This window comes from Sordaria macrospora, chromosome 6 (assembly GCF_033870435.1).
Source record: "Sordaria macrospora chromosome 6, complete sequence".
Classification (NCBI taxonomy): Eukaryota; Fungi; Ascomycota; class Sordariomycetes; order Sordariales; family Sordariaceae; genus Sordaria; species Sordaria macrospora.
Genome location: NC_089376.1, coordinates 743,689 through 1,715,016, shown reverse-complemented (window position 1 = coordinate 1,715,016; position 971,328 = coordinate 743,689). Strand labels below are relative to the sequence as shown.

Genomic DNA, 971,328 nt, shown 5'->3' with positions numbered 1-971,328 from the left:
AGAGAAACTGATGACGGATTGAGGTGGCATCACAGAGACTGTTAGCACACAGCCCCTATAAGCGGCCTCTCTTGGAGAAAGCACTAACACCTACATGCGATGCAGAATGTCACCCTGAAAGTGGGGCAAATCCTCGGTGGATGTGGGTCCAGAACAAGTTACAGCGGCTTTCCCACTGTAAGTTCCTGTACAAGCCGCTGAACTATCGCCGTGATCTTTGTCCCGTCTTCACGAGAAACGGATGTTCGCTATAACATTCTTGGACCACCTTGTCTTGGACTTGTAGGCACAAGAAGTCTGTTGACTGTCTTAAGTTAGAGAAGAAAGGGAAAAGAAATGTGAAGGGCGAAAATACATAGTGGTGTGGACTGGCTGGGCTCATGGGGTAATGCCAGTGAAGGGGAGTGGGACAGACCCCACCACAACACCTTGCTTGTTGTTGTTGTTGTTGTTGTTGTTGTTGTTGTTATTATTTTTAACGTCTACTTCCGCCTCCCGTAGGGCATGAGACGTGCCACATCGGCGAATCTAGCATACAAAAATAGGAGCAGTGCCCTAACTGTCCACCAAACCCTTTAATCCGTGGGCAAACTGAGGCCTATTGCCAGTGTAAATCATGTGTTGCCCATAGCGTAAACGCGGCCCAACACTTATAATCAAATCGCCCAGTGAGCGTGCCGCCAGTATATGGCGGGACCTGTACAACAAAGGAAAAGATAAAAGAAAGGACAAAATTACTCCTCTCCGCTCTCGCTCCCGCTGGAATCCTCCGTTCTGCCAGCGGTTATACGGTGATAGATGGAGGAAAATAACACTTGGGAAGTAGAAGTAGGAGTTGTTGTTGTTGTTGTTGTTATTTTTAACGTCTACTTCCGCCTCCCGTAGGGCATGAGACGTGCCGCACCGGTGAGTCTAGCATACAAAATTAAGAGCAATGCCCTAACTGTCCACCAAAACCATCGATCCGAGGGCAAACCGAGGCCTATTGCCAGTGTAGATCATGTGTTGCCCATAGCGTAAACGCGGCCCAACACTTGTAATCAAATCGCCCAGTGGGCGAGCCGCCAGTATATGACGGAACCTGTAGCACAAAGGAAAAGATAAAAGAAATGACAAAATCACTCCTCTCCGCTCTCGCTCCCGGCGGGGTTTAGCGTTTGGCTGGCATCGCCCCACCCGAAATCATCAGACGAGAAACGGCCCGGGCCGCGGCAGTCCACACCCCCCCAGCCCACCACCCGCCCGCTCAGGACATCGCATGACACGATATACATAGTTCCAAACTGACGGCTGGCATGTGGCATCTTTCTCAGCGGCAAGCTCCATATCACGCTCAGCAAGCACGTACTGTGTAGCCGACGAATTACCCTCGTTTCGTACCTTGGCGAGCTGGTGTAGCAAGGTCTCCTGTCTCCATATAATTAAACGCTATATTGAACGTGAGTCTTTTCCCGAAACGTGGTAGATGGCTCCATTTCTGGAGCTGATTCTCCAGGATGTTCCAATCAATACCACAGCTATCGAAACACTTGACAAGCTTAGATTCTCTGCGTTGTATAACAGATAACAAGACGACAGTATCTTCCACCCTAAATAACCTGTTGTGAGGCAATTTTGTAGTAACTAGCTTATCCAGTTCTGGCTGCAAAGTCCTTGGTGAGACGCGACACCGACCTATGGCCGCTACCGCCAGCACCAGCAGGATTGGGGTTGTTGTTGTTCATCTCGAGGTCGTGGATTTCCTGCTTGGCTTTGTAGAGCTTTTCCCCAAGTCTCTTGCAGCGGTCCTCGATATTTTTAAAGGCAGTGACACCGGTGACGAGCTTGTCGGCCAGGTCTGCGCGCTTGGCGTGATTGAAGCTGTGCGTTCGTGTCGACGAAGGCTTGGGCACGAGTGCAGGCTTCGACAATAACTCGCGGGCAATAAAAGAGGGCGAAGAGCCTTCGCAAAGCGATTCGAGGTCGTCAATTGCTTCATGAGGACGTATGTTGCGGTGTGAGACTGGGAAGAATTGTGTGTAGGAGGTTGAGGAGGGAGGGTTGGTAGTGGAATGGATAGTGGAGTGGGTGATAAAGGAGAGGGGAAAGAGGGCTGTTTGGAAAGAAGTAGATGATACCCCAATAGGATGGACTGTTAGTGTTCGGCGAGGATATGGACGTCAAGGGGAAGTGAATGATGAGGATGAAAACTGGTAGGAGGTACCGTTCTGTATGTCGTTTGGATTTGAGGGTTGGAACTATCAGAGGATGTTATCCGGTTTGGACTTGATGGGGGTTTTGATCCATATCCGGCTCAGGAGCTATCTATCGCGTTTATGGTGATAATGATCGTGCTCGCGGCGTTGGTATTTCCTGCCGTTTCCCGTCTTCAGTCGGTGGTAGCTACGTCGATGTATTTGCATTAGATCTCCAGCTGCGCGGTGGATGCTTTTATAAAAGTAGGAAGATATATCGATAGAGCGTAATACGAAAAGAAAAATAAAAGGATCTCCTTCAAATATCCTCTATTACCCGCGCAACAGGACCTCCAGCCCATCAAAGTTCAATTTATTAGCTAAAGCTCATCACGCTATCATTTCAGGTGTAGTAGCAAATGCCCTACAACCAATCCTCCAAAGTCTCAAATCGCTAACCTACCGGCGTTGTTGGTGGGCTAACCAAAAGTGTACCTAGCCGCCGAAGCTAGTCTCGATGGTCGGATGCACCCAATCAAAGGCTCCAGCCTATCATATGAGCCAACTCAACACCGGGCACCAAACACTTCATATCGTTTCGGCCTTACTTCTACGTGAGGCTGAGCAAAGATCACCAAACCAGTTCGATTTTTAACACCAAGCATTTGAGCCCCTGCCTACGAGAAGCGATCGGTATCAAACACATGATCTGCGCTATCAAACATTTTATTTACGCTATCAAATACAAAGGCCGAAGCAATTTCCACTTGGGAGTAGCCCTGTTAACGTCCGCCAGAACGCAATATCCGCAGTACGGGTATACTAGCATGGTTTTCGGTCACGGCCGTACAAGCCCCTCTCCCGGTACCCGAACCTTGATTACCATGGACTTCAACAAAGGTATTTCTTGGGCGGTGTGGACCCCTGTCTTATGTCTTTTTGTCTGTACGACCGCCGCTTGGCTTTGGTTCCGTGCGCCCGCGGGTCCCGGTCCCGCGCCGTCGTCTCCGGCGAGGCTCGCTTCAGATTCCACACGATCCACGGGGCAAGATGTTCGCCTCAATCAAGTCAACAAGGATAATGGAGACACCGTCATTGACATCATTGCCATCCATGGCCTCGATACGAAGTCGCCGGATATGTGGACATGGCGGGATCGGCGGAACCCCAACGTTAGCATCAATTGGCTCGCCGATTTTCTCCTGGTCGACGTAGAAAAGGCACGTATCTTTACATTGGACTGGCCTGCCAACCTACTTCAACCGTCAGAATTAGTCCCGAAACTTCATGACCAGATCGTTGCGCTCCTAATTGATGGCATCAACAGAGAACTCTTGGTAAAGAACAAGACAAGAGACAGACCGATCCTTTTTATCGCTTCTTGTCTTGGGGGGATCATCTTAATGAGGGCTCTTATGACCGCTGCCAATGATAAAGAGAGCGAGAACTGTTCCCGCCTCACAACAGCAACACATGGCATTATCTTCCTTGCTACCCCATTCCGAGGGACTTCGTTCCAAGAGGTAGCTCACTGGGCAGATCCAGGTCTGACCGCAATGGCATTAATCCGCGACCGAAAAGTGAACAAGCTACTCGGCAGTGTGAAGGGGTCAACCTCTGATCTTGAAACGCTCGTATCCGAATTCACACATTTGTGTCTACAGCATCCGAACTGGCTAGTATTCAACTTTTATGAACTTGGAAGGACAAGTTTGTGGCGCAAAATATTCCCTTGGCTACCGGGTTTGTTCTTCAAAGGAAAACCGGTAAGAATCCAAAAGTACCACCGTCTCCCGTACTATAACTAACGCTTGCCAGCTAGTTGATAGCTCCTCAGCAAGACTAGACATTGTTCGAAAGCCACTACCACTCAGTCGACCCCATGTTCTGATGAACAAGTTCGGCAGCCTTGGATGCGAAGATTACAAGAAGGTTGCTGGAAAAATTAAAGAGTTTATTGGAAAGATCCGTGAAGGAACGCCCCTCGCGCAAGCCGATGCCTGGATACGTGAAAAGTGCTATACTGAGGATAGGCTCAAGATTGAGCGGCTCTCAGGCACGAAACTGCCGATGGATCAGTGTTACATCAATCTTTCCATTACAGAGCGGATCGGCGAAGACAAAGATCGTTCGAAAAAGAAATCAGAAAAAGAGTCGGTGTCGCAATCTTCCCCGTTTTCACTCACCGCTCGACTAAAGGTAGAAACGCCAGACGAGACAATTCAAGTCGACTTACCATCGCTCTTCAAGGAACGTAAAGGACCTGACGATCGCAAAACGCAACCAAGAAGAATCTTTATTCGAGGACGCGCCGGAGTAGGGAAGACTACTCTGTGTAAGAAGATCGTCTATTCGTTTATTCGTGGCGAATGGCCCGAATGGACTGAATTATTCGACCGTGTACTGTGGGTGCCTCTGCGGAACCTAAAGCTGGAAGAAAGACGACGCCAGGCCGGTTACAACTACATCAACCTCTTCAGTCATGAATATTTCTCTATGTCGAATCACGGAGAGCACCTTGCCCAAGCATTATACAATACATTGCTCGATGCACCGGAGAAGAGGAGCAGGACTCTGTTTCTCCTTGATGGCTTAGACGAGGTATCGGAGGACTTGAACGAAGGCGATATGTCCGCCTTCCTCAATAACCTGCTAAATCGGCCGAATGTCATCATCACGTCCCGGCCATACGCCAAGCCTCCGACTCGCCTGGATCTCGAATTGGAGACGATTGGGTTCTACCCAAAACAAGTGAAGGACTATATTAAAATGGCTTTCAAGGACCGACAAACAGCTGACTGCGCTCAGTCGTTTCTTGAAAGTCGTAGCTTTATCCAAGGCCTTATGCGGATCCCAGTTCAGCTAGATGCGCTCTGTTTTGCCTGGGACAACAAAAACGTCAATGACAGCTCGAAGCTTGACACTATGACGGACGTTTACCGAGCCATTGACCAAAGTCTATGGAAGAAGGATATCCCGCGGTTGGAAAAGAAACACGATGACAAGCTAATAACAGCAGCTCGCATCCAACGGGCTGATCGGACCGAAGTTGAAAATCACGTTCTAAAGGAGATTTTGTTTCTGGAAAGCCTTGCTTTTACTGGACTGCAGAATGACACAATTGAATTCGAATCAGCACATCTCGGACAAATATCCAACCGCTTTGCCCACGGTATTTCACCCACTATGACAGTGCCGTGCCTCTCCTTTCTCCGAACATCAGATTCATCGGCGGAATTCAGCAACAAAACCTCTCACTTTCTACATCTGACCTATCAAGAGTACTTTGCGGCTCGGTATTTTGTACGGCAGTGGGAGGCTAACAAACCCCTCGAATACCTGGCACTCAATGGTCAGAAGAATGAAAATCCTACTGTCATCGAGGCTATCCAGTTTCTTGGCAAGAACAAATACTCAGCCCGTTACGACATCCTATGGCGCTTTGTTGCCGGCTTGCTTGATGCCGAGGGCAAGGCAGAGAAGTTCTTCCAAGCGATCGAGGACCAACCGCATGATTTGTTAGGTCCTACGCACCAACGGCTGGTTATGCATTGTTTGAGCGAAATATCGACGGAGATGTCACTGCGAAAGCCGCTGGAAGACAAGCTAAAAGAGTGGCTGCTCTTTGAATACAAATTCACAAGCACAACACGTCTAGCAAGCGAGGTGGAAGTTCCAGAGTCAGTTTTGTTCAACACCATGCAGGAAGTAGGGATCGATGGAAAGATCAGAATTTTGAATTTGGTAGCAACACGACCAACGATCCCGCCACGCATCATCACTCTGGTTTCTTCTTGGGTAGGAGACGGCGGATTTACAACTGGAAAAAATGATGTCTTACATGCATTGCAAGCCCAGTCCAGCTTATCCGACGAGCTCCTTACGGCTTTAGTAGCACGTCTAGGAGACGAGGACTGGCATGTTAGAGAGGCTGCCTCAGGTATCTTGGAAGCCCAGTCCAGCTTATCCGACGAGCTCCTTACGGCTCTAGTAGCACATCTAGGAGACGAGCACTGGCATGTGAGAGAGGCTGCCTTACGTGTCTTGCAAGCCCAGTCCAGCTTATCCGACGAGCTCCTTACGGCTGTAGTGACACATCTAGGAGACGGGGACTGGCATGTGAGAGAGGCTGCCTTACGTGTCTTGCAAGCCCAGTCCAGCTTATCCGACGAGCTCCTTACGGCTGTAATAGCACGTCTAGGAGACGAGGACTGGCATGTGAGAGAGGCTGCCTTACGTGTCTTGCAAGCCCAGTCCAGCTTATCCGACGAGCTCCTTACGGCTGTAATAGCACGTCTAGGAGACGAGAACGAGGATGTTAGATACGCTGCCTTACGTGTCTTGCAAGCCCAGTCCAGCTTATCCGACGAGCTCCTTACGGCTGTAGTGACACATCTAGGAGACGGGGACTGGCATGTGAGAGAGGCTGCCTTACGTGTCTTGCAAGCCCAGTTCAGCTTATCCGACGAGCTCCTTACGGCTGTAAAAGCACGTCTAGGAGACGAGGACTGGCATGTGAGAGACGCTGCCTTACGTGTCTTGCAATCCCAGTCCACCTCATCCGATGAGCTCCTTACGGCTGTAATAGCACGTCTAGGAGACGAGAACGAGGATGTTAGATACGCTGCCTTACGTGTCTTGAAAGACCAGTCCAGCTTATCCGACGAGCTCCTTACGGCTGTAGTAGCACATCTAGGAGACGAGAACGAGGATGTTAGAGAGGCTGCCTTACGTGTCTTGCAAGCCCAGTCCAGCTTATCCGACGACGCTCTTACGGCTCTGGCGTTGTTACTGGAATCCAAAAGTGCAAGCGACTTAGCAGAAGCTCTATTAAGAAGATCTAAGGAGTTTTACACTACCCTTCTTAATGGGCAGTTTGCTGAGCCATTATTCAAAGTTCTCTTGCGAGGTAGCTTTGATAAGCAGTGGAGTTGGTATTTTATAGATGAGAAATTATGCGTTAATATGCCAGAATGGGTCGGAATTATGAGCATTGATGATGAAGAGAAGTTTATGAACATGGTGATGAGAGCAAGGCAAGGGTTTCCATCTACAAGTGTAACAAACGGCAAGGTCTGATCTGCCTAAATAGGATAGCTTAAGGTAAAGAGTATCAGGTGCTGTTCGGTATAGCAAAAAGGTTCAAATGAGTGTTGCTTGCGAATTATAGATACTATTCTCGATGGTGGACAACCTTTATTGCAGTATTATCTGGGTAGTTGGATCTTCTTGTCCTTTTTATAGTTGTGAGTCATTCGAGTACATTAAACCTGCGATCGGATAGTTTTGTTCTTAGTAGTTTGGAATCATTCCCATAAACTATGGTTACAGTTTGGGATCCATTGATGTCCCGCCGCATCTCACAATTTGGGATATGGATCTGACGACAAGCATCCTGCTGCCTTGTCTGGATGGTCCGGTGTGACAAGGGCAGTATTCTGGGCTTGGAACAGTAGTTCAATTCAGCTGATAAACTACTTTGGTCTCGAAGGCCTTGTTGATCTTCTCAACCTCCAGGAGAAGGTTGGGCTTCCAGGCCTTCTTATGCCAAAGGGAATCGGTACGTACTTGAGGTACGTATCAAGCCTTGTTGCCTGAGGCTTCAAAGCCTCTATCTAGCAGTCTGCATACATGTGGATCTTTATGCCTTCATCTATTCTCCATCTTTCTTCTGGCGCTGTCATTCGTCTGGGCGCCGTGCTTCTTGCTTGCTTTGGCTGTGTTACTTCTGGGGATTGTCTCATGATGTTTCAACAGTGTTTCAGCACTTCCCTAGTTGGCTCGCTAGCCCGGTAGTGTCGGAAGGGGCTCGGGTAAGTAGTACCCGTGGCCGAGAGTCCGGCCGGGGTGAGGATCGTAGCTCTGGGGTCACCGGGCATCTCGAGGCTCATTGAGGTTCTGCTGAGCCTTGCAACCCTAACCCTTGGACTGTGGGCAATGTCCGTGTGACATCTGGGTTTCTCACTCCTTTCTTTTTTATTCGGAAGACACCTTCTCCGGCGACTTACACGGCAATCACCTTGTTACGATCCGATCAGATCTTTTATCTTTTCCTTTGTGCTACAGGTTCCGTCATATACTGGCGGCTCGCCCACTGGGCGATCCGATTATAAGTGTTTCCGCTTGTTAGCAATGGACTGGCGGACCTCGTCCATAAAGTCCAGACTGCGGTTAACATTGCCATCCCCGCCAGCTTACCGGTGTGGAGAACGACGCGCCTTGCCATTCTCTACCGCGAAGCTAGCCTGCCTCCCGTCCCCCTTCTCCTAGAAGCGGCCCGGCGGCAGCACGCTGTGCGCCTCCTCACCTTAGATCCTGCCCACCCGCTCGTCCCGCGTCTTTCGGAACCCCGAATGACGCTGCGCGGCCTGCCTCGCCGCCCTACAACTCTACAGACGGCTGCACAGCTCGCCTTGCCTTTCCCGCGGCCGGTTCTACAGCCGCCCGTCTATAACGGAGACACTCACAAAGATCCAGCGCCCACGTCTAAGGACAGGGCTGCCAAAGATTTCAAAGAATGGCTTCTCCAACGAGATCCCTCAGAGATTGTCGTTTACACCGACGGCTCTATGATAGCTAAGCAGATGGGCCCCCCAGCGCACGCGGAGGACCCCGACACTGAAGAAAGACCAGAGGGCGAGTGCGTAGGCTTTGGCTACGTAATCTTCCAAGGACAGACAGAACTCGGCCGCGGATGCGGTCAGCTAGAACAAGCGGAAGTTTTCGATGCGGAGGCCGAAGGCGCGCGGCATGGTCTCAAGGCCGCTGTGGCGCTCTTCCCGGTCTTACGGGTGAGGCCGTATAACCGAGGTGCCTCCCCAAGTAATAAGAACATAGAAACAGCCTAGCTATCCTTTGCGACTGACTCTTCCAGACTGTATCGGAAGACCCCCCGAAGAAAGTTAGGCTCAAGATGGGAGCTACAACCCCAACGCTGGATCCTTTCAAGAAGATGTGGTACATCTTTGGCGAAACCTCGGCCGCGGTTGTTGGTGGGCGTAGGAAGTCGTATGTGGATCCAACGGACCCAAATGCAAGTGACAGACAGACAGAGTGACGAGGAGCGTCGGCTGGCCGGCGAAGCGAATCCACCTAACCGGCGAGTAGTATCCGCATAGGTTTGCCGTCATAACAATATAAAATGGTTAAATAATTTACGAAAAAGTTTGCGTTATAGTACCTTAAATTATCCTAATGCCTTGCCTCTCTGTCCGCTCTTTCTTTGCGGGCAGTAGTTCTTACACCACTGCGAACTGGCGGAGCGGAGCATTTGGGGTTGCTCGTGGTTGTTGTTCTTGTTATTGTTGCTGTTCAAGTTGGTGCAGCAAGATTTGGGGAAACAGACGGGCCGTGGGGGTGGCACGGGTAAGCCTGCACACCAACGGCCAGGTACTTCCGCCGCCTCCCGAACTCCCAAGATGCCGGGGCATGAGACGTCGGGTGCGGCTGTGGCGCCTTCTTTCCGGATCCACCCATCACACACCAAAACACCCCCCGGCCTGCCAGACGCACAGTGTCCAGTGTAACGACAACCCCAGATATTTAGGTAGGTCCATACGGGGTGATCATTGGAGCGCCTGTTTCTCAACACATCTGCTCACTTATTTCCCCAGACAAAGATCATGACCCTACGACGGGAGCCTAATGGACTTTGACAGTTGTGGAGAGACATACACTGCCGAAGAGTCCTCCAATGCCGGACGACTTACTCGTCGGGCCTCCAACCGTCCACTCCCCCCAGCGAGCCCAGCTTCTTAGTCGGTCCGTCTATCGTCACACCAGATGGATATTGCCAAGTAGACCAGCTCTGTCTTCGTTGTGCATAACTTCCTCCATCCAACCACCCCAAATTACAAAAAGTTTTATGTTTGGTCTGTCAGTGTCAATGCTACCTTGGCTATGCAGGGTCCAAGGGAAGGAAAAGGGGGCTTCCGTCTTTCTGCTCGCTGTAAGAATACCTACAGCGGAACACTGGACAACGTTGATGATTTTTTGTTTCATATGACCCGGGCGAAATGTCCAGTGGTATAGCAAGAGGCGGCTGTGCCCGTTCTTTGTATACTTGCACTTCCTTTGGAGTTTGGTCATATTGTTCCGGAGGTAGTGGACTTGCTGTTTGAGAAGCCTAACTCCCAGCATTCAGTTAGGGGCTTGAGGTTGTTTAGCACCGGTAATGGATTGCCGTCCTTAGTGCTCTACAACACAATGCGAAAAAAAAAAAAAAAAAAAAAAAAAAAAAAAAAAAGTTTGTTGGCTTGATGTGAGGGCTAAGGAAGCAGGGCAGTTGTTAGGTTTGGGGACCATTTCATTACTGCCAAGATGTTTTGAAATGCAACACTTCGAACTCTTAGTCACGACAACTGCATTACTTCTGACTCCACATTCTACTACCCCGGAGCACCACGCCCGATATCAATCCCCTGTCAAATCTTAATTGACCAGCTTGAAGAAATGCACGGACTTTCAGGGATTGGATTTTACTCCGGGCGGTTGGGTTAGTGTAGATAATGGGGCTGTGCGTTACATGCACTGTTCTACCTGCAGGGACTCAAAGAGCCCCATGGGGTCAGAACCAGTCACCGGTCACGAGTGACCAATTTGAAGGACCTCTTTGTTCACCGGCATTTTTACCTAGAGTTAGCCTACGGATCACCCACTGCATTTGAGCAAGAATAATTGCCAATATTGTGCTTGGCTCTTTAATAGGGTTCGACTGCCCCGGACAAGCCTTGCAACGCCTCTCCCGCATCTTTTCACCCCATCTTTTTCCACAACGCCTATTCCTTCATCAAACCTCTGCAATCAACGGGATTCCTCCACTTCAATAAAAAGACTGCCCTGCATTGTTGATTAATCCAATCCGCAGTGACAGACATCTATCTTCGGTATGTTGAATCTAAGTCATGCTGCCAAGTCATTTTAGCCAATTCAATAACTAACAGAACGAAAACAATAAGATTCTGCGACCATCGTAACCATCGTAACCATCGGCAGTCAAAGTCAAAATGTCCATCACCCCCCGCACCAACTGTTCCCGCGACGCCCTCCCTCAATTCTGGGAGGGTCAGCCCAAAGACCTTAGCTACTGGGCCATCCCCAACTGGAACGAATCTCTGGTGGGGATGACGGAATGCTGCAGCCCGAACGAGGTCCACGTTAGCGGCGAAGGGGACTTTGAGGGGTGCGTCCTCTGGTGCTTGATTCCGGATTCTATCCTCAAAGACAAAGATGGAAAAGTGCACGACAACAAGGAAGCGGTTATTGCCGATATGAGACACTGCGTTGATCTTAAGGGTAACTTGTCGACGGGCTACATCAGTGGGGGGAAGGTGAGGGATAACGCGGCAATGGGTTTAAAAATGGGTAGGACGACGTTGCTCGGGGTGGGAGTTTGGGCGTTGTTGACTGTTGGTATGGTCATGGCTTGAGAGGGTGACGAGGAACATCATGTCGAGTGGTCGCGAGAAAAAGAGAACATTGTGACGAACCGTTACAAGCACAGGAGTATTATCGCTGGGATAGAACAATAGAGTAACTGTTGGAGGTGTCCCGTGTCACGTGCGGCCAGCCATGGCTCCCTCTGGCCATGGCCCCACCGCACAGGGACCTCCCTTGCCCTAGTTTTAGACCTCCAGACTTTTACACAGTCTGAACTCTACACAATACATCATCATTGATTCGTTCGTGGTTGTTCACCCTGTTCACAGGTTATGAGCCCTCTTGACGCAATCTTCGTCAATCCTTAATCGCATCAGCGATACCTTCACCTTCTCGACGTCGCTAGCGACCGACAGAAACCCAGCATTGCCCTCGACGTTGCATCGCGACCGACAAGGCAACCCCCCAGATAATCAACCTCGACGTTGCATCGCGACCGACAGGCTACCCCTCGAGTGACGTCGTAAGCGACCGACCTCATTCAAGCAATCTCAGCAATCGCTACACGACTGCGATCGAACTCCCCCCCACGTCTCGTCATCGTCGTCGAGTCAACCAAGACGACCGACTTCCTGAGAACCATTCACGGCCCGTCAAGTACACCGGCCAACACCCCTCTACCTTTCCTTCTGTCAATGACTAACAACGACTACACGATGGGCGAGATATCTTCCCTCATCCCCCTCAAGGGCGAATCCAACGTTGCCAACTGGAACCGCGCCTTGCGTTGTGAGCTTGCATGCGCCGACCTTCTTGAGTATGTCACCAAAGACGTCGCTGAGCCAGACAAGGTCAAGAAACCCGATGAGCACAAGATCTGGCGTACCGACAGAGCCAAGGCTATGAAGATCATTCAAGCCACCCTCAAGGATGACAAGGTTACGACTACCCTCAGTATCAATGGCTGGGACCAAGACAGCACTGACCCCAAGTATCTCTACGATCTTATTCGCAAGACCGTTGGCAAGGTTACCAACGAGGCTCGCGCGGATATCCTCGAGGAGTACACCTCCCTTCGTCGTGCCAACTTCGATTCCATGGCCTCTTTCCTTGTTCGCTATGATCTTCTGCGCAAGCGCGTCGCTGAGTGTGGTCTGAAAATCAACGAGAAGGTTGAAGTCCTCAATCTCTACAACATGGTCAAACGCCAGTACACTGTCGATGCCAAGTTCTGGGCGGCAGAGATGGCCAAAGACAAGCTCACTACCCTTCAACTCCTTTCTCATTTGTCAACCCTTGGCAACACAGAGGCTCGCATGACTAACCTTACCGTCCAAGTCAAGAAGACAACCTCCACTGCCAGCACTAACGATAAGAAGGATTCAATCAACAAGAACGACAAGGACCGTAAGATCCACAAGCAGGTTACCTGCTCGGACTGCGGCCAGTCCATGCGTGACGACTTCAAACACTTCCCTTGCGGTCATCATCGCAACCCTCGTACAGCTGATTGTTGGTGGTGTGATCCCGACAAGGCTCCCGCCAACTGGAGCAAGAAGAAGGAGGCTATCGAGAAAAAGGCCAACTTTACTAACACGGGCACTACCGCGGCAATTGGAGCGACCAACACTAGCTTAGCCACCCCTGGAACCACCGGCTCTGCCCTGCTCTTTGGCAACTTTGGCTTTGGAGGCCATACCTTTGCTCACTTCAAGAAGGATTTTCATTAGAGCCCATAGCGAGATCTAATCACGTTGATTCCAGTAACTCAACTGCAAAGTATCAATTACAGCATTCAACGTGTGATGTCGCTGAAGTCCAACAGGCTCCTGAGGCAACAAACCCCATGAAAGAATTGGTAGTCTACGACTCTGGTTGTGGCTCCAATATCTTCAACCATGTTAGATGGTTTACAGACCTTCAACCTTTACCAGAACCAGCCAAGCACACCATTGGTGATGGCACGGTTACCCTATCATACCATATTGGCACAGTCGAGTTAACAATGCCAACCAACAGGAAAGTCAACATTCGAGTCCGTATCAAAGACGTCATCTACTCTCCTTCGACGCCAGCCAACTTACTATCAACCAAGGCACTGCTTGAAAGCGGCTTGATCTGGGACATGAAGACCAACCAGATTCATCTCCAGAACCAGAAGTGCACTATTCGATGTGATTACATCAATGGACTGGTAGTCCTTCCAGTAATTCAACCCTTCAACTTCAACCAGTCTAGAATCGAGACTAAGGACGTCATGCTCGCTTCTATCAACTATTCAACTATGCACAAGAGGATGATGCACGCAGGAAGAGAGCAGGTCATGAAGGCGTGCCAAGAGGCTGCCATTACCCTCAGCAATACCCATGATCACTTTTGTGATGGTTGTATGCGCGCAAAGGCTACTGATACTATACCCAAGCATGCGCATACTGTTACAACGATCACTCCAGTGCAGTTTATCCGTGGAGACGTCATTCAGCACAACCACCCGAACCATCTGGGACAACGATACTGTGTCCACTTCATTTGTGAAGCCTCTGGTCATCACTGGGTTGACTTCTGTACAACCAAGGGCGAGGCATCTACTAAACTGAAGCAGTTCAAGAAATGGATTGAGCTCCAGACAGGTCTTAAAGTCAAAGTCGTTGGACTTGACGGCGGACCAGAATGGGGGCTTCCAACCAAGGAGTTTCAGAACAGTCAACTACACAAATGGGCCAACGAGGAAGGCGTTCAGATCTACAAGACGACTGCTCACACCCCATGGATGAACGGTAAATCAGAAAGAGCTGGAGCAATCATCATGGAGCGCTCCAGAGCCCTTATGATCGACCTCAACATTCCACCCCATCTCTGGTCCTTCGTTGTTCAAAGCGTTGTTACCGTAATGAATCTGATGCCCTCAAAGGCAAATCCAGAAGGCAAAAGCCCACATGAGCTACTCTGCAGAGCCATTCCTGGTTACCCCAAGGACGAGATAAAGCCATGGATCAAGCACCTACGCACCTACTTCTGCACCGCGTACTATTACATCAAACCCCAGAAACGTACTAAAGGCGATAAGTTTGAGGAACGAAGCCGTCCTGGTCGTCTAATCGGATACGATGACGCCTATGGCCGTATCTACTGGATCTGGGACCCTGAAACTGGCCAGATTATTCGAGCCAGTGCCGTGAAATTCGTCGAGACAAATCAACCAGGATCCCCAGAGGAGGAAGCTCTACAACATGCCGTTGTCTTTAGTGATCAAACCATACAGGAGATCAAAGATGTCACTGACAGTGGAATCCAGTACTGGATCAACGTTACTGGAACCCACGCGCCGGTAGATTCCCCAACCCCATCTAAACAGATCACTGACAAGTTCAACCCCACTACAGAGAAGAAGGACATGGTCCTCGAGCTCCCGCCAACTCACTACCTTACTCCAGAAGCCACGAGATCTCCAGAACTCCTTCCCGACTCCCCCAACAAACCGATGCGATCTATGGAGCAAGAGGAGGACTTTGTTGACCTCGACAACCTGGCCGAGGAGGATCCCATACCAGGAGCGTTTTATGAATCATCTGATGGGTTTGAGACTGCAGATGAAGGAGACACTACTCCTGATGAGCACGCTGGTGCCGCAGACACGTCTCGTTCCACCCCTTCCCCTCAAGATCAAGAAGCCCCTGCTCCCCAGACCGTTGTCCCCATCAAGACTAAACAACCCGACTTGTCCCTCGAGATCGCCAGACTCCAGCTCGATACCCCCACACCAGCTCAAAGACAGCGAGCTCAAAGGCCGCTGTCCAAATCTCCAGACCCGCTTTCAATGGAACAATCTCAACACCCAGAGACCACGGCAAATGAACCAGCTGAGCCAGAGCAGGCACAAGGAAGCCAACCCTCTGAGGAACCCGCTCCGGCAGTACCTCCAGAGGTAAGCGAAGGCAGACCTCGCCGCTCAGTGGCCAAGCCACCCGGCTTCAAGTACGACGTTCAGCGAGCCATTGACAGTAACAACAACGTTGTTGATCCCACCCCGGAACTCCCCACCTTCTTCCATGGCATCGCGGAAGCTAGTCGTGTGACTCGCATCCCCGAATACTGCCTGACAGCCATGGAGGTGCTTTATGACCTTGCTTGCGCTAAAATAGACCGTACCATCCCCAAGAACTACAACCAAGCTGTCAAACTGGCCAACTACAGATCATACTGGTTGCCAGCGATGGAAAAGCAAGTCAAGGCCCTGGAGGATGCAGGAGTCTACTATTTGGTGAAGCGAACCCCGGAAATGCACGTTTTACCCGGTAAATGGGTTTATGATGAGAAGTACAATATCGACTTGAAGGAGTATTTGGCTCGAGCGAGATGGGTAGTCTGCGGCAACTTTGAACACAATAAATGGGACCTACAGGATATCTACGCCGCCGTCGCTAACTCGGTCAGTGTGAGACTTTTCCTTTGCATTATGGCCATCAACGATTTCGAGTGCGAACAATACGACTTCAACACCGCCTTCTTGAATGCCCTCATTCCTGAGGATGGCAAGAAGTATTACGTTGAACAACCGACTGGTCTTGAAAAAGAGGATCGCCACACATGGGTATGCCAGCTGGTTCGAGCCCTATATGGACTAAAACGCAGCCCCCTTTTTTGGTTTGAGACCTTACTGCCAGTCCTGAAAGCACTAGGCTTCACACCCATAGGTGCAGATTTGTGCCTCCTGGTGAACAATACCCTGGGTGCGATTATGGTTCTTTACGTTGATGACTTCCTCTTGGCAGCAGCCAACCTCAAGATCATCACCCACATCAAAGGAACCCTGGAAAAGAAGTTCAAACTCAAACATCTGGGCCCAGTTAGGACCTTTTTAGGCTTTGACATCGTCAGAAATCGAACTGAGCGTACCGTCTTTATCTCACAAGAACGATACACCAAGACAATGATTGACAAGTTCACGAAAGGCCTCGCCAAAGGACAAGACCTTCACCCGACAAAGACACCCTGGCCTCCGGACTTCAAAATCCACGGGGGTGGGGAAGTTTCTGGTCAGCAGAAAGCCTACATCAAGAGCACAGGCTCGTTAAACTACTTATCCACTGGTACCCGACCGGACATCACGTTCACCGTCAGCAAATTGTGCGAGGGTAATGCGAAGCCAACCGATCGTCACCTTACCGTGATGAAACACCTTTATCGCTACCTGACTGGCCATTCAGATTTGGGTATTGTTCTGGGAGGACGCTTCTCACCGACTGCTGGCCGCCTTGATCTGCAATTCAGGGCATATGCAGATGCCTCTTTTGCAGACAACATTCCAGACAGAAAGAGTACAGCTGGGCACGTCGTGTTCCTTACCTGCGGTCCCATCCACTGGAAATCTAAGAAGCAGAGCCTTGTCACAACCAGTACGACAGAGGCAGAGTTCGTGAATTTGGTCCCTACAGCGAAGTCGCTGGAATGGATTGGAAGCATGTTGAAAGACCTGGGTCTTGGAGTCAACACCAACCAGATCCTTTACACAGACAGCGAGAATGCCAGGAACCGGGTGCTCAACGTAAACGTGCCGGCTCGTAACCGCTACATCGATATACGATACAAGTGGTTGATTCAGCAGGCGGAAATGAAGGCAATCAACGTGATCCATTTGGCCGGGGAGGATATGCCAGCAGACGGATTGACGAAGGCATTGAAGGCGGATAAGCACGCAAAGTTCGTGAAGTTGATTGGCCTTGTCCAGCAGAAGGTTCCCTGGACTTGAACACAAGGGAACCACCATCATGTAAACAAACACCATGTAAATAGTATCTCGACTCTATTAGAGAATCTTTCGGTCTACGGGGGTGTGTTGGAGGTGTCCCGTGTCACGTGCGGCCAGCCATGGCTCCCTCTGGCCATGGCCCCACCGCACAGGGACCTCCCTTGCCCTAGTTTTAGACCTCCAGACTTTTACACAGTCTGAACTCTACACAATACATCATCATTGATTCGTTCGTGGTTGTTCACCCTGTTCACAGTAACGGAGTAGTAGCCAAAAGGTACTGGTAGGTTGTGATAGCTATTGCTTGCTGAAGAACCAGGTATAACGAAGGCCGGGAGGCCTTCTTATATACTGGTCTTCAACCCCGTCCCGTGGTCCCGTAGACTCGGGACCCCGGGTCCTATCTGATTGGTCAATCTATCTAGCTTACATGAGGCTCAACGATTGGATCGTAACAAACATGTCAGGGTCAGCATATTAATACATTCAAGCGTCTTTATAGATAATCTTCCCCTCATTGGCTTATCTATGGGAGAGCGGACGGGATCCCGAGTTTTCCAGTGGGTATGGTCGTATATGGTTATCATGAGCTGTCGGAGGCCTTAAGTAGGTATTTCCACGGTTGCTGCAGATGCCGGGTGAAGGAAGGACACTTTTGCGATCCCCCCTAATTTGCCGTTCTCAAGTCCATGGCCTTTTATTTCTTTTTAAATGACATTGTGGACCTTCGGCATTTATTTGTAAAAAACGGGACGGAAAAGGCTAAACAGTGTCGAAACCATGTTAGTCCTGCGTTACTGTTACGACCCAATCGTTGAGCCTCATGTATCTAGATAGAATTGACCAATCAGATAGGACCCAGGGTCCCGAGTTTACGGGACCACGGGACGGGGCTGAAGACCAGTATATAAGAAGGCCTCCCGGCCTTCGTTATTATGGTTCTTCAGCAAGCAATAGTTTTCACAATCAACCAGTACCTTTTGGCTACTACTACCGTTGTCCTATATCCCAGCGATATACTCCTGTCCTTGTAACGGTTCGTCACAGTTACGTACATGATCGGGGGTTAGCCATCCTTATGCGTATGCCGGAGGCCCATCCCTTAAAAACGTTCACAAACAGCTCAAGCGCTCAACTATCGCTAACCAGTAGCCACGCCCCCATAATGTCATCTGTTACTTCTTTTTACCACCATCACCGCCATCCTTCCCCGCTACCTTCCTCATATTATCTGCCATCTTCCTGTATCCCTCCGATACCGATATCCGATCAATTTCATTCCGAGAGGTCATGAAATCTTCCGTTCCTCCTGTCCAAGGCTTGGTGTATTCGGACTTTGACGTCGAACCCGCTTGGCCGGCTAGTGTCCCGTCACCAGCCTCCTCCTTTTCATTTGTAGAGCTGGGTTCTGCGCTCCTGTTATTGAGCTTGTCGTTATTGCTACTGCGTATATGGAATGGTGTTAGTGACGGGACTTGGCGGTGTGCTGCACGGGGAGGAGATAAGATCGGTAGATGCCCTAGGATGGTACATGTACTCACCTTTCAGCGGCGTTACGCAGAATCTCTCTCTTCCGTCTCTCGTTCCACTCGGCGTTGTATCTTTCAGACGCGAAAAACCACCCTTTTTCATCTTTGTCTCCATAGTCCCCATTGTCGTCGTCGTCGTCGTCGTCTGGGATATCGAGTCCCTCCTCTCCGTTCCGACATCTCTCCTCATACTCCATGATCTCTTCCGCCTTGCAAGTATCATAACCCACGTCGGCGTCTTCCCAGTAAGGATCATCGATCGGATCGAAATCAGACGGCATTTCGAGTTGTTATGGGAAGTTGGAACAGAGGAGAGAAAGCGGCAAATGTGCTGTTGCATACAAGTCGTTGTCGATGTGGATGATTGCTGTACAGAAATGGTTTCACGCCCACGTTCGGATGCGAAGAAATAAATACAGATTGGGATGATAACCAATCAAGCGAACATTTCTGTTATCACGTTGGATCATCATCCAGACGCCAGAGGCCCAAAGACAAACCGGCAACCTACTGCCTTCAAACATTCAACAACGGCCGGCGGCATGGTCAATAAAATCACTTTCAGCCACGCACGCCAGTAAACTTTAACTGTTATTTGGTGCGACATACATTTGTATTCTATTAAGAATCAACTAATCGTATATACGCTTTAAACTTGACAAGTCTACCTACTCATGCTCCCTAACCCAACGGGATCCTGAATCGACACTCTCCGGAGACCGCTAGACAGGTATACTAACGCGGCAACTGCACTGTGACCTCCACAAGAGCCGCAAATTATCTCGCAGGGCTTCTAGAAAACCTCGACTATGGGGGCTCTCGCGTGAGTGTGCAAAAAAAGAATTGCTGCGGAAACCCAAAGTTTCACCGCTCAATTATGACCTAGAAAATCTACTCCCTTGATCCCATCTCAACTCGAAACGAGAATTTGAACCGGGGATTCGTTCGGGTTGAAATCTAAGTCCTCGGTCTTACACTACTCGGCCGACAGGTAGGTAAGGCAGTACCCTCTATCAACATGTAGTGCTGTCAGGCTTCTTGGGTAGTGACTTGAATGGTAGCATTGAACCAAGGGCTCAAGCAAGCGAAGAGCTGATCGTATACTGGGCGAGCACATTCGGTAAGGTTATGACGAAGGTACAGGATTCCCACGGCTAGGGCATGCCTTTAGGTACCTCGAGCCTGGGCTCGTACCACCGAACCCCTCTGTGACTTTACGTATCAATGTCCTCCTCATCTTTATCGAGCATTATGGCCCAGTAGACGTGTCTGGTTTCCTTGGCGAGAAGCGGGTCCTTAATGATCAAGTCAAGACCCTGCTGGTACTCATCAGAATATCAGGCACCATCCGGGTCAATGGGAGCCCGAACAGGAGTGGCTGGCACATGGGCATCCGATATATGAGTAGTCTCTGATACGGCAGTAGAATGGTACTCTCCGGGCACCAGGTCTATTGGAGAAAAGGTTGCCCAAAGGGACGGAGGGGGATCAGCCCAAGGGAACGAGTGTTCAGTGGCGCCCTCGAAGAAAAGAGCGGGTCGCTGGTGTATTTCTCTCTGGGAGAAACCAGAAGCTGAGAGCGAATGACTGGGTGTGAATGATCGCAAGTCCGCAAAAGACTTGACATCGCGCAACGTGATGAAGTCGCCATTGGGACTGTTTGCTGCACCAAGAAGCTCAAAAAGCCTAATCAAACCGCCAGGGATCAAAGCTGGGATAACCTTAAGTGGTATACCTTCGTTGAGCTTATCACGCACTCGCTGGGTGTTGTGAGATAGGCACAAATCCATAACCAAGAGCTCCTGCTTATCATCACCCTTCGGAACCGGGGCGAGCTCGTTATCAAACCAGCTCAGCAGAAGCTTCTCGTTCTGGCAGGTACCTAGTAAAGGCGACGAACGACGAGGTGGTGCCGTTACATTGGTCATTTTGCAATGACTTGGCAGCAGCTGGAAGTAGATGTTAGAAAACGGATTCGTTATAGTTGAAGGTTGATATGTGTCACACGGACATATGCCACACTCCTGGTAACATACGGGCATATGCTACACTCCTGGTGGCATACGGGCATATGCCACGCTCCTGGTGTCATACGAGAAAGACCTACATGTATGCAGATCGCTAGATGCCTTGGAGCCTCAGGTGACAAGGACCCGTACATACTAGATAGGTACCGTTTCCCTTTGGCATAAGAAGGCCTTGAAGCCCAGCCTTCCTCTAGAGGTTGAAAGGACCAACAAGGCCTTCGAGACCAAAGTAGTTTATCAGCGGAATTGAACTACTGTTCCAAGCCCAGAACACTGCCCTTGTCACAATATGCCATTCAGCGACGGAGTGAAGCTTACCGGTTCCAAGCTGGCCCATCCCAGTGCTCCTTGCTCAAATTGAAAATCCAGATTCCCAGCTCCGGTAGCCTCAATAGAGATCTCGAGCGGCACCGCTTTGTTTTTCTCCGGGGTATTCTTGGCACCGCCGTTGGCTGGTGAAGAACCGGTGAGCGTGCCTCCATCCCTCCCACTAGCAGCGCCTCAACGGCGTTGGGACTAAAGTCCACCGGTCTATAGCAGTAGTGAGGGCTACCCTTCTTCAAACACCGCTGGAACGTTCAATAGGAGCCGCATCGAAGTGGCTGTTGAAAGCCGGGCCGGGCCATGCCTCCTCTGACGAGTAATGTTCTCCCGCGGCAATTTCACTTCTCCCCAAGAAAGTTGGGAGATAGGATGGGATCCCTCATATTCGACAACACCCAAGCTAGCGAGCAAGAGTAGTGTTAGGGGGATTGGAATCAGCATTCGGCTTTGTGACTACCCCAGTTGCTCGTCACCCGCAAGGGTGGCATCCTAGAAGGGATTGCCGTTTTGCCAGCGCAAAACAAAGACACCAAGAAAACCTGGTGTTTATCTTGAAACACAAACCAATTTTGCAGGAAACAGATGTCCTGGCAGACAAAGGGAAGACCGGGGCTCAGGTGCGGTTCCTCCCGGAACATTGGTCGGTAGTTGGGGTCTGGGCAAAGATTTGAACATGTAAGCATAGGGTCTTCCAACTTATGGGATCAATAACAGGGGAATCGATGCCGTCGAATATAGAGTGCCCTCCGGTGAAATTGTCCGGGGTGTCCATGATGATACGGCTTAAAGTGCCGCTAGTGAGGTCGAGAAGAATCTCAGGCTCCGCATCAACCTCAACGTCAGCCCTCCCTTGTGGAGGTAATGTCAGAGGAAAGCCCAGGAGTCCACCTCTCCGCCGCCAAAGCCAGGGTCCTCATCAGCGGGAATTTCCCCATTTTCGTGATCATCAGCAGGGAATCCGTCCTCAGAAAGCTCAACCTCTTCTTCGAAATCTTCAGGGAGGCCAACATAACTGATAGACCAGGTAGTGGAAAGGGCGTCGACGCTAAAAGTTCTCCCCGTAAATGAGCCATTCCCAGAGTCTCTCGTAATTAATCCTCCGCCGACTCTTCCATGCCTCGGCCATGTCGAAGTTGTTTTCTTTGTTGTGGACCAGAATACAAAGTTTTCGCAGATGAGGGTATGAGGCACGAGACTCGCCCCGGTATTCTTCGTTGCTGGGCTCCCAGTTCCATAATCCACGCCTCTTGAAGAAGGACATGACCGTGCTGTAGCAAGTGGATAGACACGATCCAACAACTCCGAAACCAGCGGGTGAAACAGAACTGAAGAGCATGTCAGAGTCAAACTCGCCCATGGCTGCGCTTAGCAGTCCAGCCTCGTAGGCCGGGGCCGCCAGCCGAGGCAATGTGCTGTCGTGTTGTGTGTGCGTACAAGTTTACGACTACCAAAGTCGAAACCCAATATCAAAGATGGCCCTCTCAACCGAAGCCGACAACACCGTCAACCCCCCTTACCACCTCCGCGACGGCACAATAAGTCTTGGAAGTGGGTGAAGCAGTAAATGTCTTCTACTGACCACCATTTCAGCATCGAGCTCCTTTGAGGTCTGTTCAAGGAACTGTGCGAGGACGACATATATGAACATCATGTAGGTTGCCCGGCCTGCTTTGTTTCCAAGCTCAAGGCATAACATTTGTCGAACAGCGACGCGTAATATTAGGGTACCGCGACCTTCTTCCTGTGACACCCAAGGTGTTGGTACTCATGGTTATGGAAACATCTGAACAGCACGGAAAACTCACCATTGACCCTCCGAGTCTTCCTTTCAACAAAGAACACCTTATCTCTCTGTGCTGGAAGTTGGTTGACCCAGATATCATCCCAGAACCTCCCTACAGCGTCATATTCCTTGCGAATCTCCATCTTCTTCCTCCTCGGCCTTCCGCTTATGATAGCTGGTGGCCTTGAAGTCGTCATCATCCCGAGGGACGACTCTCATGTGCCCGAACTCATTGTCAAAAGCAGAAGTGGTGTTCCTCGGCAGCCAACTTTATTTGGCCATGGCGGCAGTTCCGCCACCGCGTACAAGATGGTGCCGGCGCTGGGTGTTGTGTGGGTGCTGGCGGCAATTTTGGGGCCAGTCGGTTGCCACTCTTGGCCGGAGCGACATTGGACTGCTGCTGCCTTGTTGGAAACTTTGTATCAAGATGCACTTGTCGGTGGTTGAAACGGGCTGTACTCCCAAGGGTAGTGTGCCGAAGTCTTGCTTCGCAGATTTCCACCTCTAGAGAGCGAGGGTCTCACGGGCCGTCGGGCGCAGACAACAACCGACAGACGACAGACGCTGAAACCAAAGAAGCCAAAAGTCATCATGGGGCTGGGGCTGGGACTGTGCATGGCTGACATGCTCTGCTTGGTTGCCGTTCAGGGTATGGGCGACAATTGCGGTGACACGGTGTTGGGCGTGGATTGCATGCATCGTGTGCATTTACGAGCAAGTGTCGATGTCCTCCTTGTGTCTCTGGAAATGACACAGTGCGAGCGGTCAAATTGAGAAAGTTAAGTGTCTTTCGAGCAATCGATGAACAATCCTGCTGACCATAGAGATCACGGGAGCCGAAGTCGAAGACCGAAGTCTGATCATCTGTTGTTCTTTGTGTGAGGGTGGGGACTGTCGAAATGGATTTGAACCGTTGAGTTGCCCAACCATCGTTGATGTGCAGGGGCGCTGTGTTTGCCTGTCGGACAAAAGAAAGAAAAGCATCGCTGGTTGAATAATTTGGATGGATTAAAACATGATGATGTAAAAAGATGATGGAAGTTTTGAAGAATCATGGATAAGATGAGGATGCATGATGGAGAGAGAAGAGGAAAACAGAACAATGTGCGAGGGGCGAGGTCTGTCCTTTATAGCTCAGTCTGACGGGACTCGCCTCCCACCAAAACCTCTCACCACATGAATGCCTGCCTCGTACCTGCAGGAGGACTGATATTGTGGCTACCAGAAGACCGCGGCTTATCTCAATTCGTAGCTTCTGTCAGGGAATGATCACTTTGCTTGCCACGTTGCGTAACGGTTGATCAAAGGCAAAGACGAGCAGTTCGGCCATTGGCGCAAAGACGAGATGAACCAAGTGTAACAGCAATAGATGAACTTGCTTGAAATGTAACATGTGCTTCCCTCCATCTCGAAGACTGCCTTCCACTCTAGTTGCTCAGTTGGTAGGCGAAGTGGTTGCAAAAAAGCCAACCATGGACAGTCCAACACGGCTTGCTTGAGGTAAGAAAGGTCGTCACAGAGCTGCGATCACCATGATTTGAAAACACATCGGTTAGAGTCCCTCAAAGGCTTGGACTTTCAGAGTTGCCAAAGCATTTGGCTCAAATTTATGATCAGAACGTTTGTGTGCGTGATAAGAGTACGTCCTAGGTATGTGATGCTGACTGTGATGCGCTCAGTCAGTTGGAAGGGTAAGCGTGGTCCTGCAGTTAATCTCACCACCACGATTGCTGTCCCATGGAGCGGTTTCTGGCCTCGTATAGTGCGGCAATAGTATGACCCCGAGAAGAATGTGCCGCAATCCCGGCTGAATAGTAGCTACCACTACTGGCATATGCTCGAGCTTCTTGGTCTCTCATTGCGTTCATGATTGCCTGTGACTCTTCTTACCCGCTGGGGTCGGCGACTGTTAGAACATGTGGCTTCTTCTTAACAACAAGTGCCTTTGTGTGGCAAGGGCAGTGTTCTGGGCTTGGAATAGTAGTTCAATTCCGCTAATAAACTACTTTGGTCTCGAAGGCCTTGTTGATCCTTTCAACCTCCATGAGAAGGTCGGGCCTTAAGGCCTTCTTATACCAAAGAAGGTTGGTACGTACCGAGCCCTGTGTGCCAGGCATCGGCGCGAGTCTATCTAGTTTATCTGCCTACAAGTAGATCTTCTGAATGCCAGCCTTCGTCCAGTTGCCCGTCGGTAATTCCGGTCGGTGGTTTAATTGATGAAAGTCGCCGGCGAATGTCCGTGTGGCATTCTGTCGGTAATTCCGGTCGGCAGTTTGACTGATGAATGTCACCGGCGAATGTCCGTGTGACACTGGGCGAGGCAAGGCTGGCATTGTATGGCGAGGTTGGGTTGATGCCAAGCATTGAGGCTCTATTGAACTTCAAACCCAGGAGTGTGGGCAATGTCCGTGTGACACTTTGTTAAGGAATTGGCAGTTCTGATATGTGAGTCTGGGTCCAACCTACCGACTGTAGTTTCCGGGCCAGTGATCTTGTTCAGAATCTTCTTCGTGATGATGTGTGCCAGACCCGTGGTGGTTGCCATTGTAATGATGACCGCTGCTTCGTGATGAAGGGTATTGGCTATAAGCTTCGCTGTGACTTTAGGGTTCAACCATCAACCCACGGTCTGCAGAATATGGGTTGCCCACAGATTGAGACCGTGATACAAAATGGTCGTCATGGCCACGAATATACGTGGGAACGCCGGAGAGGACTCCATAGGAAGGAACTTCCACTCCGTCGTGGTCGCTTGGGTAGCCATCATCCGAGTGAGTGTACTCTAACTCAGATACTAACTCGGCATAGCCGGTGTGCTCCACGTGGCCATCTTCCACCTCCTCAAAGACGGCAAAACCCGGCCATTCCTCTGCTACAGCATCCTGGCCAGCATCATGGCCGTCGTGATCATCAGCTCCATGGTCGTCGTATCCGCCGTTGTCATGGTCGTCATGATCGTACCCTCCATCGTTATCATCAGAGCCGTCGTAGTCATCATAGTCATTAGGTTGTAGTCGTCGTAGTCGTCATACCCGTAATCATCATCGCCGTAGTCAGACATGTTGGAAATTTGGGGAAGGAAAGCCGTGCAGTGCTTTGACTGGAATTGGGCAGGTAAGATCAGTTGGAGATCGGAAGAGTAAAAAGAGAGAAGACGTGAAGGAATGCCCAGTTCGATGCAGCAGCAACGGGAAGCCCGGAGGCGTTTTGTACAACTTAAGATGCAAGTGGAAGATATGATAGGAAAAGAAGGCCTCAGGAACAGCCAGTCCGATGAGGGGGAGGCAATGAGCAACCGCGGAGAAGGACGTTCCTGAGGATTAGCGTGCCTGGGAAAGTGGGTCCGACACCGGCCTCTTGTGCGACGCACAAGGCAACGAAAATGAAGCAGTTGATGGTTGTATTTTTTGTTGCTAGAAGGAGAAAGAATCTGTGGAGAGGTCTGGAGGGCTAAAATGCCAGGAAGAGAGGCCGTGCGTGGCGTGGTGTGCGTGAATGGCACCCGTGCACGTGCCTCCAACACACCCCCCATAGACCGAAAGACCCTAATGGCCGTGATGTCTAAGATACATTGTTTACTATATGATACATGATGTGGTGTTGTAAGCTTTCAAGCCCAAGGCACCTTCTTCTGATGAAGACCAATTAATTTGACAAACTTTGCATGCTTGTCTGCCTTAAGAGGCTTGGTTAGACCGTCTGCAGGCATCTCTTCTCCGGAGATATGGATAACCTCAATGGCCTTGCGTTCCACTTGCTCAATGAGCCATTTATACCGAATGTCGATATAGCGGTTACGAGCGGGGATGTTCTTGTTCAGGGCTCTGTCCCTGGCATTCGAGCTGTCGGTGTACAGGATCCTTCTGGTGTTGTCTGTGACATCAACAATGCCCAGATCATTGAGCATACTGCCAGTCCATTCCAGGGATTTTGCAGTTGGCACGAGGTTGACGAACTCGGCCTCTGTAGTGCTGGTGGTGACAAGATCCTGCTTCTTTGACTTCCACAGGATGGGTCCCGATGTAAAGAACACAGCATGCCCAGCGGTACTGCGCCTTGTCGGTATGTCATCTGCATACGAGGCATCTGCATATGCCCTGAATTGCAGATCTGTTGTCGGCGAGAACTTTCCTCCCAACATTATTCCCAAGTCGGGAAGACCAGTCAGGTATCGCCATAGATGTTTCATGACGGTGATATGCTTGTCTGTCGGTTTGGCATTGCCTTCGGCTAGCTTGCCGACGGTGTAGGTGATGTCTGGTCGTGTGCCCAGTGATACCCAGTTCAAAGAACCGGTGCGCTTGATATATGGCTTTGGCTCGCCTGGAATTGGTTCACCCCCATGGATCTTGAAGTCCGGGGGCCAGGGAGTCTTGACCGGGTGTAGAGGTTTATTGGAGGGATTGAACTTGGCGATAATTGATCGGGTGTAGCGTTCTTGGGATATGAACACGGTGTGCTCGTCTCTGTTTCTGACAATGTCAAGGCCCAGGAAGGTGCGCACCAATCCCATATGCTTGATCGTGAAGTGTTCTTGTAGTTGAAGGTGGATGTCGTTGATGATCTTCTTACTGGGTGCTGCAATGAGGAAGTCGTCAACGTAAAGGATGAGCAAGGCGCTCAATCCTTTGTTAATCAGCAGACACGTGTCTCCACCGATGGGGAAGAAGCCCAGTTTCTTGAATATGGGTAATACTGTCTCAAACCAATAAAGAGGACTACGGCGAAGGCCGTAAAGAGCCCTGATCAGCAAGCAGACCAGCTTGTTGCGGGGTCCCTTCTCAAGTCCAGTCGGTTGTTCGACATAGTATTTGCAATCGTTGGGAATGAGGGCGTTCAAGAACGCGGTGCTGACATCAAATTGTTCACAGTCCAGGTCGTGGGTGGCCATAATGGCCAGGAATAGTCGCACGCTGACCATATTGGCTACGGCGGCATAGATGTCTTGTACTGCCCAGTTGTCGTTGTTCTCGTAGTTACCACACACTACCCATCTGGCTCGTGCAAGGTACTCTTTGTTGTCGATGTTATATTTCTCGTCATAGACCCATTTTCCGGGTAAGACTTCCATATCTGGGGTTCTTTCAACCAAGCGATAAACACCTTGGTCTTCAAGTGCTTTGACCTGCTTCTCCATTGCTGGGAACCAGTAAGTCTTGTAGTTGTGGAGTTTCTTTGCCTGCCAGTAGTTCTTGGGGATAGAACGATTGTTGGCATCAGCTTGAAGATCATGGATAGCCTTCATAGCAGTGAGACAGTATTGGGGTGGTCGTGTGACGTGTCTGGCCTCAGCCGTGCCGTGGAATAACTTAACATTACGTTCAACGACGTTGTTGTTGCTGTCAACAACGGACTGTCTACCATATTTGAAATTAGTTGGTTTAACCGCGGCGGATCTACGAGGTCTGCCTTCACGTACCTCTGAGGTTGCTGACGAGTCTGCTTCCTCAGAAGGTTGGCTTTCCTCTGTAGTCTGCTGGGTTTGTGGTTGTTGCCTTATTGCTGGGGTCGGAGAGTCCAGAGTTAGACTCGAGATATCTGGTTCTGATACCCTTGGCGTGCCAGTGACCTGTCGGTTGATCTTGAAAGGTATGGCTGTTGCCGGGGAGTTGGGTGGCCGTGGTGGGGGTTTGGGTGTGACTGAGAACTGTATGGCCGGTGGCGGTTGGGGAGGAGGTAGATCGCTGACTTCAGTTGTCGGACTGTTGGGTGTCGTCGTCATCTCCTCACCTTCCTGGTCTGGAAACTTATGTGGTGGAATGGGAGCCTCCTCATCAAGATCCTCCAGATCGACCAGATCACCATGTTGGGTTTCCTCCTCTTGCTCTATTGATCGCATCGGCTCGTCCTGGGGTTGAGTCGGTTCGAGGGGAACGTTGTCTATCGGTGGAGGTGATGATGAGGGTGGGGAAGGAGTCGGTGACCTTGGAGTATTCTCAGGAGCTGGTGTGGCTTCCGGAGTCGGGTAGTTGGGGTTGGGGTAAAAAGGTGTAAAGGACACCTTCTTCTGCTGATCTTTGTCATTATTAGCAGTCTGATTAGGGTTTTGTTGATTCAGGGACTCAGCTGGGGATCGCTGGTATGAACCAGTTGCAGTGACCCAGACGGTCACGCCGCTGTCTGCCACTTCTTTGATTTCTTCAATCGACTGATCTGAGAAGAATACTCCATGAGGAATGGCCTCAATCGCTGGATCTTTTGGTTTGTCGTCGTCCTCAATGAACTTGACTGCGCTGGCACGAATGATCGCACCAGTTTCTGGATCCCAGATCCAGCAGATCTTGCCGTAGTTGTCATCGTATCCCAAGAACTTGCCACGACGAGCTCGTTCCTGAAATTTGTCTCCCTTGGTTCGTCTCTCTGGCTTGATGAAGTAATATGCTGTGCAAAAGAAGGACCGGAGATGATCAAGGCGGGGTTTGATTTGATCCGCTGGAAATCCAGGGATGGCCCGTGTGAATATCTCATGGGGAGTCTTGTTGTCAGGGTTAGACTTTGTTGGTGTAATATTGAGCACCATTACAACCGCCTGGACCACGAGTGGCCAAAGGTGTTCTGGTATACCCAAGTCGAGCATTAATGCCCTAGCTCTTGTCATGATGGTATGGCCAGCTCGTTCTGTCTTGCCGTTCATCCATGGTGTGTGTGCTGGAGTTTTGTAGAGTTGAACTCCTTCAGTGCGAGCCCACTCCACCAGCTTACTCTTCTGGAACTCTATTGTATTGAAGCCAAATTCAGGGCCCCCATCGAGGCCAATGATCTTGATCTTGAGTCCAGTCTGGAGTTCAATCCATTTCTTGAATTGAGTTACGATAACATAGGCATCTCCCTTGTTGGCACAGAACTTTACCCAGTGATATCCAGAGACATCGCAAATGAAATGCACCGCATAGCGGGCTCCCATATGTCCTGGTTTGTTGTGTGAGATCACGTCGACTCGTATGAACTGTAGCGGGGTCGTCGTGACTGGATGAGTGCCCTTGGAAATGTAGTCGGTTGCTTTGGCGCGTAAGCACGCTTCACAGGTGTGGTCGTTGACGTTGCTGAGTTTAATGCCCGCTTGTTCACAGGCTTTGAGAACCTGATCTCTGCCTGCGTGCATCATCCTCTTGTGCATTGTCATGTAGTTGATAGAGGCAAGCATCATATGCCGTGGCGTGATGATTGTCTGGTCGAAGTTGCCTGGTTGAAAGACCGGTAGAGCCACCAGATTGTTGATGAAGCGACATTGAATGTGTGCCTTCCCACCAGATAATGATATCTGGTTTGTCTTCATGTTCCACTCCATAGCGTTCTTGAGGAATGCCTGAGTCGACAGAAGGTTGGCTGGTGTGGATGGATCGAAGATAACATCAGGTATTCGAATCCTGATATTAACGTTCGTTGTTGTTGGCATCGTTAGTTTGACAGTGCCAATGTGGTAGGCGTAGGTGGTAGTGCCGTTGCCAATGGTGTGTTCTGATGGGTGAGCCAGTGGGTATAGCTCTGTGAACCATTTCTGGTGGTTGAAAATACAAGAACCACAACCAGAGTCGTAGATAACTAGATTCTTGATTGTGTTGTCTGTGCTTTGTAATGCCTTGAGAGCCTGTTGGTCTTTAGTGAAATCACGGTTCGAGTACTGCAGTTGATACGAGTTTAGGTAATTTGAATGATTCGATTCAACGCTAGAGGTAACTTTACGGATGGATTTCGCTACGGGCTCTAGTGAAAACCCAGATTGCCACCAAGGGAAGCAAGGTTGAAGTTACCGTCACCAAAGTTGGCGCCGTTAAATAGCAAAGCCGAGCTAGAGGTAGCGGGGTTGGCCAAGGTAGTGTTGGTGTTGCCCAACGCGGCAGTGGTGCCAGTGTTGTGCTTACGAGCTTCTGCCTTGTTGGGCCATGTGTCGGGTGCTTTGTCCGGTTCACACCACCAACAGGTAGTGATCTTGGTCGAGCGGTGACGGCCACAAACGCAGTGGATGTAGTCCTTCTGGATGTTGTTGTTGCAGACAGAGCAGGTGAGCTTCCCCTTGCCCTTACCTTTGCTAGAAGTGCTAGTGTCGTTGTTGTTACCGGTGTTGGTGCCGGATTTGTTGCTGTCAGTCTTGTTGTCTGTCTTGGTGCTAGTGGTCTTGACTTGGATAGTCAGGTTAGTCTGGCGAGACTCAGTGTTGCTAAGGGTAGACAATTGAGCCAACAGCTTGTTGGTAGTGAGGGTGTTCTTGGTCATGTCGTTGGCCCACAACTTGGCATCAGTGGGATATTCGCGCTTGACCATGTTGTAGAGGTTGAGACACTCAACAGTGTTGTCGATGACCAGGCCACTGTCAGCAACTCGTCTACGGGCGAGTTCATACTGGTTGAGAAAGTTCGCCATGGTGTCAAAGCCAGAGCGACGAAGTCCTTGGTACTGCTCAAGGATTTCGCTACGTGCCTCGTTGGTCACTTTACCAATCGTGGTCTTGATGAGGTCAAAAAGATACTTGGGGTCCCTGTTGGTCTGGTCCCAACCGTTGATGCGAAGGGTAGTCAAGACCTTGTCATCCTTGAGGGTAGTGTTGATGATCTTGAGCGCGTGAACGCGACCAATCTTCCAGGCCTTGTGCTCAACGGGTTTGGCGTCTTTGTCGGGTTCAATGATGGTCTTGTAGACGTAGTCGTCGACGTCAGCGAACTCGAGTTCGATACGCAAAGCACGTTCCCAGTTGTCGATGTTGTTCTCGCCGCGAAGCACGACAAGCGAGCCAGTGTCGACGGTTGGTGCCATCTTGTTGGTTGAGACAAAGAGTAGAGGGGTGAAGGTATTGTCGGAAGGATTGGAAGGTCCTCGAATGATCCGCATGGATCAAAGAGTTGCTTGTGATGGGTTGACGACTCGAAGGTCGGTTGACGACTCGAAGGTCGGTTGACGACTCGACGGTCGACTTGAAGATCGCGTACGACACGAAGATCGTTTGCGAGTAAGTGACGAGGAGGTTGACTCCCGGGGATAACCCAGTAGGCCTCTACGACGTTGGATTGATTGATTGCGATAGCTTCAGAGGGCTCATAACCTGTGCGACGCACAAGGCAACGAAAATGAAGCAGTTGATGGTTGTATTTTTTGTTGCTAGAAGGAGAAAGAATCTGTGGAGAGGTCTGGAGGGCTAAAATGCCAGGAAGAGAGGCCGTGCGTGGCGTGGTGTGCGTGAATGGCACCCGTGCACGTGCCTCCAACACCTCTTGGGTCCATGCCCACTGGCAAGCGCTGTAAGCCTACTGTAACTTCAGCGCTACAGAAATCCTGATGCCCGTGTGTCAGGGCATTGGACCGGGCCGGCCTCATGAGAGGGATACTATGACAATCAAATCAGCTTGGGTCCCAATATCAATCTACATGAGCTCGGCATTTACAGGTACAGTTTTAGAGGTGGTTAAAAGCCGCGATAGATAAGGAATGAGCGAGTGTCCTCAGTGAGTCTTTCCCAATTGAACTCAAGTCTGCATGGACCCATGGGGCGTAACGGGTGCATGCCCCTGATTTCCTCCTGCTACCGGAGCGCTGAACCAGGCTGCGTTTTAGAATCCATGTCCGTGCCTTTCTCAGCCTCCGACTCCGGTTGCAGGCTTCAGTCCCGTCGACACCTTCATCTCGTCCTTGTTCGACCCATGACGGCGACCTATCCACACATGGAGTACTTCAGGTCTGAGTTCGGCAGGAACAGTCATCAAACAGACCGTGGGATAGCTCGGCTCAGTTGTCGGGATGTGGCGCGACAGATGGCTGACCACTGCCTGAATATCTCATCTCCTTTTTTTTTTTTTTTTTTTTTTTTTTTTTTTTTTTTTTTTTTTAAAAAAAATTTTTATTATTTTTTATTATTTTTTATTATTAAATTTTTTTTTTTTTAAACATCTCTCAGCCTGGCTTTTTGTGTGTCTCTTTACCTTAGTTTCAATGCTCAAGTTAACCATCCCATCACTCTATTCTACAATCGGGTAGCTGAGCAGTGCGCACCCCAGCACTCCCCATCGTTGACCGCTCCATCCGATCAAGTCCAAACTCCCGATCACTCCCATCCACAGCCCAACTTCAACCGTCCTGACATAGGTACAAAAGCCGTTCTTAATAGCCTCATGGCTCGTCCTAGAACATATCCCCCGCCAGCACCCGCGCCAACTCTTCATCCCAAAACTTCCGTCGAGGCCGCGCAAACGATGCTCCCTGTGCGCGTAGTGAGAGAATCAGTTTCCCAGCTTGATAAACAGCATCGGTCCGTTCGGGATTAACCAGGAAAGCATTCATGGAGCCTTTAAGACCTCCCCATTGTTTCATGTATTCGAAGGAGTCTTTGATTGTTGAGTCGGAGCTCTGCTTTCGGTTGGTGGTTGAAGTCCCATGGGTGTGTTGAGAAGAAGATACTACGGTAGTGGTACTCGTTTTATGGCTAGGGACACAGCTGTCAGTAACGTGAGCTGTGAAGAGGATGAATGGGGGTTTGTTGGTTGACATACCTGGATGTCTCAGCCACTTCAGCCCTGAGATGAACCCCCCATCCGTCCTGCTCTTCTTCATGTGACGATGCTTGGTACGTCTCCTCCACGGCGACAGAGGCGGTGGGATCCTGGTTACTAGGCAGCAGAAGGTTGATTAGTTTCCTTCAGACAGATACTCCATCGACACCACAAAGAATCGGAAGCTTACCCCCATCCACGATTCTCTCCCCATCCATCACTGTTCCATCCGTTGTTGCCTTGACTATTTTCATCAGACCTTCTCACATTTCGATATCCCACATGTATCGTCTTCTCTCCATCCCAGTTCCTTTCCTCGTCGTCATCATCGTCATCCTCGTTCTTCTCGTGCTTACCCCACCAGTAATTCCTAAGTTTTCCACTTCGGTGTCAGTTTCAGTCCCTTCCTTTGCCAGAGTCAGTAGCGAGGAGTTCTGCATGTTCAATACCATACCTCCGATCGCACTCCATTTGTCTATCCCTCCCACAAGCACCGCACACTGTCGTCCTGGGCGTATTGTACTGAGGCTGGTAGTCAGGCAGTTCAGAGGTCGAGGTACCGTTGCCCCAGGAGGTGGTAGTCTGAAGGCTTCTCAGCCTGTTCAAGCCCTCCTGGCCGTAGACTGCCCTGCGGCCCCATCCCTGACTTTCGCTGTTGCCATTGTCATTACCGTGATTGGCTGATAGTCGTTTCGGGTCCTGCTCATCATCCGCATCGGCATTCCAGGGAGCTCCACACCGGCTACAGAACCCAAAGCCATCGCGAACCACGGACCCAGAGACAGAGACGGCATCTTCGCTTCTAGGGGTACTCACACCCTCATCCTGCGTGTGTCCCTCAAAGCCACGGCTCTCCGTCTCTGTCTCGGTCGCAATACCCCACCGCGGACCTCCCATCTCTTCTTCCCCGTGGCTGTCCCAGTTTCTTCCTGCATGTCCTCCAGACTCATCCACAGCCCTATTTCCAGCCTCAGTCCCATTCCCAGTCCCATTCCCAATTGCAGTTCCATTCCCAGTCCCCGTCCCATTCCCATTCCCAGCCCACATACCCCACTCCTCCTCCTCCAAGGACCTGACCTCCCATGCTCCATCTGCAGCGGCATAAGTCCCAGTCCCAGTCCCAGTCCCACTCCTAGAACCCTCCATCCTCAACCCTTCCGCCGGCTGCGCTACCGCCACCGCCTCACCCTCAACATCTCGAGGATCTCGCACCCCATCCAGCCAAGTCCTCGTGACCAGTCTTCTTCGCCCCTGGTCTTGGGTAGAGGCAATGGACGAGATAGGGTACGTGGAGCTGGGGGCTAGGTGTGACGAACCGTTACAAGCACAGGAGTATTATCGCTGGGATAGAACAATAGAGTAACAGTGTAGTAGCCAAAAGGTACTGGTAGATTGTGATAGCTATTGCTTGCTGAAGAACCGGTAACAAGAGGCCGGGGAAGGCCTTCTTTTATACTGGTCTTCATGGACCCGATATACTGGACCCGGGGCTTCGGGTCCGATCTGATTGGTCGGCTAGTCTAGTCTCCATGATTGGATCGTAACACTAGGGTAGGAGGAGCATGACTAGCAGGGGAGCGGCCCAAGCCCGGTCCTGAGCGAGAGTAGGAAGGGGAATCAGAGACGTGAATTCGTAGAGTTGTTTCAGTCTGACTTGGGGATGGAGAAGGAGGTGAAGGAGGAAAGCTTCCTGGGGGCTCGATGGCGGCAGAGTAAGGGTAGGGGTAGGGGTAGGATTTCATGGTTGCTGTGGCTGTTGGCTGTTAGCCCTTTTCCTTGCTGCAGTGTGGATTCTCGAATAGTCGTCTTGTGCTAGTTCAGGTAGAGGTGTGCTTGGAAAGTCTCGTGCCTTGGTGTCTAGACTTTGGTTTTTGCGATGTCCCTGGCGGGTAAACAATCTGGCGGGGGTGTTTACGTTGATTCTTTGGAGGTGGGTAACGTGGGAGTTTGGGCGTCGGCCATTACTTATTTACCTATAAAGTTAGGAAGGAGACCAGTATAAGGCGGGGACGTTCTCAGAGTTTTGCCATTGCCATGTACATATCTCCCGTTGAGTCGTAAAGAAAACAGCCCTTCATTAGCAATCAAGAGTCCCTTGTCAAGAAGCTGATAACAATGAAGTGCTTCCATGGACTCAACTATAACGCTGAGTGTATCGATAGCTTAACAAAAATTAACGTTCCTTTGAGTTAGGGAAACCACTGGTAACTTCATATCGTCCTCCGCCCTTCTAATAAACAAAGCGCTACTTGAATGCGTCCCTACTCCTTCAACGTCCCTTTCTAAAGACCCTCTAAACCTTGGTTAAGTGGATTCCATGACCTGAAGAGCGTTCCAAGACCTTGCAAGCTCGAACAGCAACCCATCCTATATTCTAAACATAATTGTGTCGTTGCGAATGTAGCCGAAGCCTTCGTTTGACTCAACGCATATCGGATGCTGCCATCACTGCTAGGAGGTGTTGTTGACTGCTGTCCACTCTTTCAGCTTGGCTGGCTTGGCAATCGGTGATGTAAGTAGCGGAATGGATCCTGCTTGAGCGAGAAAGATGTTGACGCAGCGGTATCTACTGCTCCTCGGACACCGGAACGATGGTAATGGGCGGCTCGTCCTTCTCTGCGTCGGCGCCAGCCGGAGCTGGGGCAGGGTGTGGACTGACGTAGAGGCCACTGTTGAGCATTGCGTAGGCGTTAGAGACAAGCTTCAGTTTTGATCTTTGAAGGGATGGCAATCGATGGTACATACGTCAAAGGCTTGTTTTCCATGACCCCCAGCTTCTTTTCCTCAAAAGTGCGAACGTCCTTGTGCAGCACGTTGTGAGCGCGAGTGGCGCGCCAATATGGCCCATCTGGCCGGTCGTACATTGGCATGCTTTCCATGGGGACTGCTCCGCAGAGGTAGTTTGTGATCTTCCTCTCGTCCTCCGGCAAAGACTTCAAGTTCTCAATGATTTGACGGTAAGTGTTTTCGGCCGGGACTCCACCAGTTCCATTAAGCAGGTCATGCCAGTCGCAGCGCTTCCAGAGGTCAACGACCTCGACGGGGACAGAGGGCCCTACCCAGACGCCTGAAAAGTTGCTCCGCGCGCATTTGTAGCGGGCGTACCAGCTTATGCTCCAACACGCCTCAAAGTGGGCTTCGAGGCTCATATTGTCGATTTGGGATGTCATGTTTGGATGTAGTAGACTGGAGATTTGGGCAGACACAGGTTCAATAAAGTTAGAGCTTGCTATGCATTCCATCACAAAAGACAAAATGATGGGAACTGGAGAAATAGGGAAGAAAGGGCCTTACCGATGTTTAAGTGTGTAGTCTCGTCAATACCTCGTTGTGTGCTTGGGAATGCGTCGATGAAAAAAGCAACCAAAATCCTGAAGCAAATGCGAGTGGTTGTGATGTTTTTGGGGAGAAGTGCTGAAGGGTCGTTAGCAGAAACGTGTGACAAGAAGTCTGGAGCGGTTGTTGCCGTGTCCAGGTGGCAGGACCCGTGGCACTTTCCTTTTGTCGGAAGTTCGGAGCTTAAGGCTCTTCCAACGAGGCAGGTGCAATGATAGGCAAGCAGAGCACCGCCCTTCCTAGTTCTTCGTCCTTGCCTTTCGGGATTCTATGACGCAGGAAGTACTGAGGTGCAGTGCAGCTGCATGCCTTACCTATTGTCCACTCCTGGCAAGTGTCTCGCTTACCGGGACAGCTCCTCCCCGGCAGCCTCCGGCCCCCAAGCCCCAGACTCTCACTTTCGTTCCTTCTCTCCCTCGACAACCATCATCTCCCAGGATGAGCCATTCACCTCCTTCCTGGAAAGAAATGTCATCATGTCAAGTAACACGGGTCAGGGAAGGTGGGTTTCCATTGGCTTCTACCTTGGTCCTACGCCTGGCAAGTGGGCTTCTCCTAGACCGCGAGCACAATTCCCAAGCGCACGCAATCATTATTTCTGCTCTTTGGAAACCGCGTCAATGACCGAAGAAGATATCGTCGTAGACACGAATCGTCGGACCTATCACAAATGTCTTGAGAATTGCCTTGGCTCTTGCTCTGCGGCAATCATCTGCTCTCTTTAACCCAGCCAGCAAGAATGGAATGCGTCCGTTACTACGCTTCTAAACATAGTCACTCCATCTTAACGTAAACTTGGGGATGAGTGAAGCAAGCCCCTTGTTTGTGAAGTGCGGCGATCAGTTGACCAGCTCTAAGACCGCATCGTTATCGTTACGGTTGATGCCAAAAGCCGACATGAATCCAGTCAGGCCGCCCAAAGCTTGACGTAGTCAAAGTCAGAGACCGCCGAGAAAGCCTCCATGCCGTAGGGAAACTTGTCGACTTGGAACCTGTTTTGCACTTGGTAAGTAAGGCGCTCTGCGAATGATCTGTTTACGGATAATGCGGTAAATCGTTCAAACACATACGAGAGTCTATGTTACTCATCTTCAAAGTCTACATCTCCATCGCTAAAGTCGTCGTTGATGCGGCCGTTTTGGGCGCGCGAAATTCCCCACTGCGCGTCCCTGGCATGCTCAATGAACACCATTCCGTCGGCACGCCCGCAGAGATAGTTCGTGGCCTCACGCTCGCATTCCGGCATGAGGTAAAGGCGTTTGAGGATAGCATGGTCGTCGTGGTCCCCCATGTCGCGAGTTTGCCAAGCACCAAAAATCTCCTTGGGGCGATCCTCCGGAGTTCCATCAGGCTTGCGGTAGCTCAAAGCATAGCGAGCCCACCGGTTTTCTCCCACTCCTCTTCGAAACGGCGCTTTATTTCAGCCTTTTCCCTCTTGGAGGGCATGTTGATGGCCTGAGTGGAGCTAGAAGTGAGAGTAAGGTCAGAACCAGGTGGGACGTCGAAGAATCAAGGTAAAGATCATACATACCGAGCTCTGGTACTGGGTGCGCTTTGATACTGAGAGTTAAGAAGGCTCTTTGGCAAGCGTAGCTGCAGCGAGCCAACAAGAGTGAGGCTTCGCTGATATCGAGTGTGAGGCTGATTTTCCAATACTTTTGCGTCAAGGGTTGTTAATGGGAGGGAAAAAAAAAAACTTTCGCGCTGGCAAAAGAGACGGGAAGCGTTGGGAGGGCAGGGTAAAATATCCAGAAGGCAAACAAATCTCGCTCCTCTTGCCCGACGTTGGCCAGCAGTAGGGAGACAAGATCAGATGAAATATGAAAGAACCCTGCAGAGGGCCACCTACAATACAGTAATATCGTTGCCAATCATGGGGGCTGCTGGCAAGTGCAAGGGCTTATTGTCCATGGTTGTGCCCCAAGGCCAACGGCACCTCATCGCTGGAAAAGTCCATAATAAAGTTCTCCAGATTTGGGTCCCAGTTCAAGAGGGAACCATCGGCCATTCCAAATTCTTGCGCACCACCAGGAGGCTGCCAGAATGGATTAAGTGCGGGATCCAACGGAGCATTGAACTGATACCCTTGTCCGAATATATGGGAGCTAGGTCCAGGTATCGCGTCTGTGTTTGGGACGGAAGCTTGATTGGCAGCTGACGACATTGGTCCTCTTTCAGTTATCAAAGATTCCCCCACAGTTTTATCTACACCCGCATTCGTCAACTCTGGAGCAAGAACGAACATTGCAGACCACGTACCTGATAGCCGGGAAACCATATTTCCATGAAACTTTCGCAAGTGTACGAGAGATGTGTGCGCGGAAATGCTAAACGAAGCAAAGTGTCCAAGAATCTCTTCGCACAAGTCCCATGACCGGCGGAAGCGTTGCTGCTCCGATGATGATGACGACGATGACGACGATGACGATGATGCCGGACAAAGTTGTCCCAAAATAACAACTATCCCGGCCGTGAAGGCATCTGTTTGCTTGCGTGAGCAATAGGGGCAAAAGCATACACAGTAGTAGATTGAGACCTACATAGCGCATCCCACCACCATCCACCAGTTTTATCCGTCCGGTAGGTCCTATGAACCAGCTCAAGCAAATCGGTCGCTGCCGTTACGCAGATTTTGGCACATTCTGCAGCGAATGAGGTATAAACGGCCCGCCTGGCATTAGGGAAATTCTTCTTTGTCGGAGAGCTAGAGTCACTGGTCGAGTGCGACACGGTATCCATGCACAACTGTAACAGAATAGGGCGATGAAGCATCACGCGTAGGTAAAGAAAGCTTAGGACTATGTTAGAATTTGCAATTCCACTTGAGGAAAGTGGGACTTACTTTCCATGGAGCACAGTCCTCTGGGTCTCGATAACTTGTCTTCTCTCCGGTTCCACCGCTGTGAGATCGGCCGGCGTGCTCCAGGACATGATGGGATTCACAGATCTCTCATATCGCGAAAGATTCTCGTCGAGCGCAAGGATGTCATCGAGGCCATGGGTAGCTTGATCACTATTCAACGGGTCCTGTAGATTGGTTGGTCGACCCAAGGTTGATTGGTAGACGGTGGACAAAATCTCTCCCATGATATGGCACTGCTGAATATGTTCGAGGTAGAAGTACATCTTTGACGGCACACTAACCGGTGAAGGGCTATTCTGATGGTCAAGCTGTCCGCCATCAAGTTCGGCAATGGACGGCAATGCGAGCGCATCAAGATGAGCAGACATGGTAGGCCTCCCATAAGTCATGCTGACGGTCCTATCACACAGGCAGTATGCGGTTAGTTTTTTACTCGCGACCCATATAATCATGGAATGGATGGAAATCACTTACAAGTCCAAGATAACGCAGCCATGCCATGTCCTCCGCCGTATCTCCTTCTCCAAGTCGGACCGGATAATACGAGTCGACTGACTTGCCTCTGTGTGGAGTCCAAGGCCCTGAGCAAGTCGGCAGGCCACTCCAACAGAGTTCCAACATCTTTGAGGAAAGGGTGTGCCCAGCAAGAATATGGTCATGAGTAACAGGGCTTGTACGACACCGATGTTGTTGAGGTCAAGCAGATCGAGACTGACGAATGCCTTTGCTCGGTCAAAAAAGGTCTGTAGCGTGGAGGCCTTTTCATCCGGAGTGAGGTCAGAGAACTGACAGCCTATAGCAAAGATGGTGTTTAGAGCAAAATGAAACACGATAGTGCTGGCGTCCGCTCCCGGAGAACTTCCAAGCCCAAGACCGGGAGGGGATGGCGGCTCAGTAGGATGCTCATGGCTCGGTCTCCACAGACTCTCGTACGCTTGCTCAAAGGTGGGTTTGTGGAAGAAGGGGTATAGCCAGTACACCCTCTCAAAGTAGCGCTTGAGGAGATGGTCGGCCAGAGTCCGTGGAGGTAATGCAAACTTGTCGGCCTGGGCGAACTGCATGCGTGTGGAAATGCGCGAATCACCACCTTTCCAGTGGAGAGGGTTGGAAGTCACAGGGTGTGGCATCTGTGTCGGTCGGACATCCATATCTGGAATGCGATGTGTGTGTTTCTTCTTGACAAAGCTGCTCGCTTCCTCCATGAAAGTGGCGGCCGAGGAACTGCCATAGAAATCGTCGGCGGCGTTGAAAGCGGCATCTTGTCCGGTAGAGACGGCTCCCATAGCCGCGATTGCGCTACCCAGTTGAGCTGCTTCGGGGAGCCGTTCGGTCGGCGAGAGAACGGGCGTATGGCGAGGAGGAGGCAATGGTGGTAGTGGTAGAATAGCTGCTGGACCCGGACCTGGGCCTTGGCTCGGTGTTCGGTGATCGCGTCCATGCGGCCCGTGGCTCGGACCGGGATCATTCCGAGATGGCCCGGGACGGATCGGACTTTGGTGTTGGGAATCCGGATGAGAAGGAGCGGTAACACTGGAGGTGATGGACTGGTCAAAGACCGAGGGAGATTCCCGCTGCCGTTGCAGTGGTTCCAACTGACCTGCGCCAGGGCCCGGACCTGCAGTAGTAGCGGATTGCGGTGCCGGTGTGGGGCTGCCCGATGTTATAGGGGGAGTTGGGATTCCATGTTCCACACAGAGGCGCTCCAGCTGGCGGATCCTTTCATGAAGGGTTTTGATATATTCATCATTGCTAGCTGTACGCGCATTCTCGATGGTGTAGATGCATTGTTCTAGAGGCAAAGACCGACGTTGGCAAGTCGAGCAGATCGGCTTCCCCCCGTCGCAACGAGACTTGCGTTCGCGGCAGGGCTCACACGCCAGCGGGATCTTTCGCCGTCGCAGTTGCGGCTTTTCGACACCGCGCCTTTCTCCTGCCATTTGGTGTTAAACTTACCAGATCATTGTGGCTCCTGCCCTTTCGATCATGTTGGCGGAGATGATGAGTTCCAGGTCGCTGCCAGTGTCGGGAAGGTGCCATGAGATGAAGTCAAAAGTGGATCCTGCCAAGAATGCCAACTTTGCGGAGGCGGAGGCTACCCGCCCATCACGATTCATGCGTCTCAACAGCTCCACAGCTGGAAACCGGTAGGCTTCAGCCAAATACACAGCTTTATGATATGTGTCAACGCGAATATCGTCTTTAGCAAACTCGTTTCCTTCATCTTTATCCACGTAGTATCGAATGTGCGATTCAGGACCCAAGGTGAAGTCAAGGCGCGGGATGCACCCGACCCTCATGCCAAGGCCGTGCACAGACCAGACGCCGAGATGCTTCCTCGCTGCGCAGCACACAATTTGGGTCCATCCTCTCCTCTCTACTGACCATCTACCTATAAATCTGGAAGGCGTCCTCCAGCCATATGACTTTCTCTTCCGATCCCCAATCTCCTTTCAATTTAGGTGTATGAAACGGGAAGATCCATGCATTTGACCCTTGAGACGGTCTAGAACCACCACATTTCATAATGAAGCCCTCGCTCGGGATCAGGCAGGGGCAGCTGCTGTACCTGTAATGACGGCTGGGTGAGACTGGGTGCGCGACCATCATCTTTTTACATCATGCCTCTTGTTTGTTCTTTCCTGCGCTGATGAGCATGGCGGCCGCTTTTGTCGACCTCCTTCGTGGCTGCCTGCCCTGCGTCAAGAACCAATGCCGTACTGAGATTCGTGAGACATGAAAGCCGTTCAGCTTTTCCCACAAGAATCTCAACAACTTAACAAACTCCCGTACACTTAGTGTACAAGAAAAGATTAGAGCCGCAAGCACCCAGGCACTTGTCACGGAAAAGATATCCGACATTCATGCTCGGTGTACCACAAACAGTTACCGCTGGTCGTACCCCGCTCTCCCCGTCCACTCACCTGAACTCTGAACTGTTGGCGTAACATTGCCCCAGACTCGGGGCTTCCAAAGTGAGACCAATCAATATGCGGTGATCCAGCGTCTAGCTTATTGATCTGCATCTGGAACAGCGCTTGCTCGTCACCGTGTCACCAGGGGCATCGCAAGTTGTGACTTGACCGTCTTCTTTAGATGATATAAAAGCTTGTTCCAACTTGGCAACCTTGGCCATCTCACACTCCTACACGCGACTGACTGAAGGTGAACTTCACATCTCGAAACATGACTTCGAACAATCATGCTTCGAATGCCGACAAGGTGGGCGAGAGACCCTCCATTGAGAAGATGGAGAGGACCAACTCCGACAGCGAACACCATCGCAGCATGACCAGACGAATATTGTGGAAGATGGACACGAGGTAGGAAATTCCATTCAGTGTCCGTTTTCAAGGACTTCTCTTCCAAACAAAAGACACTAACCCACGGAATCAAAGAGTCTTGCCTGTCCTTGCCCTCCTCTTCCTCTGCTCTTTCCTCGATCGAACCAACGTCGGCAACGCCAAGATCATCGGGCTTGAAGAAGATCTCAACATCTCCAACAAGCAGTATAACCAGGGGTTGGCAGTCTTCTATGCCACATACATCGCCAGGTATGTCATCGTTGCTCGCATCACAGGCCTCTATTGGTTCTTCACTAACAACCCTTAAGTGAACTTCCAAGCAACCTGGTCCTTAAAAAGGTCACGCCCAAGATCTGGCTGCCTTTCCTGACCATCATCTGGGGCCTTATCACCATGTGTCTGGGATTCGTAAAGAACTTTGGAAGCTTCTTTGGGGTGCGGGCCCTGTTGGGAATTGCCGAGGGCGGCCTTCTCCCAGGAATGGTGCTCTACCTTTCCGGCCTCTATACTCGCCAGGAGATGGCGCTACGAATTGGCATCTTCTATACCGCTGCCTCTTTGTCGGGTGCATTCGGCGGTCTTCTAGCACGGGGGCTCTCTGCTATTGGTCCACGGGGTGGTCTGGAGGGTTGGCGATGGATCTTCATCATCGAAGGGCTGATTGTAAGTTCACCTCCACGAAGCAATGCGGACTTTTTGAAAAGCCAGACGCGAGACTAACACTCTCATGCATCTAGACCATACTTGCGGGCATGGTGGCATATCTCTTGCTTCCAACAAGCATCGTCGCTGCTCCTTACCTCACTGATGAGGAGAAGGAATACGCTGCAAGGAGGCTTCAAGGCGATACTGGCGCTGGTACGGCGGATAGGTTCAAGTAAGACGAAGGACAGGGATTGTCGGTAATGAGACTCAGCTAACATGTGCTTTTCTGGTAGTCCCGTTCTTGAGCGGGAGGAAAGGTTCAAGTGGTCTGAAGTTCGCCGTGGCGTCTTCAACCTCCAAGTTTGGCTAACAGCTACTGCATACTTTGCCATTCTGTCTGGGCTTTACAGCTTTGGTCTTTTTGTGGGTTTGCCACATCTATATCCTACATTTTGGCAAGACCAAGATCACTGACTGGCCCTAGCTACCTACCATCATCAACGACCTGAACATTACCTCTAACCCCAACCAGACCCAACTTTGGTCGGTTATTCCATACGCGGTTGCCACCCCGGTCACAGGTCTGTACTGTCTGTATCTTTCAACTCCTGTCCGTGCTAACCCACACGTGCAGTTGTCATTGCTTTTGCCTCTGATCGCCTTAAGCTCAGGGGCGTCATGATGCTCTTCACTCTGCCCGTCGCTATCGTTGGCTACGCCGTTATCGCCAATGTCGCCTCTGCCCAAGTTCGTTTTGCTATGACATGCTTGATGGCGATTGGCATGTATAGTAGCGTTCCATGCGTCCTCGTTTGGAATTCCAACAACTCTGCGGGGCACTACAAGCGTGCAACTACTTCGGCGTTGCAACTCGCTATTGCAAACGCTGGCGGTTTTGTTGCTAGTAAGTGTTGGGGTGTGTTTGATATGAGGTTGCCTACTAACCAACGCCCATTCAGCTTTCGTTTATCCCTCAAAGGATAAGCCCTTTTACCACAAGGGGCACACGATTCTCCTTGGTCTGCTAGTTTATGCTTGGTTTGCGTAAGTCTTTGTCTTGGAGTGGGTTAGAAGAGCACGCTTGCTAACACTCTGCAGGATCCTCACCAATGTGCTTTGGTGTAACAAAATCAACAAGGACAAAGCCGCTGGGAAGTATGCAAAATACGAAGGCTCTGGAGATGATAGAGATCCGGATTTCAAGATGATCTTGTAAGCTTAAGAGAAATGTAGAACTATTCTGCAGGTATCTGCGAGTTTCGGATTTTTAGTCTTCCACACCCAACAGAGAGCAGAGGAACATCTACAACAGTGGACATAAAAGTCCCCAGAGAACATCAAGAATAAAGGTCGAAAACGGCGTGCTTATCAAGCCTTCCAGCGGCCCTTCCTAGATACTCCAAAAATCCGTAGGGCTGAGGATAAGGTAAAATTGATAGGTTACCGACGAGTTTAAGCGCCGGGCAGGTGGCTTGTTTCAGAAATGGCACATCTTCGCACTGCCGCCTCGGTGTCGACACCTACAATTGCCTATGACCAAGTAGGGCAGCGAGGAGGGTTGCATCAGCAAAATATCGGCTCTGATCAGGCCAATCATGTCCAGTCATGCTCTCCCCTGTGGTCAGCCCAAAATCCAGCCTCATGTTAAGCATTTGAAGTTGCAGTCACCCGACGATATCGTTGCTGCTAACGCCAAACCCATTCAAAAGAAATCAAGAGCGCCTGAATTAACTCGTCATTGCTTTTCATGTCCTTCTTCTCAACTGCATTCTCAAGCTTCGTCGACCCGACATTCTCGCAGTCGTCAACAACCTCTCCGGACAACACCATGAAACAACCCAGTCGCAGAACATCGAATCTCACCGCGTTGCACTCTGTAAGCAGTTTTGGAGATCGGTTACGAAGATGTAAGATTCTGAGCGATGAACATCATAATGAATGAGAAATGCTACGGGTAAACATGCTGATACATCCCAGATACACCCAAGGACTACGTAGAAAGAGTTCGAGCATATGCATCCATCACAGCCTCGCACTCGTTCCAGCCAGGAGACAGTCTCCAAAACCTAGCCGATTTTTTATGGCAGCGCTATTTATTGCGCGCGGCGCAAATAGATGTGCCCTCCTCTCTTGCTCCACGCGTCAACAATACGCACTACCCGATCAGTCCCTCTCCTTCTTCCTCTCTTGCTGGGCTTGATAGTAACCACCACCAGCATAAACAACAACAACAACAACAAGCATGCCTATGTCCCTTTGCCTCAATCTACTATCACACGCCCGGGAGCACATCCATGCGCAAGATACCATCCGAGACGATCAGAGAGTTTGAGGAACTGGGAGAGGCAGTTGTTCCCGATGAGCCCGGGTCTTTACCGTTCCTTGTTCTCCAAGATTATCCTTGCGCTGAGTGGCTGAACACAATAGGGGCCTGGTATCAAATAGACCCGGAGTTCTTGCATCGACATCTGGCTTTTGCTTCGGTGTCCTCGACGTGTGTCTCTGGTCAAGGACAAAGCCAAGAGCCGGGAGGACGGGCCGGGGGTGGTGAAAGAGGAGGAGGAGGAGGCGAAGGAAGAGCGGGACCTGTTAGGAGAGACGGAGGTGGTGCACCGAGGATTCTGCCGTCTCGACATGGAGATATGATCTCGCTACAGGTTCCCAGCATTGGTACTTGCCATCGAAGGCGAAGGAACGGAAGGGGGGGTGGTCGGCGACGGTGGACCGTCAGAGGCAGGAGGCCGCGGAGGAGATGGCGACGTACATGGATAAACTGGCCAGTCTGAACGCTTCGGGGATCCAGCCAGGGGATTCAGTTGTGCGAGAGTTCTCCCTCTACGCGGGCGAGTATTTCTCGTTGGAACAGGCGTTGTCGCTGAGCGTAATGAGTATGGGAAAGGGGAAAGGGTGGTTAGGTACGTTCTTTGCCGTTTGTTGCTTTTCAATTTGTCAATAGATCTCTTACTAACACAGACGTGACCGCTGCAGGTATTATATGGGCCAATGACGGTGCACCTCTTTCCAGCGGGCTGAAGGGACCCTGGCAGCCTACCACCATGCACTCAAGCCCGGACGACATCGGACTGAACTTCATACCTGTCTCCTCGCACACGCCCAACGTAGCCTTACGAAGTCGATGACGAGCAAGACTTCCGGCAACGTCACCACCTCCAGGAACGTCCGACCCCTTCAAAGTTCCGTCAAAGACGAAGATGGACATGCTGATGGAGGATTACTGCCGCATTGTCTACCTACAGCGAGCCGCCCTGGTGTGACGAACCGTTACAAGCTTTACTACCAGCAGGTACTCAACCGACACATCTAAAGTCTACCCACTCCCATCAGTTTCATGGAGGTGCTCATCGAGGAGCCACAACGTCCGGCATGGTTCAACATTGGCGGCGGCAGCAGTAGTACCAACGGCGAACCCACCACAACAGCCACGCCACAACTTGAGCCAAGTACTATCAGACAAGGAATCAGGTCAACTCTGGCGGATTACCGTGCGGCTCTGGCGTACGCAGAGTCCGTGTTGGCAGAATGCGTGCAATGAATGAGCATCGTCGATCATAATGCGAGCATTGGAGAGTTGCAGAGGGCGCGTGCCGAGGCTAGGGAAGTGACCAAGCTGACGAAGCTCGCTACCGTGTATGTGCCTCTGGGGTTTGTTACGGCGTTGTTCAGTATGAACGTCAAAGAGATCAACGCCAATGACGGCCGTCCCATATGGCAATGGGCAGTGGTAGCTGTGGTTGTGGGATTCCTGACGTGGTTCGCATTCCGCTTCGATCTGGTGGCTCTCACGAATGATTTGCGCAGGAGGTTTAAAGCGCTATTCATAGGAGAAATGAACAGAAGGGACTGGAACAGGCAGGCCGAGGGTCATCTGGATGACAGACTTGCTGCGAAAAGATACATGGTGTAGGAGCAGAGATTAATGGCATAGGTAGCTCTCTTTCTTCAGGTCAGGTTATCGAACCCTTCACGTTCCCAAATCACTTCGTCATATTAGCGTACCAGAAAGTTCGCCATATTAGCGTACCAGAAAGTTCGCCATTCCTGAGCGGGAGGCAGAAGTCAAAGAATGGCGCTGTTGGTGGCACGGGAGTCTGAATCAGCACCATCTTTCCGCGCTGACGGTATAGGGACACTGAAACCCGAGGAAATGGAAGCCGAGGAGCCGATGAAATGTCAAGTAGAACAGACAGGAGAAAGAGCAACGCAAAAGACAGACAGTGAGGGGATTAGTTGTATCTCCCAGGTCTCTCCCGCGACGTTGATCAAGGTAGCAGGGCACCGAAGGGCAAATGGGGTGGGGAGAGTGTAGGAAAAGGAAGGAAGGAAGGGAAGGGAGAGTCGTCGGGTAGACGTGGGCCGCTGCGTTACAGCCTGCAAATGGGGGAGGTACCACTGTAACCATGCAGGACGCCCCTGGACGGACATGGATGTTCGTCCATGCGGTTGGTGACATCAGGAGGGATGTTGTGCGGGGTTCAAACCCAGTCTGGGACAGGAGTTCGTGCTTTGACTCTTTCTTCTTCAGACAATAAACTTCGGTTCTCACTTCAGTTCTGTCGTTGTATTATCTATCACGTTACTTCTGTCCGTTCACCCCGGACTTGTTTTTCGACAAAGATACATGCTCGCTGAACTCAACCGCATATTACCGTAGCCAGTCTACCCTGAGGTTGGTCCTTGTTGGTTCCCCTCCGGATGTTGATTTCTCATTGAGACAGCTTTGCTTCATTCCTCCTTCTCAGTGGGCTTGTTGCCTACGACCGGAATCGGAGGAAAGCTGATGTTTCCATCCACAATCATTGTCTCTCCCTTCGGGAAAGAGCATCGACATGCACTTCTTTGTTTGCTTTGCTCCACTGAAGGAATATCCTAGCAATCGGGGAAATATCTTCAATAGAAGACCGCATTGAGGGCTGATATGGTATGTGTATGTCAGATTCCGAAGGCGGGACTGGGTACGTAGATGACGTTCTGGTGGACAGTGGTGTGTGGTGTGTGGTGTAGTCAAGAATCAAGATGCAATCCCACCTCATGTCAGGACTTGGCACCAGCCATTGACCAAGGGGCCCGTGCCTACTCCGCTTAAGCTCTGACAGACTCCTGGAAGGAAGGTATTATTATATAGATAGAAGGAACCTGTTGAGATGGGACAGAGGAACCTATTCAGACTGGAAGGAAGCCAGGCTTGTGAGGAAGTCTGAGAATTGATAAAGCCTGACAGGAAGCAGGATTGATGGTGGGCCTTGCTGGCAGTCTTCCGGTCATGTTTTACACTTACGAGATACAGTTTATCGCAGTGAAGGTGATGCCAACCCTGCCAGAACCTACTCGTCCCGCCAAATTTCCAGTTGATCTCCCTTACCTGCCTCACGGCTTCCGTCAAGATAATCCAACTGCACAGCTCACGGCTGTAGAATAGCGTACAGCATGAGCCGGTCACGCGTTGTCCAGTTTTTGGCTGTGAAGGAGACGGGCCCTAGTGTACAGTAAAGGCCCGTTTCATTCTTTATCTCCATGCAGTTCTGGCTCACTGCCACCTAACAGCAAACACGTTAGTATTATCCTTATCCCCGGCGTGAGGACGCCTAACCCGAAGTCATGGGGTCTAAGCCAGTCGCCATGGCGAGAATTTCTCGCAAGTCTCAACAGCCAGGGTGTCGTCATCCACGGCTACGACCATCATATTCCTTACAACGATGCCTTCACTTGGCAACATCTTCTAGAAGAAGGCCATGAACTTCTCTCCGTCTTTGCGTCATTTTTGGATGGACTTAGTGTAAGCAGACCGAAGTATCCTAATTTATCATTCGATGCAAAGAGATTCCGACTTCTTCTATCGCAGCGGCCGGAGCCTGTTCTGTTCATCTGTCATGGGCTTGAAAGAGCGGTGCTTAGGCGAGCTTTGTACATTGCGAATGCGCAATATGACCGGTACTCGAGACATCTCATGTCCATTGCAGGCATCATCTTTTTGGGCACACCACATCGTCTGGAGGGAGTCACCAGCGCGCAAACCGACGAACGGATCATATCGATCCTGAAGCTAGAAGAAATGACGGGTTCACTTAGCCGACAATGTCTAGCCAGGCTCAGAGATAGTTGTTCCACGATGATTGACCTGGTAAGCCGGTTCAACATCACAAATCTGAGAGTTGAAACGCTCTCGGTATTCGAAGATCGACCGACAAAGGTACGGAATACAGGGCGAGTGACTTTGAGAGCTCTAAGATCAAAGACGAAGAATTTGATTGTAAGTACCCACAATAGTCCTGCTCGTTCCTGCTGTATCAAGCAAACCTCTGACCATTCGCTTTGCTTACCACTCCTTTTTGTTGTGTGCATAGATCGTTGATCAAAGCTTGTGCACCATTGGAACTGTCAGCGAACAACGTCTCGGCGTGGATCGCGATCACGTTCAACTAGTTACGTTGTGTGAGCCAAACGGTAGCCCAATACAACAGATCAAAACATGGCTCTCGTCTGTTATCACCTGCGCACATGACAACCTCGAGAGTCGATTTGCTGGTGGTGAGAGCTTCTGTCCTCTCTTCTATGAAGGTTGGCAACCCTCATCTCTCAAACTGAGTTTTTGGGCTAACATTATTTGTCTTTGCAGAGAGAGCTCGTCGGGCGGAGAGTCCAGAAACTCCAACGTCCATTTAAAACCTCGATATGACAAATTTCAGCTTCGCCAGGGCACAGAAAGGTCTGTCTATCTTAGAATATGATCCTTGTTGTCAAATTAGCCCGGCTAATCAAGTTTCTTCCCATAGAACTTCGTGACACGGGTGCAGCCCCCATGTCTGACCAACAAACGTCTACATATGTCAACATCAGATCTAGGCAATCAAGCCAGCAACAGGAGATAGAGACACTTCTTGAAAACTTTTCCATCAAGCAGGCCAACCCGAAGATCACTTGCTTTATGGTAGAACCTTTCGTTCGAAACACAAGCTTTTTCGGCAGAGACGACGTGTTGAGACAGCTTGATAACTGTTTGCTACCTTCAGCTGACTTATTGTTGTCATCTCAGCCCGATCGAATCCGCATTGGGCTATTGTGTGGCATGGGTGGCCTCGGTAAGACAGAGACCGCCATCGAATATGTCTATAGCCAAAGGGACAAATTTGATGCCATCTTTTGGGTCCGAGCCGAAGATTCGTCCAAGTTGGAGACAGATATCGCCCAGATTGCAGTACGATTGGGAATACAGGACCCCAACGAGCCCAACGACAAGATCATCAGCAGAGGTCTCGCGCTTGAGTGGCTATTGGATCCCTTCAAGGTTGAGTATACCGCTGACGGTCAAGTCAAAGTCTCGGCTTCGTGGCTGGTAATTTTTGACAATGCGGACGGCCCTGACTTGCTGGCTCCTTATAGGGATGTCGCCAATAGCGGCGCTGTCTTGCTAACCAGCAGAAGTCCGTTGGCCAAAAGTGCTTTCTCGGACCGAGCCGTGGAAATCAGCATTCAGCCTTTTAATTCCTCTGAATCGGCACAATTCCTACAAAAGGTTACTGGTGTCAACGGGCGCCATGATGAGGCAGAAGAGATCGGGAAAAAGTTGGGTGGCCTTCCGCTGGCGCTTGCCCAAATGGCAGGGATTATCCGACTTGAATTCCTCACTTACACGGAGTTTCTGACACTGTACGACGACGCTGAAGAAGAGGCGGTAGTTCACGAAACTGTCCTGCAACCACTACGAAGCTCGGCCCGAGGCAATCTCTCGACAGTTTGGGCGATAGAAAATCTCTCGGCTTCGGCTAGGGCAATCCTAGAGATATCGTCGTTCTTGGATCCAGATTCTATGCAAGAGTCGCTCTTCCTGTCACACGCAGCTTCGGTTCCAATTCCATCTTTCTTTAAGAAGAAGATTGCATTCTTTGCTGCCCGGAAGCAGCTCATCGGGTCATCGCTATTCAGGCACAACCAGGAGCGGGCCGAATACTGGATGCATCGCGTTACACAAGATGTTGTCCGAGCGAAGATTGAACCGGAGCGACGAAAGCCGGTATTTGCCAACACGGTGGCCATTATATCTGCAGCTTGGCCGGCGAGTTCAGTTGGTGGGCATGCTGTCGAACTGTGGGAACTATCTGAGAAACTGTACCCGCATATTACCAGGCTCCGGGAACTGTACGTGCGGTACTTTGAGCCAGGCGACGAGAGCCTCGACGTTGCTTTTGCTTCGCTGCTCAATCGCGCTGGATGGTATCAGCACGAACGTGGTGAATCACACAAAATTCTTCCCATTCTTGAGATGGCACTGGAGCTCTGCGTCAACGTCTCTACTCATGAAACTCGGGACTTGGGATCCGATATCCGGTATACGCTTGGTGCTATCTCCAACGAGACCAATGATGCAGAGTCATGCCTTGCGCACACAAAACGGTTCGTTGACATTCGCCTGGAAATCGCGAAACAGAGCACAGAAGCAGATGAGCGGCTTGCACAATCTTACAACCAGACTGGTGTTGCATGGATGATGGTCAAGGAGTACCAGAAAGCAGAAGATGCGTTTTTGATATCGGCGAAGGGGTACGAAAGGCTTCCTAACTGCACCAAGGATATGCGTTCCCTTGGCCCCTCCAGCTTCCTTCACATCTTCGGGAGCCATCTTCACACACCGTAACGAACATCGTGCAAAACTCTCGCAGGGAAAACCGCTCTCGCATCCTGTTCTGTCAGTTGGCCAGAAACACTTTGAAAACACCCCTGAAATTAATCTTTGTTAATGTGATCTTGGCAGAGGCCGGGTAAGGCTGAAGGCATTCCCACGGTCTGGGATCTACCCTGCTACACGATTGCGAGGGCCCCCCGAGGATTCAACCATCACGCATGTTGATATGCCAATGCCACACATGTGCCAGGTCTCATCCGCGTCCCGCCATCCATCCCACATGTTTCTGAATAGAAGGATGTCATCGGTTTTATCCGAAGTACATGATGAAGCCTGTTTCATTCCAACCGCCTATTGTGGAAGAACAACCAGCTCCGGCTAGTAATCTTGCCTAGCCGGAGCTCAAGGCTCAAGCATCGTGCGGCTTCTGCGCGTACACCATGCGGTACGGGAAGTACCCATGTATCTTCAGGTTCTTGATCTCGGCCTTGAGGTGAGAACAGTAGGTAGAAATCTCCTCCTTAGTCCAACCCAAAACATTGCCGAAGATGAACTGGGTGGCGCCCTCGAGATCTTGATTCAAGACAGCGTAAAAGTAGAGACCGACATCTCTCAACTTCTTGTCTTTAGGCCATGGCGACAGAGGAACCTGGGTATTTGTTTTGTTTGATCAGTCTCATGCCACATCTTCAAATGCATGTTAGGGCGGGTGACCATAGGTGCCTGTTTTGCTGAATCTGTGATGGAACGCAACACTCACCGGGTAGGTCTTTTTCGAAATATTCACGAAGCCGGCCTCCTTTAAACCCTCTTCCTGAATATTCTGGTCGAAAACATCGAGCGGAGTCCCCAGTCGTCTTCCAGCTTCCTGCCAGATCTTACCCCATTGGCCCATAGCCATATCCTTCTCTACTGTACCGTCGTCTGATAAAACAGTACCAGATGCATCTATATGCTCAATCCAACCGCCCGGTTTGCAACAGCGGTAGGCCTCCTTGTATAGGGTATGCCAGTCCTTAACCGTACCGGTCAGCCAGCGAATATGGACGAAGTCGAAGAAATTAGCCTTATATGTCCATTCCTTGTTATAATCGTCGACTTCGAACCGTAAGTTGGGAGGCACCCAGGTGGGTTGAATCAGGGATATGTCGGTGCCAATCACACTGCAATCCGGATATTTATCGGCAAAATCGATTGCCCACAACCCTTCACGCCGCATCAGTTCCGACGTCTCCCATTTTTTTGAATTGATTTCCTCCAAGGTAATGAAGCAAGCTGGCTTACCTGTGCCTGTGCCAAGGTCAAGAGCATTCTTGGGATCCTCCGTAATGGGCGCCTTGAAGAGATCGCCATCCAAGGCAATGGTCATCGTATGATGACTAGAAAAGAGAAAAAGTAAGCCAAGGGTCGATCACTAGCACTTGTCAAGCCTTGTTTCACTCACAAGATATCCAGCAACTCGTTCTGCTTCTGATCATTGGGGCCCCTGCATCACATCGGTCGTTAGTTTTCAATGTCTTCTTCAAATTTCCAAGGTATCACTCACCAGTACGATGTATCGGTCACGGAATCACTGTGGTAAGTTCGGCCATTGATGGTGCGATACTCGAGGATACTCGAGCTAATCGAAGCAGTCGAGCTCGCGGCATCGTTTCCCAATGTCGAATCCCAGTCATTGTCCGCGTCCTCCCCTTCTGGTAGATTCTGTAAGAGCAGATAAAATCTTGTGCATTAGCAACTCTGGCGCGACACTTGACTGGGAGGTGCAGCAAAGTCTCTTGGAACATCAAGTTGACCAACGATTCAGATACCAAGGCAGGCACGACGCACGAAAGGGCTCAAGGTGTTGATCATTTGCTGTGCCAATCAAATGTCCACCATCTGGCAGATACGTGCTTTTGGCACATCTTTGTCGTGCCTGTCTACCTAAATAGATACCTGACGTGCTTTGTGGCATCCCCCATGCCAGCCTACCCGAAGGCCAGCCTACCCGAAGGCATCCAATCTCAAACAAATGCTATGAAGGAAAGACTTACCTGACCAGTCCAGTGGGCGCCAGGGAGGAGGCCAGTCGCGTCAGGCGCATTCTGGCCCGGGGGTGCAGGTGTGGGTGATCTTGTTGCAGCCGATGATTGCCTCACAGCAGCGGTTGGGGAAGAAGGACCAGGGCCAGGAGTGGGTAATTTGGGTGTCACCGATGACCCTCTCACAGTAGCAGGGGAAGCAGGACCAGGCGTGAGTGATGTCTCTGCTCTCGTTGGCGAAGAAGCTGGCTCGGATTCCGGCGGCGACCTAGCACTTTCCGTCGGAAAACTCATGGTTGAATACCGTTTGCGAAGGCTTTTCTCTTACGGGAGCCAGGTCTGGGCGAAAAGGATGGAAAATCCAATACATGATTCGGGTGGCAGAGCCGTCCAATTTATGTTAACTGCTCCCGAAAGACGTTACTGATTCGTCAGCGTTCATTTCCATCCCGGTAAGGGGGCTTTAGCTACGTAGTACCCGACTGGAGTCGCTTCCATCACATGTGTGGCACCTGCGGATCCAGTTGGTGTAACATCAACATCCCGAGTTTCATTGTGAGTTAGGAGGGGAGGAGGATCTCAGTAATGAAAAAAAAAAAAAAAAAAAAAGGGTTTCAACAAGTCCACGTATATTAGCCTATGACAGGGAAAGGGATGAAGCTTGCTCCGACATGAATCCAACCGCACCTCAATCTTCAAGCATCCAGCGGCTTCTGCGCGTATACCACGCGGAAGACCATATACGCGTGGATGTCCGGATTCTTTAGCTCGGTCTTCAAATGAGCAATGTAAGTGGAAATATCCTGCTTTTCCCAGCCCATTACATTGCCGAACATAAACTGGCACACCCCTTCAATGTCTGACAACCAGGTCGTACGGAAAAAAAGGCCAAGTTCTTTCAACTTCGGATCCTTGGACCAAGGTGAAGCCGGGATCTGGCGGAATAAAAGATTAGCTTTCATGTTTTCGGACCCAAGCTTGGAGGAGCCTTGTGGCAGGGCTTGGTGTAGCTTACCAGATAATCCTTCTTCGTTATATTCACGAAGCCAGCTGCTTTCATCCCCTCCCCTTGCAAATTAGCCGTGACGATGTCGACTGCAATCCAATGGGTTGGAAGTGCCGCCATGAGGAAGGGACGAACCGACGCAACCACCAAATCCCGCCTTCCCAACTTACCAATAACACTCCAATCTTACTCAGGAACCAGACACTCGCCAATCTTGTTTTGACGTCACTCTGGTTCCCAACTCGTCCAAAATGTCCTATGAGGTTTCCTTGCCGACAACTGAACCGACAAACAGGCAGCGGCGTCGCAGCTCGCAACACTCAAATCACATGCCATCGTCGCCCTCAGTGCCTGCGTGTTTCTTATCTGCGGTCGAGTGGTCGATTAAGAGGATTCCTTTCCAACCACTGCATACTCGAACCTCCGAGACCGTTTGGCACGGCGATCCATCCACCGAAGAAAGATTGAAAAAAGAGAGTGCTGACCTCGTTGCAGATCCAATGATTCCCGCAATCAGGAACACCTATGGGAACCGGACAAAAGGCCGACGGGCTCTGAAGACTCATCGGCCACTGGAAATACGGGAACAGGCGTGGGCGACTTCTTTCCCGCTGAGGACGCGGGTCCAGGAGTGGGTGACTTCCCCTTCCCTTTTCCATTTGGCGACTGTGCCTGTTTTGCCGGAGAACTCATCGTTGATGGATGGATATCTTGAAGATTTGAAAGACGGGTCTGCAGACAGGAATTGGTGCTTTCGCGTGCCAGCGGTCTATAAGTAGGTATTTCGGGTCCGCTACCCCTCCTCACGAGCGGTCAAGATTGAAGGTCGCGCTCTTTCCTTTCGAACTATGTTCTTGGGTTACACTCGTGCTGCCCCTTAGAGTCATTCGGTACGTTTTGACTAACAGCAAAGTCCCATCCAAGCTGCAGTAGCGGAGTATCGGAGTTAGTTCTCAGGTAATGTCGTGTACCGCAACTGTAGATTACCGGTGGGAAAGAATGCCATTGGCTATATCCATGTCAGCTACCGAGGTAGTCAGGAGGTTTCGTGAAAACACAGTGGCTGGAGAGCAACTTGAATACAGTCGAACCTCATAAAACTGCATACTCCAGATACTGCATATATGCCTTTTAGTGCATAGAATTTGACTGTCTGAGATCCCCTGTGCACACCAAAATCCGGATCCTGAAACTGCATATTAGCTAGTTATTGCATAGAATTTCCCGGTCTGGATTACATGCAGTTCCAGGGGTTTCTACAGTACACTAGAGGTAACTTTTGTGCTAGATCAATCTAAAAGTCGTTAGCACTTGGCCAAAAGCGCCGCCAAGGTGACGACTTCCACGAAAAACATTTGTGCCTATCTTCTCGCTTATCTAATCACTGACCCTAGCAGCGGCGGAACTTTACCTCCACCGCAAATGGAATGCCATAACCGGAGGTAGGTATGTGATGTTGATTGTACTGAAGTGATGAAGAGGCTTCACGACGGGAGGTCTTGTGGCGGGGGCTCTCTTTTTTTTAATGTACGTAGGTAGGTCAGGCCGTCGGAACTTGCCTGTGCAGCAATGCACCTGCTATACCCGCCCAGAACTGTGACCTCCTTCCATTCCTCATCCGTTCTTGCTTCACCATGTCTGAGGAAGACTTTGATAAGCTGGTGACCTTCTGGTCAAGATGAACATGGATCACAAGACAGATCTATGCGGTCTTACTTTCTTCTACGATTGCTTTTTCTCCCTTCATTTGTGTAACTGAACCCCCATCCAACAAGTCACCGAAATGATCAAAGGCCAAAAACGGCAAAAAAAAACTAAAAAAAACTATGCGGTTTGTGTGGATCGAACACACGACCTTCAGATATATGAGTGAAGTGGACTTCAGTCTGACGCTCTCCCAACTGAGCTAAACCCGCCTTTGATGTTTGTCGGGAGTCAGAGCTACTGCTTTTGAGGCAATCAGCATTGGCGCAACCATTGCACATAGCGAAAGCCCTTTTTTCTGTTGCCATTTGTCCACAATCGCCGTCAGTTGTTTGTCGATGCAGGAATTTAGTATATCATGCTCCAAACTATCACTTAGCTCCACTTGTTTGGGTTCCACATGGTCCATATGGCCTTGCATCACAGGGAAAAGAAACCTTTAGTGTCCCTTCCCGGACAAAACGGTCGAGTTTCTCAACCTCTTTGGGGTTCTTTCTTTCTTTGCTGAATTGCCTTGGACTTGGACCAGTCCCGGAAGTGGGTAACCATATTAACTCGGGCCACCCAGACACCCGGCCGTCAGTAAAATCCTAGAACTGATGACTTCTGCAAGAGTTGCACCTCAAGACAGGAGGCACCCTGCTTCTCACAAACGTCTAGAACGCCGCCAGAGGCCACGGTATAAAGGAAGTCGGGTTGTCCGTCTTCGCCGCACCCTTTCGCTACATGTATCAAACTGAGATCCTTCCTGTTGTAGGTAGGCGCTTGAGAGCTTACGTCATGTGAGCCTCCAGTACGCCGAAGATTGCAAAAATGACGGTTGGCTTCTGGTTGCCGTCCACAAGACGTGCCATTACAACTTCCGATTGTCTTCTACCCGCGGCTACCCCCTCTTTTCCCTCCCATGTTCCCGTTTTCTCCTTTCGGTGCGCTAAACGGCCTTCGCTGTCTGTTTTCCTTGCCTGCCGGATTTAACTTGGGAAGTCAGTTCCATCCATGGTGGATTTTCTCTTGGTCTGCCTTCCTCTATTTAACCCTGCTTTGGTTTGTGCCCCGTCAATCTTCTCCTCTTGTTTCTTCACACAACATCGCTTTGCATCTTCAGACAAAGTCGCTGGCCTGCCGTCATCACACTTCCGTGTCAACACTCCTCACTCAGTGACTCAAGAGAAAAGCTTCCAAACGGCCATCTCCAAGACTACCAGCCCTGCCAGACCATTGCCTCAGATAACAACCGGTGTGTATGATTGCCGAGTTTCTCCACGCCTAGGATCTAACTGTTATTTCTTTCCAGGATTGCCTTCCCCATATTCCAGATCAAGATGTCCGGCACACGCCAAGATAATCATTTCTCGCCTGATGCCTAGATGGACGATAGCGAGGCTGGACTAGACGCCGAGACTGAGTCACCCGTGTCGGTGGAGGGTGACCGACTTACCGACATGCTCAGAGATTTGTTCAAGAGTGGGGGTTTGGACGACTACGACGAGATCATGGAGCACCTCAAGATCCCGGATGGATTCGTTTATGCTGTCAAAAACTGTGTGGAGCAGATGGCGAATGAAAAGTTTATCGTTGAGAGGAGGAAAATGGGGGATGAGAAGATCGAAATCTTGAATGCTGCTGGTCGGTACATCGAACATCTTGAGAAGAGAGTAAAGGATAGCAAGAAGGTGATTGGCGGTCTTGAGAAGGCCAAGCATGATCTTGAGAAGGAAGTAAAGAGGCTCCAAGAAGTGATAGATGGGGCTGAGGGGGTTATGTCCGAACTTGTGGAAAAGGAAAAGGATGATAAGAAGCATATTCAGGATCTTGAGGAGATGGTGCAAGACCTCAGTGACCAGGCCATGGGCTGACTTCTGCAATCAGCGAGTTTTATGATGAATAACTACGTCGACGAGCATTCGCGCCTAGCAGAGCGTAGTTCCAGCAGTTTCTATCCATATCTATGGTTGTTGTTGTCATCATTAGGTTATTGGCTTCATGTATTAGTACGATTGACAGGGCGTTCAGCGTCTCAGCCAAACAACATAGAATATCAGAAGTCTATGCCCTGGCAAGCATTCACTTGGTTCACGTTCTGTACCTAGTTTACGGTGCCCTTGTTTCTCCATTGTGATCTACGGCCTTGGTCTTCGTCCTTCCAACTTCTTCGCCAACCATTTTTACCCGAGAAAGCAATTCAAGCTTTCCAGCCACTATACATACCCTAAGAAAAAAAGCCCAAACTATCAAGTCAAACAATCTGTACGTACGCACGAGATTCTAGTTCCTCACTCAGCAGGCATCGCCTAAATCGCATGGACTGGCTGGCTATTCTCTAAGCTACCTACCTCCCCCACATCCAGCATTTCCTACAATGTCGTCTGAATGCGATAACACTGTCCATTTCAGCGAGCTCCAAGCTCTGATCGCAAACGCAAGAAGGACTTCGAGAACGCCAAAAGAAAGCTTGATGATGGAACAAAGAGTCTTCAACGCGCGAAGAAGGAAGAAATCATGATAAGCTAAAGAGAGGAAGCGATGATACTAACGCCGTTGTGCTGGGTCGCGCTCGTTGAGAAAAACGCAGAGCTGCCTAGCTGCTCCAGAACCTACTTGGTTGGTTACCGCTCAAGCTACCTCAAATGCCTACTTACCAACCGTCACTATTCTCGTCGTTGGGTAGAGGTAGCGCGCCTTTTCTTTCCTCGCCAGAGATTGATCTTATCATATCCAGCTCCAAATTGATGATGGTACATTGACTTCAGCTTCCTTGTGTCTCTCTGCGAGTGGTCCATGCGATACCTCTAGTGTGATAGCGTGAAAAATAGGGGCAGGTTGGCATGAGATCCACTCAGGTCGCCAGAAAACAAAGATGTGTAAGCGATAGTGCTATCTCCTAACTTTGGTGTCTTTAGCGTTTCTGTGCTAACAGATCTGCATGGTACAGAAAGCAAACATGATGTTTGCCAAGGGTATGTTGGGTAACTGACTGGTCCTGGGTCAGTTATAAAATTCACCAGTACAAGTGGAGGCTGTCTAAGCCGCTTTCCCCTTTTCGATACTAATTTTTAGCTGTCAGCTGGCTGGCGGAGACTTGATGGAGCATTGCGAAGTCCATCTCACGAGGAAAGGTACCTTGCCAAGACGCTAAATTTGCACCAATCAAAACTTGCAATTTGTGGACTTTACCCACCCATAACTGGTGACAACTGGTTCATACTGGTGAAATTCCATAAGGTACTGGCCACTGTCGACCAGTTCAACCACCAGTTCGAGGGACTTCCAGGTACGCCCCACTATTTCCCTTGCTAGCCCACCAACTCCTTTGTACCTTATTCCTGCTCCTGGCCCAGGACCAGTCAGTTGCCGAACATACCCCAAACACTCGTTCGTCTGTCTGTCCAGGTAATGAACATCATTTTTAGCGTGTGTGAAGAAAGGAAAAGATTTTATAACTGCCGCAAAACATACACATGTGCACTAGTTCTGGTGCGTAATATGGTAGAATTTGAAGAAATACTGTGTCGTCCAAATGTGGTCCATTCCCAGGTAGGATGCATGTTGTGGTGGGGCCTGTCCCACCTCTGCCATTCACTGGCCTTTGTTATGTGGGTCCATGAGCTCACACCACCATTGTATTTAGCCCTCCACATTTCTTTTCCTTTCTTGTCTCCTGTGCTTAGCACAATCAACACACTTCTTGTGCCCACGAACCCAAGAATGCAACGCATGAGATGATGTTCAAGCATTAGAAGGAGGACCGGAGTTGAATACTCCGAAGGGCTCAGAGAAAGGAGATTGTGGACTACCGCAATGAGAACCTGGCGTATCTTAGGTAGAGCACAAAGGGTGGGAACGGACAGGCATGAATTCATTGATCACAAATTCGCCATATTAACTCCCGAACTTTAGGTGTCAAAGTCGTAAGACAAAGACTTGGTACCATTCAAAGCTCGACTCCTTGGCATATAGCGTAGAACTACCACACATGTATGTCAATATAATGTGATGGAAGTCTGATTTAACGTAGAGAAATGCCGAGAGGCTACCAATTTTGTCCGGTTGCTTCTGCTAACGGGTGCAGAAGTCGACAGGGAGTTTAGACTATCCGCTCCTGTTGCGTCACCCCGTCTAGAAGATGGAGAGGGACCAAGGGTCATGTAGTGGTGACGTCTACCGTCGTGACTTTCGAAGTTCGCAGGCTTTGAGCTTTTGGATAGTTGTTAGTTAGCGTGGTATTCCAAAGGCAAAGAGGAAAGGAGAAACAATACCCGACGTCTCAAGCACGAGCTTCCAAACCACCATCGTTGTCCTCCGCCTTTTTGCTACCCTCGAAGCCCTCCCAAACCTCTTGATCCGTACCAACACAAGACATCACATACATCCACCGTCTCTCGTCCTCAGGAAAGTCCACACCACCAGTAGCAACGCACAGCTTCTCCGACTTGGCTGAATTGACATCGGCAATATACGCAATCACCCTTTCCACCTGCGATACATGGCAAACAGCCGCGTACGTTCCATCGCGACCCAACAGACTGACGAAGCTCTGGGGGGCATTGAGCAGCTTGTTCGAAGGGGGGACGACGTTTTCCTGGCGGTTCTTGACCCAGACTTGGTGCGCAGGGAGCCAGACGACGGGCTGGTTGGCGGAAATTCCAGTGGCACTGTCAGCGAGAGAAGGAGGGTATTCCTTGTCGCTGAGAAGGAGGAAGCGACTGGAACGACGGCGTGACTGAGAAGCAGGTGGAATGATGTAGCGAGAGCGGCCCTGTGGGATAGTTGGGAGGGGGTTTGTGGCGTGAGGCGAGGGAGCTTCGTAGCGGAGCAGGCGAGCGGCCATGGTGGATTTGAGGTCGGGGGTTACGGCGATGTTGATGCCGATGTAGTTGACGCAGCCTTCGGTGAGGAGGCTGATGGAGGGGAGAGGGCCCCGGGAGGATTCAGCTGCATTGATAGGGGCGGTCATTTTGGTTCTGGGCTCGATCGAAAGTGATGGTGCGTTGCAGTTGCGCCGTCGGCTCTCTAGACTTGGTTCCGGACCTCACGATTGCCAGCGATGATGCTGTTTACAGATGCAATTCAGTTAATGCTCAGGTTGGTGTTGGTGGCAGAAAAGTGGTAGGAGGCAATGTAGGGTGGATAACGGTGAATGGAGTCTTGATCTTGGACCCGACTGGGCATGTCAAATATGCGACCTTTGACCCTGCAATGCAGGCCACCTCCAAGCCACGAACCTGCAACCCTTTTATTTTTATTTTTTATTGTGCATGCACGAATCTGTCCCTGGGGGATATCTGTCTGTGTTGACTTGCAGTTTGTGATACGTAGACTTAAAGCAGACCAGAAATATTCCAGACAGCATTTAAATAGCTGTCCCTCCAGGCCTTCTCCATGTCTTCCGCATTTCCCTTTCCACCCCATTTTCCATCTTCCTTTCCATCTCTTTTGAATCTCGACCGACCACACCACGCCAACCTTCAAAACAAACTCAAATTCCATCCAAACATCTACCTTGAAGCGGTTACCCTACCACCCACGACTTGTCGATTACACGAACAGTGTTGATGCCATCTGCACAAATATACACTTTGACGCAAACCAACCTTTCAATGCCTTTCCCCGAAATGTACGAGTCTGACGGGGAGGACCCCGTGATCCCAACAATGCCGACGTTTGAGCCCTGTCCCGCTCCGAAGACGAAATCGGGGGATATGTTTGTCCCAATCAACAAGGAGACAGCAAAGCTCCTGAGCATGAGCTCACAGCTCGCCTATACGACGATGGATCTCGACTCATCAAAGCTGCAAGCCATGAACCTGGCGGCTGCTCTCGAGACCAAGAACGCCGAGCTTCAGCAGCTCAAGGCCAACTTGGAAAAGGAGAGGATAAAGTCAGAAGCCTTGAGAAAAACTGTCAGAGACAATACAGTACTTGTACAGAACAAAGCCATCGAGAAGCTCAAGAACGGGTATATAAAGCAACTAGCCAATAAGTATGATGTAGATCACAGCCACTCGGCCGTAATTGTTCTGAGGCTTCAGGAGGTGGCGCTGCGTGCATCCCTAAAGTTGACTGAGAAGCATCGAGACGAGGCTTTTGCCCAGACGCTCAGGATGCAACAGCGTGTGGAGGATATGGAAGAGGACGTGGCCTGCATGAATGAGCTCCTGCAAGCCAACGAGGATCTCCGCTGGCTTTCCGGGGAACACAAGCGCGAGATCCAAAGGCTGCACGGCATGGAGAACAAGGTGGATCGTATCGATGCCATCATCAGGAAGTCGTTTGAGAATGCGGACACCAAGATGATCAGTCTCAACGGCTTCTACGATACCGAAGGATTCCTTCAGCTGTTGCTCGACCGCGACAGATCCAGGGCCAGGGAGCTGGAACACGTCAAGAAACAGTTGGCTGAGGCTAAAAACACCAAAATGGAATCACCCAAAAAGGAAGAACTTATCCCGAGGAAGAATCGACAGAAAAGGCGGTGGCAAACGTCTCGACATAATTGACGAGTGAGAGAAGAAACGAGGAAAGGACCTGCGAGACAGGTTGCGGTGGTTGGTCTCCCTGCTTCCCGAGCGGACATCTTTCATCTACCAGAGGATGGAAGGAACAAAGGGATTGTGACGGATAATCAACTGTGACTTCCCTCTTCTTCCACTCGTCGAATTCAAGACCACCACACCCACAAAATCCAAGCCCTCGCAAAATTTTCTTCCACAGTACTCCAACCTTTTTGATCCTCGAATTTCCAGCAACAACTTCCAGCGTCGAATCCTGCGAGCCAGACGCCAGTAACCAAAACCAACTTTGAGGCTGCAAACCACCCCGAAAATGGCCGCACAACCCCCCTCCAAGGAGCTCGAGCAGTCCGAGCAGGCCCCGGCCTCCCTGCCCCAAGCCGACCAAGTCCCCGCCAAACGCAAGGCAACGGAGGAGCTTCAACACAGCCGCCGGCCCCCGACACAACCTGGCACTCTACCCTTTATTTGGAACCTCCCTACCACGCCTTCTCTGCCCATCTTCTACGCCGATGCGACACTCGTTCCATCTGACGATGAGTACGACTCTGAAGACGAACTTGAGCTCGAGAGCGACGAAGTGGTCGACGAGCTTGCCAAGACCAAGCAGCAGCTGTACGAAGCGAAGAAGAAGATTGCTGCCCTCGCGAAGCGATTGAGGATGTACCAAGTCACTGTGCTCCCGATGGACTACAAACTCGTTGACGAGCCTGTCAAGGAGCCTGTCAAGGAGAAGAGTGCTATTGAGCGCGAAGCGGACGCATTAAGGGTGTTCAGCTTGAAGCAATGGGAGGAGCACTTGAAGAGTGAGGACGAGAAGGGGAATGAGTATGACAAGATTGAGGACTACCGCGCTGTCTTCGAGGACGTAGAGTGGGCAGTGCATGAACATCACAGACTCGTGCATCTGGCTCTCGGGGAACTTCGAAAGGGGCGCACTGGCCCCGCGGGCAGTATTGATGACTACAAGCCAGGACAGCTTCCCATGTATATATTGGATAAGTCCCAGTGTAGCGTTAGCTGTGATGTTGAAAGCTTAAAGAGGCTCTTCGAATGCATCCTGAAGAAGGCGGGCATTGTGTACTCAGTTGAATTTTCGTCTTATTTGGTGGTTTGGCCTTCGGCATTCAGACAAAGAATATGTAGCAGCACCATTACCCATGCTGTACACACTGCACTACGGAATGACAGGCGGTTTATTTTTTTCACAGGGACGGGAGGAAACAAGGGTTCAATGTTGCAATTATCATCAGGACAAGGGACAGTAAGGATTCGGAAAGTTCTTGTATCTTACCAATGTTTCAGCACTCGATCATTTGTAATTCTTGCGAGAACAATATCAGTATGTGTGGCCCTCCAAAGCGTATCGTTCCTTCCTTCTTCGTGAGCAAACCCACCTGCAGGCTTTCCCTCCACGGAAAATTCTGCGCTTGTCACACAAAATCAGAAAAGAAAGAAACATTAAAAGGAAAAGAAAATACAATTCAAAGAAGCTCCTCTTGCAAACAAGAGTCAAGAGATATCAACGGATTTGCCAGTTCCTCTCAGGCCCGAAGACAACATCCAGGGAAGCTGCGGGTGCAATTTGTACCACGTGTTTGTTCGGTAAGCGTTGGGCCAGAAACTCCAAAAGCCATCCGCAACCTCCACGATAGTACTGACTTTCCTCAAGAGCGAAGTTCGCATACATCGAATTCAGCAAGCAGGATACAAATTCATCATGTCGAGACAACCTCCCGAAAGCTGCGGCCATGGTTCAGTCTCCCAAGTCGCGACCGATTCAGCATCCGCTATCGAGATATTTGAGCCTGACGAGGATATGGTCGAAGCAGATCAGGATCCCGTCTACTATGAAATTGACGGCTCGCGCTTCTACGAGGCATGTGTGAGAGACAAGCCTCGGCGTGAGCTTCCTTCATTGTTGGTCGCTCAGCCCAATCAGCCTGTTTCGCCTCAATCCGACCTCAAAGGACCCTCGGCTTCGTCGCGGTCTTCCCCTTCGCCTTGCCCCGAGACCAAGAACGCTGACATCACCGACATCAACAACAAAAACAACAATGAGGAGACATGGGATCGAGAACTGGAAGCCGCGCGAGAAGCTGGCGCGGACTGAGGAGCGATTGGAAGAACAAGCAACGGAGCTGGTGCGTCGTCGGTCAAGAGAGCTCAACCGCTACATCGGTTATGTCCAGGCAATTCACCACAGGATGGAGGATGATGGTGACACTATCTGTTCTTTACGCAGGAAACTGATGGCTGCTGGGATCAAGTATGAAGATTGGAAAGGCATTGACGCTTTGTTGATGAACTTGGAGGACAGTTGCGAGCGGTCAAGCGAGGATATCATCAATGTTGCGTTTGAGTTCCAGAAGGATATTGACAGGGTGGACTGAACGGAATGTGTGTTGAGCTTCCGTCTCGAACCACGGAGCGCAAATGAATGGCGGTTGTATTAATACGGTATTCCGCAGAAGTTCTACATAATTCTAATAGAAACGCGCGTGCTGGAATTTGCTTTCAGACACGCTCCTTCCCCTCGTCACAATTTTGTTTTCGCGCCATCGCTCTCTTTCCCAACACCCCTCCTTATGAGCCCGGGAACAGGATGCACTGGCTCCAACACTCTTGAGTGGAAGGTAAATTGATCCTTGCCTTGCAATCAACCACTCCTGTATTGACGCATGACGCTCGCCACAGGCACGACTCTCCCTCGCAGATCAACATTATGATGGCTTCAAACGATCCTGTCGCGGACGACGCGCCGACAAGCAACAGCCCCCAAGTAGGACAGGTTCCTGCCTTAGCCGTGCCTGCCCACCCTGCCTTCACTTCGACCTCGTTGCCGCACCTGGAGCTATGCCATTTTTTCTACATGGTTCTTCTGTGGAAAGTAGGTTCTGTCAGTAAAGTAGGTGGTAGGTAGTAGCCGAGTGTTTTAGTGTCGAAGGAGAGTTGGACTTTGGAGGTATTAAACGTCGGTTGGATATAACCACGATGCAGGAGGGTGTCTGTCAGGCACTCTTCTTCCATTTATAACGCTGAACTACATCTGCATGTATATATATACAATATTGAAAAGAAACCAACAAAAAACATATCCTTCAATCAAGGTGTGTTGTGCTCTGAGGAAATGCATAAAGATTGCGGATGTAAAAACAACAAAAAGTTTGCGGTTTGTGTGGATCGAACACACGACCTTCAGATTTATGAGTGAAGTGGACTTCAGTCTGACGCTCTCCCAACTGAGCTAAACCCGCTTGATACCAATCTAACCAAATTGCCACCTTATGGCTGGATCCAAAACTGCGTGCACGTCCCCTGTAATGCACACAATTACACATTTTCTATACGCCGCCCAGATATCGCTTGACATCCAGCCAACATTCAAAACTGTGAAAATATTGAATCCTATTGCCATGCCATTACATTAAACTAGATAGATGAGAACCCGAGCTCCAGGTTGTTAGCGCGAGACCCAGAAGCTCTTGCTCTTAGTCCCACACTCTCCCCCTTCCCTATCTATGGACCCCCAAATTATTTCTCGTACGGATTATGCGGGTTATTCACAGCATAGTGATAATTTCCCCAATGCCTCTGCCACCAGCTAGGCCTATGGTGCGCCGCCGGCCTGGTCAGCTCGCTCGTGCACTCGCTGTTGATATTCCTCCTCCGCGTATTCTCCTGGCACTTGCACCTGCACCCGGTCCCGCCCTCGGAGGGGGTCGTCATCTTGCCCGTGTCGCCCAACGCCTTGTTGCCGAGCAGCTGCTTATCCATGGCCGCGTTTCCGGGACACTGCCAGAGCGTGTCGTGCTCGTAGCCGATATCCGAGAAGTGGTGGATCTTCTCGGGAGGCAGAAGCATGTGCACGGCCAGCGTGTGGACGGGGGCGTCGCCCCACCGCTCCGAGTAGAACCCGCCCTTGCTGTCCAGGTAGCGGAAGTAGTCCTGGTAGGTGTCACTGCGGAAGAAGTCGAGGTTGGCGATCTCAAAGTTGCTCCAGTAGTGGCACATGTTCCACTTGTTGCCCGAGTTGTCGTGCTCTGAGAGCCCCAAGAGACCGAGGAACCAGCGCACGGGGGCCGGGAACCACATCACTTGGAACAGCGCGTTCCAGGCCGGGCTACGGGGAATGCCCTTTTCGATGCGGTAGTCGTCGGTCGTCTTGAATAGGGTCGGGCAGGTCTCGCCCATCTCCCAGAGCGCGATCGTCCAGCCGTAGACCTTGTTGCGCTTCGCCATCTCGGCGAAGGGGTCGTACGTGAGGGCGCAGCTGTAGCGCACGCTGGGCTCGAGGCGCCAGTACCATTTGTATGGTTTCAGGGCTTCGAGGTTGTAGAACTCGCTGTATTTTTGGTAAAAGGATTAGCATTGAGGGGGCCTGTAACATGAAAATGGACCGGGAGACGTACCCAGAGTAAAACCGACACATGTGATGATAACTCTCCATATCACCATAGTTGACTCCCTTCTCACCCTGCTTCTTCATCTGCAACTTGGCCTTGGTCTTCTCCTTCTCATTCATCTTCTCGGGGAACCCCCACTTGCCCTTGTCGATGATCTCAAACTTCACTTCAGTCCCATTGCTCACGGCCCTGCTTAGAACATCTTTGAACTCATCGCTCCACGGCACGTCGTTCAGGAACAAGATCGGGTAGTGGAACCACCGGTTGAACTGCCACTCGATATTCTCCACCGTCAATCTTGCATCTTCGATCTCGCTGTTTCGCGCCAGCATGACAAACGTGGCGTTCTCGCGCGGCTGCGCGGCCATAACGGATGGGTCCAGACATCCTGTCGTAAACGGCTGGTCGAGATCCTGGTCGGGGCGCGCTACTCGCGTGCGGTATAGGTGAATGGGAAGGTCGATCAAGAAGTAGAGGACGAGGAGCGGGATGGCGAATTTGAGGAGGAGCTTGATGCGGCGGCGACTGCGCCCGTTGCGCCCTGAGCGTCGGAGTCGTCGAAATTGCAACATGAGGATTTGTCCAAGTCGCGCCAGCAGGTCAAAGGTGAGAGCCAACATGCCCGGCTGGGAAGATGCGCGGTAGTGGCCCATCTTTTTCAAATGTGAGATGACAGCAGCTGGCCAGGGCTTTTCGTTCCGTGTGGTTGGCTTTTGTGAGTTTGCACCTACCGCATATCCTCAAATATACACTCACAAACAGCCAAGGATCGCCAGATTTGATGCAGGTCGGTGGCAGAGTGTGGCATCTAATAAAGACGATCAACAACTCTGCCGCCTATTCAACGGTCCATTTTGCTGTCGCAACGAGCAAGGGCACAGCCGCCAAAGTTAACAACCAACAGTCCTATTTTGTGCCGTATATCCATGGTGGGATTCCCTTCTTGATCAGCTATTGTCTTGGCTCTCGTAGACTGATGAGATGTTGAAGGGCGAGAACAAAGGAAGAACAAAGAGAAGAGAACCAACAAACTTTACGTCCCTTGCCACTAAGCTTTGCCGGGTTTGGTAGGTAAAGTCCTTTGGGTTAGTGATGACCGAGAAACCAATGGCACCCACTATAAAGTGTACGATGTTACAGTGGTTTCGTAGCGATGACTGAACGGGGCCGTAAGCCGTTGCTGGCCAGTGAAAGGCCTGGTACAACCTGAAGGCCGGAGATTGCAGAGGGACACTCATGTGATGATTGTTGAGGCAGGAGAACGCTAACCCGCGGTGAAGGGAAGCCATCAGAGTTTTATGTTGTTTGTAGAGGGGCAGTTGAGACAGTGTAAACAAAGCGTCGCATTCCATCGGCGCGAACCCGCGCACGGGAAAGGGGTATGTATGTACCAGTACGTAAATTACAGGCAGCCATTTCGGAAAATCTGCAGGTCCGATGGCATTGACAGCCAGATGGCAATGCAGACAGGAGGTGCACATAACAGTACATACTCTTGCATGTTGACGTCACATTTCTTCGCATGCAAACGATCCTCCACAGGTCTTCTGACCCAAATCGAACCTTTGCGAAAGTTTGACACATTGATCACGGTGAAAGGACCAGCGAATGACGGCGGATGACCGGTGGACGCCGGGCTCCGGGAGCGGTGTTTGAGAATCAAAGGGTCACCGCCGGCGCTGGCCCCCCGGCTTTAGCCCCATACTTTTCCGAAATCCAGACCGGACACTCTCGGAGACTTTGCCCTGACGGCCTTGGTCCGGGATTCCCAAGGTGCGCCTGCATGGTGCCAAGCCGGCTTGTTACGTGAGAGAAACTCATTCTTCTCCGACAGCAGCAACTGCCACAGCGAAGCCGCCATCACGCTAACACAGTGGTGGGACCGAATAATGAGCCCGTGCCAGTGATGTTGGACGTTTTGTTCGCCCAGAGAAGACTCAGAGAAGCCCGGGAAGGCTCTCCGCCATTCCAGATTCCAGCCACCCTGCCACCACCCCGCGATTTGTAAAGAAAGTTTTTTCTCGCCTTGAATCCCTGTCAGGCCTGTTGAAGCCCGCTTTGTCCCCCACCCGGCCCTCCACACTTAAGGGCCAGATACCGCCACTTCTTGTCACAGTGACTGAAACCGAAGAACGTTCAATTCTCTTATCTCAGAGAAGAACATCATCTTTTTCGTTATCCTCGTCCCTGAACGAGCAGGAGAAAGCCCTGACCAACACTCCTTTCCCGAACCTTGGAAGTTATCTTTCGAGACTCGAGAATCATCTGTCGGCAACAACCCTGGATAAATGACCCTAGGTCGTCAAGCTCCTAATGCAGAGGACAGCTGCCTAAAAAACCATCAGCAGCCCCCCGTGGGCGAGTCATTGTCATCACTCCCGACCTTTATCGACTCCCCCAGCGACCAGGAAAAGAGTAGATCGTTCGTTTCAAAGCGCGAAGACCTCTCGGATGGACGAGACTCGGGACCGGAATCCGACACCATCCAAGACCTCAGCGACAACCCCGAGGATGAGGGCGCCAAGTGCGAGAACGGCCTTGCCCGGCAGCCGTCTGCGGCGACCACCGTAATCGACTTTCCCGAAGGTGGCCTGCAGGGCTGGCTGGTAGTGTTGGGGTCCTTTTGCGCCATGATATCCGTGTTTGGACTCATCAACTCTGCCGCCGTTTTCGAATCATATTTCTCGACACATCAGCTTGTCAACCACAGCGCATCCGAGATCGGATGGATCTTTTCCCTTTACCTCTTTATCGTCTTCTTTGTGGGCATCCAAGTCGGCCCCATTTTCGATCGGTATGGATCGCGCCTCTTGGTCGCCGTGGGTAGTATCCTGGTCGTCCTCAGCTTGATGTTGTTGAGCCTCAGCAAGAGTAAGTCCTTGCCATTTCTGCCCCTAGTTGCTTATGGCACATGGAGCTAACGACAGACACACAGCTTATTATCAGATCATGCTGACATACTCCGTGCTCGGTGGCTTGGGCGGTGCCCTTCTTAACTGCCCTGCGTACGGATCCATCACGCACTTTTTCAATGTGCGCCGCGGACTGGCAACAGGTGTTGCCACTATTTCCGGTGGCATCGGTGGTATCGTGTTTCCCATCATGTTGCGGTATACTCTCCCCTCGATTGGGTTCCCCTGGAGTTGCCGCATCCTCGGCTTCATTATGCTCGGCCTCGCCGTGCCAGCCAACCTTTTTATCAAGACCCGTCTGAAGCCCAAGGTCACCCACGAGAAACCCAAGATTTCGTCGCTTCTGCCCGACTTTTCTGGGTTCCGGGACCTTCGCTATGCCTTCTCGGCGATCGGTATCTTCTTCATGGAGTGGGGTCTGTTCATGCCCCTGACGTACATCGTCTCGTACGCGGCGGGGCATGGACAGGATGCGACTGAGAGCTATCTGCTCCTGTCGTACCTCAACGCCGGGTCTGTCTTGGGCCGTGTGCTCCCCGGTCTCTTTGCCGATCGCATCGGGCGGTTCAACGTGGTGATCATCACCATCTCGCTGTGCGTGATTCTCGTGCTGGCCATGTGGCTTCCGGCCGCCATGTCCAAGTCGGTGCTGATCGGATATGCCGTGCTCTTTGGATTTGCCAGCGGAAGCAACCTCGGTCTGGTGCCCGTGTGCCTCGGACAATTGTGTGACGCTCGGCAGTTTGGTCGGTACTACTCTACGGCCATGATGGTGGCCAGTTTCGGTACACTCAGCAGCGTGCCCATCGGCGGTGCCCTGTTGGAGATGGGCTCTGCCGAGACGGGCTGGCGAGCCGTCATCATCTTCTCGGGCCTATCATACGCCATCGCCCTGGCGTGTTATACCACCGCTCGTGTTCTCGCTGTCGGCTTCAACCCGCGGGTCAAGTTCTAGTCGGACGGCGGTGTTCTTTTTTGTTCGGTGCTGAGGAATTGGACATAGAAAAAAAAAAAAAGCAGTTGAATAGGTAGATAATGTTAATGAGAAATGATCAACGCCGCAAAAGTTCTCGTTTGTGCAAAGAGTGAAAGTGTTAGTTTGAGATACGAAGGAAGTTAACGAAGGAAGTTGGTAACGAGAAGAAAAAGTGACATCTGCCAACTGAGGACAGGAAGAACGACGTGGTCCTGTGGCCGTGGAGGACATCCACTGCGCTCACCTCAGCTGAGGCCGTCGGGCGGTTAGGCTGCATGTCTCAGCCCACTGTTCCGCTGAAACCCCACCAAAGCCGTAGGGCTCAGGCACCCGCGACATCAAAACGCGGGGTGATTTCTCAGCAGACCCCGCTGCCAACCAGAAAATTTCAACCCCACATTCCATCGCAACACAAGCCTTCCATCCAGTGACAAAGAAAAACAAAACCGAAACATTTTCCAGCAACAACTGAAAGTCACAAGTGGGAGTCAACCACCAGACATTGTCACCCACAACAGCACACCTGTGATACACATACAATGTCTGGCGAACTAAACGCGGCACCGGTTCTGTCAACACCGGAAGACCACTTATTCGAATACGCCGTGGTCCCGACCGACGACACGGTCAAGACGAAACCAGACGATGAACTCAGCGACATCTATGAAATCTCCAGGACAGCAAAGGAGATTGGAGAGGGAGGGTGGAGGAGGATTGGTTTACAGTTTCCTGACCATATGCTCTGCGATGCCCCCAGAGTGGTCCAGCTTCTAGAGAAAGAGCTCGCTTCTCTACCTCAACCGACGGCGACGGCGACGACGACGACGTCTATCACAGACTGCCAGTCAACACCGACAGCATGCTCCGAGTCCGCCGCGACGAACAATGGACAATGCGGCCGTGATGCCCAAAAAAACGGTACATGCTGTGGGGGTGGTAAACAAGCATCGACACCATCAGAATCACAGCCCAAGGCCCGTCGAGTATATGTCCTTGCTGATACCTCGTACAGCGCTTGCTGCGTCGACGAGATTGCCGCCGAACACGTCAATGCCGATGTTGTTGTCCACTATGGCCGCTCGTGCCTCTCGCCTACTTCCCGTCTGCCCGTCATCTATGTCTTCACCAAGCACGTCCTCGACCGCGATGCTGCTCTCGCCGACTTCGAGAAGGAATACCCAGACAAGGAGGCCAAGGTGGTCCTTATGGCCGATGTCACATACCAAGTCCATGTCCAGTCGCTATTGTCGGAGCTCCAGAGCCGTGGCTACACCAACCTGCTAGCCACCGAGATTGTCCACAACCCCATGGGAAGGATACCAAACAGAAAGGTTGTGGACGCTGAAGGCAAAGAGGTTGAAATCAGCGACGGCAGCGAAACCTCGACAGATTTGAATCTCCGGGATTACTCCATTTTCCACGTCTCCCAGCCGCCAACCGCGCTTCTCCTCGCCCTGTGCTCCAGAGTCAAGAACCTCTACATCTTCCAGACCTCTTCCGATAGCTCCTCGCTGTACTCCGCCCAGCGCCTTCTTGGTCGCCGCTATGCCCGCCTCCTCTCCCTGACAACGGCTGGCATCATCGGTATCCTCGTCAACACCCTCTCGGTTTCCAACTACCTTTCCTCGATCGATAGCATCCGCAAGCAGATCGCTGCTGCCGGCAAAAAAAGCTACACAATGGTGGTTGGAAAGCTCAACCCAGCCAAGCTTGCCAACTTTGCCGAAATCGACGGCTGGGTTGTTGTCGGCTGCTGGGAGAGTTCTCTTATTGAGGATGATGCTGGCTTCTACAAGCCCGTCATTACCCCCTTTGAGCTCGAGCTTGCCCTCACCAGTGACGACGAAAGAATCTGGACTGGCAAGTGGTGGGGTGGCATCGAGGCTGTCAAGCCGCCGGTTGAGGAGAAGCTGGAGGAGAAGAAATCCGAGGATACCGATAACAACGAGACGACCAGTCACGAGCAAGCCTCTGGTGACGCCGATTCTGACAGCGAAGAGGAGTCCGCACCACCCGAGTTCGACTGGAGGTCAGGAAAGCTTGTCAGCCATAGTAGGCCCATGCGCATGGCCGCGTCGAAACCCAAGAGTGAAAAGAAGGAGGCTTCGTCTGACAAGCCGGATGCGCCGCCACGATCAAGCGCTTTGACCCTGAGATCCAAGGCTCAGGAGTTGGCATCAGTCAACGGCGTCGTTAGCCCAGGTGCAGAGTATCTTCGTACTCAGAGGACCTGGGTCGGTCTAGGTACCGATTTTGATGAGGAGGCTAGCATGACGATTGAAGAGGGAAGAGGTGGAGTGGCGAGAGGCTACAAGGTCGGCGAAGAGGGAGAGAAGGACTTGATGTCCTGAAGAGGAGGGCAGTTGATCTAGGTAGTAGACGCGGTTGGACAGCAATTACTGGTAGGGGTGATACCCAAAATGAAGAGCAAATGGATTGGAGAGACTTTTGGACTCGCAAACGCAATCATCGGGCCCCGAACACGACTCAGTTACTTGGGGGTTTGTTTCGCCTCTTATGGACTATTTGCTTCCCATCATTTACCATTACCAACGGGACTGATATCGTAGCGACTTCGACCTGCGCAACCACCACGCCTGAACTCTTGCTACCTCATCGTTCACTCCTCGCCAAACGTACGCAACGAACCAGCCTTTGCAACAGGCGCCACAAGCCTTCGCTCCCACTCGAATTCTACACATGGCCGACATGACCACATAAACAACCCGGCGGGCGATCATCCATCCCATCTGTGGACCGTCTAGCCTTGTACGGCGGGGGCGGTGTCGCCTCCCTCGCCTGCCCTTTGTGCGTCGCCTCCATCTCCCACGCTTCCTGTCGTCTTCCTTCTCGATGTTGCTGCGGTGGCTGTTCCTGTCGCGTCTCTTCCTGCATGTAAGCCAGGGGGTAGACACTATCCAGCGGTGTTCCCCTCGTCGGCGGTACCCTGAGTCCCACGCGTGTATGTCTCTGGAGTCGGTTCCGATGCAAAGAGCGACGGTCAGGACCAGCAGCATGGCGCCACCATCCCGAAGTCGTGCGAATCATGTATCTTCCTCCTCTTTCTCTGCCGCTGTATCTGTCTCTGGTGTCAGTACCGCCGGTTCTACCGCCGTGCAGATGGTAGTTGAGGGAATGTGCGTATGGGAGGTGCATGTGCTCTCTTCTCATGCCTCTTTGTCCGGTGAGGGGTGGGAGGTGCTGGAATTGGGACTCGAGCTCATCGCTCTTCTTCTTCTTCGGAGAAAGACAAGAGTAGCACCGCCAGATGAACGTGCTGAGGATGGCAATGGCCAGGGCGCTGAAAAGAATGAACATGGGGATCTTGTACTTCTGGTAGAAGCCATCGGCCGGGACGTCTTCCGGTCTGGTGCCGTCGGCGGCGGTGGTGGAGTTGTCCTGGGTCAAGTCGCCGGTGTCAGTTGAGCACGAAATCACGGAGGGTATTGGGTTGCGGAAAGATGACGCAGGACCTAAGGAGGCCGATACTTACCATGGCTGATCGATGAGTACAGTTCCTTCAGCAAAATGGCAATTTGCGCAATCTTCACGGGATACCGAACTCTTCCCATGAGCTTGCTCTTCCAGGAACAAGTCGAAGGGGGAAAAAATGGACAACAGGCAAACCGACGACAAAACCGCTTCATGAAGGAAAATGTATCCAGAAGGAAATCACCATGAGTCACCTGGACAGACAACACCAAAAGGCCACACAACAATATGCTTCGTAGGACATCGGGCATGCACTGCTTGCTATTGTTCATTTATCATCGTGCGAAATCTGGAGGTAACGATTGTCGTGTGAACTAACCAACGCATGGGAAATGAGCATGGCGCACGCAGCGTGTGGAAGTTCGGATGAGAACCCTCATGGCCAGCCACCTTGGCATCCACCTCCCCGGGAACACTGGTATTATGCCCTCGTGCCGGAGATCGGACGGAGGTCGGAGTGACAGGAGTCGCTATTATTCTTCCCGCTTACCGGTACCAGATACCCACGCGATGCCCACCAAGTCGTGTGTCCGCATCGCCACACACAGTACCTCCCAGCCGGCCGGTGTGTATCAAGGCATCAACGCATCGCTAGCCTATCCCGTCCCTGTTCCTCAAACCATCCCATCATCCTACTCCATATCCATTGGCCTCATCACGTTTACTCGTACCTAGGTCCTAGTCCTAGCGGGGTGCGCCAGACCTCCATCACTTGGGCCCTGGGAGTGCCCTTTGGTCCAGGCATGCTTGATTCGCCGGACACTGGCGACAAGCTAGACACTCCCGGCATACCGGACACTGCCGGCATTCTGGCCACCGGCACTTCCGCCCCGGCCGCTCTCGTCGGCATCGCCTCCAACACCTGCATTTGTGGCAACCACATGTTTCCCGTTCCTTTTTCCATTGTCCCTCTTCTAGATGTGCGGGTGAGTGTTCCCACATGTGCCAGTCCACTCGTGCGCCGCCGCCGTCGAGGAGGAAGATGAAGCGGGGAATGGCGCGGAGACAGCCCCAGGACATAGTTGATGCGGATTTGATGGTGTCCGATTTCGATGATGCAGTGTCGGCGTAACGGTGTCGGACGTGATCCTAGATGGTGCTGTGCTTGGTGCGTTTACTGGATTTGAGGGAGGGATGGGAGCTTGGTGATGCGATGGTTTGGTTGCGAGCACTAACCGCGGATGAGACGAATGTGAGGCGGACGTAAGTGTTCGTTTTCAGTCGGTCCCTTCGTACCCTATATGCTTAGAAGTTGTAATTTCTTGTTTTCCATCTTCCTCGTCATGCAAGCGTTGAGCTGAACATCTTATAGCTGAATGTCTACAAAGACGATGTCGATGAAGCAGTGCACAACAATGAGTCTGTTATCGACTCAATGACATGGTCATTTCTGGCGACAATTAGACCAGTCATCTGTATCGTCTGTGAATGGTGTCACAACTGACATCTCACAGACCTTACTGTTAACAATGAGGGCGCAAACGCTCGTCGTTAGGATGTCTTCCCACCTCCCAATTGCCCGCGCTTGGTGTTACAGATGCGAATTGTCCATTCAGCACTGGCACAACAAGAAACCGGCTCAAATTTCGTCGACCCTCTCGAAGGGTATCTATCATTATCAGCCCGTGACCATCGTGTTCATCGGGCGCCAACTTGCGCGCACGCACCGACCATTGACCGCCTTCACGCGTCACCAAGAGCCACCAAGAGCGGCGGCCATATCAGAACTGAATCTCATCTGGGAAAATCTCGCCAAGCTCAACGCACGAAGAACGACAGCCAACATGTTTCTTCCACACACACACCTATTGTTTCGCCTAGGTAGCGTGAAAGTCTTTTCAACAGAAACATCACCACCCCTTTTCTACACCCAAGTTTTGTTCGAGAACCGACCGACCAGGGTTTTTCGAAATTTTGTTGGTTCCAAGAAGCTTTTACATCGCTACTATAAACGGGCGTGGCGCTACCGTCGGCGATTTGGAAGGTAGGTATTATATCGAAGACAAGAAACAAGCTATTTAGCGAGCGAGATGATCTTCGAACTTAACTTGGTTTTACTAATTATCCAAAGTTTCAAAACGGATGTCCCTGGCGGTAATGGAAACATTTACTTGCGTGCACTCAGATTATGGAGGAAGATATGGGTGCGGATAGGTACGCTTCTCTTTGGGTGTTATCGTTGGGTTACTTGGCGATTCTTGACGGCGTTACACTAGGAAAGATTATGCGAGCGATTACCCCTGGACCCCTGGATCTTGCAACCTCTCAAACTCTACACTCGCTAACGCCACTCTCCTCCACGAGTTGGAAGGCATCGAACTTTCCACCTCCCGAAAAGAAAAAGAAGAAGGAAGAGAAAACGGCATCTCAAAACAATTATCTTAATCCATCAAGTCATGTTTGTTTGTCATCTTTCTCGAACACACGTGAGTATGGCAACCATCTCCATCAACCGTCAGCTTGGACCCACCGACATAAGACCGGTTGAGTTGCGAGTCCGGTCGTCTCAAGTCGCAACCCCTATGGATGTCACCTGACTCGTACGAGTCTCACAAAATGCAAAAGCATATACTTGGGCAAAATAAGGCCCATACACGATGATGCCGTTGAAACTCCAAGAAGTTACGTCCCTCAGGGTTCACTTGTCTTCACTTCCCAAAACACCACATCAACCCTGTCCATATCAGCGAGATCCCTGCTGCACTCCAGAGCCTCAACCGACTTGGATCTCACTTGTCCGGGAATAAGCTTCAATGAGATCGAGTCGATCAGGGATTGACCGGCAAGACATACCGAAGGAGGAACAAGAAACACCAACGTATGTCCTGCTATCAGAATCTGCATACAGTTTCATTTGGGAGCCCCTGAACTCCTCATCTCGAGTCTCCCAAGATGGAGAGTATTTAGAGTCTTTCGATTGCCCTCTCATGACATGTTGATATTCCTTCACTCAGCAACTCTATCCAGTTCGTTCCAGCAATCCTCTCTTCTCTCCCTCTCTCTCTCATCCTCTCTTTTCTTTCTTCGCAGCCGGTCTGCTCCCCATCATATTCTCATCCACTTCAGTGTTTTGATTTTACCAAAGTCTTTCTCTCTTTACGACAAGTTACCATCTTTTCGACACTTTTTTTCATCCATCATGCGTTTCTCTACTACCTTGCCGCTGGCGGCTTTCGTTACCCTTGCCAGAGCTCATGGAGTTATTCTCGCCGCTCAGGGAGAGTCTGGTTCGCCACCATCAGTTGGATTCGGAGGTATGTGCCATGCACCAATCACTGGGTGATGCAAGTCCAGAGAGTTCAGTTCCAACTAACATCTTTCCCTTCTTTCAGTCAATCCCGAAATCGCCCGCAACTGCACCACCATCAACCCTTGCCAGCTCGATTCGACCATCATCCGCGATGCGGAGATCAAGGCGAACCTGGTCAACAACTGCGGCCGCACGCAGCTCGCCGGCAACATCGACGTGGCCGAAAACACCGAGGCAGCGCTCTCCGACGGTTCCGTGACCCAAGTGAGGGCAGGCAGCAAGATCACGGTGACGATTCACCAGGTCAACGCCGATGGCGCCGGCCCTTATGTCTGCGACCTGGACGAGGCCTCCAACTCGGGTCTCATCAGCCAGAACCTGACCGTCACCAACAATGTGCCCGGAGCCAACGGCATCTCGCAGAACAAGATCCAGGAGTTCAACTTTACCGTGACGATGCCGGATAACTTTAAGTGCACTGGCGGTATGTTTTACCTTTTCGCTGTCTCTTTTACCAGCATAAACTGACCCTGTTGCCCACAGCCTCAACAGGCGACATCTGCACCGTCCGGTGCCGCAACAACGCCGTCGCCGGTCCCTTTGGCGGCTGCTTCGCCGTCCAACAAGTCGACACCGAGCCGACCACCAACACGCCCGACTCGGTCGCCACATTCAAGTCCATCGACCAGATCGAGGACGAGCGCATGATCAACGTGGCCACGCTACCCATCGCCGTCGAAGCTAACCGCAAGGCCGGCTCCAGCGAAGCCCAACAGAACGCCGCCGCCGTCGACGCCATCCTCAAGGCCGGTTTCGTGAGCAAGTCCGCCCCCGTGCTCACGCCGACCGTGGTACTCGGTGGTAACGGCGCCGTGGCTACCGGTACTGCTACCGGTGGAAACGCGGTGGCTACGGGTGGTGCTGGTGCTGGTAATGGTACTGGCCGTAACAACGGTGGCAACAATAACAACGCTGGAGCTGGCACCGCAGTGGCTTCCGCCCCAGCTGCCACGAACACCGCTCGTGTCCGCAAGGGAAAGAACAGGGGTACTCAGAACGGCGGCGGTCAGGACCAGACTCAGAACCAGCAGCAACAGCAGCAGAACGGTCAGAACCAGAACCAGAACCAGCAAAACCAGAACTAGAGCTCTTGAAAGGCAGAAAGAGATTCAGAGGCAGAAAAATCTACCCAACTAACGGGAACGGGGACTGGAACGGGAACGACATATGGAGTAGTGGTAGTAGTAGAAGTAGTACTGGTAGACATGAGAAATCGAAGCGATGATTTAAGATAAGACGGCGGGGAACCTTGGCTGGAACTGAGAACTGGAGTTAGACATAGCACTACATACTAGGTAACTAGTCCTACTTGATTTAATCTAAGCACGATTGCTGAATTCTAGCTTCCGCAACAGAATGGAAGAATTAATTGTTTCATGTTGTTGTGACTGAGTGAGTTGGGTTTGTAGTGCAATGCAATGCGAATGTACGGTGAATAGGTACCTCTAAATGAGTGCAAAGGAAGTATACACAGAAGTAGCACGGTTTTACATTTGGCCTTCAAAGGTTTTTAAGCTCTTTGTCATGTCCTGCTACCATGGCTCCATGGCTGGCCGTGAAGGTCCAAGGGTCGTCACTTGTCAACCGTCCTACGGATGTAACCCAGCCAATGGAATACGCCCTTTGCAAATTGCATGGAGATTAAAAACCCGTACCCAACTTCGGTATTTGTCCATGCATCGCATGGTTCATCATGCACAGCCGGATCACATTTGATCACACTTGATCATATAAGCATTTGTGATCCATGACCCCGCTTCCTGGTCACGGCCGGGGCCGGGCAGCAAAGGGTTGAGTGGAACAGGAAGTGGAAGTTGGTTCAGATGGGGAAATCCGACTTTGTGAACTGTGTGGCTTGTCCCTCCCTTTCTCTTCCAGTTGTTTTTTGCTTCACGATGATTCTTCCCTCAAAGACCAAAGGAGGAAATTACATTCTTCCTCCGCGCGAGTACGACGGGAGGCGTTGGCCGTTGGATGAATCGGACCAATAATGCACGGCAGATGCGATCGTCTGTCGGCATTCTCGTTGGATGCCCGCCCACCATGCTTTCCCAACGGCTCGCAACGGAGTAACGGTTCACAATCCTCACAGAAATGGAAAGTAGCAACAGACGGATGTTTGCAAAGAGAAGTGCCAGTCACGCACAAGCACCTTCGTCAGTTCCCGTTCAAGCTGCACCCCAACCTCTGGGGCTCGCTTGCCGGTTAAAGTCGCCGAGTCTATGAGCACGGGACGACACTATGCTACTCTGTGCTTCGGGTGAATTCATTTCGAATGTGAAGGGTAGTACCAGATGACGAGTTTCTTGGATCACATGTTCCAGATTTTGTTGGACAATCGTGACATGCAACTGGCTGGCCATGGACGAGTTGTAAAAGGTTGATGTATGTGGACGAGTCGAGTCAAGGAGAATATGGAAATGTGGAATTGAAGGGACAAGTATTTGATGATGACACCCTCACTATCTTGTTGTATTGGGCGGGGTGTTATGGGACGATAGGGATCATGGAATTGGAATTGGGGGGAAATACATAAGTCTGATGATCAGTCCTTCCTACCCGGGATTTGGAGCTCGTGTAGTTCCATCATCATCAAACACACAAAGCTCCAATTACCAGACTACCCGTCTCGGTTACAAGACTGCTCTGCTCGGTGCACCATCATTCCTATTCCTATCCATCCATCCAACACCCAGAGCAATCAAGGACAGCAACAACAACAATGTCCTCACTTCTACCAAAACGTCTCCTACCCACGATCATCTACCTCACCATCCTTCTCACCTCATCATCACCCACCCCCTCCCTCGCCGCCCCCGCCCCCTTACCAGCCGCCGCCGAACCCAGCGCCCCCGACGTAACAAAACTCTTCAACGGCCTAGGCCACATCTTTGTCCTAAACGCCACATCCTACAGCGACGCCTCGATTTCCGACACCATCGGCTGTCTCTCCGACACGGGCTACGTGGTTTCCACTTTTTCTGGATTTGTGTCTGAGTCCGAGTCTCAGTCCAAGTCCAACTGCGCCGTCTTCAGCACCATCACTTCGTACCCCAAGACCATCAATTCCAGAATAGGCGGGTGCAGTTTCGGCAACCAGGCGATGCCGACGAACGAGGATAGTAAATATGGTGCGCGACAGCATGCTTGGAGCTGCAACGAGGATGCGGGGATGGTGCCGGAGGGGGAGAGGTATTATACTATTGTGAGTCTGGTCTTTTTGTGTACAATCCTATATGACACATGAATAAATGAATGAATGAATGAAAGGGATGTATGCTAACGGGATGACGCGCAGAACGGCTTCAAACACCCCTTCATCTGCAACGGCAATCTCAACTGCTACTACGATATTCCCAGGGCGCCACTGCCAGCGCCGTCGTCGTCGTCCAAGGAAGACAGCAACACCAAAAAGGACAAGGTGTTTGTGTGGCAGTATGCGTGGGGAAGTGAGCAGATGGGGATAACGCCGGGACATTTGCAGGTTTTGTGGATGTGGGTGCCGGTTGGTACCAAGGCCGAGTGAGAGTGAGAACCGTTTTGGTTTTTCTTTCCCCGCGAGAGATAAGCAAGGTCGGGTGCAAGTGGGATGAAGCAAGGAGTTTTGGAGTAAAGGTTGGATGGAATGGAATATCGTTATCATTAATTGTTTGTTTTGTTGCTGGTCATCAAGTAAGATGTCCGCCGTCGTTGCAAGCCGTTGCCCTGTTATGTGAAATGTCCAGCCTATCTACCATCTACTTATTTCCAGAACAAGTTTGTGTTGCTTTCCCACCTCGTTTTGGGGATTTCAGGGATATCCTGCGCTGCCTGCTTTATCCCCAATTCTAGTAACAGTTCCTTCAGGCGTGCACTCCTCCCATTTTCCCGCCCGGGGGTGTCGTCATATTAGCTTAGCTATTGCCGTTCTTCTTTCTATCCAATTCCTTACTAGGCTCGCGCCCTTTTCTTGCTTCTTATTACTTCCGCTGACTCCTCTTCCCACTCCCCATCCTCTCCAACAGTCCCAAATCCCACCACCCTTCCACCATCATCCCCCAAACCGTCTTTCTTCTCTTGGGCGGCAGGTTTGGGGTCTGTTGTTGCGGCAGCGGCAGCGATGGCGTCCGGCTGCTTGTTCCATCAATGGGAGTCCCCAGCGCCACGCTATCCATGCCCGGGCTGTTGTTGTTCCCATTAACGACATGCGCAAACTGCGAAGGTGAGCTAGGATGCACGATAATCGGCGGCGGCACTTCCTTCCGCTTGCAGCCCCTGCGGGCCATGAACGAGCCCAGTCCTCTCAGGCTCAGGGGTGACAGCGGGGAGCGCTGCGGCTGCGTCTGCGTTTGCGGGACAGCGCGCTTGTAATATTCTTGCGGGGTGATGTTATCGGTCGGCGAGTAGACCGAGGGAGAGATGATGGGGAATTCGGTGGTGATGGTGAGTGGTGGGTGGAGAGTGGCTCTTCCGGCGCCTACTTGTCCGTGGGTGTGGTGATTGTAAGTACCGTTACCGTGGGTGGCAAGAGGAACAGTCAGGGTGAGGTTGCTGGTGCTGGTGCTCCGGAATGCTGGATCGGCAACAGAGAGAGGCAAGGCCTCGGGAGCGCGGGACATGATGGGCGAGATGCCGTCGATCATGGTCCGCTCTTGTCTGGCGTCAATCGGAGAGCCGGGGATCGTGGGCATGATGCCTAGACCAACACGGCCACCGTTGCAGCAATGGCGGACAGGCGGCGGAGGCGCTAGACCACCGCTGGTGCGGAGCTGGTGCTCGGGGCTTGCTCCGCGACTGAGCGTGGAGGAGGCATCGGAGTCGATGCTGGACCTTGAGCCAGAGAGACTGCGACGGTTTTGGGGTAGGCCGGCTCTTGCGCGTATGGTCGGGACCGGAACGTCTTGAGGCTGACTGTTGTCGTATTGTTGGTCGTTGCTGCGGCGAGCGCCGCGGGTGATGGGCATGGGCGCCAACGGGGGAGGAGGGAACTGTGGTGGAGCAGTGGTCGTGTTGTTGTTGTGGCCGTAAAGGGACACGTCCGACTCTGACTCCGACTTGTACAAGTAGTAGTTCTTCTCGCGAATCCCCCAGCCGGCGCCCGCGCGCCCCTAACCCTCAATGTCCTTCCTGCTGACAACTGTTGTGCCCCCACTAACGCGGCGCCAGAGACCGACGCAGACGATGCTGCTGAAGGCAAAGAGCACACAGAGAGCGATGGAGAGGCCCCAGATGGCCTTTGTCTCGTAGCAGGTGGGCTGGTCGATGTGAACAAAGGTGAAGTAGAGGCCATCATCGTGCGTCTCTTGGGACTTGACATGGAACGGAACGGATGTCCAGAAGTTGTTGGCGTCGGGGTCAGTGGGCATAAGAGCGCACTGGAGCTCGGAAAGGGGCTTTCCGAGTATCGAAGCGACGACGATGAAAGCGATCAGAAGTAGGCCATCGAGGATTCCGCTTAGGAGGTAGGGGAGCATAGCATCGTAGTAGAGGATGTATGAGATGACAACGTAGATGACAGCAATGACGGCCTGCTACATGTTAGTATCCTGTGCTAATGAGGAGTAGAAATAAGTCCCAACATACCACTACCAAAGTACCAAGAAGCTCCGAAGGAGATCCCAGTGACTTTGTGGAGAACTCATCGATGAAGTTTGCGCATAAGCCGATGGCGGCGATCAGTCCAGCGAACTGCAGTGCCCTCATAACCGAAAATGTGAGGCCCAGAGCACCCATTCGGTGAGCTTGGAAGTCCGTTCTGGCTCCTCCATGTGGGTTAAAGTCTGTGATGATTTCCAGGGATGGTCGCTTCTTGTGTGCTGTCCGGAGAGGGAAATGGGGTTTGACGGGGATTGGTGCCGTCGGGGGAGGCGGGAACTTTGTGTTGACCGTGGGCAGCATTGTAGATGATGTCCTGTGGAGGTGATACCAATGTGTGATGAGGATGAAAAAGAACTTTTCTCGTTGAGGTGTAGTTAACTATGCTTAGGAAAATGTTTGTCGACAGATCAACTGTTGACGAAGAGACGATGAAACACTGAGACTCGTTGCTGGCGTTGTTGCTGGGTGATAGGTAGTTTGTCGTCACAAGGAAAATGATCCAGACCGAAATTCCTCTAGAATGCCGAGATAGAACCCCAAGACCCAAAAGGAGATAAGAGAAACAGTAAAGGAAACCCAAAGGAAAAAAAGAAACAGAAAAGGAAAAGAGACACAAGGAAAAAGATGTGACTTGAAGAGTTTTGAAGTGTTTGTGGGATAGAAGACCATCAAGCAACAAAAGATGAGGTCGAAGACTGCCCTTCCGTCTTATGTATTCGTGGTACACAGCACAAACATGGTTAACGTTCAACAAGTTGTTCTAGACATGGCGATTATTCACAACCTTGGAAGTTTCACCATGGCCATGCTGCATGTCCCTCCCGTTTCCCGATCGGCCATGCTCATCATCGTATTCGACAATGTCCACCATCCCGGCTCTCGAAACAAGCGCGCCTAGGCCGATCGACAAATTGATAGGTCGCGCCATGGGTGAGTCGGAGAATTGAAGACTCAGAAGGAGTGGGATGTTGTGCGAATCTTCCACCAGCCTCTCTTTTTGTTTTGTCGTTGCACGCGGCGGTTGCTATTTTGATTGCCGTGTTTCGACGAGAACCTTAACGACGGGAGCTAGCGATGGTGGACTTGTCAAGGTTAGCGGGACTCAGTAGGCGCTCGTGCAACCAATAGGAGGGCCAGCCACAGGGGTTGAACTGCAGAGTGGAATTTTTGACATGGGTTAGGCTGGGGTTAAGGGTTGCACGCAATATCCACAGCGGTCACTAACAGCTGCTAACCGTCCAGCGCCTACATCAGCCAATCGATCTTCTACAAATCTCTTTTTCCGCGACGTCTTCTCTTTTCCTTCACCTTTCAGTGTTCTAAACCACATAACATGCCACAACGTCGAGAACCATGCCACGGCATCCACCGCTTTCTGCGATTCCCCATCCATTGGCTCTCGAAGGAGCAGAGTCGCGACCACAGATTCAACAAGCGGAATGAAGCGGATCACGACCTCTATGCGCCGCCATGGTCGACTCGTCGCCGGCCGCACGACATGCACGGACCACCACTACCACCACTACCACCACCACCATCCAGTCACTCACTCCGATTTGGCGCTGCAATGGAACATGACCATCCGCAAGGAAGAGGAGCATAAGCATGAGAGAAAAAAGCTCGAATTTCAATTTGATATGTACAAGATCGTTCATCCCCTGGCCGGCTCAGCTATATCATCACCTTCTGCACCCGACTCTTCAATCTCAAAATCGTTGCTCAGCAGACCGCCTCGGAAACCAACAAGTGTTGAAAGTCCAAAGGTCAATGAAGGGAAGTAAGTAAGTAAGAAAGGGGAGGAGTTCATCATTGCCAACAATCAACACCAACGGTCATATATACACTCCCCTTTGGCCACATTGATCTACTTATCCAACTCGCGAAAACATCAAAGGACAGTCGACTATGTACCGGTTCAAAAGGAAATCAAGGGAAAAAAGAAAGACACTGTACAATCCTCCACAGCAACCACGTAGGGCGCTCTCAGTTCTCTCATCATCACCATCTCGTCGATATGTACAAACCCCTTCATCAGTCGTCAATCACCGGCTACCTACACCTACCACTCCATCTTCACCTCTCTGGCCTTGACACCGCTCCTCAGACCCGAATCGTCCTTGGGGAACGGCGCGTTATCAGGGAAGTACGCCCTCCAAGCGTTGCAGTTGTTGTTGAACGCCTGCTTATCCGCATTGCTGATGCCGTTCTTGAGATCCTGCGCCCGCTCGAGGAACTGGTTCGACAGGCCGCCCGACACGTGCCAGGCAATATGGCAGTGCATCAGCCACGCGCCCGGGTTGTCGGTGCGGAAAGCGATGAGCAGCCAGCCCTTGGCGGGAAGCATGGCGACGTCGCGCCGGGTCGGGTTGTTGCCCTTCAAGCGGGGGATATCCACGGCCGGGTCGAACACATAGCGGGTCTGGCTGATGGCGGCCACGTCGGGCGACCGGCCGAGGATGAGGAAGTCGTGGCCGTGCAGATGGATGGGATGCGGCAGGCTGAAAGGGCCGTCGGGGTCGTTCTCGATGAGCCAGTACTTCCACTGGTTGACGCCGTCAACCTTGACGATGTTGTCCGACTCCGAGTAGTTGGTGAGGCCCGTCATCACGTACTCCAAAACGGGCTTGTTCCAGTCGACGTTAATGGCCGTTCCGTTAACGCGCCAGACGAAGCCGTCGAGCGTGATGGGGATCGTGTTGCCCGTGTTGAGCGCGATGCTGTTGGTGTTCAGGCTGCGCTGCAAGACGGGCTTCAGGTCGACGAGGTCTAGGCACTGATGGTCGGGCGGCGCAACGCCCTTGTTGGTCGGCAGGCCGTTCGGTGCACCCTGGTACTTGAAGATGGCGGCCGGAGCCGGGTTGTTGGAGAGACCGCACAGGCCACTGCCGCCGAAAGTCACGTTGAACCAGTAGTTCCCGATGGCCTGGTTGGCATCGATGATGACATCGTAGCGCTGGCCCACGCCCAGCAACAAGCTGTCGACCTTGTACGGCTGCACGGGAACCAAGTCCGCCGCGATGATGGTCATGGAGTGGTTCACCAGCGACAGCTGGAAGTGGTTCTCCACCGAGGTGTTGATGAGGCGCAGACGATGCTTCTTGCCCTTGGTGAGCGAAACCGTGGCATACTGGCCAGCCCCGGTAGTCGGGTGCTTGGCGAACCCATTGAAGAGCACGTTGTCGCTAGGGGGAGGGCCGGCACGCTGTGTAAGCAGCATGATGCGGTCGGCCGTCTCGTAGTAATAGTCCATGAGCGAGAAAGGGCCAAGGTCGACGTCGTAGTTGGCCGAGGCCGGTCCGTTGATGACGATGGACCCGACGATGCCGTTGCCGTACTGCGCCGAGAAATGCGAGTGGTACCACGAGGTTCCGTACTGGGTAGCCCGGAAGCGATACACCTTGCTGCCGCCGTTGGGCGGGATCGGGCACTCGGTCACGCCGTTAACGCCGTCATGGATATTGGTGTTGCGCTGGTGCATGCCGTGCCAGTGGATCGAGGTGCCGTTGGACTTGAGCCTGTTGATGACGGTGATCTCGAGATAGTCGCCCCAGTTGGCCTGAAGGGTGGGGCCGATGATCTTGTTGTTGACCATCATGACCTTGTCCTTCTTGACACCATCAGGACCAATCCAGTTGTCGGTCTCGGTGAGCGTGAGCGTGTACTAGGGCGAGTGTCAGTCCTTTCGTTCTTTACACCGGTCATTTGGAGCCATTATTTTACTTACCCGTCTGGTATTGCCGGTAGTAGGAGTTCCGAGTTCAAAGTCGGTGTTGATGTTGAATCCTAAAGACCAACACTGCCGGTTGGTTGGGGAGTTGCAGTTACCGCCGAAACCACCGCCGAAACCTGGGGCCACAAAGTCCTGTCTCTTATCAACGGGAGTGAGAAGATCTCTATCGTTGCCAAGTGCCGGCGCACCAAGGACGAGCGAAGGGGCAAGAAGGCCCGCAACGAGGGCGGCAATGCCAAAGAACTTCATGGTGACGATGAAGATCCCCAGAGTGGAAAGTAAGGAAAGAAGTAAACGTGGGCTTAAGTGTTTGTGGGACAGGTGGGAGGGGGAATGATGAGGAAATATATATCCAAGAAAGAAAGAAAGGTATGTGCAAGTTTGTTGACCACACCTCCGAGGCTGGACTCTTGAAATGATGGATGACCTGATATGAAGATGAAGAACGAATCGAAAGACACGAAAAAGGGAAGAGATCACCAATCACTTTATACATGTTGGACAGCAACATGCTACTGGGTAGACTTGCTGGAGGTCCCCTTCGTATCGGAGAGGCTGAGCTGGGCTGGCTTGGCTGGCCATGTCTGGGAAACTTCTTTTTCCGAACTGGGATCTGATATTGGATGCAAGACTGGAAGATGTGGATGGTTCCTTGCAGCAGCTTTTTTTGCTGTGCACGCTGTGCTTTGCTGAGCTTGGTGCTGTGCTCAGGCAACCGCCTGGCATACGCCTCTCGGCTACTTCGCCGTTTTTCTCATCTCACTCACTTCTTGGGATGTTGGGAGCTGGGGGAGCTGGGGTACTGTGGCTTTCGCTTGGTGATTCACACACACCTTCCAACAACAACACTTGCCGAGGCCACTGTGAGGCCACAAGGGCCACAAGACTCACGAGGATATCTCGTCCCCGTCCTCGTCCCTGTTCCTGGATTGTGGATGGCATCACATAAGCGGCACAGCTCGGATGTGAGACCATTCACGCCTTTGTTGGCTTGGTATTGAAGAGACTACTGACTGACCTGACCTGACCTGACTGACACTTGACAGACACTGTACGGTGGAAACATCACGGCAGTTTGAAAACAGGGTGAACTGGCTGCAACTGCTGACATATCGATGGCGAAACTTCCGACTTCAAGATATCCCATCCCGTCTTTCTCACCATGATGTGATGGTGGAGGAGGGAAGCGTGAGAAAACTGACTGGGGATCTAAGGGTGTGCAAGAACGACGCTATACACACTGACGGCGGCTCACTTGCAGAGGGATATTGTCTAACATTGGCCATTATGGACGGCAAAGAGGTGATAACGATGATGATGTTGACGGCATGTCAATGTCGACGAGAGTAAGAAAGGTACAGGTGAAGGGAAGCGAGAAAAGCAGGCCGTCTGTCGTCCGTCCGCGTACATCATTTACGAGCTTGAAGGTCAGGTAGGTATGTCGTGTTGTTTTGACAGTGTCGTCGTGAGATTTGAGGACGAGAGAAGTTCCGGGAAAACAGCACTTACCTAACCTCACGGTGTTACCGATCAGAACGAACAGACAGACAGCCCCACCAACGAGCTGTAAAAAAAATCCCGGCCATCAATCCAAAAGGAGATATGCTGCATCTGAAGTGGAATACAGGTACAGGTACCCTCACTCACTCATTCACTTGGACACAGTTCCCAGCGCTACTGGGCATCGAGCCTCTGCCTGGAGGTAGGTACGGACCTATGGTACCTACCTTAGGTACCGTGGAGAAAAGCGGAGGAGGCGGCTCAGTTTCACGGCGGAGTGGTGGGTGAAAATGTTCCTGTTCCCGTTCGGCTCGCTTCGCTTCACCCGGTCTCAGTCGCGCACGCATGAAGGGTGGGTGGGCTGAGACCTCGTTTTTTCGTAACTGGACGTCAGGCCTCGAACTAGGTAGGTAAGGTAGTCGAAGAATAGGTACAGCTGTAGGTAAGCTTGAGAAGAAGGTAGGTAGGTAGGTAGTTAGGTAGGTACGTGAGGTGTGGCGCCACAGCCGACTTCTTACTTTCAATAGTGTATGTCGTGTGTGTAGTGGAAGAGCGGACTGCAGCGAGCGTGGTGCCGCGGAAACGGGAATGAGGCCAGTCAAAAGTGAGTGTAAGTACTATCGTATCTGTGTGTATGTGTGGGGGAGGAGGAAAAGTAAGGTATTGACTGACTGACTGTGAGTGGCAGACAGGTTGACAGACTGCTGTTGTTGGCAGCCCTCGGTGATAGGTACTATCGCTTCAAGCCGAAGGAGGATTTATCATGAAGAAGTGTCTGTGTGTGTGTAAGAGACGAACAGACAGATCACGCTGCACGAGAAGTATTGGCTTGGCCTAGCCTGGCCTGATCGGGATAGCATCACGTTCGGGAGATGACTCCTCTTCCACTTGGACAGCAGTGCGTTGACTATTGTTTGGTTGGGGTTAGGAAGGGAAGAAGGGAAAGAAAACAGTACAGCTGGTAAGGTTACCAATTCCGACAAAGGAGACAAGACCACTAACGATGAGGATGTAGGACAGGACCCAGGGATTCGGTGAGGCGTACGTGTAAGCATGGCGTTGGAATACATCTTGTTGGGTCGTCTTGACAGACAGACTGACAGTGTCTATCTGCAGAGATAGATGGACCTGGTAAAGTGAGGTACCGGTATGCTGATGTCTCGATGCGTCGTACACTTGCCTAATGGCGTAGACCGTGCTAAGCGCTTTGCTCTGTTAGGGAAACTCCATTCTGCGCCTTGGGGTCACTGATGATTATGGTTCTACCAAAGAAGGCACTGGAAAAGCGGCGTGGACAATGTCAGAGGTAAAAACGGGAAGGGAAGGGGCTTTCATGTCTCTGTGCCCCTCTCCGTCCTTGGCAGGGGAAATGCTTTTTCGTTCTTTCCTATTGACGATGTACGTAGAAAACTCATCAATCTGTTGTACAAACCTTTCCCTCTAAAGAGAGAAAAGAGCCCAAAAAGGTAAGCAGCATAAAGCTGCGCCATACAGCCTCAACCAGTTGCCTTTACCCATCAACAACAGCAACTTCGTTCCATGACGGGCAGAAGGACGGGAGAATCGGATTGGCAGGTTGGCGCGGCATTGGCATTGACATTTGACAGCTGACAGTCCTTTTTTCAAGGGTGAATTAGGCTTCGAAAAAAAGAAACAGCCAAGCTCGGAATAATCCTTTCTTTGTCAGACACGACCTACTGATTTCTTCTCGGGATGGAATCTTTTTCGTTACCTGATTTGTAGGCTCCCTATTCGTGGGAGACTGCGGACAGGGGGGGGAAAGTGACAGGGGGTCAGAAGGGGGGGGGGGGAAAGGAGCTGACAGCATCACAGCAGCGAAAACCGGTTGGTTCCGAACCGGTGTCGGTCCGGTCGCATTTGCTGACTGTTCTTTCTTTGCTGGTGGTCTCTGCCTACTGTTTGTCAGAACAGTGTGTACTGCCACCCAGTTGACCGGTCGGATATATCTTGCGTGTAAGACACGAAGCACGGTAAGGCGGAGGCGGGGAGATGATGGGTTGCACTCCATGTTTGGACGGATTTACTGCGGTCGGAGGCTCAGACCAGATCAGATCAGTCAACACTGACTGAACGGCATGGCTGGCTAACACCGAGAAGACTCGGACCTCAGACAATGCCATTGTTTTCTACTGAAAGGTGAGTCTTCCTGTGCTGACATTCCACGTGCAGTTGGTCATTCTACAGAACAACGAGATCCGTGTTTTACGCTGACTTGCTAGGTCGGACCAAACACTCAAAACATCCTCGCTCGGGGTCCCCTAGACCTTGTTCACGACAAGGATCGTAGCTGGACAGCCCTTCCATTTAACGTGCAGTGCACTATCTGCAAGGAGATGGAAGACAAATGGCGGCTGCAGCTACTATTGAACCCTTGGCTTGTTTTGGTTCAGGTCCCTTTGGGCCGAGTGAGGCGCCGATAGTGCCAAGCCGAATGCACTGTAGGAATTCTTCTTCCAATCGATGGAAGCTGTCGTCGAGACGCGCGTATCTAGTAACCGCACAGACTGTTGAGTGGCACACTGGCAGTATCCAAGCCAGTGAACAAGTTGGATTCTGCCCTACCGGTATTGCTCAGGTATGTCCTTTTTTACGTTTCCCGTCCTTGTATTGCTTTTAATATGGATTCTCCCGCTTGTGCCTGACGCCCAAATGCTCGCTAATGCGTTGTTGGGATGGTGATGTATTGGTTCGGTTGCGGCTGGGAGGGACTTGGCGTGGAGGTCAGTGTTGGATACCGTCTTCTTTCACTTATGTAGGGAACTGTATGCATATGCTGCAAACCCGAACCCGACCGAGACCGGAGTTTGTTGGTAGATGTCGGTTTACCTATTTCACTTACCTGTGGTCCATCAGGTCAAGCGCAGTGCCGGTTTGCACCTGTTGGTTGCACTGTTCTCATCACAGTGAGATGTACCTTTTTCAAGACCTCGCATCCATCAAGCTGATAATATCAGAACACATCCTCGACGCCCGCGGATCCCGTCAGGATACCACCTCCCCAGTCATTAGTTTGGGCTTCAAGCTTCCCGACACCGTTAGCCTGACATCGCAACATGCATCCCATCCAGCATCTCAATCACGACGATCTTTCCTTCAAGGGGAGCAGCCAAAAGCCCTATGAGCTTTGAAGCGCCGAGTTATGGAGGGGAAAAGAGGCCGAGAAAGCCAAGCTGAGTTAACCTTTCGTGCCCTTGCCTGCCATACGCGCCACATGGGTATCCCCGAAGGGAAATTTGACCGGCGACCTCAGGCTGTTGTTCTGAACGGCGGCCGGAGTGCAGTCCGCAAGGGCGCGGGACTGGACCCTGCGGATTGGCAGAGAATCCAATCTTATTCAGCAGCCAAGAGATATCTGCCAACCATGCAGCACCCTCAACATGTACTGCACTGCACCTGTACTGCAGTAAGTGCAGCTCTTGACAGGAGCTGTAAGCTGCGGGCACGAAAGCTGTTGGATCGCTTCTCCAAGGTCTGCAGATACGATTCTCATTTCTTAAAAAACCGGTCACCGGTGTGTTCCTCTCTGCCTCGTCGACGGACCCGTCAGCTCAGGTAAAGCTCCTCCGGATATCATGTGGCGTGCAGAGCATTTCCGAACTCAGCCCGTCGGTCGACAACCGTCAGACTCGAAGAGTGGAGGAGGCTCTTGACGGGGCGAGCTACGCCCAGCATCGTGCACCACTGCGTCCAGTGGGGTGTCAAAGTGGTCACATCGGTGGCTTGAGTCGTCTTGATTCAGGTATGTACCTCGACTGCAAAGTGTACACATCCAGCCAGATGTGTGTATTCCTCATTTGCTGGGATGCGCGGATGACAGCTAATGATCTTCGTTGTGGCTCGACTGGGGGTGGTTAGGTACCTTCCGGCCGGGGATACCAGCGAACAAGCGAACAACGGGTCAGCGCTTTATCGTGAACCGCATGGGAACAAGGGCATTGTGGCTTCTCTATCTCGCCTTGTGTCACGTATTTGTGCTACATGTTGTTGCTAATGTGGAAATGGAAGGATCACGCCCTCGATAAAGTAGCAGACTGGAATCGGAATTCAACACCTGGTGACAACCTTTCAACGATATCATCATATCTTCAGCATGTTGTAGGGCTCTGGGTTCCCTTGATGCGACTGCATCAAGACCCAAAGGCCTGGGCTACAACGTGGCACTTGTTTTAGTGAGTTCCATCGCTCCAACCGTTCAGCATTAATGATGGTTCTACGGCTGCAGTGATCTTCCTGCTAGCACCGCAGTTGCATTATAATTTTATAACCTTCCACTGACTTTTAACTCCTAAAAGACTCACAAAGATTTTGAAGCTGGCGGCAAGATGGTCAACCCAAACCGTCTTCGTCCACAACGAAGCTGAACACCATCCATCGTCCATTCACAATTCCGTCAACCTCCAATGAACCTAACCAAGAATAAACGCCAAGTCAACACCGAGGGTCAGGTAAGGTAGCATTTTACATAAGCTTTGCTAGCTCCCACCTGACAGCTCCTCGATTCGTCCTTTCGGTCCCGAGCCCTGTCCCACCATCCAGCTATCTATTTATAACGGAGATCTATTGGACTGAGGCTGGTGTACGTCTTGCCTTTCACTTTCGAGCTCACTCGAGGAGGAAAAGCCCTGCCTACCCGCCCAGTGTTCCACCCAATGAAGAGGCATATCGTCCCTCACAGTTGGTGACACAGTGTGTTTACGGCTGCCCACTTGTTGACTTGGCGATGCAGTGACTGCAGTTGAAGTGTCTGAACTTATCAGTCTGTGCTTTGGATCATCATGATCCATCCAGCCTTTTGTTTACCTTGGATTTGGGATTGGACTGACTACCTCCGAATGAGCTTCAAGGACCGAACCGGCGAACCCCACATCCCTTCGTACCTCCCTGAGTCTCTGGATTCGACCGTCATTGTGCAGTGGCAGGCAGATTGCTGACCCCAGAACTCATGTCAGATACTAGCGTTGTCGATTAGGCCTTCGGCCTTGGCTTTTTGGTCTCTTAGTTCCATGGTGAGGTTATGAGTACGACCTGGCGTGAGAATTATTCCCTCCCGCGGATTTTCAAGGGACGTCGAGAGCGCACCGGACCCGACAGAAGTGTCGGGCTCTTCCGACCATTAAACCCTATCTCCAGACAAACTGTTTTCAGGGTGATAGATCGTTAAGAAGAAAAGAGAACTCTGCCCGGGGCCCCGCCGTCGTCTCCACGTTCAGTTGCGTTGCCGCGCAAAACCCACATCCAGGTGCCGGAATGTTAACCGGCTTCCCTTTCGCCACACGGGGCACAAGTGCCCATTTGAAACGGAACTTCCTCGGGATAAAGCAGCAACTCGAATACCTCACCTTTCAGCTGTAAGTTTACCCTTTTCCAACTTTCCTTACCTAACGTTTTCCTCTCTCATATCCTTCAAATCTCGCTTCCCTTTAGCGTTAGGTTAGACTGTCGGGTTCTTTCTCTTTCCGTTCGCGTGTCGTCGTCGTATCCTGTCGTCGCACTATCAAACTCTCCGAGTCTCCCGGCCGGTGAGTCCGTCCATCGGTGGGTAGCAATGGCCTTAGCTACAGGTACCGCTGGTTGCAATGCGTAGAATATTGCAACTGTAGCATCTCTCGGCAGACCCCGTAGACAGGGGGTTTTAAGCGAGGAGTTAGCTACCCTCTCTTCACTAAGCCTCAGTGCCTAGCAGCGGTCTTTCAGGGTTTTGTTCATGTGCATGTGACGAAGTGAAGTTGCAACCACCACCAACTCACCAACTCACCGAGAATTAGGTACATTCCGAGACCGCTCGGACCGCCCGGACCCGAGACGGGAGATGCACAGGAAGCATATTCCGGACTCGCTTAAGGAATTGGCAATGTTACCCTTCGTATAGATGGTGCGATACACCATCATCATGTAAGCTGTAGGTAATGAGCTGGGTTGGTGCGCAAAAATGACCATCTGATACTATCTTATTTCTGTTTTACTTGCCTACAGACATTACAGTCAACTGGCAGCAGGCATTTCTTTATTCTTCAGCCGGTTACTTCCCTCGGTTTGTGGGGCGCATCGGGCAGCAAACTTGCTGTCTTGACAGTCTTGGTCAGGTCAGCACTCAGCAGTCATCGAAACCCGGGAAGGACCTCTCCCACATCCCGACCTGTGCCTGTTGTCATCTCTCACTGCAGAAGACATGTGAATGAAGATTATGGGGTACTACATTGGGTAGACTACCCCACGCTTCCACTTGTCTGATCTCGCACAAACCTCGGGTGCTGTAACTCCAGCCTAAGAAGACTTGTTCCATATCGTTGGTTCCGTTGGGAAAAAGTCCTGGTTCTGTTTGCTGAGGTGAGCCCATGGATCCAGGAACAGCCAGGTCAATGATGTTGAAGGGAAAAGAACATTGCGCCATGTTGTAAGACTCCAATCACTCCATGTCTATGGCGGCTCTCGGTTTGGACCTTGAATTTGAGTCAACCCCTAGCATGCCGTTGCTTTTCGGCTTTCGGCCCGGATTATCAGCCCCGAATCGATATTCTTGTCTTGTGGCTTTGAGGCTTGAGGCCTTGAGGAGTTTGTTCAGAACTCTGGAGTTTGGTTGAGGCGTTGGTGATATCGTTGTTGGCGTTCTCAAACTATAGGAGCCAGGCCAGGCAGGCGTTATTGAAACAACATAGGGCTCCCTCAACAAGATATGGTCCCAAAAGGGCACATTTCCAGGCAATATTCCACTATTTAGGTTGGGTCATGTTAAGACTTACATACCTTGGTCTGTGCAGTGCCGCAGACTACGTCCACATGGAAGTATAGAACTAATCGAACCGCAATTCAGTGATGCAACGCAGCGCCTCAACGTCGAATCCCTCCAGGTTAGTTCAGTCAGCAGTGTACCAAAGTCTTGACAGGCATGGCCCTGGGAGGGTTGTCAGATCTTGGGTGCCTCCCTATTGGGTCGCGACCCCCTTGTCGGTCCCCAAAATGTCTTGAATGTACGAGCTGTGCCGGAGACGTACTTCCCAAGCGCTACGTTGCTTCGTACAAGCTTCAACCCACAAGCAAGGTCACGGGTAGACAATGCCTTACCGTACCAAATTCCTTCATCTCGGCATCTCGGTGTGTCCGTTGAACCATGACATAGTAAGGTAGGTATGTATGACTTACATTGCGTTGCCAAGACTAGGTGTAGACATTAGTCCCAACAAAATTGCCCAAAGCACGATCCCGTGAAGGCTTTCAACGACTTTCTGAAGGCCAGGATAGCCTGAGTGGGTGCCTTCCACGCCGTTCTATATCGCCAACACCAGAAAGACGTAAGCATGACTTGCTTGAGACCATTTCCAGAAGCCTTCGGCGTTTCAAAGACGAAAACGCCCGGTGTAGCCGCTGTCACAAGTCCAATATTTGCTACACAGCCACCTGTTCGTTCCTGGAAATATCCCGAAAGCTAGACCTTACCTAATGTTTGAAAAAGGGACAGCAGGGAAGGCGGCTTTTGCGGCTGACCTTGATGGTCTGGAGACTATTGTCTGCTGCCAAGCGGCTCAACTCAACTCAAGGGGTATGGCACGGAGAACATCACGCAATGCATGGCACTGTGCCTGAGTAGAAACACTTCCAATATCAGCGTCGAATTTGCCTCACCATTCAGTTGCTGGATTCGGGGTTGTACCATTCATCTTCGTGGCCATTAGTTACAAAAGGACAAGTGTCCGATCCCTTACGGGGAGGCCCCTTAGTCTAGATTCTTTCCCCATCGCCGGGTAACGAATTTCTTGGTCAACATGGCGGAATAGCCAGTCTGTTCCCGACCTGTTTAGGATCATTTGGAAAGAAGATAGCGATCTGTTCTCTCTTCAGCTCTCAAAAATAGTTATTACGATGCAAATATCATTTCGATCCGAGCATTTGGTTACCACGTCCTGTCGTATAACCACATTCAACATCCGTCTCACATGCTATTCCGTCATTGCCAGTTTTCCACCACTCGTCCGTCAGACAGAACCGAGTCCTGGGTTCCACGACTCAATCGTAAGTTCCGAGAATGTGCCACCTGGTAAGCCTGTTCTTCCCTCTAGGCTCTGGGGTCTTGCCATGGGGAAGCATCTGTCGTTCGCCCAACAATTCATATCCGCACCTTGTGACCTGCCAACCAAGAGTGTAACTGTCGTCTGACTCTATTGATTGGAGGTTATCCTGGGCCAAAGGGCAAGTACACGGTCTTCGCACCTTCTGGTCAGTGAGATCCTGACGCAGGTACCTCCCAGTCCTTACCTCCGAATCGTTACACGACTTTAAGTCCATCAGCTCCTTCCACTTCCCATCTCTATGTAGACTGTACTCCCACATACACCCGCATCCACATCCACACGCCCTTTCCATACAGGTAGGATGTACTTGACCGATAAACGGAAGGCAAAAAGTGTCATGAACATTGGAGGCAACCACGCATCATCCATCCACATGAGCCTTCCCGACGCCCACCCGCCCGTTTGAGGGGAGCGCCAGCTCCCACAACGGGACCTATCATGTGCACACTGCACCCGAATGGTTGACACCATCAGCCACATGGAAAGAGTTGAAGTTCTAAACTTGCTTCATTGAATTCCGATTCCCCAGAAATATTCCGAGTCCCAAAATCCAAAGACCACCACTCGTGGGTCATGCCACCGCACGCCAGGTCAAGCCACTTGGGGCTGGCTACCTCGCTTGTTCTCGCAACAATCCACACCGATAATAATGACAACAAATACAACTCTGATGACAACCCATCGTTGCTGAAGAAACAATAAAAGTCAATAGTCTAGTCTAGGCGTTCAACATATTGGGATAAGAAACCGACTGAAGCTGTATCCTGATCCGCCTGCACCGGCTCCAGGACGCATGACGCGGTAGTTTTCGCGGAATAGACCTGTTGAAGTGAGGTTAGTGAAACTTCATTCTGTTCACCCTGGACGATGGACGGTATCCGCGGACATCGAACCGTTCGGCCTTCCCGGCGATAAGGCACCCCCGAAGATGAAAGATGTGTCATCTGGTCCAGGTGGTAGGTATGTAGTATTTGATGTGGTCAGCAGTCAGGGCCGTCCGTATCCGGACTTAATTATCTTTTCCTCCTTCTTTAACTCTAGTTCCCTTTGCAAGTCGTCGACGGCACGGCTGCTGGTAATCGACTGAAATCTTCCAATGTTTTCCATTTCCGAAAGAATCGCCCCACTTAATCGGACAAGCGGTGAATCCGCCCCTCCTCTCCCCCGGGCCGGCCGCACACGGGGGGGAGGGGGCGAGGCTCGGAAGTACCAAGTAGGAAACACCACCGGAAAAAGCTTCTGAAGAAGGAACAAAGGAGTAAACTTGGATAGTCATCACGGGTTGTGTTGTCATTAATATTGATGCCAAGTTCGCTTAGGTATCTCTAGGTACTCACTTACACTACCGTATAAACTGGGTATAATCAACATCAAACCACATGTTAGGGCCAAGACGGAGCATGCCTGCTACCAACACGGTGTGATACCGGAAGCGCGATCGTCAACGAGCAGTAAAAAGATGAACTAAGCGAGACACACCGATGTTACACATCCGGTACGCTATGGCCGCGTGTCTGACCACTGTCCAGGTCCTCCGGATGCCCGTAGCTATTCAAGTTCGTCACCTAGTATGGAGATGCCTCCCAGGATTAGTAAGGAACGCCGAACAAACGGAAGCCGCCGCGGCCATTTCATAATATGCACATGGCTGTATACTGGTTCAGAAGCAACCTTGAAATTGCTCGCCAGGTTGCCCAAAGAAAGCAGGCACATTCAGCCCCGGGCCCGACCGGGCTCCACTTCCCGTCCTCCGGATGCTTGCCCCACAAAACCGGGAAGGCCCGATGTGGATACTGATGGCCGCGGTCCACCCAGGACCCTGGACGAGGCCTTGCACGAAAAAATAAAAAATTCTTCCCCACCACCCACCACGTTCATAACCCACCCACACAACTCCAAATCTTCATCAATCAAAAGGCAAGATGGCCGAGCGGTCTAAGGCGCCACGTTAAGGTTACCAAAACCCTTAATCTCCTCTCCAGAGTTCCGTGGTCCGAAAGGGCGTGGGTTCGAATCCCACTCTTGTCATCATCATCATCATCCGAGTTCAGGTTGGTGGTTTTTCTTTTTTTTCCTTCTTTAATCCTTTTGATTTCATCGGGTTCGTTTTTGTAGTATTAAGCACCAAACATCTACAAGCATTGCAATGTCCAATCCGGGGCTGATACCGAACACACAAAGAACTCCAAACACCACGCTACCTACAAGCAAGCATGAAACAAATAGAACCACACCGCCATAAAAGACCATCCAAACCAACACTACTCGACAACGCTCGACATGCCCATCTTCTTCATCGTCAACACACTGCCGCTACTCGCAGTTCGTCTATGTGCCCGATGTCCCTGCCCGTGTCCCTGCGCCAACGCCTCCGCCATCCCCCCTCCAGCGCTACTCGGCGTAGTAACAGGCGACACCCTCACCGTCAGCCCGCTTCCACTTCCTGTCCCACTTCCTGTCCCATTCCCATTCCCATCCCCCACCACACTTCCACTTCTACTTCCACTTCCACTTCCACTTCCACTAGCACCCCCATTAGTAGTACTACCAAAAAACCACCGTCCACCACCATACTTCCCCGGACTAACGGCCGTCGACGGACTAACCAAGTCATCCGCCTCCCCGCTTTCCATATCCATATCCCTTCTCCTCCACGATCCGTTGGCAGCAGCCGTGTCAATCACCGCTGGGACGTTTCCGTTGCCGTTTCCATTTCCATTTCCATTTCCATGATGACCACCCTGACCCTGACCCTGACTCATCCTCAAAGCAGGAGGAGTAGTAGCAGTAGTAGTAGTAGCAGTAGTAATAACCTGATCATCATACCCACCATACCCCCCATACTGCCCACCAGCAGCAGGCCGTATCCCCTCCTGCTCACCACTATACCTACTACTACTCCTTGCACTGCCGCTGCCGCTGCCGCCGCCGCCCCCGTCACCGTCCGTCATGCTCGTAGTCGTCGACGTGGACGAGCCAATGGTATGTTCCGTTCCTCTTCTTGAGGAAGAGTTCACTCCTGATGGGAAAAGGTCGACTGCTGCGCCCGGTAGTAATTGTAAACGCCAGGAGGGGTCCGAGTCAGAGGGGAGTATATTCAACTCCGAGTCGGCTGCGTCCTTCTCTACGGGACTGAGATCGTGGATCGGGGTGAGGCCGTTGACGAGCATGTCGAAAGCTGGTTGGCCTGGGTGTACTTGGGAAGAAGACTGTTGCTGTTGTCGCTGCTGCTCCTGCTGTTGTTGCTGTTGTTGCTGTTGCTGGCGACCAGGAACGTCCAGGCGGGCATTGATATTGGAACTAACGACGTTTGGGGAAAAGGGAGAGACGAGCTCGGCGACCATGGCGGACGCGATGCCGATGGCCATGGTGGTGGATTGGCCGGAATTCGATGATGAGATTTTGGCGGACGACGATTCCGAGCCCGAGCGGCCAACCGTGGAGGCGAATCGGCGGAACGTTCCCTTGACGCTGGCTACCGCAAGGTTGATGCTGGGCTTTCTGCGGACGGCGGCTTGGATCGGAGCAAGACGGGTACTGTCGTTTGATGTAGCCTTGTTGTCGACGGCAGTGTCTTTGCCCTTCTCCTTGTCCTTGCCCTTGGGCAAAGGTGATGATGATGACGAAGAGCCGGCGCCATTGGATTTGTTCTTCATCTTGACTGCTATCAGCTCGAATTGCTTGACCATTGTGGGGTTCTCCACGATCTCCTCCATCGTTACCGAGACGCTGGCATCGACACCGGGGATGCCGGCCTTGGGCAGTTCGCGGTTCAGCTGCGTTGTTAGTTGGGCAGCTGGGATTAGGCTACCCCATAGATCAAAAAAGGCAGCAATGTGCACCTGCGCCTCAGGGACGCCCAGAGCCCGGGGGTTGATGACATGAGTCCACGCTTTAGAGACGACAGTCTGAATGCCCTTTTCTTGATCCTTTGTCAACGCCTTGACAGTATCTGACCGACCGGCGTTGGTATGCGCCGTGCATGCGTCCAACAAGTCTCTAAGCGGAAGTGGTATCCTCTTCTCCATGGCCTTATATTGGTAGCCGGATGGAATCAGCGGCTGCATGATGTTGACGCTGGTGAGGAGGTTGATGGTGGCGCAGACCATGCGCAGAGCGTCATCGGCGAAAGTCTCGGGGACGCGATCGGCACAGAACGTAACGGACAACTCGACCCGATTGTTTCCACGTGCAATTGATCTAATGAACAAATCAGGAACATCCTGCGCTCTGGATTCGACAACGGTAAACTTGCACGTGGCGGTACCGAGATGGAACGACTTGGGTTCCGCGGGGACAATGGCCGTATCTTCGTATTGGTGCTGGATCAGAGTGCTGAAGCGAGTCCAGTACGGCCACGGTGTGCACTTCTCCACTATATTCAGTGTCCCCAGATTCTCGAACGGTATGCTGGAGATCCGCTGGGTCTGGACGTGCTGGAGCAGGCCCAACGGTGTAAGTGGCGTGTCGGGGAACTGTACCCGGACGGGTATCTGATTGATTGTCGGCCCCATGACCCCCATGACCGACTGGTTGTGAGAGAGTGTGACATGTCGACCGTCAACAAGCTCGCCGAAGACCACGTCGGAAGAAGCTGAGAGACTAGCAAGAACCATTGCCCATGCGCTTTTCAGGATGGTCTCGTAAGAAATCCCAAGGCTGGACAAGGAACCAAGTGGCATCACATGGCGTAGCGTCTTGGTGTTGGCCGACACCCGGTATGGCAATGAATGCTCGACCACCTGGGTAACTGTGCTGCCTTCAAGCAGTTTCTTCCAATACTCCTCGGCCCCTTGTGAGTTAGCCAGCTGAACGGACCGGACAAACTCGCAGTAGGTCGGACGACGAGGTGGATTCTCTGTCCCGTCGTACAGTCTCTTGAGATCCTTGACAAACAGCGCCATTGAGAGGTCGTCATATTGGGCTTTGGACAGTCGAAGAATAAGTATCGATTGCTTCCCTCCATCAATGAATATGAACTTGGTCATAGGAGAGCAGAAGGCCACAGGCGAGGCTTGGTCCTTCCGGATTGACTTCTCCATGACGGCGTTCAACCTCCAAGTGGGGCAGGTGTGCCTCTTGAACTCGACATCAGCTGACTTGATCACGGCTTGGTACACCTTTCGGTTGTGCGGAACAAGGGCGGTACGAAGGATAGGATGAATGGTAACGAGTGTCAAGCATGCATCTTCCAGCTTTTTGGCATCGACGGCGCCAGTGAACATGAACGTGAAATAGTTGATGTTTGCACGACCGCGGAGCATCCCGGTTTCCATATGTCGGATTTGTGTCGAGGTTGCTTCGGCGGCGTCTTTGATGCCGTGGGCATCGACACCAACCTTTGGTGCAATGACTTTCTCCAGGAGAACTTGCTTGACCGCATTCGGATCAGATGCAGTGGGCGAAGGGTTAATAATTGGCAGAGAAACTGGGCTGTCAGCTTGCAGGGGCTCGACCGAGCACATGGTCCTGCACAGCTCGGTGAGTGTGACATTTTGGAGGACATCGGCGATGTTGATTGATATGCCTTCGTGCCGACAGGCGGTAACCAGTTGAGCAGCAAGCACGTGGTCACCTCCAACACCAAAGAAGCCGTCGCAAGCACGGATGCGTGCTTCCTCTATCCCTAGGACCTTTGCCCAGATCGCCCTCATTCGCTCCTCGCTGTCTGTCAGCGGAAGAGGTTTAAAGGACTGGAGCTTCGCGTCGTCAGCTGTCGAGGCAGCACACAGTGCGATGAGCTTCTCTTTGGATAGCCCACTGATCATCTTCTGGAGACGACGTTTGTTGACCTTGAGTGAAGGGGTGATTGGAAGATGCTTCACCGGAATGAAGATTGACGGGATTCCGGACGGAGCAGCATTGCTTCGCAACCCAATCTCGACAAGCTGCCTAGCAATGAACAGTTGCTCCTTTGCCGTGGCACCCAATGAGGCCAGGTCGTCTTCGCCATCAAGGATACTATCCCCAAACTCGATGAAGGCGCCCAATACTGGTGTGTCATCCGTGGTTCGGTAGGGCAGTTTGTCTACCAGGACATCAACTCCCTGTCCAAGGCACCGTCGAAGATACTGCTCTATCTGCGCCGTGTCTACTGGCCTTCCCTTGCTGCCAGTATCCTCGTGTTTCTGAGAGATGAACTCCATCAACCCGCCGTCAGTATACCTAACACGGTGTCCAGTTTTGAAGTACCGTGATGTGTTACCCGCAGACGGTCCAAGTGGTGACATAGGGCCCAAGGTAGACTCCCTGTTAGGGTAATGACAACCCAAGGTTGGCCCCTCTACTACCAGCTCTCCGACGGCACCGACAGGGACCAGATTCTTGCGGTCGTCAGGATTTACGACCATGAAGCTGCCGCAAAACGGGCGCCCGACACTGCGAAGCTGATTTGCCCCAACGACCTCGAGGAAAGATATACCCAGAGGACAGACATCGTGTGGTCCATAGGCTAAGATGATGTTGGCTTTGCCGTGCCATGCGCTGTATGTATCTTCGTCCAAGCTCCGGGTTCTGAAGCAGACCGCCTTCAACGTCGGCACCCTTGTCGGATCGACTTTACGGGATAGGTGTGGCGTCATGTAAGTCCAGTTGACCTGCATACGGTTGACAGCGCCTGCAAAATCCTTGAGCCGCTCGTTCACGGCAGGCACACACACACATCCTCCATAAGCGAGTGTGGTGAGAATCTCCGAAACGCAAATGTCAACGTTAAAAGAAGAGAGCTGCATGACGCGACTCAAGGGTCCAATCTTCGCTGCAGGGCCCTGGCCAAGAAGTGCTGTCGATAACGCGGTGTGGCTGAAGGAGACTCCGCGAGCCTCGCCTGAGGATACGCGAGAAAAAAGTATACAGGCTGGATCGGAAGGCGTAGCCATTGAGGTGAGCGATCTTCGATCTCGGGGGAGGCTGAACATCAGGTCGTCGTTCAAGGTTACAACATCATCGAAGAGGTTCCCGAGAACCAGAGCGGCGCGCTCCGAAGCGACTGCGACCCTCGAGAAGTTGAGCCGTTCAAAGATGGGTTGGATCAAGCCTAACTCCAAGGCATCGATGGGGACAAACGCACCACCAGCTCTGGAAGCACATAGGTTAGCAAACGAAGAGGACGAAGGTGGGGAGAGCTTACTTGAGCACGGCAAGGATCGCCACAATGGCAAGGCGACTTTTCTCCATGACTACAGGCACAACCGAGTGTGGTCCGACTCCTACATCCACAAGATGATGGGCCAAGACTGTTGCCTCTTCATCCAACTTCTGGTACGTAAAAGTACCATCCCATGCGCAGACGGCTTGCGAGTTTGGCTGGGCGCGAGCCTGCTTGCTTACAAGTTCATGCACAACACTCTCGACCCGTGTGTTATCACCAGATGGCGAATCAGCGCCCCAGGCTAACAGTTGGGCATAATCACGATCGCTGAACAGGTCGACTGTTCCGATAGAACTGTGTGGCGCGGAAAGAATGGTGCGAATCGCCTTTCCAAAGGTATTGGCCACGTTGAGGGCCTGCTCTTCGGACATGACCCGTTGTCCAATGTCGACCACCAGCTTACCCCCAGCAAACCGCGTATTGACCAGTACATCCACGTCGGATGTCTGCTTCAGCGAGAGCGGCTTGAGCTCAAAGCTTGTCCTTGTTGTGAACTTGCTGTTCAGCCCTGCAGGCTCTTCAGTGAATGTTAGGCATGAGTTAAACAGATGCTCGCCACCCTTCATGCCCATAGCATGTTCCAGCTCGGCCATGGTAAAGTGTTGGTGCGGTAAGCTAGCTGTAAGTTGATCTTCGATCACCTCCAGCGCCATCTTGAGAGGGGTGTACGACGTTAGTTCGTAGTTGCATGCCACCATATTGGCGAACGAGCCTACGGCATTCTGTAGCTCGGGAACGGTGTCATCGCGGCCGCTTGTTTGGTAGCCAAAGCACACAGCATTCGACCCAGTGAAGCATCGCAGCACAAGACTCCACGCCAGGCGGACAATCGCATCGACGGTGGTGGCGTGGGATCTCGTGAATCCGGAAAGCTCGTAGGATGTGATCTCCAGGTTTAGAAACGAGTTGACGAAGCGTTGCTCGTCAGGCGACACAGTAAGTCGAGGGAACATGCATGGTGCAACGTCCGCAAGCCTCTCCCGCCAGTACCCAACGCTGGATCCACGACGTATTCCGCTCAAAAACTGCATATAATGAGGGTACCCAAAGTGGGCAGGTTCGGGAATGGCTTTTTCAGTCACGTAGGCTCTTCGAAGATCGTGTAAAATGAGATGGATGCTGACAGACTACAATTCGTAAGCATTTGGAGTCGCATAACAGGACAATGGGAGCAAACTTACGTCACAGAGCGCTGTGCTGATATCCAGCTTGATGAACGTCCTAGTCGGAGCTCTGCAAACTGTCAAGCGGTGGAGCGGCTTATTATCCATCGGTCTAAGGTCAGGGAGGTTGTCGAGCTCGTACACCGGGTCCTCGGCAGGGGCTGTGTCGATAAAGAGCATATCCGGGGATGCCCGACGAAGAATCACCATATCCCACAATCCAGTCTCGCTGACGCTCTCGGTAAAGATGGTCCTTAGGGCTGGATGCCGGATGCACACATGCTGCCAAGCGTTGCATAGCCTGGCAATATCGATAGAATCGCCATGTGGTGATGCGAACTCGTAGATGGCATGAAGATAGCACGTATCTGGTCGCTGAGCTTGACTGATCAAGATGGCCTGGTGTACGGCAGTCACCGGGTAGATAGTTTCGACGTCTTGCACGCTTGCCAGCTTCAAGCCTGCTACCCGGTGTTTGTTAAATCGCGTCAAACCTTCATATGTGACATCGAGATGCGGAACGTCGGCAAGCGTTAGCTCATGAGGGTGATATCTCAGCCTGCCAATCGCCTCGAGAAGCAGGTGCTCATAGTTATGGGCCCACTGTGCAATGCGAGTCTGGTCTTTGCAGAACTTGCTATATGTGAACGACACCTTGGCGATACCTTTGTCCAACATGGCACTGATTTCGAACAAAGCCACGCGGCCCACTTTCGACCCAATATCCGAAGTTGGGGAGTCGAATGATCGGCTTACAAGAGGTAACTGCTCCATCACGCCGTTGGTGCGCTCTAGCTGTTGCAGCGAGCCCGCGTAGGTGAACATGACCTCGAACGGCCAGTCCGGGCGCAAGGTGTCGGGCCCAGCGTTGTTGTAGAACCGTGACGCGAAATATTTGGATCCATGAGCTGGTATTGACCGCCGCGTGTCTTTGAGATGCCGGAGAACTTCGATGAAGTCGTCTATACCGTCTACCTTTTGGGCTATCGGGCACAGAGCTGTAAACCATCCTACTGTCTCGGAAATGTCAATATCAGACCTCCACATGTCCCTACCGTGCTCTTGATTCCAAACCACTGGCACAGACCGATCGGGGAATGTTTGTGCAAACGACAACATAAGCGCAGCGAGGTAGATGTCGACGGTGTCAGTCTTGAATACTTGATTGCAAGAGCTTTGCAGGATTGACGTCAGCTCCGAGCTGAGAGCGAAGCTAATGTCTTTGGTGTCGCCGTACGCATTGGGGATTTCTCGCAGACCCCAAAAGGTATAATCTCCAGGTTGAACCTGGAAGGGCACGAATTCTTTTGGGTCTCTCCCGTGGACATCGGACTTTTGTAGCTCGACCCATTTGTGGAAGGGCATCGACCGCTGGGATAGGAAACTTCCCGAATCCAAAAGCTCGTCAAGATCATGAATGATGATGCGCCATGATGGTAGGTCGACAGCAAGATGGTGAGCGGCAAGATAGATTAATTGCTGCCCATCGTGGGTTGTGAAGTAGTCGGCAGCGAACACTGGTCCCCTCTCGATGTCGATAGAGAGCTGGGTTTGGCCGATAATGGTGTCAAGTTCGCGATCAGAGGATATCGAGTGGCGGCGGAGGTTGTAGGATCCTGCCACATCAGGCAAAATAAGCTGCATCCAACCCCCAGGTCCCCGATTGTAGCGCGATCGAAGCATTGGATGGTGGGCGACAACAGCTTCCAGAGCGGCCGCGACGTCCTCAAAACAGGCGTCCTTCTTGAATCGGAGAAAAAGACTGAGGTTGAAGCGGTAACTCCCATCGCCGGCAGATCTACGGTTCAGGTCTCCTCCCATAGAAGATTCGAAGTACAGATGCTGCATCGGAGACAGGTCGAAGTAGTCGCGAGTTTCTTCCTCCCATTGGTTCTCCTGGATACCTCTGGATTCGGCAATGGCGGCCAGTTCCGAAAGGGTATTTGATCCAAGCACCTCCAAGGGATTGATGTAGATTGTTTCGTTCTTGCAGCGGGAAACTAGTTCCATGGCAGTCGTCTCATCACCGCCTAGCTGGCAGAAGGAAAGGTTGACGCCGATCTGAACTTGGGAGAGAGCCAGCACTTTGCTTACCAGCCTCTGTAACGAGCGTTCCATGGTCGTTTTCGGCTCCTCCAAGGGCACCTGGGATTGAAGATTGGACACCTGATAGTAGAGCTGTTGGTTCATGTTCTGAACCCAAGTTCGCAATCGTCGGGTATCTACATGGCCGGATTCCGTGAGGGGCATGCTTTCCAAGACGATCCAGATATCGGGTAAACTGGTGGACGGCAGAAGGGACTTGGCGACCTCGCGGAGAAAAGTGACCTGGGTGCCGGCGAAGATGGAGTTGGACTGGGATATCAGGCTAACATCGGATGAACTGGCTCGGGATGACTGCGTGGTGGAGAGCGTGAACAGGGCAACGAGTTTCCCTTCGAGTATTCCAGCCTTTGGTCGCACTGTTGCTATCCTTGATATTTCCTTTTGATTCCCCAATGCCTTTTCGATTTCTGTCGTATGTAGAGCTTGCGAGCCGGAGCTGGCCTGGCTCGAAGTGCGCGAGTGTTTTGTCGCAATCGCATTCGCATCGCGGGTGACGGACAGGCGCGCAGGCCTATGTATCTCGAGGGGTTCGACGGGGACCATGATAGCTTCGATGTTGTTGGGCGGGTTGCGGATATTGGGGTATTCGTACTTGGGTATGATACAAGTCTGGAGTTCGGCGAGAGTCGGGCAGCGAAGGATATCGGAAACTTTAATGTCGATGCCAGCCTCCAACAATTCCGCCTTCAAGGCCACGGCGGACCTGTCGTCACCGCCCAAATCCCTGAAGGATTCATGGAGCTGGATGTTTTCTCTGGGGATGTCGAGGACCTGCGCAATGACTGACAATAGCCTGTTGTTGGCCGCTTCCTCCTCGGTTTGTGCCCAGGTCGAAGTCGTGTCTATGCGCGGGATGGGGACCTTTTGCGTCGAAGGGTCTTGCATGGCGAGAGGGGAAGAAGGAAGGAGATATTAAACTAAGAGTACAACAAGGGGGAGGGGTATCATGAATGAGGAATAACGGAACCTCAACAACAACGAAATGGAGGATAGTAGAAGGTAAGGTAAGGTAACAGTACCCCGGGTACCATTAGCACTTGTTTTGCTAAGGAAACGAAAGACGAGCGCGAAGAAGTCGAAGTGCTGTTGGTTGTTTGGAGAAGATGGGAGAGGTCGAGAAATGATGTCAGGCGCTAGTCGGCATCGCTCAGTATTGGCTGTTGATTCGTCCACAAAGGCAAGGCTTCAAGGCTTTTGGGTGACGCGAGATCATTCCACTTGGTGATATTAAATTGTCCGATGTCGTCGACGTGAAACAGGAGTGTGTTGTCGGGAGCAAACACGACATGGCCCGGCAAAAGGGAAGAAGCGAGGAAGATGGGATGACAGAGGAGAGAGAGTCTTGGAGAAACCTAAGAGAGAGGGGGGGGGATCGACGCCAACATGTAGCACTCGAACAATCAATCAACCACAGCCGCAGGGTTGCAGGCAGACAAATCCATGCCTAGCATGCCATTGCTGTAATGGTCCACGATACTCCACGATACTCGGGGACGGTGGGAATCACAAGGAGGCGCAACAGGAGCCCAAAGTGGTGGGTGATTGGTGTTTGTGACGTTGGTGGAGGTGTCGAGGGTGTCGAAGGTTTCGAGTCCTGACGGGAGGCTTGACGGACAGTTTGAAAGAGTCGGGGGTCGGGGGTCCATCGGCAATCGGGAGACGAACCGGTGCGTGTCAAAGTGTGGGTTGGATGGTGAAGAAAGCGTGACATGGAGAATTGTTAGTGCAACTCCCAGGGGCAGCCAATGAGGTTACACAGACAGCTGACCTCGGATCCGCTTTGCCGTGCTCACAGCTGGGACCCTGTGCCGATCAACTGGCAGCGCCCTAAGCTAGACCAGAGAGGGGCAAGATCAATGGCTTTTTTATTTCAGCGAGATGCCCCGCCAATCTTACAGTGAACAAACAACTGTAACTTGATTTTTACTTGGCAATGTCAATCCATCCCCAAAGCAACACCATCCAAGACAATCACCAAGTCATGGCCCTCCCTATGATGAACAATCATTTGGTTTATATCGACTAGGTACCCCAAGAAACCGGTGATGCTTTGCCCTGTAAGCACGTTCTTGTAAGTCCGCGGGCGGCACCTGAGCGGGCCAATATGGAATCGGGCAGAAGAGAGAGCGAGCCGGGGCTTGAATGGGCCATGTTTCCATTCCCACTTGAAATAACACGAAAGAGAACGTCCTTGGAAAAATATCCAGTATTGCAATACTGAACTACCATCAACATCACTTTGGCCAGTATCAGACATGCAGGGAGGCTGAGCAGCTCACTGCCTATGTACTCATCCATTACCGCAGCACACACACACGGCTGATGGGCATCGTTCCAGCCTTATTTATATCACGGATGGTTGCATTCAATGACACTTCAAATAACCAACACTTGGGCCGGCTTCCAGTATTGCGGCAGTGTTGTCGTTCTAGCATCATAATCTTCCAGAGACGCCTCACTTTTCAGCAGTTCTACAGCTTGGAATTACCAGGGCATTATCAGCTCAAGGAAAGACATAGTGCAAAAGATTCACGGGTTGGGCATATTTCGAACCGTTGCTGACATTTTTCCATCAAGCCGTTGCACAAGAGCCACACTTCCTGCCGTCCAGCAATGTCTTGTACATCCATTCACATCCCGGGTCTCCCGGTGCCCTGTCTCCCATTCATATAGTCCTATAATCCTCGCTAAACCATCCGTCGGCGGCTTGTCGGCCCCGCCGCAGCTTATCAAGTTGGCACGGGATGCTGTGTGACTGAGCAAACACCACTCTATGGGCTCTCGGCCTTTGATCTTTCCGAAAAAGTCTGGTCAGCCTTGGTTCACCAACAACTACCACCACTGGCTTTGTCGAATCTGCCAGTTGGAAACTGTTGGTCCCGCGCTTGTTGGCCAACAAGAATGTCAGTCACGGCAACTAATGCAAGTAATATCGTCTCGCGTATTGGTGTCTCATTCCTCGCATCCCGTCATCACACCTACTCGGAGTTGTTTACCGATAGATACCCCTTGAAGGCTCCCATGTGCGACCCTGACCAAGTGGGCCTCTGCCTGGCTTTATCCGTCCCCGTCCTCAATTCCGTCCGATATCCAGGACATAGCACACTCCAACATCCTCATTGCTTAGCCATTGACTCACTGTCTCTCGCAAGACAAATCCTTGGGGCTCGGTCAAGCCACAGTCACACACGTTCAATTTCTCCTTGGTGCTATCAAGTGCCGACCAAGTGGCTGACAGACAGACGGCTTTGAGACAAATCAATCCAGCGTTAGCAAACGAGTGCCGATCCACGGCTCATCCCGCTCAGCACCGCTCTGGACCCCGGGTCAACGGAGCGTCGTGGGCTCGGAAGACACGCTCACCGTTCCGGGCACGGAGGAGAAGGAAAAGCAGGAAGCATCATCCCCGGCCGGGGAGTCCTTGTCCCCTGAAGCGCCGTAACCGAAGCGAGAAACAGACAGAGCTCCACTACCAAACGCCCCTGGACCCCTGAATGGACCCCTAAATTTGTCTCATGCATATCCATCCCCACTTCCACGCCGGTCGAGTCGGTCGAGTCCATCGCTTGCAGAGCAAAGAAAGGGACAGAAAGATGGAAGAACTTTCCACTTGCAAACGCACGTGTGCTTGAGGCAATATGATCCCATCCTAAAAACCGTTATTTCAACAATTTCCATTGGTCCGATGGTGTAGTTGGTTATCACGTCAGTCTAACACACTGAAGGTCCTGAGATCGAGCCTCAGTCGGATCACAAGAAAACTTTTTTTTTGGTCCGATTTCCTTTTTTTTTGCCGTCTTGCATCTTACATTGATTTTCCAAAACATATGAAAACGCCCACAACTGCAGACTGGTGATTTTTATGCCAGTTCAAGATGCATCATCATGTATGCACCCATGGATTTGCAGCCACCTCGGCTGATCAGTGGGAGGAATTTCTAAACCGGGCAACGAGCAATTTGATAGATCATCTCGTATTTAGCAAACGATTTCAATATTGACCGCTTCGTTCGTCTTCATTTCCACTTTTTGTTTTACCACTCCCACTCCTTGATGATAATCGATTAAGGAGCCATAGGTATTATCGCACAACATATTTAAAGTTTGATGCCCAGCTTTTCCACCTGATGGCAGACTGAACTCGGAGGTCTTCGAATTCCATGATTTTACATCCTCGTTTACTGCTAACGAAAAAAAACAAGATGCCTCTTCCACATCACCACCAAGATCGCAAAGATCCTTAACATTTCTCGAACGAACTACCTCATCATTCCAGCCATCGAATTACTATCGAACATCACAACCGCCGCTCCAAATTCTGGCAAAAGTTTTTGGTCGGATCATCCTTTACTGCCGCTGCCACCGTAACCGTAACACTTTTCCTCCTCGCGCTGCCCGACCGTCACCAGACTCGTGGTCAAAGTCAAAGCCAAAGCCACGTCTACAGGAGAAACCTAGTAGACCTAGCAGAACCCCCACCGCTCACCTTCTCCCCCAAGGACGGCACCTTTCAGATATCCGTCTTCGAGGACCTACACTTTGGCAAAAATGCCTGGGAAGAATGGGGTGCCTTCCAAGACTCTGCCACAGCGCGGGTGATGAACACCGTCCTTGACGCCGAAGCTTCCACCGACCTTGTCGTGCTGAACGGCGATTTGATTTCCGGAGAAAACACCTACCGGGAAAACAGCACCCGCTACGTCGACCAGATCGTGGAGCCCATGGTGCGGAGGGGAATGACCTGGGCGAGCACGTACGGGAATCATGATACGGACTTTAACCTGTCCAGGACGGCGCTGTGGGAGGAGGAGAGGAAGTGGTTGGGCAGTAGGACGGGGAGGATGGTTGATCATCCCGAGGCGGGTATCAGTAATTATTATCTGCCTGTTTATCCTGCGGAGTGCGGGGGCCGGAACATGAACCGACAACTACAAGACCAACAGGAATCATCACCGGCATGGTATCAACGGGCGTGAAACAACCTTAACTTGAACCTGAACCTCAACCCAATTTCGAACCCTCAACCATCGAGCGAGTGCGATACACCCTCCTTAATCCTCTGGTTCTTCGACTCCCGCGGCGGCCGCGCCTACCAATCCCACTACCCTGTCACGGGGCAACCTCTCGGCGAGCAAAACTGGGTCCACCACTCCGTAGTCGGCTGGTTCAAGACCACCAGGGCTTCCATCAACGCCCCCTCCCTCACTGCCAACGAAAAAGTGATCCTGTCCATAGGCTTCGTGCACATACCCACCGCCGCATCACTGGCTTTTCAACGATCGAAAGGGGGAGTAGACGCGAGTCGGCAGCCGGGGATTAATGATAATGTGCCGCTTTCGCCGCAGGGACAGGAGTGGTGTAAGGGTGCTAGTAGTGATGATGATGGGGAGGAACATAATGGAGAGGCAAAGGAGGTGGAGGAGAAGGAGGGTTGTGACTACGGCGACCAATACATCCCATTCATGCAAGCCATCGCTGCTGCTAGTCACGGAATGATGGCGCTGTTTTCGGGACACGATCATGGGAATAGTTGGTGTTATAAGTGGGATGGGAAAATTCCCGGTGCCCAGGTTAAACGGGACATGGACCAGGCTGTTATTACTGCCCCTGGGAACGAAGAACAACAACAAGAAGAAGAAGGAGAAGGGGAAGGAAATGGACAGGGACAAAAGAGGGGAGTCAACCTCTGCTTCGGCCAACGCACCGGCTACGGAGGTTACGGCAGCTGGATCCGCGGGTCGAGACAAATTGTCGTTCATCAAGAGGAGCTCGAGGAATTTGTTATCAGGACGCATATTCGGCTGGAGAACGGGGAGGTGGTAGGGGCGGTGACGCTGAATGGGACGTATGGGGAGGATAGGTATCCGGTTACGAGGAACGAGAGGACGCATTTGGTGGATTCGGCGTTGGAGGATTTTTAGGTACCGTACGGTAGGGACTAGGGAGGGGGCGTTCTCCTTCTGTATTGTCTTTTTGACTTTTTGAGTTGATTTTATTGGGGCTTTTTTTTGCAAATGTAAATGAGTGACTTAGCATTGCATACCTAATAGGTACCAAACTGGATTGTCCATCCATCAGGGACCTGGCTAGATCTGAATCTCGGGCTGACTTCCATCCATCCATGCAAAAAACCTCGTCATCATAACAGTGTCCTACACATGTCCTCAGCCCTCAGCCCTCAGCCCTCCAGCTATCTCCCCCGTCCTCCCCGTCCTTGTCCCTATCCTCGTCCTGCCCCTCCTCACTCCGAAGGCTTGTTATCAACCAACGTAACCTCAAAGCTACTATTCCCCGTCCTCTTCTGGCTCAACTGCTTCGGCCAATTCTCATTCTCCACCACATCCACCTCCTTCGTCTCCTCATTCCACTTGAAAAACACCGAGCCCGTAGCGATATACACCCCCGAGCGTTCATCCCTGACATACACCGCCGTCGTAACCGGCGGTCCTCCCGCGGGCAGAATGCCCACAAGGCCATACTGATCTTCTCCGGTGGTACTATAAAGCGTCACAGCGCCGACATCCCTTGCGTCAACCTTGAGACTATACTGCCTGTCCTCGCCGCCCGTGGCGTCCTTGAACAGGAAGGAAATGGCGCGCGTGTCATCGTCTACCACGCGGAAGCGGGATAAGCCGTCGATGGAGGAGATGTCGGACTGCGAGGAGGTCCATTCTTGGTAGATCCCGGACTCGTTGTAGTGCTGCCAGGCAATCACCTTGGTGGAGGCGCCGATGGCTACCGACAGGTACTTGTCGTTGAGAGAACCGGGCACGGAAACGTCTTGCCCGAGAGGGTAGACGTCGCCGGTGCCTTCGTAGTCTTTCTTTTGGTAGAAGACGGCGGTGGTGGGGTCGACTGAGGGAGCCATTTTTGGGGTTGGGTTGGTGGTTGGTGGTGGGTTTGGATAAGATGTGAGGGGTTTTGGTAAGTTGAGTGTCGAGTGTCAAGTGTCTTGTGTGTTCTTGGGCTGCTGTGTGTGATGAAGGTGAAGATGATGCTGAAGAAGAGGATCGAGGCTAGGAACGGGGAGGAGGAGGAGGAGATACTTATGGTTTTCGTCCGTTGAGAATCCCCAAGCTACCTAAGGTATCGGTCGAGACTGACAACCGGGCCATCCTCCGCGGTCATCGAAACTTGTGCCATGCTGTGTCCTACTCCCCAGTGCCCCTTGGCCTCCTCAACGATGACTGGTGTCTCACTCTTTCTCCCCCTCTCACACTCTTTCTCCCCCTCTCACACTCTTTCTCCCTCCCTCTCACACATCACACAGCGAACTCTCCAAGACTTCCAAACATCACAGTCCGTTGGCATCTCGTATCCCTCGTACTCTAGATCCGGCAACTTGCATATTGACCGGCCATAAACGATGCGATGGCGAACGGATTCCCCTCCGTGGGGGGCGGTGGTAGAAGTGGGTGGAGGTGGTGTTCACGCCTAACCGAACATCACGGTGAACCACCATACTTTGTCGTCGTAGGACGTAAGTTTTGGCAGAGCCGCTTGTGTCCCCTCCCTCCCCCTACCCCCTCATCCCCCTAGATCGATTGGTCCTTGTTGCAAGGGAAACTTGCTCTGGCGAAGGATCTACAGAAATACAAACTACGTAAAATATTGGTGGAATGGTGCAATGGTGGTAGTCCTTCCTGTTTTGTGCTTTCGCAGCTGTAGTAGTTGACGGATGAGGACATGGCTCGGCGATACTACCTACCTAGAGGTAAGTTGCGTTGCGTAGGGGTTCTTCTCCTGAGTGCAAGACTCGATAATGGTCGATCGATCGGACTCGGAGTAAATTTCCTCGATTGCCTAGTGTACGGGTAGCAGATCCTCCCGTCGGGCCGCCAAACCCCGTCCCTTAGTCGTGTCGATCAGGTAGGCGCGGCCAAGGGCAGGATCGTGTCGTTCGTGGGGAGCGGGAGGCGCCTCGCCAAAGTACTGTGTAGAGGGTTGCTGCTTCTTTGCTCGCTAAACATGACACACATAGGCGCACAAAAGACGGGAGTGGCGACTGGCGAGGCGCCTACGCCTACTTGCAGAAGGAAGGAAGAAGGAACGTTGTGGAATGAGGGGGCGAGAGGGGTTCGTGAGTTTGAGGTTCGTGAAATGTGCAAGGGCCCGGCCCGAGGAAGGACAGCCTGAAAGAGAGAAATGATGGAATCACAACTTGACTGGATTGGGTTTCCCACAAAGTCATGGTGCAGACTGCTACTTACTAGAGTCCAATAGATGTTGGGAAGCATTCATCACAATAGTGACTTGTTGACCTGTAAACTATCGCATTCAGTTCCTGATGCCATCTGAGGTTCAGCCGCAACACACCCTCATCCGCACCCTGACCCTGACCGAGTAAGACATGCATGTGCAATTGCAACATCTTGCGTCGGCGTACTTACCTCACAGAAGGAGATCGGTATTAGGTAAATCGTACAACCGAAATGCACTTTGGGTGGCACAAGCGGTGGGGTTAAAATCATATGAAGGACAAGGGAAGGGACATCGGGTAACTTCGAGTTGCTTCCCCGTGGGGGCAGTGAGGGACGAACAGACATCGAGAAGTGAGAGGGGGCAGAAGAGGTGATGATGGCATGTCGACAGTGAGATTGCTGGAAGTGAACAAGTGCAAAGAATGACGACCATGGCTGTTAGAAAGGAGTGTCTAGTCAGTGCGTTAGCACGGCGTTGGATTTTGGGGCTCAAATGGCGGGCAAAAAGAGGGAAAAGAGGTCAACAACCCAAAATAGCCACTTCCACCCAATGACATATAGAACGTAGTATGACGAAAACCGGCACCCAAGTCTAAGTCGTCCAAAAATTGGGGTATCTATTGTGAATTCTGTTCATATCTACAAACCCTCTTTCGTTTCCCGTTCCGTTCCTTTCCTCTCTACTGTATCTCTTTATCATCTTTCTTTGCTTTCTAAAAAAAAGATCTCTCATCAGTCATCATCCATCAGGCAGCAACGTTATCATTTGATGGGTCTCACGGGAAGACAATGCAAAATGGTCGCCCGTCACCCAACCTCCCTGCTTTTGCTCAAGTAGGTGGGTGGGTAGTCCGTGAGGTGCCCGCCGAGAAGTCTCCTTTTTCCTTTTTTTGTTTGCTTCTTTGAGTCTCACCCAAGGGGCTGTGGTGCGTGCGTGCGTGTAGCAAAGGCCCGCCACCAAGACAACAACAAGGTGTTGTTCTTCGGGGCAACTGCTATAGTAGCTAGCACCACGGCCAGCCGTCCAAGAAATAGCTCCTCGGGTAGTGGTGGATATCAGCAAGGGTGCGCTTAGCAAGAACTTGGCTCTTTGCTCCAGTGAGAAGGGGCTCTCCCTGCCTGAGACGTCCTGCTCATAGCCGCTCTTATGCCAGGGGTATGCATCAGTTGGCAAAGATTCTGACGTTCAAGTCGACGCTTCCTGTCGCAATAACGCAGCGGATCTGGGAATCTGGGGTGACAGCCGCTCCCTTCTTTGGCGTGCCGTTTGGTTCCCCATTGTCTCCGTTCACTGACACATCCTTGATAACCGACGGGGCCCATCTGATGCACTGGACAAAGTGGCCATGCGCATCCCCGATCGTCTTGACGCATTTGCCTTCTTGTGTAAGATCCCAGCACCGAAGCGTCTTGTCGTCGGATACGGACAAGAGGTATTTCCCTCCAGGATGGAACACCAACCCTCGCACCCAGTTGTCGTGACCAGCCAAGGTTTTGATGCATGTCCCGCGCGCATCCCATAACCGGATCGACTTGTCTCGAGAGCCCGTGGCCATGAACTCGGCAGAGCTCGTCGCGGGCGGTTTCTTGATACCGGCCATGGCGGCAAGGTTCTGGTATGCGGCTGGAGGTGCAATGGCGCAACATAGGACGACATGTTCGTGGCCGATCAGGGTCACCCTCGGCTCCGGGTTTGTTACCGTCACATCCCACAGCCTGCTTGTGTAATCGTCGCTGGTGGAGAGTATATATTTCCCGTCGAACGATGGGCACACGTCGCGCACCCATTCGGCGTGGCCGCGCAATGTCTTGACGCAGTATCCTGTGCTAACGTCCCATATCCTTAGCGTCTTGTCGCGACTGGCGCTAACCAGGAGGTTGCCAGACCCAGGGATGAACCGTACGGCGCTAACGCTGTGATCGTGGCCAGGAAGAGTTCGAATGTTTTTATACGAATCTAGGGGGTCCCAAAGCTTGATGGTTAGATCTGAGCTGCATGAAGCTAGCAACGTGTTTCCGCGGGGGCCGCCATAGTCGACGTCGAGGACGGCTTTTGTGTGGCCCTTGATCGTCCTTTCCAGCTCGCCCAGTTCCCAATCCCAGATCTTGATGGTCTGATCCTCTGATCCGGAGGCTAGAGACGAGAAAACAGGGTGGAATGCTACACAGGTTATGGGATCTCTGTGTGATTGAAGCGTGTGTCGGGGAGGTGCTCGGGGTAGCCAGGCGACGGGGTCTTTGTTCTGTCGCGATGTAGGCGTCGCATTGTCGAGCTCTGACTGTAGGATATGATTTCGCGACTCGAGGTCCATAATCTGCGTGACCAGGGGGGTAAGCGACTGGTAAGGGGTGAAGTTATTTGGCGGTCGAACAAGGGGACGACGGGGATGCGCACCTTTTTCTGAAGTCGGACTACACTGGTCCATTTCTTTTCTAGTAGGCCCTCGTACTTCTTTGCCGTAGCCGGATCAAAGACATCTTCGCCTAGGTTCAGTTCTTCTCGGAGAGCGGCGGCGGTGTTGGGGAGGTTGGCGGCAGTTAGGTATGCGATGAGGGCTCGGTGTCTGTGGAAGTGGCGGACAACAACAAGTTAGCCATTGTCTCGACTTGAGTATAAGTAGCCACCTACAGCTCATCGGCCTGCCGAGAGGTCAATATTTGGGACATAGTGGGTTGCCAGCCAAGGAGGGCGGGTCAGCTAAAGGGGGGGGGGGGGGCGGCGTGTCTTGTGGCCGGGTAGTAGAATATGGTGTTTTTGGTTTGTCGTGGGGTCGGGATCGGTGTCGGTCTCGGTTCGTTCGCCAGGACTACTACTTGTCCGTGTCCGTGTCCGTGTCGTGGCCCACCTGCCGCGTCGCCCGAAGGGTAGGTACAGTAGTTGTTGTGTGTACGTTTGTTGACTTGTTTGCGGGGCGGGGGATTCTTGATCGCGAAGCCTCTAGTGTGACGGAATTGTTTGGCAGATCAGGACTTTATACTCCATCTCGGTGGAGGCCCGGTTCCTTTCGGTCAGGTAGCGGGATTGGGGATGGCAGAGAGCTTGCTGCTGGTCGGCACACGGGCACTCCAATGCTGCTACCTCTCTACTTGCTAAGTGTCTGGGCGCGGGAGGGAGGGAGGTCGACGGGCGGGGAGAGCTTCCTTCTCCTTGGTGTGCTTCAAGGTATGATAATATGCAACGTGAGTAGTAAGTGAGCCTGGTGAGGTAAGCGGCGGCGGCGTTGTTGTTGTGATGGTCGGGTTGCCGTGTTGCTGTGTTGTTGTTGACTTGTATGTGGTCCCTGGTTGCATGTGCCAGTTGTCCCGGCCTCTACTGTCTTTCTCTTCTTTGCTCTCCTCTCTTTGATCCCGGACCCAGATCCCAAATCCAAACCCAAACGGTGAGGAGTTCGCCTAAAAGTGGACCCCTTGTCCCTAAGTAGACTTAGTTGTCGGTTTCTCTAGCTCAAAGCTGAGGTGCCCTGCGTCTCTGCGTTGGTGGCCTTTTTGGTTGGTCTCTCTTTTCTCTCTTTGGGCTCTTGGAGAGAAAATGCTAGAGTCGAGTCTAGTCGAGGAAGATGGTGCTCTCGCTTGTGACTCGAGTAGTTCGCGACGAGACAGAAAGCAAATTGAGGGCAATCCGACGGATACTGGTATGGGATCGAAGTCTTGGTGTTTGCCAGTTTGGTGATCAATGAATGTTGTTCGAGATTATGTATGTTGTGGTTCAGTTCAATGCGATCCAATGGATGCGGCGCCAGGCACGGAAAATGCAACAAACAGAAACCGCAGCGACAAAACTGCCGACTGCTCGCCCACTGTAGCACTTTGCTTGGGTTCTCCTTCAGTGGGCGGATTGTCTTATTTTTGGCGGGGCAGAGAAGAAACAACGCATCAGCTTCATCAGGGTTGTCACAGGCTTGGCTGTCGTTGTCAGGGTTGGGCTGCCAGGGTTGCTAGGGGGCTTCTCAGGGTTGTCAGAGAAGATCAGGGGCAGGTACCGAGGACCCCTTCTTCGACAGCTGGCACATAGGCGCTGGCGGACTGTAACGGGCCAGTAGACGCAGATCGAGGAGGGGTCGATTGACATCACGTAGCGGTCAGTAGACGAGGCAGCCAGATGATTGGATGTACCAGCCACGTTATCCTCCTCAAGCCACAGGAGGCTGGTCAATAGTGCAAGGGTTATTGCTTGGGTCGGCATTGGACGTCCCTGGGGCCTGGGCGTTCACAAGGTGTCAGGGTTCAACGTGGGGAACAAGGGGAACACAAAGGAATGTAGAATAGAGTACGTGCAGGGGTCAAATCGATGTGGTAAGAAGTCTATGTGTTGTGTAGAGATCTGTGCGTAGTAACTGCTGTACTAGAAATCTGGGTTATTGTCTGAGCAATCGATCTACTAGATTATATAAGATAGGTTGCATTAGTGCCTTAGTAAACTCTTATTTTTAATATCTCTCCTAATTGTATTAGATAATGTTATTAGAAAGCTGGCAATAAAAGAAGGTATTTATACTTTCTTATTATTTTTAATATTGCTTTGATGATTATTTGGAAAGTGTTGCCTATTGTTAATTACTATTAATATAAAAGTTCCATAAGTATATCTTTTGATAATAATAGATTTTGTAGCTTAGTATTTAAAGCGTTAAGGTTTAACCTTATTAAATAGTGTTAATTATTTTTAAATTATATTTAAAACTATAATCAGTGGATTATTTTTTAAATATATACTTAAAAGCTACAAGTTCGAATCTGTTACGATGCTAATTAGGAAGGGCTTGAAGAAGATGTAATATTGTACGAAGGAAGCAAGATCAAAAGAGAGCAGCGAAAACTCTGCTCTTGGGCTATGTACATGAATGTAGGTAGAGACATGGCTGAAACGCTGGGATAACGGTGCCAATGTCATGGGGCTAGTGCCCGCGTGTGACGAACGGCAGTCTGATCTGCCTAAATGAGATAGCTGAAGGTAGTAACTATCAGAGTCGTTCGGTGAAGCCAAAGGGTTCACAACAAGTATACTCGTAATACTGGTCTCGGTGATAATAGTCTATTGACTACTGTTGAACTATCTGACAATCTGAGTTCTCCAATCGTCCCTTTATACCTCCTCGCCCTCTGCGAGATATCTATTTTGTGATGCTCTTCTGAGCCCATAAGTCTATCTGATAGTAGTGGCTCACTGATGGTGTTAGCTCATCTTGTGGCCCTGGCTCACGATGTGAGCCCTCATGGGGTGTGAGCCCTTTTGGTTCTGCGCCCTACTGGCTTCTATGATTGCACCGTTCTGTAGCTGTTGTATTTTAATAGCTTGGTTGGCCCGTGTAACTCGCTTAAGTTCATAACACCGCGGCTGAAATGCTTGGCAATCTTGCCAGGCAAGTGATCTACTCTCGCAGCAGGCAACATTGGCCTGTGCGCGCGCACGTCTCTTCTTTAGAACAGCCAGCCAAACTGCCCAGAGGGTGTCCTTTTCTCTCCTTCTCTCTTTGTAGAACCTTATCAATTCTTTTGGCCAGCATCTGTGTCAACTATGCTGTACCCCTTACAGCCGATGCGCCGAGGTGTTGTAGACATAACAAGTAGTGCTATGATAGAATCTTATTAAGATTATTCTTTTTATACTTTTTTTTCTTTATAACAGAAATTAAAGAGAAGCTCTTTATATTATGAAAGTTCTTTCAATAGTTATATAAAAAGGTAGTTCTATACTTATAATAATATTTATTTCCTTTTTCATTATTATAATTACTATTATTCTTCTCACGGCATTGGCAGACCACTACATTACTAGGCTATGTTCCAAAAAGGATATAAGTAACCAAAGCTGGCAATTTAGTCGCTCAAGTGGTCTTATATAGTTATAATAGCAGTCGAGAGGCACAACTGCAAGGCTGCCATCACAATTTCTTCTAGTTTTCCTCATAGAGTTTTACAATTAATCAGTTCGCTTCCATTCGCAGTAGCAGTCTAACTAATTTTTTCTTAATTTCCCTAATGTTTTGAAGGTTTAATTAGTTTATAAAAATGTTGTACTTATTAGTAGATAACTATTTAATTAAGCAATTTACTACTATTGAAATTGTAGATACGTAATAGACGTTAAAAATACTTTGCTATTGTTCTTTATATGATTAGGGATTAAAAATATTAATATACTTAGTTTAGTTTAGGATTTGGCATTCTTTTTCGTAATGAGTTGGGTTGTTTATTCATTATTATAATTTATAGGCATAGTATCGATTTTGAGAATTATAATAAGTATATTAAGTAAGCGCTTCATTCATATACTTTTTTTAGTACTTTAGAATAGGAATAATAATTCAACTCCGATTGTAGAGGTAGTAATAATATTTAATTTATTAGCCTATTACTTAATGATATTACTAAATAAGTATATTGCGAACTTTTTACTGCTTTTTCCATTACTAGTATCGTTAGTGAAGAAAGTATTATTTAATATAGTGAATTTATAATTACTTTCTAATTGTAGTGCGTAGTTAGTACTATTGCGGACGAAGGCTTTTAATTATTCGCTAGTACAATAGTATTAAGTATTAGAGTTGGTAAAGAAATAAATCAGTCGAAATATTATAAAAGTAATATTAAGTTTGATAATGATTGTAAAATGAATAAATTTAAGAAAGAACTATTATTACTATTCAATTTAATACTATAATATTATTCTTTTATATATTACCAAATTTTACTATATTATCATAACAAGCTAGGGTGCATATGCTCAGACGGCCAAACCTACAAAATATAGGACGTTGTTCTGCTTGCAAGGCAAAACTCGGAATGCACACTATATAGCCAATGTCAACCTGTGACACTACCTCCCCTTAAAGTGAAGTTATCTTTCGATAATCTTCAAGATAAGACCCCAGCCCCGGCCCCATTTCCGAGGGCGATAATGTCGCGGAGAATTTATCACAACGCGACGGCTTATATAGCACTACCTGAAAATGCAACTTCCCGCTAAGTTGGACATTTTCCAATGGGCTGATACGTGGTATTTTGGTACTCTTCGATTTGCATACATGGTCCTCAATTGTCATTGCATTCTTAGGAGCTGTGCTCGACTAAGTGCCGACAAGAGTATCCCAAAATCGCCCTCGACATTGCCACGGTCGGGAATCGAACCCACCGTTTAAGCAGAACATACTATGACAGGCTAGGATGCATATGCCCAGACGGCCAAACCTACAAAAGATAGGACGATATTCTACTTGCAAGGCAGAACTTGGAATGCACACTATATAGCCAATGTCAACCTGTGACATTAGGTTCGCTTAATTTCAATATTAGTTACGTACGATTATAAATTATAACTATCTGCTTTAGACGTAAATATTTTATACTAAAGTAATTAGTTTTCAATTTTCGTTAGTATAGTTATATTATTTAGTTGAAATTTAAGTTTAAAAACATTAGTATTATACTCGCTATTAATTATTGCAGCATACCATTCTTCTGCTCCGTTTACTATAATTAAAGATATAATTAATAAAATTCCTAATTATAAAATATTAGTACATACAGAGGTCAAATCAATATAATAAGAAGACTATATGTTGTGTAGAGATCTGCGCCCAGTAAATGCCGCATTGGAAATCTGGGCTATGGCCCGAGAAATCGACCCGCTAGATTACATAAGACAAGTTGCATTAGCACCCTTGTAAACCCTCATTTCTGACAAGGAACCTCTCCGCGCCTCTCTGTCGCTCCCCGTCCCGGCGTCCACTCATGCCTGGTCCGCCGCTTCTTGTCCCGCCAACCAGAGTCTGTCGCGAAACGGGAAGCACGAACAACAAATTACTTACCGTGGGCGTGGACTGACTCCCCGTCGCCGTCAATAATAATATTTCCCCAATACACGGCACACATCGTCGCCGCTGCACTCCAACCTCGACCACGGTTGGAATCTCTCCAAGTACTTCGCGGATACACTTCCCCCGCGGCACTTACACGCACACCAGGGCAGTCGAGCAGGGACACACGGCAACTTCCATCCTGTCCCTTCTTCGATCTTTATCGCCGACCTTGTCCTTGTTCACCACCGTGCCCACACTGCATGCAATCACAGGGCAGCGCGCCAGCAATCGAGAACCGACGACCGGATTCCCCGCTGCAACTTCATATTCTTACCTTACCTAACCTAGGACATCTTCCCTTCCTTTGCGCACCCGCGACACTCCATTGTTACCGGTCGCAGACAACAAACAAAACAGCTGCTTGACGCACTGGACCATTCATCCAAGTCGCAGCTTCTGATTGCTTCTCATTACCTGTTGCTGTCGATAGCTTCTTCTCTGTAGGTCCTCCCTATCTTTTCGTCTGACGTGTGAACATCATCGACCCCGAGAGGCCACCCACCACAGGCACCGTGACGGCAGACTATACCTCACTACTCCTCCCAATGCCCCTCTTGTTACCATTATGGTCGGCTCTAGGAAACCCCTTTCGCTTCAGAGACTAATCAAGCGAGTTTCCTCACTAGGTCGCCCACCCTCGTTCGACTCCAAGACTAGTACCTCTACCTCGTCTCCCGCCAGCCAAAGCACCTCGAGCCTTCCTTCATTCCCTGACCCGTCGAGACGATATCCCCGACTGTCTTCCGATCCCCGCTATCCATCGAACCCTGAGATATCACAGACTGAAAGCCCCACGACAACAAAACCAACACCCAAAACCGCAACCATGGGTGACGAAGAGGACTTCAGCTCCTTGCCCCTTACAGACCGGTGGGTACACAAGGTGCGTTTCAGCCCCAGACTTGTCCCTCTCGTTGCGCTTACAAGTCCCAGAATCCATGTTAACGTTGGATAGGTCTGGAAAGTACGCAAAGCAGCATACGAAGAGGCCGCTCAGGCATTCGAAAAGACCCCCGACGAATATGATCCCGCATTTCGACCCTTCGTCCAGGATCCCGGCTTGTGGAAGAGCGCTGTTGCGGACTCCAACGTCGCTGCGCAACAAGAGGGCATGGCTGCTCTTTGCGCATTCCTAAAGTTTGGCGGCCGTGAAGGCGCTGTTCGATCGAGACAACATACCATCACGTCCATTGTCGAAAAGGGTCTCCCGTCTACCAGACCTGCCATCAAGACCAACTCTCTCGAAGCGCTTCTCCTCTATATCGAACTCGACGTTCCTGGCCCCGTTATCGAAGAAATCCTTCCCGCCCTCTCCAACAAGGTCCCCAAGGTCGTCGCTGCTGCGCTCGCTGCGCTGACGGCCATTTTCCACAACTATGGCTGCAAGACGGCAGACCCCAAGCCCGTGCTCAAGTTCTTGCCCAAGGTCTTTGGCCACGCGGACAAGAATGTAAGAGCCGAGGCTACTAACCTCACCGTCGAGTTTTACAGATGGTTGCGCGACGCCATGAAACCCATGTTCTGGGGTGAACTTAAGCCGACTCAACAAAGCGATCTAGAAGCACAATTCGAAAAGGCCAAGGCCGAAGGCGCTCCCAAGCAAGAGCGTCTTCTTCGATCGCAGCAAGCTGCGCAGGCCGCCGCACCTGCAGGAGGCGGTGATGAAGATGAAGAAATGGCGGACGCACCCGAGGAAGAGGAGGTTGGAGAAATCGACGCATTCGATTTGGCCGAACCGCAGGATATCATGAGCAAAGTACCAAAAGATTTCTTCGACAATATCGCCTCGTCAAAGTGGAAGGAGAGAAAGGAGGCATGCGAGGGTCTTTACGCTGCTGTCAACGTTCCGAGGATCAAGGAAGGAGACTTTAACGAGATCACACGTTGCTTGGCAAAGTGTATGAAGGACGCCAATATTGCCGTCGTCACGCAGGCAGCACAGTGTATCGAGCTACTTGCAAAGGGTCTGCGAAGGGGCTTTGCCAAGTATCGCTCCACCGTCATGCAGCCTATCCTCGAGCGTCTCAAGGAAAAGAAACAGACAGTGGCAGATGCGTTGGGTGCTGCCCTCGATGCCGTTTTCCTGTCGACGGATCTAACGGAAAACATGGAGGATATCACAGAGTTCCTCAAAAATAAGAACCCTCAAGTCAAGGAAGGTACCATGAAGTTCCTCGTCAGGTGCCTGCGCACAACCAAGGACGTTCCCAGCAAACAAGAGATCACGAGCATGGTTGAGTCCGCGAAAAAGCTTCTTTCCGAAGGCAGCGAAGCTCTTCGTTCAGGTGGTGCTGAAATTTTGGGTACGATTATGAAGATCATTGGGGAAAGGGCAATGAATCCACATCTGGAAGGCTTGGACGACATCCGGAAGAACAAGATCAAGGAGTTCTATGAGGCTGCCGAGGTCAAGGCCAAGGATAAGCCAAAGCCGCCTCCGCCAGCAGCTCGGGCACCGCCCCCGGGTCCTGCAAAGAAGGGTCCCGTCAAGAAGGCCCCTCTCGGCGCCAAGAAGCCAGCAGGATTTGGAGCGGCGGCGCCTCCTGCCCAAGCAGCACCGGCTCCTGCCGCCGCCGCTCCCCCACGCATGGGTGGTTTGGGTAACAAACTTGGTGTACCAAAACCCGGCGGTGCTCCCGGCGGAGGTCTTGGTGGCGGTATCAAGGCCCCACAGAAGCGGTCGGCATTCGCTGCGCCACCATCTCCTCGACGTGCAGAGCCGGAGCCGGAACCGGAACCTATGGATCTTGATGACCCGCCTTCCCCCGAGGAGCAACGGCCAGCACCGTCACGCATGGGACTCGGACGTGGCGGTCTTCAGCCAGGGGGTCTTGCTGGGCGTTCACTCGCCAAGCCGGTGCCGATGGATTACACCCCTACTCCCCCAATGCCACCTCCACCTTCGGGCCTATCCCATATTGAGCGGGCTGAGCTTGAAGAGCTCCGCGATGCCAATGACCGTCTGCTGAAGCAACTCGAGGATGCTCGTCATGATCGGTCGAAACTCTTGTCTGAGATCCAAGAACTCAAGAACCAAAACGCTTCTTTGATTGAGGACCATACCAGGGACGTGCTCTCAATCAAAGCCAAGGAGACCCAGCTGGTCCGGGCCCGCAGCGATTTCGAGGCCGCTGAGCAGACAAACGACCGGTTGCGCCGTGAGCTCGACAGGCTTAAGCGGGCTTTGAGCCACACCGAGGATCAGCTACGCCACGCTAACCGTGCCCGGCCGGGCAGCCCCAGCTCGCCTCACATCGGTCTTGGAGTGATGAGCCCGACCCACGACGGCGGTATCTACAACGACAACGGCTACCAGCAACAGTCATCGAATAGGAATCGTATGAGCTTTGCCAGCAGCATGAGCGAAGAAAAGGAGAACGGCGATGGCATGATGTCGGGCGGCTTCCACCAGAAGGTGAGCCCGGATCCCAGGTACCACCAGGGAGGAAGCGCGGGAAGCAGCGGTCGCGGCACTCCAGCTGGCTTCCGCCAACCGGTGGAGGAGGCTAGGAGCTCCGAGTCGCTGGCATCCATGGGCTTTAACAGCTACGGAGCGGAGCGGTCCAGCAGTAGGACTGGTATGAGGACTGGCTCGAGCAGGCTGCAGGCTCCTTCGAGTGGTACGGCGGGTGGCATGGAGAGTTGGAAGAGGGCTGCGGAAGTGACGAGTCAGTTGAAGGCTCGGATAGAGCAGATGAAGGTATGTTGCTGGTCTCATCCATTTCCTTCGGTACGACGTTGATGCTAACTATACTGTTACACAGGCCAAGCAAGGTCTCAACCGACCATAATCGAACTGTCAGGTTTTCACATCTCGTCTCGACACGAGGGAGCACCTTGCCCATGTCCGAACCCTTAACAAATGCTATTATTGTTGAGTATGGTGTACACAATGTGATGTACAAATGGCGTGTGCGGAATGTGGCATAAGCCGGATCGGCAGACCAGCAGTGGCCGGGCCGGGTATAAAAAGGAGGAAAGATAAAGACGGCATTTGTATATTTTTGGAGAATGCATGCATACCGTACTCATGGCTGGCGTCGGAAAAGATTAAAGAAATCGGGATCACACTTCATACCCCTGTACCTCAATGTTCCTTGTCCCATGTTTTCTTTGGTCACTTTTCCCAGCTTTGATGAGATTCTTGGTGAGTAGTTGACCGTAAGGGGTGTTGTGCTGTGTGGTGCATGCTAAGCTAGATTGGAAAGAAAATATATAATACCCAGAGTTTAGGTAGGAACGGATTATGGATGGATGCGCTCGCATGGTATGCCGTAAATCGAGTTAAGGAAACGTCGAATGGATACCGACAGGTATTTGGGTGGTAATGATGGATAATCCATATCGGCGTGGTTTTTGTCTTATCTTATCCTTCTCCATGCGCTCGCTGGTCATTAGTTCTAGATCGCGAACATCGATTGACTCGAAATGTTTTCGATTTCCACCTTGGACAGATCGACCAAATCACCCAGTGAAATATTGTTGTTAAGTGAGCGGGGGATCAAATTAACACCCGCATTTTGTCTTTAGAAATACTTTGCCTATCTTACACAAGGCAGACAGACACACTTCTTTAGTAGACTTCCAATACCACTCACTCTCCCTGCTGTCCACCGGCCACCACCGATTTCACCGTAAAGAAAAACTCGTGTTGTGTCTCTGGGCTACTGAGGCCTTTTTGCTTCGGATCTGTTTTGCCGGGACCAGTCAGTCGCAAAACCGGCACAGCGCTGCCGAATACAACGAACTTGGTCACTGCCTTTCTCTTGAAGACTACCTAGAGGTAGTTTCTTAGTGGGTTAAGTTCGCCAATGATAGGTAAGGTAGGTAAGGTAGTAAGGTAGTAAGGTAGGTAAGGTAGGTAAGGTAGGTAAGGTAGAGGTAGGTAGGGGTAGGTAGAGGTAGGTAGAGGTAGGTAGAGGTAGGTAAGAATATTGCTCATCGAAGTCGATGACTCAATGACTCGATGATGGAAGGAACCTGAGAAGGAGAAAGGGAAATTTTGTTGAACTAATTTGAATTTGGGCTGGGAGTAATTAAGTGACCTGAGTAAGATCTGATCGACTTTGGTCTTCATCAAATGTGAAGAGTGTTGGAATCTTGTGCCCATTTCTCTTTCAATTCTTCAAAAAAAAATTGTGCTCAACCAGTCTACACTTTACGGTCCTAGCAGACATAGCATTAGACAAACATTGACATAAGTTTAAACGCCCATGCCACTATCTCTCACTAGAGTACTTTGTGTGTCGGGTACGCCCGGTACGTTATTATTACCATACCGCAAGGAAGTAGTGTACCTACACCACAAAAGTAAGGTTCGTTACAACGGAAAAACCTGCCTGTGCAGTCGTCCGTCCAAACTATGTGCAAGCCTCTGCGTGTGTCTTGTCTGCATGCGCTCTCGGTGCAGGTTGCAGACGGGTTGGACGTTGGACATGATTGCCTCGGCCCGTCGGTTTCCGGTTCCCGAACTCCCGGATTTTCGGAATCGGTTAACATACCGAACGAGATGCAACTCTCTCATAGTCTCATGGCTTAAGCGCAGCGCTCCAAACAAAAAGCTTATTTCGACCTTACTGTATCCATTCGTGAGGCTGTGCCTACTTGCCCAGAGTTGCCTACATGCCTAGAGAGGTAAGGTCTAGAATCGATGTTTGGGGGTCAAGTTGGGGGGGTGAAAGCTTGGGGGGAGGATCTTGGCCATCAGGCATTGGGTCTCATGACCAAACCTTTTTTTTAACTTTTCCCCTGCAGACGGGACTGCATGTTATCATGTTACGTGTGAGTTCATGCCACGCAGCGGGACGGGACGAGACAAACGTTTACTGATGTGACGGACGGGATCGACGGACCGGCCGTTTCGGTAGCTTCGGATCTAATGGGCGTTCGGACCTCGGGATGACGGATGCAGTGTAATGCAAATGCAAAGCTGTCAAATTTCGGCTGTCAAACTCTATTTTCAGAGGAGATCTTTTAAGCTTAAAAGTTTATTTGGACGGACAGGAACTTGGTCAGTGTCAGTCAATATGTGTCCATGTTGCTGGAGATATGTATGTAAGCTGAAGAAGATCTTTGATCCGCGCGCAATTGTGGCCCCCCTTCCCTCCTACACTACTTCTAAATAACTTGGAAAGTTGCACGAGAGCTGGTTATTTGTTTGAGATAGGATGTATGTGCCACTTGATATTTATGAATGGGTGGTGATGGTGATGGCGGATGCCGATCGTCGCCAAGTTATGTAACTTTGCGATCCCTTCGTGAGTAGTTTTCGAGATTTGGTGGTGGTGGCGTTGTGGTTCGTTCGCATGATATTGTTTGGGCCTGTTTCCTCTTCTTTCGCGTTGTATGTCACTTTAAAATGACCTAGGAATCGGGATCTTGTTCATTGTTTTTCTGTCGTCTGTTGCTTATCATCTCTCAAAACTTCCAAGTCGACGAATTGGGCACTCTCTCTTCGACAATTCGACTTGGACACTCCTCGATGATAGTGTTATCTTCGCCCCAAGCCGCATTGCAGTATTACCAACCAGTTCGTCGGGACTTGAACGTCCGTTTAGGCCTTTGGATGATGCACGTCTGTCCCTTGCCGACGCTTTTTTCATCACAGCAAGATGCAATGCATTTCGCATCTCGAAGTCTTGGCGCCTTTCACAAGCATCCCGTCAAAATTGTGCAAAACCACTACAGATCTGCAAATTTAAAGGGGAATTGGTTTCATTGCCGCATGAACAAAGGATATGCATGACGACTGCAATTTACCAATATCTTGTGCAGTTCGCAAAGAGAATGCCATCAGGTTCGGGGTTGGACCTTTGTCTGAACCGGAACGAACAGTCGTTCATCCAATGTCCAGAATCATCGTGGAGCTTCTCCAGACTTTGGCGAACCAATGCGTGCGATTCGTGCCGATTGGTGCTGTGAGCGGAATGGGGCGGTGCACCACGCGCATTCCCCAGATCCCACCAAAAAAATTCCGAAGATCACATGTGCCCCGGATTGAAAATTTTGCGGGGAGAGAGTGGGAGCGAGGGAAGGAAGGAGGAGTCCACTCTCTCCAGTCTCCATGGTGGACAGGACAGGGAAAGACCAACTGGCTGTCTGGCGCGGTTGTCGGTCGGGGGTCACCGCCGGCCGGCACTTGCGCCGCTTTTCTCGTGTTTGTTTTCTCGGAGCGAGCAAGAGCGCCCCGGTGCCCCTGAACCATTTCAGCTGCCGTATTGCCGCGCAAAGACCAGGTGGGTCGGGATCATGCCACCTCTTTGAGGCTCTGTCTTACCTTTTGACCTTTTGTTGTTGACCATCAACCATCATGTTGTTCCAGACTTCCAGACGCTCTCAAAATAGTTCAAGACTTTGCGACTATTAATTCCAATCCATGGCAACCTACTGTGTTTAAACGAAAAAAAAAAGGGGGAGAACAGCAAAGCCGACGCCAACCAGCCACGGCGGCATAAGGGCAATGACGACGAAGAAATTGCGAAACCACGCAAAATCCAAGGAACATCCATCGCTTTGTCGCATGACATTCATTTCTCAACTGTTTCGTTCGTCTCCATGTCCGCGCCTTTGGGTTTTGAGCGAGTCGTGATGCCAGGGTTCACCCTCACATGAAACCCGACAGCCCAGCTCAGACAGGCTTTCGTTGCCATGTGGCCCATGTGAAGTTGTGAGCTTGCGGTTTGCATTGGTCTCTCTCCTGTCTGTGTGCGGGCCAACGCCAACCCCAAAGTTTGGGTGTCTCCCTGCTCCAGCATGTGGAGGAATCAGTTCAACCTGGATCTTTTCTTCTTTTGTTTTCCCCAGACGGTTCACAGTTCATATGATGTCATGTGGGTTGGAACTGAACCAGATCGATCGATCCAAAAACAATCCCAAAGAAAATAGCTTCATGCAACCCCCGGTTGTGTTCTGGTTGTTGTATTGTGTGGCCTGGAGCAATCTGGAGCAACAAAGCCAAAAAGAAACCTGGAGATGCGATGGAGATGGGATCATGGGGGAACGAGTGTCCACAAAGTCCACAGGTCCAACCATTCTTTCCCCTCGGGGTAGAACCGTTGACGCTCGATCTGGCTGCCGATGGAGTTGTTGCGATCTGAAAAATACCGTGACGAAATCTGGAATGGAATGGAGTGGGAAGTGTCTCAACTACGTGTACCCAGAAAGTCTGGGGCAGAGTGGACGGGGTAAGAATCCGGGAGGTAACAATGAGAGCGGACCTGGAGGTTCTCCTCCTTCTTCTCCCTCCCCACGCATCACAACAGGACACGGCGTGGACTCCTTGCCTGGTCGCTGCGATTGTCTGCTTGTTGGCATGCATGGAATGGGCCGGATGGTGGCACGCACGCCAGGCACGCCAGGCACAGGACCAAAGAACGACCAACGACCGTTGGGCAGAAAGGAAAAGCTAGAACCTGGGGAGAAATCGTCAGGGGCAGGCACGCACGAAATGCAACTGGAGACTGGGGATCGACCAAGGATTTTGGGGTTTCTGGGTGACGAAGAGAAGCCAGGAGGCATCCGAGGATGATTATTTGGGGATTTTCGGTTCGTGGGGGAAATACGGGGGAGAGAATGATACACAGACACGCGAGACACCGTTTGGTGCTATCGGCCCTTCTCCATGTCCTGCTGATCGTTTCGCGTGCGCTGGTCGAGCTGGAGCTGGAGCTGACAAACTGAGGTCCCCGACCCGTACAATATCGGATCTCGGTGCGAGATTAGATTCGGGTGGTTCGTCTGGTGTTTCGGTTCAACTCTGTCCATCCCTATGCATCTATTGTTTGTTTCACCGACAAATGATGCTGTTGATGTTTTTTTCTCTCGCAGAATTTTCACCCGGATTCCCCCTACAACGGATGTCTCGGAGACCCTCGGAAAAGGATTTTGCTTGATACACCCGCGGCTATCATCATATGGGATGGGAATCGGATGTCGTTGACTCGTTGGGAATGCGGTTGCGAACTCTGCTGTGGAGCAATTGCCGGTTCGGCGGTGCACCGCTTGTCCGCTTCTTTCGGCGGCTTCCAGATCGTCGCCGTGGTGCCTGGTGGTCACCGGTTTTTCTGAGCTTTTCGTCGAACGGGAACCTGGAGTGTTCTGGATTAACCTGGAGGGGGCGAGTCAAGATGCTTGACCGTCTCGCGCATGCTGCGAGCTGGTTGGTTGGTGTTTTGTAGTCCGGAGAACCCATCAGCCACTCCACCGATTCATCCACACTTCATCCACACCGGAGCCACAAGGCGCCACAATAGGACCGAGTTTTCAAAAGCCCATCCTCTCTCCCTGCTCAATTTAGGCTAATTAGCTTAGATTTTACCCAATTGGTTATTGTTACGTTACCTGACGCATTCCGGTGGATTCTCTTCGGGGGTCTGGTCTCTTCTGGGCCTTGAAGCCTTCGCGGGCCCATCGCCCCCTGAGCTATCCCACTCAGAACCCTAACCCGGATCCGCTCTTGTTTACTTTTCAGCCGGTTTCCACATGCTCCATCACAACCCCATGCTTTCCCACCCGACTGGGTCTTCCCCAGCCAGATCATGCCAGACTCCGTGGGGACGGGCCTGGGATGGGCCTGGGGGATCCATTGCCATGAGGCTCCGGTGGCTTACTCCACTCTCACAAGCCACATTCAGATGCCCTCGACCACTCAGACACTCTCCTCCTCCAAGGCCGCTGGCTGTCCATCCCACTGTATCCCCATGAATTCCAATTTCCCCGGCCTTTGTCTCTCCATGTCCGCTTCCGGGGTCCGCCCAGGATGATCCCACTCGGGGTTGGATGAGAGGTTCGTCTCGGAGTGCTTGCCAGCTCTGGAGCTTCCTGCGCAAGTGCCGGCCTTGCCTCCCCATCCATGCTTCCACAGCAAAGCGGCGCCAGGGCCGGACTTGAGCGGGGATGGCCCGTAAGCATCTGGTCCAGTTTCTTGGTCTCGTGACGGTTCGAAGTCGTTCGCGATGCCGAGGACGAACCAGGAAATTGTCGGTGACCCCGGATCCATCAACAGATTGTTGGTAGATCTGGGGGGGAAGGAATGAGGAAAGAAGTGGACATGACAGGAGGAAACATGCAGTACATATAGAGAAGGCTTCGTCGTCTCGAAAGAAGCTTTTCTGTCTTCCCTTAGCTGCATCCTCATCTCCATCATCCTAACCTCGATCCCGTCGACGGAAGCAGATTCCCCGGGTTTCATTGCAGTCTCTTGCATCTCTTCTTCCCGTCCTCCACCACCACACCTTTCCCAAGACGGGTTCGACATAGAAGCACTCGACAAGAACACTATCAAGACGACACATCCCGAGTACAACACAACACTCAAGATGGAGCACGATCACTCCGCCTCCGACGTTGAGAAGGAGGCCGTCACTGTGGCCCGGCCACAGGGCGATGTCTCCCGCGTCGAGGCTCCCGTTACCCTCAAGGCGTACATGATGTGCGTCTTTGCCGCTTTCGGCGGTATCTTCTTCGGCTACGATTCCGGTTACATTTCTGGTGTCATGGGCATGAAGTACTTTATCGAAACCATCGAGGGACCCGGTGCCACCTTCTTGCCTTCCAAGGAAAAGTCGCTCATCACCTCCATTCTCTCTGCCGGTACCTTCTTTGGCGCCCTCATGGGCGGTGATCTCGCTGACTGGGTCGGTCGTCGTCCTACCATCATCTTCGGCTGCCTCATTTTCATCATCGGTGTCATTCTCCAGACTGCCTCCCAGGGCTTGGGCCTCATCGTTGCCGGCCGTCTCGTCGCTGGTTTCGGTGTCGGTTTCGTCTCCGCTATCATCATCTTGTACATGTCTGAGATCGCGCCCCGCAAGGTCCGCGGTGCTCTCGTGTCCGGCTACCAGTTCTGCATCTGCGTGGGTCTGCTCCTGGCCTCGTGCGTTGACTACGGCACCCAGGACCGCACCGACAGCGGCTCTTACAGAATCCCCATTGCTCTCCAGATGGCCTGGGCCCTCATTCTTGCTGGCGGCATCTTCCTCCTCCCCGAGTCCCCTCGCTACTTTGTTCGCAAGGGACAGATGGACAAGGCCGCCGTCGTGCTCTCCCGCCTGCGCGATCAGCCGCTTGATTCCGACTACGTCAGGGATGAGCTTGCCGAGATCATTGCCAACCACGAGTTCGAGATGCAGGTCGTCCCCCACGGCAACTACTTCCAGCAGTGGGCCAACTGCTTCCGCGGCTCCATCTGGCAGGGCGGCTCCTACATCCGCCGTACCATTCTCGGCACTTCCATGCAGATGATGCAGCAGTGGACGGGATGCAACTTCATCTTCTACTTTGGCACCACCTTCTTCCAGCAGCTCGGCACCATTGACGACCCCTTCCTCATGTCCCTGGTCACCACCCTCGTCAACGTCTGCTCCACTCCCATCTCCTTCTACACCATGGAGAAGCTCGGCCGTCGTACCCTCCTCATCTGGGGCGCTCTCGGTATGCTTACCTGCGAGTTCATCGTCGCCATTGTTGGTACCTGCAAGCCCGACGACGACACTGCCATCAAGGCCATGCTTGCTTTTATCTGCATCTACATCTTCTTCTTTGCTACCACCTGGGGCCCTGGTGCCTGGGTCGTCATTGGCGAGGTTTTCCCTCTTCCCATTCGTGCCAAGGGTGTTGCCCTTTCCACCGCCTCCAACTGGCTCTGTAAGTTTTTAGCTCTTGTCTCATCAACATCAACCAGCCTCCAAAAACAGTTTACTAATACCTTTTTTGTCTTCTCACAGGGAACTGCATCATCGCCGTCATCACCCCCTACATGGTCGACGAGGACAAGGGCAACCTGGGCCCCAAGGTGTTCTACATCTGGGGTGGCCTCTGCACCTGCTGCTTCGTCTACGCCTACCTGCTCGTTCCCGAGACCAAGGGTCTCACCCTCGAGCAGGTCGACCAGATGCTTTCCGAGTCTACCCCCCGCACCTCAGCCAAGTGGAAGCCTCACACCACTTTTGCCGCTGAGATGGGCATGACGGAGAAGGCCGCTGTTGCTGCTGGCCACGCCGAGAACCACGGCGATAGCGAGTAAGCGTTCACCAAAAGAGTTGGAAGAGAAGAAGAGAAGAAGAGAAAGAGATGGATGATGGATGATACCCTGATGTTGGCATGCATGGTTGGAAACCACAACGCGACACGCAAAGTGCGGAAGGGATGCATATTATTTGATTTGATGATTTATTAGCATTTACGCTTTGCATATGAGCAGCATGAAGCATATTCCAAATGGGGGTTTTTATACCTGGGATACGAAACAAAACAAAATCCGGAGGCAAAGAGGGAAAGGGAAAATGAAGGGTTTCCCTCTTGGGATTAGTTATTCCTTAATGTTTACAATATCAAGAACAAGAACGAAGACAACAATAATAAAAAGTTTGTCAACACTTACCTATCACCTGCTGGTTCCGCTTATGTTCTTTCCATTTTTTTTCTGGTGATATGATTGACATGGCATCCGATCTAAGTCTCCGGGTTTGACATATCCATGAAAGATGATCTTTGCGATCTTTTCCAGTGCCGTGATTGAAAGCCGATCGGTTACGGGATAGCATGTTGTCGGGCGCTTGTACCACGTCATCCACCCTTTGGGGGTTGGTGGTTGAAGTTGGAGTTGGAGTTGTTCTTGGCAGACGGTCAAGTGTCTGTTGGTTGCCGAGATGTGACACTGTCTAAATAACTGGAGAGTGGGCGCTGTTGAGCAAATACCATATTTAACCTCTACTGCGGGTGCATTTCTTGAAAACGCGCTATTGGGAAACAGTCCAAGACAGCTTGATGGACTGCACGAGCCAACTCAGATGCCCTACTGAGAGAGAGACTTAACAGGTGCTAACAAATCTACTTGGCATTGCACGGGACACTACGATTTGGCACCCGGAAAACAGGCTTGTAAGAGTGAATATGAGATCAAGCTGAAAATGAACCCGCTTAGTAACTTCTTTTGAGGTCATAGTAAAAGCTTCAGGTGTTGTATGAGTTGTCATGTTATGGAAGTGTTCTGTTTGGTTTCCGGCACCGCCCTTGACGGCTCTTGGCACTAGGTTGTTCGGTACAGGACACAGGTTGCCCCCCTTTTGTGAGTTGTGAGTCCCGAAAGGCTAGAATAAACCCAAGCAGGAGCAATTCGCAGTCTGATACAGTCCTTCCTCACAAGAGCTCGTCAATCTTGACTTCTTCCTTTTCGTTTGGACACGGGCATTTTCCCCAAAGTTCACTAACTGCATTGAGCTCATGTGGAAGGAGAGAGACTTGGAAAGGTCCGTGCACGCAGTCTTGGAACTTCAGCCGAGCAAGCCGCGTGTAAGTCATTGGAACCAATCACAGCACGTGATCTGGCACCACTGACGAAATGGATTCTTCAATTCTTTGACAGCCTGTTCCAAAAACCGGTCCACATCTTTCTCCCTTTCAACAAATCAAGAGCTTCATCACTCTTTCGAGAACAACAAAGCTCACAGTTTCCAATGCCCCCATTCCCATTTTCACACGTTATTGAAACTGGGATAACCGGTTGATCTCCCGCTTTCCTCAATGCGTCCGACACACCTGGTTGGCCCAATGCCTCCCAACTGGTCCCGATTGGGAAATGGTCCAGGTCTCAATCGTCTTTTTGTTTGCACGGACTCCTTCCTGGGCGATGATGTCAACAATCAGCTGGATCCAGTGACCTCATCAGCCCAGCTGAGCGATGACCCTTTTTACATACGATAACTTGGGAAACTGAGGTCATAGCCTTACGATTGAAGGTCCCCATTTTTGCTTTCCCTGAAACGAGGGGATGGAGATGGATGGAATACTGTGAGGTATGACGCGGCTGCACGTCAGGACCGCATTGCAGTCGTCGGCATCCCACGGTAAGGTAAGGTAGCTGTCGGTACCTACTTATTGCTCTGGGGCAGCACCCTTGATGCTATCTGATATCTTCTTAGTTTCCCTCCTCTTATTAACTGATCACTTCCTGTCTGTCATCCCATCACCACCCTACCATATACCACATATCTTAACGACAATTAACGACTTGCCCCTTTTTGTCTATACCCGTCCTTCTATCATCCTGCGCGAGACTACTCCTATCCCTTAGGTAATCAACGCAGGAACCTGTTGGCTTGTGTTCTGTCTTGTCTTGTCTGCTTGATACCCATATACGACATCTCCCATTATCACACTAACATCCAACACATTATTACCACCACTATCTACGACTCTTACGACACATTCACGAAACACCCGACACAATGGCTTCTACACACCGTGATCATCTTCCGGGCGCCTACCCCGATTCCAACCCGGCCACCCCCAACGAACAGGGCCTGGCGCCGCAGAACCAGACCTACATCCAAGGCCACGACCAACGAAACAAGCTTCACAAGTCCGCCGATCCCCGCTCTCACAACTTCTCCGACGCCCGCCTCGGTAACATCGAGTCCCAACCCATTGAGAACAAGTCCGATGTCAGCCAGAGACGCTTCTACGGCAGCTCTTCAGGCGAAGCCGTCGGCGGTGGCTTCTACAACCACGGCAACGATCCGACCATGTTCAACTCCAACCACCCGCGTGTCTCCGAACTCCCAAGGCCCTCCGTCTCCTTGGAGAACACCGACCGAGAGCCCGCCTTTGGAGACCAGCACGAATACACCTTTTCCAAGCCCGTCCCAACCGTTGCCAAGGAGCAGGGCTTCCGCGAGGTTGACGCTCGTCAAGCTCCCCAACAGGGTTTCCGTGAGGTCGACTCCCGCCCCGATGTTGAATCCCACCCAGCGGCTCGCCGTGAGAGCGTCGCTACCTCTAGCCAAGGCGCCGACGAGCAGCTTTCCAACATTGGCGACAAATCCAGCAATGACGACGCCGCCTCGCGCTCTGACGACGCCAGCGGGGCCGCCCCTTACTGGGGAGACCTTCCCAAGGCTTCCCAAGGCGGCATCTACAACACGGTCACCGGTCATGGCAGTGCTCATGATGATCATGATGAGCACCATCACCTACCTCAAAGGTCAGCAGAAGACTCTGACGACAGGACACACGTTACGGGCCTCGGTACTGACGTTCCAAGTGGTGGCGTTTACAACACTGTCGCGGGCCATGGAAGCAACGACGAGGAGAGCAGGCGTCATCTGGAGGAAAGCAACAACAACAACCTCAAGGTGAACATTCCCGAGCCTCGTCATGGCGGCGCAGCCACTATCAACAGCACCGATGCTGTCTTTGATGCGCCATTGGCTGCCGTCCCCGAGGACAAGCCGTTGGCTTCTGACAACTTCTCTCAGGCGCCCACTAATGCTCCTGACGCTGGAACGGTGACCGGCACAGATCGCAAGGACCTTGCTCCTGGCTTCCTGCCCGAGCTTGCCGCTGCTGATGATGCTAAGCTCCTCGCCGATTCAGCTGCCAACAGAAAGCAACGCGCTGGCAGCACCGACAACGGTAATGTCTTTGATGCTCACGCCCACGATAGCTACCAGAAGGACAGTGCTACATCTGCCGGCTCTAACGCCCGCAACACTGACCTGAAGACGCAGCGTGCTTTCCCCTTGACTGGCAAGCACCCTACTACTGTTGACGACGCTATGCGCAAGGACGATGCTGCTTCGTCTGCCAACCAGCACCCTTTGCGTCACAAGGAGGCCTTTGCCGCCGGCGCTGCTGGTCTTGGTGCAGGTGCTCTGGCCAAGAAGCACCATGATGACAGGGACGCCCAAAAGAACCTCGGCGAGGATACCCTTTCAAAGGAGTGGGACACTGTCCCCGAGAATCTGGACCATCCTGCTCGCAACCACCCTGATGGTGGTGCTGCTGCCGCCGTCTCTCACAGGAGGAAGAGCCAGGAGCTTGACGAGGCCGGTGTTATTCCCATCTCTGGCAGCACACTGGAAAAGATGAAGACCAAGGAGGAAGAGAAGCCCCTTGGAGAGGACACCCTCGATGTTTGGGACACTACCCCGGAGAACCTGCAGAAGCCCGCGTCTCACCACTCTGCCCATGCCGCAGCTGTCCAACAGCCTTCCGCTGAGCACAGGCTCGCAAAGGAGCCATCACCCGCTGAGAGCGACTCCACGGGAGAGAAGAAGCACCGTGGTCTTCTCGGCATCTTCCACCGCCACAAGGACGACCAGGAAGAGGATACCACCGCCACTGAGCCCCCCAAGGACAAGGGCCGCAACAAGTTGGTGAAGAAGGACGCTGCTTTGGCCGCCGGCACTGGAGCTGCTGCTGGCTACGGTCTTTCCCACCACCACAAGAAGGACGACAAGGACGCCGCCGCCGCCGATCAGAACCAGCGCAAGTCTTTCTCTGGACCTTCCGCCCACCAGTCTACCGATTTGGACCAGAAGCGCAGGGCTTCCGAGGCTGCTCCTGTTTCCCACCATCGCAACCCTAGTGACGCTCAGAGCTCCATTCCCGCTGTTCCTGCGGTCGGCGCTGTTTCTACCAACGCTCCTTCCCACGGCCTTTCCCAGGCTCAGCGTGACCACGCCCCGGCTAGCAAGATCCCCGTCGCTGTGGACAACAACACCCACGACAAGCTGAACAGTAACACTGCCCGCGCTGGTATGGCTGGTGCTGCTCTCGCCGGAGTTGCTGGTGGCATCGGTGCTGCCAAGTATGCTTCTGCCGAAGACAACAAGCAGACCATCCACCCTGAGCGCGACGTTTCCCAGGTTACCGGTGGCGTCGGAGCTCCCGCTGCTGCTGGTACTGGGCCCGTAACTTCGGGCGGCATGTATCACACTGAGAATTCCCGCCAGGCTCCTGCTGATCTTGAGCACCCCAGACATGCCCTTTCTCCCCCCACCCAGCATGCTGCTGACTTCACTGCTAATCCTACCGGAGTGAAGCCCAACGAGAAGCTCGCCAGGAACACTGCCCAGGAACCCGGCTACAACATGCTCATGTCCGGTACTCCCTCCGGTGCCCAGCCCATGTCCACTCATGGCCATCTCGGCAAGCACCATAAGACTACCAGTCAGCCTGGCAACTACAACACGCTCGCCTCCGGCACTCCTTCCGGTGTCGACACCACTGCTCCCGTTATCAAGGACACCGAAAACAGGAGCCCGATCAACCCAGCTGACCACATGATCTTGGCTTCCAGTCTTCCTTCTCACAAGTCGGAGAAGCAGCAGGGACCTACCACTCAGCAGCCGGGCGACTACAACCACCTCAACACCGGAACTCCCTCCGGCGTCGCCATCGATAATGCCAACGTCGGTCGTGCCCGTTCCGAGGATCAACCCCGCACTACCCAGCAGCCCGGTAACTACAAGCACCTCGCCACCGGTACTCCCTCGGGCGTCATCGCCGGTGCCACTTCTCACCAGCAGCCTTCCGCTCGCCGTGCCTCCGAGGGCGTCAAGCACAACGCTCCCACCGACGCCGTCCGGACTGATTCCGAGGAAGGTCTCTACAACAAGCTCTCATCCGGTACTCCCTCGGGCGTCAAGATCTCGCCTCATCATTCCCCCCGTGGCTCTCACTCGTCAGCCGGTCCGGCTGCGATGACCGAGCCCGTCACCCGCGCTGATCACCAGGACAAGGACGGTATCTACCGGACTCTTGCGTCTGGCACTGTCACCGGCGTGAACGTTGCTGCCATGCATGACAACCGGGACAAGGCCAAGGACGATATCAAGGATGAGATCCATGAGCAGAGCACCACGAACACTTTGGCTGCCAAGTCCGCTGCCCAACAGGCTGCCGCCCAACCTGCTCATACTAGTCAGCATTCTGCTGTTACTCCTGTTGTTCGGTCTACCCAGTACGGTGGCCCCTCTGAGTCTGAGACCACCGGCGCCGACCAGCGCGGTCTCCCCCCTGCCGAGTCTCAGCCCAAGGCAGCTCTTCCCCCTGCTGAGTCGCAGCCCATCGCTGCTCTCCCGCCCGCCGAGTCCCAGTCCAAGTCCGGTCACGGCCACTCCGCCGTCGTCATGCCGACCTCTTTGCACCAGCACAAGAACCAGAACCAGAACCAGGTTTCCGACCTATCCGCCATCCCCACCACCACCCGCCGCACCCAAGACCACTACAAGCCCGTCCTCTCCGCCGAGCCTCCGCAGCAGTTTATGTCCCCCGAAGTGATGCCGGACGCCTACACCACCTCGGTTCCCGGACGCAACTCCGGTGCCGGTTCCGGGCCCTCCGTCGCCCCTGCGACCACCGAGCCCATGCGCGCCAAGCACATGTCCCCCGAGGTGATGCCCGACACCTATACCGCTTCCGCCCCGGGTCACTCGGGTGCAGAGAAGATTAACCGCAGCATCCCCGAGTTGACGGCCACCGGCCCTTCCTTCCCTTCCGCTGGAGATAGGGCAGAACACGTGCCTGAGTCTACGACCGAACGTTCTCCTTATCCTTCCGCTGGAAACAGGGCTGAGGAGGCCACGAAGCACATGTCTCCTCAAGTGATGCCCGAGGCTTACACCGCTTCCGTCCCCGGTCACTCCGGTGCTGAGAAGACTAACAACGGTATTCCTCTCGAGTCTGGTGTCACCGGTCGTGTCTACCCCACCATTGGGCATGAGCATGCGCAGCCGGAGAAGCATATGTCCCCCGAAGAGATGCCAAGCGCTTATACCGCGTCTGCCCCGGGCCACTCTGTTGGTGCCGAGAAGCCTTCTTCCGCTACCGCTAATGACAACAACGCTTCGGCTGCTCCAAGGTCTTCCACTTCTCCTTCTACTTCTACTACTTCGTCCCTGGTCAACCCAGCCCTGGCGGCTGCCAGTGGGGCTTGGTCTGCTGCTTCCAATGTTGCTTCTTCCGCTATCAGTGGTCTGACCGGTGGTGGTGGTCATGGTCAGAAAAACACTAGTGAGGGTCAGGGTGCTTCTGGTAAGCAACAACAACAACAACATTCTAGCGTCGTTGGTATTCATAAGCCGGTGCCTCACAAGTGCCGCCATTGCGGACAGGATAATGACGTTAGTGAGGTGGTAGAAACGGCTTTGCGGGGGTTGAAGGGTGAGCAGGGGCAGCAGGGTGAGAGTGGTATGGGTCGTTTGCACTAAGATGGAAGCATCCACGTCGGTATTTGGGTTTGAGATTTCGGAAGTTATTGTTTTTTTGAAGAGGTAGTTCTTTTGATGGATGAGGGTTTCTGGATAGCAGGAAGGATCTTTTTGTTAATGAAGTTTATGAGTTACGACGGTACTTTTGCAAGTTTTTGTTGGTTGGTGTCTTCGACACTCTATCACACATTTCCTACCTACCTAGCTGCAGCAATTGCATGTGTACTTCACTGCGTTCGACTTGTTTCTCTCTTATCATGATGACAACTGGCTCGTTGTGGGGGTCCACTAGGTAGCTGCGGTGTAGTACGGTAGTAGTATTAAATGACCTATCTCTTGACGTCACGACGGCGTTTACACGACGGATCATCGATCATCGATCATCGATCTCAACTAGTTAGTTACCTCTGCAGCTGCGACCCTGTCTGTCTGTCTGTCTGTCTGTCTGTCTGTCTGTCTGTCTGTCTGTCCACACTAATTCCGGCCACGGGTACAAAGCTTCCCATCGTTGGTTGTCTTCTTGGCTCCTGAAACCCTTTGTTATCTTTTCGATAATTTGGTTTCGAGCCATCGAGACATTCTTTCGACCCGCCGCTTATCATTTTTCAATCACCAAACAACGCAACGACAAGATACTATGGACGGGCGGAAGAACCGGTTCGAAGCGAACAGGAACTTGGGAGACGATAGGAATGAACAGAACGTCCCCGAAACGCCCGCGCTTTTTCCAGCTTTACATACCGCACGACGACGAACTTACCCTGAGCTTGCTGAAGAGAGCGCATCAGAGCGGGTTCGAGGGGTGTATCCTCACGACGGATACGCCGCAGCTGGGATGGCGGCACGACGACGTGGCGACGAGCAATTATGCTTTCCACCGCGGCATGGGAGGCGATCTTGGTTTCACGGATCCCGTCTTCCAGAGACGGATGCGCGAGAACAGAGTGGACCCGAAACAAGGCCCGGTGAGGGCGGCGACCATGTGGATCGACACCATCTGGCACGGACGGGCGTGGTCGTGGGAGAAGGCGGTTTGGGCTAGAGAACGGTGGCAGGAGATTGCCGGGAAGGATAAGCCCTTTTTGATTAAGGGCATTCAAAGCGTAGCCGACGCCAAAAAGGCGGCGGATTTGGGGTTCGAGGGTATCGTGGTTGGCGATCATGGGGGAGGAAGGGGTGAGACATGTGTTGAGGAGTCTGTTGGCGGATTTTGACATTTTGATGAACGTGATGGGGGTGAGGAGCGTGGAAGAGATTGATGGGGGGGTTGTTGGAAAGTGGCCCGAGGGTTTATGGCTTGTTGAATGAGAAGAGCAAGTTGTGAGAGCTAAGGTACCTTGGTCCGTGTAGTAGAGATATCGAGTCCAGCTCTTGCACCCGAGGACCCCCTTGTAAAAGAAGGAGCTCAGGGGCTTCTTCCTGTTTGGGTCGAAAAAGTAAACAATCAAGAGAAAAGTGTCGCCAGGTTTTGGCCGTTGAAGATGTTGGCCCTCATCCCCAGGAAAGAAATGCAAATGGCGCTAAATGCGGTATGGCATGCCAACAACCGTTAACTGACGGGCCGGCTGCAACAGCATGATGATTTAAGAAAGTCATTTGTGGTGATTGCTACGGGTGTGATGACAAGGGGCAGAAGGTGAAGCGAAGAAGGGAGGAAGAGACGGAAGGTGGTTGAAGAAATTGTTAAATTGATCTGGAAGATTGAACATTGTCGTGACAAGTGGAAGTGAAGTTGGAAGTGGAAAGCGACAGGCAATGGCCCAGGGCCGTTGATTTGTAGATCAGCACTTTGGACCACTTTTCCGCCGCAAAACAGCGGGACAAAACGTCACCGCCCGGGCCAACTTTCTTTCAAGGGCCCCTTGTTTGTCATTTCAACGTGCATTTCAGTTGGTAAATTTGTTTGCCTCGTCCATATATAAACCGAACCCTGATGAGTCCTGGTGCTTGTGACGGGTGACAGATTCGTGCCCAGGCGCCAGTGCATCTGTACTCGTGCACACTTGCCCATGTCGGGTGGTGAACTTGATCTCGAACCTGATCTGATCATCCATCCCAGCATTCATTGTTCTGTCATTTCTTTCAGGTCCACTGCAGGTTTGCTAAGTAGTGACCAACAACCAACTACCAACACCGTCCGTTTCCAGCATTAACATCCTCTTGCAATTTTTCACGTTGGAAGCAGATGCACTTGGATAAAAAATCGCCAAACAGCGTCGATCGCATTTGTGGACCAATTTACCTTTCAGTAGAAGCAACGGATTTGACGCACAGCACTGACGCTCACACGACCTCACCACCCAACGAACCACTCACCCACCCGACTAACCTATCACCTGCAGAAGACAATCCTGGCTTGCCAGTAGTGGAGAGATTACATTACCTGTACTACTGCAACTTTAAGCCAACGACACTATTCTACAAGCTGGACTGACACCTGAACCCGCTCCCCTACAGTAATGACCCCTGCAGTTGCAAGCCCCTCCTTTTGCTAAAACCCCCCCTTTTGCTAAAGATTTGGGCTGCCCGCATTCCCTCTGGTGGTGAAGACTGCTATCTGCTATTGCAAACACCTAAGGCCGGATTTGCAAAAGCAGGGGTCCGATTTTAGTGGGCGTCGACACTTATACCTGTCTACCGGGGGCCCAGTGGCCCACTATTTCAGACCATCTTCCATTGTTCAATAGTCGAAAGGCCTTTGCCTGGTTTGTGCGTCAGTACCGCCTTTTGCAAAACCCCCTCTTTTGCAAAATATTTAGGGCGCCGGAATTAATTGCAAAAGCAGGGATCATTACTGTACCCGCCGCCATCCGCACGCCGCCCACTTCCTCGATCCGTCCCGTCATCTCCATCGCATCGTCTGCCTACTAGGTTGTTGGCCCTGTGCATTAGTCAAAGGAGCCAGTCAAGAAGGAGCGGCGGCGTCAATCAATTTCAACTACTAGAGATGCCCTAAAATCATCAACAAGGCCCCCCTCCAATTCCCCCATTCAACGGAGCTTTCCCCGGCCGAGCGACAAGGACAAGAAACGAAACGACCAGACCCCCTTCTAGGCCCAGCCCAGTCAGGCCTCTCCATCGTCGTCACCAAAAGTGCTTCGTAACGTGATATTCGCAATCATTCACTTTCGCTCAGTCTCCTTCTTCGGCTCAGCTATACCTACCCAGCTACCTACCTTACCCTCCACTCCTTACCACTCCCCCTACCCGACCTTACCGGCGGCTACTGCCAGCGCCCGTGCCTGCTGCATGCCCGCTGCGTGCCCAGCCTAGTCAGGCAATCCTCCTCCTCCCGTCGCGACCGACCGACTCTCATTCAGCTTCCTTTTCGCTTCTCCGCTCTTCCATCTCGTCAAACCCCGACAGGATCACCCCGGAGACCTAGAATAACAACATGGCCGGCTTTCCTCCGCATCAGCAACACCAACACCACATCCAGCCCGATGAAGGTTACTCGGAAGACCCTCTGAACCCCCAGGCCAATTCCTCCTGCCTCAAATCCCGCGACGCCTCTCCTTGCGCCCTGACTTCGTCACGCCAAGCCTCAGACATCCCACCCTGGCTGATTCAACACATCTCGGGCCTCTCCATGGAGAACAAGACAGGTTGGCCCTTCTTTTCCCCCTTCTTCCCCTTGCTGTTTTTTTCTTCACCAGTCCAACTGACCTGCTTGCGCTTCTCTTCTCTTGTCTTAGAACTCGCCATGGCGCTCCTCAACGACCTCCCCACGAGCGTCATCTCCCAAATCGTCGAAACACAACTATACCCCCGACTGTACATCGACTTTGTGCGCTATCTTCCGGCCGAAATATGTCTAAAGATCTTGGGCTATCTCGACCCCCTCTCCCTCATCAATGTCGCCCGCGCCTGCCGAGTCTGGTACGAGCTTGCCATGGATAGGAAGCTATGGCAGCATCTGTACTACATGGAGGGCTTCAAGGCTCTGATGGACGAGATTCACGCCGCCGAAGAAAAGATGAACCAGACTCCCATGCCCACCCCCAGCCATCTCGAGCAATACCGATCCGAAGAAGACGGACATGTCCACAAGAGGAGGGCCATTGCCAAGGCATCACCCCCCATGTTGCCCGCTGATGAGGATACCAACATGTCTCTGGGTGATGAGCCTTCTGATATCGACATGGCGGGCTCGAGTATCTTTGGTGGTGGAGGTCCCGGGGTATCCCGCTCGCAGACTAGCGAGCATGGCGACGTCAACGGGAGAGGAAGTCGAGCGGACAAGGGAAAGGGACGAGCCATGAGCCCGCCGCCGCAGCAGCACTCTGCCACCACGCGTTGCAGAGACACCATGACTCACAAGATCCCCATCCTTCCCGGAGCGCTGCAAAAGACGACTATGTGGTGGTGGGATGCCAACGACCGCCGATACAAGATTGACTGGAAGTATCTGTACACCATGCGCCGGCGACTCGAGGCCAACTGGGAGCACGGCAAATACAAAAACTTCCAGCTACCCCACCCGAACTATCCCGACGAAGGCCACCGGGAATGCATCTACAGTATCCAGTACAACCCCCAGTACCTCGTCAGCGGCAGCAGAGACCTTACCATCAAGGTGTGGGATATGAAGACCAGACGTTGCTTGCGGACGCTCAAGGGTCACTGTCGCTCCGTTCTCTGTCTTCAGTTTGATTCCAGCCCGGACGAGGACATCATTGTGTCTGGCAGCTCAGATTCGGATGTCATCGTCTGGCGCTTTTCCACCGGAGAAATTATCGAGGTGCTCAAGCACGCACACCAGGAATCCGTCCTCAACGTCAAGTTCGATAAGCGCATTCTGGTAACATGCTCCAAGGACAAATCCATCAAGGTCTTCAACCGGAAGCCGCTTCGACAGGGGGACCTGGGCTATCCCATCGATCCGGTCGGTACAACTGTCAACGTAGGCTACAACATTCCCCCAAGTATTGAGGAGACGCCAGTAATAGCGCCGTGGACCATGATCGGTCACCTTATCGGGCATAGCGCAGCTGTCAATGCGGTGCAGATCCACGAAAGAGAGGTCGTGTCTGCTAGCGGTGACCGATACATCAAGGTATGGGACTGGCCCACGCAGGAAGTCAAACGTACCATAATAGGACACCACAAGGGCATAGCCTGTGTGCAGTACGATGGCCGCCGTATTGTTAGTGGTAGCAGCGACAACGAAGTCAAGATCTTTGATTGCCAGACAGGTCTGGAAGTGACCACTCTGAAGGGCCATTCCGCGCTTGTGCGGACAGTGCAAGCCGGCTTCGGCGACCACCCGTATAGCGCAGAGGAAGACTTGATGAGGGCCAAGAGGGTCGACGAGGCTTATTACAAGGCCGTGGAAGCGGGCGAGATCGACGAAAACGACAATCAGAGGGCACGCCACAAGACCAACGCCGGCTCTAGCAAACCGCAGGACATTTGCGCGACCGGAGCCAAGCTACCACCCGGCGGCGGCGGTGGCAAGTTTGGCCGTATCGTTAGTGGAAGTTACGACACCACCATTATCATTTGGAGGAGGGATTCGGAGGGTGTATGGAAAACACAGCATCACCTCCGACATGAACAGGCTGCTGAAGCGGCTTCGAGGCGGGACGACGCCCCGCCCGATCTGCCTGGCAGGATTCCACTGCATCCAACCATGCGTTCGGGTTTGAGTGCAGCCAGCATGCCCGCGCCTACACACCCTCACGCAGTTGCTGGCTCCTCGCGGACCGCAAGCGCTCCCCCTGGACCGGCGGCTGCAAGGCCGCCCGAGACAATGGATCCAGCTACCCTGCTTCAATACGAGCAGATGGTCCACGGCGCTGTCCAAAGCGGCCCAACTGCATTTAGGAATCTTCTTCAGGCTCGCCCTGAGATCATCTCTCTACGCCACATGGTAGACCGAGCGATCAACCGGCAGTCGGACCAGGAAATACGAACTCAGTTGCGACACGCGTGGACTGGTGCTCATATTCACAATCAGTGGAACCACAACCGAACTCGAAGTGAATTAATCCGCAACCAAGAAAATGTCGTGGCTGCTAACGCTGCTGATGATGGTGGTGGCAACGGCGTCATTGGAACTGGTACGACCACGGCAACGGCAACGGCAGCAGCAGCAGCACTGGTAGCAGGAGCAGCGGCAGGTCAACCTGTTGTTCCGCAAGTCTCGTTACCACAGGTGCCGGTTGCTCCCACGGATGCTACCGCAGCGCCAGCAGCACAACAGCCTCCACTCCCGCCCACGGCAGGTGGGCGCCATCATCCGCACATCCCCGCAGCACCGGCGGAGGAGAATGCGCCGAGGGTGTTCAAGTTGCAGTACGATGCCCGGAGGATCATCTGTTGTAGTCAAACCAGTTTTATCGTCGGGTGGGATTTTTGTAACGGCGATAAGGAGTTGGAGGAGGCCAGTCAGTTCTTTGACACGGTGCAGTAATGTGATCGAGCGTGTAGGTCTAATTTTTGGTTGGTTTTTCTGTAGAGGTATCTTTTAGTACCCAGCTCGCTTGGCACACTGTTATTGTCAAAAGGTAGCCCAGATTGATGGAGTACAGGCGTTAGTTGGATGGTCAAGTGCCACAGAGATCACAAGATCATGGCAAGGAGTCTTTGGTGTTTTGTGCGAGTGCGCATCATTGTTTGTTAGGTATCCTTTATGAATTTGATGATAGCCGTGTTGTCTATTGTCATATTTTTCGCGATAGAGAAGGTCAAATTCTATGCTCAATGGGAGTGTCTTTATCTGAATTTGTACGGTGATGTCCCTGATGTGTTGTGTGCCCTGAATGGCAGTGAGAAACACAGACTCCCACTCCAAATACAACTCGGGTTGAAGGCAATGGAAATGGAAGAAACACCGCCTGACTGTATTGCCGCCTTCTTCCATTGGTATACGGTATATGCTTCAATCGGACTGCCTGCAGTTACCCTGCCTCAGCTTCCAACCTAAAATCATCAAGCCACAACTCCAATCCCAAAGCAAACATGTCGAACTCTCTTAACTCCCCACCCAAAACGTGGTCCAACCCAGCCCCCCGCCCTTCTCATCATATACACCTTCATACGTCAAGCCATCCTGCTCGTAGTTGCAGGAACCAGGTAGTCTACTTCCAATGGCCATCGATGAGAACGAAGATAACCCCTCCTCCTTGCTCAACTATCTCCCCCCTAACCACTAACCAGCAACCTCCTTAACCTTCCCTCCCACCTTAGGCTCCTCATCCACAAACTCCGGTACCTCATCCTGCATAAAACTCGGCACCCCACCGGCCCCCTCCAATCCACTCCCATACATCTCCCTCTCCAATTCCACCTCTTGGCCCAGCGCCTCCAGCTCTGCATCCAGCTCATCTTCATCCACATCTTCGGGAACCTCATAGCTCCTGGCCAGGCTCTCCTGGATCTCATTCCCCACATCCAGCAAATCCGCCATCTCGTCCTGCAGTCGTTCAATCTTGTCCAAGTCCACCTTCCCATACTCTTTTTTCAGCTGCTTGTTCGTCGTCTTCAAAGCGTCGATCGTCACCATCGTGTTCTTGAGGTTGTCCTGCATCGTCTGCGCCTGCTCCATGTTCCACACCTGCGACTGGATCTGGTCGCGCTGCGCCTCGTACTGCTTGCGCTGCCGCAGGACTTTGAGCGCTTTTTGTTTTAGGGCGGTTTTTCCCGGGCCGTCTCGCATTTTGCTGAGTTTCGTTTGGTAACCTGAGAGTTCGGCGGTTAGGGAGGCGAGCTTCACGTCGATGGAACTGAGGCGCGTGTCGAGACTGGAGATGGCGGTTGTGAGGGTTGGTTTTTGGGCGGCGGTGGACTTGGAGGTGGTGCCGAAGAGGCGGTTCATTTTGGCGATGGGGGCGCGTGACGCGGTGACTCTTTGTGTGTGGGTTGGGTAGGTTTGAAGCGGTGGGTGAGTTGTTGATGGGAGAGCAATGTTTGATGTTGATGTTGTTGTTGTAGTTGTTGTTGCGGGGAAGATTGGCGTTGCGAGTTGCGACAGACGGCTGATGACAGATCGACCGCCCTGAAGCGCTGTGGAGTGCTGCCTATCGTATCCGCTGATGACGACTGCTGCGTGGGGCAGTGTGGCGCATTAAAGGGTGCAGTTCGTGGGGATGTGGGGAAACTGAATGAGGCTGGACCGCCCTATGGGGCTTGCTCGGTGGGGAAGTCAACTTCAACCGTTCATCTTCATTCTTCAACTCTTCCACTTCTCATCTCAAATCCTCCTCTGGCTATTCCTTGTACCTTTGACTTTTGGCTATACGCAGCCAGATGAAACGAGGCATCGAAGGCCTGATACTTGGTTTCACATGCACCAAAGTATTCTCCTCGGGGCATTCCTACTTACGAACGTGCCTAGCAATGTCCTAACACAAGGCACGCCGTGGACTCATCCGTGCAAGCAAACATCATCATGTTACGTTCATCATGACATGTGAAGACATCAACTTCGAAAACTTCGAAGACGACCCTGAGGGGCCTGGAGGACTCGGTCTTTGATGACCACATGTGCCACTTGCCATCAGGATGGTGTTTCAACACTGCCACCTGTTACCACGGCATTATCACCCTTCTACCAAGATGATGGGTGACCAAGAAGAGGTACAACTGGCCTCGTACCGGCCGCCTGGCTTCTGTGTCACTATTGGGAACGGCTGGTTCGCCCACGATGCCACGAGTTTCGATATATAACAGACGCCTCGCTCCTTTTCAACAGGAGATGCCTGGCGCCGTCTGTGACCTAGATGGCGGTGATCTGTTTAAATTTATCCTTGGAATTGCGATCATGTCTTCAATCTTCGATCTCGGCGACATCTATGCTAAGCTGCCTATCGCCCTCCAAAACTTGACGCTGGACCACTTGGAGCCCGAGAGAAACTGCTCTGCAGCTGGGAACGTCGCCGCTCAGATCTCATACTTCCTCGACCAGGAAGCGTTGATGACGTCTTTACCGTCAGTATCGGATCTATTAATCTTCCTCCATGCTTGCTCAAATAAGACACTGGGGAAACTCTCACCTGGCGATGCCGTTAACTGGTATATATACCATAGAGAAAGCAACCCCACCGCGCTCGATAACTTGTGGTGGAAGATCGTGCACATCAACCCGGTATGCGAGGAAAGCTATTGTCGACATTATAACTGGGAAGGCGACCCAGACTTGGCAGGCGTGGGTGTAAGTACAACTTCCTCAAGCAAGGAGACATGTCTATGTTGCATTCTTCGTCAAGCGAACAAAGCGCATTTACTCATCAGCGTTTTCCCAGATCTATTACACATACATCATACAAGCTGGCCTGACCACGATCTGTATCCTGTATGAGTCCTCTTTCAGCTTGTTATTCAAACTTAGCTCTCAAGCTTCTTTCCATTTCGGTTGGCTCATTCGACTCGCTAAAGCCGCTGCCGACTGTCAAGATATACTCGACAACTTCATCAAATTCTTCTAGGCTGCATCGCTTTATTTTGCACTGGCTATCGCACTCGCTTCCAACCTGGCGATAAAACAGTGATGTCTGACTAAGGCATGCGTGAGTCACCATGGTTTTTGGTGATTGGAGAACATTTTGCTACGACGGTCCTCATTTGTCTATGGCCATGCTACAGGAGAAAGGTCGAGTTCCCGAATGCGGCACTTTTATGTGTCGCCCTGCTATGGGCAGTTGTGTACTGTGAAAACGGTATTTTCTACTACCTGCCAACCGATTTATGTTTTGACGATATCACCTGCTACGATCTTGAACCTTTCTGGTACGTTCTGTGGAAAGTCTCCTATTTCTCCCAGGTTATTCTCCCCCTCGGGCTAGCATACCAGGTCCTTTACTGCATACTCTCCTGGTACCGGTATGTTGTCGGAGAGATAAGCAATTGCTCGGGCCGGCAAACTACAGCAGAGAGTATCTTCAGAGGAACCATATCTGCCGTGTCCTTCCTGTCGATGTGGATAGACCTGGCCATCTTCGGCGAAATGCGCACAGGGGCACACCAGTTCCTGGGTCAGTCTTACTTGGAGGATAGGTGGACATATGGTCAGATACTCACGGTCATGACATGGTTCTCGATATTTGTAGAATATCTTCGGCTATTTTTATGTAAGTCCCAGCTCACCACTCTGCGGCATTTCTGTGAAATATTTTGCCACAGATTGCGGGGCAATCGAACAAGCATTCGCATAGCTAACCTCCATTTCTAGGGGATGAATTCTACAACGATTTCAGCCGGTTTAATCGCAAACGCACACTGCCCAAGATTCATGACCTGGTTTCCATAACCCAGAATCGAATCTTGGAAGCTACATACGACAGCAAGGGAAGCTCGACAGCAAATCCAACCGCAGGCCAGAGCCGTATATACCACGCATGGCCGGTGAAAACAAGCTGCGATGATGATCATGACTCGGTCAAAGACACATCTGCCGGCTTGCTAGATTCTCATCCCACTCGTCGCTCTCGCAGGTTCTCCATCTAACATCAACCCAGTCTTCAGATCTGTGACTCTCCCTCAACGACCGGCGCTTTCATTTCCACCTCGCCTTTCTCGGTATGGCTTTCGTCATTCCCCCGACCACCCCGAGTGCCCGGGATCTGTTCTCCACCCCTCGATGTGGCCGCATCTAGTTCTGTCTCACTAGCTTCTGACGATGACCGAAAAACGCTCAATGCACCCTCTTTCACAGCCAGAAGCACTGGGGCGATTGTTCCGGTGTAGTATGCGTGGAAGGACTCCCCTGGCTTGCGTTAGTTCATTTGGACATCATAACAAACCTGCGGGGAAAAGATCAACAAAAGGACCTACAAAACCACACCCGGAAAAGGCCAATGATCACAGGATGCCACCCCGTCAGGGACACGACCTGGCCGAAGCTCCATACATCTTCAGAATCAGAATTTTCAGCAAGCTCGTGGGCCCGTTGACGAGACAGCCCAAAGATGACAAGATCAATCCACAATATGGCGAAGCTGAGGAGATAGAAGACGAACAATGCGGCACTTGCTATTGTAGTCTGGTGTCGCCTGAAGTGCCCGAAGATGGTAATTTTCTTTTCGGGCCCAGGTTGAAAGGAGGCGGGAAAAACGCACCGGGGCCGAAACGCAAGCACTCACACCAATACCAGCTAGATCCGGATCTCCTTCAAAGTTATAACTCTTGCAATAGTCCAAGACCCAAGTCCCGTTGCCAACTTTTTCCACTAACGAAACCAAACCTTTGCTATTGACAGCAGAGTTGTAGATAAACCAATCCGCCAATCCCCCATAGGACACAGCTGCCAATGTCACGTCGGAGCAGCCTTTGATGAAAGCGGAGAGTTTATGCAGCGGGTAATTGTTCTGGTCTCCGTTGCGTTCAAGCTTGAAATGCACGACTTGAGCAACGAACGCTCCTGTTGCCGCGCAGTCTCTTTCGGGCTTCAGCATCGACCATGTGAGGTTCTGGAGGACATCGGGCACTCGAGCGAAAAGCGACGTTGGATCCAGATCCATATCTGGGATTCGAGGCGAAAACCGGACCGTGGAAACGTCGAGACAGTAGCAGCGAGGTGAGTAAATTCGCGAGCTCACGTAGCAGCCACTTGAGCGATAGGACATGCTAACAAAATCATCCTATATTTTCTCTAATATACCCATACCTGAAAGCTTTTGTGATGGCTGCTGTGCCAAATTAACCATTTCACTACCGCTTCGACTCACTCAATTTGGGTTTGTTCAAGCCAATTCTGTCACAGCATCTGTCCCAAGAAATTATGCGACCCGCAGCAGCTTGTAAGCAGATTGGTTAAGAGTAGTTATCCCCGGTGGTTTTGCTTTTTGAGCAAAACCAAATCGAGTGAGTCGAAGCAGTAGTGCCTTCGCCAGGTCTGGGGGCCCTGAAGATTGGAATCCTTCGGGTGAAACGGTGACTCAAGATGAGCGTGGCAAACGAAGCAAAGAATGGGAAGTGTGCTGATTTGTTCGCCTCTTTTATAGGAAAATGAACTGATCTGCCTTTACTACGACGTACTGGGGGCTGGAACCAGGTAAGTCTGTCACCATCACATGTTTGGGCACCCACTTGCTGATTTCGGTGCGATATTCATCGTTACTCGCCTCCCAGCATCACAGTTGGGTTTGAGTTCTTCTGACGCTGATGCCATGAACTTCAAAGGGCCATGCGGATCATTTCAAGCACCGCGGTGGTGCTGAAAGTTCTGATAGTCAACAACGCCCACAGCCGCGATGTGTCCAGATCCTCAGAACCTTCCTATGAGTGCCTGATTCTGATTGGTGGCCGTACGACACGTTTGGAAATGTTCATCCAGACCTTTGTTTTGGCGTCGATCATTGCCCGATCATGCACTCCCCTAGGACTGTGCCGCAAAGTCCGCGAACTGGTCGTTGTGGGTCAGTCAGCATTCAGCCCAGAAAGAACCCCAGATTTGCACGATCTACAAAGCTTATACTTCATACCTCGGCAATCAAAGCAACTGAGCTCGATCTATTGTGGGAAACTGTCCAGGAATTTCCAAGACACCGCTGACGCCAGGATACCGTCATGACCGACACTGTTCTACACCCATTTTCTACACGTGTATGTATTCCGCCCATCACAGAACTGCACCACGAAGAAATACCCAGTTCGAATCGAAGCGGTGACCGTATTCCCAATGGCACATGGACAAGTCTCACGCACAAAAGAACGCTTAACTCTTTTGCACTCGCCGTTCCCCTCGGTGAACCCCTTTGTCGTTAGGTAGTATCAGGCCCCTGTTCGACGGTTGGAGCACAAAGCAAGATCTGGCTGGACTGGGGAGCAAACTGCAAAGGTTCCTGCAGAAAATAAGGTGCCAACGGCTGGCCATCACGGTGCGCGGAATACTGCTTGAGATGGAGGGTGTTGGGCCGTCTGTTGCCTAGAATAGTGGATTTGGAGTGCCATTGGGGATGGAGCTAGGCTGTATCCGGCTCAGCTTTATGGGCCTGGAATACCTTGGCACCTCTGGCAGCCTGGGACTCCTTGCGCCTCCATTCACAGTCCACCATCTAGCGAGCAGAGGGCTGAGCGAGTGAGCCTTACACCAGACACCAGTTTAGCGCCAGGTACCAGACTATTGGGCTGCGCCTGTTACTAGGGGCGGGAACACAGGCAACGATTCACGGCCTCGGGATGCTGACCGGAAACGGTTCAGCTCAAAGAAGCGGAAGGTCATGTTTGTTTGTACATACATAAAGACCCGGGCTGCCCCAGATAACTAATTGACTTGCCTCGACATTCACCACCTTGTTCACCTCACTCCAACTCTCCAATCTCACCTCAAAAAGCAACTAATCTGAAACCCGCACATCACGATGCGCTCCAACACTCTTCTTGTTGCCCTTGCGGCCACCGCTTCGGCTTCTGCCGTTCCCCAGCCCCGGGCTGAGGCCCCCGCCGCTCTGATCACTCCCGGCCCCATCTTCAGGCCCGGAGATTCGCCTGTCAACGATGCCATCCGTCACCATGGTCAACAGCACGGGGTCAACAAGCGGGCCTACATGGTTTCAATGGAAATTTCCGGTAAAGGCAGCGATTTCACCAAGTGCGTTAACAGCATTAACTCGGTCATGAGCTCTATCACGAGCGCCGCCCCGTATCCCTCGGACGCCGATCTCGCGTCCTGGCTCTTGAACAACGTTGAGGAGGAGCCCATTACCACGATCCCTATCGACCAAGCCGAGAAAGCCTGCGAAACCTCGGACCGCACGACCGCCACTCCCCCTGCGTCCCTGGCCTCGGCCTACTCATCCTACGAGAAGGAGGCTATGTCATGGCAGTCCAACGCGGCCAAGGGCGCCAGCAGCGCCGTCGGCAACTGCCCTACCAAGGTTCGCGAGTTTGTCGAGCTCACCTTTGTTACCGATACTGCTGAGTGCAAGGCGCTTGTCAGCAAGCTCAACGGAAAGAGCGGTGCTGCTTCCAGCTCTGGTAAGTCATAAACCTTTTTGTTGTGGTTTTCCAGCCTAGCCTTGTGTCGGGTTTGACTTTGTTGAAGCCGTCGCCACATCTACTGGCTCATCCTCTGCCTTGGTCTTGACGCGTCTTCCTACGATTACCTCTGGATCATGGAAGACGGAGCCTTCTTCCCCTGCATCTTCTTCTTCCCCTGCATCTTCTTCTTCATCTTCTTCTGCCTCTCGCTCCTCGCCCACCAGCGAATCGCTTGCCCCCTCATCCTTCAACTTCTGTATGATCAGGGCTTCTTTTACGTCTTTTTCTTGTTCCATGTCCGCGATGGCTAACAAACGAATCCTCACAGCTCCCGTCCTTGCGGCCGTCGCTGCATTTGCCGGCCTCGTTGGTGTCTTTGCTCTCTAAGAGTCTTAAAGAGTCTATAAAACCGGCAACCACGCGCCAACATGCCGATATGATACCCCCTTTTTACTACAATAAACCAAAACACAAATGATGCGGTAATGATAATGGAATAAGACGGACGGACAGACGGGTGGATGGATGGATGGATGGGAAGTTGCTATGGTCATTATACAGTGGGATTCTGTTGGAGGAGAGCCTCAGAGAATGCAGTGATGATACCCCATTGGATATGACAGAAAACCAAAATGATGATAATGATGATGGCTATAATTGAACTGTTGGGGAAAGTGTGATGGGCTTAAGGCATGTACGTGTAACCTGTGATCAATAAATCAATCAATTAATTCGGAAACGGACTGGAGTCAAACAAGATCCGTTTGCCCATGGGAGTAAATTAACCACCCGCACAATATCCAGGGGCACCTTTGCAGCTTTGGTAGGTACCTGCATTAGTGCGATGCACCTGCAGCTTGCATCGAGCACTGCCTCGCTCAAAAATGCTTGTCTACACCGCCGACACTACCTACCCGATCAGCTGATGTTGAAGGAAGGAAGGAAAGAGGCCAGCGTGACGGGACCCTTGACGTTGGCGCAACAGGAACTCAGGGTAACCGGGAAGGAAGCTAGGTACATACCTATTCACAAGGATAAGCCAGACATGATAGGACGTCTGGTGGGCTCCAAGGAATCGTTTCCATAGACACTCACTAGTAACCCGGACTCCTCAGTATCTCTATTCCGATCACCAACTGTATCAACAGTACAACCCGCATTCGCATTGACCATCAACAATCCGCAATAAGAAATGCGCCTTCGCTGTCTTGTCCCGTTTTCCCGTTAGAGCGAAAGGCGAAGAAGCAGAGAGCCAGAGACGAGACGGGAATCTGAACAGCTGGGGACGGGAACCAATGACAGAAGCGGAAAGCCGCCCTGGTTGCCTGGAATTGGGAAATTGGCATTGTCAAAGGGAAGGAGAAACCAGGCTAACAGCAGCATCGACATCTTATTCAGGTTCCGAGCGAATGTGGCGCGTCAAGAGTCAAGACCGCACCAAAATGCCCTGTGAGGCCAGTAAAGCCAAGTTGACAACCCCTGTCATTGTCTTTGCTTGGTGAGCTTGGTTTCAGGGGGTGTGTGTGAATCAGGCCAAGACCCAAAAAGGTAACAACGCAATCTCGGGCGAGACGGGGGCGAGGACAACAGCATGATGGCGACCATCCTAAACAGAACTAACTGAACCAACATCAAGTCTAGTGGATATGATATGACATGACATCAAGGGAACTGTAAGTAAACCCCTTGCTACCTAACGTTCAAAGACAGTTGTTGATAAAATCCCATTGTTCCCTTTTCTCGTCCTTCCCGTGTCAACGGTTTTCCCAATCCCCACTGCACTATCATCTTCACTATCATCACCTCCTTTAACCAAAACAAACCGCGCCAATACCAACAATGCATCTCCGAACCTGCACCACCATCGCGGCGGTAACCACCACCGTCTCCGCGCTTGCTGCTCCTCCCCATGGCCACCAAGCAGTCGCGGTCATCGGCCCCGAAGTCACTCAACCCCCATCTATCCGTGCCTTCCGCCCTGAACCGCGTCCCAAAGTCGTCAACGCCGCCATCAAGAAACGCGACTCGGACGACGACGAGATTCCCGATGCCGATGACATCGACGTCCCATCCGATGGGACGGACGGCTACGGCTACCCGGCCTATCTCTCCACCTCTTTAAAGCCTCTGTACACCTCGTGCGCCCTGGCCTACGAATCGCTCATAACCTCGGCGCCCCAGCCGACTGGCAAGCTCGAAGACTGGATGGAGGACGCCCTCGACGACGACATGGCCTGGATGTCGGCAAGCACCTCTGACGACCCCTACAGGTACGCCTGCGGGACATTCAAGAACCCCCTGACGCCGCCGGCCAGCTTGGCCTCGAGCTACTCGGCCTTTACCTCGGCGACCGCCAGCTACCTGTCAGCCCGCCAGCCCGAGGTCACAAGCCTGGAGAAGGCGTGCTCGGCCGTTTATTACGATGTTGTGTTCTCCATGCTGATGCCGTATACCAACTACGAGCAGTGCACGAGCAGGTGGCAGCCTTATTATAGCGTTTATCATAGCTTGGCGTGCGAGGAGAATACCCACAATTGTGATGGGTTGACGGACGATTTGACGCCGAAGACGACGGGTGCGGGTGCGGGTAATGCGGGCGATGCGACGACGACGGCGGCGGCCGCTTCGAGTGCGACTGGTGCTAGTAGTGAAAGTGGTGGCGCCGCCGCTGGTGCCTCGTCGACTTCGGCTTCGGGGAATGCGGGCGCTCCTAAGCAGACTTTTGCTGCGGCTGCGGCGTTGGCTGGGTTTGTCGCTGCTGTTGCGGCGCTCTAGGTTTAGGGCAGAGGATATTGGATACCCTATTGGAAAGGCGGTGGGGGTATGAAAGGAGATTCATGGGTGGAGAGGACAGATCGAGAAGTTGCGGGCATCAGTTAAAGAGGTCTTCAAGGACGCCTTCTATACAGTGGCGGCTGGGAAAAGGAGCTTGAGCTAGAAAGAAACCGTAAAACATAGTCCGTAATGTCTCAATGATATATATGATGGTTCACACCTCACCTATTGCTCCCATCCCTGCCTTGCTGCCTTTCCTTAGTCAGTCTTTTGAAGCCCTCCCTTCTCGGTAGAGGTACCCGCAGCAGCGCTGCTTCGCTCGACTTCAACAACAACCTCTTCTTCCGGCTGGTGTTCCTGCTGCTGCTGCTGCGGGAGATCTCCCCAAAGCGAAAGCGCCTCCTCCCTCCTCAAAATCTTGGTCCTCCCCTTCGCCCTCTCCGCCAACACCCCCCTCGCTCTAATCCCCCTCTTCCTCGCCACCGCCGTGCCCATCTTCAGTCCCAACGGATCCTCCACAAACTCCACCGCCAACAACACGGCACTCACCACCACCAGCCCCATAACCACAAACAACCCGCTGACCTCCAACGCAATAAACACCGTGCTCCTGTACCGTATCACGGCCGCCACGCCTCCCACAATAATCCCCAGCAGCACTAACATGCCCGGCTGCCTCGCCACCGCCAGCGCGAAAGCGCTAAGCACAATCGGCCACAGGGCGTTCATGCTGTACCAGTACACCTGCGACACGTGCAGTGGCATTTTTGTCCAGTTTTTGACGGCGACGTTGACCATGGCCAGGTGCTCGGCGTCGCCGCCCCGGAAGGCGAGGCGGTACCATGCTATGAGGAAGGTGATGGTGTTGAGAGTGCGGGCGAACATGTGTTCTAGTGTTGCGAGGGCCCATACTAGATAACCGATTTTTAGGAGGTCTAGTTTGCGGGATTTCCATTTTGCTTCGTTTTTTGCCTTTTTCTTCTCGGCACTTGATTCTGCTGATGAGGAGGAGTCTGGGGAGTCTTCTGGGGGGGAATCTGAGTCGGAATCTGAATCCAAAAGATGCAAAGTCGTCATACCACCTGACTTGGCATGTAACTGCGCAGGATCGTCCGGGTCAGGAATCCCGTATATTGTGAGCGTGGCAATGGCCAGGCCGCCACAGAAATCCCAGGCCATTTTTTGGATGAAAGAAAAGGCGTACCACCACCAGGAAAACCCGAGGGCGTATTCTAGGAAGAAGGCCGGGTTGGTTCCTAGTGCTAGGCGCAGGTCTTCCATTGGTGTGTACCACATCCAGTTTCCTAGCCAGGGGACGAATATGGTGCGGATGTGGTTGAGCAGGATGGCTACGACAAAGTAGATGATCAGAGAGAAGTAGCCGCCGGGGAGCAAGAGAGCGAGTTTGATGAGAGGCCAGCGCTCGATGGCGCCGCCTGTGAAGGCGCCGGCGCCGAACTTGTCGAGGAAGGTCAGGATGCCGCCGGTGTTTTCGGCTGTGGTGTCCGCGCTGGGGTTGGCAGGGTCGGTGGAAGAGGGTTGAGGCTCTGGGGTAGAAGACCCGCGGAGTAGGCGGGAGATGCGAGAGGGTATGAAGCGTGTGAGGGTAGATCCTGCCCCGCCTGCACCTTGGAGGAGCTGGGGAAAAGTAGCAAAGGAGGTGGTGCGCTGGGAAAGGAAGCGCATGTCGTTGATGGTGTAGTAAGTTGCTTGTGAAGTAGTTGAACGTTTACGAAGACTCTTTGCTTTCTCAACAAAAACAACGGCGCGGAGGCGATAGGGGGAGATGCCGAGGGGATGCGATTTGGCTGCATTCGCTGCCAGCTGGGAATCCACTGACGCGTTCAGGGCCTTGCTTCCGCGGGAACTCTCCTTCGTCAACCGACTAAGAACCAACAAGGCAGTGTCGTAGTCAGGGTCGCTCGGTTCTTTGATGATCAACGGGTTGTAGGTGTTGCCGTCGGGCAGTTCCGACATGAAGGGGTAGCTGGCTATGCCTTCCATGAAGTTGGCGACGTTGATGAGGATGTCTAGCGGTAGCCAGCTGTCGTACTCCTTCAGGAGTTCCTCGTAGATGGGCTTCTGGGAGATGATCATGGCGAGGGAGCGCAGATCTCGAGCCACGTCCGCAAAGATGTAGATGAGTGCCGCTGTGAAGCCGTTTGTGTCGTCGTAAAACTGACGCATTTTCTTGGGGACATGGTCAATCCAGACGGTCTGTACCTTGGTGAGTTTCCTAGGAGGAGTCCCTAGTTTCATCGGCACGTATCCCTCGGGCCGTCGTTCAAATCCTTGTTGGGCTTGATGAAGGCGTGTGCACCAAGTAGAAGAGCTTCCTGTTGCCAATATGGATAGCAAATAGATGGGTCTCTCCAGTGCCTCCTGAGCTTGCTTGATAAGCGCTGTACATCGCACCCGTTCTTCAGTTGCAGGCGCGGGGACGGAAATAGGCCCCGTCAAGAAGTCGTTGAGCACCAGCAGGAAGACCAAGGTATCCGTGATGACGCCAACCATCATCATCTCCGCTATGGCACCTTCATCAGCATCAGCCAGATTCCACCTGGCCAAACTCCAGTGTCTGTTCCAGTGCTTCCAAGCGTAGAGAACGAGCGAGGACGTCGGGGCATTCTGATCAGTAGACTGGTCGTGAACATGGCCTAGCCGGAGAACAGACCGACTGCAGATGACGGCGCATTCTCCAGTAACAATCATGTTTGCCTGTTGGAAGTTGAAGCCCAGTCGCTGCACCGGCGCAGGTAAGTCTGAACTCCTCAGCTCAAACATGACCGTGGCCAGGTCGGGGTCGCTCAGGGCGACATAGGTCTTGGTCTGGTCCGGACGGCGAGGATCTGGGTGGAAAGATACCAGGCCTCCGAGCAAGCCAGTGAGTGAAGCGACGGCGGTTTCTACCTGGAGAGGAACGCCGTTGTTGACGAGTACATCGACCTGATCGCTGCCTCTGGTTGATTGCGTCTGTGATATCAGGAGGGCGAGCCAGAGTTCTCGGGACTGGAGGGGGCGCGCGGAGACGCAGAGCCAGCAGAGAGCTATGCGGGCGAGGATGAATAGGTCTTCATCCTGGATGGATTCGACCACGCGGCATATCTCCTGGTGAAGTCGAGTCTGCTTGTCGTTGTCCATAATCGGTGTGCTTTGGAGAAAGAAACGCGGAGGCGACGCTCGGGAAAGAACAACATGTAGAATCCGTTCTGGCCCTACAATGTGAGGTCTGCTGTGAAGTTGTGAACAGGATTGTCGTCTTTATAGACACAACCTGATCGAGATCATCTCCTCTTCGGATATCGGCTGCAGTTCAATGTGGCTTTGAGACCCAAAGAAGCGCTGGGTAAGGCATATTGAAACACAATCGGAGTTCAGCCGCTCACCGGAGCCAATGGTTCTTGTTGATGGTCACTGCACTGCTTGCGCCACAAAATCGATAGTGCGGGGGTGGGACAATCGATGTCTTCAGTGACGGAAGCCGTGGAAGGTGATGGTGACATCCCAGCTTGGCAGTACATGCCAAATGCGGTAAGTGTTCCGAGACTTCAACGTCCGCCGTTATCGTCGTTCAACGTCTTCTCAAATCAGGAAGGCAGAGCTGGAGTTCAGGAGAAAAGATTCGCAAATCAGTTGGAATGATTTAGGAAAAGATGATAGCGTAGATAAGTGTTAGGTAAAGAGGTGCGAGTGATTCAAGCGGGGAAAGCCCCAGATCCGTAGCCGAATGTTAGCCAACTCGAAAGGGCCTATTCATTCCTGAAAACAATCGCGAGAAACAAGAACATAAATAGCATGCTGCTCTCAAATTTCCTGATCGTCTACCGCGCTTTTTTGACTCTTGAATATCGCCCATTCATCACAGCGGTTGATTTTGCAACCGAGTGGCATCATCGTAAGTGCATCGGCCTCTTCCCAGAGCTCCAGGCCCTATCAGCCCTTTTCTCATATTCCAAATCATGCAGTCAAATGGTCGTTAAAATAATGTCCGTAAGTCATATCGTCGTAAATCATCATCCTGTGAACCGCGCCAGGCTTTTCCTCTCGCATATTCCATTCCGTAACCCGCCAAAGTCCCAGCCAACCTGATTGGTGAGTAGACTCAGGCAATGACGCCCATCTCCACCGTCTCCCCCAAATTTCCTTCTTTCTGACTCTCACCACTTTCCTTCCCTTTATCGAGGGGTTGTACTCTTCGAGGGATCTCTTTCACAAACGACCCAACCTTTCGTCCATTCCCATCTCCCAGTCCAACCATCTCGGCCCCCTCTTTTCCAACTGCTCCAAATCTGACCGTAGTCGCACCCAAGTCGCTCGGGAGGTAGGTCTTGGCTGCATCCGTTCCGGCCTGCTCACGCAGCCAATGTGTCTGGGAACTCTTGAGCAACTCGCAAGGTCCGGCAAGACGAAGGACGGGGATGGACTCGCGGGCGTGGATGTGGCTCAGGTAGAACGAGAGACAGACTATGAGAGTGACCAAAAGGAGAGGTAGGAGCAGGAGCAAGAGGGCACGCAACCGGGAGAGGAACTGGAGAGGATAAGTGGAGGTAAGAAGGGTGGTGTTGTCGGTGGATCCGGCTTGAGACGCGGTGGTGGACTGTAGTAAAGCACCGATGGAGAGGTGAATAAAGGACTCGATGCCGTCGATTGTCCAGGTGTTGCGCTGAGCGGCTTGACCGGTGTAGGCTACGGCGCGGTTGGTGGAGGTAGAGTTGGAGAACATTGGTTGGGCCCCTGATACGCTCGGAGCGGAGAGAATGGGGGCAATGGTAAACCAGAGGAGAAGCTCGTTAAGGGCAGTCGAGGGGTTGGAGGTGTTGGTGTGAAGGGTCTCGAGGGACGAGAGGGTCGGGAGTGTTGTGTTATCTGCGCGGCTTGATGGGTTACCAATGGTGAGGATGTCGTCTGTAGCCGAGATAATCACCTCGCAAGCTATAGCTGACACGCTCTTCATGGTGCCAAGCGTAAAGTTGGATTCCTTGCCGCCTTCGATGGTTCCGTTGAGAGCGGCAAAGACCAGGGTCGCTTTGGTTCGATGAGATGCCTCAAAGGTGAAGTTGTCGGCCCAACCCGTCAATTCGGGTTGCGGACGCACGTAAACCTCTGCTGGAGTACGTTTCTCACCTCTTAGAGAGCTGATATTGGCGCGAGTCCAGTTTGTGGGAAAGGCGTTCAACGGCTTCCCACTTCGGATAAGTTGTTCGACTGTCCTTGGGCTGCACGACACAGTTGTCTGTAACTTGACGGCCCGAGCAGAGAGGTTTCCCTTGGTGCCGAGCACCTCCCGATCAACATACCAATCCTGGTATTCTGGCAGAGGTTCCGAGGCTGGGTCCATAGCCCACGAGTTGTATGTGGTCAGGACGCCCATGTTGGCAAAGCTCGGTGCTTCGGTTTGCTGGAATGACTCTTCAAGTCCACCACCAGGCGTGTAGTTGCTCTTAAGTTCGACCTCTCTCGACATGGTTGTATAAGCCTGCCCAACCAACGGTATCCCAGCGAGCGGTGTTAAGACTGACGTTACCGCGCAAACGAGCATCACTCCCATGGCAACCGTCTTGGCTTCCATGAAGGCTCTCGGGGCAGCCAGGATAGAACCGCGTGTTGTTGCCAGGTACGCCTCCAGACCCCTCATTGTCATAGTCTGCTTGACCAGCAGCGGCCAAACCGCGGCTTCACATAGCGCGAGAGCTACATAGGCAAGCGCTCCCAGTCCAATGATGTAAACGAGAGTGATGACGCCCTGAATAGTCGGGAGGTGTTCGGTCGTCCATCGGTCAACCGTGCGACAATCTTCTGCCCAGTCTGGGCACTCCAGCGGTCGTTTGCTCGTCACAGTGGTAAATACTATGGCGACAATGACAAAGATGATACCCGTAATGAATGCTGCTGGAAGAGAGAGGTGTCTTCCCACAAACGCCCTCCATCCAAGTCGCCGTGGTTTCGAGCTTGTGTCATAAATGAAGTCGTGATGAGATGCGAGGCGATGAACCTCTCTGGGTGTCGGGGTTGCCATTGCCTCCTGGTCTGAATCTCCAGCCCGTTCTCTTTCTCGGTCGTTGTATAGGGTGCTACCGCCAGTATCTGTAGACGGCCGGTGGGGAATAGGAGCGGTGACAGGCTTGTAGCTGCTGTAACTGCTGCCGTTGTGGTGATGGTAAGGAACCTGACGATGGTGGCCGTGTGTATGTGATGAGAGTGGCAATGAGAGGTCTGAGTTGAACTCCTCCTTGAAGATTGACTGGTGTGAGCGGTTGGAGCGTTGTGTGCGAGTGCGGAACAGCGAAGCAGGGCGCGAAGGCTCAGCCGCGGAGCCTGAAGATTCCAGTCCAAACATGAAGGCCTGCGGGTGTTTTATGTTGCTTCAGAGAGCATTGGGTGGTGATTTTGCTGATATGTCTTTGGATGAAGACTGAAGAAAGACTCGAAAGGATTGGGCTCGCAAGGAGTGGTCGTCTCGAGTTACACCGTCCAGGCGCTTTCGAGCTTTTATTTTCGTCAGTCAACCACAGGCAAGCGGGAAGGGAGAAGAGGAAGAAGCAGACGGCAACGAGAGGTCAAGGACACGACCAAGCAAGAAAGCCAGAAGGCTTGGACGGAGTCATTCTAAAACTCACATTTTCTGCCATCAGCCGTCGTCCATCGAATTGATTCTCTTGAAGCCCAAAGGTAAAACTTCCAGACCCTGCATGCACAAGGATGAGTTGTTGGCCCTATGCAGACGCTCCATCGCTGCGATACGTGGCGGGTAGCTGTACCAATCGACAGGGGATTCGGCATCTTTCTTGACCAGTCATTTCAGCCAAAGAGTTGTCAATCGGGACAGCTCCACGTCCAAATCAGTCGAATCAGGTCGTCGTGATGGATCCTCGCTCGCCCCTACAGAAGGGGACTGTCGGTTGTTTTCGGTGTTTGCTCACGAGAATTGACGCGAGTGTTTTTTTGGGAGAAAGAGAAAGGAAGATCAATTGACGTTGAAAGTGGACCGAGGAGACAGCTGTCGCCGTGGTATCCGTGCATACCTTGACATACAGAAAATAGCAGTTTGGGTGGCCATTTCGGACCCTTTTATTGTAATGCAGATCACCACAGCAACACGCACACAGTCCACACGGTATTTATTCCATCTCTTGGCGGGCCTTCCTTTCCACTTCCTCCTCCTCCTGTTCCTCAACCACCACTCACTTTCAACTCCAACATCCGTCTTTGCGCACTCCAACTGCAAAACGCCTTCGCTTTCTGAGCTTTCAATCATCGCCCAATACTCAAAAGTCCAAGCAGTCTACGGTTTGGTTCTTCAACTCACTCTCATTTCGTCAACGACTTCATCAAAGTTTGGATGAACGCGCGCCCCTCTACACTTATCGTTTGTCAACCTCAGTCTCTTAAACTCACCATCACAGCTACATCAAGGACGAAGCAGCACTACGCAGACATGTCAACCCCTCAGGACTCACAAGCGACGAAGGATGCGCAGGACACTGTGTTGTCACAGAGCATCGCCAATCTTTCCAACAGCGCAAACGCTCTTGCGGAACTTCTCACTCGCGTGGGCAACAGGATCGCAGAAACCGGTCAAGTTGATGAGACTCTGACGATCTGCTTGGTTTATCTGGACAATCTCAATGGCCAGTTCATCAGCCATGTCGCAAGTGCACAGGAGATTGCCAGCCAGAGGCAAGTCACCAAGTCGGTGATTGAAGAGGTGTCAAAGAAGTTGGAGCAGATCCAAGAGATGCTGGAGCACAGCTCAAAAGATACGATGGAGCAGATCAGGGAGCAGGTCAAGGAGCAGATCAAGCAGCAGATGGAGCTAACCTCAAAGACGATGTCGGATGACTCCAAGAAGATGTCAGACAAATGCGTCCAGGCACTGGCTCTTACTGGACAATCCATGGTTGAACAGGTCGAGAAACTGCAGCACACCTCAGAAGAGATGCAGAAAAATTCGAAGAAGATGACCGAGAAGATGACCAAGGAGTTCAACAAGGTGGCCAATGATGCTAACAGGACCATTGATAATGCTACGATCGACCTGAGAGATCAGATCAGTAGCCTGGAGTACAGTACCGACGACGTTGACAAGAAAATACAACGCTCTGTCCTGCTGCTGGAGGACTGCCAGGAGGTGCTAACCCAATGCAAGGATTTCAAAGAGACCGCGGCTCAGGCAAAGGAGGTGATGGTACTGACGATGGAAGAGCTCAAGCTCGCAAAGGAAGACATGCAGCGCGAGCGACTGATGTTCCAAGACCAGCATGACCATCTCGAGAAAAAGATTGTCGAAATGGCTCGTCACATGGAGGGCAGAGATGCCGAAAACAAGGGTCTCAAGGCTCTTTACAGCAAGCTCAGCTCACATGCACTTCGCAGTGTCCAGAACGCGACCAACTTCCGCGACGCCCAGTACAAGTTCCTCGTCGACGGGTTCGCCAGATTCGAGCAGAAGATCGCCTTCATCACTCGTCACATCGGCGACAACACCACCGGCACAATCTCCGGAAAGCCCTCAAGCGCCCTCCCCACCGCCGCCAACGACGCAACCAAGGCCGCCGCCGATAAGGCCAGCAAGAACAGCCCCAACAAGCCCAAGACGGAGGAGGAAAAGATCGCCGAGCTACAAAAGACCATCAATAACCTCAACTACGAGCGCGATGTCCTCACCGGCAACACCAAGCTCCTCGAGCTCCGCCTCGCCAAGTTCGAGCAGGAAGCCCAAGCCCAAGCCGCCCTGGCTGCCCAAGCGTCTCCTGTCCTCGGACCAGAGCCCGACACGCCCTGCCCAAAGACGCTCAAGTCTCACAAGTCCAAGCGGTCGCTCGCCGAGATGCCTCAGCTCACCCTCTCCATTCCCACCTCCAACTCCGACTCCAAGGCCAGCCTCGACACCACCACAATTATCGACCCGCGCCCCTCCATATCCGTCGAGTCCCTCGTCCAGCCTGACCTCTGGGAGCGCCTCCTCGCCCCCTCCCTGCTTTCCGACGAACACAAGCGTCGCTTACGACTGATCAAGCCGCAAGTAACGGGCGGTTTGCGTCTCGAGGACTTGTTCCTGCGCGTGGCCAGCGTTATCGCGCACGATTACTCGTGGGAGAAGTTTGACGAGTTTATGAAGGTAGGGGACATTAGCCAGTGGTACTGCGTCCACGACCTTGTCGGGCACGAGTGGAAAAGCAGGGAGAGCTGCGCCATTTCGTGGGATCACAGCTGTGAGGGAGAAAAGGGGAAGGAGGGTGGATGTTTGAAGGTTAAACGCACTGGGGTTGATTATGGGAAGGTTATGTTTGGGTATCATGCTGCCTGAGCATGGCCTTCCTGGCGGCGCCCGACTGGGGAGGCGGTGGCCTGGTGGTACCAGACCAGGGCAGCGGTGGGTGGTTTGGGGGAGGTGGGTGAGTGGAGGGTCGATTCATCTTCGGACTCGTTCGTGCTTTCGAAAAGATGCCTTGTCAGTATTACTCAAGAAGTGCGCCGTCTGGTAAGGCCCCCATTCAATAGGTCTCTCTTACGACCATAGTACGAACGTGCTAGGCAAGCCGCATTATTTGAGCACTTGACGGTAGTTGTTGAGTTCCTATTTCATTCCCCAATGGATATCTTTTCTTGCAGCGATTGACGAACGGGAGATCAGAAATACATTCAACAAGCAAAATGATCAAGTAGTGTGTGTAGGTATACTAGTTGCTGGATGGATGAACGTGGAATCATTATAACTAAGATCTAGAGCTAGTCAACAAAGCAGACAGAGGTGGGGAGGGAGAGCGTGCAAAAAAAGGGAAAGAAAAAAAGAGAAAAAAAAGCCCAAGGGAATCGCCCGAACGCCCTCACGAAAATTTGAACGGACCACTTCCTCGGACAGTGACTGGCAAAGACTCGCTAAACAGATGAGGCATCCCAACATTTCACAGCTGAGCCAAAGTACCGGACTCTTGCCGACTGTATCTGCCAGATGTAGACCTTAGGTACCACGGAGTCTGTGCCCGGCTGTCAGATGTATAAACGCAGCAGGAGCGAGGAGCGGGGCCGGCCCATGAATTCCGTCTCCCTTCACTTGCGACCTACGAACTGAAGTCAGCGCACAAATTTCGCTCCAGATTTAATACGGAGGTGGGACGCAATCGCAAGGTTGAACTTTTCTCATCCTCCTCCCTCGCACCTCACCCTATCCCGCTATTTCGACAAGCACCGTCCACGCCCCTTGACAACCGCAGTCGACAAGCTCAAGACTGCGATGGATGCAAATTCATTTCTATCGCCGGTGTCTGCGTTGGACCACCACGTCGTGGATAACATGTTCAACGAGCTGGTGGCGATGGGCCCCGTAGACGGACACTCATCAATGGCGACGTATACCAGCGTCTTGCAATCGCCAAAGCCCCACGATGAGCTTAACCGCCACTGGTTCGTCGACTTCAAGATTGCGGTAACCCACTTCGGTGTGAAACTGCCAGACCCTCTCCAATCCCCCGTTGGCGACGGTGTAACCCTTGCGCAGGCCACTGCCGCAAGCAAGATCCACGAAGGCTACCTCGAGGGGGAGGGATTCAAGTATGTGATGACGAGATTTTATAATCTCGGATTGAATCGCGTGTCGACTGCATCGCATCGCTATGCCATGGACTTCTGCTTATGGATGAGAGGCAAGTTTGTCACGAGCCCCCACTCGCTCAGAGGCTATTCACACACGCGATCTCCTTGGATCAACACTCCCCCATTTTTACATGTACGCTTTGTCCTTTATCGATCTATTCTAACCAAGTTACCTTTATAGGGTATGCCCTCGGTGCTGGTGATTTTGGCAACAAATTTCATTACTCCAAGCCGTCAGCGCACATTGGGCCCTTCTCTACCGAGTACGAGATTTTCTACCATGCCAAACACGCAGAAACATCTCGTGAGAGCCAGATTTCTAACGAAATTGTCCCACCCGGTGACATGTCTGTTCCAAGTGCACCGGGCGGGCCCCATTTTGTCGATGCCACGAGCACCAACATTGGCCAACCGTCGAGAGAGGAGAATGAGCGTCCAAACTCCGACATCGCTGCAACGGAGGAGGCGCATCCAATGTTGACGGCACAGCCAATTCTTGGATTGGACATATGGAGCCTCGACGCTACTATCACAAACGTGAAAAACGCCGGCCTCGACGAGCCGTTGAAAGAGGAAAGAGGGCCGGCTCCTCTCAGACTTCCTACACACCCAGCCTCAACTGTTGAACCAGACCGTGCCGTACGCGGGACCAGCCGTGGTAGGAACATCAAAAGGAATGGTGTCGGCGCTACTGTTACGATCGCTAATATTGGCCAGCTGTCGAGAGTTCAACAAGGCCAGGCTTCAACGAAGCGTAGCCTCGACACAACCGACGTCAGAAAGTTGGCCCCGCAATCAAAAAAGCAACAGCAAGGTTTCCTTTTGAGAGTTCCGACATCCGTGCTTGAGGAGGAGTATCTACCCTCCCAGGCAAGACAACAGTCCCAGACCCCGACTGTAGCTCCTGTACCGCAAACCCCCGCCCAAGCCAAAACGAGACCCGAGTTTGTTGACAAATTTTGCGGCAACAAGGACTGTGGAAAGCCCGGCCACGAGCTGGCCGACTGCTTTGGGCCGCCGTCCAATATGGGCGATATTGATGGCTGCCCTTTCTGCAACACCCAAGAGCACGTACTCGACAATTGCCCGCTTCTCCCTACCGTTACAAAGGATCAACTCTTTGACGTCTTGGTCACGCGCCGGGCAAACCTACCGCTGATCCGGACTGCCATCTCCTTTCTCAACCTGGCAGCTTTCACCAAGAAGCTTGATCTGCTAGCCAAGACCATGCCACTTCAGAGACGCACGGCCAGATGGGCCTACACCGAGCTTAAGCCGTGGAAAACCCGTGACCGATCGAAGCTCTCCCGCGACCCGAGTTCCCATCGGACCCCAGAATTCTCATGGGAAAGCTGTACGAGAACTGGGAGACACTCGTCAGCGGCACTACGAGACTTGACAGGGACATCAAGTCTGTACCGGATAGTATAACCGTCTTCAAAAGGAGATGGACGCATGAGCTGGTGCCGTATAACCCGGTTTATTTTGCCGCTGGGATCAACTGCCAATATGGGCCCAAGGAAGACTTAACCATTGTCCAAGAAAGACACCGAGATATGGTTCAGGAGCGCCTCTTTTGTTTCCTGAAGGAGCGTTATGAGGCCCAGCCCAGCAACAGCAGCGAGAAGGAGGGCGTTCGGGAGCAGGAGAAGGGGAAGTAAAGGAAAAGTGGTGCTGATTACGGTGGACATTTGTCTACTAGTGGTGAACTGCCGGGTGGAATCAGCATTGATGCCAGACTTGATGGATTGTAGCTATCTTCCGATGAGGATGCTAAGAGAGAGGGATGTTGATTGACGACGGAGGTCAACCAAGCATCCTCCTAGCCGCAGCGATGCTGCAGAAGGCCGCCTGCCAGTGCCTGCGCTTGATGCGTGCTCAACAACATACCGGTACAGGGTATCTTCCAGTTCATGCGTGCTTCCTGCGTCAGTACCTAGTTGTGGACTGTTAGCGAAAGCCAGCTCGTTCAGCAGAGGGAGCAAGGGGGAGTAGCAGGAAAATCCTGCTGAGGTCATGAACCAACTGTATATTAGTGTACTGATAAACTGTAGATTAGATATTTCTACGATACTATCCCTATAATCGTGTCCCGTTTTCAATGAGTTTCTTTCCATGTGTAGCAAAGGCGTTCATCGGCCTCGAGAAGGCCGTTGAAGTGCATAGAAATTCTTTTTTTCCAAAATCGGAGAATCTCAAAAACATATGATGAGACATGTGAAAGATATGGTGAGACGCTTGTCAGATAAGGTTACACCCCTTTTTCGTCGTATGAAACACATAAGGAATGAAAGAAAAAGAAAAATCGAAGGTTACCTAAGAGAAGCTTCAAGTGCGGGATGTGGGAAATCCCCAGGACCATACATAGAGATCAATTATGTGTTCGTTGACGATGGTTGGAGTTTGTTTGCCGGTTACGATTCGTACATGCCACGTTACCCGATTAAAGACAAGGACAAAATTAAAAAGATGGATACCAGAGGAAAGGACAGCAAAGGTAGATGGGATAAAGGCTGCAGAAGGCATGTGAATAGGTAAGTAGCGGTAGAGGCAGGGAAGGTCGGAATAAGTGGGAGAATACACTTGACTCTTACACATACACTTCCGGTATCTTCATAACATGCAGCTACCTATCTTTCTACCAACATCTAACTTTTTTTCTATGCCAAAAATTTACATCATTTCAGTTCTTCGAACGCTTTCATTCCATCTACCCATCACCTTTTCTCTGGTGTAACACCGTGAAAGAACGCCACAACCCTTTGACCCATGGGACAAGACTTTTGTTTTCTAGACGCGTTCCGGCTCCCAAGGCAATGATCTAATTCAAAGGCTCTCTACGTCATAAGATACCAAACAAGCTGTCTTAGTCCTCAAAATTCTCGTCACCGCTGTGACTGTCTTCCCGAACAAACTTGTGGTATAAACATGCATCCCACCGCATGGATACACCTCGTCGCCCACAATCTTAAGGTAACGACCCTAAACTTATCCCTCGGACTCGGCGACGCCAAACTCCTATGGAGAATTGATCTCTTTAGCTCTTTTTTCCTGAGATCCTCCTAATCCCAGAAATCAACCTCAACTGTGATCGCCTTGTCAATATACTCATCAACCCTATGCTGAATTTGCTCCTTCCACTTTCGTTTCTCTTGTGTAACCGAACTGAGTACTATTGGAGACGGTTGTTTAGGGTCAGTTCCTTGCCTCATTGCCAGCGGTGTTCTTCATTCATTGCCCGTGGATTTTACTCGCAGTGTGTGTCCTTCTGTGGCAATGCACTTCATCTTTTTGCCGCCGCTACAATTGAGGAACACAAAGACTGATGCGAGTCGGAATGAATGATGAATGGTCTAAAGTTCGAGGAGCGTTGATATCAATATTACCTTGATCATTCAGGAGGGGATGGTGCAAACAAGGCGTGGAATTAACCAAGAATATTTCATATAAGATGAAAAAAAAGGGCAAAAAGTTTGTCAAATCTGCGCGGAGCACGATTTGAACCGTTGCTACTAAGGTGGTGATGAGCCATCGGAGGTAGCGACCCATCTAACGACTTCACCACAGCCCCACGGTAATGTGATGAAAGTAGGCCTCAAACACAGACCTTAAGTACCCGGGGGTCGGTACCGGTAGCTGCCAAACGAGCTTGGAGCTGGACCCGGCATCCATACGGCATACCATTCACCTGGGACGAGGCTCAAACCCTTAGGTTCCCTCTGGTTCTCCACCCCTCAACGGGAAGCAGCGCACAACTTTCGAGTTTTCGTTGGATACGCGGGGTGTAATTCTGAAGTGGAAAGCGTTTTACTTCCTCCTTTGTACCTGTCTTCCTACCATTCCAACATCCGACCCTACACTCCTCCTCCCGCACACCTCGCTTCTTGTTTTTCCGCATCCACGTTTTGCGCTCCTCCTCCTCATCCTCCTCAAACATATCAATCTCGGTGCGACAACGCGATCTGAGCAGATATCGAAGCCGCTGTTACCCAACTAAGCATCACTCAAGATGGATCCGGGCTTGCTTCTAGCGCCGCTTGATGCGCTGGACCATCCCGTCATGAAGCTGCTGATGCAGCAACTGGCGAAGGATGGATACTCAGAGCTACAGAGACGGGAAACACCAACGTACACCAGCGTTGTAACCACGAACACGCACAACGATGAGAGGTACCGAAACTGGGTTGTGGCTCGCAAGATTGCCAGCATCCACCTGGATGTCAGTCAGCTCCCAGACCCTATGGAAGAGCTTCTTCTGGAACCCTCGGAGTGGGCAATCGTGACCACCGAGCAATATGCAGCAGCCGCCAAAGTCCGAGAATGGTGGCTAGAAGGATCACAGGCTGTCATGATGAGGCTTTTTAACCTTGGCTTGAGTCGTCTGTCAACTGCGGCGCACCTGTATGCACTAGATTTCCTATTGTGGATGCGAGGTAAGTTTGTTGCAGTTCCCCAATACAATCCTTCCTGGTTGGCCCATTCTTACCAAGCTACTACCTCTGCAGGCTATGCCATCCCAAGCGGTGACTTTAGCCCGGTCGGATTCTACTTCACCAAGCCGTCAGCGCATGTCGGGCCTTTCTCTTCCGAGTATGACAATTTCTTCGCAGAAAGATTTCGCGAGAGAATCATGGCCGGCCATCTGGCCATACCCAGCAACACGCCTTCCCCGATCTCCCCAGGTGGGCCCCAGCAAGTTGCCAACACCAGCACCAATACCGAGGCACCAGTGAGAGACAAATTTCAGCGAGTTCAGTCCAAGGCTCCTCCCACAACGTCGACAGCCCCAGAAAGGCGTGGCCCAAACAGGACCAACCTTGACGCTGCTATTCAGAGATCGAGCGCTGAGATTGATCAACCGTCGGGTCAATTGAGAAGCGTGGAGGAAGCCACGCCAGCCCCTGTCATAACCTCCGTGACAGAGGCACGTCCATCATGGACAGCTAAGCTTGAGCCAAGCAGTAGTTTCAACTCGCCTATTCTCAGGAGGGGTGACATCAATCAACCGCCCAGATGGGAAACCATGCTGGTTCCTCCCGCGACCTCTAGTACAGAGACCCCTCTTACCTCGACAGTTAGGCCAAGCAGTGGTTTGGATATGCCTGACCTCAAGAGCGACGAGAACCAACCCCCGAAGCAGAAAGCTAGATCCGCTCCTCCCGTGGCATGTGCGACAGAGGCAAACTCGACTTCGAGCGCAGGATCAAACCGTGATGGCAACCCATACCTCATTAGCGCCGGTATCAACCAGTCGATGAGAGGAGGGGGTGATGCAGGTCGTCCAGACATTGGTGCGACCGCAGAGGCGTACCCAAAATCGACATCTCAGCCAAGCCGTGGTGTCAACAAGCGTACCCGCAACGAGTCTGACGCTATTGCGGAGGTTCCGCCGCCCAAGAGGTCACAGCAAGGGCTCCCGCTGAGGACGCTGGCCAGCATGGGTTTCCTTGGTCGCCACGAGGTTTATCAACCTTTTGGCACAGAACAACAGTTGCAGGCCTCGACTGTACCTCAAAACACAACCCAAGCCATAGTTCTTACTGGGGCTGCTGCTACGCATTGTGGCAACACACAATGCAATAGTCCGCATCATAAATTGGTGGACTGCTTTGGGCCAGTGTCCGCCAGCGGCTTCCTTGAAGGGTGCCCCTTCCACAATACCCAACTTCATGATATCGACGCATGCGGGTACCTCTCCCAAGGCCAGCTGACAAGGGAGGAGCTGTTTAACGTCTTAGTAACAAGGCGGGCTAATCTGCCGCCATTCAAAACGGCCATTTCAATTCTCGCCTTGGCAGCTACTATGGGAAGGCTCGACAGACTTGCCGATACCATGCCGCTCGATCGACGCACAGTCACAAGTAGGTACGCGCAGATGCGGTTGTGGGTAAACCCCAACCGGACCAGGCTGTTCAGGGACCCCCGTTTTCCATCAGATCCCCTGGCCCTCATGGAAACTTTGTACCGGTCTTGGCAATTCGTTGTACAAGGCTTGACGCGCCAGGATCATTTCAGCGGTGGTTTCGCTGTGCCCGACAACTTTGCTGTCTTTCGGACTGCCTGGGTTAGTGAGCTTGTACCGTATAGCAAGGCCTTTGAGACGGTCCGTGTTCGTGGTCGGGGAGTCTACCCATTCATACCCAAGCCCGACTTGTTAGTTCTCCAGAAGCAGCACCGCGAGATGGCCAAGGAGAGCCTGTTGGAGTTTCAGCTTGCGCGGCTTCGGAGCCAAAGAGAAGGCCGAAACTAAAAGCGCATAGACGAAACAGCTGGCTACCGCAGATGCGTGGACATTTTTACGGAGAATGCCGGGCTTGGTAACGACAGCTCACGTTTTGAGAGTACCCTGAAGGCCGTGTTTGTTCTGGAAGTAGTGCAGTAACAGAAGCTCTTATATCCTTCACCGAAGGCGTCAATTCCGACAAAAGAATACTTCTGTTACTGTGCTACTGCCAGAACAAACACGCCCTCAACGGGTAGTTGAAGTCATTGCGTGTTTGGGGTGGACAGCCTTGGTACCAAAGTCGAGAAAGACGGCTCGACTAGTACCATGGGAATAATTGGCGAACAACATCATGTTGAGTACTTGTACGGATAGTAATTACTAATTTTAGAATGGACTAGAACCGAGGGTGTGTGGGTTGGTCTTTGGCACGCAACATCCAGCAAAGAGAGTGGGTGTTACGACAAAACGACCAGCCCAGCTCACATCCTCGGTTAAGGCGGAAGAAAGCATACTGCTACAAACATGAGTCGGGGTTTGGGCGAAAGGCCTCCGGCGCTCAAGGGAAGAGCGGGGGTCTCCCAACGTGGCGCTGGAGTGGCACGGAGGAAAACACAACACAACGTTACGAAGGAGATAACCGTCTCTATATAGACAGAAAGGTGTTAGACCCTTCCGCATACTAGGGAAATGTTGGAAATAAATGTAATTTTAGACCTCACTCCCCTTGATTTTGCTATTGGGTCCTTGTAAAAACTGTCACAGGTCAAACCTAGTCATCATTATCATAGTGGCTCTGGCGATGTAGTGCGTACATTAAATCAGACAGAACTAAGTTCCATCTTCTACAATGTTGTTGCGGTCACAGACCTTGCACGCCGTATGTGGTCTCTGATAGAAACGGCGTGTTTGCAGATCTTTGTTGGAAGCATACCTCTACTGCTACTTCGACGTTCGGATGTTAATTGAGTCTCTTGTGAGCTTTGGGAACGTAAAAAGGTTATTTTTGTTGTCGTCTACATACTAAAGTGATTTCAGGACAAAATAATGCGTTATCGGGAAGATACCATCGTGCAGGAAAATATAATTAAAAGTTTTGCAGGATTTGCTTCGTTGTTTCTGTAGGTAGTTTCTTCCCTTGTTTTTCATTCGTTTTATATGTTCTTTCTTTTCTTTGGAGAGCTCGATGGGACCGGTGAGCGTATTTTGAACTTTGTACAAAAAAAATCGAAGTGGAAGTGTTGGACTTGTCTGCATGGCTAGGTAGGTACTTGGTAACGTGCCTTAACTTCTGACATGTGAAAGACTCTTCAAACGCGCGACATAAATATCTCCAAAGAAAGTTACCAAAGTGCCGGGCACGCATCACTCGACGGTAACTTGGCTATTAAGTTCACATTTCCTTTACCCAAGGGTTACCGTGACCGTTCCCAGCCTGCAGCGATTGGAGTCAAGGAAGAGGAGACGAATAATACAAGCAGTAGGCCAATGAACCAGAAGGCAGAAGTGCAGACATACTACCTAATTAATGGATGGATGGGCGAAGGCAGAAGGTTGCGTACGGGGCGTAGTCGAAAAAATTGAGAGGGTAAAAAAAGGGGGCAAAGAGTGACAAAAACGTTGTTCGAAGCGATCAAGGCTGGGTTCGAGCGTGCCGCTGCTACTAAAGAGGGATTGAAGTCAGACGGAAGGTAACTACTCTTTCGCCAACTGCGTCACACACCCCACGGTTGTTTGGTGACTGTAGCTCCCAAACACCGTCCTTAAGTACCACGGTGTCGGTCCCGGGTAGCTATCAGATTTGATATTGGCTCATCCTCAATGTGTACTGGCACCCATAGTAGGTACGGCATACCATTCACTTCATGGGGCGAGGGGCAAACCCTTCCCTCTGGTTCTCCGTAGGCGGGGTACAATTGCAAAGCTTTGAATTAGTCCTCTTCTTCCTTCGCACCTACTGCGCCTACTGTGCACTCTCCTCCAATCTCAACCCTCAACCTGATCCTCATCGTACCTTTCCAAACTTCAACGTCTTCACCCCACCTCCTCATCTCTCTCTTTCATGGCAAGAACCGCCCACACCCTTCGCCGACACTCCCCGACAAGCCCAAGACTGGCATGAATCCAAACTCGGTTCCAGCGCCACTGTCGGAGTTGGACGACCGCGACATGGACAGCATCATCAATGAGCTGGTGGTGATAGCCCACCCAGACGCGCACTCATCGACAAGCCCGACATATACAAGTGTCCATGAGTGCTACCTTGAGGTGTCCAAGGACGTCATGATGAGATTTTACAATCTCGGGCTGAGTCGCGTGTCGACTGCGGCGCATCTCTATGCGCTGGAGTACAGGTTGTGGAAGCGAGGTAAGTTTATCGCAACTCCCCCACATCGTTTCGGAAGCTACATGCATGGCTACAGTACCTAACACGTGCGGTCCTGTTCGCACAACACTCCTCTCCTTAACTATTTACTTCTTTCTTCTTTTTTTGCCATCTTCCAATCAAGCTCTCCTTGCAGGTCACTCTCCCGGCTCTGGTGACCCTGGCGACCCTGGCGACAAATTCCCTTTCGCTAAACCGTTGACTCATGTTGCTCATGAGCCTTTCTCCAGCGAGTATGATGTGTTCTACCGTGCCAAACAGGCAGAAGAATCGCACGAGAAACCCAACCTCGCAATCGCCGATGTCAACCAGCCGCTGAGAGATGGCGCTGATCAAGAGTGTCCGGACATCGGTGCGACAGAAGAGGTGCACCAAACATCGGCAGCTCAGCCAAACCAAAGTGTCAACAAGCGGGGCCTCGACGTAGCCGACACTATGGTCCTAGCTCCACAACCCAAAAGGTCGCAGACATGAGGACTTCCTTTGAGGACGCTGGGCAGTATGAGCCCGACTGGCGGTAACGACGACACCTCGACTGTAGCTACTCATACACGCTACCAGTCATACGGCTCTGAAACCTCACATCAAGACCTGAGAGGTCCCGGGCCTGCTGCCAGGCGTTGCGCCAATAGACGCTGTAGAAGCGCTTACCACGAATTAGTCGACTGCCTCGGCCCACCGTCTAAAGTCGGCGACATGGAAGGCTGTCCTTTATGCAACACGCGGGACCACGAGCTTGACACCTGTCTCCGTCTCCCCGGGGTTTCCAGAGATACGTTATTCAACGTCCTGGTCACACGCCGAGCCAACTTGCCGCCCATTCGAACCGTAAGCCCAATCTATCGTTGGCAGTAGAATGCGGAAAGATCGAGGCACTGATCGAGACCATGCCGCTGCTCAAGCGCACAGTCAAACACATCTACTATCTCGCCAGGGCGTGGGAGCGTCCTGACCGTCGACTCCTCCGAGACCCCAGTCTCCCATCATCAGACGTCGAGAAGCTTTTGGGCACGCTGTGCGGCAACTGGGATCATTTTGTGGGCAGCACTACGCACATCTTTAGCAAGGCCAGTCAGGTCCCCAAGGGCTTGACGGTGTTTAAACGGAAATGGATCGGCAAGCTTGTGCCGTATAAGAAAGCTTACGTGGAGGCGGGAGTTTATGCCCCCAGTGGGGGATGGTATACGTTGGGTCAGGAAACGGAATGGAAGTCCGCTCAAAGCATGCACCGAAACATCGTTGAGGGGTCACGTATTATGGCTTTGCAGAGGAAGCAATCTTCAACCCAGCATCCATAAGATCGAGAGCATGATGTCAGGAACGACGTATCGAGTACTTGTACGTTAATGTAATTGCTAATTTAAGAGTGGACTAAAAGGAAAGAGGGCACATGCTACCGCAGGAGTCGGTCTTATTAGGGCCGAAAGTCGCCGGCGCTCATTTCTCAGGGGATGCATCTCGTGATGTAGCGTCCAAGTAGCACGGAGGCAACACAGGAGTACGATACGAAGGAGATAGACGTCTCCATATAGACAGATACTTGTTAGACCCTTCCTCATACACGGGAAGAGATAGAGTTAATGTAATTTTAGACATCCATCCTCGTATGTGCCATATTGTGACCCGAATGACACTTTCATTCTCATATCCTACTAACTGAGTGTCTTTTACGCTCTGAAGGGGGCTATTGTTAACTTCCCGCCAGTGTTTACCTGTGCCAGCCCCAAGCCAATCCAACAAGTAGCCGATACTTGCATGCATCTATCGTTGGACACTCTCATTCATAGACATAGCAAAAGGGGCCGCCGCTGACAGTGTCCATCAGCTTCTTTATTTGCACATCAGGCATTGTTGGGCCGATGGCAATTGTCTCGTCCGTCGTGACGTTCGCGCTTGGGGGCAAATCGAGGTTCGTGTGTGTGCCCCAGACGCCCTGTATAGCAAATCCAGTAGAAGTCAGTACATTATACTTTAAACAAGAGGGGGGGAATTCCTGTAAGCTCTATGCGCACCTGCCGGTCCCCAAAGTCCAAGTTCTGCCAGATCCACCAGAGGCGATCGAGCTGCGCGTGATGAACCCAGAAGGCCGGGTCACCGGGTCCGGTGAACCCATCGCCCCCGGGATCACCACCGAACATGTAATGTCCGGTGAAGTGAATTCCCAGCGTGCCTGGGTGGTAGCGAGGGTCGCCTTGCTGGAAGTTTGTCTGTTATCAGTATTGACAGCCTTGGCTGGAGCGACTGGGTGGACGGAAACTCACCAGCAGACTCGAGAACTCGAAAATATTCTTGCTCTTTAGAATAAGATCCGTCGTGTTTCTGAACGTAGCAAACTTTCTCCCCAACCCTTCGCTCAAGTCACGCGTAAAACACCGCTTATTGTCAGCCAGCGGATTCTCTGCCGTAGTCAAGTTGCCGGGTTCTCCGTATTTGGGCAGCGCTACGGGCCCGAGATGCGTCTGCATGCCAGCGATGCCGGGAGGACCCTTGGTTACGCAACCACCACCGCGGCCGTTGGGCCCTGCCGGGATAATATTCACTTCGGTGAAGCCCGGAAAGATGAAGCCTGAGTCTCCGTGAGGGAGCGGATCGCCGTTGCCACCGAGCGAGGTATCAGAACCGTCGAAGATAGGGGAGGCAAGGAGGTTGTCGACGTCGAGACCGTGGTTCCAGTAAGCGAAGGGGCCTGTTGTGGTTTGGCTTTGGTTAGACCAGGCGTCTGTTTGGAAACGGAATCAAATAATGGAAGGGATTTGAACGAACCTTTGTAGCCACACTTTTGAAGAGCTCGCTCGAACCCGTGGATGTAGTAGCGGTGCCAGGGAAGGAATGTACCCGTGTTATGAATAATAGGTGTCACGTTCAAGTGTAGGTAAATGAAGTCGTCATAGGCAGAGAGAGCGCCGGGAACTTCGCCTGCAGGAAGACTACTGGGAGTGTCCAAGATACACTTGAAGGCCTTGAGGTAGTCTCGCCTCTCGGATTTGGAAAGGTTGCGCCTGTCAACATGGTGTCAGTCTGGACAACTGGTAATCTTGTCCCCTTTGGCAGCACTTACCATTCCTTTCTGACCCTGACATTATTTTTGTTGCATTTTCCATTGAGCCTTTGGTAGGCAATCTTCGAAGCCAGTGTGTTGAGGCCTTGAAGAGCCACACCCGTGTCAATGGCCTTTTGTCCCCATTGAGGAAGATTCAAGGCCGACACGGGTGTCGACAGGGCTGCCGTCAACCAAAGTGCTGAAGGAAGATGCATGTTGACAATGCCGGTAGCTCTCGAGGGTTGAAGACGAGAGTGACAGCAAAAACGCCTCATGGAAGATCACAACGGCGACCTTTTATATCAGGAAAACATCCTGTAGATCTCTCCCGTATCCCTCAGGGTCTCTTTGGTCGTCCCATTTCTCGGATCATTGCCAGCAGATATGTTGGAGCTTCTTCCTGAATCCGTGTATTGGTCCCGATGCTGTATGCATTATCGTGTGTGTACCGTGGTTGGTCGTCTCCCATACTGGTGACTATCACTAATCGAATGCAAGTAAGACGCGGTGTAACTGGCGGTCCTACCCTGGCCTGCTACCTATCCAAGACCTCGGGAGCCGCTTTTGATACGAGGAAAGAGGTGAGTAAGTCTAGTGCCCAGAAAGCAGGGGTAGGCCGCAGAGATACTGTGTTGAAGACGATACAGGGTCTACTAAGCCAAGACGGGGAGACAGAATAAAGAACGTTCAAGAAGAATGTAACACAAACAAAAGTTGGGTATCCAATGGAGAAAAGATCGACAGGAAAATGCGTCTTTCTGAGCTGGTGTCCATGTCGTTTGATTGTAGCCTCAAAGGATGGGTGTGGTGCTTAGAAAGCGTGGGAGGTGGCCTAGACTTCCCTGACTTCCTCTTTGCAAATGCAGTGGAAGATGGAGGACATGAAGACTTTTTCTGTTTCCTCCCTGGCGGGTTCAGATTGTGTAAGAGCCGAGTTTGGATTCACGCAGTGTCCCGCCAATGGCCTCCCGTTTTGGCAACAACGACTGCCTCCAATCTGTGCCAAGACATGGAGTCTGGAGTCGTGACTAGAGAAGGAAGGAACCAAGTCCCCGTTGTTGGAGGTTTCATGGAAGGAGCCGTTCGGGAAGAAAGCGGCCCGTAATTGCTCGAAAAATCCCGTCTGCAGTGTGTCGCCTGAATTCTCCCCAAACATCATCACCCTCGCCAATATTCCCCGCAAGCCACCCGAGGTCCAGGTTCCCCTCCAATCCCCCTGCAGTCTCAGCCAGGCACTATTGCCCGCCGGGTGAGTAGCTTGCATCTCCCGAAGCATCATTCCAATGTTTGATCTTCCTACCCCTTACTGTTGACGCTCGTCATCCAATCCCTTGATTCAGTTACCATCAAAGAGTCCAATGTCTGCCACGGGTTAGCCAGCCATTCACAACCACAAGATGGCTCCTGGCTTGACAGCAAACGGGAGACATGAGATATGTCCCCGGTCGGCAAGCCCATTCTCTTGGTCTGCAAGACTTCATCCATATACTGTTTATGCAATGTGCTGACGGAGGGCCATTGTTGACAGACTGGGCGTTGCTATCTGGCAAAACCGACAGTCTTCGAATCCATTTGCCGCAAACAGGTACGTAAAGCTTCACTTGAAATCACCCTATACCTCTCGTTGAGTCGTTGACTGCCCCTCGCTTAGGCTGCGCAGACAACACTACACCTGCCCATGTTTCTGCACGGTCAACGCGGAAGTGTAACCTGACGTTGACTGTCGTGAGGACAGGGTGATATCGGGACAGCATGGAGGGCGCACTGATGGAGGGTCCCCGCATATATATATTACACCCCGCTGGCCAACACAGCGAATAGCCGACTCCCATTCGAGCTTCCAAGTCTGCTTGCTCACTGCAGCACAACGTGACAATGGCTGTGACCCCAAGGTGCTTTTAGACCTCAACCGCCTCTTCGAAAAGCGGAACGATACTCAACTGGACAGTCAACTTGGTGATATCTTCTGTCACCAAGTCTCCCACCTTATGAGCTCCGAAGCTCGTTGGAGTGGATTCCAATATCCGGGTAGTGGACTGAGGCAGAATCTGACCAGCGATGGTTCTGATCGTTGTTACCCGGAGAGCTTGCTCAGATGGAAGCAACTCAACATTGAAACCCTGCACAAAAGCTGGTCAGACAAGATCACCCAGGGATGTTCAAAGGTAAACCCGGTACTCACTCCATACATGTGTGGTATTGGAATCCACAGTCTTGGGTTCTCCATTTCTGTCAAACATGACAGTTGTGGCATCCTGAATTGAGAAGGGTCGACCTGCCTCTGGGGTCAGTGCCAAGTCACAACAATGAAGGACGTTTCAGGATACTGACAAGAGAACCAGCAGTGTCCTTCATCAACCTATGGAGCTGCTCTTCCAGGTGAGCGAGCCTTCTCTCATCCACATGATGCATTATTTCCGGCTTGAATGCCTCCGCCATCTCTTGGTTATGTGCATTCTCTTGTGCGGTCTTGGCTTTTCCGCCAAAGGACTTCAGGGTCTCTGCATATCGACGCAGTCAGCTAATGTTTGAGACAGCATCATGGGGAAATGGGAGAACATACTCCACACACGGGGATCTGCCTGAGCGCCTTCGACGAGCTCCTCCCACGCTCGATACTCGTCAGAGTACTGGTCTTCGGGTGGCCTGCTGCTAGCAATTATGTGGAGTGCTGGAAGTTCATCGCTCTCGGCATCCAACGGCCCAGTGTTATACCAGTCACATTGTCGCCAGCTGTACTCATAGTTGAGTGTCTTCAAAGCCACAGTCCAGTCCTTCTTCGTCAGCGCTTGGTGCCACTGCTTGCGTCGCAGGGCATACTGTCTTGGATAGCTGCTAACCAATCTTCCACCCAGCCATACCGCCACATCTTCCTTCTCTATGCCATGCACACCGGCAGACCCTTCGTCGAGTTCTCCCAGGTCAAGTTCGTGCATGTCACGAATCTCGCTCAACATCCTGTCTGCCAACATCTTGTATCCATACACGTCTTCAGGCGAAAACTCTGCCGCCAACTCTGCACATGCCCGATACTTGGATGCATCAACAAGTCGACGAAAGATCTCGCGCTGTACTCTCTTCTCGTCGATGTTTGAGGAAGATTCGGTCGAGTGATCGCGATTGGAGTTCATTGTAACAACAATGACCTGAACACTGGGCACACCGTTCTTTCCGTTTCGCTTGGTGGTGACAGACAATAACTGGAAGAAGGCGCCTCTGAGCAAGATTTCCCTTTCACGCTCTGTCGAAATATTGGCCACCGGCATGGCACAGATGGAAGTGACGACGCTGTCTGGGTATCGCTTCCGATATGCCCTAAGCAAGCTCCCATCAATGCCTCTCGTATGGATTTGAAGGTGCATGTGCATTAACCGCCCGGTTCCCGGTGACTTCTTTGCAGCGAAGTCTTCCATGACCCTGGGGTCGGTACTGGTCGAGGTCAAGGCCAGCGGGATAGCAAATCCCCGCAAGGTCAAGTCAGGGCTCCGCATGATGTCCTCATAGAAGCGGACAGTTTCCTGGTGGACGGGCATACCGCGGTGAGTGAGGCCTTCAAAGTTATTATACCGCGGATCACCAAGTTGAGACAGTCGGAGATTGTACAGGTCAATCGTCAGGAATTCGATGAGTGTTGTGGCAACCAGGAGGTGCTCTTCAGCAGCGTGTTCCGTTCGGAGAGTGTCACTAACCAGTTTAAAGAGGTAATCGTACCCGGGGATGGAGCAGTACATCTCCAAGGCGTCGTACTGCTCGCTGCTGCTGCTGGTGCTGACATTGGAAGGGCGACTAACCGAAACATCTCCGTAGTCACGGTAGCCATTCAAGAGTCGTTCAAGTGGTTCGCGCACCTCTTCTGGGAGCCTTTCAGGCTTGCACCATCTCCGTACTGCCTCGACAAGCTGCGTGTATGCGTCATTATCCAACCAAGCATTCCGCACTTCTTCAATCTTACTCCGAAGTCTGGACATGCGTTCACGCTCAACCTGGCCGGAAAACCCGGACTTCAGCGTCTGGAGGTTCACAGCATCGAGCGGTGCCGAGAATCTTGCTGCGGCTGCTGAGCTGGGCTTGAAACGAGGCATGGTTGTGTTTGTAAGTCGTGTTGTATCCTAGGTTTCGGTGAGTGTCCTTAGGGTATTTCTTAGTCAAATGCTGTCCTTCCGGGTGCTCTAAACAGCAGAGCCGTACATTTGTTTCTTACACTTCTAGTTGGATAGAAGTGATGCTGTGAAAAGAAACGAGGAGACGGGGGCTTCCCACCAAAAAGAGGCTTCCACACAATGCGGTATCAATGCCTCCTGTGACGACTGGGAAGATGGCCAAGCAGCCCTATTTGGGCATTCATTGCGCATAAAAGCCTCGCACCTGACTCACTGTCCAACCTTATTTTCAAGCCAAGCCTGGGCTGAGGTGGAGGGTGTCACAGAACCGCTTGAGCATTGAATGTGGCGCACGACCTATAGGCGGCATAGCCCAATGACCATACCCATCACGCCCGACACTCCGCATGGAAAGGCAGACAAAAACAGCAACCAAGTCGAATTTCCAGGTACCAAAATGCCACAGCCTCGGCCGGCCTGTTCATCTAGAACCCCAGTCATCCACGATATCAAGCACACAATTCTTTTATAGGCAGGTGGGAACATATAGAACCCCACAACCACGATCCAGAACTCAAGATGAACGGAAGTCTTTGCCATTTTCAGCCTGTATTCCCTTCCGTGCATAAGCTATCACCGTAACGAAAGACCCTCATCACTTGTCTAGATACCAAGTCAGCCAACGGCTGACCACAAGGCAACATCATGGCCGAAGTACTCACTGGCATTGCCGTCGCAACCGAGTCCCTCACCCTCTGCATCAAGGCCATCGTTGTCCTCAAAAGATTCTATGTGACGGTCAAAGAAGCAAGGGAGGATCTCAACAAGATCCTGAACCTGGTCGGACGAACAAGAAACCGCATCGAACTCATGAAGATGACGCTCATCGAGCTTCGAAAATCGACTGACCCCGGTATTGCTGCAGGCTTCATCACCGCCTGTGATGGGCTCAACCGAACTCTGGAAGATCTGGTCCAAGAGGCATCAACCATTGCCAACGGTCAATCTCGGTTTGGTATTGCCAGACGGTTGAGATGGTCAATGAGCCACTCAAAGGTTGAGGAACTCGTTCGCAAACTGGCGGAACAGGAGAAGGAGGTTACCAACTCGTACATGATGCTCAACTCGTAAGTCATGGCCATGTTTCTGGCGAGTAAACGTTTGTCGCTAACAACCGTTAACAGGTTAACCTCACTTCGAACCCAACAGGAGCTGCAGAAGCTCACCAGGTCATCTGACGAACGTTCTGAGATCACAGTTGCATTTTGCCAGGAATCGGAGGAGCGCTTCTCCGATGTCTCTACATTACGGAACAGCTCAGAAGAGCCCGCAACTAGGGTCCGGACCTGGCTTGGGCATACCATAACCGATCACCACTCTCCGGAGTATCTCCAGATGCGAGACAAATTATCCGAAGCCGTGTACTGGGGTGACTGGGAAGTTGTCTTCAATAAGTTCGAGGAAGGGTTTCAAACTTTTGGCGAACTCTGGGGGAATGCGCCGCGAATGAGTAAGTGAACATACTTTGAACCAAGTGGAGGGGGAAACAATGGGCTGAGACGTACGACAACACAGAAGAGCGATCGCAGTATCACAACCTCTCAATGTGGACTCCTCTTCACCAGGCAGTCTACCACCATGCGCCAGTCCATGTCGTTGAGCGCTTGCTAGAGTATGGAGCTTTCAGTAAGTCGTCCATATCACTTTGTATCGATCTTTCTCGTATCATGATTGTTGACAGGAACAGAAACACTCCGAACAAGAAGCTCCGAGTTCAGTTTTCCCAACTTGACTCCGCTCGAGCTTGCTCACGAGATGGAAGTCTTCCACCTCTACGACATTCTCAGCCCAGTGGTAAAGCGACCTTTGCCTCCAGACACGCTGCAGAGAATCGAGTACAACTTCCATCGCCTGATTCGCAGCGAGGTAGGACTGCGTGTTGACGCAGAAAAGCTCTATCTCCCTGTCCTCGAAGCCCTCACGGAGCTCGATGGAGAAACTGTGTGGTTCCCTATCAAGTTTGGCTATCCCGGTGCTGTACGTCATCATCCCCATCTCAAAGCTTTTGTGATCCACACTAACATTAACTAATATTCAGGGCTACCTCTTCCAACTGTTGGGAAGAGAGCTTCAGGTCAAATCCGTGAACATCCAGGGCAAGGCTTCGGAGGTCCTTTATCGCGTGATGGAAGACGACATTTATGAGACTGACCAGATTTTCAACTATGCCGGTGACCTCAAACAGGAGAAAGACATGATTGTCGAAGAAGATACCGCAGAAGCCTGGCCCTTCAAACTGGACGTTTGATGCTTTTCCGGTGCATGATAAAGGAATAGTTCCCAGGCGAAAGGTTCCATATTGTTCCGCTTTCGCTCCACAATGAACGAGAATCTGAACAAATTTGGCCGACGACGCTGGTTGGGATTTCATATCGACGAAACCTGGGCGTTGTCAACAATTGACACATCATGGGGTTGGCAACATGAATCCCACCACAAAGGCACCAGAAAGGATTGGCCTGGCTGCTAGCATGGACAAGCTGCGACACTACACACCCGGCCCATAAGTGTTTCCGGAGTATGATGTGCTAAGAGACTTGGTCCGCATCGTGGGACCGGCCAGCATCGGAGGGGAAAGATGTGAAACCGATTCACATTTTCGACTTCCAGAAACCATACCATCTGGTCGTGAAGAGCTGTGAGACATAGACGTTGATCGGAGTAACGAAAAGCCAGATCCCCACAGCTTGGAAACGTACTCCTCGATGGATATCCGGGCTCCCATCAAGCGCGCACGAAAAACGAGGTTGTTGTTGTACTCCCCTAAACTCGAGTGCCAACTAGTCAATCTCGCTAGAAGAGTAGCCAAAGATGGCATAGACATGTTTCACAGCATATCGGTAGCCAACGTATCCCCCTGGCATATCCCACAGCTTCTCCCATCTTCTTGCTTGCCGACTGCGCGGCTGCTCTGCCGCTTCTGGCCATCAACCTCAGTATTCCGAGTTTCCACCTCGTCTCAGGAAACAGTTGACCCTGCACTATAAAGACAATATACTAGGATGGTGCCCTTTGTGTAGCGCCAAAGTCCGGTCGTAAAGTCCTCCTCGAAGAGCGGTGAGAGCCGGATTACAATCGCCGTGGGGCCTGCGGTGGACAGGAGGTACCAAATTAGAAGAGCAGGACGGTAGAAGGAAGAATGTGGGCATGGGCAAGGGCTGCTAAAGCTTCGAGACTCGTCGACGGTGCGGTGTTAACGACTGGCAAATATCATGAACCCTCATGGTGTTGAGCCTCATTAGCTTTGTGAGTAGAGCCTTACAAGGTACTGGTACTTGGGTAGATAAGGGTGTCTCAAGGGTGGACAAGACAAGCGGATATAAAAGGAAGCAGTTACATCGTAGATTTACACTAGTTTAACTGAATGATATAGCTTCTTGTTACGAACTTAAGTGACACAAAGGACAACCAGACCATTGGGACCCGGCTGCCCCATATCGGACAAACAACACAGCCTATCAGGGACGACATAGGATCCAATGGCACATGCAGGCGCTCACAGGCGCAGTGGCTCACAGTGAGCCAACACTTATTAGATAGACCTATGGGGCTCAGCAGAGCATCCGGAAACAGATATCTCGCAGAGGGCGAGCAGGTATAAAGGGACTACGGGAGAACTCAGATTGTTAGATAGTTCGACAGTAGTCAATAGATCATTATCACCGAGACCAGTATTAGGAGCATACTTGTTGTGAACCTTTTGGCTTTACCGAACGTCTACTGATAGTTCTACCTTCAGCTATCTCATTTAAGCAGATCAGACTGCCGTTCGTCACAGTAATAAATAAGTGAGAGTTTTAATATTATTTATATTTATTAAAGAGGAGTAGTAACCATTGTAAACCTTTATAGTATTAAACTTTATTAGCCTTGTAAGTAGAGCTTTACAAGGTACTGGTACTTGGGTAGATAAGGGTGTTTCAAGAGTAGATAAAGTAAGCGGATATAAAAGGAAGCAGTCACATCGTAGATCTACACTAGTTCAATTGAATTATATGGCTTCTCTTCCACTCTATTTGCATACATTTTGACAACGACTTTTGATAATACGGTGGCCGTCGACCAAGCTGCCGTCTGTGGTCGGCTTTAAGACGACGGCAACGCAGTGATCGGTGCTGTTAGCTAGTTTGGCCATAGCCACCACAGGCTGATGAAGTCATTTTGACACGGGTCATATTGGCGACGTTCGTAACAACAGCACAAGAGCAAAAATCCGCGGTCGAGAATGGATGCGGTGGACGAGAAGCCAGGATAGTACGGTGCTTAGAACACGTATTTCCTGTAGAAGTAGGAGTACTGGTGGGAGTGGGTTGGTTGGCTTTGCTATCTAATATAGAACCTGGGGCAAGGCTCAGCTGAGTGATGTCGAGAACCAACCGGGAGTGGTTGGGAACAAAAGGGACAAGCAGACGAACCACGACGTGAGTCTCTTAAATTCGGTTGAATCCATCGGCTTGTCATTTGTTTGTAGACCCTCTTTTGCTTCGAGGCGTGTAATGGTGTTCATGTTCTCGTCGAGTGTCTCGATGGTAGGTAGGTGAAAGATCGCATCATTAGCTGCTTGTGATATTTGTTGGAAGAGGACGTGAATGTCAATGCCCTGTCCCCCGCACTTCCTGCTGAATGCTCACGTGCTCCTACTTCCAAGCATCCGCTAATTGCAGCACAGTCCTGTCATGTAAGGTATGGTAATGCAGCGCGCTTATCTGCAGTTACAATTTGAGGGTCAAACGAGGTTGTAAACTACCGTATAATTCCGGTCAACGTATTTTCAGGGTCCAAAGAAACTCTGCCATAACCTAAACCCCAAAGCTAATCCTACTGGTTTCACACTGGTATACTCGGCCATTTGCGCCTTGAACCCTCAAAATACGTTGACCAAAATTATGCGGTAATTCATACCAACTGCAGCATGCAAATCCTGGGGCGACCGTTCCAACTTCGTCCCATGGATAAAAATCAGCTATAATATGTGCGCTTGAGGGAATCTCAGGCACTGATTGCAAACTGTTCGAATCTCTTTAGGCTGTAGACTAGGACCCAAACCAAGGCACCCACCCTGCTGTACTTATGCATAGCTTAGGTACGTCTGTCATCGAGCAACGGATTTCTGAAAAGGAACGCTCCGAGATTGTACAGTAGGTACGGGTGGGTAGGTGGTGCTGGAATGTGACACGTTGGATGATGATGCTTATCGCTTCATATCTAATAGGCATGTCCACTGTTTTGTTGTAGCTTTCAGCTTCCAGCTCTCGGACGAGGGCACGCTCGATGATCGTGACCAAGTACATAGGTAGGTATGTGGATAAGCAATCGATGAGTTTAACATTATCCGTCGAATACTACAGAGTACCTACTACGGACGTTCGCTAGCTAGCCAAGAATGGCAGATGAGAGTACTGGTTGAAGATGCTGTGTACACTCCAACTTCTCCGGCCCAATATACGCCACCCTTTCCACCATATGATCATTCCTTGACTTGTCCAGGAGATGATAAAAACACAGATTGAAACCCTGAAAACGCTTTGGGGGTCGTTACTCGTATACAACAACCGTAATTTTCCCCTGTCCGTCTCCCCGCTCTTTTGTTCGCCTGGCGATGATCGAGTTAAGTCGAAGTGATTGCGAGTCCCTTGATCCCTTTTTTTTTTATGGTCGGTCTTCCCTGGAACCGCCACCGCCCTGAGGACTCCTCTCCATCCATCCACCTCGTCACCTAAACCAACCAATCCATCGTCTTCTTCCTGACCGTAAACAAACCAAACTCCCCCCCCCCCCCCCGGAAGAAGAAAAAAATTAATTACCTACCCAAGAGGGAATTGCGGCAGGCAGACGGCGGGAATCCGTCGACGCTCATCACTAACTCCCGTCATCAATAATCACAATTTCCTTCATCTTCTTTTGGGCTTCCAACAACGTCTTCTTTCGGTCTTCCATCGTCATGTCTTCGACTTGCAATATCTGCTCCGCCAACGTCTTCTTCGGGACTTCCAAAATCTTGTCGGCACCACGGCCACCGCCATCGTCATCGCCATCGCCCTACAACTGCGATGCAGCTTCAAAAGACGACTCCCCATGATCAGACTCATCCTTGTCCTCATCATCATCATCAATGTGAATATCCACCGCCTCCTGCACGTCCTCGAAACCACCATGCCTTCTCTCCTCCCCACCACCAGGCAGAACAATCTCCGTAACCTCCGCCTTCCCGTTCTCCTCATTGATCCGGATCTCAGTAACAAGGACGTGGCACCGCTGACAGCGACCTTTCAAGGGGAAGCCCGCTTCGTGGAGGTCGTTGTGTGAAGGGTACAAGCTCTTTCTGCACTCGACCATGTACAAGCAGCCGCAGCTGGCCGTGACGGAGCGGACTAAGCGGCCGTCGAATTTCGGCTTCTTCGGTTCTTCTGGTTGCTTCCCTTTCGACGTCGACTTGTGAGCTTTCGCTTTCTGGGAAGACTTACCAGCCTTGGATGGTCGGGCGGACTGGGAGCGGGAGGCCTTGCCAGCCTTGGATGGTTGGGATGCGGAAGACTCCGCTGACTTGCTGGAGCGGGCATTGCGGGTTTGAGTACTGCTCTGGGACCTTGCAAGGGGCTAGGAAGGGGGTTTGAGTGTTAGCGTTTTCCTCTTTTTTTTTTTTTTTTTTTTTTTTTTTTTTTTGGAAGTGGTATAGGGGAGAACGAAAGGGATCGATTGTGCTCAAAACAACAGATCCAGCGTGTCTTCCTTGCGCTTTCCTCCCAACCCAGATCTGTCTGATCTTTGCCGGACTTTGCAAATGATGGCTTTCGATGCCTTCTTTGCATGGTGGCATCTCCTTCATCTCCGTTCGGGTCGAGTCTTGCCGTCATAGACCAAGTGGTGCCTCCGGTCTATTTAAACACGACAGCGTCCTCTTCCAAACCACCTGGCAGGTATATCAAGGTTGGAGGCCTCATTCTGTTGGCAAAGCAAGGAGGGGGATACGACAAACAAAGGCGAAAAGAGAAAATAAACCGACTGACCTTGTCTGAGGAGTCCGTGGAGTTTCCGCTCTTAGAGGCAAACAATGAGGAAGACCCCTTTGTGGCCTGGGCGGGTCGTGTCTTCTTTCGATGACGCCGTGGACGAGCAACCTCCAAAATGACCGGGCGAATGTTCGACTCAGGTGTTTTGAGTGCCGGCAGGCCCTTCTGAACGGCGGCTGCAGGGGTTGAGACCGATGACTTGTCCTTTTCCGTCGGCATTGGAACGGTCTGCTTTTGATGCGATTGGGGCTCTTCGTTCTCGGTAGTCATTTTGGGGTGGTTATTTGCTAATGGTCCCTCTTGGACGATATTAGTGTAAGATACAGTTAAGGTGATATGCGGGGACTGGGGCCCTAGGTTCTTGTCTGGTATGTTGGGCGGGCAATATTGCTGTTCTTTGAGGATGTTGATGTGGTTGGATGGTTGGAATAAACTTACTGTTGTTTTCCGTCTCTCTTCTAGGTTGTCGTCTCTCTGGTCCGACTCTCTGACTGAACTTTCCTGACGAGACGTGGTGTGGTCTTTCTCTCTTTGCTGACTTGGAGGGAACTTAGCAAGTGCGACAGGAAAAGGAAAGAAGGAGTTGGCCAGTCGCATTCCAAGAATCATTCCAAGGACACTTTCGTTCTTTCAAGATTGCCGCAGCTGCTGCAATGCCGCCTGCTGCCCGGTGGTGTTTATGCACCAGAGGCATGTTTTGGGAGTTCAGAATTCTGACCATGATATCGGTTATCCGACGGCATGTCCATATGCGGAAGCAACGCAGGATTCAAGATGTCCAACAACCACCCACTTGCTCCTTGACGGCTGCCGAAAGCAACTGGTACAGGGCACATTCTGTATGCTGCCTCTTGTGTATACTGTCGGACGCTCTAAGAGGGAAGGTGTATTGCCAATTTCCCGAGTTTATTCGGTAACAGCCTTCTGACGATGAGTTTTGTGCATTGATCAAAGATACGGGTTCCCAAGTCTACCTATGGCACGCCCCTTCGGGATATCTTTGTAGGAGAGAAATCCATTGCTTCAAAAAAATCCACTCCTTGGAATCCCTAAGAGACGACTGGATGCAGCGCAGATGAGCTTATTCAGTTGCTGACAGTTCGGAGAAGGAACGCGTTCTTGGATGCCCAACTGTTTGGCTGGATGACGATGACGCATTCCCTGTTTAACGCCGGGCTATTCTCCCTCCTTCTCGCTGCTCATCCCTCTAAAGCCAAAGATTGAACGAAGCAGCTGAGCTGAAGTCGGTAGGTCCATCATATCTGTAATGAACACCTCCCGACAGCTTTGTGAAAAATGACTGTGTGTCACGTCATATCGCCGCGGCTTCTCGAGCTTGTCGTCTCCAAAACCCAGAGCATGGGCACATGTCGTCGATTCGACTTGGTGATAGCTTGTGCATCCCGTTCGTTGTTTGGTTTCCCAAAGTTTGGGTCGTCGTCATCTGTGGATCCACTTTGAGGCCTCTCAGCCACTTGCACGACTGGGTCCTTTTTGCGGAGACAAGTGGCGTAGCAGTGCCGAGCCTTGGACCCTTGCTAGCCCATGTTGTCTCAATCATCCGTCATGTTTCGTTTCACTCATTGCTGCTTGATATGACATGCCATGCTTCATGATCATCAGTCGTCACGGCACGAGGACTCAACCCTACCAGGTCCCAAACATAGTCAAACCAGGGCATCGAATCAATAACCCGGTCAGGTCCTTGGTGGCCAGGAACGGAGGATGTGTTGGCAGTAACATTTGCCATTCATCTAACTTATGTGAATTGATTTCTTGCCTGTGATAACATTCAGGGCAGCCCTTCTTTTCAAACAGACTACACTACCTCGACTATACTACAGGAACCAGACCATCAAAACGAGGCGCAATTCGGCATCGCCAAACAACAGTCACAGGAAACTCCAATCAACCAACCGACAAACCCCACCTCTCCGAGCATTCAGCCCCTCTTCGACATCCCCCTTCGTCCACTTAACCCCAGAATCACCGTTCCGGGCCACGCCAAGCCGGCTGCCGAGACGCATTGAGATCCATCTCCATCGAATCCTATCCGTGCCATTGGGTCCGGTCATCGCTTTCTGTACAAGCAATCCTAGAAATCCCCAAAAAAGAAAGAAGGCTGTGTTTGTGCCATATGCCATATGCCATCATCAGGGCCTCGGAGTAATACTAGAACCGCGGTTTTTAAGCCCGCCGCTTTGTTCCTTATAAGCCTCGTCGTCCTCTTCCTTTTCTCCCCGATACCCTCTTACGCTTTCAACTTTACCTTGTTGAACCAGCATTACTTTGGACATCAACATCCTCCTCCTCCTCCGAGTCCTTCTTCGCCTTGGAGTACAGTGGTAACAGCAACTACCACCATCACAGAAACTGTTACGGAAACAGTCACAACCACCATCTCTTCTGTGGATCAACCTGAAGGACCGACATCCATATCCTCCGTCACTCCATCCACGGAAACTACAACACCCATTCTTACCACCACCACAACAACTGAACAAGAACAACCAACATCAACAACCATGGGAGGCGGTCCAGATTCCACCGGCTACCGCACCGTAGCCTACTTTGTCAACTGGGCTATCTATGGCCGCAAGCACCGGCCCCAAGACCTGCCTGTCGAGAAGCTGACGCACATTTTGTACTCGTTCGCCAACGTGCGGCCCGAGTCGGGCGAGGTCTACCTGACGGACCAGTGGGCGGACACGGACATCCACTGGGAGAACGACAGCTGGAATGACAGCGGCACGAACCTGTACGGGTGCCTGAAGCAGCTGAACCTGCTCAAGCGGCGCAACCGCAACCTCAAGGTGCTGCTGTCGATCGGCGGGTGGACGTACAGCAGCAACTTCAAGGAGCCGGCCAGTAAAGAAGAGGGGAGAGCAAAGTTTGCTGAGAGTGCTGTTGAGCTTGTACGTTCTTTTTCTGTCCATCTTCAACTTCGGTTCCTTATGTGCCTCATTACCCATTAACCGATTCCCCGTCTCTCACTACTACATCTGGGAAAACGTATAAACTAACACTACAAACCCAAAAAGGTCAAAAATCTCGGCTTCGACGGCCTCGACATCGACTGGGAATACCCTCAAACCCCCGAAGAAGCCGCCGACTTCGTCTCCCTGCTGGCCGCCTGCCGCTCCGCCCTGGACGACTACGCCTCCACCGTGCCCGGCAACCCGCACTTCGAGATGAGCGTCGCCTGCCCCGCCGGCCCGCAGAACTACGAGAAGATGGACCTCCCGGGCATGGACCAGTACCTGGACTTCTGGAACCTGATGGCGTACGACTACGCGGGCTCGTGGGACCAGGTATCGGGCCACCAGGCCAACCTGTTCCACTGCAACAGCAACCCGGCCGCTACGCCCTTCAGCACCCAGCGCGCCGTCGAGTATTACCTGTCGACGGGCGTGGCGCCTGATAAGCTTGTCTTGGGCATGCCGCTGTATGGGCGCGCGTTCCAGGGCACCGAGGGACTGGGGCAGCCGTATAGTGGTGTGGGCGAAGGGACGTGGGAGAACGGCGTGCATGACTACAAGAAGTTGCCGTTGGAGGGAGCCGAGGAGCGCATTGATTACGAGTCTGGCGCCACGTATTGCTATCAACCAGACACCAAGACGCTGGTGAGCTACGATACGCCTGGCATGGCCATGATGAAGGCCGAGTATATCCGGGAAAGAGGCCTCGGCGGTGGCATGTGGTGGGAGAGCAGTGCTGATAAGGAAGGCCCGGATAGCTTGATTGGTACTGTCGTCGAGGGTTTCGGCGGCGTGGGGGCGTTGCGTTGGGACGAGAACTGCATCGAGTACCCGGAAACCAAGTACGACAACTTGCGCGAAGGCTTTCCGGGGAATTAGATCGTAGTCGTGGATGTCGATGTCGGTATGCTGAGTAGCGTATGCGATCGGGTCTTGTAGTAGTGCCAATGCCAATGAACACAATCACAATCACATGCAGCATCGAATTGAGGAGAGACAAGTATTCGGTCAAGTCGGTCATGCCATTCCCATTTTTGCTTTCCCTCGCCAGTCAAAGGTAACCTGATGTCCGCTCAAAACGCCCATACATGTAGTCCCAATCATAGCGAGATGTGGTATTGTCATTCCCCGTCCCGGATCATGCCCTTAAGCTTTCCAGCAATTTAAGAGCTCTTCTCGAAGACGTAGGTGAGGTGGCAGCGACCGCAGTACTGACGATCCTGCATGGCAGCCATGAAGACACCGGCACCGCACTGTAGATGTTGGGTTAGCGAATGATGGACATTGCTGAGAGATGAGGTGGTAACTCACGGTCTCGTTGGGGCACTCGCGGCGAAGACGCTCGATCTTGCCATCGGAGTCGACCTTGTAGTACTTGAGCACAGCGAGTTTGGTCTTTTTGCGCTTGTGCTTGATCTTCTTGGGGGTGGTGTAGACCTTCTTTTTTCTCTTCTTGCCACCACCACGGAGGCGAAGCACCAAGTGGAGGGTGCTCTCCTTCTGGATGTTGTAGTCGGAGAGGGTGCGGCCATCCTCGAGCTGCTTGCCGGCGAAGATCAGGCGCTGCTGGTCAGGGGGGATGCCCTCCTTGTCCTGGATCTTCTGCTTGACATTGTCGATGGTGTCGCTAGACTCCACCTCGAGGGTGATAGTCTTGCCCGTGAGGGTCTTCACGAAGATCTGCATGATTGCCTACTGAGAAGTGGTAAGGAAGTGTTAGAGAGACAGAGACACAGCAGGGGAGAGGAGATGCGATTTCTGCGATTTCCTCGTGATGCTGCGCCCGGCTAAAACGCGCAAGTGTTTGACTGGGGGTGGGATTGTGATGGGAAGCGCCGAAGCGTGAATATCGTGTATCTTCCCTTCCTCCCGCCCGCAGGAGAAATCCCCAGCAAAGCGATCATGGAAAATATCGACTTGTGAATAACAACAAGGGGGGGGTATCAAAAAAGATGGGTGTAGAAGCCGAGCACAGCACCACGATTCATCACAGCATCGTGCAGACGTACCTAGACACAATGTCTTCCTCAGCAATCTGTAGACGGTGTGAAGGTGCTTGACGAGGAAGAAAAAGAAGTCGGGATTTGAAGGCGGCCGCGAAAGGCGGATTTCTTTTGTCAACCGTGCCCCACACAAAAGCGGAGTCAGCTGACTTGGGCAGGCGGCTCGCACACAGCAAGCAGACCTTAGGGTTTCTGGGAGCGGTAGCCCTGGGGCCAAGCGGCAATTCACGTGGGTTGAAGCCCTCTGGCACTGGCCAGCACTTGCAGCACTTGCAGCACAAGCACCCACTTGTGTGGTGCACAGACCATTGGTGCCAAATTGTGGGCCCCACACAAGCTTGGCGCACGCTCCGCCCGTCGTACTTTTGCACGTCCTGCCTTTTATCGAAATCTTGAACTTCTCTTCTCCGTCCTTCCAATCGACAGCAACATCTTGAGAACCGTATCCTCAAGACACCGCCAAGATGGTCAAGAAGAGAAAGAACAACGGCCGCAACAAGAAGGGCCGCGGCCACGTCAAGCCCATCCGCTGCTCCAACTGCTCGCGATGCACTCCCAAGGACAAGGCCATCAAGAGATTCACCATCCGCAACATGGTTGAGTCCGCTGCCATCCGTACGTCGACGGCGATGCCACCGGTTTGATCAAGAAATATTTGCTGACCACGTCCTGCCCCTCTACAGGTGATATCTCGGATGCCTCGGTGTTCGCTGAGTACACGGTTCCCAAGATGTACCTCAAGCTGCAGTACTGCGTCTCTTGCGCCATTCACGGCAAGATTGTCCGGTACGTTTGTCCGCCCGGCGGGGACAGCCACGTTCGCTTCCAAAGCGACGTGGGCGGCTGAGATGAACCTTGGTCGAACCTCTGCTCCCGCCAAAACTCTATACAAACAAGTATCCCCCGTCCCAAACTGACATGATGATTATAGTGTCCGCTCGCGCGTCGGTCGCCGCAACCGCGCTCCTCCTCCGCGCGTCCGCTACAACAAGGACGGCAAGAAGGTCACCCCTACCCAGGGTGGTAAGACCACCGCCTAAATTAGGCGACCTTACTAGCTTCCTTGCGACAAACCAGCTTCGGGGTTAACAGGCGTTTCTGCGTTGGTCGGCATTCCGGTTTTCTGGGGGGTATATGGATTGAACACAAGGCCGAAAGGCACATGATATCATAACATGGCCCTTTTTTGCATAGGAGCAAAGGAACTGGCAACCACCGGATACACAAAACGGAATCGGAATGGCATGGGTTCTTTCGAACAAAAAGGGTTACCAGGCCAATAGTAGTCTACCAATAATGAGCACCTGTTGATGAACAACACACTTGTCCCTGTGCCACCTGCTTGCTGTCTACCTTTGATATTCGAGATCTCTTCACTAATTCTAGGGACTTTACGACCGATATCACTTGTCTCAGCCCGGCATGGCTTGTTTCTTTCGACCAGTCCTTCTCGACGTCGACTGCTGTTTCGTATCAGCACGGCCATGTTCGGTTCCTCGTCCTCTCGACCACGCCGCTTTGCAACTTGATCTCACCAGAACGTTCAAGGCACACCGACAGCAGCGACATGGCGACGTGGATGAATACACCAGGGAGGGAACCATCGAATGATGCAATCAGGAATTTGGCGTAACGGAGGGCTTGATGGAGCTCGGCTCCTTTCGTGCCGCTCTGCTCAGGGTCTAAAGGGAAAGCTGGACGATGGAACAACTGGGGACGGGAGCATATGTTGAAGCTCAAGGACGTTCTGATTACTCGGCACATTGTGCGGTCTCGGGTTTCTTGCACCGTCAGAGCCATATCATGCATGCTCAAGTCTCTCTACGTCCCTCGTGGCGATCAAGCCATGCATCTCATGACACGAGATCAATCTTGATCATGACCGGCCTATCTATGCTCAAAGCAGTGGGTGATCAAAAGACGAACAGAGCTCTGGAGGAACGCTCTCGGCAATCACGTCACTTACACTGACAGCGACTTCACACGTTGACAGTGAAGCGAGGAGGGATGTGAGGTCGCCTCCATGGTGGTTCTTACAGATGTGGGAGGATGCCTTGCTTCAATTCGAGCACGGCTTTGGTCGTCATTATCAACCTCTCATCCGGATAAAACTTGATACGGTATAGAAGCAGCCGGGAGATGAACGACGGAGAGAAAGGGAGAGATGGTCGGCATGAGTAATACATGAACTTGGTTATAAGAGGTGAAGATCGAACGTTGTCCTTTGGATTTTCCCCGCTCGGAGATATCCGTATACTATGTGAGAAGAACATGATGTTGTTCCCGTTGTGAGATCACGTCTCCCGAAGAGGTGTAATCATATATAAGCACGTTGGCGTCTTTTTTTCTCCAAGTCAACACCTCGCCAGTCCAAACATCGATCCGTGGTCAGATTCCTGGCTGAGGAAAGTCTCGACTATCTCGAATTTTGACTATTGTTATTGAAATGTACCTGAAACACATAAAGCTATGGCTGCAACTGTGACGGGGCACATTGCACCTTGCACCTTCAGAACAATGTGAATAATTCCTGTTTCGGTTGATTTGATGTTTTACAAAGACGACTGCTCGGTGTGATTGCTGGTTCATCGGATTCACAAAAGTGTCCTAGGTCAAGAGAAAGTTGAACACGAAATATTGAAAAGCAACTAGTTTTTGTTCTTTCCTTCTTTTGTTCTTTAATATTCTTGATCGTCTTGTTCGACGGGATTATCTTGTTGTATCTCGCTACCTTGAGGATCTGATAAGTGTGATTGAAGGTCGAGGATTTCAGTGTAAGCTGTCTCCGAACACCCTTCAAGAAAGACAGAAGCAAAGAAACGCCCCGAGAAAAGATTTGACGTGCGAAACTTTTGAGAAAGCGTACTGAGCTTTCATAGTGGAAGACCAGAAAGAATATCAACGTAAGATGTTTTAGCCACTGATAAGTTCCCTGCCAAACCAGCCTAATATTGATGTTTCTGGTAGAAGTGTAGCAACAACCTAAACAGAATTATTAACAAACCCCTGCTGGATATGAATGTCTCAAGGCTCTGAATGGAAGTTTTTAAAAGCCAACAGTAGCCAATATTTTCGTGTCGCCCACTTCATAATTCACAACTTTCCTAATATCGCCCCAAAAGAGAAATTTCTGCGTTCCGTTGACGACACAACTGACCAACATCAAGCTTCTTAGGACCGTTAGTCTCCAAAGATGAACGAACCTGAAGTAAATCATTAAACATGACGCAGCAGAAGAGGGCAACTTCCACTGATCAGAATATGTCACCTTTCAAGATGCGTGAACCGTGAACATCATGCTAAACCGTTTGACCGTGATTATTGGTTTTCTGATTCGGCCTGCCAAACGTCTTTGGTGATCAGATAGCAGAAAGTGGCTGCCCTGGCAGAAATGTGGCAGTAGCCGTCGCAAGCAACGTCAATCTCGGGCTTGATTTGAGGCGGTTGGGTAATCCTTCAAGGTAGTACAAATAGAAAAAAAATCAGCTTTCTGAGGCTGCACCACCAGTATCAAGGCAGTTATGGCGAAGATGGCGAAAAGGCGAAGAACATGTACAGGACTCGAGAGCTTCTCGGTGATTTCCAAGCAGATGGAAGAAAGAAAAACGCAAGCCTTTAGATTGGTTGTACAGGAGAAAGCAAATGGCCCTTGCCGTGAGGTCTGGTCCCTTGCTCCTTGCCTGCCCGAGCTGCCATAATTGAACCCTTGGCCGCGAAACCCAACTGGGCGAGCTGGCTGGGCTGCCACGAGGCGCGTTGCGGGGCCAGCTATGGAGCCCTCCGTCACTCCCCGCCGTCACCTCAGTTGGTCCAGGGCCCTGTCACCTCACAAGGTTCCGTCCATTGATCGATCGATTGGGGAGGAGCCAGACTGTCATGGACAACACCCACGGCCGCCGGATCGAAGGGAACCACGAAGCTTGTTCAGGTTCTCCTGACCGGAAGCACCTTTTCTGCTTCCTCCTCCTTCTAATTCTTCCCTCGACGCTCTCTCTTCGTTCGATGGGTTGAGCCTGTGTTCCATTCCACTTTCTCTTCCAACAACTTGCACTACGGCCAACAATTGACCGGTCGCTCAGCAAGCAGGCGAGACAGGGTACAGCAGCTAGCCAAGTACCCACCCGACCTCTACGACTGACCATCTCAGCAAGGGCGCACGTCAACAACAACCACCTTCACCAACATAACCCTCCGTCGGTACATCTCTACTCGCATTAATACCAAGTCGACAATCTTCCAGTATCAACTTATCCATTGCTTCAAGAACTGGCTCTTGTCGCTTTTCTTGACCACACATTCGGATCTCTTCCTCTACGCCATGCATCATCGCCGCCACTAGGCATAGAGGTATCAATCCGCCTTGCATCCTGCATCATCCTTATCGCCCACCCACGGGCAACGTACCCTGCAGCTCACTACAGAGACGCCGTCCTGGTGTACAAGGTGAAGAGAGCAACTGCAGTCGCAACACCACATCATCTTTATTACTTCAAGAGAGCCAGGCTTCAATCCACACCCGGTATCGAGTGCCTACAGTACCATAGCTTACGACCCCAGCAAGCATGGAAGCCCCGTCTTCCCTTACGACCCCCAAGCGCAAACGTCCATTGCCTTTCGAGCCGACCATCCCCAACCTCAACCAGACCAGGGCTCTGACAGGCTTGACAGGGGAGTTCACATTCGAAATCAGATCATTCACAGATGCCGAGGACGGCAGCAAGAGTCCGCGGACCACGGTAGCACACAGGCTACAACACCTTTTCCTTAATGGCGGGGGTCTCGGCGGTACCTCTCCTGGTGGGGTCTTGGGTGGAGGCATTGCGCCCGCACGAACATCAACATTGACAGCGTCGCAACCGTCCCTGTCACAACCACAACAAACATCGTCGCAAACCCAGCATCAACACTTTGGCTACCCATTTCCACGCGTGTCACGGTCGCAAGACATGCAGGAATTCGATGAGGATCATGGGCGACCAGACGGCCCCCGGAAACGAGTCAAGCTCCCCGATCGAGACATTGATATGACGGGTGTCGCCGAAACCCCAATGCGGCCCCCCGCTTCGACGAACAATGGCAGGACACCCTTTGAAGCTACCGGATCGACTCCGAGTTCTTCAATGCCGCCACCGTCCACTCCGATCACTCAACAGTCAGGCTCTATCATCACTCCAGATGGGCCGTTTCCGAAGCGGCGACTGGCGCCCAAGGGTGTTCAGTTCAACGTGGACCCCACCGGAGAACAACATTCCAAAATCAGAGACAGCATGGGCGCAACAAGCGATACAAGGAATACCCAAACACCAAACAGCGCCCTCCAAATACCGTCATCCTCTCCCCTCTCCCAAATCACCAAAGGGGTCGCCAACTTCAATTCTACACCAACCCAGAGACCTTTAGCGTCGAAACCGGCCAACATCAGTATGGCTCCGCCGTCGTCGTTGTCAGGAGCGGCCGCAGCCAAGATGTCTCGCAAATCGAAAACACCGCCCCTCCAGCCTCAACCGGCCGCATCCACCTCGACATCCTCCCCCACCTCACCCACCATAACCGACCCCCTCCGCGCCAGCCTCACGTGGCAAGATTCAGAAATCACGATCTACGACCCGGACGACAGCGACGACGACGGTACCGGTATCAACGGCATCGGTTTCAAACCCACCCCGGAGATGGAACACGCGCGCAGAATGAAGCGCAAGAAGCAGCTAGCCGAGTATCGCAAGCGCGAGATGGGCGAGGCTCGCGCCAGGAGGAAGGAGCGAAGAGCGGGTGCTGACGGACTCGTGGGGAGCGGCACTGATGGTGGCGGACCCAAGGGCAAAGATGTCATTGCGACTGCTAAGGGCAAGCTGAAGGCCGAGAAGAGAAGGGTCAGGTTCATGGAGACGGCGATGAAGACGGTGGTTGAGTTGCCGCCGCCGTCGGTCACGATGATGGAGAGTGTGACACCGACTGTGACGCAGACTGAGACGGCAGCTGCGATGGAGGTTTTTGGAGGCACGGGTGTGGGTGATGGCGGCGATGATGATGGTGATACAAGCGTCTCTGGCATGGCTGGCGCTGGCGCTGACCCTGCTGTGGCTGAGGCTTAATGGTTGGCAGGTATCGGCCCTTTCGGCCCCTGTTTGTCTGGCAAGCAACTTTATGCTATCCTCTCGATTGGGATGAACGGCTTGAATGGCTTGAAGTATTTCATTGGCAAGTTTGGCGTTTGGATGAGGGGGATTGGATCGGATACGATAAGACGCCGGCAGTTTGCAAATTGCTGGCAGACGGGATTATGGGAAATTGGACTTAAGCATGGAGTTCGACTGGTTGAAGAAGGACAGATTCGCACATGGATCTCTCTGCTCTCGTTTTTTTGCAGAACTGAGGCGCCTCGAGCATAGAGCACTTTAGAGGCGCTTACTTCCCTTGCTTAATATCATTGCTTAACATTACCTCGAAACCGCGGTATCACGCCATTGTCCCTGACTCGGCCCCGAGAATGAATGAATGAATGAATGATTACATGCTGAACTCGCTGCCGTAGTGCGCCTTAACCATGCTTCCATTGTACGTACGTAGGTATCCAAACGCCCCAGAACTGACCGGGTATATAGTATGTCCATACACATCACATCCTACTCCTACATCCCGCTTCCTATGCTCTATGGTATGCCTTCCTCCATCTGTGTCTCAGCCCCAAACCAAACCATACCACATCACAGCCCCTTCCCACAGCCCCACTTCATCATCACCAAAACTTATACCAACTCTTCTTCCTCTGTCCTCCTCCTCCCTCCTCCCCCTTCCCTTCCAGCTCTGCTGCCTTCTCCCTCCTCTCCCTAGCCTCCTTCGCCTCCTTCGCTCTACTCTCCGCCTGCTTCTTCGTGTAAACCGCCACCACCCGCTGCATCTTCTCCTTCTCCTTGCGCCGCTGCCACTGGCAGTACTCGTACTGCGCCATCGCGCCCACGATCCCGCACCCCACGCCCCAGTTGGCCGCCTTGGGGATCGGCAGGCCCATGATCCACCGCAGAACGCCGATGGACGCGCCGGAGCCGATGCCGGTCATGAACCCCTGCCGCGCGCACGGGGTTTCGTGCACCGAAAGGAAGTCTTCGGGTTTTATGGACGAGAGGGCAGTGGAGATGGGGATGTAGGTGCTGTTGGTGTGTTGTTTTTTGGGTTGTTGACTTTCTGGTACTGCGTTGTTGGTGATCGATTGTGCTGGTGGTTGTTGACCGGTTGGGGGAGTGAGATCTTGGGACGGCGCGGAGGGAGCTGAGCCGCCGCTTAGCCAGGAGCGGGCGGCATCGGGAGTTGTTGGTGTTGTTGGTGTTTGGTCGCGCGACATGGTTGCGGTTTTGCGATTGTCTTTCGGAAATGCGCAAGTTTGATGTGTATGTATGGATTCGTGTGTGTGGAAGTTGCTGTTATGCGCTTGTCGCAATCTTGGGGTTTGGAAGCTTGAGAGTTGGGTGGATTGCAATGGCAAAAGATGGTGAAGTTGCGAAGTGGTGAGTTTGGGATGCTGAAGTGTTGAAACTGGGAAGCAAGAAAGTGGAATTGTCCAATGGAGACAAGCTCGTTGACGTTCTCTTGTCTTCGCTCGGCGGCCGGGCGTGTCGCGGGGGAGCTTTTTTTCTCGGTGGGGACCTTGCGGGATTACCTACAGTACGGGGAAGATGCAGGTACTTCTACGCACTAACACGGGGAACATGTACTGCTAGAGATTCAGCTTTCAACTGCCATCAGAGCTTCTCGTCTGGAATACTTCCAGTTTGGATCACAGTTGCTAGATCAGATATCGAGCCTTCAAATTCGGAGCCGGCTACGGGACCAGCTTGATGTCATGACGGAGCTTTGACTCGGCGATACAACGGAACTGGACAAGACAAGGTCCAAGCTTTCTTTCCGATCCGCTTGGTTTCGTGCATGGTGGGGGCCGCGTCCGGGTGTCTGCCGGCAGCCCACTTCCCCACCGTTCCGACGGCACCCCTGTTCAGCGCTTTGACACCCTGTGAGTGCCCTGAAACGATCAGCTTGACTGGTGGGGTACGCGTGTGTTTAGCGCCTGTCGCGTCAAATTGGACAGGCCGGCCAGTCGCGTCTGGCGCGTCTCCCAGGGCAGTTAAACGACTTTAATGGGTTCCAGTGGTTGAGACTTTCCAAACATTGACAGCAACAACGGGTAACTCCGTACCTCTTCGCATCCCGGCCTCTTTGTCTTTTATCTTCCCTCGCAACTCCAAAGGGACCCTATACCAGCCCCGCCATAACTCGAACTTTGGCTGGCCCTCCATGTCAACTTACTTGTGAAAAGACATAGCACTGTTTTTCGTCACTCCTTCGAATTCCCAAATTTTCCATTTGCGACGAAAAGAGAGTCTACGAACAGGACGAAAAAGACGAAGGGCGGACGAAAACACCAAAGACGAACTCCTCGAGGTCTACGCGAAGGCCAACCGATTCTTCCAATATGCCCAACACTTCTCTACGGCGGCAGCCTCAAAAGGGCTACCGTCGTGGTGGCAAGAACGCCTACCATGGCGGATCCAAGACACGAACCTTCGCCGCCTCGGCCAGCGTGCGCGGCGAGGCTACCTCGATAGACGAAAGATGGGAAAGGACAGCCCTTGCGAACCAGATCGACGAAAACATGGGCTTCGCCCGATACGATGCCGGAAAGAAACGCGAAGGCTGGCTGGTCAACGTACAAGCGACAGCAATCGACGATCCCCGAATCCCAGGCGGCGGCGGCCGCGCGGCACTCGACTGCTACTTCATCGAAGAGGACGGGTCAACATTCAAAGCCACTGTCGAATACGAGCCATACTTCCTGGTCGCATGTCGAAAAGGTCACGAAGGCGAGGTGGAGGAATGGTGCAAGAGAGTGCCCGGTGGCGGCTGCGTCAAGTCCATCCGGAGGGTCGAGAAGGAAGATCTCAAGATGCCCAACCACCTGCTGGGCTATCGCCGCACATTCTTGGAGCTGAGGTTTCATAACGTGCAGGACTTGATGTCCGCCAAGCGCGATGTCATGCCCATTGCGGAAAAGAACAAAGAGGGCATGGATGCAATGGATACATATGCCGAAGTCGCATCGTGGGTAGCACCTCTTCTCATGTACAGGCTGACCACTGCTGCTGACACATATAACCCCCAAGTAGAGCGAACGGCGGGTTTGATCTTTTTGATGACGATTCACGAAATGACGAGCGACGACATAATGCTGGTTTTGCAGAGGCAAGCGATTTCATTGTTGATATCCGGGAATACGACGTCCCATACCATGTGAGAGTAATGATAGACTTGGGTCAGTTTTCTCCTTTCCACAATAATCCTACCCTGTGCTCGACTGACCGTCCACAACAGACATACGAGTTGCTAGATGGTACCATGTCGAGGCCAAGAATGGAGTCACGACAATAAAAGTAAACGAGGAGCGTTTGGCCATGGCCGACCCTGTCGTGATGGCGTACGATATCGAGACCACCAAGCTGCCACTCAAGTTTCCCGACGCCGCTATCGACCAAATTATGATGGTCTCATACATGATCGACGGCCAGGGTTTCCTAATCACGAATAGAGAAATTATCTCCGAAGACATTTCTGATTTCGACTATACACCAAAACCCGAATATCAAGGTCCGTTTATGATCTTCAACGAACCGGACGAAAAGGCCCTTATCGAGAGATTCTTCCTGCACATCAAGGAGGCCCGGCCGACCGTCATCGCCACCTACAACGGTGACTTCTTCGATTGGCCTTTCGTGGAGGCTCGTGCCAGTATCAATGGTATCGACATGTACCACGAGATTGGCTGGAAGAAGGATAGCGAGGATCAGTACAAGTGCAACTACAGTGTTCACATGGACTGCTTCCACTGGGTGAATCGTGACAGTTACCTACCCCAGGGTAGTAGAGGTCTCAAGGCCGTCACTGTTGCCAAGCTTGGATACGACCCCGACGAACTCGACCCCGAGCTCATGACGCCGTATGCGAGCGAGAGGCCGCAAACGCTGGCTGAATACTCCGTCTCCGATGCCGTTGCCACATACTATCTGTACATGAAATATGTGCATCCCTTCATCTTCTCTCTTTGTACCATCTTGCCTCTAGGTCCAGACGATACACTAAGAAAGGGAACGGGTACGCTATGCGAGATGTTGCTAATGGTACAGGCTTACCAAAAGGAGATTGTGTTACCCAACAAACATGTTCAACCTAAAGAGTCCTTCTGGGAAGGACACCTGTTGGACTCTGAAACGTATGTTGGCGGTCACGTCGAAAGTATCGAAGCCGGCGTCTTCCGCGCCGATATTCCCGTCAACTTTGCGGTTGATCCGACGGCCGTAGACGAGCTGATTCGGGACCTTGATGCAGCCCTAACATTCAGCATCACGGTTGAAGAGAAGAAGGAGTTGAGCGACATCACCAATTACGACGAGGTCAAGAAGCAAATAACGGCCAGGTTGGTGAACCTCAAGGAGACTCCCAATCGATTGGAACGGCCTCTCATCTACCATCTTGATGTCGCCTCCATGTACCCCAACATCATGACAACCAACCGATTACAACCCGATTCCATGATCTCCGAGTCAAATTGTGCAGCATGCGACTTCAACCGCCCAGGGAAGACCTGTGACAGAAGACTACCGTGGGCATGGAGAGGAGAGTACCTGCCAGCCAAGCGCGACGAATACAACATGATTCGCCATGCCCTTGAGAACGAGAGGTTTCCAGGGAAATACCCAAACAGCCCGATGCGGTCATTCCAAGACCTGAGTGCAGACGAACAAGCAACTCTCATCCGAAAGAGATTGCAGCTCTACTCACAAAAGGTGTATCACAAGATCCACGATTCCACCACGATTGTGAGAGAAGCCATTATCTGCCAGCGCGAGAACCCCTTTTACATCAATACGGTCCGTGACTTCCGTGACCGTCGATACGACTACAAGGGCAAGGCGAAGGTGTGGAAGGGCAAGACGGATGCACTCAAGACCGCGGGGGCATCCGCGTCCGAGGTCGACAATGCCAAGAAGATGATCATCTTGTTCGATTCTCTGCAGCTGGCTCACAAGGTCATTCTCAACTCTTTCTACGGATACGTCATGAGAAAGGGATCTAGATGGTACTCGATGGAGATGGCCGGTGTCACTTGTTTAACGGGCGCGACCATTATTCAGTTGGCGAGACAGCTAATTGACCGACTGGGTCGTCCACTCGAGCTGGACACTGATGGTATCTGGTGCATGTTGCCGGCAACATTCCCAGAAAACTTTGTGTTCAAGCTCAAGAACGGCAAGAAGATGACCATCTCCTACCCTTGTGTCATGTTGAACCATCTGGTCCATGACAAGTTTACCAACCACCAGTATCAAGACTTGGTCGATCCGAAGACCTTCAAGTACGAAACGCACAGCGACAACTCCATCTTCTTCGAGGTCGATGGACCGTACAAATGCATGGTTCTACCTACCTCGAAGGAAGAAGATAAGAACTTGAAGAAGAGATATGCCGTCTTCAATGATGATGGTAGTCTTGCTGAGCTCAAGGGTTTTGAAGTGAAGCGAAGAGGCGAGTTGAAGCTCATCAAGATCTTCCAGCAGCAGATCTTCAAGTTTTTCCTGGAGGGTACCACCCTGGCGGAATGCTATACTGCTGTCGCCAAGGTTGCGAACCGCTGGCTTGATGTACTCCATAGCAAGGGTGCAACGCTTGCGGACGAAGAACTCATGGAACTGATTTCGGAGAACCGCAGCATGAGCAAGACGCTGGAGGAATACGGAAGCCAAAAGTCAACATCCATCACTACTGCCAGGCGTCTCGCGGACTTTTTAGGCGAGCAGATGGTCAAAGACAAGGGCTTGAACTGCAAGTTTATCATTTGCGCTCGACCGAAGAATGCCCCGGTTACCGAACGAGCCGTGCCCGTTGCCATCTTCTCGGCCGAGGAGGAAACGAAGAGGATGTATCTCAAAAAGTGGCTCAAGGAGGAGCCTGCTGATACCGACCCTCGAGCACTCCTTGACTGGGACTACTACCTCGAACGTCTCGGTTCCGTCATCCAGAAGCTCATCACCATCCCAGCCGCTCTGCAAAAGGTCCGCAACCCGGTACCGCGCGTGCCGCATCCGGACTGGCTGCAGCGAAGGATCAATATCAAGGAGGATAAGATGAAGCAAAAGAAGCTCACCGACTTGTTTGGTCCTACCACCAAAGGCCCCTTGCAAGATATTACCCACCATGCGAACAGCACCCAACTAGGAGATATGGAGGACTTTGGAAACTTGCTCAAGCCCAAGACTGTCAGTGATGCCATTTCTGCCACGCAGAAAACGGCGTCGGCCCAGAAACGCAAGGATCCCGAGCCAGCAGCAGCCGAGAATCTGGACCCGTTCGCGGCGCTTCCTCCGAAGATGCCGTCGCCCAGTGAGGACTACGCGGCTTTCTTGGAGTACCAGAAGCAAAAGTGGAAGCTCCAAAAGCAGGCACGGGCTCGTAGACGACATCTGTTCGGTGAAAAGCGCGGCAATGTCCAGAGCAATATCCAGCAGACGTTCCGCAGTCAGGCTGAGATGACATTCCGAAACACCTGGCAGCTGCTTCAGCTGAGAGCATCAGACAGTCCGGGCATTGTCACCGCTCATGTGCTGATTGATGCCAAGATCCATACTCTCAAGATTAATGTGCCCCGGCAAGTCTTCTTGAACTTGAAGAGTAGGGATCTGCCGGATATTGAAGTTGAGGGTTGCCATGTTGAACAGGTCAACCATACGCTGCCTAATGGCCATTCTTCTGTGCATCTTTTCAAGCTTACGGTGCCGGAGGACATATACTTTGCGGAAGCAGAAAAATTCTCTCTGCTGTTCAACCATCCCAGCGTGGAAGGCGTGTATGAGAAACAACTACCGCTCAACATGCGCGCCCTTCTCCAACTTGGAAATCTCTGCACAATTGACGATAGCCAAGCCGGCGTGCTTGGAAAAGGTCTCGACCAAGGATTCGACCTGTCCGGGTTGAAGAGGCCACTCAAGCCGAGGGAGTACCTGGGCGGCGCCCGTATGGCCTACATCTATCTGTCCCACATTAGTGCTGGTGAGCGTCAGATCTTTGGTCTTTTCTCCACCACCAGCGACCAAGCCCATGTCATTATCCAGCAGAGGACCAAGGATGGAGGGCAAGACCTGCCCAACATCAACAAGCTCTATGCCGACATGTTGGCCAGAAGGAATCAGGAGGCTGCCGGGGCGGATTGGCAAGAGTGCTTCCCGTACCAGGAGAAGCTGAACATCAAGATCACCCAAGTCACCACCCGTCGGAAAGCCTTCCTTGAGGTTGGTGATATTGTCAAGAAACTGAGAAAGGAAGAGTCTGGACCGACTATGGTGGTCATCCAATCCTCGCAACGCAACCTCCTGGTTCACGAGATCCCCATCTTGGGAGAGTTCCCCGTGATGCCATTGCGCTACGATCAAGGAGACAGCTCGCTGCCCCCATTGGGTTGGCAGAGTGTGGTGGCTCGTCGGTTGGTCAACCACTACCTCAGCCTGGGTTCCTGGATCACTCATATGACGGCTCTTGCTCGGTACGGCGACGTACCGCTATGCAACCTTGAGCGCGACGATCCCCGCTTCCTGATTGACATCGCCTATGCTCGCCGGCTCATGGCCAACAATGTCGTGCTCTGGTGGTCACCGAGTCCGCGCCCCGATCATGCCGGATACGAGAAAGACGACGTGGTTGGCCCGCTCGATCAGGTTCAGATGCCATCTGTGAACAACCCCGGTACCTATGCCTCGGTGTGTATAGATCTGGAGGTGCGGAACTTGGCCATCAACACCATTCTCACTTCTTCGCTCATCAATGAGCTGGAAGGTGCGGACAGCATTTCGTTCAATCCCGCAGCGGATTCGAACGGTAATGGAGACGGCGAAGAGTTTCTCTATTCGGAGAACGCCTTCGCCAATGCTGGCGTGCAGGTCCTTCGCGAAATGGTCAAGTCATGGTGGGCGGAAGCTTGCAAGGGATCTACCATGGCCGACGTGATGGTCCAGCACTTGGTCCGTTGGGTTGAATCGCCAGCCTCGTGCCTTTACGACCGTGCTTTGCACTACTACGTCCAGATGATGAGCCGCAAGGCGCTCCTCCAGCTCATGGCCGATTTCCGCCGCGTGGGATCACACGTCATCTTTGCCAGCTCCAACAGACTTCTGCTTCAGACCACCAAGTCCGAGGTGGGCAATGCTTATGCCTATGCCCAGTACATCCTCAAGAGCATCAAGGGAAAACCGCTCTTCCACTTTATCGATCTTGAAATCAAGGAGTATTGGGATTACCTGGTCTGGTACGACGAGTTCAACTACGGCGGCAAAGCAACACAAGAAGTCCTCGAGCAGGACGAGCAAGACCTGCAGATGATCATGCACTGGCAAATGGCCACCTTCCTCCCCGTCCGCCTGCAGCCCATCTTCCGCGACTGGGTCGTCGAGTTCATCCAGCTCATGCACGGCATCAAGCGACCGTCCTTCGGCAGCGACCCTACCGCCACGCCGCGCCTTACGCAACTACCTGTCAACATGCGGGGAGGTGAGGACGGTGCCGTCGGGCAGATCATCCTCGGCAAAGCTTTTGAAAAGCCGCTCAAGAAGGAAATTGCCAACCTCATCAACACCCAAAATCGCGAGCTCCTGCATCCCGAGCTGGCAGGCGACTACACCTTCCCGCAACTGCCGGGGTCTCACCTGTCTCACCTTTCCTCGTCCACGTCCAAGTCGTCGATGACCAAGAACGCGGCAGGAGGAGGAAAGAAAGTAGCGGCGTCGGCCAACCCGGTCCTCGAGCTCGTCAAGGCCCTGATGCAGGTCCTGTCACTAGACAAGAACATCACGCTCGAAGCGCGGCTGCTGCGCAAGGAACTCCTGGCCATGTTCGACGTGCGCGAGTTCAGCAAGGACGGCGCGTTCCAGAACCCGTCTGAGAGCCTGCGGTTGGCGCAGTTTAGTTGCGACAATTGCACCATGGCTAGGGACATTGATCTCTGTCGGGACGAGGATTTCATGGGTTCTTCTGCTGCTGCTGCTGCATCGGACGCCCTAGGAGGAGGAGGAGGAGGAGCGGCGGAGTTGGACGGAGGACAGCAAGGACAAGGACAAGGACAAGAAAAAGGAAGGTGGAAGTGCCCCTACTGCGAAATGGACTACGACCGCAACGAGATCGAGGAGAGGCTGGTGGCAGAGGTGGAGGCCATGGTGGTGGAGTGGACGACGCAGGACCTCAAGTGCGGCAGGTGCGGCGCGCTGAGGGTGAACGAGTTCATGGAGCATTGCACGTGCTCGGGCGAGTGGAGGGAGCTGGTCAAGCGGGAGGAGGTGATGAGACGGCTGAAGGTGTATAGGAATGTGGCGAGGTATTATGGGTTGAGGATGTTGGGGGATGTGGTGGAGGGGGTTGTTGGGGGGTTGTGAGTGTTGTGATGATGATTTCTACAGTTAAGTTAGAAAAGCGTTTGGTGTCTATGTGAGGGTTAGCATTTCAATGCAGGCTGCTTGCTTATTTGTTTTTGTTTGAACCTCCTTCCTCTCGGTGATACAGTTTCAGCCTTGGTTTGTTTGTCTGGGCAGCTTGGTACAGTACAAAAAAGCACAGCCGTTCCAACAGAACTCCTCGAAGAAGGCCGAACTCTTTCCCTCCTGAGGCAAAGAGGTGTTATTGTCATCCCGTGATTCAAGCTTTATTTTGACGGGAAAGCTTCGACAATTATCAGTTACTGAATACGTCAGACGGGTGTCAATCCCAACCCATCAGAAACAGGTCTCGGACGGCTCAGAGTGTCGGTCAAAATGTATCAACTCGGACGCAAGAAAGTGATTGCACATTGGGTCACAGCGTCACCTCGGTCAAACTGCTCAACCTCAAACCAAACACCAACACGACGTGACGACATGGCCGCATTAGGCCGCTTTTTTTCCATCACCAAGTTCTGTTGTCTGCGTCCCGCGGGATATTGCCCCCAGATTTCGCAACAATGTTGAAAGCCGACTCCGGAACCAGCCTTCTTCGTCAACATTCCCACCATTGCACGCTGACATGGTCGACAGTCGTCGGGTCTCAGTAAGCGACCGCCAACCAACATCATGTCGTCGCCAACCACTGGAGGACGAGATAACAGGATAACGCGCAAAGCTTATATCCAGACCCAGAGTCTTTTCGATAATGATACATCATTTTAAACCTCACAAAGTCCACAGCATTACACTCGGTCTCACTCATCCGCTCCGGTCCAAGGCAAAATGTGCATCCCCTCGGTTTCTGCGCTTTCTGCACATGTCAAGATGCCCGGATGCATTCCCACTTCCAAATGCTGCTGCATAGCACAGCCAGCCTGCTTGGCTTGATGGCGGCCAATAGCGACGGCCCCAGATTACAGTTGTTAGTTGAGCCGCAGTTTTCGTATCTATGGCTGCCCCATGTGAACATGAACGGCCAGCGAAGAACCTCGCCGGTTCATCGGCAGCAGCCATGTTGGGTCGGTACCGCTTCCGCCGCCACATCACCGGGCAAACGAGACGCCATCTGGTAGTCTGGTACCAGACCGCCTCATCTCAGCTCAGCCCTAAAACAACGACCCAGCCCATCGACGCAAGCCATGAGGGACGCCAACGGTCTTTATTGCGCCAATCATATGAAACACCATGAAAATGAGAGCAAACATTCCCAAGTGGACGGATCGAGGCTTACGGCCCCAACACCCACTTGCCGGCTGCCTGGCTCGCTTTCGCTATTTTCGAGATGTCTAGGTAGCCAGCCACAGCTCAAGTGGTTAAGAGCTAACAAACTGGTCCGCTTGTTTTTCTACCGCGCTTCTTAACCTGCCTAGGTACCTGCCTAGCTCCCTACATAGCCGAGCCTTCAAGTCTAAAGCACAACTCACATTGCTCATGTACGCATGCCACCACTTTCCTTTTTCTGGTACAGCAGGCTAATGCATCTCTCAGCTCAGTGACGGTAATCCCGTCGTTATTCCCCATCAACTGTCGTCGGGAGTGTTCACCCGGGATTTCTTGATCTAGATCCATCTCGAATCCAGAGGGCCCACCCAGGATATCATTATGAGTTTTCCACAGAGCCGCCCCAGCACGATGGACGGAGGAGCCGAGGGATCGGGAAGGAGGGGAGGAGAGCTGTCTTAACGGACCTTTGACCCTTTTGGTCGACGAGTCTATCTCCGCCTCACTAGTTTCACCTTACCTCAGTCCACCTCACCTTGCATGCTGTTCGTTCATCATCCAGTGATGAGAGAAGAAGACGAAAAGAACCAGCCCATACCACGATCATTGAGGCTAGTCATCTCACTGAGACGTCATGGTTTACACACTCAATGTGGCTCAACGATAGCGGGTTTCACTTAGATTGGCCAGTCGTCCTACTCTGAGTGGCCTCTGTTTGTTGTTCTACGGTTGCTTGATTATTTCGAGCGTCATCAATCCTGTCAACGATGAGTTATTGAAAGCTCGATATCATCCGGCAAACTCAAATCTTAAACCCTACTCTTCCTTCCGTTATCCTCCATTCCTCTCTTCACGGACTCATAGAGTTTTTTTTCCCACTGCCAGTGGTCTCCTTCCCTGGTTTTCCATCGTTGCTAGGCAAGATCAGACCCCGAGGAATTTCCATATCCCACGAAACATCCGGTCCATTTGTCTCGACAGTTCAATTACATAACGCCCTCGTGTTACTCCTGGGAGATATCCGCATCCAGCTAGAGCTGACCTGGCTCCGCATCCAATCTTTCGTTTTTAAAGCGAGGAAAAACCAGCACCGATGGCCGAACAACATGAAGAGCCAACCCACCATCAAAATAACCCGGAAAAGCGCGGCAGTGGGTCGCCTATCGACGTCCTTCCTCCGTTGCCGCCCCTAATAGCCGCCCACCATCCGCCGGGACCCCATCGCTCTTACTCAGAACCCGTCCCAATGATCAACCAGCACCACCATACTCGCCAACCACCACGCACGGGAAACTCTTCTTCAACCGACGATGATGAGGAGGTCTTGGTCCGCGTCCTTGATCCCTCCAAGCTCGAAGAAAACATACCCTCGTTCGAGGACTGGAAACCCGGCAAGCAGGAGCTGGCAGTCATGATCACCATGGCTGTCATCAGTCTTATGGTCGCGCTCGACGCCACCATCCTCGTGTCTGTTTTGCCCACCCTGGCTGAAGACTTTGGGGGAACATCGACCGACGCCTTCTGGGCGGGAACATCTTACCTGCTTACATGCGCCGTGTGCCAACCCTTTATCGCGGCGTTGTCGGACATTTTTGGGCGCAAGGAGATGCTCTTTGCGAGTGTCCTGCTCTTCACTCTGGGCACGGCTCTGTGCGCACCCATTGCGAAGGGCTTTGCAGTGTTCTTTGCTGGCAGATCGGTGCAGGGAATTGGGGGTGGTGGGATCATCACCATGGGCCAGGTCATCTTTGCGGACATCGTGCCGCTGAGGCAGCGGCCAAAGTATTTTGCTATCGTGCTGGCAGCGTGGGCGCTGGGGAGCGTGCTGGGACCGTTGATTGGAGGACTCTTTGTTGAACATGCGATTTGGAGGTGGTGCTTTTATCTGAACGTGAGTTTGCGGCTTCTCGAAGTTAGTAGGGGACTATAATCGCTAATAACAACAACAATATAGTTCCCCTTTTGCGCCATGGGCTTGCTTCTTGTGCCCGCCTTTGTCAAACTCACCACCAAGAAAACCTCTCTGGGCTCCAAGCTGACCAGAGTCGACTGGCTCGGAGGCTTCCTCTTCATCGGAGGACTGACCAGCTTTCTGGTCGGTATGTCCTGGGCTGGTATCCAGTTTGAGTGGCGCAGTGTGCAGACCATCGTGCCTATGACCGTTGGCGGTGTCAGCGTCCTCGCCTCTATCGTCTGGGAGAGGTACGGCGCCCGTGAACCCTTCCTTCGCGCATCACTCTTCCGCTCGCGCTCCGCCATCGCTGCCTACGGCTGTGCCCTGTTCCAAGGTCTCATCCTGTTCTGCGCCCTCTACTACGTGCCCTTCTACTTCACTGCCGTTCGCTTCACCTCGCCCACCCAATCCGGCCTCAATATCTTCCCTGTCACCTGCCTTCTCCTTCCAGGATCGATCATTATCTCTCTCATGACGTCCCGCCTGGGACGCTTCCGCTGGTCCATCTGGAGCGGCTGGGTGCTCGCCACCATTGGTTGTGGTCTGCTCCACTACCTGAGGCAAGACACCAAGACGGCCATCTGGGCCGTGATCCTCGCCATCTTCGGCATCGGCCACGGCATGCTCCTGACCAGCGTCAACGTCGGCATCCAAGCCATCAGCCGGGTCGAGGACGCCGGCAGCGCCGCGGCCATGTACGCCTTTATGCGCACGCTCGGCATGTCGCTCGGCGTCGCCATCGGCGGGACCGTGTTCCAGAACGTCATGGTCAAGCGGCTGGGGGAGCTCGGCCTGCCCATCGAGATCGCCCACAATTCGGAGCAGTTCGTCCGCCAGATGGCAGCCATGGACCCCAAAGATCCCGTGCGCATCGGCGCCCTTGACGCGTACGTTGCCGGCTTCCACGGCGTCTACTGGACCATCACCGGCGCCGGTGTGGCCGCGCTGATCTGCAGCCTATTCATCCAGCGCCATAGCATGGATAAGATCCTCGAGTCCAAGTTCGTCTTGCGCGGCGCAAAGGTGCCGCCTGTTATGTTTACCAATGCAAAGCCGGGGCAGACGGTGACGGCGCCGGCGCCTGTCACGGCTGTTGTCTCGAATCCGCATAACGATAACAACCACCACCATGGTGGTAGAACCGCCGCTCCCGATACAGTCGCAACCGGACGTAACAGCGAGAGACTTCCCAGGATCTTCGGTAGTGGTGGTAGTGGTGGAGGTGCCGCTCATTCGCCCGTCCCGTCAAAGCCAGCTTCGACAAAGTCCACTGGTACCGACACAGATGATAACAGCAATGGAAAAGAAGCGGTGGTGGAAGAGCACCACAACAACAGCAACGGTACCTATGACTGTGCGCCTTCCTCTTCCATCAGCACAGACAACAACAATAGCAATAAAAACCGAGCCTGTGAGCAGCAGCAGCAGCAATTGGAGAAAGAGACGCACCAGCAGTCGCAGTCGCAAGATGGAGAAACATCCACCGATTCGGAGGCAGCAAGATGGGAGCAAGCCGTGGCTGTGACCTACTGTAACGAGCCCGACGGACAGCGATACCCCGTCTTTATGCTCGCCGAGGATACTTCACAGACGCAGACACAGACACAAACACATGGACAGGAGGCCGCTGTTAATCACCACGCCCAGGTTTCGAACAACAACAACAACAACAACAACGTTGGTCCAGGCGGCAGCGGCAGCGGAAGCGGAACCTCCAACAGACACTCAACCGTCTCGACCGCTTCCCTCTCTTCCTCCTCCTCGGCCAGCTCCGCGGACTCAGCCGGTTCATCTCGACCATCCACATCTTCGTCGTCGTCGTCACCATGCGGTGGCGTCAGTGATAAAGAAAACATTGAAAACGACCCCGCTGACCTCGACTCTTCATCTTCCTCCGTCTCTTCCTCCGCCTCTGGGAATGCTGAAGTCGAGCTCCCTCGCACAGGAATTCTTCTGGTCCGACAAGTCGAAGTCGTCTCCATCCCCCGGGCGGAGCTCGAGGCGGCAAGAGAGGAGGAGAGACATGCTGAGATTGAGGTCCCGTCGTCGTCATCGTCGTCATCGTCGGTTAGGGAGAGTGGTGGGAAGGTGCGAGTGATGCCGACGGATTTTCATGGAGAGCAACAGCAGCAACAGAGACAGGAACAGCAGCAGGAGAAGCAGCAGGAACAACAGGAACAACAGCAGGAACATTGGGAACAAGTACCTCTACAGAAAACCACCTCCCCAGCACCAGAGGCTGGAAGGACTCTGTCCCAGTCCTACGAAGATGCCCAGTCGGAAGTCAGTGGTGGCGAAGGTGAGATCACGGTAGCGAGACCACCGGGTGGGGTTAGTAAGGGGGTATGGGACGCGTAAATCTATCTCGTTGAGTTGAGTTGGGCAGGAGCATAGCTATAGGTAATTGATGCGGATGTGGTCAGTGGTGAAAAGCACCTTAGGGATTAAGAGGTTAAGGGGTGGGTTGGTTGGTTTGTTGGTTGTCTTGGTTTGTGGACGGTTAGTTTTGTATGGATTCATCTAGTGTAGGTATCTACTGTCATTCATTTCCTGTTAGGTATGTAGGATACTACTTACTGAGTTACTTACACATGCGCTGTATGTACACATGAGATGGGAAGGTGGGATTATTTTAGGATGTTGGATAGCATTTTCTCTCTCCTTTGTAGGTATCTATTTACAGGAGACTTATTTGTGTCAGGTTTGTTGTGCTCCGTTCGTTCTCTCTTTGACGCCTTATTCCCCTCGCTACCCCCGTCTAGCTAGTGTGATTGAAACTGGAGGTTCGTAATCCTCGAGGGTGCAGGTAAAACAACGGGGTTGTCCCGGGGTTGTCCGATAGTAACCGAGGAGAGACTCGGACGCCGTTGCTTCTAGATAAGAGAGCATGGTAGATACAGCTGTGTTGAATGTTCCTTGTAAACAAACACCGAGCTTAAGTACAGTAATACCGTAGTGCCGTGGGTAGGTACCACTTAGGTAGTGTCAGACTTCCATGACCGCTCTTTGCATCTTCCGTATAGATGTAGGAACTGTTTGCACATGGGGGAGGGGCCTGGAAAAATGCAGTAAGAGAAGTTACACAGTGGAGTAAGTCAATAAGTACCTTTCAAAACTACAATTCATTTCAAGTACATTACGAAAAAAAACCAGATATGTTGCATCAGAGGCAATGTTTAGGAGCATCTAGACGTATATACAAGATTTGAATTACTATGCCACGGACGTCTTGCTAAAATCATTTCTTCTTTATCCTCACAAGACTAATCAACACCCAGATACCATTCATCATACCAATATTTGAGCGTGAAATCCAGCCTGCCGCCAGATATTTGACTCGCCTGACAGGTATCCATCTCTCCCCATGCATTATCGATAAAGTAAAACACATGAAACATAAGCATTATGATGATGATGAAAAGTAATGACAATGCATAACGCTAACGCAGCGACGATTTCATGATGATGATGATAATGATAACAAATAGTATCATGGCTAAAATCTCCCTCGAACTCAAGAGGTAAAGTCGATAATGAAAGAATAGAAAAATCAAGGCATATCCATAAACCCCTGCCCGGCATTGCATCGCATCCGTTGTATCTCAAGGTAATGTACCAGAAAAACAGCCGTCCGTTTCTCCTTTCCTGTAAGTGGTAAAATGATTCATTACACCGTACAAAATCCAAAATGCTCCTTCACGCGCGCTCGCACGCACGCGTCATTAATCCGCGGTCAGGTCATATCCTTGTCGCATGCTCGTTATTGTCCTCCTTCTTGACTTCCACTGTCTCCTGTTGAGCAGCTGTGGGCTTCTCTTCCTCCTCTTGTACGACCGGCCTCGTCTCCTCCGAGGCGGCTACCAAACGAATTTCGTTCTTGCCCTTAGGCTCATTAACCGTCTCATCTTCCTCCTCGATTCTTGTGTTGCTGCTTTGCTTCTCCATTGTCGTCTCCGTAACCACCACCTTATCCTGTTGCTGATCCTTCTCCCATGGCATCGGGCCGAGCATAGCGGCGCCGGAAAGAGGGTCAATATCACCGTCAACAGGCGGGCGCAACATCTCAGAAGACCTGCCAGAAGCAGAGGAAGCGTCGTCGGAAAGGGGAGAGCGAAGACCGCTTCCACTGGCGGCACTGGCTCCATCGCCTCCTCGACCCGGCCTGGGCCCTCGCGGTGGCGTCATGTGTCCGGGTGCAAATGGAGCGCTCTGCACACTTGCCGGTCGGGATCGGCGCTGCATCTGTTTACGGGGTCCGTTATGAGGAGAGTGGGAGTAGGACGACCTAGCCCTCGACCTCGACCGCTCCCTTTCGCGTTCCCGATCCATCGGCATACCGCCCAAGTCCATACCCTCGATTCCCGGAACTCCAAACAATTGGCCCTCGCCTCTCATACCGACGCCGACAGGTAGTGCCGCACCCGGCGGAGTGCTGATGTCGCTATAAATAACATCTCCCCCAACCGTTGTTGATGATCGAATACCGGCAGCGGCGCTAACAGCGTAGGGTGAATCGTCAAAGGACAGTCTGCGTTCTAGGGGGTTTGGTGGCGATGGTTTGGAAAACGAAGTGGTGGAAGATTGCTGGGATCGTCGGAATAGGTTCGCCTTTGACCTAGCTGCCTCTGCGGCAGCTGCTTCGTCGAAACCATAGTCGGACATCTGGAACGGGTCATTTTGATCTTCCTTTTTGTGGACCTTTTTCCGGCGAAGGTGAAGGATATATGCTACTATAATGGTGGTTGCCGCGACAAAAGCACTGCAAGGCATTGTCAGTAAATGAGATCTGGCGTGTCGTTCCAACTAGTCGTTCCAACCAGTGTTTATTCTTGGTGTTTCCATTTCGGGCAATTGCCAGGGGTGGTGGCGGCGCCATTGAAAGGGCATCGACCGGGGGGATGCGACAGGTTAGGTTGAAGGAAGAATACGAGGAAACGTCAAACACTCACAGCACACTGCCGACTACCGCCCAGGTAACATTTGAAGTTGCCTCTGCTGGCTTCTCGCAGAGGTTCACGCCCGGTTGTGGTGAACAACTAGGATCATTGCTGCGTTTTTGTGTCGCAGATGCAAGCGATGCCCGGATATGGAGGATTGCGTCGATGGCCGCACGCTTGAAGGTTGGCGACGACGGCGATGATGACGATGATGGCACTGAAGATCGACTAGATAGGGAAACGGGATATTGTCGTCGCGACATGGCGGCCAGTATCGGTAGTGATGGCTGACTTTGAGCTTGTGAAGATGGCGCCATTGTGTTGGATGGTGCGGTTGAACCTCGAAATGGAAATCCAGCCCCAAGTCGGTGCTCGCTCCCCTTGTTGTATTTTTCGCCGGTTTTGACAAGATATCTTCTTCGCGACACCAATGCGTCGATCCCTCTGACGGGTTTGGTCTCCTTTTCTTGCAACCGTGCAATCGCAACAACGAACTCGATCGCCGATGCGCAGGTAGAAAACGAATGGGTGGTTGCCTCTCTAGGGTTGTGGTGGAGGAAGAGGAGCGTTATTGGAGGGAGGCGGTGATCCCGTTTGGTGTTTCGCTTAGCGCACCCGCAGCCAGTCTGTTGGAGGCTTTGCTAGTGCTGATGTGTCGATGTACCCGGGCCTGATCAACGGGCGTCCGAGATCAACGAAGTGAAAGAGAGAAACGTTGCTCAAAAGCAGTCTCTTTGGCAGCGAAATGGAATTGGCCAGGCCCCGTGGTTGGTCTGATTGATTGCTGGCACTTGATTTTCGTGTTTTTCCCTCCCCTTTTCCTCAATCCCACCGTTTCACGATTGATGCGGTGCCGGTGTGGTGCTCGTAAGATTCAATACCGGAAAAGCGCCGAGCGGCAAGTTCCACTGGTCGTTTCGGCGGGCAGTTGCTGGTACCCGCGTCTAGAATTAGCGAATTTTAGTGGGTTGCGTCCGCTATCCGTCGGCGTCGTGCGTGCTGCTCTCTGGAATTCCGGTCCCTCTTTTTCAATTCCTTCGACAATCTGAAGAGAAGCCGCGCAAGCGAGTGAAAATGGAGGACTGGCGGGAGAAATGAGGAGAAGAGAAGGACAACGCAAAAGCACCATGGACCCAGCACAAAAGATAGGGGGGAACACCTGTAGCTATGTTGATCACCGACGGAGAAACATGAAGCTGGAAAAAGGAAAGGAAAAGAAACCTGAATCGCCAGAGAGCCAAGAAAGTGGAAAAGTGGATGACGTTACGCAGCGCCGACCCGGGCTGTTCCTCCCGGCCACCGTCGTGCAAAATGGCAGTTCTGGGCTTTCTGTGTGGGCCCCAGTTTTTTATGCTTTGACTGGCTCCAAGTCGTCCCAAGATGCTCCATTCCTTCAGCAAGCCAGCTGAGTGGAAGCTCCAGCTTGCTCCAACTGCTCCAGCTGCTCCAGCACAAACTACTCCAGTGCCGTGGGCCGTCCATCCAGCGTGGAGGTGGTGCAGCGGATGGACGTGGGCAAGTGCCATGGTTACTTGTGTTTCGAGTGCCCGTCGTTGTCGTTGGTTGCTGCCGATTGTATCACCCTTCATTGGAGGGGGTAAGGAGGGGATGATCGCCAACACGCAGATAAGACGTGATTGGCGAAACAAGCGTCTGTTCCTGGCAGTTTCCGTCTGTCTGTTCCTGGCAGTTTCCGTCTGTCTGTTCCTGGCACAACACGTCCATGTCCTCTCCATGCCCACGCTCACCCCCAGGTACAAGACAAGAGCGAAATGCAGATGCCTCTGCCTTCCAAGTTATGCTTTGACGACGGGAAGAATGGAAAAGAGCAGACGAGGAACTTGTAGTGTACACAGGGGCAGACGGATGTCAGGGTACATGGATGCTTGGCGTGCTTCATAAAGGTCTTTGCGGCTTGCTCTGTGCTGCTACAACACCTTAACTTCTCAACGGTCACCGTTCCTCAATATTCCCATTCCTAGGTTCAACACCAATCTCAACTCCCGCGTTGCACAGCAGCTCACGGAAAGGAATTCCTGGGCTTGCTTAAACGCCGCAGCATAGCATGTTACTCAGGGCGCATCCTTCCGTGTGGCTTCGAAACCCTCATATCCGGCACATATTGTTTCAATATGAGGGCCCCCAAACCATGTGAAGGGCAAGAGACAACCAACCTCGAGCAACCTGAATCTGCAAATGTTTCTCCGACGGACTCGAACGCGGGCTCATGCTTGGCTGATGAGGGCCAAGTGATTCTTGCCATGCCGTTGGACATGAACACTCCTAAATATTCCAGTGCTTGGGTGGTGCTATAGCCCAGATAACTATAGCGAATGAAGTCATTGTGACCCCTAGAAGCTGAACCCGCAATAGGACCGAGAAAATTCACAGTTCCGCGAAACAAGGACTGGTCGTTGGTGGCTTATCGCTTCCTTGTCGTCTGCTGTGGGGTCTGCCCGTCTTCCACCTCTTGCGTGGGATGCGCAACTGGCGGCGGCCGCTGGTCCCAACTGGGTTAATCGACGTCATTGCCGGATGCACGATCCATTGCGGCTGGTCAAGCATTGATCATGATGCTCTTCAGGGCTTCAGGCACTTGGCTGGCATTTCCAGGTCCCCCGTTAGGGCAGCGTTTCAGCCTGTTCAGGTCTCATCGCAGTCCTAGGCATCCTGGTTGTGCTGGCTTCCAGGTTGCTTCCAGTGGCTTCCCGTCTCCGAATCGTCCATCCCGCGCGCGAGTCAAGGGTGGTTGGACCAGCGATGCGACTGTAAACAACGGTCCGGAAAGTAAAACTACACCACCACGAGATGACGGCGCCGTTGAGAATTGCACCACGAGGACGAGGATCGAGGATGGAGGGTCACCTCGTCCGTTGCGACTTTTTGTTTACATGTCTGCTGCTGAATGCCCCGGAAATGCCTGCCCGCACCCAAAGTACGGGCATGCCAGTCCAATGCATGTTAGATTACGCGCAGACCTCTGGCGCGAAACCTAAGGATCAAAAGGCAAGGAGAGCACCGTCCGACGCCTGAGTTGAAGAAGACAACGGAGCGCGGACAAGATACCTACAGGGCTGAGGTGGCATTGAGAAGGAATGGGTACGGTAAGCAGTGCAGGGGACCGGAGACTCAAGACTTGAGAAAGATCTTCTTATGTTTCGATGCTCTTCTCTCGTATTGGCGGGCTGCGAACATGTCTGTCTGTCGTTTCGAAGTGGTCATCGTCGTGGCACGATGAAGATTCCCCAACTCCGAGTGTGGGGTGCTGAGGTGCCTGTCCGTAGGAACCAGGCAGTGATAGCGGTATATGGATCACGCTGGTGGGTAGTAATATGAAACCGCAATATCCCGTGAATACTGCTACTTCCGTCGTTCATGATGACTTCGAGTTCGCTGGTTCATTAGATGCTTACCTTCAGTCATGAGTAGAGATGGTCTCAACCCGCCTCTCACAAAAGAAAATGGCTGTCTCAATTCCACCGGCGGAATCTCTTCACTTTCTTCACGTACGGTATGGCCGGCACTTTCACACGTGAAATCCCAGGAGGTTGGGGCTGATCACTGATTAGCATGTCTTTAACGAGATATAAATAGAAGCTCACCGTTCTTCGGTACCCGCAATCGCCCATGTAAATTATCTTATCATTGAATGAGCGGCCCCTTTCTTCAAAAACAATTGCCAAAGATTGTTCATCGCTTTCAGTTGCGGTGGTAAAACGAGTCTGACAGTGGCGGACAAGCCCAACATCACACCAACATCGAAGACTTCAAAACATGGCTCAATGGACAGCTGCATTCACCGTCACCGTTACAGAGAGCTCTCGGTAGTTCCATCACAACTCGCAGCACAACATCTAACATCCTGCTACGCCATTGGCTGTACCTTAGGCATGTGCTCACTGCAAGGGAAATATCGTCAATTTGCCGGTAACATGACCATCTTGTAAAAACAATAACAGCAGAGATTCGAGACATTTGACAGCTGCCGTTCAATTCCAGATAGGCGAAGACGGGCAAAAACAGGCCCCGCTATCGCCGAGGAAAATGGGATGCGGTCTCGTGAGCGCGCCCATGGTGGGGTAATCACACGCTCAAAACACTCTACTCAGTGGGTGGCATGGCCCGTGCTTTCCTATATTGGTGGTGCGGTAATGCGGCCACTAACAAGGGGTAACTTTCATTGCGGTTGCGGTTCTTGCGGTGCGCGCGCGGCGGTAACGACGGAAACTGCATCCAACATTTTGTGAAGGAGGCAATTGAATCGACTGACATCCATTGAGTGGGCGCGGCAATTCATTCGACGCACCCGGGCTTTCCTTCGTCGCTCAGTTCCTCACACTACATACTACAATCCTCGTCGTTCGTTCTCCGTGAGGTGACCCATTGGAACGACTCCCAGACACTCGGGGCTTTGCTTTTGCGACTGGCGACTGACAAGGTGTGATTCCGCTTCGAGTCATCTGAACACCTTATTGGACGACACCTAGCTCGGCCTTTTCTGGTCTCGTCGCAAATCGGTTCAGGTTCAGGGACCACGAAAAATCGTCACTTTGCGAAAGTCGAGCAACGGAACCAGCACCACACAACGACCGCTTGCCCGCTTGTTGCGTAGAAACAAACGATACCTCTACTGACAGTCTTGGTTGTCGAGCATCCCCTTATCATGTCGACCAATCCAGGTTCCACCATGCGCGGCCCCAGCCGTGCTGGTGGCAGCAGCGCCCAGCAACAGAATCGCAGCTCGACGCCCTACGGCCAGAACCACGCCGGCTCGGCCATCCCCCGCCCCGTCCTCGAAGCCAACCATGCCGCCCCCGGGAGTGAGGTCGGCTCTGCCTCCGTCAGCGTGAGCAGGCAAAAACAGTCCAAAAGAGATGAGGTGCGTGATCCCCGATCCAGACCTGTCACCGCCGATTGCCCCCTTCTGTTCTGATGAGGTTGGAGATGCCCTCTAACACCACTCTCGCGCCAGGCCATCCGCCGCAAGATGGAGAGCGATCTCTCCAAGAAAAAGCACCTTACCAGCCGAGCCCGTCATACCCGCAAAGCCCCTCCCGGAACCGTCCTCGCCCTCAAGCCGAGTCCCGCCCTCCAGATCAAGGCCGCGACCACCGTTTCCGAAGCCGCCCAGTTGATGGCCGCCAAGCGTGAAGACTGTGTTCTTGTCACCGATGACGATGAGAGAATTGCTGGTATCTTCACGGCCAAGGACTTGGCCTTCCGCGTCGTCGGTGCCGGACTCAAGTCCAACACCGTCACCATCGCCGAGATCATGACCAAGAACCCGCTGTGCGCTAGGACCGACACCAGCGCCACCGACGCCCTTGATCTCATGGTGCGCAAGGGCTTCCGCCATTTGCCCGTCATGGACGAGAACCAGGACATCTCGGGCATTCTCGACATCACAAAATGCTTCTACGACGCCATGGAGAAGCTGGAGCGCGCCTATGCCTCGTCCAGGCGGTTGTACGATGCGCTCGAGGGTGTTCAGTCGGAGCTCGGCACCAGCCAGCCCCAGCAGATTATCCAGTACGTCGAGGCCCTGCGATCCAAGATGTCGGGCCCGACCCTGGAGTCTGTCTTGAACGGCATTCCGCCGACCACGGTCAGCGTCCGGACCTCGGTTAAGGAGGCGGCCCAGTTGATGAAGGAGAACCACACCACGGCGGTCTTGGTGCAGGATCAGGGAGCGATTACGGGTATCTTCACCAGCAAGGACGTCGTCCTCCGTGTGATTGCCCCTGGCCTTGACCCTGCCACCTGCAGCGTGGTCCGCGTCATGACCCCCCATCCCGACTTTGCGCCCATGGAGATGACCATCCAGGCTGCGCTGAGGAAGATGCACGATGGCCACTACCTCAACCTGCCGGTGATGAACGATGCTGGCGAGATTGTCGGCATGGTTGACGTCCTCAAGCTCACTTATGCCACCCTCGAACAGATTAACACGATGGGCAGCGGTAGCGACAACGAGGGGCCTGCCTGGAACAAGTTCTGGCTTTCGCTGGACCACGAAACCGAGTCCATGGTATCGGGCGACGGCTCGCACCACCACACCCACCATGGGCCTAGATCGCTCATGTCGCCCGACATCGCTCGCAGCGAGCGCATTGTCGACAGCGTGGCGCCTGGTGACTCTGCGAGCCATGCCGGCATCGAGTCGCCTTCCCACAGTCAGCTGGGTGGTATCCAGGAAGTCAACCCCGCTGACATTCCCTTCCCCTTCAAGTTCAAGGCTCCCAGCGGCCGCGTCCACCGTCTGCAGGTGACAGCCTCCCACGGCATGGCTGAGTTTGTCGCTGCTGTCGCTGCCAAGCTCGGTGCTGAGGTGGAGGCGATTGGCGGTACCCCTGAGGTCGAGAACGGCAGGCTTTCCGGCGGATTTGCGCTCAGCTACCTCGACGACGAGGGCGATTCGGTCTCCATCACGACGGATCAGGATCTCCTCGAAGCCATTCTGCTTGCGCGTCACGGCCTTCGTGAGAAGGTCGACCTGTTCGTGCACGATCCCTCGGAACCTGCCATTTCCCACGCGCCTACGCCTGCGCCGATTATTGAGACGATCCCTGCCACACCCCCTGCTTCGTCGGTGGTTCGTGAGCGGAGAACAAAGAAGGTTGAGCAGGAGGAATCCGAGGAGGTTAGTGAAGAGGAGGAGCCCGTCCGTCGTCGTCCCACGCGCACGCGCACAATGTCTCAGCCACAAGAGCCGGCCCAGGTCATTGCTGGTGTCCCCAACGAGCTCCTTCTTCCGGGTGCTATTGTCACCCTGGCCGTTGTTATCGTTAGTGTGTTTACCATTTCGAGGTTGACCAGCAGCCGTTGAAGAAGCAGAAGAATTTTACATTTTTGGGTCGTATTGGTTTCTTGATTGGAGAGAAGTTAAAGCTTAGAGAAGATGATAAGACGAAAGCAGGTCTTATGAGTTTGATAGTGATGATTTGATGCAGCAGTGTGTTGTTAGTAAAGTTGTTAGTTGTTGGGCTTCGAGAGATTGTTGATAATGGGCTGCCCAATCCAAACAATTATTCTTCACATTTCATTCGCCTTTATTAAAAGGCGGAGATGCATAATTGAATGCAGGATGGGGAGAGCCGGGAACGGGGCCCTCATCTGCGAGTGAGAGATGGGAGAGGGGTTGGCCGGATTGGATTGATAGGTTACCGTAGAAACTCATGTACACAAAGCCTCGGATTAGGCATGAAGCTGCAACTACTACCCACTACCTCTAGAGTACGGACTGTATTATCAAAGCTTTGGTCTGTGAGAGAGCTTTCTTTTTTTAGATATTTATTTGTTTTGTTGAATTCCCGTCGTTTCTCATCTCAGCTTGGAAGAGATTGTGTGGGTTGATGCCGAGCCGCCCGTAGTACATCCCTCGCCGTAAACACGGTCGGCCACCGAGTGACCCCGGATTCCCGTAGTGGGGCCGTTCCAGCGCCTGGAGGAAGCCGCGCTATAGTGGATGGTGCAGTGATCCACGCCGGGCGGGCGCAGTGCCGAAGGTAATTGACGCACGGGCCACCGTCGGCCGTGTACCGTCCAGAAAAGTTGAGCAGCCGATTCACAACATCCTTCCCGACGACGATGTGTCCGACCCCAGCATTTCCACCATGATTGTTCGGAATATCGGCGCGCGGTTAGGTGTGTATTCTGGTCTCCTCCTTGTGCAAGCTAAATGATTGCAAGCTGACGTTCTCGCTTCTAGGCCGACGGGCCCTGGCCACTCCTCTTTCGCGGGCCTCTCTCCAGGCCCAATCGCCGCGATTCTACTCCCAGGACAACTTCACTGCGCCGCCGCCGCCGACGAACAACACCAGGAAGCAGGCTGCTGCCAAGACAGCCTTTGCCGAGCCGACCCTCGAGGAGCAGGCCGAGTTTTACGCCGAGAGCATCGAGCAACCCACTCCCGAGTTCGTCGCTTCTCCGTCCGCTGCCGCCGAGGCCTGGGGATCTTCCGGACCCTCCGCCACCGCTGCCGCCGAGACCGTTACAACATGGGACCCGACTCTCGTCGACGCGGAGGCGCTTAAGCTCAAGCAGGAAATCGAGGCCATCCCCGGCAACTACAAGCTCTTCAAGCAGACCAAGGCGCAAACGCAGAAGCTCGGCGCGGGCGTCGAGGTCCGCTACATCCCCGAGCAGTACCTCCGCAACCCGCCCTCGGAGGCGTCGCTTGAGGACCTCATGGCCGCCCAGGCCCACATGGGCCACAACACCTCGCTCTGGAACCCGGCCAACGCGCGCTACATCTACGGTGTGCGCCAGGGCATCCACATCATCTCGCTGGAGACGACATCCATCCACCTGCGCCGCGCCGCCCGCGTCGTCGAGGAGGTCGCCTACCGCGGCGGCCTGATTCTGTTTGTCGGCACCCGTCCTGGTCAGCGCCCCATCGTTGTGCGCGCCGCCGAGATGGCCAAGGCCTGCCACCTGTTCACCAAGTGGAGGCCCGGCACGATTACCAACCGCGAGCAGCTGCTGGGAGGTGTTCCGCTGACGGTGGTGGACGAGCTCGATCGCCCCCTCCAAGGGTTCGAGGACCATCTGCACGACCGCAGACCCTTGGCACCCGATCTCGTTGTCTGCCTGAACCCCAAGGAGAACATGACCCTGTTGTACGAGTGCAGCTTGGCCAAGATCCCGACCATTGGTATCATTGATACCAACACCAACCCGTCGTGGGTTACTTACCAGATTCCGGCCAACGACGACAGGTAAGGAAACCACCTACACTTAATGCGTGTGATGCTTATGTTGCAGTGCGTTGCTGACATTTCATGATTCTATTACAACAGTTTGCGAGCAACCGCCCTCATCAGCGGCGTCCTCGGCCGCGCCGGTGAGCATGGCCAGAAGCGCAGACTCGAAGCGGCGCAGCGCGGCGTGGTCACATGGAAGACGCCCGCCGACGTGCAGGGTTATTTTGAGCTGGCGGAGACGCGGGCGGCCGACGCCCGGAAGAGACGGGCACAGGACAACAGCGTGGCTGTGCAGAAGGAGAAGGATACCTTCTTGAGCGAGGATGCGCTCAGGGCCATGTTTGCTGGTGGTGTATAAGGAAGACCTCGCTTATGGAAAAAGGAAATGTGGAAATCTGTATTATCATGGCACTGCCCTACCGACCGCGAGAGAGAGAGAAACCAGACCTGGGCCCTTGTGTGCAAAACAAGCATATGTGAAAGGGGTTTGTTGTAGAATAGCATCTTTATTGTACTATATACCGAAATACCTTAGTCTTTGCAAAACGATGAAATGGGATGGGATGTGAGATGAGATGGGTTGGAGAGGCGAGTGAGGGTTGAGTTTCGGTACCGTATCAACTCAGTTTATATCGGTAGACTCCAGGTCAGACCGTTCGGCAACGCAGGGTGATTTATAGCTTTGCCATTTGCTTTTACGTAGGTATGCAAGTGGAACTGGCAGACGTTCAGCCCTACAAGGAAGATCCGCACGATTACCTATCGTACCGTATAATTTCCGGGGATAGATTTTCAACTTCCTTCAAAATTAGGCATAATCTGTCTGTACACTTGAGGCACCTCTGTGATAACATCTGCTCGAATTCCCTTCTTAAACCCAGACCCTAAGGCACGTGCATGGATTCTGTCTGTTAGCCCTTGGAACTTGAAAACCTATCCCCTCAGAATTATACGGTACTGCGCCTGAACACCTTGCCTAGAGGTATGCAGAGGTACATTCTGGAGAATGTCCTTGCAAAGACAGGAGAGTGGGAATTCAAGATGGCCGTGACGTGTGGTTGTCTTTGCAGTATGCCATGGTGCAGTAGAGGTAGGTATAAATCCGTGCTTCTGAGACGCAAACATGATAGTGGTGGGCTAGTGTTGTAGATAGCATTTCACTAACAGCGTGAGTGGATGTATACCTCAATACAGACGTATACTGCTTCCTATACCTCGATGTTAAGAGCGAGCGTCTTGAACATTGCGCAGCGTGTTGGGCTGATGTGTCAAGCATGTAGCAGAGAAAGGAAATTGCTTGAACCAAATCCCGGATTCTGTATAAGTCAAGTCTTTTCGATATGGAAGGCAGGACGCGGCACGTCACTCGACGAGCTTGTTCGCTCCTGCTTCACGACTCGGGATCTTGACGCTTATGAGGAAGGAGCTGCGAAGACGGCTGAGTTGATGATGATGACTAAGCAGCCAGCGGACACATCCAATTCAACCGAGAGAAAAAAAGAGTCTCTTTCATTCGGCTCTCAGACATCCTCTCCTCTTTTTGTTCCCCAATGAGCACAAATCATCACCAGAGCCGAATATTTCAGAACGACGGGGATCCAACCCAAACGCCCTTATCAGATTTGCCGCCGCCGCCCACACCACACCGCACCACCCAGTCGATTACCCGCGTTACACACGGGGAAAGAACGGCGGCTCGTCGTGCTCAGAGCTGCCACGGCGCGTTTATTCAGTCACGTCAAAAACAACTCGCATGCTTGTCGTTACGGTTCCTGTTGTACCTTGGTGGCCGGTGCACGACAGCAAGTGACAAGACAAGACGAGACAGGACAAGATCAAAGACAAGCCGGTGATTGGTGTGGTCCAACATTGGCGGACATCGGGCACGCCTCGGAGTGTCCATCTACCTACAAAGTCCATACCGTCAGTGCGACTCCCCGGTCCCGTCCCTAGTTTTTCTTCGGTCCCTCGTCTTCGAGCGGGAATCAGAGTCCGTCCCCGAGGATTTGGGCTGTGAGGTGGGGCTGAGGGGGTGTACCGCCCCGGCCCTTCGTTTTCGGTCAAGACACTTCGTCACATCCGCTACCCGCACGAAATTACCGGATCTCGGCCGCGGTCACGGCCCCGCTTTCCCGCTTTCCGAGCCGAGTTCCGATACGGATTCGAACTTATCGAACTATCGGAAGCTATCAACCGACTATCCGGTTTAGTCTTGGTTACTTCGCCCCGCCGCGTATCTACATACGATATACTTGTGCTAGGTGGCCCGATTTGGACGCCTTGGTCTTCTATATATCTCGCACTCGCACACACACTTGCTTATACGACGAGATTTCTGTCCTTTTTGCTTCAACTAGCTTTGAATAGTTGTCATTTGTTTTACAAGTGCGTATATTCTAACTACGAGCATTTTTATCTTAATAAAATGCACCTTTATCCTTGGATAAGGTGGCTAACACCAATTGGCAGGAGGCATATTTGACATCTCCAGGGAAAGAGGTCTTTTCAACCTTTCGGATCAATAGACTTGCTGCAAGACAAGATGCCGGCCATTCTTGACGACCCCTCGGCCGGAACCATCCACCGCGTCTCTGGAGCGGAGCCCTTTCCCGACCCTGCTCACCCTTCCTTCCCGGACACCATTGTCCCTCGCCATGTGACTCTGCGGGATCGCACGACGGTAGCTACCGTTGTCCCCTTCGCCTCGCGCCATCAAGTGCCCGATTCCCTGCTGCACTATCTCCATGATCAGTTCAACAATGAAATTGAGGGTGGCGACACCTACCCCATGATGGACCCCATGGAGTTCGACAAGTTCGCCGACTACTGGCTCCAAAACTTTGCTGGCATCATGCTTCTCGGCGAAATCAAGCGCCCCGAGGACATTGTCGACAACCAGAACTGGCCGACGGACTGCCTGGGCACCTTCTACATCAAACCCAACTACCCTGGCCGCAGCAGCCACATTTGCAATGCCGGTTTCATTGTGACGGATACCTCCCGTAACCGTGGTGTCGGTCGTCTCATGGGTGAGACCTACCTGGACTGGGCACCCAAGCTGGGCTACACGTACTCGGTCTTCAATCTGGTTTACGAGACCAACGTGGCGTCGGTCAAGATCTGGGACGGCTTGGGCTTCAAGCGCATCGGCCGTGTCAAGGGGGCCGGCAACCTCAAGAGTTACCCGGACCAGCTGGTGGACGCCATCATCTTTGGCCGGGACTTGGGCGACGCGGACGGTAACGAAGAACTTGTGAGTGAAGAACGTTTCGACAAGATCAAGTACTATCTGCAACACGCCCGCTATCCTCCCGGGGCTGACCGAGCCGAGAAAAGCAGGCTTCGTAGCGCCGCAACTCACTACAGGCTACTCGAAGGCGGCGTCCTCATGCTCAAGGACAGGGAGGTCATCTCAGACCCGCGCCGCCAGTACAAGATCGCGACAGAGGTGCACAACCAATCGCATGCGGGCATCAACAGGACTACGGCCACTATTACGGAGCGTTACCACTGGAGTCGCATTAAGGACGTTGTCTCTGATGTTATTAGGAATTGTTCTGAATGCAAAGAACTGGGAAAGTCTTCATTGCCATCCGCGTCCCAAACTCGGCAGCAGCAGGAGCAGCAGGAGCAGCAGCAGCCCCTACTTCAGCCCCAGTTACCCAATATCATATCGCCTCCATTGTCTAATGTCGTGACTCCAACGTCCAGTGGCATAAAGCGTCCGAATCCTAGCCCGCCTCTTAATCCCAGCAACTCCAAGCGACCAACACCCACCCGATCTCCTGGTTATGTTACGGCTGGTGATACTGTCACCATCGGTGATCAGCCCAGATCGCACCCTATACCTGCCTTGCCGCCCGAGCCACCATCTCACATAGATCTCTTTACTGCCACATCGCATCAATATAATCAGAGCCATTCGCAGTTTACTGATGCCAGCGGTCACCAAATCTCCATCTTGACATCCCCTTCTCCCGGCCCTCCCCTGCAGGTAACCCCTGATACAACAACGAACCTAGCCACCGTTCAGCATAATCCCTTTACTCGTCACACGCAGGCGCATGAAAGTCCGATGCTGCCACATCATCCTTCCCCTCCTCCTCCGCATCATCACCATCAATATCTATCTCCTTACCCTCCGCACCCGCATCCTGAACGGCAACATCACTCTGAACCAGCACCTTCCCATTATCACCAGTCTCACCATCCACACGTTTCCTTGCCCCCTCTTATCAATCCACAAATTATACGCCAACCAGGTCCATCGTCTGCGCGAAGAGCCACAGCCCATCACCACACCTTAAGCAACCATGGACAAGTCCATAACGAGCAAGACTACACAGAGCATCACCAGCCTCAGATACATCAGTCATTGCACCATCGCCATCCTCTTCATCCGCCACCACAGCATATGCAGACGCCGACGCTTTACACCAGCTATGGTGAACAAATCCACCCGGGCTATCCCCAGACTAGACACCACCCTCGACCTGACCCGTCCCATGGCGCTGATGCTCAGCATTATCCTCAAGAAGCAATGAGAAATGTTCCTATGGAAACTCCTAGCCATATCATGCTGCAGCATGATTCACACCATCTGCAGTATCCGCCCTACCAATACCCGCAATCGCAGCAGCAGCATCCCCAGCAATTGCATCAACACCATCCCCATCAGCAGCCGCAGCAACAGCAGGCTCAACAGCATCAAAGCCCTAGGCAATTGCATCAACACCAGCAGCAGCGCCACGCCGGTGGCGCCTCTTCTGCGTCCGAACCTGATAACGATTCGGATACGTTCCAGGCGCTGTTGACTGTGGCGGGTACCGAAGCTGTTGGGATAGGGATGGGTAGGAGTGACCATAACGAACGTGGTCATCCTGATGGACGTGTTGGTTACTATGATCCAGTTCAGGAGCTTGGATCTGGGAGACCTGACATTGGAAGAGAATATGACAGGGGGGATCAACAGGCCGGGAGTAGTGGTGGTGGACAAGTCGGGGGGTACGGAAGTCTTATAAGTGCTAGAAGCGGCTCGGGAATGGAGCAAGGTGATAGTGAAGCAGAGCGACATTTTGGACAAGATGGCAGGCACGGAACGGGGCCGGGGTCATTGTCGGGAAGAGACCATCAAATGGACGAGGATGGCATGGCAGTGGCAGCGGTAGACGATGAAGCGATTGATCAGGACTTGGATATGTTGATCGAAACAAGCAGTGGGGATGAGGACGACAAGGGTCAGAATGAGTACCAGAACGCCGCCGCAGAAAGGTCAAGTAGATACACGCCTATCATGGAAAGCGTAAGAGAACAGCAGCTGATCTCCAGCGCCAGCGCCAGCGCCAGCGCCAATGGTGATGTGGAAATGGCCACAGATAGCGCTCTGGGTTCGCGTTTCACAAGCATCAACAACAGCGACGGGAACGGCCAGCAAGGATCAGAAACAGTAGGAGCAAGTACAGGAGCAACAAGAGCCACCAGTATTTCTTCTACAAGTACATGGAACGCCATCAACAACAACAACAACAACAACAACAACAACAACAACAACAACAACAACAACAACAACAACAATAACAACAACAACAACAACAACAACAACAACAACAACAACAACAACAACAACAACAACAACAACAACAACCGGCGAAGAAGCTCAAGCCCACACTCAGATGGAGCGGAAGAGCCAGAACGTGACGATAATGATGTTGAGATGGCTTTGAACGGAGATCCGGACGAGTACGATGAGGACAACAACCGGGATCAGACTCAAGATCAGACCCAGGATCAGGACCAGGGCCGACATCAGGATCGAGACCAGGACGATCTAGGCTTACCTGGAGATAACATGGATATGGCTGAGGAAAATACCTTGGAACACGAACACCACCACGACGGCCAAGAGCAAGATCGGGATCAAGATCAGGATCAGGATTGGCAAGAACGTGTCAACAATCATACTGATATCGGTGCTTATGATCCTGATCACAATGTCGGTCCAGATGCAAATCCAGATGCAGATCCAGATGCAATGGACACGACAAGGACGAAAAAAGCAAAAACCACCCCCAAAACAATTCCCAGGACAGGTACAAGCACAGGCACAGGAACGCCCGCTCTACCGGCGCCGGCGGGCGCAGCGACAACGAACCCCGAATCAGGACCAGTAGGCCCAAGCTCAGGGAAAGATTTTTTGAGATCAAACGAGAGGGATACAGTGATGGATGGCAGTGGTGGCATCAGTACTCGTAATGGCGATGGGAGTGGAGGTGGGGGTGATCATATCGATAAGGAGGAGAAAAGTGATGGAACTGGGGGTGGCAGTTCTGGAGCAACAGCCAGTGGAAGTGGTGGAGGTGGAAGCGGGAGTGGGAGTGGGAGTGTGAATGGTGGGAGTGCGAATGGTGGGAGTGTAAACGGGAGTGTAAACGGGAGTGGAAGTGGAAGTGGAAGTGGAAGTGGAAGTGGAAAGATGGACGTAAGCCACTTGCTTTCCGGAGACGATGATCCAGAAGGCAACGAGTGAGTCATCATTTCTTTGGGAAGTATCAATATCGAGAGCAAAAGAAACACTGGGTTTCCTCGGTGTCGTTGATTTGTGCTTGCAAAAACGGCCACAACGGTCACAACAGCCACAGCGGCCACAACGATCACTACGGCAACCGCCGTCTCCTCTTGGAGGAATCGTCGATCAAACGATTTTTGTATATGCATACATGATATTTTATATTTTGGTCGATAGAGTGCACGATAGAGTACATACATATAGAGAAAGAAGAGTTTCATCTTTTAAACTGTATTGTATGGCATTGATCAATGCTAACATGGCAATGAGTAAGACATAGACCTAGAATTAGACTTGTTGAAGGAATCGCGGACGCTTATTAGTATCAATATAGACATAAAGTTTTGACGGTTGATAGAGTACGGTAGAGATTCCATAAAGTACGTGGAAAGAAAAGCTTTATCAGTTTTTAAATGAACACCTTTCTTAGTTTGTCAATGCTTTCGATATTACGTACGAACGGCGGTCCTCCTTACGAAACATCATCGAAGGGAGAGGTACCGAGCCTAAGCAAGGCCAGCATGGAACGCTGAGCGACGTTCGTACATCATGGATGGAATCATGTCACCGAAATCTACCCAACTGCAGACATCGTCCAGAACAGCTTGACAGTATCATTTGTACAGGTATATTCCCAACAAACCTACACTATGCCATCTATATTACGTTGGTTATCATCTCCTTTAACTTGACAAGACCTTTGTTTCGTTCCCGTGCCCCCAATCTACCGCCTAGGCATGCCACGACCCCTTCCCCTCAAAGCCCTCTGGGCCGCGCCGGGCGGCAATTTCTGGCCAGGGGCCTGTGGCGCCTGGCTCTCCTCGTTCCTGATGGTCTCGTCCACGCCGAGAATGAGGCAAGCCGCCTCGGTGGCCGCCTGGAGGGCGTTGATCTTGACGAGCGCGGGCTCCCAGACGAAGCGCTCCATCATGTCGCAGACGCCCTCGTTGGTGAAGTCGACGCCGGCCCACGTGTTGCCCTTGCGGTGCTCGACGCGGAGCTTGTTGAGGATGTCGGTGGCGTCGAAGCCGGCGTTGTCGCACAGCTGGCGGGGGATGATCTCGAGGGCCTTGGCGAATGACTTGATGATGGCCTGCTGCTTGTGGGCCACGTCGCGGTCGGCGAAGCGGTGCAGGTAGGCAGAGATCTCCATCTCGACGGCGCCGCCGCCGCCGACAATGGTCTTGTTGCGGATGGCGCGCTTGACGATCATGATGGCGTCGTGCAGGGAGCGCTCGACCTCGGCAATGAACTGCTCTGCGCCGCCGCGCAGGACCAGCGTGCACGTCTTGGCCGACGGGCAGTCCTCGAAGAAGTTGAAGCGCTCGCCGCCGATCTGGCGCTCCTCAAAGGTGCCGCAGGTGCCCAGGTGCTCGGGCAGAATGTCGGAGCAGGTGCTCTGGATGGTGGCGCCCGTGGCCTGGACGACACGCTCCATATCCTCCGAGGTGACGCGGCCGGCGCAGAAGATGTCGCGGTCGGCAAAGTACTGGGTAGCCAGATCGCCGATGGGCAGCTTGGACAGCACAACCTTAGCGCCTGTCGCGTGGACGGCCTCAAGCTTCTTGTAAATGATCTGCCACTCGGCGTCGACGATGGCCTGGTACTCGGAAACCTGCTCGACGCGCACCTCGGCATTGTCCTTCTCGGCCTTGAGCTCGAGCTCGACGTTAAGGCAGCAGATCTTGGGGTTCTTGAACGACTTGGGCTGTTGCTCGAAACCGGCGTACGAGAAGGTCTTCTTGAAGGCGACACCGTTGACGAACAGCGAGTCGGTCAGGGAGCCGCCGGGGATCTTCTTCATGCCTATTAACTTTTCGTTGAGGTCTTCTTGGTCGAGGGAAAGGACGGCGTCGACAACCACTGCGCACAGGCGGGGTATCTGTTAGTACTAGCACTCGTATGTAAAGTGTGTGTTTGCGACATTGGTTATGCTGGCTGGCTGGCTGGCTGCTTACTCTCTGTGAAGAACTCGGTGTTTCTCTTGATGAGCTTGCTAGTCATGGCGGTGGCGGCCAACTTGCTGAGGGTCTCGCGGCGGTTAGCCTCGTTGGTGTTGATGGCAATCTCCTTGATCTTGTTGACAGCCATGGTGGAGGCCCTCCTCAGGCCCTTGATGATGATCTGTGAGCTGACACCCTGTTCAACATGTTCCTTGATCTCCTTGAGGATCTCGCCGGCGAGCACGACGACCGAGGTGGTGCCGTCGCCGACTTCGGCATCTTGTGATCGGGCAATGTCGACGAGGATTCGGGCGGCAGGGTGGACAATGTCGAGGAGCTTCATGACGGTGGCGCCATCGTTTGTGATGGTCTGCCTGCCGTTCTCATCCACCATTAATAGGTCACCGCCATAGGGACCGAGTGTCGACTTGATGGTGGCCTGGACGGCGAGACAGGCGTTGATGTTGGAGATGATCTGGGGCTTGCCCTGCGAGGTATCGGTGCCTGTAGTGGGAAGAGGGTGGTGGTTGTCAGTTTGCGATCGATAATGACCTTGAGGATAAAAAAAGGGGGGGGCCAAGGAGAGGGCAGGACGGCGGAGGAGGGGACCATGGAGGGGCTCGCTGACTGACCCTCTTTCAGGACAATGATGGTCGGTGTTTGGCCTCCGAAAGACATGATGGAGAGGAATTAAAGCTCGGAATAGTAAAGACCAAGCAACGGCGGAGCTTCAGGAACAAGGGCGCAAAGCGGGAGAGAATATGTTGATGTTAAGACTTGAAGTTTGATGTTGTGAGGCTCGTGCAACTGGGTCGGGCGTGGGTCTTGGCGCAGAGCTCCAGAAAAATATCGATGGACGGGACTTTGATGGGACTGAGCTGGAGGTAAGGAGGTGGTGGTGGTCTGGCCTTCCACTTTGCTGGCTGCAGTGCTGTGCTGTACAGAGGGACTCCATTCCTGTAGGGGGCACCTTCCTACCCACCTACATAGGTAACAGCGGGGCAGCAAGCTCGCGGGCGGTCACAGTGACAGCCAGCAGTAGTGCAGTACATGTACAGCCGCAGGTACCTAGGTACCTGGGTACAACAGGCGGCCAGGCTCCATGGATCCTCCGTTGACTGAATTGAATGCATGGACCCCAAGAGCCGAACGGTCCAAGCTCCCATTTAAAGTGGAAGCAATCCCACTTTCTGTTCCCTTCCAGTTCCATTCGGTTTCCATGTCTTGAATCTTCTTCCTCATCAGCTGTCTGTTCTGCTCCAAAACCTCTGACCGCCCGTCACATTTCCATTGCCGTCCATTTCACTCTTGCGCTTGTCTGCCTCCCCTGAAAACAGGTCCCACCAACCCCACCATCACGTGCACAGTCAAGTGACCCCCTTTGAACGTCACTTCATCAATACATGTCCGACACTCGATGGTCACTGTCAGGCAAGTTTACAACCACCATGTTGTTTCCATCTTGTTGTTCATTTTTCTACTTGACGGCTGGCTGGGCTATTTATCCATGTTACATTTATGCTGTTTTTCTTGTCTACCCGTCCGCTTTACGGCTCAGTAGCCACGCCTATTGTGCTGCTATTCCGGGCGAATATCAGGACCCGTCCCCAACACCGCAACGCCTGCTCGTGTTGAACGATGCATCCATCACTGCTCGGATGCCGTCCACTCAAACTCTAGGGTCAAAATGACTCTCCGGTTGCTCCTTCAGTGCGGCCAAGCGTGGTTGCCGATGTCCAGCCCGAGGGAATCCAGTTAGGCCGCTTATCCGGTGATGCGCGACTCAAGGTCAGTAAGGCGACGAAGCACCCACACGCAGATAGTGGCCGACCCAGCAATGTGAAGTACCTCCAGCAGAAAGTGGAAGAAGAAAAGGCCGTTGTTGCTGCTGGATTCGGTGCCCAACTCCTCGAGACCTGCCTCGACTGAAGCGATGCGTGACTTCAGGCCAGCGAGGTATCCAGCACCAAAAAGCAAAAAGCAGCTAAAGCAGCAGTCAGACGAACCTCCAGCGAAACGCCGAGGTTGGTCGAGACGTTATGCTTCTGGTTCGCGAAGGACGGCTTCTGCTCCTTGGGCTTCTCCTCGAGCTTCGCGTCCTTGGGCTTCTCGTCCTTGGGCTTTTCCTCGTGCTCCTCCTTGGGCTTCACTTCGGTCTTTATCACGGCAGAGTCGGTACTTGGTTTCCACCTGTCGCTCGACAGCATATGGGATATGGGCAAAAGGCGAGGAAAGGGACGGGGGGAAGTGCCACGAAGACGATACTCTGGCAGTGTCAGACTTGCCTTGCTTCCGAAATCATTTTCTTCCTCAGGACGGCTCTCGACATCGCTATCTTCCAGTTGATGCTCTGGGTAGTGAAGGCTGTCGCTATCACTGTCGTCTGTGTGCTCGCGGAATTTGGCTATATCCGATTCCAGAGCGACCCGCTCTGCGAGTTGCATACGCTGCGGACGCGGAGTCGTGCCTCCGGTAGACTTCATGGCTGTCTGCTTGTAGCGTCCCGGCATTTAGGGCGGTGGTTTGCGGTTGTTTTTGGCCGACTCGTCAATGGCAGTACTTTCATTCAGCAAAAACGAGGATGGGGAGGAGATGGCGGGGTAGATATTTGAACGGCTACCCTAATGCGAGACTAGTGTCAGTGACACATCCAGCTGCCTTTTGGAAATTGTACTCTTTGTCCCATGGATCCATTCCACTTGGAGTCTCGGACAACCTGAAGCGGCAAGGGTTTTTATGCCAGTGGTTACCGCAGGCGGAACCTTGGTGCGCTCTCCCACGACTTTGCCGTGTTGCGGAAGAAAGCATAAATCAAAATCAACATAGGCACATATGCTCTCGAAGTGAAATTTAGCTTGGAGCCACATTGCACCAGCTTCTAGTCCATCAACAGCAAGAAGACAGTCTGCAACCTGTTTGTTCCTGCTCACTTCTTCACTTCACAAAGTACACCTTCCCCTGGCGAGAATTTCAACAGCTTGTTGCGTCACACCTTGCAACCTGGGAACTGGGTTCTGAACAGCGACGCCCAAGGTCCTCCAACACTTCCCTTTCCCGAGTGGCTGAGCGGGGTGGCTCTCGTCACCTGGTGGCAGGTGTGGCACTTTCGGATGGGCCCAGAATCAACATTCACCATTCTGCATACCGCCCCGACTTCTCATACCATCTTCACGTCCTTCACTGGCCCGCTCCCCGCGCTGCGTCAACTTTGCCTGGTGTACTTCCACCCCCCTCTCCAGCATGAACTCAGTGGTCAGTTTACGCCCAATTCCCAGCCATATCATGTCCAGAAGACATTAATCTCGTGCAGTTGCCTCTATTGAATAGCGGTCGGTTTTTATCCGGCTGAGAACCGACCACTGGAGCGTGATTAAGCCAGTTTGTGTGAACTCGTCTGGCTGTTGTCGATGTATCTTTCGTCACAGCACCGCGGCGCAACCGGGCGGTGACTGAAGCGCCAACACCTGCCGCCGCTGTTGCCTTCACCTCGCAAGCAAACACCACAATCTTGGCCCACTTTTCCACGGTTCGTCCCATCTCGAGATAGCTTTTGGCTTGCTATTGTTCATTTCCCTTCACGCTGCGAGTGCTATTCTGGGTGGGTCCCCAGATCAGCCTTCTAGTCCATTATTTAAACCTCCCCTCCCACCCTTCTCCTCACCACCCTTCTCCTCACCACCCTTCTCCTCACCACCCTTCTCCTCACCACCCTTCTCCTCACCACCCTTCTCCTCACCACCCTTCTTCTTGAACTTCTACCTTGCCACCTCAAGTCTTCGCAAGACCATCAACTCTGTCAAAACCCACATCAACAGCAACAACCAACATGGGCTATAACAATAACTCCGCCCTCACCAGCACGAGAAGAAGCGTGCGAGAACGCAAGAGCGGGTAAGTTGTCACTTTACGTCTCCTACCATTACACTCATTCATCTTCCTCCATATCACCATCGCTACACAGCAATCGCTGACAGGTGTCGATTACAGGCTGATCAGCACGAGACTGCTGAGGGCAGCAATGGCGTCGCAGGTTCATCCTCCGAGGTAGGTCCATTTTGTCCAGCCCAGTTTCTGTTCCAGTCATACGCCATCGTTCTCTTATAATGCTGCCAAGCCGTCCGTGGGATGTTGAACCGAGACTCGACCACATGCCCGCCGCCGGCCTGGGACTCTTAGTGCCTGGGTCGGGTTCAAGTTCGCGGGGGAGTCAGTTTTCAGAATGCAAAAGGAGTTTCTGCCTGGGGGGCCCCGTCGGCCTGTTTCATCGGATACGTCGTCCGACAAACGTCACGCGGCTCCAGCTCTACAACTTTCATGTTGTCATCTGAACCCAGAGTTGTCCCACGGCGCATCACCGGGCTCATACGTACTGGTCGGCGACATGCGCTTGGTCAGCGTATTGTCGGGTTGGGGAGCTTTGACTTGCGGCTGAAATGACGCTCAGTAGGTCGGCATCTGTGGAATTGAGTACCTTTCGTCGACCGGCCTGGTGATGCAGTTATTACAGCTGGACAGATTCTGGTTCCGTTTTGTTCCTATTGCCCTATGGTCTACTCAGCTTGTGTCCCATCATGCTGATTGGACCTTCTTTTTTTTTTTTCTTTTTTTTTTTTTCTACAGGACGTCCAGGACGGGCTGGTCACCGCTGTCGGGCACCTCGACCTCAAGGCGGTCATGCAGGCCGCCGACAACCTGACCGCCAAGGTCAATCAGCAAGCTTTCAGCATCAGAAATAACGAATTTCAAATCGGCAAGCAGGGTGCCACCATCAAGGACCACGCAAACAAACATGACGCCCAGTTGCACAGGATTGATCGTGTCGAGACAAAGCTGAGTGACGTCGACAGCAAGGTCAAGGCGGCGGTCGAGAAGGACAGTGGCAACAACGTCCGCATCGGACAGCTCGAAAGGCACGTCCAGAGAGAGAACAAGTCTCTCTGGGAGGCTCTGACGGGTGAGACGCTCAAGTCGAAGCAGCTGAATCAAGTACAGAAGGGCTTGACGACAACTACAAGCAATTTGGCGGCGACCCAATACAGGTTGGGGACGACTGACAGGAACTTGGCGGCGACTAACCAGGCGCTGGGGACGACTAGAAAGGAGTTGAGGGCGAATAGTGACAAGGTGGCCTCGATGGAGGCAGAGTTGGCGGCGACTAGGAACGAGACAGCCTCGATGAAGGCACAGTTTGAATTCTTGAAGCAGCGCTTTGAGGCGCTCGAGGCTGTCGGTGTCTCCCACATGGAGGATTGAATGAACGGACGAGTTGCGGTATTGTCGGCTTGTCGCGATTGTTTTTAGGCTGCTTAGCTTGGCGTTGTTCGAGATATACCCCCCATGTTTCTTCATCATTGTGTGCCTCAGAAGACTTAGTCAAGCAATCAGCCACCGAGAGATTGCTGAATCGCAGCAGACTGTTTTCCAATCTTGTTTTTGTTTCCTTTGCTCTTGGTGCTTCATTTTATATGTTGTTTGTGAACTTGGTCTCGGGTCGGCTTGTTTCATGTCTCACGGGTTTGGTGCTTGCCTGGTGCGGCATCGTGACGGGCTAGGTACGAGGATCGTGATTTTACATGGACATCGAAGATCGTTGACAGAGATGTTGGGCTGTTCATATGATCGCTCTCGAGAGGCTGACATTGTTAAAGAGATATCAAAGGCAGCAATACCTGGATCTCTTTGCCTCCGGCCATGATTACCCGAGAAAGGCTTGCTGGTTACGGTGCAGTATGAAGGAAGTGAGATCAGAAGCATGAAAGTAGCGGAGAGATTCAGAAATGGTTTCATGGAGCCTAGCATGTGTTGACAGTTACTTGGTAGATCGAAGTCGGGTTTTCTTTTCCGTCTTTCGTAGTTCTAGCAACGGAAAGCCTTCCTGCCAGTCCTCGACGACCGTAACCGAGCCCCGTCTGTACTGTGTATGTGTAGCTCACTTCTCGGGTCGGGCCCGACGACCACTCAAGCACACACCAATCCAGGCAGCCGTCGCACCCCCCGCCGCTACGATCTTCGGTTATATTCTGATCCACTATTGGAATTGTCTCGGAATCGGGGCCAAAGCCGGGTCGCACAAATGATCAATTGGCTCCTTAGTGCCGACGCCCTGTCCTCTTGTCTGCCTCGTCGTGCTTAGCGAACCTTTTCTGAGACTAACACACGTCATACCAGAAGTTTGGAGATCCAGTTACACTACATACACTGAAACCGAGGAGCGACGAGGGCACCAAGCAGATTCCTCATCTCAAAGCCGACGAGAATTTCTAACTTTCGTTCGGGAAGCATCGTGTGTGACGGCTGCTAGATAGATCGTGAGCATCCCTTTACCTGTGCCAACATGACTTTACCCAAGCATTAACGAGTCAATCAGGTCAGGTCACCAGGCGATCACTCCCGCGCCACAGATTGACAAGTCGACGTCGATCTGACCCTGGAGCTACATACTTAAACAGACCTCCCCGCCTCTTTCGAATCACGAATTTTGTCCCATGCATCTCGACTCGTCCACTCTACCACAACAAAAACGACGACGATAACAACAATGACCCAAACTCTGCCTCCCTCCGAGCTCGACGGTGGTCCTCCGCCTCCCCACGGTGACTCTGTCTGGTCCATTTACCAGCACGGCATCGACATCGATCCCAGTCGCGCCGCCCTCATCTCCCTCTATCAGCCCGCCAACCACCTCGAAGCCCTCGTCGGCAAGCCATCATCCCCCGTCAAATCAACAGTCGACCCCAAATACCAAGACTCGATGCTGATCTGGTCCTTCGACCAAATGGCGCGCGGAACCGCGCGTCTGGGTGCCATCCTCGACAGATACAATGTCCCCGCCGACTCGACAATTCTCACATTCATTCCGCATGGCGCCGAGTGGTCCCTCGTCATGTGGACCGCGGCGCTGAAGTGCCATACCCTCGTCTGTCGAACTGTGCAGTTACTTCACTCTGACCTGCCCGAGGACGAGGAGTTGATGGGGTATTACTTCCGTCGGCTGAGGCCCGCGGTGGTGGTCGTGGAAGACGAGGCGTCCGTTGAGATTGTCGAAAAACTCCGTCTGGAAGCGGCGGTAGCGACAGCGACACCGGCAGACAGTGAAGCATCTGAGTCTGGCAACGGCAACACCAGCAATAGTTTCTTCCTAGGCATCTGCCTCTCCCCTCTCACCAACCCCGCCCGCCGCGCATCTAGTGGTAACGGTGGTAACGATGGTAACTGGATCTCCTTCGCCACAGACATCGCCTCCCCCCAGCCACCTTTTACCAACCAAGAAAGCAGCATCTCGTCTCAACAACGAACAGTCCGCGAAGACCGACCCGATCGCATCTCCAACATTTTCTTCACAAGCGGCACCTCAGCCTCGCAACCCAAAGGCGTGCCGCGCACGACGAGAAACGTGTGCGCGGCCGTTACTTCGCACACCGCCTGGTCCGCCCCTTCGCCGGGCGGCGTCAAGCGGCCGCAAACAACAGGCCTAATCTTCGCGGCCAACATGATGGCTTTATCCATGACCTCGCCTTTGATCCAATGGCACGTCGGCGGTGCCGTGGTCATTGCCAGTCGGACGTTTTCTGTGGCTGCGAACTTGGAAGCCATTGAAAAGTGCGGCGTCACGAACTTGGAATTGATGCGCAGCCAGCTGGTGTTGCTGGCTAAACATAGGGGTTTCGAGCCCAAAAAGATCCGGTCGGTTAGGGGTGTGTTCGTTAGTGGCGAGATCATCACGGTTGGGTATCTGGAGCGGTTGAGGGAGCTGTTGGGCGTTGGTGCCGAAGTGGTGTTTGTGGCGGGGTTTGGGATGACGGAGGGGGTGGGGGGTTTGGGATATCCCCCTGGTACTTTCCTGAAGAAGGACGGAGGAGGAGCTGGAGGAGGGCTGAAGCCGTTGGGAGATGTGATGCCGGTGGGAACGGCCACGCCGGGGTCGAGGGTTAAGGTTGTTGACGTCGACAAGGAGGGGAACTTGCAGGCTGCTGCTGCTGCTGCTGCTGCTGATAAGGAGTGGGAGGTGGTGCCTAGGGGCAAGCAGGGCGAGCTGCATATCTCGAGCGAGGCGTATATCGATGGGTATCTGGATGGGTTTGCGCAGCAGATGTTTTATACCGACAAAGAGGGCAGGAAGTGGTTTCGCACTGGAGATCTGGCCGTGATTGATGAGAAGGGAATGGTGTTTGTGGTGGGCAGGATGAAGGATGTCGTGAAGAGCTCAGTCGGGTTCTTCAATCCTACGGCTATCGAGGCCTTCTTGGCCAGGCACTTGTCGGTTGAGGTAAGTTTGCTGCTCCCTTTGAGCTTAATCAAACACTCTTCGAATGGATGAAGGGAGCGACCCGCAAACTGTTGCTAACACCGCTCAAAATTCGAACAGGCCTGCGTAATCGGTATCCCGTCCCCTATGCACGGCGAGATGCCCTACGTTATTCTCGACCGCTTGCCCGAGAATGTGACAGCGATAGACGTCAACGAGATGTTCCTTCAGATGGTGGGATCGGGGTTTTCGCTGGGCGAGGTGGTCACGTTGGAAGAGCTGGGGTTGGATGGTTGGCCACTCACTATCACTGGCAAGGTGCGGAGGCATCAGTTGCAGAAAATTGCCGTGGCGTATTTCAAGACCAAGGATACCAGCGGTTATGCTTTGGACGGTTAGTGTCACTGGATGCCGTCAAATTGGTGCGAGCTAGCCTTGTTCGTGCCGATGCCGTGAGAGGCCGTTGTTCGCCGGCGACGTAGCGGAAGATTCTCCTCGTATTCTCTTCATTTTCTTTGTCCTGGAGCGTTAGAAAAGTATTACTAATAGATAAAAGCACAATCAAGACAAGTCAATTTAATCCAGAAGTGCTTGAGGTTCCCAGTCCACTTCGAACCATCCCACACACCCCTTGGTCACTACCGTGGAGCAGCATAACGTCCATCTGCAAGAAAAGAAACGCATTGCACAATCGAGGCTCTCTAGGCCGCTTACTTGATTCATTCAAAGCTTTTGCCGAAACTCGTGGCAGATGTGAAGAAATCGTTGAGTGATTGTAATACAAAGTTGGGTATTGTAACACATCGTGAAACGTCGAGGATGCAATTCTATGTTATTCCTCATATAATATACAAAATTAAATGTTCAATAACATCAAGGCAAGATGGCCGAGCGGTCTAAGGCGCCACGTTAAGGTTAACCCTTAATCTCCTCTCAGAGTTCCGTGGTCCGAAAGGGCGTGGGTTCGAATCCCACTCTTGTCAAGACATTTCTTTTTGCGATTTTTTCTACTGAATCCTGAGGTTGGTTGGTACATAAGGTTTTAATTTTTCATCGCGTTTCTTTCTTCTTACACATTTCCATTCCTTTCCTATGTTCGGAAGTTGTTGTCTCCTAGGTTGGTACTATAGCGATAATGCGTTTTGTCGCTTGGTGTTTTGACCTTATTCATCTGTGCATCTAAGCAAACTTCCAAATTATGTAGGTGCTACCAATTGAGACACCCAACAACAAATCACAAAACAACGCCATCAACCTCAAATGTCTGCACCATCTCCTTCTCAAAGTACGACCAAAACTTCGTCCCGCTAATTGCCGTATCGCTAGAAGCGACATACCTCTTCCCGCTCGTCCCCCCAATCTGCGTCGCGCACCTCTTCACCACCGCGCCATCCACCCCGGGCGTCTTGAACTTGGCCAGGTCAAAATTGAGATACTGCGCACTCCCCCAATTGACGGCAACAATGACCAGCTTTTTGCTGGCCGCATCGTACGCTGCCGTCGCGTAATCACTGCCGGCATCGAGGATGCGCATCCCGAATTTCACATGTCTAGCGAACTGCGCCAGAACAAAGTACTTTTGCGTCGGCTAACCAATCGTCTTCTTATCGTTGTCGGCGTCGATCAGTCCCCATCCGCCCCCGTTGAGGACCTGCCAGTATACCCAGGCCGTCGGCTTTAGCCAGCGCAGGTCCAGGAGGAGGTTACTGGCTAGGTCGTGGCCCGTCGCGTCGCCTTCGCCGTACTCGCTTTGCCAGAGTTTCTTGTTATATTGTGTTGCCAGGCTGCGGACGGAGTCGCGCCGGCCAGAACCGTACTGGTAGCCGTGGACGTTGACGCAGGCGATCTTGGCAAGGGCGGTCGAGCCCAGGTTTTGCAGGGTGTTTGGCTGCTTGGTCGTAGTAGCTCTCGTCTGAAGCCGAGATGTCGGTCGACGACAAGCCGCGCGAGTCGAGCTCGGTGCGCAGGTGGTTGAGGACGGCGGCTTGCGTGGACACGTCAAAGTGGCAGCCTTCCTGGGTGCCAGTCTTGCCGTTCCACCAGGTGGCGGTGGGCTCGTTGAAGGGGTCGACCGAAGAGAACTTGGTCGACCAGGTGTCGGAAAAGTACTTGGCCACCGTGGCCATGTAGACGGCGTGGCTCTGGTAGTTCCAACTCTGCAGGTTGTCGAAGCTGCCGTCGTCGGAGCTGAAAGGGTTGTGGTTCTTGCACATCCACCACATGGGCGAATTGGAGAAGAGTTCCAGGATGTTGGCGCTGCGGGCCCGCGCTATGGAGAGCATGGCGCGCTGGGCCAAGTCGGCGGACCAGTTCCAACTGGATGAGGACGGGGATGTAGAGGCCCAGTCCATCCAGAACCCTTTGATCTGCCGCGAGGGAATCATTTTGGGCGAGACGACCATCTTGGTGGTGCCGTTAATGGTGTTCCAGCTGGAAGCGCCGGCGTTGTAGCGCGCGATGTTGAAGTCGAGCCCGGGAAGGGAGACACCGTTGAGGGTCACGGTTTGGGAAGTGAAGAAGATGTTGGCCAGGTCGTCACGCGTGCCAAAGGCGGCTGCCCACCAGGTGAGCGAGGTGCCCCATCCTTCCCAAGTTCCCCAGTTGGAGGATGGGTCGATGGTGGTGGTGAGGTCTGCGAAGGCGAAGGGGATGATGATGGTTAGTGCTGTCACCAAGATTTGGCTGACTGCGTGCAGATAGCGAGCCATCTTGCGCGTCTTTAGTTGCACGAGACGGCGAGGAGCTCACCTTTGTCGGTATAACAGTTAGAGGTATGTTGAGTGCTGGCTTTATACCTCGCGGGTCGACATTGCACCGATGAAGTATCTTGATCTACAGTAATATCGTGTGCATGACTTACAGCTACATGCGGTGGGTGTACCTGTGTTCGAATGACCGAGATTCTGGGGTACATGTTACATCGCAGGACCATCCCCATGGGCAGGGTGTTGTTGAGACCCTGGCGCCGTAACTTTCCCACCAATGCGTAGCAAGGGTGAAATCCCGGTGTTTGTTTGGGTTTGGAAGATGAAGCCCGGCAATCCTCCCTGGGTACGCGGGCCGAGATGCGGTGTCACTGGTAGTGATCTTGGAGAAGTTGGAGTTGCGGGGATCACGGAGCCGGACCTTGCTGGCTTTCTTGTCTTCGTTTATTCTCACAAAGTGGCCAGGGTTTCCAAAGACTATATTTGGCGCACCATATAATTTGTCATCGGTGTTAAACTTTAGCCTAAGCGATGATTCGACAACACGCAATGCCTCGTCATGTTTGCACCCTTTTGAGGGCTACAAACACTCTTGTTTCACTCCAGTAACATCAATCCAGAGATAGCTTTTTCTTGTGCATAGATGAGGTTACAGAGTATCATACATTTAATTGATCGGTTCGATTATAGTCGTGAGTCTTGATGTGCTAGGCATCACAGTCGCTATCGCATTTTTGGCACAGGTTTGAAGCCCATGATCTCCTCCGTCTTCACCTTTTACTCCCCGGCATTACCACCTACATAATGAGCAGTTCGGCCTGGCTTGTTCAACAACCAATCATCTGTTCTCCCTCGTGGCGCAATTGGCTAGCGCGTCAGACTGTTAATCTGGAGGCTGTAAGTTCGATCCTTACCGAGGGAGTCTCAAGTTATCTTTTTCTTCAAATTTTCCTGTTCATTTTTTCCTGTTCATTTTTTCCTGTTCATTTTTTCCTGTTCATTTTTTCCTGTTCACTTTTCTGACGTCTTCGCCAACCGCACGTCATTGTTTTCTTTTTGCCATTTTCCCTATTCCATGAATTATCATTACGCTCTATAGTAAATATCCCTCCGCTACATGCTTTCAATCATTCGTCCTCCTTGTCGTCCGTTCTCGTTTGAGTCCTTCTAACCCTCCACCTTCTCGATACCATCTTTGTCATGCACGAGTGACGCCTCATTGAACTCCTCATCCTCCGTTGGCACCTCCAAATGGAACTTGGACATGAGCGAAACCCCAACCTCCACATCGCCCTCGGTCTCAAACGCCAAAATGTGTCCGCCCTTCTGCCTCTCCTCATCAATAAAGTGCAAATGATCGCCCGCCACGTTCAATCCCATCACGTACGCCGGACACCTGAACCCGATAATCGTGCCCTTGACCCACTTGAACTCGTTCGTCGTCTGCCTCTCGGCCACCGCCACCATTCCCTCCCTAGGAAAACATTGACCACCCGCTGTCCTGACCTCGATCCTCTTAAACGTGCCGTCCATGCGAATAGCCAGAAAGTGATTCTTGCCCTGCGGAAATAGCCTGGACAGCAGCTTTTTCAGGTCCTGCTTGCTCGAGATGGTGGCCCGCGTCGACACTTCGGGCTGGAAACGGGTCACGGTCGCAAAGGGCGTGATCATCTCCGAGGGCGTGTGGATGTGCTCGACGGTGCCGTCGGATTTCATCTGGTAGCAGACGCCGTCGAGGACGATCATCTCGCCGTTCATGGACTTGAAGGTACCGAGGCCGTGGTTGCCGTGGTCCAGAACGCGCGAGATGGGGGTGCCATGTGTGGCGACGCCGTCCATCAGGGCGGAGATGATGGAGTATTGGAAGACTTCGTTATGCGCCATGATTGATGATGTCGTTCTGAGTTGGGAAGATTTATGAAATGGTGAATCCAAAGGGTGATTGTGTCAAGGTGAGCGAAGAGAAGCGGGATATGGTAAGATGTTGGTTGGGTGAGACGATGTATGTAACGGTTAGTTACCCTGCCGCGCCTGCCAGCACAGAGGGTTCGGCAGCTTCGGCGATTTCGGCGGGTGCGGGAAGGGCGGGCCCGGAAGGAACGGTGACCCTACCCGCTTCCGGATCCGGCGATTGGCTGTACCCGGGCTGTTCAGCTTACAAGTACAACGAACAAACAAGTCGATGACCATTATTTTTGATAGCCATATACAAAAGACATTCTGAATCTTCTAAAGGAAAGTTGCTAACAACGCTCCAAAGAATATTTGCAGTAACCATATCGTTACTCGAGACGATTCTAAAATAAAATAAAAAGAGTTAGGAGCAAGTGGACAAGATACTCAGTTAGCCTAACTGCCATTCATCCTTCGACTAAGAATAAACAACAAAAACCAGATGAGCATCATCCGATCGCGAACCGATATGGATGGTTTGGGCAGGTCGCGAAAAAGCCAAAAAGGATGCGGTTTGTGTGGATCGAACACACGACCTTCAGATTTATGAGTGAAGTGGACTTCAGTCTGACGCTCTCCCAACTGAGCTAAACCCGCTGTGGAAGAATGCGCCAGATTCAGTCTTTATATACCCGCCTCACTATTCCCAAGTGATGTCTCTATACGGCAAGAATTACATCTTTCCGATAACTCCCTAAACAACACACATCCTGATGCTAACGGATACCACTATTTCAAACATAATGATTGGGAAAAGGTCAACAGAAAATCTTGTGTGCTCTCCTCCATCAGGCCATCAATGATTTATATGGCAAAGCCTTTCTTCCAACTTGAATTTGCTTAGTCTGCACCCGGATTCCTTCGTTGAACTTGAAATGTCGACCGTTTCAGGAGATCAACCGAGTCTCTACATACCTCAGAGCAGTTGGACTGTTTATGACTATCAATCTTCTTTTTGCGCCGCTGAGAAGACGAATTGACTTGACCAATCGGGGGGAAGGAAGTGTGGAAAGTGACCACTTGGATTCAATGCCCGGAAGATGTCGCTGGAAGGTTCAAAGAGCTTCTTGCGAACGAGATGCACGCCGCTTTCTACTGCCACCGAGGGTCTGGTGATACGGATAGCAAAGAGAACTCGCACTCAGAGGTGTTGATCGAAGTGGAGCAGTGACATGTTGTGAATTCCATCCTGCGCCAAAGCGAAGCCTATATCTACCACATCTTGTTTGTTGCCGAAGCCCTGACACTGGCGATGCAGCAAAATCGACCACCAAGACTTACCGCAACCCACCGAGTTCATACATTGGATACGAGCTTACACGCCCATTGCCCCCTGAGACCGTCAACCAAGAAGACGTTAGGTTAACCAAGATGACGCCATGGGAGATGTGGGCATTTGGGCATCTACAAATATTCAGACTGATGAGTTCCTATGGAATCTCATTTGAGATAGTCTGCTTGGATTGCAGACTGAGCTAGTTCATGGCCATGCCGTGGACAAGCCACAAACTTGGTGGTTTATGTCGTTTTACCAGCTGATGGCTCCGAGTTATGCGGACTGGAACCACCGGAATGTGAGGAACCGTTACAAGCACAGGAGTATTATCGCTGGGATAGAACAATAGAGTAACGGAGTAGTAGCTGAAAGGTACTGGTAGATTGTGATAGCTATTGCTTACTGAAGAGCCCAGTATTCGGAAGGCCTGGGAAGGCTTTCCTTTATACTGGTTCTTCAATAAGGTGCCGCTGCGCCGTTACCCCCGGCGCGGCCCTGATTGGTCTACCTAGCTGCTTATATAAGTGGTCTCCTATTGGATCGTAACACGGAACAGAAGAAGGGTAGGCCGAGAGGTCAGGGAGGATTACCCGGGTCTAGGTAAGTCATGAACACATTCTGCCAAACTTCCATATCAGTTTCTGCATTCCCATCCTCACGAATAATGTTCCACTAAAAAATATCTTTCCTAGTTGTAGCTCTACAACCACGTTCTGCGGTAGTCGTACCTGAAACTTTTTCCCAATCCCGTGAACTGTTCGACCACCATCAAGAGCTTTCGATATTTTGGTCAGGTATGGGGGAGAGTGAAGGATACTGCTGAGACCGAAACATCGAATACATGTCTTGTACGGAAAGGCCTTGGACTAGACATCTTGGACTAGGTTGGTAAGAGGGTTGCTTCAGTTTGACAAGAGGCGCACGACGAGCAAGCTCTATGGTAGGCCTCTGGTCAACTTCCCGAGGCGTCTAAATATGTCATCAAACCATTTCGTCCTATACCAAACGAGTATTCTCACCTTATACATGCGGCCCTAGACACATAATAAGCCATACTGAATCATGTGGATAAGGTTTGGGACAGTTGGACATCGGTCTCGTCCAGTACACTAGGAGTATCAAATTAACAACAAAACAAACCAGCATTGGATTGTATTGGGTTTTGCAAAAACCTCAGGTCTACCTCTCGTCTTATTACAGACACCGCAGACCTGTCGCTCGAACTAATTTTGAAAGAGTCGATGTCGTCTGGAGTAGCCCAAACTCCAACATTCCATAATTGCATACAGTTTCTGGAATGACACAAACTCAATGGTTGTCCAGTGTATGATGGTAATCCAAATATTTGATTTACCCCCTGTGGTTTCCCCAGCAATTATCGCTGCCGCCAAGCAAGCTTCACGACACCCCGCAGTCTCCTCCACAGAAGCGAAGAAAACCCCCCACCCCACCCCCCCGTTGCCCCTACCATGGGGAAGAATGCCGGGCAGCTCCAGTCCCCCACCACCACCACCAAACAGGTGACTGCACCCTTGCAAGCCAGACCCTGTCAATCAATGCCAATCGCGGTTCCCGCAGTGTCCACAGCTGGTTCGTGCCGGGTGAATTGAGGGGAAGGCGCAAACAACCAGGAAAATAGGCTGAAATCAGAGCTCCGTCATGTGGAACACCCGGGAGCTCCATGGTGCCTCTGACCTCTGTTGCCCTGGCATCGAACCCATCGCAATTTCCAGTTTCCCGTGTCACAGCCCATTTGCACGACGCGAAACCGCACATCGGAACGCATTGGCGACATGGATCGAAGGTTGGAATCGGTCCGTTCGGGAGCAAGTCGCGGCGGGGTGAGCTTCCCTCATCAAGGCCCTCGGTGCTGACTGACCCTGTGGTAGCTTCCATTGCGGAATACAAATCGTCGTTCTTTCCCTCGTCCTCTGGCTTTCCCATCTCGTGATCATTTTTCTCTCATTTTTGTGAAACAGCGTCAGTGACATCATCGCCTTGTACTTGCGCGACAATACTCGAAACCACAGACTACTTCTATTCAACTACCGCCACAACACAATCACTATCATCACCAGCAAACAGATCAGCTGAGTATAGCAGTTCGACAACAACTACTACTACAGCCAACATGTCCAACCCAACCGCCTCCTTCATCCCCCTGGGCGCCATCATCCAGTCCCTGGATGTCGATGGCACCAACATCGTGCTCGGCTTCCCCTCCCAAAAGGCCTACGAGGAACACAACTCCTGCTTCTTCGGCGAGACCATCGGCCGCGTCGCCAACCGTGTCAAGAACGCCAAGATCGACTCTCTCAACGGTGGCAAGTCTTACACCCTGGCGGCTAACAACGGCGTCAACAACCTGCACGGCGGCGTCAAGGGTTGGGGCAAGAAGGTCTGGGACGGCCCCAAGCCCGTTGGTATCAAGGAGATCCCCGCGTTCGAGGGCAAGAGCGACAAGGTTGATGGTGGTGAGAGCGTCCAGTTCACGCTTGTGAGCGAGGACGGCGATGAGGGTTTCCCCGGAACGGTCGAGGCGAGGGTGACCTACACTGTCAGCAAGGAGAAGAGCGAGGATGGCAAGGAGAAGGTCTTGTTGGGTATTGAGTATGAGGCGGAGCTGTTGGACGGTGAGGTCGAGGAGACGGTCATCAACATGACTAACCACTCGTACGTATTTCCTGCCCTGCCCGCCCAGTCTTACCATATCAGACGAAGTCAAGCACACTGCAGCAGTGAACTAACAGACCAAAAACCGACAGATACTTCAACCTAACCGGCGGCGACTCCATTGAGGGCACCATCGTCACCCTCGCCACAAACCAGTACCTCCCTGTCGACGAAGGTGGTATCCCCACCGGTGGGCCCGCGCCCTTCCCCAATCCCGTTGTCCAGGCCGGCGGCAACACCCCCTTCACCCTCGGCGCCGTCGAGCCCGATATCGACGATTGCTTCATCGTCAACGAGGACCCCTCATTGGTCCCCATCGACACCCGCTCGCTGCCCCTCAAGAAGAACCTCAGCGCGTACCACCCCGAGTCCAAGATCCACCTCGAGGTGTACAGCACTGAGCCCGCCTTCCAGTTCTACACGGGCAAGTACATTGACATTCCCGAGGTGGAGGGCGTTCCCGCTCGCAAGGCCCGCGCTGGCTTCTGCCTTGAGCCTAGCAGGTGGGTCAATGCTTGCAATGTGCCCGAGTGGAAGGGACAGATGCTGCTGAAGAAGGGAGAGAAGTATGGGTGCAAGGTTCTGTACAGGGCGTGGAAGGAGTAAGGATGTGAAACAGTAAAGAGGATGATGATGGATGCGAGATTAGATACCAAAAAGGAGGCACGAATTGAAAGTGGTTGTTACACACAATGATGCTCTTACGAGTTCGCGCCTTGTGCATCTACTGTATGGTGATAACCAGCAGCTAAGTCAACGTCGGCGGAGACATCGCCAAAGCAGAACGTGCTAAAAATGGCGAAGAATCATCGCCATCACCCTATTCTCCATCCTCTTCCTCCTCATCCTCATTGTCCCAACCCGCTTCACCATCTTCTCCTCCACCCTCAACCAGCAGCGGCGCGGGTGCCTTCGCCTCCTGCTTCCTCCACAACCCCGCCAAAAACTCACTCGTACTCGCCTCCTCAATCCCTTTATCCTCTCTCTTCCTCAAGAAGCGCGGAAACCTCAAACTCAGCCCCTTATCCTCCCTCACCAGCCCAATCGCCGCCGTATACGTCGGACTAATCGTGATGTCCGCAAACGCCACCTCCCACACCTCCTGCGGCTCAAACCACACATCCGGATTTCCGCCGGCATACTCGACGAACCCCGGTTTCGTCGCATGAACATTGTTCGGCTCGTTATCGGGACTGAACGAGCCGTCTTTATCGTAAAACTCCCGGTTGGCCTTATAGAAGGCGTCGGTGAACCCGCTCATGCACTTGCATACTGCTTCCAGCGATCCCGTCTCTTCGTTGCGCACGGCCAGAAGGATGGGGGACCACCATTTGGCTTTGCGGCCGGAACCGTGCCAGGCGGCGATGGGGAGCAGGTCGAGCGTGTCTGAAAAGCCGGCGGAGGTGCCGATGTAGTCTTTTTTTACTTTGAGCCAGGAGTCGAGACGCTTGTCGGGCTCGTAGGTCGCTAGGAGGGGTTTGCGTCGGGAGGATTGTGGTTTCTTTTCAGGAATGGGGGGCGTGTCGGAGGATGCTGTGGTCTCGGTGGTTTTGGGTTTGGGTTTGGATTTTCCCTTGGGTGGCTTTTTGGAAGAGGCTGGGGCTGGGGTGGCATTGGTGGAGATAGGGAGCTGCTGCTCTTCGAGGGCTTCTGAGTTGGCAGAGTCGTCGGGTATGGGAGCTTCCAGTTCGGACAGGTTGTCGAGAATCTTGACCATGATACCTTCACACTTGCTGTCGACGGCTGACTTAAAGAACTCGAGAACGGTTTCTGAGTCCTGAGACGTCGCATCGATGCTTTTGACCCAGGTGAAGTGATGCGGTATCTCTACAAAGAGTGAACGTAACATGTCGCGGCGTTCTCGGAATGATCTGTTGAGGAGCGGTTGTCCGTTAAGATACATGAGGTCAAAGGCGAACAGACACACGTCGATGGTGATGCTGCCTATTGCCACGTCTTTCCTGGCACGGTTCGTCAATGTCTGGAAGTTCTTCAGCTCGCCGGTGGCCCGGTCCACGGCGACCACTTCGCCCTCCATGATGAAGCTCTGGACATCTTCGCCCCTGATTTTGGGAACGAGCGTGACCAGGTCGGGGTACTTGTCTGTCATGAGTTCGAGATGGCGAGAGAATATGGAGACAACACCCTTCTCGTCGCAGTGAATCTGGGCACGCTGGCCGTCATACTTGTACTCGCATGCGAAGTCCCGCCCTCGAAGTCGAGTGAGCATCTCTGACAAGTCTCTGGTGATGCCACCAAGCATGGGCCGCAGGGGAATGTGAAGTGTTAGACCGCATCGCACCAATAACTCCTCACACACACCAATCTCGAGCAGTACTGGTACAAGGTCGTTGTAATCTGGGTGTCGGGCAAATGAAGCCTTGACTATCTCTTCGGCCTTCAGATAGACTTCGGCAAGCTCCTCTTTCTTCAGCTTCGCCAGTTGACTTGGGTCTTTTGTTGGGAAGTCCGTGCCTGGAGGTTTCGAGAGCAGAAAGGCTCGAGCCAGGGCGATAAGCATGGTGGTTTTGACAGCTCCGATGCGCAACTAAAACCATGTTAGCCAGATGGCATGGCTCGGAGAAGCCCAACTTACATGTTGACATAGTGTCCTAACGACATATCTGCTTTCTTCACCTCCGCGAGCATCTTGGAGCAACTTGTCAACAATCCGTTGCTTTACATCGCCACTGCCCTGACCCTGAGTCTTTGAAATTTTGACCAGTGACCGGAAGACCCCCTTGATTGTTAGCGGTTTTGGCTTTCGTAGAGTAAAGCTCTGTTTCTTCTTTGCCTCAAATGCAACATCGCCCGGGTCACCCAGTTTATCATAGAGTGTCTTTAGCGACCTGTTGTCGAGGCCACACACTTGTTTGAGAGCCTTTGAAATAGCAGAACCGCCAAGACCAAGTTCCATAGAAACATACGGCGGGGAAATGGCGTTCGTTGCGAGCCATACTGCGGGCAACAAACTCGAGGGATCTCCCTCGATCAATAATCGGATGCAGTTAACCAGAGTGTCGACGATTTTGATCCTGCTTGAGGTGCTGCTAACCAAGAGAAAGCATCGTGTGAGGAGGGCATAGGACGCATCTCCTCCATCATTGGCCCATGATTCCTGAAGTTGGGGAATGTACTTGGTTGGGTCGAAGGTCAGCGGACTCTTGTCAAGAGGGATAGATGCTGATGTCTGGTCCTCTGTAGCGGCTGCGGAAGAGAGTGACAATGTATTCTTTCCTTTCAGCTGGTTAGCCTTGGGCGGTGAGGTTAATGTGTGCGGTTTTGCCTCCTTGGTTGGTTCAACTGTGACTGTTTCCACGGACCCTGTTGCTGGCACTGGCACATCCTGCGGGCGGACACTAGTTTCCCTCGGTGTTGACGAGAGCTTTGCCTCGGCATCCCATTCGGCCTGCAGCTTTCGTGCAAGCTCCTCATCGGTCAATTGTTCTTCTGACGGCCCTCGCTGAGTAGCATCAGAGTTAGACCCCTTTGCTGAAGTAGATGGTTCCTTCGAAGCACCGTTCTGCTTTTGTTTAGCAAAGAAGTATTCGAGACCTCTGCTGGGCACCGAAGATGGTTGCTTTGCGCCAGAGTTGAGTTTGCGTGTCTTGGCTGGACTGGACATGTTTTGGATTGGTTGGAGGTTGAAGCTCAGAAAGTCACGGATCAATGATGTTTTGAGTGACAATACGTATGAGGTTGGTTCAAGGCGGTCTCATCACAGGGACTCGTCGGTGTTGCTCAGTTCTCAGATGAATGTTTGCAATCGGACGAAGCCGAGTTGATGACGTCTGCTTGATCGCGACAAGCAACAGCGCGCGTTTGCCAGCTGCACGAGCCTGCCACGCGGCCACCTGACCGATCAGCTGGCGGCCGAAGCTGTCTTGCTGTCAACACGCTTCTGCCATCGAAAACGGCAAGACAATGTCAAGGACCTTTTTTGCCAAGACATTAACCCCACCCCTGGAGCTAACCCCAATCAGGCACTAGTGTTCACACACGAAAAACCAGCCCCATGAAAGGGCAGTGGTTCACGGCAAGAACCCCACCATCCGCTCTTTGATGGATTGAGGCCGAAAACTTGCGAACGCAAAAGACAGCAAGAGAGCCCCTTCGACAGTCGACACTCTGCATTTGTCCCCCCATCAACTGCCAACCTCGCCGAAACTCCAGCACCAACCCCCCCGCGCCCACCCATTCAAGCTCCCGAGGTCCTCCTTCGCCCAAAAGATAAATAACCCCCCGACCCTCAACCAAACTCCGTCCTACTTTTTGCCCATCATGAACGGCGAGGATCCCCAAGAGCGCCCCGACTTCATTCGCGCCATCATCTCCGGTCTCGAGCGTTACAACCCCGAAGCCGCTGGCACTCTCGAAGCCTACCTCACCCAGCAATGTGAGGAGAAGTTCTGCGACTGCAACGCCAACCGCGCGCTGCTCAAGCTGTACGTCGAACCCCTCCATACCTCTTTACCTTTCACGAAAGAGAGACCTGAATGATGTGCAATGTCAACGTTTCCTATTACCTGATCGTGGAACAATATCCGCGAATGAAGTCCATTATTAGCTCTATCTGACAACTGGTCCTCCATTCACTACCTATTACCCTCCCGAGTCATGGTCAACAGAAAAACACCTTGATGAGCAATGTCTTTGCTAACCACAAGCCTGGTCTGCTCCCACCCCCAAACAGCTACCAACTCAACCCCGACCGCATCAAGGATGAGGTCATCACCAACATCCTCGTCAAGGCCATGACCCAGTTCCCCTCGCCCCAGTTCGACCTCTCCCTCCACCTCCTCAGCCCCTCGCAGTCCAACCCGGGCCCCAACTCGTCCTCGGAGCTCACCGAGGCCGTGTCCAAGCTGCGCGCCCTCAACGCCCAGCTCGAGGGCGCCGAGTACGCCCGCTTCTGGGCCACCCTCGACAGCGACGACCTGTACGCCGACCTGACCACCGACATCGCCGGCTTCGAGGACATGATCCGCGTCCGCATCGCCCAGCTCGTCGGCCAGTCGTACCGCGAGATCCAGTTCGCCGTTCTCGAGAGCTGGCTTGGCCTCAACAACGCCGAGGCCACCACCCAGTTCATCACCGAGACGTGCGGCTGGAAGGTCGAGGGCGATCTCGTCCAGATCCCCAAGAACGCCGAGAACGAGGCGCGCAAGGCCGAGATCCGCGAGGACGTCAACGTCGACATGTTCGCGAGGGTGATCAAGCGCAGCTGGGAGGAGTCTGCTTAAGGATCTGTCGACACCACTTAAGCAGTGACAAGATGGATGCTGTGGAGGGAAGGAGATTTGAAGAAATGACCTTTCTTTTGGAACATAAAGGATGGGGCGGAGGATACCTAAGAAGAAGAGAGAGGACAAGGACGAGGACGAGAAACAACCGGGGGGCCTGATGTCAATACCCGTTTAATTACATCCTTCTGTGTGTGTGATTGGGCCCCAAATTTCTTGCATCTGGTAGCAAAAAAGAAAAGCTCTGGCGTTTTTGGGTTTTCAAGACAAATGTTTGAAAGAACGGAATCGGGCGGGCACGTTTTTTTACCCCGTCGCTACGTACTGTTGCTATGTGGCTACTTTACCTGTCTTTTGGTCTCGGAACAAGACAAGCGGTCGCGTAGAAAAGAGGCAGAAGAAGTAGGATTCCTTGACGGCGGTGGTGGGATGTCTTTGCGGGTTTCTGTTATGGTGTTTGGAAGAGCATACATAGTACAGTAGACTTTGTCAAGGGTGTCGGAATATGAAACGATGATATGACCACCCACGTGGTAGTCCCGCGTTTGCCGTGTCGGCGTGACTTTCAAACCTCCGTCAAACTGCCTCCATGTTTGTAAGTTTGTTGCCGTTTTAGCCTTTCGATATTGGATTTGCAGGTCTTCGTTTCATTGTTAAGAGCTAGTTTGATTATATTGTCAATTTAACCCGAAAGATGTCTAGCTTTTGGATCCCTGTGATCATGCCTTTTCACTGCCCAAACAACCATCAATATGTACCCATAGCCCCTTGTCCTCGATAAAAAGCCCACATGCGCATGAAAACATATTCCTTGCCAAACATCCAAGCCCTCGTGTTGTTCTGTGAGCTAGTTTGGTTCATATCGTCTATAGAGAATCATGAAATTTCTTAAACTTTTGGCTCCTTAACGCCTCTTTCACAGCCCAGCGACATTACAAACAAGTAGTCGCTAGATACTTACAGTCCCTTTCCATCGACTTCAGTTCCCGTCTAACATCCTTGAGATGCTCACACTGCCCAGCGCAATTTACCGCTTGACGCTCAACTCCTCCCACTGCACGCCCGTCCACTCCTCCACATAGCCAGCCACGCCTCTCTCCGTTCCCCGCGGGCTACAATCCTTCTCACACACTCCGACAATGATGGTACCCCAATCCATGCCATCCATCGAGTCCTCCTCGCACTCCAGCTCCTCGATCGCATGCGGCGTGAGCTGGACCTCAAACACCCTTCCAGCACCACAGTTTCCACACCTCGGAATCTTGCCCTTGGCCGTGGTGCTGACCTTCTCGTTCGCGGCAGCCGCGGGCACGTGCAAAAGCTTGCCCACGGCATCGTTCTTGCTATACAGCAACGGCTGGCCGGCAAACTCGTACCGGATCACTTGCTCTGGGTTCTGGCCCACGCGGTCGGCGAAACGCTGGAAGACCGCGTCCATGGTCGACTCGAAGACGTCCTTGTCCTCGCCACCCTTTCCTCCTCCAGACCCGCCGGCGGCGCCTTCGGTGTCGATGTCCATTGTTTCGATTTTCTGGGGAGGGAGAGACGGGGTCGGGTCGAGAGTCTCGTAGTCGGCGTCCCAGATCCAGCGTTCGGGGTAGGGAGGCGGGAGGGCAGAGGCGTCGGTTGGCCAGGGCTCTGAGGGGGCGGGCGCGGGGAGTTGCTGTTGTTGGGTGTTGTTGAGATTGAGGGTCTGGGCGAAGGTTTTGGGAAGGTCCTTTTCGTCCTTTTCGGCCTGTTCTTGTTTTTGCTGTTCTGTTGTTGTTGGTGTTGTTGTTTCTGTCGTCGCGGGCTTTGATATCTCTGTCGTCTCCTGATTTGGCGCAAACGGATTTACAGCCGCAGCCCCTTTGGGCGCAAAAGGGTTGACTGACGAACCACTACCACCGCCGCCAGTCGCAAAGGGGTTGGTCTTTGCTCCGGTAACCGGCTTCGCGCCAAACAAAGCCTCACCCAGCCCCAGGGTAGAAGCCTTGGGCATTTCCACCTTCTTCTCCTCTACTGGGGCACCCTTCTTCTTATCCTCCTTGGCCGCAGGCGCATCCACCGCCACCCTGACGCCCCTCACGGCTCTGATGCTGCCTTCCTTCCTGCGGCAACTCTTCCTCCGGCAGGAAAAGACGTAGAGACGGCGCTCGTGGCCGGGGAAGCGGTCGGGGAGTTCGGCGTTGAGTTGGAGGAGGAGTACCATGTAGTCCTTGCAGACCTTGCACTTGGCGAGGACGGCCGAGGCCGGGGAGTCCTCTTCGAGCCATTCCTGTTGAACAAAATTTCTTTGATTAGAGAACCAGACGGAGGGGGATGGCGAACGGATTAGGGAACTAAAACATACAGGAACACCACCCAGGCGGCTGATCTTCTCGCCGTTGGAGTCGGCGTCGGCGTAGCCGAGAAGGACATTGGTCTCGGTGAACTCGAGATCCTCACCCTCGTCAGAGGAGTCGTCGTAAGGAGCCATGATTGCTGATGAAGATTCGGTTCAGACGTCCGATGTACGATTGCAAAGTGTTTCGGGAGTACGTTTAGTCGGGAGAGGTAGAGAGAGCTATCCGGTGGATCACAATATGTCAAGCATGGAATTTGGATTTTTTGGCGCCCGGGCAATTGAACTCCAATGCAACAGCGGGAACCCTCAAATTTTGGCGGGGTAAATCTTTAACGGGCCCCACTATGACCGTGGTCCAGGTCCCGTCTTGTCGACGGCGGTTGATGTGGATGTGGCCCCTGCTCGAAGCAGCCAGCCCCTGAGCTGTCTGGCTGTTGACAAGTCAACTCAGGGGTACATACATATGCGAAGAGTAATAGGCAAGAAGAACCGAACGAAACTGAGCTTTTGACAATCGTTGCCCTGAATTAGGTTCTTAAATAGGTATCTTACATGCAGACGATTTACACAATTATTTAAGAATCGGGTCCGTCCATGCCAGGTCCAGGACCTCCGGCCCTACCCATCTGTCTCGCCTTGAGAAGCTCATCGCACAACAGCAAGTTGGATGCGATACTGGCACTGGAGGCGATGCAGTTCCTCAATACTCTGAACGAATCGTAAACACCCTCCAATGTGGGGTCCATAGGCTCGCCAGTCGCAAGGTCGAGACCGACAACGTTGCCCTCGGCTTGCTCATCTTGAAGAGCGGCGACTAAGAAAGGGAGGTTAGCATGTGCAAAGCAGTAGGGGGCAAAACATGACTTACGAGAATCTTGAACGTCAAGACCGGCGTTAGCGGCAAGGGTCTTGGGAATAACCAAAAGAGCATCGGCGAAAGCCTCAACACCCCACTTGGCCTTGCCCTTGACCGTCTTTGTGAAAGCATCACTCTTGAGGTGGGCAGCGCAAGCGACCTGGAAAGCACCACCGCCAGGAACAACACTCTTGTCGACAATCATGTTGTAGACACTGCGGAGACCATCGCGAACGGCATCCTTGACCTGAGTGATGGTATGCGCATTGGGACCCTTGATAAGGAGGGTGACGGACTTGGGGTCCTTGACCTCCTCAACAAAAGTGTACTTCTCCTCTCCAAGCTGCTGCTCGTAGACAAGGCCAGCCCAGCCGAGAATCTCCGGTGAAAGGTCGTCGACACTGTTCTGAGCAATACCGCCGCAGACGAGCTGAAGTCTCTCCATGTTCCTCCTCTTCGCTCTCCGGAGAGCGAGAATACCGTTCTTGGCCAACACATCCAGAGAAAGAGGGTCGATACCCTTCTGGTTGATGATAACAAAGTTCTTGGTGGGGTCGTTGCCGCAGACCTCCTTCTTGAGCTCGACAATCTTCTTCAGCTTGGCGTCGACGAAGCGGCGCTCACTCTCCACGAGCTTGTCCCTCTGCTCGGCGCTAGAGTAGAAGAAGCCAGAGTTGATCTCGGACTTTTCGTATTCGAGGGAGACGTTGAGGGTGAGGATGTAGGCATTCTCGACGCGCTTGGGCATATCGGGGTGGCGGGCGCCGTGGTCGAGGGCGAGACCACGGATAAGCTGGGTATCAGAGGCAGTGCGGTGTTGCATGGTCATGATCTCGATCATGTGAAGGTCGGGCTTCGCCGGGGCCTGGTAGATAGCGAGGACGGCATCGACAATATCGGCGGTCAAGCTCTGGGCCAAGCTGGCGCTAAGCTTGGTGGCAAGCGATGTGCGGGCGACGGAGAGGAGGAGCTCGCGGTCGACGTCGCGAGGGAGCTTGAACTCATCGAGGAACTGCGACAGTGTCAGGAGTGTTTCAACGGCGGACGAGGATGTATGCTGACCTTGAGCGCCTCGGACTTGGCAATCTCGAAACCATCTGTGATTATCCTGGGGTGAAGACCCTCGGAGATGTGACGATCGGCCTGCTTGAGGAGCTCTCCCACCAACAACACCACCGACGTTGTGCCGTCACCGCAAATGTCGTCTTGGGCGGTCGCAGCACGGGCGATCATAACAGCTGTGGGGTTTTGTATTTGCATCTCACGGAGGAGGACATTGCCATCCTTTGTCAACTTGATCTGTTGTGTAGCGCACGGCGGTCAGCTTGTCTGTTGTGTTTGATATGGCATCCCCGCCTTTCCCACCCCCTTTATTTGGAATTCGTACCTGACCGGCGCCATCGACAAGCCTGAATCGCAGCAGTTGTTGTTAGCCAAAAGTAAAAGGTCGGAAATGCAGCAGGAAGCTTGCGTACATCTTGATGGTGCCCGAGGGGCCCAGGTTGGACTTGAGGACATCTTGGAGGCCCTCACCCGCGGTGATGTTGACCTTGAGAGCTTCGCCCCGCCGCTGTTGACATAGTTAGCAAACAACAACATCCACCACCAAACCCGCTGGGGCCTCGTAGACAGAAGGATCGTTCGTACCCTGGATTCGGCCTTGGGGTTGAGAAGCTGGGCAGCAGACATGGCGGATTAACTGGTCGGTGGTATGAGGATATCGAGAATGTTTGTATAGGAGAAATGCGATTGCGGGGCGGGATGTCTTTGGCATGTAAAGGAGCTGTTCCCTTCCATGCGTTAACTTTTTTTTCCGTCGTGTTCCAGTCCAGAGCCAGGCGATGATTTGGGCGGAGGCGGCAGTGGATGGACATGCGGCAGGCAGCCCCTGTCGTAGGCACAGCTTCCATTGGAGTCCCGCTCCCGTCAGTGCTGGCATTCTGCGGGCGTGCTGGCATGGCATGGAGGGGCGGTGGCAGGGCGGTGGGATGGAACAAGAAGCTAGGACCACCGCCCTACCCTCCCGTACAGAAACTGAGAGCTGTTTCCTCCATCAGGTGGCCTACCCTGACGTCTCAAGTTGAGGCGTTAGAGGTATACCCGTGCCACGCAACCCTTAGGGAAGTGGGTTGCGTGGCACGGGTACAGTTCTGATACCCAGATGTATGTGACCTCAAATGTACTCAAATATCACTTTGAAGCTCGTTTCATGTCGCTTTCCCGACAGACGGCAACGGCTCACTACCCAACCTACGAAGCTTGCTTCTCTGGACCCTTTTTGATACCAGTTGAATTTCTGCGGTATTCAGACTTAAACTGTAACAGCTGCAGCTTGTGTTTGTGTTACACCGCGTCTTTCGCATATGTACCGGATCGACTGGTCAGAACCTCATTTTAAATAACTGAATAAATAGACCATCAATTCTTGCCTTTACCTGTTGCCTAAACCCTCAAGTTCATCAAATACTTTTGCTTCTTTACTCTTGCTTCTTTCCTCCGACCGACTCGTCCGATACCTCTACCTTCCCAAACACAGCATGAGGCTGCCATGCGATTTGCAGTTCGCCGCTACGGCGCTGCTTCTGTTTACATCGCCAGTCCTTGCCCGCAGAATCCCCGTTGATACCGAGGAAGACAACCTCGGATCTAGAGAGACACCGGTGCGACAGGTCGCCATCATCGGTGAGTTTCCAATGTCATGGTGATTGACATGAATCTTGTTTATTTTTATTTTCCTGACCCTCTTCGTACACATGGTCAACACCCACAAGAAGCTAACACACCACACAGGAGCTGGAGCAGCCGGATCTTCCGCCGCTTACCACTTGCGCAAGTATGCGGAAGAATTCAATGTCCCAGTCAACATCACCATCTTTGAAAAGACAGATCGTATTGGTGGACGGACTCTGACCATCAACCCCTACGATGACCCCTCACAGCGACTTGAACTGGGAGCCAGCATCTTCATCGAAAAGAACTTTATCCTCAACAAATCGGTGGAGGAATTTGGCCTCCAAACAAAGGATCCCGATGTAGGGTTCGTCGACGACAACTTGGGATTCTGGGACGGCGAGAAATTTGTCTTTGAGATTGACATGAGCCGCAACTGGCTCGTGAATATGGCCCGCGTCATCTGGAAATATGGCTTTTCCGCCCCTAAGAAGACCCAGGGCCTCGTTGCAAAGACTGTTGAAAGATTCTTGCACTTGTACGAAGAACCGTACTTTCCATTCAAGTCTCTGACACAGCGCGCATACGATCTTGAGCTGACCCCTGCTACGGGCGCCACTGGTGAGGAGTTCTTGAAGGCGAATGGGGTAAGTTGTAGGACGAATCTTGTTCAGCTGTTGGACTGTACGACTGACCATTTCAGATTGATGTTGCCTATGGCACTTATGCCCACGACATCGTTCAAGCCACAACCCGGGTTAACTACGCCTCTAACCTCGGCCGCATCCATGGACTCGACACCATGGTTTCTCTGGCGTCCGATAATGCGCTAGCTGTTCAGGGTGGCAACTGGCAAATCTTCCAAAAGATGGTTGAGAGTTCCGGGGCTTCCATCTTACGCAAGACCTCGGTATCATCTATCGCTTTCGCGAAATCCGGAACCGAAACGACCAGTCCCGCCAGGTACAGTCTCAAAACTGTCTGTTCATCATCTACGGCAAAGACAGCCTATCCGGTAGAGTTTGACAATGTCATCCTCGCCAATCCGTACCAATTCAGTAATATCTCAATTCCGGAGGAGGTGCTGGATACTCCCATTGAGAATATCAACTATGTGCATCTTCATGTCACCATCTTCACCTCGCCCTTCAGTCCCAGCTCCGAATTCTTTGGATTTGAGAATCCGAGAGCTATTCCCGGAGCGGTGCTCACGACGCTCGGCAAGAACGATAACGCAACCTCGGGAGTGGAAGGCGCGGGAAGCGCTGGCTTCTTCAGCATCAGCAAGCTGCGTAGGTTGATGAACCCCAAGACCCAAAAGGAGGAGTACGCCTACAAGATCTTTTCTCCCGAGAAGATCACTCCCGAGTTTCTCAGCCGTTTCTTTGGTGTCAAGGTCCCAGAGACGTTTGTCGCCGAGCCAGGCCAGGACCCAGAGGCTGAAGGGGTCAGCCCCATCACTTGGTATTATCCCCATGAGTTCTTCTCGTATCCCAAGGCCAAGCCTCGCACACAATTCCAGGACCCCATCGTCGGGCCCGGCTTCTACTATACCTCTGGTATGGAGAGCTTCATCTCGACCATGGAGACCAACGCCCTGATGGGCAAAAACGTGGCGAGACTTATCGTGGACGACATGAGGGGAGTGGAGAGCGGAGGTGTCCAGAGTCGTGATGGTAGCCTGGCACCAGGCCAACAGCTCAAGATGACATGTGACAGGGCAGGAAGAGGCGCTGGTAGGGCCGGAGTGCGGAAGGGGGGTGAGGTTCCCAAGACACGGCCGACTGAGTTGCCCCAGATGCCGCTGGTGGACCTTTAACGCACACGGCCGTTGCCCATGAAGAGAAAACCACAGATTCGGCGTTCACACAGGGGACCAGGCGCCTCTCGCGTTGCAGGTGTTTTCGAATGTTCCTTGATTTCCGAGCGCTTGTCCCTGATATAATATGGTAGATGAAATGACATACGATTTCTGAGGTGTATTCATTGGCCTGAATGTCTCTGCCTTGTGCTCATTGGAATCTCCTGGCATCAACGAGACGGCACAAGGACCGTTCATGGTGGATGGTGCCAAGTGACCATCTTTAACAATTCATGCTTAGTTTACCACTGTAGAATGTTGGGGCGTTAACACTCAAACAGCTCCCTATGTTGACGAAGGTGAGACAAGATGAGCGGCGGCACGCATGTGACTCAAATTGGCTTTGACCATCTGTGGCGTTTCGATCAAAGATTATGATATTGATTGGCTTAAATGGATATGCACCGCCACATCCGCCCTGTTATGACGCAGCTTTTGCACGTTCCGTGTGGTACCATCTCCCCCGGATTCGAAGCTCTGCACCTGAAGGGTCGTTCCAGAAGGCAAGGAAGGCCAGAACATGCAAAGTCCCCACTGATCAGAGCGCTATCCTCCTCTGTCTCTTGGGGTCTATGGTATTTACTTTTACCTTTCAACATCCCCCTCCTTCCCTTCAATTCACAACTTAATTCACAGCCAGCGATAACGCACCGTCCACGCCGGTTGCTAAGCTGAGACAGCTCATATCACGTCCAATACGATTAATCAAGTATCATATTGACCGGCGACAGCAATGTTTGTCCTCAGAGGAGGTAAGTCATGATGAACTCCCCTCCACTCAAACGAACCCTGAATCCCTCCCCCACCGTTGGCATATGATCGCTGGCGTTCAGTGGTGGATCATGAACCAGGAAGCAACGCTGGCTGGGCTTGCCCCAGTAACGCGCCCAATCTACTGCCTACCTTACCTTCCTCGCCATCGATGGTCTTCACAGCACCCAGATCGCGCCCACTCAACGTTGACCACATCACATCAAACAGCCACGCGGACTTCAAAATCTTGACCGAGTAACAAAACGAGTATCAGCTAACTTAACCTACCGTACAGCGGCCAAGCTCTTGTTTGGTTCCGGCAACAACCAGGAAACGCTAGTTGAGCTTCCTCAAGGCCAGCTCTACCTCGTCAGACCCCTCTCTCCCAAGGGATATTCCGAACTACTCTTCAAGGACGCCTCGGCGCGCATCCGTCGCACAGCACAAGACTACCAGTACCAGCTCGTTGTTCAGCGAGTATACGAAGAGGGCGAAGCCGAGTTGCTCGCCGAGGAGGAAGGTGAGGACGCCGACATCGACGCCGACATCCTCGCTGCCGAGCGCGACGAAAAGACATTCCTACTCGACGAGGCCCTCCACTTGCGCGTCGAACAGAGAGAAGGTGGTGATCACGTCCTGGCCTGGCGCGACCTGAGCGGAGACGTGGGAGACGTTTACGAGTTTGTTTGCGACACCACCATCTCGTCCTCGCTAGTCAATCAGTTTGAGCTCGCTGCCAAACAGTGCCAGTACGAGCGCAAATATCGCAAGCCCAATACCTTGGCCACGGAAGAGGACCTCCAGCAGTTTGACTTCTTTGACGAGCCACCGATTCCCCAGGCTAGCCCCATTCATAGCCCTGCCCTCCTTACGCGGTCCATTGACTCCATCGACGCCATGCCTCTACATTCGGCCAACACCGGCGTCAAGCGGGAGAAGGCCGCCGCAAGCCCTTCCACACCCGCCAAGTCCTCTACGCCCGCCAAGTCTACGCCTGTGAAGAAGGAGAGAAACTATAGCCCTCCCAAGGCCACGGTACCTCCCGAGGCCCGTGAGGTTATGGCCGCCGAGAAGGGTGAGCTACACTTCTACGACTTCCCCTCGGGCGCATTCGTCCTCCAGGCCGATTCGGCCACAGCAACAGTCTCTGAGATTGGCAACTGGAAATATTGGTTGCAGGTCTCGACTCCCGAACGCGAGTGGCTCGGTATTCCTATCAGCTCGGAGATCAACCCAGTCTTCAACCCCGAATATCTCTCTTTCATCTTCAACCAGTTCACGGATGATGGCTCAGCGTTTTCGTGGCTACTGCGCTTTAAGGACCAGCCCACTCTCGATCGATTCCAAGAGGGTTTGACGTCAGCTCTCTGGGAACAGCAGAATGAGATGAAATGGGCCAAGATCAAGGAGACCGAACAGAACTACGTTCTCGATGCGTTCAACGACTTGGTACTTGAGGATCAGCATCACGAGGAGGAAGAGGAAGAAGAGGAGGAGTTTGAGGATGCGGAGGATGGCGGCCCCCAAAGCGAACACTACGACAGCGACGAAGAGGATGATGATGTTGAATACAAGCCCAAGGACACCGATACGAACAAGTCAATTGCTGTTGGTTACAAGCACGATCGGTCGTTTGTTGTCCGCGGCTCCAAGATTGGTGTCTTCAAGCACACCCCCAGCAACCATCTCGAATTCAGCACCAACATCTCCAAGGTCGAGACACCAAAGGGTGAACTCTTCTCGCCTACCAAGGTCATGCTCCACAATGAGGATCGAAACCTTGTCCTCCAAAAAGATGGTGACCCGAACAAGCTGTATCGCATGGATCTCGAGTACGGCAAGGTCGTGGACGAGTGGAAGGTTCATGACGACATTCCCGTCGTCACCTTTGCGCCTGAAAACAAGTTCGCCCAGATGACCCACGAACCTACCTTCTTGGGCATCAGCAGAAACGCGCTCTACCGTATCGATCCCCGTGTTTCTGGAACCAAGCTTGTCGACAGCCAGCTCAAGCAGTACGCGAGCAAGAACGACTTCTCTGCCCTCGCGACTACCGAGAAGGGTTACATCGCCGTGGCATCCAACAAGGGTGACATTCGTTTGTTTGACCGCCTCGGAATCAACGCCAAGACACACATTCCCGCTCTTGGTGAGCCCATTCTCGGTCTCGATGTTTCTGCCGACGGTCGCTGGGTCCTTGCCACGTGCCGCAACTACCTCCTGCTGGTCGATGCCTTGCAACACGGAGGCAAGAACGATGGCAAGCTTGGGTTTGAGAAGTCCTTTGCTGCCGACTCCAAGCCTCAGCCACGCCGTCTTGCTCTGACTCCCGAGCATGTGGCGCAGTTCACCCATGAGACTGGCAAGCCTGTTAACTTCACGCCTGCCAAGTTCAACACTGGTGCTGGAACTCAGGAAACCAGCATCATCACCGCCACTGGTCCGTATATCATTGAATGGAACCTTAAGAAGGTGCTCACCGGCAGGAAGGCGCCGTATCTCATCAAGCGATATACGGACGATGTCAAGGCCGACGACTTCAAGTTCGGTACGGATAAGAATGTTATTGTTGCACTTCCCCACGAGGTCAACATGGTTGATCATACTCGTCTCAAGAAGCCGACAAGAGAGAGCATTGCTGGTGATTTCCTCAATGCCATGAGGAGAGGCTCGGGTAACAGAGTCGGTGGTCCTCGGACGCCGGCTGCTCAGAGGCTGAGGAGGGAAGATATTGTCGACTCGCCGTATTAAACGGTGTTTGATATGGGAGGTTTGCCATGGTTACCGACGACTTTGCTTTTTTTTTTCTTCCCATTTGTCCACGAAAGGATGGAAGGTGGACAGCTGCTTATTAACGACACGATTATGATGGGGACCTTGATGATGCCAAGGAGTTTATGAATTCAAGCCGGTTTGACGTTTGTTTGTTTATGAGGTTTCTGGAGGCTTCGATGATGGAATGAACGAGCTGTATGGTTTCATTCAGTAGCTAGGTATGTAGCAACATCAATGTGTGTCTACCTGTTTACCACTCATGACTTCTCACAGATGTGATGCGATATCGACAATCTAAAATATTGAGGTGTGTGAGGAGGCCGCTCAGTGTGTGCGTGCGGACCTGGGACTCATTTCAGCCAAGAAGGAGCGAGTGCTCAGTCGTCATTTCCAATCTACTGTGATACCCTTACCGGTACCTCTTCCCGCAATCTAGATGTGGCGATATTAGACAGGTGACCCAGCGGGATGAGATCATTCGCTCCCGCTAACCCAAATTAGTTCTCCGGCAAGTTCCACCGCAGCTCGTGCAAAAAGTAAACCACACTTCTTAAACGTTGCCAACTGCCAAGCATGACACGGGTACGGGAAGAATGAACAAAAGACCAAGAGGGCTCAATAGGGTCCTGCTTCTTTGGTCCATTGCTCGGAAGCAATGCAAGAGCGGCTGGCAACGAGCTTTGTGAAGTGAACTGGTATAACATCAGTGTCTGGAAAAGCATATGATCACAACGCATCCCATCAACATCAACACAAAGGTTTACACCATTTCCTCTGGCTCCTCAAATCATACGCTCTACAATCCCCCAAAACAACTTAGCATAGTCACATCATTCATACCTAGTATCACACAACATGTTCTCCTCAACCGAGCGGACAACTCGTCGCGCCAGCGACGCCACAAACGATTACTCGGCCGGCGCCAACATGAACCCTAACCAAACCTATGGTGAACATCCCGCCTCCGGCCCAGCGCCCTCCACAGCTGGCTTTCACAAGCATGACATCCTCAACAAGCTCGATCCCCGAGTCGATAGCACCATGGACCATCAGCCGGTCGCTGCCATGGTTGCCGCCGAGGGTACCTATGATCACGGTGGTCCTCACAATTCAAGGGTAGCAAACGCTCTAGACCCCAGAGTTGACTCCGCCAGGGATGCTTCCTATCACCATGGTGGCAGTTTGGGCGAAAGCATGCATGGTGCCGCTGGTCCTTCTTCTCTTTCTTCTGCTGCCGCAGCCGCAACCGGATCCCACCACGCTTACGGCAACCGTCAACACCATATCCTACCCGAGGATACCTACGGCCCAAGCCAGTCGTCCCGCCTAGCCAACACTCTCGACCCGCACGTCGATCCCAACCACAACAACCGGATGAATAACCCAAACAGCAACGTTCCACTGCCTCATCCTCACGATGACCACAGAGCCCGTCACGGGTTTCATCACGGCGTAGACGTGGCCACCAACGCTTCCACCGTCACCGCCGCGGGAACTGGACACGGGTTTGGTGCAGCAGGGGGAAGTCATGGAAGTCATGGTCATGGTAATAATCAACATCTGCCGAGCACGCAGCCGCATGGGACGTCTGCTTCGGGTCATAAAGATGGGAGGGGATATCACGACATGAGCGGGAACGTGAGTCAGGGAATCCTACCGAATACGGCTGGCCCGCATGAGAGTGATTTGTTGAATAAATTGGATCCGAGGGGTGGTCATGCTGGGTATTGAGATGGGGCTTAGATTAGCTTGATTAGTTGGCGGGGTTTTTAGGGGATTGGTGGGAAAGTTAACGAAGGGATGGTCAAGGGTGTGAAAGCGTTGAGAACGCTGAGGAAAGGGAGTAAGCTGTATCCAGTTTGTTTAGGTCAATCCAGATTGTGTGGACACTGCTTTGGCAAGTGGGGAGAGGTTAAAGGGTCAAACGAGGGGGGGGGATACATACCAAGGTACCCAAAGAGAAGGTTCCATGAAATGAATATATTTGATCCCTATGGCTAGGTAGTTTTGGAAAGTGGCGTGGTGTTGAATGTTTTATTTTTGTGGTCTTATTTTGTTTTCGTGTTCCTATGGTGCCACCTTCCATTTTGCTACTGCACCTCCACCGGCTTCCTTGACAGATGGACGAAAAAAAATCGTCAACTTTCTCGAGGAAAAAGGTGATTAGGTGAACCCCTTCACACTGCCGACAACAAACTGACCACACCAGACAATTCTTGCACACCCCCCGGGATACTGCCACGAACGATGGGACGGACATTGAAGCGAGCCGGATCCGACTGTCTTTTATATCGTCTGCTTTGCCTTCTTCCTCCATGTTCCATTGTTGTATGATGGGTTTCTAGAGTCGAAGGAAAGAACTGAGGTAGAAGATCCACCGAGCCCTGACGGGGCTGTCTAGAGCTCTGTACATGGCTGTGTGTTGTCGCTGACATTTGATGAACCCGTGTTCCGATGAGGGAAGGCGGTTGGTTCCTTCAGGTATACCGGAGTGAATGGATATGGTGGGTCTGATGGTGGTGATTGCGGTTTACCGAGGGTGGAGTGAAAATGTATATGGTGTTGGATTGAGTGGAGTTGCTGTCTTTCTGGGTGTTCTGTGGTTCAAGGTGGTAGGTAAGTAGAGTTGTCCATTTTAAATACCCGGCTGGCTGGTTGTTTAACAATTGGGTGTGCATCTGGATTTTGATGTTTTATGCTGGACAGAGAGAGAGAGCCTGGCGAGCTAGGAAACTGCAGTTCATGCAGGGCTGTGCTGCTTTCTGGTAGTGCTGAGAACGAGTGTGGATGAAATGCACCAAGGAGGCACGGTAGAGATTGGTTACATCTCGCCAGACTGAGGATTGAAGGACAAGTGGCCAAAAGAACTCCAAAAGAAGGTGTTGACTTGGCCCTTTGATGAACAAGAAGAAGAGGGAGGGCGGTGACCAGGTAAAGGAGAAAAGGAAAGCAAGAAACACCGCACCGATCAATGCTCATTATATACTTCTTTCAGCTCGTACTTGAGAGAAATCCCTTGCTCACCTGTTTAACAGGGCAGTGCTACACGCTTTTAGTAGGCAGTGAGGCTTTACAAAATAGTAAGACACGTGTCGGGCTCGCAGCGAGGCACAACGACTATTTGCAAACACGTGAGCTGGCCATGCATTAACCACGGATTTTGTACACAGGCGAAGACCTTCAATCCAATATAACCCCAGCCTGGTTCACCATTGATGATGAATCAGTCCAGCCTCAAAGAACCCCCCAAAAATTGCAATGCACAGCCATCCGATCAACAACCTTCGCCCCTCTTCTTCCCCAACCCTAACCCAAAACCCATTCCCATGCGCCCTCTCCGTGAAGTAGCCGAACAACTCCTTTTGTGTCCCGTCACAGAATTTAGCACCTCATCAGAACCAGATGTACACGTAACCGCCAATCCAATCCCAAGACCAACACCAACCCCGACTGCTTCCAATCTCGACGTCATCATCTTGACTTCTTCCATCTCAGCAGCTGGCAATGGCAATGGTGCCGTTCTTGGCCTTTCTTCTTCTTGTCTCCGTCCTCTTACTATCCTGCCATCTCCAACTTCAAGGTTAACAGGGTTGGAAATGGAGACGGGCAAATGCACCCGGTCCCATGGCGCAATGTTCTTGGGGTCTGTTGTGGCTGGTGCTTGACGGCGGCGGCGGTTGGTGCCAGTGCTGGTGCTGGCGCTGAGTGTGCGACTCAGGGAGTGATGGTGAAGAGTTGTAGAGGTGCCGTCTTTTAGACGGGCGAGGAGACTGCTTGCACTGCTGCCGCCGATGATGTCGGTGGTGGGCGCAGAGTAAGAGTCGGACTGGAGAGTACCTGAGGGGGTGAGGAAGGAATCGAATGTGTGGTGGGAAGAGGCACTTGTGGCGAATTGACTTGATTCGGGACCGTTGGATTTCGACTTGAGGTCCGGCTCGGACTTGGAGGATGTGATCTTCTGGAGGGCAATCTTGGGGGCTTTAGTAATCGTTATGGTAAGTGCGGTCGAGGGCCCCAGACGGCGAGCCAAGAGGTCGGGATTGGGTGGCTTGGCCTGGTCAACTGGAGTGGGTAAGGTCGTGATGATTTCTGGTGGTGGAGGACTGGGTGCAGAAAGGTAGTTGGCTGGTATCGAGAGCTTGTTGATGTTCACCGATTCTTTTCGTCTCGAATCTCGCTCCGTTTTGAGAGCTTTGAGGGTGGGTTTGGCGTGTGGCTGTAACGAGGGCTGGCTCCGACTTCGACAGTGACGGTAGGCAGCCGGGCTAGCTGGGAGTCCTGGGCTGATTACCGGACGTCTCTTGCCATTGCTGGGAGGAGTTTGATGGCAATCAAGGGCTTCGCTGGGTTCATTGCGGACGTCTAAACCCCCGTCTGTACTTCGTTGTGTCCTTGTGACCTCTGTCTTCAAAGGTGATGCTGACTTGTGCCTTTGAATAGGAGCCGAGTTGGGAAACCTTAGATCGAGGTACACTGCGGTGCTGGAAGGCCTGTACACCGACTTCTGACTTGCTTGGTGAACCTCAACCTCGGATTCGTCGTCAGAAGCTACACATGTTGTGTTGGATGTGGTGGGAGATGAAGGCTCCGACGGCTCTATCGGACTTGGGATTTCGTCTCGTTGACGAAACTCAAACTCAATCTGCTGGATGGCGATATGCGTATGGAACGGGCAAGCGAGAATGTTTCCAGAAAGCTTTTGAAGTTCTCTAACCTCGGTAGATTTGCCGATGGGACAATAGCTGTGGCCTTTCTTGATGGCTGTCTTGCATTTCAACCATTGGAGGTAGTAGTGTCGTCGTCCTTTGGGGCACCCAATGTAAGGGGTGTAACAGAAAGTACACATTTTGGAGGTTATGGTGAGTGGGATTGCTCTTGGGGATTTAGAATCTGCATTGGATCTATAAAGTAGCCATGTGAGGCTCTAGCTGGTTATATGTGCTCGAGATTTCCAGAACAACAGGGGGTTTGTTGATGCCAGCTTGATCTGATACCAACAGTTAGCGCTCGGGAAGGTGTCCGAGTTCGAAAGAGCATAGCTACACTGTACAAAAAGTCAGTAATCTGAGCCGCGTCAATCGAAGGATGTGCCAACTGGAGACCCATATTGATGGTCCGGGAACGGTCCGTAAGCGCCGAGTGTCCTTCGCCATGAAGTCGTCTGCGAGTAAGCGCGCCGGGCCATGATAAGCGCGGTTGCTCCCGTTGTGGCTAGCCTGTCCGGATTTGAACACGACGTCAAAACATCGGCGATCATGGTAGAGAATCCAGCAACCTCGTAAGCTTCCCCTCCAGTTTCCTTCCCATCAAATTCGCGGGTGTGAGTTGAGTGTCCCACCGGCTTGGAAGGCTGGAACGGAGGGAAGTTGAACAGAGGAAGTTGGACTGGACGATGCCGGGCACTGCACGCTCCCTGTTGCTGCTCGCTGGCGCTGTTGCGGGCCGGGCGCCAAGCACAAGGAGAAACGGACGGTGATTGTTCAGAGGTTTGAAGATTTGTGGAGTAAGTATCTAGGTACGTACTGTACATGGTTACGCGGCGCCCTCGGCAGGCAAGGGCTTGGGCCTCTGTTGCGCTGCCCCCGCCGCGGTCCAAAAGGCAGGCCGGGGCCGGTGACGACAGCAGACATAGCAGTGATCACATCTCCCGTCCTTCAGCAATCCTCGCGCACAGCCGGCACTTGCGATCATCAAACCCCGTTGCGTAGAGACAATGACTTGAGAGACGGACTTCATCTACGGAGAAAACCTGAATTGAAGACTAAAGAGAGCCAGATGCACTCGAGGCACTCACCTCTTAACCGTGGTGGCCCTCATCCACTGCACTTATTGTTAGTGCGCCTCCGCCCTAACCAACAACAACCAATCTCACCGAGCTTCACACGAACAAAAAAAATGAAGGGGCAACGAGTATGAGTATGAGTAAGTCGCTCTTGGTATCATTGTTTCTAAAATACATTAGGGAAATAGTAGTACTAAGAATATTTATACAGTCCATCATGATCCATCATCGCATTATCATTATCCGTCTCGTTGCGTGGCTGTACCACTCTCCGTCGCCGTGGTATGCCAGTGTGGTTCATCACGTTATTCATAACTTCATCAGTGTCGTCTTCCCATCATATCATTTCTTCGACAGGGAGGCAGAGTCATTCCATATGTGCTCCCGGGTTTTTGACCTCATCATCTTTCATCCTTTCATCCATCATAAACTTCTCATCTGATCAACGACTTCGGTTTAAGAAACCTAGTATCTCGACCTCGACCTCGACCGGCTCGTGTACACAGCTGCCGGCTGTACAGGCGTGGCCACGTACATCTTATCATCATAAATCACCGGTCTCGACCTAGACCTCGATGAGTGTCTGTGGTGGTGGTGATGGTGGCCGCGCGAGCGCGAGCGGTGCGCCGAGCGGGACCTGGAAGATCGGGACCGGTACATGGCAGCGGGTGGCATGTCGGGGTCGTAGGCTTGGCGGTCCGGAGCGGGAGCCATCCTTGAGTTCTTGTCGCGAGACAGGGACTTGAAGATCCACCAGAGCAGGAGGAGACCGACGATGACTCCGATCACGATACCGACGATGGCACCGGTGCTGAGATTGTCATTTCCACCACCGTTGTTGTTGCCGTCGTCGTTGTCGACTGGTTGTACTACGGTGACGGTGGGCTGGTCCTGGCGGATGACCAAGCTGGCCAATGAGGCTAATGTTTTTGTTGGGGCCATTTTGAAGGTGCGTTTCTGACTGTGTGGGAATGCTTGTGCGCGTGGGAGCTATTCCGGTGATTGGAGAGATTGAGATTTGGCGGATTGAGTCTCTTGTCGAGTGGCAATGGGGTTGTATGGGCGCAAACACCAAGTGGTGTCGATCACGGTCCCCTGATAGGGCTGTAAGTGGTCGATGTGTGCTTGAAAAGCCCTTTTCCCACGGATGATCCGGGTGTGTGGATGGAAAGCAAGTGATGAAGAGGCGATGAAGATTCAACAATCTCAAGAGGCGAATCTGAGTCAAATTATAGAAGCAAAGAGGAGGGTCATCAGAAGCAGGCACGGCAGGGGAAGTGTGCCTGGTTCTTCGTCAGGAACGGCGTGGAGCGTCATGATAACATCACCACTTGGATCGCCGGCCATAAAATGCAAGTAATCCCACCTGGTCTCAGCCAGTTTGGTGGCTGGTTTTAGGCTCAAGTGGTGGTGCTCAATTTGGCTCAGTGGTCAGTCTAGTGATGACCATCTTCAGTTGAGACTTGCTTGGTGACGTTATGAGGCAGCATCGAAGGAAAACTTGGCGTCGAGTTGGGACTTGATTGGCAGTTACGCCGTGCTTATCGCCGGTCGGCACTTGATCTCCAACTTTGGCGCCCTTGACGTCATGACCCAATGAATCGGGTTAGGGTTAGAGGTGATGTTCAGGGGTTCAGGGCCTCAAAGTCGTTGATTTGACGCTAGCCCTCGCAATCTCCTTCCTCGACTTTGAGTACAGTGTGCTCATAGGCCTCTGACGGCCGTTCCTTTCTGTGACTGTTTTGAAGTTTCAGCCGCCCACTCGGTGACTCTGGGGTGCCTGATGCCTCTGAGGCCTGGCGTCACTTGTGTGCGAAGCCCCCAAGCACCAAGCATTCCAGTGGTGCCAAGAGCATCGAAGCACAGCTTAGTCTTTCGGTCAACAACTGCAGTCGAGAAACCGGTCTTTGAAACATGGAGAAAATCCTCCTTCACTGAATGTTTCTCACCTCGGACGAACGTGCCGATTTGTTTCAGAGCAATGCTATGCGGTCAGGGTCTGGCCAAGACATCCCAATGTAACCTACCAGCGTGGTGTGTTCGGTATGACGTTAGGGCTGAGTGTGTGGATGGTTGTGTTCAAGTTAACTTGTTTCCGACCAACCTGCATATGATGTGGCAATTCAAGCTTGACTTACCGGTATGAGGGAGCAAACTCCTGTTGAGGAATTTGATAACCGAAGCAAGACCCCTGGCGCTAGTTCCATCCATCTTCTTCCACTATTGCTCACTATTTGCAACGCGAGTTGACCATCCCAGTCGAAACCAAAGACAGCAGTATCCAAGCCAAACCGAAGACTAGTTCCAAGGTCTCCGTCACCGAACAGAAACAAACAACAACAATATGCCAGAACGCCGCGGACGAAGAGACCGCTACTACGACGATGATGACCTCTCGGACTACTCCGACTACGACCGTCCATCCCGGTCGGCAACAGCACCTCCCAAGCGCCACCGCTCCATAAGCCGCCGAGCCCTGGACAGACTCAGTTCCACATTTAGCAACATGGGCCTCAGCAAAGAACAAAAAGAAGCACGAGCAAGATCAACCGGCCGCCATCGTGATGGCCGGGGCGGCGTGGTGGACGATTATTCCGACTACGACACCGACTACAACACCAACTACACCCACAAAAACAAGAAACGCTCTTCGCGTTCACGACATCACTCCCCCGACCACCGCTCTAGTTCCTCCAAATACCCACCCCGCGCCAACCTAAACCGCCAGCGCTCCTACTCCTACTCTCCCGAACGCTACGACGAAAGGCGACGCGGGCGAAGCAGCCACCGGAGCACGGGCGGCAGCCGGGACCCGCGTTCCAAAAGCCGCTGGACGCGAAGCATCGACTCCGCGCTCGACGCCGCTGCAATCGAAGCCATCAGGGTGCGCAAGGAGCCGGGGCCCTGGACGGGCAGGAAAGGGTCGAGAGTCCTGACGGCGGCGATGGCGGCTGCGGCGCTGGGGGCGGCGACGGAGCATAGGAATGGACATGCGCATGAGGATGGGAGGGGGGATAAGAAGGGGAAGATCGGGAGTGCGTTGGGCGGGTTGGTGATTAATCGGATGCTGAATGGGCCGAGGAAGGATCTGAGGAGAGGCAGGGAATATTAGGTTGGGAATGGGTGGAGGGTAAAATGGTGATGAAGGAAAACAAGAAGAGATACGTTATGGGGTATGGATAAGAGGTATGATTATGAAGTTTTAATTGATGAACAACGAAGGGATTTGGTTAGATATCATGATGTTATGACGCGACGGTTCTACTTGGGACTTCAGATAGAGTTGCCAAAAGTCTTAATGCCACTTGAAATATGAACATCAACAACAGCTTGGGTTCCATGTTCTCCTCACAGTTAAGTCACTGGAGACTTTGCCCACGTGTTGGTCTTGTCTAACAACGGACAGAATCTGCTGGTATGCCTTTGTCAAAAGTGCGAGCCACTATAAGCGTTCAGGGGCGATTGAAATCCTTCACTTTCACAAAATTGCTACCACGGCCTCTTCAAATGGCACGACCTTCACCGCTACCTTTTGTAGCTAAGCCACTATTTTCTCATTTGTATGCTGATCTTGGTGTTTCCAGTGGATTGACGGTCGACGACCATAACGATAGTCTCATCTTAGGTTTCATTGTATCTGAAGTCCGAGTTGAGGCTCGGAAAACTATCCCTGCACCGGTAGCACTCGACCAGGAGTGCTACCATAACTTACCTTATTAGCGTGGCTTACAACTGAATGTAAGCGGTAGTTTAGCCGCAATCCTTCGACGCACCGTTATTTTATTGTTCTGGTCTTGGAGTTCATCTGAGGCTCCTCTGTGGCCATAGTGTGATTGCGGCTCAGCAAATTTAATGCTTGTAGCCGTAGCATTGACATCGCAAGTTCGCAACTAGAACGAAATGAAAGTTCGGACTTCTTCGAAAGACGGCAACTTCATACCCGTGGTTGCACCAGGCAACAATAATAACAACCTAACTGGACGTTGGACAGTAACTTCGACGACGTGAAAGTTGTCAAAGACGGGAAGTATAAAGATGTCTTGACATGCTCACTTTACGGTAATCAGTACGAAAGAGCCAGACATCATTCACACACACACTTTCACCCCCTCTCTCTCTCACCTACTCACTTTCACGCTTTCACACTTTCACACTTTCACACAGTCACAATGGTCAACTACCGCTTCCTCACTCTCGCCGCGCTCGCCCTGCCCTTGGTAGCAGCGGCCCCTACCGCCTCCGCCTCCGAGACCCTCGAAGTCCGCTCGGAACATGAAGTGGAAGTCTTCTCCTTTGAGAAATGGGTCGACTCCATCATCGCCAACCCCGACACAGCTTTATCATCCGAGCAGGCTATCGAGGCGTGGAAAGCTTCGACCAACGGCACTTCTTCTGCTGCTACTGATGCTGCTGGGACTCTGTCCAAGCGCTCTTGTATGCCCATGGCTGATCAGGCCTATGTATGTTATGTCCAATTTCCATCCTCCCCCATCTCCATCAGACCCTGACGGGCCAATCCTCCTCTTCAACCGCACAACGGGCAACGACTGACAGTTCCCTTTTCGTAAAACAGGTCCCCGACGCAGTAGTCTGCATCAACAAGCTCGCCTCCCTCGGCTCGCAAGCTTGCGTCGCCAACGCTGTGGCCTTCTTCTGGACCCATGGCCGCGCGCAGGTGGTGGGCGTCGCCGGCCCCGTCGCCTACGTGTCGACGACGTGCCAGAAGGTGGCGCAGACGGCGGGCAAGATCATGGATCAGTGCACGAGCGGGCAATTCACGGGCGGACAGATTCCGAATGTGGGTGATAGCAGGATGCAGGTTCATTTGAGGTTGCCTTAAATTTTTGGGGAAACTGTGGCTAGTTGGGGTGAAGAGCTGGTGGTGAAGAGTTGGAGGTGGATGGTAGTAATGCTGGCTTGGTGAATTAGGTTTGCATTTCTTTCCCGAATGTTTGCAAAACCTTGGAAAAGCAAGGAAAAAGGGAGGCGAAAAGAACAAGCAAGAGGTTAAAAGAAAAAGTGCAAAAAAGATGTCTTGTTGTGATCCGACTGAGGCTCGATCTCAGGACCTTCAGTGTGTTAGACTGACGTGATAACCAACTACACCATCGGACCGTTAACATTTGATGTCTTAGCCGCTCAAAATTTGCACTCAAGAACTAACCTGTGCGCATGATTCAGTGGACTTGCACTGATCTCCCGGCATCAATGTCCGTCCGCTGGCAACACCACCAACCGAAGTGTCTCCTGTTTCGTGTTATACACACCCATCGATATTGCCCACCAGATAGCTAGCTGTATTATAATCAGACTGCCATCAACATATTATCTCGTCTCATATTACGCATCCCCTCCATACCCATATCGAAACCAAACCGCCCGTTACTTCCTAGAGGTATACTCCCCATGCTCCAAAGCCTCAGGATTATGTTCCACATGATGACCATGCTGATCGGTAAACAGCACCTGCTCAACCACCATCCACCTCAATATTAGCACAGCACACCTCAATACAACAAGCAATCCCCAGTACCCAATATCATCCCACTCACTACACTGAAAAAAATCCGAACTTAAGGTACTTAAGGTACTTAACTTGGCGAATGCTTCGCCCCCTCCCTCCCAGCCTCCTCCTTCGTCGCAACAATCTTTTCCACTTCACCTTCATGTCTTTCGCCGCGGGAGCGGGCAAAGATGTGATCGCCCTCGTGGATGGGTTCGTTGTTCTTGTCTTTGAGGACGTCTGAGGGCATCTTTTGGTGACTTGGGCTCAAAGCGATTCAAACGTACAGCGCTAGAATAGACAATTGAGATGTGGTAAAAGGGCTTTAATGAAGTATGTGAGGTCTTCTTGTCTCGCCGATGTGATGAATGAAGTATGGGGATGGAGATGCTTTGTTTGGGCTGTGGAAATGGTTGATGCTGTGAGGGTGCGAGTATGAATGACGTCATTGATCATGAATGATAACCAGCGACGACAAAACATCGCAACTCGAGGAATTGACGGCATCTTAATCAAACCAAACACAATGAAAACAAAGATACACGTACTCGACCGATATGGGAAAAAAGAGCGAGGTTCCCCGTAGCGGAGCAGCGTTTTGCCAGGGTACTAAGCCCAACCTGGCGATCCCGAATGATACCTCTAATTAAGCTGGATGCAGATGGGAACCCATGCGACAAATGCTTCGGTGGACGAACACTCGTGGGCGACTGAGATTAGTCCAAGGATCAATCACATCAACCGTACATGTGTCACTTGCTAACTATCAACATTCACATGGCAGACACAGACTGCTAAGAAATTGCGTTCGTAGATCAACGCCTGGCTTCATGCTATCTCTATATTCACTGATCATTTTTTAACATTCCAAGGCATTCTTTCCTTCCTTCGCCGGGCACCATAACAACTCGACATTGACGATAAGAAGTTGCCATTCCATAAAACATAATTCCCGTTTACCCATAATGCTGCCCGTTTAACAACCGCAACCTGTTCGGTTCCCGCTAACACTACTCAACCACGTTGCGAAGAAACAAAAAGTCGAACCATAAACTTCATTTACAAATCCAACCCCCACTGCCACAACCAGTCACCCACTCACGACTCCTGGTTGTCAGTAAGGTTGGTGGACTTTAGCGCACCCGTGACGCCTTCAATAGCCTTATTGGCCGCGTTGGCAATACCCTCGCGGATGCCATGCTGCTCCTTTTGCGCATCGGCGTTATTATCAGCCTCTGCGCTTATCCTCGTCAGCTCGGCAACGAAGCTCTGGCCCCACCAAGCGCTGGTGTACTTGAAGACATAGCGTTCAAGCTTGCGATAGTTGGCCTCGCGCTGGTCGGGGCTCATGGTAACCGCGTCGTGGATCGCGTTGGCAAGCTCCTCCGTGTTCCAAGGGTTGACGATCAAACTTCCGTTCAAACTTTGAGCTGCGCCAGTGAACTCGGACAAAATCATGACGCCATGATTCTCGCGCTGCGTGGCAATGTACTCATACGAGACGAGGTTCATGCCATCACGGGTGGAGCTGACCAAGCAGACATCGCTGACAGCGTAGAGAGCAGTGAGCTCATCGAACGAGACGGATTGGTGGAGGAAGTGGATGGGCATGAACTCGACAGTGCCGAATTTGCCGTTGATACGGCCGACAAGCTCGTTAACAACGGCGCGTAGGTTCTGATATTCTTCGACGTCCTGTCGGCTGGGCACGGCAACCTGGACTAGCACGATCTTGCCGATCCACTCGGGATGCTCAGTAAGGAAGACCTCGAGAGCGTGTAGCTTTTGTGGCACGCCCTTGATGTAATCGAGACGGTCGACACCAACGATGAGCTTGACACCTTCGAACTTGCGTTTGAGTGTCGCGATACGCTGCTGGACGCTCGGCTTCTTGAGGCCTTCGACAAACTTCTCAGGATCGATACCGATAGGAAAGGCACCAACAGTGACGAATTTTCCATTGAAGTCCACGCCATTAGGGGTAGTCGGTGTTTGGCTGTTGAAATGTTAGTCCAAGCTTGGGGGAGCAAGCGCATCTGGCTTGACGACTGTGCCGACTTACAGAATTCGGGAACAGCTGCTCAGGAAGTGCCTGGCGTAGTCGTATGTGTGGAAGCCAATCAGATCGCAGTCGAGGATACCCAGCAGAAGCGCTTCCCGGACAGGCAAAATTCGATAGATTTCACTGCTGGGGAAGGGGGTATGAAGGAAGAAGCCAATCTTGATGTTCTTCTTGGTGTTGCCGATCTCCTCGCGAAGCATTTGGGGAAGCAGCATCAGGTGATAATCGTGGACCCAGATCATATCTCCGTCCTGGACATCCTTGACAACCTCCTTTGCGAACAAGCGGTTGACCTCGCGGTAAGCAGCCCAGGCGGACTCGTCGAAGGTGATCTCACCGGGGTGGTAGTGGAAGAGCGGCCAGAGGATGGAATCTGTAGAGAGGAGCACTGATGTCAGACAAAGAAGCGGGTAACAGAGAATGACGCAAGCTGCTACTGCTTCACTTACTCGCAAAACCGTTATAATGACGATCAGCCAGCTCATCGTCAACAAATACGGGAATGGCGTCGTGTTCCTCCTTCAGGCGCTGCTTCATGCTGGCGGCCTCGGACTCGGGAACTTCCAAGCCCGGCCATCCGTACCATTGGAACTTTGTAGTCTTGGCCAGGCCGCTCAAGCCAGTGACGAGACCGCCGGAGGACATGGAGAAAGTGTATTGGCCGTCATCGGAGCGCTTGATGGTGATGGGAAGACGGTTGGAAATGAGCAGCAAGCGGCCGGAGCCGGTTGATTGTGCGTCGACGACACCGGGCATTGTGACGGTTGTGTTTGCTGTGGTCGTGGCGGTTGTTGATATGATGGATCGGGGCGGGGAGGACCGATGATGTATTTATGGATGGCGGGGGTGCTCCAAAATATCGACGTCGCTAAAAGTTGGAGATGGGCGACACGGGGACTGGCTACCTGGCTGTCTGTCGTAAGTTTGTGGACGTTTCTCTTGATCGAATGTGTAGGCCCGCAGCGAGGGAGACAGGATATAGGGAGAATGTGTATGAACGAGGAGAAGATGAAGAAAAGAAGTATGACGGGAAAACGGACGGGACGAGGTAGGAAAATGTAAAAGTGTTGAAGATTGGAAACTTGGAATGGCGGGCCTGAAAGAGAACCTGAAGTGAACAATGCAGTACGTCAATCAACACAAGCCCCGATGGAGTCCAGCGTACGCGCAGCGCTGTGAGAGCTTGGAAAGCAACAGTTGCAAGTGCAAAGGCGGGGCATTGTCAGAAGCAGCGGGAAACGCCAAGCACGCGCAAATGCAACAATGGGTGGGGCTGATTGGCGGATGTCAGAGACGGATGGAGCCTGGACTCCAAAAAATGATGATCGGGATCGTGGACCGGCGCAACCACGGCGGCCGGGGGACAAAGTTGTATCTATCAAACAACAGGTGGTCCATACCAGAACGAAAGCCTGGGCTCAAAAAGCAAACACTTTGTCCTTTGTACGAAAGGTCCCGGGACGAGTTGAATGCAGCCAATATGGAGGTTAACAGAGCCTTGATGGACGGAGAATTCAAATGCATGTTGTATAGAGATTGGAGGCGTTCATGGGTCCCGCCGCCGTTGACAGCGCTTGAGTGTCGAGGAGCAATCAGACGCTCCAGACCAACCTACAGGCACATATCAAGCTCGGGTCCAAAGACCAGACAGAGAGAAACACACGACTTGTCCAACACGCACTGCATGGCATCACCTGCCACTGGTGCTTCACATGTGGATCGTTGATTGCATTCCTGTCGACCACTCACTCAGAGACACAGCATGTTGGCAAACTCGCCGACTCTCCTCAGCTCCGTCTCATTCTCTCTTTCCCTTCCACCACATGGAGTCTTGGACCTGTCAGCACCACCCCCTCCACCGCCATCACTCCCCGATTTGACGGGATCGCGTCCCGGCTTTACACAACATGTCCCTCAACGACGGGATCTTGGCCGCGATTTGGCCGTTTCGACAGGCCCCCAGGGGTCACAAATGGCGCACCTCCTTTACGGTACCGAGCATCATTGAGACAGATTTTGACAATTGCGCATAATAAGAGCGTTACATGGAAAATGCCCAACACCTTGACAAGGCCGCGATGCCTCATCACAAACAAATCAACAGATGGAAGCTTCTCACAATTTCCACTTCCTCGAATCCTCATTATTCCAAACGCCAAGAACAATCCATTCAGCTGTCGGGCATGACGACACCGAACAGAAAGTCACTGCCAGGGCAGCAAGGGAGACCACTGCAAAGCGCATAACCAGGGCGGGGGGTCATTCAGGCTGTGAGCAGCCCCCTGCAACCGTGCTGCAGCGGTGCCCGGGCCCGTGGTGGGTGAGCTCCACTTGCTGTCAGCTTGAACCTGAAAGTCACAAAGTCTCAACCTCATGCGACGCTATTCCAACGAGGGGAGTCAAAGACAACCAATCGATTCAGCACGACTTTTTATTAGTGATTACAGTAGCCCCTATTAAACCCTAACCCATCCATCCTCTATACCTAGTCTATGTGTGTACCTCTCCTTCCATCTTCCCTCCCTAAAGCTTCCTCGGCGTCAGATACACGTTGAGCGCATCCTTGTCCCAAAAATTGAAGATCTTCTGCTTCTTCATCCAGTCGACACTGTCCTCGGCAATCTTCAGATCAAAGTTCCAGAGCAGGCGAGCCAGGATGATGCGCATTTCGAGGTACGCCAGGCTGAAGAGCGGGTCAGCATCTCATGGTCATGTCATACGCCCAGAAAGACGGGGGAGGAAAAGAGACTCACTTCTTGCCAAGGCAGTTGCGGGCTCCAATGTGGAAAGGCTGGAAGGCTTCCTTGTGGTCGTTCTCAAACGCCGGGTCGTTGAGCCAGCGTTCTGGGTGGAAGGTGAACGGGTCCTTAAAGTGCTTATCGTTGTGGTACATGGCCCATTGATGAATGGCAACAATGCTCTGCATATCCTTGTCAGCTTTGGTTCCATCACCTCGACCCTCTTTTGGACTCCCACGAGACTTTGACTTACATCTTCTGGAATAAAGTGACCCGTAATGCTGGCTCCCCCCTTGGGAACCACACGTGGCAAGCCTGTCGGAACAGGGGGGTACATGCGCAGAGCCTCATCCAAGCAGGCCAACAGGTACGGTAGAACGCTGACGCTGGCATAATCGATCTCGTCCTCCGAGTTGAAGGCGCTTCGGATCTCATCCGTGAGTTTCTTGAGAGCAACCGGGCTTGTCGCCAACAGGAAGGTAGCGCCCGCCAGAAGGGTAGCCGTCGTCTCGGATCCGCCGATGATGAGAATGGCGCTGTTGGCTTGCAGCTTGTCGAGCGTGAGCCCCCACTCATCCTTGCGCTTCAGTAACCCTTCGACGAGATCCGCTCGGTCGTGGCCCATTTCCATACGTCTGCGCAGCTTGTCCTTGGCGTTCTCGGTGTGCTTTTCATGCTCCTCCATGAGACTCTTGGGGGCAAGCGCAAGCATGAGCTTTATCAGGGGCGGATAATGCGACAAGACCTGGAAGATTGTGCCAGCACTAGCCATCTTGAACAGGTTCTTTACCCAGGGGTGGTATTCGGACTTTTCAAGACATCCGAAACTGTTTCGCCGTTAGTTTGCTGACTGTCAAATGTAGGAGGACGAGGGATCGTACCCTTCACCAAAAGCCAGATCGCCAATAACATCAAAAGTGGTAAAGTTATACCAGGCCGCGATATCCACCACCTTCTGGCCATTTTCGCCGTGCTCTCTGAGCCTCTGCATCAACAAGTCGATGTATCCTTTGATGAGCGGTTGTTGATCACGCATGCTGCGGTCGCTGAACCCGTGGGCCATGGTCCGTCTCAGCATACCATGCTCCTCGCGTCCAGCGTTGACGATATCCGTTGGCACGCCGTCGACGGGGCGGTAAAATTTCTCCCACTTCTCAAAGTCACCACCGGGACCGGTCCGGTGGCCCATGATGTCCTTCCATGCCTGTGAGTTCGCAAAGGCCAGCTCGTTCGGGGCCACGCGCACAATATCGCCGTACGTTTTGTGCAGTTCCAGCAAGTCAAAGGACAAAGTGCCTTTCAACAACCGTTGACAATATCCTAATCGCGTTGCGCGCATCAACAACGGGCCAGGATACTTTGCCAAAGGGTGGAAGTAAAGGTTATAGATTGCGTATCCGAATACGTAGAGACCGGCCTGGAGTCTGGATCAGTAGGTGATTGGCTTATCGTTCAGTCAATGGCTACCATATACATACCGAAGCGATAGCCAGTGCTATCAGATTCCCCAAACCCATCGTTGCGATGATTTTGCGGGAGTGGGTAAAGGTGACAATGTAAGTGACTCTTCACGGTTCACCGTCTGGTTCTAACACCGTCCCGGAAAAGGTGAGGAAAGACCATCTTAAATACGATCACAGTTCCCCTTTCCCTCGAATTCGCATTTTTTATTTTTTTTTGCCCAGACAACTTAAAAAGCGATAAATTATTCCTGAATTGACCCGCCGCCCAATGAGGCAAAGGACCATGACGATCCGGCAGTTACGAGTACGAACCGCAGCCATCATGCGTGCGGATTGCGGAGACCACACCAATTTGACAACCATAAGAGATGAATTTCCCGGTTCAGGGGTCACACACCTGTTGGAACTAAGCACTACATAGCAAAATGCGAAGTTAAGATCCAAAACGAAATCCGGAATCATGGTTAGACCACATCGCTAAGGCTAGGGAGCCTAGCCACCAAGCAATTGTCGCTATTTCTGGTTTCCCGCTTCGTCGGTATCGAGATTCCTGTGATATCCATGACGGAGAACTCCGTCGGGGTTGGTCTCAAGAAAAAAAAGACAACCCGGACCGGGACCCCCGCGGCCCGTGCCGGGAATGTGGGTTGCGGAAAGTGGGAGAATTGTCGGGGGCATAACAAACTACCGGGCATGTCGTGATGCTTGAGGTCGATACAAAATTGAGTATAGAAAGACACATGTGGCTGCGAACCCCGACGGACGACTGTCTCGACACCATCAATTCCTTTTTTGGAATCATCGACTCTTGTTCCCTGTGCTATAGTTGATTTGGAATATCAACAGGATCCGAAAACGAGGAAGCGGGGTTGGTGTGGTGTGCAACTTCACGGGCTGGGCTTGACTCCGAGACCTCGGGAACTTCGTAAGATGTAGGTGCAGATGGAAAGAAGAAATAGAACAATGTCGGAGAATTGAGAGAAATTCTCGGCGGAAAAGAAGCGGCATTCGCTAGGCCTCGGTAATCGTTCGCACGAAAATAACATGGAAACTCTAGGTGTGTAAGTGACGAGCTGGAAGAACGTGACAAGAATCTCGGTGAGACGGGACGGATCCTTGGACCATCGAGTCGTCGGATACTGGAATTAACAGCCCATGTCTTGGTCTCGTATGTATACTTCCTTCTTATGTAGTTTCTCGATAGCTAGGTACGGAAAAGGAAGTAGCTATGAGGGATGGTGGTCCGTCATGGCATCCGTAGCTGGATCCACAATGCCAAGAAATCTGGATCTTCCACTGATAAGATAAGAACCCGATGGATCCTAATTGTCCCCAGAGATTGAATCCTTTGGAGAACTTCAACGTCGACGTCAGCCACTGCACCCTGCTGTTAGGAGCTCCGAGGAATGCGCAATGACTTCCATCTCAGGGATTGTCCCGTCTCGCCCTGTCTCCCGTTCTGGGAATGGGGATGAGAAGAACGGCACGGAAAGAATGCATTCGAAGCGCCTGTGTTCAGATTGGCTGGTGTCTTATGAGTCCAACTTCTCGTAAGTTTTTCAAATGTATATGACCTTGAATTTGGGGGGCAGGGCAAGACACACCGGAAGGCCGGACTCTGGAAGGCATTTGGTTGCAAGAAAGAAATGAAAGGTTGACCGACTGAAGATCATCCGCTTGAGGAGGGAGGGCTTTTGCCTACCTTACCTATAAAGCAATATCTTGGAGGGACGTGAGCTAATTTCCTCACGCAGCGTAGCCAAAGACCGTGAATGGCTCACTTCCTACACTCCCTTTGAATCCTACGTGCTAGACCACAAGGGTGCCCTTATGGAGGTCCTCGGAATCGGCAGTGTCACCCTTCCTGTCATGCGCAGCAACAGCGACCCTTTGGACGACGAGAATTCGACAAAGAAGGGAGAAGTCACGCTTCAAGAAGTTCTTCATGTTCCCAAAGCGGCTTGCAACGTGGTCTCTAGACATGACAGAGTTCTGGGGCGTCAGGAGCTGTGGATGTTGCCCGATGAGGAGGATCCTTACAAACGGGGCGTCTTCCAACACAGGAGGGGGAAACATGCAGGCCTCGAAAATATGGATGTCTCCGTCTATATACCTCCGAACAGCGGCTCACTGTGCCTACTCGGCCTGGACCTGGATAGCCCACCTACAGGCTACGCGCTGGCGCCTACATCTTTCCCCGGCACTGATGGACATGTCAATGGATCACCGAAATCGAACTTCACGTACAGCGGCGACTTGATACCGCGTACTTGGCCTACCAACCAGAGAGAAAGATGGATCAGGAGGAAGGAAACTGGGGAGGATGATTTGTGTGTTTGTGAACCGGCAAATGCCACAGCGACTGGCGCTACTGGACCACGGATCAAAACCGCGGAGCTGGTGAAGAAGCTCATGGATCAACGGGCCGGACTCATCAGTCAGCTGAAAACGCTGGATGAGCTCATTGATGAGGTGCAAGGCGTCATCCCGCCTCCAGCGGCAGCGACTAGTGTCAACAGTCTCAACACTATACCTGCCACACCCGTCTCCATGGACGCTTCTTTACCTTCAAGTATGAGGTCAGCGTCAACTGCGAATGCTGAACCTACACCAACCTCTACGAACACTCCTTCGGTTTCAGAGTTGGTAGACCACTCCGAGGTCTGCCATGGAGGAGGAGATACTACCCAAACACCTGATTTTGCTCGTGTAACGACGAAAGAAGAGAAAAGGGCGATGGCAGAGCAAGAGGCTATGACTGAGGTAGACGCCATGGAGTGGGAAGAAACCATCGCGGAGGCCATGGAGTGGGAAGAATGCCCGGCAGAAACAGAGTCCATGGAAGAGTCCACAGCAGAGGCAGAGGAAGTAGCAGAGGAAGAACTCATGGGAGAAGAACAGGTTATAGTGAAGGAAGAGGTCATGATAGATGAAGAGGCTATGGCAAAGGAAGAGGTCATGGCAGACGAAACGGAAAAGGGCAAGGCAGAGGACAAGGTAGAAGAGAACGAGGCCCGGTGGGAGACCCAGTCAGAGGTCCAGGCAAAACAAGAGGCCCAGGTGGAAAAAGAGTCCCAGGTTCAAAGAGAGGCACAGGTTGAGGAAGAGGCCCAGGTTGAGGAAGAGGCCCAGGTTGAGGAAGAGGCCCAGGTTGAGGAAGAGGCCCAGGTTGAGGAAGAGGCCCAGGTTGAGGAAGAGGCCCAGGTTGAGGAAGAGGCCCAGGTTGAGGAAGAGGCCCAGGTTGAGGAAGAGGCCCAGGTTGAGGAAGAGGCCCAGGTTGAGGAGAAGGTAGAGAAAGAGGAAGAGGCCCAATGGGAGACAGAGTCAGAGGAAGAGGCAGAGGTCCCAGGAGAGGCTGAGGAAAGAGGTCGAAGAAGATGCAAAGACAAAGGAGGCAAAGGCAGAGAAAAGGTCAAAGCAGGGGAAGAGGCCCAGGTAGAGGAAAAGGTGGAAGATGATGAAGAGGCCCAGTGGGAGACCCAGTCAGAGGAAGAGGTTGAGGAAGAGCCAGAAGAGACAGAGGCAGAGGAAGAGACCCGGAAAGAGGAAGAGTCAGGGGAAGAGGTGGAAGAAGAGGCAGATGAAGAGGTAAATGAAGACGCAGAGGTCCGGGCAGAAGAAGAGGCTGAACAAGAGGTGGACGCGCCGGAGCCAGAGGCCAATACAGAGGAGGAGGAACACCAAAAAGTCGCATTCCATATGACTGCCGCGCAGGCAGCAGAAGCAGCACATTGGTTTACCCCTTCGCCAGTTGCGAACCATACAACTCCTGCAAAGGCAGCAGAATCGGCACAACGGTTTACCCCTTTGACAATTGCGAACGGTACAACTCCAGCAGAGGCAATAAAACCAGGACAATGGTCGTATCCTTTGGTGGGTTCGAAAGTTTGGTACGATACAACTCCTGCAAAGGCAGCAGAATCGGCACAACGGTTTACCCCTTTGACAATTGCGAACGGTACAACTCCAGCAGAGGCAATAAAACCAGGACAATGGTCGTATCCTTTGGTGGATTCGACAGTTTGGTACGATACACCTCCTGCAGAGGCAGCAGAATCCGAGACGGGATTGGTTCCATTTTCGACCCTTGGCTTCTTCGTTGATTCCGACCTGGACAAGGGTATCTGTTCTACTTGGCTTACCATTACCTCGGAGGGAGAATATAGGAAAAAAACATGGTGCTATGGTCGGGTTAAGAAGAATAAACTGTCGGAACACGAGAAAGCATGGCTCAAAGCGATCCGTAATTATAGGCCACGCTTCGCTCGCTTCTTCGAAGATCTTGGGTACGACCCTAATTGGGATAAATGGGAGCCGGAGAGGGGAGGAGTCCAGGATAGAGCACATGCACGTACGCTAGTGAAATGGTTTAGGGTGCACGCTCATCCTCCGCTTGTTCACGGCGGAGAGATCATGGTCGATCTCGATGCAGACATCGAAGACGATTACGGTTTGGGGGAGGCAAAGGAGAGACTCAGGGCACTGAGGGCAGCAGGCCTGGAGCGGAGCGCTGAGGCGAGAGGAGAGAACATTTTCATTCAGAATACGACATTATATCTGAGAAAACTGAGGTCGGAGGGGGTCGAGCCCCACTTCAAAGATATCCCTGGCGCGCGTTGGTGGAACTACGAAGAGATCTTCGGCGACTATTGATGTTGTCACGGCGAGTAAAATCTCTGCTTGGACGTCGGAGGACGGACTATACAAAAGGGGAGGATCAGTCACTGACACAACCAAAGCTGTATAACGTTGATGCTCTTAGAAAAGCCTGGAACGTTGCGCAACCAAGGATAACCTGCTTTTCGTTTACAGAAGGAAAACCTATCATAGTCCACACGCCTCTGTGACGGTACTGACTTGGGTTTCTAAATATTAACCACAAGCTTCCGATGTGCCCATGTCTATACTCTGATCATCCCGTTGTGGAGTCTCCATACCCAGGCCCCCAGAACGATAGCCACGACGATGAAAGAGAACACATTCGCCCCGCCAAATATGACGGAGTAAAAAGTCCAAGCTTGTTCTTCCTTGAACTTCATGACAGTGACAACTATGGCCCATGGCAATGACCACAGTAAGTTCGACCACAGTGACTGGTAGAGGAACCAGCGAGGAACGGTGGCCAGCAGGATGGATGATAGCTGATAGTTGAGAGCGTAGAAGATGTAACACCAATCGATGTTCTGTCAAATGTCAGTCAATGTTTACTCAGTCTCCATCCTGAAGAGAAAGGGAGTTGCATTCTGCTCTCACCTGCCACATCTTCTTCGTAATGTCAGCAACCCGGTCCGAGTTGGAAATGTAGAACGCGAACTGCTTCATTCCCCACAATGAGAGGAAGATGCAAATAGGGATCTCAACCGCCAAAGACACAAGAGCCGAGTTAATCGCCGGACGGCTGATTCCTACACAGTCCAAAAAGTCAGCAAATGGTTAAGTCGGTGAATGTGACGGACACTCACTCTTGATCTCCTTCCAACTCGCAGCAGGCTTGGAAACCCCCTCCTTCTGCTTCTTCCATACTCCCCACTGATGTCCAACAAAAGTCAACGCGGACGTCTCCAATGCCTGAACCGGAACCATCACCAGCCCCCACCTGATCGTGTTAAACACTCCCCAAGCCGTCGCGTAATCCGCCCCCAGGCCAATGATCCTATTCACCAACCACAAGTAGATCGCGTTTCTCACCGCTGACTCCGCGAACGTGTAAACCGCCTCCTTAGCCATCAACCAGAACCCCGCCGTCCACCACCAAGCAGTTTTCCCCATTCCTTCACCATCTACACGCCCATGTTCTCTTACCTTCCTCCTCGCAACCCAAACAAAATACCCTAGCCCCGCCGCCGCACTCGTCACATCACACGCCAACCTAATCCCCGCCTGCGCCAACACCGTCGGCTTCACTCCCCCCACGTGAAACCACGACAAAAACAACATATCCAACACGATATTCACCGCAAAGCCCACCGAACTCACCACAAGCGGCACATCCGGCCAATCCATCGCCCTCGTACAGCTCGCCACAGCCATCTGCACCGCGCTGGTCAGCGCCACCGCCGCCGACAGGCGGACATAGCTGAGACTCTTCTCCCTGATTTCGGGCGGGACGAACCCGGCGGCGAAGGACTCGGCGGCTCCAATGAAGATGATGGTCATGAGCAGGCCCATGACTGTTTGGAAGATAATCAAGGTATAGGAGAGCGAAAGCCGGGTGGAAAGGGAGTAAGAGGCTGAGTTGCCGATGATCAGCCATGCGATGCGCGGCAGGCCTTCGTTGAGAACTTCGGCGATGGTGGAGATGTAGGTGTAGACGTCGGTGAGGACGACGGACGAGGAGTCGATTTGGGCGATCCAGAGCTTCGAAAGGGTCTGGTAGAGCGCCGGGAGGAGGAAGGAGAGGAGGTTGTAGGTTAGGGAACCCCAGTAGCTACATTACATACCAAAGAAGATGGGGTGTTAGTTGGTATACTCTGAGGGAAAGGGATTGGATTTAGGACAGCAGTGGTTGACTTACGTATCTCGACTGGGGATGAGCCCGCGAAGCCCGCTTTTGGGGGATGGATGAGATGGTGGTTCATCGTCGGAGTGGTCGTGAGCATGGTAGACTGATGATGATTCACCTGGCGAGATGGGCGAGATAGTCTCGTTTTCTACGGGATCTTTTGACGACAACATTCTATATCGAGTGCTTTGGTCTGTCGCTCGCCACATATTCTGACAGGGTTGGAACGAAGTGGAAGTCGTCCCTTCCCTTTTTTATATCCTGAAAAAAGTCTTCCAATTTCACAAATAGCAGGGGCGAACGACAAAAATGTGATGGTTGGGGTACATGAGGGGTACGCCGGCTTCCGTGTGTCGCCCTGTAGGCCTCGCACGTAGTGGCGGGCTTCACGTTTTGTGTGATGGCGGATGAAGGTTGCATCTCGACCATACTTGTAAAACCAACAGCTGCAATGCTAGACCAGAAAGAGGAAGCCAAGAGCTTTGGATCACACTCGTCTAACTCGCAAGTAAACAAACCCCTGAGGTGAGGCGGATGATAACCAAGGGTTAGGGTTAAAAGTGTGTTTCTGCTACTTGTCTTCCTACCACCATGATCCAGAAAGGGAAAAGATACCCGACCTCCCCCGCTTCTGGATTTCTTACGACTTTCTCACTTTCACTTGGCACATTTCAGCTATACTCCTCGTTGAGGTCTGAAGACCACGAACCAAAAGTTATCCACTCATTTTTGCTGAGTGTTCAAAAGCTCTTTCCATTCTATTCAGTTTTGCCCTCCATCATTCCCGTTTCAATCATGTCCCCGTCACCAAAGCCGGCGCCCCTCATCACCATCTTCTCGCTTTTTGCCCTCTTCACAACAACCACTCCAGCCCTCGCCTCTCACGAATCCCAACACCCCATCACATCTTCCAATCCCAACTCCAATTCCAAGCCCGACTGGCAAAACACCCCCGGCCTCCCCTTCGTAATCAACACCTGGGGCGGCACCTTCACCTCCGCCACTGACTCCGCTTTTTCCTACCTCACCTCCCCTCCCACTTCCGACTCCAGGAATCCCCGCCTAGATGCCATCAACGCCGTCGTAGCCGGCTGCTCTACCTGCGAACGTCTCCAATGCGACGGGACAGTCGGCTACGGCGGCTCACCCGACGAAAGGTGCGAGACGACGCTAGACGCGCTGCTCATGGACGGCGACACGCTTGATTCCGGAGCGGTGGCCAATCTACGGCGGGTGCGAGACGCGATTGCAGTTGCCAAGCGGGTGTTGCTGTATACGAGACACTCGCTGTTGACGGGCGATCAGGCGACGGAGTTTGCGAGAGAGAACGGGTTTGTGGAAGAGGATTTGGGGACGGGCGAGTCGAGGGGGGGTTGTGAGGAGTGGAGGAGGGGAGGGTGTAAGACGGGGTCGTACAGGAGGAATATTATCGGAGATGAAGGAGGAGGAGGATGTGGGCCATTTGTGCCCGTTCCGGAGAGGGAGTTGGGGGTTGACGGGGGGCTTGGAGAGTCGCGGCTATCAGCGGAGGAGAAGACGGGGCACGATACTATCTCTATGATAGCGATTGGGAAGGATGGGAGGATGGCGGCTGGGTCTTCGACGAATGGGGCGTCGCATAAGGTTCCAGGGAGGGTTGGCGATGGACCAATCGTTGGCAGCGGTGCGTATGTTGATGGGGAGGTGGGTGGTTGCGGTGCGACTGGGGATGGAGATATTATGATGCGCTTTCTGCCTTGTTATCAGGCCGTCGAAAGCTTAAGAAGCGGCATGACCCCGACTGAAGCAGCCGAAGACGCGGTACGAAGGATGGTGAGGAAATATCCTAGTATGCAGAGTGGAATCGTGGTGGTGGATAAGAATGGAAATCATGGGGCTGCGGCGTCCGGTTGGACGTTTACGTATGCGTACCGAGGAGAACAAATGACCGAGACGGTGGTGGTCACGGTGCCGCCGGTGGAAGGTGCCATCCCAGTGCTCGTCGATTTGTGACCGACCAGTTGTTCAGCGAAAAGAAGTCTCCGGAGTCACGTCAACCAAGAAGAAAAATCCATTCAAAAACGTGCTAAAAGGGGGTATCTCAAGAATCGAAGCAAACAAAGCCTGCCAACTATCCAAGCCGTACGAAGAGAAGCATCATCATATCCAACATAAAGCCCCGTAGCTCATCAAAGTCATGATCCAAACAAACAAAAGCGTCGCTGAACCGGCGGTCCCAAACAGACCTCTAGCAGCGGCATTCTCTTGCCCAGTCCCGCCCACATCTCCCCACGGAGTCCCTCCCGCCTTCATCACCTCTCCCGACGCGGCGTCTACCTTATCACCCGACGGATACTTGATATCGTAAACCGGGTGATCCCTCAGCCTTTTCGGCTCGCCCAACGTATGCTTGCATTGTGCCTGGTTCGCATTCGGCCAGTCCAGCTCGCACGGCTCGTCGTATCCCCAAATGCAAATCGGGTCGAGGATGTTGTAAAGAATGTGGTTCTCGGCTACCCAGCTGCCGTCCTTGTGGTCGAGGCAGCTCGCCAAAAAGTTCATGCTGTTGGCCGCCGACAGCGGAAGCTTGTGGCCCTTTGTTTTGATCAGATCCTTGCACTCGGAAGCATGCAAATCCTCCGTCTGCATCTCGATGGGCCCGCCGGCGGCCGGTCGGTCGTTGGCACCGTGGCCTGTGGTGAGATAGTTCCAGGCATCGTAGCTGACGTCGTGAGCGCCCTCGGATTGATCGATGCGCAGGAGCTTGACCTTGCGGTCACCGTACTTGAGCGAGACGCAGAGGTTGTTGCAGTCGACTGAGCCGGGCCAGTAGGCGATGCGGTCCGTGTTGACTTTGCAACCGAGGACGCCGATCGAGGATGAGTAGCTGTCGTGAGGGGTGGCCCAGACCGTGGTCGTGGCAGCATGGGTTGCGGTGGCGCAGCAGAGAACGACGACGAGGGCGAGGGAGGACAAACGAGATGCCCAGAGATCGGACGGCGTCACAACTCGTGTTGTTCTCATTGCGAATGAGCGAGATTCGGTAATCATTATTATGTGCTCGTTAACGAATCGCTTAACGGAGGAATGAGTGGCTTCGGGTCGGACAGAATGTTATAAGTGATTGGAATAACCAGATAGAAAAGATGAGCGAACCGCCGTCACGGCGTTCTGCAACACCAACTTAGATGATGTCGATGATGGACATGGATGGAATCCCCCAAGTTCTGCAGAAGATGGGAGGAAGAAGCGAAGAAAAGGGAAGGCCACCGAGGGCCGGGACTGGGGAAACCAAGGGACCAATTCAACTCGCTTGGGGGCGTCTGTTCCTTGCTTGTTCCTGGCAAGAATGTCCCGTTCCTGACGGGAAAGCGACCCTGACATTTGCTTGTTAGTGGTGACATTAACCTTAAGATTAACAAGTGCCCCGTTTGGCTTAGCGCATGTCTCCGTTAACGCCCTTGATTGGTCCTCCCAATTTCCCCGGACTTCGCTTGCAGGCGCTTGTGTTCTTCAGGGCAGTCCCTGGTTCGTTCCCGACGTGGGGAGCGACGGCCCCACCAGAACGAAACAAAAAATGGAGAAAATTCTGCTGCTCTCCAGATTGCAGTTTGCTTGCACCCATATGAGGAAACCATAGCAAAAAACACCAAAAAAGAAGAATAACTCGATCCACCCAGGGGTCGAACCTGGAACCTCCTGATTCGTAGTCAGACGCTCTGCCATTGAGCCAGCGGACCTTGTTGGAAGAGGTCCCGGATCATGTCTTTATGAGGTTCACTGCTGCTCAACATCTGTCACGACATCTTTTCTCTCTACGTGGTTTACACATGACAGACACTCGGTTATGGTCGTATGTTACTGGCTTCTGCGTACTTGTTGTGTGTGTTCTTGGGTATATCAATGACCGCAATCCTCTGTTCCGCAATTTTCTTGCGTTGGAATCAACCTCTTTTCTTTCAGGCATATACTGAATTCGACCTGCAGATCTTTCACATGTCTTTCTTATGGGGATGCGAGATACCGGATCTCACTTGATAGGCTTGTGCGCTCGATTTCAGGCTCACAGGAGAAGGGCTTTAGAAAGAATTCAAGATGAAGAAGTGCTGATTCTCAGCTGCGTCTACTTGGACCTGGTGCCTAGTCACCTCATAGTGCTGGCCGATCAAACACTGGATTGATCTTTGGACACGTTATTTCATTGATCTATTTAATCAGAGAAGACTCCATGTCCCAATATGCTTGCAAGAGGCCAGTACATCATCCAGCCGCCCAAATCGGTCAATTATCTAACGATTCCCAAGAGAGACAGACTGCTTGAAGGCCGAGACGACGACTGAATGCAGCGTTGGCAAGGAAGTTCCTCAATCATAACCAGTCTCCCAGTGAAACACCACCCCGCAGTGACACCCCTTCATCACCGTCTCTCCTCTGGTAAGCTTTACCACTACTAGAGTGAGAGCGCCACTGCTCTCTTCCGCCATAGTACCTCCAGACTTAGTAGGCTGCTCCGCCTCTATGTGCGCCCGGGATTTCTCGACACTCTCCATCGTTCGCAAAGGCTGTACCCGCCTGGCCCTCCTCCTTTGGACGAGCTCGGCCTCACCCGCAGCAGCATTCATAAACCCTCCTACCGATCGGAGCGGGTAGTCGGTCGGGATGTTGTCGTCAGCACGGGCTGCTAAAAAGCGGATATCGGGGCCTTGGTTTATGTAGGCCTCACAAACCGGCTTCCGTGCCAGCTTCATGCGTAGCAGCAGTAACCTCCGTGACACCGCGAGAAGCGCCGCCAGCGCCAGGGGTACCATTAGTGACTAATTTCCCCATCGTCTCAATCCCAGCGAGGACCAGCGCTGCCTTCGCCTTCGCCCTGATCGTGGCGTCCCGCATCTCTTGTTGTTGGCTTTCTGGGTCTATTACACTCCTTTTCGCAACGGCGTCGTCCATGTCGTCCTCCTCTTGCCAGAGCGTCTCTAGTTGGCTCCGCATTTGTCTCACTGTCTCTGGCTCTGGCCCCTGGTAAGACTGATGTTGAAGACAGCACTGCTGCCGGCTGGGGATGCCATACGTCATGATGGTCCCCGTTGGGATGAGAGGAATCATCATCATCATCGGTGCTGCCGTCGGCAAGCAGAATGGTCTTTGCCGAGTGGAGGTAGCTGTGTGCGATCATGCTGCTGGCAGTGGTGAAAGACGGGACCTGGACCTCTTGGTAAGTTCCTGACTTGTTAGTAAACCGTGTCTTGTCCCCCAGAAATTCAAGGGTGTCGGTGACGAAGCGTCGAAGTGATATGAGGACCCGATGGGCGAAGGTTGGAGGGCCGTGGACGAGGATGAGTGATTTGACGACGCTACTGTCAAGAGACCCGGGAGCCCGCCGAGGTATGTTCCAAGCAGCGTCTGGCTGAGTGAACAGCTCGATGAGGCCAGTGTTCGGAATAAGGCAAATAACAGATAACAAGTAACAAACTGAGCCAATCAAATAAGGCAAATCGAGTCGCGATGTAAATAATCGAGTCGAAGTCGCTTTGTTTGTTTGCTTTGTTTCAATTTGCCAAACTTATATATCCCGTAGCTCTTGTCATGGCGCTGGCGGACCACTACATCACTAGGCTATGTTCCAAAAGGATACAAGTAACCGAAGCTGGCAATTCGGTCGCTCAAGTGGTCTTATATAGTTGTGATGGCAGTCGAGAGGCACAACTGCAAGGCTGCCATCACAGCTCTCGACATTAAAGAGGGTAGATTTCCGCTGGAAATCCAATTCTTTGCAATGATTGGTGCCTAGTACCGTATCCGTTGCTTCCTCCCGTAAAAGTCTACTCCCGTCGGTTACTATTCGTTTGACCGCTGAAAAGGGGAAGAAGGCGCGACTGGGGGATTGCGCACTAGCTTCCCTAGGTTAACTAACTCACTTCTTAAAGTAGTAATACCGACGTAGTATTGAGGGGGTATTAACAAGTCTACATCTAACTATACCTTCCAGCTGTACGTACTAGGCTCCTTTATACTCTCTTTCTCCCTCTCTTTGTCACTCTTTGTAAAAATTTCCGGTCGTTTTTGTTGTGTTTTGACGTTAATATGGCTAACAATGGTGTGTAATTCCTGTATACTGAAAATTTGCCATCGAAACAAGGCAAATAAATCTGGTTGTGAAATAATGCAAATTAGACGATTTGAAACAATTTGTGGCAAATTGATTGTGAATATTTATTTATTTGCCTTATTCCGAACACTGGATGAGGCCGCCCTCGATGCGGAAGAGGTCGAGCGCGGGACGGACGATGATGTTGATGTCTCGGCTCCAAACAGGCACGGAGACAAAGCGGTCGTTGGCCATGGCGGCATTTTGCGCCTCGGTGTTGACCTTGAGCAGTGGGTTGCAGTTGACTTCGAGGAACTTGCTTGTTATAAGGAGATCCAGATGTTGACACCCAAGATCTATAAAGGGGCGAAGGGGGATATGTCCCTCGCTGCTGCTCTCGTGCTTTTCACCGAAGCGCTGGCGTATAGCGGCTCTGGAGGCCGGAGAGTCATCAGCCCCCCATTTGAGATCCCAGAGAACACCGCAATTGTCCTGATAGTCTGAGAGATATTGCTCCCATACCAGGCAACGCAGCTCGTAGGGGAGACGAGAGAAAAGGTGAATGTCCTCGTCAGCCATGGTGTCGACTTTGGCAGGCCGGAATTGATGCGAAGGAAGAGTTTTTTTGCCAAAAGGAAAGCCTGGTTGTTGAATTTAAGGGCAGACAGAGACTCAAAAAGTGAATGGTATTTTCACGCTTTGCAATCTTGGCACCAACCTTCACCAAGATATTCAAGACGACAGGGTGGGCAACAGCTGACAAAGGTTCAAGGTCAGAAACCATTCCCTTCACCTCCAGCGTCCCTCATCCCATACTGGGCCGGTGGATATCAAGACACTGTAAGCGTCCATCAAAGTTGTAAGTTCCATATCAGGTTCTGGCGTGGTGAATAAGATAAGACCTTGACGGAAATGGTGTAGGAGTTAAAGCTTCTCAAATATGTATAGTCAACTTTCTCGTGGGCGTACGTTACCTACTTGTAAACAAAGTTCCGAAAGCCCTAGCCCCAAGACCAGCTACTCACCAGGTCCTCCGAGCCGCTAGTCAAATGGTCAGTTTGAGGTTTCTCACTAGGTAGTCAGATGGTCAGTCTTGAAGACCTGATGAATATAGGGTAATACAAGCCGAAAAAGCGAAGGAAGAAATTCCGTCAACTTATACGCTCTTCAAGACCTGCGTAGAATGATTGCAGTCATACACGTATCTGTATAAACACAAACCCTACCTGGTTGTCACTCCCACTCCCACGGTTGATGCCGGTTCAACAAGCATATTGGATCGCAAACCTCAATCAAATGCCAGTATGCTGTTAGCTAGGTTCGACAGACACTGTCAACACAATGGGTAAACTTACTAGGCTATACTAGCAAAGCAGCGACTTGGCTAATCGCAGGTTCTGATGAACAATCGACGCTTACAATCATATTGTTTTTACAGTTGTGATCCATGGAAGTAGACCCCGTATCAGCAAGGTCGCTTGAGGGGATAAATAGGGTAATATGACTGTAAGACCAGCACATGGAAGACCCAGAAGCGAGGGCAAAATCCTAGACCAAGGAGACCCCAAAAAGCCAAATGTATCATATCATATCTATTAAATCAGCTTATCACACAAGACATGGACGGGACAAAAACTGGTTGAACGAGGCGTTGACATTTCCCATCGCTTCTAGCCCCATATTCCCCCTTCACCAACACCAACACCCAACCACCATGCTATTATAGTAACACCCCTTACTCATCCAGTCATAATCTCCTTAACTTAGAACAACCCAAGCAAATCCTCGTTGCCCCCACCACTCTTGGGAGGAGTCTGACTAGGCGTATGTCCCAGCTGCTGAGCGGGCGGCGGCGGCGCACTCGTCCCACTGAGATCCATACCCGCAAACCCGCTCATCATGTCGCTCATCCCACCTGCAACCGCAGCCGGCGCAGCAGCAGGAGCAGTCGCCGCCGGCGGCATGGGCGGTGGTGCATCGAACAACCCCATGATGTCCGCCATGCCGCCGCTGGGTTGCGGTGGCGCACCGGGTAGACCGCCGACGGTGGCGGGGCTGGCAAACCGATCTGGTGTGCCGACACCACCGCCATGCTCAGCGCTAGCAGGAGCGCCGCCGTCAAAGTCGATGTCGAGAAGGTTCTCGATGTTGTTCTGCTGGCCGCCCTTGGAAGCAGCAGCGACCGACGCGGCAATGGGGTTCTCGGCGGCGTTCTGGCGCTGTTCTTGGATGGCGGCGCGCTGGATCTCGTCGGCGCCGAAGCGGCCCTTGCCGACGAACGACTCGGGAGGCTTGTGGTAAACGGATGCAAGAGTAGAAAGCTCGGAAAGAAGCTGTTCGAGGAGGACGGGAGGGAGAGATGTTACTGTTGTCGTAATGGCCGGCTTTTGTGAGAGAATGATGCTCTGTGAACGTACGTTAGTTACTGTTTACACAATCAGAGGAGCGATTGGTGACAAACTTTGGCAACATCAAGATCGCCAGAGAGGAGACGCCAGTAGATATAAGCACGATCTCTGATATCGGGGTTGTCGTTGTCTGCCGTGGCTTGCTGCAGGACCTTCTGCACCAGGCCCTGGGTGTTGCTGGGCTTCTTCAGGAACAGCTTGACCACAGCGGTAAGAATTTGAAGTTGCGTCTGCGTGAACTCCTCCAGGAAGCCCTCCACAAAGCCTTCCAGAATCTCATCGGCGTTGTTGATTTTCTCGGCATACTCTCCAACAATCCAAATCAAGGCACCCCTGGCGTTGGGCTCATCCAACTCGTCGATGTACTGGCAGAGAGTCGGGATGACGCCTTCGTATCCGGGGTACTTGCGGAGGATATCCTTGATGACGACAATAACCTCTTGTACCACATAGTTGACCTTGGTGGAGATGAGGTCAAGCAACGCGTTGACACACTTTTCGCTAGCGGCCTCAATCTTAATGGCGACCTGGCCAATGGCCTTGACGGCTCTCCTGACAAAGTCCATGTCGACTTCAAGAGCATACTCCTTGAGCTCGGAAAGTAGTTGATCGAAGTTCTTGTCGTTTGCTATCCTGACCATGATCTCCAGTTTCTGGAGCTTGACGTACGGGGGATCGTTGTACTTGCAGAAAAACACCCTCAACTCCTTGGCAAGAATATCGGGATTGGCTTGCAACAGGAGGTCAATGTTTCGTAGAGCGACATACTGCACCTCCGGAGCAGAGGCAATAAGCGTTACGAGAGGAGGCGCCATCTTCTTCAGGTAGGCGCTAACGGTCTTGGGGGGGAGGGCCTTCATGTGGGTAAAGACGACCTTGACGGCGGCCAAAACCACACTGGGGTTGACGTGCTGGAACTGGGGGGCGACTCTTTCGCAAATGTGTTCCGACTCCTTGGCGTCGTGGGCCGTGTACTCGGACAGTGTCGTGAGGATGGTAACTCTTCCCCATTCCGTGCATTCGTTCAGCGCCATAAGCAACTTCTTTAGTGTCGCGGGTGTGAGGACAAGCGCCCTGGTCTCGGGAGCGGTTTCATTGATTTCGGATAAGGCTTGAACCGAGTTGGCCACAACCATGGGATTGGGGTCACCAATCATCTCTTGTAGCGTCTCCAGGAAGCCGTTCTCGATGCACATTGTGGGGTTAAGATCGAACAGTTTGGCGACACAGATGGCGGCGGTCTTGCGCACGTAGGGGGACTCGTCTCGTAGCGTCTTTCGTAGCGGCTCCTCCATGTAATCGATCATCTTGTCAACGCGAATGCAGCCCATGGTTCGAATCGCCAGCGCTCGAATGAGGGGGTTCGGGTCTTCCGAGTCTTGTACGAATGTGTTGACGGCGAGAATGCAGAGATCGGGGTGCGATTTGGCGTAGTTCCTGGACTCAGGGGTTAGCGCTCGTTCGTCGTGAAGAGTGGCGATGCCCTGGGAGGGCTCACATCAAGTAGAGATACACCAGCTTCTTCTGGTCAAGATCCGAGGTCGCAATGTTCTTGAGGACGTCCGGGAAGAGCGCCGACACATCCTTGCCCAGGGTCATGGCCATGATGGTCTTCTGAATGGCCTCCTTTCGCTCGTAGGCATACTGGGACACAAGGCCGGCTCGCAGCTCAAACGTCTCGCCCTTGCGCGGGGGAGCGAACGCGCCCCTAATGCGGTTCATAGCTGACATTGCGAAGGCGTCGGTATTCTGCGCACTCGGGGAGAAAGGGTAGTGGTCGTAGGAGAGATGGCGACGTCGAGGTCGAGGTCGAGGGCGTCGGGCGGTGAAACCAGCTCGAGCTTCGACAAAGGAGAGGGCACCTTAACGGGTGGTCGTGGAAAGGCGCATACACGGATGCTTTTCGGTGTCGATCGCGGAGGTACAGGTATTCGTGAACGCGGGAAAATAAAAAGTGCGAACTAGCCTGGTGTAAGGCTGTGGTTGTCGAGGGCGTGGTCCAGCCTTCGGAATCAAGTCGCTGGGTTGTCGCTGGTATCGGGACGGGATGGATCACGATGATGTGGACGGGCAGATGTCCATTCAGCGTTGTACGCGCTGAATAGCGGCCACTGTGGTCAACTGTGGTGTCCTCCAGATCACTGCAGCGACAGGCCAGAGCATCTTGGCATGAGCCTTGTGTTGCCCCACTCACAGGGTCCTTGGTGCCCCGCTGGAAAGGAGAGCTTCAGCCACACATCACCGTCTTTGAGCATTCTGGAAGCTGTGGCTTGGCACTTGGCGGCGATGATGGTATGGTCGTGACGACGGCGAGACTTACAAGGAACAACCAACTTCGGCGGTCTCTGACTTAGAACGCCATATCATTGGCCATTTGGCGACGTTTCACTACATTAAAGCACAGCATATATATCACGAACTCAAATAGCTCCCTCCCATCACCTCAATTACACCTTATCACCACAATCAAGCTTAAGTGTCAAAGGCCGAGGCGAAACAATGGTAATGCTCCATAGACTCATTCTCGTTGTGAGATAACCTCAGATATGTTATTAAAGACTAAGACTTTGGAACCACAACAGGCCAACTTCCCCAATCTCCGCCGCCTCTTCATCGAAGCCAGGACAGACAGTGAAGAAAGAGACGTGTCAAGAAAAGCAGTACGTCACCTTCATGAATCCGATGCTACTGCTTCAACCATGGTAAAGATAACCTGACATGATGATAGTTTTACAACGCCGTCCTATTCCTAAGCTCCGTCGCAGTCTTCAGCTTGATAGCTCAGAGAATGAACGCCACAAAGTAATCCCGAATTATAACTGGCATGCCCACTGCGTACCTTGATAATCATACAAAACCAAAAGGGGTATAGAACACCTTGCTGAAGAATCGTACACGCTCAAAACATGATGATGATGAAAAGATAAGGATGGTAATACAAGCCTTGGTCGGAACCGGCACCCCGAATCAACCGTCGTGACTTAATCAGACTCGCTCTCAGAACCCAAGAAAGCGAAATCCGCTCTGTGCTTCTTAGCCGGGCCTCTAACCTTTGGCTTTGGCTCGTCCTCCTCCGAGTCGTCATCGTCATCATCATCATCGTCTTGGTCGTCCTCCTCAACCGCATCATCATCATCCTCCCCATCATCATCACCATCACCCTTTTTCTCAGCCTTCTCCTTCTTCTTTTTGGTCTTCTTCTCCTTCTTCTCGTCTCCATCCCCACCCTCGTCATCGTCATCATCCTCCTCTTCATCCTCAGAATCACTCTCAAGCTTCAAGCTCTTCACCTTAGCCGCCGCCCTGCGTCTAGGCCGTCCACCATCGCCCAATCCCCAGCTCTGCTCACCTTCCTTCACTGCCTCCAACTCCTTCTCCAACTCCATGCGCATCTTGATCTCCTTGGCCTTGGACTCGGAGAACCGTCCCGTCATTCCGATCTCGTTGAGCATGTCCCTAAGATGCCTGATCTTGGCTTTGGTGTCGTCGCTGTACTTCTTGAGCTCAAATGCCCAGATCTTGCGGATGCCGCACTTGACGAGCTGGCTTTGGAGTTGCTTGATCAGGGTCTCGTCGGGGGAGAGGTCGGCGGAGGCGGACTTAGATTTTGCGCGGCCCTTGCTGGCAGGCTCCTTTTCCTTGGCTTTGCCACTTCCCTTCTTTTCGCCGCGCTTCGGATGCTCGTCAAAAACTTCGGACATGGAGGAACTTTCACCGCCACCGTCTTTGTTGTCGGCGGGTGGTGCGTTGGTGGGCTTGGATTCGGACAAGGACGACGAGTCTTTAGAGGCGGCACCCTTCTTGGGTTTTGCGGCTTTCCGTTTAGGCGGCTCGTCGTCGATGACTTCGGAAAGCTCGCTCTCGTCATCTGAGGATGCTCCTGGGCTCGTCTCCTTCACTTCAGCCACGGTCTCCTCATCTTTTGCGCTGTCCTTCTCTTTGGGGGTGTCGACATCCATGGCGTCCGATAGCTCGCTTGACTTGTTTCCATCGTCCTCCAATACTGTCTCGTCGATTTCGCTCAGCAGGGACTCTACGTCGGATGCTTCAACTTCCTTCTTCTTCTTCTTCGCAGCGGCGGCGGCCTTCTTGGTTGTTGCCTTGCCCTTGGCAGCAGCAGCCTTGGCGGTAGGTTTCGCTCTCTTCTTGGGTCTTTCGTCGGACTCGCTGCCTTCGGCTTCATCTTCGTCGTCGTCATCGTGGGACACACTCTTCCTCTTGTTCCTGCCCGTCGTCGCCTTTGTCGCCTTGCGCTTCTTGGTCGGTTCCTCTTCGGATTCGTCATCGTCGTCGAATTCCTCCTCTTCGTCCTCTTTGCTATCTTCCGGCTCGCTTAGCTCGGACTCCTCATCTTCATCTGAAGGTGTCGCTGCCTTCTTTGCGCGCTTTTTCGGAGGCGCCTTGGCTTTGGGTTTGGGTTTGGCGCCCCCGGTGGTCTTCGACTTCTTGGGGCTTGGTTTCGCGGGAGCTGAGGATTGAGATGGTTCAGCTTCGCCTGATTCTATCTTGGCCTACGATGGGTATTCTTCTGTCAGCAAGTGATGTTGTTTTTTCGGTATGGCTTGATTGAGTCGTCGTCGGCTACTCACGAGAGTGTCCATGACAAGTTCCTTGCTCTTTGCTTTCCAGTCGCCATCTTTGAGGAAGCCCTCGCCAAGCTTGAACTTCTTTTCGACAGCTTCGCGGACAATATTAACGGTTAACTCCTGCGGGCCATGGTAGATGCGGTGCACTGCGTCTGCGATCTCGGTCTCGATTGTCGCATCGGCGACCTTTTTGCGGGGAGGCATGGTTGATGTAGGAGGGTGTAGGTCAGGTCGGGCTTATATTTTTGCTGTCGCAGTCACGATAGTATTCTGAGCCGAATGTTCGAAAATCCTGAGAACCAAATGCCAAGAGTCAAAAAGCTCTCCCGTATGGTTAAAGATAGAATGCGATGGATGACGTTGGTGATCGCGTCGTAGAGGTTCGTGTATGCGATCGAACAGACGCGAACAGACGGGGCTGGTGGATCAGATGTGGAGCCAGAGGACGGCATCAGACAAGGGTCATTGATGTTGGACAAAAGCGGCTGGCCCAAGCGTTTTGAAAGAGCTGTCCTAAAACGGTAGGTCTGTGGTCCGTGTATAACCGCTGCTACACTGTACTTGACAACACTCCATTGAAGACATCGCCAACATCATCCTCCCCGTTCTCTTTCGGAGGTTAAGCATAAAGGTGCCAGCTGTATCCTAAGCCAAATTTCAGCGCTTGGTTTCAACACTGCCGATCCATTCTCCCAACATGCTTTGCTCGTACTGCCCATGGACCGAACTTGGTTGACGGTCGATGCTATGACCAAACTCTTGGTATTGGCTGACCGCAGCTTATTGCCTTCCCGTCACCTTTAAACCCCATTATTTCTCCTAAAACTACGGTCCTTTTCTACCTTCAGGGTTAAGTTCGAGCGAAGAGGCGTCGAACGCGGCCGCCATGGGATTCGGGACGGGAAGATCGCTCCAACTAGAGGTCCCGGGGATAGCGGAAGTCTCCGATTTTTTGCGAGCTGAGTGAGCTACATTGAGAGCTGATGCTTCTGTGGGATAGAACGGCTTTGAAGGATGATGGGACGCTCGATATCATTGTATCACAGCTGTTCGAGAATGCATTATCGCAGAGTGTCAGCAGAGTGTCAGGCAGAGTGTCAACGTCCATCCTGGGAAGGATATAAACTCAGTCTTCTCCCCGCTCCACAGGAAGTGTAGACACTCCAATATCTTTGCCCGAGGAACCCACTAACCATGATCAAAAGCTTTCCAGTCTTGACCCTGGCCCTCTCAACTGCCCTTGGAGCCAACGCATCGCCCAGCCTATCTCTCCTCCCGCGAAGCAACAACAAGCTCGACACCGGCAAACAACACGAAGAATGCCCCCCCCTTCAACAAGGGTGACTTAACCATCAGCTACTTCCAGCTCTACCCCGAAAACGCCGACTGGGACGCCCATTCCTGCCAAATCATCTTCGGGTAAGCTAAAAGCTTCCCCCCTTTCAGCCCCAGCCCATCTCCCCACCCACCCGCTATACCTTGCTTAGCCACCAACTGACCACCACCATCATGTAGATCCCTCTGGAACGCCACCGTAGCCATCTACAACCCCTACCTCTCCCGCATGACCCAAATCCTCACCTTCCCCAACGTCACCGGAACAGGCACCACGCACATCGGCGGCATCGCCCGCGACCCCCACACCGGTTTCTACATGATCCTCACCGACCCAGCCGCAGCATGGGCCACCGAAGGCGCGGACCTGACAGGTGACCACCTGTTGATCAAGTACAATCCCCTTACCTCTTGCACCCTCTGGACCATGAACTTAACCACCGTCACCCACGAAAAGTACGGCGGGTTCCAAGACGTCGAGACCGACAGACGAGGGAACACCTATGTGGTGGGGACCTTTCCTGGCACGATACTCCTGGTAGATAAATACGGCCGGGAGATTAAAGGATGGTATCTCCCTTCCCCCTTTCCGACTCCCGTACCAGGAGTGCCGTTTACGAAAAGGGGTTTTGGCGGGCTAGCTGCCGTGCCTGGAACAAACATCTGTTACGATCCAATAGGAGACCACTTATGTAAGCAGCTAGGTAGACTAATCAGGGCCGCGCCAGGGGTATCGACGCAGCGGCGCCTTGATAAAGATCCAGTATAAAGGAAAGCCTTCCCAGGCCTTCCGAATACTGGGCTCTTCAGCAAGCAATAGCTATCACAGTCTACCAGTACCTTTCGGCTACTACTCTGTTGCTCTATTGTTCTATTCCAGCGATAATACTCCTGTGCTTGTAACGGTTCGTCACAACATCCTCTTACCTAACGACGGTGCCGGGCAAATATACCGCTTTGACATGCTTTCCCAGAAAGGAACGCCCGTGGCGGTGCCGGTGTCGCCCAGGGTGCTGTATAGCAATACCGACGCCATTTATCTGCCGCCTAAATATGGCGGGAAAGGTGTTGCTGGTGGCTAGTTGGGGATTAGGGGTGCAGGTGTTGAGGTCGAAGAAAGCAGAGAAAAAGTGGGAGAGGGCAGAGTATTTGGGGACGGTGGCGGTGGAGTATCCCGTGGATGAAGAGTTTCCGCAGATCGGACCGGAGAGCTTGTATGTTATACTGGCGTTTGGGGATTTTCCGTGGGTAGAGGGGGCGGGCGGGAGGAGGAGGTTTCCGATGCCGGACATTACGCGGGAGGTTGAGGCGCTGTTGAGGAAGTGAGAACCCAGTGAGAATGGTACATGATCTTGGCTGGGGAATGTTGTTGGTAGGTAGCTGACAGGGTCTTTTGGATTTTCTCCGTAGTTGACAGGGCGTCTAGTTCTTTATGAGTCAAGGTACACACAATGTTCGAGAATCCAAAGTACGTTTTTTCTTCTCTATACCGTTTGCTATTTTGTACAGTATTTGAGAACAAATCACTTCGAAGTAGCCGTCAAAACCTTCCATTTGGACCACCCCAGCGGAACAGTCAAGTCCTTCCTCGCACTCTTCTTGTCCACTCGCAAGCCCATTGCCTCCAGGAACTCAGGCGTGATCTCCACGCCCGACGCCCACAATTTATCCACTCGCCCGCTCAATCTTCGCAAAGGCTCGAGTATTTTGTGAAATTGGTTACCTTTCTAGCTGTTCTATGACCACTCCTCAGACCTATCTCCATTGCTCTGGTGACCGGATTGACATCAGCCTGCAGGGCGGCCAGTTGGTGACAGCGGCGTATGGGATGGGATCTGTTGATTAATCTGTATTCCGGTGATGGGTGTGAGGAGTGTAAGTGCAGGGAAATGACGAGCCTGTGTCGCTCGGCTACGTAATCCTCGTGACTTCCTGGCAAGAGAAGGGTGACGGTCGAGTCAACCATATCGGCGCGCTTGGTCATTGCCTCGACGTCGCCATTTTCGGTGGGAGGAGAGGCAATAACCAGGCGGACCTTTTCTCAAATATTTTGCTGCGCGGGGGCCGAGAGGTCCAAGGAGCCCGAAAGGGGCCTTGCCCGGTTCATCATCCGGCTCGGAGTGGGTAATGATGCGAGACCATGATTGCCATCGATTGAAATCCTCCGACCTAGTCCAGCTGAAGAGGATTCGCGACGTGGTCTGATGTAAGATGAACGAGTTTCCGCCGAAGAACCGCTCGTAGACTAGGTCTTGAAAGAATCGGTTGGTGTTTGCAACTGCCATGTGCGCGGAGCCTCGCACGACTGGAGGAGCGGGGCTGAAGAAGTCCGATGATCTTGCTGTGGGCCAGACAGGAATCATCAGTTGGACAAGAGAGCAGAATCTGGCTCCGGCAAGGTCATTTCCTTCGGCAGACGGGTAGAGGAGGTAGTCAAACGTGATAAAGCAGTAGGCACAGCCGACAGGTACAAGGAACGCCACGATCATCTTCCACACTTCAGCAGGCAGCTGGTCAAAACGATAAGGACTAGATTTATGTTGTGTCTTTGGGCTCGAGATCACAGAGTGCCCGCTTGTGCCGTCGCTGTCAGCTCTTTCTGCCATGTCCCAGTCCAGATCGCAAAGAATATGCCCGCGTCCTGGAGGATATTCAGAGAGGGGATGTGAGTAGCCACCAATTGACATTGACATCCTCCTGAGATGTCTATCGCTGTCAGACCTAGGTGACTGGTTTTCGTTAAACTTATCCCAGTCTCGCAACCATCGGCCAAGAACTTGGCCCCGAATAACACCGATATCGGTCGTATCTTCTCGGTCACCCACTTTGGGGTGCCAGAAGCGCTCCTCGCCACGTTGGTAACGCCCCTGGAGGCCCCAAGGCGTCATGCGGATTTCGCCTGTGAAGATAAAGGGAACAACGACAACAAGCTCACGAGGACGAGGAAGGCGAATTTGACGAGGAGGAGGGGGGTACCATTCGGAGGGCATGTCGGCTACGTCCCAACTTTGCGGATCGGTGGGACCACCTTCTTCGGGTACGGTAGGATTTGGGCCCATGCACAAATTCTGAGTGGGAGGAGGTGGAAGGTCGGAGGGAATACGGAAATTTAATAAAATTATGAAACTTGGTGGACATAGAGGCGGGTAGCCGCGTATGAGATTGGATCTGGAAGAGTATGAGACTCGGGAATGGGAACAGCGTCCACCTGTTCAGACATGGTGATAAACGTTGAAGCTTTGGGTTCGCAAGCCACAAGGAAGAGTTTAGATGGAAAAACTGTAGGCGCAAACTCTCGCTGTCCAGTCTTGCATTAGGAAAGAGAGAGACGAAGAAAAGAAAAGCAGCAGAAGTTCGAGCTTTATATCCATGTCTCCTAGTATTGCATACTTGCCGTCGGTGATGGTGTCGATATTGTAGCCCCACCCGAACTTCACGCTAGTCGCTGGTGCCTGGAGGGTGTCGCTCTATTCGGAAGTTTTGATCCAGGGTCCTCGGTGGTCTTTGGATGAAGATGCTATAACATCAGTGTCCATGTTGAGTTCCTCCGCCGCCCTATCTTGAAAGCATTTCCAAGGCCAGAGCGATTCACCAAATATGATCGTTCCTTGATGGAGCTTTTGCCGGAGTCGGACACAAATATATGTTTATTGCGAGGGCTGATTTGTAGTCCTTTGGTCCTCCAACAGGTCGAATCGGGTCCGCCCATCTTTCCAATCGTCAAACGCTTCCGTATCTTTTGTCTATTCCAATTGTCCCGTCTTAAAGGCTTCACAGGGCAATCATGTCGACACCGTCTGCTCCAAATACTCAAAGTACTTCTCGTTCCATTGCGCCAAGAACACGTCGTTGAACAATCCCGGGGCCATGTCGGGCGACACCTCACCATGAGGACAGAAGCTCGGCGGCATAGATTTCTTGTCGTTGACGGCTCGTTCAAAGACCTTGATCAGGCATTTTCCGCAAATCTTGTGATCGCATCCCGGCCTGGAGAGTAAATTCGCGGGCTCCGTTTTGTCTTGGCAGATGTAACATTTTGGCCTGCGTTGAGGGGAGGTGTCAGCAGAGCTTCGAGAACGTATCCATCCCGTCCCGTCCGTGATGGATATACATATGACATCTAGATGCAGTGAAACTTTGACTTACGCGGGTGGGAAGATCTTGATCCAAAAGTTGTCAATTCGGCTCGCCCTGAATTCCGAAGAGTTTGAATCTACGGGGATGTGCGCCAAAGTGTCGAACGACTGGCGATAGGACGGCGCTGGCTCTCGCACGTACTCGTGCTGTTTTGGGTTTCCGTTCGACATGTCTGCTGTCCTGTTGCTGTCGTGGTGTTGTGGAATAATGGAAAGTTTCCCCGGCCGGTCAACGTAAATTGTCTCTTCGGCGCGTTCGGTTCTTGTAGTGCGAATCCGAGGTTCGGTCGGATTGACGCATTCGGCGACCGGAATAGCGATAGAGTGCCATGGCCGTCATTCATGACTAATAAAGATTATGAAGCTGATGATAATTCGTTGGCGTTCCCCGGGCCGAGGTGTACATTGAGCATCATCGGCAGTTGCTCATTCGTGGGTGGTGCGTTCCCTGCAAGCCACGTCTACGGCGCCTTTCAGGGCTTGGGATTGGCCCGTCGCATCCCCTCATGCACTGTAACAATGAGGAGCACTGCAAGGAAGGCATCATGGAAACGCGAACTTTCCTTCCATAGCGCAGTTTCAAGTTGTGCACAATTGAATCGTGATTCACGTCATGCTGTCATATCGGTCATCGACACTATGGTTGATGTCCTCTACAATTATAACTGCAGCATTCATATGCCAAAGCATCAATAACTCGCACTCGCCCGGCTAGCTCAATCGGTAGAGCGTGAGACTCTTAATCTCAAGGTTGTGGGTTCGACCCCCACGTCGGGCTCAATTCCCGGCGGCGAATTGCGATTCTTCTTTTTTGAACTTTTGCGCATGTGTAGCACATGGCATTTGTCCTTTTTTTGTCGCTCTTGCCTTTGCGAGTTTTGCCATGTGCTTCACTGCGAAAACAATTGTTTCTTTCAACATAATATGCCTCCAATCTAATCTTTCAATATCCCTGCGCATCAGTCCAATATCCACTCCGCTATCGGCAATCATTGGCACAACATGTAAGCCACAAGCCATGAAGTAATTCATACTTTTCCGCAAAGCTTCAACAACGGCCAACTTGCTAATATCTGAACCTTTTTCCCTTTAGTGCTCCACGATACCGACCTTATCAAACAACCATCACGACATTGCATCAACAGAAACGAAAAACATAAACGATCTTGCCTTTTCACCAAACCCTGATCAATCCCGCCAAAACTGAACAGTCGTACAGAGATTTACGAGCCCATCACACCCTTGCTACCGAGCTTACTACCCATCCTTGCCACTGGTTGGATTGGACCTACATAGATCCACGCTCCCCGTTGACAACCAGTGTTACATACCCAGCTACACGTCCACTGATGGAAGACCCAGTGCTCCGGTACCAAAACCTGAAACATCAAATGGAAGTCAGGTCTACAACATGGTCCAGGATTCGTACCTCTTTGTCCGAGGCTATGGATATCAACAAAAAACGGGGGCATAAGGTGGAACACAATGGACTTCCCATGCCTGTCCTGGAAAGCTCTCGCACGAACCACTGAAGGTATGTACTAACGGTCCCTGTCAATATGTGGAACTGAAGTCATCATCATGTCTTGGCTTCTTTGGCACCACGTGGATAAAACAATACATGGCTGCACTGTATACAAGTCGACCATTTTCCTCCCTCTCGTCGTCTTTCCTATCTCTCTCTTCAGTCAATGAAGGAGTTCACCAGCCCTTTCATCGTCTACCGTGGTCACGTACTCTGTATGGTTCAACACAGCATGCCGTACTGTCCGTATGCACCCGGATGATGTATCAGTGCTACACTAACTCCATGCACATATGCATGACGCCCGAGAACCTCCATTTCCTCCAACACAACAACAAGCACTGACGAGATTTGCGACGGCCGACCGCTTCCGAAACCCTACATACCGTCACCGATCGAGCCCCGAATCTCGAAGCCCAAAGTTCACAACTTCCCACCTACCTCGTCACCCATTTGCCGTCGTCCGCCCTACATTCTGATTCTTGGCTACAACATCCACTATGACCTCCCACGATCGACATCCATATCACACAAGATGGAACCAGGGATCAGTTCATAAACGTCACAACCTACACACCTCTATACATATGCACAAACCGTACTGATACTCCGGTAGACTCTCGAGCACCTGCGTCTCCTCAAACTCGACAACAAGCACCGCCGAGCTTGATTACAGTCTTGGCACGAAGCCATACCCTCGTCTCTCCTTGATCGAACCTGGACGGGCAAAGTTCCACCACTACACACCCGACAGACGTACTTCGTCGCCTATATGCCGTCATCGTCGTTATACCTTGATTTCCTGCTCCAAATTCCCCACCATAAGCCCCTCCCTGGGCCCTAGACCAGTGCTAACCTCCATGCATACGTGTAGGTGTTCATGGCCCTCGAGAGCCTCCTCGAACTTGACAACAAGCACCGACGAGCTTGGCGATCGTCCCCAAAGTCCGAACCACAACACCCCGTTTACCAATAAACCTCATACCTCGTACCTCGAAGCGCAAGTCCCACAAATCCTTACTCTGGTACCTGTTCACCCGCCATCATCCTTCCAACATTCCGAGCCCGGGCTGTAACATTCCCACCATAAGCTCGCCCGCACTCCAAGGCCTTTACTACTACGTACATCTGCGCGACGCCCGCGAACTTCCTCCAAACTCGACAATAAGCATCGACCGACAAGCTGTGCGACCGCTCCCAAAATCCCGAATCCATACGTACCTTCCACCGATCGAACCTCGAGCCTTGACGCGCAAGCTCCACAAATAGATACCTACTTCATCGCCCGCTTGCCCGCGCATACCTCCGCCGAGTCACCAATCGAATTTCCTCAAAGCGCAAGCCTCCCCGTTATCTACTTCGTCACTTGTTTGCCTGTCGCGATCCTGCTTACGTTCGGATTCCCTACATTCCCACCACGCGGTCATGAGATCGCCATTCGTACCATACAAAATGATACAGATAAAGAAAAGTACAATAAGGAAGAGGGGGGGACAACTGGTGCACAGGCCAAACGACCAACCGGGGAGTACGCACAGTTGCTGGAGGGGGACGGCGGCAACTCCACGCATGACAGGGATCACCCCGCAAGCCAAGATGTGTAGTGTGGAACACACCGACGGGACGGGAGCTCCCGCGGTGGCTGCATGTGCCATGTGCGCACCTTGTCAGCTTGAAGTCTAAATGTACAGCACCTCATGTATGTAGCTACAGTATTAGACGCTATTGGTTAGACGTAGCTAGTTAGCTCAACATTGCCCATGTCAACCTCTCGATGCCCTGCGTTCGCGAGCCACTCCTTGTTGTTTTCTCAATGTTCTTGGTCAGCAGCAAGTGTAGCGTATCATGAGCGAAGAAGAGTGGTCATGATGAAAGCAAACAAAGTCTCATTAACTATCTAGGGCTGAAATGACGCCTTCTGCCCATTCGGGACCCGTGAGGGTGATGTTGGGCAACCAAGCAAAACCAAGAACCAGAAGCCAGCAGGCAGAGGCTTGGGTGTGACGCCCCGCCGGTGCCAAGTCAGGCCAGACTAGCTAACTAAACTAAAAGGAAACTAATTACAAACTAGACTAAACGCCTCTATACCCAGAATCCCAACCTCTATAGTCCAACGCCAGAAAAGCCAAAAGTCAAACCCAAAAGCGAAAAGCCGAAAGCCGAAAGCCAAAACCAAACCAAAACCAAACCCAAGACCAAACAAACCTCTATGTTCAAACGCCAGAAAGCCAAAAGCCAACCCAAAAGCCAAACCCGAAAGCAAAAAGCAAAAAGCAAAAAGAAAAAGCAAAAAGCAGAAAGCCAGAAAAAGAAAGCCAGAAGCAGAAAGCCAGAAGCAGAAAGCCAAAAACAGAAAGCCAAAAGCAGAAAGTCAAACCCAAAACACGAAACTCGAAAGCAGACGTAAGCAAAAAATTAGCAGCATCCAGCCAAACCAAGCAAAAAGAGCGAAAGAGTGGGAGGGAGGGGTGACATACCTGAGAAGCCAAAAAGAGAATGTACCTAGAAAGTCAAGTCAGCAAACAGAGACGGAAGGGGGCGTACTTACCAACGATCCAGAGACTCAAAATGAGCAGACCTAGACGAATCCGAGCACACTCTCCTCGAGCCAAAAGACCCAAGTCGAGCGGCGGGGAAAGTGTCGGAAATTGCCCGCCTGGCGTCCCCAGACCGAATCCGAGTCTCCCGACCTCCCAGCTGCGGTCCTCCTCGAAGGCTTACCTCAGAGAGGCGAAACGCATTGATTCGGGCCCGCAGGGTGCGGGTGGTGGCGAAAAGGTCGTCTCTCGGCGCAAGCGCTTCAAGCCGAATGACCCTCCACGCCGCAACACGATTGACAGCCTCCGGCTTGGCCGGCATCGGATCTTTGCACCTGTCAGCGAAGCGCACCGACTTGCGCATCGGGGTGTTGCCTCTGTTGCCTCCTCGCGAGGCCCGCGTCTTCAGAATCGACTTCGGCGCAGGTCCCGTCTAGGTCCCCTTGCCATCCACGTCATCATCGGAAACAGGTGACTCGGGAATCATTGACAGACAGAAAGCGAGAAGATCGAACACGGCCGGACCCATCAGCATGAGGATCGCTTGCGCAATTGACCCCAGCGTCACGTAGGCCACGACCATGCCGATCCAACCTAGAGAGGAAAGGACGATCGTTAGCGCGCGGAACCAGATCTCGAAAAAAGAGAAACGGGGGAAGGGGGAGGGGGAGGGGGACTTAGATGATTGCATGTTTGCGGTGTGTGTGTGTGCGTTGTGTGTCTGTTGTTGTTGCAAGTCTGTGAATGTTGTTAGCATTTCTGACAAAGAGAGGAAAGAGGGAAGAGAAGAGGAGAGAAATTTTTGGGGGCGCTGGGTATTCAAGGGGAATCTTCAGCCAGTGATGCCAAGGCAACTGCACTGAGGCGAATCGCGTCCGCTGCTTCCATATTTTTCCGGAGAGTCCCGTCCGGTGGCCTGATTTCTGGCAAGACGCGTCTTGCTCCTTCCCTGATTAGTTGTACAGCCCTGATCGCGTCCCAACTGAAACGCGCTCCCCGGGCGGTATCCTCCGGGCTCCATAGTTTATCCGACAGGCCCATAAGGGGGTTTGGGGCTTAACAGAAGGCGCTGTAATGCCCTCAGAAGGTATAACGGGGAAGCCTGAGGGCCAGGGCTCTTGACGTGCTCAGGGCAGTTTTGTTCCAGAACTGGAGACAGATACAGTGAGGAAGGGCGCTAACGGGCAAGTGGTAGCATGCCTTAGGGAAATAAACACCGGAGAATACGATGACAGTTAGCAGGGCCCTCATTTAGCTAACTAAGGACCTAAAAATGGAGAGTGTCCAACGCCCAACGGGTCAGGCTATAGTGGTTTCCCCCCTGTTAAATTGCACAGGAAATCCCCCGACAAGAGAAAGTCTAGGCTGCCCTAACATCAGTACAGGCCTTGAAGCTAATGGGCGGTCGAACTGCGAAGTGTCGGTCCATCTGTGTTGGGCCACAACAATGCCAGACATTACCACTTTTTCAATATCGAGCATTTGGAAACGTTCATTGATGTAATGTCGTCGAGTTAAGCTTGCATATTGTATAACATCTCATTGGCTAGCCCTAAATGTGGGGTCACTGTACCCCTGTCTCGAGGTCTTGGCTTGTCATGCCGACGCATGCCTCCCGACAATCGTGGGCGGCTGCGAGGCACTAGCGCCGGGAAGGGTCGCATGCATACGTGCGTTCGTCTGATATATTGGGATGGAATTATATATAGGAGATGCCGTCGGGGAAGGCCGCGAGATAGGACGTCAGGCGTGGTCTTTCGGTAAACCAGTTGTTAGCTCTAGATACCAGACAAAGGACAAGGTGCAAATGAGACATGCCTATGCAATGACCATATTTCTGTGGAACAAGAAAAGGATAGATGGGTACGAACCAGACGGACAATCCTCTCCCTCGGTTGCATATCGGCTTCCATGTTCCTTATTTCGTTGCTCCAATGGAACTTGGAGGTCTTGGAATGCCCTCGGTATGGACGTTGCACAAAATCAGTGATTCAACAGTTATTCACCGTGCCTCCCATAGTGGGATTATGCATGCTAATATTGTGCTCGAGTTGCCTGTAGCGACGCTGGTTGTGGGCGGTTCCCTACCTAATTATCCAGATTTGGCAACCTTCGTAGGGACACAAATTGCACCTAATAAGCCTACGCGCCTGAGTTTCATCAAGTTCTACGCGTCAGAACTCAGTTCCCTTTTGGGAAGTCCTCAGGACAGACGCGTTTCACAAATCAGGGGCCAGACTGTGCACTCCTTCAAAGGTATAGGCAGTCTCGGCCCACTTCTCCCAGTTGCACTTCTCTTTCCCTTGACATCATCAAAACACACATTCACACTTGCTCAAGATTCATCACTTTTGCATCAAATCAAGCAAGCACAAACAAGCACATCATCAAAACCATCGCGCCTTTTTCAGACAATCATCAAGATGTCATCTGCCACTTCTTTTTTCCCGCGCGCAGTTCCTGCCGCCACAAACATCATCGCCGTCATGACCTTCATCGTCGTGACCCTGTGCGTTGGCTTTCGCCACGCAAAACAGTAACTACTCCCTGGTCCTGCTTCCATCATCCCGCAACAGCGCAACTAACGAGGAAACCATCGTCTAGAAGCCTCAAGCCATGTTCCGCTGCGCAGCAGCTGCCTTTTTTCACGCGCGCGCTTACCGCATCGACTTATTTGATTGCGATGGTGGCCGTCATTGCCATGGGGCTCTATACTAGCTTCCGACACAAGGAAAGGTAAGCGCTCTCCTGCTCTTCTCATCGGACCTTCGTCCGTAACTTCCCCTTCGTAATCATGCCAGGCACTAACTCTCATTCGCAATAGCAACATCGCCGCCGTCAACGGCAGCAGCAGAACCGGCAACAGTACCAGCCGCAACAGCAACCACAAGAAGTACCAGCAGAGCAGCCACACTCTAAGCCGCCAATTCAGCAGCGGCGACTGCATCCAAACAGACAGCAGCAACAACAACAACAACAGCCAGAGCAACCACAGCCTGAGCACACACATCAGCTGCGGCCGCGAAAGCCAAAGCACCACCAGTTGCGGTTCCCAGAACCAAAACATCACCATCACCACCTGCGGCCGCGAAGGCTTGGAAAATATCACCAGCCGTAGCATCGAGAGCCTTGAAAACACAATCAGCTGCAGCCTCGAAAGCCTGCAAAACATCACAAACCACGGCGAAAGCCAAAACACCACGAGCAGCGGCCTCAAAAGTCAAAGCATCACCAGCTGCGGGAGCAGCCAAAAAGTCAGATTTGTCGAGAGGGGGTGGATTGTGAAGAAGGGAGGAAGGAGCAGGATGTCTGGGAAACAGTGGAGAAAGATTCGAAGGCAGGAGAAGAGGGAGTCCGAAGTCTTTGCCGTCCGGGTATCACAAGAGCAGAGTGCCTAGAGGTAGCGAGTGGAGAAAGTGGGAAGTCTGGTGGAAACGAGATGGAAAAGGGGGAGGAGGTTTTATGACTCTCTTGGGTTTCTTCTATTTTTTTTGCATACCTTAGATGGATGGGGGATTCGGAGCATGACGGACGGGGAGGATTAAAGAATCATATTAGAAAGTGTCAATGGAGTTTTTGGCTTGTGCCTTTTTTTTGCATAGATAAACGGGGAAGGTACCAAGGAAGGCGAATGAGAAAGTGTTGAACAAGATGCATCCCAACTTTCAACGTTGTCGGTCCACGCAGGTAATGATGTTGAGGGTTCCCTCCCCTCCTCCCAGCTTTTCTTCTCCTTGAATCATAAACTTTCCACTCCGATCGCTCCGACAGCAGAGCCAACAAGGCCACATCGAAACTTCTTTGTGGCTTTCACCAAGCCATTTTGTGGTACCTAAAGCCTCTTCCATGTGCTGTATCTGGTCGCAGGCAAATTAAACCTACTCCAAAGGTAAGAATCCATATCCTCTTTTTCCACCATGTCTCTTCATCGGTACACGTCCTCCGGATCTGCGTCCAGAGCCTCCCATCTGGTACCATGGCCACAACTAACGTTTACTGTCAACAGGCACCCGAGTATCCCGAATCTTTGCTCCCTCCTGCTCAGCTTCCGAAAACGCCGCACGAGCATTTATCCATCAGTACCATCTGAGTGGCCCATGGGCGCCCCATACTGCGACAGTACATGTAGCAAGCATAGCATCATCAACTCACACTTGCAAGAACAAAGAAATTGCTCACAACACTTCTGTCATAACAGATCCTAAACGCTTTCAAACCAGGAATCACGACTTACAATCATCAAAATGGCTTCTGCTAGTTTTCTTCTCACCCACGTTGTCGAATTGCTCCACGTCCTCGCCACGAAGCAAAAAGAAAAAGGACAAAGTCCGACTACTATACAAAGGCCACCAGGTGTGGATTGTATCCACTGCTGCCAAGGCAGTCAAGACATGCTGATGGCTGCAACAGTAAGTACTCCTCTGCCCTCCTTTACGTCACCTTGCTTTATGGGACCTCTATTCGTAACCTACTGTTTGGAATTCTGCCAGGCACTAACTTTCACTCGCAATAGCAACAGTGGCAGCACCAGTCGCAACAACAGCACAGGTAGTCACATCACGACAGCGGCCATGGCAAAGCTAGCAACATCGGCAGCTGCACTCATCTGTAATAGATCGCAATACCCATTAAATTTCCCCTTATCCAGCGCCTGAATTCTTGCCCCGCCCGACCTCTTCGTGTTACAAGATCATCTCCGAGCCCAGCAAAGGTACCTAGCGACAGCAAGAGTTACAAAAAGCCTATACCTACCGGTCAAGCACATTATCACCGAGCGAGAATCAACACCACCATGAACTCGACCGATTTGTTGTTCACGCGCGCGGCGTCGAAGCGGAAGCTAGGTATGGAGCGAATACAAAGATGGGTAAAAGGCTTGATCTTGATTCGCCAGAAAGAGAATATTCATCAGAGTTCAGGAAAGCAAGCAAGCACTTTATCAACAACACAAGCTCTTTAACGATCTACAGGCGCTTATTACAGTTTATCTGCAACTTGTATTCATTTCTAAGCGTATGGTTTTTCCGCCGCGAAAACCATCGTCGCTGTTTTGGCTTTCATCGCCGTCGCCCTTTGCGCCAGCTTTGTTAGGTACGCAAAGAAGCACAGTAAGTACTCCTTGGTCATACTTCTATCACTACCGCAACTAACGAGGAACCCATAGTATAGAAGTATCAGGACGTCTTCCGCCATTCCTATTCACACGCGCGCGCTTGCCGCGATCAAGAACATCATCGCCACAGTAGTGTTACGATCCAATAAGGGATCACTTATGTAATTAGCTACATAGACCAATAAGGAGGGCGCCGCAGTACCGGCGCCGCGGCAGCGGCGCACCATAGAGGACCCTTATATAAAGAAGTCTCCCAGACCTCTTATATAGGGCTCCTCAGCAAGCAATAGCTATCACATCTTATCAATACCTTTTGGCTATTCTTACCGTTGTTCTAATCCCAGCGATATACCCCTGTGCTTGTAACGGTTCGTCACACGTTGCTTGCTCATCAATTTGCACACCAGTATTCTGGGATTTGCTGCTGCACCCGAAGTTTCCTCAAAATTATCAAGTTTCCCCAGACTCTTTGACCATTCACCATCATCATGTCCGGAATCCCGAATGGCAAGCAGGCTGGAGGACCCGTTGGGGCTGGCACCCCGGGTACCGCGGCGAGAGACCCTGGCCCTGGCACTGACGCCATGACCGGCATTGTGGACGATAATGGCGATGAAGTCAAAGCCGCCGAGCTTCTCGCCAGAGAAGAAGCTCGCACCCGCAGGGCTACCCTCGTCCCTGCAATCACCAAAGACACCGGCGACGTCGAACTGCTCAACATCATCAACATGCTCCGCAACAAGATCAACGACCTCGAGGCCATCACTCCGACGGCCACGGTCGTTCCCAAGAGCACCATCAAGCTCAACGCCCCGCCCAAGTCCGACGGCACTAAGAAAGAGGACCTCCAAGGCTTCCTCACCCAGGTCCGCGCCAACCTTCGCTTTACCACCACCGTGGACTCTGTCCAGCAGGTCTTGTACCCCTCCTCATTCCTCACCGGCAAAGCCCTCGAGTGGTTCCAACCCACTCAAGCGGACTACCTCAACAACCCCTGGAACGAGATGCACATCGAGACCCAGAAGACATTCACCGACTTCGAGTACTTCGAGAGTTCCATCAACCAGGTCTTCGGACTCGCCGACAAGGTTCGCCAGGCCGAGACCAAACTGAACGAGCTCCGCCAGACCAAGTCAGCCGCATCCTATTCCGCCGAGTTCAGACAGCTCGCCTTCCGCGTTGACTGGAACGACGAAGGCCTCAAGTACCAGTTTTACCGCGGCTTGAAGAGTGACGTCAAGGACGAGCTCATCAAAATCGACCGCAAGACCAAGAGCCTCGACGAATATATGAACGAGGCCATCGTCATCGATAACCGCCTTTTCGAGCGAAAGAGAGAGAAAGGCGCTGGAGACAGTCGCCCTCGCGCACCCGCTAACACATGGTACAAGTACCAGCGTGGAGGCAACAGCTACAACAACAGATCACGTAGCACCGCGTATGGCACTCACCCTGGTCCCATGGACGTTGACGCCGTTGACAACCGCGATAACCGTGACCGCAAAGGAGGCCCCAGCAAGTATAAGAAGTGCTTCAAGTGCGACAAGCCAGGACACTTTGCTCGGGAGTGCCGCAGCGGAGGCAACAACAATCGCCGTCAAGGAGGAGGCTGGAAGCCAGTCCCCACTCACTCAACCAACTCCGTCAGCAAGGGCAAGGGTAAAGGCAAAGAGGTCGATAACATCGAGATCGACCACGACTTCGCTAACGCTCTAGCCGCCCTTACCAATAATGAGCCACCCCGTACCATCTGTGTAATCGACTTCGAAAATGAACCTACCGACGATTACATAACTATGGAGGAATACGATCAGTACGAAGACTACGACCGTGTCCTTCACGAACAAACCCAGCTCGAGCCAGGCGATTACGAGAGTGACATCGAGGAATACATCCGAAGGAGCAATGCTTATCATGCCGACTTCGACAAAGAAAACGAACAACCTCACGACCACACCCCGCTTCCCAACCGGCCACGCAGCCACTCCGTGCCGCCTGCGCCGCGCATGCCATTGTCAGACATTGACGAACGCGACGAATGGCCACTCGCCACCATTGTTCATAACGAATCAGAAGTCCACACAGACTTGTCCGATGCGATGAGAGAATCAGATACGGATACCGACGACCAAATGGACCGCAACGAACAACTCCAGTCTGAATTGGACCGTCTCAACCAGCTCGTCGACATTGAACGCGCGAAAGTCACTGAACTCAAGATCCAGCAACTCGCCTACAATCGCACACGCCGACAACTCCATCGGGAAGACTGCCAACGATATGAGGATACATTCGTCGGGTCAACCAAACGACCCGAAGAACTCATCTCTCTTATCCAGTCTTCACTCCAAGGACTCAAGAATAAGGTCGCCCAAGAAGAACGCAAGAAAAGGACCTTCGACTTGGACGAAAAATACGACCGGCAACTTAACACTGAGTACTACGCTGGTCCGATCGACGACGATGACTCCTTCATTGAAACCTACCCACCTAGGCCTATGCTGCAGACCATTGGGGTCTCAGCATACGAAGCCAACGTCCACACCGTTTGTAACCTCCCTTGGACACCCCAAGCAGGTGACCATCCTCAAGTCCATCCAGGACACCCGTCACACAAGAAAATCGCATGGATCCATTGCCTCTACGATGCATGCCCCTGGCATCTATCGTACAAAATGGAACGGGACCACTTCCCTCAACGAGTATGGGAAAACGGCGTACCCATCCCGGTACGAGGCACCTACCACAAAGACTCTATCGGAATGTGGGACATTGGCCAATCGCGCAACCGGGAAGGAGGAGGAAAGCTACTAAAGCTTCCCCTCAAAGACGGATACAGCAGGGAATGTATGGAATCCCCGTATTCACGCTATCAGGAGTGCTGCAAAATCAACTGTGCAGTTCACATGGCAGATAAAGCACGCCAGTGGCACGCACGTCAGGCACTACGTAAAGAGAGGGATTTCCAACGTTCCCAGAAGGAAAGGGAAACCGCAGCAGCATCGTCTTCAGGCACCAGCACGGTCTGTGGATTCCCGTCGAAGTCCGGGTCCCAGAGGAAACGCCGTGGTGGCCGCAGAAGACAGGGAAATGGCGCCAGCTCCTCGCGAGGGGACCGCGAGTAGCTGCACCACCCCAGATCCTCGAAGTAAGTCGAGACGAGGACTCGATTTACGAAGTCCAGATGGCTTGGACACAGCCATTCAAGGGACAAGCAATGGCGATGATCGATTCAGGATCGTCAATCAACCTCATTACACCACAGACGGTGAATTATTGGAAAATTCCATGGGTACTCAAGAAGAAACCTTACCGAGTGTACACATTCGAAGGGAAAAGTCCGAGCTATGAGCAGGGACAGGTACTAAGGGAAACAGTACCTCTCGAAGTCATCATCAACGGAGATGAACAAGAAATCGTCTTCGACATCACACCCATTGGCAAACACGATGCCATCTTGGGAAGACCCTGGCTCAGAAAATATAACCCGGACATCGATTGGGTCAACGGGACCATCAAACAACGCAAACCCCCCGTCGACAAGAACCCAATCGAGGAGAAAGAAGTCTCAGTCACTGATAGAAAGGGTTGGCATCCTTCGTCACACGAGACAAAGCCACCATTAGAACCATCAAAAATGGTCATGTTCATCAACAATTACCCCGAGGAGGGACCACCTCCTGAACCACCACCCAAGACTGCCGATGAGCGACTCAAAGACGTCCCACTGCAATACCGAGGATATAAGATATTCCGGTCGTCTTCTGAATGCACATTGCCAGCACATGGTCCATGGGATCATGAGATACCCTTGAAAGAAGGCGCCAAACCCAAATACCAGAAGATCTACCAGCTCAACCCTGCACAGATGAAGGCGCTCAAGGAGTATATTGACGAGAGGCTCAAATTGGGACACATCAGGGAATCTCAATCTCCCTGGGGCTCCCCCATCCTTTTCGTACCTAAGAAAGATGGAGAACTCCGTCTCGTCATCGACTATCGACATCTCAACAGCGACACAATCAAGAATCGATACCCACTGCCACTGATTCAAGAGATGAGAGATCGACTCGGAAAAGCGACCATATTTTCCAAGTTCGACCTAACCTCAGCCTTCTCACAGATTCGCATGAAGAAAGGCGAGGAAATCAAGACGGCATTCCGTACCCCGTTGGGACACTACGAGTATCGCATCATGCCGCAAGGTCTCACGAACGCACCTGCATCGTTCCAAGCGCGGATCGACGCAGTACTCAAGCAGTTTGCAGGAGAATTCGTGATGGCCTACATTGACAATATCATTGTGTTCTCTGAAAACGAAGAAACACATCAGAAACACGTCCACAAGGTGTTGGCTGCCCTCGAAAAGGCAGGACTATCCGTCAACCCAAAGAAGAGCGAGTTCCACAAGGAACAAGTAGACTTCCTGGGCTATCGCATCTCTCCGGGTAAATCCGCATGGACCCAACCAAGATCAAGGATATCGCTGAATGGCCAGCACCAACCACTGTCACAGGTGTACGAGGATTCCTGGGATTCGTCAACTTCTACCGACGCTTCATTGAGGGATTTGGAGGCATCGCTAAACCATTAAATGACCTGACCAAGAAAGACATTGCCTTCAACTGGACTAAAGAATGCGATGACGCCTTCAATAAGCTCAAGCAAATGATACTGGACGACCCAATCCTCATGCTACCAGACCCTGATAAAGAATTCGAGGTCGAAACCGACGCTTCCGACTGGGCTATGGGTGGTCAATTAGGACAACGAGATGATCAGAATTGTCTTCACCCAATCGCATTCTTCTCAAAGGCATTCCGAGGACCAGAGCTCAACTACCCAATTCATGATAAAGAGCTCATGTCCATCATTCATATGGGCCTTCAAGGAATGGCGACCGTGGCTCAGCGGAACCAAGGAATCAGTTAAGGTCTACTCCGATCACAAGAACTTGACATACTTCACTTCGACAAAGGAACTCAACCAGCGACAGACCCGATGGTCAGAATTTCTGTCACAATTCAATTTCAACATTCATTATAGAAAAGGATCCGAGAACGCCAGGGCAGATGCGCTAAGCAGGAGGGAAGATCTGAAGACCAAAGAAGCCACCCTATCAGCAGCTCTGTTCAAGGCCAACAACGATGGTTCCTTGCGACACGAACCCATCGTACAGGATCATGACAATGAATTTGACGAGGACCTAAAGGTCTATGCTATCGCAAGAAGGGAACCCGACGACTGGATTGAGAGGATCATCAACGCACAGCACGAAGTTGATGATGAAGAGATCAAACGACACTTGTCAACTTCAGTCGAACCATGGATGCATAACGGCAAGCTATGGGTACCCTCAGCACTGCAGAAGGAACTAGTGAAAGACATCCACGAGTCGCCAGATGAGGGAGGACACGCTGGCATCACACGCACCATCGCCAGGGTCCAAGAAACGTTCGGATTCGCCAAAATAAAGGATGTCGTGACCGAAGCATCCTAGTCGTAGTCGACAGGTTCACAAAGTACAGCTACTTCCTGCCATTCAGAGAAGACACAGACGCTGAGCAAATGAGCCACATCTTCATACGACACATTGTATCCAACCATGGATGGCCCAAGGAACTTGTGACGGACAGAGACAAGTTATTCTCGTCACGATTTTGGCAGGCATTTATGAACAAGTTGGGAGTCAAACACAAGATGTCGACGGCATACCATGCCAGAACCGATGGGCAAATAGAGAGAATGAACCAGGTCTTGGAAGCCTACCTTCGGGCATATGTCAATTACGAACAAGACAATTGGTCAGAATTGCTGCCAACGGCCCAGATGTCTTACAACAGCTTGAAAACAGAGACAACTAAGGTGACACCATTCTTCGCCAACTTCGGATACGAAATGAGCTCCCGCAGAGGTTGGGACTCGGAATCATTCGTGCCCAGGGCACACATACGCGCCGAGAGACTCACAGAGATGCACCAGACACTACGCGACGAGCTTACATTCGTACGCGACAGAATGAGTCGATATTACGACTGCACTAGATCGACGGCGCCGATCTTCAAGAGGGGAGACAAAGTCTACCTTCTTCGTCGTAATATCAAAACCAAACGACCCAGTGACAAGCTTGACTACAAGAAGCTTGGCCCATTCAAAGTGCTCGAGAAAGTCGGCACCAGCAACTACCGCCTCGAGCTACCCAAGGGCATGCGGCAATGGCCGACATTTCACAGCTCCCTACTCGAACCCGCACCCAAGAACGCCAGGATCGACAATAAGGTAGAGACATGGAACGAAGGCGACGAGTTCATGGCCGAAGGCATAATGGATTCCAAGATCGAAGACGAAAAATCTTCTACTATGTCAAATGGGAAGGTTACGGACACGAAAGCAATACATGGGAACCACCAGAATACCTGCTCAACTTCAAGAAAGAGATTGAAAACTGGCATCGCCAGAACCCTGACCGACCGAAGCCGCCAGCTGCTCCAGAGAACCAGGCGATAATGCCTCCAGCTCCCGCAGCCAGTCAGGGTCCCCAACGTCGACAGAAGCACCGACGCTAGCCGAACTACCCTCGACCTCCCCAGAACTCTCACCAAGATCCTTCTGAAACTCCACCATACCACGATCAAACAGGGTCTTTTGCTTCTTCTGGATATGAAGCTTCTGCTCTCGGGTACGCATGAGACGAGATTGAAGATCATGGATTTCTTTCATTAATCGACCCTCCTCCTCCTCAAGACGCTGAGACTCCTGAAGGGCGGACGAAACTTCCAAAACTATCAGCTTAGCAAAGAACGAGGGACAAAGAAGGGAACCCACGTCTCTGACCAACATCGACGCCGTCGCAACTCCGCTTTCGACGAATACACTCGCTGCACGAGCTCGACTTGGAAGGATCCATGATGCAGGATCGATTGTGCTGAAAGCAATTGGAACAAGGCATCTCAGGCGACTGGCCAGGAACCTCGATACTGTCAGCCAACGCTTTGACCGTAAGGCTTCGTTTTTGAGAATGACTGGACGGGGCACGACGAGACATGGTGAAAGACGATGAAAGGAAGAACAAGAACTCACCAGACGAAACAGGGTGTCACAGGGTTGTTAAGGAACGATGATCAAGGAAAAGGAGAAGGTTGTGACGAACCGTTACAAGCACAGGAGTATTATCGCTGGGATAGAACAATAGAGTAACGGAGTAGTAGCCGAAAGGTACTGGTAGATTGTGATAGCTATTGCTTGCTGAGGAGCCCTATATAAGAGGTCTGGGAGACTTCGTTATATAAGGGTCCTCTATGGTGCGCCGCTGCGCCGCTGCCGCGGCGCCGGTACTGCGGCGCCCTCTTTATTGGTCTATGTAGCTAATTACATAAGTGATCCCTTATTGGATCGTAACAAAGGTGTTGAGGCACGGCAGGCAATAAGGTAGTGGCCAACAAAAGTCGTTGTCACCCAAGCGACGCAAACGAACAAGCGTCCCTTTATCATAAGGTTACATCGCGGCATTGAGGACAAAGCCACAAGAGAGGGGGCATCGTGTTACGATCCAATAAGGGATCACTTATGTAATTAGCTACATAGACCAATAAGGAGGGCGCCGCAATACCGGCGCCGCGGCGCACTATAGAGGACCCTTATATAAAGAAGTCTCCCAGACCTCTTATATAAGGCTCCTCAGCAAGCAATAGCTATCACATCTTATCAATACCTTTTGGCTATTCTTACCGTTGTTCTGGTCCCAGCGATATACTCCTGTGCTTGTGACGGTTTGTCACACTTTGCCTCTCATTATTGCGGGTTGGAGCTGGTCGGTTCAGTTTGCCGTGGATTCGCCGATCACGATGACGAGGAGACCGCATGCGCATAGGATTGCTACCGGTGCTGCGGATCTATTAGTGGCGGAGGGCGATCTCTTCGGCGGTCGTGGCGAGGCGTGCAGAGCAAAGAGACGCGGTGCGAGATGTGCGAGATGGCTCAGACGCCTTGCCGTCGGGAATAGGGGTTCGTGGGGGTTGAGCGTGGTTCTGTACTTGACGTGTAAATCCTCGGTGTCCCGCGGGCACTGACCATATCGACGAGCTGCACAGCAGCCAGGGCAAACTCGGCGGCGCCAATGTTGGCGTGGGTAGGTATAGGTCGAGCTTCTTGTGCAGGGTGAGTGCAGGGTGAGGGGGGCGTGCGCTTGGTAGCAGCGCACGTGCTTGTACCCTTGCAGCTTGGGAGCTTGAAAGCGAGACGGTCGGTCGAGACCCGAAAGGATTGTCGCGTAGGTTATTCGAGACTCGAGAGGTTAGCGTGTGAACGAGCCGGTTTCTTGTGACGAACCGTTACAAGCACAGGAGTATTATCGCTGGGATAGAACAATAGAGTAACAGTGTAGTAGCCAAAAGGTACTGATAGATTGTGATAGCTATTGCTTGCTGAAGAACCCGGTATAACGAAGGCCGGGAGGCCTTCTTATATACTGGTCTTCAACCCCGGGTCCTATCTGATTGGTCAATCTATCTAGCTTACATGAGGCTCAACGATTGGATCGTAACATTTCTTGAGAGAATTCTTGTCGAGAAGAAGCAGAAAGCGTACTAGGAGCTCTTGGACGGGCGACGAGAAAAGATCAGCAAACCAGGAAAGGAGATAAAGAAGGTTTGGATGGCCATGTTAAGACACTCGCAATAATGCTTCGTACCATTCGGAGAGCGAGCACGTCTGCGTTGGGTGTTTATTTCGTTGCCTTTCTTTCGCAACTGGAGTTGAGCTGATAGACACCAAATGGCCCTATCTTGAATCCTTCGTCGCGTTATGCGGCTTTCAATTCTCTTGCATATCCACCTAGCCGAGAAGGCAGCCCGCGTGATTTAGCGCCAGCAAACCGGGACATTAAACCTGAGCTAGCTACTTTTGAGATGACAAGCAGTTATACCTTCCAGAACTTCATGTATCATGCTGTCTTCATATGCCCGGGTTTCTACTCCACAAAAGACCCCTACCAAGCAACAGTCAGAGGGTCGGGTGGTTGTGTGTCACACGGACATTCGACAATACCACTAATCTCCCCAAGAGCCGCACGGCTGAACCCCAAGCCTTGCCACACGGCTGGATGTCTCAAGCAACTAGGCTACACTCACCTTCGGGAAGTCTGTTCCTCCAACGGCACGACTTACCCGGAATCCCCTCAGTACCCTTAGCGCCTTCGGCGTATTCCAGCCAACGACACAACTGCCGCCTGCACTGCCTCCACGCTAGGCCGCGCTAGCCAGGCCATGAAGGAAGAACACTGAAGGAAGCTATTTAGGAAGACCCACATGTAAGCACAATAGTGCACACTAGATAGATGCATTGTGGCTTTGCGGCCAGATTAGGCCGATAGGAAGATGTACGTACCTATTAGAAGGAAGGAAGGCTTTGGCATAAGAAGGCCAGGAAGTCCAGCCTGGATGAAAGGCTTGAAAGGATTCAACAAGGCCTTCGAGACCAAAGTAGTTTATCAGCGGAATTGAACTACTGTTCCAAGCCCAGAACACTGCCCTTGTCACATTGTGTACGCACTCTCGAGATCTTGGCCAATGTTATCAAATGCTTGAACTTATGGTCCAGAGTCAGTAGTCCTCACTTCTGCGCAAGGTTTCTTTGCTTGAATTTCTGGCGTGAGCGGCGATAGTTCCCAACAAGGGAACAATGGGTTCACGACTGGAGGGCTTGTTGAAAAGTGCATAAAACGTGTTATCTATTTGCACTTTGTTCATCTTGCATGCTATCAGCTTCTACTTCCTCCTCTCATGATCATGTCTAAATATCACACTATTGTCCTTGTTACAGATGGTGATAGATATGATGACTAGTATCTGAACGTGCTCAATGACATCCTCCATGTACGGCCTAGGCCCGTGAACAACATACTTCGACAACGACAACATTCGCATATACATGTTGAGCTGATTATTGAACCAACAAGAAAAGGATATGATTCACAAATCAAGAACCATGCCCTCTATGGCCAGGGCCCTTCCATCCAGCAGAAAACCTCTCGTCATCAATCTGTGAGTTCACCGAGTGAATCCTCTGACTAGTCCGACATGTCCAACGCTTCATAACCACTCTCCTCTCCGCCTGAGCCAGAATCACCGTTACCCTCGTCATGATCGTCATGATCGTCGTCGCTTGTTTCGTTGCGGCGTACTTCATGTCACACGGACATTCGACCTCGACCCTAACCCAGCAGCACGAGGCTCGCAGAGCCGCACGGCTGAGCCTCTCGAACCCTTCAAAATGCTTCAGGCAACCAGGCCAACTCGGTCGGAGAGTCTATTCGACCGATAGCACAACCTACCCGAATCCCCTCAATAATCCCTGGCGTATTCCAGCCAACAATACGTACGCCGGCTGCACTGCCCCTCATATCGGGCTGTGCTAGCCAGGCCAAGAAGGGAAACCCTGCTGTCACAAGGACGATCCCTAACCAACCAAGGCACTCCGGCGGCGATAGGGCGGTACCCGTGACGACGCCGGCGTCATAGGAAGGAAGGATATTGGAGGAAGATACTCGGGAAGGATCATATGTAAGCACAGCGGTACACACCGCTAGATAGATGCCTTATGGCCTCATGACCCAGATCAGGCCAGCAGAAGGAAGGAAGGCTTTGGCATAAGAAGGTCGGGAACCCCAGCCTGGATGGAAAGGCTTGAAAGGATTCAACAAGGCCTTCGAGACCAAAGTAGTTTATCAGCTGAATTGAACTACTGTTCCAAGCCCAGAATACTGCCCTTGTCACACTTCACAAGCCCACTTCCAGATTAGCCAAGCATCGTTACCTCCTTGGTCGTCAAGCACATCGCGGTGACCATTCTCTAAGCCAGGCTTCCGTTCGTTGACTGAATATATGTGTACGCCATCCTCACACAGTGTGCCACATGTAGTCCGAACCTCTACCACCTCGGATGGCTGTTGATGCCTAAAAGAAAATCCCGAGACTTCGGAGGGCAAGGTACGGCCGTGTTTCAAGACCCGTATTGGGCCTTGCCTGCAACGCTTGACGCGGCGTTTACGAGCGAGTTTGAAGGAATCGGAGACGTCAATCCACACTCCTCCTGGGTCTACTTTACCCTGCTTCCGCGTTGTATGTTGGGGTTCGCCAACATGGGCCCATTCTCCGGAGAATGCAAGTAACTCGTAGTCGTAGTCTGCGTACTCAAGGGCTTTTGGCCCTTTAAGCACCTGGCAGATATAGTGCCAAAAGTTCATACACGACCGGCGATATGTTCCTTCGAGTGACATATCAGTAGCATGTGGATCAGCCAGAATCATCGAGTTCTGGTAGTGTCGGCTGTAGTACGCCCAGACAGGCCACAGACGGCTCCCAGAAAAGAGGTCCGACCTAAAATCAAGCATAGATTCCCAAAACATATCGTCACTCCAATCCTCTTCTGGGAAATGGCTGACGACAGTCGTTGCTGTGTTGAGATGATTGTTGAAGAGCTTGTCTAAAGCGCACCAAGTGCATGCTGCTGCGGGTGCATCTTTGTCGATACTAAAGTGTTTCCGGTTCTCCTCGATCTTAAAAAAGATATCGAGTTGGGCAAACGCATGTTTCACGAAGCTCATATCCTCTGCGAGTGTAAAGGCCGTCGGATTCCCGTACTCCGCCGTAAGTCCTGGGAGGAAGTGCTCTCGAAACATTCTGAGACAGTTCAGATCATCGACGTAGAAGTAATCCATAGCTGGACGCACAATAATGTTGATGTTGAGGTCCCAGACGCGGATGCTGACATAGCGCTGATCGTGAAGGGCCGTGATGCGTGCCTCGTGGCTGACTTTCAGAAGGGGATTCGAGTTGTACTCCACGAGGAGGTCGTTTTGGCAGTGCTCCTTGATGTATATGTACGGACGCAGGCGGATGTTGGTGGGATCAGGAAAGTCCTTGGGGTCACACACGCCCCAGATCAGGGTCCAAGGTACGGGCGGGTTGTCTTCGTAGTCGTTGAGGAACTCTTCCCACACCATGAGACGTACTTCAGACGGAAAACTGGGGAACTTTGGAAACGTATCCTCGGAGTGCTCATTCGGCTGCTTCGACTTGGATTTGGCTGTGTGCGAACGGGGCTGCTGCTTTTGGACGGTGCTCAGTGACCGCGTGGTCATCTTGTGGGCGCGCATTTCGGCGGCGGTGCTTCTAGGGATTGAAGCCCCAGGATGGGTAAACTGGCAAAGGGCGTCAGGCAGTGAACCGGTGGAGATGTATGAAGGTAGGATGAGAAAGGTTGCTTCGAGACGCGAGGGTCAAGTGGAAGAACTTATGCGGGACTTTCGAGGCGACGATGAATTGAAGAAAAGTGGGAGTGCGGCGGAGTGTGGGAGTCAGGCATCCAATCTGTGACTGACGCGCGCTTTGGTAAGACCAGAGGGAAGGAGCAAAGTATCATTGGGGTGACTTTTGCTTGGCGCAAGCACTCACAGATGGATGCCCCAATTCAACAGAGAAGGCAGGCGCGGCTCAAGAAAAGGCAGCCGCCCCGCCCCCCGAGGCTTCAAGGTCATTGACAGTGCAGGCAGGAACGTTTGGTGCGTCTGCAGTCACAAAGGTGTGTAGTTGCCCCTGATACAAACAAGGCTGAAGGGAGTTTCAGCCTGCCAGACAGCCTGCTTAACATTGCATCACCTTGTGCAGAATACCCAGGTCTGACCTCCTGCGTCGGCCATGTCCACATGTGCGGAGCGACTCCTCTGAACTCGGTTGTCTCTAATCATCGCGGCCGTCCTTGATATCTGCCGACTTCCCAAACAAGCGCCAAACCATCTCCGGACCGTGATTTCGGCTTCATTCTTTGACCAACCATCACCTCCGTACCTATGAAGAAACAGGGCTAACACATCTTTCTGTCGCCCGTTTCGAGTTGACCACGACCCCAACCCTGATGCCGAATCCCGACCACAAACACACCCTCCACTGCAAGATTGACCACAAGCACAACCACGACTACGCTGACAAGCATGGACAGAAGTACGCTCATAACCATGGCCACAATTGCGTGCCCTTATCTTCACCACGCCGCCACCCGACATCGCCCATTCTCCCCGTCCCGATGATTGCAAGAGTCACCGATAGCGCACCGGGGCTCCGAGTCCGATGGTGTTCACTTCGAGCTACACCCAAAAGAGCGGTGGACGTACAATTGGGGTACCCCGCAGGTCAGGTCAAGAGGAGGAAGAGAGAACACTCGTCTGGGCTAGGAACTTCCTTTCAGAACACAGGCTTCGCATTGTCCAAATCAAGTGCCAGATCCCAAGGGGGGCGGAGACTTGAAAAAAGGCTCGAAGGCTGAGGTCTGGAAGGGCGTTTGTAACTCAGCCCCGTGGGACTGGGAGTGCAGATTGTGGTGAGGGAAGTGAAGAGATAAACATATGCGAGGGGGAACACCGAGCTATCAAGACAAGAAGCCGAAGTTTTGATGCACTTTCTGCTGGGAGAGAAACCTCGCCAGTCGCGGAAGAGGTCTTGGTATGTTTAGAATGATAGAGCCCGCCCCGGAATACGTTGATGATCTAATTGGGGTCCGGAACCTCGCTCTCGGATACCACTCCATCAACTAGGAACCGTCCCCAACGGCAATTTTGCAAGTGCCTGTCGCTACCAAAAATCCAGTCGAGTTCCCGCACTGACGGTACTTTAGATGTAAGGGCCCATCAATCCTATGCAGTCAAACCAGTGGTCTGGCATGGAAGGACTTCTAAGAAGAGGTGTGATTCGCAACGTCGGTCTTGGCGGATTTAGGCAAATGGTGCGTTGCAGATGACGACCAGAGACGTGGGTAGATTGTGTAGATTATCCGCCTACTCAACCGGACGGAAGCCCGAAAGTGATTATCGTCTGCAGTAACGCCGTGTCATTAGGAAAAAGAGGAAAGGAAGGACAAAATATCAAGGAACATAAGCCCGGAGCAATCCCCTTATGCCCAGCGCGGTCCTCGCAAAGATCTGCTCGGGACTATCCCAAATAGCACAACCGAAAAGTCGCATTCCACGAAGATGACGAAAAACCTCCTCTCCCTCCTGGCCCTCGCCGCCAGTGCTGTCGCCACCCCGACTCCTCCGCCCCTAACCTTCCTGTACAGCGTCAACCTCACCATGCCCGCCGGCACCGAGCTCGGCCACGTTCCCTACGGAAGCAGAGCTCTGTTACCTATCTCCGGCGGCACATTTTCTGGTCCCAAGCTCAACGGTACGCTTCTCCCTTCTCCCAGATCCCCTGACTATTTCCTGCCAGATTTTCCGAATAGTCCCATCGAACCATCAGCCGCTAACCCTCCCTCCTCTTCTTCCTATCACGCAGGCAAAGTAGGAATCGGCCTCGACTGGGGCCTCACCGACTCCAAGGGTATCTTCAGCCCCGACGCCGTCTACGCCCTGCACACGGACGACAACTCCACCATCATGGTGACCGAGAAGGGCCACGCGCCGCACGTGCACATCCTGTTCGAGACCAGCAGCGACAAGTACGCGTGGCTGAACTCGATCGTGGGGTACGCGACTGGTGCGCCGTTTGAGGGCGGGGTGACGCTGGATGTTTGGCAGGTGAGCTAGCTTGATTTCCTGTTTCGCCTTTCTTTGCTTCTTGTTCTGGGTGGGGTCCTCGGTCGCCCACTAGGGGTGGTGAAGTTGGGATGGTGATGGTTGGGGTTTGTCGTTTTGGGTTGGGGTGGGATGTAGGCGACGAAGTGTCGTTGAGGGTGGCGGTTTGAGTACTAAGATGGCCAGATGAGAGGACAATGCTGACGAATGGATGCCTTCTGTTGGTAGATTGGGGGATAAAGCTCTCGAAGACTTCTGGTTTCTTGGGCTGCGATGAAAACAGATCCGTGTCAGGTGGGGCTTTCGAAAAATAGTTGCCCACTGCGACAAGCGCCCTCGTTAGATACCGAGTGCACCACTTGAAGGTGTCGGGGGGTTAGGGCACAGGGAAGTCATATGCCCTATACAGGACCGGATCGACCGATATTCTCTTTGATTTGAGGCCATTCATTTTCTCCAATTCAGCCTTGAACCATCTCCTGTTGTCTTCTGTATTCCTCGTGGGAGGTGAATTCAGAAATAGTCTGCCGAGAAGCTGGTCAATGAAAGAGCCCATGTCGTCCTGCTTGAATATCCTGCTATAAAGGTCGCCATTCTCACCCCAGTTGACTGGGAGCGCTCGTCGATCGGCGAGCCACTTGTCAGGGTCTGCGATCGGTCCTTCAGCCTCGAAAACCGAGTTAATCTGGGAGCTGAGTTCTTGCTGTAACAGTTTTCCACTTTTACCTTCAAGCACAGAGCATATCGCCTCCGACTGGCAATCACTTGGCGAAACGCTAACATTGTCAACGTCCTTCTCCCGATGCTTCCTGGTGATAAGGAGCACTTTTCTGTGCACGGGGTGACCCTCCAGCCTTGAAAGAGTCTAATGGTAGTATGTGCTGTGAAACGAGGTTGGATCTGACAAGTTTTCCTTTGATAACTCTGTTGATACCGGGTTGAGGCTATCCTCTGCAGGTACAGAGTGGCGTTTAATAATGTGCTGGGCAAATCGAACCAGTTGAGCAATATTGCACTCAATAACAATCTCTCCTGCACTGATGTGGTCGCTGTCGTCGTCATAGCATCCCCATACACCGCCCAGTGGAGAATCATCTTGAAGGAGCCGAATAAGAAAGCTGACCCGTGAATCCAAATCAAATTTATGGAAGACGAATGTAAAGAGCAGCTCCTCAAGAACAGCGTAGCCGTACTCGTCGCTGTTTTGAGTGCCAACTCTTCGGTTGACAATTCGGCCGCAACACTTGATCTAGTGTGACGTTTTCTGCACCTCCGAAAGGCAAGACATCGAAAATTCGTGCATGTTTTTGAGTAACCAAACTGGTAACATATCATCTCGACATGCAAGATCCTCAGGCCTCAATGGTGAATGAATACATCTGAGTTCCCTTCGCACAATGTATCGGTAGATGATGTCGGTGGAAAAGGGAAACGTTTCACTCATGCAAAACCACCACAAAGCCTGAATTTCGGCAAAATCTGCACCTAACCGGATGCCCTCCGAATCAGAGATTCCATTCAATGCATCCAGTAATGTACCTGTCAAATATCCTTGAGCTGCTGTAAAAAGCAAAGAGGACAGATAAAAGTAAGCGAGCACACTTTGCTCTTGACCATCAACCTGAAGTCGGGTAGGTATACGAATAGGCCATTGTGGAAAGTGTAGGCCCGTCTTAATAGACGCACTCTCTTGTAGGCCATACTCGTGCAAGAATGGCCACACTCCATGTATGATACGAGTCTGGGGATAGCATGCCTTCCTACCCGCGCTTCTTTGTCTTGCTGCCACTCTACCAAGAGGCTAGGATATCTTTTTGTAATAAGAATCACTAGATCGGCCAGCCATTCACTCCAGGCTCCGCCGTCAGTGTTATGGCGCATGGAAAGGGTGGCGTGGTCAAGAATGGCTGCTATGGCTTGATATCGATCCTGTACTCTTGTAGGCATTTCTTCCACGAGTCGCGATAGTACCAGTTTGTTATCGCTAACGATATCTTGGATAGAACACCGCAATCTCTCTTGCCGAAGAAGGTCCAGACGCCGGAAAACTCCATGAACCGTACACCAGGTATCGGGAGATTAGCGATTGAACGAGCTCAATGATGACCTCCTGTCCAGTCAACACGGGGCTTTCCATAATAGTCCTGCCAAGTGGTTTGTCCAGTATGAAATCCCTCGCTGTGCGATGAATAAAAGTAATTTGGGTACAAAACGCGGCGTCCCAGAGCTTTACCAAGTCATGTGCTGAAGGCAGAAGCTCGTCCTTGCAATCTTGATCAGGAGAGAGAAAGGCAGATAAAGGCATTAGAAGCAGCCCGGTCCAAGTACGAGGCACAAATTCCTCGAAAGACCATCCTCTGGGTGCTTATTTGTCACGAATTTCGAGGAGGCCACCGCAGCACAAATGAATTCGCTAGCGGGTACGCTCAATTGCGACGAGCAAGTCTCAGTATTGGTGTGTGCTTGCGGTGGAGAATTTGTCGGCGCCATCTGTCGTTGGATGAGATCGTTACGTCGAGTAAAGATAAACTATCTTCATCGGAAACCTCCACATTACTTGACAAGCTAGGGGGCAGCGTGTGCCATTGGATCACCAGCTGAAAGTAATCCGCTGCCTCAGCACGGTAATCTTCCTCGTCTTCGCCATGTCTCTGCCATGTCTGCTTGTACAAATTCTCAACACCTGTTGGCATTTTCTCGATTCGCCTCGGGACCTCGCCCAGAGAGCCGATGGCCTCACGCCCGTTGTGGATCCTGTGTAGGACGAGGTGAACCCATAGAAAGACACCCTCTGACCGGTCGATGACTAGGTTTATGATCTTATCACGAATCGCTTCGTTGTTGTTGGCATTGCTTCCCGTACCAGAAAGCGAGAAGTCACTAAGGAAGTTCCTGACTGTCACAGAAACATCCTCTCTTGTGAGATCCTGTAGCCTGAGTTTGCGAAATTCTCCTCCCATTATCCTGTCGAGTGGGACTTCTGGACGGCTGGCAAGGCAAAGATTTATTTCAGGTTGCGCTTGCAATAGATCTTTGACGAAGCGATGAAATTCCACCCTGTCTTCGTCATCGATTTCGTCAAGTCCGTCAAGGAATATGCAAACCCGTTTGTCGAGAATGTGAAGGGCCCTCGACAGAACTTGTCTAAGCTCTGATTTGGACCACTCGTCGGCATAGGAGCGCTGGTTGAGGAAGGAAAATTGAAGCATCAGTTGGTTGACGAGCCCGGCAATTTTGCTCAGTAGCTGATGGAGTAAAGAGCAAAGGAGTCTCTGCAAACTCTTCTGATCCTTTGTTCCGGAAGTCCATAGGAAGTGAGACAGGATGATAGGATGATTGGCCCAGTTGATGAGTCGGTTTCGGGTCCGCTCGTCTCTGACAAGCAATTTCATCAAAGTGCTCTTGCCCTCGATCCAGTACATCCTCTCACTTTACTCAAGCCATGCGACAAAATTGTCCCATTTGCTATGCTTCTCGTTACCGAAGATCCATTGCAAGGTCCTCTTATGTGATTCTCTCACTTGGTCTCGCCTCGAGTGAAGATCAGGAAACGCCAGGCTGCTAAGAACTTTCAAGTGTTAAAAAATTTCTTCGGCTTCTTTCGTGTCTTGCGCCGCATATTGAGAGTTGAGCCTGTGTGGCAATGATGTTAGGGTCACTTGTCCTCATGGTATTACGTTCGTAAATAAGAAAATGCATACCATAATAGCCGGAGAAGCCCAGTTTGCAGTGTCTGCTCGGCCCGTTTCATATCCCTTTCAAGGTCTTGAAGATTTGAACTCTTGACAAATGTTTTCAACACTCACATAAGTGGATGCCTCTTAAGACGCTGTGTGGAAGATGCCAAATTTGCACCGTCCCCGTTGCTGCTTGCGTTTGCCTCCGACTCCTTGGATCCGAGCTTCCCGCGAACTCGGGACAAGAAGCGGTGACGTTTAGAATCCGAGGTCGTTTTGTCCGTTGTCCAGTCTATCTTCTCAACCTCATCGGCCATAGCGCGTGCAGCGATCACGCACTGTTGTGCGGTCTTCTGAAGTTGTTTGTGCTCTTCGGTGCAGACACCGGCTGAATCAAGTGCCGATAACGATTGCTCCAGTTGTTCAGACAGGCCCCACAAAGCCACTGACGGTGTAGATAGAGCGGGATCGGGCGAGCCAGTCTCGACAATCTTCCTAGTCAGGTTGATGAGCTCGCCGGTAAAGCTGATGATTTGAAGGGCGCCACCAAAGATCCCTAAAATTGTTCCTGGATCCGCCATCGTGTCGTGAGCCCGTGGAGGCCAGCGCGCCGCATCGGTGAGTACGGTACGAGGGGATTGTTGAGATATATGATGGCGTTGATGTACGAGGTTCTCTCACGAGAAAATGCAAAGCAAGGCTTGAGATGTTGAAGGATTGCTGGAGACGGTCTTGTCATCTTTGAGCCTACCTCATCTCTGGTCCCTCTTAAGCTTCTTTCAGCCCACCAAACACAATATTGTCAGCTGTCCTGACTGCTTAATGGGCAGATCTCCTCCCGCGGGCGCAGCATATCTGAAGCTGGTCTACTGGTCCAATCCCGACATGTACCTGTCGCCAAATGATACCCAATTCCACAGAGGTAGCTAAGGAGTGGAGGAGCGGGTGTTCTTGGTCTCAAGTTGGGCGCCGGCGGCAATTGATCGTGTCTACGCGCCACTGAATCGCCCATTCTTCTTATATAATCTTTATATGTCACAAAAACCCAAAGATGTGAGGAACGCATTCCAAGTTTGTTCATGATGGTTTCTGCGGTAAGCGATTTTGTGGCTTTGCTGGCGGGTGTCCGTTGCGTCGTTCGGGCCACTGGGAGCTTCAGGCTCTTCAATTCTTTGCTGCGGAGTTGGCCCGTTGGTTTATGGACGACTCAATTGGGCCGGAGCCGTGTTGGGCTTCTTTCAACGGAAATCTTTAGAGAGGGATGAGGCAGATTAGGTCAGTGATGATTTTTGTTCGGTTGGTAGTGTCTTACGAGAAGACGAGGGCGAACGGTCCGCGGTAGGAATACCTAGCTTCACAGGATTTCATGGAGGAGCCTTGGAGGGGTTGGCCACGACGCTACAGCGGGCACAGCTTGTTCACAGGGGCAGGGAAAGGGCAACGGCGAAAGTACCTTATCAGCTTATCGCGCTTATCAGATAGCATCCAGTGCCCTGGGCTGCTACCTAAGTACCAAACCACCAAGTTGCAACATGTTTTTGTGAGCTCTCTTCACTTGTGCCAACACCGGTTGGAAGTTCAGAGTGGATTGGAGCGGTGCAGCCATTTGAAAGACGTCCAATTCAGGTCTGACTTCTGCTTATTTCGTAAAAGATTGCCTTCTATTAAGCATTGATCATGTGGCTTCAACCCTAACCCCAGGCCCTTTATGGCGAGATCTCGCCACTAATATCACAAACTCCATTCACCTTAAACTAGGTTGTTTGTTCGTCTTTTGATTGACGGGGTTTTTTATGCCGGGCCAGGTCGCTTTCTCTCGGTTAGTGGTCTCTGGTGCACACAATCCCACAGAAGCTGCCACTTGCCAGAGTTCAACCCGAGCCATGTCGCTCCTTCTTCTCTCTAATCGCGACTTCCTCTTGGCTTAGAGGTGTTACCCATCGACAATTTCCCATTTTCTTTTAGCCAGGAATGTGGTGAAGCCTGCCTTCGCTCAACAAAGATGAAGAGCAAAGCAGGAGCAAAGTCAGGAAGGAGCTCTGGGATGACGATATGTCCACAGAGATTCCATCTTGTTCCCGCGTCTCTCACCAGGCAACGAATCGGGAGATCCTTGGACGCGTACGCTCGATGCAATGCATGATGCTGTTCACCTCAGTTCCCCGCACCGTCACCACCAGACACAACAGGTAGCTTCCTAGCATTCATTGCAGTCCGAGTCCAAGAGACACAAGCACATTGGCAGACCATCTCAAAAGGCGCCCAGCACCACTTCCGCCACTTCGGGTCGCACCTCATCTCGGGTGACACACATGAACTGGATGACGTCGCCGTTACGGATGTCCACCAGCTGACTTGCCTGCACCTCCGCATTGTCCTCCTTCCCGTGCAGTAACAGCAGTGTCGTCATGTTATTCAAGATAGGAGTAATAAAGTGTGTGTTTTCTGCTGTTGAGTGATAAAGAGCAGTTCCTCGTCGTTCTCCTTTCTCTTCGACATATCTTCAATCGGCTTCTCGTGTAGTCGAAGTCAATAACTACGCAACAACATGATCCATCCAGAGCAAGTCGCCGACATGCTTCGGCCCATCACATCCACCCTCCTGCCAACGGCTACGTCTGTGCCGGGACCGGTCCCAACCGTGATCCGTACGTATCTCGTCCCCATGTTATAATCCTCATCCGGGACCTGTCAACCTCGATTACCCAGCTAACAACCCATGTATCAGCAACCCCAACAGAGTACCAGACCGTCGGTGAAGCAGGCCGCCGCACCTTATGGGTGACATTTGCCCTGATGGTCCTCTCCTCGGGCCTCTTCGCCCTCCTCTCGTGGAACGTGCCGACCTCGAAGCGTCTCTTCCACGTCATCACGACGCTCATCACGATTGTCGCCTCGCTGTCGTACTTCGCCATGGCCACAGGGCACGCGACCACCTACAACTGCAGCACTGTCTGGGACCACCATAAGCACGTGCCCGACACCTCGCACCAGGTCTGTCGTCAAGTGTTCTGGGGCCGCTACGTCGATTGGGCCTTAACCACGCCGCTGTTGCTGCTGGACCTTTGCTTGCTGGCCGGCGTTGATGGTGCCCATACTCTCATGGCAGTTGTGGCGGATGTCATTATGGTACTGAGCGGCCTGTTCGCGGCGCTTGGAGAGGAAGGAAAGACGGCCCAGAAGTGGGGTTGGTATACCATTGGGTGCATCTCTTACCTCTTCGTCATCTGGCATGTGGCGCTCCATGGCGGACGGACTGTCAGTGCCAAGGGACGTGGTGTCTCGAGATTGTTTACCGGTTTGGCCCTGTTCACGCTATTGCTGTGGACTGCGTATCCCATGTAAGTGTTCTGTCGTATTGTGTTCTCTGCTCGCTGCTAACGACACTTTCTTTTGCAGTGTTTGGGGAATCGCTGATGGTGCCCGCAAAGCAAGCGTCGATACCGAAATCATGATCTACACCGTTCTCGACTTCCTGGCGAAGCCTGTCTTTGGTTTCTGGCTGCTGCTTAGCCATCGTGCCATGCCCGAGACCAACATCGACCTTGGCGGCTACTGGTCTCATGGCCTCGCTACTGAGGGTAGAATCCGCATCGGCGAGGAGGACTAAGTGGTGATGACTGACGATGGGGTTCAAGTGTGTGAGATGGGGAGGTGCAGTGTCAAAGATATCCCAAGTCAAGAGTGTGGTGGGGCTTCGGAGGTGATGGAATATCTGGGTTTATGGAACAACTTGGGGCTGAAGATGGACGTGGTCATGATATTACGATAATGATCGGGCAAGAGGATGTTTTTGGTTGTCATTCCTACTAGGGCTAAAAGTGTGTATAATAGTAATAACCGCTCATCTCCGAGTACATTAGCGAGAGTAAGAAACGAAATATTGCATTTGAACAAGAGCGGTTATCGTGTTGCAACTATTTTGATTATGTTCGGCCACCTCTCTACTGACTTCCAAAACGGTCCTCCTTGTGTTTGAACCATGGATAAGCAGCCTGCCTTCATCGACGCCAGAAGCAATTGACAGACTCATACAACTCTCGTGTTTCCCGTGTTTCCTGAATGCGGGCGTCTTTCAGTCAATTCGGCATCCATGTCATGTCATCTCCTGTCTCCATCGGATCATTTGAGTACCGCCTATACAGCCGCATTGCAGTTTCACAGATACAGAATCCCATGCTCTATGGACTGATATCTGCTCGGCTTTGTTACAAAGCCGGCAAAATTGGTGTTGCATTCCGATTTGAAGTTGCAGTTATATTTACGATTCATAACGAGTTTTCTTGGCCCATCTCGTCCGCGTTGTGACTGAAATTCGCCCTCAAGTCCTACCATAAATCATAGGTCAGGGAGGACTTCCTCGCCGATGGGTACTGTGCTTCTACATGGTGTTTTTCCCCCTGCCGCTCCCGCTTCTGCTCCCGTCGCCGTCGCCGTTGTCATTAGTTGCCTTACGCGCCTTACGATAAATAGAGGGATCAATCTCGCAGCTGAAGACCATGCTACCGTTGGCCATCGGTTGGATGCTTCATCAAATCGTACATAACCCTTCTATGTACCTTCATTTACTGCCGATAAAGAAGGGCCCGGGTACTTTAGATCAGACGTGGCGCGCCCTTGGCCAGGGAAGAAAAGAATACCATGCCATAAAATGCCATCACGCCAATCCCTGAGAGCGTATCAAAAATGAACTGGAGCTTAGGAGACGTTGGCAAACCTTCCTCCCAAGTCACGATGTTGACGGCTTGAGGCGGATCAAAGAGAATCTTTTCCGCTTATCACTATCACTACGCGTAGATACCGAAACGCCTCTCATCGAAGAAAGGTTGCCCTCGGAAGCAACAAACGTTGCATTCGATCTCCATACACTACCATCCAATGGAGCTAGGAGGTAGGTATGGTTGCAGTTGCTCATTTGACGGGGTCTTACGGCGAGGCGACGCACGCACACACATTGACTGACAAAACACATTGACACGGGCCACTGAACTCTGTGGGTTGCATTCATAGTAGAGGACGTTTGGAGGTTCAAAGTTGTAGTATCCCTCAATCTCTTTTTTTGAGATTTTGTCTTTGGGAAAAACGCATGCGTTTCATTTTCAAAATGATGCTGAACCGTGTTTGTGACAGAATTCCTCGTGAAAAAAAAGGGAGGACGTGTAGAAAATGATGAGAGGACTGAAACACATGACACAGGAAGAACCACGTTTCTACGGTTCCGCGGGCTCTCTAAAGGGATTGCAATGCATTTTCTTGGACGGAAACGCCCGCAGGTCTCCAGAAAAGAAAAGTGTTTGTTAGTGAAATTGAGACATTATACGTAGACAAAACGTTTCCCAAGGGATGGTAAAGTTTTCAGTGTGAAGAGTGGAATGTGAACTGAATCTTTCTATGAAATGGAAATGGAAATAATACCAGCAACTGGAACGAAGAACCGCGTTCGTGCGTAGGGATTGCGTAATTACGTATCAACTTATTATTACAAATACGAATGTTACACTGTTACGCGGATAGATACCGGGGTCTGGGGTAGGACTAGTCCAGATGGGGAAGGGATGAGCACCCATCTGTAAGAGAGTTTGTTACCTGTTGCAGATCGCTGTACGCACTCCGTTCCTGCTAACTTCGTCAACGCCTTGAGATGATAGCATCGTGGCGGTAGGTGCAATGGAGGTAGATGATTGCTAAACACAGGAAGCAACTGAACAGAACGGGGAGACACGAAGCGTGGACTTGTGTTGACGAGTACAGCGCAACTATCCGATACCTCAAATAGCACGAATCTTGGATCTCGGTGTGCACAACGCCAACGACGGTGTACGAGGGGCCGGATTGCGGACAGCGGACAGCGGGCAAGCGGCCGACCCGTTCGCGGCGAACCTTCCGGGCGCTACGGGCCACGACCAAGTTGTCCAACGGGCCGGACGGGAAAGTTTCATCAGGAGTTCGTTGCCTGTTTTTCGCTTCGGATTCCCGAAACCGTGTTGGAAAGGGAAGAATCGGCACTCACATCTTCTTTCGCCTTCAATTTGCCGCCTTTGTTTGCTGTTGTTTCTCGTCGGCCGACAAACTGCCACCGCCGCCGTAGCGATCAATTGGGGCTTTCAATGTTCAATCGCCAGCCATCCAGCCATCGGGAATATCCAAATTCTGGCTGGTCAAGTTGGTCGACTCCAACTCGACCTCGACCTTCCCCTCACCTGGCCTAGCTGCCCGCCTGCCTGCCGCCACTTTGCTTGTCCCGCATTCGCCCAGCAGAAAGATGTGAACGCCACCCGAAACCTTGTGGCGTCTGGGGTTAGGGATAGGTTTGCTTCTTATTGGTGTCATCAAGCGGGGTTGAACGGCACGCGGAGGGCAAACTCTGACCAGAATCGACAGGTCGAGAAATCGGAAAGGCGGCTTGTCAGTCAAGCTTTTCTCTAACGAGCGACGGCGCTTCGGCTGACAGCGGTGTCAGCGGCAAGGTCGATCTTCTTTCGATAGTTTATGATGCTAGAGATGCCAAATACCGAAAGTGCCTCAAGTTCTGGCGATGGACGACGTCGATGCTAAAGTTGGATGCACGACCTGATGACCCAACTAGTCCGCGTAGTCATATTATCGTCACAGAGAAAATCGCGACGTATGTTAGGTCGAATTTGGGATGGTCAAGCCGTCATCACGATGGAAGACTTGCTGACTGCCGGTGGAATAACTGGCTCATCTGAAAGAAAGGAGTACTGTAGAAGTTAGTGGTAGTGACATCTGTCTCGTCGTCATTCCTACACTAGACAACAATTAGCCTTTGCACACTTTGGGCACGGCAATTGAAAGCACCCACACGACGATGAGGTTGTCAGGAGGCAAAGGAACTTGACAAAAGCAGAAACTCACCGACACAAGATTGACAAGGACGAAGAACCATTGCCATGGCTAGACAGAGAACGGTTCCCTGACTACCTATCCCCATTAATATCTGCCTCTCGATGGTTTTCAGTTTGTAAACAAATCATCCCTTTGCAATTTACAAATGCACTTCCCGGATCGCGAATGACCAACGCCTCCTTGCTAACGCGGCACGGTACTGCAGCGCGGCCGATTTTGTTGGTCAGAACACCCCCCCTCCAGAACGGCCCGAAAAGAAGACAGAATAGGGAATACATCCGGTCATCAACCTCCGGTCCTCTACACCGCGTACCCAATGGTTGCACGCCCGACCACAACAACATGGAATTGAGACACCCCCTGGGGGCCAGACATGTTGTGGGGCCGGTAAAGAAGCACGTCGGCGGAAAGGGATTGGCTACCTTTACCTCGGTCACTAGCCACGCCGTAGAAACACAGGAACGGATACCACTATGATCTTCTGTGTGTCCACAGCACCAAACGTCTCAGCAATCCGTCTGTCTCTCGAAGAATACAGCCGAACAAGCTTGAATCCTCGGATGGGCAAGGCTGACAGGAGGTGGATCTCGTGCGAAGAAATCCGGTCCTAAAGATTGATTTGTAGATCCGGCAAATAACGAGCCACGATCCGAAACAAAGAGAGCTGGCCACTCGGAGCTCCAGGTCTGGAATCACAGAACCAGACCAGGCGGCTGACTTAGTAGGGTAAACAGGGCTGGTGCTCTAGCCTGTCGAGCTAGGGGTATCAAACGAGGATTTCTTTGTCAAGTTTTGCCAACCACCCTCCACCAGCGCAAACTCCTCTGAAAGAATCAGGCGACAGGTGCAACAAAGGGGCGCTTCCAGCCCTCCAAGTGGGCTGCCGAAAGAGCAACAACAACAAAGAAAGAAACCTCTGTCACATGAGACCACATTTGATATCCAGGGGGGCCACATGATGCGGGTTACCGTCCAGGCTGGTAGACCTGGCTGGCCGGATACAGTCGAACTGTTTCAACTGAGGTGTGCGGTACAATCCTTCAATCTGCTATTGCTGTTGGGTACACCGTAAGGATTGATCGAATGTTGAACCATCTTCAGGTTCCGGTGCGGCTTGTTGCGGGTGTCAAAAATAAGCCCCAGCTGGTTTCCAGCCCCCTTGACTGACGCCGAAAACAGAGGGCATTCGTGCACTGGAACCATCGCGGTCGGTGATGTGCCTGGCCCTGGAAATCTCAGCACCGGAAAGGCGAGCATATGACAGAAAAAAAGACTTTGTCCCCCAACTCCACCATTTTAATATCCAATCTCCAGGAAGGGCTGGGCTCGGCGAAGCTAGCGAATTCTGGGCCAAGTGGAAGGCAACAACAACAAAAATTGCGGAATGGCCTCACCTAACGATAGCCGGGAACCGACGGTTTGGTGGTGTGGTTCAGTGGTTTTTTTTTCTTTTACAGCGGAACAAGCCACTCATGTCATGGACGAATTTTAGCTTCTTGGCCTTGCCAGGAGTCCCCGATTCGATTTGCCAAGTCCCGTCGCTGATGAAGGGCCCCGCTTCATTCCCGTTGCCGGGCGCGGGAAAGCGGTCTTGAACTTTTTTTTTGCTTGTGTTGTTGTTGTTGTTGTTGCTGGCAAAATTTCTAGAATTGATGAAAAGTCACATGTCATGTGAAAAATCGCTTTTTTAGACTTCATATCACTAATACCCACACTGGAAACGATTTTCATGCGGTGGTATTCGGCGGGGATTTTCCCCATGGGACAGGTGGATTTGAAGAACCACGTACGATATGAGAGGATGGAGAGGAGACAACGAACGACCCAACAGACAGACCCGCCTGGAGAAGAAAGCCTGCTGCTCTCCCACAACAAAACCACAAAAAATATCATGGGGTTTATCTGGGGAAAAACGAGGTTCGCCAAGAAAGTGAGGGGATTGGGGACTGGAGAGAATGGAGACGTTGGAGCCGGGAGTGAAATACAAAACACAAGCGCATGCGAGAGAAAAAGGGACCCAGAAAAGGACCGTTTACAAGCGACCCTGTCCTGCACTTGGGCCCCTGTCGCCCCGGACCACGTTTCCATGCTTGTCCTAGCTACGGTAGCGCGCCCGGTGCCTGAACTCCACTGAAATGTTGGGGTCATCAGCAGCGATGTCTTCTTTGGGACAAACATGGAGATGGAGGGTGTCTGTCACTGCGCTGTCCAGTGTCATTGTCGTAACAATGAAATTTGGGTATAAGTGGAAAGTCGTGCCGTGAAAGGTTGGAAGAGAACGTTACGACGATTGTTACCATTTGCTGACATCCATTGCTCACAAAGTAACACAGTCTCACAGAAAGCGGCTCGGCGCGACTCGGTCGTGATGCACCTGTGATCTGTGGGTTGAAGTCTTGTTGGGAGTTAATGGCTACAACTGATAGGTGATAATCACGTCGCCGTCGCCAAACCGCCGGGTGAGGAGATCCGGACCTACGGACCAAGTCACGACACGTAATGGTACCGATGATGCCCAAAACAAACATGAAGCTCTCATTACTACTTACTTCGCAGAGAGAGACACCGAGTAAAATAACCCCGAGTATAGTATGTATGCGTATGCGAGTCAGTGTTGGCGATATCTACCTGACATTCGAACCCGCAAACCGAACCTAATCATTCAACTATGGTACGCTTCGCCCAGATTAGTGGATTATGTATGTAGTGCGCCCACAAAAGCGCCGGTACTAACGTGCAAGTACTGCCGAAGGGGGGTGGTCATTCGTATCGTCTAGTCTTGCCGAGCTGGCGGGATATGCCCTGGGGTTTGATGTCGATACCAGCAGCAGCGGCAGCAGCAGCGGCAGCAGAACTTCTGGACGTCTTCTTTTTTCGGAATCCCCTTTGCGGCTCCCTTGTGGGAGGGCGACAGTCAGCAGCTTGGCTAGAGAAGCCTAGCCCGAGAAACCTGACTCGTTTGGGCTGCCTTGGCAGGCCACGATGTCAGTTCTGGGCATCAAACATTCATGATTCGGTACGTATCTACTTTGATGGATGATGCTAGCCAGCAGACCGGTGGGGAAAGAAGAAAGGGCTTCGAGATGGATGGGTAGACTGGACTGGCAGAGTACGAAATAAAAAGAAGGATATTGTGTTGCGTACCACCAACCTACCTCTACCACCATGATCACATACATATAACTTAACTTCAGCCTCAAACTGATTTGATCCATGTTGTGGTTGTGTTGAGGAGACACCGCTAACACGCGTGCCCAGGACCCTAATTTTGATATGTATGTACTCATGGGTGGTGCGACAAGGCTGGACTTGGACAGGTGATCAACACGCGCTACAAATATACTCGTTGCTTGTGTTGGATCTCATTGCAGACATCATCACCTTGCTGAAGATTCGGTACTGATACTAACTGGGTGTTGCCTAACGGTGCGTGCATTCATCATCATCACCCGTCGTCAGGATCGTCTCTCCCCATCTTCAGAACCTCATCAAGGGTTTTGACAATGAAGGGGCAAGAACAACGTCCGTGCGACCGTTTATCAACCTCCGTGAACCCAAACCCAAACCTAAACCCTTTCGGCTACTGCAACGAAGATCTTTGAATGGATGATATGATTGCAGTTCATCATGGATGGCTGTTCCCCATGGATGGATGACAAGAAAAATCAACATGGTCTTCGAAGTTTAAACGTTGTTGCGTGTGTGGAGTGTATGTATGTATGTATGTAATGCAAATTACCACACGTGCTGAAAGATTAAGGTAGGCGAAATACCGTATCCCCCTTCTGTCTTGACTGGCCCGTGCTGTTAGTGGTTTGTATGGTTCAGGCGGCCGACGACGACCTACACAATAGACAATTCCACGACGGCTCACGACGACGATCATCAAGAAAGCTGCTCCATGTTCTTGTTGCACCACTGCTGCAGAATAATTATTAACGACGGTCCAGTAGGTACAATAAACCTCAACGAGACGAGGGGGGAGAAGCCTGCAGAGGTACGGCGGGAGCGAACCGCGAGCGGGCGGCGATGCATAAGAAAAGACAAATAAGGAGCGGGATGTAGATTGGGAATAGTAACCGACTGCACCATCGGTCGTTGCTTGGGCCAACAGCCCGTCTTTCTTGTCATCCAAAATTACAAGCAGCAAGGGGGCTGTTCCATTCCTTTCGTTCCTGTCCTTCAGAAAGGAATAACAGAGATCCATATTTCCATCACTTATCTGAGATCGTGGAATCTCAAGATGAAAGATGACTGAACCTCAAGATGGATTCTCCATATGCATTGTACGACAGCAGATAGATTAAATTGCACCGGTCGTACATACTCGCGGCATGGAAGGGAGTTCAAGAAAGGATGAAGAGGTAGGGGTCCTCCCCCGCTTGTTTCGAGAAGCACCGAGCGAAGCCATCCTTCATCTTTCCATCAACGAACGAATTAGAATCACCGTTGTCGCCATCACCATGGTTTGCCAAGTATGGCGCTTTGGGATGTACGTGATGGTTGTCGCCATCCTCGAAAGGGGTTTTAATTTGGAGTGTGTCATGATAGGTACACTACTGAAAAAGGGGTTCGTACCTACGTACCCAGACCCAGGTATTAGGAAGCAGAGATGGAACGAATCAAAAGGGTTGAACCATTGTATAGAGGAATTCGAATGTAACCACACGGCGCAAGTTGGACGGGCGTTCACTCGGTCAATTGTTTATTTGGGAATTGCGCCTAGCGATCGTCGCTTATGATGCGTACCTAAACACGGGGCATCAATCACGCGGGAGCTATCATCAGAACCAGTCATTCGGAACGAGACCGAGAGAAGGTCTGATGTGGCCAAGAGGATCTTTTCTACCCAAGAGATGCAGGTTTGACGCCTGGGTTGGTGGTGATGTCGTTCATAGTGGTCCGGAGTTCGGGTTGCATAGCAGCAGGACTTAGTCTTCGGTGCTGTACACTACGTGTAAGGTATCGTACAGAGCCTCACTAGCAGGTAGGTAATGTAATGCCTGATGGAATATGCCCGGCGAAGAATGCCCGGCCTCGGCAGGTTCGGCCGCCACCAACGCACGTTGTTACCAATGAAAGCAGATTGAAGGATTCAGTCACTGACGTTAGAAGGGATGGGGATACACGGCAGAAAGAAAACGTCGCCGGCTCGGCTATCAAATCCAGGATTGACACCTATTTTTGAGCGCGAACAGTTGACCGAGGTGGAAATGCAAACGGTGTGGAATGCGGGTGATCTGGAGGTGTCTTCCATTCTGGGCGGTTGCCGGTGGGTGGCCTGTCTAGCCTGTAAGGTATGATAGCCAAAGTTTCCAAAATCATGACAATGTCGTCAAGGATTCTCGCCCCATGTCTCCGTTGAAGAATAAACAAAGTGCAAGACACGCATCGAAGAATGGAACAATGAAGATTGACGACCGGGAGCAAACAATGCTAATTCGGGACTGGATCGAGACCCAAGACATTCCATACCGTGAGGAAGAAGAGGGAGAATGGATGTAAATCCGGACACTGTAACTGTAACGAAAGGGGGGGTTTTGGCGGTTGTCTCAGGTAAGTTTGCGTAAGGAATGTTACCCGCTGAAATGTGGTTCAGAAGCGTTGTACGGATGCGTTCCTTCACATGACGTTACAATACGGATACGGCTTACAAGGGAGTGTATGATTCAGAATTTCAGACATCTCTTGGGCAACCAAAGGGGGACTAGCCTCGGGAACGGACAGGGGGCGGACCAGACGATTCAAGGCCAAGCTCTGGGTCAAGCTCTCTCGCTCGGCGTTATTCTGCATCTCTCGTGCATGGCGCTGCATGGATGGGACCCAGGACCCCAAGGAGGATGACCACCACGACCTGGAGACCCCATGGAGAACAGAACAACAGGAACAGCACCATCGAGACCACCCCTGAACCACTCCTCCACCACCCTCTGCCTTTCCACACCCTCCACCCAGCCCCAGACCCAACACTCCAGACTCTCTCTCCCCACGATGGAGCTTCCACTGGATTTGGGGTAGAATCTTCCTTCTCCGCAACAAATGGGAGAGGTCCTGCACGCGACCCCGGCGGGACAGCGGCGAAATCCCCAAGGAGCATCTTGCCAAGTCGGGGAAATCGCCCTCTGTCTGGCCTCAGTCTGGCTGGTCTGGGTGCGAATCTCCGTTTTTGACTGGCCGGATCCGACCAAGCCCTCCGCAGCCACCTGATTCCCACCCTCCTAGACCTCCCCCGTCTTCTCCAACTTGGGAGTCTGCATGGGGCATGGGGAAGCCGAAAAAAGTCGAACAAGGTTCCGGAGTGTAACCAAGGACATGGCATGGGCTCTGTATGCTACCATACATTGACCTTTTAAAACATGCAAACCCAATTCACATAAAGAGCTTCCCATCCCGTCTGTCACCCCCCTTTCATAAGCCGCTTTCTTGACTTCCTTTCTGTGTCGTCGAGAAGTGATATACCTCCCTTCATCCCACATCTTCCTTCCTCTCGTCTACTCTTCCTCTTTTCCCTATAACGACAACCAGACAACAAGAAAAGGGAAATCAACAAACAACAAGAGTCACAACAAAACACCATGTCGTCCACTCACGAGAAGGAGACGGCTCCTACAGCGGCCCACGTCTCCGGGCTCGCTCACACCCAAGATGTCGAACGTATCGAAGCCCCCGTCACATGGAAGGCCTACCTCATCTGCGCCTTCGCCTCGTTCGGTGGTATTTTCTTCGGTTATGACTCCGGTTACATCAACGGCGTTCTCGGCGCGCAGATGTTCGTCGATGCCGTCGAAGGCGCCAACTCCGGCCTCACTGCCGTCTCGGAATCTCACCAGTCCCTCATCGTCTCTATCCTGTCCTGCGGTACCTTCTTTGGCGCCCTCATTGCCGGTGATCTCGCCGACATGATTGGCCGCAAGTGGACTGTCGTTCTCGGCTGCCTCATCTACATGATCGGTTGCGTGATCCAGATGATCACTGGTCTTGGTGATGCTCTCGGTGCTATCGTTGCTGGTCGTCTCATTGCTGGTATCGGTGTGGGTTTCGAGTCTGCCGTCGTCATTCTGTACATGTCCGAGATTGTGAGTTCTGCTTACCCTTGATGAGCCCTCTTCAGGTTAGTCAACTAACCACCCAATGTCTGCAGTGCCCTCGCAAGGTCCGTGGTGCCTTGGTCGCCGGTTACCAATTCTGCATCACCATCGGCCTCATGCTTGCCGCTTGCGTCGTCTACGCTACCAAGGAGAGGACCGATACCGGTGTTTACCGTATTCCCATCGGTGTCCAGTTCATCTGGGCTATCATCCTTGCCGGTGGTCTCATGTGCCTTCCCGACTCTCCCCGCTACTTCGTCAAGAAGGGTAACCTCGCTGCCGCTACCAACTCTCTGTCCCGTCTTCGTGGCCAGGACCCCAACTCCGAGTACATCCAGGTCGAGCTTGCTGAGATCGTCGCCAACGAGGAATACGAGCGTCAGCTTATTCCCTCTACCACCTGGTTCGGCTCGTGGGCCAACTGCTTCAAGGGTTCCGTCTGGAAGCCCAACTCTAACCTCCGCAAGACCATCCTTGGTACCTCTCTTCAGATGATGCAGCAATGGTGAGCTCCCCTTCACATTCCTGATGAACCAGGATCGACAAAAATGCTAACAAAAAATTCAGGACCGGTGTCAACTTCATCTTCTACTACTCCACCCCTTTCCTCAAGTCCACCGGCGCCATCAAGGACGAGTTCCTCATCTCCATGGTCTTCACCATCATCAACGTCTTCTCCACCCCTATCTCGTTCTGGACCGTCGAGCGTTTCGGCCGCCGCACCATCCTCTTCTGGGGCGCCCTTGGCATGACAGTCTGCCAGTTTATCGTCGCCATCATCGGTGTCACCGTCGGCTTCAACAAGACCCACCTTGCCGCCGACGGCGATACGTCCATTGCCGACAACATCAACGCCGTCAACGCCCAGATCGCCTTCATCGCCATCTTCATCTTCTTCTTCGCCTCTACCTGGGGTCCCGGTGCCTGGATCTTGATCGGCGAGATCTTCCCTCTCCCCATCCGCTCGCGCGGTGTCGGTCTCTCTACCGCCTCCAACTGGCTCTGGAACACCATCATCGCCGTAATCACCCCTTACATGGTCGGTGAGAAGCGCGGCAACCTCAAGTCGTCCGTCTTCTTCGTCTGGGGCGGTCTCTGCACCTGCGCCTTTGTCTACACTTACTTCCTCGTCCCCGAGACCAAGGGTCTCTCGCTCGAGCAGGTCGATAAGATGATGGAGGAGACCACCCCCAGGACTTCGGCCAAGTGGAAGCCCACTACCACCTTCGCCCACGCCGCTGAGGAGGGCATGCTCAACGTCCCTGCCGAGAAGCAGGTTTAAATCGAGACCTACTACCTAATTTTTGGTGCTTGAGAGACGCTACTGGGTCTCTTTTTGCTGATAAACGAAGAAAGAGAAAGAAAGAAGATGGACAACCACCACCCACGCTTTTCAACCAAACACGGTTGGTCAGCGTTCGACAGAGAGCGAAAAGATGATGATGGATACCCCGGGGCTGTATTTGAGAGAGAAGCGAATGATTTTGATGAGCAAAGCATGTCGGCACGAGAACGATGGATGGGAAATGACATGGGTGAATGGGGAATGATTTTTTCTTCTGGAATATTGCGCGGTTGGATAGGCTTAAAGTTGTTTATGATATCTTGATGCGCTGGCAGGGAGGAGTGATGTACGATGGCGCTGGTGTGTGTGGTGGTTGTCCTGGTGTTGTTGGTTGTTGTTGTTGCTGTTGTTGTCGTTGTCTTCTTTTTCTTTGTCAATCCTCGATACCTTGGTATTACCGACTTGTGTTGGATACCGTAACTACTATACCACCAACCTTACTTAATTGATTATATCAACCGCATAAAATGATCTCCTTATCGTGAAGTGCACACTTGTGTTTTAAGATTATGGTTTAACGTTCGCGATGTCAAGAAGCATTCCACGGTACTTGCCCATGCCGAGAAGTAACGACACTCGTCGGCTGCAATCCCGTGATAGCTTCACGAGCAGAAAAGGGTAGCAAAAGGAGGGGCAAAGGGAGAAAGAAACCTCCGTTCCACGCCTTCAGTCCGGTACGGCAATCCACGCACTACCTGTCTCACCACTTCTTCACCAGTGATCTCGCGGTTGTCGGTTCCAAGCGTTGTTGAAGACAAGCATTTTCGATCAGGGCATCCATCTGGCATCTACCGAGACTGTGGCGTTTTCCGCACTACGCTAGCGCTGTCCACCTTGTTCCCGCCGACTCCCATGGCCCGTCGTTACTTAGCGAGCGCTTAGAAAATTTCTCTCTAGCGCACTAAAAGTCAACAAGAAATCCGCGCCACACATTTGACAGCCACTTGAACCGCCAAATGTCCCGTCAGATAGGGACATTTCTTTCCTCGCTTCTTTTCTCGGCTCTCGCTCTCGCTCGAGTGTTAGAAGTGTCACAGGTATCCGCGCCCGGGCTGCCTGCTGCCGTGCTCCGAAATAGGAGGAAGCGAATTGGGAAAAAGAAACAACAAGAACAAAGAAATCTGCCTGCCCCTGGTCTTGGACAACTTGAACAAGACATGGACATGGACATGGACATGCATGTTTCCTGTCTCCTGTTTCCTGTTTTGCTTTGATCGGAGGTTTTTGAAAAAGGAAAGAAGAGCTCAAAACACACCGCTTCTTTTTTGTTAATTTTGTTCCAGTTGTTTCCAGGAGTGCCGAAACCAGATTTTGAGTAACCCGAATCCTCCCAAAGACAAAAAGGCAAAGTGAGACTACTGTACCTCAAATACCATAGGGAGACAGACGAACGTGCGCTGAGACAATGAAAGCCGAATTGGGGAGGGTGTACAGCTAGTGAGGCTGGTACGGCTGGGAGGGACCTGGCTAGACTGGCTCCGATCACCGACCGATGGATGTGGAAGAAGGATTCCACTTGAGCGCTGATGGGAGGAGCCCCGAGACAAGCATCGTGGCATTTTTGCCAATTGCCTGAAAAAGAACAATAAATGGCCGGCCGTCAGGGGTGGTAACTGAACACAGAAACACAAAAGGCTGCATGCAATACCGACCTAAGCCTTGTTGTCAATTATCCAAGACGTTGTGTTAAGGGGTAAAGAGCGGAACCCTAGAGGGCTGGTTTTGGAGTAACAGTGACCGCCGTGGGACAAAAAGGGAGCACACCAAAAAAGATTGACGGGATCGTGCCGCTGATTGAAAGCAATATTGTAATATTGTGGAAAACCGAGGAATGGAAGACGCTCCATCGGAATGTTGATTCTTCAAAAGGGCCCAAGGAGGTAGAGAATGGATCATCTTTTTGGAGGTGATGTCGTGATACATACAGTACCGTGACACGCCAGTTCGGTGAAAGAAGGTGACACAAGATGCAGAAGACCGCGGCCGCCGGCAGGGGGGATGTCTTCAGTTCCGATTAACGGGATAGCTGCTGGCAGGCAACGGTTGGTAGCGTCTGCAGAAATTGACTGAAAACAAAAAAAAAAAAAAGAGAAAAAAATGGTGAACCTGAGGTGATTCGCTGGTGTCGATGTCAATATCGATGGATGAAGATGCAATTCAGGAACAGGTCGTCGCAGTGCCCGTCGTCAAAGGCGGGAGCGGGAACTGCCATGCGTGCCACTCTTGCAGGTGAATGCTTGTCCCGGCTTGGGCCCTCCACTTTTCAGTCATTCGCTTAGGTTCCGGTAAATCGGAAAGTGGGGTGCGGTAGAGCGGGGGCGGGGGTCCTGGACAGAAACCCCGGAGCCGGACATCAACACCAAAGACCCCCCGATCACGACGACATTTGCCGGGCTTTGCCAGTCAAAAACCCCAGGATATAAAGGTGAAGCTCGCGCGCTGTACTTGGTTGAAATTGTCTCCTACTTCCAGGTCCCTGGTGTTTCAATCAGTCGCAGCCGATATCGCAATGCCGGCGGTATGACTGCTCTCCCATCGGACTGCCCCGAGAATCTTGAAATACTCCACCGTGTCCATTGGAGCCCGTATGTGCTGGCGTGGACTGGTGGGCTAGTTTCCCGACTTTCCGCATCCCCGTCTGAGTCCAACAACTGTTTTTCGGCAGTCCGATTTATCGCCAACCGACCTCCACTCTCCTTGAATGACGACATCACGAGCCGCCAAAGGGGTTTGACTGGCAAAACGGGGCCGAGTCGCCGACAACACCTCCCAAAGCTTGGGGGTTATCGTTCCTCCGGAAAAGCTTTGCCCACGCCCAGATCCTCCAAAGCAACATCGCCTCCTACCCCGCACAACGGCAATGGTTGTTTGGACTCTGTGAGCTGAAGCTGGACACGGCAATGCTCCTTTTCACCAAAAGACCCTCCCCAATATGGATAACCGGACCCCGAGGACGGGACCCTTCGACATGAGCCTCCTCCCGCCGGTTGGCCCCGTATTGCTCGCCAAATAACACGATAGGTGGATCTGGGAATGACTGGATGTCGGTAGGCAGCCATGTGAACAAGTGTTATATAGCAAAAGAGACGCCCATATCGAGCCGCCTTGCCTTTCAGCAGCTCACAGTCACACCCTCTTGCTTCTCGAAACCTTGGTACATACTGGGTCCGAAGCTGTCCAACACGGAATCACATCGAATCGAATCCAATATACCCGGGCCGTTCCCACCACGACACACATATAACCACTCAACGATGCCTCTTCCGGCCGGAGTTTACCGCGCGGACCACGTCGGGTCCTTCCTCCGCCCCAAGGCCATCCTCGAGACCCGTGAAAAGGTCGAGAGCCAGGCCGCCACCGCCGAGGATTTGCGCAAGGTCGAGGACGAGCACATTGCTATCGTCGTCCGGGAACAGATCGAGAACGGCCTCCAGTCCGTGACCGACGGTGAATACCGCCGCGCGTGGTTCCACATCGACTTCCTCCAGCATCTGGCCGGCGTCGAGAAGCGCGGCCATGTCGCGTCCACCAACGTCACCTCGCACGGCATGACTCCTCCCCGACTCGTCGTTGTCGGCAAGCTGGGCCACCCGAACGCCATCCAGGTCGACGACTTCAACTACGTGAACCAGCAGGTGGAGGCCGTCAAGGCCTCGTCGGGCGCCAGCCAGACCGTCACCGTCAAGGTGTGCATTCCCAGCCCGACCATGGTGTACTTCCGCGGCGGGCGCGACGCCATCGACGCCGACGCCTACCCCACGCTCGAACCCCTCTTCGATGACATCGCCAAGGCCTACCAGGCCGAGCTCGACGACCTGTACGCCGCCGGCTGCCGCTTCGTCCAGCTGGACGACACCAACCTGGCCTACCTCTGTGACGAGGGCATGAGCAAGGAAGCCGCCCAGCGCCACGGCAAGACCCCCGCCGAGCTGACCAAGCAGTGCGTCGACATCATCAACGCCTCCATCAGCAAGCGGCCCAAGGACATGACCATCGGCATCCACCTGTGCCGCGGCAACTTCCGCTCGCAGTGGTTCGCCCAGGGCGGCTACGAGCCCGTGGCCGAGACCCTCTTCAAGGGGCTCAACGTCGACGTGTACTTCCTCGAGTTCGACGATGCGCGATCCGGCGATTTCTCCCCGCTCCGTCACCTGCCCGAGGACAAGATTGTGGTCTTGGGCGTTATGTCGAGCAAGAAGGCCGAGCTGGACGACAAGGCGGAGATGATCAAGAGGCTGAAGGAGGCGGCGGAATACTGCCCCAAGGGCCTGGACCAGCTCTGCTTGTCGCACCAGTGCGGCTTCAGCTCGACCAAGGAAGGAAACGACTTGACGGTGGAGGAGCAGTGGGCCAAGGTGCGCCTCGAGGTCGAGATTGCCAAGGAGGTTTGGGGTGACGACTTGTCGCAGTAGATGGATGATACCCAGGAAAATCAGTGTCTGTTTAGTTTTGGAAGAAGAAAAAAATGTAGTTCAAACGCGCTGGCCAACACAGATGCCTCAAGATGCACCGCAGTTAATATAAGGATCGCAAAACGATTGCGTGGAAGGGCCCCAAGAGCACATGAGGCAGGAATCGAAGCGCCGATGGATGGTTTTCCGTCATTGGAACTTTGAGCCACTTACCTTACTAAGATGCATTCAAACGAAGCTCAATAGAGATTATCGCTCAAATCATTGTGAAACTGATGCAGTGCAAGCCATCACCACTCGAACACCGTCCCACCGTCTGAGTGTTAAAAAACAGAACAAAGGACAACCAGCCTATGATGTTTACCTAAATACATGTCATACCTGCACCCAACGTGAACAACCAGAGTGAACCAACCCATCACCAGCAAGTCGGATCCGGTACGAAGTATAGAAGATGGTCCCATCAGCTTGTTTCCACGAAAATCGAAAATCAGAAAGCCTCCTGGATGGATGGATGGATGGATGGATGGATACTTGCGGAACTATGGTAGGTAATAGGTCACAGGTCCACTTGGGTGATGATATGGGATATGGGCGATACAAGACCCAGCCAGCCAGCCATCTTTTCCTGGCGCAGACAGAAAGACATCATGGAAACCTTTTCCCCTATCACAATCTTATTCATAAGTCCTCGATACTCCACGTCACGAGCTGGGTGGGCATCATTGAATTACGCTCGCGCATACCTGACCTGTTCCTCAATGCCGCCAACACGAAGCAGAAGCAGCTCAAGCGGTTCATCTGTTGGCGTGTATCACCGGCTTGGCCTTTTCTGATGCGATATGCTATTTTTCTAGCGATTCGTCTTGGGAGATAGTGTCGCACCGCCAATGGACACACAGGACCGTTCGGCAACGGTTGACTAGGTATCCCTTTTGTTTGCGTTGTCCATACGGCTAACTCCAACCGTTGATGCAACCCTAATGATTGCTTGCTTTTCCAGACAATGACCGGCTCCATTCCACTTACACATTGTCGGACAATGAAATCGCGTGGAAATAACCAACGGTGGCGCCGCGGACGGGATAGCCCGCCTAGCCCGCCTGATGTCTAAACCTACCTAACCCGTTGCGTTTCTTTTTTTGTTCATCATCCCTTTTTAACTGCTTCCAACGACGTCGTGGTCTGATTGATGGAGGGGCTTGAAAAGGAAGAGAGCAGTTAAGCGATCTATGTCTATGGGAGTAAAGTATAACAATCACCGATGAATAGAGCTTGGCTGGGTGCCTGGTAGGTGAATGAACATATTTTATCAAGAAGTTCAATGGATCATTCCAATGATTCACGACCAAGAGACTAACTACCTAAATTCTAGATATGGAAAGATGAGGCGCACAACGCCTTTGAGAGTTCCCAGGTAGACGCATTGCACCTAGGATCTTCTACCTTCTTATGTTCCTGTTGGCAGTCTTCAAGCTGTTTACTTCTCTTCTCCTCCTCGTATTCCTACCACTAAGAGTAATGGCCTCAACCATCAGTGGCATGAGATCCCGAAGACACTCACCAAAATGACTTATCCCACTGATACCGACTCGGCGGTCCCCCGCCTGATCGTCACCTTCAGCGTACTGGTTTCCCTAGCCGGCATCACCATGGGCTTCAGGTTCTACTGCAAGCACCGCTACGCCAAGCAGCTAGGCGTTGACGACCTGTTGTTGGGATTTTCCTATGTAAGTTGTTCATGTCACACCAAGACCAACCGAAGTTAGCAACCGATATCCTAACAGATCTACCTACCTTTACCCACAGCTCATCCTCCTCTCGGGCGCCATCTTCACCGCCACAGCCATCAGCCGCGGGTTCGGTCAGCACATCTGGAACATCGAGCTTCTCCAAGACGCCATAACCTCCGCCCGGATAGTATTCAGCGGCGGCTTCTTTGTCTTTCTCGGCATCGCAGTGGCCAAGGCGTCCATCTGCCTCACGCTCTACAACATCGCCCGCAAGAAGTGGCAGAGGTGGTCGCTCGTGTTCGTGGCCGTGTCGGTGCTGATAACGAAGCTGTTGTCGGGCATTTTCATCTTTGTTTCGTGCACGCCTGTCCAAAAAAGGTGGAATCCGATGATCAAGGGGACGTGTTGGGATATTAATGTGTTATGTCGGTATTGGTCCTTTTCGGGAGGTGAGTTTGCTGCCCATGCATGTGGTTCTTCTTTTCAAAGTTTGGGCCTCACCCAAGGAAGAAGCCCCTGACTAACTGACTGCACATTAGCATGGTCGGCGGTGACGGATCTTGCTTTGGTGGTTCTTCCTTGGTCCATCATTTGGCACCTTCAGGTAAAGAGAACAGAAAAGATACTCCTCGGTATTGTCTTGAGCCTCGGGCTTTTGTATGTGTTCCTGGAAACCTGGTCGTGGATTTTGATTGCCGTGCTGACGAGAGGATGGTGTCTAGGACCGGTATTGTTGCTGCCATCAAGACGACGTACATCAAAGGTTCGGATCTGGAGAATGACTTCACATGTTGGTTAGCCATATTTCTTGTCAAACTCGGTGATCATGACTAACCTATTGACATGAGCCAGACGCGGCAGCAGATCTAGTGGTTTGGGAGTCTGCCGAGCTAGGTGTCGCCATCATTGCCATCTCCATCCCATTTGGTCGTCTAGCGGTGCAACACTACTTCAAGAAAAAGCGAGCACACTCCGCAGGAAACACCGCCAGTTGCGTCAGCGGAACCCGGGGCACACGGCTGGCCACCTCCGAGTCAACAATGGTTCGCATGGATGGCAATGAGACGGACGACGACGTGCCTCTTGCCCGGAGACAAACCAACCCAAAAGCCAATGATGCCGTCAGACCCGGTACAGTCTCAATGGAGCAGTTTTCTTTGGAACAGTTCCTGCGTGAGGCTCCAGAGATGCCGGGAACCTGGAGAGAGTCGGGCGGAATCATGCTGACGAGGGAGCTTTCGGTAGGAAGACATCGAAGAAATGTTTCCGATGAGGAGTTGGGATTCCGGGCCTGGTCACCGCCGCCGCCGTCGAATGTTTGAATGGGTGGAAAATCTGGCAAAGCAAGGGTGGGAATTGGTAGTGCGATGCTTGATCGTGACTGCCACGATAGTACTGAACCGAAATTAAAATTGTTTTGTCAACGAGGGAAGGAGGTCGTCAATGTTACCATACAATCTTACCATCACGTATTGGTTCCTGAACTGCGGGCCACTCCGTTGTGCGGAGCCCGTGAATCCCCCATGCAGCCCTATCAATTCATGTCCACTCAGCGGAGGATACAGCTGGTACAGTGTACGTACATACACGTACGTTGCGTAATTTACCACAAACATCCAGCCACCCCTTTAGACAAGAATTATCAGTCCAAACCATGGAGGTCCTCACCGTCCACTACACATCTCATCTCAAAAAAGAAACTCGATATCTCTGGCAGTCCTGGCCAACTTTGCTCTTAGTTTGCATTTATTCCAAGACTCTACAAGGCATTGCCCTGTTTCGTTCTTCCCTCGACCTCCGATCAGTCAGTCAGAATTGTCGTTGTTAGTTTCGGCTGGTTCTCCTCGCTTATCTTCTGCCTGACTGATGTGCCATTTTTTCGAAGCCGCAAAAGATAACTAATACTTAAAATGGACGCCGGTGCGAATTCCAAGGACACTCTCAACGACACTTCCAACAATACTCCCCACGGCTCTTCCAACACCTCGCACAATATCCCTTCCAATTTCTCCTCTAACGACACTTCGAACAATACTTCTGGCGGTAGTTCCAATACCAATTCCAACGACTCTGCGTACGACTCATCCAACGGCTCTCGGGATCTTGCACCAAATGCTCCGGGTCTCGCCCAAAGTTACGCCCGTCTGCTCTCGAAATCAGCTCGCCGCCAGAGATTCATGACTGAAATTCAAGTCTCAACACGTGACACTTGAGAGCCTTCTTCCTCTCCTCCTTAGGACATTTCGAACGACACTTCCAATCATATTTCCAATGACTCTTCCAACGTCACCTCCAACGACTTGCAAAACGCCTCTGAGCAAGATCCGCAAGCAACTCGTCGTCCGGGTTCAAATCGCCACCAGAGGTTGAGGTCGGCATTTCGAGCCCTGATTGAACCCCGCGACCCCCCGTCCTACCCTTCCTATGGGGGTCCAGACGCAGACTGTACGGAGGCCTTACGGGTCTTGCCCTGCTGCGGAGCCTGTTTCGTCGATATGGACAAACCGGAATCAGGTGGTGATCAACCGGAATCGCTCATCACAGTGCTGTATGGCTTGAAGGGCCAGCTTAGCTACGTTGGCCACATAGACCCATTCCCATCCTTCTTTCGCTCCGCTAGCTCACACTTCGGATACACAGTTGAGTCTGCCTATACCATTGTGGACGACAAATGGTGCCTCTACCATACCCACCCTCCCTGGAGACCACTCCCCTCGGTCAAGCGTGAGAGCTGGCCCTTCGATATTGTCCCACGCTACACCGCCATCGCTTATCACCACGATTGCTATGTCACCTTTCCCCACGCCTGTCCGCTTTCTCCAGAGTTAGCCAGGGAAAGACTCTGGCTGGCTTCTGTAGCGAGATATCCTGGTCCCCGTCCGTATTATTACAAAGTCACAAGTCCTACGGTCTACGACATGTCTGAAGTGGCCATCAGGGAAGTTGCCCGCGCGTACGGTCTGCCTGAACTGGCTACTTGTCCGACCGAACTTGTCCCGCTCATTCACGAATATTCCTCGCCAGGTGTCTTCCTATGGAGAGCTATCTTGACTTATACTTTGGCCCTGCAACTCGCTTCACTACCCGATCAAACTTTCACAGAGATCCCTCTGGTTGATATCCGGACTTTGGAGCGAGGAGACTTGCTTCTCCCCTCCGATTGGAAGCACGTGTATCCTACCAATAACGTGGAGTCGGTCATGCGTATCAAGGTTGATAACCGTGGCATCAAGGAGATTCAGGGGCTTCCTCGCCATCCTTCCTTCATTGGGGGTTGGTCCAACAATGTTGGCTTTATCGTCGAGAATGTTTCAACGTTACGTGAATGTACTGCCTGTGTAAAGAACGGCTTTCTCTGTCTCCGTTTTCCAAAGTTTTACAAGTTCGAACTACCGATGTGGGATACGCCAGCTCCGCTTTCCCCGGCCCATACCACACGCCTAATTACCGAGCGTTTTGGGCCTCCGCTCTCTCGATACTTCCCCGTTCACAAAGGAATCTCTACGAGCCACATCCTCAACTTCAAATCAGTCACTGGCTTGACTTTTATGTTCAGCCACAAGACGGATCTCAGATCAATCTTTGCCCATTACAACAATGAAACTGGTCATTACGACTCGGATGTTGTCCAGAAGCTCAAAACGAGGCATCTGTGCTACCTGCCAATTGCCCCAGGAGACGAAATTCTTAACATCGGCATTATTGAGCACGAGAACAGTCGCATCTTTGTTCGCATGCGTCTTACGGGGGACATTATCATAAATCTGAGCACTCATGATAGTATTGGGCGTCCTCAGTACGGGAGAGACCCAGATAGCAGGCCACCGGTGATTTGGAGCAAAACTAAACCTAGAGCGTTGGTGTACGGCCAAGGGTGTGGGCTTCATGAAGACAACATTATTTTCGCAACAAAACACGACCTTGACAATTCCGAAGGAATAGGAACACCGCCCGATGATGTTCGGAGTCTCACCGAAAGCAATATTAGAACCTGCCAATGCTCCAGACTGCCTGGCATTCACAACGTTCCTTTCAACGGGCTTGTGACTTACGCACCACTTTCGGAAGTGTTAGAAGCCCGGGTATATTATCTTGATGAAGGGATCATCTCTGAGGGAGCCTGCCTGGGCATCGTTTTCCGGTACCGCAACGGGGGGTGCCGAGCCGATGGTCATGTTTGGGATCTTGACGGTCGTACTTACAGTGATCCCACGCACTTTCTCGTCGGATCCAAATACGACTTGACGACGGTGGACTTTCTACCAGCATCAGGCGCTGATAAGCCACAGAGCCATCGCCTTACTGAAAAGGATGCTACGATACGCAGCAAATACAGGCCGATGAGAGGAACCATCTTTGCCTACACACGCTACAATGAACGGAAGATGTATATGCGGCTTCATATCGAGATCATAGACGAAGATATGTATCCCGGCACTGCGTCCGCGGAGAAAAATGAGGTGTAGTCGTCTACTTCTCTGTAGATTCTCGGATGGCTAGCCATCTCCAACCTGGGGACGATTTCTTCCGTTCCTTCTTTTTCTTTCTTTTTTCCTAGTTACCATCTTCTCCTCATCATTGAATTGTCGGGTGAGTATGCGATTGACCATGTCTTAGACCATAAGTTGTATTTGCGCTGAAGTCGTTCTGGATCTCTCACCTTTGATCTCGGGTTCCAGTTGTACCTGGCTGGCAACGGAACCATCGTAACCCCAGCTGTCTGAGGTGCATATCCGGTAGAAATTGAACAATATAATACTTGACTATTTCAATACCGGGCCAGAAGTCTTCCACGGCTAGAATTACACCAGGAGATGGTGTGTTGTGCGAGTGACAAAGTTTTTGGGTACCTGACGTGCGGTTTAGATAAGATATTAGATAACAGAGAATTGACTCCTGTGTTGGCGCTTCGGGATCTGGGGGCTGGCGGCTGCCCGTGGCATGCCATCTCTGGTCGACACGTGCTGAGCCAGGGGTAGAAACATGGCGAATGGGCGGCGCGACAGATTGCTTCCTCAAGTACTTGTAAGTTCCTTTCGCCGGAGAGGACCGAAGATTGGATGGATGGTGGGATCGCTGGTGCCTGAGCTTGGCTGGCGTCGGTTGCCTTGGGACATGACACCAAGGGAGCAACGCTGATGAGCCCAAGGAACAGACGGCCGCATGTTAACGGTCGGGTCGACCACAGTTCGGCAGGAGCTGGGAGTTGAGGTATCCTCACATCTTGACGTTGTCGACGACTTTGACGGGCTGCTTATCGGAGGACACGACGGGGCGCTTTTAGATGGACAAATCAGGAAAACTAATTCATTGATATAAGATGAATGAACAACCACATGTTCACGATGAAAGATCTCGTCATGACGTGAAGTAAGTGGAAGAGATCAACATGACTGTTTTGATGCCGTCTGATAAAGAGCGATAAGAATGTCACTCCGAACCAAGTTCCGTTCTCATTCTCACGAAAAGCGCAGACCAAGGCTGGCCCAAGCGCCCAGCCCCAACAGAATCAACCAATGACAAGCTCTCCTAGACAGCATTGTGGAGAAGGCGAGACGTAATCAAGCGTGACCAAGCCCATCGCCCACTCCATTCCAATTTCGCAGACTTGACTCGGGCGGACAAGAGCGTCAGCGTCAACATCAACAAATCTGGAATCTGGAATCTGGAATCTGGAATCTGGAATCTCGGCTGAATCTACCCCAGAACCCCTTCAACAAACAATCAACCCAACGTGCCAACCTTTTGCCCACGCGCCCTTGATTGCTCCTGTCCCTGATCCTTCATGACGGCAACACCTTTTCTTTCTCAAGTTCTCAACCCGGGTAGTCAGATCAACAGCCGTGCTGCGGTTTGATTGTCTCGTTCATCACAACCAAAAGATTTCTGTACGTGTTTTCTGTCTGGTCCCCTCTCTCAGACCCCTCGCCCTCGACGTCCGACGAAGCCCCCTTCTTGGCCCAGGCCTCCCGAGTCCGGGCCACTGCAGTCCACTTCCCTTGTCCCCAGTGCCGTGCCCGCCGTCGCCCTGCCCCGTCCACGTTCTCGACGCAGGGCAGCAAGCCAGGGCTCGTCGCAGCCAAGCACAGCTTCCCCTCCTCTACCCTCCCGTCCTGTGAGTGTGGGATGTTGCCCCGTGCCCCCCCGTCCCGTCACCAATCGTCACAACCACCAAGTCAACACCACGATCGCCCCTCATCACCATCATCACCATTACCCCGTCAACAACAACAACACTTCTAGCAACTGCCTTACCTCTACCCATTCCTCTGTGTACATACGTGTCGCGTGTGCGAACTGGTTCGGCTGAAAAATGCAAGCTGCTCCTGGACCCCTTGAATCCCCAACAGCAAATGGTTTGGAGAAGGTGCTTCTACCCTTCGACCCTCGGCGCCAAACATCGTCCCAGCCAGTCATTTCACGTGCCCCCCTGCCCTGTATCTGTTTCAGCTCAGCCCTTCCCTTCCAGTCCCCTCTAGAGACCTTGTGCTGCCCCTATCCCCAAGGCTACCTGCTCCTACGCGCCTGCCGCCACCAGCGGACCCTTCTTGCCCTGTCCTCGCTCTCTCGAGACTGCTCCCCCCTTCCTAAAGCGTGGCCGGACTGGGGCAATGCTCGTCGCTCATCTTACATCATCGCTACTATCATGATCCAACTTCTACCTTCACCTCTGCTGTTCTGGCCTCGCTCCACAAGCTAACGCGTTCTACTCCTTATTGCAGTCTTAAACATTAAGATACCCTTTGCCCGATCGATTTACAGGCTCATACCCCGATTCGATACCCCCCAAAGCCATTAGACGAAAAATCCGAGCTAGGCTAGACCACATCCGACCAGGACGGCCTAATAATCCGGTCAATCCGCAATTCGCATCCCACCCGCTTTTCAACCCCGCCGCATGCCCGTCCCCCGAACTTGCATACAACCGTCAAGAGTCACCTCAATCGTGTCCGGTGTCAGTGCTCCCCACCGCTGGCGCCCCGACGAACTCATAACATTCGCCCAACATGTTCTGGCGGTTCGGCGGCTACGCTGTTGCCAGCACAATAGACAACATCCTCGACCGCGGCGACTTTGCCCTTGAGGAGCTTCTTGATGAGAGCGACTTGATCCAAGAGCTCAAGCAACACAACGCGAAGCTTGTCGAGTATCTCCGCGACCAGGATGTTCTCAAGAGGTTGCTAGAATACGTTGTCGCTCCCAAGCTGGAGCCCGTGGCGGCTGCTGAAAACGACGAGGATGAGGAAGACGAAAACCAGAAGGGTATCGCCCTACCCTTTGCTCGACCCCGCGCTTCATCACGGGCCACCGATGCAAGCAACGATGATACCGCCGTCGAAAAGAAACGGAATCGCTATGCTTTTGTCGCGGCCGAGATTTTGTCGTCGGACAACTGGTCAATATTCGAGGCTCTTATGGAGAGCAAAGACCTGCTGCGCGAGTTCTGGCAATTCTTGAAGCGCCCTGCCCCGCTCGATCCCCTTCAGGCCAGCTACTTCACCAAGGTGAACGAGTCCTTGTTCGATAGGAAGACCGAAGAAATGATCGACCTTCTCAAATCTCTCGACAATGCGGTTCCCGATATGCTCAAGCACGTCGATTGCCCCATGGTTATGGACCTGCTGCTGAGGATTATCAGCTTGGAAAGAACCGAGGCTGGACATGGTATAGTCGAGGTAAGTGGATCACACCCCGTTTTAGGATCTTTCTTTTGCTAATAGTCATTATCCAGTGGCTCTATACCCAAGACGTTATGCCTACTCTGCTTTCTTTCCTCGGCCCAGAGCATGGCTGGGCAACCCAGACTTCCGCCGCCGATTTCATCAAGGCCATCATCACTGTCTCCGCCAATGCCTCGCAGAATGAACAGACCTGCATCGGACCGAATGAGCTCACACGACAACTTGTCTCGAAGCCCTGCGTGGAGCAGTTGATCAAGTACATGCTTGGTGGCGGCAACCCCCTCACGTGTGGTGTGGGCATCGTTATCGAAGTAATTAGAAAGAACAATTCCGATTACGACCCAGAGGCAACCGAGCCCAACTCGACCCCCTCAACCCGCGACCCGATCTATCTTGGAACCTTGCTTCGCATGTTTGCCAATCATATCCCGGATTTCGCGAACCTCATCATGAACGCCCCTGCGCAAAAGGAGCGCTTCACTTCCACGTTTGGTGATCATATCGAGCCGCTGGGGTTCGACAGGTTCAAGACATGCGAGCTGATGGCCGAGCTGCTCCATTGCAGCAACATGGGCTTGCTGAATGAGGTGGGCGCTGAGGAAGTTATCGCGCAGCGTGATGCTCAGCGACAGGTTCTCCGCACGCAGGGCCGGCTCGTGCCTGTCAGGGAGCAGGAACCCCCATCCGCAGCGGAAGATATCACCATGCGCTCGTCGCACTCTTCCCCGGCGGATACCGGCAGGAAGCTGGGAGTCACCAACACGTCGGCAGATGATGATGGCTTTGAGGAGGTCACGCATACAACCGACGAGGACATCACGCACGGCATCGAGGAGCTTCCCGAGGTTACCTTGCCAGGCCCAACATCGTCATTCCTGGATAAGGACGAGGACGACTTTGTTGACGAGCCGCTGAGCTCTCCCAGGCTGCGCGTTCGCGACCTCCATAATCCCATGGAGGATACAGCACCCATCAAGTTCGATGACCCCAACCTTGTGGTTGCGCCTCTTTCGCCCACCAAGACGGCATTCGTGCCTATCAGGACAGCTTCTGGTTCCGAAGGACAGAGCGACGCTGGAGACAAGACAGAGGAAACCTCTACCAGCAAGGAAGGAAGTGATTCGGATCCTAAGGCTTCCGAGGACGTTCAGTTGGAGCTTGGCGGCGGCTTGGACAAGCCCGTAGCTCCAGAAGAGATGTCTCCCCACCCGGATGACACTCCCGCGCCACTCTTTTCGACCTCTGCGCAAACAACAGACGCCTCGGAGCCTAAGCAGGTCACTGAAAAGGAGGAGCATGCGGAGACTAGTCAAGTGTCTACCGGCGAACAGAGTGGCCCTGATGCCACCATCACCCATGACGCTTCTCAGGCTGACAAGAAGCACGAGCTTGTAGTGGGCGACTACCTCAAGATGCAGTTTGTCGAATACAAGATTGTCCCCACGATCTTGAGCTTCTTCTTCTCTTACCCGTGGAACAACTTCCTCCATAACGTGGTTTACGACATCGTGCAGCAGGTATTTAACGGCCCTATGAAGGATAGCTATAACCATAAGCTGGCCATCAGCCTCTTCGAGACGGCCGACATCACCAACCAAATCATTGGTGGACAGCTCGCCAGCGAGAAGTCCGAGAACGAGAGGAAGACCCGTATGGGATACATGGGACACTTGACCCTCATCGCTGAGGAGGTGGTCAAGTTTACTGAGCGCCACGAGACCGAAGTTCTCACAGAGTGCATTCTGGAGAAGGTCATGGCGCGGGATTGGATCGAGTACGTTGAAGGCCCGCTTAGCGCCACCCGAACACGCGACAATGCCGTGCTCGGAGGTGTGCGACCGGAAAGTCTGATGGGCCGTTCTGGATCCGGTATGTCTGGTGTCGGACTTTCCGCTCTTGGATCGCTTGGTCTGAGTGGCGGTTCCAATGCCCTTGCCGAGGCAGGCTTGAACGGAGGACAGGATGTTGCGGACAGTTCGGGTGGTAATGGGATCGGGCCGTTTGCCATCAGCGCTGGTACTCTTATGAGCGGATTTGGCAGTTCGAGCGACGAGGACGAGGACGAAGAACAGGACAACGAGGAGGATGTTAACAACGAGGTTGGTTATTCTGATTATGTCTCATCTCTTCTCCACCCCCATGACATGTTCCCCCTAGGCTCAAGTGAGCCCTTGATTCCGAGCAAACGCGACCACGGCTCCTTCGTCGCCGGGGAGGAGCTTGCCGAGGTCCACCATGTTAAGGATGTTGATTTCGAAGTCGATGTCGAACACAACGAGACCTTCAACGAGACCTTCAACGAGCCCTTCGACGAACAAAACCACGAAGACGACCCAAGCAGCTATGGACTGGACCTTGAGAACTTCGAAGAAGGTTTTGCCGACTTTGATGGCTGCTCTCCAGCCGCTGCTTGGAAAACGGAAACGTTCGCACAGCGACCCACTACCCAGACAAACCCGACCCCGCCAGCTCGATCCCCCGAGGCACTTTCACCAGTGATGCCACAACCTTACACCCAGGAGAGTTCTATCGAGCCTGCATGGGGCGTTGATGAGATCGACGCTCCACTCTATGACGATTTTGAAGGCCAATGGACGAGGCCGGAACCAAGTCCTACAGACGCACTCGAGCTCAATCACTTTCTTTGTCAAATCAACCGGATGATCCACTTTCCTCCCCCTCGAACAAAGGACGCCGACCGGATATGAGAGTCCGATCCCCGAGACTTTGGCGACGATGTTGCTCTCATCTGCTTCACATCGTCCGAGCTGTCAGGAGTATTCTTTTGGTTGGGGGTGTTGTATGATTAAAAGGGCGCCAAGGACATAGTGGGCTAGCAACTTCGGACACGTTTTCCTCTCATTTCCTCCTTCTCCTCAGTCAAGTGGATTCTTGTGATCCGGCCTCCTTTCTCGGGGCCGTGGTCAAATTTTTGTGACACCAAGGGTGCCGCAACGTCATGAAGATCCTATCTCTTGTTCCCCATGGCTCCTTCTACCGTTGCATATTACCTACATTCCGCTCGGTGGCATTCTCTCTGTCTCCAAGCCCTTACACGTATTGCCACGCTGTTGCCAGTCGCCGTGCCTGCCTAATGTTGCTCACATTTTCTTGATTCACATTCCACTAACCATTTCCTTTTCTTTCTTTCTCTTCCAGATACGAACAATATGCTAATTCAGCATGCAGTTCCGTGCTTACACCGACCCTCTTAACGCCAACCTGTCGAACTCGATGAACCCACCTTCGATTCCACCGCCACCACCACCTCCTCCCCCGCTCAACATCCCTCCTTCTCGTGCGCGTCTCCAACTTGCTGCCAGGCTAGCTATGAACAAGCGCAACGCTGAGGCTGCAGCGAATGGCGGACAAGATGGCGGCTCGGCTCAGGCTGACAACTCCACCGGTACTGGTACATTTAGCCTGCCAAATGAATCTGCTAGCGATCGTCTGCGGAACCCTTTTGAAGATGAGGACGAAGACGAGGATGAGGAAAACGATGGTAATGGGTCCGGCAGCGATGATGGAGACATGGATAACACGGCTCATAATGGCATGGGAGGCAGTGCGTGGAATCGTGGGTCCTGGTGGCGTGGTATGGTTCCTGGTGGGCAGAAGAACAAGGGCAGGGATGATAACCAGGATGCGGAGAGATTCGGGGATGGACGCGATAGTGAATCTGACGATGGAGGTGATGGAGGTGAGGTGGTGGATGATATCGATGACGAAGAGTTTGGAGACTTTGCCATGCCCGAGGTTGAAGGCAACGGTCAAGATTCGGAACCTTCTCCCGGTTCGGGTGGTATGGTCTCTGGCATCGATCCTGCGCGGGAGAAGATCTTGGTCAAGCCACTCCCTGTCCATCCCAGCAAAAGCGGTAGTCCGTTCGGTAACCTGTGGCCTTTCTCTACTCCTGGATTCGGAAAGAAGGATGAGAAGGAGGCTATGGCGTCTTCGCCGGGCGAGCAGGGTTCGGAAAAGCAAAAGGAAAATGCTGGCCCCGGAAGCGATGTTACCATAACCGAAGAACCTGAGGAGCTGGACGCTATGATGGAGGATCTGGTTATTGGCGAGGACGGCAAGAAGATCAACCGAGCGGTAGAGGCAAAGAGGAGGACAAGTATCGAGGATCCCGATGACGATGACGCGGAGGAGATCTTTGTCAGCAGGCCAGCAGGAGCACGCTGATCGATACCATACCCCTGGAGATGATATATATGTCGGTGGTTGGTTATTATTGCTATGGAGTACAAGTAGATGAGGTACAGATACACACAAACACGGTCTACGTTATGATTGGAACGACAGCGATGGATGGGTCGAAGCAAACCGGTGCGGGATCCCTTACTTGTTAAGCAATTTGTATTTCTAGCATTCAGACCTACAAAGCCATTACTTTGCAGTCGCCAACGTCCTTCGTCGGCATTGTCGTCCATATCCGTACTGCATGCTCACTCTACTCTCGTCGACAGTTACGTATACCAAGTAGGCGTCGGAATCTCTCCCAACAACACATACCGCCCAACCTCCCTCCGCTTATACGCCACCGGATCATGCAGCGTATGCGTCCTCAAATCCCGCCAGAACCTATCCAAGCCCACTTTACTCGCCGTCGCCCGCGACCCGGTAACCTCAAACACATCGCTAGTTACCTTCAGCCCAACATCCGTCACCACAATCTTGGCAGCCGCAATCAGCTCGCTGACCTCGCCCCTTTGCTGCGCCGTCAATTCCGCCCGACTCCCCTTTTTCTGATTATACGCCGCAAAAAGCTCCGAAACGGCCTCATTAGCCCGATCAACCAACGCCGTAGCAGCCAACAAATGGGCGTGGTGCGTACCGTACGTCGATAAGATATAAAACTCATCCGTGGCCTTTTCGGCAGGGGCAACGGTTTCGCGCTCGCCCCCGGACAAGTAAGGCCACGGACGTGTGCTCTTGCGCGTGTAACCTGCTGCGGCGTCGAGAGCTGCCTGGGTGATGCCGAGGTAGAAATTGGTAAAGACCAGCTGGATGGTAGGAAGCAACAAGGTGGCGTAGGGGATTCCCAGAACGTTTTCCAAGGGAGACTTGGTGGTGGCGTCCCAGCCTAGAGCGTCCTCCCAGTCGACGGAAACGTTGGAAATCTGCGCCGACCCGGACTCCGTCAGTCGCAGGCCGATGGCGTCCCAGTTGAAGGAGAAGGAAATGCCGGGGTGGGTGGTGGGCACGTAGGCGAAGATGTGCGCCCCTCCTGGTCCAGACTCAGGGAAGGATTCGGGGGAGAGGGCGCCTTCGAGCACGATCAAATCTGAAACGGCCGCGCCGGTGGTGAAGTGTTTACCCCCGTTGAAGATGATCTTGGTTTTATCGGAAGGGTCAGAGGTGATGACCAGATCACTATCGCGCGGGTTGACGGCGCCTCCCACAAAGAGGTTTTGGGAAGTGATGAGTTTGGTCCATTTGGCGATTTGCGAGGGGCTGCCGAGGATGGAAACGGAAAAGGCCCAGAGGAGGTGGTAGCCTAGGAGCATGCCTATTGACCCGTCACCCTTGGCCACTTCCCTTATAGCCTGGTACGCCATGCTCCATGGCTGTTCACCGCCGCCGTACTCCTTCGGACCAAGGATCTTGAGCAGGCCGGAGTGTTTAAGGAGAGCCACTTGGGCGCGGGGGGTCTTGTTGGCTTTTTCACGGGCGGCGGCGTCCGGGGCAAGAACGGCGGCTACGTCTTTGGCGCGTTGGAGCCAGTTGGCTGAGTCTGCGGGGAGAATTGACCATTTGGACTCGTATTCTTGATAGATGGATGGGTCGCTGGTTGGATGGACGGAGGACTGGATGGTAGCGGAGGAGGCCATCGTGCTGATGTTGAGGGTGTGATCTCGGTATAAGGTAAGTCAATGGGATCACGAGACAAAGTTACGAAGATGAGAAAGACGTGAGTGTCAAAAATCCAGGACGGCGATGGTTAAGATGGCGATTCACCTCCCATTATACGGTTTCCCAGGCTACACAGGCTCGTCTTGCGCCATCACGTTTTTCCTCCCTCCTCCAGTCATCTTTCTGTTTCAGAATTGCGCACTCAGACATCAAAATTTCGCAAGCAAGGAAGCTCAACATCTCATGATCTCGGGAGGAGCTGAACCTCGAGATATCATCTTGGCCCGGATTTTCAGTACCAGACCACCACCACCGCTTTCGGACTCCAAGATCTAGGCTTCTGGCAAGTCATTGCTACTAAGCCTTGCCGTACTACCACCCTTTCGGCGACATCGAGGTCTCAGAGCTCTGTCATTGGTGTAAGTTTACTCGTCAGATGCAGGGCAGTATTGTGCAACCAGTTCGACGGATGATACCATCATGCCAATGCTCCCTTCCAAACCAAGTCGGGAACAAGATGATTCTCACGGTAACCCCTTACGGACCGCTCCAAACCAGAACTAGTTAACTGTTTACATACCGACATTCCGACATCTTTCTTGCAGTGGATCTCACCCTCACTGGAAATGCAGCTTATAGGGGAGTCAGCGTCCTGAATAGCGCCTTTCATATGCCCCGAAGCCGTAACAACAAGACCAAAGGATCGTCAGCTCCACCTTCCCCACGCCAAGCCCATCACTTCGCGATGAGATGGGTTGCGACTCAAATCACGTCATCTGGTCGCGCCATCCTGAGAACCGACGGCGTCTCTTGAACAGAGGAGCGACTTCGCACCCAAGGAGATCATGGAGATCTTCACGGATTTGGAAGTGATGTGGTATAAATACAAGACGGCAGCTATGGGCACGCCATTCGAGCTGAAATGGTGAATATCGAGCCTCGCTCTCTTATCACTTCAGCCAAGACCCCCTTTTACCATTTGTTTTCTAGCCCCTGAGCTGCCATCACTCAAAAGTTATCAACGCTTCGCATTCACCTTCCCAAAACAAACAATAATACCCCCTTGCCAAGCACACCACCCAAACAAATACAATGACCAACGCCAACACACTCAACAGCGACCCCGATAGGCTCTTCTTTGCGTAAGTTGGCACCTGTCTTGCACAATTCGCAAACCACCAGTGCTAACGTGAAAACAGCTACTGGGTCCCCAACGTCTCTGGCGGTCTTGTCGTCTCCAAGATCCCCCAAAACACCGGCTGGGATCTCAAGTCGAACGTCCGCTATGCCCGTACCGCCGAGTCCGTCGGCTTCGAGTACGCTCTCACTCAGATCCGCTTCACTGCCTCGTACAGTGCCGCGTCCCAGCACGAGTCTGTCTCGTTCTCTCAGGCTCTCCTTCACCACACCGAGAAGCTCAAGGTCATTGCGGCTATTCTTCCCGGTCCCTGGAACCCTGCTGTCGTTGCCAAGCAAGTGGCCAGCATTGACAACTACACCGATGGACGTATTGCTGTGAACATTGTTTCGGGATGGAACAAGAGCGAGTTCCATTCTAGTAAGTTCTTCTTTAAACCTTGAGAAAGAAGATGAGAGGGAGGCTAACACACAGTCTACAGTCGGTGAATGGTGGCTCGACCATGCCGAGCGCTATCGCCGCTCCTACGAGTTCATGAAGTGTCTCCGCGGGATCTGGACGGCCCCGGAAGACGAGGGTTTCACCTTCGCCGGCGACTTCTACCGGTTCCGTAACTACAAGCTCAGTCCCAAGCCCGTCGCCAACCCGCACCCGGAGATCTTCCAGGGCGGCAACTCGGACGACGCCAAGAACAACGGCGCCGAGGTATCGGACTGGTACTTCATGAACGGCATGGACCTGGAGGGATTCCGCACGCAGATCGCTGACGTGAAGGAGCGCGCCAAGAAGTTCGGCCGTGAAAACGTGGTCAAGTTCGCCGTCAACGCGTTTGTGATTGTCCGCGACACCGAGGAGGAGGCCATCCGCACTCTGCAAGAGATCCAGGGCAAGGCCGATGTCGAGGCTGTTGAGGCCTTCAAGAAGGAGGTCCAGAACGCTGGCGCGTCCGCGAGCAACAAGCAGGGCATGTGGGCGACTAGCACGTTCAAGGACCTTGTTCAGTACAACGATGGGTTCAAGACCAAGCTGATCGGCACCAAGGAGCAGGTGGCCGAGCGTATTGTCTTGCTCAAGAGCTTGGGCGTCAACTTGGTGTTGACCGGCTTCCTCAACTATGAGGAGGAGGTCGAGGCGTTTGGGAAGAACGTTATTCCCCTCGTAAGAGAGCTGGAGAAGCAGGGCAGAGGAAAGGATGAGGCGTTTGAGATTGAGAGGACTGGTGATGTTTATAGGAAGTAATAAAAAACGAAAAGAATTGGAAAAGCTGGGTTAACAGAACGGGTTTCTGCCTGGTTTTGGTATTATGATTAATGAAGAAGGATATATAGGATAAATGGTCTCATGGACTGTGGGCTTCGTGTCAGGACATGGCAAAAATTCAAGGCATTTCGTTTCTGTTCAGTTTCGTTCGTTGTATGGGGGCGGAATTGTGTTTGTCTGGAATGATTGAAGTTTTTGGCCTGGCCGTCGAAAGGTCTACCATGTCAGGGGCATGCCGCTGCAAACATGATCTTTGCCCGACGCAGGAGAAACAGAAAAGTGCTGAAGACTGCAAATCTAGATGCAGTCCCGTGCGGGTGTAAGATGATACTTATGAGAGTCGCAGAGTCAGCAGCGCGCGGCGAGAAGACCATGCAGATTGCAGAAACCGTATAAGGACAACCGCAGATTACAACAACTACATACGACCATACCCACTGGAAAACTCGGGATCCCGTCCGCTCTCCCATAGATAAGCCAGTGAGGGGAAGCATGTCTATTGGAGCTATGGGAGCCGTTTTTTTGACAGGGGTTTGGATGACTCAGCTGAAAACGCCGCGCCCGTTTCTGGAACCGTTTTCCCATTGCCTTCGCCGTTGAGTGCACCGTTCCACTTACGCCAAGCCCAGCTGAGTAGGCTAGGCTTTGTTGTTGTTGTTGTTGTTATTTTTAACGTCTACCTCCGCCTCCCGTAGGGCATGAGACGTGCCGCACCGGTGAGTCTAGCATACAAAGTTTAGAGCAGTGCCCTAATTGTCCACCAAAACCATTAATCCGAGGGCAAACCGAGGCCTACTGCCAATGTAAATCATGTGTTGCCCATAGCGTAAACGCGGCCCAACACTTATAATCGAATCGCCTAGTGGGCGAGCCGCCAGTATATGACGGAACCTGTAGCACAAAGAAAAAGATAAAAGAAGTGACGAAATCACTCCTCTCCACTCTCACTCCCGCTCTCCTCCTCCCGCAAGGCCTCCTCCCGTCTCCTTGCACGGTGAACCAGCCTGTCCAAGTCCACCGTAACCCTCTCAATATCGTGGCCATGGCCAACCTCCACCCCTCTACTCCGTAAAAACCCCGTAAGGTTGTCAGCAGAGCCACCGCCGTCAGTGTGCTGTTGCCAGAGGGTCTGGCGCCAGGCTTTTCTCGTGCAAGTCCACGAAAAGAAGTGCGAGGTCTGGATCCTAGCGATGAAGCGCTGCCAGTATATTCCAATAGCAAGGGAGAGATTCTCCCGCGTAGCCGCTTCGCCCGTGACGGGGGAAACTGCATATGCCTTCCTGCAGAAAAAGGGATGGAAGGGATTCTTCCAGCTTCCACAGAAACATGTCAGCAGGGCGTCCTCGTGCTCGAAGCGCTCGTGGTAGTCCTTGAAATCCCCGTGGCCAGACCTGGCCGCGAGGAGGTGGTGTAAAGAGCGTCTGTCCAGCTCTTTTAGTTCGTCGTTAGGCTGGATAGAGACCCCCAACCGGTAGTCTGCATAAGACTCTGGCTTGTTCGCGGCCCACCATGCCTTGAAATCCGTATGCGCCTCCCTCTTAGCAAGCCGCCTTGAGTGCGCAAGGGTAGCCAAGCCTTCATTGACTACCTCTCCTCCTTCGGCGCCCGCCTTAGCGAGCTCGTCAGCAATCTCGTTGCCCGTGATGCCCTTGTGGCCGGGTACCCAGTGGACGTCCACCAAACTGGGGCCGTAGCCCTTTCGGATGGCGCGGAAATCGAGGAAAGCCGCAAGCGGTACGCGCTGCCTCACAGCACGGTCATGGTCCACCAGCCTCTCGGCGGCACGCGCGGTCAGGCGTCAGATATCTTGATATATGCGAACCAGATCCAGAGGATAAGAGAGCAAATCAACAAGATCGTACAGTCGCACATCAACAAGTCCTTTGGGTTCGAAAAGTACGACCTGGCGGCCATTAGCGACATGATGGAGAGAGACAAGTACCTGACGGCGGAGGAGGCGGTGGAGCTGGGCGTTGTCGATCAGATTCTCGATAGGAGGGTGAAGGATGAGGTGGAAAAGAAGACCAAGGATGGAGAGACGCCGTCGCCGCAGCCGTGAGCCTGAGCATCATATCGAGATGCCTAAGGTGGACGATATATGATGCACCTCGGCTGGCCTAGAAATAACGGCATTGGAAGACTTTGACCATGGCCGGATGTCAAATCGGTGTCGACGGTCGAATACCGGCCGAAGAATGACAGATCAAATGGTGCATGGCACAGGCATGGCATTTTCCGGGGACAGCCCAGCCCATGTTCAGTTCCGATGACGGAAGCTTGACATTTAAGAATGTGGGGCCCCGAGTCTCCATGGCGCATGTGGTGGAACCTGTCTGAGTAAGGTGGACGGTAAGCCAGAATCCGACATTTCTAAATAAGCAATTGAAAGCCATTGAAAAACGATATTGTCACGACGATAGAGGCCCGCTATCAGAATCCTCTTCCAATGTTTACTTTTCCACTTTTTTCTTGTGGTTCGTCTCAAGCTTTGAAAGTTTTGTCCAGACACGTCACGGCACTCGGGCTAAAGTGTTCAATAACTATTGAAGCTATCGACCAATCACAGAGCTCGTATATCTCACCACCCCCTGGTCGACATGGGGAGCTTTGGGAGCTTTTTGCGGGGTGGCCGTGGGACTTGGCGGCAAACCCCTGTGGCCAGTGACTCGTCGCGAGCGTCAGAGGAATTTTGTGTCCCGCCTGGCGACGCCGACTTCGCCCAGGCCGCCCGGAAAAGAAACGAGTCGCCTCTTTTAGCCCGGCTTCCGTAGCTTCGTCCCAAGTCTTCCTCCTCTTGATCTTCTTGCTTTTGTCGTCGTGATTCTTCTTCCCCCTTTCCACCCCTTCCTTCCTTCTGCCAGCGACTCCTTGCACGGCAGCTTCTCCCCTTCCTCACATCATGCTCGCTCCCTCCCTCCTGCGGGCTCAGGCCCCCAGAGCTCTGGCTTCTGCCCGTCTCTCCCTGTGAGTTTTTGCGCCCAGTGACCGTGACACATACACCTTGATGTCCAACCCAAAAAAAAAGTGAAGCTATTCGAACAGAACATCCCAAACTAGCATCGTCTCTCCCGATCCAGCCGCTCCCTCTCCACCACTCCCCGTGTCTACAATGCCCAGGAGAAGCAGCTCAACAAGGTGTCTGCCACCATCACCCAGCCCAAGTCCCAGGGTGCTTCCCAGGCCATGCTCTACGCCACCGGCCTCAACGAGGACGACATGAACAAGGCCCAGGTCGGTATCTCGTCTGTCTGGTATGACGGCAACCCTTGCAACATGCACCTTCTCGACCTCTCCGGCCTCGTCAAGGAGTCCGTCGCCAAGGTTGGCCTCGTCCCCATGCGCTTCAACACCATCGGTGTCTCGGACGGTATCTCCATGGGTACCACCGGTATGCGCTACAGCTTGCAGTCCCGTGAGATTATTGCCGACTCCATCGAGACCGTCATGAACGGCCAGTGGTACGACGCCAACATCTCCCTCCCCGGTTGCGACAAGAACATGCCCGGTGTCCTCATCGCCATGGGCCGTGTCAACCGCCCCTCCATCATGGTCTACGGTGGCACCATCAAGCCCGGCTGCAACATGAAGGGCGAGAACATCGACATCGTCTCCGCCTTCCAGGCCTACGGCCAGTACATCGCCGGCGAGATCGACGAGAAGCAGCGCTTCGACATCGTCCGCAACGCCTGCCCTGGTGGTGGCGCCTGCGGTGGTATGTACACTGCCAACACCATGGCCACCGCCATCGAGACCCTCGGCATGACCCTTCCCGGTTCCTCCTCTTTCCCTGCCGAGTCTCCCGAGAAGAAGAACGAGTGCTTGAGCATTGGTGAGGCCATTAAGAACCTCCTCCGCGAGGACATCCGCCCCACCGATATCCTTACCCGCCAGGCCTTCGAGAACGCCATGATCGTCGTCAACATTCTCGGTGGTTCCACCAACGCCGTCCTCCACTTGATCGCCATCGCCGACTCCGTTGGCATCAAGCTCACCATCGACGACTTCCAGGCCGTTTCCGACCGCACTCCCTTCCTTGCCGATCTCAAGCCTTCCGGCAAGTGGGTCATGGAGGACCTCTGCAAGATCGGCGGTACCCCCGCCCTTCTCAAGTTCCTTCTCAAGGAGGGCATCATCGACGGTTCCGGCGTCACCTCCACCGGTAAGACCATGAAGGAGAACGTCGAGAAGTTCCCCGACTTCCCCAGCGACCAGACCATCATCCGCCCTCTGTCCAACCCCATCAAGGAGACCGGCCACATCCAGATCCTCCGCGGCTCTCTTGCCCCCGGCGGTTCCGTCGGCAAGATCACCGGCAAGGAGGGTCTCCGCTTCGAGGGCAAGGCCCGCTGCTTCGACTACGAGGACGGCTTCATTGAGGCCCTCGAGCGCGGCGAGATCAAGAAGGGCGAGAAGACCGTTGTCGTCATCCGCTACGAGGGTCCCAAGGGCGGTCCCGGCATGCCCGAGATGCTCAAGCCCTCGTCCGCCATCATGGGCTACGGTCTCGGCAAGGACGTTGCCCTCATCACCGACGGCCGCTTCTCCGGCGGTTCTCACGGTTTCCTCATCGGCCACATCGTGCCCGAGGCCATGGAGGGCGGTCCCATCGGTCTCGTTCGTGACGGCGACACCATCGTCATCGACGCCGAGAAGAAGGTCCTCGACCTCGAGGTCTCCGAGGAGGAGCTCGCCAAGCGTCGCAAGGAGTGGAAGGCTCCCGAGCCCAAGGCCAAGCGCGGCACTCTCAGGAAGTACGCCCAGCTCGTCAAGGATGCTTCTTCCGGTTGCGTCACTGATGCTTAAACAAACCACGAAACTGTTTAGCATTTAGCATGAGTTGAACGAGAAAAGAGGAAAGGGAAAAGTGGAAAAGAACGGGATGTTAAAAAGGGGCGATCACATCATGATATCATTTATACCGGAGTTTTTTTTCTGTACATACTTTTGTTTTTGTAAATTCGGGCATATTTTTTTTTTTCTCATCTGTTGAACTTTCTGGAAAATGGGAGGAGGAGGCGCTTGCTTATTGACGTTTTTTTCGTGCAAAATGTTGGCAGCCTGATGGGTAATACAAAGGAATTTGAAGCTTGACCAAGTTTAACCTTTTCGTGTCTGCACGCTTGGTAAATGGTGAATGGTGAATGGTGAATGGTTGTTCCCATATGCTGTGCTGTCTTGGAGATGTCACTCAGACTTTTGGTGTATCACACAACTCGACTTGGGTACCCGGTTTCTCTCTCACCTCCTCCAGCAGTGGCTTCATCTGAACAAATTACGGGGTATATAATGAACTCAACCAAGATGGAAGGCGACGCAACTTCGAGCCTTCCAAATTGCTAATGTCCGCTCTTCCTCCGTCAGGCGGGTCGTCCTCCGCTATGTAACAACCTAAACGATTCGAACACAGCTGGCTGTGGTTGCCTCCTCGGGATATGAACATAGCTGCCTGGGCGAGGATAAAGGAAAGCCCACCCACAACTTGTTTGATGAAAGATTACCAAAACCTGCACTTACCCCGTAGGTACGGTTGGGAACTGCTCTTGCACCCATGAACTTCCCGTTGGTCTTGACCAGCGGCACGTTTGTACCCCGGCCGGGCAACTTCACGAGCCAAATATAAGGCCTGCTTGAGACCGATGTGATTTCCCGCTATCTGTTCGTAGGCCCGACATAGACTACCTGGGCCAGCATGACGTGCTTCCTCACGTCGGTGACGGCCTTTCCCTGGTTTCAAAACAGGCACAGGCACGAGCATGCGCTTGAACGTGCTCTGGTATAGAGAGGTCCAACTAAAGTCCGGGACGACTTCGTTAGCTAGAGGTAGATAGTCCTTTCTCTCTTTATCATCAATCTCATCATCATCTTTTATTGAAGTCGTTCCATCAACCTTTCATGACGTGGCCAGTGCTATCGATCACTGTCGTTCAATACAAATAACACTCTCTCTGCCCGCTACCATCTCGGTTTGTCGTCCTTGTCTTTTCCTTTCCTCCTTTTTTCTTCCCTTTTTTTTTTTTTTTTTTCCTGTGAAATATTGGCAGCCTGGGGTAATACAATTATTTGAAGCTTGAATAAATGGTTTCGTTGCTGTGCTTGATGAATGGTTTGTTTCTTCGTGGTATTGGTACTCATGACCGTAGTACAATTGACCCTCCTTGGTTATGACTCTCGCTCCATCCATGGCACTTTTTCAGAATTCCCTCTTTCTCACTCTGAAAACCTGAGATATTGGCTACCTCTCATTGGGACGAGTCTGGTGCTTTAGGCTAAGAGTTCCTCGGCAAAGACACACTTGCTAGAGGTACCTATTCAACTCTGCCACTTACGTGAGGGGTGATTTTTCAAGATCATGTTCGGGGTCCTGGGGGTTTCTGCGTTTGTGTATCAGTGGGTTTCACTCGAACATGAAGGGGTCAGTGATATTTCTATCTACTTAGTCCTGGCAAGTAGGCCAAGTCTTTTTACTGAAGGATAACAATGGACTTCGACAACCATATACAACCATAGGTACCGTGTGAAGTAATGTACAATACCCATCATCCAACGCTGCTGGCATACTGGCGTTAGCAGTACCTATATGTAGAAACTATGTACGTGGGAAAGTTGAAGCTCCCCTCCCGCGGTCTTCCGCGTGCTTTAACCCCTCGCCAACCATCCTGGACGCACAAAAACTTCCAGAGTCATCGCTAATCCGTGTCTGATTCCAGATCTGAATATTCATACCAATCATCCGACAGAGGCTCAAGAACCCGCTCTTTGAACTCTTCCTCGCCATTCTCGTAGTAGTACTCAAGATCAATCATGTGCTCTCCTTCCAGCCACCCCGGCGGGAACCAAGGTACCAACGGCATATGAGTGTCAGGGTTAATTCTTGCTCCTTGCTTCCTGTACCTGGCTGCCCGCAGCCCAGCCAGATCAAACCTAGCAGCCAAGTCGGAGTAAGATATCATCACCGTCTCGTCGGCCTCGCCCCCCGTTCCGGTTCCGGTTCCGGTTCCGGTTCCGGTTCCGGTTCCGGTTTTTCTGGTTTTGCCATCGATCAGCAAGACGTTTCTTGTCGTCCAGAGACACCACTCATCTTCCAGCGACGCCCACTTCTCTGCATGTATCCCGTCCGTGCAGACGATCTGGATCTCTTGGAGGTTGGTCCAGTGTTCGAGACCGCTGTAGTACGCAAAGTTGTCGTCGTATGCGTTCTCGAACTTGAGCCGTCTGATGCTGTGTTTGAATAACCGCGGAAACTCGTCGAAAGGGGTTTTCCCAATGTTGATCAGGTCGACTTCGAAGTTCACCCAGATGTAACGTGCCGACTCCGATTCCGGGTCCACGCCCAGGAAAAGCCGGAAGTCCGGGTTGTGCAGTGGTAGGGTGCCTGGAAATACTCCCAACGACGCGGGGCAGAGTTGGTGGAAGACCTTGTGATAGTGCCCCAAACCACCACCATCCTTTGTCGTAAGGTGATTGCGCGCTTCTCGACAGGCGTGCAGGGCCGCAGGCACAGGGGTGGGTGACCGAAATCGGGTGATGGTAATCCAGAAGGGATCCGCATGCTCGCAACCAAAATTGAATTTGGCTCTCAGTTCGTCGGTGACTGGCTTGTTGGAGCGGGTGATGTTGACGTCGACTGTGCGTGGCTCGGCCGTGTACTCCCATATTTTAGATCGAATCTCCCATGGTAGGTCTACAAAACGGGGAGACGAAGCTGTCATTTCGAGCTGCTGGTATCAAGATGACCGGTTGAATAGAGAATTGAATATAAATCAAAGAAAATTGCGAGTTGTTCTCTGTGTGATTCTAAGTTGTAGGCCGAAAGTTTGTTGGGTGAATAATGATGATACTGGTAAATGTTTATGGGTAAGGAAATAGGGTTAAGCCAACCCCGCGGGCGTGACCAGAGTGGCGTCGATATTAGTCAAGCCTGCAGACTACTTGTGCTATGCATGCAACCCACTTCCCATAATCCAGGACCGGTCCTACTGTACCTTCGTTTCGTCACCTTGGTGCACCATTACACCTTCCTAATCCAGCGTCGCAGTGCCGAGTGGTAGGGAACTTGGGTGTGCCCGTTCTAACCGAAGTTACGGTGAAGCTTAGACTGGACGTTTCCGTGCTGGACCGGACTTGAGAAGAAAGTCGACGGAACTTTAACCACTCTGAGTTAAGACTGGTGAGGCACCATATTTACGTATGTTTGGCTTGAAAAGCGTTTGTATAATTCGTTGTTGTCGGCAGTATATGATTGTGAATATAGTTTGGTTTTGGTGCACGCTGCATGCCCTTGTGGACGGAGCTGGCTTTCAGTGGAGTTAGTGTTGTTTGAGCGTATCTGGCTGTGCAATAACTACCTCTACCTAAGGAAACTAAAATATCTATACAGGTTTGTGATTTGTCAATATGCACTTCCAGGGGCCAATACCACGAAGAGCGCCGCGCTGTATTTCCTTGTCCCAGAGCTTTCACGAGTTGCTCTCAAGAATAAAGATTATCAGGTGGATGACCAATATACTTAGGCCCAGAGTGAAGCATAAATCTGAGTGAATCACAAGGTCGAAGCGACTCGAAGGTAATGAGCCATGGACGCAGGAGCCCGAGCCTGCGTTGAAAATGCTACTTATCAGGTATCCCCCGCTTCAAAACAATCTGGGGGGAAAATGGGAAAAACGAAATGTTCTACATTGCTGGCATGATGGTCAATATGGTCATCATTCCCACGGCCTTCAATAACTTCATTCTATTACGCCTACTCAGCCTATCCCCTCATGAAACTCTTTTCAAAGCCAAGTACCCTAACGGTCTTCAATGAAAATTTGTCAACGGCCAGAGCATCTAGGTATTAACTATTCTAAAAACTGCAGAAGCCACCCCGAATGTTCTCAACCCTATCCAGCTTTGTCTTGACGTTTCCGAGATTGTTATACTCCTTGGGACTCATGCCTCTTCTCGCGCTTGCAGCAGTTTTGTATCCGCCTCTTCCCAGTTCGGCGCCTATCAGCGAACTCAGGATAATTCCCAGAGCGTTGCCGGGGTCGTTGACCACGTCGTAAATACCCATGGCGGCCTCACCAACCCTTCCAATCATGCGCAGAATTAATCCCAACGTCCTCATTCCCGGGCCAAGGACCTGTCCCACGAAGGGAATCCAAAACAGAAGGCCGCCAAGGAAGTTGAGGATGAATGCCTTGCGCTTCATCTCCTCCACTTTCTCGGCCGTCTCGATGACTGACTTCATGTTCGTGAGGGCCTCCTCGGCAAGAAACGCGGGGACCGACATAGCATCCACCAAATCGTCCCAATCCAAGAGTTCGTCATATTCTCCAATAATCTGCATGGTTTCGAACCGCTGGAGCATGTCGGTTGCCTTGGGAAACGAGTCTCCGATCAAGTCCTTGGGGTTGAATACCTCGATTTTGCCGGGGTCGGCTCGCACAGGAAAGTTGTAGAAATACTTGTTGCACCTTTCCAACGATGCTTTGCTGCCGTTCCCGTACTGGCAGCCGTTTACTGATCCTATGAGCCTTTTCCCAAATACGATCCACGACTCATCGATACCGTACTCCTTGGCAATATCGGTAAAGAAACCCTCCCGGTCCGTCAGGGTGAATGTGGCATTGGGAACCGGCGTGGTGTCAAAATACTCTTTGCTCGTGGCGTACTTGGGACACTTGTCCATGGTGACCGTGTGCTCGCCCTTGGTGCAGCCTGGCGTGTTGTTGCACCCTGCTGGACCAATTGAACACCACGTGCAGCTCGTTGGGGGACAGCAGGTGCGCTCCGTATACGTCTCCTTGCATTTGAAGTATTTGTCCGCCTTGTCGGTAGCCATGTAGCTATTGATCTGGCTGGAGATCTGCTCGATAACATAGTCTTTGTATGTTTTGAATTTCTTATCGTACCCATTGTCGATCAATTCCTTGTACTTCTCCAAAGCCCTTCTGTACGTGGCTAATTCGACTTGGACGAGGTACCGGGCGAGGCAGTGGCTTGGCACTCGCGCCTTTGAATCCTCCAGGAAGTCCAGTGTTCCCTCCGTGTAAGCATCGCTGGAGCACTTCTCATAGGCCTCCTCATCGGCGTATAGGTCGTCCAATTTGAAGGAATCATCGTCGTCGTGATCGTCATAATCGTCGTCGTCCCCAAGATTCGAACCACTGTAATTGATGCCATTAGCATAATGCCTCCCCGTAGCGTCCAGTCCAAATACAAGACAGAAAACAGAGCTAGCAAGGCAAGGTGATCTGTGTCTGTAACAGTAAGGGAAGGGTAGAGACGAGTGGTCGTTCGTAGACAGGAAATTCATGACTTAACCACTTACTCTCTGAATCTTTGCAGGTCAACGGCCCAGTCCGTCGTTCCAGCAAAGTTGTACGAGTCGTACACCCGTGCCCTCATGGCCTTCATGTCATCATCCATGAAGGCCACCCATTCCGTGTCATTGTAAACCAAGAAGTTTGTACCTTCCAATGCCCACAACTTCCGGACGTTACCCGTTGCAATGATCTCATTGATCTCTGCGTTAGAAATGTAGCCCGCCGTACGCGTGCAGCGTCCTTCCGTCGCGTCGGAATGGCGGGAGGATCCCGTAAACAAACAATTCTCCATCGAGCAATCCTTCTCAGCCATCTTGAACGAGCGGCCGTAGCTGGCCACTCCGACCACAACCTTGTTCGATGGCGCGCCGGCTTTGGTAATCATGGAGAGAGCATCGAGTGTTTCCGTCTCGTTAACGTGCGACCGCAGACAGTTTCCCGTCGGGCATCCGGAAGAAGTCCATTTATTGCCGTAATCCCATTGGCCATGCAAGTCGTAGGCCATATAAATAATGTAATCGAGGTCCCTGGCCATGTTTTTGATCGGGAACGCCCTAAGATACCAGTAGGACGCCGGTGCGGCAAACGAAACCGACTTGGAAGGTCCAACAGCCGACTTCAGACCGGACAGAAGGCGGTAGTAGTTCAGACCATTCACGGGGTCATCGCTAGGTATGTCCGGAATATCAGGAGCCTAGATTGGTAGTTGGTTGTTCAACGTTAGTTTCGTGCTCCCCATTTTGGTTTGGCTTGAAAATGCAGATCGCGTGACACTTACCCCTGGATATTCCCAATCGAGGTTAATTCCATCCAGGTTGTGCTCGTTCATGAAGGCAATAAGATTGTTCTTAAACTTTTCGCGGTTGGCAGGTAACACAGCTTCCCGAAGAATGGAATAGGATCCTGGGGCGGTGCTAAAGTCCCACCCGCCAAAGGAAATGATCTTCTTGACGCCCGTCATTTGCTTGAAGTACTGAAACTGCCTTAAAGCCCACGGCTCGGTAATTTCAGGCTTGTAGTCGCCTCGTGTGATATTGGCAAATGCGAAGTGAACGTGCGTGTATTGACTTGTGTCGATCTGGTCGACCCACATGTTCAGACAGTCGCGGCCGAGGTTCCAGGATTCGAAATACGCAACCTTGATCTTCTCTGCTGGCGCTGGCCCTTTGATAATGTCTCTGCCACAATTACTGATGCCTATTCGAAGCCTCAGAGTTAGCTGCTACTCCATCCCAAGCATACCTCTATTCGCCTGCGAGCCCACCCATACTAGGTACGAGATGAGGCTTTTGGAGACCTCAAGATCCTGATGAAGGGAGCACTTACATCCATTTTTGCCAGGAGCAGAGGTTCCGGGCGCACTAGTTTCAGATTTGGAGATGACACAAAAGTCGTCAGTTAGACCACACTGGCCCCAGACATTACAGCAGACGTTGAGGGGACACGGGTTGAGAGTGCTCAAGTTTGTGCCTGCAGTGGGTTGCAGGGTGCCAGGAACCGTCGGTCCGCATACAGCATTCTGTAGGTAGAAAGTGCAAGTTAGTTACATTCTGGCTGGAGGCGGTAGAAGGACGGAGCTAAGGGAGGTTTGAAGGCAAGGCAGCCGATGGTCCTGCCTGCATATAAAAGAAGAGGCAAACGCAATGAAAGGAATTTTTCATAAACTTACAGAGACACTGGCAGGCATAGGGGGGCTCCCCGAGCTCACGCACATGTTGAAACCCGGATAGAGAAGGTTACAGCCATTCCAGCCCCACGTCTTTTTGTTGAAACTCTCCAGCTCGGTCAGGGTCAGGCCCCGGGAAGCTGCGATTGCATAACAGCTGTCATCCTGTTTGGTCTGGTAGACTGCACAGTTGCCGTTCGCATCAGGCTTGGGCTTGAGATCGGGCATAGTGCCCTTTGTGCAACAAACCGGTTGGCCCACTGCTAGGGTTGAGCAAAGATTGGTTTTGGGATTGGCCGTCATGAAGTCTGCTGCGCTGATGCCGCACTTGGAGGCAAGCGAGCCACAGTCATCGCCGCTCACGACGGATTTTGTCTTGCATGTGCCGTCCGAATTTCCGGCGGGCAACGTGCTGGGCAAGGTTCCACTGCTGCAGCAGACCTTTTCATCTTTGACAAGAGTACTGCATAGATTGGCACGGTTGTACTTTTCCAAGTTGGCTTGAGTTATCCCGCACCTATTGGCCACAGCCCAGCAGCCGTCGCCTGTCTGGACGGTGGCGGTTTTGCAGTCGGCCCTGACACTGAGATGCGTTCCAGAACGTACACCCACCACATGCGCATGAAGATGAGCGTGGGCGTAAGCGTGGCTGCGGGCATTAGTATGAGCTTGGATGTCTCTGGTGGTGAGGTTACTGGATCCTTGAGTGCCGTTCGTCAAAAGGGAAGATGATGAAGGAATGGTGTCGGCTGGTGCAGGGATACGGAGGGTAACTTTAATCCAGTCCTCGCCGGCATCGGCCTGGGAAATGCATCCGCCGCTGGCCCACGTTCTTACGACCTCTTGGACGAAAAGAAGGTTCCTGGAACTTGTCGCAACGACGCCAATGCTGTAGTCCGCGCCTCGGCCATCCGCGCCGCATAGCTGGACAACAGTTGTTCTTGAGACGCTCTGTTCTTGTGCGTACTCCAACAGCTTCCGCAGGATGACCGAGCTAACTCCGTGCTGGTGGACTTCAGCTCCGGCAAAGATGCCGATTGCTGACGATTGGAAATATCCGAACTCCATCGCATTGTTCGTGCACGAAGGCTCTTGCTGGGCGAGGCGGTTGACGATCTGATGCCCCGCAGCCACGGCGTGGCTGACCGAGAAGCCATCATCATCCTCAAGTTGCGGGTGGTGCATATAGACGGAAGCTTCTTCGAGCACTCGGTTGGCGGTTGTACAAAGAGAGGCTTTCCCGTCCTCGGGAACGAAGGCGCTCTTCAACTTTGACTCATAGTCGGCCAAGCAAGCCCTGACGACGGGCTGACCGAGGGATGCTTTAGGGCTGTTTTCTTCGACTTCGGCCTGGACGGCCATGCTGAGGAGCATGGTCTCGTTACATAGCGCCAGCTTGGTGAAATCCGGGAATAGGAACCATCCGTCCGTAGAGGAGCTGTTCCCAGCCGCGCTGCAAAATATAGGACATGGCTTGAGCGCCTCTGGGGACATCCGCTCGGTCGCTGCTAGCCACTCATCAAGATCATCCGTATAATCTTGATTCTGCGATGCGATGCCAATATCAGAAGCAGAGGCTTGGGCCCAGGCGGATAGGACAAAGAGAAAGAGATGGCAAAATGGAGCCCGCATGATGGCGAGGGGCTAAGAGAGTTCCGGTTAAAGAGCTGGCGGGTTTGTTGCTTTTGTGTTACAAAACCGGTAAAGAGTGAAGTAAGAAGATGAGAGAGCATGAAGCATTCCTTCTGATCCCCAAATATTACTGGACATAGAAGTTGCCTCGATGATCCAATCGAACAGTATATGATCCGGCTTTGGCATATGCGATGGACGATGGGTATATATTTGCCTGGGAGACTCAAATAATCAACTCTTGAGTCCAAACTCCTGGACTACTGCAGAGGCCATATCCTTGAATATGAAGGTACCTATTCCTTCTGTAAATTTCAGGTGGATTGGTACCTTTACATAATACCTACATCCAGGCAGTGGAGGCAAAGAAGCTACTTCGAGCTTGTAAGTTGAGGTAAGTACTGGTGGTATCTCGGAGTATTCCCTACCTCCATAATACCTCCATCCCATGTACATATACGACAAATTAGTGTCGATGTGCCAGGGGTACCTACTTCTACAAGTGTCGTGCAGCGCCCCGGAAACATGAACTCCTCGGTTAAAATTTTCAATCGAATTCGGAACATTAAAAAGGTTGCTGGCACAAGGGGCACACTGGCCTTACGTGCCTCAACTGATTTTGTCCCGTCCGTTGGGAGATTGCGGTCCGTGAAATGTGTGGTGAAAGAAGTAGCATCGAGTCCTCCATAAGTGGATTACTCCAGTGCGGGTCCGTCGGTAACCCTGCCAATCCACCTTGTTTGAGAGGCAAGGGTGAGATAAAGGTATGCCCTGGTTACCACTGACTACCATGTCCTGATTTCAACTAGGATGAGACTCCCTAGAGATGCGTGGCAGACAGTGCCTCTACATGTACCTCGAGGATCATATTCTGCTAGCCGAGGATGAAAAGAAGCTAACAGTTCGGCAGAGACCTCAGTCGAGGTGAAGACCATGAACACAAGACTGAGAATTAGAGAACAACGTCGTATGTGTCCCGATGGCGACTTCGCATCTCTAGCCGGTGCTCTTAGATCAGGCCTGCTGATGACACCCCTCTCTATACCTTATTCATTCTCATGATTGCAAGGTCTATTAAAGACTACTGCTGTGCCATGAAACGGGCATGCTTCATTCCCATTTTCTTCATCATCTCGTGGTTCTTTGCGAATTCAACGCCCACTACATACTTCCGCTTCTTTCTTCTTCGGCTCTTATCGACACCGTAGCTGTCTACAGGTGTCAGCTAAAGTTTGCGCTCACCTTTACCATGCGGGCTTTTCTTCCCCTCGCTTTTTCCCACCTTTTGGTCACTGTCTGGGCCGGAGGTTACCAGTCTGGCCTCGAACGTATTTGGCTATTCAAGGCCTACGAGATTGACGGATTCAATGCCGAAGCAGACCGCACAATTGGCATGCGATGCAACAAGTTCAAACCCAACCTCAAAACTCCAGCATGCACGGAGGAATGGATTCCATGTGTTGGTAGTAGACCCAACAATCGATGCGACTTCGACGAATTCATGGACTTCCTGCAGCAAGATACTTCAACCGCCCCTCAAGACCCCAACAACCCTGCAGCACCCAAACCCCAAACAAAATGGGGTGTGTTCCAAGGCGACAAACTGGACGTACGAGAAACCGCTAAAAACATCTTCACACTCAACAAGAGGAGAAGTGCCCCCGAAGTGCCTCCTCACCAGATGATGAAAAGCTCCGCAGTAGGTGTGACAAGGGCAGTATTCTGGGCTTGGAACAGTAGTTCAATTCAGCTGATAAACTACTTTGGTCTCGAAGGCCTTGTTGAATCCTTTCAAGCCTTTCCATCCAGGCTGGGGTTCCCGACCTTCTTATGCCAAAGCCTTCCTTCCTTCTGCTGGCCTGATCTGGGTCATGAGGCCATAAGGCATCTATCTAGCGGTGTGTACCGCTGTGCTTACATATGATCCTTCCCGAGTATCTTCCTCCAATATCCTTCCTTCCTATGACGCCGGCGTCGTCACGGGTACCGCCCTATCGCCGCCGGAGTGCCTTGGTTGGTTAGGGATCGTCCTTGTGACAGCAGGGTTTCCCTTCTTGGCCTGGCTAGCACAGCCCGATATGAGGGGCAGTGCAGCCGGCGTACGTATTGTTGGCTGGAATACGCCAGGGATTATTGAGGGGATTCGGGTAGGTTGTGCTATCGGTCGAATAGACTCTCCGACCGAGTTGGCCTGGTTGCCTGAAGCATTTTGAAGGGTTCGAGAGGCTCAGCCGTGCGGCTCTGCGAGCCTCGTGCTGCTGGGTTAGGGTCGAGGTCGAATGTCCGTGTGACAGTAGGCTATCCAGATTTCGTCAAGAGGGTCAGCGAAACGGTAGACGACGCCTACAAGAAGCATGGGAGCGCCCGCGGTCCGCTTTTGTGGCAAGAATTTGACGAAATCAGAGAGGACATCAAGAAGGCGCGTGTTGGAGATCATGGGCCGCATTTGGTCAAAGCAGCGAGAGCAGATGAAAAGCTAAAAGCCTACCAGCTTGAGATCCAGGACCTTGGCAAAAATCCGGCAAATGAAAACTATGAGTGGTACACACTAGATCAGGAGGCTACGATTGCGAAGAATACGAGGGTGGATGAGAAAGGCAATTCAAACGCCGACGTTGTGCGGAAAGATCTGAAAGATTTTCACGATAGGTATTACGCCCTCAGGAATGGGAAGAAACCCACGAGTGAAAGCCGCCATCTCAATTTTATCAATGCATATAAGGACAGCGCAAAGGCGAGCGCGAGCTGCAGGGGTAAATGAGGAGTCGGGCTTTGGAACATCGCGGGTCATTGAATGTAGCTGTCAAACAGTCTAGCTGTATCTCCATTACTATATTTTGTTAGCTCGCTCATAGATAATCAAGTCTAGACGTCCTTTTGGAAGTAAAACGCCGTTACTAATGTCGACAACCAGGGACGTGTGTTTTTCTCCGAGCATTTTGCCTCTTCCTTGTTCAACTAGGTAGTGAGGAGGATTAATTACTAGTGGGTAGAAGCTGACGAGTAGACTATAGTGTTAGCAGCATACAACCTCTCCATTTCCATTGCATCTTTCTTCTACAACAAAAATCCTTGGCGCCAAGTGTTAGTGCTAACTCTTGGTTGCCCGCAAAATCACTAATACCACCTAAATCGCCGTTTTCACGGTCGATATCCAAACATTCACAACATCAAAATGTCTACGCCTTCGCCCTCTGGGCCCCCCCAACCACCGCCGCCGGCTATAATACCGGTCACACCTCTGCCGGACTCCATTTTCGTCCTGCCCCCGCCCTCCACGACGGCGCAGTCGGCCAAGAGAGCCCGAACTGCGGATGAGGAAGCCCGTCCTGCCCACGCCACCACCGCCACCTCTGCTGCTTCCGGCCCCATCACGTCTTTCGCTGAGACCCTCATCTCTGAAGCTCTCGCCAAAGCGGAGAAAAACTCTGCCTCACCTCCCTCGCCCACCCCGGTTACGTCTGCCCCAGCCGGCAAAAAGGTCTCCACTCCCTCTGCCAGCAAGGGAAAGGGACCCATCTCCTACGCGGATGCTGCCGCCCGCGGTACAGATTCCACCTCCGCATCGGCCTCCCGCTCCACTCCCCGCTCCAGCCTTACCCGCAAGGCTGCCGTACCCCAGAGTGACGGCCGCGTCTTTCTTCGACTGGATAGGGACTCCCCTTTCGCCAACACAGATGCCTTTGCCATTCGCAAAGAAGTGCAAACGTTCCTCCGCCTCGCCCCCACCGACATCCCCGCCTGCCATAAAGTCCCTACTGGTTTTGCCCTCGTGCCCAAGGATGACGCTGCCCGCCAGACCCTCATGGCCCACAAGGATGAGATTAGTTCTCGTTTTGGCTGCGTCCAAGTCGAAGTGCCCAAGAAATGGGTCACCTATGCCGTCCCGAATGTGCCTATGACGATGCGACTCGGCATGGTCCCTGTAGACACAACTACCGCCATCAAGGACGAGGTTCTCGTCCAAACCGGCCAAGAGCCTGTCGCCCTCCGTCCCTCCCAGTCCTACCACCCTGGCGAGGCCTATGCAACCTGGCTTATCTCCTTTGATAGGCCTGTCTCTCCCTTCCGTCTTTTCGACGTTAGCAACGTCAGCCGCCACGTCCAGAAACGCCGCCCACTGGACCAATGCCCCGAATGCTTTGGGTGGCATGGCCGTAGAGGGTGCGCTCGCGCTGCAAAATGCCCACAATGCGGACGTACTGCCCACGGAGAATGTGACCGTCACACTCAATGCGCCAACTGCTGTGGCCCTTTTGAGTCCACCCACGTCGAGTGTCCTATGCGCCCGAGACGCCAAAGAGATACCATCATCCGCCCAACACCTGATCAACAACGAGAGATTCGCCGTAAAGGTGGCATTCTCTTCACCGAGAAATACAACCGCGCCGCCCCCTCCGACAACCAGCAAAATACCCCCACGTCTCCCGACGAGCTGTCTAGCCATGATTCCGCTCCCTCCGGCCCTGAGAACTCCAACAGCTCTGACCAGAGCCAGCCCCCAGCTGATGAGGACATGATAGTAGTCCAGTTGAGCGAGTACGCGTCCTCGGATAACGCAGTCCGTCGTTCTAGCCGCCACAAAACGCCCTCCAAGAGGGCCAACGGCCAATGAGTAGACACCCAACCCCCTCTCGTGATAGCCTGAACAATTCCAGACTGCGTGTCCTTCAGGCTAATGTAGCACGAGCACGCGACACGCATGAAATTGCCCTCCAAGCTGCTAGGGAGGCTGGAGCGGACGTGATTATGATCCAAGAGCCACGAGTGTGGTTCCACGAGGGCCGCTTTGGTATTCCCGGGCACTCCCTCTACGCTCTTTACACACCTGTCCGCACATGGACAAGTGAGACTACTACCCACCCACGCGTCGCCACGTACGTTCGTAGGGAAATGGCAGCAGGAGGGTTCACTCTCGGCCATACCAGAGATCTGCTATGGGTAGAGACGCAGGGTGTCACTTTCGTTAACATTTACCGCCGGTCAAACGATACTTCGGCCCTCGAGCTACTGCAAAATTGGCAACCAACGACAAGGACACTCCTCGCTGGCGACTTCAATGCCAAACACCACTCCTGGCAACCTGGCGCGGAAGCATCAGAGAGTGCCACGCGAATTGTGGACTACGTTACAGAGCATGACCTGGATTTGCTGACGGCCCCTGGTGTTCCTACCCACAACTGCGGTAATACTATCGACCTTACCTTCTCGAACATACCACTCTGCTCAACAAGAATTGCCCCAGAGGCGGACTGCGGCTCCGACCACCAAGTCTGCAATACGGACATTCCTATCCAACCTGTAGAGCCTCCTCGCCGTCGACTGGTCCTTCGTGAAGACCCAGAGGCTATTAAACTATTTGCCGAAAACGTCTCGTTTCTCATGGGTCTGGTCCCGCTCCTCCCTGCAGGCGAGAACTCCCCGGAAAGGCTCGACGAGCTCGCCGAGGCCCTCTGCAACGTCCTTACAGAGGCCCTCCAAATCTCTTGCAGGCCATCAAGACCTGAGAAAAACGCAAAGTGGTGGAATAAAACGTGCGCGCAGGCCTCCAGAATGTTCCGCAACTATCGGCACAACAATCCGAATCCCATCCCCCAGCGGATAGAAGCTCTTCGGCAGGAGTTTAAGAGGATAGTCAGAGAAGCAAAGCAGCTGTTCTTCGATGACCTTATCACGAAAGCGCGAGACGACAAGGACATTTTTCGGATCGTGGCGTGGCACAAGCCCCGCGACCGGATGGAGGCCCCCCCACTAGTCATCAATGGGCAGACCGTGATCGAGCCAGAAGCCAAGGCGGAGGCGCTCCGCACGGCCCTTCTAGAAAGGAACAGCGAAGAGGAAGACCTCGAAACTGGCTGGGTACCCACGGTACCACGCTGTCGCCTACCCTGGTCGTCCGTCGTACACGCGGATGAAGTCTACAAAACACTTTGCGGTTCTGGCAACACGTCCCCCGGCACCGACGGTATTACCGTCCGTATGTTGAAAGCATCCTGGGAAGCAATCAAAGACCCTGTCCTGCGGCTCTATCAGGGCTGCGTCGCTACCGGCTACCACCCCCAAGTCTTCCGACAGGCGGAAGTGGTTATGATACCGAAACCTGGGAAAGACCAAACGACGGCCAAGGGATGGCGGCCCATCTCACTCCTGTCCTGCCTGGGAAAAGGCATCGAACGCCTTATTGGCAGGCGGATTGCTTGGACGGCCATTTCTAACGGGGTCTTGAATCCCCAGCAGGCTGGCGCCCTTCCAAGGCGTTCGGCCGTTGACATTGTGGAAGCTCTGTTTCACGATATCGAAGCTGCACTCGACAAGGGACTCGTTGCTGCACTTGTAGCCATGGATGTCAAAGGCGCCTTTGATGCTGTCCTAGTGAATAGGCTGGTCTTACGTTTGCGGGAGCAAGGGTGGCCGGACTGCGTGGTTCGCTGGGTTGAGTCTTTTATGACGGACCGCATGGCCTGCGTGCGATACCCAGGGGTGACCACTCCTATGCGCCGTCTCAGATGCGGGCTCCCTCAGGGCTCCCCTGCCTCGCCCATCATCTACTTGCTCTACACAGAGCCGGTCCATCGCCTTGGAGAGAGCGAAGCGCAGCATTTTGGATATGCAGACGACTGTGCAGTTCTTGTTACTGGCACTTCAAACGAAGAGGTCGCAGAGAAGGCCCAACGAGAGCTGGACGCCATGGTCCAATGGGGAGTAGACAACGCTGTTGACTTCTCGCCGGACAAGACCGAAATTCAGTTTTTCTCCAGGAAAAGACAAACTGCGCCTTTCCCAACCATTACACACGGAGGAGTCGAGGTGGCTGCACAGCCGGCAATGCGCTGGCTGGGGATTTGGCTCCACAGCAAGCTGAACTGGAAGCACCACATTGAGCACAGGCTCGCCTCCGCTAAGCAGGTGGTCCGCCACATACGCGGTCTCAATAGAGTATACCACGGCGCTCCTCCAGGCTCCATGGTGAAGGCTATGAAGGCTGTTGTCCTGCCAAAGGCCCTATTTGGCTCCGAAATCTGGTGGCCAGGCCATAAGAAGCACGCCCTTCACCGTAAACAAGGGGAGTTTCCGCTGGTTAGCAACGGACTGGCGGACCTCGTCCTTAAAGTGCAGACGGCCGTTAACACTGCTATCCGTGCCAGCTTACCGGTGTGGAGAACGACGCGCCTTGCCATTCTCTACCGCGAAGCTAGCCTGCCCCCCGTCCCTCTTCTTCTGGAAGCGGCCCGGCGTCGGCACGCTGTGCGCCTCCTCACCCTAGATCCCGCCCACCCACTTGTCCCGCGTCTTTCGGAATTTCAAGTAACGCCGAACGGCCTGCCTCGCCGCCCTACAACGCTACAGACGGCTGCCCAACTCGCCTTGCCTTTCCCGCGGCCGGTTCTACAGCCGCCCGTCTATAACGGAGACACTCACAAAGATCCAGCGCCCACGTCCAAGGACAGGGCTGCCAAGGATTGTAAAGAATGGCTTCTCCAACTAGATCCCTCGGAGATCGTCGTTTATACCGACGGCTCTATGATAGCCAAGCAGATGGGCCTTCCAGCGCACGCGGAGGACCCGGACGCTGAAGAAGAAAGACCAGAGGGCGAATGCGTAGGCTTTGGCTACGTAATCTTCCAAGGACAAACAGAACTTGGCCGCGGATGCGGTCAACTAGAACATGCGGAAGTCTTCGATGCGGAGGCAGAAGGGGCGCGGCATGGTCTCAAGGCCGCTGTGGCGCTCTTTCCGGAGGCACAGGCCCGGCCACGCATTACGGTATGCCTCGATAACACGTCCGTCATTAGAGGGCTCCGGGGAACCCCAGCTGCGTCATCACAAGCGGCTTTCCTTGATTTCCGGGCCACCCGCAAGGGCTATGGCCCCAGTCTGGTGGACGTTCGCTGGGTTCCTGGCCACAAGGGCATCACGGGCAACGAGATTGCGGACGAGCTCGCTAAGGCGGGCGCTGAAAGAGGGGAGGTAGTCAATGAAGGCTTGGCTACCCTTGCACATTCAAGACGGCTTGCTAAGAGGGAAGCGCGTACGGATTTCAAGGCATGGTGGGCCGCGAACAAGCCAGAGTCTTATGCAGATTACCGGCTGGGGGTCTCTATCAACCCCAACGACGAACTAAAAGAGTTGGACAGACGCTCTTTACACCACCTCCTCGCGGCCAGGTCTGGCCACGGGGATTTCAAGGACTACCACGAGCGCTTCGAACACGAGGACGCCCTGCTGTCGTGCTTCTGTGGAAGCTGGAAGAATCCCTTCCATCCCTTCTTCTGCAGGAAGGCACATGCGGTTTCCCCGGTCACAGGCGAAGCGGCTACGCGGGAGAACCTCTCCCTTGCTATTGGGATCTACTGGCAGCGCTTCATCGCTAGGATCCAGACTTCGCACTTCTTTTCGTGGACTTGCACGAGAAAGGCATGGCGCCAGACACTCTGGCAACAGCACATCGACGACGGGGGAACCGCTGACAACCTCACAGGGTTTTTACGGGGTGAAAGGGTGGAGATTGGGCGCGGCCACGACATCGAGAAGATTACGGTAGACTTGGACAGGCTAGTTTACCGCGTAAGGAGACGGGAGGAGGCCTTGCGGGAGGGGGAGAGCGAGAGCGAGAGCGAGAGCGGGGAGGAGTGATTTTACCTTTTCCTTTATCTTTTTCATTTGTTCTACAGGTCCCGCCACATACTGGCGGCTCGCCTACTGGGCGATTAGACTGGAGGTGTTGGGCCGCGTTTACGCTATGGGCAACACATGATTTACACTGGCAATAGGCCTCGGGTTGCCCTCGGGTTAACGGTTTTGGTGGACAGTTAGGACACTGCTCTTAATTTGTATGCTAGACTCACCGATGCGGCACGTCTCATGCCCTGCGGGAGGCGGAAGTAGACGTTAAAAATAACAACAACAACAACAACAGCCGTCGCCACACAGCGGCCCGGGCAGGGGCTGAGGGGCTAGCCGGGCCACGGCCAAGGCGGGGATGACTGGCGTCTAGGCCGGTGGGTAGTCCTAGGTATATACACTATGCAGACACTATGTACTGGGGTCCAAGTAGCTGTTTGGTTCGAGTCGCCTACTACTGTGATACATACCACTGCACTTAGACGAGTGATACCTTCTAGGGAGGTGCTTGTTGGGCGACGAATATGCGCGGTGGTATGTACACTACACTACAATACTACACTGGGTAGGCCGGGGGAGGTCACCAAATTACGTAACACGGCTGGAAAAGTGGATTTCAGGATGCTCGGCAAGATAGTGTAGTTGCCACTTGAGCGAGCCGAGGTGCACATCCTTTCGGAGGCAGAGCACGTCAAGGGTTGGAGACCAGCCTCAAGACAATGGAACACTGGTCCAACAACGGTCGCTGTCACCAACCTAGTAACCAACAACCAACGCTATCACAACGTTATTCCGCATAGGGAATCGAGTGAAAAACTCGTCCACGCTAACACTTCCCCCGGCTCGTGCAGACACTCCTCTGCTCGGCTAGAACTTGTTGGCTTGCTACGCCAATTCTACAGGAAACAGGGGGCGGACAGACGACAAGCAAGCCATTTGTTGTCTGAAAGATGGACGAGGGCATCTTGGGGTCTTGGTGGCGATGCCTGGACATGGAGAGACCGCAGACTAACGGCGGACAGCGACCGGCGGAGACATGAGTGGGAAAGAGTTGGGGTTTGCGAGTTCTTCGCTGAGGCTCAAGGGGGGGAATGATGTTACTGTCGCCAACATCGGACGACGGACCGAATATCGACTAGGGACAGTCAGTCAAGTCGATTAGAGATTTAAAGAGAACCGACAACCACTTTTTTTTCCCTCTCTCTCTTCCTCTACATCATCCCTATCCGTGGGACTTTTCTGCTTCCTTCTTCGCCGGCAAAGCCTGCCATTACCTACCCAGAGGGGGCCACACCTACCCTCAACATGTGGCTCTTTACCCTTCTAGCCGTCCTGTTAGGATGTGCCCAGGTACAGGCCAAGGCAGTATTTGCTCATTTTATGGTGAGCCCGTTCCTACAACCCTCTAGTCTGCACACATGGTACACAAGGAAACTAACTTTGAACTAGGTGGAAAATGCCAAACTCTGGAGCGTGGACCAATGGAAGGTCGATATCAGGCTGGCTCAAGCTGCCCACATCGACGGGTTTGCTCTGAACATTCGAGCTGATGATACCACTCTCGGCGTATCTCTATCCAGGGCCTTTGAGGCGGCCGACGACTTGGGGTTCAAGATGATTTTCTCGTTCGATTACGCGGGCGGAGGCCCCTGGGGCTCCAACCTCGTAGTCTCCATGATCTTGCTCTATTCCGGCTACAATTCGTATTATATTGACAAACAAGGACGGCCTGTCGTGTCTACCTTTGAAGGGCCGGCTCAAGCTGGGGGCTGGGAGTACATCATCAAGAAGACCAACGCTGCCTTTATCCCCGACTGGTCGTCACTCGGGGCTAAGGCGGCGCTCGAAGCTGCCCCTTGTGTCCCGCACGGTCTCTTCAGCTGGGCGCCGTGGCCATGGGGTAACACGGACGGCAACACATACGTGGATGCTTCGTACATGGAGTTCATGGAGGCGGCCGAGAAGAACTGCGACATGGACATGCAATATAGTAAGAGCTTGCTTGGCTTGGACGTCTGGTTACACTTTTGGCGAGAGCACATTACTAACCCTGAGTCCGTGGTATAGTGATGCCAGCAAGCCCTTGGTTTTACACCAATCTCCCGGGCTACAACAAGAATTGGTTGTGGAGGGGCGACGACCTGTGGTTTGACCGCTGGGAGCAGATCCGGTTCATGAACCCCGACTACGTCGAGATCATCTCTTGGAACGATTACGGCGAGTCCCACCACATCGGTCCCTTGTACGTCGAGGGCGACAGCTACGAGGCCTTTACAGTCGGGAAAGCGCCCTTCAACTACGCCTTGGACATGCCCCACGACGGCTGGCGCGAGCTGCTGCCCTTCACCATCGACCTCTACAAAACCGGCGTGGCCACGATCAAACAGGAGAAGCTCGTGGCCTGGTACCGCGTTACCGCCAAGAACGCGGCGTGCGACGACGGATGGACCACGGGCAACACGGCGAGCCAACTGCAGCTTGAGTTTACACCCCAGGACGTGGTACAGGACAAGATCTTTTACTCGGCCCTCCTTGCCAGCAGCCAGCCCGTCACGGTCACCGTCGGCGGCGTGAACGTCGGCGCTACGTGGACAAAGACGCCCAGCGGCGGCGCCGGCATCTACCACGGCAGCGTCGACTTTGGGGGCAACACAGGCGCTGTCGTCGTCACGGTCGGATCCATGACGGTCAACAAGCGGCCCATTACGGCGAACTGTGACGACACGAACGGATACACGAACTGGAACGCCTTTGTAGCGAGCACCACGGGAGCGGCGGTTAGTGCCACGGTCAACTCGACGCAGTGGGTGTGTATCGAGGGCACCGCGGCCGCCGGCTTTGACGAGCTCTGCGCCTTCACCTGCAAGTACGGATACTGCCCCGTCGGCGCCTGCCTCTGCACCAAGATGGGGCCCGGCAACAAGCTCCCCGGCCCCGAAACCCCCGGGTTCGGCACCGTGGGATTCCCGGCCAAGGGCAGATCGGCCAGCTACGGCGGCCTGTGCAGCTTCGCCTGCAACTACGGCTACGACTGCCCCAACGCCTACTGCGACACGGTCGAGCATGAGCTTGTCATCCCCAACGTGTCGCCCTTCACCCCGGACGCATGTACCTCGGGAGTCGGCGAGGGCGGCCTCGGCGGCCTCTGTGGCTTCTCGTGCAACTTTGGCTTCTGCCCTATCCACTCGTGCACCTGCACGTCGACGGGGGCCCTACACGTCCCCCCTGGCCCGAGCAACACCATTACCGGCAAGGCAGACCCGAGCGTCGACGAACGCATCTACGGGCCCCTCTGCGAGTTCGCCTGCAGCCGCGGCTACTGCCCCGAGGGCGTTTGCGTCCAGTCCGGCGTCGACGATGGGAACCCTTTCAAGAACGTTAATCCCGCTTACCTTGGCCCCCAGGTCTACGAGACCCCGACGGCGGCCTGCGAGAGCCCTTGTGTGCTCGTCCTGCCCCCGAGCAAGCTCCCAGCCACCACGACGTTCCGCCTCCCGCCGTATCCCACCTCGTTCCAGGTCGGGTCGACGACCACGACTGTCACGCTCTACCCCGCCGACATCGTGACCGACCAGGTCTCCTTCTCCAACATCAACATCACTGGCGCTGTGACGGACGGGGCTGTCTTCCCCAGATGTACGAGCTTGAAGCCCGAAGCCATCCCCGTCACTCTCACCTACGTATCCAATGCCAAAACGACGGTTACCGTGCGCCAGGTCGAGCTGCCGCCGTGGCCCCAAATTACCCAAGGGCCGCCAGACCAGTGGACGTCGACATGCGGCGGCTGGGTAACGGGCACCATTACCAACACCAACGACGACGACACCGACGGCGTTATCCCTTGGATCCCGCCGCCCACCACCACTACAACGACACCATGGCCGACTTATACTGGGAGCTTCCCGCCTGCTATTGTCGAGCCTATCGTCGAGCCCCTTGGCGCACAGTGCCACAATAACCGCTGCCTACCCGAGGAAGAAGACGACGACAACAAGCACAGCAACCATGTGGTCATTAAAGTGAAGTGTGACGAGCTGTGGTTCTTCATCTTCTGCATCGACACCGAGCATATCAAGGTCTTTGGTTGGAAGTTCACGTTCCCCAAAGCCGTTATTGGACCGTACGAGCTATAACCCCTTTTCCTTTCTTGCGCTCTTTGGATAAGTAGTCTAACTACGAACAACATGCATAGGGGTCCGCCGCCGGGACTTGAAAACCTCCCAGAGGGTTGGAAATTCATCGACTTCCCCGATTTCCCTCCCTGGCCCAAAATTACGTTAGTACTATACTCCCTATCTTGTTACCCCAAATGACTTTATCGGTATTACTAACTGCGGGCTCACTAACCTCGCTATTAGTATTGGACCGGATCTTACCTACCCGGACAAGCCTACCGACTGCGACAATAACAAACTGGAGGTTCCGGTGGAGATGTACACGAAATCATACGGCCTCTCCGTTTCCAACGGCGCCACGGTCACGACGACAACCAAGACTATCACCGAGACGGCCTACGAAACCGGCTGCCCCATCCCAGAATACACAACTACGGCCGCCTGCGGACTCGGAAACGGCAAAATCAAGCGACAGACGACCCTTTCCGACCTATCCCTTCCGGTTGCGACTGCGGCACCGGCCACTACCGGCCACTCCCCGGCTCTTGTCGCCCGTTCCGATGACGATGATGACTCTGATTGGGTGAATGATCTGGGCGACAGTTGCGAGGAGAAGTACGGCGCGGCGATTTACTTCAAGGAGGAAGCTCGCGCTAGCGACATTGAGTTGGTCGAAATCCGAATCTTGATGACCAAATTAGAACACCATCATTTCAAGCACGACCGTCTCGGAACCATCTTTATTTATGTCCGGAAAGCTCCAATCTCCTTTTTGAACAAGATCGGCAATATGGATGGGGTGAGTTATTGTTGCTGCCACTTTCGTCTTCCTTTCGCGGGTGCTAACCCTGTTCTTTTGTTTGTTTTCAGGTCGACCTAGAGTCTATGACAAAGTGGAAGGAGATGAATTTCCTGAAAGAGAGAAGCTGGAGAGCTATATCCGGGCCGACTTTCAATGCGACCAATTTGCGCAAGAGAGATTTTGCCAACCCGTTTTATGACGATATAGAAAACTGGCACCGCTCGATGGTCTCGAGCTACCCGGGTCAGCAATGGAGGCTCCAGGGCGATGGCCATAATATGGTATATTACCATGATGGCATCTTAGGCGAAGGGCAGTACATTTACAACTTTGATGAAGGCGTTTATCGGGTATGTGCTACAATACTATGTTTGTGGAACACTAGCTGACACTACTACCGCTCAGTATGATAATGATCTTGATCCCGACAGGGTTCTAGAGTTTGATTGCGAACACAGTATCAACAACGGTGTGAGCTCCGCTGATTACAGTCATGGTACACGTGTTGCTGAATATGCTATTGGCCAATCCCTTGGGATTGCTCCTGGGGCAACCTTTCTTGTTATGGATGATCCGCTAACTATGAATTCGGATTTGGCCGGCGGCCTTGAGACCAATCTGATTCGCGTACTGGCCATGATCAAGGACATTGAGCACACAGGAAGGCAAGGGAAGTGCGTTATAAACATATCAATATCGGAGGTTGTTCCGGAGGGGATGACCGATAGGTGGATGCCTCTATTGAGTAAGTGAAGCTCTCACTTTTTGTTTCTCCTTCTCCCTTTGTTTTCTTAGGAGTTGCTCTAACGTAAGTATGCAGGAATGATGCTTCGCTACCTGGAAACCAACCTCCAATGCGTTGTGGTCCACGCTGCCGGAAACCTGGACTTCGATCACCCTCAGAGATACGCAAACGAAGCAGTCCCGGCACGGTGGGTTCTCGACAACAGCCTCCTCGACACGATAGTGGTCGGATTTGCCTCCAAGCATGGTTTACGTGCCACGCATAGCCTCCCGTGGAATATCAATGGACGGGCTAAAGACACATCAATGATCTTCGCTCCCGGTTTGCAGCTGTACGACAAGACAGGAGATCCTTTTGATGGTGGAAGTTCTATGGGTGAGTCTCTAGCCTTTTTACACTGTTATTTCCTTCCAGTTTCAAGACTGACAGTTGTCCGGTATGCAGCTGCCCCTATGGTAGCAGCCCTGGTCGCATATCTCCGCGCGCTTCCCTCGCCTTTCGCCGAGGATTTGAAAAATCCGGTGTTTGCAGGGAAGATGGTAAAATATTTGACACGCAAAGTTAATGTGATTGATGATCTCATGATATATTACCCGAATATTGAAGTTATGGGGAATCCTCGCAGAATCATCTGGAACGGCAACGTCGGGGTCGAGAACTGCCTCGTTGGCTACCATACTGGGTTCCAGTCTGCCGAGGCTCAGGCCGTTTGTAGGGTGGTAAACGAGGGCATACCCGAGCCAGGTAACACGAACAATTGGACCCCTGATACCACACATATCGACAACAACTTTCCACTCAACCCAGGCTCTAGCAACGGCGGCGCTGTAACCTGGTAAGTGACACTTCCTATACCTACCACCGTATCCATCACTAATAGCAAACAATAGGCACTCGGGCTCGGTATCGCCGACCTGCACCGCCAACTGTGGCACACTGTGCACTGGCTATTATTGCGTACCCCAACCTACCGGTAGCCCGCCAGACTTCTCTGACCCCGTCAACGCGGTCGTGACCAAAACAACCTCTACGACGGCCAAGGCCACAACAACCAAGGCCACAACGACCATGGCCACCACAACCAAGGCTACGCCGACAACCACCGTGCAGCCGCTTACGCGAGGTCCTATTCACTGTCACAACGAAGCCGACTACCCGAAACACGATGACATCAATTCCAAAGACCAGAAAAAATTTTCGGAGGATTTTATGGACGCTAAATGGGACACGATCGGACCGAACGATAAGCCATTGATGCAGTTTGGCTTCGACAACTACGGCGTTGAGTACGTCTACCGCGCCGAATGGGTTGAGGGGTGCGTTACGACGGTCTCGAAGCAGAACTTCCATTACCCACTGGGCGAGTCGAGCGAGGTCACAGCTTATACGCTCGTGAGAGACAATTATGTCCTTTGTGAGTTATCTCTCTCCTTTTTGGTTCCATTATTCTCTATGGGCTTCAAGAATGGGGAAGACAGAAAAAAAAAAATTAAACGCACTAACGCTTCATGTCTACAGGCAATAACGGCGGTACCGGTGGCTGGACACAGGCTGGCTGTTTGAAGTACACCTTTTATTGTGGCTCATGGTCCACCTGAGTATACACCGCTGTTCAGCAATCACCTCATGGATGTTTGTCGTGGTCCGGGTGTCTGACAGGCAGTTGAGTCGTTACAGTACCCCCCCTAAAAATTGCAGTCACCATGTGACGGAGGGATAGGGAGGGATTTGTAATTAATGATCCAACATATCGTCACGAACTGGGCCTAGAAGGTTCCTACTCCCACGAAGAGTTGTAGGAGCGGGGGACAGTCTGGACCAGTTGTTGCTAACAAAGCCCGGAGCTCAGACCGTACACGCACCTATGTAGGGGCTAGGTTAGGAGTGCTGAGCAAATACACAAGATGCTCGAGGCTGGGGGCTGCGAGAAGAGGAATCTCCCTAAATTGCAGCTGAATAGGTACCAGTGTTGTTAATCCATGTTAGGTATACTTGGCTAGAAAGTCCGGGTGAAGCATATGTGACTGATATTGTATATGTGTATTGGAATCCCTTTGTCATCTCTGTGAGATGGGTGTAAAGTCTGTTACGGAAATGCTAATAATAATGGACGTAAAACTAGTAGATCCTAAGAGTGTCACACGGTTGTTCACACGGCCTTCCTGGCACTACATCGAATCAACCTACGACGCAGCAGCTAGCACAGCTCACTACAGTTCTTCACACCCCAACGACAAAGCAGGGCAACCAACAGTAGGAAAGAAGCCCTGAGAGGAGATGGGAGTAGATTGGACACATTCAAGGACATTTGTGTATACAGACAGCCGAGATTAGCTTACCTTGGGCCCCAGGCAACAAGGTCGGCACGGACACCTCCGGGGATATTCGTGACAACCGAGATTAGCCCGCATCGTAGCCTTGGGCCCCAGGCGACAAGGTGGGGACGTACGGAGCCTTCTTCGTGTATAAGAAGGCCTTGAGGTCCTACCTTCGGATGGAGGTTCGGAGGATCCATAAGGCCTTCGAGACCAAAGATTATTAGCTGAATTGAAATCTTTATTCCAAGCCCAGAATACTGCCCTTGTCACAAAGACTTCCTGGTGTACCTCCAATCATTCTCACGTGTACTTCAGTAAATATACCTCCGGTGCCTTTTTTTAAGGTTGGCTAACCCGCTAATTTGTTCTGGAACATGGGTATTGTGGGCTTGGGTTGGCAAAGGACGCAGACTAAAGGATAGCTGGATTTGGTGTTTTTGCAATGGTTCTACGGCGCCTCTTCGATGGTGATTTCCTTAAGCACCCTCCGACCAGTGAAGTCACCGGCTATACGGTTGGGTTAGGTCCCAACTTTGCTCTGAACGTAAGGAGATGTTCAGCGTAATATATTGTATCGGGTTACAAAGCTATAGACTAAAGTACCCAACACTACCTCTAACCGGGGATGTACACATGTCCTTCGGGCGATCTTTGGGGACGGGGTATACTTGGGTCCTCGATGGCTGACAGCAGCCACCATCCCGAAGCAGGTTGAGCCGCAGTTTGGTCGCATTCCTGTTCAATTACCTGCATGCCCATTGACCCGGCCAGAAAAAAAGCCTTGCTAGGTACATGCCCGTGCAAAGTGACCGGGACTGTAACTACGCCCGGCGGCACCCTCTTCCGATCAATAACGGGAAACTCGACACCGTCTAGCGTCAAGCGACGATATCCGGGCGGTAAGATTATGAAGTGAGGACCGGAACTGGATGGAACGAGGGTACGAGGGTATGGCACGGGCTGCGTGTAGCTGCGGAGTTGTTCATCGGTATAGCTCGGGACTCTCTCGCCACCAGCCCCCCACCAACAAAACGTAGTCAGCCACCCCGACAGGCTTATAATGCCGCCAGATCTCTTTGCTGGTCCCTCATGAACTGTGCGTGCCCAAAAGTTCTTGACATCGGCCCCGTCTGGAGAGTCAAAGCTGGCTACCATGTAGGTAAGGACTTTGGTCAGCCGGATAGTCCACGCGTCTATCTCCTCGTGACCAAGGGTCTCGAACCAGGCCACACGTCTGAGAATGTCGGCCCAGTCGCTTCTCTCTCCTAACAAGGTGACCGACGGGAGGCCGCAGCCGAACCGCATTCCAGATCTGAAATACTCCTGTGCAACGCCCAGGAACACTATAGCGGCTACGTCTCGGTCGTGTGGCGTCGTGGTGGTGAAAGTGGGCAAAAGGGTGTCGGCGATATTAGGGTCCACGAGGCGCTCCTTCACCATGGCCGCCAGCCGTTGGGCAACAGCCCCAACGTCTACGGCCCTGAGGCCCCTGACCGAGGGGACATCGACAGTAACATCGACCTCCTGCCGACCTTGGTGGGAAACGAAGAGATGACGGAGCGCCTCGGCGTTCTTGTTGACGAAGAAACTAAACTGGGTGAGAATGGCGAGCCACACATCGTCGGGCCGGATCCTCAGGTGCAGGTCTTGCTGCCAGGCGCGGATGACGGTATGGACGAAGCCGTTCTTGTTGCCCACAATGGAGAACGGGGGGTTCGTAGAACCTCCAGGATCGTGCTGAGAGCTGAACGATGAGTGTAGAATGAGGCAGCGGTGATGGGGGGCCGAGGTGTTCAAGAGAAGGTTTAAGGGCGACGACGTAGCAAAGTCGCGGTTCTTGCCGCTTTGGGAGTCAGAGTCCGGCTTAATGACGACAGGCATGGCGGTATCACAGGCTGGCTCGCTTTGGGCGAGCCTGATTGTTATCCCAATTTTGAAGGGTGAGGGACGAATCGATCTGTCGCCGCACCCTTTTATAATGGTTTTCTTGGGGTGTTGAGTTGAGATTGGGAGACACGGAGAAAGTGCTTGACTAGGAAGGTTACGGTAAGGCGCCAGGGGTGGGCGCCAACCGAGTGAAGACACGCGGCAATATAAGCACCACCTTAGCATTGAAATGGTACATACGACCATACCCACTGGAAAACTCGGGATCCCGTCCGCTCTCCCATAGATAAGCCAATGAGGGGTGGCTTATCTATGGGAGCCATTTTTTGACAGGGGTTTGGATGACTCAGCTGAAAACGCCGCTCCCGTTTCGAGAACCGTTTCCCATTGCCTTCGCCGTCGAGTGCACCGTTCCACTTACGCCAAGCCCAGCTGAGTAGGCTAGACATATACTACACAAGGTACTTACCCCTGCCATTTACCCCCGACACCTACTCTATATACTTGATACTTTTAATTGGGAGGTGTGGTTAGCTTTGGTGAACAACAGAAGGGCCTCAAGATATAAATCGCGTCTCTACCTTCAGATTTCCGACTGAACCAAACAAGCACACTTCTATCACATTCTCACTGCATTCACTGCATATCCATTCTTTTCAGTTGATTCTACCGCATTGATTCTACCGCATCAATTACGGCCCCTACTCCCAAACATACTGAGCTCGTTATGTCGCACGGACATTGCCCACAGTCCCATCTTCCTCTCGCAACAAAGGTCTTGGCGCCAAGCGTTAGCACTAACGCTTTGTTGCCCGCAAATCCTTAACACTACCAAAATCGCCGCTTTCACGGTCGATATCCCAACAACCACAACTACGAAATGTCTACGCCTTTGCCCCCTGGGGTCTCTCACCCAACGCCGCCGGTCATGACGCCGGTTACTCCTCTGCCGGACACCTTTTGCGTCCCGCCACCGCCCTCCACGACGGCGCAGTCGGCCAAGAGAGCCCGGACTGCAGACGAGGAAGTCCGTCCCGCCCATGCCACCACCGCCACCCCTACTGCTTTCGGCCCCATCACGTCCTTCGCTGAGACCCTCATCTCTGAAGCACTCGCCAAAATGGAGGTCTACCGCTCCTTCGCCGCTGCTCTAGACACCGAGTTCGCCCGCTTCTCCGTCGTCTCTCCAGCCCATGCCCGCGAAGCCGAACACCTCGCACGGACCATCACCGCCGCACTGTTGAGGGTATGGTAAGATATGCGTTGTTGTGCGAAGGAGAGAAAAGGAGGATGTGCGTGAAGGACTGGCTATATGGGCGAGAGCCAGACAGGCCAGTCCGTGTGCGCGGACGTGCAGTGCGACAATGTCACAGGCTAACCCGGTGAAGATTGGGCAGTCACGGGTTAATCCCGTGGCATCTGGATCGCACAGGCACCTGCAAAAGGAGAGTCAAGGATGGAACAGTCTTGCTTCTTCATAATAGAATACGTCATCTTGACAACATAGAAGGTACCAGAATGTACAAAATTCTTATAAATTTACCTGTCCTCCCAGACCCTTCTGGTGGCATGCTAGAAAAAAGAAATAAAGAGATAAGAATTGAGAACAAAATGAAATAAATTATATGTTTTACGAGACGCCAATAAACCAAATCTGTCCCGATACGCAGATAAAGGATATCATCTGTCCCTGGACATAACACCAAGACGGTCGGTAATTTGGTGGTAGCCAAAGTACGTTCTGGCCGTTGCAAGTAATCCAAGACTTATCTTGTCCCAAGTTATAGCTATGGCTTTCTGAGTTATCTAATACAACTTGGCTTTCGGTAGTTTCTGTAACTATGTTAATATGTCCAACGTTGGTACGTAGGTAGCGATTGGTAGGATCAAACGAGATATCGGTTATACTAGTAGTAGTAGGAATTGTTTGGAGGCAGCTCCCGGATCCCAGATCTTGATCGTGTCGTCATACGAACCGGACGCCAGCCGCTGGCCATCAGGCGAGAAGGCCACTGAGTTAACCCCGCGGCTATGGCCTTCTAGGGTTTAGAGGCAGGCATTCCAGTCCAATTCCACAGCCGGCTTCGTTTGAATCCATTCAGGTTCTTCTCTTTTGAAATTTCTCTTTATTAAGCTCCTGCTTGGAGCAAATACAAGCGCTGATATGTATGCTTGAAGTGGAGCTTGCTCTATTATTGACTTGTAATATAGAGCAAACCGGCAAGCATCCCACACAAGCTTTGATAACTGCGATTGATTATTGCCTCCCTATATCTTTAGTTAGACCAAGTTCCTAATGCGAGATTGGACTTGTATTTACTAGTAGGCTCTCGAGCTTTTTAATAGCAACAACGCCCGCAGGCATAGCTTGGAGTAGACTTAGAGCTTCCAGCCAGTAAAGGTACTTCGTCTCCAAAAATGTATGGACAACCCCATTATCCTGTAGAGGATTATGCCGTTTTGTGTTCGTGCTAGAAACTGAGTAACACAAGTGATCAACCCAGTAGACGCACGAGTACCGCACCGTCGCTAGCGGGTCTGGATTCGGTACTTGGACCTTGTCACTCGGAAATCCCGGTGCCCTTAAGCCGTATATGTCGCGTCGCAGTGTTGTAGACATAGCATCAAGTGACCTCGAGAAGATGGTATAGTTCACATCTTCTTTCCCAGAAGGAAAAATCCACTTGAATGTCTCCAAAGCTTGATTGCCAGCTTTATCAGAGGCATTGCCAAGTAAAAAGTCCTTGGCGGATTGGTGGACGAAATAAACAGTCTGGTCTCGAAGAGTCAAAAACGAGCCGCAAAGCCCTATGATCGCTTCCAGGAATTCAGGATTGTTGCGAATATTATTGGGTAGCTTGATGAGCGTGGCTAATTCATGAAGACTGATTGGTCGGTGAACAATTGCGGTAACGGCAAGAATGTCTTTGCAAAGACCGGAATCCCGTGGTAGGCTTATTATAATCTGTTTCATTCGCGCGTATAGAGCATCCAGCCCGGGTGGAAACGTGCGTAGGATCTCTTGGACATGCCATTCCTCAACCTCTTCGTCTGCAAGCGCTTGGCAGACCAACGCCACCCAGAGGAACGTATTTTGCGCGTTGGAGTGCAAATAATCATAAACGGCCCTTTTCGTAGCAAGATTGTACTCCTTCAGTTGGTCCACCTTGTACCGAATAAATGCATCGACAGCTGTCGTGACGGATTTTGCATTTAGCTCCAGGGATACGATTAATTTGGTTGTAGCAACTCTCAATCCTTTCTCGATTCGCGGCCAGTTACGACTTGAGACGATCCACTTGACTTGAGAAGATCCAGATGGTTCTTGGGCGATTAAGCCAAGAAGCTGTGACTGCTCTTCGACACACTCATCAAGTGCGTCGATGATCAGGTAGGTCGTTCGGAGGTCTTGGTCTTGTAGGATATTGGTGAAGATTCTCGATAGGGCGTCCCACGTATTTGGATCTTTGAAGAGCCCTTCGCCTGCACGGTCGTACTCACTGCGCACGTGTGAGAGGATAGATGGCTGCTGGTCACTGAGTACGTAGATTAGGCCGCGCAGTACGGCAGTTGCATTGTTGATGCGAGAGTCGGTAGCTTGGCAGAAGAAGTAGGCCACATTGCAGTGGTGCGCGTTGGCAGTACTGCCTTGATCCAGCTCATTGATGATGCCGCATAGCAACATAGTCTTCCCTTTGCCGGGGTCGCCCTTGATCCAGAGCAATTGGTGCTGTGAGTCGTCACGCCATTGTTGAAAGTCAGCGTTATTGAAGACCCAACGATACGAGTCCTGCAAAAGGCCGCCTTTGGTCCGTTCAATGCGGGATTTATCATCGCGAGGATTGGTAAGGCGTAAGTGCTTCAGGCATTGCTGGTCCTTCTCTGACATTGCATAGCGTCCCGGTCAGCCATGATGAAGACGTGGTGATGAATCAGTGTACTGACCTTCCTTCTCACGTTTGAGACGCTCAGGTTCTTGATCAGTTCCAGAGTAAAAAGCTGTTGGATGTTAGCAAAGGCCCATACCCTCACCACCCGTAATGGAAACCTACGTCCATAGTAGTTTTGGTTGTATTGATGCCCGGCGGCGTTGTTGTTATACTGAGGCCCCAGGCCGGTATTGGCGTTGGAGAAACCCGAACCAGAATTGTAGAAAGACATGTCGCAGGGATTGAGCTTCGGGAGGTGTATAATGCTTGCGTACAAGATCAAACGTGTGGAATTAAAGGAGTTGATCGTCTTGCAATGTTCAGGGAGAAAGCGAGGGGTTGACAGAATGGAACGAAAAGATGAGTATTGATCAACTGGTTAGCCGACCAAAATCTCAAAGGTGTAGTGTCTCCAAACTTTGGTTTGCAGCTCAGAAGACTCATCCCCAACCAAAGGTGGTCTCAAAGCTATGGGATGGCGGATGTGCTAGCGAAATGTGCACATTTGCGGCATCAGCTGTTGATGTCTGGCCTTCCAGATCAGCCTAGGTGTCAAGATGCCCAATGGACACTACCTATTAATGCCCAAATTCCCAGTCTGGCGTGGGTCGGCCACCAATCGCATGTGCCATTGGTAGTGTGAAGATATCCATTCGGGGAAAGCTGAATGCGACGCCTGCCCCCACAACGAGCCGAGCCACAATATACCTCCAAGGTGACATCAACATTCCATTGGTAACTGTGAAATAGTCTAGAGCAGTTAGCATATGGTTTCTGGCATAGGCGAGGGAAAATCATACGGTGAATCGAGGCATTGCCCAAAAAAATCAACATTCTACCCCTACTAGCGGAATTCCGAGGTGACGGGAACAAGGACTGGTGATAAATGGCCTGCTTGGGCGTGTGAGTGCCATAGTGCACCCAGTCCGTGGTGGCTGTGAAGCCAAAGAAGGGGATCATTCGAACTGTGGCAGACCCAAATGAATGGTTAACCGCCCGGGTAGTCATCCAATCATGGCATGGAAGCCAGGAGTCCATGTTGAGGATGGTGGGAAATGGAGGAACGGGCCGCAATGTGGATGGTCCATGACAAAATGGTTCGGGTTGGAGGGGCCAATGATTTCTGGGAAACGACGCCCTCACTTTTCAGAGCTTTCAGTGTCTCTGGTTATCGAGACTGCACACGTCAAACACTCACAACACAACCTCAAACCATTCCACTTGTCTTCGCCTTCCCGCTCTGGAGAAAAGGTCAGCTCCAAAATACGCGGCAATGGAACCCGGCCTCACTGTGGTAATCTGGTCTGCGGTTTGGTTTGACCATGTCCCAAGTTCAGGCTGTTGGCGGGTGGGCACTCAACTGACCAAACACGGTTTGCCGTAAGGAAAAAGAATTTTCCTGATCCTCATACAAAAGCGGTTCCAAAACTTTTAAGCTTCTCTGGAAACTCCTCCAGCACCATTCTAAAAAGTAACGGACATGTCGCCTTCCTTATTCATAGCAATCTGATTGAAACTTCCGGTCTCCCATCATTGAAAAATGCTCTCCTGAGGCGCCTTCTTGTTGCACGCCGCCCTCATCATCGCCTGCACCATGTCCTTGAACAGCTCCGTCTTGACCTCTGTTACCAACTCCTGTCTCAGTTCGGCCATCAGTTTCTCTTTGATCTCCCGCCGCATCTCCTCCATCAAGTCGTCCCACATGTCGGCCCACAACTGCGACTGCTGCTCCTCCGTCTTCTCCATCACAAGCTCCTGCACCTCGCCAAACAATTTGTCTTCCAATTCCCATCACACATCATCCATTTCCTGGTCGATTTTACCCTCCACATGACCGATGATGTGCTCCGGTTCCTCCGTATCGTATCGACATGAAGTGTGATCACATGCGGGTCATGCCCTTTGCTCCGGAGACACCTTCTCGGTTCTTTCTGACAGCAAGGTCTAGGTCAAAATTAACCACCCGTTCTATCGCCTTTCTCCCTATCTGTTGTAATCTCTATAGCTCGCTGATGGCCTCATCATAAGCTGCTATGATAGGCTTGTAGAGTTGGTCTGGCTCTCCTGCAGGGGTTCCAATGTTTACACTTGCATCTTTGTTTAGGGGAAAAAGAATACCCCTAATCTTCCAACAAAGCGGTTTCAAAACGTTGAGCCGCTGTGGAAACTCCTCCAGAATCCTTCTAAAAGTACCGGACATGTCGCCTTCCTTATTCATAGCAATCTGACTGAAGCTTCCGATCTCCCATCGTTGAAAAACGCTCTCCTGAGGCGCCTTCTTGTTGCCAGAAAATCCGTTATACCACGATTGGCGCGCACACATCCAAAGAAGGACATAGAAAAACGATTCGAGGTCGTGACGATATGTGTGGTCGATGTTGCGCAATACTTCAATCGCCATGAACTGGATCGTGCCGGTTATTTGTCGCGCTCCGCTTGGGCCGCTATTCTGTGCTTTAGCCATGTCAAGGTCGATCAGCATGCCCTTGAGGCCATCTGCTGTTTCAGGGTCCGTGATGATGATGTTGTTTGGAGAAATGTCGCGGTGGAGAATTTTGCCAGTGACGAAGAGAGATTGGTGCGCCTTGATCGCATCTCGCATTGATTCTAGCAGTTGCTTGATATCAGTAAACTCGCTGATGACGCGACCGGCAGGTGAGATGACGAGGCAGGAATAGATCCGATCTTCCCACAGGTCCTCGCTAGGCGCAGATAGGGCCGGCTTGGTCTTGCTTGTCGACGACGACGGCTGGGTGCTCAGCTTTCGATTTAGCTTCTGGCTATCGGATCGCTGCCTCTTATTGGATCTGGATACGGTGTCGGTGGCGCTAGATGACGACTTGCGCTTATTGCCCGATATACTAGTGCTTGTTGAAGCCAATGAAGGGTCGTCCGCCCCGTTCTGAAACCGGTGAGCCGTTGGGAACTTCAGTTTCTTCCGTATTTCTGCAATGGTAGCGATTCGATGATGCGCTACTATTCCAGCTACCCCTTTAACACCCTTTTCCTTTGCTTGCGTTAGGTGGTCTACCTCCGCCGTCCGTTTACCCGATGCCCAAGTGAATTTGACAACGCTGTTGTTTTCGGTCGTATAACAGGTAGTTCCGCGACTTACAATGGCCTTCTGGCTATACATCGCCCTATCCAACCTGATCCTCGTTGCTTGACCGCCTGTGTCGTTTAGCGTAATGTAGCGTTTTTTTCTTCCTCCCTCGATAACTCGCTCAATGAAGGTATCCAGGCCCATCGCCTCAGCATCCATTGTAGCATAGCCGACAAGAGCGCGCGCAAACATGTCCGTGTTTTGGTGAATATCGAAGAACCCGGAACTATACGCCCCAGCCCGATCGAAAATCCAGAGCTCCATCTCGGAGGCGCAGAGAAGGAAGGCGTGGACGAATCGACGGGTCGGCTGGTCGGCGAATACCTTGCGCACGTAGCGGGAGAGTTGCAGGAAATCCATCTTAAACCTGCGCTTCTCTTTTAACTTCTTTTGCTCCCCAACAACCAGAATGTTCTTGTATTCATAAAGGGTACCCGCTTCTGTAGTTGACGCTTGGAAGAATATATCCATCTGGTCTTTCCCTTCTTTAAACTGGTGGGCAGATGCGGTGGTATGGAGCTTGTTCGGTGCCCCGGCTAGGAAGCGCTCTTCCAGGGAGCAAAGCCATTCCCAGACCGGTTTTTCATCAGGATTGGCCGGGAAGCCCGTCCATTTCGTTCCGTTATGCGCTGTCTTGATCTTCTCTAACATTGCCTTCTGTTCGTTGCGCCAGTCTTTGGGGTCAAAGAACTTGTCCAAAAAACCCCCTACATCGCGGAAGGTGCAGTTTTTGATCTCGTGGAACAGTTCCTTTTCCACCACCTCGCACGTTGCACTATCAGCAAGCCGATTCGAACTGGTCTTGACAGGCGTTCCTTTGAACGTAGACGGAACTGTGGGGCGAAGACGGGGAGTGCGGGGAGTCAAGGTGTCGAGGAGACTGAAGACGGCAGCCCAAATGGCGGTGTCGTCGGAGTTGTCGACGACAAGGCGGACGAGAGGGCGAAATGGGTCGAGGTTCACTATCTTCCCTCCTTGGATATCCTTTCGTATGTAGAATAGCTTGTCGGCCACCTCAACGTTTCCGTCAGAAGAGGATAGTTTGAATGCTGCGGAGGATCCGACAAGCGCCAGCAAAAGAGATGCAATAGATTCCCGATACGCGTCGTCGGCTTCGTTGGCGTCGCGCAATTTGTCTCGAACGCGGTCAAGTGTATCACCGAGCGGGCGTTCGGAAATGATCTCCTTCTGTTCTTCTAAAAGAGTCATTTTGAGAAAGGACGTGCTGGGAATTGCTAATTGTGTGGAAAATGGATGGGCAATGAAGATGGTAAACAAACAATGCTGGTTATTGAAAGAAGAGTTGGAGTAAACAAAGACCCACTAATTATGGACCCAGATATTGGCGTGATAGACCACGTGATGCTGGAAACTATTGGGTTCCCTAGTTAGCTAGCTCAGGTCCGTGAATGAGATGTTCAGATTACTAATAAGAATAGGTGCAATTTTCACCAAAATCTGTTACGGTTCTGCACATGACATTAACACCACTGCAGTAGTCCATTGATGGAAGATGGCCAGAGCTGCCAGACTCACCTTTTGAAATCTGACAGGTTGCGGAGGCAGCGAAGAAAATCTCCGGACAGCAAGGCCAAGGAGTCATTGGAACCAATCAGTGGTGGTTCTCCCGAAAAAGACCCGAGTGCCTTGCAATTCAATGCAGGTTTGTTTGTTTTGGCATGTCGTAACCATAGTGGTTAGCTTGCAACACATGGTTGGCGCAGCCGCCAACGCCTTTGTATACTAGTTAATGCATACGGGGCAGGGCTGCGGAACAGGAAGTTCAGTTTTTTGACCCTACCACGTGATTAAAAGACCTGTTTCCTGTCCTTTCCGCTCCCATAGATAAGAGCACTGAGGGCCAGACTAGTAGTTGGGTCGGTGACGACCAGCGAATCCCTGGTGTTGTATGTTTTTTTTTTCTCTTTTTTTTTTCTCTCTTTCTTTCATCTTTCTCTGTAACATCTCCGTCCTCTCCTCTGTTTTCTTTCCTTCAAATCATTCGGAAGTCTTCCAGGCAGAAATCCGACACTACCAAGACTCGGAAATCGTTTACTCCACCACAACGCTATTTGACCAATCAGATAATTACTTTGGCCCAAGATTTCCGAAGACAACTTCCAGACCTCTGGATATCCGACTTGGAAAGAGATCACTTCCAAACTATTTCCGGATGGCCTTCCAAAAGCCCATTTCCAGGCCCAAAAAACGGGGCACCGAATACGCCCTTTACTCTTGGCGGCTGGTGTAGTCCGTGACGAACGGGAGCTGAATCTCCGACTCGGATGTCCGGTGGGTGTGGGCTTCGGTTTCCGCAAGCACCCAGGCGGTCCGGAGCTGGGGGAACTGGCACGAGGTGTGACCAGATTTGCAGGTGCCATTGTTTATGCGAAAGTGGTTCTGGCGAAAGACCGATCCAATGCCGTTCACGGTATGATTTTGGGCATCAATCATGAGGAAGGACCGAGTGCAGTTTGCGCAGGTGTCATGATCAACACCAGGAACGTGCGGTGGTGCCTGCAGGGCTGCGACTAGTCATCCGTGACCGGCGTGCCTAAAGCCCTGTACATAAACTGCTTTGTCAACGCCCTCACTTGCAGGGGCCGGTGCGAGAGTGCGGCAAGCCCTGCGATACCTCTAGGTATCTCTCAAGGTATGCACGATGCCGATAACTGCCCACAGGGTCTCCTGCCAAATTCACATGGGCTGTTACCGGTACTGCGGACGGGAAGTGCGTCCGGGTCCGAGCTTGACATGAAGCATCTCGACGGCAGTGTTGCACCATTAATCTCTCCACGACCTCTGAAAGAAGCTCAGATCGAGGAAGAAACGACCTGTACACTATGGTAAGGTATGTATAAGAGCATCAATTGGGAGACTTCAGTCTCCGTGCACTGGAAGCGGAAGTGGAAGTGATGTGAGCTGGGGCATCAGACCTCCGGAATGCAGGATGCTTCAGGGGGCTGTTGTAGGGCAGCTGCCTGTTAGTGATTTTGCGTGAGTACCTGCTTTGCACTAACACTAACACACAGCAGGGGCATGGGCCTGCCACGACAACAACTCTCGAAAGGGATGCCGCCGTGGAATGAGGGCAAAGCTGTGTGTCTACAGATCCAAATCAGGGATTCCTTTACAGATCGAAGAGGGGGCTGTGTTCAGCCAGAACATCCTTCTTCGGCAGGTTCCCGTCTCAATCATCTGAAGATCGTTCTAAGCTTGCCGTGCTCGCATCAGCTGTCAGATATCCGCATCCTGCAGTGAGAAAATTGATATCTCCCTATATTCAGCAACTCTTCCCTGGCCCACCTAGGGTGGACGAGACCTGATCATCTCAGGATGAGTCCGTGTACCAATGAAGAAGCTACAATCATTCGGTTTCTTGGGCTGACGCCTCAATGCGGTGTTGCGCTCATTCGCGCGTAAAGTGACTGCAACAACCGGCATTACTCCAACGCAGTCCGGCAAACCGCCAAGATCACGATGCTATCGCCACTTCTGCCCTGGGACGGACAGACACAAAGCCGGCAGGTATATGGTCTCACATTACTAACCACAGACAGTCGAAAGGGAATGCATATAAGAATGTCCTGTTCCCCGGGAAACATACTCCAGAAATCTTCTTCCGGCTCACGCCAACAACCAAGATTCACCATTCCAACCACAGACGGCCCTGTTCGACTGTCAGTAGGCAACCTGTCCCACCCAGTTTGCAGCTTCAATGACACTCCCTGCTTTTCTCGACCGTCTCCTGTGCCACTTCTCGTCTAACAAAGCCAACACCACAGAGAAGAAACAGCAGACAGTACCAGTCTCCTCTAACAGCTCAAGCACGACAAATACTTCCACTATCAAAGCCACTCCAGCCGCCGCCAAGATGCCCGGTGTAACAGCCCCGTCCGGTACTAGCAAGTATGACCAGATCCCAGGTCCCCTGGGTAGTCAGTCTTCCAAGCTTGATGGCAAGGTAGCGCTCGTGACTGGTGCCGGTACGTGTTCCTTTTCGTTATTGTCGTTGTGGTTGTTATCTTTATCTCGTATGGGATGTCATGTCGTGCCAAGCTATGCTGGCTGCAAGGGGATAAACATGATCGACAAGGGGTGGAAGGGAGCTCCCGCACCGGACGGGATGTCAGCTTTACCCCAACCCAACGTCCGATTTCCCCATGTTCCGCTCCGGCGACGCCCTCTTTCTTTTTTTCCCCAATCCATTCATCTCAGTCCCTTTCCAAAAACAATTCAAAACACAACACAATGGCATTCTACCCCTTGGACACCGACAACACTCTCACTGCAGGGTGCGGATGCAAGGCGTAGCTGCGTAACGTGTTATTGGTCCAGTCAGGGCCTGCGCATTCATGTACCACAGCGTACCCCCCTCGTGCACCACCATCTTTTATGTAGGGCCGGAAAAGACTGACGATATCATCCCTTGTGGACTCCAGGCCGCGGAATTGGGAGAGACATGGCTCTCGAGCTAGCACGTCGTGGTGCCAGGGTGATTGTCAACTACGCCACCAGCGACATCTCGGCCAACGATGTTGTGCAGGCCATCAAGAAGTTCGGCGGGGATGCGGTGGCCATCAAGGCCAACGTGAGTGATGTCAGCCAGATCGAGAAGCTCTTCCGTGAGGGCAAGGAAAGGTTTGGCAGGCTCGACATTGTGTGCTCCAACTCGGGAGTTGTCTCGTTCGGCCACGTCAAGGATGTCACTCCGGAGGAGTATGACCGCGTCTTCAACATCAACACCCGTGGCCAGTTCTTTGTTGCTCGTGAGGCCTACAAGAACCTTGAGGTTGGCGGCCGCCTCATCCTGATGGGGTCCATCACCGGCCAGGCCAAGGGTGTGCCCAAGCACGCTGTTTACTCTGCTAGCAAGGGTGCCATCGAGACCTTTGTCCGCTGCATGGCTATTGGTGCGTGTCTATCATTATTGGTCTTTCAGGGATCAATGCTAACAAAAGACGCCAGACTTTGGAGACAAGAAGATCACCGTCAACGCCGTCGCTCCCGGCGGTATCAAGACGGACATGTACCACGCCGTGTGCAGGGAGTATATCCCCGACGGCGACAAGCTCGACAACGAGGGTGTCGATGAGTATGCCGCTGGGTGGTCACCGCTCCACCGCGTCGGTCTCCCCATCGACATTGCCCGTGTTGTCTGCTTCCTGGCTTCCCAGGATGGCGAGTGGATCAACGGTAAGGTTCTCGGTGTTGATGGCGGCGCCTGTATGTAAGAGAGTGAGTCAGACACTGTAGTACAACCACATCCGGGTGCGTCAGTTGCATAGAGAGAATGGGGGTTCTAGGATAGAGGGAAGTGGGAAGATATCTTGTGTGTCATGCGGCGGGACAGACAGAGAAGAGGAGAACAGTGGGGGATCGAGGTAGAGAGTGTAGCATATTTAATGATGCCTTTACGCAAACTAATAGACTGACCTCCATGTTGTTGTTAATAAGGGGTTGGTTACCCAATGTCTTGGTGTTCCATGCGATTGGTGAGAGTTGCGATAACACAGATTACAAGACAGTACCAACAAGCTGTAAGGCATTGTTTCATCTTGTTTGCTTCCAATTGAACACGGAGTTGCGACTACCACGAGCGGGTATCTGCATGCCGGTTGCCCCTGCCTATTGTTTTACCAGTGGCGGCAGTGATTGACTGGCAGGAACGACACTGAACGACGCCGCCAACGGACAGGTAACAAACGCCCAGTAGTCCAGGCCTCTTTTGCCCCCTGGTTCAGACACATTCCTTCCATTTATACCACTTTCTATGAACAGAAGTGGAAAGTCACCACCAGAAAAGTCTGGTACACAAGGGCGTGTGCCTTCTAAGTTGCTACAGCTGACACGCGACCGAACACCAAGGCAGAACAATCAAAACTCACGACGGACAGACCAAAGTTGTCAGCATGTCCGACGCGGCCAACTCCCACGCGCAAGCTGCCTACGCTTCCTGGGCACGTCTCAAGGACCTCGAGAAGCCGGAGCAATTCATCGAGGTCTCGGGCTCCAACCTGACAATTGCCGATGTCGTTGCCGTCTCAATGTATGGTCCCCACGACTTCCATCTGGTGGCCTTCTATAGAGACAGTCACTGACAGTCCGTAAACAACAGGCATGGCGCGAAGGCACACGTCTCACCCAACACCGGACCGATCCATCAAAGCATAGCGATACTCGAGGAACGGATCCAAGCAGGTGACGTTATCTACGGCGTCAACACGGGCTTTGGTGGTAGTGCCGACACTCGAACCGACGTAGGAGCCGAGCCCTTGATGCGTCTACAGAACGCATTAATCCAGCACCTCAACGTTGGAATCCTTACATACGCCGACAAGGATCGTGATGGGATATGTTCCCGGACAGGAAAGCCTTACGTCAACGAGCTTCTTCGCAGCCATGCTCTCCCAAGCCCCGTGGTTCGTGCTACCATGCTCATACGATGCAACTCTCTGATCAGAGGCCACTCGGGCGTCCGGCTCTCGGTTATGGAAAGCATCATGAAGCTCTTGGACAAGGACATGATTCCCATCATCCCGCTTCGAGGAAGTATTTCGGCCTCAGGTGATCTATCTACCCTCTCTTACATCGCCGGCGCGGTTGAGGGAAATCAGGACATTTATCTCAAGGTCAAAAGACCGGGCAATAAGACAGAAATCCTCACAGCTGATAGGGCTCTGCCTCTTGCCGGCCTAAAACCGGTGCATTTCCGAGTCAAAGAAGGACTGGGCATCACCAACGGCACCGCACCCTCCTGCGCAACCGCCTCCATTGTCATCCAGGAAGCCAATCAGCTGGCCATCCTTGTCCAGCTCCTCACTGCTATGGGTACTGAAGCCCTCGCCGGAACAGCTTCAAACTACCATCCCTTCATTTCCTCTGTCCGACCCCACCCAGGTCAAGCAGAAGCAGCGTCCAACATTCTAGCCTTTCTCACCAGGTCTAAGATCGCAGCACCTGTGGAGTCCCACAACGGTTCTAACGGCGAACCGGCCAAGGTCCGGGGTCTAGCTCAGGACCGATATGCTCTCAGGACCGCGCCGCAATGGATCGGACCTCAACTCGAGGACTTGGAGCTCGCCACGAGGCAAGTGGAAACAGAACTCAACTCAACCACGGACAACCCCCTGATTGACCCTGCTTCCGGATCCATCCACCACGGCGGCAACTTCCAGGCCATGGCAATTACATCGGCCATGGAGAAGACTATGCTGGCGCTGCAGAACCTGGGCCGCTTGCTCTACGCGCAAAGCTCGGAGCTGCTCAACAACATGACCAACAAGGGCCTGCCACCTAACCTGTCGGCGGATGAGCCAAGTCAGAGTTACACGTGCAAGGGCTTTGACGTCAACATGGCCGCGTACATGGCTGAGCTGGCATACCTGGCCAAGCCGGTCAGCTCGCATGTCCAAGTGGCCGAACTAAACAATCAGAGTGTCAATTCGATGGCTTTGGTTGCAGCTCGGTATGCTCTGGAGGCGGTAGAAGTTGTCAGTTTGATGGCGGCCACCTACATCTATGTACTCTGCCAGGCGCTGGACCTGAGGGTCCTGCAGATGGAGTTTCGGGAGGACCTGCCAAAGCGTATTGGGAGTGGTGTTCTTTCTGATATTGCTGCGGAGAAGGAGCCCAAGTCCAAGGGTAAAGAGAAAGAGAACGGTAATGGCCACTTATCCCAAGACGACGTTACTAAAAGCCAAAGGCTGGCCGGCAAGATATCGGAGAACATTTTCGACCAATGGGACAAGCTGGCTCACTTGGATGTGGAAGATCGAGCTTCTGTGGCGGTCAAGCAGTCTGCTCTAGACGCCCTTGGACTCCTTAACTATGGGATGGAGCACGAAGGCTCAATGTTGAGCATCAGTGATCTGCAGGCCTACCACTTGAAGACCGCCCGAGTGGTGTCGGACTGTTATGATGACCACAGAAAGGCTTTGCTCGAGGGTCGGCAGGACACCAGACAATGGCTCAGCCGTGGCTCTACGGTCATCTACAACTTTGTCAGGAAGGACTTGAAGATCCCGGTGAACAGGGGCGTGGTTGACCATCCGCCGCTTTTGCTAGAGGAGATGGAGAGACTGAAGGGGAGGATCAAACGCAAGAGAGAACTAAGTTCCAAGGACGTGGATGACGGTGCGGACTTGTGGGCAAGGAATAGAATTCTTGGGACCATGGCGTCGGATATTTATGGGGCAGTTCGTAGTGGGGAATTGCATTCAAAGATCATGGAGTTTGGGAGGGACAACAAGATTTGGGGAGAGGACTCGTCTACGTAGAATTGTAGACCTCTTTCTTCCTCAAGGGGGCTCTCAGATGGGGAAGCCCGTCAAGAAAAAGGAGATGAAAAACAACACCATGACCCAGGGCTTGGTGCATGCTTCCGTAGTTGTGTATAACGTTGTCTTTCCTAGCCAGTTACCATCGATAGAAATTGTATCGTTTCGTGTTGGATTTTGGAGAGTAATCCAGTCATTGGTACTCAAAGTTCCAATCAACGCGCTGGGGAGTTGGCTTGATTGAGTCTTGAGCAGCTTCAATTTGTTTTCTCATGTGGGCTCTGGCAAACAGGAAACCTTGTTAGGAAGATTGGTAGACTACATCGCATAGGTTGGGACTTGACTCATCCAATTATCGCGAACAGAGTTTGTAACCGTCATGTCGGATTTCAAAGTGACACTTGGTACACTGCCCAGTTCATTTTTTCTACTCTTTCTCGATCCGTTTCGACCTTCCTGCTAGAATGAGGCTGTACGGCTACCGTACCTTTTAAGCTCTTTCTTACTTCCAACAGTGAAGTATGCACAGTGCGCTGTGAAACGGTGTCCAGATTGCTTCTCATGGGGATAGGGGAGATTGTCGAGACCCGAGGGGAGACGACAATGTTGCCCTTACTCAGCCTATAGGAGAGTTTCGACAATGTTTTCCAGAAGCCTGGAGTCGCAGTTGCTTTAGTTTCTTCTAACTCAAGCCGAGCAGCTATACTGCGATTAGGTAAGTAGAGCCTCTAAAGCAATCCGATCATACTTGTACCACTGCAACATGTCGAGGCACTTCACCTGGACTGAATGGTCTTTTGATCCAGGATTTGGTAAAGGGCCGTACGTTTTTAGTTCCTAGTTCCTAGCAGACACTCACTCAGGCGATGCAAATTCCATGCCGAGAAGTTTCTCCGCAGAGTAGTGTATACACGTTAGATTCCACAAAGACGATCGTCTTAAAAGGGAGTATGGCCTATTGTCTTCCATCTCTGCGGTTATCAGATCGTATCATAACCAGGCTGTCGTTGGAAGAATGGTAACCGGATCATTTTAAACCCCTAGCAAGTAACTGTACATACCACAGCCAAGTGGGAGGCCGCTAGGCATACCCAAGTGGAAGTCAGTTTTGTGTCGATGCTGTCGTCGGAAATCTTTTGTTGAGAAACACTCGCCTTGAGGTCCCCGATACCTACACTACACCAGCGTGGTCTATGTAGATAGAGTAACCTACCTACCTGGCACGCATGAAGTGAGGCCTCAATGTAGAGGCGTCTAGCCCAGGGGTTCTAGACATACGGTATGTACACTACTATGGACCTTGGCGGTGTCAGTATAAAGTAGCTCAAATGTTTGATCTTCATATGATTGTAGCCCATGGTCGATTACATGGTTGATCGACATTGTTCTAGTTTCCGGGCCCCGGGGGCCTCTCTTCTGGTGGCTAGGTGGACACCCCTTGGACACACACCTTCCTCATGTGGGAACTATTCGCCTGCACCTCGGCTCGGTGAGTGGTGAATGGGACTTGACCCAGGTTTCGGTAGTCCCCAGGGATTAACGGTACTGAGGTACACTTACCGTGTGAAAGCTCAAGGGACCAATTTAGAGCACGAGCCGAAGGAAGGTCCACAAATGTTGATTGTTAGCAGCAGATTAGATACATGTACAGCAGTGAGGCCTGTGAGAATAACCGAGCTCTCTCTCGGTATGGATTGTTAAACGAGAGATGCCACTCTTCTGGAGTTTCCACTCCCCTTCCTGTAAAGCCAGGACAGGACCCCTATTTTTTGCTTTTGTGCAGACTAGGTAGTTGTGGGGATATTCCGAACACTCGCTCGTCTGTTCTCGTGGCAAGCGACTGAAGCGAGGCATTGGTGTAGATAGAGAGCGAGCGCTTGTGAGACATCTACTGTACGGAGTCCACTTCGCCATCTAGGATGTCTCGGATTCTCCAAAATCCAGATTTAAGTCTAGGGACCCATTAAGGCAGCTTGCCAAGGAGCAGCTGTTTGGACTGGACCCTTAGGCGGTCCAGTCCAATCTGTTGGGGTTCTCTCCTATCGCTGCCATTGGTACGGACGGCGTCTAGGGCCCGTTCGAAAGATGAGATTCAGCGCCTCTCACAGATCATCCGCTTTGGCGCCCGCACAGATATCGACGTGGATATCTTGGAAACGATGTTGTCGCCAATACCCAGACCGTGGGCCCTCGCCTCGGGTGTTCAGCTGTGTCGGTGCCTGCCTCTGAAGCACTCATTCAGCTTGTAGAATCAGGGGCTGTAGGTAAAAGCTAAACCATATATTCTTCTACACAAGCCAAGCCAATATAAATCGGCTCGAGCAAATCTGTGCCGATTTGTTCACACCGCTGGAACCTGTTCAGTGCGGCGGCAGTGGCAATTTCAAGTTGAAGACAAGGAGAGACGTCGAGGATATTCAACGTACCTGAACCAACAGTAGAGCGCTAACCCTAGGCGATGGGTTCAGCACGAGCCATGAACCCCAACAGATGAACAGTGGTATTCCCCTGGAAATACCGAGCATCCTCCGGGTAATGAACCTGGTAGGCTCTGTCTGGGGTAGATAATAAGTGATCAACAATCTCAACATGTGTATGTTTCTAGAGGTAGTCAATCCAGCCAACGTACATATTGTACCAAGACGCCAAACAGTATCGGCAATTTCACCCTGGCCACCGGTGAGAGTCGCGAGAACGGCCTCACCTGCGCGGCAGTCACTCGAATCACATCCTTCGTTGACGTTTCCAGCAGTCCGTCCGTGGTAGCATTGCGGCGTGCTTCTCGGAGGAGTGATGGCCTGAAAGGATGCTGCACAGAAGACTTCGCTAAAACGGCAATGCGGCAGAGTGGCCGAACGGCCGATCGTCGGCCGGCTAGTCGGAGCTCACAGGACCCACGAGACCGGCTCACATGTCAGTGGGGTTCCAAAGGTTTGGAGGAGAGCATTTACACTACATAGTAGTTAGTCAATCCGTGATCGTGGACGTGGTTTTGTGTTGGCGTAAACATGGCGACTCAGTCGACAAGCACTTATTGTGCGGGCAAATACAGAGGGCAGCCAGAACTTACCTTGAACTGAAGAACTTCAATATCCTTTGTCACAGCAATTGCAGCCGAGGACCTTTTGCTCCCGCTACTGTAACCCCTGCCGCCTAGGGCCATCGCTCAGCGGCCGCCCGCCGTTAGGGTACCCCGGACCCCCACCGGCCGGCCCCTTTTTATAAATCAAATGTTCGGGGCGTCAGTCCAGTTTCTCTGAGCGTCTTCGAAGACGAAGACAGAATAGTCAAACGTCAAAACCAGTACAAGCGGACCACCGCGCTATTTGGTTATCTGGGCAGTCATGTCCAAAGGTGAAGAGGCTTGCGGCGCCGACGGCCGACCTAACAGACGACATGGTGCCATTGGGACGGTATCTCGTTCGGTGAAATACCTCCAGCCGGAGTTCTAGTCCGTTCCAATCCATTCGGCGCCAGTATCCTGGTTTCCCTAAACCGTAGTGTAAAAACCTGGGGACAGTTGAAACGAGACAGCATGGAAAATGACACATCAGAAACTCTCCCCACTATCCCAAGCCGTTGAAACGACAAAAGTGTAGTTGGAGGTCGAAACGACCTTATCCGAACTGCGTGCCCGTACCCCGTGCCGCACTGGCCGGCGTGGAACCAGCACGTCCCGATCAGGAACACTGCCTTCAAAGACAACGTCCTCTTTCGTCGACGGAGGTGTTGCTTCCGTTGATCAAAAGTGGAAGTCTGCGGCTGTATATCTCCAATTGGGACTTACGATATCTGATCGTCATTAAGGCCTCTGGTACAGTGGTACTGACGGAATGGTATCTAATGTAGTTAAGGCAAGGTTACAGTGTCGCATTCGCTAGGTAGATATCATGATCTGAAACGGAGTTCAGTAACCCGTCAGGCCGGACTGTGGCTGCCAAGCATCATGACGATCTTGGGTTCGTTGAGGTGACATCAAGCCATTGTGACAGGTAAATTTTGCAGCGGCATCGGCGATGTTTAAAGGTACAATAGAGCGACAACTTCGTCAATGCCGAAAAAGTTTCATGCGAAAGAACCATCATGCTCTCGTCATCGGCTGTTGTTGGAAAGAAATGTGGAACGTTGCTGGGTTCTTTTTCGGCTAGCAGGCTTTTCAGAATTCCCTTCAGTTGAAGAGTTTTCATGGAAATTAAGCTACCAATGTAGCTTCGTCGACTTTAGTACTTCCGGCCGACGGGATAAGAAAAATACGCAGTACAGTAATGTCCCCTGCTTTTGCAAGCCCCTCTTTTTGTAAATACATACAAATTGACCGTGTTAGTGCAACTTTTTTTCGCTGCTTGGAACCCCAGTTTTGTATATAAGTGAGGCATCAGTAGTTGCAAAATGCCTAGTTATTGCGAAGATTCTGTGCCATTACCATAGTGCAGGAATTGTGTTGCAAAAGCAGGGGGCATTACTGTATAAGTCAGTGCCATAGCTCCCAAGGGGACGAAATGAGCTTCAGCTCTAAGACTCAACTTGATGCAAAGACCTGACTCGTTAGGGCTCGAGTATGTATGTATTCGACGCACTACCTGAGGGTAAAAACTCCATGAGGCCACTTACACGAGCCCCGGACGTGGCTCCGATAGAGCCCATGTTCTTGTCGCCAACGAGGTCCCCGTTCATGCTTTGCACTCCCAGTACAATGACGAGCCCTGTTCTCTCCACTATGTGATCCTGGAAAGAAACAAATGACAAATGGGACTTCGTGATGATCCCGAGGTGCCGACGCTAATTCTCGTTATGACTTTACCCTCTTGAGACTCGGTTGTTGGGGCCCCATGGTTGCGATAGTAACTCATCACAGATTTCGGTCGATCAGCAGAGTCTCCACGAGATTCACAAGCCCTGGTAAGTAGGAATGCTCTCAATGAACACCCCTTTTGATTATTGATGCACATGACATCTCCTGTCAGCAAAGGGGATGTAGGCAGAGTCAGCGTTGAAAGCTAGTCACCGCTGTAAAATCGTGCCAAGGAAAATTGTGAACATGGCGTCAACGCTAGTTCTGTGTCAACTTGCTGCGGTAACGGGGTTTGTTGAGCAGGGTGTTTTAACGACAAACCTGTCTGTCGGGACTCTCTCCACCGCAAAATCGACGCATTTGCGATGGTGCCGTGGGTACGGTCCGACGTGTGGCAGCTTACGTAGAGCCATGTGTTCTAGACTTGGCAACGATCGCGACATCATGGACAAGCTGTCTCGGCTAGAGAATTGAACCATGCCCAGTTGTGGCCGAGAGTGGTGCTACATACTTCAAGCTGGTGATGAAGATGAGATACGCATGTTTAAAATGGGGTTGTGCGCACGGAGGTCCGTTTGAAGAGAGAACTGGTTCGCTTCTGGAGATTTATCAAGGAGATAAACTTCCGCTTCGACTCCGAAGGACAAATAGTGACGGAGATGAACAAGTAAAGGAAGCCATCAGGTCATAGGCATTCCTGGTCATCGTATGGTGCCACAAAGCCTGTACGCAGACCTCTACTTCTGTCCACCCGGCACTCGTAGTCAAGGCGGAGGGTGCTGCTCCCGTGGCCCAAAACCAAAACGCCGGGACGTCTCCTTGATGCTTTGCCAAGAAGACAATTCTGATCTCCAAGATGAACGGAGATGGCCTATTGGCCTTGCAGGGACATGGTTCCCAAAGGTTGACGACTCGATAACGCATTCGTCTGCAGCCCATGCAGTCAACAGCGACCGCAAATGGCAGGATAACGAGCAGGAACTCCAAGAACCATTGACATAAGTTCCGAGAAACATATGTACGCCCAGTTCGCTCCGACAATGCTGAAATATGTGCACCTTGGTGGCCCATGACTGGGCAACAGTGAACAACGTTTAAGATGGCGAGTATGCACAGGCATTCGTGTTCAGCTCGGCCGGAGAAGGAGTATCTGTCACTGATATGGTTCCCAAAGGGTTTAGCGGACGCAACTGGTTGTTCGACTGTCAGGATGTTCTTCAAAGTATCGATACCAAAGTGAACGTGGATGGCAAGTCTTCGACCAAGTCTGTACCTTGATGCCTGCTCCTTCCTCAATACGCTCGCTTCCTGGAAGCTTTGCAATCGAAGGACCGAGTTCCACGTGGTAAATCGGCCGAAGCCCGAATGTCGGGCTGGGCGGGATCAAGGAAGATGTCAGGAAATCTTTGGCCTGCAAATTCCAACGAACTGTCGGCATAATGTCTCGACGGACTATACGCGTTGAGATATGTAGATAGATACTGACCTGGAGATCAAACGACAACTGTACCCATCAGAGTTGTTTTTCGTCCGTCTCATCCGTCTTGCGTTGTTACCGTGCTCGTCGTGATCGTGAACTCCTTGTCCATTACCTGACTCGCTCATGATTGAGAAGCTGCGGGGCCGAAGAACCCAGCGGAGTTTCAACATGTGGTGAGGCCCAATCCCGTAACAGCTAACCATGGTGACCGGGAATAATGTACTGTGTACGAGTGTGCTGTGCGTCAATTGACACGGCGTGGAGGTTTGAAGACGGACGAACCACTGCGAACGCTTCTGGAGGCTCTGGAGCACATAACGTGCATGGTGCTGGGATGTCATCAGAAAAAGAGGAGGCGCTGGCTTCGGCCAAAGTGTGGGACGGTGGACCGAGGTGCGATGGGGCAACCCTCCACCAAACCGAGAGCTGAATGGAGACTCCATTGGTTGCCGCGGACGACGCAACCATTGGCGATTGCCTCTATCCACATTTTTAGCTTCGCTTCTAGAAGACCGGTGGACCAACATTGGCATTGGTAACGTGTTTCTTTCCTTCCAGGGCTGCAAGAGTTGCCAACTTTGGACACTGTTGCGATCATCGATGTTTGTGCCATGGAAGAGGCTCAATTATGTCTCGCGTTGTTCTTCGACATCGGTTGCTGGCCTGGGTATGTGTGAATGGTGGCATATTGGAATTCCAAGGATGTTGTCCAGATGATGGATGTTTTTGGTGTGCGTTCGTTCGTTCGGACGGCAGCAAGGCAAAATCAAACGGAACGGAACAATTCACGGAGAGATTTGACCATACAAGCGTCGTAGGATGGGAAAAAACGACGAATTCCGTCACGGACGACGTCGGTGTCGGCAGCTGCCTGACGTGAAGGCACCTGCCTCCTAGAACAAAGTAGCCGCTAGGTATTGTTGCCAAGTACCGATTCGCTCATAGTCGGCAGTCGTGAGCCAGAGCTATCCGCTATCGAACTCGATTTGGCAGTCGTTGACCCGTCGTGTGCCAGACTCAAAAGATCAAAGAGCCTTTCCAGAACCGATGCATTCCGCATGGCAAGGTGCCTTCAGGATTTGATACCTATCCACGAACCAAATCTTGTAGGCCCATCGGGTACCGAGGTGCATTCCATCTCCGTCAAACGTGGTGACGCCAGGCCGCAAACTGGCCGGTCGGAGGACGGAGCTTATGGACCGGGATGGAGAAGGTCAGGCATAGGGAGGTCGCATTGAGCCGCATCGCTTCCTAAGATCCCCTCCTGTCAATGTAGCATATCGGTAGTGCGTCGGTTGCTTTCTTTCGTCTATAGTTTAAGTCGACGGACGGCTCGGCGGTAGGCCATCGAAGTCGGACTTGCAATGTGAATGTGCCGTTGGGTTGGTTTCAGGGCAACAAGCACATGCAAATTTGCAAGGAGAGAAAGAGAACTCTTCTGGCCACATGCAATGTCACGATTTTCACAAACTCTCGTTCAACTCCCCTCCTGCTTACGGAAGTGATTCCACTTCAGAAAAAAAAAACCTTCACGCTTTGGTCCCCAGAAAGCCGACTGCACATGGGTCCCAATGGCTCCATACTGCTCTTTGGCCTTCCGCATTCAGGTATATCGCCTATGTGCCCCCTTGATACAGTATGTACACCACACGTAGGGCGTATTGAGCCTACCTAGTCAATGGCCGTGTAGCATCCGCTGGTGCAACTCGACTTCTGCCTGTGACAAACAGATGTGGCAGGAGTCCAGACCGGGAAGTGGGGTTTCCAAAGCCCACTCTGGAATTGTGATGTTTTTGTGCCATTGAAAACATCACAGCCGCAGTCAGCACGCACAACTCGCACATCGGAAACAAGTGGATGAGTTTGCGGATCCATGTCGATCTCGTGGCCCGTACGTGTTTGGATTTGGGCCCGAATGCCAATGGCGGAGCACACAAAGCAACGGGTGCGACGGAGTCGTGTTGGATACTCGCGGATCGGACGGGGTGATGGAGGCTGGCGTTGAAGCCACCTTCGGTTTCGTGACGCTGGTTGACGCTTGGTTGACGCCAGGCCAAAGTGAGACACGGGCGAGCATGGGACAGGCCTCGGTGATGGTCGCATTTTCCCAGTCTTGGCTCTTAACCCGGAGAGCTGAGAGCTTCCGAAATCTTTCCAGAAGATTGCTGAGAAAGGCAGGGACGGTTGGCCACTTTGGGGGACAGCCCTAACCCCAGTCCTCGTCGATGGGACGATCACCAAACCTAGCAAACCTGGCCGAAACGAGCCCCGAGGACAAACATCTCTATGGACTTGCGGCAGCCCTTTTCAGCACATTGTGGGTGGCCGTGCGTTCATCCTGTCTTCACAAGCGTCGAGCTGTCTCAGACAAAAAAGACCCTTGAAATGTCCTCAAAGCGAAAGGGAAAGGACGCTAACCGTGTCACCGGAACATTAGCTGGGTAAATTCAGGGGAATCAAAAGGGACCGTCTGATGTCTAAACACTCCCAAATCTTTCGGTCTTGTCGAGAAGATATTCGGCTTGTCGTGTTATAGCGTTAGCATGTCTGTGCGTGCGCGTTTCAAGATCAGATGAATCCGAGGCAAGAGTTGAGACTCAAGATGAAGGTGGTTCGGGGATTCCGTGTGTAATAACACCACCGAGCCTCAATTCCCGAACTCCACATGATATTTTGCGTCTCGGCCGGTGCGGTGATCTCCCCACGGTCAACCACCAACACGCCGATGAGAGAAGCCGCGCTTGCGGCCACTCGAGATGTTGGACTTGCGGACTGAAAAGAGTTAGCAGGGTGTCCGCTAGCGGGCATTAGCAGGACACCCCATGTTCTTTTCTTTTTTGTTTGGGGTGAAATTGAAGATGCGGGAATTTTCAGCACTCCAAGCACTGTTTTTCCGGGGTCTGCTCCATTGCGAGTCGGAGTCGATGGGGAAACCTACTGAAAGGTACGTGAGTGAATGGAGAGGTCCTCACAAACCCACAAATTCCATCCATCACATTTTGTCAAGATTTGATGCTGAAGGTGATGGGACCGATGTCGTTTCGAATGTGATATTGACCAAAGGCCCGTCACTGAATCGTTATAGCGCACGCCGACCACTGGATGGAGGCTCGCAATTGGCCATACCTCTTCTTGCGCAGATGAAATGCCCAAGCAGCCTGATGAGGGTGACTCTGGATTGTGTTTCAAAATAAGAATATTGAATCTTTGGACGTGGCATCCCGCATCGACACAATCACGAGACTACGGGAAGAAAGAGAGATTTTCAAAGGACGAGTGGAAACTGTGCTGGCAGCACTTGATAGAGAAGATGCACGACAGATTCCTTGTAAAGAAGGATGGTGATTATGGTAAAGGATACATGATGACTTGTAGTCGGTACTTGAGCGCACCAACAGGCCCGTCCGTGCTCCGTTCAGGCTTCAAATGGTTCGCGGAAAGGTGTTATGCACCGTTACAGCACCTGCCTCACACCGTCATCCCACGCAGATGGTGCTGAGTGCAGTTGCGACGACGGAACCGTTATCTTTCACCGGCCCCGAACAAAAGATGATACAACTACCGTATATTCGTGGCAACGGAACAATGAAATGTTGATTGTTCTTTGGAAGAGTTCAATAAACGTCAGGCGCTGGCCTGCCATATCTGTCTGCTGTTGATGGCAGCACCCGTTCGTTCCCACGGCCAAGGGCACGCTGTCGGGAAAATGCGTGTTGACATATGAAACCATCACGATTCATCTCTTTCTTTTTCTATTCCCGATATGATATTGTCAACTTGGCTTCCCGACTCCACGATCCTCGGTCGTGGATGCCCCTGTGTACCTTGAAACTATCGACAGTTCGGAGGAGGCATGGAGAGGAAGGAGGGTGCCAAGGAGTTGATGGAGACAGTGCACCTAGTGAGCTTGCGATGCGCTAATTCATGCCCGCCTGCAGCTAAAGTTGACTAACGTTAGGGGCACCTGCCAGCTCGCTCTGTCGCTTAAAGGCGAGAACGGGGTTTCTACCGGCAAACAGTTGGGTATGCGGAGTGAGGTTTCTCGAAAACATGATGGAAGTTGTTTTTATCTTGACACCAAGTAAGACGGGCAACAATTCAAGTTGATAGAGGTAGTGGTAGGTGTGTCCGGGAGCGAACTTTACCTGCCCCTGGGAGCCCGGAGTACCTACAGTAGGTAACAGTGCCCGGCTGCCCGGTGTGCCAGTGTCGCTACGATGAACCTTCCTCCACTTTCAAGAGACCCCTGTCCAGTTACCTCGGACCCACACGCTCCTTGTGTTGCTCTCACACATGGAAGTCGAGGAGGAGGACTGCCTCTTGCCGCCCTCCATGTCTCTCAACCAAATCAAGGGGTGGGGATGCTAAGTAGCGAACCAGTGCTGCGACAATGTTCAGAGACAAGCACCTCAGGAACAGAGTACGGGGCGGCGGTCCATAGTCCATTACTTTACCACTTTGTTTTTATCCCCTATCCAGCAGCCTCATGCTTCGGTACAGTGAACTCTCGAGCACGTTGTAGGTACAGTACGTAAGTGCCGAAGGGGCCCATGTCGAGCAAGTGGCAGGTACCCAACAAGGTAGAGGTACCTGGCTCCAACTCAGCAGGTGCATGGAAAGTGGGCAAGGGATCCTGGATGGAACGGTGCTTCGCATCTGGATCTTTTTGACAACACCACTCCACCTTCCACAAAGTGCAGTCCCGTTCGAGGTCGAGGTAGGGATGCTATGGAGCATTTTCAATCCAACCTTTTTTCGTCTTTTTTTTTTTTTCCGTTTTCTCACTGTGCTTAAGCTCCGTCCTCACGATCCTCCATACTCCGTAGGACGCACCTGGCATACAAGGTTAAATACAACGTCATGCCCACCGTCCCATCTTGGCCATCTCCTCTGTCTCCAGTTTGTAGAGCTTGCTTCCCCCACAGATTCTTCAACCTGTCCAGCTCAGTCTCAAGCACTCGACTACTCGGCACGTCATCGACATTGATACCATACATTGGGTTCGACTCTCACTAGACTGTCGCCTATCTCATCTTTGCGATCAGCATCAACTACTACCGATTCTTCCACAAACAAAATACCAAAATCAGTCAAGATGTGCGACTACACTCAACGGGAATACTCGTGCGGCCACTTCCGCTGGATCGCCTCCAAGTGGTGCAGAGACTACACAATAACCCACAAGCGCTGCCAACCCAACGTCACCCACTTCGAGTATAGGCAGGAGGAGCTTTGCGGTATGTGATCGACATGACTTTCATTTGGAGTTGAATACCTACCGGTTCCTGGCCCCCACGCCATTTCCGGATTCATCATCCTGACAATTCCCCCCCACGTGGACTGAAGGCTGACTTCCAAATAGGCGAATGCAAGCCCAAGACATACCCTCCCTGGGAGAGCATGATCAAGCGCTCCAGCAAGCAGCAGACTTACCTTTGAACGCATCAGTCTTCTGGCGATAACAGACAAGAGAACCACTTCCCCACCGAAACCCGTAATCGCACCGACGATCAGCGGCTTTCAAGGCGGTACAGCAATGTGAGGCTACTAGGCCCATCTGGGGAATCCGGGGATACCGCAATCGGGTGATGACGAGCCAGGCGCCGACCACCTCCACTTGAAGATCTTCACCGAACGAGAGAACGACACTAGAGCGGAAACATTGACAACGGCGACGACGGAGATGAGTATCTGGTCAACCACTGCGGAGCACATGGAACCGGGCCGGTACGCCAAAGACACCAAAGCGGCAGTGCGGGTGATTCCACGCGACAACGACAAAGGCCATACGCAACGCGAGCCCCATGCAGATTCAAGGCAACGATACTTGGGTTGGGAAATTGAACCCTCGGCATCCCATACTTGCCAAGAACCATGGATGGGCCACACCTCACGGTGACCCCCCTTGTCACAGCAGCAAGCACGGACACCACACCCATTCACTCCGACCATCACACAGCAAGCAAGCAACTGGGCGGTCAATCACTTCCAATTTTACAAAAGGAAAAAACCGCAATTTGTGATTGCAAGGGCGCAACGAAGGCATCGGTTATCAATCCACCGGACTGCCGAAAGGGTTTCCAGTTCCAGCCAGCTGCAATATGAGGCATCATCTGCGTCAAGCTGTGATGAGTCCGGCGACCATCCTGTCTCATACGGTCCGGTCCAACCCCAGTGCAACCCTGCCCAAAGTGGTGCTGCAGCATGTTTGGGGGACAGGTCTAGGACATAGAACAACAGCAACAGCCTTGACGGCCAGCTGTCGCGACAACATGCCGTTTCAATCCATCGTCGCATTGTCATGTCAACAACATCATCATCGGTACACGTGGGTGCCATCAGGGCGGCCAGACTTTACTCCTTTCTTCTCCTCCACTCTGACACCCGACTCCCCAACCACAACAGCGGTCGTGTCTCATCACAAGTCACTAGCCTGCGCCTCCCCCACGACTTCCGTGCTTCCTCTCATCCAGTTCTAGAAGCCCAACGAGTGGGGGGTGAGCGACAGATAGTCCAACCAACTCGAGTTCCTGTGGACATATTAGTTTTATTTTTCCCGCTTCTCTGCGTTTTTCTTTCATTTGGGACATCTTGCGTCTTATACCCTTGGATCTGAAGGCAGATCTTTATCATTCATCATCATCATGGACCATACATATGTGTATGTTTGTCTTGCACATATAGAGCGGTTGTTTTACTGGCGTTTTTTGCCTTTTGCTTGGAGTCTTGGGATCTGCACATTCAACGAGGGAATATAATGGTTATTGGTATCATTGGCGGGCTTTGGATGGAAGGCAAAATGGGATTTACAAGAGGAGGATGAACCGGCTATGGATTGACATGAATTTAGATGGGAAATTAGGAAATCGGCAACTGGAGATAAAAAACGATTCAATCAAATCGATACCTCCATAGCATTCTTAAAAGGCGCTTAAAACGGTGCTTTCATTTGTGTCCCCAAAACGTTTCCATGTCCACGTATTCTGTGAATTTTGCCATCTCGCCGAGAGGCTTGAAACATCGAGCTCCTCGCGCCGAGAATGATAGAAATGCCGCCCTGATGTATCTAACCCTGCGAAGTGGTCAGACCCAGACAAAAAGTAGCGACAAGCGCGGAGGTTCTTCCTCATTGGAGATCCATGCCCGTTTTGTTGTCTTGGCTGTACACGCTGAAAAGGGTTGGCCTACCGAATCACACCGGGCTAGTAAATGTTTGTTTCTATCCATTGGTCAAGCCGAGGGCTTTTGTTCGTCTTACATACATTGACCAAGTGGGTTTGATCGGCAATGGATAAGGGGAGTCTTTACATCTCGAGGACAACAACACGTCTTTTTGGCCATTTTTTTTTCTCTTTGAGCAGTCACGGACGTTCTGAGCCCCAGTAACAGACATGGTGAAGTTGATACTTGGTAGACAACGATGATCAACTGTTGTTATTTACGTTGGTAGGCAGCCTCGCAGGCCTCACAGGTAGCGTAGGGGCCCTCTACCATAGACTACTGTAGTGACGGTGTATTCATCTCTGTGTATTATTCCCATTTTCTATTCCCTTGTCACATCCTACCTACACATTATGATACCGCAACCTCAATGCACATCCAGATTAGCGAACGCGAACCGCTAAACCTTCTATAGCTTAGCTAATTGGACGGCACCGATGGTTACTTTTGATCCGTGAGAGCGCGATGATGGAGTGAACTGAAGAATCACGGCCATAATGACGTGACGGTGCTGACTTCCATCAGTGTTTATCATCACCTTTTGTTAGTGCAGTGTCAGAGAATGGGACCGATGGCTACGTAGTAGGCTTGTAGTGTACAGAACAAAAAAATAGCTGTGTGGGATTGGTAGTTTGCGGGTGGTTTTAGTGTAGAAGCAGGGAAATATTATTTGTATGGGTTGTAATTACGGAAAATCGTCCGGCTACGTTGAATGGACGGAATGTTGATCCATCAGGCAGGCAGCACAAAAGTAACGCTCCTCATCACACCGCGTCGGGCTCCGAAATTGCGGGTCAGCGACAGCGGTAGACAGCGGCACACGGAGGTTGAATGGTGGAGGCGGAGTCGGATGGGATATGGGACTTTTTAGTGACACCTACGTACGAATATATCAAGTTGTAACTGGAGAAGTTAATGTAGTATTAGTGGTGAGGCTTCTAGCGCACCTATGGCAAGGTAGGTAGGCATGGTTGTGTTCGCGATCCTGGATCATTTCTCTTAATGCGGGGGTATCATTGAGCATGGTGAACAAGGGCATGTCGTGATGTTTTTGGTGGCCTATGGCACGATTTTTGTCATGGTATTTTTAGCGCTTATCCCCCAGGCGGAATGTAAGACAACACATGGGAACTCCTCTATCCTTTCGGTAGCACGGATCTTCGTCATAAACAGCGGGAAATACCGCCGCCAACACATGACTCCGATGTTCGGTCACAACTCGGTTCGGTTCGGTTCGAGCCTTTCCAAGCTTCTTTGTTTGGGTCTATTAGGGATTCTCCATATCCCTTCCCCCGTACGATGTTCGGAAAGAGGATGTGTTGATGTCGTTGGGAAAGACCATGTGAGGAAGTCAGGTATGGTTTCGGTATTTTAAATTGCGATTAGTCCAGCTTTGATATTTCGGACTTTTTCTGTTTAATTCCAGCGAGTAAGAGTTTGAGACGGCTAGTTGTAAACTTGCATGTTACTGTAGGGGGACATTTAACACCATTGCCTGGCATTGAACGTTGTTTAGACCATAGGGCAACACACCTGTATTACTTGGTAGGAAACCACAGACCAATGATTGTCAGGAAAATGCTCGACAATTAGCATGTGTTACGATGGTTCTTCGACTCGGCCGACCGGTCATGCAGCCCTCTGAGGCGTGTAACACATCGAGTTAACTTGTCGACATTGCAAAGCATCATATGGGTAAGCGTAAGCCCATCGAAGATGACCATGTCAGTCCTACCTTACCTGTGTGGACGGACTTCCGCAGCCTTATGACTGTCCTGGACTGATGCTGGACAGCCGGTGACGACTGAGGGTATGAACAGATGGAGTAACACGTCCATCGGGTAGCCGTAATATTTTCCACTTGGTTCCATCGTTGTGCGAGGCTTGCTTTGTTGGCACGATGGAGGCGTAGAGGCAGCCGGCGAGTCAATACGGGCATTCTGGAATGGTTATACCGTCCGAGAAGGCTTGCCCGGTCCGGGAGAAGTCGGTGCAGTTGCTGTGGTCGGAAGCACCATGTCGGGATGTAGACGGTCATTGGATACGGCTTTGTCCTGTGCCTGTGTTACACGGATGTAGGTGCATCGGTCAACCAGCCATCTGCTGCCCGTCTGAATAGGTTGGTCTGGAATACAGTGATCTTGCAGGCACTCAGTGGGTGGTGTGTGGGGGTGCATTTGGGTCGACGAGGATATGAGGGTATTTTGAACCGCCGTGGTTGGCTATCCGTTCGAGATGCCTGTTAATGGTCTTGAGGCGATACTGTGTAGTATCTCATCTATAAAACACAACTCTGCCTGAGAATACGGCCGTGTTTCCTCCCGAGCTCTCCGAGGTCATGTCAAGCCATGGGTGTGTCGTGCCTCGTGACAGAATGCGTGGTCAACATGACTGGCTAGACATTCATGTTTGCCGCAAATTTGTCACAGGCCGTTGCTGGCAACGGGGCTTCGCTTGCGTCCAAGGTGTTTTACCCCCAGAGTCTCTGCATAGCTGGAAACAAGCCAAAGCGCAACACCCCGTTCATGGCTGGGCTTGGACAAAGGGTGCAAGCAAGCAAGCATCCGCTGAACTGTGATGGTTTGGGTATCTTTGGCCGATGGCTTTTCGTCATACGTACACGTAGTGTGCTTGTGGTAGTGACCGTCAGGAACCATGCGTACGCTATTGGAGGTTTTGGACGTGCGCGGGCAATAGTGTTGCACATCCCAGACAATGCTTTGATTTTTTTTGTTGTTGTTGTTATTTTTAACGTCTACTTCCGCCTCCCGTAGGGCATGAGACGTGCCGCACCGGTGAGTCTAGCATACAAAATTTAGAGCAGTGCCCTAATTGTCCACCAAAACCATTAATCCGAGGGCAAACCGAGGCCTACTGCCAATGTAAATCATGTGTTGCCCATAGCGTAAACGCGGCCCAACACTTATAATCGAATCGCCTAGTGGGCGAGCCGCCACAGACAATGCTTTGATGTGCATTGCTGAAGCCCATCGATCGATGGGATAAGCGCATCTTGCAAACGCCGGTGGAAGCCACAGGACAGCAAGGCCTCATACCTATCACAGCGTCACGACCGCCAGGTTGTTCTTGTGGCGTACAAAAGAGGGTGTCGATGGACGAATGACGTTTGTTTGCTTTGTCGAAAGGAGTCATGCAGAGAAGAAGAAATAAAAAATAGTCAACTTGCCGGTAAGGAGACAACAAGGCCGCAATCTGAAGAGACCAAACAATGCCCACAGAAAGCAAGCATGGTTCTCATCAAAACGAGGTGGCCGACTTGTCAACTCTTTGTTTTCGTGAGGCTTGCCGTTCGTCTGTTCCTGTGGTGATTACAAGAAGGCCGAGTAACCACATTGTTGATAATGGCAGGGGTTTCAAGTATTAAACGTGTAACACCAACACCACGTGGGCAAAGCAGCCCCCAGTGGTAGTTGGGTTAGAGGTTCCAATATCGATTTGAGGTGGTGGCTTACACTGAAAAGCTTGGCCCACGCCATGCTTGCTGGCGCCATATAATACGCAGAGATCTAGATGCAGCATCAAACTGCGGGCGTTGCGCTGTTGTTCGCCGTCGTTTCCAGACCGTTTGGGAGATTAATTCCGATTACAAGATGTTCTTGTAAGTAGGTTGGTGTTCGTGTTGACGGATAGATGCTTTGATGGCTGCTCCTCGACTGTGGTGGATGAGGCCGTCCGAACTAAAGTTGATGATGATTTGGGCTGGCATGTGGCATTCAGGCTTGACACCAATGCCAGGGTCCTGTCGTTGAATGGTGGTAAGACGAGAATAATGTGATGACGGTCAATCACTCTCGACCACACCACTCTCTTTGGATGTTCGGCGTGTGAAGAAGCGGGCAGCCCGTAATTCCGACCGATGGGTTGGATCGATGTTGACTCGGGGTGACAGCTCCTGCAGTGTGCTGCTGCTCTGCATGGCGCTCATTGCCCCGCAGCCGACGCCGGGGGCAGCAAGGTAAGGTACCTGTGACGTTCCAGGACCGTCCGCATCCGCGGGCTTGGATTGACAGGAACAGTTTAATCGCCCGAGAGGATTGACAGTCTGTATCATTCGAGGCCTTTATTCTGTGCAGTTCTTTCGGAGACATTTCAACTCTCCCCACGGCGGCTATCGGCAGTAGCGTTCTCGAGGCACTGGGAGATGCAATGCAGTTTGGCCATCATCAGGGTGTGTCGATTGGAACTGGATGCCGAGATCCGATGGTCGATCAGATGGGTCTGATATCATTATGATCAAGATAATTGCGGGTAGTCGCAGGTGGAAAGGGATAGGCCGTGGCCGTGGTCGTCGACGTGGGCGTGGACGTGAACGTTGTTGTCGTGAGATCCGACTGTTTTGTGCTTCGCAACATCAAGCTCCAATTATCGTATTGCAGAAAACTGGAATAATCCCGAAGCTCCTCGTTCCTTCCCTGATGCTGATGCTGCTGTAGGACCGGCCTTTCCAGCTTTTCGTTGTATCGGGTCGGAAGCCAGCAGAGCCACCGAGGGCCACCACCCGCCTCTTTCGTCCAACATGTTGAAGTTGTGGACAAAAGTACTGGTACATGGTGAGCTTTGTACTCCTTGGAGGGCATTGAATCGTGGTTGATGGCACGATACTACCCCGCCTCATCCGAGCGTCGAGCAGCCTACAAGCCCTGCCTCTTTTCACCGGTCTGGTCTGTGTACAATTCCATGGTCAATATCGGCAATGGAGGCATTGTCATAAATGACAGAAAGATGCCGGAGATCGGTCAGTACTAGAGTAGGTAGAGGTATTGTTGGCAGATCCCGTCGTTCGAGGTTGGGACCCCGGGCACTACATGATGCCTAACGCTGATTCTTACAGCAGCCTTATAGCGGCCGCATCACAGAGGCACCTAGTTTCAAACCACCCACATGACGCTCCAGGGGACGGGACACGACGACGCTCATCGGGTCCCGAGTAGAGGTAGGATAGACGCTCTCCGCATCGATCGACCTCGACTTTCATCACCTGATGACAGGTTCCTGCTTGGATCACTTCCAAGCCGTACTGATCAACAGCCGTTGATGGAGGCCCTCGGAGAAACGATCTCCATGGTTCCAAAGGTCGTAGTATCAACGAACTCGCCAAGGCAAACAGTTCCAGGGGGTGTCTACGACATGACGTTCTTCAAACCTGGGTCTTTGAGAGCTACATATGACGGGGCGTTCGCGGTCTGGTTCTTCCCTGCAGGGCCCAGCAAATGCAGGTCAGGTTTAGACGAACCGTGGGAGAGACATGTTTGGGCCGACTTGGCCCAGACATCCACGTTACACCACCGCCGTTAACATCGTGGCACCTGGTCTCCTTCGACGGTCCGTCTCCCCGAAATCCAAATTTCCGGCTTCATGCCTCAACCAAAGCATCTTCGCATGCTTCAACGACAGTGTCAGCATTGACTGATGGTTTCTGAGAACCCCAGTCTGACAGTCAGGCATTACTCATGGCCGACAGTGGCCTTCAAGTCCAAAGCGCTTCACTTGCTGGCTTTGGTACCGGTTCAACATCCTCTTGCCAGACTTTCCCCTAACCCACCGGGGTCGCGAACACACAAGAATACAGGCTACATACATAGCTGCGGCAGCTTACCTCTGCCATGTGACCGTATCAGGGCTATAACATGACGCGCAGGTCGCCCAGCATAGCATGCCAGCCGCCCAAAAGGGATAGCGTCGAGCAAGATCCGCTGTGGAGAGCGCTCTCGGGAAGAACCAACGTTGAATTTTAACGTCGAAGGAGGCAGAGCCGGCATTTGAAGTCGGAATCGACGGTAACCTACGCTGTACCTCGGCCGGAAATGTAACGAGATTCGGCTCGTGTCTCCGGTGCCTTGACCCAAAGCAACCAGGCTCGAAAGTCGGTATGCACAAGTTCGACCCTCACAGGACGTCTCAACTAGCACCCAGATTTCCCGGTATTGGCATCTGCCACATGATGTCGATTAATCTGCATTGCTCGAAGTTCTCGCGGCTATATGCTTGGGTGCTTTCCCGCAGCTAAGAATAAGCATCATCAACCAGGTGAGCAACACCTCTGTGCGCGCCCAAGTCTCAGGACTAAGAGCCACGGTTCGTTATATAGGAGTTGGGTGGAAATTCATTAACTCCCATCTTCACTCTGTACCCGGTTTCTCAGAACCAAACTTGCGCCGGCTTTGCCTGCTTCGGTCATATTTCTAGACAGACAATCATTCGACTCGGTAAGGACCGGCGGAGTGTCTGTTTCAGCAGAGTAGCATTTGGAGATCGCATATCAGATACTATAATCTGATGCCAGACATTCGCCCGTCAATTCCGTACATGTCTTAGTCAACAGACTAGCTAACTACGCAACATCTTGTACCTCCATGTCATGGAACTTTCTGGGATTCCATTCTGTAACGTCTCGACCTCCTGGTCGTTAATGCGGCCCTATAAGACCCCACACTTTCATCGAGCCTCCATCTTCCATGGGTCTTTCCATCCGGCCGGCTCACCGAGTTATATCAGATCTGTCCTAAGACCAAGTTGGGGTTACACTGGTCTGTCTCTTCGGTCCTACCTCCCAGCAACGCCAGACGATGTCCCAATCCGTGCCTCGATGATACCTGATAAGCCACCAGCCTTCCCTTATCTGGCTCCCGATATTTTCAGGCTCACTCGGCCAAAACGGAGCAGAAAGGAAACGGTGCACCTTAAACCGTTTCTATCACAGGTTCAGTGCACAAAGCATGAGTGTACCCTTCTGCCGCCCTAAGCCCATCTTAGTCGGGCTTTCTCCGGGAACAGTCATGTTAGAGATGATTCTGCGCTCCTTCCTTTCTTGACCGTGGTTCCCGAACAAAATCCTGCTAATCTTATTCTAGGCCACTTCACACAAATCAGGAAGGCAATCGCTTCTCCAATGGTTAAAGGTCATATATCTGGCTCTGACTGTTGATCTTCTTATCCTGCAAGACATTATGACAAGCTTGTTTTGATATCCGTCCCGTCCCGTCTCATGTCAGCTTCATATTGTTGACATAATAGCAGGCCCTTGACGAGAAGATCCCGGTTCCGAACAACCCCGGAAGCTTCAGATAATGTCTTCGGAACATGTCGTCTGACATGTGAAACTGGCGATTTTTCTCAATGTTATAAAGAATGGATCTGACGCCATCGGCATTAACGCTATCAAGTGGGCTTCAATATGGTAAGATCACGGAAGGAATGATGATAAGCATCGATGGTATGAATGCCATGGGATGCGCCATGTACGCCACCGTGGGTAGCAGTGGGATGGAGATGGAGCTGTGCATTTCCCCCACACATCAGATGCTCTTACAAATGGATAATCCTGATCCTGATCAGGATTTTAAACATGATACCGATACTGGACAAAATGCTGAATTCCTAATATCGACCTGATCCTGCTCCATTACTCGAACACATGCTCTCTCATCCCACGCTTGAGAATGTTTTAAGGAGGTGGCGAGGAGAAAAGAAGCCGCAAAGGTGTCATTTGGTGTGGTGGTGGTTACTCAGCAGTGACTACTAATGCTTTCACTCAATTCCTTACACCCACTTCGGGCTTTAGTCATCCTGATAATCGAGCACGTCGAAGGTACGGGGGATGGTGATGAGTCGTGCAAGACACATGTCCATCCAGATTGGCAACTGAAGTGTGGGGGTGAAGATGTTTAGTTAATAACGGCAGATGACTACTTACAAGTGACAAGTCCCAAAGCCGGACCCGGAACGGGAGCGGACCGGACCGTAGTGGAGACCTGAGCCGGGCTAGTAGACCGGGCCTGGGTCAAACCCGGAGAACTTTTCCAAGCCGATCTCCACTTCGGGCTTATCGGGAACTCCACAACCGTCTATATCACGACGAAAAAAAAAATGAAAGCAGAAAAAAAAAAGGACGCGAAAAGGAGCCAAAAAGAAAATATTTGAGTAGCTGCAACTCGTTTCGATCGAGTGACCTCCGGGTTATGAGCCCGGCGCGCTTCCGCTGCGCCATGCAGCTTGTTTTTAGCTGTTGTTGAAAGTTGTGGGTAGCGCATGTTTTTATATACGCTAAAGAGGATCTTACATTCTGCATATCTGCGCTCAAACAACTCTCTCTCTTGCAATCAACTTATCAAAGCTGGCCGAGAACCAAGTTCTTCTATGTTAATGTCTGCTTTGTTATTTGTATTAGTATCCGTTCCGGTGCTACTAACTCTTTTCATCAACTGTCCAACTCATCCGTTAGTCTACACGCATCTGACTAACAGCATACGGAAAACCGTATAACACCAGCTCCCAACAAGGGGAGAAGTCACTTCCAATGCCGTAACCTGACGTTATATACGGAGACAGCGCAAGACCACAGGGCAAAAACCTAATAGAGAAAATAGTTGTCTACGTAAACATCGAATGTCGTCCCTTTTCCGGAACCAAGCAAGCCCTCGCTCCCAGCCTTCGTTACCAGCTAGCTCTAAACGACGGTATCCTGGTCGTTACCAGAAATCAGCAAAAAAAGTAATGATCCACCACCTGAGTCTAGGTGGATAACAAAATAATTGACAAGAGTGGGATTCGAACCCACGCCCTTTCGGACCACGGAACTCTGAGAGGAGATTAAGGGTTAACCTTAACGTGGCGCCTTAGACCGCTCGGCCATCTTGCCTTTTGATTGGATGAGAAAACGGACAGCAATGTAGTTTATGAACGACCATAGGCAATGTCAGTCATCGAGCCAGCCTACGAACGGTATGGCTTCTTAAACAGCGATTTTGATTTCGACCATGCCTGATAGAGTCGAATTCGTGAAAATGGGGTGTCGAGCTATCACGACTAGTACCTAAGGACCATTGTGTTAGTGTTGACACTGTACCATAAGCACCGGTGCTTCTTTTCAAGAGTGCATTCGCTACACACGAAGTCTCCAGTCTACCGGCAACCCACCGAAAGACAGCACTGTCCTCCTACCTAACTAGTTTCCGACTTCCGGATAGCTAAAATCTGCTATCCCGTTACCAATCCCTTACAAAGAGAGTTACTATCCTCCGTCGGTTTCATGAACAAACTACCAAGTCATCCAAATCCTAAGGTATTTACGAGGTCCAGCCCTACCTACCTGCCTGCCTCTCACCGCGTCTGTTGCTCTCTGACTTTAACATACGTAGAGTCACCAGGGTATCTCTACTTGCATTTCCTTTTTTTCTTCTCCTTTTCTTTTGCTCAGCCTCTAAGGAAGACAGACTGGAGGTCGACTCCAGTCCAGCCAAGTCCAAGCCAGGCTCAGAATGGCATGGAATTCGGCGACGGCAACAGTGAGGTCTCAGATAGAGAGGTCTTGAAGTTGAGTTGAACGAATAGGAAGCCATATACTGATTATGGAGAGCATAGAGGAGAAGCTGCGAAAAAGCAAGCAAGGTAACACCAACGGACGGCTAGTCCAGCCCGGTAACATGGCCGTTCTCTGGTGCCTGGAATACGGAATTGCTTCTTTCTGTCTTCTGTTGCACAATCCATTGGAACGTCGAAATCAGGTACCCGCGCCGGTACTCCGGGGAAGACCGACAGACCACCCACATGGGCAAACACTCATGTGACCGGCTGGCGTCTAAGTGAATTGATAGCGAAGCTTCGATAGTGTTCCATATTGAATTGCAAACACCAAGCATGTATCAAGCTTTCCGGCCGTAAGGCAAGGTTGATTAGTCTCCGTGGTCATGTTTTGCGCCGATTTTCGGGTCCGAATGGTGCAACCGCAGACAAACATCGTAATCGGCAAATGCCCATGGTCATGGGAATTCTACGTTCATTGACGGTGAACCATAAGTCCGGGGCTCCGGGCTAGAGATGCGGAGCAGAGGAATGCAAGATGTCCCAACAACCCGGGTCTCGGATTTTCATTCAATTTCTCTGGCCCAAAAAGAAGACAAACTTGCGAATAACTTCATGACATGAATTTGACGATCAGAGCCCATCCTTCCGCCATGTTGTGATCGATGGTGAGCTGTTCCTCCTCAAAGTTTGACTTCCAGCTAGGTAAGGTATGTTGGAACTAACGAATGTTTACCAGACTGTTGGTAAACTGAGGATTGCAATATCGTGACCACTTGACTTAGCCATAGCCTCCCTTCCCACTGCAAACTGCAAAAGGTTGTACAGTTACCTGAGCTATCTCTTGACCTGGTCTTTTGCCGAAAACACTGTGTTCGTGAAACAGAATAGACAGACACTAAGACGGAAATGGATAAAAGTCCCCTAGCAGCTAGCCTTCCAGTCCATGATCGAGATCGTCCGGCAGAAAGTGCGTCCGAGACAAGCGCGGACAAGGTACGACAGCGTTCAGTTGCGACTTGCGGTTTGGATGCCGGGGCAGGCAAGGTGGTGACTGGCGGCTTCTGGGAAAGACGGGTGCGCACACTGGGGAGAATGTGAGACAGAATGGCTGGCTTGAGAAGTAGTATAAATCCAAAGATAGACGCGCCAGGCGCAGGCAAGCCATTCCAACTTGGGGATGGTTTTGCGAAGTGTTTAGGACAGAAGCAAGCCTAGTTTTCTGTTAAGAATGGTAATCAAGGTAACGCTTCTGTGAAGGAAGCGGGTTGAAAGGCGGCCAAGAAAATCTTAGGCATTGGCGGGGAAGGCGAGCTTACACGGTCTCTCTTTTCCCGTGATATGTTGATTCAGAATCGACTGATTTCCATGGATCTTTGGGCGGCGATTGTATTTCGCTTGACACCTTGGCTGGAAACTTTGCTCTGTAACGGTACCCGGCATTCGGGTTCGGCATTGATGGGCAGGTAGTGTTCTGCGTTCTTGTAAGGCCTCAGTTGAAAAGCGACGTAGATCGGTGAGTTATCGTCGAGTTTGCCGAGATCTTCCTGCGTAGGCGATAACATAGCCCTCCAGGGTCCCCATTCCGCGCAGTGAGTTGCAAGTCCCTCCGATACTGTTTCCATTGCATGAACAAGAGCATGGAGAGTATGGGTTACTAGTGCTGGACTGTATGAGCTGCACGCTTAATGGTTGATAGCTCGTTCGGCGAATCATCAATTGGCAAGGGAAGGGCGAATGGATGAAAGAAGCAAAAAAAGGTCGCCGACGGTTCAAATCAGAAAGACACTCTTCAGTAAGACCTTGAACCGATTCCGAAAGGGTCCCTTGATGTCTCGGACGGCCCTTCCCAGAGAGATAAGCACATCGACGATGGACAACCCGTCCGAGTCACTGTTCACCGTTGTCCGAGGGGTTCCCCGGATGCTTTCCCTTCTGGTATCCCGTAGCGTGCAGGTGAGCCTGTGTGAAGGTGTGTGATGGCCCGTCACGGTAGGGTTGAGGTCGGTAATCTCTAGCGTGGTGTCTTACCGATCATGTGAGCGATCACGAACGCCCGTTGCGACCTGTCAAGTTGTCGAGCAAACCCCAGTGCCGGGGGTCCGGGCTCGCTTGTTCCATGGGCTGAGTCGTTGCCTGGGTCATGTACCCATCTGTGGCTGCTCGTGGCTTGACTGATCGATATCACAATTTCGGATTCCCCATGGCCCATGGCCTGATTTTCACTTCCCTTTTCGACTCTGGCGGCATGTCTTGCCTGGCCCTGGGCGTTGTTCAATGGATGATTCGTCTGTCGTAAAATACTTCGGATCTTTCTCACAGGTGCAAAACTTCGGAAACGGTCCCTCAATAAACTAATAGGACGATAGTCGCTGGTCGAGCTCCGTTTTGCCTGCGCAAGGACAACAGTGGAATAGTGGGAGTTCACCCAAAAGCGTGGAAGTGACGCTTGAGTTGGTCATTTATGCAGGTGATCGCTTCAGCTGGATGCGATCACGGTCGTGGCTCTCTTCCATTCGATGCCCGTTGACCTTAGACTTGTTTCTGTCCTATAGAAGCTTATTTCAGGTCGTTAGGATGCAACATCAGTTCCTGTCAAGACGGCATACGAAACACGTTGGCGGTAGCTGAGCTTTTGAAACACACTGTGCATAGGGCTGTGTATGTTGTTGGCATCGCATGCCACTGTTGGTTAACCCTGGACGCACGCGACGCTGGCTACCATCTTTACATCCAACGAGAGTCTTGAGCCTTATGACGCCTACAGGGCACATGGTGGTAATTCCATGCAGCTTGGAGGCGAGCAAGTCTCAAGCAGACACCTCCTGGGATATAGGGAAACAGTGGTCATTTGACTGCCAATCGTTACCTCACTGAACGTCAATCCAGCTCCTTGCAGACACGACGACATCATTGATTCTTCTTCTGATGGTTACTGGGGGCTGCCAAGGGGGTCTGATCTGGCGTTGACATCGCGAGCGTACCGTCTGGAAGTACTACCTCAGACCGGCGGACCTGCCACAGTACGAAAGGATATGCTATATCGCAGACGAGAGAAACCCCCCAGAGGAATACGGCAAAGGGGTTGAAGACGAACCCATGTGCCTCAGGCCAGAACCACCAAAGGAAGACGTTGGCCAACACCAAACCGACCAGTGTGCCGAGTGCTCGACATAGCCTGACGTAGCTGTTAGTGACGGGACGTCCGTGATTGGCATTGTAGTGTATGTGAAACGACAAACTCGCAAATGTTTGCGAAATTGTTCCAGAGATAGTACCACCTTTGTCGAACCCGAACTTGAAGCGCGTATTCGTCGATTAAATCAATGACCTTGACACCATGCAATGTCCATGTAGAGATACAGGAAGAAGACCTACCAAATCAGATAGCTTGTTCCCCCAGAATGCCCCCGGGTAATGAGCATGACGAGACTCCCCGCGCTGCCCGCAAGTTGACAGACGGCAGCGGACCAAAAGGCCACCTCGGTGGCGTCATAACCATTCTGGCCCGCCCAAAACTTGCCCGTCTTATCGCCGGAACCACGGTGAGGCTCGGACATCCACCAAGCCGCAAAGGCGTAGTGACCCACGCATCCGACGGCGGTCAAAAGAGCAAATATCCAGCCGATGTTCCGGCCCACCCACGGATTCGTATAACGCCAGGCCTCGGGACCGAAGTGGACGGTGGTGTATATGAGACCGATGTCAAGCAAGAGCCAGAAGGCAAACCCAAGTTTCTCCAGGATCATCTCGCTGACGTAGAAGGAATAGACGAGCTCCCATGAGACGTTGAGGGCGAGTGCCAGGAGCGGCATGCCGTAGGTTTTGGTAGCCAGCGCGCGGCGCGTCATCAAGATGTAGGTCGCGTCCCAGAAGAGCACGCCGATGCCGAGCAGAGCGGTGCTCGTGGGGATTACCCATGACGGGCAATGGGCCGGTGGCACATCATTGGAGCCCATCGGAGTTGGCGATCAAGGTGAGGAGTGATGACACTTTGAGGATGATGATGGATATAGCTAATCGTCGTGTCTTCGGGTGATGATGCCGAATTTGTAAGGTGATGGTGAAAAGAGAGGAAGCCGGAGTTGGGTAGTAAGTTCTAAGTGAAGAATCGGCGAAAGGCCCCTGAAGTCCATGGTGAGACTTTTGCATTAGTGGTACAGACCATTTTACGAGGCCCCGCTCATCATTGGCTCTTGACTTTCAAAGAGGACATCCATGGTAGGGATGAGGTTTGTGCACATCGCGATGGACCACCGCATTTTCAATGTTTGTCTGCAAATCGCCGTGCTGTAGATTCATGTTGTTTTTCTTTGTTTTGTTCACAAGATTCGATGTTGTTGACGAGGGGATGCTGAAGTGACCCCGCCTGAGTCCTGGGGAGCACACAGACCACTTTCAGGGCGCGCAGGGGAGTGAGGACCTCCCCGCCATGCCCCTGGGTACGCCTTCCCCTGGAACGCGTGACGTCGTTCAACTGGACACGAAAAATAACTGGATGCCGATGCTGGTTCTTGGATGAATTGACACCGAACAACACATACGGCAGCGACAATACATACGTCTAATGTCGACACGCCGCACACGCCCTTACCCGAGTCCCTCTTCATTGAGCTACATATAGCATGGAATCCACAGACAGTCGAGTGGGCCGCGGTACGTGGGCTCGTTATAAGCTTGCGCAGGCTCAGTTCACCAGCTGGGTCAAACAAACCGCCGACAAGGTCGTGTCCCAAAAACCGAACAATGGCAATGCCTCCGAAGACCAGACAAAAGCCATCGAAACAGCCCCGGCGTCTGTAATAAAAGAATCCCGACGGCAAAAGAAGGCACGAGCCAAAGCCACCGTCACCCCCCTCGCCGACCCGCGCCTCGAGACCAACGTCGAAAGCGCCAAATCCGTCCACTGGACCGAGCTCGAGATTCTCGCCCTCAAGATCGCCGACAACGCCGAGCCCGAGCAGATCCCCGATGCCGCCGTCAACATCCTCCGCGATGTCGTCAACCTCCGCAAGAAAAGCTTCAAGTTCTTCAGTGGCGCCGCCGCCAAGCGACCGGCCGACCGAAAGCTCCAGGAGAGCAACCAAACCCACGCCCACATCATCAACGTCCTCGAGCGCATCCTTGCCAAGTTCGAGGCCCTGATCTCGGCTCGCTGCAATGACTCCAAGAACGAGAAACCCGACGAAAAGAACCCAATGGGCCTGTCCGATCTCATCAACATGTTCACCCATCTCGAGGTTCAGACGCCGCCCGACGCAGACGCAGCCGAAGATGACCAAGCTGACCCACCGTCCGAAGATGACCGAAAGTCCACGAGGTCCAAGAAATCACACAAGAGCAAAAAGAGAACCAAGAAGCCGCAAAAGGAACGGCGCAGTGAGACACGGTCATCTCGCCACTCCGCGACAGACAACAACGACGAAAATTCGTGGTTGGACACGTTTGACTGGGGCCTGCCCTCGGCAAACGAGGACGATGAAGACGACGAGTTCGACTTCTACATGATGGTCTACTGCTTTTTCGAGGACTTTAACACCATCCGAAACTACGTGCAAGAGCGTTGGTGCGACTACTGGTATGACCGGTCCGTCCATCTGAACACCTTGGCCGTCATCACCAACGCCGCCTTTGAGCTATTCCACATGCTCGAGTGGGACCTCATGAAGGGGCTCAAGTTCCATCCCGACCTCACCTGCTACGAGTGGATGATGGACATGCTCTTTATTCAAGTTGGCCTCGAACACATCGATTACGATGCGTACGATGACCTCAACCAGGAGGAACACGACGAGCGTTTGTGGAGGGACGAGGCTGAGTAAGTCATCCTGTCTCCGTATCGTACAACCATACGCTCAAGCTAACAAACCAACAGCTGGCTCGCCTTCCCGTCTTATTGTACTATAATTCGGACCCTCAAGAATATCTCTCCCGGCAAGGTTCCCATGCTGCCACCTTCAGCCCGGAAGCAGGTTGTCTATGGCGCACATAACATGAAGACCTGGCAGAAATTCGGAAACACCATCAGCTTCCAGATGATCACAGAGGGTTCTTTGCTAAAGGCCCTCAAGAAGAACGGGCAGGTTCCCCCAAAGCTCCCAGCCGAGCCACTACTGTTGCAAGACTGGCAGGAATCGCTCAAGAGGCATATTGTAACGTCTTCTCTCATCTTCTCCTTCCACCTGTGGGTCGATATCCGCCACATCATGGAAAAGGATGTCATCAATCCGTTCAACGAAATGCAAAAGACAGGCCAAAGAGTCGTGAATTCGCTTCGCGATCACGATCCCAGCACTGTAACCAGAGACAGGGCATTCAAACGGGAGTACAGCGAGCGCATCCAGGATACCACTGAGTTCCTGCTAGAGGACTTCACCTACGAAGATAAAATGTTCCGCTTCCGACAAATGGGCATTGAAGAAGACCCAGAAGAGTTCTTTCTCCTCAAGAACGAGCCCGTGTGGGCAGGGCTCCTCGATTTCCGCGCAAGGCTTGTGCATAGCGAAATGGGCCACCAATTTGCTGCCTTCACCTACGTTCTTGAGGCCGCTTCCTACCTGTACCATGCCGCTCGTGCTGCGGATCCAAGCTTGCCTGTCTGGCCCAACATGGAGAAGCTGAACGAAACTTATCTCGACGACAGCATATTCAAGAGCGGCTTCCTCGGGGTACAGGATCCTGTCGCCATTATCCACAACTACCAACTCGCGATCAAGCCACCAGCAGGCTGGGATGGGCCTCCCGATCTCGCAAGTAGGTCCGGTTTCGCTCAATCGGTCAAGATTCGAAGAACTCTGTACTATCGATATGGGTTTGCCGAAGAAGACTATTACTACGAGATTGCCTACATGGGGCATCTGGCCATGCACCGACTCCAGCTCGAACGACGCCGAATAACCCCAGACACCCTTGTAGTTTCTACACGGGAGGCGAATGAGTTGTTGGAGAACGGAGAAGAGGTCAACGGCACTACGGCTGTCAGGACAGGTACCTATTCGGTTGCGCCACCCAAGTTGGATGAGAAGACCGAGGAGTACTTGCGACGCAAAGCGGTTCTGTCCAAGTTATCGCCTATCGAGATGCTGCAGCTGGTTGATGACTCCGTCCAGTCACTTCTCGAAGGTCTTCTTCAGCTTGACTACTTACGACTGTTTGACGAGGCGACGTTGTTCTTGCAAGAAGTTATGGATGGCTTTGGGCCCAAAATGCAACAACGGGTTAACTACAAGGAAGCGGGAGTTGATCCGCCCACGAGGTTGGATAAGCTACCAACTTACCTGGGCGAGGACTTGAAGGCTGCTGCGGAGGCTGGCGATGGCAAAGAGTCTGACATCATCGATAAGCTTGTCGAGGGAGCCGGGGAATTCCTGACGCAGATGAGGTTTGATGAAGATACAAGTTTATCTCCTGAAGCAGCAGCTATTGAGGAAGCAGCCGTTGAAGAAGCGCGAAAAAGTTTCTGGCCCTTAGGGCCAACAACGGCATAAGTCTGTAGGACTTCCACGAGAGTTTAATAGGAGATCTATTGCCTCTGGTGATGTAAATTATAGCCGTAACCCGCCCATTTCTGGATAGCATGGTACGCAGACCTAAACACCCTTGGCCTTCTTCCACTCGGGGACCAGCTCCCCATATACCGCCCGTTCGAGGTCATTGTACAGCTGGATGACCACTGGGTCGGCAAAGGGAAACTGTTCAACCAAGACGCACGCACCAATGCCCGTTTCGCGATCAATCCACTGTATCTGGCGTTAGCCGTACGTTCACCACGACGATAGAAGGACAAACTTACCCAATGCGAATTGCAGTACCCATGCCACATCATACTCCCCTTCCTCCTCTTTCCCTCCACATCCTCCAGATTCAGCAGTCCACCAAGACCATGATCGACCGCCTCGAACCCTTCCGGAAACTCAGGCATGACGCCCGGATGAAATACTCTCCCCATCTCCTTGATCATCTCCAACCCCTTGTCATTCAATTGCGGACTAAACATGAGATCGACCATCTCCTTCCTGAGTCCCAGCTCCCCGTCCCCTTGGTCAAAGGTCCTCAAAACCGCCGCCAAAACCTTGCCATAATCATCCGCCGTAGTCCACAGCCCCGAGCCTCCGCTTTCATTCTTAGGATCCCACGCCGCCGGAATCGGCAGTTCACTCAGCGACAGCTCGCCCGTCTCGGCATCCCTCAGCGCAACGGGGACCAGCTTATCCTTCATTTTGTTCTCCAGTTTCTCGACAGGCTCAGCCGCCGGCTTGAGGGTTGAAGCCTCCATGCCCAATGGCTCGAACACGTTCTTCCGCATGTACTGTCCCAACGTCATCTTCTGGTCGTTCTCACCCAGCACTCGCTCAAGTAAAATCCCCGCCCAATCCAACCCCGTTCCATACACCCACCCGTCACCCGGCGGGAACAAAAGAGGGGTAGTCCACCCCTCCATCGTCATGGAATTCGAGTCACCCTTTTTGCCTACTTCCTTGGCCCATCGCTCCAGAAGCGGGTGGCCCACGTCGTAGGATAAACCGACGGTGTGCGTGAGCAGCTGCCGGGTCGTAATTGGCTTCTCGATCTTCTCCAGTATCGCCTTCCCTTTTGCCTCTTCCCCTTCTTTGTCTGCCTCGAAACCCCGAAGGATACCGGCGTTTGTCAACTCGGGTAGTTTCTCACGAACATCTTGATCGAGAGAAAGTTTGCCTTGTTGGACTAGTTGCATGAGACAGATGGTTGTGAGGAGCTTGGTGAGGGAGGCGACCCAGAGGAAGGAGTCGGTCCCGAAAGTGGGTGAGGAAGAAGAAGTTATGGGGAGGGAGGTGTGGCCGGCTGCGCCGGAGTAAATGGGACCGGACTTGTCGACAACGACGAAGGACGCGCCGAGGAGCTTGTCCTTTGTGGAAGGGGAGTCCGGGTGGACGGTGTGGCGGTGGAGGATTTGGTCAAGAGTGGATTTGGCTGACATGATGAGTACTTGAATTGGTCTTGGGTTGTGTAGATGGGGATTTAAAGGGGTTTGTAGGTGAGTTTGCGTATGGATGAGGATGTTTATGACGAGCTTCCACTGTTGGTCTTTTTCGTTGCAGCGGTCTTTCTCTAGATGGGAGCAGGTGTGAGACGTGTGACTTGGTCCAGGTGAACTTTGTGGGATTTCAATGATTTATACCTTTGATGCTTACGGTTCGGCAGGGGCCAAGAACCGACGCGTGTTGTATGATCCTTTTGGATTCCAATTTGTAAGGAACGGTGGTCATTTCCCCGCACGACAGCCGCTCCTAAGCTGACGATCCGACAAGAATGTAACACCATATCTCACTCAGGATGAACCACATCGTAATCCGAACAAGTGATGCGAGGAGTCGTCGTTCACGACGTTGCCACTTCGGGGCCACCTACGGTTTACGATACCCTTGCGATAAGCTGTGCACTGCCTGATCGAATAGCAAGTCACAAGAACTGTCCCTTATCCCCGACTACCTATAGCTTCTACTACCTTAAGTACGTAATCCTATCAGCACCGAACTTACTTTGCAAATGGCATGAATCGGGGATTTATAAGAAGCATCACATGGAGCTCCCGGCGGGGAATATAGGACTCATCACCACAGCCAGCTGGAACGATCAGTCTGTACGACACCTCAGGCAAACCCAAACAACCTCTAGGGTGCACTCAATTAAGTTAAGTATTCCGACGCAAGCAAGCAATCAATCGACAAGCATTGACAGAACAAAACAAAAAATGACAAAAGGGTATCGTACACCTCCGCTCGAAAACAGTGTCCTCCTGCTTCTACTTCCACTTGCTACTCTCCTTCAACCACGTCTCAAAGTCCTCCGTCGGCACAATCTTTTTCTTGGCCGCGATATCCACCCCATAGCCCTGGTTCTCAAAGAAGGCAAACATGGCGCCCATGTCCTTGACCATCCAGAGCATCAGGCTACCCAGGAAGGTGTACGTCTCGGGCATCTCCTTGCCAACAACCTTCTCAAACTTCTCGCGGGCCTCCTCCAAGGTCAGCTCATCCCCGGAAATGCCCACGGCCTTGCTGGCGTACTCGTCCGGGTTGTAAAAGGCCTCGGCAGCAAACAGGCCGATGTCGCGGACGCCCGTGAGCTGCAACTTGGTGGTGGGCTTGAGGGCGGAGCGCCACATGGCCGTCATGAGCTTGCAAAAGATGCCAGGGTTGAAGTTGTCCATGAAGGCGACGGGGCGCAGGATGGTCCAGGTAAATCTGGACGGGTCCTTCTCCGCCTTGTTGCGGATGTGCAGCTCGACGTTATGCTTGGCCACGAAATGAGGGATCTCGGGGCACGGGTTGTCCCAGCTCTTCTCGTCGCCACCACGGTCAACCGATGAGAAGATGACGTGCTTGACGCCGTGCTCGACGGCCGTGTCGATGAGCGGGATTGCCTGCTGCTCCTCTGGCTGCTTGCCCATCGTGGTGACGACGAAGAGCGAGTCGATGGAGCCCTTGGGATGGGCATCGAAGATGGGCTTGGGGTTGGTCGAGTCGCCCTGGATCAACTGGACGACCCCCTTGCTAGAATCGACGAGGCGCTGGGCCGAAGGGCTGGAGGCGTTGCGAGTAAGAGCGAGGATCTTCAGGGAGGAGGAGTCGAAGTTGCGGTGGTTGAGGAGGGCGCGGACTACGGCGCCGCCTTGTTGGCCGGTCGCGCCGGTGACGAGGATAGTTCTAAGAGCCATTGTGACGGCTGGGTGGAAATTGTTTTGTTTTGGTTGAGTATGATGGTGTTTGGGTTGTTTGATGGAAGTCACAAAAAGGAATGACGACAGAGTCGGGGAGGGGATAGCTTTATCAGACAAGCACGGGACGGGTTGCGGATGGGGAGTTCCGACTTCCTGCAGTTCGGGTCGGTTGATGCAAGGGAGATAAGAGCGGGCAGATGAACGAGATGAATTGGAAGGAAGCAAACACTCTCGAGACTTCAGCAGGAGCACCCATCCATCTTATACAACATGATGCACCTTCTGTTTGTACGACTCCCGCTGCCGTGCTTCACGTCTTTCAATTCGGTCGCGACTTCTCCAATGCATCGAATCGGTTATATAGGTGATGTCCTTGCCCGAGAGGAAAGCTTTAATACCCTTTTAGGTTAGCATCTGGCTTATTGATCCCTGAGCATGCGGGGTCTCGGTGTTCTTGGCAAGTGCGAGTGCCGTTGTCGTCAACAAAATCGAGACTCAACACCATGTGAGATTATGAATCAATACTGATTTCTGACAGAAGTCGCAATGGATCTGAATCATCCAACACACCAACAAGAATTGGATCTGATAGTTATGTCCCTTTCTTCAGTTCGGCCGGTCTTTCTTTGGAAGGCGACGGATGCTTTGAGTCGCCGTGCACCTTGCGGGCTGCTGTGGGTCGTGGCTGCTTATCTTAGCTCTGATCGCTCCTTATCAGTGTGAGGATGATTAACGCTTCTTCGGAGCCGAGACCACTGTTGAAGTCGCGGTTTCGGCAACAACACTGATCTGCTTGAAACACACGCTAAGTGCTGAGTAGGGCTATTCTACTTGGGGGGTTCGGTTGCCAAGGAATTCCCCCCCCCCCCCCCCCCCCCCCCCCTACTCGTTAAGTAGGGGTTGGAGAAATCTGGGACAGCTTTTTAATTTGGAACAAGCCAAAATGCCAGTATTCAGATCCAAAAATCTTCGCCAAGCCGCCACGCTGATGCTTGCAATTTAAATGGGAAGAACGTCCTCAATCCCATTTTCCTTCCCAATGCCCAAACTAAAATTGATGCAACTTCAAAGGGGTCTTTACTGAAGTATTCTTGAGCTTCCCAAATTTTTTCAGAATTTTCAAAAAATGTTGGCGTAGTTAAAATGCTCGTAAGCTCTGCACTAATAGATTTGCTTATATTTTAGCACTAACTCAGATGTCCCAGAATAAAAAGTTGTTCTACGTTTTCCCGACCTCCTACTTAACGAGTCGGGGGTTGAACAAAGGTCCCAAAGCTGCACCACAACCCCCAAGTAGACGACCATGTTACCTGTGCCTGTGGAAATGAGCGCCCGCAGGCTCTGACTCACTCACCGAAGTGATAAGTCCTCATAATGCCCTCGATTCGCTGCCTGCATCCTCATCCAGCTCATTGAGATCAAATTTCAAGGCGAATAGGTATGCTTCGAACAAAGGTAACAACACCGATAATAAACCTACTCCTTGACTTTCCAAGCCGACTCAAATTCATCCAAGCCATCCTCCGAACCCAAAGATGGTCACCATCGTACACCTCCCCACCGAAATCCTACATGTCATCGCCGTCGAGCTAAGCCTTGACTGCGAACATGATCCCGACCACAGCTTTGGCAACTACCGCAAACGCAATAAAGTCCGCAGAAGACACTTGGCGCGGTTGGCAGGAACATGTCGCCGATTCTACGACATCGTCAACCCCATCCTGTGGAGGCGCCACTGGAAGGAGGCCTTGCTGTCAAGTGCCGAACACGGTCGGCATGCTATCATCGACTTCCTCGCCGACAATCAAGCCAAGTTATGTTTGAAGGGCTTGGGTGCGGGGGCGAATTGCTTCGATTACAAGTTCGCTGAAACCGAGCGCTGGGACACGTTTTACGACAACTACCCTCACGACGAAATGTTCGTAATATATGAAGACCACTGCCTATATGAAGTTCCCCTGTACCCCGCCATAGTCGTTCCCGCCATGGATACCACTCTTAACAAGGACCCTGCTGCCACAGTCATGTACATGATCACCAAGGGACAGGCAAGCCCCTATGGTATTTCGCGAGACCCGTGCTGGTGCTATCGTCAACCTGACAACGACCCTCATATCCCCTTCTGGCGACCCATATTCCATACCCTGTTATGTGGGTCGACTGTGTACCTAAAGCGCTACTGCTCCCCAGGGAAATATGGGATCGTGCATCGTATGCTCTGCGATATCAAAGACTTTGATCTCAGGCAAGCTTACGGGGACGATGATTTGCTGTCCTGGCTTATCTGTCGGAGCAGCCCTCACAATGGGGCACCTGAACACTTGCCAGATATTGTCAACCTGTTGATCACGATGTACGGGCTGGACCTCAATCAAGGTTCTTCGTTAGTAAGAGGGGGGTTTGGTCTTGTTTCTGGGATACGCGGGGTCTCTTATCCTGAGCGCATGCCACTTCACGATGCGATCAGGACGCTCGCGAACGTAGACAAGCGTGACTTGGATAGAATTCCTCATGATTACGGCTACGACTACATTCTTGACACAATCTGTCGTCTCTTCCGCCACGGAGCCGACCCATCTCTTGTATGCCTAGTTTGTGGGTACCATATTCGCCGCTATATCCGCGGCTCTTATGAGGCATGGCCAGTCACTGCTATGGGGATGTTTTTGTATGTCTGGTGGAAGAGACGGATTCATACACCGAGGTATATTCGGCGGCATTGGAATGATTCTTGGGATTGGCGACCATTAGCAGGAATTCTCATATCTAACGGCGCCCGATGTCACTTTGATGGGAACTGGGAATGTCCTGGACCTTTTGATTTCGAGTTCTTCATGGCTGCGCTGGAGGGTTCCTGCGAGACGCGTGATGTGGATATGCTCAGACTTGTGGTTGATAATCTTGCGCCGAGTCTTCACCAAGAAGGACTTTTCACACCAAAATTATGGGAGATGTTAGAGCCGGTCCCGGACAAGCTTGCTGGTTTCTCGGACACTTGGGAGGGTGAGAGCGCTAGGGCTGAGTGGTGGACGGCGCGAAGAGTCGACTCGAACTGGGCCACACACTTGGCCAAGTGCTCGAGACTATGGGAAAAGTGGCATGTACCAGTACAGTCGGTAGGGACGGAGTCCAACAGTTGTATGAGGACCGAGGAATGGGCGGAAGGCCTTTCTCTTCTTGCCAAGCTTCCATTTTCGGCGGATGACGCGCAACCTCAGAATGGTAGTCAGTAGGGTTGCCGCTATTATTGTTGTTTTATTTAACGTGGGGAAGATTGTATGGTAGTCAGTAGGGGTAAGGGGTTAGACTCAGGCTCATGGGGTTGAAGTCACAAGATGAAAATTTGGATACCACAACTCTATCTTAACAATCCCCCAGTATTTGCTGGTGAAAGGCTGAATTACTGACGTTACTAGTAGCTGTCCCGGAAATAAGCAGACGAGGTGATGATTTCCGTTCGTCTGGTCAATGGTCGTTGGCGCAGTTGGCACGAACGCTCTAATGTATACAATGCATCAATGTTGCGTTTGAAGGTATAATGAAGACGCTGGGATTTGTAATGAAACGAGTGTAATACGTTTAGTCTATCCTTACGCCTACTCGCCCACGTACCGTAGCTGGTGAGCACCTGAAGGCACATCTCACTGCAGAGACAAAGCAGAAGAAGGTAGGAACAACGCTCTTGTTCCCACCTTTGTTCTTTTTCATTCCACCTCAGCCACTCGATCACTCAGCCACTTCCGTCCACACAATGGAACTCGGAAATAGGCAGTTCTCAGTGAACAAAGAGTACTGGCAGAAAGCACCGGAAGACCAACCAAGAACAACACCATTGTATTCTGAATGGCTTCATCCATTGTTCTTACCCTCAGCAGGTATAAAGCCTCCATCATCATCACCTGTCGTGTAACCTCTTTCCCGCCTCACCACCCAGGTTCAATTCACACTCTCTTCGTCAGCAACCTACTAAGGACACAGGGTAGAGGTAAGTAACGAGAAGCGCGTGCCATACACTCCTTCCCTGAACGAACATCATCAGGTACCTACCAAAAGCACCTGTCAGGCACAGGCAAAGCAATTGTAGCAATTGTAGCAGTAGCAGTTTCACTCACTCAGGCACGCCTTCATCGTTACCTACCACCCGCTGAACCCCACCTTCCTTCATAATCTCACCGGAATTTCCGTTCAAACAAAGATGCACCTCCACCTTCACCTCCGTTCACTCTTTCCTTCCCGCTCTCCTTCTCCCGTTCCTTCTCCCGTTCCTTCTCCCGTTTCTTCCTCCTCTTCAAGCACCTCCTCCTCCAATCCCAGCTCGACCTCCACCTCGAGGTGTCCTTCCCCCTATCCTGGGCTTTCTCTTTCCGCTCCATCTCTCTCCAAACCGCTCCCTCCTCTTCCCGGCCCCGGCTCTGGATCTCTAATTGTCCCCGGTCCCGTTCCCGCCCCTAGTCCTGACGATCAGGGCATTAAGCCGCAACCCAAAAGAAAAATCAGCGCCCACCGCGTCCACCAACTAAACACCCTCCTCGCCGTGCTCAATCTAACAAAGCTCTCTCTCCGGCGGGAACAGGATTCACTGGCAAGTATTTTACACGCATCCACAGTTCCACACCTACTACGTACGCCCTCACCAGACTCGCAGGACATCGATCTCCTGGCTTTGGCGTCTAACGCTTGCAGGGCTAGGAGGTACCGAACGGAGGAACAAGTCAGGTTTGTTGGAGTGCAACATTGGCAGGGGACTGTGGATGAGTTGGGACGGACGATAGGAAGGCTGGAAAGTGAGTTAGAGGGGTTGGAGAGGGAGAGGAGGGTTTTGGAGGAGAGTTGGTAAGGTACCTACCTAAATGAGGTTGACAAGTTTGAGGGAAGGTAATGTTGACGGAGTGAGGAGACAGGATGGAGCTCGAGGCAAGCAGATGATGAGGCTAGATGAGTAATTTTGCATTATATACGGTATGGACATGAAAAAGACTAGAATACATTGTGGGGGTTTTCTCTAACAATAGGAAACTGTTGTGACACCAATGTCATGACCTTCATTGCCAAAACATTGAGAAGCCATGTTGTTTGTCGCTCAGAACGGAGTAGACAAGAATACCCAGTAAAAAGAGCAAGAAATGAAAAAAAAATGAAAAAGAGAATGAAGCAAGGTGGCCAACTGCCTATCATACCTCCAGCCAGTCCCCGGGACATCACTTGTTCTTCATTTCCGCCGCAAGCCCCGCGCTCAGTGTGCGGATGGCATCTATCGTCGCATAAGTCAATGAGCCTGTAGGGTCTGGGTCTCCTACAAAGATGCCGAGGCCCACATTCTGATGGTCTCCATCCCAAGACACACCCTCCTCCCCATACTTCTCCTTTTCTGCCGCAATGACGCTTGCCGACGGCCGCACGGCCCTCGTCGGATCGTATCTGCCATCACGTGTAAACAAGTAAGAAGGGAAGGCGATTTCAAGGTGTTCACCCCTTCCTTCAGTTGTGGACATCTCGCGATAGAACACTACTTTCTGTCCCAAGCTTGTATGGAACTGGTCAGGAGCATTAGCTTACCAATTTGATTCCATGTTAGATTGACAAGGTCTTCGGATATGCTTACCTCGATATGGAAAAACGAGTTGCGGTCTACAACTCTCCTGGGCGGCCCCTGAAACAGAAACCCTTCTTGACGTACGGTTCCTACCGGTCTGGGAATACCTATCCATGTGATCTTCTCTCCTTCGGCGAGTTTGAGTGATTGCCTTGTCGCGCCCGGGAGGCTCGTTGACCCTACCCGTCTTCGAACCTTCCCGCCTCCATATTCGAACAGTAGTCCGGACATCGTTGCCACAGGGTCAGCAGGCCCCCACATGACATGGATTGCCGAAAGATCATAACATGTCCCTGTTTGCCAGTCTTGCGCCTCTTGCCAAAAGATTGGGTCTGTTCCGGTGTTGCGGAAACCCGAGAGGGATTGGTGTTTTTGCCTGTAAAGCGGGGTAAAGTAATCGTAGTAGAAGGTATATGACCAGCTCAGACCGGCCTTTCGCTCATGTTAGCCGATGTGTTTGACGTACTCAAGTTGCTTAGGGCCATGACTTACAAATTCTTCGAAGGCGTTCTCCCGGAAATGCGCCTTTTCATAGCCACGTCGTTCTGGGTCGTCTGGGGAGATCTTGAAGACCTTCCCTGAAGCCGTCTCAATCTCCAACCCTGTGTACAGCATCGCTGCGCGAAAACGGTGAGAAAAGGGATCAATCCATGGATTCCCCCCAGCTCCTCGCAATGGGGGATCTGGGTCGCAAAGTCTCCATGTGGTGAGTGCAACGATCCGCCCAGACTCCTGTCCAATATCAAAACTCGCGACTTCATTCAGCCATTGACCCAAGTACACAGGCTCATCCGTGTCAGTGAACTGGAAGCAGAGACCCGAAATTGTGTGAGGTTTTCGGGGTCCAGAAACCAAGCCACAAGAGACGCGTATCCGGCTGATGTTGTCAAGCCGGCGGACTCCGCTACTATGGCCGAACTCCAGTTTTCCAACACTGCTTGACTTGTATACTGGCGGTAGTGGTAGCAGAAGCCTGTGGCTCGCTGCCGGGTCCCGAACCGCAGATTGTCGGGCAACTTGGGCCTCGGTAGTAAATCGGAGCCCAAGGGCTTGTACAGAACCCGAGGGTTGCTTCAAAAGCGTTAGCATCAGTTCAGTCATCGATATGTGCCTTGTTCATGACGTACGTGAGTGTTTGCATACAAGCCGATAATCGTTGACCCGACGGGTGGGTGGATCATGCTCAATTCAGGGGTGCCTGTGGACGTTGTCAACCGTCTTGGAAACCCCTCCGGTTCATGTTTGAAGTGGACAGATCTTCCAAAATTGGTGGTAATCTACTGGACCTGTTAGCTGCTGAGCGTATCCATAAACGGAAGAACATGGTTTACAGACCTTTATAGCATCCAGCTTATACCATTGCAATACCAAGCCAAATAGCTCTATGTGGTCGATGAATTCGCCCCCTTTCCCGTTGATGGGAAATGATGACTGAAGGCACGGGCGGAACGCGATCGAAAAGGAATCGTAGTCCCTTCTCGCTCCATAAAATACCTCAGCCGGCTCATCATCGTAATGGAAGCCGAAGCCCTTGAACGACCCATACGCCGAGTAAGGATCTGCGTAAGCAACTATTCTGTTGAGTGTCTTCAGTCTCTCTCCTCTTTCACCGCCAAAAGGGATGTTGAGGACAAAGTCTGAGCCTTGATCTTCTCGCACAGCAACTGAGCCGTGCATTCCTGGCTTTGTCTTGGGAGTGATGATGTCGTTGGCGTTTTGAGGGATGGAGGGACTCCACAGCACAGCCTGTGAGCGTGGCTGCGTGGCCTCCTTCACGAAGGGGCCACTAGGGATCTCCTCTTGCTCCTTGCAGACAGCCGATGACTGGCTTTCAAGCAGCTGAAGAGAGACAATTCTGCAGGCAGCCTGTATCAATGTTAGTCCGTGGCTTTTGGCGCCATGTAGGACGAAGAAGTACCTGGTACTTACATCAAGCCCAGCGATGATGCCCGTTGGAAGGCCTCCGCCGATAGGGATAAGGTCCGCAAGACCCAAGCCACTGGCGCTTGTATCCAGGTTGCCCACTGTGAAGGGATGAAGCATGGGGGCACACTCAGGGTTAGCAACAGGCCGAACTAGAACACCCAAGCCAACTACACCATTGGCAAGACATGCCACGCGGAAGCCAGCCAACTCCTCATCAGCTTTCAAGGCGACGATACTTTCGCTTTCTTGGATAATGACGCCCACTCTACAAGCCCTATCAGACCTAGCAGACAGGACCCTGATGCCACAGACATAGGGACGTTGGTCAACTCTCAGGAACGATACACCGACGCACACGGGCGCCTGTAGTAAAGGTTTTGTAAATACGGCCGCTTGCCTAGCAAAGATGGTGGTGCCAACGCTACGTTGCAATGCCTCAGTAACAGGACCACCGCGGAGAGGCAGGGGACAAACCAATCTCCCGGCTACGTGGCCCTCGGGAATGCGTACGGAAGGAGTACCTGTACCACTGTTACTGTCCGTTGACGACCAGATGTGCTCAATTGCCAGAGTAATGCAACGGGACATGTCTTGCAACATGCACCAGATACGGCGTCTGTTTCTCAGGTTCATGACTTCAGTCACCTTGCTCAACTCGAGCCTGAGTGTGGAATGGAGTTGACGATAATCGGTAGGTGGCTTGGTATCGGGAAAGGGACGGCCAGGGTAGAAGAAGCCCATGTCGTTTTCACACTCGAAGCGACTGGCCCAGAAGGACATGGGAAGCTGCAAAGGGCTCGAGACGCTGGCAACCGACCTAGATGCTAGGCGAAGGTTGCAGACATCAGGGGAAGGGAGGAGATTCAGAATCTGGTGAATCAACTCTTCGGGGAGCGTGGAAAAGGGAGCATCTGTTGAAGACGAGGAGTGAAAGTTGGGGTTGATGGTGTAAAGGTGGTCATTATGTTGATGGCCAGCCACTTGTGGTAAACCGTCCAGTGTTGGTAGGTTAGAGGGATTTGCCATTATAATGGCCTCGTCGGGGGTAGCGTAGTCCCGGGGCCAAACGTAATCGACGGCGCGGTAAGAGGCGAGTTCGTGCTGAACCACCACGTGGTTGAGCTTGGTGAGTGGCATACACGAGAGATATCTGAACAAAGCCTCGGCGACAAGTCCAACCTGCTCTTGGGGGGTGCGGCAAGTTGTGACAAAGTCTGGGAGACGGCGCAGAATGCCGGCCAAGAACAGTTGCCAGCAAGCATCGTGGAAGACGAAGGTGAGATACTTGGGGTTGTTAGCCTGACTGTTGCCAGACTGGCCCAAGACAACATCATTCCGAGCACTGGGATTGAGCAGCCCTGCCTCTGTCAAGTAGGGAACATCAGGATCATGACTAGCCTGGAGCACTCCCCACCTGGTCAAATAGCCAACACCAGTAAGGAAGGGAGAGGAAGTGTCTCTGAATGCTCTCACTGCCCTGGCCTCTCGATTCCATGCCAGCCTGGGAACCGGCGCGTCGACATGGTTGAGGTCTTGCGGGACTGGTGGAATGATGGCCTGGCAGAGATTGCATGGGAGGTCGTGTCCTTCTAGCACCATGGTTGTTGGATCGAAGCAGGGAATACGGGACGGATAGGGGGAAGTGAAGATGTGGATTGAGTAGTAGGATGAAAAGTGATGAAGAAAAGACAAAGAGAGGATGAAAGAGGAAGGATGAGAAGGAAGTGAACAGCCCCACGCTATAAAGCACCATGTGGGATGTACCTTTAGTGGAGGCGCTGTTGCCTAGAATTGGTACCTGTTGTGTTAGTGGAGTCATAACAATGAGAAGGAGTCATCGCGGGTTGTAACCTGCAGCTTCCCCTACCTTAGCGTACAAGTATAGAGTGGAACAGGTCGGGCCTATGATTCTTGAAGGCACTACAAGCGATTTCATGATTAAAAAAAATCAGTTACGAATGGCCGCCTGCTTTTTGAGTAGATTAACGATGTTTTGATGCCGTTGCCAAAGACGAGCCTCAACACAACTGAAGTACATTGGTTGCCCCTGGAGGTAGTGTTCGTCCCCACAGCGGAAAGCGGCCAGGGAAAGCGGGGGCAATGACACCGGACCTGCAGCCGTAGCGGGGCGGGGCCGTGGGGGAGCTGCCATCTCCGCTGCGGGGTCTGCTGAACGGCGGCCCGTTATGGGGTGTGGCCCGCTGTAAATCACGTCCGTGACACGTCCGGTCACTCTAACAGCGCCGTCCCCATCCTCTTCCCGAAACCACTTCCATATGAACACCAGGGCACACGACAGATCTCCAGCCATCTCAATACACAAAAATGAAATCCTCGTTCCGCAGATCCGTCATGTCCTGCAGAGCGTTATCCTCCTCGAGCGACCGTTGATGATGGGCATCAGCACCCGCGCCCCCTCCTTCTTCAACCTCGACCGCCTTGCTCATCTCCAGCTGCCTCTTGCCAACCATCGACTCGTCCACCACGTCCGCCGTCTTTCCCAGCTCCTCTCGTCTCCGAGCATGGCGGCGGTTGAGAAACACGAGGTAGAAGGGGATCAGGGCCGACAGGACACCCACCAGTACGAACATGATCAGGTCGGCGATCAGCCCGGGTCGGTAAAGAGGCGCCTGGTCGGTCGAGTACAGCAGAGGGCCGATGACGTTGCCCGTGCACATTCCGATAAACACCATGGCCGACGTGCACTTCTTCTTGGTGTCGCCTCCCGTGTTCTGCGCCTGCCATGCGTAGATCAGCGGCGTGATGGCGGCCATGCACGACACCAGGTAATAGCCAAACAACAGGACGCCCTTGTGCTCTCGCGACACCGTCAGCATCAGGATAGTCCCGATGGTGGGCAGGACGCTGACGCCAGCAATCACCAAGCCTTTGCGCTGGAACCTGGTGGCTAACCACCCAGTGCCGACAATGGCAACGACCTGGATCACGCCGAACGGAATGTTGAACAGAATGGTCTCGAAGCTCGAGTATCCAAACGACTTGACGATGAGGTTGCCAAAAGTCCCGATGCCACCGCTGGCGATGCTGTGTGCCAAGGTCAGCTTGGTGTTCTTTTTGCTGATCTTAACGCGTACCAGAAACAGACAGTACACTTACGAGATCGCAATAATAGCAATGAACCAACACCATGTCTTCATGTCCAAGAGCGTTTCCACCACATGGCCCCATCGCCATGTCCTAGACGCCACACCCATCTGGTTCGCTCTGAGCCGCTCGACCGCAATGACCTTCTCCCGTTCCCGGAGATATTTGGCCTCCATCGGGGAGTCTGGCATGAAGACTAGAGCAACAACAGAGTACAAAACTGTCAAGAGGCCGCAGAACAAAAAGATTATCTGGTAGCGGAACATCTTCTCGCTGTGGATATGACCCAGGCCGTAGGTGAAGAGGCTTCCCACGATAAAAGTCACACCGTTCATGGCGTTCCAGTAGCTCGTCCGCAGAGTCTGTTCGCTCCGGCGCCACCACATTTGCGTGACAGCAACGCAGCTCGGCGCGATCATGGCTTCGAAAGACCCGAGTACAAAACGCATCCCGAGCAAGGATTTAAAGTCGGTGCAAGCAGACATGATGGCAAGAGAACAACCCCAGAGGAAAATGGCGGCCGCAATTACCTTGCCGGTGGGGAGCTTGACGAGGATGAAGGCTGCTGCGGGTTGCCAGAAGAGCTGTGCGAGGTACAGGATGGAACCCAGCCATGAGTACTGCTTGCCCACCAGGTGTGCGTCTTCGGTGATTCCAAAGATGGAGACATAACTGAGCGAGCTTTTGTCTAGCTGCTGAAAGAAGTATGCACCGAGGAGCAACGGCAGAACACGAAGGTCGATCCGGCGAAGAACGGCCTTTTCCTCTTCGGCGGTGAAGGACGTTCCGCCGTCGGCGTGGCTCGCAAGGAAGTCCGTAGCCTTGTCGTGAGCTATCTTTATAGTGGGCTCTTCATGAACAGGCGCAAGACTGATATCGTCCTGTCCCTTGCTTTGGTCTGGAGCCATGATTGTCTTCGGTCCAAGGTGTTGTTATTAATGTGGGATCTTTGCAAGTGCTGGATCATCGACACGACGGATGCCGCGTGCAACAGGGGCAGCCCCTTGTGATAAAGGGCGCTGGACCATCGATCGCCTTCCTTTACCCCGAACGACACCACGTGGGTGGGAAAAAGGATTGGGTGTTTCCCTAAGTCTGGGACAGACCATGGATGCATCGATAGCGAGCCACCTCCTCATCTAGTAACAGTACAGCCAAAGGAAAGCATCCTTGACTTTAGTGTCTGTAGAGTTTGGATGACTTCCAGGTAGGTTGGTCACCTGCCCCTTCGTCTACACCAATATAACGCGGACAGGCAAGCGTCGTGATATGTCAACTCGTCAGACCATGTAGAACTAGTCCTGTGTTTAACCAACCCAATCCCATGCCATGATCTAGCCCTCTCCGCACTCCCCCGCGTTTTAGAGGGTTGAAGGATGCAGTGATGTTGGGGTTGTATGCTACCATTTCCCCCATCAAGCCCGCACCAGTGCCGATCCATTCGTGCTCTTCAGCCTAATGTTCGGGATCTGGGTTATCTATGACCGAGGAGGCAAGCCAGCCGAGGAACATGGAAGATATCCATCTTGACAATGACTGCTCTTCAACCCTCTTTTCCTCTTGACGTTCCTCGCCTCGTGCCTTTTGCTACACAACTGACATTCTCCTGCCTGGCACCCAACATTGTATTTCACGACTCGACTTTCTCCCAGCTGGCTGGATCTGAACGGCCACCCTCAAGATGAGTGAAGCATCCCAGTCCGTTGCCAAAGGCGGTACGGGAAGAAAGCGGTATGCCATCGTCGGCACGGGTGGCCGAGCCGGCTTCTTCTACAACGCCATTGCAACGGATTACAGCTCGACCTCATGCGTTGTCGGATTATGCGATACAAATCAGATCAGGATGGATTACGCCAACGGCCAGCTCGAGTCCCTGGGCCACGGAAAAGTTCCCACCTTTCTGGCCGCCGACTTCGATGCCATGATCAAATCCACTGCTCCAGACGAGGTGATTGTGACCACGATCGACCGCACGCACAACATCTACATTGTCCGCGCCCTCGAGCTCGGCTGCAACGTCATCACCGAAAAGCCCATGACCATCGACGCCTCCCGATGCCGCGACATCTTCTCGGCTGTCGATCGCACGGGCGGCAAGGTCCGGGTTACCTTCAACTACCGGTACGCCCCGCACAACACCAAAGTGTTTGAGATTTTGCGCTCCGGCGCCATCGGCACCGTGACCTCCATCCACTTCGAGTGGCTTCTCAACACCTCGCACGGCGCCGATTACTTCCGGCGCTGGCACCGCGATAAGAAGAACAGCGGCGGCCTGCTCGTCCACAAGTCCACCCACCACTTCGACCTGGTCAACTTTTGGCTGCAGACCCGTCCTCTATCCGTCTTTGCCCAGGGCGACCTCAAGTTCTACGGCAAGGAGAACGCCGAGAAACGCGGTGTGACCAAGTTCTACAGCCGCACTCGCGGCAGCGAAGTCGCCAAAGAGGATCCCTTCGCTCTAGACCTGGAGACCATCCCGGCGCTCAAGGCGCTGTACCTCGATGCCGAAGGCGAGGATGGGTACTATCGCGACCAGAGCGTTTTTAGCGACGGGATTAGCATCGAGGATACCATGAACCTGTTGATCCGGTATCGCAACGGGGCGGTCATGACGTATTCTTTGACGGCTTACGCTCCGTGGGAAGGGTTCCGCGTGAACTTTAACGGGACGGGCGGCCGGTTAGAGGTGGAGGTGGTGGAGAATAGCTATGTCAATTCGGGAGGAGACCAGGCGCTGGAGGGTGCGTTGGAGAAGCGGACGATCTTGTTAAGGCCGTTGTTTGAGCAACCGAGGGAGATTGAGATTGAGGAGAGCAAAGGCGCTCATGGCGGAGGGGATAGTGTGTTGCTGAATGACTTGTTCGGAGTGCCGACGACGGATGAGTACATGCGCGCGGCCAGCCATGTCGATGGGGCGGCGTCGATATTAACGGGGATTGCGGCGAATCGGTCGATCGAGACGGGGCAGGTGGTGTTTGTAGATGATATCTTGAAGGTGCCTGAGAGTTGAAGGCATTCAACCTTTCCGGAAGGACGATTGTTCCTGCGTCCTCTCCATCACCGTCGTCCATCAGTGGAGTAAGGCCATGCTTCCAAGCATCTGACTGCCAAGTTCTGGGGTAATTCAGTTACCATATGGAGTTACATCGCGAACAAATAGGAGTGCATGAAACAAAGATTATTCCCCTTCGTTCCCCCTTTGAGTTAAGACTTGTTCTCAAAGGCGCGGGGTTTAGCGGCCTTATTGCCCACCGCAACCGCTTTGAGCGAGTGCGAGTGGCAAAGTGATCGATATGGGCCTGGTGAGCATGGTGATTCGCGTAGAGGTCCGGGGTAGCATCTCATGCGACTTTGCATGTGTTGTGGAGTTGACAGACCGAGGTTTTTCTCCAGACCAGACTTCTTAAATCCGCTCATAACCGGTGCTGTCCTGCACGGCCGTTGGTGATTTCTGTCGTGGTGTTCTGCCACCTCTTCCACTACCACCACCTCCAACCACGAAGACTGTCTATCACGGCATCGCCACAACCGCACAACGCCGTCAAGATGGGCTTCCCCCTCGCCCTCTGGACACATTTCGTACAAACCTACTCCCCTCATCAGATCGAATTCTGGGGCACTCTCCTAACTCAACTCATCTTCTTCTGGATCCCAGCTTTGTCGTACACCTTCCTGGACCCCTTATTCCCCTCCTTCTCGGCCCGGCACAAGATCCAACCGCCCTTCAAGCAGCCTTCCTGGCGCGAAATCCGGCACTGCGCCCTCATCGTCTTGCGCAACCAGTGCTTCAACATCATCTCCTCACTAACCCTCACCACCCTCGCCATCCGCTCCGGCCGCGGCTCCCGTTTTGACATCTCCGCTGACCCGCCCAGTTTTTGGGGAGAAATGGCCTGGCAAATCCCCCTCTGCATCGTCGCCCGCGAGTTCATCTTCTACTACATCCACCGGCTCTTCCACACGCCGCGCTTCTACAAGATGATCCACAAGAAACACCACGAGTTCACCGCCCCGACAGCATTATCCGCTCAATACGCGCATCCGGTTGAACACATCTTTGCCAACACCCTACCGATTGCCATCCCGGCCATGGTGTTGAGGGTGCATATCCTGACCTTTTGGACGTTCTTGGCCATCATGTTGGTCGAGACGGCGACGGTGCATTCGGGTTATGATTTCAAGTTGTTTGGGATCATGGAGATGGCAAGGGATCATGATGCGCATCATGAGCTGTTTAATGTCGAGTTTGGGGCAATTCCGGGGTTGATGGATAAATTGCATGGGACGGATTTGTCGAGTAGGCGGAGAAAGAGGGAGGAGAAGAGGGAGCGGGAGAGGAGGATGGGGAAGGCCGCTGGGGTTGATGATGATGCGGGGAAGGTGGAGGAGCCGTTGGAGAGAAGGGATTCGGGGGTGGAGATGGAGATGGAGGGTTTGAAGGAGGATTGAAGACGGTAATGGTGATCTTGGGAAGCTGCGATGGAAGGTGGGAGGTGAAGAGAGACTCAAGTGGAAGGAGTTGTTTCGCAGTATCTGATCCGAGTCCATGTCAGTGCAGCGTGTAAGCTGCAAGTCAGAAATGATGATGACAACGTCTCAAAAGCGGGTTTTGGCGAGGACAGTGCTCCGATGTAAGCACTTTATTCGCACCGATTGCTGACGCTGATGTTCACGGTCTCTGAGAATCGCAGTCATGACCGGGTACTCTTGGGAAATCACCACAAAAAAAAGTTTACCTTCAGCGACGTTGGTTTCTTCTAGAGGAAACAAGTTTCTAACATGTAAAAAGAAACAAAAGAGAAAAGAAACTCGATCCACCCAGGGGTCGAACCTGGAACCTCCTGATTCGTAGTCAGACGCTCTGCCATTGAGCCAGCGGACCATGTTGAAAGCAGATCTCAGATTTATTTCTCATAATCCCCACTCCTTTCATCCCGTCATCACCACCCCATTTCTTCCTCTTTCTACCCCCCTTTCCTCCCACTTATCTTTCTCAATACCCAACAGTGGTATAAGCACAAGGCTGATAATCACTCGCATTGCCCCCCTTACTGAACGGAATCACCCCGACCGTCTCCCCATTGTCACAAACGCAATGATTCCCAATCCCATTATCCGGGTCCGCCGCGTTCGAACAGAAGGGGTTACCCGTCAGTGAAGCGATAGGGAGGGTCGTCCACTTGGGAGAAGTAAACGTTGTTAGGTTTGCAAAGGGTGTGGTCTTGAATGTGAACGTGTTGGATGTTATGGGCGGTTTTGGGGACGGCCTGACGGTCTTGGACTTGACAACGGTGGTGGTGAAGGAAGTCAGGGTTTTGATGACGGAGATGGTCGTCGTTATATCTTCATATGTCCAGCCTGGACTGGCGCTGCTGGGCGTGGGGTATGTGTTGTGGTCGCCCCAGGTGTCAGAGTAGCTGGACCAGGTGAAGTAGGGCGGGCTGTTACTGGTGAATGGTGATCCGGTGAAGTGGGTGAAAGGTGTGGTGATGTTGGAGGCCGTGGTGGGCTCGGGGTAGCCTGTCCAGGTCGTATTCCAAGGTGTGGTGAAGTTCCAGGTGGTACTTGGTGTGAAGGTCCAGTTCCATGACGTGGTGGTGGTGTCAGATTCGGTGTCGTAAGGGTATTCTGGTGATGATGTTGAGAATGTGGATGGTGAATCCGTGCTGCTGCTGTGTGGTGTTGGTCGTGGTGGCCAAAGTGGTGGTAGGGAGATGTAGGTCTCGGTAGCTTCACTGTAGTATGTGGTTTCGTCCTCGGTTTGGGTGCTGGTCAAGGCGCTGGGGAGGTCTCGGATTTCATGTTTGTGTCTGGGTGGTCCTGCTAGCCCAAGAGAAACCAAAGAGAGGAGGAAGAGGAGCAGAGCGAGGGCTGTGCTGAACGATTGCGGGCTCATCTCGAAGGATTGTAGAGCTTGTGGCAGATTGGGGCTACCTTGCAGACGTTGAAGCTGAATATCTGCCTGGCTCTGACTGGTAACCGGCGAAGCCCAAGTAAACAGTTCCAAGCATCTTGAGAAAAGCTAACACAAAACCTACCTATATATGCTCTTATTCAATACTCCAGAACATGGGACCATGAAGGTGAAGAGGGTAACCGACACACGAGATGGGTGAAACGATGCACCAGCTGTCAAAAAGTCGTGGCCGCGTTAGCTGTATCACAGACACGTTTGCTACCATCCTCCAGTTATTGTGCGGTCCTTTGTCGATTCTGGTAGCTGGGTCCCTTGGTAACCGTTGCCACAGGTAGCACAATGTTGAGTAGCTCCCTTCCCGATGGAGCTGAAGCACATAGTTGTAGACATGTTCGCTTGCCATGATGCTATCATGCTAATGAACTCGGGGATGTTGTATTCTTAACAAGGAACACTCGTGTGATATGGCAACTTGGCGGACATCCGTTGAGCGATCATGCCATTTTGATTTGATGTGATGCTCATTCTAGCCGTGTGCTGGTTAAACGTACGGAAGAAACCGAAGTAGGCAGAGGTAGCCATTAATATAAAGAAGTGTGCGTCGGTATTGGGAGGAGGGAGGTCATGGATTGAAGATTCCGTCAGGTAATCAAGCATGTATGCCATCCAGCACTCGCAAGAATAAAGTGATATTTGACAGCCCAATATCCTCGCATTGGTCAGGAAAGACAGTTAAAGACCTGCGATGCGCCTCGTAACAAACTGGGAATACCTCAGTTAGAGTCTATTAGGGATCATTTGACCATGGAAAGCTTTTGGCCTTTGGTCAGTATGTGTAACGAAGATGTAAAAATGCGTGGCTGAATGTCCTCGAGGTGTTTTGTCTTAAGTCAACGTGTTTTTAAGACCATTCGCACGCCTGTTCGGCCATCAGGTTCGACGTACTGCGTATAAAACTTGTCAAGCGCAGGCTGGGGAAGCGTTTCTTCGACTGTTCCTTCCATGTGGGAAGTTGAGGATGTTTCGGGCTTTGGTTTGAAACCAGAGGTGCGGGAGGAGAGAGTAATGAATGGCAAGTCCATCCTCTGTCCGCTCAACGAGCCACTTGTTCGACAGCAGTCTTGGATGGCATCATCTTCCTAGGAATGAGAGCCTCAATGCCTCTCCCATAACCTGCATTTACTGTGTATTTCCGACAGACCGACGGAGTTTGTCCCTTATGTCTGCTGATGATTGTCTGCTGATGACTGTCTGCTGATGACTGTCTGCCGACTGCATATGTCGACCTGGGCGGGCACCAATCCTGGAACTTGGACTAGGATTGGAAGGCACAGGACTTTTCTTTTGGAACTTTCAATCCCTTCATAGACGAGAAACCAGCCACCACCCATTAGCCAGTCTCAAACGAGGCAGAGGGAGGATCTCACCACCACCAATCAATAACCCGTGTAACGTCGACGAAGACCCTAGCCACGACAATGACCAAGCGAGCCCTACCAAAAGCAGCATCGTCCCAGGAGCCACGGCTGCCTTACCGCGAACCAGTCATACTCGTGAAGGCAGTAGAAATAGTAGCTCAGTTGATGGTTTTGTCAGCTGTTGCTGGATTTCTATTCCTCACTTTCTACATTTCACGGTTCTCGCTTAATCTTGTACACGATTCTGTTGTCAGTGCCTCCGAGATACTACGAACATCTTCTCTGACGCCGATCATGACGATGCTCAACGACTGGGAGAACATTAGCAGCGACGGCAAGGGCCAAGGTTCCGAATACCCCAAGACCGACATCTACATGGGCAGCAGTGGTGCTGATCCCAGCCCAGCCTACCAAGAAGCAGACAACATGTTTCCCCATTGTCCCAACCAGTCGCCCCGACTGGTGATTATCGGCGCTACCTGGGGTGGCGTCAGCGTCACAGACGACATCCGGGCCATGGTGGCATCCGACGATAGCATTACCTTCGACATGTACAATCTCCACAAGGTGTTGACACCTGATCCAGCTTATGGAACCGTCAAAACCTTGACAGTACTCTTCCAATTCGAGGGGTTGAACAACAACGGGGGAGTGCACCTGATCAATATTCCGGAGCATACCTCGATTCTCAGCATCAGCGCAGACAAGCACGCCGATCCAAAAGAACAGAAACCTGCAGAAAAAATGTCCCAGTTTGCGCAAACCATCAACCGACCGTGGCGGACGGGACTTCCCTACAATGGCTCGGTGGAAATCCTGGCGGCCTTGTACGGACCGGAGCGCATCGAAACACCATCGGTGTTGCAGGAACTGGCCAAGTTCTTCGAGGGAAGGAGAGGCCAGATCCGCATGACGAACGCATTTTGGAAGAAGGACACTTGGCCGGGCGTTAGGAAGTCTTGGACGGTGTACTTTCGGTTCGCGGACTCGAAGCGGATTCAGGTGGTGACGGGCATGGAGGACGGCGCGCTGGAGGTGCCCTGGGGAAGGTTCTAATGGGACTAGAAGGTTGATGCTAGGGAAGAAGTATCAGAGGATTATTACGTTCCTAGTCATAGAGTCGAGACAGTCAGTATGGCTTGAATGTAGAGGCGGTAGACAAAGTCTTGAGCGGAAGGTTGGGCTCCATATTGAAAGGAGAGGGTTAGGGTCTTGCCAATGTCACTTACACGCGAAGACAGTGGCGTTGTTTGGGGTCAGAGGCTGGGATTGACCACTCCCCTCAAGGAACAGCAAGAAGAAAGGTTTGAGGAGAGAAGGTGGTTGGGAATAGAATTGTCTAACATAGAATGGCGCAACACCTGATAGACGCTTGATACCAGGAATTTTCCATGTGCTGTTCGTATTGCAAACAACAACCAGACAAAGCTTGGCCTGATCGGGGGAAGTAACCCACTAACCTCCACGCCGGTGTTGGTGGCTGATAAGGATAGGCAGCGACGAGAGTAGAAGGGATCCCCATCCCACCAAAACCTGTTGGTCGCCGAGGTTACTGTAGTGTGTACCAATTCAGGTAGACCGTAGAGCTGAATGGAGTGGTGAGCTGTGAAAGGAAGATAAGATCTGTGTCGCTCATCGAGCCGTTATCAGTAAAGAAGAGCATTCAGAGATAAGGAACAGTGAGGTTGGTGTTTGGGAGCCGGGAATCGGAGGGAGACCATGAGACTATCGCGGCATCATGCTCTTGACACGATCCGGACTTGAACATGGAATCGTTAGGGAAATTCATGATACTGATCGGAACATATTCTGAACAATCGATGATCAAGTTGATGAAGCCTTCATTTAGTTCTTGCTGTTCAGGTAAACTAGAGGTACCGTGGACGTCGAGCTAAGCACGCAGACACAGCAGGAAAGACCGATTGGGGACCTGGGCTTGGCACATCGACCCCGCACTATCACAGGCCCGTGGAGCGGCAGGCACGTTCGGTGCCGTGCTCACTGCAGCTCGGCGAACCACACCACAAATGGGCGCTACAGCCGGGCAAGTTATCAGTGGACGATAAGCCCACCCTGGCCGGCATCTTCTCCAAACGCGGGGGGAACTTGGGATTCGACATCACTCAACGTGGGACAAACAGATGTCAGTCACTCTGCAATATCACCACTTCTCTAAATGTCAAAGACTCAAACTCGGGGTCTTCATCCTCCTTCGTCTCGGAGAATATGCCTATTGTCCTCACGGTATTGAGAATTTGGAATCATGGTCTTCACAGCCCCGGAGTCGGTCGGCCGTCTACCATCAGCAGCGATTTCGGCACTCGAAAACTTGCGATAACACGGCAGCTTCTCGAACAACCCTAAACCACTTCAGCCTCTCCTAACCCAAAACGGAATAGAAGTACAGCAATCGGGAAAACAACAATGCTACCGTGGAGCCCCAAAGGTACCCAGGGGCTTTGGGTGCCGTGGGCCGGCTGGTAAACAGACCCTATCCGGCACATCACCGTCTCTTCAACATGCAGGTCCATCATCCATCTACACCCTGGACACTAGCTCTAATATTTGGTACCATAGCTACTCCTCCAAGTCCTACGATAAGACATCCAGGACCTTTGCATATCCGATCTTACTGTCAGCTTGGTCAAACTATTGGTAGACGAATCGGTCAGTGTTGGAAAGGCCGTGACGTACAGCAATCTCCTATCAGCTTCTCACGTATCTTTCCCGGGCCAGGAACGGCCACACGGGACAGTACCTGTTGATCATGGCTAGGGAAAATATAAGCTGGCGATGCCTCCCCTAGAGTCAACATGAGGAGGACATTAGCAACTGCTATACACCACCACTCTCTGCCCCAAAGTTGTGCTCACCAGACAACAATGGGTCTCCTCGACACTCTCAGCCCCCGAGCCATTGTGGCCTCGGCCTTGGCGCTGAGCTCCCTCGCCTACAATGTCGTTGCTCGACCTAGTCCCGAACCCAAAGCCGACTGGGTACGAAAAGGCCCTGCTCGCAAGAAGATGTCGAATCACATCAAGCGTGCCGTTGAGGGCCAGAGCTACACTCGGCGAGCCGAAGAGCCTTGCGCCCAAGTCCTAGCAAATTCCATCACTGCTCCCAAACCCAACGTCTGGGGACAGCTGACAGGTGAAGAAATTTCGTCGGTGGTTGAATGGCTCTTTGGGCAAGAAGAGTTCAACCTGACTGTTACCGATGATGCTGGACCTTGGGATAACACTATGTGAGTTCAACACATTGAATACGAGGTCTTCAAATTCTAACTGCCAGTAGCCAACTTGTCGAGGCCATGTGGCCAAACAAGACCGACGCCCTTGCCTTCATTGATGGCGATGCGCCTGCCCCTACCAAGTATGCCCATGTTCTCCTCAACAACCGCGCGACCGAGAACCCCTACTATGCCGACATCCTCGTCGGTCCTCTTCCACTCGACAACACAACCGTTTCCTGGGAGCCCCTTACTTTCCCCTACAACAAGCCCAGCGGTGACGGAAAGGTCCGCAACCTCGGTGCGGACGACGACATTGTGTACGAAGAGTGGATCTGGAAGATTAGCGCCTCTATTGCCGATATCACTCTCGACCTATGGAACGGCACGGCCATGGGCTTCGAGAACGATACCCTTGACGTCTGGGGTATCGACCCCTTGTGGCAGGATGATGGCAGGATCATCCGTTGGGACGGCTTCTGGACAATTCCTGACGATGTTTTTGATGCCGAGACCCTCCTGCCCCTGGGCCTTTACTTCATGTCCGACATCACGGGTCGTGACCCTAGCAAGTGGTCGCTCGAGGGGTGGCTCTACAACGGCACCTTCTATGCCACCACCGAAGAGTTCCGTGAGGCGTACTGGAGCTCCTGCTTCAAGAAGAACGGTCCCAATCTCCCTGGTGCCTGGTCTGCCACTGACCACAACGGAGATGTTCCTCCTCTGGATTATAACCACCCCCCGACCATCGTTGCTCCAGCTGGCGCGAGATACGGCGTCGATCATCAGCAAAAGTACGTCGAGTGGATGGATTTCAGCTTCTACATCGGATTCACTCGTGATACTGGTATGGCTCTGTACGACATTCGCTACAAGGGCCAAAGAATTTTGTACGAGCTTGGTCTGCAGGAGGCGTTGGCTCACTACGCTGGTAACGACCCGTTGAACTCTGGCATCTCATATCTTGACACTTTCTATGGATTTGGCCCCTATGCCTTTGAGCTCGTCCAGGGCTACGACTGCCCCACGCATGCCACTTACCTCAACTCCTCCTTCTACATCTCCGAGACCACCCACACGCATATCAACAGTATCTGCATGTTCGAGTACGTCTCCGATTACCCGATCCAGCGTCACACCACCAACCGTTACACCTCGGTGACTAAGAACACGTACTTCGTTATTCGGTACGTCTCGACTGTCGGCAACTACGACTACTCTTTCAGCTACTCGTTCTTCCTTGACGGTTCTATCTCGGTTGAGGTCCGCGCCTCGGGTTACATCCAGTCCGCCTACTTTGCCGGTAACGAGGACTATGGCTTCAAGATCCATGACAACCTCTCCGGCAGCATGCATGACCACGTGCTTAACTTCAAGGCGGATTTCGACATCCTCGGCACAAACAATTCGGTGGAACTGATGAGCATGTCGCCCTCTACTGTTACCTACCCCTGGGCTAAGGGCAAGCCCAGGAACACCATGCACTTGGAGCGATCGTTTGTCGAAAGCGAGGATGAGGGCCGGTTCAACTGGGCTCCCAACTCAGCCACGCAAGTCATCGTTGTCAATGAGGACGCGAGGAACAAGCATGGCGAGTTCCGTGGCTACCGTGTCCTTCCGTCAACTGGCGCTGCCCACTTGACTGTGCTCAACTCTACCAACCTTGCCAATGCTGGTCGCTGGGCTGAGTACGACATCCAGATCTCCAAGCACAAGGATACCGAGCCCAAGGCGGCGCACCCTTACAACAGCCAGGACGTTCACGACCCACCCATTGACTTTTCCAAGTTCTTCGATGGCGAGAGCCTCCGTCAAGAGGATCTTGTCCTGTGGCTCAACCTGGGTATGCACCACGTCCCCCACACAGGCGATCTGCCCAACACGGTCATGACCACGGCGCACGCTGGTGTGCAGTTCATGCCCAGCAACTACTTTGAGGGAGACGAGAGTCGCAAGACGGTCAACCAAGTCCGTATCAACTACTCGGATGGCAAGACGAGCGAGGTCGAGACGTTTGGGCAGAAGACCAAGGTCGATGACTATACGGGAACTTGCAAGCTGGTGTTCGAGCCGGTTGAGGCGGATTTATGGGGCTACACTGGTGATATCGTGGTGAGGAAGTTCCCCTATGATCCTAACAACCCGTGGTTCCAGACCGGCTCCATTGTTTAGGTGGTGGAGGTGTCCTTGGATAGTGCTGCTTTGGTGACGAAATAATGAGATATGATATCAAGAGGGTTAGATAGTGGTAACCAATGATAGTACATATTGAATTTGCTTCTGTTATATCAAGTACATCGTGATTCCGTCCCCTATCGTTTCTTCACCTTGATGGATTCGAACCTGAGAAAGATCTTGTTAGCCGCTGCAGCGGAAGCCAACTGCTCTCCTTAACAAGAGCAGAAGATGATGCCACTTTCAAGATGTCCGTGCAGACTGCACAACCTTCACTCGTTCTTTCCTTCCAATCTTCTTTCCTTTCCTTGACCTCGCACTGACTTGGCCCCTCCCTCCACCTCCAGGACAGAACACCTACAAAAGAGCTTATATCAGATGAAACTGTATGGTGGAGCACCCGTGCATTTCATCCGAAGCGCACGCCCCAATTGCCCTTTTCGTCGAAATGGTCACTTATGATTGGATGATTACACAAAACCCTTCCCACCGCCCACTAACAGCCTCTGAACCACAAAACCACCAGGAACCAGCAAGTTCGCAAAGAAGATACCTACAGCAACTCCAAGCCTCCGAGATAGCCAAGGCACCAGATCCTCACCCAACCTGTCTACCATACACTAGGATGCCTTTGCCCAGTATCTCGAGACAATCCGACGCACCGCCACCGAGCTGCAGGCAATACACATCAGACGCAAGATTGAATGGTCAATGCGAGAGCTGCAACAAGACCTGATCAACGCCATTCGGTCGGCATGCGACGACAAAACTGCAAGCCGCTTCCAAACGACCTACATCTTCCAATCAGACATCAACATCTCAAGCACCATGGCAGACATCTTCAACCCATAAATGCGGTTCTACAGCTCTATGCGCCTGAGCTTGGTCAAGGTTCAGGAGGACAGCATCTTCGGGCCCAAGTGGCAGCAGCAACCAACGGACAGGCCGCCCATTTACAACAGGCCGCCGATGCATGACAAGACGTTGGTACCACTCGTCCGGCGCGTCATCGGCGACAATCTGGGCACAGGGTCAAAGGAAGCCGTCATGACTTTGGTCAACGACTATGGCGTCTCCTCCGAGATGAGCGAAGACTGGTTCTACGTCACAAATACCGAGTCGGAGCATTGCGGCCAGGAATCAACAGAGGACGTTGACGAGCTTAACCGTCCATCCGACACATTCGACAATCGACACTTTGATTGAGGCTGGGCCGTGAGAAGCTCATGAGCCCAAACTTACCATGGCTTCCTACTTGAGATTTCATGAAAGGGCGATGGAACCGCAATACTTTCATCAAGACCAGGACTTGCAGGATGCGTGAAGGTTGAGTGCTCGATGAGATGGCTTTGAGGTTGAATTCCGCGTCCTGGCACCCACTCACCATTTCACCACCTTGGCCTGCCTTCACTGACACTCCTTCCAGTAATTTTAAGATTTCTGCCCCACGCCTGCCAAAGAAAGTCCTGCCTTCCGCTTTGCGCCCCTCACTCCGGTTGCGCTTTCCTTCACTGCGTATTGGGCCCACTTGCTGGCGTCAGTCTGTTTACCGAAACTCTCCAAGCTTCTTCTTGGTCTTCTAAGCTCAATCCACATCTCCCAGGAAGCGCACGAGAAATTCCATTTGTTTCAGACAACCCACAGCTTGAAAGGAATTTGAGCATCCAACCCGATTGCCGCTGCATCTACAAGCACGACAACATCTACACAGACGAACTGCAACCATGGTTATCCCCAGTGGCCAACAAATCCCCAACATGGCGTTCAACTTCCACGGCTGGGCCGTTGCAATCCCTGAAGAGGTGGATGGCTACGAGGTCATCAAACTGATGACTAGAGCCCCCTCAACTCTGCCCCTGACCATGGCGATATCTAACCGAAATCTTCAGACTATGCAAGACCTGCAGCTCACCGACCAAGAGCAGCAATCTCGGAGCGACCCGACGAAAGGGATTGATGAAGTCCTGCTCGTCGGCTTTACCGTCGCCGACCTCCCCGACGCCGCCAAGAAAGAATACGCGAGGGAATATTGCGGTGACATTGCTGTTGGTACCGTTGTCACGCCAGACCGTACCATAACCGTCAACCACGACAACAGGCTGATCTTAGTCGTCACACCTTTCGGCGGTTTGGACGGCGAGATGAAGTTCTATGGTCTTGTTTACCAACAGAATGAGGCTGGGCTATATACTCCGTACATCGTAGACCAGGACAGCTGCCTCTACTTGCCCATCTTCCGGGGAGGGATAGAGTCTGCTTCCGCCCGTAAGGTCCAAAGGCAGTGGAATCAAAACACTCGAGATATTGTCGGAGGGCGAGGGCAATTGGAAGTGTCTCATGCTGTCGCAGTTAGTGCCAGTGACAGCGACAGAGCGGGGCAAGCATCTCCCAAGGTCACGTCTGGTGCCACAGATGACGACGAAAGAGAAGTTTCTCCGGACCCTTTTTGTGTCAACACTCCCAGCCTGAGGCGTTCGAGCAGCCCAAATAATCTCGAGCGTTTGCACACCCAAACCCAAGCCCAATCTTTGACTGCAAAATTCATACCACTACTTCACGACGTCATCAGGGTTGAGAAGACACTGAAAGAAGTTATCACTGCAGCAGACAAAGCGTTAACGTCGTCACTGGCAGAGATTTCTTCTGGAAGTGGAGAAGTTCATCATCCCCATTCCGACAAGGAGATTCGCGAGCGAAGTGCTTCTGCCCTGCTCGCGGGCGGGTTCGACAAGATGTACAGGGATCTTGTCCAGATGACTAAAGTCAAGCGGCTCCACGACGATCAACGGGTCGTCAACACCATTCGCCAGATTGTTGATACCACACTGACGCCCTTGGTGTCAAGACTGCGGGAGATGGAGAGACTGATGGCGCCTGAGGAGGGTATTGGGTCTGCGAATGGCACATCTGAGCACGACGGCCGAGATGATGGCCTCGACGAAGATATCAACGAAGGCAACGAAGACTTGAAAAATGATGCATTTGCCAACAACACGGACCCCGACGGCACCCCGGAAGGCAATCAAACCGATAAATGGAAGAAGGCGAGCCGATGGAGGACTTACAAGAAATGGATGGCAGAGAAAAGAGAGGATCCAGAATTTGAAGAAAATAAAGATACCGAAGACGGGAAAGAAAATGAAGACAGCCAAGAGACGAATGGCCATGAGAAGGATGACTAAGAGATGGATGACGATGTTGACTTGGTGCATATTTGAAATGAGAGCATCCGCTCCAACCACAACCATAACAGCCCGGATCAAGTCGACAGCGATCCGGATGGTTAACCAAAGTAGTGGTATATCAACGACAATGATTTCGATAACCTCTCTATCGATAGCGCTATGCCCGATCCCACTCTTGTGTTCGTTCTGTAGCCAGAGACATCTATCGAGCTCGTTTAGACGTTTTAATACTTAATACCCCATTTTTACCTTTTGATCCATGGCCAAGGTGTCGTCTCGTCCAGAATATGCTGCTTGCAATGTTGAATATGCATTGTTGAATGTTCGCTATGCATTCTTCGTAACGTCGGGGATTGTTTGGAACGGGCTGGAACGTGTTGAGGTGGTTTGGCATAGGTTTGGCACGGGTTGGAACGGGCTGGAACAGTTTAGGAATGATTAAAGGAGTTTAGGAGTGTCTAGAACGGTTTGGCACGGTTTGGCACGGGTTAGATCGTGTTGAAGTGGGTTGGGATTGTTTGGGACGGATTGAAGTGGTTCGGGACTATTTCGGACGGTTTGTGGCATAGCCCCGAGTGCTAGGAGTACTGGAGAGAGAAGTGGGAGAGCTTGTTCCCTGGTTCTTGACTGTGAAATTGTGATACGAACAACTGATGTCAATAATTAGTAGAGGAGTTGTGGTACTGAACGAATAGTGTGTACGAATATGTGTTCAGCCTCTTGATGTGCTCGGGTATCCAAAAATAAGGTAGTAACGATACCAATGTAAAGTCTACGCTGCCACTCAGCCTCATGCAATCTTCTGCGTGTCGTCTCTTTCGTGAACTCCCCGCAACTCCCATCCTAGAACCCCGTACGCCATCCTCTTAACTATCCAATCCTGCATAGCATATCCTCATTAACCCAAAACAGCCACCTTGTGGAACACCCCTTTAACAAGCCCTCAGCCTACACCGAGTCACTCTGATTCTCACCATCCGCATCCGAATGCCTCGCATTCAGTTCCCCCGCCGTGTCATCTATCCCCGTAGTCGAGCAGTTTCCCGCATGACTAGTAGGCGGCGACAATGGTCTAGAAAAGTCATATGGTCGTTCGTCCCCCGCCGAGCCGTGCTGAACGAGTTGCTGGAGGGCATGCGATGCCTGATGAAGGCCATGGCTATGACCGTGGGTATGAGGAGGATGCGCCCCATGACCCTGGGACCAAGGTCTCCCTTCCCGCATGTGGCTTGCGCTCCTAGCGGCCCTCTGCAAACGCGGCTTGGCGAGGGTGTGGATAACCGGGGCTCGGGCGTGTGGAGTGACGCTCCCAGGGCGAGTGTGGGCACCTCTGCGGTAGCTCATCTCCAGGCGCTCGTCCTCTTCGGATTGGTCATCAGTTAGGTAATCGTCGTCATGGCTTTGATACATCTTTCTGTGTCGGGAGGCGAGGATCTGGACGCTGCTAGCGGAGCTTCTGCGGTGGTGATGACGGGTGCGATGATGCTGATGCTCGCCGGACGTGGCTTCCTCCGAGGACGGAGGGCGTATAAAGCCGGGGGTGGGCTGAATAACTGGGCCGAGAGTGGCGCCACTGATGCGACGAAGGTCGACCTGACTCTTACTAAAGACGACACGAGCCCGCAGGGCGTGAACTGCTTGGTCCAAGGCCAGCTCGATGGCTAGCCTGTCTCGAATGCGGCTCAGTTTCGGCCAGGTTGCTCGTTCACCTATGAGACAGTTTCGGATCATGAACTCGGATGTTGGGTTCTTGAGAATACGAGGAAGGTCTTGCATTTCAAGTTCCGGCAGAATCGTAATGTCCCCAGAATATCGCTGGCTGAGGATGGACCGGAGCTTGGTCAAGAGACCGGGAAAGATGCCAAACTCGGTCAGGAAATGGAGTCGGTGGACGGCCTCGTCTTTGGCAAGAGTGGTAAGGTAATAGAGCCATTCGTTGTTATTTTCTTGGGCGGCTGCCTTTTGCTGGCGAAGCCGCCCTGGATGATTCCGTGGATATAACCTGTCATCTTTGGAAAGAAAGGGAACGATATGGGGGTTGACCTGGGAAACAATAAAGTGGTTGACATTGAACATCTCGGCGAGACGCGTCATGGGTAGGTCGTTATCAACAGAGCCATCAATCCAGTGTTGTGGTGTCGGGTTCCATGGAAGATGGGCGCCGGTCGTAGGATCCTTGATCAGCAACGGAGCTGCTTGAAAAACGAGCGGAACGGAGCACGAGGCGGCCACTGCAGACCAGATCATGACATTCGGCGCCGTAATATAGTTGAGTAGCCTAGGGAGCTCGTAAATAGAGGCGGTCGAGACGCAAATGTTGCATATCCTCCGGGTACGGTTGTAAGCTTCCTGGAAAGTCAGGTCGCCAAGCAGGGATCGCATAACTCGGGTGAGATTCGATATGTCGGCCCAGCTCCCTTGGGTCAAAAGTCGGCGTAAGCTGTCGGAGATGCCGTCGTTGGGACCCTCAAAGACGTCGAGATCACCATAAGGAAAGTGCTGGATCAAGTCGGGAATCTCCTCGTCCTTCCTAGTGCACAGAACAGAGCACACAATAGAACCAGCAGAGGCGCCCGAGATGATGCGAGGCAAAAGATTCGCATCGAACAGGGACTTGATGACACCAATATGCGACATCCCAAAAGTAGCTCCTCCACTCAGAAGAAGGGCGCTTCTCCCAAAGCTCTGTCTTGCGTACAACATGCCCTCCAACAAATCCTTGGCCTCCATGTCGGCGGGCAACGTTTGTGTGCTTTGGTCCACCAGTGCGTCGATTGTTTTGACGGCCGAGTCGACATAGTCCTCGATCAGTTTCTTGGTCCCGACATACGAATGGCGGTACAAGTCGATGTTACCCATTCCGCCGAGGTCGCGTGAGAGAGCTGTGCGGACGAGATACATCATTTCCCTTGTGTCTCCATTTTCGCGAGCGTGTTCCAAATCTCGTAGCTTGGTCTCGATGATATCGGGGTGGTAGTCGCCGGTCGAGGGGTCGAGTTTCCACGCGTCGTTGCCTTCAAGGTGGTCGAGCTCCTTGGCGGCCGTTTCCCATTCCTCTGCGCTGGAGGCCTGTATGAGACAGAAGAATGGTCAGCATTTCCGGAGATGTGACGTGGAGCAGCATACTCCGTGAACAGTTGTACAAACATTGTGCATGACGTCCTCTAGGAACTGCATCCTCTCCTCGATCCTGCGCTTGTTTTCCCTCTCCGATTGGGTGAGGCCGTCTCGCCATGACAGAACGTAATTACCCGCGCTGCGGATGACTTTCGAGAGGGGCCGGAACGCGACGTGCTTCTCGACCTTGTTATTCTTTTTCTTGAGAGCCGAAGCCAAGGGGTGGGGAGATGCCTTTTGAGTGCCACAGTCGCTGCCACCGGGGCCGCCGGGGCTGACACGGATGCCTGGCGGCCCATGGACGGGGAGGTCGGTCATTGGAGTATGGTACAAAGGGTTCGTGTCACGGCGTCGGATATCAGGTTAGGGTTCGAATCGGGTATCGATACGGAGGCCGGCCGGGGCGGAAGAGAGTCCGGTTGTAGGCGCGAGTTGTAGGGATTCGGGCTCTAGGGTAGTGGAGGCGGGAAGAAGAAGAGGCGCAGTAGCGTGCAGTCGGTTGTTGTTTTTAGGTTATCGAGGTGTGGAGTGCTGGCGACTGATGGGACTGGAAGCCAGGGAGTCGGAAATGGTTCATGGCTTGTGGGTGGACTGTTTTGGGGGCTCCGACATGGAGATATGAAGAGACAGACAGGAAGGAAAAGAGTTGGCGGTCAAGAGATGAGTTTGTTGAGTTTCATCGCAGCAAAGGCTTCCAGGATCCTTCCTGCACGCGGACCCGTCCTGCCGTCATCAGAAATTCAGGCGCCCGGGTTTGGCGCGCAAGGGGAAGGGCCACCTGACACCTTTTTCGGGCGCTGTCCCCGACGAAACAGGCTGGAAGGGTCGCTGAGAAGGGGGGCACGGGGGGCCACCGGACCAGACACAGGGGAATGCAAATCGTGGGGCAATCCTTGCAGTGGTGGGGTCATCAGTTAAGACGGGCACGCGCGCACTCCCGGGCCACCCATAGGCCTTCAATTGTGCAATTTGTGTCTCAACCAAGCCAGATCGGGAAGAAGAATCCCCGAGACGCGGGACGGAATCTGGGGAACAACACACACAACCGCATTTCTCACGGGTTCAGTCCACCCACCACCCTCCCAGATCTGGGGCGTGATCCTGGCTTGGTGTCACGACTTGGCCAACTCTAAAACTTGAAATAGAGTCTTCATACATATATCTGGCATTTCTCTGTTCTCAATGTCAATATCAAGTGTCTCTTTACCTCCTTGAAAGTTACTGACTTGCGAATGGTTACATTCTTCACCACATGCCAAAATCAATGACCTCAGGAACAGCAAAGCTTGGTGACTGCCCTTGCCTTAGTGCTGTCGATGATAAGCAAGACATGACCAATGGTGTTGACACTGACGATGATAGAAGGCGATCCATTACGTGGCTGGATATTGTGAAGAGGACTCGGCAAAAGCTTCAATCGATGAAGTGCCGAAACTGAGCCGTTGGGATTGAATGGTAAGAAGAAGCGTCTTAGTTGAAGGTGATGGTACCCTCAGCACCTGGTTAATTTCTACCACCAAAGCTTATTAACTGGAAATGAAAACTCAATGCTTCGTGGTTGAGTTCTGAGGTGAAGAGAGACAGAGGTCAGAAGTTGAGGCTATCACATGTCAGGTCAACAACTCTCCTTTCTCCCAATGGATGACGTGCATGCATTCTTCAACCCCAGCGCCCCACGACCCCATCACCGGTTTCTGAGTTCAGACAGTGCATAATTGCATCTGCCACTGTCGTCGCCCAACAACTTACTATAACATCGGCACCAGAGGATGAATGACGCAATTTCCTTCAGCCCAAAGCAAAAGTTCTGGGGAGTTTTATCAAAACACTAAGATCGAGGAGTGCCATGATTACACCCAGGTATAGGCCAAAATAACCGTGGAAATGATCTCTGCGTCTCAGGGTGTGTATATGGTGCTCAAGTCACTCATTGAAGAGCACAAGTAAACACAGTGCCACAACGAACGCCATGTTGCAGTTTGTTGTCCTGCCACGTTTTGACGCCCATCTAGTTGCTCCAGGGGACCGAGTCCACTAAATCCACGCGTCACCACTTCACTCAACAAGTTATGAACTTCAAGACAACATCGATTCCATGAACAACATGTGAAAATGGGCTTTGTTATGAATTACAGTCTCAGCGACATTGATCACTTGTGACCATGACTGAAAAGAAACAGCAAAGTCGGCAAAGCTCGGACAAAGAAGTGAGGATAAAGACGGACGCTTTGAGGGATGGAGGGTCCGATCGATCACTGTCGAGTCACCAAAATTCAAAGAATTCCGGCACATCTCGTCGCGGTCTGAAATCATCGGCCAGAGTTCAGTCTCAAATCGTAATATGGATTGGACGGAAGTGTCCCGTGGTCTCGGCGTGGAAATTCGGCAGTCCCCGAAGCTTGCCGTGTCCCGGGTGGGACCGAGTGGATCCCGTGGCGGAACGGGCAAGGCACTCTCCTCCACCTTGACTCGGTGCTTCAATCGCTAAAAAAAAAAGAAAACATTGACCTCACCACCGCGTCTGCGTGCGCCCGCTTCTAGTTACACAACGAGACGGAATCGACCTTGGAAGTCGTGTGCACGTGCCCGTTGCTCCGTGTTCCTCTTCTTCCGTTTGCCCATCATCAACGCCACCGGGCCAATCTCCAAGCTACGGCAAGGTTCGGCGCACCCAGCACCAATGACAGACGCCGAAGACCAGCCCTCCCGGTTGGCAAGATCATTGCTTCCAGGACCAACGCTTTCCTTCACCCTGCCGAGTATACACGATGGCCTTGCCATCGATTGTCGCGTTTACCATCCTCAGTCGCTCGACCAGTCGCCGTCCTCACCACCATGGCGCAAGCACGCTGCCGTATTCGCCCACCCGTATGCCCCTCTCGGAGGTTGCTATGACGACCCTGTGGTAGACATCGCAGCCGGAACACTGCTCAAGCTTGGCTTCTTGGTCGGCACCTTCAACTTCAGGTTCGATTACACATCTTCTTTGCTATCCTGAAGCATGCTGACAATACCTCGTTATCTTAGAGGCGCACAAGGCTCCGCTGGTCGGACCTCTTGGACGGCAAAGGCCGAGCGGGCAGACTACGCTTCCGTTGTCGGCTTCCTGTCGTACTATGTTCATTACCTCGATCCCTTTCGACCGCATCTCTTTCAATCCGTCCCGACGACGAGCCCAATTGCCGAAGCATCAGATTACATGGGGCCCCATGGCGGCTCTAGACCCGTTACACCTTCTGCGCCGCACGACAACAACAAGTCACCGTTGTTTCTAATGGGCGGCTATTCATATGGTTCAATGATCACCATGCAACTTCCTTCTCTCCAAAACATACTCCACCAGTTCGACACTCCGGCTTGCAGCTCCCATGCTGCGGAAATACGACTCCGAGCTCAACACCTTGCAGAGGTGCAAAATACAACGTTAGGAAGCGCAAGAGCAGCGGCCCTCGAGCATCAAGCCAACTTGTTGTCCCATTTGCCGACTGGCATGCGCTTTGGAGGAGAGGAAAGCAGCAGAAAACACCACCATTCGCGATTGTCCTTTTCCCATGATACGGAAGAGAGAATTCACAAGGGAGTTGCAGAGCTGATGGCCAAGGCAAAGAGTCATAAGAGACGTCTTTCTGGAAAGGACCACAGCTTTGCGGGTGGAGACGCAGCACACGACACACGAGAGACAAAGCATCAACCGGCAAATGATTTTTTATCTTCTATACCAGACCTAGTGGCAGCTCGCCCGGCCTACCTGCTGGTTTCGCCTTTGCAGGGCCTCATCAACAACCTCGCGTCATTCAATCTGCTTCCTCGAAGGCCATCGTGGAAGGGGCTGACCAGGTCTATGTCTTCCCCAGCTGCTACGGCTTCGCCAACGGGTGAGCTGAGCCCAAGTTCAGATACTGCCCTGTCGCTCGAAGAAGCAGAAGCCAAGCTGGTACGAAACCCCACCCTCGCCATTTACGGGGACAACGACGGCTTCGTGCCTGTGCGAAAGTTACGACCGTGGGCCGCACGCCTGGAGGGCATTCCTCACTCTTCCTTCAGAGCCCACGAGGTTTCCGGAGCCAGCCACTTTTGGGCTCAAGGCAGACCAGCATACACACTCAAGGATGCGATCAAAACGTTTGCCGAATCACTGCTGGCCAAAGACGGAAGTTGAGCTGAATACATAAAGTACATCAAATCATAGGTTGTCCAACGCCCGAATTCTGAGCTCGAACGCAAGCTTCGAGACCCGTATATTCACTGCCACCATCTCAAACGCATGCGGAACTCCAGGGTACAAGTGCAGCTCGACACTGCCGCCAGCCTTGAGCAGTCTCGCACCAAACTCCACGTCTTCGTCTCTGAACAAGTCCAGTTCGCCGCAGTCAATGAACGTTGGTGGCAGTCCTGACAAATCCTCTGCCCTTGCCGGCGCAGCATATGGCGAGATCTTCTTCGCGCCATCCGCGCCCACATACGCGCCCCACGCAACCCGGTTGAAGGCGCCCGTCCACATCAAGTACGGGTTCAATGGATGCTCGTCGGGCCAATACGTCTTATCGTCCAACATTGGGTACGCCAGCACCAGCTTCTTGATGGGCGGCGACACCTCCTCATCACGCGCCTTGAGGGCGACAGCGGCGGCCAGCCCACCGCCGGCGCTCACACCGAAAAGGCCAATGCGTGCCGGATCAACCTGCTCCGAAGCGGCATTGGCATGGAGCCATTCCAGGGCGGCGTAGCAGTCGTCAAAGGGAGCAGGGAAAGGGTGCTCAGGCGCGACGCGATAGTCAGCAGCGTAGAAGGTGATGCCGCTCCCATACGCATAGCGCTTGATATCTTTCGTGAATTGGGCGACGGTGTTTTGGACATAGCCGCCGCCGTGGTGGTAGAGTACTGCGGCACGAGGGCCAGGGGTGGCCGCCGCCGCCGGCGGTGTGAAGCGGTACAGGGTGATCGGGGTGCCGTCCTTGGAAGTGATTTGGTAAGTGGTCTCGATGATGTCAGGGGAGTCGGGGATGCCGGCGAGGATCATCTCGAAACCAGCGCTGTTCTGGCGGAGGGCGGCAACATCCGTGGTGGGAACGGGGGGCGGGAGGGTTGCCTTGAGCGCCATCAAAGGCTGGATGGCCTGGAAATAGTCGGGGTCGAACTTGTTGTCGGCCATCTTGGGTTATGTTGCTGAGGGTGGGTTGGTGTTGAGAACAGTCGTCGGGAAATCCAGAGGACCAACTGAAGCTAGCCACGCCGAAGCTTCTTATACTTTGCGGGCCGTGTCAATCACCCCGCCCGAACTCCGCGATGGTTGCGTTCGTGTCGAAGCCGAACCGATAGCGGTCTGTAAGGTGGGCACGTGGTGGGGTTCGCGGTCGCGGCGGCATTGCAGGGAGGGGATCGTACCGTCCGCGCTATCTGAAACGTGCAGTTAGCGTGTCACGGCCTGAACATTCCATTTGTCAGCCGTAACAGAACTCCAATTTCTGATCGACAACATCATGCTCGGTTGTTCATCTAGGCGACATTAACGATTCACAGCCGTGAGTACCGGCCGCTGTAGCAGTTGATGCCGCGACTGATTGCAGCTATTCACATTAGGATGCTGTAGAGGCTTCTTCGGCCCCAGGGTTGACGATAGACACATGCGTTGCGCCGTGGTCAGCTCCTCTTGTCGACACTTCCGAACACGTCAAGGTCCAATGAAAGTATCCGACCAAATCAAATTTCTCTCATATATCCAAATCTTGCTAAGTCGGTGTACACTCATGACTCCCGTATCCAGGCCCCAGAACGCCTCCCAATGCTTTCCATCCATGTCCTTTATCATCATTTGCCAGTAGTGTGGCATCCTGTTATCGTCCAGCCAACAATGGCCGTGTCTCTCTCTCCTCCTGGTCCTCCTCCTCCACGTCTCTCAAAGCCCTCACGGCGACCCTGGCAACACCTTTCCCCTTGCCCTTCCCCTTGCTTTTCCCCTTACCCTTTGGGCCTTTCCGTCCCACCGCCGCCTCGTCAACCGAATCAGGCCTCTCGGCCTTAACACCAAAGATCAGGAAGACCGTGGCCACCGCACAAAGCACACAAGAAACCATATACGGCAGTCCCCTCCACAAGCCCTCCAATCCCAAACTCCAACCAAAGCTCCAAGCGACCACCGGTCCAGCCATCAAGCTACCCGCAGTATCCATCATGGCGAGCGTGGTGAACAGGATCCCAATCATGTCCGGTTCCACCAAGCTGGCCAGCAAACTCCGAGCAAAGGGATAGAATCCAGAACCGAGGGTATAGAGGGTCAAGGAGACAAAGACGTAGCGGAGCGAGGGCGCCCAGACTAGGACGCCGAAGCAAGCCGTGACGAAGCAGAAGGAGATGCGAGATAGGATTAGGTCCTTGCGCAGGGCGGGCACGTGGAGACGGTGGGTGATGAAGTAGTCGATGCCTGGAAGGAGGATCGTGACGACGAAGAGCTGTGTGAAGGCGCGGAAGGAGTTGAGGAGGTTTGCCTGGGGTTGGGGTTTTGTTAGCATAATGGAAGGAAGGGGAAGGGAGAAGAGAGGAGGACGTACCTGAGCAATGGGGATGTGATACCGTGTGGAAACGAACTGCATCAGCATGACAAGCGACTCGCGAGAGTAATCGGCCACCAAAAAGGCGAGAACCACAAACAAGATGCTGGGGTGGTGGAAGATGTAGGCGAGCGTGTGGGCGGCGTGGCGGTACACTTGGATGGCCGATTTGTTGACGTCTCCATCCTTCTTTGGGTTGACTCCGTTGACGACGGATGCGTGCGTGTCAACTTCGTACTGCTCCTCGTCCTCGTCCTCTCCGTCGCGCATCAACGCCTCCGGATCAGCAACCACTGCAGACCCAGCAGAAGCCCGCTTGAGATGCATCGTCTCGGGCATAGTCGCCGTCAACACCGCACTCGCAACCAAGCACCCAAACCCAAACCCCAAAGGAACCCAAAGCCCCCACTTCCGCATCATGAGCGTGCTAGCAGCCGGACCCAGCAACTCGGCCGTGATCAGCGTCGACAACGCAGCGAAGAAGACGCGACTGCGATTCTCCTCCGTCGTCGCGTCCGTGACGATCATCATGCCCACCGCGCTCGTAACCGTGCTTCCGCCGCCGATGATCAAGAAGTAGGAACTCAGCCAGGTGGCTTTGAGCGATAGCAGGTATGTCCAGCTGCCAATGATCTCTTCGGTGTCGCTGTCACTTACTATGCCTGCGTCAGAGGCGGAAGAGCACCGCCAAGCAATATAGAGAACCCAGCCTGCTGCTAAGACCTGGCCCAGCAAGGACCGGAACAACACCGGACTGCGACCTTTCTTGTCGGCTAACACGCCGTAGTACATGGCTAGCAACAGGCCGGGGATGCCGTCGAAGAAGGTCTGCCACCCGAAAAGCTCGGCGAGAGCGTCTTGCACGGGGGCGATTTTGCATTGCGATTCCGAGGGCGCTTGGCTGGCGAAGTCCACGTTGGTGGTCAGGGAGAGGAGGGCACTTGTGCTGATACTGGTGGTCTCCGTCGTCCCATTATGAATAGCGTAATATTTCCTGCAAATGATATCTTCGAACAAGCGCGTGCGCGGCGCAAAGGATATGACGACGCCCATGGCAGACAAAAAGATCATGAGCTGGATTAGGATGATGGGGGTCCAGTGGGTTCGTTTTTGTTTCTGGTCATTGTTTCCATTCTGGAAATAACCGGATGGCGATGACGGGGCACTGTTGTTGTCGTTGTTGTTGTCATCAGAGGAGGATGAAGAGGATGAAGAGCCGGAGCCGGACCCCGATGACCAGTAAGCTGAGGAAGAAGCGGAAGGACCCTCGAGCGGAGTTGGTGGCATGAAGAGAAGGCTTTGTTGATCAATCTCCGATGCGTCTTCTCGCTCCACATCGTGGATGGTGCTCAGGCGAGCGACGGAGCGAGGCATTGTGGTTGGTTGTGGTGGCCGAAGCCGGTCGTTGTCAGATCTTGAAGGTCACGGTGGTGAGGGTTTTCGGTGGTGGTGGTGGTGGTGGTGGTGGGGGCGAGCGACTTTATCGGGTGAGCATGGTGAGTCGGCTTCAGTCTGGTCTCTCTCCCTCAGATCTTCAAAAGGCGCGTTGAAGGATGAGGATGAGAGCGACTACAAACAGACTGAAGAAGATGAAAAAGATGAAAAAAATGAAAAAAATGAAACACGAAACACGATCAGCCGCGATAAGAGAATTCGGACGGAACGCCGATCAGCACATGCTTACCCTGCTGGGGCTAGGCCGGCGTGTCCGGGTCGCCGGAGCGGATGCCGTTGCGGGGAGTGTTTGGGTTTTTACCTCCACTCGTGATCAGATCAGATCTTGTGATAAAAAACTGATAAGATCTTGTTCTGCACGCTGATTCGATGACAGAGATCAGCCGATGGGGACAAAAGTGACAGGCTCAGCCCTAACCCTGGGGCTCTGCCGTCATATTTTTCTTTTTCGGGGACTGGGGGTGCCCCTGAGTGTTTGTTTACTTTCGTTTGACCCAGGTCCATAATATCGTGGGAATGGAGGAGGAAATGATTTCGTTGTCCAATGGTTTGGGTAAAGATAAGGTCTGTCCTTTCAGCATCGTCGCCAACCACGGAGCTGTCATCTTTCTGAGGACCGTCTCTCAATCCTTGAAGACAAAAGATCGTTTAATGAATTGCCATGTCCGCAGAATATGAACCCAGTTCACAACATGGAATCCATCAGCATTTGATCCAGTAGCCGGACTCTTTGTTGAGGACAAAGGTGATTGTTGACATTGGTCTTCCAATTGTGTAACAATGGAATATTTTCTGACAATCACATTTTGTAGCACGGATCAGTACCCGAGAAGAATCACCCATTGTGTCAAGCATCGCGACGTCTCAGCCAATGCTCAAGACCATGGCTTCGATTTCCAAAACACATCATCAAGCTATCCCGTGAACAATGAGAAGCCGGTTTTCACATAAATCCTGGCATCCCGACCCGTCCGACATGGATGCTGCTGCAGAAACAGATTACCATCGAACACCAAAGAAGGACCACCCTTGACAATAACCGCAAGCATCACCATGAACTCAACCATAGTTCCCTTCTATCCGCAAGCCCCAGGAAGGACATACCTTCGCCGCTCTTCCTTGACCATAGATTCCTTCGCTACCGCCCTTTCCTCCCTCTCGCCTATCGAGGACGACATCGAGCTTCGCCAACTAACATCCGATGTCCCAACGGTACCCACCCCTGACCCTTCGTTGACTCCCCAACTGTCTTCCTTGCTACATGAGACTAACAACGATACGCCAGATTTTGGTTCTTGCATCATCGGAGCATTCAATGCAGACGACATCGAGTATGGCCCAAAAACCCTAGAAGACTTTCTTCGCGGCAACAACGCCGTTCAGAGGGCTATCAACTTCTACCGGTACGTCCAGATGAAGACATTCCCGCTCTGTTTGTCAGTTCTTAAGAACACCCTATCCATGGTGTTTTATGGCTATTTGCTTATCTGGTTTGTAGACTTGCGCGACCATTGGCGTAAACTGCAGCTCGAAGACCTCAAGAGCCGCGAAGGTTGGATTGTTTGGTTGTGCCTTGTCGACGGAAGTTACTGGATTATGACTCTCTACAAGTGGATCCGCGGCATCCGCCGTTTAAACGGCGCTCCGATCGAGAAGCACACCTTCCTAGACGTCGGTGAAGATTTTGATCCATTCATGCCCGGGAAGGCAGATGCGTTCGACTACGTCCTGCTTAGCAGTTTTGCTGTCGCCGTCCATCTTTCGTGTGCTATTCGTATCCTACTTTGGGTCAAGGACTGGATGGCAGGTGGCCCAGCTACCGGTAACCCCCAGAAGGATATCATTGTGGGTTGGCTCTATTTTGCCCTCCTGATGGGACACCTTTTCACGACGCTTACCAGTTCAGTAGTGCACCTCCGTTACGGCGCCCGCTGGGACAACGCACCCAGTCGTGATCCCCGTTCGATTACTCCTCGCGACGATGACGACCATGCTCTGCCCTTGTACGAACTCGACGGGTTGCATCAGCCCCACGATCACCAGGCACGAGGCCTCTACTCGACCCACGAGGCGCATCCTGGTAATAGTCCGTACGGCAACCATGTCAACGGTTTTGGCTCCACCCATGATTTACATCATCAAGAACACAACGGTATCGACATCTGGGAGGGCATTCCTCGTGGCCATTTGTGGTCCCACTCGGTCTCGGGAAATTCTGTCTCTTCCTATTTTTCGATAGGCACCATCGCCACGCAGAATACTTATGACATGTCACCATACGCATCTTGGCGGTGGGAGGGTAAGATGAAGCTCCATGTTACTGACCCCTCGCTTTATTTATTTTAGGGGCGAACACGGTAGAGCGAACTAGGAGGACAGTAACGGTTCTAGGTGAGTTGAACCCCATTCTTTCCCTGGCCGGAGACACACGCTGCTGATGCGAGCGAGCCAAGGAGCTTGAGTTGTACGATAAGGTAGGTGGCATCAGACGATCGATTTGTTTGAGAGGAGAAAGAGACATTGAAAAGCAACAAACATATAGGTGAGAATATAAAAGAAGTTAACCTCCCATACCGTCCACAATGCTCTCGTGATCCAATGACAGCTGACATCAGAACATGTCGAATTCAAGTGTAATCGCCTCGTGGCAAGCCGATAAGGTCGAGTTCCAATCTTACTGGCCGTCACCTTCGTGCATACCACAGATCTAATGGTAGTGTGTTTCTTCCTTTGCCCCCCTTCCTTCGTTCACTTCCGTTGTCTTTATGTTGTTGTCGTTTGTCGATGTTTGCGCCTTTCTCCACTCATTACACACCCGAGCTGGCCTTTGTCGGGATTCGGGGTGAAGTGCGCAAGAGCCGCTAACTGTTCAGGCAGATGAGGATATGCATCGACCACGTAAGTCAACCTAGTGGTACATCATTGTTAGCTTGTCTCTTTCTTCCACGTGTAAACTCGCTGGTTTAAAACGCACCCTTCTTTCAAGAAATCGTCGAAATCCGAATCCGTGTTTGGGTCCTTGAGCCAATTCTTTGCCCACGTGAAGAAGGTTGGTGGAAGTACATCTCCGTGCATCATACAGGCATCATTGAAGAAATTATAATCTCCCTGCTCAAGTGCAGCCCTGAGCACGTTCTCAAGGTCGTTCCCATCGATCATTTTAGGCTTCGACCTAGTACCGGGGCGTTCATTGGACGGGTACCAAAAGTCGTCGCAGAATTCCTTCATGGTATAGAACAATAGCGTTGCACGGTGTCCATCAGACTCCACATAGCTTAGGCTTGCTCTGGCACAGTAACCGATCAAGTATGGGAGAGTTTTGAGAGACGGGTAGAGTTGGATGCCTGATGACAACGAGGATGATGAGGAACCGCGCTCCTCGACAGCTCTGGCAAATCCATGGCGGGAGTCGCGTCTCGGGCCCTCAAAAGGCCGCGCATAGTGGTCGAGAACCGGGCCCGAGTCGAATGGGAATGGCAGGCTATCTTGGATGTCGATGGACTCGAGGGAGTGGAAGTAAGGAAGCTTGCTCAGAAGGTCAGGTACCACGCGGAGGTGAAGCGGGTGAAGATACCTATTGTCGCGACGGGATGGTAGGCGAAATTGGGGCCATGATCTTCCTGGGTATCTAAGCCAACGACCAGCTTCTTGACCGACTCGAGCCTCGGAAGAGTTTAGGGACGAAGAAGATGCAAGCGCCAGCTGTGGTAACATCGGTGACCACAGGGCGGATCATGCACCCATTGACGCGGAGTCGTGATGGTAAGGGCAACATTCATGGTCTGAGCTGCTGATTCATCGTTGAGACCTTTCTCCAGGGCCTTGATGGCAGTGAAGACGGCGGCGATCCGTCGAGTCAAAAGCTCATCGTTCTCCCGCACCTCGTCGGCTGTCTCGCGGCAGCTCAGGTCCTCGTCCTCCAACATGGGAAAGTCTTGTTCGAGGGTGACACGTCGGAGGAAGCGGAATCGGCGGCCGGTGTATCGTCTGAGTACCTTGACGCCGTCATCATCGACGATGCGAACATGGTCAGGCCATAGTCGCTGTTCTACCGGTTCCTGGCAAGCGCGCGAGACGGTCAACAGATTCCAGAGGGTCCCGTAATCATCACACTGACGCACGATTAGATTGATGATCTCTTGTGGAAAGACTGCCATGTTGCTGCCTTTTCTTGCTGATGGTGTCCCTCCCGTCGTGTTGTATTTCGGAGTTCAGCCCCTGGGGAATGTGTAGGATTTATACCTTTGCGTGTCCTGCTATATCCAGTTGATGTGGACGCCTGCCTGTCCTGCGTCACAGCCGCAGCAATAGGGTAGCCCGTACCCCGGCTGTAATGCTGCGGTCCCGGACAACCTACATACCCATATCGTTGCTAGCGGCAGGAACGCAACATTGTTCTTGTCTTCGATGGAGTTGTTTTAAGAATTTCCCATTCAGTCGTTCCACATATCTATCAAGGTCCAATGAAGGTATTATGTTGCGCAGCCGCAGTATTGGACATCGCTTTCATTATCGACTCATCTTCTTGGAACGAGGCATATGAACTTTTACTCCGGGCAGACCTCTTATTGTCTTTCCGTCTCCCAGACAACAGGCTCATGGCCACGAAAGCTCGTCCTCGTCATAGGCTTTAGCCATCTTCTTTACCAGCGGACGGAAGAAGGGGATGCTAGCGGCTATGATAGTGGTGCACACCTCTAGGACCGCAAACATGATCACACATCCCAAGGAATACATCTCGGGTAGCTTTCCCAGTGGAAACAGGTGATCATAATACGCCTTTGTTCTCAAAGCTCCCATCATCGCCGACCTAAGCGAAATATCAGCATTCAGTCGTTCCGTTAAGGCAATTTCTGTCACTTACACAAAGGCCACGCTCGTGGCACAGATGATGCCAATCTTGGTGCTCTGTTTGAGTGGCAAGTTCCAAACGACATAGGCGGGAACAGCCGCCAACGCAAATTCCTAACATGTTCTCTGTTAGCACGAAAAAGCATTGCAGCACGAGTGTCAAGGGGCCATATGACTTCTCTTACCAGGACGGTGGAGTAAATGGACGTGACTAGGCTGATTTTGATGGCAACCCCATTGTCTAGGCACCTGTGATCTGACATTTCTGGATAGCTCCAGCTCCCATCGGGCAGGAAATGGCATTGGTAGTACCCAAAAGTGGAAGCAACAAGCAGGAGGGTGGTGCTGAACACCATCAACATCCAGAGTGCAACCTTTTGCCGACAATTGACGACCAGGCGAATGAGAGTGATGAACCAAGACACTTTGGAGAAAGCAATGGCGTTGATGCCGAAGAGTAGCAGGTTGGAAGTCCAGAAAAGAAGAGCGTGCATCACCTCGGGCTCGACTGCGACCTCTTCCCCTGCCATTATGGCTGTGCCTACGCCGTGCTTGGCCAGCATGAGACCTATGGTGGAGGTTACGACCATGAGGACCTTCAAGGTTTTAATGACGTTAGCAGGTTTGTTTGGTTGGGTTGTTATAATGATCGTTAAGCAGTACGCACCCAAGAGAAGATCAGCACATAATCGTCCAGATAACCCGTGGTAGCCTTCTTGAGCCAACGCCTGCAATAAAGTCTGAGGATGATGAAGACCAGTGCCAGCACCGGGAAAAGAATCATGGTGCCCCACATGGTGAGCACAATGGTTTTGCCTTTCTTGAGCTCCATCTTGGAAGGTCGTTCCCTAAATAAATCCGCAAAAGTCAACGCTGGATATCCGAGATGATGATGTTGTTGACCGGACTCACTATCAAGCAAAGCTCAAGATACTTGGGAGGCAACGAGAGGACGCGTTACTCCATCTTCTTAAACGACCTAGGCTGGTCGGACATAGCCCGAGAGTAGTGTAGGGATTGTCAAGGTTCCAGACATTTCCTGCGACGAGAGAATCAAAGATGTTGAAGCAGATAAAGAGCCAAAACTTCGAAGCTTCTAAAGAATGGATACCGGCAGTTTCCCGAGCCGCACTCATCCCGTTGTTCCAATCGCCATTCAGCAAACCTCCCCTTCCGGAATTCAACCACGTGTTTGCTTCAAGCTTGCATCAATCACGGGACGACGTGTTGCAGAATCGACGGGACGTCCGTCTGATCCACGTTGGCGGTAAGGAAGTTACAAAGTCAGATATATAACTGATGCCTCTACAGGAACGCGAAACGACGACAAGAACGAAGGAATGTATTTACAGCACCGGTAATTGTAAGAAACAGAGACGCAACAGGGCCTTGCTTGTACACGCAACTACCTGAGTCGTCAGCCAAAAGGCAATACCCTGCTCCTGAAATCCTTCTTGTTCCATTGAAGCGTGTTAGGGACTCTGCTAATGGTCAATCACAGACGACGGACATCAGGACGTCCATGTCATTGACCGAAGCCTAGTTGGAGGACGAGCGGCCGTACATAGACTGAACACCACATAGACCGAACACCACACGACATTAGACATTAGACCTTTGGAATGCTCTTATACGCGTCTATGTGTTTTGACTATCCCTATACAGCTCGGATCAAGACGTCGCATGGACAAGACCAGTCACGGCACTCTTGGCATGCCCATGGCCATCCACTCCAGACCTTTCGCTGTCCTCTCTTTTCCATAGCATCATCAATCCACCACAAATCTATCGATCTGCTGTTGTTGTTGCTCGTGATCTCATAATAATCCCATTAGAGTTTGGCCAACGTATCTCTACCTTGTTGCGACCTTCAGGCATATCACAGTTGCGCAATAGCCTTGCTTAACCAAATAAGTGGGTATTGGACAATCCAATTTCCATGTTTGGCTTGCCTATTCTTTCGTCCCTCACCATCCCAAGGTGGACATGTTGTTGCGCATCATCTTTCCTTTTGAGCCCTTCCCGTCTGATCTTCTCCTTTTATAATCCTGCTGCCGAAAAAGATAACCATGCTTGGGCAAGGTTTCGGGATTTCTCCACATGATTTGTGGTATGAATTAACCTGCAAAAGTCACAGCCCGTTGTGGCTTCGGCATCAGCCTGGTTGCCGATGCTACAGATGGTGAGAGCAAATGGCTAATTTGCACACGCTAACCAGAAAGCATAGAAGCAAAACAAAGATAAACAACAGAACAGAGAAAGACGTTGGAAGATATTGCCGATTAAAAGAAAAGCAACAATGAAATGAGACAAATGCACGGAACGACTCTCCGTGCCGAGACAAAGAAAAGCGCTGGCGCCATCAGATATAGGTTAGCGCATTCCCCCTTCCATTCCGAAGCCCATCAAGCCACCATCGTAATTGTTCCGAGCTGATCAACGGTCTTCCCTAGCACTTTTCTTGGCTGGGAAAAATCCACCCTCATTCCACTCGACAACCGATTAATCTCATTCTTTCTCGACAAGAGATTCCGAATGTCAAAGCGTCGTCTTCTTTGTTCGCCATGATAGCCTGGACTCCGCTGGCCCTACCAGCATGGATGTTACCGAGAAGCGAAACCCCTTGGCTAGTCCAAGGACATCGATAGCTTCTGTTCAGCTCCTCCACCTCGTTTCGATCCCGGCACCCCGCATGGATACCAAATTCGTGTTACCATGCAGGGAATTATCGCTTCAAGGTTACTCCCAATAGCGCCACGATATGCCCTGATAGGTCGATTTTCTACGCATTGGTCCTGATCGTCCTGTTTTGGCCGAGCTGGATTCGGTGAGATTCCGGTTGAGTTGACCCAGCGGGATTAGCGAGGTGATCGGCATCTTCCAGAAGCAAAGAGGATGCCTACACGTGTACCGACCACTGTAAGGGATCCTTCGAGAGCCAACCACCTGGCAAACCGCAAGAATGTTAAATGAACGAGTTGGGATGAGCCTCTAATTGAGATGAACACGGCAGGTCTGGGGACCACGCAAACATTTTGCTCGGCGAGGTGCACAAGCAAGCAAGGGCTGGTGCATGCAACGGGCAAAAGGCATGGCGAGCCACATGTTCTTATTGAATGTCGGTCCGAGCATACGTCGCGTGGCGCTCCACCCTTGTGTAAGCCCTCGATAACGAATGTCCAGTATGGAGCAGCTGAATGAATGTTAACAGAGATCTTATGGTCAGGCTGGCCCTGGCTTATCTTGCTTGTTCTTCGCCAATACCTTCGAGAGATCGTCAACACCATCCACCAACGGGAGTGCCTGGTGGCGTCCGCCCTTTGTCTGGATGTCCGAATCCTGCCTAACCCGATCTACGTATTTGCTTGTTTTAGGTTTCCAGCATGACGGTGGTGTGGTCACTGGTCAAGCCATTGCATACCAAGCCAGGTCAAAGCACGGTGCTATTCCGCCCTTTGCCTAGCTGTTTGGGCTAGCCAACCAAGCAAAGACTGCTGACCTGCTATTGTCTGTGCAAGGGCCTAGTACAAAGCTAGTTCGTCCCCCAAACCCGCAGGACCTTTTTTCACTTTCAAATCCTTGACTCCCATACTCCCATACATCTGTTGTTGTTTTTTTTTCGCGGCCGGGGAACCAAACCCACGGGACGATTCATGTTCGAAATATAGCGATTATCCGGCGTGATCATGCAGTTGCCAGGATGGTTGGTCTGGTACAAGAAGCCGGAGTATAGGAACTTCAGAGAATACGCCAACAATGTCAGCTCTGGAAAGAGGTCGCCAAGTCCGGATGCGGGAAGGGAGGGAATGATACCGAGTCGGCTACGGCTTGAGCGTATTCTTCAAAACAAGACATGTAAATTGACTTCCTAGAGTCGCATCAGTGGGATGATATGCTGACAAGGTGGTATCGATAGGCAGCCCAATGTCACTATACGACTTTTACATGTATCTCAAATACATTGAGTTTTCATCCGAGAACCTCGAGTTCTATATCTGGTTCAAGAACTACGAAGAGTCCTACAACAAAGGTCTTGCGTCCCGGTACGACAAGGACGAGGTGTTGGTTAAGACGGCGTCAGAAAGTGGAAGCGTATCGTCGTCTGTCTTCAAGAAGAGCCATTATCACCTCAGTGATGGTGAGGGAGATGGAGACTCTGAGAAGGGTAAGTTAAGCCCCATGTCAGCAAACACAATCCTCCGCACCGTGCACTTTGCAGGTGTTCGGGTGGTTGGTTTCGGAATTCCAAGTTGCTAACAACAGCCACAGCAGCGGGAGATACCCTCCACCGCATCTCGATGCTAATCGCCGTTTCAGCCCCATGCGCCGCCAGCATCGCCCATCCATCCTGCCATCCAGGTGGTCCCTGCGCCCCATCATCCAACCTTGCCTTCCCGACGACAACCTTCTTCCACAACTTCAACAACAGCCGAACCGCCGTCCTGCCGAGCGACCCGACCCCCGACCCCTCCCACCCGGCCAACAAGTCCGGCACCCTGGGCCTCCTGGCCCCTCAGCCGGGTCCCATCCCGCCTTCGGAAATCCAAACCATCATCAACCTCTTCCTCCTGCCGTCGTCACCCAAGGAACTGAATATTCCAATGTCCCTCCGCCGCGCTGCTCTCGACGCACTTGCCGCCACGCCTCAGGGCACCCTACCAGATCCGAAAATCCTCCGACCGATTGCGGACCACGTCTATCATTTGCTTCACTCGTGCTCACACCGAAATTTTGTCAGACTGGGGGTGAGCAACGGAACGTTTGAGACGATTTGCTTCGCTACGTTCTTGGGATTCGTGTCGTTGGCGTTGGGCTTCTTGGTGGTTCTGGTCAGGGCGTTCACGGAAGGTAGGGGCGCAAGGAGCAGGTGGGAGAGTTTCGCCGGCTTTGGGTTCTGGGTGGTGGGTATGAGTTTGGTGTTGAGCGGGTTGAGGGGTAGTTGCTTCTTTCTGTTGCTGTTCTCGAGGAGGCAAAGGCTGCCGTGGGAGAGGTTGAATGATGGGGAGAAAGCGGGATCAAGGGAAGATTTGGAAATCAATGGTGGACAGGAAGAAAATGAGGAAGGTAATGAGACGAAGAGGAGGTCTGTAAGACAAAGGGTAGGGAGGATGATGATCTTTGACAAGAGGTTGAAGGTGCAGGAACGGAGTTTGAGGAGGTTGCAAAGGAAGATTGTGATGCAGAGTATGGTGGGTGGGACGATCTTTGCGGCCTTGTCGTCTGTGGTGTTCATGTTTCTTCCGATTTGGAAAGAGACGGTCTGTGATGACTGATGATGGATGGGTGGTGTCGGGGTTCAAGGTTCTGGTTTTGTTTCTCACGGTTTGGTGTTGTGTTGCCATGAGGAGGATGCTTGTGTTTTTGTCCATATACCCCTAATAGAGCGTCTGTGTTGCCCTTGTCTTGTCTTTAGAGTGCTCCGTCAGCTGTCTCCTTTGATATAGTCTGCGTCGTCATCCACGCCATGTCGATACCATAACACCATGGTTTAGGATCACCGACAGCATCACATCGTGCATATACGCCTTGGCATCGGAACACAACATAACCCCATGGGCTAAGCACAAACAGGGAAGGAGGCGAGTCTATTCCCAGATGAGTCTCCACGGACTTCTAACGGCGGCTGTTCGGGTAGGGATTCCTGGCTGGCCAGTCGGCGGTCGAACGCAACTGTTCCCTCCGCGTTCCTGCATTTCCGAATGGTCGAATGGTCCACCCAGACCCCTGTCGCCTGGTTACTCCGCCAATCATCTTACACCATCTCGTCTTAGCGAAGAGAGGAGTCCCATACCGGTGTTCCGGTCCAGATCTGTGATGCATGTGCAATAATGTATATCTTGACGGTTCCTCTGGTGTTTTTCGAGTTGGTTTGTCGATCATCCTGCGTGCTACCTTCTCTTCAGGACCAACACCACGATCCACCATGGCTGCTCTCAAACTCGGCCTCATGGCTCTGGCCCCAGCGCTAGCTGCCGCTGCTGATATTCCCCTGTGGGGACAATGTGGTGGTATCGGATGGCAGTCTGCCGGCTCAGCTTGTACTTCGGTAGCTACTTGCACGTCATATAACGACTATTACTGTAGGTCAAGCTTGTTGACTCATCAAGATCTCTTCAGACCGTCACCATGACTGACCAGCTTCCAGACCAATGCGTGCCGAAGCCTACCTCCGCTGTGGTCGTCACGACCAGCACCAAGCCGGTCACCGTCTCGGCCACGACCACCAGCAAGGCCAGCACTAGCACAACCTTGTCCACCTCCATCAAGATTTCCAGCACCAGCATCAAGTCTACTAGCTCAAGCTCCGTGCCTGCCCCCTCCGCCACCACCGCCAAGTACTTCATCTCCTTCGGCGACTCCTACTCCCAAACCGGCTTCGACATCAACGGCTCCAAGCCGTCGTCATCCAACCCTCTCGGCAACCCTGCCCTCCCCGGCTGGACTGCCTCAGGCGGGCTCAACTGGGTGGGTTTCCTGGCTTCTCAGCTCAACACCTCCCTTACTTTGTCCTACAACTTTGCTTCGGGCGGAGCCACAACCAACGCCTCGCTCGTCACGCCCTTTGCGCCCACCGTGCTTAGCTTCGTCGACCAGGTTGCCCAGTTTAGTTCCAGCATCGCCAGCCGTCCGGCTTATGCGCCTTGGAACAGCGAGAACAGTCTGTTTGCGGTCTGGATCGGTGTCAATGATGTCGGCAACAGCTGGTGGTTGGGCGAGTCGGAGATGAATGCGTTGTACGGAAAGATTATGGATAGTTACTTCGGACGGCTGCAGGTTCTGTATGAAGCCGGAGCGAGGAACTTTGTGCTTTTGGGCGCTGCTCGTAAGTTTCTTCTTTCATTCTCTTCCTGGGATCTACCTTGGACAAGATCAGTCGGTTGCTAACAAGAAACGCACAAACAGCCATCTACTACACCCCCCTGATGATCGACGAGGGTGCCTCCACCGTCGCTACCCAAAAGGTCGCCATCGCCAAGTACAACTCCCTGCTTGCCTCGCGCCTGGAGGCCTTCCTCGAAGTCAACTGCGATGCCACCGGCAAGCTCGTCGACACCGTGGCGCCCTTTGAGAAGGCCGTCAAGAACCCGACGGCGTATGGTGCGCCGGATGCTACCTGCTACAACGAGGATGGCGTGAGCTGCTTGTGGTTTAATAACTACCACCCTGGTGTGCAGATCCAGAAGTTGGTTGCGCAGGCGGTCAAGAGCGCTTTTGCTGGTTTCTTCTAGGGTCGTGAATTGAAGGTTGGGGGTGGTCGGATGTAGTGGTGATGCGGACGGCGTCGAGGTCGTCAAGGCATGTTGGTCGCGGGATGAGGTCTGTCTGGCTGCAGTGTTAGCCGCGAGTGTATATAGGATTGAAATCGAGTTTGTACGTACCAAAACTCTTCTGATCCCTCTTCACCCACTTATCAGTTGAGCATCGCAAATTGCCGTGTCAACGCGAGTGCAGAACGCGAGTGTCGCAGGTGGGATACGAAAACGCAAGATAGGCTTGATCTGCGGAAAGAACGGACACGGAACTCAGCCCAGGGCGGCCGATATGGCAAGGAAGGAGAGTGCCGGTAAATATGCACCAAAGCATAACCGACCGGACCGGCATCACGACCTTGGAACGGGGTTGATAAAGGGTCTCAAGTTAGTATATTTTAACAAAAGACAACTGGCAGTGTGGTCGAGCGGTGCGGTGCGCTCAGCCTAAAACTCAGCTTGTGAGGGGTTGCGCATTTCACGGCCGCAAGGACCCCTGGAAGGGCCTAAAGCACCTTAAGTGGTGTCTTGGGTCCTCTAAGATACCAGGCTCTCCAGTGGAAGTAACGGCTACGATGGCGTCTTCGGGCTACGCAAATAGGGCTCTTCTACTCCCTTCCACTACGTCGTGACGTTCGCCGTTTGATCGCTGCTCTTGTCCTCTTTTTTGTACACTTTTCCGCTCTCTCTTAAGAGCGGTTGTTGAATGAATAACTTTTTGTTTGGTTTCTAATGCCGTTTAGAGATCAAGCGGATGACGACAATGAAGCTATCGCCATATCTTGGCGTCGTTTTGCTTATTTGCGTTCTCTTAGCTGCTATCCCTGTCCATGTCGTCGATCGGTGGGTTCATCAGAGTCGTCGACAACCACATCCTTGCTCATCAACCATCGTTGTCAGTCTGAGTTCGTTGAGAACACAACATCAATTTTCACGAGCAACTTCGTGACATTCGTTCGTTAATGACAGCGCGGTTCTAGCTTCGTTTGGCAAGAATGTAATCGCGCTCCATCTCCTATGGTGTTTCCGTCTTTCCGAATGGGCGTTGCACACCCTGTTCCGTGAAATCAGGGTTGTCGCCGAAGGCGGGTGCATGCTCCGCACCTTGTTTGTTTAATCCGGCTGCATAAAACTGCACCGTGGACCTTCTGGAGGAGAAGAAAGCTTTTTTCTGCAAGACCATGCAGAAAGAAAAGGACAGAGAGTGGTTAAGGCAGTTGAGCACCACCGCCATGGTTTGGCTCAGTTGATTCCAGCTTGTGGGGACTGCATCGGACATCCGTCGCCCTCAATTCTCTTTTTCTGGCGGGCATCAAACCATCAACTCAGCCATATATCCAAGCTTTGCATTCCTTTCCTTTAGAGATCTATATCTCGGGCCGTTCTCCTCTTCCTGCATCTCTCGCACCTTCTTCCCTTTTCGTTGCTCACCACTCCCTGCTCTTCTGACCATCCGAAACATCCACCATCGTCAACACAAACAGCAGCAAGATCCCAACCATTCCACCAAACAAACAGTTAATCAACATCATCGTTTCTGGACTCGAACGTTTTTAAGTGCAGATTTACCATTGCAACCTAAACATCACCTCGCTTACACTTTATCAGCAACCATGCTAACCTATAACTCCATCGTATCAGATCCGACTTCCCACGAATCTGCTTCGTCACCCAAACGCACGCACAAAATTACTAGGCAACAGATTAACAACAACTCACCAACACCATGGCAGGTGCGTATGTGGCCGGCATGGTGCTGGTGTGACAAGGGCAGAGTATGGGCTTGGAACAGTAGTTCAATTCAGCTGATAATTAACTTTGGTCTGGAAGGCCTTGTTGATCCTTTCAACCCTCAAGACGAGGGCTGAGTTCCCAGGCCTTCTTATACAAAGAGGTTTGGTGCGTACTGAGGTACGTACCGAGCCTTGTTGCTTGAGGCCTCAGGGTATCTATATAGCGATCTTCATACATGTGGATCTTCCTGAGTGCCCTCCACCATTCTACTTCCTTCTTCTGGCGCCCGTCCTCGTTCGGTCGCTCTGCTTCTTGCTCGGTTGCTGTGATCGCTTCTGTGATGACTGGGGATTGCCTCATCTCGCTTACTAGCGTCGTCGGTAGTTCGATGGTTGGCTCGCTAGCCTGATGGCATCGAGAGGGGCTTAGGTAAACAATGCCGGTGGCTGAGGGTCTGGTCAAAGTGAGGTTGAGCCTCGCGACCTACGGCCGCCGGGCATTCATAAGGCTGACGTCAGGCATTGAGACTCTGCTAAGCTTCGGCAACCCTAACCCAGAACTGTGGGCAAATGTCCGTGTGACAGCTGGCCTCCTCCTCCTCCTCCTCCTCCTCCTCATTGTCCTCTTCAACCACGACGTCAACTTCCATTTACACCTCTACAGGCCTGTCCAACGATACCTTTATGGCCCTTGCCCTTGTTGGGTCAATCACTTATTTTATTGGAGTGTTCATGGCCTTCTTGCGGTACAGCGACAGTCAAGCACGCCGTACCGCAAAGGAAGACGAGCGGGAGAAGTTCCCGCGCACAAAACTGGTCTGGGAAATTATCAAGATGTTGCTATGGCCCCTCGGTCTGCTGTGGTGGATAATAATAGGCATGATTGTTGAGAAGTGGTGCAAACCCGCGTAAAAGTGGTTCCGACGCGCCAACAAAAAGGAGGAGGAGTGGTGCACCTGCGCTGGTGTAAATGCTGCGTGGGCTTGCGACTTGTGCTGCTGCTTCAGGAACTGTCGAGATGCGTGCGATGTCCTTTTCCGGGGACGGGAGGGTGGTTATCGCGGCGTCGTCGACTGCCCCCGGGAAAGTCAGACGGCCCAGAACGAAGGCGTCGTCGTGGACAATCAACCTTCAACAACAGGGTCCATGGAGCTGCATACTTAAGACCAGGCTACAGACGCTACTAAACCGACGTGGAGTTAAGAGGAACGGGTTTGGCCACGAGCAGCGGATATTGGTACCGATGGCCTGATATAAAGCTGGTGAAGAGGGAGAATATTGATTTTGCACGTCATCCAAGGGAAATGGAGCCGTATTAGGTTATGAGAAGGTTTCGAGCGCAATCGATGAGTGTTTGGTTCGGTTCGATGAATACATCGCTTCGAACCCTGTAGCTCGGAAAAGCGGAAATTTTCTGAACAAATTAACAAGTTACGACGACAACCAGGACCCTGTGACCAGTGCGGGTGGATAAGTAGGTCGCGGAGATGAAGTTGGCGAACCGTGCATGTGGCCCCGACTGCCCAGACTGGAGGACTCTCGAGACTCCTCATCGACGTCATCCTTACAACCTCAACTATCTATATATCCACTCCAGTCAAACCAAAACCAACCATTGCGGGCGGCCCAGTACTTGACAAGAAGCAACTCCCGAGATGCATACAAAACACCTCAAGACAATGGCGATGCAGTATAAAGCTGCGTTGGAAGAATTGCAAAACGCGGCCTATGATGTGTCCAGACGAAGAACGAGGACAGAAGAGCTCGTTCGCCTCGAAGACTCAGTCGGCCGGATAACAGCCAAAGATATTTTGAGCCCCGAGTCAACGCCACCCTTCGACATAGCCGCTTCCGACGGATTCGCCATGACATCCTCCGTAACCATCAACGCCTCGCCCTCGAATCCGATATACTTTCGCGTGATGGGAACGATCATGCAAGGCAACAAACCACTACTCATACCATCTTGTAGAGGCCCTGATGGCATCCACCAGTGCATGGAGATCATGGTTGGCGCCCGATTCCCCGACACCACGGAAGACATGACATACATGGATGCATGCGCTTGGGTAAACGACGTCCGCGAAGTGCCATTATCAGAGGTACCAAACGCAGATCCTCAGTTGGGCAGCAGGTTCATCATGCTTACCAAGCCGGTGACTACCAATGCCAACCGCCGGAGAGCCGGAGCAAATATCGGAAAGGGGGACAGACTGATAAGACCGGGGACAAGGATTCGGTCCAGCCATGTGTTGCCTTTGGCGACGGTCGGGATCAAGGAGGTCGCTGTCGAGCCGCTGCTGCGGGTTGGAGTGTGGTCAACAGGCAGGGAGATTGTACGGACCGATGTCAACTGGGCCGATGGAACGATTGCAACGAAGAAGACCGATGCTCGGTATATATATGATGCCGATGGACCTTACCTGATGGCAGCCCTGAAGGAATGGAGCACAGAGCCAACCTTCCTTGGTTTGCTGGCCGACGATGAACCAGCGACGCTAGAAAGGGCACTCCGTGAGGCGATGGCCACGGACAAGTTCGACATCCTGATTACAACGGGAGCAGCCACCCCGGGACGATCGGGGTTTGTCCGGTCGGTGATCGAGAATCTAGGAGGCGAATTCCATTTCCACGGGGTGGCCATGCGACCGGGAGCCACAGCCATGTTTGCGTCACTCAAACCCACGACACCTAACAGTGGACTTGTATCATTTTTTGGGCTTCCCGGTGACCCTTGTGCGACGGCAGCTTGTTTCCGTTTCCTGGTCGTGCCATACCTCCAGTTCGTCCGAGGAGAGAGGCCTGACAAGCCGTTTCTGGCCACGTTGGAACTGCGGGTGTCGACAAGACAGGATTCGGAACCGAACATGGACGCAGGAGCACCAGTCGAGGCATCTGTGGGCAACGATTGTGGGCCGCTCTGTCTGGACTGTTTTCGTCACGGACGGGTGACAGCGAGCGAAGGGGGACGACACAAGGTGGTTCGCATAAGCAAGGACCAAAGTCCGGGCAAGACGTATCCGTTTATCGATGCCAATTGCTGGATTCATCTACCGCATGGCCAGGAGATTGTGGCGGGGGCAATGGTGCCATGTTTATCGCTATCGGCGTGTCGGGAGGAGGACTGGCAATAGGTAGTGGTTGGGCTGTCAATTTGTCAATATACACGTTGCAATGGGTAGTGTTTGGTATCAGCATTCCTTGATTTTACCTACCTCTTGTCCTGGTGTTGGTTGTCGTTTGTGAACGATGATGGAATAAAGAGCATGTAGAAGATGGAAGTCTGAGAGGGAACCGGTGCCTTGGCTAGCCAAGGCGGCGCCACTGTCCACCTTTTTTTTGAAATTGTTAGTGTCTGTAACCACTTTTCCTCCTGCTGTTAGCTTGGCTCGGTATTTGTGTGTATCAATCAACGCTAAATAATCAATGTACTAATAGACTTGGCAGCCCAGGCGTACTCAGGTACGTACCACGCTAATTCTTACACATCGCAATTGCCGTTTTGGTAAGTGATGCCTGGTCCCAACTTCGTCAGCGGCCGAGCATCAAAAGCAGACTGTCAATCGAGATCAAGCCGCACGCTGTTTCATGTCCCAAGACGACAAACACGTCACCCAGTTATTCTCACGAGTATCAATGATCTTCACTGCCAACAATGGGGTTATCACACCCCCGTCTCCTTGACCCCCTATCGAAACCAGCAGCTGACAAATGACCTGCTTAAGTCCGGAGGACGAAGGTATATCGACGAGTTGAGTATTCCGAACTTATCCAGAGCCCACCACGGTGGAATTTGAGAGAGGAAGCTGAAGATGTGTGCTAAATGACGGACAGGTATGGATTTGAAGGTCCTCTTCCTAAAGCCTTACTCAGTCATGCCAAGTCCTTTCCCCCTTCCACACATGAGGCCAGGAGTTACCGTGAACAGTTTGCAACTGACCTCTTTCACAAATGCAAGAGCCTGGCAGAATGGATGCATTTTTGCGTTGTTCTTCTAGACCTGGCCTCTGCTCGCTGCATCATACAAAGATGAATATGACATAATGCTCCCAAGCTCCTCGTCTGATACAGAACATCCATTCGCTCAACGCTGAATCACCACACAACATTCGCTAGGTAGCATATAATTACCTTACGCCCTGAGTCGTGACGCTCTTTTGGATATCAACTAGCTTTTTGCACAGGCGATCATCTTTATCAGCACCTTTATACAGCATCATAGACCACACAGTTCCTACTACTCCACCAAACCAGAGTCCCGTGGAAATCGACTACAATGGAGTTCCAACAGACATCCAAGGGATTATTGACTATAGAAGGACTTTCCGTGGAAATGTTACTTCAAATCGCCGAGTCCTGCCACTCTTTCGCTGACCTTTCAAGACTAACCAGGACCAACAAGTGGTTTTACCGCGTCTTGAACCCTTGGCTCTACAAGCTGGATGTACGCAGTGGAAGCCCGTGTGCCTTGTTCTGGGCTTGTCAGTCAGGTAGCTTGGATACGCTTAAGTTAGTTCATAAGGCCGGGGCAGCACTCGACCAGACCTGGACATCAAAGCAGCCGATCCAACGCCTTCCGCCCAATCCTTACCGGCACAGCCCGGAATTCTACCAGAAGGTTGCACTCGGACTGAAAGACCCTGAGGACGACCAAACGGACGAAGAAACCAACAATGGCTGGCCCGAGACGCCCTTCATGGGCATAGAAGGCTTCATCAACGGCTGGATCCAAATGGAGCTTGACAACGACCAGGAGCGCGAGGATCCACTCGAACAGGAAGCGGAAGAGGACGAAGAAAGCGACACGGCATGGGTGATAGACGAAGGTCCATGGGAAGAGCCCTACCAGCCCCAACACCTCGACGAACATCATACGACTGAAGAGGACCATTTTTGGCCTGAAGACACGGACGAAGTCGGACAGCCGCTCCTCAAGACGGCTTCACAAGACTCCAGATACACTTGGTGCAATGAATTTTTTGAGCGACATTGCGGAATTCTCAACGATAGTGCCCCGGGCATGCGACTCTTTCCTGTATTCTGGTGGCACCCCATTGACCTCGCTGTTTATTTTGGGCGCAAAGAAATCATCCAGTATTTGGTAGAGAATGGCGTCAGCATCCAACATGCCAATTCGCGTGGACTGTGCCGTCAAAAGGACATTTCCTTCGCGTCTTCCTACCAAGGATGCCTCCGCGGGACGTACCCCATCTTCATACAACCCAATGCCGACTGGAGATACTCTATCCACCATGCTTTTGGGCTGGTCGCTTGCAAGGAGGATTGGGATATGGGAAACTTCTTGCTGGACGTTACCGGCATGAGGACGGCGGAGAAGCGTCTTGTTGGGATCGAGGATGAACTTGTGGTTGACTTTGAGAACACCCAGGATCGAGATAGATTTTTTACCGAGATCATCAATAGGTTGATCGCGTTCCCGGACGGCACAACTGTAAGTCTACCAGTCTTTTGGTAAATGTGCCCGTTCATAAAGCGATGCTAACAAGTCCTTTTTAGCCATGGTGGTAGTTGTTGGCACATAATCAGTATTCCTCCTTTAGTGCTGGTATATGTCTCTGGCTTGCTGTGCTCTAGGGGTGACAGTCGGGAAGGTTGGCAACGTGGGCAGGCCTCTAAAATTTTCGTCACGTCTTATGGCTTGGATGTTCTCGTCAGGTTCTCAATGTTTCGCAATGGGTTGTTTTGGAATAGCATTAACCGCATGCCTAAAGATTGGAAAGAGTAAAGAAGTACAATTCGAGCACTTCATCAAGCTCAGTCGATGGCCAAGTGAAATCCACGTCCCATGATCTTGAGTAGCAGGACTTTCCTCACGGCTTGCCTCTCATTACGTGGCTTCTCCCTACCGCTTCCGTTTGCCCGGAACAACCTGTAGGCGCACCTTCCTTCAATTGACGTTCCATGCACAGCGAGAATTTTCCATGATCATACCTCTACCTAATATGAACTTTGCTCCTTCATGTTATGCCATACGGAAGGTAGGACCTCGTACCCTAACTGGGCAGTTACTTACCTCATCTCGCCGTCTGCCTGTGCCTCCCATTCTCGTCGTTTTTGCACACGTTCTTGTTCGAGGAGTGATTACCTACCGGCGAAATTCAAATCTTTGAGCCAATAAATTCCCCACCAAGCATCACCTCAACTGTCATTTTTTCTCCCTCTGGTCTGCATCTCACAACCTCAACGCATGCCATTTGCGGCACTTTACTCTTCCATTGCGACGTCCGTCAAGTCAACCATTTCACAGCTGTCCTCATAACCGACCTGAGTTTCACGAATCTCGGCGCACCAGTTGATCGAAGTCTAGAGCCTTGTATTCCGTCCCTCTCGCACGCTTTTCCCACTGGCAAGTGATCAAGGCCCAAACTGCCTCGGATCACCATCACCTTTGCCACGTCTTCCACCAGTAGCTGCCCTCAGAATTGAGGAGGTTGGTCACTGACACTCTTTTGATGTCGTCGCGTCTCCCCAGACTGACTCACAATTACCCTCACAATCCATCGTCAAATCAAACTCGAGTTCTCGACCCAGCAACCGGTCCAAGCTCAGCTCAACTCGAAATAATGTCGCTCAAGAAACTCCCAGTCGAACTGCTTCTCGAAATTCCAATCCATCTGGGATCATTCCAGGATCTCGCAGCTTTGGCAAGAACCTGCCGATTATTCCACGACCTATACAACCCGCTCCTCTACAAGTATGATGTCCAAACTGGCTCACCCATCGCGATGTTCTGGGCAGCCAGGTGGGGCAGTCTAAGGACACTCCAACTTTCCCACGCCGCTGGTGCCAATCTGAGACAAGCATGGACTCAACGTGCTCCTCTGATGCAAGCCAAAGAGGACGCGTGGGGGAAATTAAAGCGGAGGGGCGAAGCGGTTATCTTCAGGGAGATGGACCGGCACAACGCTACAACCTACGTCCGACTCTTCAATGCTACATACCGCGAGGAAAACATCGCCGAGAGCCTTGCTGATACAGACAGGGATGGCAGCAGCCCCAGCAGCAGTAGTGACGGCGGAAAGAGTAGCAATAACAGCGACGATGGCGATGGTATTTTTTGGAGCAAATTTTGGAAGGAAGACCTCCAAGGAACTAAAACAGCGTCTAAGAACAACTCATACACTTTCTCTAACTTCATCCTCCAACGCGAGTTCGACTTGTGGGTCATGTGGGATCATCCATACCCGATGTTCTGGTGGCACCCCCTGGATCTTGCAGTTCAGTTCGATCATTTTGGCATTGTTCAGTACCTTTTGGACAACGGAATAAAGGTACAAGAGTCTCATTCCCGTGGGCTTTGCCCCTTTCACGCGTGTCCTGGTACACTCGAGATATTCTCTAGAGGCAGGGAAGTTCCAGGACTACCCTACGCGACAATGACTTGTGCTCATCATCCTATCAACTTGGCAGCATGCCGAGGCAATCTCGACGTACAAAGGTACCTGCTGAGGAAAGTGGGACTGTGTGAAATGGCGGAGAGGCTGACATGGGAGGAGGTGGACGACCACCATTACTCATTTGGGTTCGTGCATGAGAACTATTCTTGTTCGGAAGCGCGTGTACTCATGGAATTCGCAATTTGGGATGCAGGTGACCCAAGTGTAAGTGGTCAGATCTCAGCTCAGACTGGAACCGATGTGTACTTGATGCTGACCCTAAGACGCGGACCACATGCTAACATGAGGCAGCCATAACAAGGTTCGAGAAAGAAACCTCGTGCAGTTCCGGTATTGGCTTCAAGGAGGTTATCTTGCAATTAATTAAATATGACAGGGAAGTTGTACAGCCACTGCGTCTCCAACCGTCCGTCACTACACACACGTCAAGAGGACGGTGTACACTAGATATAGTTAGCAAACTGAGATAACCCGACGATATGGACCAGGTATACGAAGAAAAGAGAGGATCTAACCTGGGCGTAATAAGGATTATACGTGGTGCATGTACCTGTTGCACAAGCAGTTGGTCCGGTATATCCACTGCCACCACTTTGAGTTTAACGAGAACTTGTCAGCCCACTGTTAGATAAATAGTTATCAGAGACAAGTCAAGCACTTACCATTGCCCCCACAACGTCTGCCCGCCTACTGAAGCCGTCGTCGTCACTGCTGGCTTTGTAACCGATGTGACCTTCGTGGTAGTAAAGGTTGTTTTTACCGAGCTCGTCACTGCCACCGTGCTGGTGCTGGAGCTCTTCGTTGATGAACTCGACACAGATGGTAAGGTCCCTCCCTGTCCGCCTTGTCCCCAAGAGAAGCAAGCAGTCGTGCAGTTCAGTTGGAAGAAAGCCATGACAGTGCTCTCCTGATTCTGAATGCCGTGGCTCACACCCGCGGCACTGAAGGCCTCAAACCTCCCCTCCGTCCCATAGTCGTACTTTGTCCATCCATTGACGGGTGTGTTGGCTGTAGACTTGGTCGGCGTTTCACTCAGCCCCAACACCGAAGTCCACTGCTTCACCTGCTCCCCAAAGTTGACATAATCCACCGTCTCATCCACCGTCCCATGGAAGGTCTGAAACTTGGGCCTCCACCCGGTATAGCCCGGATACGCCGCCTGGACAATCGCCTTCCACTCCGCGCCGGTATAGGTAACCCGTCCCTTCGCACAATCATCACTCCACCAGCCATAGACCCCCGAATTGTTGCCCGGGTACGCATAGCATCCAAACGGCACACCAGCAAAGGCGCTTCCGGCAGCGAACACATCCGGATACGCCCCTACGAGCAAATTGGTCATCATCCCGCCGCTCGACACACCCGTGACGAAAACCCGCGACGCATCAGCGTTGTACTTCTTGATCGTCCAGCGGACCATGCTCACGATACCGAGAGAATCACCACCGCCATCGTGCGTCAACCCTTCCTTGGAGGATAAATCCCAGCACTGATCGGCAGAGTTGGGCGAGTTCGGGTAGATGACGATGTACCCGTGCGTGTTGGCCCAGGTGGCGTACTGCGAGCCGGCGTAGGCGGCTTGTGCGGTGCCGTGGCACCAGTGCGGGTTGACGAGAATGGCGGGCTTGGAGGCGAGGACGTCAGGGACGTAGATGTAGAAGCCGACGTTGGTGGGGTTGGGACCGAAGTCGGTGGTTATTTGTTGGAGGGAGGCGGCGGTGGTGGACCCCGTGAGAGAGGTAAGGCCTAGGAGGAGGGAGGTGCAGGTGAAGGACTTCATCTCTTGGGGGGTTTGGCCTGGTTGGCCGAGATACAGAGAAAGGAGGTGGTGATGGAAAGGGGAGAAGGAAATGGAGTGGGAGGGGAGGCAGAGAAGACAGAGGAGGAGCGAGGAGGAGGTGAAGTCTCGAAAGACTGTTATACATGGGACTTTTTGAACAACTGCATATCAACCAACGATGTTAAAGACAGGCGTTCCAGACTTGAAGTTGTTGACGGTTCGGGGTTGTGGCGACCGGCCCGCAAAGACGGCACCAGTGCTCGGAGCATGGCCGTCCGAATGCCCCAATTTGGATCCATCCCGGCCCGGGCATGGGCCTAAAGGTCGTTCACCCTCCGCGGTTTCCACAACGGGCTTTCATGAGGTTATAACTTGCAGACCATCCCTTCTTCAGCTCTCCGCAGTCTTGATCAAAAACATGAGGTTCCGATGGTGAAAAGCGGACATTGCGAAAGGCTTCGCATCGAACGCCGTTTGCAATTGACGATAGCGGCTTGAGCTCCTGTAACTGTGCCGTGTTTCCATATGGGAAGGTCGGCCTACGCTGGGACCGATCAGACATCAAAACATTGTTAAACCAGCCTCGTGTTATCAAGAGCCGCCATGAAAGACAATAAAGCCGACCATGATGGTTGAAAGAATAACATTGTTAGGGTGTTGATGCCAAGAATGACGTCCGTGAGAACCTCTTTGGCCGACTTGGCTCGTGCGCGCCGTGGGGGATGATGTGCATCAGTCTTTTTCAATCATCAAACTAAACCCATTCAAGCATCGCCCTTTGCAACTGTCTTTGACTCCCATCGGCCACTGTTCCTTTCAGACAGCAGAAGATCACTACCACGGAATCACACCGTCGGCGTCTGCAATGCCTGCACAACCCCTTCCCTCGCTGTCTCTCCGATCCAACATTGAGGACTCCTCCAAGCCCCTCTTATTACGCGTCTCATCACGTGTCAGCCACGATACTTTACCAAACGAAGATATTGTTGGCGTTCCTGAGCAAGCAATGCGAACGAACCAATGAGATCATCGGCTTCCTGGTTTGTCGTTACTTGGTTGACGATCAGATGCCAAGGATGCCTCGGCTAGCGCAAGTCCGGGCGTCAGTTCCCATTGAAAACGTCAACACCACATCTTCCCAACTCTTACCTTGACGATAGCTTCAAGAAGCTCAGATCAAAGAGCCTTCGCTACCCTAATCATGCCGCTGCCCGGCAACCCGTTCAGTTTCGCACGAGTCACTCTGCTAGCACTCGTCGAAGTGCTTATCGTCAAGAAAACAAGCTACCGTAATGCTCTGCCACTCTCCACCACCTCGCTTGTCCTGGCGATCCTGGCAGCAAACTTTGTCTTCTTTCTCGCCTGGAAGCTGTATCTCTGGCCCGTCCACTTCCACTTTCTGTCAAGATTTCCAGCACCAAAGGTCCTCAGCCTCTGGCGAGTATTGGCTCGCTTTCGGGGCAAGGCTCCGCCAGGCCAGCTACTCCTCGAACTCGCCGAACGTACTCCCAACGATGGCATTATCATCTTGCAAGGGTCCTTTGGCACTTCCATGCTGATTACCAAGCCCGCACCGCTCGCGGACATCCTCGTCCACCACCCGTACGACTTTGCCAAGTACGACACCATTCGGAATTTTCTGCGTCCAATTCTCGGTGATGGCCTGGTTGTCGTCGAGGGCGACCAACACAAGTTCCTCCGCAAAAATACCCAGCCGGCATTCAAGTTTGGTCATATCAAGAAGCTCTACCCGACAATGTGGAGCAAGGCGATTGAGCTGAACCAAGTTTTGAAGGATGAGCTTAGGGTACTAAAGAGGAAGGGCAACGACACGAGGATCGAGATCAATGCCTGGGCGAGCAAAGTCACCCTGGACATCGTTGGCATTGCGGCCTTTGGTCGTGACTTTCACGTACTCGAAAGGCCCGATCACCCTCTGGTCAAGAATTATGCCGACCTGCTAGAGCCAGGGCCAGCCAAGTTCGCCTACTTCTTCTTTACCTTGATATTCTCTCGAAAGTTTGTCGACCTCTTCCCGTGGGAAGTCTCGAGGAGATTCAACCAGACGACAACCGATATCAGGGCCATATGTGCCCAACTTGTTCGGGACAAGAAGGCAGCAATGGAGAAGCTTGGAGACGACCAGTTCGATATCCTGTCCCTGCTTATCAAGAGCAACAACTTTTCCGATGACGAATTGGTCGATCAGCTTCTGACCTTCCTGGCAGCTGGGTGGGTCATTCCAGAACCTCACGCTTGGCTTTCCACTGACAGATTATAGCCACGAAACGACCTCTTCCGCCTTTACCTGGGCTACCTATTTGCTTGCTAAGGACCGTGAAATGCAATCCACTCTTCGATCCGAACTTCGTGCAGCCTTACCCGACTTTCCCAACTTTGCGCCTGGTCAGGACATTGCCGGTATCCTTGAACATCTTCCGTATCTCAACGGTGTCATGAACGAGACCCTCCGCCTTTACCCCACGGTGCCTATGACTGTCCGCACAGCAGTCCGCGACACAACAGTGCTAGGCCATCCAATCAAGAAGGGTACAGAAATCATGATCTCGCCTTGGATTGTCAATCGATATTCCGAGAACTGGCGCAACGAGCCAACGGGGTTTGTACCGGAAAGATGGATTGATCAAGAGGGCGTTCACATCGGCGAAGAATCCTTGGAACGACTGACACTAAAGCCTAACAACACCGGTGGAGTAACCAGCAACTATGCCCAGATGACGTTCCTCCACGGCCCAAGAAGCTGCATTGGTCAAGGATTCGCAAAGGCCGAGCTTCGATGCCTGCTTGCCGCATTCGTTCTCGCCTTTGAGTGGGAGCTTGGTATGGATGAAAAGGACATCATGCCTGATGGTGTGATCACAATCAAGCCAAACAATGGGATGTACTTGAAGCTACGGCCTCTTGACGATGGCCACAAGAGCTGATATGTTTCTATATCGATGACCTGATCACGTTTGCATCACTTGATCTCAATCTTCCTTCCCTTTACCGGCTGCTGCTTTGGGGCCACGACTTTCAGAATACCCTTCTCGAGCGTCGCCTGGATATCAAACTCCTGCAATGTGCCAGGGAAAGCAAACTCGCGCGCAAACTCGCCGGTATGACGCTCCCGCAAGAAGAAACGAACCGACGAGTCCTCTTTCTTCTTTCCTCCCGTCTTCTTATTCCCTTCTGTCTCAGTGCTTCCTTCACCCTCTGCCTTTTTCCCTCCCTTCTCACCACCTTCCTCCTTCTTTTCCTCCCCCTTTGCGGTGCCTTCCTCTTCTCCACCAGGAACAGGTGCGTAGTCTCGGTCGACTCGGCCATAGATCAGAAGCGTATTTGGCTCCGTCAGCTCGATATGGACATCCTCCCTCTCAGCTCCGGGCAGCTCGCCGTACAGCTCGTAGGCATCCTTGGTCTCGCGGATGTCAAAGCGCGGGTTCACACCACGACGGTTACGACCCCAACGGCCGCCGCCGCCAGCTGAGCCGTGCTGGATGCGAGAAGGGTATTGACGCGGGTGCGAGGAGTCCGCGTCTTGAGAGCCGGAGACCTCGCGGCTGTAGGTGTCGAAGTCATCGAGGAGCCGGAAGAGAGTGGTGAAGTTTGGGTCGCTAGAGGCAAAGTCGGCGGGGAAGTTGAAGACCATCTTGGTGGTTACTGAACTTGTGCTGGGTTTTGCTGAACTTCGGCTGGATGTGATGTGGAAGCTGGGAGGACTTAGGCTTTGTCTGAACGCTGAAGAGCCTGACAGAGGTATCTGGCTGGCTGGCGACTGTGATGGTTGGTTCAAGTTGGTGATTTATAACTGGAGGCCAGCCGGAGGTAGTCGAGGACGGAGGCAATGACCGGGACTTGCAGCCACCTTTGCGCATAATAACTGCCTCTCGGCTTTGACCTTAGCCGTTGTTCAGGTGACGTGGTGGACGCCTGCGCTTTGTCGCCAACGGAGCGGATACCGATGTCAACACAACGTCATTTCAGCAAGTGCAGTCTCGTGTAGGGACACGGAGGATCGCACCGACAACATGTCGCCCTTGTTACGTATACCACCAGATATACGATACCTCGCAAACAATGAATGATGTTGATAACCTGGATCACTCACTGAAGCAGCCGTCTCTCGGATAGATGTTCTGGACCGCGAGAATGAACTTCCATGACCGTGAAAAGCCATGACCCATCGGTTCGTCTCTGGTGTTCAGACGGTGTCCAAGCGAAGGCATCTGCGTATACCTCAACATCCCGAAACTGAACACGAAGCCGGTAACATGGTCGACCATACCAACACCATGGCGCCGCACGTCATGAAGCAAGCAATTAGCGGTTGTCAGGGTGACATCTTGAGCGCTGCGAAGGTAGTTGTCGGTCTGCGTTGAACGTAAATACCAGGGCTCTATCCCGTTGGACTTGCTCTCGTTTCTTTCCAGACTCACGAAGGCCATTCTTTTTGCTCATCTTGAGTTGCAACAAACTTGGCAACTCTCACATACTTTCATTCCAACACTCACCAACACTCACTTCGTCTTGACAGACCGACCAACCACGAGCTACCTCAGCATCAAACCACTATTACCATCACCATCCATTACCTATCAAGGAATTTACATTCACTTTCACCAGCGCCTGGCTGGAACAAACAACGCCAACATGACGTTCACTCTCACTACCACCATCCTCTCCCTCCTCACCCTCTTCATCACCATCATCTCAGCCGCCCCAGTGGGCGGCGGCTTCGGCGGTTTTGGCCGCGCCGCCGTGGGCGGTCCCGGTCCAGCCGTCGGTGTCGGTCCCGGTCCAGCCGTCGGCGTCGGTTTCAACGCCGCTCCATATGGCTACGGTTACGGCTACGGCTTTAACCGCGCCTTCAACAACTTCGCCGCCTATCCCTACGGCTACGGCTACGGCTTCAACCAATTCAACGCGTTCCCGTACGGCATGGGCTTCAACCGTGTCAACAACATCGGCGGCGGTTGTCCGGGTTGCCATGAGAACAAGGAGATCCCCATCTACGTCAACAACGTGCCGCCTCCGCCCCCACCCGGCCCAGCTCCCGTCATCTACAACGAGATCCCCGCTCCTATGCCGTCTCCTCCGCCCGTGGTTGTAAACGATATCCAGTCTCCACCTCCTCAGGCTCCGCCTACCGTTATCAACAATATGGATCCTAACCCTCAGCCTAACCTGCCGCCTACTGTCGTCAACAACGTCCCGCCCCCTCCTCCTAAGCCTATGCCGCCCATGATCGTTAACAATAATGTGGCGGATGACTGCGACTGCGATGATTGCGGGTGCGGCAACAATTTCGGCACTGCCCAGTTCGTTCAGCAGGATGTCGAGTATGTTGAACAGCCGGCGGTTGCGTACAGGCCGATCGGCACCACCAGCTTTGTGGAGGATGTTGATTATGCCGTTGGTGAAGTTGATGATGGTGTGGTATTTGGGGGACAGAGTGTTGTTTATCCTTAGGTATGTATGTATGTCTCTCCTCTCCTCAGTTGCTTTGTGGTTTGTTCCGTATTAAGGTTGCTGACGATGGTGACCTAGGAACGGACCGCGACCGAAAGACGCTCGTTTAAGAAAGGAAGCGCCTTGTAGCTGGAACTGCTAGACGGGATTTTGGACAATTGAAGGTTCAAAAAGAGGAAGGGGAATGAGAAAGAAGAGAGGATATAGCTACCTACAGCATTTTTGAATGGTCTCGTCTCGTTTGAAGACCATTCCCCCCCACTGTCATTCAAACACCACACACAAAGATTTCCTTATAATGTCAACTGATTATGCCAAATTCCCTCTTTCGACACCTATTCTGGTAGAACAAGCAGCGCATATTCGGGGTTTATGGTTTCGAGTATCTTTTAAGTCGTCGTTGTCGTCGACTCCGGAGAACCTGTCGCGCACCGAGACCGTCCCGCACGCTGTGTGACTTCCAGGTGCCGTATGTATCAAGCATCCCATGCCATGTGCCATGACCCTTGACATTCCGAGATTCCTTAGCAGCATTCATATTGATTTTTGAACCGGCTTTCAGAATCTGATGCAAGATGTTGTGCTTCGAATAGGTACCTAGGTACCAAGCATGCTCGAACAAGCCATCCACGTGGTTTGTCAATGCCTTGTTTTCCTGCGCTGTCGGCTTGGCAGGGTCTGGTCTCGGCTAGGTACTATGTATGACCGGCATCGTCAATCGCAGAACAACAGCGAACGATCATACACATTTCCAGATATGTGCATGTCAAACAGCCTTTTCTGTTCTCTTCAGGGCCCCATTCCCATGTGATAATCTTCATCATGTACTTTATATAGAACCGGGACTCACATCGTCTCGACTCTCCTCTCGCCGGCGGACCGAAGCACAGCCCATGTGGTGTCGTCGAGAAAAAAAGCAGATGGCTGGAAAGCAGGAGGTCCATAGTGGGTCAGCCCCAAGCCCCCAACCGCCTAAAATGATTCGATCCCCCGTTGTAACGGCCCGCTATCGACAAGGGCGTCAAAACTTGGCACCGCGCTGTACCGGGGCCCATCCCGACCTCCGATTCGACGATTCCCGTCCACTAAACCTCAATGATGTCATCCCCAACCACCAGTTTTATACGAAGAAGGCCGACGACCAAGGGGAAGAAGAAGGAAAACGCCGAACGAGCTGAACTGGACTGAACTGAACTGAGCGAAAGATCCAGCCTCTCCAGAGGAGGAGCGGCAGAGTCTGCCTGCCTCGAAAAAGGGACCGAATGCAACCAATGCAAAATACGAGAAAAGCAACTTTTTTTTTTTGGTTCCTGGGGCCCTGGCATGGCTGGCGGGTGCCTACCTACCTGACGTACCTGGCCGGGCCGGGTGGGAGGTGAGGTGGGAGAGGGAAAAGAAAGATAGAAATGTCCTCCTTACATCTGCATGACTTTTTTTTTTGTTTCTTCTCCTTTGAACTTTCCCTCTTATGTGATCTCTCTCTCTCTCTCTCTCTCTCTCTCTCAAACACCAAACTGTGCAACCTGCGATTTCTGTGAAGCGTTGTTGGTAGCGGAGTTTTGAGAAATCTCCTTGCTTGGGTGCGCGCAATTCCCGGCGGCTAAGAAAAGCAACACCAGCCACTCGCTATTCCAGACCTCCCCTCCCGAGTCTTCGAACCAGAATTTCAACGAACAACGGGTACCTGCGCAATCAACCTCCGCCGAACAACAAAAAGCACACACAAAGGAACGGTTCCAAAACAAAACACCACCAGCAACAAAGCCAAAAGAAAGACATAACACCACACAATGGCCCCCTTTCCATTGAACCTCGGGGTTCCCCACATTGACACCGCCGATATCCTCTCCCGCCTCCAACATCTCGCAGCCCCGTCGCCAGTAGCTCCGGCACCCACAGCTGCCCCAACGGTCGCCGCCGCCGCCGTTCTCGCAGACCGTCAGTATTATGACTCTGTTGCGCCCGCGCCCAACTATAACTCGGTCCCCCACCCCACCGTGATCTACACCCAGGGACCTGCCGCGACCGATACCGTCACCACCACCGTCTACCCTGTTTCCTCCGTGGAATCCTCTGCAGCCTCCACCGCTACCGTCATCTCACAGGTTGGCGCGACCTCCAACCACGACGGCGGACTCTCAGGCGGTGCCATTGCCGGCATCGTCATCGGTGTAATCCTCTTCCTCATCCTCTTGGGTCTTCTCTTCTGGTGGCTCGGCGGCGGCGGCAAGAAGAATCGCCGTGATGATAATTACTACCACGAGGAAGTTCTGTCGTCCGGCTCTTCTGGCTCCGGTGGTGGCGGTGGTGCCGCTTACATCCACCGCACGACGAGGAGGACCGAAAATGTCTATGGCAGCAGCGGTGCCGCTGCTGCGGGGATGAGAGGCGGCGGCATGAGCGAAACGGATAGCAGTGTCAGCGGTGTCAGCATGTGCTCGTGTGGATGCGGGGCGGTGGCAGGCGCTTGCGAGAGGAAGAAGAGGCGCCATTCAAGGCACAAGTCTGGTTCCAAGCACGTGCATCACTATCGCCATACGTCGAGGCATCATTCGAGGACCAGGAGCGCGTCGAGACATGAGTCTCGGGGAAGGAGTGTAGGGCCGGATGGGGGTGAGATGAGGGAGACGCCGAGGGTTTACAGGTACACAAGCGAGAGGGAGGGGAGGTAGAAGAAGCATTCGTGGGAAACGATTGGTGGCAGATCGGTGATCTTGACGCTTGAAGCTATCGTAAAAGACGTTAGCACCGGGCAGCGACTTGGGTAATGACTTTGGATTGCACGGAAGACATGACTGAACGGAACGGATAGGGTTACAACTTGGATATTGATGGGTTATACGATTTTGATGATTCTCGATGAAATATGAGAAACACTTTCGATACGGGAGACGGATTGTACGTTTATAGCTTGTTGAACCCTTCGGGGTAATAAAGTGTGAATCCATACCAAGACTTCAACGCCCGTACAACCACTCTCATCGTGTGCCTTTGTACGAACGCTTGATGGAGACTCGAAGGCCATGTTGCTCGTACATAAGATCTTCGTTGTCCCGTACTAATTGCCCGTTAACCCGCCTCTCGGCATTGCTAAGCGTTCGATTGAAACATCATGGCCCGAGAATGTTCAGCCAGTGGTGAGAGGCTTATAAAGGCGTACGAGATGTACTTGGTGTTGCTGGAGAGATTGCCCGAAAGCGCATGATTCTGATAAGTCGACGGAAGGGCGGTTAGTTCAATAATGGAAAGTGACGGGTAACCTCTTCATCATATTTTGCCCGAGGATTTCCCTCGAGCTAATGCTGCTGGTTTCATGACGCCTTTGATCTTCACGCGATCATCCTGCAGATGAGAGGGCTGGATGTTAGCGAAATTAAGTAACAAGTAGCATAGGTAGGGATTTGTAAAGCAATGTAGGTACCTCGGCCATGCATGTCAGGAACGTTGACAAAATCTTTCTCTCCTCTGATCCTCTGACGAACTTGTCCATTCGGTATCCAAGGCCACCGATTTTTTCCCAATTCCTGCTCAAATTTCTCGCCAATTCATTCAAGCGTAGATGTTCGAGCAGCATCTTCTGGATTACGAGGTCCTCCTGGCAAACTGCCAAAGTAAGAGGATTATGTACCCGTTTAGGATACTGAGATATGCCGTCACACGCATGGAGTTTTCGTAATCCAGCGCATGGCCATTTGCGACTACAGAGGCCGCGTGAGTGCGAGTTCGCAACGTTGACGCCGTTATCGAGTAGATACCGGATTATGTCGATGTGGTGGTAGTTGTCGTTGAAGTCGTTTGAGGTAGGTGGGCTCGGCTTTTCTCCGTTAAAGAGGGAGGTGTATGTTTTGGGGGAATGCTTGAAGTGCTTAACATAGTCCGCCTTCAAAATCTTCGCGAGAACAGGCGTTGTACTCATTTCGTCAAAGCTGATGCGGCAGGTCTTGGGAAAGATGGAGTCGTCGGATACCCAGGCCTGCTCGAGATTGGCACCGGCGACGTAGGACATTTCCAAGGTCCCTAGAAGGCCAAGTCTGGCGGCCCAAAACAGGGACTGTGGCGAGCCTGTCTGGACATCGCGCCTGTACAGCTTCAGGTTGGGGGTATGGTAGAGGCGGCCACACACGCCGGTTAGCGATCATAGGTCATTCAAGTGGTCGAGGTGAGTGTGGGTCGCAAGGATCACCTCCGCAGGTAATTTGTCGATGGTGACCATGGTCCTGCCATAGCCCTCGAGCTGGTAGCTACGAAAGGCGGAAAGAGCGATGATGTGACAGAGGGGCAGATGTGTCAAGTTAGTGGTGAAGGATGGTGTCGGAGACTTGAAAAGGCAACGAAAATGGCCTGATTTTAAACTGTTCAAGGGAGGAGCAAAATGAAAAATAACGAGAGGCCTAAATAGGAGAGAAGTACTGGTGAATTGAAGTGCCATTCACTCGACTGGGCAACCTGGGAAGTAACATGACAGGCGTTGTTCAGGAACAGTAAGGTAAAGAGGCTCAAGATGAAAGAATGAACCTGGAAGGGGTGAGGAGGTCCAAAGATAGGAAATGGGGCAACCACAGAATCCAACTGAGCTCAAACTGAAGGGGAGGCTTCGAAGAGCCTCAGCGGCCAAATTAAAAAGAACAGAGCTCAAAGAAGAGGGGTGGCTTTGCAGTTTGCGATGATTTCATATTATGGAAATTGCCCAATGATAACCATCGTCCGGTACCAGCAACCTAACCTAGCAGACACTCGAGTGTTGAACACATCAAGCAAGGATAAAAGAGGTAAAAAAAGGTCTGTTGCTCTGCTGAAAGGGCCAGATTTCTTCTTGTGTCGGCTGGTTGACAGAAAAACATGATTTTGAGTGCATTATCGAGGAGTGACTAGCACAGGACCTGGTTGAGCCTGCAGTTCTTTCCACAGAGGGCGCGGTTGCAGATGTCAACATTCCTAGGCAGGGATAAGAGTGGAGCTTTTCGTAAGTGTGCCCGCAGCATGATAGCTTTCCCCAAACTAACTGTTTATGGTTTCCCGATCAGCAGGAGCATATGTGTGGTATGCATGGGCGATGAGAACAAGAGGGCAGTGCCACTCCCCCAACATTGCTGCTTCCATGTCCTTGGTAAAAAGATTCTTTCCGCAAAAGCAAGTCATCTGCATAAACGCAGGTACGAACACCGGAAGTTCTGGCTGGGTACAGATAGAGCAATGCTGCAGAGACACGTGAAACTCAGGATGGCACTGCAGGGTCAAAGGTGAGTGTCTGGCAGTCCAGACCCAAGTGGAAAGTCATTAGGTGCTTTTGCCTTTTGACAACTGCAAAACGAGTGGCTTCAACACCTGGGCCGTTCTCAGAACCAAGTGTCTCTATGGCACGTGCAGCTCACCATCCCCAAGCCCGGCGACTTAGTCATGCATTTACCAAGACTCTCTCCAGAACTGCTTGAAGTACCACCACAATGTTGCATGTAGCTGTGTGCATAATGTCGGAGACGGAACTCCCCCATCGGTGGTTCGCAACGCAGTTGCTTGCCGTAAGATCAAAAGCCGAGGCAAAGCCGAGGCCATTCCCTTATAAAACCCCCCATCACTCCCAGAGCGCCTTGTCCTTTCCATCTCTCAGACTCTCAACCTCTCCCTGTCCTATCAAACCATCCCATACAGCCAGTGACTGGCCCTTGTTTCCCAGCCAATCCACTATGAAGGCCTCCTCATTCCTCTCGCTGCTGGCCTTGGCTATCATGACCTTCATGATGCTGGGCACCACCGCCCTCCCCGGTGGCCACCCCCTCGAGAACCGGGGTTTGGAACTTGACGCCAAGAAGAAGCACAGCGCGGCCAACCCGCCAAATACCGGCTGGGTCCTAAAATGGTGCAAATACACGGCGCCCATGATCTTCCAGTGGGACCTTGACACGTTCATCAAGCACCGGGAGCGAAACTTCTATCTCGGGCCTATCGCGTGGGACTGATCATCGGACTGGTGTAGCCATGTGCCGGACTACCCGCTCGGCTTCCCGCTCAAGCCGGCCTGTCAACGCCACGATTTTGCGTACCGGAACTACCAGGCTCAGTACCGCTTTACGCCGCATGCCAGAATGTGGATCGACCAGAACTTCTTGAAGGAGTATGTCCCACCGTCATCGTTTTGACCGCTAACCCCCCAGCCACCCCCCAGGGTTAAACATATCTTGGTGTTGTGAGCAGTCAAGAGCTAACATGTAATTGCGTCTCCTACTAGCATGCAACACCAGTGTGAAAGACACCGTTGTGATTGCAGGGATATTTGGGCGAACTTATACTTTTGGGGAGTCTGGACTTTTTACAAGCACCACAAGCAGTACCGGGAGGATGCTCCTAAGGCCAAGGCCAGATCGGTGGACGCCATTACATCTGAGAAGGCTTCTTCTCAACTGGCGCATGTTTTTGACTGGATGGAACCTGGTGAAGCGAGGGGCGCTGCTAACGAACGCCTTTCTCAAGAAAAGATGAGAGAGCACTACGATCGTGCTCTAGAGCGTGCGAAGAAGTCCCTGGCAGAAGCTGGGGTGAAGACATCTCGTTTGGCTGAGCCGCTTGGAGGTTGCCACTGAACAAGGCAAGAAGCCGTGGGGCGTGCAGATGGATTACCATGTTTGTGGACACTCTCTTTGCCTGGTTATGGATATAGGTGTCAAGACGGAATATCAAGTACTCAAGTCTAGTCCAAGAAACAACTAATCCGATCATTAGCAATTTGACATCTTCTCCACGACCTATTCCAACCCCCCCCCCCCCCCCCCCCCCCCCCCCCCCCCCCTCGTCGCCTACAAGTTTCCAATAGTCCACAAAGTCTGCCCATTATTCCCACTGACAGTTACCCACGGTGCCTCCCTGGAAAACGTCAACAACTGTCCTCTTCCATCCGTCCCCGACGCCCAAAGCGGCCCGTTCCCATCATACATGACAAAGTTACCATCGATCCCAAAGGCAAGGAAACACTGCGCTCCATTGGTGCCACAAGCCGACGAATACCGACTGCTAGCCCACTTAACCGTCCACACCCCGCCCGTGGTATCAATGCCCACCACATTCCCATCACCTTGCACCTGAATATGAAAATCCCTCAGCGAGACCACCCGCGAAGTAGATGCATCAACAGACAAGGTGTTCGGAGCAAAGGACTTGCTATCTGGCAACGGCGGCAGCGGATCCGTCAAGCAAAGCCAGTTGGACGCATTCGTCGCCAGTGCAGTGAACTGACTCTGGATGTTATTCGGCCCCGAACTGCCCATCACGCCAGCAGGGTAGTACACCAGCTGATGGGACGCTGCAAATTCGGCCTGCTGCACGCTTCCACACCCTGCCGCTGACGCAAACGACGATGAAGGGGTAGTAACACCGCTGACACTATTCCCAGTGACAGTGAGACCGCCCAACCAACCGTTCATGACGATGGAAAAACCGACGTTGCCTGTAAACACATTGTTGGTGACGGTTACTTGCCCAAAGTTGGTTTCCGGGTGCGGGTTGCTCCAGACTTGCGAACCCATGCCGATTCCGAGGTTGATGAAGGAGCCTGGCCCGCCGGTGATGGTGTTATCGGAGACGACGACGCCCGAGTAGTTGGCGCCCCAGGTTGGGTCGACCATATTGATGCCCCCGAATTGGAGACCGGAGGAGGAAGAGGAGACAATGGTGTTGCGGAGGATGTGAGAGCCGGGAGACCCGAAGATTACTATGCCGCCGTCTGTTGCGCCTGTGATCTTTTCCCTTTGTCAGTCTTGGATCTTTCCAGTTTTCTTCTCAGAATAGATAGTGGGGGTAGGTAAGGTAACTCACAGTATTATCAGTCACCGTGGTATCTTTACACTCGATACTCAATCCATCCGCCCACAACCCATTCCCTGTGGCCGAATCGACACCCTCATGTCCGCACGGACCAACCTCGTTGAAGGTCACCGTCGCCTGCCGACACGGATTGTTGTCCTGCCCGCTGCCGATGAAGTGCACACAGCTCCAGCTGCGAGTATTCTTGACCACTGTGTGGCTCACCGTCTGGCCTTCCGTGCCGCCGCCCATCTCCAGGAGGGCATCGCCGCCCAAGTAACCAGCGTTGGGCCGGTTGCCATCTACCTGGATGTTCAGCACCTTGATGTTGTTTTGCCAGTTACCGCGGATGGCAGAGGTGACGGTGCTGCCTGGCTGGATGAGGATGGTGGCTCGGGTGGAATCGGTTGGGTAACCTTGGGTGGAGAGTTCCTGGCCGGGAGCTGTGAAGACAACGGGGGCAGTAATGGGGATGGTTACGCCGGGGCAGAGACGGACAATGGTGTTGGCGCCGCCGGAGGAGAAGAGGGCGTTGATTGTGGACTGGGTTCCGGTTGAGAGGCAAGAGAATTGACGGGGGATAATGGTGGTGGTATCCTCAGTGATGATGGTTGGAGAATCGCCATGGGGAATGCAGCAGCCCTTCCCGGCCCTCCAACCTTTCCATGGACCACCAGGTACGGCGTGGACTAGGGAGAGGAAGTTAAGGGCTAGTGGCAATGCCAAAGCCTGGAGAGAAGTCATCATATTGTATGGTCAAACAATGATAGATTGCAAACTGCAATTGAGGGGGTTGATATCGAGCTGGTTTGGATCCGCTGGTATGAGATTGGCGTCCTCAGTTTATATATCTTCATCGAGGGTGATGAGTAAGCTTGACTTACCTCCTCTCCGGTGAGCCGGTCCCCCCGTGGGATCTCGGGGCCAATATTGGGCTGAGTAATCTCAACGCCCACATTGAACACTATCGACAACAATGTTACGCAAGGTCGCTTGGACAACCTCGTAAGGTAAAGGGCCAAAAGTCAATCACCATCAACTTTGTTTTGACAGCTACAAACAGTAAGCGGCAACACCATCAGCTCATTAAATCTGGTGCCTAGAAGGGTTCTCTTCTTCCCCGATTGACTACCCTCACGGATTATTTTCTAGGACTCCAAGGCAATTTATGCAGACATGAAAACAAACAGCCACCCAAAATGCTACGCCAACTGATCGTCAACCGTGACCCCTTCTTGTCCTTTGGTGGTTTTCTTTTCCAACGTCGCATCAGCACAAGATATTGGACGACTGTAGACCACAAGCCAGTGTCTACTTACGGAATGACGACTGTGAGATTGTACGTCTGGCCTGGCTTGATGTCCTTGATGTGAGGTTCAGGAAGGACCTTGTCACCGTTCTTGACTATCACCTCCTTGACATTGCCACGACAAATGTCGACATTGAATGTGGCGCCCCGGAACTCGCGAGTGACCTTCATGGCGTTCCAAGAGCTTGGTAACTGTGGCCGGATGAGTAGACCCTCACTGTCGCCGCGCAAACCACATAGCCCTTCGATGATGCAGCGGTAAACCCAAGAGATGGTACCGGTGTTGAACAACTGACTGGACCGGCCAGCGGTGCGCGGGAACTCCTTCCAGGCGCCGCGATAGTAGTTGGGGATGTAGATGGGCAGCTGACCTCGCTGGATGTAATCGGCTTCGGTAGGACCAGGAAGCATTTGTCGCAAGAGGGTGAAGGCTCTGTCTTGTTGCGCTCCAAGTTCGTACAGACTGTGGATGAAGAAGATGCCAGCGTGGTTGTAAACAGCGGCGTTCTCCGCCGAGCCTATGGCCTTTTGCGTTACACGGCCAACATCCTCGCGCATCTTGGTGAAAGGGGGGCCGAACATCTGGATACCGTACGGTGTGTTGAGATGGGCGTCAATCTGGGGCAACATCTTGTCAATCTGCTCAGGGCTAGCAGCACCACTGAGAATACCCCATGACTGAGGATTCAACCAGATACGGCCTTCCTTGTCCTCCTTGATACCAAAGACCACGTTATCATCAGTAATGCCACGAGCGAACCATTCGCCGTCCCAAAGGTGTTCATTGACCGCAGCATTGCATGCGTCAGCACCCTCGCGGAAGCATTTGGCAAGATCGGTCTCACCTTCGTGATCGCAAACCTTTGCCCAGATATTGAGAGAAAAGGCCGTGGCGAGAGTGAGCCAGCCGGAGACGCCCTTGCCCTTGTAGCCCACCATGTTCATAGGATCACACCAATCACCCTGGGCAATGTAGCTCAGACCACGGTCGTCACGAGACCTGAGCAACCAGTCCATAGCACGGCAGAAGCGTTCGAAGACGGTGAGCTCGTCGCCATTGGCACTCCGCACTTTCTCCCTCAGCAAGCTGTAATCACCAGTCTCGTTCAGGTACGCCTCCAAGGTAACCGGCAACCATACGCAGTGATCGGTGTGAGGTACCTGGTTGATGTATTTAAGCTCGGCACCCTCCACCAGAAGGATGCCGTCGGGCATGGCGCCAGTGGCCTCTTGTTGGGCGATAGCTGTAAGGAAGGCCTTGCGAGATACTTCGGGCTTGATGTAGTTCATACCCATATTGTCTTGGAGGTAGTTGCGCGTCTGAGGATCAGTGGTCAAGCGGTTGACATCACCGTGGTAGTAGACCTGTCGGGGCAGCCAGTTGTTGATGAAGTTGTCGAGGTCCTTATCCGGAGTTTCTACACGGAGACACCCGCGACCACGCGCCATGTAAGCGGCATAGTCAGCCGCAGTGTGTTCGAAGCCCTCCTTGCTCAGATACTTGGATCGCATAGCTCCAATCTCAGCCTCATCGTAGGCGGGGCCAAAGAGGAACCGGTACTCTTGTTCCTCATCCGTGTCGAGGGCAGCCTTGTACTGCACAGCTGCCGTGGGAGTCTCGTACCGCGCATCGCTGCCGTTGAGAGTCCTGTCTTGTAGGGCGCTGGGGTTGTGAAGGCCACCCTCGCCTTCGAAAGCCTGCTGACTGGCCTCCCATGAATCAGGAGGGATCTCGCAGAGGAAATAGGTCTTGTCCTTGAGATACTTGTTCTTGAAGTAGTCCGTGGCCTTCTGGTATGGAGTGACGCAGCTGGCAACAATCCCGTTGAGGTCATAGTTCCACTCGGCCGACTGGTTCATCCACGACATGTAGCCAATGGGGAAGTAAGGGGTTACACTGAGTTTCCGAGAACGGCTTGAAAGGTTCTTGACTTTAATGGTCCAGAGTTCCGCAACATCGTGGGTAGGAAGGCCCATGGTCATCTCAACACGGACTCCCATCGACTCGACGACCCAGGAGACATCAGTCTTGCCGGCAGAGAAAACGAAGCGATCTTGCGGGGCCCGGACAGGTTCGTAGGGAGCAGAGAAGAGCTGGCCGGTCTCCTCGTCCTTGACGTAGACAAAACGGCCGGGATGGTGCGCATAGTAGTTTGGCTCCGGTTGCATGAAGGTCTTGGCCTCGATATTCGGGGCGTAGGCGTACTTTGCGGGTTCGGGCTGCATGAACTGGGCAGTTGCAAAACCACGGCAGGTGATCTGGATCATCATCTTTTGGTTCCATAGGAAGCCAGCGGCCTTGGGCATGGCTGTGGGCGTGGTGAGCTCATAGCGTTCGCCGCCGTGAGTCGGGCGAATCAGTGTTGGTGTTTTCCTGGTCATCTTTAGTTGTGTTGGGGTGGAGTGGATGGTGGTGAAGGTGGAAAGTGAGAGAGAAAAGAAGAAGAGGGGAGGTGATATGACCAGGTGTTGGGACACTTTGTTCTGGGAGGTCCCTGAGGGATCAATGATGGACGAAGGGGGAGGATAACAGTGGAAGGGGATTCTGACTGCAAATCCCGAGCTGAACTCGGGTGACTTTTGTGACTTTTGAAGCCATGGGTGGTGAGATGTCGTCAAGGACAGAAACCTCAAGAGTGACATGTAGCATGGTACCCCAGGCCAAGACATTAGCATGGGAAAACAACCGGAGGAATATCTACTGACCGTTGAGAACCTCCATCAAACTCAATGACAACGGAAACAGTATCCGAGCCCAACCTCGACGTAGTGTAGAGAATCCCGCTTTCGCCAGACCTGGATCCCGAATCGGAACACATTTTGGCCGTCAGCTGACCGATTCAACCGCCTTGACTCCGAGCAGCATTCCCTCTTCTGCCAGTTTTGGTTCTTTGCCATCAGAAAAAAACAGGCACCTTGACGTGATTTGGCAGGGGCGCCATCCGGGAGAATGGACGGGTTGCATAAACGAGTTCACCGCCTGGTGTTGACACTTTCCAGACTCCCACTTGGGCGGGATGTGCGTAGCATTGAACTGTACTTCGATCATGGTTTGGGCCGCTTGGCTTTGATGCCGAGAACTCGAACCTGCTTCCAAAGTGTTTCCAACGGGGTCCCCGGTGTGATTGTTGTTGCTGTGCCTCGATGGCCCGTTGGCGACAACAAAGACGGAACAAGATTTGGGGAGGCCCTCTACCCGGCGGGCTGAATGATGAGACAGGTGAAGATGCCTTTCAACAATGAGGGGATGTCTGCTATCCCGTAGATTCACAGCTCAGCGAGCCTGGGTCGGTTAAATGGTTCACTCCTGCCGTTGATGACATGGTTTGGACTGTGGTGCCTGGACTGAAAGATCGTGACTTCCACTTCTGAATGTCGAAATGAAAAAAGTTGCATACGAATTTTGCGTTGCAGTTGTTTTTACGGCAGGTGTGCCCCGCAGTGCAGCGGTTCATGGCCTGAGTGTCGATGGGTAGGTCTTGCCCCAGTTCAACATAACCCCTGTCTTACTCCACTTCCACCGGCCCAAGTTCCCAACCCCCCCGCGTTCGGCAACCTCACTTCTGTCAGGGGAAGAGCACCCCCACAAGTTCGAGGATCGAAGAGCACCGTGTCTCGTCTGTTTTGAAGCTATTCAGACGGTGAGCAGAGGAAGTGGTCTGAAGTGAGAGAACATGTTACGGGAAAGCAAGAGCTGGATGAGCGCCCTTTTTCCCAGAGACATACGGACTTCGGACGTTGCAAAGCGGTTGGGAAAGAGAGACACCCGGCCCCAACCTTTTCAACGCCATTCCGACATTTGTCGTTGCCGTTTGTAGCAGGAAAAACAAAACCACGTCATATGATTTGAAGAAACTGCCCTGCAGGCTTGGCCAGCCACTGTTCTTTGGGAGGCACAGCTGTGCTTCAGCCCAACCGTGGCAGGCGCAATGGAAGCCTGGCCGAACATTCTGTGTCAGCCAAATTTGTGAGAACAGTCCAGAGGGAAGAACGACAGAACAATGTCTTCCGAGTTTTGCTGTGTTCTCTAAACCTAAGTTTCCGAGTATCGTCACGCCCGTCAATTGAACATGAATCACTGTCAAAGTGTCTGCAAGACATCCGAGCCATCATTTCGTCCTTCATTGCCTTTTGTCTAAGGTACTTCTATCCTCTCAAGCGCTCTTCATCCTTGACATCTCTCAAATTCCATATCGACAACGACATCACGAGGTCGAATGCTGAAGCACAGTCCACCAATGGAACAGACGGCAAATGTGCGAGTTTTGGGCTCGTTGTTGACGTTGTCCCTGTCAATGGAGTCTCTGGGGTTGACCGGGGTTTGGCCGGTCCACAAGGCGTCGATCAAGTCCGCATTTGGCCCCACCTGGCGTCGGATCTCGGGCCGGGTGGGTCTTGCTCCCCGTCACTTCGGGACTTAACCCCGGGCTGGTCCCGGCAGAATCCAATGTGTTGTTCCTGGTCAACTTTGGATCTGCAACGACATGGGTAACAAAATACGATGAACACCCATCCAGACATCTGCCACTGTCTGCCATGCCCGGGCTCATGGTACGTATCTTTTCTCCCTACACCATAGGTCCACTCATTGAAGCTCACTTCCGAAGGGTGGTTCTACTCCTGAGGGCCAACTCCAACGTCTGCTCACTTTCGGCGAATTCAAGAAGCATCTGCAATAGCTAACAGCAGTTGTTGGAGCCCAATGCTCCCGAGTTAGGAAATACAGGAGAGATGTTCGTGCGGATCGAACACGCCGAAACCATATCAACAACGGATACCTTGTCCTAGTTGAAGCCATCGTCAACTGCCGTGATTGCCCAACCTCGCATGGTATAGCTTCAAGAGCGCCACGAACGTCAAGTACAACGTTTCCCGCCAATTGCTACGGCAACCATGCTCCACCACCATCCTGCCCCCGAATGTCGGTCTCCCGCCCGCCTGGTCTGCGGAAGTGTTTCACGAATGGTGGATGCGCCACAGAGTCCCATCATCGTGAGCCTTGGGTTCATGTCACTGTCCCACCCGGGGCCCGTAACCGGACGCAACGCCCCATGGACCGGGCAAATACGAGAGACAAACATCTGCCCAACCTCGACTTTACATACATATCATTGACCTCTTTGCGTTGTTCTGCCAGTCTCGTACTCGTCTACAGTACTAAAACCGGAGCTCTCCACAGTTATGAGACTGGCCTTTCGGGCAGGTATGCATCTTCCGTGAAGGTTAACATTCAGGCAGGCCCAAGGTAATGCTAGTGCATGACATGGACCATTGTTGACCAGAAACATGCGTAGAATCCAGGTGTATGTCTCATCATGTAGCCCAAACGATAATCTTGTCAGCAGCCACTCACCATACCCGCGAGCATGGAATGAAGCGTGATCCGAAGTACACAAAGCACCCAACGTTTGTGGGCAGGCACAACGGTTACACGATCAAAGACACAATTTAACAGAAACCGATCTAGAACATCCCACCCTACATATTTGCTAGCCACTGCATGGCGATATATCGTCACCTCTCCCCGTCTCGCAGTGCACCACCACACCTACCTTGAGTATGATGGGACCCTGGCCGCAGCTGGGAGGTGAAGATGGGTAATTTGAAGCTCGAAGTAGAGCCAAACAACGAGCACGAAGTCAACATAAGATGAACAGACGACGCTCAGTCACTCACTCGCCTATGTTTCAAGTTTGCTATCCTCGTCCCAAGCTCCAGCAAGGTATATAGGGCAGGCTCTTAGCGCAGTGTCCCGTGGGTCGCCGGTATTGTTGGTAAGATTAACTTATCTACATGTCACTTGCTGAAACAAGCGGCCATCCTCCACGAAGCACGGCTCAATGAGTGGTAACCAGTACCAAGCTCAAGCTTCAGTCAGGGCGTATATATGGAAGGTCAAGTAACAAGTTTCTCAACAAGGGCATTACCCTAAAGTCTACTTTGAGACTATAGCTGGGCGGTCATTGATGCTCGCTAAGGCGCCCTCACCTTGAGGCAGCTGGGTCGATTCCTACATATAGCCTCAGTTCTTCATTTGTTGGTAGTTGTAGAAGTCATCCTGCGTTACGCACCAAGTCCATGTTGTTACACTCCGACAGGCAAGTCTTGTCCTTTTAGTCTCTCCCCATCTTTTTGACAAACAGAAAGACCTCAACGGGCAATCTTGAACGTCAGCAATATGCCATTAATTACTCACTGTCCACTTTAGATCATTCATCCACGTTGTCCGAGTGAGCAAGCAATTACTCATCCATCACCGCTTTCTCTTCATTGACATACAATTCTTTCATTGAAACGATGGTACGCTGATGGGTATCATACTAGTAAGACGTTGTCCGCCCACGATTCGCTAACAGCAGAAAATCTCCAGGACAGCTAACCACCTAGCCGGAGAGAGCTCCGGGACTAGAGAGCAAGAAAAGCTGCAAAGAGCGCAAACCCAACATGAACCCAAACTCCCAACGCTATGATGCACAGGATGTACACGTTGTCCGTCGTCCTTGGTTGATTATCAAAGGAGCCCAACGATCCATACCGCAACAGCAATGAAACACACCATAAGCGACTGGCTTTTGTTCAAGTTTCATCCTCAAACAGGCGAAACCCTCTCCATCCTCGCCCCATTGGCCGTCAGATCCTCCATACTAGTCGTATCAAGCTCCATCTCCTGTGCCTTGGCCCTTGCCATAGTCGTCGCCCAACTATTTCCCGATCCACCTCCCGGCCTCCGGCGGTTAGGATCTCCCCTCATCCGTCCAGGCATCCTCCTACTTCCGAGGATAATTCCATCCTCATCCTCATTGTTGCCTCCTTTCTTGTGCCTCCTGCTCACACAGCACATACACCAGTACTTCATACCCTGAAACACCTCGCTCAGTGCCGCGCCAAGCTCCTTGCACGCAGCCCACGACGTGACCACGTAGATGACGGCGTTCCAGAACCCCTGCAGCGGCAAGACGAAGGCGCTAGCGAAGAACAAAGGCTTGGAGATCTCGCCGTGGTGTAAGATGCTGTACACACGGTTTCCGGACGAAGGGATCCAGGTGATGAGCAGCACGGAAAAGAAGAGGATGGCGCACTTGGTGTAAGACCAGACGGCGTTGTGTGCCTCGTGAACCCGGCGACGTTGCGCTTGGGCTTGCATGTTGGCTGCTGTTCCCGAGGGAGGGAGAGCCGGGTTATTGCCGGCTGAGATGTGCACGATGGTTCGCTCGTTGGTAATGGTGTTGGTTGTCGTGCCGGTGATACCCACATCGTGGTGATTTTCGGTGGCAAGGTTGGTGTTGTTGTTGGGCTGCGAGTTGCGCTTGTGGGATGAGGTGTTGTTGTTGTTGTTGTTGTTGTCGGCGGAGATGGTCACGGTTACGGAGCATTGCGCGCGAGCTTTGGCGTCGTCGGCTTGGCGGATCGGGGTATGCGGGAATGAAGCGTCTTTGTTGGCAGTCGACGGAAGGGAGATAATCTCGGTGGTTTGGGTGACTTTGGTGGTCTTGTAGTTGTAGGCTGGAGCAAACATGTCGACGAAGGTGCCGCCTTCGGAGCCTTCGGGGCCGAGCTTGTTCATGATTTGGCGCTTCTTGTAGATATCGCGGCCGGCACGGATGTAGATAAAGGTCGCGATGATAATGCAAAGCCTATTGGAGGGTATGTTAGCTTTGCCATATACTCGGTTGATGGTAAAGAGGAAGCCAGCGTACCAGACGGGCGCATAAAATGTGGCAATACGGTAGACCTCCCACTTCTTGCTCAACCAGCACCAAAGGATCGCGTTGCCGTAAGGTCTCTCGCCGTATTGCCTGACAAAAATGAAGGTGAATCCGGTGATGAACGGAACGCCGTAGCAAAAGAGGAAATACGGGATCTCCATCTTCCTCAGAGCTCTTCCATCGAACTTGTGGTAGAAGGTGAGATACACGTTGATGGCCATTGCTAGGGCCCAGAAAGCATCGCCTTGCATGAAGCTGTTGATGAAGCGGATCTGTTAGAAATATTTTCTCTCTTCGGTTGGGGCCAGGATGAACGTGAGGCGTAGACAACCTCTTTCTTCACCTCCAACGTTGTAGATCGAACCCATGGACAAGATACTCACACCTGAATTAGAAACCCCTGCAGTTGACATCCAAAGGAGTTGGTAGCGTCCGTAAATGACGTCGTCATTAGCGTAGCCACGTTAGTCAACATGTTTCCGAACGTAGCAAAGAACACCATGCGGTTGATAGCGCGCTGGCGAAAAGCTTCCGAGACAGAAAAGCTGATGATGACGAAGAGACCACCGAGAAGCGACAGGATGGAGCAGACGCGCTCAATAACCACGACTGACTCTGTATCCTCCGCGGTGAGGCTCATCTTGGCGGTCCTTGTAGGTAGTCACAGTTGTGGTATTGCCCTGTCAGTCGTTGAATTGTTGATCTCGACTAAATATGTCGATGGTCAGAGGATGTGTCGGGATTGGGGTCGGGATCAGGTACCCGGGGAGGTTAACCTGTCGAACGACAAAAGGCCCGCATGCAAAGTCCGTTCAAATCGTCAATGCTGGATCCGGGACGTGGTTGACTGGTCAACGGGAAGGCACATCAACCACGAGTGAATGGAACAGTCGCGAGGAATTGGAACCCGGGGTAGTGGAGTTTTGGGTGGTCCGTTCGCGGAACCGAACTGATGGGTCGATGGGACGAACCTTTATCTCGTCCCGCATGAGTGTCGAATTACCGTCCGAGATACGAAAAACAAAAGCCGACAGGTTGTTATTCTCAAAACATCGTCAGTAACCCCCTCTTCGACTTCACGATTGACTTAGTCTTGGATGTGTCCACTCATGGCAGGGTAACAGGCGGCTGTCAAGAACAAGCAATCCAAGATCAACGGGGTATTGTGCCGTCAGCCGCCCAAGGGAAAGAGAAAAATAAATAAAGGAGAGAAACCAAAGTTCGGAGGCGACAGGAAAAGCAAGCGAGACATGAGGAGACTGTCCGTTATAGATGAAGATGCAGACAATGTGCGGGATTCTGCGGTGGAACGCTGACGGTAGCAGTGTCCGCGTACCGAGTGTATGATCGTTGGGGGAAGCATCAAAGCAATTTCGTTAGAGGTATGTCAAAGCGTAATTCCTTGGCGCCCACATGGAGACCTGGAGAACCGCGAGCCATGCCATGTTCAAGATAGACAAGCCCTGTGTTCCCTGCCGGGCCCCTTGGTCACACCCTCGGAAAGGTTCCCTCTTGCTGGATTTCTGTGAAGCTATACCCGAAAGAAAGTCGCCGGTCTGACCACCACCCAGCTGCCCAGCTTCTAGAACGCCGCTTGACTGCTTTAGGCTGAGGGTCCGCACGTTTTGAGGTGGGAATAGAGACCGGGACTCGGCAATGCCACTGATTGGAGTGCAGTCGATTGGATTAGGAGATAACTTGATGAAGGAATGGGTTGCGTCTGTGTGTCTGCGCATGACTAACGAATCGCGAACGACTGGAGAACCAAGTCAGACGGCGCTGTATGGATGGCCATCCGCTACCGGTTAAACTTGTTTGTGGTTTCCAATTCCCGATTTGGGGACGCGGAACGGAGATGGCCTCTAGAAACGTATCGCGGACCGGGACTCCTGGGAGACAGCGACAATGACCCGTGGCTACGGTCACGGCGACTGGCTGGACCGGCCGTTGTTCTTTGTGGAGTGGCTCATTGTTTGATCTGGAATTCTGGATATATATCAAATCACTTGGTCTATATCCGTGTTGTTGGGAATTGTGTACAGTACACTACTGTTCACGGTGCGTATTTGCGCGATGCTTTCGGATTCGAATGAATAACTCGGTGAAAAATGGCCCACTGTGTACAATACAGCCCATGAGGCTCGGGTGCATGGTGTTCTGTCATCCGACGGCCTTTCAGATGATGCTAGGAAAGTAACGAGGACGAGAAGGGTGGTGAGCAGTGTTACACGGAAGGCCAGGAGAAGAGACAAAGAATGAAAGTTTCGGGGCGGTATACTCGGCCATGGTTAAAGGAGATGTCGTCGGTCTGCCGTCGTCATTTCTTTTTCCCGCTTGGATCTCCTCGACCTCGAGTTGACGAAGGAAAAGCAACGAGTGATCGATCGTGTTTTGCAGTCGGATGTTTCACCGCCCAGTGTCTGAGTGACAGTGTCGGGTCTGCGCTAGCCAAGCCACAAGATTCGTGACGGCATGTCTGGGCCTGTGTCTGTGTCAGTGCGGCGCCTGCCATCTTTGGGGAGAACAAGCGAGTGTGGTTATGCCACGGAAAGAACTCTCGAAGGTGCCGTCCTGTCTCAGCATCAGCGTTGAGGGTAGGACAAGGACGAATATTATGATGCTGCGCCTCAACAACACTGCACGTTCTTGGTACAACGTAGTCATGGCATAGGTTGGTGTTCATGCTTTCCGATTCGTGGCAGCGAGATGATCTTAAGGCTTCGTTATGATTCTGAGCTCTGTTGTCATGGAACGTTGAGAAACTGCAATCTCCCGTCATTCGGGGCATTTGGACATTTGCGGAGAACAGCGTCCGCGCTAATTTAGAGCGGCCCCGCCACAAGCGCTAGTAAAAGTGGAGCTCACATCCCCCGCACTTTTGTTCGTCTTTGGCTTGAACCCTCGACTTGGCATTTCTTTCATTCTTTTCTTCGCAACTACTGAGCAGACATTTGCCGAGCATCTTCAATCGTCCGTGCTTCACTGGGCTCTGAAGACTCTGGACATCCCTCTTTTCAGCGTGCCATGTTCGTGACCGACGACGCCGCGGCAGTCACTTGCCTAGGCCGTGCAGACACCATGCCAGCTGCCTTCTCTTTCTCTCCGGTCTCGCTAAACCTCCAACCCGGCGTGGACTCCTCCGTTCCGGGCCCGGACTCGGGCTCCAACACCCGGCCATTGTCAACCTTGCTCACTGTCCAGCACAAACAAAGACGAAATAGCAAACAGCTACAAACAACCACAAATATGTTACGCATCTCAATCTACAATCTGCCTCGTCAAATGGCGGCGTCAAACACACTCTCAGCCACACATTTATTGCCATCCTGATTCCAGCGCATACGAAGGGGTTCTCACTTCAAGCCATCATTAGAAATTGATTGTCCCAGAAAATAGGCCCTTTCACAAGCCCCTGGTGATGATCTAGGCACCTTACCCATGTTTGCTCTCGCTAAATCTTCATTACAGGTCTATTACAAAGTCCATAGTATGATGGCCACGGCTTGGACAGCTCAAGCAAGCAAAGGCCCCTTGGGCCTTGCCGTGTGTGCAGTATGCAAGACCTTCTTAAAACCTTGGCCCCCTGAACTCGGGAAAACGGCCATGACACTCTCTTTGTCCCTTCGAAATTCGCTCCTGTCCCCGAAAAGAATTGCACAGAACTCATGAGCATGACCACCATCAACCATAACCACACCAGTTACTCCATCCACCATTGTGTTCATCCGGTCCCTTTCCAAACCGTGGTCACGGAAGTTCCAGCTTATCCTGCCAACCCCCTGCGCGTATCTCGAACCTTTTCGTCCCTGGTCATACGTCTTGGGGATCCGTCTTGATGTTGACGAGTGTCGATTGTTGCCAATGGGTTGTTGACGGCAGGATCCATTAGCCACAGTATGGGAATAGTCCTGTTTTTCACCAGTCGGTCTCGTCGTAGTGCACAGGCCAAAACGAAAGCTTTACCAAGGGGTACGGGCGCGTAAAAGAGACATTGGGGTTGGTGGCACTTGCTCCTGGTTAAATTGCCGCCACTGTTACTGTTATGTGATCTTAATCATTACACTCAATCCTCCCCCCTCGCCTTGGTCCCAGAACTTGGTATCGCAATTTGGCAACCTACTTGGCAGTTTAGGTCGCATTTGGTTGTGGTCGTATGGGGAGAACAGGAAGATAAACTTGACTACCAACAACAACAACCGAAACCACCTCGTTCCTGATAAAAAAGTGGCACCTTTTCAAGCACTTCATGGGCAATCAGCGTAACAAAAGGTGCCAGCTTTATTGTCATGGGCGAGACCACCAAGTATACGCCAGTATCTTTAAGCAAACGGAAATAGGCAAATCATCTACGGCAGGGACGACAGCAATAGCTTTTCATCCAGACTGCTACTACTATCTCACCAATCCACTCACCCAACACCTCATTCAACATTAAACCACATGGTCATGGAAGTTCCACCCTCCCCCCAATCCTCCTTCTCCACCATCTCCCAGCTCATACCTCCGCGTCCCCAGTCCCAACTCATGCGACTTCTTGATTTCCGCCGCGTTACTACCATCGAGCTCGTTCCCATGCGGCTTCGGGTTATTTTCCAACTTTGCTTTGTAATAACCCGCTCCCTTCTTGTGCTCTTCTTTGCCACCCGGAGCGTTGTTCGCAGCAACCGCTGCCGCCGCCAATCTGGCCTTCCTTCGCCTCCAGAAGAAGAAAAAGGCCAGAACGACAATGGCAATAACCAAGACGGCGGCGCCGACGCCGATTCTGGCTATTGCGCCGGTGCTCAGGCCTCCTTTCTTTGGGACCGAACCCTCGCCGTCACTGGAGTTGGCTCCTGCTGTGGAGCTGGTGGGCGAAGCAACCCCTGACTGTGTAGGTGTCGTATGCTGAGGGATAGATGTAGTGGGCGTAGTGCTAGTTGTCGTGGTAGGTCCGGACGAGGAAGAAGATAGGGTTGCGAATTCTGCTTCTATCGGTTTGGATACCGTATTATAGGCGGCATAAGGATCCACCTCATCCAGCTTAGTGAACGGTGCATAGTCACTACCCGTGTATGTAACGGAGACCTTCTTGTCAAGCCCAAAGGTGAGAGGGCCGTCGGGCCGTGGCTTGTTTTTGAAGTCTGAAGACGGCGTCCCATGGCAAAGTAGTGTTTGTACTACCGAGGCCGATGCCACATGAACCAACTTCAAAGTCTTTACCTGTCTGCTGTAGCTTAATGGGGACTGTGGCGTTGGGTCCGAGGTACCCTTTCCCATCCAAAACTGAAGAGGCAAGCGTGTCAGCTAATCGTAACCGCCTTTTAAAAAGGAGAGAAAAGGGACCAAACACAGAAGCAACGTCAAGGACAACTTGCGACTTTAATGGAAGGGATTAGAGTAGACTGAGCTGGGAACTTACCTTTCCATATGTTATCCCCAGCAACACGATACGTACTATCCGAACACCAACTTGAGAAGAAGGTAAGGTTTTCGCAGTTGATATATGTTACCAAAATCGTGTTCGCCAGGTAGAACTCTGATTTAAGCTCACTGTAGTAGTCGGTTCCTGGGTAAATGACATCGCACCCTGCGGATGCGACAGATATTGGAAGAGTTGAAACTCAGCACAGCAGAAGCATTAGCTGGAAAAGAGGGTGTCGGCGCGCCATTTCCCCGGATAGTTGTATCTCTGGGCTCGTGGTAATTTTCATCGGTGGACCATGTAGGCGGTCGATACGACTCGATCGGCTCTGGCGACGGACGAGCAGGTGAGATGGGCGACCTGGTGTTGGTGGACGACCGCGAACTTGAGCCGTGGTCGAAGAGAACCTGAGAAGGAGAGAGTACCCAAAACTGCCGGAGAGCAAGGCGAGTCGGAGCAAGCGAGAAGGGGATCCCGATCCGATTAATATAACGGTACCGACATCCCCATCTTACAAGCCTAGCCGCACTGAACTGGACTAGTCCTTGGCCTGGAACAACAGGCAAGCTGCCCAACCATCCACTCTGTTCCATGTCGACCAAGCAATCGACCACAGCAGACCCCATAACAGGCACGCCAGTCTCGCTAGGTCCATTGAAGGCAAGAGGCAAGGATGGAACTGTTCCTGAACCCGTGTCGTCCCCGTCTTCCCGCCTCTCACGTTCGCCGTCGTTGGTGAAGGACCGAAAATCTCGCCACATCACGGAAGCCCACCACCTACACTGTTTATGATACATGGGGAGTTGCATCGGCCCCAAAAGTGACCAGGCCACGATATTGGCCTATAATAGATATTCGTTATCTCTGGAAATTGTAGGATGACCCTCTGACGAGACAAAGAAAGATCTACCTGTTAGCTCTCGTAAAACTCAAGTCAATGGTGGGCGAAGCCTACCTCCCGAAAAGAACAAAGAGATCAAGGTAGCGAACAGAAACAGATGCGAGAGGCCGCCTCAGCTCCAGCAGGTTTCTCCTCCATGGTGTTCCAGAGTTCTCGAACAGGAAAAATTGCTACGGCCCAAGCAATCTCGCGGAAAAGGGAGAGTTGGAGCGGCGGAAATAATCAAAGGGGAAGAAGTGGCAGGTGCCATGCAGAACTTGTAACGACGGCGCGTCTAAATGGGAGTGGTGATGGTTCGGTTGTGCGTTTGATACAGTGTGAATGCCGAAGATTATTTTCGACAATGGAAAATGGTTGAAAAGGGACTGAAAGGATGATTGCTGCCACCACTTGAGATTTGGGCCGTGTTTACCGTGAGATTGTTGCGATCATGATGGTTGGAAAAACAAATGAAAGCAAATGGAAGGAATGATGAGTGTCTATTGCTCGTTCGTTCCTTCCCTGACAATTCGGACGATTGACGGCCTGCGCCGGACCATATCGGGCCGGGCGGGAGTGCACCGGGTGTTCACGGGTTACTTGACCAGACTGCTTCCAGTTGCCCAGTCAGAAGGATGAACAAGATGGATTGAAGAGGAGATACTTGATGCAGGAAATGGTGGAATTTTAATATATACATATTGTCTTATCACGCTAAACTATTTACATAGTCTACCCAGTGGATATGCGGTGCTGCTTCCGTTCTTAGTCGGTGGGAAAAACCGTACCGTAGCCGGATGAAAACCCTCCGCTTCTCTATTGCAACGGCGCCGTGTCGACGCTGTGCCTTCGATGTTTATCTTCCTCTCGATATGACCTCACCGTCATTCCCGAGGCCCGATCTTTGATTCCGCTGCGTGGTCCCCCGACCGTACTCCCGCTCTCCAGAATCAAAGATCAATCTGAACTCCCCAGTAGCTCTTCTGCTTCCTTCGCTTGTTCGATCTTCACTGGCAGCTTGTACTCCTGCAGCCGTCCTAGTCGCAAGGCCCAGCGAAGGATTCGTTCCCGCCCCGCCACTGTCTCGAGTTCGTCGTGGAGTTGTTCAATGTTTGTTGGCCACGTTGGGTCTCCCATTAACCATCCGTATTCCGTTTCCCTACATTCCAAGACAATATGTTCGAACGTCTCCTTCGCTAACCCGCACCGGCAGTACGATGTTGTCACCTCCGGCACTCTTCTCTCGAAGAGGAACGCCCGTAAGCCTATTTTGCCCGTTCTGATTTGCACCAGGAGTGAGCTCATAGCCTTCGAGAGGTAGTGCGGAGATGACTTCTCATCCGTACTGGGCCATGTGTGGTACTGCAGCGTGGTTCCATCGAACCGCGCCCGCGCCTCTGCGGCACTCAGCTTCTTCCTTTTGAATTTTAATATAAATGGAGGATTTGAGGTGACTGTCTTTTTCGTTGCTTGGAGATCAATCAAGGAACCGGCCCGCATCCACATGGCACCGGGGTTCCATCGGGGGGCGTCGCGGCGTCGTCTTGGCTGCTTCGGACCGTGCCTTTCGATCAAAATATAGGAACGCGAAAAGCTTAACCACCTCTTTGTAAAAACTTGCCTTTGTTCTGGCTCCCAAGCAAGAGTGTCGAGAGGTGTCAAGAGGTCAAGGAAGCTCAGGCGTATGCTCCCAATCACCACCCCCTGCCTCTTGCTTTTCCACCGCCTCTAGCTCCGACCGTGGTGCATTTTTCTTGCCGGATATATCTTGCTTTCTCTTTCTTCTTCTCCTCCACCACCAAAACAACTACAGGCCACCAATAACGAGAACCGCAGTAGCCGCAGCAACTCCAATGCGAGATTTGGCCACACCACCTAAACCTTCTCCTCTTTTGGTGCTTGAGGCCTTCTCAGCATCGATTCCCGACGTCGAACCAGTCGGCGACGTGTGATCCTGGTTGGTATATATTCTGGTTGTGCCGGAGCCATCAGTGCTTACAGCATCTGGGGGCGCTTAGATAGCCGTGATTAAAGCTTCCGTGGACGTAGTTGCGCTTGTTATCGTAGACATCGCCAGAAACGCTGTAGTGAGTGAATAGTCGGCCAATCGGATAGTTATCGGGCCCCCGAAGCGTTGTTGAGGCACCAGTTCGAAATGGCCTCCAGACTGCGGAAAATAAGGTTTGGGTGGATTGTTTGTGCCAATGTTGAAGGCGCAGATGTAAGTGTCGTCGTCATCCAATTTCCCCAGATTATTTTCCGTTACTTTGATGGCTTGCGTTCCGTTCGGTCTCGGGACCACATACTTTTTGTGACTTTGAGGGAAAGTCAGCAAATGAAGAGCTCTGATTCTCATAAGCAACTTTTGGATAGCATTAACTCACTGATCTCCCATTCATTTCCTCCTTCGTCGTCTCTCAACGGCTTATACATGCACATCAACACTAACCGCGGCTTGGTCTCGGATCCCGCATAGTCGTATGTAACAATTAGAGTGTCATGGAGAAAGTAGGTTATCCATGTATCTTCATGTGGGAAATACACCGGCCCTACTTCCCGTACTGAATTTTGAGATTGAACTGTTGATGAAAGGGCAATGAACACAATCAAGAAGGAGGATTGCTTGGAAAAATATTGCGGCGTCCTATTTATATTGACTGGATGGTATGAGCAAGTGTACGACGGCTCGCCCAAGCAACCAACTGGTACATCAAGGAAAGTGATGTCAAGGATAGACAAAAGGAGTGACCCAAAGGATCAAGATACAAAAGGCAGCAAAGGCCCTTAACATTGAATATCAGGAGGCTGGACGAACCTGGTCTTGTTTCCATCAAAGAGGAAAAAAGGATCGAGGCATCTAAGACATGACGAGCAAACAAGCAGGGCATGTCCGACGCAGGCCCATGTCTCCATTCACATGTGTTGAATTCTCGTGTTCGTTTCTCGACAATGTTGGGCAACGCCGAAGAATATCCTCTGTCAAATCTTTCGTTTACTATTCTGCCCCCCTTCCAAAATCAACAAATGGAATTCGAAGCGATCAAGCCAGTTCAAACCTTTCCTGACATTTCCCTCCATCAACCTCATTCCGTCCTTCCGCTGCCCCCAGGTCTGACACTTGCGGCTTCTCTTTCTTCTCCGCTTCTATACAGGTACCTTCGAGTTCGTTCCCATACGTCTTGGGGTTGTCTTCCAGCTCCGCTTTGAAGAACGTCATCGATCCTTTCTCTTGCTCTCCCACTCCTCCCTCTCCACCTCCTTTTTCGAAAGCGTTTTTATCGGTAGAAGGATCGGAAGCAACCGCCGCGGTCCCCGTTGATTGACTCTTCCTATGCCTCTGGAACAGCAACGACAGGACAGCAATGATGATGACCCAAGTGGCGCCACCGGCGCCGATACCGGCTATTACGCCGTCACTTAGGCCTCCTCCGTTCTTCTTCGCGTCTGAACTCTCTGCTGTTCCGGTTTCAAACCCTGTCGCTGGGCCAGTGGACGTTGTGGCCGGGGGGAATGTAGAAGAGGCAGTTGCCGATGTACCTGTCGTGGTAGTCGTTTGTGTTGAGAGTGTGACTGACTCGTAGGATTCGTCAACTATCTCTATGGGTTCGTCGGGCCCAAACGTCGTAGTGACAGGGTTATACCGGTGATAGTTGAAAAACTTGAACGGGTAGCCAAATCCAGTACAGTAGTCGTCGCCGCATAAGCCCATCGCCACAAAGCCGCACTCCACTGTTTCTCTCGAATTGTAAGAAGGAAGGTTCATGAGCTGAAAATTCTGGACTGTTCTTGATCCGCTGGAGCTTGGGCCAGTTGGGTCATTGGGCTTTGCGGTCACATTTACTACCGGTAGATGATCAGACCGTTAGAGGAGGAGCCGAGAAGCGGCGTGGTTTTCCAGAAACCAGAAAAGTACATCTTCCTTTCTGACTGCTGGGAGGCAGCCTAGAAATAGTTGCTGGTTTCTTCGACTGACAAACGTGACCAGGGAAAATTTACTTTTCTTGGCGTTGCCTTTATCCCCTGAGGCATAAAACAGAAAGTCCATCACGCCACTGCCGTATGGATGACCTCCCCATGATAGTTCGTCAGATCTCGACCAATAGAGGTCGAGATACCGAATCGTTGTAATGGCCGACCAAGTAACTAGCAGACTGTCCCCTTCGTAATATGTGACCCTTTTTTGTGTTACCTCATCCATGAACATCGGGAACGTAATATTGATGGCTGAGAACGACCCAGCTTGAACGCTTGTTGAGACGACGGCCAACCAAAACAATACATTGGCCAGCCTGAGGCGCGAAAGCAGCCCTTCTGTCATGATTGGTAGGCCAGGGTTGTTGCTAGCGGTCGTTGTTTCGTAATGATTGTCTGTTGCACGTATGTCGGAGGTCCGGTCGAATTTGGCGAGGTCAGAGATGATAAGAGGTGCCGATGAAGCAAAGCGAGCGTGTCAGAGATGGGGAACTCGGCCAGGAACCAGGAGGAAGACCCATATAACGTAGGCCCTACACGGATGAGAAAGGCCCAGGGCTCTTTATAACAGGATCCGGAACCAGGTTTCCAGGAAGAAACACACCGACACGAGCAAACAGAGTCACAATCCAACCAAGTCCCTGTCCTTTACGGCTTCCTACGCACACCTCAGCTAGACCCCAGAACATCCCACGGCAGACGCACGAACAGGTCGATCCGGATAAGGGAAAGGTACCTGTAGGTATGAGCGTGATACACGTATCACGTAAGGCGGAATTTATGCTTGTCCTCCTCTGCTTCTTTCACTTTCCTCCCCTTAAACCCCGAGATTCACGCGACTTGGAAGTGCCTACCGCGGATACCCACTGTACTGTGTATCGCAAGGGTGGCGGGTGAAGGTGGAAGGAGTAAGGCAACCGACGAAGCAGCCAGCCACTCAGCTCAAGCACCCATCCATCTGTTAAGTTCCAACGGTCCCGAATCTCGACGTTGCCTTTAAGCACTACCTGAGAGAATCCCACGAGAGAAGTAATGATCTGAGAAAGTTGTGGCAAGCAATTTGAAATTGATCCAAGGGGTAAGAAGGAAAAGCTCAAATGGAAAGGAAGGAAGCAACCCTAACGCCACGCAGAATTCTGTAACAAGTGAACGGTGTCAGGTATGGTGCGCTTGGTACAGTGTGATGGAAACTTTGCGTTGAGTATGATTGTTGAAAAAGAGGATAATAAGAGGAGGTTATGACGAGAATGGAACTGCTCTAGAAGTAATCCTGAGTGAGCATTTCAAGTCCTTCTTCATTGTTGTCCAGGATGGCAAGGCCGGATACCTTGACTTATGAAACTGGATTGGCTTCAATCCATCACAGACCTGAGGACGGGCCTTTACATTTCTGAGGCAACCAGCAACCAGTAGCAATCATACGAGGAAGTGAGGGTCCAGTGTTTGTGGTAGCTTGAACTCTGAGACAGGGCGACGAAATGAACGGAAGATGTGAGATGTGTATGCACCTATCCTTGCCACAACGGACCCAAGACGGACTGTCGGACGAACATGCATGAAAAAAAGAATTGGAGGAACAAGCGATTCTTCACTTCGTGGCTCATGATCGAACAAGATCAGCCCGTATCCGTCTTTGGCATGTGAGCCGCTTGTTATTTATCGCGAGGATCGGGCCGTTGATGAAAACGCGGGCGAACCACTCCCACGGATGGGAATCTTATTCTACACAATCTTTTCGTCAGCACTAAGCTCTCGTCAAATAACCACAGGGTATGGTGACTGTCAACAAATATCAGCATTGATATCTTCCTCATCACACCTAGGATGTCCGAAACCCAGCTTAGCTGTCCAAAAAATCCCAGTCTCCACTTTTACCATCTTCCCACCCCTTCCTCCCATCCCCTATTACTCTACAACAACCCATCCAAACTGGCCCTAACCTGCAACCCCACCACCCTCGAATAATACCTCGCCAGCGCCAGATTCCCGCCATGGAACCAAAACGCCTCATGCCCGCTCCTGTTCCAGATCCCAATCATCTCGCCTTCCTCATCCCACCCCCACACATCTTTCACCTTGTCGCCCACCTCCTCGTTCCCAAACACCTCCCTGGCCGTCGTCCGCATATTATCATAGCCGGTCGCAAACACGATCTCGTCCGCCTCCAACACGGTCCCATCCTCCATCTTCAGTCCGTTCTCAACAACCTCCGCGATGCCCACCCCGGACTTGACGGCAATCTTGCCCTCGATAATTAGCTTCGACGTGCCAACATCGATGTAATACCCGCCTTGCCGCTGGAGGTACTTGGCGAATAGTCCCGCGCCGTCGACGCCCTTGTCGAGCTTGAACCCAGCCTTATCCAGCCCGGCGAGTAACTCGGCATCGTGCTCGATCGTCAACTTGGTCAGATCCTTCTGCAACGACTTCAACACCTCGCTGGGGTATGACCAGACAAACATATCGGCGTCTTCCACCGCCGGCCCGCCCTCGCTATAGATCGGCCCAATAAGGTACTTGAGCGTGGCCGACGAGGACAGCACAAACGTCGACGAGCGCTGGATCATGGTCACGTCGTACCCGCGCTCGTAAAAGTCCTGGCAGATGTCGTGCGACGAGTTGCACGCGCCCACGACGATGGCCTTCTTGGAGCCGCGCACGGAGAGCGGAGTGGCGGTGGTGAACTGCGAGGAGTGACAGAGCCGGTCTCCCTTGAAGACGCCGCCCGTGATGCCCGGGATGGAGGTCGGCATGTTGGGCTTGCCGGAGCCGCCGGTGCATTGGATGATGTGTTTCGGGAAGACGGTGAGTTCCATGTGTTCCAGTTCTTCTTCTACCACTCCGGGTTCGCCGCCGTCCGCTGGTGGGGCGTGTGAGGTCTTGACGAAGGAGCGGCGGATGACCACCTTCCAGGACTTGCGGGCGCTGTCGTATTCCGAAGAAACGATGGTGGAGCGCAGCCAGATGTTGAGGTCGAGCGCTTTGGCGTATGACTCGAACCAGTCGGCTAGCTTGTCCTTGGGCGTGAAGATGGGCCAGGTGTCGGGGAAGGGAAGGTAGGGCAGGTGGTCGTACCAGACTGGGTCGTGCAGAACTAGCTGGTGGTACCGGTTGCGCCAGTTGTCGCCGATACGCGGGTTGCGGTCGATAATGAGCGAGGAGACGTTGAGCATCTTGAGACGAGCGGCGGCGGTGAGGCCACCTTGGCCACAGCCTGTGATGGCGTTGGTCAGTCGTTAATCAAATCTGAGGGAAACGAAAGGAACATACCGAGAATCAACACATCAGGCTCGTGGTTCGTAAAGTTGATCTCCTCCTGCCTCTTCTGCGCCCAATTCATCCGTCCCGGCTGTCCACCGTGCTCAACGCCCTTTGGCCTGTTGGGTCCCCTCGGTTCTCGCTGATCGCGGTACTCCTCAAGCGTGGTGAACAAGGTCCAGATCTTCCACTCCTCCGTCTTTTCCTCCTGCACCAACCTTACCATACCGCGCCCCTTACCATTCTGGGACGTAAACGTGATGTAGAACTGGATACCCTTCAGTCCATCAACAGGAGCAAACCCGGCGACTTGCGGCTTGCGGAAAGGATGAGATTCGTCGACCTGGATTTGCAGGGGCACTTCTTTGACGTGGGCTTCGGTCTGCAAGAAGTTGCGAATCTTGTCTTTGCCTTTGAGAGTGCGCAGCTTCCAGGTCAGGGCCAGGTGGTCTCGCCAGAAGCCGGGCTGGGACTCGTGGAGGAACAGGTCCGGAACCTTGTCGAAGTGGTTGTTTACCGTGTTGACGACATTGGCGGCGATCTTAGCCACCTCTTCTGGCGTGGGCTCGGTCTTGAAGTGCGCCGGCCAAGGGGCGGGCGGGTGGTTGACGGAGCCGGGCTCGATGCGCTGACTGGACGCGGTGTCAACGAAGTTGATGGCGTCGACGATGGTGTTGGAGTCCCCCATTCCGGTTTGTCTTCTTCTTCTGGTTTGTGTGAGTGTGAGAGTGTGTGACCTTGACCAACGGTGATTATGGAAAATGAGAGTGTCCAGACCAGGCTGCCGTTCTCGGCCGTCGTCCTAGGTCCTGCCGGTACTTATGTACGGATCACCGCCCCCATTTTGTTGTTCCTCAGACGGGACCCCATCTTCCCCCGCTCGCGTCAATCGCCCAGACACGTCGTATTTCTAGTAGTCCTACCTCAGAAGAGAGCTGTTCACGGCGAATCGGGAGTCGAAGCGGCGGATGGAGGTGCAGGAAGAGTGCTGCAGCCACAAGGGTTTCACGGTCTTGGTGTGGTGTACTTGGGGCTAGCTAGCACAGAATCTCGACCCCTCATTTTGTAGTGTATGTGTAATAGGCAGCGGCGGCGGTCTTGGCCCCCGAGTGGCCCCCAGCGTACCCCTCACTTCCGTTGTTGTTTCGCGGGAATGGAATGGAAATGACTTCCATTGAATGAGAAGCTGAACATGTCAATCCTTTGCTCGGATTTCTCCGCTTGTATATCCGTCAGCACACCCAATATTTCATCTTGGTATCGTCAAAATGTCTGGATTCCGTTCGGCTTGTTTTCCTCCCACTGGCCGGTTGGCGGAGGGGGACATCCGGTGCATGTCATGATCGACAGTGGGGGTCCTCTCGTCGGGTCTGGGCATGCAGCCGGTCGTTGTCCTTCGTCGGGATAGTTTCTCAACGTATCCCGTGACCATTGTTGTGTAAAGGTCTGGAGCTTGTTCACTTTTTCTTCTTCAAGAGTCGACGACGTCCAACGGATAACCCAGCAGTGATGGAGTCGAGCTTGGTGCCCAAGACTGTTTGTTGTCTTGGCATAGTGGGCACCGACTAAGATGGCTTCTTACCAGGTTTACGGGTAAATAGCCGTCATATTTGTTAGTGTGATAGCGATGCGACCCACCAAAAGCAGCTTCGAAATCGGGCGCAGGGACGACCGAGTGCTTCACACTGAGCCACAATTCTTCGGACGAGCAAAGACAAACTGTCGATTTTTATTTCTGTTTAAACAGACTAACAAAGCGATTTCGCATACAAGATCTATGGTTACAATCTCGGCCATCCTCTTGTTCCCCATTGGGTGTACCGATTGTCTTCACCCGTACTGGGTGTGACATGTTGGATCATGACTCTGATATCCCTGAATACATCCTGTATGTGACATATCCTCCTCCTTCGACCTGTTGTTTCCCTCCCGTCAGTTAAAGATCCGAGTCATCATCGATTCCATCTTCAAACTCGTCATCCGCGTCATCAAAGTAATCGTCGACAAAATCATACTCACTGTCCGCGCTTCCCACACTTTGCACGCCGTGCATATCGCCATCATCATTCGCTTCCTCCCTTTCCACGCGTTCCCCATCGTCGTCATCGTCATTCACAACTTCCTTTACCTCCACCTCCCCAGGAGGTTTGCCTGCCTCCTGTTCAGCAGCATGCCCCCCTTCCTCCCCTCCTCCTTTCTTGAGCTTCCCAAGCGACTCCCATTCCGATGTCGGCAACGTGCCTTCCCCCATGGTCGGCGCCGGGGTTACTAGCTCCTCATTCTTGACCTCGTCCGTCCTCTTCGTCTCCGGATGAGGCGTCATCCCGGTCCCGGCCTTAGTTCTTTGACCTCCCTGGTCCGGCTTCTGCTCCTCACTCTGCATCCTCGCCGCCCTCTGCCTCCGTCTCATCTCCATGGCAAACAGCTTGTCCGCCCACGTGTTCTGCATCCCAACGTTGAACTCGTTCGTAAACGCCGCCTGCTGCTTGAACCACCCCATCATCACATCCGGCTTCTCGTGCAGATTGACCCATTTGTTGTTGTAACAGACCGGAGAGAACGAATACACCCTGCCGTACTCGCGCGCAATCTCCACTGCCTTCTGCGACCGCTCCTTGCGCGCGTTCTCGTACGCCCAAAGGGCCGCCTCTGCGTCCTCGGTGTTTCGGACCGCTCTCAGCAAATGGGTCAGGACGGCCGCGTCCTCGAGTGCTTGCGCCGCACCATTGCCCGCAAAAGGAAGCGCGGCGTGAGCGGCGTCGCCGGCCATGGCGACGCAGCGGCGGGCGTAGTACGGAGCGTGGTCATGGTCGGCAACGGCCCAGGAAGCGGACGTGTCTTGGGCAACCATGAAGACAATCCTTTGGGCATCGAGGGTGTAGTCTTTGTATTTGTAGGGATTGAGCTGTGATGGCGGTGGGCCCTGTGACACCGTGGGTCTAATGCAAGGCTGGCTGGGGCTCTGATAGGGGGGAGGAGGTACTTGGATTAAGTTGTCGGAATTGGACGAACTGGCGCCATTGGTGTCGGAGAAGATGTCGCCGACAGTGGTGTTGTTAAGAGTTGCCAGCCACAACCACGGCACAATGCCGCCCTGATCATCAGAAGACGACGGGGTGGGAGGGATGGTGGAAGATGAGGCAGGGGCGTAGGAAGGTCCAGAGTAGGGACCGGCGACAGACTCCGGAGGGGCAGCGCCGCGAACGGCTACACCAGCACTCAGCATTTTGCCCTTATTCATAGGGATTATATTGATGTGGCCCCGCGGACCGAGGAGAATCGGTACAGTCCCGCACAACTTCGGGTCAATCCCCCAATGCACGATCGCGTCTTCGGTCGGGATGAGGGTGCGATAGACCTGCCACTTATCTTTGTTCTTTGGCTTTGTGGCAGGGTGATTTTCGCCCAGGAGATAGGACCGCACACTCGAGTGGATGCCGTCACAGCCGATGAGGACGTCGGCGTGGGCGCGGCTGCCGTCCGCAAATGTGATGTGAATGGGGTGGTCATTCGTGGCGGAATCTTCGGCGTAGGGTGCGACCGAATCGGTGGTGGAGCGTTCGCTCCCCTGGTGGGTTTCCCAGATCCTCACAACCTGCTTCGCGAGGCTGATCTTCTCCTTGGGAACCAGGTCAAGGAACCCCTTGAGGAGGTCGGCACGACTGATGGACTTGCGTCCTTTGGCCCGTCCGAGCTCGCCAACCTTGAGGCCCTTGTGTCTCCCGGCTGCCAGGATGACTTCGGTCGCCATCTCCTGATCCTCCTCGCCGATATCCACAGCCTTTTGCTGATAGGCCTTGAAGAGCTTTGGGCTTATGAGGTTCATTGCGGCAATGGCGTTCTTGTGGAGGGACAGCCCGGCCCCCACGTCGCTATACATTTGCGCCTTCTCATAGATGTGAAAGTCTATGTGCTTGTATTCTCCCAGGCCGACTGCGAGGGCAACGCCACAGATGCCGCCGCCGATGATGGCCACCTTAATTGGCCGCTTTTGGCTCGAGGAGCACGCCGACGGTTCAGATGCGAGAGCGTCCATGTTGCATGATGCCCCTGACCTTTTTTGTGGGATGAAGTATATGTTTTGGAAAGAAGGTTGTCGTTCTTGGGTGTGATCAAGTAGATAGAGGGATATGAACTGATGAGCACAAGGACGGTCTATGGTCCGAGACACGGGAAAGCGTATGAACTTCGAAAGGCAATATGAACTGGCCGGAATAAGTGGTTGAGTACCAAGCTCATGTCAATCTCAAAGTTCAAACGGTAGGGTAGTGTTGAGTAACAAGCTCATATGAATATCGAAGTAAAAGAAGTTGAGGTACTCTGAAGAGTCCCAATGGGACAGAAGAAGGAGGTGACGAGTCTGATTATGGTGTTGGTGATGTGTCTGTTGATATTGATTTTGTGATGTGTGACGGGTAGTTGTTAGGAGAAAGGATATCTCTCAAAAAACTAGGTGAGTTTGGCTTCTCTTATATTCCCATACACTACGTCGAAAAAGCATTTAGACCCAGAGCTGTCGGAGCCTTCGCTCCACTTCATCATCGTGCTTCTGCTTGGTCATATGGGATATCCGACCCTGACTTCCTTGACTGCCTTTGCAGCTCGTTCCACAAGTTGGCTCAAGCAGAGTTCGGTTCGGCCGGCTGAATGCAAATCCTATTCGTGCAGAGAAACAGTTGACCTCAGCTAGGATGAATCTGTGGACCGAGGAACATCTGTTTACATCAAGTGAAGCCGCATCGCAGGACGGATCATCGATGTCTGAAGGTTGGAAAAGCCACGACATGAGACCGGACAGCCTGCACCCCGTTCTGTCAGTATCCAACTCAAAGCTGGCAAGGCCTGTAACTTACCACATCCAACGGCAACCGAAATGCGCAAGATGTTGTCTTCACGCGGTGGCTTGGAAATCTGATGAGAAGGATTGGCTTGCTCTCTGTGTAAGCGCATTGCTTCAACGCCGACTCTCGTGATATGATCGATCTGATCGGAGATCGGAGGTCTGGAACTGCCGCCGGGTCGGCTCGGGCCGAAACAATTCGAACCGATTGAGTTCAATGCCGGCTACCTAAGCCAACTTCGCAAAGTGGCATGGCCTCATTCTGCTGCAGGAAAGCGCACTCTTGTAGACACGTGACCGAGTTCCTATAGGATGCAGACACTCCTTCCTCCTTTCCTGAGGATGGTATGCGAGATTGCATCTTGCACATGGACAAAAGAATAGGAAAGCGCAGACCGGAGCGAACTCGGGAACAACCAAACACCTTCTCGGAAGGGCAATGGTTCTTCGGAAAGAGCAATGACGATGGATTCATAAGCAGCTCTTCGTTTCTGTCGACCTCGATTAGCAAGTAACGTCAGCAGGAAAGATGTTCTTGAGACTTACCTGCCTCTTGCACGTGATTTTGTTTGCTTGATCCTGCACGCCAGCCAAATGCATCTGTCTCCCAGTTCCAAAAAGCTGCGTTCATGCGAGATTGAGGTCGACGTCTGAGTCGGGCCGAGACACCTGACCAACGGACTACTCCTGTAAGGGAACATGGAAACTTCTTGGTGGCTGTGCGCTTAAAATGTGCGGTTTGGGTCAGACCATTTCGCCCTTGACACAGCAGATCTTGCTCTTGACTTTGGCGACTCCCTTTTGCCACGGTTTGTTGTGTGTCTCGGAGCTTCGCTTGTGAAGGAATGGGCGACAAGACTTGCTCCATTCTTGATCACAAATACCCTCACAACCACCAAGATTATGTGGGCGTTCCTGGTAAGTGTTTCTGCGTAGACACCGTTGCCGTTGTTGATCGGGACTTGAGACAATGACCATTTATGTCTGGACAAAAATAAAGTGCTTGCGGTTTGCGGTGTTTCGGTCGAGGCTCAAGGGAACGGTGCCATGCTAACAGTTGGCGATGGCAGCAAAAAAGTTGATCCCGGAATTCAATCTTCTGGAAAATATGTTAGTGGAACACCCGACGACACCATAGGACGCCGCCATAGCTTGGCGATGCTGGGAATCAAAACATGACCGTGGGATTCGTTTCGCGTCGTGTCCGAAAGGAATCGTGTCGTTTATGACGCGTGGGAATCACCCAAGTTCCTCCTCCAATGCCTCCATCTTGAACCTAATAGAAGGCACCATAGCAATAACCGACCTACCGTCACCATGAGGTCCGCCATCTTCCGTGCGGCCGCCGCCTTGGTGGCCATCATAATACCCACCACCGTCATAGCCGCCAACCCTCTTCAAGCCCACGCCTATACTACGCACAATGGTCTGTCCTCTCGGGACATGGCTCCCGATGACCAGGCCAACACGACCGACGTTGGCATCATCCGCTCCGAAATCCCCCGCCTCGTCATTTACTACCAAACCACCCACGACAAGGCAGTCAAGCCCATATCCATGCTGCCGCTCATCACCGAAAAGAACATCGCCCTCACGCACCTCATCATCTGCTCCCTGCACATCAACAAAGACGGCGACATCACCCTCAACGATCACAGCCCCATCCACCCGCGCTACGGCACCCTCTGGCAAGAGGCCCAAGTCCTCCGCTATGCCGGCGTCAAGATCATGGGCATGATCGGCGGCGCCGCCGTCGGCACATTCTCCAAAGACACGCTCGACTCGGCCGACGAGACCGTCTTCAACCGATACTACAACCAACTCTGGGAGATCATCAAGCGCTACGGCCTGGAGGGGCTCGACATCGACGTCGAGCAGGCCATGAGCCAGGAGGACGTCGAGCGGCTCATCCTTCGCTTGCGGAAGGACTTTGGGCAGGACTTCATCATTACCTTGGCACCCGTCGCCAGCGCGATGACTATCCAGGGCGCCAGAAACGGCTGGAACCTCAGCGGGTTCGACTACCGCAAGCTGATGCTGGCGCAGAGTGGTGCCGGCAAGGAGGTGGCCTTCTATAACTGCCAGTTCTACTCTGGGTTTGGCGATGCGGGCACCCCGAACCAATTCCATCAAATCATTTCCGACAATCAAGACAGGGCGCTGACGCCCGCCAAGGTGGTGATTGGACAGCTGACAAGCCCGAGGAACGGCTGGGGGTTCGTGACTGCCGGCGCTCTGACCGACTCTGTCAAGAGCCTTAGGGATGCGTACGGCCAGATTGGGGGCATCGCGGGGTGGGAGTACTTTAACGGTCAGCCGGGAGGAGAGGAGGAGCCGTGGAAGTGGGCGCAGGTAATGACGACCATTTTGAGGCCGGATCAGACGCCAAAGCTGAAGGTCACGATGGAGATGGCGATCAAGTTGACCGATGTTTGGAAGGAAAGTGCGGCTGCCGGGATGAGAGAGGCGATGAGTGGTGAGGTGAGGATCAAGTGGAAGGTGCCGGCGTTGGAGCCGACCGTGGATTATATGGCCATGGTGAATGCCTAGCGACGGAGCGGGAGTATTTCAACCAGTGTTTTTGTTCGTTCTGCTGGCATAAATTCAGCGTATCTTTTCCATAGACATTGTTTGGGGGTGTAGATAACCAGTCATGGAGGTCAATGGTGTTGAGAAAGTGCGAACAGGACCCATGTGGTTGCTGTGGTAGGACCCTTGGACCATGATGATGCCGATGACGTATTTGCCTTTGCGTTGTTGCAGATCCTCCAGTTACTTCCTTTCGCCGCAACAACCCATCCATCAACAAGTACCAATACTTCAGTCCCCCAAGCTTCGTTTTCTCCGTCAACAACCCTTTTTTTTCCATCGTCAAACACTATCAGCTCCATTCCAAGACGCATTCAAATACCACTTATAGCGTTCAGCTAGCACTCAAGCATGTTAACTCACTGACTAAACATCATTCCACGAACCCGACCTGAACCAGTAACGTCAGCATAGCATCGGAACCTTTTTTTTTTTTTTATCGTCAACGCCATGGCTTGGGCATCCTCCTTTTCTCGTCCGACCAAATCGGACGCCATCCCACCCCCATACTACCTCCTCCAACAATTTCAAAATGATCCCGAAGAGCCATACTGCAAAGGCTGCGGCAAGCTCATCGAGCCTAAGCGCTCCTTTGGCACCATTGGCACCTCCGTTTCGAATGCTGCCGGCCAGAAGCAGGCAGCAGGCAAAAGTAAGGGACCAAAGCGAGGCGGTAGAGACCAAGAGAGAGAAGACGCCGAGACCACGGCGGAAGCGGACCAACAGCAGCAGAAAGACGCCCCCAAGTTTTGCACTCCGAGATGTCGTAGCGAGTCCCATCACAAGAGGCGAGATGTAAAGGAGCAGGAAAAGCAAATTGGGGAGACATATGTGAAGCTGCTCAACGGAGAAAAGGTAGAGGGCATGGAGCAGGTTGCGGATGACCAAGCAGATGGAAAGAAGAAGGGAAAGAATGGTTCAACCAAGCCAAAGAAGGGAGAGAGCAGGGTGGTCACGTTAGAGGAGGTGGAGGCAATTGTCTTTGGGAGGGAGAATGATCCAGAGAAGGTGTATGGCAGGAAGAAGAACCGGAGGTCGAGGGTGCTGACCAGCCTGGGCACCACCGACGAAGACACTGCAGATGAAGAGTCTCAGTCAACTTCAACAGAGGCGGCACGCCCATCGAGTAGGGACTCGGCCATCGGAGGAATAAACCTTGACACCCTGCGGCTGGACGACAAAGCTGTCAACGACGAAATCGCCCCGCTACCCAAGGGCAAGTCTCATCCGTACACCATGGGTGGCCATGAGGTCGCTCGTCTGTCCGTTCGCAGCGGCACGCGCATTCGCCCTGCTCAGGAGGTCTCTGAAGTCAATGGCAGCGTTGGTGGAGAAAAGGGCCGGGCTGAGCGGAAGGCAGAGACGGAGGAGATGAAGGAAGAGATCCGACAAAAGAGGATGGAAGGAGATAGAAAGGCGCAACAAAAGGAGATGGTCAAGTCAGTGGCCAGGAGAGGAGTCGTATTCGGGTTTGACGTTGATGGCAAGAAGAAGCCGTGTGAGTGCGTTATGCCTGGAGGAAAGGTGGTTGAGCCACACTTTGCAAAGGGTAATTGGGGGATTCGGTGGAGGGAGTGATTGTTGGGGTTGAATTACCAGCCTTAGACAGGACAGCGAAACAAGCACATTTATGAAGACGGAGGAGTACCTCAATAGGAAGTATAGTGATACAGTCGAAGTAGCAAATCCACTTCAGAGTTAATCGTGTCTGTGACCGTAAAGGATTGTCGATGCGGTTGGCTCTGAGTCGACATGCCAGGGCAGGATGATGATGCCGACGACGACGACGAGGTTGGTGACGAGTGAAGCGCGATGGTCGCGGGCTTGCAGCTGTCGCAAACGCCAAGCCTTTTAGTGTCTTATGGATAACACATGCCTTACGTAAGCCAGCCGTAGAGGTTGTGGTAGTGGGGAATTTCGACGAGCTTCGACCGCGGTCGCGCTTCCAATCAACATCATCATAATTGTTCACCATTACTCTTTCTCGCCATTTTGCACCATCTGCGCCATTTCGTGCTTTGGACTATTGACACCAATTACGTACCAACAGAACCCGTCTGCGATTAAGCTCATCGATCATTCACCTCCACAATCATCATGGGCTCCATCGTCCTTCCCCATCTCGAGACCGGCTGGCACGTCGACCAGGCCATCCTAAGCGAAGACGAGCGTGTGGTGGTTATCCGTTTCGGCCGCGATCACAGCCCCGACTGCATGCGCCAAGACGAAGTCCTCTACCGCATCGCCGACAAGGTCAAGAATTTTGCTGTAATGTAGGTCATTTCCTGAATCTTCATCCCATCCTTCCGTTAACAGCCGCTGACCTATCGCAATACCAACAGTTACCTCTGCGACATTGATAAGGTTCCCGATTTCAACCAGATGTACGAGTTATACGATGAGTGCACGCTCATGTTGTAAGTGCCACCTTACCTCTCTGGATCTTTTAACAGACAGTTGCTGACAAGTGTCAATTGCACAGCTTCTTCCGAAACAAACACATGATGATCGATCTCGGCACTGGCGACAATAACAAGATCAAATGGGTCCTCGAAGACAAACAAGAACTGATCGACATCATCGAGACGGTCTACCGCGGCGCAAAGAAGGGACGCGGTTTGGTGGTCAGCCCGAAGGATTACTCGACCAGACATCGCTACTAGACGGGGAGACACGACATGAACGATACCAAAACCGATTTCTACGATATGGGCGACGCAGACCTGTGGAGTATGGAGGCTATTCGGCTATACAGAACGTCCGGACGCAGTGCGGAACAGGTGGTCCCTGGAGGTTGCTGGAAGCCGTCGGTCGGACAGCCTTGGGTCAGTTTACCGAGTCAGCCTTTCTCAGTTTCCATTTCTCGCGGGCGTTTCGAGGTGTAAGCGGACAAGAAAGACGTTGCTGCTTCGACGACGAATATGCGATGGATGGCTTGGATTCAAACCGAGCCGCGAGCAAAGGCCTTACAGGGGTTAGCACACGAGCGTGGAAACACAAAGGCAAGCGCAACCATATCAATCGGGCGTTGAATGTACCTAGCTAATGCTGAGTAGAACCGGTCAGAGAACTGATGCCATCGCGCCTATAAACAGACTTCCTTTCGATGCCGTCTAGGCGATTCATCACTATCCACCGGGCTGCACTTGAATGTTTACGGAATTTCACAGGCTGTGGTTACGGCTGATAACAACGTTAAGTGCTCCACGTCGAGAGTGAAGCTGCTCAGCATCCTTCTTTCGCGCTACCTCGCAGCCTCGCAGTCTCTTTGCTCGGGGATGGCGAGATCGACAGCCGTTGGGCCGTTTCAGCGGAATCGCGATGTTCGCAGATCTGCAATTCAGGGTGAACAGTTGGCAGATAACGAGAGGCGGAACACCTCTAGTCCCTGGAGAGCGTAATTTCTGCAACTGGCCGTCCATTTGCAATCATTGGGTCTGAAACACAACATTTTTTCACACGTACGTATCACGAAGACCCTCGTCACATGTCACCTAGCACCAGAATGTGTGGCGCCTTTGTTGGCAGACGCCATCAGGCACGACATGCAGCGAAAGTACCTTTGGTGAAAACTTCGAGTCTCCTCTGTCCTTGATCTCAACCTTCAACCTCATGGACGATGGGACTCTTCAACGCCCCTGTTGAATTCCCTATTTTCCAAGAACGCAAAGGCGTTTCCGACGTGGGTGGTCCAACCCTGGATGAGGCGTTGTTGGCGCGCATGGAGCGACCCGCAGCCGTTGGGGTTCAGGGGCAAGGGTTGGGGGACCTCAACTTTATTTCGTCTTCTGCCGAAGTCTCTTCCGCTTCACCGACTGCCTTCTCTCGACCACGAAAAAGACAAGACGACGGTGTTTTTTTTTTATAAATCGGCGAGAATGGGAAGTTCTGGAAGCTATTCACATGCCCACCTCTTTTCTTATCAGCGTTGTGTGCAAATCTGACGTCTGCATTGTCACTGTAACCCACCATTTCTTTTAGTTGGTGATGCATGGTTCTGGACGGGCCTTCTTGGCAACCTTGTGGGGGTCCGTCGGGAGTCTTGGCTTTATACCTAGGAAGAAGTGTTCTGGGACTTCTTTTCTTCCTTTTCGAATTCGTCCATTTTGAGCTCTGAGGTTGAATCGCATGTTCATTGTTGCTTCTATTGTTTAGATTGCTGTGTCCCGTCCGCTTTATTCTTTGCCATCTGGACATTCTTCTCCCCTTTCGGCCGCTAGTATGAGAAAGAGAGACAAACAACCAACACGCATTGCTAACGCATGCCGAGCCCACTCTCCCGTTTCTTCCAGGCCAGTTCTTTGATGGCAGCCTAAACAGTATACTCCGGCTCTCGCATACTCATCCTCCCGAATGGCCGCTCGCTCGGAATGAGCGACTATCGTGAGAATTCCCTCGAGTCTGAAGGACAAGACCCAACAGTCCAACACTACTGGCCTAAACAGCCAATCATAGGCCGTAGAGAGGCATCCAAAAGACGCAGAATTGGCAGTGTCAAAAACCAAGTCTCACTCAGCCCGCGACTCGAATTCGGTCAGGGGGCGACGAGGGCTCGGGAGGGGTCCAGTTTTCCCGCTAAGGCGGCCTTCAGGGGTCTGGCTTGCTGTCTTCATTGGTGCCTGCCGTTAGCCGGGGCCGCTGGGCGTTGTCGCTGTCTCTGCCAGTGGTACCCTATCGCCCTCCCGTCCCTGTCCGTCCCTGGCCGTCCCTGGTTGGCGGTGCCTCCACTGACTGGGACTCGCACGACAAAATAATGTGGTGAAACCGGCTGCACCATTGATTGATCTGATCTTTTCCATCTCCTGTCGTGCAATCCAATTGTCTTTCTCTTCATCTTGTTTCTCCCTTTTTTTGGGACGGGACGTCTTTTCAGTTGCCTCTTTTCAGCGTCATGCGACTTCCCCTTTCGTGATACCTTCTTCCCCATAATTGGTCCTTCATTTCTTCGTTTCTTGTTCAAAGCTTTCGACGACAAGACTTCCAGGTTTAACCACCGCCACACCGGCCTAGCCATCGATACAAGGACAGGGACCACTCGCGACTTCCTTGCGACGACTTCGACGCGGGGCAGCTTTAGATCCTTAACACACTGCACTTGCACTGAGCCGCTCTTCACTTCTTTGGCTTGTATGCGATAGCCACCACCAGACCACGAGCCCTCCTTCCATTTCCTTGGGGTAGGAGGTCGTCGCGGGCCCTCCTTATCCTTTCTCTCCCACCTTGGGAACTCTTTGCGACTCTTCGCCAGTCTCATTGAGCCCTACCGCCCATCATGAGCGGACTCGTCAAGTTCCGCCGAATAATCTTCACCCGACAAGTCCTCATCCCCGTCGCGGCCGTATACCTCTTCCTCTTCCTAATTTTGGGGCCATGGTCACCACGCTGGGCCTCCTCCTTCTCCCCCTTCACCGAACCCCCTAAGAAAGGCCCTATTCGCCAGTCCACCAACTTCAAACCACCACCTCCGCTACAGGGTCGTGTCCCGTGTTATGGGCCTCGTGGCCAGTTCCTGTCGCGCAGTCCTGATGACGAGTTGAAGGAGGAAAAGCTCGATGTTGGTATGTTGCGCCCCCCCTCGCTGCTTCTCAGGCTTGTGTTCCCCGCTAACATGTGCGCCCCGTCCCCAGCCTATCCCCAGCCCTTCTGGGGCTCATATGCGACCATCGGCCTCGAGCAGACATGGATGACGATTGACGGACGATACGGACCCTACGGGTACGGCGAGGAGGACAAGTCGTACAACAGATCCAAGGTCGACTGGAACAAGATCAACTGGGGCAAGCTCCAGAACGAATGCTTCGAGAGGAACCGCCATCGCTTCCCCACCTCGGCTACCCCTTTCGACAACACTCTTCAGATGGTTCGGCTCGGATATAGAAACGCGACGCGCATTCCCGAGACTCGCCAGTGGCACGAGTTCAAGAACACGAGACGAACAGCAATTATCGTGCGCGCATGGAGAGGATACGATTGGAAGTCTGAGGATATGCAGAACCTTCGCTCGCTGATCGTTGAGGCGTCCTTGAGGACAGGAGGAGAGTATCAGGTCATTCTGCTCGTGGATATGAAGGACTATCAACCGTACATTTTCGCATCGGACGAGAATTATGAAAAGGCTCTGAGCGAGCTTGGGCTTCCCGCCGAGTTCCGCGAAATCGCAGTGTTATGGGATGATCGTCTGCTGGAGAGCTGGTATCCGGATATCGCAGAGCACAGGTAAGAGGATTTGCCCCCAGCATCGCAAAGAAGGAGACTAACCGTAATGCAGAACCATGTGGCAGGTGTACCAACCAGTCCAGCTCTTCTCACTCCACTACCCCGAGTTTGACCACATCTGGCAAGTTGAGCTCGACATGCGCTTCACCGGTGATGCTGGCAAGTTCCTCGACAAGATGTCCGACTTTGCGCGCAAGGAGCCGCGCAAGCAGGCCTTCGAGCGCGCCATGTTTCAGCAGATGGAGAACAAGATTGGAGACTACAAGAACTTTTCCGACGCGGTCAACAGGGCTAACAAGGGTGGGGCGTACATCTGGGGCCCTCTGAGCATTCCCGACATCGATCCCATCGGACCCGCGCCACCGACTGAGCTGGCGGAAAACGAGGACTTCAAATGGGGTGTCGGCGAGGACGCGGATGTGATCGTTACGTCGGCATGCAACAATGCGCAAAAGGCCGATGCCTGGGTTTTCAAGGGATGGTTAGGAGGCTTCAAGGATGGAACCAGCACGCCTCGCTTTTTCTGCCCACCCGCGATTACCAGGACCAGCCGGACACTTCTACTCGCCATCCACGAGGCGCAACTAGTGAAGGGACTGAGAGCACCCAGCGAAGCGACACCGTCCAGCTTTGCGCTCTGGCACGGTCTCAAGCTGAGCTTCCCTCAGCACCCCGTGTTCTGGAAGAATGAGCACGACGACGAGACGCAAAACGCCTGGTGGAAGGGCGGACCGGCCAACAGCACCGATGGCGTCGGCCCCAACCTGTGGGAGCACCCAAGAGGCATGGGATTGACCTTTTGGTGGGAGAGCGAGTGGCCAAGGCAAATCGTTGATGCCTGGATGGGCAAGGAGCTGCCCAATGATGTCGCCCACCCCTGGCTCATTGTCGAAAAGGACGGCAAGAGATATGCCCCGAACATGATGATGCACCCCATGAAGCACTACCATGAATGAAGAAGGTGGCGGAAGCAACGGCAATAAAAGATACAAACAATATTATGACGGCTTGTTTAGAAATGGCCGTAATCAATTTAATCAGAGAACAATGACAAATCAACAACTTGAGCACTTGGATTACAGACATGGGCAGATATACTCGGAATCGCGTGTCTCGAACAATCTGGTGAGCATGTCGATGTCGAACAGGCTTTGCATTGTGCAGGGTCACGTTCTCAGCAGGCAGTAATGGCGCGACGAACTGACGCCGCAAGGCCAGCAGATCAGACGAGGATACGGCGCGTTGTCCATACAGATAGATAAACATGCATGCATAGATATATGTATGGATCAGATGGTAAACCCGAGGCGAAATCTAGGCTGAGACTTGCATGTACATCTGCCTTGTCACCTGCCTTCTCACCTGCCTTCTCATCTGTCTGCTGGATCGGTACGGTCACCAGGGCAGGGAAGGAAGTGAGCCTCGGACCCGTCGGCTCACTTACTACCGGTACCTGTCTGCAGAGATCATCGTCACCCAGAGGATGAGGCCGATGGTGGCTTCAGACCCATCGATCGGTTAGGGGTTTTCACTGTCTTCCTACCTCGGCAATCGCAATCTACTACAATACTATTCTGTTTCCTATAGAGAAAAACAGTTTGTTGCTTCTACCTACCATTTTGTTCTCTTAGCATTCAATGTGTGACTATTTCTACCTACTTTTGATGGATGGATTGACGGAGGGATGGACGGCGGGATGGACGGACAGGTGCAGTGGGACGTCGTCGTCTCGTCGATCATGGTCTCGATTAAGTCTACTATACCTAAGCGGCCGCCGCACTTTTCGAGAATAAGGGGAACTGCGTACGATACTTCAATATTATTCGAACGAATAGGATGGGTGGCCAGAAAACACAAAAAGGGAGGAGGCTAAACAGTCCAGAAGCAGATGACCAAAACTAGCTGGTGTCTGGACAGTCTGTGAGGGATGAGAGAAGGAAATAAACATTGATTCATCGATCGATACCCTGAGGGGCAGGGACAGGATTTACTCTCACGCACTCCCTGTGGTAGTACTGGTAGATAATCCAGGTGGGATACGGTCCGATCCTCCTTTTCCTCGGATTGTGAGGGGTAGTGGAGTGGCAGCTCTTCGCAGGATGTCAGGATATGTCTAGTCTAGGTAGTCTAAGACGAAAGTGTTCAACGGGAGTATCCCAGCGGAAAAGATAACGCCGGAAGACAAAAGGAAGGCGACGGATTAATGAGGAAAGTGATCAGTAAGTTTGAATACTTCAATGGCGAGTACCGATCGATTGAGTCTGTCCGAAAGTAAACATATATATACTCCTGACGAAGAGGAACTCTCGTGTTGTCGGCTACAGCGACGCTTTGGACCTCGCAATACTCGAGAAAGCGGGTTACGATGATTTACCTACATCCTCGAATCACTTTGGTCATGTAACCAAACCAACACACCACCAACGACGATAAAGACATGCACAGCCCAACACGACGTGGCACACGGTTGTTTATTCCAACATCATTATCATCATGTACAAAGACATATAAGGCTATACTAATCATACTACCATACGACATTATTCAATTTCCCACATCACTCAACCATACATCATCAAAACCTGGGTATCAACAACATTCAACAACAACCAACCAAACAACCATTCCTTCCCTCACTCTTCCACGCTTAATGGAACTGACCCGGTCCGGGCCCGAAAATCTCTCCCTCCTTCAACTCCTTCAACAAGCAAGCTGTATCCTCGCACCCCTGATAAACCACATTGTTACCCCACCAGCTAACCTCGACACCCGACCAGTCCAAGCTGAAGAAGATGATGACGGCAGCGACCGAGATACCCGTGGTGAAAGCGGCCGACAGGACGAAGTTGTACTTGGACCAGAAGCCGAGGAAGCGGCTCTTGCACCAGATCCAAGAAAGCCAGCCGATCCAGACCGAGGGGATAACGTATGACAGGTTGTAGGGGGCCCAGTACATGGCTCCGTACAGCAGGACTATGGGGTGGATCTGGCGCAGCCACTTCTTTTGGGGAAACTTCTTCTGGACGTACCAGATGATGACGGGGAGAATAAGACCGAGGGGCCATCCGATCATGAGGACCGTGTACTGGCCGTTGTGACCAAAGATCTTCTTGGGGCCAATGGTACCCCAGAGAACCGAAGCCGTGAAGAAGGTGTTGATACCCGGGCACGTCATCTTGTTAGGGGCATCATTGGTGCAGACGTTGGGGATATCGTTCATCTGGAAGTTGAGAATGCCGGTGCAGATGAAGGTGGAGACGAGCGTGGCAATGACCTGGGCGGCGAAGGTGTGCTTGGGGGGGATCTTGACGTAATGAGCGAGCTTGAGATCGTTGGCGAACCAGACGGCGTGGGCGCAGGTGACATAGCCAAACGACTTGAAGAAGTTCATGGCGAGGGCGTTGCCTTCAACCCAGGAACCACCGATGAACTCGGCCAAGACGTTGAGGGTGACTTCCATGCCGGTCATGGCCTTGACGATGCCGACGGGGATGACGAAAACGATGCAGAGAATAAGACCGTAGAAAACGACAGCAGGAGTGGTGTAGGTCTCCCAGCCGGCAATGCCACCGATACCACAGCCGATGGCGCCAACGAGGACAATCAGGTACCACCACTCGGGAACTTCAGAGTAGACGGCCATGAGACGGTTGTGCACATCCTTGTACTGGCCTACCTCGGTGTTCTTGTTCCTGCGGAGCGAGTTCCAAAGGTTCTTGAAGCCCATGCTAACTTCGTAGCGGTGGTTGAGCAGGATATAGGCGAGAGTGGCAGGGTAGATGGCAAAGAAGAAGAGGTAAACAACCAAGTTGCCGGCAGCCAGGTAAGCAGGCGAGTAGGCCTCGTACTTTTCAGCATCGAACAGACCCTTTTCATTGATTGCGCGCGAGATGTCGTAGCGGCCGCCTGTGTTGTCGTAGACCTTGTTCGAGTTGATGGGCAGGTAGCCCGTGTTGTAGGCGTTGGTCCACCAGATACCGATGACAACGAAGAAAGAGCAGAACATGCCCACGAACTTGTTAAACGTGCTAAAGAAGGGAACCATGAGCGGGTCGGTGGCGTCAAAAAGCAGGACGTTCCAGTCGAACGTGGGCCACGGGTTGAGACCGAGACCGTTATTGAAGCCGGTGATGTTGCTGAGAACCATGTTGTTCGGGGAGATCCAGGAGAGCCAGCTAAAGGCGCTGAGAGCAAGGAAGATGTAGTTGGGAAGCCAGAAGTAGACGAACATTGCCAAGGTAGCCCACAGGAAGAAGGTGTAGCGCGACATGGAGAAGACCTTCTTGAGAGGTCCAAGCACAGGCACGTTTGTCTCGCTGTGGAAGGCGTTGTTGAGGGCAATGGTGACGAGCGAGGCGGGCCAGACGCAGTAGCTGGGATAGACGAGGAAACGACGGGTCAAGCCGGCCATGCCGTAACCGATCATGTTGGTAGAGAGGGCGATCAAGATCTGGTAGCTGAACTGGCCAGCGTAGGACTGGTTGAAGTACTGAGGAAGATACTGAGACCAAATGATGTTGTTGGTGTAGGGGGTGCTACCGGCGACGTTGGCCATGATGGTGATAAGCATGTGTTCCTTGCGGTTGAAGGGTCCAGGGTTGAGGCTGTGGCGAGAGCCGAAGAGGGTGAAGCCGATATCCGGGAGCGTCTTTTCGCAGAACTTGCCAAGAGGGAAGGCCAACAGCTGGGCGACGTTGAGACCAACGGTAATGGCAGGCATGCGGATGGAGAAGAGCTGGTTGATGGCACCGAGAGCGCAGGAAAAAATGATACCGATGACCCAGGCACGGATGGTGGAGGAGGGCATTGTAGGATCATCATGGTTGTCGACAACGGCACGGACTTCTGCGTAGGGCGAGTTGTTGGTGATGAGGGCAGCCTCAATCTTCATCTCGTAGATGATCTCCTCATACTTTTCGGGATTCTCCAGGATGCTGTCGTTGCTCAGAAACTCCTCGATCTTGGTGATGATGGTGTGGGGGAAGTTGGGGTCGTTGCCGTGGATCTTAAGGACCTGCTCCATGAGGGCTCGGACTTCCTCGAGCGACATGTTGTCGGCGAGGGCCTTGGCCTCCTGAAGATCCTGTTCCGTGACATTGAAGTCACTGTGGTTGTTGTTGGTGTTAGTCATGGTCTTTTCCACAACGGAACGGGCCGTTGCATGGTGTATGTAAGGTCAAACTTACGCTTCGACGGCACGGTCGATGGGGGCCTCCTCGGCAGCAAAGTCGTAGGGGGCCTTTTCGTTGATGCGGGCCTCATCGTATGGGCTAGACTTCTTGTCCACGCCCACATCGTGGATCTCGGTGACGTTTTGCGCCATCTTGGGCCGCAGTTGTGATGTCACCCCAGGGATATGCTTTAGGGTTCCCGTGGGGAATTAGGGGTAAGAAGGATGCAGTATGTAGGTACTGGAGGTGTCGATAGTGAGATGCGGTGTTGTAGGAAGAATCTCAGATATTAAGAATAGAGGCTCAACACTGCATTGAAGAGGTTGAGTGAATTGGGATGAAGAGGATAGACCTGCAGGGAAAGAGAGACCAGCAAGATGGATTCGAGGAAGGAGGACTTGGTGTTTTAATACAACAACGCTCAGATGTCTTTCACAAGTGGAAGGAGGCATTCCGTGCAACAGTACGTACCAGTGTCCGTTGTAGGGGTAGTCACGTCCGTTCCTCCTTCCGTGTTGAACCCTCCCGGTCGACGACCTCTCCTCTTCGGATGGCATCCCGCCACCCTTCCGTGTCCATCAACCATCTTCAAGAAGGTTGTATCGACTGCCACCGTAATGTCTCGCCCAGTCGTCTATCCAAGGAAGGATGAGCGAAGTCGGGCCCGGGGTCGAGACCTCGCTCGCTCCTGTCGTTTAACTGGCTAACTGTATACAGAGCTGCGTTAATGAGCTGCCAATTCGGGAAGGCGCCTGTTTCTCCAGTGACATTATGCGTTAGGCCGAGGGGGGGTTACCATAGTGGATGATGTGCTTCTGATGGGGGTCCTTTAACTGTTCCTCAGTACAGTGTGTGTTTTACCGAGGCCTCTGTTTTGGGACAGACCTGAACGGGAAGAAGAAGAGACAAAACTGCGGCAACTGACAGCAAGAAATCTCTTGGTCCCCATCTCTCATTACTGGTCAATTGGACTTGTTTCGGTTGAGAACACACGCAGTGTCTCGTTATTTACTCGGATCTCAGCCCGTGGAGCACAAGGATCACAAAGTCCAGGTGTTAGTGTTAGTGTGGGCTGTTAGAGGCATCCCTAGCTCCGCAGTCCACATGTCAGTGTTAGGGAGATGCCCAATCTGCTTTGCGACCGTCACAACCCCCGACCACATTCCACAAGCGCCTCAGCCGCCCCTTGTTCACCAGTTTGCAAACAAGATCACGAACCTGTTTTCTTCTTTCAGCTTTCCTGACCGTCCATGATAAGCCAGGGTGAGGCCTAAAGGAGAAGTGGGCAATTACAGTGGGGGAGATGGTCAAATCCACACGGTACGGCATGCCAAGATAACTTAATTCTCACGTATCACCACTGGCGGCCCAGTGACGACCTTCTTTTTCCAGAGGAACTGGTGATGGAAGGCAAGGGCAATCGTGCGGTTCTATCAAAATTGGGTGGGATTGCATTGGCGACCACTTCAACTGGTTGAGGAGGTCACGGTACGAGCAAACGAGCAAAGGGGCTGGATGGGGTACGAGCGCTACATAATATCAACTGTTAAGATACAGGCGCGAAACTCACCAAATCCACTAACATGGAGGCTCCTGCCCGTTTGGTGCAGTGGTGTTCCAGTTGACGGGAGGAAAGAGCCGTCGTTGTGGTGGCATCGTTCATCCCACCATCTTTAACATTGTCCCTTCCCTTCCTGTCTTTGCCTCGCTGTGTAGTGCTCGGGCATCACTCGCTATCCTTATTTGCCCCTCCTTCCGCTGAAGATTCTTCTTCTTTGGCAACCAGTGCACCCAACGGAACCAGGTGAACCAGCAGGGGCTGACTGGCGAGAGACTGGGTAACGGAATATCCGAATCGCCTTCCCGGCTTCGACGATGGCAATGGTAATGGTGTCCTGCACCAATGGTCATGATGGCTCGTCCGTCACACACAACACCCTGCGCTTCAGCGACCGTGAAGGGATTCCCTCTCTGAGCCTCTGTCTACCTTGTGCGCCGGTATCCGGGGCCAAGAGACCGTTGGCGCCAACAACGTCAGCGACCTTCTTCCCTCGGAATCCCCTCACACTCAGCGCCATGCAGCCCATCTTTGTTCTGTCCGATTGGGACCAGAGTCATGGTACTATTAGTGACCATTTCGTCGAACAGAGAAGGCATGATCACAACCTTCGTTGGCAAAGGGGCGGAATGAAACAGCATGGTAGAGTCGAGTGTCTCCCAAAGGAGTGTAGCAAACCAAACACACAGTGCCAGCCCTGTCAACTCTGCTCAGCCCATCAACCTCTCACGGCCCAGTGTCTCCGATCGACGCCAAGCTTACACAAGATAAGCTCTCGACAAATGGCAAACGCTTCACTGTCGGAACCCTGGACCAGGCTGGCTAGCTTGTGTCGAGCCTCCCCTCGTCGGTTTCCCTTCAAAGTTTGGTACGACATGGGCACGTCTGGGGTAAACTGCTGGATGCGGCAGTTCAATTAGACTCGCCGGTTAGCCAAGACACCTTGTCTTTTGTTGCTTTCTTGCTTCTTTAATGATCCTTCAGAGGGCCGGACTGCCACTAGTACTGAGGTCTAGGCATCAGGAATAGGGGCTCCAAAAGCCCAGACGGCTACAGGGTTGGTATTCTTGGCCTTGGATAAGGGTTCGCTTCCATGTGAAAATCCGCTTGTAAGTTTTGTTGGCTGTCTTAGTGACAACAACAAAAGAACATCCGACTGACCGTGTGCCATAACGTCAGAAGCAGACATCCCGCGCTCGGGAATAGCCAAGCAACAACAAGCACCGACAAGCATCGACAAGAAATCGACAAGACCTGTCAAATATGCGCCCAGCGCAATCAATCGCCCGATCTCTTGCTTGGCCACCCATCCTGCTGCCGTCTTGATGCCATCGTCTGCACGCCCAGGAATGTGGCAGCGGCGACAAGCCTGTATACCACCCACCCACCATCTTTGACAGCTTGGCAGACAATATCATCAATCAATACAGCTTGTTTTGCCTCTAACCGCGGCATTTTCAACTCCTCGCTCGTTCGTCTCGAATTCCACCCCAATTACCCTAATCCGTGTCCGATAATAGAAGCGCTGGGTAGCGATAACGTTATACAACCTAAAATACTGTGTCCGCTTGTGCTTCCCAGTCACTTTCGCTAGTCGTCCATATCACCTTCCAATCTTGGCAATGAGGATCCAACAATGCTGGTCCGCCGTGGGTCACTTGTACATGTGCCAGGTATACTAGCCTGCCATGTGCTAGTGCCATGTTTCATCGGCCCTTTCTGCGAGAGGGCCGAACAGAGTCGAGAAGGTCTTCCACGATCCTTACGCGTCCAGTCAAGCCAACATACCCAGCAATCTGGCTCCTTCCCTTTGGGTCCAAGCTGCTCGATATTCGGCCGGCCGTGGTCCAACACTGAGCTATGTACGCGGGGAGCATCATGATCACTCTCACTGTGGCAGACACACCTGTGTGACAGTATCACCAGGTCTGCATCCAGGTTCCAACTTGCCTCTTACAGAGTTGCAATATGATACCGGAGGAATGGAAAGCACAGCCAACAAGCCGACTTCAAGCGGAACTCGGCAGCAAAAGCCATGATAACGATTGGGTTATGATTTTCTCGCCATCACGGCCTGTCTGTCCCCGGAACGCTCTCACATGAGTTCCGAGGTGTGTCCCGCCCGGCTTCCTGGCTTCCAAGTTACCTGCTGATAGACAGGGCTGCAGGTATACGGGTTCCATCATGACCCGTGGGACAAATGGTAGTGGGAAGCACGGCTTGCGACTTTGAGGTCGCCACAGAAGACTGGTATCGTTCCGGAAGAACAATCCGACACATTATCATTGAGACCGATAAGGGAGCATGACGGGTAAGGTGGTGATTCCTTAGTCTGATTAGGTTTCCCACCACACCTTGACGTTTTCTAAATCGCCTCTTCGCCATCACAACGTCCGCCGGCTCGTCTGACCTCATACCAGCCCGAACGTCCACGAGCTTTCCCAGTTGTACTTTTGGCCAGGGCCGAGGATTTGCTTGGCCACACGTCCCCATTCCGGGCTTTGCCTTCGGGTTAGCTATCGAGAGTTCCGGATAGTGGTTTTGTGGAGGAAGACATACTGATTGATACCATCGGGGTAATCCTGAGCCTCAATGGCAACACACGAGCTTCTACCGACAGTTCTGGGCACCGTCGTCCCATTCACAACAAGCTTTTGTGTGCTTTTCAACTGCGCACTGCCGTCCATCCAGTTGCAAGAATACAGCACGACACCCGGTTGATCAGTCCGGAGATCGGCTTTGACACCAGAGAACGGGCTCGCCAGAGAAACGACCACGGCATCCCTCGACGGCTTATCCTCGATCAGCCAATACCCGTTATAGCCCTCGCATGCGCCATCAGCACCGCAATTACCTGAAAATCCCGGCTGATCGCGAGCGTGACCCAAGGCGAGGCCGGCAGCGCTGGCAAAGTCGTTGATGGAGCCCGGCGCTGCAGTCAGAATCTTGCCAGTGGGGAGGGCACCTTGGTCGGCTTCAAGGTAGCGCGCCGAGTAGGGCATATACAGGGTATGATCCCAAATCTTGTCCGTGACCGGGTTCTTGAAGGCGTCAAGGTTGAAGTATGTGTGTTGAGTTAGAAGGACAGCTTGGCCGTATTAACATGGCTGCCCAATACTAGAGCTAAGGGAGGTGAGTTCCTTCAGTCACTTACGAGTCTTCCTCTCGGGAGAAACCGCGTTCATCTTAATGTGCCAGGTGTTCTTGCTCACAGAGTAGGTCACGGTGGAGTCAACGCGACCCAGCATACCCAACGATGAGTTGGAAGCATCGGATATGGCGAAGGTGATGGAAGTGGGCGTGTGTTCGGTGACGTTCCAAAACCGGAATGACCAGTTGTTGGTGCCGCTGTGCAAAGTGTTGTCACCGTCATTCAGCTCGGTGTGATACTCCTCGCCGTCGATGGTGTACTTTCCCTTGCCGATGCGGTTGGCATAACGGCCTGGAATGGCGTTGTATACGGGATGGCCCGGGTCCTTGGCTGTCGTTCACGTTAGTGGATTCTGCATTGGACTTGGAATGCTTTGCTTCGTCGAATCACTAACGGTAATAGTCCACATCATCATGACCAAGAACGACGTCAATGTCCTTGCCGCTCTTATCTTTGACAAAGAGGTTGGTAAGGGTCGCGCCGTAGGGGATGAACTGCGCCTTGATTCCCGGAGCCGCAATGGTGTACTTTCCGTCGGGGCCGGGCTTGATGCCCTTGCCCGGAGCGCCGAGAACGGGTGACGCCTCCATCAGAAGGGCGAGGAAGGTGATGATGGATTTCATTGTGTTTTTCGGACGATGCGCAAGCCCCTCACTGACCGCTTAAAAACCGTATCCGCATCCCACCTTGCCCAGTCCGGCTTCCAGCCACCCCTTATATACCCCTCTCCACGTCGTTCGACTGTTTCTCTTCATCATACCCAAGCCATGGTAAATCTCGTCGGAGTCGACAATGTGGTCCTGCATGTCTCCTACCCAAGCGACCCAAGCCGGGAATCTGGAAACCATTCGGGCTTTGTCATCCCGCTTTTACCTGCTTACAGGCACGCATTTTCCCAAAGTTCTGTGCCCCGTGTTAACACCCAAGATCTCGACTTTTCCCTTGTCTTACCCCAGATGGAAAACGGGAAAAGCGGGATGGAAGTCTGATTCCGCATGTTCCAAATTGGAAGTGGTGTCATGAGGGGAAATGGCCAAATGCTTACCCACAAGAGCCTTGGTATCCCCTGGGCCCCCTTGGCTTGCTTCTTAGTGAGGGGCAAGTTCCACAGCGTCGCGGTGCACCACGTTAACGGAATGCATTATAGCAACATCGTGTTTTCTTGTCCCTTTTTATTGTGCTGCGTTGATTTGCCTCATTAAATACCTATTATGCCTGTTTGATATCAGCCTGAGTTAAGAATCCCGGACAAGAGCCCTGTTGAAGATGCCGCCGTGTCCGCGTCCACCTCCGCGACCCGCGCCCGAAAAAGCTTAGGGGACCTTTTCTCACCACCGCCAAGAAGTGGGAAGGTGCGTCCCAAGACCGTGACTACAACCTCAAAATGCAGGAACTCGCTCAAATGAAGGGAGTGGGAATGACGACCGACGCTTTTTGCGCATATTAAACGGCAAATCGGATGCGCTTTATGCTTCCGTCCGTCATACAAGACGAAGTGGTTACTTAAGGTTTGTCCAAAGGCTCCTGTTGTACGAACCGAAATCCCGCCGGCGTGGAGTATAGACGAGGGAACGAACGCCTCGGCTTTATAGAGCGAAGTGGTGATAGTTATACACTTGCGGTGCATTACACGATCGGGAGATGTAGATGTCGTGCGACCCAGCCAATTCCTGGCCATGTGTGGCGACTTCGTATGGACGACACCAAGCGCATCGCACTTGGATTCCTTATATCCAAATCCCGCCCTCCACCTTTACCAACCAGCCAGATACTTGCCAGGCATCCGAAAATTTGACCCGAGCCTTACAAGGTCACGATTCAGCGCCCATCTATAAATCTCCGAGATCCCTCGCTAATAAAGATTTCCGCGTCGTCGTGATCTAGTGGCATGTGGCTGGGCCCAGATAAACATTGCTTGTTGCGTTGGTAAATAGTGATACAGTTTTCGTAGGCATCTTGCTCTCTGGCTGCTGATTTTTTCTTCTTCCTGGCTTGCCCATTCCTTCTAGTCACTCGAAGCCCAACCCGTTTTCTGTTGGAAGTTATATCGATCACCACAACTATATGCATTGCTTCCACAATGCTCATGTCCTCGTTCCACAGTCGTCATGTCTCGGTATCGTACAAACTTGGGAATTTGGAATATTGTCATCGAGATATGGCTGGACAAAACACATTCAAAATGGCAGATTATTTGAGTCTCTTAAGGAACACAAACAAACTCCTTTGATACTCGAGCTGGGCTGCGTTAAATGTCATTCTCGTACCGCGACATGCCAGTCCTTTTGAGAGGCGCGATAGTTTACCTACCATAACTACCGGGGAAAAGCATGTTATCACGCAGTGTACGGAATCCAACTGGTCCACATCACTTAGCTATCACCACCGCGTAAGTGTTGAGGAAAATCAGGGATATGGCAACATTAAGGAAGCGCAAGCGATTGGCCTACTGGTATCTATCCTCAAGGCAATTTGCCTAGCAAGCAAACATTGCCAGCATCGTTGTCACTTGCTTCAGCACTGCAACGGGAAGGGAAACACACGAGATTTTTTTTGGTGAACTTTTTTGTTCTACTATATCTACGAACTATTTCCCCACTCGTCCTTGTATTCAGAACGCAGTGTTTGGAAATGAGAAAGCCATGTCCGACCGATATCCGGTGACATATGACTGCGAAACTATGGAAACCCCCTATCAAGCAAGAAGAGAAAACGCCGACCCATCATCCATGTAGAAAGGCTGCCGCCGAGGGTATATAGTAAACCATGAATATCTGTCTAGCTCGTGAGAGCAAGTAAAGAAAAGAAAAGAAATCTAGAAAGAATATTCCACTTTTGAGTCTAGTGGAGGAGAAAAGAACAAGAAAGTATTAGAAAAAATAAAGAAAAGAAATCGAACCAAACCATCAGAAAATCGAACCATCAAATCATCGAACCAAATCGCACCGAAGATCCCTGCCATCGCTTAAAGAAAGATGGACGACTCCTTCTTCCCAACATCCTCCCAACTACCCGATAGGGCCCTATCCTCATCAGTATCATCACCAATGCTGGTAGCAGTGCTGGCGGTGGAGACCACAGTAGCAGTGCTGACGATCGAAACCACAGTGGACTCAGTCAAGGTGCTGATCGAAGCCTGCAAAGAGGGAGTGGTGCTCGGAGCCAACTTGAGCAAACTACCGTCGGCTTCCGAAGTCTTGGAAGCGCCAGTGGGTATCTCCTTTTTCTGCTCGGTAGCAGCAGACTTCTTGGCCGCAGCGTCACGGGTGGCCAGAAGGTCAGCGGCAATGCCCTCGCACAACTGAGCAATGCTGGTGGCGCTAAGGATCTTCATGACTGCCACGTCCTGGGCAACACTTTTCCAGATCCAGGAGCGGATCTCGACCGCGACAAGGGAGTCGACGCCAAGCTCGGTCACACTGTTGGCAGGCGTGATTTCACCCTCGACGATCTGCAGGAGGGCCTCCAAGCGGCCGATGAAGGCAGGGATGTAGACCTTCATCACGTCCTCTTTGGTGGTGGCAGCTTCAAGATCCTCAGAAAGTGATTTGATTTGCTGACCGGCAGAGCCAGCGGCAGTTTCGTCCTCCACAGGGAGGGTGTTGTGAGAGAAACGAGGATCGAGCTGCCAGTGCTGGTTGGGCGCGTCCATGCGGAACCGGTTCATACCAGTGGTGATGTCGTAGACTTGGTCACCAACAGGCTTGCCGGCAGCAATGGCCTCAAGGAACATATGGTGAAGATCCCGCTCCGAGATAGGCGGATATCCCTCGCGCTCCAGGCCGGCGTACAAGTCGTCCTTCTCACGATGCAAGAAACCCAGGCCGTAAACGACACCAATGTTGAGAGCCGTGGCCGGCAGTCCGCGGCAACGACGAGAAGCGGCGATGCCGTTCATGAACATGTTGGCAGCCGCATAGTTCGACTGACCGGCGTGGCCACCAATGGCAGCAAAGGACGAGGTCATGATGAAGAAATCCATGTCCGGAGAGTTGAAGACCTCATCGAGATTCTTGGAACCAACTACCTTGGGGTTCATGACACGGTTCCACGTCTCGACTGACATCTCGGAGAAGACACGGTCGTCAAGAACCATGGCACCGTTGACGACGCCCCCGACAGGCGGCCAGGCGTCTTTGGCGAGCTTCGCCTTGAAGGCAATAACCGTGTTGAGGTTGGTCACGTCCATCGCCTCAAATTTGACCTTGATACCGCGAGCATTGAGCTCCTTCTGCCACTGAGGCTGCTCCTTCGGAGGATTACGACTGCACAAGACAAGGTGACGAGCACCCTGCTCGATGAAGAGGGAGCAGAGACTCTGGCCCATATCGCGAGTGATGCCGACAAGGACATAGGTCCTGTTGGCGCGAAGCATCTTTTCACCCACAGTAGGCTTGACCATGTGAGCGATAGATCGCTCAGCCTTCCAGTCGAGCATCTGGAAAGCCTCTTCAGAAACAGCAGAGTCAAGCAACTTGGGCAAGGCAATGGGATTCTGCATGTCGAGAGAAAGCTCCTTGACATCGAATAGCATCTTCTTCATGCTGTTGTAGGAAAGGGCTACCCCCTCTTCCCAGAGCTTCTGAGTCAGTTCTCCGATGGGGCGGGCCGTGAAGTGAGCAGAGACGAAATCACCTTGGGTGAAATAAAAGCAGTTCTCGGGCATCGAGTCAACTAGCATGCGAGAGATGTCGTGGCTCTTAGGCAGCATGTTGACAATGCAAGCTCCGTCGATGGGATAAAGGGCCTCGATTTGTCTAGCAGTCGACTGGGTATGAACAAAGGTCATACCAGGAACCGTTTGGCTACGTCGCTCATCAGTAGAAGCACCCACGAACATGATGCCGCGGTTGCTAAAGACATCCTTGGCGCACTCGAAGAGTAAACGGTCGGGTTCGATGATCATGACAGCCCTGCCACCAGCCAAGTTGGCGACCGTGAGAGCATAAAGATACCTGCTCAGCAAGCCAAGGTAGAGTGGCTCACAGACGCCAAGTGTACCCTCAGGGAGCGTGCTGAAGAGCGTGGAAGCAGTCGAAATGTAGGACTTGTTCGACTTGCAGAGTGCAACTTGAGCTTGGCCGGTCTGGTTGTTGCGGCCAATGGAGACATAACCGGAGCACAAGCCTCCAACTTTGAACATGTTAACAGTGCTGTAGTCCACATGCATGGCCGATTCGGCAAGCGAAGGATAGAAGCTGCTCCTCTCAACCCGAGTTTCGTAGCGACCAGAGGTTGAACGGAAGACCTCAACAACGTCCTCCAGCGTATTGACTGTATCAGTCACCACGCGGCGTGGCGCATTGACGCGCTGATTGCCCTCCTTCCAAGGGAGAACGCGAGGGACGATCAAGCGGCCACGCTCAAGGTGCACCTCGTGCTCGCGAATCCACAGGGGCTCATCGTCCTCGTTTTTCTCTCCGAGAAAGTGAACAATGAACCGGGCAAACGTCTCAGACACGGCGCGAACAGCTGGTCGAGTGTCGATGGTGTCGAGATCGAGCACTTGGATGTGCAAGCCAGGGACTTCACCAGTAACCGTTCTGGTAAAGCCAAGCGAGGCGGCATGGTCAGGATTGGTAAACCTGGCATTGTGAGTGACCCACATGATGAGCATCTGTGGATGCAGCAAGGACCGAATGGTGTTCATCCGCTCAGCGGTCATATCGGCAAGAATAGGCTGATCAATATCGCCAAGGATGATGGCTGCGGTGCATGATGAGAGCAACTCGTCATTTTGAATATCCTCGAAGGAGTCGACAGCAGTGATCTTTTCACAGAACAACGCAAGCTCCTGGAGAACGCCGGAAGAGATGCAAGATGTCCAGACCTTCTTGCCGCCCACGATGAGAACATGCTCGACCAGAGGAGTCGTGGTGGCATGATGAAGAGGCCGGAGCAGTTGCTTCTTCCTCCGTGATTTTGCCTGTCTTACACTCAACGTGAATCCAGGATTGAACCACGTGTCCGAGTTCCTTGCAGTATTCTCAAAGCCGCACTCCTCAATGAGATCAGGCCAATCGGGAGGCGTGGTGGTGCCATCATGGGCCGAAGGACGGCCAGCGCAACGAAGCATCCTGTCCTTGAGCGGAGTGCGAGATGCATGGAGGACGATAAGGAAGCCGCCAGGACGCATCGAGTCCCTGATAAGTTGTAGCGCGGAATGAGTCTTCTTGTTCTCGAGGATGGACGTGTTGAGAACCACAAGGTCATAAGGTCCGCCGGCGGACTCGACCTCACCCTCGAGGTCAACCTCATCAACCATGATCTTCTTGCGAATGCCTTCGAAAAGAGGCGTGCGTTCCTTGAGATTTGCCTCAGGCTTACCACCAATGCGGTAACTGAGGAACGATCCCTCGAGTGCTGCCATGATGTGCTCGGTCAAGCCCATCTCGGGATCAGTCAAGCCAAGGATGTTCATGCGAGGATACTTGTGCACAATTTGGCGAACAACACGACCGACCTGCTTCTGGAAATATGACAGTTGCTGTGCCTCTTGGACTAATGTGGGGAGCATGCCGGGAAGGACGTCAGGAAGATTCTCTCCCAGGTGGCGGATGAAGTCCAAAGTCATAAAGTAAGGAGAAGAGCGGATGAACTTCTCCAGGCTCTTCTCAGTCTCGCGGGGCCAGGAGTTGGAAACCAGGCGAGTCTCGGTCTGGTAGCCGGCTGGCTCAAGCAGATCCCTGGGCGTCTCCCTAAAGCGCTCGAGTGCGGCACGCTCGACGTATGAGGAGGCAACCCTGGCACAGCTCTCGAAGAGCATAGGGCTCACGCCATTGATGGCTTCCGGCGGTGAAGAAACGATCTGATCCTCAGGATCCAATTCGTAGATGGTGGTAAGGTAGAGCTCCCTATCATTCTCGGGGCGTGTTGACGTGAAGGAACCGACAGTAAGTCCTTCAATCTGAATCTCCAAATCGCTGTTGGGGTTGTAGATGTTGATCTCGGCCGTGAATGAGGCCGCAGCTGTCTTTGAGAAAGGAGTGCCTTGGGTCAGATAGGCATCCACAGCAAGCTCATCATCGCGAGCGCCGCTGTGGCAGGTAGCGAGGTTGAACTTCACGCGACTCATCACCTTGGGAAGGAATGACGTCCACAGGGATCCATCACCGGGGGAAGAAACAGTGAGGAAGGCAGTCTGCAAGCAGCTGTCCAAAGTGGCTGGGCTGATGTCCAAGTCAGTCTCGTCATCTGCATGGAACCTCTTAACGTTGCCAGAGGAAAACTTGTAGCGACGCTCAATCGCCGTCAATCCCTTAAAAGGTCCTTGGTAATCCAGACCAGTGCCCGCCATCATCTTGTAAAACGCCTCAGGTTGGGCGGAGAGGGTCTCAGCACGCTGCGCAGGACGATGAGTGAGTGCTCTGGGAGACTTCTCTCCAAGGAGGATATGAAGCTTTCCGCTAAAGTTGAGCTTCATGTCAATAATACCGTCGGCAGGCGCCGAGGTAAGCGTGAAAGTGGCCTCGATAGTGGACGCATCCTTGGTAGAGTTGGACACGACCAAAGAGAACAGTGTCTCAACACCGGGAGACTCCGGCTCAAGCGTAATACCAGCCATGAACCTCAAGTCGCGCAGCTCAACGACAGAAGCGGCGCGATCACCCAAAAGAACGCGAGCAGCATCCAAAACCATGATGCAATAGGCCGAAGCCGGAAGAAGCGCTTGTCCTTGGAATTTGTGCCCCTGGGCCCACGGAAGCTTTGCGTACTTCATGATGTTACGCCATCTAAGCTCATGCTCGTTGTCGTCTCTGGTGCGAATGCCGAGGAGCTCATGCGGTTTGTGAGTCCTGAAGTGATACTGGCGAGAAACGCGAGACTCGCGGTAGTAGGTGTGCGAGTGATCCCAAGGATAGTTAGGACCCTGCTCAAAGCGAAGCTGAATCAGTTCGGGCATAACTGAGTCCTGGACGAACTTTTGGATCATTGCCGACGATGAGGCAAAGTTGGACCACATCCAGCCCAGGAAGTCTGCAAAGGCAATGCGATCGTCGAGCTTCCTGTCAAGTAGACCAGAGTAGATAATGGCCTCTCCCGAGTTGGCCTTCATGGTCTGAGTAACGGGGCCGCGCAGGGCAGCGTGAGGTCCCACCTCAATGGCGCAGTCAAAGGGGCCTTGTCCCTCGAGAGCAGTGCTGACAGCCTCGAAAAAAAGGACTGCGTTGACCATGTTATCGTGCCAATAGGAAGACGCGAGCTCCTGAGCGGTGGGATCACCGTGGCCGTAGACGCTGGACACCCAGGTAATGCCGTTGCCGTCCTGCAATGGAGCAATGTTGCAAGCCTTAAGAGCCTCGATGTACTCGGTAGCGGGCCGAACCATGTGAGGCGAGTGATAAGCTGTGTCGACCTGCAGCATTCTCGCAAACTTCTTCTCGCTCACGAGATGATCACGAACCTTCTGCACAATGTCAAGATCACCCGACAGAGTGACACTGCTGGGTCCGTTGCTGGCAGCAACACAAACGCGGTTGCCAAACTCCGGCATGGCACAAAGCTCTTCAGCCTCTGCCTTGGTGAGGCCTGCAGCCATCATGCCGCCCAATTGGCCCTCAGCACCGCTGGCGAGGTGAGCATATTTGCCGCGATAGTAGGAGATGAGGATCGAATCGCGAGCAGACAGTTTGCCAGCCGCATAAGCCGCAGCGATCTCGCCGGAAGAATGTCCGACAACGGTGTGGAAGGTAATGCCCAAGTGAGCAAGGAGATCGATCAGGGCGATTTGAACCGCGGTGCAGAGGGGCTGGGAGATGGCCGCCTTCCCAACTCTAGAGAGACTTGCATCGGCCATGATCTCCTGTTCAAGGAACCATGCGGGCGGATGAGGGCAGGCTTGAAGAACATCATCGAGCTTGCGAATGGACTGGGCATAAACGTTGCTAGTCTCTAGCAAACCACGAGACATGGTGGCCCACTGCGCACCTTGGCCGGTGAAGATACCCAGGATCTTCGGAATGTCGGCCTGAGGGCGAGCGCGGACACTGATGGTAGCCGCTTTTCCGGCATCGGCCTTCGTGATCAAGGCATCGAGACCCTTCATGATGTCGTCCATTGTAGAGCCGGTAACCGCAGTGCGGTAAGGGAATGCCGTGCGATGCTTGTAAGCATACCAAGCCGCCTGCTCAAGAGGCAGCGATGCGTACTGCAAGAGAAAATCACGATAGCACTTGGCAACAGCGCCCAAAGACCTAGGCGAGCTGGCAGAAAGAACCAGCGGCAGACGAATCTGGCCATCAGTCGAGAGAGAGCCCGAATCGATGAGCTTGGGCACAGCCAGGGTCGGTGCAAAGATCTTGGCAACCGGGTCATGAATATCCGGCACGTACATTTCCTACAGAACCGTTAGCATCAAATGAGAAAGCAAGACAAGCGAGGTATGATGAAACTTACGCAAATTGCTGTCGAGTTGGTTCCTCCGAATCCGAAGGAATTGACAGTGGCACGCCTGGGTTGGCCAGCCGGGACAGAAGGCCAGGCCATGGCCTTGGTGGGCACATGAAGATGTGAGTAGTACTTGGCAACAGCGGGCTGAAGTCTGTTGAAGTGCAGGTTGGGGGGCACAGTGCCGTTGTTCATAGCATGAACCACCTTGAAGAGACCGGCCAATCCAGCGGCACCTTCGGTGTGACCGATGACGGTCTTGACGGAGCCCACAAGCAGCTTTGACACTTCGGCCGTGTCTTGGCCCGCGGTGCTGACGTTACGGCCGAAAAAAGCATCCTCAATGGCCCTAGCCTCATTGGGATCTGCGGGAAGCTGTTAGCTGATGTGATCGAGTGAAAAGCAGATAACAAAACTTACCACCAGCAGCAGTGCCGGTACCATGGGCCTCGAAGAATTGGCAACGATCAAGAGGGTCCTTGGCGTTCAAGCCCGAGCGACGATAAGTGTCTTGGATGAGTGTCGACTGTGCCTCCCAGTTAGGCATGGTGATGCCCTGGCTGCGGCCGTCTGAGTTGACGCCGGTCTCGCGAATGATCGCCTCGATGCGATCGCCGTCAGCCAAAGCCTTGCTTAGAGGCTTGATGAACATCGCAGCAACACCCTCGCCACGTGCATAACCGTCGGCGCGATCGTCCCACATGTGGCAGCGGCCAGTGGGACTGAGCATGTGCAAGCTCGACTCGACGACGAACTGCTCAGGGGTGAGAATCAGGTTGACACCTGAAACACAAGCCATCTCAGCCTCACCCGAGCGAAGAGAGAGAACAGCCTGGTGGAGGGCGACAAGACTGGACGAGCAGGCAGTGTCGATGGTCATGGAAGGACCGTGGAAGTTGAAGAAGTACGAAACACGGTTCGAGATGATGGAGCGAGCGTTGCCAGTGGCGTAGTACTGGCTGACCGAAAGATCGTCGCGCTGGGAGAGGGTGTCGTAATCGGCCGTCATGACACCGGCGAAGACGGCGACCTTCTTGCCGGAGTAGTCCTGGAGGGAGTAACCAGCAGACTCGAGAGCCTCGTACACGACCTCGAGAAGCATGCGCTGCTGGGGATCAATGGCCTCAGCCTCCTTGGGTGTGATGTTGAAGAAGCTGGCATCAAAAAGACGATGGTCCTGCTCGAGGAAGTAGGCCTTGGCCGAATTGGTGGTGCCGTGATATTCGCCATCCGGGTGATAAAAGCCGTCGACGTTGAAGCGCTCCTTGGGGACTTCGCGCGTAAGATCCTTGGGATGCTTCAGAAGCTCCCACAGCTTGGCGGGGGAGGTGGCTTCGCCCGTAAAGCGGCAGCCGCTGCCAACGATGGCGATGGGCTCAGACAGCGGAATCTTGTAAGACATTATGATTGCTGTGAGGTTTGGTAGTTCTAAGGAGGGACAGTGTTGAGAAAAATTAGATATCTAGTACTGGACCGAACGCCGAAAACCAAACGAACAAAACAAAGACAGTCGTTCCTCAAGTCGTGAGTCGTAAAGTCGCCGTTCTCGCTGGAGAGGAGAAGTCGCAGGTATGTACGTTACCGAAAGAAAATGCTAATGAGCAAGAAGAGGTAGAAAGCCAATGCCAAAATGCTCTGCTAGGTGGCAAAGAAGAAGTTTCTCGAAAGAAAGTGTGCGTTGACTTTGGGTTGTTTTTGTGTGAGGGACAAAAGAGTGGAAGTCGGGTTGGGAGAGAAAGGGAGTCCAGGCACGACCGGAGGGGTACTAGTAGAAATTGCTCTGGCCGATGGTCGCGTGAAGGGCGACTTGGGCAGATGGAAGGCGGTGACCACCGACCAAGTGAATTGTTGCTTGTGATGGTGGGTGCCGACTGGCAGGGCGGAACTGGACCCTGGAGCCGCGAGAATCACAGTTCACTTGGGTTGGCGACCAGAGTTTAAAGGTTCGTCAGCTGGCACCTCGTGGCGAAAGCACAAGCGCCGCCCGTTCGTTGCTAGGTTCCCTACCCGTTGCAGACCGGCGGTGGGCGATGGGCAGCTGCGCCGGTTAGTTGTTGGCGGTTGTTGCCGGTGGTGATATCCACTCCGCCGGGAATGGACAACGTGCCGCCGTTTGTGGGAGGTGTTGACGTGAAGTGACTCTCAAAGATTGAGGCTCCGCCACCGTCAACGAGACCAGCGACTGCATTGACCAACCGCAATTCACACCATCTTTCACTCGGAGTATGCGACCTTCCTTCAACCATAACCAGGTCCCAAAGGATCCCTTGCCGCATTGCCGCACAATCCAATATTGCAACCGCAACCACGTCAATCAAAGGACGGGAAGCGCCTGGATCCTGCGCATCCTTTCCCTCGGGTGGTATATCGGGGCCGACTGCCATTTCTGACTATCCTTCGTCTTTTTCTTCTTCCTGATAGGAACTCAATGATATGCTTCGTCACGTCCACACAACGAAGAGCTTTGCCAGCATCCGAGTGCGTTCATGACAGTACGAAATACAGTCAATGCCATCCCCACAGTGACTCGCGTTCCATCGCAGGATCGTCTGGTGCAACCGCTATCGAGGCCATCAACTTGAACCTTGGCTGGTCTCTCATGGTAACATGTGTTCCCCGAAGTGGTTGACGTAGAGGAGGTATACACCCATTTAAGTCTCGCCATCTTATGATGCGGCTCGTTGGCCATATCCTGATTGTTCGTAAAAACAAAAAGCACCTGACAAGGATCACCAAGTCGAAGAAATGCCGGCTTGAGGTGCATCGTTTATCAAAAGACGAAGCAGATAACACGTAGCCGACCATCCTCTGCGTGTGGTGGAGGTTTTATAAGGGTCCAAGGGTCCCTCAAAGAGTATCTCTACTTCAGAGTGGTGTTGCCTCGAAGTTAGACCGGTTGGCCCGTTATTGCCCCAATCCCTGTCGCTTGTTGGCACGGCACATAACCGCATCGCCACAAGGAAATGCTGACCAGATCGAGACCGGCCAAAGTGGTACAGGCGCCGTTTTCTAGGGTAGAAACGACGGTCGGTCGTTCAAAGTCTGAAAGGGTGCCCCGCTTGTCAATCTTGCATTGGCCCATGTACCCAATTGCAGTCGTTGGATAGTGGTGACTTGAATCATCTTGGTGACACTGCTCCGGCTAAAAAGAAACGCCACCATGTATAGAAGCAAGTCAGGCGCACCGCGAAGCACCTCACGAGCCTATAACCAATGAAATGTTGGTACAGTCGCAGAAGGAATCCGTTAGTGATGGTGGCTTGAAGGCGGGGCAGTTGTGGAAGGTGGCCGATATGGGACAAAGGGCAGGTGAACCCTCCGAAGGTACGCCGGTATCAAGTTGAGCCCCGAAGCCTCTCAGCCGCCGGCGACAACGTCACAACGGTCCCGTAATAGTGTGCTATGTCGCCGCAAGCTTCGTAGCTGTTGAGGCGGGGTTTCCTGTCCACCTAAAACCCCGAGAACACAGAAGGTGACACGAAGCTGAGTCGGCCTGATCGTCGTGTAGCTCTAGAAACCGAGGCAGCCATTCCGGACCTTCCCGTCCCGTTGAGGGAGATTGGGAGACCGTCCTTTGGGGCCAAGGCGACCGGGACACTGCCGCCGCTGTCAGTATGCTGAGCAACCGAGTCTCAGCGGTTGCTGTCACGTGGGTTTTCCAGCAAATGCGGAACGCAACCATCTGGAGAAACGTTTAGTTGAAGGCCCATCCATGGGTAAGAAGATAACTTGCCGGCCACTACAACCAAGCTATCCCGAGGCAAAGGTTGTCTAAAGAGCGCGTCGTACCAGGAGGCCATTGTAGCATGTTGGTGTAAGTCAACCCATGAAGCATCGTGATTACGCGTTACGACAGCAAGGTTGATGGAGTACTTTGAGCCACTCACGGGTCCTGTTCCGGGAACTGGTGCCGCCCAGCTGTCGACTGCAGGATTGAGCAACATGTGAGTTTCGCGGCCATCACAAGGAGTGCGGTCCTTTGAGGCCTCTCTTGAGGAAGTCGCACATGGTGGGTAGAGCCGGAGAACACCCGCTTGCCATGAAGTGATGGGCTCGGTTGCGTCAGCGTTTCCAGTGCGTCCCACGAGGGGGGGATGACACAACCGGGTGGCACCTGATGAGCACCATACAATGCATAGACGACGGCTGTAGTAGTCGGTGATGCAACACAGCCGTAGCACGTTGTCTTATGGAAGGATGAGAATGCTACGTTCTTCGTTCCAAGACCCGGGAGGGACTGGAAGCTGAGAACACTGGGCCCCAAGATGTCGGGTGGGTAGCACCGAGTTGTAGGCTGCGTTGTCGAGCGACATGGACTGTAGTAGCTGACGATAAATGGACCCCAAGCGATAAATGCGAGGGTCTTTGAACAAGGTGTTGTTGGTCCGGGAAAAGCAAAGCCTAAGCGTAAATCACGTCGTATCACGCAGTATGTCAGCAATATGAACGTCTGGAAGAAGATGGGGGCCAGCCAGGCCATCCATGGAGGGCGACTACCATGCTGTCTTGGAAGGCAGAGCTGATCACTTGGATAGGGTGAGCATGGTTCCTCGTTGTACTCGAAGAGAGTAGATGGTAGTAGACGAGTTACTAATCGGAGGTTGCTCTGGATGTGGACGAGTGTGAGTGTGAGTGTGACTCGGGGTAGAGACTCAGACAGGTGTGGTAGTTCAGCCCTTCAGGTCATATCACCTCGAGGAGGGAAGTTTGGCCTTGGGGTCCACCTCATCCCCCGTCTCTCCAACACGTTCATCTTTGTTCCCTGAAACCGTAATGTCTTGCTGACGGTCTCGTCTCATTACCCATTGTCGTTCAAGTGGCCAGGCAGCCAAACGGCTCATTGTGAGTGTTGGCGTCGGTGTTGTGCGTTGGTGTTGATAACAAACGCGCGCCGGATATCGGACATGACACACTCACTGCGTTCATGATTGCAACGGGCAGCACGAAGAAAGAAGGGGTGAAACAAGTGGCATATATTTCAAAGCTATTCAAGAGGGGTGATGGTATTGTAGATGAAGATTAGCCAGAAAGGCTCAAGTTGACGACATGACGTTGGATGGACGTTGAGCAATTTGGACTTTGTGCGCCGCAAATCAGACCAGTCACAAATTGTCGACGCCCTTTGCATTTGCCAAGGCCAGAGCGACAAAGACAAAAGCACAGCGTTATGTGGGGACTGCAGGCAAATCTCAAGACTTTAATTGGTCACGACTTGTGCACGGGCCTTCCGTAAACGATGAGAATAAGGTACCTTGACGGCCCGGTCGAGAATCAAGTTGACGATAGTGACACTTGGACGAGCAACAAAAATTGATTGAGCAAGTTCAATGTCGAGATGAAGGATCGGGAGCTTCCCATATCAAAGTTGGTTGGTGATGAGATGGTTTCGAGTGTTAGAGGTGTCTGAATGATGCAGATTGGAGATGACATCCACAGCATCAATCTCAAGCTTCAAATCTCCAGAGCAGGTGCGATGCCTGTTGATATTCTCCAGCTCTTTCCCCCAATAAACAACTGTGACAACATTTTCTCTTAGTCGGTTTCAAGAGGCGGGGTAACCGAAATATCAAGAAGGAGCAACCGAGAGCCCGACTTCCCAAAATGTTATGCCCGGATGTAGACGTTCTCAAGCTTCGACTTTGTTTGATCCATCCGTGACATCGACCCGGGATTGCATAGTGTTAAGTTGTGTTCCAGGTACCAGGTATCACGGGATGCAAGCACAAAAAAAAGGATTGAAGAGATATCATATGCCGTTGTGTTATAACAGGGCAATGTATCCAAATCTGGCAGTGATACTGCATAAACCGTGATTATATTGGGCAATAGAGTGCAGTGCTTATGAGGTTCTGGAAGCGTTATCCGTACCAGACGGGATGTTCGCGTTCGCTGCTTGGACTCGAGGTGCAACATCCGATAGGATACCACTCTGTTAACGAAGTACTTTGAAGCTCAGCCAACCTGGATGGCGACAGGGGTCCTGCACTAACGTCCTCGTGAACTTAAGATGGCTGCAGACCTAACTGGAGGATTCCATCACATCGGGCGTTCCCCAAAAGTTGGTAAATACTACTACAAACTGTGGCTTTAAAACTCATGGAGGGGGAAGATGTAAACCCCTTTTCTTACTTATAACTTGCACCTGGCTACGAATAGTTTTCATTCTTGCGGATACTATTTAGTTGGAGGCCTTTCTCCCTTCTTTCCTATCTTTCCGGCAACCTACCTTAGTCAGTCACCGAATCAAGCACCTACCGAGTACCTACCTGTTTGGGCTTACCCATCCCATCTTGCAAGATAATCTCCAATCATGGATATCTCTCATCAATATGCCTTCTGATAGTTGCCAATAGTGAAATGCACTCGATGAGGCACAGAACCTCGCACCAAGTCAACATGACTACATGAGGGACTCCTCTATTCTGATAACCATGGGTGTGTGGTATGGTAAGATCTGTACATGCAACACCCACTCTCTCGCAAAGAGAGTGGGTATCGCGGCAAACCAGGCCAGAGCACATACCCGCGGCTACCATTTCATCACGTATATCCCATCTCCAACATCGAGAACAGTGCAAGTAGAACATCAGGGGGTCATCACGTACACAGTAGATGAAGACAGAATATTTACTACACCCAAAAGACGTACTGAATAGAAATCCCGGCGGCAAACCTCCGTTTCTAAGAAGGTATCCGAAACTCGCTCGTAACTGAAAAAAGAAAACCATTATCTTACACCGGCTTCATCACCGGACACGGATCCCCTCCTCTACTCATCAGCAACATCACCAGTAGCAAATAGTTCCAAGTGCACCTTACTCCTCTCGACCCCAAGGCCAACCAACACCTTCCTGATCTCCACCATGAACGTCTCCGGTCCGCAAATGTAGTACTCGGTCCTCTTATCTGCCAAATGCAGATCCCGCTCCCCATCCAACTTGGTCAAGTCCATCCTCGTATCCGCAAAATCGTAATGCACACCGGCCTGATCCGTGCCCGCCACCGTCTTCAAGAACACATGGGCTGACACCTGCTCGGGGTTCTCCTTGACGATGCGCCTGACCTCCTCGCCAAAAGGCTGTGCCGAGCTCGACCTGCTCGCGTGGATCCACGACACGGGTCTCTTGGCCGGGGCTTGCACCAAGCTCTTGAGGATAGCCATCAACGGAGTAGCGCCCACGCCAACCGAGATCAACACAACCGGCACCCCTTCCTTGCTCGCATCCGCGGGATCGACGTAGAACTCGCCCTGCGGATGACTAACTTCCACCTCAGCGCCCTCTTGCATACCATGGAGCAAGTTGGAGATCAGTCCCGGCATACCGTTACCGGCCTCCCCTTCCTCCCTCTTCACGCTGATCCGATACTCCTCCATGCCTCCCTCCTTCGGAGCCTCACTCAAGCTGTACTGCCTACTCTGCAAATACCCCACCTGCGGCGCCAGCACTTGCACAGAGACATACTGACCCGGCAGATACCTTGGCAAGGTGATCCCATCAACCGGCTTCAAGTAAAAGCTTGAAATGTTCTGACTTTCCTCCACCTTCCGCGCAATCCTAAACTTCCTCCAGCCCCTCCAGTGGTCCTTCTTTTCATTCTCCTCATACATCTTCCCCTCCGTCCCAATAAACACATCCGCTAGCACTCCATATGCAGCCGTCCAAGCGTCAACAATGTCTGGCGTGGCCGCATCGCCAAGAACCTGCCCGATGGCTTGGATCAGGTATTGGCCGACAATGGCGTACTGCGCCGGTTCAACTTGGAGGGAGACGTGCTTGTGCGCGATGCGCGCGACGGCGTGCGACAAAGCGGCGAGGTTGTCGATGTAGGTGGCGTAGGCGAGGACAGCGTGGGCGAGGGCGCGCGGTTGGGCCCCCGTGGACTGGGAGGTGATGCTGAAGATGTTTTTGAGAGAAGGGTTCTCGGTGATGAGGTTGTGGTAGAAGACGGTGGTGATGGCTTCGCCGTGCTGCTTGAGGACGGGGGCGGTGGATTTGACGATGGATATTTGGGCGTCGGTGAGGGTCATGGTGACTGATGGTTGTGCCTTGTGGGAGGCTCTTGATATGTCAAGGTGTGTCTGTTTTCAGGGGTTGAACTCAATGTTGAGGGTGTTCGTCTGAAGATGGAACTTGAAACTTGTGATGATGATGATTTGCGTCCGGGCGCTTGCCTGAGTATTTATCATGGCGTCTGATTCTAGCCCTCTCCATCATGATGTTCCTGACCCCGGTGCAACGGGCGGTTCCTGGTGCCATGTTGTCTTGGGTTTCCACTTGGAGGCCCGAATGCCCACCACCAATACTAGGCCATCCCCGGAGTTCTGGAGCCTATAGGACGGGAAGGTGGGACCACACGACACGCCGTACGATCGGGGATATGATCCTGCTATGTCGATCATGGACAGGTGTTGCATTGAGGAAAGAAAATAAACATCTCCGTGGACTCCCGCGGATGTGATGTGTAGGAAGCAGGTCGAGAGTCGGAAATACTCATACCAAGACTCTATTTTCGGTCCCGGAGACGCCGGGGCTGACAAGGCCTTGTCACCAAAAGAAGGCACCGGACATTGACTGGTCCATCTCACAAAAACCTGAAAAAGGTGCGCGGGAAGAGATTGATGACTGTCCCTAAAGTTGATCAGCTCACAATTGATAATGACATGGTACAAGTCAGCCCAGAAGGCTCAAGAAGGCGAGAAGGGTCCGCCCGTTGAGAGAGCGACCCTTACACCCGGGAACACCCATCAGCAAATCCGCGATCGATAATCGAGGGTCGAGACTGTTGTCCTTGTCCGTAGGTTGTTCCAGGCGCGATTTTGCGGGATTCTGGATGAGTGGAAAGAAGATGAGGACCCGTGGACCCATCAGCGGTTGATGTTTCTCCGCGGCGGGATCACCCGCGCTCCTCAAACAGGTACGGCGCGTCGGTGCTCCCTGCGCTGACCCGTGGACGGCAATTGACGGGTGAGAATTAGCAGCCACCAGATTGGTCAGTTCATGGTTCTGTTTCTTGCGATTCGGGCATTGTCCCGTCGGCGATTCTCTCTCTTTTAGAAACAGGCAAATCGCCAGAAGTCCGAGTAAAGACGGGAGAAGGACAGAGTGTCGTTGCGAAGGATGACACAGCCGCTTGTAGGATCGCTACCGAAGGCGGTGTCCAGCGCAAACAGCGACTTCCGTCAGTGCGGGCCGTCGGTTGATTGCTTCATGTCACTCATAGGTTGAGGGTTAGGGTTAATGACGGGTTCTGGCGTTGTCCTGTGCTCTTGGGAACGACTGGCGCAGTGGCTGTCGTGGCTGGCTTGGCACCACTCAATCTCAACGACATCACTCCATTTCCGCCTGTCATGATGCATGGTGCTTCCTGCCTTCCACCGTCCACTGAATGCGCGGATTGTGCGCACCGCGTTTGTTCTTTCTTCTTCAACTTGAAAACTCAGCCGACGGGAAGCCGATCGAAGGCAGTCACAATTCTCAAGAGCGTCCTGATCGAGGACGTCTGGAAGCACTTACCGATTGCGGACTTGCTAGGTGGCTGCTTCCTTCCATTCACATACAAGCGCTTGACAGTTCGCGATGAATATTTGCCATCATTTCGACGGCAAGGCATGGTTAACACAGCCAATTGCTCGGCCCAACCGGCCCAGCATACAAACTCCCACGGTGTACGACATGGGTGGCACAATGTCAGCGGCCTATGTCTTTGTTGGAAAGAATGAAGGAACTGAAGGGTGTTATGGGAGATTTAATGCAAGAGTGACTGGTTGGGAACTTGGGGGCACAATGAGATAAGATGGCAGGAGCGGCTGGTTGGGTGAGGCAAGCAGGCAGGAAGCCAGGAATAAAGGTGCAGGAGCACATTGGACTGCTTTCTCTCGCCTTGCTGGTGAGCTCGCAGGGTCGACCTCAATAACCTCGACAAAAAATCACGGAGGCTTGGGTATGGTAAGTGGGATGGAATCACCTGAGATCAGTGAGTTCCTCCTGTAAAGGTGCAACTCCACCAATAGCTCCCATGACTGCCGCTAAAGTAACTTCTTACTGACCCGCTCACATACGACCACGGCCAAATACAAATGAGGCTTCCCCAAAATCTCAGTGTCGTTGATCAACCGGCTGTCTTTGCTACAAAGTGGCTTGGATCTGAAGGTTGGGGAGGACACTCATGATGCTGGACCAACTCAGTAAAAACACATCGATCCCTTCCTTGGAAATGTTTGTAGGGGAGCCTCAGCCAGGGTAAACCGCAAGAGTCGCAGGAATATGCTTATTCAAGCTCAACATGACCATGGTACAAGCGCCATACACGATGTAATTCGAAGCAGTAAAGATTGACCCACGCCGGTCGCTGCGCGCCTCCTCGGAAAATTGACCGGCAACCAGTCACAGACGCGGTGCGTCTCGCATGTCAGATGGAAGTAGCAGCATCTCCCACTTCTCATCCCAGTGTTCTTGCAATGTTTGAGCTTCAAGTTTGCGCATTCCTCATGATTGTCGACGCAAGCGACTCGCCGCCCGCCTGCGTTGCGTCCATCACACTTCATGGTCGTGAAAACGAGAAAGTGCACTTAAACAAGTCAAAGCGATGAAAACACAATAGGTAAAGAATGGTTGGCGTAGAGAATCCTGCCATTCCCTGACCTCCATCTGCTCTAATCGATATGGAAAGACGCGAGCTCTAAAATAGCAGTTGTCTTCACGTCATGAGAGCCCTTGGATGAGTATATGTTCCCCATTCTACCCGTTTCCCATTACTCGCCTGAACAACTCCTCCAACATCTTCTTTTCAACATCCGGTTTGTGCACATAATTTGCATCTTTTGTCATATCTTTTGCGTTCTCTTCTTTGGCTTTCATGTCGACTTAGGTCTTTCGGTGTACAAATCACTGCTCTTTCCACATCCACTCCCCACGGCACCTCCCATCACACTGCAATGCCGCCAACCTTCTCATTCCGCGACTCTCTTGATGAACCGCCTCAGATCACTCTTGGGAGAAAGGCTTGGCAATGGTACACGTTATGGGCCAAAACGTCCAAAAACAAGGCCACGGAGCAAGATCTTTGGAAATGGTAAGCCGACCCTCTTTCATTCTCAGCAGGCTTTGTTTGTTCATGTGTTCCCGAAGCTGACTGTTTGCTTTCAACAGGGTCATAAATGAAATCGGTCCAGGTCGTGGGCACAAGAGTGTTTCTCGGGAGCAGAGGGAACAAGCGAGTTGGAAGTGTCCCATCAGTTACCCGCCCGGATCCAAGGGCTACGAGTTTCTGCAGCAACACATCGCCTTGCAATTCGAGAAGTGGTTCATCACCAAGGAACGCTGGAAGGTTCCCGTCCTTTCATCGTCACAAGCAGAGCCGCTCTCTATTCAAATTCGCTGTTCGATTTCCAACATCTTGAACGGCGGCTCGTGGATTATGGACCACAACAATGGTGGCTCGGTCCATTCCACCGCTTCCCAGGAGATTACACCAGAGCCCTGCACCGACTCCGAACATTTCATTCGCACCTCGTTGTACCCAGCCTGGAAGGCTGTTTGCGACTTTCATAAATGGGCTCCGGCCAATATTTTCTGCTTCGACCTGCCATACAATTACTCCCACCTGGCTTTTGAGATTGTTGATGCCATGGCCAGCTGTCAATGCCCACATACAACGTTTCGCTTGGTGCTGGACAGCTCCAAGTACACCGAGCAACAAGCTGTTGAGCTTTTGACAACCGAACGACCACTGGCTGCGGACAAGGAGCTAGTTGTCGAAGTGACAGATGGAAGTGTTGAGGCTCGGACCACTCTCATTCAGCAAGTTGGCGATTCGACATTGATCATTGATGGAACCAACAACTCCTGCATCCTGCAAGCTATTCGCGACCCTGTTATCCACTTCTTTCTTACTGGGAAGAAGGGCGACGCACCCAAACCATGGGGCATCTTTAAGTTCATCGTGAACTGGGACGACAGAGGCTTCTACGAGCGCGCCGCCGAAGCGACCAAGGCCATACCAAAGGTGCCGGTTCGCATGCCATCCAAACCTACCGCGACTCCGTCGTTTTCTGTGTATCGCGGCTTGCCCGATTTCAAGCCAAAACAAAGTTTTCAAACTGCTCTACGGCCTTCACCAACCAAAAAACCAGAATCACAGTCTTTGCCTGTCAAGTCAGATCAATCTGATACCTCGGTCGGCGATCTCTTCGATGATGACCGCTTCAAGTTCATGTTGGCCCTATGGCGTGAAAGGAAGCGGCCGATCGATGACATTGTGCGAGACCACTTTCCAGATTTTGAGATGGAGCCTGGTTTTCGCCTGCCGGAGGAAGCAAGACTAGACTTGTTGGAGGCACTACTGGATGAAGATTTGAGTGATGTCTTTGTGATTCTCGACGACTTTTATTCGGGCATGCAGTTCATCTACAGCGAATTTGATGTTGACGCCCGATGGAAAGAGGTCCTAGAACGCATGAAGGGCCTTGAAGAGTCGATTTTCGGAAGCGGCTTGAAGGGTGGAATGCGAGGTTCCGATTCTGCCACATTCACGCCCCAACATTCTTCCAACACGCAAGTTTCCTTGAAGTGGGATGATCCAGAGCTCATTCGCAGCGAAGATTTGGTGGATCCATTAGAACAAGGCGGCATAGTGCTTGAGAACCACTTCGACAGGCGATTTCCAGATCTTTTCATTGATCTGGTATATGATGTTCGATATCGGTGGATGGATCCTGGATTTGGTCAGATCTTCAATCCCACTCTTTACTTTTGCAAGCATCGACCTACCGGATCAAAGGACAATATGGCCAGCTCCATGCCACGCTTCAAACATCCTTCCTTTGATGTTGAAAGGAGACATTTGCATGATTTGAAGCGTTTGGCAACGACGAAACCTGATTCAACCATAGATGATGGCGGGCGTACCGTTTCCCCGCCCTCGAAATTCGAACCCGATTGTTCTTCGAGAGTTCACACCCCCTCAAAGGCTTCGTCTTTAGAGTCACAGCCCCTTAGCCCGGGATGGGTGCCTTTTGGGCACAAGAGAGCCTGGAAGGCTTCAATTCTTGATCAGAACTAAACGCCCGTTTCTGTCAACACAGAAGCAAAAACCGAGGAGGAACCCCCGCGTTCCAGTGCAACTAAAGTTGCAAAGGCCTCTGACCAGGAATAAGCCTCATCCCCAAACTGCTTAGTCCTTGAAGACTGCCCACCCAAGAACCGAAGCGCCCTCCGTCCGGCGAGTCCTCCATCTTCATCTATCTCTATCCTCACCCATTCTCACTTTCGTTTGAAGCTGAGGTTATTCGCCATGGGCAACGATCAGTCCCATGACTCTCCCGTGATTCGATTGTTGTCACAGTCGAACCTTTTGATCCTTTGGGCGAAACAACAGAAGCGACCCCACTCAAGGCCAGCTCTTCTGATCAAGACCTCGATGTTGGAGCTTCAGATGGATATCTTGAAGGTTTCACAACCACAGCAATAAGGAGTGGAAGGGATGTATTATCAAACCTGGAGGAGGTTTTTGCCTCGGCGAGGCAATCTGTGCTCGTTGGCTAGCGCAAATGAGGATGGGAAGAAAGGCTAGCATCCTTGCTGGCGTTGCCGGGACCAGCACCACCGCCGCCACTAGGTAACAGCTATCGACAGTCGCTGACCTTCAAACGAGGCATCGGCAATCACTCCAGTGCCATATACGCCATGGACCCTGTGAAAGCCGCAGTGTTGGACAGAATGCTGAACAGAACGTCCCAAGAATTATCATGTTGCCGCTCTCCTCCTCGGTTTAAGGTCCGCAGCAGAAACAAATAACAGGCGAGCACCGGTGGCTCCCATGAATCTCCCCGGAATTGACCCGTCGGCCAACACTCCCGCTCTGCCTGGAAGGCAAACCACGCATCTGCGCGACTCACTGCTCGTCCAGCAGAAGCGCGGACGGGGCAGGCCCCGTAAAGACGGTAGTACCCCAAGGGAAAAGCGTACGATGACCATCCTTTTTGGACACCCTGGAGTGTTTGGGTTCGCGTCTTCTTCCTCGTACTCCGCTTAGGCGACCTCTTCTCCTTTCACTGCCGCGTCTTTTCCATCACCAATAACTGGTTAACCATTTTCCCGACATCGGCTTTTTGAAAGCGAACAGCGAGCCTACCTACGAGCGAGTCCTCCCGCGTTACAAGCTGGGGAATTAGATGTGGGAGATGGAGTACAGGAGCAGCGAATCTTGAATTGGGATAGAGCGCAGAGCTAATTGGCCGTCCAGAGTAAATATCGCTGCCCAAGAAGCTGCTGCTAGTGAACAGAAAGCTGATGCCACGGAAGGCCGCAGGTGAGAAGGCCGCGCTGCTCATGAGGCAGCAGCAAAAGGCAGAGAAACTCCGCAAGGAGCTCGAAAGGGTGGAATACAGTATCAACCGAAAGAGGGAGCAACGATCTCGATGAATAATCCCTTGATACTTTTCCATTCTCAGCTTTGTGCGTTAACGTGTCGCCAGTCGGTCCCGACGTACCTTATTCACTATTAACATCAAGGCACCATGAACCATGAAACCCCATAACCGTAAAACAGATGAAAATGACCAGTCGCAGATACCGGTGACCATCATACCAGACAAGTGACCTAAACAGACATCTCCATAGCAATCGTCTTGTGTGGCTCATACCCCTTGACCACAAAGTCCTCCGCCTTCCACCCATCAATACTGCCTCTCTTCTCCCTCTTGATCTCCAGCGTCGGGAACTCCCTGGGCTCGCGCTCCAGCTGCGTCTTGAGCGCATCCACATGGTTAAGATAGACATGCGCATCGCCCATAACATGAGTCAAGCTCCCGGGCACCAAATCGCACACGTGCGCGAGCATGTGCGTCAGCAGCGCGTAGCTAGCAATGTTGAACGGCACGCCCAATCCCATGTCGCACGACCGTTGATATAACTGGCAGTGCAAGTGACCCTTTGGTTTCTCCTGTTTTGTTGGCTCCCCCTCTTTTCGTGTCCTCTCCCGGGACCCCGGATACGAAACGTAAAACTGCGCAAACATGTGACAAGGCGGCAGCACCATCTGGCTCATATCCTTGGGATTCCACGCGCTCAGTATTAATCTGCGATCGTAGGGGTTCGTGCGCAGAGTGTCGATGATGCGCTGCAGCTGGTCCACGCCCTGGCCGGTATAATCGGTTTCCGCATCGACGTACTCGGCGCCGAAATGACGCCATTGGAAACCGTACACGGGACCGAGGTCCCCCTCTTTGCGGTGCGAGAGGCCTAGCATGTCTAGGAAGGCGCGAGAGCCGTTGCCGTCCCAGATCTTGACGCCCTGCGAGGAAAGAGTGGTGCTGGAGGTGGAGGCGGAGATGAACCAGAGGAGCTCGAGGAGGACGGCTTTGGTGAAGACGCGCTTTGTGGTAAGGAGGGGAAGGATCGGTTCGAATGAGTAGGATGGGGAGGAGGGGTCGGCGGAGGCCCCGGAGGCGGAAGGGGAGGGTTTCGAGAGGGCGAATTTTAGGGGGGTTGGAGCGAAGATGGAGTAGGTGCCTGTTCCTGTTCTGTTGAAGAAGGTGGTTAGCTAGGGCTGGAAGTGGGAGAGTGGGATTGGAAGGGGAGACTACTGAACGTACCTATCTTCACGGAGTTCGCCTTCGTCGAAAATTTGGCGGACGAGATCGAGGTATTGATATTCTTCGTGACGCTTTGGTGGGCTGGTGGGAGACGGGGTTTGCGACTGCGCCGGCGCAGCGGGTTCGGATGTGACCGTCATTGTTGTGGTTGATGTCCGATCGGTTATTGTGTGACGGTAAGATGGTATACAAGTCTCTACAATAGAAACAAAGGCCAATTGGTTCTCTTCGGGGTGGTAAAGCAGTTGTGACGATGCCAATTTTTCCGAACGTGCATATTGGGAACTTTTTGGGGGACGCGTTTGAAGCGCGACTCAATTTAAGCTGTTGTAGAACTCCAGCCCCACCCTGGGCGGATCTGCGTGGTAGGCACCAGCAGCACGTGCTTTCGCGTTATCTCCACATACCCTAACCCTCCTCTCGCATCACTTTCAGCTCTGCGATCAGTTGGGCGTTCAGGTTTCACAAACAACCTTCTCTGACAATGCGACTGATCTCGCCGGGATGAAGTCATGAAACCTACAACAGTAATATCCTGTGCGGCGCCCAAGATTCCTTGTTCATAGATGCATCCAGTTCGGGAAATCCGCCGTCGGTAACGAGGTATAGTATGCCGCATCATGCTCCTTACAGATTTCTAGCCGAACACCAGACGCTCAGCGGCTGCATTAAGGGTGGCGAGCTTCCATCGATCATTATAAACGACGATACACGGAAAAGGCATTAACTGACAGAGAATTGCTTCGTTTCTCTTGTCTCCTTTGGATGGCATCTAGAGCGGTACATCAATCATGTCCTCATATGTTGCTGAACTAACGAGACCCTTAACGTTCGACCTCTCAAACATCTTGAGCATGTCCTTGACTACATCCTTCCGAAATGGTATTTGAGCTAACTCGAACAGAAACAACCAATCCGTCTGCCAATATAAATCAAGCAGCAACCTCCGCCTTTTTCTTGTCGTGGACTGGCAAGTCCTTTGCCTCCGCCTCGAGCTCCGGCTTCCTCTGTGTAAAGTGTCTCGGCAACCGGTTCTCTCCTTGGGTGTAGAAGTATCCGGCCTCTTCCCTCGCCATGTCGTTGACCCACCGCTCATTACCCTTCAATCCACCCCTGCCGTTCTTCTCCACGCCGACTTCGGTCCACTTGGCAGCCAAGTAGAACCAGCCAAGCCCGTTACCAACAGTACCGACCTCGTCAGAGACGCCCGTACGTGCCTCATGGCTCATCTTCTTCCAGAGCTCTTCATCAGTGAACAACTCCATCAGGTGACCGGCTATGGCACGCCAATCGCCAGGCGCGACAAGAAAGCCATTGACCTTGTCCTTGACCTGCAGCGGAATACCGCCAACGTTGGAGACGATGACGGGTCTGCCGGCATGCAGGGCCTCGGAAACCTTCACCTCGAAGCCTTCGCGAGTGGAAAGCTGCAACACGACGTGGGCATTAGCAAGCAAAGTATTGATAAGCTGGTCGTTGGGGTCCAGACGCATGACGCTGACGTCCCGGACCAGGTCGGGGTAGTAAGTCTCGAGCTGGGCCATGGTCTGATCGTAGATCAGGGAGGCGTCGGGGTCGTCGACGGAACCGTTGCCGCACACGACGAGCTGCGGCACGTCGGTGATGTTGGCTTTGTCGCAGCGGCGACGGAACTCGGCATATGAGTCGATAACGGTGGGGATGCCCTTGGATGGGTCGAAACGGGCAACCTGGATGATGTACTTGCGGGCGGGCCAGTTGAGCTCCGTCATGCGCTGCGAGTGGCAGGCGACGTTGTACAGATGGCCGTAGTAACCCGAGTCCCAGTGGTTGAGATGCTTGTTCAGGCCGTCGAGCCAGTCGGTAGTGGCTGGGAAGTAGACCACCTTCTCACGCGGGACGTTGTGCGGGACGAAAATGGGAATAGGGTGGCTGATAAACATGTCGCAGCCCTGAATGTTGCTCCAAAGGAAATCCCAGATGTCGGCTTGAGGCGAACCAGCCTTGGCGACGAGGTCGCTGCGAATCTGGATGTGCGAACGGTAGAGAACAGGGCGGTCAGGAGTATACTTCTTGATTAGGGGGATCAAGCCGGGCATTTGGGGGTCATCAATCACGACGATATCAGCACCGCCTTCCTCGGGAGCACGCAAAGGTCCACCCTCGGAGAACCAGTATCGGCTCGCATTCTCATTGATCCAGTCGATGATGGCCTGTTTCTCGTCGGCAGTTACGCGCTGATCGGGATGGCTGACACCCTGCAGAATGTTGTGGATGTTCTTGGTGATGCGGAAGACACCGGGTCGTGGTTTTGGCACTGGGAAAGTGTTAGTCGGCTGTCTACCGTTGGGGACAGCAGGTGATTCTACTTACCATACCAGGTGAGGTCGACACCCAAGAGACGAGCAAAGCGAACAAGAGCGTGGCGCATAAGCGCAACACCACCGCCTTGGGGTGTTGAACTGAAGAAGGCGATCTTGGTCTTGTTGGCACGAAGCTTCTTGGCATATGTCAAAGTGGTTTCCCATGTTGCCGCACTGCAAGTGTCTTTGTGGTTCTGGACGGTGGTGAGGTGGGCGCGGAAGCCAGCATCGATTTGGACGATGCCTCGGAATCCGACTTGAAGAAGAGGCACGAGGGAGGGGCCAAAGTTCCTGACCATGACTGTCAGTCCAATGCGTTTTCCGGTGGTAACTGACGGGAAGACTTACATGATACACTTTCGAGCCATGGAATCGGCCTGTTCATCGACTCTCTTGACATCCCAAAAGGTCTTCTCCTTATGCTCGTCATCTGGGCGCATCACTATGGGCACAATATCCAGCTCGAGCCAGAGCCGCGAGCAGAGGTTCGGGCTCATGTACTTGAGCGTCGTGGGAAGACCAGCACCGATGAACTTTGAGAAGTTCTCGTGCTCGTACTTTTGCACTTCGGAGATGACAAAGTCGGCGATGAGGTCCTCGCCCATTTTCAGGGCGTCGTCGAGCTCAATGTGCTTGACCGAGAAGTCAACGAGGTAGATGGTATCGTGAATGGCCAGGGCCACGACGGCCGTGTGGTCATCAGAGAAGACGGCAGAGATGCCGAGATAGAGTGTCTATGTGGGACATCCAATGTTAGTATGGAGCGTCGAGGCAGTCAAGCAGGCCATGATAAGCGAAGTACCACTCACAGTTAGAGCAGGACCAAAGTGGCCCTCCTTCTCCACCAGAGTGCTCATCTGGCGCTTACGGTGCACCGAGGTGCCCGTGGAGAACTTGCGAGCCTTTTCGAACCCCATGATTACGGTTGCGATGGGCTTCAGGCTGTGGTGGTGATGGCCGGCTGATGGGGTACCGTAGGTCTGGGTGTTGTCGCCGCTAGGATGCGTGTAATGGCCGGTGTTGGCCTGGGCGTGGTCGAGTTGCTGTTGCTCCTGGAGCTGAGAAGGAATAGTTGGAAGCTTGGAAGAGTGGTGTTCAAGGGATCGCAACACTTCTTCGGAGGGGGAAGTGTTATTATACGCAAGAGTGTCGCTGCCGGGGTGGATGGGGGCAGGCGTGTTGTGGTCATACAGTGGATCTCGAGGCTGAATATCACTGAGTAGCTGCTGGACGCCAAGAGAAGGGGGGGAATGAAGCGAGCCCTGGGTCCCGGTGCTGTTCAGTGGGCTGGGGCTTTTTGTGCCGGAGCGGGACGAGGCGTTGTCAGTGGTCGGGCGGCGTGGGGTGGTGTCTGCGAATGGGTCTCTGAAGGCGATGGCGTCGATGGCGGCGGCGGCGGAATCGTCGTTCTCGGCCTGTTCGAGTTCCCTGTCAACGCCCGAACTGCTACCACTCGAGGACATTGGATCCAATTGATGGCTTCACGTTGCACGGCAGGGGCAGTCCACGGGTGGCACGAGTGGGCGGTGTAGATGTGCAGTGTTGCTTCCACTTTTTGATAATGGGGAATTATCTTTGGGCGGGCACGACCGCGGACACAAGAGGGTGGTGACGCAACACGTGCGGGTAGTGCATTGCAACTGCATTCCATGTATGGGTGTGGCAGAGTGTGGCAGAGGGTGACAGCAATCTCACCTTGGGGTTGTCGCTCTTGCTTGGCTGGACCCCCGGGACCCCCTCCTTCTTTCCCGTCCGGCCATCTGCATTGTCTGGTTGATCCATGTCAGTTTCCGTCGATTCTCTCATCAACTTCTAAAGCGGGGTTCCCCTTTTTTTTTTACCTCTACTACTTTCAGACCCCCGCGGCAGCGATACGGACACGGGCGTATGAGACTGTCTTTCAGTCGTCGCATTCTTGAACTTTGTCGACCCCTTGCCATGTCCCTCCTCCACATTCACGCTGGGATTGGGGGCTTGGCCTGCCATTACTGGTCACTGGTCAAACCGTGACAGTTTCCGTTTCCAATTTCAATGACACCGGTCACAAGTGTGATTGTGATTTCGGAGAGTAATTCGCAAAAAGTTTACCTCTCTTGTCCGAGGGGGAGGTGCCACCTGTGAGACTGTCAATGTTGCGATCTGAAATTGCGTGGACAGATGTCGATCGCTCGCTGCCAAGTCTATGACTCTTTGTCGGCGTATGACAGTGTTACGCTTTGGATTTCAGGGCCGATGCTTTGTCTGGGATGTGAGATGTGCGCAACTTGCAAGCGCTTTGTTCAGGTTGGTATTATCACAACTTGATAGCCGTGGGTTTCCTTCCAGGTCACCCGCAACATCCGGCTTCCATACTTGGTAGACGATGCATGTCTCGCGGGGGAAAGTCTGTCGAGCTTCGGAAAACGGGTGATGGCTGAGGTAGACAAGGAAAGCCAACGCACTTACAGTGTTTCGGATACGTGTTACTGGTTCAGATAAAGTCACCGGTCAAGCTTTACAGATAGGATGTCGACTATACTGGGGCGGCGGTGAGGCTGGTTAACGGTTTGGTCGTCTGGAGCCTTCTTCTCACTAAAGACGACTGCGCATCTAACATCCATTTATGGTTGGATTTTCCAATCGCTTGGGCCTTGGAAGCCAGTTGCCTCTTCATGATGGATGATGTACTTGATCCCGCTTTTGCCCGTTGTGATGATGCTAACCAGCCGAAGCTCCCTTGGCCCCTGGTTGCAGTGTGCAGATCATGCCCACCCGGCAGTGTACGGGAACTCGGAACTGGGAACGGGGACATTGCCATGGCATTGTCGTGACATGGCTTCGGCTATCATTCTCTTCGGAAGTTGGCCAAGAAAGATACAAGTGGAAGGCGTCATACGATGAATCTGCTGAGGACTAGCAAGGTGCCCAGGCTCCCAGGGCACCATGAGCCAAGCTCGTAACATGGTGCTTGGCGTCTTGTGAGTTCGGCTTCAGACCTAATTCAGCCCTCCAACACGAGAATAAATGTATGCACCTTACTGAACGTAGGACTCGTTTTCCAATCATTCAATTCGAGTCCTCATCATGGTCGTTGAGGTCGTCGTCTTAGTGTCTCATCCGCCATGAGCTAGGCCCTAATAGTGGGGTTGAAGCGTCAGTGCGGGGTGAAAGAGGGGCACCGCGTCCATGCCAAGCCCTTGAGCCGAACGGGAAAGGCTCCGGCGCTTTTTAACGGGCCAAGCCTTCCGGTTGTTTTGTCAGTTACGATTCCTTTCTGTCATTGCAACGGGGACGACCAAAGGGTTCCTTGCAACGGCCCCGGCATCGAGTCAGCCTCGGGCAGTCGTGCCCCGGAAGTAAAAGGTTGATTCCTTCCATTTGAACATCCCATTGCATCGAGCCACTTACCAGTAAGTTCTCGCCGAAATGACAGGCAGAACAGCTGAGGTCAAGACCAAGCGGACGAAGGAAGCAACTCTTCTTCTTTCCTCGTCTTATGGTAGAGTCTAGACAATTCCCGGCAGCTGAGATGGTCACGAGTCATGTGGACTGACGCTTCATCATCCGACCGACACGCGAGAACCTCTCCTCGGCGCCTCCCAAGAGCGAAAACGACAGGACCAGACGACAACACGGTTTGGTCCCTCATATTCGGGATCCGGCATCCCTGCTCTTCGAGCCTAAAACCATCTCATGAGTAGGTATTTGGCGATCGAAAGCCTGAGCAACAACATCCAGGGACACGTCTGTGGTGTTGTGCATACACTTTCAGTTCTGTCTCAACCAATATGACCGATTCCCAAAGTTCGCTTGTGATTTTCCTTAACCTCCCTCTCTTGCAATTTCACTGGGTTGGCTCACATTGTCTTCTCTTCGTTCTAGTCACCGTATTCCCTCTTTGTTGCTTATCTAGCCATATTTCTTAATGGCTTTCGACGTTGCGTGTACTGGTTATTGTCTTTGCAGTCTTGGCTCCATACACACTACCTAAGCAACCTCACCGGTAATCTATGTCGGCATGACTGCTACGTTCTTACGGATCCCACTGACTCATCACGTCCTGGCATAAAGTCCGTCCTTACTGACTTTAAGTCTCCCTTCTCTCTCATCAGTTCGTGAAGCCTGAAGAGACTCAGTTGAAAACTACAGCAGGTCCCATGAACGCATCCAACTTCCTAGCTAATTGGGCGCCAAATGAGCTCATATATGCCATATTTCTTCAAACATCACCCCTGAAGGCATCCAAGATCCCGTGGCCCTGTCCTTGACCTGTCGTGGTCTCCGGAATCATTGGCTCGCCCATAGAAGCGCCCTTTTATGGGGCTTCTGCGTCGAGCAAGTTCCTCATGCTCATGAGGCTTTGCTTGCTGTGTGTTCGCGTTCCCTTAGTTGCACTTGCCCGCTCAAGCCATGTGCTAATTTCAAACTCAAACCAGGCCCGCATGACAAGAAAGGTTGTCGATGCGGAGTTGAGTGGGAGATTACACCCTGACGACATCTCCCCTGGTGATTTACTGAGTGGTTCTGCCTGCCCAAAGTCTGTCTCCTTGCGAATGATCACGTTGGAGGCAAGCCCACTCGCGAACCACCAGTGCCGATCGACCTTACTACTCGGGTTTTTGTATCTGATGGGATACTGTACGATGGGGACTTTTATGACGGTTCAGAGGGATTGACCAGTTCTGACCCGCCTCCTGCTCTGTTATGCAGAAAGCTGGAATACTTCATTTACTGCTAAGCTTTGGCGGCTGCCTGATGGAGAACATGGTGCACTAAAACCTCTGGGAAAACTAACCAGATTGGTTGAACCCTGAGTCGAGATTCACATCGAAGCATAGGATGATGGAACTTGGATGACTGTTCCAGAACCTTTTTCGCCGACACAGTGGCATGGCAATTTGGTTCGGTTTATGGGTTGGGGCAGTTGGAATGAATCAGCTCTTCCCGTGGTGACTTGGGTCGTGGTGATCATCAAGAGTCCGTATCGGTCTATAATCTAGCAGCCTTGGATCTTGGATAGGACATGAACTGTCAAGTTTTTCTACACCTCGATCCAGACCAGCATTCCAGCCAAGTATGGACCATGTGTCAAGGTTGACCTGTCTCAAATAAAAAACACACAGGGTTCAGCGGAGTCTTGCGATGCCTGGATGCCTCCAGCGGTTTCTGAGACTAACGGTTGAATATGGCAGGGTACTCCTTGCGCCTACGGGAATAAGTCATGGTGAACTCAAAAAGTCCAGATTCTTTCTCTATACCCAGGGACTCCAGTCAATATTAGTACAATGACCGGACAAGTGTATGCTGCGGCCACGCCGAATCACCCTGCGATTTTGATGGACATTATATAATTCGTTTCCGTCCTCCTAACCGCGTCCATATCGAGTAAGACAACCAATATTCAATCCCGAAAGTCACAAGAGAGTGCATGAACAGTAACAGTAACAGCAACACCTTGAATTACTAAACGTCCCCCATTATTACAGCTCCCCAGGTATCTATCTAAGTTAGGCCTCAAACCTCTTGGCAACAGTCTTCCAGTTGATCACGTTCCAGATGGCCTCAAAGTACTCGGCCTTCCTGTTCTCGTACTGCAGGTAATACGCATGCTCCCACGCATCGATGCCCAAAAGCGGCACAAAGTTGCCCGTGACAGGGTCCTGGTTGGCGCGGGTGATGAGCGCCAGCTTGCCGTTCGCAGCCTTGTCCTTGGCCAGCCACGCCCAGCCGGAGCCCTGGATACCCGCCAGCGCGGCGTTCATCTGCTTGACGAAGCTCTCGAACGAGCCGAACTCGGTCGTGATGGCCTTGCCGAGCGCGCCGTCCGGGTTGCCACCACCCTCGCGCGAGGCCGGGGCCAGGTTCTCCCAGAAAAGGGTGTGGTTGAGGTGGCCGCCGCCGTGGAAGTTGAGGGCGGGTGCGACGGACGCGGCCTTGGTGAAGTCGCCCTTGGACTCGGCTTCGGCGATGGTGGTCAGGGCCGAGTTGAGGCCGTTGACGTAGGTCTGGTGGTGCTTGGAGTGGTGGAGCTCCATGATCTTGGCGGAGATGTAGGGCTCGAGGGCGCCGTAGTCGTCTGGGAGGCATTGGGTGGACTGGTTAGCTTTGCGAGTTCCGTATGGGCAGGCGCAGAGGATGGGGGAAGCTAGCTGAGGAGAGGTTCTTTCCTCGGCAAGCGATTCTAAGAGGATATGAGAACTCACACTGAAGGTCAGGAAGAGTGGCCTTGCCGCGGACAAAGGTAGCAGCGGCGGGCTTGACGGCGCTGGCGGCGCGCAGAGCGCTGCGGGCGACCGGAGTAGCGCGGAAGAGAGAGGTGGACATTTTGAAGGATGGTTTGGGTTTATTCGAGAGATACTAGTAATTAGATGAATTGGTTAAGTTTGGGGATACGAAAGAAGACAGTTCGAGGATCAATGGGACAGCGGCTACCTCGGATGGAAGTGATTTGGATTGCTGATTGTGATTATCGGGCTGCAGCTGGTGGAATTGAGGTCTCTTCTATTTACTTATCGTAATAAGCTCGGATGGAAGCTCCATGGAAACCGATTCAATTCCGTCATAGCCCCACCCCGCCGAGATGGGAAAGCGGATGTGGCTTGGTGTGGCCATGATTCCCCCAGAATGGTCGACAAGCCACAGCTTTAAAGAGCTCCGTCTCTTGGCATTGCGGCACTCTTTCTCCGTCGCGTCTCCCACTTCCAGAGCGCGTCTCCCAGGATCCCTCTCGACATCGACGAAAGCCATAGCGAAGCTGTACAAATCGCCACCATGTCATACTACGACATCGATGCGATCCTAACGGATGCAGAGGTACCATCCACGCCCATCACTACCCCTCCTTAGACACCAACTAATCCAAAACAATTATCCCCAGAAAATCCCCTGCACCTTCCAGATCGACGTCGCCGACCTAGGCTACCTCGACAACCAACCCGGCCACACCCTCAAATCCGGCTCGCGCGTCGCCCTCCCCATCTGGCTAGCCGAGATGCTCGCCATCGCCAACACCGGCGCAGTCGTCATGGACGACCCCTCCCAATCCAGCAAATCCTTCATCACCTTCGACCTTCCCCCCGCGCTAGGCAACGACGTCGTCCAGGCACTCAAAGCCAACCCCCGCTCCGTCCCTCTGCGCGACCAGAGCGCCCACTTTTACGCTTTGGCAACGCACATGATGGAACTATCAGAGGAGCCGGAGCTGAGCGCAGTGTTAAGGAAGACGTTTGTGTCTCGGGCGGCGGAGATCGCCTTGCATGCGAGGAAAGTGGGTGGTGGTGGGACTTCGTATCACGGACGGGATGGAGGAGGCGCAGCAGGGAAGGGAAAGGGGAAGGCGACCAAGGAGGATAATGCGAGTAATCTGGGAGTTGGAGGTGCCGGCGAGGACTTCTTGAGGGGGTTGGATGAGTGGGAGAGGAAGTTGTTTAGGAGTGCGCATGATGGCACGAAGGCGAGTAAGGAGTGGATGGAGAACGTGAAGAAGAGATGAGTGCGGGAGGGAATTGTTGGAGTATCGTTACTACGCCTGGTCTCGGTGCTTTTTGGCACAGGCCGATGCGGCAGGGCTCGCCACTGGCGACTACTTGGTGGTTACCTCGCGACGAACCGGCGCTTCGATTCGGACATTCTCCACGATGCTCGGACTGCGACCGGGATCAGTTTACAAAAGCAGACCGCCAGCGACATGGCAAGCTCCTATACGATGGCCTGAAGCTGTGGATCAGGCAACGCCCCAGCTCGAGAGCAACTGGATACTACGGAAGATTCAGGGGCCTTGGTCGGAGCATCCATCCCTTCACAAAGATGCACGAAAGTTCAGGACAGTCCCACTCGGTACTCGTCTAATATTGGCATCGTTTGTTGAGGGCACTAAACATTTCGTTTTGGCATGCCGCCTCAACGTTATCCATCACACTCTCTACAGTATCAACCCCATCCCGAAGCCCAGCCTGGCCTTTCCGACGACTAGCAACCATTCTCAGCCCCGAAATACTCTGGAGCGAGCAGCGTTCCTCTCTGCCTTCTCAGCCTTAGCCGCCGCAGACATGGCCCTTCTCACACGCCTCTTCTCCCGATTCTTCCTCCTCTCCTCACGGCTCAACTTTGCCTCTCCGTCTCTCTTGACACGACGGTTGAGGCTCATAAGCATACCAACGTCGCCATCGACCTCATCAACATCCTCAGGGGCAATAGGCTTGACAGGCAGGGGCGCAGAATTGGAGCGACCCAAGATCTTGTTCAGGAAACCACTGAGTCCAAGCCCTTGTCCCTTTTCTGTGGCTGAGTCTGGATGGGAGGACCCGGTGGGAGTGGTACCGTTGGGGCGGATTGCAGGGGGAAGGACAGTGCCGTTCAAATTGCGTGCGTTGAAATGTGCAGTAGTAATGGTCGGGCTTTGGCGACTGAAGATCTTGTGGAAAAGACCGCTCAGTCCCAGTCCGTGACCTCCCTGTGGCGCGGCATTTGGATGGGAGGAACCGGAGGGAGTGGTTCCGTTGGAGACTCCGGGGGGAGTTACGGTCCCATTTGCGGCGCGGAGATTGAGGGTGGGAATGGTGATGGGCGTATCATGGCGGTGGAAGATTTTATGGAAAAGACCGCTCAGTCCCAGTCCGTGGCCTCGCTCTGATGCCGCATCTGGATGGGAGGAGCCGGCGGGAGTGGTGTCGTTGGAACCGACTGGAGCAAGGGTGGTGATGTTCAGAGTGCGAACCTTGAAACTGGTGCTGGTGTTGAGCTTGTCGTCTCTGCCGAGAATGTGATGCAACAGACCGCTGAGGCCAAGTCCGCCTTCTTTTCCCGTCGTCGAGTCAGGATGGGAAGAGCCAGCAGTGCCGTTAGAAATTGTAGCGGGAGCGACGAAGCTCGAGTTGCGAGCATTGAGAGCAATGCTTGCGGCTGGCGCGTCTTCTGTGATGAGGGACCGGAGCTGTTAGTCTTTGGAGCTTCCGGGATGTGAGCTAGGGGTTCCAAGACTTACTTAGCGATCGCAAAGTGTGAAGGAGATCTCGAACATGGAAGGCGGAGACGAGGTTGGAGGTGAGGAGAATGGTGATGGTGATGTTGGCTAGGAAACGAAGGGAAAGTGGATGATGCATGGTCACTGGGTAAACTCTACTTCCAGAAACAAGTGAGAACAGTGGGCGGCAGCCGGTTGACCTGATAGACCGAATTGAATAAAAAACAGCGCGCTAAGGGTCAAGGAACGTGAAGCAGTCGGAAACCAGCCCGACAGAGAAGGAGTGAACGAATGGAAAGAAATTGAGAACGACGATGAAGACAAGTACAAGATTAGCGACAATCACGGATCTATACGGCAGTATATATCCTATTATACCCCCTTGATCAATCTTTTCAACTCCATGATCCATCAAGAAGCCTAGCACAAGCGCGGTGTCGGTGTCGCGAACAATCACAAGTTCCATCCTCTCGCTCCAGTCCAATCCAGTCCAGTCAAAGCCTTGCTCTTGCCTTATTTTACCTCGCTCCCTTATTTTTACCTCGCTCCAATGCTGACCCCTTGACACACGTGTTGACATGGACAACTTTGCCGCCGGGCGTCCCAATCTTGGGTTAGGACCAGTCCCGACAGCTCGGGACCTAAAAGTTTGGCAGGGGCTGGGAGCCATTCAGTCGGAATTTGGGGACCACAGTGCTTCCAACAAGCGCACTCAATGCAGGGCTAGTGTTTCTGGTACTGTATTGACCTGTTGAGATGACCTAGCGCGTTCATGCTCTTTGGCACGGGGCCGGGATGGAAGCCTAGGCATCATGCATAGACTTCAGGTAGGGAGAAGAGTTGTGTAGCTGCTTGGAGAAATTAAATCTTGGGGTGAACCCCCAAAGAAGAAGACATCTCTATCAGCGGCTCAACAGTTTATCAACAATAAACATCATGTGCCGAATCGTACCCATTGATTGGGCACGGGCTTGGTTGAATGCATCTCGTCTCGAGGGATTATAGAGACCTTTCTTTGATTGCCATTCTTTCAAACGCCTTGGGTTGGACTCCGAAGACTCCGAAGACTTCCAGAAGACGCCGACATGGCTACATGGCTCATAAGCGCGACCTCCCTCCCTTGTAATCCACCAACACCGGGTTTCCATCGAATGCCATCTCTTTAACCGTGTAATGCGCCATTTTTTTCCCGACAGGGACCTGAAACCAATGAGGTATTGTAGACACCAAAATGCAACCCTTTGGCGACTTCAGGCTACCTTTCTGATATCTCAGCAAAGTGCTAAGGTGCCCCAAAACTGGAACCTCCTGTTAAGCGCAGGCATCCTCAAATGTTTTTATGGGTCGGGAAAAAAAGGGCGCACTACACGGTTAAAGAGATGCATGCCTCCAAATAAAGTCCGGGAAGCCGGTGAACCGGTCGGTGGTTTCTGACTTCAACCCATCAACCCTTCAACCCATGCGTGAATTTTGTTCATGTGCTGGTGCGTCAAAAAGCATGAGCTGCTGACAGATCTCAAAAGCACAAGGGCGCTTAGATCGGGCGGGGTCTGTTGCCGGTTCAGATGCTGACCATACAGATATTGACAAGCCCCCAGTTTTGGATATGAGAAGGGGTCTTGTGTGCTGGGCAGTGGCAGAGCGCGATGATTCGGTACATACACTAGTGAAGCGGTGTGAGACCAGCCGGATGGCATATGTGGACATGTGTGGACATGTCAGATTTCGGCGTGTACGTACCGCGGCAAAGCTACTCGGGACACAAGGTTCTGTCGCTTATCGCGGTATCTTGTTTTGCCAAGTCAATAGGGAATTGAAAAAAAAATCTCGTTGACTGTACACATGATTTGTGCGTGCATCTCACACTCATCTCGCTGCATGGTCTGGTCTCAATGCTTTCTAAAAGGTTACTGGGTACTGATAACTAAAAGGTTTGATACATCTTATAACAACCAATCAACGGGCCGCTGGTCTAGTGGTATGATTCTCGCTTAGGGTTCAATCCTGAGCATTCTTGCGAGAGGTCCCGGGTTCAATCCCCGGGTGGCCCCATTATTTTTCACTTTTTTTAAGGTCGTCTCTTCCACTCTTGCTTCAATATCGCGGAGTCGATCGCCCTTCTTTCTTTTTTTGCCAGTCTTCTGCTTGCGAACCCATCGGTGTTTGGCTTTTTCCCCTTTGTTGGGTCACAAATAGGGTTGCTCCCATGTGTGTCAACCGTATAAATGTGGAAATCTGCATGTGCTAATGCCAAATTCCATTTTTTGCACAAAATAACAAAAAAAAAAAACAATTGATAATGAAGCAAGCAACCCAGATCAACCACCACACCATCACTGTGGTCACCATCTTTGCGATGTTGTCATAATGTCACTCCCTTTTCTTTACATTACAGGCTTCAACAACCCCGATTCCCGACAGATGATTTTGAGATCACTCGATGCTTCATGTTCCTTCTACGCTAACACATTCTAACTCCGCTGGTGCCTAATTGTCCAAGAAGGCCACGTGTCCAGTTATCGGGGTTGCTAATAGAGAAAAAAGTATTTGAAAGAGAAAAATTCCGTCACTAGCGGCGTTGAAAGTGTACCGTTCTCTTCCTGTGCGGTTTACACATTTTTATTCACCAATCTAGCAGCATTCCCCCGGACACCACCAACTATGCGACGAGCCCTCCTGCTCCTCCCTTGCCTCTGGCTGGTCCTCCCCTCATCGGCACAATACTAGTTTGACGACGAGGACCTCACAGAGGAGCATTGGCAACGCGGCGTCACCGATAACTACCTCCTCCACAGATATTCCACCGACAATATCTTCCATTCCCCACCCCCGGCCATCTCCCCCGCCCTCGACGAAGAACTCTACCGCTCCCGCGGTCTTGATCCAGCATGGGGTCCCGTCCCCGAAATGTTGGGGTCGTGTGTCGGCGATATCGAGCCCATACCCGACCAAAATTGGATCAACCTAAACAAACGTGTCCGGTTCTTGCAGGATCAATCGTGCGCTGTGGCCAAGATCTTGTGTTTCCCAAATGTAGAGAGGGGAAGACCAGGGCCGGTTATCTATGCGCTGTGTGCCGGTAAGGCGGAGATGGAGTTCTTGGGCTTGGGGAAAGTGAAGGAGGACGTGTTACGGTCGATGAAGGATCGCGAGGATGAGGATCAATTATGTGAGCGGATGCGACTGTTGGGGGCGCCAGAGTTCGATGGGTACTTTGATATGGAACCGTATGGTGCTATGATCTTGTGGAGAGGTGAGCCTCATAATATGTGCGATCGACAAGATTATGGGCGCAGTGGGGTTATGTTGTTTGGATGGCCCAAGTCTGGGGTGGGGGTTTGGGTTCTGAAGCTGGATTGGCGAGGGCTGGACGAGGTGGGCGGCATGGAGAGGCTACGGAACGAGACCAATGTCGATATGGAAACTCAGTCTCGCATGATTGAGCAGCTAGGGGGAAGCTTTTACGCGGATCCGGCCCAGTGTCCGGAACTTGACTTCCTCCGGGGTCCAAGGTTTGCGCTTGCGGTCGTCGAGGGAGAGGATCTCAACTGAAGACTGCTCAAACGGGCTTGAAGCGCTCGGTACAAACTGAGCACAACGCATTACCAAGATCAACATACCATACACACCCTTTCTCATCTCTTCACGGCTTCCACCCTCCCGTCCGATCCCGAAATAGGCCCTTCGGATCAACCTTACTCGCCACCGACTTCGCCAACGCCCGACTCTCAGGCTTCAACCTCGCAAAGTAATCCTGCTGCGAGTTTCCATAGCTCATCAAGATAGGCACGTACGCATCCGCAAGCGTTCCATCCTTCTGCCACCCAACGATTTTCTCCCTGATGCCCGAATACGTTTCCTCCATAACTCCCTGCATCTTCTCGTAGTCCGACGGCAGAAGGAACATAAAGTTGACCTCCATGATCAGCCGATCAACAGAGTCATCCATATCAATCAGATCGGGACTCCTCTCCCTAGCCTTCTGCACGATCCGCTTTGGGACGGGCTGATACGCAATCGATGCCACGAAACTGCCCACGCCCAAATTGGCTGTCGTGATATCTCGCCAGTGCTCATGGATGTTGCCCAATACTGTCTCGGCATTGCCGGCACTCGGTAGCGGGATCGTCTCCGTGCCGCCTAGCACGTTCACGCCCGGAAGCACCACCCAGTTGCTCCAAGCCATCATGTCGGAAAAGCTGCGCTTGCGCGCTGTGTTTAGCACCGCGCCGATGTCCGTAAAGTTCTTGAACACCTCCTTGGGCGGCTCCGGTCCGTCGTAGAACAGGAAAAGGATCCACAAGTCCACAGCGCCAATGACCGCTCGCTCGGCCGTCACGATCACTGCCGCCTTGTCGTCCTCGCAGTATTCGGTGAAGTCGCGAACCGCCCTGAGCATCTTGGCATCGTTCTCCTTGGAACGCAAAAATACAGCGTTACCACCCCAAATGTCGCCCTGCTTGTACGCTTGGGTGATGTATGCTGTCACAACGCCGAAGTTGTTGCCACCTCCCTTGAGCGCCTTGAACAAATCCGGATTCCTGGTCGCGCTGGCGGTCGTAATGGTTCCGTCGGCAAGGACAATCTCGTACTCCAACACTGACGAGGCGGCAAAGCCGTATTGAGCAGAGAGGTAGGACAGCCCGCCGTTCAGGACCAAACCGCCCACGCCGACATTGCCAACACGCCCTCCAGAGAATGTCCAACCAGTACCGTCGAGCTTCTTTGCTATCTTGTCTAGTCTGTTGCCGGGGCCGATGTTGACGATGCCCGTGGTCGGGTCGAGCAGGACTTGGTCCATCTTGGAGGTGGAGATCAGCGGACCACCAGAGACGCTAGCGAAGTAGTTGTTGGGCGAGTGGCCACCGGACTTGATGGCAAAAGTCTCATTATTCTGGGTGAGCACCTTGATGATGGCGGAGACTTCAGCGGCGGACTTGGGGAAGATGATGCAGGCGGGCTTGATGGCGACGGTGGAGCTCGACCAGTAGTGGGATTGCTCGAGGGTGTAAGGGAGTTCGAAACGATTGGCGACATCGATGGTGCTGGTGGAGGCGATAGTCGTACATGTGTCCGACGAGGAGGAGGCTGTGGTGGGAGCTGAAGAGACGAGGGATGACAGGGAGAGAAGGACGGCCGCCAGAAGGCCGGTCCGTGGAGAAGACAGCATTGTGGTGACCGAGAGAACTGTGCTGAAAGGAGAAGGGACTCTTAGAAAGAAAGGCACTGTCTGAGGTCTCAGCTCAGTCTTTAAGATGCCCGCGAGAATTGCAACTGAGAAAGGGAGGCTTGCGCCATGGTGGTACAAGTCCGCATTTGTATGTTCCCCCTTTCATTTTCTCCCACGCTCTATCGTGCATCTTCGCATCTCCGGATCCCAGGAACGTCGACGAGGAAGCTTCCAAAACCAGCACTATTGAAGCTGATCCAATCCCGTTTTGTTCATGATGATCTGACTGTGAAATGAGCCTTTCCTCGAATGTGCACAAGATCCGGGGGAGTGTAACCTAAACCGAGGGTAATAAACAGCGATCGGAGCTGGTACCGAGGAGCGGAGTGAAGTCCCGGCTGGTTAAATCCTGGATTAGGACATGCAACATAACATCGTCGCCATTAGTGAGTCCGGTAAACTTGCCTTCTGCGGTTCTCCCCTTGCCCATCAGCTCCCACTGCAGCATTGATATTGATTGAGCTCTCGTTCTGAACTTTGAACGAGGCTCAGTTTGGAGCATGATGAACGATGAAGAAAGAGGAGAGGTCGGCAGAAGGACCGGGTCGTGGGGAAGAATGTAACGTCAGGTAAGCCAGACCTACCCCAATCCGGCCGTGATCGACGGCGACAGGTCCGCATCCGACGACTCAGCACCTTGGTCGAGCCGATGAAAGGTGAAGCCATGTGAATAGGTGAAACCGGTTGTCGGATGACGTTGGTGAGATTTCGAACAGTCAAGAGACGGTATCTTGTCATCATACTGCTTGTCTTCTGTGGGGGTTGACGCCGATAAGGTACTAGAGAACGCTCGACATGATTGACCGAGTGTCGACAAGAACGACTAGAGACAGAGTTGACTTGACGCTGCCATTGAACAACAAGGACCTGAAGTTCTTTCCCATTGAAACCTTGGAATGCGCTGCTTCCGGAGCGCATCTTCCCGGGATTTCTGAGCCAACGACCCACTCGGGCCCGGATGGGACTGGTGTCCCGCTAGATCCCACCGGACACTCTAACCAACCAGCTCGGAGTTTTCGAGCATTGAGGTGTCCGGCTGACTGTTATGAGATTGACCGAAATGTGCGAATAAGATATCCACGGCTCGGGTTTGATCTCAAACCGAGACCATGTCATCCAACTTGGAGCCGAGCTGTATGGACCTTGACAGCGTGAGTATAATAGGAGCATTCGGTATCGTTCCACGCTCGCCGGGCTAACTCTCTGGTTGTGAAATGGACCCCGAAAGTCTCATATATGACCAACTTGAATCAGAGAGAGAAGAAGAGCAAGAAGCAAAGGTAATGAAGAGTAGCGGACGGGCGCAAACGAGAAAGTGTGGTGGAATGAATAGGATCTGAAATGAAAAGAGAAGTTGAGAGGAGGCATCAAGAGTTTGGCGCTGGACCTCGCTACGAGCAGTTCCTTCCATTACTCTTTGCATTTCTCAAATCTGACGAATCTGCATGGTGATAATATCCGGACATCCGCGGAAGGGAAGGAATGACCTGCAGCGATCGACAGGTACAGACCACCGAGGACTCACCAACGGAAGGAGCCATCTTGCACGCTCTTGCAGCCTCAAAACATCGTGAAGTTGGAACCTTTCCCTGTTTTTGTTTGCAAGCTTGAAGCAACAGTGACCGAAGCAAAGCCAAGAGCCGAGACTTCCATCTCTGGCAAAGTTGTCGTTGCCTGAAGCACATGGAATTCCTGAACAGTTATCTATCAGCTGCTGTTCTCTTTCATCTCTTGACACCACTGAATGGAAATTCACCGTGGACACAGAGCATCAGATCCAATGCAACACGACACAAACCTTCGCCTCTTCCACTCGACGGAATCCCGTGCACGCACTGACCCGAGCACCAACGTTCGGGAACGCTTGCTAGCAGGGACGTATACAAACAGATGAAACAGTCCTCAGATTGAAGAAAGAGAAACAGCAAGTTCAAACCCCCATAAAGAAGGACATGATTTCTCACCTGTCCACCTCATTCTCAACTTGGTGCTCTACTCTGCTCTGCTCTGCATCTGGGGCTGAACGACATGTCGTTCTCTTTGACTTTCCACTCCATCCAATTCCCGCTCAGGCCTCCACCCACGTTGACTCTTCCAGGCTTCCTATTCGCCGAAACAGGCACTAAGATCGTGGCGTTTCAGTGGACTGGACACCCCCCAACTTCCCCAACCGAGCGGCAGGACAACGCCTCCAAAATCCAGCACTGAACAATGCACATCTCTTGGCGCTTTTCTTCTTGGCATCTTTCTCGCACCGACGACGGAAGTCCGTGTCATGGTCCCACGTGCGTCGACAGAGAGCCATGATTCTTCAAAATTCCACGACGGTGATGCAACACTGGCCATCCACCAAGATAAATAAGCATTCGGTTCTTCTCTCTTGGCTGTCTTGGCTTCATCGGCCAAGACATTCTTCTTTCGTTTTGACGTTTGACGTTTCCTCCTGGGTAGTTCTTCCTGGTGAGAGACACCCGCCTTGGTCGTCCATTATGGTCATATTCTGTGTTGGAGGAGGTGATTCGTTGTTATCACCGCCTGTCTCGGACGACATCGGGCTTGAAGAGTGCTTGAGAATGGCGAATCTTTCCACTGGCAGCCAGATGATGTTCATTATACCGGAGCATCGAGCTCGATTTGGTTCGTCTAGTGACTTGCAAGCGGAAGACACTCGATCAGAACTCAACGCTGAGGCCAAAATACCTGATGGACTGGCCAGCATTTTGTCCTTAAAGTGTTATCCTTTCCTTCGTGTCTAGACACTTACCCTCAAAGCCTTCAGAGAGTAGAAGGGGAGGCCAGCTGGCACGCTTGTGAAGAAGTCCTTCGAGCGTCCAAAAGTAGACAAAGGAATATCACCACCCACGCTTTCCTGATCCCTTTTCATCCATAAGAATCGCCAAATGGGAAGGTCTTGTCTAGGCCCCGGATTAATATCTCTCCAGGATCAAACCATAGACTCATGGTCTCAGACCAGCTCTCTCACCAGCCAGAACCTTCACCAGCTATCTCTCACATCACGGTCCCGTGCCTTCAGCCCTCGCTGATTCAAGGGTCTTTATGCAACCATGTTCGCTGCAGAAGCGAAGCACGTTCACCATCCCACGCCTCTTGACGGGCAATGTCACATCCAGCTTTCCTCAGAGGCGTTGATCGTCATGTTGTTGGGCGACATAACGGTACCTGACCAATCCTCCTCTTCGAATTCCCTGTTCCCGGGACTCCACTTCCCCAAGAGTTCATGGTCTTGTCATTACGATTCCGTTCGACAAAGATTACTGGCATGATATCCACTCGCCACGCGCCGAGCACGCCCAGAGCCGAAACAGAGGAAGATCCCTCCACCTCCTCCACGGCGGGCAATGCCCAGAACAAATGTCGGCGAGACCATCACCACGACCACCACCATCGTCCTCACACCATCACGTCCATCCCACCTCTCTGCCACACTGCCACCGTGTGTGGGGCGAACAAATATGCATCAGTTAGCCCCTTGGCAAGTTGACTGACGAACACCAAGAAACATTCACACCCTGAGATTCCACACACGTGTGTCCGACCCATGGTCGGGGATCACCTCCAACTCCCACACGCATTCCGTAGTTGGTCGACGGGACGTACCTGTTGCAACCCTCTTGCAGTGCTCTATGCACGACCAATCCATCCCGCGCCGTCTTGTATATCCTACATATAGGACCATGAAACCATCCCGAGTTCAATCCTCTGTCTTCTCTTCAGCAGAAAGCCGCCCACCAAGCAAAACAACACCCGCGCAAGCACAAGAGCTTCTCTCTTTGAGACGCTCGCGTGCCTTCCTCACGCGACCTACTGCCACTTTTTCTTCATCATTTTTGTTGAAGTAACAAAATCGTTCAAGATGGTTCTTCATCAGTTCGATTACCTCCTTGCCATCGGCACCATCTTTGCTGCCCTTGATGCTTGGAACATTGGTATGTCAACAACTCACACAACCTGCCCCTTCTCCAATCCTTGGCAATACCCACTAACAACCCTTTCCCTCTCACAGGAGCCAACGATGTCGCCAACTCATGGGCCACGTCGGTCGCCTCCCGCTCCGTCACCTACCTCCAGGCCATGATCATCGGTTCCATCATGGAATTCGCCGGTTCCGTCGGCGTGGGCGCCCGTGTGGCCGACACCATCCGCACCAAAGTCGTCGACACCACTTTATTCGGCGACGACCCGGCCCTGCTAATGCTCGGCATGGTCTGCGCCGTCGTCGCCTCCTCTCTGTATCTAACCATGGCCACCCGCATCGGCCTGCCCGTCTCCACGACCCATTCCATCATGGGCGGCGTCATCGGCATGGGTGTAGCGGCTGTTGGTGCCGACGGCGTCCAATGGGTGGGCAAAGGCATCAATGACGGCGTGGTCTCGGTCTTCCTTGCCTGGGTCATCGCCCCCGGCCTCTCCGGCGCCTTCGCCTCCATCATCTTCCTCGTCACCAAGTACAGCGCGCTCACCCGTTCAAATCCCGTCTACAAGGCCTTCGTAATGGTGCCCATCTACTTCGGCATCACCGCCTCGCTGCTCTGCATGCTTTTGTTGTGGAAGGGCGGCAGCTACAAGGTGACATTGTCCGGCCCCGAGATCGCCGGCACCATTGTCGGCGTTGGCGCCGCCTTCGGTCTCGTGGTTATCATCTTCCTGATGCCCTGGCTCTATCGTGTCGTCATGCTCGAGGATTGGCAGCTTCGCTTCTGGCACATCCCTCTCGGCCCCCTCCTTCTCCGTCGCGGAGAGGTCCCACCCCCGCCTGCCGACGGCTCCGGTGTCGTCCAGGATTTCTACGCCGGCCGCCTGACCAAAGAGCAACTTGCCGCTCGCCGTGCCGCTCAAACCGGTGACTCGGAAATGGCCGCTGGCGCCGTCACCTCATCCACCGCCGCTCCCACCACCGACGGCGAGAAGGTTCAGCCCGAGGGCGCCACCATCACCAAGGACTCCTCCTCCTCTTCGCACGACCACAACGAGCCCGCCCAGCCGGCCGCTCCCCCAGTCAAAACCATAGTCGGTCCCCGCCCCGCTGGTCCCTGGCACTCGGGCCCCGTTCTCTTCTGGTACGTCAAGTGGGCTTTGTTTCGCGGCGTCGACCAGGACGTCATCTCCTCCCAGTCCGGAGGCAAATCCGTTATCTCGTCCGACGTCGAGGAGCTGCACGCGCACGCGGTCCACTACGACAACAAGACCGAGTACATGTACTCCTTTCTGCAGATCATGACTGCTGCCGCGGCCAGTTTCACGCACGGCGCCAACGACATCGCCAACGCCATCGGTCCGTACGCGACCGTTTTCCAGATCTGGAAGGACGGCGCGCTGCCGGCCAAGGGCAAGGCCGATGTGCCCGTTTGGATTTTGGTGTTTGGCGCTTCTTGTTTGATCATTGGCTTGTGGACGTATGGGTATAATATCATGAGGAACTTGGGAAACCGCATCACATTGCAAAGTCCCAGCAGAGGTTTCTCGATGGAGTTGGGCAGTGCGGTGACGGTCATTTTGGCTACTAGGTTGAGTGAGTATCCCTTTCCCTTCCTTTCTGACAACTGGCAGTGATGAGATGGGTTCCAAGGCTAACCAAGACAACTTACAGAGCTCCCTGTTTCGACTACCCAGTGCATCACTGGCGCTACTGTCGGTGTTGGTCTTTGCTCGGGTACGTGGAGGACCATCAACTGGCGCCTTGTGGCGTGGATCTACATGGGCTGGTTCATCACTTTGCCTGTGACCGGCATCATTTCGGGATGCTTGATGGGTATCATCATCAATGCTCCTCGCTGGGGTTATAGTGGTTAAATGCATGCTGCGGATTCGGTTTGAAGGAGTTAGGTGTCGGTTCTAAAACATAAAAGGAGTGAGAGGTAATGGAGGAGGGATGGAGAGACTGACGTCAAGGCCTGGGAGGAACGGTACTAGGGTGAGAATTTGCGTCACATTCTTTCGAGGAACGACGCCGCGGATGGTGGTGTAGTAGATGTGCTGTTGCTTGCTTTGTTCTCTATTGTCAGGCTGTTATACCCCAAATAGTTCGCTATTCAGAAATTCATATCAATCAGTCACACGCTAATGAGCGGGAGAACCAAAAAATGACGAGCTCCTTGCGCTCTTCATCACCAACTTCTGTCCCTCGCCGGCTTGGATGGTCATCGGCTGGTGGAGGTTGCGGGATGATAGCCTCGAATAGCCAGGTGGGTGAATTCGAGGTAGGTGACTGGATATTGATCGGAAACCCAAACGGCGGGACTTGGAGTCGTAGAACCGGCGGTGCCTGTAGATCCATTGGGGGCGGCGGCGACATTTGTTTCGTCGTTTATCGTTTACGAACAAGAGATAGGGCTTTCAGTCGACGTCTCGGCTGGGCGGGCAAAGCCTGGAAAGAGAGTACCGGAGGATGTCGTTGCTTGGCCGGCTAAGGGGAAGTGACAGATCAAAGGCTCACAGGAAGATGACACAGGCAGCTGCCATGATGACTTCAGGATGAAGGGCCGGAACACCAGAGGAGCTCTGTGTTTACTTGGTGATAGGGGCAAGAGATTGTGTTGATGCATGGTAGGAGGTTAGAGGGTAAGAATGTTGTGTTCTTTCCGTGACTGGGCATGCAGTGGTGTGTGTTCCTGCTGTCAAATTCAATCTCGACCAGTGGCATCATACATTATCTCGCGTTGCAAGCTTGAGTGAGGGTGAAGGAAACAGGATCACGGCGGCGAGTGGTTGTTGACTGCCTTCGTGCTTGGCGGACGGGAACTGCCGCTTGAAGGATTGCGAGATGCGAGAGACAACTGCAGTGACAAAGAAAGGGATGGTATTGATAGCCTGGATGAGATGAAGGCATTCTTAAAGTGACAGTTCGATCGGCCGTCATCTTGGAGTTGACGATCATGTCAATGTCAATGTCGGAGGACGGAAGTCGAGAGTGGAAAGCGACAGACGAATGACTAGAGGGAGATTGGGAAGAGATGCGGCTTATTACTTGAACAAGATGGAAGAATGATGCACTTGTATTTTGAATTTGGTACTTCGAGAGGATGGGAGTTTGGGAGTTCTGACGATGAATGCGAGTAGTCGGTCACCAAGCTGGTGTTGAGTTGACGATGTCAATGTCGATGTCGAAAGAGGAAGTCGAGAACAAGGATGCCGCCTGGTCGACACCTGCCAGCATTTACCCACAAGACCCGACAAGATGCACGAGCCACTTCGGAATTCTGGGTGGAGCCAGAAGAGGAATTGCACACGTGCACGAACCACCACTCCAAGGGTATTTAATATCTACCACATCCCCCGATTCTTAGAATTTTCTTTCCTCTTTTTTTTTCTTCATACTTACCTTGGTCGATTGCGTGGAGATCAAGAACACCGCGTAGTATAGCGGAAGGCCTGCATTGCACATCGTGGTGCCAGCCGCTATGAATTGTCCTTCGGGGCCGTTCCGGCCGTAATTTTTGATGTCAATCCATCATCCATTTCGGATACATTCTTTTTTCACTGTGCTTGCTGCCCATGGGTTGCACCATGGAGAAGAAGAAGCCATTCTCGTATGATTTACATGTTTGCCATGCCACAGTGATTTCCATTGCCCTGTCGGATCCCTCTAATCCAGAACCGGTGCAATTGCTGATTGCCGTCGATCAAGTGCTTTTGGATAAATGCGCGATCTCATTTCAACCCGGCGGTCGAGACCAACGCCATCTCCCCAAAGAGAGGCTCACCCGCCCGATTCGCGCCTTTGTTTGGCCAGCGCCGAGTTCCAAGATATTCTGTCTCCCTTAAATTTAGACTGGGCCAGGCAGCTGTCACAGTCAGGGCAACTGGCTCGTGTTTATGATCGACAAACGGCATGCCTGTCGCAGAGCACCAGCATTAAGGACAGTCAAAGAATTTTTCATTGGTGTTTGAATATAGGACCTGAAGGGAATGGAGGCTGATAATTGAGGACGCCATATCATCATATGATGCATATTTCCCCTGGCCCCCAGACCACGAACCACCATTGATGGCGAAGAAACTCCAGGTGCGGCGTTGCGGGATGCACGGGAAGAACTCATCTAAGGGTTCTATCACGCGCTAACCTTGGACAATTTCTACGCATACGACGCTGCTCCTTTCTTTGAAGGTGGCCAAGGACACTAACTATGGGGAAAAAGCATAGAAACCCATACTTTACTCAATCCCTACTGCTCCCGTAGGCTGGCGGCCGTGCCGTCGAAGCTAACATTATAGTTCGAGGCAGATGCGATGCGATCGGGTACGGCGCTTCAAAAATGATACGAACTAGAGTGTGCTCTTCCCCTGTTGAGGGTGGCGTCCAGGGGTAACGGAGGAGTTGTTTGGCGGTGACATATTTAGGAACCGTTGGGCCCCCAAAAGACGACGAAGGAGGACGTCTCGTCTCTACGTGGAGGTTTGGACTTCTATATATCTTGGACGGGAGTCCTCCTGGCTCTGCTCTTTCGACGGCCTTCCCTTTGACATCACATACAGACAAGCAGGATGGCGTTATCAACGCTCACCACGCTATCTCTTGCCGTCTTGTTAGTCCTCTGCCTCCGAAACGGTATACAAAGGTTCCAAAGATGGCGGCGTCTTCGACATGTTCCCGGACCCAGATTGGCAGGTTGGACATCCCTCTGGATGACCGGACAGTTCATCAAAGGTGACGTCCATGAGCTTTGGAAAGATCTAGCAGAGAAGTATGGACCACTTGTCCGATTTGGCCCTGACCAAGTCCTCTGCACCGACCTTGAGTCCATACTCCGAATCACCTCTGTCCGGTCCGACTACCGCAAAAGTGACTGGTATGATCTGGCTCGGATGGGCGATGATGATAATCTGCTGTCCATGACGGATAAGGAGCGGAGGAGGGAAAGAAGGAAGAAGGTTGCGCCTGCCGTAAGCTGTTTCACATCTCAACAACTACTGTACCTTACCAAAGGCGACACCCGACTACTAACACCCCCGTTCCAAGTACAACGGCAAAGGTGCCGGTTCCCACATCTTCAACATCGAAACCGGCCTCAACCGCACCATCGCCGCCTGGACGGAACTCATCGACCGGAAATACTTAGGCTCAGGCCCCATCTTCCAGCCGCTAGACATTGCCCAATCCGTGCACTTCTACGCCCTCGATTCGCTGGGCGAGATCGCATACAGCCAGTCTCTGGGCTACATCGCCAACGACAAGGATATGAACGACGTGCTCAAGATCAACGAGGCCACATTTCCGTGGATGTACCTCCTCAACAACCACCACTTCTTTTTTAGGGTGTTGCGCAAGTGGCCGTTTAGCATGTTGCTTCCAAGGGCGGGGGATAAAGCTGGGTTGGGTGCTATCATGGGGTATGTTATCGTCCAGTCCGTCCCCATTCTTATGGGTTTCTTTCTGTCTTTTGCAAATAGTCGGCTAACTAAGTAACCCATAAAAGACATACAACATCCATTATCGACCGCCGCTTTAACTTCTTCCACTCCTCCTCCTCCTCCTCCTTGGAAAAGTCCTCCTCTCCCGAAAAGATACCAGTACCGCAAGACATGCTCCAATCCTTCATCTCCCACGGTCTCACCCGCCCCGAGCTCCAAGAAGAAGTCACCGTCCAGCTCTTCGCCGGCTCCGACACCGTCGCCAATGGCATCCGCCTGTGTCTCCTCCACTTATTCTCCTCTCCCCAAGTCTACCGGCGTTTACAAGCCGAGCTGGACGCCGCCTATCCTTTCCTTTCCCATAAAACGTGTCCTCCCACCCCAGGACAGGAAAGACCGATTTCATACTCCACTTGCTTGCAACTGCCCTACTTACAAGCTGTCCTCAAAGAATCCCTGCGCATCTTACCCCCCGTAGTAACAGGGGGGTTTTACAAAGACGTTCCACTTGGACATGGACATGGACATAATGGAGGGGAAGGGGATACCATCGCCGGGTATTCTCTACCTCCAGGGACAAAAGTAGCCACGGGAGCGGCTATCTACGCCATGTGTCGCTCTAAGCAAGTATTTGGGTTGGATGCGGATGTGTTTAGGCCTGAGAGGTGGTTGGAAGCGGAAGAAGAAGCTGCTGCTAGACTTGAAGACGAATCGGCCGCTAGAACTAATGTCCCTGAAAAGAATGAACTGCTGGGTGAGGCGGGAAGAAGGCTAAGAGATATGGAGATCACGCTGGGATTAATGTTTGGTCATGGCCAGTTTGAGTGCGTGGGAAAGAAGCTGGCGATGATGCAGATGAATAAGGTTGTGGCGGAGTTGGTGAGGAGGTATGACTTTAACGTGTTGAATCCGAGGAGGCCGTGTAAAGTTGAGAATGCGTTGATGTGGTTCGTGAAGGATTTTTGGGTTAGGGTGGAGAGGAGGTGAGGGAATGGATAGAGGAGGTGAGGGAATGGATTGAGGAGTGTGGTGGCTATCAAAGGGGGGCTGGCGTTTGGAGTTGGATATTGAAAGCTATGGCTGCGTCTGTCACCTGGTAGAGGGAGAATGAAGCAACTTCCTAGAGAAGATGAAAGAAGACACGCCTTGCAATAGACAAGTGGTAGTAACTCTCCAAAAGGGAGTGCGTACCGTGCATCTCTTTCTACCATAGTCCTACATTGAAGACAAGAGAAGAGACAAGAAAGGAGACACATCTCATGGTCAACTAGCAACTAAACTCCCACTTAAGCCCCTCCCATCCCTTCCTCTTCTTCAACACCACCTGTCCACCCTCCAACCCGGGCAACGGTTTCGCTGTCTCTCCCCTCTTCGAATCACCCATCTTCAGCTCGCTCTTATCCAACCCCTCAATTTCAAACCCAATCGCCAGCGCCGCCATCAATGCCAAATTCTCCGTAAACGCAAAGTGTCTTCCTGGACACATGTGCTTCCCGCCACCAAAGGGAACAAACGCCGCCTTCCTCTGTCTCTCCACCTTTGTACCAAGCTCCTCCCACATGAAGCGACGGGGATTGAATCCCTCAGCATCACCGCCCCAGACAGCCGTGTTCCGGTGGACTACCTTGACGGGCATCATGACATTGGTGTCAGCCTTGAGTAGGTAGGAATTTCCCGAGACGGGATCGGTAAGCATCGTGTCCTTGAGCACGCGACGGGCTGTAACAATCTGCGATGCCAGCCGGATCGATTCTCGGAAACAGGAGGCGAGAAGGGGACACTTGACATCAAGACCGGCGGCGGGAATGGTGATGGTCCTTGTTCCCATGTCATCACCCGAAAGAGCCTTTTGGCTATCACCAAAGACGGCCAGCAAAGCTTCGGCGCGGATTTGTTGTAGGAGATCAGGGCGGGTCCAGATCTCGGCGATGCACCAGAATAAGGTGGACAAGACATTGGTAGTGGCTACGAGGGTGATCGCTACTTCGTTCTTGGCCAGTTCGTCGTCGGGAAGATTGTACTTCTTTAGGAGACGGGTGCGGGCGCGGATGAAGTAGGAGGTGGACGGGTCGGTTTCATAGTGGCGCGCGCTGAAGTAGGGGAGCAGTGCGGATTGGACTTTGTTGCGGGCGAGGTAGGCGCGGCGGGCAATGATGGACGGCAAGAAGCCCAAAACGAGAGGGCCCATGTGGGATTCGAAGTCCCTGTGATGATTTGGTGGTGGTTAGCTTGGTGGAAGTATGGGGAAGGGAAAAGTAAGGGAGAGGTAACGTACCACTGGGCGTCAATGACTCCGTCGTCTTTGAATGGGTTGTGCTTCTCTCCCCATAGAGCCTTTGACGTGGATCTGCTAAGAAGCGACTGAAGCCAGAGGAACATGTTGGGAATCTTGGTGCCCTTCTTGGTATCGACATCGTTCAGGGTATCAGCCATGGTCGCAAGTGTGGTGCTGGCCAACTTCTGGAGATTGTCTCCCGAAAGCGCGGACTTGAAGACATGTTCCATGTCGCCCATGATGTTCGGGTGCACGCCATCCTTCCCCAAGAGCTTGTCCACCGTGCCTTGCTTGACACCAAAAATGCGGGGGACGAAGTCAACCATGAAGGATTGCGCATCCATGTCCTTGGACTTAAGAGCGGCCTGCTGGAGGGGCGCATCGAAGATAACGTAGAGCTTCTGGTTACCGATGGGTAGGGTTGCAATGGGCAGATGGCTTCGGGTAAAGAGCTCGCTGAAGTAGTTGACTTGGTGGTTCATCAGACCAAAGAGGTGGCCGATTACTGGAAATTTGGGCTTGATGATGGGTGGCTCGAACGGATCGTGGGGTGGTGAGATGGTCAGGAACAAGTAGGACAGGAGAACGATTATGCCGCCGACGAGGAACTGGACTGGCGAGGTTTTGCTTTGGACCCAGATCATGGGGATGAGGCCCTTGATGGCAGCGATTCCGATGTCGAGGAAGCTCTCGATCTCAGCTACCGTGTCTGCCATGGTGGAGGGCATTGCGATGATCGATGTGATAGCTAAAAGTGGCAGCTTCAGGCCTGGCAAGTTGGGACTGGAACCAGCAGAATTTCAGGAAGTTGCACGCGCAGAGTTCGGATGGTTTTTGTTGCCCAGGACAGGTGCTGCTGGAGCTTGATTGTCGCCGTGCCAGACTCGGCTGGGCCCGTGGTTGACATTGTTCTCTTGTCATTGTCGAAAATCAGTATGTTTGTTTGCCTGACCTCAACCATCGCGACGTATCAGACAAAGCTGTCGGGTCACCCTGAGCTGCAAGGGCACAACATGGCGGTAGATGGTTGCGGACATGCCATTTTTGTGGCTGATAGCCGATGGTCTTGACTTTTGCTGTGCTGGTTCTCGAACTTGGCGATGTTTCTATCTCCGACAGTCGGTCTGGGATTTTGGTGGTGTTGGGTTGAAAGCTCGCACATGAATGTTTCTGCAACGGCATCGGGTGCCTGCCGCTTTCCGTAGAGGTACGCTGAATTAAAGTGGCTGCATGGTGAAGCGGGACTGTCCGACTGAGACAGTCACGGACAAGAGGGACAGCTGAGACAGCCGTGACCGAGACTGCTCGAGTTCAGACTCCTTGAGCTACCTCTAGGTTATCAAGAAGACATCTTAACAACAGAAGGAATCAACGTCGGGAGGAAACTGCTTCGAGTTTACATACCTACCGATAGGAAAATTGTCCTGGTGAAGAGTAAGAAGGAGCACTCGTCTCGGGAAAGCGCCCCTAGTGCCACAACCACCAAGGTGCATAGCTCCGCTGGTGTAAGTGTTAGTGGGAGCCGCTGGAATACTGCGAATTACTAACAGCAGGTACATGTCCCAGATGTCGTTGCATTTCAGCTCGCATCTGCTCTGGATGCAAGACACGTCACACACGGAAGCTGCGACCTAACATCAGCAACGATGGAAAGTGCATTCAGCAATCGCACGATTCCGAGAAGTCGCCCCAAATCTTTTCCAATTGGATTAGTTCGACAAGGGCAGAACCCCTCACCCACTCGTCCAGGCTGCTTCTCTTCCTTCCACTAGTGATCACCATGCATTCTTTTCCCCAAAGCAGACATACATGATTACTATCTACGGTAGTTGGGCATCAGCTTTTGCCCCGGCGAGCCATGTCCAGTAACCAGGCTTTTATGCCCCCATGTTGCTAGTATTCCCAACGCAAATTCAAGGCCACGGTACGTTTTCGAATGATAGGTTGCGAGACTGCAAGATAAGTGCACATGCTAATCGGCGCCTTCTGTTGCGGCAAGGACAGACATCCAACCTAAGGAAACGAGGCACCTTGACCGAGACCAACAGAGTTGGGAAGGAAGCAAGGCACAAATGCGCCGGTAGCACAAAAGAATGAGGAACCAGGAAACCAACAACCTTCTCCCCTGCGGCCAAAACAACACCGGACATCCAATCGTTACATCTCCGTTCTACATCAAATCCACTATCGCTGCAGCTCAACTTGCGCAACATCACAAAGACACATCAATGTCACAGCCCGAAGCTGGTGCTATATAAACATATTGCGAGTCCCTACAAGCATTGCTCCCAACATTGCCCGACGTCAACCGCCACCACCGCTCCCTAGTCCTAAACCTCCGAAGCAACACAGCGTAACATGCCACTGTAGCATCCGGCAACAAGAAGCCAACAACCCGCTGCAACTACAAAAGAACTCCTCCACCTGGCTATCTCCAACATCCATCTCACGGTCTCCGAAGCAGATGGATCACCAAGTTCCTCGTTACGATCAATACGTTGACCCTCTTCCTCCCGCTGATGCTTGGGCTTCCTTCTTGTCCGCGAGGTTTTCACAGAGGAAAGCTTTGTACGAAGGCTTTTCGGCAACCGAGAAAGAGCTGGTACGGAAGGAACTCCGCCGTATCCGCTACTTGAGGGAATACTTCGAGACACAACGCCTGTTTCCCAAACCCAACAGCGCTCCCTTGGTTGTTTTACTCGATGATTCACGCAGGCGTTGGAAGCAACGGGCAACACAGAAATGCAAGGAGGAACTAGCAAAATGCGACAAGGAACTAGCACAGCCAGACTGCTACCGCAAACCCCATCTCCACCGGAACCGTTCTCTGCTGCTTCAGGTTCAGCAATGGTCAACACAACCAGGTCAGGAAAAGCAAAGGAAAGACTTGGACCCAGAAAGCTACATCGACGGACTGGACGCTCCCGACGATAGTATCGATGACAATCCACGCGAGTCCAACTATGGCTACAATGGCTGGCTGATTGTATACGAGAAGGGGCAAGGCGGAGTGACCCTTGACCATCCACTTTGTCATGGTCAATACCCGCATCAAAAGATCTCTGTACAAAAGCTTCTCTACGACAGAGCCAACACCCCGCTCAAGCGCTCAGAGGATAAGAACCAGTTACGCTACTTTCATCTCCAGGCGAACAACATGAAGTGGGTTGAGGATGCCATTGCAAGGTACTACGGCGAGGCCTCAGGATTGGACCGTCAACGCAGCACATTCTTACGCGAGAGAGGAGTGGCGAAACCAACGAATCGCCTGTCAAACACTGAGAAGCTGTTGAAGCGCGAACTTTGGCATGGACAAGAGCGTGGCGGCATCGGTACCCATCTTCCACCTCATGCCCGTCAAATACGACCGCGATGTGCAGTCGTCCCATCCGCCCCATGTGCGCCACGAATACACCCCACGTTGGGTTTGCCAATGGCTCCCCCTAACACAAACGACGTGGTACTGTTTATGCCGTATTTACATTGGGAAATTGAGAAACGGCTTACGAGGATGACGAACGTCATGCGCAAGACGCGTCAGCAGAAGGAAGAAACCTACTACATGGAGCGCCAAAACAAGCGTAGAGGTACATGGGGCAGTGTTGTTGATAAGGTCATTACGGCACGTGTCCGTAGACAGGACAGTATACCTGACGACACATTCATCAGCGACAAAAGCGTGGATGATGCTCCTTCCTGGCGGCCCAGCAGCCGACTAGGGACGTACCTGTGGCATGCGGCTAAGCTCTTTCAACTCATCGACGAGGCCGCCGACTGGAGGCTCATCAATGACCACCTCTATGGCGAATCCTCCCTTCACCCGAGACGCACGCTTGAGCAATACAGCAGTTGGACTGCAGAAGATACCACCAAGAGAGACCGACAGCAAGTGGTTTATCGTGGAACTTGGATGAAGAACGATTTGGAGTCTATACCCAGGGTAGTAATGGTGGACCAGCTGTGGATGTGGATCCTAGACGAGAGTAAGTGTCCATGTGCATCGAATGTGACCCGAAACTAACACCGTGGGGAACAGACACCATCGTCACTGCATTCCCTCGAAGATGGGGCCGCAACAAGCCCGATCCCTCCGCGGTCCATCGAGCAATCCGAGACTACATGGCATCTGTCGACGAGCGCCAGATCAATTCGATCTATGATCTGGCTCTTGTCATCATTGACGAATGCTCCAAAGTCATCTTCGACCGGACCAAACCAGATCTTCGGCCGGAGGTAGTCGACATATTTGGCTCCGCCATATCTAAAATTGTTTGTTCAGTAGCCCCTGTGTCTGAATACGATGGATTTGCTAACACACAGCACCCTAGGCTGAAAAGAAGACGGAGTCGTACGAGCGGTTCGGCCGTGACGTCAAGAGGATGAACACTGAGGATCCGCTCCAAACCTCCGAAGAACTGCTCCGCAAGTCTCTCAACATCAAATACGAGTGGTCCGTCTTGATGGAAGCCCAGAATGTCATTGACCAGCTACAAATCATGCAAGAGATATTTACACAGCAGATCACCATTATGACGGACTTTGAGAAGGTACTACGCGGATTGAGCTCAGGGTATTTCAACTCGCACCCGGTTGACCTGCAATCTACCCTTGAGCGTGCCGGCTCCCTAATAGCTGACATGAAGGCCAATCGCGATGAACTAGCCGACCTTGAGAAGAGACAAGCAAAAACACGAACGCAGATCCGGGAATTGCTTGACATGAAGCAACAGCAATCGGGAATCATTGAAGCGAAAGCGGGTATTCGACGAGCAGACGAGAGCGTCCTTCAAGGGAGGTCTATAGTAGTCTTCACTGTTGTGACTATCTTCTTTCTACCACTATCATTCTTCGCGACCATGTTCGGTATGAACGCACGGGAACTAAACGATGGACATATGGGGATTGGCCATCAGCTGTTGCTCATGCGTAAGTGATTCTCAGTCCCATGATGTCTATTGATCTTGCTGACATTGTAACAGTTTTCCCCTCACTTGGCATAACGATTCTGTCGCTTGCGCTTGCTTTCAGTACTCGGGCTCGGACCCTCATCTTCGGCGGATGGCGGTCATTCATGGCCATGGGTGGACTACGGAAGCCAGTGGCATCTACCCATCAGTTGACGGAAGCATCAGCCCACACGTTGCGGAACTTCATGTTGGAGAAACTAAGGGAGCGAGACCTGCAATACAGTGAGAGTTCAGAGTTGCCTATCCATGAGCACCGGGAGGCAAGAACCGAAAAGGGACCTCCTGGGACGTGGGCATCTGGGAAGTTTAGCAGTGGTAGCCTGTCACAACTGTGGACTCGGAGGCGCTCGCAATAATTTATCGGTTCAATGGTATAGATAATAGTAGCCATAATATGCATTCGTTAACTCAAGACGTGACCATTCCCAGGCATCGCTGCCGTCGCCGTCTATCCCCATCGCACCACCCAGGGTATTCGCGCCGCCCATCATCATCATCATCATCATCATCATCATCATCATCATCATCATCATCATCATCATCATCATAATTTCCTCCAATGAAAACGAGTAAAATGCACTTCCATCCACACCGCAAACTCCAAATCTAAGCATAACCCACCATCACCCGATAATCCCACCCACAATCTCTAACAACCTCGAGTGCACCTCCTCATCCGCCGTAACCACCCCCCAATTCCCATTTAGAACCCTTCCCCGTCCATAATCAATCTGCCGTCCCCACAAATCCGTCACCTTCCCCTTTCCACCAGTCGCCTCAACGTAAATCAGCTGCGCCCCCGCGTGATCCCAGATATACGTCTGCTTGGTCATCGGCTTGGGGATCCGCACCTGCACGTGCGATCTGCCTCCCAAGATCATGGCCACGTAGCGCATGTGCGACGAGTACAGCTCGGTGCCGGGGAAGGAGTAATTTGGCACGCCCGCCAAGGTGGCGACGCGCGCGACGAGGGAGGAGGAAGTAGCGGGCGTGGTTAGGGAGTCTATGAAGTGCAGTTTCTCGGTTTCTATGGGCCGTTGGGAGGATGGTTTGGCTAGGGGCGTTGGTGGGAGGAGCTGTGAGGGGGATTGGTTTTGGGAGGAGATGATGGGGCGGATAGTGGCGCCTTGGGAGCGCACGGCGCTGAGGAGGATGCCGTTTGTTGTTGTTGTTGCTTGCCCAGGTTCGGTTCGGTCTGTTTGGTCTAAAGAAGAAGAAGGTGTTGAGCCCTCGGAGATTATGTACGTGTTTGTGTTGGGTATGGATTTGGAGTTGGACGTCGTGGAAGAAGAAGAAGGCGGCAGAGTGATAGCTAAATTGGGACAACCCAATACCCCAACTACCTCCTTCCCGCCTTCGATCAGGCACAGCGAAACAGCATATTGCTGTCCGCGCATGAACGCCGCCGTGCCGTCGATGGGATCCATGGCCCAAAATCGAGACGTGGGCGAGCCTTGTCCCCGCCCGCCGAGGTCGATGAGGGATAGCATCTCAGAAACCGTTTTGGGGAGCGCCAGTAGTGCTTCATCACTGTCAAGTTCATCTTGTGAAGAAGCGCATGACTGAACCAACTCAAAAACCTGCCTCGCCAGAACCGGATCCTCGCGCAAAGCGTCGGCGTCCTCTTCACCGATGAACCCGTCGTGAGGAAAGTGCGAGCGGATGGCGGCGGTGAGGAGCGCTTGCACGGCGAAGTCGGCGGCGGTCACGGGCGAGAAGTCGGGCTTGGAGATAGAGGCTACGCTTACGCGGCGGTCGGGGTGCGCAGCATGAGGGTTGAGCTTTGATGGTGTTGAAGTGCCGGATGATGAAGTTGTTGATGATGATGATGATGATGAGTTGAGAATTCCGGCGAGGACGCGGCGCGTGAGGAGGGAAGCGCGTTGCACAGCTAATTCAGCGATGTGACGCTCACGCTGGTATGGCGGGTTGCCTGAGGGGTCGGAACTGGTGGTGACTGTCATTTTTCTGGCCTGCTTTGGTTTTGGGGATGTTGTTGTGTTGAGGTTGAGGTGTCGATGAGTTAATCCACACTGAAGACGGACGGGGCAGCAACGAAGTTGACGTTGAATTAAGGTGCGAGTGGTGTGTGGAGTGTCGACGTCGTCGAGGTGGTGATGATCGTCGGCGGCAGGTGGAGTCCTTGTTGGCGCTGGCCCTGGTCGAGGTGGTGTATTATTCCGTGTATTAATGGTTGTATTTAGGTATCGCGGTGTAATAATAATAACAGGGTGATGGTGGTTGCGATTGCTTTTAGGAGGACAGTGTTGTGCTCTCAAATGTGTTAGCGCGGTTGATACCAAGGATACCGAGTATCGAGATGGGGAACCGTCAAACTCCAAGGAAATAACGATGGGTATATAGGTATAAAAGTGAAATAAATCATGGAGACTTGACAAACCCGAGGACTCCCATGCTAAAGCAAACGCTTCGCCCCTTGTTGGGAACGAAAATCGTGAAGCGCGCCATGGCCGACATCACCAGGATGGATGGGTCACCACCAAGGCTGTTCCATGTGGATTGGTGCCTTAGACTAGTTGTCCATGAATATCAGATCGGAACTCGTGAGGAGATTGTTTGGTGAGAAATGTGCAAAAGCGGCCCGGGATGACGGTCCCGTCATGGGCCAGGCAAATCTTGTTCCGAGGCACAATTGAGACTTTTAGAGGCCTGCGGGGCTGTGACACTGACAATTGTTAGCGATAGTGCAAATCCGATATTGCGGTGGCAGCCACACCTGATAGGAAATGATGGCTGAGCGGCCAATGCGGGCAAACCCGGGGAGGCGCAGAGGGGCATTTTCAGGTGAGGTGGTCGTCGAGGTGGTCTGGGCCGGCGCGGGTTGTCCCTGCCCCTGGTTGTGATTGTGGTCCGGATGACGCCGACGTGCTGGGTTTACAGAACTCCAAGAGTGCGGCTCTAGGGCACCTGATAGCGCCGATAGCGCCAATGGCGTCTGTTTCAGTGGTCAGCGGCAACATCAAAACGAGACCCAATCTCGGCCAATGTTTCAAAAGGCGGGGTCGTTTTTTTACTTTGACGTCTCGTTTTCGTGCCACCAACACTCAATCACTTTCACGATTCTACCGTCGTCTTGTCATGCTGGTTTCTTCGGCATAATTCCAATGATACGAGATACCGTATGGTCGTTTGTATGCGAGCTTACTCCCGTTTACGCCGTCATGCCGGGCACGTGTCGTTATGATGAGCCGGTTGTGCGACGGTGAGAAAGGTGCCGACCACGTAAATGACTCGATGGTGACTTCGACAAATGACCTGGAATCAAGATGTTTTGATGGAAGTCGCGATAATAACTGCCAGGACAAACGCGGCACAGGACTAGGATATCTCGGGTTGTACCCAACTCCTCGATTGGACCAGCTACGAAAAGAGTGCCCGAGGGCTGTTTCCGACGGGAACTATATCACCACCTCCAACCTAACCCCTCCGAGTTCCGACTTCCAACACCACCACACGACACACGACAGTCATCGAGGAGTGCTGTTGGACATCCAACGATGATGCCATGATTCAAGAAAATGTATGTATAGAGAACAGTTCGTAGGTATCATTAATCCGCACAATCAGACATTACATACAGTGGTTGAACAGAGAGAGCGTCACGGCCTTTGCGTTCTTCCTTCCTTCCTTCCTTCATCTTCATGTTCAACCCCCCTTCAGACATTATTAGCAATTAGTTCTACTTTTAGAACAAAGCAGCAACAGCCATGCCAAGAGCAGAAAGGCCAAGAGTCTTCAGACCGAGTCCAACACGGCCAGCAGCGCCAGTGGCAGGCGGATTCTCGGGGTTCTCAGGGTTCTCGGTATCATCACCGCCGTCCTCAGGGACACCAGCGCCCTCGGAGCCGACGACCTGTTCGAACACATTGTGTTAGCAAATGCTCACCACTTTTTACCGACGGATGTCATTTGGAAAGAAGTAAACAAAAGGCAAAAACTCACCGAAGCAACAGTGTGCACAACACCATTTCCAACAATCACATCAGCAGCAGTAACCTTGGCACCGTTGAAGTAGACACCGCTATCCCTAACAGCAACAGTGACGGTGCCGTTGGCGAGGGTGTTGAGGACCTGACCGTCCTTCAGGAGGGGAGAGTAGCCGACATAGTTGACAATGACGTGCTGGCTGAGGATGGCGACGATCTGCTCGTCGGTGAGACCGGAGGTGTCGACGGCGGCGAAGGCACTATCCTCGGGCGCGAGCACGGTAATGCCGGCGGCCTCGGAGACGGGCTCGACGAGGTTATATTGAATCAGGAGGGCGGTGAGGTTGGAGAGTTGAGGGAAGAGGGTGAGGGTGTTGGCGATGGAGCCAGGGATTTCGAGGAGGCTGTTTTGGAGGTGAAGGGCGGTTAGTGCTGGGCTCTGGTGTGAGGAGGTAAGATAAGGAAAAGAGGGATGAAGACTTACGAATCAACAGGCCTGATGACACCTCCGTCGAAGGTGATATCATCACCAACAACCGGAACGGCTTTGCCAGCACCGGCAAAGACGGTGGGCACACCCTCGACGGGCTTCTCAACGAGAGACTGGTTGACACCCTGGCCGAGGTTGACAATCTCCGGGTCATTCAGCAGAGACTGGTAGACGGCGGGGGACGAGTCGGCATTCTGGCGCTTGAAGCGGAGCTTCTTGGAGCTGGAGGCCGTGTTCTGGACCGAAGACATGGCGGCGATTTGGGTGTTGGTGGTGGTGTCACGACGGCGGAGGGTGGAGTTGGTGGTGCCCTGGACGTTCTTGGAGGCGTAGATGATCATGTTGCTACCAGCATCGACGCTGGAGAGGATGCTGGGGTCCGCATCTTGGTAGATGCTAGCGAAGTCGTTGAAGCCATTCTGCTGGAGGGTGTTGATGAGGGTGTCGGCGGAAGCGAAAGTTGCCGCGGACAGGGCGAGGAGGATGTGACGAGGGATCATGGTGACGGTTAAGTTCCGATGGAATCAAACGAAGGAAAGGTGAGCGAAAGTTGTAGTGAGTGAAGACTGGTGATGAAGAGACAAGGTAAGCTGTGCTGCTGTGATACCGAAAGTGAATCTATTAACACCGGCGAGTATCATTCTTCTTATATCTGGACTTGCCCTCGCCGGCCTCTTCTCTTCAAAGACTTTGAGATCATCGCAGGCTCGATTCGGTAACTCATATCGACTCTCTCCCTTGTTGATCGAGCCGCGGGCGGACTTGACTCCGGGAAACTCTCCGCCAAGCCGCCAGCACCATTGCTATATGGCACTGCCATTCATGCCAATAACTTGGCAGCTGCGGATTGCTCAAGAAGCCAAGAGTGCTAATTGTCAAAACCTGAAACTTGCGCAAACGGAGGAATCGTCATTTGCGGCGGACCACCGATCGCGAGGTTTTCCCTCTCACTGACACCGAAAATCCATGGACAGCCGCCATGGACGGGTCCCGCACTATGCAACGTCCATGCAATATTGACAGCTTTGCGGCTCCTCGGCCTCATTGCTTCTGGATGAGGTGGAGGCCGGCGTGCTGCTGAGTGCTTGATCAACAACATGATGTGGTTGTTGATAGTCACCCAGGTATATCCCGTTCTACCAGTCATGATATTCGACTTCTGCATTTCTTCCAATATCCCATCGTTGGGTATCCATCCTGGCGTCCAGCTGAGGATCTCCCGACTTATCAGATGGAGCCACCACAACTTATGCCGTTGGAGCTTTTCATGATCCTCCCTTCCTGCACTGTGTTTGGACCTTGGCATCGCCAAGCTGGGACCTGATCGGACATGATTTGACGATGCTTTGGTAATGTGTGGGAAGCAGGAGAATTTGTTTGGTGGTGGTACCGACGCAGGGTCAAAAAGTTGGCCCTGGGCTCCCTGGGGGTTGCAGTTGCACTCGGGTAAAAAATAGGGCCAAGATGAGGATGTCCTGGTATACCATCGGCTCCGGCACTGGGCCCCTCCGGGTGTGTAAGTGATCATGATATCGGGGTGGTGGGTCTGCCCTCGATGGACCCCTATTCGTTGCTTGAGCAACCGCGCTAGTGAATCGAAGAGATTCCCAGGGACCTGGAATGGTTTCACCATCGCCGAGACCACCGAGTCAGGCTTACCCAAGCAGCGAGCAAGCTTTCTCCGCATTTCAAACAAAAACACCAAACAAACAGTTTTCCGGTGCAGGAAGACAACAAGACCCGCCCCAGCCGCTCCTTTTACACACTGTATCATTCGATGTGAAATGACGTGCGACCAAGCATTTCCCGCAAGGCTCCGGAGAGTTGATGGCTGGGCGTTGCTTGGCTTGTGATAGAGGCTAAGCTGACGATGCTAACGGATCGAACCGGATCGGCCGGACGGGGTCCTTTTTTGTTCTCCACAAGCCGCATTCTGTCAAGTATATAACTTGGCGGTCGCAGCCTTCTTGTCTATTGATCCGTCTTCACGGCCTCTTTTGCCAATCAAACCCACAACTGGCCTTGCTTGAGGAAAGTTGGGCTTCAACCCGTCCAGTGTCCGCAACACCACTCGGCGCTGACAGCGGCTTGCTGCTGATCCATTTCTCGTTCACTGTCGTCCACAAGTTGTCAGGTAAGTGGTGAGAAAGGCAAATGGTCTGCAAGCCGCAATCCTACACACTTGATGCAAGAAGGGTCTCGTGCATCCAGCCCGGGCCGTCACTGACAGCCGGTGTAAGGTCTTACGTGGCTCCAAGTGGTTAGCGTGCACGGAGTTTGTGTCCGGCCAATTATATATCCGAAATGCATTGATGAGTGCTCTCGAGTAGGCCAGGCTTTGGAAGTCGCCTTCAGGGTGGGAAGATTGAAGAGATGGTAGTGGCTCGTTGGTAGTCTCAGCGATGCACAAGAACGCCTTCCTACTATCACAGCCCTATTAAGGCTTGATCATCGTCGTGCTGCAGTGATGTGCCATGGGAGGTGTAGAACATCAGGAAGTTGAACTCGAGGGTGCCAGCTTGGACGGGAATGTGTCAACAAATGCATCAAGCTGCAGTCTCCGCATGTCGATCATGGCTCCTGTCATGTAAGTTGGTCTGCTTTGACAAATAACTGTTACTGATATTTGCAGTCTCTAGTTGTGTCATTGCAGATAAGGGATAGTGGCAAGTGAAGGTAGCTTCCGTAAATTCGGTTGTCGTTCGGAAATGGCCAGAGCCAAAACCTCCAGAGGCTTGTTGAAGCAATGGAGATAGCCATCAAAGGCTCGCTCGCGAGTTGTACGGCACCCCGAGTCGTGCGGATGGGGTGTAGGAACCACAAACTCTAAACTGGCCGGCAAGTTTGGGCAATTCTGCGGCTGGGCCAAATTCCTGATATGTCCACCTGTCGCGACCTATCACGGGCTGACAAGATGCGGAGGAGAGGGCGTTCTTGCAAAGAGGCCGTTGTCTACTTGCGTTTCTCTTGTGCGTGTCGGTTGGGCGGATGATGAGGTTGGTGTTGAGGCCAATATAGTGGTGGCGTCGATGGTGCAAAGGATGACAGATAGGACGAATAGGTGATTTGTGGTGACCTTCTCAGGTGGTCAGAGGTATTCTTGTCCAGCCCGATGACTTTCATGGCCGGCCTCCATTCAACCCAACTCGAGCTCACAGCCAACCAGTCCTCGAACCGGGGAGATCATCTCGCCCTACTCCTGAGGTCTGGATGAGGAAGTCTTTGCCGAGGAAGTCTAGGCGTATGATGGGGAGTTAAAGTCGACTGGATGTGGGAGTACGAAGGCGGAGGCAACATGGTCTGGAGGGAGGACGAGAAGCAGACCGAGAAGGTGACTTGATCCAATTCCCGTGGTAGTCAGTAGTAGACGTCTCCGAAGGAGGCTGAGGGGCGAAATTTCTTACCTGGTCTCGACAAGCCCTTTGCTGGGAGATGGTGAAGCAGTTTACCCCTAAGGCTATATCATGGTCGATCAGAGCTTTGCTCACCTGCCTCCTCAGAAGCTTAAATACTTGGCCTAAGGTATAGGTAGCCTTGGTTCGTCCCCATCTGAGTTGAGCAAGCCATCTGCAGCTCGTGCAAGACGCATCCGAGCTATTAGACTCTTCTCTCTCTCAAACGCACATGTTTTGATATCTGTTCCATATCGGAGCAACTTCTTTGTGAGTTCCTTGCTTCTTGAGTGTTGATCACTAGGAGATGGAAATCAGCACCTGGATATTCGGGCCCTCGTCTAAGCCTTCATTGACTCATCTGTCTACAGCATCGGCGCAACAATTCGGGTCAAGGAATTCACCTTACGCTCGTCCAAGATGTCCGACATATACACCCCGCCACCACGAACCGCCTATTATCTGGCCCAGGCATTCTACATGCCCAGCGACAAAGGCGACCACTGGGCCATCGCCTTTTCAGGGAAGAGTGCTGTCCTGGTAGCCTCTGCTCTCTCTGTTATCGTCACCCTTTGCTTTGCCCTCCTGTGGAAGATCATATGTTTTTTCGCCCTGTTGGTCAAGGGGACCGGATCCAGGCGACGATATGTTGCCATGGTCACCTTGTGGAACTCTGGCGATGCTCTTCCTGCCCTTTGGAGTCTATTGCAGTACACTTTCAAATGCTATCCGCACAAGGTCGATGGCCCTCAGAAGAACGATCAGCAGACGAGCCCTCAGAAAACAAGCATTCAGGAGACGAAAGACGCAGGACAACCTGAAAAAGTGAGAAACGGGCTCTGGAGCGACTTCCTGTACGGCTTGACACTTTGCCTCATTTGTTTCGTCGTCTGGGGAGGTAGCCTGGCCATGTCGACAGTCACTTCCTGGATTGTTTCAATCGGAAGCGTCGCTCCCGTCAACCCAGACGTTCTCTTTTACCCTCAAGTCCCCGGTCTGGCACCTGTCCTGCAGCTCAAGGACTTTGGTCTCCGCGCTCCCGGAATCATGCGATCTCTGGGAAGCGTTGAAGCAGCCAAGGTGACGCTGCGCAGTCGTGTCAACGTCACCAGGGTGCCCCTTGGCAACATCTTCAACCCCAACACAAACGCATCAGATCTCCTGCAGGACCTTTACTATGACTACAGCCTCACTGGGGTCGAACTCGGTCTCCGGAGTGGAAATGACCTTGGTCTCGGGGTGAAGGGCTCTTGCAGGACCGAGTACGACTGGTATCGACCCAACGGAAGTACCGCCGATGTCGAGCTTTATCACTTGTGGAATAACAAGGATCAAAACTGGACTATGGGGTTGTCCAACGTTGCTATCGCTCGTGCTCCGACGGCAGCTTTCCAACTTCCTAGCACCTATTTGCAACAGGGTCCACCCAAGGATTCCAACTTCTCATACGCCGTGATTGTTACTTCTGTTCATCGCACTAGCATCACGGAGGGTAGCGATCCATGGTACAACACAGAGTTGCGCGGAAACCTCAACGTCTCGAGGCCGTTTGACGCCAAGTTCTGGATGAGACGCGCCAGGCCTATCCTCTCTTGTTGGGAGCAGATGAGATGGTCGTATAAGGGTGTAAACGTCAGCTCGATTAACGAACTGAGAAACCAGCCCAATTGGGACATGCCAGATGTTCTCCTTCGGGTTCTCGAAGCAAACTTTTTTGCCGGCCCCATGATCTTCAGATTAGGGAACGCGAGCGGAGACTCGGCACTCAGATCTCGAACGACGAGCCCGAACGGAGTAATCGACGCTTCGATATCATCGATTGAGAGCGATATGGAACGCCTGGTGCTAGCCAGTTTTGTTGCTTCGCGCAATATCTTTGTTGATGCCACCATGTTTGGCGGTTCTGACCAGAACTATCCAAACGTGTTCCGGGCTGGTAATGGGCAAGCCGAACCCGGGTCAGGCCACTTTGTTGTTTCCAGCCCGGACATCCAAACCTTTTCGCTGACCGGGATCGTTACGCTAGTAGCCATCCTGGTGTTCCTTCTTGCGCTTGAAGGGCTCCTCATGCTGCTCATCCACCTCCACAGAGGGAATGTTGGAAATGAAGGATTGTGGAGCCGGTTCAGCGTACTGGAGGCAGTGCAATTGTTCCGCTGCCTGTACGAGGAAAAAACAGACTTTCCCGCGTGGAATGGATGGAACTGCGACTGGCCAGTGCCTGAAACGATTGTCAGGGGATATGGTGGCAAGACGTGCCATATCGAAAGTGACCTCTGTAAATTGAGCAGATGCGACCACGGCCACTGCTTGGGTCATATAAACAGGCGCCCTCCTCCAGCCAATGATACCAAAGCAAAGAACGGCAAAGCAACGAGCGACGAGGCAGCGAACAAACAAAATTCTGCCACTACCGTCAGCAGGCAAAGTTTCAACAAAGAGGACATACCAAGCCCTGAAGTCAAGGAGGTGACTAACCCAATGGACCACAGGTAGTGTTCAACTCCATGCTACCTCCTCTTGTGCCGTAAAGGAAACCTTGAGGTTGGAAATGATGGACGGCATCTGGAGGAATCCATATCCCCTGGAACATTTCCTTTTCGTTTTGTTTCTTTTCATGTTTCGTCTTGGGTTGAGATATCTCTTAGTACTACCTTGTCTCTCTGTCTTGTTTGAGTTCGGTTTGACAAATCGGTAGTAACGAGATGAACACTTACATATAACCAACCACCGGGTGTCCTGCCATAGCCATGATCTATCGTCTTGCACTGCATTCAAATCGTCAATCCTGCGTGACACTGCCATTCGCCTTATAACCGATCGATCAACGGCGTCGGTCCCCTGGGAACAATCAAAGGGCCCTGCCCACCAAACACTTTCTTGTGCCTTGCAGCTGCGTAGGACGGCCCATACACATCGAGATACGGTGCGGATGTTTTGTGGAATGCACCATTGGTCTCGCGGCTGTCTTGATCCCAATACAAGCGGCGGAGCCAGGAGTAAATGTTGGGATAGTCATGTCGAATGGACTTGAGACTGCATAGAAATACTGGGCGGTATGCGACGTCGAACCGAATAATCGTGGTATACAGCCGGACGTCAGCCTCGGTCAAGCTGTCCCCTAGGAGGTACTTCCTCGGCTTTGTTCCTTGCGAGTCGGCCTCACTGGGTGGAGGGGACGAGAGGAGTTGCTCGACACGGTCAAGCCCTTCAAAAAGCGGGTATAGATTCGTCTCGTAAGCCTTCTGGGTGGTAGCAAAGCCTGTCTTGTACACTCCGTTATTGATCAAGTTGTAGATCCAGGTGTTTGTCTCGTTGATGGAAGAGCGTAGGTGCTCTGGGTACAGTCCGCCCCCTGGCTTGTTAACTTCCTGTAGTTTTTGGGGCAGGTCGCGGTCAAAGGCGGTGGTGAGCATCCGGATGATTTCGGAGCTTTCGTTGTTGACTACCGTCTCACGCTTCTTGTCCCAGAGCATGGGAACTGTGAAGGGACCGGTGAAGGAGGGGTCGGCCTTCTTGTAGAGGTCGGGAAGATACTTTAAACCGTACAATGGGTCGGCAGGGAGGGAAGAGCCTTCACCACTGAAGTACCAGCCCTTGGGGCCCATGGATGGATGGAGTTCGTACAGGTCAACAATGTCCTCGAGTCCTTTGAGAACGCGGACTATGGTGGTTCTATGTGCCTGTCACAGATGTGTAAGTCGATGGCCGTCAAGTCTCATAACAAATCGGGAAAGGGGCAGGGTTTACCCAAGGACAGGTGGGCGAAATGTACAGAGCATAGCGACCCTTTTCTGCCGGAAAAGGAGCATTGGCGTCAGGGGCGATGAAACTGCGGAAAGCACTTTCGCTGCGGATGAATGCTCCCGATCCTTGGTTGTCCTGTCGTCCTTGAGTTAGCTACTAAACTTGGAGGGAGGAAGACGGCTAGATTCCAACCAACCTTGGAAGCCATTGTAAGGGTGTGATAGGGAGCTGGAGGATGGTGGTTTGACGATGCTTGGAGTCCACAGTCGACGAAGATGAGAGCCGGAATTACGAAACCGGGACGCAATTCTAGGATAAGTTAAACACAGCCAATATACTGTGGTGGTGTAGCAGTCGGTTCAGCACAATGATAAGCCGAGAAGCGTTGATGGTGGTAGAGTTGGACTGCAGTGGACGGGATGGTTCGTGGGAAGACTGGAAAGAGGAGGACAACGGGATTCAGATAATTGCTGTAGTTGGGGATTTCCACTTCATTTGTGGCAGCGCCCCCCGCCGCCGTCTGTTCGTTACATCGAAGACACCTTCTGTCCCTCTCTTTGTACAACTCAGGCACACTTTCCTAGCACTTGTTGATGACAAATTCTGCATGGACAGACAGATGTTGATGTGCAAAGTGCAGCTGGTGTCATGAAATTGCGTGACTGTTTACGGTGTTGAGGTTTCAGCGGTAATTGTTAGTGCATACCCCCTGTGAAGTGAGGTCCAAAGTGGGTCCCGGATCCAATCCATCAAGGTCCCTGCGCGTGGAGTCGTCCCCATGCCGCCCCAAGCCGCACCCCACAGGACCCCGCAACGCGCTAGGCTCTGGAACTTTTCGCTGATTTTTTTCTGGGCGTCAATTGAAATTCCTCTTGGGGAAGTCGCATTTCGAAGTCTTCAACCCAGCAACAACTTGGATCGCAAAATCAAGCAATTCAGGATGCACCACTCAGTAATTAAGCCCAACAGCTGGGTAGCACTCAAGCTACCCTCGGGTGTTACCAGAGTTATTCAGGTCACTCCCAATACGTACGTCAACCAAAGAGGACAATGACGACTTCCAAGTAAACAAAACATTGTCAAGTTACTGATTTGCCTTTGTCACCACCAGATCCATCTCTCTTGGAAAATACGGCACCTTCCCCGCCAACCTGATCCTCGAGCGCCCATACTACCTTACCTTCGAGGTCCAAGACAAGCTTCCCGAAGACAGCTTTTCCCGTCTCCGAGTCGTCCCCCCTTCCGAACTTTACGCCGATGTCTTCGCCGAGGAAGACGCCGAATGCGCCAACCCCGCCGCCGGTCCCGGTTCCAACAATGATGCCGTTATTGCTACCGCCGCGGGCGAAGAGTTCAGCTTAGTCGATGCCGAGAGCGGCAACGTCATTGCGCGGTCCACACAAGAAGTCATCGACGAGAACGCCCGTCAGAAGCTGACACAAGCGGAAATCGAGGAGTTGAAGCGCGACGGAACCAACGCCGGCAAGGACGTCATCGCCAAGCTTCTCTTGTCGCATGCTGCTCTCGACCAAAAGACGAGTTTCAGTTTGTCCAAGTACAAGCTGTTGAAGACGAAGAAGTACATCAGGAGGTTCCAGGTTCTGCCCATCGACGTTCCCACCTTTTCGAACTGGCAGCTGGAAGAGAGAGATGCTAGCAAGATTCTGGACATCCGGGCCGAGATGATGGGTTTGGTCGGCTGCTGGGGTAATGTTCACTACGGCGGTGAGGATGTCTTCCTGGAGGATCCTAAGGCGACGACAGAACAAGGAGAGGAGGCTCTGGCGCCTCTGCAGGAGGACTTGCTGGCTGGAAGGTGGCTCGTTGTCGACGACACCGGTGGTCTGCTAGTAGCCGCCATGGCCGAGCGTATGGGCGTTCTATACAAGGAAGATGATGATGAGACTGAGGAAGCTGCAGAAGAGGAGGACGAGGAGACCACAGAGAAGGCCGATGAGGAGACGGAACAAAAATTGGAATCCGAGACGACCAGCCAGAAAGACACTGAAATGGCGGACGAACCAACATCAGAGACAACAACCCTCGCACGACACCCCAAGCGCCCCCGCGACAACAAGCCGCGCGACTCCGACTTCGCCGTTCCCTTTTCGCAAACCAACACCATCACTGTCCTCCACGGCGCCAGCCAACCGAACCTTTCGTTCCTCAACTACTGGAACTTCGACGTCACCGCTCCACAACACCCGCCGCACCCGCTCCTCAACCACCTTCTCACACTCAGCTGGCTCCAGCTCCTCAAGCCCGAACTCGACACCTCGTACTCGACCCCTCCCCTGACCGCCGACCCCGAGACCCTCAGCACATGGAAGCCCAGCCGTCGCGGCAACTTTCACCGTAAGCGCAGGCGCTACGCACGCGTGCGCCACATGGTCGACAGCACGCGCGCCGGCAACTTCTCTGGCCTCGTCTGCGCCAGCACCATGGACCCGATCTCGATCCTCAAGCACGCGCTTCCCCTCTTGGCTGGCGGCGCTCCGGTGGCCATCTACTCGCCCTCGCTCGAGCCTCTTGCGATACTAGCCGACTGCTTCAGCGTCGCCAGGAGGACGGCGTGGAACAGCGGGCACGTGGCGGAGATCCAGGGCAAGACGGCCGAGGAGCTCGAGAAGTGGGAGGGAAGCGAGCAGTTCCCGCTCAACCCGACGTTGCTGCTGGGCACCAGCATCCAGACTAGTAGGGCCAGGAGGTGGCAGGTTTTGCCCGGCAGGACGCATCCGTTGATGACGGAGCGCGGTGGCGCGGATGGCTTCATCTTTACGGGATGGAGGGCTAAGCCTGCCGAGGGCAAGATTGCCGCCAAGGGCAAGTTTAAGAGAAGAAAGGTGGAGGAGACCGTTTCGACGCCGGCTTCCGCATGAGTGGATATGGGTGATATCTCACATAAAGATTCTCACAAGGAACCACGTCGGGGGGCGTCAGGGGGGAGGGGGTAGAAGCAGGAGTGCAACAGCGTGCTGTAGTTGTTGAACTCAACTAGCCAAGGAGTGGAAGTGATCATGGTTTTAAATGATGACATCATGGCTATGTGTCCATGAGAGACACGGGGACTGTGAAGACTGGGTCTCAGAGCAGCCAGGATAGATAGCAAGACAGGCAGGCAGGCATAGATCTCGTTTGCGCTTAGATACCACTTGCAAAATAGAGCTGTCGTAATATCTTACTTGTTGAACTTGGCACGATTCTCGTCTGGATGTGTGCTTGCACAAAGTGTATATGCATTTCATCTATCCTCACTCCAGACCAACCAATAAGAACAACAACCAGCACGCTTGCTTGCTCGTTCAACGTACCCGGCAAATCTAAGAAAAACTAGGATATTATTTGTAGCGTACGTATTATACTTTGGAAGTGGCGACGTGACCATCCGGGAAGACCTAGAGCCCCTTGCCCATGAACTTCCTCTTGGTAAAGCTCAACCACCACTTGCTCGGCTTGTCCTCGGTCTCGTCGTCGTACACGCGCGCCAATAACCTCTGCGCCAGCTCCTGCCGGGCCTGCGACATGTACTGGCGGAGGATTTCGGCGTCTTGACGGTCGCGGGGGGGTTCGTACATCTGTTTTATGATCGAGTTTGTTAGCAACTATCACTTTTGCCCTTCTCACCGCCCCAGGCCATGTCGAACTCCCCATCTCATTTTCATTCCCCATATAATTCCAAACCATCCGCATCCATCCATCCATCCATCCTCCGCAAAAAAGAACGCCAAGCAAGAACGTACCTGATTCAAAGGCCACCCCGGGTCGCCCGGCAACGCAAAGTTGACATCCAGCGCCGCATTATTCACCTCCTTGGTGGCCTCCCTGACGCCGTAGCTGGGCTTAATGCGGGACAGACAATCGCTAATGAACCAGATCCCGTACACCAGGAGACGGTCGGCAGGGCCCTGGATCTCAAAGTTGCGGAAAAACGTGTTGGCGCGGAACAGGGCTAGCGTCTCGTCGAGAATGTCGTACGACTCCGAGTCCGGGTCGGGCGACTCGTTGGCCGCCAGAGGAGGATCGGGGAAGGGTAAGGGGTAGGTCGGCCCACGGATCTTGGTCCGCAAAGGGAGCAAAGGGAAGTTGCCGATTAGGCGCGGGGAGGGGTCGGCGTTGAAGACGGAGTTGTAGGCCTAGATAGAGTGCGAGGGGTGGGGGTTAGTATGTGGTTTGTTTGAATGCGATAGGTTGGGTTGGGAGGTGAGCGAGGGAATGCGCCTGGCGCAAAGTGGTGCTGGTGGTGATGCAATCGTGGACGGGCGATTAAGGGGTAGCTGGCTGGTATAGCTTGGGGGGAAGCTATGCGCATAGCGGATGGACGTTGGGAGCTTGCGAATTAGTATTGCTTACCGGCATTGTGACGGTTGGTATTAAGCTCCCTCTATGAAGCTATTACCGGAATATGCGAAATGGGGTGTTCAAGTTGGAGATAATGGTAATCTAGAATGTCGTGTTGACACTTGACCGCGTAAAGCGCAGCCTTGCGGGGTGATGGGGTCGATTGGACTGGCCTTCCTGGACCTGGACCTGGAGGCTGCAGCGGCAGGCGACGGCGGCTCCTGCGCTGACGTCGAGCTGGCGGTGACGACCGCTGCATGCACAGTGAGAGCTCAAACTGATCTGTGCGTGCCGCTCCTGGTGTGATGGCTCGCATGTGGCTCAGTAGTGGCTGTGTGAAGATGAGGCTTATAGCGTACACACGACTCTGGTCACGTGTGGAGTCACCCGAGGCCGGGGATATGGACGGGTAGGCAGCAGCTCGGTTGGCTCCGATAAAGTGGGTTTTCGCGGCCTAAAGTGGAACCGTCTCGTCCCGGCTAATCGGCGATGCGATCGGAAGGCCATGCACGACGCATCATCTGTTCAAAGCGTCCTGATGTGAACAAGCCGAAGGTGTCACTTCGTTGGCGTACAGAGAAAGGTTACACAAAGACTCTTCACCTGCTGTGTAGTCAGCCACCGCGTTCGATGTCAGCGCCGGTTGGTCCTGGCCGAACAGCGTTCCTAATGGATCCTGTTGTTCTGTCTCAGAATGCAGACAAAGGACGAGACACAACGCTCGAGATGGTGTTAACGATTCCATCTTTACGCACTTTGGTGAAGATTTGCGAGGGTTGATTGTCCGAGGCACACACCGTAGTCGAGTTCAACAATCTAAAGAAGTTACCCCATCTGGATATTTTCGGAGAGCATGTCAGACCCAACACGGGGATGTTGGTTGGGTAGGATGCAATCCAACACCGTGAACACCGTGCTCCGCCCATCGCTGCCTGTTTGAACCACGAGGGCGTCCATCCTTGAAGAGGGATGAGAAAGACTCAGAAAGCAGAGACATCGAAGAAACAAGAGGGAATGCCAAGACAGGCAGGTCACGGGAGCTCGTGTGCTAGCGCGTCGCAGATGATGAAATCAGCCAGCAGCAGAAGGGGTCCAGACTTGGCTGGCTGTCGTTGGCGCAATTGTTCATCCGACGCAAATCCGGGATTGCCACACACAGCACACCATCAGCCGAAACAGGCACACACACGCTAACGCTACTACGCACCCACGCGGAATAAAAAACGCCGTTGTGCGCCATCCATTGAGAAAGGGTGACGGAGGGGTATTTGGGGGTTTCCCATCATATCAGGGCACCGCCAGTCACGGTTTCTCTCCCGCCTACCCTGCTTTCCTCAATCGTTTAAAGACACGCCAACCTAAGACCACTTTCGCATGCAGGGCAGCCCTTCTGCTTCTTCACGCGCAAAGCCAAACAGAGGAACCCGGACAAGACCCTCCGACTATTGAACTAGAGAGTCAGAGGCAAACTTTGATCCTAGTGTTTTTCTTTTCTCTCCACGGTGACTCAGTCGTTACCGGCGCGACGAGTTTTGGATCGCTTCTTTTCATTCCTCAAACAAAAACAAAACATCATTCCAGGGGACCATCTTAGGTGAGTTGCATCCATGTTTTACCGGCGCTACGGATTTGGTGATTTCGCCTGCCCGTGTTTTGTGCGTGGGGTTAACTTGGACTAACAGAAAAAGGGGACCCCAAGCAAAAAGGGTACGTGCACGCGCGCATCACTCCCTCCAGCGCCCGCAAAACACTCCACCGATCCGCCCTGTCAAGGCGCCCTAGGCCCCTAGCAGCCTGAGATCTGTCGCATCCACTGCGTTCCGCCCATTGCAGTGGAATCAACAAAAGAAGACGACCAGGAACACACTTTCCCCTTGGAGATATTCCCGTCTCTCTTCTTCGTTCATGAACGCATTTGAGTACGTCCCATCATTATTTTGTAGCCTCGCTCTTTTTGTTGTTCTTTGATTACTACACCAATACGTATCTGTTATTTTACAATCATCACTCGTTCCGGAAAGAGCTACACCGCGCCAACATTACATCCATACTGCAACATCCAGCTGACGCGCGCCTCAAATCTCGGCTTCTCCTGTCTTCAGGTCCCTCTTTTCTAGCAGTGGCACCTTGTTTGAACATCTGCGCGCCATGATAGCAATGTCAGCCTCACGCGACACAACGGGCCCATCGCCGGGCCCTACACAACAACCCCCGGCCTCAGCCTCCGATCACAACGGCCCCGCCTTCAGCAGCCAAAGTACCGATGCATCGACGTCATCGCCGCCGCGCCGGAAACGGACCACCCCCAGGAAACGAAAGATCCCCCGGGTACACCGCCCCGATGAAGGCTCCATATACGACATAATGCACGACAATTCGGGCAAATCGCTTTACGTTCTTCCCATCTGCTGGACAGATCTCCATGCCACGCTCCTTGGCGCATCGTTCACCGAAGGCGCCCCTATTGTTACGCCAGTTCCCGAAACTGTCGCTGGACGATGGCTCGATCCTTCCCTCCTTGCGCGCCAGCTCACCGACCAACTGCACACTCTTATCAGGAGCGAGACATCCATGACACGAATATTCTGCAAGAACCTGGCTATGAAGACCGCAATGGGCATATTTTTCCCGGATAGGCTCGCAAACCCAAAGATGAACGCCGAGCTTGACATTTACTTTGGCCAGCGCGTCTTCCGGAAGGCAGTCCGGATCCCATGCCTGTGGAAAACACCGAACGCAAGTTCGTTTACAACAACACCGACGCTCCCAAACGATTCCTTCTACGTACCGAATAGCCCCCAGGAGCCGCAGCCCGAACTACCACAACAGACACCCAACGCGCCGATATTAGCTTACTTTAACAAGTCGCAACTTGCTTTGATTCGACAAAACCTATTCCGTATTGTTCAAACGCCCTTCAATCCCAATGAAGCTGTCGCCAGTCTACAGGCATTGCGCTCGAAACATCTGATACCCGCCGACGTCGATCAGGATCCGTATATTGTCGCGATGATGGTCTCTATGGTGCAAGCACAGTTCTACCAGGAGATTGTGTTCTCGCAAAAGTCTGATTCCCAACAATCCAACCGCTCCGGTAACGGCAAACCATTCGAGATTGCGGAACCCAAGTTCGAGGACACCAATGTGACAGTCATCGCCCACGACGAGGGCATCGAGAACAACCCCAGGTTCCTAGTCTACACGGCGACGGTAACGGCAGACTACATGGAGCGTTGGCTGTACCCGCTCAGGGCACCCCAGTCATCCAAGAAGGCGAAGAAGCAGATTAGCCTCGACATAACCATGACGCCTGTTCCCTTCTGGCCCATTCTCGGTCTGAAAGAGCGCCTGGCTAGGGCGCTAGGTAGGGACATCGTTGGTCCGGATGTTTACTCTGACTCTCACCCCGATCACATCGGCTTCTGGGACCTCCTCGTCGAACCGCGCAAGGACGACACCAACAACAACACACCGCCCAGGAACGAATCCAATTCAAGGAAACGGCGTGCCGAGAGGCAGGGTGGGAGGGAATCAGAGAGTAGCCCGAGCAGTCAAAGTCAGAGCCAAGGTCAGGCTCAGAGTCAGGGAAGTCAGGGTTATAACAGCCAGGGAAGCGCCACGAGCTCCCAGACCCAGATGGCGGAGAGCAGTGAGAGTGATAGCCAACGGGAACCCCTTTCCGAGGTTTACAACAGCAGCTTCGAGGAGGAGGCGCCTACCGAGAGTGACACCACAACGAGCCCTACCAGGTCCGAGACGGATCGAGCAGATCGAACAGCAGCCGATCGAGCACCAGATCGAGGAGATCGTGAGCGGCCCGTGCTAAGTCCGAATACTAAGAGGAGGAGGACAGCGAGGTCTATCAGTGCTGTGGAGGTCCGTTAGTTGCTGACGCACAGTCGGCCGATTGACCGGAGGTGGTCGGCGAGGTCATGCTCATGAGGCGTTTCTTATCAGGGCCTATCTTCTCTATGCAAACACGCGATGTTATTGTCATGAATCATGTCTTATACCTTGAGTATATGTGTTATTTCTGTATCACTGGAGTTGTATTATGCGTTCTATCAACAAGGCGAATGGCGAAGCAGGATGCAAGGGCTAGAAAGAGGTGGGAACTACAAACGGGCATGCGATGGCGTCTCGGATCAGGAAGCTTGGGAAACATGGAAACGGATACCCCCAACTTGTGGTTTGTTTGATCAGGTCGGATATGGTATATTGGCCTTGGTGTTAAGAGTACTGGTGCAAGGAGCGTTCCTGTTTATCTCTGTTTGAGTCCTTTGTAAACATATGGATGAGATGACCGGTATCGAGTCATGTAAGAACACACGAATACTGCTATTTGATTTCCCGATTTTTGGATGAAAGGAGTTGTCTTCGAGGTCTATCAAGCGTTTCCCTCTAAGCCTTTGTCACAAGCCGATGCCCACCTCGGCTTAATGCCTTAATCAACTAATGCGGAATCATTCTGTCATTGTTTTGCGTATACATAGAGGTATCAGGATCAGGATAGGAACACGGTAGCGTGTCAAAGGCATTCTGATTTGGGAGACCAGCAACGAATGATATCCGGCTCGAAGGGTCCTAGATTCTTAAATCACTCAAACACCTTCTGACCGATTCGTCCATGATATTTCCGACTGTCATCAAACCCAACCGGGGAGAGAATGCCAAACGCGCCAGTCAGTCAGTCAAACACTCACCTACACAAGCTACCCACTCTTGGTGGCCATTGCTACCTTTGGCTCGATCAGACACACTTCGTATGAACTACATCACCATATCCAAGTAAAGGACATGCACGTACTTTTGACTCTCACAAACTGTCAAACACATGTGTCAGTGTCAGTGTTTAGTTGTGTCAGTGGTTACCAGTAACCTCAAGGTGCGTTTCCCGCGCGTTACGGTAACCAGAAGCAGACTCGGGCTGGATTTCGGATAACGCCCCTGAGGGGTGTCAAGTGGAAGTGGAAGGTGTGGAAAGGATATAGGTAGGTAGCTCCTTTTTTGTTCTCTGCTGTCTTCTCATGCACACAACCGAGACTACCTATACTTTTGGTCGTTTCGCTCTTGCTGGATGAGGAAGCTGCATGTATTTGAGGATTATGTGTCCACTAAGTAACACTGAGGGAAGTCAGACGGGAGGGTCGAGCCGGGTCGTCATATTTCATATCGTCCGCGCCTTCCGTCAAGTATCGTTACAAATGGAAAGAACATCAACAATGATTCAGCTGGGTGTTTGGGTAGGTAGGTGATCCGGCCCATTGTTCTTCGTAGTTTCCTTCCTCAGAGAACCAATGTCGGAACAGTCGTGACTGCCATCCGTGAGGCTTGTACGGATGGGCCACTCTGTCGTTGGTGACTACTGCGATGTTTCAAAGTATTCCTCTGAATGCTTGAAAGCAACCTCAACGTCTCAATTCCCCATACATAATTTACGAGAAAACCGCATGGCATATTACTACCTACCTTACCTACACAAACTTCAACAACGAACCTCCAATTCCCTAGACTGACTGCGGGCATATCAATTATCGATCATCGTCATATCGAAACTAAGCCGATACTATTTGTCCCTGACGAGCCACCACCACCATCATCTACCGATCCTCAGTTACTACCTACCAAAGCAACCAAAAGCCACCCACCAAAAGCAACCAAAAGCCCAGCAATACTTACAACAAACCATGGGCCTGGAAGATTTTGTCGAGGAGGTGGTCGACGCTGTTGACGGCCAGGAGTAGGTTACCGGTATTCTCACATGTTCCTCCCTTTTCCTGCCTATGGGGAAAGGTTTTCGGTTGCCAAGCGGCCATGTCCACACCTCCAGACTTCGAGTCTACCTCTAAGCCTAAACCTCCTAAATTGTCTCAGGGCCACGCGATTGAAGCATGTGACTAACCTCCCTGCCCTCCCCCCTTTCCAGCGCCGCCGAGCAAGTAGCAGCCGATAAGACCGGTAACGATTCCAAGGAAGATGCCGTTGTTGACAGCAGTGTGTTAGACTCCGTTCACAGTACCTTACCTTCCAGGTCAACTCAGTGACCCAGGTAGAGATGAGGGGGATATGTTCTAACAAAGTAAATCACCAGTCGTCGATGAAGTGGCAGAGAAGGAAGGCGTTCCGGCTGCTCTCCTCCCGGAGATCAACAATGTTGTTAACGATGAGTTCAACAAGATGTAAGGTTGAGAGATTGGGACTGGCCCGGCCAGGCGAGATGACGAGAGGCGGTGTGTATGGATTGGAGTAATTTGCGGCAGCTAGACTGAAGCTTGGAGGTTGGAATCCTTTGACGCTTCGGGGTTAAAAGGGGTACAGTAGTGTCATGATCCTGACCTTCTTGGGGATAGTTACCTACATATGTATGAGGAAGGCCAATGTGGCGGAGCTTGAATTGCCGGATGTGGTTCGGTCTCGATCTGGACGATAACATCCGGACAGTTGCCTTCGTCCGCCTGTGCCAGTGAGCCATAACCTACAACCAGCTTCAGCTCTTACGAAAATAGCACACTAGGCAAGTAAGCTCTGGCTTCTTCGTTGATCACGCCCTGAATTTTCCAACGGTACCTATTGACAACCCGAGTTCCCAAGTTATCGCGAGTTTCAACCCGCCAAGTTATCAACCGCTGATGAGTGCCTGGTTCCTTGCAGATGGTATGCGCATCACATCGATCTGTTTTATATACCCGTCCTTCTCCACTCTCTCCCGCCCCCCCATTCATGTGCTCACCGTTGAGCATGAACATCATCACATCCGTCGTCTTGACACGTGGGAGGCCCGCAAACCATTGACAAACCGTGGCCTCGGATCGTCAGGCACAAGAGACAGTTTGACAATGTCTGGTGGCGGGATCGAGCCCCCCTTTTTTGAAAGGTGGGACTGGGCTACTTGTTGAGGTGGGTGCGTGTGATGATCGGGATCCAGTCCCATCACTTGCAGTGGTGGTTTAGGAACCACGACCAGAGACAGGACGATCAAGTGGTGGTACCTGATGGGTCTGGTGGATGACTTGGCATGGGCCCGTGAATGTGTGGAAAGACTCGAGGAGCTAGACTTGCTGTTAGTATTCGGGAGGAAGAAGAACAGATTATCTGCAAGAGAGTGGGTGTAGCGAGACAAGCCGAGCTCAGGTCCACGGGTATTTCATACCCGCTTGGCTTGCTGCTGTCCGTGGTCCATGATACATAATCTTTTGGCCGGCGGAAAGACTAGTAACACTTTGTGTTTCATTTTAAAATTTGCTCTTTTTGTGCTCTTCCTATTTTTTTTCCTTTTTTTTTTTCTTCTTCTTCGGGTTACCACGAGAGATGGTGCTCAGGTGACAGAGATCTCTGGACGGAAGATAAGGACATGGTCCAGCTTTTGCTCCGTGCTTCGATACTCCCATCTCGTTCGAGTGTCCTGCGTAGGACGCGGACTATTGACGGGTGATGGATGAGCTTACAACCCAAACTTCCGATGCGGAGGCTTTTGAGCTTCGCAATAATCCAACTCCCCGAGCTGAATGAGCCAAGCCCGTTTCGGTAATCAATTCGGCTGTGGAGTGGTTCCTTCAGGAGTTCCAGGCTTTGCGGTTTTGCACATGTTTTTGTTTTGTCGGTGAAGATGGAGAGAAGTTTACGCAGTACATACAGTAGACGGAAGATCTGGACTCTCTTTGGGACTTGGTGAGCTTGGGAGCTAACTGGGAAGAGGAAAGGGTTGGCAGACGTCAGGAACTGTCGCAGACCTGTGATTGGACACCCCCGCATCTTCACTTCCGCCGCTAGTGGCTTTACCCCAACTTTTCTTCCTTGGTGTCAAGATCAGCAAACCCACCGCTGAGAAACATCACGAACACGAGGAGGTGGTGGTTGGGTCCCTCGACCATGTACAACACCACCAAAAACCGCGGCAGCCGTTTGCCGTTAACATGGCCCGTGGTTCCCGTACCCCCCGCTTTGTCTCCGATTGTGCTGCATGCAAGATGGATCATGGAGGGAAGGGAGGAGGTCATCGTTCGGCGCTTGTATCTGAATGTGATGAGTCTCGCATTTGGAGGTTGTCCACGGTTCCTTGGATGAGTGATGACCAACACCAACGACCTGACCCCTCACGAGGAGATCAGTACACTAGTCTGGTAGTATTGGCATTTGGAGATGTTCTTTCACATGAAAGAAGAAAGCTTGGTGTTCGAACATTTTGCCTAGGCCGAGAGTTTAGGCAGATCTAGTTCAAGGCGCGCAACGTCGCAAAACTTGAACGCACGATGCCACAATGTTGATAATGCCTAGAGACCAGACAAACTCCATCACGAAAAGTTTTTCTTCTTGTTGAGAAATTGGGGTTGTTGAGTATCAAAACGGGCCGTCTGGAAACAGGCTGGGGTTGCAACGGCCTTGAAGCGGATACCAAAGGATTGGATAATGGGATCCAGTTTGGCCGTGTGCTAAAATGGAGGAGTCGGCGGACTCGGACGATATCAAAATGCAATGGCGGGCAGTTGCACCTGCACCGCAGAATGGGGAGTAACTGTAATTTCCCCTTTTTCCAGTGCTGACCCGACTTTGGTTCCACGCCGCAGTGGGCAGCTGGCCCCAGTGAGGAAAGATGGAAGATGCCGTTGCGCTATCACCAGCAGGGAAGGAACCCCGGCTTGGAAATGCCGTTACAGAGTCCCTGTCTCCCTTCCGCACTGGGCGGATAGCACAGAGGCACCGGCTGCAACTATCGGTCAATCCCCGAGCTCCACATGATGCCCCAACCCAGCCCACCTGCACCGGCGGCGATCCACTCTTCACCACTTTTTGTTTCGACTCCACCGACTTCCGTTCTCGTTCTTCTTTCCATTTTTGACTTTGAGTTTGTGTTTCTTTCTTGTTTCTGTGTCCGACAGTGTCACCTTGACTCACCTCAGTCCTCAGCCCCCTCGTATCTCAGCTTGTCTTGAGCATGCGTGGCTTCAACAATGTCTTGCTCATATCGGACCGTGACATGACGAGACAAAAACACAGTCAGATATTCAACGGAAATAAATGGCTTCATCACCAACAAACTCCAGGGACAATCTCACCGCAAGGACTGTCCTATACAGTAGATGGCCTCTAATTACCGTACTTTCCTGAGCCTCGTGAGCTCCCCCAAAGCTACAGCACTCCAACTCTTGGCCGGGCACCCCTCACTCTCGATCGGAAGTCTGGAAAAGCTCTCATCCAACCATGGCCAACCGCCGACACCAAGAAACGCCCAACTACCGATGGCGCCGCTTTATCGACGGCTATCCTTGCCTACACCAGACCGAGGCTTTTCATCTAGCGCCAGGCACAGGAACACCACCAGGCACACGGCTGACACTCCTCAGGAACTGGTTGCACATCTTTCACATGTCATCTACTCCTACAAAAAGGTGTCACTCTCGCTGGCTTTCCTTGGTGGTGTTGGGCATCCAAACGCGCTCTATAAGTTCTGAGGTTGCATTTCATTTTCCCCGGCAAGATCTACGCTACCAGGGATAGCGAGCAAAATGTCGCCAATCGACGGGTTCCTTTCTGGGTTTCCCCACGGGGAAGCGGAGTCCTCTCAACATGGGTTCACAATGGTTGCCCTCGTCGTCGTCCTTGTTACTGTCGTATTGTTGTAGCAGTCACACTGCCCTGTTCGCTGGCCACAAACAAACAGACATTTCTCCCTGGACTTGCCAATAATGGTGCCCGAACTGGTAATCTGGGCGGTAGTTGGGGTGGTAAAATCTGGGGAAATGCTCCCCTAACCTTCGGCCACTTGCCCGTCTCGTCCATATCTCCATGTTGGCACATGGTCACCTGGCCTGCTTACAACCATGAAAGAGCCTCCCTCCACTCCGTTGCTCCGGTCAGCAACCCCGACACCACGACCACCAGAAAGCGGGGTGGAAGACACAATCAAAGCCTTCTCCATTTGGGCTGGCCTTGCGAGTCCCTTGCCCATCCGTTGTCCAACTGAACCGACGGGGGTCAAGGGACTAAGGACTTTAGCTGTTGTTGTGAGATGAATCCACGGAGCATGTGGGTGGGTCACCCTGAGGGTTGGCTAGGGATAGACCCGTCGGTCAGCATTTGGTATTAAACCACCGCCATCCCGCCGCCTTCGAGATGTGATCAGAAGAGTAGAGACGACAAGGACTGTTCCCTCTCCTTCCCTTCCTCATCCACTCCGGGCCAAACCGTCACCATGAAGGGCTTTTCCAACGCTCTCCTTGCCACCTCGCTGGCCCTCCTCGGCCGGGTCTCTGCTGCCCCAGCTGAGCCCCCTACCCAGGTGTTGGACAAGCGGGCCGCCCCGACTGTCACCATCTCCACGGGTACCATTGTGGGTGCTAACGGCATCCTCACTGAGGGCTTCAACGGAATCCCCTTCGCCCTTCCTCCCACCGGCAACCTCCGCCTCAAGCCTCCTGTGAGACTTAAGTCGTCTCTCGGTGTCTTTGATGCCTCTGGCATTGCTCCTGCTTGCCCCCAGTTCCTTGCCGACACCTCGTCGAATGAGTTCCTGCCCAAGGTTATCGATAAGCTCGTTAACACGCAGCTCTTCAACACTGCCCTCAACGTCAAGGAGGACTGCTTGACCATCTCGGTCACTCGTCCCAAGGGCACCAAGGCCGGCGATAAGCTCCCCGTCCTTTTCTGGATCTTCGGTGGTGGTTTCGAGGTAAGCAAATCAGGCCTCTATCCGTGACCAATAAACAGACACTAACAATTCACAGCTCGGATGGGCCTCCATGTACGATGGCGCTCCCTTGGTTACTAATGCTATCAACATGGGTAAGCCATACGTCTATGTTGCTGTCAACTACCGTGTCGGTGCTTTCGGTTTCATGCCCGGAAAGGAGATCCTTAAGGATGGCGCTTCCAACTTGGGCCATCTCGACCAGCGAATGGGTCTCCAGTGGGTTGCCGACAACATTGCTGCCTTCGGCGGTGACCCGGACAAGGTCACCATTTGGGGCGAGTCTGCCGGTGCCATCTCCGTCTTCAACCAGATGTCTCTCTACAACGGCGACAACAAGTACAATGGCAAGCCCCTTTTCCGTGGCGCCATCATGAACTCGGGTTCCATTGTTCCCGCCGACCCCGTTGATTGCCCCAAGGGACAGAAGGTCTACGACACCGTCGTCAGGAACGCCGGCTGCTCTGGTGCTGCTGACACCCTTGCCTGCCTGCGCGCTCTTCCCTACGACACCTTCCTCAAGGCCGCTAACTCCGTGCCTGCGATTCTGTCGTACACCTCCGTTGCCCTTTCTTACCTCCCTCGTCCCGACGGCAAGGTTCTTACCGACAGCGCCGACAAGCTCGTCGTCAACAAGAAGTACGCCGCCGTTCCCATGATCATCGGTGACCAGGAGGACGAAGGTACTCTCTTCTCCCTCTTCCAGAGCAACATCACCACCACCAGCAAGCTGGTCAGCTACCTCAACGATGTCTTCTTCCACGACGCCACCGAGTCGCAGATTAAGTCTCTCGTCTCGACCTACAGCCCCCTTCTCTCCGCCGGCTCCCCCTTCGGCACGGGTATTTTTAATGAGATCTACCCTGGCTTTAAGCGTTTGGCCGCCATCCTCGGCGATCTCGTCTTTACCCTCACCCGCCGCGTCTTCCTCGACGCGGCCGCCAGCGTCAACCCCTCGGTGCCCGCCTGGTCGTATCTTGCGTCTTACGACTTTGGCACCCCCATCCTCGGCACCTTCCACGGCTCCGATCTCCTGCAGGTGTTCTACGGCATCCTGCCCAACTACGCCAGCAAGAGCATCCAGTCTTACTACGCCAACTTCGTCTACAACCTCGACCCCAATGACGCCTCGGGCGGCACCTCGTCTAAGAGCAAGGTTGCCCATAACTGGCCGCAGTGGCAAAAGGAGAGGAAACTCGTCCAGTTCTTCGCGAACTACGCCGGTTATCTTAAGGATGATTTCCGCAGCGATTCGTATAACTGGATCAAGTCCAACGTTGATGCTCTTTACATCTAAGGGGCTCACACAGGGGGCGGAATATGACGGAGTGTCTTGGACACTGTCATTCAGAGGATTGATTGCATTGTGGAGGTTGAACTGAAATGAGTGATGATGAGATGGAAATTCCCACAAGGAAAGGACTGTTTCCTATTTTTTGTATATACCTGAGCTGATTTGTCCTGCAGCCGCTATGGCTGGGTTTTTGATGAATGATGATGGGAATTCAGTGCATGGATCATGGATCGTGGATGTCTCGTATGGATGGATGGATGGGAATCACCATGATGGAAAGGATGGATTGGAGGGATGGGATCAGTCCGGCGTCATCTACGTACCTAGCATCGTCAGTTTTCGAATGCATCTGAACTTTTTTTGTATCATCATTTTTTTTTGCTGCCCTCGCTCGCATTCTGCAGTACTCCCGTCGTCAGGGCTCGAGTCGCCTGTTTTCCCCTCTAGTCCTTGGCCTGAGTCCAGACGGCGGATCTCGTTCAAGTACTCGCTCTTTCTCATTGCTCCTTTTTGTGGGACTCTCCGACCGCCAGTGCCCTAGGAAAGGAGCGGCCCGGCAGTATAAGCCACGACTTCAACTAGATACTCGGATGCATTTCATTATGTGATGTCCTCGCATTGTAATTCCGGTTTCCTTCCGATTCCGCTTGAGAATATCGCTCGCTGCACTGCCCTTTCTCGTTCCAGTCCAATCAATATTCTTGGATCTCCAGATGTAAAAAATAGAGGTACCTAAGGGTACATAACCGGGCAAGTAGAGATAACCAATTTCAAACCCTACCTGGTGCTAGCGCCGGATGTGTGCTACCTGTCGGGCTCTTTTTCTTCTTTTTTTCCCGCGAGCATGCGCCCAAGAGGAATTGCCAGATCCCCTTAATCTAACTCCAAACACGAGTGTACACAACCAACGGGATGTAGAAATGTTGAACTCCTCCGTAGTTAATGATCGAGTTCTTTTATGGTATCGTATTGTTTTGTATTGTTAGTCCCATAGCTAGCTGACTGGACGCGTCTATTGATCTCTGTTTGTTTGTTTGTTTGTTTGTTCATGTCTGTCTTATGTATGGATCCTAAGTTACGGGTTGTTCATCTGAGACAGAAAAGACTTGAACACCGTGACCATTGCGGGATCAGGCAGTTCGGTTCCGGCGTGCGTTATGATCGGCTCTAGTTCCGGTGGTGGTGGTGGTTTTAAAGATGATGAAGGTGATGGCCCTGCTGCTGATCCTGGTAATGGTGTCCCCGCCGTCTTCTCCCCTTAAGTCTGGGTCTCCCCTTGAGCTTCTGAAGATTCCCCTCGACCTGCAACTGCCTCTCATCGTGATCCCGCCCCGGAAGCTGCCCCGGAGATTAACTCGGAGGAAGCTCCTGTGTCTCCTCCCCTACCAGCATCAGGAACTGCCGCTCCGGTTGCTGCCTCTGCATCCCGCCGGCGTCGAAGCCGACGCCGCTGTACCGTGACTAGCGCTGGCGGTCGCGCCGCTCACACCCGGTCCAGCAGTGGGAACAGCCCATCGATTCTGCAACTCCCTCTGCTTCCCCTTGTGGCTCCTATTTTGTCGACTCGCCACGGTGGCCGCCGATGTCGCTTCAGCCGCTGCCTGGCCCGCCGCGGCCGCGGCCTCCGTCTCCGCCCCCGAAACGTAATTTGCGCTCACGCTCGTGCCAATCACCCATCGATTCTGCGGCTCTCGTTGCCGTTGCTGATGGTCATTTAGCTCCTTCCTCTTTTGCCGCTAGCTTCGACGAACTAGACTACTACTCCCAGCCTGATTTAGGTTTTGGATGTTGGCTGGTGGTCGATAGTCTCTGTCGTAATCCGGGTCTTCACCGTCTATCATCGGTTCTTGAGCACGTTTTCGTTTTCGTCCGGATCTGCGGCCACGATGATTTCGTTCTGTGTCGCTTATTACTTCTACGGATGGCGATCTTGCCCTGCGGGTTTGGCTGTCGTTCCTGATCGCTGATGATGGCACGTGCCAGAGCCCACCGTTGGGGTTGTTGCCAGTGGCACTGGCACTGGCACTGGCCTGTTCTGGTGCGGGAGATGGACTCGGAGACGGAGATGGACTTGAGCTGATCTCGACTGGGTTTTTCGGGTCGTTGCCGCCACATTTTGCTGCTAATGAGATGTGTCTCTGTTTTCGGTTTGTTAGCGGGTTTCTTATAACGTTGGCTCTTTCCTCTCCGACCCTCTCGTCCTGATCTGCTACATTTACTTTCACCCGGACGTCATGAGATCTTTCTCAGTTCCATCACACCTTCCCTTAACTGAAGTATCTCACTTTTCCTGTTCCCAATCCCATCCAATCCCAAATTGAAACCTCATCGACCCCTACACCCCTCTTCATATCCCTAAAAAAAGAACACGCAAAGGAAAAGAAAAGATCACAAAAACACATACCTTCAGGGCATCCTGCCTCGCAAACCTCTTCCCGCACTTCTCGCACCCAAACGGCCTATCAGGGAAATGCGACCTCCGATGCCTGTTCAAATCATGTTTCCTCGCAAAACGCTGCGCGCAATCCAAAAAGTTGCACTGGTAACGACGCTCTTCCCCGGTAATCGGAATCATGGTAACCGGAATCATGGCAGCAATCGGCGGTCCCTGCTGCCCATGGTAGCCTCCGCCTGCGCTCTGGCCATTGCCATTGCCATATCGCGGTCCATGGATTTGGTAGGCTGGGACCTGGCCCGGGGCCAGGACTTGTGGTGGTCGGTTTTGAGTGTAGGCTTGGGTGTTTTGCAGGGCTGGTATTGGGCGGTAAATGTGCTCCCATTGTCGGGCTGAGGCTTGGGTGTAGGCTGCGGCTTGGCCCTGGGCTTCAGAATCGCGTTGACGTGCGAGTTGGGAGTAGCCCGGGCCGTAGATTTCTTTGTATCGAGCCTCTGCTTCGGCTTCGGCTTGAGCTTTGGTTTGGGCTTGGGCGTGGCCCATGCCGTAGATCTCCTTGTACCGGGCCTTTGCTTCGGCTTCGGCTTGGGCTTGGAGGTGGGGTGATAGACGGGTTGGTGCTGGGAATTGTTGGAGTGACCTTGATCGTGGTAGGGGTTCGTGGTAGATGATTTTGATCGGATTTTCTTGATGTTTTGGGGGCCGTCCGCCTCGTGGTTGTCCAAATCCAATGAAATGCTGTGGTTGTCCATGGAATTGTGGATGTCCTTGGGGTTGTGGTTGTTCTCTAGCCTGTGGCTGTTTTTGGGGTTGTCCTTGAGGCTGTCCTTTTTGTTGCTGCTGTTTTTGAGCAGCCCCCCACCATCGAGCTTCGTTTCGTTTGGATCTCGAGTTAACTACCCGCACCGTGGGCACAAACAGTGGTTTGGAAGAAGGCGGATAGAACTTGGGTTTTGGACGTTCTGTTGGGTCCTTGCCTGGCGAGCGGTAGAAGCCAAAGGGGGCGTCATATTGGGGATTCTTGCCCGGAGGTGGTACTGGTGGTGGCGGCGGCGGTTGTGCCTCATGAATATAGACGGGTGGCAGATGTTGAGAGGAGCGGGCTTGAGCGTGTCCTAATCCGTAAATCTGCTTGTATTGGGCTTCGGCTTGAGCTTCGGCTTGGACTTGAGCTTGGGGAGGAGGTACTAGTGGTGGTATTGGTGGTAGTGGTGGTGGTGGTGGTGGTGGTGGCGGCGGCGGTTGTGCCTCGTGGATGTAAACGGGTGGCAGGTGATGTGAGGGATGAGCATGAGGATGGGGGCCAGGATGGCCCTGAGGATGAGGAGCAGGATAAAGCTGAGGCGCGGGATAGACAGGGATGGGAGGGTCTGGGTAGGGATGAGGGGCGGAGGTGATAATGTACAGGCCAGTGCCAGGGGGCGGCCTGGTGGGTGCTGGAGTGAATAAGAAGCCAGGTGGTGGTGCTGCGTAGCTCGGAGCACGTTGACTGTCGTCAGAGTTGGAGGACTCGGGCCACGGCGACGGTGATGGTGACAGTTCATATAGCTGTTCTTCTCCTGGTGGGCGAGTCGTATGAGGTTGGGAATAGCTGGACCCTGAATAGGTTCGAGGATGGGGATCGGCATCGGAATCAGGACTGGGACTTATTGTGGGGTTTGGACTCGGGGATGAGTCGGTTGTAACCCAATCTGAAGAGTTGGAGTAGTCGGAGCCGGGGCTTCGCATATGGCTTGGACTCGGCGGAGGACTGGTTATGTCGGCGACGGTGGCCGGGCTGACGGGAGCGGGAGTCGATGACGGGACACCACCGCTCACGGCGGCTACGGGGGTCGTGGCTACATCTTCACCATTTGTTGATGAGGCGCTCTGAGTTCCTACCGGCGGTGTCCCTGGTGCCGACGCGACTGGCGATGAAGGGCGCGTGTCCTTTGGTGAACTATGAGTGCTCCCATCTTGAGGCTCTAAAGGCTTCGGCGATGAATCCGCATCTGGTTCACTCATGATGGGGGCGCGCGCGATTGCAGTGAAATCCTTTTTTTTTTTGGACATGGTGTCTGTGAGTTTTGGCCTCCTTTGACTGCCTGACTGCGTGATACAGTGGGCCTTAGTTATTGCACTATCGAGGCTCAGCACGCTGTGTCATGGTGTGTATAGGGCAAGCTGTTAGGGAAATATCAGAATCACCACCAACAGCCCGCACGGCGGACGGAACACTTACGACGTTAGAGACTCAATATATGAAGTCGAACCACGCACGTTATGGATATGAAAGCCGTTTACGTCTTGTGAATCACGACCAACGCAAAGAGTTGGAGACTGTTTGCAATCTTTCGTTCTGCTGACGGGGCTGTATTCGGCCTGGACCATTAACGACCACAGGCCAACTGGGCAGCACCCAGCCCACCGGAATCCCGAACCCCAGATTAGCGGGTACTGTGGCTGAATGTTTAGCATCTGATTGGCGTACCCAAGTACCGTCCAAACGCGAAAACACAACACCGCATCACAACATCAACTTCTCCTAACCCATGACGACGACGACGACGACGACGACAACACCACGTATCTACTCAACATATGAGCATTTTGGACAGTATTAAATTCGACGATGATACTCACTTGACCCTTTACTGCATTCTGCACCCCTTCTTTCAGTACTTCTGACGGAAAGGACGATAAAAGTCAAGAAGGCGAAGCTTGGAACTGGTTGGTGAATGGTGAACTCTACAATTTTGCCAGAAAGAGGAAGAACCTGGAATTCAGAGAAGAGACTGGCCTGCCTGGTCTGGCTTACATTCGGGAAATTGCAGTGTCGGTTGTACCTGCTCAAAGGCGTTCAGCACCTCCTCTGCAGATGAGCCCCGTTGGGAGCTGCATCCATCCTCCAAGTTTCCATTGTGAAAAAGACCTCGGCGATGGGAAAGAAGCTCTAACGGCTCCCAGTTCTCTTGCCGGCGCTTCTAATATGGCAAAGATGGCCGATTCTGCATGTCTTCTTCTTCTTCTTCTCCTCCATTCGACGGCTGCAGTCAGTCACCCGCGGGACTATCGTGCCCCCAAAAGATGTCTATCCCAAGGCTTCACGGAATGGCGCCACTGACTCCCTATGCCACTTCTCAATGTCGCCATGGTGGCTTCAGACGGTGCATGTCGATGTGGTCGGTAGCTGTCATGAAGGTTCAACGACGATGGGTGGCTGAGGTGGCTGCCATGAAGCTTGATGGCTTCGGTATCACCAATGGCTGTGTTCATGAAACCCTGAAGCTGCTACATACTGAGAAACTTGGCATTCCTTTCGGTCAAGCTCCGCACCAGCCTAGTCGACATCCGGCACCGGATAGATGAGGAGGACCGCGCAGAGAAACGGCAAATTATGGACAAACTGCGGGAATGGCCGCTGCTCCTTCGTGCTGTTAATACAGACGAGCTCCCGGTGAGCTTGGTAGGGGTTCGCGACGAATGCTACTACATGGCGGAAAGGGTGCCTTGGGGCGAGCGGCAGGAGGATGGAGAAAAGGTGACGACGACAAACGAAATCCGGGCGATGTTCAGGTATGCTGGATTACTTGAATGGTAGACCTGTTCCTGGTGGTGAATCGAAAGGATACGAACTTGGATATATCTGCGATAGATAATACAATAGTTGAAAGTGCCTTACGTGACTTCCGTGCTCAAGCTTGCTTGTGTGAAGAGCTGAACTTATGATTCGTAGTGATATTGACCCATGCATTCATGTCAGAAACAACCACACAAAATACTTCCACCTCTACTGACAATTCAGCTTGATGATAGACCGCAAACACCTTGCCTGCCTGTCAAATCCAACTGGTCGGATACGTGCTGTACAGTTTACTAATAGCTTCCAAACGCAGTTCATATTTGTGGCGTCACTTTGTTCTAAACGATACACCGTGTGTTACAAACTCTACGAGGTACCTCTACTCGCCTCTAGTAAGAGAGGTACTGGACACTTTATCCTGACATGTTAAAGGAGAATGGGCGGAACATCAAGGCGTCCCACGAGTATCATCGAGAACCGAAAGAAACCTTTGTAGTAATCGTTGACTCAATTAATTAACACTACCAAATATTTCTATGAAAAAAAAATCCCAGGATATGACCCAAACTCCAATCCATCATCAACTCATGACATCATTCATATCCTCATTTGATTTGATGCAAGGCATCATACCATCACTCACACGCGGGCTTAAGCACCATATTCCATACCAGCAGGGCACGGAGCTCCCTGGAGCTTGGTGCCAGGAGCGGGCCTGAACTTGGCCGCCTTGTTCCAGAGCTCGGCGTCCTGCGACTTGGTAGCGACCTCCTCAAGGGTGAAGTCCTTCTTGGCCTCGTCCCTGAGAGCGGTATAGTCCGACTCGGCTAGCTTGGGGTCGATGTTGTGCCACTGGGCTAAAAAACATAGCTTGATCTCCTTGTGGCGGACCTGGCTGAGGTACTTGGCTGTGTTGGTGGCCAGGTTGGCCTTCTCCTGCTCCGACATGACGCGCTGGTACAGCTCGCGGGCCTGGTCGTAGTCGTTCTTCTTGCCCTCGTGCCAGAAGTGAGAGCGGCGTGAGCAGATGTTGTCCGAGGTCTGGTAGGGCGCCTCGGCCGTGTCGTTGCGGAACTTGGACACGAACGAGGACGGCACGTATTGCGGGTTGCCAGCCGCGTTGGCGTCCACGCGCATCGTGCCGCCGATGTTGGGACTGCTGTAGGACATGGCCATGAAGGGACAGTTGACGGGGATCTGGTGCAGGTTGATGCCGATGCGGTGGTACTGGGCGTCGCGGTAGAAGAACATGCGGAACTGAAGGAGCGGGTCGGGAGAATCCTCGATGCCGGGAACCATGCTGCCGGGAGAGAAGGCGGCCTGTTCAACGTCGCGGTGGTAGTCCTCGGGGTTCTTGTTGAAGACAAGACGGCCGAACTCCTGCATGGGGAAGAGCTTGCGGGGCCAGACCTTGGTGATGTCGAAGGGGTCGAAGACGAGCTTCTCGGGGTCGGCATCCTCGGGCTTCATGACCTGGACGTAGGCAGTCCACTCAATCTCCTCACCGGCCTCGATGGCGTTTCAGAGATCGCGCTTAGAGTAGTCGGGATCTTTACCGCATATGCGGACGGCTTCGGCATCGGTGAAGCGCTTGGTGCCGTGCTTGCCCATGAAGTGGTACTTGATGTAGACGAACTCGCCGGCCTGGTTGACCCACTTGAAGGTGTGGCAGCCGTAGCCGTTGTTGTAGCGCCAGCCAATGGGGGTACCGTGGTCACTGAAGAACATGAGGCCGGCATGGTTGCCCTCAGCGTTGTTGCCGAGGAAGTCGAAGGTGGATTCCCAGTCGAAGAAGAAGTTGCGAGGGTCGCGGTACTGGGACTTGATGACATCGGGGCCCTGGATGGGATTGCGGCAGAAGAAGATGGGGAAGTTGAGGCTGACAATGTCGTAGTTGCCCTCCATGGTGTAGAACTTGATGGCGAAACCGCGAGGGTTACGGGCCTCGTCGGGGAACTCACGGCCGAGAATGACGGTGGAGAAGCGGACGAAGACGGGGGTCTTCTCGCCCACCTTTTGGAGGAAATTGGCCTTGGTGAGGTTGCTCACGTCGCTGGTGCACTCGAAGAAGCCAAAGGCACCGGAACCGCAGGGGTGGACCATACGCTCGAGAGACTTGGAGCGGTTGAAGTGCTGCTACTTCTGGAAGAGGAAGGTATCGCTGGCAACGGGGATGCCACCAACGGTCTTGCTGTGGGCGGCATCAGGCCAAGGGATGCCTTCGTTGTTGTGAAGTATGGGGCATCGTCACTGCGCTTTCCACCCGAGGTGACGCCGGCGACCTTGGAGATGATGTCGGCGGGACCCTCGTTGGCATTCATCATATGTGTCATGCGAGGAGTGCGGTGCTCACCCTGCACAGCGCCCGCAATGGCCTGAACCGTGGCCATGAGCGGGTGCTGGCGAGGGTCTGTCTGGTTCGAGTTGGACGAGCCTGGGTTATTGTGGGAAGACATTTTGTGCGCTGCGATGATGGATGGGAAAGGTGAGAGAAGAGAAGATGAGAACCAAGATAGGCTAGGCATCGAGAAAGCAACTGACAGGAGCTTACACTTATACCAGCAGCGGCCCAGCCAGTCCATGAGCTTCGTCTGCACATGCTGTCTGTGGCCTTTCTGCTTCTTGAGGTAAGAGATGTGCTTGGCGCAGTTGCTAAGGTACTTGCCGGCATGCTCACCATGGTCTTGCATCTCAGGGGGACGCTCCAGACTCGAACCACTCAAGTTTCTCTGCGGAGAGTCGCACGTGTGGGGGACTCGTGAAGTCACGATTCATGGCTAGTCATACATGAGAAGCAATCCCATTGGCCAGATTACACTTGGAAGCAGAGCAAGGCACACGGACAATGCTGGAAAGTGCTTGCGAATTGGGGAAATTTGGTTAAGGTATCACGGTATGGAGCGTGGTGTTGCTGCCCTGTTTCTGTTTCCTATGTTTCGTTGCCCCTAGCCCTGTAACGGGAAGACCAGCCCCTAGGTGACCCGTGCCAGGGTCCTAGGGCATCTGTTAGTGGCCAAGGCGCCCGGGGGCACTTACACAACATACCTGTAGACATGGTGGGTATGGGGTAAAAATAGATGACGTCTTCCATTACGGCCAGCAAATAGAATCTCTGGCATTGCAGGCAGCATTTCCCAAAACGGTTGTCTCAACCTGCCAGTCTGGTTCATCTCCACTTCAATAAAGGTACCTTTGCATCACTATAATGGCATACTTGCTGATATGAAAAACACAGCAAGTTGGCTTCGACAGGACCAGTTGCTCCGGAACGGCCTTGTGACACTACAGTACACGTAGATCCGGCCGATGATAGTCGACAATCCTGGAAATCATGGCCGAGAACCGTTTTATGGAGCGGTACTTGCTCGGCATGTGGGGGACATGAAGCGGGAAGGCAGGCACAGCGGATCATGGAGAAACGCGCACATCGAGGATTTAATATATACGGTATGTACATATGTACGGTACGAAACGTAGATTGGCCAATGCTCACGTCCAGCCACCGACTGCACATATTATAGTCCAATCGCTCCATTGCCTAACTGCATGGTTCCAGATGACAGATAAAACAGTTACAAGAATTGCTGAGCCCGAATCTCAGAGTCTTTCGGCTCGATTTGGGAATAATGATCCGGTTATAGTGACAGTATTCTCAAGTTGATAAGAGCAAGCTGTCGATCCGCTTTCAACAAAATCGGACCATACCAGTTCAATCGGGTATGGTGTAGCGGTAACATCGTTGACTCTCACTTCTTAGGAGTGACTGCTCTCTCAACAGCCCCGGGTTCGACTCCCGGTATCCGAGTCTCAACATCTTTTTTGGAACTTTTTTTTCCACACTCCTGCATTCATCAATGCTTTTTCTCGCGGCCTTCCTTTCTTTTCACCTTCCTTCCACTCGCTTTCGTTCCATTCCACTTTGCTTTACTTGCCTGCGAGTGCGTGACATTCAGCCTTGCTCCGCCTTTTGTTTCAATTTCCTACTTGCCCTATAGGGTCTTATCCATTGATCTCGTTTGGTGTCCTTTTCAGGTGAGCATTCGCGTACCGAACAATGAAAATCATTATGACAGGGCGGGGATGCATATGCCCACTCACCCAAACCTATAAAAGATAGGACAATGTTCACTTGCCAGTGGACATCGGAATGCATCACTATATAGTCACAAGGTAACCCTGTGACAATCATTGACTCTCTCAAGTCTTTAAAAGGAATACCATTGAGCTCCCTGCTTCATTTCATTAGATCAACAATATACACCCCAGTGTCCCCTCCACTTGACATGCCTTCCCACCTGCATGTAAGTTATGGCCTTACGCTACGTATGTTCTTCATGACCCGAACTAACCTCACTGCATTGCTTATTATTTGTTCTTACACTTTTGCATGTCGGGTATGAGCCACTTCAAGACGGACACTTTACAGTCCTGGGCCCCATTTAGTCGCATGTCCCTACATGTGATGGTCAAGGTTCTAGAGGGAGCCTCCAGGACTTCCCGGGCCACAACATCATCATCAACACGCGCAGATGAACTGGCAGTAGTGGGGCGCCCACCCTGGAGTCGACAATGAGTTCATGAACTTCAACTTCAACACTCAGCAGCAAGTGAGTTTCCATGGCAACTAGGAGGATGCCATGGGAACTTCAAACAGCTCACTGACCGGCGACTTGAACCTTGAGGCTTTTGGGACTGACGACATCGGTCCTTAATACCGGCAACTTATGAAACACTGAAGGCCCTTGATATAGTCAGTCTGTCAGTGTGATCTCTGGATCTCGTCTTTCCGCTGATGGCTTGAATGCGGTAAAGGATGGTACAAATTACGTTCAACTTCCGTCCCATGTTGACGAGAATATTCTTCTGGATGCTTCGTCCAGCAGAAAGAATTCGGAGCCAGCTGGCCGCCTCGACAGCGGACTGCTTGAGTCCACATTTATCACTCGGGGGCACACAGTTTCCCTTGTGTGCTATGTGGCTGGTGCTTTATTGTGAGAGCGGCCATGGCAACCATTCACTGGTACTGTCCCACATTTGTTTCCCAAAATTCAAGTGCGCACACAGACCAGCTTCCACGGTCACTTCATATCAAGTTCGAACCTTGACGAATTTGCGCGACATTTATTTCTCTGCAAAAATCATCCAAGAGGATACAGAACCAGCGAACCAGAGTAAGGTACTTGACCAGCAACCGCTCTATATACCACACTCAAAGCACAAGCAGAGCGCACTCACAGAACAAACTGAACCCTAGTTTTCTTCTCGTCCAGCGCAACGAAGACAGTATGGGAGACCAGCATAACCAGGGGCAGCAGGGCGCTGAGGGAACCAAGCCTCATCAGCCTTTCTACCAGCCCCAACCAGGCGAACTGAATGGTCCGGGCATCGAATCCGGGGAGTTTAGCGCATTGTTCGACTACGATGCCTATGCCATGGCGCAAAACCATGGGCAGGATTATGCTGTCGACAACATGAACGTCGATTTTGGAAACAATGAGCAGGTACGTGCTGCTTCCGTTGTTAAGTCGCCGGAGAAAGAGTAGCTGACCCGATGTGACGGAAAGGGCTTCGATATGAACATGAACATGCTCAACATGAATGATGGAACCGGCCAACCTGGCTTCCAAGTCCAGGACCAGAACCAGAACCTGTTCTCCAACCCCTTCGCGGACCAGAATCAACCCGCGCAGGTTCAGTGCCCCGTGCTGAATACAGCATCATACAACAACGCGCCAGCCATGGATTCTGGCGTCCCCGACGACGACATTGACCCTCGGCTGAGAGTGCCGCAGGATGACGGATTAGCAGCTGGCCCAGACGCAGAGGGTCAGGCAAATGTGCAATTCCCTGCACAGCAGCTCCGTTTTCCCTTTGCCGGGCCTCAGCTTCCACCCCAACAGGGGTACTTGAACCCTTCCGTCGGTGCTGTTGAGGACAACTCCCCAGCCGGTCAAGACAACCATCCGCCTCTGGAAGTCTTCATGTCAGGTCCTGCGCCCTCGCCCAAGTCGTTTCCCACAGCAGGCCTTACAAACCCTGTTGAATCCAGCGTAGGTTCCCGCCGCAAGCGCCCCCTCAAACCCGGCCGCAACAAGGAGAGCGTCGTCCCGACAGAGTCCCCGTCGAAGAAGAGGAAGGCTAGCCCTAGTGGTCACAACCGGAGCCAAAGTCTTGTGCAGCCGCAAGACCACAACAACCACAATGACAGCAACAATTCTGCCGTCCGTGAGAAGAGGTCTGCCACCGTCGGCTCCAGCAGGAACCCAGGTGGCTTGCCAGTACAGTTCAAAGGTCACCTTTCCGAGCCCGGTCCCCGTGTTCCTCCCCACAACTTTTCCTCTGGTCTCCACCGCGGCCATCACCAAGGCCATCACCCCGTTGACCCTCGTGCCGTTCTTAACGTCACATATGGCACCAACCACCCCGTTCCGATCCTGCCCAAGCCTACTTCCCGGCGAGAGCGTCTGAGGAACGCGCTCCAGAAAATTCACAACAATCCCATGACGGCCTGGAGAAGGATGCCCGGCGGAATGCGCCATGACTTCCTCAAGGAGCTGGTGTTGGTCCAGGATCGCGGTGTTGAGTGCCTCACGCAGTGGGAGCAAGACTTGCTGATGAAGAGCAGGGAAGAAGAGCATCAAATGGTGATGGTGTACCGCGAGATTGCGAAGGACACGGACAGGGAGCTGCGGGATCTCATGGAGAAGCATTCCCGCTTGGTGTATGATTTCGAAGAGGCCGGGCGATCCATCACCTGGTTGAGGCAGCAGGTCCTCACCTTGGGATCCATCGCCAAAAGGAATGAACTCGACATGCACCGAATGATGACCAGGATCACAGATCTGGGGAGGAGTCATCTGAGACTGCACCACATTCTGGATGAGAGGGTTCACATCCTTAATTGGAAGGTGGATAGAAAGGTTCGGGAGTTGGAGGAGGCGGTTGAGAAGTTGAAGCTGGGGAAGGAAGGGTCACAGAATGAGCACTAGGGATGATAATGTACCAGAGCTAGCGTTTCATGACACCAACGCAAGTCCTTACAGGTTGTTTGTTTGGGCACGGCCAAGTGTTTGTTGACACTAGGAGTATACGACTGCATTAGAAGGGGATCTTTGTCTTGGTGTGTAGACCTAGTCATAGGAAAGGGAAGCTAGATACGAAAAGCATCAAAAGCGCGAGTGGCAACCCAAGGATGATATATGCAAAGATAGAAAGACTCAAAACAAAAACGAAGTGGAGTTGGACTCCCACTCCCAAAATTACGCCGTTCGTTACCTCTGGATTGTATGTTGTATGTGACACAATATCGGTGCATGTAAAAGACAATGTCGTTGAGCTCAAGTGTGACGATATTTCAACATAAGAGGCCATGCGCCGGATATCGATAAAAGTGTAACGACGTAATGGCACGAAGGAAACGGGAGTGACTTACTGTCCAGACCGCACCATTCATCATAGCGACTGACTTCGAGGACGTGTAGCCACCTCACTTTGGCTGATTGATCAATCATGGCTTCTGCGGAGGGCCGTTGTGTTCCGGAGAGGAGTCAGACGAACATGAAGACGGAGACCCGCGGTCGCGGCACCGATATACGGGACATTGTTGGTGTTTTGGTGTGCAATTAGTGATGAGAAAATAGAAATTGGAGGCAAAATTACCAGGAATAAGCAAATGAATGTTGCAAAGGTGCAATTGAAGGTTGTAGGTTGTGGTGTTCTGGGCGGTTGAAAAAGGAGAAAAGGGAAAGACTTGCGACAACACAGCGTCACGGGGGAAAAAAGTGTGAATGACATAAGTTTGAAGGATGATGGAAGTGACAGACATCGATGAAGGGGTTCCATGTTTGAGATTGTTCCTACACACAACTGTCACATCTTTGTGTCACTCGCTCTTGAAGAGTCAATCCTTCCTGATATAAACCTCATTGAGACCCTTCCCTCACTCGCTCTTTCCCCTTCGTGCTTGCAGTCTTATATAGTAACCGGCTCTTCCTACTTGCTTCTTCCGCCCTTCAACTCTTCCATACACCTGCATGTGTACCGACAATATCTGATAACGAGACTGGACACTTGGTGACGTTTTCCGCAAGAGCCCGGGCAGAGTATCGGCGAGTGAAGTACGGGGAAGGAACGGAGGAGAAGCATTAAGAATTACAGACTACTACGGATAGGGCCATTCACAACGAATCTCATCTCCGTCCGTTTGGACATCATCGAAGAAAGGAGCGGGAGGCAGTCATTAGGTCACAGCCCTCCCAATTCTTCAGACGAACTTGACCAGTCCGTGCATGGAAGACATCGTCCCGTCTGCCTGTTGTTCCCTTCATTATCCCAACTGGTTTTGACTTGCCCTTGGCAGAACAATTTGGAACGGCCCTGATTGCACACAACAATTTCAACTCTCCTATAAAAAGACCCTGAAATTCAACCCTCCAAATTCAACTCCTCGACCACACTCACCAACAACCCAGCCACAACCCACGACCATCACCAACCAACCAAGATGGGCTCGGGTTGCCCACACAAGAGGCTCCACGAGGCCGCGCAACAGAGCCGCAGAGAGCAACTTCTGCGTGAACAAGAGGAGCAGCGCCGTCTCGAGACACCGGCGCAAGCAGAGCAACGCCGCCGCGAGGAAGATATTGAGGCGGCTAACTCTCTGATTCTCCTCCGCGCCGGCTTCGGCGAGTTTGGCCTCTGGGGAAACGTCCCCGGAGCCGTCCCAGGCACGCTGCCACTTCAGTGGCAGCGCAACTACCAATCTTTGCCTGGCGCGCGCCCGGTCACGTTTGGTCCCGTTGATGGAAGTGGCAGCAACCATCAAAGCGCCAACCCCACCACCACCACCACCACCACCAACAGCGCCGCTAATATCCCCAACGCCGGCGCGCGTAACATCACCGGCAACGGCACCGGCCACTCCCACAGCCACCTCGATTCTTCTGCGCCAGCGAGGCTGGACACCTTGGCGGCAGTGGCTGCCAGCAGCGAGCCGCTGCGCCCGGCCCAGGAGACCAGACCCCTCCAAGAGAGGACCAACGGCTGTAAGTATTTACCTTTGTTGTCACTGTATGTTGCAGAACGGAAGCTGACTCAAGTTCAATGATAGCCAAAGCCACCGGAGACAACGCCCGGGGTCGTCCGTGAGCTCCTTCTCCTGAGGGACTCCGCCGTTCGAAAGCTCCTTTCCCCGAGGGCCCAAACTAAGGGGTCCATCGTGGCACTAGTCCGGCAGCCGGCACGTAGCGGAGGAGTTGGATGGGAAAGGACGATTGTGGGCGCGATGCCGAGCATCAAGGCGGTCATTGACAGCGGAGGAAAGGGACTTGGACTCGAGGGAATTTCTTTTGTTGAAGGGGTGTTCGGCGTTGAGATACCCAGCTTGATTTTACAAGATGCCAAAACCTATTGATGGGACCGAGCAGCCAGTTGTTTGTCCCATGTCTTGTGTCCGATGAAGTGATCATATCGAATCGTCTCGAAGATATATGCAATCTGACACGACACGTCATTCATCTCTCACGAATTTTGTCTGCTGTGACTGAGAGCATGTTCCCTTCCGCGACAACCTTAACATGTGTGGTGATGAATGACTAAAATGTCGAGATATTCCTCCTGTTGGAGGTAACGGAATGATACACCACAAGTGGCATTGAGTGTGGGAGTGAATTTCGTGTATTAATTAGGTTAAAAGAGAGAGAGAGAACAGAACAGGGAGGACGGAGTCCGACGTGGTTTATATACAGGGTAGCTATGTGTGGATCGTATCCACTTAGACAGAAACGCCAAAGAATGTGATGGCTTCAACACCTCCTTCCACTTTCGAATCTTTCTCCCTGTCGCATCCCATCGCCCCATCCGTATGCCGTCGAGCTCTCCTTCTTGCCCCGCACCCACATGCCTACCTCCCGGAGTTCCTTGGGATCGTCCAGACCATCAAAATGTCGTCTACCCCTTCTAAACATGGCGCCGAGGTCTCCTACCAAGGCAACGGAGGCCTGTTTCCGGAGGGCTACCAGCCCAAGCCCAACTGCCATCAGGCGAAACCATTCAGATGCCCCGCCGTGGGTTGTCGCAAAGCATGCGAACATCTGCATCAAGTGGGCAGTCACTTTCGACTTTCGAGCGAGTACGTGTTCCATTAGGTTCCCATATTCATCATCTGAGGATCTTTCAGATACTTACACCTGTCCATCAACTTAAACATCTCTCTCTCTCTCGGGAATTAACATCTGTCTGAGACCATCGTTCTTCATCATCATCATCACCAGTGTGACTATGTACTTGGTTCTACATACCCAGTCAACTTCATCCCACAACTCTACAAACTCACGGTCCAAGTTTCTACTGCCTATACTTACCCCACTGAAGTTTGTCATTCGGGCTCATCAAGCCCCGGGATGAGGTCTAACAATGGGACGGGAGTTATTGCAGGCCAGAAAGCATCGGGACTCGAAGGGCCCTCCTGTCCGACCAACGGAATGGGACTTTCACCGAGACTTTGTCCTTTGATACGGAGGGCGTTCCAACACACATGCCTTTACCCAAATCGTAGACCGTTCATCTCGGGACGGACGTTGGTTTTATAAGAGGACGGGTGTCGTCTACATCCGTCCGCAAAGACGACAAGAACTCGACCGGCACGGCGTTGGTAGTAGCTAGTACTGTAGTCTATCCATCTATAATTGTCCCTAATGTTGTGAATCGATAAGGATGAGCCGGAGCGGTCCAGTAATGGGTTGGGCATTGGAATTTGGAAGTGCGAAATATGGATGGAGCTGGTCGAACGAATTGGTTGGGGTTAGTATGACCTGTTGGGCGACTTGTTTGACTGGGATAGCTACTTCAATGGGGCCCCCTGTAGCATCATAATTATGCTGGCTTGGTAGTTGGCTTCGTAGTCGGGTGGTGCGGGTGTAGTAGGAGATGGGGGAATTTGGACGAGCGTATCAGCCCACTGCTCCGATACTGGGCCTGATCTTAGGCTCGTCATAGAATCTTAGCTATTGCTGAATGAGGGTTTCTCCGGACTGGGTGGTGATAAGGTTGTCGGACAATGGCGTCGGTACCCTCTACAAGGGAATTAACGGAGTCGATAACCGGTCGAGAGCCCTGTGTCTTGTCTCGTGCGGTGTTGAAGTTGCCAGCATGGTTAGACGAACGCGGGACGATAGGGATGTCAAGCGTGGCGATCGTGTCCCAGTGTCGGTGGCTGGCCGCTGCTACCCAGCTCAGATATTCACCCAAGAGACTCCCAGGCCCAATGCCACCAGACTCACATGATAGAGCACAAGTGCAAGCAAGTACTCCAGATTCATCCGAGCTGGACACCAAGCTTGACATCCAGTCTTCAAGATCTCCGACGCCGCTCAACTCGCCACTCTGATGAATGATCACCACCTTCATGTTCATTTTGTTTTCGACCTTAGCCGGCCAACCACCAATGCCTGTACTGATTGCTTGAGAAACGAATATATCAAGGTGCTCTCAGAGAGAGCTGTGGCGAAACAAAGGGGAGAGATACTCATCAGGGTACGGTCATGCTAACACAAACTTGCTCGCAGGCAAATTTCCTCATCTCTGAAGAAAAACCGCATCCATGACTGGCTATCTGGGTAAACTGGCTATCTGAGTAAGGCCCTGAGTAACGATACCTATTCTAGGAAATGGAGACAGAAACATGATGAAAAGTATTCCTTGAACACTAGCTATCTATCCGTGTGTGAGTCACATCCCAGAATCAACCTGCCCTTAAACGAGGTGGACCGTTTTCCAGTGAGCATTCCTATCCCCCCCGAAAACACACCTGTCCCATCTTCCAGTAGTGAACTTGGATGTATGGAAAGTACCGATGCGACGATAGAGCATGGGCTCCGGCACGTGGGGAAGGCTTTCAGCCGGATGCAATGTATCCGGGGGGTTATGGGTCCCTGTGCTCCCGAAGTGGGTTATTGTAACACGTACTGGATCTTCTGGGCCTGGAGGATACATGTAAGGAATGACCAATTTGTCGCATTCTTCTTGTTGTCTCGGTCTCGCATGGCGGGTTTGCGATGACATCTGAATGGGAGGGCGGTATTGCATACTTTCCGTTGTGACGAACCGTTACAAGCACAGGAGTATTATCGCTGGGATAGAACAATAGAGTAACGGAGTAGTAGCCAAAAGGTACTGGTAGGTTGTGATAGCTATTGCTTGCTGAAGAACCGGTAACAAGAGGCCGGGGAAGGCCTTCTTTTATACCGGTCTTCATGGACCCGATATACTGGACCCGTGGACCCGAACCTTCGTCTCGGGTCCCCGGGACCCGGGCTTAGGACCCGGGGCTTCGGGTCCTCCCTTCGGGTCCGATCTGATTGGTCGGCTAGTCTAATCTCCATGATTGGATCGTAACATCCGTGTCTCCTACGGGCACTGGTACCAGGATTCAACCGATGTAATTCTCAAACTGCTCAAATCTCGCTGTCGTTTTTTGTATGATTGGTGGTAAGCAACGGTAGGAAGTATACCACTTGATTTGTGCATGGTATTGAGGCCCAACTACAGCTGAGTGAGGTCAGTTGAGAAAATGGATCGTCCTTGTGCCATTTTAACCTCGTGAATACATACGTAGGTCCCCGTTCCGTTGACGGTGGAACGCATACCTTGAGATACCCTCTCCAAACAAGGCTCTTGATGGTGAGCCTAGGGGATGGAACTGTGGTACATCTTGCTTGCTGCAATGGCGAAACCTCGCAGAAGTCAACGAACTCAGCCATAAAAGGCCCGCGGATCCCCCGAGAGCGATAATAATAATAGCCTTGGCCCATCAGTTTTGGTTCTTCCGTAGCTGCCCAGGACCATGATGGGAGCCCCAATCCAGTGGGCGTCAATTTCGCTTTCATCTTAGATAAAGTAGGTCGCCATAGTAACTCAAGAGGCCAGAATTCTTTCCATGTCCCGGCCACATTGGTCCATCCCCTACTATCCTGGACTGCTTTAACAATTCCCGCCAGCGCCATAAGCTTGTCACTTTGGTAGCTCAGGTCCATCTTGGTGTAGTCAGATAAAAGCTTCGTCCAAAGAGAATACACCTCAAGTATGTCGGGGTCCAAAGGCATGCCGGTTGAATGTGCTACATCGGTAGCGCTATGTTCAGAATCACAAAGCGCATGGAACGTCAGCTTTGGTAATTGCGTGATGTTTGGTCCGGCACCAAAGGCAAAGGTAAAAGCCTCATTAGTCCTGAAATGACAACATTCCCAATGAAACTGACTGTGTCCGGTACAAATGACTCGAGAAGAAAGTAGCCTTTCTTGCATGATCCAACCCCGCTGAAAGATATGCGAGTCCTTATTCATTTCGTCAAAGTCCCAGTTCCAATCATAAGGAATAGCGTAAACCGGAATGTGGTGGTTGGCCACATTGATATGGCAAGGGAAGAGAGGGAGGGGATTTAGTTGCACATAACAACGATCCCATTTCGCCGGTCCTGAAGCAGCAATAGTGCAAGCAGAGTTTCTGTGCACGTCACACATGGTAACTGCTTCGTTTTCCCAGTCCTCATGTGAATCTTGGATGATGCAGAGGGAGTCGATCCATATGTACTGATAGCCTAACCGTCGCGTCATACCCATGGCGTTTCGAAAGGTTTGAGGTAGGAATTCAAGTGGTATTGCTTCTTGTAGCTTTTGTAGGTTTTCCGTTCTCAGTTTCAGCGAGGTTGCTTTGGTCGTTATACTCCATGAAGGACTGAGCGTAAAGTACGACGTGGCTTCCAGTGTAGAGGAAGCTGAAGTAAGGACAAGCCTGGGCGCAAGTTGCCCTTGGGCTTCTCCGAAGTAGATAAGCCGTGTCGGAAGCTTCACTGGTGCGGATTTTGCCCGTGACACCGATCGCATCCCGCATTCTGTATGCTCTTTGAGGCATTCTTTTAACCAAAATCGTGCAGTTGAGAGAGTCTCTTCTGAATCGGTAGAAGTTGGAAGAAACGGAGCAGACCCTGATGTCCCGACAGAATAAAGGGGACTTTGTTTCCCCAAGGAACTCCTTAGCAGGCTTATACAGCAATTTTCAGGGCAACGCCACCTCAATCCAGAGAGAACGTAATTGTGGGCTTCTTACTTACCTCTATATCTCTTCAACAGGATGCCAACCATCCGTGGCTCATGCGTCGGGTCACCAGTGACAGAGCCCGTGTCAGGAGGACTAGACGGCGCAACCACAAAAATTACCGGGACGTAGTTCTGCGAGCGATCCTCTGCCACTTCAACGTCGATAAAACCACAGCCATGTTCGACGGCGTCACACGGAAGCATATGCCGTACCAACGAGCAGAGGTGGCAAGTGGTGCCTGCCTCGAAGGCCGGTATGGACGGTAGGGCATGGCTGTGGGAAATGAGTTCCGTTCTTTCGCCGCCTCTCAGCCTCTTCCAGATGGTATACGCATCTTCAGGCTCCGCGGTGCCCATGAACTCTTGGATGATCCTTGACTTGGCAATGAGCTGAGTACATTCAGCGCAAAGAATGTGTGCCTCCACTTGGTCGGGAATAGTGGTAGGATATGGTTTGGATCCTTCCGGTTCTAGGGCCTGGCTGTGATCCTCATGCGATCCCGGAGGTTCGTCTTCAGAGGTGAAGGTATCCAGGGTCAGTGTGGACAGGGCGGGCAGGGGATTCTGTTGGCTGGTGGCGGGTGGTTGAGTAGCAGCAGCCAACATCGAGGAGGTGAGGATATCAATGTGACGTGCCGGTGTTGCAAATGGAAACGTTTAGAGGACCGAGCAGCTTTTCAAGTTCTTCACAACGAGTCCGATGCCCGCTACCCCCGCGAGCCTCGCAAGCCCTGTTTATCCCCGCTTGTAGGGTACATGTATCCGCATACCACAGGTAACGTCGAGGTTGCATGGCTGGCGCCAATTTGATCCGAGGGAAGAACCAATGACATGACCGGATATGGGAAGTTCGGGGATGCGTATTTGGAAGAAGAAAAGAGAACCACTGAACAGCAGCGTATGATGAACAGGGACTAGTTGCGAGCATGAACAGATGGACATCTGGGCCGGAGCGATGGGCATGAAAACATTCGGTAGGTAGTGTGCGATGTATCTTGGAAGAAAGCGCGCAAGATCGGATTGTAATCAAGAGAGTTGCCAAAAGTTGCATCAAAGTGAAACGAGAAGAAGAGTGGATGACTACCTACTGTAGACCATCACGGCCTGGTCTGAAAGAAAGAAAAGAGACCCAGAAAGTGCCTCGAGAAAAAGGTCTGTAGATCCGGGGGGACGACTTTCACAACCCAGTAACCCATTGGATCGATACGAAGTCGCTCCTGCCCCGAAGTAATTGTACTTGAACGCTACTTCCTATGAAGAGAACTACTGCCAAGTACCTTCCCTCGCAAGCCCAGAACAAACAAATATCCACCTCCCGTCTGTTCCCACTCATCAATGACAGATAGAGGAAATCGCCGTTGATGATGAACACAGAAAGGAATGGCCCATGGCCCCGACGAGAGAAAGTACCTAGACAACCGGCGTGCCAAAGGAATGGAACATTGGGAGGAGACACAAGGCAGGAAAAACACCTCTCAGGCTGTTTTTCTCTCGCACAGCAGAAAGCCAAGGCCTCCTCTCATAACCGCCCTGCGTGGACCAAGATTTTTCTGTCGAAGAAGCGCCCATTTGGCTCCCATTTCTCCCGATAATCTCCTGATTTGACTTCACTTGTGGCTCCTTCCCCTCTCCAATTTCCCAATCTGCACCCCTCAAGTTCCTCCAAAGGAAGAATCAACCTTCAACCCTCAACCCTCATTCCTCAACCTCCACCCCCTTCAACTCCCCCTCCGTCCACTCCCACAACCTCCTCCCCAGCTCCTCGTCCTTCGCCCACCCACTTTCCCCCACCCGTTTCCCCACAGGCAAGAAATACCCACACCTCCCCTTCCCCCCTTCCTTACCACTAGGGTCAGCAGCCTGCACCACCACCTGCTCCCTGGGAGCCGTCGCCGCCCAAACCTGATTCTTCGCTCCATCCTCCACCGTCGACAAGAAAAACTTGAGCACGCCCGTCGCCGCCCAGCCCACCCAGCCGCTATCGCGGAACGGATGGAAAAGCCGCGTGTTGACCGCGCCCGGGTGCAGCGTCAGAATCGTCAATTCATCGGGGTAGTGAGCGGCCAGTTGTTTTCCAAACAAAATGTTGGCGAGCTTGGATTGTCCGTAGCGTTGCCAGGTTAGGATGGAGGATTGGTTACTCTTCAAAGTGTCGAAGTTGATGCCAGATAAAGGTGTGAAGCGGTGGCCTTCAGACGAGAGGATGACCACGCGGACGTCGGGGGTGATGGGCGGGGAACCATCTGCCGGTCGCGGGAGGTCATTCCCTGTTGCGCTGCGTGCGGTTTTGAGAAGCAAGGGGAGCAAAAGCTTGGTGAGTAATGCGTGACCGAGGTGGTTAGTCCCGAACTGGATCTCGTAGCCTTCGGCTGTGACGCCGGTGGCGGTGGCCATGATGCCGGCGTTGAGCATGAGGATGTCGAGGCGGTCGCTTTCCTTGAGGACGACGCGCGCGGCAGATTTGATGGAGGCGAAGGAGGTTAGGTCGAGTTCGAGAGGTTTGATGATGGAGGAGGCGTCGAAGTCGGGGTTGACGCCGGAGGCCTGGACGGCGGCGGAGATATCGTCGATGGCGGATTGGGCGCGCTCGAGGGAGCGGGAGCAGAGCCAGATGCGCGAAGGGAGAGAGGACGCGGGCTGGCGGACGAATTCCAGGATGGATTGCTTGCCCAGGCCGGCATTTCCGCCCGTTACAAGAATGGTTTTGCCATGGATCGCAGAGGACGGGATGTCGGTACGGGGGTTGAAGGACCTGCCTCCTGAGAGGAAGGGTATGTAGTTCATTGCTGTGGTTCAGGCTGTGAAAACGTGTTCTGCGAGTGTGTTCTGTGGTGAGATCAAGTTCGTGGTGTTGTGGGAGCTAAGGGTTGATATCCGGTGGATGTTTCTTGTTTATGTCGGTATGTGACGTTCGGGGATTTGTCATGATGCTATCAAACGATATGCGAGGTGGTCCGGGCACCTGACCATTTCCGTCGCCGGGTCGGATCGGAGATAAGAAAACAGCAATGACCAGACCGGAGCGGATATGAATGCTGCGGATCAATGCCGATACTGCTTCTCCGACATTTCGGAAGAGCAGTCAAGGAAGTGGGAGGGAAGGAAAACGCTCCCGACATATCGTTCAATAATACATCCATGACTGCGTGGCGTTGAAAGCAACGTTATTGGTGATGTCAGCACTGTCTGCGTAGCGGGCGGTCAGGAACAGGGTAACATCCTGCAGTTGACCCTAACCCTGATACAACCACTCATTGTCTCTTCGAAAGCACCCCGTCGGTCATAGTCATGCTCTCCGAGGACTGGAAATTAATATTATCTATCTCTGACAGGTATCTCTACAAAATAAGCATAAAACAAGCCTGATACTGATGAATAAGAACCAACAAGGAAAGTCTAAACACCATGCAAGCACCTTTTGGTATCTCCTCTAGACGACCCGTAACGCCGTGAAATGCATCATCAAACATACCATAACCCTGTCAATGCAGGACCCCAGCATCACATCATCCATCATCATTCATCAACCTCTCAGTCGTAAACACTCGGTCTCGACCACTTCGACCTCCTCCGAATCCTCTTTCCATAGACGAAAAACACAAACGGAACAGGTATCAACAAAGCCGCAAACCCGCCGGTAATCGACGATCCGGGGCCGACACCAATGTTGTGGAACATGGGTCCGACAACCAAGGGAAACGCACACGCAAAGCACGAGCGCAGGAACGTGTTCGCGGCCACTGCCGAGGCCGAATATCTCGTAAATGTGTCGACCAAGTAGTTCAGCGCCGCCTGGAAGATCATGAAGAATCCCGATCCAAGACAAACCAGACCGATACAGGGCACGATCCAGTGGATGTCCTTCGGCGCAGTCCAACCGAGCATGAACTGTCCACCTGAAAATATGACGGAGCCAACCATCATAGGCGGTAGACGGCGCTCAGGAACGGCGCGATTGCCAGCGGCGCGGTAAGCCTTGTTGTACAGGAACTGGTTATAGACGTTCGCGCCGCAACCGATCATGGCACCAAGGAAGATGCACAAGAACGGCAGAGTAGCAACAAGCTGCTTCCAACCGCGCACCTCGCCGAAGATGATGGGGATTGCGCCCAACTGCATGTACAGGATACCGTAGCAGAAGCTAGCGTAGAGGGCGACGAGGAAGCAGATGGGCGTGCAGAGGAGCTGGACAGGGCGGAACAAGAACTTTTGGGCGAGCTCGGAGAAGCTGACATCCCATTCCTCAAACTTAGCGTGGAGCGCCCAATTGCCGGTTTCCATGCGCAGACGCTGCGCCTTGTTGACGAGCAGGCGCGGAGGGTAGGATTCGTCAATGAAGATCATGCCGAGGACGAGAACGAAGGCTTGGAGAATGCCAGTGAGGTAGAGTGTCCAGCGCCAGCCAAGACTGGGTTGAATGGCAACTGCCGCTGAGACAACGGGGCCTTTAAAGATGGGATGCGCGGTTAGCTTCCAGGCGAGGAACAGGACCAAGAGATGGACATACCGATAGCTGGGCCGCCAACAACTGCCATGGCATATCCCGCCATAGCGATACCTCTTTCCGCAGGCGAGAACAAGTCTCCCAGCACACCACCGGTGTTGGTCACAGGGGCCGAAGCAAAGAAGGCACCGAAAAAGCGAGTGATCATTAAAGTCTGATAGTCCTTCGCAGTAGCACTACCGAAGCTGAAGCAAATGGCAAAGAACATGGGCACGAAGACGGCCACTCTCCTCCCGAAAACCTCACTCAACGGCGCCCACAGAAGGGGGCCGATACCAAAACCAACCAAGAAGATGGAAGTGCCCAGGACCGCTACTTGGTGGCCAACATGGAACTCTTTTGACACCAGTGCAGTACCGGCCGAGTAACTGGAGGAAGCCCAGCTGGCACTCATGGTGATCAAGCCGTAAAGTAGCGTGGTAATGACCTTCTTCTTCATGGGCCAGTTCATGGGCCGGTAGGGGTCGTCGGGGCCATCAAAGTCGACGATGACATCCTTCCCAGTCGGGGTGTGCGCTAGCGGGTGGGTGAACTCTTGACGGGCGGTAGGACGAGATCGCAGGCGCGAGAGGACGGTGTCACGACGAGAAACTGTCTTTGCAAGGTCAAGTCTGCCAGTAGTGTTGGCGCACTCTGGTCCTTCCTTGGTGCTGGGTCTGATGCTTCTGTTAGTGCGACTGCGTGTCAGGCGGATGTCTCGGCTGGTGATGCGGTGGCCGTCATAGTCGTCGTTATCTTCGTCGCTGTCCTTCTCGGTGTCATATTCGTCATCGCTGCTGGAAGTGGTATTCATATGGCTGTTGGTGTGGCTGCGCGACATCGGCGAGTGATCTTCAGGGTCGTCGAGATGGCCCAAGTGCTCCGGCCTGTTGGTGTCGAGGCGCTCATCCTGTTTCTCGGAAATCGACGGCGCAAGTGGTGGCTGTGGTGGTTCATGCATCTGTTCCTGCTGCTTCTCGGTTGCAGCAGCATCAACCGGTTTCGGATCCGACGGCGACATGGCGACTCGTGTTGGAGGGAAACCGTGACCAAGTCCGGAAATTTCGTTTTTTCACAAACGGAGGAGTTCTTCCCATCCCAAAGAAAGTGCGATGGGACGAGACTTCCTTTTTAATCCGAATTCTGTTTTGTTGCTCCTTCCATGTTGGCATGGGTCATTTCGAGGGTGGCATCCGCCAGTGGGGCGGTTCAGGGAAAGGTTAGCCGACGTCATAGGCCGGATTGGCTGATGGACGGCGATTTGCAATAATTGGCAAGGGCAACTGACTGAATTGACTAAGATCTTTTCAGGAGAAGGAAGGTGCGGTGAGTCGTTGACGGATGTAATGGCTCTCCTGTCGTTCTGGATTTGTCACGAGCACATGTCCGGTCCACTGGAACGCTGCCTGATCAGTCATATTTGCTCTTTTTGCGAAGACAGTTGTCCGGGAATATCGCGGACGATTTGATATCTTTCATTGATAACAAGTTTCGGGCTTTAAAAATGCTTTGTTTGTTCTCAGAACAGTGGTGGGGCCGAGCCGTTTATCGGCCAAGTCCCGCTGTGGCCACTGGTTCCCCGGTCCCGTATCGGCTGCCCTGACATGGTACTGTATCCCGTCCGGTTCAGGTACGGAGCGTCATCGGCAAGACAACTTCGACAGGGCTTTTGAGGATTCTTAGGTGTTGGAGACATGCAAAATGATTACGGCTGAAGCTGAGATTCAGGAACTTGACTCGAGGACATTTGACAACTGCATTGTTCAATTCAATTGACAATGTTCTGGAAGTGAGGAAAGAACGGCGGTCAACTCCACTGGAAGCAAGTCACCGGGTGGGTCGCGGATAACGGCAAGTGGACCTGGGTGTGGCTGCAAACGAATTGGGAAACTGCAGATCTTTGGATTTGGAACAATTCGCACTTCCCCAACTTTTTTCTGGAAAACCTTAACATCGCTCTGCATGATCCTGAAGAATGAAATGTTAAGAAGGTGAGCGGTCACATGATCTCGCTTTCACATCGTGTTGAATCACCACCTTGGTCGGTTCTGCCCTATTCCGCGCGTCTCAAGACTTCCACTTAACGCCCGGCCCAGGCGAGCTAGTATCGGCCATGCCATTGCTGGATCACATTTCCGGCGAGGGCATCAACCAGCTTAACACGGATGTGGATTTTCTCATCCACATTTTTGAGCATCGCCATCCACGACTTCTCTCCTAATTTCATCATCTTCTTCGACGGGCAACCGGGCTCCATGATTGATTGAGATCCAGATTTCCACTTGTCTGATCGAGTTGGTCCGGTTGTAGGTAGGTAGTCTTTGCCTCCGGCCATGTCCTTCTTCCCCATCTTTGCGAGATTCAATCAGTTAGGCGGGTAGGAATGTCTCCTGCCCGTCTACAGTTGCTCATTTTGGGTCAATGAGAGGAAAGACTTCTCCCAAAGACCACGTCGACATCAACCTCCGCAGGTAGGCACAACGTGCCCCTTATCTTGCCTGTGTGTCATGACCGAACCCTCAGACAGGTATAAGAGTCCGGCCATCCCCCACTGTTTCGAGCATCTGAAAAGTTCCACCATCCAATATATTGTTTCATATCTATCTATCACACATCATCATCTCATGTTTTGACATCTCCTGATATATCATCAACCCTTCCATGGCTCGAGTTCTCTAAACTCTCAACTAGCCGATCAGCGTTGTTCTTCACTTGATTATACCATCCAATCCATCACCATGGGCCTCATTTGCATTCTCGCTTTTTCTTTTCACCACCGACATGCGAACCTTCGACGTGGACATCTACCTGGATGGTCTTGTGACGATCCTGCGGTACACGGTACCGCTTGGGCTGACTGAAAGCAAGTTGCCTGTTGCTCTCCAAGGTTCGTGCTGGAGTGGTCGTGGTCCGTTTTGCCCAATGAGAACAAACATGCACTAACTAACGGCGGCATCAGGAGCAAGCCTCTATCCCCGATTTCTTTAGGAAATCATCGTCTCGACTGGAACGTGGATACGGGGGACGCCATGACTGGAATCTGCTCCTGGTGCCCCACAATCCGAGTCTACCACTCCATGATCCAGCTCATGTGGCTCAAATTCATGGAGTGGGCCGACAAGTATGGACAAGGAGAACTTTATCGAACCGTCATTCTTGGCTTTTCTCGGCGGCTTTGGAAGAGCTGATGGCTTTGCGGAGGAGGTCAAGGACACAATTGGAACATCAGAATGGGAGTTTGACATCTCAGGCAGAGAGAAACATGTAAAGACAAGAGGAGGAGGAAGTGAAAGAGCTAGAAGGACAAGTAACGAGACGCATTGTGCATGATTTGAATAGGGTGGTTGAGGTTCTGACGAGGGTCCAGCAAGATGGCGATACTACTGCGTTAGCGAGCAGGGCCGCTGATGAAAGAAGGTCGGGGTTGGAGAGGGTGACAGAGAGGGGAGAGCATCCGGCAAGTTCTTTCTTTTGCCCCACTGTCAACCCTTTTACTGTGTGAGATGTCCCGCTTCCGACCTTGGTTGCTTATCGTTTCTCCTTCTTCCAGGTCATCCGCTTCAAATCCGTCTTCGATCTGAGAAACTACGAAAGTTTCTTTGTGCAAGAGTGATGGACTCGACAACATGGACAACATGTCCCCCATTAGGGTCATCGCCAACGAGACAACCCCAGAGGAGGGAGTTGGCGACTTTGCGGCATTTCAGGCCCTGAGCGCCACGAACATCCGGTGCACTACAAGCACCCCGACGACTGGACCAGAGACCAGTCCTACACCCAGTCCGAACTCCTCCAAATACCCACACAAAGTCGGCCACCGGGGCTACGTTTGCCTTCCCGCAAATGTAGCCTTGAAAGTCTGTCAAAATATTGTCCAGTATCACCGCACGGGCACCTATCCGCCTCAGCATACCGTCTGTCTACAATGGCCTCCAGCGCGGTTAATTGCAAGACTTTCTTCTTGCTCAAGTCAGATCATGAAGCTTCATTTCCCTTCGACGTTTAAAGTTAAGCATCTCATGAAGCATGCCATCAAGCAGTACAACAGCGGTGTGTTGACCCCCAACGATCCGGGTGCGGCCGAAATCCTCCAGGGGGGGCAACTGCTTCAACAACTCGAAAGAGCTACCATTATCGCGGCTACATTCCCGCCCGTATCCTGCGCTCTTTGCTCGAGCGTCCCGGCTCCGCACAACATTCTCAACTCCAAACCATCAGTCTTTCCCTTGACGAGTTCATCCGTCGTCATCCCTCGCGCCGCTCGGGATAATAATCCTCACTGAGACGGGCTCGGACCTGGGATCTAGCTGAGGGACAAAGACAACGGAGAATCGCCGTGACTGGTGTTGTCATCCTTGTTGCGCTTGAGCCGTATGCGAAGGGAGAAACGCGAGGTGCTCGATGGCCCGCATCAAGGAAGAACAGGGCATCAAGAACTGCCCAACTTGCACGACGATCCTCGTCAAAGATGAAGGGTGCAACCACGTCACTTGTGCTATGTGCGATACCCACATGTGCTGGAAGTGCTTGGAGGTATCCACAGGTATCAATGCCATGGATCGCGTGTATAGGCATTTGAATGCGGAACATGGCGGGATCGATGACTATCCCCCCGGGGCCTCCACCACTTCAGTGGCTCTATCGAGGATCCTGACCTCCAGCTCGCCGGTTTCTTTTACCCTGGCATGAAACTCTGCCTCGGGACTGCCGGGAGGCTTGTTCAGCCAGACAGGCCATTTGGCATCCGGTACCCGCACATGTTACGCCGTCTCTTGCTCCGGTCCTGCTATTCCTTCTTCCAACACCATTATTTCTCCCATCCCTAATTTCTTCGCTGCCCCTCAATGGGAATTCAGACAGGGGGGGCTCTGCCCGCTGACAAGAAAAAGGAAACATTACTGTCAAACTTGGACGACTGGGCCTGACCTTTCGTGCCAATCACCGAGGACTTCTAGAAAGCAGGGAATTGCGCTCCGAGATTAACCCCAATCAAGACGCTGGGACTCTTTATGGATTCCTGAGCAAGATATGTCTTTGCGACCTCAAAGATCGAGATGGCTTCAGCGGCGTTTCTCCCGGTTTGACCGGTAATGCCGTCCCTTCTGCCATCTCCGTTGGTTAGCATCGACCGTTTGAGGGGGCTTGGATTATGTAACCGGGAGCTCCAAGAGGAAGAATACCGGGGCGGGTTTCGTGCCTCATACGCTCATCTGCAAAGATTTGGCATCCTGGTCCACACAAGGGAAACAACGTCGACATGGCCGACTCCCGGAAGTGTCGGCGGGGAATCAATTACGAGAGACTTTGGAAATGGCTATTATATGGGGCGAACTTCTTGCGTCAACGCGCTTCACACTGCCGGTATATCGATGATATTTCACTGAGAGTGCTGGAGAAATCCACACACCAATACTTCCCCCGAGTACATTCATGTTCGAGCCCAAACTCGAGCTCTTCAACTGTCGACGGTGGCTCCAGCCCTCCCACTGCCAACGTTAACTTCAGTCCACCGTCGGATGGGGAGATCAAGGACAATTATCAAGGTAGAAATTGTCGATCCAACGCACCGTCTCGGAGTAACAGCCTGGTGGAATGGGCACGAGAGCAGGCGAAGGCCGGTGATCTTTGATCAGCTCTTCGCTCACCCCTATGGCCATCCCATTTATTGGGGACGTCAAGTCCTCGGAGACTCGTTCTCCACGTTGACTATTGCCTTCATAAAAGTTATTTTGTCCGTCTTTGTCCTCGGCAATATTCTTGCTGCGGCGATGTCGTCTCGCAGTTTCATCCCTGTCGTCGTTGCCGGAAGGCCTCAGCGCAGTAGTCTGATCAAAATCATGTTGTCTGTCTTCGTCATGAAACGACATTAACACGCTAAATGGATGCTTCATTCGCATTGAATATACAACGAGCGAGTGCCCAAAGTGGAAGGGTCTCTCTCTTGTTATCATAAAAAGGTGCCCAGACACAACTTGCCCATTGCTGTCCCCTAGAGGTAATGCTAGCGATCCCTTGCACAGTGATTGATGCCCTGTAATGCTTGTCCTTTCCCCCCAAAGTGATGCTGATAGATGAGCCTAAACTGTGCAGCCCCAGGGCAGTGGAGCACGGCCCATACCCACGTAGATAGTGGAGAGATAAAGGACGTGATGCGCTGACTAATATGGGCAGGGTGCTGCATGAATGCTGTCAGCTGCAACGGCGGGCTGCCTTGAAGCCACCAAGTGACAAGACTGGCGACATGCTGTAAAAGGCGAAACTTTCAAAGTTCACCCAAACCTCAAATCACTGGTTCAACAACACCACACGTCATATCAACACCGGCACCGAGGATTTCAAAAGATGGAGCCGCCATATAAAGAACGCTATGAGGCACTCTTGGACTGGGCTCATAATCACGGAGCAAGTTTGCACCCTTCGGTAGAGATCTACCAGGACGAAAAGACGGGGTTTTCTCTTCGCGTCAAGCCATCGGCTGCCGAATCGCTACACTCACCTTTCAAGGCCGTCACCTGCCCGACCTCCATCACACTTTCTTACCTCAACGCCCTCACTGACGGACCCATTACGCCGTATTTAACGCCACCAGCTCTCGACACTCAAAAACACGCATTTCCAGAGCGTTTCATGAACTCCCTCCCGCCACATGTCATCGGTCGCTTCTATCTGATCCAGCAGTACCTCAAGGGCAAATCCTCCCTTTGGGCACCCTACATCTCCACTTTGACCGACCCCAGTCAGCTCGACAAGTGGGCACTGCCTCCCTTCTGGACCGAGCATGACATCGAGCTGCTTAGGGGCACCAACGCCTACGTCGCCATCCAGGAGATCCAGGATAACGTCAAGTCCGAGTACAAACAGGCCCGCAAGATCCTCAAGCAGGAAGGATCCCCCGACTACCGCGCCTACACTCAGGTCCTCTACAACTGGGCCTACTGCATGTTCACCAGCCGCAGTTTCAGGCCTTCATTGATCCTCTCCGAGTCCGCGAGGGAGTACGTCGAACGGCTGCTGCCGGAGGGAGCAAAGATCGACGACTTCTCCATCCTGCAACCGCTGTATGATATTGGGAATCACTCCCCCGAGGCCGAGTATTCATGGAATCTCACTTCGGAGCCGAGCGCGTGCGAGCTGATCTGCCGGAATAGCTATGAGCCGGGTCAGCAGGTTTTCAACAACTACGGGAAGAAAACGAACAGCGAGTTGTTGCTGGGCTATGGCTTCGTCACCGAGAACAATGATTACATCCATGTGCGGAAGAGACAACAACAACAACAACAACAACAACAACAACAGGGCGATACTACTCAGGACAAGGGCGGCAAGCCACAGGACTTCTTGATCGCTCGCGACTCCTACTGGAAGCCCGACAGCTGTTCTTTCAAGAGTCGCATGGGAGACTTTACTCCCAACTTGCTACATTACCAGTTCGAAAACTGGGATGGCAGGCTCCTCAATGATATGGTGTCCATGATGGCTAACCCAAAGCAGTGGGAGTTGTTCCAGGCGTTGCCGACAGACCGCACCCTCCATGGCAGCAATGGCTCTCTTGAGGAGGAGCTGGACCCGTTGGTGGATATGCTAAAGGCTACGTTGGCGCAGAAAATCGAGAGGGACTTTGTCGAGTTCTCGTGCGGAGAGCCAAATGGGGGACAGGAATGGGAACCGGAAACAGAGCGACAGGACTTGGTCAAGAGGTACAGAAGTGGCTATGAGAAGGTGTTTGTGAACGTGCTGAGGGCATTTGGTTATACCGATGATGAGATAGAGGAGCTCAAGGCGGCAGCGCTGGAGGCGGAGGGAGACGAAGACGAGGATGAGGAGATGGAGGATGGGAACTGAGGTCGGTCACCCGCGATGTTAGAGTCCTTTACAACAGGCCACCAACCCAATCTCGCAAACAGAGAAGCACAACCACATCTGCACCGTGCTGCCCAACCGATACCTCGGATCGCCCTAGATCGCCATCGACCTGGCCACGCGTCATTCTCCCCCGCCTACCTACTCATCCGGATACCACGTCTTAACCGCATAAACAAACAAATGCTCCTCCTCCCACGCCTTTTCCGCATCCTCAGGCTTCAAGATCCCCGCCTCTACCGCCTTCGGCTTAAATTTCCTCGTCACCTCCCACTCGACTTCAAACCCTACCTCCCTAACCGCTTTCAACACCTTGTCCCGACTTAAACTCGACACAGTCACCGGCTTTCCCATCCACTCGATCACCTCCCCCTCGACATCCATCGGCACCGTCCCGAACACAAACAGCCCGCCCTCTCTCAACCACCAACACGCCTTCTTGATCACTTCCCGAATCTCCTTCTGCGTCTCAAACCCGGCCAGCAAGGAGAAATATGCCGTCACCGCGTGATACCCGGCCGGATCTCCCTCCTCCCAGCTCTCGCGCTTAGCCCTTAGCGCCTTCTCCTGCGCTTGAAAGAAGGGATCATCCCTCTCCGGCTCGAACTTACGCACATCCGCCTCCACGAACTCCGCCCTTCCATCGGGATACAATGAAGTGACGTTTTTCTTTGCAAACTCGACCATCGCCGGGCATAGGTCAATTCCCAGGACGGAATGGCCTGCTTCGGCGAGAGCAGAGCAGATGGGGCGGCCGGTGCCGCTGCCTATGTCGAGAATGTGTTTCCGCTGGAGGCGGGGAGGTAAAGCGTTATGGATCCAAGGGCGGGGGTGTGGCGGGAAGGTGTCGCGGTCGTCGAGCTTGGCGAGAAGCCAGTCAAGGGAGTTGTCGCGGGTGGGGAGGTCGGTGAAGGCTGTTTCGTAGGAGGGGCAGAGGGTTGTGAAGAGGGTGTTGTTGGAGAGTGGGGCGGTGGGTTGTTGATCTTGGGCTGGTGGTGTTGAAGGTGGTTGCTTGATGGTGGAAGACATGTTGGGTTGTTGCTGCTTGGGTGATGATATTTGTCAGGAGAGAGGAGTTTGCGACGTGAAGAGGATGATTTGCTGGGACCGGCGATGAGCATTGGTTCTGTTCCATTCTTATACGTTTACATCACTTATCGCTTCAGCTGAGAGCGGGGAACAAACGTCTACGATAACTGGTCGACAGCACAGCAGCAGTGCGACCACACCTTGGATACAACCCGCATGAAGGTACCTAACCTAGCTTGGAGGATCAACGCTGTGAGTCGCACAACAGTCTTCTTTTTGGACATCGAGACTAATCTGTTTATTACCTACCTCTAGGTATGATAGAGGTATTCTGCCTAGCTTCCTAGATAGAAACACCAAGACAGCCTCTTATCCTGCCCGACCCTCATCTCATGACACTCTCCCCGCTTCGCTTCGCTTTAGCAAGAAAACGGCCCCGACGAAATCGGGAAGCTCTGCGCCTGATACTCCCCGCCCTTATCACCCAGACACTCCGCCACGGTGACCAGCTTGAGGTTATTCTGCTTGGCCCAGTTGATCAGCCACGGCGTGAGGGTGTTGACGGTAGTCGCATACGTCTCGTGCATGAGAGGGATGTGACCGTTGCCGCCGGCGCCTGCCTGCGTGAACTTGGCCTGCGACTGCGCAGGCGTCTGGTTGTTCCAGTCGCCCGTGTCGATGTCGTCCGTGATCACCTTGTAGTTCATGGACTTGAGCACCGGCAGGATCTGCCCGCCCGTCTCGAGGTAGGGGGGACGCATGTACAATGGCTTCTTGCCGATTAGGTTGGCGAAGGCGGTTTCGACTTTGGTCATTTCCGTGGTGATTTGCGCGGCGGAGTAGGAGGACATGTGGGAGTGGGTCCTGGGTACTTGTTAGCTCTTCTGTAGTGTTTGGGAGTGGGTTGAGGGAGGTGAGGATTGGGAATATCAATGTTTGGGCTTGAACATGGCTGTCACAACTCCATGCCGGGGGCAAGGGTAGGGGGCAAGGGTAAGGGGCTCGGTAAACCCCACCACCACTACCACCACAACCACAACAGAACATACCAAGTGTGCGAGGCAAGCTGATGTCCACTAGCAAACGCCTTCTTCACAGCCGCAGCCTGGTTGTAGATGCATCCGTACAGGGTGCCGGTCCAGAAGAAGGTGGCCTTGGCACCGGCCTTATCCAGGATGTCGACCAGCTGGGAGGTGTACTGGTACGGGCCATCATCATAAGCCAGAGCGAGCATGCCGGGCTGGGCGCATTTGGTGATGACGACGCCCGGGTTGGGGGCGCGGGTCATGAGCTGGATGGGGTTGGGTGCCGGGGCGGCAAGCGCTGAGGTAGCCAGAAGGGCCGCGGTGATGAAAGTTTCGGCGAGCATTGTGTTGTGAGGATGTGTGTTCCGTGCCGGATGGGAAGAGAAGAAAGCAGAGGATGGAGAACAACAGAAAGAAATACAGAGATCAGAAGCAGGAAGAAAGTGACCTTCTTGTACTCGAACTCAGTCGAGTCAACTCCAGACAAGATCGACGTCCAAGGTGTTTACCCGGCTTGAGCCTCCAACCACCTACCGACCCATATTGCTTTTTTCCCAGTTCCCCAGTTCTTGGCACCTTCTAATTCCGTTCTAATCTTCCGAATGAAACACAAATCCTGGCACTGGCCAGCATCCATCTCAGAGAGGAACCTCATCAGATCATGGAAAAGCACACTAGGAGATCCCGATGCATATTCGCATGAGCCAATATCAGATAGACGAGCGCCAAGGCGGAGCCCAGTCTACCCCGGAGGGTGACATCGTTAGCAACACAACCCCGGATTTCCGTTGCATTTCGGAGGGGTTGCAGTACCGATATAGCCGGGATGAGAATTGCCGGTATTTTAGTGTGGCCAGGGGGGAATTAGACCACCGGGGACCAACATTTAGCCGCTTTGATGCGACTGGACATCAATCAATAGCTTCTGGAAGATCTGGATCTTTTCGAGAGGTCAGAGGACTCAAGGTGACGTTCGCATGGACGGAAGGAAGATTTGGTGGCGGTGTGTCAATTGGGGGAAGACAATGGGCATGACGTGGACGGAGTGGAGTTCACAGTAGTGGGCATGGAAGGAACAATGGAAAGAAAAATGGAATGGTGGGAAGCGTGTACTTTGTTTCATGCTTCACTAACGAACAGGTCAATCGGAGGTCTTCAAGCACATCCTTTGAGGGCTTGTCTTTTCCCAGGAAAGGATTGGAAATCTGAAAACACTGTACTCGGCATTCTACTGTGCAACCTACTCGACTCCATGATCCGGCTTCAAAACTTGGATTCGTCTTTGTCCAAAACACCTATCGCTCAATGTTATACCGGCTCGGTGATGCTTCCCGCTCGGGAGTTGACCTCAATTTACTGCTTTGTACACCATCAGTAACCTATTGGTACGAGTTCTAGCATCTTTAAGCAAGACTAGGAAAAGGAGTCGCTTACCTTCCAGTAGGCCAATCTGTGCCCGGTACTCGACCGGGCATGAAGTAACCGTAGCGAGCTCAATCGACTGAACGTCGCCCAGGCTTCATGTTCCGCGCATGCTGTGTTTAAGTCCATTTCCTGTTAAATGCATTAATTCTTGTCTCATAATATGATCACGTTCCCGCTTCGATGATCTTCCACAACTTCTGCTGCCTGACACGCTCGGAGCGTCTCGGCTCTGTAGGCTCTTCCTCGTCATAGACAGACAGCTTGGCTGGAAGAGAACCAATCGGGCAGTCTACAACCTACCAAATACCTCGTTCGGGGAAGAAGCGAGGAAGCGCCTACCTTGGACCTGCGTACGTAGTTCGTTCAAGTACAACAACCGATGGTGGTGCTCATAGCGCAGGGGGAACGTGACCAGCGATGTGCAGTACCATCCTCTCTTGATCTCTGTCTCTTTCTTGAGTTGTCAGCGACCGGCTTCTCCGCCCTCGATAGCCTTTTGGATCTCCCTGGAGGCCATCTCACGGTGTCTCTTGATGGATGCTGGACAATGGCCAATGGTTAGTAACTGGATCAGACAGGAGAGAGCTCTTTGGCTGGGTCAACATACCGCGATTCCTAATGTCCTCGAGGTTGTCAACGCGGTATTGATGTCTCGACCGCTCCAGCTCTGTCCTGGCTGTTTTCGCTTTCTTCTTGATGCTCCTTTGAGCGCGCATGGTCACGTTTGGTGCCATGGCTTAGTCGATAGAAGGGTAGACTGAGGGTGTCACTTCAGGTTGTTGTGTCTTGTCGACGCCGTTTATATTTACAACGCTTTGCAATGGTCGGGTCCTAGTGTCCTCGTTTCAAGGTTTGCTAGAGAAATTTAAGGGCCCAGAAGTGACTGGACTGGGTGCCTAGGAAAGGTTCACGACCCATATGGTCACATATTGAACCTTCATGCCGGGTTTGGTGGCGGCAAACTTGAACCTGAAGCCGCCATTCACTTCCCGGTGATGAAACGTTCGGACACATGGTCGCTTACTGTTCCCCTCTGTCAGCGTAGTCAAGGCTGCCAAGGTCATGATATCAACTATGAACCGATGTTTCTTGTCGCTAGAATGAACCGCCCTACCAGAGAGCTTATAGTAGTTGATGACCGAGTCCCAACCCCTTCCTACCCCTAAGTTTCACTCCTACTCCCGTCAGCGAAGCCGCTATCGCCTTCGCCCTCACTAGCCCTTCGACCGAACACAACCCAGGTTGCTATGAGTGACGCCATTCTTGGAGCTTCAGGCTGGAGCGACTAGCGCTCAAGCAAGCAAAGCAGGTTTAAGTTGCGTACCTTTTCTGTAGAAGATGAAGGTCAGCTCAGGAAGCTTGAAGGAAAACTGTGGATAAAGTGAAGTATGCTATGGAGGGGAACGTACCGTCGACTTGCTGGATGATTTCATAGCTCAAAATAATCTTCCTGACGACATCCTCGTTTTCGAACGTCGCGGGAGGACTGTCCTCGTGTTCAGTCCAGATGCTTATAGCCTCGTTTTTAAGCTCCTGCAGGTTGCTGAGGCTTTGGGCTTCGCTAACGAGCTCGCAAGCCGCCTCGTGGACACAAGCAAGTTAACCTTAAAGTGACACCTGGACGTCAGTGAGCTTGAACGATGAAATAGCAAACCTGAATTTGAAGAACAGAGGTAACTTACCAGCTGTAAGGGTTTTCGCACACTGGAGGGGCAGAAGACTGCGCGGTCGCCAGAGCGCGGTAGGCACCTCGTTGTTCTGAACTCGAGGACGAACGGGCGCCGCAATGTTGAGAGACGTGGTATCGTCTACCGGTATTTGCTGTTTGTCTACAGGCAAAGCTGCCATGGACAGGAGGATCGCGCTTGCCTCTTGCGCCTCCCGGGTCTCCATGTCAGTCATCTTCTACTCTTTCTTACTAGATTGTTGGTGAGTCAATATTTGATGGTGATGATGTGATTGTTGATGAGAAAGAGCGATCAAAGTTTGTGTGACCTTGGAGCGCAAGGGAGGAAAGTACGAGCGGCAAGTCAAGAAAAAGGGGGTGCCGGAAGGGTTCGACTGGCACTTGCTGTGGTGGGAAGACTGGACGTATTGGGACTTGAACGCACGTGCCGAAGATGAAGGAACGAATTCGAAGAGAAGAGGGGGAGTGCGCTAGCAATATTACGGTATATATGAGGTAGAGCATGGTATCAAGCCACGCCTGGACTTTTCATGACGCTAAAGTGTCGGGTTTTTTGTTCCATTCTATCTTCCAAGCTAGTCTAACTTCTGCTTTTGAGAAGAAGGACGACCGAAGAATCTCCTAGTGGTCTAGCTACGAGTCGAGTATGAGGATAGGTAATAGGACCAATATTCTTCATCCTTGGTCTCCCGAGCATTCTTTCAAGAACAAGCTTTGGATAGCAACAGATGCTGGGTCTTGCCCAACGCATCTTGTGTCTAGGTAGGTAAGCAGTACTCGCAATAGTTAGCACCAAACGTAACGAAGATTAGCTAGAAAGATGAACTTACAAGACGTCCTCAGGTATTGGTCTTGGACCGCACATTAGCGTCCAAGCCCCAGCCTGTCGTGTTTTCTTGGGACTAGATCAGGCATGGACTTCGGGCTCGACACTCTTTAATATCTGGAATGAAAATGATGATGGCTCTTTAGCAACCCGCGGTGAAGCGAATTACCTTAGTGATGCTTGGCATGCCCGTGAACATCAGCTTCCGCTTAGGCACAAGGACTGTACATGCAACTATGGTCAGCTTTCTGGTTCAATCAATGAAGTATTGGAACCGTGCTATTGGATTACATACCGCTCAGCTCCTTCTTCATCATTGTGAAAGCCGCGATCTCCATTTTAAGGCGGCTTTTCGACATCATCTTCGGCTTCTCCGGGTCCTGAAGGTCTTGCAGGACGCGATCAACGCCTTGCTTCAAGTTGTACAGACCGGCGATAGGCTGGTCTATCTTGGCCTTCTCGATGACCTTGAGGGCGGCTTTACGGAGTTCACGCCTCTGAGCAATGGCCCTCTTGGATGCCTTCTTCGAAACCCTGGGGTTGGGCTGCGTGGGGGTATTGGACTGCGCAGACGCGGCTAAAGGGGAGAACGTTAGTTAGTCGTCTCTTCTGACTAGCTACCGACCGAATGCTTTGTTGTGAATAATCCTTACCGCTGTGAACTGCGGGCTCAATCTCCATGCTTTCGCCAGGGGCAGAGCCATGGTCGCTCTGAACCTCAGGATGAGTCGCAGTCACCACACTGGCAGAAGCATCCGGCTCAGCAACTGCCTCCTGGTGGGCCACGGCCCAGAGCGACGCAAGAACGTCGATTGCGTCCGACTCTAGGCGCTCAAGGCGCTCAGCCTCAGCACTGGCCTGCATGGTTGTGATTCAGTTCCAGGCTACGTGTACGCAAATCGTCCTTGTTGTGCAGGTTGTGATGGGTTTTTGGGGGCTTCCAAATTGTCCTGGTGAAGACAACCAGATTGTTGGTTGAAAGGAAGAGAAAACTTTGGACAGAGGGAAGGGCAGGGCGCCGTTTTAAGGCACAGAAAAACCCAGGTTTACCGTCAGGTCCCCGTGGAGTGAAGCTGGTGACGCAGATTAAACCGTGAATGACCATGAGAAAGGTTTACTCGTTTGGTGGCTAAGGTTTGGAGGAGTTCGAACCTGAAGGTATTCACATGGTGAAGTGAGTCCCATGGTTGGAAATAACGAAAGGAGGAGGCCAATAGCCTGTAAAGGTGAGAATACTGAAAGTAGAGGAATCCCACAATGTCCTGCTCGTCGAATGTCAACCGGTCGAAGCGAAAAGGTCTGGCTACTGTTTATATAGCTTTTCTTATACCCCTTTCTTCGTGTCTTTTCTCCCCTGTGCTGCTACATGACGAGGTCACGAGTCACGACCGCCAACCAGGCCGGTCTGAACGCTCGAAAGTTCATTCCGGCAAGCGACGAGAACAAGAACAGAGACACGATCAAGGTGAGAATGAGCCATCCTGGATTGTACTAGGTTGCGAAATGGAAAATATAAAAAGGCCTCCTTTTGATTCAATGAAAGGACCGATTTCAGCCACGATGGGAACTTGCCTCACCAGTGCTGTCCCGCGGGCATCCACTCGGACACTCCTCGATGGTCGCACCACGGCTGGCCCCTTAAACATTATGTCATGCTCAAGAAGAAGGAGATTGACCGATAGTTGTGATCTAGCAGGAACAAAATTTTGAGGTTAGGGGAACGTGAATAAACGGACCCAACCTTTCGCGGTTCATCTCTCCGAATGCCTTCGTTTCTTCCCGTCATTGTTGTTGACATCCGGGAACCCCCTGCGTTGTGCATGCCCACCCAAATGCTGAACGCTATAACATTTGGGTTACAGTGGACATAAACGCTGTAGGAACGTCAAAAAACGCTGGTGGAAGGTACGAGGTGGAGACCTTGAAAGTGCGAGTGGAGTCCACACCTGACAAACTGACGAATCAGGGCATGAGATGAGGGCGTCCAAGCACAGAACACGGGACAGGCACTGAGGGAGACACGCTGTGATACAGTGGACAACCCCCTGTAGCTGATACCGGCCAGGGGCAATCACTTGACATCAGAAACGGAAGCGACAGCGGCATGGAAACATGAAAGACGGATATCAGAATTTCAGGACACTTGTTCCAGGAAAGCACACAAAAGCAGAAGAAAAAGACTGAGGACAAAAGAAGAGAGGAGAGGATTGAGGAGCAAAAAGAGAGAGGCCCAAGCAAGGAAAACTACCCCTGGCAGAAAGAAGAAAACTGAAATGACCTCCTAGAGGTACCACGACCTCAGTTGGGCTGAACACCCTCCTCCTCCAACTGTTGCTGATGCTCTAACCCAATACGTTAGTTAGCTTATGTACAAGTAAAGTAGGTACAACGACGATCAACAATCGCGGCCGCAGACAGGACCAAGGTGAAGGAAGTGACAACATACCCTTCAAAACAGCCATCATCTCATTCAGCAGCCCAACGGTGACTTCGAGCTGCTTATCCTGGAAACGAGTCCAACCCCAGAGGTAGTTGAAGTTGGAGACCAGCTTGGTGAGTGCCATCTCAATTGACGACGGGAAGGTGCCGTTCTCCAAGGCATCCTGGATGACGAAGCGCGCCTTGCGCGCGATCTTGGGACCGTCGGGGATGACGGTGCCGTTTTCCGTGATTTGGCGCGCTACATGTACGAGAAAGTGAAGGGGCAAAAGGTTAGTGGGAGGGACATGAAGTCGCAAGATGGTAGGACAAGCAAGTGTATGGGGCGAGGTGGCTTTTAGGTACGAAGTTGAGTGCGTCATGATATGACATACTGATCCGGTTGATCGGAATGATCCTGAATGCCATCGGCAGCAGGGTGTGGCGAGGCGCGGGAGCACGTCCTATGAGTAAGTAGCAGACAAAGGTTAGCGACCGCTCATTGCGTGGTGTTCTTGAGCGCAATGGGAGCTCAGGAAGACTTACTCGGTCCGGGGCGAAAGAGTGCACTTCTGGGTCCGGCCTCACGAGGGGTAGACATTTTGAAAGGAGTATGGCGGGCGGCGTGTTATTTGTGATGATGTGTGATTGTGAGTGAATGTCAAAAAGTCAACGAAGAACAAAGAGTGAATAAATACTGGAATCCAGAGGTGCTTTTTTGTGGGATGAGAAGGTCGGCTAGCGAAAGCTTGCGGTTTACTGGCAATCTTCACTGGTCTCCAGTTATGCCCTGGAAATGCATCGAAAGGTGATTCCTAGGCAGCCAATGTAGGGTATACTGACATTCCATCCCATCTCGAGCGTACCGAGCACGTCGCTGTCGCGCTGATGGATTTGACATCGCCCTGTCCATCAATAAGACTGAAGGATTCAGCCAGAGTCTCGCTCGTCTCGGCAGCCCAAGCCTGGAGTATAAGTCTTGATCCCTTTACCCGCGAACCAGTGAGCTTGTACGAATAGTGTCAAGAGGCCACAACCAGTCTTCGAAAAGAACGCGGAATGAGTTGCGAAAAGGCTGGGAAGAGACAAGCAAGAGAAAGAAAAGGGCAAAGGAGGAAGAGGGAACAACCGTACAAAATGACGAAACGAGAGACCTACATTAGCCTTCAACTGAGGACAATGCATACCCATGATCCTCTTCTCTACGCAACATGATTGGCATCAGCCGATGACACTCCATAGTTGGCCCCTGACCCATACTCATAATGCATAAGACTCACCATCCCGGACAGTAAGCTCACTCTCAATTCCAGATTCTCATCCTTCATATCAGTAACAGTCCACACGGAACGATGAAGACTATGAAGCTTTGTTATAGCCTTCACGATTTCATCTCTATCTTGGCTGGTCGGATGGAGTCTTAAAACTCGTTCAATCTCAGTGCTTGCTCTGTCCTTCATTTGTTCTACAGTGGGGTAGATGTTGTAGTTTGACGTCAATTCCCGGACTGTTGAAACGTTGAAATGTGGTCTGAAGTCAGTAGTGGTACACTATAGGTTGATATAGCTGGAAGTTGGGCAACTGGCCTGGATGCAGTATGCGGCGAAGAAGCGAGATGCTGAAGATTTAAACCTACTCATTATATCGATGTCAATCTGTCCGAATGCAGTTTGAAGATTGGAGAAGCTGGACGTATGATCTGTGGTAGTTGAAACTAGACCAATATCAGCATCCAACAACCGGACAGTTTAAGCGGTAAGTGATACAAATATAGATGGAAGCTTCGGGGAGATGAAGGCACTGACTGGAATCCTGGATTGAGGACGCTAGTTGGGGCTGCTGGGACTGGACGCTTCTTTATTTGCTTCTAATCGCCAAGCTCTTCATTACGTTCTTGTCGGTATGTCTTGTTCAAACCAATATGCCAATGATGGACACCAATCGTGTAATGGGGTAGAAAGGAAGTCCACTTCGTCAAGAGACAGGTAATATCTTCTTATGACTACAAAGTTGAAACTTGGTCTTGGAATACCGCTCTAGTAATGAATGGAAAGATGAGTCGTTATGCCAGTCTTATGAGTACTTTAAGGACGCGTGACAGGCGAGAGTCAGCTACTGATGCATACCTTTCGTACACCCGACAGCTTATGCTATACCTTGTAAGACACTTGTCTGCCAAGCAACCACAGGCAGCTTGAAGATAAGTTAAGGCAAGCTGGACAAGTGACTGACAAAGAGGCAAATGGAACATATAAGCAAAGAATGCGAAGGGTGAGGAAAGTATTCAATCCTAGAAACATCAACAACCCCACAGGTTGGAGAGCAAGCATGTTTGAACCACTTGGATACATCTAACGCAATGTTCACAGTGACAGCAGCAAAGTTTTCCAGCAAATGAAAGTGAGATAAAACTAAACCAAGGTTATGTTAAGGAAGACCGGTTTAGCAAAGAGACAAAGGTAGGTAGGTAGTATACTTCCCTACGGATTCAGTTGTTGGCTTTGGGGCTTTGCCGATCTAGTTCGAGTCGTCCTCGCCGTCACGCTCCTTGTTGTTTTCACCGCTCTCCTTGGTGGAATCTGTGGCAACACTGGGTGCTGGAGAAGGAGCTTCGGATACCGTCTGTAATTTTTCCTCCTGGTGATTCTTGTTGAGATCACGGTTTGAGCCACGAGAACTTCTAGGGAGATTTGACCCGAAGTTCGAACGAATCAACCCTAATCGGCCTGGAACAGGAACGAACACATGGTCTTCCTCCCCATCGGGGTTTGTGCGCTTTCGTAGGTCTTCATACATCAGGCCTTGTACCTCATCTATGAAGAGGGTTAGCGGGTTATCACCAATCCAAGAGAATCTTGGGATAATAATCCACACAGTCCGAATGGAGTCAAAGAACGTACCTTCCGCCAAGTAAATAATAATGTCAAGGATATTTATCTTGGCGTCCCAGTCTAGACCCCGCATGCCCAATTTCCGCATTTCAAGCACGTAAGAAAGGTGAGCGCGGGCGCTTTTTACAATAGCCCGCATTGTGGGGGTTGGGGAGATGGTGGTCATCCTTTGAGCTTGACTGATGGCGCTGCGGGCGGCAGCGGCAATGTCGCTCTTGTCAGGCTTTTTTTGACCGTCTTCCGTCATCTCATTAACTAGTAGTAAAGTGATGTTTAGCATACATAATCAAGAGGCAAGGAAGTCAAAAGCCAGCCGCAGAATTTATCCAGGCTAGCTGGCGAGGTAGTGCTGAAGGAAAAGGAATCGCCTACCCAATTCGTCAATGTGTTCACCAAATTGGCTTTCCATCTCGGTGCTCGCCTTCGATGACTCTTTTAACTCCTCCGAGTCCTCCGACTGCCTTGACTTCCTTTTATCCTCGGAGATGGTGCCCGGCTGCCTGCCCTGAGATGTCAACTTCCCAGCAACAGAGTTCGAAGTTCTTCTGGGAGGAGATCGGTCGAACAGAGTTGGACTGAGTGCGCGCTCTAACTGATGCACTGGAAGGTTGGATGATTGAGTCTCATGCCATTTGTTGATGTCCTGTTTATGACGCATGTTGATGTTCGAAATGATATGTCCTTCTCGCTGTGATGCGCTGTTCTGGTCCCTTCTTTTCCCGTTTTGCCATATGGCGATGGCTATGGATGATGAATGAACATCAGTTATGTAGACATCGTCCTTTGGATTACTAACTAACCGGCGATGAGGCAAGGAGTGATTGCCTCATCAACTGGTAGTGACGTGGATTATTGAGTGAGTAAAGAAGAATACCCTTTTGGCTTAGAACGATCAAGCATGAAGTCTATTGACATCTACTTTCTCCCAACACCTCGGTCACGGAGAAACCTGGGATTGTATGAGCTCATGTTTTCAACATTTGTGAGTAAGAATACGCTGGGTGAGTGTGCCTTTGAGATTGGCGTACCTCCATCATCCACCTGAGTTACTACACTCCAAGCAGCGATGTGTCCACGTCAATCGGACCGGTAGACTCAAAAGCACACTCTCACCTCCCTTAGCCCACAACTCAGGAAGGATCTGTTTGAAGCAGGCCAGGTGTTGAGATAGGTCTTACTCTGTTCGTCTTGTATCTTGCATGGTAGACTGGCATCATTGCCTGACGCGCTCCGCCTTGGCCGAACATATCCGGTGACATAGCGGTGGTGTTGTATCTAGGTATGTGGAAAACTTAGATTTCATCGGATCTTATGCTGCTCCGTCGTCCGACGACAAGTGAATAGACCTTGCAAGATGAGAAAAAATGGCTGGCGAGCTTGTGGGAATCCCGGAATACAAGTTCCAAGCCATGATGGATTTAATCGAAATGACTGACGTCTGTGAACATGGCAGTGTTCGGAGTCAACTGAAAGCTGTCTTCGACTTGGTACACGGCTCACAGTTGCCAGGTCAGAAGCCAGGCGTGATGGAACTGGCAAGCACCAAGCAGAAAGTCATTCGATCGGAGATTGCATGATGATTGACTTTATCCCCGATGCTGATTGGCATATGATCATCTTTCCTGGCTTGAGATGGAAGGAGTGTGGTGGTGTTTCTGGCTTTCTGGCAAGAGCAACACGGCCGAGAGGGGCAGGTGACCATGCGGGAAGATTGCTTGTGCACCTTGCCAGCCGAATTTGGGAGCTGATGTTATGGCTACACTTTCCTGAACCACAAACGACAGGCATCACCGGCGCATGATGCCTGTAGATTGTTGCGCATGTAGAGTTTGTCCTTATCTAAGCCGGCAGCACCCACAGGGGGAAGGAAAGTGCAAGGGAATTACCTAACTTTCTCCCAATTCTTCAAACTCCTTCCCTTACCTCAATTCTCCGTTTTCGTTTGCTTCCAAACACCCCACACGACTCGGAACAGAATCCCTCTTTCAACCACCCTCATGATGCGTATTGCTGCCAACTCATCATTTGCTGCATCAAACCCCAGAGCGAACTGAAAACACCAAATCAATCCAACATTCTGAACCCGTTTGCTCCACATCTCGCATCCCCTGCCGTGAGCTTTGTGGTACACAATCCGCCTGAGCTCCGGCGGCACATTCCCCACTTCACCGGTCTTGCGGAGGCTCTGGACCTTCTGAGAGGGGCCGACTTGGCGTTCTTTCCAACTTCATCCGAACTGTTGACGAACCGGTGTGGGCCCTACAAGTGGGGCATTTCCTCCCCTGTCGGGCTTGGCAAGGGCTCTAGATCATGCAGTGGCATAAGGGAACAGAGGAATCCGAATGCATTACGCCAAGGGATTGTGTATCGAAGCAACCTACAATGACTCCTCCCAGTTCTTCCTTCTCCGTTGTTCTTCACCTCTTTTTTTTTATCCTCATTCTTGGTCCATACACGCAATCACCAACTCACCAGTGGCTGAGTGCGACCGAGAGTCCACGGACTTCCCGAAAAGCGTCTTGGTTCTGTTTGCAAACCAAATCCATCACTTACTCAGCACTTTTGAAGCCAATCAGTTCAATACCTCAGTTCATGTGAGTATCTGCGGATTGCTTCATGACCCGCTCATGAACTCACTCTTCCGCTCACAGGAGTGGCATGGTTCGTCTCCGCTGTCAACCTCTTTAGATCACCCTTCACAGTAGAAGCATACACCTTTGTTCGGTCGGTGTCCTTTGCAATGTTCGCTGTGTCATGCCCGGCGGCAAATGGAACTGAACTTGCTGCTAGTCGTTATCATGGACCGCATTACCATAGGTTTTCGGTCGGTCCCTTTGCTTTGTCCGTTCATAGTCATCCCAGCAGCAAGTGCTTTTCGAAGAGAACCGAATGCATGTGAATCAATCCTCGATCCTTGAATTGAAGCTTTCGGCTGATCAACTTTTCCCCTAACAGTGGAGTAAAAGGCAAGAAGAGCCCGAGATGCAAAACAGATCAATTCTCAGACGTTCACGAGTCACATCCATGTCAAATACAAACGAGCTTTCTGGACCATGATTGGATTCTTCCATGGCGCTACTCAAGCTGACAACCGTCTTGTCTTTGCTCAGTGCTGCATTGACTGTTCTAAACATGCCAGCGCCTGCCCAACACCGGTTCCCCTGACGCGTGGCGCGAACTACATGCGCCTAGTGAAAGATTCACTGGACTAATTACCGTTTTGTCGCCAACTTGCCCATCATGTTCTAGTTGATCTTGTTCTTTGGCAGGTAAGCCCTCCACTTGCTGTACCTTTCGACCTCCCACTCGCCTAATAGTTTCTCGTCAGCCTCCATGTTTCAAAAACATCTCGCGAAATTCCCAGCAGAGAGTACTTACCAACGACGTGAGAGAAGATCGCCTCACAAAGACGAAGCTTGATCCGAGCGACCTGGTCTCGGGGGTTCTCCTTGGCCTCCTGGCGCGCGGAGGCCTTTTCTGACAGAGCAATGCTCCTCAGCTCCCAGAGTGAGTGCTTTCCCGGGCCGATGCCGCGCCACTTGTACTTGTGGGCAGCTTCGGTGAGGTCAGAGTCTTCCGGGCTCTTGGTGTAGTCCCGGGTGAGAAGACGGACTGTGGTCAAGTGTCAGTGGGCTATCAAAGAAAGCATTAGATGAGGTCGAAAAGTACACTTACCAAGCTTGTCCATGTCCGGAACACCGTTGGGGCCGCATGCCCACGGGTCGGTGTTGTCGGCGGAGGGACCTGATGATAATGTTTGTTAGCCACTGGAGCCACGGGAAACTTGCTTGTTGGATTACTCACTCTTTTCCTTCTTCGGAAGGGCGGCGACCTTGGAGAAACCCTGGGACGGATTGTGGTCCTGGTCATCGGAGTCCTCCTCCTTTTTCATCACGACGGGCTTTTCCCGGGCTCTGGTTTGCCGCTGTGCGGGAGTGGGAGCGAGGGGATTCACCCCACCGGCGGCCTTCATACCGCGCGTCATCCGGCGGTCCTCAGGCGCAATGGGCGGGTCATTGCGTGCGTCCTCCATGACGACCTGAGGAGAATTGATGGTCGCGGCGGGTTCCATACCGGGCGTGACACCGTGGTTGTCGGGGACATTGACGTGGTTGTTGCTTGTGTTATCCATGGTTGCGATATGTTGATGATGTAAGGGATTGTGTTTGGAAAGTTGTTGGTGCAAGCCAGGTATGACGTGGTTACGAGAGGTTGCAAGTGGAATGAACGTTTTTGGGGACGAGAAAGAATGGAATGGTGGTTATAAAGACGACGGTCAGTATCTACAAGACCGGACAGTCAAGTGAAGTGACAGACCCCATTCACTGTCAACTCCAGGTGCGTGCAAAAACCTTCCCGTTTTCTGGGCGTGTTGTCGGATGAGCTGCTAGTCCAGATGCTAACCGGTACCCACATGACAGGCAAGACAAACGGGAGAAGAAAGAATTCACTGCTATATCCATATGAGATAACCAGACGATGGAGGCCGTACTCATCTTGCCATGGGCCCGCAAGTTCTCCTGAGCAGAATTCCAGTTCATGACAATTTTGTGCCACTTGGCGCGGTATATATCAACAACTGCACACATCGAATCTTCCTTAACGAAGCTGTCTAGCTAATTGCTTCTCTTCTTCCTTTTTGGCGTGGCTTAAATGTGGTTTGAGCGTTGTACTTCAATCCGCCAAGATGGTCTTCCACTGGCTGTCATCCCCGCAATTCCCTTGGTTCAGATGAAACCCAAAAATCAACTGCAAGCATTCCACGGACGTGGTCGGCTCTTAACCCGTATGGAAGGAGAGTGCAGTGTACTCGGTGCGGAGACGCAAGCGAAGTTTGGGTGAAGGAAGGTGCCGGGGTCACCAGACTGGAGCCGGTCGTTCCTTCCTGCCTTGCGTTTCTTCGTCTTGTGCCATCCCGCCAGGTCCTCCACCTGACAGTCTGCTCTAATTATTCCTCGTCCATTCTTCATCATCATTTCCACTACCGGCTCTCACGATGACCGAGAAGTAGACCGCCTCCGCACTGTCTCTCCTTCCTACCATTACGCGCGTCGAAAGTACACACACACGAGCACCGCAACAGCCTTCACGTCCAATGGCGAACTCTGCGAGCATAAGAGAGAAGCCCAGCGGGGCTCGAGACGTCTCAGCCCGCTTCCCCGTGGGCTTCCCCGACAACGTGGTACACGCCAGTCGCCGGCTTTTCCAACTCCGAAAAGACCAAGATGAAGAACGCCTTGCCCGGGTTCGTAGCGCCGCAAACACCGCTACTCATAGCGAGCAGTCCCAGGTGTTTCAAGATATTACCAACGCAGAGCCAATGCCCGAGAACACCGTTGCATTGACTGGCTCTGCCGTTGGTAGCGAGAATCTACCTTTAGGGAATGGGCAGGGCAAGAAACCAAAGAGTATGCGCCTTTCCCCTGAGAAACAGATTATCTTCTGATTCTACAAACACTATCCTGTTCCAGAACATCCTGCTGACACCGAATGTACTCCAGGGCTTACCGTTCGCTTGCCGGACCCTCATGTTTGCCATGCGATGCTGTTCATTCCAGTCGAACAACTCAGTATGTCTCCTCCCACCTGGGCCCTCCTCCAGAGCTCTGTTTTGCCACCGTCCCATGCTAGGCCTCCGCTAACAAGATGATGCCAATAGTGGAAGAGATGGTTGTCGAAAACAACGGCGAGATCCCGACAAAGGAAGATATCGAAAACGAAGCGACATACTTCTTCGTCGACGCGTGCCAGGAGTATCCGGCATCGCTCATCCAGTTCACCGCCAAAGTACTCGTCGATTATTTCGAACCAATCCTCGAGCGCACGACACCGACATACAAAGTATACGAAGCACTGAAGGCCAAGACCCAGTTCGTGAAGGCCATGACGACTCACCGTGCCGGTATGTTTCCGCGGCTGTTTTCACGAAGACTTTAAGGGTCTTTTGAAACGAAGGAGCGTTGCTGACCTCATGTTTTAGAAGTAGGATACGCATTCAGTATAACTAACAAAGCCACCCTTTGGCTTCCCAACGGGCTCTAGTCATTACTTCGCGGCGGCGCCCAGAATCACGATCCGATCTATACCTGTCGACCGCAGCCGGCCTGATATGTTGCGCGAAACGTACGCCATCTTGTTTTCCTTCCTTCTATCCGATCCTTGCTGAAGCCAGCGTCCAAAACCGGAACTCTTTTTGGGACTGGACATGTTTTTTACCAATTCATGAGCAGACATATGGCCAAGGGGAAGCATTGATGGCCTGGTGTGGAAGAAAGAAATCTTCCTATATGTTAGAGCGGCACAATCGAGTACGGGAGGAGGGAGGGTATGCATGTAACCATGTAGGATGTCGAGTCAGATGGAGTGGTCACTAGCTAGCGCAAGTGACTCTAGTCTCTAGGAGTCAGTTGAGAGTAGTACTTTTTGTTTACCTGTTCACCGTGGATGGTTACATTGCTTCTTGCCCTGTTGTTTAGTTTTTTCTTCATGAGCGTTTCCAGACAAGTGTTCTGTACAATCCACCGTATTCCCCGCAGCTCCTCAACTTATTTCTGCCTCCTTGGACCCAGCAACAGCATCATCTGCCTGACTCAAGCAAAGTTTGCAGTAGCACACAGCGTGCGCTTCTCTTTCTTGATTACGCAGTATCGAAAACACTTCGCACAAGCACCAGCGCCGAATATCAATCGTCAACACTAGATATGGCTCGCGTCAAGGATGTCAAGCCGCGTAGGAGTCAGAATCACTATCTTCAACAGGGAGAGAAGAGCCAGTAGTCCAGAATGGCGTGAGGACTGGGAGTGATCTTGGGTCCTCCATTACTCCGGGTCCTGTCCCTGGGCTAGGTGTGCCTCGCATTACTACCCAGCCCCATGTCTCATCAGGCTGTTTCCGCACATTCACTGACTTCAACAACTGCAGCCGGCAGGAAGGACGCGGACCGGCGATCATCGATAAAAAGAACTAGCCAGACAAGTACTCCAAGCGGATATACGTACGTCCCAGCCATTGAGGAAGAGTCAAGTGGCTGTGATTTGGCTTGAGCAATGCAGTCAAAAACAAACAGAATTTGAAGGAGCAAGAAGTTTGGCTGGGAGGTTGATTTGGCCGGTTGCAAGTGTTGACACAGCATGGAATGAAGCAGAAGATACTTAATGCAGGGAATTGAATACTAATTGACACCCCTGGCATGCTTAGTGGCTTGGTACTCCCGTGTTTTCTGCTGTTGTGATGGCCGTTGTGATGTTCCTGTGTTGGAAACTCAGATAGCGCCTGCGGTTTTCCTACCTCTCTCAGCACAAACTCTTGTCACTATCGTTGTCGTCGATGTTTCTGTTTCCATATGTTTTTTGCCATTACGTGAGGTGACCGAGCTGGTCCAATGACTATAAACATAACACCTAAGACTGCCGGAACGGCCTTGGATAAACTACCCCACTGAGTGAGTATCTGTGAGGGCTGGGCCCCCTTCTGTTACAGACCTTCGTCAACTAATATGGTGATAGGGCGAACCTGATTGGAACTTTGATCCGTAACCGTTGATACCAGTCAGTCGTTCTATCCTCAGAGGGTGTGTAAGTACTCTGGTTATCTCCAGCGAAGAAGGTTTGACTCAAGAGTGGATGTAGAACTCCCGAAGGGTTTCCTAATTGAGAGTGTCCGCGAGTGTTGCCGGCCCGGGCAGTTGCCGACGATTAAACATTCACTCGGAGACTAGGCGGATAGGGTAGTCCCACCCCATCCTATGCTGCATTTCCTTCCTTCTTGGATCGCACCACCAAAAACTTGCACCTCTTCCCAAAAGGATTTCCCGGCATCGCATACCGAAGTCGCTGATCCCGAATTACGCAACCATCAGCAGATTACCTAGGCGCATATAACAAGCACAACTAACCAAGATGGGTGGTGTAAAGTACGTCAAGGAGCGCATCGGTGAAGAAATTACCGACTGGAGTCAGCTCCAGAACCGGCGCCAGCGTCGCGAAGAGCGTCAGAGAATTCAAGAGCTGGGACGTCAACAGGAGCTGGAGCGTCGCAGAGAAATAGGCGAGCATATTCCAGAGGACGACCCTGTTCCTGCCGACACTCCGGCCAATAATTCGACCGCCGCTTCCGCCAGCGCTATTCCCAACGCTCCCAAGAGACCTGCTAAGAAAGCAGCCCCGAAAACCCCCGCCGCTCCCATAAGGAAGAGGATCACCAGGGCTACCGCAAGGGCTACCGCCAACACTACCACCAACTCTCCCAGCCCCGACACCACAGCCGCCACGACCACCACCCCGGACACTCCTACAGTCACGACTTCAGCATCTGCTCCGGCTACTATTCCGGCCACCACTCCCGTCCCCGCTCTGGCCAACGCTCGAAGACCTACTCCTGAAACTGCCCGGCTGACTCGTGGTCCTACCGCTGCCGCTTTGCCTATTGTTATTGACATGACCGGTGATGAGGAGGAACATGAAGAGATGGTGGGATTGTTGGACCCAGCATTATTTGAGCCCGTCAAGAATGAGATTGTCCCACAGAAAGTCCAAGCGCCCGTTGTTCCAGAGAAGCCCCAGAAGACTGTGGAGCCTGTCACTCGACAGCCCAGCGCCCGTATCTCGCAGCCCACGACCTCCCAAGCCGCCATTACCTCAGCCAATCCTCCTGCTATTGGTACGGCATCCCGCAGCACTCCAGGATATGCCTCGTCAGTTGCTCCGGTATACAATCCAGCAACCCCTCCTGTTTATTTTCCAGTAACTGCTCCGTCTTACGCTCCGACAGGCCGCCTAACACACGATCGGGTCACTGCTCCAGCATACGCTCCGGGCAGTGTTCCGGCGCATTTTGACAATGCCTACACGGCCGCCCGGGTGCCACCCTATGCTCCGGCTTACGGTCCGGCTTATGTTTCTAGTGGCTACGCTCAAGCATATCCTCCGTCTGACTACAACCAAGGATATGCTCCGTCTGGCTACAATCAGGCATATGGTTCGGCTGACCACAACCAGGCATATGGTCCCACTGGCTACGCCCGGTCATATTCTCCGGCAGCAGCTCCGGCCCATGCCCACGTTACAGCTCAGCCAAATCCTCAAGCTACCGCTCCGCCATCTGCTCCCGCATCTGCGGCATCCTCTGCTTCGGTTAAGGCTTCTGTATCTAGGGATACTTTGGCACCCACTCCGGTATCTGCTCCGGTCACCACCCCGGCTACTGGTAGAGCCACCGTAACTAAGCCGAAGAAGGACGGAAAGCAAAAGCTATCGCAGCCTGTCACCGGCGGAAATTTACCACAGCAAGCCGCCCTAAACAACGCTGCCCAAGGAAGCCAGGATATTGCGATGCCCGCTGCTGATCAGTCCAAAGCGCGTGTCAAGGCTGCACTTCAGCTGGTCCCGGTTGCTGAGATCGGTACGCTCTCATTCCTTCAAACATCTTCCTGCTTCACTCACCCTACCCCTTATTCACCGTGAAACTCCTGCTAACCTCTCCCATAACAGTCGATCGCATGTTTGCCGAGGGTTTGGAGCGGCTTCAGTCACCAACCCCAGAAATGATATCGGCGGAGGCTCGCAAGTTCCTGGCTATGGCCCACGAGAACGAGACAGCACAAGCCGTGAAGAAAGCGGCGACGACGCTAAGCAACGATGTCATGGAGAGGATCAATGATCTTCAGCGGCAGAATCCCGCTGACCGCTTTGGCCTGGCGTCGGAGGTCTTGAAACTCAAGCTGCAGCAAGTCCTTCTCAAGGAACTGGCAAAATGAATCACCATTGTAAGCTGTTCCGCGGTACGGTGTAAACTTACCCATCATTTGAAGAGCCTTGCTGACACTCTTCCACTAAAACAAGCGTGCTTCATACCGCGCATGAATAGTTTTGTTACTTCTGTACAATATAGGTGGATAGAATGCGCTACGTCAATTGCATACCTTCTACGCTGAAATTACCCTCGAACATGTACCTAATGTGACCTAGTGAAAGAATTTCTTTTGTCTCATGAATATCCCATTTGGTCCGTACCGGAGAGGACAACGTCTGAACCTCAAGGGACGGAAAATACGAACATATTGCACTATTCTTTGTGGGTGGCCTGAGTCTTGTTTGTAAGGTAAGACGGTCGAGAACGCCGGGTCGAAATACTGACGATCCAACAAACGGTCACATTTTCGGTCATCACTCAGAATATCAGCACGTCAGAAGTGAGCACCATATTGCTACAAAATGACCGAGTATAGTCGGTTAACCAGGTATCATAGGTAGACTCCTTCTCCTATTACGACGTATTCTTCCGTCACTCCGCCCTTCATCTCATTCCCCTTGTCCTGCCCACGATGACAGACTTTTCTTTCGTCCTCCTAAACATATCAGCAGCCCATCTCATCTGATTATCTCGACGTTGTCGCTGCAAAAAGGCAGGAAGTTCGATCTAGAGCTCCTTGATCCTTATAGCTTGTTTCCATACAAGTCCCACTACTTGAAACTGCTCTCTCAGGGCTGGCATAGGGGTGACAGTCTGGCGGTAATCTCAGCATCCTCGGTGGCTGTTGCGAGGCGAATGCGCTTACTCCTGCGAGCACCCTCTCGCGGCTCTCGGAGTTCTCGCACACGCTTCGCAGCTGGCTTCGCGGGGGCAGGCTTCTCGGCAACTAGATGCAGGAAAGAAGAGTCAGCACGACTGTACAAGCGAGACTGGGGCACCATTGAGGCGGCTCCTGGCACCGTGTGCTTGGGATGGGGATACTGGATGGACAACTTACCAGGTTTCTTAGGACCCAATAAAGCATCAATCATGGCGGCCATGAATTTGAATTGCTTCATCAAGAACTCATACTGCTGGCCAACGGGGAGATCGCCCATGATTGTAACTGCCAAGTGGTCCAGGACGACTTCGGCTGCGTCGTGGATTTCATCGATAGCACCAGCCTTCCAAGTTGATACTACGAAGAATTCCGCCTGGGCGACCACCTCTTGGTTCGTGGGGGGAGTGCCGTGATGGTACATGTCCTGAAATGTTGCGTGAGTGGAAGGTTAGCAATTGAGGCTCACAAATAGGAAGGATACGACATAGAGGAAGGACACGACACAGAGGAAGGACACGACACAGAGTGATGGATTGAACTCAGGACATGAATAACTTACTGATTTCGCCAACAGGGATCTTCTCCATAGCCGCGTGCAATGGGGTGTCAGGCTCAAGAGCGGGAATGATGACTAGAGATTACATCAGGATCAGTTTATGAGCAACAGGAAGGAGTGTACATGGGTTCTTGCTTACGTTCTGTTTGCATGACAGCGTCCGAGTCCGCTTGGTATGCCACCGGCTCAGGGAGGATGAGCCAGCTCTCGTCCTCTTGCTCGACCTCTTCCTCGACGACCTTCGACTGTCGACCCTTCTTCCTCTGCTGACGCTTCTTCGCAGCTGGGGACTCGTTCTTCCAGTAAGGAGGGGGTTTACTTGACATCTTGGTGCGAACCATGATTGCGTTCTTGGTTGAGGCTGGACTACTGGAGTCGGTGATATTTTCTTGGTGTTCAGGGCAATGAGAGAACGTGGGTGAGCGTGGAGATTATTACCTGCTGGATGATGTCGAGTTGTAGAAGAGTGGAAGAGCGAGGTGTGTCGACGGCGCCGTCATATACTCAACAAGCGACATGCAACTGTGGAAGCGAACCTGGAGAGAACCTCAGACTCCAGCAGTCATGAATGGTTACAAGCAGGCTGTTCACCCTTCACTGTCGTCAAACACGCAGGGTGTTCATGACATATCGAACCTTGGTGGTGAGTATGCCTTCCATGTTTGCTGACTCTTAGGTGATTCACCGAACACCCTGTATAGAACCTTAACGATTCACTCTTGTCCCCTCCCCCTTCTTCAGGCTCGCTTTAAAACCCGTCGCTCAAGACCGCAACATCGCAGCCCATCTTACCAGCACCTCCCACCACCTTTTTCCAGACATCTCAATTGCCGATTCAGCACCCGACCCAAGCACAAACTCACGTATCATCGACACTCGTTATCCTCACAATGGCAAAGAAGTCCACCAAACGGAGTGCCGTGGTCGCGATAGCGCAGACCCAGAAGCTCGAGCAAAATGCTGTCGACGACGCGAAGATCGCCGGCGCGGAGAGCAATGCCGCGGTCGTTGTAGACTCGACCCTCCCCCTACCCAAGCCTGTTTCCCAATCCATTGCCATGCCGGCCGAAAACGACACTCCGAGTGTGCCGGCTACTGAAGGAGAGACTACCGTCAAGGTGAAGAGTGAGTATCCAGTATCTTCCTCTCCTGGGCCTTCTACCTCTTGGCCTATACATACTGACCCAAACCCCAGAGATCATCCTCCACCTTCCGTCGACACGCGTCCGCGGCTTCATGGCGATCGTCCCAGTCGACATCATCAGTGAGTTCCAATCCCCGAGCCGGGGCAATCTTCTTCTTATTTACAAATATCTAACGCATACTCTGCCTATCTAGTGGATGAGTTGATTCACGCCAAGCGCGGAAAGTCTCATACTCCTACCGACGAGGAAATCTACGACAAAGCGATCAAATGGTTCAACAAAGCCTACTACACTGGCACAAAAGTCCTGTCAGTCTGGAACGCGACCAGAGAGATTCTCGAGCATCTGGACAGCGTCATCATGGGAAAGCTTGGCTATTCCCACAACAAGCCACACGGAAAAGCGCTCGAACGCCTCGAACTGCAGCAAAAGTTCTTGCGCGCTCTGCAACAACTTCAGACTGATATGATCGCCGACCAGAGTACGTTTATCACCCTACGTACATTAGGTACCCTGTCTGGTACACAACTTCCAGACTGAAGGGCAACTTCGAGCTAACCTGATACTTTACAGAGGTCCTTGACATGGTCTTACCCCGCAACAAACTCCACGCGGCCGACTTGAGAAGTGGAATGCTACTAGAAGCTGCTCACCTCAAAAAGGAGAGGGAGAAGAAGGAAACCAAGGCCGACCGAACAGTAGTTCAATTCAGCTGATAAACTACTTTGGTCTCGAAAGCCTTGTTGATCCTTTCAACCTTCAACCAAAGGCTGGGTTTCAAGGCCTTCTTATGCCAAAGAGGTGTGGTACGTACTGAGGTGCGTACCGAGCCTTATTGCCTAATGCCTCGAGGTATCTATCTAGCGGTATTCATGTGGATCTTCCTGAGTGCTTTTCACCCATTCTCCTTCTTTCCTCTAGCATCGGCCTCTGTCCGGTCGTCATTGTGGCCCAGCAGTCACTGGAGCTGCACGTACGCATGCACGGGCTGACCTGTCTTTCATCCACATTGTATAACAGTGCATATCTCACCATGCCCCTAACGTTGCCCTCTCGCCCCGTGATGAAAAGGGAACCTCAGGATGATGCTCAGCGCCATCGGCAGTCAAGGCTAATGCAAAGTGTTGAGGTTCTGTTAAGCCTCGGAACATCTAACCCAGAACTGTGGGCAAGTTTCCGTGTGACAAAACATCATCACAAAGCCATCACAGTCATCACAGGAGCAATCACGCCTAACCGAGCAGAAGCAGGGCGCCCGGGCAAGTGCCGGCGCCAGGAGGAAGAAGGAGAATGGATGAAGGCATTCAGAAAAGACCCAGATGTATACAGATCGCTAGATAGAGACCTTGGAGCCTCAAGCGACAAGGACCGGTACGTACCCAGTACGTACCGTTTCCCTTTGGCATAAGAAGGCCTTGAAGTCCAGCCTTCTCCTGGAGGTTGAGAGGATTAACAAGGCCTTCGAGACCAAAGTAGTTTATTAGCGGAATTGAACTACTGTTCCAAGCTCAGAATACTGCCCTTGTCACAGATGTTGTCCAGCCTCAGGATGTGTTCAGTCAGGCTGCAGTATCAGTCCATCCTCGAGATGACATGGGTGATGCCGGCTTGGTTCGACTCTGTCGCTTTCGCAGGGTTTAGGAGGATCTAGATGAGGTTAGCGGAAACGGCCGTTAGGCAGTCGAGTCATCAATTGGAGCTCCCACCTGCAGTCCAACACAAACGCCAGCCCACGGAAGTGCGACTTGTGGTATGTTCTGGATGGCCAGGTTGATCATGCCCTTGGTCGAGAGGACAAAGTGGGCGACATCACCCAGGCCCTTGGTGATCTTGGCTGCTGCGGCGGCTACCTTCACTTGGCCGTCTTGGACTAGTTTTCTCATATGTCGCTCGGCGGGGTCCATACAAAGAAGCGAGAGGTTGTTCGACTGCTTGGGAATCTCGTCCTGGAGTCAGAGAAAAGCGTTGAAGCCCTCGCCGTACATGATAGCCATATTGATATCGAAGATGCCGAGGAGACAATATGCTCCGTCTTTCACCCTCGTCGTCTCGCAGGCCGAGACCCAAGACATCCGTCGGCCAACAGCAACAGTCGACAACAGTTCACTGTTCAGGAGCACCTCTACGTCAATCCCCGTGATGCCGGATATCTGATGTCGCAAGACTCTCTTGTCCCCTCGGAAACTACCAATACCTATCGTTGAACTCTACCTCTTCCGGGGCGATCAATTCCTGGAGTATCCACCCACGAGTGAACCATTTGGAGTCCGCCATATCTTCGACAACCCTCTCCTCCCGCTGTTCCTCGTCCTCGTCTTCCTCGTCCAGAGGGCTGATTCCTGCCTGAGGTCGACTAGATATGCAAAGCAAAACGACGCGCCAAATCAATTGCCTGGGTTGGGCAGGAGTCGTAGGTTTCCGTCACGGATCTACAGGATTGGCAATAGTGTACCAGTAGCGGCCTGGTAGCTTGCACCACTTATGGGGCCATGGCGTGGGTAGGGCTGTAAATCCGAGTGGAACCTGCAAATTGCAGTAGAGCCTAGGCTGCCAGTGCTGTCAACAACCAAGCCGTTGCGATAACCAGTGTCCTTAAGCGGACAATGCATTGATGCCTTACTTTTCATTTCCTTTGGGACCCATAGGCGCATAGAACCGACGCCAAGCGGCGATCGCACTGACAGTAAGGCATAAAACAGCTGTCCATACTACCAAAGAAATGCTTTCCTTAAAGTCCAAGGTTCAGCTACCGGAAGACGAGCTTATATGGCTGCGACATAGGATGGTGCCAATATACCCGTACCGCGGGTATTGCGCTCTGATAACAGGGCATCTGCCCCCCTCCCCTAATTGCAGGGAAAGTAAAGAGCAAACATCAAGGAAAAGTGAGGTACATGTCTTCCGTCTTGAACCCTGCAGTATTAAGTGAATGTAACCAGATCAGCTTTTCAGCTTTTCCCGGACATCGTTCGTTATGCGGCGTTATGGTTTCCAATCCTCCTCCTACGGACGGTATTATCAAACTTGGCTGTCAAGCAGGCTCGAGAAAACTACTTCGCTGAAGTTGGTTCCCTTAGGGCTCGTGGCCTATCAACCGAAGATATGCCAACCCCCCCTCCAAATCCTTTCAGATGCTCCTTCGGTCCCAGTTTACCTGCAGCAACAATCATTGGTCAATACTTGAACCCCAAAGATCCGGTTTCCGACACCGCTACGAAAATGGTTTTTCCAAATTCGAACAACAGTGGTTTTGACCAATGCTGACACTCGAGGATTCGGATGGCATTGATGATGGAGATGACGATGGGGGTGATGAGGATCTGGACAAATATGTGCTTTGGGTGGAGATCAAGAAGCAGGTTGCTATTCTGAGGGAGGGGATTGAGCATGAGGATCGAGGCGATGAGGTTGGGACTCGGTGTGCTGTAAGTGGACTATGGAAAGCAGGCATAGCTGCGCGCTAATGGTTTAGGATTAGAACAATGAGAGCATAAATGGCAGCCCCAATATCGAATTGCCAACTCAAATTCCATCGACATGTTTTCAGTCCATATCTAGCTGGGAATTTCCAGGCGACCTTACTGGGTTTATGATGAGGTAAGTTTTATTCGCGTTGGATTGTATAGTTGCAGCGGGCCGACTTCTGCTACAACCGGAATCTTCTCAAGAAATCTGAGCAATGACCGCTTAGAGAATTGCTAATTATCAAACGAACTCTCCATCATTGACCGTATGGCCAGGTGGGACGCATCCATCCCGCCACCTTTGAAGCTCTTGGGAGTCCACGTCAAAGTATTGAGGTTCGAAGTCGCGGCTCAGGGGCGAATCGGCGAACCCATCAGCCGGAGGTGGCGTAAAAGCTGTAAGAGTGGCTGACGCTGGTGGTGTTATACCCGCTTCAATCCCGCTCGCCCTTGATTCCATCTCCGTGGATTGTGGCTGTTGTTCGTATACTGATGTTGGTGACTGTTGATATGCATCGAATAATCTCGATTGCACGTTGCATTGCATTTCCACCAACCGCGGCAGCAGGCAGTCTCGGTTTCGGAATTCCTCTTCAGGCAAGCCCTCAAGCTCTTTCTGAATCATAGGACGCATTTCTCTCCGAATGAACCTTGCATAATTCTCAATGCCGCTGCCGTCGGATTGTTCGTAATCTGGCAAGGGAGCACTGTCAGTGGTCTGGACGCACCGTTGGTCGATCACGCAAGGAGCGAGCACTTACATGGCAGAGGGATTGAGTCTTTGTCGTCACCCGGGAATAAGATCATGTATATGTGACGCCACTTCTCCTCATCGGTCATATTCCCATGCGTTTTCTTCCGGCTCTGTAGTTTCTTCTTTTGTTCCGGTGAAACCCAATCGACGAGGCTCAGGTTCTTTTGCTTTTTGCATGGCGGATCGATTTGTTGATGGGCGATGAGTGACTCGTCGTCCTCGTGTGTGCTCCAACAGCGCGGGCACTGGATGAGGCAGTGACGTCGGTATACATGACTTCTAGCGTGCTGTTAGTCCAGTTTCTGCGAGAAGGCGTTGTCCAACTTTTCGGTTGTCATACTTAACCCGGTGAACCTCATCCCAGCCAGGTCCCGGACAGGAAGTCCACTTGGAATATTTGTGTGGGTTCCTCTTGTAAAATGGACAAGCAAACTTCCGGTCACTGTTGACTTGTCCTCTGTGTTTCTTCCTTCTCCCATCGTTATCACCGTCATCCTCAGCCGCGCGCTTTCTTATTCCGTCATTTAGGTTGGCCTCATTGGCCGAGCATCCAGTTTCACCTATCATGATGTTGATAGGAGGATACGTGTTAGTGTTGACAATCGGGTCGGGGGAAGTCTCACTGGATTTAGTCGGAGCGGGGGATTCATTGTTGATTCGGAAGGGGTTGATATACCATGGTTGACAGCCGTAGATGCGTCTGGCGAGCGACGAAATTGGTAAGAGACTCGCCAAGTCCTTTGGGAAGCTGGACTTGGACATAAAAATGGTCTCGCAGGTACCATGAGTCCCCATCGTGACAGCTTGGATGAGCGGTGGGATCTCATCCTCATGACTGAGGACAGTTGCAGAAGGGACTATATCGACAGCCTGGGGACATGGCATCGTCTTATCGTCGTCGATAGTCGGTACACCCGAGGAGGTCATATTGACAGCAATGCGATGGTTGCGAGGCTAGATAAAGGTATTAATGAGCACTGGAGATTTAATTGCGGAAGAATGGTTGGAAACTGCAGTCCTTTTATAAACGAAGTGGAAGTGGGAGGTCACAACGCCGAACTGGGTGAAAGTCCTCCATGCCATTCGTCTGATGAATCAGGCACCACTGCACAAGTGAGGTTATTGAGATTTTTTGCAAAGTTAGCAAGCGGGGTTACCCAACTGCGCAAAACCAATGCCGCTGCTATGTATGCAAGAGGCCTGCCTCTGGATTCTGAATCTGACGGAGCGTACCTTTTACCCCAGGCTTCACCGCTTCAGCTTCGCATCGAATTAGACGTAAGGTTGTATGGGAATCATTGGCTATCAAAAGTACTAATGAGGAGTGACGTGCATAAACATATGCCCGGTCTTGTTAGATAACCAATAAACAGCTGGCTCAGTCCTTGAAGATGGGCGTAAATCTGTGGGGGAGAGTGTCCGGGAAAGGTACATGCATAACGGCGCGCTCGATTGGGTGGTTTATAGGTCCCACTTGATGAATGTTCGCAACTTCGAACACAGCCACAGACACTAGGTAGCAGATGCAAGACATTTTCTTGTTAAAGGATTTGTTGGCGAGGTTACCGAGACGGGAAGGTTATGGACATGTATCAATCGGAGGTATGCGTAATCCAGAGGAGAAACAGTATATGTGGAATCAAAATGAAGGGCCCTTGTTGTTGTTGTTGTTGTTGTTGTTGTTATTCTTAACGTCTACTTCCGCCTCCCGTAGGGCATGAGACGTGCCGTACCGGTGAGTCTAGCATACAAAATTAAGAGCAATGCCCTAACTGCCCACCAAAACCATTAATCCGAGGGCAAACCGAGGCCTATTGCCAGTGTAAATCATGTGTTGCCCATAGCGTAAACGCGGCCCAACACTCCCAATCTAATCGCCCAATGGGCAAGCCGCCAGTACATGGCGAGACCTGTATAACAAAGGAAAAGACATAAGAAAGGACAAAATCACTTCTCCCCGTTCTCGCTCCCGCTCTCCTCCTCCCGCAAGGCCTCCTCCCGTCTCCTTGCACGGTAAACTAGCCTGTCCAACTCCACCGTAACCCTCTCAATGTCGTGGCCATGGCCAACCTCCACCCCTTTACTCCGTAAAAACCCCGTAAGGTTGTCAGCGGCGCCACCGCCGTCAATGTGCTGTTGCCAGAGTGTCTGTTGCCAGGCCTTTCTCGTGCAAGTCCATGAAAAGAAGTGCGAGGTCTGGATCCCAGCGATGAAGCGCTGCCAGTAAATTCCAATAGCAAGGGAGAGATTCTCACGCGTAGCCGCTTCGCCTGTGGCCAGGGGAACCGCATATGCCTTCCTGCAGTGGAAAGGGTGGAGGGGGGTCTTCCAGCTGCCACAATAGCATGTTAGCAGGGCGTCCTCGTGCTCGAAGCGCTCGTGGTAGTCCTTGAAATCACCGTGGCCAGACCTGGCCGCGAGGAGGTGGTGTAAAGACCGTCTATCCAACTCTTTTAATTCGTCGTTAGGCTTGATAGAACCCCCCAGCCGGTAGTCTGCGTAAGACTCTGGCTTGATCGTGGCCCACCATGCCTTGAAATCCATACGTGCCTCCCTCTTAGCAAGCCACCTTGAGTGCGCAAGGGTAGCCAAGCCTTCATTGACTACCTCTCCTCCTTCGGCGTCCGCCTTAGCGAGCTCGTCAGCAATCTCGTTGCCCGTGATGCCCTTGTGGCCAGGAACCCAGCGGACGTCCACCAGACTGGGGCCATAGCCCTTTCGGATGGCGCGGAAATCGAGGAAAGCCGCTTGTGACGACGCAGCTGGGGTTCCTCGGAGTCCTCTAATAACGGACGTGTTATCAAGGCATATCGTAATGCGTGGTCGGGCCTGTGCCTCCGGGAAGAGCGCCACAGCGGCCTTGAGACCATGCCGCGCCCCTTCCGCCTCCGCATCGAAAACTTCCGCTTGTTCTAACTGACCGCATCCGCGGCCGAGTTCTGTCTGTCCTTGGAAGATTATGTAGCCAAAGCCTACGCACTCGTCCTCTGGTCTTTCTTCGGCGTCGGGGTCCTCCGCGTCCGCTGGGAGGCCCATCTGCTTAGCTATCATAGAGCCGTCGGTGTAGACGACAATCTCCGAGGGATCTAGTTGGAGAAGCCATTCTTTGAAATCCTTGGCAGCCCTGTCCTTAGACGTGGGCGCTGGATCTTTGTGAGTGTCTCCGTTACAGGCGGGCGGCTGTAGAACAGGCCGCGGGAAAGGCAAGGCGAGCTGTGCAGCCGTCTGTAGAGTTGTAGGGCGGCGGGGCAGGCCGCGCGGCGTCATTCGAGGTTCCGAGAGACGCGGGACGAGCGGGTGGGCAGGATCTAAGGTGAGGAGGCGCACAGCGTGCCGCCGCCGGGCCGCTTCTAGAAGAAGGGGGACGGGAGGCAGGCTAGCTTCGCGGTAGAGAATGGCAAGGCGCGTCGTTCTCCACACCGGTAAGCTGGCGCGGATGGCAATGTTAACCGCAGTCTGGACTTTATGAACGAGGTCCGCCAGTCCATTGCTAACAAGCGGAAACTCCCCTTGTTTACGATGAAGGGCGTGTTTCTTATGGCCTGGCCACCAGATTTCAGAGCCAAATAGGGCCTTTGGCAGGACGACAGTCTTCATAGCCTTCACCATGGAACCTGGAGGGGCGCCGTGGTAGACTCTGTTGAGACCGCGTATGTGGCGGACTACCTGCTTGGCGGAGGCGAGCCTGTGCTCAATGTGGTGCTTCCAGTTCAGCTTGCTGTGAAGCCAAATCCCCAGCCAACGCATTGCCGGCTGTGCAGCCACCTCGACTCCTCCGTGCGTAATGGTTGGGAAAGGCGCAGTTTGTCTTTTCCTGGAGAAAAACTGAATTTCGGTCTTGTCCGGGGAGAACTCAACAGCGTTGTCTACTCCCCACCGGACCATGGTGTCTAGCTCTCGTTGAGCCTTCTCTGCAACCTCTTCGTTCGAGGAGCCAGTGACAAGGACTGCATAGTCGTCTGCATATCCAAAATGCTGCGCTTCGCTCTCCCCGAGGCGGTGGACCGGTTCTGTGTAGAGCAGGTAGATGATTGGCGATGCAGGTGAGCCCTGAGTGAGCCCGCATCTGAGATGGCGCATAGGAGTGGTCACCCCTGGGTATCGAACGCAGGCCATGCGGTCTGTCATAAAAGACTCAACCCAGCGGACCACGCAGTCCGGCCACCCTTGCTCCCGCAAATTTAAGACCAGCCTATTCACTAGGACGGCATCAAAGGCGCCTTTGACATCCATGGCTACAAGTGCAGCAACGAGTCCTTTGTCTAGTGCAGCTTCGATATCGTGAAACAGAGCTTCCACAATGTCAACGGCCGAACGCCTTGGGAGGGCGCCAGCCTGCTGGGGATTCAATACCCCGTTAGAAATAGCCGTCCAAGCAATCCGCCTACCAATAAGGCGTTCAATGTCTTTTCCAAGGCAGGACAGGAGTGAGATGGGCCGCCATCCCTTGGCCGTCGTTTGGTCTTTCCCAGGTTTCGGTATCATAACCACTTCCGCCTGTCGGAAGACTTGGGGGTGGTAGCCGGTAGCGACGCAGCCCTGATAGAGCCGCAGGACAGGGTCTTTGATCGCTTCCCAGGATGCTTTCAGCATACGGACGGTAATACCGTCGGTGCCGGGGGACGTGTTGCCAGAACCGCAAAGTGTTTTGTAGACTTCATCCGCGTGTACGACGGACGACCATAGTAGGCTACGGCGTGGTACCGTGGGTACCCAGCCAGTTTCGAGGTCTTCCTCTTCGCTGTTCCTTTCTAGAAGGGCCGTGCGGAGCGCCTCCGCCTTGGCTTCTGGCTCGATCACGGTCTGCCCATTGATGACTAGTGGGGGGGCCTCCATCCGGTCGCGGGGCTTGTGCCACGCCACAATCCGAAAAATGTCCTTGTCATCTCGTGCTTTCGTGATAAGGTCATCGAAGAACAGCTGCTTTGCTTCTCTGACTATCCTCTTAAACTCCTGCCGAAGAGCTTCTATCCGTTGGGGGATTGGATTCGGATTGTTGTGCCGATAGTTGCGGAACATTCTGGAGGCCTGCGCACACGTTTTATTCCACCACTTTGCGTTTTTCTCAGGTCTTGATGGCCTGCAAGAGATTTGGAGAGCCTCTGTAAGGACGTTGCATAGGGCTTCGGCGAGCTCGTCGAGCCTTTCCGGGGAGTTCTCGCCTGCACGGAGGAGCGGGACCAAACCCATGAGAAGCGAAACGTTTTCGGAATATAGTTTAATAGCCTCTGGGTCTTCTCGAAGGACCAGTCGACGGCGAGGAGGCTCTACCGGTTGCATAGGGATGTCCGTAATGCAAACTTGGTGGTCAGAGCCGCAGTCCGCCTCTAGGGTAATTCTTGTTGAGCAGAGTGGTATGTTTGAAAAAGTAAGGTCGATAGTATTACCGCAGTTGTGGGTAGGAACACCAGGGGCCGTCAGCAAATCCAGGCCATGCTCTGTAACGTAGTCCACAATTCGCGTGGCACTCTCTGATGTTTCCGCGCCAGGTTGCCAGGAGTGGTGTTTGGCATTGAAGTCGCCAGCGAGGAGTGTCCTTGTCGTTGGTTGCCAATTTTGCAGTAGCTCAAGGGCCGAAGTATCGTTTGACCGGCGGTAAATGTTAACGAAGGTGACACCCTGCATCTCTACCCATAGCAGATCTCTGGTATGGCCGAGAGTGAACCCTCCTGCTGCCATTTCCCTACGAACGTACGTGGCGACGCGTGGGTGGGTAGTAGTCTCACTTGTCCATGTGCGGACAGGTGTGTAAAGAGCGTAGAGGGAGTGCCCGGGAATACCAAAGCGGCCCTCGTGGAACCACACTCGTGGCTCTTGGATCATAATCACGTCCGCTCCAGCCTCACTAGCAGCTTGGAGGGCAATTTCGTGCGTGTCGCGTGCTCGTGCTACATTAGCCTGAAGGACACGCAGTCTGGAATTGTTCAGGCTATCACGAGAGGTGGTTGAGTGTCTACTCATTGGCCGTCGGCCCTCTTGGAGGGCGTTTTGTGGCGGCTAGAACGACGGACTGCGTTATCCAAGGACGCGTACTCGCTCAACTGGACTACTATCATGTCCTCATCAGCTGGGGGCTGGCTTTGGTCAGAGCTGTTGGATTTAGACAGCTCGTCGGGAGACGTGGGGGTATTTTCCTGGTTGTTGGAGGGGGCGGCGCGGTTGTATTTCTCGGTGAAGAGAATGCCACCTTTCTGGCGAATCTCTCGCTGCTGATGAGGTGTTGGGCGGATGATGGTATCTCTTTGGCGTCTCGGGCGCATAGGACACTTGGCGTGGGTGGACTCAAAAGGGCCACGGCAGTTGGCGCATTGAGTGTGACGGTCACATTCACCGTGAGCAGTACGTCCGCATTGTGGGCATTTTGCAGCGCGAGCGCACCCTCTACGGCCATGCCACTCAAAGCATTTGGTGCATTGGTCCAGTGGGCGGCGTTTCTGGACGAGACGGCTAATGTTGCTGACGTCAAAAAGAAGGGAGAGACAGGCCTATCAAAGGAGATAAGCCAGGTTGCATAGGCCTCGCCGGGGTGGTAGTACTGGGAGGGACGGAGGGCGACAGGCTCTTGGCCGGTTTGGACGAGGACCTCTTCCTTAATGGCGGTGATAGTGTCGACAGGGACCATACCGAGTCGCATCGTCATGGGCACATTCTGGACGGCGTAGGTGACCCATTTCTTGGGCACTTCGACTTGGACGCAGCCAAAACGGGCACTTCGACTTGGACGCAGCCAAAACGGGCACTAATCTCATCCTTGTGGGCTAGAAGGGTTTGGCGGACCGCGTCATTCTTGGGCACGAGGGCAAAACCAGTAGGGACGGGTCCATGGCGCTGACACATGACATTGAGGGCTTGTCTATTTCATGCCCAAGTACCTGGGGTGGACCCCGAAGGAAATCGCAAACTACGCCGTTACTATTCGCCGAGAGTTCAAGGAAGCCAAGATTCATTCTAACATCAGGTGGCACATGGTGAGGTGTGACGAACCGTTACAAGCACAGGAGTATTATCGCTGGGATAGAACAATAGAGTAACAGTGTAGTAGCCAAAAGGTACTGGTAGATTGTGATAGCTATTGCTTGCTGAAGAACCGGTAACAAGAGGCCGGGGAAGGCCTTCTTTTATACCGGTCTTCATGGACCCGATATACTGGACCCGTGGACCCGAGCCTTCGTCTCGGGTCCCCGGGACTTCGGGTCCGATCTGATTGGTCGGCTAGTCTAGTCTCCACGATTGGATCGTAACATGAGGGCGCAAAAGCCGCTGGATGCTTAAGGTGGATAACCGACGGGAGGCAATGCCAAACGGTGGTGGGTGTTGTGAATGTGAATATTTCTGTGGAGGGTCGTACATGTATCGTGCCGATGCTTTTGGTTGTCAATGTGGTCAGTATATTAAGTAAATAGCGATTTGGATATGAATTCTCCTCATTATTTTTATACCGTCATTTTGGAAACTGTCGTTAAAGATTATAGATCCCTGTGACGAACCGTTACAAGCACAGGAGTATTATCGCTGGGATAGAACAATAGAGTAACGGAGTAGTAGCCAAAAGGTACTGGTAGGTTGTGATAGCTATTGCTTGCTGAAGAACCAGGTATAACGAAGGCCGGGAGGCCTTCGTATATACTGGTCTTCAACCCCGGGTCCTATCTGATTGGTCAATCTATCTAGCTTACATGAGGCTCAACGATTGGATCGTAACAATCCCCTTGCAACCTATCTTCCCACCCACTCCCCGCCCCCGTCTAACGAACAAGGTCTATCGCTGTTACTTCAGCCTTACCCGTAACACCTACCTACCTAGCGTATGCCCACCAAGTCCCCGGACTCGGTCTCTTCTCTCTCACATCTTGTTTTCTCTGCATCCCAATGCATATGTAGTGGCATCCAAGTAACATACAATACAAACCTAGAGGTATCATACATGTTTGATACATGGAAACGCTGCGCTATGTGATCGATAGATGAGTTAATGCGATAGTGATGATTGCTAGCAAAGTATCGTAAGTCAGACGATGTCCGTCTTTTATAGACGGAGTTCGTAGCATTTGGGTAGAAAGGGATTAATGTGGGCGCAGGTGGTTGACCGTTTCAACGTGCTTTCATTTACCTAGAGGTAGGTAGAGTAAAAGGCCACTCGGGTTTCCTTAGATACCTTAGTCAGAGGGTATGGTACCACTATTGGGAAGACGCCAGGGTATCATGAAGCTGCCAATATGGTAGATATATTTTTGATACTACGCTCTTTGGTTTCGCCGCTAAATGTGATGACTTGGAGGGACGTCGTGAGTGGAGACTAAATGCTCCGGACGTCGAAAAAAGACAGACCCGAGCTGAGCCGAGGAAAACACGCCAGTGGGGAGCTTTGCGCTAACAGACACTAGCAAATCCTTTGCGAGCATTTGTCACACGGACATTCGACAATACCACTAATCTCCCCAAGAGCCGCACGGCTGAACCCCAAGCCTTGCCACACGGCTGGATGTCTCAAGCAACTAGGCTACACTCACCTTCGGGAAGTCTGTTCCTCCAACGGCACGACTTACCCGGAATCCCCTCAGTACCCTTAGCGCCTTCGGCGTATTCCAGCCAACGACACAACTGCCGCCTGCACTGCCTCCACGCTAGGCCGCGCTAGCCAGGCCATGAAGGAAGAACACTGAAGGAAGCTATTTAGGAAGACCCACATGTAAGCACAATAGTGCACACTAGATAGATGCATTGTGGCTTTGCGGCCAGATTAGGCCGATAGGAAGATGTACGTACCTATTAGAAGGAAGGAAGGCTTTGGCATAAGAAGGCCAGGAAGTCCAGCCTGGATGAAAGGCTTGAAAGGATTCAACAAGGCCTTCGAGACCAAAGTAGTTTATCAGCAGAATTGAACTACTGTTCCAAGCCCAGAACACTGCCCTTGTCACAGCATTGGTGTAAGAGTATTAGTGCACATTTGGATGCAGGTGGAGGCCGGGTAAGGCTGAAGCCACATGCCCGGTCTGGGGTCAACCCTATAAAACAAGTGTGACAGTCATCCGAGGTTTTAACTAGTATTTTGTTTTCAGATTATTCACAGAAAAAGAGATATGAAGCTTGTCCGAAGGTAGAGGTATCCAACCGCCCATCGTGGGAGATTAGGTAGGTAATCAGCCCCGGTCGGTGTTGTTGCCCAGCCGTACATTAAGCATCCAATGGCTTCTGGCCATACACCATGCGGTAGATGAAGTACGGATGAAGGGTAGTGTCCTTCAACTCCTTCTGCAAATGTTTGATGTAGATGTTGATCTCCTCCGTGGTCCATCCCATTACCTTACCAAACATAAGCTGAAGAACACCATCAAGGTCCTGGTTCACAGCGGCATAGAAGTACAGACCAACTTCGTTCAACTTCTTGTCCTTGGACCATGGGGAGAGAGGGATCTGCAAGTATCCCGTAGTTAGAGTTTCTGGGATAAACAGACGCTGTGGGAAGCGGAGAACTTACCTTGTAATCCTTCACTACTATGTTCACGAAACCGGCCTCCTTCATTCCATTCTCCATCATGTCGTTGCTGAGTAGTTGCTGCCCAATCTTCCTGCAACCCTCCTCCCACATGGGGCCCCATTGGCCCAGGGCATGAACCTTAGTGTCCACGGAACCATCGTCTGAGTAAACAGTACCGCTGGAAGCATCCATATGCTCGATGTAACCGCCTGGCTTGCAGCACCGGTAAGCCTCCTTATAAAAAGCAGACCAGTCTTTGACGGTGCCGGTAAGCCACCGGAGGTGGATGAAGTCGAAGAAATTAGAGTTATAGGTCCATTCCTTATTGTAGTCGTCGATTTCAAAACGGACATTGGGGGGTACCCAACTGGGCTGGATGGGCGAGATATCAGTACCCATGACGTTGCAGTTAGGGAATTTATCGGCAAAATCGATTGCCCACAGCCCTAAATTTCGAGTTAGTATTTAAGAAACAACCACCAAGATAGTGTAGAAAGTCGGCGTACCTGTGCCTGTGCCAAGATCAATTGCATTCTCAGGATTTTTGGGAAGAGGGGCATCATAAAGCCTGCCATCCAGACAAATGGTCATCACATGATGGCTAGAGGTAGGTAATATTTGGTTAGCTACAAGAACTCGAAGTCTCGCGGACATGGGAATACCACGAAAGGGTGCTGACGCTCCCGTGAAAAAGGAGAGCTACTGCAGCTTGTACGTCCCAAATCCAGACGGTCAAAGGGAAGTCTTCGATCCTGGATGCTATGAGATTCGACGACAGGTTGACAACAATGGTAGCGCAACCTGACAGCTGTTCAGCAGCCTCATGGGGCCTTGGAGGCGGAGAGACAGATTGAGTGGCTCGGATAAAGGTATGCATGATAGGTCCTTGAGAGATCAAACCGATGGTGGGAAGCATGTTTCACTTACAAAATATCCAGCATTTCATTCTGCTTAGCGTCGTTGGGGCCCCTGCATGAAAGTTTAAAATGCTCGTTAGCGTTGGGTGTTTTCTCCCACATGCGCAGAGCTTCTCTTCATCCATACTCTTCTGGACTCTGGGCTAGAAACGACACCTCATAGACTTAATGCGGAGGTTAGACTGGGCGCTTCGAGCCCTGACGAGTAATCCCAAACAGACTTACCAATACTCTCCATCCGTTACGCTGTCGGCATGGTAAGTTCGGCCGTTCATGGTACGGTATTTGAGGATACTCGAACTAATCGAAGCAGTCGAACTCTCGATATCACTTCCAATGGTTGAATCCCTATCATTTTCCTCCTCCTCCGGAAGTCCCTATAGTGCGTAAGTAAGGTAGAAGTATGTCAGTGATCAATTCCAACTATGATTGGGCTTGTGACCGGGCGACGAGGAACGTGAGAGGGCCGTACCTGTTCCGCCCAGTGAGATCCAGGAAGAGGGCCAGTCGTTTCAGCAGCGGGAGATGCAGGACCGGGCGCGGGTAATTGGGGTGCTGGCGACTGAGCCTTTTTCGCCGGAGAACTCATGGTCGAATCTTGGATATCTTATCTTCTACCTGAAATTCAAGTTCGGGTGAAGAAGGTGGAACGGCCAAGAAGTGATCTGGGTGCCAGAACCGTCCGATTTATAGAATTCTGCCAGTGCCACAATGACAGGCACCCGGTTCGGTTCATTACAGTGTTTAAATGTAACACAGTGCTTTCAAATGTCACAGCGGATATCAACTGCCCTTCACCGCTCAAAAATTGATATTAGGCTATGTGATATAACTACAGTGTCTAGCCAAAGAGGCACTGGGGAATATGTGGGAGCTGCTGGCTGACGCGGTGGCTGGACGGGATAAATCGACTGCGTACCATTGTGAATCGACTATGTGGATTGGATATAGCCAATGATAGAGTCATGTTCGCGCCTGCCAAAGTTCGCCGTAGTGAACATCATACAATTATCCTCACCAAAAAGCCCTGGAAAATATAAAGACGAAACGCTCTACTATAGTGCCTTGATCTGGCTTTGTATACGGGTTCTTGCTTCCGGTGCTCTTCTACCGCCCTCCCCTCCTGCTCTATTTGCCTCGCTGGCCATACTTTTACAACCCTGCACGTACTCGTATTCTACAGCAGGAGGACCGAGGAAGGATGTTACGATCCAATCAGAAACCTCTTATGTGAGCTAGATAGATTGACCAATAGGAGGCAGCCCGAACTCAGGGTCCCAGAGTCCCGAAAATACGGGACTGTGGGACGGGTTCGAAGTCCAATACATAAGAAGACCGCTTCCCGGCCTTCCTTATTCTGGTCCTTCAGCAAGCAATAGCTTTTACAATCGATCAGTACCTTTTGGCTACTATTATCGTTGTTCTTTTTCCCAGCGATATACTCCTGTGCTTGTAACAGTTCGTCACAAAGGAATCGAAATCTGGAAAAGGAATCGAAATCTGGAAAAGGAATCGAAATCTGGAACCGGGATCGGATGGCGGATGGTAGACGTCGTTCTACGAAGTTGTCAGCTTCCCCAAGACAGGGGCGGCTGACTAGCTTAAGAACTACCAGAGTGGCTGCATTGTGGTAGAGGCCGGGTAAGGCTGAAGGCGTCCGCACGATCTGGGATCTGCCCTGTTGTTGTTGTTGTTGTTGTTATTTTTAACGTCTGCTTCCGCCTCCCGTAGGGCATGAGACGTGTCACATCGGTGAATCTAGCATACAAAATGGGGAGCAGTGCCCTAACTGTCCACCAAAACCATTAATCCGAGGGCAAACCGAGGCCTATTGCCAATGTAAATCATGTGTTGCCCATAGCGTAAACGCGGCCCAACACTTGTAATCGAATCGCCCAGTGGGCGAGGGTGGCGGTGGTGGCGTGGGTAGGACGGGCTTCCTAGTCCGCAGGCCAGGCTTTTTTTGGCCGACTGCGCCGTCGTGGAGGGCGGGGGCGGGACGCAAAGGATGTCCGGCAAAGGAATAACCGGTATTATAGCCAGCGATGGTGGATTGGGGGCCCCAGAGGGCGAAGGCGTAGACATTTTGGTGTTGTGGATGTTGGGATATCGACCGTGAAAACGGCGATTTAGGTTGTATTAGGGATTTTGCGGGCGCTAATCTCACAATGTGTGAGGGTTGCGGGATCCATATCGTCACACTACCCTCCCCCCCCGGGTTGAGGCTCAGCCCCAGAGCCGAAATGAAAAATGAAAAGAAAAGTTTTCGTCACAGACAAGAATCGAACACTTCCTCCAACGTCCTCCTACTTCTTTTCCTTACCACTGCTCTCCTTCTCAAACCAACTCGTGATCCTTCGGCTGTTTTGTCGTTGTCGCCATGGTCTGACTTGTCACCCGTCAACCATTGTGTTAGCCGTTTGGGAGGTCCTGGCATCGTAGGGTTCGCGTCGTGATATTCCTTCAAGAGCTCTGCTGAGTTGATGAAGTTGCTCGCTGGCTAGAACTCTGGGTCGGGGTCCCAACCTTTCCATTCCACCTGGTATTCCAACTTTCCTCTGGTGACCTTTGATGTAACCACGGTTGTCGGCACACTTCCTCAGACGGTCAGCATGATAAACGGTTGCTTCTCTCCATTCTTCAGGAACCTCCAGCTCATAAGAGTGTCCTCTCATGGCCTTGATCCTATAAGGGATACGTGTTTGTCTCCAATCGAGTTTGTCACTAGGGCGATCGTTATCAACCTCTTTTGATGATAAAGACACGGTCTCTAACACCGAAGTCTGGTTCTCTTTTGTGCTTGTTGGCCTGCGTGGTTTTGCTGCCGTTGGGCCTTGTTGATAGCGTAACGTGCTGTGGCATTAAACGTCTTCAACCGGTCAATCAGTTAGTGAGCCTCTTGTCGATTGATCTCCATCTTGGGCGGCTTCGGTTCCACGCGGTCCTCCCAATCCAGCACACCAAGCATGGGGAAGCCCATGATAACCTCCTTGGGGGATAGTCCGTCCAGACTATTATGGGGTAGGATTATTTGAACCGCGTCCAGTGCTGGGATAAACTCGGACCAGTCGTCCTGATTGTGGTTGATGTATGGTCTCAGCCGTTGGTCGATGTATTGGTGTAGATTCTCGACCTGACCCGCGGTCTGGGAATGGCCTGATGTAGCCAGCTTCCACTTGAGGTTTAACAGCGACACCGCTTCCTGCATCATTTGGGATACAAACTGTGGACCGCGGTCACTAATGACCTCATCTGGCAAACCGAAGACGCGGTAGGGTCCGCGGTAGTAGAGGACAGCCGCAGCTCTTGCGGTAACCGTGTCTTTACAAGGGATACTCCAGTTGGCCTTTGTGAATCGATCCATGATTACCATAATCATATTGTAACCGTGTTGATCTTCGGCCATCGACTTGAAATCGATTACCAGTGATTTGAAAGCACAGCAGTCCTCTTTCAATGGGATCGAGTGCATCAAGCCGGGAGTCTTGTCTCTGGGAGCCTTGAATACCTTGCAAGTCCAGCAGTTATTGATATAACGATCCACGTCTGCCGCCATGCCTGCCCACCAGTATCGCTTGTAAACTATTTGTTTGGTCTTGTTCCAACCAGTGTGGGCCGACGTGACGGGGCAATGTGCCGCCTCGATGAGCTTGGTGCGCAAGTTCTCGTCTTCTGGGACCACCAGCTTGTAATCCTTTGTCAGTAGTCCGTCTTTAAACATAAAGAGGGAGTCGTCCGACTTCGTCTTTTCCCTGTAGATTGATAGTGAATTAGCTGAGCGGTTGGCTTGGAGAATCTGGTCCACCAGGTCCTGGCTGAGTTCCAGTTCTGTGATCTGTATTTCTTCCTCCCCGTCTGATTCAGCTGGTGAGTCTGCTGGTTTATCGCCAGCGAAGGTCAAGAATCCGTCTTCGGCGGGTTTGAGCATTCGCAAGGTAAACTGGTCTTCCTTCTTATCTTTGACAGTCTTCAAATCTTCCAGCTTGCGTGACAGCGCATCAGCTGCTACGTTTTCCTTGCCCAGTGTCACACAGACATATGCCACACTCCTGGTATCACACGGACATATGCTACACTCCTGGTGTCATACGAGAAAGACCTACATGTATGCAGATCGCTAGGTGCCTTGAAGCCTCAGGTGACAAGGACCCGTACGTACTAGATAGGTACCGTTTCCCTTTGGCATAAGAAGGCCTTGGAGCCCAGCCTTCCCCTAGAGGTTGAAAGGACCAACAAGGCCTTCGAGACCAAAGTAGTTTATCAGCGGAATTGAACTATTTGTTCCAAGCTCAGAAACCTTCCCTTGTCACAATCTCCAAGCCCAGAATAACTCTCAACCCCCATTTCATCCGAATACAGCAGCTTCGAGCACTAAGCTTTGCGCTTGGGAATCGGGTGTTTCCTGCGATCGATAACTTCAATAATGTTATGCCAAAGCAGAACCTTGTGAAACGTTCTCCTCCTCATAGCTGCAACTTTGACATCCATTGAGTTTTTCTTTAAGTTTTTCAATGAATGTGAATTCTCTTTCACGGCGAGATCTCTGAGCCAGCCGAGATTGGACTCCTTCCTCAGTGACTCAAAGGCCAACTCGACAATCGTACAGGCCATACTTTGGCGTCTTTGGGCGTTTATGAGGACGGGTGAGTTAACGAAGTCATTGACTGGAGGGCGTGGGGTGTCAGTGGCTGTAGTTCATGGAGCTTTGGAGAGTGAGAAACTTGCCCATTTTGACGGCTTCGCTTTTGGTGGTTATGCCCATCTTGAGAGTGTTAGGTTGCGAGATTTACTATGGTCGTCGATTCAATGTATTGTGAGCAGTGGATGGGGTGAAATTCATCAACATTTGACAGAAAGTAAAAGACTTGGGATGCTACACCAGAACTGACGGTGGGCCTTGAGACATTTAACTTGATGTGTCCCTGCAGTGGCATGATGGATAGAAAGAGGACAAGCCTTGCCTGTAAAATCCGAGCTCACCAGGCCGAGAGGGAACTCGACATCTCGTGGCGTTTTGTGAGCTAAGATGATAGTAGAAGACCGTCTAATTCCATTGTGAACACAATGCTCGTGCTTCACCTCTCAAAACATCCAAGCCATCCGGAAACTTCCGAAAAGCAGATTTGAGTTACCGTAGCTCCTCATCGGGAATGAGATGATGGTAGGATGGAAGTACTTTGTGAACGGAAAGCCGTGATAGTGATAGGTTGCCTCAGATGAGAAGTCACAAAGTTTAAATCATTGACACTGGTGTAGCTTAGTCGACACAATGGGTAGCCGTAGGAAACTGATGCGATGGATGTGTTTTTATAGTGAGAAACTTTGTTTGGATGAATGTAGAGGCTCGTCACGCCCGTGAATGTCATACTGGGCAAACATGGGAGTTTGCCTCTAAATGTCACCATCTTGTGCGTGACGAGAGGGACGGAGTATATGACTCTTTCTACCTCAGCAAACACCTTCTTGAGCCAACCAACTGACCGGCAAGTCATGCAAGATGCGGTATCTAGGTCGCGAGCTTCGGTGTCGGTGTCTTTGTCCTCACTCCTCGGTAGTTCGTATTGTTGGAAAAGCTCGGATTCAATGTTGTAAAGAGAAAGGTCGACGAGGGATATTTCAAAGACCGTGATTGTCACGCTTTGAGGTGTTGGTGAAAGAAAGAGGGAAAAGACAGACTTGGGGATGATGATGCAATGGAACAAAAAGAGAATGAAGCTTAACCCTTGGAGTTTGTTTACATCATTCAGGGGCGAGCAGAAAAGGTAAAGAGTTTCAAAGGGTTAGGGCTGAACGTGCGACTGTGAGGTCCAGAACATGGATGACAATGTCCAGCGGATCATCGTGCATCTGGACGTTGTACCTGTAGGCTTGGGTTCCCAGTGTCCCCCGAACTGAAAGGCAAAAAGAAAGAGAAGATAAGTTTCAGATCTGGAAACATTTCGGACGATGCGAGAACGGCTGCAAATCATCCCGAAATCAGTTCAACAAGAAATCGGATGATCATGAGGGGAAAGGATTGTGCAACAGCAAGAATCAGTGGACACTGGGCAGGCGCCGGGAAGCGGGCAGGCAGCGCAACCGCAAGACTTTGCCGGCCGCGGAAAGATGGTACCCCGCCATTCAGTTCAGGCTGCCCGCTGGAGCCTGAATTGGGTTGCCTCTGGAGCTGAGCTTGGGCCCTGATCAGCACTCCCCGCCATCACTCTCACCGTGACCCCCCTCAACTTCATTCCTCCTCCTTCATCCAAATATCAATCACGATAGTCTTCATCCACTAGAAAAGTAATCAGCTCGCCGCTTCCTAAATCACTCATCAGAGGTACCATCCACATCGTAACAACACCGTCGCGCATACCAAGTGCCGACACATACACACCAAGCAGTACCCCACCAAACACCGTCATACCACAACCGCAAGCATGGTGAGTGCCCTTTACATCAATCAACAACACCAACATCAACAACCCAACCCAACGCAAACATGAGATTCCAACACCCCAGTTACTAACCTCCCCAACCCACGACACAGTCCCTTAAACACCCCACCCTCGGCCCCGACCAAATCGCCCAATTCCGCGAAGTCTTCGACCTCTTCGACAAGGACCACACGGGCGACATCACCGCCGAAGAGCTGGGCGTGGTCATGCGCGAGCTGGGCTTGAACCCCTCCAAGTCGGAGCTCGAGGACCTGGTCAATGAGGCCGACATTAACAAGGACGGCGTCATTAACTTTGAGGAGTTTCTGAATCTGATGTCAGCCTCGGTCAAGGAAACCGACACCGAGAAGGAGCTGCTGGAGGCGTTCAAGGTCTTTGACAAGGACGGGTCCGGCACCATCTCGACGGAGGAGCTCAGGGCTGTCCTCAAGAGTCTGGGCGAGGACATGACGGATGCGGATGTGGATGAGATGATCAAGTTGGCGGATAAGAATGGGGATGGGCAGATTGATTGTGAGTTTCTTCTCTTTCTTCCTTTCAGTTGTTCTTTCAGGGGTTCGGGGAAGGATGCGGAGGAGGACCGAGGGCGGGGTTTGGTGTTGGGGTTAGGTCCGAACCGCTGGGCCGTTGAAGGACGAGGACCAGGGGAAGCCCTTAGGCGCAAGTGGCGCAGGCACAGGAGCGAAAGGGGTCCTTCTGCTTTGCGTCAGGAACCACAACACAATGTGCAGAATTCAGATGTGCTAATCTCCCGTCTTCACACGCAGATACCGAATTCGCCCAGATCATGAAATAGGCGAGCTCATCTGAGCTTGGTTACGAAGCGACACACAAACAACGGACGATTTCATTTCAGTTACTTCCATGGTAACAAACTACACCCAAATCAGCGGATGATTTACGAACACAGGAGCGAGCGTACACTCAGCAGGAACGACAGACAGCCCAGGAGCAAATGGGCAGGACACAGGCACGTGGGCGGGCAGGCCGCGGGGTGCGGGGCTGCTTCGAGCAGGTAGAAAAGCCAAGCAGACGGAGCGCGGCCATTTCATACACTTCCCCAACAGGTACACCGACGCAGCAACGTTTCTTACACACATTCAGGGAAAATGAGCGGACAGCCAGGCGTGCATATGGAGGACTGACGAACCAACAATTGATATCCCGGGGATATGCAGGGGCACGCACACACATGGTGTGTTGGGCCAAGGGACTGTTTTGGAGAAAGTTGGGAAGATTCGGGGCTTTCGTTCAAACACATATCAATATCTGTTTCATGCGTTGATTTCGCTTTTTTCGTTATTATGGTGAAGCACGCACTGTTTGGTCTGCCTTTGTCACTTACAATCGCATTCTTTGCAAAGATGAGAAACCGCCTAGTAGTTGCCTCAAACTCCCAAGGAATACCGTCAAGGGGTCATCGCATGCGACCTAATGAATGACAACAACACCATGATGTAGTGCAAGCCTCCCGTTCTGGAGACGACTATCATAGGTATGATGGCCGTAGACGGTGTCTTATCTGTCAACGCCGTTGGAGTCAGCCCTACGCAGATCTTCGTGTTACTAGATGAGATGCTTCTTACTCATTAGTCAACAGACATGATCAGTTGGAGGGACTCCATTGAAATATCGAGGATATTCAAGCGATTTATACCGGATTCTTAGGTATCCAGAAAGTAGTATGTAACGAGATCAAAGCTCAACACCCAACCAGAGTCAGCTTCTCATCGAAGGGTAAATAAACCAACCCCAAAAAAAAAAAAAAACGCCGATGCTATGCAACCTACTACCTCCTCTCAGGCTCTCAGCCATCTCCGCCCACATCCTCTCCTCTTCCCTCCCGGCTCATCTCTTATTCTCACCGTCCTCAATCCTACCAGATCTTCTTCACTTCTTAACCCCATTATAAGCCACCAAGTTGGGGCTCAACTCGCCCGCATCCCACACCTTGTTCGTAATGCCCAACGCCCTGAGTCCTCTATGCGCCCCAAGCGAGTCGCCATACGTCTCCGGATCCAAGCTCTTCAGGTACAGCGCCAAGCCAGCGACATGCGGACTGGCCATGGACGTTCCGCTCATGGTCATGGTGCGATTATTCTCGCCCTCCTTCTTGCCAATGTAGCTGGACACGATATCCACGCCGGGAGCAAAGATGTCGACGATATTGCCAAAGTTGGAAAAATAAGCGCGCGTGTTCTTGCTGTCGATTGCTCCCACCGAAAAGGCGCGGATGGAGGAGGCGGGGGAGACCATGGCGGCTGGCTGGTTCTCGTTGCCGGCTGCCACGACGGTCAGGATGCCTTCGTCGAAGGCGGCGTCGACGATGGAGTTGAAGGCTTCGGAGCGGTCGCACCCCAGAGACATGTTGATGACGGAGGTTTTTTGGCGCTTTTTGGCGATGATGTCCTTGACGGCCCATTCGAAACCGTCCATTACTATCGAGTTGGCGGACTAAAGGCGCAAGATGGTTTGTTAGTCGGTGTTCGAAAAGGGTAAAAGGGTTGGGGCGGGGAAAGGAAAGGGTAACATACACCGCCGCCATGGAACACCTTTACGCAAATAACTGTCGCGTTCTTGGCCACTCCGTACTTCCTCCCGGCGATTGTGCCAGCAACGTGCGTGCCGTGGCCGTCCATGTCGATAAAGGACGAGTTGGGATAAGCGTTGTGGCCGAGATGCACACGGCCCTCGAAGTCGTCGTGGTCTTTCCAGCATCCCGTGTCGACCACGTAAGCGTACGTGCCGGCGCCAGCGGTGGAGTTGTAGACATAGTCGGAGGAGGACTCGCCCTTGTGGGAGAGGTAGCCCAAGCCCCAGGGCGCTGACTTTTGGGTGATGATGGAGGTTTCGGCGGAGTTGGAGATGACGTTGTCGTTGCCCTTGTAGAGCCGCCAGCTGTTGTCAGGCTCGATGGTTTGGACCTATGGGTTGAGGTGTTAGAGTCGGGTGCCCGAGGATTCAGGGGCTTGGCAACTCAGTGAGACATACATTCTCGTCCCGCTGAATGACCTTCAAAGTCTCCTCGTCGAATTCTCCCGCATAAGCCTTGAACTTGCTTCCTACACTCCACGCCTTGTGCACGCCGGCTGTGTCTCGTCGTGACAGACTCCTAGAGTGCACATCCTTCGCCCAGGTGAGGTGGCCTTCGAGATCGGCATGCGGTTTGAGAAGCACAATATACTTTCGGGGGATCGGCTGCGTCTGGACTTCGACAATGGGAGCGGCCCATGCTGCGGGGAGGATGATCGACGCCGCGAAGAGCGCGACGTTCTTGAAACCGACCATATTTGCTGTTGATCAGGATCCGGTAACCAAAAAAAATAAGACGGTACAAGAGGATGAGAGAAACCGTTCACCGTCACTCTCTTCCGTCTTTCGCGAAAACAGGCGGGACAAAGCGAGCTTTTAACAGGATCCAACAGGATCCACGCCGCCGCCAACCACGCCAGCGGCCAGCATCAGCCCTACCTCCTATGGAGCTTAGCGTCCATGGTCCCCACTGTAGCGAAGCCAAGAATATAATTCGCACGATGCCCGTAACGATGTGTGCTGGGATGTGACTGTCTGCTGTGTGCTGGGCCCCTGGCCAGCAGCGTCGCAATAACCCAATCCTTCAATCACACAGCCCGAAAAGCCCAAAACAGCCCCAAACCGCCATTCGCCAAACCAGCAGCGAAAAGACATTTCTCCCGCAGGCTGCAGCATAAAAGCAAACGGGGTTACCACAGCATTTTCTGGGCGTAATCGGCTTGGCTGTTGCTTAACAAAATGCGGCCAGGCGGCGTGGACGGGACAACGCGCTTGTTGGATGGGTACCGGCATCATTTCCATAGCTCTTTGAACCGAAAGCGAAAGCCATCTCGCAACTCCTTAACTTGTCCGTATTGCAAGAGCCTCATCAGTTATCGAGAGTGAGAAGTGACCATCACTCGTTCTGGATGTCTTGAAAACTGGATACTGAATGAAGTCATCGTATTTCATCGTCGGACGAATAAATCGGGTTGAACGAAGTGGGCTTGAAGGACTCTAAAGTGGGCGGTGTCGTGAATCCCAGATCCCGGTGCCGTGGTGGTCGCTGCCTGCCCCCAGTGCCCCACTGGACTCAGTGGGCTTGGACGCTGGGCGTTGCTAGCATTGGTAATGTTTTGTGTCTTGGCGGTCTTCAGCCTCTGCCGTGACAGGCGACAATTTTTTGAGTTTGGCAAGGAACGGAGAAAAAGGCAGGCATAGATAGGTAAAGTAGAAATGCTGACATCCCTCGGCCTGTGTGTGTTTCCCAAACTTCCCGATCCTCGCTGACAGTACTTGAGAGGACGTGATGGGAGTGGTCGAAATACTGGAACAGCAAAATTAAAGGGATGGAGCAGATCTCGTCAGCAAACAAAAACAAAAACAGTCTGGAAGAAAGTGTTACGCGAGCTGAGGGGGTACTTCTGCGACTGTGGCGGCTTGCAAGCGAACAGAGAAGATAATGCAGAGACGGTATGTAATGTGAAAAGTGTGATTGATCTTCCTGGGTAATTTGACAGATAGAGAAAATGTAGGCGCGGCTGTGCCACGTTGGCGTTGTCGCCGCGGGATGTTGGTGATGTGAGCTGCAGTGGTACAAAGAAAGAAGGAGAAGCTGAGGCGAACCAATTTGCCGGCCAACTTTTTGATTGGGTTTTTTGGATCATACGTAGAAGGAGAAGGAGGGTGAATGCCCTACGAAATCTGGAATAAATTGTACAGCATTCAGAAGTGTAGTCGGTCGCGACTGCCACCCCATGTTGTGTGTGTGGTGTCGACCCCGAAGTGTTGGTACTTCCTGCCGTCTACCGTCAACGGCCCGAAAGCGAGAACGAACCCAGGAAAGAACGAACGGAAACACCGCCAAGCCCTTACCATTTACAACCCGCGAGCTTCAAATTCCATTGTCAAACTTCATGTGAAACCGGAAGATGAGTAACCACAAAACCAAACTGCTCTGAAGATGCAAATTGGATACCAACTTTCTCAATTTACCCTGTCCTATCATTTCCCGGTCTCTACAGAACCAACTCCAAAAGCGCCTCCCACCCACTCTGCGGCTCCCGATGAATCTTAAGCGCATCCTGCCCCTTAACCTCCACAAACAGCACATCGCCCTTGAACCTAACCAGCACGCCACCTTTCCCGTCCCCTCTCGCTGTGATCCGGTAATAAGGTCCATCCGCATGCATCTTCTTGCGCTCGGGGATGAACTGCATGTCATTCTCCTGGCACCAATCCTCCAGCGCATGTCTGAACGTGATTTCCTCCGGTTGCTTATTCTTTTCCGCTTCAGCTGCCGCTGCCTGGGCTTGGGCCTCTCGTTCGCGGTGTTTCACGTGATGACGATGTTCGCGGTCGTGCCTAGAGGAGGAAGAAGACTTGAATGATGGCAAAGCGGGCCCTCGTTCAGGAGCTTTGAGGTCTGTTTTGGCCCGATCGCCCAGATCCAAAGCACGCTCAATCATCTTCATGCCCTTCTCAAATTCGGCCGTGATGGACGGGAGCGACTTGATTTCCTCGGGGAACACCGAATCCTGCCACCACTCGAACCACTGACCGATCTGCTCGTAGTTCGCCGTGTCGAGGAGTAACCACTGATACAGCGCGTCGTGCCACATAGGGAACACCTCGGCAACGATGACCTCGCCAACCATGGAGGGACGGATCACGTCAAGCCATTTGAACAGCCCGTCGAGCATGTCCATGTACGGCTCCTGGTCGCGCGGATCGACGCGGAAGTTCTTGCGCATGTACCGCGCCATGTTGGGGAGGACGTGGTTCATCACCAGCGGACCCCATTGATCAGATCCGCGGTGGGGACGGAGGACTTCCTTCCATTGTTTGAGACCCGGGATCACGCCGCGGTTGAATTCCCAAACATCGACAAGCTGGCGGAATTTGCGCTTGACGTCGGCTACAAGACCGGTCGAGCTCTTGGGGTCGAGATGGGTGGCCGGTAGGTAGGGCAGCCAGGGAAAGATCCACCCGTGCGGCAGGTTGGATGTGCTGCTCTTCTTCTTGGGGTGCCACTTCTGGACGGCTTCTTCGAGTTTGCGGACAATGTCTTGGAGAAGCTGGGAACGGATGAAGGTGGGTATCAAGCCATCCCAGGCTTCAAAGACGGCGATGAGTTGGTCGGGCTCACGGACGTCCCATATCCGGACGGCACTTGCCACAGCAGGAAGCCAGAGCTGGTACATCATGGTCTCGTAGGGGGTTGCTGTGGCCCGACGGTGGGTAGGCTTGGTCTTCTGGTCGAGGCCGAGTAGCTTCTTGATAGACACAAGCCCGTCGACGAATTTGGGCTTGGGGTCCTCGAGTGGCTTCCAGATCTGTAGGTACTCCCTAAGCGCAGGATAGATGGCCGCAACGGCAAGTAATGCGACCTCATCCTTGATCTGTGGCAGCATGGCATCAGAAAAGGCGCTGGAGGCGTGCTCTAGCCCCTGAATTGTGCGTCGCAACTTGTAGTCGAGATCGTCCTTTTTGTCGAACTCGCCGCTCTCGACGGGGGTAGAGAGCACTTCGCAAAGACCCGTGATGGCCCGGTTAGCCTGTAGACTTGCCGTGAGCTCGTCCAGCTCCTGCTGCTCCTGCTTAAGCTGCAATTCGGCGTACGCCTTCCGTTCCTGAAGGCTCTGCCATTCTTCTAGAATCGCCATAAAATCGTTCTGGGCCCGTCTAACCAGTTTTCGAGATTCGGCCGCCTCCGTCGACTCGGCAGGGGTAGTGGTTCCGGTGGGTGTCATTAGGCCGGAAGACGTCGTAAGCATCTTCTTTCCAGGCCCAGTCATGTCCAGAATGGGAGTAAAGGCATCGGGGATGTTCAGCCCCGGCGCAACCTTCTTGACCTCATCCAAGGTCATGTACTTGGGCTTCTTGGGTCGCGGTGTGCTGCCAGCGCTGGCGGTACCACTTCCGAGTCCACCACCTAGAGACTTATTCTTTCGCCGGGCAGCCTTCTTCTTTTTCTCCTCCTCTTCCGAATCCACCAGCTCTTCTCCGCGCAGACGTGCCTGTCGCTTCTCCTCTTCTCGTTCTTGTTGCGTCTTCTCCCTGACGGCGCCTAGACCAGCACCCTGTGGACGGAGGTTGGCTTCGATAATGACGTTGCGCCCCTGGCCTTCTGCACCGAGGCCTTTGCCCTCTTCATAGCCCATCTTGGCCATCATGCGGGCAGCAAAGGACATCTTGTTGGTCTTTGTTTTTCCACCTTTTGCCTGGGCAAAGGCGCTGGGCAGAGCGACACGGCGCGTAGGAGGCTCATTGTCATCGTTTGCGAGGAGCGTGGGGGCTTTGGCCGAGGACGGAGTAAATCCTGGACCGAGAGGGTTCGACATGTTGATCGTTGATTTGACAAAGGATTGTCGTCGTGGCGGACTCTTCTCTTTCTGCTGTTGTGTCGGCGGTACCCATCCCAGGCCTTGGCCACCTGTAGCTGCAGCGGCAGCAGCACCTTTGAAGCCCAGACCAACGCCTCGCGACTCTTCCTCCTCTTCTTCGTTCTCCTCGTCGTCCTCTGCATGAACAGCCTTCATCGACGGTCGCGCGTCGTATTCGTCCTCTTCGTCCTCTTCGTCATCAATCTCGTCCTCATCGTCCGAGTTGGCTGGCTTGTTGTTGGCTGACGAGACAAAGCTGACGCCCTTTGTGCGGAGATTCTTGCGCTTCCATCGAGGACCCTCGTCTTCGCTTTCGGAACCAAAGATACCGAGGGCAGCATCTTCCTTTGCGTCACGACCGGTTCTGCGTCTCTTTCGTGGATTGAAATCGCCGAATTCGTCGTCGTGGGGATTGCACGATGGCACTTGGAAGTCGTCGTTGTCGTCGGCGTCCGAATCCGAGGACGAGTAATCGGCGGCGGTGGCTTTGTTGAGTTTCGAGGGGTTGAAGTTGAGCCCGCCGAGGCCAGCCATGATGGCGAATTGATTTCGGTGTATTCGTTGGGAAAAAAACAAAAGAAAGACGAAACGGAAATGTGGTGATGACAGCGGAATGTTGTTGTTTGGAGATTGTTTGGAGGTTGAGGTGTCCGCGACAAGCTGTGGATGATGACTGCCGTAGCACTGAGCAACAGGCGTCCTACAGGGGTGTTTCCCAATTGACGTGTGCAAGTGGCGTCAGAACTTCTGGTCTGTACCTTCCTTATCTTATCGACCAAGTAGCCCGCAGAGTTGATACGTTCCGCTTGATGCAACAGTATTTGCGGCCGGGCGCGGGTGTTATGCATTTGAGGGGGGAATTCATGGAAAGCGTAGGTGACTTGCGAGAACTATGTCGCTGCACTTGGGTAACATCACGCTAATGTCGAACAAAAAGCAGGATGATCACTTAATGACAAAAGTACCATGAGGAATATCTAGAGTATATATTGTACATATTATATGCAAAACTCCAACGCTTCTCACCCAAGTTCGGGTGACAGGCATGTCCGGGTATCTCAGTATGTCCAAAACGAGAGTTGACCATTATTGCCCCGCTTTTCATGCATGAAACGATTGCCTGCCAGCTGTGCCCCTCCAACGCGCGATTCCCACATCCATCAATTGTCTTCAACTCTTCTCCAACATGATGGCTCCTCACCACGACTTGTCATCTCCACGCCGCTTCCCTGCCTTGAAGGGGGCATTTTGGCTTCCTGCGCAATTTGAAGAATACCACCGTCGACATGCATCCTCGAATCATCTTCAGCATCTGAATCGTAATAAATTGCCGGCCCTTCCTCGTCACCCGATGCACTGGGAGTGACCCCTTCAGTGTGATCCGACGCCGTCGACCAGTTGCTGCCGCCGCTGTCTCCCGAAGAAGGAAAAGCCTCCGAAGGAATGATGTGCCGCTGGATGATGCCCTCCCATGTCTCTTCTTCCGTGGACGGTGGTGGTATGACCTCTGCTGTGCCGTAGTCGTGCTCCTCCAACCCCGCGTACTCTTTCGGCAGAGAAAGATGGGTAAGATGCACGTCTGGGATGCCCAACTCGGATTTGCTGCTTGGACTGTACGCAATTGGCGTCCCGTCCGCGGCCGTCTCTGCGCTCTCCCAGTCCAGTGCTTCTATTGGAGGACTTGAAGCAGTTGAAGATGGCACCACTTGAGGCTGCCGTACTTTGGCCCAGTGCTGGACCACGCTCTTCACCTGGTCGGCAAAGCTGATGAACTCCATTCCAAATGTGTCTCTCGTTAGGCTGGTGTTGATTGGTATGCTGACTGTCTGGTAGTATCCGCTGGTCGTCAACAGCTTGCTCGCGAAAAGCTCTGGGAACTCTTCCTCGGCAACGTCGATGGCATCGGTCCACCGCACTTGCTCGCCCAAGATGAAGCTCTGATCCCCAAGAATGTAGGGACTTAGAGCCTCGACATGGACTCGTGCCACGTCCTCGACATGCACCGACACCCCTGCGTATACCCCCTGGCCATGGCCTAGGAGTAGGGCTGCCAACATGGAGTTTGTGCCCTTCATCGCCTGTCTCTCCGTTGTCGCTGCCGTGTTTGCCCCCAGCACGAAGCCCGGGTGTATGTACACGGCGTCAAAGAATGGCCGCTCGTTCGCCATGTACTCCTCGGCCACTTCAAGCGCTCGACACTTGGAGGCTGCGTAGGCGGCAAACTCGGATTCGTATGGCCCTGGGTCGACGGGTATCCGGTCTTCGGGAAGCACGGGCTGTTCTCTCCTCTCTTTGCCCTCCATTTGTAAAATCGGAACAATGGCGGCAATGGAACTGGTGAAGACAACACGTCTTACCGTCCCGCTTTGCTCCGCCGCTTCGAGAACGTTGAGTGTTCCGGCTTCAGCAGGCTTGATGAAAGTCTCTCGGGCGTCATCTGCGGCGATCCAACGACCTGACTTGCTTGGTAGAGGAGACGCTGTGTGGATGATATAGGCGACATCTTCGGCGGCCGCTACGAATGCACCTGCTGTCGTGATGTCTGGCACAACGATAAAGGAGAGTTTCGAAGCGGCATTGAGGCGGTGTAGTGTGGGTCGGGCTCGGATTGTGTGTTCGTCCTCTGCTTTTCGGACAGCGCACCGAACATGATATCCTTGACGGAGTAGGCACTGAAGAATGGCCCAGCCAAGGTGGCCGGTGGCACCGGTCAACAACACAACGTCTCCGGATGCCATACTGAGTGGTATTTGGTGTCTGTTATGTTGTTTTTTCTTGATCGTGTCTGATCTGCGTGTGATAGTTGGTGGTCGTGAATCCTTTACATATGACGATGGCAAGACGACTTCAAGGGTTCAGCAAACTTGATCATGAAAAGAGGCCGACGTAAGGTTGCATCAAAGAGCAGACCTCATGACCTTTTAAATTAATTGCCAATGTGTCAAGAAAGGGTGGGCAACAATGTGATTACATGTGCCGCGTATGCCCACTCCATGGCATCCGAGAGCGCTTCCTCCTTTCGGCTTCCAATCGCTGTGCATTGTCTGCACCAGTACCAAGGTACGTACCTCAGCCATCAATGGCCTCGACTCTGATTTGTTTCAGCTGTCTCTTGCTGACTGTATTAGGGAAGTCTCCAACAAGCCTCCAACCAGGGACAATCACAAGTTACGGCCCAATGCCGAAGTCTCTCACAGACCGCATTTCCCAGAGACTTGGTCTAGGGCTTCAGGTTCCGTGTGAGAGCATCTCTGGTCACGAATTTCGACGTCACCATTTCAGCACATTTTTTGCTATGCCACGTACCCTCCGCATCCGAGCGGTGCTCACCGGCACCCGAATACGTATCACAACAACCGACTACACTGACACCGGGCATTCGAACAAGGGCGATGCCTCCGACATAGCCGTCCCGCATACTCTGTTCGGGCACTCAGCGGCCGACCTACCGACGTCGGCAACACAAACAATGCTATGGACGTCGTCAGCGTCTCCTGCAACTGCCCAAACGTCTCATGCTCGCCTCTTGGCCTCCCGTGTCACCTCGACTGTTTGTGACGGTTTGGGCGTCGGCCGAGAAGTGAGCCGCCCAAATACGCCCAACGGGGTCATTTTCTCCCCTCCAATCTGACCACAACAGTCGACGACAGCAGTCTTAATTACCCCAGATCAATTGCGGCAGTTCGAATCGACCCTTTGTACGTCTTCATGCGTGTCTGCAGTGCTCAGACGGTACCGTCATACGCGAGATTTGCAGCTCGCCAGTCGGAGTTCGCTGAAAGTCAAGACCGACTACAAGCGACAAAAGCGACGGTGACACTGCAGGGAGCAAACAAGCAACTGACTTGGTAAACAACCACGAAGCGTTGCTTGATTGACGCATCTCGATTATCACAGCCATCTCCTGCCGGTGACAGGTCAAAACTTCTGCATCTGTTGGCCGCCGACCGTGACGCGTCCACTCAATGCAAACCGGCAACCTTCGACTCCTTCGAGAAGAAAGGGGTCGGCACGAGAAGCACACATGGCTACCTACCTATAGCGACCCGGCAGCACGCGACGGCATCGGAATGCCGCTTTGTTTCTTTGTTTATCCCTTGCATAGCCCACGCGTGGGATATACAAAAGCAGCCGATGTCTCCGGGAAAAGGAATGCGGGCAGGCAACGGGTTGCCCACGCTTCTCAACGCTGTTCAACAGTCCAAAGCGGCGAACGGCGATCTGCACGCATGTCTTCACCCGCCGCGTCTGGACAACAACCCCGCGTCACACACACACTCTGGTGATTCTCCTTTTTCGGTCCCGTGAGCCGTGAGACATGATTCGCAGAAGTAGCCGACCGACAGACCACACAGAACAACGGGACCCACCTTTTTGAGTTCTGAGTCCGTTGACTGACCGTGGCCGAAATGACTGCCTTGATCCTCGGAGTCTTCAGGCTCGATCTGGATGGATCGTTGTTTCGCCTACAACTAGCTGGAGCTGTCTCGGGTTCCTTGCAATGCTGAAATCGCCTGTTTTTGTGGTTCGGATGTTTTTGAAGCAAGCCACAGTCTCACAGACAGGCACGACAGACAGGCTGGGCTGAAGAAGTAGCCGCGGCATGGCCATGCCCAGCACCATGGCGTGTCAGGGCGACGCCACTGGTTGCACCGAAAGACGGGTTTCAAGATCTGGGCCATGCGGCACGGAGAGATTTTTTGCAGGAACAAAGGGGTAGCTGGAATGGCAGCTAACCGGTGTAGCTGGCAACAAAGAATATCCTGGCATTGAACGCATTTCTCGCATTTCTCGCATGGCAAAATTTCAGCAGCGGCAAAGATAAGAGACACGCGATTACGATTCCGAGGAGTCGGGATCCGGGAATGTGGAGAAGACACGGATCGGGGGCTTACTCTAGGTCTCGATCCGTCGAACAAAGGAAACGAGAAACGATGACAATTTCTGGTGTTATCCATAGGTAAACCGAGAACGAGGGTCGAATCTTGCCAATCTCCAGTGAACCATATTGCTTCAGTATCCAGCAATTTACACAGAATTTTCAGCCTCAAATGGACGAGTCCAGAGAACTTGCAATCACATTCTTCTAATCGTGGGCATCCTGTTCGTAAATAAAGATAACTAGGTAGTTGCCGGGGAAAAAAAGTCGAGGCTCGCTTACCTACCGTACTGCCTCCGGCTCACCTTGTGCCTCGGACGAAACCCCCACACGGATGACGGCCCGGAAGATCCCCGTGACACAAACGGGCGGCGGTTATCGTTGTCAGCATATTCCTGAAACTACGGGTCTGGACAACAATTATGCGAGTTTTCTTACCCCGTATGGTTGCCTTTCCGACTGTACCTGCATGGAGGTAGCTAGTGTATCACCACTACCAGGGGCATGTACCTCTCACACTCATCGTTCAGTCGAGGGTTGGATGTTCAGCTTAAGTTTCCAAGCTGCCTAGTTTCAGCATACACTTCCGTTTAGACCCTGCATACACGTCCAGGTCTGCAGATCATAGCGAAATATCTGCGTCCTCTCTCTATGGGCGATACTGTACCCAACCAGGAAGCAGGCAGCAAACCAAGAACCACATATCCGCCGCCGAGCTGTTGAACAGGATTGTGAGAGAAATACCAATGCGTGGAGCGAAGCCAAAGGTGGGATCAGTCCTTAGCTCGGAAATCGACAAGTAACAGTCACGAAATGAGAAATCAGATGCTTCAACTTCCAATGCAGAGTTCCTCGACCGATGACAATCGCACTCGGTCCAAGTCCCTGGTTCTCAGTTGCGCTTTGGAGCTAGGAGCTCGGACAAGTCTTTTGCTCCTTGGAACCTGTGAGGCCCTTGCGCATCTAGTTCAACGCTGCTCGTCAGGCCTGCTCCCGTATCTCTTCGAAAAGCCCGATAACCTGATGATCACATTGGCATCCTCTGTGGGGCTAGGGTCTCACAAGACCCGCGATGACGGGCAGCAGGCAGGATACGCGCTTGAAGATTTCATCTTCCGCAGCGTTGTCTCCTGTCGCCATATCCAACGAGAACAAACATGATTTGGTAGTAAGCATGGAGAAACAAAAACCTCTGCTTATTGAACCTTCCCTCCCCACCAGGCTTTTGCATTTCCATTTCTTCCAAGGTATTGCCGCATCACTGATGACAGATATCAAGTTGACATTGCTTTACGCAACAGCCAAAAACGCCGACCAAAGCGTTATAAAACTAAAGTCTGGCTCCCATCAAATAACCAATGACATGGCAGCATTTCAGCTGCCCGGCTAGCTCAATCGGTAGAGCGTGAGACTCTTAATCTCAAGGTTGTGGGTTCGACCCCCACGTCGGGCTCAATTCCCGATGTTCAACATCATCTTTTTTTTCCTTTTTTATGTTGCCTTTTCTGCCTTTGGCCCATCCTTTTTTTGATCATTTACTTTTGACACTATTCGTCTTTTTCTTTTTTTTTGCCTCTCATCGTCCCTACGAGGGTGTGTGGTGGAATACTGTCACGCGCCGCATCATCGGCCGGGACGCTCAGACGCACCTACAGTATGCATCTGTCTATCAGCGTGACCCAGATTCCAGGGACGACTTTGTGTCCACGCCCCGTGGCAGTTGGGTGTTCGGCCGGCCATGAACTCATGATGTCCGTGCAGTTGAGTTCGGACGAGGAGCTGTCAGGCGGATCTCTGTCTAGGGCTTTCCATGTCAGTCGACGCGGGAGACTAGTTTCGGCAATAATACGAACGAAAGGGCACGACCAGATCCGAGGAGTTGATATCTATCTTCACAAGGCGAAGGCATATGCTGAAGTTCTGATGCCACCACGTGGACAGAACACCGACCGACCGCCTTTGAGCCTCATGTGTACATGTTGCATACATGTACGTCACCACGTCCCTGCATGCTGATCGGATTGCTGAGCCGAAATTCACCATCGGCATTGCTGCTGCTGCGCTACACCCGAACCTGTCAACCTGCGTTGATGCATTCGCTTTAACTTTCAGATTCCAAACTGGTCGATAGCAGGGTTTCAGACAGTGAGGGTAGGTGAGGTACGAAAGCTCATGATAGTCATCAGCTCCTCAAGACGACTCAAAACGGCAACACTACTGCAAGGTTCCGAGAGAGTTGAGACCTCGGAGGGTTAGTAGCCGGATAGGTAGAACCGGATCCCGAGATCAAACACACCGTTTGTAAGAGTTAGGGGAGGGGGACTCCACTTTTGACCACAACCGTGCGAAATCGAGGGCGTCTTCGACATGATCCTCCCGACACATCATTTTCCAGCAATTCCTGCCCATCTTCTCTATCATATCTTTTCCCCAACTCGTTCCCTGAGCTTTGCCATACATTTTAGTAACCCTTCATGTTTTTTTCTCCCCCATCCTACCATTCAATTCCTCACCAAGTTTGTCAACATGCATGCCTCCTCCCATTGGTTTGCCGCTGGACGGATCGAGGCATCAACGACAACATGATTGGACAAGTCGTGGGCCTCTTGCAGCAGATGAGGTGACACAAGATTCTGGCATCTGGATCTCTCTGATGCTTGTACCAGATGTTGAAAATGAACTCTTCGTCCCACCAAAAGATCTTGCAAGAAAACATGCCAATTTCAACTCACTCGAGGTGACACTTCATCTTTCCGTTCTCATAACAGTAGTTCCCAAACGGCCGCAACCCCGAGCCATGACGCCGCAAACGCCCACAAAACATGTATCCCACCAGATTCAGAAGAAGCCAGAGACAACGCCGCGGACGAGCCAAGCTCACCTACCCACACCGTCGCCCTCCCCTCCGCCATCGGCCTTACCCCTTAGCCACGCACGCAAGCAGCAGCGCCACCACCACAAAAGTCACCACGTACGTTTCAACCTCGCGGCCGTATCGTCCCGCATCCAAATTTCGTCGTCGGACTCGGACAAACCCAGCCAATCATCCAAGTCTGTCGGTTCTCCTTCACCGACCTCTTCAGCATCCCGCCCCTACCCCGCATCGTTCTCGGGCCTTGCCGACTTCTCAGGTCCGTTAACACCTCCAAGCTCAAAGCAAACACTACCACTGCTGAAGCCAGCTTCCCACGAAACGGGAACGGAACGGGGACCGCCCTGTAATACCTGCCACAAACCCTCGACGCTTTACACCGTTGGTCCACTGAACCCAAAGGGGAATGCAGGGAGGAAGTACTTTGCTTGTAGACGGTGTCCGTACGGGTTGGGGTGGGTTAGATGGGCTGATGAATCCTTTGATGGTGTTTTTGCTGTGAAGGGTGATGGTGTTGGTTCAGTTCCCGTTGATAGTTCTGGCGGCGGTGATGACGTTGATGGGAGAGATATCAGCAATGAAAGCCAACCAAGTGGAGAGGGTCCAGTCACCAGCCATGATGTAGGTAAGAGATGGGATATCTCAAATCCTGGAAGTCGAGAAGCCGATGCCACGCCCGTGTGTTGCTGTGGGAAAGGGATGAAGCTGGATTACGTCGACGTTAGCTGGGACGTTGCTTTCTGTCCGCAGAGCGAGGAACGCAAGAAGTGGTTCTGGTCTTGTTCTCCTGGCACTTGTAAAGGTTTTCTATGGGTCGAGGATTCAGGTTGCTTTGCACCTTATAGTCGAAGCATGAGCGACGAGAGAATGGAGAACTCGGTCAGGATTCTATGGTGACGGTGGTGCATCTGCCAAGTTGAAGGTCCTTTTTAGGTACAGCCAGCGAGCTCTTATGTTCCGGCGAATGGATCATGGTTTGGCTTCTAGTTCAGAAGATGCTGTTGCGTTCTTGTCAGTCAGGGAAGTGGCTGTCTTCTCGGTTGGCAGATTGCCCTTCTCGATATCCTTGTTCGAACGAGGGCGGAGTTTCCTCAAGACAGTCATGGGATTTTTGCTCTTCGGCGTCTCAGTGGCCGTGCTTTTCTGTTTGACATTGACATCCGGTTTAGACTGATGTTTCTTGTCCGGGTCTGTACCTGGGGCGGAGGAGTATGTCAGTGCCATCAGTGTGAGAATGTTGGACTGATCCAGAACATGTCTATGCCGAACGTACCTGTAGGTGTTCCTTTGCCGATCTTCTGAAACCATGTCGCCCATATCTAAGGTAACCGTTTGACCTAGGCATATGCGATTTGATAGAAATGGAAGAGGAATCCCACAACGAGCCACTCACTTGGCTTGGTATTAGGTTTCTCATCTGGTCCGGTCTTTCTCTCGAGATCCCCGGCAAGCTTACGCCAAGACCAGTTTCTGTGTTTCTCCATGCGAGCGATCAGGGGCCGTCTGCCGAGCGAGAACATCTCCTTCCAGGCCTTGCGAAACGAGCGAGTTGTAGTCTCCAAGCTTGTTACCGCCAGGCAAGTTATCAAGAAAACCATGACGGTAGCCCAGGCCAACTTGCCGGTGTTGGAGCCGCTTTCCATCCCCCATAGTGAAGTACAATAACTGAGTGGAAGAAAAATGATGTTGACGTAGGTTAGCGACCTGACATTCTCAGCAAGGAGCGTTGCCTCTCGTGCCTCTTTTACGCTAATTGCGCTCATGAGCTACAATATTGGCTTGTTAGTCACGCGGACATGATGTTAACCATGGCTGAGGTGTATCAAAAACACATACCAAGCTTTTATGCTCTATAGTTTGCTGCATTTTGGTTTTGAACCGTCACAAAGTCATTTCCAGATCCCGATTGGTCTTCTCAATCAAAGAGACTCAATAATCAACGCCAAAAACCTCTTCGTGTGGGAAGAACTTGGATTGAGACTCCGCTGTGGCCCTTTCCCTGAAGGTAGACCGGTTGAAACTCTCAATCATTCGTGGGTTTTGCTCGTGTATTTCCCAAAACGACTTCCACTGCTGTAGCGTGCTTGCCAGTGTGTCGATGCAGAGTCTGAGACTTTTGTGGCCCAATAATAGTCTTTCGTTTTGGAGAAATTTCTGTCATTGAACAAGACTGAGTTAGGGATTTCCTGTCGGAATATGATGGTTGCATCATGCTGAGTTAGGTGATCTATGTGTTTCTCAACGGAAATCCAGTCGAATGAAGCTCTGCTCAGTGTATCATCGATGAAATACAGAACAGCTTCCGCGGGTCTCCAAGAATGGATGTTTGGGTGCATGTGCTCAAGAGGGGGGAATGGGGACACTCTTCCAGGCTCGGAGAGAAGCAAGATTGTGTAGTAGGGACTCCGTATGGGGCTGCCGTCACTATTTGAACCGGTGATTTGCTGAAGAATGGATACGGCAATGGCGTGTTGCGTGAGTTGCCTTTTCCCATAGAAATTCCCTACTAGCCAAGGTGCATCCCCATATAAGGGGCCTCTATGTCATAGTGAGTCCATCACATTGCCCTCATTTAGCCCCTCCGCTTCCATCCGCAGGCATACAACCTGGAAGGGAGTGGCAGGCCAAGTAATGAAGTGATTAACCGTAGGCAGCCCAGTAGTAGGAGCGAATTGGGTGCCATTGGGTCGTAGGTGCTCATAGATTGCATGGGAGAAGGGGCTGTATTGCCCCATGAATTCTGTATTAACATGAAACAGGGATTTGTAGAAACCTTCTGAGTTCCCTTTAGCTCCAAGGCGCTCGCACTCTTCCAAATGAACTATGCGATACCATGGTTGAACTTCCACAAGCGGTGATTCTGAATGTCTCCATCCATCGGTTGTCTTTTCCATGCGATGCCATATTGGCGGTATGTTTAGGCTGATTCTTTCCGCATGGCTTCGGGTAAGAGACCATTGAGGCTTCCAGACGTCTCGTTTCTGAGATTCCATACCGCGGCTCATGTCTTCGACTACCTCATCTGACCAGCCCAAGTACTTTAGATCAGCATTGATCACTGTTTGACGTCTATAGCGGAAAAAGTTGCCGTAGTCGTCGATGTCGTAAACGCTAAACTCACACCCTCTGCTCTCGAGCTTCGACAGGAAGGTGTTTGTGGTCTGCAACTCTTCCGTAAGTCTACCCTGCATATGGTGATCTCGTAGAATGTAAGCTTCACAAGTCAGGGGCACTCTTCCATCTGATTGTATGCGGCAAAAATTACTCAAGACTTCCCTAACACGTCTAGTCACTTCGCCGAATCCTTTCTGAGGAAAATATCCGTTGTAGTTTGTGGGAGGCGGACTGCATGAGTAAGGGACAAGGAGCTCAATGGTGCCAGAACTTGGTTGTTGGCCAGGTCCGGGTGCGCCTGGAAGCGGATGCCTTCGTTTATGATCGTCAATGTGGTACGCCTGGCCATTGTCGTAGCAAATCTCCCACTCTGGTACAAAATCCGGCTGCCCCTGACCAGCAAGCAGTTTGTGTCCATCAAAGACTGGTCTCCCTGTAGCACATGAAGTTAGTGATTATTTTCAGCCGGTTGATAGTTGTGCAGAGCTTTGACGTCTCGCATCTAAGTACTCACAGTATGCCCACTCCTCCCCGCGAGCCAGACTTGCAGTCTTTTCTTGCAATTGATACACCATTGGTAGCTGCCCCAGGGCATACTGAGTCTTGATTCCGGCCAGATAGAACATTGTTGGAGGCGTTGGCGGTTCTGGCTTGTCCTCCTCTCTACTTGCTCTGGCTGGTATGTCAGCGGTTGCACATGAAGTGCTATCTTCCGCCGATCGAGCTTTGGCCACTTGAGAGACAGCGGTTTCATTCCCCAGATCCCGATTGATGCCTTCCTTCTCCGCGAGCTCCTGCGGTGCCTGCCCCGTGCTCGATTGCGCCAAAGGTCGCAGTAGCTCAGCGAGACTCTTGATCTGGGTACTTTGGCTCTCGAGATTGGTGTGGATGCCGTCGAGTACGCTAATCAACCGGTTGATATTCTCCTGTGTCATCGACATGGCGCCAATTTCGTAGGTGTTCCTTCGTTGGTGCTGATGTTCAGGCGATGGGATCCGGTTTCCTGATTACTATTTGTCAGAAACGGCGTGAAGAAGGAAGCGAAGTGGGTTGTTGTTCGCTTTTCTTGTGTGTCCGCGGAAATGGGGTGTTCTCTCGAAGATAGTTGCCTGTTTGCCTTGCTGCCCGGGACCGCCACCCTTTCCAGCTGAATCAACCATCGAAGATGGGTAGGGGACTTTTGTGGGAGACTACCTACTGCAGGATAACAGACCAATGAACGTTCTCAGGACGGTAAAGGTGGTGTTTCGCAAATTCCGGAAGGAATGCATCAGCCATAGTGTGCATTATCCTGCAACCGGCGCAGTGCTTCGCTTCCCTTGGTTGACTCGACGGGTAGTGACATTGCGGACGGGCGAGAGCGCCCGGCAATAAATCCTGCAGGCACCAGGGAAGGCCAATTGTGGACAGGGTGTTATTGTTGAAGCGGACTAAGTGAACGAAGGCGAAGGCGTGACGAGATGCAAGAGTGGTGGTTGAATTGGTGCTTGGAAGAGAAAGAGGAAGAAGAACGAAAGTGAAGGAGGAGGGGCGCTTGAAGAAAAGGCTGGTTCCTCTCCGTTAGAAAGGGGAGGTGCGACGATTGTGGAGGACGGTAGGAATGAACGACTTTGAGATTTTGAGAATTTCAACGTGTTGGAGCCGGACCCGGGCAGATCCAGGTGCAACGTTCTGTATCATAGCGCCTTCAACTTTTGACGTTGGAAGTACTAGTAACTGGAGGTATGACCTCGACCTTGGATGTCACGAACTGGACTTCCCTGTTGTTGTTGTTGTTGTTGTTGTTGTTATTTTTAACGTCTACTTCCGCCTCCCGTAGGGCATGAGACGTGCCGCACCGGTGAGTCTAGCATACAAGATTAAGAGCAATGCCCTAACTGTCCACCAAAACCATTAATCCGAGGGCAAACCGAGGCCTATTGCCAGTATATATCATGTGTTGCCCATAGCGTAAACGCGGCCCAACACTTGTAATCGAATCGCCCAGTGGGCGAGCCGCCAGTATATGACGGAACCTGTAGCACAAAGAAAGGGATAAAAGAAATGACGAAATCACTCCTCTCCACTCTCACTCCCGCTCTCCTCCTCCCGCAAGGCCTCCTCCCGTCTCCTTGCACGGTGAACCAGCCTGTCCAAGTCCACCGTAACCCTCTCAATATCGTGGCCATGGCCAACCTCCACCCCTCTACTCCGCAAGAACCCCGTAAGGTTGTCAGCGGCGCCACCGCCGTCAGTGTGCTGTTGCCAGAGGGTCTGGCGCCATGCCTTTCTCGTGCAAGTCCACGAAAAGAAGTGCGAGGTCTGGATCCTAGCGATGAAGCGCTGCCAGTAAACTCCAATAGCAAGGGAGAGATTCTCCCGCGTAGCCGCTTCGCCCGTGACCGGGGAAACTGCATACGCCTTTCTGCAGAAGAAGGGATGGAAGGGATTCTTCCAGCTTCCACAGAAGCATGTCAGGAGGGCGTCCTCGTGCTCGAAGCGCTCGTGGTAATCCTTGAAATCCCCGTGGCCAGACCTGGCCGCGAGGAGGTGGTGTAAAGAGCGTCTGTCCAGCTCTTTTAGTTCGTCGTTAGGCTGGATAGAGACCCCCAACCGGTAGTCTGCATAAGACTCTGGCTTGTTCGCGGCCCACCATGCCTTGAAATCCGTATGCGCCTCCCTCTTAGCAAGCCGCCTTGAGTGCGCAAGGGTAGCCAAGCCTTCATTGACTACCTCTCCTCCTTCGGCGCCCGCCTTAGCGAGCTCGTCAGCAATCTCGTTGCCCGTGATGCCCTTGTGGCCGGGTACCCAGCGGACGTCCACCAAACTGGGGCCGTAGCCCTTTCGGATGGCGCGGAAATCGAGGAAAGCCGCTTGTGACGACGCAGCTGGGGTTCCTCGGAGTCCTCTAATGACGGACGTGTTATCAAGGCATATCGTAATGCGTGGTCGGGCCTGTGCCTCCGGGAAGAGCGCCACAGCGGCCTTGAGACCATGCCGCGCGCCTTCGGCCTCCGCATCGAAAACTTCCGCTTGTTCTAGCTGACCGCATCCGCGGCCGAGTTCTGTTTGTCCTTGAAAGATTACGTAGCCAAAGCCTACGCACTCGCCCTCTGGTCTTTCTTCGGCGTCGGGGTCCTCCGCGTGCGCTGGGGGGCCCATCTGCTTAGCTATCATAGAGCCGTCGGTGTAAACGACAATCTCCGAGGGATCTCGTTGGAGAAGCCATTCTTTGAAATCCTTGGCAGCCCTGTCCTTAGACGTGGGCGCTGGATCTTGGTGAGTGTCTCCGTTATAGACGGGCGGCTGTAGAACAGGTCGCGGGAAAGGCAAGGCGAGCTGTGCAGCCGTCTGTAGAGTTGTAGGGCGGCGAGGCAGGCCGCGCGGCGTCATTCGGGGTTCCGAAAGACGCGGGACGAGCGGGTGGGCAGGATCTAAGGTGAGGAGGCGCACAGCGTGCCGCCGCCGGGCCGCTTCTAGAAGAAGGGGGACGGGAGGCAGGCTAGCTTCGCGGTAGAGAATGGCAAGGCGCGTCGTTCTCCACACTGGTAAGCTGGCGCGGATGGCAATGTTAACCGCAGTCTGGACTTTATGGACGAGGTCCGCCAGTCCATTGCTAACAAGCGGAAACTCCCCTTGTTTACGATGAAGGGCGTGCTTCTTATGGCCTGGCCACCAGATTTCAGAGCCAAATAGGGCCTTTGGCAGGACGACAGCCTTCATAGCCTTCACCATGGAGCCTGGAGGGGCGCCGTGGTAGACTCTGTTGAGACCGCGTATGTGGCGGACTACCTGCTTGGCGGAGGCGAGCCTGTGCTCAATGTGGTGCTTCCAGTTCAGCTTGCTGTGGAGCCAAATCCCCAGCCAGCGCATTGCCGGCTGTGCAGCCACCTCGACTCCTCCGTGTGTAATGGTTGGGAAAGGCGCAGTTTGTCTTTTCCTGGAGAAAAACTGAATTTCGGTCTTGTCCGGCGAGAAGTCAACAGCGTTGTCTACTCCCCATTGTACCATGGCGTCCAGCTCTCGTTGGGCCTTCTCTGCGACCTCTTCGTTCGAAGTGCCAGTAACAAGAACTGCACAGTCGTCTGCATATCCAAAATGCTGTGCTTCGCTCTCTCCAAGGCGATGGACCGGCTCTGTGTAGAGCAAGTAGATGATGGGCGAGGCAGGGGAGCCCTGAGGGAGCCCGCATCTGAGACGGCGCATAGGAGTGGTCACCCCTGGGTATCGCACGCAGGCCATGCGGTCCGTCATAAAAGACTCAACCCAGCGAACCACGCAGTCCGGCCACCCTTGCTCCCGCAAACGTAAGACCAGCCTATTCACTAGGACGGCATCAAAGGCGCCTTTGACATCCATGGCTACAAGTGCAGCAACGAGTCCCTTGTCGAGTGCAGCTTCGATATCGTGAAACAGAGCTTCCACAATGTCAACGGCCGAACGCCTTGGAAGGGCGCCAGCCTGCTGGGGATTCAAGACCCCGTTAGAAATAGCCGTCCAAGCAATCCGCCTGCCAATAAGGCGTTCGATGCCTTTTCCAAGGCAGGACAGGAGTGAGATGGGCCGCCATCCCTTGGCCGTCGTTTGGTCTTTCCCAGGTTTCGGTATCATAACCACTTCCGCCTGTCGGAAGACTTGGGGGTGGTAGCCGGTAGCGACGCAGCCCTGATAGAGCCGCAGGACAGGGTCTTTGATCGCTTCCCAGGATGCTTTCAACATACGGACGGTAATACCGTCGGTGCCGGGGGACGTGTTGCCAGAGCCGCAAAGTGTTTTGTAGACTTCATCCGCGTGTACGACGGACGACCAGGGTAGGCGACGGCGTGGTACTGTGGGTACCCAGCCAGTTTCGAGGTCTTCCTCTTCGCTGTTCCTTTCTAGAAGGGCCGTGCGGAGTGCCTCCGCTTTGGCTTCTGGCTCGATCACGGTCTGCCCATTGATGACTAGTGGGGGGGCCTCCATCCGGTCGCGGGGCTCGTGCCACGCCACGATCCGAAAAATGTCCTTGTCGTCTCGCGCTTTCGTGATAAGGTCATCGAAGAACAGCTGCTTTGCTTCTCTGACTATCCTCTTAAACTCCTGCCGAAGAGCTTCTATCCGCTGGGGGATGGGATTCGGATTGTTGTGCCGATAGTTGCGGAACATTCTGGAGGCCTGCGCGCACGTTTTATTCCACCACTTTGCGTTTTTCTCAGGTCTTGATGGCCTGCAAGAGATTTGGAGGGCCTCTGTAAGGACGTTGCAGAGGGCCTCGGCGAGCTCGTCGAGCCTTTCCGGGGAGTTCTCGCCTGCAGGGAGGAGCGGGACCAGACCCATGAGAAACGAGACGTTTTCGGCAAATAGTTTAATAGCCTCTGGGTCTTCACGAAGGACCAGTCGACGGCGAGGAGGCTCTACCGGTTGGATAGGAATGTCCGTAATGCAGACTTGGTGGTCAGAGCCGCAGTCCGCCTCTGGGGCAATTCTTGTTGAGCAGAGTGGTATGTTCGAGAAGGTAAGGTCGATAGTATTACCGCAGTTGTGGGTAGGAACACCAGGGGCCGTCAGCAAATCCAGGCCATGCTCTGTAACGTAGTCCACAATTCGCGTGGCACTCTCTGATGTTTCCGCACCAGGTTGCCAGGAGTGGTGTTTGGCATTGAAGTCGCCAGCGAGGAGTGTCCTTGTCGTTGGTTGCCAATTTTGCAGTAGCTCGAGGGCCGAAGTATCGTTTGACCGGCGGCAGATGTTAACGAAAGTGACACCCTGCGTCTCTACCCATAGCAGATCTCTGGTATGGCCGAGAGTGAACCCTCCTGCTGCCATTTCCCTACGAACGTACGTGGCGACGCGTGGGTGGGTAGTAGTCTCACTTGTCCATGTGCGGACAGGTGTGTAAAGAGCGTAGAGGGAATGCCCGGGAATACCAAAGCGGCCCTCGTGGAACCACACTCGTGGCTCTTGGATCATAATCACGTCCGCTCCAGCCTCACTAGCAGCTTGGAGGGAAATTTCGTGCGTGTCGCGTGCTCGTGCTACATTAGCCTGAAGGACACGCAGTCTGGAATTGTTCAGGCTATCACGAGAGGGGGTTGAGTGTCTACTCATTGGCCGTCGGCCCTCTTGGAGGGCGTTTTGTGGCGGCTAGAACGACGGACTGCGTTATCCGAGGAGGCGTACTCGCTCAACTGGACTACTATCATGTCCTCATCAGCTGGGGGCTGGCTTTGGTCAGAGCTGTTGGATTTGGACAGCTCGTCGGGAGACGTGGGGGTATTTTCCTGGTTGTTGGAGGGGGCGGCGCGGTTGTGTTTCTCGGTGAAGAGAGTGCCACCTTTCTGGCGAATCTCTCGCTGCTGATGAGGTGTTGGGCGGATGATGGTATCTCTTTGGCGTCTCGGGCGCATAGGACACTCGACGTGGGTGGACTCAAAAGGGCCACAGCAGTTGGCGCATTGAGTGTGACGGTCACATTCTCCGTGAGCAGTACGTCCGCATTGTGGGCATTTAGCAGCGCGAGCGCACCCTCTACGTCCATGCCACCCAAAGCATTCGGTGCATTGGTCCAGTGGGCGGCGTTTCTGGACGAGGCGGCTGACGTTGCTAGCGTCGAAAAGGCGGAAGGGAGAGACAGGCCTATCAAAGGAGATAAGCCAGGTAGCATAGGCCTCGCCAGGGTGGTAGGACTGGGAGGGACGGAGGGCGACGGGCTCTTGGCCGGTTTGGACGAGAACCTCGTCCTTGATGGCGGTAGTTGTGTCTACAGGGACCATGCCGAGTCGCATCGTCATAGGCACGTTCGGGACGGCATAGGTGACCCATTTCTTGGGCACTTCGACTTGGATGCAACCAAAAAGAGAACTAATCTCATCCTTGTGGGCCATGAGGGTCTGGCGGGCAGCGTCATCCTTGGGCACGAGGGCAAAACCAGTAGGGACCTTGTGGCAGCCAGGGATGTCGGTGGGGGCGAGGCGGAGGAACGTTTGCACTTCTTTGCGAATAGCAAAGGCATCTGTGTTGACGAAAGGGGAATCCCTATCTAGTCGGAGGAAGACGCGGCCGTCACTCTGGGGTACGGCAGCCTTGCGGGTAAGGCTGGGGCGGGGAGTGGAGCGGGAAGCCGAGGCGGAGGTGGAATCTGTACCGCGGGCGGCAGCATCCGCGTAGGAGATGGGTCCCTTTCCCTTGCTGGCAGAGGGAGTGGAGACATTTTTGGCGGCTGGGTCAGACGTAACCGGGGTGGGCGAGGGAGATGAGGCAGAGTTTTTCTGTAGAGCGGCCGTGATGGTCCGTGCGAGACGGTCAGCTTCACGTGCGTGAGCGGGCGAGACGGCGGAGAAGCGGGCGAGTTCGGTGTCAAGAAAGGCGGCGAAGGAGCGATAGACCTCCGCTTTGGCGAGAGCTTCAGAGATGAGGGTCTCAGCGAAAGACGTGATGGGGCCGGAAGCAGCAGAGGTGGCGGTGGTGGCGTGGGCAGGACGGGCTTCCTCGTCCGCAGTTCGGGCTCTCTTGGCCGACTGCGCCGTCGTGGAGGGCGGAGGTAGGACGAAAATGGAGTCCGGCAGAGGTGTAACCGGTACTATAGCCGGCGGCGGTGGTTGGGGGGGCCCAGAGGGCGAAGGCGTAGACATTTTGATGTTGTGAATGTTTGGATATCGACCGTGAAAACGGCGATTTAGGTGGTGTTAGTGATTTTGCGGGCAACCAAGAGTTAGCACTAACACTTGGCGCCAAGGGTTTTTGTTGTAGGAGGAAGATGATAATGGACTGGACTTCCCTGCTATGGTACCTCTAGGTAAAGAGCGTGGAATAGATCCCACTCAGAGACGCGAATTTGGCAAGGAGTGACTCCATTCAGAAGTAAAACGATTGTCGTGAAGTACGATGATCAAGCGACTTCAGAAACCGGTCAGCGTGACGGCCTGCCTTCCGCAAAGCAACCTCCATTGACAGCCACCAACGTGATACGCTTCAGAACGAGGCATATTACTTCGAAGTACCTAGATACTCTCTCACTTCCAGCAGTAAGCATCAGGTGTCACACAGACATTTGCCCACAGTTCTGGGTTAGATGTTCCGAGGCTTAACAGAACCTCAACACTTTGCATTAGCCTTAACTGCCGATGGCGCTGAGCATCATCCTGAGGTTCCCCTTGCATCACGGGGCGATAGGGCACCGTTAGGGGCATGGTAAAATATACATTGTTATACAATGTGCATGAAAGACAGGTCAGCCCGTGCATGCGTACGTGCAGCTCCAGTGACTGCTGGGCCATAATGACGACCGGACAGAGGCCGATGCTAGAGGAAAGAAGGATAATGGGTGAAAAGCACTCAGGAAGATCCACATGAAGACCGCTAGATAGATACCTCGAGGCATTAGGCGACAAGGCTCGGTACGCACCTCAGTACGTACCACACCTCTTTGGCATAAGAAGGCCTTGAAACCCAGCCTTTGGTTGAAGGTTGAAAGGATCAACAAGGCCTTCGAGACCAAAGTAGTTTATCAGCTGAATTGAACTACTGTTCCAAGCTCAGAACTCTGCCCTTGTCTCAGTATCCGATAAGAGAAAATAGACGAACATGCGAGCCACGTCAGTCGCGTCAATGAGCTCCAGTCCATTAACGTCTATTATGCGATACCAGGGCCTGTAGTAAGGGGCCAAGTTAGTCGCGGACTTCTCCTGGTCTCGTCAATCATCTGTCTAATCTCCTGCTCTTCATCCTTGTGCTCTTCATTGGGGCCCGGGGGCTAGGTACTTAATCGGTTGAGACTCTCCGCCGTTATTGATATGCGCTTCCAGACAAAGCCATTTTGTACCATATAAAGCCCAATCACTAATACTCTAATATCTTTTTTCGCCCGTAAATGACTAAAAGAATTCTATGTATATATTTTTGGGAATCAACTTGTAATATTTATCAACGCGCCGGTTTTCATTGTATCGGTACCATCGAACGGAGTCACATGTGGCTGGGAACTTGTAGAATAATTCATCTCTATCACTCCACAACATATCTAACGAGTAGTAGCAGAAGTAGTTGCCGTAAGCATCATAATCCCATATTACAAAAGTCCCAACAACCTGGTGTAGGTTTTCCGGAAACTGAGCTGCCTTGATGAGGTATTCATCCAATTTGCCCTTGCTTCTCACCCGTCGGAGGGTCAGCGGCTCAAAGCCGAGGGGAAGCCGTGTGCCTGCAGGTATAGAATACAAGTTGTTCAGGACGTCTACTAGAGTGTCAGCATAATCCCCAAGCCCCGTGGTTGGTGCTTCCTTGTCTTCGTTTCGACCGTATCCATAGACCTTCTTTACTCGTCTTGTCATGCTAAAAGCATAGGGGTCATGAGACGGATATGGCCGGCTAGATCCCGAATTGCGCTCACCCAGCGGGTACAGCAGAGTCTAGAGGCCGCGGCATTATGAACAAGTGATCATCAATGTGATACCCCTTTTGTTCTTTTTGAATACGCAGTACGTAACTGTCTCGCGGCTTCCATTCTGGAAGAAACTCCCGTTTGGGTATGAGATCAGATTTGGATTTGGCGTAGACGGGACTCGTTGTTTCTCCAAGCTGTGCCAGTTTATCGCCTGCCCAACATCCAAGTTAGACCACAGCTTAATCGATACGTAGGAACAGGAACCCAAGCTGCTTACTGTCCCGATCGGCCTTGGCTTTAACATCTGGAGGCTTTGGTGCGTTTTTTCTCATCGGTTGCACAGCAGCTGACCTTTGATTGACCGTGGATTCAACATCCGGGAGATTTGGAGTGTTCTTGTCCTTTGACTGAACAGCAGCCGGCGTCTTTTCAGCTTCCTTTTGATTCAGTTCCAGAAACGCTTGGAGAAGCAACGAGTTTGTCTTCAGGTGTTCCATCTGGGCAGCCAGGGTGTCCTTGATGTCTTTCAGAGCATTGACTAGCTCTGAAGTGTGGTCTGTCGTCATTTCTGATTTGTGTTTGAGATGGTGAGCTCCCGGGTTCGAAAATGAAGCAAGATTTCACAAAGAAGAGTTCCTATGATGTTTGGAGGAGAAGGATTCGCGAGTTGCTGCACTTCTCAAAGCTCGCATGTCTTCCTCGGCGTCATCAGTGTTGCAGTGAAAGAGTGTAGATGTATCCGAACCTGCCCAATCACTGCCACTAGGACGCCTAACAATGGGACCAATTGTGACAAGGGCAGTATTCTGGGCTTGGAACAGTAGTTCAATTCAGCTGATAAACTACTTTGGTCCCGAAGGCCTTGTTGATCCTTTCAGCCTCAATGAGAAGGTCGAGCCTTAAGGCCTTCTTATACCAAAGAAGGTTGGTACGTACCGAGCCCTGTGTGCCAGGCATCGGCGCGAGTCTATCTAGTTCATCTGCCTACAAGTAGATCTTCTGAATGCCAACCTTCGTCCAGTTGCCCGTCGGTAATTCCGGTCGGTGGTTTAATTGATGAAAGTCGCCGGCGGATGTCCGTGTGGCATTCTGTCGGTAATTCTGGTCGGCAGTTTGACTGATGAATGTCACCGGCAAATGTCCGTGTGACAGCCGTGCCTGTTGGCCGAATAGTCTGGTTGAGGTAAGGCTGGCATTGTATGGCGTGGTTGGGTTGATGTCAAGCATTGAGGCTCTATTGAACTTCAAACCCAGGAGTGTGGGCAATGTCCGTGTGACACCAATGCAACCCTTTCCAGCGCGATTCAAGTTCATTGGTCACCAACAAGGCCGTTTGCAGTTTATATGCAGCTAACACGCAGACGAGGCCGCCGGTTTCTTCTCGCCACCATGCACACGTCTCGGAAAGGTCACGATCAAGTGACAGGCGGTTGTCGACTGCGGTTGCCTTCCCGAGTCACGGCAGCGATTCATGACACCCAGATACAGCGCAAGGTTGAAGATCATGAAAAGGTTCTTGCCAAAGGAAGAGATGTGAGATCTCCCCAAAACGTCACACTCTCAGTCTACCATGCCTTGGCCTCAGGCTGACGGTCAATCCCTCCCTTGTCTGCCCTCTTCCTACATCTTCATCACCGACTCCGAGAGCAGACCATCTGTCAGAGAGAGAAGAGAGGCATAGCCGCGTAATGAATCCAGAGAATGTTCCTTGTCGTTAACGGCGGGGTAACATGATAGTACGTATAGTAAATAGGCCGCCTGTGAGCCTCATCAGCCGCTTTTCCCGCACGGGATGTAACGAGTACGCGGCAGTTGCCGATGTTCCTTTCGCATTGGTTGTTCTTTCGGGCAGAATAAGACGCGAACTTCTGACTTCATTACTGACACTGTGTCGCGATTGCCGCTGGGCTTCAGTATGGAACCCCAGCTTGACAAGTCCCACCCAAGTTTCCAATGCTTCTCGAGGAAGAACTCTCTTTAAAGTGAACGCCGGCAAGACGCCATACTAATGCCGATCTTTACAAAATTCACCGTGAAGTTGGCTGTTGTTTGGCTTCAGATCGCGCCTGGTTGGCTTTTTTGACAGGGCGAGAAGACGTTGCACAAGTCGGAAGTGGATCTTTGAGAGAATTGGATATAGAACGTCGAGACAGCATTCCATTCAGATGCTCAAAACAGAAATTGACTCTTGCCTCCATGCCATGGCCACCCTTCATACCCTCATCTTTCCACCCCCAATCAACCCTACAAAAGCCAACAACCTATACGCCGTCCCAATGCCCAGCAAGACCAGCATATTTACCCACAACCGATCCAAGTCATATCCCGTCACTTTAGAAGCAATCTGTACATCATACAGATACCCGAACGGCTTCACCAACTGTCCAAAGTACAGCTCGCCCAGCCACACGCCCGGCCCAGCTCTCCACAACCACTCAACATGCCACTCTTTGGCCTTACTCAAGCTCGGCGCCGCTCCGCTCAAGATGCCGACAATCAAGCTGATCATCGTCGCAAAGAGTGGTGCATCCTCCCGTCTCACCACCATGCTCATGCAACTCGCCAGCCCGTAGATGCAATACACATACAAAAGGTTGGCCAAGAATGCCGTCCAGAACGGAATGACGGGCACGCTCACGAGGAAGAGCGGAGCGGAGAAGTGCAAGCAAGCTAGCGTCATCCTTGGAAGAACACTGATCGTCTTTGCAAAGAAGTATGACACTCTAGAATGCCCGGCCTCCGCCTCACGACGATATACAAGCATCTCCTCGGAGAAGACCTTGACACCAGGCGCGGCACTTGAGAGGCCAATGGCCAAGGTAATAAGCATTGCCATTTGCGGAGCCGCGGCATAGTCTGCTGAGAGAGACAGGATGTCGTAGGGCTTGTTGTACTGACCTCGGAAGAAGGCGCCATTCTTCGGTTGTTGAGCGAGTCCGAGCAAGAAGCCAGCGAGAGCGGAGAGACCCATTTCGAACCAAAAGTTGGAGCTAGCACGGTATTGCTGGAGAATAGAGCGGGATAGACACAGCAGAGTTTGTCGCCAACGAGGAGCACCGCGATGCTTCAGGATACCGGATAGCTGGGGGTTCGAGATGGACAGGATTGAGATGCGTGCGCTTGCTTTGAGCTTGCTCAAAGACATTACGGACGATCGATTGTGGCGGGGTGTGTCGCTTTCGCTGCTTTCGCTAGCGGTAAGGGTGGTGTCTGAGGGGTTTCGGGAGTGGGCAGGTTGCCAGGTCCTGTCCTCATCTTCGTCAGCGAGGACGCTGACACTGGGTCCCTTAGCCCAGTGGGCAATGAGGGCTTCCTTGGATATATCGCCATCCTTCTTATACGGTCGACCGTTTCCTGTGATGATATCGGTAATAACGTCGCTGCAGTTGGCACCAGGAGGGAACACAAAACCCATCTGCTCGAAGAAGGTCTTGGCTTGACTCTGAGGCCCTTCGTAGATCAGTTGTCCGTTTCCAAGGAGGATCATGTCATCTAACATCTCGAAGATTTCCACTCGCGGCTGATGAATGATGACGATAACGGTAATACCTAGTCTTCCAAGGGCTTTGAGTGTGCTCATGATCGAACTCGCTGAAGTGGCATCGAGACCGGAGGTAGGCTCGTCCAGGAATATGGCCATGGGAGCAGCCGCTAGTTCCATACCGATGCTCACACGCTTGCGCTGACCACCACTAATGACAGGCTTCCCAACACTGCCGACCAAGCTGTCACGTACGTGGGAGAGTTCCAAACAATCGATAACGGCGTTAACGTGAGTCTCGATGTCGGACTTGGTCCAGGTGCGCGGCAACCGAATCTTGGCCGAGTGCAATATGTTCTCGTAGACGGTCAGCTCAGGCAAGACAATATCGTCTTGAGGCACGTAGCCAATAAGCTTCTTGTACTGCTTGAGCTTTCCAGGAACGTTGTTAACGCTGACACTGCCTTTGGTGTACTGAGTCTTGCCCATGAGAACGTTGATGAAGGTTGACTTGCCAGCGCCCGAGCCGCCCATTATTGCAGTGAGGCTTCCGCTGTTGATCGATCCAGTGACGTTCTGGAGAATTGGCCTCTTGCTGTTCTTGGGTGCAAAGGTCAGTTGGTTGTAGCCAAACGACAGGCCAAATTCGGAAGCAGAAGTAGCTTTGCGCATCGAGTCGACGAAGGCTCTGATAGTAGGCGAGATTTCCGGGTCGGGGTTGTGACGGACGGTCTTCCCGCGACGAAGAGGAGGTGCTTGCTCGTATAGCTGATCACCAAGACCTCTAAAGGTGTCTTGACGCCTGGTTCGTCTCAGCAGGGCCATCTCGTAGTCGACCTCCTCGTGTCTTTCTTCTGAGACCTGCTTATAGCCGCCAATGAAAGATGCGAAGCTGTTCTGTGGGATGGCTCCAGGAGAGGCGTTGCGGCGTCTTTTGCGGATACCGAGATAAATCATGCCAAGGATGAGCAACACATCAATGACGATGAGAAGGACAATGGGTAAAAGATATCGCTCAAACTGTGAGCCTTCTGGACACCTGCTCCCAACCGCACATGGTGTGGGCGTAGCTGCGCCCGCCTGGCAGTAGTGGCCAGATGGACACTTGAGAGTGACCATCCCCTTTTCTTCCCGAGGACAGTACCATCCAGCTTGGCAAACGACGGGCTCGAACGGACCCATACCGATGTTAGCGTCACTGAGTTCGCAGGCAATGCCGCCTAGTCTGGCAAGCTGGCATTCGGTAACTGGAGGACAGAACTGGGGAAGTGAGTTGACAGTGTTGTTTGAGCCTCGATGGTGTTAGTTTCTTTCTGGAGTGGACAAGGGAGAGATGCAGGAGGGTAGCGCGAATACACATACAAAGGAATCCATCTTTGCACCCATTCCCCCACCAGTCTTCATAGTCCTGTATTTGGACGGGGACCGCCCCAGGTCTCCAGCATGGTGCTGCGTTGACGGGTGTCTGATTTGCTTGTATCTCGGCGGCCGCACGATAGAGGGTAGTCGAGAAGAGGGTGTTGTTCTCTGCTGTACAGGCGGTGTCCCACACGCTAAGACCTGGTGTCCTTCCTCCTGTTATAACCAGTTGTTGCTGAGTGTTATCCCATTCGAACCCTTGCGACGAGTCTGGAGGATATGATGCATCATAGCTAGGACCCAGAGTGCTGTTGGCATCGAGGTTGAGACCATCAACATTCTTGGCCTGGAACCACTTTCCTCCGATATCTGTTATGTTGAACTGGTTTCCGACACACTGCCACCATACTGTGTCGCCCTTTACGGGTTCTGGCCGAAGTTGGCAAAGACAGGCCTGTGTGTCGAGGAAACGTGGACCGTTGACAGCGTCCACTGGGAAGAAAGGGTCTTGGAGTGCTCCGCTCCGAATGCTAGAGTCGAGCATGGAGAAGAGCTCAATTTCACTGGACGTCGACAGGTTGTCAACCACGTTTTCGGGTATTTCTTGGGGTATGTCTTTAGCCATTGTTGATTATGGTGGCCTGTCCCGGGAGCCGTTCGTCTTGGGATCCGTCGAGGCGTGTGAGGGTGCTTTTGCTATAACCAGAGGTCTTTCGGACAAGGTCATGAGGAGTTTGTACTCTGTGGGATGAAGTTGGTGCGCCATGATATACAACACAGACACTTGAAGATGGTACCAAAAACAAGCACACAGCCCTTCCTCCAGAATGCTGGTGTATCTCCATGTCCGGGGATTTTCGTGCCAAAGGATTTTCCCGGTCAGCACTAAGGGACAAGCCTCACCCATCAGAGTGATGACCTGAGGCTCAGTCCCAACCGCCTTGCGGTAATTCTGGAATCCTGGATTAAACCGGTCAAACGAAGAAGAGTCCGAGAGACAGGTATAATTTTCGAGATCTGTGGCTGAAGGTAAGCCAGATCCGAGAACTTAGAAGTGGTGTTTCGTGCCGTGGGATGCAACGGTGACCGGGTTCAAGCCAATGGTGGTGGACAGGCGTATCTGTGAGACCCCTGGAAGACAGCGGCGCAGTCCACGTGTAGGGGTTTGGGTCCACGATGCCGTCGAACTGTCAGAAACTCCCGGCGGTATTTTCAGGTGCTGTAGGCACCAGAATTATCATCCTTATAGGGCTCGGGAAGTCAGCGCCACCTCTGGCAACGAATTTCCGGGACCCAAGCCTAATCCGACGTCAAAGTCCGACCTCGTGGGTGGCTTGTTCATGGTGATCTGCATTCTGAATCGGGCGAAGGCAGAAGAATTACTCGATCCACCAGAACATGGGTTGGGTATAGCCACTTGGTCGTTCTCTGTTGAGCCAGGCAACAGGGTTGAATGGATGGTTTTCTGAGATGCGTTGGAAAATGCGCCAGTAAGGCAAGACGAAGACTCGCTGCGCAGAATGGGTTCGATGGCGCCCTGTTGCGTCGTCAGTTAGCAGGTCAATCTGGTGACAGGGGAGACAAGTTGGACGAACGAGCAAACACTGCCCACAACAGACAACGTGGTGTATCACGAATCCCCTCCTCGAAGGGCATTTCCAGTGGTGTTGGTCGCATGGCAAATGACACGAGGAGCATCATTCAGGTCGTGTCGACGGCTCGAATTGATTCAAAGAGCTGGAGCTCCAACGACACGCGTGGGACCTGTGGCATGGGGATTTGGGTAGCAAGGAATGGTGGTGTCAATTGACATCTTGAGGCAGGGCATTGTGCAAAAGCTCTGTTATCCGAGCATACAAGGCATTAACAAGAAGCTGATTCCATGATGAAATGGGACGCAAAGGAGAAGGGAAGAGCTGTTGGGCGAGAGATTGGACATCAAAGGCTGTCACGAACGCACCTGCCCGCAAATGATGTTGACAGCGCTTGGATGCAGCAATTGCAGAGGGCATTTCGGCTGGTGCAACAAGTACGTGCGGCAGGCAAGAAGGGCAGGGCACGGAAATGCCAAGTGGTTCCGGCAGGCAAGTCACATTAACAGCGAAGCGAACAAACATAGTGTATGTCTGATAGTGAACAAATATTTCCTGAAGCGCGACCACGAAGTTTGCTTCCGTTTTCACCAACAAGCTTCATTCATATCGCAGTCACCTGTTCATTGCTTTGACGGACATCAAGTCAGGAGGATGATAATGGGGCCATTGTTTCGGGGTGGTTCATTGCGCCTTCCTCCAAAGAGTCTCTCGCAATCGTTATCCTGAGTGAAGTCGGGAAGGAGTTCCCAAGTCGAAGAAAGAATGCCCTCGCTTGCACCTTCTCGTCCTCCCAAAAGCAAGAAATCAGCATCTGTTTCACATTTCGCAGCTTCATGGACACTGAATTAACAAAATTGATGCAAACCCCAAAAGGACCATTCAAGGACAAAAGGAAAACATGATATTGAAATGTCCACAAGGCAACAAGGAAAGTTGCCTACCAAAAAGCGCAAAAAGATGGGATTGCCAGGAATCGAACCTGGGTCCTCTCGGAATCGTTGTATGTCGAATTGACCACAACGAGAAGTACTGACCACTATACTACAATCCCTATTGGTTGTTGTTGGAACTGGGCTGCAAACTCACATTGATATTCATCACAAGCCAAATCCTTCCACTTTGCGCTTCGTGCCGGCATCTTACGAAATCCAGTCAATCAACGACGCAATCGAGGACATGCTGCCACACATTTCCTGGTTAAATTCGGCAGATCAACCGATCATCAAGGGGTCCCCTGGGTCCTCACTCCTCGAACGTTTAAACGTCTTGGTTCTGTGCATCTCATTGGCCCACCTAAAGTTACCTGGACTCGGTGTGTGGCGGTGGGTACAACCCTCTTTGCAGTTTGGAATTATGCATGTCATACCGGGCCAATCTTGCAACATCATGATGCATGATATGTTCCGCTGATAAATGATGTTGCATGATGTCTTTGATCGCGGTTCACAAAAGAGCGGCATGTCGACGGAAAGGTGGAGGATGAGGTGAGGGGAAGAGCTGGGAAAGAATAAGTAGTTGCCCCTGAGGAAGGGACGGAGTGCAGCGTGGTTGCAGGTTACCTCTAGCAACTGTCTCCTGACTTTTATTCTTGAACATCAGAAACCATTTGTCGATTTTGATACAAGAACATCAAGAAATCACAGGATCTTGAGTCGACAAAGCAACAATCCGAATTAGACAAGCAACTCTAGCTATCATACCAACCAACCGTCATCATGTCTTCCACCATCAACACCGTCGCCGTCCTCGGTGTAAGTCATTACCCCCAAATCACTCCCAAAATCTCCAAACCCCCTTTCTCTCCCATTTCCTCCACCACTATCATCCACAAGCCATCTGACACACACTCCCAAAACCACAGGGCACAGGCAACCTAGGCAAGCACATAGTCCGCGCCCTCCTCGTCGGCGGGTTTTCGGTCACAATCTTAACCCGCGCCGGCTCCACCTCTCCCAAGCCTTCCTTCGAACCCTACGACGTCGCCTTCAAAGAAGTCGACTACTCCTCCCCTTCTTCGCTGCAGGCCGCCTTTGCGGGCCAAGACGCCGTGATCTCGGTTATTTCCACGGACGCGGCGCAGCAAGTCCAAAAATCCATCATCGACGCGGCCATCGCGGCGGGCGTCAAGCGATTTGTGCCTTCGGAGTTTGGCGTGAATACCCGCAAGCCGGGCGTGGAGAAGACGCGGGTGGGCGAGTTTTTGGCCGGTAAGCGGAAGGTGGTTGATTACCTCATTCAAAACGAGGATAAGATTAGTTGGACGGGACTGTCGACGGGGTTCTTTTTTGATTCGGTATGTTGCTTCCCGTTCCCCTTGATATTCTCTCTGTCGGATTCATGGCATGTCGTGGAACATCGAAAATGATGCTAATAACCACTTCTTATGTCCCAGGCCCTCGAAAACGGCCTAACAGGCATCTCTCCCCTCACCAACACCGCAACTATCGTCGACTCGGGCACCCAGCCGTGGCCGGCCTCTCTGCGTTCGCACATCGGTCGCGCTGTGTCCGAGATCCTGCGGCACCCCGACATCACCAAGAACCAGTACCTGTCGACGGCCTCCTTCAACGTGTCGCAGAACCAGGTGCTCGCCATCGTCGAAGAGCTAACCGGCAAGAAATTTGCAGTTACCAGGGCGGATTCCAAGGATATCTTCAAGAGCGGCGAAGAAAAGCTGCCCAACCTCGCCAAGGGCGACCACTCCGCGTTCGTGGATTTCCTCAAGGCTTATTTCCTCGCGGACGGGGCGGGGAATGAACTCAAGGACGAGGACAGCGCAAATGAGAAGCTCTGCTTGCAGACGGAGGACGTGAGGGCTGTGGTAAAGGGGTGGTTGGAGAAGAAGGGCTTGTTGGCTGCTTAGTCTACTTACTCTTAGAAGCTTAATTGTTCGGTGTGAACGTGTCTTCGCTGGGTTCTCTCATGAGTTATTATGTGGAGGGTATTTTACTTTACGAGCCAGTGGGCATGGCCTACATGGTTAATGAATTGAGGTAGTTTCAGAACAGTGACTGGAGGGCCAACAACGAGTGTCTTTGTTATTTCTCGTGATGATGGTGCGTTTGACATTCTGGGCGCATCGTGTTAGTACTAACTGTACCACCCATAGCCAACTTAAGTCAGTAGCTGGCTGTGTTTGCCGACTAGGCGGAGGCCACTCCAGCACCACCCTTAGCTAGAGGTAGGTAGCTTTTCCTCGCGTTCGTTTGTATGTAGCCTTCAAGATCCTCTTCTTCAATATTACGACTTTCACTCCCCTCTTATTTCTGTGGTTCAAGAACAAGAGCGAGACAATGTGTTTCAGCGAACATCATGATGGCTGATATGTTGGTCTGTTTGTTAGCTTGGTACTCCTCGTATATGGGAGGAGATCTATCCGAAATTGCTCCAAATCTCACCTCACAAGGTCTAAGTAAGTTTAATGGTTAGGTACGGATCGGAAAGGCATCAACATGATTCAATATGGCACACTGAAACCCTGAAAGAGCATATTCAGAGCGAAATTATGCCTTGGGCATGGAACGAAACGAATCCCTTATATAGGTATGGAAACATTTGGAGGATTTGTCCCGATGTCTCAAGCTCACTATGCAAAAACCAGTTTTAGGCTATATCAACGGTGTCTCATTTGGAAGTCGTAGCAATTCTCTAAGCTATACTGGTCATGGCCATACTTCGCTAATGTTTCTTCCGCTCGACACTGCACATTAAAACCATCATACTGAACGAAAGCCATACAAAAACAGCAACAATCACTTCAGCTTCTCTCCGGAGGATGTATCCATCGGTAGGACTTGTACCGCTTGCTCCCTCTATTTCAAGACGGACTCCATGCGCCGCTCCGTACTACTCACTGTCTCATCGTCGTTGTCTTCCATAACCGCCTCATCACGTTTGCGGCGCTCACTCTCCATGGCCGATCGCGCAAAGTACTCACGCTTCGTTGACACCTCGAGCAACTGGCAGTCGAGCATGAAGTCCGCCAACCTGACCAGTGCGCGGATCTTTTGTGTGTTTCCCAATGGATGCTCACAAAGAAAGTCGGTATCCTCAGGGATCTCAGCATGCGCGTTTTGGTCATCTTTGATTACATCAACAGCGAAGCGCGCAACAAGCTGAAGCCGGTTCACTTTACGGGATAACATCGATTAGTCACTGTCATATCCTTGTGACAGGAAAAGAAAGAAAAAGGAACAAAGGAAAAACTCACAATCACCTTCAAGATATCGAGCCTCGTCATTCTCGATTAGCGCAATCAAGGCATAACGACCAATCTCGGTTGCCTCGTTCACTTCTTCCGTAGTCAGATGGTGAGAGTAATTTGGCCAATCCCTCATATAAGGCCTGGCGAACTCATCAAAACTCGTGTCAACGCAGCGCCGGCACCACACCTGGAAGGTCTCATCATCCTTGAAACCAAGCGCTAGTCGCACTTGTGTTTTCTTCTGCGAAATCGCTATCACTGCGCTTAGGGAGTCCGAAACAAGAGGAGAGGGACACATTGCCATGGGACTAGGCAGCCGCCTTGTCGAAATTACAGAGCGGGAAGAAGCTCTCGATCTTGAGCGCAAAGACGACGCCCTCCGTCGCAGAGGCAATGCATTTGCAGTCGAAGAAGTGGCCTCTGCAGGCGGAGAAAATGCCTTTGGAGGTGGAGTCGATGCATATTGTCGCAAAGACGATGCCCTCTCACCTGCCCCTGCACCAGATGATGCGATGTCCTTGATCGCGGGGTAGTTAGGGACTACAGGCGGAGGAGGTCCAGCAACGTCAATGAAGTGAATTCGAGCCCGAGCCGAAAGCGAAGGACTCCCAACGCTTGGTTCCGGCGAGCCTGGGCGGAACAGGGTAGCTTGACGCCCTCGCACCGGGAGAAATTTGGCGGTGGATGACGATAATGCTGCTGACGCGACGGAACCAGATGCAATTGGACTTGACTTGGCGATGTCGGTGACTTCCGTGGTCGTTGACTCGATGGTATTCTTCCCGGTCCCGCCGACGCCGATAAGCTTGCGAATCGCTTCTTCCTTTTGGGTGGAGGTAAGTGTCTCATTATGGTGTTGGCTATCCATCTCTGACAGTCCCAGGAACGAAGGAAGATCAGGAGGTTCGAGCTATGTGTGCAATTCGTGTCAGCTTGCTGGCTTGTTGACACATCGCTGATGACCGTGAATGGAAGCTGGTGACATATGCACACTGTACTCACATCTGCTGGCTGAACGTCCAACCCAGCGGCTTGGGCATCCCTGAGGATTAGCTCGCGATACTCTTGTTGTAACTCTCCCGCGGATGTTGCACGGGGAGAATCTGCACGGGGCGGAGTTGTAGGGCGTCTTCCTCGTTCCTGGTCACTCATTTTGATGACAGCTCAAGAGAATGATGTACTGATTGGTTGTTCAAACGATGCAGGTAATCTTACACAAAAGGGATGTTTCAAATGTCCAAAAAAAAAGAAGAAAAAAAAAGAACGACGTTGACAATTTGGATGTGAATGTGTGATTCTGTCGCGGGGTGGAAGACGGAAAATAGAAAGAGAACCAAAAAAGACGAGTAGGACGGTATACTTAAACCACCCCCAACCCAAGCTCCATCCTAGGAAAGTTGGGGACTGGAAAGAGCGATGAGAACGGTCTAGAGGTAGTTGTCATTGACGTAGAGGAAGGAATGATGGAAGGCAGGCCATTGAAACCCGATGACCGGTTGTGGTGGGTGTCCTTGGTCAAAGCCGCGCACCCATAGCCAATATTTGCCTCTACCGCTCCTTGCAATTGGGAAAGGTCTTTGCAAAGTTGTGATAGAGATTACAATGATTCGAAAACGCGTGCCTCGAATAGAGTCATTCCCCCAGAGATTCTTCCGCCCACGAACCGTCCAGAATTTGGACACAAAACGCATCCACGCAAACCCGAATATTTCAAAGGTGAAGTAATGCACTCAGCCATGACATGTTCGGTTTATTCTCTCAGCCACTTCGCGAGCCTTTTCCCTTCTCCGAATCTGAAGTTTCCCATTGGTACTTCAGACCTTCCACTTGGCCACTCTAGCACCAGGCACAAGTAGTCACTTCCTCAAAGTCCACCTGCACCCACGAATACGTAGTGCAAGTACATCCCATCCATCCCCAAACATCTTTGGACTGGGAAACACCATGGTAGTGTACCTACGTCGTCGCTGCGGAGATCCGAGAGTGCCCGGTTGAACCACTACATGCGAGGGAAGTCGAACTTGCGCTTTGATCATCTCTCTTCCTCCTTGGGGGATGAGGTCATGGAGACTTGCAGTGGCCTTCAAGACAACTGAAGCGGAAGCAGTGACAATGAATGCTGGGGACTTGGAACTGCCAGGTGAAAAGGAGGCCTTTGCCCTCGTAGTGCCGAGGTACAACGTAGCAGGAAGGATCGAAAGCAGAAGTTCCTGGTCATCTTGGTTACAAAGCTGCCCAATTCTTTCACGTGTTATCTCGGGAAGGTGTCGATGTTTACCCTAATTGTGGTCCACTACCTCCGTGTCTACCCACTATCACTTTCTAAAACTGCTCCGATCGAAGCGCATTGGGGACTTGCATGGTAACAGCAACCAGCTACCGTGACTTCCTAATTAACACGGCTTACAGGGCATCTGTCAGTTCTGGGGCAAGGGACATGGAATGCATCGATCGATACTTGGAGGAGGAAGAACCGATCATCGCGACGTGGAAAGTTGGAAGCCGTGGCCGTAAAAATGAGCAATCGAGGGCGAGGGACATGGCATCCTGGAGGATCATATGTCTGGGCGAAAAAAAGTGCAAAGTAATGGGCTTCTCCCACAGTCTATAGAATATGAGATCTAGTTGCTGTTATCGATCACAAACTAACCACCACCACATTCTTGGAACAATGAATGGCTGCATGGTCGGGCACTGATTGTCCTTTCAGAATCACCCCAAATCTAAAGGAGGCGCTTTCCAAACGAATCCTGCTTCAACAACGTGGGTGAGAAGCCCTGGCCTTCGTCCATTCCAATTCAGCCATCGTCTGTGGTCTCTTGTGGAAAGGGTCTTGCGCCCCTGTATTATCAGAGATGGTTTAGAACCAATTCGGATTCCCGCCCGGGTTACCATTGTAAGGACAGAAGCCAGCGCCAGTATACTGCACGTCAGGCCCTGTCGTCATGTATTCATTATTCGTGTAGCTGCTCGTGTAGCTCGGCGCAGACCCAGCTGGATTGGAGACAGGTATGTCGATGTCGTCGAGGGTGAGCATGGCCTCCATATCAGATGCGATAGGGAAAAGTGCATACTCGGGAGCGGAGGTATTGGGCAGAAAAGAGGACGCCGACTGTTCCTGCATGTACGGGGGAGGCGGCATAGGCGTTTCGGACCAGGTAGTCGATGGCATGCTGGTCAGATGCCCAGCCGGGGGAGCCGGTGCCGCTGGGAACTCACGCATCGAAATGGACGGGCTGATGTTCGGCGGCAGCAGACGCCCTTGTAATGTCCACGTGTCGTAGGCTTGTTGCAGGGTATCTTCGATGATCTTGTTGACGTCGTCAACCCGGAGCAGCACTTGATCTTGTATGTGTTGTCCGGCGTATTCGTAGGCCGCTTGTGTGAAAAGCCGGGGCATTTCCGTCAACAGGTAGTGTTGGAATTCGAGAACGTTTCGAGACTCGGTGCCCATAGGCTGGAAATCTTCTGCGTATTCGGGATCTGTTGACAATTCGGTCAGTCTTCAGTCTGTCTGGGTGTTGTGGGTGGTAAGGTTCTGGGGGCACTCACAAGGTGACGGCATAATATCATTGGGGAATAGTAGTCGATAAATCTCCCTCCATTTCTCCTCGTCGCTCTGGCGCCGATGTGTATGCTTCCTAGACTTGAGCTGTCGTTCTTGTGATGTGGTAATGTCTCCAGGCGGCTTGATATCGAGGAGTTCGCAGGCTTCTGGGGCCATCTCGTGAATGGTGAGCTGTCTCGCATCGCTGAAAGTCTGCTTGCACCGTTGGCAATGGATCTTGTAGTGTCTTCGATACAGATGCTCCCTACACAGCATGTTAGCGACGAACATCGGGTTCAGGTCTAGGAATTGTGGTCGGCATGCTTACTTCAGTCTTGGAATGGTCGGCCAGTCCTTGTTGGCGCAGATATCATAGTCCACACGGTTGTATTTTTCCGGGTTGTGCTTACGGAACGGACAAGCAAATCTCTTCGATGCTGCGGACCCAGGCCTGGAGGGATAGGGCGACGGTTGACTACCGTCATCATCTTCTTCGTCGTCATCGTCGTCGGGGGTCCGCCGCGAACTTGGGGGTCGAAGGGTTCCGCCCGGCCTTCGGCGAGACGGTGTGGCCTTCCCAGCTCGATATGGATCCATCCTGTCGGCGTTACTGCTCCCTACACTCCCGACGCATGATCTGATCAATGCCTCCCAGTTTTCATTATACTGGGACCAGAGTCGTTGTAGCACCAGGTTGATGGCCTGCTGATAGGCTTTCCTCCAAGCTCTGCTGCTATCGTTACTGATGTCATGTTCTGCGAAGAGATCTGGATCAGATAAACTGTCCTCCGAGACACGTTCACTGGTGCTATCATCGAGGGTCAATAATCTGTTCCTGGCGTTGCCAGAATGCATACTTGAGACAGACGGTGACCCAACTGAAGAGCGGCTCCCTTTCGGAACGAGCAGCCAGTCCTTGCGAACTACGCTGTTCCTTGGATCAAGTTCAAGCAGAGCGTCTGAAAGGGATGGCTGCTGAGTAGCCTCTACGTCATGTTCTGCAGATACTGATGTTCCGACTCCGGCGTAATCTGCGGCCAAAGCAGTCCGTGGACGTTCGATATCTTCTCCTCGGGGCAAGGCCACAGCTCCAGGTTTGAGAGCATGAAGATGCCTATCGCTATCTATCCGGCGTAGCCCTTTTCCCAATGGTGTCGAAATCGGCTTCAATTGTGAAACTACATTGGTCTTGGGCACAATAAGCGAAGTGCTTTCCGTAGTGCTTGGTTGGCTTGTGCGATGCGGTGCGATGTCCTTTTCCCGAGTCTGGCTTGAATTGGGTTGGGCATGAGCGTATGGATTCCAACCGGCAAACAGTGATTCTGCCGCAGTGGTTTGATCAGGAAACGTTGCAATGGAAACCGCCCTGGTCGATGACACCGGGATTAGACAAGAATCGCACGGAAAAGGATTGTCCGGATAACCTTCATCGATCTGGGGTGGTCCGACGGTTAGGCGGCCCATCCCGTCAACTAGAAATAAGGCAATGTCGTCTGGACTCTCTGATAACGGGCGTAGTGACGTGGGGTAGTATGCCTTGACATGACTGCTGACTTTCTGTTCCGTCCTTATTTGAGCCACGTCAAAGACATTTTGCACGATGCTCTGGGGGTCCGAAGAGTTGTTTGAGAAGAACTCGAGTACATCCTGCAGCCGAGAGGGGTTGCAGGCATCGACCTCCGTGGTTGCTTGTCGCCCGGTCGCCTGTTCATCCCACGTAAAGTGCAACTTGGTACCTCGCTCCTGCTCTTGATTCGAAACCAGACGGTTCCATGCTTCCGCGATCTTTGGCTGTTTCAGGAGGCCACGAATCACAGAAGAGTGCTGCCAATGGACTCTTTGCATGCCCTCTTCACAGTGCCTGCCAACATGATCGAGATAGTCATGACGTGATTCCGCAAAGGCACCGCAGAATCCACAGCCCCAAGCTCCTCTTGTTGGTAGCTTGACCATGTGTTCAGTCGTTTGGGGAGAAGAGAGGCTGTGGACATATCGGCGATGGAATGCAATAGATGGCCCCTCTGGAAAAGTATCGTTGCAAATGGAGCACATGTGCTCCTCAGGTCGGTCGTGGTCCTTGAGTTCATGGTCCCTCCACTGTACGGGACACGCAAACATGGCGTCGCAAAACGTGCAACAGTAACGAAGTGGGTAGTCGTCAGTGTTGTAGCCGTCATCGCATCTTTCAGAACCCCAAGGTGTTGCAGACGACATAGGGTCCGCTGAGTCCAGGGAGTGTTGTCGAACCGAGTACCGCGAGTATACCGTCGAGGCAGTGGAAATCCTCAAGCCAGCAGTCGAAAAGATGCTAGGAGCAGCTGAGCTCCGTCTCGATGTCGAGGCGAGTGAGGCGCGGGAGTTTTTGCTGGTGAGATCATGATGAGAAGTCGGAAAGTAATCGTTCTCTTCGTTCTCTCGCCAGATGTTGCTGGTACGTATCTCGGGGTAGGAATGCTTGCTAAGTGTAGTCGGGACTTGGTACGAGGCTGTATCATTTTCTCCAACGGCGTAGCTCGTGAATCTTTTTTCTACAGGGTCCACCCTGGGCTGAGAATAATTCGGAGCCATGAACAAAATGTCTATCCTGTGGTAGTATCGTGGATGACTCCTATCAGACAACAAATGTGTAAGCCAAAGTTACCAGTCAAGAGCAAGCCTGGGCAGGATGCCGTGTAAATAAGGCAGGAAGCGGGTTACCTCCAGATCGGCCTTGTTCAAGAAATGGTGTCGTTCTTATTATCAAAGCCCTAGGGGTGTGAGATCATGTCTTGAGGGTCCAAACCTATGCTCATTCGACCAAGTGATGAAGTGGATTCACGATCTGGCTGCGCACAGGGCTGTGCAAGACATTGTGAGGATGGTGAAGCCAAGAGGTTGTCCAAGCGTTAAACGTGATCCGGGTAGAAGTAACCAAGCTACCGGGAGACGGAACGGTTCCTGGAGGAGGCGGTGCTCTCATTATCTATGCCGGCCCATAGGGTGACGCGGAGGGACGGCAGTATCATGTAAGAAGAAGGCGAAGTCACGGCCCTTCGTGATGGTTTCGTGGGGTGTGCCGGCGCAGAGCTTGTAAGCCGACCATTGTTCCTATGGAGCTAGTAGCAGGCTAGGGTCGCAGAGTAGGATGTGATGATGGTCGTACGGAGATGCCGCTGTACAGCGACGTAACCCCCAAGGGCATAAGGCTGAACCAAGGGGGACGGGTGGGACAGATACTGCAGAGTACCTTTCTGGATAGTCTCACGGCTTGGAAGGTCGGTGTAGACGGGAATTCATCGCAGCTGCGCGCCACTGGTACAGGCTGCGACTGGGGCATCCAATGGTGTCTTTGGGACGATGGAGGGTAGTATCAGCGCTGTTTCCTGGGCCTGTCAAGTACCGATTTAGTTTAATATGTTGGTCAAATAGGTACAAACCGTACGGGTCCATAGCAGGTTTGTTTTGTTGATGTTGATACCCCTAATTTGGAAGTCATGCGTGTATTCCGCGGTCAAAGACCAACAAAAAACTCTTGGACGAAAACCATGCTGGCTCGATTGGAAGAACCATCTTGTATACAAACAGATATACAAATCACTATGCCCCAGACCACTATCGATTAGGAATGACTTGGGGGATCAGTCGGAAGAGGCTGATTTGACCTGGGTACTGTGTAGTATCGTGGTTGTTGTGGTTGTCGTGGTTACTGTAGACGCTACGATACCGAAGTGGAAATGATACAAGGCAGCACCACATCCATGCGACGGGCCGGAGTGGTGCGCCATCGACCCTGATGCGCTGAAGAGCGGGAGGATTTGGGGCGATTTGGGGGTGTCTGAACCCAGACGGTGTCGTGCATCCTGTAGGGCTCTTCAGCCACTTCTGCCACTGTATCATCACTGGAAATCCCGGAGTTGTTTGTCGTTGATTGGATGTCCGGCCGGACGGAACCGTTTGGCGACCAATACCGCAGACGCCAGAGGGCCTATTCCATATTGCGACGATGGTGATCATCCAGACAGTGGCCTCTATAGGAAGTGATGGCGATGATGAACGACCTGGCATATTAGTCAGAGCATCACCAGTCTATCTTAATGATGTTTAGGTGTGTGTGTTTGTCTGTTAGTCAGTCTAGACTCGCCATGTTTGCCCCACGCCCTGACGACAACATCGACGTCGTAGTAGACGACGATGATAACGCATTGCGGGTACTGAGACCGGGCAGTCAATAGTGTTGGCTTGAGTCATCCGGTGTTCCGGTATGTTCGGTTGGTACTCCATATCTGGACGTGAGTCTTGTTTGCAATGCGAAGCTGTCAACACTTGTGACAGCCCAAGTCCGTGGTGGTCATGTAGAGACGCTGATGAGGTGGTAGAGGGAAGCCGGGAAGACTGAGAGAGGACCAAGAAAATCAGGTTGAGGCGAGAAGCGAGACCCCGTGACGACGCCTTCACATTTTTTATCTGACTGCATATCGTAAGGTAGTCCTGTATGTATCTCGGTCAACAACAAAGGAAGGTAGGTAGGTAGGTAAGAAAGATGGGAATATGGCCACTGCATATCAGCAAATTGGAAGTTGAAGGAGGGGATTGTGGCATTGCCTTCCAAATGAAAAAGACCAAGAATTCGGCATTAATCATCCGCCTGCTTGTTCTCCGGAAAGCCGTAAAGGGATCGAAACAGAACTGTTACGGACACCGCCAAAACAGTCCAAGCCTCAATCTGTCCCAGGTCAGACATGCAGATCGAGCCGATAGGGCTGATGTGAGTTGGGGGGAAATTGACCATTGGCCGGATGGGAATAAGAAAATAGTGTAGGTGCAATATGCAATCTGGTACAGTGCGGTGCGAAGAGTGGGAGTGTCAAATAAAGAAGAGTGTGGTTAATTTGGGTAGCATGTTCCGTTGTGGGAGGACGACCAAGACTGGACGAGTTGAGTGTGTTGGACGGGAGTGACTCGAAAGAGGAACTGCTGACCTGTGTTGTGTGAGTGACACTTAAGACTGGCGCAAGACAGAGTGACAGACAGACTGAACAGCCAAAAAAGCAGACAGCTGCCCATCAGCTGGCAGTGCTCCTTGGCATATTACTCTTATCAGGATTCTTATCGACACCAAAATCTCAAGCTCCGCACTGGAATCGATGCCAAAATGCCAAGCCCTCCAAACTTACACCCCGAAATGGGCCAATGGGGTCGCCAATGCGCCCGTCAGTTGGGGTAGAATCCCCACCCCGCATGTCCATGGCCCGTGCTCCGTCATGAGCTTGCCGCAAAAATTTCGAAAAAACTTGTCCAGGGCAAAAGTGGCAGAGCAAAAAAATATCCAAACACAGCGACTGTTCTGATTCCCGGAGACCGAAGACTGAGTTCATGCACCGGTGGCATTGAACGACGCCCAATTGCGCACGACACACGATACCCCAGCGCACCGGTTTTTACACACACAGTCGCCCCTTTCACACACAGAGTCATCATCAACAACCATAAACAAGATGGCCAACGTCAACTATCTTTTGTTCGAAAGCGCGGTCGGCTTCTCGCTCTTCGAGGTCGTCCACCAGGCTGACACCGTCGGCTTGGAGCTGCCCGAGGTCAAGGATGCCATGAAGGATCTCGACAAGTTTGGCAAGATGGTGAAGCTCCGCAGCTTCAACCCTTGGAAGTAGGTGGCAATGTGTTGTTGTTTTGGGGTTGGTGTTTTTGGTTGGAGTTGTGGTGATATTGTGGTGATGTCTGGGATGATTAAGCTGGGAGGACACATGGGATTGTAATTGTGAATCAATTAACTAACACGCCTTACCCCCCTCACAGCTCTGCCGCCCACGGTCTCGAGGCCATCAACCTCATCTCCGAGGGTATCATGCCCGACCATCTCAAGAACACCCTCGAACTCAACCTCCCCCAGACCAGCGGAAAGAAGAGCAAGATCGTCCTCGGTGTCGTCGACAAGAGGCTCGCTGGTGAGATCAGCGGAACCTTCCCCGGTGTTCAGTGCGAGGCTGCCGATACCTCTGAGGTCGTCGCTGCCCTCCTTCGCGGCATCCGCACCCACGCCAGCAAGCTCCTCAAGGGTCTCCAGGACGGTGACATCAACCGCGCCCAGCTCGGTCTTGGTCACGCCTACTCCCGCGCCAAGGTTAAGTTCTCCGTCCACAAGAACGACAACCACATCATCCAAGGTATCGCTACCCTTGATGCTCTCGACAAGGGTATCAACTCAGGTGCTATGCGCGTGAGGGAGTGGTACGGCTGGCATTTCCCCGAGCTCATCCGCATCGTTTCCGACAACGGCACCTACGCCAAGTGCGTGATCGCTGTCGGCAACAAGAAGACCCTCACCGACGAGTCCATCGATGATCTCGCCAACGTCCTTAACCAGGACGAGGACAAGGCCAAGGCCATCATCCAGGCCGCCAAGGTCTCCATGGGTCAGGACATCAGCGATATGGATCTCAACATGGTCAAGGACCTCGCGGATAACGTTTCCAAGATGGCCGACTTCCGCCGCATCCTCGCCGAGTCGCTCGACAAGAAGATGGGCGAGGTCGCTCCTAACCTGCAGGTCATCCTCGGCACCCCCGTCGCCGCCCGCCTCATCTCCCACGCCGGCTCCCTTACCAACCTCGCCAAGTACCCCGCCTCGACCCTCCAGATTCTCGGTGCCGAGAAGGCCCTCTTCCGCGCTCTCAAGACCAAGGGCGCTACCCCCAAGTACGGTCTCCTGTACCAGAGCACCTTCATCGGCCGTGCCGGTCCCAAGGTCAAGGGCCGCATCTCCCGCTACCTCGCCAACAAGTGCTCCATCGCCTCGCGTATCGACAACTTCTCCGAGAACCCCACTCGCCGCTTTGGTGAGGTTATGCGCGAACAGCTTGAGCAGCGTCTGGAGTGGTACGCTAAGGGCATCAAGCCCATGAAGAACACCGAGGCCATGGACAAGGCCATCAAGCTCGTCATGGACGACGAGGGTGACATGGACATTGACACGGAGATGCTCGACACCAAGACCGCCGCCCACACCGTCTCTTCCGAGTCCAAGAAGGACAAGTCTGAGAAGAAGGACAAGAAGGAGAAGAAGGACAAGAAGAAGGACAAGGAGGAGAAGAAGGACAAGAAGGACAAGAAGAGGAAAGCGACCAGCGAAGACGTCGAGATGGTAGACGCCCCCGACGCTGCGGAACCCGAGAAGAAGAAGAAGAAGAAGTCGAAGAAGTCTGAGTAAAAAAGAGACCAATAACCAGCGTCAACACTTGTGTCTTTTTTCTCGATTTTTATCTTCTCTTTTTTCTCTCTTGTTTAGAAGCTTCTCTCCGCGTTTCTTGCACGTCATTCTTGTTCTGTTGTTGTTATCCTCGGGAGTTTCTTATAATGTATGGGTTATGGGTCAAATCTGGTACAAAGGAGTTTTACGGGTCTTCGTTACTTGTTTCTCTTGGCAAGAATCATAAATAGTTCGTCGTTGTCTGTCGTCCGTCACATTCACATCTCTTGCCATCTACACGACTTTTCTGATCGATCATAGAGAGGGTTGGCGGCCGCAAAAAGGGTTCGAAAAAAGCGGTGATGTGCGTGTTGTGTACTGTACTAGCATTCATACCCATGGAGCATGGAGCATATGGCGATTATGCGATGTGGGTAAAAACAAAGGCTCATTAAACGAAGACTTGGAATGTCTTGATCTTGTTGATTGTGATCGTGACATGAAGAAAGACGAGAAACTCGAGGAACACCGACCGTATTATGACTATGTAACTCTCCGAAAATAATCTCGTCATCGTCAAAGTCTTTCATAACAAACATGTGCATACAACCGCATGCTATGTGCTGCTAACATAAATAAGGGGCAAAGTTGAATGAAGCCCCCAAGACAAAGTAAACATCCAGATACCCGCCCGCCTGCCCTCTGTACACTACCTACTCCTTCGCTTTTCCATGGGAGAGAACCAAACAGCACCAATGAACAACAACATGAAGCCAGAACAGAATAAACAATTACACCCCATCCATACTTCCATCCACAGTCCCATCCCCACTGCGGTCACTCTACCTACGCACCCTCACTACCAAACTCCTTGGTCCACTCCTCATTCCTGTGCAAGTCTTCCTGGGACACCGTCGGCCTGCTGGCTTTGATGGCCTTGATAAAGTCCTTCTTGTCCACAAACGGCTCCAGCAGCTCGTCCGAGGGTACTTGCTCCCACGTCATTTCGATGGCTTCCGGGTCGCCTGGCGAGCAGGGGGTGAGCATTTGTTTGCCTTCGTGGATTACCTGTTTTATTATCCAACAGTAGTAGTTAGCAAGTTGTATCAACGGGGGAAAAAAGGAGGAAGATGGAGATAGAGACAGGAAAAACGAACCTTCTTAAAATGCGTAGCCTGCTGAATCTTCCTCACCGGCTGCATCAGCGCATCCTGCACCACGATACTGATATCGGACCCCGAGTATCCCTCGGCAGCGCGAGCCAGCTCGCGGAAGTCTTCCCCTTTCAGCGCCGTGTTGGTGTCGCCCACCGCCAGCCGGAACATGGTCGTGCGGGCCGCCAGATCGGGTAGAGTAATGTGCACGCGGCGCTGGAAGCGGCGGCGGATGGCGGCGTCCAGCTGCCAAGGGATGTTGGTTGCGCCCAAGATCAAAACGCCCTTGCTGTCTTTGCCGACACCGTCCATCTGAACCAGAAGCTCGGTTTTTATCCTGCGCGAGGCTTCCGACTCGCCTTCGCCTCGGGGGCCGCACAGAGCGTCGATCTCGTCGATGAAGATGATGGAGGGCTTGTTTTCTCGGGCCATGGCGAAGAGTTGCTTTACTAGACTGAGGACCACATTCTCGTCAGCTCTTAATCACCACCGAGAGGGGAGGGGGTTAACGAAACATACCGTTCACTCTCACCCATCCACTTGCTCACCAAATCCGAGCTTGACACGCTAAAGAACGTGCTCTTGGCCTCCGTCGCCACCGCCTTTGCCAAATAACTCTTTCCCGTTCCCGGCGGGCCATACAGCAGGATTCCCTTCCACGGCTGCCTCTTCCCCTGGAACAAATGCGGGAACTTAATGGGCAACAGAACCGCCTCTTTGAGCGCCTCCTTCGCACCCTCCAGTCCCGCCACATCATCCCAGCTGATATTCGGCCTCTCCTGGAGGATCGCTCCCGCCAACGCGCTCCTCAGCTTCTTGCTATCTTCGTCCAGGGCCTCGCCGCCATTAGCGCCGTCCTCGCCGGCCTCTTTCCCTTTGCCCGTCCCGCCCGTCGACCCCCCGTTCGCGCCCACCATCCCGGGCTTCTTCTTCTTGGCGTCCGCGTCCGCCAGGTGCGCTTTGAGCTTCTCAGCGCGGTCCATGTACTCGCCCGTCTTGGCCCGGATCATCTCCTTGGATTTCGGGTTCTTCTCCCACTTCAGCGCCAGCATGAAGAGCTCGAGCGACTGGTAGTACATCTGGTAGGCCTTGTCGTACTGGGCGGCGTTGTCGGCTTCGATGGCTTTGCGCACCTGCTCGATGGCGCGGCCGAGGAAGTCGGTGTTGGACATTTTGGCGGCGTCGCGTCTGTGATGTGCTGGGTTCGGGTATGTGTCTTGGTTCGAGGTATGGTATTTCGCAGGTTCGCGCGCGGGTGGGCTGTACGAAAACCGTGTTCGTGGATTTGTTTTATTCGGACTAGGAGAATTTGTTGATTTTTGCGCGCCGATGTAGGAAAGTCCAAGTCAACAGATGGCCCGATATGCGAGGGAGGGGATTTGTTGATGACGACGCTGTTGTCCCTAGGCACACAGCAACCAGAACGGCAGAGACAGGCGCTAGGTGGAGAGATCGGGTAATGGTCGTGTCTTTCGGGCGTCGCCTAGTATTGACAATGGCAGGATCGTCGTCTGGCGGAAATGTTAGTGTTTCGCACTCTGATCTGAGGTGGAATTGGAGAGTGGAAGATCGTGGTCTTGGTCTTGTCCAGATCTTGGTTTCAAGCAACATGGAAGGTCAACTTGGTCGTTGACCTGGAAGCGCTAGCGCGGGGTCCTGATTCCTGGGGCCACTGACGCCACTTGTTTGCGCGTGAGGAGTGCGCTAGCCAATAGCTGTTAGTGTGTAGGTGCTAGATACAGCAAAGTACTAACAGAAATCGGTTGGGCACTGACCTTGGGATCTGCTCTCCTGCACCCCTGATGATTGACTGCACCAGCGAGCTCTCAGTTCCCCAGAATAGAAACCTCCAAATTCCCCGTATTGGAGCTCATCCGTGTTTCTGTTCCTGCATTTTGATCCATCATCTTCCTTGACCTTTTCCAAATCCTCTTTATCATTTCAGGACGTCACCGCCGGGTAATAATTTAATTCAACCCTCATCTCACATCACCTCTGAAAAAAAGCAACCATGGCCAGCCCCCTCCAAGTAAAGCTCCAAGCTCTCTCTGATGAGTATCAAAACCTGAACAAAGGTGAGCCCCCTTTATGATGATATCTCCGCAATTCAACCGCTGACCATACTCTCCAGAACTTCAAGAGACTGTTCTCGCCAGACAAAAGCTCGAGGCTCAGAAGCAAGAAAACCTCGGTGTACAACAAGTCAGCCTCACTTTTTCCCCAGCATCGAACCTGCCTGTCCAACCCCTTTCGCCTAAATGCTGCCCAAAGAAAAAGAGAGGACTAACCAAGTTGTATGTAGGAGTTTGAGAAGCTCAAGGATGACGAGCAGATCTACAAGCTAGTCGGCCCAGTGCTGCTCAAGCAGGACAAGATGGACGCAGAAAACACGGTCAAGGGCAGACTGGAGTTTATCAGCAAGGAGATGTAGGATGAACCCCTGAACGTCGAGGTATGTGGATGCTGACCAATTCTCACAGTACTCGCTTGGAGGAAGTAATCAAGGAGACACAGGGCAAGATCGAGAAGAAGAGGACAGAGATCATTCAGGTCCAGACGAGCGCCCAGGCTGGTGGTGCTCCTCAGGCCGTGAAAGCTTAGAGTTAATGGAATAAGTTACGGAGAGATTGTCCATGATACCCAATCGAGATCAGGCACAAAGAAAATTCGTCACAGAGCGGAACAGGCAAGCTGTCTCGTGAATGCGAAGTAACCCAAGCTGTACCCCTTACGCCTTAGTTCTCTAAAACCCAGATGAATGGAGATAACGAAAACACCACAGCTTACCCCCCTTTTCCCCCCTTCCCCTTACTCACCCACCCCGAAACCACGGGTACCGCAGCTCTCGCTCCTTCAACCTCACTCCATCAGTCCTCAGTTCAGCGCCATAATCGTAAACCCCCACGGCAGCCCCATATTCTTACAACTCCGATCACTAACCCACGCCACATTCTCACTCAACAAATCCTCGCCCACCGCATTCAACGGCAGACCCCCGTCCTCGTGTCTCTGGCCCAGCACGCCGCGATCCTCCAAGGTCGCTACCACAAACCTCACCAGCTCATCCTTGGTATAACAATGACTCAACAGTGTCGTCTTGCCAATGCGATGTAGCATCGTCTTGCGTTGCTCGCTGTCGGCGAAGAGCTGCAGTTCGCGTGAGAGCAGACAGGTCATCATCGAATCCCCACCAGAGCTGGAGTTAGAGTTCCCGGATGAAGGAGAAGAAGAGGAAGCAGCAGTAGCAGCAGCCTTCGAAAGCCTCTCAAAAATCACCGCCATGCCCGCTACAGCTTGAACGAAAAGCGTTACTCTGTCGTGGTCATCTAGTTCGGCTTCGATGCGAAATTCCTTCTCGGTGACGAAAGCGAGACAGGAGGTGTCGAAGATGGCGTTGAGGATGCGGTCCAGCCTGGAGGGCTGCTGATGCTGCTGCTGGACCTGTGAAAGAAGGAGGGATTGAAGGCTGGAGGGGAGGCGTGTGTCCTAGTTGGTGGTGAAAGTGGCGAGGGCTTGTTGGAGGAGGGTTGACAGGCAGGTCTCGGGGGGGACGAGGAGTCGGCCTTGAGAGAAGGAGAGGTGGGAGGTCGATGCCTCTATGCTGGCTGTTTGCGTGGATGACGGGTGTTAGTATGTGTGCGAGGGATGAGGGAGGTTGGAAAGGGGTTTGTGGGACAGTGGCGGTGGACTTGCCTTGCATTGGACTTACGGAGGAGACGGTGGACGTCGTCGTGGTGGATGCCATTGTGGTGGAAGAAGATGAGGGTATCACGGAGTTATGATAATGGTATCAACAGCAGAGGAGACCTGTAAGCTGTAAGCTGGTATGAATGGATGCTAGAGTACTACAACATGACACAAATTCTCGGGGTCAAGGCAGGATTATAAACAACGAAGATATCACTCGGGAACGGAATACGCCGAAAGTCTCGCCCCCCACCGATTTTCCTGGGTTTGGTACTACCTGTATCACCATCTTGGAAAAGGGCATTTCCGTATATATCAGCCATGCAGCCGAAGTTGCACCGCGAATCGAGGTCATGATAACGCGGTCGAGCATTCCAGATTGAGGAACAAGGACACCACATCGCATGTATGTACCAGTCAGCCAGCCAGCCAGCCATTTGGCAGTTTCTGGTTATTATTCCCGTCTGTCAGGGGCACACATCCTTCTCATGCCCTCGCAGGACAGGCCTCACTTGTGGCACATTCAGTCCTCGCCTCCCTTTTGGTCCCGACCACCCCCCTGGGCAATTCCGTGAACTCCCGGCATCTGAGGTTGGAAATGGCTCCCGAATGGTTCGACTTGCATTTCGCTATATTGCTTCTTTCGACCTTCTGGTGCATCGGCTGGTCCTGCCGTGTCACGGTCGTTTGAAGGTGATCCGGAAACCGGCAGGATTGACGTCGCTGCCAATCTTTGAAATGCTGGCAACTCGCATGGGAATCAGACAACTTTTTGGACTTTTGGATGTTTGAATTGATCAGAAACGTCAATGCCAACTTCCCAATAACCTCTTTGGACCTTGTGTATCTTTGGCCGTGGGGTTCAAGATAGACGATATGAAATGAATGCAGTCTTGTTATACGACCGAACCTCAATATGGTCAAACATCAGCGTGTTAGACACACTTCCAAGTTGAAGAATGCCGTCCTTCCATCCATCTCGCTAGACTCGCCAATCCAGAAGTGGAATCTTAAACTGTCCAAGAAACACTGAAGTCCAAGAGACGGGTCAAAGTGGCCTGTGCACTGCACTCTCCAAGCTGACTCAGCTGAAATTCCATGCCGGCGCTTCTGTCAAAAAGCAGCCTGGCGGCAGGCATCCACCTTCGCACTGCCCGCCGCGCGGCCCAATGGCGGGGTCGAAGCCGCCAAGGTTCCAGCTTCCAGGTCGTCTTTTAGCAAAGGAGCCACTGATGAAAGGTTCCTGGACGGGCATGTGGACTGCTTCCGGGACCCTGTGACTGTCATTGACATGGATAACTTTCTTTGACCGGAACAACAACAAGCAAACGAGAGATCCTTCCGTGGTCGCCGAAATCTCTTGGTCACATCATCCACGACATCCGGAGCTTGGCCGATTCTTAGCAACAACAATGAAAACTGGATTCCTCAACATCGATAACCCATAATAATCCCCATCCGAGCGAGTTACAAGGACCACCACGCCACACGCCTGTTGGGATAGCTTCGAATAGCTCTCCATCAAGGTTCGCCAACCAGCCGTTGCGGTCACGACGGCCACCAAAAACATCCCAGCGACGATTGACAAATAGAAAGAAATACGACAACACCTCAACTCCAAGCAACACCGATTACCTAGCTAGTATACAGCAATCATGGGAAGCGCTACGATAGAGGCCGGGAGCCGGCCCATGAATGTCAAGGAGATATCCGAGAAAGCAAAACAATACGACTGGAATCCCCGGATTGGCTTCAAGTTCTGGGCACGCGCTGCCAACACCATTCATCATGAGGTTTGTTAGAAGTCTTGCAATGATGACAATCCCGAGTATGGTAGCTGACTATAATATGCTTGTTACAGGGTCAAATCTACCTTCATGAAGGGAGCATAGCCCAAGCTTACATGTTCCTCCTCCGCTATTGCACCCTCGTCCTCGAGGATATGGCCAAACACCCCGAAGCCAAACTCCCCGAAAACCGAGCCCTGATGAGGCAACTCAACAACCGCATAAACAACGTCGTTGAACAGCTTGAACAGCTCAAACCCCAAATCGAAGAGGCCTACCACAAGTGGCAACAGCTCACAGCCAGCGTAGAAGACAGCAGGGAGAAACGACGATCTACATCTTCCCAATACGCCAGGCACGCTGCCAGTGATGCTGCTTTGTCATGGAACCATATTTCTCAGGCTAAGATCCTGGATGCTGGATCAAACCAAGAGTTGGCAGTCGACTTGGCTAGGGAGACGCTGCTCAAGCGACGGAGACGACGACGACAAGAGAACGATGAAGAGGACGAGCGCACGCGGAGGACATATGCGGGTTACAGGGAGGAGAATGGCTATGGTGTAGACCGGAGACAACAGTATCCTACTCCCCCACCAACAAACAATCGCTATTCTGAGGATGACGACCTTCGCCGTCAAATGGAGGCCACAAGACGACAATTGGACCGTTCAGGAGGCTACGGGACTTCGGAAACTGACAACGGCGTCAGTGACACTGACAGCTATCGAGCTGTAAACTATCACTATCCCGCCATCAAACCAACATCTACCTATACCTACGACTACCCGAAACCCGCGCCGCGGCCCCAAAGCACACAACCACAGCCACCGCTTCCGCCCAAGGTAATACCCTTCGAGCGACCAATACCCGTCACTAGACCTCCTCCCCCGCCCCCACGCCCAAGGAAGGAGTCAGGCTCATTTGGCAGAGATGGAAGGAGGAACGGTATCCTTCCCAGCCAGACGATTCGACTGGTAACCGACGAGGACGACGTCGACGATAGGCCAGCGAGACCGCCCAAAGTCAGCGAACCGCCACCAGAAGCAGAAGAGAAGCCGAAAGAAGCGAACAAAGTCACCTTCCGCCCCGTCGCCTACCTCGAAAGCGGCGAACCTCTCCGATCCGTATTCCTCCCCAGTAGTCTTCGCCGCCGTTTCCTCGAACTCGCCCGCGAAAACACCATCAGGGAGTTGGAGATGTGCGGCATTCTCTGCGGCACGCTAATCAACAATGCGCTATTCATCACCTGCCTGCTGATTCCGGAGCAAGAGTGTACCTCAGACACATGTGAGACCATCAACGAGGAAGCGTACGTCACGTACTGTATCGAGAACGACTTGCTCGTCCTCGGTTGGATCCACACCCACCCGACGCAGACGTGCTTCATGAGCTCGAGAGATTTGCATACCCATGCCGGATACCAGACCATGATGAAGGAGAGCATTGCCATTGTTTGTGCGCCAAGATATGATCCTTCGTATGTCCTCTCACCCCTTTTTCTACCCTAGTCTCTTCATTCCTTCCAGTATCACCAGCTAACACACCCCTCAACAAAACAGATACGGTATCTTCCGCCTCACCGACCCTCCCGGCCTCCCGCACATCATTAACTGCAATACCCCTGGCGTCTTTCACCAACATGGTATTCCTTCAGACGAGATCTACTGCAGTGCTCGTCATGCACCAGGGCACGTATTTGAGTCAAGTAGGGTTGACTTTGAGGTGGTGGATCTCAGACCTGAGGGGTCCAAGGTGCCGGCGTTCAGGAGGTATTAGGGATTATCTTCTTCAAGTCCCTCGGCCACGGCTACGGCATCTGGGATGGGGAGGAAGCTGAGAAAGAGTGTGAGTCAGGGGTTTTTAGCTGGGAAGTTTTGAGCGGGCGCTTCTGGCTGGAGCATGTCGGACGAGTTTCCGTTGTTATCTGCTGTCAGCTGTCTTGCTGGAGTCCTTCATAGGCAAAATATCATTGCTTGGCTGGGTGTAGCTTTTTTAGAGTACAGGTGTTGAGGGCTAGAGTGTATGGGTAGCATAGCGAAGGCGTATTTTTTTTGGGTTGTCACAACACATTGTCAGGTCCAAGGGGCCAAGAAGAAGAATGGGGTTGAAACTCCTGCAAACTCTTAAAAGGGATGGCGATGGGATGACTGTGTGGTCACATATTGTTCTGGTTCATATCCTATACTACATGGAGATAGACTTCATAAGTACGGGCTGTAAAGCAAGTTGACAAAACGTCAAGCTTGGTACCTCTTGACGACATCCCCGGTCAGTCTATTTGTTAACGCATTTCTGTTCGCACAACGTCAAGGACCACAAAATAGGTCTCTACGGAAGTGCCACCACCACATAGCAAATCGGGGGATCCTAACCGATCCCTACATCCCTAACAACATGGTAGCATATATAGCGGGACCAAAAATCCACAACCAATCTACAACCACATGCAAGATTGACCATGCCGAAAAGTATCCGAAGTTAAAACACCAAAAAGGGGACATCAGGAGATATCCGCTTTTTTGAAAGCACAGGAGGAAGGGGAAGGAAAAAGAAAAATATTTGGACGAGCTGGGAATCGAACCCAGGACCTTTCGCATGCTCGGAAACATGCTAAGCGAACGCTCTACCAACTGAGCCACACGCCCTGTGTAACCTTATTAGTTGTTGTTGTTACAGGAGAACGGATGCTGTAGTTATATAAGTGATGGCAATGGCTACTGTGCATTGTAGTAGTGACGGTGGTGGTGTAGACCAACTCATGACACGACCTCGACTACCTTATGCCAGGGAAAACCAACGTGGAGATTTCGCCAGCTTCCTTCCACGTTGTTGATTGCTCAAGCACTCTATAAATTAATATCAAACCCTTTTTTTTATTAGCCGGCAAAAGTGTATGTCCTAGTGTAGTATAGTTCGCTGCAGGCGTGAAGTGGTGAGAATGATGAAGCCCTCCTTCATCGGTCGAACAGCTAGGTTTTCTTCAACAAACCTGACCTGACTGACCTGATGAGGAAGCGTTCCTGAAAGCAGATCATCTCCCATCTCCCACATGTGTTCTCTCGACTCCGCCCGAATATTCTTTGAAGTTTCTACCTGGATTGATCCAGTGTTGGCGACTCAGCGCCATGCTTTCATGCATGTACAATGGCGTACCCTAGGGAAAGGGGGAAGGAAGGATTCAGTAGTGATGTAGCTGAAAACCATGCGACTGTGAAGAACAGAGAATAAACGGGGTAGAAGTCTAATGTTGAGTGCGGACGTTAATTCTTTTCGAGACCTTCTTTGCAATGATAGATGGACAGGTTGTACATAGGGAGGGAGTCTCTCGGAGATTGGTCGTCGTCACTCGTGGAAGTCACTTCGTGGAAACGAAGACATTTCGTTCGAAGTTCGGGCGATCAGTCGTGATTCCCTCGCTCGCCGTTCGGTGCACCGGCCGCCGACGCACCCCTTCCCCGAACTCACCACATATCGAGTAGACATGACGTTGAAATGCATGGTTCTGGATGGGTTCCTAGGCATTTACCATCCCGAGGGCATCATTGTTTGATATACATATCTGCCTCCATCCCACGATTATCGTCGCTCGCTCATCAAGGCCAAACGTTAAGCCTGCCGCGTGTCTTTGGGTCGCTTCCTGCCAAATCATCACTACTTGAAGGTGAAAGACTGTGTACCCCACTTTTCACCTCCACAGTGCTTTCGTGTTCCGTCTCCCCGCCAAACCGACGTTGCGATCTCATTCTTCCCCGCTGTTGAGAGCAATGATCAAGACAACAAGCGCCAATTCAGGGGTCGAAGATTCGAGAATTGGCGAATTGAAGGTTCTCTCGAGCGCCTCTCTGTATTCGGGGAGCTTTTGGAGAGCAACCTCTCGAGGCACCCTTTGCAAAGCAGGACGGGATGAAAGCGGACAATGAACTGCCCGTGTAACCAGATTGCATATCCTGCCAACTGGCGCGGGAGCTGTGATACGCTCATAACGCCGTCAATCTTCCATCTGGATGAAAAACAGAAACGCCGAACTTGATGTTTATTATGTTTCTTGCACTTTAATCCCAAACCCCAACGTCCGCGTGTTTTGGGGGCTGTTTGCTCGGACTCTTTAACATGCTGTACATTGCGACATATGCAATGACAACATATTGCGAAGACAACATAGGTTGGTACCAACAACAGCAAACAGCTCAATCGTGCCGTACCTATTCATGGCAACGTGGTGTTCATCCAGATTATATCTTGAGCTTAGTTGTTTCACAGGCTCAAAGGGTCTCTACACTACCTCTGCCCCCCGGCATCCCGTCCATTCGTTACTAGTGGAGTCTGTCACCGCCCACCTCCGCCCGCCGGGACTTGAGGAGAAACCTTGTCTTGGCATTCCGGGGACAACACAAGTAGACCAAGACAATTTGGCACTTTGCACGACGGCAATTATAAACCCGCTGACTAATTCTCTAGTCTACATGATTGACGATCCGTTCCCGATGGAATCCAATGGATAGTCACAGTCTGGAACGGTTTAACATTGTGTTGTACACAGCGTTGCTTTGTGGTGAGGAGAGGAGAAGGGTTGTGGAGAAGTAGAGAAACAAGCGGATGATTTGGCCTCTGTGACGCTCCGTGACGGTCGTCGATGGGACATCGAGGGCGAATTGTCGATCCACTCGGTTGCTTCCGAGATTGAGACACAACGACAAGCAAAGACACAGGGGTCCTTTTGTCTGGATATATAACCTCGAGGAAGTCCTCCTCCTTGCTTTTGAAGTGAGCTTTTGAACGGTATTCCTCAAGACTTTTTCCTCATATCCTGACCTATCACCCACCTATCCAAAACTCATTACGCCATCGATAATTCGAATCGCAACATCACATCGATTCTCTTAATACCAACAGCACATACCTATCTAAACAACCAGACAACAAGCCGTCAAAATGGCTCCCTTCGCCACCATCTACACTTATCCCAACAACATCCGCGTTCAGCGCGTACGTCTTTTCCCCTTTCCTCATTTCCTCCCTTCCCCCTCTCCCCTTTTATTTATTTTCCTTCCCCACCCCTGCCACCCACATCTACTAACACAACTTCCCACAGGCCCAAGCAGTAGCCAAACTCAACAATCTCGAAGTCCTCGAAGACAACGACTTCCAGCTCGGCAACCCCTCCGACCCCAAATGGGCCTCCATCCTCTCCAAGTTCCCCCTCGGCAAGGTCCCCGCCCTTTCCACCGCCGACGGCTCCCTCAACCTTACGGAGGGGCAAGCCATCGTGCGCTTCCTCGCCGAGTCCGGCCCCAAGGCCGACCAGCTCCTGGGCCGCACCGTGACCGACCGCGCGCTGATCGAGCAGTGGGCTTGCTTCGCTGAGCAAGAGCTCATGGCTAACTTGATCCCGCCTATGCTCATGATTCATCGTCCGGATCTGGTGCCCTACGGCAAGGAGGGGTATGATTCGTTTGCGAGCAAGTTTGAGCGGGCTGTGAAGTTTGTTGAGAAGTCGCTTGAGGGTGGAAAGAGGTTTTTGGTCGGGGAGGAGGTCACGGTGGCGGATATCATGGTTGCTGGACCGCTGATTTTGGCTAGCAAGTTGCTTTTGGATGCCGAGATGAAGAAGAACAGTGCGCCTAGTGTTGAGGGCTATCTTAGGGGCCTTTTGGAGGTTCCTGAGCTGAAGGAGGCTTTTGGGGAGTTGGTTACTGTCCAGGAGAGGGTGCGTGGTAAGGCTGAGTAAAGTCCAAGGATGGGTTGATGATGATACCATAGGATAGGATAAAAAGTTAATGGTCATGACGGTTGAGATTTGACAGTGGATTTCACGACTGCGTCAAGAGATGCATGCATGCATGTTATGGGGAGGGCAACAAGATGATTTGAAACTGTGATGGAAGCACTTCGAGAAGTAAACCTCCGTGAGAAAACAATCTCCTACCTGTCAGATATCAATGCACAAGCGCAAGATATGCTGATTATCTGTTCATATCAATCTCAGACTCCTTTGATGTCCCCAAGCTCCAGTCATTATACCCAGCCAGCATATGCATCCAGTCCAGAAAAAAAACCCGTTCTCAAATGTCAATAAATGCCATACGAAACCCATGATGTTTTCCGAACCAACCCAAGCATGCTATGTGCCCCATACTGTTATCCGTCCATGCAAAGAAACATGAGAGAGTGTGTTCTCCGTGCAAGATCCCGCCGCCCCAGAAATGAAACTCCGACGCCAGTGAAATCAAGCTGTGGTGGTGCTGCCAGCAGACGCCCCAGTGTACCGTGGTGAACCGTTGGTGATATGGTGATGTGCTGCTGCCTGCAGCTTTCGCTCAGCGAGGACTCTGCTTAAGCTCAGCTTAAGTGTGGTAAAGACCGTAGACGGCAGAGCTTAGATGGGAAGGGAAGTCGCTAGGGCAGTTGGCGTAGCCCTCGGCGCCGACAACGAGGTGGCCATCGGGGGTGGTCCAGCGGAAGTTGTCAATGGCGTAGTGGATGAAGTCCTGAATGTCCTTGTTGCAGCACTCGATCAAGTCGCCGTTGGGGTACTTGTCGAGCTTGCTGGCAATGTTGACAGCGCAGCTGCCGTAGCTGAGAATCTCCCTGGGGATGGTGCTGGCCCAGGACCAGCAGATGGGGGTATGGTCAAAGTCGGGGATGATCACGTCCGCGATGTGGCGGCAGTCATCGACGAGCGGGGAGCCGGCAGTGGTCTTGGTCACGTATTTGTCGCCCTTGCAGTCGTGGAACAGCATGTGGGGCAGGCCGCTGCTGCTGAAAACGTTGGTACCGTTGTGGTCGGTGTCATGCTTGAACGCGCCGAGGCCGGGAGCAGGAGCAGCGTTGGCCAGAGCAGCGAAGCTCGAGACGAGGGTGATGAGTGTCTTGACGAGCATCTTGACGAGGTGAGAGAACGAAAGAATGAGATAGTTTGTGATATGGTTTGCTTGTTGTCTGTCTTGCTGGTCAAGGTGAGAGAGTGGTGATCCAGATTTTGAACTTGGAAAGATTGTGAGAGGAGTGGTGATGGATAAAGAAGGGAAAATAAGAAGGAAGAGTTTGTGGGTAGAAGGACCCCTCCTTTTATACCTGCCTTATGGGTTATTTGCCCGCGTCTTGAGGATCATCCACGGCAGAGGTGGTGCGTTCCTTCCAAGTCTGGATTTCGAAAACTTCAGATGAACGATAACGAGCTCTTTTTTTCTGGCAAATGACCGCCCCTCATCCCAATTAGCGGGACTTTTGTGTTTGATTTTGCTGCACATTTTATCTTTCTGTCCAGCAAGGTTCTCGCCGCTTCCACTCTCTATTTTCTCGATCTGGTACCGCATCGGGAGTGACAGGATAGGGCTTGGCTGCCCTTCTTCGAGGTCTTAAGAAGGTACCAGCCTCGGTTCTCGAACGGGAATTGGGCGAGAATATGGTTGTACCAAGGATCGAACCATCCGTCGCATGTTTTGGTGTCATCTCCGTCGTGGGACGACATGCGCAGTATGGGATGGGTCTGTTGTTATCCGGAAAACCCCAAAGATAGAAATGTGACCTATGCGAGTTTGCGGTTATGCAGTTTCCATCACCCTGCTTTCACTTGGTGATCACTCCTGGAAATGCTGTACATCTTGGGTGGTGAGAAATGCAGACGGCACTGGTACCTCGATGGGATGGAGGCTATGCTCAGACTATTTACCCCGTGTACTCCCACACGCTCAACATCGCCATCGTTAATCCGTCCCTCCCAAGCAAATATCGCGGCTTGAGCCTAAAGACTAACCAAAATACAGAAACACAAGGACGCGGATGATAGTTAGCCGCAAGGTAGCACAAAAATCGACTGGTGAGATAATTCTCCGAACAATCCCCCCATGGCTCAGACTACCTCATTCCGTGATACAAATGCGGAGAGATTATCATGAACAGAGGTGTACGGATGCTACCAGCAACCCGGTAAGAGACCGCACGTAAGGAGCGCGGAAAGATGTGAGCTGAGACCCGTCAGATTGGCCTCGTTTCTCCCTCAGACACTGCGGTGTCCTGTGTCCCTGTCGGCCGAAGCTGCCTCAGAAATCATCATCTGAGTGGTGGATATTCCAGATAACTCCATCTGGCCAGCTCAGCAGGCTGTCGCACCAGAACTCGCCCTCTGCTCCAACATGGTAGTTTCCATCTGCATCTTGCAATGCGAACTCGGTGACAGCCTCGTCAATCTGGTCGATGATGTCGTCATTGCCGACTTTGAAGATGTCGAGACCGTCGAAGCCTCGGACTGCAAATACACAGGTGCCATAGGTTGCAAGATTGCGGTTGTGACCCGACATGGTCCTCCACTCGCCGTCCTTCGCAATGTTACGCTGTAGGTGGTTACAGTCTTTAACGAGTGGCGAGTCAGTAGTTGTTGTATTCTTCATCCAAATGCTTCCCTGGCACTTGATGACTTGGGAGTTTTGCTGCAATGACGTGGAGGAGGTAGTTGAGTTATCATGCGGAGAGGCCGTGCCCGTGACTGTAGGTGCCGCCGGGACGGAAAGAACGCTGGAAGCGATGGCCAGGATAGCCCCAGCAAACTTGATGGCGAGATGCATCTTGGAAGTCTAGATCAGTTTGGATGAAACGGTTAGTGTCCATATAACAGACGTCATACCGGTCAATGTCGACATCCTCCTGTCCCCTCCTTAGAATGGAAGTCATCTACCTAAGGACGGTACCTCTGAATGACAGGTATTATGCCAAAGAGCGTGTATGCAGGGCGCGGTACCCGTATTTGAGACAAAGGAAAGTCCAAAATGAGAGACAATCAAGGGGCTTGCAGGTTGCAGATGAGGCTGATGTTGTACAACAGAACGAAGAGTGCAGAGAGAAAAGTCCGACGCAGGTAGAAGAGCGCTCGTCCGTTTTATCTCCGTGAGGTTAACATCATTCGATGACCTTCCAAGCCTCCAGAGAAGATCTTTGTTTCCGTTCATTTTTCTTTGGTCCTTCTGGGCGGATCCCACTCGAAGTTACCCTTGACTTTGGCGGTTAGGTGCAGCTGTTTGTTGTCGACCAGGACTGCCATGGGAAATTCGGCCATGTGGAAAGCGTGATGAGTGTCAGTATGGAGGTTGCAGTATGTGGACCTGAGGACCTTGATAAGTCCCGGAGCAAACAAGCATGTTGACCGGAGAAAAAAGAACACTTCAGTGTCCCAGATACTTTGAGATAGGGCCGTTCCCTTTGCGATCCGTCACGGAAGGAGGCAGGTGGTGGTACGGGAAGGCAACCCGTAGAACTGGAAGGAACGTGGAGGGGTAACATGCAGGGGCAGTTGTCGAATTCTCGAACTGGGAAAGCCCAGAGTCCTTCCTCATCTGCGGGCTCCCCGGTGCAGGGGTGCCTTCTATTCCTTGGTACCTCGCAGACCGAGAATGCGGCTGGGAAAGTGCGTTGGGAACGACAATTATTGCGGTCTGGTTGTCAGACTTGGAGACAGGAAGGTAATTTTGGAGGAAGGCGTGCCTTTCATGCGAACGCAAAGATTCCTCTGCTTGTTAATTCTTCCTCCTCTTTATTCTTCTTTCACGAAGGTCCAACTTGGACTCTTCACTTGTCTCCAGTCACCTTTTCTATTCACTTTCCCATCAATGGGACTTCCTGCCAGATTATGCAGTCCAGACAGCGCACATCCGACCGATGTGGCAATGACGGACAGTCTGCACTCTGCAATGCTGGTGGGATCCCAACTACCGACATTGTTGTTACCTTCCACTTCGGCGAGACCTCTCACCGTGACCTGACCATCAAAACGACACTTCCACGAAGCGGCCACAATCATGGAAATAGAAGAGCAGACAAGTGCGACATGCGTCTTTTCATGTTGTGTCGGCACTGCCATTGCAAGCTTACTCGCACCGCAGCGATGCTGATGGAACCCATTGGCCCCTGAGAAGCTGTTGATCCAGTTGTCCCACCCACTTCCAACTCAGCTTCGCCTTCGCCGTACCACGCCGGATACAATCGTTTCTCAGCCAAGAATCCCAGCATGTCCTGGTCCCAACAAGCCTAGGCCCAAAGGTCGACGTCCCATGTGTCGGAATGAAGCAAACTGCTGGCCGTGACGGGAATCCAGTTCTGGGAACAAGCAGCTCGTTCCTATTTCAGTGGTGGGCTACTTGCATCGTCGTACCAATGATGCTTCTTTGCCATGTGGTAGCAAACATCAACAGGCAATGGGTTTGTTTACTTTGTTCCAGGAACAGATGCCATACCCCTGATTTCAAAGGCTGCTGTTATGGCAGGTTGTCTTGGCGTAACACCGCAGCTGCCACCACATCCGACCCCCAAGTAAGAACAACCCCTGCATGCTATTACTGATATCGTCGATGTTGACCAAGCCGCTTTTGCCTTTTGCAGATCTAGTCCCTGGCTGCTGGTGGGTAAGTGAGGGGTCTAGTCCTTGGCCAAGCGATCTCGGACGGTCAGCTTCTTCCAGCCTCTCAAGTCGTACGAGTGAGCAAGCAAGGTAAGCTGACGCCGTCCACCCCTCGAAAAGTATCACCAACTTCCTCACTCTGACCACAGAAACCATGACACAGGGAAAGAAACTCGTCGTCGTTGTGGGCGCCACGGGCAATCAAGGCGGCTCTGTCGCTCGTCGCTTCCTCCAAGACTCCCGATATGCGGTCCGCGGCTTAACCCGCAACACCTCGTCTCCAGCTTCCCAACTCCTTGCCGCTTTGGGCGTAGAGATGGTCGCCGTTCAACTCGATGACCCACAGAGTCTCGATGTCGCATTTGCAGGAGCGAACATCATCTTTAGCGTCACCAATTATTGGGAGCCCTTCTTCCGCCCCGACTGTCGCAAGACGGCCAAGGTGATCGGCATGAGTTGCCGTCAATACGCCTACGATGTCGAGTATCGCCAGGGAAAGAACATTGCTGATGCAGCGGCCAAGGTAGTGGACACCTTAGAGAATAATGGCTTCTTGGTATCGACCCTGAGCCACGCCCGGAAGTGCAGTGACGGGAAGTTCACCGACTTGTATCACTTTGACTCCAAGGCCGATATCTTCCCTGACTATGTGCTTGAAAACCACCCGTCGCTGGCGGCCAAGATGTCCTGCGTGCAGACGGGCTTCTTCATGAGTAGCCACGCCATCCTTCCGAATTCGTATTTCCAAAAGGTATGTTGCCCCTGTCTTTCGGTTGCTTCATCGAGAACTCACCAGTCATGCAACAGCAATCCAATGGTTCCTTCCACATGCGCTTCCCATGCTTGCCCGACACCTTGATACCCCATCTGGATGTCAATGGCGACCTTGGAAACTTTGTGTACGCCGTTCACCAGAAGCCTCCGGGGGGGAATTACATGGCCATGGGCTCTCACGCGACCTGGCCCGAGTACCTGCGGGCATGGGCAAAGGCAGCTGGGGTTCCCGCCGAAAAGGCCGTCTACAAGCAAGTATCGGTAGATGACATGATCGCAGACACCCCGGATAGAGACGCGGGTATCGAGGTGGCGATTATGTTTGCCTACTCTGATGATACTGGGTATGGGGGTGGCATGGAATTGCAGACGGCCGAGGATTTGAGGAAGGTGAGTGATCATGAACTAGAAGTTTGATAGGAGAAGCACGTACTGACTGTTATGAACAGCAAGGAATCGATTGTCCTATGACAAGCTTGGATGAGTGGATGAAGAAACAGGACTGGTCGGCTGTTCTGAACAAGTGATGCCCACGAAGCCTGGGGCAGGGAAATCAGATTCTATCTGCCATACGGAATGGTCGATGGAATACCATATACGAAGGCATATAAGAACAGGGAAACAACGAGATTCAAATCTGGCTTTTCTTTCTTCCATCGAACACTCCGTCGCGCTGACTGTCCATTCCAGACGAATGATTCGGCCGGAGTCGGCTACTGTTCGTCCGCGGAAAGGACGCCCGACCGCCTTGGGATTGCGCGCTGTATCGTCATCTTGGACACTCACACAGACGTGTTGTGTTGCCTGGTCAGAGGCAGGAGCAGATGTCAACAACCGCGCAAACGGTCGCGATCAACAACAAGAAGTTATGGACGACCGCCAGCTGGCCATTGTTGTGACAAGGGCAGTATTCTAAGCTTGGAACAGTAGTTCAATTCCGCTAATAAACTACTTTGGTCTCGAAGGCCTTATTGATCCTCTCAACCTCCAGGAGAAGGCACCCTGCTTCTGCTCGGTTAGGCGTGATTGCTCCTGTGATGACTGTGATGGCTTTGTGATGATGTTTAGCGCCGTCAGTAGTTCTGGGGTTGGCTCGTTTAGCCTGAAACTGGACCAGGGTGTCGATGTCCGTGTGACAATTGTGGATCACCACTTGCCCTTCTGGAAAAAACCTCCACCTTCTCCTGACGAGGCAGCTAAGTTGCTATGTAATCGGATAAAGTTACGGAATCTAACCTAAAGAAGAAGCGCACCATATCAGAGCACCACCACAAAAATAATTAGTACTGTCAGGGAGCTGGCGCCCAGGGGTGTCTGCCTGACTTGAAGCCTATATAAGCCAGGCCTGCCCTCCGGTTGGGTGCACTCCTGGGGTGCGCCGCACGAACCACATTTCTGACCTTGGCGTTTCTGGCACCTTCGATATCCGCACCTCTCTTGTGTATTTAGCTGTAAGCTCCATGCCATACTGGCACAGACTTCCCTTTTCCTCTTTGTCAAATATTATCACTTTAACCAAGGCCTACCTGCGTGTATACCTCGTAGAACCCTTACACTATCGGACTACACTGTGACTTTAACCGTCCCGTCTCCTTGTGACGAACGGCAGTCTGATTTGCCTAAATGAGATAGCTGAAGGTAGTAACTATCAAAGTCGTTCGGTGAAGCCAAAGGGTTCACAACAAGTATGCTTGCGTACTGGTCTCAATGGTGACAATGGTCCGAATGTCTGTTGACTACTGTCGAACTACCTGACAATCTGAGTTCTCCCGTAGTCCCTTTATACCTGCTCGCCCTCTGCGAGATATCTGTTTTCGGATGCTCTGCTGAGCTCCATAGATCTATCTAATGAGTGGTGGCTCACGATGCTTCCTGGCTCACCGTGAGCAGTGGCTCACTGTGAGCCCGTGCGTGCGCCTTTCTGGTCCATCTTGGCTTGGAGGGTGACACGACCTAGCCCGTTTAGGCCTGTTGTATTACCAGCGCCATGGTTGGTCCGTGTGTCCTCATTAGTTCGTAACATCTGACAATGAGTTCTCCAGTCGTCTCTTTATACCTCCTCGCCCTTTGCGAGATATCTGTCTCCGGCTGCTCTACTGAGCCCCATAGTTCTATCTACTAGATGTTGTGTGTCCGCTCACTGGCGATGTCCTGCTCACCGTGAGCGCCGCCCTTTAGTGAGCACTCTGCATGCGCTCTCTGGTCCAATCCTTGTCTTAGGTTACATGGTCCTAATCGTGAGCGGGGCTGCCACATCCCGACAGCCTGGTTGGTTCGTGTACTTGCTTGAGTTCGTAACACTCCTGGAATCCACACAGTCCAAATCAAGCTGCATTCGCCTCTTGGTTGTGCGGGGAACGCAGCAGAATGCAACAACTGTGCTTCTAGACGCCTGTTAAAAGATCATGTCGTGCTTGCAGGCTATCGTATGTTGGCGTGAATCCAAGATATGAGTGGTAGAAAACCGATTTTGGCATATCAACGTTGGGCGTTTGCTCGTTGTTCTTGTCGAAATGGAAGGTCATTCCGACGGAACACAGTGTAAACAGCTTATCTTTGCTGCGTCTAACCGTAATGGCTTTTAGTCATTCCCACCCTTCTGCTGTTTGGCTGGTCCGATAAGGATTTGCTCGCACGGTGACGGCCGAAATTGACATCCAAAATCGACACTCCCAGCCGTCTCTCTCCACCCACCACTTCACTCGAATTCTAGAACCAGAACTTGGACTGGCATTTTTCTCTTTTCCTTCAGGGGAAAAAAGATAAAGTACCACCTGCTTTTCCTTTTATTATTTTTGGCTCTCACTCTTCAACTGGCCGCCCGTTGTACCTTGGTTTCCGTCACGGCATTCGCAAGGTACCTTCATCCTGTGGGAGCGCTTGCCGCCTGTACTTTGCAGTTTCAGTATCGACCAACAGAGACACCGGACAACTCTGCCTCGACACTCACTATTTCGACCTTTTCTTCCGTGCTAATGCGAGCACAGTCTACATATCCAACATCTGCGGCGTTGAATGAGTGCAGGTACTGAGCTGGTAAATGCCACATCCTCCATTGTCAGGACACCGCGGTCCAGTACGCCTGCCATCGGCTCCGCCAGCCATGGTGGCCGCGCCCTTTTCCCGTCATATGTGCCTTTTCGGCTTCGACCATGATACCCAAGCGAGATTAGTGTTCGATAACATTTGGGCAGCGTCTTTCTTGACGAGGTCATATACAGATGAGAAGCACGAGTACGTCAAGCGGTTCGACGCCGACCAACATGCAAAGCAAGAACTCAAGTATGGCAACAATGTCTACGTTCTTTTCAAAGCGCTTCTCTATTGCGGCAAGTACTGGGGCCAGGACAGCTTCTGGAGCGCCATTGGCCGCGGCTTCAGCGCTAAAGCTGTCTACGTTGAGGAGTTGACCTACATGCTCATGGAAGCCCGCAAAATCCAACGGACCAGAAGGCAAATCCGTCCTCACGACTCCGATGTTACGCGCGCGGTAGATGATTGGATGGCTTTTCTTGACGCCCATGGCCCCGAATTGGAGATGGCCCTCCGTAGCCGCACGGTCCGCGCTGTTACCGATCCCAGACTCACCGGTGATGCGGATTCCTTTTTTGCGAGCATGAGAGGAACACTCGTTAATTGCAACAACATCCCCCTGAGCCTCATTGGTAGACCACCATGCCCCAGGATACTTGCGGCCACTCGAACTCCCTATCGCCCAATCCCCCCGATCCATCACGGGCATGATCTCCCACCTCGACCAGCATCACCGCCTGTTAAGAACGAACCTCGGCCTGCTGGGACTGGTTGGGAATACTTGCTAGAGCCTAACCGGAACGCCGCGCGGGAACCTTTGCGCAAGCGCTCAGGCTCGCCGTTTTCTCGTGACTCAGACGACAATCCTCCATACAAACGACACCATGGCAGCTCCGAATGGGAGTCGGAACAACAATCGCCTCCACGCTGGAATTATCCAGAGCCAAGGGTTGGCTCGCGACAGCGTGATGAGCGACCGGATCACGACGAGTTTGATCAACGATCGCCACCGCTCGTCCCACGATCCGGTGATTTCTGGCCACCACGGGGACCCCATGTGCCCCAGTCTCGGGTGGACTTCGAGCGACAGCAAAGTCTTGACGAACAGCGGCAAAAGGAAGAGCAGTTGCGGAGGCTAGAGCAGCAGAATCAGGAACTACAGAAGAAGGTTCAAGAATTCGAGGCACAGCGACGCTTGGAACAACAGCGGGAACAAGAGCGTTTGGAGCAACAGCGACTCGACAAGGAGCTTGATGAGATGCAGAAGGCTCGGTCCCAACAGCACAAAGAGAAGATGGCCGGGGAAAAGAAGCGGCCCGACGCTCAGAAGAAGCCTGAGCAGCAGAGGCCCGAAGAGCAGACAATGCTTGACGCGAAGAAGAGTCAGGAGGAGGAGGACAAGAAAAAGGCTGAAGCGCAGAGGAAACTTCAACTTGAAGAAGAACGCAAGCTTGAGGAGCAGGGGAAAGCGGAAGAGGAGCAACGCAAGGCCGAAGAGAAGAAACGCAAAGCCGACGAGCGACGCAAGCTTGCAGAAGAACGCGAGCTTGCAGAACAGAACGAGCTTGAAGAAGAACGCGAGCTTGCAGAGCAGAACAAGCTTGAAGAAGAACGCAAAGCTGAGGAGCAGCGCAAGCTTGAAGAAGAACGCAAGCTTGCAGAGCAGAAGAAGCTTGAAGAAGAACGCAAGCTTGCAGAGCAGAAGAAGCTTGAAGAAGAACGCAAGCTTGAAGAAGAACGCAAGCTTGAAGAAGAACGCAAGCTTGAAGAAGAACGCAAGCTTGAAGAAGAACGCAAGCTTGAAGAGGAACGACAACGTCAAGCCGACGAGCGACAGCGCAAAGTCGAGGAACAAAAACGGCTTGAGGAACAAAAGAGGCTTGATGAGGAGAGCAAGCAAGCTGAAACTCGTAAGCAGGCGGAGGAAGATCGGAGGCGATTCGAAGAGCAAAAGAGACTCGAGGAGGAGCGCAAGCGGGCTGAAGCTCAGAAGCAAGCCGAAGCTCAGAAGCAAGCCGAAAAGCAACGCGAACGCGAGGCGCAAAAGCGGATTGCGGATCAGCAAAAAATGGAAGTTGGCGAGCTGGAGAGACTCGAGCAACATCCCCAGGAAGAACTCAAGTTCGGGGAGATGCCCATCAAGGGAACCGCACATCGTTCAAGCTCGACCATTTCAACCATTCAGGCTCCAACCCCAGCCGCCCCGTCCTTTCTTATCGGAGCCAGGTTGAGAGATCAATTGGAGGAGGCCAATAGGAGAAGCTCGGAGCTGCAGACGCAAAGGTCCCAAGCTGGCAGACGGAATAGTCCTTTCACTATGACTCGGGATAATCTCTTACTGTGGAGAGGACGCTTGGTTGTGCCAAAGGGTACGTTGCGAATGAACGTCATCTATGATTGTCATCGCGGATACTCGCCTGTGCATCTTAGCAGAGAGAAAACGAAGGACCTGGTGTTTGATACGTATTGGTGGCAAGGCTTAATTGACGATGTAAGCCGTTTTGTTGACCACTGCGTTGATTGCCAACATCGAAGAGAGGAGCGGTATAGGCGGAAGGAAAGGGAACGCCAAAATCCTGAGCCACAAGGCACGGCCTCTGTTGGTCAACCGAGCAGTCAAATACTCCCCCCCAACGACAACAAACAGCAGTGCGATAACCCTAAGACTGCCAATAGCACAGGCCCATCAGAGAGCAATGGCCTTTTTCTCGCCAAACCCAATTTTCCTTCAACTTCTCACCCTCCCGACGCCGTTGTTTTGGTTCCGTCTGTCTCCAGAACAACCGAAATTCATCTACAGCGATCCTCACCTCATCCGTCTATCTCAGAAAAGACCGACATTCATGGACCGCGACCCTCACACCACCCGTCCGTCCTGTCTTCGGACGAGGAAGTCGCTGGGTTAAAAGACAAGATTTCCACACTCGAGAAGAAACTGGCGGACACTGAAGGGCAGCTTAAGGCGGCTGCCGTGATTCGGCCGCTCGAAAGAAGCATGAGCAAATTTCAATCGGATCTTAGCACTCTCCATGGAGACATGAACACCCTCTTCGACTCATTCCAGTCCATGGTGGACCTGATGACCCACATGCAGGAGGATGTCATATGTATCAAGGAGACTGCCCAAGGCAACCAGCAGCAACATGGTGGCATCGAAGAGCTCTCGCTATCCGTGGAGAATGTTAAGGAGAATGTCGCCTTGGTTCTGTGCGAACTCTCTGACATTCGGTTGCAACATCAGCAGCTGGAAAAGAAGGTCGTTGCAGCACCCTTCAGGGCTGCTCCCTCAAGAGACTCGGAAGCTCTAATGACTGCCCTGACTACCATCTCGCAAAAGGTCGACAGCTTGAACAATGAGATGGCCGATCTGAGAAAGGAAGGCCAAGTGCAGCGGGATATTGCGCCTCCAACTGCCGCGAACCCTAGCGACCTTAAAGATCTCATGGGTATCGTAAGGACGACCTATGATAACGTTGATATGCTCAAGAATGATGTGAGGGATTTGAAGGAGCAGCGTGCTCGAACGAATGACACATCCGCCGCATCGGGAAATATCAGTGGTTCCGTCGACGCCGAGCTTATCAAAGCACTGTTCGGGGAGCAGAAGGCTCTAATTCAGAGTCAGAACCAAAGACTGGACAGGATGGCAAAGGAGATTTCGAGCCTACAAACTCAGGTGTATGCTTCTGGCAGGACTCAGCCTCAGCCGAAGAACTTGAAGCAGGCCATGGCGGCTGCGGAGAAAGACTTGCAGCACCATCTCATCACGATGCAGAGTTACCGAAACAAGATGGCCGATCAAAGGAACCCACCATCGACTGTCTTAACGATGGCCGACATGTGTCAGACATTGGAAGCATGTATCCAGTATTCTAAGGCCGGACAAAAGTGATAACAACAACATCACTTACCGAAATGAAATTACGGCGGGGCCATATCCTTTTGTGGGCCATTACTGGAGGACTGGACTATCAATACATATTCACATTGTATTTTCGATGCCGGCAACTGCCTCGTGCTTTAGCAAGCAGACGAGCACTCCCGTGACGTCCGTTGGGGCCATGTAAACTGTTCCTTTTTACAACTAGCACGAACTATACAGCTGTGGACGAAAAGTGAACATCTTTTGGCCCGCACTTCCAGGCCTCCGTGCCATTCATGGTTACTCCCTAATAACAAGCGCGGAGACGCTGGACTGTAGTTTGCTGGCCCTGTTATGAACATGTCTTACGAGCTACTAAGAAGTTACCATGCCAGGCCGTGTCACACACCAAGCCAGGACGGACCAGAGAACGCATGCAGAACGCTCACGGTGAACGAAGTGCTCACGAAGTGAGCAAGTGAGCAAGTGAGCGAAGCATCACCAGTGAGCAGGCACGCATTAGATAGACCTATGGGGCTCGACAAGAGCATCCGGAGACAGATATCTCGCAGAGGGCGAGCAGGTATAAAGGAACTACGGGAGAACTCAGATTGTCAGATAGTTCGACAGTAGTCAACAGATCACAGTTACCACAATTGTTCATTGAGACCAGTATCACGCACATACTTGTTGTGAACCTTTTGGCTTCACCGAACCGCACTGATAGTTCTTACCTTCAGCTATCTCATTTAGGCAGATCAGACTGCCGTTCGTCACAAATAGACGACATCACTGTTTACTAGTTTGCGCCATATGGGCTATGCTGAGTGCCGGCGTTCCATCAGGTCAGCCGGGCTACTTACGAGATCTCAAAGCGATCTTTGACAGCGAATGTTTCTTGGAAGCAACTAACAAGTTGGGACCAGCACACTTATGGGTGGATTTCTATGCGCTGGTGCCATGATATACGGTGATATTTATGAAGACAAATAGGACAAATGCTGACACAAGGGACAAAAACAACGTCTACTGCCAGGTGACACACAAACGGAGGGAGATATGGGCCCAATGAACTGAAACTGAAGCACCCGGGCAAGCAAGACAGCCGCCGCGATGATCAAGTCAACGTGAAGTCGAGGAACAGGCAACGTTCAGGTAAGTCAAATATTCGGTCTTGTATACGCAAGGCCTCATCCGCCTATCTCTTGAGGTGACAACTGGCACCTACACGCGGCCGTTCACTGCAAGACTCAAATGACACAAAGAACTTCATATCAACCCGAGAATCATTTATTCCTTTTGTGTCCTAGCTCAAAGGCTGGATAGCTCAAGAGAGAAGTCATCAGGAGACGAACGGGGATGGCTACAATGACGTCATAAGGGCCAGCTGGGGTCTGGGCCAATCGGCAGTGTTTGAACGGAGCCCCGACTGTTTTCTCGCTTGGGAACCTAGTCATTCTCTCCAGCTCACCAGTTGCCATTTCTGTTGGGAACAAATCTCTTTTCGGGTTTCCTTTTGGAGACCCAACTGTCGAATGTTATTTTTCCTTGATTTGAGATGTGTGGCGTGTTTTTTTCGTTTTGTTTACTGTTTTGAACGCCATCTCTGCTTTCCGGCGCCATCTCGTGTCTTCATCCTATTTATTCATTCTCTGCCCCTGCACCAGTGGCATCAAGAATTTTCAGGGTCCAAACCGAATCAACACCTCCCCACTACAACAGTTCTTGTGAGATGCTGACTCGCGCATGAAAGACCTCGAATAAACCCCCAGCACATATACCCACGGCGCCGACGAAGTTCACAAAGCAACAAGGATTAAGGCTTCAACCAATACCAGCACCAATTGCCACGATGGTAGACGACACCCTTCCACGTCTCATCTTCATCCGCATCTGCATCTTCCTCCTCCACTATGCGCCTCTCATCGAAACCGTCCTCCTTCTCACGGTCGTCACCCTCCGCTACCCTCCACCCACTTTAATACCCCATGCGGAGCAAATCGCATCCTTCATCCCTCCTCCGCTTTACAACACCTTCACCTCCCCCACCACAATCCTCCTCCTCGCAGCCCTCCTCACAACGGAATTCATCTACATCACAACCCTCTACCTCCCGCATAAGGCCAGCCTCAAACACGAAGCTGTCCACCCCCCGCTACCGCCACGAAAAGAGCGCGAAGAGCTCTTCGACAGAGCCCTAGACAGCACGACAGACTGGGACGAGTACCTGAAGCTCTGGTTCCTCGGATCTCCGGTGGAAGAAGTGAAGAGGGAGAACGTGCGGGAGTTTTTGCTCTGGGCGTTCTTTGACAGGGACGGGGAAGCCAAGGGGGACAATGATGATATTGCGGAAGAGCTGGAATCGTATTTGGTCAAGATCGAAGCTTTGCTCGGGAGGAAATTGCCGCCGGGAAGAGGAAGTGCTACGAGCCTCAGGCTGACGTTTGATGAGATTGAGACGAGGTATCGCAGTGTAGTGTGGTATGGGGTTATTGCTTTACTGGATTTGATCACGCATGCGGTGTTGGCTTGGGGCGGGTATAGACATTATCGGCCGGGGAGGCCGGGGAGGGAGAGGAGTTTGTGGGAGGGTCGGGAAAGGGGAGGGGCGGAAGGGGTGAAAGGAGCATCAGCGACAACAGGAGGAGCAGTAACGGCAAAAGCAACGACAGCAACCCTCTTCCCGCCACGCCTCCAACATTCCATCCCCTTAATTCCCCCCAGCTTCCGACATCACACCTCTCCCACCAAGCACCTAAGTTACTACCTCCGCCCGCACCGCTCACGCACCCAACCGCCTATGGTCTTTATCCACGGCATCGGTATTGGCCTCTGGAGCTACCTTCCTCTTCTCAACTCCCTCAAAATCTCAGCCTCCGAGGGTCTAGGTGGCGGAAAAGATGAAGAAGATGGACAAATAGGCATCCTAGCCGTTGAGCTTCTGCCAATCTCCTCCCGCTTGACAGGGTCAGGCCCCGAACTCCCAGCCGCGCTTGACCATGAGCAGTTCTTGCGGGAGTTTGAGGCTGTTCTGAAGTTCCACAGTACCGAAGAAGGAGATGGCCGGTTTCCGCTAGATAAAGGATTCACGCTCGTGACGCACTCATACGGGTCAACGTTGGTGGCACCCATATTGCGGTCTACCACGCAGTTTACCTCCTCCTCATCAGCAGACACAGACGCAGAAACAGGCACAGGACAGAGTCTCAGTCTGGCGTCCCTAACCAACACGCTTATCCTCACGGATCCAGTTTCGATATGTTTACATCTCCCCACGGTAGCATACAACTTTACGCGCCGCGCGCCGCGCACCGCAAACGAGTGGCAGTTGTGGTACTTTGCCAGCACGGATATCGGAATCGCGAGGGCTCTTGGGCGGGGGTTCTTCTGGAGAAGGAATATTCTTTGGAGGGAGGACATTAACGAATTCCTACTGAAAGGAAAAGGGGAAGGGGTAGGTGAGAGGAAGAAGGAGAGAAGAAGAAGAAGAAGGGTGGTGGTTTGTCTGGCGGGCAAAGATCTGATTGTTGATACCAAGAGCGTGAGGGCGTATCTGGGGTGGACTACGGATTATAAGGGGTGGTTGGATGAGGGTGTTGAATGGTTGGGAGGTAAAGGGAAGAAAGGACAGATTATGAGGAAACAGACGGGGAAGAATGGGAGTGGGATTGAGGTGCTGTGGTATCCGAGGCTGGATCATGCGCAGATGTTTGAGAACGAAGAGACGTTAAGGCCCGTTTTGGATGTTATTGGGGGGTGGGATCAAAGGGGAGATGGGGGAGGTCAGGAGAAGTAATGTCTTGATAACTGGTTACTAAAGGGAACAAAAACAAAACAAAAAGAAAACCGAAGGGTATATTGACTCGTTTCTCATAACCGCACCCGCACCCACATTCCTCGCTTCGCTAGATATCCAAACCCAAACAACCAAACAAACCAAAGAAAGAAGAATACACAAACTCACGCCCTAGAAGGCGGATACTCAGCCTTCCCCCTCCCCCATCCCTTCAGATGCACCTCAACCGGATGACTCCCGCTGCGAATAATCACCCAATGCGTATCTTGCTCCGCACTCTCGTTCAGAACCTGGTGTTCAGTCCAAGCCGGGACAGCAGCAAAGTCACCCTGGCTGAGCTCGTGTCGTTCTGGTTCGCTGTCTTCTTCGTCTTTGGATGCTGTCAAAAGCACGCCGCGGCCGAGGGCGACGTAGATGATGGCGTCTTGTTCGCCGTAGTGGCGGATTGTTGAGTAAGAAGTTGGGGAGAGGATGAGGACTGTTTTTCCGTGATTGTCAGAGATGGTCACTATATTTTCCCTATAAACAGCAATCCACGGAGCAAAAAGGCCCTGCTGCAACAACAACCACAACAACCACAACAACCACAACAACAACAAAATAAGATCGAGAATGGTACCTGTCGAGCAAACCTTATCCAACTTATTCACCACCGCGTCCCGACTGTACACACGCACTCTATGACTTCCTCCATTGGCCGTCGTAATGACCGGGGGTATTGGCGGGATTATGTCGATGGACTTGGTGATGGAGACGGATGAGGGAAGGATCATGGGAAGGATGTCGTCGATTATGGGGAGCAGGGAGGCCATGATGGCTAGAAATCCCGCCGGCATGTGAATGCCGTGCGAATGCGAAGTAATAGTGAGAAGAAGCGGAAAGTGGAGGGGGGGGTCTAGATGTTATTTGGGACGGGCTGTGCTGGGCAAGGCTTAAATGGGTGATGATGCATCGTGATTGCACCGTTGTGATATGCGCCGTGATGGAGTGTGGAGGGAACCCTTTTGGTAGGATGCCCGTGGTGATGGCATCCTGCATTATTGCTATTGTTAGAACAGTACCGCTGTAGGCAGCTGTGTCTGGGGTCACTAGTGTAGCACACTAACAGAAACTTCCTGCTGTCATCCCTGTAAGCCATGCGTCTGTGTCCCATTGATCACCAACAACAGCGGGCAATGCGGACAGAAGGTGGGGTAGCGGAGCGGCTAAGCACTAACAAGCAGAGACGCTAAAATCCCACGTCGTCACCATTTTTGAATGATTGAAAAAGAAGATCATGCCTTCCGTTTCCCTTACTTTAATCTGTTACACTCATCGCGACCGCAGTTTCAAATAATGACAGTCGTGTAACCTCGTGTCCAGTATTCCTCCTGCTTTTCATACCATCTCAATCCCTGATCTACTACGTAACTGTGAACTATGGAGGGCAATCCCGCAAACCAGTCGTGGCCAGCGCCATGGCATCACATCCTGCCGTCGCCCTCGCAGCAGCAGCAGCAGCAGACAGACAATGCAGCAGCAGCCGCCGATGTCGACCCCCATCACCATCAGACGCCTCGGATACACGCAGAACAACCGCTGGACTTGGACGCTTACACTACCACCGAAAGCCAGTCCTTCTACTCGGGTACAGATGCCGATTCCGACCGTGTGGCTGAATACATGGCGTCGCAACAACAACGTTGGCATCCCTTCTCTTCCCTCCTCTCTGTACTTGGTAGAATCCATACTGACGAGAGGGACATGGTCACAGATAAAGATGAGAACTTCCCCGCACAAACAAGTCCCCTTGTCCATCTTCCTCTCGAACTGCTAGACAGCGTCTTGGACCACCTCTCCGCCATTGACCTGGTCGCTGTCTCAGCCACATGCCGTCATCTACGCACCGTCGCCAATTCCGAGTTCCGCTGGCAAGGCCTCGTTCAAGAAAATGTGCCCTGCTACCGAGTAACCTCGTGCTACCCCTACAACTCGTTCCGCCAACTCTACAAAGCCCACGACCCGCGCTGGTTTCTTCCCAAATACAAGATATGGTTCGCCGACGACAGCCTCTACGGCCGTCTGATCATCGCCCGCTTTGACCAGCGCCGTGGCTGCATCGAGGGTTACCAGCTAGTCGCCTCGGTGCCTAACGACCTCTGGGACGATGACGTCCTCGACAACGGCACCATGATCCGCAAGCACGACTTCCGCGTCGGTCTGCACCTGGACCAGCCCGTCTTCCAACTCGATCCCGAGAACGAGTCCCCAGAAAGCGACAACGCCATGGTCCGTCACTGGCAAGACCTCGACTTCGTCCGCTATAAAAACGACCCCGCCAAACCCAAACCGCACTTCAAAGTCGAAGTCCGCGCTCAGGGAGGCTCCTCCATCTCGGCCGGCTCCCGCAGCCGCTCCTTCCACACCAACTTCTTCCTCGCCAAAGCCCAGCCCCTGCGCAACGCCATCCATGACGCCGAAGACCTCATGGACTCCCACGATGTGCGCGATCTGCTCCATCCGGACCTCAGCCGCTCCCTTTCCCCACGGAACTATCTCATCCGCAGCACCATTCCGGGCGTCGGGGGCGGTGGTCATGGTCTTCGCACCGCCGTGCCTCATGGCCTGATGAACACCATCCTGCGCGACAAGTACTGGCCGCCGCCGACCATCGAGGCGCCGCACAGGGTAGCCAACGTCGGACCTGTGGGTGTCAACGAGGGGTATAACGCCGAGGCGACGTCCAAGATTCTGCAGAACCCGCCTGCTGCGCGGGTAGAGATCAGCGATCATGCGTTTCACTTGAGGAGGTGGGTGGAGTTTGGACGGGTGATGAGGGCGCATATTGGCGAGGAGCTGGTGACGTATTCGACGCTAGATGCGAAACTATACACGCCCACGCCTGAGAAGCCGTACAGGGGCATTTTCGTCGGGCATTATGGGCCGCATGGGTGCGAGTTTATCTTGATGCATCAGCCTGATGATGGTGAGGCGGCGGAGACTGTTCAAAGGAAAGAGGATGAGACAGATGAGGAGTTTACGAGGAGGAATCAGGAGGCTAAGGTGTATAGGGGTGGGTTGGCGGGGATTAAACTTACTGGTGATCCGAATGTGCCTAGGGGAGAATACACATTTGTTGCGAAGGATATTGGAGATGAAGGGTTCGTGAAGGTTGCGGAGGAGGAGGAGTTCGCCGGGGCGAGGGTGGTCAAGGCTAAGGGACATGTGGCTGAACATAACTTTCGGGATGGTGAGTTATCTTTCTTTCGTTACCCATTTATAATTCTTCTGTCGCAAAAGTACTAACCATCATTACAGACGACTGGATAGACTGCGACCTCTTCCTCGCCTCTCACAACCGCCTCGCTCTCCACTGGCACCGCTGGGATATGACGAGCGTTTTTGAAAGGGTCGATATCGACAAGTTTATCGTTCCTGAGTAAGTACGTTTCGCGCGTTACCAGCCATGATTACGTCTTGTGCTTTTGAAGCATTTTCGTTGTTTCCCTGTTAAGACGACACGGTAATGACTCTACGCCCTACGGGGCGATGGTAGGCTGTATGATGGGCCTTGGTTTATGTTGTGATGCCATGTCGATGGCGGTTTTATGACAGTTTGATGGGGGAAAAGTTTGGAGTTTGAGGGTTATGATTATGAATAGGTCATGGGTTCCAGGGAAGAACAACAGGACTGGCGACTTTATGGAGGAAATGGGCTTATGATGGATGAACTTGGTACATACTTTGGTGCACGGCGTTGGGGTTTCTTGGTCTTTTGTCCGTTCGTTACATATAGCACTGGAGTGAGTATATAAGTCTGGATTAACAGTTAACACACAACGCGGTGATATCTATAAGTCGATTCTGGTTGTGTTTTGCACCGCTCGGTATATATGTTATAGGGCTTCCCAGTTACCAGTGACTTGGGGGAATACCATATGATGAAAATGATGTATGTTGTCGTGCTCTTCATATCCGTTGTCGTGATATTCAACCATGCCGCCGACTTCCGTAGACCGTTAACACCGGTCACCGATAACCGGCCTGGGCCCCTATCTTATCAGCCCCTTGATCCCCAGACCCAGCGGTCATGGCTGCCAAGGCCAGCACATGCCTGCCCCGACGTCAGGCGGATGAGAGCGGAACAAACAGCCCAGCGGATGCAACGCTATCAAAAGATGCGCCCTCCGCCCAATGGATCCCCCTGACGTCAAGCGATCCTCCCATCAACGGCAATTGACGGGTCAAGAACATTTCTCAAACACCTTGCTGGCCAGCTGCACTACCTACCCAGGCTACCTACCAGCCATGCATGCCCTTCTGATTCCCATTACCCAACGCCATGCGATGCAGGTACACTTCTTGACCGACTGACTGGTTGCACAAAAGTCGGGAACGCGTACGAGCTGCGTGTCTTGTTGAAAGTGGTTGGATTGTCGGGAACTCGTGACCATTTTGTTGGCTTGTTTGTTTTCGTACTTACGGCGGTGTGGTAACGATAATGTAAGTAGAGTAAACAGGTGGTGGAAAAGGAGGATAAGAAAGGGTTCTGGGAAAGTCTAGAACTCTGGGGAAAAGGAGTGGTGATCTCAGCTTGTCGGGTGTTATCTGGATGGGACCTGCTCCCCGTCACTTATACAAGTACTTCCTCTTCCAACTTGTTGGGTGTGCTACCTACCTGCGGGACTCTTCACTTTTTTCCTCTTCACTTCTTTTTTGTTTACGAGCTGTTCCATTCATTTGCGAACAATTAGGTGCTTCGCCATCACCGTCGTCGTCGCCGAGATTTACACGTCCGGTACTCGGTGACTAACAGACCGAACGGAAGGTCACGGCACTCGGACGAAAAACAGATGATATAATAGACAACAAGACGACAAGATATCTGATTTTTCACAAAGATACCCGACCGACCCCGACATCGACATCGACACCTGACATATCCAGCACAGACAGCTGCACAACCTGCTTGCAGCACACCTCGCACGCAATGGCATCTGCACGGCCTGCCACCCGCCTCGCAGGTGACGTCCTTCTCCGATTTACACCTCGCCGACCTACATCATTATTACTACCTACATCACAACCACAACTAACGACAATAAAAACTGTCTCGTCCTCATGTCGATCTTTCACGATACGTACCCGCTACATTCACGACCATGCCTTTATCACTCCTACTCCGCAACCGAACCCAACGCCGAAACCGCCAAAACATGACGGTCTTCCAAAGCAGCAACAACGACAAGCGCGCGCCGCGCCCACTAGCCTGGCCGTAGGCGCTGGCGTTGCTCTTTTAGCTTCGTATCTCTACAACCGTGATCGCGACCATGACAGCAAGAGCAAGACCAAGCCCAAGCTTAACCGCGACGATCGAGAACGAGCGAAAGATCCAGATAAAGAACCACCACCTCCTCCTCCGTCTCCAGAAACCTTCCAACATACCAACGATGCCACAAACAACCAAGACACCCGCGAACCCCTCTCCCTCCCACGCTTCCACCTCTCCGAAATCCGCTCTGCCCACTGCTCCACCTCCGATTCCCCATGGGTCACCTACAACGACAAAGTCTACGACATAACAGACTGGGTCGGCGCGCACCCCGGCGGCGACGTGATCCTACGGGCCGCTGGAGGGCCCATCGAGCCATACTGGGACATTTTCTCGATTCACAAGAACTCGCCCCACGTTCGCGAAATCCTGGAGCAATACTGTATCGGCTACATACACATGGACGACCTGGATCCGAAGACGACAAAGCCCAAGATGGAGGAGATCGAGGATCCGTTTGCGCAAGACCCGCAGAGGGATAGCAGGTTGGTGACGCATACGGCTAAGCCGCGGAATGCGGAGACGCCTAGTGAACTTGTGGCCTCCGGCGAGGGGGGTTTCTTGACGGATCAAGGGCTTTTCTATGTGAGGCATCATATGTGGGTGCCTGTTGTTGATGACCTGGTTAAAGAAGAGAAAGAGGTGTTGAGCGTTGAATTACCTGACGGGGAAACGCGAGGGTACACGCTAAGGGAACTGAAAGAGAGGTTTCAGAGACATAAAGTTACGGCGACGCTGCAGTGCTCGGGTAACAGACGGAATGACATGACGAGACATACTGGCAAGACGAACGGGTTGCAATGGGGTGTGGGAGCGATCAGCAATGCGGAGTGGGAGGGGGTTTTGTTGAGGGATGTGTTGAGGGATGCTGGATTGAAGGTTAAGGATCCTTCTACGGCTACCGCTGTTGTCCAACACGCTTCCACCACCTCCTCCGCCTCCAACGAAGAAGAAGACCCCCTCCCCTCCCAAAAAGACCTCCACGTCCAATTCTCCGCCCTCGAAGCCTACGGCGCCTCCATCCCCCTCACCAAAGCCCTCGATCCCACCGGTGACGTCCTCCTTGCCTTCGGCATGAACGGTTCCGCCTTACCCCGCGACCACGGATACCCCTTGAGAGCCATCGTCCCGGGTCATGTAGCTGCTCGTTCGGTCAAGTGGCTCAACAAGATTGTTGTGAGCGATGAGGAAAGTTTGAGTCAGTGGCAACGAAGAGATTATAAAAGCTTTGGACCGAACGAGGGCGCGAATCCGGATTGGGACAGGGCGAAGAGCATACAGGAGATGCCGGTTACCAGTGCTATTACGGGGGTTTGGGTGGGTAGTGATTGTTTGAGGAGTAAGAACAAGCAGGAGAAGGGGGTAGGGCAGAAGACGGTCGATTTGGCGGGTGTGGATGGGCTGAAGGTTGGGTGTACTAAGACTACCACCACCACTGCTACCCCTTCATCATCCCAACCCTCATCCCCCACTACCGAAAGCAACGGCAAAATCCCCATCGCAATGCAAGGCTACGCCTACTCAGGCGGCGGCCGCGCCATCGCTCGCGTGGACGTCTCCCTCGACAACGGCCGAACATGGGACCAAGCCGAGTTAATCGACGACTGCAGCAACCCCGCGACTCCTTGCTACGGGAACAAGACGTGGACTTGGAAGCGGTGGAAGTATTATTCCCACCTGCCGCCCTCTGTCCTTCCCTCTTCACTCCCCTCCACCAGCGCCTCCCCCAAAAATGAGGGAGAGGGAAAGAAGGAAGAAAACAAAAACTGCACAACCCTAATAGTAAAAGCCGTCGACGAAGCTTACAACACCCAACCCGAGTCTCACGCCGGTATCTACAACGTGCGAGGAAACCTGGCCACGGCCTGGCATCGCGTTAGGATTTGTCCGCAGTGCGTGGCTTGTCCTGATGGTGCAGGTGGAGGGAAAGGAGTTAAGTGGATGACGGGCAAGGTGATTGGGTGTGGGTTTGAGAAGGAAGTGGAGGAGGCTAGGGAGAGGAAGATTGATGAGGGGAAGAAGAAGGAGGGGAAGGAGGGGAAGGAGGGGAAGGAGGGTGAGGTGAAAGAGGGGAATGCGGTTGGGACTGCTGCTGGGAGGCCGGGGAAGTAAGTTGGTGATTTGTGGAATATAGATATAGGGGATGGGATATGATGGGATGGGATATGCTGGGATGGGATGGGATGGGATGCATTGGATAATCCGGACATCAAGCACAATTGCTGGTAGAGAGAGAGAGGCAGGCGTTCCTGTTGCTGTTGCTTGGTCTCATATGGATGAGACGGATTATGACCATGGGGTATGTCATCAGAAGAAGGCATCAAGACAGCATAAAGACAGAATAAGGAGGGGGAAGTGACAGACAGGACTAGAGGACTAGGAGACAAGACAGCTTCTACTAAAGAGTGCAGACTCCGGTATCGAATGATCATAGCATATTTTGCATAGCATGGTTATTAATATTTTTTAACCCCCATCAACAACAACGAACTACAAATAGCACTGCGCGGTTAACGGTGACGGTGACGGTGACGAATGTTGATTTTCAACGTATGTCGGCGGCATTCTGAACATCACATCACATCACAACACAACAAGCCTACGGGCACGTCATCAAGGCAAGGAAGGTTAAAAAAAGCAATAACTGATTGTCTAAAACGAGGAAGGAAAAACCAAAGTACAAAAGATACAACCAAGAGCCGAGAAGCACCAGATAAACAAAACGAAACCATTGATCCAAACCGACAAGACGCCATCCGATATCCAAGATTAAAACCCCAAGAAATTCCTTCCACAAGCCCACTACCTACCCAATACTGCCAGGATAACTCCTCGCCAAAGCCTCTAGATCCTCAGCCGTCACCCTTCCCGGCGGCGGCAGTGGTCCCTGCCTTTCCTTCCCCTTCCTCCTATTCCTCCTCAACCGTTCTTCAGCCTCCTTCTGCTCCTTCATGAATTTAGCCTGCTTGACATACTCCTCTCCGTACTCTTCCCCTTCTTCTTCGTCCTCGTCTTCGTACTCCTCGTCCTCCTTATCACCATAACCCCCAGCCTCATAATCATCCCCCTGGTAATTATCCTCCGAAAAATCAACATAATCTTCCTCAAAACCAGCTACCTTTACCCCACTGTGAGTATTACTAGCAGCTACCGCCTCCCTTCCCTTGCCCTTCGGTCCCTTCTTGCTATACGAACTAGCAGCCTCAGCCTGCAACCTCTGCACCCTCTCAAACTCCGTTTCCAGATCCTCTGCAGCCTCTTTCACCTCCCTCTTCCTCTTCTCCCTTTCTCCTTTTTTGCGTTCACTCTCCCTCAACAACCCCTCTTCATACTCAATCTGCGCCACCAAATCTTCCATCTCCCCCTTCATTTTCCGCTGATATCGTTCGACGGCGTACGCATACGACTCGTCATCTTCCTTTTCTTGCGCGTCTACCTGTTTCTGCAAAGCGGCCCACGGAGAACCAGGGTGCACAGGCGCCGAGGGGTCCGCGCCCGTGTAGGCGTCGCGCAGCATGCGCTGTTCGCGGGCTCGAGCGACGGAGGGGTGATCGAAATCTATGCGTTGTGGGGGACGGGGGTAGGGGTTTGTTTGGAGGTTGTGCAGGCGGGCGCGGAGGTGGGAGATGTGGGCGATGCGCTCGGTGGTGTGAGAGTCGGAGCGGGAATGGGATTGGGAAGAAGAAGTGGTAAGGGATGACGATTGGAGAGGGCCAGGCGAGGTGCCCTTGCCGAAGAGGCGGGGGTTGGGGGAGAGAGAGACTTTGGGGCGATTTATGCTACGGCCGCGAGAACGGGTTTTGTGTGGTGATGACAAGGAAGTGTTACTGGTGGTGTTGCTGAATTTGGACCCGGAGCCGGAGGGTAGTTGATACATTTTGGCCATTAAACCTCTGCTTCGGGTGCCGGTGGTGTTAGTGTTGGGGGAGTCAGGCGCGGGGATGACTTTGACTTTGACTTTCATTGCTTGGAGGGCGGGAGGGTTAGCCGGAGGTCCTTCTTCTTCTTCTTCGTCTTGGTCTAGGGCGGTGGGCGCGCTCACGGGAATTTGTGCTTCTTCCACCTCTTCATCCTCATCTTCATCGTCTTCCTCGTCAGACTCGTCAGAAGAGATTTGCTTGGCTTTGCCTCTGGTGGTGACACCGGCGGCCTTCTTAGGTGCTGCCGCCTTCTTGGCTGCCGCCTTTCCCTTGCCCTTTCCCTTCTTGGGAGGCTCCTCATCGGATTCCTCCTCGTCATCTTCAGAGCTCGACGTGGTGGCGTCCGAGTTTGGCTCCCTGATGCCGTGGATGGTCGGGAGAATCTTGGGCGGGGCCTTGAGAACGGTTCGCTCGACGACGGTATCCTGAGCTGCGACGGCTGCCTTGGCTGCGGCTTTGGCGGCGGCCGTTGTCAAAGCCTGAGTTTTGACAGGCCTGGGGGGTTCGGCAGCTTTGGCGGCGGTGGTGCCCTTGGTTGCGCCGCCCTTGGTTGCAGCTTTCTTTGCCATTGGTGGTGCAGGCTCCTCTTCCTCCTCCTCTTCCGACTCATGAAGGACATCAGGAAACTTTACAACCTCGATAGGCTCAGGCCAGAGCGAGATGTCAAGCGGGTCGGCGGCTGTGGTTGTCTTGTTAGTCGGTGTCTTTGCTGGAAGCTGAAGAAGGACAACGAGAGCGAGGAACACTTACCAACATCAGAAAGCTCAGACTCTTCCGAATGGTCCTTCGGAGGCTTATAACTAGGATCCTCCGACTGAAACAGCGCCAGCTTCTTCTTGCCTCCCTTGCCCGCAGGTCTGAACGAGACCTTAGGCTTCTTGGGCTCCTGCGGCTCTGCCGCCACCGTCTTGGCCTTTTTGGTAGCTGATGGGCCTTCCTCAGGTTCATCATCTGGACGTTTTCTGTTAGGCATTGCTCGATCCAAAAGTAGGTACAGTAGTACGTAAGAGTGCTGAGGAAGAGAGGAAAAAACTTACCAGACATGAACTCAGAAGAATGGTCTGACAGATCCCAGCTCCAAGTAGGTTGATATGTCGGATCGCTAGACGTGAAAGGAGCACGCTTGCGCTTGCCACTTGGTCTGTTTTTGTGAAAAACGAATTGTTAGTAACAAAGCTCTCAAACAACACCACACGGATAGACAACAGACAAATAAAGGGCAAAATGCAAAACTCACCGTTTACCAGCCTTCTTGGCAGCCTTCGCAGCCCGCTCGTCCTCCGACGACAGAATCGACAAATCACTCCCGATCATATCCTCATCCTCTTCTTCTTCTTGTTCAGGCTCCGCCTCCTCCACCACATCCGCAAACCTCGCCGTCTTCTTTGCGGCCTTCTTCGCCGCAGTCTTCGCCGCGGTCTTCGCAGCAGGAACCACCGTCCCGCCCGTAAAAGTCAAATCCGTCGCTCCCTTCACGCCAACCATCTCGCCCCTTCTGGCCTTCAACGGCTTCCTCTTCTCGCCCACACCCGCCGCATTTCCCAACCACTGCTTAAGCGGGATCACGCCTGGAGGCACATCCACCCTGGCCGTCTTGGCGTCCCTGGGGATCCCATAGTAATAAGCCTTGTGGCTAACAGAATGCAGCGGTCCAAACGTCCGCTTATCATCTTCGGGCTTCGCAACGCACGAATCAATGTGTCGCTGCGCTTCCACCAGGTGGATACTCTTGCCGTCTTCCGACAGTGCCATCTCCAGGCCACACCACGGACAAAAGCGGACGTTGAAAGAGGAGCCGTTGCAATCTTTCCCACCGCCGCCGCCGCTGCAGTGGCCGCGGCAGAAATGCGCGTGTTTCTCCCGATCCGCGACGTCGAGGTTGCGCATCTCGAGCCCGCACTGTCCGCAGAAAGCGGACTTGTAACCCGTTCCGAAGCCGCGCGCAACTTCCGGGTGTTTGTGCGCCTTGGCTGAGGCGGCATCTTCGACGTGGATACGCTCACCGCAGACCGTGCAGGCACGCCACGGGTGGACCTCGTGGTGGGAGGCACCCGGGTAGCAAACGAGGTCATGGTGGAAGCGGTCGAGCTTGGAGGCCAACACGGAATGGTCGCGGCCGCAGCGGCAGCAGAAACCCCAGGTGAGCTCACGGTGGAATTGGAAGGGGTTGGGATGGTCGTTGTTGGCTCCGGCCGGGTCGATGGGGCGGCTGGTGGCGAGAGCTCCCAAGATGTCGGCGTGCTTGGAGGCAAAGTGCTGGAAGCGCTGGGCGACGGTCCAGTGTTGATACAATGGGTCGCCGCAGAAGTTGCACTTCTCGGCCGTGTGGGCGTCTTTGATGTGACGCGCCAACAGGGTGTGTCTGTCCTTGTAGGGGAAGGCGGCGTCGCAGCCGGCGAACTGACACTTTACCATGCGTTCGAGCATGATGCTCTGGATCTCGCTGAACTTCCCCTGGAGGTAGCGGGTCTCGCTGGGCGTGAGAACGCTGTTGGCGAGACGCGGGATGCTGTCCTTCTTGATGTCCAGGAGTTGGTCAATGGGAGGCTTGTGGACAGGAATGCCCTTGACAAAGTCCACGGTGAGCGGGTTGGCGTAGCTGAATTCTCGGAGGAATCGACCCTTTTCGCTCGGGTCCATGGCGTTGAGATCCAGTTTTCTAGAGGCGGCGAAGACGCCCGTGTCGGTGGGACGCGGAGGTGGCAAGTTGTTGGTAAAACTAATTGGATTCGGGTCAATTGCAACCTCCTCTACTCCTGGTGTCCGCTCTGTTGTCCGCAATTGCTGAGAAGCAGTAGTACCAGGGGCTGGCTGAGGCTGGCGATCTTCTGGCTTGAGCGTCCTCAACAGGCCATGACTCCAGGGGACGTCTTCAGCCCAAAGCTGATAGTCACGACCATAGCGAAGGGTGTTCGTGCTGGCGGGAACTTCATCTTGGTCAGCCAAGCTGGCGAAGAGGTCAATTGTGTCCGTCTGGTAGATATCACGGTATCCAAACGGCTGGGCGAGGATATCACCAAACACTGTCACAACGTTAGCAAACAGCTCATAATCACAACTCTTGACAGAGATACTCACAACCAAGCTGATTCTGATAAACCTGCACCACCAGCTCCGGCCAAACAATCATGTCCCGCATCTGAATCCACTCTACCTCGGTGGTAGTAGGCGACACGACCAACATGGGCGCGCCGTCGATCTGGTTCTGCGAGAGTCTCACCCTCGAGGTCTCAACGTCATAATCAACCGAGAACCGTCCAGGCGACCACAACGCCCCAATCAGGTCCCGGAAATCATCAAGGGTGGTCTCTCTGGGGTTCCAATCCAACATGTGCTCGTGATCCTCCTCGCAGACCAGCGCATACTCCCGATACACCGGCTGCAGCGTGATAAACTGCGGGTACATATCGACTCCGTTCCTAGCCGGCCTGACCCCCGGCTTCTCAATGAGCCACTTATGCCACTGGTCGAGCAGCTCAGCGACGCGCTGCACGGCAGACTTGTCCAGCTTGCCGTTGGAGTCGACGGGGATGACCATATCGCTCTGTGCCCTCCCTTTGGCAAGAAAGGTTTCGCCGGGCATGTGGACTTCGATGAAATCGAGGTCCTGTAGCTGTTCTGTGCCGAGGCCGGTCTCGATCATGTTGCGGATCTTGGCGTAAACTACTTTTGAATCACTGAGCTTGGAGTGCAAGAGTGCGACCTCCTGGCCGTACTCGTACGACACGCCGGGCACGAACATGTGCCACCGGTCGATGTGGCCGCTGGGCGACTCGGAGGTATACGCCTGCAGCACGATCGGCGCACCCCTTGATTCCTGGTAGGCTTGCAGGATACACTTCCACTGATTGAAGTCGAAGGTCAACCCGCCGTAGGTGCCCAAGTCAGCGTCGTAGCTGATATAGGCGTCGGGGATGTAGGGGTGGCCGGGACGGTTGGGGATGCGGCCGGCGCACAGGACGCGGGAGGCTTGTGCCATCCAGGGAGCAAATTCGTTGGTGTGTACGTCCGCCTCCGTAACGTCTCCAGAGATGGGCATGCGGAGGTAGGCGACGTCCGGACGGTTCATCTCCGGCAGGCCGTTCCACTCGAGCACCAGCTTGGCGACGTTGTGAGTTTCGGTCGGCTCCCAACTATCGTAGGGCACGGGATCTCTGGGACCGGCGACGAAAAGCACCTTTTGGTGAGCCACAGGCGATCCGTTGGTGTCATTGCCCAGCGAGCCAAGGTGGCTGATGACCCAGCTCCAAGCGAGGTGATCGTTGCCGTAGTCACCGGGTCCCTTGCATGCGACATCAATAGTGTTCCTGTTGTTTCGCTGGAAGGCTTCCTTTTGGGCTCGGGTCTTGTACTCCTTGTTTCTGTCAAACACATAGAGTTTGTAAGAGGCACCGGCTCGGATGCCGAAGCCCAAAAGACGATCGACAGCGTCAACAAAGGTGTTGAGCATGTCGATACGGAACCAGACGATGCCCTGGTAACCGTAGAGAGGGACCCACAGTTTCTCGACACCACCTCTCTCGCTTTCAAGTCGGCTCTTGAGGCCATCCTTGTGGTTGTCTGTCTGCGCGAAAGCGTGGAAGGCCTCGGTGGAAAGGCGCCACTTGCCATTGTCAATTCCTTTGAAGACTTCACCGCGGTCCTTGAGAAGTCCTCCGCCGCGGAGAGAGACGAGGGCGTTCTCTAGGGAAGGAATGAGCTCCATGGGCTCATCAAGATCCATAGAGTGTTCCGCTTCCTCATCGACGCCGGCCTCTTCATCTTCGTCATCAAAATCACCGCCACCGCGTAGGCCAAAGTCGGAGTCAAACCTGTCCGGGAAAGTTACATACAAGGCATCAGAGTTGATGTAGTCCCTCTCCGGATTAAGCTGCCTCATCGTGGGAGCCAATGGCGGCAAAGCATTGTACGTCTCCAAGACTGGATCCGGTTCTGTTTCATCAAGTCAACATCACATCCACACCAAGTCCCACAGTGGTTAGTGGTAGACAACTCACCTCTAATAGCATCCTTCTCAAAAACCCTGTTGCCATAGCAATTCAAGAACTGGACGGGATCCTTTCTGGGCCTCATCACCGCATTCCCGTATTCATCATCCACCTCATCATACCCAGGCCCACCGTAAGCACCTCTTTCCCTCGCCTTCATCGTCTGCTGTCTCTTCTCCCACCACCTCCTCGTGTCGCTCTGTTCCCAGCCCATCGGCGCGATAGGTAAGCCAAAGTACAAACAGGTAAGCTTAAACGCTAGGTGGGCTTCCTTTCCCCAACCTTTATCTTCAGTTCTAGCCCATTTTCCTTTCTTGCCGTCCTTGCTACTACCGCTGCTACCCTTACTTGGTGGCTTTTGCCAACCTGGAACCTCTCCCCTAACCAGCTCCTCATACACCTCGCTGTTCCTCCCCTGCAACTGCGCAAGAGCCGGGTTCCGCTCCCAGTCAGCTGGCTGCAACAATTCCCTGTCGTCGGGACTGAAGCGCGTCTGGAGCAGCTCGTTGAGAGTGGAAGTGGGCGAGTTGAGGTGGTTGCGGAAGGAATAAAGGATGGTCTGGAAGGCGTCCGAGGTGGGAGTCACGGTGGGATCGACTCGCCGGATACTGGCGAGGCGGAGTTGGTCGTCGTGTTCTTCCTGGGCCTTCTGCTGGGCAATGGCTGCTTGGCGCTGGTTACGTTTCTGGATGGCGAGCTCCGAGGGGGAGAGTTTGGGGATGGCTGGCCTTTGAAAGTTGAAGGAGGTGAGGTTGGAGGGATCGGTACCAAAGAGACGGGAACCGGTGGAGTTTGTGGGAGCGGATTGGGCGCCCGCAGTAGGGGCAGAGGTGGAGGAGTAGTCGATGGCTTTTAGGATGGACTTGGTAGGCTTTCCGAGGTTGCCTGTTGAGCTGGCTCTAGGCTTGGTGACGCGGTTGGTAGAAGGAGAAGAAGAAGAGTTGACGGATTTGTTGGCGCTCATTGGGCCCTTACTGCTGCCGCCCTTCTTCTTCTGGTTCTGGTCGTTGCGTTGGCCAAAGAAGTTGAGTCCCCAAGGCATGGTCTGCACTGGTTTGGGTTCGGACCAGGGTCTTGTACAGATCTTGTAGATGAGCCTAGCCTAAACACATTAACACTTTTTAATCTGTTGTTGTCGTCGTCGATCAATGGTGAGCGTTGTTAATGAACGACGGCATAGTGTCTCTGATGAATGAAGGAGGGAAAGGAGAGATGAAAGGAAGAAGGGGATAATTCGAAAGAAGAGCCGGAACAATTGAGGGGGGATTGGTGACCGTGGGGGGTAAACAAGACCATTTCAAGGCATCACATCAGACAAAGAGAACTATGGAAGTGGGTGGCCATTGAAGGGTAAGCTGTATTGCTGGTAGTTTCTTCAGGCCATTCCTTTAGCTAGAGGCATGTCCTCTTTGTCTAGGGGGGTCCAATGTCGAGGACGGGAACACTCGAGGGAGACTCGAGTCGCTGCATGCGAACATTGTGAACATGAAGACAAAGAAACAGTTCGACAGGTTGAACCAAGCATTGACGGGCAAGGTGTGTTTTGTTTGCTCCGGAACGGGCAACTGGCCCTGAACCAATCCGTCGGCAAGTTAACAGAACAAAGCCACCATTGTGTCGAGCTCTTGTTGCAACGGGAACGTCGTCGCCGGGGGTTATTATTCGCAACAGTCAGAGCTGACTGTTGTAGACTGTGTAGGGAACGAGGACACTTGTCCGTCTCTCTGTCATCCCCCGGCCGATTGTTAAATGGACTCCCATGGCTGCATGAAGCTGGGACCAAAACTTGGAAAATAAAGAACAGCGAGGGATCAAGGTGTCGTGGGCTGACAATTGGATTCTCTCCAGCTCTGCCGTGGTGTTGATGTTGATGTTGATGTTGAAGAGAGAGAGGAAGAGGTCAATGCACGGATGAAGCTGTGAGGGGACGCAGAGATGGTCTGTGCTTAGCAGCGATAAGATAAGAGAAAGGTGCGCTACCCCTAACCCCTGATCCGGCAGCATCATCAAAAGTGGCAAAGGACATGGGCGCATCACTGCATTCCAGCAAACATCCCAAGCTCCATTATTAGCAGAGAGTAAGGTGAGGTACAAGACATGAAGGGCATCCCAAAATATTGAAGCCCATTTGGCATATAACAAACAAAACCAAATCAGTTCGAGGTTCATAAGTACAGGCATCATACCAAGTAATCACATACGACCATACCCACTGGAAAACGTGGGATCCCGTCCGCTCTCCCATAGATACGCCGGTGAGGGTCAGCTTATGTATGGGAGTTGGAAGGATAATGAAACGGGGTTTTTAATCACGTGATATGGTCAAAAACCCGAACAACCACCTCCCATATCCATAAGGGTTCGCAAGACAGTGAATGGGGAGCCGGCGCTAAAAAGATGAATATAACTGGGCCGATTACGAGACAAGTTGGCCGTCTTGACACTGCGGCTAGCCTGTTAACGTTTGTCAAAGTGCAATATCCGCGGTATAGGTATATAGCACAATTCTCAGTCGCGGCCACAGGTCCCAAAGGAAATGGAAAGTAAGCCATCAATGCATTGTCCGCTCAAGGACACTGGTTATCACAACGCCTTGGTTGTTGACAGCAACTGGCAGCCTAGGCTCTACTGCAATTGGCAGGTTACATTCGGATTTACAGCGCTTCCCGCGCCACGTCCTGCTAATTGGCATACTATTGCCAACCCTATAGACCCCGTGACGGAAAGCCACGACCCTCGCCCAACCCAGGCAATTGGCGTGTAATTGGGAGAAAGTTGCCAGTCATCTTGCGCCTAACAAGGTGACAACGCAGAGCCTTATGCTCCCTCAGACCTTCGAGAAATTACAGTGTTCTAGTTTCTTTTCCTTTTCCTTTTTTTGTCCTAGATGGCACGAGAGAGGAATTCCCTGCACTTTTATAAATTCGATCCATTGAACACCAACCATAGCATCCTCACCACAGTCAAGACGTTCCTTCCTCAAAGCTACAATGCTTCGACGACTGCGCTTATGGTTCCAGACGCATGTCAAGCGACACAGAAATGCGGAGGATAGGAAAAGTTCTAAGGACCAAGGGCAGTCTCGTCCTGCACCTCTGCCTGAGTCGACGCCTATACAGCAAACCCCGGCCGCTACCTCTACGTCCGCCCTCCAGTTCCCAGCCGCTCCGGCTACCGATTCCGCCGACGTAGAGACGTCCGCCAGTACGGAAGATACCACTGTTTACCTCCCAGCTGCTCTCGCTACCAATCCCACCAGCACAGAGACGTCCGCCAGCACAGATGACACTACTGCCAGCTTACCCGTACAACTCTGGGACCGTGCCTATAATGAACTCAAAAAAGAAGAGGCCGAATTGGTGGGCGCATATGAGAAGATACTGTCTCGACAGCTACTAAATAGCTCCAACTCAATGGTGCTCGAGTCTCAGCCGAACATCGAGTCTCAGCCAAACATCATCGCCCAAAACAACAACTCGGACAGACGCCACCAAATGACTCAGCTTATCGATGCCGGCCTAGCCAAGACTGAGAAGGAAGCTAAGGTGAAAGAAAGCCTTGGTGTAGCCGTGGATATTGTTCTATCCGCAAAGAACATTATAAGTGCGGCAAGCCAGGCCGTGCCCCAAGCCGCGCTCGCCTGGACTGGTATTTGTATTGCTTTAGAGGTACGTCTATTTAGAGCGCGATACTTCACATACTAACTTCTATAGATGTTTATCAATCCTGTAACCGCGACCGAAGCTAACCGCAAAGGGATCGAATACGTTGTTGAGAGAATGGACTGGTACTGGAATTTGTCGACAAGCCTTCTCAGGGATCCCACCAACAACATTAGCGAACTTGATGGAATGAAAGACAAATTGGAGAACCAAATTGTTGACCTCTACAAAGCGCTCCTCTCTTATCAAATTAAGAGTGTTTATGCCTATTATCGCAACCGCGGCTTAGTCTTTCTGCGAGACATAATCACGCTTGATGACTGGAAAGCTGATTTGGGGGTTATCCAAGACGCTGAGAAGCGCTTCCAAAACGACGCCCAAACATACGCAAATCAGCAAGTGACGTCTCATCTCGAGCACCTCGTGAGACAACAAATGTCAGAGAAGGACCAGCAATGTCTAAAGCACGTACGCCTTACCGATCCTCGCCACGATAAAACCCGCATCGAACAGACCAAAGGCGGCCTTTTGCAAGACTCGTATCGTTGGGTCCTCGATAACGCTGACTTTCAACAATGGCGTGACGACCCACAGCACCGACTGCTCTGGATCAAGGGCGACCCCGGCAAAGGGAAGACTATGTTGCTGTGCGGCATCATCAATGAGCTGGATCAAGGCAATACTGCCAACGCGCGCCATTGCAATGTGGCCTACTTCTTCTGCCAGGCTACCGACTCTCGCATCAACAATGCAGCCGCCGTATTGCGCGGCCTGATCTATCTGCTTATTGAGCAGCAGCCATCTGTTCTCTCACACGTGCGGAAGGAGTATGACCGTGCAGGCGAGAATCTCTTCAAAGATGCAAATACTTGGGTCGCCCTATCGAATATTTTCACCAATATTTTACAAGACTCAAGCCTCCGAACGACCTACGTAGTCATTGATGCGCTTGATGAGTGCGTTGCAACAGACCTGCCACAACTTCTCGACTTCATTGCTCAGCAATCATCATCTGGATCTCGAGTCAAATGGATCGTCTCAAGCCGTAATTGGCCGCAAATCGAGAAAGGACTCAAGATAGCGACAGCCAAATTGAACGTATCCTTGGAGATAAATGCAAAGTCCGTCGCGACAGCTGTCAATACATTCATCCAGCACAAGGTGGACCAACTGAAAGAGTTGAAGGAGTACAGTCTTGCTACCAAAAATGCCGTTCATGATTATTTGCGCTCGAACGCGCAAGATACGTTCCTCTGGGTGGCGTTGGTCTGTCAAGCGCTTGCAGGCCTAGAAGTCGAGGAATGGAATACCGAAAAGACCCTACGCACGTTTCCACCCGGGCTGGATGCTCTATACTTGCGGATGAAACAGGATATCAGTCAATCCCTGAATTCCGATCTCTGCAGAGAGGTTCTTGCCATTGTCGCAATTGTTCACCGACCGATCAGTCTTCATGAATTAGCAACTTACGTCAAGCTGCCTAGTATTGCTTGCAACAATCTAAAATCTCTGGAAGCAATCATAGGGCTTTGTGGTTCATTTCTAACGTCACGAGAACACATCGTCTATTTTGTCCATCAATCGGCTAAGGATTTTTTGCTTGGCAATTTCTCTGATAAAGCCGGCAACCAAGCTTCTCAGGAGAACTGGATCTTTCCTTCTGGGAAAGAAGATGTGAGTTATACCATCTTCTCGAGGTCGCTGAACGCCATGTCTACCACACTGCGACGCGACGTATACAGCTTAAGCGCACCGGGATTTCCGAGAGACAAGGTTGAAGTACCGGATCCGGACCCGCTAGCGACGGTGCGGTACCCATGCGTCTACTGGGTTGATCACTTGTGTGACTCAGTCTCTAACACGAACACAAAATGGCATGATGATTTACAGGATAATGGGGTTGTCTGGACATTCCTCAAGACAAAGTATCTTTACTGGTTGGAAGCTCTAAGTCTACTCCAAGCTATGCCTGCGGGCGTTGTTGCTATCAGAAAGCTCGAGGGCCTACTAGTAAGTACAAGTCTAACTTCACACAAGGAACTTGGTCTAACCAAAGATACAGGGAGGTAATGATCAGTCGCAGTTGTTAAAGCTTGTTTGGGATGCTTACCGGTTTGCTCTATCAAATAAGTCAATAATAGAGCAAGCTCCACTTCAAGCATACATATCAGCGCTTGTATTTGCTCCAAGGAATAGCTTGATAAAGAGAAATTTCAGAGCAGAAGAACCTGAATGGATTCGAACTAAGCCGGCTGTAGAATTAGATTGGAATGCATGCCTTCAGACCCTAGAAGGCCATCACGGCTACGTTGGTTTCGTGGCCTTCTCGCCGGATGGCCAGCGGCTTGTGTCCGGTTCGGATGACAAAACGATCAAGATCTGGGATCCGGCATCGGGGAGCTGCCTCCAGACCCTAGAAGGCCATCGCGGCTACGTTGCCTCCGTGGCCTTCTCGCCGGATGGCCAGCGGCTTGCGTCCGGTTCGTGGGACAAAACGATCAAGATCTGGGATCCGACATCGGGGAGCTGCCTCAAAACGATTCCTACTAGTACTCTGATAACTGATATCTCGTTTGACCCTACCAGTCGCTACCTACTTACCAATATTGGACGTATTAACATAGTTACAGAAACTACCAAAAGCCAAGTTTTACTAGAAATTCCAGAGAGCCATAGCTATGCCTTGGGAGAGGATAGTTTTTGGATTACTTGCAACGGCCAGAACGTACTTTGGCTGCCACCAAATTACCGACCGTATAGTTGTTATGTCCAGGGACAGATGATATCCTTCATCTGCACATCGGGACTGATTTGGTTTATTAGCGTCTCGCAAGACCTATAATTTATTCCATGTCGTTCTTAATTTCTTTCTCTTTATTTCTTTTTTCTAGCGTGCCACCAGAAGGGTTTGGGAGGACAGGTAAATTTATAGGAATTTTGTAGATTCTGGTATCTTCTGCTGTTGTCAAGGTGACGTATTTTATTTTAAAGAATCAAGGCTATTCCATCCTTTGACTCTCCTTTTTCAGGTGCCTGTGCGGTCCAGGTGCCACGGGATTAACCCGTGACTGCCAAGTTATCACCAGATTAGCCTATGACATTGTCACACTGCACGTCCGCGCACACGGACTGGCCTGTCTGGGCTCTCGCCCATAGCCAGTCCCCCATGCACATCCTCCTTTTCTCTCCTTCACACAACGTATATCTTACCATACTCATTCCGGTGCCCTCTCGCCCCATGATATGAGGGGAACCTCGTGATGATGCTCAGCACCATCGGCAGTTCCAGGGTTGGCTCAGTTAGCTTGATGGCGCGAAAGGGGTTCGGGTAAGTTGTGCCAGTGGCTAAGAGTCTGACCGAGGTGAGTTTCGCGGCTGGAGGCCGCCAGGCACTCATAAGGCTGATGCCAAGCGTTGAGGTTCTGTTCAGTCTCGGAAACCCTAACTCACAACTGTGGGCAAATGTCCGTGTGACACCTTTAGACGGGGCCGACGGAGGGGAGCCGAACCTTCGGCTCCCTTTCTTCGGCCGGGACCTCGGCTCCGTTGTTTCGGCCTCCATCCTATTGGCTAGCTAATCTGCTTACATGAGTGATCCTTGATTGGATCGTAACACCATTGTGGTCAAAACATCAACCACACGCCGGTCACGAGTCACGAGTCTTAGCCAGTCAACTTACCGTGGGGCAGGGGGAAGAGATCCAGTTCATTCGTGAGATCGTAAGATGAGGGTATCGGACCAGTCGATAGCGTGCCTCACTTGAGTACAATCCGTGCTCTATGTGCTTTGTGACATGCCCGTCCAAGACTTTCCACCACCATCACCGCACGCCGCCCTCATCATCGCCTGCACCATTTCCTTGAACAGCTCCGTCTTGACCTCTGCTACCAACTCCCGTCTCAGTTCGGCCATCAGTTCCTCCTTGATCTCCCGCCGCATCTCCTCCATCAAGTTGTCCCCGCATGTCGGCCCACAACTGCGACTGATGCGCTATCTTGATCTTCTCCAACATCGCCTTCTGTTCGTTGCGCCAGCTTTCGGGCTTGAAGGACTTGTCCAAAAAAAACCCCTACATCGCGAAAGGTGCAGTTTTTGATCTCGTGGAATAGTTCCCTTTCCACCATCTCGCGCGTTGCACTATCAGCAAGCCGATTCAAACTGGTCGCAAGATGATCAGCAGGGACCACTGGAAGAACTAGGACCACAGCGGACGACAGCGGCTCTCAACGCCGCCAACTCTGCAGGGATCTTCCTGTTTCACACCCCTAACCAGCTCCTGGTGCCTGAATGGGACGGTCCCATCTATCCACTCGGCGGCGGCGTTTATTATTGCCGGTAGGGGCGACATTTGCAGGCTTGGCTCTAATGAGGATTTGATACAAAGGAAGGGTGATGATGGGGCCGTCTGTTGGAGGCCGATGTTACCATGCATGTGCCGAGAGTCGAGGAAATCTCACCAAAAAAGGAGCTAGCCCGGGGTGGGCTTAAGTCCCCGTGGTGCCCCGCAGCGGCCCGCCGCGTCCCCGCAACCGTCTCATTCCACCACCAACCCCTGGAGATGACGCCTCAACGGAGATAACAGAGGAAGGCCAACACCATGGAACTTGTACTTAACAGGGCATTGAACAGGGCATTGAACAAGGCATCTGGGCGCCTCATCGCGCTTCTCAAGGAGGAGCATCGGGAGAGACATGAAGTCGGCTGAACAAGTTGCATTGGCGTCAACACAGCTTGGGATAGGGATCTGATGACAAGCATCCTGCTGCCTTTTCTGGGTGATTTGGGTTTCTCTCTCCTTTCTTTTTCATTTGAAGACATCTTCTCTGGCGACTTACCATCCTCGACAATCATCCGTAACCATCTCGGGGAAGGCCCCGAGATTTCCATACTTCGCTAAGCACACAGTCACGGCTGTCCTACTCTCCGGAGGTATGGCTCAATAGCGCAGTCGCGAATCGTGGGAGAGGGTTGATCAAGCCGTCGGCTGCGATGGACTTCGGTAAATATCTCCCCTAGTTTGTGTTCTCGGTCTTTTGAAGATTTACATGATGCCATTGCGTTGATTCGGGGATTCTTCCCGGATACTGGGGGCTTGTCAGTGTTGGATTTCACCGAACGACGAATAGTTGGACCGATGAAGTAGGGCAAGGCAGGCAGATGAAGGAGATAGGCCGATATAGGCAGACGAAAGAGGTAGGTCAAGACAGACGAGTGAAAAGTTAGCCTTGTGCATACTTTAAATAGAGTTGGCATCAGATCCCAGAGCTGTGGTTGGCACGTCGAACGCCGCCAAGATGTAGGCGTTTTCCTCGTCATCTGCCCAATTGTATTAGTATCTTTAGCGCCGGCTCCACGCTCACCGTAATGCCTCCGTAACGAAGGATTTGATATGGGAGGTGATTGTTCTGTTTTTTGACCCTACCACATGATTAAAAGACCCGTTTTATATTCTTCTCACTCTCATAGACAAGCTTATAATGCCAGTTCAAATCCAGGAATAACCACATACGACCATACCCACTGGAGAACTCGGGATCCCGTCCGCTCTCCCATAGATAAGCCAGTGAGGGCCAGACTAGTAGTTGGGTCGGTGACGACCAGCGAATCCCTGGTGTTGTATGTTTTTTTGTTTTTTTTGGTCTTCTTCCTTTCCCTGTGTTTAATCAAGTTCTAGAGAAAATGCTTTGTTAGTAAGAAAGAGACAGTGAGATGCGGACATTGTGTAAAGTCATCAAAATGTAGTCAATCAGGACTCAAGAGAAGGAAGAGAAATTACGGTAACCTCCAATAATTTTAATGAAAGCAGCTGGTTCTGTGAGTGTGTGTGTGTCACTGAAGTTCAAGGTCAAAAAAAGCTTCCGAGGTACTCAGGTTCCCAAAAAAGAAGACCATATGTACCATACCATATCCCAGGCTTTATAGAAACTACTACCTTTTCCGCTATTTTAACCTTCTAATTTCCTTTAACTCTCCTTCGCTTGACTTTGCTTGGCTTTTCTTTCCATTGTTTTGCTTTCATTTCCTTTGCTTTCCTTTGCGCTGGATCATACCTAGGCAGTAACTTATGCTTTCTCTGCTCCCCTTTGTAGTACCAGTACCGATCCTCAACCCTCATATTGATTGATCCCTAGCGCTCTGATGACTTTCCTTTCCTGTCCTGTCCTGCCCCGTCTGTCTTCCAAATGACATCAACGACAGTCCGACCGACTAACGTACACAAAACATGAAACGCCTGACAACAAACAAGAAAACCTCAAATTACACACACACACACACACCCCTACACCCTAGGACTGGGACTCATTGCGGAGTTAGGCCTCTAATCATCATCCGCATACCCCGGTGCACCTCCCGGTGTCTCCGCCGCTCCTCCGTACGCTGCTGGTGTGGGCGCGCTATAGTATGCCGCTGGCGTAGGAGCACCAAGGGCGCCAGGTGTCGGCGCACTCACTGCATCACCACTTCCCCAACCACCTTGCCAGGCACCTGGAGTGGGCGCGCTAACAGGAGCTGGCGTGGGAGCCGAGTACGCACCAGGCGTAGGAGCGTTGAGTGCCGCGCCGGGAGTGGGAGCGCTCAGACCGCCACCGGGAGTGGGCGCATCGTAAGCTGAGGATGAGTTGCCGCCGCCCGCGCCCGGGGTGTAACCCCAGGCATCGCCACTCGCGCCAGGCGTGGGAGCAGAGGCTCCGTAACCGGGAGTTTTGGAGCCCCAGCTGTCGGAGCCGGCGGACCAGGCGGGGGTCTTGGAGCCGTGGCCGAAGCCATCAGGGGCTGGGGTGCGAGAACCGGAGTGCCACGCGGGAGTGCGGGATCCAATACCGCCATAGGCGGTAGCGCCACCGTAAGGGGTACGGCTGCCGTCGTAGGGGTTGACGGTACGGGAGCCGTCGTTCCAGGCAGGTGTGCGCGAGCCGCCGGCGTCGCGGTTCCAGGCGGGGGTACGGGCTGTGGCTAATGACAGTGTTAGCTTTAAGAAAACAGAGACAATAACAAAGACAAAGACAACTTACATCTAGAAGAGCCCCAGGCCGGAGTACGATCCGATCCGCCGGAAGCCATAGGGGTCCTGCTTCCGAACTCGCCGCCACCACGGCCACCACCACCAAAGCCACCACGGCTACCACCGCGCTGGTTGATGTCAATGGTTTTGCCAGTGATCTTGTCCTTGAAGCTCAGGTCAGCCTTAGGAATGGTAATGATCTTTCCCTTGGAATGCAGCTCCACACGAGCGTGAGTGTCTGTCGTGTCTTTGACGATTCCGAGCAAGCCCTTGTGACCACCGCGTCTAATGACTACGGTTTGGTTAATGGCCCGATCAGGTCCGAAAGTCCGCGGGGCTGCCATTTGCTTGCCGTTCGCAGCGGGGTTGCGCTTTAGGGCTGGGTTCATGGAGCTGAGATCTGGGCCCGCAGTCGCAGTGTTGCGACCACCCTTGGCCGCAACGGTGGTGACGCCGTTGGCCCGAGTGACGAAAACACCCGCGTTCTCGTTGGTGGTTGTGGTGTGAAGGAAGATGTAGGAGCGGTGAACGTGGATGATCTTGCCCTGACGTTGCTGGCCACCATACTCACGGACGACGTCGTCTAGCCTGATTTCGGAGCCGTTGCGGTCAGCAGCGACAGCAAACTTCCTCTTGGGGAGCTTGTTAGTGATTTGCGACGGCTGGACCTGCTTGGTATCGCCGTTCTGGTCTAGCACCACGACTGACTCGCGATCGACCTTAACGATACAACCGACAGTAGTGGCATCCAACTGCACAAGATCCAAGAGCGAGTATTGTCCAAGAGAGCCTTGACCACCAATATCGGATGCCTCGCGCAGGTCTTTGCTGAACACGGTGATCTCCGTATTGGTCTGATCTGTAAGGAGAGTAACTCGGTCGTCCACAATCTTGACAACCATACCAACTTCGTCGCGGAACCGACTGCCACCGATGACCTTGACGTGGTCACCGATCCTAAACCTCTTGCGCAGACCTTTGTTAGGCACGTCAATGGTCCGGCCAGCAAGATCACCCTCGGTGACCTGCAGCGTGACAATGTCGCCTTGCACGTTGGTGGCCTTGCCGATAACACCTTGCTGCTCACCCTCGTACACCTCGATAATATCACCAGGAACATAGGCGACACTCTTGGCGCTATCCTTGAGAGTAGCGGCAAGAGCCTTGAGATCGAGATTCTCTGTACCGTCCTCGGCCCCACTGGCGAACTTGGTGACCTCCTCCAATGAAGGATTGACATTCTTGACCTCGAGTTGCTGGATCTTGATATCCTTCACCTGGAAACCGTTCTCGAAATCATCGCCGTTGTAGTTCCAGCTGTTGGTCTGAGGGTTACCCTGGAGGTGACGGGGGTGTCTCTTGCGCGCCTCAGCCTCACTGAACAGGCGCTGGGGAGGACGAGGGCCGGGCACGCCAGGGCGCTTGCGCTTGCCATCAGCCTGGAAGACGGGATCATCCCTGACACCGTAATCGAGTCTGGGAATGAAACGAACTCTGGCCTCAAGGCCGTTTTCTGTAACGTCGATAACCTGAGCAAGATCACCGGCGTGCTTGGCCGGCTTCTTCAGACGAACCCAGGCGCCGGGTTCCAAGTTGGGCGTCTTGATGACACGCAAGAGGTCTGGCATGTCCTTGATCTCCACCAGGTGCATGTTGCTCCTGGGATAAACGTTGAGAATACCATCGAGAGCCACGAGGATATCATTCTGTCTTTGAGCCTCAACGTAAATGTATCCCTTCATGACCGAGTTGACACCACCCCGCTCGAAAGCAGCCGTAATGGGGACCTCGTTCTTGGTGCCCATGCGTTCCTCGATCCGACGCATAATCGAAAAGATAACCTCGCGCTCCTTTCCTTCTTTACACCTGACAGCCCAGATGCTGGGGTCCTCGACACTGGGGAGCAGCAAGCGACGGGGCACGATGGCCATGTCTCCGTAACCTCTGGCCGGGGCGCGCTTGCCGTAGCGCTCGCGCAGGATCTCTGCTTGTTTCTCAGCGTCGAGGCTGGCCTCCATCTCTCGGCGGCGGTCGAGCTCGCGGTGTCTTCTATCATCGTTAAGGCGGCCGCTGTCGGCAATATCGTCAGGGTGGGCATTGTCGATGAAGTCCTCAATCTCTTCGCCGTCACCAACTTCGTCTTCTCCCTCGTCTTCGTCGTCGACTTCGGCTTCGATATCGAAGAAGGCAGCTCTGCGGTCCTTGTTGCGACGCTTGCGACGGTTGCCCTGCAGACAGAAGACAGCAAGTTAGTGAGGTCCCAGATGCGATGGTCCAGGTAAGTGCTAGCGGGGCATGAGCAGCAGGAGCTGTCTTTTCCGGCAGGCGAACTGGATGGCGCTGCAAAGTGGAACCGATGTGGACGTGGATATGAGGTGAACTTACACCGTGAACATCATCCTCATCCTCCTCGTCTTCCTCTTCCTCCTCTTCTTCCTCGTCTATCTCCTCGTTCTCCTCTTCGTCCTGCTCTTCGTCTTCGTCCTCGTCGTGGTCATCTCGACGCGATCGCTTGGCCGGGCGCGCGTCTTCCTCTTCGTCGTGCTCCTCTTCTTCCTCCTCTTCGTCCGGCACCGGGCTACTGGCCTGCCTCACGGTCTTACCAGCGGGGCGGTGGTTGTGGTTGTGCTCTTCATCATTGTCGTTGTTCTCGTCGTCCGACATGTCGGCGGGGGCAGGGTTGAAGTTGTCATCGTCGGACTCATCGCCATCGCCGGCGAACTGCCAGCTGTTTGATGCCATTCTGAATAATAATTATTGGAAAACGAGGGCGCCGAGCGACAAGGGTGTCGTACAGGCGGGCGGGCGTACTACTACCGGCGGTCGCGCGTTGCGTCGTAGGGTTGCTGTTCTAGGATGGGGCGAGAGTTGCAAAGGAGAGAAAAATAGGAGAGTTGGCAGTAGCTCGCGAGATGTGGGAAAGGGAACCCTTATATTTGTGAATGGAAAATGGCCGGCCTCAAGTTTGATGGATGGGAAAGGTTCCGGCTTTTGAGGCGTCGACTCGCTGTGTTGCAGACTTGCAGCAGGTCGTGAGGCGGAAAGAGAGCACGGCCCACGGCTGGACGGTGGACTTGGAAGCACGGACGGTCAAGCTCCAGCGGGTGAGGACAGGGGAGTGCTGCTGCTAAGCACAAGAATAAGCCGCTAGGCCATTAACGGACAAGGTTGGAAGATAGAATCTGGCATAGTCCGGCAGGCAAGAGGTATCGGCCAGAAACCGAAATAGGTAGATGTACATTCCCTTGCACCTATCTGGAGACATGAACGGATATACAGGCACCTTGAGCTTGAAGAGTGCTACATGGTGATGACCTGGCTTCACATCAACAACCTCCGAACCTCATTCACTCGAGTATGCTCACGTATAATAGACTAAATGCTTCAAATCCATCAAATAGGAGATCATATATCGAACAGGAGATCATTCATCTAATTGAATCTGTTTATCGTTGGACATTCATTAGGTGAATCAGTCATGACATCCAAAAGGCAGCAAGGTACTTGTACTCGAGGAATCTCTTTGTTCATTCACTTCACGAACCCTTCGTCTTTCGTGTAACATCTCCGAGAAACCACACCAGCTCATTGTCTAGAATTCACCCACGCTTTTCTGCAATCCCACGTTATGGAAGATATCAATCAACAGTGCCAAACGGGCCAGTCCAGACCTATGTATCAACCAACAGTTCATTATACTCCACCGAGTGAGTCAACTCCAGGCAGAGACGAAAACTATCTAACATAATACACCTCTCCTCCAAGAAAACAATCACCTTACCACCTCCTTATCCTTTCTGGTAACCGTCTGGATGAAGCTCTGGTACTGTTCATCTTCCGTAGTCTCCAGCATGATTCTAGCGTTCCGCCTCGGTGGAAGCTCCCTAATCTCCGGCTTGGGTATCTGCTTGTTTGACGTCGTCCACAACACGCCTCCTGTCCTGGCCGCCTTTGGCGCTTTGGGTTCTGCCGCTGGCTCTTCCGCTCTTGATGGAGCATCGATCATCACGACCTCTTTGTCCTTTTCCTTCTCTTTCTCCTTGGCGTTTTGTCCCTTCGCTGGCCCGGCCGCAGCGGCCCCGTCCGCCGCCTTATCACCACTTTCTCCCTCGCCGTTCTCTGGCGTCTCGGTTGGCCTGGGCAACCTCATGGCTAAGAGGACGTATTCGCTTCGTTGCATGGTATCCATAATATCGTCCATGTACCTCTTGACCTCTTCCTCAGGCGCCACGACTCTCGCCAGGTTATCCAGCAAATGCTTGCCACTAGGAGCTGCCGTAAACAATCTTATCGTCATGGGCTGGTAATAGTCAAGCTCCGGGTCTGCCTTCGGGTATTCGGCCTTGCTTCCTCTCCTGATAATCAAGAATGACGCCACTACCTGCTGTTGCTTCTGCTGTTGTTGCTGTCCTTGGGTAGTGCTGGTGCTAGTGCTAGTACTGGAAATCTCCTGATAATCTAGAAGGCTGAACTTGGGGAAAAGGTACCGATCGCCGTTTCCTCCCGCAAACTCAAAGACTATGGCCGAGTAATCTGGTTGCTTGGGCGGTGGTGGTGGGCCTTTGGAGCGAAGCGCCTGTGAGGCAGATGCCTTCTCGGCCTTTTCTCCCTTCTCCTTTGTGGCCTTTTCGACCTTCTCTGTCTTCTTATCTCCAGCAGCGTTTGCCTCCGAGGTTGTTGCTGCGCCGCCATTGGCCCCATTGCTCGCGCCGTTAGCTTGTTTTGATGATCCAGCTGCCGAAGCCGTTGATTGACGTCGCTGCTGTTGCTTCGTTTTACTGACGATATTAGAGTGCGCGACATCCAAAATCGCCTTGAGATCCGTGGCATCGGTGGGTTGAGGCTTGTTGTGGGCTATACGCCGGACCATTTCCTTCGTCTTTTCATCGTCCAGAGCTATCTTTACTAGCGAGACCAGAAGGGCGTCGCTATTTTCGGGTGGTTGTAAAGTAGAGGACTTTTGCTTGGGGTTGGATGCTAGAACAATGTCAAGTATGTCGTCTACCTCGTCCGCGAAATACTGAACCGTTTTCCCATCGACGAATAACTTGTCCGCCGCTGGTGGCGCTGGAATGTTGCTTTTCCGCTTACTTTCTGACGTGATGGCGTCAATGATACCCTGGAATCGCTCAAGCTCCTGCTTAGAGGCCTCTCCCTGGGCCACCCGTTTCATGAGATCTCTGAGTTGAGGGTCTTCACCAGCCTTCTCGGCTAGCATAAGGATGATTGGATCTGCCCCCGCAGCTGGCTTGGCTGGTGCCGCGCCATTGGCAGCGGGTCTTGGCGTGGCAGGAGCTGCTGGCGCTGCTGGCGCCCCTGTTGCTGGCCTTGGAGGGACACCGGATGGTATTGACGGGGTGGCCGGGGCCGTAGCATTTGGTGGGACAGTGGCTGGGAAGGGTACTGGTCGGGATGGCTGCGCACCAACAACTGGTGCTGTGGTCGGAGCTCGCGGAGTGGCCAGGGTTGGAGATGGGGAAAGAAGTGATTCTATACCTCTAGGTGTACCAGCGGGCTTCGCAAGTGTAGGCGGGGCCGGGGCAGCTGGACTAGGAGCAGTTTGCGCGTTCGGTGGTGGTTTGATCGTCCGTGTCTGTGGCGTCGGTTGCGCTGCCAACGTTCCTGGTGTTTGGGGCTTAGCCTCTGCTTGTGGTGTTGTTGCAGAGGTGGCCTTTAGATCCTTCTCTGTTGTGGTTGGCTGCTTCGCGTCTGATGCCGCTAGCGTAGGTGTTGACGACGTCGAGGCTGCCACTGACTTGGGCTTGGGTGTAGGAGGAGGTGGCATGACCCCATTCGGGGGCCCGTATTCGAGGATCGGTCGCTTATCGGTTGGTGGTTTTGGCGGAGGAGGGTTGGGGTCCTTAACCGCGAACATGGTCGCCTCAAAGACATGTGGTTCAACCGTAATGGTCACCTGGCCCAACTTGACCATGCTGTCCTTGGGAGGATTGTTGGGCTCCTCGATGACAGCACCCCTCTTCTTTATGGGCTTGGTCCAGTACTTTTCGAATATTTGCTCGCTCATCCATTGGTTGCGCGATCGGACAAATGACTCGTGAAGAACACCACTGCAAAGCGATCATGTTAGAATCAGTCAGAGCGCATGAAGGTGCGGGGAGTGAAGAAGGGGTGCGCACCTTTCTTGCAGAGTCTGGTAGTCCTTGGTCGAAAGGTCTTCGGGCTGCGGTTCCTCGACGGTAGGAAGCGGCTTTCCCGCTGCGATGGAACTGGGCAACGTCTGCTTGGGCGGCTCCTCGACAACAGGCTCTGGTTCGGGTTCCTTTTGGGGCGCGGGCGCTGGCGTGGAAGACTTTGTCGAGGTCGGGGGCGTGTCGGTCTGTCTTCGCTTGGCGGCCTGCTCTGACCTCGCCGCGGCGCGCGGAGGCAGCTTGCGCTTCTTTTCCGTAGTCATGGTTTCACGCACGCGGCCCGAACCGGTACGTTTCTCGTCGTGATCTGGACGTGAGAGGGGTGCACTATGCAATCGGCATCGGAAGACAAGCGCGAATGTCGAGGGGATGTGAACGTAAATGTGGTATCAAAAGGCGTAAAATGACGTGTATCAGGAGGGTATCAGTCGCGAAAGTGGAAAAAAATGGGACTAGGAACAAAAAGAGGTAAATCCGAATGGGAACTGTAAATGAGGAAGAAACGAAAAAGGAGGGAACGTGTCTTGGTGATGGAGAAGTCAAGAAGAACGGGGGTGGGTGTCTAAATGGGGGGAGAAGACGACGATCGCGGCAGTGTGGGTGGACGTGTGGTGGTGGTGGTCGGTTGGACGTGTTGCGAAGTGAACTTGTGAAGAGATGGAAGAGGAGTGGAAGAAATATGATGGGGTCGGGGATCATGTCCAACCATACCTTACCAGGTAGCCAAGAGGAGCACGTACTCCGGGCCAGCTCCTCTCCGCCGCCTTGTAGATAACTAAGATTATGGTAGCAGCTGCCCGCAAAATGGTCCCGAATGGTCGGCTTGTCCTCTCGGTCTCCTCCAACACCTGCCCGTAGGAGACGGGAGCAACATGCGCGACCGCCCGATACTAATCCTGGATAGGGTGATAAAAGGAGAAAGTGGCCTTGTGATTGGTCGCTGTCGAATGAGCCCCCCCTCCAAGTTCCAAACGCTTGCAACTTAATCTTGTCTACACTACACTACATATCCCATGTATCATTTTGCGGGCGGGAAACTGAAGGATAATATTGAGGAGATGGTGAAGCCGGTCAAAGCTTTGATATGCCCATATCATCTCGTCATGATCTTCGAACAAACGTGTGTTGCGCATACGCATACGACAGCATGAGATGAAAGCCAATGGCGGCAACGTGAAAGCGGGAGACAGACACGTTTTTGATAGACGCTGAATGATAGTGAGCAAAGTCCATCACGGGATTGCGGCTGACTGTGCAATGGGTGGGACGGCGGTTAAGCCTCAAGCGCCTGGGCCTAGTATTATTCTCCTTAGCGGTTTGAAAGCGGGATTGGGTGATAGCCACATACTGAACCCTAACCTTCTTGATATAGTCTATAACAGCCCCCATCCCGAGTCCCGCTTTGCCATCCAACGTCAGCTCTTCCCTTTTGGCAATCTTGGAACCAACATTTCCAACTTTGCAACCAACAAACACCAAACTTTCACAAAGCGTTCGGTTTTGAACATTATGTTTCTCGCTCTTTACGATGGGACAAAAGCGATCTGAATAACACCTTTATAATACCAGCAAAAATACACAGAACTTACACGGAACAACACTTTCATTTTGTTTCATATTTCATTTCATTTACATGTGATGATGACATCTTCGGCGGCCTACCTCGTTCCGGCCCTTGCCGTCGGTGTTCCCGTCGGGATATACGCTCTTTTCCTCGGTCTTGTTTCAATTCCGTGTATTCAACGATTGTAAGAATCAATCATTACGTAGAAACTCTTGTCCCCAAGTAAAAAGTGAACAGGCTGTGCTAACAAGTATCACCTCACTTCGGTAAGTGCCGTATATGCACACAAAGTCAACACCCTCTGGTGGCCACCACATAATCCCAACCGGCCTGAGCGATGGGGGTTTGCAAGTTAGTAGTAGTCTGATCAACAAAACACTTAACAACAACAACAACAAAGTTCATGACTAACAAATACAATAAAAAAGAAAACCAAGTAACCCCCTTCTCTCTCAAAACCATCGACAACCAAACTATCTACGCCTGGCACATCCTCCCCCTCGGCCTTTACGCCCGCCACGAACCCAGCCTATCCGCCCAAGACCGTTCTGTTTCTGCCGGTTTTGTCCCAGATATCACCACCACCCTCAACTTCAAGCTCCTGCGCGATGACCCCGAAGCCAGGCTAGTACTTTATTTCCATGGAAACGCAGGCCACATAACGCAATCCATTCGCCCGCGCTCCTTCCACGCGCTCACTTCCGTCTCCTCCAAGATCCACGTTTTGGCAATCGACTACCGCGGTTTCGGCCTGAGTACCGGCTCGCCGACGGAGGAAGGACTGATTCTCGACGCTAGAGCGGCAGTCGATTGGGCTACGAAAATTGGTGGCGTCCCAGCGGAAAGGATCGTTTTGTTGGGACATAGTCTCGGAACGGCGGTGGCTGCTGGAGTGGCGGAATTTTATTGCTGTCCGACTAACCCTCAAGGTGAAGTTGGATGCAGCAGCTCAGACGATGGAAGTGGAACTGAACGTGGAAGCAACGAGGACGAAGACAAAGCCAGCAGCACCCAAAAACCCCTCCCTAACTTCGCCTCCATAATCCTCATAGCAGGTTTCTCCTCCCTCCCCACCATGTTATCCTCGTACGCCATAGCCGGCTGGCTTCCCGTCCTGCGCCCGCTGGCCGTCTGTTCACCCTGGCTACTGCGCAAAGTCATGGCGCGGATCGTGGATAAGTGGCCTAGCGCTGATCGGCTTACGCGGCTGACAAGGTTTGCGAAACGAGATGGTCGCAGGTTGAACTTGACGCTGGTTCATGCGAGGAATGATTGGGATATTCCGTACCTTGAGGATGATAAATTGTTCAAGGGGGCGGTGAGGGGGTTGGTGGAGGCGGAGATGGGGGTTGGGATTCAAAATGGGGATGGAAGGGATGAGGAGTATGAGGGGTGCGAGAGGGTTAAGAAAGAAGAAAACAAAGAGGTAGAGAGGTGCGTGGAGAATTTGTTGAGCGAGGAGAAGGGGAAGAGGACGGTGGAGAGGTGGTTGGATAATAATGGGAAGAGCGGGAGTGATAAGGACAGGGCGGCTGTGACGATCTGGAAGGATGAGGGGGTGGAAATCAGGCAGGTGTTGTGGCCTTATGGTGGTAAGTTTGACCCCGGTCCTGATCTTTTGTTTTGGTTTTTGAGTGCGAAGTGTGAAGCTAACAACAGGTGATGCAGGGCATAATAATCTCATGTTTTATGCGTCGGTGCCGATGGCTGTTATGAGGGCATTTAGGCTTGTTGAGCAGCCTGAGAGCAGCCGGGACTGATGGGACAACTGAAGATATTAGGCATACATGACGAGTATGAAACCATGGGATGGTGTAGATATAAGTACGATAGAAAATGCGTTACTGTGTCGTTAAATATGAACATTTGATACCGCCACAAATATCAATGGCCAGTTCTTTCCAATCATGGAGCATATAAGGAATAAAAAAACACATGGGCAACGGTAAATAAAGGTCTAGGAAACAACTCCAACACACGGAAACACTTCTCCCAGGGGCATCTACGACATCTTAAAACTCATCATAACCCCAACCCAGCGAGCGGTTCACCGCGTTCATGGCATTGACACCCGCCCTGACGAAGCTCGCCGCCCCGTCCACCACAGGATGACCAAAACTCTCCTGCTGGCCCTCCTGGTTGTTCAGCAAATCCTGCTGGTCCAGGGTACACTGCCTCTTCTCCATCACGGCGCGATTGATCGCCCGTCCCCACATGTTATACCACTGATCCTCGCTGATACTGGCATATTTCTTCTGGCCATCCGTGCCCATGACCGAAAAGTGCCAATCCGCAAAGACCGTCTCGAACCTCTTGGTCCTGAACCACAAATACGGCCACGTGAAGAGAAACATGAGGCTGAACATGCACAGCCAGACAATCCACCATGTCGTCCGCCACTTGTTGGTCTTGCAGTCGTTGTATACATGCACGTACTCGTCCTTCTTGGGGAAACTGATGTCCAGACTGCCGCGGTAGTTGGTCGCGCGCACCATGTCCGTCAGCTTCTGCACGATCTTCTGGTCGTCGAACCCGACCACACGCCGCTGCAGCGTCAAGCACTTGAGCCCGGCATGGCTGGCGCAGTACCGGTGACACCACTCCGCCAGCGTCGGCTTCTCGGCTAGCCCGACCTCGATATGGCGACTAGTACCCGGCGCGCGCTTGCGGAGGATGGTGCCGCGACGGACCTTTTCGTCGTTCTCGGCGGTGCGCAGCTCCATCAGAGAGGTTTGCGAGATGACGTCCGTGTAGAGGTAGGGGGTGAGCTCGATGTGCAGGTCAAAGTCCGTAACTCGCTCCGAGTCGTTCTTACGACGCCCGTTTTGCGGGTCGGTTATGTCCTTGCGGCGCTTGTGGGTGCCGTGAATGCGAACGAAGGGCCGCGGTGGTTGTTTGGACCATAGTTCGATGTGCTCTTGAAGGAACTTGGGGTCGCGGTCCAGGCGCGGGTCAAGGTAGAGTTCGGTGCCGGTGGGCTCGTCTCTTTTGTAGTTTTGCACCCAGTCTCCGGGAGGAAGGATGTTGTTGGGGTGGTTGATATAGGGTGGCGCACCGCCGCCAGAGGGGAGAAGAGGAGCACTACTACTGCTTCCCAGGGCGTTGATTTCGTCGTAGAGGGGCGGGAGGTCGTCGATGTTCAGCTCTGGAGCATCGGTGTCCAGATTTCCGTCCAGGGGAGCAGCGAGTGAGTGTTCACCAGGTTGAGAGTGTAGGGAGACGGCATCATCACTGACGCCGATACGTGGTGAAGGTTTTCCCATGGTGACAATCTGACGATCTTGGAGACAGAGTCTTAGGGTTGAATAACTGTAAAAGAAAATGTTTCTCAACCGGTTCAAGATTGTCAGTCGGGAAACAAAAACAGGAGGATAGAGGCGAAGAAAGAAAGGTGAAGTGAGTGGGCGATCAACTGGTGATAAAGAAACATTGAAGTGTCGTTGACCAGGCTGAGAATAAGAGGATATGAGTGGTCAGCTTCCTTTGACAACGAAGGCAGCAGCGAGTGGCGCAGCAACATCGAAAACAGCCCAATCCGGTCAGGTCTCGACCTCGACATCAGCCAACTGCATGATTTTCAGTCTGAGGCTTTCATTCGGGCTTTTTCCTCAATTTTTTCGGTTTTAAATCTACCGGTTGTCTATAGAGAATTCTGAAGAGTAAACTCTTCAGTCTTGAGTGTCATGTTTCACGGGACAACGTCGTGACATGATGCCCGAGGAAAGCCGTTGAGAGCCCCACTTTTTCACCTTCGGTGCGTACCGAGCTGTCCCCTGCACCTGCCAGCTTGGAATCCCTTGGAGGACCCCGCGACACCGTCCATTGGCCCCCGCTAGCCCCGCTGACCCCTTCTGTGAGACGATGGGGGAATGCGCTAACAGGGACACGACACGCCAGTAAGGAGGAGCCTCCGACCCCCGAGCGGGACGGGAGCTCATGGATTGGAGCTGGAGTTTCGTCTGTCATTTCAACAAGAATCCTCCAATCTCTCTCCCGTCATTCCCCACGTCTCTTCCAATTCTTCGATCTGCAGATCACCCACGGGTCTTTTCACTTCTCGACAACCCTCACCTAGATGTGGGAGCAGCTTTAAAGTTCGCAATAGTACTACGCGACTCTACGACAACCTCGACGACGACATCCCTTGATACCCCCACCTAGTACCCCCGAAATTCGCATCCATCACTCCGTCAACAATGCCGCCGACCGAAGAGTCCAAGCCTGTTGATCAGGCCCAGGAGAAGCAGGCCGCCGCCGAGGCTCTTGCGTCCCTTAAGGAAGGCCAGCAGGCCGCCGCCGAAGAGTCCGGTTCCGAAGATGAGGGCGCCGAAGGCACCCCCCAGGCTGGATCCAGCTCCACAAAGAAGAAGAACAAAAAGAAGAAGAGCAAGAAGAACAAGGACAAGGCCGCTGCTACCGAGTCATCTGCTGAGATGGGGTTGACCGAGGCGCTGGCACAGGCAGACCCCAAGTCGGCCCTCAGCGGCTTGACCGAGAAGCAGATCCAAGAGTTCATCGCCCTAAACCCCGCCCTTGCCAACGAGCTGTTGGCGGCGTCCGGTAGCTCGGGGACGGCTCCCGACGTGGTGGAGGCTTTCAAGAAGCTCAAGATTCAGGACATCATCACCGGCCTCGCTAGCAGCGGAAAGAACCGCAAGGATATGGCGTCATACAAGTTCTGGGCCACCCAGCCCGTGCCCCAGTTCGGCGAGGAGAAGCCCGTCATCTTTGAGGAGGGACCGCTCAAGATCCAGAAAATCGAAGACATCCCCGATGAGCCAATCCCACTCAACCTGGCGCCTTTCCGATGGGTCACCATGGATCTCACAGACGAGAAGCAGATGCAGGAGGTTGAGAAGCTCTTGTACGGTCACTTTGTGGAGGACGACGAGGCCATGTTCCGTTTCAAGTACTCGACCTCCATTCTGAAGTGGTAAGTTTTCCAGTCCGAGTTGATAGGTACTGTCATATCTTGTTGGCTTGTCACTAATCACGATGCGCTAGGTCCCTCATGTCTCCTGGTTGGAGAAAGGAATGGCACGTCGGTATCCGTAGCGGTGATACTCTGTGCGCTTTCATCGCTGCCGTTCCTACCGAAATCCGCGTTCGCGACAAGGTTATTCAGGGTTCCGAGGTCAACTTCCTCTGCATCCACAAGAAGCTCAGAGGCAAGCGCTTGGCTCCCGTCCTCATCAAGGAAATCACTCGCCGCATCAACCGCGAGGGTATCTGGCAAGCCATCTACACCGGCGGTATCGTCCTTCCCAGGCCCGTCAGCACTTGCCGCTACTACCACCGTGCGCTCAACTGGCAGAAGCTGTACGAGGTTGGTTTCAGTCCGTGCCCTTCCAACAGCAAGCCGGCCTTCCAAGTTCGCAAGTACGCCCTTCCCGAACAGACCTCGACCAAGGGACTTCGCGAACTTCAGGTCAAGGATCTCGATGCGGTACACAGCTTGCTCGAGCGTTACCTAAAGCGCTTTGAGCTTACCCCAGTATTCAACCGCGAGGAGACGGAGCACTGGCTCCTTCACAAGAAGGAGTCTTATGCTGAGCAGGTTGTGTACTCCTATGTTGTTGAGGTAAGTTCTGTGATGCAGTCCGCTTCATTGTAAGTTGAGCGCGCACGCTAACTTGATGTAGGATGCCTCGGGCAAAATCACCGACTTCTTCTCCTTCTACCTTCTCGAGTCAACCGTTATCAAGCACCCGAAGCACAATTCCATCCGCGCCGCTTACATGTTCTACTATGCCACCGAGACCGCTTTCACCGAGCCCGTCAACAAGAGTGCCCTTCAGAAGCGCCTGAACGATCTGATGGCCGATGCTCTAATCCTCGCCAAGCGCCACAACTTTGATGTGTTCAACGCGCTTTCTCTCATGGATAACGCTCTCTTTTTGGAGAAGCAGAAGTTCGGACCCGGTGATGGCCAGCTTCACTACTACCTGTTCAACTACAAGGCCAACCCTATCCACGGTGGTGTTGACAAGAAGAACAAGTTGGATGAGGATAACTTGAGCGGTATTGGCTTTGTCATGGTTTAAGATGTGAATTTGGGCTGAGGTGCTGTTGATTGCTTTCAAGGTGGCTTGCTGCGTTTGAACAAAAGTTACCTGCATACATACAATACCTGATGGATACCAGCGCGGTTAGCATCAAAAGTTAGGAGCACTTGTAATACTATTGATATTGAGACTGGCGCTGCCAGATGATGAAGGTGTGTATGGTTGGCCACGAACTATGCCCTCTTGACATGGAATTGGGTTTCCACGGATCGAACCGGGGACTTCCCCGACAATCTCTCCAGTCTTGAGCCCCAACATGTTCACGATGTGAGTCTTCATCCAGGATTGCGCCAACTCCTTCACGACGGAACGCTTCCATGACATTCCCGTCCTTAGAGCCGGGCCGATGAAGCTTATCAAATCCGTCCCACTTTGATACGGCGTGTGACCAATCGGAGTCTTTCACTGGCGAGGTACGTCACTGCAACGGAGACCGGTGCAATCACATGTGGAAGCTGGCCGACAAGGTGCCCCAACTCCCCTGAACAACACCAGAGCCGCCACCACGAATACTAAGATATTTCCTATAACTAGCCCACAGCGTGCTTTGACCGTCGATACCATCTCATCTCAGTACAATAATAATCTAGCTCCCACTGGTTCACATCCCTCCCGTCCACATTATTTCCAAAATACCCCAACATGTAAATGTTAACATGCTCACACAAATACTATGCACTCATTAACACTTCTTCCTCCAGGGCCCCAACAACAACTCGCAAGCCTCAAGTGCCCACTGTAGCCGAGACCATCAAACATCCAGCTTTTCCCACGGCGATATGGAATCTCGAGCCCGATCAGAGTGGCCTCACCCCGGTCGCCGTCGGCCGCGGTGGGCCTTTCAACGTGAGCTGGGAGATCCACGGTGAAGGGCCCATCAAGGTGTTGGTATGAGCCCTCCGACATATCCTCTCCTCACAGCCAAACACCATCACTAACACCAGTCTCACAGTTCATCATGGGTCTCGGAGGTCTGAAATCCGCCTGGCAGCGTCAAACCCTCTACTTCGGCCACCAAAACCGTGACAAGTACTCGGTCCTCCTCCTCGACAACCGCGGCATCGGCGACTCGGACAAGCCTCTTATGCGCTACAGCAGCAGCGAAATGGCCCGCGACTGGATCGACATTCTCGTGCACATCGGCTGGCTTCCCGCTCCTCCATCTTCCCCCTCTTCATCTTCCTCCTCAGTCACATCCCATTCTCCCCCACTGCCCATCCCCACAGAACGCACCCTCCACGTAGTCGGCCTCTCGCTAGGCGGCATGATCGCCCAAGAACTGGCCTGCCTCATCCCCACCGCTATTTCTTCCTTAAACCTCTGCTGCACAGCCGCCGCCATCGAAAACACCGACCTCAGCTTCGCCGAAAACGTCGCCAACAGGATTAGGATGCTCATGCCTAAGCCCGTCGACCAGTCCATCGCCGACACGGCGCGTCAGTTGTTTGCGCACTCCTGGCTCGAACAGCCAGACGATTGCGAAGTGCCTGACCCGAGTACCACGTCCAAATGCGGCCCGCCAAACCCCTTATCGCCCAAAATTCCTCGCCCGGCTCCTGACCAAAAGTACGGGAAATTCGAGAATAACGCTATGCGCTTCGTAGCGCAGGAAATGCACAAGCGTCTTGACCCTGCCAGGTTTGGGTTGAAGGGATTTTTGCTGCAATTGATTGCTGCGGGTTGGCATTATAAGAGTGCTGAGCAATTGAAGAAAATGGCGGATGAGGTCGGGAGGGAAAGGATTTTGGTGATGCATGGTACCGAGGATGGCATGATTAGTGTGTCACATGGGAGAAAGCTGATTGAGGTTATTCAGCCGGAGGTTGGGCTGATTGAGGAGGGGATGGGACATGCGCCTGTGGTGGAAAGGACGGGGTGGTATCATGATGTTTTGGAGGAGAGGGTTAGGAGGGGGGAGGGACTTGATGGGAGGGCGTAAGGTCAGTAGGTGAGGAGGTTGGATGGATGGGTGATTTGGTGATTCGGTGATGGTGTTTTTACGAGTAGCCAGATTTTTGCTTGAGGGCGTGGTGCTTTGGAGCGCGTGAGTTCCATCTATTCTTATTCTACTGTGGGCTTGGGTCATGCCCAATATCTTGTTGGTATAGATTTCTTGGTGTTATGGAACAAGAAAACAAGTCCCTTTTAGGTCATGGCATCTACCTAGCTGCCTCTTTGTCGGTTCCTAAAATGCATATTGAGAGATATATATTCAATCTTCATAGGCACATATGCACCTCATGCCACTACTATCGATGTTAAACCAAATAGCCAACAAAAATAACAAAAAAGGAAAAAGATATCAAAATGATTAAACCCAACAACAACAAGAAAAGCACACAGAACATGGAAGGGAAAAAAAACATACAACACCAGGGATTCGCGGGTCGTCACCGACCCAACTACTAGTCTGGCCCTCACTGCTCTTATCTATGGGAGCGGGAAGGTCAGGAAACGGGTCTTTTCATCACGTGGTAGGGTCAAAAAACTGAACCACCAGCTCCCATATCCATATCGTTCGGACGGAGGCAAAACGGTAAGTGGGGAGGCGGCGCTAAAAGGGTGAAAAGTGATTGGGCGGATTACGAGAAAAGTCGGCCAAGAGAGCCCATCTCGTCCTACACAGAGACTCTCATCTCTAATTTAGCTCTGGCAAAGGCTGATGTCTACCGCTTTTTCGCCGCCGCCCTCGACTCTTGAGGTAGCCCGCTTCTCCGTCGTCTCTCCAGCCCACGCCTATGCCCACGAAGCCGAAGAGCTCGCACGAACGCGGATTACGATAAAAGTTGCCCGGGTCTTTTTCGGGAGAAGACCGGTGATTGGTTCCAATGATTCTTTGGGTTTGCTGGGCTCTGCAGCTACCTACACGTAGTCCGGAGGTTCCTGTCCCCGCAACCTGTCAAACAAGGTGACGGCGGCGTTGAGAGCGACAAGGCAACCACAGCTCTAGGATCAGAAGCCGGCAGCTAGGGTGAGATGGCTAAGCCTGAGCGGGGGCCCGTGTCAGCACCCCCGCCCCCTGGCATACTTGCATGGGGCTTGGCTCGAAGCGAGGCTGGAAGCCTTGATATCAAGACAAACGCTACCTCTGGTTGCTTTTTTGGCATGTCCTCCATTGCAGCATCAAAGCAGCATTTGATCTTTGAAAGACGAAACGTTGATGTGGCACGCTGACATCAGGCTTGATTTACAGGACGTCGCTTTGAATGTAGGGTTGTTTGATTGTGGTTTGGTTCTTCGGCGTCTTCCTGTTCCGCAGCTTTGCCCCGTATGCATTAACTAGTATACAAAGATGTTGGCGGCTGCGCCAACCGTGTTGCAAGCTAACTACTATGAATGGTTACGACATGCCAAAACAAACAAACCTGCATTGAATTGCAAGGCACTCGGGTCTTTTTCGGGAGAACCACCACTGATTGGTTCCAATGACTCCTTGGCCTTGCTGTCCGGGGATTTTCTTCGCTGCCTCCGCAACCTGTCAGATTTCAAAAGGTGAGTCTGGCACCTCTGGCCATCTTCCATCAATATTAGCGGTCCCAATCACCTTATTTTGGACTACTGCAGTGGTGTTAATGTCATGTGCAGAACCGTAACAGATTTTGGTGAAAATTGCACCTATTCTTATTAGTAATCTGAACATCTCATTCACGGACCTGAGCTAGCTAACTAGGGAACCCAATAGTTTCCAGCATCACGTGGTCTATCACGCCAATATCTGGGTCCATAATTAGTGGGTCTTTGTTTACTCCAACTCTTCTTTCAATAACCAGCATTGTTTGTTTACCATCTTCATTGCCCATCCATTTTCCACACAATTAGCAATTCCCAGCACGTCCTTTCTCAAAATGACTCTTTTAGAAGAACAGAAGGAGATCATTTCCGAACGCCCGCTCGGTGATACACTTGACCGCGTTCGAGACAAATTGCGCGACGCCAACGAAGCCGACGACGCGTATCGGGAATCTATTGCATCTCTTTTGCTGGCGCTTGTCGGATCCTCCGCAGCATTCAAACTATCCTCTTCTGACGGAAACGTTGAGGTGGCCGACAAGCTATTCTACATACGAAAGGATATCCAAGGAGGGAAGATAGTGAACCTCGACCCATTTCGCCCTCTCGTCCGCCTTGTCGTCGACAACTCCGACGACACCGCCATTTGGGCTGCCGTCTTCAGTCTCCTCGACACCTTGACTCCCCGCACTCCCCGTCTTCGCCCCACAGTTCCGTCTACGTTCAAAGGAACGCCTGTCAAGACCAGTTCGAATCGGCTTGCTGATAGTGCAACGTGCGAGGTGGTGGAAAAGGAACTGTTCCACGAGATCAAAAACTGCACCTTCCGCGATGTAGGGGGTTTTTTGGACAAGTTCTTTGACCCCAAAGACTGGCGCAACGAACAGAAGGCAATGTTAGAGAAGATCAAGACAGCGCATAACGGAACGAAATGGACGGGCTTCCCGGCCAATCCTGATGAAAAACCGGTCTGGGAATGGCTTTGCTCCCTGGAAGAGCGCTTCCTAGCCGGGGCACCGAACAAGCTCCATACCACCGCATCTGCCCACCAGTTTAAAGAAGGGAAAGACCAGATGGATATATTCTTCCAAGCGTCAACTACAGAAGCGGGTACCCTTTATGAATACAAGAACATTCTGGTTGTTGGGGAGCAAAAGAAGTTAAAAGAGAAGCGCAGGTTTAAGATGGATTTCCTGCAACTCTCCCGCTACGGGCGCAAGGTATTCGCCGACCAGCCGACCCGTCGATTCGTCCACGCCTTCCTTCTCTGCGCCTCCGAGATGGAGCTCTGGATTTTCGATCGGGCTGGGGCGTATAGTTCCGGGTTCTTCGATATTCACCAAAACACGGACATGTTTGCGCGCGCTCTTGTCGGCTATGCTACAATGGATGCTGAGGCGATGGGCCTGGATACCTTCATTGAGCGAGTTATCGAGGGAGGAAGAAAAAAACGCTACATTACGCTAAACGACACAGGCGGTCAAGCAACGAGGATCAGGTTGGATAGGGCGATGTATAGCCAGAAGGCCATTGTAAGTCGCGGAACTACCTGTTATACGACCGAAAACAACAGCGTTGTCAAATTCACTTGGGCATCGGGTAAACGGACGGCGGAGGTAGACCACCTAACGCAAGCAAAGGAAAAGGGTGTTAAAGGGGTAGCTGGAATAGTAGCGCATCATCGAATCGCTACCATTGCAGAAATACGGAAGAAACTGAAGTTCCCAACGGCTCACCGGTTTCAGAACGGGGCGGACGACCCTTCATTGGCTTCAACAAGCACTAGTATATCGGGCAATAAGCGCAAGTCGTCATCTAGCGCCACCGACACCGTATCCAGATCCAATAAGAGGCAGCGATCCGATAGCCAGAAGCTAAATCGAAAGCTGAGCACCCAGCCGTCGTCGTCGACAAGCAAGACCAAGCCGGCCCTATCTGCGCCTAGCGAGGACCTGTGGGAAGATCGGATCTATTCCTGCCTCGTCATCTCACCTGCCGGTCGCGTCATCAGCGAGTTTACTGATATCAAGCAACTGCTAGAATCAATGCGAGATGCGATCAAGGCGCACCAATCTCTCTTCGTCACTGGCAAAATTCTCCACCGCGACATTTCTCCAAACAACATCATCATCACGGACCCTGAAACAGCAGATAGCCTCAAGGGCATGCTGATCGACCTTGACATGGCTAAAGCACAGAATAGCGGCCCAAGCGGAGCGCGACAAATAACCGGCACGATCCAGTTCATGGCGATTGAAGTATTGCGCAACATCGACCACACATATCGTCACGACCTCGAATCGTTTTTCTATGTCCTTCTTTGGATGTGTGGGCGCCAATCCTGGTATAACGGATTTTCTGGCAACAAGAAGGCGCCTCAGGAGAGCGTTTTTCAGCAATGGGAGATCGGAAGTTTCAGTCAGATTGCTATGAATAAGAAAGGTAACATGTCCGTTACTTTTGAGATAGTTCTGGAGCAGTTTCCAGAGAAGCTCAAAGTTTTGGAACCGCTTTGTTGGAAAATTAGGGATATTCTTTTTCCCTATCACGAAAAGGGAATCATTATCGGAACTCCCGAAGGAGATCCAGAGCAGCTCTACAGACCTATCATAGCAGCTTATGAGGAGGCCATCACTGATCTATATAGATTACAACACAGGTGATGTCAGTATCAAAGCATAGCTTGATGTACGTATCACAAATGGAATAGAAATTGAATAAAACTTATGGCTGTGTTGAATTGTTCTCGTTTTATAATATACATAAGCCCAGGTTTTTCTTTTTTTTCTTTTTTTTTTTCTTCCTCCTGCAACAAAAAGTCTTGGCGCCAAGTGTTAGTACTAACGCTTGGTTGCCGGCAAAATACCTAACACCACCAAAATCGCCGTTTCCACGGTCGATATCTCAATAACCATAACGACAAAATGTCTACGCCTTCGCCCTCCGGGGCCCCCAAACCACCGCCGCCGGCCATAATACCGGTTTACCCCCTGCCGGACTTTCTTTGCGTCCCGCCCCCGCCCTCCACGACGGTGCAGTCGGCCAAGAGAGCCCGGACTGCGGACGAGGAAGCCCGTCTTGCCCACGCCACCACCGCCACCCCCAATGCTTCTGGTTCCATTACGACCTTCGCTGAGACCCTCGTCTCTGAAGCTCTTGCTAAAGCGGAGATCTACCGCTCCTTCGCCGCCTACCTTGATACCGAACTCCCCCGGTTCTCCGCCGTCTCCCCAGCCCACGCCCGCGAAGCTGACCGCCTCGCACGAACCATCACCGCCGCCTTGCAGAAAAGCTTTGCTTCACCTCCTTCGCCTGCTCCGGGCCACACGGCCCCAGCAAGCAAGAAGGCCTCCGCTTCCCCTACTAGCAAGGGGAAGGGGCCCATCTTCGCAGAAGCTGCCGCCCGCGGTGCGAATTCCATCTCCGCCTCCCGCTCTACTTCCTGCTCCCACTCCAGCCTCACCCGCAAGGCTGCCCTACCCCAAATTGACAGCCGCGTCTTTCTTCGACTAGACGGGTCACCTACGCCGTCCAGAATGTGCCCATGACGATGCGGATCGGTATGGTTCCTGTCGACACTACCACCGCCATTAAGGACGAAGTCCTCGTCCAAACCGGCCAAGAGCCTGTCGCCCTCCGTCCCTCTCAGTACTACCATCCTGGCGAGGCCTACGCAACCTGGCTCATCTCCTTCGAAAAGCCTGTCTCTCCTTTTCGTCTTTTTGACGTTAGCAACATTAGCCGTCTCGTCCGGAAACGCCGCCCGCTGGACCAATGCACGGAATGCTTTGAGTGACATGGCCGCAGAGGGTGCGCTCGCGCTGCTAAATGCCCACAATGCGGACATACCGCCCACGGGGAATGTGACCGTCACATTCAATGCGCCAACTGCCGTGGCCCTTTTGAGTCCACCCACGCCGAGTGTCCTATGCGTCCAAGACGCCACAGATACCGTCATCCGCCCGACCCCTCTACAACAGAAGCAGATTCGACGTGAAGGCGGCATACTTTTCACTAGGAAGTATGACTGCGATGCCTCTCCCGGCAGCCAGGAAAGTACCACCACGTCTTCTAACGAGCTGTCCAGCCTTAGTTCCGCACCCTCTAGTCCTGAGAACTCCGACAGCTCTGACCAGAGCCAGCTCTCAGTTGATGAGGACACAATAATGGTCCAGTTGAGCGAGTGTACGTCCTCCTCCGACACAGTCCGCCGCTCTAGCCGCCACAGAACGCCCTCCAAGAGGGCCGCTGGCCTATGAATAGACACTCGACCCCCTCTTGCGACAGCCTGAACAATTCCAGACTACGTGTCTTTCAGGCTAATGTAGCACGAGCACGCGACACGCACGAGATTGCCCTTCAAGCTGCTAGTGAGGCTGGAGCGGATGTGATTATGATCCAAGAGCCACGAGCGTGGTTCTACGAGGGTCGCCTTGGCATTCCCGGGCACCCCCTCTACGCTCTTTACACTCCTGTTCGCACATGGACAAAGGAAACTACTACCCACCCACGCGTCGCCACGTACGTTCGTAAGGGAGTGGCAGCAGTAGGATTCACACTCAGCCATACCAGAGATCTACTATGGGTAGAGACGCAGGGTGTCACCTTCGTTAATATCTACCGCCGATCAAATGATTTTTCGGCCCTCGAGCTACTGCAGAGTTGGTAGCCAACGACAAGGACACTCCTTGCTGGCGACTTTAATGCTAAACACCACTCCTGGCAACCCGGCGCGGAAACATCAGAAGGTGCCACGCGAATTGTAGACTACGTTACAGAGCATAGCCTGGATTTGCTGACGGCTCCTGGCGTACCTACCCACAACTGTGGTAATACTATTGACCTTACCTTTTCGAACATACCGCTCTGCTCAACAAGGACTGCCCCAGAGGCGGACTGCGGCTCAGACCACCAAGTTTGCATTACGGACATCCCCACCCAACCGGTAGAGTCTCCCCGCCGTCGACTGTTCCTTCGTGAAGACCCAGAAGCTATTAAACTATATGCCGAAAACGTCTCGTTCCTCATGGGCTTGGTCCCGCTCCTTCCTACAGGCGAGGACTCTCCGGAAAGGCTCGACGAGCTCGCCGAGGCGCTCTGCAATGTCCTTACAGAGGCCCTCCAAATCTCTTGCAGGCCCTCGAGACCTGAGAAGAATGCAAAGTGGTGGAATAAGACGTGTGCGCAGGCCTCGAAACTGGCTGGGTGCCCACGGTACCACGCCGTCGCCTACCCTGGTCGACCGTCGTCCACGCGGACGAAGTCTACAAACCCTCTGCGGTTCTGGCAATACATCCCCCGGCACTGACGGCATTACGGTCCGTATGTTGAAGGCATCCTGGGAATCTATCAAGACTCTGTCTTGCGGCTCTATCAGGGCTGCGTTGCTACCGGCTACCACTCCCAAGTCTTCCGACAGGCGGAAGTAATTATGATACCGAAACCGGGGAAAGACCAGACGACGGCCAAGAGATGGCGGCCCATTTCGCTCCTGTCCTGCCTTGGAAAAGGCATTGAACATCTTATCGGTAGGCGGATCGCTTGGACGGCTATTTCTAATGGGGTCTTAAACCCCCAGCAGGCTGGTGCTCTTCCATGGCGTTCGGCCGTGGACATTGTGGAAGCTCTGTTCCACGATATCGAAGCCACACTCGACAAGGGACTTGTTGCTGCACTGGTAGCTATGGACGTCAAAGGTGCCTTTGACGTCGTCCTGGTGAATAGGCTGGTTTTACGTTTGCGGGAGCAAGGGTGGCCAGACTGCGTAGCCCGCTGGGTTGAGTCTTTCATGACGGACCGTATGGCCTGCATTTGATACCCGGGGGTGACCACTCCTATGCGCCGTCTCAGATGCGGGCTCCCCCAGGGCTCACTAGCCTCGCCCATCATCTACCTGCTTTATACAGAGCCAGTTCATCGCTTCGGGGAGAGCGAAGCGCAGCACTTTGGATATGCAGACGATTGTGCAGTCCTGGTCACGGGCTCTTCGAACGAGGAGGTTGCAGAGAAGGCCCAACGAGAGTTGGACGCCATGGTCCAATGGGGAGTAGACAACGCTGTCGACTTCTCCCCGGACAAGACCGAAATTCAGTTTTTCTCCAGGAAAAGACAAATTGCGCCCTTCCCAACCATTACGCACAGAGGAGTCGTGGTGGCTGCACAGCCGGCAATGCGTTGGCTAGGGATTTGGCTCCATAGCAAGCTGAACTGGAAGCACCACATTGAGCACAGGCTCGCCTCCGCCAAGAAAGTGGTCCGCCACATACGCGGTCTCAACAGAGTCTACCACGGCGCTCCTCCAGGCTCCATGGTGAAGGCTATGAAGGCGGTCGTCCTGCCAAAGGCCCTATTTGGCTCTGAAATCTGGTGGCCAGGCCAAAAGAAGCACGCCCCTTCTCCGCAAACAAGGGGAGTTCCTGCTTGTTAGCAACGGACTGGCGGACCTTGTCCATAAGGTCCAGACGGCGGTGAACACTGCCATCCGCGCCAGCTTACCGGTGTGGAGAACGACGCGTCTTGCCATTCTCTACCGCGAAGCTAGCCTGCCCTCCGTCCCCCTTCTTCTGGAGGCGGCCCGCCGGCGGCACGCTGTACGCCTCCTTACCTTAGATCCCGCCCACCCGCTTGTCCCGCGTCTTTCGGAATCTCGAGTGACGCCGCACGGCCTGCCTCGCCGCCCTACAACGCTACAGACGGCTGCCCAATTCGCCTTACCTTTCCCGCGGCCGGTTCTACAGCCCCCCGTTTATAACGGAGACACTCACAAGAATCCACCGCCCACGTCAAAGGACAGGGCTGCCAAGGATTTCGAAGAATGGCTTCTCCAGCTAGATCCCTCGGAGATCGTTGTTTACACCGACGGTTCTATGATATCTAAGGAGATGGGCCTTCCAGCGCACGCGGAGGACCCGGATGCTGAAGAAGAAAAACCAGAGGGCGGGTGCGTAGGCTTTGGCTACGTAATCTTCCAAGGACAGACAGAACTTGGTCGCGGATGCGGTCATGGCTACCCTTGCACACTCAAGGCGTATTGCCAAGAGGGAGGCGCGTACGGATTTCAAGGCATGGTGGGCCGCGAACAAGCCAGAGTCGTATGCAGACTACCGGCTGGGGGTCTCTATCAAGCCTAACGACGAACTAAAAGAGTTGGACAGACGCTCTTTACACCACCTCCTCGCGGCCAGGTCTGGCCACGGGGATTTCAAGGACTATCACGAGCGCTTAGAGCACGAGGACGCCCTGCTGACGTGCTTCTGTGGAAGCTGGAAAAATCCCTTCCACCCCTTCTTCTGCAGGAAGGCGTACGCGGTCTCCCCGGTCACAGGCGAGGCGGCTACGGGGAAGAATCTCTCCCTTGCTATCGGTATTTATTGGCAACAATTTATTGCTAGAATACAGACCTCCCACTTCTTTTCGTGGACTTGCACGAGAAAGGCATGGCGCCAGACACTCTGGCAACAACACACCGACAACGGAGGCACGGCTGACAACCTTACGGGGTTTTTACGGAGTGAAGGGGTGGAGGTTGGCAACGGCCACGACATCGAGAGGGTTACGGTGGACTTCGACAGGCTGGTTCACCGTGTAAGGAGACGGGAGGAGGCTCTGCGGGAGGAGAAGAGTGAGAGCGAGAGCGGAGAGGAGTGATTTTGCCATTTATTATGTCTTTTCCTTTGTTCTACAGGTCCCGCCATATACTGGCGGCTCGCCCATTGGGCGATTAGACTGGAAGTGTTGGGCCGCGTTTACGCTATGGGCAACACATGATCTGAACTGGCAATAAGCCTCGGTTTGCCCTCGGAGTAATGGTTTTGGTGGACAGTTAGGGCATTGCTCTTAATTTTGTACGCTAGATTCACCGATGCGGCACGTCTCATGCCCTACGGGAGGCGGAAGTAGACGTTAAACATAACAACAACAACAACAACAACAACAACCCTGTATATAAACCACGTCGGACTCCGTCCTCCCTGCTCTGTTCTCTCTCTCTCTTTCAAGTCAATCAATACACCGAATCCACCCCCACATTCACTGCCACTTGTGCTGTCTCACCTCGTTACCTCCAACGGTGGGAATGGTTTATGGGCATTTGACGGCGGAGGGGGTCAGGGGGTGGTTGAGGGAGCGGTGATCTGGGCCGATTGTTACGTTACGGGTGATACTTTTCAAGAGGGGGAGATGGCATGGCAGAGAAGGAAGAAGTTCAGGTGGTCTTTGCACTCGCGAGACCTTGATTTCATCTAGGTACCTACCTGTGACAAGGGCAGTATTCTGGGCTTGGAACAGTAGTTCAATTCAGCTGATAAACTACTTTGGTCCCGAAGGCCTTGTTGATCCTTTCAACCTCAATGAGAAGGTCGAGCCTTAAGGCCTTCTTATACCAAAGAAGGTTGGTACGTACCGAGCCCTGTGTGCCAGGCATCGGCGCGAGTCTATCTAGTTTATCTGCCTACAAGTAGATCTTCTGAATGCCAACCTTCGTCCAGTTGCCCGTCGGTAATTCCGGTCGGTGGTTTAATTGATGAAAGTCGCCGGCGGATGTCCGTGTGGCATTCTGTCGGTAATTCTGGTCGGCAGTTTGACTGATGAATGTCACCGGCAAATGTCCGTGTGATAGCCGTGCCTGTTGGCCGAATAGTCTGGTTGAGGTAATGCTGGCATTGTATGGCGTGGTTGGGTTGATGTCAAGCATTGAGGCTCTATTGAACTTCAAACCCAGGAGTGTGGGCAATGTCCGTGTGACACTACCTTACCTACCTTGTGTGAAGAAGAAGAAGTACATGATTGCTTTCAGCTAAACGACGGTGTGTGATGTTGAGACACAAGCAATCAAAGCGCTCCTTCAAACACTGTTACCGAGCTGGGTCCTTGTCAGACTTCTCAAGTTCCCTGTCACCAGTAGGATTTTGCTCCACGTTGTTCCGTTCGGTTCTGCTCTGGCTCTGTTGGCTCGCCACGTCTCGTACTTCTCTGAGTCCTTGTCTTTCGGTTCTGGTTTGTCTTTTGGACTGAAGACATAGTCGGTGAGGTTGGCGCAGTCCAGGGCGACCCAGAGAGCTGACTCCCAGTCACCCAGATTCTTTTCGCCTTTCAGTTGTATGAGGGTTGCCGTGTCGGCTAGGTTGTTGTTGGTTGTCATGGTTACGAGAGTAAACGACGGGGTTTTTGTTGTGGGATTGATTGTGACTGTTGTCTTGATAGATAATCCTTATGAGGTGTCGGTAGATCGTCGACTTGGGGAGTCAGGAAACTCGTCTGACTTGGAGGGGTTGTCAGGGCGAGAATCGCATCGCTGACTTGGAGGGGTTGTCAGGGCGAGAATCGCGTCGCTGACTTGTTGGGGGGAGGTCGCGTCGATTAGCGTTGCGACAGAGGGCTCATGACCTGTGAGATGGATCACAACATGATGGGAATGATGTAGATTGAGGGATCCAGCTAACTGAGGCTGGAAGGGATCGCCAGCTATATAGAGCTGGCGATACAAAGAGGAGGAAGGTCTGCAAAGAAGGGGATTCTGGGAAGTGCCAGAACCGCTGTCAAACAGGGTGCCTGCAGGGCAAAGGACTAGCGGTCTGTGCAGCAAACGCCCAGAATCTTCTCACATATCTTTCATGACCAGCCTTAGACCCAGATAACTCGCCAGAGCCAAATCAGTCCAATTTTGCCAAGTGATCAAACTTGGTTCGAAGTAGCTAGGCGCCCAAACCATCGCCTTCCCAACCACATTACAGAGCGCGCGCGCATCCTTCCGTGATCGGTCTGCAAGGACATCTACCTGCGAGATGTGGTGCGAAGGCCAGTGGACAGCTGCGTACGGGAGGAATGAGCGTTCTTGATTACCGGGAGAGTTCTGAACTGGTGTTGCGAGATCTGGCAGCATTAAATAGTGAAGGCAGACCAGTGACGTCGCTCTTCAGTCCTCGATAGAACTGATACTTGAGGCCTTCGTCATTCCAATCGACGCGGAAGGCGAGTTGTCTGAACTCAGCTGCGTAAGATGCGGCTGACTTGGTCTGGCGAAGTTCGTTCAGCTTAGTTTCGGCCTGGCGAACCTTGTCGGCGAGGCCAAAGACTTGGTTGATGGAGCTTTCGAAATACTCAAAGTCGGTGAATATCTTCTGAGTCTCAGGGTGCATCTCGCTCCAAACGTTGTGGGCGAGGTAGTCCGCTTGAGTGGGTTGAAACCACTCGAGAGCCTTGCCGGTAAGGTACGATGCTGCATACAAGACTTGTTGGACAGGGTCCACGGTGCGGGAGAAACTGAGGTTGGCGCGGATTTGGGTAAGGAAGCCCTGGAGGTCTTCCTTCTTGGTGCCGTCGAACTTGGGCGGAGCGTTGAGTTTGATGGTGCTCTTTACGGTGGAAGAGGCGGGAGTTGACTGAGCGGTCTCAAGGTCGTTGATCTTGTTGCGAAGCATATTGATGATGTTGCGCAACTCGACGTCGTCAGTGTCTTTGGTGATGGCAGGGGCGAGGGTAGCCCTGCGGGTACGAGCTTCTTCTCTGGCAAGAAGCTCGGCGGCCTTGACTTCCTTGCCGTCGTCATCCACAATGCCGGTCATGGCATCAGTGCCGGGGCCAGGAACTCTGGCCGCGGTGCCCGGGAGTCCAGCTCCAGCGGGTCCTCCAGCAAGATTACCAGTCGGGATTCCGGACATGATAACGGTGGGAGAGTCAAGGTGGGGGTTGAGGAAAACTTGATTTGAGGAAACTTCGGGTGCAGCAGCAGACCCCAGAATACTAGTGTGCAAATTGATGAGCAAGCAACGTGTGACGAACCGTTACAAGCACAGGATTATATCGCTGGGATCAGAACAACGGTAAGAAGAGCCAAAAGGTATTGATAAGATATGATAGCTATTGCTTGCTGAAGAGCCCAGTATTCAGGAAGCCTGGGGAGGCCTTCCTTTATACTGGTCCTTCAGTATGGCGCGGCTCTGATTGGTCTATCTAACTGCTTGCATAAGTGATCCCTGAGTGGATCGTAACACATCCAAGCTTTTGAGGTTCCGGTGGGAAAACCGCTTGGTGATGGATCAGAGTGGAAACAGGTTGTGCTGAGGTGAGAGATGGAAGGTGATATGTGTCTGAGAAGAGATCAGTTCACATGCGTCTTCCGTCCCGACTTTGTTCCAGACAAGCCATCGAGGGACTAACAACCACCGGCACCCGCAAGCCTCATCTAGAGGTATCGATTTCTTTTTCCACATATTCCCAAGTCCGGCAAATCTCACAAATGAACTCTTCTCACACCTCGCGACATCCATCGCTCGTCACACCTTGCTGGACGGTCATATTGTTGATCATCAACGACACCAAATCTCTTGGGCTCATATATTTCTTGATCCTGCTACCACATATCTTCTAGCCATGTAAGATGCCCTTCTTCACCTTAGTTTTCTGCCGCTTGGCCCAACCTAGACTAACTCCCCTATCATTTCCACCTACAGGCATTGATGATATTCTGGACCTTCCTGTCATTCTCGGTAAAGACCTTGCCGAGCTTTGTAACGGCAGAGTCAGGCATGGCCTTGCGTGCTTTGCCAGCAGCCGCCAAGTCCTTCTCGGACCTCGTACCTCCTGCGAAGCCCATCAGCATGCCCATGATGGCAAAGGGCGCCGACTGCGGGTCCTCGACAATGTCATAGGCAGTCATCCCGACGTTGCCCGCAATGTCGATCAGGGTGATGATGCGTGCGACCATGGCCATGCCGCCAATCAGGGCTCCGCCAATCTCGCCAATGATGGGAAGCACCATCAGCACGATGCTCAGGATGAAGGTGATGAGCTTCTTCTTGTTTTGCTTGATGATGTCGGCTCCCGTCTTCTTGATGCTGTTCATGGCGTCGACCGCTTGCTGTAGCATGAAAACGGGCATACTGGCCGCCGTGACAATGTCGGCGCTGTCGACTTCGTTGAGCGACGTAGACACCAGAAAGTGCCCGGTTAGCAGGCTGTAAACCAGATTTGTCATGTTGGCCATGGCCGCCTCCAACACCAATTTGGGGTTGGGGACCTCGATCTGTTTACGTAAACCATGTCAGCGCTTGTTTTTTTTTTTTTTGGAAACGTGCATGCAAGTCGGTTTCAACACTTACCTTGTCCTCAGCGATAGCTATAGGAAAGTTGCTCATGCTCGTGATCTTCGGTTTGCAGCTCATTCCTGGTCTACTGGGGTTCCATATATGAGCTCCATCGTCACCATACATGGAGTCGTCGCACTGTTTCTCCAGTGCCCACTCGCCGAAAGTGATCCATTCCTTCGCTATCCCCAGCTTCTCGTCGACCTCGGCAAAGAAACCCTCTGCATCACGCAAGGTATAGTCTGTTGGAGGTAACGGAATGATACACCACAAGTGGCATTGAGTGTGGGAGTGAATTTCGTGTATTGATTAGGTTAAAAGAGAGAGAGAGAACAGAACAGGGAGGGCGGAGTCCGACGTGGTTTATATACAGGGTAGCTATGTGTGGGTCGTATCCACTTAGACAGAAACGCCAAAGAATGTGATGGCTTCAACACTCTTAAACTCCTGCCGAAGAGCTTCTATCCGCTGGGGGATGGGATTCGGATTGTTGTGCCGATAGTTGCGGAACATTCTGGAGGCCTGCGCGCACGTTTTATTCCACCACTTTGCGTTTTTCTCAGGTCTTGATGGCCTGCAAGAGATTTGGAGGGCCTCTGTAAGGACGTTGCAGAGGGCCTCGGCGAGCTCGTCGAGCCTTTCCGGGGAGTTCTCGCCTGCAGGGAGAAGCGGGACCAGACCCATGAGAAACGAGACGTTTTCGGCAAATAGTTTAATAGCCTCTGGGTCTTCACGAAGGACCAGTCGACGGCGAGGAGGCTCTACCGGTTGGATAGGAATGTCCGTAATGCAGACTTGGTGGTCAGAGCCGCAGTCCGCCTCTGGGGCAATTCTTGTTGAGCAGAGTGGTATGTTCGAGAAGGTAAGGTCGATAGTATTACCGCAGTTGTGGGTAGGAACACCAGGGGCCGTCAGCAAATCCAGGCCATGCTCTGTAACGTAGTCCACAATTCGCGTGGCACTCTCTGATGTTTCCGCGCCAGGTTGCCAGGAGTGGTGTTTGGCATTGAAGTCGCCAGCGAGGAGTGTCCTTGTCGTTGGTTGCCAATTTTGCAGTAGCTCGAGGGCCGAAGTATCGTTTGACCGGCGGTAAATGTTAACGAAGGATTGGGAGTTCAAAGCGGAGCGGGAGGCGGAGGTGGAATCTGTGCCGCGGGCGGCAGCTTCTGCGTAGGAGATGGGTCCCTTTCCCTTGCTGGCAGAGGAAGTGGAGGCCTTTTTGGCGGCTGGGGCAGACGTAACCGGGGTGGGCGAGGGAGGTGAGGCAGAGTTTTTCTCCGCTTTGGCGAGAGCTTCAGAGATGAGGGTCTCAGCGAAAGACGTGATGGGGCCGGAAGCAGCAGAGGTGGCGGTAGTGGCGTGGGCAGGACGGGCTTCCTCGTCAGCAGTTCGGGCTCTCTTGGCCGACTGCGCCGTCGTGGAGGGCGGGGGCAGGACGAAAATAGAGTCCGGCAGAGGTGTAACCGGTATTATAGCCGGCGGCGGTGTTTTGGGGGGCCCAGAGGGCGAAGGCGTAGACATTTTGATGTTTTGAATGTTTGGATATCGACCGTGAAAACGGCGATTTAGGTGGTGTTAGTGATTTTGCGGGCAACCAAGTGTTAGTGCTAACACTTGGCGCCAAGGCTTTTTGTTGTAGGAGGAAGATGCTGCATATCTACTGCGTGCAGACGGCTAGCTGGAAGCCAGGCCTTTCTTCTGAGAAAATCTCTCTTTTACCTTTTATTTACACACAATATGGCCTCACTCTCGTGACCCCCTGTATTGAGTGTAAATTCTACGATTCCCGTATCACTTACTGGCAGTTGTCGGTGCAGGCATCAAATTCAGCTCTCCCCGCGAGGATATCTTCACACTACCAATGGCACATGCGATTGGTGGCCGGCCCACCCTAGACTGGGAATTTAGGCATTAATAGGTAGTATCCATTGGGCTTCTTTACACTTCCGCTAGTCTGGAAGGCATCAACAGCTAATATCGCAAATGTGCACATTTCGGTAGCACATCCGCCACGTTCCACAGCCTTGAGACCACCTTTGGTTGAGGATGAGTCTTCTGAGCTGCAAACCAAAAGTTTGGGGGCGCTATACCTTTGAAATTTTGGCTGGCCAAACCAGTTGGACAATATTCATCTACTCGTTCCGTTCTGTCAACCCCTCGCTTTCGCCCTAAACATTGCAAGACGATCAACTCCTTTAATTCCACGCATTTGATCTTGTAAGCGAGCATTATACACATCCCGAAGCTCAATCCTTGCAACATGAAAAGGTCCTGGTCTTTCTACAATTCTGGTTCGGGTTTCTCCAACGCCAATACCGGCTAGGGGACTCAGTATAACAACAACGCCGCCGGACCGCAATACAATAACCACTACTACGGACGTGGGGTTCTATCATGGGTGATGGGCGGTACAGGCATGTCCTAACACTCAATAGCTCCTTACACTGGAACTGATCAAGAGCTCGTTAGCTATGCAATGTCAGAGAAAGACCAGCAATGTCTAAAGCACGTACGCCTTACCGATCCTCGCCACGATAAAACCCGCATCGAACAGACCAAAGGCGGCCTTTTGCCAGACTCGTATCGTTGGGTCCTCGATAACGCTCACTTCCAGCGATGGCGTGACTACCCGCAGCATCGATTACTATGGATTAAGGGTGACCCCGGCAAAGGGAAGACGATGTTGTTGTGCGGCATTATCGATGAGCTGGATCAAGGCAAAATTGCCGACGTGCGCCATTGCAATGTGGCCTACTTCTTCTGCCAGGCCACCGACTCTCGCATCAACAATGCAGCCGCCGTATTGCGCGGCCTGATGTACCTGCTTATCGAGCAGCAGCCATTTGTCCTCTCACACGTGCGAAAGGAGTATAACCGTGCAGGCAATAATCTCTTCAAAGATGCAAATACGTGGGTCGCTCTATCGAATATTTTCACCAATATTTTACAAGACTCGAGCCTCCGAACGACCTACCTAATCATCGACGCACTTGATGAGTGTACAGAAACTACAGTATTGCTTTCTCGTCACCTGTGGGAGCTGGTGCATATCGCAACGTTTGCCCACTCGCCCACTCACTGTGTTTCTCCACTATCTTGGTGGCTGGTAGGGATTGCAGCCAATGGAATCCTTGATTTAGAGAAAGCCCATTGTTACGGTATATAAGGCTACTTGACAACTAACACTGGATTTAAGCTGTAACTGCATGGCTGCGTGCTTTCTGTTAGTCCTTGATGTACCGAAAGGACTCTAGCAAGCAAGCATGAATGTAACCAAAGAGGTGACCAAAGCACACAGTTCGAAAGGAAAGAGGTTACCTTCACTCTTCACCGCTCTATGCATCTGAAGACTCTTCATCGAAAGACTCTTTATCGAAGAGGGGTAACTAGGGACGGGAAATCCTATATAAGGGGCCGCTGGCACGCGGAAACACCAAGCGTCGATTTGATCAATTTCTACAGTTCACAGACCAACCTTTCATCCCTTTTCTACAACGATGAGTTCCTCTCTCAAAAAGGCACAATCACCAGCACCCGAGGCAAAGTCACCAAAGGGAAAAGAAAAGTCGCCCACACCTGGTCCCAACTCCCCAGCGGCCGACGAGTCTTCAGAGCCTATCGAAGCTCCACTCCTGGCCGGTGCCCATTGGGGCCAGCAGGTTCGTTTCATCCATATATACCCCTCTGTTTGGTTTCCACGGGGCGTTTGTGATACAGGAGACCTCACAGTCTCGCGCCTGCGCATATCCGACATGTTAGGCAATGACGGCGTCTTCGTCCGACAGACGCAGGCCCGTTGTCCTCTACTGCCCTACATAGATACGGTTGTCTCTCACTTCGTCCAATGGCTTCTCTTCTTTTAACGAGTGAGCTAGACTAATCAGTATCGAATGAGACATCCATGATCACAGTGTTTTCATCTATCATCTTGAGAATGGCGGATTGCTAACAACAAGTCTCCTGCACGCATAGGAGGTGGATGAGGACAATGATTCGACCCTGGGAAGCGACACCGAAAGCTCGACTGCTTCGATCTCTTCCAGTATTTTGCACTACCGTAATGTCCTGGGACGAACCTACCACAGCGATTCTGTGACTGACGGAGAGTATTGGTACGTTTGAATTGGAAAGCAGTAGCAAGACGAGTGCTGTACTTGTTGATGTTGTGGAGCTGAACTAACTACTGTTCCATGTGTACCATTTAGGGGCCCTAATGATGCCAAGGCAAATGAGTTGTTGGATATCGTGCACGCTGCCATGGTTATGTTATTCGATGGAAAGCTGTATACGGCCCCGCTCAATGAGAAGGAGATTAAGAACGCTATTGATATCGGTACCGGCACTGGTAAGCTGATCAACCTGGACCGCCATTTCACCCCTTTACTCAACTTAACTGACTCTATCTACGTGCAGGACTCTGGGTCATGTAAGACTGACATGTCGGATTCCTCGGTTGATCTTCTGTCGCTAACATCTATTTTTCATATAACAGTGACTTTGCGGACGATCATCCCAATTGCAACGTAATTGGCACCGACATTTCCCCTATTCAACCTACCTGGTTACCTTCAAATGCCTGCTTCGAGATCAATGACGCAACTAAGGAATGGACCTATCAAGAGGACTACTTCGACTTCATTCATCTTCGCTGGCTTACCGGCATCATTAAAGATTGGAATGCCCTATATAAGGAGGCGTATAGGTGTGCGAAACCCGGTGCTTGGATTGAACAACTTGACTGCGATGCTGAATGGTATTGCTTTGATGGAACGATGCCTAATGATTCCGCCATGGCCCAATGGGGTCAAATTTGGAAAGAGGTTGGGCGGAAGACCGGGCTCGAATTCAACGTGGTTTCTTCAAGCACGATGGAAACGGGATTGAAGAACGCTGGGTTCACCAATATTACGTCCGAGGATTACTATGTCAGACTTTCCTTGTCCGTGAGCCTTTGAGACGAGCTAAAGCTGACCCCGAGTTCTAGGTTCCCGTCTCTCCTTGGTCTGATGACCCGAAGATGAAGCAGCTGGGTCTCTACACCTCTGTGGCGATGACACATGACGTTGAGGGCTTCCTTGTCTATTTCATGCCCAACTACCTTGGATGGACCCCGAAGGAAATCACGAACTACGCCGCTACTATTCGCCGAGAGTTTAGAGAAGCCAAGATTCATTCTAACGTTAGGTGGCGCATGGTGAGGGCGCAAAAGCCGCTGGATGCTTAAGGTGGATAACCGACAGAAGGCCATGCCAAACGCCGGTGGGTGTTGTGAATGTAAATATTTCAGCAGAAGGTCGTACATGTATCGTGCCCATGCTTTTAGTTGTCATGTGGCCTGTCCCTTGCGTCAATCACAATGTCGCGTATGGCTTTTTATCATCATTTATACATTGTCATATTTGGAAATCGACCCCATTGTAACTTTGTGGTGCTTCCAGTTCAGCTTGCTGTAGAGCCAAATCCCCAGCCAACGCATTGCCGGCTGTGCAGCCACCTCGACTCCTCCGTGCGTAATGGTCGGGAAAGGCGCAATTTGTCTTTTTCTGGAGAAACACTGAATTTCGGTCTTGTCCGGCGAGAAATCGACAACGTTGTCTACTCCCCATCGGACCATGGCGTTTAACTCTCGTTGGGCCTTCTCGGCAACTTCTTCGTTCGAAGAGCCAGTGACAAGGTCTGCACAGTCGTCTGTATATCCAAAATGCTGCTCTTCGCTCTCCCCGAGGCGATAGACTGGCTGTGTGTAGAGCAGGTACTTCATAAGTGCTGTGTGTTGTAGCAATGTGCACATACGGCCATAGATAGTGGAAAACTCGGGATCCCGTCCTCTCTCCCATAGATAAGCCACCAATCGGACAATGACCCCTTTATTATATCTTTTCCTTTGTTATACAGGTCTCGCCATGCACTGGCGGCTCGCTCATTGGGCGATTAGACTGGGAGTGTTGGGCCGCATTTACGCTATGGGCAACACATGATTTACACTGGCAATAGGCCTCGGTTTGCCCTCGGATTAATGGTTTTGGTGGACAGTTAGGGCATTGCTCTTGATTTTGTATGCTAGACTCACTGATGCGGCACGTCTCATGCCCTACGGGAGGCGGAAGTAGACGTTAAAAATAACAACAACAACAACAACAACAACAACAACAACAACAACAACAACAACAACAACAACAACAACAACAACAACAACAGGGCAGATCCCAGATCGTGTGGATGCCTTCAGCCTTACCCGGCCTCTACCACAATGCAGCCACTCTGGTAGTTCTTAAGATAGTCAGCCACCCCTGTCTTGGGGAAGCTGACAACTTCATAGAACGACTGCCATCCGCCATCCGATCCCGATTCCAGATTTCGACTCCTTTGTGACGAACTGTTACAAGCACAGGAGTATATCGCTGGGAACAAGAACAAAGATAATAGTAGCCAAAAGGTACTGATCGATTGTAAAAGCTATTGCTTGCTGAAGGACCAGAATAATGAAGACCGGGAAGCGGTCTTCTTATGTATTGGTCTTCGAACCCGTCCCGTAGTCCCGTATTTTCGGGACTCTGGGACCCTGAGTTCGGGCTGCCTCCTATTGGTCAATCTATCTAGCTCACATAAGAGGTTTCTGATTGGATCGTAACATCCTTCCTCGGTCCTCCTGCTGTAGAATACGAGTACGTGCAGGGTTGTAAAAGTATGGCCAGCGAGGCAAATAGAGCAGGAGGCGAGGGCGGTAGAAGAGCACCGGAAGCAAGAACCCGTATACAAAGCCAGATCAAGGCACTATAGTAGAGCGTTTCGTCTTTATATTTTCTAGGGCTTTTTGGTGAGGATAATTGTATGATGTTCACTACGGCGAACTTTGGCAGGCGCGAACATGACTCTATCATTGGCTATATCCAATCCACATAGTCGATTCACAATGGTACGCAGTCGATTTATCCCGTCCAGCCACCGCGTCAGCCAGCAGCTCCCACATATTCCCCAGTGCCTCTTTGGCTAGACACTGTAGTTATATCACATAGCCTAATATCAATTTTTGAGCGGTGAAGGGCAGTTGATATCCGCTGTGACATTTGAAAGCACTGTGTTACATTTAAACACTGTAATGAACCGAACCGGGTGCCTGTCATTGTGGCACTGGCAGAATTCTATAAATCGGACGGTTCTGGCACCCAGATCACTTCTTGGCCGTTCCATCTTCTTCACCCGAACTTGAATTTCAGGTAGAAGATAAGATATCCAAGATTCGACCATGAGTTCTCCGGCGAAAAAGGCTCAGTCGCCAGCACCCCAATCACCCACGCCCGGTCCTGCATCTCCCGCTGCTGAAACGACTGGCCCTCTTCCTGGATCTCACTGGGCGGAACAGGTACGGCCCTCTCACGTTCCTCGTCGCCCGGTCACAAGCCCAATCATAATTGGAATTGATCACTGACATACTTCTACCTTACTTACGCACTATAGGGACTTCCGGAGGAGGAGGAAAATGATAGGGATTCAACCATTGGAAGTGATATCGAGAGTTCGACTGCTTCGATTAGTTCGAGTATCCTCAAATACCGTACCATGAACGGCCGAACTTACCATGCCGACAGCGTAACGGATGGAGAGTATTGGTAAGTCTGTTTGGGATTACTCGTCAGGGCTCGAAGCGCCCAGTCTAACCTCCGCATTAAGTCTATGAGGTGTCGTTTCTAGCCCAGAGTCCAGAAGAGTATGGATGAAGAGAAGCTCTGCGCATGTGGGAGAAAACACCCAACGCTAACGAGCATTTTAAACTTTCATGCAGGGGCCCCAACGACGCTAAGCAGAATGAAATGCTGGATATTTTGTAAGTGAAACATGCTTCCCACCATCGGTTTGATCTCTCAAGGACCTATCATGCATACCTTTATCCGAGCCACTCAATCTGTCTCTCCGCCTCCAAGGCCCCATGAGGCTGCTGAACAGCTGTCAGGTTGCGCTACCATTGTTGTCAACCTGTCGTCGAATCTCATAGCATCCAGGATCGAAGACTTCCCTTTGACCGTCTGGATTTGGGACGTACAAGCTGCAGTAGCTCTCCTTTTTCACGGGAGCGTCAGCACCCTTTCGTGGTATTCCCATGTCCGCGAGACTTCGAGTTCTTGTAGCTAACCAAATATTACCTACCTCTAGCCATCATGTGATGACCATTTGTCTGGATGGCAGGCTTTATGATGCCCCTCTTCCCAAAAATCCTGAGAATGCAATTGATCTTGGCACAGGCACAGGTACGCCGACTTTCTACACTATCTTGGTGGTTGTTTCTTAAATACTAACTCGAAATTTAGGGCTGTGGGCAATCGATTTTGCCGATAAATTCCCTAACTGCAACGTCATGGGTACTGATATCTCGCCCATCCAGCCCAGTTGGGTACCCCCCAATGTCCGTTTTGAAATCGACGACTACAATAAGGAATGGACCTATAACTCTAATTTCTTCGACTTCATCCACCTCCGGTGGCTTACCGGCACCGTCAAAGACTGGTCTGCTTTTTATAAGGAGGCTTACCGGTGCTGCAAGCCAGGCGGTTACATCGAGCATATGGATGCTTCCAGCGGTACTGTTTACTCAGACGATGGTTCCGTGGACACTAAGGTTCATGCCCTGGGCCAATGGGGCCCCGTGTCGGAGGAGGCTTTCAGGAAGATTGGGCAGCAACTGCTCAGCAATGACATGATGGAAAACGGAATGAAGGAGGCCGGTTTCGTGAACATAGTAGTGAAGGATTACAAGGTAAGTTCTCCGCTTCCCACAGCGTCTGTTTATCCCAGAAACTCTAACTACAGGATACTTGCAGATCCCTCTCTCCCCATGGTCCAAGGACAAGAAGTTGAACGAAGTTGGTCTGTACTTCTATGCCGCTGTGAACCAGGACCTTGATGGTGTTCTTCAGTTTATGTTTGGTAAGGTAATGGGATGGACCACGGAGGAGATCAACATCTACATCAAACATTTGCAGAAGGAGTTGAAGGACACTACCCTTCATCCGTACTTTATCTACCGTATGGTGTATGGCCAGAAGCCATTGGATGCTTAATGTACGACTGGGCAACAACACCGACCGGGGCTGGTTACCTACCTAATCTCCCACGATGGGCGGTTGGATACCTCTACCTTAGGACAAGCTTCATATCTCCTTTTCTGTAAATAATCTGAAAACAACATACTAGTTAAAACCTCGGATGACTGTTACACTTGTTTTACAGGGTTGACCCCAGACCGGGCATGTGCCTTCAGCCTTACCCGGCCTCCACCTCCACCCAAATGTGCACTAATACTCTTACTCTAATGATCGCAAAGGATTTGCTAGTGTCTGTTAGCGCAAAGCTCCCTACTGGCGTGTTTTCCTCGGCTCAGCTCGGGTATGTCTTTTTTCAACGTCCGGAGCATTTAGTCTCCACTCACAACGTCCCTCCAAGTCATCACATTTAGCGGCGAAACCAAAGAGCGTAATATCGAAAACATATCTACTATATTGGCAGCTTCATGATACCCTGGCGTCTTCCCAATAGTGGTACCATACCCTCTGACTAAGGTATCTAAGGAAACCCGAGTGGCCTTTTACTCTACCTACCTCTAGGTAAATGAAAGCACGTTGAAACGGTCAACCACCTGCGCCTACATTAATCCCTTTCTACCCAAATGCTACGAACTCCGTCTATAAAAGACGGTCATCGTCTGACTCACGATACTTTTCTAGCAATCATCACTATCGCATTAACTCATCTATTGACCACATAGCGCAGCGTTTCCATGTATCAAACATGTATGATACCTCTAGGTTTGTATTGTATGTTACGTGGATGCCACTACATATGCATTGGGATGAAGAGAAAACAAGATGTGAGAGAGAAGACGCCGAGTCCGGGAGCTCGGTGGGCATACGCTAAGTAGGTAGGTGTTACGGGTAAGGCTGAAGTAACAGCGATAGACATTGTTCGTTAGACGGGGGCGGGGAGTGGGTGGGAAGATAGGTTGCAAGGGGATCTATAATCTTTAACGACAGTTTCCAAAATGACGGTATAAAAATAATGAGGACAATTCATATCCAAATCGCTATTTACTTAATATACTGGTCACATTGACAACCAAAAGCATCGGCACGATACATGTACGACCCTCCACTGAAATATTCACATTCACAACACCCACCACCGTTTGGCATTGCCTCCTGTCGGCTATCCACCTTAAGCACCCAGCGGCTTTTGCGCCCTCACCATGTGCCACCTATTGTTAAAATTAATCTTAGCTTCCCTGAACTCTCGGCGAATAGTAACGGCGTAGTTTGCGATTTCCTTCGGAGTCCTTCCCAGGTAGTTGGGCATGAAATAGACAAGGAAGCCCCCAATGTCATGTGTCAGCGCCACAGACTGGTAGAGACCCAGCTGCTTCATCTTCTCGTCATCAGACCAGGACGTGAGGGGAACCTAGATCTCGGGGTCAGCTTCAGCTCGTCTCAAAGGCTCACGGACAAGGAAAGTCTGACATAGTAATCCGCGGACGTAATGTTGGTGAACCCAGCGTTCTTCATTCCATTGTCCATCGAACCTGAAGAAACCACGCTGACGTCGAGCCCGGTCTTCCGCTCAACCTCTTTCCAAATTCTACCCCACTGGGCCATGGCGGATTCATTAGGCATCGTTCCATCAAAGCAAAAAAATTCAACATCGCAGTCAAGTTGTTCAATCCAACCGCCCGGCTTGCAGCACCGGTAAGCCTCCTGTGACGAACCGTTACAAGCACAGGAGTATTATCGCTGGGATAGAACAATAGAGTAATGGAGTAGTAGCCGAAAGCTACTGGTAGGTTGTGATAGCTATTGCTTGCTGAAAAGCCTTATAAACGAAGGCCGGAAGGCCTTCTTTTATACTGCTCTTCCCTGGACCCGAACCTTTCGGGTCCTCCAATACTACGGACCCGGGGACCCAAAGCCTTCGGGCCTTCGGGTCTAATCTGTTGGTCTATCTATCTAGCTAGCTTACATAACTTTGGTTGGATCGTAACACAACTCCCATATTTAAGCTGCCCCTCACTGGCTTATCTATGGGAGGGCGGACGGGATCCCGAGTTTTCCAGTGAGTATGGTCGTATTTATTTGTTAGCGTTGTCAATTAGTGCTTATCAATATCATACCACTGTTTTGCTGTTACTTGTACAGTACTGGTAATTGCCGAATGGGCTTCAACGCCTTGGGATTACTCTCTATGCCTTCAACAGGAGTTGCCTGTTCTATAGTATAGTATAGTAAGCATTTGCACAAATTACACAAAGGTCATCCCGTCCGACCAATCAGACGGAGACTTCCCCCCCTCAGCCCTGAGCTTAATAGTCCTTGTCAACTCAACTCAACAGGCCTTATTAGGTAGGTAGATTAATAGGGCGGACTTCTTGTATTATATAACAAGCTGTATAGGTAGGTAGTTCTTAACAACAGCAATGTTTATATGTTTATAGGTAGGCCTTGCTTGTTCCCAACCTAGCAACAGCAACATTTCCTCACTGCGGTAAGGTAGGTAAAAAGCGAAAACAGTTCCTGTCTCCCACGTCCTGTCATGTCATGAATGTAAATAGGAAAAAGAAAAGTAAAAAAGAAGAGTAAAAAAGAAAAGAAGTCAACAACAGAAAAAGAAAAAGAAAAAAAAGGAGTTTTAAAAAAGAAAAGAAAAGGGGAAAAAGAAGGGAAAAAGAAGAAAAACCGTAGGATAACAACTCTGCCGGCCGACCGTCACGTCACGGCTCACAAGTTTGCGCCGCCTCCGGGCCTTTCCCGAAGTCCCTGTCCCTGTCCCTGCCCCTGAGCCTGAGCCTGTCCTTTTTGCAAGTTAAACATATACTCCTCCACCACCTTGGTGTACCCCTTATGGAAGCACTCCTCCGCCTCGTTTTTGATCCCGCTCAGCTGGGGATCCGATGCGCTTGCAAAGCCACCAGGGACAACTTTGGCAAGCTCCACGTTGAGTAGTTGAAGCGAGGGCGTCATGACGTTCTGTGCGACGTCCTTCGGTTCCTGTGTTTTTGGGTGGAAAAGTAAGGGGAGTTAGTTAGTTAGGTGTTAGTTACCAAGTTGAGGGACTACCTAGCGGACTACCATAGGTAAGGCAGTTGAATAATTGAATAGTAGGTAGGTAGGTAGGTAGGTACTATCTCAGAGTGTATGTAGAGGTAGGCGTGTGTTGCTAGCATGCATGCCAGCCAGGTTGGATGTGGGATGTAATGGCGGGAGAGAGAGAGTGAGTGTGTGGTACCGCCGTGAATGATAATGGGGAAAGAGGAGTGACGGGACGGGACGAGGGGTGATCTTGATGGAGATTCCACTTACAACTCTGCTAGAACGCCTTTTGATAATCTTCCATCTCTTGGAGATGGCGTTATCTGATCTCTCAACCTTGAAACTCCGCTTCAGTTCAGCGCCGATCTGCTTCACCGTCACCTTCTTCCTCTTGGTCTTGAGACTGTAGACTAGGCCATCTTGGTCCTTTGTCCAGCTATTTGGGTTGGGATCTGGCCCATTAGAATGTTGACTCGAAAAGGAAGCGTTCGCGATGTTTGCTCGATATGGCGCGGATGGATGGCCGGTTGCGTTGAGATAACCTATATTGTTGTGTCCGAATCCAGGGGTAGCTATGGCCAATTGGCTGGGTGAGACGACGTCGTGATGAGCCTGCAGCGTGGGGGAGTTGGCACCACGCAAATATTGCATCTGAGGGTGAGATACTTGTCTTGCATCGGGGGCACCTACATCCATCCCATAGGGCGTCTGCGACGGCCAGTTGCCATAGCGCATGGGAGGAGAAGGGTAGATATGCTGGACTGCGTAAGGGTCACCGTTGGTTGGGATATCAGAATGTTGACCCATGTACGGCAGTCCCCCTTGGGTTTTATAGGCTGGAGTGCCGTATACTTGGGCGCCGGTCATTGCTCCCCCAGGTTGTGGCACATTCCAGCCCATATGATTCGGCATTGGATCAAAAGGTGAAGCTTGCCCTTGATAGGCTGGAGGTGGAATTGGACATTGAGGCTCTTCAGCGACGACATCATCGTCATCCCCGATAGAGATGATAGTTCCGTCAATATAAGGGTGAGCAGGCGACATAGCCGCTCCGTATTGGGAAGCGATTGGAGACACCATGGCCGAGGTGGGAAGAGATCTTATTGTGACCGGCAAGGTCTGTCGCGAACCAGTCAAAGCTGCGGAAAGGGCGAAGCGAGGAAGATAAAGGAAGGCTTTGTGTGATGTGTCCGTTGATGCGGATTGCAGAATCCTCGGTCAGAAGGGACTTGTTCCTCACTGGTCTTGAGGATGAAGGAATGCTATGACGATGTGTAGCTGATATACACCTGTTGTTGGAAGGCTCGCGATGAATGATACGGGATTGTAAGGTGGCTGAAGCCGCTGAGAGTGAATGAAGCTCGATCCAGTTGGGTGTAAGATAGAAGGATTGTTCGGACTGCTGGGTGGTTGAAGACCCAGATGGGCAAGTTCAAATGGTGATCTTGACCTGAAAGTCGTGCTGAACAAACTGGTATGAAAGGTGAAAGAATTCTTGAAATGAAGGCAAACTTGGCTGATATAACTAGGGAGAAAGAGTTGAGTCGTGTCCACGGCTCAATATGCCCGAAGCATCGAGGTGAAGGGGTATATGTGCTTCCGGTTTGAAGGAATGGGCGAAGGAGACCAAGGACAGTAGAACGAATGGGGATTGGGACGTCCAGCATTTATGGGTTGATCTCCCCGTTGTTGTTAATGGTTTGGAACTAGTCATGGAACGTACCTCGGAAGTGGATCCCAGTGAGCGGCATCGCGCCGGCTCGAAGCCAAAATACACGATTGGTGTCTGGATACGAAAGGTATTCTGATTCGTCATGGTTGGGGTTCTCTGCTTGAATGTCGTGAGGCCCCATATCGCGTGTCCAGTTCGCGGTCTCACAGGGTCCGAAAGCGGTAAGCTACCTAGGTAGGCAGTGTCGCAGACCGTGATACCTCAAGCTCACGCATTATTGATGGTAGGTGAGTGAAAAGCAGCGGACCTGTCATTGTCGGCATACGCTCGAAACCTGAAAACCCAGAATCCAGGCGATGAGGTAGGTGATGTTCCATTGTGGTTGTAAAGTGAGTCGCGAGGTTCCTGTTTGGCTTCGCCTCAATGTGCGCTCTCAACCTGTGTCCTTGGGTTCAGTCAGTAACTATTACCGCCATCCGTCATCGGCCCTGCCACAGAGGGTAGAGAAAGCTCCGACTGATACAGTCCTTACTCTGTCTCTTTGCACTGTAAGCATAAAGCCCATTGTCAGTGCCATCGTGGCATGGGGTGAAAGAGGCTGATCCAATGAGAGTTGAAAGCTTGTAAGGCAACCAGAGCCCCACCAGCCCAGCTCACCGGCAAGACTGCGGAGGCAAGCGCAGACCCAAGTGCGGTAGCTCTCGCGTGTAAGGCAAGGAATACTAACTTGGTGGATTGAGGAGAATTCAGGCGTCCCGCCGGTGGTAACGTCTTGTCAGCATGTACCTCTTGGCGGCGCGGAAGCGTAGATGGTTCGCTTAGAATCTGTCAACCTCGTTAAGTTCTGACAATTTGAGGATTGTTTGAAAGAAGGGAGTACGCTAATACAAGGCAGTGACCTATTTACCAGCTTGATGGCGGAAATTCCGGGGCTGGTTGGCTGTGGCAATCAGTGCCTGTTGATGGTTCATGTTGCTTTCTTCCATCAGCCGCGTCGGTTTCTTTGTCCCAGTTCTGGTTTGCTGACCGAAGTCGCGCGGCAGCTTCCGGCCTAACAAGGACTTAAGTGATTTCCCCCGCCACATAATCTTGGTTGCCTTTTCCTGAGTTTCAACCCCCCATTCGGAGAACAGCCAGAGGTGTGTATGTCCCTGCCAGTGCGTGCCAACAGGGCCGCAAACCAGGTATCCAGCTGAGCATTGGCACTCTCCTGGTCTCCCCCGGCCCAATCTTCCTCTAAAGTCCGATTTGACTCCATCGAGATCCAGAGTGCCCGAGTTTGCTAGGCAGTTGGCCACCAGATGCCAAATGCAAGCCACCTTCCGGCCAGCTGGTCACTCCGCCACAACGTGGGAGCCGGTAAGCCCTGTTCCATTGTCCACCCCGCGAGGAAAAGATCCGTGGTTGCTGATTACAATGAAGTGCTGAAACGATGTGGTCTGATAAGAAAAGGGTCGGCTTTTCTCTCCAGAAGTTCGTCTGGACTCGGGAGAAAGTGCCAAGTTAAGCAGAGGACGTTCAAAGTGGATCCAAAGAAGCGGTTCGCAACAAATCAAATGCAAACATGAGCATGGCCAGGGCGTTCGCTGCATCACAGCCCCTGGCGTCAGCGGCTCGCGGGTTACAGCATTTGACAGCTCAGGGGCACATCAACCGGAGTAACGGCTACGAATAAGTGTTAGTACACATCCCCAGATTTGCAGGCACAGCACCCGAGCCTTAACAGCGAAACCCCCGCAAACCTACAATCACGGATCGGAAGACGGCGACGACCACCAGCACATTCATGTCGTTATCAACCAACCACCAACAACCAACCATCATCCCCAAAGCCTCATCCTCCTTTTCCACCATACCAAAACTCCTAACATGAACCAATTTGGACAGCCTGATGCAAGGTCACCGACCTCACAAGCTCGGCCCAGTCAACACCTCCGTCCGGCCCACGCTTAAGCCGTCATCTGGGAATAGGACCAACAATTCACCATGGGGTTAGGTACTTCTTGATTACTCGTCCCCTTGGGAACTAACTCTGCGGCTGGCTGATTTATGCTTCGTCGCATTGCCAACGCATCGTGGGCTCAAATTCAGCGTAGCGACTGACAGATCACATGCAAACAATTTGTATGCCTTCCTATTGGAGGCTACATTTAATGTATGCTATCTTGATTCTTGATGCATCAATTTGGTGTCGTGTGCTCACGGATACCCAGAAACACACCGAGGATTGCCAAGTCCCCTCAAGTCCTGTCCATACAACGTGTCCAAGGTACGAACCAAACAATACTCCAAAATGCACGGATTCCTGCCACCACCTGGGAAGCCAGAATAGAAGACCAGAAGTCAAAGAAAGAAAAGAAAAGCAGGAGAAGAAAGACAAAAAAAGGTAAGTGATGCACCAGGCCTACGGAGGAGATGATCATGAGAGATGAGAAAATTGGTGATGAAAGTCTTGATTGATTGATCGAAAAGAGAAAGAAAGACGACAAGGAATTCAAGAAGGAAGGCAATAGACCGCCCGACTTTATATACAGGGTAGCCATAGATGTGTGGATCATACAGCAGACTTTAATGCCAATGACGCCAACACATGGTGATGACTTCAACAGGAACACGAAATTACCCAAGAACAGAAAAGAGCAAGTGACATCGGTCCCAAGAGGGGAGATCAAAGCAAAATCAGGACACCGCATTGAGAAACCCTGTGAGTACACTTGCCAAACCCAAACCCCAAGGCACCTAACGCAGAGTTTAGGAAGAGAATTCCCAGGGGTTCTAAAACCCAGAGTCCCGAATTTATGCGGTACCGCACACAAACACCGCCACCCGTGTTCAAAGTTCAATCGTTCAAACTCACCATCTCGAAGTCCTCGGCCTGATTACCAGCGGTAGAGGTAGCCTCATGACCATCCACAACAGCAATCTCGTCTTCATCTACCCTCTCCTGTTCTCGACCTCGATCCCTTTGTTCCTGCGGATTCATCTCCCCCTGCCAGTTCAACACCCCCTGCTCTATATCACTCACCAAATTTCCTTGTCTGATCATCTCACGCAGCTGAAGTTGCACTGCATCTCTAGTGCTGGCAAGTTGTGCGTGGTCTGCTGGGCTGGGACTCAAAGCACTCAGCTGTTGTTGAAGTAGTGCGTCGAGTTGCTGTGAGCGAGTGGGATTGTTAGCGTACTTAGGTAATGATCAAAGCTTCCACGTGCTTTGTGTCTCTATGGTACTCATTCCGAGTGAAGAGAGAGGACTGAAGGTTTCTAGAACTGTGAACTCTCAACTCACCTCCTCATCCTTCCACACCACCTTTCTCCATGCCCTTAACCACGCCAATCGTTCTTTGACCGCGCTTGCATCTCGTTTGGCTTGGAACACGCCCTCCAACTCCCTGGAGATTTCTTGGTGAGATTTTTGGTCCCTTTTGCGAAGCCTCAAGATGTATCGATCTTGATCTGGAGTCCACGACGGCTCGGTGCAGTCCGTATCCATAGCTGTATCCGTAGCTTTAGGGGTAAGGATAGAGGCAGGGGCAATGGCCGCAGTAGTGGGTTGCTGAGTTGGACCAGGAGAGTTTGGTTGAATAGATGATGAGACATAGCCTGGATCTGTGCCAGTGTGAGTTGGTAATGGTTGAGGCACGAGATGGGTTTGGTCCGGTGATCGTGGTGATAATGGTGGTGGTGGGAAACCTGGCAGAACCGGAGAAGAGCCTGGAAGAGAGCCTGGAAGCGAACCTGGAGGGTGTCCTGTCTCTGGATACGGCACCTGAACAAGATGGTGGTAGACTGGGCCCTCTACGCCGGCCATCTCAGATGCCAGGACCGCTGCGTAAGCGGAATCAGGAGAGACGGAGGTGACGTGGGCGTAATCCTGGGTTTGAGTCCCATTTTGATGCGCTCGGAATGCAGTCAAGATAGTAGAGTTTGGGCCCTGAGGATGGGAAGCTGAAGCTCGGCGGATTACCAGATTGTATGGAGGAGGCGGCGATGACGCCGGTGAACGATAGATGTGGCCTTCATCTTCAGGCAAGCGATCGCTGTTGTAGGTATAACCTGAGCCGGTCATTTCGCCCCTTAGATCGGACAGTCAAGTTATCCGAGTTGTGAGCAGCAAGTATGAAAGATAGATATGGCGTGTTATTACACGTGATCAGTTCTATGTCTGGTACTACAGGTATGACTGCGAAGATGGGGGCCAGGCAGTTCTTCATATATGGAGGTCACCTGGACTGATGCCATTCTCGGTGTGAGAAGCAGCTGTGCTTCTCAACATCCTTGCCCTATTGCCCGACCTGCCCTGCAAGCTTAAAGGCCAAAAGCTGCAAGTCGTTCAGGACATGCACGGTAGAGCCTCAAGGTGACACACTGCCTACTTAACCTTCGACATGTGCGTGTGTTTGTCCTCGGTTGTAACCATAACGATCAAGCATCCAACGCATAAGTCGGTAAACCCAATTTAGCCGTAGCTCAGACCTGGCTGCAAGCGCTAATGGAGTCTGGCATCTCTCCGGATAGATAAGCCGAGCGTGGGAAGCGAATGATGGCTGATTGAATGATTGGTGACAGCTGTTATAAGGAAGCATCGCGAAGGTCCGAAATCGTCAAGCTGTCAGAGAGTTGCCCATTATAGTCGCTTCTATCGAGCTTATCATGAAGTTCGACGAACGAGCAGTGAGCCGAGTGGGTTAAGCGATAGATAGTGTATGGCGGATGAGAGCGTGGATCGATGCCATGGAAAAAGTCTCTTTGCTCAGAAACCGTTCTAGTACGCCGGGCAAATTGCTTGGAGGTAGGGATTGGTCCATAATCATTGCTATAAGTACGTCAGCACCAATTACCCGTCAAGAAGAAGCGAATCGATTGTGAAACCAACCATCCGGCGGCATGCCAGGCTCGAAGCCCAGCGAATTACAAGGCTACCAATCCCGCGAGATGTACGACCTTTCCACCCAATTAATTCGCCACGAAAGTCGTCCTGGGATCGTTGGCTTAATGCCAATATGCATGTAGGCTTCAAGCCTTCCATGAAGCAGGACTTAAGCAGGCTTCAAGCCAAGCACATCGCCGTTGTTACCGCCAAGAGCCGGGGCGTTGAGACTGACTTTAAGCCTGGATGGGGGCCTCGGTCAGCACCCCCGGTCCCTTGGTCGATGGTCAGGAACAGGGATTGGGTTTTGACCCTAGTTTTTTTTGACTCCAAGCCCGGCTCGGAGCCTCAACCCACAAAGCAAACGATATCTTCCCATGCTGTGTCAGAACTGCACCATGAGTAGCCTCGAGTGACCAAATGACGGCCCGGTACGCTGATAGTAGGCTTGATGCCATCAAGCTGCTCTCAGCTGATCCCCCAATCTCTCCGCCGCTAGGGAATTCGCATTCCATTAGGCGTCGAGCCAATCATTTTGTGTTCTCTTTTTCCCGGGTTGACTAGAGTTTTTCCCGTCATTCAACACCCGGTCTTCATCGCCCAAAGAGCCTAAGAATTTGGAGTAATTGCCGGTTCGGTCCTGGTTGTATCGAAACAGTGATGGTGACCGAATGAATGATGCGATTGGTTCAGGCTTTAAACTTGATGCCAAATTATGACCGTAACATGATGATCAAGTGAGAGCCATTCCAAGTAAAGAACTTTCGTTCCTACTGAAAGGCGTTGCCGGCGTGACGCCAGTAGTATTCTCGAAAGCTTGCCCATGCACACCAGATTGTCGCACCTAATGGTTATCTGCGTTATTCTCGTCATGCATGTCTGTATTCTTGCGCAGCAAATGCTGTCTGTTTGAGATTAGCGACGTCAAGGGCATCGGGTCCGAAGTGTTAGGTTTCAGGTACTTGAACTTCTCAAGATGATCTTGCAAACTTGGAAGTCCCAAGTACGCTGCCAAGTATCTTACCAGCACCGAAAACTCGTCCTCACCGAGATCTCTTTCCTCTTCTACCCTTTGTTCGCTTTCAAAGGATAAAGGTTGAGGGCATACCCAAACATCACGACCTCTTTTTCCAATACTCCAACGCATCCTTCAATCTTCGCCTTGACAGGCCAATCATATCCGTCGAGAAGCGGCTTTGCAGTTGTCAGTTTTCTTCCACTTAGGTTTTTACTCGCCAATTGGAGCTCCATCATACTTGGAGAAACCACCTCCCGAATAACCGAACCACTTGGATAACTCTCAACGCCACGCTTGTGTTAATGATATCGAACACACCTACCAAGTACCATGTCTTCCCCCAACCAGCACACTGCCCCGAACTCAAGGGACCGCGGCGCCGGTCAATGGCCGGCAGACTTCAAGTGGCCCATCAACACTGCTCCGGTCCCTCAAAAAGTGGCGTCAATGCCGGTAGCCCACATGATCCCGAACGGATGGATGCCCGCTTCCGGTACCCAACCGGCGTACGTCGTCTCGGCCCAGCAGCAGCACATGGCCGGACACTTCGGAATGGTTCACCACCCCCAGCAGCATAATTGGGCCCAGTACGCGCCGTACATGGTCATGCCTCCCATGACACCTCCTAACACAGGAGCGGTCTATGATGCCCATGGAAGAAACAGAGGCCTGCCCCAGGCTCATGCCCACCAAATCCATGCCGGCCATGGACCTCAAGCCCAATACCGACATATGGTATACGTTAATCCTAACCATGCCAATCTGGCTCACTTGCGTGCGCAGCAGCAATCTGAAGATGCCGCTATGCAACAGTTGTGCGCCAGGCTCTCTTTGGAGGACACGGAGAAACTCTCTGTTGCTGGAACTGCTTCTGCCACGGCTACTGGCACTGTTGGTGCTCAAGTGCCAACCCAGCATTTTCCTAATGTCAACCAGGCTTCGATTCCAGCTATCGCAGACACCACAACCACAGGAGGCACGGAACTGACGGTTGTCCCGGGAACTAAAGGACCTACGAGAATCATTTTGGGACCGGATGGAACAAGCATTGTTCCGCCTCCTGACCCGGCCCATCCCGGCTGTGAGCTCTCCGTGCCCATGGCCAATGCCTTGGATAAGTTTTCTCTTCCTCATTGCTGCGATTACTTGGTAGCAAAAGATCACCTCAGAGACAAGGTAAGTGCACGGAAAGTTTTAACTGACTGGAAATGATTCCTGTCGGGCTCTCGTCAAGCCCATCATGAGAGAACCACGCTAATTATGGAATTTTCGGATTGAACTCAGATCGTCAAACAAGTCCTCGAAAACACAAAGGAAAAGCTCATGGAACTGCTGCAGAATGAGCTGGCCAAAATGGGCGAAGAAGAAGATGCCGACATGGACTTTGATGGCGACGAAGACGAGGAGCCGGACTGGACCTTTGAGAACTGAGACGAGGACGCAGCGCTGCTGTGCCGGACATAACATGTGGAGAAAGGCCGACCTGAATGAGCCGAATGCCTGGCTTCTAAAAGCGACGGTGGAGGTAGGATCTAAGGATATTGTGCTAGGGCGGCGAGGACCGGATACTGTTTGAGCTTTCTTTAGTGCTTCTGCTTAATTTACATTGACATTTCTCTGCCGGGAGACTGTCGATACATTACTTAGTCGCCCCTCTTTTGAAGATGAATCTTTCCTTTGCCGATAGATCTTTCTCGTGGACCAACATATTTACAGTTCATGCCGGAGAAAATGCTGGCTAAGAGATGTCGAGTAAGCAAAGTCATGTTCTGGGAAGTTGAGCGGAAGTTCTGGTTAAGTAGTGTTCTGGGGGGCAGCAAACTTCCCTCCCCTTCCCCGGCGACGAAAGTTGGATCCGGGGTTGCACCATAGTTCACTTTAGGGGTCGAGTGGACACCATGTAGAAAGAAGGGCTTGGAGATTCCTGCGAAACAGAATACGGCTAGGAGCGGTAGCGGCATAATTGTCGGGTTTCGGCTTCGAAACAAGGGCTTGAACTCGTTCTTCTCCGGATTTGGAAGCCTTGAGGCCGACGTGCAATGTGAACTTCCGTTGTACAGAAAACGTGGGCCAGGCGCAGTGGTTGAATGGAATAACCCCGGACTTGATAGGATGTGGCATCGGACGGCGCACAATGCTTGAGGCTTCCGTTCGGCGGGAAATACCTAGGGAGCAGGTCGTGGCAGGTCGTATGGATGGTGATGGTGGTTCGTTGATGAAGACACGAGAAGCGCGATGACGCTTATCAGGCGTCTAGGTGTGGCAGCTGATGAAACCAAATGAAAATCGTTTTTTTTTGTGGTTTTTTTCCGTGCGCCCGTGGTGATTTGGTGCGATTGTTGAAAGGATTGTCTGCAGTAGAAAAGCAAATCAAGAATGTTGGTTTCAGCCCGTGCCTGGATTTCAACAATGGTTATCTGCGACGGAAAAGACCATTCAAACATGTCGGTTGTACTTGGGGGTTGTGGTGCAGTGGTGGGACTTTCTCAACCACCTACCATAGTGGTGATGTCTCCGGCTGAAATTTGTTGTTCGACTCGATTCACCAGTTCCCAGTTACGATGCCACGCTAGACAAAATGTGGTTACGTATCCAGGACACCAGAGGATGGAAGGTAACAGTGCTTCCGCCATACGAAACTTCATCCACATGCCATCTAATCGCCCTTTAGACCAAGATCACAGAGACACTCCTTCTAGACAGACCTCTTCCACCCATCAACCTATTCAGAACTCCTCTGCATAGAGCAGGGTTCCATGAAGCATTCTCACTAGATGGGTGCAGAGGTTACTGAACAAAGGAGGTCATGACGCATCTCAAGCAGGAACGGGCGATGGGACTTGGGGAGCAGGGACGAGGACGGCTTGATACCTCATCATGACGAGAGCTGAGGTGGCGAAAGACGCCCGACGAAAAGTGGCAGGTCGACGAGGTAGTAGCTTCTGAAGCTCGCATAACAATGTCCGATTTCGGCGCCTGCGTTTTCCGCTGGTGGTTGGGCCCTTCCAGCTGCATTGGAGTTGCAACCCCTTTCTCTTTCCTTGAGTCTTGAGCTAGAGCCTCGTTGGGAGCTTTGTCCGTTAAGACATCATTCCCTTTCCAGATTACCGCGTTCAATGTGTGTGACCTTTGTAGCTTCCTGGTGAGACAAATAACGTTTGAGTAAGGTTTGGCTACGGCGCGTTGACCTGATGTTAACCTGATAGAGACTCGCCAGAGTAGTGCAACCCGCACAAAGCCCCAAACCTCCGATGTTGCAATCCTTTCACATGCTGTTGTCATCTGCAACTCCGTGCTCTCAACCTCTATGGCAACCTCGGCGTTTGAGGGACTTCATTGTCTTTAAGTTCTTCACACTGCTCGCCTGCCTTTTTCCGGTTGCATTTGCAGAGGGAGCGGGGATCGTAGCACTGAGCCTTCGTGCCATTCATGAAGCTACGCCGTTCTGGTCGTTCAGGTGCCGGTCCAACCGCAACCCACCAGTCCTACACAAACAACCAAACAGGTTTCTCCACAGCTGTTAGCCAGTCAGAGCGATGGAAGGCTGCATAGGGAACTTGCGATGAGTAGCAATGAACGACAGGGGCTTAAGAGCGGTTTTGACAGCGGTTTGACAGGTGATCGTCACCATTTGGCTGCTGGACTATCAGCCCAGAGCATGCAGATCTCGGAGTAGTGTATCGGGTGGACGGCATGGTAGACTTGACTTCATCTTGAAGATCCCGTATTCCCTTGTGCTGGCAAGTATCCAATGCCTGACAGAAAAACTGCCTCGCAAAATCACATGAAAAAAGGGTGAAAGAAGAATAAAGCAAAATAGGGCAAAGAAGGATAAACAAGCGCCGAAATGTGTCAGACCAGGGCAGTCGTGCATTCATTTCCGCGGGCAGACCTGGTTTGTTGAGATTGGATCCTGCGCCCCTTGTGCCTGAGAGAGGCAGCTCGAGAGGAGAAGGACGGAAACTTCCTGTTGGCCTCTTCACCAATGAGATGCTCCGGTTTCGAACCTATGTAACCTCTTTATTCCCTTCGTAGCCCCCAGTGTCCCCCTACACGGACACAATGCCACAACGGCTGACGTTGAACAAGAGCTGACCAAGATCCGACCCACTTGGATCTCGAACGATGTCACCAACCCCCGAAAGAAAGCAGAAGCTCCCCCGCAACCCGAAGTCTCGCAGGCGTGGTATTTGCGGGGAAGCTAGGCAAAGCGAGAGAGCATTGCATGACCAGAGAGAAAATCCGGGGTAAGGCGTCCTGGGTGCCGCGTAAAACCTTCCATTTCAGGCGACTTGCCTGTCGAGTCCTGCATTCCCACATCAACTTCGCCAATCTCTTTTTGCGCATCGAGGGATCGAGCTAGCAGTGAACCGCGGGGAAAGCTAAAGGACGGTCCCGTCTATAGTGCAACGGCAAGGACGGGTAAGCCCGGCAGCCCACCAATCATGAGCGACTTGATCAACTGATGGATGCACTTGTCAGTTCTGCGTTGCCTCTCAGGGGACTGTAGGGTAGGGGCAAGAAAGATCTGCATCGTGAACGAGACCCCTCCTTCGTCCTCCAGAGTGTAAGAGCCTCTCGTAGGTGATACGGTTGGTGCTGCTGCCCAAGAAGTCGGCGCTAGTGGCAAAGCAACCTTACACCAACACTGTGTGTACGGGCCGCACGTTGTTGTTGAGGCATCCGGGCATCGTGAGAGAATCAGAAGTTGAGGCTGGGGAAGCCGAGGCCGATCGTGTCCTGCCATGTGCAACTCGGTGCTTCAATGATGATGTTGCTGTGTCGCCGAGTTGTGGTTGTTGGATGAGGAGTCAAGGAGTCGACGGAAAAGGTATAAAGAGGCCCTCACATCCGCCCTCATCGACGTCTTTTCTTCTCTCATCATCAGCATCAACAGCCTCTTCACTTCCAACACGTCCAACACTCCCAACCAACCAAACAACCCCCAAACAACCTTCAAAATGAAGTTCACCACCATCGCCCTTGCTCTCTTCAGCGCCGTCGCCATGGCCCAGGACTGCCCTCAGACCACCCTCATGCCCGCATGCGGTGTACGTTCTTGTTTCTCTTGAGTTTGAGTCTGCCCTTGACTAACAGTTTCCCAGGCCACCTGCATCAAGTCTGCTGCCTCTGCCGTCGGCTGCACTGGCGCCGGCTACGCCTGCCAGTGCTCCAAGTCTGCTCAGGTCCAGGCTTCCGCTCTCGGCTGCGTTATCGCCGGCTGCGGCTTCGACGTTGCCACCACCGTCATTAACGCCGCTGCTGCCATCTGCACTGCTTGCACTTAAGCGGGCTCTTGTCAACAACGAAACGACGAAACGACTTCTTCTCACGATACCAAAAGATAACATGAGTGCATGACTTTGGTCTGTGGTGCTCTTGTCCTCATCGACTGGTTGGTTTGGTTTGGCTGGCTGGGTGTTGGGGATGATCTCTCAGTGTTGAGCTGAGAGTGACTGACTTGGAAGGGATGGTTGTCTGTTTGGCTTTGATCCCGATCATTGGTTTTTCTTTCGAAACAAAATAAATCTGACTGCAGTCTCAAATATGGTTCCGTGTGTTGCTAGTGCCTGAGTGAGATATTGAAAACTGGCGACTGGGATTAGTCTAAGTGAGACATCAAGGACTTGAGATTCGAAGGACCGCTGTATCATGTCTTAACTTTGTAGCTGAAGCTGAGCAGATAAAAAAAAAAAAAAAAGATGTCAAAGCTGGTGATGAGTTCAAGAAATCAGATGAAATGCATACGCTTCAAGTCCGTGCCTTTGATCCAAGGTTCTTCAAGATGAAAAGATACGCAGGGGATCAGATGAGAGAATAGTAGATGTGTATCTCTGACCTCGGTATGGTCAGAGATAACCGCACCATGGGGACATCAACGGCTGGAAAGTAGGGAACGGTTCGGTCCGGGAATAGCACAGAGAATAGCTTCAACCAGGAGCGTAGGAGATTTGAGCATGTTTCGTTCCGTCAACTCCGTTTTGCGTTGCGAGGTTGAGGCATCTTGTTGGATAGCCGGGTAGTGGTTGTTCGATAATGGAAGTCGAGGAGTGGCCGAGGCCCAACATGACTTCCTGCTTCAGCTGGTCTGTGCTTGCCTGGGGCACGTGACACGACATCAAGAGAGGTAGTTTAAACGCACAGACCACTCACACCTGCGCTGCCATGTCATAGCTTCTGACGGTCCAAGCTCCTGCGCGTTTGTTGACGCGGTGATTTTCGGAGCAGTTGAGCTTCGACATTCCACTGAATTTCAAAAGCCAAGAACACCAACACCAACAGCATCCCCATCACCAAACCACTCTTTCATACCATAATACTGTCTCCTTCTACAACTCCATAACGCCATAAGCCATAATTCCCCAGTACCAAGGCCATGATAACGACATTCCAATAGCGCATCCGTCTCTTTTCTGTTGATTTCTCCCTTCTTTCTTGTCGACCTCCTCGACTGTTGACGATGCAGTCAACCACTCCCAGAACACGGCGCACGCCGCAAAGTACACAATTCACGTGCGCATACTTTCTTCACCACTCACCAATGCTCAATACGCGAGGACACACCAGCTGACTTTGGTCTATCAGATACCCCCTTAAGAGCCGAGTGTACGACACCAAAACATACCCCGTCCAGTCTCCCCAGGGCGCTACCGTCCTCCTTTACGGTCACGAAAATGGCGTGGCGCTGATTTGGCGCGGCGGCCGCAAACTCAAGACATCAAAGACAGCAGCAGCTGCGGCGCAAAATGGAGGGAAGCCGGAAGACGCCGTTATGATTATTGACTCCGACGACGAGAGCCCGGCCATTCCACCCGCAGCCTTTGTGGACAAGCCCGAGTTCGACGACACCGTTACTACCGATGCCTCCTCGCTCGCCGATATTGTCCAAACCCTCGACCTCGCATTTGGCACAGCCGTCCATCACATTGCCGTATTACCCATGCCCACCGTCACCGCTGAAGACGCAGCCTGGAATGGAGCGCAAATCCTCAAAGAGCAGATCGTCTTTGCAGTCACATGCGCCAACGGCGATGTCTATGTCGTAACGCTACCATTGACACCACCATCAAACGAGAGCAAGACGCGGCCGGCACTGAAGAACAGCCTGCTCGCTGGAAATGCGGGCAAGGGTGCATGGGGCGAGACGATCACATTGCTAGCAGGCCAGGGCAAACCTTCGGAGGGGGTAGCCGTTACACTGGTGAAGGAGCAGGCAGGGTCGGGATCATCACAGGGCCGTAAGGGGTCTGTACCCCGTGCCGTTGTGGCAGCACACACGCGCGAGGCTAGCGGCACCCTGCGCTTCTGGGATGTTTCCCTGGACGCAACGCCCGGCACCACTGCTCGTGTCGAGCCGTTCCAGACAGAGTACCTGCCATCACCACTCGGCAGCATCTCGTTCAACCCGCTGCATGTCACACAGCTTCTCGTTGTGGATCCCGCACATGCGGTGCGAATCTACGATTACTCCCTTCCATCCCTCTCTTCAGACGATGCCTCGGAGGGCCCATTCCCTACCCAGGGCTCATGGCTACTCTCCCTCTACCAGCCATTTGCCCGCGGAACGGGCATGTCCACTTCTCGCAAGCCCGTGGTTGGCGCCGAGTGGATGGCCCATGGCCGGGCGGTCCTTGTGCTGTTGGCTGATGGTCAGTGGGGTATTTGGGACATTGATAACGCCAACCCGACCACTGCCTCCTCGGCTGGTCTCTTTACCAAGGCCAATTCTGGCCTCCGCGGATCAGCAATCACCCAGTTCAGCGTCTCGGGTTACCTAGAGGGAACTACTACCGACCGTACTATCGGCGCTCAGCCCCAGCGCAACCTTTCTACCAGCACACAGAAATCCGCACCCCTGGTCGTACCCTCTGCGGTTTCCACCAGCGCCAGCGCCCCTGAGAAGCTCGCCACCATCAAAGGCGGCGTCTACATCTCCCCACTACCCCTCCCTCGCAACGGCCTAGGCGAAGAGTCTGCAATCCTGTGGCTCTCCAACACCGGCGCTGACTACACTAACCCTGTTGTCTGCACCATTCCCATCATCTCCCGCTTCTGGGACGCCCAGCTCAAGCGAAGCGGAGGCAACCTTTGGAACAACAGCACCCCACCCTCGGCGCGAATGCTCCGCCTTCACGACCTCAACGCCGGCCTACTAGGAGAGCGCCTCACAGCCGCTACCGCTATTCCCCGCTCCACCGGGTCCCTCACCGAGTCAACAGAAGGAAAGCACCTACCCATCGAAACCCTTTTGCTAGGCGAAAGTAGATTGGTAGTCGTCCACGAAACCGAAGAAGCATATGACCAAGCCGGCGCCGCAGCAGCCGCCGGCGTCTCTTCGTCCACAGAACGCCACTTGATACCCCTGCCTGCCCGTAAGAAGGCCAGGTTGAATTTGGATCTCACAAGCGGCACCGCCAAAGCCATTCTCGCCTACCCCAGACCCGAACAACCCAGCTCCGTGGCGTTCAACCTCAGCTTGGCCCGACCGGAGAAAGGACAGAAGCTTCTCAAATCGAGAGAGGAGACAGCCCAATCACTAAGCGCAAGCTTCGACGGCGCGGGATCAACACAAGATATCGACGAGGAAGGACCACCTGATACCCAGGAGACAATGGCGTATAGTGCCTTTAGTGGAGGAAGCAAAAGTCAGAGCCAGAGCCAGAGCCAGGGCCGTGATCCGGGCTTGTTGTTCATCAACGACCTTAACTTTGCCGCGGACGTGGAGGACGATAAGTCGGAGGCGGAGGGAAGAGATATCGAGGCGGAGTTGATGGACATTATGGAGATTGATAGGGAGTTGGAGGAGTTGGAGAGTCAGAGGGGAAGTCAGGGGACTAAGAGGGTTTTCTTTGAGGAGGGTTGAACGAACGAACGTTCGGGGTTGACTTTGTTGACGACACAAGCGAGATGGACGGGGATAAGATCGACTGAACTGAAGTGTCGAACACCCGAATGACAAGACCATCCGACTACCTACACCAGCACCGGTCTACCCCACGGAGGGAACAGCACATCAACGATCGATACGCGATGTGCCAAGGGACGAGACGAACGGAGGAGTATGGAAGTTGTGTACAGATACCCGACAATGCTGACTTAAAGGAGAAGGCTGTTCTCTGCTCATATGCATAGGATATCCCTTGAACTCGAAGAGAGGAGAATACTAGCGTCGCCACCTCAGTTGGGCTTGCCCCTTCGCTTCGCTTGACCCCTTTTCACAATGTTATCCTTGCGGCAGCTAACCTACACAGTAATACGCTCACCTCTTTCTCTTCCTCTTCCCCAACCGAGTTACTCCCTCCCCATCCCTCCCATCCCCTATTACCTCCCTTCAGCACCCTTCCAAGTCACCCTTCCACTCCCCAAGTTTATGACCATTTCATTCCCCCTTACCTTCCTATTACCCGTCACATGCATGCCCTTCTTCTTCTCACATGCACAAATTCCGCACGTTCAGGTGGAGCACAAGGCGAGATCAATCCTTGATTCCAAGCTCTGTATTCCGAGCGGTACATTAAAACCAGTATTCCTCGCTTCGTTTGCGTCTTTCGTTTTTCGAGCCCCCAGGGTGAGAAGAACAGAAAAACAGACAGGCATCAAAAAGGGGAAAACTGCCAGCGCCAATGGTGGGAAGGTTGCTTTCAAAGTGCCGGGTTTTTGGGAGAAATATTCCTGACTTCCTTTGTCTTTTCGGGCGAATTTGATAGGAAGTCGGGTATAGCGCGCTGATACAATTTTTCGTCACCTTTGTTCACATTTGAAGGATGCGATCAGTGATAAGACGTGAAATGCAATAATATTACAGTTCGACTCTTCTCTCTTGAATTTAAAAAGAAAACTTCGTAATGGTCATCATGATGCAATACTGCTAGTACGCATCCCTAAACGCCTTCCCTGTATGATCATCCATCCTTATGAAAACTGAATGGTGCCGTTCATCCCAATGCAAATCCATCTTACACACGCATTCCTTCTCGCGGTCGAATCCCTTTAAGAGAACTCAGTTTGCTTGCCAGCCTCCTTGGCCATCTTCTCCGTCTCCTTCGCCATGCCCTTGGCCTTCCCTTGGCCCTCGCTCACAGCGCCCTTGGCCTGGCCAGCAACCTCGCTAGCCTTGCCCTTGGCCTGTCCCTTGAGCTGCTGAGCCTTGCCCTGCACATCACCACCAGCAGCCTCGTTAGCGGCGCCCTTGGCCTTTCCAGCAAGTTCCGAAGCCTTTCCCTTGGCCTCGCCGGCGAGCTCAGAAGCAGCACCAGACAAGTTACCGCTCGACGCCTCGTTTGCAGCACCCTTGGCCTTGCCCGCAAGCTCGCTGGCCTTGCCCTTAGCCTCACCAGCAATCTCGGACGCCTTTCCAGAGATATCGCTGCCCAAGTTTCCGCTCGTCGCCTCGTTGGCGGCGCCCTTGGCCTTTCCGGCGAGCTCGGAAGCCTTGCCCTTGGCCTCGCCAGCGAGTTCAGAGGCGGCGCCGGAAAGGTTGCCGGAGGTAGCCTCGTTCACGGCGCCCTTGGCCTTGCCGGCAATGTTGGAGGCGGCGCCGGAAGCCTGACCGGCGAGCTCGCTAGCCTTGCCCTTGACGTCCTTGGGGAGAGCGTCGGCGGCGTCTGAGGCGGCGGAGTTGGCAGCGTCCTTGGCGCGGGAGGCGAGATCGGCGGGGGAAGAGGCATTGGTGAGGTTGGAGGCGGTATCCTTGAGTTTTGAGGCCACGTTGGCTGTTGGTGGAGAGTTAGTATGCGTTGTTGATCGGGGGATATAGAGAATTGGGGGAATGAGGAGTACGTACAGGTAGCGTCAATACCATCGAGGGCCTTGTCGGAAACAGCGCGGTTGACGCTGTTGAGGGTGTCCTTTACGGTCTCGGCAATGGACTTCTGGAGAGTGACGGAGCTGGAGAAAGCGGCGCGGGGCGCAGAAGCGGCGGCAGCGCGGGGGATCTGGGTAGCGACCCTGCGAGTAGCGATTGTGAAGGCGGACATTTTGATGATTTGTGTGGTTGTTTGTTGGGTATCTTAGGTGTTGTTGTTGTTGATGTTGTTCAGATTAGATCCTCTTTTGGGATTCGATTTCGTGGTTGTTCTCGTTGTTTGTTGAGGGGAAAAGGTGATTGTGATTGTTTGATTTGTCTGTGTGACTGAATTGGAGAGAGAAGAAGGAAGCGTCTCAAGATGGAAGGATGTTGTGCTTATAAAAAGGTTGTTTGTCGTTCCTTCCTGTCACTCATGAACCGTTCCGTCGCGGTGATGTCATAAGTGTTGTGGTGCAGCAGTTGCGACCCCTGCAGGCCAATGACGTCCTCTTAGCGGGGAAGCTGCGAACCTCGCTGGCCTTTGGGGGAAAGAAGTACGTACCTTGCACAATTTCTCAATCAGCATGTTCTTCTTTGGTCCAGATCTTCAACTGTTCTTTGAAATGTTCAAATTGTCCAATTTGTGAAGTTCCTGTGCCTTGGTTCAGGAACGCTTTCCACTTGCTACTCCACCGCCAACGATCATGGCTCGCATGTAAACAAGCAACGGAACGCCGGGGACAGCTACTCCTCCAGGCTTGACGGCTTTGACAGCTTGACAAGCTGACAGGCCTTGAAATCTCCACGGTTTTGAAGCTATGATGCAAGTGAAGTTGTTAGAAAATGAATCAGAGAGCTGGGACGAGTGCTTAGTTTTAGTTTGGGGGTTGTAATTTCAACGCCTGGTTAAGAGTGTTGATGATCGGATATGTATACTGCATCACAACCCAACCAACACAGCACCAAATTCCCCTTGGACCATTCATAGTTATACAACGATAATATCATAAGAACTGTCAAAGCTTTGGAAGCCCCTTTCGATATTTCCCGGCGCGGATCAAGACCCAGAGCGGTAGATCGAGGCTCGTCAAGTACCGTTTTTGTCACCAATGTCGAAAGCTTGGCACTTTGATGGGCCCTCTGGTGGACTCAATGACGTTACCACTCAATGGCTAGCTACACCAAAAATACATGGACCAGTCGGCCAGGGGCATCATAGCCTCAACAGCCTCAACTTACCTTACCTGTTTGTCCTTGTGTCGGATGGAGCCGTGACGCCTTTCTATCACTTGACCGAATATGAAACAAGTTACTGTCACAAGAATCGCGGCTCAAATGCATCTAGGGTCCATCCATTAGGAAGAACCCCGGTTACCCGACAACTTCTCAAGTCTTGACTCGGTTTCTGACTTCAACATCGTAATGGTATTTCCAAAAATTCACATCACTCCAGGTATAGTACAGCAACGCATTTACCTTCCCTTAAACACAGGCTTCCTCTTCTCCGAAAACGCCTGCAACGCCTCATCACGATCCTCCGTCCTCACCACCCTGAGGTACATATCATTCTCCACCATCTCGTTGGGCTCCTCCACAGCCTTGAGCGCAGCCCTCACGGCGATCGGTCCGCCCTCGCAAATTTCCGTGGCAAGACGGACCGCCTCGCTCAGCGCCGTCCTGCGCGCCAGGCTCAGCACCATCTTGTCCCTAGGCTCCTGCTCCATGGCCTGCCACTCCTTGGCCTGCTCCTCAGACTCGGGCGCGACCTCGACCAGGCGGTCGGCCAGACCGAGGAAGTAAGCCTCGGGTGCGCTAACGCGGCGGCCGGTCAGGATCAGGTCGCGCGCGCGGGGGATGCCGATGAGCTGGGGCAGGCGGTAGGTGCCGCCGGCGCCGGGGATTATGCCGAGTCGGGTCTCGGGCAGGCCGACGACGGCGTTAGAGGTAAGCACACGGAAGTGCGTGGAGAGGGCGAGCTCGAGACCGCCGCCGAGGGCGATGGAAGATATGGCGGAGATGGTGGGGATGGGGAGGGTTTGCAGGGAGGTGAGGGCGGTACGGAGGGAGGTGAGGAATGCGGCGGTCCTGTCAGAGAAAGGGGTTGTTAGCCGGGTCGCGCGGAAGACACAAAAAGAAGGGTAAGAAAGAAAGGTAAAGCTCACTCCTCCTGCGTAAACCCCTTGCGTTCCTTAAGATCCGCACCCGCGCAAAAGCTAGTGTCAACAGCCGAAGAGATGATCAGCGCGCGGGTAGGACCCTTCTCGTCCTCGCCGGCCACGCCGCCGAAGCGCTTCTGCCACGAAGCCACGGGCTTCTCCTCGCCGGTCGCGGCATCGTACTGGGAGTGGACGGCGTCGATCTCGTCGCGGAGCTGAGACAGAAGTGCACGCGAAATGGCGTTGCGCGCGGCGGGCCGGTTGAGCTCGAGAATGCGGATGTGGCCTGAGTTGGGCGCCGGGAGGTTGGTCACCCGGATGATGGGACCCGCGGGCGCCTCGGTCGAGTAGAAGCGGCCGGCGACGCGGACGAAGCGCGCGAACGACGAGGGAGCGTTGCGCGGGAGGGCGATTCTGACGGCCATTGTGGATGAGGTGAGTGGTGCAATTGGCCGGTATTGTTAACTTTCAGGCTCGAAAGATGCAATTGTTACAAAAGGGTCCCAAGAAGTGGGATCGAAATCTTATCAGTGAGCTCGGTCCAAAAATTGGGTGGAGAGCGGCAAGAGCTACACAGCTTCGGGAAGCTGCAAATGACGTCGTACTTTCCCCCGGAGATGCGGAGAGAGCTGCTGTAACTTCCCCACAAACGCTGAGCTTTAGAAGCAGTTGCACTAACAATTATCAAAAGCCGGAAAACATCTTCCAGCAATTCACCAATTGCACCATCTTCTTCATCGAGAACGAGAGGCATCAAGTCATCATCCACTGAAGTTTCTTCCACTTCTATCTCCGCGTCCAGCCGAATTGTATAACCCGTGTATGTCGCACGCAAACACCACGGCCGAGGATAGCCGGGCGACCCGAATCCGAATAGGGAAATCAGCTCTCTAGCTCCCGTCTCCCCGTCTCCCGCAGTACGACTTAAGAAGCATGACCAGCCACGTGATACCCTTGATCTTCACCAGCTTCTTTTTCGTCCCTCGTCACTCCTCTTTCTCTCCCGTGATTTTGTCGCTGAGGTCAAGCCAAGGCAACACGAGCGACAGTTTGCAATCAACGAACAAACTCAGTCATCCTGCTCATCCTTGGAGAACATGACATAGATGTGGTCGTTGGTAGCCACGTACGCTCCGCCACCAGTCATCTCGCTCAGCATGCCGCGAACGCCGTTGAACTTGCAGGTGTCTGTGCCAGGATTCTGTCAGCGCTGTCCACTTGTACATATATTCCCCGAACAAGGTAGTGGTAAATCACCCAGAATAAGCTTTCCAGCAGCAGCGATGTCGGATCTATACCCGTCGTCCACAGTTAGCATCCAGTCATCCAACACCACAAGTGGCCTTCACCGCAAGAAAACAGTAAAGAAAATACTCACGCAGCAGCACTCTGATCCGCATCCCCTCCAATCCCCGCCCAAAACACGCCACTCCTTCTCACGCACATAGCCTGGCCAGGGGCCTTGGTAGTGATCAGCTGAGTGCCTTTAGCAGCAATCTCGTCGAAGCAAGAACGGGCGTCGGCCACGGTCATAAATCCCTCGGGATCGGACACGCAGGTCGGAGTGGTGTCAACCTTGGAACCGCTATTGATGGGGTTGGCGAGAGCCAGGGGAGCGCTGGCAAGGAGGAAGCTGAGAGCGAGAAAGGGGATGGTGGTGAACTTCATTTTGGGTGGTTGGTAGGTGGTGAGGCTGTGAGTGAGTGGTTTGGTGGGAATTTTGGTGGCAAAAGAAAGGCAGTGAGTTTGTTGATGATGAGGGAGAGAAGTTGTGGATGGGAGAGGTTGAAAATGGGTCTTCTTTCATACCTCTACCTCCAGGAGGTGGTGGATCATCCTCGTGGTGAGGTTGACGACGAGACGGTTTGGTGGCTGCCTTCAGAGATACGTTTGTCTGTCGTCCAGTCTCCGACGTTTGATTAATTCGACCGCATATCAGAGAACGGAGAGAAGCCAAAGTCGGTGAGCAAGTTCATTCCGATATGTTTTGCTAACGAGATCAAATGAAGGTCAGAAATACGAAACAGCCATGTAGTAACTTCTCTCCAGATTCATCCTATACCTTCCCGCCCATTCTTGCCCCGGTCATCGTGAACGAGCAGCTCAAATACCCCCAAGCCCCACCGTTATCCCCTTCTCTTCTCACCTCTCCTTTCATCCTCACCTCCAAATGAACCCATCAAAAATATGATCAGTCGCCAACACCGTTCCCAGCATATGGCCATCCCCCCAATTGCATTTCTCTGCGTTTCACAACGTCAAAGTAGTGCCCGGTCCATAGAGTGAGCGGCTTTCGTAATAAAAAGAACTTCTCCAGATTCAACCCTGAATATTCCCATCCTTTCATTCCTTTCAGTCATCGCGACGAACAATGCGAATGGTACCCAAAATTTCACTGCTATTCCTTCTTCCTTTCTTCTACCGTGGCGACGTTACCCCGAATATACCAAGAAGATATTTGTTCCCTCCACATTATCCGTGCCGACCACCCAACCGTCCTTGCTACATTTGTCTACACATAGTGCATGGTTCACACCGTCAGTACAAGTGTGACTCAACATGAACTTTGCCGTACCCAGTATAGCCACTGCTGACAGAAACGGAACAATCTTACCCAAGATTCCCCTCGCAGCCTTAGCAATTGCTCTTTTGGTAGTCCTCTGCTCTCCTCCATCACCACTAACCCCAGCGTACAGCTTCCCGCTATCCCTGACACATAGGTTCTTTCCTCCTGCCGGAATAACCATCTCGTCGCTCGGGTGCAGGTCATAATCAAGTAGGCAGAGCTTTGCTTGTATATCCCACATGCTGGGGTTGCCTGGGATGATGTCACATCTGGCCTCGCGTTTTGAAATGGATTGGTCATTGGGATTTGAGGTGGTGGTGGTGGTGGGAGCTGCCCCGGTAAGGGTAATGATGGTGGCCAAGAGGGCTAAGGGTGAGAGCTGGGTGAACTTCATGGTGAGTAGCTATTGCTGTGAGTTATGGAGTTGTTGAATGGAAGCAACGAATTGAGAATGGTGAGTGCGAAATAGGAAATCCTATGATCGTAGGTGGGATTCTCACCTTTTATAAGTATTTATCCTCGGAAACTCGATATTAACTCTCAGCGCACACCTCCTTCATTGCGTCATGAGCCGGACGGGAGTTCAAAGACGCAAAAAATAATGTTTTGGTGTCCTTGGGACTGGTGAGGCAGGGGACTGGACGCGGAATCTGAGATCTTCCCGTTCCTGTGCCGTTCCTTTGGGTCAAGTGCGGTAGCAGCCTATTCCCCCTGATTATCATCAAGCAACTCGAAGTGCAAGAAACCAGCATATGAGCTTCCGCAGAAACCTGTTTGTTTTCGGGTTGTTTGCTATGCTGTCGCCATAGATGGCGCTGTTTTTTCATGTTTTGTTGGCTCTGTTGGTACCCAGGGTAGTTTGTCAGTTATCGGGAATCGCGGTACGATACAAATATGGACCGGTTAAGGGACAGCACATCAACGAAAGAATAAAGGATTAGCTGTACTCGTGTAAAGCACTGATGATCATTAACCCGCACACTTGCCTCATTATTCCGACGTAGTAGCAAAGGAGGAAAAGGGAGTGCCCGGTCCCTGGAGTGCCGGTCATAAATCAACTTCTTCCGATCTATCCTATAAGCTCCCCATCCCTCCTCTTAATCCTCACGGCGAGAAGCTCTAATTCCCCAACTCTTTGCCGCCAGCCCCTTTCTCTCATTCGCTGTAGCTACTACGAGATCACCAGTTCAATACCATCCGCTACAAAGTCACTGCCCTTGACCCAGCCATCATCCGTTCCGCATTCCTCTGAATTCCACATCGTTAGTATAATGGCTCAACTACCTAAATAACTCCCAAAACCCCGCCGTTACAAGTACTAAACTAGTCGGGGAAAGAAACTGAACTCACCCTGGATTCTTGACGCAGCCCTGGAAATTTCTCTTCTGTACCATCACCCCACGACCATTCGTTTACTATCACTTTCACAAGTTCATCCGTTCTATCAACCAGTACCCTTTCCATCCACAATACAATTACACTTCAACCTTCTATTTCATTCAGCAGTGTGTCGCGGGTTCAAATACTCATCTGGCAGTCCTCAATTCTCCATCACCAAGAGAATGCACCCAGAAACTCCCAGTACCTCCGGTACAAACGGTATATCCGTTTTTCGGAACCACCACCTCCTCATCCCCTGTCTGGGCAAATTGGAGGTTGCACACGGCTAGTGAGTTCATGTCCATGCCCCGCCAAGCGCCTGGAATTATATTGCATGCGGGACCGTGTTTTTCGATGGATGAGTCGCTGTGGGAGTGATTGGAAGTGGTGGCGGTGGGAGCTGCTGCCGTGAGGGTGGCAGTGACGGCCCAAAGAGAGACAAGGGAAAGCTTCATGATGAGCGTTGCGGTGAGCGTGTCGGTGAATGATTGGTAAGGTAGGTTGGAAGTAATCGGACAATGAGAGGGAGCAAGTCCTGGGATTAATATAGGTGGGATTTGCCTCATTTATACCTCTCGACGGCTTCGGTTGATGTCTGTTTACTGACACTCAATATTTGCTTCAACATGCCATGGAATAAGTTTTGTCATGAAGCTATATTGATGAAAGACGCAGAAATCCGGGGTTGGTCGTGACTCGTCATGGAGGCGATAATCAAATGTGGGACACTTCCCGTTCCTTGCCCATCCCGCTGGGTCAAGTGCAGTGGCAACCGGCCGCCCAGATCAAGCAGCTCCAAGTGTAGAAAATCTTCCATGTATTTTCTGCGGCATATAAATAGCTTGTTTGCCCATGTTCCATGTCGTTGCCGTTGTTGGCGGCCGTTGATCCCGTTGGTGGCTTGCCAGGGGTAGGGAATTTTCCATGAGCCGTGTCATGGGTCAAAGAAAGCACCTGGAGACAGGAGACAGAAAGTTAGTTCAAGAACCGATTGTACAGGCAGAAGGGTGGAATGCTATGATCATCACTAACCATTCTCGAGCCACTCGTCCCAACGTCGCGACATGGTGGAGGAGACTCTAGGAAATGGTCCGGGCACGGACTGATTGCCCATGAGCTCGCAACCTTGACCATAGAAGTCCATTATTGCAACTTAAGTGACCCTCAGTCATGTCAGTGTAATGGAGAGAAAGCTTGGAGGGTGCCAGGGGCAGCGGCAAAGATCAGGAAAAGTTGCTGGATTCCGTCAGGCTTCCGAGAGAAAGAGAGCAAGAAGCCAAGCAAGATTCTGGGGGCGACCTACTTGACGATGAACACACTGCTCGTCGCCCTCCCTGCTGTTTGTCTTTTGGATCACTTCTCTTCCCTCTGAGCGAGATTGTCGCTGGCTTCGCTCCTTCCTTCACAGTTGATGGGTTCCATCTTTCCTTCCTTCTGTCAGAATCAACAATCAATGACAGTTCTTGCCCCGGTTGGTGATAGCCTCTTCAATATGATGTGGGTATTGGATGGTGCCTTCCATGCATCGGGCCTTCCTGCCTGCATCTTGGGGCTCCGGGTAGCTGCAGTGAGTGCGGCCTGGTTTGACCGACCACGGAAACGGCGAGCTTGCAGACAAGAGTAGTGTTAACGAATTGGCGGGCACCAAATGGTTTGCACTAACAGCTTGGCGCCAAGACATTTACCCCAGAGGCAGGATGGTCGTTCATACACAAAACACCACGCTTCCTACCGAGACACTCTGCGATAATTTCTGCTACAACTCTTGAACGGAGACAGAGGGTGGAGTAGGACGGTTTGGTATGGTACTGATTTATGGATCAGATAGCAATCATTCCACCAAGTTGAGGAAATTGTTTTTTGAAGCGCCAATCGGTGAACAGACTTCTGGGTCCCGGTGGGTAAACGATGTGAATTGGTCGAGTGGTCATCACCGTTCCGTTGACAAAATGCAAAATACTTTCCTAAATAGGTATATGGGAGTACATTCATGGTTTTGGAGACCTTTGTCTTCAATCATATCTCTGGTTTTGCAACGATCCGAGAGTGTCGGATTCGGCTGAGTCAGCTGGAGGTTGACCGGTGCCGTGGCCGTGGGACAGTATCAGTAGTACGTATTGGACTTATAGGTTAGGAACAGAAGATACAGGTCTTTTATGGTTAAATGTTGTAAGGAATTGAAATAAAGGAAAATCTCGAAATGGGTTTGTCTCTGAAAATAAGAAGAGATGAAGAAAGAAAAAAATAAAAATAAAAATAATATAAAAAAAAAAAAAAAAAAAAAAACCAGAGAAAAACGCCAGCATCAGATAATGTAGACATCCCTTTTAGGAATTGTCACCAGGTCCTCGAGCGGCTCGTCCTCCTCAACCAACCAATAAATTCTGCCTACCCGTTGGTAAACGTCGTTTCCTGCGGAGAAGTCATCCAACGTTTGACAGAGCAAAAGACATGGAACTCTCTGGCGTCCCACCCAGTCTTCTTCCCTCAGGATGGGGAGCGTAAATAGTCGCAGGTGCTTAGACAGCTCGTCCGGTTTCTTGAAACTGATGGATTTGCGTACCATTCCATCCACAATACCAATCTTCCTCTGGTCAGCTTGGCCCTTGGGGTGCTCAAGATAGCTAACCATGGGATGCCGGATTATCGGGGAATCGACATTTTGTCCTTCATCAAAGTTATAGACATGGTCAAGTTCGTCAGCCAGTTCTTCAATCTCCCTGTTGCTTGGCCACTTGGGTATCCGGCTGCCCAAAATCAGTTCAACTAAATGACCCTTGAGATGTATAACGCCTCCCTTCACCTCCCCTCCTTTGTTATGCTTGGATTGATGGATGACTTTCGCGTCGACAACCTCGCAAAGTGGCGCTATGGTACTTTCCGCTTGATATAACAGAAATTCCTCGATTGTGACAGGTCCTTCCAGTGATTCCCAAGACCAGGATGGAGCGCGATATGCGTCCGAGCGGTAAGATGTTTTTTGACGAGTGGACGTAAAACAAAGGGAACTGAGAAGGTCTTGGCGCCAGATACCGGCTAGGTGGTCATTGAGGCTACGCCCTAGGTCTTGAGCGTAGCTTTGAGCAATCCCAGTGAAGGCTATTAACCTGTCTCTTTTGTTGGTAATTGCACAGCTGGAGAACATAAGAACCTGTTCAAACCATTGGCGTTCGTGGTTTTCCTCAGGGCTAGTATCATCATATGTCATAATAGCAGGGGCTAGGCTGCTCGATTCGTGGAATGAGGACATAGACGACGACGTGTTAGGATGTACACTTTTGCGCTTGCGCATGTTGATATATTGTTGCTTGTCTCCGTCATTTGGCAGCAACAAATCAGGTTCGTAGACAATCCATACACCCGTAGGATGCATTTCGCAAGCCCAGTTCTCCTGAAAAAAACCACCAAATCTGCAACCGACCGAGCTCAATCCGACGTCGAGATAATTTCGTTTCTTGGAACACCCAGGCTCGCGAGTGGAGAGGCGAGTGTCCGATATCCTGGCTCTTCAGATCGGACCAGGCATTCGCAAGCCAGAAATTTGATTGTGTAGGCTTCTTTGCACCATCGCTGAGCGTAACCTTGACAGGCGGAATGTCTGTAGGATCCCTGTGTCTAAAGTTACTCTGTGAGCTGTCAGCAGCCGCGGTGGCATACAGGGTGACAGAGCAGTGCTTGAACACGTCCTTCATCAGTGCTGCCTCCTTGGTCCAATCCTCCTCGTCATCTTGAATAATACAGAGCGAATCGATCCATATATAGGAGATACCGAGCGCTAAAGAAGCGGATATGTCTTCTCTGTATGTGGTTGGCAACTCTGGGATGGTAAGATGCTTGAGAAAATCCGCCATGTTGCTCTTCTGGAGTTTGAGTCTTTTTGTACTTCCCCAGCAGTGCGATAGAGCGACATAGGGATGATCGACGTCCCAGTCTTTTGTCTCCACAAGTCTTGCAGAGTGCTCGTTCTCAATGAGCAATAGCCGTGTTGGACTAAAGGAAGGCGTTGGGGGGAGGCAGAAGGAGTGGTTTGTACAACATTGTGTAAACTACTTCTTCAGCAAGCCCCTCGTGGCTGAATCATTCAGCACAGACGGAGATGTCGTTATGTGGACATCGCCACCAGTCGCTTCTGGATTGGAATATCACAAGTCAATCACATTGTCTTTAGTTCCTGTCGCTTCCCAATTGATACGTCTTGTCGAGTTGTCAGGTTGAAGGATATACGACTCATCATCTTCGAGCGGCCAGAGATAGAATCGGAATTCAACCTCATATGACTTGCTCGATTCACCCATCCATATTGACGGCAGCCCTCCCTCCTTGATCTCGTTAAGTTCTTTGATAGTTTGGTTGAATTTCCGACGACAATCATCATTATCGATATTACAGGCGGCATTGATGATCAAGCATATCAAACCAGAAGACCTCTGCTCATCGGGATAGGAAATCGGCCGCCGAGGGGCACGTATGACTCCTTTGGACGGATGATAATAGCCATAGTGGTTCGACTGCGCCTCCACGTGGGGATAGGGACCCGTCCGCGAAAAAGTAAATAGAAACCCTTTGGAGGAAACTATGGTTATGTCACTCCACTGGTATCTCTTCGTTACCGATCGGCATATATAGCATCCCTCATTTGCTGCTTGCAGGAGGTCGGCTATTGTCGAGTGATGTGGATTCTTTGTTCCCCATGGTCGAAGTGTGACATTGGTAAACATGCGGTTGCAAACAGCGCACAGCCGCTCGGACATCGTGGTGTTTTCCAGTGGTCGTTGGGGAGAAAAATTAAAAGGGTTGTAGGTAAGTAGAGTGAGGAACGGTTCAGTTGGTTCAGGCTGTATGAAAGAGGTGGGAGAGAAGAACGGGCACGCTGAGGATCCAGCTAAATGCCCTCCCTCATTGACGATGATCTTGGCGGGACCCGGGCACGAGTTTCTGCGGTGAGAGATTAGACTGGAAAGATCGAAGGGGAAAAAGAAGAAGAAAATGCGAAGCCACGAGAAAGCGAAAGGCTCCCCCACCTCAGTACCGCCTTCCATTGCTACCCAACTTCGGAGAATGTCAACAGTGTAGGTACCTATGTACCCAGGACCAATCAAGAACGCCAAAAGACATCACTGTAATTGAAGTTCGTCAGCCAGTCAGGGGAGAGATGCTCTGAATGAAAGGCCTTCAGTATTACACACTTTTGGATGCAGGAAGGCCTCATATCAACTCTTCTTCTTGCAGTTTAGTCAATGGCTACGCCCATTTGCTCCTCCCGAGAAAGAAGTCAGTCCAAATCTCTGGGTAGATGTAACTTCTTAGTAGAAAACCAAAGCCGGAAAGTGGTAACGCAGGATACCTATCATCATATCCGCACGTCCATCTTGGGAATATCGCACAAGTCTTCAAGCTTCATTTCCAAAGCAAAACTTCCGGCACGCTAATAGGTGGGGTTTCCAGAGAAGTAGTCATCCAATGTCTGACACAAGATCAGACCTGTTACGTTCCTTCAGCCACTCCCGAGTATTTCTGATCGTCATCCACCATGATGGGAAGCAAGAATATCCGCAAATACGCGGACAGGTTGCCCAATTCAGTGAAATGGTTAGATTTCCTTACTGTGCCATCTACAAGACCTTCCTTTCTTTGGTCATTAGGGTGGCCGGAAACGGGTTCCAGATAGGAAATCATCTTTGGACAGAATCTCGCGCGGTATACCAGAGTTGGGTCGTCCAGTCCATATTAGAAAGCCGCCGTCCATTTCTGTTGGCTAGCTGTTCGTGGAGGAGTGACGAGTCAGACATGTGACATGTTCATCTTGGGTGTGGCAACCATGGCTCAAACACCTATCTTGTCATCTTTCGGAATATAGCAGTGAAAGCTCCAGTATATTGTCTGGCTGTCATCCTTGATATTGGCTTCTTTCTTCGGTTTGCAGATCAACTTGATCACCACACTCGGGTGTGAGTTTCCTAACAGTTCGTCGTAGACTGTAGAGAAACATCCGACGGATGCGGAATCGACGAGAAGAGTTTGGATCTTCTCCCATTCTGGACTTGCCGTAATTACTCGGCACATGTAGCATCCTTCTTTTGCAGCATCGAGATAAGCATGCGGGTCGGGATGATGTGAGTGGTATTTGTTCAATTCAAGAGGACCAGTAAACATGGAGTTGCAAACCGTGCAAAGGCTTCGAGAAGGAAAGGATGGCCGCCGAGACGGACAGGACAATCACACTCCATCAAATTCCCACAGAAAATAGGAGGGTACGGTGGGAAAGGAGACAGGTAGTATCGTCATTTCTTCGTGAGCCAGCAAGCCGACTGTAAGCTTCAAGTTGGGCAACGAAGGAGGAGAAGCGACGGAATTTAGAAGAATGAAAAATAGGGAAGCCACGACGTGATGGAGAGAGCGAATTGAGGCTCAGCCATACCTACCCCTAATGACTGCATTTCCTCCTATTCTCCTTGACCCACTTCGTTGCTACAATTTGCAATTGCGCCATGCTATGCAGATTGGGCTACCGATGCACCAAGGCCAGAAAAACGCCGAACCATGAAGCCATACCGATACCTAATCATCAACCTCACGGAAAGCCGGCAAGGTGTTCCAACGCAGCAGTGCTGCTCAACCTCCCCGTCACAACCCCTCTCATCTTCAAAAGCACACTTGCGCCCTTAGTCTTCCTCACCTCCCCACGCCTCAAGAACTCCTGAAACCAACTTTCCTCCTCGCCCGTTAACGATGCGCTAACAAGCTCCTTGCCCCTCGCTCCCAGTTTCTCCGGCTGCTCCAGGATCGAAGCCACCAGCTTTTCAAATAGCTGCTGTCGAATCCACTCCGGGTAACGACGCGAGAAATCAAGGGCTTCGATGACGTTGGTGCGAGCCAGAGCGCCAAAGAGCAGCTCGAGAGCTTCGGATGAGGTGAAGACGGGCTGGGCGGCGTGGAAGTAGGCGAGGGCAAGGGTGTAATCGTTTTGACTCGCAGAGCTGCTGCGCTTGTTGGCGAGCGGGAGGCGGACGAGGGCAATGGTAATTTCGTCGGCAAATGAGGTGGGGAGAGAGGGCTGAGTTAGGTTTTCGATTGCGTACTGTTTAGTGGTGTTTTTTAGTGTTTTTGATGTCCGGTGGAAGAGTTCCATAGAGGGAATCAAACCAACGCACCTTGAATTCTTTGCGATCCATATGCCACAGACCCCTCATCAGAAACTGGTACTTCTTCGGCAGTCCTGCCTCCTCAGCAAAGCCGTCCGCCCACTGCGACCGACCGGGGTGAATATCATCGTGGTCGAGGAGGAGATAGTAGAGAACTGATATTTTGTAGTGTGACGAGACGCTGCTTTGGCAAATTTGTTGATGTAGAGAGCGAAGGCCATTTTCACCTTTGGGTGGATATGCAGACCCTGTATTACAGCCGTGGTTAGCGATGATGGGCCCTATAATGACATGGTTGCTCGGGTGATTGGTTGTGGTGTTAATGTTTACACGCACCTTGGCTGATGCCTAACCGACTTATTACGCGATCCACAAACAGGACTCCCCGGAATGACTTGCGGAAGGTCTCGATGGCACTGGCCCCCTTGTGGTCGTAGGGGTTTATGATTCCCGCAGAGGGAAACACGTTGTTGTATTCCGTGAAATCGAGCATCGTGATGTGGAAGTCTCCTTGGTTGTGAAGTTGAAGTGTTCAAGTGCCTCCAGATGTGGAATGGAAATCGGGCATTCCAAGGGATGCCGTCATGCCCTGGAAATGGAATGCAGCGACTCCCCTGCGCTGGAAATGGAGCACTGGGCACATCAATGGAGCCTTCCCCGGATTTGTACCTGCGCTAACGAGACTGCCCTTGCTTATCGATAAGAAACCCGTAAGCGCGATGTTTGTTACGTACTTGTACAGAGACCCACCTGCCACGCAGGATAGCGCGACACGGTGCGAGTGTCTCGCAGAGGGGTCGGCCGCTGCAGTGCACGAATTGCATGGGCTGTGGCTGCTGTGGCTGATTGTTTACACTGCAAGAACCGTCAAAACTGCCCTGAATGTCAACAAACCGCGGCGGGGCAAGGAGCTGCGACATCCTAGCGAAAGAGTTTCTGGGCGTCCCATTCTGTGTCTGTCGCAACTGCGAAATGTGAATACCCGTCTTTGATTTTTACTTTTTATTTTTCATACACTTCCACCTCTTCGTTGTTTGATACCCACATCTTTCAGCGCATTCTGTTCTGTTCTTTTTTTTTGTCTTGATTCCCGAATTGATCGAGTCCAGAATTTGCAAGCCGTATCCCACCGACAAACATCAGTCATGTCGACGCGCCCATCGCGTCGGGCCGCCGCAGCCAGGCGCGCCCCCATTATCGAAGAATCATCATCGGACGACGAGATCGCAAACACATCGAAAGCTGCCGAGGATGACGAGGAGGAGGACTATACACCCGCGCCTGCTTCGGCAGCCCGCAAGACTGCTCAGCGCAGCACTAGACGGTCGACGGCCACGCCCGCTCCCAGGCAAGGAACACCAGCAGCAGAAGCATCATCATCGAAAGCACCGACACCGGCACCAAAAGCTGCGCCAAAAAGACGCGGACGACCTAAGAAGAACGCCGCCCCTAAGCCCAGCGAAGAGCCCAGTGTCGAATCGAGTATTGTAGCCGATGTTGAACCAGAAGCTCGGCCTGGAACACCAGAACCCGCCGTCAAACCGAAAGACGAACCAATGGAGGACAGCATCGACCCCAATGTGACAGTCGTGTCTGCCATGTCGCCCGCTACAACCGCCGTGATCGCGGAGCCAGAAGCCCGGGATACGCAAGAAATACAGTCACCCCCGCGGAAGCGTAGAACACTTGTGCGGCGGCTCAGCAGATCGCCAGCAAAGATTATGCAGGACCAGCTCGAGTTGCAACAACAGCAACAAGCCAGCCGTCAAGGGACACCAACACCAGGCTCTCCGTCAACCCAGCGCCTCGATCGCCAACCCGCTCCTCTACAAGACATCACTCAGACACGCATAAACTTACCACCACCAACCGCGGCATCAGAGACACTCGTCAACACTCAGCCAGCATCAACAGCAGATGAGACCATGGTGGCGGCACAGAAGCCTGTCAGGGCTATGGATACCATTTTGGAAAAGCCCATGGATATTGTCCTCAAGTCACGGACCATGGCTCTTCCCGTTGTCGAAGATACTGGCCCGAAGCCACGCATCGTCATCACCAACCTTGTGCTTATCAACTTCAAGAGTTACGCCGGTAGACAGGAGGTCGGCCCCTTCCATGCTTCATTTTCTTCGGTCGTCGGCCCCAACGGTTCGGGCAAGTCTAACGTCATCGACTCGTTGCTGTTCGTCTTCGGTTTCCGTGCCAGCAAGATGCGACAAGGAAAGATCTCGGCCTTGATCCACAACTCGGCCCAGTTCCCGGATCTCAACTACTGTGAGGTGGAAGTGCATTTCCAGGAAGTCATGGATTTGGTAAGTTGGAATAATGTTGTGCGAAAAGCTGTTTGTGCTGACTTTTGTAGCCCGGTGGTGGTCACGAAGTTATCCCTGACTCGACGCTCGTCATCTCGCGCAAAGCCTTCAAGAACAACTCGAGCCAGTACTACATCAACGGCAAATCGTCAAACTTCACCACCGTGACTACGCTGCTCCGCGACCGTGGCGTCGATCTGGACCACAAGCGTTTCCTCATTTTGCAGGGTGAGGTCGAATCGATTGCCCAGATGAAGCCTAAGGCCGGCAACGAGCACGAAGACGGTCTACTGGAGTACCTAGAAGACATCATCGGCACTTCCAAATACAAGACGCCAATCGAAGAGTCGGCCACTGAGGTCGAGACCCTCAACGAAATCTGCATGGAGAAGAGCGGCCGTGTCCAGCACGTAGAAAAGGAAAGGAACAGCCTCGAGGACAAGAAGAACAAGGCGCTGGCGTTTGTTCGCGACGAAAACGAACTGGCACTGAAGCAGTCGGCTCTCTACCAACTCTACACTACCGAATGCGACGACAACATTGCTGTCACAGAGGAGGCTATCGGTCAGATGCAGGCACAACTTGACGCTGAGCTCGAGAAGCATCATGGCAGCGAACAGCTCATCAAGCAGCTGGAAAAGGCCTACTCCAAGGGTAGCAAGGAATACGACTCATGGGAGAAGCAGACCCAGCAGCTGGTAAAGGAGATGAACAAGTTCGAGCAGGAACGGGTCAAATTCGAGGAGAAGCGAAAGTTCTTGACGGACAAGCGTAAGAAGCTTGAGAAGACGATCGCCAATGCCGAGAAGACGGCTGTCGAAGCGGATGAGACCATTCAGAATTGCACCAAGGAGATCGAGCGCCGTCAAAAGGACATTGTTTTCCTGGAAAAGAAGGTGAAGGAGGAGGAGGCCGAACTTGCCACCATTCGTGAGAGCCTCAAGGGCAAGACGCAGAAATACTCTGATCAGATTGCGGCAAAGCAAAAGTCGCTCGAGCCATGGAAGGACAAGATTAACCAGAAACAATCCGCCATTGCCGTTGCCGAGAGTGAGCTGGCTATTCTGAGGGAAAAGGCCAATTCCGGGACTGTGGCCCTTGAGGAGATGGAGGCCAAGATTATGGCCATCCAGGAAAGGCAAGCGGCCAAGGCGGAGGAGATGGAGCAGTGTAAGGCCGAGAGAGCGAACCTGATTAAGGAGGGCAAGAAGATCGAGGCCGAGCTTGCCAAACTCGCGGAGGAGGAACCCAAGTACCGACAACAGCTTTCGAATGCCCGTCAAAAGGCTGACGAGGCGCGGTCGAGCTTGTCCGCTACTCAAAACCGGGGCAATGTCTTGACTGCGCTTATGCGCATGAAGGAGTCGGGTCGTATCGATGGGTTCCATGGACGTCTTGGAAACCTCGGTGCTATCGACCATAAGTATGACATTGCCATTTCCACAGCCTGTGGCGCGCTTGACAACTTTGTCACCGACACTGTTGAGGCCGGTCAGCAATGCATCGAGTATCTCAGGAAAACCAACCTTGGTCGTGGAAACTTTATGTGCTTGGACAAATTGAGAGTCCGCGACATGTCACCAATCAACACCCCCGAAAACGCCCCTCGTCTCTTTGACCTGGTCAAGCCCAAAGACGACAAGTTCCGACCCGCCTTCTACCATGCTCTCCAGGACACGCTGGTTGCCAAGGACCTCGCACAGGCGAACCGGATTGCCTATGGCGCCAAGAGATGGCGAGTAGTGACCCTTGCCGGCGAGCTTATTGACAAGTCAGGTACCATGACCGGTGGTGGCACGACAGTCAAGAGGGGTCTGATGTCCTCCAAGCTTGTGGCCGACACCACCAAGGAGCAGGTTGACAAGCTTGAGCAGGACCGTGATACCTTGGAGCAAGCCTTCAACGAGTTTCAAGACCGCCAACGAGAGCTCGAGTCTCGTCTACGTCAGGTCCAGTCCATGGTCCCTCAGCTCGAGACCAAGATGCAGAAGATCAACCTCGAAGTCGAGAGCTCCGAGCGCAATCTCGCCGATGCCCAGCGCCGTATCAAGGAGCTCAGCAAGGAGCAGCAGCCATCCAAGATAGACGACAACCGCGTCGCCGCCCTGGAAAAGGAAATTGCCAAGCTCGAGGGCGAGGTCGAGAAGCTGCGCGAGGAGATGTCCTCCGTCGAAGAGGAGATCAAGGCTCTTCAGGATAAGATCATGAAGGTGGGTGGTGAAAAGCTTCGCTCGCAGAAAGCCGCCGTAGACCAGCTCAAGACAGAGATCGTTGAGCAAAACGAGCAAACTTCGGCTGCCGAGGTGAAGATGGCCAAGGCAGAGAAGCAGAAGCACAAGCTTGAGAAGGACTTTAACAAAGCTTCCAAGGAGCTGCAGAACGCCATTCAGGAGACCGAGGCTCTGGAGGAAGAAATACAGAACCAAGGCAACACCGCCGAGAGCCTTACGACTCGTGTCGAAGAGGCGCAGGAGGCGCTCAAGGAGAAGAAGAAGGAGTTGGCGGCTATGAAAAAGGAGCTGGATGAGAAGACGGCCGAACTCAACGAGACAAGGGCGGTGGAAATTGAGATGCGCAACAAGCTCGAGGAGAACCAAAAGATCTTGTCCGAGAACCAGAAGCGTCTCCGCTACTGGGAAGACAAGCTCTCCAAGCTTGCCCTTCAAGACATTGAAGATCTCGAGCGCGGCACCAGCGCCGACGCAGCAGCTCAACAACCTGCCGATCCTGACGCCATGGACGTCGATGATCCTGATTCTATGCTCCAAGCGCAACTCGAAGCCGAAGCCAATGAGGCCGAAGAGGAAGACGATGAAGACGACGAAAACGAAGAAGAGGAAGAGGAAGAAGACGCCATGTCCCTCGACGAAGACGGAGACGACGAGCCCCGCCAGCGCAAGAAGGTCAAAACCCCCAAGAAACAAAAGAAGCGCCGCGTACAAACCGGCAAAACCCCCCGCAAACCCCGCAACCCCCTCGAACTCCCGCGCTACACCCGCGACGAGCTAGCCGACATGTCCAAAGAGAAACTCAAGGGAGAAATCGCCGCTCTGGAAGAGAAGATCTCTAACGTGAACATCGACCTCTCCGTCCTTTCCGAGTACCGTCGGCGCGTAGAAGAACATCTCGCGCGCTCTTCCGACTTGGCCTCAGCCGTCTCCCAGCGCGACGCAGCCAAGAAACGCCTCGACGAACTCCGTCGTTTGCGACTGGAGGGGTTCATGGAAGGATTCTCTACCATCTCCCTGAGGCTGAAGGAAATGTACCAGATGATCACCATGGGCGGAAACGCGGAATTAGAACTGGTGGATTCGCTTGATCCGTTTTCCGAGGGCATTTTGTTCTCAGTGATGCCGCCCAAGAAGAGCTGGAAGAATATCAGTAACTTGTCGGGTGGCGAGAAGACGCTGAGTAGTCTGGCGCTGGTGTTTGCGCTGCATCATTATAAGCCGACGCCGCTTTACGTGATGGATGAGATTGATGCGGCGCTGGATTTCAGGAATGTGAGTATCTGCTGCCCCTTGCCCTTCTATCCCCTCAACACTCACTAACGAGAGAACAAAAAAAGGTCTCAATTGTAGCCTCCTACATCAAAGAACGCACCAAAAACGCTCAGTTCATCGTCATCTCCCTGCGTAACAACATGTTTGAGCTCGCGGCCCGTCTCGTCGGCGTCTACAAGGTCAACCACATGACCAAGAGCGTAACTATTGAGAACCACGATTATATCCAGAGGGGCAAACATCAGAAGGAAGAAAAGGAACGGAGGGAGAGGGAACGACGGGAGAGGGAGGAGAAAGAGCGGAGGGAGGCGATGGAACGGCAAAGAGAGGCTATGGAACGGACTGCGGAGTTGACTATTGCTAGTATTGAGGCTTAGCCTAGCTGCCTAGCTGGTGTGGTACCTAGCTCTAGTGCAGTTCGGTGCTTTGGCGAGGGCATAGATTGTTTTGGCCGGATGGGGAGCTTATGCATGTATAGAGAGGGAGGAGTGGGTGAGGAGGCTGGTAAGTTCTGTAAATATGGATGGATTCATTAGATTTATGATTTTATGTTGTCTGGAGGGTTTCTGTATCCGTATCAGAGCTTCGTGTAGGAGTTATGGCTTATGGTATGCTGCAAATGGAAATTGGCTTTTCTGTTGTTTTTGGTGAATGGAAATTGGATTTTCTGTTTGTTGTCTTTGGTAAACTGAATCAGATTGATTGCCTGCAACTCATCTATCTGCTCTGTAGACTTGGGTATTGTTTGTGAATCTGTCGCTCAGTTGCCAAACTTGCTGGCTGGCCGCCTTCAGATACCGTATGTAACACTCTCGTCACGCCTATGATAAATAGATTGCAGTAAGCATCATCATCAAAGGTCATCAAAAGTCATTAAGCTCGTTCACTCAACCAGGAGACGGAATGCAGGTACCTAGCCACGATGACCTATGGAAGCTTGACATTCCCGAGATCGCATGCCTGCCCGGATTACTGCGAGAATTCAGTCAGTTATTGAAGGGAAGTCAAGTCGAGTCTTGCTCACTAGACTACAATTCAAGTGCTATATTGATTACCCGTTGCTACAGAGGGTGTTTACCTACCTACGTACCTACGTACCTACGTACAGACATTGAACGGGTACTCAATCGTTCCGTTCCCCTTTCTTCTCTCCAACTGGCTACTGCCCACCCATCCCGTCATCATCGCATCAACCCATGAGACATGTCCGTTCCATTCCATTTAATGCAAGTTTGGCCGCCATCAATACATCAAGATACAAAATTACATGCAAACGTATTTCTCTTTGTACATGGGTGTCGGTCGGTCGGTCGGTAAACCACCGCGCTCCTCTCATCTAGCAGTAAATAACGATAATACGTGACACTTGATACACTTGATACCGATAGTGATAGAGACTCCTCATAATGATACCTGCCACCTTTCCTTTCCTTCTTCCAGGGCAATGCTAGTTAACGGAACGAAAGCAGCACCACAAACCAACCGCCAACCATTCGGTGTCTCTCCCGTCTCCCATCCGTAGTACCATGACCCATCCATCCATCCATTCATAACCATTATGTGTGTGTGCTGTGTGAGAGTTATGTATAGAACGCCCGAAAACAACGACGATAACGATAACATGAAAAACACACGACGACGTCTTTCCCACTTTCCACTTTCCACTTTACTTCTTCTCTTCCATCTCCTTTACGATCTCCTGACGCACACGTACATCATTCACAGTCCGCGCCCACTCGAGAGGATCGATTTGTTGAGGTCTTCCACTTTCTGGACGTGATGCCTAATCAATCATCATCGCCGTGGGTCCTCCCGCCGCAGCAGGAGGCGGACTCAATCCCAACATATACGGTCCTCCTCCTCCACCCGCTGCCACGTTGGCCTTCGCCGCCGCTGTAATAATTGCCAACCGTTCCCTCTCCTTCATTTCCTTCTCCCTCTCCGCCTTCTCCTTATCTCTCTGCTCCTTCTCCAGTTTCGTAATCCGCGGCTTCCTCGTCCCATCACCGCCGCCCCGACCACCTCTACTCCCCGGTCCACCGCCTCGTCCGCGTCCACTGGGTTTCTCCGTTGCTGTACCATCCGCCCCATGTGCCGCGCTAGCAGCACCACCGCGTGTTGTCCCGCCGCGGCCACCTCTGCTGCCCCTTCCTCCACCGCGTCCGCGACGAGCAGGGGGTACGACCTCCGGTTTGGGTACCTCGGGGATCAGCGGACCAGAGTAAACAAAGAATCCATCCCTGGAAGCAGCCGCTTGCGCCTCCCAGAGCATCTCCGAGTCGTCGACAAAGTCATCATCGATATCATATTCGTCCTCCTTGAAATTTCTCTTTTTCCTCGCCGGCTTTGCTGGTGCCTCTGGGCCGGAGGCAGCTGCGCCATTAGTAAGAGCATGAGAAACACCCATGCCGCCCATCTCAATGTTACTGTTCTCCGCGTCCGATTGGATGTCCTCGTCCATTTCCTCTCCTGACTCCCGCCCGCTGGCGCCAACTGACTTCTCGAGCGCGGCAGTAGCGGCTGCGATGCGAGCTTTGCGCTCCCGGTTGGCTGCTTGTCGAGGGTGTAAAGCGTCCCAACCGTATTGCTCCTCGGCCATGCGCATGAAGTTGACGTATTTGTTCGTTTCGCCGTTCAAAGGGACGTGGATCTTGATAGATGGTGCTTCGATTTCTTGACCGGGGTTGGCTTTGCCAAAGTCGAGGATGGAGCGCTCTGTGCCGTGACCACCGACAGAGGGTAAAGGGGGAAGGAGAGCATCTTTTAGGCTGTTGCTGCCTCCGTCGCGTTTAACCGCTTCTGAAGAATGGTTGCTACCAGTCTTGTTTCCGCGGGAATTTGTGCTTTCGCGTTCTTGTTGCACAAGAGCTGTGAGCTTCTTGTTGTTGGTGGGCGGAGCTGTTGTTGAAGGGGCCGCTGTTACTGCGTTGGTAGCAGCTGCTGCCGATGATGTCGGCGGAACTGTGGACATACTAGTGAACGAGTTTTTGGGAGGTGATGGCTTTCTGTGGGAGGCCGCTGGTGCGGGAGGCGGCGGAGGGGCACGCCTGACTTCGATGATTTGCGGCTTTGTGATTTGCTGTAGCGTGGGGCGCGCAGGGTTGGATGACGAAGGAGTAGCAGATGTTGACTCTTGGAGTCGTGATCTTGTAGGGGCAGCAGTGCTGTAAGGCGTTTGGTGTGACGGAACAGGCGAAGCGATGTTGGGGGGAGCAGGAGGATCGACCAAGCTCGCAATCGATGGCGAGGCGCTGGCGCGGTTAATAACAGGCTGTGAGGTAGGTGCGCGGGGCGAGCCCATAATAGAGCCGGTGCCGAAAACGTCTCTGGACATCATGGTTTCGCGGACCGGGTCGTAACTGCTTCTTACGGGATCATAGACTTGTTTGGCAGCGGCAGGCTGGGGCTTCGGCGGTGGGTCAACTTCGTTGAGCAGCTGGCTCATGGACACGGCATGGGACGGTTCGCGTTTGGGTATCTTTTGCGCCCGTTGATCGAGGGAATTGATGGGCGCTTCTAACCTGCTGGGGCCGCCGAGACTAAAACGATTGGCAGAAGCCAACGAGGTGTCAATCTCCATCGAGGTGTCGTGGTCGGCAATATCGGCGGCATCGGGGGCGTCGGTCGCGGCCGCTTTCCTCTTTCTCTGGATGGGAGGGGCATTGGGGTCTCTGGGCTTGCGCGGACGGCGCTGCTTAGGCTGTTGTTCGGTAGCGGTCGAGTTCTCGTCGGCGGGATCTTTGGGTTTCGGCTTGCGACCGGGCTTCTTGCGGGGCACACCGGCGGCGGTCAGGCGGACCTCGGGGCCGTGCTGGGGTGGTTGTTGCGACTGCATGATACTGAACTGGGCGGCGCTAGAACCGGGATCAACAACTATCTCGTCCATATCGGCGGTACAGTGAAGAGGTACCGGATAGTTGGGTGCGGGTTGTATGCCGTGGCCGTGGCTGTACCGACGGGAACAGGTATACCTCCTCTGATGGTCGACTAGGTATACCGGGTACGCGGTCCTCAGTGTGTCTTTCGTGTCGCGTCGAGTCTCTTGGAGTCGGAACTGTGTCTAATCGAATGCTGGTGGTGTGGTACAGATGCTAAGTGCTGATAATGATATGTAACTGGTGGTGCCTTGCTGCCGTGAGCTGGCGGGCTGGGATCTGGGCCGGCCTGGCTTCGGGGTTCGGTGGGTGGGTGTTTAAGGAACAGGTGGGTTCCTCAATGTGCCCTGGCTTGCCTGGCCCTGTGATGTGGTGACGGCTCCGGGAGGTGTGGGTGGTGTATTATTAGTTGACAGCCGCCAATCGGTTCGCGCAGTGGGCCTGCCGGGAACAGCCAATCATAAACCCGCCAAGGGTGTTCCTCTTTGGGGTTTCCCTTTGGGGCGGGATGCACTGATGCACTTGGCTGAACTGCTAGCTCCAAGCCGTGGTAACGTGACCTGCTTCGTAGCAACTCGTCGGCCTGTGCTTCGAAAAGTGGGGATTTGCTGGTTGGGAATATCCTCAACTTGCAACAGATGCTGCACCACCTGCCGGAACCTGACGACAAGGCAGTGAAAAATGCCCAAATATGACCGGGCGGATGGGGAAAAGGGCAATCGCGCGGTATGGTGCGATGCGGCGGGATTTGCGAAAATGAAAAATCGACTTTTGAAATGCGTAACCCGACAAAAGAGGTTGGTTATGATGGATTTTGTCAATTGCGGTGCAAAAGTCGGTGGGTGTTTTGGTGAGAAAGAGAGAAGAGAAAGGGAGAGAATTGGCGGAGGTGGGAAGGTCGTGCGAGGAAGGGGGGAAATAGAAAACACCGAGCGGGATTGGGAATGGGGGGAATGGAGATGGATCGATGGATGGCTACGTGTTGAATGGACGGACTGAATGGGAACGATTAATTATTTTGCAGCGCCGGGCAGCAGCTGGCCAGGCAGGTAATGCAATGGCCATGGTCGGTCCCCAATTAACATGCAAATAATGGGCATGGCTAGGAACAACAAGTCAAGACAAAAGGGAAAACCGGGGCCCCGACAATACCAAACGCAGTGGCCTGGATAGACTCACTTTGGGCTATCAGGGCAAGCCAAGGCGAATCAGAAACATTGGAAGAGGCACCCTGCTCCGGCTCTGGCCAGGCCTCAGACCAGACAGGCCAGAAGAACTGGACCAAAAAACATTTGGGGGGTTGAGGAAATGGAAGAGGCACACAGACTCCCAAGTGCAGAGTGCTTACATATGCCAAGCAGTTAGCAGACATCCATGTGCGGACCTGGGCGTGCTTTACCACTCACCCGAGAGAAAATACAAGAGCGAGTGCGAGCGATAGAGGCATAGGGAAAACGCCAAGGTAAATGTTGTATTTCTGACCAATGAGAATAACAGAAACGGCTGATGGAGAAACAAGGTTACACTCCACAGTCCATGCCACAGGGCTCTCTTTTTGGGGTTCTTGGGGAAAAGTGACTTTTGAGTGACCCGACCGGTTTGGGGTGAGAGTTGAAGATGCATGACTCCACCTGACACATACCGTACCGCTGCACAGCTGACTAAACCGTTGAAGCATGCTGAGGTAGGGAGATGTTGAAGGCAACTTGAGGACCGGTATTGGATGGACATCATTTGTTTTCCGTTTATTGACGTACTGAGTACACCGCAAAGACAGCGTGTTGTAAACAGCCGGTGTGAAGTTGTTGAGGTGAGAGATGGACTGAAGCCGAGACTCAAAGAGGAACAACACAGTACGAACCAGACGAGGTACCTCGTTCTAGCGTGAGACAAAATCCGATGAGAGGCGGAAGGGACACGGGCCACCTTCAAAACTCCCAGACCCCTTGTCAGACTCAGGCCGGGCAGGTACAAGCACCCGTACAGGTACGTACCGATACACCTTGTTCCAGATTAGTTCGGGATGGATGCTGCGCGACATTTGGAGCCGCGCTTGTGTGACCCACTCGTTAGCGACACAATAACCGCGACGAAACTCTGCCACAGGCACTCTAAACTTCAGTTGCCGGCACGTCACACTCGTCAATGCGGCAAGCCACACGAACTGAGAAAAAGGGAACGAGATTCGCGGCTGCGGTTAGGCTTGTTGGAAGGTTTAAACTCACAATGCAGCTTACTGAGGAGGTGGTACCAAAACAAAATTGCGAATCCGAAATATGCTTCTCGTGCGTGCGTACTGCAGCTGGTGTGTTTATATGGCCGCATTATCTTGGGGCGACATCGAATGACAAGATCTCAGACATGCTCAGCAGCAGCGCCACCCTCAGTAACGCAACCACCAGCCCGGCGGACACAAAGCACGGCGTCGCCAAGATGCCGTCAAGTGACTGACTGACAAAGAAGATATGGGATGAGCTCACTTGGCATAGTCGAGAAGAATGTTGGAAACAAGCTCTTCTTCATGCTGATCGTCACCGGCCGAAACTGAAGTCTTTCTCTCAAACGTGCCGAATAGCCATTTGGTAGAGACCACCGGACCAGCGGGCAAATGTGCATTTGATATTTTGGAATACGAAACGCGAAACAGACGACGAAAATGGGCCCAAATGGAGCCCCAAGCCGCGCACGGTAATGCACTGTAAATGCTAGCGTAAATACTGTGTATCCCCCGTGTCTTGGATCGACGCTAATGCAGTGCTTGGTGTGGCTTTAGGCCGGGATCCGCCGCTGACAATTCTTTTTCCTTCGGCAGGCAAGCCCCTCCTTTGATTTCTTTGAACCTTATGCCGGATGACCGTCGGGTGTTCTGCATCAAAGAATCCACTTCTCTTTCGAGTGCCGCATACATTATCCCCCATTATCGCCATCACCATTACCGACCAACAAACGACCCGACTAGCTTTTCTTTGGTTTGTGCGCGTCATCACTGGTTGACAACGCCGACACCAACAAACCTCCGAGCCACCGCAACGCGACCACGACAGCAACTCGACACGATGGACGGCACTCTCGAAATCCACGATGTCAAGGAACGAAAGATTGGCGAGGTGAAACCTCCCTCGTTCCCAACTCCTCCGCCCGCTTCCTCTGGAGGCTTCCCCGCTCCCAAGAAACGAGTCTCCGCCTTCAAGAAGCAGCGACAACAACAAGCAGACCCATCGTCTTCATCAACACCTTCACCATCCATCAAGTTCACCAGTGGCGCAAAGCTCGAAAAGGATGTAGACCCTGTCAAGTCCGAGAAGCAAAGGATTGCCCAAGAGAACGACAAGCTACTGAGCTCCATGTCGCCAGAAGAGATTGCCGAAGCCCAACGCGAGTTGTTCAACGGCCTCGACCCTAGACTTATCCAGATGCTTCTCCGACGAGCCAATGTCGAGGACGGCTCCAACAACAACGACCCCAAAGTCTGGGACATTCCCGAGAAACCGATCGAGAAACCCACCGAAGAGCCGACCGAAAAGAAGGAAAACGATAGTGCTCCCACCATCCATCACAAGAAGCCACCCTCGATCCAGACTTCCACCTCGAAAAGCGCATACGTAGAAGACGAACAAGAAGAGACCGAACAACCAACGAAACCCAAAAAGACCGTCACCTTCAACGAAGACCTCGCCCCCGATCAACCTCCCCGCGGCAGCTTCCCCATCCGAACCAAACAGCCTCCCACACCTTACCCTCAAAAGACCTGCTTCTCGGAGGAAGACCTCGCCACACCCACCTCCCCGACCGCAGGATCTTCCGAACCACAAACTCCCACCACGCCCTGCACCGACCCATCCCACAACCACGGCACTGAGGATGAAGACCATAAAGGCGTTCACTTCCCCGCCGCCCCCGCCCCTCCCGACCTCGACCCTTCAGACCCTGACTTCCTCGCCACGCTGCACCAAAAATTCTTCCCCTCTTTACCCGCCGACCCTTCAAAACTCGCCTGGATGGCCCCCATCCCCACCGAAGACTCGCCCGCCGACCAAGAATCCCCTTACTACCCCGGCCAATCCTCGCTCCCCGTCTCAGCCCTACGCTTCGACTTCAAAGGCCGCCTCATCCCGCCCCGTTTGTCTCGCCAGATCCCCGTCTCAAAGGGATTGCATCACCACGGCGAAGCCCCCGAGGCTGCCGGGTATACCATTCCTGAGCTGGCGCGATTGGCGAGGAGTAGTGTAAACAGTCAGAGGTGTATCGCGTTTAGGACGTTGGGAAGGATGTTGTTCCGTTTGGGCAAAGGGGAGTGGGGCACGGGCGCGGGAGGGAGGGGTGGCGATGAGGATGATTTGGCGTTTGGGCTGTGGAGGTGTTTCCAGGAGGGAAGGGTGTTGGAGACTATTGGGGAGGCGGCGGGCGTGGAGGAGGGGGTGGGTAGTGTTAGTGTGAGGGCTTATGCAATTGAGGCGATGTGGTTGTTTGAGAAGGGCGGGTGGAAGGAGAAGTGGAGGGGGTTGTGATCGCTGATAGGGGGTTGGGAGAAGTTGGTGGGAGAAAAAGAAAGGAAAAAAAGCAAAGTAAAAGAAAGGATGGAAACTTGGATGACTGACAGACAGGCTTGGAAGGAAAGGGTCGTCTCATTTCTTTGGGCTTCTCTGATTGGGAGTGGAATGGGATATTTAGGCACTGACTGGCTGGCCAGGCACCGGACAGGACAGGACAGGACAGGACAGGATGGATGGATGGATGGATGGATGGCGCGGATCACTGATTTTCTGGCTGGTACGGTTGGTTTCATACCCTCTGGAGTCGAATTGCAATTCTATATACATTCAAGTTGTCCGGCAAATCGATCGCTTTCCTGGGTTGTACATGGCTTATGAAGCTCGATGTGGACCAAGTTCTCCCTCAACATCACCAAACCTTGAACATGCAGCAGTTAGGTAAATTCTTGTTTCAAAACGACGCATGATACGATACGATCGAGCTTCGATGATATAAGTAACCGTAACTATCACACCCCAGTGTTAACAAGACTTTGGAATGCGGTACCAGTTGTCGGTGCTAGAACTAGACACCTATCTACCATACTCCGTGATCATTCGGAAAAGTCTTCGTTTCCACTTGCTCATTGATCGCCGACAAAGGAAGCTAGATGCCGTTAGCCAAGGTGCTTGATTAACCTTGTGTCTTTCTATTTTCATCCATACAAATATAATATCTCAACCTATAGCATGCAACCTTATTCTTCTTACAAAACACAGACCGCTACAGTTCATAATTTGAAGGTTAGCTGATATGGACTTTGGTAGTGTAACTGAAGTGTGTTGAACAAGTAAGGAGTTGTGAAAGGTACTCATCATCCCATCTCGTGTCGCCTTACCTACCTTTCTTTCATCGGACCTGGCTTAAATTTATCATCGATGGGATAATACCTAAGGTAGCTAAGACCGAATGAAATAGGAAATCGGACTAAAAGAAAACTAGTGGTATCGGACATGGGCACAATTACATCACGGTTCCATCATCATATGTGCAAGTTAATCGCTTTTCATTTCAACTCGCTCATCAATCATTAAGTTTTTACCCAAGTTAATACTCCGCTCTTTCCATAACATCCTTCAAACATAAATCATCAAACAGCATCATCACCCTTCCCGCTCTTCACCGTCTTCTCCTGCCCCAACGTCCCCGAAGTCCCCAAAGAGGAAGGCACAACCACTCCTTCACCACTAACCTCCCCCTCACCCGTCGCCGTCGCTCTTTCCGTCTCCATCCCTATCACCCCACCCTCCACACCTTCCTCCTCATCCTTCTCCCCAGCACACCTCCTCCTAACCCTCTCCCCCTGCCTCAGCCGTCTCTTATCCTCCCTAGCCTGTTCCTCTCTCATAGTCCTAATAACCTTACTCCGCCCTCTAATCCTCTCCCCATATTTATAAAAGACAATGGGAATGGGAATCAACAACACCTCCAGCACACCGAGAATTGTGCCAGCAATCTGCGGCGTCAAGTTGCGATACATGCTCGGTCCCGCCAATGGCAAAACCCCGCCCGCCACGGATCGCAAAAACGAATTAGCCGCCAAAGCAGAAGCTGCGTACAACCCGTACGCGCCCGCTAGATAGTTTGACCCGTAGATAAAAGAAATGGTATTGCCCATGCCAAAGGGAACACCGAAAATGATGGGCACTATCCAGTGAATTTTTATGGGAAGACAAGTCCAGCTGAACGCTAGCTGGCCGAAGGCTGTGAGGATGGCGCCGATGGTCATCACGTACGCTTGTGCTTCGGGGGCAGGACGGCCAGTTTCGGGGTCGTACTTGGAGTGGCGCTTGTTAATGATGCTCCGCCAGAAGGGCTCCAAAACAATGGAGGCGACGGTGCCGCACCCCATCCCCAAAAAGGCCAGGCCGACTTGCCCCGTAGACCACCCGCGGTGTTCTTTGAAGACTATGGGGTAGGCGACGAAGCAGAGATATAAAATGGCGTAGACGAGGGAGATCCACGTGTTGAAGAACCAGAGGATCGGTTCCGTGGCTGCTAGGATGAAGGGACGGGAGAGGTTCGTTTTGAGGAGCTGGATGGTGGACACTTTCTGGTCGAAGCGCGACCAGTACCGATCGTCGCCGGACTCTTTGCGCAGGCGGGCGGCTTTGGCGCGTAAGATGGCGGGCGCGTAGGTCTCGCGGATGGTGGCCATGAAGATCACTGCTGCGCCCGAAAGGATCAGGACGATCCAGTTGGCCCATCGGAAACCGAGGTATTGGTAGGCGAATCCCCCGATTAAAGGACCGGTGACGGGACCGTTGAGGGGCGCGATGGAAGTGACGGCCATGCACAGCGCGAGGTAGTCCGGGTGGGCGATATCGACCACCGTGGCGGGAGAGTTGGAGACCATTACTGCTCCGAAAAGGGCGCTGTTTTTTGGGTTTAAGTCAGCATCTTACTTGCTCATCCACTTTCTCACTCACAGTCTCCTCATCATTCGACAACGTAACACACCCGGGAACAAAGAAAGAAAGAGAGAAAGAGAAAAAAACATACCCAAAGAACCTCACAATAATAATCTCCGCCAAACTACTCGGCATCGCGCACGGCAAAATCAGCAGCGCAAACACCCCCAAACTAACCAAATAAATCGGCCTGCGTCCATAGAGCTCGCTCAGCGGTGCCAGCGCAAGACACCCAAACGCCAGACCAAACAGGTACGTCGTCAGCCCCAGCGTGGCCACCGGCTGGTTAGTAACATGATACTCCTTCATCAGCCCCGGGACAATGGCCGTGTACGATGAGCTGTAAAGCACAACCACCCACGTGCTGTACGAGCACGCAAAGATGGTCCAGCAGCGGTACCACAAAGGCCAGTTCTTGGGGTTTTCAGGGTCGTCAGGGCCGAAGACGACTTCGTAGTCTGGGGGGTGGGAGGCCGAGGAGAAGGTGGATGTGCGGGTTTGTACTGTCGATAGGCGCGTGGCGTTTTCGATGGAGACTATTTCGTCTTGGTGGTGGTGCAGGGCTGAGATGTGACCTGTGGATAGGGAGGTGCTGCTTGCTGAGCCGGAGGCGTTGTGGGATAGGGAGGAGGAGGAGGAGGAGTGGCGACGGCCATGTTGTCGAGAGGGTTCGTTAACTGGTGGTTTGGAGAGGGAGCTTGAGGAGACGTCATCTGTGGAGGAGAGGGGGTAATTTGATGCTGGAGGGTCTTGTGGCGGTTGTGGAGGTGGTGGTGGTTTTGGGTGTTGTTGAGGCACATTATGTTGTGTCTCGGAGTCGAGCATCTTGGCCGTGATGTCTCCCGTGGTTGTGATGGTCATGGTCGAGGCCCAGTTGTTGGTCCACCTTGGACCGGTGTCTTGAACCTGTGGGTGAGTTCGAGGTTGGTTGGGAAGGACAACGAGGGTCTGACTATGATCTCATGTTCTGTAGTGCAGGTTTTAGGGAAAAGGAGAGGAAAACAGACCAAAGAAACTTTTTTCTTTTGCTGTTGGGGGGGAGGAGGGGGACCTAAGAGGCGGGCAAGTGCCTACGGTAGATAAGAACAAAAATGAATTGAACCAACGATGATGGATGAAAAGCGACATGGCTCGCATCATGAATGTAGCTAGAGTTTTTAGTCTACTTCTTTTCCCTATGAACTTGCAAGGGACCCCGTCATTCATCGTGAACATCGGCCAACGGAACAGGAACATATGCAGTCAACAACACAAGTTACGTACTGCAGGACTATCCGTGCATACGACATTGTGTGGTGACTGGTGAGGGCGAACGAGCGAAGGAAGGAAGGTATCACGGCAGAAGGAACGAATTGAGAAACGGGGTTTGGTAAGGGGGGGGGGGGGGGGGGGGGGGGGGGGGGGGGGGGGAACGGGGATGAGCAACGGGGACGGGCAGCCGGGGAGGGGGGGGAGCCTCGGCCAGCCGTTTGCGGCAATCAAGGGTGTCATTCACACCTTTCCTACTCGGGAAGAGTCGAAGAAAAGAAGTCTTTGGCGGCGGCGGTCTTGGCTTGGATTGCTGTTTTGGTCATTTTACACTGTTGTGTTATCGCCGCGCCCTGTGACATGACATGTTATTGGACTGTCCCTAATATACTGAAAGGCGTGAAGGCATAGGTAAAGGTTATTGCTCCTAGGACATGCTCTTTGCAGACTGGACACAAACACTCCGGGTCTGTTTTCCCTTCTTTTTGGCGGCGTGTCTGTAATCACAATATCGGGTCCGAGGCTGATGAGAATGATGAGTGTCGTCTCCTCTTTCTCACACTCAGATCCAGATCCAACAACAAGGGACATCCAATCCACTGCACATGGAAACAGAAAAGCGGGAGTGGAGAGCGGAAAAGAGATGGAGAACACGGAGGTGTGGATTCTTGCATCATGGGCTCGGTGGGTCCCAGAAAGACGAACACATGGGCGATGGAGCCCAACTGCCCAATCATGAATGGAGATAGGCCGGGGCCAAGGCAACCCTGGACCCAACGCTAAACTGAGAAAAGTGGATTTCACCATTGTGGACGCCAAGATGGTGATTGGCGATTCCTTCTGAATTGTCCTCGGCCGACACTTCGGCAACTTTACAGTGTCTGTATGTAATTCTGAATGCAGACGGATTCACTGCATGACAAAGGAATTCGAGGTTGATAAGAGTGGAAGAACATCTCTACAACCAACAAATAACTCAAAGGACTCTCCCGAGTATAGTATGAGAAATGACCAGTCTATTCGTTTTGCATGTTGGTTCGACTCCCCGAAAGACACTAAACTCCCGGTGTAATACCAACCGACACCGACCTCGGCAACATACACTTCTCTACCCGTTACGATTACTAAACGCTCGGTTTCTCTCTCTTCTCCAAGCCTCCAAGCCAAAATACAGCAATACCTGTGCAATGATGCAGTGGCTTGTCGCACAACAGCCCGAACGACAAAGCCCAGTTCCCAAAGGGTGCGCGCAACGAATAAACGAATGGGCGTCCTCACAAGCTGTGTGCCAGCAGACCTGACCATTCAATCCCGGATACTGGAATCGGCAATTGCACGCATCCATCCCGTTCCGTCAATCCTTCCATTTGCTTTTTCAACCGACGGGAAGGATGAATTTTGTAAAACCCCTGATGGTTACTGGACATGGAAGGGATGGTTATGGAATAGAATTGACCTCGTTAAGAGACCAGATACGATTCGGTTTTATACGAACAAAAAACAACAACATGCGCACGGCGATAGAACTACAAGACACGAAGATGATGCAATTGACGCAAGGACTGTTAAAATCCCACGTCAATCGTTAGGTATCGACATTGAGAAAACACCGAGACATGTCTCAGCCGGTGACGGGAAGCGTTCTGGTTGGGCTTACTGTCCACTTGTACCGCAAGGGATGTGATGCCTGTCAAGTGTCTGCTGCGATGTCGGTCTTAAACCGTTGCTGGCACTCAAACTTCCCTTTGACAATGAACCAACATCATCTCCATCTTTTACCAGGAAATCGACCTTTTCACTTTCTTCAATTTCCGCTTCGGTCCAAAGTGAAACATCCAGTTTCCCCATCTTGACCTCATCCCAAGTAATACGCAATACGCACACGCATGCTCTGCGCATGCTCTGCGCACTGCACAGAACACGGGATTGGTACGGGAGCACGGTTATTCCCATCACGGGCATATGACGGTCACGGAAGAAGCATCATGATGTAAACACCATACACTACCCTAACCCTCACTCTAACTTACACCACAACACCAAGCCACCGACCAATTTGAACCAATCAACTACCAAATCGGTGAAAGTGTGCAATTCAAGTGTAACAACACACCGAACCGGTCCGGTAGGTACACCCAGCGCAACACGGAGGGTTTTACGTCTTACCACAATTCTTCCACTGCTACCTGTCTACCCATCAAGGGTGAGCGCCGCCGTGTTGCAACCATCTTCAATGCCCCCTCGCGTCCCGGAAGAGGGAGAAGGGTGCAGATGTGCAGAGGCGGAAAGGCGGGATATCTCCGTTCCACATTCGCGGTCGCGGGCGGTTATTAATTAACGCCGTGTTCCCGGCAGCATTCTAGGCCCCGTCAGTGGGAATAAAAAGAAAAGGCAAAGGAGCGACTTGACGAATGGAAGTATGACATTGACATTGACATTGTTGTTGAGAGTGGGCCGCCGGCCGGTTTTGACTGCACCTAACTCTAACTCCGGCTCCGAGTGGGGCGAGACCGTGAGAGACCGTTCGGTAAAGGATTGAAGGATTCAACGACTGAAGTCTCGGATGCCCGTGTTTGACAGGCGAATGACTGATGACAGATGGCAATCTGACCGAATGATCCTTCCGATCGAAATGCCTTGTTCAAACCTTCCCTCCATCGCATCGGTATATCGAGATTGGATGGATCCCATCAGCTTTAACTCACCCAGCGCCTAATGTAGGCACACCAAAAACATCAACGTTTTGTCGGGCGAGAGTATACCGTCGCTCCTCATCTGGAATCCGTTGCTCCCTCGGTACAGGAGCCCATGACAGGTATAATTCAAGCCCGCTAATATACAAGAAACACCCTAATAGGTGCGCATAAACGAACCCAACTCGCCTACCGGCTTTTCATGTCGTATTGGGGTTCAGATCGACGGGAACGACGGAACAAACAGGCAAAAATGATTCCCCACGAATTGGGGAATTTGAAACTTCGGAGTCAAGGTTGCTTGATGGGACGTTGACACTGGGTTTAATGCCAAACTTGGGTGATCATGAGCACAGCTTCCGGGGACTGTAACCAAAACGGAGATGGGGCTTAAGGGGCATAAAACGACGGGTATCCCGTCAAAGACAGCGCTGGTGAGAGATTGATCGCTCGTTCTCACGTGGAAAGGTGAAGGTGACCGAAAAAAACAATGCATCACCACCGGCTTCTGAGCTTAGTCTCAGTCCTAGGCCTAGCTACATCAACAGCGCTCGCCGCGCTACAAATCGTTCCTGGAGGAACTTGGACGGCCGTAAGCCGAACCTTTTCATCCCGCTCTCCCTCTCCCCTTTCCTTCTCTTTAATTGTCCAAGTAAAACTCCATACCATACTAACTGTCACCCCAAAAGTCAAACGGCGACCACCTCAACGCCCACGGCGCCGGGGTAATCCGCGTCAACTCGACCTTCTACCTAATCGGCGAAGACAAATCCCAAGGCTCCTCCTTTTTCGGGGTGAACTGTTATTCATCTGTCGACCTAGTGCAATGGAAGTACGAAGGCGCCTTACTCTCCCGCACTAGTTCATCAGGCGACCTGGGGCCGAACAGGATTATTGAACGACCCAAGGTCATCTATAATAACCAGACAAAGAAGTTTGTGATGTGGATGCATGTGGATAGCAGCAATTATGGGGATGCAAAAGTCGGAGTGGCGACGAGCGATACTGTCTGCGGCAAGTATAACTACGTCAACTCGTTTAGACCGTTGGGGTTCGAGTCGAGGGATATGGGACTTTTTAAGGATGATGATGGGAAGGGGTACTTACTTACTGAGGACGTACGTACCTTCTTCCTCCCCCTTTTCATCACCATAACCGCCACCACTAACCGCTTCCACCACCCAGCGTAAAAACGGCCTCCGCATCAACCCCCTTTCCCCCGATTACCTCTCCCTCTCAGGCAGCACCTCAACGCACCTCTTCCCACAAGCAATCGAATCCCCCGCCCTCCTCAAGCTTTCCAACCGGTATTACATGTTCGGCTCCCACTTGACGGGGTGGGACCCCAACGATAACGTCTACGCCACCGCCACTTCTCTCGCGGGGCCCTGGTCCGATTGGCAGATTTTCGCCGACAAGGGAAGTAACACGTACGCTTCACAGACTACTTATGTCTTGAACTATGGCGACGGAAACGACGGAAAAAAGGTGATGTACATGGGTGACCGTTGGCGCTCTAAAAATTTGCGGACGAGCAGCTATATCTGGTTGCCGCTGGAGATCAGCGGGACGAAGGTGACGATGAAGAATCGGGGGAGTTGGGTACCTAATGCTTCTTCTTCACAAACAGGAGGAGGAGGGACATGGCAAACTAGTCCAGCTGAAACGAGCTATGAAGGAGAAAAAGGCAGTTACGCAGGGGGAGCGAAGGAAGTTTCTTGCGGAAAGTGTTCGGAGGGAAAGGCGGCGGGGTATATCGGCGGCAGTGGCAGTGGCACTGGTGGTACGAACGGGAGTATCACCATCTCGAATGTTCAGAGTAATATGAATGGGGGAGAAGGCGGGGTGACGACGTTGCAGATTAGGTATGTCAACGGCGATACCGGGCCTAGGTACGCGGGTGTTAGTGTTAATGGCGGGGAGAAGGTGAAAGTGGCGTTTGAAGGCACGGCGGGTGAGGTTAGGGTTAGTAGTGTGGTGGTTAAGGGACTGAGGCAGGGGAGTGGAAACACGATTGTGGTGAGCGGATGGGAGGGAGGAGGTTGGGGGCCGGATGTTGATCGGGTTGTTGTGCCTGTTCAGTAGTTTAAGAAGTGGAATGAGAGATGTGATGGTAAAATAAACGGATCTCGAAGTTGGGATTTAATCGTACTGGTTTTATTTTCTCTCTTTTCTTCGATTCTTTTAGTTATTTCCCCGTATGATTCGATCACATGAACTAGGTAGCAAGATAAGAGAAGTACTTACTTACTGTATTGTGTAAAGAGTAAGAAAAACAAAAAAAAAAAGGAGGGGGGGGGGGAGGGGCTTCAAACAGAAGAGAAAAAAAGAAAAAAGATAATGCCCAATAACAGGATTGAACTGTTGACCTTCGCATGGACTTGATATCTCAAAGACAAGATATTAGTACGACGCTCTAACCAGCTGAGCTAATCGGGCTTTCGATGTTTTAGCTGACTGGAGACCATGTACATATTCTCCACACGAAAACCGTGGGCGTTGCGGGAGGATTTGCGATGAAGTGATCCAGGTTGTTGACACCCGTGCTTTCAGTTTCAGGGAGATTGAAGGACAAATTCCATATGCCAAATATCAAATCCCACATACAAATTCCAGAAATTCACAATGCTTGCTATGTACAAAATAATCTCCGCCCTTTATCCCCTGTGTGAAGTGAAGTGAAGTGTAGCTTACTATATCATCGCCTGCGTCCTCTGCTTCTTCAAATCTCTCGCTCTTTAGTGTATAAGTATATGAAGCCCGTATCAAGAACTGCATCAAGACCGTCCTGTTTCCGGTCCACCCCGGCCAGTGCAATGTAGTGCCATTATTGGCTCTATCTTCCCATTCCTGTCTGTCTGTCTTCTCTTCTCCTTCTTCCTTTCAAGATTTGATCCAATGTCTGTGCCTATACCTGCATCCTCGAGGCATTCCCAAAGTTAAGCCCTCTCCTGCTCCTGCGCGGCCCTTAAAGCATCAACCTCCCTCTGCAACGCATCCAAATCGGCCAGGATATCCTTAGCTGCCGACTCCCTTCTGATCACGTCTTCTTCGTCCAAATTAACGTCCGCACTCGCAAGCCCCCCATCTGGAATACTTCTCGGCTCATCACCTAATGCCAGCGATGCTTCCAGGAACCGCGCACCAGCACCACCCAGCCCGGACGCCGGGACAGCAGGCGGAGGATGAACAGGCACGGGTGATTCGACAGTCCCTGTACCAAGCGCAGGATTACCGCTATCGACACTCCCGCTCCCCGAGACCGATCGCCTGTTACTTCCCCTTGGTCTTGGCCTGGGTGGCGGTGGCGGAGCGTGATTCGGACTCGGGGCAATTGGTGCCGGGGACGCCAGTCCGATTGGATGTTCCTTACTCCTCCCGCTGTCTACTCTGCGCACAGTACCACCCGACGTGGAAGGGGTGCCTGACCGGACTGATTTGTTTCTCGCTGGGGGAGGTGGAGGAGGTGCTAGTCTGCCGCTTCCGCTGAAGGTCCTACCATGTCCGGGCTGACTGAAACTGCTGATACTGGCGGCTTCGGAGTTGTTGGCATGGGAATTGGCGGGGGTGCTAGGCCGGCTACTCTGCGCTGATCCGGAAACTGGTTGAGTTGTCAGACCGGGGAATTCTGTACCCTCGCCTCCAGCAGACACGGCTGCAGGCGAACTAATGCCCATTCCCAATCCTGCCGTGGAAGTTGAAGCTCTGGGCCCATGTGTCGACCTTCTCGGCGGAGGCGGTGCCGGTGCATTCACATGAGTGGTAGAACTTGTAACCTTCAGGCTCGACGACCTCGAGCAAATCGAGTCTACAGAACTGCGGGTGGGTTCCTCCTCTAGACGAGACGCCTGTGGTGTTGCCACGGGTGTCGACACAGACCCAGGAGCAGACACCTTACTTTCTGAACGGCCATGGGTCGATCGCCTGGGTGGAGGAGGCGGCTTTCTTGATGCTTGTGACGGAGGCGGTGTGGCTGTTGTTGGCTTGGGCGGAGTTGGCGGTCGGGCAGTGTAGGCGTTGGCCCCTTGGTCTACCTCTGGAAGTTTACCAGCGGCTTCGCGGTCGAATGGACTTTCCAAGTCTTCCTCACCTGGAGACCTGACTGGTGGCGGTGGCAACGGTTTGTTCACGTCCGAAGTCTGCTCCGAAAACGGCGAAGCCAGAATCTGGGATGCGCGGGCGGATGACGAGGCAGGCCTCGGAGTACCCGGTGTCCCTGATCTCTCCTCGCCCTTAAGCTCCACTTTGATCAACTTCCCGTGTCTTGAGCTAGGCGGTGGTGGCGGCGCTTTACTCCTCGACGTAGCTGGCGTATGAATCGTGGGGCGTACGGGACCGCCCACCGGTGTTCGCTGTGACTGTGACTCTTCTCTTTCGTGCTCCGAAATCTCGTGAGATGTCCGGGGCGTGTCTTGGGCAGTCAAAGTTGATGAAGCATCAGTCATGCTCGCGCCATCAGTTCGTGGTGGTTGCACCGGTCCTCCCGCTTGGCCTGTAAGAAGGAGCCTTCGAAAGGAATCAACATCCAGCGAGCCCTTCGCTCCTGGTACCGCACCGGGACTCTGTGTTGACTCATTCTTTGGGTGTTCTAGGTCCTCCAATGTCCTTCCAAACGGGTTTGGGGGCACCCGGCCGGAGCCTGGTAGTTCTGGCTGTGACACTTGTGGCGGAAAGACTTCACCAGCCTGGGAAAACGGATCCGCGCCTCCATCTTCTTCTTCATCACTTGAACTGCTTTCGGTCGTATCTCTCTCCGCTGGCGGATATGTATTGGGTTCTTCCTCTGACTCGGGAGATGGCGGTGGTGACTGTACGCGGACCTTTTTCACGACCTTTGGTTTCTGGAAGCTTGTCTTTGGCGGTGGTTCATTGGACTGTCCAAGAGACTGGAGAGAGTTGCGGAAGTCATCGCTAGACGGGAGTGCCGGTCGTGTGGGGTCTAGCGAAGATGAAGAGGACGTAGGAAGAGGGTCGAAGGCATCGGCGAATGCGTCAGAGGCTAGCGGATTGGGAAGGTTCGAGATCGGAGTAGAGGTAGTCGATGCGCCGGCTTGTTTCCGCCGAAACGGATTGTTAGTGTTTAGGGACGACGGTTGGGCCATTGCGTTTGTCTTTTATTGTCCGTGGTTGGTCAAGTTTGCCGACAGGTCGTGGGCGCGTGGACGATTGGTATGAACTGATACAGTATGCTAGGTATGCTTGCTTGCTTGGTTGCTTGCTTGAGAGGCAGGGTGCTAGCAACCCATGGTCATCTGGCGGCTATCCTTTGCATTCCAGTTTCTCAATGGAAGCAGCTCTGTATTGGCACCGGAGCTGAAATGTTTCTTCAGAGAGTGGCCGAGCAATGGATGGCCAATATGGAGGTCGAGGTGTAATCAGAAAAACCGGTAAGCTCGGGAGGTGGTTGCGGGGACGAGGCACAGCCAGCTCTAGATTTGGAACTTTTTTTGGGGCCTGGAGGGCGCTGCGATTAAGCGAAATGTTAATTGGGCTGGCTGCCTGGCCGTCGTCGTTGTTGTTGTTGTTGTTGGTGTCGTCCGTGTCTTTCGCAGTGCCGTCAAAACGTAATGATTGCGCGGCGTGGTCCGGTTGTTGTGAGTGGGTGATGCGTCGTGCGGGATGCCGTGAAAGTGGAACAGAATCGATTGCGGAATGCGGGCGGTTGGCGATCAGTCAGAAGTCAACTGTCAATCAACAGCGAGCAACAGAGGGAGCTTCGAGACTGGGAGTGCCAAGGCAGCAGCAATGGAAGCAAGCACACTGCGGCTTGGATAAGAAAGACTGGGCGCCGCGGATAAGCTCGATGCAGCAGCCCGGTACCTCTGTTGCTTCTGCTTGCCCTGCACGCAATGAAAGCCGAGCAAGGTAACCGGTGGAGCCCGGCAGAATGACAACAACAATGCGAACTCGGGAACAATTCATCATCGTCTCTTACTCCGAATCACCAACTCTTCGTCATCCACTTCAGTTCCCGTCAGTTTGCAGTCTCACCAGAGAAATTCACTCCTCGCCTTCCGAGTTCCGACTGGCCTTGTTTTAACTACTTCCAGTGTAGCTTCCCTGCTTCCCTCAAAGCTCAGGGCAAAGCTAGGTCATGGAACCATTGGCTCTAAAGCTTGTCCCTATTCTCGCTCCGGGAAGCTCCTTACCCTATCAAATGGTTGGCTCCCGCTGAAGACCCGAGACGTTAATTGTTGTTTTGAAACTTGAAACCTTGAAACCTCGAAGCTCTTCCACCTGCATACAACCAGTCAGATCTTCGATAGCTTTTCTTAATCATAGCTACAGTACATACCGCATCATGCATCTGCGCTGTGAGGTAACAACGGTGCCTCTGGGTAGTGGGTTTAGGTAAGCTCTCTGCTCTCTGCTCAGTACATAGCTCAGTGGTTAAAGAGACATTGCATTGCATGGCTTGACCGATGACCTCAAAGCCAAAGTGGAAGCGAACGGTGAACACCTTTCTTCACCTCTTTCTCTTTTACCCGGCCTCGAACCCGGCCTCGAAACCCGGACAGTTCTTTGCCATTGTCCGACGGATTCGAGCAAGAATCCTTTTGACCGCATGCGGGAGGCACAGTTTACACTTTGAATGCCTAGTATGGTCTGTCTGTAGCTTTCAAATTGAATCCTACCGCGACCCGACGTTCCTTCTTCTGTATATCTTTTCAGAGGGAGCGTCGAAAGACTTTTGCACAGTTTGGTTGGGTCAATGTTGGTAAGACGAGGGTGAAGAGACCGGACGGTCTGCTCAGTTAGGTTGTCTCTCTTATCATCCGCTATTGATCACAGAAGCCAGTGTACTAGACCGGACTGGTGGTCTGTCCAAATGATAGCCAGTTTCAAAGTTGTCTTATCTTAAATCACATGTATCATGCTTTTTGGTGGCTGTGTTTTGCCGGCCTAAAAGTCAGGGCATCAAATTGTAAACAAAACAAACCCTTGAGCAGAGGAGGCGAGGAGCGAGCGAAGCGCGGCGGCGCCTCCGCAGCAACCATCGCGTCCCCCCCCGCCCACCAGCCAGCCCGACCCCGTTGTGCTCGTTCCAGCCAACTCTTCGTTTTTGCAATCGGTTTCACACCGCACCCCACAAAACTCGCTAAAATTGTTGCAATGTCATCATAAAAAAGGAATTTGCAGATTCAATCGGTTATAGCGAAACGGTAACCGATTTGTGGCATAGTATAGATATAGTGCAAGTTTTCAATGTCTAGACCGCCAGATCATCGCTTCAAGGTCCTTCGCTCCAAACTTTCGTATTCATCGCGAACCAAATCCTCGCACTTTTTTAGCACCGCACTGCAAAATCCGCCCAGGTAACCATATCAATATCAAAAGGGCAAAGCGCTTGCTCAGGGTATTTTGAAATAAAAAGTGGTATCGTTCCAAGGCGGATTATATATGCAATGCAGTATTCAAAAAAGGCTTTTGGTGTGTATGTCCTTCGCTTCTTTGACACCCTCGAAGCCGCCGGTCCCCCGTTTCCCATTTCCCAATCATCCAATAGGTGTGTAGTCCAAACCAGCCAGCCTCTTTCTAACCCTCCGTTGTGTTTCAGCACAAACGATCCAACCTCCTCAAATCCCGATGAGTGATGTGTGAATCCAAGATACATGAAAGCCAGAAACAAGAAGCTACCCCCCGCGCGCTGTGGCGATGTTGTGAAAAAGAGCAAAACGTGTTTAGTAGACCAATGAACCCCCCCTTATGTTGATAGTGTTCCCAAGCAATATGATTCCCCAAACGCCTTTCGAGTAAACCCGTCACGTCGCAAGTGGTGGTGAAAAAATGACTAAAGACATCATGAGAAGATAGCAAGGCGCAAAAGAGACAGAAACTTCATCCTCAGAGGACGAGTTTATGCCTTCTCAGCAGCAGGCTCGGCCTTCTCGGCCTTCTTGCTGGCGGAAGCCTTCTTGGGAGCAGCAGCCTTCTTGGCGGCGGCAGGCTTAGCGGTGCTCTTGGCGACACGGCCGGACTTGGTCTTGGTGAGGACGGTCTCCTTGTCGGCAACGGCAGGAGCAGCGGCCTTCTTCTTGGGGGCGGCGGCCTTCTTCTCCTTGGCTTCCTTCTTGGGAGCGGCAGCCTTCTTGGGGGCAGCGGCCTTCTTGGCAGCAGGAGCCTTCTTCTCCTTGGTCTCCTTCTTGGCGGCGCCCTCCTTCTTAGCAGCGGGCTTCTTCTCCTTGGTCTCCTTCTTAGCACCCTCCTTCTTGGCCTCAGCCTTCTTGGGAGCAGGCTTAGCGACCTTCTTAGCGAGCTTGGTGCCACCGGAAGGACCTATCTTGAGTGTTAGCATGCAAGAGTAACACAAGAGGATGCTTCATGTGGTGAGAGGTGACATACCCTTGGGCTGCTCGAAGATACCCTTGTCGACACCGTTCTTCAAGGCCTTGTTGAAGAGAGAGTCGAACATCTTATCGGTGACGTTGCCGAGGGTGTTGTTGGCGCGGACATACTTCTTGAGGGCTTGACGGCTGTGTTGTGTGTTAGTAACATGCTGTGGTCCTTCATCGCATCATGAAAACATAAAGTGACGATCGGTGCGACCGTGGGAAGGGCCCGCAAACTTTGCGGTGTGGCTTGGCACAGCCCTGGTGAAAAATGGGAAGAGTGAGGAGAAAATTCCCACATACCTAGATCCAGTACGGTCCTTGAGCTGCAGCATGACAAAAAGAAGGAATCAGCATCACTGAGGCATAGCAAATAGGCAGTGAGTGGTGTGGGTGACTCTTGGTTGGGTGCATCATGAGAGCAGCTGTCTCATTTTGCTCACCGACCGGAAGCGCCCACGCACAACACGCCATGACAGAAATGAACGGGGGTAAATACCGCAACAATGGCGTCGGTGATCATGTCCTATTAACATGTTAGCAAAAGAGCATTCCTAGTCTCATCTAATGAAGCTTACCTGGTAAGAACCATGGGTGCTGGGGCTCTTGGTCTTGGGAGCAGAAGTGGGAGCGGCGGCGGGAGCAGCAGGAGCGGCGGCAGAGGCATCGGCGGCCTTGGTCTCGGAAGTCTTCTTGGGAGGCATGGTGATGGATGGGGTTGTTTAGGGCTAAAAGCTGAGGATATTTTGCTGAAAATGCGACTGGATGAAAGGGCAACGATTGAGCGATGTAAAAACGCTGGATTTGGTGTGAGCAAAGTTGAGGTTGGATCGTGGACAGAGAAACAAAAGACGAGAAGGTGGGCGGGCTGTCGCGCTCGAGGGGGGAAGATTGGGTGTTTATATACGGAGGCGGGGTCTCCTGGCGCGACCGAGTGATTTCGCTGATTCTTCCCTGACCTCTCCTGCAACCCGGGGGGCCTCTGTGACCTCCTGGAAGCCGCTACCCTGGCGTCGCCGCAGCCCATTTCCCGGGGACATGTGGCTCGTGCACCTCACTAACACACGCTGTGAAAGAACGAAAGAACCGGCAGTGGCCCCGATTTCGTTCCCTCGTTGTTTCCCAAAAAATGTGGAAGCTGGGGCTCCGGACCTTTTCGCTTGTCTCGCAGGGGCGAAGGGGAAAGAGGAGTTTCCAGGTTCCATGTCACTTGACGATCCGGGACTGGAGTGAGCTTGGCCTTGTGGTTCGGTTGTTGATGAGCTTTCCCTCCTTTCTCGGTTCCCCCTTCCCTTCCCCTTCCCCTTCCCCTTCCGCTTCCTCTCCCCTCCTCTCCCCCTTTGTCTTCCCGTTTCCATGGACCCGGCTGGAGATGATGCTGTCCCATGTCCTCCCATTGATCCCACTTGTTCTTTTTTTCCCTTTCCCTTTCTCCTCTTTCGAAACCCAAGGGTCCAGATGTGGGTGCGGATGTCGATGGATGCCCATTCCAGATGGAGCTTGGTCCGGATGGATTGGATGATCTGAGGTGGGACACGGCACCATTTCACTGGCCCAAAAAGAAAAATGTTTCTTCTGCCGCCCGTCACCTTTCCTCGTCAACTTGCAGGTTATCAGTGTGCCTGTGTGTGAGGTGGCATGGCATGTCGCATATCAGTCGGCATGGCTGGCTGGCTGGGCTGGCAAACCGAAAGCCGCAGGGCATCAATCCATCAATCCCGCATTCCCGTCCCATCTCTCTTCAGTATCTCGCCCATCCCATCATTCGTCTTTCTTCTTCAACAGGAAAGCAACGTCAACCAACAGAACCATTGCATGGCTACGTTCCTGACTCGACGGCATATTACTCTCCATTGTTTCAACCAAGTCCCCGGATAGCTGCCCGATTGCTTTACCCATCAGATCCCAATGGATGGATACATGGTACCAGATCCGGGCCTGCTTCAAAGAAGAAGTCGACGCCGAGTCGCTTAAGTTGCTGCTGACCTGACAGATATCGGAGACACTCACACAACATTACATATAGAAACAAGAGAACAGTCTCATGCCGAACCGTTGCAGCAGCAGCACTACCTATGACACAACCGGACGAATTCAACGCTCAGCTTGCGACACCTCACAGCTTGGCACTGGCGCATTCTTTCTCCTCATTTCACCCGACACCACATGGCCGGCACCACCCTCGACGAAAAAGAGTTTGAAGCAGATGCCAGAGGGTAGGGGGGGCCATGACGAAGTTTGGAACAGAAGCTGGCGTGGCACATTTCTTCTTCAAAATGGCATGCCAATTCTCGATGACTGCAACGCTGGCAGTTTCTGGGAGGCCATTGGGGTGCTTCACTGGAACCCCGAGCTGCCCTTTGCTGGCCGCCACACCGTTTTGACGCTTTCCCGCTTTGGGCGACGAATTAAATCAGATGCAACAAAAAACTCGCAGGGCGTGTGGATTTCTGATTGGCTAGCCCAACCACAGGTCATCCACTTTGTACCTCTGGTTGTCAATCATGCGCACCCCACCATCGCCGGCCGTCGACTCTGACCTCTGATTTCGAGAGCTCCCGGATCCCCCATCTCGACTTGAAAAACGCTTTCCTCGACTTCTCTCGCTTCTTCGCTCTGCCGCCTGGCCGAAATCAAAGAGCGAGAGATTAACCCTTTATTTCATCCGATTTTGATATGCTTTTTAGCGCAAGAAATGACTGCAAAATGCCACTTTACGTCATGACGTCGGAGGAGCTCCATCCTCGCGGCCGTCGCTTTTGGAATCGCGTTTTTGCATCTCGTCATGCTCTTCGTCGCAACCGGTACTTTGCACCAAAATCGTAACAGCACAACACCAACCCCTGTTTGAGTAAATTAAATTGCTATCATCATTTGCAAAATGCCATCTGGCCTCATTTTGCATGTTTCTTTTTGCAATCGAAGTTGTGAGGGTTGCGTTATCTGCGATCGTGGTAGAAGTCACCCGTGATGTTCGTCGCGCGATCGTGAAGCTATCCACGAAATGACCAGTGTCAAGCATTTCGAGTCATCACACCACAACAACCTGTCAGAACTTGGCCAAAGTCAATTGAAACATTGCTGTGAGTCCCTGCTTTATGTCAATAGTCTTTTTGGATGTTCATTCTTACTTGCAACTGCACAAACTTGGTCTGAAGTCAAGAGGTGCCGCGATGCGTGGAGGTCGTGCGATCACGCAACTGCACATTCACCAGTATGAAATGCACTACACACCTCCCAACACAATTCCAAACGACAAAACTCACACATCGTCTTGGCCTCAATAGCCTCTTTGTATCGGTGTCATTTTCATTTGGTTATCAGTCCTGGATTGCGAGCATTACGGGCTGAATAATCTACCGTCGTCGCGTCATCTTCCAAACCGACCTGAGGCTGCACCTAACATCACCAAACTCACTTACACACTACATCACACATGGAGGCTCCCTACTGCACGAATTGCACAGATGACATGCATTCATATCAATCCCGAATTGTTGTTCGGATTCATTCATTTCCCAAATCACCACCAGCATAATTAACAATTACCGTCATTCCAACAAAAGACAGCAAAAACCTGGCGAAAAACCGAGCGACACCGACCGGCCACATCCATCCATCCCCTTTCCTCACGAACGTGCGGTGCGGGTGCCGTTGACCTTATGCCCTTGCTAGCCTGCCCGAGCCCTGGCGGGCTGCTTTGCTAGCTGCCCATCCAGGTCCCCTCACTAACAAGGCGGACCCCTATTCGGTCATTGGCCCAATGTTCTTTATCTTATCTGTGTAAGCAAAATGAAAGGTCCAGTGTGTCAGTCCACCTTGGGTTGCGTCCGAACCCCAAACTGCCCCATTCCTCAACTGACCGCCCGCCCGCGCACCACGGCCCAGCCGCCAGCGTCATCAAACCCCACCTTTTTGACCTTGTCCCCTTGCCAAGCTTTTTGCTTGTTCCATTTTGACTTTTTGAGCGTTGAAGCTTTGACCCCCGGGGACGGAGATCGCCTTGCCTGCCAGCATGCTCGTCGGTCAATGCCTGTCGGGCTGCCGCATGCAAAACTAAAGGTCTTGCCTGCCGGATGTGATGCTCGCTGAGGCAATGCCGGATCCAACCGCTGCCCTGCTCTGTTTCTGCCGCAACGGCAACGCAGCCCTACGCGGCTACGCCAGGCCCGGACCAGACTACACACCGCAACGCAACGGATTGAAGACCCACTCAGGTCACTCCCACTCACTCAACATTCCATCCGTGGAACTTTTCCAAATTCCATCCCTACCACCCTGCCGCCCACACCGCGTGCGCCGCGTGTGATCCACACCGCACACACCGAACTTGACCGACCGATCCCCGGCCTGCATTGATCCACACAACCGTTGTAAGATGAAAAACTCTTTCAACAACCAACCCTTGACCAGGACTATACAAGAGGATGGAATGAACAAGGCAATCACCAAATAAATGGCAGCTCGTTCATTCAGCTGCCCGGCTAGCTCAATCGGTAGAGCGTGAGACTCTTAATCTCAAGGTTGTGGGTTCGACCCCCACGTCGGGCTCAATTCCCGATGTTTAACAACGTCTTCAATTTTTTTGGCGGTCTTTTTTGTGTGATATCGTTGTTTCTCTTTTTTTGGGCAATGTCTTGATCGTGTTGGTTATCGACGGCCTGCCTGGGTACCTCCTACCTGTCATGTTCTTGTTTTCTGTTCTCACGGTTGTGACACGTTTTTGACTCCTCCTTTTTGGGAGAACAGGTTGAATGAATCCTGGCGAGATCTCACACGTCTTTCGCATCGGATACAGTAGGTATCGTGAATCGTCAATCCGTGAGATATTTGTCGCTTTTCACAGTACAGTTAGCTCTCCATCTGAGTACCTATCCAGGTTGAAGTAGTAGTAACCTAGATTTTGACCGTTCCAACATGAAGTTGATAACAGTCTCCCACATCATTACCGTGTTGTTAAAATTATGGCTTCCCTATCATCATGGGCTGATTGATGGTCATGGGCCATGACGGTCCTTCTGTGTTTGTATCATGAAGATCCCTATCCTATCCCATTTGATACATCGGATCGACTCGAAGGCACCTGACTAATCATCCTTTCAAGCATTATCTTGTGTCAAAGTTGTGTAAACTTGCAAGTCCCAGATGAACTGTTAAGCCAACTCAATCACTCAGTCGCTCTTCCTCTTCTTTTTTTTTTTCTTTTTTTTTTTTTTTTGAGAAAGTCTACAAAGAGGGGGCAACCACTCCGCAGACGCTCGTCCATCATGAGGTTTCTGACATCCCAACGAGCTGCGTATGGTTATTTAGACTCAAGAAAGATTGGCAAGTGCTTCGCCTGTTCGTAGCTGGACTTTTGCTGTCAGCGTGTTTGACTTATTTGGTGCGGTCAACATTTCGTCGTGGTCTCACTCCCCAATCGATGGGCAATGACACACGGCCACGGTGCCTGACTTCTCCAACACTCGAGGAACCTAATAGGTGCTCGACCAGATTCAACAGGAATGATGATTTGAGCAACATGTAAGTGTATCATCCTTGTTGCCTACCTAACCAATGACCAAGTTCGGCCCTCCACAGATCTACATAACAGGCGTCGAGATGTAATTCCAGGCCTCCCTCTATGCCACAAGCTCTCAATTCTTCTCTATCTGAGACTCCGATTTCAGATGGATGTCCGATACATTGTTACGAGTATGCAATCTCATTGCTTTTCTTCTGAAGTCCGAAATTTCCACGCTTCTTCTCTCCGACTGGTACCCTTTTTCCCCTGTTGAGCATGTATGGCAAAATTCAATTTTTTTTTTCCAACACGATATTGCCTTCAAGCAACACCACTTTCCCCTCCGTCGTCTACGCAAAAAAAAGACATACTCAAAGGAAGACAAAAGAATATTGAATGGCCACAACAGAAAAGAAAAGCTGGAAATGTGGAAAAAAAAAAAGAAAAGGAGTGAGATAAAGGGAAAAAAGGTAAAAAGATTTGGACGAGCTGGGAATCGAACCCAGGACCTTTCGCATACAGATGAGTATGCTAAGCGAACGCTCTACCAACTGAGCCACACGCCCTTGTGATTGGTTGTTGAAATAACATTTGACCGCTGTACTTATTAAGCTATTTCAGCAAATGGTCTCCGTCCACGCTCAACTTGCCACTGAGTCGTCTGTCGCCGTCACTGTCCCCGTCACTGTCCCCGTCCTTGTCTGGATCTGCATCTCCCTCCCGCTCCAACCTAGCCGAATCCCCTTTGGTGCCCTCACTAAGTCCTAGAATACTTAGGTTCCTAGGCCAACCCGAAGAGAACATGCCAAACATCTTAGTCTAGTTTCCTTTCTTTTCCCGAATCCAAGTCGGGGCAGCTTCTTCCTCCCCCTCCTCTTATTGTTCTTCCTTCCCAGTTTTCATCCCTGGACGAAGCGCCTTCTTCTGAGCTAGCATCCAGCGTGGCAATCAATTCAACTCATCAGTAGGCCTTCTCTTACTTATGTCCTTCCTCAATGTGCCTTTGCCTGTACTTGGGGGCTGGGGTGCGGTTCGGTTGGCGGGACCTTTCCTCAACCCCCTCTCATAAAAGAGGGGGATAAATATTATGGGACAACAAGCACTAATAGATTTCTTGGTGTGTGCCTTGTTGTTCAGACTGTCCCAGAGTATTTCGCTGTCCCATAATATTTTTATCCCCTACTTAATGAGAACGGGTTGAAGAAAGGTCCCGCCAACCGAACCGCACCACAACCCCCAAGTAATTACTCCCGTTTCCCACTACCACCTACCTAGCTTCCAACAACCATCAGGAATCCACATCTTTCAGAATCCACGTCCTGTCAATCCTGTCATTGTGCGATATTGCGATTCCAATAGCAAACTCTACCGCTCCGACGCTCTCGCACCGCGACTCCCTTGCCTATTCTCTCTTTGACACCCGACTAGTCTAGACTTACAGTACTTACCAAATTTATCCCATGATTAGAGGAGCAGGAACAGCCCGGTCCGTCTAACCCTTCCTTCCTTCCTCAACCGGACCAACCTCAATAGCTCTGTCTCTTTGCCTCCTCACTCCTCCTTCCCGCTCAGCTTCCATCACCGCCAGCGCTAGCATCATATTTACTCGCAATGAACAGAATGCCACAAAGAAAAAAAAAGAAAAGAAACCGGAAGATGCAAACGTGGTAGGTAGGTTCACTAATGAGTACTGATCACTATCACTCAGACTGGTCGGCACTAATATTTTTGAGACGGACGTTGATGCTATTCATTGATGGATGAGTAACTACCACTTGATTTCTTTTGTTCGTTCTTCCGCGCCTTCGACTATAACCTTGAAAAGTTGAAGTGGTATATCCATCACTTTGCCCACCACCCCGTCCGTCTCCTTAGTCTCGGGCCCTACCCCCCATGCTTCCCTTTCCTTTCCTTTCCTTTCCTCTCATTTCCCAGTCATATGTTGACCGCGATCCATCCCGTGTCTCTCTCCTCTCTTTGAACTAAACCAGACCAGACCAACTGACCAAATCCAAACTAAGCAAAAAGCAAAAAAAGCAAGCAGTAGTAGCCATAGAACTCCATTATTTTGCGAAAAGCGTAAATGCTATTGCCCTGTGTCCGATGAACGCCTTCCCTGTGCCCCTGCCTGACCCTTGACCCTTGACCCTTGACCCTTGACCTTTAAAACACCTTTTGATCATCAAACAGATAATTCATGATGAAATGAAATGAACAAATGGAGGCGGAAATGTAGAAAAAAAAAAAAGAAAACCTGAAGACGATGATGGCCGAGACCGACCCGGCCCGATCTTGACCTGATGATGATCTGATGGATGGATAATGGAAAAACAAAAGAAAGGATGTGACACGGACAAACTCCAGACCCTTGACCCTTTACCCTTTCCCTTTCTCCCCAAGTGAGTTGGGTTCACCACTCACTTATCACTCACTCATTCACACACACCATCCACGACTTTCTTGACCTGCCCCCTGTGGACACCACGCCACCGTCCACCAGCTAAGTGCACAAATTCCTATTCAAAGCCCTTAGCGCTTCAACAGCCTTGTTATCCGGCGCCGCAGCCAGCCCAGTTCCCAGCGTATGACCGTGAGGTCCCAACCCATTAGGCGACCCAAGCGGACTGCGCACTCCATTGGCGCTGACAGGCGTAGCGCCGTTCGACAACGGTTCTGTCTTGACACCATTCGGTGGCGGAAGCAAGATCGCTGACAAACTAGGTCTGGTGCTCGCAGAAATGGGACTTTTGGGTCCCTTGATGTGACCGTTCACGCCATTTGGCTGTGGCGCGGCCAACGGGGGATGTAAGCTCAGTGGCGACAGCACGGGCTTCAAATCCTGCTGCTGCTGATGCTGGTGATGACGAGGTGATGATACGCCGTTCGCGCCGTTCAAAGAAGTAGCCGGTAGAGGAGGCGTAGATACGGCTCCTGATCCGGAGAAGGGCGTGCTTCCGTTTCCGTTTGACTGTTGCGGAGCGGGAAGCGGGCCACCGTGGGCTAGACGGGAGTCAAGATTGAGTGTCTCGCGGGCGGCGGCCATTAGTTGTTGGGACTTTGGTGAGTCGATGGGGGCGGTTCTCGGCGGGTGTTGTGGTTGTTGTGGGTGTTGTTGCTGCTGCTCGGGGTGTTGAGGGTGTTGAGCGTCGGATGGTAGTTGTGGGGAGGGGAGATGCCCCTGATGATGGTGAGGAGGTGGCGGGCCTTGGTGGTGATGCATGGGTTGTTGTTGGCTCGGATGGGGTGGGCCGTGTTGGTGGTGATAAGGTAGTTGTTGATGTGGGTGTTGGTAGTGGTAAGCCGATGGCGGTTGCGGTAACGGCGGCGGATAGGGGGCTTGAACGGCGTGTTGATGCGGATACGGCTGCGGTTGCGGGAGCTGGATGCCGGGCTTACCGGCAGGCGGAGGGGGCAAGGCAGCCATGTGGTGCTGAGGAGGAGAGAAGTGTTGAGGGTGGTGAGCATAGTGTGGTGGCGCGTGCGGAGGAAGGCCGTCGGGGTGATATGGCGGTCCTGGGGGATACGGAACGGGATGCCCGTTGTAAGGAGGCGTCGCGACCGGAGAGATGGGTCCCCAATAGCCAGGGCCGGGCGGAGGACCATGAACGTTGGGGTCATAGGGCTGATGATACGGTGGCGGAGCGTTCCTTGAATGCGAATAGGGCGAGTGTCGCTGCAACGGACCTCTCGTCGTCACCGGGACCGAAGTTTCGCTAACACTGGACTCGGGGTAGATGCCCTTGGGGATGGAAACGTGCCTGAGCGCTGGGTCACTCGACGGATCGGGCAAGTTGGCTGGGCCCCGGCCATCCCGGGCATAATAGGAGATAAGGTGGAGGTGTTGGCCGTGAGAGGTCGTGATGCTGAATGACTGCTTCATGAGTCCATCGGCCTTGTACCTGTAGCCTTCGTGGTGATCGTCCGAACCCCGGTCCTCGTCACTAGCGCGGGCCGAGTCTGGAGTCCTCCCTGCGTTCCTCCTGCCGCCGAATCCTGCCCTCTTTCCTTCCATTTCCCGGTACGTGAGGAAGCTCCCGGATACACGACTGGCGCTCCATGACTTTCCATCGGTCCATCTCCGCATGCCGGCTTCCCTCTCATCCCAGACGAAGACCGAGCCCGGTCGGATGGCCTGCCGCTCTTTCTCGGATAGTCGGCGTTGTACTCGGGGCAGAGTGCCTACTCGACAGGCCTCGAACAGCTTGATGGCGTCGGCGGTTGTGCGGACGCTCCCGTAATAGGTTTCCATGGACATATTCGGATGGTGGCGCGACATTTTGGGCGACGCGGCGGTTTAATGTGATCTGCCTAGGTTCCGGAATATGTTGTCAGGGTGGATAGCGGTGGTGGGAGCCTGTTGATATTTAAAGCGAGCAAGCGTCACTTTTGGATGTGCTAATACGCTGCAAGCTCCACCGCGGCAACAAACGGATATCGGACAAATTAAGTTTCGTCCAGCCAGGATCCGGATTTTAGGCCCCAGCGTCGAATAATAGAAGATGGGGATGTTGGTCTTGGGCGGCAACTCTCTAGGTCCACCGGAAATCTTGGCTGTGGGGATCGATCCCAGCGTGGTAATCCCGGGAGTCGAGGCGGCTGTTTGGCGAGTTCTGCGAGTGTATCGTCTTGTAATAGCTATGGTAATGGTAATCTTTAGTCTGTGACGATTCGACACCCTCGGGGGTGGGGACAGGATGCCTGTTCTTGGCGAATCGTAAAAACAGGTCAGCCTTTTCGCTTCGAGTGTTAATTTTATGTCGCGAGTGGAAAGAAGCTTAAATCCAGTGCAGTGGTGTGTGTGGTGGCAGTTGTGAGCTTGAGCGTTTGACCGTCGAGGCGTAAGGCATTATCACCTCCACGGGGTTCCGCATGACAAGCTCAGATGGCCATCCCTGGAGGGAGTGTGGACCATGTACTCCGTAGCACCTGCAGGACCGAACAGTGAGGACATGACACTGACCACCCTATGTTGAGCTTGCGAGTAACATGTGTTCAAGTGAAGGCAACTCTGTTTGGATTTACAGGTGCCTGTCCCGCTATGGTCATGTCGTGGCTGTGATGTGTGAAGAGCCTTGTCATTGTAGGGCAGTCTGACGGGAATAGCCCCTCGGATGAGACTCGGACTTGAAATGGAGGTGTGATGGGGTAGGATCGAGGAAAAGAACTCTGGTACCTACTGAGCAGCGAAACTGTTGTGATAAAGGTAATGTATCGAGATATGTAGTGATCCCGAGGTTGCTGATAAGTGGCCTCCACTTGATGTTCCCTTTTCCCGAATGCCTTTTGGGGCCGGCGAGTCATGGGAAAACTTCAAGTATCCTGAAACCCTCGGAAACTTTCCAAATGAGCCAAGTCGTATGGTTCAACGGTGGTAGTGTGATGGTACTGTTTTGCGCCGAGACACAATAAATGTCACCACCACCAAATAAACGTGGCGTGGGTTTCTGGTTGAAGAAGAAGAAGCGACTCGAGATTGGCGATGTGGGGATTTCCAGCTAGGATGGAAAGGAAAAAGCGAGAAGAGGAAAGGAGACTGGCGCAGAAGGAATAAGATTTCCTTGTACGTGTACTGACCCTTCACTCGGTGACTGTCAGATTGTTGTCGATGGCGAAAGCGGCGGCTGAGTGGCCGTTGGTTGGTGTTGGATTTAGCAGCTGCTCGTCTTTCACAGTTCCAGGAAAACGAAGGTTCCAGTGACTTTCTTTCTCCCTTCCGCTGCCGGTCGCAGTGGACAACCAACTGACTTGTAAGTATGTATCGTTCGGTTCAGCCGGAGGCTCGGACAGTTTGTTAGTTGCGTTGGCTCTTCTCAGTTGGGGCCAGTCCCCAGTTGCCAAAGAAAAAGCCAAGTGTTGAAAGTGGAAATAAGAGATTTTAGCTCGCAACTGTCGAGGGGACTTGGCGGCTCGTTGGGGGATCGGCTGCAGGTCGATGACGACGCCAGCCAATGGCGCATGTGTCTCGGAATGTGGGAGGTACCGAGGGAGGAAGGCACGGTAAGATAGTGTATCTCTGAAAGTACCTTTTTGGCCAGGGAGCTACGCCGGTATTGATGGGAGATGAATCTGGGGTGGTCTGGGGTTTTCGAGTTCCCTTTCAATTGCCCTGTGTTGGTTGTTGGTGACTGTTGGTGGCCAAAAGTCAAAGCAAGCTTTCTTCCAAGGTTCTGTTTCTGTTTGTTGGAGCACATGTAGACTACCGGTATCTTGAGCACGGATGCAAGGCGGGCGCGCGTGAATGTACGTATTACTGTATGTATCGTGGTAATTTTGATACATGGGACGAACCCGGGCGGTCTGTGACTGCCAAGATTACCGGTCTAGTGCATTGTACGGGCATATGACATTTCTGCAGAAAGCGACCTGCGATGCTCTGCTGCTTCAATACCTACTTTACCTAGGGGTCGGATGCATGTTCGCTTCGCGTTTGCGTATTGAGGTTGACGCAAGCTCTTTTTAGAAAATTAAAGTTGACGATTGAGTTGCGGTTGGAGATGATGGGATGGATGGATGGGGGTGGCGGCTGAAAGTGGGCCCATACTCATGGCTTCCCCTTCCATCCGTTTAGGTTAAGCTGTTCATCAGCGCCTGCCATTCGCTGAAGCGAAGCCCTGTAGCCTGACAAGTATTGCTCGCTGACCACCACGACTTGAAGCAAACGCGGCTGGACCTCTGTTAGTTCTACCAGAGGGGAGCTCACGATGGAACTTCCCCCGGCTCATCCATATCAAACAAAAATGAATAGAAGGAAAGAAACATCAGTTTGAGGTTTGAGGCCATTCCCATTACTAACACAATCCAGACAACGGATTCCAATATTTCAGTTACTTACCAAACTATTACATCAACCACCAGCAACTAATTTCCGTCTCCTCGTATCCCGGGCCATGGACCTAACCCAAAAGTTAGAACTACCTTAAGTTAGCACCCTCACAGCCTCACCCTAGTGTAATAAAATAAAACCAACGCTATCCAAAAACAGGCAGTTCAGTTGGCAATAATGTACTGTATGTGTATTTCCATTTCCAACAGAACACCAGTCGCTAACAAGCCTTCCTTCTATGCTTCCCTCCGCTGAATGAATGAGCTGTCTATTGTAAGCTTATTACCAAACATCAATCAGGGGTCATGTCGGTATTTTAACTCGTCGTCTTTGGCTGGTTTTGAAAGCTACACCACATTTGTACATAGGTACATGTTTGGGCCGGCAGTACACTACTGGTACATCCGCTCTGCAGCCCGCATTTTTGACGCTTGTTCACCCGCTCCCTGTGTCCTGTGCCCTGCGGTGGGAGCAGTTGGTGATCTCCCGTCAGCGCCTCGCAGCAGGCATTCACTTTACATGCCGTATGCTGTGTACAGGTATGTGTGGGTGAATGGGACAGATTAGTAGACGACGGATGGATAGAAACAGGATGATGGTACACAAGGCGCAATAAATGAATAACCGGAGGGGCTGTTGGTAGTTTTTATGGATTGTTGGTTGGTTGATTGTTGGCTTTGGTAACCTAGAAAAGAGGTTATCGATCTTGCTTGCATTCAAGCACGTCAAGTTAATTAGGCCAGCCACCACCGACTGCACCCTTTGACTTTGCGTCGTTGGTGGCATCGCACAGCTATCACCCTCAACCATGTCGGTATGCTTATTCCCTTGATGCTGTGGTACTGCCTTGTAGCAGGTATGCCGTGTAAGATGTATGGTGTATAGTATGGTATGTATATCGTCCACCAACGAGCTCCGTGTCAAACGGCGACGTCAGTCACGCAATCGGCAATAGAGATAACCAACGTGAACGGTGTTGGCTTGGCCGCAGCATCATCAATTTCCCAACGAGCTGACAAGAGACGGAAAGTGGATGTTCACATGGAGGGCCAGTTTGTCCGTTTGTTCCTGTTGGTTCTTGTTAGGTATTGATTTGATAAACAATCAATCAATCCATCTCGCTTTTTCAAAGCCGAATTCGAGCGGAGACTTTGCTTTGCAGAACTAACATTGGCGCACTCCCACAAAGGCCAAGAAGTCCAAGGAGCACAGCTAATGCTTGGCCTGCTTGGCCGGAGCTTATGGCCTTGGCTTTGCGAAAGTGATCTTCGGTTGAACAAGACGGGATGCAAGGGGAGGGGTGTGTGCAGAACGAACAGCAAAAAAAGGCACTGCGATGGTGAATGACAGGTGACGGAAAATCCTGGGGTCAAAGCAAGAGAACAAGTAGTTGGGAGAAGGTGCCCTTTTCGAGCGGGAGCAGAGAACACACAAGAAGCCAGAAAAAGTGGCGTCCTGGAGTGCAACCAAGCGGACCCCTGCACCCGCGGAATTGACATGGAAATATCATCCCAAATTCAAGCTTATTTTTCTGCGACGCTTGCAACAACGCTTGCAACAACGCCTCCTGGGATAGCTCGGACTGGGCATTTTCTTGGTGGTGTTAGAGTGCTCCATCTTGGCTCCATCGGGTGTCCATCTGGTGTCCATCCCGTCGAATCCGCTTCGCCAACCACGCAATGTGCTCTTTTGAAATCTGGGGGTCGAGGAAGTCGAGACGGGCTTGGCGTTGCTCCGGAACAAGCTCGGTGGGACAACTCGTGACTGGTTTCGCGATTGCCCATTGCTGTTTTTTTCCCACGGGAATGCATCCGTTTCGTCCGGCCAGTGGTGGTGGTGAGGGTAGTGGCCCCCCCCTTTTTTTTTTTTATCTTATCATCACGTAATCTGCCACTTTGTTGTGGTGGTGTAGCGAACAATGCAGATTCCCGGCCACAATCTCTTGGGAACTGACCCTTTTCTTCTTCTTCGGCCGTGTGTTTGGAAGTTGGGAGACGACGACGGCAAGTGGAATGTCGGGAACCGATGAAGCGAAAGTGATACGGGACCACAAGACCATCGAGGTACCCGTGGAATACCCGTGGAATACGTGCGGAATATTCGGGGATTTATGAATCCACTGAAGATAGAAGAGTTTGAAGCAAATCTCTACACTTACACGGCGCCCCAGGGCAGGTCCATGTTGCACACGTCCGCCAGTTTGAGAGAAATACAATTGTCGGATACTCGTACACCGTTTCCCGACCGCGTGGTCTCCACTGGAAAATGTCTTGTCCGTTGTCGGCCAATGTCAGAGAGTTTGGAGAAATCGTCAGTGGATTTCACTTTGTGTCTGTCTCGCACGACTTGTTTTGTCATATGTTGATCCGCGTGCCCCGGTCTCGTGTTGTGGTCGTTGCGGTTGTCAGTGATTCTCTCCGTGGAAGTACCCCTCGACAATTCAGTGGAAATCACAAGTGCTGAATTTAACGTTAACTTTGTGGGGTCGCGCTTTCCATTGTGACAGTTGCAATAGTGGATTATTTCTTGGCGCACCCACAGACTGCAGGTCGGAAAGCTTGGCGGTCTTGGACGGAACTTGGCGGCAGTTGGAAGTGGAAGGTGGGACTCCGGTCAGGGCTCCAGGGCTGTCATGAGAGCAACAGAAAAAAAAAAGATTTTCGACTCCGCTTCCCCAAGAATTCCCACCCTGTGTCTCCAGCTCGGCCGATTCAGCCCTTGAACGACGCGAAACGTTCAACGTGTTCTTTGCGATAGCCCGAGCCGCAAGGCCGAGAAACAGCAACGTCCACTTGTCCTTGTCATTCAGGTACACACAACTGGAAGGTGACGACAGAGACCGACTCGGAGACATGTACCAAGTTACGTACATGTGATTTGTTACCAAGTTACCGTACCATACGATACACACCAGACCTTACCACGAATCGGCCAAGAAGAGGAGTCTGGTTAAGCATGATTTTAAGCGTCAATGGTACCATCTTTATTGGCCATCCATCCCGTACTAGCAAGTCAGGTACCCACGGATCCGAGCGTCCGAGTGTCCCAATTGCAGCCCTCTGTTTGTGGCGGCATGACGGCATCTTCAGTTGTTCATTCGAAAGACGGCGACTGCGGAGCTTCCACTTCTCAGCTCGAGGGCGGCAATCAAAGCCCATCTGACGGCGGCAACACCAAGACGCGGCATTGCGCTCGTTGTGCTACACGCTAATCTCACAGCAAACATCGGCCATGATGGCACCGCATCATGCTCTGACATGACAGCAGTCTACCGAGGTCATACCGGTTACACGGAATTTCCAACGACATCAACACCAAACCTTCAAAAAAGAATGACCATGACGGCTTACTCGGCAACGGCACTTGCACTTTTGAACCTGTCTAGATGGGTCTGCATGGTTCTTTCAACAAGTTGAGTGATGTCCTCAGCTTCAGTGATTGGAGCTATCCCGTCACACTGGAACCCAATGGCTTATTTCGTTCCCCATGTGGGAGGGTGAAGCCCATGCGTGGCGCTGTTTAGAGTGTATGATCACGCTAGCTGTCACGGAGCACACTGGCACCTGTGTGCCTGTGTGTGTCTTGTACACCTCTATCACTTGGGGTTTAGTGGTCAGCAGCAACTATTCCAGAAAAGGTCACCTACTCGCACGCAGCGATACACACACACAAGTTCAGGCAGTCGGCCAGTCAGTCACCTCGTGCAGACTTGCCAAAAGCATGGCGGCTCAGATATGAGACCAGAACAATGAAAGCCCGGTCACAGTCGTCTGAATAAGGTTAAAAAAGACGCGATAATGCGGCGCACCACCACCCGGTTCATCACCCTTCGTCTGTTGCCCTCTGACTTGCGGGCTCGGACTTTTGAGTTATGAAAATGACCAATCGAAAGCGAGCCATGGTGTCGCTTCACTTCCCACAAGACAACGACACTTTTTCAGCCATAATACCTAATTACTTCACGCTCCCTGGTTGGTGGGGTGGCTTCCTCCAATGTCATACGGCATGATCAATGTAATGGTTTTCCTTTACTGTACGGACTGACTCCTTTTGATCAGATCTCATCATCTCACTCACTGTCAGTGTCAGGTCTTGTGTCGTACGAAATTAGGCGATCAGGCGGCTATCCTGTTTCGCACAACTACAACCGCATCTATCATTTTTGCATCAGCTCTCAAAAACACATTGACCGAGCTTATCCCATCAGTATCGGTGTTAGATTGCCCGGCACTTGTTGGATGGTTACAAGAAGGTAGTAAGTCTTTACTGACAGTAAGCACGCCTACTGAATGTATCTATCTTGCACGAGTTTCCAACTTGCAGAGGGGCCTTAATAAGCTCCAGTCTCCTCTCTCTTCCAAGAGAAGTTCGGACACACAATAGAATCAGAGTTCTCACAATACCTAGCTAACACACCACCACCACCATCACCGCCACACAAGGACAAAGGTGTTCTTCCATCATTCTCAGACACATCGGATGTCGCCTTTCGGGCGTAATATGTTCCATATTTTTCTTCCAGTGCAGGTTTGCTCGACATCACACACCTTGCTTGCGATACATTGAAGGACCGAACTCTCCACAGCTCTCCTGTCTCACAGTTGTACTTGATCGTTGAACAAAAGTCTAGGTAACAAAGTCTTACAAGCAACTTCAACAAGCCGTCCGTCGGATACCGGCCTTGTGGGCAGAATGGTTGAACCGCCGTGAAACGGAAATGGAAATGGGATTTCAAATCTGGAACGAGGAACGGTCTGTCTGATCAACTAACTGCCTTCGACAAAGATTACACAAAAAGAAAAAAGCGGCCGCCACCACATCACATACAGCACAGCACAACTCGGAGAGGTGAGTGAGCGACAAATGGCCAGCGGCCAATTCCTTGATGACGCCGTAAAGTACAAGTAGTTGGTATGTATGTATAATGTACCGTCCTGTCCTGTCAGCTGTGATGGAGCCTCTCAAGTCCCAAGTCCCCAAACGAACGGAGACGTGGAGGTGGAGGTGGGGCCGCCATGCTCTGGTGAGTGCTGACACCGCCCCCGGCGCCCGCCCAGCCCGCCCACCGACCCTCCGCCGCCGACAGGGCCGACCGATCCAAAACCGAAAAATATAACGTCCGTTCGTTCGTCCGTTGGACCGTTGGACCGTTGGACCGTTGGACCAACGCTTCGATTGTGGAAATAGCTTCGAAATTTCCACTTTCGGTATCATAAGCCAAGGCAACGGCCATGAACTCAAGATTTGGGGGTCAGGTCCTGGTCCTTGTTTCAGTTTGTTTGTTAGTTTCTAGTGTAACTGGAAAGTGGAAAGTGGAAAGTCAACCCCACGACGGGAGCTATAACACAACATTGAATTGAATGGACGTTACGCTTCTTCTTTACAGCCGACTGCACAAAGAAAATGAGCTTTGGGAAACCAAAACAAAGCAAAACCGAACAAAAACCAGTGACAAGTAATTCGGAATAGCCATCTTGAATTGTATAACGATCAAAAAAAGAACAGGAATGTGGAGTTTTCCTGCCCTTTCCACCCCCCTCGTCCATCCCATCGATGGGCATAGCATGGCCGAGTCGCTTGCCCTTGCGTGCCTGCGTGCGTGGCATGCCAGGCGGAAAGACAACGAATGCGCGGAGCGAACGGGCGCGCGCCCACACAACCTTATTTACACGTCCTGCCGTATTAATGGCTGCCCGAACATAGTATTGTACATACCGTAGCTTACCCCCAGCGCTAGCGCCGCCTCAACGCGGCCGCTCAAGAAATTGAAAAAAAGAGCGACTTACAGTACTGTAATGGGTATTAATTACATACACCGTCGAAAGGTAAGCGTAATCAACCCTCTAGGCGCCGCCCACTGCCACCACCACTTCATAGCTTACTAACGGGCATAAAACATAACACAAATTGCCGGCAGTAGAAAGCTCCGGCCGGTGCACAAAATATTCGATGTGTGATAAAGAAAGGGGAAGACTGAGACGAGGTAGGTAGGTACGACTGAGATATTGACGGTCTGATCTACCCATCCGTGGTATTCCCGGAAATTGGCAAAAACTGTCGTAGAGAGTTCGGCGCGAAGTCAGCCGTCTTTGGCCGCCGCTGTCGAATCTCAGGGCTGTCCTATCCTACTCTTTTCATTTGCGTCAGGCTGTTACCAGTATTAGGGTGCGGGTGTCAATCTGCCCGCCACAAAAGCGGCCGTCGCCGTCACTTAGATGAAGTTCCAGTACGGTACAGTAGGTGGTCAGACTACCCCTAAAGACAACCGATGAATGAGATGGGTGATTATCATCCTGAAGTTGAACCAAGTTGAACCAAAACATCAACCATGAGCAATTGAACTAACTGCGCCTTTGCAAGGAAGTTTAGCTTACCGGCTTCAAGTGTTTGCAACAGCACCAAGAATTTCCAGGTAGGTACCAATTGTTCCTCGAGAAGAGGCGCGAAAGTGCACCGATAAAAAGGAAAAATGGGAGTGAAAACACAAACTTCCACTCCTTGCTTCACTCTTCTTCGAGTCGTATGCTTTCTCGCCTGCATTGGATCCTGCTTCCTGCTCTCGCCAGCGGCCTGCAAAGTGCAAGGTGCAAACCGCAACCACAAACCGCAAACCGCAGCTGCCATGTATGCATGTGCTCCTTTACATTCGGTTGACTCTTTTCTCAGTGCATCGAGCACATGGCGACGGGAGCTGCCAGACTTGCGGTACTTCTTCCTACCTTGGCTTGCCTTGCCTCTCCATATTTTAAAGACCTTGAACGTCCGACACGACCGGGTACTGTATGCAGAAACGACAAAAAGGCCTTATACGATTCCACCCGTCTTGTCTTTTTTGCTTTCACTGAAACTGAAAGCTGTCAGAATGCCTGAAAGGTTGGGAAGGTCCAGTACGTACAATTACGGGTTTATGACAAACGGCGCCGGATCGGCAACGTTGTAAACCCCGGCGAGCCTGGCACCCTTGACTTGAGAAATGGATGGATCAACACTATTTGGGATGCAATACTTACCTTTCAATACACCTTCCCGGTAATGTAACTTTTGCCGGAACGCCCTGAATACGGCACGCTTGAGCTTATTTCGACCTCCTGGCCTTTAGGGGCCGGCACTGAGGGCACCACCTCACCACCTCGCGCACCACCATGGGTAAACTGAAACCTTAACATGGCGCCAGGGAACCCTAATCATGCCAAATCTAGTAAACGTAACCCCCGGATACCAGAAGCTGACGCGTCCTTTGTTTTTATGTACTGTACTGTACTTATCCCGAAAGATGGATTCCTTGCGAAAGCAGCTCTTTTCGCTCGGTTCTGACTCGGAAGTCGGAATTGTGGATGATCGAACGTTTTCCCAAATCCACAAAAACTCGGAAAGATCGGATTGTCGACAAACAGGCATCATTCCTGCTCTTTGTAAGAGGAGCATAGCATATAAGAGCTATTGGTAAATTCGTACGCGGAGAGTGTAATGTAGGTATGGAAATGAAACATACCGAAGACACATACATAAGTAAGGATTCATCCCTTTCCATGTCTACACAGTATGATATGCTCAATACCTTATCAATCCGTACCATACATAGTCCAAAAAGCCAAGAACAAACTCATGGAATGGTGACGACGCCTCTGCGTTTTCGTACTCGTTCATGTCAATCCGTTCTGTCCTCTCGCAATGTCAGCCAAGAATGCCCATCACCACTATTGCATTGTGTTATCTGCTGAGTGGCTTGCCCATGCGAACTATTTTGTTCGATAATTCGTTGCCACAATTGCAGCGCAGTGCTGACGGGCTTCGACCCCAAGTGGCTTCAACCAAGAACCAAGAGCCAACCGTTCAGCTGTCCCCACCAACTGTGAATAGAGGTTTTGAATGAGCCTCAATAAAACCCGCGAGTCATCACCAAACCTGAGTCCGAGCGGAAGTTCGGAACGTCGACGTACCAGGAGCGAGAACTGAACGCCCGCTTACTAAACCCTTTTGAAGCCATCGTCTGGAAGGATTTTTGTTATTCGCCGACCCCAGATAACTGTGACTGCAGTCAGCAAGGGTGTGGTATAAACTTTATGTAAACCTAATTGAAGTTCCGACCAATCCACCGTCGGCCATCAAGCCCGTATCGGACAAGTTGATGAAGGTTTCCCGCTAGGAACTAAGGTAATGACCGACGACGATACTGACTGCACGGGACTTATGAGCTTATACGTGCACCCCTCCCTCCGATCGTTGATGCTAAGCATTTTTGAAAGAGCACTAGAAACGAGAAACGAAACAATACCAGACGCCAACCGCATTGGCATTTCTTGGGCTCCCTTGGCGATGATGATCCCCACGCTGCGCCGAGCCGTTCACCCGTTCGCTACGCCTGTAACTGAAGATGTGAGACTCGCTTGTGCCTTTCAGTTTGACGATGTGCTTAGCATAGACTGGTAGGCAGCAAAAAGCGTCAACGCCACTCTCAGCCTCAAGCAGTTGTTGGAAGACTTACCTGAAAGCCTGGAAACATTCGTGATGAAGGAACTCTGCCACGATACCAACCGGCGAGAAATTGAACTGCTGATTCGATTGGAAAGGAACTTCCCATCTGTCAAGGATGCCGATCAGCATCCCGTCCCATGCCCATGCCGTGCTGTTCCACCGACGCTATCGCAGGAAGCGAAGGAAGGTTGTCAAAGTAAGGTTAAATTCTTACCGCGCACATCCGAGTTCCCGCTTCCAGTCCCTCGCAGGTTGCCCAGATGGCCAAGGACCCCCCAGACCCAGTCAGGCATCGAGTTGCCCGTTTCGTGGCTTTCCCGATAATATCCGCGGCGAGCTATACCCCAAAGGGAAGGAGAAGCTCACCGTCCGCAGCCAGCTTAGCAATCAAACTGTTTTGTCCTAATAAAAATGGGTATCCATATGGATCGCGATGGCCTGCGCCGCCCTTTTCATTAGCGTAAGCTCGCCCGAAAAGAACAATCTTTCACGGTCAGCTGCCTTCGAGAGTTCTTCGCCGGCGTGAGACCGCCTGTTGGCTAGTGCAGGTACTCCGATAAACTATCGACGGTAAGTAGGATCGTCCGGGGATAAACTTAATTCCAACCTACATACCTGCCACCGACTCGCTCCGACATTTGAGAATTTGTCAAGGACCAGGGAGGTTTGACACATGGAAACAGAAACGAGACGGGACCTGTAACGTAACGGTAATAGCACTCATCGGTTTTGTTGGTGAGCCCGACAAAATACCCCGCCGAGATGTGCTGTGTATCGGACTGGAGGTCTGGAGCGACTTGGCCGTGCTTGGCCGAAGCTTGGCCGGACTTGGCCGCCGTTGCGCCGTCTTGTGCTTACGGCGTGGACCGGGCTTCACCGGTGTCCTTCAATCTTGCGATCGGCGCATCTCCGTAGGAGGTTTCGGTAGCATGATCTCGTCCTGTTTCAACACCGTTTCTCTGTCCGAATCGATTTGTTGTCACTGGGAGTTTCGTGGTCTCCTGATCGGCAAGGATGACTGTTACCGGCACTCGGCAAGCGCTCAATCTATCAATATCAGTCCATGCTTAACAAACGTATCATCCGCGCCAGCCACCGTTACCACCAACGCAACAACAAGGTAATGAAGCGAAACCTTATATGCCCCGTACGTATCCGACTCATCCGATGCGTTCATTTGTTCGCATCATGTGTATGTAGCGGTGCCATTCAGATAGAGTGTGAAAGGTGAAATAAACGAATCTGCGAAGCATGTCGACCCGTCTTTACACATCGTATAGGTAAATCGCCAATGGTAATGATGGGGAGGGTAGCCGTGCCGGGACCGATATAATACCAACTTCTTGGCCATCCAGACACGAAACTTGGGTGCCAAGCTTACATATGCAATCGAGGCACCAAGACTGACAAGAAGAAACATTTCTTGAAATGCAAATGATCATCGTCTGACCATTGCAACAGCCAAGAAACCCAAGCCAGCCAAGTGAACGGGCAAGCGAACGAACTCATTGCACCGATATAGGGAGTCATCACACTCACAGTTTATCACCACACCATCAGTGACCGCGATAGGCCAAAAGAGCGCCACCAGACAGCCTTAAAGCCTCCTCCACCATGCTTTTTTCTTCTGCGGTATCCTTATGGTATCCTCATGGCAATCTCATGGCAGCATGTTGAATCAGTTAATTGCTTGCTGGATCTTGCGTGGATAAGGTTCATTTACTTACCTTCCCGCCCAGCCGCTCGCTTGAAGCTGGAACCAAGCCATGCCGATGCCATACCGTGTCGTACCAGGTCATGAGCCTTTTCATTAATGTACTAATGTACCAGGCCACGCGTCGTCGGCGTGCAGGGCTCCTTTGGGGTAGCATTGGGTCGGATTGGCGGGCGAGAAAGAAAGCCACAAGACGCCTCGCTGCCGGTAGTGACTCCCACTCGCTTGATCTGGGTAAAACTGGGAAGGGCAGTCTGACTGTTGAAAACAGGCTACCTACCTCTGCGTGCCATCGGTAAAAGGGGCACAAACCGTTTGGTAGATTGGTTTTAGAGATACTTATATTGAGATTATGTAGGGTAACGTGTAGGATGAGCGCCGAGCGAGGAATCTCTCAGTGTCATGAGTGTCATGAGTGCCATGAATACCTGACTTCATGCCAGAAAGAAGTGAATGGTATCGCCCAGAAGAAGTGCAATGAGGAAGCAAAGCTGAGGCGATGTGGGAAAAACAAACAAATTCGGTGGAAATGCGGAGAAGAGTGAATCGCATTGTTCGTTCCGGTGCGAGACGGAAGCAATGTACGCTGATCTCTTGCATTCTTTTTCGTGCGCCTGAAGCATCTAGAAAGGCGCAGAGGACACCTTGATGGGCCCAAAATTGCGTGATCTGCCTGGACCGTCAAGTGCCTTCGTTCCTTCCACTCGAAGGAGCAACGGCGTCCATCAATCCCATCACCGTCTCTGGATTGAGAGGTTAGGGAAGGTGCGACTGTGTTTCTTGCTTCTCCTTCAATTCCATTCCATTGGTTTCTGGGGTGAGATTCGTGATTGCCCTCTCATCATAACTTGAACTATTGATGAGCAGGGTGCGGCAAGTACAATCCAAGTGCACATTGAGTGCTATCATGGGCTTGTTTCGGATTGTGAATGCCTCCCGATGGCGCTGACCCGAAGAGAATGGACGAGAGATGTTTCTCGTTATAGATCCGAGCTGTTCGACATCAGATGGATCGAATTCGGCAACCAGTTCGGG

At 52.4% G+C, this 971,328-nt stretch overlaps 281 protein-coding genes and 21 non-coding genes across 302 annotated transcripts; 147 read left to right on the top strand and 155 right to left on the bottom strand.

Annotated features, from left to right (window-relative positions):
- Positions 1–4,802: 4,802 nt before the first annotated feature.
- SMAC4_13964 (uncharacterized protein) lies at positions 4,803–7,253 on the top strand (the record flags this gene model as incomplete). Its single annotated transcript, XM_066091716.1, has 1 exon — positions 4,803–7,253. The coding sequence occupies one exon, from the start codon at positions 4,803–4,805 to the stop codon at positions 7,251–7,253; it is 2,451 nt and encodes an 816-aa protein (XP_065947466.1).
- A 1,229-nt stretch (positions 7,254–8,482) lies between these two features.
- On the top strand, positions 8,483–9,022 carry SMAC4_09745 (uncharacterized protein; the record flags this gene model as incomplete). The annotated part of the gene is made up of 1 exon (XM_003342926.2): positions 8,483–9,022. Exon 1 carries the CDS (start codon positions 8,528–8,530, stop codon positions 9,020–9,022), a length of 495 nt encoding a protein of 164 aa, XP_003342974.1. The 5' UTR covers positions 8,483–8,527.
- Positions 9,023–10,610: 1,588 nt separating this feature from the next.
- Positions 10,611–11,689, top strand: SMAC4_09746 (uncharacterized protein). The gene is made up of 2 exons (XM_003342927.2): positions 10,611–11,059; positions 11,132–11,689. The coding sequence occupies exon 2, from the start codon at positions 11,180–11,182 to the stop codon at positions 11,600–11,602; it is 423 nt and encodes a 140-aa protein (XP_003342975.1). The 5' UTR covers positions 10,611–11,059; positions 11,132–11,179; the 3' UTR covers positions 11,603–11,689.
- A 1,179-nt stretch (positions 11,690–12,868) lies between these two features.
- On the top strand, positions 12,869–13,282 carry SMAC4_13963 (uncharacterized protein; the record flags this gene model as incomplete). The annotated part of the gene is made up of 1 exon (XM_066091715.1): positions 12,869–13,282. The coding sequence occupies one exon, from the start codon at positions 12,869–12,871 to the stop codon at positions 13,280–13,282; it is 414 nt and encodes a 137-aa protein (XP_065947465.1).
- A 2,726-nt stretch (positions 13,283–16,008) lies between these two features.
- Positions 16,009–17,301, top strand: SMAC4_13962 (uncharacterized protein; the record flags this gene model as incomplete). The annotated part of the gene is made up of 1 exon (XM_066091714.1): positions 16,009–17,301. The coding sequence occupies one exon, from the start codon at positions 16,009–16,011 to the stop codon at positions 17,299–17,301; it is 1,293 nt and encodes a 430-aa protein (XP_065947464.1).
- A 1,175-nt stretch (positions 17,302–18,476) lies between these two features.
- SMAC4_09664 (uncharacterized protein) lies at positions 18,477–19,111 on the bottom strand (the record flags this gene model as incomplete). Its single annotated transcript, XM_003343326.1, has 2 exons — positions 18,477–18,744; positions 19,023–19,111. 2 exons carry the CDS (start codon positions 19,109–19,111, stop codon positions 18,477–18,479), a joined length of 357 nt encoding a protein of 118 aa, XP_003343374.1.
- A 6,456-nt stretch (positions 19,112–25,567) lies between these two features.
- SMAC4_09663 (uncharacterized protein) lies at positions 25,568–26,025 on the bottom strand (the record flags this gene model as incomplete). The annotated part of the gene is made up of 2 exons (XM_003343325.1): positions 25,568–25,836; positions 25,926–26,025. The coding sequence occupies 2 exons, from the start codon at positions 26,023–26,025 to the stop codon at positions 25,568–25,570; spliced, it is 369 nt and encodes a 122-aa protein (XP_003343373.1).
- A 549-nt stretch (positions 26,026–26,574) lies between these two features.
- SMAC4_13961 (uncharacterized protein) lies at positions 26,575–27,855 on the bottom strand (the record flags this gene model as incomplete). The annotated part of the gene is made up of 1 exon (XM_066091713.1): positions 26,575–27,855. The coding sequence occupies one exon, from the start codon at positions 27,853–27,855 to the stop codon at positions 26,575–26,577; it is 1,281 nt and encodes a 426-aa protein (XP_065947463.1).
- Positions 27,856–29,072: 1,217 nt separating this feature from the next.
- SMAC4_13960 (uncharacterized protein) lies at positions 29,073–29,432 on the bottom strand (the record flags this gene model as incomplete). Its single annotated transcript, XM_066091712.1, has 1 exon — positions 29,073–29,432. One exon carries the CDS (start codon positions 29,430–29,432, stop codon positions 29,073–29,075), a length of 360 nt encoding a protein of 119 aa, XP_065947462.1.
- Positions 29,433–30,668: 1,236 nt separating this feature from the next.
- Positions 30,669–31,178, bottom strand: SMAC4_11408 (uncharacterized protein; the record flags this gene model as incomplete). The annotated part of the gene is made up of 1 exon (XM_066091043.1): positions 30,669–31,178. One exon carries the CDS (start codon positions 31,176–31,178, stop codon positions 30,669–30,671), a length of 510 nt encoding a protein of 169 aa, XP_065947461.1.
- A 1,896-nt stretch (positions 31,179–33,074) lies between these two features.
- SMAC4_09549 (uncharacterized protein) lies at positions 33,075–34,588 on the bottom strand (the record flags this gene model as incomplete). The annotated part of the gene is made up of 4 exons (XM_003343860.1): positions 33,075–33,375; positions 33,443–33,559; positions 33,633–33,812; positions 33,966–34,588. 4 exons carry the CDS (start codon positions 34,586–34,588, stop codon positions 33,075–33,077), a joined length of 1,221 nt encoding a protein of 406 aa, XP_003343908.1.
- Positions 34,589–36,008: 1,420 nt separating this feature from the next.
- SMAC4_09550 (uncharacterized protein) lies at positions 36,009–36,612 on the bottom strand (the record flags this gene model as incomplete). Its single annotated transcript, XM_003343861.3, has 2 exons — positions 36,009–36,111; positions 36,188–36,612. The coding sequence occupies 2 exons, from the start codon at positions 36,610–36,612 to the stop codon at positions 36,009–36,011; spliced, it is 528 nt and encodes a 175-aa protein (XP_003343909.3).
- Positions 36,613–37,859: 1,247 nt separating this feature from the next.
- On the bottom strand, positions 37,860–38,069 carry SMAC4_09551 (uncharacterized protein; the record flags this gene model as incomplete). The annotated part of the gene is made up of 1 exon (XM_003343862.2): positions 37,860–38,069. The coding sequence occupies one exon, from the start codon at positions 38,067–38,069 to the stop codon at positions 37,860–37,862; it is 210 nt and encodes a 69-aa protein (XP_003343910.2).
- A 609-nt stretch (positions 38,070–38,678) lies between these two features.
- SMAC4_09552 (uncharacterized protein) lies at positions 38,679–41,896 on the bottom strand (the record flags this gene model as incomplete). Its single annotated transcript, XM_066090971.1, has 5 exons — positions 40,116–41,896; positions 39,621–40,040; positions 39,319–39,569; positions 39,038–39,259; positions 38,679–38,983 (listed from the first exon to the last, which is right to left on the bottom strand). Exons 1-5 carry the CDS (start codon positions 41,576–41,578, stop codon positions 38,679–38,681), a joined length of 2,661 nt encoding a protein of 886 aa, XP_065947460.1. The 5' UTR covers positions 41,579–41,896.
- A 502-nt stretch (positions 41,897–42,398) lies between these two features.
- On the top strand, positions 42,399–44,982 carry SMAC4_09553 (uncharacterized protein; the record flags this gene model as incomplete). Its single annotated transcript, XM_003343864.2, has 10 exons — positions 42,399–42,961; positions 43,037–43,192; positions 43,252–43,606; positions 43,681–43,820; positions 43,882–44,011; positions 44,073–44,169; positions 44,223–44,492; positions 44,548–44,632; positions 44,687–44,800; positions 44,877–44,982. Exons 1-10 carry the CDS (start codon positions 42,825–42,827, stop codon positions 44,980–44,982), a joined length of 1,590 nt encoding a protein of 529 aa, XP_003343912.1. The 5' UTR covers positions 42,399–42,824.
- A 5,525-nt stretch (positions 44,983–50,507) lies between these two features.
- SMAC4_09554 (uncharacterized protein) lies at positions 50,508–52,238 on the top strand (the record flags this gene model as incomplete). Its single annotated transcript, XM_003343865.2, has 1 exon — positions 50,508–52,238. Exon 1 carries the CDS (start codon positions 50,532–50,534, stop codon positions 52,236–52,238), a length of 1,707 nt encoding a protein of 568 aa, XP_003343913.2. The 5' UTR covers positions 50,508–50,531.
- A 109-nt stretch (positions 52,239–52,347) lies between these two features.
- On the bottom strand, positions 52,348–54,594 carry SMAC4_09555 (uncharacterized protein). The gene is made up of 6 exons (XM_066090972.1): positions 54,263–54,594; positions 53,773–53,930; positions 53,671–53,712; positions 53,511–53,605; positions 52,987–53,432; positions 52,348–52,875 (listed from the first exon to the last, which is right to left on the bottom strand). The coding sequence occupies exons 1-6, from the start codon at positions 54,542–54,544 to the stop codon at positions 52,636–52,638; spliced, it is 1,263 nt and encodes a 420-aa protein (XP_065947459.1). The 5' UTR covers positions 54,545–54,594; the 3' UTR covers positions 52,348–52,635.
- Positions 54,595–54,862: 268 nt separating this feature from the next.
- SMAC4_12767 (uncharacterized protein) lies at positions 54,863–56,378 on the bottom strand. Its single transcript, XM_024655797.2, has 2 exons — positions 55,266–56,378; positions 54,863–55,185 (listed from the first exon to the last, which is right to left on the bottom strand). Exons 1-2 carry the CDS (start codon positions 55,374–55,376, stop codon positions 54,946–54,948), a joined length of 351 nt encoding a protein of 116 aa, XP_024511626.2. The 5' UTR covers positions 55,377–56,378; the 3' UTR covers positions 54,863–54,945.
- Positions 56,379–57,083: 705 nt separating this feature from the next.
- SMAC4_13959 lies at positions 57,084–57,172 on the bottom strand. The gene is given in 2 exon segments: positions 57,084–57,119; positions 57,136–57,172. It is a non-coding gene; the product is annotated as a tRNA-Phe (tRNA).
- A 1,155-nt stretch (positions 57,173–58,327) lies between these two features.
- SMAC4_06111 (uncharacterized protein) lies at positions 58,328–58,816 on the top strand (the record flags this gene model as incomplete). The annotated part of the gene is made up of 1 exon (XM_003349368.1): positions 58,328–58,816. The coding sequence occupies one exon, from the start codon at positions 58,328–58,330 to the stop codon at positions 58,814–58,816; it is 489 nt and encodes a 162-aa protein (XP_003349416.1).
- Positions 58,817–60,938: 2,122 nt separating this feature from the next.
- Positions 60,939–61,914, bottom strand: SMAC4_06110 (uncharacterized protein; the record flags this gene model as incomplete). The annotated part of the gene is made up of 2 exons (XM_003349367.2): positions 60,939–61,154; positions 61,217–61,914. One exon carries the CDS (start codon positions 61,912–61,914, stop codon positions 61,225–61,227), a length of 690 nt encoding a protein of 229 aa, XP_003349415.1. The 3' UTR covers positions 60,939–61,154; positions 61,217–61,224.
- Positions 61,915–62,572: 658 nt separating this feature from the next.
- On the top strand, positions 62,573–63,457 carry SMAC4_06109 (uncharacterized protein; the record flags this gene model as incomplete). Its single annotated transcript, XM_003349366.1, has 1 exon — positions 62,573–63,457. One exon carries the CDS (start codon positions 62,573–62,575, stop codon positions 63,455–63,457), a length of 885 nt encoding a protein of 294 aa, XP_003349414.1.
- A 325-nt stretch (positions 63,458–63,782) lies between these two features.
- On the top strand, positions 63,783–64,856 carry SMAC4_06107 (uncharacterized protein; the record flags this gene model as incomplete). The annotated part of the gene is made up of 1 exon (XM_024655795.2): positions 63,783–64,856. One exon carries the CDS (start codon positions 63,783–63,785, stop codon positions 64,854–64,856), a length of 1,074 nt encoding a protein of 357 aa, XP_024511625.2.
- Positions 64,857–66,637: 1,781 nt separating this feature from the next.
- On the bottom strand, positions 66,638–66,726 carry SMAC4_13958. The gene is given in 2 exon segments: positions 66,638–66,673; positions 66,690–66,726. It is a non-coding gene; the product is annotated as a tRNA-Phe (tRNA).
- Positions 66,727–66,869: 143 nt separating this feature from the next.
- SMAC4_06106 (uncharacterized protein) lies at positions 66,870–69,139 on the bottom strand. The gene is made up of 2 exons (XM_003349363.2): positions 67,882–69,139; positions 66,870–67,814 (listed from the first exon to the last, which is right to left on the bottom strand). The coding sequence occupies exons 1-2, from the start codon at positions 68,526–68,528 to the stop codon at positions 67,004–67,006; spliced, it is 1,458 nt and encodes a 485-aa protein (XP_003349411.1). The 5' UTR covers positions 68,529–69,139; the 3' UTR covers positions 66,870–67,003.
- An 848-nt stretch (positions 69,140–69,987) lies between these two features.
- SMAC4_06105 (uncharacterized protein) lies at positions 69,988–71,787 on the top strand. Its single transcript, XM_003349362.2, has 2 exons — positions 69,988–70,746; positions 70,811–71,787. The coding sequence occupies exons 1-2, from the start codon at positions 70,164–70,166 to the stop codon at positions 71,740–71,742; spliced, it is 1,515 nt and encodes a 504-aa protein (XP_003349410.2). The 5' UTR covers positions 69,988–70,163; the 3' UTR covers positions 71,743–71,787.
- A 515-nt stretch (positions 71,788–72,302) lies between these two features.
- Positions 72,303–74,114, top strand: SMAC4_06104 (uncharacterized protein; the record flags this gene model as incomplete). Its single annotated transcript, XM_003349361.1, has 1 exon — positions 72,303–74,114. One exon carries the CDS (start codon positions 72,303–72,305, stop codon positions 74,112–74,114), a length of 1,812 nt encoding a protein of 603 aa, XP_003349409.1.
- A 175-nt stretch (positions 74,115–74,289) lies between these two features.
- Positions 74,290–75,081, bottom strand: SMAC4_06103 (uncharacterized protein; the record flags this gene model as incomplete). Its single annotated transcript, XM_003349360.2, has 1 exon — positions 74,290–75,081. One exon carries the CDS (start codon positions 75,079–75,081, stop codon positions 74,458–74,460), a length of 624 nt encoding a protein of 207 aa, XP_003349408.1. The 3' UTR covers positions 74,290–74,457.
- Positions 75,082–77,678: 2,597 nt separating this feature from the next.
- SMAC4_06102 (uncharacterized protein) lies at positions 77,679–79,916 on the top strand. Its single transcript, XM_003349359.2, has 3 exons — positions 77,679–78,509; positions 78,588–78,989; positions 79,049–79,916. Exons 1-3 carry the CDS (start codon positions 78,188–78,190, stop codon positions 79,648–79,650), a joined length of 1,326 nt encoding a protein of 441 aa, XP_003349407.2. The 5' UTR covers positions 77,679–78,187; the 3' UTR covers positions 79,651–79,916.
- A 1,348-nt stretch (positions 79,917–81,264) lies between these two features.
- SMAC4_06101 (uncharacterized protein) lies at positions 81,265–82,091 on the top strand (the record flags this gene model as incomplete). Its single annotated transcript, XM_003349358.2, has 2 exons — positions 81,265–81,770; positions 81,864–82,091. Exons 1-2 carry the CDS (start codon positions 81,288–81,290, stop codon positions 82,089–82,091), a joined length of 711 nt encoding a protein of 236 aa, XP_003349406.1. The 5' UTR covers positions 81,265–81,287.
- Positions 82,092–82,524: 433 nt separating this feature from the next.
- SMAC4_06100 (uncharacterized protein) lies at positions 82,525–83,508 on the bottom strand (the record flags this gene model as incomplete). The annotated part of the gene is made up of 1 exon (XM_003349357.1): positions 82,525–83,508. One exon carries the CDS (start codon positions 83,506–83,508, stop codon positions 82,525–82,527), a length of 984 nt encoding a protein of 327 aa, XP_003349405.1.
- Positions 83,509–83,652: 144 nt separating this feature from the next.
- On the bottom strand, positions 83,653–84,442 carry SMAC4_06099 (uncharacterized protein; the record flags this gene model as incomplete). The annotated part of the gene is made up of 2 exons (XM_003349356.1): positions 83,653–84,072; positions 84,128–84,442. The coding sequence occupies 2 exons, from the start codon at positions 84,440–84,442 to the stop codon at positions 83,653–83,655; spliced, it is 735 nt and encodes a 244-aa protein (XP_003349404.1).
- A 1,294-nt stretch (positions 84,443–85,736) lies between these two features.
- Positions 85,737–88,302, bottom strand: SMAC4_06098 (uncharacterized protein). The gene is made up of 2 exons (XM_024655794.2): positions 87,867–88,302; positions 85,737–87,803 (listed from the first exon to the last, which is right to left on the bottom strand). Exons 1-2 carry the CDS (start codon positions 88,119–88,121, stop codon positions 86,202–86,204), a joined length of 1,857 nt encoding a protein of 618 aa, XP_024511624.1. The 5' UTR covers positions 88,122–88,302; the 3' UTR covers positions 85,737–86,201.
- An 11,073-nt stretch (positions 88,303–99,375) lies between these two features.
- Positions 99,376–99,487, top strand: SMAC4_13957. The gene is made up of 2 exons: positions 99,376–99,413; positions 99,446–99,487. It is a non-coding gene; the product is annotated as a tRNA-Leu (tRNA).
- Positions 99,488–99,547: 60 nt separating this feature from the next.
- SMAC4_06097 (uncharacterized protein) lies at positions 99,548–109,948 on the bottom strand. Its single transcript, XM_066090390.1, has 3 exons — positions 105,791–109,948; positions 104,589–105,736; positions 99,548–104,536 (listed from the first exon to the last, which is right to left on the bottom strand). The coding sequence occupies exons 1-3, from the start codon at positions 108,761–108,763 to the stop codon at positions 99,721–99,723; spliced, it is 8,937 nt and encodes a 2,978-aa protein (XP_065947458.1). The 5' UTR covers positions 108,764–109,948; the 3' UTR covers positions 99,548–99,720.
- Positions 109,949–111,557: 1,609 nt separating this feature from the next.
- SMAC4_13956 lies at positions 111,558–111,631 on the top strand. Its single transcript has one exon. It is a non-coding gene; the product is annotated as a tRNA-Val (tRNA).
- Positions 111,632–112,476: 845 nt separating this feature from the next.
- Positions 112,477–113,799, top strand: SMAC4_06096 (uncharacterized protein; the record flags this gene model as incomplete). The annotated part of the gene is made up of 2 exons (XM_066090389.1): positions 112,477–112,848; positions 112,915–113,799. The coding sequence occupies 2 exons, from the start codon at positions 112,477–112,479 to the stop codon at positions 113,797–113,799; spliced, it is 1,257 nt and encodes a 418-aa protein (XP_065947457.1).
- Positions 113,800–113,897: 98 nt separating this feature from the next.
- SMAC4_06095 (uncharacterized protein) lies at positions 113,898–114,872 on the bottom strand. The gene has a single exon (XM_003349352.2). It carries the CDS (start codon positions 114,744–114,746, stop codon positions 114,120–114,122), a length of 627 nt encoding a protein of 208 aa, XP_003349400.1. The 5' UTR covers positions 114,747–114,872; the 3' UTR covers positions 113,898–114,119.
- Positions 114,873–116,961: 2,089 nt separating this feature from the next.
- Positions 116,962–118,770, bottom strand: SMAC4_06094 (uncharacterized protein). The gene is made up of 3 exons (XM_003349351.2): positions 118,709–118,770; positions 118,475–118,643; positions 116,962–118,418 (listed from the first exon to the last, which is right to left on the bottom strand). Exons 1-3 carry the CDS (start codon positions 118,744–118,746, stop codon positions 117,243–117,245), a joined length of 1,383 nt encoding a protein of 460 aa, XP_003349399.1. The 5' UTR covers positions 118,747–118,770; the 3' UTR covers positions 116,962–117,242.
- Positions 118,771–123,860: 5,090 nt separating this feature from the next.
- On the top strand, positions 123,861–128,294 carry SMAC4_06093 (uncharacterized protein). Its single transcript, XM_003349350.2, has 4 exons — positions 123,861–124,378; positions 124,565–124,821; positions 124,894–127,638; positions 127,703–128,294. Exons 2-4 carry the CDS (start codon positions 124,765–124,767, stop codon positions 127,727–127,729), a joined length of 2,829 nt encoding a protein of 942 aa, XP_003349398.1. The 5' UTR covers positions 123,861–124,378; positions 124,565–124,764; the 3' UTR covers positions 127,730–128,294.
- Positions 128,295–134,254: 5,960 nt separating this feature from the next.
- SMAC4_06092 (uncharacterized protein) lies at positions 134,255–135,960 on the top strand (the record flags this gene model as incomplete). Its single annotated transcript, XM_066090388.1, has 2 exons — positions 134,255–135,581; positions 135,662–135,960. 2 exons carry the CDS (start codon positions 134,255–134,257, stop codon positions 135,958–135,960), a joined length of 1,626 nt encoding a protein of 541 aa, XP_065947456.1.
- A 2,069-nt stretch (positions 135,961–138,029) lies between these two features.
- On the top strand, positions 138,030–143,577 carry SMAC4_06091 (uncharacterized protein). The gene has a single exon (XM_066090387.1). The coding sequence runs from the start codon at positions 138,164–138,166 to the stop codon at positions 142,928–142,930; it is 4,767 nt and encodes a 1,588-aa protein (XP_065947455.1). The 5' UTR covers positions 138,030–138,163; the 3' UTR covers positions 142,931–143,577.
- Positions 143,578–143,622: 45 nt separating this feature from the next.
- On the top strand, positions 143,623–144,144 carry SMAC4_06090 (uncharacterized protein; the record flags this gene model as incomplete). The annotated part of the gene is made up of 1 exon (XM_003349347.1): positions 143,623–144,144. One exon carries the CDS (start codon positions 143,623–143,625, stop codon positions 144,142–144,144), a length of 522 nt encoding a protein of 173 aa, XP_003349395.1.
- A 1,548-nt stretch (positions 144,145–145,692) lies between these two features.
- SMAC4_06089 (uncharacterized protein) lies at positions 145,693–149,345 on the top strand (the record flags this gene model as incomplete). Its single annotated transcript, XM_003349346.2, has 2 exons — positions 145,693–146,535; positions 146,626–149,345. The coding sequence occupies exons 1-2, from the start codon at positions 146,325–146,327 to the stop codon at positions 149,343–149,345; spliced, it is 2,931 nt and encodes a 976-aa protein (XP_003349394.1). The 5' UTR covers positions 145,693–146,324.
- A 331-nt stretch (positions 149,346–149,676) lies between these two features.
- Positions 149,677–150,756, bottom strand: SMAC4_06088 (uncharacterized protein). Its single transcript, XM_003349345.2, has one exon. It carries the CDS (start codon positions 150,747–150,749, stop codon positions 150,084–150,086), a length of 666 nt encoding a protein of 221 aa, XP_003349393.1. The 5' UTR covers positions 150,750–150,756; the 3' UTR covers positions 149,677–150,083.
- Positions 150,757–156,177: 5,421 nt separating this feature from the next.
- Positions 156,178–157,572, top strand: SMAC4_06087 (uncharacterized protein). The gene is made up of 2 exons (XM_066090386.1): positions 156,178–156,847; positions 157,179–157,572. Exons 1-2 carry the CDS (start codon positions 156,232–156,234, stop codon positions 157,235–157,237), a joined length of 675 nt encoding a protein of 224 aa, XP_065947454.1. The 5' UTR covers positions 156,178–156,231; the 3' UTR covers positions 157,238–157,572.
- A 952-nt stretch (positions 157,573–158,524) lies between these two features.
- SMAC4_06086 (uncharacterized protein) lies at positions 158,525–159,625 on the top strand (the record flags this gene model as incomplete). The annotated part of the gene is made up of 1 exon (XM_003349343.2): positions 158,525–159,625. The coding sequence occupies exon 1, from the start codon at positions 158,690–158,692 to the stop codon at positions 159,623–159,625; it is 936 nt and encodes a 311-aa protein (XP_003349391.1). The 5' UTR covers positions 158,525–158,689.
- A 165-nt stretch (positions 159,626–159,790) lies between these two features.
- On the bottom strand, positions 159,791–162,837 carry SMAC4_06085 (uncharacterized protein). The gene has a single exon (XM_003349342.2). It carries the CDS (start codon positions 162,764–162,766, stop codon positions 159,884–159,886), a length of 2,883 nt encoding a protein of 960 aa, XP_003349390.1. The 5' UTR covers positions 162,767–162,837; the 3' UTR covers positions 159,791–159,883.
- A 422-nt stretch (positions 162,838–163,259) lies between these two features.
- Positions 163,260–165,962, bottom strand: SMAC4_06084 (uncharacterized protein; the record flags this gene model as incomplete). Its single annotated transcript, XM_003349341.2, has 1 exon — positions 163,260–165,962. The coding sequence occupies one exon, from the start codon at positions 165,960–165,962 to the stop codon at positions 163,728–163,730; it is 2,235 nt and encodes a 744-aa protein (XP_003349389.1). The 3' UTR covers positions 163,260–163,727.
- Positions 165,963–167,060: 1,098 nt separating this feature from the next.
- On the top strand, positions 167,061–168,932 carry SMAC4_06083 (uncharacterized protein; the record flags this gene model as incomplete). The annotated part of the gene is made up of 1 exon (XM_003349340.1): positions 167,061–168,932. The coding sequence occupies one exon, from the start codon at positions 167,061–167,063 to the stop codon at positions 168,930–168,932; it is 1,872 nt and encodes a 623-aa protein (XP_003349388.1).
- Positions 168,933–169,772: 840 nt separating this feature from the next.
- On the top strand, positions 169,773–172,181 carry SMAC4_06082 (uncharacterized protein). The gene is made up of 3 exons (XM_003349339.2): positions 169,773–170,176; positions 170,578–171,495; positions 171,555–172,181. Exons 1-3 carry the CDS (start codon positions 169,860–169,862, stop codon positions 171,877–171,879), a joined length of 1,560 nt encoding a protein of 519 aa, XP_003349387.1. The 5' UTR covers positions 169,773–169,859; the 3' UTR covers positions 171,880–172,181.
- A 1,673-nt stretch (positions 172,182–173,854) lies between these two features.
- Positions 173,855–176,468, top strand: SMAC4_06081 (uncharacterized protein; the record flags this gene model as incomplete). Its single annotated transcript, XM_024655793.2, has 1 exon — positions 173,855–176,468. The coding sequence occupies exon 1, from the start codon at positions 174,228–174,230 to the stop codon at positions 176,466–176,468; it is 2,241 nt and encodes a 746-aa protein (XP_024511623.1). The 5' UTR covers positions 173,855–174,227.
- A 2,091-nt stretch (positions 176,469–178,559) lies between these two features.
- SMAC4_06080 (uncharacterized protein) lies at positions 178,560–179,301 on the top strand (the record flags this gene model as incomplete). Its single annotated transcript, XM_003349337.1, has 2 exons — positions 178,560–178,809; positions 178,964–179,301. 2 exons carry the CDS (start codon positions 178,560–178,562, stop codon positions 179,299–179,301), a joined length of 588 nt encoding a protein of 195 aa, XP_003349385.1.
- A 413-nt stretch (positions 179,302–179,714) lies between these two features.
- On the top strand, positions 179,715–180,217 carry SMAC4_06079 (uncharacterized protein; the record flags this gene model as incomplete). The annotated part of the gene is made up of 1 exon (XM_003349336.2): positions 179,715–180,217. The coding sequence occupies one exon, from the start codon at positions 179,715–179,717 to the stop codon at positions 180,123–180,125; it is 411 nt and encodes a 136-aa protein (XP_003349384.1). The 3' UTR covers positions 180,126–180,217.
- Positions 180,218–180,237: 20 nt separating this feature from the next.
- Positions 180,238–182,114, bottom strand: SMAC4_06078 (uncharacterized protein). The gene is made up of 5 exons (XM_024655792.2): positions 181,886–182,114; positions 181,591–181,826; positions 181,089–181,513; positions 180,840–181,022; positions 180,238–180,760 (listed from the first exon to the last, which is right to left on the bottom strand). Exons 1-5 carry the CDS (start codon positions 182,080–182,082, stop codon positions 180,605–180,607), a joined length of 1,197 nt encoding a protein of 398 aa, XP_024511622.2. The 5' UTR covers positions 182,083–182,114; the 3' UTR covers positions 180,238–180,604.
- Positions 182,115–183,331: 1,217 nt separating this feature from the next.
- SMAC4_06077 (uncharacterized protein) lies at positions 183,332–186,149 on the bottom strand. The gene is made up of 4 exons (XM_066090385.1): positions 184,431–186,149; positions 184,199–184,368; positions 184,050–184,142; positions 183,332–183,987 (listed from the first exon to the last, which is right to left on the bottom strand). The coding sequence occupies exons 1-4, from the start codon at positions 185,947–185,949 to the stop codon at positions 183,766–183,768; spliced, it is 2,004 nt and encodes a 667-aa protein (XP_065947453.1). The 5' UTR covers positions 185,950–186,149; the 3' UTR covers positions 183,332–183,765.
- A 341-nt stretch (positions 186,150–186,490) lies between these two features.
- SMAC4_06076 (uncharacterized protein) lies at positions 186,491–189,446 on the top strand. The gene is made up of 5 exons (XM_066090384.1): positions 186,491–187,094; positions 187,152–187,477; positions 187,543–187,653; positions 187,709–188,004; positions 188,066–189,446. The coding sequence occupies exons 1-5, from the start codon at positions 186,673–186,675 to the stop codon at positions 188,273–188,275; spliced, it is 1,365 nt and encodes a 454-aa protein (XP_065947452.1). The 5' UTR covers positions 186,491–186,672; the 3' UTR covers positions 188,276–189,446.
- Positions 189,447–192,041: 2,595 nt separating this feature from the next.
- Positions 192,042–193,634, bottom strand: SMAC4_06075 (uncharacterized protein; the record flags this gene model as incomplete). Its single annotated transcript, XM_003349332.2, has 2 exons — positions 192,042–192,624; positions 193,035–193,634. 2 exons carry the CDS (start codon positions 193,632–193,634, stop codon positions 192,067–192,069), a joined length of 1,158 nt encoding a protein of 385 aa, XP_003349380.2. The 3' UTR covers positions 192,042–192,066.
- Positions 193,635–195,181: 1,547 nt separating this feature from the next.
- On the top strand, positions 195,182–197,008 carry SMAC4_06074 (uncharacterized protein; the record flags this gene model as incomplete). The annotated part of the gene is made up of 2 exons (XM_003349331.2): positions 195,182–195,952; positions 196,079–197,008. The coding sequence occupies 2 exons, from the start codon at positions 195,182–195,184 to the stop codon at positions 196,892–196,894; spliced, it is 1,587 nt and encodes a 528-aa protein (XP_003349379.2). The 3' UTR covers positions 196,895–197,008.
- A 15-nt stretch (positions 197,009–197,023) lies between these two features.
- Positions 197,024–197,710, bottom strand: SMAC4_06073 (ubiquitin-40S ribosomal protein S31 fusion protein). The gene is made up of 2 exons (XM_003349330.2): positions 197,327–197,710; positions 197,024–197,268 (listed from the first exon to the last, which is right to left on the bottom strand). The coding sequence occupies exons 1-2, from the start codon at positions 197,699–197,701 to the stop codon at positions 197,179–197,181; spliced, it is 465 nt and encodes a 154-aa protein (XP_003349378.1). The 5' UTR covers positions 197,702–197,710; the 3' UTR covers positions 197,024–197,178.
- Positions 197,711–198,310: 600 nt separating this feature from the next.
- SMAC4_06072 (40S ribosomal protein eS26) lies at positions 198,311–199,337 on the top strand. The gene is made up of 3 exons (XM_003349329.2): positions 198,311–198,633; positions 198,702–198,804; positions 198,950–199,337. Exons 1-3 carry the CDS (start codon positions 198,483–198,485, stop codon positions 199,056–199,058), a joined length of 363 nt encoding a protein of 120 aa, XP_003349377.1. The 5' UTR covers positions 198,311–198,482; the 3' UTR covers positions 199,059–199,337.
- Positions 199,338–201,784: 2,447 nt separating this feature from the next.
- On the top strand, positions 201,785–204,452 carry SMAC4_06071 (uncharacterized protein). The gene has a single exon (XM_003349328.2). It carries the CDS (start codon positions 202,581–202,583, stop codon positions 204,108–204,110), a length of 1,530 nt encoding a protein of 509 aa, XP_003349376.1. The 5' UTR covers positions 201,785–202,580; the 3' UTR covers positions 204,111–204,452.
- A 302-nt stretch (positions 204,453–204,754) lies between these two features.
- Positions 204,755–205,357, bottom strand: SMAC4_06070 (uncharacterized protein; the record flags this gene model as incomplete). Its single annotated transcript, XM_003349327.1, has 1 exon — positions 204,755–205,357. The coding sequence occupies one exon, from the start codon at positions 205,355–205,357 to the stop codon at positions 204,755–204,757; it is 603 nt and encodes a 200-aa protein (XP_003349375.1).
- Positions 205,358–206,482: 1,125 nt separating this feature from the next.
- On the top strand, positions 206,483–213,476 carry SMAC4_06069 (uncharacterized protein; the record flags this gene model as incomplete). The annotated part of the gene is made up of 3 exons (XM_066090383.1): positions 206,483–207,108; positions 207,174–207,319; positions 207,379–213,476. 3 exons carry the CDS (start codon positions 206,483–206,485, stop codon positions 213,474–213,476), a joined length of 6,870 nt encoding a protein of 2,289 aa, XP_065947451.1.
- Positions 213,477–215,832: 2,356 nt separating this feature from the next.
- On the top strand, positions 215,833–219,051 carry SMAC4_06068 (uncharacterized protein; the record flags this gene model as incomplete). The annotated part of the gene is made up of 2 exons (XM_003349325.1): positions 215,833–216,630; positions 216,694–219,051. The coding sequence occupies 2 exons, from the start codon at positions 215,833–215,835 to the stop codon at positions 219,049–219,051; spliced, it is 3,156 nt and encodes a 1,051-aa protein (XP_003349373.1).
- A 792-nt stretch (positions 219,052–219,843) lies between these two features.
- Positions 219,844–222,880, bottom strand: SMAC4_06067 (uncharacterized protein). Its single transcript, XM_003349324.2, has 2 exons — positions 221,643–222,880; positions 219,844–221,452 (listed from the first exon to the last, which is right to left on the bottom strand). Exons 1-2 carry the CDS (start codon positions 221,945–221,947, stop codon positions 220,432–220,434), a joined length of 1,326 nt encoding a protein of 441 aa, XP_003349372.1. The 5' UTR covers positions 221,948–222,880; the 3' UTR covers positions 219,844–220,431.
- Positions 222,881–225,734: 2,854 nt separating this feature from the next.
- On the top strand, positions 225,735–228,912 carry SMAC4_06066 (CBS/PB1 domain-containing protein). The gene is made up of 2 exons (XM_003349323.3): positions 225,735–226,509; positions 226,603–228,912. The coding sequence occupies exons 1-2, from the start codon at positions 226,294–226,296 to the stop codon at positions 228,454–228,456; spliced, it is 2,070 nt and encodes a 689-aa protein (XP_003349371.2). The 5' UTR covers positions 225,735–226,293; the 3' UTR covers positions 228,457–228,912.
- A 313-nt stretch (positions 228,913–229,225) lies between these two features.
- On the top strand, positions 229,226–230,871 carry SMAC4_06065 (mitochondrial 37S ribosomal protein uS2m). The gene is made up of 3 exons (XM_003349322.2): positions 229,226–229,274; positions 229,339–230,347; positions 230,429–230,871. Exons 1-3 carry the CDS (start codon positions 229,244–229,246, stop codon positions 230,688–230,690), a joined length of 1,302 nt encoding a protein of 433 aa, XP_003349370.1. The 5' UTR covers positions 229,226–229,243; the 3' UTR covers positions 230,691–230,871.
- Positions 230,872–232,588: 1,717 nt separating this feature from the next.
- On the top strand, positions 232,589–234,474 carry SMAC4_06064 (uncharacterized protein). Its single transcript, XM_066090382.1, has 3 exons — positions 232,589–232,717; positions 232,802–233,585; positions 233,672–234,474. The coding sequence occupies exons 2-3, from the start codon at positions 232,875–232,877 to the stop codon at positions 233,678–233,680; spliced, it is 720 nt and encodes a 239-aa protein (XP_065947450.1). The 5' UTR covers positions 232,589–232,717; positions 232,802–232,874; the 3' UTR covers positions 233,681–234,474.
- Positions 234,475–234,872: 398 nt separating this feature from the next.
- Positions 234,873–235,976, top strand: SMAC4_06063 (uncharacterized protein; the record flags this gene model as incomplete). Its single annotated transcript, XM_003349320.2, has 2 exons — positions 234,873–235,778; positions 235,814–235,976. The coding sequence occupies 2 exons, from the start codon at positions 234,873–234,875 to the stop codon at positions 235,907–235,909; spliced, it is 1,002 nt and encodes a 333-aa protein (XP_003349368.2). The 3' UTR covers positions 235,910–235,976.
- A 69-nt stretch (positions 235,977–236,045) lies between these two features.
- Positions 236,046–236,858, top strand: SMAC4_06062 (uncharacterized protein; the record flags this gene model as incomplete). The annotated part of the gene is made up of 1 exon (XM_003349319.2): positions 236,046–236,858. The coding sequence occupies one exon, from the start codon at positions 236,046–236,048 to the stop codon at positions 236,856–236,858; it is 813 nt and encodes a 270-aa protein (XP_003349367.2).
- A 634-nt stretch (positions 236,859–237,492) lies between these two features.
- On the bottom strand, positions 237,493–239,710 carry SMAC4_06061 (uncharacterized protein). Its single transcript, XM_003349318.2, has 3 exons — positions 239,473–239,710; positions 238,856–239,344; positions 237,493–238,760 (listed from the first exon to the last, which is right to left on the bottom strand). Exons 1-3 carry the CDS (start codon positions 239,516–239,518, stop codon positions 237,622–237,624), a joined length of 1,674 nt encoding a protein of 557 aa, XP_003349366.1. The 5' UTR covers positions 239,519–239,710; the 3' UTR covers positions 237,493–237,621.
- An 894-nt stretch (positions 239,711–240,604) lies between these two features.
- Positions 240,605–241,323, bottom strand: SMAC4_06060 (uncharacterized protein; the record flags this gene model as incomplete). The annotated part of the gene is made up of 2 exons (XM_003349317.1): positions 240,605–240,781; positions 240,847–241,323. 2 exons carry the CDS (start codon positions 241,321–241,323, stop codon positions 240,605–240,607), a joined length of 654 nt encoding a protein of 217 aa, XP_003349365.1.
- Positions 241,324–242,666: 1,343 nt separating this feature from the next.
- Positions 242,667–244,093, top strand: SMAC4_06059 (uncharacterized protein; the record flags this gene model as incomplete). The annotated part of the gene is made up of 3 exons (XM_003349316.1): positions 242,667–242,731; positions 242,815–242,884; positions 243,461–244,093. 3 exons carry the CDS (start codon positions 242,667–242,669, stop codon positions 244,091–244,093), a joined length of 768 nt encoding a protein of 255 aa, XP_003349364.1.
- Positions 244,094–245,162: 1,069 nt separating this feature from the next.
- Positions 245,163–247,687, top strand: SMAC4_06058 (uncharacterized protein). The gene is made up of 2 exons (XM_066090381.1): positions 245,163–247,106; positions 247,206–247,687. The coding sequence occupies exons 1-2, from the start codon at positions 245,379–245,381 to the stop codon at positions 247,482–247,484; spliced, it is 2,007 nt and encodes a 668-aa protein (XP_065947449.1). The 5' UTR covers positions 245,163–245,378; the 3' UTR covers positions 247,485–247,687.
- Positions 247,688–247,962: 275 nt separating this feature from the next.
- Positions 247,963–248,068, top strand: SMAC4_13955. Its single transcript has 2 exons — positions 247,963–248,000; positions 248,027–248,068. It is a non-coding gene; the product is annotated as a tRNA-Leu (tRNA).
- A 783-nt stretch (positions 248,069–248,851) lies between these two features.
- Positions 248,852–249,829, bottom strand: SMAC4_06057 (uncharacterized protein; the record flags this gene model as incomplete). Its single annotated transcript, XM_066090380.1, has 1 exon — positions 248,852–249,829. The coding sequence occupies exon 1, from the start codon at positions 249,791–249,793 to the stop codon at positions 248,852–248,854; it is 942 nt and encodes a 313-aa protein (XP_065947448.1). The 5' UTR covers positions 249,794–249,829.
- Positions 249,830–250,638: 809 nt separating this feature from the next.
- Positions 250,639–250,712, top strand: SMAC4_13954. Its single transcript has one exon. It is a non-coding gene; the product is annotated as a tRNA-Asn (tRNA).
- Positions 250,713–250,957: 245 nt separating this feature from the next.
- SMAC4_06056 (uncharacterized protein) lies at positions 250,958–251,674 on the bottom strand (the record flags this gene model as incomplete). Its single annotated transcript, XM_003349313.1, has 1 exon — positions 250,958–251,674. One exon carries the CDS (start codon positions 251,672–251,674, stop codon positions 250,958–250,960), a length of 717 nt encoding a protein of 238 aa, XP_003349361.1.
- Positions 251,675–252,251: 577 nt separating this feature from the next.
- On the bottom strand, positions 252,252–252,340 carry SMAC4_13953. Its single transcript is given in 2 exon segments — positions 252,252–252,287; positions 252,304–252,340. It is a non-coding gene; the product is annotated as a tRNA-Phe (tRNA).
- A 2,205-nt stretch (positions 252,341–254,545) lies between these two features.
- Positions 254,546–256,394, top strand: SMAC4_06055 (uncharacterized protein). The gene is made up of 2 exons (XM_003349312.2): positions 254,546–255,692; positions 255,785–256,394. The coding sequence occupies exons 1-2, from the start codon at positions 255,151–255,153 to the stop codon at positions 256,296–256,298; spliced, it is 1,056 nt and encodes a 351-aa protein (XP_003349360.1). The 5' UTR covers positions 254,546–255,150; the 3' UTR covers positions 256,299–256,394.
- A 68-nt stretch (positions 256,395–256,462) lies between these two features.
- On the bottom strand, positions 256,463–259,317 carry SMAC4_06054 (uncharacterized protein; the record flags this gene model as incomplete). Its single annotated transcript, XM_003349311.2, has 2 exons — positions 256,463–258,240; positions 258,289–259,317. 2 exons carry the CDS (start codon positions 259,315–259,317, stop codon positions 256,513–256,515), a joined length of 2,757 nt encoding a protein of 918 aa, XP_003349359.1. The 3' UTR covers positions 256,463–256,512.
- A 435-nt stretch (positions 259,318–259,752) lies between these two features.
- SMAC4_06053 (uncharacterized protein) lies at positions 259,753–261,458 on the top strand. The gene is made up of 2 exons (XM_003349310.2): positions 259,753–260,137; positions 260,386–261,458. The coding sequence occupies exons 1-2, from the start codon at positions 259,974–259,976 to the stop codon at positions 260,933–260,935; spliced, it is 714 nt and encodes a 237-aa protein (XP_003349358.1). The 5' UTR covers positions 259,753–259,973; the 3' UTR covers positions 260,936–261,458.
- A 303-nt stretch (positions 261,459–261,761) lies between these two features.
- On the bottom strand, positions 261,762–263,544 carry SMAC4_06052 (uncharacterized protein). The gene is made up of 2 exons (XM_024655790.2): positions 263,268–263,544; positions 261,762–263,192 (listed from the first exon to the last, which is right to left on the bottom strand). Exons 1-2 carry the CDS (start codon positions 263,391–263,393, stop codon positions 261,963–261,965), a joined length of 1,356 nt encoding a protein of 451 aa, XP_024511620.2. The 5' UTR covers positions 263,394–263,544; the 3' UTR covers positions 261,762–261,962.
- Positions 263,545–263,688: 144 nt separating this feature from the next.
- SMAC4_06051 (uncharacterized protein) lies at positions 263,689–265,926 on the bottom strand. Its single transcript, XM_003349308.2, has 6 exons — positions 265,765–265,926; positions 265,593–265,687; positions 265,505–265,526; positions 265,180–265,416; positions 264,130–265,129; positions 263,689–264,075 (listed from the first exon to the last, which is right to left on the bottom strand). Exons 1-6 carry the CDS (start codon positions 265,804–265,806, stop codon positions 263,837–263,839), a joined length of 1,635 nt encoding a protein of 544 aa, XP_003349356.1. The 5' UTR covers positions 265,807–265,926; the 3' UTR covers positions 263,689–263,836.
- Positions 265,927–266,314: 388 nt separating this feature from the next.
- SMAC4_06050 (uncharacterized protein) lies at positions 266,315–268,767 on the top strand. Its single transcript, XM_003349307.2, has 3 exons — positions 266,315–266,799; positions 266,908–267,434; positions 267,491–268,767. Exons 1-3 carry the CDS (start codon positions 266,655–266,657, stop codon positions 268,604–268,606), a joined length of 1,788 nt encoding a protein of 595 aa, XP_003349355.1. The 5' UTR covers positions 266,315–266,654; the 3' UTR covers positions 268,607–268,767.
- A 285-nt stretch (positions 268,768–269,052) lies between these two features.
- On the top strand, positions 269,053–272,429 carry SMAC4_06049 (uncharacterized protein). Its single transcript, XM_003349306.2, has 2 exons — positions 269,053–269,400; positions 269,697–272,429. Exons 1-2 carry the CDS (start codon positions 269,382–269,384, stop codon positions 272,150–272,152), a joined length of 2,475 nt encoding a protein of 824 aa, XP_003349354.1. The 5' UTR covers positions 269,053–269,381; the 3' UTR covers positions 272,153–272,429.
- Positions 272,430–272,784: 355 nt separating this feature from the next.
- SMAC4_06048 (uncharacterized protein) lies at positions 272,785–274,207 on the top strand. Its single transcript, XM_003349305.2, has one exon. The coding sequence runs from the start codon at positions 273,032–273,034 to the stop codon at positions 273,905–273,907; it is 876 nt and encodes a 291-aa protein (XP_003349353.1). The 5' UTR covers positions 272,785–273,031; the 3' UTR covers positions 273,908–274,207.
- A 1,460-nt stretch (positions 274,208–275,667) lies between these two features.
- SMAC4_06047 (uncharacterized protein) lies at positions 275,668–277,022 on the bottom strand (the record flags this gene model as incomplete). Its single annotated transcript, XM_003349304.1, has 2 exons — positions 275,668–275,703; positions 275,733–277,022. 2 exons carry the CDS (start codon positions 277,020–277,022, stop codon positions 275,668–275,670), a joined length of 1,326 nt encoding a protein of 441 aa, XP_003349352.1.
- Positions 277,023–278,094: 1,072 nt separating this feature from the next.
- SMAC4_06046 (uncharacterized protein) lies at positions 278,095–279,150 on the bottom strand. Its single transcript, XM_003349303.2, has one exon. The coding sequence runs from the start codon at positions 278,898–278,900 to the stop codon at positions 278,424–278,426; it is 477 nt and encodes a 158-aa protein (XP_003349351.1). The 5' UTR covers positions 278,901–279,150; the 3' UTR covers positions 278,095–278,423.
- Positions 279,151–280,302: 1,152 nt separating this feature from the next.
- Positions 280,303–281,271, top strand: SMAC4_06045 (uncharacterized protein; the record flags this gene model as incomplete). Its single annotated transcript, XM_003349302.2, has 1 exon — positions 280,303–281,271. The coding sequence occupies one exon, from the start codon at positions 280,303–280,305 to the stop codon at positions 281,068–281,070; it is 768 nt and encodes a 255-aa protein (XP_003349350.1). The 3' UTR covers positions 281,071–281,271.
- An 856-nt stretch (positions 281,272–282,127) lies between these two features.
- Positions 282,128–282,798, top strand: SMAC4_06044 (uncharacterized protein; the record flags this gene model as incomplete). Its single annotated transcript, XM_003349301.1, has 2 exons — positions 282,128–282,418; positions 282,532–282,798. The coding sequence occupies 2 exons, from the start codon at positions 282,128–282,130 to the stop codon at positions 282,796–282,798; spliced, it is 558 nt and encodes a 185-aa protein (XP_003349349.1).
- Positions 282,799–282,999: 201 nt separating this feature from the next.
- SMAC4_13952 lies at positions 283,000–283,073 on the bottom strand. Its single transcript has one exon. It is a non-coding gene; the product is annotated as a tRNA-Val (tRNA).
- A 1,160-nt stretch (positions 283,074–284,233) lies between these two features.
- Positions 284,234–286,642, bottom strand: SMAC4_06043 (uncharacterized protein). Its single transcript, XM_003349300.2, has 3 exons — positions 285,973–286,642; positions 285,524–285,896; positions 284,234–285,457 (listed from the first exon to the last, which is right to left on the bottom strand). Exons 1-3 carry the CDS (start codon positions 286,277–286,279, stop codon positions 284,560–284,562), a joined length of 1,578 nt encoding a protein of 525 aa, XP_003349348.1. The 5' UTR covers positions 286,280–286,642; the 3' UTR covers positions 284,234–284,559.
- A 199-nt stretch (positions 286,643–286,841) lies between these two features.
- SMAC4_06042 (uncharacterized protein) lies at positions 286,842–289,938 on the bottom strand. Its single transcript, XM_003349299.2, has 5 exons — positions 289,740–289,938; positions 289,143–289,678; positions 288,515–289,088; positions 288,277–288,443; positions 286,842–288,206 (listed from the first exon to the last, which is right to left on the bottom strand). Exons 1-5 carry the CDS (start codon positions 289,776–289,778, stop codon positions 288,047–288,049), a joined length of 1,476 nt encoding a protein of 491 aa, XP_003349347.1. The 5' UTR covers positions 289,779–289,938; the 3' UTR covers positions 286,842–288,046.
- Positions 289,939–291,218: 1,280 nt separating this feature from the next.
- SMAC4_06041 (uncharacterized protein) lies at positions 291,219–294,377 on the top strand (the record flags this gene model as incomplete). Its single annotated transcript, XM_003349298.2, has 2 exons — positions 291,219–291,274; positions 291,479–294,377. 2 exons carry the CDS (start codon positions 291,219–291,221, stop codon positions 294,375–294,377), a joined length of 2,955 nt encoding a protein of 984 aa, XP_003349346.2.
- A 70-nt stretch (positions 294,378–294,447) lies between these two features.
- Positions 294,448–296,428, bottom strand: SMAC4_06039 (uncharacterized protein). The gene is made up of 4 exons (XM_024655789.2): positions 296,239–296,428; positions 295,187–296,151; positions 294,978–295,129; positions 294,448–294,907 (listed from the first exon to the last, which is right to left on the bottom strand). Exons 1-4 carry the CDS (start codon positions 296,397–296,399, stop codon positions 294,626–294,628), a joined length of 1,560 nt encoding a protein of 519 aa, XP_024511619.2. The 5' UTR covers positions 296,400–296,428; the 3' UTR covers positions 294,448–294,625.
- Positions 296,429–296,745: 317 nt separating this feature from the next.
- SMAC4_06038 (uncharacterized protein) lies at positions 296,746–298,300 on the top strand. Its single transcript, XM_003349295.2, has one exon. It carries the CDS (start codon positions 296,818–296,820, stop codon positions 298,216–298,218), a length of 1,401 nt encoding a protein of 466 aa, XP_003349343.2. The 5' UTR covers positions 296,746–296,817; the 3' UTR covers positions 298,219–298,300.
- Positions 298,301–298,337: 37 nt separating this feature from the next.
- Positions 298,338–299,307, bottom strand: SMAC4_06037 (uncharacterized protein). The gene has a single exon (XM_003349294.3). It carries the CDS (start codon positions 299,254–299,256, stop codon positions 298,366–298,368), a length of 891 nt encoding a protein of 296 aa, XP_003349342.2. The 5' UTR covers positions 299,257–299,307; the 3' UTR covers positions 298,338–298,365.
- Positions 299,308–299,873: 566 nt separating this feature from the next.
- Positions 299,874–299,945, bottom strand: SMAC4_13951. Its single transcript has one exon. It is a non-coding gene; the product is annotated as a tRNA-Arg (tRNA).
- Positions 299,946–300,569: 624 nt separating this feature from the next.
- On the bottom strand, positions 300,570–301,278 carry SMAC4_06036 (uncharacterized protein; the record flags this gene model as incomplete). The annotated part of the gene is made up of 2 exons (XM_003349293.1): positions 300,570–300,883; positions 300,933–301,278. The coding sequence occupies 2 exons, from the start codon at positions 301,276–301,278 to the stop codon at positions 300,570–300,572; spliced, it is 660 nt and encodes a 219-aa protein (XP_003349341.1).
- Positions 301,279–302,428: 1,150 nt separating this feature from the next.
- On the bottom strand, positions 302,429–302,869 carry SMAC4_06035 (uncharacterized protein; the record flags this gene model as incomplete). Its single annotated transcript, XM_003349292.1, has 1 exon — positions 302,429–302,869. The coding sequence occupies one exon, from the start codon at positions 302,867–302,869 to the stop codon at positions 302,429–302,431; it is 441 nt and encodes a 146-aa protein (XP_003349340.1).
- Positions 302,870–303,749: 880 nt separating this feature from the next.
- On the bottom strand, positions 303,750–306,707 carry SMAC4_06034 (uncharacterized protein). The gene is made up of 3 exons (XM_003349291.2): positions 306,197–306,707; positions 304,752–306,135; positions 303,750–304,695 (listed from the first exon to the last, which is right to left on the bottom strand). The coding sequence occupies exons 1-3, from the start codon at positions 306,427–306,429 to the stop codon at positions 304,054–304,056; spliced, it is 2,259 nt and encodes a 752-aa protein (XP_003349339.1). The 5' UTR covers positions 306,430–306,707; the 3' UTR covers positions 303,750–304,053.
- A 97-nt stretch (positions 306,708–306,804) lies between these two features.
- Positions 306,805–309,781, bottom strand: SMAC4_06033 (uncharacterized protein). Its single transcript, XM_003349290.2, has 2 exons — positions 309,288–309,781; positions 306,805–309,209 (listed from the first exon to the last, which is right to left on the bottom strand). The coding sequence occupies exons 1-2, from the start codon at positions 309,486–309,488 to the stop codon at positions 307,680–307,682; spliced, it is 1,731 nt and encodes a 576-aa protein (XP_003349338.1). The 5' UTR covers positions 309,489–309,781; the 3' UTR covers positions 306,805–307,679.
- Positions 309,782–310,848: 1,067 nt separating this feature from the next.
- SMAC4_06032 (uncharacterized protein) lies at positions 310,849–311,945 on the top strand (the record flags this gene model as incomplete). Its single annotated transcript, XM_003349289.1, has 2 exons — positions 310,849–311,349; positions 311,598–311,945. 2 exons carry the CDS (start codon positions 310,849–310,851, stop codon positions 311,943–311,945), a joined length of 849 nt encoding a protein of 282 aa, XP_003349337.1.
- Positions 311,946–312,577: 632 nt separating this feature from the next.
- On the bottom strand, positions 312,578–313,678 carry SMAC4_06031 (uncharacterized protein; the record flags this gene model as incomplete). Its single annotated transcript, XM_003349288.1, has 1 exon — positions 312,578–313,678. One exon carries the CDS (start codon positions 313,676–313,678, stop codon positions 312,578–312,580), a length of 1,101 nt encoding a protein of 366 aa, XP_003349336.1.
- Positions 313,679–313,882: 204 nt separating this feature from the next.
- On the bottom strand, positions 313,883–314,998 carry SMAC4_06030 (uncharacterized protein). Its single transcript, XM_003349287.2, has 2 exons — positions 314,766–314,998; positions 313,883–314,660 (listed from the first exon to the last, which is right to left on the bottom strand). Exons 1-2 carry the CDS (start codon positions 314,924–314,926, stop codon positions 314,402–314,404), a joined length of 420 nt encoding a protein of 139 aa, XP_003349335.1. The 5' UTR covers positions 314,927–314,998; the 3' UTR covers positions 313,883–314,401.
- Positions 314,999–315,460: 462 nt separating this feature from the next.
- On the top strand, positions 315,461–315,533 carry SMAC4_13950. Its single transcript has one exon. It is a non-coding gene; the product is annotated as a tRNA-Lys (tRNA).
- A 5,707-nt stretch (positions 315,534–321,240) lies between these two features.
- SMAC4_06029 (uncharacterized protein) lies at positions 321,241–322,215 on the top strand (the record flags this gene model as incomplete). Its single annotated transcript, XM_003349286.2, has 3 exons — positions 321,241–321,326; positions 321,422–321,553; positions 321,642–322,215. The coding sequence occupies 3 exons, from the start codon at positions 321,241–321,243 to the stop codon at positions 322,213–322,215; spliced, it is 792 nt and encodes a 263-aa protein (XP_003349334.2).
- A 3,721-nt stretch (positions 322,216–325,936) lies between these two features.
- SMAC4_13949 (uncharacterized protein) lies at positions 325,937–327,055 on the top strand (the record flags this gene model as incomplete). The annotated part of the gene is made up of 1 exon (XM_066091711.1): positions 325,937–327,055. One exon carries the CDS (start codon positions 325,937–325,939, stop codon positions 327,053–327,055), a length of 1,119 nt encoding a protein of 372 aa, XP_065947447.1.
- Positions 327,056–327,114: 59 nt separating this feature from the next.
- Positions 327,115–328,524, top strand: SMAC4_13948 (uncharacterized protein; the record flags this gene model as incomplete). The annotated part of the gene is made up of 1 exon (XM_066091710.1): positions 327,115–328,524. The coding sequence occupies one exon, from the start codon at positions 327,115–327,117 to the stop codon at positions 328,522–328,524; it is 1,410 nt and encodes a 469-aa protein (XP_065947446.1).
- Positions 328,525–330,260: 1,736 nt separating this feature from the next.
- SMAC4_12964 (uncharacterized protein) lies at positions 330,261–331,187 on the bottom strand. The gene is made up of 3 exons (XM_066091191.1): positions 331,011–331,187; positions 330,756–330,888; positions 330,261–330,703 (listed from the first exon to the last, which is right to left on the bottom strand). The coding sequence occupies exons 2-3, from the start codon at positions 330,877–330,879 to the stop codon at positions 330,357–330,359; spliced, it is 471 nt and encodes a 156-aa protein (XP_065947445.1). The 5' UTR covers positions 330,880–330,888; positions 331,011–331,187; the 3' UTR covers positions 330,261–330,356.
- A 3,511-nt stretch (positions 331,188–334,698) lies between these two features.
- SMAC4_06028 (uncharacterized protein) lies at positions 334,699–337,667 on the bottom strand (the record flags this gene model as incomplete). Its single annotated transcript, XM_003349285.2, has 1 exon — positions 334,699–337,667. Exon 1 carries the CDS (start codon positions 336,082–336,084, stop codon positions 334,699–334,701), a length of 1,386 nt encoding a protein of 461 aa, XP_003349333.2. The 5' UTR covers positions 336,085–337,667.
- A 286-nt stretch (positions 337,668–337,953) lies between these two features.
- Positions 337,954–338,508, top strand: SMAC4_06027 (uncharacterized protein; the record flags this gene model as incomplete). The annotated part of the gene is made up of 1 exon (XM_003349284.1): positions 337,954–338,508. One exon carries the CDS (start codon positions 337,954–337,956, stop codon positions 338,506–338,508), a length of 555 nt encoding a protein of 184 aa, XP_003349332.1.
- A 2,414-nt stretch (positions 338,509–340,922) lies between these two features.
- Positions 340,923–342,754, bottom strand: SMAC4_06026 (uncharacterized protein; the record flags this gene model as incomplete). Its single annotated transcript, XM_003349283.1, has 2 exons — positions 340,923–341,484; positions 342,303–342,754. 2 exons carry the CDS (start codon positions 342,752–342,754, stop codon positions 340,923–340,925), a joined length of 1,014 nt encoding a protein of 337 aa, XP_003349331.1.
- Positions 342,755–344,256: 1,502 nt separating this feature from the next.
- SMAC4_06025 (uncharacterized protein) lies at positions 344,257–346,204 on the top strand. Its single transcript, XM_003349282.2, has 3 exons — positions 344,257–344,821; positions 344,902–345,514; positions 345,573–346,204. The coding sequence occupies exons 1-3, from the start codon at positions 344,722–344,724 to the stop codon at positions 345,781–345,783; spliced, it is 924 nt and encodes a 307-aa protein (XP_003349330.1). The 5' UTR covers positions 344,257–344,721; the 3' UTR covers positions 345,784–346,204.
- A 9,218-nt stretch (positions 346,205–355,422) lies between these two features.
- Positions 355,423–357,938, top strand: SMAC4_06024 (uncharacterized protein). The gene is made up of 3 exons (XM_003349281.2): positions 355,423–356,116; positions 356,182–356,633; positions 356,696–357,938. Exons 1-3 carry the CDS (start codon positions 355,616–355,618, stop codon positions 357,408–357,410), a joined length of 1,668 nt encoding a protein of 555 aa, XP_003349329.1. The 5' UTR covers positions 355,423–355,615; the 3' UTR covers positions 357,411–357,938.
- A 2,576-nt stretch (positions 357,939–360,514) lies between these two features.
- SMAC4_06023 (uncharacterized protein) lies at positions 360,515–362,141 on the top strand (the record flags this gene model as incomplete). Its single annotated transcript, XM_003349280.2, has 1 exon — positions 360,515–362,141. The coding sequence occupies one exon, from the start codon at positions 360,515–360,517 to the stop codon at positions 361,883–361,885; it is 1,371 nt and encodes a 456-aa protein (XP_003349328.2). The 3' UTR covers positions 361,886–362,141.
- A 1,099-nt stretch (positions 362,142–363,240) lies between these two features.
- SMAC4_06022 (uncharacterized protein) lies at positions 363,241–365,069 on the top strand. Its single transcript, XM_066090379.1, has 5 exons — positions 363,241–363,615; positions 363,695–364,067; positions 364,158–364,275; positions 364,341–364,408; positions 364,471–365,069. Exons 1-5 carry the CDS (start codon positions 363,454–363,456, stop codon positions 364,938–364,940), a joined length of 1,191 nt encoding a protein of 396 aa, XP_065947444.1. The 5' UTR covers positions 363,241–363,453; the 3' UTR covers positions 364,941–365,069.
- Positions 365,070–370,237: 5,168 nt separating this feature from the next.
- Positions 370,238–374,008, top strand: SMAC4_06020 (uncharacterized protein; the record flags this gene model as incomplete). The annotated part of the gene is made up of 2 exons (XM_003349277.2): positions 370,238–371,294; positions 371,351–374,008. The coding sequence occupies exons 1-2, from the start codon at positions 370,626–370,628 to the stop codon at positions 374,006–374,008; spliced, it is 3,327 nt and encodes a 1,108-aa protein (XP_003349325.2). The 5' UTR covers positions 370,238–370,625.
- Positions 374,009–374,483: 475 nt separating this feature from the next.
- SMAC4_06019 (uncharacterized protein) lies at positions 374,484–375,641 on the top strand (the record flags this gene model as incomplete). Its single annotated transcript, XM_066090378.1, has 1 exon — positions 374,484–375,641. One exon carries the CDS (start codon positions 374,484–374,486, stop codon positions 375,486–375,488), a length of 1,005 nt encoding a protein of 334 aa, XP_065947443.1. The 3' UTR covers positions 375,489–375,641.
- A 131-nt stretch (positions 375,642–375,772) lies between these two features.
- SMAC4_06018 (uncharacterized protein) lies at positions 375,773–377,137 on the bottom strand (the record flags this gene model as incomplete). The annotated part of the gene is made up of 1 exon (XM_003349275.1): positions 375,773–377,137. One exon carries the CDS (start codon positions 377,135–377,137, stop codon positions 375,773–375,775), a length of 1,365 nt encoding a protein of 454 aa, XP_003349323.1.
- Positions 377,138–378,251: 1,114 nt separating this feature from the next.
- On the top strand, positions 378,252–379,873 carry SMAC4_06017 (uncharacterized protein; the record flags this gene model as incomplete). The annotated part of the gene is made up of 3 exons (XM_003349274.2): positions 378,252–378,301; positions 378,359–378,717; positions 378,779–379,873. The coding sequence occupies 3 exons, from the start codon at positions 378,252–378,254 to the stop codon at positions 379,534–379,536; spliced, it is 1,167 nt and encodes a 388-aa protein (XP_003349322.1). The 3' UTR covers positions 379,537–379,873.
- Positions 379,874–381,316: 1,443 nt separating this feature from the next.
- Positions 381,317–381,616, top strand: SMAC4_09836 (uncharacterized protein; the record flags this gene model as incomplete). Its single annotated transcript, XM_003342967.1, has 1 exon — positions 381,317–381,616. One exon carries the CDS (start codon positions 381,317–381,319, stop codon positions 381,614–381,616), a length of 300 nt encoding a protein of 99 aa, XP_003343015.1.
- Positions 381,617–382,127: 511 nt separating this feature from the next.
- On the top strand, positions 382,128–384,648 carry SMAC4_09835 (uncharacterized protein). Its single transcript, XM_066091019.1, has 2 exons — positions 382,128–382,521; positions 382,635–384,648. Exons 1-2 carry the CDS (start codon positions 382,457–382,459, stop codon positions 384,358–384,360), a joined length of 1,791 nt encoding a protein of 596 aa, XP_065947442.1. The 5' UTR covers positions 382,128–382,456; the 3' UTR covers positions 384,361–384,648.
- Positions 384,649–385,589: 941 nt separating this feature from the next.
- SMAC4_09811 (uncharacterized protein) lies at positions 385,590–387,346 on the bottom strand. Its single transcript, XM_066091014.1, has one exon. The coding sequence runs from the start codon at positions 387,264–387,266 to the stop codon at positions 386,244–386,246; it is 1,023 nt and encodes a 340-aa protein (XP_065947441.1). The 5' UTR covers positions 387,267–387,346; the 3' UTR covers positions 385,590–386,243.
- Positions 387,347–388,399: 1,053 nt separating this feature from the next.
- Positions 388,400–388,906, bottom strand: SMAC4_13947 (uncharacterized protein; the record flags this gene model as incomplete). Its single annotated transcript, XM_066091709.1, has 1 exon — positions 388,400–388,906. One exon carries the CDS (start codon positions 388,904–388,906, stop codon positions 388,400–388,402), a length of 507 nt encoding a protein of 168 aa, XP_065947440.1.
- Positions 388,907–389,865: 959 nt separating this feature from the next.
- Positions 389,866–392,892, bottom strand: SMAC4_13946 (uncharacterized protein; the record flags this gene model as incomplete). Its single annotated transcript, XM_066091708.1, has 4 exons — positions 389,866–390,558; positions 390,643–391,061; positions 391,191–391,383; positions 391,534–392,892. The coding sequence occupies 4 exons, from the start codon at positions 392,890–392,892 to the stop codon at positions 389,866–389,868; spliced, it is 2,664 nt and encodes an 887-aa protein (XP_065947439.1).
- A 1,519-nt stretch (positions 392,893–394,411) lies between these two features.
- Positions 394,412–395,923, top strand: SMAC4_13945 (uncharacterized protein; the record flags this gene model as incomplete). The annotated part of the gene is made up of 2 exons (XM_066091707.1): positions 394,412–394,865; positions 395,460–395,923. The coding sequence occupies 2 exons, from the start codon at positions 394,412–394,414 to the stop codon at positions 395,921–395,923; spliced, it is 918 nt and encodes a 305-aa protein (XP_065947438.1).
- Positions 395,924–396,337: 414 nt separating this feature from the next.
- SMAC4_13944 (uncharacterized protein) lies at positions 396,338–397,777 on the top strand (the record flags this gene model as incomplete). Its single annotated transcript, XM_066091706.1, has 1 exon — positions 396,338–397,777. One exon carries the CDS (start codon positions 396,338–396,340, stop codon positions 397,775–397,777), a length of 1,440 nt encoding a protein of 479 aa, XP_065947437.1.
- Positions 397,778–400,137: 2,360 nt separating this feature from the next.
- Positions 400,138–401,796, top strand: SMAC4_13943 (uncharacterized protein; the record flags this gene model as incomplete). The annotated part of the gene is made up of 1 exon (XM_066091705.1): positions 400,138–401,796. The coding sequence occupies one exon, from the start codon at positions 400,138–400,140 to the stop codon at positions 401,794–401,796; it is 1,659 nt and encodes a 552-aa protein (XP_065947436.1).
- Positions 401,797–403,051: 1,255 nt separating this feature from the next.
- On the top strand, positions 403,052–409,438 carry SMAC4_00009 (uncharacterized protein). The gene is made up of 11 exons (XM_066089363.1): positions 403,052–403,167; positions 403,234–403,774; positions 403,852–405,904; positions 405,977–406,060; positions 406,143–406,698; positions 406,770–407,051; positions 407,107–407,446; positions 407,522–407,821; positions 407,891–408,281; positions 408,337–408,860; positions 408,965–409,438. Exons 1-11 carry the CDS (start codon positions 403,090–403,092, stop codon positions 409,042–409,044), a joined length of 5,229 nt encoding a protein of 1,742 aa, XP_065947435.1. The 5' UTR covers positions 403,052–403,089; the 3' UTR covers positions 409,045–409,438.
- A 941-nt stretch (positions 409,439–410,379) lies between these two features.
- Positions 410,380–411,681, bottom strand: SMAC4_09936 (uncharacterized protein; the record flags this gene model as incomplete). Its single annotated transcript, XM_066091029.1, has 1 exon — positions 410,380–411,681. Exon 1 carries the CDS (start codon positions 411,643–411,645, stop codon positions 410,380–410,382), a length of 1,266 nt encoding a protein of 421 aa, XP_065947434.1. The 5' UTR covers positions 411,646–411,681.
- An 850-nt stretch (positions 411,682–412,531) lies between these two features.
- On the top strand, positions 412,532–412,906 carry SMAC4_13941 (uncharacterized protein; the record flags this gene model as incomplete). The annotated part of the gene is made up of 1 exon (XM_066091704.1): positions 412,532–412,906. The coding sequence occupies one exon, from the start codon at positions 412,532–412,534 to the stop codon at positions 412,904–412,906; it is 375 nt and encodes a 124-aa protein (XP_065947433.1).
- Positions 412,907–413,697: 791 nt separating this feature from the next.
- SMAC4_13940 (uncharacterized protein) lies at positions 413,698–415,812 on the bottom strand (the record flags this gene model as incomplete). The annotated part of the gene is made up of 3 exons (XM_066091703.1): positions 413,698–413,919; positions 413,972–415,533; positions 415,704–415,812. The coding sequence occupies 3 exons, from the start codon at positions 415,810–415,812 to the stop codon at positions 413,698–413,700; spliced, it is 1,893 nt and encodes a 630-aa protein (XP_065947432.1).
- Positions 415,813–417,463: 1,651 nt separating this feature from the next.
- Positions 417,464–418,783, bottom strand: SMAC4_13939 (uncharacterized protein). The gene has a single exon (XM_066091702.1). The coding sequence runs from the start codon at positions 418,714–418,716 to the stop codon at positions 417,580–417,582; it is 1,137 nt and encodes a 378-aa protein (XP_065947431.1). The 5' UTR covers positions 418,717–418,783; the 3' UTR covers positions 417,464–417,579.
- A 3,530-nt stretch (positions 418,784–422,313) lies between these two features.
- On the top strand, positions 422,314–424,137 carry SMAC4_05650 (uncharacterized protein). Its single transcript, XM_003348506.2, has 4 exons — positions 422,314–422,363; positions 422,469–422,669; positions 423,126–423,596; positions 423,652–424,137. Exons 2-4 carry the CDS (start codon positions 422,558–422,560, stop codon positions 423,915–423,917), a joined length of 849 nt encoding a protein of 282 aa, XP_003348554.1. The 5' UTR covers positions 422,314–422,363; positions 422,469–422,557; the 3' UTR covers positions 423,918–424,137.
- Positions 424,138–424,595: 458 nt separating this feature from the next.
- Positions 424,596–427,329, top strand: SMAC4_05651 (uncharacterized protein; the record flags this gene model as incomplete). The annotated part of the gene is made up of 2 exons (XM_003348507.2): positions 424,596–424,732; positions 424,802–427,329. 2 exons carry the CDS (start codon positions 424,596–424,598, stop codon positions 426,960–426,962), a joined length of 2,298 nt encoding a protein of 765 aa, XP_003348555.2. The 3' UTR covers positions 426,963–427,329.
- A 10,690-nt stretch (positions 427,330–438,019) lies between these two features.
- On the top strand, positions 438,020–440,170 carry SMAC4_05652 (uncharacterized protein). The gene is made up of 2 exons (XM_003348508.2): positions 438,020–438,471; positions 438,597–440,170. Exons 1-2 carry the CDS (start codon positions 438,330–438,332, stop codon positions 438,671–438,673), a joined length of 219 nt encoding a protein of 72 aa, XP_003348556.1. The 5' UTR covers positions 438,020–438,329; the 3' UTR covers positions 438,674–440,170.
- Positions 440,171–448,397: 8,227 nt separating this feature from the next.
- On the bottom strand, positions 448,398–448,469 carry SMAC4_13938. Its single transcript has one exon. It is a non-coding gene; the product is annotated as a tRNA-Met (tRNA).
- Positions 448,470–449,008: 539 nt separating this feature from the next.
- On the bottom strand, positions 449,009–449,114 carry SMAC4_13937. The gene is made up of 2 exons: positions 449,077–449,114; positions 449,009–449,050 (listed from the first exon to the last, which is right to left on the bottom strand). It is a non-coding gene; the product is annotated as a tRNA-Leu (tRNA).
- A 3,572-nt stretch (positions 449,115–452,686) lies between these two features.
- Positions 452,687–453,735, bottom strand: SMAC4_05653 (uncharacterized protein; the record flags this gene model as incomplete). The annotated part of the gene is made up of 2 exons (XM_003348509.2): positions 452,687–452,954; positions 453,155–453,735. The coding sequence occupies 2 exons, from the start codon at positions 453,733–453,735 to the stop codon at positions 452,687–452,689; spliced, it is 849 nt and encodes a 282-aa protein (XP_003348557.2).
- Positions 453,736–454,204: 469 nt separating this feature from the next.
- Positions 454,205–457,278, top strand: SMAC4_05654 (uncharacterized protein). Its single transcript, XM_003348510.2, has 2 exons — positions 454,205–455,594; positions 455,652–457,278. Exons 1-2 carry the CDS (start codon positions 454,402–454,404, stop codon positions 457,261–457,263), a joined length of 2,805 nt encoding a protein of 934 aa, XP_003348558.1. The 5' UTR covers positions 454,205–454,401; the 3' UTR covers positions 457,264–457,278.
- A 49-nt stretch (positions 457,279–457,327) lies between these two features.
- Positions 457,328–458,980, bottom strand: SMAC4_05655 (uncharacterized protein). Its single transcript, XM_003348511.2, has 2 exons — positions 457,569–458,980; positions 457,328–457,515 (listed from the first exon to the last, which is right to left on the bottom strand). Exons 1-2 carry the CDS (start codon positions 458,730–458,732, stop codon positions 457,366–457,368), a joined length of 1,314 nt encoding a protein of 437 aa, XP_003348559.1. The 5' UTR covers positions 458,733–458,980; the 3' UTR covers positions 457,328–457,365.
- Positions 458,981–459,557: 577 nt separating this feature from the next.
- SMAC4_05656 (uncharacterized protein) lies at positions 459,558–460,472 on the bottom strand (the record flags this gene model as incomplete). The annotated part of the gene is made up of 1 exon (XM_003348512.1): positions 459,558–460,472. One exon carries the CDS (start codon positions 460,470–460,472, stop codon positions 459,558–459,560), a length of 915 nt encoding a protein of 304 aa, XP_003348560.1.
- A 1,526-nt stretch (positions 460,473–461,998) lies between these two features.
- On the top strand, positions 461,999–463,774 carry SMAC4_05657 (uncharacterized protein). Its single transcript, XM_003348513.2, has one exon. The coding sequence runs from the start codon at positions 462,011–462,013 to the stop codon at positions 463,706–463,708; it is 1,698 nt and encodes a 565-aa protein (XP_003348561.1). The 5' UTR covers positions 461,999–462,010; the 3' UTR covers positions 463,709–463,774.
- Positions 463,775–465,435: 1,661 nt separating this feature from the next.
- Positions 465,436–469,699, bottom strand: SMAC4_05659 (uncharacterized protein). The gene is made up of 6 exons (XM_066090329.1): positions 467,998–469,699; positions 467,404–467,934; positions 467,196–467,345; positions 466,561–467,139; positions 466,078–466,500; positions 465,436–466,009 (listed from the first exon to the last, which is right to left on the bottom strand). The coding sequence occupies exons 1-6, from the start codon at positions 469,591–469,593 to the stop codon at positions 465,674–465,676; spliced, it is 3,615 nt and encodes a 1,204-aa protein (XP_065947430.1). The 5' UTR covers positions 469,594–469,699; the 3' UTR covers positions 465,436–465,673.
- Positions 469,700–470,306: 607 nt separating this feature from the next.
- On the bottom strand, positions 470,307–472,449 carry SMAC4_05660 (uncharacterized protein; the record flags this gene model as incomplete). Its single annotated transcript, XM_003348516.2, has 2 exons — positions 471,112–472,449; positions 470,307–471,039 (listed from the first exon to the last, which is right to left on the bottom strand). Exons 1-2 carry the CDS (start codon positions 472,005–472,007, stop codon positions 470,307–470,309), a joined length of 1,629 nt encoding a protein of 542 aa, XP_003348564.1. The 5' UTR covers positions 472,008–472,449.
- Positions 472,450–472,780: 331 nt separating this feature from the next.
- SMAC4_05661 (uncharacterized protein) lies at positions 472,781–474,259 on the top strand (the record flags this gene model as incomplete). Its single annotated transcript, XM_003348517.2, has 1 exon — positions 472,781–474,259. The coding sequence occupies one exon, from the start codon at positions 472,781–472,783 to the stop codon at positions 474,107–474,109; it is 1,329 nt and encodes a 442-aa protein (XP_003348565.1). The 3' UTR covers positions 474,110–474,259.
- A 371-nt stretch (positions 474,260–474,630) lies between these two features.
- On the top strand, positions 474,631–475,548 carry SMAC4_05662 (uncharacterized protein; the record flags this gene model as incomplete). The annotated part of the gene is made up of 1 exon (XM_003348518.2): positions 474,631–475,548. Exon 1 carries the CDS (start codon positions 474,646–474,648, stop codon positions 475,546–475,548), a length of 903 nt encoding a protein of 300 aa, XP_003348566.2. The 5' UTR covers positions 474,631–474,645.
- A 361-nt stretch (positions 475,549–475,909) lies between these two features.
- On the bottom strand, positions 475,910–475,981 carry SMAC4_13936. The gene has a single exon. It is a non-coding gene; the product is annotated as a tRNA-Arg (tRNA).
- Positions 475,982–476,092: 111 nt separating this feature from the next.
- On the bottom strand, positions 476,093–476,995 carry SMAC4_05663 (uncharacterized protein; the record flags this gene model as incomplete). Its single annotated transcript, XM_003348519.1, has 1 exon — positions 476,093–476,995. One exon carries the CDS (start codon positions 476,993–476,995, stop codon positions 476,093–476,095), a length of 903 nt encoding a protein of 300 aa, XP_003348567.1.
- Positions 476,996–478,402: 1,407 nt separating this feature from the next.
- Positions 478,403–480,578, top strand: SMAC4_05664 (uncharacterized protein). The gene has a single exon (XM_003348520.2). The coding sequence runs from the start codon at positions 478,495–478,497 to the stop codon at positions 479,488–479,490; it is 996 nt and encodes a 331-aa protein (XP_003348568.1). The 5' UTR covers positions 478,403–478,494; the 3' UTR covers positions 479,491–480,578.
- A 414-nt stretch (positions 480,579–480,992) lies between these two features.
- SMAC4_05665 (uncharacterized protein) lies at positions 480,993–483,876 on the top strand. The gene is made up of 3 exons (XM_003348521.2): positions 480,993–481,678; positions 481,729–483,473; positions 483,531–483,876. The coding sequence occupies exons 1-3, from the start codon at positions 481,248–481,250 to the stop codon at positions 483,833–483,835; spliced, it is 2,481 nt and encodes an 826-aa protein (XP_003348569.2). The 5' UTR covers positions 480,993–481,247; the 3' UTR covers positions 483,836–483,876.
- Positions 483,877–484,690: 814 nt separating this feature from the next.
- On the top strand, positions 484,691–485,044 carry SMAC4_05666 (uncharacterized protein; the record flags this gene model as incomplete). Its single annotated transcript, XM_003348522.1, has 1 exon — positions 484,691–485,044. One exon carries the CDS (start codon positions 484,691–484,693, stop codon positions 485,042–485,044), a length of 354 nt encoding a protein of 117 aa, XP_003348570.1.
- Positions 485,045–485,561: 517 nt separating this feature from the next.
- On the top strand, positions 485,562–487,020 carry SMAC4_05667 (uncharacterized protein; the record flags this gene model as incomplete). Its single annotated transcript, XM_003348523.2, has 1 exon — positions 485,562–487,020. The coding sequence occupies exon 1, from the start codon at positions 485,563–485,565 to the stop codon at positions 487,018–487,020; it is 1,458 nt and encodes a 485-aa protein (XP_003348571.2). The 5' UTR covers position 485,562.
- Positions 487,021–487,708: 688 nt separating this feature from the next.
- On the bottom strand, positions 487,709–491,204 carry SMAC4_05668 (uncharacterized protein). Its single transcript, XM_066090330.1, has 2 exons — positions 490,171–491,204; positions 487,709–490,092 (listed from the first exon to the last, which is right to left on the bottom strand). The coding sequence occupies exons 1-2, from the start codon at positions 490,456–490,458 to the stop codon at positions 487,972–487,974; spliced, it is 2,409 nt and encodes an 802-aa protein (XP_065947429.1). The 5' UTR covers positions 490,459–491,204; the 3' UTR covers positions 487,709–487,971.
- A 1,616-nt stretch (positions 491,205–492,820) lies between these two features.
- SMAC4_05669 (uncharacterized protein) lies at positions 492,821–494,299 on the top strand (the record flags this gene model as incomplete). The annotated part of the gene is made up of 2 exons (XM_066090331.1): positions 492,821–493,107; positions 493,168–494,299. 2 exons carry the CDS (start codon positions 492,821–492,823, stop codon positions 494,297–494,299), a joined length of 1,419 nt encoding a protein of 472 aa, XP_065947428.1.
- A 24-nt stretch (positions 494,300–494,323) lies between these two features.
- On the bottom strand, positions 494,324–495,292 carry SMAC4_12930 (uncharacterized protein; the record flags this gene model as incomplete). The annotated part of the gene is made up of 1 exon (XM_066091165.1): positions 494,324–495,292. One exon carries the CDS (start codon positions 495,290–495,292, stop codon positions 494,324–494,326), a length of 969 nt encoding a protein of 322 aa, XP_065947427.1.
- A 682-nt stretch (positions 495,293–495,974) lies between these two features.
- SMAC4_05670 (uncharacterized protein) lies at positions 495,975–498,062 on the bottom strand (the record flags this gene model as incomplete). The annotated part of the gene is made up of 2 exons (XM_003348526.2): positions 495,975–496,625; positions 496,689–498,062. 2 exons carry the CDS (start codon positions 498,060–498,062, stop codon positions 495,975–495,977), a joined length of 2,025 nt encoding a protein of 674 aa, XP_003348574.2.
- A 1,134-nt stretch (positions 498,063–499,196) lies between these two features.
- SMAC4_05671 (uncharacterized protein) lies at positions 499,197–500,489 on the top strand (the record flags this gene model as incomplete). The annotated part of the gene is made up of 1 exon (XM_003348527.1): positions 499,197–500,489. The coding sequence occupies one exon, from the start codon at positions 499,197–499,199 to the stop codon at positions 500,487–500,489; it is 1,293 nt and encodes a 430-aa protein (XP_003348575.1).
- A 579-nt stretch (positions 500,490–501,068) lies between these two features.
- Positions 501,069–502,300, bottom strand: SMAC4_05672 (uncharacterized protein; the record flags this gene model as incomplete). Its single annotated transcript, XM_003348528.1, has 2 exons — positions 501,069–501,668; positions 501,884–502,300. 2 exons carry the CDS (start codon positions 502,298–502,300, stop codon positions 501,069–501,071), a joined length of 1,017 nt encoding a protein of 338 aa, XP_003348576.1.
- Positions 502,301–502,739: 439 nt separating this feature from the next.
- SMAC4_05673 (uncharacterized protein) lies at positions 502,740–503,826 on the bottom strand (the record flags this gene model as incomplete). Its single annotated transcript, XM_003348529.1, has 4 exons — positions 502,740–502,953; positions 503,008–503,108; positions 503,180–503,590; positions 503,662–503,826. The coding sequence occupies 4 exons, from the start codon at positions 503,824–503,826 to the stop codon at positions 502,740–502,742; spliced, it is 891 nt and encodes a 296-aa protein (XP_003348577.1).
- Positions 503,827–506,565: 2,739 nt separating this feature from the next.
- SMAC4_05674 (uncharacterized protein) lies at positions 506,566–508,412 on the top strand. Its single transcript, XM_003348530.2, has 3 exons — positions 506,566–506,849; positions 506,911–507,159; positions 507,264–508,412. Exons 1-3 carry the CDS (start codon positions 506,681–506,683, stop codon positions 508,265–508,267), a joined length of 1,422 nt encoding a protein of 473 aa, XP_003348578.2. The 5' UTR covers positions 506,566–506,680; the 3' UTR covers positions 508,268–508,412.
- Positions 508,413–508,665: 253 nt separating this feature from the next.
- SMAC4_05675 (uncharacterized protein) lies at positions 508,666–510,223 on the top strand (the record flags this gene model as incomplete). The annotated part of the gene is made up of 3 exons (XM_003348531.2): positions 508,666–509,074; positions 509,140–509,817; positions 509,898–510,223. The coding sequence occupies exons 1-3, from the start codon at positions 508,813–508,815 to the stop codon at positions 510,221–510,223; spliced, it is 1,266 nt and encodes a 421-aa protein (XP_003348579.2). The 5' UTR covers positions 508,666–508,812.
- Positions 510,224–513,632: 3,409 nt separating this feature from the next.
- On the top strand, positions 513,633–515,111 carry SMAC4_05676 (uncharacterized protein; the record flags this gene model as incomplete). The annotated part of the gene is made up of 1 exon (XM_066090332.1): positions 513,633–515,111. One exon carries the CDS (start codon positions 513,633–513,635, stop codon positions 515,109–515,111), a length of 1,479 nt encoding a protein of 492 aa, XP_065947426.1.
- Positions 515,112–516,310: 1,199 nt separating this feature from the next.
- SMAC4_12610 (uncharacterized protein) lies at positions 516,311–517,768 on the top strand (the record flags this gene model as incomplete). Its single annotated transcript, XM_003348533.2, has 2 exons — positions 516,311–517,429; positions 517,495–517,768. 2 exons carry the CDS (start codon positions 516,311–516,313, stop codon positions 517,504–517,506), a joined length of 1,131 nt encoding a protein of 376 aa, XP_003348581.2. The 3' UTR covers positions 517,507–517,768.
- A 1,638-nt stretch (positions 517,769–519,406) lies between these two features.
- On the bottom strand, positions 519,407–521,630 carry SMAC4_05677 (uncharacterized protein). The gene is made up of 3 exons (XM_024655765.2): positions 520,058–521,630; positions 519,911–519,986; positions 519,407–519,838 (listed from the first exon to the last, which is right to left on the bottom strand). The coding sequence occupies exons 1-3, from the start codon at positions 521,173–521,175 to the stop codon at positions 519,821–519,823; spliced, it is 1,212 nt and encodes a 403-aa protein (XP_024511596.1). The 5' UTR covers positions 521,176–521,630; the 3' UTR covers positions 519,407–519,820.
- Positions 521,631–522,376: 746 nt separating this feature from the next.
- Positions 522,377–524,136, top strand: SMAC4_05678 (uncharacterized protein; the record flags this gene model as incomplete). The annotated part of the gene is made up of 2 exons (XM_003348535.2): positions 522,377–523,407; positions 523,457–524,136. The coding sequence occupies 2 exons, from the start codon at positions 522,377–522,379 to the stop codon at positions 524,118–524,120; spliced, it is 1,695 nt and encodes a 564-aa protein (XP_003348583.1). The 3' UTR covers positions 524,121–524,136.
- A 19-nt stretch (positions 524,137–524,155) lies between these two features.
- SMAC4_05679 (uncharacterized protein) lies at positions 524,156–524,827 on the bottom strand (the record flags this gene model as incomplete). The annotated part of the gene is made up of 1 exon (XM_003348536.1): positions 524,156–524,827. The coding sequence occupies one exon, from the start codon at positions 524,825–524,827 to the stop codon at positions 524,156–524,158; it is 672 nt and encodes a 223-aa protein (XP_003348584.1).
- A 1,001-nt stretch (positions 524,828–525,828) lies between these two features.
- SMAC4_05680 (uncharacterized protein) lies at positions 525,829–526,647 on the top strand (the record flags this gene model as incomplete). Its single annotated transcript, XM_003348537.1, has 2 exons — positions 525,829–526,159; positions 526,229–526,647. 2 exons carry the CDS (start codon positions 525,829–525,831, stop codon positions 526,645–526,647), a joined length of 750 nt encoding a protein of 249 aa, XP_003348585.1.
- Positions 526,648–528,104: 1,457 nt separating this feature from the next.
- SMAC4_05681 (uncharacterized protein) lies at positions 528,105–529,596 on the top strand. The gene has a single exon (XM_003348538.2). It carries the CDS (start codon positions 528,438–528,440, stop codon positions 529,317–529,319), a length of 882 nt encoding a protein of 293 aa, XP_003348586.1. The 5' UTR covers positions 528,105–528,437; the 3' UTR covers positions 529,320–529,596.
- Positions 529,597–532,331: 2,735 nt separating this feature from the next.
- SMAC4_05682 (uncharacterized protein) lies at positions 532,332–533,225 on the top strand (the record flags this gene model as incomplete). The annotated part of the gene is made up of 3 exons (XM_003348539.1): positions 532,332–532,534; positions 532,622–532,759; positions 532,913–533,225. 3 exons carry the CDS (start codon positions 532,332–532,334, stop codon positions 533,223–533,225), a joined length of 654 nt encoding a protein of 217 aa, XP_003348587.1.
- A 213-nt stretch (positions 533,226–533,438) lies between these two features.
- Positions 533,439–535,185, bottom strand: SMAC4_05683 (uncharacterized protein; the record flags this gene model as incomplete). The annotated part of the gene is made up of 2 exons (XM_003348540.1): positions 533,439–534,377; positions 534,454–535,185. The coding sequence occupies 2 exons, from the start codon at positions 535,183–535,185 to the stop codon at positions 533,439–533,441; spliced, it is 1,671 nt and encodes a 556-aa protein (XP_003348588.1).
- Positions 535,186–535,456: 271 nt separating this feature from the next.
- On the bottom strand, positions 535,457–539,146 carry SMAC4_05684 (uncharacterized protein). The gene is made up of 2 exons (XM_003348541.2): positions 535,761–539,146; positions 535,457–535,694 (listed from the first exon to the last, which is right to left on the bottom strand). The coding sequence occupies exons 1-2, from the start codon at positions 538,424–538,426 to the stop codon at positions 535,583–535,585; spliced, it is 2,778 nt and encodes a 925-aa protein (XP_003348589.2). The 5' UTR covers positions 538,427–539,146; the 3' UTR covers positions 535,457–535,582.
- A 2,887-nt stretch (positions 539,147–542,033) lies between these two features.
- On the bottom strand, positions 542,034–544,685 carry SMAC4_05685 (uncharacterized protein). Its single transcript, XM_024655766.2, has 3 exons — positions 543,840–544,685; positions 543,448–543,711; positions 542,034–543,384 (listed from the first exon to the last, which is right to left on the bottom strand). Exons 1-3 carry the CDS (start codon positions 544,094–544,096, stop codon positions 542,340–542,342), a joined length of 1,566 nt encoding a protein of 521 aa, XP_024511597.1. The 5' UTR covers positions 544,097–544,685; the 3' UTR covers positions 542,034–542,339.
- Positions 544,686–552,777: 8,092 nt separating this feature from the next.
- SMAC4_05686 (uncharacterized protein) lies at positions 552,778–553,500 on the bottom strand (the record flags this gene model as incomplete). Its single annotated transcript, XM_003348543.1, has 1 exon — positions 552,778–553,500. The coding sequence occupies one exon, from the start codon at positions 553,498–553,500 to the stop codon at positions 552,778–552,780; it is 723 nt and encodes a 240-aa protein (XP_003348591.1).
- Positions 553,501–554,993: 1,493 nt separating this feature from the next.
- On the bottom strand, positions 554,994–557,874 carry SMAC4_05687 (uncharacterized protein). The gene is made up of 2 exons (XM_003348544.2): positions 556,980–557,874; positions 554,994–556,923 (listed from the first exon to the last, which is right to left on the bottom strand). The coding sequence occupies exons 1-2, from the start codon at positions 557,653–557,655 to the stop codon at positions 555,620–555,622; spliced, it is 1,980 nt and encodes a 659-aa protein (XP_003348592.1). The 5' UTR covers positions 557,656–557,874; the 3' UTR covers positions 554,994–555,619.
- A 1,029-nt stretch (positions 557,875–558,903) lies between these two features.
- On the bottom strand, positions 558,904–561,003 carry SMAC4_05688 (uncharacterized protein; the record flags this gene model as incomplete). The annotated part of the gene is made up of 1 exon (XM_003348545.1): positions 558,904–561,003. The coding sequence occupies one exon, from the start codon at positions 561,001–561,003 to the stop codon at positions 558,904–558,906; it is 2,100 nt and encodes a 699-aa protein (XP_003348593.1).
- Positions 561,004–563,124: 2,121 nt separating this feature from the next.
- On the top strand, positions 563,125–564,357 carry SMAC4_05689 (uncharacterized protein; the record flags this gene model as incomplete). The annotated part of the gene is made up of 1 exon (XM_003348546.1): positions 563,125–564,357. One exon carries the CDS (start codon positions 563,125–563,127, stop codon positions 564,355–564,357), a length of 1,233 nt encoding a protein of 410 aa, XP_003348594.1.
- A 489-nt stretch (positions 564,358–564,846) lies between these two features.
- Positions 564,847–566,090, top strand: SMAC4_05690 (uncharacterized protein; the record flags this gene model as incomplete). Its single annotated transcript, XM_003348547.2, has 1 exon — positions 564,847–566,090. The coding sequence occupies one exon, from the start codon at positions 564,847–564,849 to the stop codon at positions 565,972–565,974; it is 1,128 nt and encodes a 375-aa protein (XP_003348595.1). The 3' UTR covers positions 565,975–566,090.
- A 256-nt stretch (positions 566,091–566,346) lies between these two features.
- Positions 566,347–567,442, top strand: SMAC4_05691 (uncharacterized protein). The gene is made up of 3 exons (XM_003348548.2): positions 566,347–566,669; positions 566,739–566,813; positions 566,879–567,442. Exons 1-3 carry the CDS (start codon positions 566,494–566,496, stop codon positions 567,057–567,059), a joined length of 432 nt encoding a protein of 143 aa, XP_003348596.1. The 5' UTR covers positions 566,347–566,493; the 3' UTR covers positions 567,060–567,442.
- A 2,226-nt stretch (positions 567,443–569,668) lies between these two features.
- Positions 569,669–571,657, top strand: SMAC4_05692 (uncharacterized protein; the record flags this gene model as incomplete). Its single annotated transcript, XM_003348549.2, has 4 exons — positions 569,669–569,954; positions 570,024–570,442; positions 570,467–570,612; positions 570,665–571,657. The coding sequence occupies 4 exons, from the start codon at positions 569,669–569,671 to the stop codon at positions 571,566–571,568; spliced, it is 1,755 nt and encodes a 584-aa protein (XP_003348597.1). The 3' UTR covers positions 571,569–571,657.
- Positions 571,658–573,144: 1,487 nt separating this feature from the next.
- On the bottom strand, positions 573,145–576,134 carry SMAC4_05693 (uncharacterized protein). The gene is made up of 2 exons (XM_024655767.2): positions 575,799–576,134; positions 573,145–575,717 (listed from the first exon to the last, which is right to left on the bottom strand). The coding sequence occupies exons 1-2, from the start codon at positions 575,933–575,935 to the stop codon at positions 573,260–573,262; spliced, it is 2,595 nt and encodes an 864-aa protein (XP_024511598.1). The 5' UTR covers positions 575,936–576,134; the 3' UTR covers positions 573,145–573,259.
- A 2,851-nt stretch (positions 576,135–578,985) lies between these two features.
- On the bottom strand, positions 578,986–581,199 carry SMAC4_05694 (uncharacterized protein). The gene is made up of 4 exons (XM_003348551.2): positions 580,887–581,199; positions 580,496–580,822; positions 579,901–580,429; positions 578,986–579,840 (listed from the first exon to the last, which is right to left on the bottom strand). Exons 1-4 carry the CDS (start codon positions 581,113–581,115, stop codon positions 579,753–579,755), a joined length of 1,173 nt encoding a protein of 390 aa, XP_003348599.1. The 5' UTR covers positions 581,116–581,199; the 3' UTR covers positions 578,986–579,752.
- Positions 581,200–583,055: 1,856 nt separating this feature from the next.
- On the bottom strand, positions 583,056–591,281 carry SMAC4_05695 (uncharacterized protein; the record flags this gene model as incomplete). The annotated part of the gene is made up of 3 exons (XM_003348552.2): positions 583,056–589,829; positions 589,889–590,244; positions 590,300–591,281. 3 exons carry the CDS (start codon positions 591,279–591,281, stop codon positions 583,458–583,460), a joined length of 7,710 nt encoding a protein of 2,569 aa, XP_003348600.1. The 3' UTR covers positions 583,056–583,457.
- Positions 591,282–596,565: 5,284 nt separating this feature from the next.
- Positions 596,566–597,998, bottom strand: SMAC4_05696 (uncharacterized protein). The gene has a single exon (XM_003348553.2). It carries the CDS (start codon positions 597,906–597,908, stop codon positions 596,649–596,651), a length of 1,260 nt encoding a protein of 419 aa, XP_003348601.1. The 5' UTR covers positions 597,909–597,998; the 3' UTR covers positions 596,566–596,648.
- Positions 597,999–600,815: 2,817 nt separating this feature from the next.
- Positions 600,816–602,941, top strand: SMAC4_05697 (uncharacterized protein; the record flags this gene model as incomplete). The annotated part of the gene is made up of 3 exons (XM_003348554.1): positions 600,816–600,952; positions 601,030–601,891; positions 602,021–602,941. 3 exons carry the CDS (start codon positions 600,816–600,818, stop codon positions 602,939–602,941), a joined length of 1,920 nt encoding a protein of 639 aa, XP_003348602.1.
- A 37-nt stretch (positions 602,942–602,978) lies between these two features.
- Positions 602,979–605,822, bottom strand: SMAC4_05698 (uncharacterized protein). Its single transcript, XM_003348555.2, has 2 exons — positions 605,475–605,822; positions 602,979–605,402 (listed from the first exon to the last, which is right to left on the bottom strand). Exons 1-2 carry the CDS (start codon positions 605,612–605,614, stop codon positions 604,481–604,483), a joined length of 1,062 nt encoding a protein of 353 aa, XP_003348603.1. The 5' UTR covers positions 605,615–605,822; the 3' UTR covers positions 602,979–604,480.
- Positions 605,823–606,206: 384 nt separating this feature from the next.
- Positions 606,207–610,408, bottom strand: SMAC4_05699 (uncharacterized protein). Its single transcript, XM_003348556.3, has 4 exons — positions 608,626–608,947; positions 608,165–608,550; positions 607,827–608,107; positions 606,207–607,770 (listed from the first exon to the last, which is right to left on the bottom strand). Exons 1-4 carry the CDS (start codon positions 608,731–608,733, stop codon positions 606,407–606,409), a joined length of 2,139 nt encoding a protein of 712 aa, XP_003348604.3. The 5' UTR covers positions 608,734–608,947; the 3' UTR covers positions 606,207–606,406.
- A 1,238-nt stretch (positions 610,409–611,646) lies between these two features.
- On the top strand, positions 611,647–612,781 carry SMAC4_12762 (uncharacterized protein). Its single transcript, XM_024655768.2, has 2 exons — positions 611,647–612,168; positions 612,232–612,781. Exons 1-2 carry the CDS (start codon positions 612,142–612,144, stop codon positions 612,469–612,471), a joined length of 267 nt encoding a protein of 88 aa, XP_024511599.1. The 5' UTR covers positions 611,647–612,141; the 3' UTR covers positions 612,472–612,781.
- Positions 612,782–612,969: 188 nt separating this feature from the next.
- On the bottom strand, positions 612,970–614,333 carry SMAC4_05700 (uncharacterized protein). Its single transcript, XM_003348557.2, has 2 exons — positions 613,999–614,333; positions 612,970–613,871 (listed from the first exon to the last, which is right to left on the bottom strand). Exons 1-2 carry the CDS (start codon positions 614,117–614,119, stop codon positions 613,303–613,305), a joined length of 690 nt encoding a protein of 229 aa, XP_003348605.1. The 5' UTR covers positions 614,120–614,333; the 3' UTR covers positions 612,970–613,302.
- Positions 614,334–614,419: 86 nt separating this feature from the next.
- Positions 614,420–615,287, top strand: SMAC4_05701 (uncharacterized protein; the record flags this gene model as incomplete). The annotated part of the gene is made up of 2 exons (XM_003348558.2): positions 614,420–614,608; positions 614,673–615,287. The coding sequence occupies exons 1-2, from the start codon at positions 614,567–614,569 to the stop codon at positions 615,285–615,287; spliced, it is 657 nt and encodes a 218-aa protein (XP_003348606.1). The 5' UTR covers positions 614,420–614,566.
- Positions 615,288–615,410: 123 nt separating this feature from the next.
- SMAC4_05702 (uncharacterized protein) lies at positions 615,411–617,221 on the bottom strand. The gene is made up of 2 exons (XM_003348559.2): positions 616,779–617,221; positions 615,411–616,708 (listed from the first exon to the last, which is right to left on the bottom strand). The coding sequence occupies exons 1-2, from the start codon at positions 616,894–616,896 to the stop codon at positions 615,777–615,779; spliced, it is 1,050 nt and encodes a 349-aa protein (XP_003348607.1). The 5' UTR covers positions 616,897–617,221; the 3' UTR covers positions 615,411–615,776.
- Positions 617,222–618,718: 1,497 nt separating this feature from the next.
- Positions 618,719–618,808, top strand: SMAC4_13934. Its single transcript is given in 2 exon segments — positions 618,719–618,754; positions 618,773–618,808. It is a non-coding gene; the product is annotated as a tRNA-Pro (tRNA).
- Positions 618,809–619,384: 576 nt separating this feature from the next.
- On the top strand, positions 619,385–620,309 carry SMAC4_05703 (uncharacterized protein; the record flags this gene model as incomplete). Its single annotated transcript, XM_003348560.2, has 1 exon — positions 619,385–620,309. Exon 1 carries the CDS (start codon positions 619,665–619,667, stop codon positions 620,307–620,309), a length of 645 nt encoding a protein of 214 aa, XP_003348608.2. The 5' UTR covers positions 619,385–619,664.
- A 19-nt stretch (positions 620,310–620,328) lies between these two features.
- SMAC4_05704 (uncharacterized protein) lies at positions 620,329–621,927 on the bottom strand (the record flags this gene model as incomplete). Its single annotated transcript, XM_003348561.2, has 1 exon — positions 620,329–621,927. The coding sequence occupies one exon, from the start codon at positions 621,925–621,927 to the stop codon at positions 620,401–620,403; it is 1,527 nt and encodes a 508-aa protein (XP_003348609.1). The 3' UTR covers positions 620,329–620,400.
- Positions 621,928–625,593: 3,666 nt separating this feature from the next.
- On the top strand, positions 625,594–628,081 carry SMAC4_05705 (uncharacterized protein). The gene is made up of 3 exons (XM_003348562.2): positions 625,594–625,934; positions 626,012–627,517; positions 627,596–628,081. The coding sequence occupies exons 1-3, from the start codon at positions 625,862–625,864 to the stop codon at positions 627,796–627,798; spliced, it is 1,782 nt and encodes a 593-aa protein (XP_003348610.1). The 5' UTR covers positions 625,594–625,861; the 3' UTR covers positions 627,799–628,081.
- A 2,085-nt stretch (positions 628,082–630,166) lies between these two features.
- SMAC4_05706 (uncharacterized protein) lies at positions 630,167–632,379 on the top strand. Its single transcript, XM_003348563.2, has 3 exons — positions 630,167–630,888; positions 630,965–631,335; positions 631,422–632,379. The coding sequence occupies exons 1-3, from the start codon at positions 630,490–630,492 to the stop codon at positions 632,341–632,343; spliced, it is 1,692 nt and encodes a 563-aa protein (XP_003348611.2). The 5' UTR covers positions 630,167–630,489; the 3' UTR covers positions 632,344–632,379.
- Positions 632,380–632,428: 49 nt separating this feature from the next.
- SMAC4_05707 (uncharacterized protein) lies at positions 632,429–635,012 on the bottom strand. Its single transcript, XM_003348564.2, has 2 exons — positions 633,632–635,012; positions 632,429–633,560 (listed from the first exon to the last, which is right to left on the bottom strand). The coding sequence occupies exons 1-2, from the start codon at positions 634,357–634,359 to the stop codon at positions 632,624–632,626; spliced, it is 1,665 nt and encodes a 554-aa protein (XP_003348612.1). The 5' UTR covers positions 634,360–635,012; the 3' UTR covers positions 632,429–632,623.
- A 249-nt stretch (positions 635,013–635,261) lies between these two features.
- On the top strand, positions 635,262–639,186 carry SMAC4_05708 (uncharacterized protein). Its single transcript, XM_066090333.1, has 4 exons — positions 635,262–635,555; positions 635,636–637,900; positions 637,960–638,557; positions 638,611–639,186. The coding sequence occupies exon 2, from the start codon at positions 636,096–636,098 to the stop codon at positions 637,650–637,652; it is 1,557 nt and encodes a 518-aa protein (XP_065947425.1). The 5' UTR covers positions 635,262–635,555; positions 635,636–636,095; the 3' UTR covers positions 637,653–637,900; positions 637,960–638,557; positions 638,611–639,186.
- A 35-nt stretch (positions 639,187–639,221) lies between these two features.
- Positions 639,222–640,562, bottom strand: SMAC4_05709 (uncharacterized protein; the record flags this gene model as incomplete). Its single annotated transcript, XM_003348566.1, has 1 exon — positions 639,222–640,562. The coding sequence occupies one exon, from the start codon at positions 640,560–640,562 to the stop codon at positions 639,222–639,224; it is 1,341 nt and encodes a 446-aa protein (XP_003348614.1).
- A 1,742-nt stretch (positions 640,563–642,304) lies between these two features.
- SMAC4_05710 (uncharacterized protein) lies at positions 642,305–643,535 on the bottom strand (the record flags this gene model as incomplete). The annotated part of the gene is made up of 3 exons (XM_003348567.1): positions 642,305–642,472; positions 642,562–642,949; positions 643,030–643,535. 3 exons carry the CDS (start codon positions 643,533–643,535, stop codon positions 642,305–642,307), a joined length of 1,062 nt encoding a protein of 353 aa, XP_003348615.1.
- Positions 643,536–646,847: 3,312 nt separating this feature from the next.
- On the top strand, positions 646,848–649,176 carry SMAC4_05711 (uncharacterized protein; the record flags this gene model as incomplete). Its single annotated transcript, XM_003348568.2, has 1 exon — positions 646,848–649,176. One exon carries the CDS (start codon positions 646,848–646,850, stop codon positions 648,921–648,923), a length of 2,076 nt encoding a protein of 691 aa, XP_003348616.1. The 3' UTR covers positions 648,924–649,176.
- A 61-nt stretch (positions 649,177–649,237) lies between these two features.
- SMAC4_05712 (uncharacterized protein) lies at positions 649,238–650,835 on the bottom strand (the record flags this gene model as incomplete). Its single annotated transcript, XM_003348569.2, has 3 exons — positions 650,371–650,835; positions 650,178–650,309; positions 649,238–650,110 (listed from the first exon to the last, which is right to left on the bottom strand). Exons 1-3 carry the CDS (start codon positions 650,380–650,382, stop codon positions 649,238–649,240), a joined length of 1,017 nt encoding a protein of 338 aa, XP_003348617.2. The 5' UTR covers positions 650,383–650,835.
- A 279-nt stretch (positions 650,836–651,114) lies between these two features.
- SMAC4_05713 (uncharacterized protein) lies at positions 651,115–653,053 on the top strand (the record flags this gene model as incomplete). The annotated part of the gene is made up of 2 exons (XM_003348570.1): positions 651,115–651,203; positions 651,286–653,053. The coding sequence occupies 2 exons, from the start codon at positions 651,115–651,117 to the stop codon at positions 653,051–653,053; spliced, it is 1,857 nt and encodes a 618-aa protein (XP_003348618.1).
- A 355-nt stretch (positions 653,054–653,408) lies between these two features.
- On the bottom strand, positions 653,409–654,652 carry SMAC4_05714 (uncharacterized protein). Its single transcript, XM_003348571.2, has 3 exons — positions 654,525–654,652; positions 653,915–654,307; positions 653,409–653,749 (listed from the first exon to the last, which is right to left on the bottom strand). The coding sequence occupies exons 1-3, from the start codon at positions 654,528–654,530 to the stop codon at positions 653,570–653,572; spliced, it is 579 nt and encodes a 192-aa protein (XP_003348619.1). The 5' UTR covers positions 654,531–654,652; the 3' UTR covers positions 653,409–653,569.
- A 1,175-nt stretch (positions 654,653–655,827) lies between these two features.
- Positions 655,828–659,086, top strand: SMAC4_05715 (uncharacterized protein). The gene is made up of 3 exons (XM_024655769.2): positions 655,828–656,106; positions 656,195–656,431; positions 656,615–659,086. The coding sequence occupies exons 2-3, from the start codon at positions 656,418–656,420 to the stop codon at positions 658,395–658,397; spliced, it is 1,797 nt and encodes a 598-aa protein (XP_024511600.2). The 5' UTR covers positions 655,828–656,106; positions 656,195–656,417; the 3' UTR covers positions 658,398–659,086.
- Positions 659,087–659,557: 471 nt separating this feature from the next.
- SMAC4_05716 (uncharacterized protein) lies at positions 659,558–661,071 on the top strand. The gene is made up of 3 exons (XM_003348573.2): positions 659,558–660,252; positions 660,439–660,506; positions 660,604–661,071. Exons 1-3 carry the CDS (start codon positions 660,200–660,202, stop codon positions 660,693–660,695), a joined length of 213 nt encoding a protein of 70 aa, XP_003348621.1. The 5' UTR covers positions 659,558–660,199; the 3' UTR covers positions 660,696–661,071.
- Positions 661,072–663,359: 2,288 nt separating this feature from the next.
- SMAC4_05717 (uncharacterized protein) lies at positions 663,360–666,861 on the top strand. The gene is made up of 2 exons (XM_003348574.2): positions 663,360–665,178; positions 665,234–666,861. The coding sequence occupies exons 1-2, from the start codon at positions 664,702–664,704 to the stop codon at positions 666,491–666,493; spliced, it is 1,737 nt and encodes a 578-aa protein (XP_003348622.1). The 5' UTR covers positions 663,360–664,701; the 3' UTR covers positions 666,494–666,861.
- A 944-nt stretch (positions 666,862–667,805) lies between these two features.
- On the bottom strand, positions 667,806–670,937 carry SMAC4_05718 (uncharacterized protein; the record flags this gene model as incomplete). The annotated part of the gene is made up of 3 exons (XM_003348575.2): positions 667,806–668,193; positions 668,242–668,628; positions 668,895–670,937. 3 exons carry the CDS (start codon positions 670,935–670,937, stop codon positions 667,882–667,884), a joined length of 2,742 nt encoding a protein of 913 aa, XP_003348623.2. The 3' UTR covers positions 667,806–667,881.
- Positions 670,938–673,098: 2,161 nt separating this feature from the next.
- Positions 673,099–674,903, bottom strand: SMAC4_05719 (uncharacterized protein; the record flags this gene model as incomplete). The annotated part of the gene is made up of 3 exons (XM_024655770.1): positions 673,099–673,956; positions 674,017–674,583; positions 674,628–674,903. The coding sequence occupies 3 exons, from the start codon at positions 674,901–674,903 to the stop codon at positions 673,099–673,101; spliced, it is 1,701 nt and encodes a 566-aa protein (XP_024511601.1).
- A 1,257-nt stretch (positions 674,904–676,160) lies between these two features.
- On the top strand, positions 676,161–676,252 carry SMAC4_13933. Its single transcript has 2 exons — positions 676,161–676,196; positions 676,218–676,252. It is a non-coding gene; the product is annotated as a tRNA-Glu (tRNA).
- A 1,480-nt stretch (positions 676,253–677,732) lies between these two features.
- Positions 677,733–679,436, top strand: SMAC4_05720 (uncharacterized protein; the record flags this gene model as incomplete). Its single annotated transcript, XM_003348577.1, has 2 exons — positions 677,733–677,948; positions 678,012–679,436. 2 exons carry the CDS (start codon positions 677,733–677,735, stop codon positions 679,434–679,436), a joined length of 1,641 nt encoding a protein of 546 aa, XP_003348625.1.
- A 1,514-nt stretch (positions 679,437–680,950) lies between these two features.
- SMAC4_05721 (uncharacterized protein) lies at positions 680,951–681,594 on the top strand (the record flags this gene model as incomplete). The annotated part of the gene is made up of 1 exon (XM_003348578.3): positions 680,951–681,594. One exon carries the CDS (start codon positions 680,951–680,953, stop codon positions 681,551–681,553), a length of 603 nt encoding a protein of 200 aa, XP_003348626.2. The 3' UTR covers positions 681,554–681,594.
- Positions 681,595–686,546: 4,952 nt separating this feature from the next.
- On the bottom strand, positions 686,547–687,146 carry SMAC4_07499 (uncharacterized protein; the record flags this gene model as incomplete). The annotated part of the gene is made up of 1 exon (XM_003345463.1): positions 686,547–687,146. The coding sequence occupies one exon, from the start codon at positions 687,144–687,146 to the stop codon at positions 686,547–686,549; it is 600 nt and encodes a 199-aa protein (XP_003345511.1).
- A 444-nt stretch (positions 687,147–687,590) lies between these two features.
- On the bottom strand, positions 687,591–689,622 carry SMAC4_07498 (uncharacterized protein). The gene has a single exon (XM_003345462.2). It carries the CDS (start codon positions 689,322–689,324, stop codon positions 688,236–688,238), a length of 1,089 nt encoding a protein of 362 aa, XP_003345510.1. The 5' UTR covers positions 689,325–689,622; the 3' UTR covers positions 687,591–688,235.
- A 216-nt stretch (positions 689,623–689,838) lies between these two features.
- SMAC4_07497 (uncharacterized protein) lies at positions 689,839–692,044 on the bottom strand (the record flags this gene model as incomplete). The annotated part of the gene is made up of 2 exons (XM_003345461.2): positions 689,839–690,985; positions 691,048–692,044. The coding sequence occupies 2 exons, from the start codon at positions 692,042–692,044 to the stop codon at positions 690,072–690,074; spliced, it is 1,911 nt and encodes a 636-aa protein (XP_003345509.1). The 3' UTR covers positions 689,839–690,071.
- Positions 692,045–694,649: 2,605 nt separating this feature from the next.
- Positions 694,650–695,306, top strand: SMAC4_07496 (uncharacterized protein; the record flags this gene model as incomplete). The annotated part of the gene is made up of 1 exon (XM_003345460.1): positions 694,650–695,306. One exon carries the CDS (start codon positions 694,650–694,652, stop codon positions 695,304–695,306), a length of 657 nt encoding a protein of 218 aa, XP_003345508.1.
- Positions 695,307–697,362: 2,056 nt separating this feature from the next.
- On the top strand, positions 697,363–698,927 carry SMAC4_07495 (uncharacterized protein). Its single transcript, XM_003345459.2, has one exon. The coding sequence runs from the start codon at positions 697,366–697,368 to the stop codon at positions 698,863–698,865; it is 1,500 nt and encodes a 499-aa protein (XP_003345507.1). The 5' UTR covers positions 697,363–697,365; the 3' UTR covers positions 698,866–698,927.
- A 97-nt stretch (positions 698,928–699,024) lies between these two features.
- Positions 699,025–699,912, bottom strand: SMAC4_07494 (uncharacterized protein; the record flags this gene model as incomplete). The annotated part of the gene is made up of 1 exon (XM_066090635.1): positions 699,025–699,912. One exon carries the CDS (start codon positions 699,910–699,912, stop codon positions 699,025–699,027), a length of 888 nt encoding a protein of 295 aa, XP_065947424.1.
- Positions 699,913–700,331: 419 nt separating this feature from the next.
- Positions 700,332–701,313, bottom strand: SMAC4_07493 (uncharacterized protein; the record flags this gene model as incomplete). The annotated part of the gene is made up of 2 exons (XM_003345457.2): positions 700,962–701,313; positions 700,332–700,776 (listed from the first exon to the last, which is right to left on the bottom strand). The coding sequence occupies exons 1-2, from the start codon at positions 701,279–701,281 to the stop codon at positions 700,332–700,334; spliced, it is 765 nt and encodes a 254-aa protein (XP_003345505.1). The 5' UTR covers positions 701,282–701,313.
- Positions 701,314–702,825: 1,512 nt separating this feature from the next.
- On the bottom strand, positions 702,826–703,096 carry SMAC4_07492 (uncharacterized protein; the record flags this gene model as incomplete). Its single annotated transcript, XM_003345456.1, has 2 exons — positions 702,826–702,902; positions 702,970–703,096. The coding sequence occupies 2 exons, from the start codon at positions 703,094–703,096 to the stop codon at positions 702,826–702,828; spliced, it is 204 nt and encodes a 67-aa protein (XP_003345504.1).
- A 3,783-nt stretch (positions 703,097–706,879) lies between these two features.
- Positions 706,880–707,894, bottom strand: SMAC4_07490 (uncharacterized protein; the record flags this gene model as incomplete). The annotated part of the gene is made up of 4 exons (XM_003345455.2): positions 706,880–707,217; positions 707,322–707,555; positions 707,689–707,757; positions 707,840–707,894. The coding sequence occupies 4 exons, from the start codon at positions 707,892–707,894 to the stop codon at positions 707,174–707,176; spliced, it is 402 nt and encodes a 133-aa protein (XP_003345503.1). The 3' UTR covers positions 706,880–707,173.
- Positions 707,895–708,495: 601 nt separating this feature from the next.
- On the bottom strand, positions 708,496–708,753 carry SMAC4_13932 (uncharacterized protein; the record flags this gene model as incomplete). Its single annotated transcript, XM_066091701.1, has 1 exon — positions 708,496–708,753. The coding sequence occupies one exon, from the start codon at positions 708,751–708,753 to the stop codon at positions 708,496–708,498; it is 258 nt and encodes an 85-aa protein (XP_065947423.1).
- Positions 708,754–709,810: 1,057 nt separating this feature from the next.
- SMAC4_07489 (uncharacterized protein) lies at positions 709,811–710,842 on the bottom strand (the record flags this gene model as incomplete). Its single annotated transcript, XM_003345454.1, has 3 exons — positions 709,811–710,106; positions 710,194–710,439; positions 710,557–710,842. 3 exons carry the CDS (start codon positions 710,840–710,842, stop codon positions 709,811–709,813), a joined length of 828 nt encoding a protein of 275 aa, XP_003345502.1.
- A 2,587-nt stretch (positions 710,843–713,429) lies between these two features.
- On the bottom strand, positions 713,430–714,316 carry SMAC4_07488 (uncharacterized protein; the record flags this gene model as incomplete). Its single annotated transcript, XM_003345453.1, has 4 exons — positions 713,430–713,494; positions 713,563–713,796; positions 713,860–713,928; positions 713,989–714,316. 4 exons carry the CDS (start codon positions 714,314–714,316, stop codon positions 713,430–713,432), a joined length of 696 nt encoding a protein of 231 aa, XP_003345501.1.
- A 963-nt stretch (positions 714,317–715,279) lies between these two features.
- SMAC4_07487 (uncharacterized protein) lies at positions 715,280–716,121 on the top strand (the record flags this gene model as incomplete). Its single annotated transcript, XM_003345452.1, has 3 exons — positions 715,280–715,592; positions 715,686–715,754; positions 715,844–716,121. 3 exons carry the CDS (start codon positions 715,280–715,282, stop codon positions 716,119–716,121), a joined length of 660 nt encoding a protein of 219 aa, XP_003345500.1.
- Positions 716,122–717,141: 1,020 nt separating this feature from the next.
- Positions 717,142–719,938, top strand: SMAC4_07486 (uncharacterized protein; the record flags this gene model as incomplete). The annotated part of the gene is made up of 4 exons (XM_003345451.2): positions 717,142–718,842; positions 718,954–719,160; positions 719,251–719,583; positions 719,673–719,938. Exons 1-4 carry the CDS (start codon positions 718,083–718,085, stop codon positions 719,936–719,938), a joined length of 1,566 nt encoding a protein of 521 aa, XP_003345499.1. The 5' UTR covers positions 717,142–718,082.
- A 724-nt stretch (positions 719,939–720,662) lies between these two features.
- SMAC4_07485 (uncharacterized protein) lies at positions 720,663–721,651 on the bottom strand (the record flags this gene model as incomplete). The annotated part of the gene is made up of 4 exons (XM_003345450.1): positions 720,663–720,820; positions 720,932–721,141; positions 721,314–721,385; positions 721,450–721,651. The coding sequence occupies 4 exons, from the start codon at positions 721,649–721,651 to the stop codon at positions 720,663–720,665; spliced, it is 642 nt and encodes a 213-aa protein (XP_003345498.1).
- A 549-nt stretch (positions 721,652–722,200) lies between these two features.
- On the top strand, positions 722,201–723,171 carry SMAC4_07484 (uncharacterized protein; the record flags this gene model as incomplete). Its single annotated transcript, XM_003345449.1, has 4 exons — positions 722,201–722,435; positions 722,506–722,574; positions 722,649–722,936; positions 723,029–723,171. 4 exons carry the CDS (start codon positions 722,201–722,203, stop codon positions 723,169–723,171), a joined length of 735 nt encoding a protein of 244 aa, XP_003345497.1.
- A 5,449-nt stretch (positions 723,172–728,620) lies between these two features.
- SMAC4_13931 (uncharacterized protein) lies at positions 728,621–729,980 on the bottom strand (the record flags this gene model as incomplete). The annotated part of the gene is made up of 1 exon (XM_066091700.1): positions 728,621–729,980. The coding sequence occupies exon 1, from the start codon at positions 729,938–729,940 to the stop codon at positions 728,621–728,623; it is 1,320 nt and encodes a 439-aa protein (XP_065947422.1). The 5' UTR covers positions 729,941–729,980.
- A 2,650-nt stretch (positions 729,981–732,630) lies between these two features.
- Positions 732,631–732,933, bottom strand: SMAC4_13930 (uncharacterized protein; the record flags this gene model as incomplete). Its single annotated transcript, XM_066091699.1, has 1 exon — positions 732,631–732,933. The coding sequence occupies one exon, from the start codon at positions 732,931–732,933 to the stop codon at positions 732,631–732,633; it is 303 nt and encodes a 100-aa protein (XP_065947421.1).
- A 2,762-nt stretch (positions 732,934–735,695) lies between these two features.
- SMAC4_13929 (uncharacterized protein) lies at positions 735,696–737,782 on the bottom strand. The gene is made up of 6 exons (XM_066091698.1): positions 737,541–737,782; positions 737,294–737,445; positions 737,079–737,120; positions 736,658–736,752; positions 736,152–736,597; positions 735,696–736,087 (listed from the first exon to the last, which is right to left on the bottom strand). Exons 1-6 carry the CDS (start codon positions 737,655–737,657, stop codon positions 735,848–735,850), a joined length of 1,092 nt encoding a protein of 363 aa, XP_065947420.1. The 5' UTR covers positions 737,658–737,782; the 3' UTR covers positions 735,696–735,847.
- A 2,173-nt stretch (positions 737,783–739,955) lies between these two features.
- SMAC4_07477 (uncharacterized protein) lies at positions 739,956–740,996 on the bottom strand (the record flags this gene model as incomplete). The annotated part of the gene is made up of 1 exon (XM_003345442.1): positions 739,956–740,996. The coding sequence occupies one exon, from the start codon at positions 740,994–740,996 to the stop codon at positions 739,956–739,958; it is 1,041 nt and encodes a 346-aa protein (XP_003345490.1).
- Positions 740,997–743,302: 2,306 nt separating this feature from the next.
- On the top strand, positions 743,303–744,909 carry SMAC4_07478 (uncharacterized protein). The gene is made up of 3 exons (XM_003345443.2): positions 743,303–743,490; positions 743,598–744,018; positions 744,273–744,909. Exons 1-3 carry the CDS (start codon positions 743,488–743,490, stop codon positions 744,299–744,301), a joined length of 453 nt encoding a protein of 150 aa, XP_003345491.1. The 5' UTR covers positions 743,303–743,487; the 3' UTR covers positions 744,302–744,909.
- Positions 744,910–745,109: 200 nt separating this feature from the next.
- On the bottom strand, positions 745,110–747,511 carry SMAC4_07479 (uncharacterized protein). The gene is made up of 3 exons (XM_003345444.2): positions 746,497–747,511; positions 746,040–746,429; positions 745,110–745,959 (listed from the first exon to the last, which is right to left on the bottom strand). Exons 1-3 carry the CDS (start codon positions 746,791–746,793, stop codon positions 745,396–745,398), a joined length of 1,251 nt encoding a protein of 416 aa, XP_003345492.1. The 5' UTR covers positions 746,794–747,511; the 3' UTR covers positions 745,110–745,395.
- Positions 747,512–748,160: 649 nt separating this feature from the next.
- On the bottom strand, positions 748,161–751,436 carry SMAC4_07480 (uncharacterized protein; the record flags this gene model as incomplete). Its single annotated transcript, XM_066090634.1, has 1 exon — positions 748,161–751,436. The coding sequence occupies one exon, from the start codon at positions 751,434–751,436 to the stop codon at positions 748,536–748,538; it is 2,901 nt and encodes a 966-aa protein (XP_065947419.1). The 3' UTR covers positions 748,161–748,535.
- Positions 751,437–751,844: 408 nt separating this feature from the next.
- SMAC4_07481 (uncharacterized protein) lies at positions 751,845–754,002 on the bottom strand. The gene has a single exon (XM_003345446.2). It carries the CDS (start codon positions 753,638–753,640, stop codon positions 752,063–752,065), a length of 1,578 nt encoding a protein of 525 aa, XP_003345494.1. The 5' UTR covers positions 753,641–754,002; the 3' UTR covers positions 751,845–752,062.
- Positions 754,003–757,161: 3,159 nt separating this feature from the next.
- On the top strand, positions 757,162–757,234 carry SMAC4_13928. Its single transcript has one exon. It is a non-coding gene; the product is annotated as a tRNA-Lys (tRNA).
- Positions 757,235–759,622: 2,388 nt separating this feature from the next.
- SMAC4_07482 (uncharacterized protein) lies at positions 759,623–760,519 on the bottom strand (the record flags this gene model as incomplete). The annotated part of the gene is made up of 3 exons (XM_003345447.1): positions 759,623–759,849; positions 760,047–760,419; positions 760,490–760,519. 3 exons carry the CDS (start codon positions 760,517–760,519, stop codon positions 759,623–759,625), a joined length of 630 nt encoding a protein of 209 aa, XP_003345495.1.
- Positions 760,520–761,570: 1,051 nt separating this feature from the next.
- Positions 761,571–762,749, bottom strand: SMAC4_07483 (uncharacterized protein; the record flags this gene model as incomplete). Its single annotated transcript, XM_003345448.2, has 3 exons — positions 762,282–762,749; positions 761,919–762,200; positions 761,571–761,653 (listed from the first exon to the last, which is right to left on the bottom strand). Exons 1-3 carry the CDS (start codon positions 762,706–762,708, stop codon positions 761,571–761,573), a joined length of 792 nt encoding a protein of 263 aa, XP_003345496.1. The 5' UTR covers positions 762,709–762,749.
- Positions 762,750–763,819: 1,070 nt separating this feature from the next.
- SMAC4_13927 (uncharacterized protein) lies at positions 763,820–767,695 on the bottom strand (the record flags this gene model as incomplete). Its single annotated transcript, XM_066091697.1, has 1 exon — positions 763,820–767,695. The coding sequence occupies one exon, from the start codon at positions 767,693–767,695 to the stop codon at positions 763,820–763,822; it is 3,876 nt and encodes a 1,291-aa protein (XP_065947418.1).
- A 134-nt stretch (positions 767,696–767,829) lies between these two features.
- SMAC4_13926 (uncharacterized protein) lies at positions 767,830–769,356 on the bottom strand (the record flags this gene model as incomplete). Its single annotated transcript, XM_066091696.1, has 1 exon — positions 767,830–769,356. One exon carries the CDS (start codon positions 769,354–769,356, stop codon positions 767,830–767,832), a length of 1,527 nt encoding a protein of 508 aa, XP_065947417.1.
- A 1,990-nt stretch (positions 769,357–771,346) lies between these two features.
- Positions 771,347–771,673, bottom strand: SMAC4_07476 (uncharacterized protein; the record flags this gene model as incomplete). The annotated part of the gene is made up of 1 exon (XM_003345441.1): positions 771,347–771,673. One exon carries the CDS (start codon positions 771,671–771,673, stop codon positions 771,347–771,349), a length of 327 nt encoding a protein of 108 aa, XP_003345489.1.
- A 1,356-nt stretch (positions 771,674–773,029) lies between these two features.
- SMAC4_07475 (uncharacterized protein) lies at positions 773,030–778,062 on the bottom strand. Its single transcript, XM_066090633.1, has 3 exons — positions 777,543–778,062; positions 775,951–777,484; positions 773,030–775,880 (listed from the first exon to the last, which is right to left on the bottom strand). The coding sequence occupies exons 2-3, from the start codon at positions 776,570–776,572 to the stop codon at positions 773,320–773,322; spliced, it is 3,183 nt and encodes a 1,060-aa protein (XP_065947416.1). The 5' UTR covers positions 776,573–777,484; positions 777,543–778,062; the 3' UTR covers positions 773,030–773,319.
- A 438-nt stretch (positions 778,063–778,500) lies between these two features.
- On the bottom strand, positions 778,501–778,593 carry SMAC4_13925. Its single transcript has 2 exons — positions 778,557–778,593; positions 778,501–778,535 (listed from the first exon to the last, which is right to left on the bottom strand). It is a non-coding gene; the product is annotated as a tRNA-His (tRNA).
- A 385-nt stretch (positions 778,594–778,978) lies between these two features.
- SMAC4_07474 (uncharacterized protein) lies at positions 778,979–780,800 on the top strand. Its single transcript, XM_003345439.2, has 3 exons — positions 778,979–779,293; positions 779,404–779,835; positions 779,935–780,800. The coding sequence occupies exons 1-3, from the start codon at positions 779,258–779,260 to the stop codon at positions 780,403–780,405; spliced, it is 939 nt and encodes a 312-aa protein (XP_003345487.1). The 5' UTR covers positions 778,979–779,257; the 3' UTR covers positions 780,406–780,800.
- A 265-nt stretch (positions 780,801–781,065) lies between these two features.
- On the bottom strand, positions 781,066–782,996 carry SMAC4_07473 (uncharacterized protein). The gene is made up of 3 exons (XM_024655906.2): positions 782,749–782,996; positions 781,753–782,656; positions 781,066–781,671 (listed from the first exon to the last, which is right to left on the bottom strand). Exons 1-3 carry the CDS (start codon positions 782,896–782,898, stop codon positions 781,355–781,357), a joined length of 1,371 nt encoding a protein of 456 aa, XP_024511718.1. The 5' UTR covers positions 782,899–782,996; the 3' UTR covers positions 781,066–781,354.
- Positions 782,997–783,056: 60 nt separating this feature from the next.
- SMAC4_07472 (uncharacterized protein) lies at positions 783,057–788,873 on the bottom strand. The gene is made up of 4 exons (XM_003345437.2): positions 787,991–788,873; positions 785,622–787,901; positions 785,299–785,558; positions 783,057–785,229 (listed from the first exon to the last, which is right to left on the bottom strand). The coding sequence occupies exons 2-4, from the start codon at positions 787,859–787,861 to the stop codon at positions 784,607–784,609; spliced, it is 3,123 nt and encodes a 1,040-aa protein (XP_003345485.1). The 5' UTR covers positions 787,862–787,901; positions 787,991–788,873; the 3' UTR covers positions 783,057–784,606.
- Positions 788,874–790,608: 1,735 nt separating this feature from the next.
- SMAC4_07471 (uncharacterized protein) lies at positions 790,609–793,141 on the top strand. Its single transcript, XM_066090632.1, has 2 exons — positions 790,609–790,937; positions 791,087–793,141. Exons 1-2 carry the CDS (start codon positions 790,768–790,770, stop codon positions 792,495–792,497), a joined length of 1,581 nt encoding a protein of 526 aa, XP_065947415.1. The 5' UTR covers positions 790,609–790,767; the 3' UTR covers positions 792,498–793,141.
- A 22-nt stretch (positions 793,142–793,163) lies between these two features.
- Positions 793,164–795,239, bottom strand: SMAC4_07470 (uncharacterized protein). The gene is made up of 3 exons (XM_066090631.1): positions 794,150–795,239; positions 793,634–794,084; positions 793,164–793,544 (listed from the first exon to the last, which is right to left on the bottom strand). Exons 1-3 carry the CDS (start codon positions 794,800–794,802, stop codon positions 793,323–793,325), a joined length of 1,326 nt encoding a protein of 441 aa, XP_065947414.1. The 5' UTR covers positions 794,803–795,239; the 3' UTR covers positions 793,164–793,322.
- A 233-nt stretch (positions 795,240–795,472) lies between these two features.
- SMAC4_07469 (uncharacterized protein) lies at positions 795,473–796,296 on the top strand. Its single transcript, XM_003345434.2, has 4 exons — positions 795,473–795,705; positions 795,762–795,832; positions 795,933–796,057; positions 796,111–796,296. The coding sequence occupies exons 1-4, from the start codon at positions 795,642–795,644 to the stop codon at positions 796,229–796,231; spliced, it is 381 nt and encodes a 126-aa protein (XP_003345482.1). The 5' UTR covers positions 795,473–795,641; the 3' UTR covers positions 796,232–796,296.
- Positions 796,297–796,504: 208 nt separating this feature from the next.
- Positions 796,505–797,463, bottom strand: SMAC4_07468 (uncharacterized protein; the record flags this gene model as incomplete). The annotated part of the gene is made up of 2 exons (XM_003345433.2): positions 797,340–797,463; positions 796,505–797,116 (listed from the first exon to the last, which is right to left on the bottom strand). Exons 1-2 carry the CDS (start codon positions 797,373–797,375, stop codon positions 796,505–796,507), a joined length of 648 nt encoding a protein of 215 aa, XP_003345481.1. The 5' UTR covers positions 797,376–797,463.
- A 1,081-nt stretch (positions 797,464–798,544) lies between these two features.
- SMAC4_07467 (uncharacterized protein) lies at positions 798,545–801,559 on the top strand. The gene is made up of 3 exons (XM_066090630.1): positions 798,545–799,110; positions 799,179–800,581; positions 800,664–801,559. The coding sequence occupies exons 1-3, from the start codon at positions 798,973–798,975 to the stop codon at positions 800,878–800,880; spliced, it is 1,758 nt and encodes a 585-aa protein (XP_065947413.1). The 5' UTR covers positions 798,545–798,972; the 3' UTR covers positions 800,881–801,559.
- Positions 801,560–801,664: 105 nt separating this feature from the next.
- SMAC4_13924 lies at positions 801,665–801,749 on the bottom strand. The gene is given in 2 exon segments: positions 801,665–801,700; positions 801,713–801,749. It is a non-coding gene; the product is annotated as a tRNA-Ala (tRNA).
- A 1,701-nt stretch (positions 801,750–803,450) lies between these two features.
- On the top strand, positions 803,451–804,896 carry SMAC4_07466 (uncharacterized protein). Its single transcript, XM_003345431.2, has 2 exons — positions 803,451–804,090; positions 804,197–804,896. The coding sequence occupies exons 1-2, from the start codon at positions 804,037–804,039 to the stop codon at positions 804,830–804,832; spliced, it is 690 nt and encodes a 229-aa protein (XP_003345479.2). The 5' UTR covers positions 803,451–804,036; the 3' UTR covers positions 804,833–804,896.
- A 552-nt stretch (positions 804,897–805,448) lies between these two features.
- Positions 805,449–805,985, bottom strand: SMAC4_07465 (uncharacterized protein; the record flags this gene model as incomplete). The annotated part of the gene is made up of 1 exon (XM_003345430.1): positions 805,449–805,985. The coding sequence occupies one exon, from the start codon at positions 805,983–805,985 to the stop codon at positions 805,449–805,451; it is 537 nt and encodes a 178-aa protein (XP_003345478.1).
- Positions 805,986–807,146: 1,161 nt separating this feature from the next.
- SMAC4_07464 (uncharacterized protein) lies at positions 807,147–807,668 on the bottom strand (the record flags this gene model as incomplete). The annotated part of the gene is made up of 1 exon (XM_003345429.1): positions 807,147–807,668. The coding sequence occupies one exon, from the start codon at positions 807,666–807,668 to the stop codon at positions 807,147–807,149; it is 522 nt and encodes a 173-aa protein (XP_003345477.1).
- A 956-nt stretch (positions 807,669–808,624) lies between these two features.
- Positions 808,625–811,237, top strand: SMAC4_07463 (uncharacterized protein). Its single transcript, XM_003345428.2, has 3 exons — positions 808,625–810,245; positions 810,302–810,658; positions 810,718–811,237. The coding sequence occupies exons 1-3, from the start codon at positions 809,649–809,651 to the stop codon at positions 810,793–810,795; spliced, it is 1,032 nt and encodes a 343-aa protein (XP_003345476.1). The 5' UTR covers positions 808,625–809,648; the 3' UTR covers positions 810,796–811,237.
- A 2,647-nt stretch (positions 811,238–813,884) lies between these two features.
- Positions 813,885–817,863, top strand: SMAC4_07462 (uncharacterized protein; the record flags this gene model as incomplete). Its single annotated transcript, XM_066090629.1, has 1 exon — positions 813,885–817,863. The coding sequence occupies one exon, from the start codon at positions 813,885–813,887 to the stop codon at positions 817,191–817,193; it is 3,309 nt and encodes a 1,102-aa protein (XP_065947412.1). The 3' UTR covers positions 817,194–817,863.
- Positions 817,864–819,015: 1,152 nt separating this feature from the next.
- Positions 819,016–820,959, top strand: SMAC4_07461 (uncharacterized protein; the record flags this gene model as incomplete). The annotated part of the gene is made up of 1 exon (XM_003345426.1): positions 819,016–820,959. The coding sequence occupies one exon, from the start codon at positions 819,016–819,018 to the stop codon at positions 820,957–820,959; it is 1,944 nt and encodes a 647-aa protein (XP_003345474.1).
- Positions 820,960–821,024: 65 nt separating this feature from the next.
- Positions 821,025–821,855, bottom strand: SMAC4_07460 (uncharacterized protein). Its single transcript, XM_024655905.2, has 2 exons — positions 821,579–821,855; positions 821,025–821,437 (listed from the first exon to the last, which is right to left on the bottom strand). Exons 1-2 carry the CDS (start codon positions 821,793–821,795, stop codon positions 821,124–821,126), a joined length of 531 nt encoding a protein of 176 aa, XP_024511717.2. The 5' UTR covers positions 821,796–821,855; the 3' UTR covers positions 821,025–821,123.
- Positions 821,856–822,254: 399 nt separating this feature from the next.
- SMAC4_07459 (uncharacterized protein) lies at positions 822,255–824,917 on the top strand. Its single transcript, XM_066090628.1, has 3 exons — positions 822,255–822,640; positions 822,713–824,188; positions 824,257–824,917. The coding sequence occupies exons 1-3, from the start codon at positions 822,379–822,381 to the stop codon at positions 824,379–824,381; spliced, it is 1,863 nt and encodes a 620-aa protein (XP_065947411.1). The 5' UTR covers positions 822,255–822,378; the 3' UTR covers positions 824,382–824,917.
- A 705-nt stretch (positions 824,918–825,622) lies between these two features.
- SMAC4_07458 (uncharacterized protein) lies at positions 825,623–828,382 on the top strand (the record flags this gene model as incomplete). The annotated part of the gene is made up of 1 exon (XM_003345423.2): positions 825,623–828,382. The coding sequence occupies exon 1, from the start codon at positions 825,929–825,931 to the stop codon at positions 828,380–828,382; it is 2,454 nt and encodes an 817-aa protein (XP_003345471.1). The 5' UTR covers positions 825,623–825,928.
- Positions 828,383–828,902: 520 nt separating this feature from the next.
- Positions 828,903–837,428, bottom strand: SMAC4_07457 (uncharacterized protein). Its single transcript, XM_003345422.2, has 6 exons — positions 835,188–837,428; positions 833,269–835,122; positions 831,428–833,213; positions 831,228–831,331; positions 830,941–831,141; positions 828,903–830,869 (listed from the first exon to the last, which is right to left on the bottom strand). The coding sequence occupies exons 1-6, from the start codon at positions 836,218–836,220 to the stop codon at positions 829,077–829,079; spliced, it is 6,771 nt and encodes a 2,256-aa protein (XP_003345470.1). The 5' UTR covers positions 836,221–837,428; the 3' UTR covers positions 828,903–829,076.
- A 740-nt stretch (positions 837,429–838,168) lies between these two features.
- Positions 838,169–841,682, top strand: SMAC4_13923 (uncharacterized protein; the record flags this gene model as incomplete). The annotated part of the gene is made up of 3 exons (XM_066091695.1): positions 838,169–838,846; positions 838,892–840,850; positions 840,903–841,682. The coding sequence occupies 3 exons, from the start codon at positions 838,169–838,171 to the stop codon at positions 841,680–841,682; spliced, it is 3,417 nt and encodes a 1,138-aa protein (XP_065947410.1).
- Positions 841,683–844,618: 2,936 nt separating this feature from the next.
- SMAC4_07456 (uncharacterized protein) lies at positions 844,619–849,088 on the bottom strand. The gene is made up of 3 exons (XM_003345421.2): positions 848,230–849,088; positions 845,855–848,072; positions 844,619–845,795 (listed from the first exon to the last, which is right to left on the bottom strand). Exons 1-3 carry the CDS (start codon positions 848,584–848,586, stop codon positions 845,161–845,163), a joined length of 3,210 nt encoding a protein of 1,069 aa, XP_003345469.1. The 5' UTR covers positions 848,587–849,088; the 3' UTR covers positions 844,619–845,160.
- Positions 849,089–849,369: 281 nt separating this feature from the next.
- SMAC4_07455 (uncharacterized protein) lies at positions 849,370–852,814 on the bottom strand. The gene is made up of 2 exons (XM_003345420.2): positions 851,982–852,814; positions 849,370–851,912 (listed from the first exon to the last, which is right to left on the bottom strand). The coding sequence occupies exons 1-2, from the start codon at positions 852,254–852,256 to the stop codon at positions 849,617–849,619; spliced, it is 2,571 nt and encodes an 856-aa protein (XP_003345468.1). The 5' UTR covers positions 852,257–852,814; the 3' UTR covers positions 849,370–849,616.
- A 648-nt stretch (positions 852,815–853,462) lies between these two features.
- SMAC4_07454 (uncharacterized protein) lies at positions 853,463–855,220 on the top strand (the record flags this gene model as incomplete). Its single annotated transcript, XM_003345419.2, has 3 exons — positions 853,463–853,741; positions 853,829–853,908; positions 853,986–855,220. The coding sequence occupies exons 1-3, from the start codon at positions 853,632–853,634 to the stop codon at positions 855,218–855,220; spliced, it is 1,425 nt and encodes a 474-aa protein (XP_003345467.2). The 5' UTR covers positions 853,463–853,631.
- A 349-nt stretch (positions 855,221–855,569) lies between these two features.
- On the bottom strand, positions 855,570–856,820 carry SMAC4_07453 (uncharacterized protein; the record flags this gene model as incomplete). The annotated part of the gene is made up of 1 exon (XM_003345418.1): positions 855,570–856,820. One exon carries the CDS (start codon positions 856,818–856,820, stop codon positions 855,570–855,572), a length of 1,251 nt encoding a protein of 416 aa, XP_003345466.1.
- Positions 856,821–857,185: 365 nt separating this feature from the next.
- SMAC4_07452 (uncharacterized protein) lies at positions 857,186–859,778 on the top strand. The gene is made up of 3 exons (XM_003345417.2): positions 857,186–858,490; positions 858,562–859,138; positions 859,200–859,778. The coding sequence occupies exons 1-3, from the start codon at positions 857,754–857,756 to the stop codon at positions 859,599–859,601; spliced, it is 1,716 nt and encodes a 571-aa protein (XP_003345465.1). The 5' UTR covers positions 857,186–857,753; the 3' UTR covers positions 859,602–859,778.
- Positions 859,779–860,063: 285 nt separating this feature from the next.
- Positions 860,064–862,004, top strand: SMAC4_07451 (uncharacterized protein). Its single transcript, XM_003345416.2, has 2 exons — positions 860,064–860,510; positions 860,575–862,004. The coding sequence occupies exons 1-2, from the start codon at positions 860,271–860,273 to the stop codon at positions 861,559–861,561; spliced, it is 1,227 nt and encodes a 408-aa protein (XP_003345464.2). The 5' UTR covers positions 860,064–860,270; the 3' UTR covers positions 861,562–862,004.
- A 2,639-nt stretch (positions 862,005–864,643) lies between these two features.
- Positions 864,644–865,795, top strand: SMAC4_13922 (uncharacterized protein; the record flags this gene model as incomplete). Its single annotated transcript, XM_066091694.1, has 1 exon — positions 864,644–865,795. One exon carries the CDS (start codon positions 864,644–864,646, stop codon positions 865,793–865,795), a length of 1,152 nt encoding a protein of 383 aa, XP_065947409.1.
- A 261-nt stretch (positions 865,796–866,056) lies between these two features.
- SMAC4_13921 (uncharacterized protein) lies at positions 866,057–866,680 on the top strand (the record flags this gene model as incomplete). The annotated part of the gene is made up of 1 exon (XM_066091693.1): positions 866,057–866,680. One exon carries the CDS (start codon positions 866,057–866,059, stop codon positions 866,678–866,680), a length of 624 nt encoding a protein of 207 aa, XP_065947408.1.
- A 475-nt stretch (positions 866,681–867,155) lies between these two features.
- On the top strand, positions 867,156–867,299 carry SMAC4_13920 (uncharacterized protein; the record flags this gene model as incomplete). Its single annotated transcript, XM_066091692.1, has 1 exon — positions 867,156–867,299. The coding sequence occupies one exon, from the start codon at positions 867,156–867,158 to the stop codon at positions 867,297–867,299; it is 144 nt and encodes a 47-aa protein (XP_065947407.1).
- Positions 867,300–870,134: 2,835 nt separating this feature from the next.
- Positions 870,135–870,779, top strand: SMAC4_13919 (uncharacterized protein; the record flags this gene model as incomplete). Its single annotated transcript, XM_066091691.1, has 1 exon — positions 870,135–870,779. The coding sequence occupies one exon, from the start codon at positions 870,135–870,137 to the stop codon at positions 870,777–870,779; it is 645 nt and encodes a 214-aa protein (XP_065947406.1).
- A 2,189-nt stretch (positions 870,780–872,968) lies between these two features.
- SMAC4_09425 (uncharacterized protein) lies at positions 872,969–873,790 on the bottom strand (the record flags this gene model as incomplete). The annotated part of the gene is made up of 1 exon (XM_003345486.1): positions 872,969–873,790. One exon carries the CDS (start codon positions 873,788–873,790, stop codon positions 872,969–872,971), a length of 822 nt encoding a protein of 273 aa, XP_003345534.1.
- Positions 873,791–875,614: 1,824 nt separating this feature from the next.
- On the bottom strand, positions 875,615–876,736 carry SMAC4_13918 (uncharacterized protein; the record flags this gene model as incomplete). The annotated part of the gene is made up of 1 exon (XM_066091690.1): positions 875,615–876,736. One exon carries the CDS (start codon positions 876,734–876,736, stop codon positions 875,615–875,617), a length of 1,122 nt encoding a protein of 373 aa, XP_065947405.1.
- Positions 876,737–878,684: 1,948 nt separating this feature from the next.
- Positions 878,685–880,592, top strand: SMAC4_13917 (uncharacterized protein). Its single transcript, XM_003342581.2, has 6 exons — positions 878,685–878,874; positions 879,188–879,327; positions 879,421–879,560; positions 879,629–879,641; positions 879,708–880,140; positions 880,200–880,592. Exons 1-6 carry the CDS (start codon positions 878,713–878,715, stop codon positions 880,437–880,439), a joined length of 1,128 nt encoding a protein of 375 aa, XP_003342629.2. The 5' UTR covers positions 878,685–878,712; the 3' UTR covers positions 880,440–880,592.
- Positions 880,593–882,383: 1,791 nt separating this feature from the next.
- Positions 882,384–884,423, top strand: SMAC4_12936 (uncharacterized protein). Its single transcript, XM_066091170.1, has 6 exons — positions 882,384–882,578; positions 882,674–882,825; positions 882,999–883,040; positions 883,367–883,461; positions 883,522–883,967; positions 884,032–884,423. The coding sequence occupies exons 1-6, from the start codon at positions 882,462–882,464 to the stop codon at positions 884,269–884,271; spliced, it is 1,092 nt and encodes a 363-aa protein (XP_065947404.1). The 5' UTR covers positions 882,384–882,461; the 3' UTR covers positions 884,272–884,423.
- A 2,191-nt stretch (positions 884,424–886,614) lies between these two features.
- SMAC4_05942 (uncharacterized protein) lies at positions 886,615–888,363 on the bottom strand (the record flags this gene model as incomplete). The annotated part of the gene is made up of 2 exons (XM_003345738.2): positions 886,615–887,241; positions 887,554–888,363. 2 exons carry the CDS (start codon positions 888,361–888,363, stop codon positions 886,972–886,974), a joined length of 1,080 nt encoding a protein of 359 aa, XP_003345786.1. The 3' UTR covers positions 886,615–886,971.
- Positions 888,364–891,391: 3,028 nt separating this feature from the next.
- Positions 891,392–893,116, bottom strand: SMAC4_05941 (uncharacterized protein). The gene is made up of 2 exons (XM_003345737.2): positions 892,242–893,116; positions 891,392–892,109 (listed from the first exon to the last, which is right to left on the bottom strand). The coding sequence occupies exons 1-2, from the start codon at positions 893,019–893,021 to the stop codon at positions 891,795–891,797; spliced, it is 1,095 nt and encodes a 364-aa protein (XP_003345785.1). The 5' UTR covers positions 893,022–893,116; the 3' UTR covers positions 891,392–891,794.
- Positions 893,117–894,791: 1,675 nt separating this feature from the next.
- SMAC4_05940 (uncharacterized protein) lies at positions 894,792–897,175 on the top strand. Its single transcript, XM_003345736.2, has 2 exons — positions 894,792–896,016; positions 896,125–897,175. The coding sequence occupies exons 1-2, from the start codon at positions 895,171–895,173 to the stop codon at positions 896,269–896,271; spliced, it is 993 nt and encodes a 330-aa protein (XP_003345784.1). The 5' UTR covers positions 894,792–895,170; the 3' UTR covers positions 896,272–897,175.
- A 2,082-nt stretch (positions 897,176–899,257) lies between these two features.
- Positions 899,258–900,537, top strand: SMAC4_05939 (uncharacterized protein). Its single transcript, XM_003345735.2, has 2 exons — positions 899,258–899,891; positions 899,946–900,537. Exons 1-2 carry the CDS (start codon positions 899,802–899,804, stop codon positions 900,126–900,128), a joined length of 273 nt encoding a protein of 90 aa, XP_003345783.1. The 5' UTR covers positions 899,258–899,801; the 3' UTR covers positions 900,129–900,537.
- A 763-nt stretch (positions 900,538–901,300) lies between these two features.
- SMAC4_12120 (uncharacterized protein) lies at positions 901,301–903,703 on the top strand (the record flags this gene model as incomplete). The annotated part of the gene is made up of 2 exons (XM_003345734.2): positions 901,301–901,353; positions 901,426–903,703. 2 exons carry the CDS (start codon positions 901,301–901,303, stop codon positions 903,701–903,703), a joined length of 2,331 nt encoding a protein of 776 aa, XP_003345782.2.
- Positions 903,704–904,671: 968 nt separating this feature from the next.
- SMAC4_05938 (uncharacterized protein) lies at positions 904,672–905,990 on the bottom strand. Its single transcript, XM_003345733.2, has 2 exons — positions 905,624–905,990; positions 904,672–905,552 (listed from the first exon to the last, which is right to left on the bottom strand). Exons 1-2 carry the CDS (start codon positions 905,814–905,816, stop codon positions 904,831–904,833), a joined length of 915 nt encoding a protein of 304 aa, XP_003345781.1. The 5' UTR covers positions 905,817–905,990; the 3' UTR covers positions 904,672–904,830.
- Positions 905,991–907,033: 1,043 nt separating this feature from the next.
- SMAC4_05937 (uncharacterized protein) lies at positions 907,034–908,308 on the bottom strand. The gene is made up of 2 exons (XM_003345732.2): positions 907,789–908,308; positions 907,034–907,711 (listed from the first exon to the last, which is right to left on the bottom strand). The coding sequence occupies exons 1-2, from the start codon at positions 908,205–908,207 to the stop codon at positions 907,099–907,101; spliced, it is 1,032 nt and encodes a 343-aa protein (XP_003345780.1). The 5' UTR covers positions 908,208–908,308; the 3' UTR covers positions 907,034–907,098.
- A 241-nt stretch (positions 908,309–908,549) lies between these two features.
- Positions 908,550–909,877, bottom strand: SMAC4_05936 (uncharacterized protein). The gene is made up of 3 exons (XM_003345731.2): positions 909,161–909,877; positions 909,040–909,074; positions 908,550–908,970 (listed from the first exon to the last, which is right to left on the bottom strand). The coding sequence occupies exons 1-3, from the start codon at positions 909,448–909,450 to the stop codon at positions 908,852–908,854; spliced, it is 444 nt and encodes a 147-aa protein (XP_003345779.1). The 5' UTR covers positions 909,451–909,877; the 3' UTR covers positions 908,550–908,851.
- A 337-nt stretch (positions 909,878–910,214) lies between these two features.
- Positions 910,215–910,742, bottom strand: SMAC4_05935 (uncharacterized protein; the record flags this gene model as incomplete). Its single annotated transcript, XM_003345730.1, has 2 exons — positions 910,215–910,294; positions 910,397–910,742. 2 exons carry the CDS (start codon positions 910,740–910,742, stop codon positions 910,215–910,217), a joined length of 426 nt encoding a protein of 141 aa, XP_003345778.1.
- A 3,291-nt stretch (positions 910,743–914,033) lies between these two features.
- On the bottom strand, positions 914,034–915,579 carry SMAC4_05934 (uncharacterized protein; the record flags this gene model as incomplete). Its single annotated transcript, XM_003345729.1, has 2 exons — positions 914,034–914,494; positions 915,150–915,579. 2 exons carry the CDS (start codon positions 915,577–915,579, stop codon positions 914,034–914,036), a joined length of 891 nt encoding a protein of 296 aa, XP_003345777.1.
- A 2,085-nt stretch (positions 915,580–917,664) lies between these two features.
- On the bottom strand, positions 917,665–919,637 carry SMAC4_05933 (uncharacterized protein). Its single transcript, XM_066090364.1, has 3 exons — positions 919,207–919,637; positions 918,880–919,118; positions 917,665–918,806 (listed from the first exon to the last, which is right to left on the bottom strand). Exons 1-3 carry the CDS (start codon positions 919,361–919,363, stop codon positions 918,300–918,302), a joined length of 903 nt encoding a protein of 300 aa, XP_065947403.1. The 5' UTR covers positions 919,364–919,637; the 3' UTR covers positions 917,665–918,299.
- A 6,228-nt stretch (positions 919,638–925,865) lies between these two features.
- On the bottom strand, positions 925,866–929,413 carry SMAC4_05931 (uncharacterized protein). Its single transcript, XM_003345726.2, has one exon. It carries the CDS (start codon positions 928,572–928,574, stop codon positions 926,472–926,474), a length of 2,103 nt encoding a protein of 700 aa, XP_003345774.1. The 5' UTR covers positions 928,575–929,413; the 3' UTR covers positions 925,866–926,471.
- Positions 929,414–931,101: 1,688 nt separating this feature from the next.
- On the top strand, positions 931,102–933,102 carry SMAC4_05930 (uncharacterized protein). Its single transcript, XM_003345725.2, has one exon. It carries the CDS (start codon positions 931,407–931,409, stop codon positions 933,069–933,071), a length of 1,665 nt encoding a protein of 554 aa, XP_003345773.2. The 5' UTR covers positions 931,102–931,406; the 3' UTR covers positions 933,072–933,102.
- A 963-nt stretch (positions 933,103–934,065) lies between these two features.
- On the bottom strand, positions 934,066–936,880 carry SMAC4_05929 (uncharacterized protein). Its single transcript, XM_003345724.2, has 2 exons — positions 935,599–936,880; positions 934,066–935,471 (listed from the first exon to the last, which is right to left on the bottom strand). Exons 1-2 carry the CDS (start codon positions 936,366–936,368, stop codon positions 934,187–934,189), a joined length of 2,055 nt encoding a protein of 684 aa, XP_003345772.1. The 5' UTR covers positions 936,369–936,880; the 3' UTR covers positions 934,066–934,186.
- A 2,873-nt stretch (positions 936,881–939,753) lies between these two features.
- Positions 939,754–941,742, top strand: SMAC4_05928 (uncharacterized protein). Its single transcript, XM_003345723.2, has 3 exons — positions 939,754–940,040; positions 940,138–940,566; positions 940,634–941,742. The coding sequence occupies exons 1-3, from the start codon at positions 939,939–939,941 to the stop codon at positions 941,531–941,533; spliced, it is 1,431 nt and encodes a 476-aa protein (XP_003345771.1). The 5' UTR covers positions 939,754–939,938; the 3' UTR covers positions 941,534–941,742.
- A 47-nt stretch (positions 941,743–941,789) lies between these two features.
- On the bottom strand, positions 941,790–941,887 carry SMAC4_13916. Its single transcript has 2 exons — positions 941,850–941,887; positions 941,790–941,825 (listed from the first exon to the last, which is right to left on the bottom strand). It is a non-coding gene; the product is annotated as a tRNA-Ile (tRNA).
- A 4-nt stretch (positions 941,888–941,891) lies between these two features.
- SMAC4_05927 (uncharacterized protein) lies at positions 941,892–944,550 on the bottom strand (the record flags this gene model as incomplete). Its single annotated transcript, XM_003345722.3, has 1 exon — positions 941,892–944,550. The coding sequence occupies one exon, from the start codon at positions 944,548–944,550 to the stop codon at positions 942,388–942,390; it is 2,163 nt and encodes a 720-aa protein (XP_003345770.2). The 3' UTR covers positions 941,892–942,387.
- A 2,021-nt stretch (positions 944,551–946,571) lies between these two features.
- SMAC4_05926 (uncharacterized protein) lies at positions 946,572–948,682 on the bottom strand. Its single transcript, XM_024655711.2, has 5 exons — positions 948,357–948,682; positions 948,278–948,304; positions 948,082–948,104; positions 947,792–947,922; positions 946,572–947,725 (listed from the first exon to the last, which is right to left on the bottom strand). The coding sequence occupies exons 1-5, from the start codon at positions 948,480–948,482 to the stop codon at positions 947,307–947,309; spliced, it is 726 nt and encodes a 241-aa protein (XP_024511555.1). The 5' UTR covers positions 948,483–948,682; the 3' UTR covers positions 946,572–947,306.
- A 3,574-nt stretch (positions 948,683–952,256) lies between these two features.
- On the top strand, positions 952,257–952,329 carry SMAC4_13915. The gene has a single exon. It is a non-coding gene; the product is annotated as a tRNA-Lys (tRNA).
- A 1,433-nt stretch (positions 952,330–953,762) lies between these two features.
- On the bottom strand, positions 953,763–953,847 carry SMAC4_13914. Its single transcript is given in 2 exon segments — positions 953,763–953,798; positions 953,811–953,847. It is a non-coding gene; the product is annotated as a tRNA-Ala (tRNA).
- Positions 953,848–955,548: 1,701 nt separating this feature from the next.
- SMAC4_05925 (uncharacterized protein) lies at positions 955,549–957,592 on the bottom strand. Its single transcript, XM_003345720.2, has one exon. The coding sequence runs from the start codon at positions 957,555–957,557 to the stop codon at positions 955,782–955,784; it is 1,776 nt and encodes a 591-aa protein (XP_003345768.2). The 5' UTR covers positions 957,558–957,592; the 3' UTR covers positions 955,549–955,781.
- Positions 957,593–971,328: the final 13,736 nt, after the last annotated feature.

Bases quoted from the DNA above. Each gene is read 5' to 3' on its own strand.
- SMAC4_09746 (XM_003342927.2), top strand. From the start codon at position 11,180: ATGTCCATCACCCCCCGCACCAACTGTTCCCGCGACGCCCTCCCTCAA.
- SMAC4_09555 (XM_066090972.1), bottom strand. From the start codon at position 54,544: ATGAGTTTTCCGACGGAAAGTGCTAGGTCGCCGCCGGAATCCGAGCCA. The intron at 53,931-54,262 runs GTAAGTCTTTCC...CTGCTCTTACAG, and splicing joins GCGCCCACTGGACTGGTCAG to AATCTACCAGAAGGGGAGGA. The intron at 53,433-53,510 runs GTAAGCCAGCTT...TGCGGCGTGAAG, and splicing joins TGACCTTGGCACAGGCACAG to GGTTGTGGGCAATCGATTTT.
- SMAC4_12767 (XM_024655797.2), bottom strand. From the start codon at position 55,376: ATGGCGGCACTTCCAACCCATTGGATTGCAGTCGACATCGTCACGGCT. The intron at 55,186-55,265 runs GTAAGCTACACC...TTATTCCGCCAG, and splicing joins TAACGAAGAAGGATTATCTG to ATCCCGGCTTCACCTTGGTC.
- SMAC4_06106 (XM_003349363.2), bottom strand. From the start codon at position 68,528: ATGGGCCACTACCGCGCATCTTCCCAGCCGGGCATGTTGGCTCTCACC. The intron at 67,815-67,881 runs GTACGTCTCCCG...CCAAAAATACAG, and splicing joins ATGTGTCGGTTTTACTCTGG to CGAGTTCTACAACCTCGAAG.
- SMAC4_06105 (XM_003349362.2), top strand. From the start codon at position 70,164: ATGACCCTAGGTCGTCAAGCTCCTAATGCAGAGGACAGCTGCCTAAAA. The intron at 70,747-70,810 runs GTAAGTCCTTGC...ACAGACACACAG, and splicing joins GTTGTTGAGCCTCAGCAAGA to CTTATTATCAGATCATGCTG.
- SMAC4_06102 (XM_003349359.2), top strand. From the start codon at position 78,188: ATGTTGATATTCCTTCACTCAGCAACTCTATCCAGTTCGTTCCAGCAA. The intron at 78,510-78,587 runs GTATGTGCCATG...CCCTTCTTTCAG, and splicing joins ACCATCAGTTGGATTCGGAG to TCAATCCCGAAATCGCCCGC. The intron at 78,990-79,048 runs GTATGTTTTACC...TGTTGCCCACAG, and splicing joins TAACTTTAAGTGCACTGGCG to CCTCAACAGGCGACATCTGC.
- SMAC4_06098 (XM_024655794.2), bottom strand. From the start codon at position 88,121: ATGAAGTTCTTTGGCATTGCCGCCCTCGTTGCGGGCCTTCTTGCCCCT. The intron at 87,804-87,866 runs GTAAGTAAAATA...CACTCGCCCTAG, and splicing joins CTACCGGCAATACCAGACGG to TACACGCTCACGCTCACCGA.
- SMAC4_06097 (XM_066090390.1), bottom strand. From the start codon at position 108,763: ATGCAAGACCCTTCGACGCAAAAGGTCCCCATCCCGCGCATAGACACG. The intron at 105,737-105,790 runs GTAAGTTTGCTC...TACGAATTGTAG, and splicing joins TCAGCACAGCGCTCTGTGAC to TCTGTCAGCATCCATCTCAT. The intron at 104,537-104,588 runs GTAAGCTCTCCC...ATGTGCTTCCAG, and splicing joins GCGATCCTTGCCGTGCTCAA to AGCTGGTGGTGCGTTTGTCC.
- SMAC4_06095 (XM_003349352.2), bottom strand. From the start codon at position 114,746: ATGGCTCCCTCAGTCGACCCCACCACCGCCGTCTTCTACCAAAAGAAA.
- SMAC4_06094 (XM_003349351.2), bottom strand. From the start codon at position 118,746: ATGTCCCAAATATTGACCTCTCGGCAGGCCGATGAGCT. The intron at 118,644-118,708 runs GTAGGTGGCTAC...CCACTTCCACAG, and splicing joins TCTCGGCAGGCCGATGAGCT to ACACCGAGCCCTCATCGCAT. The intron at 118,419-118,474 runs GTGCGCATCCCC...ACCCCTTACCAG, and splicing joins TAGTCCGACTTCAGAAAAAG to TCGCTTACCCCCCTGGTCAC.
- SMAC4_06093 (XM_003349350.2), top strand. From the start codon at position 124,765: ATGGGTGACGAAGAGGACTTCAGCTCCTTGCCCCTTACAGACCGGTGG. The intron at 124,822-124,893 runs GTGCGTTTCAGC...AACGTTGGATAG, and splicing joins CAGACCGGTGGGTACACAAG to GTCTGGAAAGTACGCAAAGC. The intron at 127,639-127,702 runs GTATGTTGCTGG...ACTGTTACACAG, and splicing joins CTCGGATAGAGCAGATGAAG to GCCAAGCAAGGTCTCAACCG.
- SMAC4_06091 (XM_066090387.1), top strand. From the start codon at position 138,164: ATGGCTTCTACACACCGTGATCATCTTCCGGGCGCCTACCCCGATTCC.
- SMAC4_06088 (XM_003349345.2), bottom strand. From the start codon at position 150,749: ATGAACCGCCTCTTCGGCACCACCTCCAAGTCCACCGCCGCCCAAAAA.
- SMAC4_06087 (XM_066090386.1), top strand. From the start codon at position 156,232: ATGCGCTCCAACACTCTTCTTGTTGCCCTTGCGGCCACCGCTTCGGCT. The intron at 156,848-157,178 runs GTAAGTCATAAA...GAATCCTCACAG, and splicing joins CGGTGCTGCTTCCAGCTCTG to CTCCCGTCCTTGCGGCCGTC.
- SMAC4_06085 (XM_003349342.2), bottom strand. From the start codon at position 162,766: ATGGACAACGACAAGCAGACTCGACTTCACCAGGAGATATGCCGCGTG.
- SMAC4_06082 (XM_003349339.2), top strand. From the start codon at position 169,860: ATGGATGCAAATTCATTTCTATCGCCGGTGTCTGCGTTGGACCACCAC. The intron at 170,177-170,577 runs GTATGTGATGAC...GTCTGTTCCAAG, and splicing joins CTCGAGGGGGAGGGATTCAA to TGCACCGGGCGGGCCCCATT. The intron at 171,496-171,554 runs GTGGAAAACCCG...ATCGGACCCCAG, and splicing joins GCCTACACCGAGCTTAAGCC to AATTCTCATGGGAAAGCTGT.
- SMAC4_06078 (XM_024655792.2), bottom strand. From the start codon at position 182,082: ATGCATCTTCCTTCAGCACTTTGGTTGACGGCAGCCCTGTCGACACCC. The intron at 181,514-181,590 runs GTTCGTTCAAAT...AAACCACAACAG, and splicing joins TCAAAAGTGTGGCTACAAAG to GCCCCTTCGCTTACTGGAAC. The intron at 180,761-180,839 runs GTGCGCATAGAG...TTTGCTATACAG, and splicing joins TGGACTTTGGGGACCGGCAG to GGCGTCTGGGGCACACACAC.
- SMAC4_06077 (XM_066090385.1), bottom strand. From the start codon at position 185,949: ATGCCTCGTTTCAAGCCCAGCTCAGCAGCCGCAGCAAGATTCTCGGCA. The intron at 184,143-184,198 runs GTCAGTATCCTG...CCCCAGAGGCAG, and splicing joins AGGACACTGCTGGTTCTCTT to GTCGACCCTTCTCAATTCAG. The intron at 183,988-184,049 runs GTGAGTACCGGG...GCTTTTGTGCAG, and splicing joins CAATACCACACATGTATGGA to GGTTTCAATGTTGAGTTGCT.
- SMAC4_06076 (XM_066090384.1), top strand. From the start codon at position 186,673: ATGGCCGAAGTACTCACTGGCATTGCCGTCGCAACCGAGTCCCTCACC. The intron at 187,095-187,151 runs GTAAGTCATGGC...AACCGTTAACAG, and splicing joins TCGTACATGATGCTCAACTC to GTTAACCTCACTTCGAACCC. The intron at 187,478-187,542 runs GTAAGTGAACAT...ACGACAACACAG, and splicing joins GGGGAATGCGCCGCGAATGA to AAGAGCGATCGCAGTATCAC.
- SMAC4_06073 (XM_003349330.2), bottom strand. From the start codon at position 197,701: ATGCAGATCTTCGTGAAGACCCTCACGGGCAAGACTATCACCCTCGAG. The intron at 197,269-197,326 runs GTGAGTTACCAC...CAACATCTACAG, and splicing joins GCGAGTGCCCCAACGAGACC to TGCGGTGCCGGTGTCTTCAT.
- SMAC4_06072 (XM_003349329.2), top strand. From the start codon at position 198,483: ATGGTCAAGAAGAGAAAGAACAACGGCCGCAACAAGAAGGGCCGCGGC. The intron at 198,634-198,701 runs GTACGTCGACGG...GCCCCTCTACAG, and splicing joins GGTTGAGTCCGCTGCCATCC to GTGATATCTCGGATGCCTCG. The intron at 198,805-198,949 runs GTACGTTTGTCC...TGATGATTATAG, and splicing joins ATTCACGGCAAGATTGTCCG to TGTCCGCTCGCGCGTCGGTC.
- SMAC4_06071 (XM_003349328.2), top strand. From the start codon at position 202,581: ATGGAAGCCCCGTCTTCCCTTACGACCCCCAAGCGCAAACGTCCATTG.
- SMAC4_06067 (XM_003349324.2), bottom strand. From the start codon at position 221,947: ATGGCGCCATCTTCACAAGCTCAAAGTCAGCCATCACTACCGATACTG. The intron at 221,453-221,642 runs GTGAGTGTTTGA...AATGCCTTGCAG, and splicing joins GCGGTAGTCGGCAGTGTGCT to TGCTTTTGTCGCGGCAACCA.
- SMAC4_06066 (XM_003349323.3), top strand. From the start codon at position 226,294: ATGTCGACCAATCCAGGTTCCACCATGCGCGGCCCCAGCCGTGCTGGT. The intron at 226,510-226,602 runs GTGCGTGATCCC...CTCTCGCGCCAG, and splicing joins AACAGTCCAAAAGAGATGAG to GCCATCCGCCGCAAGATGGA.
- SMAC4_06065 (XM_003349322.2), top strand. From the start codon at position 229,244: ATGATTGTTCGGAATATCGGCGCGCGGTTAG. The intron at 229,275-229,338 runs GTGTGTATTCTG...TCTCGCTTCTAG, and splicing joins GAATATCGGCGCGCGGTTAG to GCCGACGGGCCCTGGCCACT. The intron at 230,348-230,428 runs GTAAGGAAACCA...CTATTACAACAG, and splicing joins ATTCCGGCCAACGACGACAG to TTTGCGAGCAACCGCCCTCA.
- SMAC4_06064 (XM_066090382.1), top strand. From the start codon at position 232,875: ATGCCGGCCATTCTTGACGACCCCTCGGCCGGAACCATCCACCGCGTC.
- SMAC4_06061 (XM_003349318.2), bottom strand. From the start codon at position 239,518: ATGTCTTTCGGAGGCCAAACACCGACCATCATTGTCCTGAAAGAGG. The intron at 239,345-239,472 runs GTCAGTCAGCGA...TTCCCACTACAG, and splicing joins CATCATTGTCCTGAAAGAGG to GCACCGATACCTCGCAGGGC. The intron at 238,761-238,855 runs GTAAGCAGCCAG...GCCTGTGCGCAG, and splicing joins CACCGAGTTCTTCACAGAGA to TGGTTGTCGACGCCGTCCTT.
- SMAC4_06058 (XM_066090381.1), top strand. From the start codon at position 245,379: ATGACCCAAACTCTGCCTCCCTCCGAGCTCGACGGTGGTCCTCCGCCT. The intron at 247,107-247,205 runs GTAAGTTTGCTG...AAATTCGAACAG, and splicing joins CCAGGCACTTGTCGGTTGAG to GCCTGCGTAATCGGTATCCC.
- SMAC4_06055 (XM_003349312.2), top strand. From the start codon at position 255,151: ATGTCCAACCCAACCGCCTCCTTCATCCCCCTGGGCGCCATCATCCAG. The intron at 255,693-255,784 runs GTACGTATTTCC...AAAAACCGACAG, and splicing joins ATCAACATGACTAACCACTC to ATACTTCAACCTAACCGGCG.
- SMAC4_06053 (XM_003349310.2), top strand. From the start codon at position 259,974: ATGAACGGCGAGGATCCCCAAGAGCGCCCCGACTTCATTCGCGCCATC. The intron at 260,138-260,385 runs GTACGTCGAACC...ACCCCCAAACAG, and splicing joins AACCGCGCGCTGCTCAAGCT to CTACCAACTCAACCCCGACC.
- SMAC4_06052 (XM_024655790.2), bottom strand. From the start codon at position 263,393: ATGGCTCCTTACGACGACTCCTCTGACGAGGGTGAGGATCTCGAGTTC. The intron at 263,193-263,267 runs GTATGTTTTAGT...TTTGTTCAACAG, and splicing joins GCCGCCTGGGTGGTGTTCCT to GAATGGCTCGAAGAGGACTC.
- SMAC4_06051 (XM_003349308.2), bottom strand. From the start codon at position 265,806: ATGTCTGCTGCCCAGCTTCTCAACCCCAAGGCCGAATCCAGG. The intron at 265,417-265,504 runs GTACGAATTCCA...GCTACACAACAG, and splicing joins TTGTCGATGGCGCCGGTCAG to ATCAAGTTGACAAAGGATGG. The intron at 264,076-264,129 runs GTAAGTCATGTT...TCCCTTTCTTAG, and splicing joins TCTTGACGTTCAAGATTCTC to TCGCCGCTCTTCAAGATGAG.
- SMAC4_06050 (XM_003349307.2), top strand. From the start codon at position 266,655: ATGAGGCTGCCATGCGATTTGCAGTTCGCCGCTACGGCGCTGCTTCTG. The intron at 266,800-266,907 runs GTGAGTTTCCAA...CACACCACACAG, and splicing joins GCGACAGGTCGCCATCATCG to GAGCTGGAGCAGCCGGATCT. The intron at 267,435-267,490 runs GTAAGTTGTAGG...TGACCATTTCAG, and splicing joins AGTTCTTGAAGGCGAATGGG to ATTGATGTTGCCTATGGCAC.
- SMAC4_06048 (XM_003349305.2), top strand. From the start codon at position 273,032: ATGTTCTCCTCAACCGAGCGGACAACTCGTCGCGCCAGCGACGCCACA.
- SMAC4_06046 (XM_003349303.2), bottom strand. From the start codon at position 278,900: ATGGCCCCAACAAAAACATTAGCCTCATTGGCCAGCTTGGTCATCCGC.
- SMAC4_06043 (XM_003349300.2), bottom strand. From the start codon at position 286,279: ATGCCCGGTGTCGTCGACGCACAATCAACCGGCTCCGGCCGCTTGCTG. The intron at 285,897-285,972 runs GTAAGTGAAGCA...TCCTCTCTACAG, and splicing joins TCATTATAACGGTTTTGCGA to ATTCCATCCTCTGGCCGCTC. The intron at 285,458-285,523 runs GTAAGTCGGCAC...ACATTTCAACAG, and splicing joins AGCAGCTGTTCCCGAATTCT to CCAAACACCGACTACCCCTA.
- SMAC4_06042 (XM_003349299.2), bottom strand. From the start codon at position 289,778: ATGGGTTTGGGGAATCTGATAGCACTGGCTATCGCTTCG. The intron at 288,444-288,514 runs GTAAGTCAAAGT...AAGGATATGCAG, and splicing joins GTCACTTTATTCCAGAAGAT to AGCATTGTTGCCATTCATCA. The intron at 288,207-288,276 runs GTGAGTCTCTTT...CCCGCTCTTCAG, and splicing joins CGCAACTGCCTTGGCAAGAA to CCTGGCGTACCTCGAAATGC.
- SMAC4_06039 (XM_024655789.2), bottom strand. From the start codon at position 296,399: ATGTTGTCGTCAAAAGATCCCGTAGAAAACGAGACTATCTCGCCCATC. The intron at 295,130-295,186 runs GTGAGTGTCCGT...TGGACTGTGTAG, and splicing joins GAGTTGGAAGGAGATCAAGA to GAATCAGCCGTCCGGCGATT. The intron at 294,908-294,977 runs GTGAGAGCAGAA...GACATTTGACAG, and splicing joins TTACGAAGAAGATGTGGCAG to AACATCGATTGGTGTTACAT.
- SMAC4_06038 (XM_003349295.2), top strand. From the start codon at position 296,818: ATGATCCAGAAAGGGAAAAGATACCCGACCTCCCCCGCTTCTGGATTT.
- SMAC4_06037 (XM_003349294.3), bottom strand. From the start codon at position 299,256: ATGATTACCGAATCTCGCTCATTCGCAATGAGAACAACACGAGTTGTG.
- SMAC4_06034 (XM_003349291.2), bottom strand. From the start codon at position 306,429: ATGTCAGCTATGAACCGCATTAGGGGCGCGTTCGCTCCCCCGCGCAAG. The intron at 306,136-306,196 runs GTGAGCCCTCCC...CCCTGAGTCCAG, and splicing joins CTGGTGTATCTCTACTTGAT to GAACTACGCCAAATCGCACC. The intron at 304,696-304,751 runs GTTTGTCACCAA...GTACGTTCACAG, and splicing joins GCGATCTTGATGTTGCCAAA to AGCATCATTCTCTCACAAAA.
- SMAC4_06033 (XM_003349290.2), bottom strand. From the start codon at position 309,488: ATGCCTCCCCGCAAAAAGGTCGCCGATGCGACAATCGAGACCGAGATC. The intron at 309,210-309,287 runs GTGAGTAGCCGA...TACCCATCGTAG, and splicing joins AACTTGTCATGGACACTCTC to GCCAAGATAGAATCAGGCGA.
- SMAC4_06030 (XM_003349287.2), bottom strand. From the start codon at position 314,926: ATGTCGAACGGAAACCCAAAACAGCACGAGTACGTGCGAGAGCCAGCG. The intron at 314,661-314,765 runs GTAAGTCAAAGT...CCCTCAACGCAG, and splicing joins ATCAAGATCTTCCCACCCGC to GCCAAAATGTTACATCTGCC.
- SMAC4_12964 (XM_066091191.1), bottom strand. From the start codon at position 330,879: ATGCCTTGTTCCAATTGCTTTCAGCACAATCGATCCTGCATCATGGAT. The intron at 330,704-330,755 runs GTGGGTTCCCTT...TAGTTTTGGAAG, and splicing joins CGTCGATGTTGGTCAGAGAC to TTTCGTCCGCCCTTCAGGAG.
- SMAC4_06025 (XM_003349282.2), top strand. From the start codon at position 344,722: ATGATCCATCCAGAGCAAGTCGCCGACATGCTTCGGCCCATCACATCC. The intron at 344,822-344,901 runs GTACGTATCTCG...CCCATGTATCAG, and splicing joins ACCGGTCCCAACCGTGATCC to CAACCCCAACAGAGTACCAG. The intron at 345,515-345,572 runs GTAAGTGTTCTG...TTTCTTTTGCAG, and splicing joins CTGTGGACTGCGTATCCCAT to TGTTTGGGGAATCGCTGATG.
- SMAC4_06024 (XM_003349281.2), top strand. From the start codon at position 355,616: ATGTCGTCCACTCACGAGAAGGAGACGGCTCCTACAGCGGCCCACGTC. The intron at 356,117-356,181 runs GTGAGTTCTGCT...CAATGTCTGCAG, and splicing joins TTCTGTACATGTCCGAGATT to TGCCCTCGCAAGGTCCGTGG. The intron at 356,634-356,695 runs GTGAGCTCCCCT...CAAAAAATTCAG, and splicing joins CTTCAGATGATGCAGCAATG to GACCGGTGTCAACTTCATCT.
- SMAC4_06022 (XM_066090379.1), top strand. From the start codon at position 363,454: ATGACTTATCCCACTGATACCGACTCGGCGGTCCCCCGCCTGATCGTC. The intron at 363,616-363,694 runs GTAAGTTGTTCA...CTTTACCCACAG, and splicing joins TGTTGTTGGGATTTTCCTAT to CTCATCCTCCTCTCGGGCGC. The intron at 364,068-364,157 runs GTGAGTTTGCTG...ACTGCACATTAG, and splicing joins GTATTGGTCCTTTTCGGGAG to CATGGTCGGCGGTGACGGAT.
- SMAC4_09835 (XM_066091019.1), top strand. From the start codon at position 382,457: ATGCTCGCTCCCTCCCTCCTGCGGGCTCAGGCCCCCAGAGCTCTGGCT. The intron at 382,522-382,634 runs GTGAGTTTTTGC...CTCCCGATCCAG, and splicing joins GCTTCTGCCCGTCTCTCCCT to CCGCTCCCTCTCCACCACTC.
- SMAC4_09811 (XM_066091014.1), bottom strand. From the start codon at position 387,266: ATGACAGCTTCGTCTCCCCGTTTTGTAGACCTACCATGGGAGATTCGA.
- SMAC4_00009 (XM_066089363.1), top strand. From the start codon at position 403,090: ATGTGGCTCTTTACCCTTCTAGCCGTCCTGTTAGGATGTGCCCAGGTA. The intron at 403,775-403,851 runs GTAAGAGCTTGC...TCCGTGGTATAG, and splicing joins CGACATGGACATGCAATATA to TGATGCCAGCAAGCCCTTGG. The intron at 407,822-407,890 runs GTGAGTCTCTAG...TCCGGTATGCAG, and splicing joins TGATGGTGGAAGTTCTATGG to CTGCCCCTATGGTAGCAGCC.
- SMAC4_13939 (XM_066091702.1), bottom strand. From the start codon at position 418,716: ATGTATAGCCAGAAGGCCATTGTAAGTCGCGGAACTACCTGTTATACG.
- SMAC4_05650 (XM_003348506.2), top strand. From the start codon at position 422,558: ATGCCCGGTGTAACAGCCCCGTCCGGTACTAGCAAGTATGACCAGATC. The intron at 422,670-423,125 runs GTACGTGTTCCT...TGTGGACTCCAG, and splicing joins AGCGCTCGTGACTGGTGCCG to GCCGCGGAATTGGGAGAGAC. The intron at 423,597-423,651 runs GTGCGTGTCTAT...AAAAGACGCCAG, and splicing joins TGTCCGCTGCATGGCTATTG to ACTTTGGAGACAAGAAGATC.
- SMAC4_05652 (XM_003348508.2), top strand. From the start codon at position 438,330: ATGTGCGACTACACTCAACGGGAATACTCGTGCGGCCACTTCCGCTGG. The intron at 438,472-438,596 runs GTATGTGATCGA...ACTTCCAAATAG, and splicing joins TAGGCAGGAGGAGCTTTGCG to GCGAATGCAAGCCCAAGACA.
- SMAC4_05654 (XM_003348510.2), top strand. From the start codon at position 454,402: ATGGAATCCACAGACAGTCGAGTGGGCCGCGGTACGTGGGCTCGTTAT. The intron at 455,595-455,651 runs GTAAGTCATCCT...ACAAACCAACAG, and splicing joins TTGTGGAGGGACGAGGCTGA to CTGGCTCGCCTTCCCGTCTT.
- SMAC4_05655 (XM_003348511.2), bottom strand. From the start codon at position 458,732: ATGTCAGCCAAATCCACTCTTGACCAAATCCTCCACCGCCACACCGTC. The intron at 457,516-457,568 runs GTAAGTTTGTCC...CGCCAGATACAG, and splicing joins GGTACTGCAATTCGCATTGG to TGGATTGATCGCGAAACGGG.
- SMAC4_05657 (XM_003348513.2), top strand. From the start codon at position 462,011: ATGGTCACCATCGTACACCTCCCCACCGAAATCCTACATGTCATCGCC.
- SMAC4_05659 (XM_066090329.1), bottom strand. From the start codon at position 469,593: ATGGTGCTAGAAGGACACGACCTCCCATGCAATCTCTGCCAGGCCATC. The intron at 467,346-467,403 runs GTCTGTAAACCA...CAGGTCCAGTAG, and splicing joins ATAAGCTGGATGCTATAAAG to ATTACCACCAATTTTGGAAG. The intron at 467,140-467,195 runs GTACGTCATGAA...ACGCTTTTGAAG, and splicing joins GCTTGTATGCAAACACTCAC to CAACCCTCGGGTTCTGTACA.
- SMAC4_05664 (XM_003348520.2), top strand. From the start codon at position 478,495: ATGACCAAGCGAGCCCTACCAAAAGCAGCATCGTCCCAGGAGCCACGG.
- SMAC4_05665 (XM_003348521.2), top strand. From the start codon at position 481,248: ATGAGGAGGACATTAGCAACTGCTATACACCACCACTCTCTGCCCCAA. The intron at 481,679-481,728 runs GTGAGTTCAACA...AACTGCCAGTAG, and splicing joins GGACCTTGGGATAACACTAT to CCAACTTGTCGAGGCCATGT. The intron at 483,474-483,530 runs GTCAAGAGGATC...TCCCCCACACAG, and splicing joins CTTCGATGGCGAGAGCCTCC to GCGATCTGCCCAACACGGTC.
- SMAC4_05668 (XM_066090330.1), bottom strand. From the start codon at position 490,458: ATGACCGACCTCCCCGTCCATGGGCCGCCAGGCATCCGTGTCAGCCCC. The intron at 490,093-490,170 runs GTTTGTACAACT...TGTCTCATACAG, and splicing joins TAGAGGACGTCATGCACAAT to GCCTCCAGCGCAGAGGAATG.
- SMAC4_05674 (XM_003348530.2), top strand. From the start codon at position 506,681: ATGCAGTTGCCAGGATGGTTGGTCTGGTACAAGAAGCCGGAGTATAGG. The intron at 506,850-506,910 runs GTAAATTGACTT...TGGTATCGATAG, and splicing joins TATTCTTCAAAACAAGACAT to GCAGCCCAATGTCACTATAC. The intron at 507,160-507,263 runs GTAAGTTAAGCC...CAACAGCCACAG, and splicing joins AGATGGAGACTCTGAGAAGG to CAGCGGGAGATACCCTCCAC.
- SMAC4_05677 (XM_024655765.2), bottom strand. From the start codon at position 521,175: ATGAAGTCCTTCACCTGCACCTCCCTCCTCCTAGGCCTTACCTCTCTC. The intron at 519,987-520,057 runs GTAAGTGCTTGA...TTAAACTCAAAG, and splicing joins CAGACGTTGTGGGGGCAATG to TGGTGGCAGTGGATATACCG.
- SMAC4_05681 (XM_003348538.2), top strand. From the start codon at position 528,438: ATGGCCCCCTTTCCATTGAACCTCGGGGTTCCCCACATTGACACCGCC.
- SMAC4_05684 (XM_003348541.2), bottom strand. From the start codon at position 538,426: ATGCTAATGTCTTGGCCTGGGGTACCATGCTACATGTCACTCTTGAGG. The intron at 535,695-535,760 runs GTAAGTAGACAC...ACGTTGGAAAAG, and splicing joins AATCTCACAGTCGTCATTCC to AAAACCACCAAAGGACAAGA.
- SMAC4_05685 (XM_024655766.2), bottom strand. From the start codon at position 544,096: ATGAGCCTCACCGCGGAGGATACAGAGTCAGTCGTGGTTATTGAGCGC. The intron at 543,712-543,839 runs GTGAGTATCTTG...CTTCATCAACAG, and splicing joins CAGGGGTTTCTAATTCAGGT to CTTCATGCAAGGCGATGCTT. The intron at 543,385-543,447 runs GTACGCTGGCTT...ACCCTCCAATAG, and splicing joins ACATTTTATGCGCCCGTCTG to GCTTTGCATTATCATCGCGA.
- SMAC4_05687 (XM_003348544.2), bottom strand. From the start codon at position 557,655: ATGGGGGACTCCAACACCATCGTCGACGCCATCAACTTCGTTGACACC. The intron at 556,924-556,979 runs GTATGTTCCTTT...ACGCCATCACAG, and splicing joins GCCTGATGTGTTGATTCTCG to GCTGTGGCCAAGGTGGCCTC.
- SMAC4_05691 (XM_003348548.2), top strand. From the start codon at position 566,494: ATGGGCTCCATCGTCCTTCCCCATCTCGAGACCGGCTGGCACGTCGAC. The intron at 566,670-566,738 runs GTAGGTCATTTC...CAATACCAACAG, and splicing joins GTCAAGAATTTTGCTGTAAT to TTACCTCTGCGACATTGATA. The intron at 566,814-566,878 runs GTAAGTGCCACC...TCAATTGCACAG, and splicing joins GATGAGTGCACGCTCATGTT to CTTCTTCCGAAACAAACACA.
- SMAC4_05693 (XM_024655767.2), bottom strand. From the start codon at position 575,935: ATGGCGCAAAACGTCACCGAGATCCACGATGTGGGCGTGGACAAGAAG. The intron at 575,718-575,798 runs GTAAGTTTGACC...CAACAACCACAG, and splicing joins ATCGACCGTGCCGTCGAAGC to TGACTTCAATGTCACGGAAC.
- SMAC4_05694 (XM_003348551.2), bottom strand. From the start codon at position 581,115: ATGAAATCCATCATCACCTTCCTCGCCCTTCTGATGGAGGCGTCACCC. The intron at 580,823-580,886 runs GTTAGTGATTCG...CGTGAACGACAG, and splicing joins TGATGATGTGGACTATTACC to CCAAGGACCCGGGCCATCCC. The intron at 579,841-579,900 runs GTATGTCTTCCT...CCGAAGGCAAAG, and splicing joins TACCCCGATGGTATCAATCA to CCCGGAATGGGGACGTGTGG.
- SMAC4_05696 (XM_003348553.2), bottom strand. From the start codon at position 597,908: ATGACCCTCACCGACGCCCAAATATCCATCGTCAAATCCACCGCCCCC.
- SMAC4_05698 (XM_003348555.2), bottom strand. From the start codon at position 605,614: ATGACGGTCACATCCGAACCCGCTGCGCCGGCGCAGTCGCAAACCCCG. The intron at 605,403-605,474 runs GTACGTTCAGTA...CTTCTTCAACAG, and splicing joins GGCGAACTCCGTGAAGATAG to AACAGGAACAGGCACCTACT.
- SMAC4_05699 (XM_003348556.3), bottom strand. From the start codon at position 608,733: ATGGGGTTCGAAAAGGCTCGCAAGTTCTCCACGGGCACCTCGGTGCAC. The intron at 608,108-608,164 runs GTAAGTCTTCCC...AGTCATGGTCAG, and splicing joins ATGGCTCGAAAGTGTATCAT to GAACTTTGGCCCCTCCCTCG. The intron at 607,771-607,826 runs GTAAGTAGAATC...ACACTTTCCCAG, and splicing joins TGTCGACCTCACCTGGTATG to TGCCAAAACCACGACCCGGT.
- SMAC4_12762 (XM_024655768.2), top strand. From the start codon at position 612,142: ATGCTCATGAGGCTTTGCTTGCTGTGT. The intron at 612,169-612,231 runs GTTCGCGTTCCC...AACTCAAACCAG, and splicing joins TGAGGCTTTGCTTGCTGTGT to GCCCGCATGACAAGAAAGGT.
- SMAC4_05700 (XM_003348557.2), bottom strand. From the start codon at position 614,119: ATGTCCACCTCTCTCTTCCGCGCTACTCCGGTCGCCCGCAGCGCTCTG. The intron at 613,872-613,998 runs GTGAGTTCTCAT...AATGCCTCCCAG, and splicing joins CACTCTTCCTGACCTTCAGT to ACGACTACGGCGCCCTCGAG.
- SMAC4_05702 (XM_003348559.2), bottom strand. From the start codon at position 616,896: ATGCATCATCCACTTTCCCTTCGTTTCCTAGCCAACATCACCATCACC. The intron at 616,709-616,778 runs GTAAGTCTTGGA...CCCTCATCACAG, and splicing joins TCACACTTTGCGATCGCTAA to AAGACGCGCCAGCCGCAAGC.
- SMAC4_05705 (XM_003348562.2), top strand. From the start codon at position 625,862: ATGGTTCTTCATCAGTTCGATTACCTCCTTGCCATCGGCACCATCTTT. The intron at 625,935-626,011 runs GTATGTCAACAA...TCCCTCTCACAG, and splicing joins CCTTGATGCTTGGAACATTG to GAGCCAACGATGTCGCCAAC. The intron at 627,518-627,595 runs GTGAGTATCCCT...GACAACTTACAG, and splicing joins CATTTTGGCTACTAGGTTGA to AGCTCCCTGTTTCGACTACC.
- SMAC4_05706 (XM_003348563.2), top strand. From the start codon at position 630,490: ATGGCGTTATCAACGCTCACCACGCTATCTCTTGCCGTCTTGTTAGTC. The intron at 630,889-630,964 runs GTAAGCTGTTTC...CCCCGTTCCAAG, and splicing joins GGAAGAAGGTTGCGCCTGCC to TACAACGGCAAAGGTGCCGG. The intron at 631,336-631,421 runs GTATGTTATCGT...AACCCATAAAAG, and splicing joins GGGTTGGGTGCTATCATGGG to ACATACAACATCCATTATCG.
- SMAC4_05707 (XM_003348564.2), bottom strand. From the start codon at position 634,359: ATGCCCTCCACCATGGCAGACACGGTAGCTGAGATCGAGAGCTTCCTC. The intron at 633,561-633,631 runs GTACGTTACCTC...AAATCATCACAG, and splicing joins GGAGTCATTGACGCCCAGTG to GGACTTCGAATCCCACATGG.
- SMAC4_05708 (XM_066090333.1), top strand. From the start codon at position 636,096: ATGGATCACCAAGTTCCTCGTTACGATCAATACGTTGACCCTCTTCCT.
- SMAC4_05714 (XM_003348571.2), bottom strand. The intron at 653,750-653,914 runs GTACGTTCTTGC...ATCATAAAACAG, and splicing joins CGGGGTGGCCTTTGAATCAG to ATGTACGAACCCCCCCGCGA.
- SMAC4_05716 (XM_003348573.2), top strand. From the start codon at position 660,200: ATGGGCCTGGAAGATTTTGTCGAGGAGGTGGTCGACGCTGTTGACGGC. The intron at 660,253-660,438 runs GTAGGTTACCGG...CCCCCTTTCCAG, and splicing joins GACGCTGTTGACGGCCAGGA to CGCCGCCGAGCAAGTAGCAG. The intron at 660,507-660,603 runs GTGTGTTAGACT...GTAAATCACCAG, and splicing joins AGATGCCGTTGTTGACAGCA to TCGTCGATGAAGTGGCAGAG.
- SMAC4_05717 (XM_003348574.2), top strand. From the start codon at position 664,702: ATGAAGGGCTTTTCCAACGCTCTCCTTGCCACCTCGCTGGCCCTCCTC. The intron at 665,179-665,233 runs GTAAGCAAATCA...AACAATTCACAG, and splicing joins TCTTCGGTGGTGGTTTCGAG to CTCGGATGGGCCTCCATGTA.
- SMAC4_07498 (XM_003345462.2), bottom strand. From the start codon at position 689,324: ATGAACTACATACCCTTCCTCTCAGGAGGCAGGTCCTTCAACCCCCGT.
- SMAC4_07495 (XM_003345459.2), top strand. From the start codon at position 697,366: ATGGAGCCGCCATATAAAGAACGCTATGAGGCACTCTTGGACTGGGCT.
- SMAC4_13929 (XM_066091698.1), bottom strand. From the start codon at position 737,657: ATGAGTTCTCCGGCGAAAAAGGCTCAGTCGCCAGCACCCCAATTACCC. The intron at 736,753-737,078 runs GTAAGTGAAACA...ACCTACCTCTAG, and splicing joins AATGAAATGCTGGATATTTT to CCATCATGTGATGACCATTT. The intron at 736,598-736,657 runs GTACGCCGACTT...CTCGAAATTTAG, and splicing joins TGATCTTGGCACAGGCACAG to GGCTGTGGGCAATCGATTTT.
- SMAC4_07478 (XM_003345443.2), top strand. The intron at 744,019-744,272 runs GTGAGTTTCTTC...CTTCACACGCAG, and splicing joins TGGGGATGGGCAGATTGATT to ATACCGAATTCGCCCAGATC.
- SMAC4_07479 (XM_003345444.2), bottom strand. From the start codon at position 746,793: ATGGTCGGTTTCAAGAACGTCGCGCTCTTCGCGGCGTCGATCATCCTC. The intron at 746,430-746,496 runs GTATGTCTCACT...CTCAACCCATAG, and splicing joins TCATTCAGCGGGACGAGAAT to GTCCAAACCATCGAGCCTGA. The intron at 745,960-746,039 runs GTATGTTACCCT...TTGCGCCTTTAG, and splicing joins AGGTGTTCCATGGCGGCGGT to TCCGCCAACTCGATAGTAAT.
- SMAC4_07481 (XM_003345446.2), bottom strand. From the start codon at position 753,640: ATGGCATCCGGAGACGTTGTGTTGTTGACCGGTGCCACCGGCCACCTT.
- SMAC4_07475 (XM_066090633.1), bottom strand. From the start codon at position 776,572: ATGGCTAAAGACATACCCCAAGAAATACCCGAAAACGTGGTTGACAAC. The intron at 775,881-775,950 runs GTATGTGTATTC...AACACCATCGAG, and splicing joins GTGCAAAGATGGATTCCTTT to GCTCAAACAACACTGTCAAC.
- SMAC4_07474 (XM_003345439.2), top strand. From the start codon at position 779,258: ATGTCTTCCACCATCAACACCGTCGCCGTCCTCGGT. The intron at 779,294-779,403 runs GTAAGTCATTAC...CCAAAACCACAG, and splicing joins ACACCGTCGCCGTCCTCGGT to GGCACAGGCAACCTAGGCAA. The intron at 779,836-779,934 runs GTATGTTGCTTC...CTTATGTCCCAG, and splicing joins CGGGGTTCTTTTTTGATTCG to GCCCTCGAAAACGGCCTAAC.
- SMAC4_07473 (XM_024655906.2), bottom strand. From the start codon at position 782,898: ATGAGTGACCAGGAACGAGGAAGACGCCCTACAACTCCGCCCCGTGCA. The intron at 782,657-782,748 runs GTGAGTACAGTG...TTGCACACATAG, and splicing joins TGGACGTTCAGCCAGCAGAT to CTCGAACCTCCTGATCTTCC. The intron at 781,672-781,752 runs GTGAGTTTTTCC...TATCCCGTAAAG, and splicing joins TCGATATCTTGAAGGTGATT to TGAACCGGCTTCAGCTTGTT.
- SMAC4_07472 (XM_003345437.2), bottom strand. From the start codon at position 787,861: ATGGCTCCGAATTATTCTCAGCCCAGGGTGGACCCTGTAGAAAAAAGA. The intron at 785,559-785,621 runs GTAAGCATGCCG...CATGCTGTGTAG, and splicing joins CCGACCATTCCAAGACTGAA to GGAGCATCTGTATCGAAGAC. The intron at 785,230-785,298 runs GTGAGTGCCCCC...AATTGTCAACAG, and splicing joins TGATATTATGCCGTCACCTT to ATCCCGAATACGCAGAAGAT.
- SMAC4_07471 (XM_066090632.1), top strand. From the start codon at position 790,768: ATGGCCAACGTCAACTATCTTTTGTTCGAAAGCGCGGTCGGCTTCTCG. The intron at 790,938-791,086 runs GTAGGTGGCAAT...CCCCCCTCACAG, and splicing joins CGCAGCTTCAACCCTTGGAA to CTCTGCCGCCCACGGTCTCG.
- SMAC4_07470 (XM_066090631.1), bottom strand. From the start codon at position 794,802: ATGTCCAACACCGACTTCCTCGGCCGCGCCATCGAGCAGGTGCGCAAA. The intron at 794,085-794,149 runs GTATGTTTCGTT...TGTGGTCCTCAG, and splicing joins TGGATGGGTGAGAGTGAACG to TCTAGTAAAGCAACTCTTCG. The intron at 793,545-793,633 runs GTTCGTTTTTCC...ATAATAAAACAG, and splicing joins AGGCTACGCATTTTAAGAAG to GTAATCCACGAAGGCAAACA.
- SMAC4_07469 (XM_003345434.2), top strand. From the start codon at position 795,642: ATGGCCAGCCCCCTCCAAGTAAAGCTCCAAGCTCTCTCTGATGAGTAT. The intron at 795,833-795,932 runs GTCAGCCTCACT...AGTTGTATGTAG, and splicing joins AAAACCTCGGTGTACAACAA to GAGTTTGAGAAGCTCAAGGA. The intron at 796,058-796,110 runs GTAGGATGAACC...CAATTCTCACAG, and splicing joins GAGTTTATCAGCAAGGAGAT to TACTCGCTTGGAGGAAGTAA.
- SMAC4_07467 (XM_066090630.1), top strand. From the start codon at position 798,973: ATGGGAAGCGCTACGATAGAGGCCGGGAGCCGGCCCATGAATGTCAAG. The intron at 799,111-799,178 runs GTTTGTTAGAAG...TGCTTGTTACAG, and splicing joins CCAACACCATTCATCATGAG to GGTCAAATCTACCTTCATGA. The intron at 800,582-800,663 runs GTATGTCCTCTC...TCAACAAAACAG, and splicing joins GCGCCAAGATATGATCCTTC to ATACGGTATCTTCCGCCTCA.
- SMAC4_07466 (XM_003345431.2), top strand. From the start codon at position 804,037: ATGGCTCCCTTCGCCACCATCTACACTTATCCCAACAACATCCGCGTT. The intron at 804,091-804,196 runs GTACGTCTTTTC...AACTTCCCACAG, and splicing joins ACAACATCCGCGTTCAGCGC to GCCCAAGCAGTAGCCAAACT.
- SMAC4_07463 (XM_003345428.2), top strand. From the start codon at position 809,649: ATGACACAGGGAAAGAAACTCGTCGTCGTTGTGGGCGCCACGGGCAAT. The intron at 810,246-810,301 runs GTATGTTGCCCC...GTCATGCAACAG, and splicing joins CGAATTCGTATTTCCAAAAG to CAATCCAATGGTTCCTTCCA. The intron at 810,659-810,717 runs GTGAGTGATCAT...TGTTATGAACAG, and splicing joins CGGCCGAGGATTTGAGGAAG to CAAGGAATCGATTGTCCTAT.
- SMAC4_07460 (XM_024655905.2), bottom strand. From the start codon at position 821,795: ATGCCGGCGGGATTTCTAGCCATCATGGCCTCCCTGCTCCCCATAATC. The intron at 821,438-821,578 runs GTACCATTCTCG...ACGGAAAAACAG, and splicing joins GGATAAGGTTTGCTCGACAG to TCCTCATCCTCTCCCCAACT.
- SMAC4_07459 (XM_066090628.1), top strand. From the start codon at position 822,379: ATGGAGGGCAATCCCGCAAACCAGTCGTGGCCAGCGCCATGGCATCAC. The intron at 822,641-822,712 runs GTTGGCATCCCT...ACATGGTCACAG, and splicing joins CATGGCGTCGCAACAACAAC to ATAAAGATGAGAACTTCCCC. The intron at 824,189-824,256 runs GTGAGTTATCTT...CCATCATTACAG, and splicing joins TGAACATAACTTTCGGGATG to ACGACTGGATAGACTGCGAC.
- SMAC4_07457 (XM_003345422.2), bottom strand. From the start codon at position 836,220: ATGCCTTGGGGACTCAACTTCTTTGGCCAACGCAACGACCAGAACCAG. The intron at 833,214-833,268 runs GTGAGTATCTCT...ACGTTGTGACAG, and splicing joins TTATCAGAATCAGCTTGGTT to TGTTTGGTGATATCCTCGCC. The intron at 831,142-831,227 runs GTAAGTTTTTTC...GAAAACGTCCAG, and splicing joins TTCTTCTGAGTTCATGTCTG to ATGATGAACCTGAGGAAGGC.
- SMAC4_07456 (XM_003345421.2), bottom strand. From the start codon at position 848,586: ATGGCATCAAACAGCTGGCAGTTCGCCGGCGATGGCGATGAGTCCGAC. The intron at 848,073-848,229 runs GTAAGTTCACCT...TTCTGTCTGCAG, and splicing joins ATGAGGATGATGTTCACGGT to GGCAACCGTCGCAAGCGTCG. The intron at 845,796-845,854 runs GTAAGTTGTCTT...CACTGTCATTAG, and splicing joins GGCCTGGGGCTCTTCTAGAT to CCACAGCCCGTACCCCCGCC.
- SMAC4_07455 (XM_003345420.2), bottom strand. From the start codon at position 852,256: ATGACTACGGAAAAGAAGCGCAAGCTGCCTCCGCGCGCCGCGGCGAGG. The intron at 851,913-851,981 runs GTGCGCACCCCT...ATCGCTTTGCAG, and splicing joins TACCAGACTCTGCAAGAAAG to TGGTGTTCTTCACGAGTCAT.
- SMAC4_07452 (XM_003345417.2), top strand. From the start codon at position 857,754: ATGCCGCCGACCGAAGAGTCCAAGCCTGTTGATCAGGCCCAGGAGAAG. The intron at 858,491-858,561 runs GTAAGTTTTCCA...ACGATGCGCTAG, and splicing joins TCGACCTCCATTCTGAAGTG to GTCCCTCATGTCTCCTGGTT. The intron at 859,139-859,199 runs GTAAGTTCTGTG...AACTTGATGTAG, and splicing joins TGTACTCCTATGTTGTTGAG to GATGCCTCGGGCAAAATCAC.
- SMAC4_07451 (XM_003345416.2), top strand. From the start codon at position 860,271: ATGTTAACATGCTCACACAAATACTATGCACTCATTAACACTTCTTCC. The intron at 860,511-860,574 runs GTATGAGCCCTC...CCAGTCTCACAG, and splicing joins AAGGGCCCATCAAGGTGTTG to TTCATCATGGGTCTCGGAGG.
- SMAC4_13917 (XM_003342581.2), top strand. From the start codon at position 878,713: ATGAGTTCCTCTCTCAAAAAGGCACAATCACCAGCACCCGAGGCAAAG. The intron at 878,875-879,187 runs GTTCGTTTCATC...CTGCACGCATAG, and splicing joins GTGCCCATTGGGGCCAGCAG to GAGGTGGATGAGGACAATGA. The intron at 880,141-880,199 runs GTCAGACTTTCC...CCCGAGTTCTAG, and splicing joins TTACGTCCGAGGATTACTAT to GTTCCCGTCTCTCCTTGGTC.
- SMAC4_12936 (XM_066091170.1), top strand. From the start codon at position 882,462: ATGAGTTCTCCGGCGAAAAAGGCTCAGTCGCCAGCACCCCAATCACCC. The intron at 882,579-882,673 runs GTACGGCCCTCT...TACGCACTATAG, and splicing joins GATCTCACTGGGCGGAACAG to GGACTTCCGGAGGAGGAGGA. The intron at 882,826-882,998 runs GTAAGTCTGTTT...ACTTTCATGCAG, and splicing joins GTAACGGATGGAGAGTATTG to GGGCCCCAACGACGCTAAGC.
- SMAC4_05941 (XM_003345737.2), bottom strand. From the start codon at position 893,021: ATGACCGGCTCAGGTTATACCTACAACAGCGATCGCTTGCCTGAAGAT. The intron at 892,110-892,241 runs GTGAGTTGAGAG...ACTCGCTCACAG, and splicing joins TGGTGTGGAAGGATGAGGAG to CAACTCGACGCACTACTTCA.
- SMAC4_05940 (XM_003345736.2), top strand. From the start codon at position 895,171: ATGTCTTCCCCCAACCAGCACACTGCCCCGAACTCAAGGGACCGCGGC. The intron at 896,017-896,124 runs GTAAGTGCACGG...GATTGAACTCAG, and splicing joins AAGATCACCTCAGAGACAAG to ATCGTCAAACAAGTCCTCGA.
- SMAC4_05939 (XM_003345735.2), top strand. From the start codon at position 899,802: ATGAAGTTCACCACCATCGCCCTTGCTCTCTTCAGCGCCGTCGCCATG. The intron at 899,892-899,945 runs GTACGTTCTTGT...ACAGTTTCCCAG, and splicing joins CCCTCATGCCCGCATGCGGT to GCCACCTGCATCAAGTCTGC.
- SMAC4_05938 (XM_003345733.2), bottom strand. From the start codon at position 905,816: ATGTCCGCCTTCACAATCGCTACTCGCAGGGTCGCTACCCAGATCCCC. The intron at 905,553-905,623 runs GTACGTACTCCT...CTCCACCAACAG, and splicing joins CGATGGTATTGACGCTACCT to CCAACGTGGCCTCAAAACTC.
- SMAC4_05937 (XM_003345732.2), bottom strand. From the start codon at position 908,207: ATGGCCGTCAGAATCGCCCTCCCGCGCAACGCTCCCTCGTCGTTCGCG. The intron at 907,712-907,788 runs GTGAGCTTTACC...TTTCTCTGACAG, and splicing joins AAGGGGTTTACGCAGGAGGA to GACCGCCGCATTCCTCACCT.
- SMAC4_05936 (XM_003345731.2), bottom strand. From the start codon at position 909,450: ATGAAGTTCACCACCATCCCCTTTCTCGCTCTCAGCTTCCTCCTTGCC. The intron at 909,075-909,160 runs GTGAGTATTTTC...CGACGGGTATAG, and splicing joins GCGGATCAGAGTGCTGCTGC to ATCCGACATCGCTGCTGCTG. The intron at 908,971-909,039 runs GTGATTTACCAC...ATCCTGGCACAG, and splicing joins TGCTGGAAAGCTTATTCTGG to ACACCTGCAAGTTCAACGGC.
- SMAC4_05933 (XM_066090364.1), bottom strand. From the start codon at position 919,363: ATGCTCGATTTCACGGAATACAACAACGTGTTTCCCTCTGCGGGAATC. The intron at 919,119-919,206 runs GTGCGTGTAAAC...GCTGTAATACAG, and splicing joins TCGGTTAGGCATCAGCCAAG to GGTCTGCATATCCACCCAAA. The intron at 918,807-918,879 runs GTGCGTTGGTTT...ACCACTAAACAG, and splicing joins TGGATCGCAAAGAATTCAAG to TACGCAATCGAAAACCTAAC.
- SMAC4_05931 (XM_003345726.2), bottom strand. From the start codon at position 928,574: ATGGACGAGATAGTTGTTGATCCCGGTTCTAGCGCCGCCCAGTTCAGT.
- SMAC4_05930 (XM_003345725.2), top strand. From the start codon at position 931,407: ATGCCGGATGACCGTCGGGTGTTCTGCATCAAAGAATCCACTTCTCTT.
- SMAC4_05929 (XM_003345724.2), bottom strand. From the start codon at position 936,368: ATGACCATCACAACCACGGGAGACATCACGGCCAAGATGCTCGACTCC. The intron at 935,472-935,598 runs GTATGTTTTTTT...CCCAAAAAACAG, and splicing joins ATTATTGTGAGGTTCTTTGG to CGCCCTTTTCGGAGCAGTAA.
- SMAC4_05928 (XM_003345723.2), top strand. From the start codon at position 939,939: ATGCATCACCACCGGCTTCTGAGCTTAGTCTCAGTCCTAGGCCTAGCT. The intron at 940,041-940,137 runs GTAAGCCGAACC...TCACCCCAAAAG, and splicing joins CTGGAGGAACTTGGACGGCC to TCAAACGGCGACCACCTCAA. The intron at 940,567-940,633 runs GTACGTACCTTC...TCCACCACCCAG, and splicing joins GGTACTTACTTACTGAGGAC to CGTAAAAACGGCCTCCGCAT.
- SMAC4_05926 (XM_024655711.2), bottom strand. From the start codon at position 948,482: ATGCCTCCCAAGAAGACTTCCGAGACCAAGGCCGCCGATGCCTCTGCC. The intron at 948,305-948,356 runs GTAAGCTTCATT...ACATGTTAATAG, and splicing joins GCACCCATGGTTCTTACCAG to GACATGATCACCGACGCCAT. The intron at 947,923-948,081 runs GTATGTGGGAAT...CACACAACACAG, and splicing joins AAGGACCGTACTGGATCTAG to CCGTCAAGCCCTCAAGAAGT.
- SMAC4_05925 (XM_003345720.2), bottom strand. From the start codon at position 957,557: ATGTCGCGCCACCATCCGAATATGTCCATGGAAACCTATTACGGGAGC.